Source organism: Struthio camelus, chromosome 1 (genome assembly GCF_040807025.1).
Source record: "Struthio camelus isolate bStrCam1 chromosome 1, bStrCam1.hap1, whole genome shotgun sequence".
In the NCBI taxonomy this organism is placed as follows: Eukaryota; Metazoa; Chordata; class Aves; order Struthioniformes; family Struthionidae; genus Struthio; species Struthio camelus.
In genome coordinates this window covers 31,225,863-32,379,295 of record NC_090942.1, presented here as the reverse complement: position 1 = coordinate 32,379,295, position 1,153,433 = coordinate 31,225,863, and the positions used below count along the sequence as shown (strand labels likewise).

General features: G+C 36.9%; 4 protein-coding genes and 1 long non-coding RNA gene across 9 annotated transcripts; 3 read left to right on the top strand and 2 right to left on the bottom strand.

Moving 5' to 3' along the window:
* Positions 1–313,834: 313,834 nt before the first annotated feature.
* On the bottom strand, positions 313,835–802,525 carry IMMP2L (inner mitochondrial membrane peptidase subunit 2). Of its 2 annotated transcripts, XR_011139303.1 has the most exons (7): positions 802,442–802,525; positions 789,599–789,736; positions 784,055–784,158; positions 472,758–472,823; positions 413,791–413,893; positions 370,596–370,769; positions 314,223–314,319 (listed from the first exon to the last, which is right to left on the bottom strand). XR_011139303.1 is itself a non-coding variant. In XM_068933150.1 (6 exons), the coding sequence occupies exons 2-6, from the start codon at positions 789,731–789,733 to the stop codon at positions 314,200–314,202; spliced, it is 528 nt and encodes a 175-aa protein (XP_068789251.1). In that variant the 5' UTR covers positions 789,734–789,736; positions 802,442–802,525; the 3' UTR covers positions 313,835–314,199. The 2 variants fall into 2 exon arrangements, 1 of the variants encoding a protein (XP_068789251.1); XM_068933150.1 differs by lacking the exon at positions 370,596–370,769 and having other exon boundaries at positions 313,835–314,319.
* Positions 392,169–415,092, top strand: LOC138066085 (uncharacterized). The gene is made up of 3 exons (XR_011139307.1): positions 392,169–393,476; positions 394,230–394,580; positions 414,688–415,092. It is a non-coding gene; the product is annotated as an uncharacterized lncRNA (long non-coding RNA).
* On the top strand, positions 556,229–592,524 carry LRRN3 (leucine rich repeat neuronal 3). Its single transcript, XM_009689218.2, has 2 exons — positions 556,229–556,805; positions 589,485–592,524. Exon 2 carries the CDS (start codon positions 589,835–589,837, stop codon positions 591,959–591,961), a length of 2,127 nt encoding a protein of 708 aa, XP_009687513.2. The 5' UTR covers positions 556,229–556,805; positions 589,485–589,834; the 3' UTR covers positions 591,962–592,524.
* A 26,906-nt stretch (positions 802,526–829,431) lies between the features above and the next one.
* On the bottom strand, positions 829,432–1,097,065 carry DOCK4 (dedicator of cytokinesis 4). Of its 4 annotated transcripts, XM_068933119.1 has the most exons (54): positions 1,096,917–1,097,065; positions 1,006,507–1,006,590; positions 1,005,468–1,005,508; positions 1,003,075–1,003,130; positions 1,001,093–1,001,189; positions 994,913–995,061; positions 988,699–988,783; positions 986,982–987,133; positions 966,897–966,978; positions 966,220–966,280; positions 964,115–964,247; positions 962,457–962,545; positions 939,518–939,643; positions 922,715–922,839; positions 921,039–921,201; positions 917,279–917,385; positions 915,818–915,974; positions 909,865–909,962; positions 909,662–909,745; positions 909,475–909,575; positions 908,674–908,755; positions 907,449–907,619; positions 905,748–905,940; positions 900,172–900,299; positions 897,194–897,328; positions 894,350–894,448; positions 886,744–886,838; positions 879,212–879,287; positions 877,489–877,589; positions 876,973–877,031; positions 874,631–874,779; positions 872,971–873,056; positions 867,844–867,870; positions 867,582–867,677; positions 865,875–865,935; positions 862,100–862,193; positions 857,930–858,078; positions 856,737–856,823; positions 854,911–855,015; positions 852,898–853,039; positions 852,120–852,286; positions 851,137–851,223; positions 849,333–849,509; positions 845,675–845,758; positions 843,254–843,373; positions 842,767–842,888; positions 842,287–842,407; positions 841,700–841,781; positions 841,358–841,467; positions 839,948–840,115; positions 837,638–837,710; positions 834,931–835,044; positions 833,918–833,979; positions 829,432–832,008 (listed from the first exon to the last, which is right to left on the bottom strand). In XM_068933119.1, the coding sequence occupies exons 1-54, from the start codon at positions 1,096,951–1,096,953 to the stop codon at positions 831,583–831,585; spliced, it is 6,075 nt and encodes a 2,024-aa protein (XP_068789220.1). In that variant the 5' UTR covers positions 1,096,954–1,097,065; the 3' UTR covers positions 829,432–831,582. The 4 variants fall into 4 exon arrangements, with proteins under 4 accessions (XP_068789220.1, XP_068789208.1, XP_068789200.1 ...); XM_068933107.1 differs by lacking the exon at positions 839,948–840,115 and having other exon boundaries at positions 1,096,917–1,097,052; XM_068933099.1 differs by lacking the exon at positions 867,844–867,870 and having other exon boundaries at positions 1,096,917–1,097,052.
* A 222-nt stretch (positions 1,097,066–1,097,287) lies between these two features.
* Positions 1,097,288–1,151,154, top strand: ZNF277 (zinc finger protein 277). Its single transcript, XM_068933129.1, has 12 exons — positions 1,097,288–1,097,371; positions 1,116,827–1,117,025; positions 1,120,261–1,120,349; positions 1,121,440–1,121,522; positions 1,133,092–1,133,183; positions 1,134,729–1,134,839; positions 1,139,354–1,139,486; positions 1,147,030–1,147,097; positions 1,148,313–1,148,409; positions 1,148,929–1,148,971; positions 1,149,562–1,149,736; positions 1,150,805–1,151,154. Exons 1-12 carry the CDS (start codon positions 1,097,314–1,097,316, stop codon positions 1,150,995–1,150,997), a joined length of 1,341 nt encoding a protein of 446 aa, XP_068789230.1. The 5' UTR covers positions 1,097,288–1,097,313; the 3' UTR covers positions 1,150,998–1,151,154.
* The last annotated feature ends 2,279 nt before the right edge of the window (positions 1,151,155–1,153,433 follow it).

Here is a 1,153,433-nt window from a genome sequence, read left to right as displayed (position 1 = left end):
CCATATTGTGACCTCCTTACTCACATCAGAAAGCAGTTACTTTCATGAGCAGTCTCCATGCAATTAAATGCTCACAGCCTGGCCCTAAAAGAGGAGTACGATATTTAAGTTTTCTTGAACTTCCCAACTAGTATTCGGTTTGGCTGCCTTTAAAGGAATTGTCTTGTGACATTTTTCTATATTACAGATACTCATTCTCAAGAAACTTTATATTTTATAGTACTGGCTCTTGTAATACTAGAAGAAATACAATAGATTGAAGAAAATGACTCGTTAAGAAACAAGTAGGAACAGGAAAGTATTCTGAAAAACCGCTCTCATTGTGTAGCTGGTAACTGTTTCATGTGTTGACAATGCTGCCGAGCAGAGCTCTCGCCTGAGCTGGCTCCAGAGGCAGCTTTGTTTGTACGTTGGATGGGTCAGGTCAAGTATGCTCACAACAGCTGTGCGTGACTCTGCATGTTTTGTGCTCCTGTTCTTGAAATCTGTCTAATGTGAACAATATGTCCAATCAATGTTATCAATCCCTTTAATAATTCACAAAGTTTCTGTGGCAATATTTTTAGGCTCTTGTCTCTTGCCCACTGACAGGATACTTAACCTTTTAATTCTTCTTGTAGCTTAGATGTTAAATGAGCATCTCTTATTCTAAGTCTTTAATTGCCAGGATAGTGGCAAACCTTTGTAATTTCATACAACAAACTTAAGACTATTCAGTCTATCACAGAATGGGTAACATCAGGACTCCCTTTCTTCTAGCTCTGTACTTAGTCGTGCAGCTATATCTGCCAACCTAGCAAACGTTTCTCTATTATGATGGAATTTTGTGTTTACACAAAAATTCGTTTATGACTTTTTTCTTTTCCTTCTCTTGTGTTTTTCTTCTTTTGCATCTTACTGTATATATAATATTGAGTATTAATTAGTTTATCCATCTCAGCAACTTATGAGTAAATTAAACTATAATTGTCTTCCTTCAAAAACTGATCCTAGAGGGAACCATAGTCTGCTAATCAACACTGAGGGGCTATTTGTAGCTCCCCAAGATATTCGGGGCACGCTACTGTTAAACTTGCGAGTATAATCTTCATAAAGGCTTTTGCATGTACTGGGGCAAATTAATCCCTAAAATAGCTCTTTTAAAATCTCTGGAATTACTCCCGGTGTGAATATAAACTATTTTACATGTTTTAGGTGATTCTTCAATTACTTGAAAGAAAACTTTTACTGCAATTTGGCTAAATTTCATTGAACTCATAGGCATAAATATGCAACAGGGAAGGGAGCTAGAACCTTTATTTCTCTTTTACCCCTTATCACATGTTTCAGAGCTCCCTGCTAGAGCTGATAACACATATATATGTGCTTATATACATATATACATATATACATACATATATAGCTGTTTATATTTTATATAACATTGTTGCAATGGGAAAGTTCTGGTTTTAAGAAACTTTTTAATATTTAGGATGGGAAAGAATCTCATTTTGTAAAAACTTTTCTAAATAAATATTTGTCAGATCTAGGATACAATTTTGCTAAATCAAAAGCGATATCAGGGCACCCTTCGGAAACACCAGGGAGATATGCCAAATATCCCTGCCCTACTATAGGAGACAGTTTTCTTCAGCAAGCAGCTACAGTGAGTGGGTTTCTTTCAGTCCCTCTTACTGAAACTTTAATTTACAAAAATCATTAAAGATTTATTAGGCTACAGAGAGGCCTTATAACCAAATGAAGGCACGAAAATAAGTAAAAGTTCAAGTCCCTGCACAGCTCACTACAGCATTGCCATTTTGCCCTGTAGTCAATCTAGCCATCTGTGAGTAGGTGAGTGTGAGAGAGCTCTGAGCTAAGCAATGTGTTGAGGTGGAACTGCTTGACCTGGTCCTTAAAATGAGCAACACAAAGCCCACCAAAATAGACTCCGAGGGCTCAGTTCAGTTACCGACATAGAGGCCTCTAATGCCATCTGAGATTCCCTGGGAGTCTGAAACATTCACAGAGAGCCCTAAAAAGTATAAATCAACTATTTATTGGCTTACATGAACAGCAGAGAACTAGAATTTAACAAGAAATAAGTGTTTAATAATGTCTAAGAGTTAGTATATTCACCACTCTGATAAGGTACCCGAAGGGTCTTTGCTGGCTGGGAGAGCATCACCAAGGAGAGGAGGGGGTCAGCCTCCCCCAGTCCCTGCAGCAGATCTGCAGTTTTGCTCAGTTACCTTCTTCCACCAGTTCTCTTAACAGTAATGACTTGATCCAAGGGTTTCCACCTAGTTTGATTAGCCTCTCCTTTTTTTCAGTGATTTTATCACTTCTTATGCTACAGGAGGTTTACATGGCTTGTTTTTAAATAAATCTTATTGAGTTCACAGAAATTAACTTATTGCACAAAAAGAGTGGGAATTTCATCAGACAGCCTGCGTGGCTGAACAAGGAATTTCTTGATGAACTGAAACACAAAGAGGGAGCAGATGAGAGGTAAAATCAAGGACAAGTAATAAAGCCAGAGCATAAAGGTATTCCTTGGGTACTTAGGAACAAAATCTGGACTAAATTCTGCTGAAACTAAGATGACTGAAAGACAGGAAGGGTAAAAAGAGATTGCGCGGGTATGCTAGTTGCAAAAAAGTAGTTCAGGGAAAATGTGGGTCCACTGACTGATGAAGGAGACAACCTAGTGAAAGATAATATGGGGAAGGCTGAAGTATTCAGCCGATACACCGATTTCACAGCAACAAAAGCAAGGCTGTATATAAAGCAATTATTTGGCATGCAAAAGACTGAGGGCAGAGACCCAGTTCTCCCTGAATTATTCCCTTAAGCAATAATTATTACTGCAGTGATTAGGGCAGTGTGAATAGCAAGCTGTACTCTAAAGTAATGGAAATAATCCAGTATTTTTTACACCAAATCTTAAAAAGCAGTGGCAAGTGATACTGTGGGTCACTTGGGGAGCTACGCCGTTCCTTTATACAAGCAGATACAGGCATGGGCTGGCCATACTGTCCTACTGCTGCCGCTTCAACTGTAGTCAAGGGGAAATCTACTCCGTTTACAATGCTACTTAGAGTCATTGGATTTCTGAGAATCTTCAGAAAGAAATCTCTTCCTGAGCTCTTCCTGAGCTATCTGCTGCTTTTAGAATGTATATAGGGAACCGACATGAAATGTGGGGTAAGTCCATCTGTGCTGCATCAAACTCATCTACTGAGGGTAAGCTCCTAATAAAACAGTGATGCTTTAGGATGCAAAAGGATACTTTTGTGCTGTTCAGTTATTTATCAGGAAAATGGAAGCTCCTGAGCGTCAAGTTCTCTATAACTTGAGAAGCTGAGGTTGTATTTTCTCTGTCAAAGGGATGCCCATCCTTCCCTCCAGGTAAAATGAGTTTTCTGTCCAATCAGACATGCGAGAATCATAAGCCAGAACGGCAGAAGCCACAAGGTTTGAGTTCAGTGAATACAGTATTCAGCTAGGAGAAAGCAGGATCCAGCTTCCCATGGCTAATTTTGTAATTTTATTCAGTGATGGTCTAATCTAAGAATGAGATTGCAGTTACGACCTCAGCTGCTTCCCTTTCAGCCTAGTACTGTTCCTGTTTATCTGGAAAATGCCCTCAGATTATCTTCATTTACAGGGGCAGTAATGCTTTCACAGATCCGGAAAGTGGATTTTCAATGCCTTTTGGGCTGTGTAATGTAAAGTTTCTCACTGCTGGGGAAAGTACTGAAACTGCTAGGCTAGTATACATTGGCTTTCCCAAAACATCAAATGAAATTAGTTGTAATATTTTTAAGTTTCTTTGGGGAGTTGGGCAGATAGAGTTCCAATTTATGTTCACTTAAACCTGGATTCTAATACAGCTTTGGGCAAAGGGCAGGTAGTTATTTCCCCAGAATAAAACTGTGAAGCACAAATAGACATCCAAAACTCATCAGACAAGAAAATTACAGGCTAAACAAAGCAGTGGCTAATTAATTCAGGCATCGAGAGGATTGTCAGTCAAATCTGAAAGGTGCATGGACAGAACTGCTGGCTTAGGATTTTACATGGAATTTAACCAGCAAAATCCCCCCACTTTAATGGAGATTAAAACATACTAACTCCCACTCATTCATTGTGCTTACCTGAGATGAAATAGTTGTTAAGGTTTTTTCTTATTGAAGGAATATGGCCCATTTGCATTATCCAATGACAGACATATGATCACCCTTTGCACACTTGAAGACTTAGTATAAAATGAACAGTTATAAGTGTACAAAACAATATATGAAACTATCAGATTTCGGGTAGCTGACACTGTGTGAACAGAACTGTATAAGACTCATGAGAGTCCCTGGATACATCAGAACCTTGCTTTTTACATGGAACGAGTTAACAAGAGAAATACACCCAGTGTGTTTATTTTGAAGAGCTGTGTCTCATGTGCTTGGAAAAGCAGCAGAAAGAAACACATTGCTGTCCTCCAGTCTACCTCTTACTCCATTGTAAAGACATGTCGGGATGTAAAAATGGGTAGAAGTCCATTTCATTCACTCTGCAGAAAAACTATAAAACAACATTCAGAAGTTTAGAATCCAAATTCTTTTGACTACATTGAGCTCATAGACCTCTCTAACATCCATTATACTAATACAATGAAAGAAGAGAAATTGTTTGTATTTCTACATTATAAAATACTTGTAATATTTATGAAAATTATTTATTTAGGGTTTCCTATATGTGATCTAGGATTATTTGAATATAGTTATGAGCTTGGTATTAATTTCCTAAGGATTAATAAACTTCACTCCGATTTCCCCCCAAAATATTAATTTCTCTAGAAATACTTTTATTCTCACTAAGATATAATTATCCATAGACATAGTGAGTGAATGAGTAGACATAGGAAGTTTGAGTAACTTTAAAAATTATTTTAAAAATGAAGATTTATTAGCAGTATGGAAAAAAATCTCAGCAATACACACATGTATTTTTTTTTTATTGTTCAATTTGAAAAATAATATTTTCCAAAATGAGGGCCAAGCCTGCAGCCAAAATGCAGTCCTAGTTCCATATCTTTTTAAAAAAATAATACTGCTTTAGATTTGTATTTACTCTTAGCTTTCTGACTTTTATATTAGGCTTTAGTGTCTTAATTCCTTGTCAAGAAGAACAAATCTCTCTTTTTTAACAGTTCCTTGCTTCATTTGAAAATGCTCACAACAATCATCTTTGTTCATGACTTCAAAAATTAGCTGTACGTCACAAGCAGAGTAGCTTTGTGTAGTGAGTAATTAGCTGTTGTATCAAGCACTTACTCTTTTCACTTTTATCTGTGGTAAATAATTGTTCACGACTACTATGAACCTTCTGACACTGGTTATTCATCTTCTATAATAGTAAGTCTGCTTCTGAATTCAGTCTCGGTCCTTCCTGACCGACTAGCTACAATAGCAGTGCTGACACTGCAAGCTGTCATTTTACAGCGTTGGTCAACACTGAAGGAAGAATCACACTAGGATTTGCACATCCACAAGGAATATAAGCTAATGTCAATAGTCAACGATGTGATGATAGGTCATGCAGGCAAACTGCCCCGGGGGCCTCCTTTTTTTTTTGCATTTAAGGGCTACCTGGCCTCTTCAAATGAACATAGCCCGTGATGGAGCTTATGCTGAACTTCAGGCCAGCTATTTGGCTAAAGAGCTGTACATACAGCAGCTGCATCTGCAGTATTTTTGAAGAAAGATTTGAAGTTGAAAGATCTAGTGACTCTGTGGTCATACATAAGTAAAATTTACACTGAAAACTCACTATATATATATATATATAGATATATATGTGTGTGTATATATACAGTGAATTTTCAGTATCTATATATATACATACACAAAGATAGGTTCATCTTTATCTTTCAAATATTACAATCATAACAGTGTTAGGATACAGTACTGGTGGTATCAGGGAAGATAATAATCATGGTAGTGGGCTTAGTGGTCAGACCTTTACTAATTGTGTGTACAATTCTTATTCATGTATGGAAAACAACACAATAATGTGATTCAACAAAGCTAATAGCCCCTTTAGCATATGATTATATTAGGAAGATTATAAATGTCACTTATCTCTCACCATTTTCAGAAAAAACGTTCTTTGAATAGTTTACATTTGCTCTTCAGAGTCTTTACTGAAAAACTTGCTTTGTTATTGTTTATACTTACTTTTTCTTGTACTACATATTTCTTCCATGTAGAATAGAGAAGGCTAAAATACATATTGAAGTTGTAAAAATCTTGTTAGGGATAAGAATTTTTGTCATGTTTATTTACTCTAAAATTGCTCATACTAATTGAGAAATATATATCTACAGTATGCGTATATATTATATATATGGTAATCTAAACTTTTTTTGTTAATATTTGCATCCCAAAGTGCTCTCTCTACTGTGTTGCAGTTATTTCATATTTTCTCTATTTAGTGAGATTTTAGCCCAGAGCAAACGCTGATCTCCACGTTATAACCTTTTTATTCTAAAAAATATGATTATCACCAGTAACACCAGTAGACTTGTAACTTTATATGCATAAAGGTACCCTGTATAGCCTCATCCTCTATCTTTATCAGAGTATTCCTATATGCTGCTAAAAGTGCTGTTAGCCTTTTTTCTAATTCCACTTACTATTTAGAGGAAGAAAAAATGCATTTCAGGGATACATATCCACATCCATTTTCTTTTTGATAAATTATTTAGTTTATGTTGCACATATTACAGGAATAGTAATCATTGCCCATCAGCACCTTGTGTGGTTTTTTTTGCACACAGAGCTGGAAGACTTGCTTCACTGCAGAAAACACTACAGGGATATTTATGATGTTTTATACTGTCAAAGTTCTTAGTGTGCAAAGTTCTGCTCAAATTGCACATTCATAATGACTATAATGCAAAGCAAAAGACAGTAAGTCATTTTACATAAGCTAATTTTTTTAAAATTTGATTCACTGGTGCTATTCTTAATTATCCCATGATCTTTTTTGATAACGTGCTTCCAAGAGTCAGCTGCTTGTGTACTGAGTGTTTCTATGAAAGCAAGGGACCAATAGAGTTCTGTGAGTAATATTTCTGTGATCCTCATGTTCTTCTCTGAAAAAGGAGTCTCAAAATGAAAAAATTTACCTTTCCCAAATCAAACTGCCTCTGACATCTGCCTCAGAGACGTGTTGCACATTTCACTCAGGAAGGCCACAGTGCATGGTATCTGTAATCCAAGCAACATGGGACTAACATCTGCGGGAATAAATACTGTACTCACTATGGAAGCTGTTGGCTTGCAAATTGAGTGAAAAGTAGTACACGGGTTGGCTTTCTCCTTTTCTAAATGTGACCCTCTTGTTTATGTGTATTTGTACAGAAGAAAAGAGAATGCAGAGAATCAGGACAGACTTTTCCTTTAGATGTAACATCTGAACGTATTTCACTGATTTCCTCCTTTTTTCTTTGTCTTCCTCCCAATTTGGTAAAGAGGAAGAAAAGAATTATGGTCCTAGGTGCACTGAGGAGAAAAATGAAATTTAGCTTTTATTAGATGAACTCACCCTCATTCTACAGAAATACAAAGTGAAAGTTTCATTTCAGTGTTTGTGGAGGTCCTGGTGGAAGCCAGGCACACCAGCATCACTGCTCTACACATTTTCCCTGGCCTCACACCCAAAGACATCTGAGTTGGTTTTAGTTGTTGCCCATCTAAGACAACTCTAGAGCAACAAAATGATCAATGCAGATTTGGCCTTGTACTGGGAAACATTTAATCCTTTACATATTTTGGGAAGATTAACAGGAAAAGGAAGAGGATAGGTAATAATATACATAACATGCAACATGCTCCTAAAACTGTAGTTCTTTAAATACAAAACTGAATGTATTTCTGTTTGTGCATCATGAACAACCTGAATAACTTCATTTTCTTACCAGAATCTCATACTGTGTCCTTAAATGGATTTAATGAGAGTATCCAGTAAAGTCTTTATACTGATTTTGCTATTCACATTTACACTAATTAAGATTAATACTCAATAGCTTATTTCATTATATCTTTCAGCGTTACACAGATCATATTCTTTTTGCATTCTAGATTTTTAGTAAGGAGAAAGCAAATGAATTGCTTTAGGAATGACGTAATCAAAATATTCTATTTAACATGAGAAGGATAAAGTAAAATAATAAAGGTAAAGGTAATATGATAAAGGAAATTTTATTAAAAATTATTTTAATAAGTAAGTATTATTTTAATACCTATTTTTGCTGCAAAATACCAAGGTCCAAATAAATTCAATAGGATTCTTTCTATTATTTTATTCAGATTTCAGATCATCTTCCAAACCTGATCCTACGGATGGCTCCCCAAACTCAGATCCTGTTTATCTATCAAACTTCACTCACTCTAGGTTGTCTGTCTGTTTCACGAGATACACCATGAACTGACCTGAATTATCCATTATAATGCACTGGATTTAGCTCTGGTACTGCAACAATGGCAATTATATTTAAGAAGTTTCGCAAATAAACAAAGCAAGCACCTTGTTTTATGGTGAAAAGAAATGGTATTTTTCTATACAGGAAGAAATAAACATAAAACAAAAAAAAATGCTATGATCAAAATCCCACAGTTTGCATAAGGACATTTTACGATGGTTTTTGTCAAAAAACAATTAAAATATTCAATTAAAATAATTCATCACTATTTGAAAACCAGTATTTTAAAACTCTTTTTTCATTCTAATAAGATTTGGATTATAAGGCAGCTTTAGCTTGTTTTATCTTACTGCCTTCTGAACATTTTACTCTCCTCTAGTTTTTTTTTTTTTTTTAGATATTGCTTCAAAACCTTCAGTATTAGAGCTGATGATACTCCAGCAAAATTCCTGTCATGGTTCTTTTGTACCATTTCCTTTTGCTAAGCTGTAGAGAAAATAAGCAGTTCTTCAAGCTCCAGAGTGGCAGAGTCTCACAAAGGGAGAGAGCAGCTGCTCTGGTATAGACTTTTTAAAACGTTTCACAGACGCATGGGTAAAACCACATCACATTTTCATTTACTCAACAAAGCTGAAATGTGTTTATATATTCATTCATTAGAAGTAGGATCCCCAGCTTTGCAGTAAAAGTCTCAATTTATACAGATTCCTAAAGCATCTTCTAGCTTGGTCTATACCCACCACACAATACAACGCACACAGATAAAACAAATATTCATGAGAATTCCTTTAATTAAAGATCTTTAATTACATAAATTAAGAGTAATGTTCCCAATAATATTTTAAATCATTTTTGGCAGTTTTTAAAAGATGACTTTTTTCCATTTTCTTTTCAGAGACAAAAACAGAAAAGAAATAGAACAGAAATAATAATATACATGTAACACTGTAATATTGTAATACTATATTGACATATAGTATAACGCTCCTTCATTTCGAATGGAAAGATTATATTCATCTGAAATAAAATTAATTTCTTTATTTACAATGTTCTTTTTGAAATGTTTTGCAACTATTTTTATTACTACTAGCAGTTTCCATTGAAGATATCCGTTTTGACAAGATATCTTTCTATGCAAAAAAAAAAAAACAAAAAAACAGTAAGCGCTCCATAATTCTTTGGTGAAAAGCATGGATAAGCAATATACTGTGATTCACTGGGGTCTTTTTGCCAATTTTACTCTTTTAAGCAGCTCAAAGGAAACTGCAGACTAAACTAACACCAATTTTTTAAATCTTGCTTGTGAGACATTTTTCAATCCCTGCAAAGACATTTTGTTCCATAGAAAGTAAATAAAACTGGAAGAGTTAAATTTCACAATACTGAGAGACTTTAATTGTATCTTGTGCTGACAGGAGGATAATATTTTAAAGTAACAAAAAGTCAGCTCCATGATTGACATAGTACATATACAATAAATTCAATGGATGAAAAATTCAAAATAGAGGCAGTTACAACATTCAAGGAGGCTGAGAGGAATTTTTCTGTGAGTAATCATCAGACATTTAGGTAACTACTAGGTTAAAAAACAAACAAATATAGCAAAGAAAGTACCATGGAACATATTTTAAAGGTATTATTTTTCATCTCTTCACTCTTTTCATTTGCAGGAGAAAAGGAATAAAAGTACTTCTGTTTGTCATTTTGTGTTTCTCTTCCTCCTCACAAGAGATGTAAGGGGTACTATATAGGTAATAACTCATAACCTTTGTTTCAGAAACTTCAAATTTCTATATAGCTCTGAAATTCATGCCTAGTGCTATTGGTTCATGAGCATATGAGAGTCCCGAAAGTATGAGGTTACCTTGAAATCATGTGGTGTAGGAATAATTTTGCTTTCGTACTTGCCATCTCCTTTTTTCAGCCTCTACAACTTTGAAATCTGGAGAGCTATTTGTTAAAATAAAAAAAAAAAGCTAAGATGTTATTATGATCACAGATCTTTAGATCAAAAAGAAAATGCCGGGTATCATGAGACTAATGAAAATTACAAGAGTTGACAATTCTGATTTAAAGCAATCATCCTTTGTCATTTTTGATCAAGAAAAAAACGTCTCCTTGACTAGATGCTTAAGAAGGCTTCCCCCAGCCATTATTCCACACTAACCCAAAGGTTTTTTTTCAGTCAGTTTCTGCTCAGTAAAATGCTGAAATTGCATTTTCTATGCATATTACTGAAGTTTAAGCTCAGAATGATCAACTCAGCAGGCCAAGAGTGGTGTAACCTGCTACATATTAAGAATGGTAACACCCATGCTTTCCTTGGCTTATCTAGCTTACCACAGTGCAAGTAGTGCACTTGCATGCATAGACCAAGGCTGAACTGAGGCTTGTGATGATCATTTCCCAAGCAATGTAAGAGCATAGTTTTGTTTGGGGAACACTTTCACTTACTGAGGAAAATATCATTTGCGTATCTCGTTCTACCTTTTAGCCTTATTTAAATGTAACAGAATAGGTCAGTATACACTGACACAGTAAAACGGAGCATGGAGACGCGGTTTGTGAACAAGATCTTAAGAGGTCAGTACAGCACTGTGTGACTGGATGACCACAGAAGTCCACTCCAACTCATAGGACTTGATGTGGCATTTCAGATTCCAGTTCAGGAGACGACTAGGATAAGCCCACAGTCCAGTGGAGATGGCAGGAAAAGACTATAGCCTTAAAACAGAATGGGCATTTGCAACAGTTTTATAATAACTAATTGAACAGAAGACAGGCAGCAGTTTGTTTACGTAACTGCTGCTTTTACTTCTGGTGGTGAGCTAAGTGTTCCTGTGTCTTCTCTTCACAAATGTCTACAAACCTTGTTGCACTTAGGGTGTGAATCTAACTTCTGGAGAATTACATTTTGGGGGTCTGTATTTTTCTCAAAAGTCTCCAGGTCCTGAATTGGGTACATCACATTTATACCAAACAGTTAAGTTGCTTTTGGAAAGGGCAAGAACAACTAGGAACTGTAAAGAATATCCAATACTCTCAGAAATAAAAACTAACAATCTGGTAAAGAATTAGTATCGGTAGTCCACATTAGGTCACTGGAAGCATGCTGATATTTTTTGGAATTTAAACAGTTTCAAGAAAACTGTTAGTTAACGCAGTATTATAAATCTTGCTTGTGTGACACTTTGTGGCCGTGAATGAGAACTGGGATTAAAATGGCTTCCAAACCGATTCAGCCTTGAAATAAATGGGAATATTTCTACAAATTTATTTGTGGGTGCCAATAATTATCTATAGTCCATTTTATTTTTGCAGTTATATGTGTTTGAATAAGACCTTTCCCAGAATAGTTTTGTTTCGACTTTATCCTCCTTGATCCTTCCACACACTCTATTGATCAGCATGGCTTTTTCAGCCTCTACCTCATGCTGCAGTTTTTGTGCATCTTGTTACCTTAGCATATATGTTCAACAGTGTTCAAGATTAGTTTATCTATCTTCTGCATATCACCTAATATGCAAAATGACTCCATTTCCCTGATGATGAGTTTTGGCTTGATAACAATACGCTTGATAACAAAGACTTTCCTCAAAATTAACAAGACTCTCAGTGTTACAGAGAAAAATAATTTAATTTATAATTTTAAATGCATAATATAAAGAAGAAACAAAGAATAACTCAAAGCAGATATGAAGGGTGAAATTCACTTCCAGATTAAGATACCGAAATTTGTCATGTATGTGTTGGCATGTGAACAGAGCATCTAATGGCATCATGTAGTACCTTGACCAATTGTGCTAAGGCAAAAGACTGCATTGTGGAGTCACATAGTCAGTGGTCACCCGCGGGGGGAAAAAGAAGGCTTAAGTTGATAGAGTTTTTGCAGAGATTAATACAGCCTAGTTCCTCAGGACAGCATGTGAGGATATTAACCAGAAGAATATCCCTTTTGCTGCCACAATTTCCTATCTATCTCATTCATTTACTCGTAAGCCTCTATTTCTGTTCCAACTGAAGCAGCAATCTGACAGACTCCTTCACTTTACCATCCTGATTCAGCCTCAGGGTAAACTGGGTGACTGCTGGACGTAGCGGAATAATTAAGTAATGAACTTTCTACATAGCACATTCACAGAGTGAGAGAGGAAAGAAAAGGACAGGGATTAGGGTTGTATGCATAGCATTAATTCTGATATTTTGTATATGCTGTATCCTCACTAGTATTTTTACTTACTTTGGCTAGTTGTAGTTAAACAGTGAAAAAAGCAAACTGTGAAACAACATCCTTTAATATTTGAGTGGAAGCAAAACTAATATCCACATGTGGCCACCAGAAGGTCTGGAACCTTTAGATCCATACTCTTGAATGAGTGTGATTTTGTGGACACAGAGTCTTCTGTCTGTTCTCTTCTGCTGCCTGTGCCATTTAGCTGTCTAGATACTACCAGGTGTTTCCTGTGTTATGACTCCCAGTGCTTTTTCCTAGCTCCCTTTTCCATTATTCCAAGCCCTTCTCTCACATTTATTTCCTATTTTCTCCCTCATTCTTTTTCTTCTGGTTCTACCAGTGTCTTATTTCTGCCACTTCCTTTTCTCTTGGCTCTCTGTGCTAATTTCTTTGCTGTCAGGCTCATTCCATTCCTATAATTTGCTTTTTCATCACATATGTCCTTGCATTTCCATATTTTCCCAGCTCTACTGAATTCCAGTCCATTCCTAAACCTTTTTCATATCTCATCACTCCAGTGATGGATTATTGTCCAGTCACTGCTTGAGCTGATGTTCAGATTGCCCATTCACCTAATTGTGCAAGGACCCTACGGTCCTTGGGCTCATGAAGCCCCAGTTTTCACTTTTTTGCCCATTCTCTTTCCTACACAGTCCTTTGCTCCATCTCCCAGCACTCTATAGCCTATCTCTCATCTTTCTACATTTCTTTTCTTACTGTCATCTTGCCATCTGTCTGTCCTCCAGGTAAGGTCTTTTCCCTTCTGTTCTGATTCCCATTTAATAATGAAGTTCATTTTCTGTTATTTGAGCAAAGAAAGGCAGTGCCAAAGGCCAGTTCTAGCATATCACATGAACGTGCTGTGTTGGATCCCCCAAATTCTGGGTTTCATCATTCTCACTGCAGAAGGATATTCAGGGCTCTTATAGCTATGCATACATCTCTGCTGAGACTTTACTTTAAAGGCTTCATACTTACAAATGTGGGAAAATTTCCTGGGTTATCACAAAATCACCTGCTTTACCACTGCTAAATTTCCAGTCTTTGTTCCAAGTAAAAACAAAATGGAGCATTACAGAAAAGTCACCACCATTTGTCAATAGGAATAAATTAACATATTTTGCCTAGCCTCATTCTTTGGAATAGTTCTGTCAGCTGAAACTTTCCAAAATTCAGATTGAGACAAAATTAGACGTGTTTGGCAAAGCTGTAAACAAATAAAAACTTTTGAAACAGATAGGCAGATTTACATGAAGAAGTTATCATTTCTTTCCCACCTGCTCAGTTATCGACTTCCTGAGAGTTCTTTAGGCCCCATGCTATTCCTAACCTCAGCTCCATCACCACAATATTAAGAGATGGATTCCTAGCAGAACATTGCAAATCCTCTCCTGTCATTATCCTGTACTGTTCCACAGTACATCATGACAGATGGGGGGATCCAGGGTAGAAACTGTAGTAACATGGAGCAGCAGACATTGTAGTAATAGTGTGGTTATGCCTGTACTTAATGTAGTTGCAGAAAAAATGCTAGCTTTGGATATATAAAATAAAGTATGAGTGTTAACATAAAAATAAACACATCTGAAGGAAGTATTTGTTTTATTACTTGATTCATTTCTTATCTTAGAGAAGACTATTATACTCATATCACTGTATCATTTCCCATAGAATCTGAATACAGTCTGATTTTTAGATGCATGTCTTTGGTTAAGTTTGTTTTGTTCTACTTTATTTTTATTTCAGAGACTTTACTTGAACTTGTTTGATACTACCATATACTACACTACCTCTTCCAGCGGTTATGAGACATTGTCTCTTACAAATGACTTTTGTTAGGAAAAAAAAAAAAAAAAGACATGAGTGTTGTTTCCACAACGTCATTTCATCAGATTCTGTGGATAAACTGGTAATATAGTAGTATCTGTGCATAAATGCTATTCTAGCAACAGTTTCTCCCTCCAGAATCCTCTGCTACTCATTTCCTTTTTGCAGCTGAACAGCTTTCGTCCACTGCTGGTAGGAGAGACACCTTCCAGAGCATCTCCAGTGCTCTGGAAAAACCGTCCGCTCTTTTTCGGTTCACTTTCTCTTTTTTTTTCAAATATGTAAGTTGAAATACACTTTTCTTCGTTCCTATACTTATATGTTAATTCCCCTGCCTTCTGAGTCTGTCATTCTCTTATTACCTCAGGAAAGTTCCCCTCCCCCTCCCAGATTCTTTCTTTCCCCTCCCAGATGTAGCACAGGGAGGGGAAATAAATAGTTACTGTAACAATATTAAAATTGAAAATCCAGTGACCATAGACTTTTCCTAACAGATGCGCTACTATAGTTGGGATTTTGATTAACTACTCTGTTTAGTTAATTCATCTGCCTCCATATTTCAGAAAAATCATTTGCAAGGTTCTGTTGACTCTCTCCACAGTGTCTGTGAACACTCTGTCCATGAGGAAATTACTCTCTGCTTGATTTCGGCGCTACTTTTGTTTATCCCTCAGAAGCAAGCTTCATACACAACAGAATGGCAGATAGAGCATGTGGCAGACAGCTAATGACTCATAATGACAGGCTCATAAACAAGCCAATGCATGCTAGAGAAGGTTTTTTTCTTCCAGAAGATCCTACCAGAGGTGTTCACTGCCATGTCCTTTTTGCTTTGTTAGCATTATATGTGCAAAATAGAGGAAAGTCACTTTCACAGATATTTAGTTTTTGAACAATGACGTCCCTCAGTTTCAAATGAACATGATACCTGACATATTTGATCAATAAAACAAAACTGTGCTTTTGAGGTGTGAAGCCTCCCCTCCATCTGGAGTTCTGCTTGGTGGTGGAATGAACCAGCAGGAAATATGGATCTCAGCCCTGCACAGACAGGTCTGCCACAATCATAGGCTCCTTTTGAATCTCCTTTGGGAAGAAAAGCATAGCAGCATGAACCCCACACAGCTGTCGCACAAATATACATCACTGGATGATCTGCAGATAACAGGCCCCAGTAACTCATGGATCTAAATATGCACTGAACCAGCACTGCTCCGAATGTGGGACTGCAGTGGGTGGAAGAACTGTTGAATATGCTTTTTGTCAATGTACTGAGTATATTATTGGATATCATGCAGGATTAAAATATTTGTGGTGGAACACAGAGAGAAAGGCCACCTATTTACTTTGCTGTGCCTACTGCAACCTGAAATCCTCTGGAGAGAGCAGAAATTTTACCTCCCAAGGGTGTGCATGCTTTGGTACGAATGGAAGGCCACTGGACAGCAATACTACAGGAAAAAGTGTGCCCAGAACGGAGAGAATGATTAGCAAGAGACATTTGTTTCCAAATCCTTTTATTTTAATGTCTCCTCAGCAGAACTGAGTGCTCTGTCTTTAAAAACTTACTTTATTCTTTTGTCTTTATGTTCTCACAAAACATAATTTTAGATACTCAAAACATGATTTTTTTCAGTTTTGGTGTGTTCATTTTAACGAAAAGTTGCAGGAATCTCCCCCTCAAAGCTTTGGCTCATTTAGGGTCATCTCAAAGGAGGTTGCTTAGGTGTCTGGTGTAGGGAAGCTTTTAATCACTGATAGGACGACTTGTTGTTTTTTCTGGTAAAGATAAGCATTAGTTGCTGATAACAGGATTGAAGTGTTTTCTTAGCATGTTGTTTCCTTCAGCAGTGCTAGTATCAGCAGTCTTCATTCAGAGGAATGGACAGAAGTCTGAAGACGACTTTTTGCAAATAAAGCCCTCAGTAAATTAATAACATTGAGACGACATCAAGTTACCTAAGTCCATAGGGTATGAGATGAATAAACATCCATGATCATACATATAACATAATGAAGTGACCTAAATGACACAAAGGATTAATATAACAGTGCCCATGTACCCTTTTATCTCTTGGAACAAGAGATATTATACAATACATGGCTTGCTTTCCAAATTCTTTATAGATGGTGTATACAAGGGAGAGCCAGATGTTTTATCACGTTCCAGATATTGCTGAGAGCTGGAGCTTTGCAGAACTAAGCATTCAATGTCATGAAAATAACCTCTGAGCAACTCTGTTTTCTCCTGAATGGAGCAGTTGGTCCTGCCTAAACAGTATCAGTTCTGGCTTCTTTTATAGGTCTTGTGACTGCAAATAAAAAATGCTGAACTTCCTAGCAAAAGCCTCAAAGATGAAAATGTGCAAAACTAATGAAAGAAACAATTTGGAGGAATGATAAAATTGAATCAGGGCTACAGACAAGGGGAAAGAAAAGATGCAGCTTCTAGTTAAGTGTGCAGGGAAGTCAAGCTCATTGGAGATGAATATGAAAGACTGAGCAGAGGAAAAGGGAAGAACTGTATGGGTGACAGTATTGTTACAAGCAATGAGAGAGGAAACAAATGAGCACAGGGCTGTTCTGCAGAGAAGGAATGTGTCAGCAGAAATTAAAGGTGGAAAAAAGGAACAGAAACAGGAGATGAATATCCCAAAATCTCCACCCAAAATTAAGATTCAGATAAGGAGCATGAGTAAAAGAGCAACCCCAGTAAGCAATTGCAGCTGCAGAGACAAGCAAAGGAACGGAGATATCTGGAAGCCGCAAACGGGGAGGGAACAAGACAGGATGTCGTTGATCATGGCTGTATGATGACAATTTTAGAGACATCAAGAAAAACCGTCATGGGAGGAAGGAGAGAAAGGTGAGGATGACGATATGAGTGGTGATGGGGGGAGGAGGTGATAGGATATGTGCACATGATATGCAGGAGCGGGAGAGGAGGGAGCATCACAGTTGAGACAAAAGTCACTGGAGGTACGAAGGAGATGTCAGACTTATTTTTGTGCAAGTGGAAATGTGAGTGCATGTAGAGGGACCTGGGCAGAACTGAGAAAGGGTGAAAGTAAGACTAGAAAAAGTCCAGCACAGAAGGGGAAGCAGAGTCAAGTGAGACAGTAAAAAGGGAGGAAGTATAGGGAAGTATAGGGGTAACACAAAAAAGTGTTACGGTGAGCAGCAGGTGGTTAATGCTACGGGATGGGCAACCAAAAAAGTATATGAAAACTGCTGTGAAAGCACAGCCGTAGTGCTTTACCACACAAGGTTGCATTATCTCAACCTACGATGGATGGGGCAAAAAAGATGTCAAGTTAAGGTAGAGAATAGACATAGGCACCTGAGTATCTGACAGTGTTCCCAGGAATGTCCTGTTGCTGTCCAGCTGCCACTCTCTGGATCCACTAAACTGAACACAAGGCAAGTCAGTCCCACTCCAGCATCGTGGCTACCAGTACCCTTACTCTCACTGGACGTTTTGTGGTTGAATGGCCTTATTTCCCCTAGAAAACCAACATAGAAGTCAAAAAGTACTGTAAGACTTTTTCTGCCAGTGATGGAGAGATTTTTTTCTTAGTGTCAGGTTGCATTTATAAAAGAATAGGAGACATTAAACCTCTGTCTACTTGTTTTTCTGCACAGAGGAAGACGATGCGCTTTAAAAGGACATCTTAGAAGAGCACATATTTGAACTCCCATCTATGTTTTGAAGTAGGTATTTGCAGCCCTCACTCTGTTCCACCTTCCCTACCTTTGACACTTTCTGCTCCATCATATTAGCATTTTAGCAATGTACACTGACATTTTAAAAAAAACAGCTTTCATGCTACTCTTTAATTTTCACAGAGCAGACAGGGTTAGGGCTTAAACTGCAATATGCATGCTCACACACAGTTTTGTTTTCTTTCCTGTGAGACAGTCTATACTTAGAGGGAAATAACAGAAAGAAAACCCCAAATAAACTAAAACCTTTCTTAGAGATGGTACTCATATCCTCTTCTAAGGTTTATTTAATGAGTACCAGTGCCTGCGTATGTCTGGGTGGACATATACAAAAATCTGTTTGTGTTAAGAGAGACAGATCCTTAGCAAGAGTGTCTGTAGCTCTTCTTTACAAATCAACACACAATAAAGCTAAATATAATCTAATGTTGTCTTTCTCACTATGTAGAATTTAAAGTCATAAAAATTAGCACCATATAAGATGCTTAAGGGTAAAATATTATCACTTCATTCTCATAATATTTAAAACTCCTTTGCAGAGTGACTCAGGTGATATACAATATAAAATCAGATCCAAGTAGCACATGTGCAGCATGCAGATGGACCAGAGCTACCCACATTATGTCACTGAAATCACGAATAAAAATTCTCTGCACGATTAAGCTAAACAGAAAATTGTCATAGCAGGACCCTTAATAGATTGAAAGTTATGTTTTAAGTCTGCTAAAAAGGTTGTATTTGTAATTTGTGTGTTCTGTCAGTCATACTGTCCTTTGTGTGACCCTCAGTCAGTTGGCCCTTGTGTCCCGCCCTCATGTTGTAAAATCATTGGTGGGGAGTGGCTGTCAATCACAGGGAACATTCTAGAAAGGGGGCAGGCCTAGGCACCAGACAGCAAGCTGGTCTGCATGCTAATAGCGGATCCAAAATGCACCAATAGGAACGCGGATCCGAACAAAGTGTGACCAATGGCGGTGTCTTGATGCCTGCGGGCACAACGTGGTCCAGCTATAAAGAGCCATGTGCCCTGGTATTGGGGGGCTTCTCCTTGTTGGGGGGTGCAGGAGAAAGAGGGGGAGCTGAAATCAGGAAGGCTGGTGTTGGGCAGGAAACCTTAGCAATCTTTTAGGCTGAAAACTTCAGCTTTACCATTGTAAATAAGTTAATACCTTGTGGTTATTGTAGATTGTTATCAATGTTATTGTAGTTGTTACCGTTCAACAATTCATTAAACTTTGTTACTTACCGTTAACCACTACTATTGTAAACTGATTCATAAGGAGTAGGGAAACCTATACAAGCACCTGAACCTGTTTAGTGTACAGAGCCTGCTGAATTACCGTACCAGGGCAAAATGGCAATCAGCTGGTTTGGTTCGTCTGCGGAGGCCTCCCAGCACGGCATTACATATAAAGAAACAGGAAAAATCAGAGCTGTCTAGCTATCCAAATTCTGCCTGTTATTATACTGAAAATCTTAATAGTGTCTCTTAGGAAACAGCCCCAGTTTTCCATTTATGAGTGCAGAAGGCTTTACGCAGCTCAGTTGGGTGCGTAGAACTTTGGGGGGGGGGGTGTTTGGGGGGGGGGGCTTGTGCATTGTGGAAGGGAGATATCCTGGGTATCCGACTGTTGTGTTGCTGTCTCCAAGCAGGACACAGCATCAAAGCTGAGGAAACAGTACCTCCTTTGCTACATCAGGGCTCAGAGTGCACTCGCCCTCACTTCTAGCAGTTTAGCAGTTTTTTCAAGGCTGGCTCACTGATAAGGGCTGGAAGAGCCCTCAGAGAGTGCTGCTTCCTCTTCTGCTTTGGATCTGCTTTTAAGCTAAGACTAAGCCACAGCTCTTCCTTCCTTCCTTCCTTCTCTCCCTGCTTCCTTCCTTCCTTCTTTCATTCATTCATTCTTTCCTTCCTTCCTATGCTCCCTCCCTCTTTTCTTCCTTCCTTCTTCCTGCCCTGTCTCCCTTCCTCCTTTCTTTCTTTCCACTCTTTCATGTATACTTTGCCACATTTTTCATTTTTCTTAAATACACATCCAGTTCTTTATACAAAGCATAGCTGCAGGAATAAAGAGTTAGCTTAGTTAATTTTCTGCTCTGCTGACATACACTCACTTTTTTTTTTGGTTTGCGGATGACGTTCACATTGGCGTGCTGACAGTAAATTACAGTAGAGCAGAGAAAATAATGTAAAATGCTAGGCATAAAACATAGATTATAAAGAAAATGAGTGAAAGATTTCTTTTGTTTGTGCATAAATATACAATAAAATAGAGGGATTGTAAGTTTTGGTACTGGTTTTTGTGGTTGGAAAGGTGTTTTTTATTCTTTTCTTTTGTAAACAACTTCCCTAGAGAAGTAAAGAGCGCTGATTTAATTTGTGGGTTACTCTTTTTTTTTAAATCACTAAGGAGGATGGAAAAACATGTGCCTTGATCCATTCAGCTCCAGAATAATGTACTGTGTTATCCTAATGTTTTCTCTATATTTTGTTCACTGATTACCTTTGTTAACAATCAATACATTCCGTTAAAGTATTTGGAGGGTTAATGAAATGACACTGTTTTTTGTTAGAATGAGAAAGTTACTTTCTGTTGCTGAGTTACGTCGTTGTTGCAGCATACAACTGTTCTGAAGTTGAACATATTTAGATGTCTGGCAATTTAGATCCAGTCTTGCTCCCATCATTCATACTGTTATTCAGTCTGAATAGCACAGTGAAAGAAAGGGACTATTTAGGGTGAGTGACAATAGCACTATGAGGAGTGAGGCAGTGAGACTGGTTTTTCTAGATGCTTGTTGGTGTATGCACCCATCCCTCTAGCAAACAGAGATGAGAGGAACCTGCTTTCTCTCACAGGATAACAGGAGTTGAAAAACATTCAGAACAAAAGCTTCTAAGGAACGGCAAGTTCAGGCTTTGTAGCACTGGTTTACTTATGAAGATGTACTTGCACGTGCTGACTTTCTGCCTCTACCTGTGAAAGACCCATACGTAAAGACTGTGTTTCAGAAATGGAAACCTTTGGATTTGCTTAGTTCCTTCTAAACGTACGTTAGCAAGTCCCAAAGTAAAGCAAGTGTGAGTATGAGCATGGTTACTTTGTAAGTAGTATTAATGCAATTATTAACAACTTTTATGCTGAAAAACAAAAAAAAAAAGAAAAAGGAACAAAAAATTCAGTGGATGCAGATTAGTTCCTCAGAAATGTTTAAGTCTTCTAGAAATAGAAAAAAAGAGCTCTTTGGAATATATGGAAGATTTCCATTGGTTTTAATTGGATTTGAACTGCACCCAATGGAGGAATTTCATTGTCCTGGGCTATTGATGTATACCTGTTCGCAGATTTTAAATTCAGTTTAAAAAGCTATGCCCAAACAATAATATTGTGGAAACAATAATAATAATATTGTGGAAGCCAGCCATGAACTAATTCCTTTGTCTATTTTTTCCCCATATTGGCCATCACTCTTTGCTTTACTCTCTACTCTTCTTTTTTGTCATCTTATTGGCTCAATGTTCATAGCAGGACTTAACGAAAACTGATGTACTTCATGGGAAAATGAGTTTTTAGCATTTGTTTTCATTCTACAGTGGAACAAAAGACTTCTAGACCTCTTTCCATTTCTCATGGGAAGGGGGATAAAGTCCATCTCCGAGTAGTCAATGACTTTATAAGTAGAGAATCACTTGCCTTGATGGCGCACAGCACTGTCTGTTACTGAACACAGATCTTGAACCTGCATTTTCTGTAATGCAGTTAATGAAATGGCTATTTTCAGTAGATTTTGTTTTTGGCCAAAACTCTCGTCTTTCACTTTAGAAGCCTTACGAAAGAATTTATCAACAACACCAGCAATCTTCTGAGAAAACTTCCTATTTCTATCACATGTCATTTTGAGTTTCATCTATCATGGAAAAGAAGAAAGGGAAGGGAAGCTTTTCCATAAAGGTTTTGCTGGTGGCAAAATGTATGAGTACTAAGTAGACAGGTTTTTACTTCTATTTTTGAAGTTCAAGATCTGACCAATAAAACTCAGGATTGTAATACTACCACTATACTTCCAGACACTGAGTCTTTGAAAGAATATCACAAGTTACTTAATATTCTTCTTTTGTTTTGTTTTGTTTTTTTAATAAAAAATATAGTTCAGATGCATACCAAGATACCTCAGCTTTAAAACACCTAATGGTGTCTTTTCGTGAATTTAGTTGCTGATGCAACCTTAAGGGTAACTTCCTTGTTGTATTGCTGCTGCTGTCAGCCTTGTCCTCTCCAATCTAGATTTACCTTTCTCTAGTTCAGCCCAAAAATTCTTACCCACATGTTTAGTCATTCTTAAAAATACCTCCATCACTCTTAAACTGTTTCCCCAAAAGGATAAATTTCGGATTCTGAATATTTTATTTTTGTATATGAACTTGTTAGATGATACTAATCTTTTCACAGCTTTCATCTCTAACAGTATTTGTTCCTTCTCTTTCTGCTTGTCTACCCTATCATATCTGCCGGTCCACCCTTTATACTGTGAAAAGCTGTCACTCTATACAGTATTCCAGGGGTGCTTTAGCAGTTCTGAAAGCAGATGACTTCAAACACATCTAATCTCGTTTTCAGTACTGATTTTTACTCTTCTCCTTGTTGTCGTTATATGCTAAGCCCCAAAGCATCAAATCCTCAGCTGGTGCAAACTGGACATTGAAATGAATATAGCTTTATGAATTAACACTAGCTGTAGCACCATTTGCCATTGCCATTTTGCTAAATAGAGTTAAACGCCCAACACTCATAACTAAAGGAAAATGATATTTAAGCTTATGAGCTCAGTTAATGCAGAACTGCGCCATCAGTAATCTTTATCTTCTGAAAGATTGATCCTCAGGTAATAGTGTGAAATACAGAGAATTTAGGGCTTTCACACAGTTAATTCATTAACAGCTTATGCCTGTGAAGTTTCTTGGGTGAAGAAGACACATGTAGATGGGACATGTTGAAATGCTGATGAGTTACCTGCTGTGTGAAGGTAACTGAAGAAGCTACAATTCTTCAGAGCTTTGTGAATCAGTAAATACGGATTATGACTTAAAGGCATATTCTGCACTCTAGGAAGATGACAAAAGAAAGAAGCTTTTGTGCTAGAAACAAGCAAAAAGTGACTGACTCTCCAGAAAGTTAAAGCTGCTCCAGAATATTGAAACATAAACTATATTTTATGCTAAGGAAATCTTTCACTCTGTACATATTGTGACCTTCCAAAGTGCAGGAGCTAAGCGGAACAAAATTTGGGAACATATTTTTCCCATTACAGCTGCAGAACTATCACAAAGCACACTGTGGGTGATAGAGAAATTAGTAGCATGTTTGTGCAGCGTAGACTTTCACACTCCTGCAGTCAGCCTCTCTCAGTCTCTGTCTCTTAAGCCTAATGAGAAAAATCTCTTCAATAAATCAGCTATTAAACTTCATAACCATGTGGAAATTGATAGCAAAAATGTCAACAGCATTTTATTTGGGCACTCTAAAAAACAAAAGGAAAACAGGAAGGAAAATACTCCATGCTTGCTTTGAATCGTTGGCACAGTTGAACAAAGAACATTCAAGCCATGCAGCCCAGTGTTTGATACTGAAAAGAACAAAGCAAGTGTGAGCCTAGGAATTGGCTGGATTTTGCACCTTATGACTGGCAGGTTCCCTATAGCATTAACATAAAAGAGTCTTGCTGCCTCTTATGTTAGAATTAATGACTGAAAGAAAGTTCAAGTAATATCTTGCAAATGTTCCCATCAAAGGTGTTCAGACTTTTTCAATGCAATGCAGTGGTCAGAAGTAACCTGAATTTTAGAAAGCAATAAACTCCAATGACCATAATTCAATGTAAGAGGGAGAATAAACTGAGTTCACTTAGTGTGGAATTGTCATCAGTAGTGTTTTCATTTCTAGAATAATTATTTTTTCCTTAGGGTTTTTTAACTCTAGAAGAGCCAAGAGATTCAGATTGGAAATTCAGTTATCACTGAATGAAAACAGCTGAGTCTAAAGAAACCTGTTAGAGAAAATCGGCAAAAACAGCCTCAGGACAATGGAGAAATATTTTGCATCATTAGAACTCTATCTATTTCCTTGGAACTATCCCAAACCCTTACAGAAAATGGATTATGGGTTGCAGGAGATTTCATACTGTAGGAATATAGCTATTAGAACTAGCATATCACTGTTGTACCAAACTTTAGTCTCAGGCTGCCAGAACAAATGGAGATTTTTACAGCCTCTGAATTTTATTAGCAGCGTTAGACTGTTTGTCCTTCCATTTCCTGTAGATTCTCCTGAGATGTGCCTTAGTGATTAGGCATGCTGGAGGGAAGAAAGAATATCAGAAGAAAAATTTGCCCTTCAGTAGAAAGTATAATGTAGGACTTACAGCATTATGGATCTGTGATATGAAGGATGAAGGAATCGGAGGAACTGAGGTGGCTCGAGTGGAGATGGGAAAGAGCTAATGGGCTTGCTGTCCTCTGCAGGATATGAATTAATGTATAATATAGTTTTGAACTCTTTTAATGTTGTATAGCTAAGGGAATTACAGTGTTCAGAAACATCCCTACGTTTCCACACACAGAAAACCTGTTAATGCCTGTTATCAGAGAAATAATTGAAGCTGACTGAGACCCAACTCAAATCACACATCTGTCTTAGAAACAGGTGTCTGACCGCCTCTTAATCCTTAAGGTAATACCAATATCATCTCCCCAAGGGATAGGCATTGCTTAATACTACATTTTGTAGAGTACCTGAGAGGGGGGGAGATGGAGCCTGAAATCAGCTTGCCTTAACTTCAGCTACTTAAAATTTAACTTGTAGTTTTAGAATTGACTTTTAGTCAGTAAAAAGCGATTATTTTTCAAAGGCATGAGTTATGCTTTATATTTAGCTATTCACATCTTGTACTGTAGACAGGGCCAAGATGCTCTCTAGGTTAGACCAGATATCTAATATTTAGACAAGCTGAAGTTAAGTGGCATGACTCAAAGCTGAGGATGATATACTCTTGGCCATAAAGGAAGTCTGAAATTGAGCTCTGCCCCTAGGCCTCAAGGTGTTTCCTGTATATCTTACCATTTTTCTCCCTAATGGTGGAGGTAATGTTACGCAAGAAGCTATATCTATGTCTGGTATTACCTGAAGTTTGAGAACTTAACCTGAAGTTAACATCTGTCTTACCATAAATGTTGCATAGAATTTTCTATGCTATTTTAAAAGACAGAAAAAAGAAAGGCTAAACATAAGAAGAGGGAGCTGCACTCCCCAGGATCTGAAGCTTTTCTAGCTTTTGCAGCTCCTTAGGAGGAGGAATCCTTAGGAGAGAACCATTCTTTGAAGTTCCTAACAAAGTGTAATGGCAGCCCTCCCAAAGCCGTCACCGAGTAGAGGATTGACATTATATTTTGCACTACAAAGCTGAGAGAGACCACACACTGCATACTGTAGCCTTCACTATGGTTGCCTCATGTATTTTTAGATTCAGGTAACCACAGGGCTTATTATGCAATTGCTATACTTGTGAAAAAAAATTAAACAGTATCTTGAGCCAATTTCCTCATGGAAATATACTTGAGGTAAATCAAATTTACGCTAGTCCCTTTCTTTTGTGGTGTGGTACATCTACTCCAAAGATTAGTACAAATTTTCCACAATTGCAAGACTTTGCTGCAAATTTTTTAAATATGTTAGCATTCTAGGAAAAAATGAAAAAATTTTGTTTGTTTTGCTCACTGTTTTAATTATATATATTTCTACAGATCTTTCTGTACATATCAGAAGATTATTCTATCCTAACTTATTTTATGCTAGGGCTTACTCTCGGCCTGAATTCCTTTGTACTAAAGGATACCTAATAATGTAAATCAGACCTATAGGGCTGTGCTGTCTTAAGAGTGATCGGGGTTATAGTGGAGTTTCATACTCCTTGTAGCTCTATCTATGTTTTTCATTTAATATACATGTACTAGCAAAATTCATACTAAAGTTCATTGGACCTTTCTCATTTCTCAGAAAAAAATGTGAATGTCTGAAAAAAATGCATAATCTTTTAGTTCTGGAGAAAACAAAACCTCTGTCTTAAACTGACAGCATTCTCTAGGAGAAAAAAAATTAAATCCATTGTGCTGCAAATGACTCTTTGTTGTCTCCTTTCTTAGGGGTCCTTGTTGTGATCTCTGCTTTCCTCATTAAAGTGATACCGTCTCCTCTGCTATGTATGACCTGTTTCAGTCTTGCAAATGTTGGCTGGTATTGATCTATTTCTGTCTTGGAGATGATAAGGCTTTTAGATCCAATCCTGTGAGATTCTGCAGGCATCCTGCAAAGTTTGATCTTCAGCCGGAGTTGAGTGTGTTCTTTCTGTAGCGCTGTTTCTCCCAAGTGTTTTTGTCAACTGTTGCTTTCAGACGTTTTCAGTGCTTTTAAGAAATGCCCTTAGTTTATTGGTAAAGCTTCCTTTATTCATAATTATACAACCAAGCTGGATTCCTTTGCTTTTAAAGCGTGCATATTGGCATCCTGTCAGGCAGCACATTGATATTTATATTTGAATTGTTTGGTTTAATGTATGACTTGGCCTTGGCTCCAGTTATCTAGAAGAAATATTGATTCCTCCTGAACCCCATTTTACTCTGCAGTCTTCAAATACAAGCCTTGTTAACTGCCCTGTACCTTAGATCAACAACTCTGAGAGAGTTTGCCTGAGGGTAAAAAAGGAGGATGTTACATTTCCCCTGTATTGAATTTGGTTCTTTTATAGGTTACAAAAGCCTTAGTACTAGTACTAGCTGTTTCTAAACTGCTGTAAGGATAGGTTAGTTCACTGAGTTACACTGAGTTGTATAAAGGAAAAGAACAAAACCAAAGCAAATCTCTGAAATAATACTTTGGATAACTGCAATGTATGTTTCTGCCATTGTTATTGCATTACTAATTGAGGTTCACATGTATAATCTAACAATACAGGATCAAGTACTTTGGTGCATTCTAACTAAATTAAAGTTGATTTAGGTTTTACACCCCCAGAGTCATACTCTCTCAGCTCTAAAGGTTCCCCCAGTAGAATATTATGCACAAACAAGCCAGTTTCTGTTCTTGTGTATGAACTGTATTAGTTTATTAGTGAAAAAAATCTCTCCAACCATTGCTAATGCTGCTGTTGCAATTACAGAACTTTCCGAATTTGTGGATTTCTTCTGCATGTCTGAATTCTATATTTCAGTGTTATTTTATTAACGAATAAAAGTAGACCCTGAAAGCTCAGATGTTTTACAAGGTCCGGTAGGTGCACATCTCTATTTACATTAGTGTGAACAGGTTTGTGAATATATATTATACTGTTAAAAACTTCATTACTACAATATATTAGCCAAGATTGATTATCTTCTATGTTTCCACTGCTGTGATTTTGGCAGATTCACCTTCTGACTGAATGGGGTAATTGAATGTCAAGGTTGTTGAACCAGTAGCACTATAAAATTGTCAGACCCTCAGCTGTGCTTTGAAAGTATACATATGTTATATGTTCACATTCAAGGATGTATAAAGGTCTTGATTGTTAAGGGGATTCTCCTGAATCATCATTATTTTAATGCTTTCTTCGATATGGCAATTTATTTCTTAATACATTCATCCTAGCAAAGCTTGCTAAGCTCTCTGTACTTGCCAGATGATTGTCATTTCAGAGAAAGAGGAAAGAGAATAACAGCAATATTTTCTTTAAAAATGCCACTTAACAAGAAGATATTGTCTTTGTGGAAAAAGATACCTATGCAGAAGAGAGTAAGTGTGAAGGTGAGGAACAAGTGGAAAATGACAGTTATTTCTCTACTGCCAGTTATCTCTTTCCACTCCGTCCTGTTTGCTCTTTGCAAGAATTAAATATCATTTATTCTCTTCTAGTTTCTTTTCCTAATTTACAGTTTTCTACATATGAGCTTAATTGTAAAGGTTATTAAACTGGGATGAAGCTATGAAGATCAGAATCTGGCCATGTATGCTCTGTGAAGTGTATTCCATAAAACACATTCCTAGCATCATACAGGAGCAGGGAATGAGGCTGAAACATTTCAATGACCAGCATGAGAACACAGAAGCAATATGTTAGTTATAGTTATTATACATTTATACTTTAGAATAAAATAGATAATTGTTACTAAAGGACAGGACAGACCGTTACTACTGAAGCATTCATATTAATAGTAAAGTTCACTTAGGGAAAATGGAGTTTTTCTGTGAATTAAGAATGGACATTTTTAGCTTAATCTTTATGCCTTGCCAAAGGTTTAGTACCGAGCCTGGGGACTGGAACAATCCAGTTTGTGCAAAGTAACCACTGAAATCTCTTTAAGTAGCTAGCAAAGAAGTTCCGAAATGCCTTCAAATGCTTAATGTACATACTCTGTATCGTCTCTGTATCGATTATACGGAGAGCTCAGGTATCACCAAGGACAATGCAGGACAGTTAAGTGTCTGCTTCTTAAATTGAAAATGTAGGAAATGAATGGAAGATGTTTTATGCCTTCACTTACTCAAGGAACAGTCTGTGTTGGTCCGGATCAGAATATTCCATACTGTGGTAGGGAGTACTCCAGTAAAGCACTTCTCAAGGGTGTAGATGGAGAGCAAATGTCTTTCAGACAAGGGACTAGAGCCCTGGGCTTTTCCAGTTTCTGAGCATCAGTCCTAACTGTCAGATCATAATGCAAAATTAACACATCTAAGAGGGTTATGGTCCTGACCATGGATAATTTGGAAGGAATTCTCTAGGGTTGTGGGCAGAATCCAAACCCTCTCCGCCTACGGGTTGAGGGAGGAGGCTGGCAGAAAAAGGACAACTGTCTTTCCCCCTTTCTGAAAGTACATGGGAAATGTCAGCTCTGGCAGACATAGAACTTTCTAGTTAACAAAGTTAGGTACCTGCAGAAGTAGAGAACTTGGTAAACAAGGATAAAAAAACAAACAAACCAAGCTGTAAAAAAGGAAGAAGGGTGGCAGTTTTCTTCTGAGTAATGAATTTCTTGTTTGTAGAACAGAACTGGAATATTACTGGCTGCCCAAAGGAAAGCTAGTAATGCTATAGAGATTAGAAATACTGGACAATACATGTTTTAAAGTATATGCCCATAAGAAACCAGGCTGACTTTCTCTGCCACAAAAATTTGATAAAAATGTGTTATGAGAATTAAAAATTTAAGTCCAAATTAAAAAATTGATTTATAGTTATTGTATGCTTCTCATACTTTCTATCATAATTCTGAGACTTATTCTTTATTTCAAAAAACCTAATTAAAAATGATCTTGTTTGAAATAGAAATTGATTTTGAATACAGGGTAGTGGTTTGATTTTGAATACATACTATCATAAAATATGAAGCGAGCAGAGGTGAAACATTAGTTCTAAGAGCAAATTCCAGTCAAAGTAATAACAAAATTCCTATTGACTTTAATAATGTCAAATCAGCTACTTGTTGACTAAAATGACATTAATTTATTTTTATTCGTCAGCTACTGGTAGATTTAAAAGAATCCTTTCTATCTGTTACTGGAAATAAAAGAAGCATCAGTGACAAACTGTAGACAGAATGAGGTGTTAGTCAGCAGAAGGAAGTGCTGTCAACACTATCTAAAATGAAAGCAATTTAGGTCATGTCATTCTCTCTCCTTTTTTCTTCTGTGGGGAGGTCACATAACACACTTTTCCTCAGAAGAGAATTTCTGACTCGCTTTGTTTGTATAAAAGATAAATGGGGAAATGCTGAAAAAAAGAAGTTGATGGGATTATTTTCTGTGTAGAAGGTAGTAGAAAGGGAGGAAAAAGACATGATCCTGGGAAGACAGAAGAGGTAGAGTGTCCCCATGCCGCACCTTTGACAATATAGGAGAACTATTGTATGCACAGAAATTACCTGATTTCTAACGTGGTTGGAGCTGGTAACTGCAGGTGAAATTCTGAACTCGTTCCAAATCTAGAGATTCAGTTAAGGCAGAATTTCAGCCAGTGGTATGCTGCTTAAATATTTGCAAATCTTCTCAAACCATCTGTCAGGCAGAGATGCACTCTCAGCCCCCTAGACTGAGTGATTATTTTGAGAAGAGAGATTGTCCTATCTTGAGGCCATGACAACAGGGAACAATATAACTGTTACTGGGTCATTACTAGTATGGCTGCAAACTTTCTCTCACTGTAGACTCCAGGCTATGCAGGGCAGACAGGTTTCAGCCACAATAACCAGTTGGGCCCTTTTAAGTTCCCTCTCAGCCCAGGCAGCGATTTTGCATGTACAGTGACCTTCCAAATGTGTTGTAGGCCTATATAATAAGGCAGGTTGGAGTTCTGCATATGTCAACTAGAAAAAAAAAATCCACTAGATATTATTCAGCTGTCAATATTTTTCTTCTGAGATTTACAGGAAGTATCCTTCTGCCAGGCTGCTACAAACCACTCAAAACTGTACACAAAAATTGCTGCTAGTCGTCCAAATACTTAAATTTAATTGACAAGAAGGATTATCAGTGAGAAGAAATATCATAAACATGTAGTAATATAATGGGTATTTTATTATTTAACCATGCAGAGTCATTTATTTGTCACATAAAAGTCTTTGTAGAAAATGTAATGGCAATCGCATTTTGAAGTAAGACATTTCAGGAGTCAGAAAAATAAAAGACTTTGTCAAAAAAAGAAAAAAAGAATGCAGTACAGAAGAAGGAGAGACATGTAATGGTAAAAACAATGACACACAGTATAGAATATGGAAAGAAAGGTTTGAGAAACTGGCAGTAAGACATAAATTGAGAATTATAAGAAGGAGAGGAGGTAAGGTATATGACTTCTCTGTATTTCACATTTACTGATTGCTTATATATCAATGAAAGATATGGTCTAAATTCTGTATTTTGATTACAGACAATCCTGTTTTTCCACAACCCACAGCTGATCAATCTATAGCAGCACATAGCTCATCTGCTGTTTTTTAAATGACATACAAAATTACTTTTGATAGTGTTCTTCATTTTTTCCCATAGTCTCAGCCCCTTGATTATCATTTTCAGCATTTGTTTAATTCACTTCAAGGCAACCTTTAAAGGAATGATAGTGTTACTGCCATTAGCTGAGCATCTTTCATCCCAAATTATATCAAGCACATCTCTTAACTCTGTTTATGGGGTTGAAATTACAACACAGTTCAACCTTCTGGAGTGAGTTATGCAGATTTCCTCAACAGTTTTTTTTTAAAAGAGAAATAGTGCATTTCCCTTGCAACCAGGTAAGCTTTACTACTGAAGAGGAAAATAGTGAACAAACTTTTCACTAATATAGACAGTCTGGACCTGAGCCAGACTGCGTGCAGCAGAGCGTAGGAAGCCTTGCTGGAAATCAGCTCTATGCCATCTCAAGACCTACATGATGATCAGGATAACTTTGCTAAGGCAATCCGTGAGCAGAAGCCCTCGAGGGAACAGTCCAGCTGGCGTCGTGCCTAGCTGTGATGTTCAGCACAGCCTATGTTCAGGCCAGCTGAATGACTGAATATTCATTCACATCTTGCTCAGTCAGGAGGGCTTTGATCTTGAAGTCAAGTTTGAGGATTGAATTTGTGCTTCTGATACCACAAAACTATTTATAAGAAGAGAGGGAAAGAATAACTCCTGAAGTATGTTAACTGCTGTGTTACAACAGCACAACCTATGTCATGGAGAAACTGCCAAAAAAACCCTAACTCTTTTCTCTTCTTCTCAACATATTTATAGCTGACTTACAAAACAATTAAAATGTGAGCTGACAATATCTACTGACAACACTGAGCTATCCTGCGTAGCGCAAAAGAGGGCTCACTGCAAAGCTTTGTGGAAAGTCGCATAGATGATGAAATGACAGATAAAATTCAATGTAAATAAATGTGATGTGATACATGTGAAAAAAAACCCCACTAACTTTACCATTACATACACAGTGATGGGCTTTGAACTGGTTCTTTATATCAAAAAATAAATATTGCATTTATAAGAGGCAATTGTGTGAAAGCATAAGCTCAGTGAACATCTGAGGTCAAAATAAAAAGTCAAATGCTAGGAATGAACGAAAAGGAACAGGTTAAAAAAACCAAACACATCACTATACTACTGTATAAGTTCATTGTGTGACTGTGCCTTGAATACTCCATTCAGAACAAAAAAGATATAGCCAAAATAGAAAACAGAAAAGTAAGAAGAACAGCTCGAAGCAGAGACTAAGCCTCTGGTCTGCCGAAGAGAAGCTGGAGAGGGCTGCTGACAGCCGAATTTGGAATCAGCAGTGGTTTAAGGCGATCTGTTTCTGCTATTTATTGCCTCTTGCAGTACAGAGCAAGTGACTTCTGTCCCTGAAAGTAGCTGATCTCACGTGAAAGTAGCTGATCTCAGACAGCAAACAAGCAAAGTCTTTTCTATACAGCTAAGTTGTAAAGTCTGCCACAGGCTGGTGTAGAGGCTGAATGTTTACACAGGTTCACAAAGAATTGCGTGATTCATGTAAGAAAAGCCCTAGCAAAGGTTATTAAATATCACCAAACCCTCTGAGGGCAAAGGAGCTGCTGAATTTTATATTATTTGAGGTGAAGTGAGTATTTCAGGGACATAGTTATACAGGATTGCTTTTCTAAGTATCTGTTACTAGCAAATATTGGGATAAGTGGACCTGTGATCTGGCCTGCTGTGGTCCGTATTACATTCTTATGTTCTAACCATTATATTTATCACATGGAGATCAAGGTCTTTCCACCATCACAGAGAAACAGTAAAGAGTTGATCAGTAAGGACAACTCAGGCTTTTTGGTGTAAAAAACTGAAATCACATCAGATTAAATTAAAGGAGTAGTTAGCAGGGATTCACCAAAGGGAAATCATGCTTGACCAATCTGATAGCCTTCTATGATGGAATAGCAGGCTGGGTAGATGAGGGGAGAGCAGTGGATGTTGTCTGCCTGGACTTCAGCAAGGCTTTTGACACTCTCTCCCATCACATCCTCCTAGGTAAACTCAGGCAGTGTGGGTTCATGAATGGACAGTGAGATGGGCTGAGAACTGGCTGGATGGCCGAGCTCAGAGGGTTGTGGTCAGTGGTGCAGAGTCTAGCTGGAGGCCTGTAGCTCATGGTGTCCCCCAGGGGTCAGTGCTGGGTCCAGTCTTGTTCAATGTATTCATCGATGACCTGGAGGAAGGGACAGAATGCACCCTCAGCAAGTTTGCGGACGATTCTAAACTGGGGGGAGTGACTGACACAGCAGGAGACTGTGCTGCCATTCCGAGGGACCTGGACGGGCCGGAGAGGAACCTCATGAAGTTCAGCATAGGCAAGTGCAGGGTCCTGCACCTAGGGAAGAATAACCCCAGGCACTGGTAGAGGTTGGGGGTTGACCTGCTGGAAAGCAGCTCTGTGGAGAAGGACCTGGGAGTCCTGGTGGACAACAAGTCAAGCATAAGCCAGCAATGTTCCCTTGTGGCCAAGGAGGCCAATGGTATCCTGGGATGCATTAGGCAGAGTGTTGCCAGCAGGTCGAGGGAGGTGATCCTCCCTCTCTCCTCAGCCCTGGTGAGGCCTCACCTGGAGTCCTGTGTCCAGTTCTGGGCTCCCCAGTACAAGAGAGACGTGGCACTGCTGGAGAGAGTCCAGCGGAGAGCTACAAAGACGATGTGAGGACTGGAACATCTCTCCTATGAAGAAAGGCTGCGAGAGCTGGGCCTGTTCAGCCTGGGGAAGAGAAGACTGAGAGGCGATCTGATCAACGTGTATAAGTATCTGAAGGGAGGGTGTCAAGAGGATGGGGCAAGACTTTTCTCCGTGGTGCCCAGTGACAGGACAAGAGGCAGCGGGCAGAAACTGAACCACAGGAAGTTCCATCTGAACCTGAGAAAAAAATTACTTCTTTCCTGTGAGGGTGACTGAGCACTGGAACAGGCTGCCCGGAGAGGTAGTGGAGTCTCCTTTGCTGGAGATATTCAAAGCCCGCCTGGATGTGATCCTGGGCAATATGCTCTAGAGGACCCTGCTTGAGCAGGGAGGTTGGACTAGATGATCTCCAGAGGTCCCTTCCAACCTCAACCGTTCTGTGATTCTGTGATTCTGTAATTATAGAGGGATATTGGCATGTAGAGTCTAAATTTTAGTATTTCAGTCTATACATATCATCATCACTGTAGAAATTCAGAAAGAGTAGATAAAAAACTTTTCCAAGTGAATTATACCTCTTAAGGCCTAGCTTTCCAATATATGAGAGACTTACATGTTTAATAACTTGAGATATTTGTGATCTCTGACAGGACAGAGATACTTTAATTCTCTCATGAAATGAAGTAATGATACAAAGGTGTGCCAGAAATGTTTATTCACTTTTTAAGCCTATTTGCTTAAGTTTCAATTCTTCATATCCAATATAGTTGTTCTAGCAGATGAAGCTGCATATTTAAAGTGAAAGTGACAAAACTACTGTCAGAAAGTAAAACCTCAGTTAGTGAATTTGAACTATGCTCATGCGGTTAAGGAGAACAAAAATAACATGATTTTTAATTTCCCAATTCTTGCTCATTCATTGCTATAGATGAAGAATCATTTGGTGAGTGATTTTGAAGAATAAATATGTTTCAGAATTAGCTACATTCAAAGGTGACAGAGTTTTCAGCTGCTGTATTAATTTTGTTATAGTACTTCTCAAATTTTAGCTGAAAACTGATCAAGTGAACAAAATCTTCTTTGCATGTTCTAAGTAAAGTTTTAGGTGTTTAAATTTAAAAAAAATATCCAGGAAAGAGTAGTTAGTATGAATATGCATATTTACTCTGCCTTTTAAGACAAATAAACAAGTAGTTTTGTCCTTACACAAGCAAATCATCTATTTGACTTCAAAGCAAGTAATACTCAAATAAAATGAACAGTGAGTTTTTAGTCTTTGCAAAGTCAATGGAATATAAGATTGACCACAAGTAGAAACTCCTGGGCTATGGTGGCAAGTGGTCATTAAACTAAATGGGAGTTTATAGTGAAAAACTTCAAAATCTAAATATAATCAACATTTTGTAGGTAGTTATGTATGATAAGAAGCCAAAACAGAATGGCAAGGTTGCTACTTGTACAATACAATATCGTGGCCAAATTTTGAGCTCAATACATAATTGAAACTGCTTACATTTTCTTAAATGAAGACGTTTTTCTTCTCTTTTTCTCCTATCAATTATTTTAGTGTTACTATGGCAAGACTTTTTTTTTTTAAATTCATAATTAGCCACATTTGAATTGCATATACATGAACCTAATAAAAAATATAATCTGCAAATATCTTCTGAAGATCTTTTGAGAGGGAAGTTGGTTCAGTAGTTTTTTTATTATTATAATTGACTGAGGGTCAGATATCTCAAGAGAAGCACAAAAGTGTTGATGAAGGTCCTAAATAAATTTTAAGAGGATTTGTAGGTGTTTACTGTATCTCTCTACTTTTCTTTTGGGGTAAATTTATGATTTCTCATTTGATGATCATTTGTTAAGCTGAAAGACCTTTGTCACTGTTAAGCACTAAACTGGATCTATACAATTTGGGGGGGGAAATCCTGAAAAGTGATATAAAACAAGTCTATTTGATTAATATGTGCTAGAAATTTTTACTAGATAGGAACTACAGGTTTTGCTCATGAAGCCTGCATTTTGAGGATAAACTAAGGTACAGTACCTTTAAAAGAATACAGTCTAGCAGCTATATTTGTCAGAGAAAGTATTTGTACCTACAACCTATTTTCACCTTCCTAATGTTTAGTTCATTGTATCCTTCATTTCATGAGATATATTTAAAAAAAAAAAACTTTAGTCTTTATCCCCCTGAAGAAATGGTTTGTTGTAGATTTCATTACTTATAGAGAAATATTTATAGAGATATTGGAGCAAATATAACTTCATTTTGATTTCATTTTATATAGCACCATCCTTTTGGCTTTCACAAGACACCACTACTAAAGTAGTTGGAGCATTGCAGAGGTGTAAGAGGGAAATAGCACTCTGGAAATAAGTGTGAGAACAGCAAACCTTCATGTATTCCCATTGTTTAAGGTACCCAAGCGAGTTTTTAATTTAATTCTTGCTATCCTGTGGACTTAGATAAGAAGCATGGAGTGTGCGGGTGCACACTATATCATAACAGGCTAGATTCATCTAAAACGATCGACTCAGAGTTACGAGCTTTTGCTCTGCACCTTTCCAAAGAGATTTAACTAAAACGAAATATTACATGGATGCCAAACAGGAGCTGGACTTGTGTCAAGTGCACAGTTCTGCACACTCAGCAATTAAATATAGGCATAGAGAACCTGTCTATTACTGATTACATTTTCACCTGTAAATTTTAACTCACTGGTGAAATAATCAAATAATCGTCTGCAGTATCCTGAATACCATTAACAGTACTAGAGCTAGTAGCATAACAGAAAATGAAAGATTAAATTTAAACATTTCTTTTTGCATTACTAATGATTTCCACATACAAATAATGGTATAAAAAGCAAACAAGGCAATATAAGCATTATAGTTATCCAAGAATGGATATAAATAAATTTATATATCATTAGAAACTCTAAGATGGATTCTTTATTCTTTAATTATTGCATTATACAGTGGGTGTGAAGAATGCAGTGATTACAAAGCAGATACTTTGATTGATACAGGTGTTTTAAGAATAGTGAGCTATCATTGCAATATGTCCCATTGTACCATATAAATGACTTTTTTTATATAGCAGTTATTATGATTCCATAATCCAGTGGAAATAGGAATGAAAAGTATCCAACTTTCTATCTTAAAATGGGTCTTAAGAACATTGTTATACAGTATGACCTATACTTTAGTATGGAATGTGAGTGCTGTTCCATTCAGCACTGGTGAAATGGTTGAGTACAAAGTAGCAGTGCTTTAAACAGTAGCAAAATCTATAAATGTAAGGATGAAGTAAAAATTAGGCCAAGGAGAAGACTGCTCTGGGAGGTCAGAAGATTCCAATACCAGTGTTTTAAAATCTGTTATCTTACTGAATGGTGCCACTTACCTTAATCAAAATGGGGCTTTGTTTGCATGTTAGTACTACTAAGTCTTTGGGCAGGCCCTCCGCATAGGGACAAAATTTACATAGCACTGTCAAGGCTGTGAAACGAAATAATATTTTTTCCTGGATCCATGAAAAAAGTGTTTATTGGCAATGCTCACCTCTTAGAATTAGAATCATACCAGCCTTTATTCATAATCATAAGAAAGGAATTGAAGTTTAAATATGAATAGTGCCATATACAAAGCTTATCCAAAACGTGATATATTAATCTGAGGACACCTTGTATCTATCAATCTCTCTGTATAGTAAAATGAAAGTGTGAGTGTGGCATCTGTAAGCACACAGTCCAGATTGCTTTAACTAGTAACTACAGCACCTGAGGACATGGTATTAAAGAATTTAGCAGATTAAAGCAGTCAAAGTACACAGTGCCATGAATAATTTCTCTGATTATTAGCACAAATTAGCACAAAGTGATGACCCTAATGCTGCACCTTTACTGCCTTTATTATTTGTGAAACTAGTCTAAAGATGTGCCATACTACAGTAGGTGCCAAACAGGTATGAAAATCCTTGTACTAAAAAAAGAAAAAAATGTGAAATGTTTGTTTTATTTACAGGATGATCAAGAATTGTAAAGCTTTTTTTTTTTTAAATTCTCAAATGTCAAGTTAAATCAACAATATATACTTTTAAGCTCTGAAATTCTTCAGAGGCAATTAAAAGAAGATATTAAGGTAAAACATTCAGTACTAAGGCTTTTTATGCAAAGGTATAAATATGCAAAGTTTATCCTCTTCAGGGAAGTTACCAATTTTCTAACATTAAAAAAATACATGGAAGATTAATTTATACATCAGTGAATCAAGCCTTCAATCTTTCCCCAGACAGGGTAAATATTTGATGTTCACAAAAATTTTGTTTGGTTAAGTAACATAGGATTGGATCACATTTCATTGACTATTTTGTGCAAAGAGAAGTTAAAGACATGGCAAACACTGATGCAAACTGAAACCACTGAAGACGTGACTCTGCAATTGACTGAAGAAATTAATCCATCCGAACTTAAGGGTAGATCAGCATTTTATTGGTATGATAGAAATATATGACAAAATACAATATACATCAAATACTAGTTCTTTTTGCTGATAAACATAATTTGTTTTCATATCTGTTGAATAACATCTATATTATTTCTTGAATTTATTTTATAGATTGTTCTGATCTACCAGTAGCAGATTAATTTATTCACAGTACAGTACCCAGTTTGTCAATCCCTGCGTTCCTTCTAGTGATAAATTATTTAGTTCAAACAAATCATTGATACCATTCATGCCTGAAATCAGGGCATCAGGTACACCTAGAGATCTTAGAGCACCGTAATAAATCACTATATTATCTGTATAAATCTCCACTAATGATCTGATATGCAGAGAGGGCAGGTTATTCATATAGATTAGAAATAAAAACTGAACCTAGTCAAGGGCTCATAAAATCCATAATCATTATTTAGAGCATCAAAATCATTATAGATTATAGTTTTTCATTTATACGTCTTTAAATTACAGCATCACTGTCTAAAATGTAATAACCTAAATAGAAGGAACTTGTTATACAGTGAGCCCAGCTCAGCACTTCTCACTCTTCATTATTCAAATGTATTATTCATTATTTCCTTAATTGAAAAGAAAATGTTAAATGAATTGTTTAAAGATGTACTTGTTTAGAAGTGGTTATACCTCTGGACAGAAGTGAGTAAAGTTACTTCAGACAATCATATCTCTAAGAGCTGGTGAGAAAATGGAAAGCAGCGCAAAGCACAAGGCATGGACAAGAAAGTGCGAGGAAAATCAATGGCTCCAACTCTGCTCTGATATATATTCCTTGCAAACATACCATGCTGGATTTCAGCGGATATACATTGTTATTTCTCTGCTAAAATCGATGGAACAATGCATATTTAGAATACATGAAGCTCTGTCCCACAGCTAGAAGTAGAGAGCATCAAGAACTAGAGGGCAGAGAAGAATTTGACCCTGTCTGTGTTACTGAAGGCGTTGGACAATAACGAAAGTACTCTCTGTCAAATGTTTATGTTTAGTTTTATTCCTTTTCCTTAAGGATCATCAATAAATGAAAATAAAGGGCCTATCTTTTTTTTTTGTCCCAATCACTTAATGTTAATTATGGCATAATCACTTAACATAGAAATAGAAACTAATTGCATAATACTATTTGCTCCCAGGCTATGCCAGTTGTGCTCTGTTAGTAGTCCTTTTTATCCAATATGTACCTGCCAATGCATAATGCTATCTCCCTTCTTAAAAACTGGGAGGATTATAAATAAAAGAGGAAGACAAGCCTTTATCACTATCGGATGGCAGTTCAAATCTCTCCCTCTTGAAAAAAGACATTGCCTCATAGGGTCACTGTTCTTTTACATCTTTTCCGTTACTCTGCAACACAAGCACTTAAGCGCCTCTCTCACTATAAAAAACAGAAAGGTTTCCTTTCTTCTTTCTCCACCTCTGTGGTGAAAATACGGAAAATAGTATGTTTCTAGAGTGTGACTGAGTAAAACTTTGTTCTGGGGAATTGTGGTCAATTTACAAACTAAAGTAGAGAGCAGAGTTTTCTTTGTGAGATGCCACCCATCAGTAGTCCACAGAAAGAACACTGATGCTTCAGCACAGTGACACCCTAGAAGAGACCCTTAGGTGAAGGTCTGATGGAGCCAGTCAAAATCTGCAAATTTTCAGGTAATTCAAATTCAGGATTCAGAAGTGGCTCAAGGGACAATGCCAACCAGCCGCTAATTTTGTGATGCTGAGACTTTTCGTACTCTTAAGAAGTTCATGCCCTCCAGGAAAGGTACAAAGCTGATCAGAAAGTAGTGCAATAATCCTCATATGCAGATTCCTGACTTTATTTAGTTTATTTCCCATAAAAATTTCTGGTCAAAAGCCAGAAGGTAGCATTTTTTATGACAATAGTATTTTAGGTTCTGGTTCCTGCTCCTAGGATTTTATCTGATGAAGACTAAAGGTCAAATATGCAAGCATTGTTTGTAGACTGCTCCTCTTGCTGAGGTATGCAGACAAATGGCTTAACCTGACCTTTGCCTATGTTAACAAGGAAATAGCAGGAGAAAATACAAGGCATTACAAGGCCAGCCCTGACCAGTGGCTAAACTAGCATGACCACAGCATGAGAAATGGCAGAAATGAGAAACAGTATGGCTAAAAAAGCAGGACGTTACCTTACAGAATTGCTAACCAAGGTAGAATTTACTGGGGCAAACATAACATTAATAGTAAATGTCATATCTTTAATAAAAAATAAATCAGCAAGACTGGGACCACTGATTAAAGAGTAAATGGGAACCGATGGCTGATTTGGGAGGAGATGAGGGTAGTAAAGAAGAAACTGGTATGTGAAAAAGGCTATATAAAGGAGTGTAAATCACATGAGTGGGGCTGATCAGGGGTACGTATCAGTCAGCCCAGTGCTTTATCACTGCAGTTTGGAGTCTCACTTATCTCCGTGACCTGGAAGGACCTGGTGTGTTTTTTCCCGTCATTAATGAAGAAATATCAGAAACTTGTTTCCTAACATCAACAAAGTTGCCACATACCAAGACCTCTTCTTCTCCTTAGCACTTCTATTTAGGTGTGCCATAAAAATTCATTGTTTTATTCTCTTATGACTCCCTGACTTGAATAGTAGAGATGGAGAATCCCACTCCTTCCACAAGTCCCATCTTGCCATTACTCTGATGAGGATGCCCTCCCATGCAGGTTATGTTTACAATCACTTTCAATAAAAGTATTCTTGATTCTCATCCACAGGATAGGATCAAACCCATTCTTTTTTTCTCTGACAGTAAAACTCTACAGTTCAAGCAGGGGAGAGGAAGAGAAAATACATAGCAGGAGAAAAAATAAACCACATCAAATGTTTTTAAATATGGTATTGAAGCAGCAAAGTCATTTTAAGTGATTGAATCCAACAGTTTAGCTTGGGATCCATAAGGCCAGTATTTGAATGCTGTTTTTTTTAACTTGGCATTTAGTTTCATTTAAAAAGTACTTTAATGAAATCATTTGGTATCGAAGAAAAAGTCAAACTGATTATTTTGATTGTTTTCATCATCTTTTAGAAAGACAAAGGCAAACGAAGAAACAGCAAAGTTGCCACGCTTTATCTACAATTTTTTGGCCATACAAAACATATATACACATTCTTGAGTCATAACCATCACAAAAAACAACAACGACATCATGCTATCAAGCATCAATCAGGAGACATACTGATTCACTGTGAAGTCGAGTTTAAGCCCTTTGAGAGTAAGCTGTTAAGTCACCAGGATCACACATGGAGACATGGCCCAAAATCACTAGGTAACAGCTGGTGGACTGAGTTTGCTAATTATAGTTGGACTTTGGGTTCTCAGCCTCCAAGGATGACCATGGGTAGACAGAAAAAATATTGGGACAGGAGGTCAGAATCATTGAATATTTTCGGGTGGAAGGGACTTCAGAAGGTCCCTCATTTCCAACATCTGCTGAAAACAGGGCTACCTTCAAAGCTAGATCAGGCTGGTTAGGGCATGACTTGTTAAGTTTTGAAAATCTCCATTGATGCGGATTCTACATTCTCCTTGGGCATTTTATTCCAGTGCTTATAATGATGAACACTTTGTTTTCTTACATCTTGTCAAAATTTCTGTTGCTGCAGTTTGTGACTGTTGTGTCTCATCCTTGCAATGTGCACCTATGAGAAGGGTTTAGCTCCATCCTGTCTATAACCCCTCTTAGGGAATTGAGAACAGCAGTAAAACTCTCTTACTTTCTCTTTTCCAGGTTAACAAACCCACCTCCCTCAGCCTTTCCTTGTTTCTTGTTGGCCTTTGAGCCTCGTTAACTCGTAAGTTCGATTTTGAACTGTGACTTCTATTCTTTGAGTCCAGAGGTCAAGCTAGGTTTTCACTCACTCTGCAGTCTGCCCATTCAGTCCGTATCTTCCTAATTTGGCTACAAAGATGCTATGGGGGTTCAAGTACTCTCCCCTCACGCAAGGCTCCGGTCATCATGAAAGGCACGTATGATTTATCCTTGGTAACTCTATGCTGGCTGTTCCCTATCCCCTTCTTGTCCTTTGTGCATCTGAACAAGCTTTCCAAGAGGCTTCATGAACATCCTAGGCACTAAGGTACAGCTGATCATACTGCAGTTGCTCGAACCTTCCTTCTTGCCCTTTTGACTTTGGCAGTGATATTTGTCTGAAAAACTCTCGAGCATTAAAAACAAGCATTTCACTGGCATTCTGGGCTTCCCTAGCACTAGGTGGATCTCTAGCAGTAACATTTAGGAAGCCAAATCCTCGAGAGAAAGGGCTTTCTGGATTCTTGTTTTAAAGATTTACATGGTCTAGACCTCCTGTTTCTGATGAAGGAGCACCTTATTAGTGCAAATAATTACTTAATACAATGAAGTTTCAGACTGAATGGTGTTTAGGTTTTACGTCAGCCTGGTGTAACGCAAGACATTCTTATTGCTTTAATGTTTTTGAAATGACAATAAAATTATTGCTACTATATTAGTTCAGTGTTTCAGTGGCTAATTTTGCGTTTGTGTAAAAGTGTTTCTCTGCTTAGTTAAATAAATTGGTTTTAAACTTTTATATCATAAGAGAGTAGATAGTATGACTTGCAAGCTCTTAATAACGAAATTTGTTTTCTCTCTCTGAGAGCTGGATTTTTCCTAATGCTTATGCAAGTGCTTGATCCCATGAGCAGTAACAGTAAAATGGAGATATACTGTGGTTTGAATCTGTATGGTACTTCATTCCATTATGGCACTCTGTAAACTGAATCAAAATTTGCTTCTAATGCCTGTTGAAAGTAACTCTGCTACAGGAATTCATGCCTCTAAAACATTCATAATAAAGAGGAGATTCAGCTTTACACTTAAAAAGATGGAAGGAAACCATAGAATTTGCCAACCTAGTTGCTATAAGGTAGGTTTTATATTATCACCAGCAGATGTTAGATAAAGGTTTCCACAACTGGCCTCTTTTAACTGCGCACTATAAAGATGGAAAATTCAAAGGTCAGCTACTTAGAAGATAAAGTTATTTACTCATTTGTGCATTTTATGTCTTCATTAATTGCTAACCTAAGCAGATGTCCATTTTTGTGTGCATACGTTTGAAGAATGTGGAAACTATTTTTTCTAAAACGTTGACCACCAATATAATGATTCACTTCTGTCAAGTAATAAGTGTACTATAACAAGCTGTAGAACTGAGACATGGAGTAGACTTGCATAAATATGACTCTTAATAATTTGGCGTACAATTCTAGTGACAATAATGTCTGAGAATAATTGTTAGTGGTTGACTGATGTGCTGGTCAAATGGATAGATACTTCTGCTAGAATAAATAATTTGTGTATCATAGCGTGAAAAGAATAAATAGATGATGAGATCTGTATTGTATCTTTCAGTAGCAGTTTCATACTGCAGCAGTTCTTCTTTCCCATGTCGCATTTGCCTGAAGAAAATGGATTATTCCAGACTGCTGCTGAATAACACCAGGATGATGACAAGCAAGATTCAGAAACAATCTGTAATGTGCAATATGTCTTTCATCCACATGTGAAAGCTTTCGATGGACTTTAGTTTAAAGGGGTAGAAAAATTACTTTTTATTACATGTTTTCATATGCAATTAAAATGACTAAATCTTTTAAACTTGTGTTGTAGATTAATAAACTAACATGAGAAAGACCAGTCCTAGCTCTATTAATGTCCATAGAAAAATGTCTGTTGGCTTCATTGCCAATGGTTGAGTTCTAAATATTTCCTAATATGTAAGAAATCAGTTGCAAACTAAGTTGATAAACAGGAGTATCATCAAGCACTATGAACAGAGGATACAAGCTCAGTGTTCTGAAGTTTGTACTTGATGCGTTCCACGAGCTGGCAAGAATAGGAGTTACTGGGGAGTGGAGGGAGTTGTATATTCGTCAGAGAGATTATAATTCCCTCGCTGAACAACAGTACAATTTTTGGACAATTCAGTGTTTCATTCTTGGAGAACAGAAAACAGACATAAGTGAGTCCCAAAACAAAAATCACAATCCCTAGTTAAGCTCTTGAAAAATCCTCTGAATGTTGCAAATTCTAAGGTTTATCTCAGTGCAGATGTGAATCTATTAAGATGGAAGACATATCCTTTATCAGTCTTTGTCTCTGAGAAATTAAATCTGTAACCATGAAAGCTTTTGTAAATTTAACCTTATTCAGAAAGTAGGCCAGATTATGGCTGGACCAGCATGGAAAAATCAAAGAGTTATGGGATTACTGAGTGGACATGACTGGGGAATATATATTCACAGTCTCCCTGATGGTTCTCTCTAAGGGATGACCAAGCCAGTTTAAGAGAAGTCTGAGTGCTCTGGACAGAATTTCTAGCGTGCACACCAGGAGAGCCTGTACTTTACTTAGGAGTGAGTTGTGTGCTATGGGTGCTCCCTCCCTCTTACTTCTCTGGAGCGTGCCAGCTTTGCAGCCCAGGACCAAAACAAATGGCGCAGCACACGGTGGTAGGAGGTGAGGAGAAGCAGGATCCACGCGGCATGGAGAATGCCTGTGTATTTACGGACTGGCTGAGGACAAAACTGTGATAAAAATGGAGCAGCTGGGTGGACTCTGATCTACTGGAGAAGGGAAGGGGAAGAGAGGAGTATCTCACATAAATTGCATATACCAGGTAGCTGAAAAGAGCAGGGTCAGTCATTTGCGTATGGCTTGTGCTTACTGGCAAGGTGCACTAAGCCCAGATTCAATGCTTTCTAGCCATGGTCTCTGGCGAGAGCATCACATAACTACGTAAAACTCAAAATGCAAGCTGAGTTGTGGCTGCTTTGCTTATGTTGATCTGTCATCTTGTGGATCTCTGCTTCTGATCCTGAGAAGAAGTCAGGCTCCAGTTCCAGCTTCAGTGGTGTCTTCCATAATGGAAAAGCAGCGGAGTATTTCTCTGAGTTCAAGGAAAATGTTGCATATGCCAACATGGGTGATAAAACAAGCAAGTGTAGACTCAGTCTTTCTATTTTCTGTTAGTCAAATGCCACACTATTAAGCAGAACATATATTTTGCTTCTGGTAATCATTATCAGAGTAAGCCAATATTTTTGGCAGACACTAAATAAAGCTGCACTGATGACATAAATACTTACAGTGCCTTGCTTTATTCATATTAATAGACTCTCACTGCTCCTAAAATACTGCCCTGTGCATTCAAAATAAATGAGCTGTAGCACTCTGTCATAAAGAGCCATAGGCAGTTTAAGACTTAGATATTACACTGGACTGGGGAGAAGAGAGAACTTTGGGGTGATGCTAACTAATTCTGACTGTTAGAAGGTTTGTGCATGGTGAGAAGATATAATGTAATGATATTTGAGATCAGTGGAAGCACTGAATTTGGTGAAACCAGGAATTCGCACTGATTTTTCAGATCTTTTAAACAAATGCACACAATAAAATGTGGGAACTATTCCATCTTAAGGATGAGCAGTTAATTAGCCACTTTTTAGATTTGAATAGATGTTTCCTATGAACATATTTTTAAAAATCTGTAGTTTAAATCACTGATCAAACTGTTTCGGAAGAGGCAAAGCAGTGGCTCTTCCAATGGCACTTTGTACCATTTCTTTTTCTTTAAAAAGAAAAATCAAACCAAAACAAAAAAACCCTCTATCACAACAGAAATATCTTTTTCCAGATCCTCACTGATCGTGCTTCAGTCTCTCATTTTCAATTTTAGCTTCTCATACAAAAATTTCATCCCACTTGTTCTAGGCTCACAGGGGAAAAAAATGTGAAATTATAGGGTTGTCTTTTTTGTATCTGTTTTAACTCTTCTAATGCGTTGCTCTTTCTTCCGTGGTGTACAGCAGACTTATCTTACCTGACATTTCCAAAGTGCTGTGAGTTCATTAAGGGGTGGACTATTTCTTCCTGTTCTGGTTTTGTAGCGTTACTCAGATGATGACAATTCTTTCCTGAATGGTATCTTCTGTTTTGTAGATGTAGACAGATCTTTTGTTTACAGCTGGTGTAAAAACATGTAGATAATTTCTATTCTGAGGGGCATTTCTAAACAGCCCTCAGTGCGGAGCATTCTGACATGGGATACAGTCCTTTGTGGACACAGTCAGCTCATTTTGGAGAACGGAGTTTAGCACATTTTGCAAGGTTGGTTAAGGGCTATGTTATTATCAGCATATTATTCTGCTGATTCTGCAGGTTACTCCACAAAGAGTGAGGCTATCATGCTCCAGTGAAGCCAAAAGTTGCTTCTTTGGATACAAGCCTATCTCTATGGAATAACCAGTAGAATGGAGGTTTTATACCTTATTCCTGAATACATTAGCAACTGCTCAGCAGAACTCTCAATACAGAGTGAATCTATATCTTTGCGCTATCTCATTGCACACTGACCATAAAGCTGAATATATTTTTACGTAGCAACAACGTGAGCTTTATCTGCTCTTTCTTAGAAGAAAATAAAGAACGAGCGCATCAAAAATAAAAGAGAGCACTTCATCTTATGGAAATTTTTAGGATAATACTACCCCTCTTAATAGAGCACATACATACATCTTTCTCAGGTGTACATTTTACTTCCTTTAAAATAAGAATTCTGGTGTCATAAACATCAATATATTGTTTAACAGGGTAATAATTTCTGATATATTTCAGCATTTGTCTGCTTTTTTTTTAATCAGTTAATAACATTTTTAATATACAATCAGAATTAACAGGTTTCTCTAGTCTGTCCAGGTCTGTTTACACAGGAAAATATTTTTTCCTCTGCTACTTCTGAGGTAGAAATAGGCATTATAAATTCTATGCATTTTAAGAAATTCAGAGAACTAGGATTTGAAGATAGATTGTTAGACCTAATACAAGACTCCTGAAGTACGTGCTTACATTCTGTTAAATGTCTGAGTACATAGTTTTTATTAACAATTCATACTTCATCATTTTCATCTTTCAGTAATGATTACTCTTTCCCTTTTTTGGACAATCTAACTCAATAGGTTAAGTTGGTTTAGTTAACTGACATTAACATATGAAATCTGGCTTTGGAGAGCTAATGTATTTTACAAAATGAAATCTCTTCCCATTTATTGTGTGTATCACGACGGTTGTAAACTTAAGACTATATCATTAAAAAAATCTTTGCACTTTGTGAAAGAAGTATTAATATTTAGTCTCTGTGAAGATCTCTCCAACATTCCTATCTTCATCATACTTATCACAAAGACTGCAGTTAGACAATTTTCCTTAATGTAACTAAAGTAATTTCTATAGCTAAATAATGTTTTAACACTGGAGAATGTTGATAAAGCTATTTTATGGGGGCACACCTGACCATTTCCCTGTATTCGCATTTGACAAAAAGAAATATCTCCTATAATTCTAAAACTTTTCTGTCAAATGAATAATAATGATTAGTGACTCATGTCTGCAAGATTAAAAGATAGCTCACCTAAAGCTTACTTTTCCGTGTTATGGAGTATATGAACTGGATAATTAACTGGAAGTGTATTTATTCTCATTTCCCATTAATTTGTGGATTGAGTTATGTCTCCTAAATTTAGCAGTAGAGTTATCATCCACAAATAATGACACTTTATCAATGCTTAAATCACTTGACTGTTGAGCACATTTTATGTTTTCAGTGTTCCAGTGCTGCTTCATTACCATTCTGAAAATCATCAAGCAAAGAATAGATTATTATGCTTCCAGCTGGGTGGTGATGAAGAAATTTGGAGACATTTTGAAATTTGTACGGATTTAAGGCATCAGTGACTACCGAGGAAATTATGTCCTTTCCAGCTAAGCTGCAGTCTAAAAAGATGTCAGTTCAATGAAGAAGAGCTTATACATTGTTGGCAGTACAGGAAGCTCTTGTCCAAACAGGATGCATCTTTTCAGCAATAGACAGACCTTGTAACATAAGGCCACTGTTAAGCAATCCATTTGAGTGCCCGTGAGTAATGCTGCAGTATGCTGTTACTTTTTCAGGCCTCAGTTTGCCTTTTTTTTTGTATTTTTATGCATCTTAGAAATACAAAATGTTTCAGTAATTTTGTTCTCAGAAGCTATGCTAGAATTATTTTAATAGTCCTATCCATTCACACGCTGTCTTGCATCTGACAGTCCATTATAAGTAGCTGAGAAACTTCATAAACTACAGCTCATGATACTTATTTCTATCATTACTGAGCCATGCAAAATCATTTCTCTACTTATTCCAGGAAGTTTCTTCTCCTTTAGCGACACTGCCGTCACAGTTACTGTCATGACCGCAGTGTATGTAGGATGCAATCAACCAACTAAATGCACATACATGATACTTAGATGCAACCTTTGATCATGATCCTGTATCTTCTTCCCATCCTATGTTTATTGGGTCAGCAGGCTACAGTCACTGTATCTTATTTAGTTTACCATTAATATAATCAAATCTGAATACTGAAGGAGTGATCACAGAAATGAACTTAACTCAAATTCTTTAAGAGAAATTGAAGCTATTTCGGAAATACATTTCAAGGCATATGTTTATCTCAGTGATGATTAAAATCTTTTTCTAGGTGGAATTTTAGAGATACTTGATGTATGTGAAATATACATTTGTAGATTTTAAAGAGTTTTCCTGAAACTGAGTGCCTAGGGCTTAAACAAGAAACTGATACGAGGAAACTGGAGCCTTCAACAAAGCAAGCATGGATTCAGTTGAGAGTATTTACAATTATTGTCTCAGTCATTCCCAGTTCTTTGCCTGACTGACTAGTTTTCATGTGGCAGCCTCAATATATCATTTAATTAGTCTTGGAGAGGTTTAAGGTTGCATTCGTTTGAGGTCTCTTCTGAAATTCTCCTCAGTCCCTGGTCCTGAGCTCACTGCTATGAAATCTGCCCCCCATAATCTCAAAGAAGTATGATACGCAACTGTTGCACAGTATAAAGAAGGCTTATGAGAATTAGAGCTCTCATCCATGTCTGCATTGTTGAGTCTGAGTGGATATTTCTGGAGAGTTCCAGTAAGTTCTTCCTAGATATTTTCAGGCTGTGTCTGAAGAAGCTGACCTGATACCTTTATTTAAAGCCCAACCCTACAGACATATTTAAAAATCTTTCCAATAAAACATATTAATGTTCATAAACGCCAGGCTTTTATTATTCATGCAGATATTAATGAACCTTTCCTGTTATTACTTTCCATTACTTCCTTATCGAGGAGTATAGCACAAAATCAGAGGTCTGACACAATATCAGATGTTAACAGACAAATTCTTGAACATAAAGCTACATTCATAGTTTTTATTTCGGCTGTGCAACTCAGTGCAGTTTTAGGACAACATGAAACCTTTTTTCCGAAATTTATGGTTAGCTTTTATCTAAAGATTAAGACTATTATTAAAAGATCATGGCATTATGAAATGAAATAATCTAAACGTAATTCTTGCCTTCAGTTAATGAGTCTTTCACACAGATTATCACATTCAATTTAACAAGCTTTGGTGGGAGTTGATGATTTTTTGCTCTTCTAAATTTTTCAAGCCTTTTCAAGTTGAACAAAGAGAAGCTATTCACCCACCTCACTACAGCAGCTCTCAGCAGGCAATGTGGCAAAATATAGATGTTTTAATTGAATCGTTGTTATTGCTTTTTATATGGACAATTGCTAACGGGCATATAAATACTGTTTCCAAGTAAGTGGGCAATATGCTGGGATACTCAGTAGAAGCAGGTAGAATGATAAGCTTAAACAGAAACCAAACCAAACCAAACCAAACAACAACTTTTTCTGCAGGTCATGAACTAGAAGAATTACTGTATATTCACCCCTTCAGTGACAGCTCTTTTGTCTCTGAACAAATAGATAATAACCTATGGTTTTTTTTCAATGACATTTGTTACCCTGCCACCTTTTCCCCAAATATTTCTATCCACTATTTTGTCTCATCCTGTGGGTGACACTGCGCTGCCTAATGTCGCTCTGTTCCACTGTAATCAGGGAACGTAAATGCTGGCCAAGCTGCAAAACTGCACCAGTTTCAGTACAGCTATGGATGTCTTCACTCACACAGATGGGGGTTGTTTTTTTGGTCAATAACGCTTCTCAAATGCCACAAGGATTCTCATGGACTTTTGAAATACTGACTCTGGAAAAGGAAAAATAAATGTGTTAGTTGTTTGGAAATGCCTTCCTTTCACCGCTTGCTATGCCAAAATGCTTGTAACATTGCAGTCTCTGTAGAAAGAGTGTGATTACAGGACAAATCAACAATGATTTCTCAAGAAGCTGAAACTTTAATCTTCAAATGGCTACTTCTAGAGTCTTGCCAAGTTATAAATGTAATTACAGGAAAAAGCAATTTCAGGGCTGTTTACTGCAAACAGACAAGATGATATTAAGCTATGTTACCAACTAGGCTGAAGACATTACAACTTGGGGATCAACTTGTTTAACAAATGAGGAAAAATGTTTATATGAAAAAGCAAGCTTAAAAAATGTGAGCTTTGAAGTAAGGAATCAAAGTCTCAGACTTGAGTCCTTAACAATATTTGTATGAAATAAAAAAGGTGCCTGAAGCTGGCTTTCAATCTACAGTCAGGTGAATAACTATATGGGAGCCACTGTTCACTGTCACTCAGTGAGCCACTATTCTGGATCCAAAATATGGCCTCATAAACTATCCCTAGGACGTTTTTCTTCAGGCCATTGCAATAGGTAACTTTTATATGTTGTAATGTAGAAATGAATACTCCTATGTGGGAATCGTATCCCCAATGTGAAAATATTGGATTAGAAAATGGTCCCATAGTCCTTGGTTAGAAAAATTCTCACAGAGCAAGATCACTTTGATGTGTTTATTGTATAACCAGAGCATAGAAATGTCAGAGAGAATGAAATGAAAATACATCTATCTGTGTTAGAAGAGCAGAGGAAACTTCATATGTCTGCAGGAAGCTATTGCGCCTCACTTAAACATTACTATCCATCGTCTGAGCCACAGCAACCTTTCCTGTGTACTTCTTAGCTTGTTGTAAATTCATAGCAAAATGGACTTGCTTATAAACAACCTTGTTTCCCTTCGTACATGAAGATGCAAATATAAGGTCTCCTATCCTGGCTCAGCTAAGCAGTGAAGCTTCTAGTAGAAGAGTCATGACCTCTTAGGGATATATTAACTTGACTGAAAACTGCCTTGTAATCATACCCACCTGCTTATAATTTTGGCAAACTGAGCTTTAAAGCTTAATCCAGGAAATGCTGTTTGTTGTTCAAAATCTCCTGAAAGGGAGCAGTGTATGAACAGAGGTCCTTCCCTGGTTAGAAAGTATATTCATATTATTAAGCAAAGTTTAACTCTAACAAGAAGCAGTTTGGATAAGGAGCGTGAAGTAAGCTCTTTTCAGCGGTCACATCTGCGTCTCAGTTGCAAAGAGTATTAACAATGGAGTAAATTAATAATTTATGTGGCCTGAATAGAAAGGGTGACAGTATCCTGGGAAGAATGGGTTCACTGCTGAAAGTTCTGAGGTGATCTGTTAAAAAAATTAAATTTGTTTTCCTGGTAGAAATCTGTTAATGAGGTTGGATAAGAAGCCATTCACTTCACTGGTTCTTGTCATGTACATATGATTGGTAGAAAACATAGATATTTGAAATGAGGCCTAGAAATTCTGAATTCAATACAAAAGTTGACACTATTTATTTTAGAAAGGAAAGCTGCTTCAGCTCTTGCAGTCACAAGAAAAGAAAACCTCTGAAAACATTAAAGGCAGAGACTTCCCTATTTTTTTCTTTGTGACTCCAAGTTTAAAAGAAGAAAAAAACAAATTTGCACTTATAATTCATAAAATGTTAATATAAATACACACATAATAATTGTACCCAAATAATAATAAAGTTTTGCAGACAGTAGTGGAACTGATAGTATTTAATAGCACTGTGTGTTCTCAAAGTTTGCTTGTTGCTCACAAAAGCCTTTATTTACATGCACAGTCTGTTTGCACACAGAATGACTATTCAAAAAATAAAACAAGCGTTTCAGGTAAAATAAAATATTGTTCAGCACCCATTTATTCTAACTTGAGTGGAAACAAAAATAAAACTAAAAACAAATCAGTCAGCTAAAATCAACCTGAAACAAAAATTTTTTTGGTTTCTTTTCAAGTTCCCCACAAAGCATTCTTTTCCCTCTTCTCCAGTGCCCGTAGATGCTTGTAAAAATCTCCAAGAAAACATCCCTTTGCAGGATGGAGACTTAAGTGAAAAAGAACTAGGTATCAGTTTGAGCAGAGGAAAAAGAAAATATGGGATAAAGCAGATGGAAAACCTGAGATAACAGATTCTTAAAAGTAGCCTCTCTTGAAACTAGAATGCTTTTCAAAAATATTGGACATTAGCTTGATGAGTATTTTGCATGTAATATCAGCAGTGATAAAACTACATTTGATTTTAATATGAATGAACTGCATTCATTACCAAGTAGCTGGAATCTTGCTTAAACAGACAGCTCTTGAATTTGGCAGTGTTTCTATTCTGCTTTAATCTGATCAAGGGCCACATTTGAAATCTTAAGTTATTTAAAAAATGCACCCATTATTATTGATATAGGGAATTTAGGAAGACAGGTTCTATAAATCTTACATGCAAAGAAGACAAAATGAGGAAGCATTTGAATATGAAGATAATCACAGTTTAACCATTTTTTGATATTATAACTAGGTGCATTTTTTTGATATTATAACCTTACCTGACTTTTATAACGATTGTAAAATGAATCCATGCTACAAAGTAATGTATTAGACAGTTTTAGAAATTGTTAAGGAAAAAAATACACAAGGGATCTCGCTATTCCTTCTTTTTATAGCAAGGACCATGCTGTTGTAAGGACATCTGTTCAGGTAAAACCCTTGGCTCATATAAAATAAGTCACAGCCATGATCTGATCTCAGTCAAGGATACAACACAAATCATGTATATTATTTCCCCGATTACAGTGTAATGAAGAAACACAAATTGAAATATATGTTTGAAAAAATTCTTTGTATTGTAAATACATTTCCAATGTAATAGCTACAACTTGATTTTCGTCTTGCTGTTGGAGAAGCATGGAATTACTGATACTTATCCAGCAGCTAGATAGTACAGAAAAAATATCTGGAGACTGCAATGGTACCATTTTTCAAATTTATTGACAGTGTCTCTCAAACTTATGAAACTGTACTGTATGTCATGTAACAATACGTATTGTTATGATGAAAGCAGTTGCTATTCTAAAAGTTGCATTTTCTATTAAAGCACAACTTTATTGCCATTATAAAAACCCATGCAAATATTTCTTATGTTTCTTCAAAGGTGAGAGTCATGGCTGGATCCCTAGCTGATGCAGTTATGCGTTGTCTGACCACTTCTTTGTCAGGGCTGAATAATGTTTTAGTTTAATAAATTAGTTTAATATTGTGCTGTTGTCTTCTGATAATAGTTTTGAAGGGAAATTGCACGCAACAACAGCTCTTTGAATCTTGAAGCAGAATTACCTTCTAGAAGCTGGAAAGCTGGATCAGATTTCTGTTTGTAACAATCTCTGTTTCACGGTAGTAGTATAACACATACACATACAAGTATGCAAGTATATAACTTAGCATACTAGGGCTACACCATGACTCCATTTTTTGATTTCTCTCCAAAGGGAGCATGTTGTAACAGGTCACACGTTCTACTCTAAGAACAGGAGTTTTAAGAGGCATACCACTCCCCCACTATTTTCCTGTGTAGTATACTTCCTGCCTACATGTACTGGGAGGACATTGTAAGATCTGTTTTTCTCATAAGCCAGTTTTGTTAGTGACTTTTGACGAGTGGTCTCTAATATTTTCATCCAGTGCTACTCTAAGTTCCATTTTCCTGATACTTCTACATGCATTGGAAAATAACCAGTGTCCAATAGGTTTTAGCAGGATTTGTATTTCTATTCTTACAGTTGCATTATTTTGACAGGAAGGAATAATACAACTGGGCAATTGACATTGAGAAGACAAGTATCATCACTCATCATTTTACAAAAAGCCTATTTTATTCAAAAAACATACCATCATTAAACTGGCTTGTTCAGGAGCTAGTGCATATTTTGTTTGCACTGAAATATGTGATTAGAGAAATTACCTATTCTGTGAACTAATGTTGGATGAAATGATCGGTTTTACGTAATACTGACAGCTTAGTGAAATCACACTCTAGAACGGGAATGCGCTAAATGAGACTACGAATCCAAGATCCACTCTGCAGAAGTGAAAACGTTGTTCATATCCTGATCAGGATAAACCAGAATGTTGTTTGACTGACTTTTTTTTTTTTCATCCTCGACTGATTCTTGTAATTGAAGCACATACCTATTAACAAAATTGAAGGAATGAGTGCCAAGTCTGTATTTGTAGAAGTGTGAACTTCCTAAAATTAGGACTAACGTAGTTCTAGCTTAAGATAACTTTACTGTGATGCGGTAATCAGTCCCCCACTGCAGCAGGCCAGGGAGGAAGGACTTTACCACTTCTTCCAGCAGTGACTAAACTGCAAACATCTGTTTGGAAAGCCGCAGCGCAAACACAATGATGACAGCAGATGAAGAGGTTGTACGCAAGACCAGCTATGTTGAGTTAGACTAAAGATGCCACTATCTGGCCTTTATTTTTTTACTATAAACTGCCAAAGATAGGAGAACAGAATCAGTGTGTATGGCAGTTTTCATGCATACTCAGTCTGCAACCACTTGTGGCTACGGGGCTTTCTGAGTCATACATTATTTCTGTGTATCCAATCACCCCACTGCAGTTCTCTTCCTTGAACATATTTAGTCTTCCCTTGAGCTTGCTTAAAGTTTCAGCTTTCCAAACAGAGTGGCAAGGAGCTCCAAATCATAACGGTATGTTGTAGGTGGAACCATTACCTTTTATTAGTTTTAAAATTCTTCTTGATAATGTCATTTGATGCCCTTAGTTTTTATATTGGAAGAGACAATGAACAAAAGATCTTCTTTCACTCTACCATAACCCCATTGATTCTGCAGACCTTTATCAAATCTCCCTTAATTTTCTTTTTTTTTTTTTAATCTGAAGAGTCCTAGCTTATTTAGTTGTTTCTTGCATGGAAGAAGATTCATCCTTCTGATCACCTTGTGATGACCTTCTTGAATCTTTCCTTTGAACCTGCTGTTATATCTATCCTCCTTGATACAGGGAACCAGAACTGTTCACAATATTGAAGTAGCAAGTGAACTAGAAATTTATTCGATGACACAGAGTCATTTTCTATGTTTTGCACTTCATTTCTTTCCTAATAATTCCTGACATACAATTTACATTTTTGCTTTACTCGGTTTACTTTCTCTAAGACCGCTTGGAGAAAGGTGGACAAAAAGGAAAAGAACCCAAAAAAATGTGGAAGAGAAGAGAATTAGGTCCCTGAAGCACAATGCTTTTAATGCTGCTGGTCTCAGAACAGTCATCTGTAGCTTGCTATACAGGTCTCCAAAAAGATACCTAAAAAATGCATGGATTGAGACATGTGAAGCCTAAAACAGTGCTAAAACAGGAGCTTAACTTGCTTGCAGTGCTGGTTCTGCTGCCATAACTTTTGCAGATTTGAAAACTCTATTTAAAATTTGTGCTGGCAGTGAGTGAGTAATAACTTAGCCCTGATTGCCAGGGTTATTTAAGGTCTGTCTGCCAGCATGTGATACATCTGCAGACCAATAAAGAGTTGATTACTGTATTGCCTATACAAAGTTCACTGCAAAAACAGGACCTTAAGTGCTACTTAGAAACTCATCCCTTGGGTTTCTACAGGTTCTCAACACCCAATGACTGTTTGGGGCAAACAATACATGCACCCCTTTGGAACTCCTCTAATGTAATACTATAGTCTGAGTACAGTATTGTGCCTTTGTATGCTGGTGATTATATTTTTGGCAATAGACAGTAATGAAGAATCTCAAAAGGGATGTTTGTATGCTTCAGATAAGTACTAGAACATTTTAATCTTCTAAAGTTTTAAAGTGATATTATTTCTTAAATTATTGCAAACGAATATGATTGCATCTAAACTCATCATGGCACTCTGTTATGGCTCCCATTTAGGTGTCCCTTGTGATACATATTCCCTTCATGCTGCTTTTTTTACTTCTTTTTTAAAGGGACTTATTGGTCTCAGAATTTCTACTTGGAGTCGTGTAGTACTAAATTAGGAGATGTACTCTGGTTACTCAGAATTCCAGGAAGGTCAGATATTTCATGCAGGCAGTCTGATATGAGCCTGGCTGTGAAATAGAGGACTGTCTGTCACGAGGGCACCTGCTGCTGGGACTTGAGCTGAGAACAATTTCGTGTCAATGAGCTACAGTAAATGAAGGTGCCACTGGTTCTCCCTACAAGCAATTTGACTTGATTAGCTGGAAGAGTAAACTCAGGAATCTCCGCTTCTTTCAAAAAGTGATGTGTGATAGATTAGTTGCAGGTCAATCAGAAGAGCCCTAAGCCTGGTGGGGAGCTTTCAAAAGAGCCATCTATTCCACATGTAAATTGCTTTTCTGAGGGATGTACTTAGTAGCAATCACTTCAACAACAGTTGACTTTTTAAGTCTTGATTTGGTTAGAATTGGCTGCAGGTATGGCTTATATTTTATTTAGCCTTATGAAGTGTGAAAAACATCCATAAATTGATATAAAAATTAGGGTTCTCCTTTGGAGAGAAGGAGAAATAATGATGATTTTTTAAGACTATAACTCAACATTTAACTTCTGCTGTTTTTTTATATCTTGTTAGGCTCTCTGTGAAACTGGTGTACATAAAAATATTTCAATGGTTTACATTTAAACAAACACCACCTAACAGAACTTTGAGATATCATGCATTTGTAGCAAGGTTTCCCCTTTCTTTAGCCTCAACCTGCCCTGCGATAAAATGTCAATGTCTGTTGATAAAATAGCCATGCTAAGTAGAATACACTAGCAGCAGGCTGTGTTTCTTACTGGCATGGCAGAGATACCCTAACATACCAGATATTTCATATTGTAATAAGGGTTATATTATTTAAATACTCTAATTTTATCTTATCCTAGAGAAAAGTTTTTCAGTGTTCCTCGTAAATGTAGAGATGATTGTTTATTCAAGGTCTCTTGATTCATAAACCACCTTTTGTTAATCCAAACTAGGTAATTTGTGACCTGCCTTTCCACAGGGAATTGTTCAGGAACTTCACTGCACCTTCCCATTTTTAATCAATCAATCAGGGTTGTGCACACAGTTTCTAATACATGATCATTATCCGGGTATGTATATTATCGATTTTGAGAAAGTGTCTAGCTCTGTAAATTGACCTGTGTTAGTAATCACAGGAAGTCTTAGTGTAATATTTCTGCTAGTATTTTCACCACCATCCTCTAAACCTGCTCCGAAGATTCAGAACAATGGAAACTCAAGTCCTTTAGCTAAGAAGAACTGAGCTCAGCATGGAATTCTTTGGGATTAATATACCTTCTTAATTAGCTTAGCGGAGAATCTATTTTAAACTAGCACAGTTCCTCAAAAGAAAAGAGCAGCTTGGTGATTATGGTGTTATAAACAGTACACAGTCTGGATCTGAGCCTGTAAGTGGCATGAAACAAAACTCCTGTATTTAAAAAAATATTAACCAACCAGGCCTCACAACCATATTATTTGACTTCCATCAGGAAAAAAATATGAGCCAATAGAAATAAATGCAGTCACTAATCAAGCACAATTAAAATAATTTCTCTTAAAAGCAACTACTGCGACTACATTATTTTGAAACGAGTTGTGAGAGGAAAGTTGTGTGTGATACTTTGCATAATTTTGATTAAATTGAATGAATGACATCCCTAAGAAACTGGAATTAAAGGCTACTAATATTTACTGTTCATTCCAATACTTCGGGAGAGACAAATTTATTCCCTTAGAAGAAAAAGACTCAAAACTGTGTAGCTCTGCAGCCCTGTAGCACAGTAAATACGGTGTCGCCATTGCTATTGATGGGCCACAACCTTGCACTAGCTTAGCAATATACGGCCTAAACACTTGTCAGGCCTTATCTGGACTTGTCTGGCCTTATTTTACCTTTTACCCTTTTACTTTCTTTTTAGCTGAAACAGCAAATTGTGGAGTAGCCAGGGGGCTAGTGTCTAGCTTGTCTTTAGCTTTAGTTTAGCTTTGTGCGTCTCTACCGTTGTACCCTGAAGAATTTATACCATGTACTGTAAAGGTCTAACAAAATCAGAATTTTGAGTCTAACAACTCTTAAACACAGTTCTCATAACAGAGTGGCCATCACGGCTTTCCTCTGAGCAGATGACTTCTAGTCAACAGATATTTCTCCAGTTTACAGGAATAACTTTACTTTACAGAGAGGTTTGCTAGAATAGGTGCTCAGCTGAAGCAGTCTAATGGTTGAATTTTGCCAGCACACGTGTTCATCAGACATGCCTGATAATGCTTTAAACCATGACTGTTGCTAAATTGGAATTGCAAAACTGCACAGCTGCTGATGGGTCCTGCCAAAGATATTGAAGAGTGGGGGGCCATGGGTCTGCTGGGTGGATCTTCTGGCTTGTTCTGATCTAATCCCTCCTCTTCCTCACCCCCTCTTTGTGGGATTTTTTCCTGTGTTTTTGAGGCAGCTAAAGTGGCTAAATGTACTGGAGTTCCCTGATACCAAAGACAGACGTAGCGGAAGATGGGGTTCCTGTGGGAGAGGAGCAGGTGGTGATGGGCAAAGTTAGAGTTTACATAAATAGAATTCCCTTTCATAGCCATGAAGGGCAGAAGGGGATAGAAGGAAATAATTGTCTTTGCTCTGAGCAGATGAATTAAATCACATTGCCTTGCTCAGCTAGGAAAATAGGATCCTGGGCAGCACTAATAGCCTTGCAATGTCAGGCCTAGCCAAAATACACACTGAAGGATAGCTGATGTATGCACAAGAGTCCACTGTGCCAAAAGCAAAATACTTATTTTCCTCTCCCCAAGCGATACATAGCAATGATTCTCTTCTGGTGATATTTGTGAGGAGGGAACGATGATGCAGGACACGTAAGATGGATTAAGTGAAAGAAAAGGAAGAAGGTTATACGTGTATTGTGACCTCTTCTCTTACAGTTTTTCAAAAATATTTATTATAAATGGGGTTGTTTTAGATTTCTGAATTTTCTCTGCTCAGTTTTCCCTGAAGCACTACGTGCCAGCCTGTAATCTAGGACTCACACCAGATGTGTTGCCAAGCAACCTGTAACTAAGTTCACAGGCAAGTAGTGGACCAGTAGTTCTCCTACAGGCTCCAATATCCACCCCTTAGTTAGCTGTTATCTGCCCCAGGCAATTCAGTGCTACTAGTCTGGCTTGGAAAGTAAACACCTGCCTGCTCCAGACCCAGAGGACTTGCAGGGAGATGGATGCCCCTTTCGTTCTCGTTAATTCTTGGTTCTTGGAATCTGCAGAAACCATCTCCATTTAATAGGAAGGACTCACCCATTCTTTCAAGAAGAAGAAGGAGAAAAGTGACGACTGATCCTCTGCCTGTATAGTATAACATAATGAACTTCCACTTTCACCTCACTCTAAAGCCAATGAAAATTCATACCTTAAAATGATAAAATGCTTTTTTGCAAAAAAGAAAAAAATAGGGAAATTGTGTTTCTGGGTCTAATACTGGAGAAGTCTCTACCCCATGATAAACTGATGGGGTATTGTTTTGCAGGGAAGTGCTTTCTTTGATTATTCTTCATTTTAAGCTTTGCTATTAATAAGTAGCATGTGAGCAATTTTTTATTTCTTTTAGCATCCTGCCTTCTGAAAAAAAAAAAAAAGCTCACAGTAAACGTTTGTAACACTCACCTTGATCCTTGTCTTCTGTCATTGTAATGCAATGAGTGTCACAGGAACCCATCTTTGGCACTGAGGCAGAACTGATTCCTCTAGCTTTGCAGAGCTCAAATTAACTTTGCCTCGATGTGATGGCAAGGTGACAAAATCCTCTTAGACTTTCAGCTACAAGGTTGGGGCTTCTGTACAGTTCTGAGCCTTATGTTTGGGAACTCTCCTTCATTCTTTCTGAGTCTCTTTGCGACAGGTATGCCGTGATTCAAAGCTGCCCTGTGCGCACTAGAACATCCAGGCAGAATTCCCGTGTGTGGCTGAACTGTTGTGACATGTTGTCTGAGATACAGAAGCACTCAAAACAGCACTTCATAACACTAGTAAGTTTATGGCTAAGACTACATCTCTTTTTATGTTCTTTAGTAAGGTACACTGTGAAGGTAAAGTAGATTGCAGGTAGAACAAGTATCTTTAGCTTTCTATTGCCAGACAAATGATACTGGGAGTAGACGGCTGGTTGACACCAAGCATAATTTCTACATCTCTAGCTCCTCAGAGGATACTCTTCTGTTAAGTACCTCCAAACCTGACTTTAAATTGTAACAGAACATGGATGTGAACAAAGCTCCTTCTTGGCCTGGCTAGGACATCTTTGCACATATACGGAAGTGGGAATCTAGAGGGCTTTATAAACTGTCCTGAAAGAAGTGACTGAACTTAAATTTTTGCAATACTAGGCAATTACAGTCAAGAACCTTAACACAAAACTTGTACCTAAGTTGATATTTTCATACACTTATATTTAAAGATTGCATCTTTATAGAATTATTTAAAAATAATGCTGTTTTCCTGCTCTTAAACTTTGTTATTCTCATTTGTAAAGTTTTCTGTGACCCAGATAACATGACCCAGTAACTTCAGTTGCAAGAAATCGTTGTTGTCTTGCACCCTGAGAGCAGGGAGGCCAGGACTCCTGCAGCAATCAAAACTTTAGAACAGAGGATATGATCTGCTACACACTGTCCTAAAGTATGGGGCAAGTTTTCAAGCTGTGTTGTAGGTACAGAAAGAAAACCCTTTAAAACCACTGAAACTCCTTTTGAAAGTACAGCTTCATTATGATAGCCTTTGAGAAACTGTTAAGCTCTCAAAGTTGGTTTTTCTATGGTAAGAAATACAAAGAGGTACCCTGGATAGTCTCTGAGTTTCATTTGAGTATAACAAAGGAATTCCTTTCTCCCCCGGGAATGAAACAAAATGTCTCTACCTGCCACAGAATAAGTAACACAGCATTGACCTGTGATCTTGGCCTTTTCTGTCAGCGTCTGACTCTCTCTCCCTGTTGCTGAAGTTATTCCCTGTCTCCTTTCCCACGTTTCAATTGTAACAACTTCCTGCACTCCAACATGTCAAAACGCTTAATGCTTTTTTGAGTAGCTGCCCAGTAGGGGCACCTTTTTTCAACACCTTAGATCCTAAAGTTCTGTGAATCATGCTCAAAATACAACTAGAGTTGGTAGTCATTCTATCATCTTAAATGAAGACATTGGAATAGATTGCAATCTGAAGTATATAGGAATGAACAAAACAAAATAAGGAAAAATTCTCCAGATATTCATACTGCACAGGCTGTATTAGATTAAATATATACTGTGAATTATAACGTTTACATGGGTATTGCATTAAATTGTGATGTTCTGCATTCATAATTTTAAGTATTTATTTCTGCCATGCAGAAAACTAATAAGGAGAAATATGAGAACACTTTAATTCTATTTAGAAGTGTCATCTTCCTCTTGCTGTGTGTGTGGCAATAAAACAGAACTTATTCTGATGGCATTATCAGCCATAAGCATTATAAATTGACGCATTTCGTAGTATGCTTGGCATTATAATGAACTTTAACATACTGCACATTGACATTCACACACTATAAAAACACTTTCATTACAGGACATTTTGTTGTGCCTTCAGTCATGTAGAAATCCAGCAAAGAACAATCGACAGACTTAAGTTTTTTTTTGAAATGTCAGTTTCTATTCATAAATATCAGTAAGAAGTATTTGTCCTAATAGCATTTGGAGCCTACAAAAAATAAACCAATCTACGTTTGTAGATGTTATCATCAAGAAATATTCACTTACAGAACACGCTGCAGATACTACTAGTGTAGGTTTGCCTTTTACTTAAGAGATGTTGCATGAACTTCGAGCCCAAATGTAGTTGTTGATTCTGAAAACTTATAAAAATTATCCATAGGTAAAAATTATTTTTCATTATTTTTATTAATTGATATAGCAAGGCTTCTAGCAGCTTTCATAATCTTGGTCTTCTCTCCTCCTTGTAATGGAGAGTTCTGTTTCATTTTTCATGATGGCATGGTAGGTTCAGTTTTATAAAACCAAATGCCACCAGGTATCTTGAACTGATGTACTAATGAAGTGAGCTACGTAGCGAGTTCAAGACCATGAGTCCTTCTGAAACAATGGGCTGATGTCTACTTCTAAATATGGCACGTACTTAAGTAATAGCTGCTGTTAAATTGATATGCATACTTGGGTTTCCCCTCATCCTCTAAAACAAGTTTGAAGTTTAAGCAAAAAATGTCCGATCAACCATGTTACGTTGCCATATTCTTGAGAATATTAATAGCAACAGTAATATTTTCATCAGCAGTAAACCAGTATTTATCTCATGCTGTCATCACATGCAAACACTCTACCTGAGACATTTCATAGTATGTACGTACATTTTTGACAGACCTAAATATTTTTATGTTTTTCCTGTACATGCACACTCTTGACTTTTACTCGTCTGCCATTTAATACATATGCAACATACTGGCATAGTTTTGCACAGCAAGACAGGAAGATGAAACAGAACTGTCCCTAAATAATGTGACTATTACTTAAAACTAGACTTCAAAGCCCATATCCTTAAGTTGTATTCCATACCTCTGGCTTAATACCACTTCGTATAGATAAACTATTGTTAAGTATTGTAGGGTATAAGACATTTCACTTTTCCCAAGTATTAAACAACTTTGCAAATCTACCACAACAGTCTTAACTTCAGAAAGGAAAACTACATAAAAATTAATAAAATAGTTACAATGAAGGCCAGAAAGAAGCTAAAGAGAAATTAAATACCTAAATTCAGACAGGCAGTATAGAAATTTAAAAAACATATGCGAGACTTAGAGTGTTTATAGGAGACCTATCTAAAAAGCCAAAAGAGGTAATAAACAACTGAGTATAGGGGACTATTATAAATTAGATGGGAAAAAAAAGTAAAAGTTTGATTGAAATGAAAAAAATAAGAGAAAAGAGTATATGAGCTGATGAGTTAAACAGTACCAGTTCAAAAAGGTGGTTAGGAGTGATTTACTAAGAGCATATAAAACTTCTAATAAAGCTTTTTAAAACATACCAAAGTCAGGAAGCCTGCCAAAGAATTGATGGGGGTCCAAAAATGATGAAACACTTAAGGAAGAAATGACCATAATAGAAGAGCTAAAAATGTATTGCATTTGTGTTGTCCTAATGCTTCTCCGTAGTAGTTGCCATTTATTTATGAGGGAACAGTCTGAGGAACTGTCTGAAATCGAAGTGTCAGTAAATGGCTATTAAGATAAATCAATAACATGATTAATAACAAATTGCCATGGAAAGATGATATTCAGCCAAGAATTGTAAAGGAAATCAAATATGAAATTGCTAACTATGAGCTAAAACCAGAAGGATGGAAAGGATCAAATAGGACATCAATTTTAAAAATAGTCCAGGAGAAAACTAGGAAATGAACTGGGAAATCTGATTTAACTTCAGGCAAAATGTAATGACTGGAACTGGCAGGAAAAAAAATATGAGATGGAAAAGGAGGAAGAATCAATACAGATTCTATAGAGAGTAGTTTTTCCATCCAAATTCAATACAGTACCGTGAAAAAGCCAATGGCTACTTTGGGAGTGTTTCCTGGCAGAACTTGATTCTATATACCAATAAAGTGTTAGAATACTCCATGACATGTTTTTGAGTCCTACTAACTATCACTGTCCAACTTAGGATTTAGGAGCTAACGCAATCCAGAGACCATTCACAACGAGCAGCCGCCATGTTTTGAAGAATAAGAAATACAAGCTGGTCCTTGCTAGTGAGGTTCATTGCTGGAGAATAGTTGTAGTCACATTATATTTGCTGCTATCAGTGCATCCTTAGAGTTTGAGGATACTGAAGATCCAATCAGTGTAATGTACATCTATTTCCAGGGTATTAATAAGGTCTGTCATCAAAGGTCCCTAAGAAAATGAAGTTGCAAATCCAAAAAGGAAAAGCTGTACATGAAAAAAGGATGGGAGAAGAGAACTATCCCTAGCTGTACATATGTGGACTTTACTTTCACCATAATTAATGTAGGAAATATTTTGATTATTTAACAGAGAAAAAAACCCCTAATCCCTGAGAGCAGTCAGGAGGGCGGGAAAAATATCTGAAGTTGTTGCAAATCGGATAGAATACAAAAGAATAAATCTATATAAATCAAAAGTTTTTCCTAAATCCTGAAAGAGAAGCAGTTCTCATCTGACCACCTCAAAAATGATAAATTGAATTAGAAAAGGACAAGACTTCTGTGCAAGGACAGACTAGCATTTTCAGCTTGGAGAAGAGATAACTGACAAAAGGAAATGAAAGAAAAATAATAAAATTATGAATGGAATACAGAAGGGAACTACTTACCATTTCTTAGAACACAATAACCTAATCATATAATCATCAGGCAAAAGGTTTAGTTTAAGCAAAAGAAATTGTTTTCACACAGCTCATAATTAAAACATGGAACTCCTTTACACAAAAAATGCCTAGACCAAATATATGACGTTCAAGAGAGGTGAGACAAAGTGAGATCATCAGTGTCTATCAGAATGGTTTGGTCCAGATGCGACCTCAAAGCAAACCCTAAAATGATAGCTGCCAAAAACTGGGAAGTAATACCCCATGTGTTTTGCCCTAGCATGCAGTTATGTTTGGAAGCAGAATACAAGAGGACTAGAGCTTTTATCTGGGACAGTTGGGTCCTTGCTAATTGTATATCAGACTAGTTCCAAAGGAAAACAAAATTTAGGAATTAGTGGATGCACTTTATTATAATAATGCTACTATAGTTGCCAAGGCAAATGTTCAGAAGCCAGGAAATAACAGACTTAAAACTACAATGCTTGATCATATATTGAAAATCACTCTCAAATTGCATAAACGTGAGGGATTGAATGAATTTTACACAGCGATATTTAATTCTAGGAAACCTTAATTTTTTCATATTTGAATTTGCAGCATGAACTTTTTTCTACTACGGTTTTTGAATGTAATATTGGATGTGTTTTAGCTTTTTGATTTTTATTTCTAGAATCTTAAAATATTAACTCATCTTGTAATAAGATATTTCACTTATTTATTAAAAGACCTTTACTGCTATGTATAATGACAAGATTGAATAGCCAATGTGAAGTTTTCTTGTACTATTTTGTGCATCATTGTTCCCCCTCAATCTTATTTCAATTTCATGTTGCACAGTTCAGCTCTACTTCATATATTGATGCATAATCTCTTCCAGTATCCATTATTCTGCAGCTTTAATACCACATCTGTAACCAGTTGTGCTTGAAGCTGAGTGACACTACCTCTTTAATGTTTATTGAAGATATCAGATTGAAAACAACAAATAATTTTCTTCTTGACGATCTTTGTATGTAAAGTTTATGATAAAGGCCCATTGGCCTAATTGGCCTAATAACCTTGTTATGTGCATCACTGACTTGAGTTTTCCTTGGAGAAACACATTTCTCATGCAGAAATTTGAATGCTCTTTTAGAAATGATTATTATATTTTCCTCAAAGGAATAGCTTTCCCTACAGATTACACTCAATTGTGTGAGGAGAGCAAAGCAAGCCTTTAACCTTACTCTTCTGCTTTCCTTGACCAAAACTAGTATGACACATTTTTGGGTAACCTTGTGTTAAATAAGGGATTACTAACACTTCGTGCCATAGGCTAAATTTAATCCAGAGAATATAATATGGTATAGTAGGATTCTGTCATTGGAGTGTCTGTAGATGTTTCTTTCAGGGCATTTTAAAATAATGCATTGAGTTCCTGTGAGGAGATGAAAAGGAAGCAGTTTTATCACCATACACATACACACAGAAATAGCGCATTAATAAATTAATTGTTTGTACTAAAAAAACAGTTATAGGAGTTGTACTCTTTGCTTCTAGGGGTACAAATGTGACATCAAATCTCCATGACAGCTAAATAGTACAGACACTGAATCTCTTCAATGAGCTTGATCAAAAGCACAGATTAAGAACTGTTCTCAAATTACTGTGCGAATAATTTCTAATAAATATATTGGAAAAACCCAGTAATCTTCAAATAACATCTTGCAAACTGAAAATTGATTGGGTATGCTATTCACAATGAAAACATCTTTGCACTGCTCTACATTTTTGGTGGTTATATTTTACAAGTGATTAGAAACAATTCTATAGATACGTCAGGATAATTCAGAGTGAAATTAATTTAGTGATGTCTGGAATATTCTTGAACCCCATGACACCAACAAGAGTAATAAACCAAGATTAATAAGTTTTCTTAATGTTCAGTTTTCTGAGACAGTAGCAACAGTCATACCAAATTTGCTTAGCGTGTTTCTCTTCAAATGTTATAAAAATATTTGGTAGAGACTGAATTAAAAGCATAACCTGTAGATAATTGTTGACTTGGCAGCTTTTTAAAAAAAGAGATCTGGAGTTTAATGCATGCAGGTAACCACATTCCATTTCTTTCTTGATCCATCATTTTGAGTATATTTATAGGAATATTTTGATCTCTTTTTATCATCTCTATCACCTTCCAGATGGCTACTAAAGTGCCACAAGAAGTCAGTGTTGAAGTTTAATAGCTCAGGGGCAGAAGATACTTTATTTGCAAAACTTACAGAAGTTGTATTGTTTTCCTCATTCCTTCCATCATTTTTCTCAGACTAAGGGCATTTTGTTTTGCTTCCTTCCTCCTATTTTCATCACACTGAAACTTTTTTTTTTTTTACTATCTTGCTGTGTTACTGAATCTTTAACTGGTTGGAACATGGTGAATCCATCCTCCGATTCAATACTCTTCTTTCTCAGAAAGATTTTATTAGCAGCAGGCCTAGCATTATTTTGTGTAATTAGTTGATGGTGGTTTCTACCCTCTTCCTGCAGAACATAAGTTGTCTTCAGTTCACTCTTCTGGAAGCAGTTTTTACCTTTTTCTTATCCAGTACACCAGTGAAATAAAGGAGGAGTTTGGTTTCCAGAAATCACATATAGAAGTGAGGAAATAGAGATGAAGCAAGTAATTTGACTAAATGATAATATCCATTAGTCATGAAAGATTTAATGCAAGATTTATTAAAAGGCATATTTCACACCATTACCCTCATCTTACTGTATCCATCTGTCACATGTTCCTCAAGGATTAGCTTTAAAGCTCTCAGATATTAACAGTCACATTAATGTCATAAAACCATCTGAAGCTATTGCCCGCTAAGAAACTTTAGGCCAATATAATCTCTGCTAATAACATGTGCTTTCTGAGGCAGTCATGTCAGGGACATGTTTGACCCATTTTGTTTTTCTTCTGATAGAGATGATGGTTATGGTTTTTGAATCCAATAAAATAATGAATCAAGGAAAGATAACTAAAAACTGCCTTGTAACAAGAAGTCTTATAATGAGAATAAAGTCTATTTTGCACTGATAAAAATGACAGACCAATTACAGATCGCTTTAACTGTTATAGGTAAATTAGACAAACCAGATTTTATTAGTTCTGAACTGATTGTTAGTTACCACCCTGTCCTTTTATTATCTTGTCTGCTAGCCTAGCATTCTCTAGCATTTTATGTTATATAACATAAAATATAACAGTGACAATAGCAGTTGTGCTGTAAACTCAACTCTAATACTTATGCAAGGTGCCAAAATAATTATTGATACAATGTTTCGCTATTGAAAAGAGAGATTCAAAGAGACTTTCACCACAGTATAACAAATTACAAGAAGAAATTTTATTTTATTGCTGATGTAACAGCAAACTAAACTTAGAAAATATTTCTTAACTCTCAGAGCTCAGCACAGAGCTCTGCCAATGAAAGACTGTTCACTACAGGAAATTGTATATTTTTTCCAGTTTAAATAAACGTAAGTACTTGAAAATTTTCCTTAATGCTCACAGAAACAGTTCCAAAACATATAGATACCTTAATTAAAAAACAAGTGCTAGGTAAACTGCATTCCTTAATCCATTATAGTTCAAAAAGGAAGAAGAAAATGTTCATTTATTGTTAAATTTTAATTTGGCTCAATTCATAAACATAAGTCCACTGTTAAGCACCTAAATAAAAAGGTAGATTTCCAAATCTGAGAAAGACTTTGTGATTTACTTGGTACCTGCTGGAAGTCCACTCTTTTTCATGTAAGTCCTAATGAGGTAGGCATGATTTGAGCAAACCTATAACATGAGGTTGTCCCCTGGGCTTAGATAACTGTAATCCAAATGGTCCACTGCTTAACAGAGATCAGGACACAACTTTAGATTCCTGATAGTACAGCTTCATGTGCGCAGAGAAGTTTCTCTCTCTAGTCCTGAAAGTTGGATTTTGTTTCCCAGGCAAACAATCATCTGTCATTTTAAGATTCTCTAGTTGTCCTGTGCATCCGCATAGGGTTGGCAGATATGATACACAATAGCTAGCTACAGGAGATCAGCATGTTTCTGGAAGGGTAGCCAGAAACCAAGTAGGACGCTCTAGCATAGCTAAATTCACAGAGCAGGGATCATAGATTTAGCCTAGCCTACCCTTCCATCTAATGTCCTTGTTGGAATAAAAAATCAACTTTTGACATAATTTAGGCCATAAAAAGCATCTAGTCTTGCTAAAAGTAATAGAATTTTGTTAGCACTGGCAAATAAATGTTGAATCAATGGATAAGTGAGATAAGTCCTGTGATACAAGCTTGGACATTGTTCATAAAAGAATACTTACCCGTGGAGCAAATTTTCTATTGATTGTCACAGGGAAACTAGCCATTTTGATGAGAAATGAGCCCCAGTATTGTAATCTTTTACAGGCTATCTCCTCTGTTCATATAGAGGCTGTTCTTCCTTATACCTTGCAAGCTGTAGGATGTGGTCTGTAAAATTTATTATATGGCTCAGCAATAAAAATGTTTGTTATTAAAGCAAACCATAAAGCAGATGTATGAAGCCTAGAGAGAGCACAAGAACATTTTATGGTATTACTTTGAACACGTTCTCTGTAAAATGAATCAACTTGGAAAACCATTTGAATATTGTTTGTGCTAAGTCTCTAAAACAGCAACATGAAAATGCATCATATTTTCATTTTAGTAGTAATAGGTTCGGTGTAATTCTGTTAACCTTGCTATATTTCCAGATAACTAAATTAGAAGTTCATTTACATACATAATTAATTTGTTTATATTTGAATACTGGTCTTGTCATGTAATATATTAAGGAAATAGCAAGCTAAGGAGCAGCTTAAGGACTTCGCCAACTGTGTATTTTTCTTTCAGAGCCAAATAATCACCTTATTAATACTATGTGTGTATGAGGACCATGATCGTAGTTTGGGTTGAAATTCAGTCTTGCTAGTTTACAAACCTTGAGGGAAACTACATTTGAGTGGTGCCTACAAGCAAAGTGCCAGGACAATTGTGCATGCAAGTGGAGCAACAAATATGTCTACTTAAAATACCTGAAGTTTTAATGTGATTCTGCTTATGTGATACATATACTCTTACTATACTCCCTAATAGAATAATTCTGAATTTTACTCACATACAGTCACTGCAAGAAATATTTTTTTTCTCTTTGAAATTTGCACATGGGAGTAGAGGGACCATTAGTATAAAACAGCAAGTATAGAACACTGTTTGCCCCAGAAGGTGGCATGAATTCCCTAGACCATTTACAAGTTCCTGGGCTCAGAAACTAAACAAGGCAGAAGGGTGACCAGAACAGATCCAGCTAATGCCAACTGTGCAATTACTTGGTTAGTGATTGTGATGATGACAAAAAAATTACACAGAAGTAAATTAAATAGAATTGATCTCTTCTTGGGCTTAGGCATTGCTTGTGAAAGCAGTTGGCTGTGATTACTGAGACCATCAAACAGTCAATTAAACAAGTCAAATAAAGATTTGACTGGTCATTTACAATCAGACCACCTTCAGTGATGTTAAAACCTACCCAAATAAAACCATGCATAAAATCAGAAGCCCGGTTATGGAATCAGAGAGAACATAAAGCAAGAGATTTGATTAAAGCCATTTCCCTTAAGTAAGGTGATAGAAATGTTATAAGCACTTGCAGAGTTCACTAAGAACAAGAATAAACTGAGGCAAAGGAAGAAGAGGAAGAATGGGTACTCATATCTACAACCTGTAAGAGTTAAAAAGACCATTACACCTATACTTCTATTTTTCTAATCACCAATGGGCTCCAGAATTCATCCCAAATCTGAGTTAGAGGATCTATTTAAAAAATATATATATTTTTTTGCCTTAGAGGCTCTTAGGAATGGTGAAGCTACAATCTTTGGTGATAAATTATGCCAGAGTTAATTATCTTCACTTTTAGGAAATTCTATCTTGTTTCAAAGTTGAATTTTTTAAAATAATTTCCAACTACTCACTCTTTTTATTCCTTTCTTAGTAATAAGAAGCCTTCCTCTTTCCTCCTCAACTTTTGCTCCATGTTTAAGTGCCTATAGTCAGTGACCTAGTCAACTTCTAAAACTTTCTATTTCATAAATTAATATATTATCTTCTTACACTTTTCAGTCTTTGAAATCTTGCTTTCACCTCTCTGGATCATTTTTCACCTTGTTGGAAGTCTAGTTAATGCTTTTCAAGGAATGGAAAACAGAAGGAATGAATTCAAGAATTTCGAGGAAAGGATCCTATAAGAGTCATTTTGGTTATTCTACCAAAAGACTTACTGACACTGTATGTAGAGCAAGATAATTTCATTTTTTTAGGATTTCTGTGGCTGTTTTAGTGAAGTATTGAACTAAGATTACATAATAAGTCAACCAGTCAGAATAATCCCTAAATCCTTCTTTGACTCCTTTTCAAGACAAAATCACAGAAACACAGAATCACAGAATGGTTGAGGTTGGAAGGGAGATTGTCTGGAGATTGTCTAGACCAACCCCACTGCTCAAGCAGGGTCCTCTAGAGCACATTGCCCAGGACTGTGTCCAGACAGGTTTTGAATATCTCCAGGGAAGGAACCTCCACAGCATCTCTGTGCAACCTGTTCCAGTGTTCAACCAGCCTCACAGGAAAGAAGGTTTTCCTTAGGTTCAGATGGAACTTGTGGTTCAGTTTGTTGCCCATTGCCTCTTGTCCTGTCACTGGGCACCACGGAGAAAAGTCTTGCCCCATCCTCTTGACACCCTCCCTTCAGATACTTGCACACATTGATCAGATCCCACCTGAGCCTTCACTTCTCCAGGCTCAACAGTCCCAGCTCTCTCAGCCTCTCTCCATATGAGAGATGTTCCAGTCCTCACATCGTCTTTGTAGCTCTCCGCTGGACTCTCTCCAGCAGTGCCACGTCTCTCTTGTACTGGGGAGCCCAGAACTGGACACAGGACTCCAGGTGAGGCCTCACCAGGGCTGAGGAGAGAGGGAGGATCACTTCGCTTGACCTGCTGGCAATACTCTGCCTAATGCACCCCAGGATACCATTGGCCCTCCTGGCCACAAGGGCACATTGCTAGCTTATGCTTGACTTGTTGTCCACCAGGACTCCCAGGTCCTTCTCCACAGAGCTGCTTTCCAGCAGGTCAACCCCCAACCTCTACCAGTGCCTGGGGTTATTTCTCCCCAGGTGCAGGACCCTGCACTTGCCTTTACTGAACTTCGGGAGGTTCCTCTCTGCCCATCTCTCCAGCCTGTTGAGGTCCCTCTAAATGGCAGCACAGTCCTCTGGTGTATCAGCCACTCCTCTCAGTTTTGTATCGTCTGCAAACTTGCTGAGGGTGCACTTTGTCCCTTCATCTAGGTTATTGATGAAAAAGTTGAACAGGATTGGACCCAGGACTGCTGGGGCCACACCACTAATGGCTGGCCTCCTGCTGGACTTTGTGCCACTGATCTGAACCTGGCAGTTCAACCTATTTTGAACCCAGCTCACTTATCTATCCTGTACAACATCAGCCTGTCTATGAGGATGTTATGGGAGATAGCGTTGAAAGTCTTACTAAAGTCAAGGTAAAAATCCATTGCTCTTCCCTCATACACCAAGCCATAATAGAAGGCTCTAAGGTTGGTTATTTTCCCTTCCTAAATCCATGCTGATTGCCTCCAGTCACCTTCTTATCCTTCACATGTCTGGAAATAGTATCCAGGATTAGTTGCTCTACCACTTCCCAGGGATCAAGGTGAGGCTGTAGTTCCCTGGATCCTCCTTGCCCTTCTTGAAGACTGGAGTGAGATTTGCTTTCTTCCAGTGCCCAGGAACCTCTCCGGATCACCATGACCTTTCAAAGACAATCGAGAATGGCCTTGCAATTATATTGACCAGCTCTCTCAGCACTCATGGGTGCATCCCATCAGGGCCCATGGACTTATGGATGTCAAGTTTACCTAAATGAACTCTAACCCTATCCTCCTCCATCAAGGGAAAGTCTCCCTTTCTCTAGTTGTGTAAACATAGGCTTCGTTATTTTTTTCCAGATACAAACTAACAGAACACATTTTCATAAGACAAAGATCTTTAAGTACTTTTGTAGCAGTAGTGCACTTTGTTATTTATTAAACTTGCAATTCATTTGACCATCTATACGTTTGATCATTGTACTTTCAATATCATTGTCTAGATTATCTAGTGAAAGGTATATTGAGTATAGTAGTGGGCGTTTAACTGGAAGCATTTTTTAATATCTCCTTTGTAAGACCTTCAACTTTAGATCCCTCAGTAAGGTATTTAAAATATATATTATTTATACCCTCCTAATTTCCTATAGTGCAAGTTCCTAATTTCCTATAGTGCAAGTTTTAAATCAGGTGTTATGTTGTGCTAGGTCAGAGGTCCTAGAAATGCCCAAATGCTCTATATTACCATAACACTCTTTATTAACCAGACCAGTATTGCTCAGAAAATGGAGAACAGATCTCTTGAATGATATTTAAACCTTCCAGAGCTGGTCCAGTGGATGGCAACTTTAGTCTCTAAATCCTTTTTGACAGAGAAAGTCCTTGGGCTTGACATCAGGCTATCTCTATTCTTTGATTCATGTTGTTTCAAGTACTTTTTTGAGCACTAGAAAAGCTTCCTGGTTCTCTAATCTTTTGGAATTCTCCAGTTTTTCAAGACTCACTAAAAGCAATATAACTGATTTAAAGAATTTCCAGGTCAAAGCTTTTAGGACTTTGGGAGTACATTTTCTGTCATCACTATTTTTTAAAATTACTGAAAAGTGGCTGTATTCTCTCATACTCTTTTTCAAGGAATGATACTTTGAGACAGGCTTCTGTGGTCCAGAAAGGAAAAGTTCAACATTTTCTAAAATTCCATTTCTTGATTATTTGATCCTCTCTGATGTATACCTAGAAAAAAAAAGAAAAATCCAGTGGGTTTTTTAATCAAATATGAATTAAAATGGGACAGTAAGGCTTCCAGATGTGATGAACTCAGAAAAAATCTAATGAGACAATGAGACAACCTGTTATAGTATCCTAATGCAAAGCTCACCACAGCTTTGGTGGAGAGCTGCGCTCTCAAAATCACCTTTCGTTAAAAGCAGGTTTTCTTCTTATTCTGAAGTGTTACGAGTTACTGTTTTTGAGCTCTGGATTTTTTGGTATTGTTTTCCAAAAGGCAAATCTGAAGATTATCTCTTGAAATTATGCCTTATCTGGGTTCAGACCCCTCTTCTATCATGCCATTTATGATAGGGAATAAGTAGGACAGAGAAGGAAAAAAGGGAGTGAACGTGGTAATTAACTTCATGATTTACCTTTTCAAATTATCTGCTGCCTTAAGCAGTTTAACTGCGTTTGAGTAACTGCATTTTAGACTGCATGCCCAGCTCCCTCTGTTTTCCTGTTTCAAACTTGTATACATTTCTGACTCCTGCCTGCTTTCCAGAGGAAATAATGTATTGTGATCCACTTGTTTTCCTCTTGTGAGGAAAGATGCAACGGATGATGGGGAAAATCAACTACAGGCATATCACTTCAGGCTAGAGTGAGGTAAAACCAGAAGCTGAGTACCCAGTTGCAACAAATATGCTGATTTCTCTGGTATCTTCATTTGCAACCAAATAATTCAAACAATTCAAAGCAAACATTTTAATGAATCATCTGTTTGCATGCTCCTGTCTTACTCTACTTGTTAACGAAAATGTATTAGATTAGGCTAACCTCATAGCATATTAGTAGTTCTTAAAGATACAAGTTAACATATTTACTAGGCAGCTTATCAGGCCAAGAATACATGCATGAATTCAGTGGATTGAGAACAATTTAATCTTTAGATCATGTGACCATGACTTTCAAAAAATAATATTTTTAAATATTAGCGAAGTATTTCACTACTTCAGAAGCATCTAATGTGTGGTTACCTTTTTTACTGTACCTAAGGTGAAGACTTGAGATTTGCTCTGAATTAGAGGGTGTTGTATACATTTGGCATCCATTAATCTTTTGTATGCAGCCTAAATTCAGGCTGCCGGAAATCCCATTTGCCCTTAAGGTAGCAACTATTAGAGTCCTCCTAGGAAGAACCTGAGGGCACCTTCAAGGAATTATCTCCAGACTATGTTGTTGTTTGTTTTTATCCCCTACTAGATGTCACTAAAATGGCAAACTGAATAGCTGTAGCTACACATGAATGCTGGTACCTATGGATTGGGTGCATCCCAAATTCCCATTACCCTCCAGGAATACCGGTAGGATTGCCCCAAAGCTAGCCTTTGGGGTGATTCAACAGGGGAGCAAGGTAGATGGACAGCTCTGTTGCCCTTGGGGCTGCGGAGAAGGCGGTTCTACATAATAAGATAGAAACAGCATCTGGGACTCCGAGTGAGATCACTGAAGCAGTTTCCACTTTCTGAGCTGATGCTTCAGGCTCTTGGCACACCACTCATGTCTCGCTAACAGTCAGTTCACACTTCCAAAGTCTTCAGAAACTGTATGTTGATAAGCGCATTTGACTATGAGCTGTAACGGAGATGTGAACAGGTTGGATGCAAATAGGATGGGACTGATAAGTGTTTTAGAGAGGAAAAAATAACTAATACAGTGACAGAATTTGGGAGAGCTCACCAGAGACTATGAGGCTGACTGGAAAAGTGCCTGATCCTTTTGTTGTATGTTGTATGTAGCTGGTGCTATGCATGCCTGATACTGTCTTGGATTCTGGTTTGTACTCTTCTTGCGTTGTTTTACCTCCTAAACATTGCAAAACTTATCTACAATTGACTCAGTTCTTAAATAGCACCAGTAATGTCTCAATATTTTCTTCTTACATATACATCTTAGAAAATATGTCTAAATGAAAAAATAATTATTGTTTTCCCCCTGTAGATATTAGTTTAACAGAATCTTCTCTATTTGCTCTCATTTGCATGCAATATATGCAAAAGAAATTCAGTATAATGAATTTAATAGATTATTTCTCACTAGAGATACTAATTTAAGAAATTATAAGTACAAGATCAATTGTGAGATTGTGCTGGAAAACAAGTTTATTAGCTTTTTAGAATCTTACTAATATAAACTGCAGTTACTGAAAAGGGAAAGCATTGTCTTATACAACTGGTTCAGCTAAAAGATGCTATTCATTTGCAGTTATTTGGCATGCTACTTTACTGGAATTTAGCTGTAGTTCTTGATGTGTTAGATAAGTTCAGACTTGGATAGTATTCTGACTACTTAAATTTCTCCTGAGGTTTCAGCTGTTTTCTAGGGGTTTTTTGCTTGCTTGCTTGCTTGCTTGTTTGTTTTTAACTCTGTCCCCAAAACTTCCTTCTTAACTTGAAGTTTCATTTGGCATCAAGCAGTTCTGTCCTACTGAATAATTGCTGTCTTTTACCCTCATTACAGTAACTCACTCTGATGCCATCACGAGTCACACTGGAAAGCAGCAAGCAGTGATAAGGTTATGAAGTGGCGCATGATGGGGGATTGAAGCAATTAGGCACAATTAACACCCACACACTTTAAATTAAAACTTTGCATTTGACAAATGTCTTAAGCAGGCTCTTCTGGATAGCATTTCCCATTAATCCATTATGAAGAGCCATAGAAGTGTATTAGGCTAAATTAGTTCCCATATAATCACCCTATTTAAACAACACTATTGCTGAAACTCCTTGGCAGGTATATAATAAATACAAAACCCCTGTGAATTCCGTGTTAGGGTTTATAAGTTTATGAAGTAAAGAAACTAAATTCTTAGGGCCTATTAGGCCATACAGAACCGTGAGACATAAATAAAGGGATGACTGTAAAGCATCAGGCCATGGCTTTTATATATCTGCCTTAATAGGGATGAGGATTATCTCCCCTTTCCTCATTTCACAATACTGTCTCTAGCAAGATGTCAAATACCTCATTCCAAGTAACTAATACTAATGACTGATTTCCTTCAGCATAAACTTTGGATTGTATTTGCTCGTGAATTCTCATCTTTCTCACCCTTAAATAAAGGTAGGGTATGTACGAACTTACTTCAGTTTGTGAAGCCTGAAGGTCTTCTCTTCCCCATACAGGTTTATAGGAGTTTCCATTCACCCATGCCCCTAGTTACACCTGACAGCTAGACCCAGTCAGTCACTCATACGTTTTTGCAACTTGAATCCAATTAAAAACCTATATTTAACTAGTCAGTTGCCACGCTTGTTACAATGTGCACCCATGAGATTCTGGGCAAATTTCCAAGAGATTTATAACCTACATTCAGAATATAAATTAAGCTATGTGCAAAAGACAAATTTTAACTAGCAACTTGCATATATTATTGTCATATAGACTTATCTGTGTTTTAATATCCGTGTGTTTGGAGTTTCTATTTTTAGCACTTGGAGTCCAGGCTGCTTCTTCACTGTTTACCTGAAGTTATGTGAATAGATCAAGAACATTTGTAGCAAAGCTTGTACATGTGGAAATGTAACCTACACAAAGATAATATTCCTTTGTGCTACTAATATGCTCTGAAAGCAAATGCATTTAATTTCAATTTGAAATGTTTTAATCAAGATTTTATTCAAATGAAGTTTCATTCAAATGGAGAGGAAATGTTCCAAGATTTAAATCAATTTGTTTAAGCTGTATTCTCACCTCCTTTCATTCATTTTCTATGGATGTTCTAGTATCTGAGTACACTGGTAGAAATTTTTATTAAAACCATAAAAACATGTATTTTATGCAAATTTACAGAAAACATATAGAAGGTGATTTCGAAATAAGTAACGGCACATATATGCACAGTAATTTGTGCTCACTGAGTCACAAAGAGAAATGTATCAAACACAAGCTTGTGTCCAACTAAAGCAGCTTGAACTTTGTCTACAAATACTTTCATTAAGTTACTCATGTATTAAGGATGGATAGCATTATGTTTAGGTCACTGAATTGTTTGTTGAAGCTGCAGGTTTAATGCCCAGTTTACTATACATTTGCATTTTAATCTTGGTAATACCATTTTATTTCATCTTCTTTGCTCAGCCTCATCAAGTCATCTGATTTCTCCTTATCTCACTGTACCGCACCAGAGAACAGAGTAATGCTATCCTTCTTTCATCTTATTTAAAAACTGAATTCTAAGTGACTTTGAACAGAATCCCATTTGTTGTTGCTGCAGAAGTGTATGTTTGACTGAAAGCTGTAAGGTTTGGACTGACTTTCACTGTTTGCTTATTTAGTGTCTCACAGTCTGGGCCTTAAATTTGATAACATCCAGAAAATGGAAAAGCCTATACATATTGTCATTTTGATTTTTATTCTTATTGTCTATTAAGGTGAAAAACTACTACACATGTGACTTTTTTCTTGAGGGGAAACTACTTCTGTCAGAAGAACTAAAAGGAGTGTTTTGCCTCAACAGCTGCCCACATGAACAGTGCCCACTCCTTGGCCATGGGAGCCCATGGTGATGATCGCTTGGGCAGGGTCTGTGTCTTTCTCAATATTCCATGAAGCAGAGCGGAAAGATAATCAGAAGCATGAAAGTCTTGGCTGGTTCTTCTCAGAACAACTTCCAAATTTCTCAAAGTACCATTAGAAATGGTCTTTTGAAGAACAGATTAGGAAAGAGCTGTAAAAGGCATGCTAGTGAACTGGTGAGAAAAGTTGCTGTTAAACTACTTGGCTGTCGTCTGGGCCTGGGGAGAATTCCAGAAGACCCAGGCCAAAGCTGAATCTCACCCTTGAGAAACTGAACTAAAATGTCACAGATTAGCACTGTGATAACAGATGGGGGAAATTACTCCTGCTCCTCTCACAGGTGATCCTGGTTCCTGATTAAAGTTCTGTTTCAACCAAGTTGATATATCTCTAGTGAAAAACTCACCTTTTTTGTTTATTTGTCTTTGAAAAGCTCCACTCAAATCTGTTTGCTGCCTTATGGAACATACAAGTAATGGCAATAAAAGTATGAATCAGGTTTCCAAACGGTGAGTAATTTGAAATGCTAAAGGCATTCACAGAAGATTCTGATCTGTGAGGAGATCATGGAAAGCAAAATTTAGTCAGTTAGGTTGCTATATTTAGCTGTAATTAGCAAAATTTCCTCCTCAAGAGAAAACCATCAGCCAGCATCTACATAAAAAGTCCATATATTCTTTTCCAAGGGGTCCTTTTTTTCTACTTAAGAGCAGGTTGACTTTTTTTGGTACCGTGGAAATTCTACTGTCATCAACTAGAAAGTTGATTTTGCCTGCAGTTCGAATAACTGTAGCCTTTTTTCTGAGGCAAATGCTCAGAGTTACATGTCAATTTTCTAAGTTCATATGAAATAGACATTTGTCTTTTCTCACTGTCTGCAATAAAGCTAGCACAAATTAGCATCTTTCTAAGAGATGAATATGTTTCATTTTTGAATATCTTTGATTTATGATGTCAAGATCTTTCTTTAAAAGGCTGATACCTCTCATTGTGTTACAAAGTGAATATCAAAATGAGAAACAAGAAAATCAAAAAGAAGAGGTGAAAGGGACAGTTACATTTTTGAATAGGAAGATAGATCTTTAAACCATCAATGCTGTAAGTTCAGACAAAGGTGGTGAGTGGGTAGAAGAGACTTGTATGAACTTTTTAGTGCAGTTTGACAGGAAATTAAATATCTTTATATTTGCTCATCTATCATGCATTCACCTTTATCTCATGGCATGTCCTTAGTAAATGGTGACATTTGCAAATGGTTCAATTAAAGTCACTGTGTTCTGGGTAATACTGCAATTTCAGTATATGAAATAAATAACAATTAAACTACACTGCATGAATATCACTTCTTCTCAAACAGTAAGTAGGATCATAACTATGTACATTATGAAGTTAAATGAATGAATACTGATTACTCACTTATTTTACAATTGTTCTCTGGTCAAAGGCCATTAGAATTCCAGACTTAAAATTTATGCCTATGTTAGAAAGAATAGTGGAAAGATTAAAATTTTCAGTTAGCTAAGATGCATTGAGAACTAAAAGAACAAAAAGAATATATGCTATTCTCTTAGCTTAATCTCATAGTTAAAGCAAACCTTTTTCCTTTTATTTTTTTCTTCAGTGTTAAAACTTTGAACTGTAACTTCTAAACGAGTGGAGAGTGTTCCACTCTTCTTCCCTTCTCTTTCCATAGCTGACCTGTGAAAAATAATTAAATCTAGGCTGGGGGAGGAGGGTGTTTTCAGATATTAGTGTGAGTATATACTTTCTACTTTTCCACCAGATTTTCTTTTGTTGGGATGTAGGTAAGGTCATGACACATATTATGCTCTGCCAAGAGTGTGAAATAGCTCAGAATTATAGACCGTAGCCTGAATAAGGGAGTGAAACAGGAACGAAAGCATGAGGCACATCAAACTAAACATCCAAGGAGACATAGCTATGGAATTTCTAGAAGAAAATATTTTAGTTCTCAGTTCTTTATAAAAGATTTTTTGTTCTTTTTTTTCCAAGAGGGATTTTTTTTTTTTTCTGTAAGATATTCAAAAGTGGGAAATGAAAACATTTTCTGACTGGCTTCCATTTTAAGAGTGAACACAAATGTATTAACAGAACTTGCTTCTTTTTAATGTTCTGCAGGGGGTGCATATCAAGATACTTTAGTAAGAGAGCAGTTCATATATAAAATTGTTAATATATTACAGAATCTTTATAACTTTCTCTTAGTTACTTGATTCCTGACCAAGTTTTTGGCCAGACTGACACGCTAATTTAGGAGATATTTTGAGGTGAACTATGTATTCTGTGAGGAAGCCATACGGAAAAGATGAATGAGAATCAGTCTTGAAAAATAGGTTTTTCAAAGAAAAATTTTCAGAGAAATACCTGCTTTACAAGTATTACAGCTTTCTTACACGTTTTCAACTTCAGTCAACTGTGCTCCATCTACCTAGAATATAGAAATTCTGGGTTATTTGATATAAAGGTGATGTTACAGACTGGTATACCATCTTCATAGTGCCAATCTTTTGGCTGTCCAGCTTCCCAGAACTTAATATAGACATGCTCAGTGACATTGCAGACCTGTCAAGTGTCACACATTAGATATAAGACTCATAACACTAGCTCGTGATTCACACTGTCTTTCACAGCAAAGGATATACCTTATACATTTATACAGCTGTGCAGCGATCCTGCATCTTCTCTCCTGCTGATAATTTGATTCAGTTGACACTGATGGTCACTTGGCTTGTTAGGTTCGACAGCAAGGGCAGGACATGGCTCTGTACTGTAATAAAAAGTATAGCATCTACCAGAGCCTCAAGCTCAAAAGTGTCCTACGTACTGGCAGACTTCCCAACATCAGCCTTGCATCTGCATGTCCCTGGTCATGTGACACAGTGCTATCTAAAGTTGGGTAGGAGTAGAAATGTGAAATATCTTCAGCTGGAGTTAGAAGTGATTTTTGTGGGGCTTTTCAGCAGTGAGAAGAATCTCTTCCAGATCCTTTAGTTTGGCTAGCAGAGGAGGATCCTACATTAATAATCTTCTGCTTTGCTCTGTTGGTGAGCACTGTAAGGACTAATTCTATTAAAACGTTTTGCAGGACTGGATTCTTATTACCAGCCATGAGTCAAAAGAGGAGTAAGAGCAGCATAGCAAGTAACAAGTTAGACATAGCTGTGATGTTAAGGCCTGTGACCACTAATCTGAGTGCAATCAATAGTGACTAGGTCCATGATGACTGTGCACGAGCTAAGTGGCAAACTGCAAGCTGGAGTGAGTATCAGTTGTTTTACAGTGGTATAACATTGTGACAGTAGAAGAAACACTCAGGAGAAAGTAGGTACTTCCATTGTTTCAAACAACTACTTCAGCACGGCACCCACTGCTTCATGTCCTCATTCACAGCTGTATGCAAATTATCACAAACATTGCAACTCTCCAACACGCTTTAGGAATAATGCTTACACCCATAATTAAAACATACCTCTTCACCATGAAACCTAAGACTTACATCTGATTTATACGAACAAATGAAAACCACAGACCTCTGAAGAAATCAAATAACCGTCTACGTACACTAAGACACAGCAAATTAGATAAATTTCTGCTGCTGAGGGAGTGAGTGAACTGACCATCAGGATCACACCATCTTGTCTATACAAGATACGTCCAGTGATGTGTTCTGACTCAGTTGAGTGCATTGAACACTGAATGTAAGGCATTATATTGAGAAAAGCTTGCTACATTTGCTATATCTTTGTGCTAGATTTAGTAAAAAAGTCTGTGTCTTTGTACTCTGTGGCCAGTTTTTGTTCCTGTAGTGCTATGATATCCCTTGTAACAGCTGTTATCAACACAATAAATTATATTTAAAAATCTTATTATTTATAAAAAATGAAATATAAATCTTTACCCTTTTGTGTATGTTTCCAGCACTGATTTCCTGTAAAGCTGGTCTTACCATTGATAAAAGAATTTAAACTAAGATAAATAGCAGCAAATATTTTTTCCCTGTATAGCATATTCCTTCATTATTAAGTCATCATACACTCACCTCAGATTATTTCTCCAAGTGGACTGGTTTTGTGAAAATATATAAGTAAAGACTGATAGATTGCTGCTTTAGATAAATGTCCAAATGGGAGAGAAATGGCAATAAGAACATATATGAAGATAATATAGAGAGCATTTTTTAAACCTTTAGCCTAGAGGAATGTATATGGAAAATGAACTACAACAAAAACTGTGAGCAGATTCTTTCTTTCAGGAAAATGGCAAGTCCGTAGATCTTTTTTTTTTTATATTAGCGTGACATTTTTCCTCCCTCACTCCATCTCCCCTTATCCAGTTCTCATAACTTCCTGTGAGTTTAAAATTAGACTGTCTTCTGATGTCAGAGAAAGTGTCTTTGTATTTGATCTACAAAGCATCCAGTATGTTTCAGAGTGCAGTATAAATAACATGGGGGTCTAATTCTGTGCTCAACCTCTTGAGAGGTGTCAGAAGGAGCAAGATGATTTAAAAGTTATTTTTATGCTGCTCAGATTTTGCTTTGACTGAGAATAGATGTAGTGTTTTGACTACTTTCTCTATTAAGCTGAATGTCTACAGGTTTGAACATTTACAGTAAATCTTCTTGCTGTACCCTGCATGAAGGAGCACTATGGAAAGAACAGTGTAAGTGCAGTGTAGTTTCTGCACTAGGTGAATCCTTTGCTGGCATGTTAAAACATCTGTACGTAGTTGGCATGATTTATAATGGGGAAAGACTGTAACAGGCCAAGTAGTTCCTTAAAGACCCACAAGGGCAGCTGGCCCTGTTTTCTAAGACAAATAGGTGCAGGAGATAGGAAACCACATGGGGGCTCAATTTCCAGCTGGTAGATTTAAAAGGCTTTCAGTTCAGAAAGAGGATTCATGCAGGGACTAACTTATTAGCTAGAGGATGTTTCTATTCTAAGGAGGGCTGAAGAGACCTAGCTACCTGATTTGAAGAAGGATATAATACATTTTTTTCTTTTCTAGGTTGAATGGGGTTGCTCTCTTTGTCAGTTTGATAGCTAACGAAAGTTATTTGGGAATTCTGTTACTGAATTGCTCTGGCACTCAAGTCAGTCTTTGACCAATGAACAAATACTGCGCTACAAAGTTTTCAATCGATTCACTTTAACTGGAAGGAGATTAGTCACAGAAGTCAGTTTTCTTCTTGGTTTGCTGCCCTACCTGAGTTTTCTTTATAGTTAACAGAGGAAAAAAGACTTTCTGGCAGGGCTAAGAAAATCAAAGCTAGGCTGTGTAGCCCATCCATGAAGGACCTCGTGTCTCTCCTTTCTAAACAAGGTCATTAGCTGACTTGCTACCTTCAGTAGAAATGCATTATTTTGGATATTCTTCTCAGAATCACTGAATCACAAAATAGTTGGTATTGGAAGGGTCAAGCAGAGTCACGTAGAGCGTAAGACCATGTCCAGTTGGATTTCGAATATCTCCAAGGATGGAGTCTCCACAGCCTCTCTGAGCAACCTGTTCCAATGTTCAACCAGCCTCACAGTGGCAGTGAGGCCACCACCTTCCCAGGGATCAAGGTGAGGCTGTAGTTCCTCCTTGCCCTTCTGGAAGATTGACGTGAGATTTGCATTTTTTTTTTTCAGTGCCCAGGAACCTCTCCGGATCACCATGACCTTTCAAAGACAATCGAGAATGGCCTTGCCATTATATTGACCAGCTCTCTCATCACTCATGGGTGCATCCCATCAGGGCCCATGGACCTGTAGATATCCTGTTTGTTTAAATGTTCCCTAACCTGATCCTCCTCCACCAAGGGTAAGTGTTCATTGATCCAGACTTCCCCTTTGCTGTCGTGGGATGCCTGAAAGCCAGTCTCACCAGTAAAAACTGAGGCCAAGAAGGCATTCAGTAGCTCTGCCTTTTCTGTGTCTTTGGTTACCGGCGTCCTGCCCCCTTTAGTGTGCCTACGTTTTCCCCAGCCTTCCTTTTGCTGCGTGCATCTTTATAGAAGGCTTTTTTTGTTGCCTTTCATGTCCTTGGCCAGTTTCAACTCCAGGTGGGCTTTAGCTATCCAAACCCCATCCCTGCATGCCTCTTCTGTCTTTGCTTTCACTGCTTGTACATATCCTTTTTGTATTTGAATTTAGTTACTGTTTAGCTTCTTGTTTATTTATGCAGGCCTCCTGTCACCTTTACTTGATTTCCTGCTTGTTGGGATGGACCATTCTTGAGCTTAGAGGAGGTGATCCTTGAATATCACTGAGCAATCTTGGACCCCTCTTCCCTCCAGGGCCATATCCCTCGGGATTCTTCCAAGTAGGTCCCTGAAGAAGCTGAAGTCTGATCTTCTGAAGCCCAAGGTTATGATCCTGCTTTTTGCCCTGCTTCCTCTTTACAGGATCCTGAAGTTCATCTTATGGTCATTGCAGCCAGGGCTGCCTCTGACTTTCATATCTGTGACCAGTTCTTCCTTGTTTGTTCTTTCTGATCCAGGTCTATAGCAGACACCTAGTACAACGTCACCCAGCTCTCTAATCCTGACTCATAAGCTCTCAGATGCCTCCAGGCGGTGCTCCATGCATTCCTGCTACTCTAAAGAGCAACTCACCCTCCTCATTGTTCCAGCCCATCCTTCCTAAAGAACCTGTATCCATCCATCATAGCACTCCAGTCATAGGAGCTATCTCACCACGTCTCCATCATCCCAATGAGATTATAAACCTATAACTGCATGCAGACTTCTAATTGCTCTTGTTCCCGTGCTGTGTGCATTAGTGTACAAGCACTTCAGAGAGACACTCCAGCATGTTGACTTCCTAAAAATGACACAATAGTTTTCCCCATAATGTGGTCTCATAGGCACGTCTTCATTTACATATATATACTTGAAGTGACTCCACTTCAGCCCTATTTTGTTGATCAAAAGGTCCCTTCTGTTTACATCACCCCAGACCCTTTGATTGCCAGCCTTGTCCACCACTTCCTTACTTGATCATTGATCATTCTCTCTCACAGCCATCGTTCCTAATTTATAGCCCTCCTGACCTCCTTACTACCACTGAACCCCATGCCCTTGACAATTTCCTGCAGAGTTGTGTAGCTAAGTTTGATACTTTCCAGGTCTCCCCTGGCAGTACTGTTGATCTCCACATGGCAGCCTCTCTGCAACATCTCAGATTTGAGCCTCCAGCCAGCAGCAAACCTTACTAGACAGCAGGTCAGGTCAGGTCAGCAGTTGGGAACTCCATCCCCTGCAGGGAGTCTCCCACTACTGCCACTTACCGCTTCCTCCTGGTGAGCTGCCAAGGCTCACCTGACACAAATGCTCCCTTCAAGAGTGCAGCCGGCTCCTTGTCAGCTACAAAGGGAGTAAATCTATTCCAAGGCTGCAAGTCTTCAGGAGGAGCAGGATGCCGCCTTCTGGTGCCAGAAGTCACCAGCTTCTAGCCTTCACCATCATGGGAATTTTCACTTTCTGACCCAATAGGCACTGTCTCTGCCTGCCTCTCTACTACTGTTGGAGGTTCAGGCTCCTGAAGTTGCAGAGTCAGAGAAAATCTCTGGTAAATCTCTTTCTTATCCTCCCTGATGCTGCAAAGTCTGCTGACCTCCTCCCACAGCTCCTCAGTTTGGTGGCACTGCTCCTCAACCATTGCATATCTCCTGCACGCAGAGAGACCACAATCCCCAGCCTTACCAAGAGGCCACCCCCCACTCCCTGCAGCTAAAGATGTGCAGAACTGCATCCTCCTTCTGAAGCTCTGTCTTGGCCAAAGCCTCTTCTGTTGCACAGGGAATTGCTTGAATAGCTGTCAGGGTCTGTGCCCTGTGGTAGCTCACCACCGTAGCTCAGGACACATTTAAGCAGTGCTGCCAGACCCTTTTTTGCACCTTTCTGCATGAACTGTTGTGCAAACTGCTGCATCTGTTGGCTGCCTCTGTTAGCTGTGCTCTGTGTAAGTTGCTCTAACAAATGTGATGCTACATATTATTTTCATAATAAGAACTCTGAAGCAAAACTCAGTGTGCTAAGCTTAGAACTTCCAAATTCCTGCTGATAGCCTAGAATTCCTGCTTATAGAAATTCCTAGAATATTTTCAATTCAGGTTAAATAAAAACAGAATTCAGACAAATCAACAGCATGCATTGTAGGAAAGGGATATCCACAATCTATTTTAGTATGCCATATCAACCACATTGGATTTTGTTGTTGTTGCTGTTTTTTAGGGGAAATAGTACTGAAATTGTTGAATCTATTTCAATGTGCCAGTGGTAACAGAAAATATCAAAGCACTTTGTTTTAAAACAAATACATTTTGTCAAATGCATTGTTTCTCTGTTGGCTCAATCATCCGAATAGATTCAATGATATGAAGCTGTTAAATCTAAAGATGAAAGATGACCTGTGTTTCTTTCAGCTTGCAAAAATTTAGTATGGCCCTTTTTGTAGTAAATATTTCAAAGGAGAAAATACATTATCTCTTCTTTTGCTTTATATGTGGCAATTTGAACAAACTTGTTACTTTTCTTTTAATAAAGTTCCAGTTAGATCTATATTAGGAATACAGCTATTTGCCGCGCTAAATGGGACTACTAGGTCATCATCCCATTAAGTTACTTACAACAGTGGACAATACTTACAGGTTATGGAAAGGGTGAAGGATACAAGAGTACTTGACAGTTAAGCTGAGGGTCCAACAACAGATTCTGTATGACTTTATTTGATTTTGCATCATTTCTTAGTTGAGAACTCTCCTCATCTATGTATAAGCTACAGTCCCAACTCCAGGTGGTCTGATATTTGTCCCTCTGTTTGTCATTAGATGAGCTCCTGTTCTGTGGGTGCCACATGATATTCATATTATAAAGTCCTTCTCATAAGTCTCGTTCTTGTGTGTACGAGCTGTTATTAACCTGCTGCGATTTCAGCATTTTTTTCCACAGCCCCATAAAATTCAGCTCATGATCTTCTGAATTTCTGTTTATTTTTCCTTGATAACTGGTTTAAGCGGAATTCATTGCACCTGATCATTAAAAACTACAGCGCAGGCCTCTATGCATACTCCACTCTACTGAACTTCTCCATTGGAGAACTGTATTTGAATATAAAAATTCCACTCTTTTCACCCATTTCAATAGGAACCTGGCAGCAACATTAGTCCTGATGTGAAGTGTGTCATTAGGATTGTCTTCTAGCATTTGAACCAACACCTTAGCAGAGAGAATACTGTCTGACAGCCATTTTGTTCTGTTCTGGCTGAACTGTTCTGTTCTGATATACCATCTGACAGACAGGAAAAACCTTCTGTTCCATGAGTCTGCTTTGGCAACACAGCTTTTGATTTTTGTGATTCATAGTCACATGTATCTGTTGCTTCCTACTGGTGTGGAGCTCAATTATCTCTCATCTCTTTCTCATTCTGTCTGCAAATGATTCTGTCTTTTGATTTTTCTTCCCTATGCTCTGCTTCCTTGTTGTTTCCGTTATCTTTTCTCTCCACTGGGTTTGTTTGTTTGTTTGTTTGTTAGTTTTCAGTCCGGTCACTTCAGTTCAGAATATTTGCTCTTGAACTGCTAGTCTTCTGCTAACTATCTCTTCCACATTTTCATGGTCAATATCTAAGCCCAGAAGACCTCACTCTAGATCTTTTTTTGCAGCCTCATATCCTGTATCTTTAAATGTCAATGAATTACACAGTTATTTTTAACTTCATCTTTGCTTCCTGAATTTTTACTTTCTGTGACAGTGTGCTGCACCCCACCCCCCTGCTGCCACCACCACCACCACTAGAGCGGGCAAGATACTTCATCTGCCTGGCAACAGGCAACTGCCCAGCCACAAGGTGCAGTCTTGCAAACTGCAACTCGACTCTGCACAGTCTTATACAGAAATCAAGGGTACATCTAGATTTGATTTGAAAACAGATCTGTCCTTCAAAAGCACAAATAGGAGCAGCCTGGTTGAGCCCTTGGAGCTCTCCTGCATGGCAGCTGGCTGCACGGCGGTGAATCTCCCCTTGAGTAGGGGCGCCTCTCGAGGTTACTCCTCAAGGCTGAGAAATTCCTTACCTGAAACACTGCAGCTGGGTAAGTGATAAGGTCAAGATGTTTGTTTTGACAAGCGCACTTTCCTGGCCTGATCAGTCATGGGGTGGGTAGCCCGAATTGTAACGTGCCACCCACTGTCCCCGAACCCTCCATGTAGTGAACAGCCTGATAAGTGCGCCATCATGTTATCTGTTATTTAGTTTCCCATGTTATCTCTTATCTAGTTTCCCCAAAATAAATGTCATCTGTCAAATCGATCAGCGTGTGCTGACTTTTCCACCTGTGACACTTTCATAAGCTCTGCCAGATGATACTAAAAATATAAGAAGCTTATGTATTGTTTCTGAATAGACACTCTCATATCATGCTGCTTCTTTCCTGTTAGTTCCTTTCTCCTGCCTTTTCTCCTCCTTAGGTCACCTCCGGCATTTTCTGTGGTCATCGTCACCTTCCTTTTCTAGCCAATATCTTTGAAGAAGAAAGATACAAATCTGAAAAACTGTCCTCTGTTTCCCTGTTTTAGTATTCTTCTCATACCTCTGTAACTTCATATACCACTGTAACTGTGCTGCTGTGCAGATTTTCTTCTTGACTGATCTCATAGTCATTTGATGGTTCAACTTCCGAGACCAAATTCTTATTCTCTGAAAAAATGCCTGCTAATAGTAGCCAAATTTGTATCCAAACATCCTTAATGGACCTCGTTAAGGAATAAAAATATGTTTACCATAACTTTGGAAATGAAAGGCACTCAAAGGCACTCAGACTTGTTAGATTTAAATATTTATGGAACTTCAAGGTAATTTTTTCAAAAACTTCTTAAATCCTGAGGATTTCACTATTCTTCACCTAAAGAGTTCTCATCCAGTAATTTTGATCTGAAAATGCCTAATATGTAATTTGATGTCAGCAGGATTCGATGTCATTGGAGGTGGTCTGAGACACCAGCTTTCATGACTGGATTCTTATTTTCTGGTGTATTTTCAATTTAAAAAAATACTTAATTTAAATATCTTAGCAAAGCTTAATTTAACTTCAGATCTTTAGCCATCATTCTTCATTAGATTCTCCGTCAAACATGCCATATCTCTCTTAAAGTATATAAAAGAGTCCAGCAGCCATCCACAATGTTAACTCATTCATAGACAGGTGGTTGAAAAGCTGACTTTCTCATCTGACTTCTCTAAAATAGTTTTGTTATTAGTGGCAGTGGTAATTAAAGAGCAATTTTTAGCAATGGTACACAAAGCTTCAGAAAGTAAAGTTCAGTGCAAGTAAAGTCGATGTGTACACATGTATATACACATATATATATATGAAAGAGAGATCTGGTTCTCTATGGTGGATTTTGATAGGATAAATGTCACAGACTTTAACACTTGAGATCTTTAACCCTTGGGGAAAATAATCTGCTTAACATAGAGCAGAAGAGGAGAGAAAGGAAAAATCAATAACAATACTGCACTTGCTGAAGATTTTTCTGTAATAGGTTTTGAGATTTTTACTACCTTATTTTTCCTCTCTTTCAAAAAAAGTCTGTGTCTGGATGTTATCCTTTTCAAACAGGAGGAGCAGACTCATTGAGTGATTAAAACAGCTGTGTACAAAGAACCAGATCCCAAACCTGCCATAGTCAAAGAATATCTTCCGAATGATCTTCCAGTTCCTGAAGTGTTACCAGGTAGGTATCCAGAGTACAGAGAGTAAGATAGGGAGACAAAGAACATCAACAGCTTTCTTTTTCTCAATTACTTAAGTGCAGCATGTGACAATTACAGGTAAAAAGGGGGGAGGAGAAGATAATACTTAAGTTGTCAGGGGAAGATAGTCGTTAAGTTGTCAGAGACATTCTAATCTCAACTACTCCTCTCTCTTTCTCCTTATTATAGATCTGTGGATATAATACAATCTGAGAAAAATATCATGCGTTTACAATAAGAATATAGTTCTGAGTGAAGAACATTTTCTGTAGGAATCCACTTATGAGGTATTATACTTTCCAATAGCTCTCACAAGTACTGGAACTCAAGCATGACTTAGTTCACGTAAGTTCTTGCAAAAAGCTAATTTTTAAACAACTATCCTGTATACTACTAATGCAATAAATGTAGCTACTATCAGTGGAGCAAAACTACTTTATACCTCATTAAATTAATTTGTTTTCACTTTTTCAGAGACAGGAATCTGATTAACAGATGGGATATGTAGGACTATATTTTACATTTGATCTAATTCATGTGAAGACCTATTAATTTCAGAAACTTGGTACAAGGTTGTAACTCACCTCAGGATTTGATTCGAACCTTCCCTACCCATCAGTGAATGCCTTGCCTGCTGATTAGAAACAAGGTAGAAACGTTTGGAAGTCCTAGCACAATCAGCAAGCAGTTTTCTGTAAGATATTTAGTTGGAAATTATTCTTTCACACCAAAAAAAAGTTAAGTGCATCAGAAATCCTGTTTCAGGTAGTTTATTTGCCAGCAACAGGCAGCTTTTATTCCTTCTGGCATGAAAAGCTACAATAGTTTAACTTAACCTTGCAAACACACACACACTTATCTCCTTTGCAATTAAAGTTATCTTGATGTGTTTGCTCAGCAGCATGAGAGTCTTTTAGCTCATGCTGAAGTGAAAGAGGACAGACATCACAGAAAAAACATGGATTCTGACACTATGGAGAGGTAAAGTAATCTCTAACAGCATGCCAAAGTTCAGTGATCTTCAAGTGTTAGTACTAATTTGAACTGTTAAACTTTCAAATATGAGAAAAGTAAAAATCCCAAAGTTAGTTCTAATGAACCAGAGAAAACTATGAGAAAAAGCAGTGCTTCATACTGAGATTCATCATGCCACTTTTCACAAAAAAGGATGTTTAAGGTTTTTGTATGCCTGTGCAGCTCTTCTGGCAGCATATTTTTTCCAACTTTTTCATGTCCATCGTTCTGTTAAAAACTTGGTCAGATACAAGTAAAGAAAGAACTTGCACCAGCACAGAGCAGAGTTGAAGACAAAAAGGCATGCCATTAACACCATTTTAAATCAGCTGGTTTAGTAGCTGTAATAAAAGCGTGACAACAGAGCTTTTGAGCATGGAGATAGAACAAAGAGTTGCATTTCTATTTTAAAGGCATGCTGTCAAGCAAAAAAAGATTTTAAAAATTCTTGCCACTGTATCTACTTCATCTGAAAAGCTTCATCTGAGTTTCATCAACTATTCCAGATAAAGTCATCCTAAAAAGTCAAAGTTCTGCCTGATTTGGAGCTAAAAAAAAGTCCCCATATTTTCACATGGCATTTGCCTAACATTTTTTTAAATGTTCTTTCTTCCACTGAAAGAGAAGGTCAGACCTGAAACGTTGAGATGGGTTTGTTAAAGCTTTTGTGGAGGAAATCTTGGTCTCATGCAAGGTCAGAATCAGAGTTTCATTTGCAAAATCCTAGTGAACCTAGAGAAAACTGTAGGTTTTGAAGAGAATTCTATAAAAAGCTTTATTGTTGAGGTACTGGAGAACTTTAATAATGTCTGATTTGAACAATGTGCCTATTGGGCTGATATTAGTTTAATAAACTACTAAAAATAATTGTTAAGAAGTCTTAATTAAGGAAAGAGCACTGTAGCCCTACTAGTCTCACTTTATAAGAAAAACAAGATTTCTAGGCAAAGATAAGTGACAAAAGAGTACTACTAAGAATGAAAATAGAAAGTACTAAAATCTCATACTGCATAATAGGTGTTGAAATACAACTGCAGAAAATGCTATTCACCTCCTTATCATAGACTTCATTATAGGACAATTCAAATCTATATCTAAAACTAGCAGACGCCTGGAAAAATGCTATCTTTTCTATACTATAAGAAAATAATTCCAGAGGATTAAATATGATTAACAGGTATATCAGTAAATCTAACTCAATCTTCAGTATAATAACATATTTAAATTGTTTATTGGGAGAATTCTAGGAGACAAAGTTATGGGAAAAATTTACACTTTTTAAAGTAGTACACTTTTAAGTAGTAATTAAGTCAGTTTGCTATTGATCAGAGAGTATCATGAACCTGATTCTCTTTGTATGCCTCAGTACATTTAAGAATTTATTTACTGTATCATCTCACAGGAGCCATAATCTTTCTGTCAGAATCTTGTTTTCATATCAGCATTTGTGAAAAGTAATGAATTTATTATTTTCTTAGTGGAGAATCTACACGAACTAATTGTAGGATCTCACACCGTAAATTAATTGTAGACTAATTTCCCTAAATTCCTATAAAAGAGAATTCTCCAAAGGGAGATTCTGATGTCATAAGTTAGGTTATTCTGGGAGACATTCTTTTACCCTGTTAATTAGCTAGGATAACGTACCTAGGCAAAGACGCACAGTACCTAATGGTGGGCAGTGTAACACCTCTCCTGACAATGTTGATACATAAAAAGAGTCAAGATTAGTTCTTTCCCATCAGATGCAACCTTACTATATAATGCTTTTGATATAACAATCAGCTCCATTTGTTAACTAATTTGTATTTTGAACCTGTTACTTCTGAAACCTCACTACTGCAGTGATAAGAAACCTTTTTCTAATTTCCAGTACAAGTTTTTGGTGATGAGAATATATAATCAGTGACTGGAAGACAGTAAAAGAAAAATATACCTCATTTATAACATTTCCAGAGAGAGACAGTTGAGATACGTGTTGGAAATAGAAGACTAAAATTTTATGGAAAGATGCTCCTTCATATTATGTACTACCACTTACTGAGCAATCAAAGAGGATTCTCCTTACATCTGGATTAGGTTTCTTTTCGGTTAACTTTGGCCAAGCACAGGTTAGACATTTAGTCTAAGCTAGCCAGTAGGCACTTCAGGGGCTGTAAGAGTTAGGTGCACAGAAGGTTGTGTTTTTGTCTCTTTTAAGCATCTCCCTTAAAACAGGCTTATATAGAGAAAAGGGCCTATAAAAGGATATTGAGTATATTTATCTCTATATAATAAATATAGAGAGCGCCTAGAAGACCCCTAAGACTAGAAACCTAATTTTAAAGCAATTAAAGTCAGATAAAATGAGTTCCATCATCATACACACAGGCACTGGTGGCTTGGGGCAGGGAGAGGAGAAGCAACTATAACAAGCATATCAGTGGTTAAGGGAGGTATCTTAGCATATACATAACCTTATTCCGTACTGCAATCTTCTGTCGTAGAGCTTCCCACAGAGCACAGATTTTTTCCTAGCTTCTGGAGGGACTTATTTTCAATTAACCCCAACGTTTCTTTAGACTTGAACAAAACTCAGAGTTTATAAATGACTATTGCTCTATATAAGTGAGCATTGCTCCAACATATTGAAGGAGAAACCCACCTTTTTAGGGATATATGGCAGAGAACAAGAGAGATATTATTTAGATACATCATGGTATGCGGTGTCAGGGCTCTGAAGGCACCAAGAGGTGGTAATGGCCCCAGCCAGCCTCACCCCTGTATGGGGGCACCATTTAAGACCTGCTACCTTGCCTTTGCCTGATGATCAGCAGGCTACTGAAGAGACTCTGTCACCATCACCAGACCCTCTGTGCTCACCTTGCTTGGGTGCTGGGGTCTATGCCCCACCAGTGCAGCCACTATCTGGAGGGGCTACGCTCATGGTTGGCTCGACGGCCCTCAAAGAGCAGCTCTGCTTTCACCGCTCTGTGCCACAGGGACTCTGCAAGGCTCATTTCTGTTGTTGGTTTGTTTTTCTGAAAGATTTGAGTATGTAAATTTAAAAGGAAAGTTCAGTTACTTTTGCTGGCCAGAGTGTGTTTATTTATATGACATTCATTTTCTTAATCTAAAGTAAAATGCAGCATTCCTGTAGTCACCGAGAGGCACAAAGATTTAAAAATCCCATGAGTGCCACTATTTAGCACTCTGTTCTGCACCTGAATTCCTTGGATATCTCTGTAACATTTCACAGAAAGTTGCTTATTTACTTCATAAAGTAGAAGCATTTAGTCATGTAAGGTAGAAATAAGTGCCTTTATGACGGAAAAGTCGCTGTCTAAAAATGTACCTGGCTGGCTAATAATGGTTAGGTTGAAAAGGCGGGCTGAGATGGGGATAGTATGGCAGGTGGCAAGGGCCTCAGGAGCTTCACTGTGCATCTGACTACCACTTTCATTCTGCAGGGTGTATGAGTGAGTGTATATACTCCAGGGAACCCTTTACAGTAGAATAATTCCCAACAGAAATTAAGGGAGCATAATGAGACTAGCCACATGGAGTTAAAATACCAGTGGTTTTCTAACCTTCTGGGAGTCTGCTTGTCAAGGCTATTCAGCAGTTTTGTATCTCCATGATGCCTACTGAATGGGTTAAGGGAGGATTCTCTTCTATACTCTGCTTCCTTGCCCAAGGCTTTCCTATCTTGAGGTATGCAGATCCCTGCTTGCTTGTGGTCCCTACTGACTTCACTGAAGCCCTGTAAAGTCTGTACATCATGCAGCAGCATCAGCCTTTGCATAAATAGGGATGAGTAAGTGCTCTCATAGCGGTCGGGCCAGGTGCACCTTGATTTACGACACCTTAGTAACCACAGATAGAGCTGAAGGTTATGTCTAAACTAGTGAATAAAATATGACTATTCTTTGGCATTAAAAACAATGAGCACCAAATGGTCCATGTTCGTGTCATTAAAATCTTTCATCCTCCAGAACAGAATGGTCATACGCAAAGTAGACTGATCCATGGTGATTCCTGAATAGTGCTGGGGAACTGTTTGGGAACATGATAATTGGCCTGAAACTAAGCTGTGAGGAATGATCCTGACAAAATCAGAGTGGCCAACAGGCAACTTGCTGCAAGAGATAATCCTAGCCAGGAACAAAATACTGCTATGATTCTGTCAGTTGCATTTTTATTTGCTATATAAATTGATAGCAAACTAGCAAGCAACTTCCTGTGAATTAACAGGAAGAAGGGCAAACGTGAACCTCTGAAACGGCATGTACTGATGTAGCCTAAAGTTATGGTTATGGCCTGGAAAGGCTGTTCTGCAGTGATTGCCATCCAATGACCCATGAGTATCGTGCCCATCTTTTCAGATGGCCATGTGTGAAGTCAGGACAGGTACTGCTTATGTAATTGAAACAGAACGCTTGTAATACCCACCAAGTACTAAGGAATAACCACCACAGCACTACTGTGAGCTCAGTAGGTGCTATTATACCTACTGATGGGGACCACTACATGGCAAGAAGGTAATTTTCCATGGTTTGCCCTAGGTGACAAAGAAAGTTGTGAATAAAGTGCATCTGATAGTTTTGTGTAATAATCATTAAAATCCTATTTTTTATGAAATGTAGAATAAATATTTTCAAAAATATTCATAAAGAAATGATTCAGACACTTTATTTCTTACATATGCCAGTAAATTTCTGAGTAATCTGAAAGGGAAGGCAGAAACAGTCATGTTAATAGTTGAATATGTTCCTTGAATTTTTTGACCTTTTTTTTTCTCTTTGAAGCGATAGTTCACTTGCACTATTATTTCATGAGCTGAATTTAGAGACAATAACACATTAATATAAGGTTTATAGTCCTTTTTGTCCTTTTGTTTATAGCCCTTTATAGTCACTTTCTTGGCTGAATTCAGTGCCAAAGTTTCCAGTGAATCCTGGGGCTCATGCTTCCAGCCTAAGTCTCTCATAATCATGAATGGGTTTATCTTGTGGGATAAGACCCCTGAATTGTGGGATTGATTTTGCTTTCAACACAATGAAGAGAGGTAGTTTTATCTCTTTTATAACTGTTATCCATCTATATATTACCTTCCTAAATCTTATCCATGTTCTTCCTTTGAGATCTAATATAATCAAACAAACCTTGGGCATAAAGCTAAAACTGTGTTTAATCACCTTTACGCTATTTTGAACAGATTTATTGTATTTAAAGCTTCTTCTTCTGTCTTTCATGAATGACTGATTTGTCCTCCATCAGCTCCCTGTGTAATACTCAGAGGAATGTACAGCCTGAGAAACAGGAAAGTAATTTGGGTTGTGCTTGTGAACCAGACAATTGCAGTGCTGTGGTATAAATATCAGTCAAGCTTTCTATTCTGCTATCTTGGTATAAATTAATTTAATATCATTACACAATAAAAGATGCTTATGCTCAAAAATCTTCCAAGTTTGCAAGGTGCTGTGCAAGCACAGACACAAACATAATTCCTGAGTTGTAGGTCTTGTTTCATCAAGAGAGAATTTTTTTTTTTTTTAGCGTGAGGATGTCAATTCCAACCGACAGACAATTTTGATGAAATATAAAATGTTTTTCTCTTTGTAGCTGTTTTTTCCTGGGTAGTTTTATACATTCTGGTCAACACAAAATGAAAAAGCTGTAGCAATTGCTCTGTACCAGACAGGTTCTTCCAAACCATGTATACACTCAGCTCTACTCTTTGGAGTTTCTGAATACCTCAAAAGAAGAAATTCAATATGTGCACTGCTTTTTGGTAACAAAGTCTAAGAAATCATAAAGTGTAGTTTACTGCTGACTAGAAACTTTCTGGCAAAACACAAAGTTTCAAACGATATTCATTAACCCTCAGATATGTTATTTAAAACATTTACTGGCAGTGAGCTTGGCAGAGGACTAAGGGAGCCTGCCTGGAGCCTGTCCTGGACCCGAGGACTTTGGAATCTGCAGGAAAACTTCAGGCCAAGAGTAAACGGGGTTAACTCGTGAAAGCCAAGAGGTATTCTATTCAGCCCCAGGACAGATGGGACTGGCTGGTCTGCCAGGACTCAGGGGTCCTGGAAGCTGCCTGTCCATGGGCTTGCTAGATAGTCTTTCTTAAGCCATACAAACCTGCAGCTGTCAGTGGCATTCTGATATTAAGGGAAAACAACAAAAATAGCAGTTTAGTTGATCAAGATTGGATTACAATCAACAACTGGAGGAAATATTTTTTTTTATCTAGTTCTTCCTGTTTCAATGCTAAGTCACATCACCTGCCCTTACCACAAAAGGTCTGCTTACTGGTAATGCTTTAACTTGTGTTATGGTAGCTCCTAGAACTGTTAACAAAAGATCAGTTCCCTTTTGCTGAGTGCTGCACAAACACATGGCACAGCTTATGCTCTTCATGACATACAGACATATTAGTGAGGAGGACAAAACATTCCAGTAAGGTCGAGTATGAAGTGACAGGAATGAGGGGTAGGTAATAATTACTAGAAATATGCTAGTAGAATCAGCATATCGGATTTTACAAGACTAGTACAATTCACGGTTTCTGACTCTGCATATAGCTTAAATCAACTTCTATCATTTTTTTCTGTTATATTTACAAAAGCAGCTGCTAGACATAATTATGATATTTGACTTGTAATTAAGGAATACAAAATCTTTGTAGAAACATATTTGAAAAAGCTGAATGTAGAACTTGTGTTAAACCTTCTTCAATTTCTTAGGAGGCTAATAATTCTAGTAAAGTACAAAGGAATTTCAAAGCACGGATATGTTCCTCCCACGAAAATTATTTTCAGTGGTAGAATTTTTACATCTAATCTGTGATTGCCAAGCGTGTTTCTAGGTTTTGGGACTTATTTTTCAATTGGATTACTCTTTTATTATTTAGTAGCTTACAATCTCTTATTCAATCAGGAATTCACAATAAAAGAATGTAAAATAAGAGAAAATCAGCAAAAAGATTAAAAGATAAATGGGAAGAAATATTTATTGGAGTCTGTCATGTTATCTTTAAATTCAGTTTCAATCTTATACTTTTTTATTCATATCACTGTTATTTACGTAAGGCTAATGGGTTGCAGGATGCAATACAGATATGCTGATAAGAATATTTTCGAGTCATCTGTTTCGTCAAAACTACTGATTGAACAGTATGAATGATTTCTTGTGAAAACATCAGCACAATCAGTTTCCCAGGCACTTTTTTCACCCTGATGAGATCAGGGGAAAAAAGTAAACTATGCTGACTGTTCACCATCAGAGTGTCTCAGTCACTGTCACGGTTTTAGTAGACAGTAGAGAAGCAAGCATAGAGGTCACCTGTAAAATGAGAGAGACTGGGAACTCAAGAAGCTGCATAACAAAGAGAAATATGCTAAGAAAAATAAGTAAGATCGTTCCTTTTAGATGTTCTGATTTTATACTCAAGGGCAGTTCGTTTTGTGTGTGTACGTGTCAGGATATTGGATCAGATCATCTGGTCTATTATATTCATGCATTAGGACAAAGTGAGAGAAAAGTCATCCTTTGAATATATAGCTGTTTTTCTTTGGCCTCTATTCTCATCAACCTTGCAGGCTAAACAAAGTCAGGACTGACTTGCTTGTGCGGAAAACTGAAGAAAAGCACTGGGGAGCTACCTTACCTGAGGGTGCTGTTCCTGATCTAACCAGACTCTTGCTTATTGTGCAGTGCCGTGTTGCTTGACTTTCCCTGTGCGCTGTATTGTGAACTCTATCTTCTAATGCAGGGTCTGGATTCCCATCTAGGTGACAGTCACCTGAAATTAGGTGCTACAGCGCTAAACTTGAACAAGCCCAGGTTCTTTATTTGAGCAGGTTCTAAAGGACCTTTGACTTTTTTGGTATTAAGTCAAGATTGCTAGGCTAGGACTCGACTCATCTGCATGAGATAGGCTTCAAGCTATTCAATGCAATTAATATATTTTGGCATTTTTCCACAATGTTGGTGAATTCTGGCCTTCTGGTACCTCAGGAGTTTCATGTCAGGAAAAATTATGGGTTTCCAACAGTAAGCAGTAGCTTTCAAGGGTATAGATTGTGGGTATGAGCAGCTAATGTGGCAGCTGGGCTCATAGTATATAAGGATCTGATTTTTCACTGAGGATCTGGTCTTTATTTGTTGCTGGAGGAGATCTGGTAAATTCTATAATAAACAAACAAACAAACAAAAAAGCAGACTTGCCAGTTGAAAAGCGTTCTCATTTATTCGAAGATAAAGCCAACTATCTGAACTGTATTTTCTGAACTAAAGTTCCATTGATTTTTCTTGACGGTTTTTGGAATTAAAAATATTGTAAGAATTGGCATATAATAATTATATTGTTTCCACATGCAATTATATCAGTATTTTAAAATCCTATAAAGACTAGATAACTGAAATTCATTATGAATGTTTAACTATGATGAAGCTCGCAAACCATTTTTGCACTACTTTTGTTAGTCATCGGAAATATTGAGATGATTTAACTTCTATTTGCAAATCAAAATATATGCACATGAGGCAGTCACTTAGTATTTATAGCTATATATATGAGTACGTTCCAAATAACACTGAAATCAGAATTATATTGTGAGATTCTTCATTTAAATATACTGTTTTTAAAAGAGTATTCTATTTTTCCTGCAAGTTAAACCTCTACTTCATCTTTGAGCATCTTCCTGAATTATTTCTCTTGGTTCAGTGTAGTTAAGAGATGCAAAATATAGTGAATGTAAATACATGTATAATTAACTTATTTATCTTTTTATACTATCAATATTCTTTGGATTGGTGGTTTACAGAAAGTTTAGGGAGATGAAAGGAAACATTCTAGCTCAATAAAATTTTTTGTGCAGGCAACTAAGATTTGGGCTTAAGTATATACTTTATTTTCCTTAATCACATTCTCAACTTCTGAGCTTTCTAAATTGTAACATTATCCTCTTCTCCCACCTTCATCTCTGTCAAAAATTCATTTGATCATGACACTCTTGTGTCCAGCTAAATGTAGTGATTGTCCTAAATTGTATTCGAATACACCCTTTCTATTCTCCTACTTTTGTGCTACACTGTAGAAAGTTTGTCTGTGACTGTTAGCTATATTGATAAATTATTCTTACAGATTTTAGCTCCAAGGGATAAAATGAGCTAAAACAGCATAGGTGTCATCCTGGTCATTGTGATAAAAAAATAATCTGTGATTAACTTTAAACTGCAAAAATGTGAAATTTGGATCTTTTTTCTAACATTATAAAGAAAAAGTGGTGAAAGAAGGTTTTTCAACAACATTTTCATTGTTATTTTTGCAGCTATCCACATAGGCATCCTCCCAGCCGTTGACAAATATTCTGATAATTCAGGGGACTAAATTTTATGCAGTTTATTGCTCTATTCATGATAAGAGAAGCCTACGTTGTTCTGATTGTGGTCATTTAGAATGAATCATTACCTTTATTTCTGCAACATAATGCTACTGCTTATGGAACTTAACATTGCATTGTGGATTTTGTTTTTGTTCTTGACATTTTACAGTATCATCAAATGTTTAATTGAATGTAAATTAAATGCTATTGACAGGAATGATTTCTGGTTTCCCTTTCTCACTGAAAATATCCTCTCAATTAGGTTTTTTCCCCTTGTGTCAGCTGTTGTTTTCCCTGAAGTAAGTCTATCTACTTGATTTATGATCATATTTTCAGTATATTTTTGATCACTTTTCATGTTCTTCTGTCATTATAACACCTCCCAGTATAATATAGTTTAAACTTATGCACTGTGGGACCTTTACCCCTTAATTTAGATCAGAATAAAAGTATGAAATTAGACTGGAAAGACACAGAGACATGCCACGGACCATACTAGCCATCTGGCATCACCTTTGACTCCAACACGTGCATTAAAGGATAAGGTGCAGAGATATTCCATATCTGGCAGCACATATCATGTCCTTCTGGTGTACACTGGACTGTCTTTCACAATGTTCTCTCTATTGATATAGAAAGATGTCCTGCCTCATTTGCAGGAGCATATTCAGTGCTATCTTATCTCTTATACCACAGTTCATCTTGGAGTGAGATGTAACTCTTAAACTTTAATGACTGTCACTGCTATCCATAAAGAAGAAATGAAGTTATGTCTTAGAAGATGGAACAGGAATAGAATATACATACTTTCTTCCTCAGCTATAAGATTTGGATGTCTTAACTAAGAATTACAGAGCCCAAATTGCTACATACATATTCTAAGTTCATATTTCTTCAGTAAGCCCAACTCCACAATAAACTGGGGTTATATTTGAAAATTGAACTCTCTTACTAATTAAACAAGCATTTTACCACATATTCCTGAGGAATCTGAAGATATCAGAGTTTACCATTTTACAACTAATCCTTTCCTTAATGTTTATTTGTGTTCAGGAGGAATCTGCTTTAATTATAAGAAAGATATATGTGTATGAAGATATCTATTTTTGCGATTTTTGTAGGAGTATAAAGATGCAATAATAGGTTTCTGAGCTACTGTGTGGGAGCAGAAAGGGACATTGTCAGTGAAACTTTTTCTTCTTTGCCCTACCACTCAAATTAGTCTTTCTATGTATTTCATAATTTCATGTTAAGAACTATATCAATATTTCTGTCTTTGAGTTAAAAGTCTGCTCCTAAACAGAGAGAACTAAATGGACTCCTAAAAGTCCTGAAGAACTACTGTTAAAAAAAAGAGACTCTCCAGTAACTATCTTTTTTATTTAATGCCACAACAGCTGGTGCATATTGCTGTTTTGACTAGAGAAATGTCCAGTTGAGGAGCATTTACATGTAAAATATGATACCAACTTTTCTTTCTGCTATTTGGAAATAAGCCCTAAATGACCCGATCAGAAGATTTATTTTGAAAAGCATTACCCCCAGCTCCTGCCAATAATAATTTGAATAATTTGAAATGATTACTTCTGAAGTATGCCTGTTCCAAAGGTAAAGAAAAACACCCTATGCTCTTTCTAACTCCCTCGTCCCATACTCAACCAATTCAAATTCACTTCCCTTTTTTTTTTTTTTTGGCCAAACAGCACTGTCAACAAAATCCTAAAAATAAATAGAAGAAATTCCTTCTTTCTAAGGAACTCTTTTAAGACAAATCACGCAGCCCTTATCAAATACTGCATGCTGTGGGTCAGCAGTGAACGGACCTGCAGTCCAAAAATGCTCACAACACTATCCTGTTTTCTGTTGTATACTGCAGTGCATACTTCTGACAGGAGTCATGGCAAATTAAATATGCTCAGACAAACCAGAGGGAACAGCTCAAAAGCTGGCATGCAAGTTAAACCAAACAGCTGGCTGTCCAAATTATTCCTAATTCCACTTTTCATAATCACTCTCTTTTTTTTATCTACTGAAACAGTCTTTATAATGCTAGTACAGAAACTTAGGTAATATATAGGAGTTATAGATGGCGGGAAATTCTGTTATAACATCCAGTCTATCCCTTTCATAGTGTTCCCTCTATAAAAACTAAAAATATTTTCCTGTTTTATAATTTTCTTCTTTTTTACAGTTAGAATCAGGTGCTTATCTAGAGAAAAAAACGATTGCAGTGTAAGTTTCATATATATATATTTAAAGTCTAAATCCTGCTGGTGACAAACATTCTGGTATTCCAAATTAAAGAAAAGTTTTTATTATGAAAACATTCTTACTCAGTTGTCTGATTTACTCAGATATCAGAAATGGTGCTTTTGCTACGTATAGGCTTTACTGTGAAAGCATGATTAAAGGAGCTGTTTGAATACAAACAGATAAAGTGACACCTTCCGGGCAGATGGGAGTGCAAGGTAAGCCTGCCCCCGCATAGTGTGAGGAGTGCTCTGCTGCATCCAGGTGTGTTAATGCAAAGAGCAGTAAGAAAGGCCGGTGGCTAAAGAGGCTTTCGACTACAGCCATGCTTGGGATACAAAAGTTACTATCTCTAGTATTCTCTCAGCTTTTCTTCCTGCAAATATTCGCTCCTGCTTTTGTTAATATAGCCATTATGGATGGTCATGCTCTCCATTATCTAATTCCCAGCCTGCTAATATTCCTCCACTCATATCCCAGCCCTGGTACCAGTTTGCCCACCTGTGAGTAGTGCAATGGAGAAGATTTGTGATTTTTAATTGTCTTCTTTCCTGATCGTTTGACCAAGTGCCAATGCAATTCTCCATTATAAATTATCATGAGTCCCTGTTCCTGATATCCTGAGCATTCCTGGCTAGTAAAATGGGTCTAAAGCACCCTCTGAAATTGCTCAGGAAATATATTGGTTGGAAATAGGGGTATAGTTGACTCACATACTTTATGGCTGCTGGAATAACTCTTGCAGATGTAGGTGTCTGGTTGTAGTTCTATTTTACCCTGTAGTACTGAACTCATTTCCAGCCAGCACCAGGATGAGGGAGGTAGAAATGTAGCCTTTGGGCTGTACCTCTTGGCATATACACCTCTTGGCCACTGGATCTGTGCCAAACAAGATACCTTGAAGAGCTCTGTTCTTTGGGACATCCCAGAAGAAGGAGCAGGACTCCAGAAGGAACCATATTCTAAGCCAATCCAGACTTTCTTTCTTCTTCCTTCCAGAAAAGTTACTAGGTAGGCACTCTAGAGTGCTCCATTTTTAAAAATCAATCTTTCTCAGAAATACAAATAATAGAATAAAGGAAGAAAAAAATCACTACTGGTGCCAGTTCCAAATCAGCAAAATATTTAAGCATATACCTGATATCATCTCTGTTCAGGACTTTACACTTGGCTGCATGCTTCCTCCGAAAGAAGTGTGGTTTTATTTAATCATTTGCGTGTTTTCCTTGCTAAGGATGAATCACTGAACTGGAATTTCAGAGACTGCAGTATAAAGGAAGATGATTATTTGGAGAAAAACCCAGGATTCTAAAAAGAGAAACTATTCAAACATATCTACATCATGTCAGTTCAGAACATTACTAGAAAATTTCCTTACTCTGGCCGACTCTTACTTTAGCATGATAAGTAGTAAAACTTATATAATATTTGAGCTCTAACCTTCTGCTAAAGCTCCCCTCTAATTACCTACATATGTCAGGTGGTAAGTCTTGCCACTCTGAATAAATCTGACATCGACAGATTTCTCTTCTTAATTTTTATTTTAATAAGTAAGTCATACAGCAGCTGTGAAGTTACTGATAATGAATGTTAGGAAATAGAATTACTCAAGTGAGTTAAATCCTGCCTTTTCATTATATGCTATATAATACTCCAAACTCATGTCCTGAATAGACCAAGAACAAGTAGCTGGAACTTACATATTTGATCCCTATGCGTCTAGCTGAGTCAGCAAATAATTCTGAGGCTGTATGTGCTTCACTTGGGCCATATTCCTGAGAAAAGTTATGGTAATAACAATATCTAAATGTGCTTACACTGCATTGCTGCGTTCCGAAACTCTCTAGGAGGTTGTGGGTGTTTGTGTGTGTATAGTTAGTTTTTTAAGAGCAGGTTGATCTTGTTTGGATTTGATATAGGCTATTTTTTACCAATCAGTCACCAATAGCTTGGCAGCCAAGAATCGATAAAACATTCTACCTACAGCCCTGCAGAGCCTTGGAGCTTGCACTTCACACGCTTCCTGGACCACCCAGTTGGCTGAAGTTGCACTCTGGCGTGTTGTCTTCTGTAAGTGGTACACTGCCCTTTCTTCCCAAGGCTCCCTAGTAATAACACTAGACTGGACCCACTAATAACATTACTTCAAGTTTTATTACATAGGTGAAAGAATTTACAGGGTATCAGGGAGTCTGGTTCCAATAAAACCAGAGACTTCTCTCCCCCTTTAGGTTCTGGCGGTTTAAGTTCTCTTTGTATCAGCTAAGAGGCCAAAGAAACATGATGCAAAGTTTGAAGTCATTTCAGTAGCCAAAATAGAGCAAAAAAAAAGTGAATTGAATGCAGCTTCATAACAATTATTGTAGTATTTATTTTTTTTTAAGCAAGATTGCAGGTCCATCTGGTAAAAATCTCTATCCTATAGAGTGATCTTTGCTTTAGTATCATACCATATCTTGATTAAAAACTTGTAGAGGATTAATCTAGCACATAATAACTGGCTTTAAAACTGGCTTACTGACAGACGTGGCAGGATATTTTTTAATTAAGAGAGATCAATAAGTGGGATTGTTTTTACTGGGTTTCCACACATTTAAGTGTCTTTATGAACTCTATACTGGGTATATTTAGGGGGGGAATAGTAACTAATGAGGAGGTCAAGTGGTTGGTTGAATCATCTGAGTCACTCTGAAACAAATGGTTGCAACCTACCAAAATGCTTTTTAATACAGTTCAGTAAGGGCAGTATCTAAGGGAACAAAGAACTAGATCTATATATACAGGATGGGAGAATGTCTCAGAAAGCAGTGGTTCAGAAAAGGACTTGAAATCATCACAGAAGTATCCCTAACATAATGTTTCAGTCTCATACTGGAGCCAAAGGGCTAATACTGTCCATGAATGGATTAAAGAAGAATATCAGGTTAAAGTAGGGAAGTTGTTTTGACTTAATGTGTAAGAAACAGAAAGATCTCTGCAAGGATGTGTCTACTTTTAGTGTCTACATCCAGACATATATGGAAATATTGAAAACAGTTCAAAGAAAGAATATAAAAATGTTTTGAGAGTCAGAACCTGTCTTCCTATTCGAGGCTTAAAGAGCTCAATCAGCTCAGCATATCTGCAGATAAGGTTAAAAGGTGATTTAATTGGAATACAGCTACTCATTTAAGGCAAAGAGATGTCATAGTGGGGATGCCCACTCCTGCAGACAAAGGCATAGAAAGCTCCAACACCTGGAAGCTGAGCTTAAACGAATTCAGGCCTGGAGAAAAGATTGGAAAAGACTTCATTAGTATTTAAGGAAGGGGAAGGAAGTCTGTATTTTTTAAGAAATAGAGAGAAAAAAACCCCAGCACTTCTGAAATTGATCTATTTAAAATATACTTCATTTTAAAAACATCTTCTTTCCAATACTCACCCTGAGTCCAGGGAAGATATAAGTTGTTTAAAGGAACAAATATTCTCCTTGTACTTCAGTCATAGATCTCAGGGGAGAAGAGGAAGTGGCTATCCACCTTCTCCAGTGCAGTTTATCAGTATCTACAAATGTCAAGCTTACATTTAAGAGTCTAATTCACTATTTTTTTTTCCAGTTCCATATTCCAGCCCTGGGAATTGGGAAGGCAGTTCATGTGAGGCAGTTCACTCACATGAAGTGAGTGCGGACTGATGCTGTGTTCAGTCTGTTGAAAGCAACAGACAGCAATAAAAGATAAAAGATCTGCTGGAGTGTTAACTCTTGAAAGGTTAACTCTTGTAAGGCAATATAAATGTCACCTTTTTGCTTTAGAGGGTGGTTTATATACCACTGTTATCAACAGAGCATTTTACATGCAGAGTTTTAAGTGGGAGAAGCAGACAGATACTCTAGTTTGGCACACTGGGGCAGGAAGCCCATGTGGTTTGTGACTTTCCTTATGCTTCATCTACGTTAGAAGTTTTAGTGCTGTTGTAATTTGAATTGTTTTATTTGCTATTTAACTCAACGGGACTGGTGTGCGCCTATTTTTTTACTAGATTTAGTTCACTCTAGATTCAAGTAAATTCTGCCAAGGCAGCAGTGAGGTAATTGAGAGAAATATGGGTGAGCAGTGTGATTTGGACATTTATCCATTCCTTACATGTACCAAACAGATGAGTTTACCTGTTCTATTTTATATCTCATTATGCCAAAGTATTTATGATTTGGAACAAATGGTGTTGGTGTACCCATGAAATGTGGGTACAGCCTATTAGATTTACCTTAGATATCCACAGATTCTCTCATTACAAAGAAGTAATATCCATAAATGAATAATGAAAATAAGAAAGAAGGGAAGAATCAAGTTCTAGAGAAAGACTGTTCTTGGTGAAAAAAAACAAAAAAACCATGCAGAGGAAAAGTAGCTCCTGAAGGTATTTGTCTTCTCTCCAGCCTTTAATAGTAGTAGTTCTTTTATTCCTATATGGCATTGCAGGAGAAGATGGACCAACTCTATTGTCTTCAGTTGCTCAAGCAAGATGAAGTCTGAGTGAAATAAATGTCCCACTTCTGTGACATCCCATATCTGCAAAGTCCTGAAGGGATTTTTATATCTGCTTTTTCTTAGAGAGTATCTCACTCAAGAGTGTGAAATACCATATACTTAGCTATACTCAGCTATGTATCTAATTCTCATCTGATGAATCATTACTACTACCACAGTAAAGCATTCTGTAAAGCACACATAGCACTCTGTTGTCAGGCTGGTAAAGAAGTTTTTCATCTTTGTCACCTTTTTGTGAGATTTCTGAGAAAACCTCAGACAACACCTAGCTACGATGACTGTCATCAATCTACGAAAAGTCCTGCCTTAGTGAAGAATATTTGGAAACTTTGCTTGTTCTCCTTGGACAGAAAATAAGCTAGAGTCTTTCTATGGAGAAAGCTAAATAATTATGTTTGTCTATTTTAGGATATAAAACAGAGCAGAAACAAGAAAACAGTCAGAGATTACCACTACAGATGACAATTCCCACTAACCCAGAGAAAAGTGGGGAAAATTTACAGTCAACAGCTCATGATAAAACTAAAAGATACAATAAATCAAATGATGCCCTGATCTCCATGAAGTTTGGTTTCCCATGCTATTACGTCTTAGGATTGACTGGCTTTGATTTGTATCTAAGGAAGTGGGAGCTTTTCCCACAGCTGAAGAATTTATCTTCTGTGTGGATTCTGTCGCTCTGAAGAGGGTTTGAAATCTTCCTGTGACCTTTTTCTCAGTCAGGGCTGCTTTCCTCTATACCTCCATTCAATTTGGCTGAAATTTGCAAAATGTCAGTGGTTATTGTTGAAGGTTAGGATGCAGTAAAAGGGATGGTGGGAGGAAGAATCAAAACACAAAGATAATGTCATTTTCATGAGAAACAATATTAAAAGCAATCTAGGAAAAGTTTTGGATCTTTTTTTTACCCTACCTTGAAACAATGGTATTAGAAACTCTGTGAAGTGTATTTGGGACTATGAGGGTGAGGCGCAGCCATATAGAATGCTAAGATAAATAAATAACCATCACCTTTATTTTTATTCTGAAAAGTTTACACAACCTATGAGCAAACAAACTTTCTTTTTAGGGAATTGCTTTCCCTTTTCCCCAGTCAGATTTACTGAAATCTTTCTTATATCTTTTATTTATGAATGCTTTACTCGTGCAGCAAAATGGCAGAACTGGAGCTTACGATAAAATTGTCCTCAGTTTTATTGCTGTGCTGACTGCATATTTCAGTCGTGTCAACTCCAGTAGCTTGAATAATTACTTAAGAACTATTTTCCTTATTTAGTTATAATAAACATCAGGTCTCTCTTGAATATCTGCAATAGAGAAGATACTGACAAGAAAAGTAACTCTTCAGATATACCATTACTTAAACTAACTATACTCATTTTTATATAAGTAATATAAAAATTACTGGCCTTTTTCAGGAACTGAGTACTATCTAAATGATCTTCCTATTAATATTTATTGATTTAAATTGAACCCAATGCTAACAGCTGGATAGAAATTAAAGCTGGCTTCTCTATGTGACAGCAAAGCTCTCACCTGTTGTATGCTTAAAGCATTACAATTGTGATTTTGGAATTCTTCCGAAACATAGAGTCAATAGCATTACTTCATATTACTGCATACTGTTGTTTTCTGTCATATTGCTTACTCGTAGTGCTCTACTCTAACTGCAAACATCTACTCTATAGAATGTACTCAACTTCTGTCTTTTGGCATATAAGCTGCTTCAGCCATTTACCACTCATCTTTTTGGATGGCGCAGCTAATCTTGTGAGTCACAGGATATTGTTTCTGCTATGTAACTCAATGACTTTTACTAGAAGAAGAGTGAACGATGGATTTTTGGTACAGGAATTTCACAAGAAAAGCTACCATATTTTCAAAATTAATTAATATTTTCAGAAACACCTGGTTAGGTATCCAAAGGTATGCTAGGTATGGACCATGCCTAGCGATTTGAGTAGTCCAATACATCGCTAAGTTCATTCTAATTCATAAACACATGTATGTATACTATGATTAGCTTATTCATAGACCTTATGTCAATTCACCAATGTATTTTTCAATAAAGGATTAACCTGAAAGGCTTTTTTTTAAAAAATGCAATTTTAGACCAAATCCTTTATTCTTTGCTTAGAAACAAGCTTCAGGGAATGTGAGCCTGAGATCCTATTGTTTTTCTTTGCAGGGGCAAGAAGGTGTTAAAAACTGAATAACATTCTTCTTTTTGTACTGAAATTGCAGTTCATTTATTTTCTCTTAACCGTGAAAAGCAATTATGAGTTCCAAGTTTTGAAACTGTGTAGATCTACAGTAATCACTATCAGTAGGTCCAAGTTCTTTAGAAAGATCAGAGTGACAATATGCAATTTCCTGATTAAAAAAAAATCATTCCTGCTTCCAGTGAAAATAAACATTGTGTTAGTGCCAACTGTATATTGGAATAATTATTCAGAAAGGAAGCATTTTAAAATAGCTCAGACTGAGTGAAGAAAAGCAGTATTTTCTTGAAAATTCAAAGCCAATCATACACAAAGAACTGAGACTGAATGTAATACACTTTTAGATTCATGGGTTTTTTTATCTCGACATTGCGGATGCTAATAGTGATAATAGAGTGTCATGGAATAGGGGCCTGCTTCTCCTCTTAAAAATATTGATTTTACTCTAATGTACCTTCAAAGGAATCCCTGGAAATTAAAACTGGCCCAGTGGACCACTGAGCCTTTCAAAGATAGTTACAAAGTAAAGCTGTTTGTTTTAGAACATGTTGACTTACTCAACTGATGTTTTCAAACTTTTAACGGGTTGATGCAAGCTGTTGTTGCAAAACTGTGTTGATATCTTTTTTCAATGTATCTCTTCTCTATAGCTATATAGCTTTGCAAAATAAGAGCAAACATTAGTGCCTAGTTCTAGGATTCTGTTTTGCTAGCATTTTTGCATGAACTTTATACAGAGCCAAAAGATTACGTGATAATCAAGGAATACTGAACCTAATGCCAAATTTAGTTGATCTACTTAGTTCTTTTATGTAGGTAATCTGAAAGAATTTAAGCGCATGCATAAAGTCTTTCCAAACCAAGACCCAACACACTGATTTATACAGAATAGAGGATATGTTTTCATGCAGGGGAAGATGTTTTTTATTATGACTACTGCAATCTATTGTACAAGGGGACCTTGCTCTTACAAGATCCTCTGGGAATATGGAACACCAATAAAAAAAAAAAGCATTTCTTAAAGCAACAAGCTTTATTCTTGTATTCAAAGGAACTATTTGTGTTAACTTTAAAGAAATGTTTGAAAGGAGTTATGCAGTGAAACCCCAGAGGAGTGGAGGAAGGAAGATTAGTTTCTTTAGAGATAGAAGTTGGTCCAATGTTGAATAAAATTTAAAAAGGGTATCCACTTTTATATGTCACATCTATTTTCAAAAATGTGAAGACTATAAAAATTGATTTCAGAATCCAAAGAAAATAAGACATGTACAGTCAGAATTATGAATCTGAACATAGAGATGTGTTTCTGTTTGTCTGTTCTCTCCCTTTCCCTGCTTCAGATTTTGGAATGCTGTGGAACATTTACATCCAGATTTGTTGGAGGAGCACATCTAAAAAATATTAAATTCCTTCAAAGACCTATCTGGGCCACGGTCATTGGTTTAACACAACAGCTGAGAGGTGAAACGTTTTGCAGAGTTTACATAAAGGCCAAGAGCCTTTGTTGTTAACCAGGCAATCAGCACTTCATATTAACTGACCAAATTAGTACATGCACAACTAGCAGGCTTAAAAAAGAGTTCAGCAGAAAGCTGAAAAAACCCTAACGAGAGAGGGTATATGTAACTTGACACAGGTAACATCGCAGTTCAGTTATGGAATGTACAGCCAAATGAAGCCAAACTGCATTATTGTTTCTATTGAAGAAGTTACTTGTTTGGTTTACTAAGACCTTCTTTAGCCCCTGAAATACAGGGAAGTTACACCTGAGAAGCTTTTCTATCAGCTATCAGCAAATGCGTTTGGAAAACCGGGTTTGTTTCTGAGGCTATATAACATTACTAAAACCAAAGTAACCTGTTTAATTGTCAGTTGTAACGTAATATTTGTAAAGAAATGTTTATATGAGCCTTTGTTTAAAGAAGAATTTCAGTTATACAACAAAATTGAAAAGGATGAGGCAGCTGATAGTGAGATGTTTTGGGGATCTGTCCTTAAGAATAGTATAATCCTGCATTTTATCCTGGCACTCCCTGCCGTTTGCTTCAATCCTACAAACAAATAAGGATTTTCGTTTGAAGACTGTGAATGCAACTTGCAAACATTCTTACCAATGTTGAAATACTTTGCAACAAGAGCCAAAGAGCTCTCCTTGGAACTCCCAATAGCACAGTAAATTAATAATCGCAAGGAATCAGGTCGGAGAGGAACACCACTGTGTTGATAGGAAACTTCAGAGAGACCAGCTGTGCTTTAAGGAAGATTTCATGGAGATTGATCACTGTAAATTGTACTTTCCCACCTGTGAAATTCTTCAGTTTTCTATAAGGGTCCTATCATCAGAAGAATGTTTTGTAAGGCTGGAAGTGCAGCTACCTGTCTGATGTGCTGTTCGTAGATTTATTTTTCTAATCAAGAGGATTACCAGCTCTCCTGTCCTGCTTGTCCATGCTCAAGAAAGCAGAAGGGAAACACTGTCACTAAGGATTTAAATGTTGTCCAAATAATGCATTGCTTTTTTTTTTTCCACAGTGTTTGGAATATGAAAATGGCAAGAAGCAGCTGATCACATTGACTTCTCTATGTCTAAAAGTAAAGTTTAGTTATTGCTTTAGGAGGTCCTTTTCAAAGACAACTTGAAACCTTCTGTAATCATTTCACTGACCTTGATTATGGACTGAAGGCTCTGAAATCTGAGACCTCATATTCTATTTTGTAATTTAAGGAATAACGTGGGAAATATAGATGATCATTCTAGAGAGAAAATTTCTTTCAGGCTTGATGAAAGAGGGCTTAAGTTTTATCACATAAAGGGCCACACTGGGTATGGGGCTTCTACATTTTAAGAAAGAATCACTTGAAAATAAAGAAAACAATTATCTTTATTTTACAAGGTTCTTCTCTGCAGATATTAACAGATCTGATGTTCTGAACCAGCTGCTAGAAAGTCAGACAGTCGCATCGTGGAAATTATTTCATGAAAGCAGTTTGATTTATAATCCCTATTCAGGTATCTGAAGCTAACATGATGACTCTGGAAAAGGAGTTGACCTTTGGGCAGAGGTGATTTTTATCTGTCACTGCTTATTATTTTGAATGGTAATTTTAGCTCTGATATATTTTGTGTGATTTTATATGATTTAATATCAGTTGATAATTCTGAGGATAAAACACATCCTGGATTTTAGGAAAAACAATCCAAGACCTCAAGAAGGGGAAATCAATTCCTGTGTATGCCATTAAACTGAGGTATTTAGGTGAGGGTATTTGCACATGTGTTCCATCTTCAAACTCTCTTTACAGCTGGTGGATACCTAGGGACTCATTTTGCCTATACGTTGTCATCTAAAGACATGTGAGATGAGGTGCCCTAGAGTATCAGAGATATTCACATAGGGCTGGCAGAAATAGGACAGGACCTAAGGCAAACCCAGGAATGGGCCGTTATGGCCCACTTAATTCCCTTTATGAAATGACAGTTACAGAACAGACCTATGCGAAGGAAATTGAACTGACCCTAAATCTCCGCTTACTTAAATGGGAATTTTGACCTTACTGCTCTGTCGGGTCACTCAGATTCAGGTAATTTAATCTGGAGCTGAATCCCACTCTGTGTGTTTGCAGCAGAATGAGATGCTCCTTCTCAAAGGAGATTCGTAAGTATTCCTGAGCCAATTTGGCTTCTTTTGAGTTAACAAAACGTAAAGTACGTACAAAATAGGTAAGCACCAGCAAGATAAATGTAAACTGAGTGAAGTTTAATTGATTAGTCTGATTTTAATGTGACAAAGCCAGCACTGGATTTTCATTAAAATTTACAAAAGTGTTGCAAAGGTTACAAACAGTTCAGAGTAATAATGCACCCACATTACCAAATTCCTTTTATATCTTTAACCATATTCATTTAACATTCAGTTAAAAAGAACAGCAGGGTTCTCTTGAACCTGTCACTAGTGATTTATTAAGTTCATTTTCTATTCATTTGTTTATAGATCAAACATGAGAAGAAAGGCTCAACAGTATTGAACACATTTAATAAAAAAAAAAAAAAGACCAGGTATTTAACTTTGCATCATGCTAGATTAGACGTTTTTTTGGAGGAAGACAATAATTAAATTTAAGTAACAGGCTTGATCAAGGATAAACACTGTCTCTGAAATCAATGCCTATTTAGGGCAAGATCACAGAATCAGATAATAGGTCCTGAAAAAATATAGCATCGTCTTGCTGGTAAACTGAGGTTTCAGTGTGTGTGTGGTTTGCGTGTGCTTTGTAATAGTGAAAATTTGAGAGGAAGCTGGTGATGCTTTCTGTTGAAAACTGATTTCCTAGATACAGGTAACACACAGTGGTGAATCAGACAGTGCATGCTGGAATCATCCTTTGGCTAAAGACGCATAAATCAGTGTCTAGAAATGTTATATCTTGCAGCTGTTACCAAAGAACTTCTATCTCTTTTCAGAACTATTCCCCATTTCAGAGCAGTAGTTGCAAAGATTGCTAGACTACCATTTAAATATCAACAGCACAATTTATGAACATTCATGAAAAGCTGTTCATAATTTTATAAGGATTTGCATGTTAATGAAACATAATTCTGAAAGAATTGAAATTTGTCTTTGCTATGAAAATATTTTCAGTTGACCTACTTGAAAAATAGTATACATTTTTACTTGAAATGTATGGAAATCTGCACTTTCTATAATTTTTAATAAAATAAATTCTTTAAGATCTTTTTTTATTTTCTCATAAGCTCATTTCCTCAGTGCTGCATGTGATGGTGTAATTATTCCAGAAGGCATCCATAAAGTGCATCTGCATTAGAAGCTGGTGCAAAGCAAGACCACCAGGTTTCAATTTGGTGCTATCCTTTATGTTATATGACCACATATGCACAATGCATATTTATCCTCAGAGAAGTTCATATCAGTTGCCATTCTTAGGTGCACAACACCGAGATGCCTAATAGCCAAGGCAGAGCAGATTTCTATACAGTCAATCCAGACTGTCTTGCCAGAACAGACTCCTGCACATTTACAGTGTAAATGCAGATTTGCCGACAAAGTACTACTCAAAGTGCCTCAGCGCTCTGCTTGAGCTTTGATTTAACTGGAACTCTTTCAGGAAAAAAGAAAATGCACCTATAAAGAACCAACTCCACTATCAGGGTAATGTAGACACGCCAATAGAGAAATATATCTACAAACTTTTCAGGAGGTTTAACTGGCCATTTACTTACCGGTTACCTATATACTGTATTTCTTTGGCTGTTCATGGGTAGACCTTTCCTTCCTTGGTTTGATCTTGGATATAAATTTCCTGGTTATTCTGGGACAATAACAACAGTGGGACATCAGAGCAGGTGTTGCCATTATAAGATTATTTTGCCTGTTTGAGGTATGCGTACAGTTTTCATGTGATGGTTCCTCTTAGTCATTATGGAAATGTAATCCTCTGAGCAATGACTGAACAACATTTTAAAATAAATAAATTTTGTAAACTCTAAGTACTTTTAACACCTCATCTTTATTATTGTTCCATCTTTATCATTGCATAGATGTAACTCCTGCATTCAATTGGAAAATAAGCAACCATTCTGCTATAAATCCATTTGTATTATAGGACCATTATAATAGCAGGTCAGTAAAAATACTCTTCACAATGAGTTAAATTAAATTGAATTAAAACTGGCTGAATTAAAACTTGAGCAGGCGAGAACACTGTTAATAAAGCTCTATTTTTACGTATTCTGGGATTATAACAACCTTTCAATAATGATTAAGAAGGAGTGTCAGTTTTCCACGACAAATAAAATTAAACCACAATGGATGCCAAAGACCCTGAAATTCACCTACATCTAAAGCAACAAAAATATCAAATATTCCATAAAATGATCTCTCTAAAACTAAGTTCAAATTAGGCATAGCCACGGTGGCTGCTTATGCAATGTATTTCAGGAAAGCACATGTCACCATACAACCAGTAAAGCAGAATACTTACAGCGAATCATACAGTTACTCTCCTTTATGAAGAGACTGTATGAAGAGACTTTATAACTGTACCTCTACAGTCCCACTCCCACTCTGTGCTGGAGATGTAACTGCTAAACGTGCTAATCTTTTTCTCTTAGCAATTGATATACACAGAGCATAGCTGCTAAGGAGAAGAAGGGCAAGATATTAACTCTGAATTTATGTTCACAGCTTACATTGATAGCAATAACAACTCATGCGCTTGGGCACTTACTGAACCTGCTTGTCTTTCAGGACTTAGCTCTACAATTAATCTTGGTTTTGGAGCTCATATTCCTTTATCAGGGGAATGTTTACAGAGCCTTTGGCCTTTTTTTTAATCCTCTCTTTCTCTTTGGAAGCAAAACTTGACATGGAGGCAAAACAATCACTTCCTGGCTAGCAAAAGCATCTTTATGGTATGCATAGGACACTCAAAACAGAGTTATATTATTAGGGAGACAATATCTTTGAACTATATGGAAATAAATCATTGTATCAATCAAGTTTATTATCTGGTACAAAGTTAGACTTTTTCCATGCACCATGGACTATAGCAAATAAAGACAGAAATTACCTAGAGATCAGTCTCCAAGAGAAATTGCAGATCACTCATGCACATGATGATTGCCTAGTGTCACGTGACGACACGTTGGATGCGATTGCTAACCCGCCAGCACATCTCTCCCATCCCTTCGGGAACCTCCCCCTTCCATTATATCTATATTGAGATTAATGTAAACACACTGCTATTTCCTCTCCCTCCAGCATCTTGAATGTGAGCAAAAAATAAAACATCATTTCTTTCTACCAGGATTCTGGGCTTTCAACATTACGTGCTTGGGAGTATCATTCTATTTTAAAGAATAACACGAGTCACCATGTTGCTATCTCAAATACTTACACTTTCAGTCGTATTTAGAATTATTTAGATCTGTCCTTGTTTGAATATATGCTTGTGGCTTTTATATCTCTGTTTCAGTGGAATTTATAGCTCACACTACAATTATATGTAGTGTAATGCTTTATTAGTGTCATAAATTTTACAAACAGGGAAAAACACTTCAAAGAGCAACTGCTAACAGCATATAAATATAAAAAATAATGTTGTATGCTCTTGCTGTTTGTCTCAGTTTGAATTGCACGGTGACAGAAGAGAACACTCTGTGATTAGTTTGAGAAGAATGAGCCCTCCTGGGGAAATTATATTTTTACTCACCCAATGGCAAAATATACAAAAAATGCACTGCAAAAGTAAATACAAATGTAAAATTTATGCCTTTCAAAACATACAAAAAATGAAGTATGCAATGTGGTGAAGGCATAAAAGCATTTTAAAAAGAGATCAGAAGAATAAGGGTTCTCTTATTTTATGAAAAATGAACCAAGGGTGCACAGTTGCATAACTGTGCATTCGAATAAAAGCTCAAGTTATACGCAGACAGAGTAGAGAGTAACTGTTATTACAGATATTACAAAATTCAGTTATTAGAAAGATGAACAACTGCAGATCGTAAACTCAAACCCAATAGAGATTAGTCACTTAAAAACCTAGGTAAGACTAGTTGAAAACTTAAAATATAAAGAAATATACGAAATTCACATCTGTTGTGTGAATGAAATGATGCTTAAGGCTGGGAGGATGGTTACAGCTTCTCACACTGTCACATATAAAAGATATATGAAACATGAAAGGTTATAAAATATTTTGTTATTTATAAGGATGCTGCTAAAGTCAGCCAAATGGTGTGTTTACCAGCTTCTGATCAAAGAAGATTAAAAGTTTCACTGTAATAACATTGGTCCTTGTGCTGGTGGTAGAATAGATGCCTTTATATTCTGCAAGTTTTATTTGACTTCCCACAGTATGTATAGCAAAATTCCTTTCATTTGAGGAATTAACAACTGTTGATTAATATTTCGGAGTCTTCTAAGCACACATTCATATATAAGTATCTTTGAAATACGACTTAACCCCCATAATGATATTTTCCATAGTGTACAGTCCCTTTATATTTACTAAATAAAAATTCTAAATACTGATAGTAATGCTAAATACTAAATAATAATACTACTTTATATTTACTAGTCCCTTTTATTTAGTAAATGGTCAATGAATAGTCATTCAAATTTGGTTTTGCACTACTTTCTGTCTTCATTTCAATAGCTTAGTGTTATTTGTGCGTTAGTAATGGGGTAACACGGCTAGGTAATTTAGCCAACAACTTCAAGTCTCTGTTTGGTTTAGAATTATTTTCCTCACCCAAGGAATTGTCTCTATTCTCTTGAGTGTCTTATCATGTAGTTTGGGTTGTTATGTTCATGGAACTTAAAATATTATCTCAGAAATAGCTAAGGCTGTTCAAAATGGGAAGCCAGAAGAACTCTGCTCAGTTTCCAGCTTACATTCATTCGGTAGGTTCATCCTGATCAGTTTAACATTTTTTAATGATTTTGTGTTCTCTACACTTAACTTCATTGTGTAGCTAGTCTGGGTCATTGTGACACTTGACACTGAAAAGTAGATTAGCTTAGCTCCTGATCAAGTATTCCTGCAATACACCATGTTATTAGGTCCTTGGTAATTACACATTCTCACAGTCCATATTTTCTTGTGCTGAGGTGCTCTTTGCCATTAGTTGAGTGAGCAATCTTAGAAATCTGTCAGCTCTTGGGTGAATTCACCTTTTTACTTTAAAAAGTCATATTCTTGCCCAAATAAAAAGTGTACAGCTGCCAAGCTATATATCCAGTGTGATAAGTTTGTCTGGACTCTAAATAAAACCAAAAATAGATCCAAAGGCTTTTTTTAAAAAAGAGGGCATTTAGGGTCTATTCAGCCTGAAAGCTTGTTTTTGACTATACCTTAAAAAATAACTTCTGTTCAAAATATTAGGTAATTCATACAGTTCTCAAAACATTTAAGCCCCAGTCTAGATAAAGTCTAAGCCCTCTCTTCTTCCTAACATCTCCACACAAAAAAGGCATGAGATCCTGCTATAAGAGTGGGAGCAGAAGAAAAGATACCTGACTCTTCTCATCTCCTTCCTTTTCCTCTTTTTTTCTCTCAAGAAAGAAAACTTTAGAAATCCAGTAAAGATGAACTAAACTGTTTTGCCTCCTTAAATGGGAATAATCAAGGTAAAACGCCATATGGGCTATAGTACATAAAAAATGAAAAGTATTAAAATTGTGTTGCCTGCTGTTAACCTGATGCCATTAGTGGCCAGGCACTGTTTAATGAACACATTTGTTTGAAATTCATGCCTGTAGCATTAGGAAACTTTGGTTCCTTGTTCCAAAGCATTAACTAAGATAACAAGGACCAAAATGGTTTAGGATGTCTTTATAAAGAAATATGGACAAAAATGAATGATTAATGACCTTTGTGAAACCTAAATCTCCTCATTTTCTGAATGAACTTTGGAATATTTGTCACTCATTTCTTGGGTTACTTTTAAGTTATGCATAAAAAATATTTTGCAGTTATAAAATCACAGAGTCATTCTGATTGGACAGGAACTCAGGAGGTCTCTAATCTAACCTTCTCCTCAAAAAAGAGTCAATGCTGAGTTCAGATCAGATTGTTTAGGGCTTTGTCCTAACCTGACAGGTTTTGAAAACCTCCAAGGAGAGATATCCCACAGACTCTCAGGGCACCATGTCACAATGCTTAATTATCCTCATAGTGATTTTCTCTTTTCTTTATAGCCAGTGGGTACCCTCCCTGTTTCCATTTATGAGCACTAAATCTTGTTCTTCTGCCTCAGTAAAGTGCCTGGTCCTATCTTCTGGATAACATTCCTGTAGGTACTGAGGTTTTCTATCAGGTCCCCCCAAAGCTTCCTCTTCTGCAGGCTGAGCAAGGTCCATTCTCTCAGCCTCTGCTCACAAGGCAAGTGCTCCAGGCCATGACCACCTCTGTGGCCTTCTGCTGAACTTACTCCACTTTGTTGATGTCTTTCTTAGATTGGGTGGCCCAAAGCTGGACACAGTTTTCCAGATGCAGTCTAACGAGCGTCAACTGCAGGGGAATATTCACTTCCATCGATCTACTGGCTATGCTCCTTTTGATACAACCAAGGATGCTGTTGGCTGTTATCAATTGCCAGGGCACACTGCTGACTGTCAGTTCCCAACCTGCACTGATGCAGGAGGTTAGTCCATCCCAAGTGAAAGATTTTGTTGATTTTCCAAAAGGTTTGCTATTGGATAATTCCTCCAGCCTGTCCAGGCCTCTCTGAATGTCATCCCAGCCCTAAAAATGTATTAACTGCAAACCATAGCTGTCATCTGCAGTGTCATTTGCAAGCCTGCTAAAGGTTAATTCTCTTTTTCTTGAGATCTTTGATAAAGATATTAAACAAGATAGGTCCAAGGATAGATAACTGAGAAATTCCACCAATAACCAGCCTCCAGGTACCATGTGAATGAATGAATGATTAATGAATCATTATTCTTTCAGGACCAGCAAGTTTTTACCCATCTAGTAGTGTGCGCAACCATAAACCTGCAACTTGGTTGCAAGGAAGCTGTGGGAGACATTGCTGAAAACTTTGCCAAAGTCAAGATAAATCCAGTGCTCTCCTTCATCCATTGATCCAGCCATTTCTTCATAGAAGGCAATCAAGTTTCTCAAATATTTACCCTGGGTAAATCCATACTGGCTATCCCCAATCACTTTCTTCTCCTTCATATGCCAGAAATGACTTTCAAGACAACTTTCTCAATTATATTCCCCAGGGACCAAAGTGAGGCTATCTGGACTGTATTTCACCAGATCATCCTCTCTGCTCTTTCTGAGGATGGATACAGTACTTTGCTGTTCTTTTCAGTCATTGAGGGGCCTCTATTGAGGGCCCTCCCCTAGTCCTTCAAAGATAAAGAGTGGCCTCGCTGTAATATTAGTCACCTTTCTCAGCAACTTTGGATGCAGCCCATTTGGTTGAGCAGCAGACTTGTATGGATCAATATTGCTCAAGAAATCCTTGACTTGATCTTCCATTGCTTCTAATTGCTCTCTTCCTTGAATCCAATTTCTAGTCTCAAAACACTGGGAGAAGTTCCTGGTAACAACAGAAGTAAGAAGGCAATGAGACACTCAGTCTTATCTGTGCACCCCGTCAATAAATCAGCAGGCCCCCTCCCTCCTTTCTTTCTTCTTTTTTTTTTTTTTTTTTTTTTTTTTTTTTTTTTGCTACTAATGTAGTAGTAGACCCGTTTTGTCCTAGCTCTAGAGGATTTTTGGTTTTCCTAACACCATCTAAGTGTACCTGGACAATGGTTCTATATTCCTCCTTTTTCCCTGCTTCCATCTGCCCTATACTGCCCCTTTGCACCAGACCTTGGTCACAAGTTCCCTGTTTAGCAAAGCTGGTCTCCTGATACTATTTGTTGGGCATCAGGATGGACTATACCTGGGGTCGGATGAAGCTGCTCTTAAAGATGCACCTGTTCTCTTGAGCTCCTTTGTCCTTCAGATCAGCCTCCCATGGGATCCCACCTGCCCGTTCCTTGAGTGACCTGAACTCCAATGCAGTCCTGTCAAGTAGAAACTGCTCACTAATTTACCTGATCTATCACTTCTGGGATCCGTTAAATAGCTATGTCAAAAGCGTGAAGGAGGCCCTTTGGGAAAGTATTTTTAGTGTTTGTTGACTTTAAAGAAGTCTTGAATCATGAGGGATTTTAACTGTAAGTTTCTCCTTCAAATCATCTAAGCTACTCATAGCTGGATATGTGGGAATATGTACATGAGGCATTTGAAACCGATCTCCTCAGGTAACACAAGAAAGTGTGGAGTCCATGACTGGCAAAGTAAGATCCTCCTCCCTCCTCCAGTATGAAAGTCAAAGTCTATTCATGGGTCATTTAATATCTGTGTGCAGAGATAAATATATTTTAAGCATCACTGAGCCAAAATCTCAAGTAACAAAATTTCCTTTCCACTTCAGACAGCCTCAATCTCTTGAAACTTGCATTATGAACATTTTATTCTCGTTAATAATTGCAGCTGCAGGTCCCAAATGATTAAAGTAAGCTTCAGTAACTTCCAGTTCATTAAGACAACCAAAGTACCAGAAAAATATTTGGCTTCTTCACAAGGCTTAGACACTCCTAAAATGCTGGTCCTGCCTTATACTCCAGTTAGTGTTAAGAAACTGTAAAATCACCCTGTTAATCCTTCCGTACTGCATTTTAAATAAAATATGCATGTATATTCTGATATGTATATATACACGCATCACAGACACACACATATATCTTTGTAACTCTCTTTTCAATGAAACAGCCAGTCCTGTGACAGACAGGATTCCTAGTAACTCAGACTTTCATACTGTAATCTCTCATTTGAACTTGGCTCCAAAGGTTAAAGCCGTCTTTACATTTTCTGATGCTACTCACACTACTTCCAGGCACCTGAACTCACAGAATATTTCATTGCAAAGAAGAGGAAGGGGAAGCAGAAATATGAAACCAAAAGCAAATAGGTTTGCCTACATATTGACTTTTATAGTTTGACCATATAAATATTGCAACATTAGTTAAGAAGTTCCTAAAAGTTGTAACTAGTTGCAGTTAAAAGGTGAAGAGCCTTTTCATTTAAAGAGGGTAAAAGTGTATTTTTTTCAAAAGTGTAATTTGAGCTTGGGAATAAATGTAACATGCTGGTCAGCACAGAACAAACATTTGGCCTCTAAATCATTTTTGCAAGAAGAAACTTGCTAGTTCTTTTCTAGACACTAAAGCAATCTTTCTAGCACACAATTACAAATATCTCCCTCAGTCACTCCTGCCTTCCCCTTTAAATAGCTTTTGCTTATATGTGATATAGACAAATATCGAAAAAATATTATCCTAAAAAGTACTTCTATAACCCTCACTTGTCCTTTCATGAAAGTTTCATTTGAATGTAGATCATGTAAAGAAATATGCTTATTTAAGCCCAGGATTTTATGTCAATGGCTTGTATTCCATTACTTCAACATTTGAAAAGAACTGAAGTTGGCACTAAAAGTAGCTGTTTTATAGTAAGATACTCTGCTGGTCGATGCAAATCTGCACAGTTGAGTGTGGTTGTTTTTTGAGAAAACACAGTGAAGCTTAAAAATACATAAGGACGAGTATAAAGTACTGTGGCAATTTCAGATAAACATAGTAGCATTAGCATGGCAAATAAAAATAACAAAAAATTTTCAAATAATCATCTAATATAAAAGTATAAGCAATTAACCTTATTAGGGATCATTAAATCACAAGATCTCCACAAATAACTCTTGAATTTCTTGTTATATACCATATTTCTTGTCATATACAACATCTTTTCTTCTTTGCAAGGGTGGGGTTGTGAGATCTTTTCTCAGCGCTTAAGTGATAAAACAATGCTATAGGAACAACAACAATACGATGTTGTATGCTGTATTTTTCTCTGCTGCTAACTAATGATAATCACTAGTCTTCATTAAGAAGTTCACATGGCTATTTCTATCATTACTTTTTAAGCTCTAAAGGAAACAGCATAAAACTGTTTTGAAATATTCATAGTAACATTATAGCTTGCAGAACTATGAAAATTAAAGTGATAGCACAAGCAACACTTTCTTTTTATGTCTTACCAAAGATGAGTTTTCAAATATAGAAGCAGTCAACTTACCACCAGAGACTACTGATACACACATAAATATGAAATCTGCTTATTAGGTTTTGTACCATAGTAAAACATAAAATAATGTTTTTTTGTACCATATAAAACATAAAATAATGATTTCATGTTACATTTTTCGCTAGCCTTTTACAATAACCATTCAATTCTTTATTCTTCTTTGCGTTCTTGTCTTGAACATAAAAGTGACTTCAGTTATCTGTCCTTCAGTAGTGTCTTTGTTCAACAACGAAATTGGTAGATAAATCTTCAATGTCAGCTTTTGTACTTTTTATTTCCTTTTAAAAGAAGGTAAAATTTGCAGGGAACTTTTATATTGCATGGTAGTAAATTAACTAAGTAAGCTCATAAAAGTAACAAAGAATCTAAGGAAAGCTGCATAAAGGCCAGAAAACTTCCCAAAGCATTTTTTCAGAAATGTTAAGTAGTAGTGTAAGAGAGTAAAGCATGCAGAAATATTTGAATATCTAGGAAGACATTTTAGGAGAGCCCCACAGAAACAATACTAATACTAAGACCAAGGAGTTGTAGAAGGTAAAGGCTATAGCGTTAGCCAGACTTGGACCAAATCTTTGGTAGGAAAAACAATCTCCAAGCTTCGCGGTGCCATGGCTACATAGATCCTGGTACCTGTGCTAGCTCACACACAGCTCTTTGAGTATCTAAGTGCATCCATACTACATTGAAGTCTTATTCAGTTGTAACTAAAAGGTTTTTAGACTGATCCTGGTCTGGGTGTTTGCGAGGAAAGCAAGGAGAATAACACTTAATTTCCCCGTTTAACTTCCTTTTTCATATTACAGATCTTATCACTTACTTGTTCTTTCAAAACCTTTTCAGAAACTTTCAAACAATCATAAAAATATGTCACACAAAATCAGATGACTTCAGTATTTCTCTGCCTCTTTCTCTCTTTTTTGTTTTTTGTTCTGTTATTGTTGTTATTTTTTCCTCTGAGAAACATTATGTAGCAATATAAGCCTGAAAAACCCGGTTTAACAGAGTGGTTCCATACAACCAAATGACAAAGTATGTCTCTTTCCACCAGACAAGATGCTCAGCTTTGGGTGAATTTATTAAGTCAAACGCAATTTCCAGCTTTATTAACATTTATCAAAACAGGCAGATTTATCAAACCCGGATCTACTAAGTAACTCGACAGCTGCACTAAGCACTTTATCTGAGTTAGATATGGATGTATTGGTTGAGGAAAAGGCTAACAGGGCTTTACCCTTCCCCATTCACCACCATCTGCTGCTCCCCACTGCAGCTCTGTGAACTCGTGCATTCTCCACGCAGCACACGGCTGCTAGCCAACTCCTTAGCACCATGTGCCATTTACAGAGTAAGAGAGAAGAAACGGTGCTGTGCAGCAAATACTTCATCCCGTTTACAACTCTGTCAGACAGTGGGATGGTTCATCTCCTTCATTCTGCTACATCCATTCAGGCTTAGTACTCAACACCTGGTAACTGGAACATTTAACTACCCTTTTGTCCTCTGTCTGTTTTGCCATGTCGTTAAAACATTCATTTCTAGTAATGACTTCCTGCATTTTTGGGACAGTTCTCTTTACTTTTGGAATTATGTTACTTTTTCTAAGAATGATTTTTATCTCTACATGAAAAACTGGTTCTTCATCTTTTCTAGCTTTGCTGTATCCTTCACGAAAATAAAGGAAGAATGCTAATATCATTTAATAATAAAAACTAACTACTAATAATATTTGATTTTGAACAATAGCCTAATTAATAAAACATCCAGATTATGCAAAAAGTCTCTAGCAGTGCTTCAAATTCTCCAAAATAGGTTGAACATGGTTTCGATAGACTACCTTCCCTTTAATTGTGTTATAAAGTCAGATTTCTAATCTCACCCATCTCAAATCCAGTTCATTCATAGCATTGCACACGGATATGTATATTCCTGTTTCCTAACTGATCACAAACCATCTCATCCTTTAAGCTGGGGCTTCTCAAGTTCATCTTGCTTCTGTGCACCTGACTCTGCCCTTACTACTCCCGGCAGCTGTAGTGGTGAAGGCAGTAAGCTGGCATTCAAACATATAAGCAGAAAGAGGAGTTTTCTGCTCAGTCAGTGTTGACAGGCCACTTTATTGTGGAATAACTACCTCCAGTGGAACATGTCACACAGTTTGGAAGTTCCTCTATTAGGGCTCATTGTCTGACAGAGCAAAAATAATGTCTAAATTGATGGCAAGGGTATCATGGCTGGTAGGCTACTTAAAGTTGTTTTTCTCATTTAGAAGTGAGACAATAAAATTTCTTTTGATCAAAATAGTGGCTGATGCCAGACTATTTGCTTAAACTTTGAAAGAAAAAAAATGGAGTTTCCTCTCTCTTCTCCTATGCATTATCACACATCTAAATAGGCTTCCAAACCCTTCCACTTTGAATTTCAAAACAACCAATAAAAATGGAGTAAAAAATATAAAACTGTAGTCAGTAAAGTACTGTCAGTTTTGTAGAATTAGTGGTTCCTCTGAAAAAAGAATTCAAAATATTGTCATACTTTCAGGAAAACCTAAATTTTCATGAAGAAAAATCTCTGCTTAGTGCAGGCATAGACTCTCTGTTCTTCTTTATTATGAATGCTTTATTCTTTAGTAGTTTAAATATATAGTGAAGTCTGACAGAATAGTAAAATTAATACAGTATCCTACAAGGTCTCTCAAGCTTTCTCTATTCTAAAATAAAACAATTTCCTCAGAACTGTCATTGAACAACAAGAATAGGCTGGGCTGCTACATTTCAACTGAAATAGGAAAGTTTGTTCTAATTTAATCCTATAGAAACCTTGGTCCATATGATAACCTTTGAACGCAATCAAAATTAAATTGTACATACAGCAGTAAACATATAGTAAGCATTGCTAACAGTCCCTAAGCATTGCTAACAGTTCCTATGTTATGTTAAAATATCTAAATGTTTCCCTCATTCAAGCAGAGAAAAATAGCATAATACTCTATTCTACGTTACATGGTAATATATTCTAGGTTTAATATTCTATTTATGCTACTTCTATACCATGACAATACCACTACTTTAGGAGAGAGATTTCTGAATTTCGCTGAACTTGGGTTATGTCAGAGGAAAATTAAATCCAGCGCAACAATTATATGTCTATTTTATCAGTTAAGTGAACAGAAGGAAAATAGATATTTATAAATGGAGTACATCTGAGATTAGACTATGCCTTTATTTAATTAAGTTACTGTTTTTTTTTTTTTTTTTTTTTTTTTACAATTTGTCTTCCAATTCTTTGTCTAGTTTTCTTTAAAAGATTTTCTAAAGCAGTCCTGCAGTCCTTCATCTATTACTCTTTTTTCCCCACCTATCGTAATCAGATTTCATCATTTATTACTGCTGTTATATTTTATCACAGACTCCTGTGCAATGGCGAGTATTAGTTTAGAGTATAAGGTTAAAAAGCTAGCTTCTATAAGGTGTAGAGTGAAGGTTCATTTTTTTACTTTTTCTAGAAACAAACTGGTTAGGGAAGGAAAACTAAAGTTGCTTTTTGTCAGCAAAATTTGGTTATGGGTCTGCTATAATCATTGTGAGCCTGAGTTTAACAAACTGCTGTCTGTTATATCTTTCACCAGGTAAAAAACCTGAAGTTTAAATAAATTAAAAAAAAAAACCCTTAAATTTGGTGTTTGTGATTTTCTAATAGTGATTTAGAAGCCACTACGTAGTTATAAGAAGAAGAAGAAAAAAGCCTAATTAGATTTTAATCTTTCAAATAAATTATGAATAGGCCCCAAAGTTAGTCTCTGACTTTGAATTACTCTTTCAGGTGTTCTATGTCCATTTCAGCTACACTATAATTTCACTTTGTCTGCTTTAAAATATGAAAACATAAATATTGTCTGTCTCCTACAGGACAGAATCTGGATTAATTAGCTAACATATTTATACCAGAAATGTGATCCATATTTCACTTCTATGGCAGCATTTAAAATGCTAGTCTTCACCTCATTGTGGTATATATATTGTGTTAAAAACACACAAACAAAAAAAACCCAATCACCTGTTAAAACAAAGCAACAAAACTCTTATAGCATTAATTCAATTTCATACAGAATTAATTTAAAAATATGTTGAACTTTAGTTGAATATAACTCTTCAAGAGGACCTGGAACACTGCACAAACAAGTTACAAGCCAGAGAAAAGTGCATTTCAAAGCTTACTGCACTTTAGAGAGATTACTTACTGATATTTAGCCCTCAGGACTGATTTTTGGCCTTAATGCAATGACTGCTTCACATTCCTAGCAGAAGCACTTTGTTATTTAACCAAAACCTAGAAATAAACATTTAAGGAAACTGAGCTGTGACAAGAATCTACATGATCTCGATTTATAAGTGGGTTAAAGTGATGCTATTCCATGCCTTATGTCGACAAAGCTTGTGCTAGTCTGGGCTGCATCTCTCTGTACAGGCTGTTTACACAGTTTCACATAGTTTGGATGAACATCTGACGTCTACTCTCAGTGTTAAATACTAACCAAACAAATTTCTTTGAGATTGCACAGATTATTTTAAGATAACACTGAAATATCAAAAGCAAATTAGAATCTCATGATTCTCTGGACCCATATGATTTAACTTCTACATACTGGAAGTATTCAGGATACATATTTGTACCTATTAATCAGTATAGTTAAACTGGAAATATCTTTATAATTTGCATTATGATTTGTTGATAAGATAAAAAGGTGAACGTGGAGCCCTCTTGTTAAAAAAATGTGACCTTTTAACTGTATAAATCTTTTGTCATAAGGGCTAAATCTGGCAGTGCTGCCCAAGGCTTTCTTAACTAGGCAAAAAGATCTTTAAGATCCTAGCAAAAAATTCCCTGAAGATAGAAATAAAAATCTAGAAATCATAACTGTTACATTTAGGGAGGGGATGGGAGGGCAGATGAGTTCCTTAGGAACAGGGAATAGCCGGGAGGTTTCCATACCCTGCTTACTTCAACAACACTTAGACCATTTTATGTGATTGGTTATGAGGTTGTTTAACCTGTAGCAAGGTGCTGAAGGTACTGCTTTATCAGATTCAATATCAAAAGAAAAAATAAAAAAAAAAACAAGACGAACAACAATCACATACACAGAGGAAAAATGCACTTTCAATCCCTTTTGGCCTTGCACCAAGCAAGTTTGGAAATTATTTATCTTCTTTTTCTTGACCTCTTTTCATTGCAAAAGTATCCTTAGAAATATGCATTAGGAATGACTATCTCTGATATCTGAGAAGAACACATCTGTACACAAATTTCAACAGTTGTATCTAAGAAATTCATAAGTTTCCCCAACAGCTAGAGACAGCTAGATATGAATGCATCTTTCTCCAAATCTTGAGTCTGAATTACAGATGCTATAAGCAAGAAAACACACACAGACACACGCAGACACCTGTTCATTCAAAACTGGCAGTTTAAGTACTTCCCATCATCTTCGGTCCACTGCTGTGGATCAATGACAAAAGGCTCTCCCTCCTGGATGTGTAATACACTGTTTCCAATCTGCAACCTTATTCTCTCCCCATCCCTCTATAATGCTTGGTAAAAGAAAACAAAGGTGAAGTCAACAAAGGTGACACTGCTGCTGCTTGTTGCCTACCTGTGCTGCCACCAGTGCCTCTTTGCTCACTGCAGAGCCCGGTGACCTTCGCTTCCATATTCACCTCACTTACACGCTCAGAAAAGCCACGTGGCCAAAAAGAAAATACATACCTGAAATGCATTAAAGACCAGAAGAGTAGCACAGATTTGTCACGCTTTATTCCTAAGTAAAAGGATAGCTACGATAAGAAAAGTGAATATGCCTGGATCTTAAGATGGAGTAAATGGTTTGAAAACTGAAACCCAGAACTACATTCGGAATTGAGAAGCAATTTCCAGCTTTGAATAGGGATTAATTAAATAAGAATCTGAGTTCTTACAGGTACACAGGTGTTCCAAATCCATCCAAATGTCATGAGTCAATGCCAGCTGATTATTATATATGGTGGTTGATCAACAGACCCTTTCTGCAAATTTTATGAGCTAAAGTATTGGCCAGGACCACAGTTCTTGCCAACCATATTGCATGAAAATATTGAGAGCATAAATATCTTTATAGATTTTATTTTCAATCTATAAAAACAAGAGGGCTTTATTACACAGATTAAAATTAATTGCACAATTAGCTTTCTCTTGAGCAGATTCCAAAGGAGGAACAAAAGAGCAAAACCTCCCCAAATCATTAATGCTCTTTTCTCATGTTCTTTATTGCTTGTCTGATTGCCTCAAAGTTAAGTAAGAAAGACAAAAAGATTCAGCAAAAGCTCTTTTTTCCAACTCACGTTTCTAGTTGTCCCTTCTGAATGTCATTGCTGAGATTTCTCACTTGATGTTATTTTTCCTGTGGCAAAACTTACCTTAACTCCTAAGCAAACAATCCCAGACATAAAGGTGCAGTCTAAAGACTTCAGTTCAGTTCTTTAAAAGTTATAAGCTTTTAAAGTCTTCTATTAGCTGTGATTGTTTCTTTCATCTTGAAAAATTCAGCGTGCTTTTGAAGTTTCATTTTCCTCTCTCTGTGAAATAAAAATAATAATAATTAAAAAGTCTTATTTCGTTGTGTTAGAGAACAGCAAGAGAAGTCTTCTGCTGAAGTCTCTCTTCTGGGAACCAAGGTGATGGCTAGGTGAGCAGAGTAGCACCTGCTGGGCACAGTCACACAGCCTCCATTGAGCTGAGCAGGGCCAGGGATGCAGTTGAATCAGGTGAGAGCCTGGTGGTGCCTGATAAGTCAATAGTGACAAGGTCTGAGGTCAAGCTGGGAGATCAAGTCCACAGGCCAGGGTCCAGATCAGCAGGTACATAGCCAGGCACAAGCATGACCATGACAGCTCATACAAGTACTAAGAGCAAGTGCTTGCCTAAACACAGTGCCCGACATGGCAAGCCCCAGCCTCTCACAGCACTTTTTCACAAGAGTATGAGCCAAAGCCACACAGCTGCACCGTATCAGAGCTGAATGAACAGCTAAACCCCAATGAGGAGGAGAGCACTCAGGGTCGATGTTTTGTGAGAGTGAAGGCATGTCTTTACCTAGTAACCTTACCCTAGTAACCCTTAATCACATACGACAAATACTAGAGCCTAAAGTTATGATTCTGCTTCTTTTTGTTTTGTTTTCTTGTCATTAAAGGGCCTCCAATCATCATAAAAAGAGCAACGTGATATGCTGGATACTAAACTTTGTGGCTGCAATGCTTGTGCTTCCTTTAAGGCAAGCATAAAATAAGATCTCTCCCTTACAATAGGGAAGAGTTTCTTCTGCTTCAGAGTAATACAGCTCATCTCACATGCATGGTACAGCAAATATCTGTCACATGCATGAGGTACAGATGATGACCTGGGCTGATGAAAAAAAAAGTTGTCGTGGAACTTTGCAAGTTTTGTATGTATGACCTTTTCCAAGTCCTTCCAAGACTTTCAAATTTCCACCTTCAGTAAAGATACCCAACAGGCATAGAAGTCCGTGTATATAAAATACTTACAATACCTTAATTCATCACATGTCCACTTATTTTCACAAGTTCTTCTAAAGATGTTTGCTATGGGGAGAGAAAGAACTTATTCTGAGCAAAGAATATCTCTGGATTCTGTATTATATCATAAAGTACTGGAAAAGCTGTTGAAAGATCTATAAAGAAGATTAGTGTTCATATCTGTTACTTGTTCTTGCCTAACATTACATTTGAAATAGAAGATGGATAATCTATTAATGTTATGCCATTTCCATGAGCATTACTATGGAAAGAAAGTCACCCTGCACTACAATAGTTTCACCTTATACTCAAGCAGTTCCGTATTTATTTTCTCAGAAGTGTGCATGTGTGCTTGTTCTCTATGGGTCTGTGTATCATGACAAAATTACAAAATAAACTCAGATGATTCTGATGGCTTAAAAATATCTAGAAGTAATCCTATAAAAGATTAATATCACAAAACTTCTTGCACCAGCATGGCATACCTGGAATTCTTGAAAACTTCATGAAACAGTTTGTGTACAAGGGCTAGTCTTAAGCTAGTATCTTAAGGTTTACCTTTGTGGTTAATATTAACAACAGCAACAAAACACACATTAAATTTTTAACATAGTTACTCTTACGCTTTCTCGTGTATCCTCCACACAGCTGTGGCCAAAAGATGAACAAGATTTTACACTGAATAACAAATGGGATGGAAAATAATACACGCAATATTTCAATATGAATCCATGCAGCATTTTCACCTAGAGTACTGGAAAATCTCCTAGGAAGAGAAATTGAACATCAGTTATTTTACTTAAAAAAAAAAATAGTAATAGTCATGTTAAAAATATGTGAAATAATTATGTGCAAAAGAAAAATCTTGATGTTCACCTCAGTCTCTTAACATAGCAACATGAACAAGAAGAGGTGACCAAACTGAACAGCGTATTAATGAAACACTTCTTCACCAAGTAGATAACGTTCATTTACCTCATGGAGATGTCATGCCATTTGAAATGCCCTAGTGCATCCTGCCTAGCCTCCAGCTCTTTGTCCAGAAGTGTGCACACCTTCTGTGAATCCTCTGTCATGTCTGACAGCCCCATGTTTGTCTTCAGTGCCCCAGGGTGTTAGAAATGGCATTAGACATCCATGACTCATGTGTCCCAGAAAGCAATAACCACAGCAAGGTAGTCTTGAAAAAAAATTGAATATCTGAGCAGGTGAAAAAATGACCCAGTTATTGTAAGAACTGAAAATAACGTAAGAAAGCCCACAAGATTTCCTATTTAGAATACAGTTTTCTTATTTTTAGATGCAGTTAGGCCACAGAATTGTAGTGAATTTTTACTTATGCAAGTGCTGCTTTGTTTTTCCACCTCTCCTTGAGGCATCTAGTATTTGTCTGCTGGTGTGAGGCAGCACACACAACTTGACTAAGCTCAGATCAGATCCAGTGCAAATATTTCCAAGTTCTGTTCCTGTCTTCTCTTCCCTCTCCATGAGATGCATATTCTAATTTCTTAGGCTACGATTGCAACGAAAAGATCTCATTTCCTATCTGAGAGGGAGTTTGCAAAAGTAGTTCTTCATCATTCTTGGTGACAGCAGAGAAGGCTGGAGAAAAATCTTACGTGTGGGCATTGGAATCTGATACAAGCGGAGCATACCACTATACTGAGTATGCAGTTGAAGACTGACATTAATCATGTACAGTCTTATCTAAAACCCAGCAAAATCACTGGAAACACTCTCATGGATGTCAGTAGCTAAAATAAGATTTATTTCAGTGGGAAAAAAGATGTATGGAATGACTAGTGAAAAACAGGCTTTTTTCACCTTCTTTGTCTGTTACAGTTTCATGGTCACATGCTTTGAAATGATCTACCGGTATGAACTTTGTTATGTTTATTGGGGAATAGGAAAACAGAAAAATAATATTATGCATCATTAAAAAATGCCTTTTTATGTTACCCTCTGGGTTGAAATACTGTCAATTCCAAGCACAAAATACGTGGAATTTGCATCAGAATGATACTCTAAGATATTCTTTGAATAATTATCCTGAAACGTGGATAAATTGCTGCCTTTAAGACTCAATAGTGAGATGCCTTAGGATATTCTTCACTGTTATTTCCTCCAACAACCTAGGAAGTGATAATCCTATTGGACCTTGAAAAGAGTTATGTCCCACAGGTCTCATTCAACAGTTTTTCTGGTATGCTATACTCAGATTCTGTAGGACTTTTTATCTAAAAGGGCAGGTCTCAGATACTAACTGGCTGAAGATGCTGAAGTCTTTTGCTTAGGAATACAGCACCTGAAATATTCTGTAGATTATTAGAGAGCAAGTTTTTGGGATGCCTGCTCTAGCTTGTGTTACTTTCCTCCCATAAATATAGTGCATGAATATTAAAGGAGAGAGTAATTTGTATGCATTTAAAGATAACATATCTTCTACATTTCTCAAGTTTCTCCATTGCTTATTCTATACTATTCTGTAAGTCGTAACCATATCTCCAACAAAGTATAATGTATCTGATATTGCATGATCATCCATGAAAATATGCTTTACTTTATTGAACGACAAGAAATTTTCAACCTTGCTCTCAGAGCATATCTTGATAGTAATATGGAGCATGAAAAACATTTTGAGTTACACAGTGTCCTAGTTTTTTTCTGCTGAGAAGATATGCAAGCATAAGAAAACCATCTACCACTTATTTCACATTTGTTTTACTGATTTGGGGCTTATGATCTGCAGTGATATTCTTGTTCTGGATCTGTCTTATCAATTGTAGACACTTTCTGTACTTCACTCTTCCAAGCTGCGGTTTGTCAAGTCTTTCTGTATTCCACCAAAATAAGATAGTGACAGGGTATTCCTTGACTATAGCTAAATATCTCTATGGGTTTGTAAGTCTATATGTTCAAACACTGGTGTAAGAGGACACACAGTGTCAAGCTAAATCATTTTGAAATTATTTAAAGTTTATTTCTGTGAAGCTAACATTTAGATATACAGGTATTGGCATGAAATATTTTAGTTATTAAAGAGATGTTGACTTTTACCATCAAACAGGTGTGATATCATTGCACTACTTAACAACAGAAACTGTAGTTACCATGAAAGAGTTACAAAATAGCCTTTTTTCAGTAGGATAGCATAGATGGGATTTACTGAAACAAATGTGAAATGCTGGTATCTCAGTTTGAACTAGTCACTGCAGTTTCCCTTTAGAATCCTCAGAGAGATATGAACACTTACAGGGTGCAATGCATCTTATTATAAAAGAGTAATCTGAAATATGTCAGATAAATTGCCAATCTATTTTTTTTACCTCTTCAGAGACTATGAAGGATGACTAGCTCAAATGTAAATAACTAGACATATGTAGGTCAGCATTTAGTCAGAAGAATTGCGCTCATGCTGTTTTACTGATCTTGGGCCCTTTTAGGGTCTTTATGGGCTGCTACAGATGTTAGCATGGAAAAGCAAAGTGAAATAAACCCAGAGCCCATCCCACATGTTTGACTTCCCATATAAGTAAAGTCAATTGAAATTACTAAGATTACTCATATGCATAAAGTTAGGGAGATTCTGAAGTAGTCAGTAGCCCAGTAGTGGAGAGTGGAGCATTAAAATTCTTGTATAAAGAGGGAAAGTACTGACTTTGCTGTATCAAACTCAAGAATAGTGCAAGTTTATTCTTAACCAAATTGCTATTCCTAAAAACACACAGATGAGGTAAATTCTCTTAGTCCACTTGTCTGTACTGACTAAGAGAGAGATTTGATTGCCTGACATGGACTTCTACTGATATATAAGATAATGCAGTGTATTCTTCCTAACCTTCAGCGATCCGTCCTGTGTCATATCTGTCTAATCCATGCAGCTATCACAGGGCATCTCAAATGTCACTACAAGTCTATGTTTATGAAACAAAGTCAAGTTCTAGATCTCCAGTGGCCATAATATTAATTTTGACACTACCTCATATGTTGATACCTACAACACAATCCGGTTGCCTAGATATAGGTAACTAACTTTATCTAATACATTTTCAGATGTGAGAGACATCTACATATGGCTGGTAGATATAACACAAGATCTACAGAGGATCTGTATTCTTCTGGAGTGGTAGATAGAGGCCATATAGTATGCCCTACAGCATCTCAAATGGCACTAGATGCCTATGTCTAGGCAACTTAGTGATGTCCTTAACTTAAGGTATCTTAAATTGGAAACTGTATCTCACCTGTGACATCTGATAAAGTCAATCAGTCATTCATTTCAAGACTGGCATGATATAGGATGGTAAAAACTAGAATAGCGTGGTTTCAGTTAGAAATCAAACAGATGTGGATGATACAGTAAGAGGAAGGAGGGAACACACTGTTCAAACATCTGTAACTAATTTAAATTAAGTTTCAAATTCTGTAGACTCATAAAACACAAATATGACCAGCTAACCCTGTGGGAGCTTCATTTGTAGGATGAGATCTTCTCTACAGTTTTGTTGTATCCTTAGCTTAACTGATAGCAGCTCTCCTTTCACTCTGAGTCCTGTATGCCCACAGGCAGTAACAAGTATTAGATAATGAGATTACATCAACAGTGGTACGATTGCCATGACGACTGGATATGAAAAAATGGCTTAATGATGTATATAACTAGGAAAACTAAGCTCTACTAGGATGAGGATGAGGGAGAAGATGGGGGAGAAGAAGGAATGGTAGAAGGAAAGGAAGAAGACTTAGAATAATCTGACACTACCACCTATTCCGTAATTATATCAGTGGCACTGACCGGAACTGTATCTACAAGCCTGGAGGACTTTGTAATAGCTATTTTTTCATATTATTCCATTCCATCACTTATTTACAATAAACTTCACACTGACCCAGAATATCTGAGTTGCTATAGCATTTCCCTCTGTTAAAAATTCTACCAGAACAGTGAATCAAATTTCCTGAAAGTAAAGGCCATAACACTCTGAGGAAGTGCAGAAAAGGGTGCTACATCTTGGACAATTTGCATCTACCGCTTCACCTAATATGAACATTTCAGAACAATCTGGCCTGAAGTCAGTGTTTTTAAGTCATAAGTCAGTAAGTTTTTACTGACTTATGATGATGAATGCTGGAGTAAAATAGAAAACACCACAACATTTTATGTATGTGTTTATATTACAAATAGGCTAATACATAGGTAGTATGCAAGTAAAGATTTGTAGGCTATTATGTACGCAAATATACTTAACTGCACGAAATAAATTATTAGCTGAGAGCTCAACTGGTAGGCTTCCCACATGGAATAGATTTCAGGGATATCAAAAAGTTCTTCACAGAAAAAAGAACATTTGCTTCTCAGGGAAGTGCCTTCAAGTTATAGGACAAATTGACTGCTTGATTACTCATATCCCTGGAAATTATAAAGTTGAACTAGAAACTGACATGAATGCAGAGCTAACAGTCAGTCCAGAAACAATATATTAGAAGACTAAAGTTAACTCTCTTTACAATTCAAGCAGGGTAATTTGAAGACTTTTGCAGAATGCATTAGAGGTATATAAGCTGTTTATGAATGCTTTTAAGTCAAAAGAGATTTTTTAAATAAAATAAGATGCATATGTTGTATAAAATCTATGCCAGACATTTTCAGTTATTCTGGCAATGAAAAACTAGCCTTTATCTCTAGGGTGGAAGTCATTGGCTCACCAAAAAAAAAAAAAAAAGATTTTGTTCCAAAAAATCTTCAAGAATTTATAGATGAGTGATGAGGGAGTACACACAAACAATTGCCAGATGCTAAGCCATATGCCAGACCTACTCCCGGGGAGATATCAATACCGTATATCCCTAGTATGAGAAACGTAGAACTGATCTAGAAGATATAGAACTGACATTGTTTTAAAAAGAATGAAAAGATGGTCTTTAGTGGTGTTCTGAATATCAATTAACATTGAGAGAAAATAGTATTCATGGAAAATCATCCTATTCCTAATGTATCGATATCATTTCTTTCCCAAGTGTACTCCCTACTGTATAGGTTATTTGATACATTTAACTCCTTATTAAAACACAATTCCTTTTACCTGATACTGATAATCAGGAATTTCTTACTTAGTTCAGGATTGCAACTTGAGCAGAGTACAATTCATTGTTCTGATGCTACTGTCAATGAAGTTGACATAACTGGTAATGAAAACCATTCTTGTGTTTTTGTAGTATCAAAATACATTAAGAAAAAATACTATATGGCAGGACATTGATCTTTTTACTTTTTAGGACTAAATATATATCAACAGTATCAGGTTAGGCTATTTGTAACTAGATTAGACTATTTGTTACACACTTGTAATTTTATACTGACCAGTTTAAACTAATGTAGGTAAAATTTACACTGACTTCAAATGTTTAATTTGTATTTTTATTGCTTCTTTAAGTGGGAGGTTTAAATGCATAAGCGTTACAGTTCTCATCATAGGAAGTAATCTGTATTGAAGAGTGTAGTTTACAGCTAGAAGTGCACTCACTAAAAATGTAGTTTCAGTCAATTCAAATAATTGCAAATATGGATGAAATTCAGCAAACAGTTTTAGCTAAAAAGAAAGATAATTACAATTCCATAATAACTACATAGGGTTCAGCCTCTGCCCTTTTTTCTTTCTTTCCTCCTTCCTTCCTTCCTTCCTTCCTTCCTTCCTTTCTTCCTTTCTTTCTTTCCTGGATAAAATCATAAGGGTAACTGAAAAAGTGAGAATAGATACTGCTCCTGCACAACACAGGATGCAGCGTGAGCCACACTCATGCACATGTAAGAGATAAAACAACAAAACCCTTTAGTCTTTAGCATAATTTGAACTATCTCACTTCCAAAGAGAATTTCCTGTGTTCCAGGGTGTGTCAAGGTGGTTTACAGATGTTTTTCAGTTTACAGCTGTGGTTTCAGATTATAGCTGTTGCCATTTGCTTAAAATACTTAAATATTTACTGAAGAAGGGATGGCAACCAAACTATGCCACTTCTCAGTAGATTTCCATAATCATGGGGCTATAGAAAAATTCTCTTTTCTTCTTTCTATTCTGGTAAATGTTAAGGTATTCTGAAGTAATAATTCTTTAGTAAGCCAGAACTTACATATTTCAATAGCTCCAACTAGCAAGTCTCATCCCAGAATATCAGCCTTTGGTTGGTATACTTCTGTGGCAAAAGACAATTTAATTCTACTTCTGCTCTAACTGATAAAGAAGAGAGGGTCTTGACCCTGAATTTTTCTAAGAGCCTGTTCCAGTTGTTTATGGAGAAACACTGCAAGGGAAAGAGTTTTTTTTTTTTCTGATTTGAAGAAGCCATCTGGAAAAATCAGATCTCTATGTCAGTTCTTTCCTCAGAGAAAGAAAGAGAAAGGCATTTATAATCTGCCTATCAATGTTAATTTGTGTATAAAGTATTACGGTCTTGCAAATCTTATAGAACCTTTTGCTAAATGCCGAAGTGACAGATGAATGTGGAAATCATCAAAAATTGCTGGCATTCATGCTCCAAGACTTAATGCAACCAAGGTTGTATAGTAGCTTTAGGCTGCAAGATCACATCCACATGTTAAAGATAAGTTCAAAAACAAGAGCTCAAAGCTATGTAATTTATTTTGAGGAGGCCATACTCTGGAAGGTACAAGCTAATACAATTTTCTTAAGATTCTCAAGAAGGGTTGAGAATTTATTTGCCAAAAGCTAATCTTTTTTAACACTCATCTGCTTGAGCACCACAAATCTCAGGCTAGTTCTTTGTTTTTTTCATTCACTGTACGGAAGATGCAAGTTAACTGCTTATAAGTTTGCAGCATTTTTTGAACTTACAAATAACACTACTCTTGTCCAGAAATGCTATAAGAAGCACAGAGCTAGGCAGGATATCCTGGATCAGCCAGTCTCTTGCTGTTACATGAAGTTATATCAATCTAATCTCTTGTATCACTTTATCAAATCCACTTAAAAATTAGCTAGTTTTCTCACTTCACTCTTCCCGTTGAAAGGGTTTTCCAGAACTTCATGCTCTGACAGCTGTTGGCTTTCTTCTAAAGTTATTTGCTTTCCAACTGATAAAGAGGGAGCTGATAATAAGAAGCACTGGGTACGGCGAACAACAAGAAAGCAACCCTAATCTGGCTGCTGCATTCCTTATCAAGTATGAAAAGTTTCAGCTTGATTTACATTAACCATTTCTTGTACTGTATCCCTTCAAAAGACCTAGGACTCTTATGTGTTTTTTTTTCTATGGATATTAGCAAGCAAAAAAGAAACTAGATTAGGAAACTGACGTATTTTCCTAAAATTTATCTATGGGTTTTGTTTTGCTATTTGTGATATTGTGTCTAATGTAATAACATCTGATTAAGAAAACTAATAGCATTTTTATGTTAAGATATTGGAAAAAATTTTAAATTAAAACTTTTGGGTTTTCTGAATATGAGGTTGTGAAAGTCCTTCTCCTGTTATTACTCTTATATTTAGATTTCTGTTCCAGATAATGCAATGAGATTATTTCTCAGTGCTTAACAAAGCAAACAAAAAAGTCTCTGCAGAGTTTGAGTCCAATAACGGGACAGGGCGGGAACAATACAGAAGGTGAACTGAGAAACAAATCTCTTAAAATAAGCTTGCCTGAAGTAAAAGACTGAGCTGAACTATGCAAAAATTTTTCTTTAATAATTTATGTGAATTCAAGTTCAGTTTTGTCAATAGAAAATTCATGCAACATTACACTTCTGAGAAGGAGTTATCTTCTGCTCAGACATCAGTGAAAATGGGAGATTCACTAAAACAAAGGATAGTATTCTCCTCCACGTTTGATTTTATCAGGTAGAGTGAAGCTGTCACTATGTTTTTCTTTGAGATGAGTTCCTTTGGCAGATGGAGCCCAGCAAGATAGGGAATATTACACAGCGGTAGATCGCACCGCGGGTTCTCAACTATGTCTTACTCAGGTTTGGCTGGTGAACCTGGAAAGCATGCAGAGTTGACAGGCAAGGAGACCTAGAAGAAAGCCCATGACCAACATTATTCTATCATTTACCAATTTTAAAAGTTTTTAATGTAAAACATTTGCAAACTTGTGTGTTTATGCCACTGAGATCTAGAGATTGTCTCTGATGTGCTATGAACTTGAAAAATTTAAGAAATAAAGGACAAAATGAAAATAATTTTAACTTTGTTTTCAAAACATATATATTGGTGATGTAATAAGGGAGTGCCTAATCATACATAATCATCAGACACAATATATACTTTTTCTGGTATAGTGATATTATGCGGAACTCAACCTATATTCATTATGACTAGAAAAGATCTATTAAGTTGTTAATGCAGATATTGCTTGAGAAGCTGCAAAGGGAAAAAAATACTTTTTATTTTCTGTAATTGCAGTATAATATTTTCAGCATTGCTTGCTACCCTTTTCCCTACAAATCCTAGTGTTCTCTTTCTTCTTTTTGACTGACATTGTGCATTAAGCAGATATTTTGTTTCTTAAGAAATACTTCAGTGTGCTGCACTACACCTCCTACAGTTCACAGGCTCCAAAGAAACATACCTTATATGAAGAGGCAAGAATTTATTGATAATCTAATTAAAGTTTTAATAATCTAATCAAAGTTATTACTAGTCCAATTAAATTGATGCTAACACTGATAGTCCAAATTATCCAGTTATTACAGCTAATTCTCATGAATAATACAGCTAAATTATTATACACACACTCTGGTATTCACTCCATTCTCTGGTGTCATTCTCATCCTTCCAGATTTTGTTAAAGGAAGATGTCAATGTCCTAAGTCCAGAAAGGGTGCTGACAGTGAATTTACCTTCCTCCTCACCCTTGAGTCCACCTGGGATTATTTTTGTGTGCTTTCCAACACCATCAGCTTACTTGCACTTACTTCATTTGTTCACAATTATATTATTTATGTATTATTTCTGACATGCTGGATATTTCTTCTTCGTTCTTTTTGGAACCCTTAAACCAGTTTTACCTGTCTCCTAAGATGGCCCTTCTGTACTGGCAAGCAATTGACCATTTGTAATTAGCATTCAGGGTCCTCTGGTATCAACCTGGTCCTGCACTTTAAAGGCCTCTGCTGTCACCCCATGGCTGCACACCTCTATGCTACGTTTTTATTCTAGGGTCGTAGACAGTTCATTCTACATGGCATAACTACTAGCTATTTTTAGCTATTAGTTACATAAATATATCAACATTATAATAACAGTTACCCCAAACAATTGCACAAAGCTACACGAGAACTAAAATTAATTATCCCATGGTCATCTGGTCATTCTTCAAGCAGAGCAAGGCAAGTACAGAGAAAACTTGACAAGTTCTGAAGCCTTCACTTTTAGTTCAAAACCTGTGGCTTGTTACTAGCAATGGCAAGACCTTATTTACTGGGTTACAGGGCTACAAACGCTTCTAGAGCTTTGTGAGGTCATTATTTATTTCCACATTCCTGTTTCTTTGAAGTTAGGATGTCTTCTGTGAATGTTATGACATTTAGTCTTCAGATTATATCAATTTTGGTTTTAGATTACCATAAAATAATTTTCTCAGCTTTTTCTTCCACTTTCTATAGTAATTGGACAAAGTCCCTGAGACGCTAATGTAGTTCCCTATAAAACTCACATTTAATTTTTGTTTCTACTTAGATTTAATAATAAACCCATTACCAGTTCTGAGGCACTCAAATATTTTGCTCATCACTGCCAATTGTAGGCCTAAGGACATACTTACATAGCAGCTGGAGAGTTGCCTGGGCTTATTTTGTACACCACGGTCAGAAGCATTATGGGAGAAATTCAAGCTGTAGAAGTAATGCAAAAGTCTTGTGTCCTCCTTGGATATAATTACATTCTTGAAAGGTTTAAAGATCTCTCAGATAAAAAAGAAATCTGAAATAGGTCCAAGAGACGAACAGAATCAGAATAAGCCTTCTACAATATCTATAAAGTGCATTATAAAAAAAAAAAAAAGGAAAACTGTAATTTTGAAATATGTTTCTAAAGAAATATAGAAGTAAAAACATATTTCTAAGAATTCTGTAAGAAAGAAAATTTAAATCGTACAAAAGATAAAAAAAAAAAAAACAGGGAACTTTACCAAAAGCATATCCTTATATAAAATTATAAACATTTCAGATCTTTCTGTTGGCCGGTACAGTTTAGCAGATAAGAAATACCAGTTTGTCTTATTTTGCATTTGCTAATGTGTCAATTTATACAGTTTTACATTTTAAATACACAAGCGTGTGACAGGAAGAGGACAAATGAATTACTAAAATAGTCAGACATTGTCAAAAGGATCCATCCAAACCACATCTAGCAGGTAAAGAAGCATGTTCATGGAAATGGTGGTAATAAGACACTGTACTGCCATGCATACAGAAAAGCACACAGGGAGACATGCAACTTTTGGCCATGGTATGGCCTTGAACACATTGATTATAAATGCAGTACTTAAATGCAGTCTCTGTTCATGTTAAATAAGCAATTTATAGTTAAATTTGTCGATACTACCATTGGTGTATAACAGATCAGCGATTCATTAACAGGAACCACATCAGTCACCACACACCTTTGGCTGTACTAGACTATCAAAAAAGTGTTTAATATTGAAAAACTTCTTGATGGATATGCTAAAAACAGTTTTCTTGGATAAAGAGAAATTTAATGATGTTAAGTGTCAAGAATAATACAGATTCCATAGCAGAAAAGGGGAAAAGAAAAATATGGCAGAAACTATTGTTAACAGTCTGAGCTCAAGAGAAACTCTTCAAATCTAGGTTTGAACAAACTAAATTGAGGTGGTTGCAGTGCTAAAGAGAGAGAACCACATGGGTAAACAGAGGAGAAGAGACTTTGGAGACCCTAAAAGATCTAATAAAACTGTGAATAGTTCTCAGAGTGGTAAGTATACTCCAGAAGGAAATTGACAATTGTTGGGAGCTTTTATGTTTTTATTTGAATCCATAAGTCTCTATTTTTTATACAAATAAAAAGCTTTCACTTATAAATTACTTTACCATTTGTAGACATTCCTTAAAATATTTGTCATGAGAAATAGAACTCCAAATTTTAGTAGCTAAAAAGTAGAATGACAGCAAAGCAAGTTCTGCAACTATCAGAGGGACTTTTCATATTTTCACATATTTCTAGATAATATTTCATATTTTTGAGCAGTTGGACTAGAGGATACCATTTCATAAAAAGGCTGTCATGCAAGCAGTTTGATTTATTTTGCTTAATTTCAGAGGTCTTATACATAGGTGTTGAAGCCTAAGCTAATTGCTTCCAGCTCCTATTCCAACCAATGGACAAAAGTAGACCTCTCCAGAGTGTGATTCATCAGTGTTAGACGTGTATGACAGAAGTAAAACGAATCACATCTGTAGGTATTTATTTCTCTGTATTTAATATAAATGGAGAATGTGGGGATTTTCATTTGCCTAAAAACAGATGAAATGAATTGTCACAGAAGGCTCATCTTTCTAATAGGCCAAATTCAAGATCTGATTTGTCTCACACTTCTCAGGTTCAGCTGCACATCTTCAGTGCATATCTCTAAACACAAGGTTCTTCACTGTATCACTGCTAATAACTATTCTGTTTCCAGTTCAACACAGGAACACAAGAACATTTTTCTGATTGTATTTGGCTATACCAAAACTAGTAAGCTTCACAGTAAGCTGCACAGTGCAGCCTCAATATTTCTCTGGCCATGGCCATACAGTTGAATTGTCTTAGCCTCCAAAACAGGGTGGTACTTCCAGGTTGTCTATAGGAATGACCCCAACTCATGATCACACCAAAATCACATCTGAGAATTGACTGGATGGGATAATTTGGCTCCAGACAGAACTGTGCCAGGAAGTTTTCTGCCAGTAAGAGCCCTGTCTCCGGCACTGTCTCCTTGTTGGATCGCAGACGTTGTAGTCTTGTCTCTGGTCCTATCTCCGGCCCAGTTTGCTTTTGCTCCAATTTGAACTCCCTGGATAGACCCTGGACCAACTTCATCACTTGATATGTCTGAGGATGTCAGTGGACTCTGTTACCAGCCCATGGCTTCCTGCCATGTCCAGACCTGCAGGACTATGCCCAGCCCATAAGGGCATTGCCTGTACTGGGGTCCCCCCTGGCTTCTGGCTTGTCCCCCTTCATGAAGCAGCCCTGTTCTTGCTGCTCCCTGGCACTTCCTGTCTGTTTCAACCTAACTGCTATGAGGATGGCCTAAATGAACGAACTGCGAAAGATCCTGAAGTGATGAACTGCTACCTTTAAGGAACAAGCCTTCTCAATTAGAATTGCATCTAGGTTTCATTACTTCTCTCTTGAAGGTAATTTTTATGTGTGCCTATAGTGTTAATTTTCACATCCTCTTCGCCCAAGTGACAAGAGTAGTAGATTCAAAGTGTATCAGTGATCCGATGAGTATGTAAGGTGATCAGTTTATTGGAATATGGAGCTGTTTTCCTTTTGCTTCAGGTGAACCCACTGTCGATAGTTTAGACTGCTTCGGAACCAACATAAATGACTTAGAGAGACTTGCATATCCTTGAAGGCAGCTTACCTTTCCTACTAAAATTGTTTCTAAAGTAAAAAATCGTACAATTTTTCATTCCTGTCCATTTCTTATGGTCACGGGAGGACACACTGTTTAAGTGAGAACAGTGCTGCCATCAGCCAGTGTCTCAAAAATAAAGACCACCTGACATTTGAAGTTCTGTAGACAATTCTGATGCTTGAAGGGGAGCCAATCTCAAATACTCAGTCTACATTTATCTCTTAGGATGAACATCTCATTCTTTTAATATGGTATGTTCTCATCTAGTTTCAAAAAAATAAAAGAGAAGCCTCCTTTTCCTACATTCTAATAAAAGTTCTATAGCGAGAGGTTTTCTTCCTTTGGCACTCTTACTGCCAGCAGATAGAACATTTCTAAAGATCACATTAATCAAAATACAGAGAGATTGTGAATGTCTTTAACCCTAATCTATCATTCTGACAGCATTTAGTATGTCTGTCAATCATACTTTTTTCACAAAAGTCAGAATATAATGATTAAGGGGAAAAAGTAATATAAATAACAACTGGGCAAACATAGCAAGCTTTTGCCTCCACTGAATTTTTAATTTGTAATATATATATATATATATATATATATACATCTACATCTACATCTACATCTACATCTACATCTGTATGTGTTTTTAATCAGAAGGAATTCATTTAAGTTACTACTTTTTAACCTTTGTGATAGTTCCTTTAGTGTTATCTATGTATCTTAAGGGGTAGCTTTCCGAAAAGCAATCTTATTTACCTATCTGAGATAAAACTGGACTTCCAGTACTGACCAACGCTTGCATATTAACCATCATCGCAGGGCAAAGTAATGCAAGACTCTGTAAAGGGACAGCAGCTTTCACTGCTCAAACAGAAGCTCTAGTTTGAGTTTTTAAGAGCCTCGAGTTCATTTTCCTAAATTGCTGGCCTAGTGTCGTATGAATCAGGTAAAGAAAGCCCATCTTTCATTCTTATTCAGGAAGTGCCTTCTGATCATCACAAGGAGTCAAGTATTGATTATTCTTCAAAGATCTCCTTCCACTGACTACAGAGAGAAACTAGAACAACTACGTGCCTAACTTAGGTGCCTCAGCTAAGGGCCTACAGGTAAGTGAGATGCACCTGGCCCTCCTCAGTCTGGGAGGCATGACATGACAAATGGCATGACAAAAGAACCATTTTGTCTGAGAGTTCTGTGTGTCCTGTTAAGTCTTGTGTTTTTCCAAGATTTTTGCTGTTGTATCCTATAACATGCATTGCCAGTGATAAGGTTAGGCATCCATGCCAGCTGATGTTGTTAACGTACATTATCTTAGCATTATCAGATGCTTTTAGCATTGTTGATGACATAATGTTACTGACTTAGTCTAATTCTTGGCAGAATTTTTATTCAGAGTGAGAGTGCTCCATTGTTTTTTCTTTTCTATACTTTTAAATGCTGCTTTTGGCTTTTCCCCAGAGTTTACTTGAGGTTCCACATCCTTCTGTGTTTTCTCCCTTTGACTTTGAATGCAGACACGATAACACTAAGGAAAGAGATGTAATAACCTGTTTGTGGTTACAACATCTAGTCTGTAAATATTTGCAAAGTGGACAAGTCGGAGGAAAGGTCACTTAACACTTAGCTGGAACTGAAACTGTTGGAGTTTGATCATTATCATTCAGAAATGATTTGGTAAAAGGAGATATAAAATATCATTACGATCATATGTGCCAGGCATGCATCTGACTTCTGCTGCCAGAGCTGGCCCGTGATGGTACGTTGAACAGCGGCTCCCCCCATCACCATGATGACAGCGTTCTGTGTATATCTGCCTTTGAACCAAAGTTTCTGCTTAAATGTAAGATACACAGTTGTGTGTACAATTACTGATAGCTTGCCACTGTGAGCATTTCAGTTTAAAAGGGAAAGATAACAAGAAAGTTTACCTTCTGCAAGTCTAATCAAACATTGCCACATCGGTTTTAGGGGGGATATGAAAAACCCTTACGTCCTTAGGCTTTGAAATTGGGCTTAAAGTTCTGCAGTTGGAAAGGTTGTACAACATTCCTGAATAATGAAGGCTATGTTTAAATTACAAATTTATTTCTGAAGTTTCGGTTTGAGGGTTCCTTTTACTACTGTTTTAGTATTTTTTAAGTTGGTTTCATATATGAGGCTATTGCCACGAGATGCTTTTCTAACTCTGGCTATGTCTTTGTTCAAATCAGAAGAAATAAAGGAAAGATGAGATTATGATTTTATATTATCTTTAGAGAAGATTTTATGAAACATTTGTTACTGTCAATGTAGGATAGAAAAAAAAAGGACGAAGATTGTAACAGAGACAGTGTACAACATTTGAAAAGCTCTCATCTAAAAAGTGATTCTATTCTGTAAAAGGCTCCCCATCTAAATGAAATATTGTCACTACCTGACTTGATTTAGCTTTTGGCTTGTGGTTTGGTTTCTGAGAAAAATAAGGCTTTTTGTTTTCTGTTTTGTTTTCTGTTGTGTTTAGATGCAAACAGAATAACAGAGTCTTGAGACTAATAGAAACCAAATTATTTTTGTACTCATACTTGAAAGACATGCTGATATTGTGAACCTAATATTATTAAGATTCATTATGAAATTACCATGACAATTAAAGTCAGCTGTGAAACACCAATTCAGGAGTAACTCTCTCATTTTAAAATAATATCATTAGTCCTTGTCATGCCGAGAAATGTAATTAATGTAAATTTCATTTGCATATTCCCTGCTTCATTTCTTTTCTTTTCTTTAATCTTGTAATCACAGCAAGTAATTTTTCAAAAAGGTGACCTTAATAAGTAATTAACATTTTGGTTAAACTCAGTCTAACAATTGTTAATTATTATTAATGTCATTGTAAACAAACAGAAACTCCATTCTGCAAAGACATACTTGAGAGAGAGAGAACCCGAAGACAAGGCGTTCTTTCCATGACAAGGTCTGAGATAGGTATAAGCACATTAAAACACCTATAGGCAAACACAACCACATACCTCACACTCACTGTAATTCTCCTCAAACGTTCTTCATTGACCATTGGAATATTTTATCTATTCAGGCAGAAAACTATGAGTCTAACATTAATTATTTGTAATAGACATGTTCTAATTTATATTCCTTCTTCTGTATGAATTATTCACAATTATATTTCTCAGATATGGTTATTATTCAAGGACTATTTTATATAGGCACTGGTGAATGGCAAGTTCACAAGACTTTTATTTTTGTTCCCAATTTTAAAGATAAAATCAAAATTCTGCTCTAATTTCCATGGGTAAAAATTCATAGAAATAAATGTTCTTACATAAGTAGGAGCAGAAGACTGAAACAACTGCGGCACACAAGAAATTGTCTGAAATACACAGAATTTCCAGGGCCAGATAAATCCAGAACTGACAGTATAAATATTTAAGTTACTGAATTCATTATTCATTTTATTTGAATATTCTGTGATTGCTATAGAAAATTATTCTCTTTGGCACATCTTCCTTCCAACAATCATTTGCTAGAATATTCACAAAAAGATGAACATAAAGCAATGAGTACAAATGAATGAATACACTGAAAAGTGAATATTCACAGAAAATTATTTGCCCAGCTGGCAGAAATAACAGTGTGGTAGCTAGAAGTAATTACTGGATAACTGAACCGCAGATTTCAGGCAATACCCAAAAGATGTTCTGTGCGAAAGCAAACCATGGTGCTTGGGATATTTTAAATGAGCTTTTGATATTTCTTCAGTCATAGTTCCATGTGACATGTGGCTCAATTACTAAGCAAAAGAAAAATTCAATATCTGCATCTAGTTCTGCTCTGAGAATAAATGTTGAATTTATGAATAAAAGTGCAAAGCTTCATCAGTAAAGTACATTAATGTCTAAATCTGAACATCATTGACATCACTACTAGTACAGGTATTGTAGAGGTAATGTATCTATATTATACAGTACAGGTACAAATATTGTACCTGTACTGTATCTATTTTATACAGGTATTGTATTTCTATGAGAACTGAGCTCTTAATAATCAGTCTGAGAGTTCTGAAAACAAATGTTGCAGTCATAAATTTATGTCTGAGTCACAAATTTTTAAAACTGTGATGTTTCTCTATGATGCGTAAAGGCTATAGTTCAATTTTAGAGAGTCAGGTTTAGTATCAAGCTTCATCATATTCCTTATATTTACCATAAGCCAGGTGATGTTTTAGACTTTCCAAGGTCTCATTAAATTTTTCTTGTCTGGTTGCTTTCTTTTTCCGGAAGAAATTTGAAGATTAAAGTTCTAGTGCTCTGTTATCCTCTCATAACAGTCCTCCCAAATTATCTGATTGTTTCCAGGTTATTTAAACCTGTCCAGACAGATCTCAGTAATAAGACTCACAATTGTGCAGTCTCAACTTATATTCTGTAACAATATTAGATTATTTTTTAACATGATTAATCAAACTGCTAACAAAAATTATATAAATGTAGAAAAAGCTTTTGAGTGGGCTGGCTGGAACTAATTTACCTGGAAAAATAATATGCAACTGCTTCCATGAATGAGTCTTAGAATCATGATATTGCATCCATCACATGAAATGTAGTAAATGTAAGGTATTCTTTTGGATCATATTCCTACCTTTCAAAATGTCATTCTGTAATCATGTCAACATTATTTTACCATAACATTTTCTACAGGACCTATCTACCTACCTGGAAAGTTGGTTCACACCAGCCAGTATTACTGATAGGTCATACTCAGGAAAAAAACAAACTTTGGAGTAATAAGACTTATTCATATCAATACTGGATTACCTAAGACTATCCCACAGTTCCTGCTAACATAGTGTAACAGATGTCACTAAATCTCCAGCTAAGAGAGGTAAACACATACATACTGAATTACAATAGCTCAGATCCCAGACTCTTCTCCTACCACCTTCAGATTTTCCCTCATTTTCAGAGTCTTTTAGTCATGATTTTATACCTTTCTAGAAGATATTCTTTAAACAAATGAGACTTCTAGGGGAGCAATTCTGGGCTTAAGACCTGTGTCCTGTGTTATTCAGGAAGTCATAGAGTGAAAAAAAACCAGAAATGGCATATGTTGTCATCAGCTAGGTAACTAAAATATTTCCGTCTGAGCAGACACTGAAGCATTCCATTTTAAATCCACCCACGATACTTCTTAGTGAAGACAAAACAGACTGTTTAGTAATAATATTTGATTTAAGTACCAAGGGCTCTGTATACCTCTTTCATCTTTCCTAAAGAAAATGAAACGCTGTATCTTTTCTATCAGACATGATCAAAGGATAAAAAGTATCATAAATAACTTTTCAATAAAGTCTGTAATGGTAATTGATTCTGTAATATACTCAGTGACAACATCCTGATCTGATCTCTCTCTGGAGGGTTAAAAAAGGCAATGTTTGTGATTGTCTCTATCTCTCTTATGGAATAAGAGAGCCCCTGGTCACAGGGCTTGTAGAGAGGAAGAGGTAAGCTAATTCTAAGAGAGCATTGAGGAGAAGTGGGTTAACTGACACCTCTCTGACTTTTTCTTGTGCACTAAATGCAGTCTTACAGACATGGGCCCAAAAAGAAGGAAAGAAATCTGACAGAGTGTGGAATACTTGAATAATAAAGATTAGAAACCGATTATCAACTCTTTTCTTTGTTATTATTTTTATTTTGAAATTTTATCTTCAAAGGAATCTTAATGACATCCACATGACATCACCTACTGGACCTTTATTTCCAATGTTAGGCACTAGATATACAGAACGGCATCTACAGGCATTGTTAGAAATAAAGTGTTTCTCGTTAAGTATATTATCAGAAAAAAAGAAGTGAATTATTTTAACCCAGGTGAGTGCATGCTCACTAGACTCTGGCTGATGTGATGCTGGTGTTGCTGCCTACTATGAAAATGAAGCTTCCCTTGAAATTAGAATAGCCATGACATTCTATTCTCCAAAATGAACCAGGTGTAAGAAGCCATGTGTGGTTTTTCTCACAAAGGGGGAAAAATAACCCACACAATTTCTAACTATGAATGCTGTGAAATTTTCTATTTCTTGGTGTGACTCCATGCTGTGGAGTGGGGCTTTAAAGTTCTAATATCATATTATATTCTTATATTTTATTATATTTTTTCTCCCATCATTGAATGTCCCATTATTCAGCTCATACCTCAGATACAGAACCTGTGACAGTATTCACTCACAGCTGAGAAAGAATAGTCATTATATAGATCTTCCTATCGTAAACAAATAATTATTAATACGGTAGGCACTCGGCTGTGATCACCCTAGAATTCATACAGGAGTTACATTTCTCGAGTTTAACCAGCAGCAAGACCAGTTCGCAGTCTCTGTGAAATACATTCAAGCAGTTACTAGATAACCTTACTGTTGCTGAAAGGGTAAGTGTCTGCCTCAAAGAAGTCATTTTTTTTAGATTTGTAGCTGCAAACTATGACAACTTCTCTGATACGTAAATTAGTGACATTCACAAGTAAAGGAGCCATTTTGGAGCACTTTAGCAAAAGTCTTATTGATTTGAATAAGAACTGCCTGTACGAAGGACATACAGTGTCAGCTTTTGTTCTGAAAGCCACAAAAATCTATTTTATTTTCTGCTGCTTTGTTATGGTTTAAGATTAAGATTATATCTGAGAACAATGTAAGCATTAAACATACTTCTAATTATATTTTAGCATACTTACACACAATTAAACGTTCCAGAGAACGATTCTTTACTCTTTTAAAGAACTGTAAGTTATTAACATTTTCAAATTGCAATGTACAACAGGTAATTAAAAAATGTCATTGGAAATCATCCCTTTGGCAGTGAGCAGGTATCTCAGGTATCAATATAGCCATATGCTCACTAACAAAACAGTTAACTAATCACAATTTGACATGAATCTCAGAAGTTCTGGTCTGATGCAAAAAATGGTTTGTTAGGGAAAGGAAAAGAAAACTGAATAGATCATTCTGACTCTCTCTCTATGCCAGAAGGTATATTTAAAGTGCAGTAGACCAGATCATGCTTATATTTTTTTATTCAAACTTGTAACAGAAAGAAAAAAGTGAATGTCAAAAATTGTCTGAAACTGTAAGACAAATTTAAAGTAATACAGAACTTTAAAATCACTAGATTCTCAAAACCACAGTAATAAACTTCAGTGTCGCACCCTTTAAGTTAAGCATTTCACATACATTGATTAACTTTATTCATTTCACAATGCCTTGAGCTTCCTATAGTTGAAGCCATAATGTCAAAATAGTGGCATATCTAATTTTGCAGCTTCATGTAAAGAGAAAAATTTCTGCACACTTGCCAGTCCTACTGCTTTTGGCTGCAGGCTATGGCTTTTACAATTGAGCTATTGTCTTATCAGTTTTTCCAATATTCTAATGATTTTATGAAGATTGAATTGGCAGATAGGGCAGCAAACTCTTGCATTCCTCACTCTTAGGCTTCCCCTCAGGGTTACCTCTGTATTTTGTATCCACCTCATCTTGTTGTACTTCTGCTGCTTTTAGGGGGCCTTGCCCCAGCTGTACGGAAAGCCAGACTGAGGTCAGAGAGACACCACCACCTTGCTGTGCAAATACCATTTTACTCTGTAATCACTATCGCTCCTGGGGTTCTACCAGAAGGGGCTGGTCTTCAGTAGCCCCAGATAATGACCTATTTTGCACTACAGCTGTCAAATGTAGGGTGTCAGGGTCCTGGCACATTTTGAGATGGGGTGTCCTGCTTCCTGTGAAAGCAAGCCAGGAGGCTTTCCTCAGGTATGTGGTTATACAAGAAGTTACAAAAGGAAGAGCAATAGTAATATATTACGTAAGACTCCATACCATTGCAGTCATACAGTATATATTTGCTCATTCCCAGAATAAGCAAAACAGAGGAACAAAGCAATATCCATTATAGATAGAACAAGTAGCTTTTTCTTCATGACCTTACTGGCCAGACTTTCTATTGCAAGACCACTGAGATTCCTGTAATCTGCAAAAGAGTCTGGTTCCTTCCCTCTGTGTCTATTTTTGCTGAGTTTTTGCATCCATATTACAATATAATTTACATGGATTTGACTGTACTTAACGGCCTCATCATGCAACAATCTGAGTAAAACTGATTCCTGTTTATGTTTTAACTTGCTACCAATAAATTTTGTATCTGCCATGCCTTTTTCTTCATTTATCATAATATCATTTACACCTTTGACTTATTGTATCACAACCATTGGCCTACAGTATCCCATCCACAGTGATCAAGCATTGAGTGAATTTATATCACTTTGTATTGCTGCAGTGCAGTAAGAAAGAAAGAGAGAATAGAATACGTATTCTGCTCATTTAAGCAAAATGCATGCACAGACAACATTATTTCAGCTATAGTCAGGCTAAAAGAAATCACTATCTCATTCCTGCTGTAGAAAGTAGTTTCCTCAATACATGTTAGGTCTCAATCTCTTTTACTTTCAAAAGTTAGCAGATGTTTAAAGTTTTGGATTCTTGATTGAAATTTTAGGGATTCATTCGTCACTAGTAGTAGTAGGATTAACATTATTCCCTCTGTCCCTCCCTTGGAACAAGTTCTATTGGTTGTAGATACAGGCAAACTATTTTATCTCCTAGATATTGTGTATGCAATGATTTGTCACTCCTGCTGGTTCATTTTATAGAACTTTTAGTGGACTCAATACAGAAAAAAAATCTTTCCAAGAAACTCAGACACCATGGAGAAGAACATCATAAAAAGAGCTAGAGGGAGCTGAGTCTACAAAATCTATATTAAGACATCATTTATCACGTCCCTCGTTCTTCATTTTACGTTATATCTGCTCTGCTACAGCTATATTACTATGGCAGGCTATGGCCATGTTCCTGAATTCTTAATGGTGTATCAACATTTGTTTGCATTTTCAGGCAGTTATTCTTAGGTGATTAATTTGGGTGTCAAAAACCAAACTGCAGTCTTCTGGACACTATTCTGATCAGATTAACTGTGTCATTATCCACAGGTATGAAGTATTTCAATTCTAGCCCATTGCTCAGTCTAGATAATTAAGTTGTCACTCCTCTAAGCAATTTATTACAATGTAGTATGCAATTATTTTATTATACGTGAAAGCCTGTAGCAGGCAGGTTCCCATCAGTGGTTTGCAACATGATTACATATGTGTCAAAAAAATAAAAATAAAAAAAGAATAAAATAAATGTCACTAGGGAAAAGAATGGAAATAAAAAGTTTTAAACAGAATGTTTTATAACATCTCTAGTTATTTTTTGATGGTTTCTTGGAATTAAAATATCTTAAGCCAATATAACTTTTAAAGATTTGTTAATACACCTCTGAGCTTGTAGTTCTAGATGCGAATTGTGTATTTTAAAATGAACACCTCTTGATTAAATAAAAAATGAGTAATAGAATATTCAAAACATCTACTTGTATTGAGAAGTCTTTGCTTCAGCTAATGATTCATCAGGGTAGAAAGAGACAAACCAAAATAAAAAAGATCCTATACTAGAAACCACTGTCTGAACATGTTGGATTCAAGAATTTCAGACTATCTTCTTCCTGCAAGTGTGTGGGCAATGGAAAGTCAGCCAGATGCAGGATTCTTTAGCTGGTCCAAAGGCACTTTACCTCCCTCAGCTTCTTTGGACTGTGGTATTTTTAGGGATGTCAGGAAATCATTCAAACTTACCTTCTGGAAGGCCTTTTGTAGCTGCCTGTTTCAGGACTTTTTCCTTCAGAGTAGATGCATGTGGCCTCTGCTACAGTCAAAATATTGACCGCTCCAATAATAGACTCTCTGCTTTCTAAAGTTACGTTAGAGTTTTTCTATACAAGACTAAAAGTCACATTTTATTTCAAGAAAATGTAAACAATGTTCTATCGTATCTAGGAATCCAGAGAAGATTACAGTTTAATAGATTACTTTAAATCCTACCACAGAGACATATTTATGTATGTTGTGTTTCCTCTGTTTTCTGGCATTGTCCCCCAGACAATGGGTGACATTCATTTAAATTGCTTCAGAGGTTGATCTCCTTCCTGTAATGGTTTCCAGTATCTGCATAGCTTTTCAATAGAAAGGCAAATCAAGCATTTGGTACGTGATATGTGCACTAATTTGATTGAGGTATGTACCCCAGTTCATCTTTGAAAATAGATATGTATGTTTTGTATAAATATTTGGTACAAATATGTACATCTGTGTACATACACAGCTGTCTATTTGTATAATATACACAGTTTTATCATATCAAGCACCAAGAACTGTGACCTTCGAATGACCTCCAGAGTCTCTAAAAGCTTTCAGATCAGTGAGGAGGCATACAAAAGCGGAGAGAAGTATCGAATGCACTAGGAAGAGTGCAGTCTAAAAAGAAAAAATCAAAAAGGCCAAGAATGAAAACAAGTTAAAACTACCAAGGGACCAAACAAGGCAACAAAGAAAGTCCCACATCCATATTAGAGCTAAAAGAAAGACAGAGAGAGTATAGTCCTGTTATTTATTTGAGGAAAACATAAACGTAAAGGATGGTGCAGAGAACGCTGGAGTATTCAGTGCTGTCTCAATTCACCCTCCCTCCACACCCCTAAAAAAGTATCCTAGGACTCCTAGGAAAATTAAGTCTAACATGGAGACAGGCATAGGAAGAATGGGTGAAAAATAGATTAAAAGTGTACATAGATTAGATGGACTCAAATCCACAGGCTCAGATAAAATTCTCCCCAAAGTACTTAAGGAACTAGCTAATACGATCTTGTAATGATTAATCATTCTCTTTGAGAAAATACTGAGCACAGAAAAAGTCCCAGGGTATTGAAGAAGGCCAAACATAGTATTTATCCTTTAGAAGGGAGTGTAAGAAGCAACAGGAAATTATAGATATCGCTCTGATTTCAATATAGAAAGAATCTGAATTTTTTTAAACCAATCTTTTTGTAAGCTCCAAGGGGATAATAAGATCTGAAACAAACAGCAAAAATATTTATGTCAAGAACAGATCATGGTGAATGAATCTAATTTCCTTTTTTGTCAGAATGGGTACTCTGGTAGACAATGGGAAATAGTAGGTGGTTTATTGCTTGACTTTTGATAGTGCCAGCATAAGATAGTCTTGTAAAAGAACTGGGGAAGTATTGCTCAAGAAAAAAAAAATCTGTTAAAAAACAGGACTTTTTCTCACTTCTTTACTAAAGAGCGAGGTGTTAATTCAAAGGGATTCTCATATGGGTCTGTGTCAGCATGGTTTTATACCATACTTGCATGGATGAGGAAATAAAGAGTATGTATATGAATATCATGAGCAACCCCAAGATACGAGAAATTGAAAATAACCTTGAGGAGAGTGTCAGAATTCAAGATGATCTTTGCAAATTGGAGCTATATTAAATATCACCAGGATGTAATGCAGTTAAGGCAAGTGCACAGTACCATTCTCAGGAGAGAATGGTAGAAAAAATCAAAGGTATCAATGCAAGAAAGAGATAAAGTGGCTACAGGTAGCAGTATGGCAGGAAAAGGATCTATAGAACACAAAGCTAATGGGAGCCAAGGCTATGATAGTGCCTCAAAGTGGTTCGCTGAGCAAATGCTCTATATAAGACTCAAGAAATTATTTCAGTGCCATGAAAGCCTCATCTGCAGTACTATATGCAATTTTGGGAATACACTAATGCGGACAAAGACAGCCTAATCAGAAAAAGGAATTTAAAAGAGATGGTCTATGAATTGTTTTATACAGGATTTTTTTATTCTAAAAAAGGAGACTGTGATGAGGACCTGGTCATTGCCTTTTGTTCTGCTGTATGTTGCAAAGAGGATCACTATCAAGGGTATTCCACTTCTACTATGGCAAGGACAAAACGATAATCTCTTCGATTAACAATAAAGTAGATATTGCTAATACCATGAAAAACTCCCTAGTATTGATTGTAACAAGCACTGAAATTGTCAGCCCAGAGAACCTTCGGAAATTTCCTTCCTTGGAGACTTTTAAGGGGAGGTTAAAGAATATGAGAGCATAGGAATGGCTGAAACAGGTTATTCCACAGCTCCAGCTAGCCAAGACTCCTGGCTGGGTAGACAGCATGATGAGGGAGATGATAGTTTTCCTGGGGTGAGCTGGAGATTGAGTTCACATTCTGCTGGAGGGGTGGGAAAAGAGGAAGTGAGGGTGGGGGTGAATGTAAGCAACTTCCCTAGAATATACACTGAGCCTCCAGTAATTTCTGACTGAGGGAATCATCACAGTATTTCCTTTGCAGTAGTTTTGGGTGGATTTTTCTTCTTTGAATTTGTTTAATGAATTCATTTACAGTTTTTAGCTTTTGCAACCTCCAGCGTAAACACATTTCAGAGCATTATCTAAAGAATCTCATTTTGATTGTCTTGATCCTGCCATCTGACAATTGTATTTAACGTAACTTCATTCCTCTACTGAAAAAGACAGTGAACTCTTTCCCATGCCACCTTCAAGCTTCTCTAATGTCTTCTCTGTCGTCTCTTTTTAGCCTGAAAAGGCGGATCAGGTTGGATAATTTTTTGTTAGGAGTAGTCTAAGTTATACTGGGACCTTTCATGGGGGAGAGGACTGGACTAGATAAGCTGCTGAAGTCTTTTTCAACATTATGAATAGCAGTATGATTTTTCAAATTATTATTATTTTATATATTTTCTTTTTAGTGCAATCCAAATAATCTCTTAACTGAGATGTAGATAATCTATTCACTGGGATGGGATCAAGTAAGAAAATTAAAGAGTTAAAGAGCAGTAAAATGCTGTAAATGCTACATGAACTTCTATATTTGAACTAGAAGCATAAACTATAACTGAAAATTATATTTGTTTTGACAACCAACCCATTTTCCATTCCATAAGAAATAACATCAGTTTGAGATATGATTTTATACGATAGGAAAAAATAACATTTCAACAAGAATTATATAATTTTCCTTTTGACTGACATCAGACATTCCCTTCTAATTTTGACATCAATATTTGTTCAAAAATTTTCATCCTGCAGGACATTGACTTAAGTTAACCATGCCTCCAGAAGAAAAAGTTATTAAAAATTTTCAGTTCCTACAAATTATCACCTACAAGCTGAATGGAAGCAAAGGATCAATTTCACATACAGCAATAATTTATTCAGCCTGAATTTCATGCATGTGGATTTCCAAAGAGAACTGGTCTGCATCTGAAGATACATATTCTTAATTATTTAACAAGATATCTGACATTAGAACTGTCTTTTTTTCTCCTTTTAACACATTCATTGAATGCTAAACTGCAACTTTTGCAGACAATACATTTAATGACGAACTAATTCTGACATATGTGGTTCCAGTAGTCAATTATACAAATGGATTTTGAATAGATTATTGGCCATAAAATACTTTATCTTAGAAAGTGGTGAAAATATTAAAACATTAAAGCAAAATACTGAGCAAGAAAAACCCCCTGTTACCAGTTTTTCCAGGAAAGAAATCATCTTAGCTGATATAACGTTGATTCTGGTAATAGCATTTACACTGTTAAATTTGTCTTAAGAAACCAAATGCAAATATGCTTTCATGTTGAATAATATAATGTCACTGATATAACAGTCCCTGAGAGTCTTTCAGATGTTCTGTGAATTTTGTTTTTCTGCAGAACATGATGTCTTCTTGTTAGACGTGGAGAGGGGTACAGAAGCAGAGCCTATTATTGCTCCATAATCAAAACCGGATTGTGAAAATGTTTTGGATGTGAGCTGTGAAGTCTTAATAAACATCTGTGGGCAACATCATATTTAAAGAAAATACTAAAGATAACGTGTTTTGAATATCATATAGGACATAGGTGAGGCTAAGGCAACATTGCAGATCTGGTTGTTCATGTGTCCTCAGAAAAATGAAAAAAAAAAAAAAGAGAAATGTTCTCCAGTAAACAGACTTTAACGTAGTCTCCCTCTTCTTACAAAGCGAAGTTTAGTTTCTGTAAAAACAAATAATCTTTAAATAGTCTTTAAAAATTGAGCAGGTTTAAAGTGTTGCTTTAATGAGGCTGTTGTGTCACTTATTTATGCAATTTATTATATAACAGTGTGAGAGTCATCATAAGGCTCATATATAGGGCTTAGTCTGTATTACTGATGATCTTAACTCATTTTTGTTAGTCTGTCCTTCTATACTTTTCCTTTAGTAGCGTCTTGATAATCTCCTAATAAACATACTATTTCAAAAATACTTAAAAAGTATTTACAGCTAAGTTCCTCATATTCATTAGATGATTAGTAATACACCTATTTGCTAGCATATCCAATGATAATAAAAGTTAATTTACAAGAACCTGCAATAAGAATTATTTTTAAAACTGTTAGGAAATGTGTGCAATGCTTTCAATTCCTTTTATTGCTTTCATTATTTAAATTGCACATGTAAATGTCTGGAGGTTTTTTATTGAAAAAACACAGTCCTGCAAACCGAGAATCTAATTTAAAACAGTTTTTCTACAGTTTTTCTTTTAAAAAAATCCACTCTATTTGCCATCTATATGTTCATATGAAAAACTATTCTAATTTATTTTGTGCAAAACCTCAGCTTTGAAACAATGTAAATGAGATCAGAATTTGACCCAGTGAAAATGGTTTGCCATCAAAGGATTCACATTTCAAACTGTGTTATGTAGCTTTCCAAAAGTGACATCTGGCCTCTTGGCAGGTTCCTCAAGCAGCTGTGCTGGTGGCTCAGATATTGCTGATGGGTCTGCCATAGGCAGTACCTGCAGTTTGGCTGCTTCGGGCTTGCTCCAATTCATTGCCCTACTGAATAAAATTTGCTTTGCATTAGCTTCTATCTGAAAGTACTGGCATACTAATCCCTGTCTTTTTTTTAACTTGTCTGATCAGCGATCTAGTCAGAAAGGAGGTTCCAAGGAGGAGGGGTTCCAAGTCAGCCTACATGGGCTTAGCTACAGAAAACAATCCTGTGATCTAAGAATATCCCTATGCTGCCAGCTGTTACTAAACCAAACTGAAGAACTAGACTAACAGGTCTGTATAGCTCATCTAAAGCTGTTGGTTATCCAGATTAATTTATTTCTCTGGAATATATAGCTCTAGAATGACCTGGAATCAGATTTTTTTTTTCATTTAGTAGAATCTAGTGTACATACTCTATCTTTTTATGAAATCTTTTTATGAAACTTTGAAAGTGAGGAAATGTCAATCATACTGCAAGTATTTATAAAGATGGGTTGCATTCAGGGAATATTTGATTTATTATGTTAATAAGATAAAAAATGTGACAAAACTTCCAGAGACTGGCATGAATGAGACCCCGGAAACGGCTTTGTGTTCCTTAACAGGATGCATTAATCAGTTTTTCTGCACATCTGTACACAGAAACATTATTTAACAGTTGTATTGTGTTAGGATTTAGAGATCCTTGCTTATGGAAAGACATCTATTGTGCTAAACTCTGTACCCCTGTAGAGATGAATAATAACAGCAGTGCTTGACAGCAGTTTTTCATATGTTAGTATTCTCTCCCCTCCTGCTCCTCTTGGAGACTTAGATACTCTACCCAGATTAGTGCAGCAGACATGCAGGAGATAATACACACCTGATTTGTAAGTATTCGCAAAGTCAGTAGTTTAGACTCTGAATTAATCTTTCTTATCATTAAATTCTTGAAAGATTTTAATCATTATTGCATATCTGGCAGTAAACATATTAAACACAAAGAGAGAAAGAGAGGCTGGTTTCAAAACCAATTTTAAAACCAACATGTACTCAGATACACACTTTCTGTAAATATCTCAAAGCACAGCTGCTAAACATATAGTAGCCAGGCAATAGCAAAATTTAGATCATATATAAAACATAAGCTCTGCTACTCTGAATAGGGATGACAGTACAGGCTATTAGCATAACATAAAGCATATGTAACATGATGCTTTCTCTGAATCCTATATGATGGAAAGAGAAAGCAGAAAGCGTGCAACATAAATCTGTATTTGCGGAGATTCCTAACAATGGGAGCAGATAAACAGTCAGTGGAAAGAAGATTTTCATGGGTAGATAGAAAGAAAACACACTGTTTAGGGAGGAAACTGTGGACAGGAGCAGAAAGAAAAAAGCTGCAGGATGATAAGAAGCAAGAGCAAGAAGCAGATGCAAGAGAGAAGTCAGTAATGATAAAACATAGGCTGAAAGGACACCTCCTTCAAGTATATGTACACAAAGGCACACAGCCTAGGAAACAAGCTGGAGGAACAAAATTGTGATAGCATTGCAATAACTGAGACATGGTGGGACCACCGTCATGGCTGCAGTGCTGCAATGGATGGATATAGACTGTTCAAAAAGGACAAGCAGGGAAGAAGAGGAGGGGGGTTGCCTTCTATGTGAAGGAGCAGCTTGGATGCATGGAGCTCTTCTATAGGACAGACACCAAGCTGAGTGAAAGTTTATGAGTCAGGATTAGAGAAGAGGCCAATAAGGGTAACATCATGGTGGGATTATGTTACAGACCATCCGATCAAGGTGAAGAAGTGTACAAGGCCTTCTTAAAACAAGGTCTTTGGATCACAGAACCTCGTTCTCGTGTGGGACTTCCCTGAAATCTGCTGGAAGGGCAACATAGAGGGATGCAAACAGTCAAGATTTCTAGGGGTAACAGGGATTACTTTTTCATCAAGTATTTGATGGCCAGTCAGGTGGGATGCACAGCTGGATCTTCTATTCAAGAACAAGTTCTTCTTGTTCTTGAATATCACATTCTGATTGGGCATGTGATAATCAATGGCAGCTTTGGAAGTGGACTTCAAATCCTGATAAGAGTGAAGAAGGAAAGTAGCAAAGTCCACATGTTGGTCTTCAGGAGAGCAAACTTTAGCTTACTTAGGGAATAGATAGGTGGGAAACTGTGGGAGGCAATTCCAAAAGGTGAAGGAGATCACAAAAGCTGGGAGGTGTTTAAGAGAAATCTCTCCCACGTGCATATGCATCCCGACATTCAGGAAAACTAGCAGTATTGGGAGACTAGCTTGGCTAGCAGGATTCTCATGATGGATCTCCAAGGCAAAAAGGCAGTATGGAAGAGATGGAAGCAGGGACAGGCTATAAAGGAGGAATTTAGAAATGTTGCCCAGGCATGCAGGGATAGTGATAGAAAAGTAAAAGCTCACATGGAGTTGACATTTGCAAGGCACATCAAGGGCAACAAGAGCTTCTACCACTAATTTATTAGTAAAAGGCTGAATGTGGAAAATGTGGGTCCATTCCTGAATAAGGTGGCTGAATTAATTAGTGGCAGCGGACACAAATAAGGCACTTAGTGCCTTCTTTGCCTCGGTCTTCACCAGCAAGGTCTCCCAGACCTCTGGGCCTAGAGAGAGGGTTCAAGGAAAACAACTACCAGCAGCAGATGAGGATCAGGTCAGGGGTTACTTGAGAGAACCTGACCCATATAGTTTTAGGTGATCAAATCAGCTGCCTGCAAGGGTGCTGAGAAAACTGGACAAGGTCATAGTTTGGCCATTCTCTGTCATCCTTGAAAAGCCGTGGTTCTCCCTTATACCTGGAGAAAGGCAAAAGTTGCACCTATCTTCAAAAAGGCCGATCTGGGAAACTACAGGCTAATCAGCCTCACTCCAGTCAGTGGGAAAATCACGGAGTGAATCTTCTTGGAGCACATTTCTGAGCACATGAAGGAGAAGACGGTGATTAGGAAGAGTCATCATGATTTACCAAGGGTATATCATGGCTTACCAACCTGATTGCCTTCTGTGATGAAAAGATTAGATTTGTGGATGACAGCAGGGTGCGTGGGGATGTCCAAGGAGGAGGGTAAGGACAGAAAGGGCTGTCAGTGCCCTCAGGCCTGGACAGGTCTGACCTCATAGCTGACCGTGATTTGAGAAGGAGGCTGGAGCAGAGACTTCCTGAGGTCCCTTCCAGATTGACTTATCCTATGATTCTGTGAGTACAGAGACAGTCACTGCTCAAGCAGCCAATGAAAAATCGCTGCATAGCAAAGCAAAAGCTGATTAGCAAGAGCTCAGTAGATTGGGAGGGAGACAGCTCTTTTGTTAATCTCTCTCACTCACCAGACCTGAGTTTGCTCTTTAACAACTTTTTTTTTCCTAGTTTGTGGTGTTATAAAATGTATGATTAGAGATCAAACACCCTTTTAAAGGTTTCAGTGCAATCATATTAAGAAATCGCAGGCAGGTCTACCTCAGAGATTGAACATTGCTAGGTTCTGTCACTTTCTAACACACGTATAATGACTTAGAGCATTTTGCACTCCTGTATATTCATAAGCGTTAACTACAGGGTGCTAGAGTCGTCCTTTCTGCTCCTGAAATTGCGCAAGGGCATTATTACCAATAAAATATTCCTTTAGAAAACAGCTATGAGATTCCCCAAGGCCAGGAGTATAGCTAGAGGGGAGAACACACTGTGTTTTCCTGAAACAAAGAGTAAAAGGCAGAGGTTTTCTTGTAGTTTCGCTGCTTCAATACATACATCCATTAGCTTACTAGTCTTGCCAAGATAGAAACTCTGCATCAGAGCTTATATTGTTTTCCTTGACATACTCAGGCAGATCATTTGTCTTACCTTTCATTTTTTGTGCAACTTCCTCTGAGTATTTAAATTAACATGTTTTGATCTGCAGCCATGTATTATATATTTCCTTTTTACTGATAATGCAGCTTTTTTTAAGACAATACAGGAGTTGAAGAGAAGCTTTATACATGTATCAGTGGGACTATATAAACTAATTGCTCGTGATTACAGAGTAACTGGACTTGATGTGTCTGACGACCCCAGATAGGACCATTCTCTGTGTTCTTGCTTGCTCACTTACAATGAAAAATAAGAATACAATATGATACATATTTCATAGATTATATCTGTTGTATACTGTACCTAAGGCATACATATGCATGTATATGTACATGTGGCTGTCTCAGTGACTATAGAGGAAGCCTATATGCCTAATTTCTATATGAGTTAAATAAGACAAGACAAACCTTATCAGTACTTTTTGCATCTGATTCATATACTGCATAGATTTTCTAGGAAGCCTGCTTTAAAAGAGTGGAAATTTGTATTTATATTTCTGTATATTTCTGATGCAAGTGATCATTTGTTCTGTCTCTAACCTGGTGTCAATGTAGAGGCATAATTGATTATCTCATTGTGAAATACAATGTGTGATGGATATGCAGAAATGTCCTTTCTTAAATGGTAAATTTCTAGTTTGCAAGCAACATCTCTGAAGCAAACATGACAGATGGTATTAAATGTAAGTAGCCACTTTGAACCTGGAGCCTCATTATTTTTAAACTAATCTAGCAATACCATACGGAGGTGTTGCTTTAAAGCAGCTATTGCAATATGAGAGAAAAACGCATTTTTAAGATGGAAAAAATAGCTAAGAACTTTGGTTTTGTTACTGGGTTTCTTTAGTTTTCATTCATATCTGAAGAAGCTGGTTCCTTAGCGAGGACTGTCAGTTTGAATAGTCTGATGATGTTTCTGAGTAAGGGATGAAAGTTTCAGGAGGAGTTTTCTGTCTCAGTAAACACCTAGCCCAGAAGATTACTGTGGATGTTAAAAATTATCATGGAAAATCATCAAACATTTTACTGAAAGCACCGTGAATTTTATTTGGCACTGTATTATTTTATTTGGTTCCATGGATCAGATGCAGACCTCTTACCATAATTGTGACTTCTCTGTAGTCTTTTCTTTCTCTCCTTAGCTTCCCAGAAGCAAACACTCATATCAGATTAATAGGTAAATACAGATAGCAAATGGCAAGCACCTTTGAGATTATAAGGTGTAAGTCATATCAACCATGACCTAATCAACAGGTCCCACCGCTATACCACATCACTAATACAAACTTCTGTGGATCAACGTTATCATTAACTGCGTACCCTAAGGTTAAAAACGGTAATGAGTAATCCTATATTGGCCAAATGGCCTTTTATAAAATAGATCAGACAGAAAACCATGGAAATACTGAAGATGTAAAATAATAGAATATCTCAATACAGGCCCACAAATATCCTAACTATCCATAAAATCCTGCCTACGCCCTCCTTAATTTTAACTTTCTTGTGAGGGTGGTTCAAGTCCCATAACAAACTTCAAGTTCTTATATGAAACAAACTTGCAGAACTCTCAAGGAAGCGAATCTATCTTCTTAATGCAACTCTTCAGAGAGCTTTCCGTTCAAATGACTAGATGGGAGGATCGAAAAAGAGGAGAGAGCATGCACCTCAGCCCACTCTACGCTCCTGACATTGAATTGTGCCTCTCATTCAACACAGAGAGAAATATTTTATATCAGAACCAGTGTCCTAACTCTTCCTGGAAAAGACTGTCACATCTCCCGCTCATCACCTTAGTTGCCTATGTCTGACCAAGAGCTGCAACACACAGATAACATATTCAGTTTTTAAGAAATAGCTGAAAAATGTTGGATCTCTTCACAGATCTCCCCTTTGGGATATCTGAAATAGTAGTAAGACTGGACGTTTTCTTCTACCTTACCTTGCAAGCTTTGTTCTTGTGCGCAGTGTACTTTTACAACTGTTGCCAATGCGACTGAGAAGTTATGCTGTAGCCACATATTTCTGAAATACCAAAATCCCACTGTAATCTTATAGAGTTGGATAGATAAATGCCTTATGGTATTTTATGCATACTGTGTATATCCATGTCCGTGTACTATTTTCCATTGGTATCTGTCTACGTATCTCCCCATTTGCTATCATTACTTTTATATTTCCTCCAAGTGCCATAAATTATTCATTGCATTCACGTTTTTCCCTGTTAAGAAAATATGTAAAAGTTTCCTTAAGTCAGCACTCCATACAAGCACGGTTATTGAACCATGTCTTTTCTGAGAAAACTAGCTGGGTCTTCAACTAGTGCAAATCAATCTAACTCTATTAAATTCAAGAAAGCTACAGAGATAGACACTGGCTGAGAATCTGGCCAACTACTGACTTATCTCCAGACTTTTGTCTCAGATCATACAATACAGAATGCTGATATTCTTTTGGCTATAAAGATTCTCAGAAACACTTCAGTTACAATATATTTAATATAGATATTTTCTACTAGAAGTTACTGGATATATTAAAACTTCAGATTCTGATATAATTTTCTGTCAAGAGGCAAGGGAAACTAGAACAAAAAAAGCGTTTTTTATTTTACATTTTCTGTGCATATATTTTTAAGTATTCAAAAATTATTAGAAAAATGATTTCTCAATAAAGGCATGTGGCATCTTCAGTTACTGTATAACTAGAATTTTAAAAATTAATTTTTATAAAACCTGTCAAATTGCCATTTTCCTTCACCTTAAAAAAATTGCAGTGCAAGCTTTCTATTTATACATGACTTCTGATATTATAGTACTCTAAAAATCTTACAAAATGCAAAATATTTAAAATAACACCCTCTTCCTTAAATCAGAAAAGAAATATATCAATATCTCACTCCTTCCTGCAGAAAACAAATGTAAGTGAATCAGTCTGATGTTTGAAGGGATGGGCTATTATTCATTACTGTTACACAAATGAATCTAAGTCAAGGGATGAATGAATAAGAGATGGAAAGCAGATAATCCAGAAAACTTACGATCTAGGTATCGGATAACATACAATTAGTGAATGACTAAAATGGACAAAGTGGAAAAAAAGGAGACAGGGAACATCTAAGAATAAAAAAAAAAAAAAAGCAATCAATATTAGGAAGCGGTAAGTAGATGCTAATGCCACCAGGCCTGCAACACGCTCATACTAGGATGCCTGATCCATCGGCCTGGGTATTCCCCAGCTACAAGGGAATGCACTGCACCAGCCTGGTCCTCCTGACTGCAGAAGCAGGTTCAGCTCAGGTTCTGCAGTGGGAACTGCAGGTTGGTTTATTGTCCTGACTGATCAAGAGCAGGGCTGCCTTGCCAAATAGCACCAATCACATGATTCTCACCTTACTTTCCCTTTTTCTACTTCTTGGACCTCCTTTTCACCTTTCTTTGCCCCAGTCTTCAACCAAACAAACAACATACCACATCCATCCCAGTTTTATTACATCTGCATCCAAATTTGGCATTTCCAATGCCATTACCTCAGTGATGTTAGATGATATTACTGATATCATAATCTAGTAATCTAGGCACTGCTGGTTTTGCAAGACTTTACTCCCCAAAAGGTCCCCAGCACTCCCCTTCAATTTTTTTGGTGAAGTTCCGCCATTTCTCATGCAACTTTTGCTTAACCATTCCAGTAGTTTTTCATGTATATTTCAGTTAGTTTAACCTCAGGCCAAGGCCTAGTCAGTGGCTGTGACATTTTCTTGCAGCCCTGACTTTTGGTAGGAAAGCAGGAGATATCTGTCAGTATACCTTGAAGTTGTTCAAATCCAGCTGTGAAATTTCCTTCAGCAAGTGATGGAGTTTCTTCCGATTGCTAGAAGAATCTAATACTAGGTGAGTAACAGACATCAAGTCTGGACTTGGAAGAGAAATAGTACTCTTACATTTCGAGTTTGATATTATGTATTAAAATCTACACCCAGAGCTGCTATATAAAAGGTAATCTTAGACTTTGTACTGTCTAGATTTCATAATTAAGAGATGGATTGTTCAGATAAGGCCTTGTCTTTTCTAGTACAACCTTAAACACAAATTCAGAAACAGTAAAGGAGCCCATATTATCTAGACACTGTAAACTATGCATTTTTGCAGTGTACAGTTGTAATAAGTCCACTGTTCTAAATATCTCTCATTTGCTAATACTTCTCTTATCCGAAGTAAATTTTAGCCAGAATATGCCTCCCCATAGAGACTTTAATTGCTAGAGTAACTGAGTGCCCCGTTTCAGCCCAGTTCCAGCAAAAGAAAAGTACTGCAAATTTCAGGCTCAGTGGAAAGGTGATCATCAAAAACTAGTGATACATTAGATCAAAAAAGATGTTTCTATTTCCTATGAAATATGGGAATGAATATCTATGAATATCTATGAAAGATGTTTCCTATTTCCCAAAGTGTCAGTGATACCATCAGAAAGTGACTCCCAATAACTTAGGAGAAATCTCACTTCATTCACAACATTTCCTTATACATTTCATAATATTTCCTAAATATGGAAACATGAATATCAAAGAAGAATCTTTTATGCTTTCAACAGCGAAAAAAGGAAAGCAAAAATAGACTTCTGAGTGCCATAAAAAAAAATCAAATACTGTTGTTTGTACTCACCTACATGTTTGATATTTGAATGCTTTCATATAAGTATAAAATCTTGTTTTTACTAGAGATATTCATAATTATAGTTTCTGGAATTTTTCCATTCCAAGAGTTGTGAAGCTATAGAAACAATCTACAAGCTATGGTCTGTTTGAAAATTTGTTGAGGTTGGCAATTTTAGCTTGATTTAAGGCTTTTTAATATAAGAATAGTTATATCTTCCACCAATTTGAATTTCTTTGAGTATTCTCATACAAGCTGTCTAATTTTTGGTAAACTTCAAATAATCAATTCTAGTCAGAACTAGAACACACAATTTATCACAAATGATTTTCTCTTTCCCATGATGAATAATTAGTTTTATGAATGTGAATATATGAAATCTTGGGAAGAAAAATGCAGTAAATGAGCTTTGTTAAGTGCTTACTCAAAGCAGAAAAAATATAACAGTATATCATAGTGCCAATCACTTATTTTGCCTACATGGGAGAGGTCTGGCTGTCCCAGTTGCTACAGCCAGAAGACTGGAGCTCAGTACGGGTAATAGGATTGTTCCTCTCAGGAACAGCAATGGGACCTGTCCCTACAATCTGGCCCTCGCAGCTGCATCGCAAGAAAGCCTTGCTCTCTGGAGGAATCTTCCAGTTCTTTCCCCGACTTTGCTTTTCTTCTTCCTCCCCAGATAGGAAGAAGATTTGGTCTCTGTGGGTGATTCTGGGTTCTAGGTGACAAATGAGGTTCCTGACCTAGAGAGAAAGGGGGATAGGAGGCACCCAAGAAAAGTCATCAGAACAACCCACTGTCTTTCCTATTGTCCCTAAATACCCTAACTGTGCGAACACTCTGCATGGATTTCAGTGCCATCAAGCTGAGGAAGCATTTGGGTTCAAATCACTCAGCTTCTAGGCAAGTGCATTGATCATGAGGTTTTTATTTAGAAAGGTGCAATAGCAAAACCACTGCTTTTTTCTTCTTCTAGAGAGTGAGGCACTCTCTGCTGGGCATGAACCCTAAGGAGATTGATTCTCCACTATTGTTCTTTCATAGACAGGATTTTTAACAAGTAGTCCTGAATCAATCCCAGAGAAAGGTGCTAGGGTTTTCTCTTACTCACTCTCAACATACATCTCTCACCACATGTTTTTTTTTGGGTAGATCTTCAGAGATATCTTTCCCTCTGCACTGATTGTACTCTGATTTGTTTAAATTATTTTAATGGTTTATGCCTTTAGCAAGTTTTTCTTCAGATATTTTTTGCTAGCCTTACAGTAGTTTTATGTTTGTCAGAATGCTTGTTCTTTCATATTTTCCCCATTCAAAGATGACTTCCATTTGCTGAAGGATGTCTTTCTGCCTCTATTAACCTCTGTAAAACTTAATCATTCTGGCTGTTTGTTAATCCCTTTTGGAATCTTTTTCATTTGATTATTTCCATTTGCTAATATGGATACTTTAAATAATTTCCAGTGCGTGCATGTTGCCCATTCAACTTTTCCTTTACATTTCCTTTTAATTAGCCTCCTCATTTTTGTTTAGATCTCCTTTTCTACAGTTCAAATTTACTATAATGGTGCTTTACAGCTTTTCCCTCCTGTAAGGATTTTGAAATTGAATGCATTAACATCATTATTACAAAATAGCTCCCTGATAGCACTGTCTTAAATGATGTCCTCTACTGTACTCAAGACTAACTCCATAGTTGATTCTCTTTTCGTTCTCTGAAACATTCAGGGTGGAAATACACTGTAATGGAGATGTATATGCAAATGATACAAAAACCTTTAAAATGCATAGTTTCAGCTACAAGCCTTTTAATATTATTTTAGACTTTTTCATTCAATTCATCCCATTTAAATAGGCATTTAACTGTGGTGCATAAAGTAGGATCATGGTCTCCTCTGCAAACCACACTTTCCCATGTGAGCAGTTGAGACCAAGCACCAGCCTCTGAGAAAATTAACATTAAGTGGGCTGAATAGCCTTCTGAAGATGGTAAGCCTTTTTGGTGACTGTATAAGGACACTAGGGAGACTATGTTCTTAATTTAGTTGTATTGGTTAAGTATGCAAGCTTATGTGGAATGAATCCCAGGCCTAAGACCAGAGATTTCAGATAGATGTAAGGCAAATATAGAAAGTGACTCTAGCTGCCAAAAAAATTTGTATTCATTTTAGCCACTTTCTAAGGATTGTAAACTTCTTTTAAAGTGTTAATTTGAACATATAACCCAAAAAATCTAGAAGTAGATGTAAACTGGCTTTCTGTACCACTAATGTTAATATTTTTACAGTCAGATGGTCAGTGTTTAGGTGCTGTATATTAATTGTATCTAGTTTCATTTAAAATAGCTATCCTTAGTTGTATTTGTTTAAGGTTTACCATGACACAGTTAAAGGTTCAAAATACGACAAGAATCATGTCTTCTGAATCAAACTTGAACAGCTTGAACAAATTTGTGGAACTCTCTTCTCACAAAAAAAAGAAAAAGTTTGATATTAAATAATATTGAACCAGTCAAGCCTAAAATGTCCTAAAAAACTATTGTGGTTGCAGATGCAACCATGCAATTGCAATGCAGTGGCAGAAGAAACCATCAAGAATTTTCATACCCAAGGTAAGTTGCCTGAGGAAGTAGTTAAATAATGCATGCTCTTGCACAAGGCCTGCCTGTCTGTAATTATTACGTTCATTGCATTCACTATTTGTATTCTGTTTGGAATTGATAACACAGTGTTTCCTGAAACTGAGTTTTGTTTTCTTTTATTTTCATACCTCTTTAAATAAGCACAGACATAAAAAAGATGTTATAACTTTTGCTATGGAAGTTCTACTTCGTTAAGTATTTTGACATAAGACAAAACGCTTAAGGATGTTCAAATCCTATGTTGCAAAGAATAAACAAGAAAGATTATGTGCAGGTTGGTTCGATGTTGAAAAAGATAAAATAGATGGAGACCAAGCTGGATGAATTTTTGCTAAAAAGAAGGATAGCTAGAAGATGATATTCTATTTCAAGCCATTTTAAACTTTCACAGGTCATTCCTTCTTTTGTTCTTCTCAAGCTAGAGTAGAATAAAAGTGCATGTCCAGGGCCAGCAGTAGTGCTCTCAAAATGTTTTCCCTCCTGGTTGGTCCGTGGTTGAAGTTATGTACCAAGAAGCCAGCAAGCCAGCACCGCAGCCAGTCTCAACTTCAGGCTCTCAGCAGCTAGATCTGTATGCATGTGAGTCATGCTTTGCAACAACAATTGGTGCATGCTTCTTTGTGAGCAAATATGTAACACAGATGCATGTCCCTGGGACCACATGGGAGCACAGAAATTAAATCCCAGACTTTTCTTCTCTACATCCAGAGCAATCGCTAGTGTAGATGCGCCCATCAAGCATGTCACTTATGAGAACAAGAATTCCTTTTTCCTGCACATTTTTAACATAGATCTTTTCTTTTTCTTCTGCTTTTCTTTTTTTTTCTTAATTACACATTTCAGTGTGATTCATCAGGACTGCTTCTTGAAGCAACTGGAGATCCCCCCAAAAGAAAACAAATAAACAAATAAAATAGTTCTTTATTTAGCCCTGAATAGTTCACGTTTCATCCTTCCAGAATAGTCACTCTATATTAGCATAATCACAGCGTAAAAGTCAACAGAAAGACTGTTTAAATATTTCAAGATGGAGGACACTTTTCAAGTGGGAAGACAAGGGCAAAGATGAGCAATCACACAAAGATTTGCAGGGGTTCAACAAAAATCCAACATAGTTAAAAAGCTCAGTAAAAGAAACAACTATAGGTTAGAAAAAAATTAAAAAAAAAAACCTTTTCCCATAAAAAATGGAAAAATAGGAAATAGTATGCCAAATATGGCAAAAGAAGTACTAAAGCAGGCCAAAAATCCTTTGAGAAGCCACTAAAAGCATAAGTCTAACTAATACACTTGTATAACCAAAATGAATAAAGGGTAAAGGGGATCCTAAGGAAAGATCATCTTATACTTCCGCCATTTCTTGGGCTTTTTGTCTGAAATATTTATAATTCACCAATGCTACACACAGGAAAATTAGATTAAGTGGACCTTTGGACAAGCCCATTGTGGTACTTCTTGATTCTTAGAACTGGATTAGATCAGAATGTGGCAAGGTGCTTAATAAGTCCTGAAAAATCTGCACCAAAAGAAAGCAAGATGTCCATTTCCCATTCAAATTAAGAAAAAAAAATGGTAAGCAGACAAAAATCTCAGAAAAGAGTGTCTCAACGTTAACAAGCTTAATCAAAAAGGAAAAAACGCATAGGCATATAGAAGATATGCTAATCAGAGAGAAACGCTGAACTGAAATGCTGTGTTTGCTAGCAGGAGCTTGAACACCCATCAAACCAAACCATCCAAACTCAGAAAAGTACCTCTTGTCCCATAATATCTTAATAACTCTGCCGAGAGTGTTAGAAATTGTGTTTATAGCACAGCAGAGCAAGTAATACATTTTCTGGAATTCCTAAGTGCAGAACAAGCTTTTGTCATCATACAGTTGTGAGATTGATCTTCAAGTTCGAAAAGTGCATTTGATTAAGAAATCAGTTTGTGTGTATTATCATAAAAACAATGTCTCTGCTCCTAGAATATGCTCATTTTAACTGAGCAGTTAAGTGGCTCAGAGGGTTTTGAATACTTAATTGAATGGATATTTCATGCAAATTCCCTATGGTATAATAATTTTCCCTGATAGCTACCAAATCTCCAAAGCAAATGCTCAGTTTTTACAGATGCGCAGATCAAGCAAAAAATGCCAATGACAAGTTTTAAAAAACATTTAACTTAATATTTGACTTAATTAATTTTTATTAATTATTTTTATATAAAATGCTTTAAAATAATCTAGGTAAACATAATGTTTTGCAGACTGAGTACTTTTTCCACTAAAACTTATTTTTCTGTGTAAGGATTCTGTTTCAGGATCATTAAAACTTTATAACTATTGGAACAGTTCAGAAATTCAATCATTAAGTTCCCCACAGTTATTATGTTTTTTTTCTTTTTTTAAATGAAGCAGTGAGTACAGTACAGTTTGGGCATCACATACATAAAATTGGTAAAGGAACATCCCAATAAGTTCCTTTTCTATAAAACATTGCAAGTAACACACAGTCTTCTATCCCTTTTGGTCCAGTTCTCATTGCAACAGTTAGCAGATGGTATGTTCAATATTCCTTCTTTAAGCAATAGTAAATTTTTAAGTTTTATTTTATGCTCTTCGTACTCAAATATTTACAGGCATACATGCTTATAAGTTCACTGAATCTATTATTTAGGCCTTTTTCTGCCAAACACGAAGAACACAGAACATATTCAGTAAAATAAAATCATCTTCTTGATATACCGTAACACCCACTGTGCTGTCTCAGACTGTTCATGTGAACAGTTAAATGTCACGTTCCAATTTTGGGTCTTAATTCTGGCAACAGCTGATGACTGTACCATTCATTGCTAGAAATAATGTTTCCACATTTACATTAGCAGTAAGTCAAAATGATTTCTGTTTACTAATGTCACATGTAGGTATCAGTGTTCGGTTTATGTTCAGAAATGTTTTCCAGTCGGATGTTCTGTTCCCAAAAGCGCAGATGTTAGAAAGGTGTAGTGGAACCTAAGTTCAGGAACTAAGATACAGAGTAGGTGCTACTTAGTTATGCTTTTCTTATCTTACTTTCAATGAATTTAATTGTAGTTATGTAGTAGTTGTAGGGACAGCTCTAATTCTTGAATCTGACATAGATATCAAATGCTCTGAACGCAAAACATGCCTGCAATCTATATAGTGTGACAAAAGGAAACAGTTGGTTGGCATAGGGAATTTAGTTTAGGAGACCATGAGCAATAACCTTCCAGCATCAGCTTTTTGACATTCTCGGCTCTTCTGTTTGAAGCAATTGAATGCTGAATGTCAACTATTTTCTTCGTAAGCATTTTCTTCATAGTGGTTTCTGTCCACCAGAGAGGAAAACAGGTGTCTGCGATTTAAATAATAATTTTAAATTTGTGCTTCTACATTTCAGATAAGATATGCTAGCATACTTCTTTGTCTTTTCAATGCTTGCGGATTCTAGCACCCCTCAAAGAATTAATGGAATATGAATACACAGAAATTAAACATCTATGTTTTCATCGTATTTTGCACCGTACACAAGAAATCGTGGGAAGACTGGAGAGCTAGAGGAAGTTAATAGATTCATTTGCATATGTGGGTATCTGCATGTATATACATAGATATATACATATGTACATGTGTGTGTGTGTATGTGAGTCTATGTACTTTGTGTGCACAAATCAATATTATATTTTAGCTCACCGGAATATAACCTCAATTTAAAGGGCATTATTTCTTTTGGTCTTTCAAATGTCCTTAAGTGGTATTAAGACACTTGAGTCTTATGAAAAAGAGAAATGAAAGTCATTGTCAGCATTTTCATACATCAGATTTCACCTTCAAATGTGTTAAAGGAAATTCAGAATAAAACTGCTGATCAGGTCAGAACGTTTACTGGGGAACACACTGAGAATAGCCACCTTCAATCTGGAAGCTCAAGAAATGGAAGAGGATATAAAACTGCTAAATATCTGAAAAAGGAATCAAAATCTGCAGTCCAGCCATCAGCTGAGTTGAAACTGTTGATGGCAGTATGTAGTGGCTGAAAATAGCTACAAAGCTATAGTGATTCTCTGAATTCATGCCACAAAAGCGAAGCCTGATAAGACTGGAACAGGAAGATAAGTATGTAAGGCTGAATAAGACATAGGAGTGATTGAAAAGTGGAAACTAGAACTTCACAGTTAATGCCAGGGACAGTATAATGCTTATTTGGAAGATTAATTAGCTTAAAAGAATGACTGACTGAGAGAGCAGCCAGCCCAAATCAGGCAGTAAGAGAGAAGAAAGTAAGAGAAAGCAATGACACACTGATCAGCTTTGCAAAAGAGGATTCTCTGTGTAAGAAAGTTTCAAGACAGTAAATAACATGTGAAATACTGCTAAGCTGTTTTCTCTTTTCCTCTTCATTTTTATTTTGCAAAATCACATTTAAGTGCCCAGCAAAGACATTTTTTTCACTGCATTCATTGTGCGGTACTAAGTGGCAATAAGTATCACCACAAACTTCTGTGTGGCAGAAGCAAACATCTGGGTGTGAATAGCAGCATATCAGCAGCTGATCTGTAATGAGAAGTTCCCCAGAGTACCAGCTTCCCAGCACTGTAAATGTAACACTTTGCATGTTGCTCAACTAATTTGTCATTCCTTATTTATGTTTGCAGTCTTTACATATTTTACATCCATGACTGATGATGTAGATGCAACGGTACAATAAACACATTAGAAATACCAGATGGGTGGGAGGATGAGATTTGATTATCATTGCTGTCGTCGCCATCACAGATCAACCAAATACAGTCTGATCAAACAAGAAATCCACTTTCCACTTAATTAGCCTATCCTCACTGTTCTATAGTTCGTTGGGAGGTACTGTCTCCAGGCACAATTTATTGTTATTAAGATGAAAAACTAAGAGTGTAGACTTCATCTGCTCTTCTCTTAGTATGATTGCTAGGACAGTCAGCCAGAAATCATTAGTATATTATGTTTGTGCCCAGATAGTCTGTGTCTAAATGAATTGAAATCCATCACACTCCTCACATCCACCCCGATGTTGTCTTACATCAATGGAAAACAAAACAAAACAAACAAACAAAGACAAACAGACGAACAAACTCTAACTTCATCTAAGACACCTGCAAATATGAAAGACCTCTCTGGACCTTTTAGAAGGCAGGCTTTTAAAATATGTGTCATATAGTGTCTTCTCTGCAGAGCTGATGATCCAAGCCTTGCATGACTGAGTTAGGTAGCATATTAAATCTTCTTCCGGTCCTACAGAGCAACCAGTAATCTCAGCATCTATGCTTCTTGTTCTGAAGGAACATTTTCTGCTAGCTAAGAGGACCATTAACCAACTCACAGGGGTGGATGGTTTAAGCAGATACAGTTGTATATAGAATTAGATTAGATTCTAATATTAGCATATGTTACATATGCTAATCTAAATCCTGGCGAGTGCTCTAAAAACTCTCCATACCTTGTAATGCTTTCTCAGTATATGTCATATTTTTCCCCATGCAACCTATTTTTGTAACCCTATGGCTGTTGGCATAAGCAAGACATAGATATTTGTTTAATAGAGATGTATGTGGTTTCTCTAATGCTTTAATCTTTTCTTCCATGGCTTTCTCTCTGTTGCATCATCCCATTAGAAACCTGACCAACATACCTCACTCATTTTATTCTCACATTCTGTCTTGTGTGCTATGATGTTATGTATCTTTAATAAACTGGATGTATGGGAGTAAGATATCTCCTCGGAAGGGGTGGAAGAGAGCTTTTTTGTGCAAGCAAATGCTAAGAAAGTGAGGATTTGATACTCTGAATACTGAGCGTAGGCCTAGCTAGCAGTTTCATGCAAGATGCATTGAACCCCATCAGAGCATCAGCTGTATGCTATCCAACTGATTAAGCAGGAATTGCACCCATCTCACTAGAAATCAATAGAGAAGCACGTGGAGAGAAAGGCAGCACTGTTCAGACCAATCTGAAACCTAGTGAAACGTACAGGGAACTACCTCTAGAAAAAGTAATCACATTTTTAATGTTTTGAGAGAAGAACTTTCTTTTGTTATAGTACTATAGTGTTGAAAGTGTTGAGACTCTGGAGCTTTTAGATTTTCAGGGGCTTTTTCATTATTAGGAGGATGTAGAGCCAAAAAATCAGTATTTACATCAACAAAGGCAGCAAGAGAGCTGCAATGTAAAACTGTTTCAGGTAGCTTTTCCACTGTGCACACAACTCTCTATAGGCGTGAAGAAATAAGGTTACAACTACCATATGTTAAAATATTTACAGGAGAGCATTAACAAAATTAACTATTTAACAACATTTATAAAGAAAGTAGGTTCCTGCTGTAGTTATATCTAGAAAGGATACTTATACTTACTGACCGAAGGTTCTTCTTCAGTAGTTCAGCATAACACGGCTTCATTTTGCCAAGCGCAGGCATCACATATGGCTGCTGAGTGAAGTGAAAAGACACTCAAGTATTGCTGAAAGAAAACACACACAGGAGTTAGCAATTCTGCCTGCAACATTATGTTGATGACCTTGTCAAATCCAGAGTACTTTTGCCCAAACCTCAAAAAATTGAGGAAATCAGATTTGAAGTTTCTTCCTGTGAAATCTAAGTACCCAGGGGTTTGAGAGAAAGATGAGGATGAGAGGTAGAAAACCTCCAGTCTTCCATTTCTTCTTAGTGCATCTTCATTCTTACTTGGCTATGCAGTCTACTTTCTACTCATGGCAATTGGTAGCTGCTACAATATTCCTAGCACTACAATATTCCTAGCACCACATATATTAAGCTTTGGAGGCATTCTACAAGCTCTTCGTTACTGAAAAAAATAAAAATGATAGTAGCAGCTACCACTCAAGACAATAAGTTATAGCTCTTCTGCGCATCTGTTTTTCCAAGTTAATGGTTCTGCTTTCACAGCACCTTTTAGTCAGTTGTACAAATCTTTCTTTTTCTGAGATATATCCATGGCTGTTTTCATGATAAATATGTGAATCTAACATAGAGAAGCCACTCTGTTATTCACTTTGCCCCCAAAGATGCTGCTTTTTTCTGCCTAAAGGCACATAATAAATACAGGAAAAAAGGATGCACTTGATGTTGTTTCTTTTTCCTCATTCAAAAATTCATAAAGAAGAGAAGAGCATTACCTATGAATTATCTTCCTTTTACGCTATTTTTCAGTTATACACCTCGTTCAGATAAATCGTTTTCTCTACTCCAAATATATACACACATAAGAAATTTTTCATAGATTCAATCATGACATTAATTTCAATAACATAAATAAATATATTAATGATAAGGCAGCAAGCACTACCCTACCACTTGCTAACTCAGCATAGAAAAATGCAATCATAGATAAGGACCGAAACTTTACTCTTTCCACAGCACCAGCAGCACACTATACAAATGTTCATTAAATAAATAAATAACCCCTCTAGCAAATAAATATAGAAATAAGCTCTCTGAACGCCAAAAATGCTTTGCCTAAGTTATTAGAAAGTAATATATGGTGCATGAAGATAGTGCACTTATCTCACTGTCTCCCTAAATTTCTGCTTCTTTTAGTAAATCCGTCAACTAGATGGTACAGGTTTTGCTTCAAATAAGAGACTCATATGTTTTGTTGGGAATAAACCCACTAATTTTGAAAATAAAATGATGAGAGCAGTATGTTTAATTGCATTTACTTTGAACATTATAAATGGGCCGCTAGAACAGCACTGAAGTTTAAATTCAGCAATCTGTGATGAGTAAAAGCTTTAGTATAGTACCGGAGAGTGGTGACAGGGAGTCATATTGTGGGGTTTATTTTACGCTGGGATTTGAGGAAGTATTTAACTTTAGATGTACTCTTCTCATCCCTATTTCATGCTAGGTTTATATGCCTTTACCTTACAAGAAGGTTACTAGCTAAAAGTGCCTTTCTTTACTTATGTTAGTTGTGGCCAGAAAAATATTTCCCATTTTTATATTTTCTTCTGAGATAAATGCTCTTGAACCATCTTCAATATCATAACAAAACAGAATATAAAGAAATATATCTGAACATCTCTACTGCACTTTGTGCCCATTTCTAGTGGTAGTACACTGTCTAAAGTAAGTAGGTGGAGAACAGGGCTGTTCAACGTGAGTAATGGCACTGGACCCAAGCCCTGATTTTGCTATCCTGACCCTCCACATAAGTAAGCGATCACAGAATACAGTTAGTAGTGGTAAAATTAGGCTTTTTATATTTGTAAAGCTCTTTGAAGGTAAGTGTTCGTCATGGCTGTGTTCTACTGATTGCAAGAGTCATATTAAAGTACAAGCAGGGATTGAAAATAGTTTGAGTGTTATTGCCCTGGTCATATGGTGCTATAATGCTGAGAAGAGAAATATCTAACGTCTTTCAAATATTATCCTGAAAATAATAGCATTTCTATTAGCTTTATTAATTTTTACTAGTTAAGCATGGGCTTTTCCCAACACAGTACAACAAATTTTTTACATAGTGTTGATAAAAAAAGATCTGTCCACACCTGCTCGTGTAAAGAATAGATTTTTCAAACTGGAATTCTCCCTTGTAATCTGTAAGTGCATTCTTCTCATCTTACTACTTTCCCAGCTGTTTCATCTGAAAGTAAAAGTCCATGATTACCAGCAGCAGCACAAAGACGACAAGTGGATTTAACAATTTGCCACCACCAAAAAGGGGAAATTTTACTTCTTCCCCTCCTTCTCTTCTCTTTTTTTCTCTCTGCTGCACACTCCTGCTCATATTTTATGGCAGTTCTGGTGCTTGCCAGAGCCCCCTTATAGCCAATATGGTTCATAAAGCCTTAAGAAAACTAAACAAGACAGGACAGGACAGGACAGGAATACAGAGACATTATTCTTCCTCTAAGATAAAGACAAATATTCACTTTATTGATGCACAGATCTCGCTCTTAGAACTGAAAAAAGAAAAATTCTGCTCTTTAACTACAAGGAGTGGTTATAAATGGTTGCCCTTTGGAATCTACAACTCATTAAAATCTAAGTCAAACTCATCTCGATTTAGCGATCTAGGCATCAGATGTTTCTTGTCATCTAGGTCATCTAGTGTTCCTCTGTATTCAACAGGAAAAAGTGCCTTCAAATTATTTGTTCCCCTTGTCTTTGGGATAAAGTTATGTCTGGAACATCTCTTCCCACTCATCACAGAGGAATTCCACACGGTACCCTTAGGTAAGATGCCTAATTTTTACAAAACTAAGGTTATAGGATACGGCTCCCCCAACTTCTTCCTGTCTAGGTCTTGGGTCTAGGTCTCTATGTGATGTTCAGTTGGCCTCAATAAATTCAGTAATTTTATAACATCAGCTGGAATTCATAAGCAGACAATTGTCACCTCTCCAAACCTTTGCAGACTCACTAACTGCAGTAAGTTTGGGATCAGGCCTAGTAAATAGACATGATTAAAGAAAATATGGATGAGTCTCTAGTGCTGAAGTATAAAATCTATTAATTAAAAAACACGTTTGCTAAAGGCGTATCCACATGCCAATAACCTCAATATCAATTTTCCTTTATTTATATTATTTCAGTTTCCTTGGTTTTATTTTTATTTTTTGAGACTATTAAAAAAATCTCTCGACACCAAATATCTTCATTGTATGTGTCTATCCTTTCTTTCAGTTTGAGAACTGTATGGCAAACTGACTGTTAACAGTAAAGAGTACATGTCATACACCTCAAGAAGTGCTGCATATAAATTCAGATTAAACAGAAATGTTCAAACAACGATTTGAATGAGACTATGAGAGTTATTAACTGACACCAGATCTGGACGACATATTTAAAGAATACAAAATGCTTGGAAATATAGTGGAAACCTAGCACTTCCCAGTGATTACAGATCGAAGCAAAGCACTTTAGCATGCATTTTAAGACAATTAACATTACGCAGTGGCATAAACAAACAAAGCCACAACATTAAAAAAATATTTTTTATGTTTTGAGACCTATTTGAAAGTCATCATACATTTGTCATGCATATAGTTTCTCAGCTCTCTATTTCTGTGTTTGTAAAAAGGTGAATAACTAATTAAGTGTACTGGTAGCTAGTATTATTATGTAGTGATTAGTAAGATACGATTAAAAATCTAGATTCCAGACTTCAGTTCCTGGCTTGGATGCTCACTTTTTGTGATATGTTGTTTGCTTTGGTTCAGCTTATCTACCTCTAAAGCAGTATAATAATAGTTCCCAGGGCATAGTACTTCAGAGCATAGTTTGGGGAATTAATTAATTGACGTGTGTGATGTGTTGCAGTCCTTGGAAGTGTACAATATACAGTTAGTATGAAATATTATTATTCCACTGAGGGATTCCATTGACTGATGGTAGGACACACAGCCTCAGAGAGCTCTTCAAATCAATGCCTCCCCTGAGCACTTAGGTGGCTGCAGCGATCATTTATTTTTATATCCACTTGGCAAAATAATTATGCATTTTCCTTTTGCATGTAGATCCAGTCATTGTCATCTAGGTCTTTATGACTTCCAGGGTGGACTGCTCCAACGGTCTCTGGCTTAGGCTGCAGACACAGCCACAGTCTAATAGGCAAACTCATCACTGTGGTTTTCAGCACACAGGGGAGCAGATCGTGATTATCAGAAGGTTTATCTTTCCCCACGAACTACCATCAAGAATATTAAAACTAAGCCAAAGAAATAGAAATACTAGAATAAGTCAAAACTTTGGAGGAACTTTTGAATTCTCTTTCCTTGAAACAGTGGTAGCTTCCTAATGCAGCTTTTTAATCCAATCAGTTCTGCCTTTTTGACTATTTTGTAAAAGACATCTACTGACATAGGCCTTTTCCCAAAGCCACACACTGATCTTTTGACCAGTGAAGGCAATAACACTGCAAATAAAAGAAATACCCTAAATAAACACACTTAAAATCGACAAACAAACAGAAATCTGTAAGATATATCTGAATTGCATTGCGGTGCTGAAACATCCCGCAGCTTTCCAAAAGTTTTGACCCTCGTATAGAAAAAGCTCAGGACAGATCTATTAGTAGGACAGATAGCTTTTTGAAACTGACATTACCCATAAATAGTTCCTTGTTAGCCACTGAATGATCTCATACCTAAGCTATCTTTAATGAGGGTGTTCAGGTGTGTCTGTGAAGTGGTGTTGACAGATTTCTAGACGAAATCAATATTTGAGTTCTTATATTTTGGAAATAGCTATCAGGATGTATGATTTTCTAGTAACACATACACAGACATTACAAATGGCCTTGTGAATATGCAGTTAACTGAATTTTTGCTGCCCCTTATTGAAATTTTAAGCATGTAGATAGTCTACTACCTTTTGAAAACGTGTTTAACACTGTGGGGTAATATCTATTAATACAGTCCCAGCATTACCACTCAGTAGCTGTACGCTCATAATTTTCTACCTTGTATGCTATGCTAAATGTAGCCCTTCAATACTCACATCAAGCAGATAGCCTCATTTTTCGGCACAGGTACCTTTTTATTGATTCATCTCATATTTCACTTAAAAAGGAAAAATCAAAAAGAGACTAGAATCTCTATTATTCATTTTCTATATAATCACAGCTTTGCAAAGGCTAGTCTGAAGCCTCATTGGCCAGATCCAAAAGAAAAAGACTTGGGACTAAGATGGGACTCTTGCAAAAATTTAGTAACTCCATCCAAATTATGAGCATGAAAAGCACTCAGCTGCTGAGTGACTCCAGATTCTACTGTATTCCAGCCTGAGGTGACTCAAATCCTCATCATCTCTTCACAGTTACTGTTCCTGCTTGCAGCCCATGGGCTGTTCTTTCAACCCTTCCTGTGCCACATTGTTTGAAAGTGTTCAGGATTACCAGAGAGAAATGGTCTTATTCCAGAATACCAAGCAACAAGTTAGGTTTGCTATTTGCACATGTTGTCTCTTCTTTGCCCCAAGGGATATTAAATTATTATCAGCATACTGGCTAGTACAGGAAGGATGAAGGGTGCTCCCTGCCTTGTCTAGAAAAGCCTGGAAGAAAAGTCATAGCAGAACTGATGTTGGTTTAAGAGAAGGTGCACTCCTTGGTCCTTAAGAGAGGGTCTGCTGCCTCGAGCACTTCTGCTGTGGGCCCTGGGGGAGGCCAGCACCAAGCTCTCTTCTATAGGTGGCGGTCACACCAACAGGTGTACAATTAATCTGAGAGTTTCAAGGAGAGGTATCGAGAGGAAGTATACTTGACTCCTTTGCATTAAAGCAAGTGTGCAGAAGCTGACAAAAGGACATTTGCTCCTTTCAACAGATGAGGATTGCAGAGCATTTTATGCTTGCAGAACTATTGCACCTTTTTTATGAGAAAGGGATAGGAAAATGAAAACTTAAGTTTTCCCATTACACTTTCAGTTTATCTCATCCAGGGACACAGGCCAGTGCCATATATACCTGTTTCCTGATTCATATTTTTGCTGCAGTTCCTTTACATACAGAGTTTTACTGAAATATGAATTAATGTGCACAGAATATATCAGCAGAGTATGAGGTAGGGTTCATAGACTAAACTAAGAATCCTTTCAGGAAGAAATCACTTCCCTGTTAACAAAGTTTTTAGGATTGCTTTATACTTGGAGAGAGAGAGAGGAGGGGAAGAGAAAGTATTTGGAAATTAAAGCATAGAAAAAGATGTTTATAAATAAGAAGAGTTTTGTCATTACATTTTAATCTGAAATCTGTGAAACTGGCAGGGATTTTCTCATTGATTTCCCTGGTCATTGGTTCAAGCCCTGGATGAACAAATAAGAGAATTAAAAATATAGAGAGGAATGGGTCTAAATGACAACACAAACTAATCAACAGTTCTAACCGTTTCTGTAATGTGGCTACTGTCAAATGTTTATCTGTAACACTGGTGTGAAATATAATTAAAAGAAGGCTTTGATCTGTAAAGGAAAACATAAAAAATAAAAATTAGCTTACCACTTGCTCAGCTACTTACTAAAAATATCAGAGAGAAGGATTTTTACACAATTCATCACTAGAAAATTGGCTGTCAGTGAATACAATAATCTCTTTCAACAAGAACAATGTGCTTATTAAAAAGTGTAAATTGCTTCTACATCATACAATTTTATCAATGTTCTTTTGAAAATGCGAATCTGTCATGGGCACTTTTCTAGCAATTACAAAATTAACTTTACTTGATATAGTCAAGACTACAGAGATTTTTAAAAGAAACATTTTAAATTTTCTTTTTAATTGAAAATGTATACTGAAATTATAGACAACAGTATTTCCTCAAAGATATACTCACTAAATCCATTAATCCTTTTTGTCTGTGGTTCGTCTTCCCAATTGTAAGACATTTATTTAGTGATTAGAAATCTACATTAAAATAGTTAACATGACCTGTATAAAATGGTAATCTCTCCCAACATAAATTGACTCCCAGAAGGAAAACAAGATTCCTCTTCAAAGGTAGCATGATGCAAAATAATAAAAATTCCCTCTTTACATTTCCTCCGATCACATGGGGCAAGAGAGGCAGAAGTAGTGCTGCTGAAGCCAGTACTTAGAAGTGGGGGTTTCTAACAACAGCTGAAACTAGCAGGAGCAGCAGGCAAGATCCAGGCTCATCTGGGATCCTACCGTCCCTCCACAGCTGCCACCTAGAAATGAAAGCAGTAGCTTGCTGTTGGCAATTGAATCTCTGCAAATTAGATTTTTTCTACTGCTGGCTTACTCCATTCATTTCGCTTTCTCCTATTAGTCTCTCCCTTCCTTAGGATGGCCTTTGTATTGCTCCCTATTGCATGTATAATTAGTCGTGATTCACAAAGCATTCATAAGATACTTCACTCTTACTCAAGAGATAAAACCACTTCTGAACTAGAGGTATAGTCTTGTCATGTACCTCTTTGTAAAGAAAAAAATAGCACTTAATTGCTTTGCAGCACAGTGTTTCAGCTGTAGTTAGGGCTGATTGTGTTTAAAGCCCTTGGACCCACTTGGGACTATAACACACAGGGCTGGGATGATGCTGAGGTGCTCATTCCACAGCTTTTCAGTTCTTCGGGGAAGTCCAGTCTTTCCAGCGAGTGGTGCATCCGGTTAAACTGCACCAGCCACAGGTCGGCATGCTCTCTCTTCCTCGAGAAGAGCCGGCACTTCCCGGAGTGGACTAGCTACTGTGTGTCGTTGCTATTTCTGCTCTTAGGAGTAAAATTCCTTACAGGCACCCATGTAAGTTGAGGGCTGGTCACTATTTATTCATCACATTACCTTGTCTTCTAACTTTTGTTTTTATATCCTGAATATGAACTTTTTAGTATTATGCATATGTACTTAATAGCTAGCACAATAGGTGAGGTTTCCAGGGACTACCAGAATAAAAATGAAAGTAAAAGGAGTATTCTGCAATCCTATACAGAAACCTTTAAGTTCTTTCTCCAGATTCATCACCATTCCATCGAAGTTAGATGTCTGGTTCCCTCAGGCACATCCGGAAATCCTCTCCTTAAAGTATTTCTGTACTAAGGGATCAAAGGAACTCGCCTGGCAAGCAGCTAGATGTATAGCCTAAGGAGCCTATTGATAAGAAACTGGTAATTAAACAGTACAGGTGAAACAAAATGATCATGTAAAGCACTTAGTGGTTCACCAGACATTCAAACTAATGTGTGCTGTTTGCATTAAACCTCATGCTTTTAATGGTTTTAGCTTTACATTCCAAGCTCATTTCACCTTAAAAGATTTGCTGGCAATACTTCCACTTTTCTGTTAAGTTAATGGGCTTGTGTCAAAGGGAAAAAAAAGAAAGGGAAGGCAATTTGATAGGGCTTTACAGTCTAGTTTTATATAGGAATTTAGCAAGGGAGTGGATTATGTTGGTACTTCCTTAGAATTGCTAAGAAACTTCCTCTTTTTTTGGAAGTGTTTTTGTGTGATGACTGAGTTAATGCAATAATTTTAATGGGAAAGCTTGAACCTCTCAGTGCTTGTGCTGGCTTCTTCCCAGCAGTGTTGGGTTCAGACCCTGTTATAATAATTTCTTGATTATGTCTGAAGATCTTAGTGATTTAAATCTCAAATTTTGCACCTGTTACAAGCAAGTTATGTGAGTGTTTTAGACTGAAAAATTCTCCTATTGCTCTTTTGAGAATGTATGCATATGATGAAGAACTTAAACTTTTGGAGAAAAAGGGCTGGAACCCCTTCCTTTGTAAAGTTTATTGGCATACAAACCCTACTGAACAGTACATTAAGATTAAATGAAGTAAGCAGGCCTATTCTGCTTCAGCAGGAAAAGACTGTCAGAGAGTGTTTAAAATCTCCCATTAGAGAATAGAAACTAAAGAAACATTCTGGTACTCTTTCTGAGAGTCCTGCCCAAAGCAGTGGAAATATTGGACTCAGATTTTGCTTATGCTTCAAAGAGTATGAACAGTCACTGTCACAACTCCAGGCTAAAACTTCACGTGCAAAATTCGGGCTCTTGCAGTACTAAACATTTCAGGCTTGTGGTACTAACTTTCTATAAGTTTGGACTTGAACCAGGTCCTGCTACTGTAAGATACAATACCAATGAATGTTGCAAGAAGAATTTTCCCACACTAGCTCCTTGAGTATTGCATGAAAGACACCACATAGAGCCTTTTTTGCCATTTTTCTTCGTTGCACACCCCAGAGGCCCAAAAGGAGGTGAGAAGATGGCCTGGACTAACTAGTGAGGTGTATGGAGATTGAATCTTGCAGCCAATTGCCCATTTTTTTCCTTCTAGCTCTACCAGAGAATTTAAAGATCTGGTATTTGGAGGGACTCTGGAGTCTCTCTCCTTTTGTATTTTGTTCTGATGTCTGCCTGTAGGCTACCCCTGCACATCAGCTAAGGAATATCAACTGCCTCCAGAAAAAGTGATGTAAAACTCTGGTCAACCAGAAAGAGAAATCTAAACTGGAACAGACATGAAAAATAGTTATTAAGGTGATCAAGAGACCAAAAAGCCCTCAAAGAGAAGACGAAAAAACCTGGTTTGTTTATCCTAGCCAAATGAAAAGAAATGTAAAGTACTTCTTTACGCACATAAGAGTTTAAACAACATGTAAATTAAACAACATTAGGGAAAGCTGGGAACAAGATGACCATATATGTACTTTAATCTTCCTTCTTCAGAGAAAGAGGTTTTCTGTTTACACAATCTCAGAGTAGTGGCTATGGGGTCAAAAGGAAAAAAAAAGGTACTGAGTTTTAAGATGGAGTTTATGACCAAGGTTTTAAAAATGCCTCTGATACTGGGAGACTGGGGCTGGCAATTCAAAAGAGTCCTTCTAATCCTCTGCTTCACATTCCTGTGCCCCAAACAAAAAGTCATCTCATATAGACAGAAAAAGGCCACAATACGAGCAGATGCTATTACTGCAGTCAGGAAGCCTACCTGGCACTGTCAGTGCTATTGAGAAGAAAAGTGCCAATAACACTGCTCAGCCGTCATATCATGTGAGTTGAGTGCATTTGCTCACATAATCAGTAATAATGCACACAGCTATAGCTGCTCTCCCCCTCCTCAAACAGCAAATCCATGCCTGGAAAATTATGGGTTTCGTGGTGTTTTTGAGAAGTGACAAACAATTCCAGTCATATTACATTTCACCAGATGAAGAGGGACATTTTTCTAGATATATGCTTTTAAAGTTTTGGCTGTGTATAATTGTTCTACATCAGAGGTAGCAGCTTATTATCACAGTCAATGGCAGACTAATCATTTTGTCATAGCAAGGAAAAGCAAAAGCACTTCAAATAGACTTTTTATGAGACTATTTTATGAAACAATAAATAAAGACAGAGGAAACTATAGCAAATCAGACAATAGCTTCCAAGTGTAAGCATATGCAAACTGGAATTCTTTTGCTCTTTTCTAAAAATCTCCCAACAAATGCACATTCCTACTGACTAGGAGGGTTGAACTTTAAGGGATAATCAGGCTTATATGACATGCAGATTCTCAACAAGGTACGCCATAGATTATTACAAAGTAGATAGGGGAAAGGTTTATTTTATGCATCTTATCCTCCTTCCATAATCATTCATTACTTGTCACTCTCAGCATCAGCTTACTAGACAAGAGGGAATTAGTGTTACCCAATATGGGTCTAAAATATGAACTATTTAATAAAAGGAGGTATAATTGATCTATTTAAAAAATGATGGATATTTAAAAAAAAAAATTTCTTGAAGCTTCCTGGGTATTCAAAAGTGCTTTTTCTATAATGTTATTTGTGCTTTGTTTTGAATACAGGTATTACAGATTTTCAGTCCCATGTGGAAGCAATTCCAGCTTCCACATCAACATTGGCCTATGCTTCCCAGTCTTTACTCTTTGTTCCCTTACTGTTCTCTGTTTTATGCTAAGCATTCAGTTTTGAAACTTATCTCTATCTGCATTTGTTGTGCTTACTCTACAGAGAGTATTTATAACACCATTGCAATGAAAGATTATAAGGGTGCAAAGCTCAGGAGCATTGTGTGCTGCCTAGCTTAGGCCCCTTAACGATCACTCTTTTAACTATATGAAACTGCCTCCTAACCAAGAATAAAATGTTCTCACTTGGAGTCCTCTTTTCACAATCATTCAAATCAGCACCAGAGTCCAATAGATTCAGTGGAATATAAGTATATCCTGAACTTTTGTCAAGATTAAAACAGAAATAAAAAAATACCCAGGAGATACAAACATGCATGAATTGAAGCAGAATAAATTATTTATGTATCTCAGAAAGATAATAGAAGGCTAGATGCACTCTTGTGTTGGGGGCTAGCAAGGTTTGCACAACTTCAGACATTGCCCTATAGCTGAGACATATAAATCACCCCTTGATGACTCTGTCTGGTTGATGTGGAATAATTTTAAATTAAGATTTTTCATCCTCATGTTAATGGGGCCACTTACCTTGCTACGTGCTTTTGCTGAAATATGAAAACAAACATTTGTTTTGAAAAATAATATAACCTTTTGTGAATTATTCTTTCTGAATAGAAAATGAGATGAATCAAATGTTTCTAAAACATATTCAGACATGTTATAATCAATCAAGTCATTTAGAATAAGAGTGGAGACTGGGACTGAAGGGTGGGCCACGACATACAGTAAAAAAATTTAAACATAAAACTTTTTCAAGTTTCAGTTTTCCTCACAATACAATATAATGAAGTCCTGCAAGACTTCCCAGTCTGCAGCGTACTGGGTGTTGCCATCTGCCACTTGCAGAAGTATTTCAGTAGAAATACTTCAGAAAAGCTCTTTCACTCAGTATTTCATTAAATTGTAACATGATGGCACCAGGAGATATTCCCAATGGAAGAACCTTTTAAGAAATTAACAAATATAAAAGGTCTTGTACATGACATATTTCAGCGATCCCTTTAAATCTGGACCTTTTCATAATGGGTTCATCATGCTTGCAAGGCCCTTCACTGAAACTGGTGTGAAGTCTAGTTTTTGTTTAGAAGATGCAATAGTAGTCAAAATTTGCCCTATGAATGTCAGCATCGCCAGGAAAACATTGGGAACATTACTGATTTTATTTATTAAAAGACACAAATGTTAAATGAAGTTATAAATTATATTACCAACCATACTGTTTTAAATGTTTAATATTTTTTGCCTCTATCTCAGATTTAAAAAAAATGCTACAGTGAAGTTTAACTCTTCTAAAACTTTGAAAAAAATCCTGTGAAGTTTACGCAAATGACTAAAGGTAGGGGTGAAAAAGAAACACTTTGCTGCTGAGAAATGGCATGGACAGTCAGTAATTTCTTCCAAGTCTGAAATAGGTTCTGCAGCTGTGATTCACTGTTGTCCTGCAGTGCATTCATTTGGACCTGTGCAAGGAAGATGTTAGATCATAATTATTCCTGCTTTGCACTGGAGAGAATTCCTACAGATAAGATAGGTGCTTGACAATCTCAGGAAAACATCATCTTCACCTTCTTCACTTTATGTGCAGTATTTCCATTTCCTTTTCAGTCTCATACTGGGCCAGTCCTTTGGGCACTATCCCTTTCTCCAGCAATCACCCACTCCTTCCTGCTTCTGCTACCACCACCACTTGTCGGCAGAACACAGCTTTTAGCAGAAATCTACCAGATTTCCATACATATACAAAACCCGGGCAAACAGCTAAGATATGCATTCTTGGTAATGTACATATTGCTTCTCTGGTTTTTCCCCAGAGATCGGAGTCCCCAAGATTTTGCTTTCATGAGAAAGCCTTCCCTTTAGACACAAGGCCACACTTCCTGTCTTTATGGACATTTATTCTCACTGTTTCCCCCTGGACTTTCAGAAGGTGTTCTCTATTTTCCCTACTCTCTTCCCAGCCCCCAGACACACTGGAAATTAATTATATGAACTGGAGGTGTTTGTATATTCAGCTTTCAGCCTCCTCATAGTCTGATCATAGCTGATCAGGGAGCAGAAATACTGATACAGCCTATGCCAGCACGGAAAAGAAGAAGGTAGCCAAGAGTTTCAGTTCATAGTAGCCACTAACAGGATCTGGAGCAACTCAACAGCCAAAATTTGAGTGAACAGCTAGCCAGCCATCAGAGGAAAAGCAAAATAAACAAATTTCCTCCTCCCCACCCCACCTAGGCAAAAGAAATAATATCTCTAAAGATAAAATAGACAGAGAAAAAATGTATTCCTTGAAGGTCTCAAAAACCATACATCCTACACATTTGTCTGATTATTCACCATCACAAAGCACGTCTAGGACGACAACAAATAATTTCTTATCCTGGAAGCCAAAGACAGCTCTCTATTTTTTTTTTTTTTTTAGCATCTTTATTGTCTCTGTTAACCTGAAAAAATATATTTGTGGTCTAGTCTCCTGGTCCCCTTCTTCTTTCTAATCCTGAACTTTACTTTTTGACAGACAACCCCAGATTTACAAAGAGACTTCAGTGTTACAATGCTCAGAACCCAGCCCTTGAGTTTCACTCGCCTGGCGCTGCAGCAAGGCACACAAGGTCCACAGATCAGTTGTTTGTCTCAGAATGAGATCTAAAGAACATTCAGCGTGAATACCAGGTTGCTTGAATGAACACATAAAAATACTGAGAACACTGTCATGGCTTAAATTCTATGCATCTTTGGAGTTTAGGTAGTGGAATTCTTTTCTCATCTGCTCTGTATTTTCTATCCTTGAACTTCTAGAAAAGAAGGTTCTCCTTCATGTACTACTTTTTTCAAAAACTGAGCAGATTTCACTTCTGCCTTTCAAACAGGCAGAAATGAAAAGATGTCACTGGTGCCTGGTGTACTATTTTAACCAATTGATCTAGGTTTAAAGCACTCATTTAGGAATTCAGCTTTCTTATTGGGGGTTAAAGTATTTCAGCCTGCAGCATTACCTTTCCAAGTAAATACTGTAAGCATGCCAGGGGCTTTCTCAGTCACCGCTGCTGAAGGCAGTGTACATAGGTTACTCCAGCTGGTGATATCAGGTGAAACAGGGGGGAGAGGAGAACAGAATTTGAACGTATGCATCTTGAGGAGCATGGATATTGTCTTCTATGGACCTGTTGCCAAGGTATAGTATACACTGGAGAAAAGCTATTTTCCCTTGGTTAGAACACTTACTTTGGAGCAGGAAGATCTATAATCTAAAGACCTTTATGCGAATTAGATAAAATACAAGTATAAGCTTCTTGGATATTACAAGCACAGGAAAAAATATATTACAATATATTACCAGTTGTGGGACAGACGTGGTAAAGCAACAAAGCAGATACTTAACTTTAGGTAACTTTTAGCAAAAAAAGGGTTCTAGGGAATTTATATGCTTCAAGGATTATATGGCAGCTGTGTAGCTTTTTCAAGGATTACATTTGCAAATTAGGTACCTAATGTAAAAGTTAAATGGAAAAAAACTTCATCTCATTGAGAGTATCACACCTTCTCTCATGCTTTCTCTCTGGCACAACTGTTTCTTCCTTCCTCCCGTGGCTTCTTCTACTAGAGCTAGTTTGGTGGGAGAAACCATTCCCATCGGAGACTGCTGAAAATGGCTCCAGTGAGAACCCTCTACTATGGCTGTTCCTTCTTTATTTGCGATGCTTATGAAAGATCCTCATTATCTATAAGTATCCTGGGTTCTTGTCAAAATTCATGAAGGAATGGATATTCAGCATGACATGAGCAATTAGACTTTCTCCTACTATATGCAGCAATCTCTATTCTAAACCTACATCTCTTACAAAGCGTATAAGAAACTGTAATTTTCTCATTGAGTTAATCTTCCATTACAAAATCCCCTAAACCACTGTATATTAACAAATTATATTTCAGAAAAAAGATAGGCTATTGAAATGAAGCTGGACAAAATAAATGAGGAAAGTGCGAGAATAAATGTTATTTCACCTTGCTTGTTTGGGCAACTGGAATGAAGGTTAAATTAAATTGTCAAGAGTTAAAATTAACCCTCCTAAAGGATGCTTGTATACATTCTTTATACTGTCCATATCTAAGCAAGCTTCCATCTCTCCTGTATGAAAAGAAAAAGAGAGGAACAAAAGCAGCAAACCACTGATTTAAGGATTGCTTTTATGTAAATATATCAGCATGTGCACTCATGCACAAGAACATACACACACTGAGCGATAATAACATAGCATCTATGACTGTCATACCAACAAAGCTGATGGCGTTATTAACCATCTGCACTGAAAATGCATTTCCCATTGATCTGTAGAAGCTCCCCTAATGCTGACAATTACAGTATAACCTTTCTAACAGCTTTCTGATTTTTTCCAAAGTTTATGAGAAGCAAGGCCTTTCAGTGCATTGCATTCACACTTTCTGATCTCTGAAAATGCTTCCCACACATAAGACTTAAAGGAGGTAAAGATATGTTTGGTTAAAGCAATATTATTTACACTCTTGTGTAAGCTTTATTTCTGAGTATCACTTTGCATAGATCTGATAAGGTTTTTTTTTCCATCTTCAGTGGTGTTAGGGGGTTTAATGAAGATTCAGGAAAAGATTTTCTAAATCCCAATGAATTTGACAGTAGCAAGCTGTGACATCCTACTGCTTCTCGATATTCATCGCTTTGCCTTTCTGTATTTCAAATCAACAATTTTAACTGGAAAAGTCAGGATAATTATAGTAAACATAAATGTTATGCCATATTATGTCAATTTGCATGGGAAAAGGGAATACAGAAACCATCACATAATCAGGATTAGGGCTCGTTAGGTATTGCAAAATGTTATCTCCGAATACTAATTTTTTTTAATTAATCCATATATTTTCATATCCTTTTAAAGTATACTTCCCATTAATATTCTAGCAATGAAGTTTGCTGCAGGTTCAAAACTCTTTGTAGATCTATGAATGTTTTCTATTCAAGGTCTGAATAAACAAATTGTACAGGGAGAAATATTCATGGGAAGACTGACTTTCAAGAATCTCTGTTAAAAATTAGAATTTTGTAATTCTGAACATTCATGGAGGAAATCTAGATCTAGAGCCTTTATTGTTTTTCGTTCACTGTATAGTGTTCAAGCTGTACAAATCTAGCGAACAGACAGTACTGAACAACAAAAGCATCTTTTCAAGAAACTCATTAGTGATGTAGTGATGCATCTGTGTACAAGACTTTTTTTGCAGCTCAAGAACTGCAGTCATCGTACAGGCTATGAATGAACTTCAGTGACACTAATCAGCTGCTTACCCTCCCAAAACAAAGGAGACTTCACTACATGGACCTAGCTTGAAATAACTAGATTTATCCAGTAGGGCTAGATAACATTTTTATGCAACATGCTTGGATAGGAGGCTGGAGGGTGTTAGAAATTGCAGTGGCAACTGTGATTGGCATATGGGATGGAGGGGGTCAGAGACTGGGCTGGGGCTATGTGATTAGTGAAGCTGTCAGTGGCTTATGCTGATGATCTAATACAGAAAATACTAAATAGCCCCTCATGAGAAGCATCATACATGGACCTCAGACACGGTGCAGAAGCTGCAGGCTAAGGAGAGGTATCGCTACACATAGGAGCCAGGGACCCCACACATCATTCGGTTGGAGCGAGTGTCCTGTTCCCCTGGGTCATTTGTATTGACTGGTCTCAACAGGACCGGTGGGGTTGAAGCTACGATTTGCGCATGGTGTGTGTTTGCAGGACAGGGATTGTTGTCCACTTGTCATATTTGTCCTGCAAAACAAATCATCTTTAGATAATATGTCAGTGACTGTTGTGGTTCTGTTTTAGCAGCCACCCATCCAGTCTTCCTAAAAACTAGATGAGATCTGCCATATCTGGAGTAAGTGATTCAGTCAACAAAAGACAGGAGAGTTCTATTGACCCTGAGTCAACAAAGAACCAAATCCAAGGGACTGGAAATAAATCCCAGTCTACAGCTCTTAGAAGACTGGAAACAAGACTTAGGAGTTAGGGGAACCTAATTCAGCAGTATAATGGATTACATATTGTTTAGCCAGCAATCTCTCCTTATATTTTTGGAAAAGATGTGTAGCCTAGAACTTGTCATTTAGCACAAGGACTCAGGAACCCAATCATAATACTTTGCTTGACCACATGTTCTGAAAAGCTTTGGTCTATTTTGTGCATTTGGGTAAATGCACAAAATAATGCAGGTGCCTAAACTCTGCCTGCCTTCCCCTGTAGACCCATCATTTAAAAGCCTGGTAACCTCAATGGCCTGGCTGAATTGGTGTGGAATTCATCAGACTACATATAGGTATTTACAGAGTGGTTGTTCCTCTTTGAGCTAATCACTCTTGGTGCCCTTTACACTCACTAGAAAGAAAGAGTGTAAAGCAGACACCTGCTTTTGGTCCAGGGAGACACGTTTTGGAAGTGTCTATTTCCTTCTGGTGACTACCATAGGACGCCTAGCTATGATATCTATTTTGTAAGAGTCACCTTGCTCCAGATTAGGCCAATAAGCTCTAGTAAACAGCTAACTTGCATGCACCCATGACTTTTTAATGCTTCTACTGCCCATCTTAAGTGGATTCATGTTCAATATACATCTGCTGAAGGTATTATTCTTTAGCGCCAAGTTAGCTACCAAGATAGGCAGTATGGATGCTGAAGGTGACAAGGTAGCGCTGTGTCATAACAACAGGTGTTAAAACTGCTAAAATGCTTAGATGCTTCATTTCCATATTCCTCGGTTTCTGATCTGTAAAAGAGTGGCAATGCACTTCACTACCTCTCGGGAAACTGGTGAGTATAAATATTGTAAAGAGAGGAAAGCCATCGGATTTCAAGAAAAAGAGAAACTCAAGTAGATAAGTGGAGAGAGATAGTAACATGCCATTCTCTATTGATAGGTCTGTCTGCTTTTCTTAAATTAAAATTAAAATCCTTCTAACTCTTCAATAATTAGAATGGTTGTTAAGAAGATGACAAAAAAATCATTTTCTTTTTTATTATATTTTCATTATAATAAAAGTTCAGTTTGAAAAAGCACTCAAGCCCAGCTCCTCAGACATATTGAGATGGATAATTCATTCTGAATTCAACCAGAGCTGCCTTTGTGAATCCAGGTCCAAGATATTTTTTAAACATGCTCAGCAGAAAAACAACTTAATAATTAGTAATGCACTACTTATCTAACTGAAATTATTTGCATTTAAAACAAGAAAAAAGTGTTAGCCTTTTTGCAGTTTACGATTCTCCTTTGCATGAAAAGATTCGCTGGTATGTTTGCAATTAAGCCATGTAAACTATTTGTATTTACCAAGCCTGAATATAGTCATGCTTTCAAGGGTTGCTGCAACATCAATTATCTAATGCTCCTATTATCTGCTTTGAAGCATGTAAGTGAAGTGAAGAGATTGAGTGATTGGCCCAAGGTCACAGAACAACTGTTCTATTTTAAGTTCTTACATGCATAATGAGATTTTTTAAAAGGTAGAATATCGTGGTTTTCTTGAAATATATATTTTTTTCTCCCATTTTGGTAGCAATGTAGGAGAATCAGGATCAGGACCAAATTAAATCATTTTGTCTAATTTTGCACTCCATTACAAAATCTAGTTAAAAGAAACAAAGGTGAAATCCTGCCAAGATATTGATATGCTGAATGGCACTGTGGACACCAGAAGCAAGAATACTCCAGGGGCCACAGAGATCAGGCTAACTACTACTCTCCTAAAAGAATTTAGGAGAAGGGAGAGAGCATACTCCCACCAAATAAAATCACATCTCAAGTCACAGGAAAATAAGACCTTTGTTTGTGTATGAGTCTAATCTCAAGGTAAAAAATAACATAACCCCGTCTGGTTTTGCCCCTTAAGTTTCCAGCTCCCCTTTCAGCAAGTTCACCTTAGATCTTTGGCTTTTCAAAATGCTATATTCCTATATGCTCTCAGTTCCCTGACCATTTATTCATTTTATGCTTTATGGGTAGTTCCATCTTCTGGCATTTAAGTTTCCCTTTCAGAAGACTGCTAGGATCTTTGATCCCCTCTGCAGCAGCCAGACACTGTAACACAGCAGGCTTCAAGGAAAAGGTAAGTACCTCTGATGCTCTCCAGAATTTGATCAAACAGAGCTTGCCTAAGAAAAAAAAAAAAAGAAAAGAAAACTTAATAAGAGAAGGAAGCAAGGCAAAAGAATAAATTCATAAATTAATTAATATATTTTACAAAACCTCACAAATCATTCAGAAAATTCTACAGTCACAATGAAATTTGATTAATCTGTTCCCAGACTCTTATTGCCAATAAGAATAATCAAGTAACTACAGAAAAGCATTTTGGGAAGTTCTCTTAAATTTATATGTTTATTTTGTAAAAATTTCACCAAGATTCTGGTAAATATACAACCTTACAGATTTCAAAAACAAGGGCTCTCTCTGTGCTTTTGAGACCTTTACCTTTTCTGTGGCTCAAAGAGAAGCTAGAGTAGCAATACTTTTCAAGTTTTTCTCAGAAGTTTCCATGTCTTTATGGGGATAATAGATTGGCCTCATAGGTCAGCTTCATTCTTACCTACAGTTTAAGAACCCTAAAGACTGAAAATAATAAGAAAAAGAAAAACAGAACTCTTTAATCCTGTGCTATCATATAGAAATCGGTTTCATGTTCAGACATAACTAGGTCATTTTCTTCCAAAAGAAAGATAGCTTTGGCATACTCCAAAATAAGTCCATTGCTTTATTCACTGGTAACTGCCCTTTTCGTTTTATTATTGGCAGTCACAAGGCCAAATGATTTTAAAAGCTGCAGAGCACTGATGTGTTAGGAGAAAACACCGGATGGCCAATTTATTTGGTCCCAATGCAAAAGGTCTGCTTTGAAATAGCATTATTTTTACAACTTCTTCAATAAAGGAAATGGAAATCAGCTTGTAATGTATCCATTGCATGTATCAGCAACTCCTGTTCTAAATTACTTCCTTTCAATCTCAGAGAAGTCAGTTAAATTCTAACTCACAACATTATGTCAGTTGTAATGCTAACCCGAGACTTTTGCTTGCAGTAGTGTCATTGATTCTGAAAAGCATTGGAAGGTTCTCTAAGAGCTCCTCAGATCTTTTCTGGCGCTCATACCTACTACATCAAATGTCTCTTGACCCTTTTATACATCCATCCATATATATACATATGGATGTGCACGTGTGTGGGTGCATGCTGTAAAATCTTTTTTCTTTGATAAGGGATTGAGCTGGGGTAAGATACAGATCACATTAATATTTATTGGAATGTATTTTATTAAGTTGTTATTATTATGAGAATCAAGCTGTTTTTATTAAAAACAGATAGCTATTCACCTAGTACATTCACTTACTCCCTCACACCGTTCATGCACAAACACACACAGTCGCTCATAATGACCTGGTTGGAGGCCAACCCATCCGTTTACTGAGAAGTGGAGAGTTGTGCTAATATCCTAGGTAGGCATTCAGAAAGTCCCTCACGGGGGTCCCTTGTTTCACCGGCTGTGTACATAATCCTGCAGTGCTTCACAGCATACAGCAGCCATGGCCGCCTTGGATGTGCTCGGAGCTGCACAGCCTTTTGTTGGTGCTAGCATGTGCTGCTGGCTCTGTATACACTGGGCTGACACTGAGATTTCTTTCATTTCTTGCAGATGCGACAGGACCAGAAGCCTCCAGAGCTTCTCAGTGTTGGGGGGACTTTCACACACTTCCTCTCAGTGCGTACTTTTCCTCCCTTGGGCTTGCTGTTTTCTCATCCACCTTCACAGGTTTCTGTAGAATCCATTCACACAAAATCACGCAGAAAGGGCCTTTATGAAATATGAATGTACATAACTGAGTCCTAACTTAAATCCACTCTCATACTTTTAGGAGTACAGTGCCATAAAAGAAGCTGTATCTCTGGTAATCCCTGTCAGAGTATATTGAAACAGCACACCTAATAGAGGAGATATACTTTGGGGAAGACTGCCAGGCTCCTTACTTAACCATCCAAAAGAAGTATCAGTAAATAAAACCTGAAATTTTGATGGTAAGTATTGTATTGTAACAGACACAGATATGTCTCTTGCGTTATATTCAGAGTCAACTGCACTGTCTGTGATTAAGAAAAACTGAGCCCAACCCCAGCTGGTGCTTGAAACTGTTGCCAAAAGTGGAGTATCTGGCTCAGTGAAAAATAAATATTGCTGATAGCTCCCCACACAGTAATCTGAAATCATAGCCCTGAAAGTTTTGGAACTGATTATGTGAAGTGGGTAAAAAAAAGGCTCGGCTGAAACTAAAGCAAAGTGGATTTACTTAGCAGAAGATATGAGCAAGGAGGCCACAGTTCCATTCAGTAATCTGACTGCACCTACTCACTTGGTACAGTCACAGCCCAGCTGGCTCCTCAGGCTTTTCCTCCTCTTGCCCCTTCCTACCTAAGTAACTTGTGAAGTTTCCTGTCTAGAGAAGTGGACTGGAAAGTGAGCAATGAAATGAGTAATGTAATTTCATGTTTATTGTCACAGAAGAGACAGCATAGTGTTGGCTTCTTCCATATCGACAGCAAACAAAATTCAATTACTGTTTGGATATGATCAATTATTGCCAAACTATCTGCCAAGCCTATTTGCTCTGTTGGCAAAGAGAGCAGCTCCTCCAGAAAGGATGTCAAGTATTCCTGGGATAAAGAAAGAAGGCAGGGAGAGGAGAAACAAAACATGAAAGAATGCTATTGAATGACAATAAATCCATTTTAGGCCATAGTTTTGCTGTGTAAAGCCTCTAAAGTGTGATAAGGAAGGTAGTGTCACAACAGATCCAGATGGAACTGAAAAGGCTATCAGCTGTGCTTCACAGACACTTAACAGCACCAGAGCTAAAAAAATGGCTTGCAGCTGGTCAGTAGAAAAATCACTGTAATGCTCAGTGTAAAAATGTCACCAATATTCTAGCACTACCACTACAATTTACATACATAACAAACTTTGTCTGAGCCTTTTCAATTAAACCAGAGAAGATAAGCCAAATGCCTGTGGAAAAAGGCACTGGTGTGTACTCATGCTTTTTTGAGCCTGAATATTTCTCTGTTTTGTAGGATAGGACTGAGACCCTGCCTACCCATGTAAATAGCTTTAACCTTTTTCTGTTAATTGGCATAAAGTAGCAGATATCTAGTAAAGACATGATTATAGTGTAGTAATTTTTCAAGAGGTGACTGCCATATAGTTCCTGAACTCTGGAAGACTTTTTATCATAGAAGTTACAATGATTTTGTTGTGGGTATGGTGAACCAAGAAAATTGTTAGAATCCGGATAAGGATGCAAAAATATAGGTGCTTGCCACTTTCTTACTTTTAGAACAGAGAATGCATTGCATCCTACATTAATTCAAAATAATAAAGCCTGGAACACTTAGGCAAATCTATACTACTTCAGGGCATTATGAGCAAATATGTCATACTAGAAGGTCTCTCTTTTGAGAAATCACAAGCTATTGTAGTTGATATTTATTTGTGTTTTCTGTGTGCACATTGAGGATGGACACATGAAAATTGTAGGCAGACTGCTTTATCTGGCTTCAACCTATGGCACATGAATTTTAGAAAGTGGCAAGGATTATAACTTGGAGCACAGAAAAAATATTATTTACTGTAATGAAATTCTGCAGAGAGCAGAAATAAGAAAAATGAGCTGAAGGCACTATTAGGCAGGTAGTAAATAAAAAGGCAATTTAGCAAGATCATTTACTTAGCGAGTGAAGTAGACATACTGTCCCCACACTTTCGTCTCCCCACCAAAACCAGAGTCTATCCTGCATGTTTTATCAGCTACTTGTATTAGGCAGTTACTAGGAAGATGCTGATGCCATCAGGCCTGGAATAGGCACTGACACACGGATACCAGGGTGCTCACTCCATCAAGTCCATGCTTTCTCCTGCTAGCCAGGGAAAATCCCTTCTCACCCTTCCCATCCTCCTGATGCAGAAACAGATTTGATGCCTGTAGCGTGGTCAGAACAACAGGTTGGTTTATTGTCCTGATTTAGGCTGCAGTGGTCAAGTGCAGGGCCACTCAGCAGGTATCCCCAAACCTGCGATTGCATACCTTGTTATCCCTTTTCCCGCTTTTTGATCCTCCTTTTCACCACTCTTGTATCTGCCTCAGTCCCAAATAAACCTGGGACCTGTCTATTGACCCTGACTACTTTATCCTCATTGGTCCCAGTTTCAGTGTTTCTGATACCATTACCTGGGCAAGCTCAGCCTTACATGGGATCATTGATGCTGTTGCCTAGGCACTGCTGATATGGCAAGATTTTACTCCCCAAAAGATCACCAGTACTCCCCCGCAGTTATCTGCAAAGTTTGGACATCTCTCCCATTGCCATCCCTTCCCTTCAACACCGGTGAACCCCCCCATTCCTCAAGACATTTTCTGTAACTTCCATCAGCTTCTCACTGTGTTACTTGTTCCACCCAGCAATTCCTTAGGTGGTGTCCAGTATCGTCCACATCTTGTGCCATTAGCTTCGTTGCAGGCCAGGGCCCAGTCAGTGGTCTAATTATTTACCTGTAGCCCTAACAAGTTTAAGTAGTAGGTACAGAATGACTTCTGAATAATATATGTGTATTTCTGTTCTGCAGAGGATCTTTAACTCCTCCTTTGTGGGAAGTAATGAACATCAATTTGTATTCCTATTATATATTTTCTTACTATTAAACTTATAGATTGGCCTTTACATTATTAAAAAGAAAAGATGGGCTTTTAAATCTAAGTTCTTGGTAAATCAGAATATCAGGGTTACTGAGAGTTTTTTCAACTCTACTGAAGTACACTTTTGTCCATTCATAACACTATTACTATGGTAATGAGTTAATTGCATTCATATAAGGTAATAAAGAAAACAAGTTAATACTCTAAGAAAGGAACTGCTTTAATGGAAACAATGTTTCATGGAATAAAATTCCGTTATAAAGTCTTGTAAGAATAAAACAATTCCATTTCTGCTGCAGCACCTTGCAAAAGAAGACAATGGTATGCAGCAAGGTAATACACTTACCAAAATAATATTAGAACAGCCATCCTGGGCCACACCAAAAATCTCTTCAGCCTTGTTTTTCAATAGTGGCCAAATAGCAACTGCTTTTGCAAAAGAATTATGGAAACAGTACAAACACCATTCCAGTGTACTGTTCTAGTTTCTAGCAGTTGAAAGCTTAGGGACTTCCTGGGTCCAAGCTTGCAACTTTGTTTGTATGCGTTTTTTATCCATCAACAGGCACTGATGGATTTTTTCCCCATGAACAAGCTCTTTTGGGGGTGGAATCAAATATAGTCAGCATTTCAGCCTATGCATAAGAGGATAAGGACATGTTTCCTAACTTTTGCAGAGAGGAAATTGTTCCAGAAATTATGATATTGAGTAAATAAATCAGGGGAAAAATGAAAAGAATTTTCTGCATGCGGTAAGTTATTTTAATAAAAAAAAAAACTTCAGAGCAGTGTCACCAATAGAGGGTTGGGTTTTTTTAATTGCCTTTTTCTTTCCCTAAGCTGTGACAAATCTTTGTTTGCTAAACTTTCAGTTGTATAGCTGATTACACATAAATTCATCATTTTATGCTGCTTATACAAGGTAACTTAATTCTATTCATTGTTGTTATTAATACAGCATATATTGATAGGAGAAAAATTATATCTAAAAAGATATTTAGAATGCTATAGTGAGTTTTACTTTACTTGCATATCTTGTTTTTCTAAAATAACAAAAAAAAATCTGAGGATGGACGAAAGCTAAACAGTGAAAGAATGATTTATATTGTAGCATCCTTACCCGTTCATGACAAAATCATAACCATGTGGTTAGAGTGGCAGGGGCATGTAGGAATAAAAAAGATATCTTCATGATTAGGGCAGCTGAATGCCCCTTTGAAACTCAAGTATTATACACATCTCCCAGAAAGTTCCTTTGTTATACCAATAAATTTTCTCATGCTAAACTTTTAATGGGTGGAGAGTAATTATCAAGTTGTCTTTATCTGGAAGTTTGACTTGAAAATCACATCTAAAATGCTGAGTTCTCAAAACTCTGGCAAAGTCAAAGGTAACCCTGCTTTGTATTAAGAGCGCTGAAAAGTCAGGTCCAACGTGCTATCTGAGACGAGCTGCTTAGAGAAGAGCTCGATGTTACCCTGTGTGCAATAACAAAGCTGGTTAATTGAGGTCCCCGACCTACCCTGGCTCTGACTGAAACCTCTCCTGCAACACATTTTACCGTCCGCCCAGTTATGCTGCTTCAGCTGTGTGTGTGGATTCACACTGTGAGGCAGACCAAAGAAATCCCCAATACTAAAAGAGAAAAATACCTTTCTGGCAGGTATTCAGCATTCTTTGTTTGTTTCTCAGCCCCCTAATTTCCCTTACAGCACAGCTTCCCAAACAGCTGAGGGTGAGACAAATTCTGTCAGGGGCTAGAAACGAGTAATTGCACTGGGGAGGGAGGCAAACCTGTGTAATGGTTTAGCTGCTAGAGAAGCTGCACAGCGCAATGACACCTCAGTGCCTCCAGAAGAGCCAGGCTGGCTCCGGCAGGGTTGGTATTGACACTGAAGCCAATAAAACCTGCTGGGCTCAAAGCAGTCTCATGCAGAGCCAGGTCCACTGTTTCTACATCACGCTCAACATTGCTCCTACTTCCAAGGAAAGAGTGCACAGGTGCTTGCACTGGATGCATCGTTAGCATGCATACTGCAGGATTTACTCTCACGGCTTTCACAGCCTGTCAGAGCAGCTGCGCTGCTGAGCCCGAGCTAGCCCGGGAACCAGCACTGGCTGCGTGGTGCTCTGCCTGCCGAGAAGGCCCTGCTGGACCCAGGCTGGCTCTGCACACGCTCATCTTGCATGTCTGCACGTCCATGTCACAGCTAATCTGCAACCCAGCTAATCTATCTGTGGAGAATTGAAGCCTGGCACATACTCATGTAATTTTTTGAAGCATTTAATATAATCGTAGAGACGGATGCCATTAAAAACCCAAGAGGAAAATAATGGTTCTGTCTTTAGAGAACAGCTTGTATGTTTTGCTGTGAATAAGATGTCAGAACATTTAGGCAAAAAGAGGAGAAAAGAAAGTAGTGAGCACTTGCTTATTTAGTTAGTACCGTCTATGGTACCCTGAATGAGGCAGGGGTCCTCTGGGAAAAAAAAAATCAATTAAGGTCATTAAATGTAGCATGGCAAAGGCACAAAGTAAAAGAAGACATAAGAAGATTTTCAGGCTGCCTTAATTGTAGCATCCTGTAACGTTTAAGGCACCAACATGGCAACCATGATGAAGGTCTTTAAATACGCTGTTTTCTTTTTATGATAAATGTATACAGACAGTTTCAAATTCTATCATAATCCTGTCATAATGAGTGTACCTACCGTGCTAAGAGTTCATTATTAAGAATGGCAAAGCATGGAAGATTGTGGTCTTCCACACTAGAAGAGAATTTAACTAAAGCAAGTGTTTTGAAAACAATATAGAAGAAAAAAGGAAAGTACTTACGAAGTGCACAAAAAACAATGTTAAGGTGGTTGCATTAGCTGAACAGAGGAGAAAAGAAGCACAGATGAAAAACGAAATGTTAGGTTAAGCACATGAGGACAGAATTATATATGGCCTTCAATAAACCATTTAAATTGATGTGCTAGAGTGAGGGTGACATAAATCATAAAGACAGATTAAAAAGATGTTCACACTGAAGGACATGCATACTATTAATAAGGAGACTGCAGTAAGGCAGATTACAATGAGGACATCAGTAAAAATTTAAGATTATGGAGAAAACATGAGACTGGTTTGGGGTAGAGACAGTTAGGATTTGGCAATGGCTTACTTTCGAAGAGGGTAAAGGTACAGGCCTACAAGACAGTGATGCTGCCAGAGGAAAACAGGACAGTAAAAGACTAACAGTTTCAAAAGTAGCTCATTAGAATTTAGCTATTATGCCCATAAATAGCCTCCTAAATTAAAGTGGCCTAATACTGAAAGGTAGAGAGCAGTTGACATTCCTACTGATTTTGAATGAATTAAAAGGAATCTGGAACTTCTAAATCTCGGGGCTAGGACAAGCGTTCAATAAGACAACTAGATTATATGAGTTTCAACGCAGTAGCCTTGGTTTAGAGACTTGCATTCAATATAAAATGTACAGAGGGGAATTAGACTCATGCATTGTGATTTAATTGTCAGAATGTTGGATTATATAACCCAACCATAGGAATTACAGAAAAGAAGAGTATGGCATACAAAAAGTAAAAAGAAAAGTATAAAAAGTAAAAGAAGAAGGGGATTTTTGCATTACATTAGCTAAAAAAAATCTATTAGGAACACAGTTAAGGACTTTTATGAAACTAGGATGAAGAGCTTCACATTCTGACTATTTACATTTGTTTTCTCTACACCTCTAGTGAGTGCTCTAGCCTCTAAAATAGTGGAAAAAAGTTACTCTGACATTTCTTTCAATCGATATTTATTGAGAGAAAAGACTCCTTCCTGCTTTGCTCTGTCCTGATCCTAACCACAAGCCCAGTTAAAAATCAAATGTAATTAGCTCAGCAAGAAAATGGATTAGGCATCTGATTTTTCCCAGTAGCTCCAAGTAATGCCCATACACCATCCTTAGCCTTGTCCTTAATGTTGCATGTTTTGTAGCTTATGTAGTTCCCTGTTTGACTGCTAGCTTTTGCAGATCCTGCTCCCGGGTACCATAGTTTATCTGTAACTGGTTGTTGTCATGGAGCTAGGATGCTAACTTAGATTTATATATTTTTATTCCTAAGGTTCAGTCACATTTGCTTAGAGAAAATTATCTGAGGCCTTAAACAGAGGAGGTCTTACAACAGATTCTGTTATCCAGCAGCAGCATAGCAGCATAGTCTTCTCTTTGCAGTGCCCAAATATTTTTAGTACGGTATCTACCTTTATGTTTCCCAAGGCTATAGCAATAACAAGTTCATCAGTTTTTGTGCCAGATCTTGGGAATTATGGGTTAGGATTACTGGGAGATAGGTTATTCTTGTTCTTAAGAATCCTCTGGACCAATATAAAACAAACAACCAGTGACACCATAGGCTGTCTTGCCATTTTTTGATAAAATTGTGCCTATCACCAAGTTCAGGGGCAAGTCCACCTGCCTCAACTTGTTAATAATATGGGATATTTTTCTTCTGATATCTGCTTCAAATCTGCTTGAAATTAATTTGATATTTTGCTTTGTACAAATATACAGGCCTCTGAACGTGTGAATAGGATCCAAAGGTATTGTTGCCTGAAATAATGAGGTATTATACTAAGTACTTCAGGATGGCCTCATGATACATTCCAGTCCTGTGCATGTTTACCCTACCATCACTGGCACAAAAGGTCATCAGATATAATGAGTCATTAGAACTCTATAATCATGGAGAAAATTTTGTACAGGTATTCAATAACCTTCCAAATTACATATTTCACAAAAGTAGGTCAAATAAAGCAGTAACTGAAGACTAACATTTCTGCGAGCACCCAGCTATTCAGATTTTATCAAGATAATACCAAAGGGAAGTGCTCTGTCTGTTAAGAATAAGTTTGCTTTTTATGATACAAATCAAAAATTGCTCTGTGTAATGCAAAGGTTTTTCTCGTGACCTCTTCCTAAGTTTCTACCCTTGCTCTCTTTAGGTGCTATTAATTCATGTTACACAAGATCAGGGTAAAATCTTCTGAGTCACTGATGACGGTCATCAGTTCTGCATTAAGGTGAGAGGAAAACGTTAAGAGGACTGAATCTGCATTCCTGTGCACATCTTCCATGTCTCAGCAATGCACCAATATTCTGCAGCCTGCCCATATCAGAGCTTGAATCTCTGGAAAAGGGGGTTTAGGCAGCTGAACCACGGGAGAGGAGAAAGTCTTACAGGAGTAAGACAGAGAAAGATGGTTCCTGCTGCCACCTGTGAAAGAGCAGCAGTGGAATACAGGAGACAGCCTCAGGATCCACACTTCCACAGACCAAAATGCCACCATATTTTGGACAATAAAAGCATAAGCAGTATTTCCCATTTAATGCAGGGAATGGAAAAGCTAACCTGAGAGGAAATGCATGGGTATGCAGGGGATTGAAGGAGGGCCTACTCATCCACACCTTGGGATAGTAGATTGTCATCAATTCCTTATTCATCTCAAAGAACTGAATTTTCAGGTATTTTTTACTGGTGCACAAGATCACAAGAACATATACTATAGATTTGTATCTACATTTATTATTTTCCTTTTATGTTATTTATTCACCTTTTCATTCCCCACTCACATCTTCTTGTAGAGCTACACTAGCCAACAGTTACCATCTGGACCACGATGCCTATGCCAGTAGCAGCCTGTAGTATAAATACAGCTAACATTATGCTTTAACTGGATGCACTCAGCTTGGGAAGATGATGTTTTGGCTCTGAACATATGCATGTCCCTGATGGTCAGAGGCGTGACCCTGGTGTTAGAATAGGAATTTGGTGTCCCTGAAAGACCCGTTTATTGCTGCCATTATTTGACTCAAACACTGTAATCAAGGATGAAAGCTCCAGTATGGAAAATTATATATATCAAAAAACAAGAAGACTCTATCCCAGTGAATTTTCTGTAAAAATGCAATACAAGGAGAGAGTTTAAGATAGTAAAGTGGAATGATCTCAAAGTAAATATATGATGCTGCTGCTCAGCAAAAAAGCAGAAATTACAGAACATTAGCCACTGAAACATTACCAAATTTTTCTAGGCACGTTAAGGTTGGTCAAGAAGAAAATTCCCATTCTGTAGAAAATTCTGACATTTTGGAATCTGTTCCTGTTCTGAATTAAAATGAAAAATTCAAATAGTAACATTTTCTGCCATACAGTTCCAGGGAAATGTTTCTTTGGAAATGTCAGAATTTCAATACAAGTTTCTTGTTAACAACATTGAATCATTAGACTGCAAGAGATCATATGTATGTGGATATATCTGCTATTCCTTACAATACATGGAGCAGTAAAATGTTATTCAAACAGTCAAAATGAAATTATGATTCACAGTAAAAATGAAAGATGATGAAATCATAATGAAATAGTCTTGCCATGCTGAAGTGAGAAGTCTTCTTATGACAGTACTTCAACTTTCAGTAATTATGTAGGGATAAAATTCTGTTTAATGATATTATGAGATCAGTATGATGGTTAAAATTTGTAAATCCAGGCGACAAGCACAATAATTGCCTGATGTTTCCCATTTATGTGTTATTAGTTCTTAAGGGGTTTAGATAGTTTAATGTTCAGTGCCTCATAAGGTAGTGATATATGTACTACATTAAAAAAGTCAGCAGTTTGTCTATTGACAAGTGCCCGCTTAGCAGTGAAAATATTTTTTTATTCTAGTACAATAACATTAGAAGTTAAATGGAATTACAGTTAAATTAATTGCAATTTGATTACTAGAGTGATTAAATTCTTATATTTATATATATTACTTGTATTTATCTTTTTACAGCAGTGCTTGCGGGAATTTAGCTATACAACTCCCATAAGTGCATTGAAAATTTATTCCTTTGTGTGTTATTCTGTAGTTTTCAATAAATAACAACTCGAGGTTTATGGACGACACTGTACTATTTTTTGTCAGCTCTGTATCCAGGTTTTTTTGGCTACTGGGAATTAATTCATAAAAGAAACACTTCATAGACAATACCTCCAGTGCCCTGTAGCATGCTTAGATGTTGAAAGAGTCTTTTACTGTGGATTTTGTTGCTTCAGTGGGTTAAAAAAGTATTTATTAAATTTTGTTTTTTGCTGAAGGAAGATCACAAGATACAAAAGACAAAAATCTCACTCTCCGAAAAGCTCAAGCAATAGGCCTACCCATGATCGGATAAAGTGGTGAAGATCCACCGAAGTCCCTGAGGGACTGGTTTGGGCCTGTGCAGGGGTATCGTTTACTCTCATAGTGGGTGCTGGGCCGTATCCCAGGAGCAGGACTGGTTCTGTCCATGGCCACCCCCCTGCATCCCACAGGCAAGCCCTCATGTCTTCCGTGAAAGCTGAATATTAAGTCTGTGGCACAGTCTGGGGATTTTATGGCCTCACATGGACTTTCTGTATCTTATTCAAAGAAATTGAAATTATACTCAATAAGTCAATTTAATTAGGTATGGAAATGAATAATAATGTCAACACAGCAGCCTTGACAGTATTTGTTTTGTTAACAAATTCCATTTATTTTATTTCATTCCTCTCATTTTCAGTTCCAGTATAGTACTCAATGTCATTTGTTAGGTCACATTTCTGACCTAACACATTTAATTTCCTGAATAAGCCATCAAATGAAATGCCTTGGGCAGTTCAGCCCGTCAGAGCTATTTTTACCAGCCTGTCTAGAGCCTCACACACAGAGCACTTCCCAGTTGCGTTCTAGTTGCAATTTCAGAATTTTGTTTGGAGCCGTGAAGGCCACATGCATAATTTAATTGTAAAATGAACCCTGATCTCGTCGCAAGCATCCCAAATGCAGACACGTCTATTGTATCTACACCTTAAACTGTCTCTGCTTCCTTAATACCTTTTATGCCCTATTTTTTCTTATAATATCCCTTTGTATAGCTGAAAAGTGACTCTGTTGCTCCGTGCTGGACACGCTCTCTGCAGCAGGGAGCGTCTTCCACTGACGTCTGCATGGCAGGGTCAGTCTTGGCATCCAGTCGTGGCTCCAGCACGGCTGCAGGAGGGATCTGTGCCATGGCGGCCGTGCCTGGTGCACCGAGTTTGCTGGATGTCTGTCAGCTGCTGCTCCCTTCCTAGCTGCCTGCAAACAGCTCAGCTCAGGGCAGGCTGTCCTGATGGAAAAGAGGAGCAGTGTACCTATAGCTGCCCTTCCTCTCCCCTCACTTTTTCTCCCCTTCCTATAAATCTGTTACTGAAGCCCTCTCCTCCTCTCCACACCGTGCCATGGAAAGCAGCAGCCGGGCTGTGCCTGCGTTTCTTGGGCGGACGGCGTGCCCCGGAGACTGCCAGACACGGTAACGCTTGTGGCCTTTTCTCTCTCTTGTCTCTGCTCTGACCTTTCAGCTGCCTTTATGTACTTGAACACTGAAAGTCTCATTTACATGCATGTTTCACTGAAGCTCAGTATAATCCTCCTGTTTTTCCCAGTTCCCATGCTCTAATATACACTTCCCTCAACAGCAGAGCGTGAGCACTTACATCAAGGCTATTGTCCTTCAGGTAGTTTCGTGTATTCCTCATTAGATACAGGCAGATAATAATCCCTCTGGTTTCTGATCTCACCGCAATACATACATAACGTGATACTTTGATGTGCTATTAAATACGGTAAATTTTCTCCATTGTTCGCTTGAAAACATATTTCCATTGAAGTAGCTTAGTGAGTTATCTGACTTGTTGGCACGGTTTTTCTCAGTCAAGGTTTACCTGAGAGCTGAAATCCTATCCTGTGTTATTATTTCTGACTGCTTTATAAGAAGTGAACAGTAGTTTACCAAATTCATCTTTCAGATGAGTGACTTCATTTTCCTTAAATCCTGTTCAAGTGCAGCTTGGATAATAAAATCAGTTTATGTTATGGCACAATAAATAATCCTAAACATTAAGTAACTCTAAATATCAATTTGACTATTATAATACTAGATATTAGCATTCTAAATAGTTACACCTGAAGTCTTAAACTATTATTTTTCCAAGCAACATAATTATTCACAGGGTTTTTACATAGTACAGTGGATTTGTCTTTTGTTAAACACATTTTTTATTTGGTAGCTTTAACCAGTCTCAGTCGATCTGATTGCTACCATGCGGAAAAGGAGAAAAGACTAGATAACTGAATGAATTGCCATTTCATCCTAAGCTTGAAAAGTCTTCAGGCAAAGCTATTCAAAGTACAGATAAATTAAAATGTAATTTACTCATCTCTTCCACTGCAGAAATCTATACCTGTATTCTTTGTTTAGCCCATATTATTCATAAAATGGCTAGTTCTAGGTCACTGCATACAGGTAGCTGATATTTAGCAATGGATCTTAGCGGGGCTCAATTGTTTATCTTGTGCAAATTTGATGTTTCTAGAATAAAGCTCAAAATGCATTCCTACTAGCAAAGTCTTGTTTTCCAGAAAAATAGCTACAATGGAAATTTTGAACAAACAAATGCAGTGATTATTGGTATTGTTTCTCAGTTTAATTCTTCTTGGGATATAGTTGAATCTTTATTAATTTTTATGGAAATACCCGCCACGGGCTTCAAGGACAAAGGGATAAAATCTTTATTCTGTTTATTTCCAAAAGGAATTTATTTGTTAGTCTTTTTTTGACAATAATTGAGATGCTCTCATGTGATGCGATCACTTGAAGATTCCAATTTCAAACTGGTATGCCAAAACCAAAAAAAAAGTCTATGCAAAGCATGAGGGTAGTTTAATTGCAGAAAGCCAGCATAAAAATATTTAAACATTCATATTTCCTGATATCAATTTCTGGAATTCACCTGAAAGAGATAATGGCTCTACAGCCACTCTATAGCTCCTTTATTTTGCTATTATTCATTCCTCCATCTTTTCTTTATTTGTCCAAACCAAAAGATTAGTCATTTCTCCAACTATATTTCAGGACTGTCTAGTCGTTATAGCTAAACTGACTTGCTCATTTCCATCAAAAACCATTTCTTGCTAACTCTTTTGTTGAAAAATGTAAGTTAGGATACTCTTCCTGTACATTGTCTTCAGCACAAACCGTTCTCTCGGTCTACATCAGGATTTCCTTAAGACCTGCAGCCTGAGTAACGCATCAGAGAGATGTCCTGTCCTGTCCTATCACAAAGATAAAACTCTCATTACCTCCTTGCGTCCCAACATCTGCAAGAATTTTTCTTCTAAATTAAAAGACAGTCCTCCCTACTAATAACCATGCAACAGAAACTCCATTAAACTTTGACCCTTACCCACCTCTTCATCTATTTTCTTTCTGTCTTCTCCTTCTGTACTGTGTTCAACATATTTCCCTTCACCGTCCTCTGTATCCAGTCTTGCCTGTAATTTCTCCTTGACTGGTCCATAATTACAGTTTCCATCACTCACCTAGGAAAATTTTCACACAAACAGTTCTGTGCTTAACTGGATGCTACCTACTGCCGCTTAGTAGGAGCTACTTGTGCACAACTGTATATGTCATTATCCTGCTTTAGTTCTCTTAGTTAATCCCATTTTTATCCAACTGACTGCAGAAAAATTTGCCAAAAGTCAGGCTACAGATACACTAACACTACTGTCTATTGCACTGATGTGCATAGTCTCATTCTGGTGTTGGTGTCTCTCTGCTGTTTCATGCTTTGCATTTAGAATATAAATTGTTTGCAGCAGACATCTTTTGTTATTTTTACTATTAGCATCTAATACAGTGGCATGCTAGTTCATGAGAAGGACTGGTGCTAATACAGATAATGATAACAACAACATCAGCAGCTTATTCTCAGAAGAGATCATGCACAGAATGCTCCTATGACTGGAGAACTGCAAAAATGAAGTTTTTGCTACCCTTTCTTTACAATGCACTCTGACCTGTCCCCAGTTTGCACCACAAAATCAGCTATGGTTCTGGCCCAGTGCAAGTAACTGCATGTTGCTCACAGTCGCATTATGGAAAGTTTATTATCTAACTTTCTGCCTTTTACACTGATGCAATGAAACTACTATGAGTTATGTACATTCTTCAGACAGTCTCTTCTGAACCACATTGATCTTTTATACAGTAATGAGCCATTGTAACCAGTCACCTGTGCAGTGACTGAATCGTGAGCTGGTGAGCCTGCATTACAGAACAAACTAGTTAAACAATAAATAGCACTAGAGGATCATTAATCTCCAAGGAGTAACCAATGAACTCGTTTAGTGTATCTCTGGAATTATTCCAGATTACTCTCCAAAGTCATTTAAAAATGTGTCAATTGTTACATAATAAGCTGCAAGCATTACAATGAAGTGTTTCCTTACGCTGTGTTACCACTTTTACTTATTTCTTTGGTGTCAGTGCATCTGGCCGTGAATAAAGTAGTAAGAATGGAGAAAATCTATAGTCTTAGGTTGCTTTCTAGATTCACAAAGCAGGCTTAAACCATAAATACTCAAGGAAAATGATGTATTTTAACCACCAAAGTACCTGAGGCAGGCAGAGATTTAGAAATATAGGCAGTATCTGACTTGAAGAAATATGAAGGGCATTTAACCACCTAAGACCTCCTTTGAATTTGTGCAAAATTGTTTTTTAAATAATTCTTTTAACCAAGAAAATCACCCTCAAGAGTTTATATTTATTTCATGTTTAACCTATGTTGAAGCATACAAGCAGTGAGATAAACAGCCCGTTAAAGAACTAGATTTTATTTCCGATGAAATTTACAATATATATTTTTCTTGATGGCCAATAGAATACACTTCAATTCCTTCTCTCGGTGCAATAAGAAAAGTGAAATGTAAATTAAGGTATGGGAGGGCTTCCAAAACCCGCTTTCTCACAGTGTCTCATGTCTCCGTTGCTTAACATAAGGCTTGCCAGGAGCAATTCCAACACAGTCATTAAGAGCAAGCTGTAGAAAAGCATTTCAGTATCTACAGTGCATTTTAACTAGCACTTAGAAACCTAAGTCCAAAACAGAGATCTATAAGAACCGTAACTAACCTAAGAGCTGGTTAAGTGTCCAGGAGTCCTTAAGGGATTAATGATCTAGATCTAGAAGAATATCCACAGGGTATTCATCTCACATGATTTGCATCTATAGCATAAGCATTTTAAATCTGAGCTAGTCCTTCAAGCCTCTTTATATCAATGACGAAAAATATACCCTTTTAAAGTGCAGTTCATTTCTACTATTTTAGACATTGACGTTAGGATGAGATCAGTTATGCCATAGAAGTACCTATTCCTCTTCACTGACCATAAAAAGTCTATATAGTATGCATTTGTTGAGATGGCTCAGACTTCTGATTAGGAAACTTAATTTGATTCCCATTTCATGTGCCCAGAGGGACCTTCATAGTGTGGCTCAGCAGCTTTCAAGTGCCTTGTTTATATATAAGCCTGTTTCTGCTTCAGCATTAGACCTAGATCTCCTGAGGTGAGGAATCCAGTAGATGCAGTCTGAAATTATCTGTACTAGAGTCAAAAGTGTGGGTAGAAATTGCTGAGGGTAGAAATCTGTGTTAGATTGCCCAAATTCTAATGCATAACTTATGTACTTAAACTGAGAAAACTTCTTCAGACTGAATTCTTGTCAAAATGAAGAAAATAATTTCCTGCTGGATTAGGGGTCTGCTTCCTCAGCCTGAGGACCAATGTAAACTCCCTCCGGAGCACTTGTATTTATTCTAGGAACTCACATGCCTCATGTAGATTTTTGACTTCTATACTCAGCCTGGCATCCAGGAATAGTAATATTCAAACTAATACCTGATGTGGATTTCACTGCTTAAGTCCCAGTGCTTAACATTTTGCAAAGGGAGGTCTCTTACTACAAGCTAGCCCACTTGTGTTCATAAAGACGGAGTAGATGAAATACTTAAAAGAGTGGGAAAAAGCCCTAATGTAAAATTAGCATAAGGCAGTACACTTTTTGGACTTATTAGAAACAAAAAATCTGTGATACCAGGTGCCCATATGTCTGTAAATACATGTTACATCTGGGTAGAGTTATCTTTATTTTGAAAGCATTTATCTGGCAGAACTGTTCATTCTAGTAGGCTCACCTTCTTGCTATAGAATCCCATATTTGTAGTACTTGTCTGACATAACGTTTTGAAACTACAAATGCTCCAATGTCAAAAATACGCTTCTGGGAAACCAGAACGTAGATACAAAGCCAAACACGAAGGGATACATTTGCTTTTTAAATTGAAATTGCTGCCTGTGAAAATTACAAGAATTCTAATGCATTTGAAACTATTTTTTTCGTATCTCAACAACCAAGATATAATAGACCAGATACTACAACCATAAAGGAATAGCCCAAATCTCTTCGCTAGGTGATATAATATTTACATTCACATTTTCTGAGGCAGCTTTTGCATGAAGGAGGCTCTCAATTATTCCAGCTGTACCAGACAGAAGGATCTAAAACTAAAGCTAAAGATGGGAGTAGCATGAGAAACAAGTCTGTACCACTTCTTCCTGAGCTGAATGATGAAACAATGGTGTTGTGGTAATACTGGTAATACCATTGAATCCTAACACTTGCTTTGTAGCACTACCTCCTTTGCTATGAAATGACCATATAGAGAAAAGACACATTTCCCTTTATAATCAGATTTCATCAGCACAAAGAAATACCAACAGATCATTCTGCCTAGGAAAATTGTTTATCCTTATCACTTACCTCCTTGACTTATTTTTGCATTTCAAGCAATGGCAAATAAATGGTTCATGTTCCCTTTTCTTAAAACAGGGTAAACAAATTTAGACATACAGCATACACTGTCCACAAACATATACACTATACATGTGCACTACAAAAACTGTTGTTTTAGGACTGGATCCTTCCCCCTGAATCCAAACATTCCTACAAGGTATTATTTATCTTACAGAGGGGAAATTTGGTTATAACTTTCAGCATTTCCTTGAAATTCTTCTACTCTGAGATTGGTACTTTCCCATGTGTAACTGAAATAAAAATTCTAGTGGGAAAAGGGCACCACAAAGCCTCTTCATGTAGTCATTCAAAATATCATAGATTTCTGTTTAGACACAAAGGACCCTACATAAAGGACTCTTAGAAACAAACCCAATTGTAGAAAAACATATGCTTGGATCTCTCAGAAATAAAGGTTGGAGAGCAGGGGGCAAGGACTGGACAAACAAACTAAAGCACTGCCTCCCTCACTGCCCTCTACAAACCACTGGTGGCCCATGAAGCCAAGCAATGTGATCACCAGATTATCAGTGGAACCGTATCAGCTTTGGTGTATTTTGAAATAAACGTTAGCTCATTAAGTTGCTCAGGAAATATTTTGGTTTGAGAGTGGTCCACAGTCCAAAAGTTTTCAGGAGGATATTGTATACTGTGGAGGTTTTGGATTATGCTAAGTAAAATAGAAAAAAAAAAAAAGAAATAGACAGAGAAAAATATGAAATCGAGACTCTGAAAGAGCAGAAGATTGACTGTGGAGGTGCGATGATTTGAAAGGAAGCGAAAATTAAAAACTAGCTAGATATTCCCCACTAGAGCAAACTTGCAGGTCTCGTCCATCTGTTGCAAAATCCTTGAGAAAAATCATCTTATTATAGCATTTACTCATGGAGTTTTCCTCTCCACACAGGATTATCAGATTGAAACAGACTGACTTTTTAGTGGCACACTGAACTGGATAATGAAGGAAGAATCTCATTAATCACTAGGGAAATATTCTTCAGCAAGGTGATTTCCTAAATCATTCATTTAAGTGGAAGTACTGAAACCTCTAGATTGAAAGCTTATCACGTCATGGTTTATCTCAGAGTGTCATCAAAAGGTTATCTACAAAATGTATGGGGGGGAGGGGGAAGAACTAGCTTTGTGCCTTCTCTCCTTTCTGTGGGATATTTCATAGGTCTTAATGTTTATAAATGTTATCACCTCAGATATAAAATCTGGTCTTCTCTGGCTTTGCCGGAAGAGATAGTTATGCTGATGTCTCTGATGTTTGCTGTTAGTTCTCACAGCGAGAGGAGGTATTTTCTTACTGGATTTTGCCAGTTGTGTTTAAATCACTTGACACTTCCATATATATATGTTCTCTGACACGGAGGTGGGCTAGTTGGTGTCCCTGTCATCAGTATTTGACTGAAAGAAACAAATGAACCAGAGCAACGAATTTTGTAACAGGCTCTCTGACATCCATAGTCTAACTTCAGCAGCTCTTAGCTTTCGCATTTACTCATCAGGTCCTGTTTGAATTCTCAAGTGAATAGTAATGCATTCAATTAAAATTTGTTGTGTAAGACATACAATTTTTTGAAAGGTCTAACTGAGTTCATTTTCTGTTCTAGAAGACCTCAGAGTGTATAACCTCTGGATGGAGAACTTATCTCATGAATGACATTGTTCCTGTGCCCACAGGAAACAAATATTGCAAGTTGTTTTCTGAATTGAATAGCAAGGTCATAGTAGTAGTTCTTACTACAGAATCTCAACCATATATGTTTAAAAATTTCTTTTTTTCTATGCATCTGTTCACTATATGCAAAGATTCAGCAGATTTATCGTGTCCTTCAACAGTCGTTATCAAATAAGCTCAACTACATAAAGGCAGGAAACATTTTTAAAACTTGGCTCTATTAAAGTGAATTAATACACTGTAGACTAGGAAGAACTTGATGATGCACAGTTTCAAGTGTTTAACCCCCTGGATCCTGAAGCAAATTTTACACTTTAAATGTACCTGGGACATATATGAATAAAGGAACCTCCCGGGTCATTCAGTCCAGTAATGTGCTACTGTGGGCAATTATGTTATGCCGTATACTACAGTCATTCAAATGCAACATGACATTTTTGCATCCATTAGAAATGCAAAATCCAATGGTTATTTTAGGTTTGCCCGTTAGGAAGTTATCCTGGAATGGTAAGTTGCAGCTGCTCTGTCAGCTGCTCAGCGGTCACTTGAAGCTGATACGCTATTACCCTGTGGTAAATGAGACACAGATAACTGCTCTTTCAATAAATGAAAAGCTATCACTTCATCTTGATTCTGCCAAGGGTGTGAGCTTACATGTGGGCAGATGCTGTGATTGACCCCCTTGTGCATGTAGGGTGACAAAGCCAGGTTAGCTTCCATGGCAGGAGCGCAATTTAGCTCACGCTGACCACAGAAAAGGAGCAGCTTGTTAACACTGTGATCATATCTGTATTTTTATACCTCATTAATTTAGCATAATTCAAAGTAGCTTATTTTGAATTTATTTAATATACTGTAACTAATGTGACCTTTGAATTTATAGAGTTATTTCAGATTCAGGTTGTTTTCAGTTGGGTTAAACACAGTGATCTGACATCTACCTTAAAGATTTGTGTTCCTTTGCAGGGAAGTCTTTCCAGAGACCATTTCTCTGAGCACATAATTTTTGTTTTTCTAATTTCAGCCTGAATTTATTCATGATGAGCTATCCTTGTTTGTTCTTGGGCTAACATTTCCCTTCAATTTAAGCAAGGTGTATTCCCCAGTGCACTTACAGATAGCAGTCTTGTCCCTTCACAGCTTCTGTTTTGCTAAATAAGGTGACACTCATTTAGTCTCCCTCTGAGTGCTAGATTCCCTTCTTTTTTTACAGATAGTAGTCTTTCTTTGTATCTGTGCTCCAAATCCATCTGTCTCAAATATGGGGCAAAATCTGTGTACGTTACTCCTGGTGAAGTTTCAATGGGGCTTTTTAAAAAGGAATTATTATGCTCTTTATGTCTGCTAAAATACCCCTCCTAAGACAACTTGGGATAAATTAACTTTTCAGAATCACCGCGTATTAGTAGTTCATAAGCATCTTGTGACTAACTAGTATGCCTCAGTCATGGTCTCCCTGTATTGCTTCTGCTTACTGATGTTCCAGCTCAATGCAGAAAGTCATGGACTTAGTCGAGTGCCTCATCTTGAATTCTACTTGTTGAATTTCAGCTCATTTCTATTAGCTTAAGAACATCTAATTTTCCTCATATGATACACCTGACTCCCTCTATATTTACAATATCTTTGAAGTTGTGTCATTGCCAAATGGCAGTAACGCAAACCAGTTTTCCTGTCAACATCAATTCTGAGACAAGGAATGCACCGCTCACATTTCCATGCCCTCCTTTCATCACAACCCACTCCCTTCTTGTCTTTATCTAGTGTCATACTCATACAGAAATTTTTCTATAAATTATCTGCTTCTCTAATTTAACTACTTTCGCACAACACCATATAAAAATGTTTTCTATTCTACAAGACTAAATACTTTATCAAAGAAGTATAGAAGATTGGTCTGGCACTTCTTACCTAATCTACCTGCTTTTTATCCCGTTTTCCTTTACTCAGTGACTTCAGTAAATTCCTCCTTCAGTACCTTTTCTGTAGTCTGACACACACTAAGAGGTCAAACTAATGGAGCTGTGTTCTTCACAGAGGTATTTGATGACAATAAGATTTTTTTTTTCTGAAGACTTAATTCCTGCCTTTTTTTCCTCTTATTTAAGTGATAAGAAAGTTGAGTTTAGTCTTCCCTGGCTTTGCAAAAATACCGTGCTAAATGTCTCAAAGACATTTGAGAATGAGCCTGTTTAGGCTCATTCTTTGTGTGAATGGACTTTGTTCTTGACATTTTAACAAAGATTTTATGTCAGATGTGTATGTAGAGCACTAGAATTAAATAGATGTTAACTAAACTCAAAACAGTTTAGTCAATATGACTTTTCCTTTCTCAGTCATGCAGGACTCTTCTGTCTTGTGATTAGAAAGATTACTGCAAGATTTACAAGATCTTTAATTTATAACAAGAAAAGACACAATAAAATTGACTTCATTTGGTTAAAAACCCTTTCATAGTGCATAGAATAAAATCTCAAACATTTATTTTTTGTGTCACCTGTGATAATAAATCTGAACCGTAAATAATGATATAATATTAGATATTGACAAAAAGACTCCCTCATAAATGACATATACAATTAGGCAACACTGTGACAAGCTTCCATCAGAATGCTCTAAACTTTGTTAGCTCTTTTAAAATTTGGAGAGGCTTTTCAGCTTAATAGGAATATTTTAAATTCAAAAGTGGTACTTTTAAAGGGAGGTAAACAATTGTAAAGAACTTGAATGGCCTGACTTTTTGTCTAACAGGAACCAGATTGTCAATAGTCTAACTCCATTAAGTTGTACTTGGCTTACACACTCACATACACAATCACAATCAGACTCCCATCAGTGCTGAAGGGCGCAGCTGGTTTTAAGGAGAAAATGATATCACAAGAGGTTAAGTAATCACTCAGTGAACAGAAAGATGTGGAAGAGCAAGGAAAAGCTAACGATGAAAATCTTGTAGTTTATCTTTTCACTGATTGGCTGTATTAAAACACGAACTTAGTGTCTATAATGAAAGCTATGGTCATAACAATGATAGACACAGAAGAGGTAATTTTAAAGAGTGTTTTGAAAAAATGGATTGAGTTTGCACAGTGCTACTATTAAAAGAAGTTAAATCACTGTGAGAGTAGTGTAGAGAAATCTCTAGTCGGGTCACTGCCGCAAAATCGTCATATCTTTTCTCATCTAAACCCCACAGAATGTTGCAAGGAGATACTCACCCTGATCATCCTCTTCATTTTATTTCTTTTACATCAGACCAGTAAAGCAAAGAACTCCAGTACTAACTTGCTAGGCACAATCCATGCAGCCACATGTGGAGGTATAATATTCACCGTACATAACTACCTCAGTGTTACTAACACAGAGCATATAAACAAAAAAGGCGGGAAGGCTTCTACGTGCCTCAGTGATCCCCAGCAGCTGGACTAAAGTTCCTTGAGGTCAGAGATGCCCTATAAAGTTCAGAGAAGACATGATCTTCCTTAACTTACATTAGCAGGCTGATGTGCCATCTTCCCATGTGCCATATCCTGGTTTCACTCTGTGCCCTTTGGCTACACAAAGTCAAAGAGTAAATATTTGGGACTGATTCACTGCATAAAGTGAAAGGATATTTATGGACATCTGTTAGGCCATTTCTCTTTAAAAGAAAACCTCCACAAAGTTTTTTTAGGGCAAATAGCATATTTATATAGTTTTCAATAGCATCCCAAGGAAAACTTTTGTCAGTTAAAAATTTTTGTTAAAATTCACAGTAAAGATCAATATATATTTCATCATATATACTTCAATTTCTTGGAAGTTACATATCAGAAGATATTTTTCAGCAGAATAAAATCAGCATTCTAAAGTAAGATAAAAGAGAAGTAAGATAATTTCCCTTCTATCAAATAATGAGAGTATAAAAATGCATAAAAGTATTTAAGTCTTGAAAGACATTTCACTATATAAAATTAACCCATTTTGGAAAATCTATAGGCGTGCAATATATGAAACAAGAAAGAATTACACTGTCTGGAACATCAAATTTAACTCTCCATTAGCTTATGTTGATGATTAAATTATGCTGATGTGAGGGTTATTGTGCCCTTGAGCCAAAGTTTAACAGTCCACTTACAGTCTTCTAATAGAGATTTGAAGAAATGATGATTCTGTCATACTGCTAGTGCTATAATAGATATATTTGGATGACTGTTCACATACAAATGTATTTAAACAAAATGAGCATCACATCAGTCATGATCTGCCACATATTTTGTATTTTTTCTGACACTTTATCTGGTCAAATTACATCTAAATTATAAATACTGTGAATATCAGCACTTAAAACAGTAGTAGCCTAACAACAAAGGAGATGGTAGAAATATTTTATTGCAAGAATACCATGCTAAATATCTCAAAGACATTTGAGAATGAGCCTGTTTAGGCTTATTCTTTGTGTGTTTACAATAGTTATATGTTATAATATTTTGTTGCTTCACTGTGACCTGCAACACCATTGCATTAATTTTTGGCTTTTTTAGCACCATAGGTCATAGGCTTTTCATTCAATTCACTTTGACTCCTCACCTGCTTGTATCCCACCCTATTGGTGGGATATTTCCCTAAACACGTTTGTTTAAGGCAAAGTGACAAGGACCTCAAGACTATGTCCAGCAGAAGATATGTGCCTAGAAATAGTTTCCTGTTCTCCTAGGGACATCATGTGCTTTCTCCTGTTTCCAAAATTATTTTAAAAAATGGTCCATTAAACACAAAGACTTTAGTAACAAGAGGTGTAGGTAAGTAACAATGAGTCATTACCTAAGCTTCTGGAAAATTTACTGTAAAATTGATATTTCTGCATGAGAAAAATCACAAAGTCTCCAGAGAAAGTTAAGCTATTCCTTTTATTAAGTAAGTGCAGCATTTGCTATGATCTGTGCAGCTCAGCAGGGAATAAAGGTCAGTGTCATATTCTGAGTGTGAAGAATGGCAAAGGATATACATGGCAATGTGACATGCCTCCTACCTGCACACCTCCTTGATCCGGGAACAATACCTGTGGGTCCCAAAGTCCTGCAATGAGTTGAAACAGCCATAGGAGCATAACATCCATACCACATCAGACAAAATATCAGTCTGCCAGTCCCTCTGCCAGTAGCTAGTCGAGGATTTGGGGGGAAGAATATAGGAAACATGACCTATACAAAGTGATCATTTCTAAAAACGACAAATTTAGGACCTTAAGCTAGAGGCGGTGCTTGAACCATACCTCCAATGGAACTCTACTTTATGAATTTATTTTTGAACTTATTGGTACTTTGGCCTCCATGAAACCTGTGGCAATGATATCCACAGTTTAATAGTGGAGAAATAGTGATGAATTGCTCCCAGTTTACCTTCCCCACACAATTTATGATTGTATTAACTTCTATCTTCTTTCCCTTCATCTATCTCCAATCTGAAGATTCCTAGGATATTTTGTATTTCTTTATACTTCAGCTTTTACAGCACCCTCTAGCTCAGTCCCACAATGTAATAAATGGAGAAATAATAATTATTGTCCCCAGCTTTCTTCTCCACACTATTTGCATTTGTATAGACCCCTATATCATCTTCCTTCAAAAGTGTCCTTTCTAATCTAAGTGTTCTGAACCCTTTTATGGGTAAGCTTCCCTCTTCAATAGGAAGTTGTTTCATACTTTCATAATCTTTGCTACACTACCCTGTGCCTTCATTAGTTCTCTGTTTTTTTTTTCATAAAGGAGAACCAGAATTTGCAGATGTTTCAAAGCCAGAGGCACACCACGGATTTTTGGTGGTATAATGATTGTTCTATTTGCTTTCCATTCCTTTTAAATAATCCCAGTCTACTTACTTTTCTCACCCTCAAGGCGCATGTGCTGAGCTTTTCAGAGAAATGGCTATAAGATCTTGTAATTCAAAAAGTCTATCATTAAGAAAACATATTTTCCCCATGTGCGTTCCTTTTCATTTATCCACACTGATAATCAGTGGATAATCCACTGATTTCGTTTGCCATTTTATCACCTAATCATTCAGTATTATGAGAGTCTCCTGTAGCTCCAGTTTTGGGGGGGGGGGGTCAATAATGGGGGTCAATCATGCAAATCCATTGTCATCTGAAAGATGCTAATTATTTTCTTGCTCAATCTGTATTCAGGAGCCAATAATAAACTACATATATTTATGTGCTTTAGATCTTTATATGTACCTTTATATCCAGACTGATATAAAATATAGATTGACATAAAATATAAGTTTTGATGCAAATGACATTTTATGATGAAACCTACACAATGGGTTACTAAAGCTAGGGTGAGGAGGGAGGGTTTACCACTGGCTGAGACAAAAGTCATTAATTAGTTAGCAAAGTAGATGAAATGATATTTGATTTAACAAAGACATTTAACATAACATTTCCAAGGAGGTGGATTAATCCACTTCTTTGAGTTAAGAGAAGCAACAGACTGTCTGTCTCTTGTAGAAAGAAGACATAAAAAAAGTTCTGGAAAGAGAGATTATGTTTCTGGAACTTTGGAAAATTTCAAAGGAGAGATTTTCTATAAAAGCTAATATGCATCACCAAGATAGGGTGTTCTGTAATAATGCAGCATGAGGAGCATGATAACCAAAAATAGAAAATCCCTGACAACCACCTTGTCTGACCTGTGACAATCATAAGTCACCTAAATATGAGAAAAAGAAAGAAAGAAAGAGAGAGTAATTTCTCACCTTACTACTAACGTAAACAGATTAAGCTTTTTTTTTCCTCATACCTTTTCCTCTTTCTTTTGTAAATTTTTGCAGTTATTTTTCCTCTTTTTCATGTTCTAAGCAAAATCATTTAATCTGCATTATACTTATCTTGGTTTGAGTTAAAGGAGTGGATAGGTGGAGTGAAATACAACTGGTTGAATATAAGGCATTCCTCACCCAAAAGTAATATGAATCTATAAGCTAGCTTCTGAAGACGGCTTTCAAGAACCTAGACCTCCAGGATATTATTCCAAGTATCCAAAGCATTAAAGAGTGTGCCTATTTTCAGCTGCTTAAAGCACACAGAGGGCTGGCACCAGGAGCTGCCAAAGGGCCAGGAGAGGCAAAAGTGTTTCCTGTGACTACGGAAAATTTAGAAAGTTTTCTATACTGGGGACTTTAATGAGATTCTAAAGACGAGTGGAGAGTAGAATGTAAAGCAGAAACTCCATGGTCAATGAGCAGAGAAGAATTCAGATTTTCACTAACTGCTTCTTTCTATATGCATCATTCAAATATGCTGAATGGACCATTGACCACCTCAGGGATAGACTTAGTGTGGCATTGTCTTTTATATTCTAAAGTATCGCTAAGAGATGACCAGTGAAGGATCTGAACTCATGACTATTTTAGCCTTCATTATAAAAGCTCTGCAAATTCCAGAGCTTTAAACTTTTTGCTTTAAAAAGTTAAAAAGACTTCTATGTGGTGAGTCATTCTCTTTCTTATTGTAGTAAGACTATGTCCTGTTTGAAGACATACTCCTCTGTATTTCTGCACCTTTTACTGCCAACCTGAGGTAAGTTAGTGGGGTTGTGTTTAGGAGGGTTAGGGAAGGGGTTAACTTTGCTCTGAGCCTGGACACCCAAGAACACTAAGAATTTTTGTTCACCATTTCTCAGTATTCCTACACAGCAGAGAAGATTTTGAAAATATTAGTCAGAGTAAGATGTTGCCATAAAATGATGTGGTCTGGAGATGAGTGCATAAGGGTGAGGCACCTTCCTAAAATAGATATTTCTGATTAATCAGGCTCCATCAAACGTCCACATCTCTCCACTGAGAACTTCCATCGATTAAAGACGCCTACACAACTGGCTTAATCTAGACGCTAAACTTTCTGAGCGAAGTGAGATGAACTAAATTCTACTCACACAGTCCTGATGGATAGAATGAACACTTTTTCACTTGTGCATAATGTGCAGCAAGAACATTCTCTTCTGGCCCTACATCTTCTTTTAATATAAAAAAATCAAGTTTAAACTAGAGGAATTAAACTGTACATTGTATAGATTTTTTCTCTATTGACTCACAGTTTAACAGAAGCTCACAGAAGCTTAACAGTTTCATGAAGACTTGACAACATTTTTACAAAATTAATTCAAACAATAATCCTTTCACTGATTGCTAGCCAAGGATAGTGGCATAAATTGAAAGAGATTTTGGAATTAGTATAAAGAGAACATTTGAATATCAGCTTCTTGCCAGGTAGATGGAGAGAAGTAAAATGGCATGGCAAATTGGCAGAAAAACATCCAGATTAACTGTGAAAATTAAAGCTTTGTAGAGTAGCCCTTAGACGAGAAGTCATTTTTTTCTTTTTGTGAGAAATGTTAATGAATATCTAAGCATTAGAGTAAAATACAAATATAATGATTAAATATACAAAGCAGCCCCACAGATTAAAAGTGTCTTAGCAGCCGGCTGAGACAGTTATAAATAGAGGCATTATAACCACTGATGTACTGAAGAAAAGAATATTCAGTTTCCACTTTGAAAAAGGATATATTGCATATAAAAGTGATTGATGTAGCACACAGAAAGCAACATAGCATCCTTCTAAGCAGAGTAGACTTTTAAGCGTGTTCATGCAGCATTTTACAACACAGCTTATTCAGATCCATTGGAACGCTCATTCCTATATGAATCTTATATGCCTTCATATAATCGTCTGGAAATCCAAAATTATCTAAATAAATTATTTCTAGCTGATCTTCCTATCATCTCCAACTTCAAGCTACAATTACAATATAACTATTTTTTTTTGTTTTTCTCATGTGATATAGCTAAAATAGAATAAGTGTGAACCAATCCAGACATAAGCTCAGATTCATCTGCTTCAGTGTCAGTATCTCAAGAGACAACTGGATCTAAGCTAGTCACCTCTAGCCAAGGATAGAAAGAGGAATTTTCAGGGAGCAATTCTCTTGATTGAGGAGGGTATCTATCATAGGTCAGCTGAATCTCTCTCTGAAGTGTCCATTTCTCTCCAATGATTACAACTGCAGGCTAAGATGATTACTTACATATAGCCATCCAACATTTAACTTTTAGAGATCTGAAGTCAGGTGAGATGAATCACATCTCTATTGACTATTACACAAAGATACTGTAATTAAATGAAACAGATGAAAATGGGCCAGTGCAGACAGAAAAAGCAGTAAGAGTCTCTAATACTTTCTGAGGTCATTTTCCAAAATAAAGCAAACAAACAAACAAACAAACCCAAAGATTATGCTCTTGACGTGCAGCAACATATTTTATGCCCCTATATATTTTATGCCCTCACACTGCCTATTCTACTTTGGGTTTACTGCTGTTACACCGACATAAAGAGGTGTGCTGCTTGCCAGCTGTCTTCCCTCTTCCCCCCTACCAAGTGAACAATAAGCCTTCTCATGCAGAGATCATGTATCGCATTTAGTATGTGCTTCTGGTATGGACCCACTGACTCTGCTTCCAGGTCACAAGCGGGGAAGTAGCTAAGCTGGCCTAAGACAAAACATCTTCACTTCTCTGCTTCTTGAAGCTATTTATCATTGCATCCCCAGAACAAAGTTCTGTAACTAGGACAGTAATACAAAGCAATTTCTTTATAATGGTGCTTTTATGTTTTTTGTCATGTAATTGCATACTTCCCTTACTTTTAAAGAAAAAAATCGTGTGTAAATGGATTCTGTAACTATTAGTTTAGCCATTGACCTTCATTTTTTCCAACACTATGCAAATCTCATTCTTTCAGCTTCAAAGCTATCCTTTTCTTCGCTCCTTGTACTTTGTCTGTGGGCACCTATCTCCCAGAACCTTTTGCCTCTGCCCTTCCAGGTTCCTGCAACCTCTTAGCATTACAGCTACAAAGACACAGAGACTGCAGCTGGAGAGGAGATAGGAACACCGATTTATACTAAACATTGAGTACAACTCGTATTTAGGCAAGGAATTTGCTTGCAGCTAGTGGGAGAACAAGATGGATTAATTCGGCTTGATGTTATAAAGAAGTGAGTGACATTTTTATATTTTAATTAAGTGTCACTAGTGACTAGGAGAGGGTGGGAATGCAAGAGCAGGGAGGAGACGGAAAGAAAGGAAACAAAACAGCAGCTTGCAGGAAAATATGAACATATAAGATTACTTATTAGATTCTGTATTGTAAGGCAGGGGATTATAACAGGATGAATAGAAGAATTTGAAGCTAACAGGAAATATAAGAAGGACTTCAGTTATAATATGCTTGAAATGACTCTTATATCCTGTAGTCAACAGGATACAACACAGAGTAATCTATCAATCAACAAAGCTAATTTTGAAAGGACATTCTGGGTATTACTGTTATTTAATGTACCTTATTTAATATCCTGGTTTTTCATCAGAAGTAATATATTATGAGCCAGATTCCATTTCACTGCACATGCTGAGTAGCAATTCCTTACTCACTGAGTAGTCACCCTGATTTCAAGGAGACAACTTAGCAGGTAGCATGCTACTCATCATAGCTCAGACCTGACCAAATGCTTTTGTCCTTCTAACCGGTTAAGGTGCTAAATGTTAATACAACATAGGATTTATGAATTATGTTCAAAAACTTGCCAGTAACCTATTAGCCCATCTTTATACAAAGAGACACTGATGTACTTTTAGGTTAAGATGTGCAGATCATGGACCAGATTATTTTCATATAAATTTAGACAGGTAAATGAGATGATTAAGTGTAAAGCCTAAGCATCCAAAGCTTCTACATTACTCATGGAGGGATGAAGGCTTCAAAAGGGGCTGATTCAGATCCAGTGTATCTAACCCTCTTTCCATCTATTAAACAGGATAGTCCAAGTTCTCGACTCAGCCATATGGTGTTTGCTAAATGCCTGCAGAGGTACATTCTTTTTTTTTTTTTTCAGTATATGAAGGTGCTGTGTTGATTTTAATAAAAATTTTTCTCAAATATCTTTGACATTTTTCATATCATAGGCTAATTTTAAACGTTATCCATTATGTATCCATAATATTAAGACAAATATTCTAAGTGCCTAACTGGTTTGTTATGAAAAGTATATTAATTGATGCTATCGAAATGTTAGCTACTTAGAAAGCATGAAAGAAAAATTGCCTTCTAGATGTGCCTATGAGTCTCACTAACTAAAGAAGGATCCTAGATAACCCATTTAAACTAAGAACCTAACCTGCTGAAGCTTAGATTGGGTGGGTTGAATCTTGCATTATGAGGGGTTTAAAGCGTGCAGCTTTGACAACTGTAGAAAAAAAGCAACCTCATGTAGCATTCAATAATGACTGACTGATTTGTCAGTGGAACTTCCTATGACATGGGAGCTTTGGAGCTTGTGTAATGCGCTTTTCACACAAATGGCCTTCTATTACTCTTCATCTCATCTCTTATCATCACTCTCAATGCAAAGAGAAATTCACTTGATTAGCACTTTGATCAGAGGTATTGAAAGTGCTAAGTTTATGCTTTAACGGATCTGGCGTCTGTTAGTCCCCCCACTTTTCTTAAATTTATCAACTTTATGTAGTTGTAAGTCATATTACCAGAAGTTTTTTGGTTGCTGGAATTTTAAATTAAGACATTCTAATTGAGTCAAAATGCTTTTAGCTTTGACTCAAGTCAAAGTGAAATACTCATCCTTTGCCACAAAATTTTCTTCTATCTTTAGTCTATATGTTAAGTGCAGAAAAAGAAAGTAACCTTGATTTTGCAATATTCAGATGTTTCACGGACTGTTTATTTGAATACTTCCTACAGCAAGAACAGGCATTCTTACTAACAAAATTATCACTTTTCCAATTACTAATCAGCTTTAACAGTATAGTGAGGTAGAAGGTATGCAAAATATGCAGATGTAGCTATTTATCAGATTCTACCATTATATATCCAAGGTATTAACTGAGATTTGAGTATTTCAGGGCTAGGAAATCAACACAGGTTGGAATATATAATGCGAAATGTATTTATTTAGAAGATATGACCTTGACACATTGTTTTTTGAGTTTCCTACAGCAGTGACACATTATACTTTTTTAATGGACTTAAATAAATAGATGTATTGGTTGTTCATATTTATAAAAGAATTTATGACAACAGACTAATGGTGACAATGTCAAGCTGTCATATTTTCAAGCTAACTTTCTTTTTCCTCCCGCATTGGTACTTTTTTAGCATTCAGACTGGGATATCCATTGTCTCACATTGTGCTTGTGTGTGGCTCATCCTCAAGGAGTTTCTAAAGATATCAGATGGTGTGAAGTATTGGTGGCTTTCCCCTTGAGTGCACTTGTTTGAAACCAACTTTTGAAATAATTCAGAATCTAAAGTTCTTCCATCTATGTAAGAAAGTCTTAGTGCTTATTGATGGGTGATAAGCATGTGTTCTTATGGCTATTTGTCAGGTAATTTGTAAGTTTTGTTTATTTTCTGCATATCCTCACAAATAAGCAAATCATCATAGCTCTTTGTTATGGAGGGCTCCCCCCTCACTCTTTTCTCATTACAAAATGGTTGCAGTCTGGAAAGCTGTTTAAACATGGTAAAAGGTATTAGTTGGAGCAGCAGTAACAAAGGTGTTAAAAAAAAGAGTTCTTCATTATGTTCAAATGGGGTAAGACATAATGTTTTGCTACTCAGTAGGGAGTTATAACTTGTTTTAAATGTAAAGTTACAATGAGCAGTTTAGCAACTGTATGAACTCTGGAGAACAATCAAGTGCTTGTAAGCTCACTTGAATAATTCACAACCTAAAGGGAAATAAAGAAAGTGAAAAAAATTTTTGAATCATCACTGGAATTACTACAATTCCAAAATGCTCACAAATGTTACTTGTATTTAGAAAGCTAGTTCACCTTACCCATGCCATCTAATGCACTTTATAACCTCTTTCTTTTAGAGTCAAATGAATGCAGACAAATGTTTGCAAACACTTGCATAATTTGAAAAGTAATTTGATGCATCATGTTATAATATGACAGAAAAATCCTGCTACAGTACATAATCTGACTGTTTTCCCTTTTTGTTCAATGTAGTTCCATCTGTGTTAGGATATAGGACAAGAAATATTTGCATTGCACAGACACTCAAACGGAGTGTTTGTTAAAAGGAAAAAAAATAATAATAATTTATTGGGACCTTGGCATAGAGTAATGTTTCCATGGGGAATCAAATCGCTTGAACAAGACAGTTGATCGCTGTGTGGTGATGATGGGAGTCTCTGTTGCAAAGTTCATTGCAGCAGATCTTCTCTGTACCCTCCCACTAGCTAGTCAAATACAGCAATAAAATCCCCCATTTCACTTTTCCTTCCTGAAATGGAACAAACTCATTCCTCTCAGTCTCTCCTGTACGATGTGCTTCAGACCGTGAATCTTCTTGGTTGGACTCCAGCTCCAACATGTTAAAGTCTTTCTTGAACTGAGAAGCCCAAAACTGGACACAGTACTCCAGAGGTGGTTGGACAAGTGCCAGAGTGATCAGAATAACTTCCTCTGGTCTGTAGGCTGCAGTACTGCTAATACAACCCAGTATGCAGTTGGCCTTCAGCACAAAGACCCACTGCAGATTAATGTTGTTTGCTGTTCACCCAGACCCCCATAGTTACTTTCTACAAAGCTATTTTCTATGCAGTTAGCTGCTGCACAAGGTTATTCCATCCCAAGTGCAGCACTTTGCATTCACCTTTCTTGAACTTTGTGAGATTCCTGCTAGTCCATTTCTCAAACCTGCATAGCTCTCTCAGCACTCAATTTCCCTGCCCTCCAGTGGCATCATCTGAAAACTTGCTGGTGTACATTACATGCCATTGCCCAGGGTGCTAATAAACTTGTTAAATATCGTCAACCCAAGTGTCAACCCCTGCCACTAACTGCCACTCGTAGAGAGCCACCAGATGGTGTTTGGATTCCTTCTCTTAATATTTTGAGCCAGGCAGCCCAGCCAGTTTTCTTCGCAGTCATCCAGTCCATAATTTGTCAGTATTACTCTAAGGGTACTGTGGGAAAACATGTCAAAGGCCATGCTGAAAGCAAGGTAAACATCCACTGCTCTTCCCATGTACACAAAGTCAACCGTCTCATCACAGAGAGCAGTGCAGCTAATCAGGTATGAGCCACCCTTCATAAAGCCATGCTGACTATTCCTAGCCACCTTCTTGTCCTACAGGTGCCTGGACATGGCTTCCGTGATATCTTCTAATAAGTCTTCTACTTAAATCTTGGAACTCATTTTTTAGTGTTTTCCAAAATGATAGGAAAACTCTGATGAAAATAAAATTTCCTTTAGTTTCCAATGATTTTCTTTAGTTAATTGTCTTTTTGTGCATAGATTCCTACTAAGATATTGACAATTATGTCATTAAAAGGATGTAAATAACTTATGTGAAGTATTTAAAGTTTCTAATTGAAAAATATGATCATTATTTCTACTAATTACAAATTAGTCCTGTAAAACTGATTAGTGATGTGCCAAGAAAGATTAATGAGTTTCAATATCTTGCAGTATTGAAACAGATATGACATTACTATATTCAGCAAATTTAATGAAATACTAGCTACCATTTTGGAAGTAGTTCACACTAACCATTTTTATGCTATTACACTTTTATGAAAAATAAAAAAAAATAATTTTTCAGTCTCAATTTGGGCAATAGCGTGTTCTCACCTTTTAAAATATTTCATTAATAGCATAAATCTCATTGTTGAAGTCTGTACTATTATTTGCCCAGTTGGATTAAAATACAAAATCTTCTGCTATATTTCCATTAAGAGGGGAAAGTTCTTGTAAATAGTCATCTTGCGGAGATTTTTTGTTATATTGGAGACCCTGATGATTTATGTACAATTTACATTCCTTAGTGTAAGAAAAATTGCTTAGATGTGTCTTATATTTGGCTTTTAACAATTATTAAAAGCAGCTGTGACCTTAAAGATCCATTTTCTAGTGAAAACAGAAACCCTTCTCTGGGTAAGAATAACCGGACAAAATTAGTTTAGCTATGACAGAGGAGGCTCCTTCTAGGGAACGGTAAGCCAGTGTTTTTCTGCTTAGCCAGCATGCTGCAAAGGATGAGGATCAAGACAATCTGAAGGACGAGGACATACTGATGCTTTTGGTTATAATGAAAAATGTCAATTAACATTATAATGAAAGGTATGAAGCAACAGATCTCTTCATTCAAGCTACTATTTCCAAAACATATTCTGCTACTAAACATTTCATGTGGAAATTTTCATATGCTCAGATACTACTTTGACATAAGTCGATAATAGTGGGTCCTGAAATTTCATCGATAATTACTTTGTCTTTAAACATATAATGGCTTTGTTTGCTTTGCAATGAAAAGCATCTTTTCTGTCCTCCAGTGCAACAAACAGTAGCCAATGGCCTACTTACACAATTTCACATAATTTCTTTGAATATCTGAAGCAGTGTTGTCTGATAATAAAAGTAATGCAACAGGCCATTATAACAGTCTTCCTCACATATATTTTATACCAAAAATATTTTAAAAATCAATTATTTGAAACTCTGAAGATATATCCAACGTATATCCTTCCATCACTTAGGTAGCTAAAATACTATTGCTTTTATTTTACAGTTAACAAGTTTTGGCATATTTATCCAGTGTTCCCTGTTCACAAATCACTTCCAGAGTACAAAATTTCTGTTTCTTATGAAGTGTCTAAAAATTCTATATTGATTTTTGTTGAAAATATTGCCATTTTCTTAAAATTAGGTTTTGGTAACTGCTAGTTACCAAGTAGCAGTATATTTTCCATAGAGTAAATTTATCTACTTTCACAACAGATGAAGTTGGTATTACTATCCTTTCTGTCTTTCACAGAATGAAAATCATATTCCTTTGCAACCATATAGAATTCCATAGCTTTATATAAAGCATATCTGTTCTTTGATTTAGAAGTTGATTTTGATCCCGCAGCTACTGCTCTTTAAATACATGTTTCCAGGCCATGCTATGCATTTTTAGGTGAACTTTCTTTTCACTTACCATCTATGTCAATTTCTACAAGAGGGGACTTTCTAATGTCATAAATACATAAATATATGTACATGATTTAGCTGCTTAGATTGCTAGAAAGGAACAGGGACAAGCAATTGTATGCTGGCAAGAGGCTGAGAAGGTTAAAGTACCACATGTTTCATTGCAGAAACTAGATGTGCATATAAACACATATAAGATAATGATGGGGCCAGGTTTTGAGAAATTTTGTGTATGCTTGAACTTTATAAGCTTGAGATTTCCTAAAAGAATGGAGCTACAAAAGGCCTGAAATAAATGTGTCATCAACAGTTTCCTACTAGAGGGATGGGAGAGCAAAAGCAAAAGAAGGGGAAATTTGTAAATGAGGTAGTTTTCTGTTCTCACATATTGGTTTAAAATAATGCTATAGGTTTCTATGGAATAATTGTTTATGAGGTGGGTATTGGTAAGCTCTGTTAAAAAATTCCTCCCGTCTCAGAATATTTTTCTTCATATTGCTTTGTCAAAATTTTGTATAGTTAAAAGAAAATATATGTACACTCTCTCTTTCTCTTTCTCTACAAATGCATACAGACACATACAAACATAGATAGAATGAATGTATGCTTGTGCAGAGAGAGCATCAGGCAAAAATTATACCTAATTATAAGTGGGGTTGGTTACAGTGCCTACTAATAGAATTGCTCAACACTCTGCAATATGATCTGAATCTAAAGTTCAGCTGTTTTTAGCATAGCCAAAATTTAATCGGTAAGGTGACGTTTTACAAAGTGCCAGAGATTTTGCTTATTTGTTTGGTTTTAATTTTGGCCATGACACTAGCCTTTTCAAAGAATCTAGGAAAAAATGTCTGTTATGCTGTAAAAAAAAAATCTTGAGTGATTTACTTGAAATATTCTTTTCCTTTCATAGTTTGGAGCAACAACTTGAAAACAACAGAGGGATAGTTTTGTTATTATAGATGTTGTGCCTTTTGTTTATTCCAATTCTATGCTTTTGGTTTATTCCGTCTTATTCCCCAAGACTGCTACAGGACTGTCCAAACCAGACAACAGTTTTGGAAAAGTAGGTAGAGCCTTCCTTGATCTTTCTTTGTTTATTGGAAGGACAAAATTCTCAAAATGTTCACAGAAATAATATTTTTTTCAGTTATACCTTCTGGCATTGAACAGTTGTAAGTTTGGGATACTGTAGTCTACAGCACCTCAGAAAAAGTTCCCCTGTTTTGGGCTAGGCACCACTATGGAAAATCTCTGTTATTCGTATTGTGGATAATTCTGAAAGGTTATCATTTCAGAAAGGTCTTCTGTACTCTCTATGCCCTGCCTGCTGGAACCTGAACAGCATGAACAAGGAAGCCATCTGATGAAAATTCAGAAAGGACGTATGTCCTACTATGCCTCAAAGTATTTGTATGGAGACATAAGCAACTAAATACAGCATAGCAGAATATTCTGACTGTTACTCATTGCCCATCATCCCACAGATCCAACTGTCTATGACCTCAAAATAGCCATATTGTTGAAGAAAATAAGGTACCAAGCCCATAGTATTTTGTTAATATTAGAAGGAAAGACAATGGCACGCTCTGACGCAGTAATAGATAATAAACCATTGTTTATTATTCTCCAGATTTCCTGCTATTTATCTTCTGAGAACTTGTATCACTCACAGCTTACAGTTATGCATGTGTCATTCATAAATGCAGTGTCATATCTGCCAACCCAGTGTGGGTTTTTCAGGTATCCTAGGATCTCAAAGATGTCTCTGTTTAGATAAATTAATTTTGTTCCCTTTTTTCTTAATATCCCTCTATGGTCAATGTAGAGATGAAGCTACCCTTACATAGGCATCTAGGGCCATTATATTCCTATGAGACATGTACATGGCGCTCACAGGAGACCTGTATCATTAAGGGTTGGTAGCTAAAAGCCAGGTAACATTTTTTAGGGTCTCAAAAATGGCACTAAATTGATATCTGTGAGCAAATCAATTTTGCTCATGGTGATTATACCTCAGAATATATTTCATCTCACCTAAATTAGTCTCCCACTCTGAATAATCCCCTGACAGAGCATGAAATTTAAATGATTATTTGCCCTCTATTGACATTTGGGAGAGCTAGAGTCTTTTAGATGGCTCTAACTAGATGATGCAGACAATGTGACTCCATCCTCCCTAATCAAAATGCATATTCTGGGCCAGCAGCTAGTTTATGCTAAGGCTCGATTGTATCATACCGGGGTCTGAAATAGTTTTGCTTTGGCAAGTGCAGAATTCCACTAAGCGCCTTGTGTAGTGGTGTGGTCAGACTACTAATATTTCTAGCCAATTTCTAGGTTGCCATTACTAAATGTACATTCCTGGAGGTAGTAGGCCCATTCTAATTTGTATCTGCTTTGGTGGTGTGGAAAAATAAAAGGTAAATTAAAACTCCTTTCATCTACTGTAATTTCTCTTCCACAATAATCAGCAGCATCAAATAACCTCCTAAACTGGTGCACTCTATATGTCTACTAACCAATGTTTTATATCAGTCATACCACCTTCCAGTCTTGTTATGACTGGGATAATGTTCAGATGCACACATTATATCAAGCTTCACATTATGTGTTACCTAGAGCCATACAGTAATCAATAGACATATATCAGCCATGGCTACTGCAAGGCTTTTTTTATTATCTAGGATTTTTTGTTTCTATGCTTTATTTCTTCTTGCTATATTCTATCATTTAATCTATGATAATATGTGGTTTATTGAGCTGATAGTGTTACTGATGCTTTGCTGCATACCATAATAATCAATAAAAAGATGTAAGGAGACACCTGAGGATTTGCTAAAGTCAAAAAATCTAGAGGGCAAAATAAGTAACATATGGGAAGGATAAATTCTATGTCATATATATACGTATACTGGAGTTCTGCACGTGAAAGATAACACTACAAAGAAAAGTGAAAATACACTAACACAGCTCTAAGATAAAATAAGAGTTATATAGGAAAGAAGAGGTCATAAAAACACTGATTGGTTTTCTAAGCATATCTTGATATGGATCCTCTTCAGTTTGTTCTATATTCAGTTATAGCACTTTGGAAGGATAGGAAGATACATGAAGAAATGCTAATATCATTGAAAGAGCTACAGCAGAGCTAGAACACTGAACATTGGGGATTTCGGTTATCATCCATGGGATTCATTCGTTCGCTAATTGTAGAATCATTAAGTGTAGCATATGCTGCTAGAAGTAGTAAAAATCCCGTCATCCTGGCTGTTCAAGGAACTGACAAGTCTAGGAGACAAAAAGAAAGGTAGAATACATACACATTGCAAAAGGGTGGAAACCAATGCACTGCTATATGCATTGCACTAGCAGGCACAATCACATGAGATTTGTAATGCTCCTGAGAGACAGACTAAAATGCATCTAAGGAATGCGTTAAGTACATAGAAAGAGTCTTAGCTTAACAATAATTATCATCAACTTAAGGTAATTCAAACTAAATTCAACTATTTCAGCTCTGTGAACCCAGATCTCTGGTTAGGCTAGAAACACTTATCTTCCATTCAAAGTTATGTTAGAAAGCAGAGAACTAATAATGAAACTTTGTTTCTTCGTTTAGAATATTCTTCCCAGAAGAGTCTGAGCTTAAAAATAAATTGTGTGCCTTTTTGTCCTTGTTATGTACGCTCTATGAAAACAAGAAATGCAGTACATGCTACAGGATCATTTGTAGGTGCTTATGTGTAATTATGTTATATTTTACCCAGATAATGCTTTAATGTCTGAAAAGAGTAAGTGTTTTCAAGTTACGTGAGTTGCTGATTTTGTCTGATGGACAGTTCAGGGAAATAGTCCCCGCTTCTTATGCCATGCAGCTACAAAATTCTTTGGAGAAAAACAAAGATATCAATGTCCTAGTGAAACTAGAATACTGTGTGATCCACACAAGGAAGCAGTCTGAAACTACGTTCTGAATTACTCTATGTAGCACTGATATAGTTGCAGAGTCCATCATCAGACTTTATCCATGAAAGACAGGAGCTGAAGATATTAAAATTTAAAAGGCACATTTTCAGAGAATAAGTAATGAGTTCAAGAAAGATGATTGCAGTCAACTGTTGTACAGAACATGTGTAATGAAAAAATCAGAACATGTTTCAGGAAGAGATAGAAAGAGTAAAATCTATATTAATACTCATAAAATCTAAGTGTCAGAAAGCAGCATAGGAATCAATGAGATTAAGCAAAAGTCAAAAGGCAGATGTCAGGGATTTCAAATGCAGATACGATAGCATAAATGGAAGAATGTGCAGATTTTTAAAGCAAGCAGAGCAAGTGAAGCAAAAAAGTATATGGTGCGAATAGTTGGCAGCTGTAAGTTCTCAAGGAGAGTGAGAACAAAACTAAATACAGCTCTTCCCACAAGTAAATGAAATAAGAGTTCCCTATATGGATTAACTTTGGGATGAGAGGTAGGTAGAACATGGAGGAAATCAGTAAAAAGACATGTTTAAATGGAAAAAAAGATTAAATATATTTCTAAAGTGAAGAGCAAATTTCTAATGTCTTAGACTGAATGTATTAAACTAGGCTTTTAATATGCTGAACTAGTTCCAGTAAATGCATTGGACTTAAAGCCTGATATAGGAACAATGTAGCTGTAGAAAAAAAGAAGCTGTGGCTCTTTCTCCACCAAGCAATCTGGAACATCTGCCATCTTGGCAGTACAAGGGGAGAATGACAGCTCCCTTTGCCTCTCTGGTAAGTCCATATATGCAAAAATATCTTGTTTGTCTAAGTACGTATATCTTAAAAACAACGTGATAGCATTAAAAAGAAGATCCTTTCCTTGGCACATAAAAAAGATTTGAGAGAGACTATTAAAACAACTCAGTAAAAATTTAAAAGAATTGTAACATTAGGAAAAACAAATTCTTCTTTAATGATCCTGGTTCAGAATTGGCAAGAACAGACGAGATAACATTATATTTATTTTTTTTTAATCTAATGTAAAGTATAGAGACATTCAGAATTTTCCCCCAAAAGGACAAAGGTTTGACAAATTAAATAATTTTAGAGTGTTGATGTGAATACATGGAAATGCAAACTTATTATAAAGAATAATACATCAGAAAGGAAAACAGAAAATTCATGAAAAGAGTAAATAAAATGTTACAAAGCAAAGTCAGTGGATCGTACTGCTTTTGACCAGGAAAATATCCCAGAGGGTCTCCCTAGTCATAAATGCTTCAGCTACTTTCATTTTAGTATGGTCTTTGATATGGCAGAATGAGTGCATTGGCTGCATGCTCTTCAACAGCAACAAAATAGGCAATCCATAATGTTCATCCAAAGGATCTGACAGATCATATATTCAAAGGCAGATTTTAAATATGGACAAGCAAGCAAGCTTTTACTATAGGCATTTGTGCGAGTGATAGAGTGGGTTGGATCCTGATCCAAAAGAAATCAAAGAAGAAAAGTCCCTAGTGTTCAATAGGCACAAGATCAGGTCCACAGAAAGCTCAACTTAATAGTGTTGTCTTAATGTGACAGCTGAATTAGGTGTTTTTTCATCCAATTTTGGATGAGTTGTCCATTTTTCTCTAAAAAAGGTTGGACCTATGACAGCCAGGTGGGGAGAAAAAACAAGAAAGGTAGGAAGTTAAATTTCTTATAGATGTGCTCATAAAAGAGAAGTGCAAAAGCTTGAATGCAGCCTGAACAGGAGAGGAGGAAAATTTATTTGGCTTTTTTAATATCAAGAATGCTTTAATGCAGCTAGGGAGCATAGGGAGGGCTCATACACAGCTGAAACTTTTCCCATTCCCGACATCTGGGTTTAATTGCCTCCCCTCTGCACTATTAGAAGACCAGAAGAAACGCTTTAGCCGGCATTGGCTTTTTTTGGTTAGCTGATCAGAAGTGCCACACAAGATCAGCATGTGTATCTTTTTCCATAGAAAATATTGATAAATAGCTGCTGTTTGCTGCACTGCTGGAAAATGGTGTCTCACATAAAATTCTCTCACTCACAGCTTCACCACTAAAGGCTATTCTATGCCTATGTTATGTTGGAGATATGATGCTGAGGAATGAAGGGCATGGCCCCTTGTTTCAAATATATATATCTAACAATACTAGGATAACTGGGTGAAGATGGCCTTCAGATTTGCTTAGAAAGGGTACTGAAAGATGAAGATCTGCTTGAATTTCATAACATCGTATCAGCTGCATTACAGGGAATGCTGCACAGTGGATGGAGCAGAGCTCAAGTGATATATACTGCAAGGATGTGTAAGCAGTAAATTTACTTTTGTAAATCACCTCTGGACCTAAGACTAGAAGAACGAGTGAAAAATGTTGAGTTTAGAGCTGCAAAAGAGGGAAGCTACTAAAAGAAGTGTGCTCTGACCCAATAGGTATTTTGCTGTTTAGGTATTTTGAGTTTCTTGTTTCACTGGAGTGGAACTCCTCAATGTCATAAGAAACTGAGCTCTTGGGAAACAAGTGGGACCCTTGGCATGACAAGCCGTTTTGTAAACCATAAAGAACCATTATGCCAAGATGTTATAAGACATAAACACCAGGCTTTCCTCCTTGCTTCTCCAGTTTTGTCAGAACAAGTATCTGATGAGTTTCTGTTCCTTCAGCAGAATGTAACATAAGTGGTAGGAAAATGGCCCCACCAAAATAGCAATGGATCTAATTCTTCTGTTAATGTCTTTGACAGGAAAACTTATCTAGAACTTTAGAAAATTATCCTGTGTAGTGGCATTGCTTCATCAGAAAATGAAGGTGCTGTTCAATAGCAAATTATAAAGTACCATTTTTGCAATGATCCTTTAAGCTAACATTTTTAAGTGTTGCATTAGTAATGATTTCTAGAAGTGGGCTTCTGAATAAATTATTTCTATTATAACATGTTGTAGACAAAATGACTCTGAAATACTCAATAAATGATTTAATAGCAACCTTTGACTATGAGGTTGAAGGGATGACTTTTAAATGACTTTCAATCAGGAAAATTTATCTGGAGACTTCAACTCTCTGATGGTCCTCCTCCCTATTCCCTTGCCACACAGACAATACTACTTGCATCCCTGCACAAAAACTGAAGTTTTTCACGAGGTCCTCAGGGAACTGGCAGCACTACTCTGGTACTAGCCGTTGCATGGAGAGTGGTACAAGAAGACTAAGTGCTAAAGCATCTTCTTTGCTTAAGACCTCCATCCTCACCAGGTGAGGTACCATGGAGATATATAGAAGTACAACGAATTCTTACAAAAACTAAGCCCTGCCCCATTCGCTCTACATGCAATTAGCCTCTTTTAAAATCAAGTTTTGGTTTGGTAAGATTTGACTCTTCAGACATGGCAGCGGGCCAGCTTATGCAGCAAGGTGCTGCTCAAATTAAGTAAGGAATTTGACTGAATTTGTGCATGAATTTGTATTAGTATTTAGTGTTCACTCAAGTATTTATGTGTACATAAAAGAGGAAACATTAAAAAAATAGAATATTAAATCATTCCCCTAGTACTTGTAGTATGGAAGTTTCAGTTTTGATGGTGACTTACTGGCATGTAGCCTGTCTGCATTTCACTTTGCAAAAAGAAATGCTATCTTTTGCAAAGATTCAGCTTCTTTTCATAAGTTTATGCTGTATACTGTGGGTGTGCACAACTAACATCTGCACACACTCAAAGCTGGAAAAAAAGCAGTGTGAGCAGGATACCGTGGCACCATGCCTACACCAGCTGAGCACAGATACAGTGCCATACTACTGCTGCATAAAGAAGTTTTTTCAACTCCAACTGCAGTCAGGTCGAGCTAATATGTGTCTGCTATATAGAACAAAAATATGTTCTTTGTTATACAGAAGCCGTACCAGATATCCCCAAATTTATAGCACCTACTACATGATTTTCTTTTTAACTTACAAGAATACCCATTAATTAGCTTATGATTTAAAATTAATTAAAAACTTGGGGCCTTTAAAGAATTTAGCATCTGTGTCAGTCTTTATTTTGTCCCAAATGATCATAGAAATTGAATAAAACAGATGTTTAGACTTTCTGTCATTAGCATTCATTGAAATTTTGTGCATAAGCTATATTTGAGGAAATTAGGCTGTAATTTAGCTTTTCTCTAATTGTTATGATTACATAAGCTATAGACAGGTCAGGCTAACAGCACACGTAACTCATCAGTGTGACTACAGTGACAACTGAGGTAGTAACTAGTCACCCCTACCCTCTTTTAAAACTAATTTGCATGCAGTAATTCAATTTGCTTTAATGAATGAGTGCCATTAGTGTGCCAAGAATTCTGATTTGTAGGCTTCTGATCCAACTGTTGCTGCTCTTTAAAGGTTCTTTAGCCAAATGTTTTCTGGGCACTTGGGCATGAATAACACTTTATAGCGCTGCTGCCTTGTCAATACTGCTTAAATTAGTCAACATTAGGGAGGGAACTGAAATGGGAACATAGGGGAAATCCTTCAGTGCCAGAGACATTAATGCTGTCTGCAGAGATGTTAGAACTGTCTTTGCCTTCTCTGTAGACCACATACCTCCCTAAAAACCTGGAGAAATAACATGAGAACAATGAAACTCAAAAATCAGCTTAATCTCACTTGGGAGTACAAATACTAAAATGATTTGGTGGCCTTTTTATATTAGGACTGTAGGAATTAGTTAAGTGAGCATTTCCAGGGTGTAACATGCTTAATTTCCTTTAAAGGTCATTAGTCAGTCACATACAGCCATACCATAACATGATCACAACTGGTCCCCATTAAATTAGTGACATGCATTTCCATTCTAAAGAAAACTTCACATTAAGTTGTGTTTCTTGAATGATAATACAGCAATACGTTATACCAAATTTACATTATTTTGTTGATTTTTCTCTGCATATTTATTTTGTATATCACTTACTCTATATGTTCATCTATGCTATATATATGTGCATCCACATACAATATTTATTTACTATGTGAATTCAAGCTGCGGCCAAAAAATCATATAAGATTTTGCTTCTATTCAGTATTTATTCAATTCAGTATATATACCTTTGAGCGAATTTTTACATTTAATTACACTTTTAAAACTTAGAGTTAATGAAATAGTTATCTGTAAGACTCAGATGAGAAGGCTGATGCTCATATGGTTGTTACTGCTTGTTAGTCCAGACGGTATTATTAATTGTTATTAATCATCTATACAGTACCACGAATGTAAGTGCCACTTTATGAAAGATAAATTCCCTGTGCTGAAGAGATCATAACAAGCCATACAAAAGAAACAAAGACAAAACACAGGACACATGGGAAAGTGTGGAGAGAGAATAATGATAAGAAGAGTAATATAGTGAAGATTGCCTAGGAAAAGAGTTCTCCAAAAGGATTTGAAGGAAGAGATAAAGGTATATGGTCTATTCACAGGGCTGCGAGGGACCTCTTGGGTCACCTCCCTGCAGACAAATCAAACACGAAATCACTTTCATAAACTCTCCAAGTTCTATCTTTAAAGTATTTGGGGGTGTATTGCTCTCAGCACTTGTGCCTGGAAGGCTGACCCAGAACTATGCTCTGAGAGTTAGAACCCATCTTCTCATTCCAGCTTGAACTTACTTGTAGCCAGTTTACATCCATTTGTTCCTGTGCCAAGCCGATCCTTCAGTTTAAAAAATAGTTCTCCTCATGTCTGCCCCCATGACATGCTCATACACAGTAACAATAACATCCGTCACATTTCATTTCGCTGGATTAATCTCTTTAAGTCTTTCCCTGAGAGATATGCTCTTTGTTCCTCTGAACAGCCCTATGTCCCCTCTCTGCAGCTGCTGTAATTTCTATTCACCTTTCCTCAATTTGTTGGCCAGAACAGAACATGATATTGCCAATGAGGTCTCATCAGGGACTTTTCCAATGACAGAGACTTTTCCCTCTATCTCTTCAGCTGCTGGGAATACCTCTCCTGAAACTCCGTAGAAACAGCACTGGAATTTCATGGTCGCTTCTCTGTGATAGTAGATAGTCATTCTGCAATCCTGGCATTAGCTAGTACAACCAATCATTTCCCAGTGCAAAAATCACAGAACAGCCATGGTTGGATGGGACCTCTGGAGGTCATCTAGTCCAACCCCCTCCTGCTCAAGCAGGGTCCTCTAGAGCACATTGCACAGGATCGTGTCCAGGCAGGTTTTGAATATCTCCAGGGAAGGAGACTCCACAACCTCTCTGGGCAACCTGTGCCAGTGCTCAGTCACCCTCACAGTAAAGACGTTTTTCCTTATGTTCAGATGGAACTTCCTGTGTTTCAGTTTGTGCCTGCTGCCTCTTGGCCTGTCACTAGGCACCACTGAGGAGAGTCTGGTCCCATCCTCTTGACATGTCTCTCTTGTACTGGGGAGCCTAGAATTGGACACAGTACTCCAGGTGAGGCCTCACCAGGGCTGAGGAGAGGGAGGATCACCTCTTGTGACAACACTCTGCCTAATGCAACCCAGGACACCATTGGCATTCCTGGCCACAAGGGCGCATTGCTGCCTCATGGTCAACTTGTTGTCCAGCAGGACAACAAGTCCCAGGTCCTTCTCTGCAGAGTTGCTTTCCAGCAGGTCAACCCCCAGCCTGTACTGCTGCATGGGGTTATTCCTCCCCAGCACTTGCCTTTGTTGAACTTCAGGAGGTTCCTCTCCGCCCAGCTCTCCAGCCTGTCCAGGTCCCTCGGAATGGCAGCACAGCCCTCTGGGGTATCAGCCTCTCCTCCTAGTTTAGTATCATCAGCAAACTTGCTGAGAGGGCAATCTGTGCCTTCCTCCAGGTCATTGATGAATAAATTGAACAGGATTGGACCCAGTATTGACCCCGGGGGACACCACTAGCTACAGGCCTCCAACTTGACTCTGCGCCATTCACCACAACCCTCTGAGCTCGGCCATCCAGCCAGTTCTCAAGCCACCTCACCGTCCACTCATCCAACCCACACTTCCTGAGTTTACCTAGGAGAATGTGATGGGAGACAGTGTCACAAGCCTTGCTGAAGTCCAGGCAGACAACATCCACTGCTCTGCCCTCATCTACCCAGCCAGTCATTCCGTCAGAGAAGGCTCTCAGATTGGTCGAGCATGATTCCCCTTTGGTAAATCTGTGCTGACCACTCCTGATCACCTTCTTGTCCTCCACATGCTTAGCGATGACCTCCAGGATGAGCTGTTCCATCACCTTTCCAGGGATCAAGATAAGGTTCACTGGCCTGTAGTTCCCTGGCTCCTCCTTCTTGCCCTTTTTGAAAACTAGAGTGACATTGGCTTTCTTCCAGTCCTCAGGCACCTCTCCTGTTCTCCATGACCTTTCAAAGATGATGGAGAGTGGCCTAGCAATGATATCCGCCAGCTCCCCCAGCACTCATGGCTGCATCCCATCAGGGCCCACGGATTTGTGAATGTCAAGATTGCCCAGATGATCAAAAAATCAAAAGATTTTTTGCCCCAAAATCTTCCAGCAGAAATTCCTGTTGTTACCCAGGGCATGAGGATGCTTCAATGAATGACCCTGCTTGAGCAGGGGGGTTGGATTAGATGATCTCCAGAGGTCCCTTCCAAGCATGGCTCGTCTGTAATTTTGTAATGGCCAAAATCAGCCTACAAAACTGTCATCAGTCAGTGGGGATGATATAGTCCCCAAAAGGAATGATATAGTCCCCAGCAAAGCCATGAGATCTGCCTGACTCCTCTACAGACTTCACACAAGTGCAAGATGGAGGAATTGTGTTACCTCTTCCAAAAGCATCATCATCAGAGGGCTGTAGGAACTCAGAAATAAATAGAAAAATCATCATATGTAAATTCATATTATCAATGACACTGATCCCAGTTTTTCTGACTTATTAATCTTTACTTTTTATTGTTTTCTAGTCTGAACATTACTTTCACCAATGTGAATCCTTCCTTTCCATCACATGTCTCTGCATTTCCTTTCTTCTTTCTTTAGGAAATGTCTATTCCCTCCATTCGATCTGCATCCCTTTTTTACATTTATTTTTTCTTTTTCTTTACTTTTTGTTTTTCTTTAGCTAGGGATAGATGTTTGAGCAGTTGTTGCTTCTTTTTCCTAAAGAAGCAGACTGCCTTCGCTCTCAGGTCCCTTATCTCTTCAGTCCAGTTGACTTTAATAACAAGATCCCTCAGTTTAGCTAATTGCATTTGGTCAATATTGAATCTTAATTACTGACATGCTCTTCTGACTCTGTCATTGATTTACACTCAGCTAGTTCACGACTATTCCACCAAATGGTGTTTTCAACAACCAGTTTTCTGCAATGCCCCCATATGACTGACCAACAGCCCCTATTCATGGGAGAAGGCTCAGATGGGGTGCCCCTTTGAATCTCAAGGACAGTGTAAGATGCAGCTCATTAATCTTTGCTGTTGCACAGAGAACTGACTTTATCTTGTGTTAGATAAGTGGACAGTTAAGTAGTTAGACCTGATGTAAATATTTCTTCCGAGTTGTTCAAAAGAATGTGAAGGTCTTCCTGAGATTAGCCAGGCCAGCATGGGGGAAGTGTGTATGTGGCTCAGCCCAACAGAGAGTACAAAACTTTAACAACTAACAAAGGAATTTCAAAGACAGCAATGGGCTTAAGCTGGCTTCAATCCACATATTCGTTCCCAGCGATTGGGGACACCCAGCATTGTGATGGTGAGCATATTTGAGACCAGTAGTGGCAATCACATTGGTATTGTGATTGAACTGTATATTGCAATTGATAGATTTTAAGTGTATACACTTGAATGGTGATTTCAGTATATTGCTGAATCATTCTGCTAAATCAAAAATCCCATGTAACATCAAATTCCCTCAAAATAAACTTTTATATTAAACACTACACTCTCTGTATGTGTGGAATATCTAAAAGACCCTGGTCAGAGAGTATTGGACTCTGACACCCCAAAATCAAAATATAACCACATGCTGGGGCAGTGGCAGTCTACTAAGAACTTGGTTAGCTACACATTCCACCATACTGACATACTATCCTTATTTATAACATAAGTATGAACCCAGTAAGTTATTCCATCATACTGATATAATTTCTGGTAATAAAGTCTTTTGGCATATAGAAGTCCATAACTAAATATCATAGTAGGTACCTTTAGCCTGATCATAGCAAAACTTATGCTAAGTGCTTTCATTAGTTCCTTCAACTGTTTGGGGATAGCAATGAACATCTTCCCTGCAACTTTTAACTGCAATGCTTCTGTGATGCTCCAGCAAAGAGCAGTCTCTGTAAGCTGTGAACAATAGCCAAATCGTCCCTATTAAATACAACCAGGTCTGTGAATCTCAGTTTACAATGGAAGAAACAGCAAGAGACTGGACACAGAGACTAAAGGAGTGTAAAAAGTTCATGGCAGTTCCAAGTCTATACTCTAGTTGTCAATAATGTCAAGAAATAAAGAAAGGAAACAAGACTGGGAGGGGAAATTGTAAATAGGTACAGAAGACATGTCTAAGAGAACACATAGAGACATGAAATTGGAAACTAGTTGAGGATCCCACACACAATGTGATTCTTTCACATTGTACAAATTCAGACTGTGATAAGAAATAAAACGATATAGGGTATGACTGTTCAGCATTGCTAATGATCAGTAGTTTACCATCCTGTTTCAGAAAGTCACTACGTATATGTCCAAGAACTGCTTACATGTGCAAATATGGAATCTGTCCATAAATAAATAGTTTGCTTTACCCTCTAATGAGATCTTGGTTTAGGCATAACTTTGCAGGATTTCTCCGGCCAGTCTCAGAACCGTAAAACATATTTACACATTTATTTATACAGATGCCGCTCTGGTGTATCGGAGCGTTTCTCAAACATTAATGAACTTAACTTTCACTACTTCGTTGTAAAGACTCTCAAGTCTCAGTTCAATGCCTTAATCACAAAGCCTTCTATAAATCAGGCTGGGTTATGGAAGAGCTCTCTCAAGCTTTTGCTTGCAACTCCAACTAAATAGGTCATTTTACAAGCATAAAAGTATCAATTAATTTAAAGTGGTATTCCTGAAAGAAATATTGTAGCTGTATTCATCCTTTGATTAAAAAAGGTTCCTGACATGATGTGTATACAGTGTTCATTGTTTCCTGTTATAAACAAGTTAATATTATATGCACCCTGAGTTTATGTTACCAATTTTAAGGGTCAGCCCTTGCCATTAGATTTATCTGTGGCTCCCACTGTGATGTCGAAGGGTTATGCCTTTCAGAGATTTCTAGTAGCTGGTCTTTGAGACCTGTGCAGTAGGACGCATTTAATTTCTGCTTTACAAGCAGAACAGTACTAAATATCACCTCAAAACTGGCTTTGTTTTTAAAAGTATAAAACTTTTATGAAAGAATATTTCTTTTCCTTATCAAGTATATATATATACATATATACGTACATATGTTTGTATGCAGGTATGTATGTATATACATGCTTTCCTACCTAGAACTTACTGCCATTATTCAAGACAGCAGAGATTCAGTTTGTCCTCCCTCTAAGGACCGTTCAAGGGACACTAGTAGGGAACCTATCCTCTGTAGAATGCCTTAGTCAACCAGTTCTTGACCAGCTTTAGGGAAGGATATTTCTTCTTCCAGGGCATTTGGGAAAAAGACAAGCGGATGGTTTAGGCAACTCTATGTGGAAACTTGAGCTTATTTTTCTGTTTATTTGTTTATTTTACCGTGTTAAGGGTGGTCCTTTAAAAAGTAGCTAGCATCTGATCCTTACAAAGACAAGCAATAGAGGATAGAATACAATCATTTCTATAAAGATCATGCTTTCATTCATTCATGAAGATTATGCTTTATTTGATTCTATATTCATGATATTTAAGAAAAATGTGGACTATGTTGTCTCTACTTCTTTCAGGGAGTAAACATCAAGTATTAAGAAGGATCACTGGCAACAAACATTCTGTACCTACTAGCCACTGTTAGGTAGAGTACTCCCAATAAGTAGCAATAGAAATGTTGAAATAAACTAATGTGCCTTTAATTTTATGGCCTAGAATTTTACAAACATATAAACTTTCTATGTGTTTTAGAGTTTGTGAAAATGTTAGCGAAGCATAAATTTTCCAGGGCAGCTTGCCATGGGACAGAAATATCATAACTAATACAGTTAAAACCACCAGTAATGAGATTTCGCTATACATAAAAATGGTGCAGTGTTTTATATCTGGGGACTTTCCCAGTCAGAAGGTGGTGACCTATGTTTTCCATAGAAAGCAGAGGAAGTGTTGTCACTGTGAAGAACATGGTTGTGAATGAATGCAAAAAATCTTTAGCATATCATCTTATATTTTCTTTCTCTCTGTTTTGAGAAAAACATTTATGTGGGTATGTACAGTCACACAATTGTAAAACCTTAGAAGAAATGTTTACAGTTTCAGTAAAAGCAAGAAGGGTGATATTAACTAAATTTCTTGTTGCTATGTGACGATGTGATTGACTATTTTCATCACCATGTTAATATATAATGTCACAGCATTACAATGGTTTGCATATGGTTATAAGGTGTTGATTGCCATCTGTGAAAAAGTAATTTTATTTTGCAGAAAAAAATAGTCAGTGTATCGTATTAGACTCTATATGCTTGCATTTCTGAAGTACACAGTTGCCACTGACTTTCAAGTTAAAGTTCATTAGGAATTTTCTGTACCTCAGAAGTGACGACATTGAATTGTTCAACAACAGGTTATTGGGATCCAGCTATCTAGACGAACCGGAGATTTCAGCTTGGAGATATGTTCAGAAATAGTATATAAAATCAATGTTGCATACAATGTTTTGTACTAGAAGAAACTAATATCAGCACCACTTTGTAACTCAAAAAGGAACGCACATCCCATGAACTTCACAGCCAGGCAGGCTGCTATATGATCATAATAAAAATGTAATTACTTCTTCTACCAGTGGTGTGCTCTTATACGTTTTTATATTAGTATTTTGGAAACAAAGGCTGTACCTATTATACAGTACTATTCAGTATAAAAAACACTCAAAATTTATAGTCATATTTTACTATCAATAGTTAAATATGAAATATACACATTTTTTTCTGAGTAGAAGCAGAACATAGTGTTTTCCTCTGCTTGCTCTTTCCTTATCAGTTTTTCATGTAAGAGTTGCCATTATTAAATCAAGCTTTGTAATAGAATAGCTTTTCACCTATTTTGCATTTTTTTCTTTTGTTTTTTAAAAAAGGACAAGAATAAGTTAGTTCTGCAAAGCCCAGCTGTCATGAATGAACTTTGTGGCTGATGTAATTTAAACAAAAACAATCTCCAGATGTTACCAAGATAGTAGAGGTAAAAATCTGCATTCCAATACTGTGCTCTTCCTGCATTCACATACAGAGCTATAATCGAGCAATTTAGAGGAATCTGGACTTCACCTTGAGGACTCTGTTTGCTCACACCACCTCATTACACAAGGATGTTACACTGCATTTTCAGGGTCTCTAATCATGCAGCTGTGCATGGAATGGCAAATTGCTTTGTGCATGTATAGATGAACAGCACATGTATGTTTTATTTGCACATGGGAAATTATCCTTCTTTGAGTACTTCTCATATTGGATAGAGGCCCAAGAGCTGGCTATACAAAGCAAGAAATCCCATATTATTCAGGATATTTAGCAATCCTAGAATCAAATGAGAGTCTTTAGACTCTAGAAGATCAAATTGGACTCAGGTACACAAGATTTTACTCAGTATCATAGAATGTCATGCTGAAATTCAGGCCCTTTCATTCAACTCACAGAGTACTGTGAGGTACACAACGTAGAAAGAAATGTTCTAGGTAGCCAACTTGAAAACCATTGTAAGCTTGATAAACTTGATCAAATTATATTCCATAATACTTTCTTCTAGTCCTTCCTAGCTCTATTTTCTTAAATGTTACCTAGTAGTTGACAGATAAATGAGTTAGATCTCACCTAAAAGGCAAAAATTAACAGTTCCATTTTATATACATGGATTATTCCATTACAAAACTTCTATTAACTGGCTTGCTGAATATCTTACGGGCTCTATTCCTTCACCTATATAAGATTTAATCTATAATCTATATATCTATGTTCTTTTTCATATCTCCTAGGACTCTTTTTATTTTCCTAGTTTCTCATAAACTCAGAGTAAGCTTTGATTTTCCTTCACAGTGACCACATATTAAAAAAAGCCAAGTAAATTCAGTAAAGCTCACTTTTCACTAAAATTCAGCCCTTTTCCCTTCCTAAACTTCTTTCCTCCCCCTCCACAATGCATTTTTCAGATTTGTATGCAAGATTTTTACTGAAAAAATACCTTCAATTTCTATTTTTCTTCATATCAACATTGTTTCCCCAATGAGGGTTATTAGTGATGGTGTATTGGTTTGGAAAGGTGTATTATTTCTAGTAGCAAAGAAAAATGAGTGTGTTTGTCTAGATGAAAATATATCCTGTTTACTAAAGAACTATATAAATGTACAGTCATCCTGGAGCAGAGCAGCTAGCCTTTTTGTCTCACACCTGCTACATCCACAGCTAGCAGAGAAGGGTGAAGTAAAGCTCTAGTTCTTGTGCAACACTGCAGCAAAGTAAGTCTTCAATCTTAACTTATTTTAATGGAGTAGCAAAGATGCAGCTGTGAGACAAATTAGCAAGCTTTATAATTTCCTGACATAAGAGTAATTTTTATTTTCGATCACAGACGCTTGCCCTTCTTTGGTGAGCTAGCTTGACATTATGCCCTTACTATGGAAATTCAGCTTTTACGGGTTAAATTGCTGACTCTGTTGCAGGCTTCCCATGCAAATCATTTAAGCTGAGTCAGCTTCTGCCAAATATCTAATCTGTATATTCAAAAGTTTGGGGGCATTAAGGTAGGAGAGTTTGAACATTTTTGCTCAGACAGTTACTAAATATTGCAAATGTAGGAACATGAGAATATGCTATTTTACACAAGAAATTGCTAGCAGATAAACCATGTTTATTAAAAAGATAAACACCTTTACCATAGAATTCACTGTAGCTGAGTGCAGTCCAATGAGTACAGCTACCGCCTTCTAGAGAAAACAAAATCTATTAAGTATCAGAGTGTTCTATAAACCTATAAAAATCTAAATTAAAAGTGATTTGTAGATTACTTGGTGCGTTTTGCTTCTGATATCTTGCTCTATAACAGTAAGCTAACTCCTCCATGGGATGGATCTGTGGGAGATTGTGGGCCTAGAATAAAGGATGTCAGATTTGGTGCAGATGATTTTTTTTTTTTTTATAATGCTGGAATTAACTAGGTTATGCGTCTTGCTATTTTCTGTTAGCTGTGACTCTGATATTTTGGGGGAAGAAAGGGTTTGCCTCTAAATTCCCACCTTTCACTGATTCATTGTTCTTCTAGAGTAGATGCCTACTTTAAAATGTTCCTTCCAACATCCCCCACTTCCCTTACTGTAAAACAAAACCAATATACTTCTGTGGAACAGGTCAATTAAGACTCCTTTGTGCCACAAGAAATATTGGAGAGACACTCAAGAAATTTTGGCAAGATGGTGTTCCAGGCTACTTGATCCACCTATTCAAACAAACAAATGTGTGGGCCATTTCCAAACAAAACAGTAACCCAGTTATTTTCAGCTCCATTTAAAAGTGTACTATAGGCGTATTTACGTGGAGGAGTGCAACCTGACTCGAGCTCAGCCAGTAAACTGTGCGTGAAACTGCAGAGTGAAGTGATCCATGTTTGCTTGATGTGAGGCAGCTCAGGCTCACAGTAGTACAGCTACATTAAGTAGGCCACAGCTGATAAACCCTCTTCTAAAAAGCATTCCTCATTCACTTAAGGGGCCTCCTCAGGAAGAACAGATCTTTCTCTATCCTTCCAATTATTTTTTTGGAAATTCCATTTTACAGTAATATCATCATAGATGCAATTTCCAAGTTGGTAAAAAGAGAAAATATCCCTTGCCTAGGAATTATTGCTCAGCTGATGTGAATGGTATTATTTCAAAGAAACTGCATCAGTTTACAATATTTAAGGCTTTACCTGATAGAGTCAGGTATTTCTATCCATTTCATGTTTACTTTCTTTGCATGCTTCTAATTGCAACTAATCAATGCATCTTCATTACTTCTTCAGTTAGTTCAACTTGTAAATGTCACTGGTTCCAAAGCTTTTGCTTTAAATATCCCTTGACTGTATTCCTCTTTATTTTTAAATCTATGTCTTGTAGTCTAATCATAATATTTCTTAAAGTTTCAATTTATGATTTTTTACACTATGATGTTTGTGTAATTTTTTGGTTCAATCTGATCTAGAGAGATCAAATAGTTTCCAGCTGATGAGAAAATACCTTTGCTGGCATCCTGTGTGTTGAATAATTTCATTAAAAGGAAGTTTTTAATCTAACCTTGTGAAGATTATTCTCATTTTCCATGTGTCTCTCCAAAAGTTTGTACAAAACAGACCCTGCATAATTTGTAATACTATTCGGAGTGGATAATATCTAACCTTCTGCATTTTTGTTGCATTTCCCCTAAAAAATGTCTTCAATCCCCTAGAAACAAATTGTGGACCATTAAAGTTAAAACTGACTCCTCAGACAAGCCATGTACTTTCAAAGCCAAGCTGTTAAAATGTTTGTCACACAATATGACTCCTGTCCGACTGATCTGAGTAGCAATTATACTAAGTACGTTGCTGCTTCTCCTCCATGAGGCTTCAAGGCCCACTTCCTTCAAGGCTGGAGAAAGGAAGACTCTCCCTTGGTTGAGGAGGATCAGGTTAGAGATCTTTTGTCCAAACTTGACATCCATAAATCCATGGGCCCCGATGGGATGCACCCACGAGTGCTGAGGGAGCTGGCGGATGTTATCGCTAGGCCACTCTCCATCATCTTTGAAAGGTCCTGGAGATCAGGAGAGGTGCCTGAGGACTGGAAGAAAGCCGGTGTCACGCCAGTCTTCCAAAAGGGCAACAAGGAGGAACCAGGAAACTACAGGCCTGTCAGCCTCACCTCCATCCCTAGAAAGGTGATGGAACAGCTCCTCCTGAAGGTCATCACTAAGCATGTGGAGGACAAGAAGGTGATCAGGAGTAGTCAAAGCATGGATTGACCAAAGGGAAATCATGCTTGACCAATCTGATAGCCTTCTCTGACGGAATGACTGGCTGGGTAGATGAGGGCAGAGCAGTGGATGTTGTCTGCCTGGACTTCAGCAAGGCTTGTGACACTGTCTCCCATCACATCCTCCTAGGTAAGCTCAGGAAGTGTGGGCTAGATGAGTGGACGGTGAGGTGGCTTGAGAACTGGCTGGATGGCCGAGCTCAGAGGGTTGTGGTGAATGGCGCAGAGGCCTGTTGGAGTTGGAGGCCTGTGGCTAGTGGTGTCCCCCAGGGGTCAGTGCTGGGTCCAGTCTTGTTCAATGTGTTCATCAATGACCTGGAGGAAGGGACAGAGTGCACCCTCAGCAAGTTTGCTGATGATACTAAACTGGGAGGAGAGGCTAACACACCAGAAGGCTGTGCTGCCATTCCGAGGGACCTGGACAGGCTGGAGAGGTGGGCGGAGAGGAACCTCCTGAAGTTCAACAAAGGCAAGTGCAAGGCCCTGCACCTAGGCAGGAATAATCCCATGCAGCAGTACAGGCTGGGGGTTGACCTGCTGGAAAGTAGCTCTGCAGAGAAGGACCTGGGAGTGCTGGTGGACAACAAGTTAAACATGAGCCAGCAGTGTGCCCTTGTGGCCAAGAAGGCCAATGGTCTCCTGGGTTGCATTAGGTAGAGTGTTGCCAGCAGGTGGAGGGAGGTGATCCTGCCCCTCTACTCAGCCCTGGTGAGGCCTCACCTGGAGTCCTGTGTCCAGTTCTGGGCTCCCCAGTACAAGAGAGATGTGGCACTCCTGGAGAGAGTCCAGCGGAGGGCTACCAAGATGATTAGAGGGCTGGAGCATCTCTCCTATGAAGAAAGACTGCAAGAGCTGGGCCTGTTCAGCCTGGAGAAGAGAAGACTGAGAGGGGATCTCATCAACGTGTACAAGTATCTGAAGGGGGAGTGTCAAGAGGATGAGGCCAGCCTCTTCTCCGTGGTGCCCAGCGACAGGACAAGAGGCAATGGGCAGAAACTGAACCACAGGAAGTTCCATCTGAACCTGAGGCAAAACTTCTTCACTGTGAGGGTGACAGAGCATTGGAACAGGTTGCCCAGAGGGGTAGTGGAGTCTCCTTCGCTGGAGATATTCACAACGCGTCTGGATGTGATCCTGGGCAATATGCTCTAGGTGACCCTGCTTGAGCAGGGAGGTTGGACTAGATGATCTCCAGAGGTCCCATCCAACCTAAACGATTCTGTGATTTTGTGATTCCATGAATCCCACAAGGGCAGTCTGGGACTTGTTTCTATGGCTACCAAAGAATGAGGTACTGTTTCCTAATTTCTGATGGGATAGCATCAGCAAATTTTAATTCATCAGTCTTTAGATATACATTTATTACAAAGGGAACTGAACAAATCAGGAGAGACCACACTACCTAAAAATCCAATAAATTTTAATGTGGTCAGAGCTTTCCCTGATTTGCCCTAATCCTCCTAGCATCGATGGGTGCAACCTACTTCCCTAAACACCATTATTTTTCCATCCCCACTGCCTCTCTCAAACCAAAGCAGCTCGCAACACAATTAGAAGGAAAGATGAAACCCATTACATAAGATAGCAAAGCTGTATAACTTTATCAGATTGACACTATTTCTGCTTAGTTCTACTTAGTTGCAGCAAAATAGTCCTGCATATGTTCGTAGCTAGTGTGACGAAAAAGATGACTATGTTTTCTTGAATGTTTTTCTCCTTAGAGATCCATAATGCTCAGACCGCACTTTTGTTTGGAGGAGTTGCCATCAAGTTAATTCCATCTTCATCGTTAGTGATTTTCTTGTTGCATCTGCAGATCCAATTAAACCAATCATGCCTTTTCAATTAACTACAATTACCTTAATTAGAGGAGAATAACAACAAGAAAAAGGAAAACAACTTCTACAGTTAATCGAGTTAGTGGATCTTTATTTACAAACTGCAATCCATCCTCTTCATGTCTGAGTCCAGTTTCCAACATTAGTTATCACCTGACCTCAGAGAGCTTTACAAGGAGAGTAGCAAGATACTGTTAGCTTAGTGAGAGTCCCAAACACACTGAATATGCAGTGAAATTGTGCACTTTTATTATACTTAAAGATTAAACTGTGGTCCCTGATAGATGTAAAGCAGGTAACTTTTCCTACCCAGCCAGTGGCAATTACCAAACCTCATTGCTGAGGTCTAGTCTCTGGGACTTGCTCTTTATCCCTTTTGCAGAAACTAATGGCGTATTCAGATAGACGCTTTGTGTCATTTTAGGCTCAGGTCAAAGTTATTTAAATCTTTGGCAACAACGAGAATAAAACCTATTTTAAATGAAAGCCAAGAATATGAATCCAACAAATGAATGAAGAAACTATAGTCCTAGATTCAGCTTAAGTGTCTACTCTTCAGTCACATTCCAAATTTCCTTAATCTTGGAGTTTTCACCTTTTTCTTTACGGCTTACATTACGTAATTCTTCTCTTAAGTCTGCTCTGTGAACTTACTACCTCCTCCTCCCCTCTTTTATTTTGCTTCCATAGCATGAATGAATCTTTCACTCATAGCCCAATATTCTTCATGTAAACTACAGCAGTCTTTCCAGCTTTCTTGTCTTGCTCCTTTCTAAATACCTAAAGCACTGCTTTGGTTATTCTTGACAACAGTTTCCCTTGGAATATGGAGTACATCTTCTACTGAGTTGCCTGGATCAGGCTCCCTGGCTCAAGTTCCCTGGATCAAAAATGACTACCTAAACCCTTGGAAAGAATGCTATTGAGAATACTTACTTTTTGTCACAAGAAAAAATTTTAAATCAGAGAAAAATTTCCACATTAGAAAATGAAATTTTTCTTTGCGATCAGTTCAAGACTGAGGAACAATGTCCAAATTTAACCCTAAATATAAAACTATATTTTTGCTCCCAAGGTAGGATTTCCTTCTTCACATCAGATCAAAATAAGAATAAGGCAATGATGGCAAATAAAATAAGAAATTTGCAAATAACATTTTAATAAAGAAGCATTTCCCTGGAAATATCCAGAAGAAAGACATTGTAACAAAGATATAGATACCAGATACAGACAAGTGCAACTAATAAAAATAAAATATGTACTGCCCTTCTTTAAAAGATAAGCGATATTTTTTAAATGAGAAATATGACTCCTCTGAACAAGTCAGATATCTCTAACACTGAAGTTAGCCTATAAGAAAAAATAAGATTAATTTAGCACAATAAAGATAGTTCTGTGCAAAAATTTGAGATTCCCATGTGTAGCTAAAAATTAGTGTTGCACTATTTTAGTCTTGGTTTTAAATATAGGACTCTCTTTTTGCTATGCAGGTTTCAGATAACAGTAATCTCACTGAGATAATGGAAAATAGTGGATTTCAGAAAACTTAAATTTTTTTTTGGTTAATAGATTTAGATATTTAGATGGGAATCGACATGATTTTCTGAATAGTGTTACATATCTTTAAGAGCACTTTCCACAGAATGAAAATAACATCATTTATACTCAGGCCTAGAGTTTGTTTTAGGTTCTGCACTGACACATAAATCACATATGGTATTTGCTAGTTATATGCCAGTTTGCAATATGAGAAAAGTTTATCTTATCTTAAATGGCCACTTATTTCTGTGGTATATTTTTAATGCAACAGGAATTATTAAAGTCTGGGTCTACGTTACTGTTCTGGAGCACTAGCGAAGTTTTGGAATAAACTCTCCATTCACTTACCGTGAGTTGGTTCACTTTGCAGGGCAATTTTGTAGTGTGTGGACTGGATTCCTTTCCCATTCCTTTCACTGGAGTATTCAGACTGGTGAATTTGGTACAGGATTGTCTCTTTCCCACAATAACCTCACCAAAGAAGAAAGGAAGAAAAGAAGAGGGAGGTACATTTGAAATGCAATTCAAGATGACATTAATACATTAAACCCATAATACCTATTGCCGTGACAACAGTGAGGCATAATGACATTGTGGCAATGGCCATTTCACACTCTATCCATTTCTTACATATGGCCTTTGTTTCCTTTCCTCCCTGGAGAGCATAAGCAATCTCCTTTGCTAGCACTGAAACTGTCTGAAGTCAAACTACCAAACAACGTTCTCCCACATTTTTTCACTCTGGATCATGTCCTAAGAGCATGTCCCATTAGCTAGTATTGGGCAGATTGTATAGCACAGGAAAAATGAAGCTGCAGAATTTTCTAAAGATGAATTTATTATAGTTGAGATTAAAACAATTATGTTCCTACTACTATCAGCCCAGCCAATGTGCTCTAAGTGTGTAATTTCTCTCCATCAAATATTCTTGACAAAAAAAAAAAAAGGATGCAAGCTTAAAAATGTATGGAAGCCCTTAAGACCACTAACAGGTGAGGAGAAAGCCTGTGAAAACTGCATCCTGCATTCCTGAAACACTTTCTTTATTCTTGTATATAGAGAAGTTTTGCCTATCTTGAACTCCTTTCATTTTAAGCACTTAGAGCCCACTACCAATTTATAGCAATTCATAGCCCATTACAAAGAACTATTTTTTTAAAATAATCTAGATTAAATATAGTTATCTTCAGGAATCTCCTAGACACTGGTTTATGATTTCCTTGCAAGTATTGTGTGTAGAATGGGAAGAGGAAGATGAGAAGACAATTTGAGGTAACTTCAAGAAGTCTGTTCGTTGTAACTTTCTTATGGCTAGCTTATTGGAATTACTTTTATATACTTTTAATTCAAAGAAGGGGGAAACTGAATTAATTTTCAGTGGATTTTTACTTTTCTATGCAACAAGGATTCCTTGAAAGCATGGCTAGGGACTGATGTAGCAACTCACTACTCCCACAGAGCAAATATGTTTAAACAAGAAGACATGAAAAAAAATTTGGGACATGCATTTATATATTTGTATTCTACTAAAGGAAAGGGAAGGATGACTAGATACTTTCTGACTTACAAAGACGGATGCTAATAACAATTTATTTTGCAGATGCTAATAACTGTTAGTTTTCTCTCAGCTCAGTTTATTCTGCTATGAGTGAAGAATTAACAGTACTGGCTAAAGTCACAGTAAAACTTATGCCCAAACCTCTGCCATTAGCACTCCATACTGAATTGCCTTACATTTTTATTTTAGTCCTTGGCTTCATCTAAGCAAAGATGAACAAACTCTTTGCCAGATTTTATGTTGATATTGGATGGAAGGCACATGTGCATGAGAAAATAAGATGATACTTCCAGATTTATTTCTACAGAAAATACATTTCATTTTCATTGTTTCCCCTGAGTAATGGTGCACTGCAAGAGTTCAATCTATAATGTTTCCTTTCTGTTTTATAAAACATAGCTCCTGATGATAGTGTAGTACAGAAGTGTAAAATATATCTTAATGATGACTTATATGATCAAAAATTGACTAAATAAATTTGATCTATGATATCAAGTGTGCATGCTTATCTGACAGTATAGTGTGTCACAGAGCTGTAGAAGTGAACTTGCTTTTCCAAGTTTCCTTACAGGCTCAAAGAAGAAGGAATGTGTCAAGTTACTTTTTTCCTCCAAACACACTGCTTCCACAGATCTTTATGTGATAACTCATGCCTCGCACTCCATGAACGGAACCTATTTCAAATTTACTGAAGAACCTCAGATTAGCAATTTCTTTTCTTACATCCTATAAGCAACAATATAAAACCCCCTGACCTACAAATGCTTCATAGCACCTATCTGAATTCACAGACTAGGAGATTCATCAGGTACCATAAAACAAGTGCCCACTCCGCAGTGCCCAAGGCCATGAAGCTGATTCCAAGAGTGGAGGTCAAAAACCTTAATCTTTTCTTTCATCTGTCAAATACAGGAAAGCTAATGGTGAAACAAAGATTCGAAAACAATCAAGAAAAAAGAAAGCTATGAAAATGATTTAGCTACAGGTTTGTACTACACAAAGACTAGTAAAATCAAGGAAGAGTGTAAGATCCAAATAATGCTAGAATATACTCAAATCCTTTCATCTAAAATAATTACATTTCTAATATGATCCCAGATGAAGTTTTACATTTCTACATTCACTTAAGCTGACAGGAACAGGGAGCTGAAAAAGAGGCAGTGCCGTGATTCCAGAATAGAATATATACATATTAATGCAAATACACATGGCTAAAAGTTAATTAGCAGAGTGACTTCGCATCAACAGCACAGAAATCACAGAAGTACCTCTCAAAAGCTTATGTATATTAAAAGGCAATAAAGTCTCCTAGGTGTGTAGAACAGTCAAGACAGAAAGAATCAATCACTCAGAGTTTGGCAGAGTTAGCTTCTGATACCTGTTAAGCAATAAGTTATTGATCACTCAAAATTAATGCTTGCCCTCCCATTTCTCCTTAGTCATATCTAAAACAAACAAACAAGCAAACCAAAAAAAAGCAGTAAGTAACTCATTGAAAGAAAAGAGCCAATGAAATCACCAATTCTTGGTTTTGGCTCAGTCAGACATGCATTCTAAATTTTGGCCCCGCCTCTAAGCAGCTTACGTAATTGCAATATCTATATTTTCTTTTCTCTTTTCTTCCACTATGTAGATGAAATGCATGTACTGATTTCTTCCAAGGACATACATATCATAGTTTCCATGGCATTGTTTGTTTAAAGTATAAAATGCATTTGGCAACACTTTAAACATCATGTCATGTATGTCATCTCTCAGCTATTCCGACAGATGAAGGGCATCAGGTCTGATAATGATGAGGATGTTTTTCTATATCACTCATTCAGGTGAAAACTGGAAAGGTGAAATCAAGTGTACAGCGATTAAGAAATGCTGCAGTGGGTAGATGTAATCAGGCTGACAAAATGTCGCACCTCAGACCAGTTTGTGGGTCATTTACAGATCAAAGAATGGCCCAGTGGAAGATATGACAGATAATAAACTAAAGCACTTTGACTAGTTTTGACAAGTTTGCAATAGCTAAAGATTAGCAATCAATTTTATGTTGTCTTCTCTTTTCTTTTTATTCGGTTAATTTTTTCTCAGCTTCTGCTGTTTAATGAAGGCCACGTGCCAAAATCGTCTTAGAAAGTCTGCTATGCCAGATGTCACCCTTTTGCCCTTTTGCTCCGTCTGCAGATTTTCTTTTAACAACACTTGAAGCTAAGTTAGTGAGCATACATTTTTCAGTAAAAGAGGCATTATGAATAATAACACTTTTTGTGTTTCTGAATAAAACCCACAAAGCGTAGAACACTGTATAGATCAGCTACATATATATATAAAAGGTTGTTCTTAACTCTTTTAGCTATGTGGAGTGTTTCTCCTGCTATTATATACATATAAATATATATACTGTGATGAAAGCTAAGAAGAAGGTTTAATAAAACCCTACAGAGATGGATTTTGCTACGTTTGCTTGACCTGTGCCAGTTAGACATGAGTTATATCATTTTACATAATTCTTGTAGGATTTACAGAGGCAAGAGGTCTACTCTATTATTTCCAAAGATGAAAAATCTTTCCGTTTAAATTCCTTGTGTAGGAATAGGAGTTTGAATTTCTAAGACATTATTCCTCAAATAGCGAATTTCTAGAAAGTAAAAGTGCTTACTGCTTCTCAGGTTGCAAGTATGAATGAAAACATTTTATTTTACTTAAGTGACTATAAGCCACACATAAGCTCTAATTTTCTCAGGCATCACCCACTCTCCAACTACCAAACATTCTCTCTTTGTAGAAGAGAGGATTTTTTTGTTTTTTCTTTTACTTTTCCTTGAATTAAAAAAAAAAAACTCTAAATATTACTGCATATATGGTTACTGCATAGATCAAAACTCACCTGGACTGGCCACTGCAGGCAACTGTAATATGCTATCATAAGGAAATTTGTGCTTTTTCAGTCATTGCTTTTTTTCCTCAACGAAGCAGTGAGGAGAGGTTGACTGCTGTGGATCAGCCTTTTTTTAGGATTAACTATGCAACAAAATGAAATAAAACACAAGGCAAATAACCCTACCAAATACATCCAAAGTCACATCTGTCAAGCTGAAGGGATTTTACTTTGAACAAGGTATTAAAGTACTGAGATAAATCAATGCCACAGAACTGTAATTATTATATTGCTCATGCCAGGGAGTGGAGCCATCTTTGTCTGAGCTAGTTGCCTAGACTGCCTTTATGCTCAGTGGGGACAAAGAGGCATTTTAAGGGTATAAATCATCTTAGCTTAAAATCTCACTATAACACAGAACAGATAATCATTCTGTACAATTTCTTATGTCTATTGACTAACATGAAACCTACAATGACTACCTCAGATCTGCATCTACATCTACACCTACCAAGTAAGGACCAAAAGCTAAGTGGGGAGACAATGATTCTTGCTCTGGGAATTCCATAAGTCAATGGGTCACAAGTTAGCACCACCATTAACATATATGCCAAAAGCAGAATTGAGGTACCAAGAGAACTTTTACAGCCACATATACATATATCCAGAGAATATAGGACACTTCAGGGTAAACTAACAGTTTTGCAGATATAAATTTCTGAAAACAAGTCATCACCTGCTCAACTTTATGGAATAATGCCTGCTTCCCTCCATTGACTATAAAAAGGTGACTTTACGTTGACTAATTTCAGATAGAAATATCGATACTATAGGTGCCCATACATGACATGAATCCAACCCTTGATGTTCTAATTAAATGCAGGAAAAACTTATCTCTATATACTAACAACAGTGGGAGCCTGCAGGATTAGTTGAGAGCAGGTGGCTAAAGATAAGTGAAGGAATTCCCACTGCAAATTTTTCAGAAGCTAGCATACTTGTGGTTTATTCACAGTATTCTTCCTGAGAAACTGGAAAGCTGAAATAGGTTACCCAAAATTGCCTATAGCTAGTATTTTCTAACTTTTACAACAAATTTGTACTTAACATTCTATTGTATTGAATAGATACTTATATGAGGTCAGTAATCACGTACATTTAATAGCACAGATCAACAATAACATACCAATAGCACATAATTTCTGCAGAAAAATAAAATGTGTGCTGTTCACCTATGTTACAGAAGAATGAGATTTTATTAATTTTGGTAAAATGAGAACCATTGCAGAATTATGTACAACTTGAATCCCAACATAAGACCATCCAGAGTATACCTATAAGTTTTCTGGATGAGTGTGCACAATTTTTGTCCTATTCTTTCTGTTATTTTGATTTATTTTGTGTGTTACATTTTGGTGGGTGTAAGCGGATGGAGACATATGCAGTAGACATTCAGAAATATGTAATTTTACTCATCATTTACAAAACATTGGAAAATGAGCCTACTTCAAGGAAAAAAAGTCAGATTTAAGTTGTTTCAGTGTGAGAGAGAGTATAAATAAATGGAATGTTGACCTTTTCATATAAAACAAAAGGATCTGATTTCAGGAAACTATTTGTAAAGAATTCTCCTCTCTACAACCAGCTATGATCAAAATTATTTTGAATGAAAGATGCAAAAGGCTGACTTATGTAAGTTTGGATTTTGTAAATATAACTTAGCACTCCTTTTATAGCTATATATATTCTTCCTCACCTTCTTGAAATTGTTCAAAAATGTTTATGAAAAGCTTTCTAAAGTCTTCAGTGAACTCCTCTTTAAAAATAAATGTGATAATCAGCTCTTGGAATTCATGTTTTAAATCATTAAAATCAGTTCAATAGAGCAATAAGTAGTGTAAAATATTTTTTGAAAGGTCAGGTTATATCTGTGTCTACTTCTTTCTTCTTTTTGTAAGGATACTCTAAAAAATGAAAGACATTAGAACACTGTTTACCTTCCTAAGAATAAATGTCAGTCTTATCCAAAGGAAGAACAGCAAACTTTTTTTTTACTGAAAGCTAGCTGCCAAAACGCAAATTAACACCTACAGAGAAATATTGGACAATTTCTTTTAATAAGCAACAAGATAAATATGAACTTAATGGTTCATGTCACATGGAATTCTCCTTAATTTATATGGTAAGGTACAGAACTTTGATGTTGGTTTGTATGAATGGAAAAATTGTCCCTTTTTGACATTGGCATTACTCTTTTTTCTAAATATTTTGCTGGACTTCTTTAACACTGGTGCTTTGTTTTCCCTAAACCTGTCATATTCGTATTACATTATAGACATCTAATTCCTATTACATTTATCCTTTTCTTGTAATTTTACATTATCACTATTGAATAATCATGGATTTTCATCTGTCCTTTAAAACTCAATCATCATTCTAAAAAAAAATTGCCTTCTACACAGTCCTTTCCACACCATCTTCTCCTTCAGGTATTTTGTTTTCATCAACTGAAAGTGAAAAGATATCCTTTTGTCAGATTAAGGATTAGGATTTTAATTTATAAGTCGTATCTAGAAAATGTGTTCTTACACAAACCCTGTAATAGATTAATGAACACTAACATTTAATTATAATTAAAAAGATTAAGATCTAAACCAAAGAATCTTTACTGAAGAATGAAGTCATTTAGAAAGCGTATTGGATTTTTTCTAGTGAGAGAGTTTTAACAACTTTTCATGTTGTACCACAGTACTTTGGTTTGGTTCAATTTGGGGTTACTCGCATGCAGCAACAGGTACTGAAGGAGGCTACCTTTAAAATGCTACCAAATTTCAACGGGTCCAGTATCTTCCTTGTATGACGTACTCTATTGTAGAATGGAAAATGGTTCCTTTTGATAATCAAATCTCTTAATTCAGTAAACTATTGCACTACCAGAGAGCTAGCAAAAAGAGAAAAGCAGGAAGACTAACATTCAACTGTAGCTTAGCAGGAATGTGGTCATGTGAATTTCAGTAAAATTTATGAGAAGTCATGCTGCTAAATCCCTTCACATGCTACTGGGAATGAGCCTGAAAACATATCCAATGATTATTTCATGGGATCATCTAATTGCCTTGATACTTTGATTTTTTTTTTTGTTTACATTGCTAAAATGTAACTGCAAGCATTGAATTATTAAAATAACATTTTTGTTCTGTAATAAGGAAATCTGGCAAATAATATTTTAAAATATGAAATTTCTGATCATAGGGAAGATCACAACAAATTTTTGAATACAGAACGTCCTCCTCATGAGCCCTACTATCACTTTTTAAATTACTGTTAGCATCTATTAAAAATCCTGAATTAGGAATTTAGTTAAAAGTCTTTTTCCCAAGAAAGAAAAAAAAATCTCATTATTTGTATCATTTTTTTAGAGAACGATGCTACATTTTTAAAATTCATTATTTAAATTGCAGAGAAACTTTAATATTGGTTTACTCTTTTACTGCTCTAATGTGTAGGCTTATTTCAAGGGAGCAGATAGTAGAACCTGGCTCACCTAAGAGCCTATGTCACAAATATATTCTTATTGTACCTACAGTAATAGCAGCATATTTTCATAAAGTTTTTTAGTTCTTATCATGCCATAACATTTGTTTATAATTTTAATTATTTTTCATTAAAAATATTGCTCCAGCTTTGCTAAACCATAGCTGAAGTTTAATTAAACTTTTTGCCTACATAATAGTAAAACATAAACAGGAAAAATAAACCTCCAACAACAGTCGTACACAGAAAGAGAAGTGGCTGCCTTGGGAGATTTGGAGGAAAATAAGCTTATTCAACAATTTGTTTAGTGGATTTGTTGATAACTTGTTTAATACCCAGTTCCAGAACATTAAATTTATAGTTTCACACTGTGATGTGTTCAGTTACATGCAAATAAAAAATACTTTTCAAATTGACTAAAGGCAATAGGATTATTTAGAAGAAAGGAAATGGTTATTGTGTAATATATATCAAGCATTGGTTTACCAGGGGAATGGAAAGGAGTTACCGTAGTATGTACTTCACATATACACAAGCACATACATATACAGACACATACAGCTGAAAGAAACCAAAACCACTCTCTCCAAATAAGAAAAACAATTGAAATTAGGAAAGTTTCATCATCTTGTGTTTTTTGCCAGTGCTACAGGTGCGGCATTTAAGCTGAAGGTTGACATTGATCTACCTTCAGTATATGAGCTTTTTTTAAGTTTAATCCGTATGAGACGTCATACAGCATCACAGAAGCAATCTAAACTAGAACACAAGTCATAAGAACATTGACCAATTGGCAGTCTAAATAATAATCTCTGTTAGTCTCTCTCTATAAGGAAAAATTTTGCAGTTTCCATGTTAATGAAAAATTAGCATTATGAAACAGTTAAAGCCGATTGTATTTCTTTTGCTTTCAGAGATATAATTTATTCTGTATATTTTGTGTTTTCCTTTAAATTTTCTTTTTCTCTTTTTCTTCCTTTTTTTCCTTATTCTCCTAACAACATAATGATGAAATGCCAACTAGATAATTGGGAAGTAAATAAAAACAATAAGAAGATATCTTTTATGCAGTGAGTTTCAACTAAAATGCTGAACTTAGTGGTAAGCATATTTCCTAAAATTCTCTCAGATGGAATGACTAGCAGAATGCTAAAAATAAGATGAATAATTTAACACCACACTATTAATTAACTTCAGGACATCTACTAAAGTTGTTATTTTCAACCTGTACTCTCACAATGTATATGTCTATTTGCCTAAAACACTGCAAAGAAACAAACAATACCTTGGATAATGACCTTATATTTCTACAGTTTCTTCTACCTTGGAATTTCAGAATGTGATAAATATTAAGAAGTTACCATATGACCACCGGGGTAGGTGTTATCCCCATGCTCTTATTGAAGAAATTACAGTATAGGAAGCTAGGGACTTTTGGCATCATTGATACTCTCAAATTCCCTGCCTAACTTTGTAGATACCTATATTTCCAGTGGAAAATGACCATAGAAGTTTATAAGTCCTGTAAATGAACTCTACACTGTCATTCTAGTAGCACTGACCTATTTAGCACTTGTCTTCTTCCCATCTGTGGATGGTATAACAGAGGTCTTCATTTATCCATATCACCTCTTCTCCCGACCTGACAGAAGTCACTGGAAAGTACAGCAGGAAAAGGTGGATCAGGCAGTGGTACTAATGATACTAGTATCTTCAATTAATCCATGAACCTAAAGGTTCAGGAATTCATAGCATTCATCAGGAATGTGCCCAAATTGACTGAATCGACTTCTATCAGAAGGAATCTGATCCGTCTCAAGGAACAGCCTCTTAAGCAGCCATGCAACCTCCACCTGTCCTTTCTGTGTGCTTGTTCCACTACTGCAAGGAGGAGAGAGATATTTATTCATCAAAATACAGGGAGAAATCATGAAAGAATTATTTCATAGCCTAGCAATAAAAGGTTCCCTGGGAAGAGTAGGCCTATGTTAAAATCACTGCTTCAGTGAGTATGGAATATGTAAATATAGATTGCCAGTGGCTACATGCCCCTAGTCTCTGAAAGTATCTAGGCTTAAGGCATATCCTTTTCCTTCTCACTTCCAACCAGTTAACTCCTCTCAACATAATGAGAATTTTAGCTTAAGGACCTAAATTTTCTAAGCTCACTGTAAAGGAAGCATTCAGAAGCTTCTACTGCATGAGCCGTGCTCCTCTTCTATTCTGTCTCAGCAAGTATTATTGGGCCTCACTCAACAACTGAAGACCAAATGTTCCACAGAGTCTAAAAACACATAAACATTTTCAAACCATTCCTGATTTCTCACTTTCTCAGGTCTTTGAATAGATTGGAATGAGGAAAATGTCGGATAGAAATCTCCAAATTTCAGTGTGGAATATGGTAAACATTTTAAGGGTTTCACCTACAGCCTTCATGGAACTCTGAAGAGAAAACAGCAATGGAAACACTATCCTCTCAATCTTAAATTGTGTGATAGCCACATTTTTATCTGGTAAGAGAGTATTTGTACAACTATAATTCCCCCAAAATTACATTTTAACAAATTACTTTCTGATTTAGCATTTAGAGCATTGCAATGTTCAAAGGTAAAGTTCTGATAGAGAATTTTCAAAAATAATAATTGTTTGGGATAGAAACAGTTGATTAAATGAGTTCAAAACATTTTAATCTCTGACCTTTAAAACTGTTTAAATATGCCATACTGAATAAAATGAGTTTTAGCTATAAAAGTTTCTAAATAATATATTGACATATTCTATTTAAAGTATGGTAGAAAGATAAATATTTCTGATATATTTTGACTTTAAAAATATTTTAACTTCAAAATTTTATGTTTAATATCACTAAAATGTGATTTCTAGAGGTTTAATTCTTCATAACAAACATTCATATATTTCTTATCTCTATCAACAATAGTTATGGAAGGTATTAATAGAAATTTAAAAAGACATACTACAGTATGTTTAATTTGCAAGCAGTGAAAAGAACTCTTAATATAAGAATTTACTACTGTTATCATGAGATACCATATTATCAGGATATCACGAGATATTTCCTGGCACCCTTTTTAATGGTGAAGATATTTTTTGTTTGTTTGCTTTCACTTAATGTCAAAAAGTATTTGAGCGAAAGTTACAGTCTAAATAAGCAAACTTATGTCATAAGAAATGTTATTAACATAAATAGCCGTAAATGCATCTATTATATGTTTATAACCTTGCTTTTTTATAGCTGCAAGAAAGATTTTTTTTAATAAACAACTATTTTGTATTACTATAAAGATCTAAAAGCAATTTACAGCCTCTCCGGAACAAGAAAATGAAACCACAGTTCACGTCTTGGTTTAGTAAGATTAGGACCAGAAATCCTGAAAGTACACCTTACCAGGAAAACGGGTTGTTCAGTTATCATTCTCTGAGTTCAGAAGGTTTCATTTTGCTATATACTCAAACATAACAGCTAACTGAGCTTCATCAAATAAGAATTTAATTGGGAAACTTTAATAGTGATCTCATACATTTTCGAATTGATCGTATAAATCTGACTGTCCTACTCCGAGCATTGGGAAGACTATCCTGCTATAAGATTACTAAGGTTATCGAGCTGTGTATTAGAGCAGGCAACCTGCTGGCAGCTTCTAGGGAGGTGAACAAGCTGCAGGTAGAAGGATCCCTGTTAAAGTTTGGAGACATGAAAGATTCCATGGTGGGGAATGTAATAAATTATTGAAAAAGGAGATTTAGCTGTGGAAAAATATTTCCAAGCAAGAGGGGATAGCTAGAGCATCCAGCAGTGAGGTCAAAGACACCCTTAGTGTACTGAAAGTACTTCAGCTTGTCTTAGATGAATTCAGGATGCAGAATAAATGATAGAAATACAGAATCACAGCTTAACATAGGTATGCTTGAAAACAACTTTGGCTATCTATCTATAAGAAACATGGTCCTATACAATCACAACGTTTCTGTCAGCCATCTGAACTCGGACTGAGTTCAGGCTGCCTACAAGTCCCATGCAGAAAGTGATGTCTGAGCATTTTTAGAAAGGAGCTAAGAAAGCAGGGAATCCTCTGAAAAGGGTACTAAACTGACCTTGATTTTGCCATTTGGGTAAAGGAGATTCACAGAAGCAGCTAAGCAAAGCTCAAAGTGGCCTAGGCAGTCTTAAAGAAAAAAGCACATATTACATGTCATATCAGAGATTCTCTGTCTTCTCCCCTAGCAGTACCAGTGAATTCCTCTCCAGGCCAGCCATGAAGATATGCCAACATGTGATGGTGTGCAGCTGGACTGATTTACCACTGAACATGACCTGAAAGCAATTCTTGTGTTGTGCTATAGACATAGTTAAAAAATAAAAACAACAGCAATATATGTCATCACTGGAGATGCAGAGGTTTCCAATGAAGTGAATGTCAGGACTGAGTTTAGAAAATCCAAGGCTCGGTTTTGTTGTAGAAGACAACTGCCAGCTATTCAACTATAACTATGATATCTGAGTCTAGCCACAATGTAAATTCAGCTCCTTACTGATAAAAATCAAGGAAATCAGACCCATTTTATTCAGAGCAAACGGGTTAACAGCTTCATCAAGAATTCATTCTGGTATAGTCAGATATAATTGGGGCCAAAACTGGGACTGTTGCAAAGACAGTGAGGGATCTTCCAGGAATTAAAACTACTGACAGCACTTATTGTAAGACAAATCGAGGTCAAGGAAGAAGAAACCCAGAACCACAAGAGCAAAGTGAAATGAATCCTAAGCATGTTCCAGTAACAGTCTGCATGCTGACAAGCTGAAACGGGGAGATCTGAAGTCTCCTGTGTTGGTTATATTGGCACCAAAAGCTGAGACACATCATAAGAAAGAAATGAAGTTCAGTACTTTATGGGAATGGCAAATTATTTTTCCACAGTCTGCACATTCATCATATTAAAAAGCATCCGGAAAAAGACACTATTGGATTCTCAACCTCAGCCAATAGAAATACAATGAAATTGTAAGTCAAATAAAAGTGCTGTGAGCAGATCAAAATACAAGCTGCATTCCAGATTACAGGTCTATGAAACAGGAGGCAAGCTTTATTCATGTGGTAGAACTGCTCTGCATTCCGCTGGAAGTCTCCAGATAACCCCAAAAGACTTTGATGTGAAGCTGCTTCATCCACTAAAACAATGTATACTCTGGAATTACCGTGCAGTGCTAGAGGCAGCTATCACCTTCTGCCGGCTTGTGGATGAGCTGTGAATGTAGGATGGCCCCAAACACTAATGTAGGCGCTGACATTGAGACAAGCAAACGTTTCATACTTACACAAAGCAATATGCATGGAGCAAGCCAAAAGTCATGCCTGCAGGCCATGAATTAGTTGAACATGCATATGGAACAGTGCGAGGTACACAACTATTCAGATATGCGCTACAGAAAACTCTCCAACTTCATTAAATCACAACCTGTTTCTGGGAATGACTAAGGTAGACCTATCATTTTTAAAGACAGGTGTTTCACTGTACGTGTGGCTAACTACTCAAGTTTCTGAAGGATGGACTCAGAGATGGGAACTGATCAAGAAAATTCAAGTACGTTTTTCAAGTTTTGACATACATGAACATCAGAGGAACCAGAGAAGTATAGCCACTATATATGCTTCAAAATAGCTATACAGTCACATAAAGCAAAGACAAAAGATTAATCCTGGTCATATGAGATAACTAGAAACTCAGGGCAGTGGCAATGAAATCAACAACATCTCCTAAACAAAGGCAGACCACGGGAATGCTAGCAGAGGAACAACGCCCAGACCAGAAGTATTTAGTAAAATCTTTAGCTATCAGCAGCTGTGACATGGGAGAGTCCGAATAAATGTTTGTTAGTAAAATAGAGGGGCAACAAAATGAAGGCAGTTAGGAGACAAGCCATGGTGATAACTCAAACAGTAGGTTGTAGGCTGATTCAAATGCAGGAAATGTGAAGAACTGGTGAGTACACCAAAATTGGCTGCTGGTAAACACCACGTTCATATGATACCATATTTATTAACCACTTCTGATCCCATCAAGTCAAGTAACACTAACACAAGATAGGAAATAGCTACAGACATTGCTAAAATACAGGGAGGTAGCTAACTGAAATGTAACTTGGAGGAAGGAATCCGGGAGCAAAGGCAACACCATGAAATCAGTCTTATACGCGCACAGTCTGAATGGTAGCTCCAGTTTTCATCTCTCTGTAGAAAATTCTTTTGTAAAGAACATGTCCAATTCTAAAAATAGAGTGTAGAAACAAGGAACAGAACACAGACCGGTGTTGGCTGTCTGTTCAAAAGAAAAAAAAAGGAAAAAAAAAGAAAAAAAAAGAAAAAAAGAAAAAAAAGGAAAAAAAGAAAAAAAAAAGAAAAAAAAAACCTTACACCTTACCTTACTATAACCAATGAATTTCTGGATATTCTGTGGCACCTGCACTGTGTAAGTCTCAAGACACTCCCATTTGTTTAAGATAATGTGCCTGAAATTACCATGAGCAGATAGTCATGCTTAGATTTTCCTTTTTAAGTAAGGTTCATTAGGACTGCTTAGAAGAAAGTGAAAGTATAAATTTGTGGGTGTTAGCTAATAAAAATCATTTGCAGTCTCTCAGCAGCAGCTTGGAAATGACAATTTCTGCAATACCAAGTCATGTCAAATCATCTACCGGCCATAAAAGACACTGCACTGAATGCAAACTAATGAGGAATGCTGAATCTGGAAACAATTAAACCTGTCAACCATACCTCACGCTACAGACATGAAAGGTACAATGCTGTTCAACACAGAGCAAATGTTCTGTAGCTTTTAATGTACTCCTTCCAGATAGATTTGGTCAATTAAATGGAAGAAATAGTCAAAAGCGTTCAAAAATTTGATTGGTTCCTGGATTTCAGCTTCCCCTCTGAAAAGTTCAAATAGTCACTGTTTGCTGCCTCTTCATTAGCTAATCAAGTTCTATAAAATGGGCTCCTGTAGATAAATAACTTTTAAAGCTGGCAGCAGTGCCTGAGTCTAGAAAATGAAAGAAAGGAAAAAGCTAGTTCTGGGTGATCATTTCAAGAAGCCATGCTTCAAGATGCTGAGACCACAAAAACCACACGAAAGAACGGGAGAGGTCCACAGGGATTTAGTGAGCCTTGGTTAAAATCCTATGTAATATTTTATTAAAATCCTATGTAATATTATCTTCCACGGATGTCCATACTTGCGCAGCTAAATGACAATTCTTTTTGAAGAAGGCAATACAACGTTAAATGGACTGCTTATCAGCTCTGATCTGATAATTTCACAATAAAAATGTTTACAAGTTTGGAAAGTAGAAAGAAAAATTTTCTATTGAACAGATTGCTTCAGAAATGGTGCATTTACAGTTGTGTATAGTTATAATACCTGTTTATTCATGATAGCAAAAGTCTAGAAATGACAAGCCAAAGGAAACCTCTCAAGTCTAATGTCTGATTTCCCATTTTTCCTGCCCCTACACAATGCACCACATGGGAACAAATGTGATTTGAAAATGAGAGTCTGGCTAAAAGCAGGGAAATAAACTATTTTCTCTACCTTTTTCTCTTTCCAAGTCAAATTCGTTCCTAAGTAAGAATTGTATGAAGGAGCATCAAATCAGGCCCTGAATTTTCAGAGAAAGCCATCACACATTTAAAGTGAACTTATGGAGTGTAAAATCAAAGACAGTCTAACCTACCTTGGGGCTGTTGCCTTCTTAAAGAATCCTGTCCAAATAAATATGGAATATGTTTGGAATAACATCACCTGTTCCTCCTTTGCCTTGGAAAGAAAAATCTGAAGATGAAAAATCTTCTAATAATGTCCCAGACTAATCCTTCTCTAGGAGTATCATTGTGGATGAGTACAACTTGATCCTTACTAACTGCTCAGAAAGAAGACATTAGGCAGAAGAGCAACCTGAGGCAAGCAGATCTGGCTCTCCTGGTATGTGCTGAGGGGAAGTTGCAACATGCAGAACATAGCAAAAAGATACGACCTTTTTTGGCATGGAGCTTGAGTGATCATCCTTTTTAAGCCTGTTCAAAACTACTTCTGATTACAATATTTTAATCCCTTTGCGCAATGAAGGAAATAACAAACATTTTTGCCTAGACTCTGAATTGAACCAAGCCATCCTTGTTTGACCCACTCAGATCTTGAGAAGAATTTATTCTCATACACAAGAATACTGTCAAAATTATTTTTCACATATCTTTTTCATTTCTGGGAGTGGAGAATAGGATAGGAAACCACTTTGAGAAAGGCTGTGGATAGGTTCTGTGTTTTTGATTTTACCAGAGGAAGGAAGTATTCAAAGCCAGACAAAATTAAATCTTTTTTGAATTTTCCAGCCATTTTGCATGTTGCTATTCAATTGAGTTTATCCTGTCCTTTAATACAAAGGATAGAGAATTCAAAGAAAAGCACAAAAGAGATTAGCTAGTTGGAATCTTGGGTGCATACACTGTGATGATTTCTGCCTACTCAACTCCCAAGCTGAGGAAGAGTCAGCTGCAGAGTCCCTGTCTGATGCCCTCAGCCAGGCTAAGCAACCAGGTCAGACATTAGGATATGTTGTGCAGATGAAGGCAACAGGTTTCAAGGAAACATTTAAGTGCTTAACTGCTACTCAGGACTGTATGAAACACTTGCGATAGAAATTAAGCCACTTAACCTTTCGGATTCCTTTGGGAAGGGCATGATCTCTAGAAAACTTAGAGCGTATAGTTGTGAGTGAACTCAAAATAATTTATCTTCCTTCACTGAATACACTTCAAATTTGTAGATTCACACAATTCTGATATGAAGCTGGGTAGTACCTGACTGACTTGATCTTTGAAATTCTACTTCAATTGAAATAAGAGCACCTAAAGCACGTGAATTCATATGGGAAACTGCTGACTCTCCCAGCTCAACACCTTGAACAGCCTGAAATGATATTTTGAAGTTAACATAACATAAGCGCCAGTCATGTTAGAGTATAGTCAAATTTGCAACAGTCAAGCATGCTTTATTCCATAAAAATAAAAATTCCCTCTTCTCAACATTTTAGATATAGCATTATTGTACGAACTATAAAAATTGTTTTCTATTTGGAAGAACCATGTTAGTATTAAATACAGCATGAAATATCATTTATGGTAGACTAAAAGGTATTAGATAGATTATAGATCTGTTAGTGCCAATGAAACAACATAACAGAGCTTGGCAAAATGAACAAAGTCATACACACATCTTGCACGTTTGCCAGGAAGCAGAGAAAATAAATCTACTCCAGGGGGCTTACTAAAGACCTATAATAAACAGGTAAATAAAATATGCAAGAGTAAATTTTCTCTACAGCAATTTCTCCTTTTATTCAAAAGGGACCTTGTATAGGATGTTACAGTAAAGAAAGCTAAATATGACAGGGGAAATAAGCACCCAGAACCTCACATTATTAACATTTATGGCTAGGAAAAGCATTTCTGAAAAGTTTTACTTAATCAGCTACCAGTGTAGCTGCGCACAAAATTTCCGTCTGAAGAAACCTTCAGTACAAGTCAGGATAACACATCCTGAGAATCCTCACAGATATTACTTGCTAACTAGCTCCGATCTTTTTAGTGCCACGCAGAATGAACTCTCAGTGGGCTTAGGACCACAGCAAACATTATGCTAGATACAAATGAAAGAAGCAATATGCAAGGGATCTGTTTTAATTAGGTCACAATTTTTACAGTCTAAGAACTACAAGGAATAATTCTCTATTTGAATGATTCCCTTAATTGTCTCTATTTAATGAGGGTTGTCATCAGCCTTTGGGCTCTCTGTTGATGGTGTCTTAATACTTTCCCTTTCAAACATTTACTTTATGCAAAGTATCCATGACTGTTCTTTGGAAAAGGGAATGTTGCAAAGTGATCTTATTGATGTTATATGGTTAGCATGTTTTTTTTTTTCTTCTCCTCAGACACAGTCTAATAGTCCTTCGGTTTCAACTGGGACCTTAATCAAGACTGGACTGTGTCTGGTTTTGGCCAGTCTCCACTCTATTGGCCTAGCTTTAATCCAGATTTCCCATTTACTAGCCATTTTTAATCCGTACATGTATTTTTGATCTCTAAGTAAGATATATGATCTTTAATACAGTTCTAAAATTGAATGATTTTTTGAAAACATTTTAAAAGTAAAGGACACATTATACTAGTATCACAAGCAATTATTATTGCTTTAACATTCTTAAACGTCAAGAACGCATTTTGCTTGTAATATGGGATGATCCTTTCCTTGCATCAGCATTTCATCACTAAATAATAATAATATTAAGAGTGCCATTGTGCAGCACTGAATCAATTTAGAAAAATTAACAGGGTAATTCCCAAAAGGGATGAAGATAACAGGAGTTTTGCAAGTAGTTTTAGGAGGATCATGATTTTATCCACTATTTTTCCAGACATCACAGCAATAACTGGCAATTAATGCCATTTTTTTAACACCTAATTTTCAACATATGCATAGACATTCTATTGCCAACTCAGAAAAAAGTAACTTCACAGTTCTCCACCTGAGATTTCATTTTGTGCCCTTTCTGTGTCCACTACAGCATTTCCTTAAACATATGTATAAAAATTAGGATAAATATTCGGCAGATAGTTTAATACATGATTATAATACATCTAAAGAGGAGTAAGTTTGACAAGAATAAGAAAAAAATGTCATCAGTCATGCATTATAAATATTTGTAAGCCTGGACTATAAAATTAACTGTAGAGGAGACAAACTTCACCCAAAATATGTATATTGCTCCAAGATTTATAAGTGGCAGAGAAGACCAATGAAATATATATGATTTTTCCCCAAACTGTCTACCAGCTGCAAAAGCACCTTCTAAAGATAAAAATATCTTTTGACTGTTTGCAATTTACATTGTAATTGTTATAATTCTGATGAGTTATAGCAATGAGTTGGTATGACTCACCCTAAAGTTGATGGAGTTCAGACATAATTTCAAAAAAAATAGTACTCCTAAGCCATTGGAGAAAATGAACTACGGAGGACATTTTGACAAGAACTTTGGGAGTTACTGCCTTTGGGAGAGAATAAAAGAAGTTCCTGGGATATTAGCATCGGAATTGACAGCATCATTCAGCAATATGGAAGTTATTAAGTGATCTTTCATAAGGTTGTTTTTTTCACTGAAAGCTGCATGAAAATCCACAAGCTAAGCTTAGCAAACAGCTAGCAGAGAATAAAATCTAATTTGAGTTGATAGATCTCGTGGAAAGCTCATGGATTATATAATTGTTAACACTAATATTAATGTCACCTTGACTTTCAATAGGAACATGACACAAACAACTTTGGGATAGATATGTATTGCAATGTATTTTTTTTTCTATCTTTGCATTCTTAATCCTTAATATTCTTAATATTCTTAACATGTGCATATTTTAGCAAGAAAGAAGAGACAAGAAAAATATAGGACAATATGATCTTAGGTAAATACCTGGCTATATGCATTTCATTTCCATAAAATAGTATCCCATTGGATCATGAAAAAGTTTAAAGAGGTCTGATTTTGTATATCTAATTGATTTAACATTGGCAAACAAGATACCAGGTAAAACAAAAAAATTAACTTTGTTGCTAACATAGTTTAAAAGCAAAATTGGGAAGAGCTGAATAATAAACATTCATGAGATTGTGTGAGCAGGACATCTTGAACAATTATTTGACAGCATTTTTCACTAACCCAAACAGTAACAAGCAGACAACGCTTCAGACAACGTTTTTTTTAACAGACAGTCTCAGCACTCAGGAAATGTCAATGATTTCAAAGGTTAAACAGAAAGAAGTTAAGATGAAAAGAGTGAAGCAATCTAATGCACACATGGTTTTAGAGATTACAAATCATAGCAAATGGGTCTTCCTTTGTTCTTCACTTAGATGTCAATCGACCACCATGTCAGACTGCATAAATGTATGCATAATGATAAGATTGAAGTTAGAAGCATATAGGCTCTCTTCTTCAAATAGAATAACCATTGCAAGAAAGGGACAATGCATATCTTGCAGTATCATATTCAGTCATACTTATAAACTCAGGAAGACTGCAAAAGTTCTATTTTCTGAAGAAATAATTCTGTTTTGAGAACTCCTGATGAAGAATAATACCTGCAAGTCTAGGAGAAGCTTACCTGGACTCTAAGGACCTCACGATCAAATCTCAGAAGTCTAAACCAATACAGATGAAAGCTGAGGACAAATCATTGCTCTGTCTGAACAGATGCTCTGAGAGCTAAGGACAGATCCATATCAAGAGACATTATACTACACACATTTAAATATTAAGAAACCTCTTCTCTGGTGACCGAAACTTACCTTTAAAAGTTACTTCCTAACTAAGTAATGAAGAAAAAAATGGACTTGCCCCAACAGTAACCTGTGACTTGACACTGAAATACCAACAGGTGAGTCAAACATGACATCTAATTTAGCCAATATATTTGGCAGCTGTTAAATAGCTTTATTTAAATTGAATTTCCTGTTTTTCAGTTGGTGCCCATCGCATCTCATCTTGTCACTAAGCACCTCTGTCGTCTTGACTCCTCCTTTACACATCTATACACATTTATAAGATGCGCTCCTGAGCCGTCTCTTCTCCAGGCTAAGAGTCCCAGTTCTCCCAGTCTCTTCTCATATGAGAGATTCTTCAGCCCCTTAATCATTTTTGTGGCCCTTTGCTAGACTCACTCCAGCTCACTGCACATGTGTCTCTTTTACTGGGGAGCCCAGAACTGGACCCATTACCCCAGCTGTTGCCTCATCAGTGCTGAGAAGAGGGGAAGGATCATCTCTCTCGACCTGCTTGCACCGCTCTTCCTAATGCAGCCCAAGATGCGGTTGACATCCTTTGCGTTAAGGGCACATCGATGACCCATGCTCAGCTTGTCCACCAGGACCCACAAGACCTTCTCTGCAAAGCTACTTTACTGGTGGCACCCCCACCACAGGTGCAGAACCAGGCATTTCCCTTTGTTGAACTTCCTGAAGTTCCTGTTTGCCTCTTTTCCCAGGTTGTCAAGGTCTTTCTGAATGGCAGCACAACCAACCAGTCTATCAACCACTCCTTCCAGTTTTGGATAGTCTGCAAACTTGCTGAGGGTGCACTCTGCCCCCTTGTCCAGGACATTAATAAAGATGTTAAACAGTATTGGCCTCAGTACAACCCCTGAGGTACCCCACTAGTGACTGGCATCCCACTGGACTTCAGGCGAGTTATTATAACCTTTTAAGACCAGCAGTTCAGTCAGTCTTCAATCCACCACACTGTCCACTTGTCTAGCTTGTACTATATCAGTTTGACTATGAAAATATTATGGGAAACAGTATCAAAAGCCTTGATAAAGTCAAGATAAGCAACATCCACTGCTTTCCCCTCATTCACCAAGCTAGTCATCTCATCATAGACAGCTATCAGGCTGGCTGAGCACAATCACCTTTCTGTCTTCACGTGTCTGGAAATAGTATCTAGGATTATTTGCTCCAGCACCCTCCCAGGGATCGAGGTAAGTCTGGCCAGCCTGTAGTTCCCCAGATCCTACTTCTTGCCCTTCTTGAAGACAGGGGTTACATTTGCTTTCTTCCAGTCCTCAGACACTTACCCCAATCACCATGACCTTTCAAATGTAATTGAGAGTGGCCTTGCAATGACATCAGCAAGGTCCCTGAGCACACTTGGGTGAATCCCAGGCACTCCTATGGACTTGCATATGTCCAGATTCTTTAAATGTTTCTTGACCTGATTTTCCTCCACCAAAGGTTTCTTACTGGTGTCAGGGGCCTGAAGTTCCTGAAGGCAGTTCTTATGAGTAAAGACCAAGGTGAGGAAGACATTGAGTACCTTAGCCTTTTCCAAGTTCTTTGTTACCAGATCCCCTGCCCCCCCATTCAGCAGCAGGCCCACATTTTACCTAGTCTTTCTTTTATTGCTGATATGCTTACAGAAGCCCTTCCTGCTTCCCTTCATATCTGCCCGTACTAGATGGGCTTTGGCTTTCCTAATCCCATCACTGCATTCTTGGACAATGTCTCTATAGTCCCTTGGGTCACCTGACCCTGCTTCCACCTCTTATACGCTTCTTTTTTATGCCTGAGTTTTATCAGGAGCAACTCGTTCGTCCATGCAGGTCTCCTGCTGCCTTTGCTTGACTTTCTGGACGTTGGAACAGGCCATTTTTGAGCTTGGAGGAGGAGAGCCTCGAAAGGGACCCCTCCTCTCTCCAGGACCATATTCCAGGGGATTCTCCCAAGCAGGTACCTGAACAGGCCAAAATCTGCTTTCCTGAAGTCAAGGGTTGTGATCTTGCTGTTTGCCTTGTTCTCTCCTCTCAGGATCCTGAACTCCACCATCTTATGGACACTGCAGCCAAGGCTGCCCCGACCTTCACATCCCTAACCGGTTCTTCCTTGTTTGTAAGTATCAGATATTTTCAGTATAAGTTAGTGATATCTAAAGCAGTACACATCACCCAAGTTTTCTGTTAAAACCAAAGAATGCCTTATACAAATAATGCATTCACAGTTTACATAGTTAATGAATATTTCACTTGCTACAATGACAAGCATGCTATTCAGGCAACAGGTAAAGATACCATAAAAGAAGAAAAAACACCTCAGCCAAGCTAAAACTGAAAGTTATCTTAACACCCTTTTTAAATATTACAGAACCTTATGTAAGAGAACTTAGATCAGCAGTGCTTTAGATTCAGCCTTGAAATACCCAGCTTTCTGGCTGGGCAATTCTGCAGTGTTGATTCTAGATCCCTGTATATTACATAGCATGTATTAACTAATTGACAACAAAAAAACCATACTGTGCATGGGTCTTCCTCTCCTACTTGATAGCAGGGGACATCAAGGAAGAGGTTGGAGTCTAAAATTTCTCCAAGAAAAGGGTCACATCTTCCTTCTATTCAGGATTCACAACCCTGAGTCAGGATTCTAAGGCAATGCTTATTCCGTGAAATAAATATGGTGTAAAGACCCTCGAGGTAGCTCTAGTTAGGCTGGCACAAATACATAGTGCAGTACAGTGCCACGCAGAGATAACAGCTTGAGTCCCGAAAGCATCATAAACAATTAAAGCAGCAGCAAATGAAAGCTAGGAAACCCTGCTTCTAAGTACAGTTAAGTAGCTCTGGTGCCACATTGCCTTCATATGCACATATTGTTTCAGCTTTGGGAACTAGCTCCATTGGCACTAGCTCTGCACATATGCTATGTTTTAGTATAAATATAATACGAGGTAATTGTTTTTACTTTTTTCTTAAACTTACCACAAGCAGAAAGAAGACGAATTCCCATATATATACATCCATTTATCCAGTGCTTAGAGAATTCATTTGGGAAAAATCCAAGGTCAAAACCTCCCACTTAACTGATATGGAGTGAGAATGTGATCCTATATCCTTGGGGTATGTCCTAAATGCTAGATGAAAATAGACAACTTTGGTTTGTTTGTTTGTTTGTTTGTTTAGTTTTTAAGGTATTATGCTGTCAGAAATAGAAAGGAAGAAAATGAAGTAGTTCAAGACTGATTAACAGCCTGGTTTTGAAGATGCTCTTATAGCACATCAAATCACTTTAGCCGTCTTGAAATCGGCATGCTAAAAGAGTGGTGCCATCCTAAAATTGACATTGGATTCTCATTCCTGCCACTAACTGCTGTACCTCTGTGTGAGTATATGACCAAGAGAAAAACAAAATATTACTTTTAGGGCCGGTCAGTGATCATGCTTCATGTGTTCAAATAGCTACAGAGTCACTTTAACCCGCCACAAGTTCAGCCTTCTGTCAAAATGGGATGATGTTTCCGTTCCCCACCCCTTCCAACAGCCCTAGTATAGACATACCCACGATGGTCTAGTTTAGCTACCGCAGCCAAGACAGGGATGAACTAATCAATGATATCTAGATGAGGAGTATTGGTGGACAGAACATCTCCTACAGAGACACCTCAGTGTGTATATTTCTTTGTTTTTCCTAGGATAGTCAGATTGCCAGCTGCGTTTCAAGAGTATCCAGAAAGAGGACAACTACACTGGAACATGTTCTGCCTTGCAGTGAACAGAAAAGAAAGTCATGGTGTCACCAGTGTAAAAAGGGAATGAACACTCAGAGGAATCAGCAGGGGCAACAGCTCCTAAAGTCCCAGGAAGCTAGACTTAGAAAACTTGCAAGCCTAAGCACTTCTTGACGTGCCTAAGTCCAATATTCAAGGCCCTGGCAAAATCCCTTTGCCATCCAGTAGTTCTCTTTATTCCTCTACTGTATTGTCTATATTTATTTCGGGTGCTGCCCCATTCACTGTGTATACTGATATCTCTAACAAACTAGACATCTAGATCACATGAAATGTCCAGCAGGATCCATGGGCTTGGATTTTCTTTTCCCTTCCTCCTTCTAAGTTGTAAGTCTAATCCAGTAACCCCACAAAATAGACTATGAGGGAAGAAAAAACCCATCGTATACAAACAACAACAAGGGATTCAACTGAAAGAGCAAAGCTTCCAACCTACCTCCCATGAATATTTAAGACTCCCGTGTGAAGTAGAACTTCAACAGATGAGATCCACATGGATGTGCTCTATCTTCACAATACTCACTAGCTGGATAGTACTCTAAATAGAAAGAAAAAGATATGATTTCCAAATATATGAAGCTGCTAGTACTGCATGTGAAAGATAAAAAATAACATTTGAAAATAGTTTTGTAAGCACTTTTAATGCAAACTGTCTTGCTGGAATTTATTATAGCTTTACTCTCTGTGAACATTTACTGAAGCACACATTTACTTCTCTAAATGATCGCAAATAAAAGTGGTAGCGAGCACCACATCCAGCAAAGCAAATCACCAGCTTGCATTTGGAAGAATCACTCTGCTGTTGCATTTCCCAGCCCTCTTCCACTTCTGCTTTTAAAGACATCACTGTTCTCACTCTTCTAGTAATAAGAAATTATTATAGACTGTACACCATAGCTCAGGAGGACTGATTGAGCAGAACTGCTGGAGAGCAGCACTTATCAACAGGCAACTGAGACTGTGCCATTTACCTGTCTGCTTTTGAGGTTGGTTAATCTTTTCATTTATTAGGAAAAAAAAATGTTAGCAAAGTATTCCTGGTGCCTATACACAATTTCCTTCACTTTCTCTGTCTCAGTCTCACTCATACACACACACATGCTGTTTCTCTTTCTTTGTTCAGCTACAATTATGAGAGTTTTCAGTTTAAATTCTCCACAATATTATTGCAGTTAAAGGCTTTTAGAGAGGAATTTCATTCTTACAGGTCAAAACCTGGAAGAAACGGTTGTCACTTAGCATCTACAAAATTTCCAGATCTTATATTATTCATTTTTAAGGTATTACTGTGAAACTAGTTAAAGGGCTCCGAAATGGAAAATCCCAGTCTTTACAGTTATCCACTGTTCTTATCTAGTCATTAGTCTCACTGGCATTTTCTTCTTAGAAACAAATACTTTCATTAGGAGGAAATAGATTTTTTAGCTGACTAGAATCTTTCAGATAGTAATGTTAATGTACACCTTTATTCTAAGGAGCAAGTTTCTTAAATAACATCTATTTGCTCTCTGAAAGCATGCTAACAGCCTCATACAAGACACTCCATTAGCATGGCAATAGATTTTTTTGTGTGTATTTTACTTTTCTGCCACTCTATTATATTATAGCTACAGTTATCAAAAAAAGGACTGGAAAACTCATGTTGTACTTTAGAGTGTGTAAGATTACAGCTGTTTTTTCATTGTACTTCTAATGTGTTCTGACTAGCAACATATTTTGTAGTAAATATAAATATATATCTATCCATACACAAACATATCTAACTTTTTCATATTTTAGAAACATTTTAAGAAACCAGAAGTAAAAATTAAAGCATTTGGCAAGAAGTGTAGGAATAAACGGAAATATCTTACAGATTAATTAGCATAATACTTAAAGGTTAAGAATTAATATTGCAGTAATAACAGTAGAGTGAAAAAAAATGTAGGTAAGAATGAGAAGATCATTGTGCTTGCCTAGAGCTATCTGCTGCTAGTATAAAAGAGTCCTTAAAAATACATATCACGGGAAACAATTGCTGTTAAGTACATAGCTACATAACCCAATAGAAGTTATTTCTTCAGTGAGATTGCTGAAAATGATGTCTAATGCAAATATAAGCTCATATAACTCAATATTTGGTTGTAACCACAGCAAAGAATCACACTAAATTGGAAAAATGTAAATGTGGTGAGGAAAAAGTACTTAGCAATTGTCCTTTTTTAGCACTGATCCTTGATACTGTGAAACAAATCCTGGAAAATAAAGCTGTCCCAGAGGCAGTTTTGGATACTCTGGAGGCTGCAGAACACAGTAGTATGTCAGCTAGGTCCTATGTTGTCTAGTCTGGCTTGATGACACCAAAGGAAATCATACTTACCAAGTTATTGCATTCTATGGACGGTATAATCAGCTTTGCTGGGGCCATATTGAGGTCCAGGAGTCATGCAGATAAACTGAACATGTTCAGGAAGCCAGGCTGATCATGGGTTTGTATGCAGAACGTTCATTCAGCCCCTAAACAAAAATAGACGATGTTATTTCAATGACTACCATAAATTAGAATTAAAAAGCCAACTTCTTCCCCCACAGTGTTGGTCAAATCATCTCAGTACTCTTTGGCTGTGAACTGGATTGGTTTACATCACACCAGTTGCACTAGGCCATTCAGTGGAGAGAATCTGTGATTATTCATGAATAAGCAAGCCCTCAGGTGCTCAGCCTACCCACGATGGCAGTGCCTCAAGGCACCAGCCAGTGCAGATGTTCGTCACAGTCTATGCCAATGTGTGGCATTCTTCCATGCCAGACACAGACTTGTGCACTTCTCCCTGCTGAAGTTCCTGGTGCTTCTGTTGGCCCTATCCTCAGGTTTATGGAGGTACCTCCAAACTGAAGCTTTGCTATACACTGTATCAGTCACTCCCTCTAATTTAGCATCATCTACAGATTTGCTAATGTTGCACTCTTTGTCGTCATTCTGGTTATTAATGCGATGTTGAACAATATGGGGCCCAGTACTGATGCCAGGGTACAACGCTCGTTCATGGCTGCCAGACGAAGCAGCTATTAGAGCTATTAGATCTTCTGAGCCCCTTGGAGCCTGAGTCCAGCCACTCAGGCTCAAAGGCCTCAAGCCACTTAATGGTCTATTCTTCTAGTTCAGTACATTGCTTCTAGCTCAGCCATTCTAGCCCAGTCTTCCAGCCCATCCTGGCATTGCTCTGTTAGATTTAGGTACCTAAATTACACATTAAGTATGTAAGCATTATTTTGAGTTTTATTTATTGAGCGAATTTGCTGTTTAGGAGTTTCAAATTCCCATGCCTCTTTTGTCTGACTCATAGATATCTCAGGTCTCTGATGGTTAGCTTTCTGACAGAAAACTGAGGTTAGGGCTTTTCCAAATATGATTGCAATACCGGTAGAAAAGGGATTTCTTTCCTATTCCAAGAGGCTATCTTCAGTGGTGTGCTATGGGTATAAACAGTCCACCGCTTTATCCTGTTATGTACTGAGAGGGGCATACTTACCACACTGCACCCAGCAAGTGTGATAAGTATCATCCGAATTTTCCGGAGGCTAAGACATTAGTTAGACTTACATGGTCACACAAATTTAAAGTTTATGAGATACAGCTATTACCTGAATATCTGCGAAATAAATCAGTACCTAAGAGATTTGCCTAGTCTAACTTTATAAAAACTGTTTCAGTGTTGGTTTTTTCCTGCAAATAAGGCTTCAAGAATTTCCCCAATTTTCACCTTTAAACAGAGCAAACTACTCCGTAATGTCCACTGAAAGCTTTGCACAGAATTTAATAAAAACAGAGGCAGGGTCTGTCTGTGTTCAGCAGCTGGTAGGAAAAAAGTGTTCCGGAACGGTTTGCTTCTCTTGACATTCTTGATATTACTATTTCTGATACATATAAAGTTACTTTGTATACATCATGTTTGTGCCACAAGCACTCTTAGAGATGGGGCCAGAAGCACAGTCTCAAGCTTCATATGCCATGATGAGGAAAATCAACTCAATTCCCAACACCTTGTAAAGCTGCCAAGGTCAGGAAGACCTCGAGTCATATGCTGCTGTAAGTGACAGTTGCATAAGTTAAATATGTTTGTTACAGCAATACATGCTTTTTATTTTCTGTTCATAGAGAACAGGTTGTTGATAGAAACAGAAAGTGAACAAAAATGTTACGTTAGTGTTCCTTCTGATCCATATGTTTCTTTGCTCTTCCTGCACTTTTAAAATTTCATTACCCTTAAGCCTGTTCACTTTCACCCATATGTAAATTAATAAGAGACAGAGGCAAACGTAACAATTGCTTGTTGTTCACTAAGCAATACAGAATGCTGTGTAAGTCATGGGACGCACCTTTTCAACTCAATTCTCTATGCAGCTGCAAACTCCTGAGATCAGATTGTTTAGTACAATGTGTTTTGAGATTTAGAAGCCGAATAAATGTTAGTTTCAGTGGAGCATGCCCTTTAGCAAATTCAGAGGGCTGGAACTGTGTTACAAAGGAGTACGAAGAATAGTTCTTGTTCTTCTGACACAGGCACAGAGCAGAAACATCTTCAGAGGCCTGGAGGAAAAAAAGTCAGAAGTGGAGACTTGAGTGGGATGGAGCTATTTTCATCAGTGAAATTAAAAAAAAAGAAGATTGACAATGTTTCAAACTTCTCTGTTCCAGTTGCCTCATCCTTATTTCCTCTCCTTCCAGCTCCAAGAAGGTCACCTCTTCCCCTGCATATCTACCACAGCCACCACAATTTGGAAGGGCTCAGCAGTTTGAGCTCAGCTTTCACCTGTGCTGCTGTTTCTCACTAGTGAGACTCACAATAAGAACTCCCTATTGGAAGCCTCTGCTCTAGACACCTGTAATTCACCCCTAGATGTAGCTCGAGCTGCCCCACCACAGCAGTCCCAGCCAGGGCTCAGAGCAGACTCATGCCTATGCCTCCACCCAGCAGCGGAAGCTCAGCAGGAGGGCTTTGCAGAGTGCCAGCCCTTGGTGGAGTGCAGAGCACCTGAAAGAGGAATCAAAAGGACTTTGACCTCCTTAACCTTTTGGCATACTCTCCATATCGTGTGATGCAGTCCCAACGATGGAACTGAGCAGCCTATTCAGAAAGGGGCTGCAAGCAGCCCTGTTAAATTGAGACACTACATAACTCAACACAAAAAGGCCAGGTCTTTTCTTGCATATAACCTCCCAGTATATGCTAACACTCCGCCTTAGGCAGTGTGTGGTGATTAAAACAGGCCCTTACTTCTTCAGTGCATGGAGCTGGAGTAGCCTGTAAATTCCGATGTGGCTTCAAAGACTTTTTTTGTCATGCACCCTACCGACTCTGAGCCCTGTGCTACCCTGTGCCTCACCCGGCAATCTGTACCCAAGCTGGGTTTGGGTTTACAGCACAGGCTCACCCAAGGTCTGAGCAGTCATGCAGTGTCAATAGCAGACCTCTGGCAATGGTGGAAAGTGTGCGTAGGAAGCAGTGGGAGAAACCTCCAGTATGAAAGTCAGTGACTTTAGCAGTGTTTCGGTGGTGACAGCAGAGAGAGGTGGAGGGAGGTTGGTACTTTGGAAGTGCTACAGAACAGAGAAACATGACAAAGAGAGAAAAACTGACTTGTAATATGACTACATAAGGAGATGAAGACAATAGCAGAAGAAATAGTATATTCATTTGAGAGATTTGAGGGCCAGGTCTCTCTCTTCTTTAAATCAGTAAGTCTGCATAGATTTCAGTGGAATTACATTGATTTACCTCTGTTGGGTACCTAGTTATTTCTACAGTAGAAGAAAGGCTTAATAAATATTATGGATTGTATTCTCAGCCTGTATAAACTGTTACAGCTCCCTTGGTATCAGTGGAACTGCACTGGATTACCGAAGAAAAAGGTCAGGCTTACCTATACCAAAAAGCATTCAGTAAGTGCTCGCTTAGCCACTCACATTGAGGCTTAGCTTCTCTGTGTTTTGTGCACTCTTACTGTGCAAAGTGCTTTGGGGAGCTTGGCTAGTACATGTGGAAAAGGGAATAAAGTAATCTGCAAAAGGCATTTAGGATCTTTATGGAAGTTTGGTGCAGGATAAATGTAATTTACATATGCAAATGGAAATGTGCATATTCCATGTAGAACATCATGATGACTGAAAAAAAATACTTTTCTTATTTAGTTCATTATATCTGATGAAGAAATACCAGAATCAAAAAAATATATATATATATATAACAACCATCTTGTCAAGGTGAAATTTGGTTATGGCTGTCAAAGTTTGTAAGCTGCAGCAGCTGCTCAATTTGAAAAAGCAGCAAAAGGCTATGTGCAGATGTGACTGGGCTAAGATGTTTATCCCTTGTGACCTAATGTGAGCCTGAACTGTACTGACACAATCGCATTTCTCCATCTCACTTCACAGATATATCTGCAAGAGTCAGGATTATTTCTGTAAACTTATGAAAACTGTGCGCTCTGTCTTGAGATATTATTTGAGGAAGTCACTCATATATCGATTCCTCATATTGCTGGTTTTAGCAAGATAAGACCTCTAATCCATCTGCTGAGTGTTACCCTGCCAAAGATTAAACAGCTTTCATGCCCCTAAAAAATTTAAAACAGGGAGAAAAAAAAAAGAAAAAAGATTAGCGTGTTGATGGATTTAGGAAGGTCTATTTTCAGGAAGAAGCAAAAAGCAACAAGAGATGTTTTGTATGTCAGTGCCAACCTCTGAAGGTTTAAAGAAGACTTCGGTCCACAAAGAGAAGTATGGAAAAACTCCAAAATGCAAGGCCTCTCTACCTGTAAAATCAGCAGTATTTCGCTCAAAGGAAATGAAGGGCTTTTATGCAGCCAGTTTGGAGGTGCAGATTGTTAGCCTACTATCCTTATCCTCCTCTGTTCTGAAAAGAGGAATGTGGCTGATCATTTGGATATCCAGTTTGCTTGAACATCTGTGAAAATCCAGAACACTGTTTGACATAAGTGAGGCTCAGTCAGCCTGAAATTAATAAAGACAAGCACAGTTTTGTTTGTTCTTTCAAGAGGCACAGAAGGAAGGAAAGTGTTTCAGAAAGGACAGTGGGAGAGGAGAGAAAGCAGGTGAAAAGGAGAAGGAAAATGCTATTTGGGAGCCTAAGAAGAGTAAGAAAAAATCCTGGCCAAAGAATGAAAAAAATTTTAAGTATCCAAGGTGAGGATACCGAGGAAGGAACCTAAGAGGGAGTAGAAAGAGGGACTTGTGTGTCCAATTCAGGACATAGTATTTTTGAAATAAATTAGTCTTTTCTTGTTATCAAAATCTGATCCACTACAGAAATTCTGACCTAAACAGGGATTTATTCAAAGGGGAACCAGCATTTCTCTCTGCTCTGTTTGAGGACATCTCAGTTATTAACAGGTTTTGTCTTCCATATTTTACAGTGGAACAGTAAGGAAATATTTCACAAAGGATGATACTGGGATGGCAAATTGGGTAGCTTGTTCACAGAAAGCTTCAGTAAACTGAATGCAAGCATCCTGATCATCTGTCAAGTATCTAGTGCATTACCTGTGTGCAGTACCTTAGAATTACCTGAGTTCAGAACTAGATTTGGCATCTGAATACCAACTGAAACTTAAGGAAGTTCAGACTGAAATGCAGCTTTGACAGATCTTTAAGACTGCAGGCCAAGATATAGTTAGTACTTTTAACCTACAGGATCAGTCACTGAAGAATAGGAAAGAAATGTATTTATTGTAGTCCTGCTTTATTTTAAAAATGTTTGTTCTATTTTCTACAGGTCTTTCTGGGTATAGGGGAAGTAGTAGTTAATGGGATATGTAAGCATAAGTAACCACGTGATATTACATTAATGTGTTAGAAATACTGTATTTGAAGTGAGTGCATTGATAGTATCATTTAACCTGAACATGTTTCATTCTCCTACTTTAACCTTTAGATGTGTAGATTTAATATATACAACTTTTCATCTATCGCTGAGGTCCTGCAGTAGATTTCTTGCAGACACTAGGGAAACTGTTATGACCGCTTTAAGTCATAAGATAATGTTCTTCATACCAGATTATGCTGAACAAATTATTCTCTGTTTTAACATGAACAAGTTTAATAATTTCAGTAACACTGCAGTGAAACTGGAGTTCAGCTTTTATAATTTAAACTGCAATTATCATTTCTTTAATACAAACTGAGATAAAAATCCAAGAAAAGGTGAAATCTTTTTGTCTTTTGATTTTTCTTTTTTTCCCCCTTAGTTTAAGCCTAAGGGAACACTTCAGAGTGTAATTATTTTGTAGGGCACTTGAACATTTCTATTGCTTGAAAAGACAGCAACTCATCTTTCCTAACTATATAAAGCAATGCTGCGGTTTGCATTAATTAAAGTCTGCTGTAGTTATGCATTTTACAATTAGTCCTATTATGGTTCACAGAGTTTTAGTTTCCAGTTTTTGTTCCGCATCCAAATCCAAAAAGCTCCCTAATAACACAATACTCTAGTAAATTCTGTTTAGATATTAGCACCCACTTGCTAAAGTTCACCCGTATGAATTCTACTTCAGGACTAAGTCTAGCCTTTCCTACATTCATATTCAAAGCAATAAGCAACAGACAATACACCCTCTGGAGTAGTCAAGAGTGATCCAGGAGGGACATCCTATTCCATACTATTACAGGGGAAACAAACTGTCCCTTGTGATCAACATATGAAAATCTGTACCAGCTTTATGAAGTTTACTTATGAATTCTAAGATATTGATAAAAGTCGGTCCAGGAAGGCACAGTACCCTGTGTATGTGTCACAGGGAAAACCTGAGAAGGCCTGAAAGCCTTAATTATGTGATCTGTGATTTTATTTTCTTACTGCTTTCTTATTTTCTTCTCCTGCTTCACGCTGAAGATTTTTCAGCTCACTGTATAAGCACCAATATGTATGTTATTAGAATTAAATAATTTGTTGCAATCAAAGTTTATTTTGGGATATAAGTTTACACTATAATCAGTTACATGCTTTAAGATCAGCTCTGAGATCGTCTTCCTCGTGTTTCAACCACCCTGCTCTGCATCTTTGTGTTTCTATCACAAAACGACCTTAGAGATGCTGTTCTCAGGCACATGGACTATATGACTATGCTGTCTCGTCTGAGCTATGATGATTACTGTGTCGACATCAATTATTTTACAGACCTGCAAAGCTTCGGAACTAGTTATCATATTTTATTTTGCCACTTGATACTAGGTATTTGCCGAAAACAGCATAGGTAGAAATGAGTGAGGCGTTTACATGGCAATCTGTCCAAATCTTGTAGCCGTAGAACTATGACAACAGCAGCATATATTCACGTTCAAAAACAAATTCTGAGTTCAGTCAGTGGCAGGTGCCATCATTTACCAAAGCATGCTGATATACTTTGTGATATCATCAGCAATCATTGCATTTCATTAAAGAGATAACAAAACATGTTGGCAACCTGAGTCACACGTTATCCATGGACAATAAGAGAACTGTTACAAAGCTACCCAGTTTTGTGGAAAGCATAACTTCTACATTTTTTTTTGATGGATTGTGAAATCATTGTGCTTTGTAGCATACTGATCAATGGGATATCTGCACAGATATAAGCCATTTTTCTGCATTTGCAGGATCCAAGAAAATGCAGTAACAAGTGCTGATACCAGAATAGCTGTCCTTAAATTTTTCCGTCAACACTGCATCAAGCACGGTGCTAGGGCCAATATGAAGCCTATTAGACTTATTTGTAAAAGAAAAAGATTTTAGAAAACTTTCTTGCTTATCCTTCCTTCTCATATACAGGAACTAGATAATGCTGATCTACTTAGGATCAGCAGGATTAGGACAGCCAAACAAATTGTCCACAAATCAGAACGATTCATAATGTCAAAAGCTTTAGTAGGACCATGAAAGATCACTTAAAATTTTTGGTTTTCCTCAAGATATTTCATTTGCATATGCCATGCAACAAAAAAAGGCTGTCATGGCACAGCCAGAATTGAATCCATGCTGACTTCTAGAAGTCCTTTGACTTCTCTGGAAATTCATTAGGCAGACAATTTAACGGAACTGGCAAGCATCGTCCCAGCAGCTGCTGAATTCTACCACCCATCTGAGACCAATAATCTCCCTCTTTCATGAGCAAACCAGCTGGATAAACCCTTTTTTTGGGAAAAGGTCAAAAAGGGACAGAGTAGGCATCTGCTCATTCATTCTAAACTAGTCCAATTTAATTTCTGTCATAATAGTGCCTCTATTTTGCTACCACTGTTACAAAATGTGGCATGAGCTGATGTGTACTCGGGGCCTAATCCTTTATCTAGACTCACTCTGACCTTGACCTTGAGTCCTCTGTCTTGTAGAGTGTGATGTCATTAATCAATCACATTTGCACATGGCATAAAATATGTATACAGATATAGACTGCAAACTACAAGATCAATATGTTCAGACCCTATCTAAGGTAAAGCGATATTTGCAGAAGCCTTTATGTGCTAGTCGGTCATCTAATTACTGGATCTGGGGTCATGAAGAGAAGTAAGCACTTGAGTCTACAGAAACATCTGTCCTGATGTGAATCTGTCCAGGTTGGCTTGTCTTACAGTGAAACTGTAAACAACCATGACTTTATGACCATTTGTAGGGCACTGACTAACCAAACTCCTGTGACAAGGCATTTATAAATATTCAGCACATGCTCAGAACTATTATCGCTGCACGGAATGGGGAGAAGACAGGGTTAAGATTTATAACAGCTACAACACTAAGTGGGTGAAGCACAAGACAGTACATAGAAATCGCAGAGTTTTTGTGCAGAACTTGGGCTCTTAGGCTTTTCCTTTTGAACTGCATAAAACCTGGATTCACAGTCTGGTACTCTCCAAGTGGCTAAGACAAGGGAGGAAGCATGAGAGGAGAACTTCGATCATGTATTTTACAGTAGATTAGCAGTAAATATAAATCTATACTAATCCACAGAGCAAAACCCTAGGTTTCCTGCTTTGGAACTGAGTCTTCTACAAACAGGTTGCACAATCTGCCTTCCTCTTGGCCTTGCACAAGGTTCTGATTCTATGAATTTTGTATTCTTTGTTGAATAGTAGGGCAAAGAAATGGGTTGTGCTCTTACTCCAAATACCTTAAAGCCTTGTAGGAGTAGCACAGTATCAACTGGACAGTTTGATGCAGAAAGAACTCAGGTCATTCACTGCCATTTCCACTAATCAGCTTTCTGAGACAGGAGTTTTATTAGTTATAATCAGTAGCACAAATTTAGGTATCTAGGAAAATCATGGCTTGAATATTAAGCAGTCAGGTTGTTTCTGACCCCAGGCATTTTAGGCATGGTTTTCCTGCATTGCATCCTTGAGCTGAGGTTCCTGAATTCTATCTAAATGTCATCTACAAGCTCCTTAGCATTTTCTTGGATAAATCTGCTGAACTCCTCCAATTAGGTGTGTTGAAAAGGTGATTTCAAGCAGTCAGTACACTGAGCAGGGGAGCTACCTAAAGAAAGCTTTCAAAACTGAGCATAGATAAGGTTTCTTTTAAAATGTAGCTGCTAGATTGCAGCAGATATCGCTCTTTACATATTAGTCAGTGCTCTAAGAAACAAGATCGCCAGGAAATAAATTGTAAACTTCATTGCCAGGCACATTCCCATCTATGAAGCTATTCCAGTCATTATTCTTGCTGGTGAACCTGAGCCTTTGTTTAGAGAACAAAGATTCAAGATTCTTGAACTCTATTTCAACACCAGACAGTGACAGAGGTGAGTACTGGAGGACAGATGATGGGAAAGGAAGTGAAAGAGGTTGCTCAACTTCACATCATTATTTAGTGCTCCAGAAAACGCACATTGATTTGATCACTTATATTTCTCTGCCCAGTCTAGCTGCAGAAAAGAGAATAGAATTCATGAGCAACTATATTCCTATTACCATGTTTATAAAAGATATCTGTAAGCATCTTTGACAAATTAAGGTAGTTAAGATTATAGTGATTGTATTTAGCTAGAAATGAAGCTATAGGTATTGTAAAATTGAAAGTTAAATGATCTGCTCACTAGAAAATCAAGACCTATCCAACAAATCTCTGTGGTCTCATTTGAAAAGCTTGTAAATTCAATGACATTCACTTATTAATCTCAGTATGAAAAATAAACTGAGAACTGCAAAGACTTGCATAATTCAATCTTATCCTATAGAATTCAAGCACTAGAACTAATGGAGTGATTTCCTGTTCTACTGAAATAGGATAAACCAATGTTCAGAGGGATATCACTGTGGCTTAATCACATTCTGAATATGATTTTTTCCCTTTCTGTGCATGAGTATCAATGGGAGAGTAGGCTTATAGTTTTGGGTGTCTTAAGTGATATTTCATTATAAAATTTATATATAATGAAGCACAAAAGTATTTTTAGAAAGAATTTTAAAATTATTTTTTAAGTATTTCACTTTAAAATAAATATGTCAATAATAGATTTTTTGCCTTCTTATCTCACAGAGAGGCAGAAATATTTAATATAATTAATGTAAAAACACGGAAAGTTAGAGGCCCACAGTTCTGTTTTTAAAAGCAGTGCTGTAGTGTAATGACACTTCAATTTATAGAAACAGCGGCAGTGACATCCTATAGGAGGAAACAGAAGGCTCTAGTACACTTAATAAGTAAAATTTATACATATTTATCATTTCACTTTTATCTGACCAATGATAGGCAAAATGCTCTAGGGAAAGAAAGATTCAGTAAACTAAAAACAATAATAAACAAGTGCCTGATTTATTTTTCTTAATCATTCCTGCATTTATATTTAATTTTGCTTATCCATTCTTTTATGAATTCACTGTCCAACTCTGTAAATCCCAGATAAGCACAAGCAGCAGATGTTCAACATCTTGCAAGTCAAATCCCAACAGAGGAGGAAATATTGACATAGAGTTTCTATATTTTCCATGTGTAACTCCTCATGCAGGTCCCAGAACAGAGGTGAAAAGAAACAGCAGTTAAGGAATCCTTCCTTTCACAAATCAGAGCAAAACATTTATATCTGACCTGGCCTGTGGATGAATAATGACTTAGAAACAGATTCTAGCTAGCAATCAAAGCACAGGGAAAACTCTTATACTGATCATACAGTTTCTTCTGTTCAGAAATTTGTGTAATGCTACTAATGAACACAGCTTGTCTATAAAAGGAGAACAGTCCTTGCACACCTACAAATACCAACTCAGATACCATCTTGTAACACCTGTCATAACATATATATTGACACCTATTTCCTAAGAATGAATTGGGAATTTACTGGGAAAATGAATATGAATATGCATTCTGAATGTATCAGTTACTGTCTTTTGAGTTGTCATACAAGTAACCCGACAAAATTTGCATATGGACATTTACCTTGTAATAGCAAAATAAGCTGTGGAGTAAAAGGATTCATGGATGTTTGCAAATAGTTTGGTTATTTTGCGTAATTGCTATGTATCTATCTGAGCTATTAGGCTTCACACAGTCAGAATGGCTAAACAATTGGGTACCAAAGCATTGAAAGGGAAAAGAAAGACATAGCCATGTTTGATTTATGTACTGGTATCCTTCCAGATAAACCTAAATATGACCACTTCCTTTACTCATACCAATAAAAGAAACATTTAAGTAAAAATCCAGTTAATAGAGACATACTGTGAATGAGAAAATATGTATTTGCTAAGATTTTATTTACATATAACTCAAGCGGTACATTCATTTGTTTGTGCAGACATATTGCCTGTTCCTTAACCTCTAGCTCCACTTTTCTGAACCTTAGCCTTCAGGGTCTCAGTACAGAAACCATTCTTGGCAATGCATTTGTGAGAAGTTCCCATATCGGATGGCCTCTTGGGCATAACTCTGCTATGTACTGTTCACCTATGAACAATTGCATATCTACAATCTAGCTGGTCTTTTTTGTCTGGATGCTTATTTCATGGACATGATCATTAGTAACAACACTTTTTTTATATTTTCAATAGTACTTTTTCATTAGAATTCCTAACTTGTAAAAGAGTTACTTCACATGTGAAGAATTCCTTTACGATTGCTTTCTTTCAATACGCAAATACATACAGGAATATGTCACTGCTCAACTTATCAGGTATCATCTCCCACAGAGAGTTTTTTTAAACCACATATGTAGGTTTGCAGTTATTCATTATGACAATCCAGTGACATTTGAGTGACAAAGGGAGTTAACATCATGAATATTTTTTGTATGCCTGGCAACACTGTCCACCACTCGTAATAAAGTGCTGAGCATTGATTTTGAGCACTGGTAGCCCAGGGATATATATTTTTAAAGAAACTAGTTGGTCATGTTACATAATTTCCATTTTACCTACAGTATCTGATTTGCTTTAGAGGCACTTAAAGCTGTTAGTAAAACTGAGATTGATTAGGACCACAGCATAGGAATATATAAGGCATGAAACCATGTAATATGCTAAGTCCTACGCCTCTTGTCCTTTAGATTGTTTTCTTTCACTTAATTTGTTTCCATCTACATAAAAATCAAATGAATGCATAAAAGTGCTCTCTTAACCCCAAAGTCTTGTTCTGCCCTCCAGTTAACTCCATCTTCAATAATTTATCTGGCTTCTTCTTTAGTTAATTTAAAATTCTTGTTAGAATTGAAATCCCTGACAAGTTCCATATTTCAATAATGTGTTTATAGACTTACTTATAGGTTAATGTCCTATTTAACTACGTTCTGTGACCTTTTGGTTCTGACCTAGTCACTGATTCAAACTCTTCTATTATTATCAGCCTGTTCTTTTACTCTCAGAATTTAAAACACTCTATGGCACTCTAAGTAGTCACCTTTTAATTCTAATAATTAAAGGCTAAATCTATCAACATGATAATTTACCTTAAAAAAAAAAAACACAAAACCTGTTGCAATTTCACATTTTTCTTGAATCTTTTTGACAAGATGAGGACCAAAAATAGTGGCATTTTTAAACAATAGAAAAGTTTAGTTAGAGAGGTAGATACACTTAAAGACACAGGCTGCCTTGTATAAACAAGTAAGGTGTTCATTGATGGATTTTTTTCCCCTATTGTTTTCCAGCTGTACTCTAAATCTTAGCTTGCTTTGCTGACTAGATTCATATAACTTATAGCTTTGCAGCATTTGACTCTACGATATATTACTACTGAGATGGAAGATACCAGCTGAGATCCATTACGCACCTAGAGAATTACGTTTTCTTACCTGGATACCTAAAAACTGAATTTCTTAATGTAATATCCAAAGGTAGCAACAACATAAAAAAAGACATTTCCCTCTCTCTGGCAGTAGTGGAAAAGTCTCTTTTTTTTTTTCTTCTTCTGCCAGTGAGAGGGAAATGTGATCATGATTAAACTGAACAGCAGTGTGAAAAAAGAATTATGAACTGTGACTCATATAGAAAGACTAGTGGGAAAACGACTGTCTGGGACACAGACATCTAAAATAAAACAGAAGTAGAAGCTAAACATGGGTGTAAGGAGCTCAAAAGCTGTAAGTTATTGAAAAACTTTTGTAGATTGAATTGGCACATTGCTTTGTTTTGAAATAGGTGAGGGAATTCTTCAAAATATGTATTCCAAATAATTATAGATGAAACAGCCATAAGTGAAGTCATTCTCACGACACACATGCTTCTCTGTACACTCCCACAAGCTCTCTCCTTACCGTTTTTCATAATACGAACCTTTTCAGCTTGAAGAGAGAGGAAGTGATCCCACCTGAACTGAGAACTGCTTCCAACTCTAATTGCTGTCTCAGCTCTCGCTCCTCTAGCTTAGTGAAAGTGCCAGGTACTATTACCAGCTTAAATTTCTTTTGTCCAATGTCAGCCTTCGGCTCTGCAGGGAGACACAGCTCTCTGATAATCTTTCCTCAGTCAAGAGTGCAGCCAGCTTGGCTAAAGAGCAAACTTCTGCTGGAGCCTGGAGACAAAAAGGAAGTACACAGAAAATGGAAATGGGACTAGACTACCCAGAAAAATATAGAAGCTTCTCTCTCATCTTCCGTGGCTTTGGGTTTTCTTCATCTCGTGCTTATTATCGGTATCTACATATGGATATTTATTAACTTAATTCTTCAGAGATCCTCCCATTCCAAACTCTTGATTTATGTGTGGATTTCATATGGTCCTTCTTTTTTTTCTTTGCCTGGATAATCTCATACACACATAAGCATTTAACTGCAGTTGAATACTTCTCTACACAGACAATTTACAGATACAGCTCTTTACCCTAGACTCATCTGCATCTGTCCATATTAAATTTAAATCCTTTAAGTCCTCTTTCTTTTTCTTTTTCTTTTTTTTGTGGCATCTAAAACGTGTAGCAGCATAGCTACATGTTTAACTGTTTTTCACTCTAAGATAACCTGGTGATCTGTCTTCATATGGACAGCAGCCATATCCATTGTCTACATTCTCAAATCCAGGCTGTCTTTAAATTTTGAGGTTATTTTATGTCAAACCACTCTAAGATCTGCATAAATACACAGTCCTTGTTGATATCCTTATCTTCCCACATCAACAGTCTTTTCTCTGCCCTTCGCAAAAGCAATACCACCCCCCAGTGAGAATACTGTTGCAATTAGGCTTTTGCTTTATAATGCCACCAGTCTCTACTAGACTCTGAACTGGGTCATGTATTAGGCTTTTTACCAGTCTAGCTTACATCAAATTTTGTATAATGCAAGCTAGGACATACGCTCAGAGTTGAATACAATTTCCCCATGCCACAGATAATTTAACTCTTCTAATCTTTCTTAACTGGAGGTTCACCTGAGGTTTTCCTGTGAATTATCAGCATGAGAAACTTTAGAAGGCCAGAGGAAATATCAAAAACTTTCCATCAAAACTGATTAACTTGTTTTAACAAAATGATTTCAAAAATCTTTTTTTTCAATCTTTTTTGTTATTAATGAATGATCAAAATATCAAAATTTTAAAAAATAGATTTTCTCCCCAGAAATATTTTTGTCTGATGTCTTTGGTGAAAAAATAACTCCACAATGGCTTTCCTATCAACTATTTTTCTAGTGTCTGGGTTTGTTCTACCTGAGCAAAGGAGAGTTTTGCATACTATCCTCAAAGCTTGGGTATTAACCTATTCTTATTCTGTTCACAGGAAAAGTTACCTCAGATTTGAAGGCTAAATATAAAATTTTACTTATTAACTTAGTAGCTGCTATGCATTGTGAGGCACTTTATATTTAGCATTGCAGTCATGCATGCTAGTGACAAGCCTTGCTCATGATATTTATCAAAATATTCTTCTCTCAGCTTCTATTTCTGTATCCAGAATTTGTTTACAGGACAATCCTCTTGAAATGTCACATATCACAGCATGAAACTTAGCTTAAAATCAAACAAGATCAACTAAATATAAAGAAAATAATCTTAAAAACAACAGCAAAAACGTCTAACACACTTAGCTGAGATCAATATTGTGTCTGCTATTACAGACAGACAATGCTTCAGCTTTATGTAATCCACTCTCTCTTCTGCCTTCATTTTTTTAAAGCTATTAGCATGGCAGAATTCCAGAAAGCCCATTTCTGGTTCCAGATGCTTTATGATACTTTTTCTTCATACATTCAAAATGTATAGATATATACGGATATACATTCAAAATACGTTCACCTGCTCTATTTATGGAGATAGTAAGATGTGTCTGTTACTGTCAGGAGTTACTTTCATTGAGTTATTAAGATGGAACCTTTATGTGACATAAAGTTTCTTCTCCAGCATCTTTCTGTAATTTTCTCACAGCTCATCCACTTCCCGTAACTAGTTTTTCACATACACAGAATATTTTGTCTCTTTCAAGTTAATCTATCCAGGCATTTACCTTTGTCACGACTTTAAAGTTCTCCCAGATACACTGGAACACTGGATACATTCAATCCTGAATGGTTGCACAATATGTTCAAATGCAAAATGGGATATGAAATCTGGATAATGTGTCTTCATTACTCTCTTGTTTTTTTCTGCTCAATCTTCACATACTTCTATTTCACAGTGGTCAGATTTAAAACTACATTTCTTTTATACATGAGACATGCCTCTGTCTTGAAGAGCTGTGACAACAGAAACATGAAAAATATGAAAGTGAAATGAAGGACAAGGAACCTAATACCAAACAGTGTATTTACTATGTAGATCTAACACTGTCTACTGCATACTAAACACAGAGACAGCATATTGGAAAGTTAAAGACTTACCAAGTACATCATGTACTGGAATCACAGACAAAAGCGTTAGTTTGAATCAAACTTTATTCCTAAGGTTTTAAGTAAATAAATTCTAAATGCAGTTTTCTGTGATAGCGTTAAATCTTCCAGCGTGAACTACTTTTTTTCACCGGTTTAGGAAGGGCTGGGCTCTGGCCAGTTAACATACCTTATAAAAAAGAGGGCGTTACAAGTAGCTAAAACTAATACTTGCATCTAGTTTCTCAGATATATTTCAATGGGACAGTAATAGATGTAAAGTGTAGAACAGAATAGAAGAAAATAATGTGTATATAGATATATCGCTTAGCCAGAGACTTGCCTGAACACGAAAACCTGCTGACTTCAATAATATTCAAAAGCATGTTTGCCAGTGGTGAAAGCTGACAGCATATATCCAGTCTAAAAATTTCACAGAACAGCTCAGTTGAGAAATGTGGTATGGAAAATGGGAAACAACAGCCATCAGATGTTGACTGAATGTTACAGACTCAGACATTTGTGGTTCATAGGCTTCTGAGCTTTTCTTTCCCGCTAGGCACCCTGGAGACCTGATTAAAGATGATCTCTTCATTTCGCTTTTGTAATCTTTCTTCTACATATTTTTAATTGGGATAAGATATTGCAGTCTTTTGCAGAGTAAACTTCAAGTATTTGTATATGATTGCATTTGTCTGTCTATTGTATTAACTATACAATTAAAAAAAAAAGAAAGGTAGATTACGATGGGTAAAAAGAAATACTCTTTGTCAAATGACCCAATCATTTTCTCAGCTGAACAAAACATATAAAAGATTTTTTTTGTAACTTTTCACAGGTTCAGATTCTCAGACCTCATTTTAAAAAGAGTTTTACTAAATAAGTGGTTCTATATCCTTCAGCACAAATCCTTGGGGAAAGTCTAGTTGCTCAAAGACATTAAAGATTTTAAAATGTGGCTCAAATTAAGTCTCAAATAATAGAACAAACTGAAAATGAGACAAACTTTTAATAAGTAATACATGCCTACAGTTTTCAGAAAATTCATTTTTAAAATGCCCGGGGGCCCAGTAATATCCCAACTCCATCAGGAACAAAAGTGGACTTTCTCCATATATATCTTGCTATGCTAGATTTACGAACAATACTTACTATGTCACTGTCAGCACGTTTACATAGTTAGCGAGCTGTTCTTGGGTTCCTAGTGATTACTAATTAACTCCTTTTTCTTTATCAGTAATGTGTAGAAACCTAGAAATGAGAGCAGACAACAGAGCTGCTTTAGGGTGCAAGGTTTGAAAAGTATTCAGGATAAATCTTTCGTGAAGTGAGAGATGAGTATATAGAAGACTGTCTTTCCTGATATGAAAAATTGTGCTCCATCATTTTCACTGGTCACTTGTATAGCAACAACGGAACAATATGTCGACAGAGTTAAAACGTCCTGGTGTGAGTTTGGTATTTTTCACAGTGCGCTGTAAAAGATTCCATTGTAGTGGCAAAGCTACAATTCAAAGTGCAGGTCAGAACCATTTCCAACACGCAAGCAGCGATAACGCTACCCGTTTGGCTGCTTTGCCTTGTCTGTTTCCTCAGCGGGAATGGTACCGTCAGCCCAATGCGGAGTAGCACTGCCTGCCTGATACCACCGCTCCTCCAGTCGCTGTTGCGTGGAAACAGGGGCTCTCTTTCACCAAGGCTACAATATTCAAATTTAAAATCATGCTTAACGCAGGTTTCTAGGCTGCATTTGCAAGGGGAAATGAGTGTTCAACCAGAATGTGACTGAGGTAGTTATGTGACTTGCCCCTCAGCCACATCATGCTGGTAGTAAAGTGTAAACAAAAGCCCAGCACTGACTGCAGGCTTTCTGTGCACGGTGAACCTCTGTAAGCACAGGTCTGGTAATGGAAGGAGGAAGCAAACACCTAGTTTCCAAAATGTTATTATTTTTACCAAGTAAAGTAAATGCTCTGTGCATGTAATATGCACTTATCCCAGGGCTGGGGCCAGGGCCGTCGAGAGCCCCGCGGGACTGGGTGCAGCCACCAGGCAAGTTTCCCTCAGGCAAGATGCATTACCCACTACCCTGTTATTTCAACACTCTAATTATTCATCCTCATAACATTTTGACATAAGAGGACAAGCAAGTCGTCATGGTTAGTCAATAATTAGCAAGCATTTAGATTATTTAGCTAAACATTATTGCTCTTGCAGCAGCATTAGTTTCTAATAGTGTTAAACAAGAGCTAAATATATGAAAGTTCTATCATTATGTAACTGCCTGAAAGACATAGACCATGGAGCTTCTAAATGAAACTCAGAAAAAAGCATATATCCCTTTTTGGTGTATATTCTGTGTCAATGGAAATATTATTTCTCATATACACATAACAGAATTGCTAACAATTCTGTAACACTGGCTCAAATCTATTCCTACAAATAAATATTGAAAGTAGGACAAAAGATAGATCTACGATTTCTTATAAATATCTATATTTTCTCCATATTAGAAAAATAAAGCTTCTCCTTTGTACCATTGCAGCAGTATTCTAAATAGAATACTAATCATCTACACTAATAAAAGGAATTATCCAATTCCTGTTCAAGCATTGGCAGCTCTTGTAATATGCTAAACCTTCGATGAGGCCCATCAATTTTGATTGCAATGTAACAGTGTCATTTTTCCCTTGGTAACTAATTAGTTTTATTCACATAGACCCCTTCATCCATGCAGACAGAAACAAGTAAAACATGTATTTGAACTTATTCATAGGCTTAAGGGAAGATTATTGTAAATAAACACTGTCCATCAGTTTCTTCAATTATGTTAATTGGCTGGTGTATAAAGAGCTGGAGCAGCATCAGAGCTGAACACACGCTTTCTTAATTAATTATCTATAATTTTAAACTTTCCAGTCCATAATTAAAGAGTTTGAATCTGTATGCTAATTTAAATTATGTATATTTTTATATTTCCATTCTGAAATTAAGTGTTTATGTTTCAGATGTGAACTAGGAAGAATATCATAAGTTTTTTAAAAGGCTATAAAATATAATAAATTTAGAATTATTTGTTATTTATTAAAATATAATAAATTTAGAATTCCCATAAAATGCCATGCTTCATAGTGTGTTTACTTTAGGGACTTACTCAGCAGTCCCGGCCAACCCTCCCCGATGCAGCATTGAGGGAGTAATAAGGACTCTGAACTATTGCTCAGGTACAGTGAATTTACCATGGGCCAAATGGGCCTCATGGTTGTGTGTGCCACCTAGAGCCGCTAGAATAATGCAGTTGTTCCTTTGGCCAGGGCTCTTTTCCACCTCTACCTTCTGTGAGTGCATTCTCTGATAAATGGTAAATCTTTCTCCAAAATATTTCTTGATTTTCTACAGCAATTCTGCAGAGGCCTCCAAGTCATTGACAGCTGTTGCTTTAAATAGCTGCCACTGCTGATCTGGGAACCTGCCAAGCCATGGTTTGTGGGAATAAGGCAGTTGATGTCAGAGAACCTGAGGCAGCAGCAGGCAGAGGCTGCCCTGTAAGCCCTGAAAGGCTTGCATTCCTCTGCTCTGCAGATAAAGCCAAGCTCTGCAGATAAACCCAAACTGGATTCCTCCACATACACACACAGGGAAGAGAAAAGAGAAAAATAACTCTCACGGAGAGAAGGTAAGAATCTGAGAGCAGGTTAGCAAAACCTGGGAAAGAGCAGATCAGCGTGGCAAAGGTTTTGTCTTTGTAAACCTGAGGAAGAACCTTTTGAAAGAAAGTCAAGGAGGAAAATAAGAAAGAACAAAGTTATTGAAACTTTGTGGAAGTACTCATGGGAAAATATTCTGGATCAATTTATAAAAGTGTAGAGATTACAGAAATTCTCAGAAAAAGATATTTTAGTAAATGGCATCTTGGGGCAAGATATTGCAAAGACAAAAAAGGATGTTAAGAATATAGAATCAAATGCTCACATCATCTAGATTAGGAGCCAAGACCCAAGAAAGCCATGAAAGCTCCTGCAAAATGCAAAAAGATAAAGATGTTTTTTGGACCCTACAGATTCATATTCTTCCTGTGGAGTAGGTACTGACTGTTCTGCAACCTAAACAATCTAACAAAGGAAAGCTGGAACATGAATAGGAAGGCTGGAAAATTGCTGCCTTAAGCAAATAATTCCAGTAGATGGTGCAGAGATGTGAACCCTACCAACGTAACCTGCAGCTAGAGCCGGAAGAGCGATGACTATCAGCTCCCTTACGTTATATATATAAAGGTAAATTAAGTGTGTTTAGACCATTGATACTGGTGGCTCACATTCATACTATTAAACAGTCATTATTTTCCAAAATAGGATCACTCCATTCAAGAGTGGTCACAGGTCCATGTAAATTGAATTCCAGGAACTGCTTGAATAAGTGCTAGTTGTTATGAGGCAAAACTGAGCCAGAGACTCTTCCCAGACACTTTTAATTTACTAGTATTGATGTAATCTTAGTGGCTACCTTTCCTGCTTTTGGATAGTTTGGACATTTCCTAGTTCAGTATAATAAGAAATCTCATTCTTCCATAGCTAAGTTATTATTTATTGTATAGGGAGCCTAGATATTTAAACTGAAAATATTAATTCACCAAAGAAGTAGTGCAGTGCCTGAAACCTTTTGTGAATGTAGCTTTGAGTATCTTAGATACCCATAAAATTAAGTAACATCCAGTTGTGTGTACGTGAGAAAAGAGAGAGAAAGCAACATGCAAGAGATTAGGCTCACTGTACCTAAATGATAGCATAAAGCACTTGCGCAAACTGCTAGTTGCCTAAGACGCTCTCTGGACTTATCCCAGAATGATTTAGGAAAAAAAAATCCATTAACTTTCAATCAAACTCATGCATTTAAGTCATTTAAGTATTTTTAGAAAATCCCATCAAAAGTTTTCAATGGTATGTAAAGCTGTCAACTGCCTTCCTCGGAGAAGGGTCTATTTCGAATACAGCTTATTAAAAGAGAAAATATAGAGGAAATCTTTTTTTTAAAATATATTACATATTAATATAATGCAGTTAGCAAAAGAGCAAAAATATTCAAACTTATAACATGCCTGTCTAGTGATTCCACCAGTCAAGCATGTCACTTGAAATCCCTTAAAAGGAGAAAGACCTGATTCTCAAAAAGCTTTGAAAAATCAGCTTCTGCAAAACAGGCCCTTTCAAGCTTGACACCTAGTTATTGGGGAATCACAGTCAGATTTGGAATCATGCCTTAAGAGAATCCAAATAAGCTTAACCAGCTGTAGAGAGAGAACAAATACTCTTAATTTTTGTTGAACTTGCTAGGTACTGGTGTGTTAACTATGGCTAAATAAAACTTCATCTACTAATACATTTACTTTTATATTTAGTTGCTAATATCTAGAACAATATTTTTGAAAATTTTTGTGTTAACATTTAAGAAATGAAAAAAGCGCATATTGTTCCGTTTGCTCACACAAAGCTACTACTTTCAAGAGTAGCCAACACCAATGGGGTTTCACAGTGATAAGTAAACCCACAATACAGCTAGCACAAAGCACAGGTTGCTTGGATTCTGCTCTTTTTAGATCACCTGTAGAGTGTTTATTCAGATATTTTCCTCCCATAAGATGTGAGATAATTAAAATAATGTAATAAATGTAATATAATCTGAGCGACATGTGCAAACCCAATCAGAATATCTAAATCCTTGTTTCAACATTTCTGTAAAAAAATAGACATTAAGTTTGGTAGAAGTTTAAAAACATTGTATCGCTGAATACTCTCAAACTGTCAACAATCTTTCAAGAAAGAAATCACCTCTTGGGGAAGCCTGCAGCTACAAAATTTTGTGAGATACAAAGGAAATTCTAGATTAATCCATGTAATAAAAATACAGCAGAACTAGGAGACAATTCTACCGTGATTTTGACTTAGATCTAAGTTATGTTATGGTAATCTGCTGTGTAAAGTACTAAATCATATAAAAAAACCCAAGGACCAGGTTGATGAAACATGACTGAGGCCACTAAAGGATCTTTTAGAGTCACTGGTAAGAAACCAACACTTTCAGAGAGTGGTTCAACCCACTGAAATCCTGCCGCATGCTCTGAAGGGACCTATCTTCATCGATCAATTAAGCAGGGCCCTGGATATAAGTATAGCCTCAGTTAAATAGTTCAAGATTGGTAGAGGAATCCAGACTTAAAAGTACTTTGGAGGATTTTGTATTCCTTCTTTGTGAAATAGCCATAAAAGTCCATTTAGATTCCTGAACCTACCATAAGGTGTCTTTTGCTTGAAGGGTAGAACCATTTCCTAGGAACAATTATTGTTATCTCTCAGGAAAGAAAATACATAATTTATAGTCAAAGAATGTTAATCTGCTGTTTAATTTTTGCTTTGTGTCACTTAACACCTGATATGGGTGATTAATAAAAGGAAAGAGAAAGAATGAGACATGAGAAATGAATTTTATTCCAACTGTTCTCACACCTTCAGGCACATTACAGATTTTCTTTTTTTATTGGAACAGCATGAGAAGATAATTCCCTTAGCACACATGGTTTTTGTGAAGTGCTACTTGAAAGATCATGGCTTGGCTTTTCCGTTTACCTTGCATCACTCTATAGAGCTCTGGCAGGAGGAAAAAATCCTGATAATTGTTGAAATAAAGTACAAGGCATTTTGTCTAAAGCATAAAAGTGGAGGTTTCCATCTTAGTCATTATTTTTGTCAGTGTTTGTGAGCTTCTATATTTCAAGTTTCACCTTGCTTCTATTTTTAGGCACAATTGTACTTTCCCTTTGGAGGCTTAAACAACCTTCTCTACACTGAGAATAAAACCTTAAAAATCGGCTGACCTCACTACTAGGCCTTAGGTAATGCTATTATAGATTCTGTCAGCCATTTCCAGAAATTTATTTCCCATTATGGAACATTATTTGAAAAGGCATATATCTTCTCTTGGTCATGAGTTAAAGATGACTGTGTTGTTGAGAGCTCTGTGGCAAAAGGCATTCCTTTAGCATTTTGTTCCTCACAGTTATATGTATTTCTCTGAATATTATTTCTATATATGTAATATACCAGGATCTCTTGCATCAAGTGGCAATGTGTCATTATTTTGCATCTCCATCATTTCTAGCCCTGCCTCTTTCAACTGGCAGTCAATTTTGCTTCAACTGTTTTTGTCAAAAGGCACAACAGCAGAACTTTCTTGTTTTATTTTTTTCCAAAATGTTCATGAATGTTTATGGCTAGATCCCGTAAAGAAAGGTTCTAGACATTTAAGTGATGCTTAAGTAAAAATTAGTTTAGTAGTAAAAAAATTTAGGATTGAACACCACTGCCAGATAGTGCCTAAACATCATACGTACTGATGTTCTTCAAAGACTTTCCCAGACACCTATATGTGTCCAGAATTGCAACAGCTTTAATGAAAATGAGCAAATCAGTGCCCAACTCATGTTGAAACCAAAGCTAGATGGGCTTCTTAGCTCAAGCTACTAAGGAACTCTGTCTAGTAGATATTCTTAGAGCTTACCTAAACCGTAGTAAAAGGATTGGCATATCTATAACAGCTATGTAATCAGGCAGCTTGACTACCCACCTAGTAAGCAAGAAGCTTCAACTCGAAGGCAAGTCAAACACATCAAGAACTTGCTTTGTAAGCAAACAGTTAGATTAAAGAATGTTGTAGATTCACTTAATGCAAGAAAATAAACACTACTGTGAATATAAACCTGTAGCCTGTTGATTAGGGCAGGTCCACAGGGGCAAGAGTGCTGAGCTCAGGCTTGTGCTCTTGAGTTCTGTTTCACGCGAAACAAGAATTGCTTCAAAATCAAGCAGTACAGGGAATGTGCCTGACAATGAGATGTCTTCTTTCCCAGTTTCTTGAGTTTCTTCAGTTAGGCTCCTCCCGGTGGGATTTATCTAGCCTTTGAACCATGAGTAATTTGCTGGATGGTTGCAGAGCTTTAAAATGTGATGGAGGAAGTAGCTGATGCTACTAGAGCACCACATAATAAGAAAAGGGAGATTCTTTGCTAGACAGAAAAATTGCATTTGACTCCCTCTTCAGGCTGAGGAAGGCCTTGAATCTCAGTCTTTCTATTTTGTAGGTAAATATACTTAGGCATTAAGCTATCAAGTAGAAGACAGTCACTCTCAGCACCTTTCTCTCAAGATGTGTTCTAAAAGAAAATCTCCAGGGCTTGGTCCCAGGCGATGGGTTCCTAGGAAGTAACTCTTCCCGTCTCGATATAAGGCATTTTAGCCCCAGAGAACAGTTCTGGAGTTTTGGATTCAATCTCGTCTCCATCAGCTTAAGCACAACAGTCATCTATCCTCCTGCTCAGCCTGCCTGTTTGAGCTCTGGTACTCCACAGAGGCTGAGCACTGTATACATGCACTGTATAGAGAGCCCGGGTAGGTGGCATAGGTTCCACAGTTCTGTTTCAGGGGCAAATCTCTAAAAGTTAGGGCTTAATGTATCTTGACCACAGTCACTAACTCAGCACAAATATAGAAATCTGCCACCTGAATCTCTGTAATCTTTAACAGTGAAACTCTTAAAAGTATAAAACATCATGATAACAATCATTAACATTGCCATCAGCGTTAATCTATACTTTTCAGAACGTTTTATGAAGGTAATGGTTTTCCTCCATAGAGTAAGAAAACTTAAATAAAAACATTTACCCTTACCAAGTTCTTCAGATAGATACTGTGGGCCAAGCATCCAAAATATACAAGCAGCCAACAGAGAAAATATTGCGCCTGTTTTTATACAGTGGGTAACACAGGTAAATAGGTGTTAAAACTAAAATTTTCAGACTGTACTCAGCCATCCACTATTTGAAAGCTACTTGCCAGCTGAGAATTTTCAGATGTTGTAGAAGCAAGCATTAAACATTTGTATGGATAATGAGAACACCCGGTTACACTAGAAAGGATGTAAGATAAGTAAGGGATTTAAACTTTCATGCCTCAGGGGCATAACACTAACATTAAGTGCCTGAGGTTAGAAAGTAATTTCCCTTATGGCTGTTTATGCCAAACTCTTCATTATAGGAAGCGTAATTTCCTGATCCCTGTCAGGAACAGGATACTGGATAGTGGGACTACTTAAGATATTTGATGTCAGATTCAGAAACCATCCATTCATAATGAAGGAAGAATACAAGAGAATAAAGGAAATGCATTTCCTTTAATTACACGCTCATCAAAAGCAGGTTAAAGTTAAGTAGGATAGTCTGATCTTAGATCTTGAGGTTTCACAGTCCTACAGAAAACTCAGGAACCATTTGTGTCATTAACCCTTGCAATCAACTGCATAAACCTATAGGGAGTAAAAAAAATCAAATTTCTGTCAATTGCTACATTTATGATTAGAAATGTATTCCAGAAAGATCCTGAGGGTGATACATTTTAGCCCCTAAAGGATGTAAAATTCAATGTTGACATTAATTGGAAGGATATGGCAAAAGGTTAGAACTTAAATAAAATGCCGAGACATTTGTGGCTGGGAATGAACTAATATGGTTCTAACAAGTTCCTTTAAAAATTTAAAGTTTTTGTCACTGTTTGCTCAGGCCAATTTGCTATTCAGATATAGATAAAAAAAATTTTAAGTCTACAACTTTTTAGTTACTAAATCCTTCAATGGTGAGCCATCCACCTCACTCACTGTTAATAAATTCCCATCGAGAGGCATTTGGACAGTGACATAACTTGAGTATTGGTGATATTTTTATGCTATGTTCTGTTTAAAAGTCTCTTGAGATGCAGTTACTCAGATCAGCTTCTGGCTTACTTTTAATTTCATAAATACATTAAAAAAACAAATAAATGAATCCACAGCATTCGGTAGCATAGCAGATAATGTTAGCACTTTCACAACATGCCACATAGTATATTCATTTTAATTAGAAAACATTGAAAATCACTAGATGAAATTAAAGCTGTGATATCAGATTTAATAATCTGTTTATGTATTTCACACAAAACAATTACTGGAAAGGAGTACAGCTGGCAGATATTATTGCTAGGCCACTCTCCATCATCTGGAAAGGGCCTGGAGATCAGGAGAGGTGCCTGAGGACAGGAAGAAAACAAACGTCACCCCAGTCCTCAAAAAAGGCAAGAAGGAGAAGCCAGAAAACTACAGGCCTGTCAGCCTCACCTCCATCCCTAGAAAGGTGATGGAATAACTCATCCTAGAGGTCATCACTAAGCATCTGGAGGACAAGAAGGTGATCAGGAGTGGTCAGCACAGATTTACCAAAGGGGAATCATGCTTGACCAATCTGAGAGCCTTCTCTGATGGAATGACTGGCTGGGTAGATGAGGGGAGAGCAGTGGATGTTGTCTGCCTGGACTTCAGCAAGGCTTGTGACACTGTCTCCCATCACATCCTCACAGGTAAACTCAGGAAGTGTGGGCTAGATGAGTGGACGGTGAGGTGGATGGAGAACTGGCTGGATGGCCGAGCTCAGAGGGTTGTGGTCAGTGGCACAAAGTCTAGTTGGAGGCCTGTAGCTAGCAGTGTCTCCCAGGGGTCAGTGCTGGGTCCAGTCTTGTTCAATGTGTTCATCAGTGACCTGGAGGAAGGGACAGAGTGCACCCTCAGCAAGTTTGCGGATGATACTAAACTGGGAGGAGAGGCTAACACACCAGAAGGCTGTGCTGCCATTCCGAGGGACCTGGACAGGCTGGAGAGCTGGGCGGAGAGGAACCTCCTGAAGTTCAACAAAGGCAAGTGCAAGGCCCTGCACCTAGGCAGGAATAATCCCATGCAGCAGTACAGGCTGGGGGTTGACCTGCTGGAAAGCAACTCTGCAGAGAAGGACCTGGGACTTGTTGTCCTGCTGGACAACAAGTTGACCATGAGGCAGCAATGCGCCCTTGTGGCCAGGAATGCCAATGGTGTCCTGGGTTGCATTAGGCAGAGTGTTGTCACAAGAGGTGATCCTCCCTCTACTCAGCCCTGGTGAGGCCTCACCTGGAGTACTGTGTCCAATTCTAGGCTCCCCAGTACAAGAGAGACATGGCACTGCTGGACCGAGTCCAGCGAAAGGCTACAAAGATGATTAGTAGCATTTCTCCTATGAGGAAAGGCTGGGAGAGCTGGGCCTGTTCAGCCTGGGGAAGAGAAGACTGAAAGGCGATCCCATCAATGTGTCCAAGTATGTGAAGGGAGGGTGTCAAGAGGATGGGACCAGACTCTCCTCAGTGGTGCCTAGTGACAGGACAAGAGGCAACGGGCACAAACACAGAAAGTTCCATCTGAACATAAGGAAAAACGTCTTTACTGTGAGGGTGACTGAGCACTGGCACAGGTTGCCCAGAGAGGTTGTGGAGTCTCCTTCCCTGGAGATATTCAAAACCCGCCTGGACGCGATCCTGTGCAATGTGCTCTAGAGGACCCTGCCTGAGTAGGGGGGTTGGACTAGACGACCTCCAGAGGTCCCTTCCAACCATGGCTGTTCTCTGATTCTGTGATTCTGTGAAATCTTGATTCATTTCCAAACCTATCATGATTATCTTATGTGACCTTTGACAAGATGTTTAATAAACCACAGTAAGAAACGTTGCTGAGGGGAGGGACAGAGTAGTAGTTTTTCTGGTCATACTAGTAATAGTGGTAAAGTATTCTGAACAATGAGAGATATTACAGATTATAGCACAAGACCAAAGGCCCACCAGAGTCTCACAAGAGCATGCTTGTTCATCAGCTGCTAGATTCTAGAGCAATATATCTACAGTATGATGTCTCTGTCAGCTACTTAGCTTGTACTAAGCTGAAAGAGAGTATTCAGAGGTCTATCTGCTTTTGGTATGGAAAACAAATTTAAATGAAAGATTTGTGAAATCTAAAATTTATTTTAGCAAGAGCTGATGTCTGTCATCGTTTGACTTTACCATATTTCGGTTCATTAATGTTATACTTGAGGAGCCAGGTCATACTGCGGTACAAGTGCTATTTCCTAAAGTACGATCTATTGTCTTGGCTTTGTCTTCTTTCCTTTGGATAGTTCTGCACTAAAATCTCCACTGTATAAACGCTTCGCTCAGCACCATCAGGCTTCAGACCTGAACAGCTCATTCTTTGTTCAGTGCCATGACAGGTGACTATTCCTCACTGTTCATTAGCTAGGTAGGAAGAATGGATGAAAGAAAGGAAACTCACCTCGTCTTCTGCTACAGTGAATGCCTCTTTGTCACAGGGAATCCTTATTAGCTAATTAAGAACCTTCATATACATTAGATCAATCATTCATTCATTGCACCAGCTTTCCACTTTCTCAATTGTATTTTTTCTGTAGGAGGCTGCAATGCTTACACACTGCTGAGGTGTATAGCTTTGCTTTGTCACTCTCTCAAATGCAGTTGCTTGTGTTAACTAAGAGTATCAATGTCAGATCAGCTTGCAGCACCTCTCCTTGCACTATGAGTGAAGCCCAGAGTCCAGAGGCAGATACAATTATGTCTTGGGCGATATGAAAGGGCACTTATGTGGCTCGTTATACAGAAAAAGATCAAGTTTTAAAATGTCATGTCATCTTTCAAGTTCTTCATGTCTTATATCTCCCTTGTGCTCATTCTAACTTAACTCCCATGAAACCAATTCCCTGTTGTGCTACAGACACAAACCAGCACCAAAACATCAAAATGTCTTTGGTCAAAGAGCAAGGATGCTGACTTAGAGAGCTAATCATGATGGCATGAATCCATGAGAATTTTGCCCCTGATTTCATCAGTGCCAGAACATGCTTCTTATTATGCATCTTTTGCATCTGGACGCTGAAGATCATACACTTTATTATAGCAGCAAAATAATAATACTTTTTAATATTTGGTTGTGTGTTATTGCTGCTGCTTGATCCTTTCTGCTTTGGGGAATATGGTCTGTCCTCATGTTCTGGATACTGAGTGAGCTCTTTCCTATCTTACTCAAATCAGTAACTTGTTTGCCTTATGCTTTCACTGAGTTATTTTCATTCAGCAAGTTATGAGATGATGTAAAATGTCATCCACATTAATTTGATGCCAATAGATAGCAAAATAGTTTATTCTACAGGAATCAGGTTTCTTCCTAGATTCTGAGTTCAAAAAAATGGTACATGAGGCTATCGTAATGCATTTAGGATTACATGTACTGAATATAATAACTATAAAGGAAATTCATATTGGTGCAGCTGCCTGCCTGCTTGCCCAGCATAAAAGGCATCAACAAGTTTATTAATTACAGAATGTATAAAATACCTGACGTGGTTCTGAGGGTGAAGTTTAGTCCATCCTCCTGTCTCAAAGTACAGACAGTCCTGATAAGTATTTGTTTAAGCAATTTTTAAAACATTGCAATGAAAAAATAATCTATTCCAATGTTTTATTATTCTTACAATTCAAAAATTCTTTCTCAGTGTCTACCGTGACACTCTTATTGTTGCATTTTAAGTCCATCCCTTCTCCTCCAGTCCATGATGGACTTGAAGAACAGATGATTCTCTTCCACTTGCCAGCAGCCTTTTATAGGTTTGAAGACTGTTTCTGCCTCAGACTCTCCAGATCAAATAAACCCGAGTAGGTTACACCGATAAGGAATATATGCTCAGGCTTGCTACCGAGCTACTAGATTCAGCAGCCCCTACCAGCTTAATAATCTGTAATTATTCTCACATATCTCTGCACCCATAGGAAAATGAGGTCAGCAGTCCCAAGGAACTTCTTAAAAAAAATCTTCTAGGTAGGTGATGCATACAGGCTTGGCTGCATTTGAACTAATCTTTACACAACATGAAAAGGAGAAATATAATTAAGGTAACAACTAGAAAACAAAAGCGTTTGTTATTGTTGACAGTTGTGACACTGATAGCATGCTAAAACTTTGTAACTTTGTTAAGTTACCTCTCTGACTGATTTTGTTCATAATCTTTAGACATAACTCTTAGGCACAAACCTTAGGGAACACAAACCTTAGGGAACACAAACCTTAAGCATAAACCTTAGACTAGGTCTGGGTTTTCTGACCTCTGCCTTGCAAGTTTTGCTAGGTTACGTTTCTGGGTGATTGTGTGATTGTGCATACACTCCTTAGACATAAACCATTGACCAAGTATGGGACTAGCATCGGATCCGCTCGGGTCCTTTCTGAACCTCATGACTCAACGGGAGGGCCTCCTTGACACATTCACCTGACCCTGTCCCCCAAGCAGTAAATAACCTGGGTGAATCTTGCCATTCGATCCTTGTTAAGCCACTGTCTTAATCACGATTGTACTGTTAAATCAATAAGAAATCATGATGGTACTCTGTTAAATCAATAAAATGTATTACTGCTTCTCTCCACCAAGTAAAGTGCATTCCTCCTCCTTGCTCCATCTGCGACAACATTTCTCTGACTTTGGTTTTGGAGAATACATGCCAGTGAATTAAAAGAGACAACAGAATTTTCCAGGTTGTCAATATATGTAAGGACTTCTGCCCAGCTCATATGCAAGAGGAGAAGGGAGGGAAGGACTGAACTAGTGGATAGTCCTGAACAACTAAGAGAAATAAAGCTAATTTAGTCTGTTATTGTTCTATTTCTTTTTATGCTTTCCTCTTCCTTTCCTCTTTCATGGATGTTGTGTTTGCGACTTTGTTCCCAAAATTAATTATGACTGTGGAAAATTTCTCGAACCCATTTCAGTTTTCTTAATTAATTTGAGGAAAAAAAGGGAATGCAAACTGCTGTTTTCAATCACTATACACGAATCAAAATAATTGAGAATTTACTGCAATTAGCACCCAGACAAACTGCATTAGTTTTAACTAAGTAGAGTTCAAAGGCCAGTGGAACAGCTTTTTGGAACAGAAAAAGATCATGGGATACCTATATGGTATAGTATTCAGAGTCTACAGTGCTAGGGCACTTAAGAAGGCAGCTAGCTGGTAATAGTTTTCATAGTGATTTGACCTTTTATATGACTGATACAACTTAATTAGCTTCTTCCTTCTAAGAACTACAGATTTATTTTCATTTTGTCTGAAGTTCTCATAATTGCATGATTTTAGCTGAAATGTTTAAAGACATTTTGTGTGATTTGTTGAATTTTTCAAGTACTATCCTATCTGAACTAAAATTTGATAAATATGAAAGTAAGCTAGCTTATACTACTCTGCAGCTGAAAATGTGTCATTCTTCAAGTTCTTTTCACTTATAATGCTGCAGAAGCTTTACTGCACATTCAGAGTGCACTTATAGTATTAATTACATATTTGTAGCATTAATTTTATAGTATTTATGCTATTAATTACATATTTTCAGAGAAATGTGGCAATCAATATTGACAATGATTTACTATACTTGACAAAAGAATGAAACATTTTGTTCATTTGCTGCAATATAATCCTTATATTTTGCTTGAATATCTACTTCAACAAGATGTACAAGGAATGTTTATATAAAAACTACTGAAAGACACTAAGAATATGTATTCAAAGTACTAGTAAACACAATCTGCATTAAAGTAAAAAAATCTTATTAGGTTTTGAAAAAAATGTTATGACATATTGTATGATTAACTTTTCAGCTTCAGAAATACTGATTCTTCAGTATTAGAAATTATAGGACAATCCAAAGCAAATTATGTGCAAATGTTTTTTCATATTAAATCAACAGTAATAGTGAAGCTATAGTTCAGCTCCTAAAGAAGCAAGCTAAATGTAAAAGATTAAAACATTTTATTGAAGGTTTTGAAAACTTCTTACCCAGAGAAGCACAGGCACAGATATAACAACTCATGTTTTTTTGTTTTTTTTTTTGCTCTTGGAAAAATTGAACATTCAGTCCTTCTGCAACCAAGGAATAATTATTTCAAACTGAAATAATGTACAGTGCAATAATGTTTGAAATTTAAAAATGACTTTACACTCAAAGTGGCATTTTAACGTGAATATGTTTCACAAATTTGTTGATATAATGTCTGTTATTACAGCACACTTTGCAAAACTTTTATTTGTGATGTTATAACCACTGCAACTCTTCCTGCTTAAACTCCACTTTAATGGTTTTCCAGTTGAATATTTAGGTTATTCTTGCTCTCTCTGAAGCGGTTTGCGTTCTGGAGGTAGCACTGGCTGTAACTTCTGCCAGCGTTGTGGAGGCCAGAGGATATGAGTAGCACGGGCATGTAGAAGTCCAAGAGAAACCTATATCCAAAATATAAACCAGAGAGATTATTAAATTCTGCAAATTAAATAAAATGGGGCAAATACAAAGCAGATGATGATTTGTAAGAGTGATCAGACAATGCAAAGCCAATAATTAAGAACATTTTGATGTATACTGTAAGAGGAAAAGAAAAACTGCTTCAGTGAGATAGTTTTTTCTTAATAAAATGTTTCATGAAACCTAAAACACCAGTGCTGAAGTGTACTAGTTATAAAAGGCACTAACCAGGTATGTTTTTTTCACGTTCAAAAAGAAACAACTGGCCAAAACTGGTGAGGCACTTTAAAATCCACCAAAAGCTTGTGGTGATTACTTACAGCAAAGAGATTATTTATTCTGGGTATGGCAGAGCAACACTCAGTATTCAATTCAAGTATCTATTCTGAAGTTAAACAGAACTAGTGTCTCTCAGATTTCAGGTAGGTATACTAATCACACGAGGATACTGGCTTTTCTTAAACATACTATGCTCTCTATTTATCTCTTTTTTTTTCAAAAATCTGTTTTATCTCCAAGCAAAAATTGAAATGACTGTAAATCATAAATATTTTGTCAGGTTTAAGCTGTATTTCAGGTAGAATTATTTGATGAAATCAACCTACAAATCAAAGATTTTTCTAGTTCTGGGAGCACTTCCACTTCATTCATATCCTTCTCAAACATGCTTTATCATCTTATTATTAATTCATGTTCTTTAACTTCAATAAATTAAAAGTTAATGCTGATATTGCTTACAAATAAATCAGTTATAAGTGCAATGGTTTAGAAAACTGAATGGCTTATAAAATAATAAGAAAATTACAAAAACATTATTTTCAATTATAGTATAGAATGCCCAGCCTAAGAATTTCCTGAGAATAGAACAGTCACATTTTCTGATTGGGATAATAATACAAGCCCTCAGTGTCCATATTTATCACTGAAATGAAGAGAACTGATGTGGAGTTACTCTCACTCAACTTGAAATGTCTGCAGAGTAGACCTCTGCATCTTAAATGATTAGTTTGCAAACCTTTTACAGATAATAGAGAAAAATAATTTTTCCACCAACCGGATACTTCAGTATCCAGAGCCAATAGAAAAGTTATAAACAGGACATAACTATGGTTAGAAGTATTGGAGTGTCTCTATATGTGAAAAGACTAAATGATTGAGATTCTTAAAGAGAAACAATGGGGTCAGAAGTCTACAAATTCATGAATGGAATTAAGAAAAAATGTATAGGCCTTATTTACATATTACATGATTATTTCTCAAAAGGAAGAATGAGGAAACATCAAATGACATTACCTTGAAGAATTTCAAAGCAAAGAAGAAGGAAATGCTTCTTCATATGGTGCATAATTGCATACATATTACAGGATACCATAAAGACCATAATAGAATAACCAACTGGTTATAACAGTGGAGGTAAAGACCGTCATACATAATCAAACATACAGTAACAGTGTAATCTCTGCACTCCAGATTAGTCTCCTAATCTGGAGATAAATGAGATATGAGAGGAAACACTAAGCGAAAAATTATGTACTTGCTTTATTCTTATGCTCTAAGAATCTGGCATTGGCTGCTGTCTGAGCCAGAAGTTAGATGGACTTCTGGTTTGAACCTGTACATTCCTGCTTAAAATTTTATGTAAACTCCGTTCTTCCATTCCCTTTTCCACCACAAAAAAAAAAAAGTGATTTTAGTAAGCAGTTAATTCAGCATTTTATGCAGATAGACACCAAACAGGCCCCTAGGAATATCTTTAGCTAATTTTCTTGATTTAATTTCACAGGATTAATGTATATTCACCAGTCTTGCTCTACTACATAATCAAATCAGTAAAGCTGAAGTGGTCTATATCTAATTCCATACTCTGTAGCTTGATGAAGCAGGTGCTGAATTACTTGAATGTAATTTGGTTGCTTAATAACCCACAATATCTGAAAGAATCAGGAGATCACACTGCAATTGCAGTTTAATATCATATTTCACTTTGCTTGATCCCTTGCAGGGAGCACTTGACTCCTTGGGTCCATGGCAGCTTTTCTTTTCTACATTTAAGCAAAGGACAATTAAGTCCAGGCTGCTAAGTGACAACTCCATTTTGATAGCCTTTAGCTACATTTTCTAAAGTCTCACTATACTTCTAGGTAGTTTGTTGGCTACTTACAGAATGCACAATGTCCTTTATCTCAATTATTCCATAAAGTGGTCTGCAAATGTGATATTACCACAGGGACTTGTACTGTGAGTATACAGCATGATAGCACACATATTGCAGGCTGGTGACAAAACCCCACTGCTGCATTTAAAATGTGATAGCATTAATACAGAGAAAAATACTAGAATACTCCTCTTGAACACAAATAACATCTCATTTTCAAAACTCTATGTTTTTCTCAGTGCATTGTTTGTTACTGATACCAATAGGATGTGTGCACATATACTGTGACTATAATAAATGAATCCAAATTTGTTTGAGGCTCAGCCTGGGAATAATTTTGTCTGGAGGATTACTTCTACTGACCATCATCTGACTTGAAGCTAAGAATGAAATATCCTCCCTATAAACCTGATTTACAAGACAACGTGACCAGTGTTAAAAAGGAAAAGTGGGTATTGCTGGGTTATAGAAGTCTTTACTAGGTAACAAATGACACTGATTCTGTAGGTTTCTTTTGTAACAACTTAAATGTTCACTTTAAAAGCACCTTGATCAGTGACTTCTCCAAAGAACCTTAATAACTTTTGCCCGTTGCCTATTATTATTCTGCAGTTACTGCAGCAGCCATGAATTTCACTAAGGAAGAACAGAATTGTTCATAGAGAATAAGCTGCCTTTACTAATGGGCTTTCGCTCATCCAGACTAGGCCGGGCATAGGATAAACTGAGAGGATTGACTTCTCCTGGCAAAAGTAAAATAATGAAATAATCTCTTAAAAAAGAAATTTAATCAGGACCCTTACTTACAGACATTATTTACTTTCTTTAGTTAAGAAAATAAAATTACTCCCTTGAAATACTGTTTTGACTAAAATAAAAATTAGTCCTTCACATGCATACATTTTTTAAGGAGCATCTTTCATTTACAAACATGAGGAAGAGATGTCAGAAATTTAAATCGTTGATTCTTATTGCTATGTTTTGATCTTTTTATTATTCTTGCTGTGGCAACAGCAGGCACTATACTGAACTGAATTATTTTTGTCCTTAACCTGAGCTGTTAAGGCATTAATTCTATTTTTTTAAACCTGTGCATATTTAATTGCCCAGCTGAGAAGTCATTTTGTTAACACAGCAATTTTATCTGCAAAACAAGTTTTGAATGAATAATACTGTTTTGACACTGCTACTGTGATAAAAGCGTATTCCCTGGAAGTCTGCTCATTGTTCATATGTTAGTTGCATGGAGACTGATTAGTTTTGGCATTGCATTAGGGAAAGATAAGCTTAAGTTTAATAGTGCTATCTGCAGTGGTATTTACAAGTGTCTTGCTCCTTCTATCCTAATGGGTAGGGATAAATGTACCTCTATTAGTATGGAAGCAAATATTGCTACTACTTCCCCTGATTCCAAAATATGTTATTTTTTAATACTCATTGACTGCCTGTACTCTTCACATCTTCTTGTCTGTTAGCCATTTGACATCTTGGCTGTCTGTTAGCATGATGTCTTTTCAAATCCCCAGTCACGACGCATAGAGCAGCACTGAGACTGTGTGAGAACCCTGTGTGCACTTCTGCAGTGGTGCACACCAACACTTCTGTGGAAATCCAGGTCCTCAGTCCAGATTCCAAGACAAGGAAAAATAGGGCTTTGTAATCCACACAAGAGGTAAGGATGAGGCCCTAACCAGAGTTTTCTCAATTTTCTCAGGATATATAAACTCTACCCAAGCCACTAAACTCAGCTACTACTGCTTCTTCATTTTCTACCTCTTGCTTTTATTTTACATTAGAAGCATTCCCCAGAGGTTTCTGCCTGCTTCTTCTCTCCTTGAACTTTTGGACTTTTGGTGATTTTGCTCTGGCTTAAACAGCCGGGACTTCAAATTCTATGATAATATTAAAACGAGAACTTTCACCACTGAATATACCCAGAGTAACTGCAGTGCAGAACCAAAAGAATAGACATTTTCAAGCTTTTTGAATGCTCAAATTCATAGTCAGTCAATTTGCTAATGAGAAGATATAATAAGACAAAGAGACAAAAAGCTATATAGGAATGTTTGTTCAACTGTTATTGTAGCCCTTTAACCCAGTATTACTATTGCTAGTAACAAGTTGCAGACATTGAAGCAACTCTACCAGGCCTCAAGAGCAAGTTTTCTCAGGCCTTGTCTCAACTTTATGTACCTGCCTGGAGCTTTGATTCAGCTTGTTTAACTGCAACAGCAGTTTTTCTAATGACCAGGTGGCTATTGCCCAATTTGTTTTACTTTTGCCTATATTTGTAGCATCTTGTGGTATAAGCATCGTTTTTATATAGGTAGTAGTAACAAGTAATTATTCTTTGTAGAATGAAATATTTCTGACCTTAGCATAATAATGTGGTTTAGGGGAGTATAGCTCAAGTTTATAAACAACTCAGCAATGGTCATAAAAAATAATAACAACAACAATAACAACAAAACTGACCTGAGAGCTGGACAAAAATATTTTAAGACAAACAAATAGAACAAAGAACAAGTTAGAAGAGCAAGGAACGTATTTAGCATATGTAAAGCAAACCTTATATAGACTAAATACATAATGTGGAGTTGCTGATCCATGAAGAAAGAGTAAGGCATAAAAAAATGTTAGCAAATGTATTAATAACCCCAAGGGGAACTGAGAGTCAAAAATAGAAAGTCATCAATGTCACACTCCTCCTGGAGAAGATTTTGGGATGATGCAAAAATACTTTCCCTTCTTTTTGAGGAGGTGGTTGCTGCCTACTTTAGCACCTAAAGAGAGTATAAACAATGAGAAATGGGTAGATTTCAAAAAGTGTATAACATTTAAAAACTATATTATTAATGAGATTTGCAGTTTATTAATTTGATAATTCAGAATGTGAATGTTAGTATCGTTGTAACTAGACTAAGCATATTAACTATTTATTTACTGTATTTTAGTTAAACTGTTAAGATATCCATTTGTCTAACAATTAATTATTAGTTTTCTGTATCAGGTGCATTCCCCTTTCTGCTCACAACAAGATTTTGGCTGTAACATGATGTACATAATGCTACATAGTCTCAGAAGTGATGCAGAACAGAGAAAGGTCTTTGTTTTTCTCATTCAATGTTTCTTTTCTGATTTTTCCTAAATGAAAAAGGTTGTTTTGATGGAACTTTAATAAACACATTTCAATTGCACTTTCTTCTGATTCTGAAAAAAATACTTTCAAAATCATAAAAAGAAAATCAAATTTATTTTGATTTGGTTCTGAGTCGGGGACAGTGTTACTTCAATTTAAGTTTGTTATTTTGACAAAAACATGAAATCTAAATGAACCAGTTAAATCTTTGTGTCAGTAGGTCTTGCAATAATCAGATTATAGAGTATAAGGAAATCTTGGAATATATAGATCTGTCACAGGAAGACAATAATAAGCAAATCATTTAAAGCACGGCAGCAATCCTTAACATTGGATCTAGACAACGATCATCTCTGAAGAGGTACTTGAACAAGTGCTTGAATACAAATACACTACTTCAGAAGAAAGAAATGCTATTTTAAACTACTATCTGAAAATGACCTTGTTTTATCAGGTTCAAGCCTGGAAAAAAATCTCTGTTCATTTGTATTTTGTCTCTTAGTCTCCATAATAGATGTTTACATTGTTCCAAGCCTCTAAAATGGCATTGGAAGAGAAGTACAGTAGCAGCCTAACACAAACAGGAAAGAAAGAGTACTAAATTAAACGTGCCATAGACTACTTGTGTACACAAGAAATTTCAACAACAATGAGAAAATTATGATTCTAAGCCATACTTCAACCTTTGGTTTTGAGGAGTCGCTTCGGCTTTAGTGTCTTAAGCTGAGTTATATTCTACCACTATTCCACAGGAATTCCAAATGCTATGGACAATAATGAACACTCGAAAATTAAAACGGTCTCAAACCAAAAAGAGATAAAACAGTAAGATCAATCATAGTGTTTTAAATTATGCTTTCTTTTCTGTGAAGTAGCATATTCTCACTATATCTACTTCTCCTTTTGTTCATATGCAGGTTAGTAAAGAAGCTTTATGTACAATCTTTTACATGCCCAGCACTATGGAGCATTAGTTGTATTTAAAATTGTGTATTTCATAACACAACATCATTTGGGGGCAGAGGGAGATTCGGTAGCAGTTTAACTATTCAAGAGGTCTACTGAGACTACATTTTGCTGACTGGATACTTTCTACTGCCCACAGAAATTCTTAAAGCTGCCCATAAACAGTAAGTGAAAAATCTCCTCATATGGAGGAATCCTGGATGATTTAAAAGTTGGCACCATATGAGCAGACATATAGCTTTAATGCATGCTTCCAGATGTAATAGTTCACAGCCCTGCTACCTATATCCTATTAGCCATTAGCCAATTAACTGCAGTTTGCCTATACTCCAGTTCTGGAAGGTCGGGAATGTCAAATTTGTGTGGAGTTTGAAAACTGTGTGCAAAGGGACCAGATTAATGAGAAAGGAGAGAAGAATGTCCTAGAAGATTTCAGTCCCCGTGCTTCAGACAAAATGTCAAGACAGAAACACTTAGGCAGCTATGCAACATTTCAGCTAAAATACAAGAAAAAAAAAAAAGCATGGGATAGGTATCTGTGTCAAATTAGATTGCTTGTCTTTAAGAAAGGTTGTTACCGTGGGTTTTGATATTAGATTGTAGGTATAAAACAGTCTCACAGAGAATTCTCCCAGTAAATTAGTCTCTTCAAAAAATCCATACTTTAATAGAAAGTAAACATGATTGCTATTACATTTCATTTTCTGTACATGGTTGAATTTTGAAACAACTACTATCAAGCACAGTAGCAGGGAAAAGGCTCAATAAAAATAAAATCCTGTGGATTATAGTAGAATCCCACAGAAACCACTTCCTCTAGTAGAAGTATCTGGGATAATGAACAAGGCAGAAGAAACAAATATCCTTGACCTCCTTCTTTTATGAATGTAAGAGTCACACGAAGATGAGAATCAATAAATTATTTTGTATATTAAACCCTACCACAACAGATTTTGTTCAACTTACATCAGTTTGCTGAAAGTTGGCATAACAAGATGCTAACTCACTCATGAATGTAAAAAGAAAAAAAAAAAAGATAAATTACTTTCAACTATGTGGCAAAATACTAGCATCTTCATCATTCTTTCCTCTTCCCTGAACAAATCGGACTTAATGGAGCCATACAGATCTAGTGACAAAGAAAAGAATGCAGCCCATTAATTCTGTTAGTAAGTGTTCTGTTACTGTTCCATTAGTTTGATAGCTGAAGCAGTAGCTCCAGCTATAGATGAAACACTCCATATGTGTTTGCTTTCATTGAGCCTACTGTATAATCAGTACAGGTCTTTATTAAAGTTATCAAACTCAGAAGTGTTCATTTAGATAGAAAATATATTATAAAAATATATGAAAATATATAAATCACACTGTGGTAATCATTTAATTTTGAGAAACAGTTGTAAACATTGAAAATACTCAAAAATGATGCATATATACTACAAATATAAGCACAGATATAATTATAATGGCAAAATAAGATGTAAAAGAGCAAGCAAAATATATTTCAAATGTAACAGATGATTCTCGGAATGAATAAAATTTGCACTGTAGCACAAAGTACCTGAAATCAGTATAACAATTGTGACTGCTCCAATTCAACATGGTTTTCCAATTTAAGCTATTCATATTAGAAGAGGTGGGCACTGTCACTGCATCATAATTAGAGCTCAAGTTATTGATTGAACTGAAAAAAATGTAACGTGCTAAATATCAAAATAACTGAGCTGCATTCCGTTTCATTCAATCACTCTGCATGCCTAGATTAGGCCTAAAGTAACAAAAGAGATAAAGGAAGGAAATGTTCACTAAAGACAGAATGTGTTTCACATACGAGATCTTTCTACAGTTAACAATACAGAGACTGATTAACCCTGGACCATGATTTACATTCATAAAAGTCCTGCAGATTTAAAGGAATTAAGAAACAAGTAGAATATTTTTTATTTGTTTTGCAGAGAAATCAGCTGTCAATGCTGTTGACTAAATTAAACAAAATAATAGGTTTGGTACAATCATTTATATGTGCTGACTTCCACCTGAATGCATTTTCTTCAAATCAGCAAGGACATATTATTAAAAGGGAAACCATAGCTAATTAGCTTCTTCCCTGCCTCCCAGTTTCTTCTTCTGTGTTTTCTAATGATATTTTTAAAAACTTATAACACAGCACTATTGTCTTTTATCTTCAGTGAGTATTGCATTCTTAGAAATCATCCTGTCTTGCTGCTGATTAACAGAACCGTTGTGCTGAATAGGTCTACAAAAAGATTTATAAACCAATCTATTATTTATTTTAAAGATTTCTACTTGCAAATATGGTGATAGAACTTGCTTTAGTGCACAGTATGATGTGCTTTGCATGCTGCATATACAAAAAGATCATTTAATAGTTAAAAGCGTTTTAATATTTCACTGAGTGATGTACAAAATTCCTAGACTAAATAGGATCATGTAACTCAACAGAAGAACAGAATGTACTAATAGCATTCATGAAACAGCCCTACATTATAAAGTAGTAATATATTTACAATTCAACATTTTAAGGGATTGGTAATTTAAGTGGCAGAAAATAGTTATTATAACACATTCATTGCCTTCCGATAGAAAGCAATATCCCAATCTGTGCATATTAATTATTCAGGGATACATAAAAGCATTCAATGTGAATTCCTGTTGAGCAAAGTATTGTGTCAGTGTCAACACAGTCAGGAGAATGTCTGACTAAGTGACATTTTTCAGCTTACTACGCTGATATTGATTATGTGCATTGTCTTTCTTGACTGAATACTTAGGACATTATGTAGAAATGCTGTACATTACCAATTAAGTTGATTATTCTGTTGCATGTCATTAGTTCAGAGTTTCATCAAAAGCTTTAGCAAACACAGCAGTAAGGTTCAGTGTGGAATCCCCCTGCCCCAAGGACAATGGAAGGAGTCACGCAATGGCTCCAAAAGCTCACAAACACCCAGAGATTACCGGCATCCACTCACTACTCCGCTCCTTTTCAGATCCAATTAATCCCTGCGGACTAGCGCAGTGAAATGATGCCCTCCACCTTGTTGTCCCTTCTCTATGAAGCTGGGTGCTTCCAGGAGACCAGGACAGCAGCGCCCCAGCACTGCTTTCAGCAGTTCTGCAGTTCTGTGATTTACTGCGACGCTCTGTGCAAGGCAGGACAGAGTCCTTTCATATAGCTGCTCCGGTTTCACTGCTCACTCACACAAGAGCCAGGCAAAACCTGACTCTGATGAAGCAGGCCTCAATTAGGAGGCGCTAGCATTGCAGATTTCATCATATTTCCAGAAATATGATTATGCCTGAGATTGTATGGATGCAAGCTGGGAGAGTCAGACTCATTCGGAGTAAACCCAATGGTGTTTTTTCTCTGTCAGGAGGAAAGAGTAGACTTCAATTCTTCAAGACAAATGAAGGGAAAAAGAAAGCCACACTAGTTACCCATTGCAAAAGATCAGAAAAGTACCTAATCTTACAGACTAGAAATCAGAGCGACTTATAAACTTAAGGAAGTGTCAATACTAAGGGATTTCATGGAGAATATCCCATCCTGCTGCCACCTCGTCTGCTCTATAAGGAGCAGCTCTGACTTGGCTGACTCCAGTCATGAGGACTGTTACAGGATGGCATTGGGAACAGCAGAGTCCAGGCATTTAGAAAAGTTCAGTATCTTAAATTTTACTTGGCAGATGATCATATCACAGTGATTATCAAATGATGAGGTAACACAGATAAAGACAAAGTTAAGTAGGAGAGCAGTAGCCAGAAAAGCTAATTCAAGGGAATAGGTGAGAAAATACCTCTTAATTAAAATGAAATGGTACAGCACACTTTACGGTATTACAGGTGTTACTGGTCAAGGTAAGTCTTTTCTAAAGCTAGGAAAACTGTTCAGAAAAGTTCATTGAAATTGTACATTCAGCAAATAGTTTAATAGCTTTAGTCTGATATGAATCAGGTTCTTGCAACACTGTTAATAAAATCATTTTGATTTTCTCTTATCTTAAAGCTAGTTTTATTCAATAGACTATTCCACTTAATTAAATATTTAAAAAAATCCTACTGTGAGGCTTGTTTATATTTTCTTTTAAAATGGCATAGAGAAACTGTCTGCCTTGCAGAAAACATGCTGTTGGCAATACAAGCTATGAAAAGCAATAGGGAGCGAATATTCAATGCGCAGCTAGAATATCAAAATACCATTAAATAGCTGCATGATTTATAAAAGATTTTTTAATACAGGTCTTTGTGTGAGGATAGCTAGAGCTCATCGAAAATGGTAAATTTCATCAAGATAATCATGTATGTGTAATCTCCCTGAGATGATTTACAGGAAAAAAGCATATAAATACTTTAAATACAAACAAAGATTTTTCTCAATACTTATAATGGCTATGAATTTAAGAATGCTTAAATACTTCCTTTCTTCTATCTGATTTATCCCCTATATTTGTTAAACCTATAGAGAGGAGATTAAGTGTACTAAAACCAGCTTTTACTTTATCCGGAAAAAAATTAACCTCAAAAACATTCATTTTTTCCCTAATCAATCTTACTATGTTTTAGCATTCCATGTTTTTATGGTACTGTGGCATTTGTCAAAACACTGTCTTTTTGATATAATTCAAAACATATAGCTATCCTTTCATTTTGTAACAGAATTTGTGATTAAATAATTGCCTATCATTTATGAATATTATTTCCACATCCTACATATCTAATCCTTTTCATCTTCGTATTTAATGTCTTTAGTTAACTCCTGAGCAGCTTACAAAAATGGCATAACAGTTTTTTCTGAGGAAAAAACGTCACAAAAATAAATCAGAAGTATGATAAGATTCATATTGCTTTTCAGACACTGTTGCAGTTCTTTTATACATGCCTGAGCCTTCAAGGCTGGATCTCATATATGAGATTGTTTAATTCTCTGCAGTAAACTCCCTCAGTGAGGAAAGCAGCTTTCGTGCATGCCTGCGAAGAAGGCAGTTTTATAGAGATGCTGTCTCTCAGCCTGGCTGACGTGCGAGGTGGCCCAGGCAGATCTGACTGACCGTGGAAGAGAGGCAGGAGACAGGCAGCCTGGCGGGTGCAGTCCGCCATCCTTACGGGGACATCATAAAAACTGAGAAGGACAGCAAGAGCCTGCTATGAGCTTGAGGACGATTACCCTAGAGGTCCCCTTCATTTGCCTGAACAGAAGTATCTGCTGCCATTTGAGAGGTCCTAGGGAACCTCTACTGGCTGCCACCTCTCCTCATTCAGAAGGGCATAAGCCTCCTGTGCTGTATCTGCCAACTGCACCTAAATGTCTCAGCTTCACTAGGACATGGGAAAACAGGTTGTAGCCAGTTATCTTCTGAATAAGAGTCCTCTCATTGCTCTCTTCAAGACCTTTAGTATTCTCCTTGGAATATTCTGGCCATTTCTTTTCTATTTTCTTTTTGCTCACTAGTTTTCCTGCCTTAAGTAATGAGGCAGGATACTATAAACCAAATGCCAGAGGTGCAGACTGCATCCTTTCAACACAAAATGCTATCTGTCTATCTATCTCCCTCATTAGCCATACACAGTAACCAGATTTAATCCACTACTTTGCCATCAAGAGCTATATTTATCTCAAGTAGCTATTAAGATTTGCTCTTAAGCTATATAGCATGAGCAGGAAAGTAGTGGAAGACTAATGAATTCAGTTTCCTGTATATTTAATAAAATATTCCCTCACACTTGTAATCAGACCATAGATCAGCAAAGCATGTGCTGAACTTTAAATACTCAAGTAAAACACATGAGCACATTATTAAAATTAAGTAAAATAAAATAAAATGAACATAAATTTCAGTGAGCTGAAGATGCAGATTTCTTAACTCTTTAAATAGCTCAGTTTCTCAGATTATATGTAGATATTAGACTATTTTAGCAAAATATAGCCACACAGGACTGTCAGACCATCTGCACAGGAAAAGCATTAACACATTTAAGTGTTCTAAATATTAAAGTTCTAAATATTAAAATTTAGCATCATTAAAACTAACTCATTACACTTCCACTTCATGATAGAAAATCAACTAAATCAAAATTGCTTTTAAGTGCTTACCTTTAAAACACAAACTTATTCAAAATATACTGCAAAATCAATAGCAATCTTTTATCTCAAGGTTTGAGGAACACATTTTAGGTCAGCAGCAGACTGCATGTCCATCACCATTGCTACAATGCCTGGAGATCCAAGTACTGTCTCTGAAATTAGCTGAGGAGACAGCAGTAGTGACACATGCAGACAGCACAATCTGATACATTTTCATCATTTTGCTCTGGAAAAAATATAGGTCTGTATATTTACTGTGCTGTTTTTTTTTTTCTGCTTCAGGAGCTTAGCACTAAAAGCAGATGAAAAAATTACATATTTTAAAATTAATATGATTCTGAGACCATTATGAATAGTTCATCTTCTAACTTGCTTTAGCATATTAAATTGCTATAGCTAATGGCTGAGGAAAGCTGGTAGTTGCAAGTGCTTTGCAATGGAGATCTGGCAACCTTTCTGTAGCATCTTTGTTCTCCCACTACTGCACAGCTTAAGCAACTCAACATGAGCTTGGTAAGGACTAGACAATCTTGCTTCCAAAACAATATTTTGCTCATTTTCTTGTTCAGTGAGCCCAATGTTTACCGTTCCTGAAGAGACAAAACTACCCCTAAATCTGCAAAGTCAGGTGTCCATGCTTTACTGCAGTTTCCTGCTATAATGTAAGTCCCCAGTCTGTACGGAGTCACATACAGCCAGAGGTGAATCTGGAGCTACCTTATCCTCCGAAGTCTTGCCATCTGGTGGTATGCACCATTAAACCATTTGAAGAGTGAATCAATCTTAAACGGGAGGCTGCCACACCGTATGTTTGCAATAGGAGGATGTGGTTTTAACCACGAGTCAAATACACACCAAGAGTCAAAATAATGGTATTCTAAATGCAGCAGGCAAGAAGATAGAAGATTGTGTAACTATCTAATGATAAAGAAAAGCATAGTTCTTATGATAAGTAATGAAATACAGAGCCAGAATCTCAAGAGAGTAGGAAAAAAAGGGAAGACGTAGATGGCAGCAAAACTGCGGGTGAGAGTTTAGAGCTGCTTGAACAACTTCTATTCCATCTCGAATTTAGAAGAAAGCCTCCTCTTCAGGCCTCGGTAATTGACATAAATTCAATGAGCATTAGCTGCAGTTGGAAAATACATGCAATTAGTACTAATGTATTGAGAGGTCACGAGCTTTAAACTTAGACTGAGCCACAGCAATCTTTAGATTCCACTGAAACCATGAACAGCGGCCAAGGCAATGCCTGCTATGTTCTCCAGCAAGGCCATGCTTTCTGTAATCAGAGAACACTTTCACACCACCTCTCCTCATCCTCTCCCTCAGACCTTCACAGAAAGGAATTCACTGCTATTGCATAGCTCACTAATACATATTTGTGTAAGGAATTCTTTTATATACTGATTGCTTATGGATAGGAGCCTGATGCTTTCCTCTCTAGTAAGTCTGGCTGCAGTTCCTGAGTGACTTCTCCTCTGATGCTATTCTGGCAGTCCTGTTTACCCTTCCTATGTGTGCGCCAAGAAAGGCGAGAACTTCCAGCTGGCCTCAATTATTCATCTTTAAGGCCTCCTAGGCGCTGGCTGCTCATGTTCCCAGGCAGAAGAGCCCGCGAACCTTCCTCTACCACTTGGCAAAGCAGGACCCAGTTCTCGTTCCCTGATCTCACCTGCCAGGCTATATCATACAGTGGAAGGGAGATTCACTATTAATCAGAAATGTTTAATGGGGAAGACTGGAGAGCAAGGCATAATTGCAAGCAGGATCTGGGTAAGAAGGGAGACAGAAATAAATAGACTTATTTCCAGGTTTAGCCACAGTGAATTCTGCAGCAAAAATGCTAAAGAAGAAGATGCATCTGAAGAAATCTTTAATTCTATGGCCACAGAATGACAACCTAGATTAGTCCTTGACCTACATTAATGGACATGTCCTATCCCCCTTGCTACTATTTTAAACCTCACATAGACTCAGGAAAGTCATCTCACCTCTCTGATCACAATGAAAGCAAATTGTTAAGGTCATCTTTTCAATCATAAAGAGTAAGACTTTTTAAAGAGAAGTTGAGATTCTCCTTAAAAGAGAGCTGACACAAATATGAAATCTGTAGAATGGTAGATGGTATTTGCTAAAGAAATAGCAAATAGAAAATAGAAAATAATTTAAGTAGTCTCTTCTCAGGGATATTTCAGCTGGCTTCAGTTTCTAGCTTCAACACTTTAGTTTTAAAAAAATATTCAATTTCTATTGTTTAACAAAACTTACTCTTGTCCAACTCTTACGACTTTGTATTTATTTAAAATTCCTACTAGCCTGTACTATGGCATCACTACCAACCCTTCTAAATAGCTAATACTCATTTATGTAAATGTCAAACCAAACCCTTAAACACATATAAAAGTTGAGACTTTCTCTGAAAAGTCAGGACCTTCTCAAAGCTATGACAATAAAAAAAAAAGTTCATTCTCCACTTACTATTCTTTAGTACATATGTAGACTCATTTACATTAGTGAAAAACACATATAAAATGTCCGTTTTGTTGCATATCATAGGTATGAAGCTACTTAGAAAGAGATACTGGAATCCCTACTGTGTCAAACAGCATCCTATTTTTACTAAATTTATGGCTGCTACACAAAGTGAACCTATTTGATGACTATCATCTGAGATTTATTACTTAGAGCCATGCCAAAATTAATCCTTATGTAACAAGAGTTTTTGAAAGGGATTTAAAATATCAAAATTCTGAAACATGTTCATTAGAACTATTTGTAAGTAATTTAAAATGATAGCTTATAAATAAGTTGTGATTGGATCCTAAAGCCATGTCAGAAATAGTGTTCAGATGACAGCCTGTCACATAATTTTATCCTTAATACCTTGGCCTAGTAGATCTCTAAATAGTGACAACTTTATTATTCTTTAGGAAAAAGAAAAGTTAAAATTTCTGCCATTCCAAGTACCTTTTCCTTCCCATTCCCTCCTGGATCATGATGCATTAACATCATCCACCTACACACTAGAAAATCATGGATTCCTTGCTTAGCATCTCCTGATCACTCTGTTGTCAAACACTACTGCTGTAATACAAAAGAGCCATAAACTGAACAGAAAAGGTAAAATATTCTAACCGACATGTTCATGTATCTTTAATTCTTCTCTGAGACACTAGAATCATATGAGATATGGCACTTGTATGTAAAATCCTTTTTGGATTTGCAGTGTGTCACATTGTATTAGTCAGGAGTCAACAAGTTTTGCATGACATCTCAGCCACAGGGAAAGCTTGGGTGTGAGTTTTTGTTTTGCTTGCCTATTTTAAGAGTAGATTGCAGTTAGGATTCTGAAAACTTCTCAGACTTCAAAACGTACTATAAAAACTATCCTTAGAAAAAAGATATTCTGAAATATAAAGTGGCCTTTATTTTTCATAAATAAGCCACTTCAAATGAAGAGGTCTTTAAATGAGCTTGCTAACAAAAATATCAACACTATTTTTGTTAATAATACTTATTGGTTAGTCTAAAGAAAGTCAGATTAGGTGACAATAAAACAAATGAATATTAAGTGTCAAAATAAAAGTAAGAGTCTCTTTGTTAAACAAACCAGAAATGGTGATAGAAAAGTAAAAAATAGCCCATTAACATTTTTTCATAATTTCTGCATTGTAATTATAATGTTTAAGGCTATTTAAGAGACCAGTCCCCGCCACTGGCGTTTCCTAGCTACCCAGAGGTAATAATATATATCGCTGTTCTTTTAAATAATGATATAAAATGTCATCCTGAGCCGTGAATTTCTTAATGTCTTGATTTCAGATATAATTTTAACACTAACAGTGAGAGTCTGGAATCCTTCCTCAAACTGATTAGTAACTTGTTTGAAAGCTATTTGCACTAAATTCAAGAGGATTGTTCCTGTAAACCAATGCTATTCTTCAAAAGTAAGGACACCTGAATCTGATCCTAAGACTTATTTCATTTTCTTTTTAAAAGAGAGATAAAAAATTGGACTTATGGAAGACTGTAAAATATGTATCTGTCAAACTTCACCTCTTGAATCTTACTGGTTTCAACTATAAATATATAAATGCCTGGAACAGTGTCAGCAGCAGTATTATTACTCTGATACAATTAGATAACAGTCTAGTACTGTGCTGCATTTTGCTTTTGATGAGGTCTATTTTCTCCAGTGGGCATGATACCTAACAATACCACAGCTTGCCATGACTTATCTGGGAAACACGAGAGTTTATAGCAAATACATGAGATTTATGAGTGTCACCAGCATACAGATACTGTTTTCTATGGCACTTACTGAAGTGCTAGGTAAACATACTCCTAGCCGGGGGGGACAGAAGGAAAAAAAATAGTGTAATTCTAGGTCTTCCAAGCAATAGAAACATTCCCCCCAAAACGTTTTGAGTTCTACTACAGAGACGAGAAGACTATTAAATATTCTTTTCAGCATTAAACAGTGAGGAGCTGAGGGGCTTGTTTGTGAAACTTGTTTATCTAACCTGAATAAAGCCCTGTACAAACAAGAAGGAACTCTCCTTCCCTCCAAAATTTCTGCATCTCCTGTCTATTTATATAAGATATGAGAAGGGAGTGGCCAAATGCCTCCCAGGCATTAGATTCAGACAGCTATTAGAATATAGTGCAGACTACTGTAAAAATTACAGCAAGCCTGACATAGAGGTTATTAGATTTAAGGGATATAATTTCATTTGTTTCAATGAACGCTGGAGTTAACCCTATTGATACGATCCAATGTCTACTAAAGCACATGGGAAAATATACACAAAAGGAATCATATGCAGGTGCCATTCAGACTTCCTTGAGGGGATGGAGAGAGAAATTCAAATAAGATTTTTATTACTGCTACACTTGGCTTATACCGTTGTAGTCTTTTTCTAATTCAAGCACACTTTGTTTTACATAGAAAAAGTTCCCTGGCAATTATCAGAGGAAAGTCTCAAGTCATTTCCATGTATTTGAAATGCTTGCTACAACCATGCCTTCTTTAGAGAAACTGCTTAAATCAACTTGTTACATCTCTCTGACCAAAAAAGAGGTATTTGCCTGCTGAAGGGATAATAAATCAAATACCTGAGGGTTTTTGACAGTGCCAGAGTAACATAATTCAAACCATGAAGTCAGACATAAGAAACAGAGTGATTTAAACTGGGCTTTTAAATATTTTGTGCTGAAGTGCTCTGATGTCCAAAACACAAGTGTGGGAGTGCTGTGATTATTGACGAGAGTGCAGTGATTACTGATAAAGGTGTTAAGATTATTTGCAGAAGTCCAAAATATATATTAAATTTAGGAAACTAAAGTTAATCAAGTAAGTTTAAAGAATATATTTAAAGATAAAAGCTGAGGTCAAATGAAAGCTGACTGAATTGTTTGTTTACTGAAGTTTCCCTCAGCATACATCTCAAATCCTGTGAGAAAATTAGCAAGCTTTGATTCTGCCACCTAATGCTGTAGCCTAAATTTAAATCATGCTAAGCTCAACAGACAACCAGTGCAAAGAGAGAGAGGACCTTGATAACTTGATGCAGACCTGCAGTAAGCTGTATAACTCTTTCCCATTTCTCTCCACTGACTATAGAGGGAGCTTAGGCAACGTCACTATTAATTTGGGTGTCCCTGTGCAAGGCTTAAAGTTAGATTAAAAGAATCTGAGCTTTTATGTTGCCTTAAAAATCATGTCATGTTCTCCATTAAAATCAATTTGTTCAAATGATAAGCTCAAAATAAATGCAAAACATCATTTGACATTAAATTAACTTAACTTCCTAAATGACTTGATACTAAACTTCAAGAAGACAACGGCAAAGCTCATTTTTGACTTCATTGGCCAGGTACAGTATACAGTGATTGATACTGCTCTTCCGAGTTTCACGAATAATTGTTTTTAATGTGTTTTTTTTTTCTCAGTAAGTGTGACAGAAGTCCTTCCTTTTATCCTGTAATGCTAAAGCAGAATGATAATAACTGCAGGTGGATTACTGTGGGCGGGTTATGGGGTTCGAAATCTTCGTGACCTTGAGTAGAACCAGTTTCCAAATGCAATTCATTAAATACCATTATGCTACATGACAGCTCTGGGAGACAGAGAATACAAGAATAGTAAAGCCAAAGTCCCTTGGGATAGTCAGATAAAATGCAGCAGAACCTGTCTAAATAACACATTTGTTATATCTAGTTTTGTTGCTTTAAAATGTTTTGCTCAGGAAGCCGCTAAGCTCAGTGGTAGAAATCACCTCATCTCAGCTATCACAAAGGCATTGTTGCATACTGCCTCCTTTCTAGGCATGGCAACATATTACCATAAAAAATAAAATTCACTGATTCAAAACTGTTTGGTTTTTTAGAACTAAAATATAACAACTTAAAAATAAAGACTTTTTGACTACTACTAAATCACAAAATTTTCTCTTTTTTTATTTTTAACTCTCAATTTAACCTCAATTCCCAGTTTTTCTTGTGTAGATTCCACTCTCTGTGTAGTAGATATGCCATGTTTTCTCTGTGGGATCACATCTGAAATGAGTTAGTCACTCTATACTACTCACAGTCAAAAGAAGTTCATCTAAAAGTACTTTAAGATTGGATCTTTTGTGTGAAGCCAGAGCAGTCTGCAGCCAGTGAAGAATAAAAATATATTGAGAATTCGATGCCAGAGATGCAATTGTGAGATGCAGAAATAATTGCTGGGAGATATCAGAAGCTGCCAGAGAAAGTTTGGGTGTCTTGGCACTAGTTTTAGAGGATTTTGTGTGTCCAGCACGCATACTAATTCTGTACGCCAGGGCAGGTAGATAGTAATAGACTGTCATACACAAAATTCATCAATAATTGTTCCAACAGAATAAATGACTGATTCTTAACGCAAAAAGAAAGGTTAATAAGGATAATTTCACTTTTGGATGCATGATAAAATCACTGACACCTGTCTGGTCACTTACTTTCAATATAATTATTTCTCCAATGGGATAAACTAGTTTAACTCAGGGTTAATGAACATGTAACGCTTGTAGTTAATAGTTTTAACTGTTGTTAATGGTTACATTAAGCTTATAAGGACTGTAGGTTTTTTTTCACACTATTTGTTAAGTTGAAGAGGTTTCTACTTTCAGTTTGCAATAGGAAAAAAATATAGAAAAACTGGAGAGCAAGAAGTGGTTACATTTAAATATTTATGCTGGAACTCTGTTTCTGAAGGTAATGCATGAATATTTTCTCTGAAGTGAAGTGTCCTTGATACACTCTTCTTGCACTTTACACTATGAATTATATAAGAACCCACGTTGGCTCTGTATGTTATTCTGGAAGACTCACTACTCTCCTTAGAATCAGACTGAAGTAAGAAAAACTGAATCATCCAACCAGTAGTCACTTAGTACCATCATAGCCTTGCCCCAAGGGAAAAATTGAGGATTAACTAGAAAATTATCTTGATAAATGAGCCTTGAGAATAAGAGATGTTAAGCCAGGTTAAAAGAGGTTGCAACACTGTTTTCAGCAAAAAAACAATAATGATCAACTGAGATCTTTACAGCTAACTCGAGCGAGAGACTAAGATATAATTCTTCGGATAATGTAGTTTTTCCAGCTGAAGATCAAAGAAAAGCTTGTATAGGCAAGCACTAAAAGTAGCTTCAGATTTTTACTTTATTTACTAGTTTTTTATTAAATTGTAATTACTTTCATAAAATTCATGAAAAAGCATGCATCTTATAGGTCGCTAACCTTGATATGTACAGAAGTTATAACATTTAGAAGAGCAGTAAGAGCTAAGACATTAAAGACTGGAGAAAGGCTGGCAGTCGGCACACAATCCAGTGCAGATGCTGTGAGCTCCTCAGCTATGGGAGCTTCCTCTTTTTGCAAAAAGTAAAATGCATGGCAAGGCACCTATCACATTTCATGTATCAAGAGGCTCTCCGTTTGCCAGTGCTACCCCTTTTGTCAAGGAGGGACTAATTTTAGGATAATTTTGAAATACTGTACAATCTGGAAATTAAATTGCACATCCTATTTCAGAAATACTGAGAACTAAGTAGAAGTCACTTTCACTTTTTCTCTTCCTATTAGCATTCTTTTTGCTGCAAGAGGTTTGTGATCTCCAGCTTTCCCATTTTACCTGGTTGCTTTTATTTTTGGTGCTTTTTAACACACTGTAATAATGAAACTATAAAGGTCAATTTCTTGGAGTTAAGATGAATGGCATCTTTAGACTCAGCAAGTCTCAGCCTAAGAAACTGAATAACTTTCAAACTGTATCGTTTCCTATCTATCTCCATGTTACCTTAACACTCAAGCACCAATCACCCCTTCTGCTTTGTCCCATTTGGAATCTTCATGGGAAACACTGCTTTACTCTTACACGTAGGAGGATGTAGCAATAAATTCAGGAGCACATGAATGCATGAATCACTGCATCTAGCCCTTAGTAAAAAAGAACTGGGTGTAATCTGCTGTCCCGGCAAAAATGTGAGTAAACAACTTTAGCCATTATGTTTCCAAGCAGAATCTTGAGACCTTTTTTGTTTCTCTGGACTAAATGAACCTTCAGTTTTACAAAGACTCTGAGTGACCCAGAAGGCCTCAATAAAATCATCAGTTCTACTATGCAAAAGACAAGCCTTATGGGACATCATTACTCAAGACGTAAACTAAAGCTAGGGTTCAAGAAGAACCCAGCTGGATTCTCCTTTTATCTAACCCACTGGCTTTATCTGAGTCATGCAACTATGCATCCTTTCAAATTAATTTTAAGGTTTAAAATAAAGCGAAGTTACCGTAGAGTTGCTAGCTTCAGATTCAATACTAATGATGAGATGCTGAACATGATCTATATGTAAAAAAGATTCCATCAGATATGTTTTCTCAAATACAAACATTTAGAATACTACACCTAACACGAATTCACCTAGAGGCAAGAAACAATAGCTATTATAACAGATAACTCATAAAGTACTATGACATGCACTGCATAAAAAATTTTAGTAAACATGCATATTTTCATTTTAGTTTTAAATTATCAGGAAAAGTTGAAAGCTGATTTTTTTTTTTCTAAAATGCAAGAGAGAATTATTTCCCTTTTCAAAGCAGAGCTACTTTAAATAGCACAGTAATACTGAAATCCTAATGCCAGCATTGCTAATTTATATACAACTGGTCTCCATCTGACTACTGAAATGAAGCCAGTTCCACTACACCTAATATGGCCTGATGAAAGTCTGATTTAGTTTCCTCAATTGTGATTTTAATAGAAAATATAGAGTATTGAGGATAAACTTCCAGGATATCTGCAAATGCTGATAATTTATAATAAAAAAATCCCACAAAGCCATGCAGTAGGTTAAGCACATTCAGCACCCTCCTATTTCACCTTCAGGGCAGAGGCAGCTCCAATCAAACTGTCGAGGGGCAGCACCATGTGGACAGGATGGCATCGTATGACTGATGGGTGACTACCATAGCAGCTGCTAATTGCTAATTTTTACTTTAGTAAAATATTGTGTGGGAGTGGGTGTGGGGGGTGACAGATATGAACAAGTCAGTATAAATCAATATAAGGTAATCAAAGTATTTGAGATAATAAGAAACTGATATTGACTACATTTACTGGCCTCTAATATATATCTTGAAGTTTCTATTATTTAATTTTATTATTCTATTATTTAATTTTATTATTATTATTTATTTAATAAATTATTTAATTTAATATCTTTCTCCTTGTCTGAAACATTGAAAATGACAAGCTACAGCTACCCAAAAAGCGTATGATATAAAGAGAATACAGCAATATATGAAAGATAATTAATAATTTTTCAAGTAACAGCATACAGTCTTCTGCCTTTGACAGCTTAAATCATTTTGAACAATGAACAATTTATGGCCATGAGAGGGCAAGTACTTTCCTTCCTTCATTTATTTGTTTCATTCCCTGTAGGATACAACAAATAGAATTACTTCTAAAAAGTCATTTCCTACTGTTATCATTGACGCCTCCAGAAAAAGAATCTTAAAATTCTTCTGCTTATAAGCAATCCCATTCTGCTTGTAGGCAATCCTACTTACTATCGGCACGTTCCTCTCTCTTCTCATTCTTCATAATAAATTCATTAAATTTTTGTGATGTCATTTTTTTTCCTAAAAAAAGTAGTATTAATAGGTTTATTGTTCCAGAGATTCATATTTTAGAGATTCTTTATTAAAACCCAGGAAAGCTGGGGCATTTGAGCTGGGATATAGTAATTATTCCTCACAGCTGGGGAATTATTTTCTTGTCAAGTTCACTTTGGAAATATGTCCTGTATATCCTGAAAAGTAGGATCAAAATTAGAAAGCATAAAAACTAAATAAAAATTAAGATTTATACAAAAATGTGTACAGTTAGCTACTTGTATATAGCTCAGATCATATAAAGGCAAACAGCAGAATCCAAATGTAGAGCTATTTCCACAGTTATTCATTGCATATTAATTAACAAAGTTGAATCTTTGGTACTTCATTTTAGCTATCTCAAGACAAAGAATCAGCAGTGCAAACTGGCACCACAGTTTAAACTCAATTAAAGCATTCAGGAACAGAGTTTCATATTTCGACAAAAATAAACACAGGAGAGGATGTGTGTGTAGGAGGGAGAGGGAACATTCATAAAAGCTAATTCTAGGCACTAACAGCTAGTTACTCTTGACTCCCTTTACTGTTAATGGATGCAGATAACCTAGTTTAGGACCTTGCCTGAATCAATCTAGAGAATCCCTTTTGTCTTTCTCCCTTTCTCCGACCATAGATACACCCTAAAGAGATTAAGCTAAAGTTAGCCTTTAGGAATACCCACTAATGACTTTTTTATTCAATTTTACAGACAGATGTTTGTAGAGGAGTTCTTATACATCGCTACGCAAAGATGTAGAAACGATAACAACATATAACTTTGACAGAAAAAGTACGCAAGTGCCTAAAAAACATACTACTTCTAAACTGTTGGCTGTGGTGATGAGGGACTAGATATCCAGCAGTAGGTAAATCTGAATGGCTGGGTTTGGAAAAAACAAATGATGTTACTATCTAATGATTTTTTTGTGGCATCCAGGAATGCAATTACTGATCTGTATCTACTTATGGTTAATACACATCCTCACAAACCCTCTCTGCAGGTTCTGTTACATTCAGTAGTTCTTATGTGTCATTTTCCCCTGAATCTGATTATTCTCTAGGTATTTTTCACTGGCTCTTCTATATCAGGATATTATAATTTGCTCTGTATGGGCCAGTTCCTGAAGGTCATTCAGGACCTAAAACATGCGGAATCCATACATGACCCTCATACACAGGAGTAGTTTAATCTGAAGTAAGTACATGCTATTTTAGTTCTGTGCTCTCCTTGGGACCCTGTATTATCTCTCAGTGCAGTTAAAAGTGTGGGTTAGCATTCATATACCCAAAAATGATCTTGGGATACAGCAATTTTAGCTACCGCCTCTCCCTACACTTCTCATAACAGTTGCAATTCATTGATGATTTTACCATCTGTTTCAAAAGCTGAAATACTCTATTTAAATATATAAAAGCCAGATAGGCACCTCCATTATTACAAATACAAAGACCATCTCTAGTCTTGTACACAGGCTTAAACCTTCCCGCCACCTCTGCAGTTCCACCTGTGTTAACAACCTTGGGACTGTGGCATGGGTTAGGCATCAAAATGTTTTACACCAGGCTTTGTCACAGCAGGGCAAGTTCCTACAAAAAAGCCTCTCGTTTATACTAAGGTTCTTTCCAAAGGAACTGCCCTACTGGTTGGCACATCCCATTCAGGCATTTGAAATAAAAAGCTGAGAATTAAATGATGGGTCTCCATTCATCTCACTGCCGATTCCCCTTTGGCTGACATCAAGAAGGATTCTGTATATGTGAACTTCCTTTCCTTTGCTCCATCTAGGCATCCGTCCTTTTAACCGAGTCCTGTGGGACTACACCATAATCTAACTGCATCTGAATACTGAATTTCTTTGCTTTTGGATACTTGGAATAAACTCTCTTCTTTACTCTTCCATCTTTTCTTCTTTGATGGTTTAACATACTATTTAGTCTCCTACTATAATGTCTTCCATTTCTACATTTTATTCCTAAATTTTATTCCAAATACTTTGTATTCAGTAAATCATGAATATGAGGGAACAGGCATATTTGATGATATTAATGCATTTTACTGTATCGTGTGTTCTACATTCCTCTGATATGTTTAATTCTCCCCTATAATATCAAACATGATTGCCATGTTTTAAGTCATGTGTGTACAGTCAGAAAAATCAAAAGATGTAAGACCTCTGAATTGTTATTTTTTTAAACATCTATGTTGTAAGGGTTTTCAGTGTACCCTGTAACAGTGAGCATTACAGCATGCATAACTTTTGTACATCATCTTAACACATGAAGTGCAGTTGTGATACAGCGTGCCAAAAAAGAGAGATAACACTGTTTGGAAAAAATCCAAAGCATTTTTAGTGATCTTGTTTTAGTAGCACAGACCTGCAATCTAAATCTTCCAACGCCTGCATCACTACTTGACAAAAATACATTCAATTTTAAAATAAATTGTTGCTGGAATAAGATTACCTGCCTCATTTCAGCTCAAAAACATTTCTTGATATCTGAATTCAGTCTTTTCAAAAACAAGCATGCTGAGTGAGTTTGGCAGGCTTTTAATTACAGAAACACAAATATGTCTGTAAAACAAAAGTTTTTGGTATTCAAACTTCACAGGGACCACTTCAGTTAAGACTGTGAGGTTGATATCAAATCTGAAATGACAGTTATGATTTTCATGCATATTTCCCTCTATAACATATACATATTTCACACTTTCAGAAAAATAAAAGCACAGTTACAGCTACTGCCTACTGATTTGTGTGCACTGAGCAGCATATCAACACATTCAGCTTATCGGAACCAGTTGCAAGAGCATGTTTGTCAAGCAAGACTATCTCACAGCATTAGGGAACTGACGTCTCAGTTGGATTGCTTCACTAACTCTTCTATACTAGTGTAGAAAGGTTATTTTAACTGAGACTATGCAAACAAAACCAAAAAATTGTCACAGATTGTTAAGCAACTCAGAAACCTCAACACTGTGAAACCTGAAATCTTTTCAGGCTTGAGGTTCAATATGCAAATAAAAGCAAGAGCTAGTCAGAACACAGACAGCAGGAAGAAAATTATAAGCTGTGATATTGGCCAGTTTCCACAGTGCAAAGTATCTCAAATTACAAATGGATATTCTAAGGTAGAATAAATACAATAAATTACTAATAATTCCTATGTTTTTATAGAGATTTTTTTCGGTGAGTCACAAAGAACTTCATAAGACGATATCATTATGTTCACTTAGCAGGTGTGGAAACAGAGGCACAACAGGGCTCTCCTGAGCCTTAAGCCAGTACATCTAACAATCAGAAAGCACCGATTGTCATGTACAGATCAGGTCTGCTCATTTGTCATGCTAGCCTGGCTCCAGACAAAATTCTCTCCTCACATACGACTTTCAGATTTAGGGCAGCTGGAGAACAAACCCATTATAACAATGATTTGTCCATTTAGTCAACATTTTAGAGCTCTCATGCCTGAACCTAAACTCTAGTGCTCTAAAGGCTCTCCTTGCCTGGGGAAAAGATAGTTCATCCTGAACTACTTTGAATGTGTTTGCATATAAGCACTGGTAAAACAATAGACCGGTAGCTGACTTTTTGCTATTTAATGTTAAAACATTAACCACATCTGTGGTATGCACAAGAACAGGAAAAGTGACTTAGCTCTGAGATATTTTACAGTAAGCTCTTCTAGGTCTTTTCTAACTGAGCTTTGCCTAAACAGTCTAGTTCCCTTCTTCAGATTCAGCAGCCAACCTAGAGTAAGAGACCTTGAGAAAACAAGATGAAATCTCCAGGGGGAAAAAAAAAGATTATTGGGAGAAGAGAATCTAGAATTACTCCACTATTACTTCTATGATTATGAAGTTGCTTTTTGCACACTAAGGGAACATTCATAATAAATTACAATGCATATGTAATTCATAACATATAATCAGTTCTTTATGATATAGCAAATCAATGATGGAAAGCTTCTAAGATTGCTTTATCAAAAGCATAAAAGTGTGAACCTTTTTCCAGTGATGTCAGTGGACAAACTGAGCAATTTCAGTGAGGCCAGAATTTTGCTGAGGTTCAAAGGAGGCAATCATTTTGGCTGGACCGTGACCAAGTAAAGAGCCTTACTACTTGTACAGCACCAGCCAATTTTACAAGGTGTAAAGCAATTGACATTACTCATTTAAGGAATATAAAATGTGAGGGCAAGGACCCATATGACTTCTCCTTTTTCCATGACTGCCAAGTTATTCTGATCAAAAAGCATCTCAGCTAAAGCTTTTGTACTTTCTTAAGTATTTGAAGCCCCTGAGCTGCAGTTCTGGGTGGCCTTTATTTAGCACAAATTACTCCAACTGTTGTACTGCCATGTACGAAAGATTGTCTTCAAATTAGTCTCTCCTCATATTGGATACCAGCAAAATCAATTGCTCAGTGCATTCATAATGACCTCCTACTCCTCAGAGCTTTCAAATTCCAAAGCTGCCAACGAATACCTGAAGCGTTTTTGCACACATAAGGAATGCATTCCTACTTGTAGTAGATGTACACACCTATGCTATAGTATACGTACATAATTCCCAGCTGAACTGGAGGATTTTATCATGTATCTTATTAGGAAAATAACCCTATGAACATTTTATAGGGTCAGATTCTCTTCTCAGAGTGGTCAGCAATTAAATATAGCCAACAAAACATGCTAAGTCCCATAACCCCATAGCCAGATAGCCAGTATTCTAAAGGAAGATAGCTACAAGTATATGTTGAAAGAGGTGAGCACAGCTCAACTTTTTAAAAGAAGTGCCTGCCTTGTATATAACACTTCTATGTGATCAGAGCACTGACCTGGGAAGTGAGAGGCCTTTGCCCACTCAGAGGAGATTCAAGCCTTCACCAAACACTTCCAAAGGAGTTCCTTCTCCAAAGGACTACAAGTGACACTGAGCTAACCTCCTGAAAGTGAGCACAAGTGTAGAATGACACAGAGATTCATGGGGCCACAGGAAGAAGTTTCTGTGAACCTGGCTCTGCAGACCAGATGTTAAGCTGAGGATTGGGTACATGAAGCAGGGCGCAGCAGCTGGGATTACACAGCATGCCCCCAGGAGCCCTGAATCACCAGCGGACCATAGAGAAATGCAGATGGCAGCATCCACCTGCTCCATCACCAGATGTTTTAGGAAGAAACTTGCAACAGTGGTCTCTAATATGGAGTCTGATCCTGTGGAATGTCTTCCAGGTCACATTCTTTTACTTTCTGGATCCCAAGAAGACTTCAGCTGGATGTCAGGCCTGAACTTCCAAAAGTAAAGTATTCATAACAGCACTCATATATGGCACTATAGGAAGCCAGGGAATTTCATTCAGAAAGGCAGACTCCTTGCAAGCTTAGGTGATTTGAGAGTTAGGTATCCCCTGACCACTTACCTTTGTACTAAACTTTTAGTTTTAAATGCCTAAAGTTTATTTAAATTCTGCCTTAGGATCACTACCACAATATCTAGCACAATATTTTGCATTTGTTATGAACCTGATAAACACATAGTAATTTGATTTTCCCAATAAAATTATCTGTTGGAAAAAACAATTGAAATGAACAATTTATCATTTTTTAACTAAAATCAGGAGACAATAGTGTGATTTGTGTGGATCCCCACCAACTTCAGTAGCGTTTCCTGCAGTGACTGTTATCCACCTGCTTAGAGTTAATCATGGGGTCAGGACCCAAGGGTCTAAAGAACTTCACTGATTATCCATAAATTGCAAGCATAAGCCCAATCAAAAAAAAGGGGAAAAAATAAGCTACCTATTTTTTCCTGCTCATCTTAAGTACAAAGACTAGCATTTTCAGAGAGAATGTTGATTTACAGATTATAGTGAGCTATCAGGAGGCTTCCACAATGATTTTAGGCAGCTCTTCTCCAATACACATCATATTATAACGCACACAATAAATGCTTATTAGCAAACAGATGAGTCTGTTATTTCTACGCTAAACTACGGTTCTCTCATAATTAGGAACTACACGCTCCCTAGAAGCAAAAGCCTTACTGAGTAAGCAGCAGTGGGGTACCTTTGAGGCTGTTGGACCCTGTTTCCCCCAGAAGAGGTCCCTACGGTGTGGAAATAATTTCCAGTAGTGTTATAGAAATGAACGTAGAGTAGATTTGAAATATATTTCTAGCTTTTGATTTGAAACAATTTATATATCAACAGTGGAATAACAAACAGATTCCGCCCCATCCCTTCCTCTTTGGTCCTTGGTCTTCGGTTTATGTGCAACTGAAACTTAAAGGTGTAACTGATGAAAATAAGGATAAAATAGTGACAAGATGTTTGAATTAAAGTAGATACAAGGCACTTTCAAGAATGAGTTTTGCAAAAGGTATCACTGTGTACAGCAATAATATTATAGCTAAAGGAAGGACTTCAGGCAAGATCAGTCTTCTCCAGAACCCTCTTTTCCCCTACCCCACAAAACCCAGCAATAAACTCTCTCACAACTAATTTGTATTACTTACAGGTGCTCAATATGGGAAATTGCCCCACAGATTTTCCAAAATGTCTTCCTTCCTTAAACAAACTTCCTCCTATCTAAAAAAAGATATAACAGCTTTTCTTTTTCTATTTTTCTTTTTCTTTTCTTTTCTTTTCTTTTTTAAGTTTGCTCCCAAGTGGCTATGGGTAAGGACTTAATAGCCTGTAAACATTATGACAACTTTGGGGGCAAATGGTCTGCCTGAACTCTTCTAATACCCTTTAGCCCAGACAGAACAGCCTGGCGTTTAGCCAAAGGTTTCTGCTTTCTGCACCCTGACATGTTTGCAGCTTTATGACACCTTATCCAACTCCCACTCAGCCAAGTGGCAACAAAATGCTCAATATTGAGACAATCTGGACATTTTCCCCCGCTTGTCACAAAATTTGTTGAATTCTAAAGTGTAAATCCTTCTTTTCAAACACTTAGGAAACTCATTGAATTTGCTGCCCACTAGGGTCTATCTCATTATATACAAATGTCTATTTCTAGCATCAAAATGTGAGCACATTTGCAAGGTAACATGTGAATCACAGAGAATCTACAGCTATATTTCTCTATTCACAATGCTGTCAACTTGAATTTTATATCAAGAAAGTATGCTGTGAATGTGATCAAGAGGTCATCAGAGGGCTGTTCTAATGTTTATTTTAAGGCTATCAGCATTTGGGGCAGTGTGCAAAGAACGAGAGAAAGACAGATAGACAGATAGACTAACTAGTAGTTTAAAACTAGCAATTTATTTCCTTAAATATTTATCTTCCAAGTGCTTTTTTTTCAGTGTGCACAGCACTGGTTCATAAGCTATATAGTTTGGTCTTCTGTAGCACCTTTTCCAGAACACTTTACTCTTAAAAGTAAGCAATCCCTGTAATATCAGTAGACCAGGGTAGGCAAATGAAAAATTCTAAACTATCATGTACTCAATATCATCTCAAAAATTGCTCAGCTCTTCACATCCAAATCAATTTTTTTGTAACAAGTAATGCTGGCCCAAACAGTAAGGTTATCATCTGCCTCCTGAAACTGTCATGGCAACATCCACTTCTACCTGAACTCTCATCAGTGACTGCAAAATAAGGTTTCTCACCTAACCTTCAAAAGTGTTCTTTTAGGGTTCAGTTATGTAAAGAAACTCTTTCCTTCTGAAAATACTGAGGCACGTTCCTCAATTTTTTTCAATTCACAGATGGTCAGTGAATAGTGGGTGAAATCCACTATGCAGATCTGGGTGAAATAGTAATATATTTTACACGCTCTAATATTTAAAGCAGAGCTACAGTTCTAAAAGCTAATGATATCTCTATTCTTTATTGAATGCCGTAATGTATGCCATTGAGTGCTATAACCAATGCCATAATCTACACCTTACATCTAGAAAGGAAGTGTAGGAATATTATTTGGATAGACTATATTAGGATATTTGATTAAAATTTGTAATTTTACTCAAATACTTTATGGGAATCTTTTTCTCTAAAACTCTTTACATATTGAAACAAACAAGTCGATTAACTCATAGCATCCCATCCTTTTGCAGACTCCAGTGGGTACAGTTCCGTTTTCAGTGCAGCCAGATACATTTTCAGGAAATGACTGAAAATTAAAACTTCTTTATTAAAATAGTATTAGAATACAAACTTCCATCAGCAAAGGAAATGTGTTTTACAGATAGACCACAATAAAACACCTGGCAGTTGCAATTTTTCACTCTATCCAAACAGAAGGCTGAAAAGCCTCCCATAACATAATTAATTGAGCTTAGCAGCAAGTAAGAATTCTGGCCTCACTTTTGTGTTTATTGGTATTCTTGTCAGCATGTTACTTAGATATACACAGTTTTGTTGTGATATGCTGACAGATTTGGACTGTATGTATTGCTCCCAGTGATTGTGGGCTCTGTTTGCAGAACATATGCCTTCACAAATTTGGTTTCCTCTAAGGAATATATGAAGGTCATCCAGTATACACTACAGCCATTATTTTTCCTGTACTCTTAGTACTCATAACAGTTACTCAAATTTTATTTCTGCAACAGCTAAAACAAAAGGTGGAGAATTTCTGGTAAAAGGGTCTTATTGGGGTGAGGGGTAAATGAAGGATTCAAGTAACAACATATTCAATTATAGATTCAGTTATAAGGAAGGGTACAATGCATATTTATCCTTATCCTAACAACCTTATATGTAATTTTAATTTTTATCATATTATAATATTTCTTTGTTTTCACATACTTCTTCAAAATGCTTTTTTCTAAAGTATTTCAGTGAAGATTTCAAAATCGCGTACTGTGTATCCTAAGTAGGGAATGTTTCAGACAAATCATTTCACCAAATAAGTTTCTTTTATATTATTTTACTGAAATACATTGTAACAACAAGTACATTCCTCCCACCAGTGATGTCATATTATTATTTTACAACTGCTATATAGCAAGACTAAAAATATCTGCATTTAGCTCACATTCAGCCCATGAAAACCAAGACGTACAGAGATAGTTAACGCAAAGTCCTATCTTCGCTACATTGCAGACGTTCATTATGATGTGTATACATTTAATCTTATCGTTTCTTTCTTTTGTTTTTTTGTCAAGGACAGCCTGTGTCCTGTATCCTCTCTCAGTGACACTTCTGACCTGTTTCAGGGTGTATAGGGAATAGTTTTCCGCAAGCTCACAAAAGCTTGCCCACAATGCTGAAAAGTCTTGGACATACCAACAATATATGAAAGAAAAAAAGAAGTCTAAAAAACTAGTGAAAATATTCAAAACTATTTAATCTATAATTTATGTAGCAAGTTCAATTCAGCCTTTTCAAGACTCTTAGTTTATCTTGCCTGTCTTTTATCCTGAGAGGCAGTTAAAGCAAGGAATATTTTACAGCCTGATTCAGCAAAATGTTTAAGAATATGAATAGTCACACTTGCATGAGATTTTGTTCATGGTTTAATACCTTCTGAATCATAGCATATATATGTATCTTGCACAGTGCTCAGAAAGCCACTGGAGTTTTCTACAATAATAATAATGATTCAAAATGATAAAAGATCCGGACTATAGCACTGGACATGGATTTATAACATACTGTCTTTGTAATATACACCTAAGACTCTTCTTATGTAGTACTAAAAATTCATAAAATACATACTGTCAAAAGCAATTACCAATTAAACTGAATGAGGCATTCTGAAAAATTTTTTGTAAAAGATATGCAAAATACATTTCAGATTTTATGAGTAAAATAATTCTGAAAAGGGATTTTTTTTTCTCCTCTCTCAAATAGGATGAAAGAACACTTTGAGGTTGCTGCCCTTCAGGTCCATTTGCCATGGAGTCATACAAAGGTAATAGAAACACTCTTAAACATAGTCTAGCAGTCAGACAGTTATCTGTATTGGAACATTATTTAGCTACTCAGTTAAGGTTTTTTTTCATTGTAAAACCAAATAAGAAGTATGAAATTCTTGTAATAAAGAACAATGCAAGACAAGGAATCTAAAGTAGAAAATTTGAACAATTATATGATTAAGTATTTTTTTAAAAAAGATAGCTAAATCCTATCTGATTTTCTTCTATTTTTCTGTTTCAATTTTTGGATAGGAAGATTTTTTGCGATCATTTTAATCAACATTCTTATCCTATGTGATTGTATGCAATGGAACTACCACCCGGTGTGTATGGTACTATCTCCATGGAAACAGATTATAAAACATAAGCACAGGATTGTGATCACTATTTAGAATAGAAGGCGGTTGAACATGGGGAAATTACATTCTCAAGCCATTCCATTTCCTTGGGATTTCAGCAAAAATATTTAAGGATTGGCATGAACTGTCAATCCTCAAGTTTCAATTAAAAAACAGTTAATTTAGCAAATTATATGAATGCCATAAATCAGAAAATAAATGAATGTATTGTTTTATTGTACCCTTTCTTCTGCCTTTAAGGGAAGAACACTCTCACTTATGTTTCACTATGGGCACAGTCATGTAAATAATTAATATTGCCATAGAAGTCAACTTGTCTGTGAGATCATTTATGGTCTTAAAAGTAAGCACATATTTCACAGCACATCTGCTTTTAAGTGTGCTACATATTGCATTTTTGATCTAAAATATAGTCACATAAGAGAAAGCAGCAGAGGTACCTGAACCGACTTAGTTTTTTGAGAACACATCAGCAAAGAAAATGAGCTGATCAGACATGTCCACAGATTAGAATTATAATAGCAAGAGGAGGAGACCAAGCACAAAACAACTCCATCTGACTTTTAGGAAAATTGTCTTTATGTATGTTATCTAGCTCTTCAGAGCATATTTAAGCAGGAAGAAAGAAAGATATCAAATCTTTCTGTAATTCATTGTTTCATTTTCTTCTGTGAGGGAAGTACCTACCATCTTTTCCTAACTATCCACTAAAAAACTGCTTGTGTTTTGATCAATGACATCCAGTCCCCTTGATCATGCAGAATGCAGATTACAAGAGGAATTACAAAAGGAATTATTTAGACAAGCCTGCAGGAGGAACCTGTGTATCACACTATTTCAGTTGGCTTTTAGGAAAATTCCATTTATATATAGTATTTACACTGAATACAATAATCTGAGTGAGAAGTTGAGATTAAGTGCCTCACTAACAGATGCATAAAGCCAGATAAGAGACTCTATCATCACAAGTCAGTTTGTATCATTCAAGGATGTGTCCAAGAGAGGTGAATTACCTATCAGGGAGCATATTTCTCTCCTCTGACTGTAGAGGGAGCCCACACAACTAACTCGGACCGCCAAGCTACAGAGTTATACGACATAAATTCCAAACCCAATCGCATCCCCGTGTTTAAGTTATTTACAGATAAAATATACAAACTTGGAGAAGAAGCATTCCTTTCCTGGCAGCATACGACTGAACGAGTTTGTGTCTTAATGTCAGTTGTTTTGCTACTGCTCTATACGTTTCCCCACAGACCCAGCAGTATACGATCATTGACCAAACAGCAGACACCATACCTATGTTACATTTTTCTTGCTGCAGCTTGCTTGAATTAGGAGCAGCTTGAAAGATGCACCATTTCAAATGGTAGTTTATTTGCATTACCTCTGGAAGTCCTCCAGCCAAATTTCCACACAGCAAGCTTATTATGTCCATGCAAGTGTGTCTGCAGAGCTTTTAAGCTTATTGAGACAAATAGTGAAAGTAACAGACAGCGAGAGCTTCCTGTACAGTGCATAACCAGATTTCCATCTTAGCTTATTTGGAGCTCCCGTAGTGCACAGTCTTTTTATCTATTTTAATATCATCTCAAAATCCATGTGTCACAGATTCACAATCATGACTTCACTGATTTTAAAATCTGCAGTTTAATTTAAAAAAAATCTTTTAATCAGATTTCTTTTAAAATTATACACATATTTTCAGCTTTAATTGTAGTATAAGGAGTGCTTTGGGTCTATTGACTGTGGATATACACAATAAACAGAAGAAAAACTGTCAGACTACACTGTGTACATGTCACTTTTTCCATATATTGAAATAATCCTTCTTCCCACTAGAAAGCATTTCTGATTTATGAAATAACCTGCCTGAAAGAAAAAAAAGCTCCTAGGACAAAACTCTGTAGATTTCACTATTCTAGAGATTAGACTAAATGACTAACGATCCCCTCTAGCCTCCACAAAATTTAAAGAAATTACATGACCTTAATGAGTTAAAGTGCACATATATAGTAATGGATACACAGTTTTTTAAGACCATTACAAACATCTGAACCGGACTAGAGATAGTGGAAAGTTGAAAAACCCTGCAACATGTACAGTGAGAGTAACAGGTCATCAGGGCCATCTGTTTCACTGTTCAGAGCAGCTCAAATTGGTCCCCACCACTTGTTAAAGCAGACATAGTCACTAATTCCATAATAATTGATATCGATCATAAACCTCCCAAAATCTACATGATAATCCTTTTCTTCCAAAATGATATACATTGCTATTTCAGAAAAAGTAGGAGGCTTATGTTTAGCTGGTTGGCCACGTTGACCCTTAAGTCACTTACAGAGGATCATTTTCTTCAAAACTCTATTGCTATCCTATGGACATAACCTATATTTATTTTTGCAAGGGCCATTAAATTATATTTCATTAATATCCACAATAATCTCATCTTGCAGTTTAATATAATCTTTTCACTCTTTCCCCCTACCACTAAGATTATACTTTCAAAGGTGAAGTGATGGAAGATGGAACAGGAAGTACTCAGCAACTTAGCGTGGTTCTCCTACTGTGTAAGATATTGAAGTTATAACAAAAAGTTCCCTCACTTTCAAGTGTTGCATAGCTGAATATCTAAAGCCATATTTTTCTTGGAGGCTTTTGATCAATTTAAATATTTCAGGGCATTTACTTTTGCATTTTATCACTCACAGCAGAAAACCATACTATTTGTCTGACACATGTCATCTCAATAAGCACGAGTGAGGTGAGTTATGGCTCACGCAGGGGAATGAGCCATATAAATGTGGAACAAGAAAGGTCACCATAGCACAGATCGAGAAGAAACCAGAACTGTTGTTTCTTTACTAGGCTTTCCAGATCTGAAGTCACAGAAGTTTAAATTCAGTCTTACTTGTAAGGAAGCTGCTTTATTTCCAGTTTCTTCTTTATCAATCATTCTCTTATAACAACTACTTTCCACCTTTACACTCTAATCAAAGCTGTCCAACTCAGGCAAATTCACTGTCTTTCTTTCTTTCTTCAAACTCAAACAGCCATCTAGACCAAATAATGGACTCTAAAAAGAATAAGACATTGCTTCCTTACTTTTTTGCTCTGTTTTTAGATGAAAGTTTGATAGAATTAGTTTTCTAAGTTGGACGATATACTTTCCCTTGTAAGTAAAATTTTATGATTTGCTTTTGAAACAAAAGCTATGCAGACTCCTAAGTCCCTGAGCTACAAGAAAGAGACGAATGCATCCAGATTGACAAGAAGAGACATATAGGAAAAGATATTAATAATGAACAGAAAATATTATAAACTATGAGCCTACTGTCAGGAGGGTGGCAACCCCTGTTAGCTGTATTTATTTCAAAAGATGGCTTGTATAAGTGGAGATGAAGCTGTCTATCAACAGCACATCCCTGTGAATCCTGCATTTGCTCCTCCACCTCTGCTTTCAGAGCAAATGCTAAATCTACTGCTCTTAAAACCTACCCTTAGCATTTTGTCCATGGTCGAATACCACGGGGGAGTAACAAAATGTAGTATGGAGCTGTAAACCCAGGAAGATAAAAACTGCCATGTTAAGTCAGGCTTGAGTTCTGCTTAGGTTTCACTGGCTACAAGGGCATCTGAAATACTTCAAAGAAGGAGAATGCACACTAGTATACTGATCAGCAGCTTTACCGACTGCAGATCTCTGAGATCGGGTGTGGATGAAGAAAAGCCTGTAATGATTACCTCTGTGTAGACAGTTGCAATACTGGGAATTAAAATCTTTATTACATGTCCTCATTGCCTAACAGAAACATTGCACACATTTCTTTTCCAGTATGTCCAAGCGTAGCAGTTAGCATGGGTTAGGCCTGGTTAGCATAGCTGTTAGCATAAGCCTGTGAACGTTAGCTGACTTTCTCTTTCAATAAAAGTAGATAAGCTTTACTCAGCCTTTTGCATAAGTAAAAGTAAACAAAATATGATCAACCACCTGTCCCAAACAATGGAATGAACCACGAATAGTTTTTGCATGCTCAAGGCAATAGACAGCCAAACTATGCCAACAATCTGTTGACCACCAAGAAGTGCAAAAGTGTCCACAAATGTCCAGAGCAAGCACTGTGAGCGCCAACAACAGCAACAGCAAATCAGAAAACAACAGCACAATTTGAACAGACTAATTACCAACAAGTTATTCTCTATCCAGTCCTATAACTAAGGGCACTTAGGTATTTTGGGGTTAACTAAGAGTTTCTGAAAAGGCTCCAGGGAGGACACCCCCACAACCCTGCACCAGAATCCAGGACCATCTCTCCAGCCTCTGGGGAGCACAGGGAGCAAACAAGAGCCCGGGGACCCTACTCCAGGACCACATATAGATGGTGGGATCCGCCACACTGACCTGCCTGACCTCCCTCTGGGACTGTGGCATCTCTTCCACAGGAAGGATGTGTAATGCACCACTACACTAACCTGCATAGCTTCTCTTCCTTGCTGCACCATCTCCCCCATGGCACTGAGAAGCTGTATAATTCAGAAAATTGCATATATCTGTGATTAAAGCGTTTTGGTATTCAAATTCATTTAGTTTTCACACTCATTTGGTCTTAAAAGACAACATCGAGATAGCAAATCAAAACACTGCTCCTAAGCCTTCAAGATTCTTGTTTATTTTTCATAATTCTACAACTAATATATTAAAGTGTGTATATTGGCTCGACTTTCAATGGAGTCTGTACTCCTATATCACACAAACCTGAAGTCTTTGTTATATCATACACACGCATATATACACATTGATGAGAGCCAGTCTTTTTCTTTTCTGTTTCAGATTTCCCTGAGAGTTCATGGGAGGCCACTTCCATTTATGCAAAATTCATTACTACATGAACACATTTCTCCAAGTGCAATATGTCCCTCAATGTAATGGCACTTATTACTGCATATGCAAATACTCCCGTGAATGTTAATGTCATTGAGGATAATTAGCTTTTGTTTGTAATTGGAAAACAACGGTGGTAAAATATTTAACAGATGAATTAAGTTAATTTTTTTTCAAAAACAATTTTATGCTATCATAATACTATGCTGCTTACACAATAGAGATTATCAAAATTCTGAGTGAAAGACTGCAATAAAAAAGGAAAACTTTATGCTAGATAGATCACCAAAGTTTTCAAATTTGCATAGTCTTCCAGAAAATCTAGCTGTATTCAGCTCAGTCAGACTTCTACGTTAACAAAAATTTAATAATATATTGAGTAAAACCAAATTCTTTCAAATTGAGATAAATAGCCATACATCTTTATGTATAGCTACCCACGTAGAATGACCCTGATTCCTACCAAGTGAAATCAATAGTGTCTTGAAACAATTAATTCATTTTTAAGTAAGATGATTTAAGCTATATCTTTATTACTGTATCTAGAGATGCATCCCAGTTGTATTTCAGGTCTGGATGTACATCTGATCACCTCCTGACTCCTTTTTAAGGTAAGATCTAAGTGAAAATCAATCTCCCCCTAGCCCTCTGAGACCTTATTAGGGTAAGGAAATAGTTCTTGAAACTTTTTGATTGTATGTATTTATTATCTTAGAGAATGCTCGTCTCCAACTCCAATGTCTTCTGTAGCTAAAATGTTTCAATAGTTTTTTGTTTTGGTTTTGAGTTTTTGGGGCTTTTTGTCCTGGAAAATTGCTTTCATCACAGTGGACTGAGATTTCTTCACTGATCATCCAGAATGGATAACCACTAGGGCCCACAGTGCTGCAGGGCAACATATGGGTGATTCTGAATACCCCACTGGACTGAAGTCCAGAAAAAATTATTCAGGAGCACAGGATGATACAGGGTATTCTGGACATTGGGAGCTAACCTGCAACACTGAATGTTTCATTAAAATATATGCTTCTTGGGGGCTTTAATTCTAGGCCCTAAATGAAAGGTTTTGTTTCTTATCAAATTAAATGTTTTATGTTGTCCTAAATTAATTGTTTCAGGATTTTTAGTATAACAAAAACAAATACCAGCAATTAAATTCACTTCAACTCCCTTTTCCTATATAATTTTTCAGTTTATCAGTTGAACTAAAAATCAGTAATTCATACAGTCCTACTTTTAAGTTCATTAAGAAAAACTAAATTTCATAATATCCATTATATTTTCCACAGTCCCAGGACGATAGGCATTATCTTAAGCAACCTAGTTTAAGTCTTATTAATCAAGCTATTTATTGCATCAGCTATTCCATTATTTCGACTGGGATCAAAGTCGGTGATGGGACTATGGCTAACGGTAGCAGCAAGGTACACTGAGTAGTAACATATTTGTTTTTTTTATCTAAGTTTATTGTTTACTTCCTTTGATTCCAAGTTGAATAAAAATAGATGAATATATCATTTTTAAGTGAAACTGAAGATAAAATTGTGGACAATTCAGAAGTGTTGGGAATAAAAAGGGCAACATTTCTTTGCAAGAATTGGTAGCCTACCATCGTGCATTTGGTAAATCTCTTTTAGCAAATCTGCGGACTTTATCAAACTGAGTAGGAAACTGAGAGCTGTATTTAATGATTCTGTCCATCTGACTTACCCTTAACTATTTAAAATTTGGACTTAAATATCTGGCACACTATTCCTGGATTCCTTTTTAGTTACTCAACCCACTCAAAAGACAAGTTATTTTATTTCAAGATGTGTCATCTCACTGCCAAAATGAATTGTCATTGGAGATGCCTCTTCTTTATCACTGATTGTACAGACAGCCTTGGGTCACTAATTCAGATTCATATGCCAAAATTTTAGATAAGATGAATCCTACCCTAAGGGCTTATGTGTGATTTTTTTGTTATATTTTTTGTTTTCTGAACTAGTTTATAACTTTAACTACTCAGATCTAAAGTAAAAGAAGGCAATTCAGGCAAGGTTGGCTGTCTACAGTAGTCACACATGATGATAGCCTCTAAAATTATTTTATCTTACACATAGTACTACCTGTGCAATACTGTTTTTGAAAATTCAGAATCTGAGTACTGTCTTTTATTTATTGTTTGCAGTTTTACATCTCTTTACGGACCGTGGTGAACAATTTTATGTAGATGTGCCATCTGTGACATTAATAAGAAAAAATCAGAAAGGCTGATTTTTCCACAGAAATGTATTTCATCTTCTGTTACTAAGCCATTCAAGGAATTTATTTATTAACTTGACAGTTGAAGACAAAAAATCACGCATCCTTTTTTATAATAGCACAGAACATGTACATTCATCTGGAGTATTATTGTGGGTGAAAATACTTTGCATACTGTCATATATATTTCTCAAATGTTTAGATATTACTGAATTGCAAATGTAAAGTATGTTCCTTATTAGGTTTTTCAAGTAATATAAAAACTAATTTGGTGAGTCCATTTTGCTTCCTCAAACTGCAAATTCTGAACAACTTCTTATTGATTTTTACCTTTGAAGCATTTTGAAAATAATGAAAAGAAGTGCAAAACAAATTCAGTGAGGGCATGTGCATTAAAGGTAGTCATATATAACACCGCTGTTTCAAATTCAACTGCTTGCAAATGTCCTACTTATACACATTTATTTAATGAAAACTCTGGCCTCTTTAAAGGAGGATTGAAAAATGCAGTTGGCGGAGCAGATTAATTGATTTCCTATATTGGAAATCAGGTTTCAAAACGCCTTTAACTGTATAGAAGAGTTTTTTTATGAATAACCTATGCTTAAAATAAAGACAAAAGGAGAAGACTTACAACAGCTGCTTTTACTTCAAGAGCTATTCTGTGGTATGTGCTACACATCCAAAGCATAAGAGCAAGGGGGAGTAACAGCACTCTACACTTCTCAGAAGCCCATTGAACCTTGGATATGGGCTGATAGGTGTGTGTAAACGGTACCCTTGGAGGCTCGTTTTCACCTTAATAACAAGTAATAAGAGGAAGTTCATAGCTGTGTAATTGCAATCTCACAACAATGAACTGCAGAAGCAAGGCTGGAGGCTGCCAGTAAACACATATCTCTCTGGGGCAGTAAACACTGCTCAACATCATGCACTCATAATCCAGTTTCCATAAGAATAATTCTTTACATCTAATTCAAATGCTACTTTTTCCTCTTCTATATCTTCTTCATTTCCTTTTCTCCTCTTGGCTTTTTATTTTTTTCTAAAATTGTTCTGCTTCTATATTCCACTTTTCTTTCATCTGAGTTCTGTGTCTTTGTGCATCAAATATATAAAACAGAGGAAGATCAAAGAAATCAACAAAATTACTAGAGAAGCTGTAAAAATCATTTATATGAGAAAGATTCAGTTTAAATAGTATACAACTAGCAGGATTTATATGAGGAAGATTCACTTTAAAAAGCATAAAACTAGCAGGATGAGGAGATAAGAGTTAATAGCGTATGAATATTTAAACAGGAAACAGTAAGGAATTCAGGAGTAAGACCCAACAGGCATATGGGTCTGTGAATTATGACTAGAGTTAGCACCAGGCTTAGGAAGACAATTTTTTTGTCGGAGAAAATAAAGGGGATCTGGAAATTTGAACCCTATTCTATGTGAAGCATGTTGGATTCAGACTGATGAGTTAGAAGCAAACATGTGCAGGTGTTTCAAATATGTATTCTTGTAGTTTGTAGAAAAGAGCAATATCTCTGAATTCCACAATTTGACTACAACAAAGGTAATTTACATCATTCAATGGCATATTTTTTGAATATTTACTATGCTAAATTAGGATGCAAAATAGCTCACCAAGTGCTTTTTATTTTACTCACTATTTATATTTTTTCTTATTTTCTACTAAATATGTTTAGGTAGCTTCTAAATTATTTCTCTTTTAATCTTTTCATTGTGCTCTTTCTCATATCTTTTCCCTTTCTCCCCTTCCACTTAGAGCATATCACAGACTACTCAGTTCTTAACAGTGCCTATTACATGCCAGACCATGGGAGTCACACTTCCTTCTTTCTGTAAGTTCATTATAGAAAGGGGTAATCTCCGCCATTCCTTCCAACTAGGACTGATTTTTCCCCACTCTGAGTTAAGAAAAATTCCGCGATTTTTTTGTCTTTCATGATCAGCCATGTGAGATAGTGGCAAGGCTGTGGCACATGTAAGCAAAACCCAGGAAAGGGTCCCTTATTTCTCTTTCTTTTTGAACTCTCATATTGGAAGGACAGACTGAGAATACAAAAGCGGAGTGTAGGCAGGCCTGCTGGGAGTAGCTACAAAAGACAGCAAGCCAGAGAAGGCTTAACCACAGTGTGGGAAGCTCACCTATCAGGAATGTAGGCTGACATTCAGTTTATCCCAAAGTGAGGGAGGAGGAAGGGTTAGCTCTAGGTAAAATTCTGGAAAGTTTTGGCGTCACTATCCCTCTCCAGTATAGTGCAAAAAGGATGGCATGTAGAAGGAAAAAATTGGGGCATGATAGTGGAAAATTGTTTATGATCGTGAAAGGGTTGGATTTGAAAGGGTTTCAAAGATAGATCATAGGTGGCTTTAAATCAAATTATTTCACAAGTTTCTTATTTCCAAAGAAATGTGTCAGAACTTTTTCAAAGGGTACAGCCTGAGTATCATTGGAAAGACTGTAGGAGACATGGCCTACATTTATAAACATGACGATTTTAGGTGCTTCTGTTCTGAACTGCTCAACAATATACTCTAAAAGGGATTGCATCCAAGTAAACACTTAGCATCCAACTGAGCTACAACTTCTTTGAATTGCTCAGTCAATTTTTTTTTGAAACATAAAACCAAAAACATAAATACCAAAACTTAATTAGTGCTTGGAGTGTAGACTCAGGTGTCTAAAGTCTATGTAACCGAAAATATAAGAGCTCGTGTTCTATAGGTGTATATGCACTTTTCTTGTTAAATATCTTTACACTATTACTATTATAAGTCAATATGACTCTTCTGAAAATAACTATTAAAATAAATAAATAAAACACATAAATAAATAAGAAGTGTAGTCCATTTTTCTTAAACTTTGTCACATTGTTTACTGTATTTAACTACAGGAGTAGTTCTATGAAAAGTTCTAATGAAACTGCTAGGCTGTTTTTAGTTCAACATTAATTGCCTGGTATGTATCTTGTAAGTTAAATTAGATCTTAATATGGCTGATAATGAAAAAATGGACCACAATAATAATAACAGGAAAGTCATTATGATAGCATTAATTATTATAATCATCATGTCTGTCAGTATTAAAATCATGCAGTGGTATTGAAGTGCTACCATATTGAGGTCAGCTTTATCCTCCTGTTGTGCAAGTCTTTATAACATGAAGTTTAAAGAGGCAGAAAAAGAGATAACAGTGAAAGAGCGTGTTTTATGTACAGGAAATGTTTTTCAACAAACAGATAGCTGGAGATGAAAAAGTGACTTAAATATTTCCTGAGCATTTTAATACTTAGTTAATTAGTCTATAAAAGAAAATCTAGTAGAGACACTCTTCTAAACTGCAGTTGTCCTGTCCAGAGTCTCTGAGCTGCTCAAACTCATTTAAGTCTCGTTATGCAACATATTTGTTTAGGAAATAAGAGTACTAAGGTGATCTTGAAAGTAATTGCTTTTACAGAACACAGAAATTTGCTTTGAGTAATATTATGAAGCTTTATGAGGTAAATCAGACTGAGATAGCAATAGAGCAAAAAGAACCTAGTTACAAGAAACGTCCAGGGCAGTGGTGGAAGAGAGCTCGTTAGAGTGGCAGGCGTGATCCAAAATAGTCCAAATGTAAATGCTGAAGCCCTACGTGAATGTCTAGAACAGAACAAACACAGAAGAACAGATAATTTGACTCTCATTATGGTTTTGACATCAATTTTTTTTTTTTACTCTTTGTTGATATTATTACTTTTCTTAAACAGGACTCTAATCTGCCAATTTTAGATCAAGTAAATCTATAGAGAGCACAAAAACAAGTAGGAGCCTAACCTGGAAAGAAAATTTCTTCCTTCTTATAGTTTAGATGTTAAGTGCCATTTCTGAGTCAATACCAGAAGCTTTTTCCAAATATGGGCCAAATTTTGTAGACAGTAGAATTCTGTGCATTTCTCAAGTGTATCATCAGACTCAAAGGTGACAGAGATATAACACTGGTATGGTCTTTCTTCCCTTCAATATTAACTTCTGAACCGGACAGGGTGCAAAGCAGGGAGCACATTGCGTCCTCCCTGGAGCTCCTCCAAGTAGACTTGCAAAATGGAGCACCCACCCATAAAACACAGGTGAGCCCATGCTGAATATGTTTAGAGGAAAACTGGAATCCATAGCTAAAAAGATAAAATTGAAAAAAAAGTGTCTTTTTTTATTTTTGACAACGCCATTCAGAAACCATTAGAAATCCACAGTGCAAACTGAATTTAACCTTTAGCATATCAATACAGCATAATAAACATTTATGTAATATTACAAAAAAACAGCTACATAGCATATGAATTAGGCATGTAAGTTCTCATGTCTCACATGTGGCTAACAGTACAACAAAAGGCAAACTGGTTGCAAAATAATACTATAAATTAACATACTATGAAGATCTCTCCTTTGAATTGCAACTTAAAGAAACAAAACACGTTGCTTACTTATTTCAGTAAAACAGATGTAGGAGAACATCTAAAAGTACTCTGAATATTACTCTTAAGATCTTTTGTTCTGAAATGACTCAGGTCCTTTACTGCTTTTAGTTAAATGCAATGTTAAGTATAATTTAAATATATGATATTTCATTGTACTTGCATTATAGTATGCAAATATAAATTAAATTTCCACAAATTGCTGAACAATTAATGAGATTCGTTTCAGGCACATTTCATCACTAAGTGCTGTTTTCCTGCCAACCTAGACATGAAGTATTTAATTCTAAATGACACCACCTGCTCCTACCTCCAAGTGAAATGAAAAAGCTGCCAAGGAGTATGTTGGGAATTAACTTGCAGCCTTCCTTTTAATCAGGCATTCCTCCATAATGTTGGAAGTCAGCAATCTCATGGAATGAAAAATACCATTGTATTATATGTCTGCAATTCAATTTAGAACTCTTATTGTAATGGCTGACTTGTGCCTAAAACATTTTTTCTTTAGTTCCTGGGGGGCCACCAGCTACTTGAAGTAAAGTCATACTAGATAAATGCCAACATCACATTCTGACTCAGACATTAGAGTTAAACAAATATTTACAAATGGAGGCTCTTCTTATTTTATCTATTTTTAATTTTTGAGCATATACTTTCACTTTCAGAAATCTCAGAATAAAAATATGCCACCAAAAGAGGAATGAGACTTTAGGAAACTACACTGTTCAAAAAGCAAAGAATCTTGCTCTTACTGTTTTGCTTCACACAGCAAATGCAGCTTTGGGTAAAAGCTTGTAAAGCTGTTTTTTGGGAATGTTTTTGGTATCCTTGTGCTCAGATGTTCCGTTTTCCCCTAATAAATGGCTAACAAAAGGTAAAATACAATATACTGACATATCCATGATAATAATCCGGGGTCATTAATAAAAGCGCATTTTATTCTATGTCCTTAACGTCACATTTGATATTTTGTCAGACTTATATATCACCACATATAGCACTGCTTTAGCAAAAGAAAATGTTATCATCCAAACATTTTGCATGGTAGAAAACAGCAAGATAACAACCCTTTCACCTTAACATTGCTGGCAAGGAAAGCAACAGTGAGGTTTTGCAACAAGCCTTCAAAGTCTGTTTATATCTGGCTCTCCTTGCAGAAGTGGCTACGAATACCTTAACAGCTACAACAAAGTCATTTGCACTGCTAAAGTTCCTCATCCAAACGACCTCAACAAGTTTAGCAGGTGTGCTGCATGTTTAAACAGCACGTGTTCCAGGTTTTATGCCCAGTATTTGTGCGTGTACACAGTATGTGTTTCCGATAAACTCACAGCCCATTGGGTTGTAAACATCACACTTTTCTGCATTAAAATAAAAGAGAAGGCTAAAAAATATCACCCACTGAGGAATTAAAAGAATGGGAACACAAGCTTCCTTTTTTCTTGCAAATAAAATATAGTTTCCTCTGAGAAGATTGGGTTCAGTCACTATACATGCTGTGTTTTCTAATTCCTGCTATTAAAAGTGTGATCCGCTGGCTCAGCCTAGACTCCTGATAAAAACATTTGCTGAAGTCAGTGGCTGTTTTCCCCGTGATTGTTGCAAATAGTTAGATTCAGAGACTAAAATTTAACCATTTAGATGCTGCATAATCTTAGTTTCTTTGTATATTTCTTATTTTTGATTATGTATAGTCAGGCTTTCATAGATATAACTCAGATGGGATAGTTAGGGCTCTCCCCACAGAATTTACAGTGCTAACTCTCTCACTCCTTCCAAGAGCTATGGAAGAGAGCTAGGTTCCTAGTCTCTGATTCCCACCAGTCAACATGCTGAGCATTGAAAGTCTAAATCACCAAACAGGAAAAGGAAAATACAGTATGCTTGAAAATCTCTCCTGCATGAGATCCATTTCATGGCCACACTTCTAAGATTCAGTGACTGAATTCCTGTATTTTAATGATGAATTTTAACCTAATCCCTCTATTTTAATCCTAAATTTTACTCTTCTGGCTACAGAGAGGCCCATCTTCAACAGGAGGGCAGGGGAGCGCCTTTGCCCAGAATAGCTCATAGCTCAGCAATTAAGGCCCTCACAAGATCTGGAAGTGAAGTGTTCAAGTCCTCTCAGGCTAAGGAGAGTCATATTATCCATAGGTAAGCGTTCATCCTGAGCTAGATTCACTCTAACCATGGAGAAAATCAGGCTTCTCCAAGCCTTAGACCAAGGGAGTTTCTTTTTTTGAATTCCAAACGACAGCTTGCAGGAAAGAGATGCCAAAACATACATCTCAGGAAAGACAGGGAAACTACTGATTATATGCAACAGCACAGCTCTGTGTATCCAAAGAAGTTTTTGTGTGAAACCTCAGGCACCAGTATGTCCTCGGCATCCTCATAATTTAAAGAGAAGTTTCTTAAAGCTACCTCCTTCAACGACAAGCCAATATGCTACCTCACTTCCTATTTTGGCATCTAAACATCTTGAATACCTTCTAGTGGCCAGAAAATACCTTCAGGGAAAGCCTAACGTTCACCTTTGTGTCAGAGAAACCATGAATGACTTTAGCATTCAATTTGTCAAGGGGACAGATGTAGCATTAAACAAATAAATAAGCACTGAAGTGCTACAAGACCTATTTGTAGAACAATTAGGCTAAAGAATGATTCAAGTATTTGCAACAGTAAAGACTTGTGTTATCATTAATCGGGAGCTGCACGGTGTCTTGAGGTGGTGCATATGCACTGATCATATCTCTCCCTTAGCAATCACTGACAAACCATTCTAGTACTGGTACATTACATAGACCTCAACTACAGTAGCAAGACATATGAAAACTCAAGGAAGTCAGATACTGAAATAAAGGAAAAATGGTATTAGGTTTGAAGAAGTGGGAGAGCTGAAACTGTTAGCTCATAATTCAGGGTCAGACTTTCTTATTTTTAACCTATGGGCTGAAATTCTACTTTATGTCATGGAAAAGATGAATAGTTCCTTCAGGAGGTATCTAAAAATTGTTTACTGTTCTCATCACTTTGCCACAGTTAATACTCACAGCATATAATATATTACCTAGCAGTCTAGAATTATTGCTTTGCAGCAATTTAGTAGTGCTTACTTCAAAAGAAAACATGATCCATGCCACACAGAGGATGAATGATGATAACGACAAAGAAAAGACATATTAATGTTTTTTAGAATTACGAAAAGTTGCAGTCTACTCTCTTTCGTCCAGCATTGCTCAATAATATATTAAGGTCTCTTTACTGGTTGCTGTTTCTAACTGTCCAAGGTATTGATACAGACCCCCTCAACATACTTTAAAGCACTTTGATATTTTAAACTCTCCTGATACCATCAATATGAGCAAGGAAAGCATTATTATACCTATTTTGTATACAGTAAATGAACACGTAGAAGCAATAACTAAATAATTAAATAGGAAGGTCAAATAGAAAAACTTTAACGGACTGGACACTGAGTGAAGCTTTTCTAAGTCTTACATCGGAGCCTTCTTTCCCCTGTGACTTGTCTCATTCTCCCACTTCTTACTATTCAACTTACAGCTTACCCTTCTCTGAAAGCAATTATTTAAAGATGCAATTATATGAAATGATTGCAACCAGCTTTACAACTTAGAAATGCAAATACTGAAATTGTTCTCCCAGTAAATTTCATATATGCATTTCATATATCAAGAGAAACCTCCATTACAAACTAAAACTCGGTTTAAAAGAACTAAATGCTTTTAACTCTTTAAACTCCTTTTTAAAAGAGCAGTCAAAAAGCAGTCAAAATGCAAGGTCTTGCCTAATTTGAATCTTCATCAACATCATATGGTAAGCTTTGCGCAAAATAACAGCGCGTGGAAAGAATTTCATGATATTAAGAAAAGAAAAGCAATTAATCATCCCCTGTATGAAATGTTCTGCAGTCAGTGTCATATGCAATTTTATCAGCTGTACTGAAGCCAAAGTACATTCTAAATCTCACGCTCCAGGGCAGGAAACGGAGATCTTACATGGCTGTCTGGATTAAGATGAGCTGACCCTTTAGATTCCAGTAAGGGTTTCTAAGGTAAAACATTTATATGATGCCAGGAAGAACTGATTATGAGTTGCATAGTTCTTCCCAGTTTCAAACATATGTGTGTTGATAAAGGGTAAGAAAACCTCGGCAGGCACTTTCTGGTGGCACTTAGAGTCACTATTCCTACCCTTCTGGTCCCTGTGGTTTATAGGCACAATTTACTTCAGGAATATTATCTGGAAAATAAAAATTAGTAGGGTAGGATATTTTCAAACTTGACAGGAAAATCCATTTAATATCAGATAAACTATCTCTCATCACTATTTTTGTTTACGTATCTAATGTTTACATATCTAAATAATGTTTGAGGACGTGACAAAACAGACATACAGTATATCTAAAACAGATGTTCAGGAGGATCTGTCCTGTTAAAGCTACCATTTTTTCCAAGTACAAGGACAGTTCATTGTATTAACTCTTTCTTTTTTGAAAGACACATAGAGACCTATGAGCAGAAATGGCCAGCTTTTTTAGTATGTTATCATCTATTCATGAGCTTACATGAACCATCTGCATCTTGGGTACCTGCGTTGCTATGAGTGCATTAAATTCAAGTAACTAATTCATAGCTGGTGAATTCTAGTAGAAATCTGTGCTTGAGAATTGGTGTTTTGTAATATACAGAGATATTATTGATATTTAGGAAGTAAAGGCTTAATTTAGGGATACATCATTCAGCCAAACAAGGAGTCAAACCTTACCTTCATTTAAGTAATTTACACAGACTTAAAGTACTATGCCGTCTGCCCTGAAGGAGCGTGCCAAGCATACTGTCTAGACAAAGGAACAATTCTCTCTTAGCAGGCAAAATACCCGTGACAGGGAGGCTGAACAGCTGAGAGTGCGAGTTTATACTGGTTTCACACCACTCAAAGGAGATTTTGACTGCAGCTGCAATCAGGCAGTCAGGCAGAGAGATACCACAACCAGGATAGGTCCCAGAACAGTAATTACAGTCCTTCAGGACCTCAAAGTAACTTGAGGTTGTGGAGTATGAAATGGCTTAAAATTTGCCTTTTCTTAAAGCCTTGAATACTGTGTTGTGCCTTCTAGTTCTGCAGTATAAATTTCTACCTGCCTGTTTCATGCAGGCAATTATACTGCATACAAGACAAGAAATTTTCTCTCCAGAGATGCACAATCCATATGCATGCATTTCAGAAGCAACTTTAACCAAATAGCTGATTATTTATATCCTAACACTTTTTTTGATATTTGCTGGGAAGATATGCATATCTAGATTGTATTTGTCTGTATTAGTGAGGGTTTTTTCCCCTAAATATTTTCTGTTCTTGTTAACTACTTTGCTAGTGCCTTCTTAATAGCCACAGTGGAAACACTAGTCCTTACAAAACACTAAAGACAATTAACACTTCATGAGCGTGTGCTTTGCAACACTCCAAGGGCCCTGCTTTTAGACTAGCAGACCAGATCAGGGTCTTGGAGAACACCATAGCTTACCACTTGCCCATTTGCCCACATTTTCAGTCAACAGAAACTAAAGCAGGAGGAGGGCCGGGGATGGTGTACATGCGGGTCTCATCCAAACATCGTGTTGGGATGTGGCTGGGCACACACCCAAAGCTATGCTCTGTAAATAGCTGGCATCCCACGTTCATTAAGTGACTGCCAGCATTCAGCCCTTCTGTTGTCTAAACCTGTCCAGATTATGTCTATCTCACATGATGCTTAAAATGGCAGCAGCACCAAGAGTGAGGTAGGTTATGGTGGTGCTAATCCCAGTGAGCAGCTTCAGAATTGTGGAAAAGATCAAACTGCTAATGACTAGAAAAGTCAATAAAAATTCAGAGGAACCTAATACAGGTAGGTGAACAAGAAGCATGCTGATAGATAAAATTCAGTTTTGACACAGACACAATACTGCCTGTTAGAAGGAACAATGTGAACTATTTGTATAGAGCATCTAGTTCTAACAACTGTAATTACTCACTGAAAAGACAATACAATTGCATTGTCATAAAAGAGAAAAAAATTGGCCTGCTGAACTTTTAATACTGGCAAGGACATAGAAACAAAGCTATACATCCTCAGAGAATAGTTTAGGTCATAGTACTAATAAGAAATGTTTTTAATGTGCAAGCTGAACACATTTGATTTCAAAATCACTATACAGCAACAAGTATGAAATGATACAATTTTACAGATCTATATCTACACCATAACAAAATCTGCCCTTAGCTCAAGTACAAGCTAATCAATGCTGAGATGCTGCTGGCCTAGAGTATAAAAATACCTTCATTATGAGAGGATGGTTCTTACTGTATTTAGGCAGTGTCATCCCTGTCTGGACTCCTTGCCTAGTACCTGCCTTTTCCATTTAAGTGAAGAGGTGTTATGAAAAAGCTGGAAACAGCCTATTGATTTCCAAAAAATGGAAGAGTGATAGTGATAAGCCACCAGAAGATCGACAGTTTTATTTTGTAATTCAAGCTAAACTGAAGATGTATTCATAATGGCATACCTGCTGAGAATGAAAAATTGCTCACAGCATTAAGAAAATCACCTATCAATTCTACAAAATAGGATTAGTAAGGGAAAAAAAAAAGACAGGAAACCAGTAGCCCATAATTTTCACAATGCCTTCAAAATCTATTTCCTTTGCCTCACAGATACTTTTTTTTACAATATTAAAAAAAAAAAAAACTCTGCATGTTCTAAAAAAAATTACATTACATATTTTGAACATATTTTTCATCATATCTTACCTAGATGTCTTTTCCTTACTCCTGGACTAGGTCTGATATGAAAAAATGTTAGAAGACTTTTTTCTCATAGGGAAGTGTTCCGAGTGGTACAAATGTCTTTGTTTTTTAATGGAGCAAAAAATATTGGTAAAAGTCTAGAACATATGGCCAAATCCCAGCCTCCTACTGCCCAAGATCCCCACTGAAATTACAGAGCGTCTATGGAGCTCATAGCAAGAGATATCTTTCAGCTAAGAAAGGCAGGCTTGACAAAGGTGGATCCATAAGATTCAAAGTCTTGCACAGAGTTTCTATGCACTACCATAGAACACACATGAAGTTCATAATGTTCTCAAACTTAGGCACACCTCTAGATTTGTAACACTATGAATGGACTTTTTTCAAATTTTATTTTCATTTTAATCTCTTTAATTAGGAGAATGCTTAAATATTTCATGTTATTCCATATTGTGAACTGGTACACATCCAGGAGAATACATTTCTCCTACATTTTTTAAAGGGCTATTATTGGAGCATAAAAAGTTACAACACCATAATTGTTATAACACAGAGTTTGTTTATAGCCATTTATCAAGTGAATGCACTCTCAAACAAAACAACCACCACCACAACAGCAACAAAATAGGCTTATTAACTTAAACACAGCTTAGCTTTCAATACTGCAGCAGTATCTCTGTGTAGTGTTTTCCTGAAGCCATAAAAATATAAGCAAAGAAACCTCATTTGTGCCTGGGAGATGTTAACTATGGCAGAAAAATATAGCCTGCTATGATCATCAGTGTGCATTGTATGAAAGAATTTGGCTCTCTGGTAGGTTATAATAGCTCATTGGCGTTACTACAATTAGAGACAAGTACATTTCCAAATTTAGAGATTTGGTTTGTCTCAGCTGTGTGTACAAGTTCAGTACCTGTCTGAAACCTACTTAAATAACTGAGTCTATGGAATTTGACTCTGGAGTGGAAATCTCATGAGTATACACAGCTTTACAAGATTTTTGAATTGACTTCTTGCGGTACAGCCATAAAAGCTGTAAGAACAGCCTCTCCTATAGGATTTTTTGAGCTTTTGTTACTTATTAGAACCAAGGACTATGGAATCAAGAAAAAATAAAAAGTAGCATGTATAAGTTTGAACTTTTCTGGACTACAAGAAAGATTCCTGCAATTGCATTTTACATCTATGCAAAGTTTCAAGTCATTCCTGTTCTCACCATATTGGTATATACTTAATGAATAAATTTTAGTTTTGAGATAAATTCTGACAAACCTACCTCAGTTTGTAGATCAGTTGTACATTAGTAATAGTACTGATTCAATAAATATTTTTCATTTATTCAATAGTCTAAAAATAAGATCACTTTCTAGCTTGGTGATTTCCAGCTCTCACATAATGCAAAAAGAATTCTGTATTGATGAGAATACGAAATGCCCTTGTGAAACTGAAAGATTACAGCATGAGCAGCCTGACTATGACAGTATTGCCAACATTATGTTCAAAACTTATGATTCACATCCTGAAAAATCAATTATTATTTTTTATATTACAGAGTGCTTTGTATTTGCCTTCTGGCTTTTGAACTTTATTTCCAACTCCTTCCCTGTAATTATGAGTGCTATAACTTTCCTCTTGATAAATTTTATTGCAGTTCTGTGAATTCCCTCTTATTTGTCAATATCTCTCTCTAGTAATATATAGTCAGAACTAAAGAAAATTGTGCTAAAGCAATATAGACTATGTTCTGTGGTATTGTATATAGCATATGTAGCCATAAAATGAAAATTAGCCTGCAGTCATACTGTGGATATCATATCCAACTGAAAATGAAGATCTATTGTGTATATCAGCTTCACTTGTAAAGACTACTTCTAAAATCAGCGCCTACAGTAGCTCAAAAGAAAATAGCATGGCCTATTGTCATTCAGTATCTGCCCTTTGTTTCTGGTCTTCCAGCCAGTTTTCAGATCACAAGATGGTATTCCTAACCAAGCCAACCTGAGTTGGCTATTTGATTAAGACGTAAAAGGACATTGGTTTCAAATACTTTTTTATAACTTCCAAATACATCATCTTTACTGCATTCTTAGTATTTACTAATTTTGTAATTTATACAGAAATCAAGTTTGTAAGTATTTTTATTATGCTGCCTATTTGCTCAAAGTCTTGTTACCTTTTAGAAATATGATAAGAAATATATGACAGCATTGCTACATATTTTTAAATGAAACTTGATAAAATTATGTATTTGGTACTCTTGATATATATATATATCCCATTCACCATATGTAATGACAGCTGTTAGAATCACTATCATTTCACCTTTTATCCATGGCTTTCCAAAAATAAAGATCACTGATTCAGAAGGTTAGGTTTCTAACTTTCTTCACACACTGAAAAGCTTCTTCTTATGAATACTTACTTTTATCTCTTTACCAACTTTATGTTACCTTTTAATTATCCAAATCACCCTTAAAATTTTATGGAAGATTATTTTTAAAGATTATTGTGTATTTCAATCATTTTGATTCATCATTAATGAACTGACCTATTATTTCTTTCCTTCTTAAGTGAATTTGAACCTGAAATAACATCAGTCATAATCAAGATTAAAAGAAACATTTCTCCACAGTGAACATTTAACAGAGTTGCACATATGGGCTGAAGCAATGCACTCATGATTGAGACCTTACGTTATCTTTGTCTCCATACAAGTATATTTGAATTATTTTCAAATTAAATCAAGTTCTTAGATGCTTATTTTTAACTTTCAAGGTCTGCTTCATCCTTTAGCATTCACTCAGTAGTTTCACATGGATTCTGCACAGTACAGTGGTATCAGTGACACAGGCTACTTGAATGATTCTTTTTAAATACCCAGTAACTATGGACTATTTTCTGTTTAAAATTGCAATACATTCTCAGGATGTAACTATATTCAAGTGTAGTTCTCTTTAGTGACCACTTCAAAGATCAGTTCTCATGCCCATGGAAAAAGTTTAAATGAAAAAGTTAAAATTAATTAATGTGTAAGCTTACTTTAAAAATCATAATTGTTACATTGCCCATGCTTTTGGATAGTTATTATATGTGAATCATATTTCTTTACTGATTTTCACTCTATTATACTGATTTTTTTTTTCATTTGCTGATAGAATTCACTATCTTTGGTCATCTAATACTTTTAGGCAACTAGCACAAATTGATGGAATGAAATATCTGGAACTTAGGAAGTTATGTCACAGTGGGATTCATTGACTCAACAATGGATCATATGGAGAATGAGAGTATGGTGTTCTTGATAGCTGCTCTTAATTTCTGAAATTCTCTCTCCCCAGAGATATGCTTAGGAATTAACCTGCTCTTATTTAGAAAGAGGTGAAAGATCCCTATGTTGATTCAGACTCTCATTTGAACAATGAAATTCAGGACCACACTTACTTAGTCACATATTAAAACTTGTTTCACAGGTACAGATAGCAGGAAGGCTGTAGATTTTGCTCTCAAATCTAAATCAAGAAACATTTACATGTATTATGAAAAGGGAGTTAGGATGAAATAGAAGAAATGTGCCCAGCAGATCACAGTCTGACACTTGGATGACTGCACTGCTCTTCCAATATAACATTATCTGTCCATCTTAGCGTGCTAATGCTCTTAATACAGTTTAACATACAAATACTCTGACTGTTTAACTTGCAGATAGACAGAAGAAATTAAGAATGGTGCAGAAGCAGACAGAATCGCAGAAGGTGGAAAATAGATATGCAGGAGATGACTCATCAAAGGATGTCTAAGCCAACCTGTTTGCACATGCACAGGGAAAAAATAATAGTCCTTAGTCTGCTCAGGGTAGAGAGGATGACAACTTCCTGAATCACTTGATTACAAAAATTAACTCTGACTGTACGATAAATAGCACTAGTGTATTAGTATTATTAACTCATGACCATTAGTAAATTTTTTTTATCAAAATTGCAAGTATACACTAATTAGCCACTAAAACAAAGTGATATAAATTTTAAGTTTAAAAGTAGCCACTTTTTCACTGAGAGTATCTTGGACAGTTTGCACGTTGGGAAACTTACAGCGTTAACCCTGAACAGATATTTCCTTTGAAATATGTGCACCTCCTCTTTTTTTGCATAAACAGAAATATCGCTGTGCAGCTAAAACATCTATCACCATGTTGGCTGGAATGTAGAAGAGTTTCATTGAACTGGAATGCTTAAGGCAACTGAAATTTTTAATTTTGTAATCTGACCTCAGAATAAATAAAAAATTTTTCCTTGTAAAAATCTTCTAAAGTTTTTGGTAGATTAATACCAACAACACAAAATGGAACAGAACAATAGGGAAAACAAAAGCTTAAGAAGAGGAAAGGTAAATATGGGTCTTTATGCTAGAATCTCTGACTCCTAGAAGGATATAAAAGGTAAGGCGCTGAGACAATGAAAAGCAGGGACAAAGAGAGGATAGTGAGATCTGTGCAACACCATGTGAAAGAATTACAGTTAGCGTAAATTAAGTCAGCATTCTATCTTTAAGAAATGTGCCAGACACAATCCCCTGTAGGTGACTTGGAAAGAATGTTGTTATATGCTCCTCAGTGGAATAGAGTGAAAAGTATAAAACGTTTTCAGTAGGCCATATTAGTCATCCCGGTAAGTCCCTACAAGGAGTAGATGATTGATTGCCCCCTTGCATGTTTATGAAAAGCACTTTCAGAACTTGCTCTGCGGAGCAGTTTCTCTGCAAAAGGACTACGAGTACAATACAGGTTAGACAGCTGATGCTTTCACGATTTGTATATGTGGCTGTATATCATCTTGAATTTGACTGCCACTAACTCAGGCATTTATGGCCTGTCTCAGCATTATCTATAAAAAGTATCTTTACTGATGTGGTGATTGAGAAGATAACCGTTTCCAGTGACCTCACTAGGACAGATATACCAGCAATCAAGTCCTCAAAAAGAACATATGGTATAAGAAACACAAAGATTTCAAACACTTTTGTTTGAGTCTCAGATAAAGCCAATAGTCCCAGATACATTTACCTCAGTCTTGCAGGATTTAATCTTAGGTTGCTTGCCAACAACTGGATAGAGAAACTGTTCTTCAGAAAGTAGGCTGTGGCTAGCAAAGTATTGAACATGGCTCCAATTAAGCAAACACCTTCCGTGCTGTGGGCAAGAATTGTACAGACTTCATGTATGTCCTCATCATTGCCCCTGAAATCATAGAAAGAATACAATACAAGGCTATCTCAGTCTCTTTCACAACCTACATTTAATTCAGGTACAGGTAGGCATGGATTCCTTCATTCATGGAGAGTGCTGACAGAATTGCCATGCTGCCATCCAAAGGTAGAATTTGAACAAGCAGTTGGCTTCTCTCAGACAATTTCTGTAAATTGACTGAATATCTTTAGGGAAGAAAACAAGTCCTGCAAGTCAAGAGCCATAAAACTCTTGAGCTTTGATAGATGCAATGAAAAAAAGTATCATCATTTTGAACATGAAAAATAATTTTATTAAGATTCTTTAAGAGTTCCCTTTTTTCTTAAAAATAAAGAAATAGCTGTGTTTGAACCTCTTCCCCTGAAGTTTAGTGAAATCTCTTCTATGAAACCTAAAGCAAAACCAACATTCCTATCTTTAAAAGACTTTCACGAGAACAAAGATAATGGGAGGTGTTGTGAGAGATAAAAAGCATAACGGGATTGCTACCATGCCTAATTCTGGCTATTCCATATAAGCATTGATTGAAATATGCTCAGCTCTTCTGACCCCTATTTCATTTCCTTAATAAAGCCTCTTAAGCTCTGCTTTTGCTCAGGAAAGGTGCTATGAAGTTCAATATGATGAAGGTCAGGAGGACTTGCCCATTGCTAGACAGACAGAGCTTAAAGCTTGCAGAACAGTGAGATCCATATGAGAGAGAAGACATTTAACTAGAAGTGTGGATTTCAAAGAGATGGAACAACTGATTGTGACTGGCATAGAAAAAAGTAGTTCTGTAGTTTGGGAGGAGGGGGTTGTCTTTGATGTGTAGAGGCTAAGCCTGCATGAGCACACTCAGTGGGTGCATTGGCAATCATCATTGCACTGTCACATACTAAGATGAGAAATAAATATTTCCATTAGCTTATTAATAAATATATCTAGTTTACACATCAGCTCTCAGACTAGGTAAAACTTCAGCTTTCTTGAAATCAAAATCATTTTAATTAAACTCCTTTTGAAGTATTCCTTCTTTTCAAGAAAATGTGCAGGATCGGACCACAACATTATACTGCAGCAAATCCTGGAAGACAGGCGTTACAGATCAAAACATTCGTAAGAAGCACAGCTATTAGATATTTAACTATTTTCCTAGTGATCATTTTAACAGAAGCATCCATACCTATATATGTAAGATATGTTTTGTAAAATGCAAACGACCATCCCTGTGCTACACATGAGTTTTTACAAGTCCATATTTCCATTCGTCATTTCATAAGACACAGTTGTCCATTTCACTTTAACAATTTACAACCTTTTGAAGACTAAACGAAAGGCAGTATAAAATGTTCCATTTCAATTAAGTATCAGGTAATACTATGGTCATTCAATTATTTGTGTTGTATTCAGCAGACCCTTTAATTTATTTGGCTCTTCAGTATGCTGCACTGCAATGATGCAGATTCCAAGGGTCTTCATAAATTTAGGTCAAACTGGGCAAGGTTCACAAAGGGGCTGATGAAGAGGGAATCTTCCTCTAAATTACTGAATGTGCCTGTCTTAAAAATGTTAATTAGTTGCGATATTAAATATACACTCAGAGATCTCTTCCTCAGGAAAGAAAACAAATAAAGCATATTGATATTCTGGAGTATTCAGTCACACAGAGCCTGCCCAGGCACCTTAAAACATCAGGCTCACACTAGGAATGCCTGAAGTCTTCATTCCACTACTGTTTTTTATACTAGTAAAGATATATTGCATTAAATGACATCTTTCAAAAATATTGGGTTAATATGTCTTTTCCCTTAAAGGTTACACTCGCTTGTTTTCTTGATATCTTTTATACGGATAGTTCCAGACAGTCAGCATACAAGAACTGAAATCTCAATAAACAAGGGTGGTAACCTTTCATTACTTGTAAACATAAGGCAAATTCTATCAAATATTCAACAAATTCATTTACAATAGCACCTGTGTTCTAACCCCAAGAGGGAATTTGAGAGCAAGCAGATGGATGAGATACTCGTATCAAAATACAGTCCCAAAAAGGAGATCAGTGCAGAAGTACCAAGTGAGATTTTATTTACTGTTCACTCAGTGAGATGCACACAGAATAGGAAATTGAAATCCAGATGTTATGGGAATTACATGTGAAAGCACCCAATAAAATGCAATATGCAATGCAATTTACTCCACTTCTGTGTAAGCTTATCATATACTGATATATCAGCAACCACAGCTCCCTTAGGATACTCCGCCTTTTAAGGATAGCTTATACATTGATTTGGATCATTCTTGCTCCTCTTTGAGAATGAGTCACCCATTTTACTCTGTCTTCTTTCCAACAAAGCAATGTAGAAATGATACAGATGCATCTGCAGAAAATAGCATTTTGATCCTCTTTTGGCCACCTCTCATTTTAAAGCCTTCTAAATTGGGGGAGAATAAGAAATGTCTGCTACAGTTCCTTCTGAATTTCAGTGGGACTTTCTGAACTAAAATTGGTATGGTGGCTTTTGGGTAGCGTATTTGTAGCCCTTTCTCAAGATTGGAATTATTTGGAAAAAAACAACCTTTTAAACTACATGGCTTTACTGGAAAATGTCTTCTGTTTTCTTATTTCAACTCTTGTTGAACATAGTTCTCACATGGTGTTTTCCTGGCGGAGGTCTCAGGATTTTTTCACAGACTAATGCAGAACTATGTCAAACCAGCAGCCATTGGCACTATAAACAGCCTTATCAAATTTTGCATCAATCAGAATTTGTGCATGCAAATATTAACAGTCTGGTTTTGTTCTCAGGCTTTAACTATGTAAAAAAGATGCACTTTGTGCTAAGGACAAAAAACTTGTAAAACTTTCCATCTAATAATTATATTTCAGTGCATGTCTTCTAATCAATGTCTTTTTGTGGAACAAGCGCAGACAAAAAACGGTTTTCATACAAAACCAGATTCAAGACAAAAGAAGTCTGTAAACATCAATTTCAAAACATTAGAATGGCAGCTCCAATGTGTTTTAATTTTCTTCTAGCCATTTAAAAAAAATCGTTTCATTTTCTTCTGAAGGATTATGTGCAAACTCCCTTTTAGAATTTTAAACTCAAGAGACTACATGTATTCCTGGCCTAACTCCAGTGATTTCAGTGGGAGCTGCAACTGGAAAAAATTTACCTGAGTAATTTTTTTTTTTTTTTCCCTAGGCGTTCCTTACGAAATATGTTGACAATTTAGAATGCATCTGCCCAAATACAAACTAGAGGTTCAGGCCTTTTGGGAAAAAACTCTTAGTAATTTATATAGTGCATATAAATACTTACTTAAAAGAGGATCAAGCACGTCATACAGTTTTCTGCCATTTTGTTCATTAACGTGACAAAGAGCCTTCCTGAATGGGCAATTCTTAATTAACAACTCATTCCTAAAGATATTTATTACTTCAAGAACTTTCACTGAAGACAATAGGAGTATCTCAGATAGATAGAATTTCAGTACTTGTACTGTAAGTTAATACTTGTGCAAAATTTAAAATACATGCATGCTCACAACAGTCTAAACATCTCTAAAAAATCTTGCCCATAATACTCCACTGGCATTATCATAGCATAAAGTGAGGTACATTTACAGCACTTGGGGCTGATGAACACTTCAGTCGTTTTGTTACGTGCAAATGATCTTTGTATCATTAGCAGAGATCCACTTAAGAAGATAGAAGATTAAAAGAGGATTACAGCCAGCACAACACTTACATTCTTGAGCTCATTCACTTAATTAAAGTGCTAATTTTATGATTTCCTCTTTTCTTAGCACTCCTTAAACCCAAAACTATTAAAGACACAATAACAACAACAACAACAGCAACAGCTACATTTGACTTCCTACTGAAGAGGAAAAGTAAAGGTAGTGTCAAGGCAGCTGCAGTACAGATGGTTTTTCTTACACTATTTCACTGAATACTAAACAGAAAACGGAAAAGTTTGAAAACATAGTAAATAAACAGCTGAGCTTAAAAGCTGTCTACATTTATCAAATAGATGCATTCAGAATATCTGGATGCTTACCAGATTTTTAAAAGATGAAAAAACAATAAAGCTATTTTCAGGAAAACATTGAAAATAGTGATTTTGAAATTATGCACAATTACATATTTACATTCTCCCTATGACTAATAAAAAAGGCAGGATTCTGATGGAAGTCCCTGGGAGAGAAAAATTGAAAGACCATGATCACTTGTGTGTACTAGTAAAAGGATTTCCTAGACTGTGCAGAACAAAATGAACCAGGGATCCTACCCTTAAAAACAGTGCAAGAATCACACTTAGTAACAGATCAGAAAGAAAAGAATCTACATTGGAATTCACACTGGAATGAACACTTTTAACTTTTGTGAATAGTAATGATGAGCTAGAACTGCATGCCTCCAGCTAGTGTGAACGTTGCCCATATAGAATTGGAAGAGTAACTCAAGTGACCTGCAATGTGGACAACCGGTAGGCGTTGCTTCAATCTTACTCAGTTATGCACATTTAACGTGGCGTATGACATTGTGATACAAAGCTATGCATTTAGGTAGGCAATACATGGTGCAACAGGGTATCACATATTCTTTTGACTTCACATGACCTCTTAAACCCTTAAGTACAATGACATCAACACATTCTCATATAGCAAAATCTGATCCAAAGTCCACTGAGCTCACTATGGCTGTCAGAAAGAATGAGCTGTGCAACCACAAATTACTCAAAATTTCTTATTTGAATTCAGCACATGTGACATGATAGAAAGTTATCATCAAAGGGCGTACAATCAATGTGGTCCCAGCCCCGCTTCTAGCAAATCAGTGTATAAAGCATTACATGAGTTAGACCAGGCATGACCATTAGTTATCTTGCATTGCTTTTCTACGTTTCAATTTTATTTTTCAATCTTCAGAAGCAATCAAATCACATATCATTTTACCAAGTGTAGATGACTTTCTGTTGAAGGAAAAAAATTTTTTCCTCTTAGGAAATAAGTAGATCATATTAGCTACTGCTGCAAATAGTTTTCTTTTTCTTAATGCTACCTGGGTATCATTTCTTCAAATATTACCTGTAATTACTATATTTTGGAACAATCTTCTCATGTGTTTTGTCTTGTTTCAGATTTATAAGTACTTACCCTATGAGATTGCCAAAGAAATTACACATTTTATGCACATGAAATATCTTAAACTTCTTAGAAGTCTTTCAGCTGTATATATAAAATAAATTAATGCATGATGATCAAATAAAAATAAGCGTCAGAAAAACTCTGTTTTCACTGGGGTAAGGCAGCTTTAATTTCTACTGAGCTTCTGACTCTCACACGCAGTTTCAATTCCAGAGCGGGTTGAATGGGGATAATTTCTTGTCAGGGGAATTAATGACCCCCCCATTCTTGCAACGGTGCTGGCTTTCTGCTGGGGATTTGATAGAGGAGAGATTGGTTTTTGCTGCTACCTCCCTTGTTCTGAAAGGTTTTGCACAACGGACGGCCTTTTACTTGCAGCCAGGGTTTGGGGCACAGGAAAGTTCAAAGAGTATCATCCCTTCCCAGTTGTATATTATGTAAATGACTGCTAGAAAACTTACAGTGCCACTGCTTTCCTCTTAAAAAATATGGCCTTCAGCCTGCAGAACAGGGCAAACACTGAAGCTGTTTCCATGGATATAAGTTTACAAGCAGGAAGAAAATGTAGCAACTGTCAGACAAACAGCATTTTCTGTTCTGAAAAAATGTTTGTTCTCAGCCATACTGATAAAATATAGAAGAGTCTAATGACAAGGAGCCAGTCTAAGTAGAAATGGAAAGGCTTGAGTAGAAAGCAGCGTGCAGCCGCTCTGTCCCGGCGCAGACCAGGAAGCAAACATTGACAAAGGGAAACCTTTTAGTGCCTGCTATCCTGGATTTAACCTACCTCAACCCTACACTAAACATAATTTATTTCCCTTTCTGCTCCATCTTGGTTGTACTCATAGTTGCCCTGAAAAGGGCTAATCCAGGTTCACACACTCCCTAAACATCCACACAAGAGGAATATTACCAGTACCGGAGCGACACCTCAACCACCACGGACTTTCAATGCAGCAAGGCCTCAATCAACAATGATTCTCCTGCACAGAGATAAAATGGCCTTCAAATGTACCCACAGTCACGCATGATGTTGCAGAGGGCTGCTAATCTGAAACATATTCCCCAAAACAGTACTCTGGCAGGTCTCTGACATACTCATGAGATATATTTCATTTGACAATAATATGGGTAGCCCTCTTACACCTATTATTTTCATTCATATTGGATTAAATAACTAGCAAACATGCTCTAGGAAATAATTTTATAATAAAAAGAGAAAGAATACCTGCAATTGATGTTTTTCCCATCTCTAAATTATTTGAAATTGTCATCAAAGCCTTGATATAATATCTACATATTTCCCTTTCACTGTTCTGTTCAAAAGATACTTTTTTTTTTCTGACCATGAAACATCCTTGTATACCATTAACAACAGGTAAAGGGGAAAAATGAGCTTCACAGCATGCCATAAAAACCAAAATTATTCACTTCGGATATGTAAATTGCACAGTCTTTCTAAAGTACAAAGGAAATACTAGGAATTCTATCTGGAATTTTTACAAGTGCAGTAGGGCTCTGTGAACACCAATTGTCATTTTGCAAATACTGGAGTGGCTTTAATGGCTAATAAAGAAAGTGTCACAGAAAAGCCTCAAACTTCAATCTACATAGCTTCATTGAAAGTACTGTTTTTGTGAGAAATGTGGTAAAAGGTAATATATTCACAAACTAAACTAAGAGATGGCAGCTTACTATAAACAGCTTTTGGCAATTTCATCAGATTCCTGGCATGAATAGAAAGTTTAGGGCAAACAGACTTTTCACTGTTTACTACTACACTTGACTTTGCTTACTTGTGTTGTAACTGTAGTGTATGTCATTTTCCTGTGGCATTTATCCTTGTTTTTGCCACCTTTAAAAATTTACATACATTTTAAAAAAATTTACAAAAATCATAGATAAGCCACTTGGGCATTCTAAGAAGATTTGAGAGTAGTCTTAGCATTAACATTATTTTAAAGCCCTACACAGTGGCTGAATTGTGTAAATGGTCTTTCACATATGCAGACTCAGAACACTTAAAGAATTTATTTACATTATCTTTCAGTCACAGAAAGAATTCTTCAAATACAGAAGACTCTCAGTCATAATCTTATAGGAGAAGTTGTCATTTAAAGACAGAAAGAAGTTACAAAAGTTATAGCAGTAAGAACTTTAATCAGTATATTTAGGTTTACCAACAACTTCTCAAGAAAAGATAAATGATCAGCATAAATCTAGCATATTTCATTTGTATTATTTTAATTATTTCATTCTTTAGAATGATTAAGGAGACCTTAGCCAAAACAAATACAATAATTCAATCTAATTCCTCAAAAGGCACTTTCTCTTTCGTAAAGATCCAAGCAAACAAATAGAAACAAAAAAAGTATGTTGCGTGCCTGCTAGCTAGTGTGGGTTGCGTTACATTAGACTTGAAGATACCCAGAATAAGCAGTCATTTCATCTCTGTGCCCAAAACATAAGCACATGAAACCTGCAAATTACCTCTGAGATTTTCAAATTACAAACATGCACATCCATATATGTCACTTTAAACTACTACTGAATTTTTTCCTTTCTTTACTCAGCTTAATACATTTCCTGCCAGCCCTAGCAGAACAGCAAAACTTTTGGAAGATTTCCATTAAATAAATAATTTCAAATTTCTTCCTATATTTCATTTTCAATGCAGTGCAGCCAACTACACTACAAGAGAAATATAAAATCAAAGACTAGTTGGGCAGAGACAGACTCAGGTCAAAGGTGAAGCAACCTCTGAAAAATGAGTCCTTGACAAAGTGATCACGATTGCTAATGTCTGCACTGCATTAGTAGCTCAAGCAATACACACATGAGCTGTGGCCTGCCATAGGATGCTCCACTCATCAAGATTACACAGTTAATTCTTGGTGGGTAACTATAAATCCTATTTTGTGCATATGTTCTAATTTCCTTTCTACAGAAGACAGGGAGAGAGGAATCTGAATCTCACCTTAGTATAATGCCAGGGTATGCTCCTTGATCTGAGAACTGGAAAGTGATTTAGTCTCCATCATTTAACATGACTGAAAGACTTTTTCAGGACTTAATGTCTTCCACTCTCAAACAATGGATAAAGGCTACAGGACTGACCTTATCATTTTGTATAAAAATCTCAAATTCTGAACTCTTTTAGAATATCAGTGTTGAGTGCATTTGTAGTTGCCACTGATCTTCATAAAAGTGAAAGTCACATTTGCTTTGAATAGCTAGTCTTGTACCCTACAGCCACATGCTTTTTAAGTCTGTCAAGCTTGCATATACTCATAATATTGCTAAAGAAGAAAAGGAAGGAAAACTTCATACTCAAAAATGAGTCGTTTTTGTAATTCTGAAAGAAAAACATGCACAAGACAAACATGAAGTCATGAAGTCCAGTATTAACCATGAGATAGGAATAAGTTATGAATTTGAATGTTTTATTCACTTTCAGTTTTGACCAATAATTGAAATTCAAGTGAAAGATATTTCTTGTGAATTCCTTCTAAGAATGAATAATCTTCCGGTTAAAGTGCAGGCCTCAGTTTCCTAAAACTTAGTCAAAGATAAAACCCATATGCAGGTCACAGCATCTCTGGGTTTCAGAATAAGATGAGGATAACAAAATCTTCCTTCTATAACACTACTGTGAACCTACATCATTGTTTGGAAAGTCATAAAAAAGAAGGTGATGTCCTCTGAGTGTTTATAATTACCTACTAAATATATCATCAATTATTTTCCTTTCCACTGGAGGAAGACATATATCCAAGAAACTTAGTATTCCCTGGAATTTTAGAGAATTACTTTACAACAGCAAAAGATCATTTTAGGGGCTCTAGCTGAAAATGTCCATGCAAATGTCTGTACTCTCTCACTGCTGTGTGAACTCTGGTAAACTTCCCCTCTCATGGTTTAAAAAAGCAAGGTGCTGAGAGAAAGTTATGGGCTTTATTTTTACATCAAGTGTAAAACTCAGTTCGACAAGATTTAAGAAAGCCTGATAACCCTATGACTTTGAACTAATTTGACATTAATGTCTCTTCTTTTATTTAATTATGGCTTTTCTTTTGTTTTGATTGACAATAAAAGAGCACTGCATTATACCAATTGGTTTATTTTTGTAAAAAGCAACAAGAGGAAGAAAAGAAAGAAAAGTTTTGTTCTTTCCTTTAGCACTAATGACACAAAGATAAGCCCATACATTTGTACTAAATTTCATAAATGTTTTTAAATAGACCTTTTAAACATATCTATTGATTCAAACAATCACACTTTCTCTTTGGGGGCTTTTTTTCAGTGCACGCTTTTGCCATAACATACATTACAGATCTTTTATTTCCCGCTGGTACTTTTTCTCTACTTGAAGGGCAAGAGTACGAATGGCACGGTGAGGGAGTATAGTAATTGGGGTACAATGTAAAAATGCAGGCAGAACCCAGACACTCCACTTGTGCTACCGCAAGAAGAAAACAAGCTTCTGATGCCCAATGTTATTCTTCTTCCACTCACTCCAATAATTGATTGCTTTTCTTTCATTTGTTCAAATGTTATCAATTAATTTTATGTCATCATCCATCCCTTCCAACCTATCTTTACCTATTTGGTCTTCTGGCCTGGGTCTTGTCTTTTCTACCATCTTTTCAGGTGCCCAGTATTACTCAGCACTCTGCTCCATATCTGTTTTATTTCCGTTGACTCCTTCTGTTCACATTTCCATTAACTTCTTTTTGATTACCTTTTCATTTCTACTTCAAAACTGATCCTCATCGTAAAGACAAAAGACTTGAAAGCCAAGTCAGGTTATATAATAGAATGAATTCAGAAGCTGAGATAGCCAAACTATCTAACTGCAATGCACTATTACTGCATGTTTCACTCTCCTATCACCTTTTTTTGTTGCATTAACTTACATTGTCATAGTAAAACCTGCAATATCTTTTTTCTGCAGTACCTTTGCCTGTGAAGTCCTCAATGGTTATATCTGATGCTATATAAATATAAACAGTTAAAGAGATATGATTTCTGCCTTGAAGAGTTTACAGTGAGGTGCAGAAAAAAAAACAGAAAGCAAGAGGAGAGGAAAGAAGGAAAGAGCTTGCATTAAACACACATGGAAAATCCGAGACATATCTCAGTGGCAGCTGACTACTAGTGATAGTACTTTGAAATAAGAACAAATGGAGGAGTAAATAATATGAAGCTGGAAGTATGCACTGGAAAAGAAAGAGAAGGAAGTGGTTTTTGCAGGAAAAGACTGAGGATGTTATAAGTGCTTTATGAGGATGGAGTATGAAGTTAAAGAGAATTTTCCACAACAGCATAATTCCCAGTGGAGCCAGTTTTCTAAAGCCATGAAGGACATTGATGTCAGTTTGACTGTCCTGGTCTCAATGAAAGCTTTTTTCATCAAAGTCTCTCCCACTTTACTGCTCCCCCCTTACCACAAACCACCACCACTAAAAAAAAATAAGCTATGAATATTTCAAAGAACTAAATGGCATGGATGGATTAATATTTTAATGCAAGTTATGCCTGCCTTTTATCGAGTTGTAACTTTGAACATAATAAATTCTGTTTAAAGAACCAAAGCCTTTCATTTTCTATATTTTCATCCTTTTTAATTATTTATTTTAAGCTCTTCCTAAACACTAGAATGTTTATTGACATAGCCAATGGCATGCCAAAAGTAGAGAACAAAACTAAGACCTTTTCCAGCCTACCCTGCTGATAAATCTACAATCGAAAACAAAAGAGAAATCTGTTTTCCTTTACCTACTATAAACATTTGTGCCATAACTTTCTTTAATTCTATTGACAAACTCATAAAAACAGTACTGTACAGTATTTACCAGAAAAAATGTGAAGAAATATTTTCTGAGTCTGGCTGCAGGCGACAGCTGAATTATTGCAGTCTAGCCAGTGAATGCTATTGGGAATGTTCACAAGACTAAAATTCGACAGGACTGAGTGATTCACTCTCCTTCTGTGACACAATCACATTTATTTCGAGGAATTCATTGATAATAAAGTGTAGACATGTCATCATATAAAAACACAACAAATTGAAAAGGCTACTGGCCAACAAAGACTTTGCACTTCAAATCAATTTGGACACACAGCTAAAATCTGCTAAACAAAAGCAAAACTGAACTATAGGGTCACGAATCTTGTTTAGAGAGCAGTCCATTTGCACCACCGTACAGTGAAACAGGATCTTAAAATCAGCGGAAACTGTATTTATGCTTTCTTAGCACTGTCAGATGGGACTAAAGTTCATTAGACTCATGTTCTTTATCACTGTTCTTTATCACAAGTTTCTTCTTCTTGCCCGCTCCACCCATTCTCAGTTGCTACCAACAATAAAACCATTCAGTTCTCTGCAACTGCTCTCTGATTTGGATACCAGTTTTGACATTCCCTCCCCTGTGCCATGCACGCACAAATCATTCTTCCCTCTCCTAATAGCCCTCAGATCTCTCATTTGTGTTACGCAATGCAAATGCTATTCACTTTTGTTACCCAAGATCATGTTCTTTTCAGACCCCACCACTGTCAGACAGCTCTCAAATGTTTACAGTTACTGTCAGTCACGCATTTTTCTCCTGCAATAACTAACTTCTTTTGAGCTATGCATTTTTACCATGGAAAGTTCATATCTCTGATGATAACCCTTTCAAAGAATTTCTCAACACTGTTTTCCCTTTTCATTCTGTCATTTTTTATTGGGTTCACTTCGCTACTTCCTTTACCAGTGATACCAGCCTCATCCCACTTATCCAAAAGTCATTTTATGTTTCTTACACTTTCCCACATATGCCTTTCTATCCTGCTCTGCATGGCTACACACACTCGTATTTCAAATGCCTGGCATGAGTGATACCTATAATGAAGTCTATAGAAAACTGAAGGTTATCATTCAGCAGCTAACAGAGGTTGGCGTTCAAGCAAGCCAAGACCTTATCTTTTGTTTCTTCAAGAAATAAAAAGTTCACTCTTCTCCATCACCTTTTATTTTTTTCTTATCCTTTCAAACCTGGCCCCTCAAGGTACAGAGGATGTATCTCTATTTTATATATTTGAGCAATAATGAGTATGTCAGTAACCTCCCATAATTTAGATACTATCAAGTTAAAGAGTTTAGAATGGGGAAAAGTTTAGAATACATTAAAGAAAAGTGACCAGTGGTCAGGTTGGCTTGTTTCAAATTGTTTCAAATGACAGCAGTATGAAATATATACTATCTCATGTTAACAGGAGTTTTGATCACAACTGGTTGCTACTATGCCATTTTACATATGGTAAAATGGAGGCCTCGTTGATTATAACTTGGAAAGCTGAGCAAAGTAAACTAGTTCAGGTAACAATAGAGTCTGTCCCAAACTCTGGGCCCATCTTTCACATTGAAACAATAATAAACTTAAAAGAAACAGCAAATTAATTAGATCTCTGAAAGAGTCAGGATTGCTATGGCTACTACTACCTGAGTTTTCTTTTCTCAAAAGCATATTTAAAATGCAGCACAAAAGAGTTTCTTCTAGGATTCCTACACTCAAGGATTTTCTTGAATACTTTGTATAAACTGGCTTTATTCACAAATTACAGAGGTAGGATATTCTAAAGTGGCTACGGTAAACATTGCATCTTTGCCAGCCATTGATTGTTTCTCCCATGTTTTGTACTTCCTTTTCTTAAGCTTCAGGATTCTATAAAAACTGGTTATTTTCTCTCTGTCTTTCTACCCAGATTCTTGTTCCAGGTAGAGGTAATGACTGGAGATAAATGTGAAGCAGCACAGACCTGAATAGGCTGTGGAGCTTTGTCAGCACAGAAATTCTTGATTGTACTTTTGAGACTAAGAATTATAATATCAGTACATCATATTTCATTTCCTTTTCAACCTTTTTTACCCATGAAGTCTATGCTGTAGATATTACTTTTGTCTTTTAAAAATATTTTTCCAGTCTAATTTGATTTATAAAACCTCCTGCATTAAAGAACATACAGTGTTCATTTCTTCTAGTTTGTATCAGTGAATAATAGATATTCTTGCAGCAAACAGTACCTTTAAAAAAAAAAACTATTTTATCTTACAATGGTAGATGTCCAAGCACTCAGATGCTCAGATGCCTGTACACATTTAGAAACCAAAACTGTAAATGATTGCTGAATCCTTTGTCTTTTCATACTTCTTTACATGGCAACAGGAATTCACAGATATTCTGGGTTTGCTATTGTGGCTGCTTAAAGAAGTTTAAAAAATTCCATTTAAGAAGCCACTGTGGTTTGGCAGCCTGAGACACAGGTGCTTGAACTTGCTAAAAGGAATGAATTAGTGCGGCAAGCTGGGACACAGATTATTTATTTGTTTCCTCTGTTATTTTTTTTTATTTGTTTTGCTCAGGCCTTACAAGTTATCAGCCTCCCAGTGCAAGATGTCTTGCATATATGGGCCTGATATGGACATGTCTGCACATCAGAATGTGTTGCAATATGGTCCCAGCTATAGCAAGTTGTATGACAGAAGAGGGCTTATGGTATTTGACACTGCTGGGGAATGTACTGTCAAGCTCCATATCACCTGGCTTCAGTGCACTGCTGCTGCCTTCTTTCTACTCTGGCATAATACTTTGGTGAAAACTACAGGCAGATGGGAGAAAAAATGTGCATCTTATACCACTGAAATTCAGTAGGCTTTAGATATCGGGAAGACTTTAAGATCCTCATTTGTATTGCTGGAATTTGTCATTTAGAAGTAGAAGCAGTACTTTCTCCTATTAGGCTTTATTCAGGCTGTTTTGTGTTGGTTCTAGTGTCATCTTTTTAGATAAACAGTTGAAATATAGCCATTAATATCTGCTATTTGTTTGGAATAACTTGTGACTGGACTGTTCACAGAGTGCCGTGCTGACTACCTCTTCTGTTAGAGGTCTTAATCATAAACTCTTGTCTGAAGGTCAGACTACAAAAAATGTAGTTATGTGCTCATGACTCTCCACTCTATAATACATCTTCTTGCACTAATCAGATATTTACTTTGCTGCTGAACACTGAAAGGTCACTTAGAATTAGTGATTCCTTTGAAGTAGCTCCTCAGCTGCTTCAGCTTATGCTGAACTGGGCATGGTCTCAAGCAATCACAGCCAGATTCCCGGCAGTCCCCTTTTTTCTCCCAAGAACCTAATGCAAAGGAATTCATCCTTCCATGTGGAATTAATTGTGTGAGTATCATTCAGATCCCATAAGAAAGAGAGCAGAAGCTATGGGTTAAATATAATTTAGCCACATTTACTTAGGAGCCTGACTATAGTCATTATCCTTTTCTAGCATCTTGAGATTTCTCCTCAGACTAATTAAAGTTTTATTTCAAATAATTGTAACTAAATAATTAATATTGTTTACTACTTCTATCCAAAATTTTCTCAGTATATTTAAAATGTAAACATAGGTTGCATTAGCTTCTCCCACAGTCATTTTAAAAAATGTGAGCAATAATTTCACATGCAAGTGCTCTGACTGCGGAAACGAGTTTGAGGCCCATAAGGTTTAACATCAGGTTATCAGAATTATCTTAAATTAACACAGTTAGGATAAGTTTAAAACTCAGTGCAAATTGTACAGAACATTTCAGTATTTCTTGGATTTTTTTCATAATTGTAGTGTAGCCCTCTTGTTTATATTTCAGATGTAGCATAGGAAAATACAAGATAGTGTGGGAAAATCCTGTATTATGATCTGCGTTACAAGTATTTTCTCCATATTCATCAGAAACCTTTCCTGCATATCCTGAACTCAGCAACAGACGCATCTTTAATGTCCATGGGACATGGACATTAAAGTTTATTATGCAAGAGAAAATGATTAAAATTGACAGAAAAGGATCTGAAGGTGACAGTCAATTGCAAGTTAACATCATAACACTGGCAAAACAGTAAATCTAATTCTTGTCTGTTTTAAAATTGAGCAAATTTTGAAGGAGTTGTGCTTGTTTAAGCTAGAAAAAAAGAAACCTGAGGGAAACACAGCTGCCTTTTCCTAAGTAAAATAATACATAAAAAGACAGTGATGAACCATTCTCCATCTACACTATGGGAAGGACAGGAAGAAATAAGCTGAAGGCAACAAAGATCTTGGTTTGTGGGAAAAAAGCGAACTCTAAAAGTAGTGAAAAACTTGAAAAGACAAGGAAATTGTTAAGTCTCATGGAACAGGTTAGATGGACATTTAAGAAGGTTTTAGGTATGCCCAATCCTGTCTCCATGCATGGAGTTGAACCATATTGTCCCTGAAGTTTCAAGCAGCCATGCATTTCTGTGTCTCTTTGACATCACAAATTCAAAGCAGAAATATGTCTCTACATTTTAACTTTTTAAAGAGAACTACCTACTAGTTAAAAAAAGGGAACATACCAGAAACAAAATAGTACAAATGGTAACATGAACAGTAACTTCAATTCAAAGAAGAAATAAACTTTGACTCACAAATATAAATTCTGTTTTGTGGTATGCAATTTTATCTATGATATTTTCTAAAATAACACATTATCCTTGCATAGTTTAGTTTGGAAAGGAAGCAAAATAAAAATTTATAGAGCAAATGAGCATTTATGTAGAATATTTACAAAAATAGCAAATGAACAGTTTTGCCTGAGAGACTCAGTATGAAACCTCACAGCCAAGGCTGAAACGCTACCACTACAGAACTATGTTAAAGCACTTGGTGTGAAATTCTCTGCAAATGAACCATACGCAAGATATTATGAGCGCCTGCCCATCTACAACTCCAAAAGGACTGTAATTCAGGCCATATGGAGAAATCAGTTATGCTGGATGTGCTAAATAGCCTTTTCAAACCACTCTTTATGCATACTGACTATTTTGTCCTATATCTTTGAATTTGTTGAACAGGGACTTGCTGGAGCAAACATTTCCACAATTAATTTCTTGTTTGTTTGGCTATAATAGCATGTCATGAAACACTCACTGAACATAATTAGCTCCTTTACACTACCAATCCAAACCTCTTTGGATGAAAATACTGGCTTGCCAGATGGTGAGAAACAGCATGATGCCTCACCAACTGGGAAATCTGAGTTCAGGTTCACAGGCCACAGTACAGAAACGACTGTGTATGATAGAAAGGATATAGGAAGGCCCTAGGGCTAGGCAGTGAAGACTGCCAGTTAGAAGATTTTTGTTAAACATGACACACAATTCTTGCCTCTCTCACAGTTAGGAGTTATAACAACATGTGGAATATTCTCAGGTAGGAGCCAAAAGCAAAGGCATCTGGTAAAAGGAGAAGTTAGACTATTTTAAGCTCACAGAGTTGTTCAGCAGGAGACTATTGTACTGCTTACTCTTCTATTTTCCTTTTCCCCACTCTTGCTTCTCTCTCTTCCCTTCCCTCTCAGTCACCTCCTGAGTCTACTTCTTTGGTACAGCTATAGAAGAATCACTACATGAAGAACTACTTCCAAGGGTACGGAAAAAAAAAAAAAAGAAAGAGAGAGAGAGAGAGACAAAATCTCCACTGGAGTAAACTGATAAGAGATCAACAGAAAAGAATTTATTGCATGGGCTATTTGTTCATTTTAAATTGATGCATTACACTTTTAAATAAAGGAAAAACACTTTCTGAGAGCTATTTGGTTAGCATGCAGCCTCATAACAGAGCCTAGCAGTGCCTAATGGAAAGCAGCTTTAAATTAGAGAGAGAAAAAAAGCTCTTACTGAAAATCATTATGTTTGTCCTGCACACTTAAACTCACAGCCAAAGCAGGACACTGAGCTTAAGATGTCTTAACCAGATTCTGAAGCCAGAAATTAGAAAAACTAAAGCAGTAGGGCTGAGCTAGATTGAAGTTTTCTCTGAAAATCCTCCCACTAATATTATGAGTTTTGGTAAGCTGCTTGTTATTTTGTAAGGCAAGTAGGAATAGAAATGCATCTTTAAGAAAGGGAAGGTGGTGCTGTCAGGGAGCAGGGAGGGCTGCTGCTCTTCAAGAGCAGGCGAGCCAGGAGCTTAGCGCAACCCCAGCACTGGCCGCATCCTCGCCAACAGGGCACAGTCCTGCAGACCTGGATGTGGCGGGCAGAGCAGGGGGCTGGAAACAGGCTCCATCGACAGCCTCCGCACAGTAGGCGGTGAGCCAGGGCCAGGTCCATCCAGGGAGTCTCATGAGGAGTGAAAGGAGATGGGGCTAGAGTAAGGGCTGGAGGTCAGGCTACGATGTGAATCTGGAGTCCATCCAGGGGATAGGGCTAGAGGCATCTGCCTACGGCATCACTGGGGCAGGGACCGATTGCCCCAGGCTGCGGTCCTGGGCCACAGGCAGAGATGGAGGTCCAGGTCATGCTAGTCAGGGCCAACTGCACTCACGGCCCTGACAAACCCAGAAATATGAAAGTTGATAATAAGACCTCATTTAAACACATATTATACTGCCTCATTTACACATAACTTTGATTGCACATGTTAAAGAGCAAACATACTGCTCCAAGTCATTGCAAGTCCTTTAAGACAACCTCAGAAAGAGATCCCAGGAAGGTTTCCTTTTATCAATATCATTTTAAAAATAAGTTCAAAAAAACACACAGTGCAAAGAGCTGCCGAAATTCTGAAGCGGAAGTCGGCTTGGTCCTGGCCCAAGCTTGCTCCTGATGACCCCTAAGACTGCCAAGGATTGGGCTTGCAATGCATTGCACATAGACTGATCTTTGCATCCTTGCCTACAGGCTTACTGACTGGCAGTATGATGGTGGGGAACTCGTCATAAATCCTGACCAAATCATGGTCTTAGGATGTCTAGACAGAACTAGTTTTGTGCCATATGTGAAGTTCCTATTGCATTTTTGTGCTATATTGATAATAACAATAATAATAGTAAAAATAATTTTTCAGACAAGGTCAACCTTCATTTAATCTATTGTAAGACTCCAAAGCTCTAAAGCATTATGTTTTTCTAATAGACAGCAGTATTTCATCTATTTTAAACACAGTGACAACATTTCACTCACTTCCACACTTAATCCTTTATTTTTCCCTACTATTTTGTATTCTATCATTGAGAATAGTTGCTCTCCAGCAAGCCTGTGGTGAAGAAGAATGTAAATTCTCCTGCAGCAATAGCGGCAGCAAATAAATTAAAATATGTAAAATTTTATGAATTAAATATGAAACTGGCTAATGCAATCAGTTCTGTACTATGTACATTATTTATTTTATTAAATTAATTTGATTCTAGCTCAGTTTCCAGGGTGCTAAGGTTTTTGTATCAAAGACATAGCAAGGCACTGTAATAGAAATGGAAGAGAAGCTGATGGTTTTGGAGCTGAGCATTCTGGGATCTAGCAAAGGAAACTTTTTCAGATTTTGGGAAACACACATTTTGGATGTTTCGACTACTTGGATAAGCAAGATGATGGCTGACAGTGCTAACATTTAATCTGTGAGGATTGGGCTACAAAACTAACACCTCGGAGAAGAGGAGGAACAATTCACACCTTTTCATGGTATGATTTCAGTCTTTCTGTGAACGAAGACATCACTGCAATGGGTACATAGCATTCTTATTTCGAGTTTTCCTTTTGATATATTATCCCCAAGGGATACTGTAACAGATGGCTATTCCACAGACATGCAGTCTTTCAACCCATATGCCTGTATCCCCAACTACACTTCAGAAACCAGTAAGGGAAAGTGTAAAACCAATGTCAGTCCTACACCAGTGAGGACTGTAAAACTCTGCTCTTAAAATAATGAAAAGTACATCAAAATTATTCTTAAAAAGTATTCTCCTTATTATATACTCACTGGAATATAAAATTCAAAAGAAAGGAACCTATACATTTCTGCTTTTTCAAAATTATCTTGCAGCTGATATTTTTCTTTTGTTCTTTGCAGAGTGATGATTTCTTAAAAAGCTACTTATACAACTAATCTGCTAATTGTCTGACCACTCCCCCTCCCCCCAAACATAAACTCTTAAAAATGTATTATTTAGAGAATATAAAAGTCCCATTTCCTCTAAAATAGTTGTTGCTAATATGTTCATATTTCTTATGAGGACTGATGGGGCTAGCACAGTATTCCTCCTTCCAAACAGAGAGGTCAGCTTCTTTAAGTGATTTTCAAGGAATTTTAATCAGGGTAAAAGGTTTCCCAGCATGAAAAAGACTGACACAGAACTATGGTATAAAAGTCCACTCTGGAGAACAGATGCTACGAACAGTTGGCCACAAGTTAGTACATGTAATACATATGAGCTCTACTTCTTTTTAAAAAATAAAGATAATCTTCTGTGTCCACTGCATGAATATTAGAACATTCTTCAGATGAATGTATCAGTCATGTTTGTTTTCTGAAATTCTGAATAGACATCTATAACCTATGAAGATTTGGATAAATGTATCCAAATATATGATAGAGAATCTTATATCTTTTACGTTCAATTAAACAAGAAGTTTGTTAGAAGAAAACAATGATTTTCATCATATCTTTACAGCACAAAGTATGTGGATGACATAAAATCAATGTGCATTGCACAGTCTTACAGAATTAAAGGTGGATGGAGAAAGTGAAAGAGCTAGCTGTAAGTTGTTAGTAAAGCATTAGTACAGCATCACACTAGAACTAGCTCTGATTATCTTGAAAATACAACTTGAAAGCTGTCTGAAAAATTACAGACAAACAGTACTATTACATAGCAACATGTCATGACAGGGGAGGGAGCTAATGGAAACTATGAAAGAATTATGTGGGACGGTGCTTCAGATAGTGCTTCGGATAAGTTGGATGGATTTTTTTGTGGAGAACTGAGGGCATCTGTCTGGTTTTAATATGGAGTGCGATTCTAATTGTATTTATGATTCTTCTAATAATGTCATGCCTAATTGTTTATTTGCATGTCATTTAAGTACTATTCTTTATAATCATTCATTAATATGTAATAAGAACATAATAATTATTCAGCAAAAATATATCGTGTCTCACACTAGAGGATTCTTGCAAAATAATAGCCAAGTTTCTAACCAAGGAAGAGCCCCACAGCTCAATGCTGAGAATATGGAAGATTATCAAACCTGTGATCAAAGGACACCTGATCTTTTAAAAGGTCTGCCCTTCAAAGAGAAAAGGGGAAGCTGTCAGCACAACAGACAGACACAGGCTGAGAAAAGCATCTGCATCCAGTTAAAAAACGGGGAGCATTTAGAAATTATTGAGGAATTCTAAGCACAGTCAAAACAGGATTCATGCAGGTCTATGCATTTTGGCTGCTGTAGCACTAATAGTAAAAAGTAACAAAATTATCTGGCAAATAAATCAGTTCAGAAGAAGCTGCTTCTGGGTGTTTCCACACTGCTATCAATCCCATGCCATATGAGAGGGGTGAACTCAAGGGATTGAAAGACAGTTTGGCAGTTTATGTCTCTTCTGTGGGACCTGGGTACAATTTCCAACCTACCCCATCTCAAGGCAAGATCTAGATACACAAAAGCCCATTCTTTATGGCCACAAGTCTAAAGGAATCTGAAGGATCTAGATCTCAAGGACATCACTTTCCACAGTGGATGATCAGACCAGTACTACTGGGATGCCCTATATTCCAGATGTAGATGTATATTCCAGATGTCAGGTCACAGCTCAAAAGCAGCCTGAGAGTCATGATTAAAATCAGCTGACAAACCAAATTGTGTTTTATTGATTATAAAGAATTCCCAAGTGTGGTCACTGGTTATAAAAGGTGGTACAGTCCTTGAACCAAAGAGTTATAATCAAAACTGCACATTGGTATTACAATTCAAGCCTAATATCAGTTATCATAACAACTTTTATAAAGCATAAAAGATGTACAGAGTTTATAGAAGATGAAATCATCTTTTTTTTTGTTTTCTCACTCTTTCATTCTTTCCTAAGAAAGCTGGTCAATTAAGACTGCAAACTTTGATTGAAAGCTTCAAAGAACAGGAAAAAGTAGGAAACAGAAATGAATACTTCCTGATAATAACAAGGAAAATGGTAAGATAGAAAGGAATCTGGAAAGTATTTCTCTCCACAAACTGCATTGAGTATATCTGAAATGCCACAATACCAATACGTCTTTGTAATGATGGGAGTATATGAGGATCCGTCCCTGCAGCACTTAACAGGGAAGTATTTTCCCCGCTTAGCTTAAGAGCTGTTACAAAACTGCCTGCTGATGTAAACACCTCAGCCAGCAGAAAGGCTGACAGTGCCATGAGGGTGGGATTCCTCTCATCGCGCTGGAGCTGTCTAACCTGTGTTAGTCACTGAGTCTCCCTGTATTGTTCCTGGCACTTCTGGAGGATGATTCATTCATCCATCTGACAAAAAGGAACAGAACAAGGAACTGCAAGTAGGCATCCTGCTGAATACACAAGAAGGATGACTGGCAAACCCAAAATAAGAAAAGCATGATGGAGTCCTCCTTTTGGGAGAGGAGGAATAGCATAAAAACATCAAGCACAAAGAGGAAAGATGGAGAAGAAAGAAGAGGAGCCCGCTAAGTATAAATAACTAATAGTTTTGCATAAGAAATAATGATTAATAATGTGTGCTAACTAATTATTAGCATGAAATGTGTGGTTAATTAATGAATTTAGTAAAGTTTTGTTTTAAAGCTTAAAATTGGCCTGATTTGTCAGTCTTATATATGCTCACATTACAGCAATCTCTAATTCTGTGATATAGAGATATATAGACATATGTATCTATACCTGAATATAGATATATATATTCAGCTGCAACAGTAATATGCATTATGCTAGACGACTAGCTAAACTAAACCTTCAACTAACTTCTAAACAGCAAAAGTAATGTACAATGCATATTGGCTTTTACTACTGAAAGATTTGACATATTATTAAATATCAATATATCATAAGTATTCCAAACGCTTTCAAATTCACAGTCCAACATATTCCATCTCTCTTCACCTTTAAAACGTTACACAGTAAGAGTGATAATAATAATCCTTTTGAAGTCAGGTGCAAAAGCTAAGTAAAAAACTCTCAAGAAGGATTTAAAACCTGTCAGGAAGTTTGTGCAGGCTACAAAGACAGAGAGAAGCTGAATGCATTAGAAAGGAGTGAAATGTAAAGCAAAATTTGGGCTTAATATTTGCAAAATCTTTCTGCCACCTTTCAAATCATGATTTGACAGCATTTAGATTAGATGGTCTAAATAGATCTGTGTACTATATGCCAAAATTGAATTAACCTTGATGCGATTTTGCAAACATAAGAAAATATTAAGGTTTGAAAACATGGCCAAAAATTATTCCTAAAGCTATATATATTTTTTAGAAGACTGTGTCTCTCGTTACCACCTTTTCCAATATATGCTATTGAGTCTTTCACTTATAGAAACAGAGGAATGTTTGGAAGTTTGTTAAACAGAATAGAGAAAATGATTAGAAGGTACTTCTCTTTGGAAACCTCATCATTTCTCAGAGCTGGAGAAAACAGGTTATCTCCAAATAGCTACAAACTTAATGGAGTTTGGAAAAAATCTCAGAAGAGATTCAAATAGTCACAGGTAAAAGGTCTTTTCTTTCAGAAATGTCTGTAACTATGTGTTTAAGTAAAACAACTTACTCATGCTGAGACTTATAATTAAAATGTTATTATATATGTAAATTTAAAATATTATAATAAAATTTTAAACATTGCTATAATATACGTCTTTCTAACTTTTCAGAACAAAAACAAAAAGTAAAACTTAGACATTTTAAAATTCAGTATTTTACCCATATATTACTACTATATTATTGCAAAGCTTCTTAATATTTATATGAGGCAACATTGTCTCTCCCATGTTTTCATTTTGCTAGGAAACATAGTTTTCAGTTCTAACTGAATTTAAATTGGAAACAATTTTAAATATATGGAAACCCAACATTGTCACACTGTGCATTGTTAAATAATGTTTCAGTAGATCATATAGAAGCTGTGGCAATGGCAGCATAAACCTCTTCTACAGAACTGAGATAATAAATGTACCTCTGGAGAAGGTAGAATATTCTTTTCTTTTGCTGTAAATACTGAAGTACATTAAATTTCTGAACTAAATTTGGTTTAGGAAAATGCTAAGTGCCTACTTTCACTATCAGATATTTAGTATGAATCATACGCACTTTAAACAGTACTGACAAGAACAATGTATTATTGAGCACTGAACTCTGCTGCAGCAAATAATATTTATCTGACAAAATATAACTAGTGACTGACATTTTCTATATTAATGTCATGTCTCATCATTTTAGAAAATGTATTTTCTTAATTCCTACAGAGTGCCCAAGGTTTATGAAGCTTTAGCAGATGTGTGAACAGACACGCCCCGTTCTGAATATCTTACAGACGATCTCACATTGGAAAATACAATGCTTTGGCGGGGTCAATGTAAGTGGTACCGAAAAAGGGAAATTAAACAGCAGCATAAATATTTGTAATGCAAAGTCATGAGGTAAAGCCAAACAAAGGAGTGAATCTTGAGTGAGCATTCAGTGGAACTAAGTGAGAGCCATAAGCAATATTTGAAAGTTAGTCTGCAAACTCAACAGCCCAAACTGAATTCCTGATCCCAAGATCTGAGAGCTGCTACTTCCACTAAGGAGAATGAAAACTGTTTTTGAAGGGACAGGTAGGCAACAAATAGTTTCCTTTCTTTCTATGGTTCAACACGTGAAGTGTGACTAAAAATTGGCTGTGCTTCCATTTCAAAGATTCAATGCACTGGAAAAGATGGCTGGTGGATTCAGAAATCTGCTTACCAATAAAAAACTCAAATAACATAAGTCATAAATTTTATCAAAGGACCTATCCAGAAGAGATTGATCACTGTTAATAAGATATACAGGAATAATACAGCAAAATCATTGTAAGAAAATGTATTTGTTGTTGTTGTTGTTCCTGGGGAAAAAAAAAAGGAAGGAAAAAAAAGTCAATGGAAGGAGATAGAGTCGCAGAAAAAAAATTAAAAAGTGGGAAGTTAAAGTTAGGGTTTTTGTAAATGGAGGACTTTAGAGAAGGTTTTAGATTCAAATGCCATAGGACTTTGGTAAATGTCCTGATTTTCTTTGGAGGACTCAACAGTGGAAAGAATCAGGTGTGCAGCATTACTGAAAATCAGGCCACTTATTACGTGCCTTCTTGCAAATTAAGATTTAAATGCATACCTTTAATCTGATGTCTTCTCTCCATTATTTCTGAAAACTTGTCCTGTGATATTCTTTAAAAATGATATTGTTGAGGTTTGGATAAGCATTCTGAACTATTAGTAGTTTATCAAGTTTTCCATTTCTACGATAAAAATAGCACATATAAATTCCTGATGGATTGTTGACTACAATGCTTTTCTTGGGACAGTCTATTAACCTGCACTTTAAAATGAACATTAGGAAATCTGACAAACTTATCAGAAAAATTAAGAATGAAATCTATGAATATATATATATTTATACATATATATTTAATGCAACATTAATGCTGAGCAAAGGTGCTAATTTGACAGTTGTCAAGTGTAAGTGCCATAGAGCTAGAGAGCAGTCATTACCAATGACAAAATGAAGAAACTGCTGCATTCAGAAATGGAAAAGAATTCAATATCTGCAGGGCTTTACTTCTTTGTCTTCTCTGCTGAGATGGCTAAGAGTGCAACACAATGCTAGTTTTACGTTTTTGGTGATCTTTAAAGTTTTATACAAGATAAGTTGAGAGAGCAGCGGTTTTTGAAACAAGCAAATGTCTTCAGCATGAAATATCTTGCTTTCATGTAGTCTTTGACATCTTTTATACATGAGGAAAATACGTCATGTCTTCATATACTTTTTGATGGCTTTGTCTGTTTGCTTGTTTTCCCACAGTGAAATCCCTTGCACACACTTTCACAATCCTTTCAACATACCTTCTGTTGTTACACTAGTTGAACTGCACGTCTTTGTGCTGTTACTAAACATGCAGCGCTGAAGCGTTGATGCAGCTGCCTACTCATCACATTACACTAGCAATGAACTCAGTGGGATGTTTTTTCAAGTGCTTTGAAATACCTTGAAATAGAGAAAGTATTACAGAAAAGCAAATTCGTTTCTATTCCATCCATGTAAACAGAAATCTGTAGTGTCTTCTGCTGTAAGCCAACAAAGGCTGCTGTGTCTGACAGACAAAATGCCTTTGAGAAGACTCATCTTGTGAGAGAAGCCTTTCAAATGCATCCAGGGTTGCTCAGATGCTCACAGAAAACTGACCATGAGCATTCACACGGTTCATTTCAAAAAAAGAAGAAAGTTAGAATGAGTAAGACATTAAACAAGATTAGAGTGCACATGACCTGAAAGACAAATTTGTACTGAATATTAAACAATTGCATAATCCCTACCTCAGTCTGTGAGTGTGAAAGATAGGATAGGTCTGAATTAGGACTGAAAATATAACAAAAACTTATAATCAAGCTGCAACAATTTATATTGAATTTTTTAATAATGACAGATAAACTTTTGAAAATGAAAAAAAGCCTTTATCCTAAAAGGTTCTCCCTCAGTTTTATTCAGTTAACCTAATAAAAGTTATTATTAGCAAATAGCTTGAAATTGTACCTATAATTAAAACAACTGCAAATGTTTTTATAATTTGCCAACTGTTTCCATTTTTAGCTTGTGATACACAGAGGTGAATTACAACAAATGTTTCAGATATTACGAACGTTTGTGATACCAACAACTGAAAGAATGCAAGGGCACATATTACACTTGCTGTATGCAATCCATTTTGCGCTCTGTAAAACAGGTATTTTGTGAGTTTAGCCCTAAAACTGGAAGATGTTTCACACTGGCAGAATCCTACTTCCGAGTATGATTTTTGAAGGGTGGGTTCTTACTACATTAAACAGAAAGATTAGTTCTTCATCTACGTATTTAGCACCTATATACCACAAATAAGTATCAGAATATTAGATGAGACATTTAAATATGAAGAGAGAACAAGAATATTGTAGTGCACAATTGTGTGAGAAAGATATGAAGCTCTTTTTCTAAAGACTCTTGGCGAACCCTGGGCAGATGGTGCATGGCAGGGGCTGGAGAAAAGGCATGTTAAGGTGAGCCGTGTGGCTTCCCTTGCTGAGGAGATTGTGTGACACTATCAGCCTACAGCATAGGATCAGCTAGAAAAACCTGCTGGGGGGTAAAATGTTGACCTCACCAAAGTTACTGGCAAAACTCCCAGTTACTCCCATGGAGACAAGATTTTTCCCTAGTTATTACTACTTTAACTACTTTAGACTCAGAACAATGCATTCTTGCTTACAGACTGATGTTTTTTTGTTTGTTTGTTTGTTTGTTTGTTTTTCTGAATCAGATAATATTTGAATCATTTGATCTGAATCAGGTACTTTACCTATTGTAAATGTCTCAGACCTTAATGGAGGAAATAAATTATTTTTAAAAAGTGGAAACCATCATTAGATCTATATAGAATAGAAGAACTTTATCATTGTTCTGTACGATGTTAGTACGGTAGCTTCATTCCCCTTTGCCTTTAAAAGGCTGATTTTTCTGTAATTTAGCCTTTTCATAGCTGATTCATTTCAAAAGTTTCCTAGAGCAAAATAATTGGTCTTTGTCACAAATAAAGAGATTTCTCTTGCCCTTCCTGCATGCAACACAAAATTCTCTAAGAATTTGCTCCATGTCATTAGTGCACTGTCACTGTAACTCCACTTAATGCTGGACCTTAATTGGCACTTTTACTGAAATTTAAAGATGATGAAAATATTGTGAAACACAGGTGTCTTTTGTCCAGCTCCAAATTTTATGGAAAACAAAACCCTGAATTTTTTTTTGGATGCATATAAGGCATGAAACCTAAAGCTATTAGTAATTAATGCTATGTATAGCAGTTATTCTGTGAAGAGTTTAAATTAGTCCCCAGAAAGCTGGCACTGTTCCATTTTAAAGGCATAATTTAATTTTTTATTTCAAAACATATAAGCGGCATCTCTGTATTCTTTTTTTCCATTTGAAACTTTGATAGTTTTAGTCCCTTGTGAATCTCATTTTAAAATGCATGCATTTAAATGTAGATTGGGACTTTCTCTAGAGGGCTAGGAAGAAAGACTTTAAAGTGGAATTCTGGCAGTAGAATAAACTTCATTTTTTTATTCTGCAGATAACTGAACCTTTCCCAGATATTGCTAGTATCTCCTACTATCTCTACTGTTACATAGTACTCCTCCTCCTTAGATTATATAGTTTTCTTTTCAGAAAAAGAAACTAACTATTATGACACAGAAAGTCTCTGAAGAATAATCAAAATTCATTTTTTATCAAAGGCATCAATGCTTTGTTTCACCCAGCAGTGGTATACTACTGTCAAGTTTTGCATTGCTGATGTTTGTTTCTATGGTAAGAAACTACCAAGATCGCAAGATTGTACTGACCAATAAAGAAACCATCATATGCTATGGAAGGTAGTATATTATTAAGTACAGTAATGCAATTGCAAGAGGAATGTCAGTTCAGTTACAAACAGATTTCACCTATAAAGTTGATGTTCCATAAACTATTAATTTTACTTAGATATCTGTCATAGATTCGGAAGAATTCATAAACTGTTTTTCAGATGATAAGCTTTACTAGTTCTTTTATTATGCATAACAGAGTCAAGTCTGGTTTTCAGGAGATGAAGTATACACTTAAAATATTGGATTATGTTAAAATACTATGTCTACTATGACCTAATACACAAGAAAGGCAAAAATTCAGATTTGCAAGCTAGAAGAGATTGTGTCTTTCTCAGCTTTCAAATAAAAAATACATTATAAATGGACCTACCTGGAGGAAACAGTACTCAAGGAACATTTGCTCTTTGATTAGCAGTTGCCATATAACCTATCATTTGTCCAGCTTATTTTGGCTTTTCTAACTCTGTAGAACTTATCACAGGAAACGGTTCAAAATTCCAATTATTTTCTAACATTTTCTAATATTTTAATCCTTTTTCTCAAAACAGCTAGGCCAAATCTCATTGAATAAGTTAAGTGGTCGTGACCTGTTCCTAAGTAACCCTGGGGATATATTAGATCTTTTCAGCGAACTGAGGAGATATCCTCTGAAGAAACATAGATTTATGCTACTAGGATAAAAGCTAGCTGTAGAGGTTAAGTTCTATTTCACAGGATTTGTCTCTCAGGCTATAATTTCAAAGGCCCAGTGTGCCATTTCAGCCAGACCTCTTTTTTGATGAATAAAACCCTAATAACTTGAGACATAGCAACACGGGTAAAGCTAAGGTTATTATGCTGTTCTAGTTCAGGTGGTGTGACATTCACTAAAAAATCTGCAAGTCAGGGAGAATGTGAAGGCTCACCTGGCAATCAGTAATTTTTTTCTTTCTTTCTTTTTTTCTTTTTTTTTTTGCTCTCAGCATTTTTTCTATATATAAGCAACCCATTGCAATGTGATGAAGAACTAAGATTTCACACACTTAAACACAAGTGATAAATGGAAATGACATGGTTCTGTTGCTATTTTACTGCTGAAGTAATACAAATACCTTTTTAATTTTTATTACTGAAAAATTAATTTGTGCAAAATGTGCTGGGAGAGAACTCTGAAAACAGCCCAGCAAAGATTATTTCCTTTTTCTTCTTCTTCTTTTTTTAATATGTGACTTATTTTATACACCTGCATTTCCTAAAACTTCAAATCAAAACACAGATGTAAAATAAGGACTTCCATACAGCCCATGTTTCATGAAAAGGCAAAGATAAATGATCAAGACGATATCTTGATTATTTTCTGTTTTAAAGGTGCAGTTTAAAAATGAAATGAATGGTACAATAGAAATGTAAGGTTCGCTTCTGCTATTATTTAAACAGTACTTTATTCTACTTCGTGGTTTATCTGAAGAAACAAATTTTACTTTGGCATAAAGAATAATCTTAATTCTTTCTTGAAATTAGTGCCTAGTTTGCTTAGGTACAGCAATGCTTTCCTGTCGTAACATGAGAAACATTTCTTTGCTACAGCAAGCAAAGGAATTAGGATTATTCTTATAATTATGGGTATATACAAGTACGGATACATATTTTTTTTTTTTTATTTTCATATATATATAAGAACTTCAGTTTATCATTTCAGTATCATCCCAGGTGACTACATTGTCCTAATTCAAATAGAAGCAATCAGCAAATGAAATTATGTTAAAGATAATGAGAACAATCCGAAAGAGGGAACATAATACTAAGTACTGAGTGAAGACGTCTAGGATACCAAAGGAACATCTTACGGGTGCTAGTTCTCCAAAAGAAATTCAACTGTAAAGGTCATAAGGACTACACAGAGATAAGATACTCCCTAGAACAGGAAATATGGAGATACGCTGATAGGACACCAGCCACGACATCTCTGCAAGAGAAAGATGGCAGAAAGCATACTGATAGCACAGTCAGATTTTGCATATCCACACTGGAAAGTAGCCAAAATTTACTTTTTACCAAAATTTTCAAGGAAAGACTGAGTATTAGACTAGATAAAATTCGAGGTCTGGTTGGTTCAGACCAGTGGGTGAACACGTGAACAATGCTTTGTTTTTGAAACATTTGAATCAGGTCAAACCTAAACTCTTTAAATACAGCTAGCTTGCTAGCTAACATGTGCTAACAAGAATATGTACAGTGCAGAGATCCCCTCCAAGAGCGTTCAAATCACAGAGTTTTTGATGGCTACACATGGATAAATCAAGTCCTTCATAACTGAAAGAGAAAGCATGATGAATATCCACCAATATTCAGAAATACATACGTTTGAAATAGAATAATAACAGCTGAGCTTTTAATTAACACACTACTGCAAGACATCTTGGAAATCTTTCTGGAATATTAACAGAATTACAAGGACATGAATCCTGGCTTTGAGAGGATAGAGGACAAATGTCACAACCATAAAAGCTGCTAGCGCCCCATCTGGGAAAGGGCTAAATTACTATTCTCCCGAGGCTCATAGGCTTGGTCTGTGCTCAGCAGGTTGAGGAAAGTGTCTCTGTACCTTGACAGCTAAGGTGTATATAGTTTAAGAATATTAAAAAAAGCCAGGTGACAGAATTTACTTTAAAGTTTGACTTGGTTCTGCCTACAGGATTATAAAACTTTATTTTTAACTTACATATTAAAATGCATTTCCAGGACAAGAAGGTTTCATTGTACAAACATGTGGTTTGCACTGCTATGTGTACAAAACGATATCAATAATTCCTAATGCTCATCAATATAAGGAAAGAATGAACTCTAAATTTGATTTACACATATTTATCACTTTTGTTACTTGAAATTGAGATACTATGTCATCAGAAAAAATACATATGAAATATTTAGAGGAAACCTCTCTGAGAGTAGCTAATAAGAGATGGTATATAGAAAGGTGTGAGACAGTCCAGAGTGGGATTCAAAGCAAATAAAATGAATTTCTTCCTAACTTGCATTATTCACTGTAAGCATGAGGACTGTATTCCTCCTAAGCATTTCTTGTCTTGTTTAATCTAAATACTAATGTCACTTAACAGTTAATTAATCGATTTGGAATACTACCAAACTCTTGGCCTCAATTCAAAATACAATAGATATTTTAAAAACTGATGGGAACAAAATTTCACTCTTATATTACAAACATTTTAATAGCTATCAATAAATTAAGGAAAAACAAACTTATTTTCTTCATGACTACATTCACTAAGTAGAATTAAATCTTATGCTTCTTCCTCCACTTAATTAATGTGTCTTGAGTTGTGACCTTATGCCTTTACTGATACAAGTAAAATTGTGATGGTCTGCAAAATTACTTTGAGGATAAATAACAACTGAGAAGATTCAAAAGCTAACAGTATATCTGACAACTGATCTCATGTACCTATGAAGCAGCTTCACAATTCCTATATTATATCAGAAAACAATACACATCTGAGTTAAAATAGTATACTGAGCGTGGAAAGGGGGAGGGTTTTTTTATCTGTTTGCAGCCTGAGGATACAGAGAACACAGTGATCACAGCAATATCTGGAACCTTGGGGGGAACACATATGCCATCACTCCAGAGTACATGGCCATTTTGGTACTATTCAGTCTGCAAGAGTAACACAGACATTTCCATTAACATATGTGTGGAGACTGATATTAGCAGCATTTTGAAGAAGAAATTTGAATTAGCGGCACATGATTGTGACTGTGCTTCCAAAGACAGAGAAGAGGGCACATCACCTAGATAAGCTGAAGAAGTAAAGCTGCTGAAGGAACCCCTTCCCTCCAAGAAGTAACACTGAAATGTACATATGCAGGAGAAAAATGGATTGTCTTGGAGGCTGAAAATGTGTCCACATGACACAATCGTATTAAAACAGCAATACGGAGAAAGAAAATTAAACAAATTGAGCCCTTACAACACAGAAAACCTAGAAATGGGCCAAAAATCAGGTAGTACTAGACATGGAAACAGCTGGTTCCTAAAGGACCACTTTCCATCCAAAAGTTCATCTCTTCACTGTGATATTCCCCAGGAGATAATCATTCTCTCATCATGCTGTGCCAGGTCCTTACTACAATGTCTCAGCAGAACTTTTCCTAGAGCCATTTATACAAAACTGGCTCCCAGTTTACCATCATTGAGGAATTTGTTTTAATATTCTCATTTCAACTGACAGATTCATTGTAAAAGCCCTTAATTTTAAAAACATATCAATATATCAGTGACAGGAAATGCTTTTGAGTCCAGAAAGGCTTCATAGCATAGACAAGATGACCCCCATCCTCCTCATGCTGACTTTCCATGTGCTACTGCATTATCAAAGATCTGCATCAGCTGTATTCATCTCTGCTGCTGCTAGTAGATCTGTCTACTAACAAAGAAAGATGTCTAGAAAAGAAAGATCTTTTTGCCTAAAAGAACCTCACTGAATTCTCTTTTGGCACAAAAATCCAGAAGACAGAAATTATCAACTTGAGAGTATGGAAAAGAAAAAAAAGGGGGAGAGGGAAGAGATTCTGGAATGCATCTAGCCAATCAATAAATTGTAAAAAAAAAAAGAAAAAAGAAAGAAAAACCCTCTGTTGTATTCTTTCTTCCTGTCAAAGTCTGGGAAATTTGAAGGTAGCTATTACAATAGGTGATGCCATAACCTGCCAAGGAACAGTCATGGAGAAGTTTGTAGGCAGTTACTTCTTCTGATCCCCTTCCTTTTTCAGTATATTACACTTTGTTTTGGTCATAGGCTTCCTCTGGCTTCATTAGATATAGCATGTATATGGCCAAAATTCAATGTTGGATACCAGTTTCACATCTGTTATGGAGCAGTTCAAAAGTCTGCTACTTTGGCATCTAAATTATGCAAATCCTGGGCTTTAATAAGTTGCAAATTAAATCTGATATTTAATTTGTATAATAGGAAAATACTTGAATATGATCAGACATAATACAAAACTAAAAATATTAAGCTGTTAGCAAATTAGGATTTTTTAGTCTTATTTTTTCTTTTGTGTATCTTTGGTGGTGGAAGAAGCTGAGATTCTGACTGGCTTAACCACAAAGAAAGCTGAGTGCCACTAAAGTGATCTAAAAGTAAATTTGGGAAGGCTTGTAGCTCTTCAGTTTCCTCTCTTGGCCATATTCCAAGTCAAAACTCTATTCTAAAAACAATAATTCTGGTAACCATTGACTAAAGTGTTTAATAAGCTCTAACAACATGCAATATTGCATAAGTACCCCTTAACATACATTAATCCAATGACAATGATTGCAGAGGCCATTTACTTTACTATTAAGAAATGCAATGGAATGACTCTAAGAAAATACCAGATAACTCATTTTTACCACCATAAAATAATGAAAGCATTAGTTTTGTTTTTTTGGACTGACACTGGACAGATTTTCATTGTTAACATTACATGACTTCTACCAGCCGATACATAATAACATCTACAGGAGATTGTTCTTTCTCTTTCTCTTTCCGTTTCTTTCTGAGTATTGATCCATTATTGAGCCAAGATCTATGCTTGTAAAGTGCAAATTATTCATTTTCTTCAGATTTCTAGCTTTGATTGAAAAGAAAAATCACGACTGTACCATCGCAGGTTAACTAAAGTCTTGGTTTCCTTCCACCCTTATTTCAACAACTGGAATCTCACAAATACTAGGCTTACATGTTAATGTTTCCTAAAACTTGTAATCTGGTCTCCCAGCCTCAAAATATATATTGCAAGGAAGAAGACATAGCATTGGTATAGACTAATACAGACAGCTCTTAGAACAGCATTCAGTAAAGTCATACTTGATCAGATGTACTGTGAGGAGGAAAAAAGCAATCTTGCAATTAGAAAATGTGGTACAATGTTTCCCAGTCCTTCAGCTTGCAGGGCGGTTATATACCAGTGGTGTTCAAAGGCTCAAAGGAGAACTTGTCATCATGACCATGGAGAGCTGTTGCTCACCTGATGCTAGATTTCTATTTGTCATTAAAGCAGTTAAGTGTATTTTCAATAACTACATGGAAATAAATGCCATTATTACATAAACCATACATAAGTATAACTGGAAGAGGAAGCAGTATAGATTAACTAAGACATAAGATGTATCATAGAGATATTACTATTTCATGCTGTTACCAGTACCAGGTTTCATACTATACACAACTCTTTTCTAAACCTCAAGTTTCACAAGACCAAAGCTAAAAGAATTGTACTATCCCTGGACATGACATCAAATTGCAGCAGCTGTTAATACAAATCAACATAAAATTTCAGACACTAGTAAAAGCTAATCTACAGTGCCCAAATCCTCAATCAAATCCAAATAAATGAAAATAATTATGCCTAACTTTAACAAAGTGGTATCAAGTCTCAAATAACAAACAGAGGAAATAGAAAATATTTTACTATTTGTACTGTAATAATATTTATTCCTTTGTTATTTGGCATTATTTCCTTCAGTAAATCTAACATTCTATGAGATTTGCCTCCCAAGAATTATGTTTTCTTTCTTGCCTCTTCTGAAGCAAAACGGAGAATGAATAACTTTAAAATTCTACTATGACTCTTAAAACTACCTCTAAGTCACACCATTACGTTCATAAGAGAGCTAAATTCATACTTCTATAGTTTGAATTCTTTAAAAATCATAAATAAATTTTTCTATTCTGTGCTATCACGTCATTCTTTATCAAAAAAAAAAACCATACAGTTCAGAAAAATCTTTGATGGCTAACCATCAGAAATACTGTTATTTACATAGAAGGCTATAGCTATTTAAAAATTAAGATATTACTGATAAAAATTAAGATATTACTGAAATAGCTGTCAATCTAATGAACTAGTAACATCAGTTAAAAGGTTCAATTTAAATTAGGGTACTTTATACACCAAGTCTTTCAAAATGAGACAGAGAGAGAAAAGAAATAAGGTAAAAGAAGAGGCGCAATCTGAAACATGCAGTCCCTTCACTTTAGTAAGCATTATTTGTAGGCATAAAATTATTTATACAGAGATGTTTGCAGGATCAGAGTCCTAGTGATTTAGCTCTGAATAGCACTTATATTTGTTCCATAACTCACCTCTAGAATTTGAAGCACTACTTCAAAAAAATTTTGTGTGCTGTTAAACATACGAAGTAGGTATGTTTGTAAGTACAAGGTCCAGCAGACTACTACTTCTTGTTGGCTCCTCAATCACCTGTGCTAGGAAGTTGCTATCAATGCACTCCAGAAACCTCCTGGATTGCTTGTGCCCTTCCATGTTGTCTCTCCAGTAGATATCAGGGTGGTTAAAGTCACCCATGAGGAGCAGGGCCTGTGAACATGAAGCTTCTTCCAACTGTCTGAAGAATACCTCATTACTTCTTCTTCCTGTTCAGGTGGTCTATAGCAGACACCCACTACAACATCACCCAGGTTGGTCGCTAAACCTGACTCACAAGCTCTCAGCTGCCCCCTCAACCGTTCCCAGGTAGAGCTCCGTGTACTCCTACTGCTCTCTCCCATAAAGGGCAACTCCCCCCTCCTCACTGTCTCAGCCTGTCCTTCCTCAAGAGCCTCTATCCACCTAGAGCCTCTGAAGTGCTCTATCGCAGCACTTCAGTCATAGCAGCTGTCCCACTACGCCTCTGTGATCCCAGTCAGATCATAGCCCTGCAGCTGCACACAGACTTGCATGCATTAGTGTACAGACACTTAATCCAGAGAGGCACCCCGGCATACTCACTTCCTAGAAAGGGCATGCGAGCTTTCCCCACAATGTGCTCCTGTAGGTACTTCCTTATTTACGTGCATAGACTTAGGGTGATTCCACTTCAGTCCTGCTTTGTGTTAAGAGATCTCTTAAGTTTATATCACCCACACCCTTTGATTGCCAACCCCATCCACCACTTCCTTGCTTGACCATTGGTCATTCTCTCCCACCCCCATCATTCCTAGTTTAAAGCCCTCCTAACCCCCTTAAATATTCTTAATTCTATTAATACTACACATCATATTTCAGTAATGCTTTGCTTCTAATATGAAAAAACATAACTTTCTAAACAAATAAATCAATATTAATTACTTTATACAATCAATTAATATACAGTGCCAGTAAATATAAATTTCAAACCTCTTGATATGACTTGTAATGACAGAAACAAGGTACTATGGCCAAATAGTCTTAGTAGTCTTACCATCTATTTTAGGACTGGGAAATCTAATGTTAACAGCACTGATAATATTGAGAGAGTTCTCCTACCTAAAAATGGAATCAGATAGACAACACTTTCCTGTAAGACTTCAATCACTAAATTTTAGAACTTTATTTTAGTTATCAGTGACTAAGCTTTCACAATGTTCCATGAACAAGGAACTAAATATAGAAAGAAACAAAAATATTCACTGGATTTTTAATGACATCCTAGCAAATCTTGGTAAAAATGCCAGCACGAATCAAGATTCTCTACACTGTTAAACCATAGAAAAGTCAGAAAAGACTCTTTTGTGCCTGATTTCTATTAAAGCCAGTACTTTATGAGATGCTATATAGAGCATAGAATGCTATAAGTTCTGCAGAGTGGTTTATGTATTATAAGGGTATTTCAAGGTGTAACCTCAAAGAAATATAATTTCAAAAAAAAAAGATATAGAGGTACCCAATAAGTTCAGGATTCAGCAAACTAGTATGTATTTGAATGCAGAGCTGTTCATGCTAATTAATTATAAAAATTGGTGTGAATCTAACAGCTTGGTTATCCAGCCTAATGTTTTGATTAATTTTTTTTTTTCCTGGTTCATATCAATGTAAGTGATGTCAAAAACAGATGTAGGCTGTTCAGCCTACCAATCTGTTTTATCTGGTTGGGAAATCCTTTTAGACCATTTGTTCTCCACAAATATTTGTAAAATACTTGAATGAATAATTAATTGTGCTTGGGGTTGGTACATGCATTCTGTTCCCTGAACAGGATGACTGAAGGGTTTTAAATAGAAGTATGGCAAATTACAAATAATGCTCTTGGGTATAGTATCAGAAAAAATTAGCTAGAATGTGTAAAACTTAAGATTTGATACAACTAAGAATAACCCCAAACCTTCAGCTACTTTATGAGTCCTTATGAGCGTTATATCACAGAGAAATAGACTAGACTCAGTTAAGAGCTTTTAGTCACAAACATTCAAAAAACTCTCTATTTGGGCTGTGCTTAGAGAACATATAATATTTAGCACCCTTCTTACATTAATTTAAAAATGAATAACAAAAATAAGGAAAAGCTTTCTGACTATACTGTCAAGAATGTTTCACGCAGGTATATACGGTCGAGAGAGAAAGTCCTGTCTGGCTTGATGATAGCCATACTGCTTGAAAGATTGATGTTTATGCATTGATTTAGATGAGAATTTGGGTAATATATTTTACTTTCCAAAAAAAATAAGGACAGGCAAAAAAATAAGGAAGACCTTTTATTCTCTAGCCTGCAAATTTAGTTAGGCCTAACAATGGCTTTTAATGTTCTTTAACGGACAGTGAGGCTACTCCATTTTCTTATCAAAGGCTACCCTTTAGCAGTTCCTGCTAAAGTGAGTTGTCATTCTCAATAAACAAGCCACCATTCCAAGAGGAATCTCTCATATAATATTCTCAAGCATATTTATTCTTCCAGGTTTATTTATTATCAGTCATAACACATAATGTCCTATCCATTTTATTCATCATAGACTTTTACAATTTCAAGCTGTACATGCATGCTATTTACTACTGGTAACTTAATGCTCCATATGCAAAGTCGTATTGTTCAGATTGTAAATAATTTTACCTATTTCATTTTTGCCAGCGGCCAAGTATAAATATAATGGAATGTCATTGATTGCATATTTGCATTGCACATTAACACAGCTTACACGTTAACACAGCTTCATTTCTCCTTTATTGTCCAAGAGACAAAGAAGAAATGTCATAGATCCCATAAGAGTCATGCTTCTCTCCAAGGCTACATTTACAGACCAAAACAAAGGTGCAATCAGAAGGTAGTGCTGGTCACATTGCTGCAAAAAGGCAGCAGAAGAAGCTGCAACACCGGTAGCCAATTGATGCATCTAAGTCCCCAGCCTGGCTGCGGTAAGGGGATGCAAATGGGGTCAATGGTATTTCAAGAGCCTGGCAGAATTCTCTCGGGGAAGCATGTGACCTGCCTATATACATTCCTCTGCAATTTTAACTGAACACAGTGCTTTTAAACACTTTTGTTAAGAATTGCTGTGTGCTGCTAAACTCTTCCCACCTTTTTGCTATAAAGGCTGCAGCATTTCAGTATGATACGTGATTCCTGCACTAGTTTATAGCTTGTAAATGAAAGCTTCAACAGATGGTAAGATCATCACTGCAATGATTTGCACTTTTAGGATATGTGGGATTCCACGTTTCCTATTATGTAAGTAATCCAGAACTCCAAAAAGATATCTGTCCCTTCCTGCAGCTGCATTTGGATGGTCTGAATCTCTCTCAGAAGAAGAGAGAACATGTGATGCAAGGTTATTGTCACAGTTTGCAAACCTTTAGGTTAGAATATTTCCTTTATCAGAAGTCATGCATTTCACCTCACTGAGAGTGTCATATTTCAGTTTACCTTACTATCTAATGAACTTTTTACTCTTTCTATTTTTGACTACTTATATTCATTCCCAGTAATTACAGAGATAAATACTGGATCCATTTAAGGAAATAGCAGACCAATCTCCACCAGTTATTAACTGAATTTGCCCATTGAGGGTTAACAGTTAAACCATTTCTGTCTTATATCCAAAAGAGATAATGACAGTCTTTGAAATGTAAATTAAAATAATTAACAAAGTCAGCATATTCACTTATTTTGAATGTCATTCTAAAAGTCTATTGAATTTTCGAGTCACAGCCTACAGGTCTGCACAGCTGAAAAAAGAAGTAGGTAAACAGACTAGAATCTTTTTCAGATAGGTTTTTACAAAACTTGCAGTACAGAATTGCTTTTATGGACAATCATAAATACAGTTTTTACAGTAATGTTGACTAAAAGCAATTTACTGATTTGAAGCTTATAAACTTAGAACTTGTGTTAAACAAAAAGCCAGGCTAGTTCAACTGGATCTAATTTTGAGAATAAACACATTAAAACATACATGTATATTAGTAAATACACATCAGAATAAGAAGGACTAAGATACGGTTGAGCTAAAAACAGTTTCATGACAAGATACTTAACCTATTTGTGTCTCAGGTTTCCCAGCAATATAACGAGGGTAATAGGCTTTTTGCCCTTACACTGGCTTGTGAAGCTTAACTCATAAAGAATCTTAATCAAAGCCCTCTAAAGCCAATAGAAATCTCTCATTGACTTTAATGAGCTTTTGTTGAGGTCTTTTACAAGTCAGTTGAAAGAGTGCCATTGACTTCAAGCCCTAATTTTATAAAGCTCTTTCATATCCTCAACTTGGAAGCAGCTGGAAGCATAAAGATGTAGTTATAAGTGTTACATTTACAAAACAAATCCCCATAAGATAAAATTGAGCATTTTTTTAAAAATCCTAGAGTGCTAATTACTGCATGTGTGCACACCCAAGAACACATATATCATATATTTATTAGGAACTATTTCTCAGATACCCTCATGTGATGGTTGCATAGTCATCTCAACCCTGATGGATGCCAACTCACACATTTGACCTGGATGAAGTACAGTTCATAATGACTTTTCCCTTGAATTAGCCACAGTGTCAGATCCAGATTATAAATTGTCACTATGTGTTTACGCTGGTATTATCCTGGCTGTGTAAGTGAAGACAATAACTGATGCAGCATAAAGCTTCCCAGTATAAAGTTAATCCATTAAAGTTTGTAGCAGCAAAGTGAGTTTCATGCTAGATCAGTTCTTTACGTGATACGGCTTCTACATTGTAATCTAAGAAAGCAGAAGCACTGACAGAAGCAATAACGCTAGATTTCCTATCCTGTAAAACCACAACCTCGTGGTAAAAAAGTCCAAATATATAGGAACGTTACCAGAATTAAAAAGATATAGGTGTAGCTTTTAATAGTGATAGCTTAATTGTGTAAACTATTTATTATTACATCTGTACTATGTAAATCAAACATTAAGGTAATATAATAAATGCTTGACTTCACCTTGTAAGAGTTTGAAAACAATAACAGTCGAATGAGTAGAAATCGCTACTCTAGCCCAGATGATTTAACTAAAAATTCCAACTATATCTAATTTTCATCCCCTTAAATAATATAAAAAAGATGGAAATTCTTTGAACATTTATTGGGTACTACTCCAAACTACTCTTTTCAGCATTATGAATGGTTGACATGACATATTTCCAAACTTGAGATGCAGCCATTTCAAAGTAACAGGATTATATAACATTTGTCTTGGAGATTCACAAAGGATTTTTGTAAATAATAAGATCTGATAATCACACACTACTTAATTTGATCAAAAATTCTGGAACAGTAATTAATATTTACTTTATAGTCATATATAGAGTGAACAATATTTCTAATGGAGCACTATTCATAGATATTGTGTTATTTGTGAAACTTCAGTTAAGGTATTAATTTCATTCAAATAAATCACTAAGCAGAAAGGAAATATAAAACCTTTCCAAATCTTAGTTAAAACATTTTCATTTTTCATTTACCTTAGGAAAAAAAAGTCTCTGTATACCTTAATATTCCTATCTGAATGCTGTGAAAAACAATGTAAATATAAAGAAATACTGGAATTTATTCTATAATATTTTTATGAACTAAATAAAGATAATTTAATCTGCCAATATTTACATTTTAGAAATTCATATTCCTCCAAAGGTGCATCTGATTTGGATCTTGAATGATCACAGGGTTTTTGCTTTATCAACTTAACCCATTAGGCTCTTAACATGTTGTTATTCCAAGTGAAAAAATGTCTCTAACATCTGTTCTTAATCTGTTCTTCCATAACTTCTCTTTATGTCCCATGTAACTAATTAGACTCACCTAAAAAACATCATCTACACTATATATACTTTTCTATTGTAACATTGCCTGAAATTTGAAAAATGGTGGATCTAAAACATAAGCCACTTTAAAAATATAGTATTTTTACTGAATCTTTTGATCCAAGAAAATATAAGATTTCTTCCAAATTAGAACTGTGACACATCTCTTAGGTGACCTATATTTTAACAAAATGAGAAACTGGGTCTGGCCTCACCATTGTGGAGTCTGTTCCTTATGACTGTCTGCTATAGTCTTATGAGAGAAAAAGTGTTTAAATTAAGAAGAGTATACTTTCTGAAAGGCTTGAAAGGAGTGATTTTCATACATTACCTTGCTTGTGCAGAAGTGGTCTCAGGAGTGCAGCAGACAGATATACAGGTTAATATATATATAGCATATATACCTAAAGCAGGTAGGGTGTAAATGTGCCCCAGTAAACTAGAACCTAAAACACAGGTGAAATATTAAGAACCTGGAGTCTAGCATATCCTTCTAAATGCACTTTTCATTTTCTTCTACAGATGCAAATTTTTAAACTTTTAACATCTTCAAGCTAGTTTCCAGCCCTGTGATCTCTTCTGCCACCTTTCGTCTTTATTCATAATTGCTGCTTTAATTGAATTTCAGAGAAAAATATCTATTTACAGTTATACCTGCCCATAATGTATTCATCCAAACAGTGCAAAGGTCAAACTTTCCATAGAAAGCTAAAGAATTTACTGTCAAAACAGTCCAGTAGCTCTCTAAAGGTGCCAATTCTGTAAGAAAAATGACATATTATCTGATGCTAGCCAGCAGCTGATGACTAATATGAGACCAAATCCTAGTGAAGGCAATTTTATATCATTTATAAACATTGATGAATTGAGTAAAACTTTGAGGGTGTTTCGATTTTCCCCAACATACTATATTGTATGAAAGCTCCAAGCTGCCTATCTTGAGAATTTTACTTTGCATTAAGTTGTGTGTGAGCAAATGAACATGTGAAAACATAACAGTTTTCTTAGTGGAACCAACACCCGACTGCTAAAGTTTGTTTACATTCTGAATATACATTGGCAATATATTTGGAAGTGAAGAGAAGATTATTGACTTTTTGATTAAGATTTATCTTGGGAATATAGGGAAAGAGAGACATGGAAAAGGAAAAGCCCAGGAGAGGGACAAAAGAGATATATGCATAAGGTAGACTGAAAGAAATTTTGCAGGAAATAAACTCTAAAACCAGCTAACATAAATCTTAGAAAGCAGTAACGGGAAAAAATAATAAAAAATACCTAGCAATACAAGCACAGAAAAAAGTGAGACACATTAAGAGAGAGGCAAATGATCAGATGATGTCAGACTACTCCAAATCGGACAGTAGGCCTTTTTTTTTTTGCATTTTTTCTTGAGAACAAATTATTTCGAGTAAATAACTAGGACTTAATTCAGAGTCTGTGGGGCAACTTCTGTACTAAATCTGCATGAAATGCATAAGAACCAAAAAATCTAGCCCTGACAACTTCCTTATGACTATCAGTGTATTTTTATATTTTTAGGAAATAATTATTTCTAAGCATACATATCAAAAATGCATTTGGAATACAGCAAAAAGGATTTGTATTTCCACAGAAGAATGCACAGATTATGAGACTAACTCCTGCATGATAGATTAAGTTAAAACAACAACAGGAATCCACATAAACAGTAATAAAACTGAAATCAGACTAAAGCTGGAGTACAGCATTTACTTTCCTGATGCACGGATGTGCATTTTTACTGACCAGCAAAGAGATCTTCCAGGTTATGTTTTGTCTACATTCACCATGAAAATGGCCACATATAAAGAAAACTTCTATTTTATTTTTGAGAAAGTTTAGATAGATTTAGAATACCTTTACTGTTGTCCACAGACCAATTTAACAGTTAACACTTACTAAGCACTGTTACGGTTCCCTAATTCTTTATCCCAGCAGTGGCACTAAAGCAAGACAGAACTCCTGGGAGGGAGCCATTCGAGATTGCACCAGCTGGCAACATATCCTAAGGGACCATCTGTCATCTACAGCACCCTGGACAACCCTCTGGCTACTCCTCCAGTACATCCCTCCAAATTTAAAGCCTCTACTGTTTCTCTCTCCATGTAGGGGATTTAAAAGGAGTTTTTATTCTTTTCATAATAGTTAAGCAAAGCAAAGCCCATCTCAGCTAAGATATTTTATAAACTCTAATAATTCTCACAAAAATACAAGTACACAATTACACTGAAGTCATACTTGCTATGTTGTATAAATAACCAGAGAGACATGCACAGCTTTTCAGTCGCAAAGCATAAATGATACACAGTGAATTGACTTACCGGGCCAAAAGCATTGCTGTCAAAGCTGTGTCCATGGTGATCACCTTCCACCCAAATATGCCCATGTGGAACTTTCACATACTTCTTTTTGTATCCAATGGTTCTAAAAAAATGTAAAAATGGCTAATCAATAAGAAAAAATCTAAAATGTTCTGTTAAGAAAGTTAATATATTTATTACTTTGGAATATGCACATCGTTCCATAGTTGTGCAATAACCCCACACTTAAGTACTCTATACATCAAGAGCGCTAGTCAAGTGAACATACGTATAGATTTTGTATGAGCTATTACCAGGGCTGTTTGCTACACTGTTTTGGCAAATATCACATCACAACAGGGAATAAGAGACTGTTCAGTTAAATATAATTAAGGGATTCTTCTTTCCATTTCTGTAGTAACAGTTCTTTGAATTGTTCTTTGAACTGTCAGATTTTATCTCAGGTAAAATCTGATGGACATACACTATAGTCACGTGTAGACACATGCTGTAGTCACATATGGGAATGCTATTTTTCTGGCATAGTGTTAGCATACAGCTATTCATCAGAAATAATTTAGCATTTCCGATCTGGCCTCAGATTCAGAGTTTAGATTCCTGTAATGTTCATGACCTAGGGGTAGGATTTCTTTAGCTGTAACAAGCCACACAGGATAAACTTAAATCTAGGAGAAGGTCAAACCCTCCAGAAAATGATACTGATGATTCAAGCCATACTCCGCTCGTACTGAATCTGTGCCTCAGCATGCCGTCATATTACAAAAATGACAAAACATAGGGCAGTCATTAACCTGAGATTCAGAGTATACAAAATTCCTGTATTTAGTTCCCGAGCAGCTGTCATTTTCACAATTCCAATCTGTCTTCTACCATACTCTTTTGGTTTCTTTCCGTCAGGTTACTGCTACACTGCAAGCTTTCATGCGTGGCAGTAATTTTATCTTGCATACTGAATTGTTACCAACGACAACGTACTGACAGACAGGACTATGAACTATATGACTTCTTATTTAGTACGGGGTAACTAAGTCTGTCCATACACAGACACTGTCTTTTAATCTAGCTTGTTGCCTCCAGCTGCTCAGCCCTTTTCATAATCTGGAAGATATGCCCCAAAGCAGAAGCAAGAACAGGAGCACACTCTGAAACTGAAGAAAGTCCGCCAAAGACAGCAAATCACCTTCACCAGGAGATTCAACTACACCGCGCAACAAAGTTGATCAGGAACGTTCACAAGCGCCATTCCATCACCTCTGCTGAAATAAGCAGCTCAGAAAGAGCAACTCTGATGCCTAGATGTAACAGGAGTTTTATTCCAGATTCTGGTACAAATGTTTGTATTAACTTTGGCTAACTATCTCAGCTTTTTGTGCTCTTGGTATCCATTGGTCAAAATGGGAAGATCTTTTTTTTTTTTTGTGAGGATGTTATGAAGACAAACTAATCAATAGATTATTATTATTATTTATTATATTATTATTTATTATATTATTATTTACTTTACAAGTCACAAAACCCAACCAGTGTTTTTTCAAACTGTTCTGGAGGCAGCTGAAAGGATGAGGCTGACAGAACCATGCTCTAATGGAAAATCCCCCTGCAATTTCTTTAGGAGACAAAAAAAAAATAGCCTATTTTCAGAAAAAGAAACTCATACTTTCATCTTTCTTTAGAACAATTTCCTATTATGTAATATAAAAGGTAGAGTTGCTAAACCATTCAATATAAGAAATGCAAAACTGTCCTGAGTTGGTAAATATACAATTTCTCAAACACACACAGTACTTGTGTAATAATTTAATTGTGCTAAAAGAGTATTTTATTCTTCTGAAAATTATTTCTTTTTTCTTTTTTTTAGAAATATGACAAACAATACAATTATTTATGTTTTGAAGTTCATAATGTTTTTTTTGCTAATAATTTCTTTTATAAAGTACCATAGGAGACTATGTTTTACTAGAAACATATGTTTAAAAAAATATATAGGTTTAGAGAAGTTGGCCATTAATTCTGCTCTGTCTGATTAGACATTCTGAAAATTATTAAATGATTATCTTCTACCAGTGATAAAGACAAATAATAGCTCAGAAATATTTAATTTTCTCTTCTATTCATCTCACTGAATGCAGAACAGTTGATTATGATGCAGTTTTATACCTTTTCAGACTTCACACACAAAACTGAATTTCACCCAGAAGGGTGAAAGGGATTTGAATAGGCCTGCATAAAGCTAATTCTGCCAGCGTGTTTACATGAAGGATAATATTGCCTTTCATTACAAAAATATGTACTTCTATTTCCACAGTACCTTGGGGTTCACCAGCCACATGAAAGCTGGTGCTCATTAGGTGAAAAAATCATTAGTAAGTAATGAACAAAATAGAAATACTACAGTGTTTGCTCTCAAGCTAGCTCACTTCTTAGCTGGAATAAACCCTTTCTGGGGCCTTGAGCCCTTATCTTCTAAAAGCTTGTGCCGAGTTAAAATACAAAGTTATAGCTCCCAGCTGAATATTACTGCTTCTTCGAGAAGTTACCATTCTTTGCGAGTAAATTCTGAAAATGACTCAAATTACTAAATGGTTTAATATTTAAACTATTGACGAGAACCTCAGTCATAATAACAAAAACAGATCAGGCAGCAATTATTCATGCAACTCAGATTTCAGAATATGGTCTTTTTTGACCATAGTGGAAACTTCAGCCATCATACTTGGATCCATAGGGTGATGTATGCTTGCTGTTCTTGAGACTATGTACAACGAAAAATAACACGAAAGAAATCCAATTTGAAGCAAAAAAGATAATACAAAATAGCCAATATTTGCTATTGCAGTCAGCAATAGCAAATATCATCTTCTAGACCACAACATCTTTTTGGGGTGTGGTACTCCCCATTTCTCCTATATATCTCCACCATCTCAAACCATATACACGTGCTCTTCTAGAAAACATACCCACCAAAGAGTGAAATAGACAGACTAGTAGATTTAGGAGGGAATGAAAACCTCATAAACGTCAGAAAAATAATATGGCAGAAGTCAGTCAGTTACTGCATTTGCAACGTCTCAGAGCAAACAGAGTCTCCCATCCCCAAATAATTGCTTTCTTTATTATGGCTAGGAAATCTCTAACAGGAAAGGGAAAAGCCTTTGCGATATATACTTGGAAATAGAAACATAAAGTATAGTCTTAGCATTGCTATTTCATCTACATGGATTAATCTCGCATTTGCAGAGACCCAGTGAAATCAGAAAGTGTGTGTTCTTTAAGGTCTGAAATGAAAAAAAAAAAAGATTACAGAGTGCAGCAATTATCACTGGTTCTTTTTATTACTCCTAAGTCATAGGAAAATACGTATTTCTTTTCTAACTCTTGAAATAACCATTACAAACCAGAAAAATGTATTATAATCATCCAAAAAATGTGTCTTTTACAGTCACTGAAGAGAAATTATATAAAAATTCTCATATTGAAAAAAAGGAGATGATAATATACAAGATGTTTTGACTTAAAGGAAATAGAATTAAAACTGATGATGTTAATAAACGTATTAAGGGAATAGGGAAGAGAAAAAGGAATGGAAAAGAAAGAGAAGCAGTGATTTTAACTATTTACTTTAGTAGATAGGACAGATACTGCACAGATAAATCCTTTTGTAAGCTCAGCAGATAAATGCAAACTCTTCTGCCATTTCATGTATGAGGTGTATAAATCATCCAATTTTTCCCTTACACAGCAGATAATTTTTCAAGATAATTTTTCAAGTACTAGCATACCTGTGAACAGAACAGAGGCAAGAAAATTATTTTCTTAAGACAATTAGTTCAAAACGTTTGCGCAGTATTTGCATATGGCAGTTGCACGGGAACTTTGTGTCCGCTTTAGCAATACTCTTGCAAAAAAGTGCCTTTGGGAACACACGTTGAAATTTTAAAAGAAAGTTTTACTTGAGCGTTTCACTGCATGTATTAGAAGCAAACTACAGCAATAAGCTCATGTTACAGTAAATTGGATCATCCATTACCTAATATTGTTTTTAATTTTCAAGATAATTTCATTGTTGGATTACTCCACAACAGATCTATAAATCATTCATGCAAGCAAACTAGGCTATAGACTTCAGAAATCCATATTCAGTTAATGACAATGGGTTATTTTTAATTATTGTTGTGGAGAATATGTTCACTTTTTCTAAGAACAAAAACAACTTAGAGTTTTCTCTCCTATGAAGATAGCATAAATTGTTTCATAATCAAAATTAGTTAGTTATTAACACTGCCTCTCTCACATATGAATCTTGTAGAAATTAAATACTTTAATTTCCAGCCTAAGTTAGAATGAGGAGATCATGTGTACATACTATCCTGGCAATATGGCTCTCATTCTAAATACAGCAAACTATGATTCATTCATTTCACTAGTTAAACCTTTTAGCCAGACATGCTAAAAAAAAAAACTATTAGCCATTTATCTCTTTGTATAATCATACAAGGCCAAATTACTAACACACACAGTGCAACATCATTTCCAAGAAGAGAAGGTGTTGATTCAAGTCTTTTTTCTTAGGGAAACCTTTGCAGACAACTTCCATTCACTTTTCAGATCTGATACCATGCAAATATCAATTACAAGTACTATTATCAGAAAAATTAATAGAATACAAAATGAAAAATGACTTAGGAATCCTTCTGGCACTCTTCAACAACAACAACAACAAAAATCCTAAAATCCTCAAGTCACTGAGATCTAAAAATCAATTAAAATCACAATTACCTCACCAGTAATTTTGCATCAGCAGATTGTCAGAGGCCTTTACTACAAAAAAGTGCAGTGAATAACAAACGAACTGCGTACTTTGAAAATAATGCAAAAATCTACTTTTCTTTCTTAAGAAAAGCCTCTTTTGTCTGAGTTTGCCTGTAATCTTAACCTCTTTGTTAGCTCTCATACACAAAGTATTTAATTAAATTTAGAAGATGACTGAATGAATTCTTCAGAGTATAATTGGTGTGTGTAATAATTAACTTAGTATTTATTAATTTCATATCCAGTTCATTATCATGAATTATAATTACAAAATGATCTTTTAAATTTATGAAAGCTTCCTTGAGTAAAAAGTAGTCTTTTACTTTCTGAAATCCACTTTTGAAGCAAAAATAAAGACAATTTCCTGTAATGGCTCACGCCCTGCTGATTTTAAAGGCTTGTTTTAGGAAAAATACAGGTAAATATATTAAAATACCCAGATTTTGATACAATGTATTCAAGCACCTGTTAAGATCCATACTGGTGTTTGTAAACAGATGGAAGAGGTCTTTGACAGGTTAGTAATAGCCACCTATGCTCCTGTTGTTCAAACCACAGTTAAACTCTCACTGTCTTAGGAACAGTGAGTCTACAAGGGATGCAGTAATTTTGCTGATCAAGACCTCAGAGAATAATCTTTATCTTTTTACTTTTCTTTACAGAAATTGGTCTGAAATCAGGTTCTTACACCCAAGATACATTCTTAACCCAACGCAAAAGTTTTCTTCTCCATGATTTAATAGTTAACAGATGCACTTATATCTGTCCTTGGCTGAGAAATAATTTCAATCTTGACAGTCAAAAATGAGCTCTATATGGTACTCTAACCACCTGCCCACAAGCAAGAAAAATCTGCTTTTTTAGCGTGTGGTACAAGTGCCAAACCAAGCAACTTGGCTCAGCTAGTTTGGAGGAGGAATGATTGCCTTCAATTTGATTTGACCTTGAGAAATCAGAAGATCTCAGCAGTCTCTGTACCTTTGGGTGTCATCAGGGAACAGACAGTGTGGATAATTTCCTGTGTTTGCACATTACAGAACAAACACAAACTCTCCTGTAACCAATGTAACCTAGATCGTACCTAAGAGCAACTTTTCCAAACATGCTGTAATCGCTGCATATGGAAGTTTTCCATGTATATCTATCTTCTTCATCAAATTCATAGAATGAAAAAATACTAAAATATTCAATTTCAGATGGCACTCAGATCACAAGACATGAATCTTATCACAATATATCACGTAAACTGTATTAGTATCACCACAGGGAATCTTCCATACGACACTAAACACCTTCCAGACCCTAAGAAATCTCCCTTTTCCCTTCCAAAGCACAAATATAGCCATCTGTGTCCCTTTTTTTAAACCTTCTCATATGTGTCCTATATTCCTTTAACCACAAGCTGTTATCTGATCAGCAGGTTTAGAAGACAAGGTTATATATGTGAACGAAATAAATAGTTTTGCCTTAAGGTCAGGTTACAAGGCTATGCATGAAAGTACATCAATAGGTTAGGGAACATTCCTTGGTTATGCACAGCTATTAACTTTTGTCTCAGAGCTGAAATGAGTTTTTCTCAAATTATGTGGATCAACTGGTTATTGAGAGGTCTGTGTTGAAAATACGCACCCCAGCTGAACGAGAAACGTGCTGGAGGAGACCCATGCTTAGGATTCTACTTCTAGCATAGTGGCAGTTATGACATAATAAGAAGGAAACCCTCAAAATAAGACAAGCTGCAAAGACAGAAATGATGAAATTCAGAATAGGAGACTCCACTAGCAGCAGCTGTTGATGAGGCAGAGGTTTCCTTTGCCTGTACTTTGGCAAATTTCTAGAGTATCTAGAGATTCCATGTTTTGTAATGAAAGAGCTATTTTAAAGATTCATGGAAATAAAGATTAATTAACTAATTGACTACATAGCCAGTTTTCTTATTCAGGAACATAAATATATGATGAAATACACAACTTTTTGTTATAAATAAACTACCAAGTTACAGTGAGCATGATGTTGAACTGCAACTGGTATCTCTTTTTTCCCAGCTAAAGCATTCCTACCCAAGTGATGCCGCAGCCCATTTGTTGTGTCCCTGCACGTTTGTATGATTGAGTGATGGTAATATCAATAACTTTAGAAATCTGGTTCTGGAGATATGGGGTATATCTATAGCTTTACTTTATTAATTAGATAATTTCTTGTAGATTATGTCATTCAAAACAAAATAATTATTTACTCATTACCTGTCTCACCAACTTCTTCAAAATGGTAATTATTCAGCTTTAAAACATATAATACTCAGGAAAATTACCGGATTTCAACTGAAGTTAAAAAGTATTCCAATCAAATACTGATATTTACACTTTTTGCTAAATGCCTGCAGTGTGAAGGTTAACTGAATTTTCAAGTGCATGCATCATGTATTGTATCTGATATCTTTTAAACTATATTTCCTCTAAAAGGCTATACTACACTGAATGAAGCATACAGACGCGATGATATCACTTTCTTGCAGCACAGTGCAATGCAGCCAATTACAGACTAACATAGTCAGGCGAAAGTTACAGAAGAAACATAGTTAGGTGAAAGTTTGTATATCTAATACAGCTCTCCTTTATATAGGTTAATAGAACCTGAATCTCATTTTCACTAGGGCTTTCTTTATACTACATTGGCAGAGCAAAGGAAGCTGAGCATATTAATTCTAAGGCCAGAAAATACCAATGTGATGAGCCAGTCTGAAATCTAATAAGTACATCTCTTAGAATTTCATGCAGTTATTCATGTGGTGAATACTGAACAATTCACTATTCATCAATTTCTTAAACATGCACTGATTAGTGAATTTAAAATTTCCATTATTGTATGTCAAAAACATATTTTATAAATGATATTTGTATTATAAAATATTCGATATTATTTGTTATAATTCACACATATTGCTAATATCACAGACAGATTCATAGAATCACAGAATCACAGAATGGTCGAGGTTGGAAGGGACCTCTGGAGATCATCTATTCTAACCCCCTGCTCAAGCGGAGTCACCTAGAGTACGTTGCCCAAGATTGTGTCCAGACAGATTCTGAATATCTCCAGGGAAGGAGACTCCACAACCTCTCTGGGCAACCTGTGCCAGTGCTCAGTCACCCTCACAGCATCACGGAATCAAAGAATGGTTGAGGTTGGAAGGGACCTCTGGAGATCATCTAGTCCAACCTCCCTGCTCAAGCAGGGTCACATAGTGTAAGCTGCCCAGACGGATTTTGAATATCTTTTTGAACATCACAGTAAAAAATTTCTTATACTCAGACAGAACTTCCTGTGCTTTGGTTTGTGCCTGCTGCCTCTTGTCCTATCACTGCACATCACTGAGAAGAGTCTGGCCCTACCCTCTTGACACTCCCCCCTTCAGATACTTATACACATTGATGAGATCCTCCCTCAATCTTCTCTTCTCCAGGCTAAACAGGCCCAGCTCTCACAGCCTTTCCTCATGGGAGAGATGCTCCAGCCCCTTCATCTTAGTAGCCTTCCGCTGGACTCTCTCCAGTAGTGCCATGTCTCTTTTGTACCGGGGAGCCCAGAACTGGACACAGGACTCCAGGTGAGGCCTCCCCAGGGCTGAGGAGAGGGGCAGGATCACCTCCCTCCACCTGCTGGCAACACTCTGCCTCATGCACCCCAGGAGACCATTGGCCTTCTCGGCCACCAGGGCACACTGCTGCCTCATGTTTAACTTGTTGTCCAGCAGGACTCCCAGGTCCTTCTCGGCAGAGCTGCTTTCCAGCAGGTCAACCCCCAGCCTGTGCTGCTGCATGGGATTATTCCTCCCCAGGTGCAGGACCCTGCGCTTGCCTTTGTCGAACTTCAGGAGGTTCCTCTCCGCCCACCTCTCCAGCCTGTCCAGGTCCCTCGGAATGGCAGCACAGCCCTCTGGTGCATCAGCCACTCCTCTCGGTTTAGTATCATCAGCAAACTTGCTGAGGGTGCACTCTGTCCTTTCATCCAGGTCACTGATGAACACATTGAACAGGATTGGTCCCAGTATTGACCCCTGGGGCACATCGCTAGCTACAGGCCTCCAACTAGACCCTGCACCACTGACCACAACCCTCTGAGCTCGGCCATCTAGCCAGTTCTCCATCCACCTCACTGTCCACTCATCCAACCCACACTGCCTGAGCTTGCCTATGAGGATGTGATGGGAGACAGTGTCAAAAGCCCTACTGAAGTCCAAGTAGACAACATCCACTGCTCTGCCCTCATCTACCCAGCCAGTCATCCCATTATACCAGGCTATCAGGTTGACTGGTATTCATATTCATATCAGGTTCATTTTCCACTCTGTGCTTCGAAGATATACTGCATATCTAGGGCTTAGATTTTGCCCCTCCTTTTATACTTTTTCCTACACGCATATGCATCACAAAAGACTGTTACACAGGGGCTGGGCAAGCATCCTGTGAGTTGAGTTAAAGAAATTAGAATTACTAAAAGTTATTTTCTAAGTATTGTAAGCAACAGAGATGCAGGCAGCAGTATCAGCCAGCAATGTCAGGGGATCTGGATTTAAAAGAAATACTTTCTTCTCAGGTTAAATCACTCTGTATTTATTTGCAATTACTTCTTACGATTTCCCTCACCAGTCTCCCATTGTTTTACAGTATTTCTTTCAACTCATCCTACTTTCTTTTAGAAACTATATAAAGAAACTATAAGAGACCACTGCAGAATACCACACACATAACACTTAGTTGCATAGGGAATTTCCTTCTGTTCTGGAGAGTTTTGCTTACACAGTCAGGAGGGATGTGGCCACTCAAGCATTTGATATTGTTTGCTCCTGCAATGCAGAACTCATTTTGCTCCTACTGCTAAAAGCAAACAGCTAACATTTGCTTCCCTTCCCCAGGTGACTTTGACCCTTTTTCCTGCATCTTCTGTGCTTGGTGTCATTCTTATATTTACTACACCATTCCCTTTCTTTGCACACCACTTGCTTTCCACTACCTGTGTCCTTTGTCTGTTCCAGCACTAACAGCATTCTCAGTTTGTGATCTTTTCCATGGCAGCTCTCCTTAACCCTTTTAAGATAATTTATTTTTGTTGGTTTTTAAACGAAATTATAAATGATCCCTGCTGACCTGAATTTGCAATGACACATATAAACGCAAAATTTTGTCCTTTACTTCCAGATTGAAAAATTTATAACAAGAGATTGCTGCTGTGATACTGTGAAATACCTGTTCTTGAACCATTTATCTTTCAATGTCCATGTATAACCTGTATTACTGCCTCTAAGAGTATTGAGACTATTTCTATTTAGAATGAGTTTTAGAAAATTCTGATTTTGATGTCAATATATGTTTTGCAATTTCTTCAAACTGGATACTTTCTAAAGATAACTGCATGGTACTGTATGTGAATACAAATATTCCTACACAAATTACACACAAATCTGTCACTCCCATTTAAGATACTGAAATTGCTTCATTCTTTTGCTGTATACATGCTCTTAACCAAAAGAACCATAATTATTTTCAAGATAAATTGAGACAAAAATAAAACAGTAATTTTGTATCAAAAAAGAGCAGCATTTCATTTGTTATAGTCACTTCATTTAAACGGCTAACCAGTTTGCTGACTCAGCAAAAAGTAAAATGCAATATCGCATTTTTCTCTACTAAACTTTCACTTGTAAATCCTTCTGATCTCAAGTACACCCTTTCAAGTTAAGATTATGAAAATGATTATTGCTTTTTTTGACAAAAGTCCCATCAACCAAATAATTGTACCATTTCGTTACCTACTCAAATTTCTCTGCTAAATGATATTGATAATTAATCTGCCATCTTTTTATTATTAAGCATATCATTAAAAGATAGCTATTATCAATATAATGTCACATATTAGGTGAAAACTATTTGGTAGACTCATTATCATTAGCTTCACAGTTCTACCAGGATAAAAATTGCTACTTTTCTAGGTCATCCGAATTAAACTACTAAATCCTACTGCCATTGTCAAACTGGAAATTTTATACATGTAAGAACAGGATGGCAAACAGAGGTCAAAAAAAGTACAGCTCGCTCATATCAAAAAGATAATTTTTTCCTCTACCTCACCCTCCTCTTCTTACTAGGATTAGATCAACTGGGAAAATCAGTGGTCAAAATTTTAGCTCTAGACAGGTCTTAGAGAACTGAAGACCACTATCTGAAATAAACAGCTAAGATTTATACCACTGTAAACAGACCAAGATTTCACCTGATACATATTTAACTGTTAGGCTTAACAATCTAATGCATCCATACATTCCTTTTTCCTTCTTTAGTTAATAGACATATAAATTTTGCTCTTAATTACACCTATGCCAAACAAAGAGAAGAGTTAGTCCAACTTTTTTCATATTAAAAACTATGGAACTTAAAAGTTGACTCATCCATTACTCTCCAGCTTGCAGAATCTGCAGTTGTTACATAAAGCTCCCTAGAAAGGTTTTTTGATTAAACTCTCTCTTTTTCTCCTTGGCCAACTGCTCTGCATTAACAGATCTTCTGCCCAGCAAGTTCAGAGCTCTTCAGTCTGCTATATCCTTTTAACAGTGAATTTAATAACATGGTTGAGTTTATTTATAGTCAACACTGAAAGTAAATTGATTAGTGGAACACGTGGAAAGAAATAGGGATCCATCTCCCTTTTCTTCATACTTTCTATTGAAGGTATTCTCATGCTGACGAACACAAACAGTCAAGGGAGAAGCGGTAGTCTGCCCTTTGGTTTCTTACTTTCTCTCTTTCCCCAGCTGCAGCGTGGAGATCACTGGCCAGCCTTCCAATAAGTACGCTGTGTGCATGTAGGTGTGATGGGAAGAGGGAAGGAGAAGAAAAGTTTGAGAATCCTTTGATTCCCAGGACGGAAAACCATGGCATCTACCACCATCCAGTTGGCCTCTTCTTCTTCTGAAGAGATGTCTAATGAAGAAGAGCTATCTCGGATCCTGATTTCTGGATCTTCCTCAGCTTGAGGGAAGTTGAATACATCTCCCACATAATAGGAGAATGTCCTAAATATGAGGCCCTGGGAGGAGGGGAGGGAGAAGGCAGTAGGGGGTGGGAGTGAGGAGAAGCATCAAAGCCAGGTATTTGGCTTTGTCAGAGAAAATTATGCAGTCAAGGAAAAAAGACTTCTTTGCACAGAGCTGGCACTCCAAACTGTCAAAATAATTTTTTTGAACTTTTCCACTCTACAAAGACTCTAGAACAATTTAGTCAACACTGAGTAAGATCCAAAAGTAAGATCCATAACTCCATAAAGCTTAATTAATAAATAGCAAAGAGATTTGGCAGTTTCTCATGTCTGAATGGCATTTGCAACTTCTAAGTGAAGTTTTAACACATCACAGAACAATATCCCATTTGTTTTTTTGAACCTGGTAAAGACAATCAACTTGTGAAGAGCTGTCTTGTTAAAATCAGATACTTGTAGACCTGTGATGTCTAAAAAGAATCTGGCAAAATCTGCCTAGTTCCAAATGTAAGAAATAATCCCCCGCCCACACACTTCTCCCACAGAAGCTAATTGTTATACTTTCTTTTTTGCTTAACACTAATTAAAAGAATTAAAATATCCTAATCTGCTTTAGGCAGAATATAAAAATGTGTAACTTTAATGTAAGAGGCACTTTCAAGACTTATTTTTTATTTATGGAAAGGGGAAAGTTGTTATTCTCTGTACAATGGAAGTCTAAAATTTTCCATATTTCCTTTTATTAATTTTTCCCATAGGAAAAAATATGAAAAGGTGCTTTCCTTGATTATCCTCAAAAAGTGCCTTTTCATTTTTTAAAGGATACTACTGTCATACAGGTAATTGAGAACCTGGGAAGTAAGACACAGAAGATGCTAACTATGCATCACTTAATAAATGTATTTCTTTCCTGATAACAGTTATAATTATGGGTTTTTTTAACTCCCAAATATTTCAATTATTTTATCTCAAACATTTAGGAAAATTTATTTATTGCTAATGATGATGTAAGTATTAGAAACTAGATTAATACTTTCTGCTGAGGAAACAATCTGAAATAATTGATATAAACTCTAGTAAATGAATCATATGGTCAGGAAAGACTTTATTCACGTATCACTGGTCAGAGTTTGAGAAATATAGGGGAAACTCAGAACAATATAAGCGTTTACATAAAATTAACCACAAGATTTCCTGAAATTTCAAAACAAAAATCTAAATAAAAGAAAGGAGTGGATTTTTTTTAATTTTCATTTTTTTTAATCTGCAAAAATAGCTGTTATCAAAAAGGTTTGGTTCAGCATTAGATATGCCAGAGAACTAATAGAAGCCTGCTTTAATCTCAAAAATTTTCTCCAAAAAATCTACAAAACAACAGGTTTTGTATGGTTTAGTTAAAAGACATAAGAGTTTATACACCAAGATCAGGTGGCAGCAGACACCTACTTTGGAACAAGCTATTTCAGTTTGAACTTTCAAATTACAGTTTTGCAAGACTCTTCATGCTTTGAGGTTTGCCCATTGTACAGACACAGTGAAATTCAACTGTGGTTTACATAACACCATTAACACTCTCTACAAGGTGCCAACAGATATTTTACAGAAAAAATTTCCAAGTGAGAATTTTTTTCAGCATTATCAATGTATAGCATATTATAAATTACTACAACTGACAAGCCTTGAAACACTGTGAAGGTGATGGACGTCAATATGCACATGAAAAAAATTCAATTTAATACAGATTTCACTTAAGCAGAGTTTAAATAGTTCCAAATCATAACCTCAAAAAGACAAAAAAAAAAAGTCACTTGCAGGAGCCTTTATCATCGAACACCTTGCAAAAGTACATTATGGTTCATAAAATATTTCAGGTATTTTTTCCTGATTGGCTCTAAAAAATTCATGCTGTAATTCTAGAGAAGTTTCATGTTTATTTTTACTGGGGAACATCCACTGAAAATTGTAGATGTCTTTTATAAAATATGAAAAGTATTTAATGTCTTCTCCATCACAGCTATCTTAACTGAATTAAAAAAAAAAAAAATCCTGAAGCGCATGTTAACAGAAAATTGAAGTTACCAGAAATGGATTACTGCCTATCCATAAAAAACAGGAGCTGATAATATATATCGTTGTTGCTGGACTCAGTTTTATAAAGCAGCTTGCTTAATTCTCGTTCTTTGGCTCTATCTTTCAGGCAGACCTGATCCGGATTCCTGTTGCCCCACAACACCTGCTGGTGCCTCAAGTTGGACTGAATATGTTTACACAACACAGGGCAGACTAACCTCAACTGGCTGCACATCTTACCTGTCCTTGGTAGGAAGCCTCCAGATCTCTCAAGAAGGATTCCACCACCACATGCCAGTAAGCCAAATTCAGATAATAATAACTGGACTGCTCCTAGGATGTCCATCCTGCTCATAGTGCCATGGAAATGTGCACCTGCTCCGCTTACTGCTGGAGAGCAGTAAGGCATCATATTTTCTCTCCTTATTGCCCCCAAACCTCTGCAGTGTAACATTCTAGGTATTTTTGGTCTACTATAAAAAACAGTGACAAATTGTGTTGAAGGGTTCATGTATTTATGAATTATCCAACCCGAATTCAAAGTGTGCCTATTCAAGATATTTTATTTGAAATTATAAGCTAAAAGAGCTCCTAAAGCAAGCTGGAAAAAAGAAGAGAAGAAATTTTGCTCGAAATGAACGTCTGCCAATTATTCATGTCTAATACACATTCTGTTCAAAAAAAGACCTCTGAAATAATTTCAAATAATGGATATATAAATTACTGAATAAAATGACTGAAATAGTGCCAATAATTTTGGTTTTCAATTTTTAGAAGGAGGTTTCTCTATGTATTTTTTTTTATAACTAAAGTCACAGGTGCCTAATTCCATAATTTCTTCACAATTCTAATTAAACCCATTAATTAAATGATCTTGGTGTCGTCATGCCTGATACCTTGTACAAGCAAAGTATATAAAGCTCATAGCACACAACAGCTGGTTTTAATTCCTAGCCAACTGTCTAAACATTACTGCAATGTTCAAGTCCTTCCTCCTCATTTGATCTCAGCTGAAATAAAAAACTAAAGAGAAATACTATTCTCTTTTTTGTATTTCAAAATACTGTAATATAAATACATGTGTGTGCATGCATGTGTGAACACATGCATATGTTTCTTGTTCTATTATATTTAGAGGGCTAACAGCCACCTTGAGTTATCTCTGTGCTAGTTTCTCTTATTTTTCCCACTACAGAAGAAAAGAAAATTCTTGTTGTGCACTACCACCTTGTAAAGCACTCAGCAAATAAGTAATCATTCAGATCGACTGATGACTTCTGCCCCTTACTGCAACTGTATGATTATTTTAAGAAAAAAAAGTGATAAGCATATATGAAGCAAAAGTTCAAGCATCTTTACCCTTAAAACACAGCACATTCTCAGAGGTTTGTGCAAAGAATTACTATTACCAAAATAAATATTTAGAACGTAAGATAAACATTTTTCCTATCAAACATACTCTTTCCCTGGAGAGGCAAACTTAGACGCTAATATTTCTTGGTGTTCAAGTATAAGGGAAGATTAAGGTATCTCCACAAAGCTTTAATATTTTACTAATAGAAAAAATGCCTTATTTCTGGGTCAGAGCAGCAGTCGAAGTAGCCCTGCGTTCTGTTTCCAAGAATGGCAAAAGCAGACAAAGCTCAGGAAAAGCATGTTAGCCTGGCTGCTCTCTGCAGGCCACTCCCTGCACGCAGAATTACTGTGCCAGAGATGCTTGATGGTACATCGCTGTCTGCTTCTTCTAGTATTCATTTATGGATCTGCTGTCCGTGAATTTGTTTAACCCCTTTTTGAACCTGTGGATACCATCTGCCTCCACAATCTCCTGTGGCAACACAATGCAAACCATAATTCTAATGTATATTATAGGTATAACGTATGTTTTATGACGTATAATTGTCAGTGCATTATATGGTGAAAGTATATGTGCATTGTATCATGCATTTTATAAATTTTAATAATATAAATTATTATATAAATCATTATAATTTGCCACTTTTGTGGCAAAAGTTCACTATCTGCAGTGTAAAGAAGTACTGTATTTTCTCCTGTTTTAGGCAAAGCTCTTACCAGTCTCACTAAGTGCCCCTCACTTGCATATTGTGAGATTTGATGACCAATTCATCTTATCCACTGCCTTCACGATTTTATAGGCCTTATGCATATCTCCCCTCAGCCACTACAAACCGAAGAGTCCTCGTCTTTTTAGTTGTCCTTGGCAGACAACTGCTCCATCAATATTTTAGTGGTTTTTCTCTGTACCTTCTCTATGACCATTTTTAAAATCATGTCTCAAGACGCAAGAATTGACAGTACTCTTTAGGGGCTTTATATTCTTAGCTTGTTAAGGCAGACCTACATTCACTGCACATTTTGTTTGTTGTTCAGTTTTGGCCTTACCTTTTACATTAACAGTGCAAACCTAATAAAAAGAAATGCTTAATTGAGGAATAGTGTGACACATTTCAGACCAGTCTACTATTAACCTTTTTTTTCTGAAAGAGCTCAATTACACACAGTCCAGTCTTCAATAATAGTACAGAGTGCTTCACTGAGCCTAAAAGATTTAGAAAGCTGATCTTGGCTCTTAGGAGTAGACACTAATACTAGTCTTTTTTTTTTTCTCACAACACTGGAATTCCATATGGTTTTGTTAACAGGAAAACCCTGCAAAGCAGTAAAAATTTGAAACCAGGGATCCTCAGTGGAATACTTTAAATCACCTATAAAAGGAAAGGGCACTACCCTCATCAATACGTCCACTGCATTCAGTAACCTCATAGTATTGAGTGAATTGATCTCTCATTAAACTGGCCTATTTCTCCCACTTCCCTTCTCCTCAAGCATGTTTTTCCATTCAATGTTATCAAACTAAGAAAGCATTCATTCAATATTAATTCTTGATAAAGCCTTCAGAACTATTATTTGACGATTTTTAATACCAATAGAGAACACATTCTCACGTCTGGTCATTACCAGCAACACAGCTGTCATTGATTTGTATTTCAGCAGGAATGCAAGTATGCTGGACCCTTTACTGAGTCTTATTTTGTTAAGAAATACTTGGTAACTAGGGTTTTGGGGTTTTTTTTAGCCACAAAGTGCTACAGAGGAAGTATTTCTGATTTTGCTTTACATATTCTTGCAATATGAAAGAAGGAAAAAATAGAGATATTTTTATACCCCAGAAGAGAATCCCAGCATGCTGGCACTTCTAGAAAGAAAAGTGTTATGAGCGTGATCAGATGGTTCTAAAGAAGTGATAGCAGAGTGACAGGAAGCCACAGAAAAGTGTTCTAATGATAATAGCCTGAAACAGACAGAAATCTCCACATTCTTATTTACAAACCACAGAAAAGGAAAAAAAAAGATGTTTCTACTTTGGATGGCCAGAAGAAATGTATAATTTAGGAGGAAAACATAACACTGTATATGTTGTCAAACATTAAACTTTCCCATACTCTCCTCATTTTTGTGAAATGTAAACAGTCAGTCATCATCAAAATCTGAAACTGAGACAAATGCAAGAAGAAAATAAGATCAACATGGAGCATATTTCTCCTTGAATATGACTTCCTCTGCTTTTTGTCAATATACATCTAAAAACTGAAATTCTATATGCATGCTGCAAAGTAGAACGATCAAGGATAAGACTCTTAATATAATGACTTGTAGAATTAATCCATTTAAAAATTCAGTTTTATATTATAAAAGACAGACCCCATTGGGCGGTGATTCAACCCCGTGGAAACTTTTTCATATCCTCACAGAAAGTCTTCTATTTCAATTGCTTTCCCATGCTGCATATGGATGAAGTAGATGCCTTTCATCACTCTGAGGAGAAAGTTAGCCAGATCCGCATGAAGGCTGTGTCCCTCAGGCTATCACAGGACATCCCAGGTCCTTCACTTGGAATTCCAGCTTTGCCTAACTCAGTTTCAGAGCAGAGTCTGCTGTTTTCTTACACCAGCATTGGGGTGAGTCTTTCCAGTTCTGATCAAATTTTCCACCCTTAACAGGAATAACATCCGTAATTAAACTTTCACCAAAACTGACAGATTTTTTTTGATAGAAAATCATGTAAAAACTCTGCATTTTCTGATTTAAAAAAGAAAAGTCCTAAAATAGCCTGAGTATCCCCAGTGACTTCAAGAGACAAAAACTGAGCACCCGTTTGGTCTGAAGAGTCTGCTTTTCAAATGGAATTTCTGTTGAATAAAAAAGTGGCCAGGACAAGACAAACAGTCCCCTCAGATATGTTTCTAGGATCATTTCTGGCTAGTAATGTGCCAATCTAAGAAGATCCAGTAGAAAAAAGTGTGACAAAGAGGATTCAGATGACCTGAACCAGTCCTTGGGTCCAGGAGAAATGGACAACCATTTACAAACACTTATCAGGTAAAGATGATAGACAAAACTAAACATATTAGCTATACAGGGAGACAGCCAGAACTAGCACTGATAAAGCAGTGAGTATACTTAGTCTTAGCTACCAATTCTACTACAGTATGCATATTCCTTGATATCTTTCTTGGGACAAGTCACTCAGACTTCCATGTGGTTTTCATGTATGAAATGTGACAGTCTGGGTTAATGGTTCCTTTTCTTCCACTTGCTGCAAAAACCACGGCATTGCTAACCTTTTACATATATTTATACATATATATGCTTATATTTAACTTTATAATATAACTATACTATAATTGCTGCTTAGAAACTTTACTACCCTTATAGAAACACTGTCAAAAGGTGGAGCAGATGGAAGATTGATCAGTTAAAGGTGACATACAAGATCATATCATCCTGATCTGACAATTTGTATGGCTTTATTTATAAAGATAGCTGCTAACTGAGAATTTTCTCTTGAGTTTTTCTAGGATTAAATACTGCTATAATACATTACAAGAAAATAATTTTTACACCTTGTTCTAATAGCTTAGCTGTATAATATCCAATCCCATATGTTCAGGTTTGTTCTTCAGAGACAGAAAAAAATCAGTTTCATCTGAACCACAAACAATGGATCATGAAGAATGTATAGAATAGACCTAATATTTATAATAATAATAATAGTAATAATAAGGTATATCCTCAAGTTTCTTTCTTCAAGGCGACAGATGAGTTCCGTCAGCAGGGTTTGACCCCAAAGGAATAAAGGTCTGTCACAACAGAACGGGGGTAGGAGAATAATAAGGCGGTTTCTATGCCAGCCTTTCAGAGCTAGTCACAAATATCAGCAGGGGGCTTCTGTCTCGGATATTAGGACCTTGCTCTCCTCTTTCTTCTGTCTCCATCTCAGAGATGTACTTTGGCCACCAGGAAAATTTCTATGCTAAGGACAATTTTTTTCTGGCCTGTACCAGAATAGCCTGTATCAAGGGCCTGTATATTTTGCTGGAGGGTGCAGGTGGGATAAGGAGACTCCTATCACAGTTTCCATTTAAAAAGCACATCATATCTCTATTGCTAACCAGCAAGTGGAAGAGGAGCCGAGGGAGCCAACCTTCCCAGCCTTTCTTTCAGATGAGCTGCTCCAGCACAACTACCTGTCACTCACAATCTGTCACTTCCTTGAGCATTGAGACTGTAATTAATTCCTAATGCTATGTGAGGCAGTGGCACTGTATACTCCCTAATGAGTAGTTCTCCCTGTCATAATGGAGAATCTTTGAAAGAGAAATAATCTGACAGACACGTGACAGCTCAAAAAACCCTGTAAACATTTGCTTCAAAATAGAAAAAAATGCATGTGAATTTCTTTAGAGGACAACTCGACAGTTAAATTCTATTCTATAGCCTTCTGAGAGAGAACAAGTAGCAAAACACTGAACAGGAAAGTGAAACAGAGTCAGGGTCAACTCTTCCTCCCATTCAGTGATTCAGTTAATATCTGTTTTAGGAGAGGGACACTCATACTTCATCATCTCCTACTGGGGAAATTATCTAGACATTATGTGCTCTTCTGCTGTAGTGTATATCCACTTCACTCTTCTCTTCTCCAGCTTCTCATCTGATGAGCTCAAGTGCCTCACTATGCAAAGTCAATAGAAAGTAATAACCAGCAATATAGCTGAAAATAAACTGGGAGCCTTCTCTGAGATAACCCTCATAGCTAAAAAGTTACCTGCTAAAGGTCTGTGGAAATATTGCACTGTAACACTCGCAGCACTTGTAGCACTGAGAAAAAGCAAATTATTAGTAACCTCAAAAGTATCTTAAGAGGGGTGATGCTGAGGAGAAGGAAGGAAACAGGATTTCTACCTAAGCCTTTTGCGCTTGGTAGCGTATTATTACAAAGAGACTTCCCAGCTATACCTGTAACAGCTTAAAAACAGCTACTGAGAAACCTGGAAATAAAATAGAGGGATTCCACAGCAGTCAAAGGTTCATTTCTATTTCAGACACTTAGGAATTCTTTAGTTCTTTTATTTTTCTTTCTTTCCTTTCCTCTTTTTTCCATCCCCGCCCCCGGGCCTCTGTAGCTTCCTTTCATACACTTCTCCACTTCCTTTACGCTTCCTTAAAGGAAGTGGAAATATATAAAAGAACATAAAAGTACTATTAAAATCTGAAATGGTTCATACCACGTACTGCTAGTAGGGGAACATTTCTTGGGTCCATAACATCACCTTTATCATCAGCATTCATTATATATATCACTTGAAAAAGAAAATACAGAGACATAAGACAGAGAACAGTAAAGAAAACTCAGTACTTCAGGGTGAACTTTCTAAGTTTAGATTAATTGTAAGAGAAGTGATTTTTTTATAGACTGGTCAATAAAAAGAATTAACAAATACATAATGTCCTGACACACACAACATTTGTATGCAGTTGGTACTCAGATGATACACAGGGTACAATTAACATTCTATCTCCTTTCTATATTAAGTTTTCTGTAGATTCCCATAAGATTGACTTTTCTTAATATAATGAGTCACATTAGTCTCATATTTCAATGCAAAGCATTAATGGCAATTATGAAATTCAGCAGTCAGTCTGCGAGTCTGACTGCTGCAGGTTTTGAAGATGGATGACAAAAAAGCCTTCAGTCCCCACTTAGGAAATACAACATATGGACTGAGGAGAACACAGTGCCTTAGCTTTCCAAAAATACACCCTAAAAGAACAGAATAATAATTTGCTCTATAAAATCCAGGAAGCGTTAGAGACCTTTTTAGCTATGTTCCTTAAAAGCAAGCAAACAAACAAGCAAAGAACTATGTTCTGTTGCATACTGCTGCTCAGAGCAGGAGTCCCAACAGCATTCCTATGAGCCACCATGTTATTCCAGCTCTCTCTTTTAGGAATAAATTTGGGATTCAAGACTACTGAATTAAGTGAGAAGTTTTTTCTCTTCTCAGTCTAGTAAATTACAGTATTTCCTGCACATTTTTTTGAAAGTCAAGAAAAGGGTTCTTCAGGGGTTCAGATAGTATCTGAACTATCCTACTAGAAGCAGGAGCGGTAGAGCTAAAGTAGCATTTATAATCAGTTATGTCTCTTGTGTGCAGACAATACTTCACTAAGAAACCATCAATCAAACTGGACTAGCCTGATTATTAATAGCTAACACGTCTTTGGTAAGAAAATCTCCAGAAAGTTCTCATTTCCAGATTTCACCACCTATCATATGAGTTCTCTATTTTTACGTCTGTTTGATGCATATCATGAATCAAAAGATTAAAAGAGACAAATGGTAGAAAAACATAAAAAGATAAACTGAAGAAATGCCAAGAGCATAAACAGTTCACTCAGCTCTTCTGCGGTCATTATATTTATTTTAAGTATCGCCAGCACATGCTAATCAGCATACAAACATGAAGACAATGTCTTTACCCTAAATGTCCTTAAATCTTGTACTACATTAACTTAACTTCCTTTGCAGGGCTGGATGGCTCAGTCTAGAAAATCTTTTCACTTCTAAGTCACTGTTTCAGATTCCTCCTGATCTGACAGATTTAAAACTGGTCTACTATCTGGTCGCAGTTGGATAATTAGAAAATATTACTGGATATCTTGTTCTCCTCAAATACGACTGTTACCAAAAGTCTTATTAACTACCAAAAATAAAGCCCAATAAAGCTTTGGGCATAAAGCTCAAAGCATTCTTCTGATTCTTGTGATATCTTCAGGGCAACAACGGTCTTGAGACATAGATACAATGTAAACAAGGTACTGAAGTCTAAAGAAAAGTGTTAAAAAACACATAAGGATTTAAATGCATCAGAATAACAAAATGCAAAGTTATAGACCCCCATAGCTCCCTCTTCTTGCACATTATATGTTCTTTTTTATTACACTACATACTTTTAAAAAACTGACACCTTATTATAATTGTGCAATGTGGTATAGTTATTGCTGTTATGGAAAGTATAATATTAAATTTCCTGATTTATGTCCATATGTTGTCAGATATAATGCTGCTTTCATGTAAAATTTCTAATAAATTTGTTTTTTTTCCCCACCAACCTTCCATGGACTATTTTGTCACAAGAGGAAGATTGCTCTCTGTGGGTGAAATCTCGCCTTTTTTGAAGTCCATGGGAGTTCTGCTAACAACTTCAGTGAGAGTCATCATTTCATCCCAGCCCTCTGTATCAAATACAGTTGTGTAGGAATATGCCCTGAAGATCCGATTCTGATCTCACTTATGCTGAACCAAGAGAGACCAGGAAGATGGAAAGAGAGAAAAAGACAGAGAGATAGAAAGAGAGAACACAGAAATACAGACAGAAAGAAATAAACACAGAAAGAGAAAATAAGAAAGATGCTCTTCTGCTCTATTTCAAATTTATATACTGATTCTTTTTCTGGTAATTTTTCCTATGATTCAGCTTAACAATACAAATATAAACGTAATATAATCAGGACAGTTTTATGTCTCAAGAAGTACTCGGTCTGGTTTCTGTCAATGACCTTTCTGTTCTTTCTCAAAATGAAGTCTAACATTTATTAAAGCTCTACATATAAGTTCAGATGTGATGTGATAGCTGGGCATATCTAAAGGATATGTGTGTTCAAAGAGAGAGCATTAATGGTAAACATTTGATATCAAAATTTATGGGTCTGCCTGCTTCACTTTGCCATTTACAGACTCTGACATAGAATTTCTCTACTTCAGCTGAGCATTTTAAAGGGCTTAGTCACCTTCCAGGTGTCTTTGAGTAATGTACAAATGGAGGTGCACCCAAGCTTCATGAAGACCTGCTTAGGTCTGATAGGAATGCTGTATGTATTTCTATATGCATGTGTTTGTGTATACATATACTGCTGTACATGCACTCCTATCTTGTGTGATATGCAAGAATTATGTATACCCTGGCTATCCCAGTCCTAAATAATCCTAACAGAGTTTCCTACATATTAAGTAAGGAGATAGAAGTCTCAGAATTACGCATTTTTTTAATTATCAGTAAGTTCAGTATTTTTTTAACTTGAATGAGTAAGAAAACTCCATTTGCAAACTTCTGAAAGTGGACTTTCAGAAGACTTGACTATGCACACTACACAATCAGTAGGAGCACTACACATTCCTTACCTTTGAAAACTGAAGACTATGTCAGTCTCGCAATACACATTTCAGGCTGTTTGTTTGTTTGTTTGTTATTTATCTCCTATTTATTTTAAAAGGAGGAAGATGAGTGTTGAGGTTAAGTTAATGGATGACTGAATGACAAAACATCTATTCTCTCAGCCTTATCTGACATTCACAAGAAATTGTCTTTCATATCTTTCTTTCTTATCTAGCAAAATAGATCTTTTTAATAGAACAATCACTGAAATGTATACCACAAAGAAATAGAATAAAACTAGAACGGTTTTAAGGAAATAAGTTTAAACATGAAATTGATTTTTTCTTTCAGGTTCATATGCACAAAGCCTTTAGAAAATAAAATATAGATTAGAAATACTGAAAAGTTAATGATTTACACTGGCATAAACTTTATAATGAAAGTGTATATTTTTTTAACTTGGTGCCTCTTGACACTAATACAAGTCTTTCAGACTGTAACCATCCTTTTCTTTTACACATAGCCCACTAACATTTAAACTGCCTGAAAAGAACAGATAAACTATAAGTCTGATGAGACTACATTATGTCATAGTTACTGGCATTTTTAACACTTGGTGTCTGTAGTTTGGTATTGCACATTCAATAAATTGGCCAAACACAGCTCATAGCAGAGCTTCAAGCTGACTCTTTTGTTAGAACATGCTGCTTTTCCTTTCTTGATAAACCCAATGGATTCTTTATTATGATAGTTTAAAACTTACTTTTAAAAATTAGTCCTTTAACTGTTTTTTGTCTGTTTTGTTATTCACTTACACAGCACTTACTTACTCCTGGAGTACAGTAACAGGTTGTTTCTTCATTTACCTAACCTATCACACAAACATTGACTTTTATGTCAGCTGTTTGAAATGAAATGTCTATATTATATGGATTTCTTTTGATTATATACATATGATATATAACACATCTCTAGGTCAACGTTTTAGGAATAAAATTAAGACAGTATACTACAGCGAGATTTACTTATCAGCAAATTACAGCACATCAACATCACATTTTATTGTCTTGATGTTATGCCCTGATACATTAAGTATCTTCATTCTCCCCATTAATCTTCTTAATCATTAAAGGTTAGATTTTTTCTTTCTTCTTTTTCCATATTAGTTTGGGCTCCATCCTATCCCATCCCCCTACAGGCACATACCTGTAGTGCCTGTACAGAGAGGAGGTACCACTCCTCTCTGGCTTTCCCCTAACCAGTGAGCCCAATAACCAACTTCCACAGGCCCACTCTCCACCGTATTACGCAATTTGCATTTATCTATCCACCACCAAAGCCCTTGCGCTGCATGCACCAGCAAGGCTCACGCCAATGCGGCTCACGCCAGCCAGCAGCACAGAGCCTGTGCTAAACCCCGTTTCTGAGCTCTGGCCCTGCACCTAATCTGTTCCTCCTCCTGTGGCCTCAAAGTTGGTCTCCCTGTCAGCCAGGTAAGAGAAAAGAGAGCAGACCAAGGATTTCTTATGGCACTTCTTGAGTCACTTCAGCCACCCAGGATATATTCTGTGTCCAGAATAATCTGATCTTTTCCTCCCTTTGTCGGAAGGGAGACTGGGCTCATACGGCAGGGAGGACTGGGTTCGTAAACCCAGTTTAGCAGTCACTGGGTGAAGGCCCATTGTACAGATTTAAATAGAAATATATTTGTGTGTAATCTGTGCTTAGAGAGCAAAAGTTCAATGTTTAACTGGGTAATACTTTTTAGGGATTTGAATATAATCATCAGAAATTCTGATACAGGTGTGTATACAGACTACTGTGCTCTGCATACCACTAAAATTTGCTGTAATAAAATGCATTGGTGATAACAGTCTCTATTCAAGGTTTTTCAAAATAATATCCTCTTCTGATTTTGTATTTTGTCTTGGAAAACTGGGAGATAACTGGTGTAGCTCAGCTGCAGATGTATCTCTCTGCTGACACAATTTATTATATTACAGTCCAACTCATCTTGTCACACTGTACAAATATCTCTGATTTTACAGTACATGCCTGGCTCTTTCTCAGACATTATCACACTTAATCTGTCTGCAAATTTTGTAACAACTGACTGAAAGAGTAATATGCATTTGGCATATCTGAAATATATGTCAACATGTTTACTTTTCATTACACCATGGTGCTTGAAATGCATTTTATTTCATCAAAATACATAATCACTATTTTACAATTAGTTAAGTATTTTGTCGGGGTTATTTCCTTCATTATCTTAGCAGTGTTACTAGTAGGATCAATTGCTAACCAGTAAATCAAATATGAACCAAATCCTTTCCCATTGCTGTATATTTGACTAAGATTGTCTTTTTCAATACATTCTTAATTTTTTTATTTTTTAAATGAGTATGTAAATATTCTTCCCAATATGTACTTGGAAAACTTTCACTATAGCAAAGATTATTATTAGGTAACATCTTACAGGAAAGATCATCACCTTCACAATGATTAGATTCCGCTGTGATTAGTGTAACCTTATATGAAATATGAAATTGAGCCAGGCTATCAGAATGAAAGAGTTAGGGTAAGCTGAATGAAAGAGGACTTTTCCTTCCAAAATTATAATTGGTGATATCCTCTCCCAATTATCTGCTCAGACCCATAGCTGATGACCCTTAAACCCAAGATCTCCATCCTCTGGAAGTTAAAATAAAATTTATGTATTTTACAATTCTTCTTCTCCTTTCAGCTGTTAAAAATAGCAATCAAGATTGGAGTCCCATTGTTAGATATTGCATAAACCCATTCACTGGGATTCCTCTTAGTTAACTTTAAATGTTATACACCTACACTCATTACTGACAATGGAAAATCTAGATGAATTAGCACTCATAACATCTATCTTAGACACCTATTTTATGCTATGTATTTGTAAGTATCAAAAGTAAAAAAAAAAAAAAAAAGTAAAAAAAGTATCTTTTGGCAGAGGTAGATGTGTGTGTTTTAGGAGCAATTCTCAAAAGGTGGGGTAATTGGAAAGGTGAATTTTTCCTCCTCAATAAATGGTTATGAAAAGAATGGAGTATGTCACACACCTTTTCCACACAGTCTTGGAATATATTTTTGTTTTCATATCATAAATAAGGAAAAGAGCATCACACTTTACTTAATTCTGCCTTTAAGGAGGTGTCCACTGTAAAATTGAAAATGAAATATGTCTACGACTACGTCATGTCTTTCATATGAAAGCAATCAAAAAACAATAGAGCATTGTTAAAAGACAGGGTAAAGCTTCACTTTTTTACAGAAGGTGGAAAAAAAGGATAATTACAAAGGAGTAGCAAAAATTTCTAGGAATAAAATCACTAAGGCTAAAGAACAAAATGAGTTAAAAGAAAAAAGGGGCCTAAAAGGAAAAACAAAACAGTTCAGTAAAAAAATGGAAAAAGAAAGCAAAAGAAAGTGCACATCCATTACTTAACAGAATGAGAGAACAAATAACTATAATTTAGTTATTATACTCACATAGAACAAAAAATTATTACTTTCTGTCATAAGGCAGAGAGAAGGCTTAAGGGCTCAAAACTTTATTTGCCTAGCCTCCAGAAAAGTTTAATTCATGAGCAGAAACATAATTAAAATAATTTTAACAGCAGGATTTTAATGCTAGGATTGCAAATCAGAATACAGAATGAATTTGTTATAAAAGACATAGACACTGAATGTATTCAAGAAGGTAAAATCAAATAAAATTCACTTAGAGTCTCCAAACTCTTAGTGATTATCTTCAAGAATTCATGGAGGACAGAACAGATCCCAGCAGCCTACAGACAGTTAGCAAAATATCTATGTTTATATCAGATGAAAAGGAGGATCTAGACAATTACTGAGCAGTTGGTCTACTTTCAGAAGCCAAAAATACGCCAGAGAAAATTATGAAAGATTCGATTTGAAAGTATCTATACAATGATGAAGTGATAAACATCCAGCTTGGATGTGTCAAGAGCAAATTCTGCAAAATCAATCCTTCTATCTAACTAAAAGCAGTAGAAGCACTGTAACTTCACTGTCCTGAGGCTTCTCATGTACTTCCCAAAACAGGCTCATAATGCTCAGCTAGGAAAACATAACCTAGATCAACAATTGCTACCTGGGCCAGGTGCACCCTCCCAAGAGAATGCATCCACTCACCCGCATGGTTTCTAAGCAGCCTTTTGTGTATAGTGTGTGGGTGTGGGTGTGTGTGCGCGCGTGCGTACAGCGTGAGCACATGTGTCTACAGTCATGGAATAAATCTGCCACATCCCTGTGTAAGAGAAATGTAGCAGTGCTGACTGCAAAGCATCCCGTTAAAAAGTGTTAGAGTTTATTATGGCATGTCAGACCATCCCATACACTTTTCTAGATTCTGTGAGGGACGAGAAGATTGTGCTTGGGTTACTTCCCGAGCACTGAAGAGCGTAGTACCTATTCTCCTAGGTGGCTCTGTAGAATTAGTCTCCACACGAGGAAGCCTAGTGGCAGTCAGACTGGCACTAAGCTGTGGGCAGACCTAGAGATATTGTGCAGCTGAATTCCCTAATATTTGGATGATCTATTTTCCAACATCTTTAATATTTCACTTAATGAAAAGTAGACTTTACTGTTATGCTGATCCCACAGACAAATTGGACAGGTAAAAAGGACTTCTAAGCATAGAATCAGTTCTTTTCAGTATTTTCACTACAGACACAGGAGATGGAATACAGAGTACTCTAATGACGTTTGCTGATGAAACAAAAGTGTGCTGGTTGCAAGCGCTCTGGAGAGCACTAATGGAATTTGAAATGATCCCATTGAATTTTAGAGATGGACCAGGAAACACTACCAAGAAATTCAGTAACGATGTGCAAAACACTGTCTTTAGGAAGGAGTAACTAACTGTATTAATTCTATTTCTGCAGCCTTTTTGCAGAAAAGGATATGGTGGTTCTACGATTCAAAATACAAGTTAACGTTGTTGGGGAAAAAAACCAGTATATTTGAGAGGTGTAAAACAGAGACGCATTAACAGATGTGTTCCATGTAAGACATTAGGGAAATGGTCAATTAATTTGCTCTTCTATAAATTAACAAGGCCCCAGCTGAAGTATTGCATCAAATTTAAGAAAAAGAGAAACAGAAGGGAGAATGCAGGAAAGAGCAAACCCAAAAAACATTGGGTTTCAAAACCAGATGTAGATCTCAGTGTACATAAATGTAAAGTGTACATATGGATGAAGAAAAAAAAAGTGCTAATTTTATGCACACAGGGATGGGCCATGATCTAACTGTTACCACAAAGTAAGGGTATAATTGGTAATATTATTGATGGTTTGATCAAAGTGTCAGCTCAATGTTTATTAGAATCAAATTCAATAATAGGAATATTAAGAAAGGATTAGAGAAAAGAAAATAGAAATCATTCTGTTATTATACAGAACCATTCTTCTCTTGAATACTATGTACAATTTTAATATAGACACATCTTGTGATAGATTTGGATAGAGGCTGAAAATGATACAGTAAAATGGGCAAAGGTTCAGCGAAGGGCATTAGGTCTGTTAAACAGACTTGGATTCTTCAGCCTGGGAAATAGATGAAGCAGAAGGGAGGATGGATGTTTAGAAAAAAATTATGAACAGCATAGAGAATGTAAATAGACAAAGTAAGGAGCATCAAATAAAAAGTGATTGGTGCATTCAAATCTAACTGGTTCTACAAACAATGCTCACTGAAGCTTCAGAACTCCTTACACAGAGCATTGTGGATGCTACAAGTTTTAAAGGGTTCGGAAAGTGATGAAATTTATGGAAGAAAAGTCTGTTGAGAAGTTTATTCAAAGATAACATCAGCCTCAAGAAGTTCTCAAGACATTGTTCAAGACCAGGAAAATATTCTGGCCTATATATTTGTCTTCTCTTCAGATTCTGCTCTCACCCAGCAGGGTAATCCTATGCTAAATAAGAACTATCAGGAAAAACAGAAGGATCTTGGCTTCTCTGGTCTAGAAAAAGAAGAAAGAAGAAATGCACAATAACAACTGTGCCATATGTGACATTCTTTAGAAGGAAAGGTGATCAATTTTTTTCAATAACCTTGGAAACAGAGAAAAAATATTGCTTAACTTTCACCAAGATAATTTAGCTGTGATATTAGGAAAAATATTCTGGCTACATAGATATCAAAGTACTGGAACAGTCTTTCTAGGGAGGTTGAAGAACAGCTTTCTGCAAGGTTTAAAGGAATATGATAGACAAACATTTGTCAGAATATAGTTGATTTTCCTTCATTTCAGAAAAATGCATTAGACCATTCTGAAGTACCTCCCAGCCTCATTTTTATTTTATGACTACCATTGCTACTAGAATAGACAACAAAAATTAAAGATATCTTTCAATAAAGGGTATCTCTTTTACTGTAAAGCATCTTCAAATTAATGAAATGAATTAACTAAAGGTTTAAGAAAACATGCTGCACTTCATTCTTTCAAAAGACTACTCTGTGGTGAACAGAACTGGAGTTTTTACAAGAAAAATGTTCTGGCACTATTTTATCACTTAAAAATCTATGAGACAGCAAGAGAAAGGAAGTACGAGTGATGGAAAATTAAATATGAGCATAGAACTGAGCCTCAGTGGATAAGTATTAGCAGAAGGTCACCTCTCAAATAAAGAGAGAATGAGCCCATATATAAATTGCTGTTATCTTGTACAGAACCAGTTTTGTGGATAAATATAGTGCACTTCAGACTTCAGTACTATCAAGGCAGTCTTTTTCAGTAGAAAAGAACTCCAGATAACACAAAAAGTTTTAAACAATAAAGCATTTTTCAGCATTAATCAAATCTAAATAAGATACAAAATACCAGTTTTGTTCATCAAGATGCTAAGTTCAAAACCTTCCATTTTATCTGGAATAAAGGATCAAAGCAAGAGGCAATGTGAGGTCTCTCCAGAGAAGGTATTGTTCTCCTTTCAGAGTGGGAACAGATGGGCTTCCAGCAACTTCCTTCTATCATCTGATTATTATCAGAGAGAATGGGAGAGTTGGTCCATTAACTGAATCCCTCTTTATCTTGTCTTCGCTGTATGGAGTGGGATGAGGGACAAAGGTCTGACCTCTGATGACTGCCACTATACCAGACGAGTGAAGCACGTTGCCAGTGCTTGCTAAATCATTACTTTTATCCAGCATATACTTGGATAATTGTTTTCAAAAAGGATACAATGTAAAGCAAAACAAAAGTACACATTGGACTTTCACAAAGAGCAATTCAGTTTCTCCTTCATCACTAGGTTAATTTCAGAGTTTCCAAATCACTAACTTAAAAGTAGAAATTGGTGAGAGTTAAAACACATATGCACACACAAAAAAAAAAAAGAGTAGATTAACCTGTACACTAATAAAATCTAGGTCAGGCTTAATAACCTTCAAATTGCAGCTGATACAATGAGTACGAAACTGGTCATCCATGAGAGATGCCTTCACGAAATCAAACCACTTTAGATCTTTTGGAAGAAAATTAATCACAATATACTGATGTTTATATGATTTTTCCCTGTATAAATGTGTTTTACCTTTTCTAGCAAACTTGTCACAGGTAATTGAAAGATGGCTCTCCAGCAACAATGTTTGTAAATGAAAATACTAAAATAATCTATCAAGAGGGCCTAATTTAAGCATTTTTTCCAGCACAGATATTGTACCAAAAGATGGAAGAAAGTAGGAATGAAAGGAAGGAAAGTAAGTGCTTGTTAAGTGTTGAAATCCCTCTAAAAGGTAATTGGAAGAAGACTTTTAATAAACCGATTGTGAAAGAGAATTATTTTCTTAAAGTGCTATTGTGTAGAATTTCCCACAGAAAATTATGATCATAAATATGACACAATTCTTTAGCATAGTCTTAGCTGAACAGCAGGTGATGCAGAAAAAGATAGTGTCTCTTCTTTCCACTCTAAAGTACAAATGGCAGTGCTTTGAATGTAGTGTTAAGAGGAATGTTTATTTTGCTCTTTATTTCACGGCAATTTCAATACAGTTCAAAGTGTTTTTTTCCTGAAAGTTTCAACAACATTTTTAGCTGTTTTGAAGTTTCTCCCTCACAGTACTAAATTTTCAGTGCCTAATACAAGGATAGGGCAATATGCTTACAGCCGCTAAACATTTTCATGGTTAGAGATGTTAAATTACCAACTATAGTTATGCAGTGGAATAAGATATCAGATTAATATTCCATTCAATACAGCTATGCAGGATAGCAGCAGTTTTGCAAAGCATGACCATTCGAAAATGGCTTTACTGGCTGGAACACTGAAAGAAACCAGAATCCTTGGCCAACTATAATTCTGCAACATAAAAGAGGCAGCCTTCTGTTGTGTTTCTTGTGGTCTCAGTCTTACAGTAAGACTCTCTTGTCTGCTTAGAATTGAACACCTGCAGTATCAGTATCTAGGCTTGTAAAAGCGAAGTCTTGCTATATTTCACAAGAATTTCTAGGAGTCAGCAGACAAATTCAGATCAAGAAGATTTGTTTAATGAAGAAGATAGATTGCTACTGGGGCATTCAACTCTGTTATTATTCACAAATTGGTTTTCTTCCACTCTCTTCTCCAACTTTTCAAAGCAGTAAATGCTATAACTTCACAGCATGTTAACATCCACTTAGTAACATGAGTCTTGCATCCTCGAGTAACAAATAAGACTAATGTCATAGACCTGGCCAAAAGGAAACTATTTTGACCTTGATCTCAAAACTAGATGAGAACTCACTCTATTCTAGTAAAAGTAATCAGTCAAAAGATGACAATGTAGTGCAAAAAACATGAAATGGTCAGCCATCTATCCAAAGAAACAGTAGCTATTTTATGGAGAAATACTAATAAATACTGCATTTTCTTTTAAAATGATTAAATTAAAAAATGGCCTGTAGAAGCTGATTTAACACGGTATAAAAAGTAATAAAAAGTCTCAGATAACCATTTTTAAATGCAGTCCAATTTAAATTTTCTTTACCCTGGGGAGACAATAATTTTGTTCTGACCTATATATATAGAATACTATATCCCATGAAAAAAAGCTAAATAGAGCCCTAAAACAGCACTAAATTTTTGCTAGCAGGAGAACTGGTTCAATAATCTCAGGTTTATACAATTCAATCATAACTGCATTATTAAGTTTGTGTTGAAGGGCACAGAAAAATGAGGCCTTGTCTTCTCTGCGCTAGCCTTTTGTATAACACCAAAAATATTCAACAAATATAATACCTGACAAAAAGAGAACATTGCTTCAAACATCATTTACTCAATCTCAACCACGTGAGCCTTTGCAAAAGGCTTAAACTGAGGGAAGAAGGGGGAAGACGAACATAGTCCTGTAATAGCCCCCCATAACAGAAAAACATCCCACTCTGGGAACTCCATTTCTGACTTTATACATCAGCGAACTGTGCCCAGCCCTTGCACCTGATTGTCCTTGTAGAGATGTCATAGAATTGTTCATTCTCACATGATACCTGAGCTGCTCCAAGCATATTTCTCTGCTTACAAGGACAATCCAGTTCTATGAGCTCTAGAGTGGGTTCAAAAAAGATTTATTAAAAATATTAAGACAAGAAAAAAAGTCACAACCTCTGCTCCCCTTAAAGACCACACAGGAGACATGCTATTGTTCTAAGTATATTTCCTATTTTTCATCTCTCAGGAGTTTTGGAGAAAGGAAATGATATTAAATTAGAAAAAATCTACTGTTCAAAATGGATTAAAGCCTCATTAAGTAGCAACTGGGACTGATGTTTCCAATCAGTACGATCCATGAATTGTGCCTGCTTCATGCTTGTGTACTAGCAATGAAACTTCTCCAGAACTATTCACTGCAATAAAATATATGTAGATTAGGTTAATTTTAAGACTTTCAAGTTACATTTAATAACAAAACTATAGAAAATATACTACTTAATTTTTATTGCATCTTCATGGAAATAACATGATGCAACAATTGATACTTGCTAAAGTGTGCATGTTCTGGCCAACAGTATCTTCACCATTTTTTGATATTTTGCTAGACTGATATATTTGAAAACAAAGAATTTTCAGAAAGCATTGGAAACTGAGCAAGCTATTTCATCAAAATGTCTGCGTTATACCTACATCAGTCTGCATCCGATCTATCACGTATATACTACTACAGCACTATCTGGCAGTTGATAGAGAAAATACTACCTCTTTAAATATTTCTTATGCTTTTTATATAAGTGTTCTGATCTCATTCATAGAGCAACTTTAAAATCAAATATTGTCCACAGATTCTTGCATAACACTCTCTTAAATGCAATGCTAAAATAAGTGCCTACAATGTTAATGGATACTTGTCTTCTTTTCAAAACATTGAACATATATACTGTATAAAAATTACTATTATATTTTATTAGAAATAATTCATAATTATGTACATATGCAATGTATTAAAACTGCATACACTGACTTTAAAACCACAACAATCTTATGTTGATGTGAACATAAACAAGCAGACAGTATTCTCTTATCAAAGAACTGGTTATCAAAAGGGTACTTGCTGTTGGATTTGGAATCCAATTTATCAGGCCAATAAGCCTGATAAATTCTGCTAAAAAAATCCCTCAAGCTATCTTAATTCTGATTGTTCTGAGAACTTGGATATTCTTTAGCAGAAATACAGTCCTCATATCTTATAAGCCAACAGTTCATTACAAAAAATTAAAAATGGCATTGTTATGATCTCATGCATAGTATTTCTAATCACTTGAGAAAGGTCTAAGACACTGATGACAAGATTCATATACACTCTAGCATACACCTTAGCCATAAAGATACAAGGGTCAAGAGTAAAAAGAGGTGAAAGAATTACCACATTCTACTCTTTGCAGTTAGGCTGGCTTTAGACTATTTCTGAGAGATATCTGTCTTCTGCCTCTCCTAAAAAACACTAATCATTCCTATTATGGAAAGGCTAAACTTCCTTCTAAAAATCAATTACCTTGAAAGACTGGATGATGTCGGAGTTGGATTGAAAAAGGTAGCTGGAAGGTGAATTATACAGAGACTGACTAGGTAGTTGCTAGATACTACACAAGGAATTGCAATTTGGATTCTGTGGCTTATAGCGAGCAGAGTTATTTTTTTGTTAAGATATGCTGCAATATAAACAGGCCTTCTTATTCTTTATAGCCTTTGATGGACAGCTTTTCTGGGAAGTAGAAGAATGTACCTTAAATCAAAAGAAAGATTTTATATTTTGCATATGTAAATGTCACAATTATATGTCTAATTAGGCAAGCAACCATGCCTTTAAAGTGTAACAGGTGATACCTGGCAGCAAGAGAATAGCTGCATACTTAAATAACAGCCTAGAGAGAACCAGATGAGCCACAGGCACCAAAATCTATTTAAATATGCAATGCCATTTTCAACATAATTAGTTATCTAATTGCAAACCCAAACTTAGTCAATGCATTTGCACATATAATTAATTACAGTTTGTTTAAAAGCACTTCATTTGCAGTGCTTTATTCTTCATTTCCTGCAAATCACATTACCAAAGAAGAGATTTGATTTTCAAAATCAACAGAGACAAATACATAAAATAAAAAAGTATTAAATAAAAAAAAGCACTGTAGGGTAAAATATCATTAGTCCTATCTAGTCTTTTAGAAACACACCTTTACCATTTGTTTTCTTCTTGAACAATAACCCATTTTCATTATTTCCAGCAGTAATATATCTGAATTCTCTCTCAGTTATGTATTAAAAGACTCTTTAAGCTCTCTAAATAAACAGAGCATCAATTATACATGGCAGATTCATATTGTAAACTTCATGCACACAGATGCTTGTGAACAAATAAAGCCCTAATTTATTGATATTTATTATTTGTGTTGTGCTGGCATTTAGAATTCCTGCTTACAGAGCAAGAACCTACTCTGATGGCTTTTCTGTCATCCTTTCCCAAGAGGTTTACAATCAAAGTATAAAAAGTTTCACTGGGTACAAGCAGGCAGTCTACTTTTTTTCTGTTTTTTAATGGGAAGCATGAAAGAAACTGAAAACTATTTACTTGAACACTTAAACTACTGCACAGAGGAGGTTCTGCCTCAGGCTGAGAAGAGGCAAAGCCAGGTTTTATATACTACAAGACAATGCTCAAAATAATAACAGACTGAGAATGAAGAAAGAAGAACCGAGTCTTGAGAATGATGACCCGCAACTTGTCTATGACTAGATGATTTGCAGGTGCAGCCAAAGAGAGAGAGGTGACCAGATAAATCTATGAGCTAGAAGAGAGTTTGTGATTACTTATGTCCCAAGGAAAATAAACAGTGTATTTGCATTTATCAAGACCAGAAGTGCCAAAGCTACAGGAATCAAAACTACAGATGCACTTTACTGGACTTTTACTTATAACAACAGGCAGAAAAACAACTCATACATTTTATTACTCAAAATATTCTTTGTGAAAAGAGCTTAATCACAACCTGATAGGAGAGCTTAGAAAATCGCAGTAGATTTTGGTATATAGACTCAAGTGAGATTGAACACAAGCAGAGATAGTGTGACACATACTAAATGAAAAAGGAAACAGTGAGAATAACTTGGATGTAGGGCAAATGAGAGCACTGTGGAATACACATCCATAAGATGTCAGGAGGCAGAACAAGATTTTACTTTGGACAGCTGGAAGCAGATCTGGAGTAGAAATGACTATAGTTAAATGAACGACCTCACCTAAGGCAAATATACATGAAAGATATTTAAATCAGGTTAATGGTGGCAACAGCATAATATATACCCAGAATCCTGGACATATCCTCAAGAAAAAGTCTTATGCAGAGTATGACATCACTACTCAAAGCTGTTTTGGTGATGAATAAAAAAAATGTAGTTATACCTTGGATTTTATACTAAACATAAACTTTGAATGCAATGTAAAAATATACTATAGCTAATAGAGCAAGGAAGATGAAACAGAATAATGGACCTGAAATTTGGCTAAGACGACTTTGGTGAGAGAAGTTGCAGGTGAACTTAAGGGGACAAATCAAACTGGAAAGGGCCTAAGACAGACAGTAGGACAGGAACTTGAGACACTGGTCACAAAAATATATATATTCATTCAGTTATTCTACAGATAAAAAAGGGATTAAATGAAATGAGACAAGTATCCAAAAGACATGGGGGATCAAGGATAGGTTTCTCTGAGACAGACAAGAACAATGATTCCTTTCAGAGTGATGAGAAAGAGCTAGACATAAGAGGAAGCAATCAAAAGATTAAATAAAATATGATGAAGAATGCAAGCTCACCATGGAACACAGAGGACAGAGAAATAAAGTTGGCAAGAAACCGTTTCATCTGTGACAGAGGAAAGAAGACAGAAACATATAGCAGGAGAACAGGAAGTAAGTAGAGGGAAAAGGAAGGAACCAGAAATGACCTTTATCCTATAGAAATCATTGCCCCTGCATAAAAAATAGCAGTGTTGAGAGAGGAATGATATACATGCAAGGTATTTATGGAAATGTCTATGTTTTATTTAATGATATCATTAATGACGACAGAAATTCTGAAATGCAGTTGTCTTCTGATGGTTTATCACTGTCTCCTTCTGCAGAGGTTTAGAAACTGGGGGGAGTGTAGGGCTGCTAAGAGTTACTAACTTAGCACAAAAGAAGGAATGCTGCTAGACAGAAACACAGGATGTAATTGCATGCTCAATTAGGCCTTCTGTTCAAAGCACAAAGTGCCCTTTTCCATTAACGCTATTACTTAGTACAATGATTATTGTCCAGGAGGAATTTTCCCTGGGCTCTTCCTCCAGCTGGATCTAGGATAAAGGATGAAATGGGGCAGTGCCTGACAAAACAACTGGCACAACAAAGCTCTAAGGAAACAGAGAAAAAGCAAGAGATAAGCAGGTTCAGAAAATGTTCAAATAATTTAAATCTTTTTAAAAGCCATTAATTTAATTTAAATCCATTCCTCTCCTGCCTGGAGATGGTACATTTTATATATGTATGTAAAAGGGCTGCAACTCTTCTAGATAGCTATGCTCCCTACTCCTCCTCCTAGGTAGAGAGAGAATCAAATTCAATGGCTGTTGCAGGCTTTAATTCCACTATTTCTCATCACGTTGACTGCAATAATTGCTAGCAGCTTTGTCTCCAGTGAGGCTTCACTCTCCCTGGACTCTTCTTAAAATGGTAGTGATGGCAGTACAGAAACCTGCTCTTCCAGCCATTGTGCCACTAGGTAACTATGACCACAATTTTGTATATATACATATGGATATATATATTTAAAAAACCTTTATATATACATATCTATATATAAACACACAGGTATATATAGAAAACTGTATATACACATATATAACTTCATATAAATATATATGTGTGTGCGTGTGTGTGTGTGTGTATATATGTATAAATATATATGGCTAGGATTGAGCCTTATGTTTTCAGTTTAACCTCTTATCAAAGCAATTTATAACTGATGCACTTGTTCATCTTCAAGTTTGACTTTCCCCTGCAGTACACAGTATTTTAAATTCCAGGCCACTGAGCTATTGGCTTGTTAAAACTGTGAGATGCCAGGCTCTTGCTAAACTGTAGGGCTCAGGAACACTTCCTGGTTCCCAGATCACCCCTCTCCATCCTAGTTCTTTGTTAGTACAAGACCCATAAATACCTCCTCTCCTCTTCTTTCCAACTTCCCAGCTTCCCTTGGAAAGGAAAACCAAGTATATACAGGCTACAAGGGAGCCACAGCATGGGCTATGGGGAAGGGAAGACGTGGTACATACCAGCTGTGTAGATTAGAAACAATTTCATTTCTGGCTCTACATACATTTTTCTAGAACTCTGATATTTTAAAGGAGCCACACGTAACCTCCTAGAGGGAAGAATTTTTAGGTCCAGTCATTCTGCTTGTAAATATGGTCACAAGCAACACATCCAAACGCTGGTCTACACACGTTCTGTCTTCTCCTAAAAATGACATAGCATGGGACTCATCTCTCCACATTAAATATCTACATTATGGCCACTCACATCTAACAGCTGAAGCAAACAAACTTTAATCATCTCCTCAAAAGTTTGTTTAACCTATTTTTACAAACCTCTGGTAGCAGAAATATTGTTTTATACAACAATACGCAGCATATAACAATCCTTTAGTCAGTAAGTTTTTCTTAATAGTTAATGCCTAATTCCTAAAATCCAGTCACTTCTAATCTCTTATGTCTTCCATCCTATAAAACTATGGTGAGATGTCAACCACATAAACTACACAGCAAACTTTTACATATTGAAAATTGTTACCAGACCATCAATCTTGTATTTTCTAAATTAAATCAACTCTGTTCCTTCAGCCTTTCCTCACCTATCCAGTTTGTGCATGTCTTTTAGGTGCCTTCTAAAATTAACATGCTGTTCTTGCTGAGGCCTATCCAGTACTGACGTAAATAGAATAATTATCTTCTATAACTTAAGATGATGTTTTTGTTAAGTAGTTGAATTTACTTTTTCAAAACTATCATATTACTGCCTGCTATTCATTTTATGCTGCACAAACTCCCCCTACTCTAATCTCTTTTCTGCTATATCAGCTCTTAGCTAATTATTCTATACCTTGCAATTTTCATGACAAATATGAGGACAAGTAGCACGTCTCTCAGGGAAGTAAAAACCACATTACAAATTACCTAATCAACCCCAACAGACTACCTAGATTGATGGATCAGTACAGGAAAGATATGGTCCCAGTGGGTTTTTGTTTGTTTGAGAGAAGCTATGGATTCTTTGTTTTCTGGATATTTTTTAGGGAGGTTCTTTATAGAAAAGATTTGCCCTACTCCATGTCATAGACTGGGATAAATTTTTATATGCCTAATTTTATATATTGTTAGATAATATTATACTGTGTTTTGTTTTGAACATTAACTCATTCTAATTATATTTTATTTAGCTTCTCCAGTTCCGAAAAGATTACACATAACATAAATGGACAGCAGGAAAAAAAAGCCCTCGCGTATATGAATGTCAGTACCATTCATTCACCAGCTTATTGACAATAAGTTCCTTAGTTTGGGGATGAAATCTACTTAATGTTTCCAGTGCAAAGTCTGGCCATCTGGATCTTTGATTTAGACAACCAATGTGTGAAATCACATGCGTTAGTTCCCTATTGACCTTACATCTGGGAGGATTCATTTACATTGATTATACCAGCAAATTTATGGAATACACAGTCATATAATATAATACCAGTAATATAGTTCTTGACAGGACAAGTGTGGTGAACAAGCGTGCGGAACTGAGAACGTCAACAGAACTTTTGTTGAGACACGTGCTTACGCTCATTACCACAAACTAAGGCAAGGTAGACACTAATAACTAATATATTAAAGTCACTTCTGGCAGTCTGCAGATGGTCGTGGAGCAGCAATTCCAGACAGATATTTAAAGATACATTTTATCTCCCAGTACAATGCAGTATGAATCTCAGAACAGAACATAGCTCTAAATGAGGTGAAATAAACATAAATTAACATACTTAACACAAAATTCCTCCGGGCTAGAAACTCTCAAACTCTCCAGTGTAATTTATTTTTGTGCAGTTCCATGGTAATAAAGTAGATAAGACATATAAAAATGACTGAACTTGAATATTAGGAAGAGTCATAATATATGGGAAGAGTCACTGATGTATTTTCAGGTTTGCTATGGGGTTTTCAAGATTACTGCTCAACACTTTTGTTAAAGCAATGACCACAGGAAGTAGAAGCTGTTAGGACACCAGCTATGAATTATTTACAGCTATATTAACTACATATTATACAATCATCTATTCAGTAATATATTAGAATTCTGAAACGGCTTTTTAGAATATCCATATAAAACAAAGTATGTTGTCAAGACTCACAAGAAAATTATATCTGCTATTGTTTCCAGACATTGCCCAAAAGAGATAATACAGTGGTTGTAGAGATGCTCCATACTGTGGCATATCTTCAGAGGCTCTTCCAAAGAAAAGCAGAGAAATGACAACTGCACCTAGTATTTTGCATGAGATGTGGAAACGCACATCAGGTTTCTCAGTCCCTCATAGGGTCACTGTTGTTGAGATTTTCCATTTTCACAGGGACCAAATAACAAGTACTGTTACCGCGCGCTGAGAAGGAATTGTGTTTGGAAAAGGACTGAGACAACAACCACCCTGTTTTTTAGACTAGACTATACTGATTGGATGTAGTGCTTTTCTAAAGTTTTTGCGTTCTAGAATAGATTTTGTTTTAAGTACAGTGCGTATCATCACTTCTAAGCTAACTCGGCCATATTTTTTTAAAGCCAAAAGTGAGATATTTTAAACATGTACTGAGATGTCTCAGTCACATAAAATGTGAAAGTCTGGCCAACAGCACCTCTTATTCAGATAACTATTCAGTAAATATCACTCAGAAATTCCAGCGCTCACTACTATACAGAGATCTAATCTTCCAACACAATTGAAAGATTTCCATTGATATACGTGAGCTAAGATCAGGTTTCAGGTACTATTTGTACTAACAGCATTGAAAGGTCTCCTTAGAGACATGCTATACTCTTTGGTCTCCCTTTAACTCATGAGTATAAACAGATTCATACTTTTGTAGAAGATTATTTGCAGAAAAGACATTGAATGATAATGACACTGAAGAGCTTGAAAGAGGTTAGTTAGGTGTTCCATTTTCCAAAACTGAGAAATAAAGGGAAAAAATAATTACTTCTTTTCTGAAATGTGGACAAATTGTCTTTCATAAAATTAGAAAGTTTATTTGCTTTTACAACTTTGTCGGTCAGAGTACTTGCCACTGTAGAAGATAAAAATTCCCTGATCAGGAACCCATTGAAGATTTAAAACAAAACAAAACAAAAAACCACTGTGTGTTCAATGAAAATTTGTGTGACTGTTACTGCTAAAGCAGCCTGGAGATATTTATGAAATCTAGGACTCTTAATTTAGGGACTTCATAAAAGCTTATCTAAGCTTCTCTCAGTGAAAATTCCTAGGAATTCTCAGTAGCTTTAATACACATCACATATTGCAATGTAACAATAATTTCCTAATATTTATATTTATATACATTTGCTTTACTTTTTGGTGATGGGTTCCCTTCATGATGTGCAGCTTTAGTTCTCAATTGGATTTTGTGTGTTTGAAATCTGCTGGAATTAAACTTAATTGGCGCTTGATTTGCTGTAGCCAATAATGTTATACCAATAAAATTCTGTTATCGTGTTCAGGTGATTGGTTTGGTGATTCATGTAATGCAGACTTAAAGGAAATTTTAAAACAACATTAAAAGTACCAGGTGGTAGTTTGATCAGAAATTGAGACTCACTTTCATTTTAAATATCCAAAGATGAGTATGATTAGAACATGGCTGAGATGGAATAAAGATATGTTTATGTCAAAGCGAAGCTCCATTCTGTTTCACAAACACGATTTCTTTTCTGGAGCTCCAATTTAAACCACAGACTATTTTGGAATGCGAGATTTGCTTTGTATTGTATCTTCCACTGGCGACTGCAGATTCCATTCTGCAGTAAGATCGTTATAACTAATTTAATTACAGTATCTGAAAGTCTGACAGAGACTAAATATGACTAACATTTCTGATGCTCTCTCAACTACTGACCTCTCCAATAATAACTGCTCTACACAGAACCCTGCTGGGTGATCACAATTGCCAATGTTTGTATGTCTGGCATAAGAAATAACTACTGTAGCAAACCACACTAACATATATCAGTACAATACATTGAATCTGTGGTCAGAATTGAAAATAAAATAACTGTGTTATATTTAATCTGAATTTCAGGGGCAATTTCTGGCAAATTTCACATTTTCAGAATAAGTGAAATATTTAAATCTTAACTCTAAGGCCTACTGGGATGCAAATCCTGTTTTCAGAGATGTCCTGTTGATGACAATATCTTTCTTGTACAACATACCAGTCAAAGTATAAGAACGAAAGCAAAACAATTTGAGTTGTTCAACTTAATTTGTTCTCAAATTTCCATTTATTGTCAGCCACAGTGACAGTCAAGACGGGGAGTTTCAGGTACTTCAGAACATCCGCTTAGCAATCTTTCCTTATTTTAAAAGACATGACATTTATTCCCCCAGTATGGCTCTGTTTAATCTAAGCAGAATATCACAATTTGTCTCCAGTGAGTAACGGATGTTTTGAATTCCTTGTACGTGTTTAAGCATATATTATACATTTAATTTATATTTAGATTGAAATCGTCAGTTCCCTGTAAATTAACTACACAGATTCTAGGTTTTGAATAGCTGAATCGTGATTCATTTCAGCCTATTTTTCAATTCTGTTCCCAGCAGACCAGTCTTATACTGCTTGATTCTTGACAAATTTGTACATATATATTTATATAAAAATTCAAATAAAAAGCCATATAAACTATATAAAATATTTAGAAGTGCATATAAAATTAGCAATAACAGAGCCTTGTCATGTTCTGTCTCTCCCGTTGACTAGCACAGCCAATGTTCTACACAATTTCTTCTCCAGAACAAAGCAGCTGTCTTATTCAGCCTTAGCAGTGTACCTAGCAATCATATATTAAATAATGTCTGCAGGACAATTGCCCTGGAAGCTGGTCACATACCTTAACATCAGGGATACTTTTCTGTTATTGACTGTTCTTCAAATTTCAGCCAGTGAGGGTACTTGGGAGATGGGAAATGATTCAAATATCCATAGTTTTCACTCATTGCTATAAAAGGGGTACTCCTTACAGTTCCAAGACATGCACCATTCTTAAGCTAACTTCACATACTTATAAGAAAATTCCATAAACAATTTCTATAGAGTATGTAATTCAAAGATATAAGCTCCAAAAGGTTGCTGGATGTTTGCCAAAACTTCAGCATGATATTTTTAATTGCTTCTCATGAAACATCTAATTTGTTATCAAGAATGACTCGGGTACCTAAACATAAGTGAATGATGCTATTTTAGATACTCTGTTGAGGCATCCTCATGACAAGGGCAAGATGTTCAAGATACCTGTGCCTTTCTGAAACTGTAGCTTGTAAGATGAAGCAGGATAACCTGGCATCTAAAATACCATCCTACAGGTATGTTTAAGCAACCGAATCTCATCTATAAAGCTTATAAAACATACTATTTTTCTTCTGAAATTAAAGGTTGTACAGAAAATAAGATTTTTCTGTTTCATTATTTAACTTCTAATCTTTCTTCATCCAAAACTTGGAATAATACGTTTTGTCTAAGATTTATTTGCAGAGTGGTTACAAAAGATATTACCAAAATATGTTACAAGGTGTGGCTAATATCTGTAGAATACTTCTGAAAATCAAGTTTTCCTGGAAAAAAGAGATTATGAAGGTGTACAAGAATAGTGAAAAAGAAATTCCAGTTTTCTAACATGAAATCTTCTTAATTGTCCCAGAGCATCTCTTTAGAAATTCACAATAAAACACATTTAATAAATTAAACAGTCATTGCTAGTTTTTTAATACTTAGCAAACTAGAGCAAGAGTACTCACAGTAGACATTCCTATCAACTGTGTTCATGTCAAAGCACCTACAGGAGAATAAAAGACTTTTGCAGTCATATCCAAGAGCCTAACAGACATGGAAGAGTGCTGGGCCTCCTCTGGAAAAATGTAGACTCTAGGGCTGGTGAACGGCTAAACTAATATCTGCTCCGCTTGTATTTAAACACAAAAACAATTCAAATGGCTTTACAGAAGACCTTGTATTCAAAAATTTCAACTATGAATTACATGATTTTCTGTCAGCACTAAATATATGCAAACTGCACACTGAAGGAAACACTGTATTTCAAGCCCTAAATAAGCAGGTCCTCAGAGAAGAAGGAGAAAAAAAACCTTCAGTGACGTATGTTAATTTTTTGCCCTCATCCTGGTAACAGGCCAGCATCTAACAATTGAATTCTGTAAGTCAGAATTGAGCAGCTAAAAGATGAAACTTCTTAAACTCTGGTAAAAGAAAAACGTAGTCCATGGAGTAGATGTACAACATGCTTTGGCATGTTCAAAATGATCCTCACATATCTGTGCATGAAAGGATAATGTATATTAATCCTTAAACACTTATAAGAGACCCTTCAAAAAATGTTATTTACATCAAAGGAACACAGGAAGAGGACACAAGTACACCACCTATGTACATCACCTAACTTTAGCACTGGTACACAGATGCAGAGAGGATACCTAAAGAGGGGGGGACAGGAAAACCCAGGAACATCACTTTCTAATATGTCTGCCAAAAATTTGAAAGAAGGAGGAGTGCATTGCAGTTTGGGGATGTGTTACACATACTCTGCAATAGCTGATAATCTATTACTGCAGGTATTTCTACTGTAAATGGTTAGTTCTCTCCACAGAGAATTTTTTAAGGCTTTACATTAAATTATGCGTCTCAAATTACCCACTGTATGGGAAAATACGGAAGAAGTCGAGGAGATAGGTGATGGAAGCTAGCCAGACCGTTCTGTGGGAAAAGAAGCATCAACAGGGCATGTTGACCCATAGTCATGAGTCTGAGCCCGTGCCAATGGGCTTTGAATCAGAAGCAGCAATGAGCTCAGTATGCTTGCTGCCCATGTGTGTAGTCCATAAAAACCTCACATTGTGCCCCCCTCAGCGTTCCTCGCCCTGGACCGATGCTCAGTGGTGCCAGGGACTCTCCCGCTCCATTATTGCCTCGATCGGGAAATCGCTGGGGAACTCCTGCTCAGACGCAGAGGGAATAAACGCCCAGCATCGACCCTAGTATGCCTTGTGTTTGTGCATCTGTCCCTGCCAGGAGTCCAGGCAGTATCCCTGCCTTACCCTTACACCTATGAAACGGTTGTAGCTTTTTTGTTTTTTGTCATCATAAAAGAAATTCACATTACACACAGAGAAATGGAAGGTACAGACATTGCACAGGGCTTTAAGGTTTGTATCATTAGGAGTCTTTCATTTGCAGCTCTGTAGCCTTTCACTGTTAACACTGCCGTCTGCTTTTGACTTTGTTGCCTTTTACCTATACACCCTGAGGCTGCTGTGGCAATACGTTTACATTTACCCAAATGCTCTTGTCCTTGTGGTTGCACATCAGCAAATTCCAAGATATTGCTACATCTCCGACCTCAGGTTTCTTGTAGGAAGCCATTGCCACCGATGTTTAAGTCACCACTACCCTCCTCCATCCCTTTTCACCCTGCACTTTGTAGCTTTTGGTTTAAAACTTCATAACTGAGGAATAAATAGACTTCAGTAGATAACATCAGTAGATAATTATTATTTAAATAGCCTAGAAGCATTATCCAGAAATACATATGCACAAAGCTTCACAGTCAGGTAATGAGTGCAACATCTGCACCAGATCAATGTGCTGCAACCAGCACTGTTAGCGCAATATGCAAGAGAGAGCAATAGGGGCATTGAGTGGGTCCTGGCAAAACAACACAGTTATTATGGGAAATGATCACGGGAAGCATGCTTTCTCCCTTTCTGTCCCCCTCCCTCTCTTTCAGGATTTAATTTGTTCCCAGAAAGTAACTTTTAGCACTAAGCATTGATGTATACCATCAGCTATGGCCCACACATGTAAGCCTTCCTCCTCAGCCTTTCTGCAACATAGAGAATACTCCAGATTTTAACAAAAATGAGTAGACAGGTATATAGCATTCCTGACGTATCTGCTGTTTCTGCCCATATTTGGATAATGTCGAGCATAAATGTTGGAAAGAAGATTAAGGATGCTACTAACTACAGCAGAGAAACAATTTAAGTCCAAGTGGCCTAGGCAAGAAAATAATTATGAAAAATTCAACAGCAACTATACTTCTATGTTCTTTCCAAAACAAAAAAAAAAGAGGAAATACTCTTGACATAGCGAAACAGAGTTTGATTCTAAAGTTCTTAAGCATTTGGAAAAGCTTTAAATTTGACCTAAATTCTCAGATTCTACCTAGTAGTTATCCCAAACGAATGCATCTGAAGCTGATCTATCTAAACCTATCCAAATATCATCAGTAACTCCCAATAGCAGAAGAGAATTAGGGGTCTCTTGGTAATCTGTCATGAAATAAAGTCTTTCTTTAGAGAGATGCAGAAAAATTCAGCCAAAGAAATAATAGCCTAACAGTTTTATCACACCTCTTAAACATTTGCACTTCAAAATCTTCAAGATTGCTTAATTGAATAGTTTAATGGAACACAGAAGTGTAAATAGTTTTAAAGAATTTTGACTTTCTTTTGAATAGTTATACTCAAAAAGTCCAACAATTTAAACATGTAAAACTACATGTTGTAAGTTCTCTTCAATGTAAAAAGCGATATACAGACCACACACAGAACTGTATATAGAACGGTTGCTCAGTTCCTCAGTTACCATAGCATACCCAAGTAGGGGGAAAATAAATAAATGCAAGGAACTATCTGGAAATTGGTTCAGGAGGTGCACTTTAAAACACTGGTCTTAGTACTTACAGTATCACTCTGTCAAATGCCCAAAATTATTTCCTGGCAATCTCCAACTGGAGCTAAATATTAGAAAGCACTATCAACTTAACTATCTAAAACTGACAATGTGAAAATACACAGTCAAATTTTGTCTTCATGCAGAAGAAAATGTAGCACTTCACCAATTCCCTTAATTACCTTCCACACATGTTACAGAACATAGCCCTGTTTGATCCCACATGAGATAGTTCTTGATAGAGACAAGCAAGCACTCCATATTACTCTCTGGCACTTTGCAAAGAAACTAAAATTAACATTAGCTGAATCCAGCTTAAAGGAATGAAAAATATTCTGGTACCTAACATTTCCATATGTCAATTTTGCCCTTTCCTTTTCATAAATAGGGCTCAAAGAGTTAATTGTGCTGAAATAAATATTAGCATAATGCCTAAGGATATACTTTTTTTTTTTTTTTACGTAGCTGTGGAACGTTGGCAGCATAGATGCTGAACTTAAACTGCAGAATAACTCATTAGGAAATATGCAAGAGCTGTGGCAAGATCTACTACAAATTTGCTTGAAGTGTTTTTAAAAATTAATATTATGCTGCTATGCTTGACTTAATTAGCTTCCTTCTTCATTTACAAAGCATATCTGTCTGGTTTATGAACTTAGTTTCTATTTCTCATTCTTGCAAACCTGTTTAATTAAAGTTTTAACTACTGCGTAAGCTTTAGAAACAGTAGAATGACTTTTATTACTAGAAATCTAAATCCTCCTTTTAAACATGATCATACCTACATATACTACATTGGAAATATGACAAGGCATGCTCCATAACACTCCAGAACAGATACAGGACACTGCTATTTTTAATTATTCATTCCATGCAATTCTATTTTTTTGCACAGAAGGTTGCACTAGCAGTGGAACTGTGATTAATTTAGTGAGCCACCAAGTCGATCCCCTGAAATCCATTAAAGGTCACCTTTCTTTTTTCAGGTTCATACCTATTTCTACTCTGTTCATTGATTTCCTCATCCATTATTCTATTCATCTCTTGTAGAGGTCCATTACTTATTAGACTTCCACCTCTACTAGTAGGGCACTATGCTTCGGTTTTCAATTATAGTAAATCCTATCACAGTCTTCTTCAGCATATGTCACTTGCTCCCCTTCATGCTATAATAAATGATTAAACAGTAATTTATTTTTGCTACATATACAAAATTAAAATCTATTCACTAGACATGCTACCTTGGCTACCCTAATAAACCTGAAGTTCTGCAAATGCACGACATACTGCTTATCATAACATATTTTTGGCTGCATATTAAAAAGCTTGGGGCATAATGGTCAGTGAACAGAAATTATTTGTACAGTCAGTGCCAACTGACTACACTAAAGCAGAAATATTTTTGGCTCCCCCATGCACAGATGCTGAAACCCCCACTTAATGAGTTGTTACCCATCATACCCAACATACACTACATTTTCATCACACTTACTTCCCAGAAACAGAATGTCAACAATAGTCAGTTGGATAATAATGAAAAAAGATAATAGTCATTTTCACTCCTATTCTCATTTGAATCTCATAACCACTAGGGTGATCAATTTCAAAACCTTATTAGTTCTGCTACCTTGAACTATTCAGACCCTCATTTCAAGATCACTTTGCAACGCAAAACTATGGAGGCAATCTTTTTAAATGAACAATTTACAATTAATAGTTCTGCCAACATATATTTGCAAGCTTTACATAATGGCAAACATAATAATTTCAAAATTTTCAAATTAAAACATGGGCAATTATTGCTTATGGCTGACAAATAGTGCTGTAAAATATGCACCGGAACTAAAGAACTTTGTCAGGCTGCAAATCGAATGAGGAAAAGAAACAAACAAATGGGAAACTTTCAGTTTTTTTCTAAACAAAAAGCTAGATAAAGCATCAGCAGTTTACTTAGGTGTATTTTGATCCTGTGTATAATTCTGCATCTGTTACTTCACTCAATGGAAAAAAAAAAAAAAAGAACAATAAATTGACTCTACGTCTTTGAAGAGGTGACATTTTTATATTCTTTACATATGTTTTTGTCCCAGGGAAGACCTTGTAAGAGGATGAAAATAGCACACAAAAAATGTTTTAACCAGATTTGAATTTAGACTCTGTTGGCCTATTTCCATTAGCTAGCATGCTTCATACCAGCTGACACTCTGATCCTCTAAGAGCATGTTTGAATGGTCACAAAGAGCAGTGACAGTGCATTTTAAAAAGTTACTGTGCTCCAGCTAGAGCTGGTAAGCAGGCACGTGGTCCCTGTTAGCTTACTGCAATGCCAAGTACACAGGGCTCACTGGAACCGCTTTCGGCTCCAAAAGGAAGCCCAGGTGAGCCCACTGGAAAGATGAGCATTTAGGAAGAGCAACTTGAGGGAGAGCTGTACTTTTTTATGTACTGCATCAAAAGTTGTGCAACTGCCATTGTTTTCCTGCACTTGAGTGGAGGTTAAAACTACCCTTTCTCATTACACTGGCATAGTGCCACACATGCGATCAGCTTGTGTGACTCACTTGAGGGCCCACTAGCTCCAGCTGTGAGGGAAGGACAGAAGAATGAAAGTGTGTGTGTAGAGAAATGGAAGGGGAGAGGAGAAAAGTAATACCTTTTTAAAATCATCAACTCAGTTACTTGCAGTCACCTCACCATTACTTGATTTGAAATTAACAGAAATCTGCTTAACTTTCTCTGCAAAGGAGACAAAGGAATTTGGTCAAGAAAAAAAAAAAGAGTCACGCTTTGGAACTCTCAAGCCAGGATAACCTTGCAGATAATGAAACAACCTCTTATTTAGTCTACTTCTCAAGTTAGTCTTCTAGCCATTATTTGTAGGTGGATATGATTCTTTCACCTTGTCACTGGCTGAGTTCAGCGCCCTAAAAATATGCAAGTAAGATGGGAAGAGGAGCTCTGCAATTGTGTAAAATGAAATAATAAACAATAAGATTTACTTGCATTATTCAGAGAGGATAATTCTGTTTCAGCATGTTTTCCTTCAGTTTGCAAAAATAACAGTACTCCTGGTCTTACACTGCTCAATTTAATAAAAGCTGTCCTTTGGATTTACAGGAAGCAATGCACAGAATTACCAGATTCTGAACCTTGTCTAGCTTCCAGGACATCTAAAAAAACATCTGCTGCTGACAAACATATAAGCTTATTGTTCATTTTCTGGGATGAGAAACCCAGGGAGCTCAGTTAATGGTTTTCCCACACATTTCTTATATGAGCATAATCAAACAACACCATCATTCATCCGGAGTTCCTCTTCTATAAAATGGCTTTAATGCTATTGCCTTCCTCCTACCCACTTTGCTGTTCTTGCCGTACTGGAGTTTTCAATGAGATATATGTAGCTGGACACCAGAATTCAAATGGAGCTCAATTTCTATCCAGAAATTGCTTAAACAGACATCTAAACATTGAGAGAATAAGTCCTCGATTGCTTAGGACAAAGACCATTTTTACTGAACCAGCATTTATTCTGGTGTCTAAATAAGGCTTTCAGTGCCAAATTTCAGACCACCAATGACATGGTTATCTGTAGCTTAGGAAGTAAAAAGTAAATAACTTGTGAAAATTAAAATAAATATATGAAAGCATTTTATTAATTATTAAATTCTTTTAAATGTTAGTGCATTTTATTCATTTGCTGCTCATTTTTTTTTAAATCTTGATAAAGAACCTATTAAGCCTCCCATTGAGATGATTATACTTGTATGTACTTTCTAACCATCTGATGTCTTGGCAAAACATCAGCTTTCAGTGAAACAGCCATCAAATTAGACTTTTTAAGAAAAAAGCCTTTAAAAGAAATGTTCTCTTAAATAAGGTTAATATACTGTATTTGTTTAAGCTTCTAACAAAAATAATGTTGCAGCAAACGTGATATACTGCATTTGAAAATTATCATCAGATATTACAGGATCATAGGGTAATTCAGGTTGGAAGAGACCTCAGGAGGTCTCTAGACCAATCTGCTGCTCAAAGCAGGCTCAGCTGCGAGGTCAGACGAGGTTGTTCAGGGCTTTATCCAGTCAGGTCTAGAAAACCTCCAAGGCCATAGACTGCACGACCTCCCTAGGCAACCTGCTCCACTGTCTAACTGCCCTTCCAGGGAAAACGTTTCTCCTTGTATCCAGTCTGAACCTCTCTTGTCTCATCATATGCTCACTGTTCTTTGTACTCCTACCATACATTACTGCAAAAAGATTGACTCGGTCTTCTTGCAGCCCCTATAGGTACCAGGGGCTCCTGGTAGGTCCCCCCAACGCCACCTTTTCTCCAGGCTGAAAAGCCCCAGTCCCTAACCCTCTCCTTGAAGGGCACGTGCTCCAGGCCCCGACCAGCTCTGTGGCCTCCTGCTGCAGTCACTCCAGGTTATACACGTCTTTCTTCCCCAAAACTGACACAGCAATTCTACATGTAGTCTATGCACATATAATGCTGTTTTTCTTCTCCCAATTTGTGTATACTTTAGGCCAGATGGGGTCTGTGCCCTATTCACAGTGCTTGCATGAAAAATCTATTAAGAGGCCTCAATCTCCTAGAAGAGAATTTTACGCAGTCTACTGGTAGTATACCCATTCTTACACTGATCTCTACTCCGTGTCCAGCTCATGGAGGCTTGCCGGAAAAAGTAAATTGGTGACCATAACTCTGCTGGATATTTACACTGCAGAGAACTTCACAATCAAACCATAGTAGAATGAAATAGTTGAAATTACATGCTCACAGATGCTGGTGCAAGATCAGCCCAGACAGGCTCAGGTGAAGGTACTTTTCCCAGCTCCTATCGCACATTACTGTTCTCCACCTTCATAGTTTGCAATGTTAAATAACAGGGAATTTGTTTGTCTATTTTCTCGTAATTCTATAATACGTATCAGCACAAGGTAGAGTTGTACTACACACTGTTGCTGCTAATGCTGGCAATATGTATGAAGATACCATTTCCTGCATATGCTGGAGTATACTTCACAAATCACCACGGGCTGCTTTAACTATAGGGATTTATTGAAAGTGAGGAGAAATGTTACTACAAGATGTTCTGCAGAGCCTTTAAAATACTTCCCCACTGCTTATTACAATGGCAGATTAAAATACTCTTTGAACACTACAGAGACTCGTCATGCACAGTGTTCACAGCTATGCCATCTTGAAAGAGATGCTACTTCTTGCATTTTAGAGTGCTGCCTGTATAATTAAACCAAAAAGAAGAAAAAAAGGAAGAAACAATAAAAAACCTTTCTGCCACCTGTAGATGATGTTGCCATTTGTGTTTTGGTTTAGCAGCACATCGATGGAGAGTTGTTGAGTACTTATTTTATTGTAACTGTATATTGAATTTTTTTGTATTTTGGGTTTCAGTAATTCTCTAAAAGCTAGTATTACTGACAGTATTGCTTTTATTTTCTCTAAGTGTTGTCCAAATCAAACCTGCTCACTTCAGAGGCAAAAGGTTACATTGTTTCTTCTTCTAAAAGCCAGCACTGCAAATTTGGTGCAAGCTCTAAGAATCATATTATCCTTTTTTTTCTTTACTATTAAGAGTTCCAGAGGTCACACTGGTTTACAGTGTTACTCCATTGCCTTCAGTGAATTTTGACAAATGAAACTCCTTGAAATATTATAAAAAATGTTATTGATGATACATGGGATCTTTTAGCAATCTTACTGGTGCTGTCTGTACTATTTAGAAGAAAATATGTGTTTAAAATATTGTGTATATTAAAGGAATGAAAACTTCAATGCATGGAACAATGAATACGTAAATATTGTAACATGATATTAATACTGAGACTTTCCAGTGTAAAAGCAAATTATAATTGGCAATAAAAAATCAGTTTGGAAAACTACGTATTTTCATCTGATCTATGAAAAATTATTTTACTTGTACATTTTTCCTGACATTCACCTTTCTACTTTTAATCCTTCTGTCTCTTCAAGCACCTTCCTCAAAAACTAGGTGCAAAGTAAAAACCTGCAGTCCTCTATCCTTTATAATAGGTTTTTTAAGACCTATAATAGGTTTTTTAAGACCTATTATAAAGGATAGAGGACTGAAGGTTTTTGCCAAAGATCTGGCTTTGCAGACCTTCATCAAGGGGTCTAAAGACCTACGGAACCTTAGAAATTGATTATAGATCTAGAAAAACTTGGTCACAATTCTGTCAGATTGTTTTTACAACTTAAAGACACTGTATCAATATACATTCCCATCATTTGCATTTACTGAAATAAAGTCTGATCATGCAAGGATGCTGTGCTTGGAAATTGAATTGAAATCAGTGGAAATTCTTTTTAGGAGGCTTGCAAGGATTTGATCAATGCTGAAGAGTCATAACAGAGCAGTACCGGTGTAGTCTCACTAGTTTTCATTGGCTTTAAAAAATCTCAACGGTATAACAGTAAGTAGTGCAAAATAAACTGCATAAATCCCAGGAGATAAGCATTCTGTACATACAGTTACAAAACAAAAAGATTTTGCGAGATTAAGGCTCTTCACTTAAGTGAAGTTTGACTACTAATACTTCCCTTAGATACGTGAAGTACAAAGACAGAACCATATGAAGACCACACAGGTCACTCAGGAGGGCAAGAAGTTCCAAAATCTGTAATCTCTGAGGATGGTGCTGTGCATCTGAGTGTATTCAATTCTCATTTCTGTAATCACACTAACACACTTTTCAGTGTGGAGCCCCACACTTACCGACCTTCTAACATGTAATCCCAAAGACAGAAATAGCAGACTTTGAGGAAGAAGGGAATAGGAATGAGACATAAATATAGCCTATGTATCTGGATCAACTGTGATTGCTAGTCTTTCCCTGTCTTCTACCGATATTCTTTATACTGATATTGCCATCTAACTTTGAGCTAAGCACTGCCTTACAACACCATCAGTACCTGAAGATAAATACCAGTGGCCTTTGTGGGGGAAAAAAATGGCTCTTACTACAGGTCTGGTGAACATAAAATTATTTCTGTGTGCTTCCTCAGGGGTGGAGGTGTGGATGCATTTCCTGCCAGGTGGTTGCCCTCAAGATGTTGAGGGTAGAGAGATTCTTGTGACAGAGCACCTGGATCACTCCTGCTATCTGAGGAAAAAAAAAGGCAACCAGATACCTGCATGGAGTAGCAAAGAGTTTACTTGAAGCTGAAGGAGTTCTCCAATAAAGAGGCAGAACGACCAGATTTTGGTCATATTCTAATGCAGTATGGGTTCTGTGACTGGACAACGTTCTGTATGAACTCAACAACAGGAGTACATGAAATTGATTTGTGATCACTGCATTTAGTAACTGCTGATAGACTTTGTTTCTATGAATTCTCAATTACTTTTTTCAATGTATTTATGTCTTTGGTCTTCCCAACATTCTTTGGCTGTAGTTTTCACAATTTAGCGATGCACCTTGTGGTAAAAGTAGAAAGTTCCTTTTGTTAGTTTAGACCTACAGTCTAATAATTGCATGACCTACCTCTGCACTTTCATAATTTTACAAACAGGCAAGAAGTATTTCCTTGTTCAGTTCTTAACTGCATTTTTTGCAAGTCACAACAGTTGAATACAACATTGTTTTGCTGAAATACTCAATATTCAGAACACTGACTCCTAATAGCCTAACAGTATTCCTTGACAAAACTTCTTAAAATTACGCTTTCTAACGGCTGTCAAATCATTCCTAAATCAACTAGAGTGTTAAGAAACAAACAATAATATGAGGAAAACAGAATCAGTCCACCAGACTCTTGCAGATCTGGACAACTGCACCAGAGAGAAAACAAAAAAACTTAGAAACTTACTGAATGGACATCATTTTAAATTTTACTAGTTAACTCCCAATTTTAAATATTGGTTTCCTTCTTATAAACCTCCATTTATCTGAGTTACTGAACACACACTATAACTCAGCCATTTGTGATAGAGTACTATAGATTTTTGCATTTCCACTAATGCATTTAAGATAAATGAGTTTTAATATGTTTAATTTTCAAGGTATTCAAAGTGCTTTGTAGCACCAACATTTTTAATAATTTACATTATATTGACCTTTAAAAGAAGCCTTCCTTGGAAGAATTATCATTTAAATAGTCTTCAGAAATTGTAATGATTTCCTACTTAAAGTTAATTCTTTGTTTCTTCATGGAAGACAAAACAAAACTTTATTTATGGGATCTATGTTTTGCAATATTGTCAGTCTACAGGCTGACCTACAGCATCATCTCTCAAGGACTAAATGGTAATTTTCTGTCTATTCTTTAAATTCTTTTGAGGAGGAAGTTAGGTTATCCAAGTTGAGTATGTTTGTGAGGTGTACTACACTCTTCTTGGGGATTTAGAAGACACCACCTAACTCACTTCACTGGGACTGCAACTAGAGTGGAATCAAGATCTGAGAACTGAAATGCCAGCATTTTTATTCAGTGAGTTTGTAGTATTTTTCAATCTCTAAAAGCATCTTTCAAAAAGTGAAGTACTATGTGCTCCATAATTTCCGACTACATGGAAAAATACAAAATGAAAGGTTAGAATGGATCAATTACAGATCTCTCATTGACATGTGTTTTCAAAAACTGAAATTTAGTCATTATTATTTTTGAAATTTAGCAACTTTTTATCTTATTTAATGCTTTTATACATGAAGAACTGAAAATCAGGATTTTTCCACTGTGATGTCATAACACTTGAACACAAATCAAACTGAAATGAACCTTTTGTATGGCACTAATGGCTCTGTCTAAACATTCTTTCATTATTTTCCATAATTAACAAATGGTAAAATACTAACTAATTTACTTTGCTAATAACATGAGAAAACACAGCACTCTAGTGGCAATTTTTTCCTAATGATGCACCAAACAGCCTGAATAAATATACTTCATTCATGTACGAAAGCATAGCTTACAGACCTACAGACCCTAACGTCTATCACCCATCTAGTGGAGCACTACATGAAAATACCTTCCAAGTCACAATTGTTTCCAAAACTCCTTTCGCAACAGAAGTCTGCTTACCACTGAAAGTGTATGTTCATTCACTCTGTCTCTTGACACCAAGTAAAAGTTGCAAAAAGTTTCAAAAAATAAGAGTTGTACTTGAAAGACCGTACATTTCACTGACCTTCCAGATAAAAAGCCTCACACAGCACAGTTCTATACACAACCACCTCTCTGCAAAGTTGTTATGCCCACAAATAGCCCCCTAAGTGCTAGCCACCAGATCCAACAGATGATTCCCACTTTTCCATACCCTAGAACTGAAATACTGCCTTTAAGCTCTACCACCACCTTTCCCATATATCATACAGGCACTTGCACAACGCACCTGCATACTTACGTAAGAGTATTGGTACATCTTCACTTCCCTAGATGAATGAGGACTGGTGGAGGCAGAGGACCCTTACCCCCATGCATGCCACACGCTCAAACACTTCAGCTCCATTCTTCAAATGAGAAAAAGGAGGTAGCAATAACCTCTGCAGTGCCACCAGATATCTTTCAGCAGAAGCAATTCTGATTGATCAGTGGAGCAGCAAAAGGCTTAAAGAAGTGTATTTATAGCATAGAGGCATACACTGTCTACTTCAAAGATTGATATTAGGAGTAAGGTGGTTTCAACGTTCCTCTAAGATCAGTGTATATCAGTTCTGCATCACATCCTACCCACGTCAAAAAAGATTCAAAATAATACTGGAAGAGTCCCATTTTAACACTTTCAAATATACTATTTACTTTTGTAAATATTCTATGTTACTTTCAGTTTCATCCAGAGCATTATATTTTTTGCTGATCAGGAATACTTCAATGTATAGAACTATATAAACATAAAATACTGAGATCTTTCAAAACCAATGCTTTATGCTTACTAATAAAGATCTGCCTTCAGACCTATCAAATAAAAGAGGAAATCTTCTATTTATGTTTTCTAAGCGTGCTTTCAGTGACCAGTCATCTGTTTTACTCACAAATCTCCTAGTCACATATCTCTCTGCATTATCATTACAAAAATACATAATTTATATTTTAGAAATAATTTGCCAGTTTTGCCATTTTACTTTATTACCTAAAGTTTTGCTTTATTCTAGTGCTATGAAAAGTGGCAAGTATTACTCACATTCCCTATACATACACCATTAAGGGGCAACATGCAATAAAAACTCAACAGCTCTATCCTACGTTCTTTAATCAACAAACTAGGTTCTACAGATAAAGTAAAAACTCTAGGAGAATTTTCATTTGGTCAAATAGAAAAAAAATGCACATCTGAATTACTGACTTTAATATTTCTAAAAATAAATGAACCAACCTGTTTTACCACAGACAAATTGAGGAGCATCACACAGTCTTCTGTACCCACAAGTGATACACTAACCTACAGGCTCTTCAGTGTTATACATACACTCACATGGCTAATATGCACCCGCAGGTTTTCCCAGTTGGCCAAAAATACCCATAGAAGTTAATGAAAAGTTCAGAGTCTTCAGGCACTTAAACATACAGTATAATTAATTTTCTAGAGTTCAAATTTAAATTATTAAACATCTTTAGTGTTATCAAAAACTCCATTCAGTTCCAAAAACCAGACACATGTTAATAATATAGAACAATGAAAAGTAACACTTGAAGTGGCTTTGTATTGCTGTCTTTCTGACGTTGCTACAGAAATGGATCAGGAATACCAAATTACAAATAGCACTCTATTTACAAGAATTACAGCACCAACATCAACTACATCAAGAAATAAGTATCTTCTAAAGGATATAGGCTTATAAAAGGCAGCAGCCAATAGCTCACACCACTTCTATGTTTTTACTTCTCACAAGTGATAGCTAAATGTTAGTCTTTGGACACTGAGTTCTTTTCCTACTGTTTGTTATTTCAGATTTTGTGCTACAGCAGAAATGTCAGGATTTATTTTTATTTCTCAGACTGAGATTATTTGCAATTTTTCTTTAAAATATAAATAATACTGACTGCAAGAGGAAAGGCAGAAAAAAAGGACATAGGCATACCGTATACTACCCAACAGCCCACTGGCACTGGTATTAACCAGGGCTCCTTGAGACTACGCTCAAATCCTTGACTTGAATCACAACTGGTAAGGACTAAACCAGAGCAAGAATCATTATATAAATAAACCAAGCCTCAGTCTGCCATATCATCTGAGAGTTCCCAGGGATATTCATATCCTGGCATGGGAAACTAGGGATTTACACTCCCAACTCTATGCCAGTTCCAATCTTAACCTAGGAAAAAGAATCCTTTTCAAAAAATCATTTTCATCAGAATGATAACATTTCCATGAAAACTTTTGATTTACATCTACTAGCAATTTATTTCCAAACAACCCCAGCAGTAAGGTCTATCTGACAGAGCAACCCAAGTTTTTAAGTACTCTAGAGTTTACCCCTTCTATAAATGTTTCTGATTGATAGAATAATTTACTCCAGATCAGTTCTACCATATTTCCTACAGATTCCTAGAAACTGCAATGAAAGCAGTCATCTATGAGCACTTTTTGTCTCAAAAAGAAAAGAAAAAAAAAGAAACAAACAAATAACTCCCCTCTCTCCCCCCCTTCCAGATCCAACGTTTATTTGCCAATCACTATATGAAACAGCAATTGGACTCTCTACAATTGGATGCTCTACAATTCACTGCCATGATATGTGCCAGAGATATTCTAAGCAACAAGCATTATTTGCACCCTGGTACCTTTCCTGAGAGAGTGAGTAGTTTTGTGTACCATTTCTCCTCTCGTTAAAAAGGAGACAGGTACATTGCTGACATCCCTGTTAAGAATAGATAGAAAGAAAATACTAGAAAGTTCTTGTTGTCTAGGATACTGATTTAAAATCCACTGAAAAGCTGCACTATTCCTATAAAGACTCAGACACTAAGGCTTAAAATACTTACTTGATAATGTCTCCTTCAAGAGCAATCACTCGTTTAATGATCTTCTGTTCAGGGTTTCTAGGAGACCTGAGACAGGAGATAAGGTTATACAATCAGAAATGTTCCCGTTGTTTTAAGAAAATGAAAAGAAATTCCACAAAGAAATAGACACTATTAAAGTCATTAGGAGATTCCAGGTTCTCCTTGATACAGCATCAATCATGATCCACCCTGAAGTGAAGCTACTGTAATCATTCTTATTACAAACCACCACTGAAAAGCAGATGCTGAACAATGACTTGCATACAAAGAGTACAGTAATCAACATTCCTTTTATTGTGGATAAATACACTTGACACCATTAAAATTAGAGTATCCCATTACTGATCAAGGGGGTACCGTTGCAAATTGATTTATATGTTTAAACTTGAATCCTCCATTCAACTTTAACAACCCATTGCATTTAAACATTTGTGTCATTCATTATGGGGGAAAAAAACCCTACATTATGACATTAATATTCATTACTCTCATTTAGGTAAACCTGGCCTAGGGAATTGTAGAGACTTTTAAAAAAAATGTAAAATTTTCCAAAAGTTTACACTTGATCCAAAGTTTCCTAATACAATATCATGCTTTCACTTCAAGTTATTTTCCTATAAATATGTTTCAGCAAAGCTGAAGCTGTATACACAACGAGAAGACTTTAATTTCTCAGATGCATACTAAAAGATGTAACTACTAGAAGTGTGGTATTCTATCATAGTTTTTATAGACTAACATAGACATATGTCTACCACTAACTTACTTCCTTTGCTATATATCTCTCTTTTTTTTTTCATTCTTGGCTTTTCGTTATTTGCCAATGCACACTTAGTAGAGTGTTTTCGTGTTTTCTTTAAAAATGGAATTTTATTTGCTGCTTGTATATAGGAAAGTCAGTGAAGGAACAAATGGTTATGATTTTCTGCTGATGCTTCAGTTCTGTATATTAGCCTATTAGAAATGTAATTACAAGAGCTTTATGTTACAGTTCTTGTGTCTGAAAACATTGGCCATGCCACCCTCACAACAGACTGGTATTTTTGAGTTAGTCTCTGATCAGCTTGTAGCACACAAATATTACACTTTCTTGAAAAAGCAAAGCTGAGATGAGTTTGGATTAAAAACTTGCCAGCAGTGCTGCACGAGTAAAGGCATTTGCAGTTCACTTTCACTTCCAAAAGTTAAAAAGAAAAATTGTTTCAGGGTAGTATGAGATGATATTTTTTAATACGAATCCAAAAACTTTTTAAAATATGTTTTATTTTTATGTTGATATATTTGGAATATATTTTAGATAAGTAAAATAAGATTCAAGAAGAAGCATCATTCTGAACTAAAAAGAAGTTTTACTTAGAAAAAGTCAGTGTCATGTGTTTACATTTTTCAGAAATTTTAAGTAAGAACATTCACGTACACGCAAAAAAATCACTCAGTACCCTACCCCTGGCACAGATGAGCTTAGTTACTTATGGGTTTGAGGTCCCAGAACAATTAGCATCTATGCTGACAGGTAATTTTTTTAGCAGTAAATAGAGAAAATAGAAGAAAAGATAGTAAGGCCTGGATAGTCTAGTAGATATTGAGAGTTGCTGTATGAACTGGAACAGACTGACGTGTCACAACAGCGGTCTTCACCCATACTATAGGTAGAATAAGTGGTTATCTAAGGAAGTTCACTCAAGACCATGCTACTTTATTCCTATTGCCATCATATACATAGTGAGATTTTGTACATGGCCACACACCTGAAAAAAACAATTAGAATCATGTTTCTTGTTCACCTGACAGGGAATACAAGTCGTTGCCTCCCAAAGGGAAGAACTTCATGCGTCTTTATTCATATTCAGGTTCAGTTCAAGACTGGAGGAGAGACTAAACCGGTTAGAAGGAGTGTTAGAACAATATAGGGCTGAGGCACAGTACCAAGCCTGAAAACCGGAGAATCTCTGTGTATGGAAATTTAGGCTTAGATTGTAATGTTTGCATGTAAAATTTAACTAATCGAAATAATACATAATGTACGTGATGCACTGTGTATTTCATAAAGATTGAATGAAAACAAATTTTAAGTTTGCTGTTTCAAAATTCTGCTCTGGTTTAACACCTTGCTTTCAAAGGTTCTTTGAAATTCCCCATGTAAGCACTTTCACTTGGTTAGTATGTACATATTGTAATGTAATTACTTACCTCTCCATTAATTTGCTTTCATCCTGCAAAAATTACAATGACCTTGAATAAACATCATTCTAGATCTAAGTTATGAGTATTTGTTCTAACCATGGTGACTTTTCCATCAGTAATGACATATTTAAGCAAAACATATAGTTTGTGAAAAAGACTTCGAGGAATTCCTCATAGATGGTTATTATAACGCCTAAATTTTTTATAGCCAAAATAATTTAAAAAAAAAATTTAATATTTTGATTACAATTCATTAAAATAGCAAACAAATTGTAAGATAAGGAGAAGCAGGTTCAAAAGCAAGAAAAGATGAGGGCACTTTTAAACAATGGATTTTCAAAAACTATTAGGGCCTGTCCAAGAACAAAAATAATGAACAGGAAGTAGGACAGATTGTTTCTGATGTGATGGATATTGATGCTTTCCCGAAAGGAGGTTAGTGCAAGACTGAGATTTCATTGATTATGGAAGTCAAAAAAAAAAAAAAAAAGTAGATATAGGCAATTCCTGGCTTCAAAATTTCTCATCATCATTACGGAATATTTTAGCCTAGCTCTGGGAATAGATCTCATTAAACAATAAAGAAGAAATAAAAACATATTGTAACCAGCAATTGTTTGATACTTTTCTTTAGAAGGTAGCAACTATCTTTTTCCAGTGATATCTGGGTATAGTAACAAACAGTAGTTTTTCTTTAAAAATGGGATTTGTTTAAAACGGTACGAAAGCGATTAGAAACAAAAGAAACTGCTGATTTTCCTGGGCTTGCACCTCTCCAAAATTACACACTATTTTTTCATTCTCCTTGCATAGAGGCCATGTTCAGACATGCTAATTTCAAAAAACATTGTGTAAGAAAAGACAAGGAACTATTTCTGTCACAAAATGAATACATTTTCTCTCCCAAAGATGGAATTCAGAAGAAATAAATATCATTAACACGGAGTAATAGCAATCACTCACACCCTTAACAGTTAGAGGCAGATATTATGTTCCATAGAGTGGTTGGCATGTACATTCCTCGATCATTTTCAAAACAGGCCTTTCAAAAAGTTAGGCTCACGTTTTCCTCAGTAAAAATAGTTTCTCATCTCCATATAAGAATTCCTCACAACATATGAATTAGGGGCAACAGTGCAAGTAGTAGTGGTCAGAATGGCTAGGAAATTTTCAAGCACGTTACAAATATTAATGCACAAAAAGTACATGAGTGATGCATTAGGAAAAACGGCCCTGGAAAATAAAACCACTTCCTAAATGCAGATGGAATTCTACTGCAGTCAGTCACTTTTCCTTTTTCCCTGAAGAAAACTGGAAAACGGGGAAGTGTCCCTCAAATTATCAAGTTTGAGGATAATACATTGTACTGTTTCTCTTTAAATGGTATTCTTTTTTCAAGCATCTCAACAGAACAACCACTGTAAAATTAAAAAAAAAAAGCATTGGACTCTCTATCATCCAGGACTGATAAATATTTTGGATTTTATCCAACAAAACAATTCTTTGAACTTCACTTACCAACTATCTCATAGCTGGCTGCAAATAATAGAGCAAAAGAGCAATATCCTCTCTCAAACACCATTTGCTAAATGGATCATTTGACTTTGCCTTAGCAACAATTTCTAATTTGTTCCGAACTGTAAGCCCACATACAACGCAATGCATAAAACCCACCCTCATTCACAAAGGCATGAATCATGACATCAAAATCCAGATTCAGAGTTTTAAGATAAACAATTTATCAAGAGGAAATAAAGCATTTAGTGTCTATTTGTATGTGGTTTTCCAGATGCAGCTTTAGCAACTCAGCATAAACAACACTACTTTAATTAACTTCTAGTAGTAATCCTAGCTGCTTTTCCTAAGTCTATACACTTGTCTTATTCTATATCAAGTTTTATCCACAATCAAACTTTCATTAAAAACCTAATAAACAATTCCACTACAGTGAAAGGAGAAAAATAAATGCCTATGTCATCAGGACATCATTAACTTTGGATTAAAGCTCCTCATATAGTGCCATTTGTTTGAAAAGGAAATAAGAGGGTTGAGTTAAGCGGAGGTGATGGTGGATCACCTCAGTGATCACGGCAGATTCAACTTCCTTATTCACCTGCAGCAAGTACTTCAAGAAACAATATTCCAGCCTCTGGCCTGCATACTATTCTGACACAGGATGCCCTTGGTTTATCCAGCTGATACTGCTGAAAAAATTGGAGAATACATGGAACCCCCCTTCGTCCTATGCACAGTTTGAGAGTTAAAATATGTTCTTCAGCAGAAAAGCTCTAAACAGTTCAATTTCTTTATTATAAAAAATATGTTTCAGAGCTGAAGACACACTGCATATCCTCATGGAGAAAAAAATATTGAGCAGAAGAAGATTGGTCAGACTGATCTCAGCTTCACCTAGGTTCTTATAATGCATTTCCAAAAGCACAGGCTGAAATACACTAATAATTGGAAAGTTTGTCTGTAAGGAGATGTAGTTTCTTGAGGAGGGATATAACTATAGTTGAATAACTATGAGAAAGTGACATCTTGTTCTATTTAGGAAAGCTCTGACAAAATTTTCTAGTAATTACCTCAATATCTCCATTACATTTTCTCCAATAAAAATGAAATACTTCTGTTTTCATTTTTAACTATGTGCTCTTACCATACATACATACATACATATATATGCACATACACACATACCTATAAACACATATATATTTATGTACATACAAACATTCATTCTTCTATGTTCAATACTGTATTCTGCAAAGCACAATGTGAGATGCGAGTACTACAAAACATATTTACCAGGAAGACAACAGGAGGAATGATACAGCCAGCAGGAAAATCCACTCTTTAGCAAGCCATTCTCAGATAAGAAGGCTGACAGCTCTCTGAAGGCTTTCACCTTTCCTTATAGAGCAGCTGAGTACTTCAGTCATACTATTGCTACTAAACTTTTCTCCCTCTAACATTGGGATTATTTATTTACCCTACTACTACTTAGTACTACTTACCCTATACTACTTAGCACATTTTTAAAAAACTGCTCCATAAACTAATTAATATTTGATCAATCATTACATTTTCATGATATTTCCACTTTTGTATGTGTTATTTAACACTTCCTTTCTCCTTTGATTCATCTAACTATATTCTTCTCAAGAGTCCCCCTAGCAATTCATGCTTAAGAGCTTGGAATTGAAGTTCCTATAAGCTTTTCTAGAGAGAGTGCTTTTTAGGCTGTATCCTAAGATCCCAGCAGGATAAGCAAAGGAGGATGGTTGATTCATTTCTAACCTCCAAAGAGATATATTAACAGGTATCCCCAAATGCTATGTGATATCATTCCCTGTTGAGTATGCAGACTTTGTAATAAAATAAAAATAATAAAAAAGTAACCCACTGATCCTAGATAACATTCAGACACAGTGTTTGATGCTTAGACATACAGCAGACAAACTAAAAGCAATTATATTTTTCAACAGATATTAGCATGGTAGCCATCACCAAAAGAAAAAAAAATAGACTTGAAAAACAGTAAAGTCCAACTAAATAAATGCTACATCATAAAAGAATACTTTTTTCCTTGAATGAGCATTCAGAAGGTGCAAGCATGGGACAAAGAAGAGAAGGCCTCATACTGTGAACACATAATGAAAAAGTATATAGTATATTTTAAAATTATAAATTTATCAGATACTTTGATGATCTACATATATTTAATTCTATCCATCCATTACCCTAGTCAACCTATATGGGTATTGTGCTCACATTTCAAAATTATTTGAGTTTTGATACTAACCAAATATTTTATAGAATATGGTAAATTAAAGGTATTTATTAAAAACTTGCACTGAAAGATGCCTGAAGTCTGTGTTATGTTGATATTCATGTATCTATGCATATGCATATATATGCATATTACCATTAGCGCATGTCTTTACTTTGTACTAAGAGATAAAAGGAGGTGTTTAGGCAGCATCCAGAAGTTTACTTTCAGATTATTCTCAATTTACTTCAGATTGAGATTTATCTGATTTGGTAGTCATTTACATAGGTGCAACTGAAAAAATGAACAGTTTCTTTTTACAGCTGGAACAGACTGAAGTAATGAAGGCCATCTTCATAAATGGTATCTCTGCATTTATTTATATTGTTAATGCCAGATACTGAGACATATTTAACTCCATAAAACAGAATGAGGGTGAACTTTTGACATCTCAGTCCAAAGCTGTGATCCTTCACTGGTTTCTTCAGTCCTTCACTCAGCGATTACTTAATTTCTCATACTTAACTCCCTGCCTGATCTGAAATTTCCAGTGCAGTTGATTTCCACTTCTGGGCATTTCCAGAACTGCTGCAGGAAAAAGAAGTAGCTGCTTATCTTCTTCCTTTGCCTTTTGGGGACCTAGAAATTAGCCAGAGCAGTAGCTAAAATGTAGTTAGAGCCCAAAATAAATTACATTAATATGCCTAAAGAATTGGGAACCTCACAAAGTACAATTTTAATGGCTTTACTTTTAAATCATGCTTGGAGCAAGAGGAAAAGAGAGAGATAGTAAAGCTATTTCATTCTCATTTTCTGGCCTCACTTAAAAAGATATGTAGGGGTTTTACCTGGCTGCATCACACCTAGATAAAGACGCTGACCTTCAAAAAAAAGTTTTGCAGCCTTGGTGTAAGATGGAGGAGATTCCTCTAACCAGCATACTAGTGGATGCTAAAGCCCTGAACAGCAGGACATATGTAGCAATATCTGCTCTTTCATCACTCCTACTACTATAGCTGTGATAAAACAGTTCCAACATACCCAATATTAAAAGTTGTATAAGAACTCAAATTTACTTAATATATGCAAATATTTTCTAAACATAAATCAATGTTAATCAGCTCATTTAAATTTCTCCTCGTCCATAATATTTTCTTAATTCCATACTTGTTTGTATGAGAAAAACCAGAGTTTGTAATGTGACTTACATTTTTTAATTTTATTTTTGCCTCCTTTGTGTACATTGCGTTTCTTTCTAGTCTCAGCAGATAGCAAAGCTCACAATAAGCATAACATTTATCAAATTACAATACAGGCTCTGAGACAACTTCTACATTGTGGAAATTAGGTAATACAGTAGCCAATGAAAACACTGACCATGCTTAGTTTATTCTTCTTTGTTGTTGTGTCTGTCACCAAATTCTATTATGTGCCATGGCTACATTAGGTTTCAGGAACTAATGGATCCAGTAACTATGCTGAGTATCTGTGCTCAGTTTGGACCCACGAGTACAAGAAAGATACTGACAAACTGGAAAAAGTGAATGGCCACTAAAATAACAGTAACAGAAGAGTAATGTACCAGCAGTGGCTAACGGCTTGTTCAGCCTACAGAAGAGGCAAAGGGGCATTTAATTGACGTTCTTAACTATCTAATGGATGATTAGAGAAAAAAAAAGGAGGTAGACTTTTCTGGGAGGAGCGCAACACAAAGAAAAGAGGAAACAGACATAAGTTGGAACAAGCGAAACTCGAACTGGATAGCAGAAAAATTATCACAATGCAGGTGGTTAAGCACTGGTACGGACTGGGAATCTCAGAGATGCTCAGAGCTCGACTGGATAAGGCCCTGAGCAGCCTGACTTAACTTCAGAGTTGGTCCTGCTTTGAGTGGGTGCTAAGATTAGATGACCATCAGAGTTGCCTTCCAAAATAAATCATTTCTCAGGTCTAACTGTGTAGAACCTTAAGTCTTATTCAAATATATAAAGAATCATAAGGCTGATATTTAAAAAAATAAAAAAATATTTTGCTTGGAATGCAGGCTTTCATGCTAGAGGAGACCATACTGAACATCTTAACCTCTGCAATCTATAGACTTTTTTTTGCCTAGAATCCATCTTTCAGGACAGTACCTTACTCTATTCCAAAGCATTTCTAAAGGCTATGAAATCTCTTCTCAAAGATTCTGAGTGACAATGAGTCCAACATCCAGAGAAATTATTCCAAAGCTTAATTATCCTTGCTATTAGGAAATTGCATCTGCATTCAAAATTGAATTTATCCAACTTCAATTTCGATTTCATGCTTTTTCCTCCAAGGCAGGAACACCCACAACATCTTATTTCTTCTTCATGTAGAAAGATTTAGGCACAATAGGCCTTCTCAGATTTCTCTCTGATTCATTAGCTAGAACTGCTTTAGCTTCTTAACATATGTAAGGAAGTTAAGTTTTCTGGTTCCTGGATCATTTTTGTGACCATATTTCAAACTCTTTCCAACATTTCCATATATGTCTTGGCACACAGACATGAGAACCTCGTTCTCCTTACTCACCTGTTATTATTATGTTAGCTCAGTGCAAAATCTCTTTTTTATTTCTTAATATTCCATTTGCTTTATGTATTCAAGCAAAAAGCTAATCCTTTTAGTATGGGGAGCTCATATTGACAGGAAATAAAAAGCAGTATTTAAACCCTCCTCCGAGTAAACTGCTTGCTAAAACCTTCAACTCATCAGTTTTGGTTACTACTTGCACTTCCCATTCTGTAAAGTATCTTGCTGGACAGTAATCATGTGATTCAGACCATGCTGTAGCAGCAGGGCCTAAGTATTTACTGCGTGCCTATCTCTACGTTGTCTGCAAGCTTAACCAATAACTATATATCATCACAAAGGCAACTGCCAATAGCAGTACCTAGCTCTGAATCACAGAGCAACCTGCTAGAAATGCTCCCGTTCACAGGTAGAGCCCCAACAATAACTACATTGTCAGAGCTGGACTAAGCCAGTTTATCATCTAATGTGGCCCTCATTAAGCCCAAAAAAGGCAAGGTTTTAGATCAGTTTATCATGTGGTAGTAAAAAAAACTCTTGCAGAAATCAAGTTAGCATATTATTGTCTTTATCAAAACAGCATTTGTCTAACAGCTTTGTAATGTTATTGATAAAAGCTACCAGGTTTGCCTGACAGGACCTATTTCTGAACTGACTGATCTTAACTGTATTTTACTTTCTAATGCTCTGTGGATAGCATGAGGAATAAACCATATGATCATTTTGCCTGGAGAGGGATTTCCTAAGGCCCTTCTCTTTGTTTTTTTTTTTTTTTATGCTGAAATTTTATTGCAAATCTTGAAGTTATTTGCATTTTCTCCTTTGTCTTTCTTCACTTTGAACTGCTGAAGAGGCATGTTCAAAACGGTCTTCCACACTATACAAATTGTGTTTGATTCCATTCTCACCTGTTAGCAGCAGTTTCACCCAGTTTTAACCTTAAACAGTGTTATTATCCAATAACTTTTAAGTAAGTGACATAGATTAGCAGATTTCCAAGCTCATATATAATTTTGACACTATTAACAGATAATGAGAGAAACAGAAAACATTCCTCAGTGGCTCCTGGGTTCTTCCTAAGCTAAGCTTGAGGGAGTAGGTCTCAGTCCTAACAAATACTGGTTAAAAGAACTACTTCAAGGAAGTAGTTGCGCCAGCTGGTTAAGCATAAGTGTCAGTGATGTTTGATTTAATCATGAGCTCCAGTAGAAATTATGTTACAATGATATAATTAATAAACTATACTTCTAATAATATTCTGTCATTCTTTATTTAACTCCATATTAAATTAGCACTTCTTAGTGAAACCTCTCCTAAAAAACAAAATCACTCACTGCCAAAAAGTTTGTTGTTTACTGAAGGTAGCATTTTACAAAAATTGTAGGTTGCAAGCAAGCCCTGTAGGAAAGGTAGTATTTTATTTTTATTATTTTTAAGCTGTTTGCACAGCTCTTAAAACTATGTGTCCCTGAACCTTGACAGGGAATTTGAAGCACTATTTAAACAGAAATAACAATCTGAATATATCACCCGCATAAAGCCTCAGCGCAGGAGTTGTATACTTTGCCGTAGAGCCATGGAATCATTAGAACATGTAAAAAAAATCTCTCAAGCTCTGCAGTTCTTGGGTGTTCACACTTGTTCCTTCACTCCCTTTCTCACTAACCCCTCCACTCCATAAAAAGCCTTAGCTCCTCTCTACCTTCTGCTTTAGTCTAGTGTTTTTACACAGAGCAAGAAAATGTCTCTCTGAGAGTAATACATTCAGAAAAAGATTAGCTACCATGAGAATATCTCCTTTTTCTTCTCTTTGGCCTGTTTATAACGTATCTTCTTGTATCAAACACTATTTACCAGAGATCTTCTGCACTAGGATGAGTAAGCAGTTGGAGGGAAAAGCATAAAGATCTTTTAGAGCAATTCAGGTTTCTCTGGTATATCCATAGCAGTTGCAGTCTCACTGTTAGATGAGATATTGGTAGCAAAGGATTGTCATCATTTTTCATGGATATTGAAAGACTGTTGCAAATAATTTAGATATTTGTCAGCGAACAACTGTGGAATCCCCATATGGAAGCTAGATGAATAATTGCTACATGACAAAATTAAGCAATTCTTTCTATATTTTTGGATCCGCAAGTCAAAATTGTGCATTTGGATATCTTTCAGAATTACGAGAAAGTCAAGACAAAAGTCAAAAAGACAAAAAACATATCTTCATAAGAAGATAAGTTACCATTTCAAGATTTCAGCTAATTAGCTGAAGCTTGTCAAAGAGAAATAAAAAATAAAATACAAAACAAACAATAAAAACAAAACAAATGGAAAATTAAAGACTAATTAAAATATTTCAGTGAAATAAAACTAATTGGTAGACTACAAAAGCTATACGACTAATCTATCTAAAAACCTGGAAATATGATAGTAACTCACAAGCAAAACTACTACTTTGAATTAAACTCTCATTTAATTGGTTCCCAATCCTCCAATCTAATCACTTGGAGGTTAAATGACTCAGCTGCTTAGAATGCAGAGTGTGTAATCACAAGTTACGTGCACTTGACCTTCCTCCTGTTAACAGAGAGACTCAGTTAATTACTTGCTGTTTTAACTGGCCATTTCACCTTATCTTCACCTTTTCCAAAAAGGATGAAAAACTCTACACCTTACCCTTTGCCTTCGAAAGCCTACAAAGGAATATTTATCAGCAAAATAGGAAGCTATCCCTTGATCTAGCAAGCTGATCTAGGGATAAGAGTACCTAGGTTTTTATGTTTAAGCCAAAACAAGTAAAATATTGACTGTTTCATTAACCCATTACTTAGGGCTTACTCCATTGCTGTAGGATAGGAACCCAACCTCATCTGTACTATAGCTGCCAAATATCCTATTCTGTAATAGAAACAGAACACAGATGTACTTCTGTTGCAGCACAAAACAGAATGAAAGGCACAAAAAACTGCAAACATAATCAAACACTTGAAAATAGTCCTCAAGTTGTCCTATTGGATATTATGTAGAAGTAAACGATTAAATTGGTATATAATCTAATTAGCATTAATAAAAAATCCATGCTTATTTCTAAAGTATCCTACAAGCTGAAAGATGTGATTCTATATTTTCACTGGTTTGGAGACTAGACCTGTGTTCAGCAGCAGCTCATCAAAGCATGCGAAATCCAATAGTCAGAGCTGTCCTAAAATGCCAATTGTATTCGATATAACTACACACTGTAAGATTTTTAATCATCCTCCCTTTCTGATAGGGCTTCAGAAAACTTTTCAAGTTATATAACACTACCACAATTGTTGAAAAAAGTACTGGTAGCATATTTAGATTTTAAAAATACCAAAGTTGCTTAGGAGCCAACATATTATCTCAAAAGGAATTTAGATCCTAGGATCCATAGGTCTCACATAAAATCCATGGGAGACTATGGTGAGTGTCTTGGATTAATACAATATTTAGGAAGAAAAATCATCTCAAAGAATCCTAAGTTGTCATGTACATTTGAAAGCACCTAAACTTCATAAGCACACTGCTTTTTAAATTTTTTGAAATGTCAAATATTTCAAACACCTGCTGAGAAAATCTCATTCTTGATATTTCTGAGCAGCTTGATACTTTCTCACATTTAACTTCTACCATGGTCAAGAAACTAAGCCTTCCAGAGGAGTTAAGTCTGTTATATAGGCGCACAGAATGTAACAGACAATTAAAGTGGGATGAATCACCTTTTGGAGGAGAATCTCTTCATTGACTGCAATAGAAGCCAGACTTCTTAAGCTTAGTCTAGCCACCTTTATTTTAAATGATTAAAGATAAAAGATTGATTTTTCCTTTTAACTTTTAAAAAATATTATTTCATCTATTTTATAAGTACTGGTAGAATTGTTTTAAACTAACACTGGAAAACAAATAAAATCTGAATGATGGGTTAAAGGGAAGAGCAATGTAAATCTAAAGTATACTTTTAAAATAGTTTCAATACCCTTTATTTAGTAAAAAATTGTTTACAATTACTTGTATTAAGAAATAAAAGATCAAGGTGATCTTTGCTACTAAAATCAGCATCAAAATTCCTAGAAGCAAAATGAAGTGACTGCTACTACTTTTAACGGTAGACGGAAGAGACAAATTGTTTATAATTTCAAATTCTTGCACTATAATGTACCCCATTCTGTCGGGATACCAAAAAAAAAAGAAAAACTGTAAGAGCAGAGACATTATTTCAATGTAAATTCACAGAAAAAAAGGAAAAAATGTAAAAGATCTGTGCAGAGGCTAATACAAGTCTTGTCTTTGTTACAAGTATTTTTGTAAAATAGTGTGGTATTTAATATAAATGTATTTTCTGTATTTATGACATATAAAATGAAAATCAATTATCTTCCAGCCATCCAAAAGTAAAGACAAATGTCCAATAAATAGATTTACTTTTCATAGGCCTAAAAACAACTGTCAATAGCAAATAATCCTAAGGATCTCTATTCAGGGACTGGCTCAATAAGCACAAAAATAAATAAATTATTCTCATATTGTAAACATTAAATTCACATAGATCTTGTACACAGTTATATGGTACAGTAACGCTTCAGAAATAGAGCATGATCCTGGGAATAAAGTATTTACATATTCAATAACATAATATTTGTAGTAACAGAACATAGAAAAAGATCAAAAACTAACACAACTTAAAAAAGACAAAACTGAAAATTACCTACATATTTTATACCAACAGCTTTGCAAAGATTTTAGTAGGTGCTAAAAAAAATGAACAGTAACAAGACAAATGGACATGGCAGAATCTAAAAACTCTTACATTAAAAACTAAACAATCATCTAACTTGTTTTCCTTCACAACTTTGGCTTTTAGTTTAGATAGCATTTGGGGAGAAATACCCCAAACTAAAGGCAGGTGTGCACCCTGCAGACAAAGCTAGGCTCAATTAACCCTAAACTGGGGTGAATTAAACCTAAACTCCACTTTCTGCATGCTTTCACAGGTATCAGAGAGGAGTCTGCACAAAAATTAAGTGAGGATATTGCTTTAAGAGACTTTGATCACTTTAGCAGACATAAAAGAGCTTTTAAGAGTTTGTCAAGGGTAAAATGGTGTCCCGTGCTGTTTTTTTTCCACGAGATCTGTAGGATTCTGAGCTGCAAGACAGACACCTCCTCTCTCATGATGATAAATATGTTTCTTTTAAAAAAATAAAAAGGGAAAACGGAATAAACCCAAAGCGTCTACAACAGTGAACAGCATGATTGGCTAAAATACATATCCTTTTTCCCTTCCCTCAGAGCAGTTTACAAGCTTTTCAGATAGTGTTCCCCTTCTTTGTGAGACTTGAAGCCCAATCTGCCATCCCTTCCCTCCCCCAGCTGTGCAGGTAGGCTCAGCAGCTGGGCTGCACGCTTGCTTCCCAGCTCCCCAACTCTCCTTCCCTTTCCAGGTTACAATCTGCACTGGTTATTCCACCCAAAATGAGTTTATCAGTCTCAGGCAACAGCAAACTCAGGCTTAGCCCCATCAAGCCTGTCAAACCCAATGCCGTGTGGCAGTCTCCAGTGGCAAGTCCCTGTCACCTTTTTCTCCAAGTAAATGATAGGCTGCTACGGTATTTGCTAAAAAAGGGGAGAGACAGGCAGAAAAAGCATGAAGGAAAGGGAAAAGGATGGATTAAGCTTTACAGACACTTTTCACACAGATTGATGATTCCTCACCCACTTCCCTCCTTCTATGAGGAACAGTTCAAATAAGATATCTATTAGTTTTGTATCTTCTCTGTCTTTTCAGAATGAATCCATGACAGATCAAGGTGAATTCTGCAGTTTTACTAAATAGCAAGATGCTTACGCCAGTCTTATATTTCTTGTAATTTGTCTTTTTTTTATTTTTAAAAGCTTTTCTTTTTCTGAATATTTTTAGGAAGAAAAAAGATGTCTTCTCACAGAAAATACAAAACTGTCAGAAGGTTGGCAAGAAGAAAATGCATAATAGAAGGATTGATGACACAGGCTTGTGTCAGAAACTAATATGGAAGAAAGCAGTTCTTTATTTTTTTAGTGGTTGAAAATGTTTGCAGCATAAGCAGCAGGAAAACCCAGGAGAAGAAACACAAGATATGTTGCAGGATTAACAAAACTTTTTAGAATTTGTACTAAATCTACTACTGAATCTTTTAAATATACAGTTCACATATTAGTCTTTATGTTTTGGACAGTTCTGACAGAAATTTTGAAATATGTTGACACTCACTATATGCATTGGGATTTGTTGACGCATAATATCAATAAGAAGCACAGAAAGATTAACTCAGTTAATTCAAACTTGGCAACATTGCCTTTGGCATTCTAAAATTAAGACTATATTTTCATGAGCAGTACATATCCAAAAGAGGTTTGAAACACAAAATTTAATGGAGCCCGGTTTGAGAGACGCGCATTTCACCCCTTAACTTAAGAAAGCAAGAAGAGCACCGCCAATTCCCGGGGTTATGAAGAGTTGAATATCAAGAGAGAAGACTGCGGAAAATCACAGAGATCCTTCAGACTTTGGTTCCTGCTGCATCACACGCTTAAAAGCTGTTCAGAGCAGCCTAACCGTCTCACTCGGATTCCCTCCCTAATGTCTACTACCTGTTCCTAATAGGTAGTTGTGGTATATAAAATATAGAATAGATTTAAGCTGTATGGCACAGAGTTTTGAGATACTAACAGCATACTTCTTGCCGAAAATCTACAGACAGCTTTTGCATATGTGCTCCAAATTATGCATCACCACAGAAACAGTTACTAGCACAAGCCCTTAAAGCTCAAGCTGGCAAGATGTTTAGTAAATGTTATAGTAGTAGGACTGCTGGAGTCTTGATTATGCAAGTGTAACCTTAGTTCTCTGAAAGAAACTGTGCAAGAGTACAAAAAGGCATCTACCAGTTTGGCTTAAAGGATTGCATGATTCAGAAATTTCAGGATAAGGCTATGTCTCTCTTTTTAACGGGGAAATAACAATATTAACCCTTAGCACTTAACATAACTCTCTGTATGTTCAGAGCACAAAGTGACAATACTGCTAACATTCATATTTAAAGTGTTTGATCACAAAATACCTGTGCGCTCAGCTCTGCTATTCAAGTCTGCTATCCAAACAGTAAGTGAGGGCACTAGTCTTTACAAATGTATAATTGGAACAAAATCAAAACTTTATTTAAAGAAAATACTTGTCATATTTGAAAGAAAAGACATTTTCCTGCTTTAAATGAAGTTGCGATCACTTCAGACTGACAAGATGAGTCAGCAGCAGCAAAACAACTAGCAACACAAAAGGACTGCTCAGCAGGAAAGGGATGTTCGTGACATAAATACATCATATAGGAATAGACTGGAGCTGCGTTAAATTCCAGTCTGTTTATCAGCTCCTAGGAAGAGGGGAAAGGGAAGGGAAGGGAAGAAAAAAGGGAAAGAGAGAGAAAAAAGGGAAAGGAAAAAAAGGGAAAGGGAAAGGGAAAGGGAAAGGGAAAGGGAAAGGGAAAGGGAAAGGGAAAGGGAAAGGGAAAGGGAAAGGGAAAGGGAAAGGGAAAGGGAAAGGGAAAGGGAAAGGGAAAGGGAAAGGGAAAGGGAAAGGGAAAGGGAAAGGGAAAGGGAAAGGGAAAGGGAAAGGGAAAGGGAAAGGGAAAGGGAAAGGGAAAGAAAGCTGCTCTTCCTTCAGTTTTTCACAAGATTGCCTTAGCTCGGTTTAGTCAATGCTAACACCTTGAACACAGGGAACAGCTAGCACCCCTGGTCCACAGAGCGATGCCGCAGTTCATTGAGATGGGTGAGGAGGGTGCGCACAGCTGCTGCCCTCACAGATGTCTCGCCACTTGCTTTTGCTCCACACCAGACACCACAGCAGGACAACACCTGCTACCTCCACGCTTCGGTTAGTCCAGACAAATACATTTGCTATCTTGAATAATAAATATTTTCTTCTAACTTTCTTTTTTATACTTTTCTTTCATAAAGAAAGTATGGGGAATTATACGTAAAGAGAATAATGAAAAGACCTCCTTATAGTACATCAAATGTCTTCAATTAAGAGAGGAAAGTACAGCAATTAAGAGAGGAAAGTACAGTAATTTATACAGTGCACTCCACTGGGAATTAGTTTATACATTAACTCTGCAAGCATTAGAACGCCTGCAACCAAATCACTTCTGGTTGAAAAACCTTGGAGATTACTTTGGCTAATTTGTGCTCTTTTTCAAATCCTCTGTTTTATAAAGGTAGCTACATCATTTCAGCAAGGGTTTTCATGTGGTCTCTACCATGAAAACATATAGCCTGCATACCTACCCTGAATCTGAAGGCAACAATGTAAAATAAATTCAAGGCTAGGTATCTCAAAGAAACTTGACAGACGGTATGGACTGGACTTCTGTAATGAGAACAAGTTAATCAGATCTATTGCAATCCAAATGGAGACCAAATAAATTAAAAAAAAAAAAAAAGCATTGCTGTTGGCTGCTCTGCAGCCTGCCATATTAAGCTGTACCAGTTCAGTTTTTAGTGGCTAAATTTCCATGTTATGTAAACATATATGCCATCATCTTGGCAGAATTGTGAGAAAATTCCATGTGACTTCATAGCTTATTCACCAGGGTTTTTTTATTTGTTTGTTTTTATAGTTTAGGGCCCTTAAGGGAGATAAAGGATCTGAATTTGAGTTTTCACCCATGCCAAGGCTCGTATATACAGGCAAGCAATGCCACCATCACTGGAAGTTTCTCCTTGCAGCTCCACAAAACTGCAGGATATGTTAGCCAGTAGGTGGTAATTATCCTGGTGACTTCTACTAGTCAGCACCAAATATGAGACAATTCAAGTTACTCTAACTTTAAGTAACAGATGGATCCAATTATTCTTTCTTTATCAGGTGCTAAAAATAAAAATATGAACAACTACCATGAAACTATGCCTGGTAATCCATCTGTAGGCCTGAGACCAGGTCATAATATTTCACTCATTTAACTCAATATTCAGCATAATAACTTGTGTTTGATTAAAACACAACTTGTCATCCTGCCTTCATTTGAAGACTAATGAATGGTCACTTTCTGCTGTATTTTTTCCCCCCCACTGGTTAATCACTCTCATTCTTAAAATGTGAATCTTATTTTCACTTTTGAAGTTGTCAGACACCCCCTGCATACTCCCTTGAAAACAAGTCTGCAGCACAAGATAGGGCCAAATGGAAAAACTTCCACTGCCTATGCATAGGCATGGCAAATTCTGTATATACGTACAAAAGAATATAGGACAGTATAAAAGAATGGGTAACAAAATCATTTCATTTCCTTTGAATCATTAGCAGATGATAGGTAGATGCAAGATCCTTTTCTTTTATACATATACATGCTACTGCCAGCATGACCACTTTCTGAATAATTTAATGTTGTCTGTGTTGAGAAAATTACAATCTTTCATCCTCTACGGGACAATTATTCATTGGTACATTACTGAGTCTCTACTTTGATGATGCATCGTACTAGACTAATTTTCTGGTTTCCTCCTAGTTTTACAGCCAGGAATTGACTGTAGCTTTTGAACACAAATAATATTTCACTTTTTGATATTTATGAACATCCTGAACACATTTCTGCTCTTTTCAGATCTTTTAAGCAAACGATGCAAACATATTGTTTAAAAGGTACCAGTACAGGCACTCTTATTCTCCACAGCTCATCTTCATTTTCCACTTCTTTAAACTTTCCCCTCCACTCTTCTGCTTCACCAGCTTACATTTGCAGTCCTAAACCTTGGTTGAACTGGAAGAAGAGGTTGTTTTAGCCAGAGGAAACTCTGACTTGAAAAAAATGACAAAAAAGTGTAAAAAATGCCGCAATGGAATGGTGTAATTGTTGTTTGTGTCGGTGAGTGTGTGAAATGAGGATATTGATACCAGGTTTCTCTCTAAATTATATCCCTTGTTTTGGTGTGTTTTAATCATTGACTTGTTTACATTTATTATATAGGAATTTATTTAGAAAATTTTAGAAATAAGGTCAGAGAGACTAATGGGCAGCCTTTTTAACAGTTAGCACATAACCCAACTAAACAGCAATGTTTATTAGTAAGGAAGCATAAACTAAGAACTATGAATTCATTTGCATAGTCATACGAAAGGGACTGCATGAAAAAAAGTTTCAGAACCCTAAAAGACCAGTCCTGCTCCATGCAGCTAACTGTTGTCTGAGTAAATAAATTTCTAAAACAATCTTGGTTGGCATATCGCAGATCACATTTATCCTGTTAAATATATTCTCAACCTTGACAAGATGGATTGTGATACAGACTCCTCAAAAGCCAGTGGGGGTGGGCCTATGCTCCTAAACTACAAAATATTTCCCTGTCTACAGAAAATCCCAACCCAGTCTCATAAAAGTCTGAATATAAATAAGTATAGAACATACAGATTACATTTAGCAATACATACAACAGCGTTCACTCAAGACAGGCTTTACAATATCTAAAGACTAAGCATTAACAGAACAATTTTGTAAGCTACAATGACAGATTATAACCATAACATGAATGCAATTTTTATTCCTTAAAATATTAATGATATCATGAGATTATTTTTGGAGATAAGATGGAGAGAGAAAAAAAAAACTTTGTATAAACTAGCATTTCTAGAGCTAAGTTAACTCATGAATAAATAAGTTTCAGATTGCTGACAGCAGTTCAGTGAGGTATCACGAATCTTCCGCAAAAAATTTTAGATTGTATCTTAATGAGATAGATGCAGTCTCCTTCATAACTGTTGAATCTCAATTTTGCCATTCAGGTAGTAGAGCAGAAAATATAAGAATGAAATTAAAAAGTACTTCTCCATTTCGATACAATGAGCCCTAAAAAACCATAAACTTTGGAAAGAAAATTAGCTATATAAACACTAGCGTCTACTGTGTATTTGATGCAGCCCTATACCCAACTTATCAGTTTATAACCATATGTACTTTTAAAAGTACTAATGGGGTTCAAATGAAATTCTATAGCATGAACAGTGGTACTCGATACCCAACTTAAGACAACTTAGGGCCTCAATATTTCCTTGTTTAAGAGCTCCTTCTTTAGTTAGCTTAGATTGGGTAGAAAGTCATTAGGTAGATAGAAAAAAATTGAGTCTATCAAATGATATCTATCTGAAGGATCTTATGTTATACATAAGCTGTAGCAGCTTATTTCACTTGACCTTCTCTTTGTGAATTGGCATGGTCTGTGAGTATGTGTGTTCAATGACAAAGACAAGGATGAGATAATTAATTATTATTTCTCCAACTATCCGGACATATAGCTTTGCCCTCACGCTATACTATAGTACCTTTTTGGAATCCTTTGCAGGCAGATAGATAGCCTCTTTTTTTCTTCTTTTACTTTTAATGTTGGGGAATTTCTGTTCCTATTGTTCTTTTCCTTACATTTTCTTGCAGGACAAGGCCATAATAATTTACTGCGTTTCTCCCTCACTTTCTTCCATGACATGGGAGGTGGAGGAAGGAAGGAGAAATCCTGGTTATTGTACCAAGGTTGTCTCTTCCAGTCAGGTCACGATTATCTGTCCCATAAGAACCCAGAAACTAGTTCCACCCTTCAGCTTTGTTGTTGTGTAGAATTCTATACAGATATTCAAGCCGTTTCAAAACTAGTCCAGATGAAAAATGGACTTTTCCATTTTTTCTCAGTGAAAATTTCTGTATTTGTTAATAAAGAAAACAATAAAACAATGGTAAAGGTTTCCACCAGCTGCCCTATCATAATATAATTCAGTAGGATTGTGCAAACTGGTCAGTTCTGGTTGTCATAATTTCATATGCTTTATTAAGGTTTGAGGTAACACACTATACAAAAAAAATCACATATCTCAGAGCTAGAGAAGTGAAGAAATGCAGCCAGTGCTACATCAGGAAAAAGGGATCAAGTACAAACATAATCAATCAAAAATTTGAAAATCTCTGATGGGAAGATCAGTCTTCCAGTTTTGACGTGCACCAAATAGAGGAGGAACAAAGTAAGTGCATTTCTACAAAAGGAAGAGGGAGGCTTAGTTTTTATATTGTTTTCTCATCATGAGTTTAAAAAGATAGAGAGCACTCACTATACTGAGTCTTTGCTAAGTTTTTTTAGGAGTCATGGCTTGGTTCCAGAGTCAGCAGAAAAGTTTTTAAAAATTTCCCAGAGCTTGGAGTAAATGCTTTTGTCCAAGGTGTTTTATCAAAGCCCAAAGCACTTCCCCTTCTCTTCACCAGTGCTTTTGGCTCCCTGTGTTCAAGGCAAGCCGTGATACGACACAACTGCATCTCCTTGGATCAGACTGCTGGAAAGAAAAAGCTGTGTGAGAAAGAGCTGCCTAAAGACTCCTTGGGTGTCCCCCCCCCCCCCCCCCCCCGGCTTTGTTTGGGAGCTGCATTTAAGCTCAGCTTTAAAATTTTGCCCTGGGCTTTGCCTGAGCTACGCTGCAACATCCACATGCCTGACCATGTACCTTGCTAGTCCTGACCCAGTGATTTGACTTCCCAGCTTGCCCTCCTAGCTGCCCCTTCACTGCAGCTGAGCTCTCAGTTGCCTCAGCTGCATCCCCAGCACTGCCAGCTCACCAAGGGCTGTGGCGCTGCACCCAGTGAGCAAGGGCACTGCCCTGTCTGCCCAGCCATCACTTCACCTCCCCTCTCTCCTGACAGCTTTCAGCTGTGACTCTTTAGGCAGCATTGCCACCTGCCAACTCAGAATGCCTTTGTGTTAATTCATATATATAGCACTGAAGCATTACAAATGCCTGATTGGCATTGACAAAGCGGCTCCAATCTAACTAAAATAATTTTTTAATTAGTTTAATTAAACAAATGCAAATTCCCAAAGGTAGATGAGTTTAAACTGGCTTAACAAAGCTCTAGTTCATTTACATGCATGTTCTTGATTCTGCTCCACGTCGCAGAAACAGACATCCTTTGAGGATGGCAAATAAGGAAGGCTTCTGAGCTTTGAGTAAAACAATTGGCTCCGCCAACTGGTAAGATCATTCCAGAAGCTAGATGAGCAGATCAGGGCAAGAAAGAAAATCACTACTAGGAGCAGTAAAGAGGAAGCTGCTGACGTTTTGACACCTCTGCTAGATAGATGATGGGCAACCAGTTGCTAAGAGCTGAACAATATAGCTTGTCAATGGGCAAGAGACTGAGATTCAAAAAACTGTGGGACAGAAGGAAGGAAATAAATTCTTTTATCTTGCACAAATTGGCAAAGCAAGTTATAGTACGGCTGGACAGCTATAACTGAACAGTTACAATTGGGACAATTTAAGAAGTCACCAACCTTCAGGCAGAATCCACCAGCTTTGGTTACAAGCCAGCAATTAGCTGTATTCATGAATACTCAATGTCCACTGCAACGTGAAATAAAATATTAGAGGTTTTTTTTTAATTACAACATAAAAGCAGCAACTTCAGTAGAGGGACTGTAAATTTTTAATTGCTTTAACTCAATTGCTTGTAATCGCCTGACTGCACTCAGACAAATACAGCCTTGGATAAAACAGTTTACGTAAATTTGAGGTTTGGTTTACTTCAGTTAGTGAAGGAAGTTAAAATTAAACAACTTTACTAAAAACAGAGCCTGTTGTATACCAAGCGTAGTTTCCTATTTGGCTGTCATGAGGCATAATAATTACGGTAACAGCAGGGGAAGGAACGGGCCCTGATAGCCTCCTGCATCAATGCCTCTTTGCTCATCATCATTTGTGTAGAGCTTAACAACACTCTGTCTCAGATCACCAACCCACTCACTCACCCAGCTACATTCCTGTTATTTTCAAGTACTCTGCTTCATTAAAGCTTAAAAGGACTCTGATTGCAGGCCACAGTTGGGAAGTGGTTATGCACTTTTTTTCTCCTCTGTAATTAATACAAGGAAGTCTTTAGAGTCTTACTTTCACCGTTCCAGAATGGTTCATTTCAGTTTGCTTTTTTTCTATGCACATAAGAGGAAGAGCAATTCTTGTTTTATAAAACTTGGTAGAGATATGGATTGAGAGTTTTCTCTAACCTTAACTGTAGGAGTGAGGATATTCTTAAACTATCTACTGTAACAATAAATGGCTAGTGTGGCTACACGTGATTTAACAGATTACACAAGGCAATGAGACGGTTCTAAATGGATTTTCACAAGTTGAATAATACTTGTTAAAAGTCATATCCCGTAGGAGCAACAAATAAACAGATGTGATAAATATCATACACAAAATCGTACTGTAGAAGCATATTCTTTACATATATAGCTGTGTTTTGGATTTTTGAAAGCTGAAAAATCAGATTAAGACACTTACTCTTTTTAAGTTTCAGTAAAGTAGAGAATATCAAGTAATACTTAAATACCTAAAGAAACAAAGTAACTACACCATTAAAATCTTGAAATAATGTTATACAGTAAAAATGAGCATAACTATAACAGTCAGCTCAACTGAAACGGGAATTTCGGAGATCTGTGCAGTTAACCACTATTTGTAGATAATCTCACTTACTTGTCAGAGTGGTTCTCTACATATTGTAGACTTACACACTATTCACTATGATTTCAGCTGTGCAAGTGTGTGCTGATAACTCTGGCTCTACGCCAATAAAGTACTGAAAATAAAACCACTTGAATGGGCCCACAGAATACTAGGGCCGAGGAACGAGCTGTGCATTTAAAAATAAATTCTCTGCCCTGCCCCATTCCCCTTGCACAAAAGGCTGCAGAAATGTTTCTCTCCTGCCAGCCCTCCTTTCTAGGAATTTCCTGTGTGACCCTCACAAAGCAAACATAAAGCTAGAGTACCAGCACACCTATCCACCCCTTCCCTGCTGTTGGGATATGGTGGGAAGAAGAAAAAGCTAAAATGCAGTAGAAAAAAATCCTTAGGTAGAAAACAATCCCTAGAGATCTCTTATCAGTATACATTGACCATCTCCAAAGATGGGCAAAAAATAAAGAGAACCTTAGTAGGAGCTGTATCTTCTCTGCATCAAGGGGAAGCTCATATGCACAGAATAGGCCCAAGTATTTTACATTTTCTAAAACAAAAACAGCAGGAAAAAGTTTATGTGCTTTCTTGTTCTTATTTTAACCCTGACAAAAATATTACTCAGACTCCTAATTAAAAGAGGCTCAAAGAAGAGTGAAAATGGAAATGATGCAGTAACCTTTATTCCTGAGAAATTAGCTGCTCTTTAAGAAACAAAACTCAAAAAATATGAAATTATACGGGCTCATTACTCATGTGAATTTTGTCCCTTCAGCTCCAAATAAGCACATTTCTACTGTCTAAACTGACTAAAAGCCAAAGTCAGTTTGCTCACTTCAACAGAAAATCAAAACAATATGGTCTTCTTGCAATACATGAAGCCAATGCAATATAAGTTACAGTACTCAGTGTACCTCCCATAGAAAGAAATTGTAGAAAAATGTCCACTGGCTAGACCAAGACCAAGCCTGTAATTCTCATTCAAAATCCTTAGGACTAGAATGAAAACCTGAAAATAACTATTGAACTATAACTAATTGTCTTCAAATGCATCTCAAGCTTCAGCCTCAGGGAAGTTTAACCAACTAGTGAATTGTAAAGAGTAAGATATAGTCTTTTTTTTCTAGCTTTTCTTTGTATTCAGAAACCAAAAGGTGATTTTCAAGGCACGCTTTGACTAAAACAAATGACACAAGTCCTGAAACAGACTTTGCTGGGAAATAAAGATACTCTTAATTGCTGCCTTTTCTAAAGAAAAGCGTTTTAGACCTCCTGGGGATCTACCTGCACAATCCAGAGACAAGCAGATGACACTTGATTAATTTTAGCAACTGAATGGGAATACAGCAATGGTACAGCATTTGAAATGACAGACTTGCTAGTTAGTAAGAAGCAGGGGAATTATTCCCTCACTATCATTTTAAATATAACCCAGATGTTTTATTGTCAGTCAACAAAGTATCACAATAAAACATCTTTAAGGCAACCAGCCACCACCAATGCCTTTAAGAATGAAATATGGATAAATCAAATCTATTATTTTTCTGTGAAAATAACTTCTGTCACTACACCTTTCTTTTAGGTAATTGCATTTCTAAATGTCTTGGTAAGATATTTATAGTATATGGCAGTTTCATTAGGCAGCTTTAATAAGATCATTCAAGCATTTGTTCATATGAAAAGTTCATTCAGATGCATCAAAATTCCAATCCAATATCACGATACTTATGATTAAGGATACATTCAGGCATATTACTACTTTTTATATTTATTCAGAATGCTACCTTCACAGTGAACATATTAGTGTTGCCCTTGTATGTCACTTGCATTCAGTCCCTGGAGTTAAAGTAATTTGGCTTACATCCAGCTACAAATCACTTTGTTAAAATTATCATTCCCTTAGTGAATATTCATTGGATCAGAAAGGAAATGTAATATGAAAGATGATTATAAGCAACTTGTAGCTACTTGAGCTTTAACCTAACCTTGTTGTTATCCACAAATCACTGGTTATTTTGCATTCATGGGCAAGAATCTCTGCACTATTATTAATTAATACAAAATAAAACATTGTGTGTAAACTAAATGGCTACTGAATGACACTTTACAAGCCACACCCACTAATAAGTGTGTTAAAGTGAATTTTCAAAACAGTTCAAAAAATAGCTGAGATCACTGTGACTCACAAGAGGAAAGTGCTGAGAAAGTTATAGCTTTGTAAGAAAAAAATCCAAAGGAAAACAAAAAAGTTTTCCGCAAATGCTTTGTCAATTAAATGGGCAATAACCTAGGCAATAGTAACTGAAGAAAACAATAGCTAGCTCTGCTAACCTACTCTGTCTATAATTCAAATTTTGCAAGTGTTTTCATATCTGAACTTATTAAATCACATCTCCTATTTAACTCAAAAAGGGCAAATACATTTTCTTTGTGACATTCAGGCAGGGAAGTACAAGAAATTTAGGTTCACATTTGTCTTTCGGATACCCCTGAGAATGGGTACATTGCAGAGGCAAAGTACTAGAACTTTGAATTCAAAAACTCAAGTATACTGTTAATTTCAGATAAAATTGCACATATGGGTGGAATATCAACAATTCCTAGAGCCAGCCAGTAAGATTCTTGCAACATATTCATGTAGGGTTCTTTAGATATGAGATAAAAACATCTACTAGAAAATGTATCCCAAGCAAGGGGACTACTATCAAAGTTTTTATAATTTCATCAAATTAAAACTTCTTAGACAAAGGGTTCAAACATGATTTTTATCCCAAAATAAATTTGTTTACTTTTATATCCAGCCCTGGTGAAAGACACTTAGGGATTGTAGCAAGTAATGAATAATAACAGTAATTCAGAAACAGCACCAGTGTACACCTCACCATTTTTGAAGTATTGTTTTTAGCAAACAGAAAGTCTACAGTTGTATTCCTTTATTGATAATACTTACTATTTTTTTTTTTACTTCAGTATATTTTGATAACAATCTATATTTCTGAAAGATTAGGGAAATATATGACTTCTTATTTTCAGTTCACATATCTGATTTCAGATTATGTATTTAAGGTAGGCTTCTGTACTGATCATACTGCAGTTTTGGACTCAAGACTTTAAGGTAACAAATAAAGAAAAAGAAAATCATTTTTCTAAACCTTTCAGCTATGACTGACTAATAAATCCCTACAATGGAGGAAGGCTCAGAGGAGATGGGCAAGGGCAAGATGCCCATGAAGCTCAGGGGAGAATGTAGGGAGTGACTGACCACAGCTGTTGCACCAAAAGCTGAATTTGTCTCAACACAAACGGGACCAGAGGGTGCCCTTTGTTTTAGATGAACAGCTATATCCGTTGAATGGACCAACTGGTTGTGTAAATTCTTATCCCCAAGTCAATTAAGTCAATCATGAGTACGACTGTCTCCCTGAGTTAGCCACACCAGCATGGGAGGAGTGTATACTCGGCTCAGCCCAACATAGAGTGTAAAAACTGAACAACTGACAGAAGAGTTTTGAAGACAGCAACAGGCCTGAAATACTTTCAACCTACATATGCCTTCCTGGCAACTGGGGATGCCCAGAGTCTTGACGGTGAGCATATTATAGAGATCGGTAATGGGGGTCACATTTGTATTGTGATTGAACTATATATTGCAATTGCTATATTCTGCTAAGTGTAACTTACACTTGTATTGTGATTTTAGTATGTTGCTATATCACTCTGCTAAATCAAAATCCCATATAATATCAAAGATCTTCAAATAAGTAAATTTGATATTATACCTTAACACCCTCCACGAGTAGAATATCTAAAGGAACCTGGTCAGAGGGTATTAGACTCTGATGTCACCACAGGCTGGATAATGTCTCTAAAGCTTATATTTAACATAATGAAAATGAGGGGAAAAACAAAATAGTGGTATCTATACTGAGCACCAACATCCTCATCAAAACAGGCTAGTGATGACTCAAGGATTCACTCCCACACAATTTAAATTAATTTTAACAATCAATTACTCTTCAGCCTGAAGTATAGAAGATTTAGGGATGATCTTATCAATGTGTATAAGTGTCTGAAGGGAGGCTGTCAAGAGGATGGGGTTGGACTCTTCTCAGTGGTGCCCAACGAAAGGATGAGAGGCAACAGGCACAAACTGAAACACAGGAAAGTCAATCTGAACAAAAAGAAAAGCTTCTTCACTGTGAGGGTGACAGAGCACTGGAACAGGTTGCCCAGAGAGATTGTGGAGTCTCCATCCTTGGAGATATTCAAAAGCTGTCTGGATGTGGTCTTGGGCAATGTGCTCTAGGTGACCCTGCTTGAGCAAGGGGATTGGATTAGATGATCTCCAAAGGTCCCTTCCAACCTTGGCCATTCTAGGATTCTGTGATATTAGGTACTCTTCCCTTTTTTAGCACCTCTCCCTCTTACCCTTGCAAATGCAGAAGAAGAAGAAGCATAAGTCCTAAATACTACCCTGTAAGTGTTATCAGCTATCTAAAAAAGTTAGCAAAAGGTGGGGAAAACAATTAGCACGGCAATGAATGCAGAGCTTTGCCATGGGAAGGTATTATATAGGTTACAAAGGTGATAAGGATCAAAGAAACTTGTCAAAATTAACAAAGCTAAAATTCTATCCTTCTTGCAGAATCTGATTAATACATAGATTAAATCTCACAGTTCTGAACTTTCCTGCCCTTGTTGCAAGCCATTATTGGATACAGATATTGTGGAAGGTACATTATTAAGTGCTATATCAATAAATCTTTGTAAGTGGAAGCTCCATATGTACTGAAAAGTCTCTGAAAAACATTAAGTTTGCCATTTCAAAAATACTAACATTTTAATTAGAAAATCAGACAACTCATCCCTCATATTGTGATGTTTAAGGGAACAAAGAAATCCTGTTTCATCTGAACAGTTTCTGTTATAATCGTTTCTAACAATAGAATCCATTAGGACTGGGATTCAGCATACATGTGAGTGAAGAAGTATTGTAACTGTCTTCGTCTTGCTTTCCCTGTGTACCACTTTTTGTTCTATTCATCACTGTTTTGTTAGTGATTTTCATCATTAATTCAATCCCCACATATTAGCTATTACAATGTAATTTATTACATGAAGTGCTCACCACTATAAGCAGTAAAACATATCATTTGACAATGGCAATAGCTACCTACTCCAATTCTGATATACGATTATCATTTAATAATATGCATTTCATAAGACAGAACTGTCAAATCACAAGGCACTCAGAAGTGAGATCAAACAGTTTACAAACCACTGACTCTGACAGTACTATTAAGGCTGAACCCTTCATAAGGAGTGTCCAAATGTACTAAAATATGACTATTTATAATAATTTTTTGTTTTTAATGTTTGCTAAGTATAACTCCGACTGTCATTTAGAGATGATCACATCATTAAATATATCTTTGTTAATGTCTCTGATGGCTAAGTAAAGAAATTGAGTTGGTCACATCTCATTTGTGTTCAATCATTTTGACTTCATGTGTTACTGAGTCTTCAGTCTATTTATTAATATAGAAATTATATTTTATTCCACTGTCTAACATCTTCCTCTCATCTAAATCTTCTCTTCTGACTTCTCATGTGGACAAAGAGGTATCTCACATGGAGCCAGCTATCTCTACCATACCACCTGCAGGCCTAGGAACTAGCCTGAGTGTCCATTTGAGCCTCTTTCACAGATAGGTGAGATATCAGATTAAACAATACAAAAATAAAGGCTCATTTGTTTACACAGTTCAATGGAAATCGCCATATTCTATTTACATGCCTACTTTCTTGTTGATCTGAATTAAATTATTCTCTTTCCATTGCTAAAAAAGATCAGGAAGGAGGGAGAATCTTCCAGCTTTTTCTCCACCATACTTCGATTAGCACATATTTCCCAGGGTGTATATTAAAAACAAATGGAAGAAAATTGAAAATTGAAATATGGCAGCATTCATAAATATTTTGGCACACAAACACGTCAGTTTTTTCATGTACAGGGCTTTTGCACGCTTTTGCAAAGGTATCATGAAGGAGCATAGAAAAAGAATACTTAATAGTGACCGTAGATAGAAATACAACTATATAACCAGTAATATTACAATTAGGTCTGCTTAAAATGAAGCAAATACTATTCAATAGTTTCAGCTGTGGAAAACTTAATCCAGAAGGATTCAATTTCTCAATGAATTTGCCCAAATTGCTTTGAAGTGATATCTATTATCTTTCGCAAAAACAAATTATTTCCAGGGCTTAAAATAATGGCAATGTTTAATACATTTCAAGAGATTTCATAGGGCAGCGGAAAAAGTTGACACAATTAAAACCAATCAATGCCTAGCTCTTAATTTGCATGTTTTTCATACCTTACATTATTATGTTCAGTCATGTATGAAAGTGTGATGAAATATCACCGCTTTCTGGAAACTCCTAAACATCTAGAGTTTTATTGGTAAACAACAGAAGACGTAACCACTCACCAATAGCACTCATCATACTCCTCTACTGCATGTGTGCTTCTCCCTTATACTCTCCTGCTTCCTGCTTGTCCTATTTCTCCACAAATCACCTTCACATGTCCACAGTTCCCACCCCTTTATCTAGCCCACCTCATCCAGATCCCTTCTTTTAATCTTCTTTCACGGCACAACCAGAGCTTCCATACTCCTTCAGTCTCTGCTAACTGCTGCTCCAAGATTGCCTTCCTTCTTTCCACAGTTTCCTCATTCCTTAAGTCTCTCTTAAGATACTCCATCTCTGCTCCACTTATGCTAGTTGACACTTATCCAAAGCCTCAATAATGAGCCTATGTCTCATTATTTCCAAATTCTTTCCTGTCCCAGAGACCTGGATCTTTCTGCTTCACACAAACCCTTCACTTGCCTTTGTTTATAGAGGCCTCTCACGGAAATACACTGTGGTGAAGCTCTGCTTGAGCTTCTCCTCTTCCAAACCAACGCATGCCTCCATTATCTCTGCCTTTTGGAAACGCACAGCAACTTTTTTTCTATATTAATGAATCATCTTCTCCCTAACCTTCACATGTATTTGTCATTTCCTCGTCAACCCACCTCAGCTCTTCTCCAAATCTCTCACTTCTCCAGAAAAGGAGTTCACTAAGCTTGATCTTTTCAAAATACTATTGCTTCTCTGATTAACCTTTTGCTCTGCCCTGTTTGCTCGCTCCAGCTCATGGTTTTGCACCAGACACATCCCCTACCTTACCTCCTTCACCTCAGAGTAGGAGTAAGTTTGGGTTTCTTCCATCTTCTTCCCTTAAGGAAATTTTCCTCTTCTTTATTTCTATTATCTCTGGAAATCCACACACTGAAAACTCCCAACTGCACACTCAGCATCTCATGTCTCATTTGCTGCAACATCAGTTTCTCTGCCCTTGGTAAACGCAATCTTGTTCCACTTGTACCTACTCAGAATGCTGCTACAAAAATTATTCTAATTTGTCACTTAGATCATGTCAATCCTCCTTCTGCTGGCTGCCCCGGCCGTATCACATCAAACAAACTACAACTCTACATTTTATAGGTCCCCACAACAGGTACAAGAACTATTTATTTGCTTTCACTTTAGCACGTGTGCACCATTAAAAGTGTACACCTGGACAACAATGGGGAAAAAATGCTGTTTTTTGTTGTCCTGGCCACTGCACACTGACTCCTTCTGGGGACTCTGGAAGGAGGGAAAGATTTTCCCTCCCTCAAAACAATTGTGCATGTCAGGAGAGAGTAACTTTTGGAAGGCCAGATAGGGTCAGCAGAGAGAAAGAAAGACAGCAGCAGTGGTGCAAATGAGGTGATTCCCCAGAGGAGCAGGATCCTTCCTCTTGCATCCAAGCCTCAGATCTGACAAACAACAGATTAAACTTTTTAAACAGAGGGGACATGTGAGTGGCTTGTTAAACTCCAGGGCTCAACTGGGGCAAGGAACCGCAGGGGGAACAGATGGGGCGAGGGAGAGGTGTGCCTGTTGGCAGACTATTCTAAGGAGTCTGCAAGAGGTGACTATGAAAAGTAGGCCTGTTTTCAGTAGGCCAGAAGTACTATTGCAGGATGTACACGTCCATCAGAAACTATAAAAGACCTTTAAATTTTTTAAAAGTTGAAAATCAGTGAACTAAGCAACTGCAGGAAGATGAATGTTATACTGTCCTGGTGTCAGGCAGCTTCAGTGTCTTGGTTGCAGAGACTTAAGAGCCTCACAGAGCACCATCGAACACTGGACGGTAAATACCATTGTTCAGAGAAGGTCAGGCAAACAGTGTGAACAGCAAAAATAACTTAAGGAAGACCTATTTTACATACATATAGGACTCTCAGTGCAAATTAAAAATCCTGTGGTTTAGTGAGGAATGCAACTGGCACTGAAAAGAAATTAAAAACAAGTCCTGAACTTTGTTCACGCTCTGTCTCACTGCTTCAAGGCAACACTCTTATTTTTAAAATGTACTCTTCCATTTACACAGGAAATTAACAAATAAAATCTCCATATAAACATGCCCATTATTAAACCAACCTAGCCATAAGGCTGACTGGGAATTTACCTCTAATTGGACAGTTACAGTTTTAACTATATCAGCATGTCTGCAGCTTCTGTAGATGAGTGTTCAAGACATTTTCCACAGATGTCAGTGGCAAAAAAGAGAAGAATTATGTATACTTTTGATGGAGGCTTGGTCCAACACAGCATAAAATACCTTAATCCATATAAACATAAAAGCCTACCAAAAATCATATAATTTCTGTTCCTTAGCCTATTCTTAACAGGCACTTTCAACAAAAACAAAAATGTTATAGCTCTGCTTTTAAGGATTTATCAATAGAAAAATTCTTAATAAGATCATGCTGTTAAAAAAGCTGTCTTTATTAATATCATACAAACTATTAAAATTGCCTATTTTTTGAAAATTCATCAGTAACGTTCAAGTTTGTACTATGCTTTACTTAAAGTTGCACAAACTTACTATTTATAAATCACAGTCTTATCCTACAAAACACAGCAAAGAACTGAAATTCATACCTTTACACATATGCAGGATGAACACATACACCAAACACGTAAGACAGCAGAAGAATAAAATGTGGCGTAATTGTCAGTCAAGGTGACTATAAGGCATCACTGCGATGCAGCTGGGAGACAGACATGTAACCCATTTGCAGTAGAGAACAGAAGTATCTCTGCAGTACTACACACTGATCCAGTCATCCATTTTGAAGCAATTCAGAATACATGATGGGAAGATGTAATAGGGAGATCAAAAGTCACACTCCGTTTCAAAAATGTGATTAACAGAGTGGCTTGTCTGACCAGGCAAAGAGAGAATACTATCTGATATCTCTCTATATGCACTTGGGGGCAAAAAGTAGAGTGAAAAGTGGAAAGAAGGGCTTACTGCTCTCTTTAAATACTGTGAGGATAGAAAATGCTGACACAAGACTAGCGGCCATAAAGTTACCATGAATAAACTTCGAGACTGGAATTAGGGAAAAGCTATAATCATTCACAAAAGAGCTTCAAATGTGAGTAGTAAGTACAAAACAAACTATTTACAAGACGAAGCTTGAGAAATTTTTCTTAAGTATATGATGTTGATGCCTACAACAGCAGGAAACAGATTTTCATGAAGCAAAGGGTCTGTTTTAGCTGCCTGTTCCCAAACATATGGGGAACTTTGTACTATTGGCCTAGAAATGTCAGTACATTACTGATCAAGATACTTTTGTGATAGTACCAAATTATATTCATTCTCGTCACTTCCTTGGAAATGCAGATACTATGTTATTTGATGAGCACAGTTTCAGCTTGCCTAAATGCTCTATTCAGACAGGAACTTAAAAGAAGAATATCCAGTTATCTCATCAAATAGTAGCTCATCTGCTGGATTCTCAGAGAAGTAAGTGAAAATCAGCTGAAATATTCTCCATTCTAAGAAGTGGAAGCAAGTTTTATACAGCTGGCATCTCACGTAGCAAACACACAAATAGTGAACTAGATATCACTGTCACTCCTGAGTCACTGCTGTGTACTTCCCAGATATTTTTAGACAGCACTGATTGAAGATACGGCAGACCGGCATACTGCAAGTCACAGAGGTAGCTGCAGAATCTTACTGTAATCTAATCGCTTTGGCATACTGCAAAACCGTTATCAATGTTGATGAGCAATTATACTTGTCTGCCCAGTGAAATCAATCTCTCCCTGAGAATAAACACTCACCAGCAGCATAAGCATTATACAACTGAATATTTAGTACAATTGCAGTACTAATCTGTCATTTTTTTGGAGCAAACAGTAATATAATGCAATCCCGTGATCATTTTTCTCAAAATTTCCTGTTTTCTTCCTCCTTTTTTTTTAATTAACATCAAGTGAAGCAAAATTAAAAACATACTGTGTGTGACAACAGCAGTGTTCTTCAGGTCCACATTCTGAACTTCAATTTTGAAAAAAAAAAGTAGGTAGTAATAAATATAACAAAACCAGATTTTTAACCCACTATTTCTGTTACTGAACTTTGCCTCTCCCAAGCAGCCATTCTGAAGTGTGTGACAGCATCCTTGGGAGTTTACAAAGGGTGATGGTTCCTATTTGTTTCTTGGCAATTAAATATTTATGACTGATATGGCCCTACCTAAAGCAAATCAATTAAATTATTTAAAATAATACTTTTTAGGCACCTAAGAGAGGTAATTTCTTAGCAAAAATGACTTCGATCTTAGCAGTTTATATCAGTATCAGTGAAAACTGATACTATCATCAGCGTAATTTGACTGAATATTGAAGGTGCTACTTCTTGATATTTATGCTGCAACTTCCATATTTCATCATCTGCTATTTCAGTTTCAATATGAAGAAAATGGACATGGATTGAACAAATGCAATATACGCAGACATCAGTCTCACAACACAGATTGTTTATTTTAATCAATGTCACCAAGAGATAGGCCTACACTTGTCAGTGTGGCTTCAATACCAGCTGCAGCCCTGCTCCAGCCACCTCCTGATTACATCCTTGCCCTCAAGGTTGAACCCAACCCATCAAGGCTGAGGTACACGCAACCCAGTACTGCCTATCACTGTGATATAGTGATCCTAGGGCTAGAGAAATACAGCCTCCAGTGATGTCAATATTCTTTTACCAATATTAAATTTACATGCACATAAAAATGATGAAAAAAATCATGTATTGATATTTAAAATTGCACAATCCAAATTGCACCATTCAAGTAGATTAATTATATAACAAATTGAAAGGCTAGGCAACTTCAACACATAAAAGTGACTACAATTATCACAAGACTACTTTCCATCTGAATAAAAAATAATGGACAACTGTTTCCACTTAAAGATTTAATTTATTTTTACGCTTGTCAGATCCAAGTTTGATCAAAATTGCTGCAAACAAAAGACTAGTAAATCCATGGTCCATTGGACAGTTATTGAAATGTCACTTTATTTCACTTGCTTAGTTCTATTAATTATATTCACAACCCTAATGAGGAACACTAAGCTCTCTTCCTGGGATAATTCTTTATGTATTTCTAAGTGAAAGTCTACCCAGAATAAGAATAAAATGACCTCATTTAAACTCATTTATTGAGTTTTTAAATAAAGCCCAATAGAATAAATTTAAAACATGATGCATGTTAATTTTAACTAGTCTCCCCAAAGCCTCAAAAAATATGGATAAAATATGGTATTACCACATAGCACCATTATAGCACTAATATAATTTGAGTAGCCAGACGTATTAAGCTAAAATTAACATATCTCAGAGGTGACTGTATTTCAGTTGTTTCCCAAATGATTCTTCTACTTACATCCATATCTTGTAGAGGACTTGCATGGACTTTTTATTTGACATGTTATACTTAACACCTAACTAGGCTTAAATGAGTGGCTCTTTAACACATTTCCCTTTTCTATAAACATTCAGGAAGTCATGGACCCATTTAGCTCTCTGATGTAACAGAGGTCAACCTATCTGTTTTTATAACCTACAGAGATTTCTAAGTGGGCCTTTAAATGCCAAATAGCAAAAAAAACCCAGTACACTCCATTCTCTGGTCAGGTCTTAACACACCTCCTCTGCTAAGAGAAAGGGAGAAATTATACTGATCTCATCCCACAGGAAGATACCTCTGGACTAGCTAAATTCTGAGTTGTCCTCTTCGGGCAACTTGTCAGCTGCACTGTGCAAAACACAGAGTGAGATAACAGATATATCCCACTATTGCTAAAAATGTTCAGAAAATGTGTGTATACTATATTAAATCTAATTTTAAGAAATATATACATACAGAAATAGTGATTATATTTTTGAATTTTCCTGTGCTATATAGACATTTCAGGATTTGTGTGGTGATACCCATGTGAGCTGCTAAACTTTTTATACGAAAACAGAAGTTTTGGGGTTTATGTAAAGCTCTTATTAAATCTTGAAGAAGCCTAAAGTGAATATCTTGCATGTACAAGAAAATATACAGTCCTCTAGGCTTAAAGATGCTTTGAGAGTCTCACATGACAAGAAGCAAAAAGGAAAAGAAAGAGAAAAAGAAAATTAGGAATTTGCTGATGACCTGAACCAGCTGATAAGCTGATAGTTCATGAAGACCTGTTCATGACAGTGTTGAGCCAAACAAGAGATGATAACTACTTTCAAATCTCACAAGACCAAATCGGTGGGCTTTTCCCGCTCATCTTGGTTATGCAGCTTTAAAATCCTAATAACAGATTATTATGATTTGTTTTTATCACTTCTGCAGTTTATCATTTTGGTGTCTTTAAATTATCTATTTGTATTTGTTTAGTATTGTCCTAAAGAGAAAATCAGTTGACTCTCTTCACTCTGATACACCCTTTCTAATTCTCACCATCTCCTATTCAACTAATTTTATCTATTTGTATGACATGTATCCCATCAGTCACTCTCCTATATTGCCTATGTAAAATGAATGCCCCCACAATTTGTTTGATTTGTATAATGCAAAGCTGGCCTTTATTTGTAACTTTTCTCAATATTCTAGGAACTGTTCAAGCCATAATGCAAAGATTTTTCCACACCTGAAGGGCTTGTAGTCTCAGGTGAAACTAAGGTGATTTTTCTAAGAAGACCATGAAAGGAAAACTGACCAGCAATTAATATCACCCTGCCACACACACCCACAACATCCACACACACTCTTCTTCTGAACATTGAAAAAAAGCCAATTACTTAGGGCCACTGAAGCTGAAAAAGGACATACTAACTTTTATTTAAAGACACCACTGTGAAAACACCCTCTAACCAAAAGAACTACCTATACCTATTCCAACACAGGTTTACAGACAGTACTGGTAGAAGGAACTGGGGGACTCTTTGAGCATATTCATCTCTCTCCTTTTTTTTTTTTTTTTTCCCTAAAATCAGGCAGGAAAACAATCATCTTCCCTGCCTACGTTACACATATAGATATAGATACACGTATGTATATTTCTTTTCTTCATATTTGGACTCTGGCTTGATATCAGTCAGACAGGTAAGCATGTTTGGTATGCTTACTATTTCTCCTGGTCTTCTGATCAAGACTGACAGGTCATCACCACAAAGTCTAGAGCAGGACTGGTATTCCCTGCGAGGCTCTGATGTTCCAGTCTCCTGATCGTCTACCGAAGGTGGTACGCAGATGTCCTTTGTGGCGCAGGCACCCAGGTTTCCTTTCCAGGGAAAGTGGGATACCTCTCTACTAAAGTAGAATGGGGACGTGGCTGGGGTGTGCGCCTGTATTTCACAGTTGGAGATAGCCTCCTTGACTCTAACAACGAGATTGGGCTAAGCAGTCCCTCACACTGAAAGTGGAACAGATTGTGACTAGGTGACGGGTAGGCTGTTGAGCTTCCACCAAGAAATCAGAGCAGGAGGATGATTCTGCTCCTGAATCATGCTTATCAGCAGTAAGACAGAATTCTGACATGGGACAGAAATTTTGGCAAAGGAAACGGTAGCAATATTTTATTAGGAAGCAGAAGAAAAACATATTTCCATACAATGAAGGTTGCTAAAGCAAGTTTTGTGGTTTTACTTGCATTGTAGCCTCCAACAAACACATTTATTTCAAGGCAGTAATGGAAACATTTATTTCAGTACACTGAAAGAGCAATCTCATACCATTACTGTATTGTAGTGGAGTTAATCCATATCCTCCTCGACTGTGGTAGTTCTGATAATACATAGAAGTATCTTATCAATGAATGGAAAAAGCAGGGAGGCAGATAGTCAAAATAAAGCATGTCAGTTCTGTAGTTTACATACAAATATGATTGAATTTCTTTTCCTGTAAATGCTCTGCAGCAGCAATTGCAAGGGGAGCTCAAGTGTTAGTGACAAGTGCTAGAAAAATGAAAAGAAAATTAAATAAAAGCAGGATGACCTGGAAACAAGAGACATAAACCTCCTTCTCCCTGTGACTAAAAGATGATGTTTAATAACAATCATGTGCTCTGAATTTGAGTCAAGCTAACTCCAAAAGCCCTTGACCAAAAACAATTACAGTCAGTGAATGGCCGTTATTTTATGTAGTTTAATATTTTTTAATTTGAATCAGTCTATTTACCTCAGTAAATAATATTTACCTGAGTCCAATAATCCATATTACAATAAGGTGCTAATAATGTCATGCTAAGTACTTTGGCTTAAAGCCAAAGTTCAAGAATAAGAAGAAGAAATGTTCCTGCTTCCTATTCATCTGGCACTTAAGTTTAAAGCTCTGCATTATGCATGCCATTCAGCTCCGATAACATATTACAACAGCACACTAAACCAACAGTTCTGTTCTGAGTATCCATTAAAATTCTCCACTTCAAAGGGTTCAAAATTCAGCCATGAAAATGTATTCCTGGGAGGCACTGGGCCTCAGCCCAAGAAGAGATATCCAGATAGTTTTTTTAAGGAAGTATCTGAGGACAAACACAAAGATTCTTCTATAAAACCACGGAGTGAACCAAGCATCACTTTGAAGAAGGCAGGTTTGACAAAGGAGCCCTCAGCGGGAGGCAGGACTTTGCCTCCAAACACTAGCAGGGAGGTAGGTGGCTGGAATCTCTGACAGCAGCAACCGCCTTGGCTCCTGCCCAGCGCAGTCACAAAGCCCTGATAACACGCCTGCACGGCAGTACAGATGGATCCCCTTCAAGCATATGTCCCTAACGCGGAGGGCTGCAGCCCTCTCATACTCTTAACATAAGCTTTCTACATCCTGTTCCGTTTCACAAAGAGGCACCAGATTTATTTTGCTTCCTTGTGCCATATGTGCTTCTGTAGAGAAAAGAGGATTTGTCCTAGTAAATGAGCACATCATCCGAAAAAAAAGTATTAGTCTCATTTCTCTCTCCTTCTCTCTCACACACACATACCTCACAGAGAAAAAAAAAATCATTAAAAATAAAGAATTAAACATGGAATACTGCTTTAAATATTATTCTCTAGTACATATTCATGCTTAAACTTTCCAAGCATTTAATACAATCAATAGTATTTTATAATGTTTTTACTCTATTTTCTAGCCATTTTAGACAACAAAGTGAAGGAAAAGCAAAATATTTCTGATTATGTTCGGAAGCCACGCTCTTGCAGCATTTTATCCAAGGTAGCACTTGAAGCCATATTGTTATTTCTCTGTAATCAAGCATTGCAAGTCGCCTTTTGAAGTCTAAACACGGTTGGAGGATAATTAATTACGGAAAATAGCTCCAACTGCTTTAGAGTTGTAAGTAGATTTTTAGAAGTCATGCCTTCAGTCTTTCCTACTTTCTGGTGAATGGAAAAATATTGAACTACATATTCCCAGTGAAAATAGTGTTTCCAAGTTTGCATTGGTAACTAGTTCCATGTCAACTGCTGTCAATAGTGAAGCTTCCTAGAGACAAGCAATTTCTATAGGGTCTCCTAACATCACAGTAATCTGTTAGTAAAATCTGATCCCTGATCTTCAGCTATTTCCCTACTTTCTCATGGGCAGGGTAGGTTACAACATGAGGAGACTGAAACACGCAAAACTATCTTGGGGTCTCCTTCATCTACCCATGCTTGAAGACTGCTTTAATTTATTTTATATTACAAGAGCACTCCAAGTCAAAATCAGTGCCAAAGAGCACTAAAGAGTACTTTCTTTAACATCAGGGCAACAGGTTGGCATTCTACCATGGGAAAATCACTTCTTGACCTAAAAGAAGCCTGCTTAAACTGATTAAACTAGCTTTTAGGCCAGATTGTACAGGTGCTTGGCACAAAACAGCTACTCCACAGGATCTAGCTAAGAAGGCTTCTGTGGGAGAAAGAACAGAAGGTAGTTACCAGATTGATGACAGAATAAAGAAATGTCTCCCATGGATAAAAGTCTAATGAAATGTTGGCCATGCACTATTCAGAGAGGAGTGTGCATGTTTCTCTGTTTGAAAAGCCAAGCATCTATCCAGCATCCAGAACAATCTTTTGTGCAGTCTATCAGACTGCCAAATCGGACACAATTTGTTTCACAAGTACAGGAGCTGGAATGAGAAACACCAATTACCAAAATATGAAGATTCCCTTGGGAGTGGTTGTTAAATATGCATGTATATTCATGAATACTTCACATTTCTTCACTGACCACACTACATGAACATTCACTAAAATATGTAAGGGTTCATGAAAACTGCATGAATGACAATGAACACAAAATGAGACATTTTGTATCACTTTTTGATATCTGCCATCTAGTCCTTCAGGGATACTTTCTCACTGTCAGACTCTTCATATCTAGCTTAGAAGCTCTGAATTACCCTCTTCATGAATCTACATTGTGCCTTAACAGGCTGTACAGGGACCGCAAAACACTTTTACGAGTCTGAAATAGTTTAACAAAAATATGAATGAGCCTACATAAACACTGAAATGTATGCTCCTTGCAACAAAAATTCAGGCAATCATTTCTCATAAAATTTTCCATTTTCCCCCATGCTTTTTCATCAAAGAATATTTTCAATATATTCTCCCCTTCCTATTATACTGAATATAAGCAAAGCTCTGCTTTCAGTAACAACGCAACATTTCCAACCCGTTACAGCAAATACACAAAGTGCTTATGAATAACTTACCCTCTTTCTTGCTGCTGACTGTGCAAACATTTGGTCTAAGAGTTCCTGTCTCAATCCAGCCATCACTCTTTTTATGCCACTGAAACGCTCCAAACCCTTTAGAAGTTTGAAAATGGAGTTCTTAGACATGCCGATAAAATAACTTCAAGTGACTTATTAAAACGCCTCTTTGCATGATACCATCTGGAAGTACGGGTCTCCATAACCAAATTACTTTTATGTCTGTTCTGAGTCCTGAAATTGCTTTCTTGTTACACTGATCTTTTCTCTGTCTACCCTCACAAAATTATTACTCAGGCCTTCTAAATCCAACACTCTTTCTGGAGGAACATAATTTACTTGTATCATAACTTCGCAACTGTCTATACAAGATCATATCAAGGTATTTATCCATAAATCACACAAATTAGGCAACAGGCCACATTTCAAACTGACTTGATATAGATCACTTGCAAAAAATTTAAATGTGTACACACAGGAACTTGTATTGATCTAACAAAATTGATTTAAATATCAATGTCATTTGCTTCAGTGTAATTTTCTTTCGAGGGAGAGCCTTAAGTAGCCATTTATTTCCATTCAAGGTAGATATTTTCTTTGGATGTAACACCTGATTTCCCTGTTTGTAGCAACACAGATATCTTTCATATAGGTTTGATTTAACTCCAGTTAAGTGAGTGAAAGTTTTCCATTGACTTTGAATACCTTTGAATTCGTTCTATGGTGGAAGATATGCCTTTACGAGCTAAACATAAAAACGATATATTCCAAACTATTATTTGTCTGATGTACAATATACTGCTCGTCCTCTAATCTCAAATAAATCCCCATTATCTCCCATTTCCTCTTCCTATGCCTATGTTTGAAGCAAACAATTTAAACCCTTTTTCTTCTTTGCATTTAAAAGCTAATGATACTTTCTGCTCCGTACTCAGTTGTTGTGCCATGTATTGCACTGCATGTTGTTGAAAAATAGATGCATTTAATCCTCAAAACAAAGTTTCTTTTCTCTTCTAGTATTACACAGAAAAGTAATGTTGACAGATAGATCAAACTGTTTGCCCTCAAATGTCATTACTAGTGGATAATAACATAAAAAGTGTGCAACTTAGATTGGATTACTGGGCTGAAAGCAGGCTATTCTAGCAGCAGTTACAGAAAACTCACTTATTTACATATAAATTGCTAAAAAAAATTTTATACAAAATGTACCTGAAGATATAGAATAAGAACTTCAGTAAAATAAGGCTTACGTGCATCTCAGTTTAATTTTAAGGTGATTACAACAACAATGTATCTAACAAACAAAAGAAAGATAGAAAGCCATTATAAAGTCTATATTAGAAGAGAAATAACCATGAATATTTTTTTTTAAAAAGTATTCCCACAACAGTCAGAGCTCCAATATCATGAATTTCTATTCTGTTCACCTATTTTTGGAAAGGTTCACGTCTAATATCAGTCAATAATACTTATATAAAGTTCTACAGAATAGAACATAGGTAAAAGAGAAAATAGTTTGAAGGCATTATATCTGTACTTCTGCCTAGGAGTAATTTAATTACAACCCAAGGTACAGTCAGCTGGATAGCTGAGGTTAATCCAGTGGTCCCTAACTTTTTGTAGACTCACTTGAGAAAGGAGGCAATAGGCTGAGTCTCACTAAGTTCAGCTTCTTTGCTCTGTCTTGAGACTGTTGTTCCTTGGTTTACCAAGCCCAAGGGGTTTGGTGCACACAAGCAGGGCAGAGCCAGAAGTATTTATTCACTTGGGTTCCATGGTATTTTATTTATTTATTCCATGCCACTGAAGTGACCTCACTGATTAGGAACCACTGAGCTAAGCTATATATAAATGCTAAGCATATTTAACAGTGTTATGTATTGGAGGGCAAAGAGACGGTATCTTGCTCAGAGATAAAAAAGAATTGCTGCCATTGTGTTATTTCTTTTTGCCCATTTTCTTTTAATTTTAGGAAAAATTGATTTATTCTTCAAAATATAAATTGTATTAGGTTTGTTGTTTTGCTTACTATGCCCTGAGACGTGTGATTCAATAAATAAAACTACTTCCTTATTTTAAGAAACACAGACAAGGAATTATTGTTTTTGGCATACGCTCTGTGGACACCAGGATTGAACAACTCCCTCTCAAAGCCAGGAAGAAAGAATTCTCCAAGCCAAGTGAATTTGGGAGAAAACACTTCACATCCTGTTCTCCAGGCTGGTAAAGTTCTACCCTAGTAGGGTAATTCTACCCTAGTTTTTAATGGAACATCACTCCATATTCTTCACAAAGTCACAGTGGCACAAATAGTAAAATAGAAGAAAATATCAGAAGCTCTTCTGACATCCCACTGTATCTGGATGTCTTCAACCCACTTGTAGAATGTATAAAATTACAAAAACCTTTGTGGAGATGTTGATTTGAAAATGAATCTTTAACAAAACAAAAGGCCAAAAATGCAAGGGAGAGAAATATAAGAAAGAAAAAGAAAGCCTGAGTCCCCTGAAAGGAAAGATTTCTGCAAATAAATTGCCTAGAAAGAAAGTCACAGGAAAAAAAGAAAGATTTTCTATAAATGTAAGGTTTTTTTTTTCACTATAACTAAACTCCAAGGAGATCCATCCAGATGAGCTTTATAGTGTCAGACTAGGTATGCTATGCAAAAAATTTCTTTTCTTCTAATCTTGGGTTGCTTCTGTTCTCTTAATAAATCCTCTTTTTAATTAGACCACTTGAGTCTCACACTTTTATAAGGAAAATTTCATATGGGTTGCCCCAGAGACACAAAACTTTCAATCATTAAGAGGTAGGGGAAGAAAGGCTGCCGACAGTATCTTTCTCCAGGGATTTTCAGTCAAAGAGGACAATTTTGCCCTTTTTTTACAGGGGTATATTACTACTGCAGGCCTAACATCAGAGGTACTCTTCTTCCACTGACCAAGAACAAGCAGGAAATTCAAAAGGAACAGTGAAGATTAGAACATTTATCTCCTTTTTTCCCCCCTTTCTCAGACTTTAAATATCTCGAGTGAATACACTACTACTAAATGACAAAATTCCAAATATGAGACTGCAATTTCAGAGACGAGAAATGCAAAGATTTTCAAATGCAACTTGTAATTTTAATAGCCTCATTTTTTTCTCCCAACATGAAATGAATTAAAGGAATCCACTTTCCTGAAATGACCGAGACTATTTAAATTATATTAACAATCTCAGTTCAAATAATATACCTACAACAGACAGGAAAAGTAAGGGAGATCTGCAGTCAATAGAATGGTTAAAGGCATCTCCTTTATTAAGTAATGAAATTTAAAGCAGAAAAAATTTGAAGAGTCATGAATCAAAAAGCTATGATCAAATGTATGACAAGTAGCCAGAATTTTGCTGAAAGTATCTCTCTAATCTCTATTTCATATAATCTTTCCTTTGCAATTGTACAAATGCACTCCTAAAGAAAAAAAAAAAAGAATGTTTAATAATGTTTAGCAATAAACCACTGAATATGACTCGTGAAGTACGGCTTGAAAACATGAAAAAATACTCTGCTAACTATAATACGACTGTTTTTCCTACTATTCTAACAGTTGCTTTCTAGCCACTTCCTGCTTTGCATATAGTTCTAAAATAACAAACACGGGCAGCAAGTAATATTACAGCAAGCAAACTGTCAAAATATTTTTAGCACATATTTTGTCTGCAAATTATACAAACTAGATTTTGCAATCAGCATAGAGGCACTGCAGCTGTCATCACCTTTGAATCTGCTTAATAGACATCCTCCAAAGAATGTACAAATAAACCAACACCAATAACTAACCACAAAATCCCCATGCAAAGAGAACATTTCAAAATGTATCTATTCTTCTGCAAGCATTCCTATAATTGCTGGCTGAACAGAGGTTCTTCCAAAAGAAAAAAAAAAAGAGCATTAAATACCTCTCTCAAATTTCTGAATGCTTCTCATTCCCTTAGGAAAATCTGCCTCAGTTTCTTGCCTTTGTAAAGGTCGTGTATAACACTAATATAATTCTTCTTCCCAATTTAGAAAATTTTTATTTTTTCTTTTACTTTTGTACTCCACCAGTCATCCGACATGCTGCTGTGGCAAAAACTGTGTGGAGAAAGGTTGTAAAAGGCATGCCCAACATGAAAGACAAAGAATGGTCTAAAATAGGAAGTCAATGACAATAGTTTGATTCAGTAAAAAATAACTTGGGGTTGAGGAGGGGAAGGATGGAGGAAAATCAAAGCTTTTCATGTATTTTTCTCTCGACCTGAGGAAGAACAGCTGGGACACTTAAAGAATCTTCTTATACCTAATGAAGACCTTCATGGAGTCTCTCAGGTTCAACTGAAATAGCAATCTGCTTGAAAAAAAAAAAGGATGAAACTCCTGTTCTTCCGTACATACTCTTTGGATCTGAAAACGGCTTCTTTTGTAACTGTTCAAATAAGAAAGAATTTTATGTAAAATATATCTAGCAAGTGATAATTCAGAAACTAAAAAAAAAGTAGGGTATGATGTTACAGATCACAACCTTGGAACAGGAAATGACTGAGGTAAGAACTGAGAGTCATTGACATGCCCATGATATTTTGACAGGCTTCAAAATTTTGAAGAGCACCACCTAGAAAAGCTTAAATTATCTTAACTCAGAGTTTCAGAATCTAGCCCAACATTTTTTTTTTTAATTCGGTAATATCTAAGAGAGAGAGTCCCTCTGCAGTGAATACATTGCTTGAAAAAAAAAAAACACTGACTTGTTTTTATACTTATCAACACAGTAAATACCAGTATTTAAATAAAAATGCCTCCAGCTACTCAGTCAATGAACTTCTGAAAAAAGAAGTGTTAATCATACTGGTAAAAAAATTTTATTCTCAAGTAAAATTTCCAGTTCAAAGTTATGATATTGCATCCATACACATAATATTTATCATAGAAATAAACCAGATTCATTTTCACATTTGAATACCTGTGGTAGGAATGATTTTTGTGTGTTTATTGCATTTGTGTGACTTTTGGGGGGGACCATGGGATTTACCACACAATATTATCCCACTAAAGACTTGCACTGTATTAAATCAACCACTTCATTATTTCAAGAGACCAAAACCACTTTATTTTTCTATTTGCACTGCAAAATCAGTCATTTAAAGTGCATTTTCAATTGTGATTATATTATGAGAAATATAAAGCATGAGAGAAAATACATTGTAAATAAATTATTATTACATTACTACATGGCAATGAAGGTTGAAAGCAAAGAAGAGAAAACACCAAGCAGGTTACTCTCTCATGATGAGACTGCAGCAAACTCCAAACTGCTTAATCTATAGAGACAGGACAAATGTCACAGTACAGTCTTGAGTAAGGCTGTACAGCTCCAGGGAAAGATAATGGTACACCGTGCTCTTCAGCTTCCATCACAGCTAGGAACCAGGCTCTGATCAACCCTGCATTATGCAATGATCCACTGCGCACATACACAGACATCATAGTTGTTGGTTAAATGAAGAGCGTTGGTAATAATAGCCACCACTTTCGTTTCTTGCAGAATTGTCAGTAAGTCACAGCACAAGCAAAATGGTTTCTATCATGTTTGAAAACCAACTAGCTAATGGGACAGAGACAATGTAGAAATGTTTGTGAAGGCATGATTCTGCTACAGAAAAGAGGAATGTAGCTTCATGCAGGACATCTGATGGCTGTCTAGTGACCCATGTGAAATGAGTTCTTGACATACTTTGTCCCAGTACCCAGTGGACAGATAAGGAGAAGTAAAACGTGTGGAAATTAGTAACCTTGGCAGTAAAGCCAAAAGGAATGAAATATTCTGTCATTCTCATAGTACCTAAGAGCTGAGACATGCTACTAGAATACAGAATAGAAATACTCAATATCACCACAGGCAACACTACTGTGATATCGTGACCTCAGTGTTAATCAGTGGACGTGATTTCAGAAGCACAACTTTCACATTCAGATGAGATGGGGGAAGCGAGTCCTTTTCACGGCTGCTAGAATACAGCACAGTACTGAGAATTTTCACAAAAGTGTCTACTGATTTTAACACTAAAGTATGTTCCTGAGAGGCACCAGGAAGAAGTGTTTATCTGCTAGTGAGACCTCTATAAAATATGTTATATTTAGCCAAAGAAAATAACTTCTTCACAAGTATCAAAATTGTTGAAAGAGCATTTCTGGCAGTTTCCAAACACAGTTATACTGGTCAGAGTTTCATAAAATAGGATTCATGATCCAGCACAGACCTGACAGCTGCTACTACTGCCACTGCTGCTGCTAAGGCTGTTAACTGCTGTCATTTTCAATGTTAGTAAATTCTTAATTAGGAGAATCTTTAATAAGAAAACAGTATATGGACCCACTTTCAGGATATATTAATACACTTTGAACAAGTCATGATAATAAAAATGGAAAAAAGAAAAGAACATAGGCACTGACATGATGAAGTGGATGAAGCTTTTTGCAGGCAGCTAGCCAACCACACAAAGCATAAGGCTTGGTGGAAAGGCCATTTCTTAACTACCAGGGAACATTTTGGAAAAGCAGTGCAGAAAAAGACATAATGTATAGCAAGATCTTTGAAATTACTAGTGGCTTTTTAAAAAAGATTCTATACTTGTTAAGGATTATATAGAATTATATATATTACGAATCTATAATTTTATATCAAATATGAGCTAGAAAAAGGCACTGGAGAGGCTTCTCTGGACTGAATATTAACCCTAACGAACAAGCTGGTTGAGAATTTGAAGGTACAAGGTAACGTGGGTGAGATAGACAGGAAATAATAGAATTTCTCACTGCTTACAAGAGGAGAGAAGGGAACAGCCAAAGAAAGCAATAAACTTCAAGAAGGTAAACTTAAACTTGGATGAATCAATCGAAAGAAAGATGGAGAAAAGCATTAAGAAGAGAGGGTCCAAGGCTAAATTTTTCTAAAACAAAGAAAGAGCTAAATAACAGCTTTCATTGATCTTGAATGAGAATAAAATAGGACAAGTACAAAAGAACACACAGTGACAAAATAAGAAAGGACAACACACTTTATGGGATACAAACAACAAAAAGAAACATCAACAAGAAAAAAAAAATCCTGTAAATACACTAGCAGTGAGAGAAAACCAAAGAAAATATTGACTGGCCATTCAACAGAGAGGAAAAACTATTGACAGAGAGAGTGCTGAGAAAGGGCCAAATTATTTAATAACCTTTTCCACCAGTTGTCACTAAAATAGTCAATCGCAAGCAAATGGCTAACTCAGTTACCAGCAGCGACCAAACAGAAGAACTCAACTTCTAACCTGAATCAAGTTTATCTGAAGATGTGGGCTAGAATCATGACTGTTTTGACAATCCAAGCAATCATTCAATCTCCTAAAAAAGGAAGATCAGGAATATGAAGGCCATCAGTAAATTTGCAAGTGAGACTTGAATGTGTAGTGCAACGGAGAGTTGAGTGAAAATATCTGGGGCGACTTCTTTTTTTTTTTTTTCACATAAGAAAGTAAAAATAATCCCTATTAATAACAGACTACGGTCCTGTTCAAGGATAAGACAAAGAAGAGCTGAGCCATTCTGTACCTGCAGTGAGGAGCATGTGTTCACAAGAAATATGTTTGCTGTCCCAGAAGCTGTCAACTAAACTGAATCAGATTGATCTAACCCATAAAACAGATTAAAAAAAGACTATTGGCAATTCATAGTTATGCTTCTGCTCTTTAGAACCCAGGATATGTTATAATGAAAAAAGGCTTTTTTTTTTTTTTTTTTTATTTCCTGCAAATGCATAGCATAAGTGCAAAAAATTCTTATAGAGCAATCACTCAGATTCAGTAATCAATTTTATCATCATTCACAACTGACATAGCCAAGATAAAATGAAATCAAGAAACCCAGGATCATGAGATCCATGGAAGAAAAAATATTCCAAGTACAAGTCTAAATCTCTACTTCTTTTTCTTCTTCAGAGCGCCTAGGTTAAAAAACAGATAAAAATTCTGGACTTGATTTCACTGGGAGAAGACCTAAGACAAAAGAGTGCAGTAATTATTCCCAACTAAATATAACAGTTCAGTGCCGATTCTCAAATCTGACAGAACAATAAAGCTGAAGGACACTAACTCCAGGAGAGCAAAGAGCTCTCTCTGCTCAGTGAGGAGCTGCAAACATGAACACTGTGCACAAAAGAATTCCCATTACAATCCTAACTCGCTCAAACTCATTTTTAAATGGGAGATAGAAAATGTGGTAATATCACAGTAAACCAGGACATCTCTAACCATTTATGTAACTGTAAAAATAGTTCGGATTAATTTTGAATTCTTAAAAAAAAAAAAATGAAGATTTGCAGGGAATTTTCAAAAATAAAGTGCCTTCAATGTTACAGTATCCTAATAGGAGACCCATGATACTGGGAGTTGCAAACTTTTTGTTTGTTTAGTTAATGAACTTACACTCTAAATATTGCAAAGAATTTTAAATTTTAAAATATTAGAAACAACACATTTTAAATTAGAAGAAATATAACTTTTTCATAAATTTTACAAAGAATAAAGATCAAAAAAGAAACTAGTGACTAATTTACAATCTATATAAATAAACAGTTTGTATTCTACACTACTTATATCACTCAAACAAAAAATACACCATGTGGCTTTTTTAATTAGAAAGGAACACCTATTCCTAAATATTACTTAAGTGATATGGTGCTTTACATCAGAACAAATATGCATGTAAACTAAATGTCAAGAAGCAATAATGAGTAGTTATAGCTAGGAAGCAGGTATTTAGCTTTCAGCTAATAATCCACTGTTGTCTAGGCTCAGTCAGACTGAAAATGAATTTTTTTAACATGGAAAAATTTAATTAACATTTTTCAGTCATTACATTGTTCTGCTGTAAGCTGATTTTCTTGATCAAGCTGCTTTAGAAGACTGAGATGTCCTTTAACTATTACATACAGAACACAACATTAATCATATTCTAACATCTGCAAATTTGGATGGGTCTGTTTTTTTTGTAAATATATTTGCGGAATCAGATGCATGTGCTGCAGATTTATTTGCGATGTCACCAGAAGGATACTGAAAATCACAGGAGAAAGCAAAGGGAAACCGTTTGCGACTGGAGAATCCTAAGATGTAATTGAGGCAAAAAGCTAAAGCCATTAATTTCAGAAGAGTGCCTTGGATAGTTTAAAAACCTACTTCAGGTGCATTAGTTGGATATCATTATCTGTTTCAGTAAGAGTAAGATCAAATCAAGGCAACTTCATAGTAAAAGGAATCCTACGGTTACGCTCTGCAAACAGGGGTCATTTTAATTTCAGGGTCTTTTATTACTCAGCAAGATAACTGATTGAACTGTGAAATAACATTTATAGCATAAATAAATTCTGATGCTCTCTCTTTAATGCATCTAGAAACTACTGAAGTATTTTTCTTTTTGCATTTTCAGGAATTATTATGAGTCTTCAATTACTTTTATATAACTTCAAAATATTTATCTGAAGACTATACTAGTGCAAAATCTTCTGCCTTTGCTAAATTTTGCACTAATTGAACAAATTAACTTTTTAAAGGGTTGTCATTATTTAATAGTTTCAGTTCCAATCTCTTGACCAAGAATCGAGGTGTTTGCTATAAACCCAATACTTTTTCCTTACCTTTGGAAGTCTTTTTCTAGAACAAACTATTGTTATAATTCAAAGCAAGAATTTACATAATGACAGACATTTCTATTATAGTAAAATTACTCAGAATAGGAAACTATAATTTCTACAAATTTCAAAGGATCAATTGTCAACAGAAAGACAGTTTGATTCCTGCAGAAGAGCATTGTTTCCAAAACCCACGTAAGTAGCTCCAGCATATCATCCAACTCCTACAAACACATGCAGAAAGACGGTATCAATAAGTGTTTATAAAGCGTAAAGATTCAAAAGAGCTCCATGATACTAACTGACTCCATGACCTGGTTTCTGAAGGCATATTCCTTTCATAGAAGATGCTACTGTTTTGATTTGCTTCTCTTTTTGCCATGGATGTTATGTTAAACTAATATAATGCAACTGCTTCAAAAGCAACAGGTACTTGTACTGCTTCTATTACAAATTGTACTAAAAAACAAAAATAAATGGAAGAGCCCGCTTAAGTAAGTGAAGACCAAAAATACTATCAGGAAACTTTGATATACACAGCTATATATTTCATCCTACTAAGAGGCTGCATTCGTGAATTTGCCATCGCTCAGTAATTCTCTACCTTTATGCTAAGGAGAGGATCAGAATTAAATCTTTTGTTACTTTTACTTGATAACTCTAGGCCAATAGCTCCTCTGCTGCAACCAATGCAATGTAATATTTTGAGACACATTTTGTCAGTTCCTGTACATAGTTTTTTCATCTGTGCACTTTTTATTCTTTGCTGAGGCTCAGCTATCAATCTTTAGAATTAACAAAAGCTCAAGTTCTTTTAAAAGAACAGCTGATTTAAAGAAAGATACCTTTAAAAATAAAATGACAACCCAGGTTTTCACGTAGTGTAAATCAATTCATCTCTGTGATGTAGCTGAATTGCAAGATCCTTGTGAATCTACATCAGTGGGGATCTAGCTCGTAAATAGTATAATTTTAGGTGGCTATATAAAGTGTTACCATGGTTGGCAAAATTGTAAATTACCACACAGCTTCAGTTCAACTAAATGAGCATTCATTCAGAGAAAATCTGAAGTGTGTGTTGATGATACTCTCATTCTGGCTAAATTGTGTATTGCATCCAGTGCTTTTGTGAAATTTTGGGGAAGATGATACTGTATAGGGATATTAGTGGCAAGCGGTATTTATTCACACTGAAGGGAAAGGAAACTTAATGACTGTTATCACAGAGATTCATGAGTTCCTGCCTGTAAATATGTAATTCACCTGAACACAATAAAAGGGTTTTGTTGGAATGAAAAACCTCCAAAGTTTGTTTGATGACGATAACGATAGAAATCATTGTGTACTGTAATGACTTAACGACAGCAAGACTCTATCACTCTCCTGACCCCAACCAGCCTGCTGTAGGATAGTGAGTCTAGATATTTTTGGCACATACTATAATTCTTAGAAACTGTTCCAAAATCTTCCATAACACATACTTTATTGTTTCTATTTTAAGGTTTTAGCCAAGTATGTGAACAGCTCTCACAGAAGATTATCTATTAACATACGATTATGTTCTGAGACACTCTGCTAGATGCCAGCAGTTCTGGCATCTGTTAACAACAGTTCTGAATTTACCTAGCAAAAAACATCTTGACATTTTTATTTACATACTACCAAAAATACCTTTAGGAAAATACATAAACATTAAATGGAATTCAAATTTAGTATCTGTCAGTTCAAACGTACTCACTAGAATTTTGAGTCACACATGTTGGCTGAACTGAAGATTCAGAATCTAAGTACATTCATCTTTAGGCATAGATTCATCCACACCTCATCCTCAGTGCCAAACCACCACTGTCTGAGGGATAGATTTGTCTACCAGAAGAAGAGCAGGTGACAGGAATGAGGTTAGGTATGTTTTGTCTTACATTAAGTGCCTACAACTCAAAGAACAAAGTATATCTTTACTTTGCAGTTGAGAAGGAACATTTCTGCACTACAACAGTCAGTTACTCTCCGGTGAGAGAAGTAAAAGTAAAATATAGTGAGTTCAAGAATTAATATGTGTATTATTTTTATTTGGTGAAGATAAAAGAGGCATATCCAAACTTTCAGTGAGGGTATAATACATGTAGTATGTAGATCAGTTATTATGTTTCAATCATAAGACTAGCAGTAACAGTAAATAGGTTTAGATTTTAATTAAACTTTCCATAGACTTGAGCACATATTGCTAACAGTATTTAACTAGTTCCATATATTTATATATCTCCGTTGCTCTTCCTTCCAGCCATCAAGAATTTTGCAAGAGCAGCATTTTTCCCCCCAAAGAAAGTACTATCTGTATTATAATCATCTCTCATTATACTCTCTATTTAATTATCATCTACATTTCAAGATTATTGTGGCTATTCTGGATCAAATTATAAACATAATCTAGCTTTGAAGTCTTTACTATCATCAAACATATTATGAAACTTTCAAATAAGAATTCTTGTTATCTGCTTTAACTTTCAGACAACTTGTTTTCTCTGTTTTCATGTGTCTGTAGTGATGCTTATTCGTCTTCATTTGAAATATTCCAATTATAGTTTAATATTACCCCACAAGGTCTTTAATCTTTCAAATCACCATGTGATGATTAGCTATTTCACTGAGTTATACTACTTTTCTGATGTTTTTATCATAGATTTTAAAGAGAAAATTCTTCCCTTCTCCACTTCAAATTTGCAAGTAGAAATCGTTACTTCTACCAAAACACACAAATAACAGAAAGAACTGTTTATGTATTAAAACTATATTTTTATAAGAATCCATCTATTATCTTCAAAAAAAAATACTCATTAGGACCATTACATTCCTCTTTTTTAATATTTTAATATCAAGAACACTTAGCTATACATGCCTAGAGATTAATCTTGGTTTATGCTCTAAAATTCTCAAAGTCATTTCACTTGGCTATAAGAAAACATACTGTAAGTCTCAGTATAGTTTTCCTTATTCCCTCTTTAAGACTGTGGGGCAATCCAAAGGCAGTAATTGCAAGAACAGCCACATGTACTAATACAGAATTACTGCTAGTCAAATAGATTTTCATATCAGGACAGCTGCAACTACTATTCTTAACCTTCAAGGGCTCAGAAGTATCATTCACATTTTGAACCACTTATGCTTAAGAATAGCACAATAAAGTCCACACTTGGAAAAAAAAAAAAGAACATTCATCAGTGACATAAGAGTCACTAATCAGAAGAGAATAGGATAATCTCCTCTGCTTTTCTGTTTATGCAGACAAAGAAAAGACGAAAAACATTGATTTTGGCCTTTTTATCTGGAGTCGCAATTCAAGCATTTCTTCCATTAATTAAATTTAGTAACAGAGTAAATTCAAGGAAAAAAAAAAAAAAAAGATGACGACCATGGATAGATTCCATGAGAGAGCCAAGTTTAACCATGTCTTTGTGATTTGTCAGAGAAGATCTGATTAGGTATTATTTACTGGGTTAACTGCTGAGTTAACTGCCAAGCAAACCCAACTGTTTAATAAGTGTTAGTTCTGGATGAAACTGCAGTAGATAGAGAATCATCTCTGTTGACCGGTTTAGAGTAATACCTTCTCAAGTTCAGATACAGAACATAGCACAGTTACTCATAGAGAGTTCTGTTAGGAATGAGAGTCATCTAAAATTTCCAAATATGAGTCGTTCCCCATTTTCCAAGGCCCATGGACCTCCCATTCTAAAATACTTCATGAAGCCATTCTATATAGAGACTGAATTATTTGAACAAAGGCTAAAACAAATTATGTGACAAATATAAAATGGACTATAATTTTGCTGAGGCTGCTTGTACTCTGACTTGCAGCAATATTTGTCCCTCTCACCTATAATGTATCATCTAACTCAGTTGGATGCTTAAGTTCTAAAACATAAATAAAAAAGCAAAGGTTATACTGCTTTGTCAGGGTAGATGGAAAAAATTGCAATACCATACCTATTGCAGATAACTGTGAAGACAAGTCTTCTGAAAAGGAAGAAGGGATGCCAGCTGCAAATATATTTTTGCATCTTTTCCAAATATAATGGAGTAACAGTACTGTATTATGCTGTTAGGCAAGCATCTTATTACATGTTCCAATGACCTCAACAATAACGTACCTAAACACTTGCCTCACTTTAAGAGCATATTGACCTTCACCACAAGAAATTCTTATGTACTTAAAGAAAGATAAATTGGCTTAATATCTTACTGAATCATAACTTTAAATAAGATATTCCTTATACAACGTCTTGCCCCTTGGTGTCTTTTTCCACATGCTGTCTCAGTGACTTCCACTAGCTCATATTGAAATATCTGTACTACAGCAATATGAAAATTCTTCCTAGAGCAGCTGATACTACTCCATTTACAGCACAACATAGCAACGCATTTTATACATAAATTGTTTTTTCCTATTCCCCATCTTATAACGTTTGGTTCTGAGTAAGGAATGTTCTTCACTGTTGGGAAAGTACTAACACAATAGGTGCATGTGCCATTAATATGTATACTGTCTGCTTTCTTCTTTACTTCCTTTTTTCCCCAGTACATCCTCTTCTTTTAGGCCTTTTTAAAAGAGGTGCTCAAAGATTGAGTAAAAAATTGAATAAAATCATATGTATTACTACATATGATGTAGATAAAAACTGCCCAGTAGGCTAACTACTCTATCTGTGCTAAAACAAGATAATTCTCTATGGTGCGTTTTCAAACTTCACTCTGCCAGTGACGTTTGTAATGTGCTAAACAATGGGACTTTTACCATTTCTCTTGAGAGATTATTTCATCTTAACACATCTATTACTGAAGACGTATTTCCCCAAGACTCAGCCTTAATTTTATGTCTTTTAGCCTTAATACATTGTGTCCTATGGAAAACTCTACAAATTCCTTCCTACATTTGGTCTTTATACGTACAAAATATTTCTCTGTTCATCTTCTTCAGCCTTCTCTTATCTTTCAGCTAAAATACAAACACTCACTTTACAGATAGATAGAAAGATAAAAAATTGACCTATGTAGTTCATATATATATACACATGTATAATGTGAATACATATATATAATATATATAAACGTGTATTTAATGCTTCCCTTTTAAATGAAAACTTCAATCTTCCTCACATTCGTGGTTACTTGCCAGCACCTGTTAGTATATTGATTTATGTATGCTTTGACACTATTGCATCTACAATTGGATATGAAACATCTTGGATTCTACCATGTATCAGTGAAAACTTGCTTCTAATAGACCTACATATAAAATGTTAAATTATAATATTCTTAAAAAATATTAAAATATAAGCTGTCTTCATTACAGAGTCTAGAATCGTAATAAATTTTTGCCACAAAAGACAATTTTTCCTTTTTTCTTTTATTTTCACTATGTTAAGAGTGCAATCCCACTCTTAAGTGTTAATGGTAGTCGTAAAAAAAAAAAAAGATGACAAAAGATGATTCTACAGCTTAATGAATTTAGGCTTTGGTACTGTCTCCTGTGCTGTCACATAAGTAAATTTAAGAAATACAGTGTAGCTTAAACCACTCAGTCACTGAAAGCTATTAAGAATAGGTTAGGCAGACAACTGTCAGATATAATTTAGATAAAGCTGATTCTACATTGACAAGAGGTAGTAGTTTCAGAAGCAACCTCAGGAGATCAGGTAGTTCTATTTCCCATGGTTCATTTAATGAACTGATAACAACTAAGGCAATTACACCTAAGCCATTGAGGAGCTGATGACTTAGTCTTGTTAAGTTTCCACAAGTATACATGCTAATCTATATAATAAAAAAAACTATATAATAAATACAGAAGTACTAAATACAAACACAGAAATCAAATTCAATATCCTCCAAAATATATACAGGGTGATACCTGCTATTACACAGGAATACATAATGTACAAACTACACAAAAAGTTTGTTCTCATGTATTCTTCATACTTTTCTTGGCCAAAACTAGACTGTGTGAATGCACACAAAACAAATAGTTATGCAGTCTTAGGGAAATCTAATCGTTTAATTTTTTCTTCCTCTTTAAGAAGTATTTACTATTCAGTTACATTAAACCACATTAGGATACTTTTCTTTTTCTTCCTAAAAAAAAATCTACCTTAACATTTTTTGTCAGTCAGACTGTTAAAATCGCTGTTTTACAGTTCTGTTTAATAGCATTAGCCTGCTAAAAGTTACTGTTACACGTATTTCTAATCCTATACAGAATTCGAGAGATCTGCCATACCACCTAGTTAGTAGTAAGAAAATGCACAGCACCAGCTACCTGTGGAACAAACCCTGCATAGTATTAGGCCAATAGTAGATAATTTGCAAATTACCTGCTATAAAACCAGGATGGTACAACACAACCTTAAAAGAATATAAAACACAGGATTTACTTAAATACAAAAATTACCATATACTGAGTCACTATATGACTCACCTGAAGTCTAGGAAAAAATAACTCTAGATACTAGACTATAAGAAAAGTGAATGATTACATTATCAAAATCTATGAAGGTTTAAAACACTTAAATTGTACTTAATTATGTCACTTTTTGTATCAAAAACTTAAAGTTGAAACAGCTTGTGATACAAAGTGATCTAGAAAAGGCATCTCGATTTCAGAGGAAAATGAGATGTCATCTATGGATCTTTAGTATCAGCAAGAATCAATGAAGTGGTAATTTGCAGTAATAGGCAATAGCTGAATATGGCACACCTGGGAAAGGAGGAGCTCCATGGACTAGAGCACACTCAGCACGACTGTCTTTATTCCAGCCAAGGCTATATTAAGCCTTGCACTCTGTTAAAGTTTCAACATGTAATAAAATTAACGTTCCTCTACATATTGATTTTTTCACTTCATAAAAATGTAACACTCTGCAAAAGAAAAATTCTCCTCATTACAGGTTTTTTGCATTTGTTTCTTTCTTTCTTTGGCCTAATTTCAACTGGCAGCCAAAGTGCCCCAGTCCCAAGGCTGTCCCAATGACATTGATCCCTCTGTCCAGCTAAAGAAACACATTGCAACTGTCATGTTATTGGCACATGCAAAACCCACAGGCAAAACTCCTACTTTTACTGACATGAAGTCAGTACAAATGCACGTGTTTAACAAAGTACAAAGGACAGCTTTATTAATGTACGGTAAAACATCTCTAAGCTGGAGATTCCCCACTCCCTAAGCTTGATAACAGTCTCACTCCGGTTTTACACTGATGAAATATTATCCATTGAAAAAGAATGATTCATAAGTTACACAGTGAGGAGAGCTAATTCTTCTCAATTTTTTTGTATTTTGAACAATACTGTAATTATTGTACTCACTTTGGAGAATTTTGGAATGGTAAAAGTTACAAGACAGTAAAACTAGAATATGAAGCTTGGAGTACCAAATAGCTACATTAAATTCAAAAACGCTGCCTTGAGATGAAAAACATCCAGCATTGAGCATAAGTAGTAAGATCATTCTTGGAAATTTTCTTTCAAGGGAGGGTACTTCTGGGAACAAAATAAGAACAGGACTCTATCTCTATTGTAAGATATGTTAATTGAGCATTACGGAACCCACTTTTGTGTTTTCAAATGCAAACTAACCTACTTGTTGCTTTTTAATGAAATGTATATGCTATATAAGAAAAGTAAAACAAAATATATAACTCTTATTTTAACATTTTTGGCCAAAACTATTTGCTGAATTTGGCCCAAATTCACTGGTCTACCTATACGTTTTTCATTTCTCAGTGAAGAAAGGACTTTTAACAATGTTTTCTCTATCTATCTTAACCTTTAGTATCACTATTTTTTAAGAATATTCTTTCTCAAGAAACCCACAATATCATTTGTACTACTATCTTTGCAAAACTTCAGTTTTCAGAGGTGGCTTAGCTGATACACAGTTTCTGTGGCGTGTTTTTTCATAGAATGCTTTAGGTTGGAAGGGACCCCTGGAGATCATCCAGTCCAACCTCCCTGATCAAGCAGGGTCCTCTAGAGCATATTTCCCAGGATCACTTCCAGACGGGTTTCGACACTCCCCCTTCAAATACTTGTACACGTTGATGAGATCCCCTCTCAGTCTTCTCTTCTCCAGGCTGAACAGGCCCAGCTCTTGCAGTCTTTCTTCATAGGAGAGGTGCTCCAGCCCTCTAATCATCTTGGTAGCCCTCTGCTGGACTCTCTCCAGTAGTGCCATGTCTCTCTTGTACCGGGGAGCCCACAACTGGACACAGTACTCCAGCTGAGGCCTCACCAGGGCTGAGCAGAGGGGCAGGATCACCTCCCTCCACCTGCTGGCAACACTCTGCCTCACGCACCCCAGGAGACCATTGGCCTTCTTGGCCACAAGGGTACACTGCTGGCTCATGGTCAACTTGTTGTCCACCAGCACTCCCAGGTCCTTCTCTGCAGAGCTACTTTCCAGCAGATCAGCCCCCCAGCCTGTACTGGTGCATGGGGTTATTCCTCTCCAGGTGCAGGACCCTGCACTTGCCTTTGTGGAACTTCAGGAGGTTCCTCTCCGCCCACCTCTCCAGCCTGTCCAGGTCCCTCGGAATGGCAGCACAGCCTTCTTGTGGGTCAGCCACTCCCCCCAGTTTAGTATCATCCGCAAACTTGCTGAGGGTGCACTCTGTGCCTTCCTCCAGGTCACTGATGAACACATTGAACAAGACTGGACCCAGCACTGACCCCTGGGGGACACCGCTAGCTACAGGCCTCCAACTAGACTCCGCACCACTGACCACAACCCTCTGAGCTCGGCCATCCAGCCAGTTCTCCATCCACCTCACCATTCACTCATCTAGCCCACACTTCCTGAATTTACCTATGAGGATGTGATGGGAGACAGTGTCACAAGCCTTGCTGAAGTCCAGGCAGACAACATCCACTGCTCTCCCCTCATCTACCCAGCCAGTCATTCCATCAGAGAAGGCTCTCAGATTGGTCAAGCATGATTCCCCTTTGGTCAATCCATGCTTTGACTACTCCTGATCACCTTCTTGTCCTCCACATGCTTAGTGAGGACCTCCAGGAGGAGCTGTTCCATCACCTTGCCAGGGATGGAGGTGAGGCTGACAGGCCTGCAGTTTCCTGGCTCCTCCTTCTTGCCCTTTTGGAAGACTGGGTGACACCGGCTTTCTTCCAGTCCTCAGGCACCTCTCCTGATCTCCAGGACCTTTCCAAGATCATCGACGGAGAGTGGCCTAGCGATAACATCCGCCAGCTCCCTCAGCACTCGTGGGTGCATCCCGTCAAGGCCCATGGATTTCTGCATGTCAAGTTTGCACAAAAGCTCTCTAACCTGATCCTCCTCGACCAAGGGAGAGTCTTCCTTTTGCCAACCTTCCTCTCTTGTCCCCAGGGTCGTCTGGAATTCCTCTGGACTGGCCTTAGCAGTGAAGACTGAAGCAAAGGCAACATTCAATAACTCTGCCTTCTCTATATCCTTTGTTACCAGGGCACCCGCCCCATTCAGTAGGGGGCCCACGTTTTCCCTAGTCTTCCTTTTGCTGTGGATGTATTTGAAGAAGCCCTTCTTGTTGTCCTTGACATCCCTTGCCAGATTTCATTCCAACTGGGCCTCAGCCTTCCTTGTCACTTCCCTGCACACTCTGACAACGTCCCTATATTCCTCCCAAGTGGCCTGTCCCCTTTTCCACATTCTGTACACTTCCTTCTTCTGTTGGGAGTTTTGCCAGGAGTTCCTTGCTCACCCATGCAGGTCTCCTGCCAGCTTTGCTGGTTTTATTACTCAGAGGGATGCACCGATCCACTTGAATCTTATCACAAGTGAACCTTAGAACTAAATTGTTCACATTTCATATATTTCTTCATCTGTAAAATTACAATTGTTTATGAAAATTTGTTTAGCATTGATTTTTAAAAAAGCTAAATCAGTAACAACAGAATTAAAAATACTTAAAATTATATATATGCTTTAGAAACTGGACTTGCAGAGAATAAAAATAGAAGAAAAGATCATTTATGTGTGAGAGATTATAAATTAAATGTCTGACTTTAATTACAACATGAGCAATAGTTTACACACCTCATGATGTGCATAGACATTTGACCAACACGTTGTCAAAGTTTGCTTAACATGGTAGCAATAATGCAGGTAGCTGCAGAGGTCTTATCTGCAATGGCAATGCCTTTGTTACTGCCATTGCTGGAACTCAGAAATTGAAACAGGATGAGATCTTCAGAGAAGCAAACAGGGCTTTTCAATACTCCCATAAAGCAAAGACATATACTTCTCCCAGGTACAGCCTTATTTGTCAGTGTTATCAACCTTAACAATTTTTTCAGGTATCAGAGAACAAACGTTAATGTTTTATGTTCATGGTAACGTAGCTCTGCGTTTTGCAGTTCAGTTACTTCTGAACCCAGCTGAACTGAAATCTTTCTTTCTTCATTTAGTATAAAATGATTTTGTTAGAAGATTCCACTCATCAGCCTGTTATCTAATTGCTTTTGTCTTTAGCAGCCAGAACATTTGCAGTTTTTTAATTATTCGTTTAGGTAGGCCCTAAATCACCACAACAGACACGGACAGAACAACCATCATTTCCTTCCACAGTAAAGCAGAACTGACTGTGGCTAAACACTGTAATCTGTAGAATTTACATAAACACATTAATTAGCCTTCCTTTGTTTTTCTCTAAAACCATATTAAAATACCAGACACAGCTGCCACTGTGAGAGATTAAATTCATGTCCTTTCTAATTCATGATGTCACCCCAGTCACAGGCAATTTTCAGTAGTTTTACTTTCAAAAGAAAGACAGCTAATGAAAGCATCACTATAAAATTTTACATGTGTAAGTTGTGCAGACATACCACAAAAAATTTAGTATTCATTTGAGACTCTGTCTCACACTGCTGAGCAAATATATATCGGCCAGCATTCCTGAAGCTAAATCAAACTTCACTTCTAATAAAATAGGTAGCTATTATGAAACAAGCTGAAGGCTTTGGCTTTTATTTCTATCAGAATATGGCTTTCTCACATACAAGTAAAAAACTTAATGTTACAGAGTATACTGTTTAAGAATGAGCCAAGTCTAAGGAGTTTTACTCTTCCCTATATGGGTCATCAATACCAGCAGAACACTGGATATGAAAGCAAAGTACAATTATAAAAATACGGAATAAAGGAAATGGCTCAATGTGATGGCCAAAAGGCGCTTTCTGGTGTTTTACAGGAAAAAGAGAATATAAAGTCCTCGCTCTGTAACAGTAATAGTAACAGCAGATGAGTAGAAAAGAGTAAAATTAACAGAAAAATTAACAGATTCCATGACAGGAAAAATTGCTACACAGAAGGTCAAGGACTGCAGCAACAAAACAGTGTAAAATTGCATGAGTGTCTGAGAGGGGGAATGAGAAAAAGAACAAGATTTACAGTACTGAATAACTCTGAATTAGTACACACAAATCAGTGGCTCCTGCATGGTTCCCACTTTTTGACTGTTCAACACACGGCTTTGAGTTTGTAGCCCATTTCTGACCAATAGAAAAAAAATAAATTATTTTATTTTTATTGCTGTGATTTCTGGCACATCACAATCAACAGGCTTATTTTCACAATGCCTCAACAGGCGAGGACTAAAGCAAAAGTTATATTACAGGAAGCCACATAGAAAGTCCGTGGTTAAGACACTGAACCCACATGTCCTCATCAAGTTCATGTCAAGTCAGATGGTTTATTCCTTACCTAATGTTAATTAGGTTAATTACCTTTATTCCTTACCTAATGTTAATTAGAAAATTGTAGACAATTGGTTTGGTCATGACCGCAGTTAGAAAATTTACAGGGTAAGAAAGCCATACTATGTGAGAACCCAGTTTTTAACTATTCTACTATAAAAGTAATTTTTTGAAGAGAAATAAGCAAGACAATGTTTACAAGTGAGAGAGAAAATTAGATTCTAATTAATAAAATACCAATTAATCTAAATTTTTGGCATAATATAGTTTTAGTTTTTTGAATTAACTCAAATCTCTTTAACAATAGTGACAGGCCCAACAGTGTCAAGATCTGCAATAAGAACTAAATAAATATTAGTAAGATTAAATTTTTCCAAAATCCTAGCCCTATTTCTCTGTCCACAGAGAGTCATATTTGCATTTCTTTGCTCATGAACAAATTTTTAAAATGCATGCTAAGCATTTATTATAGTATAAACATTATAGTATACACAAACATTATAGTCAATATTATCTCTCATTTTTGCTACAGATATGTGAGTCAGCCCGCTCTTTGGAAAATACCCACCACTCTGTTTAACCTCCAGAGACACAACATTGGCTAGCATTTATAATTAAACAATTATCTCAGAGGGTCTGAATACTAATTATAAGCTAAAGCTCATCATAAACTAACTTTACCGTGCTGCCAAAATACAGAAACATAGCTCTAATAAAATACTAATTTTACAAATGTAAATGCACTGTAGTAAGGGGAAAAAAAATGTTAAACAGCCTTGGTGATCCAGCCACTACTTTATAGATACTTTAAATCACCAGCTAGATATCTATTACCATGTAACAATAGTACCAAAGGTCCTAAATGGGGACTGGCTCCTCAACCCAAATGGAGGAAGTATGCACTACTCTAAACAGCTCAGGAGTTAATGAACTACTTTGTTAAAAGACTCCTTACGGTGTGCTGCATTTGTAGCAGTAACTGCGTTAAGCAAACTTATCAACTGTAGTGAAGCCAGGTGAACGTAAGCAGGAGTAGACTGCTGTTCGTGACACGAAATGTTGGCAGGCTGATTCAACTGGCCATGCTTCAGCAAAGCATTTAGGCATGTGCTTAAAGGCTTTTTTTGGCTAAGAATACATTCCTGAATTTAGACTAAGTGCCTTGCGGCGTCAGGGACAAATAAAAATTTGCATTATTCCTTCTCCTGCACAGAAGCGTTCAAAAGTACACTGCTTGGAGAACTGATGTATTCAACTTCTCTATTATTTTAGAAAAAAAAAAGCATTAGCAACTATAGGAAGTAAATGATTTACATACGCATTGACAGTCACTCCTGGGGTTGACTATGAACTTACTTGGTATAGACTGTTCTCTGCAAGGTTGGACTGAGGAAGATACACTGACGTATGTTAGAATGAATCTCCATTTATAAGAACAAATTTGAGAAGCATGTATTTTTATTCTAAATAAAATCTTAGAATATGTACAATTTGCCTGAAAATTTGAAATGCAGCAAATCACGTAGAGACACCTTAATATCCAGAATGATTCTTCAGCAGAGCGCCTAAGGAAGTTTTTTTAAGGATTTATGTATTTCATATATATGTTCTTTACACCAGTCACTTGTCTGAAAGCAGCAGTATATGTGCCAGTCTTGGGGAAGAAACACAGTTCTTTACATTCCAAGTATAAAATCACAATGGAGAAAGTCCTAATTAAACCACTAATAACCTTAACTAATCTCTCTTTAGAAACCAGGAACTCTCTTTCAGTTTATTGTTTATTTCATTTTCTTTTATGTGAACTTATTTTTATGATCTTAATGAGATTTCCTTTGGAGCATTGCTATGAAATTTGGAAAGTTAACATGTAAAAGAGTTTTTAGTTACTGGAGAGCAAAATGTCTTCCACCTTTTTATTCTCCCATAAAATTGTTCTCATTATTTTTTCCTCCAACAAAAACATACCATTATCAAGCACATAAAGTCCTAAGGTAAAAGTCAATGTTCACAACCCTCACAATTTAAATCCCCAAGGAAAATTTTCAGAAAGAGCGTTCAAAACTAAAATTTTAAATGGAACTATAAAGACTAACATCTGGATCAGTCCAAGCAGTAAAATATAATTTTACTCTTTATTTTCTATTCCAGTTTTATTTGAAATTTTAACTCTTCATTTTTTAGTTTCAAAATAATTCACAATAATACTTGCAATAGTTTGTAGTTTATAGGTATGTAGTTTCTACACATGCAGACAGACTTCCTATTTACAACCTAAATATTTAGCTGTCACAAAAGACTGATCTTCCAAAACTGAAAAAGAAATGCTGCTCAGTTGTTGCTACTACCTCATCTTTAATTTGTGAGAAAAATTGCCAACATTTCTATCATCAATGACAAAATAATCCATAAAATGCCACAGGAAAGATTTAGTTTCGTATGTAGACATGTAATTACTTCAAAAAAGCAAAAGATATCAAAGGCAACATGTTGCTTCTACTTTTTTTTAGTATAGGTGTTGATGATGAATTCGAAATAGCTATATAAATTGTTTCCTTATCTATCTGATCAGCTGTATATGTGCTATCATCTAGCAAATAAGTTTAATTTTTTTATTTGTTTGCAGCTCCTAACAAGAAAGTACATTTCTCACCTTTGCATACCCTCATATAGTCTGACCTTTTCCACGATTTGAAGGCCTAACAGAGGAAATACTGCAATACAAAATAATCATGTACAACTTTCACTGAAAAATTCACTCTTTCATGTCTCAGCAAATAATCCTCAACCTCATTAAATAGTACGTAATTAAAAGAAGAGTAGCCAATTGTTTTCTTCTAATAAAGCATGCATGTGCCTGATTTCTCCCACTTTGCCTCTACCTCCAGTATTTCTGGTGCAGGGGAAAAAAAAAAAAAAGATTAGTTTCTTTTTTAATTTAGAAAGAAACAGCCTTTTCATTTCTAAGTCTAGTTTAGAACTTTTACAATTACCTATTTCATATATTCCCTTTGACAAAGTGGTCAAGAGGCATCCTAGTACTAGGACACAGAACTGACTCTGTACATTTACTAAATAATCTTAATCCCATATAGTTATTATCTCTAATTTCTACAATATAAGTTATCACTGCCAGCATATACAAATTTGCCCTTCTGTTACCATTGTGCTTAAAGAGACATTCTCACACTGCCAGTGCTTTTCTTCTTGAGAAGAAAGAAAAGACAGTACAGTTGCTTTATTTTGCAAGGCTAAATAAGCCTAATTCTTTTGTAACACCTGTGTAAAAGAGTCTTTATTTCCCCAGCTTTAGCTATCCATTTTGCACCTCTTCCATTTAGAATTCATATTTCCATCACAGATGGTCAACAGTAAAAATATAATTCCAGATAAGATCCTGCTGGTATCTTGTTCATTAGCTTTAATTCTTTTCTCTCCTAAAAATACTGCAACTAATACATCCTGATATATCCTTACAGTTGTCTTTTTTCATTGCCATGTCACATTTGTGGCTTTTAGTCATCCTGAGTCTAATAAAGTCAGATCTTTCTCTTTCTCTGACACTTTCAATTATAAGCTCCCAGTTTATAACAGAAAAATCTTATTAGTTCCTAATTAGACTTTGCACTCTGCACTATACTTTTTTTTTTTCATTCATCCTTGCTTTTCTGACTTTCCTGATCTGTGTGGACTTGTCTTCTTTTGATATACACATGCATAGCTCTACCAGCCAGTCTCGCAGTCTTCATGTTTCAACTGAGATATATACTTCTTATTGCCTCCTAGTGACTGTTTGATAATTTTTTTTTCCTCACTATCAGTGGTCTGAATCAAACTAATACAAGAGGGAGGAAAAAAAGACCTTTTTTTCAGCCAGACCCACTTCCCTATCCAGTTTATCATACAAGTTCTTGTGCCAACAGTCAACATCAGAGTGAAAACAAGCCCCGTAAAGGAGGCTGTGCTTCTTTCAACAGTGTCATCTGCAGACACCCTGAACTACGCCTGTGGCGTTACACTGTAGCTCTTCAGTAGCCTGAGCCTATCTAACTGCTGATTGCCCACATCTTCTCTCAACTCTCAGCCCTGGCCTTTTTCTCGTTCCAGCACTTGTGGGACCATTGCACCATTTCAGGATGCTAAGAAAGCAGACCACCCGTCACCTTTTGCCAGTTCCTTTGTGCTGAGCGAGCATGCCAAAAGGGCTGAGCAAAGAACGGGCCAGAGGAGCAGGAGAGCCCATGGGAGGGGGTGGGAACACGCAGCTGAGGTCGGGGGAAAGCTGGGACAAACGCAGCCAGCACATAGGTCTCCAAAAGTGGTCCCGTGGCCCAGGGCAGCTGAGCTTGCTGTCAGCAGAGGAAGAGATTTTTTTCTTTCCCCCTTCTCCCTTTTCCTGATATTGCTCTTTGTCTTCCTTGCTCCCAACTGTGCAGTCCTGCTTGGGGCACTCTTCAGCCTCTTCTGTGAACCGCTTGCACTCACTTCACAGCAACAAAATACTTACTTATAATACAACGAGGGATGGCGCTCACATGAGTTGTGTGATGGGAACACCCAGCAAGCAACAGCAAAGGAAGAGGGAAGCACAAAGGATTACAGGCAGACTTTCTGATATAAAAAAGTATCATTAATTCAGGTCTCATGTCCAAATATTTATGATTTAATTACTTATTTGTATAAACTTCTGCTTTAAGAAATCAGGAAATTTTTAAGCGGACAGAAGGCAGTAGAGTGAGTAGATAGTGAAAGAACTTCTATGTTCATCTTCAGGATAGCAGCTGAGAAAACTTCCCACAGTTATTACATGACTTAGGAATAGAGAACAGCTTCACTCTTCTGACACAATTAACCTTTTGGGCCTACGGAAAAGTTCTTCAAAAAATAAAAGTGGTGTTTCCCTGAAGGCCTTGCAAACTCCACTCCAGGTAACACTTTTACAACATTGACAAACACACAAAGAAGAGTGGTTAGAATTGAAACTAAATAAGCAAATAAATTGTGAAAGTACCATAACATAATGATCACCTGTGCATACAATTTTCTTGATTTGGAAGAAATGACAAGAACAGACAACACATGCCAAATATTAATGCATAAGCAGAGAACACATACACACATACAGCAATAAGGTGGGAAGGTTAGGGACAGAACTTGCAGAAGTAATGAAGTTCGTTAAGTCACCCTGGCAGATTCGCTCTTTCTGCTCTTAACTTGCTTCAGGCAAAGTATTGTTGTGAATGTGTGAAATGGATTCTAGAATTAAGCTTAAAAAATTTACCTTCTCCTGAGCCACAAAGCATCCTTATGACAAGATTTATTTTTCTACCTATTTTAACTGCAGCATTCTACATTTGGGTAATATATGCACTACAATTGCTGCTGCAGGTAACTGTGCAAATAGCAGATCTGGGAGGTTTTGCTATTAAAGATGTTGTTGTTCTTCCCTTGCAATTTAAAATAATTTCAGCTCTTTTGCCAATTTAAAACCACAGTAAAGTACTGAAACTTTCATGTTCTATTCTGAAGTGCTTTCTGCTTATGATTGCTTGATTTTTTTTGAAAAACAAACAAAACCATTTTGTTCACCTCACAAAAATAACTCAGAGTGGGGAGGAGATCAAGGAAGCAAAGTTTCAGACCAAAATTTAAGTGCTGACAGTGTAAGTACTAACTAAAGATAGCAGTCTTCTAAAATATCCTAATTTTCTCAGCTAGGACAACTTCATGTGCTGAGTGACACTTTCCATCTTTTATATTCCCCATCTCTTTATCTGCTTTACTTATTCTCAGCAGTGCCATACTTCATCTCAGCTGTAAACTCCCAATAGACTCAGAAAGAAGAAAAGATTTGCTAACCTATTTATATGTACATTGTTCTAGGAAAAGAAGCACAAGATTGTTCTGTAATACAATGATACACTTGAAGTATTCAGTCCAATAAAATCAAAATAATTTGATTTAAACTGGCATATGCCAAGTTTTCATGTTTTTATATAACTTACTAGTTTAGCCTTCTAATCTCAATATTTAATTTTGTTTTAAAAGAAAACAGACAAGTGGCATGGTAAGAATTCTGGAATGAACTCTAGCATCAGCTAGAAAATATACTGCATAATTTCATTGGCTTTCTCTGTCTTGTATTTTTGATTGACTTTTGCACATTTTTTGTAAATAATCCAGGCATTAGTATGTAACTTCTTTCTTAGAACACTTTATCACCACATATTACTTAAATGCAAATTAAATCGTTCTACAAAGTCAATTTTTAAGGTATCAGAAATACTAAAGTACTAAAGTACTAAAAAGTAAGCTCCATATCTTTTGCTGTAGGTCACATGTTATCACAACCTAATGATGCTTTTTGGATTGAAAATAATATAACATTGCAAGTTACATATGTGATACGCAGCGATTACGATATTATTAAATATTATAATTTTACATAAAAGATTGATTCTATCTGCTTAAAGATTTTGTATAATATCCCTGAGCATACAATCTCCATACTTGAATATGTAGCCCGGTAGTTCTACTTTAGTTTTCTCACTTGTAAGTGCATTCATTTGATAAGGTAATCATTAAACTCTCAGTAAATCCTTGACTCTGCATTTAGGGTGTGCTGCTTCTGCACAAGGCATAGTGCAACAAACAGGGCTAGGGAGAAACGTTAAACAAATGTTTTAGAAATAAAACAATGTGAATTGTAAAAATAACATTTTCCAAGTATTTCCTAAGTGCCCCAAGCCACATTTTATTTAATTGCTTGGATAAAAATTTTGTAATGAACTTTAACAGACATAGCTATGTTTCATATGGATTGCAAAAACAAAAAAAAAAAAATACAAAACAGTATCATCGACCCACTTGCAAAGGCAGTAAACTGTAGAGCCAGGCCTACGATAACATAATATCAAAATTCATATAAGGAAATTAACTGCAATAAGATACATAAATGACATGAGAGAATCAAAGCTGTTTTACATTACTTGAAGGTAGATATTTTTACTGTACAAAAACTACAGAAAGGTTTCTGCCAGACTGGAGAATAACGTTACCAAAAATCACCCCTTTTCAATATATCTTTTACATCTGAAGAATAGCCTTGTCACCACACTGAATGTAGCAGCTCATAGTTCTGACAGAGAAGTAAGGTTAGAAATGGAATGACAGCCAGAACATATCTGCTCAAAATAAATTATTTCTAAAGGAATTCTACATTTTGAAAGAAAACTTATAAAATAAAAGAGAAAAAAATTATTTCTTTAAGAGATAGACAGGGTAAAGGCTATATGAAATTACAAACAAAGGAAATGAACTAAGTATGGCTTTTAAATGCAAACGGAAGTTAGCGCTAAAGATCATAAACCTGGTATTTAAGCTATTTAGTTTTGTGCTAAGGTAGCATATTTGTGCTTCACTTGTCATATAATGCCTTTTGTTCTACAATACATTTTAAAACAAGTCAGAAAACACTCATCATTATTATTCAACCATTTAAGTAGCACTGCATATGGACTCAAATCCTAAACTTAAATCAAGTATTTAATCAGCCACTTGTTAAAACAGAAAGATTCAGAACCAAAATAAATAACCATCCATCATGCAAAACAATATCTTTTTTCTTTCTTTTACCCATTAGGCCAATGGCTCTTTTCATCATCTGATAAGTGAACAGCAAAATGAAAGAGTTTGAAAATTTGTCAGCTACAGGAAAGAAGTTCGTATCACATTGCAGGTCAATTCAAGAGCTCAGCGTAGAGAGCCAGGCCTGAAACTCAGCATTGTATGCTAGATCAGCATGGTCCTCCTTTCAAGCTAATTGGAATTAGGCTAATTAAGTATTTTCAAAAACCTCTTTTGGACTTAAGGTTGTAACTTTGCATAGTTTATGCACTGCAGTTTATGACAAATTAGCTATGTTTTCCAGCATAACCAGAATTTCAGCAGCTTCTCATTGACATGATAGACATGGAAACCAGAACTGCCCTTTTAGAACATGGGAAACTGGGTCATCCCACCTGCAGATACATTTGTGTTCACTAAAACCAAATTAATTAGAAATGCACAGACACATACAGACACAGAAAATAGGGCAGTGGAGAACGCAAAAACAGTGTGACAGCAAATTCCACCCAAACACATATACAGTAAATTAACTCTTTCTTCTTCTTTCTCGATTCAAGCTTATTTTGTACTAACCCTTCTCAAGCCAAGACGTGTGAAATTCTGAGCACACTCAAAACAATAGATCACAAAACTCTTCTTCAGGAAAACTAAAACTTTGCCCCTGTTTTCATTTAAATACGTTGCTCATTATTATTTATTGTAGCATATGGGTAACTTGCTTTCCGAGGATATGAAGGAAGAGTTTACAATATGGAAACCTGGAAAACAGTAAGCATGGCATATGAAGTAATTGCTAACCTACAAGCCACCACTTCATATTTTTCATGGCTTCATGAAAATAAGTACAATTTTCTCTTCATAAATCTTTAATTCTGAACCCCATTATGTAAAAGATTTTATTACAACATCTATCTCATTCCCTGCGAGTATGTTCTGGAATGATTTGTCAATAAAAGTGAGAATGATTCCATGCCTTCCTATTCCTTGAGATATTATCAATAAATTAGCCACCTAATAAGCCCCATGTTGCTGTTGCAAAACATCTCATTTCCACAAGCTCTTTGGAGAGAATCAGAGCATTGTTCCACCGAACTACTGAAATAATAAATTATGCTGTACTAAAGGTAAGATATGTGTTTACACAGTACATTGAATGCTCTCAAAAACAAAGGCCTACAGCCTTTCATTGTTTAAAAACAGTTTCTCTCGCTTTCTTTAAACCTTATAAAGCTTATGAAGATTTTAATATTCACAGGATTTGGACACAGGTGAAAAAATAGAGGTATGGTTCCTGGAACAAAAAGATTTGTTACGTATTATTAAGTTTTCTAATACTGGAGCTCTTCTGAAAGGATTGATTAATCATACTGCTTAAAGGTTGTGACACATGTATGCTCAAACTAATGCAAGCACAGTTAGTAATTTACAGTTACTAACCTGTGCAAGAGAGAGACGGGATACTTGGTTTTAAATTATGAACCTTTTTACTCCCTGCTTATCGCTCTGTGTCGAAGCCAGTCAAGTAACATATCTTAACTCTTCATCAGTTTATGTATTAAGAAAAAAAAAAGGCTTAATTTGTTGTTGGTTACATTTGCATCAAAAAGCACTTGTAATTTTGCTGACTCAGACAAAACATACAAATTATTTAGAACAGGGATAATAATTCACTTTATACCTCTCCTTAGCCAATATTATAAAAGTTAGTGTCACTTTAAAAAAATCAGCAGAGCACTTTTTTAAAACACAGAAATAAAAGTTGACAATAAACACACTGAAGACATCAGTCTAGTTTATAAATAAATATTTAAATGTTTTTTAGTATATTCTGAACATTGACTTTCAAACTTTATAGAGTCACATAGACTTTCAAACTTTATAGAGCCCAAATTTATTCAAAGTACTGAGCAGTCTGAAAATTTGCTTAGATAGACACTGTATATTTGGTGCCATCAATATCCTAGAATTCTTTGAATACAGTTGTGCTGAAAGTGGGCAAGAAAAAGGTCATACTGGCATATGCCAAGTAAATGTTTCTCTCACCAGCTCATTGAAGCCAGAACACTGACCTTTCAAATTGCTCTGCAAGCTTACAAAGCATTTACCCATGAATTATATTCCCTGCCACATCTCTTTCTGCCCTTCCCTTCCGCCAAAAAGAAGAAAAATTGACTGCATCCATGATTTCACCTTCCCCCACTTTAAATAGAGACATGGAGTTGTAGCTTGTGACTCAAGGAGCAATGCAGTGAGGGCAACAGATGTTGATAAGGCAGCAAAAGATACAAAAAAGATGTTTTCACTAAGCTTGAGGAGGAAGCACAGAACTGTAATCTTCATCCCTCTGGACAGAAGCTGGCAAGGACAACGACCTAAGCAGACAGTGGAGACCTAGGACCCCCCCATGCAGAAGACTTCAGAAGAGAAGGGTGAATTGCTTTTTTCTAATGAGCAAGGCGAGGGGAAACAACCAACCTTTCTTTGCAGAACCACAAAGAAGAAGGAAATACCGGACACAGGGACAATGAACTAGCAGAAAGTGAGTTTCAAAGCATAAGTTAATTTATGGGTAGCCTGGTTAGGAATATTCAACTAAAGGCCTGGAAGTGCTGTGTAGGTAGCAATGTAGATTTTGCCTTCTCTCTAAAAGTGGCTGCACTAACACCCAGGACTGGGACAGTCTCAAGAAGGGCTAATGGAATTACTAGAATCTCCTTTCCTGGTCAAAACTTAACGCTCCTGCCTGACATACAGAATGAGCCACCGTTTAGGTTACCCTCGAGGTTCATCTGTAAATGATAATACTGAGTCTCCTTTATGTTCTGTTCAATATTTTTGATTTGATATAACAATAGCCATGATGAAAATATGTGGCCTGAGAGTGCAGTTAGCAAAATGTGACATTGAGACAGCAGCCTGATTTCTCCCTGCTCAGCCCATGCATTTTAACTGGTTGGGTTTCCAATCTGAATGTTACTACTATTTCATTAAGGCCATAACCATATGTGTTCCAGTTCCTGTTTAGCATAACATTTGTATTAGGAATAACAAGAAAAATACTCTCTTCCATCATGAAGTTTGTTACCTTGATGGATATCTCTCTGTAGGAAAATCTGAAATGAGGTTATGTGTCTGCCTATTAAAGACACTTCAGTAGATGGCTGATCATGTAGGAGGCCTATCAGCTAAAGAGAAACTCAACATAAAGCCCAACAAAGAAATACTAAAGTACTTAAAAAGTGGATTTATTACAGCTATTTCTTACATCTACTCATAGAAAAAAGTTGTCAGCTGAATTCAGAGCGCTAAAATATCACACTAAAAAAGTTAGGCAATTTTGGTGCATTTGGATTTTGCACGTAAGACAGTCACTCCAAATAATGCTTTTTGTGACTTCCTTTTTGCTGAACTTAGAAAGCCTCACTATCTATCATAGTTACCAAAAAAACCCAAATGGAGATACTGAAAACACTGAACAAAAGAGTGAGGTTTCTATTTGGTGATCAATGTGGCAGTTGGGAAGAAAACTTCAGGTAAAATCTAAGGCCTTTGGATGACAATTTATTTTAGAAAATATTGTCAAGGAGATTACTGTTTCCAGAAATATAAAGAAAAGTGGAAAATCGAGGCTACAAAATGGGATATTCCCTTCCTTTTTTCTTCCGACATTTTTCCAGCGCCATTCAATTATTAGCAAAGTAGAGACGGGCAAATCACTATTTTACAATGGTAAATAAATGTGAATTACTAAACTTCTATTTTCTTTATTTATCCTTACTTAAGGAAAATACTGAGATAAGCTGTTTTAAAACTCAAAAACCTGTATTTTAATGAGATGCTCCCAAATTCCCATGCTCCCAAATACATAAGATTAACAGAGACAGTTTAATAAAATTTAGAATACAGAGTCTGGGAGTGGACTTGTACAGAAATCTGCTAAGTAGGGTTTATCTTTGCTAAGGAACAGAAAACTAGAAAGACCTTCCTCAAATATTATGTCTAGCCCCTTCTTCTGTAGACATCAAGTCAGCTAAATTCTTTTATAAATATACCGAATGCTACCTTTAAAGCTTTTCTCTTTGGTCGGTTTGATCTGGATTCCACTGGAAACTTGTCCCAGGATGTGATAATAAAATATGAAAAAATCATTTTCTAACTTCCAAACGTAAATTTAATCACAGTCACTTACATACTTACATACATTGCTCTTCTGCTAGCTTTACCTCTCATTGTGTACCAGCAGGACGTATTTATCAGTTGCAATCTTATCTTCTCTCAGACTCTGCTATATTACACAAGGCATGGCTTTATAAACCCCTCTGTAATGCGGGCTCCCAGCCATCTGAATAGTATTTAATTTCATATGTTGCGGTTTGAGTTCACCTTTTATTCAACACAAAACCACAACTGAATGTATTATTCTAGATGAGATGCCTAAGGCTACTACTTCCTTCTTGCTATTGGAATAACTTTCCTGGTGCATCCTAGGATCGTATCTGCCCTTTTCACAGTTGCAGCACACTGTCAATTCATAGATACTCCTTGATCAACCAGTAATACAGAGATTCTTTCTCCTCCTCAGCTATTTCTAATTAATAAGCCCATAACTTACAGCAGAATTGTATGTTATTGCCTCCTAATGACCTTTCATTCTAGACTATTTTGAGTGTAATCTCTTTCCTATGATTAAAGTTCATACAGTGTTTCTGAATGATATCTTTATGTCCCTCTGAGTTGCTCCCCCATGGGAAACTCCCTTCTCCTCCTCCTCCTTCTCCTCCTGCTCTTTGTCCTCTGCCTCCTCCTAACAGTGGTGCCATCACAAAATATACTTGGCACTGAACTACTATTTATATTGCATTATCTAATGTTTAATTTATTATTTTATTTGCTCCAGTCTTTAAATTGTTAAAAAATGTTGATTCTTCTTCCCTAGTAAGAAGGATTATGAATTCAATTATTAACTGTTAATTGCCTCTCAAGATCAAAGACATTTGTGGTCCTCAAAAGGTAAACTGACACTTGCATCAAAATATATGCTCGCTTTCTCTGAGGGTGCCTATCCCAGTTATTTCATAAAAAAATTGATTTCATCTCTTCTGTAATAATACAGATGGGAGTTAGAGGCTGAATGCACTGTTTGGAAACAGATGGGTTAGACCGTAAAAGAAATTGTCAGTATTATCAAACACTGAAGACCTTATTTCTTGCTGCAAGCATAAATTTAAGGATAATGAATAGCAATGCTTTTAGTGTACCTTGAGACTTGTTGTGAATCCTTGCAATAAGAGAGTACAAAGTAAACACAACCAGTATAGGATTGAAACAACAGAAATACTCCGGAATATTAAAAATTTATGTTTCTTTCAGAACTCTGTTCTGATATCTCAATGTAATTTAAAGATATTTATTTTATTTCACCCAAAAGTATTCAACTATGTCAGGCCAAGGACATTTCAGCTTTACCACAGCTGTCATTCTCTCTCTCATTAATCAGTTAGGGAGTTAAAGAGAAGAATCTATAAGGCACTGGCTGTTTATTAATTGTGCACACAGACACATACATAAATCTCTTCAAAGCACACTGGTGTTAAAAGTAATCTCTTGTTCATATGCCTACAACGGCATATGAACTTGCAGACGTCCTAACTGGAAGACTATTCTTCCTCGAGGAATTAGTGATGCACACACACAACAGTTGACTTGAGTAGGTGTTGTGCCATGCTGTACAGTACCGCACATATCACTTGGCCATCAGGCCTCTGCCATGCCATATGCTACTAAACGAATCACTTGGACTTCAGGACTGTGTGCTGTGTGGCACAATCCCCCTTGACATGGGATGAGCTTAGCCAGCTAAATGTAATGGAAGAGCCTGTAGCTGGCACCTACCTGGCATCAGTGATGGCATCACCAGCATGTCCTTGTCTTTATCTTAAAGTAAAGCAGCATGTTTTCATATAAACATCCGCTTGAAGAAAATCCTGTAAAAACTGTAAAGACCTCAATACCAGTGAACCTCACCACGGACAGGATCTGCACAATTTGCCATGAGCTGACTAGAAGTCTATCTAATGCTTTATTAACTCGGGGTTCCTAGCACCAAAAGAGATGAGAGATTTTATAACTTGCTATCTCCTTTTCTGGGAGGTTAATAAAATGGTTATCTTTCTTGAGAATGCTTGTGCCTTTCTTGATTGGATCCAAAAAGAACCTGCACCTCCTGGTGCAAAACAGAACAATGCAATATAGTTATGGGGTCATAGGGTTTGTAGGCTTTTAAAAATGGCAATTTCTGTCTTCAGTTTTCTATCCAGTTTGACAGAAAAACTAACTGATATTATTCAGATAGTAACCTTGGAAATGCTGAATAAGAACTTTTATTAGCCACGTACTTAATTTCCATATAGTTCCCTGGTAATCTGTTAGATTATTACATTTGTTACTAGCGGCTTCCAATTGTGAACAATCATGATCCCTAAAGGAATAGTTTGGAATCAGTTCCAAGCAATTTAAATAGTTATACTTTAAATACATATTCCCCTAAACCAGATTCATCTGGCCATAGTAAAGCAGCCTTTTGTTTCTGAGTATATCAGTTGAGCATACACAGTTTATAATAGAGGGACTTTGAATTCAATTTTGAATATGGGTGCTTGGTCCAGTTCTTGATCAAAACAAAATGTGACATTCATTTCAGGAAAATGGGAGCTCTGCTAACCCCAATATAATGTAAATACATTTATGTGTGTATTTGCAGTCATGTCTTAATCTTAAGCAAGGAATTTTGCCAAAAGAGTTTTCTAAGCCAATGTTTGGTCAACTGTTGAATCCACAGCCATCCTGATAGCTTTTTTTTAGCCATTATCATAAGATAGGCACTTCTTTCTACTCCTAACTAATACCACAGTCCATTTCACAGAATTAAATCAAAACTCATATTTGACGTTATCTAAATGGTAAACTGGATTTCCCAAATGTCCTTACAATAGAGGAACACAAAGTATAGGACAGAATGACATCTGATTTCCCTATTTACTTATTTATATGTTTATTCTGTTAATAGGAACAAAGCAATTAAAAACATATATATAAACCCTTCAAATATAAACAAATGTATACGCTTTCATAAGCATGTTATACAATACTGTTACACTCTATTCCTTAAAGACGTGGTGTTTTGAAACCTCGTCTTTTGTTTTCTTTGGTTCTTTCTCAGTGCTATAATGCAGTCCTCAGGGTTTGAGCACCAGACTTCAAATGAGAGATCTATTCAAAACATGCACAGACAAAATAAGTGGTTTCCTTAGTAATGGGAACTATGTGAAAGCCTCTGAAACCACTCCTCCTCCAATAAGTCATTATGTACACGATCCTTTCTACTCTCCTCAACTTACTATTGTAAATACAACTTTTGAAGTACATCACAAAGAATAGCTAACGTGCACTCTAGTTTTGACAGTCAAATTACAGAGGAGAGGGGAAACAATTACTCCATTCCTAATTAAATATATTGCTTTTCTAATTAGTAAGGATGTTGTACATTCCAGTGACCTTTCAATTCATTTTCTAGATATGTGAGTTGACAAAAATGAAACTGCATAAATAAACTACTAAGATCTTCTTTTCAGTATCCATTACACGCCCATCGGGTATTTGCTTTAAACTATCTTAGCTAACCATATTCTCAACACACACTGCACACATCCTTGCTGCTTCTTTTTACTGCCTAGATAACCTCATGACAATTATCCATGGCCACAGCTTGAGAGTGCTATTGATGAGATGGGAGAATTACTATGATACTTCTTTTAGTCTCACAGTAAAAGTAAAAAAAATCAAAATTATATTGCAGCTCTAATATTCAGCTAAGTGGCTCTATTTGTACAGGTTTCTAAATCAGCGCTATAACTCTTACAAATAGTTATGAAAAGCAAATAATCTAAAATTAATATTTTTGTTCATCCATTTATAAAATCAAAGCACAAAAAACTATAATAAAATAGTGCTTGTTTAGTTTCACAGAAAAGATAAGAAACTCACATCTGAAGTTCTGCCCTTCAGAAACACACTGAGGCTTGCCCTGTATACTGGAAAAATAAATGTGACATCACTAGAGACATTTCATAGCTAAAACCACAAAACTGACTGGGGTGGAAGGAGGTTCCCTCTCCGTAATCATGTGCCATATCCCACACCACATAGTGTTACTAGAAAAATGATAAATTTGTTTCAGCTAAAAAAATCAGTTAATTTTCCACAGAAAGGAAAACAGAGATGAGCAAAGCAATGGAGAAATTCTTCTCTATAAGGACAGTGAATGCAATATTTACCACTCCCTATAAGAATTATAACAGGACATGTCTGGATGAAAATTCTGATGGTCCTATATCTAGGCCCTGCCTGGAAAGCATTATGAGCATCATTTGCTTTATCAGCCTCAGACACAGATGAATTCAAAGAGCCAATGCTAAAACACATTTCCTGTGCATATACTGGGTGTCATGAGCAACAGATATCCACAGCTTGCATTTCTGTTACATGAACTGTGAGTTCTCCACAGCCCATAACCACTCAGTATACGATGGGCCCAATTCCTTACACATGAAAAGTATGTGAGCTGGTAATCAGATTTAGTTAGAAAGTAAATGTCAGTGAAAATTCCTTCATTTCCCTGGTGAAATAGAACAGTATCATTGACTCCTTTAATTTTTTTTTTATCATGACTATCTTCTGGAATAGGTATGCATATTTCTTCTAGGAAAAGGTATGCATAAATCTCTGACTCAATGAGGTTCAGACATCATCAGTGCAGTGCTCCCAGCTACTTTTTTCTCACATTTTATTGGGAATGTTTATTTGGCATCCTTCCCTGTTGACATCAACAAAAAACTCTTCAGTTTCTTCAGTACTGGTTAAGAATTAGGGAAGAAGAAAGTTTCAGGAAATTGCAGACCTTGCTCTAATGGAGCTGATATAATTTCAGGGGGACTTTCATGAGATTTTTTTTTTAATTTTAGATGGTCCTGTTATAAATATGGTATTTTCTGTGGGGACTCTGAAAGAATGAAACTGTCTCATTTGTGTGTTTCATTATCAATTGACTCATCTTTGCTAGAGAGAAGCAAAATTCTTTAGTGCCCAGTGGTTATAAACTATACATTCATCAATTTTATATTAGTAATGAATCCAAGCCATCTTTTGTCAGATCCTTATGAAATCAACACAGGAATCTCAGACTTAACAACCTAGAAGACCCCAATAAATTATAAAATTACATCCAATTATCACAGTTTACAAGAACTGACAAGAGATGACAACACAAGACAGACAAAAACATACTGAGATAAAACCAATTTTTAAAAGGAAAACATTCGTGTAAAAGAAATACATGAGTTTGAAAACCTATTTACAGATACGGTATGTTATCCATCTAATCCAGCTGCACATAAGAATTCTCTAGCTGCTTTTCACTACTTCATCTTCATTAAGATTCCCACGCGGCACAGACAGGTTGTGGTTGCTGTGTGTGACTCATTTCCAGCCTTCAGCGGATGCTGGAATGGGAGAGATTCTTGCCTATTAAAATAGACCCAAGGATGAAAATCAAAAGAACTCTGTTATCAGCCTGAGTTCTACAAGGGGTCCTCTAGGCGCTAGTATAAAATATGTTAAGATTTTTCAGACCTCAGACCGTTCCTGAGGAAGGCTCACTATAGCTTTGGCCTCGCCTGCGATCTTGTCCTTTCTGTTTCTTAGAACACGGTTGCTACATGAATAGGAGAATTTGCTGGAATTTGCAAAATCCCCTCGATCACCAAGATAAGCATCAGCTCATCACCACTGCTTTCATTCATCCACATTACACATGCTTGACTTTGCCTGTGCTATACAGCTGCTTTTACGATGCAGTTCCAGACTTTGCTGTTATATATACTTAGAACTAACATCTACGTAGCTTTTAATGAAGTGGCTGATGCTTTGTATGGATATGAACTTGTCCTTATGTGAAATTCTCCTCAGGTTAATGGCCTAAATTTGTTTCCATCTGCTTTATTTCTATCCCATCAACACTAACTCAGAGGTTTGATAAAAGAAAGCTGGTAGCAGGTTAAGTGATCTGAGCATAACATTTCCCATATGAATTACAGCCATATGTAGAAACCTGAACTTACCATTGCTGGCAACAAGTCTTTCATCTTCAAAAAAGACAATGAACTTCATTGGCTTTTGCTTGTCATTGACAAAATGGTTCAATTCTAGTGGGAGATACCTTAATGCAAGTTTTTACTTGTTTACATGGAAGCATAACTTTTAGGAAAATGTCAATAGCTAGGTGCTGCCATACTAGAAAACGTACATAGTGTCAGGTTGATGACATTGCATAAGCAGCACTGAAAATGCTGGTAGAATGGGGTTACAGGAAGTGGTGCCACATATGTCTCTCTTCCAAGTAAATCAGGCATCGTAACTCCTATAGTTAATAATAACTATAGTTATAATAACTAATATATAATAAATAATAACCATAATAATAGCTATTGTTAATAACCTTGAGGAAGTCACAGGAGAGATTTTCTTGCCTCAGAGCAATTCTGAAACCTGCTTCAGAAAAGAATACCTCCCCACACCTCACATGGAAGATACACTAATGGTATGCTTTGAAGAAATGGTGAGAATTAGTCTTAAACATCAGCTCCTTTCTTTTTTATTCTAAGGGCTATAAGAAGAAAGAGAGCAAAGAGCCGTCACTCAGCCCTCTTACTTGTAGTTATGGCACCTCAGAAACCATGAGGAGGGCATGTATTTCAATAATGAATAAAGCTATTCAAAAAGTGCCTGTTCTTTCATTCTTGGGCAAAAACTGTGTAGATGATTACTTAAAAATAGTTTTTTAATTGCTAATTCCTAATATGAAGTGCTTCACCTTATAACTTAAATCACATACTTTTGGCTTTTTATTTTAACTGCAGAGTATTTTATTTCAGTCTTTAACTATACTTGCTGGTTTCCACAATGGAGCTGTGTTCTCAGTGCTGAAAAATACTGGAGGTGGTCACCGTTAATTCGTGGAACCACAATAAGCATACAGCATATTAATGATAAAGCCCAGAGATACTCCATCCTTTTTATATCACAAAAACAGAAAAAAGTTTTGAAATCTCCTTCCAACTTTATCAAAATTGCATGCACAAAAACCCACTATATTTTAATAACTAAAGTTTTAATGCATCATTAATTATACATTAAAAACAAGTAATTATTTAGTTTATTTTCATGTGCACTCAGTAATCAGAAAAAACGCATGCAAAATAAATACCTGGAGTTAGCACACATTACTTTCACCATATCTCTCCCAGTCTAAGGGATTCTTTTCTATCCTGTAACCTAATAAGCTATACATATAATTCTGATGAAATAGATTACGTTGCTATTTTAAAAGCAGCAAACACTGTAGTAAAATCAGCAGAAAAATAGCTTAATGAATCTTAATCATGATAATTGTATTAGTTATAAAGGGTATTTTTCTTCTGCAGATAATTTGAAAAAAATTTATTCCTTAGCAAAAAAAAAAGAAAAAAAGAAAAATTCAATTATTCCACTTTTTTATAAAATAAAACTTTATGATGATATCATAATATTTTAGTTAACATGTAAATGTACTTCCATCAAGGAGATATTTTAATTGCATATATACGCTATCATAACAACTCATTCTCTTATGAGTATGCTTTAACTGATTTCATTAGTTAGCCCTCCAATTACATAGGCCATACCAATCAGCCTTCATGTAGGAAAAAACACATCTGAATTTCACATGTCAAATCATTGAATCTGTTTTTGCATGATTCTCATTTTAACCAGAAAGCCAGATTTTAAATGAAGGACAGCGACTATGTGAGATTAGGGGCAAAATGCAGGAGCACATTCATGTAGAACAACGGTAGTTCCACTTTTTCCCTCATCCACAGATCTTCTGCTTTTCCATTGAAGTAATAGCACTCCCTAGTTTGCTCTGACAGAACACTTTCCTTATTTTAATTTTTGCCCAGAGATTTTGAAAATCTCTTATTTTCTCTTTTCTACCCCACCTCATCCCTGTAGCACAGGTTTACATCTCTTGTCATGGTATAGATGTGACTAATCACACGGCTGGGATCACAAATGATTTCTGTTTTTCCTGTTGAGGCAAGCTTGGCAAGAAGTCTTATTTTTCTGGCTTTCGGTTGCACTTTCCTTACATCATCCGGAGCACTGTCCCATTAGAAAGTGAGCATGTTGTGTAGCATTTGGTAGAGAACATCAGGAGGCAGGGAGGGCTTCAAGCATTAGGTATACAATGTTTTCTATTTGCAGCTCATAGCGGTGAATAGTACTATCAAAGGCTGTAAGAATTATCTCATAGGGGCAAAGGAGAGACAAGATTTCACTGATGAACCCTGAGCTTGCAGAAAGTAGGTGACGTGAAATCTTTCTGGCCTGAGGCATTCTCCACAGCAGCACCTATTCCCAGCCCCCAGGTAAGGGCAAGAAGAACTGAGAGGTAGCCAAAGATGGGTCGACACCAAGTGTTTTTGTTATATTGCCTGTTACTCCTTTAACTCCCAGTAGAAAAAATTATAATGTCTGTAATAAGAGAACTGGAGCAAATGGAAGGGCCAAACAGCATTCCTCCCACACTTGAATATTTCATGAATTTGCAGCCTGCCACTTAAGAGCCCTTATTTCATATATGAGATTGCCCTACTCAGCTATCCATGTGGTATAAAAACTGAACTACCGACATCTTTAAAGAATTTTAATCATTGGTCCCGATATTACCTCAAGTGCAGCATCCAAAAATTTGAGGGAGAAGGAAAACAAAGTGCTTCATTACTGCCCAACTATTGTAAGTACCAGTAAGTCAATCAGGATTGGTTTTGCAAAATTTACCCTAACCAAATATAACAAAGTGATAGTTATTGAATAAGACGGCATCACTTTAATTCACTTTTCATAATAAGTGATTGTATAAAGTATAAAATCATTTTCTTAGAGAATAAAAACAAAAATGCATTGCACAATCTCAAAGTGAATCAAAATAATATAGAGAGTTCATAAAATAATAACCATTTTATAATAGAATTTTGGTGCCATTGCCATTGCAAATGTGCTTTAATTTACATTGTTTGCTAATCTTCAGAAATGTTTTTGTACTATCACTAGACACAACTTTCTTCAAACAAAGCCTATGCGAAATGAGAGCCACATTTCACTTTAGTCCACTAGAGGGTGGCCTGTCTCAATCAGGGTTGTAGTACTAAATACATGCAGGATAGCCAATATTTCGTTATTTTTGACCTGTTGACAACCAACCGTTTGTATCTCACTATTGTTCATCCCCCTTTACAAACTAATTCCATTCACCTAAAACAATATGTAAAATAAAAGACTTTTCCTAATAACATTTCACTTACAATGTTGTATCTCTAGGAGAAGTAATAATATTTTTCAGTGTACGTTTCTGTGAAATTGAAAACATTTCTGTGAATCATTTCATATTTTTGAAATCTCCACGGGAGCAAACTGTAGTTTGCATGCCCTTTGTCCAAAGATACAGAACAAATAGAAAAAAAATTCTTTATCAATGAGTACATCACAAGAAAAGGGAGAGGGGAGAAGGGAAGGAAGGAAGAAAGAAAGAAGGGAAGAAAATCTGTGCAGTCCATTGTTTACTTAATTAGATGGCCATAAAGCAGAGAGTCAGGCAGACAGAGATGGAAAGAAACAGGTTTTATTTAACCACTCCCTTCCTCAGTTTATTCATTCTGAATTTTCATTTTTCAGAAAGGTGCATTATTGCCCTTACTTTCTGTTGATACGTGTATGTAACAAACGCTAAAATTGTATAACATTTGGAGAAATGTATTTTTCTTAAAATAAAAAAAAGCAACAAAATGACATGGTGGGGGGGAGGTTTTCCTGAATGGATCCAACGCACGGTATCCTTTGAACTACAGCAGCCTTTGCAGAAGTTTACTGATCTCTAATCAGTTGTTCTGAACACAGACAGCTTCCTTACATGTCTCATACATCCTTCCTTCTATACGGGAAAAACCGAGTTTAAATCTCCGGAGCTGTGCTAAAAAAAACACGAAGTATGCCCTGTAACTCCCACAAATCGGAAGAGAAATCTGGAAGCGTGGAGAGGCTTGTTTCGCGTCTCCGAAGCCGAAGCAGCAGTGTCACGTAACAGACAGCTTCCCACGGCCAACCAGGCTGGCGCAGCCGCGCGTACTACGCTGCAGCGGGGCACGCCGAAGCCATTGGCTCCTCTCTGGGGAGTGGAAGGGGCTCAGTTATTAATGACCGCTGAGCAGGCAGCACCATGTCAGTGTGACAACCGGGCGGCTGAACGATGCACCGCTAACCACCATGGAAACAAGGAGAAATAAGAAGAGCTAGCGAGCAGCTCGCTCGCCCGCTCCCCGCTGGATTGCGAGCCTCAGGCAGCAACAGCGCTCTGGCAAACGTAAGGGATCTCAGCTGGCAGCGCGGCGTCTCTCTCGTGTTGTAGGATATCAGCAGATACGTCTTTGTATCATATATCATTATACACACACACACACACACACACACACACACACGCAAAATCACACACGTGCATACATGTATGCACGTCTCTTCAGACTCTGGCAGAAATAGAAGTATGTGGTTACCTGAACTAAGGAATCAAAATTACAGAGATGCGAGAACTCCTCCAGCTTTGAAACTACTCTAATTATAGGGTAAGTTCCTCTTTATTTAAAATGTTATCCTGATTATTATCATACCTGGTAAACTCTCCCCCCGACCTCTTTTTGTAAAGTTGTTTTATTGGCTTATTTCCTCATTTTACTTTCTAAACAGAAATGCAAATGCAATTTGCTTTTTTGTGTCAGAGATGATCTAAATATGCTTGCAAGACTATCAGATTTGTGCATTTGTCAGCCTGGAAGAACATCAAAGGGTAAAATGTTACAAAGGGAGAACGTTTCCCCGATGTTTCAGATGCAAAATCAAATTACACAGTTGCTCTGTATTTTGGAACCAATAAAACACGATACAGGACAGCCTCCTTCCTTCTCTCCACTGCTAGGAATACGGGAAATGCTGTTTATGTCAGGACCTAAAAGCCACCGAGCAGTGAGGCTGAATGAGCATATCACAAACAGTTATTGAATTTCTGCCAGGCTACATCTGAAGCACTGTGGTAAATGACTTCCCTTAAAAACATCCCCTTTCCAGTCAGAAGGGACAGCGTGAATGTCTGATTACTAATGCAGCTGGAACGGCCGCGCTAGGTAAAAAGCATCGCATTAAGCAGAAGAGTTCTAATCTTCTTTGGTAATTAACACGATCGCAGCAGGGTGCCCCTAACATGTATTTTCATATAAGCAGATTGATTGTGCAAATTCATCACTGTACCACCTTTGCCTGTTTTGGTGCAGGAAAGCTCAAAACTATTTGTCTTTGCTTTCAATGTCTTTGTTTTCACATGTCTAGTTTGAGTTTTTGCCCAGCACTGGTGGTCAGAAAGAGAAGAAGCCAATATAAGGAGACTGAGGGGGCAGTAAACGCAGGGGGCTAGGAAAGAGACAACTATTTTCTATTTAACGAATTTAATCAACATAAAATTCCATGCCAGCGCTACTGTTGCCTAGTGTGTTTGTGTTTATACATGTGCTTGTCATTCCTTTCATCCAGTATAAGGGTACCTTAGCAGCACTTAAGATGAAAACCCATTCAGTAAAGTCCATCAGTGTGGATCATGCACCAGCGAAAGCCAGAGGGAGATTTTACTTTACACCATGCAAAACGCAGGTTAGCTATCTAATGCATGCTTCAAAGCGAAAAGAAATACAACCTCAATCTTCCTGCATGTTTCGGTTTGTTTTCCAGAATGTTATGTGTATTAAAAACTGATCAGTATTCAAATTATTTATCCGGTATCTCTCCTGCACCCCCCCCGACTCCTGCACACCTTAGCGAACATCAGAGAGAATCTGCTTCTCTGCAGCAATACAATCATTTGCTCGCAATTTTAGAGTTACTGTTTTCTGAGAAACAAACATTGTGAAACAAGCCTCAACAGATAGCCAATGGCTGTAAGCCTGCCACCTTTCCATAAATGTCAGGAAACGGGTACCTTAACGATATGTATGGTAAGAAGTCAATTAATTCAGGTGACCTTTGCAAATGGTGACAATAAAGCAGCTCTGACAATACACCACAGCATTCGATTTTCCCTCTGGAAAATGAATGAGCTTAAGAAGAGGTTTCCTTTTCAGAGTATAAAATGAAAGGTATTGAAGCATTAGCTCCTGCTATTGGCAAGCTTGCTTTCTCTGGTTCAGATGTATGAAATCTCTTTAAAGCACGCTGGCTTTTTTTATTATGTAAACCGTAATTTCTGGTTCGAGTAATTAAATATTCTTCTTCCACCCACATCTCATGTGTATTTTAGTTGTTTAAACATGAATTTCAAGCTACGGTTTGGATTTTTGCAGAATGTGGTATACAATAAGGAAGAAAACCTGATTGTGAGCTCTTCATGCTGCATGCAAAGGACTACTCAGATGAAACTTTTTCTATTATATATCATGGTACACACTCAGCTTTTCTGAATCACTATCTTAACTCATTTTATTACATAAACACTAAGTAAATATGCATAACTTCAGACCATTTTACACCATTTTTGCCACATGTACTGTAATATACTACTTTAAAATACTGCACAGATATTCCAAAGAGTTTCAGAAAAATGTGGTCATTCCAATCATACATGTACAGAGAAAATATGATGTATATTTAGTGTCTGAGTACACAGCTCAGACATTCTTACCCACCATACTAACCAAAATGCATGGTGACTCTATTTTGGTTAATACTCCCTAAAAGCTCCTGCAATAATGTTGTAGTGTCAGACAATGACTGGCTGATGTTGTTATGGCAACCCTCAAAGTACCGTCTTTCAGAGTGGTAGATTTGAGAATGACATCACAGCGTGCCTGTTTGGAGTACCCAGAAGTATGTCTCTTTTGCACCAGAATTAGACCAGATTAACTGGAAGATGTTTCTACCTGTAATGCACTTCATACATATCATGTGGAACCTTTCTTAACAGATCTAGAATAAGTAGTTTATGAAAATACTGATGTCCTGCAAATCACTTGTGATTATCGAGAGACACAGAGGACAAAATTACGTAGTTCCAAGAGTGAGAACAAGTCATTTAACAGTTTCACAGTCACTTTCTATGACTCTTACCCTGAAAGTTATATTAGTAGTGAATCTGGCAATAATCCAACACTTCCCTGCTTGGTGAGAACTACCATAACTTTAAATTGTTGGTGTTTAATAGCTGAAGTTTTATAGTGCCTAATGCAATAAAAGAAAATAAGCAGTGGAAAACAAAGAGCTTCCTTAGGACAAGCTCTGTCTTAATTCTGAAAGGAAAAGCACCTAAGAGAAACAATTTAACACTGAAACTCTACAAATCCTACTTATTACTAATTAGCAAAATCTGATAATAAAAAGCTAATCTGACACGTAATGCTCAAACAACTATTTTCTCAGCGAGAAGATTTCTCCAAAATATGGACAGCTTCTAAAGCATAAATTTCTTCTTTTTTAACTGATTAAATCTTTAAGCCACCATATTACTTTAAAAAGAATAGTAATTTTCATTCTAACAATACAATGAGAATAGTAATCCCTTACTTTACTGAAAGGAAAATGCCACTAGAATTTGAGAGGAAACACTAGTGACAGATGCCATTAGAAAGGTCATTAAACATATTAGTATTAATAGAAAATCAATAGTGTTCATTACAACTGTAATATAATGTAACTGTAAAAATGAATTACCATGCCCTGTATATAGCTCACCAGTCCACAAATTGTTAAATGCTTCTATTGTAAAACATTTTCTGTTCATTTCCATAATATTCTTGACACCAAAAACTTTTTAAACAAACAGTAGGAATGTCAATGTTATACAGAAAATCTGTAAGATCTGCAAGTGGTGCATCATCAGTGTCACCACCTTTAATTCATTTCCTCAGCCGACCTGAACTGATGCACGTTCATTAAAGCACATGGAGCTATACTGATCTGCATCAGATGAAGATCCAGTATGGAGGTCAATAAGATTATCCCACTTTGGGTTCTCTGTGGATCAGCTGAGTGTGTCACCTGGTGAGAAAGAGCATTTTCATGTGGGTGAAACCCAAACTACTTTCACAGTTTTCCTTGATCCAATTACCCTCTCCTGACATGATTTCATGTTCTTTACACATGGAAGATGGTACTATATAATAAATCAACCATAATTAAGTGGACAGTGAAGGAATATAAAGAGATAGTCAGCATGGGCACATGTTTTGGTCTCTCAATGTTTAAAGACATTTCTGTTCATGCAGCTACAGAAGGTATCATTTGATAAAAAGGATTATATTTACCAGGCTCCTTTACTTCTATTTTATGATTTCTTAGTTTTAATTTACAAAATGTTTGGAAGAACAAGCTACAGATACGCTCTCACCCTTACCATTCCTGAACCTGCTCACTCGTTTGTTGCAAAGCATAAACAAATGCAAAGACATTGAAATAAGTGGAAACAGTTTAATTTCATAAAGAGAAAGTAATATAATGTATTATTGAAACAATTATACTTCATTTTGAAATATTTATTCTTCATCAAAGATTTGCCTCAATAAAATTCATTCCCTTTCAGCCAGCCTGTTTGCTGTAACTGCTTGGCCAGAAGCAGTAACGCTATAATTCAAAGGAAATAAGAAATAGCCTCTCTGTGTTCCCATTATTTCTACTCCATTGCGATACTTATGGAATTCATTAAAATATCTGCCCCAAATTTAATGGTAGCTTAACTCTACTGACCTCTGAATTAGAAGAGAATAGAATTTTCCTCTCCTTTCTGCTCCCAACTACCACAATCTCACTCAAACTGGGGAACGTTTTTTTGACAACACTGGCACAAAAGAAAACATTTAGCAGCTCCCTTCCCTGCATAAGCATCTGTATTTAGAGGTAAACACTGCAAAGCTGAGTAAAATGCTACAGGGGATTTTTTTCAAAATGTCTACTGATTATTAGTTTCACCCCAGGAGTCTTTTACGAGAGGGTTCTTGTCATGTGAATAACAACCACTCTGCCAGGAAATACATTAGAGTCTCTAAAACATTTGGTAAAAATATCTGTCTTAAGTTTAGCTGTACGAAAAATGTTCTGGACATCCAGCTACTAGTATCAAAAACAACAAAAAAAAGAAAGAACATTTATACGATTCTCTGCCAAGAGACCTGACAATTTCAGAAGTCACCTGTTCAATAAATTACAGAATAATAATCTAGAATAAGCATCAGGTAATAGAACACATAACAAATATATACACACACACCAGGAAGAGCAAAGCTGCGCCCTGGGACTTACTTGAATCACCACAAAATAGTGATCATCCTGTATAAGAGAGGTTGACTCTCCTAATAGTCTTTACAAAGGCAACGTGATGGCAGTACACAGCAAATAACAGGGGCTCTTCTAGTAGGGTTTTGAGAGATTAGAGAAAACTGCAGCTGACAATCAGATTGGTTAGCTTTGTCATTACGGTGCTAAAACAAAAAGTCATCTTTACTCAAGACAGCACAAGAAATATATCCTGGAATCGGGAGGCACTTAAGTAAGTTTAACTGCTTCCCTGAATAAGGATGAACAGAAATGTCTCATAGTTCTGCTTGAGGGAGCGCCCTCACATGGGGCTGGGCCTTCCAGAAAAACCTCTTCCCTCTGCAACAGCAGCTCCAAACATGCCAAGCAACATGGAACTGCCGTTTTTCACGTGTCCCATATAGAAATCAGCCAGTGCTTTAAAAATTCCTCTTCCTTCCCTGCTTTGGTTGAGGAAAGAAACAGGTTAGGAAACGAACTGTATCAGAAACAGTATAATGGGTTTATAATGTACAATATTTTCTCTTATCACATTCTAAGCAAACAAGACTTGCAGTGTGAAAAGTAAAATAGCTGTCAAGTGGTGTTTCATTACCAGGGGAGCCTGAGGAACATTATCTGCGTAACTCCCATTTAATACCGGTTTAGAGGAAAACAGAGCTTCAGGTTATCCTCTATGCAGAAGGCTGCAAGTTTATCCGAGATAGTTTCAGTGTACTACTTATTTTGCATATATATTTCTTTTTACCCAGAACACTCCCTATTAATTTTGAAAAAAGACAGCTGAGATGTTATAATAGACATTTCATGACACTCTGGAATATGGTAATTTCATATTCACTTCATTTGAGTTTGCTAGGCCAGTTACTTACTGGTAAGCACAAATACAAGACTAAAACACTACAGCACTTGAGAGGTGAAATGATTAATGACCATCGCACCAGTTTATAGAGGTATCCTTATGATGAGAGAGAAGACAAAATGAGGTAATTGCAAATATAATGACCTATAAAGCTAGAAATGTTTGTCTGAAAAGCAATTTCACCCAACGCATATAATGCAGGCAACATATTCTTCTGACTGTTGCTTGGATATAGATTACCTAGTCATCAGTATTATGTCAGACAAACACACATTTTCAGTTGTTTCATTTTTGTTGTGCAATAAAAGACAAAAGGGATATTCAGTATACTAGTCTAGGAACAGACTCTAAACTCCAAAAACATACCAGCAAAAATATCCTGTCCTTCAAGAGCAGCAGCTAAGCTGCTGAACCCTGTAGTTCTCTGGCAGAAATAAGAGCTAGTCAATCTGTAGAACTGCAGAGCGATAGTCTTACATTTTTCACTTCCACAGACCCCCAGCCACTCTGATAGGAAGTGATCCCCTTAGGGATTAGTGCATAGACTAATTTTAAAATAATGAGCTTTCCTCAATATTTTGCTGTGCTCCCTTTAAAATACTGCACACCTTGCTAAAACTTGACTTCAAGAGTCCAGGGTTCAGACCAAGCCTCAATTTTTCCACACCGCCCGCTCTATTTCAGCAGTGGTTAGGAGAGCCAATGCATCTGTGTCCATACTGGTACAGATGCTTCTATCCCTTTAAAGCATAATTAAAATCAAATACCAGTTTCTACTCTGTAACAGGTACACTTTCATTTTATAATACACACTCTATTACAGCTAACCGCAAACAAATAAAATAGGAAAAGGTGTAAAGCGTATGTTCAAACAACTTTAAGATATAAGCTAAAGAAAATCTGATTAACAATTCAGATAATATCTATAATTTTGCTTCATTAGGCACAGATACTAAGGCATAAATTGCCCTCTCTTGTACCTCTAAAGCTGATGATACTGTGTATTGCTGGTGATTTCTGTTGTGTTCAAATATCTCAGTACAATTAGACTGGGTCAAACCCATTGTGGGAGCCTTAACTGAAATTGTTAGCTTTTATTCCTTCTTGATTTTTTGCTAATTGTGTTTGTTTCTGCTTTCCCCATTAACATTGTTTTTACATAGTTCTGCATAAAAGTAATTATAGCAGAACTCTCTACTAAAAACAAACAAAATGAAACTGTTACCATTACCACATTTCCATACCAGATAGAACAATCCAGAAACCTGTCACAGATGGTCCTTAGAATTGCCATCCTTGGGTTTAATTTTATTTCCTTTTCTGATAAATGGCAAAATTCCTATTGACGTCAATATATGCAGAAGGGATTCTTAAAAGGTGTTCTCTTTACTTTTTGGTGTTTTCACTGTTTTCTCAATCTAGGTATACGAAACTCATCATGTTGCTTCACTTCCACTCACGCAGCAAAAAAAGGAAGACAAATAACTCTTTGAGACCTTTCTTCCTGTTTATAATAATCTTAATTATTATATACTTTAAAGTACAAGCCTCTGTCTAAAACATTCAGAGGGACATCCTCAACTTTCTGAAAAAAGGCACTACAGGTGAAAGGGAATCCACCCAGGCAGTTATTATGAGAAGCTTGAAATCACAGGCCATACCCAAGGAAAAGACGGCTAGGTAGTTTTTCAAGTGCCATGCTCTGAGCAATTGTGGAAAGAAACCTGGTTTTCCACTTCTGGTCAAATGGAGTTTAATTAAACAGGGTTATACTAAACATTTGGCCACTATGGTGCATTCATTTTTGCCAGTGTGAGGAAACACTTGTATTTGGAAACCAGTGTATCCTCAGTCCTGATGAGAAGAAGCAAGCCTCTTCAATATTTAATTGAATTAATCTTACCTTGAATACAGCTCATAGGAATTACACTCATGTTTCAAAATGAAAACACGTGGTTCTCACTGTAACTGTAAGTGAAAAGTTATGTCCAAGCAGCATGGACATCAAGGACATATTCCTATTACTACCAGTAGTAGCAGTAAGAGTTCAACTTAATTCTCCTGAGCACTCAAGAGAAGGGATATACAATAATATTGTTTTAAAGACAGAAGTTATAGATCTTATTTCCATACGTTTTTCTATGATTTATATAATTTCTAACTTTTTTATATACATTACTAATCTTGTTCATCAGTTACATTTAGAAGCTGATCTAAAAAGGATTGAATTATTTATATAGTATACCAGTTAAAAATATGTGATTTTACTGGGAAAATATTCATTAAAATAGAGTAGAAAACTTTCATATATGTTCTGTGTTTTAAAACAAGGGTTTTAAATGTGGGAGTCAGTGAAAGGTTTTTCAGTTTATATTTAGGTACTTAGATGAAAGAACTAGCTCTAATAAAGTTTACATTTTAAAGTTGCTGACCGTCTAACGTTCCCACTACCTTCAGAAGCTTCTTGATACAATCCAGATCTGGGTGCTGGTTTTAGACATTTAAATATTAATTTAATAGCATAATAGCATTCTGTAGGGAAAATACTGCCTTCAGTAGGTATCACTTAACTGTAAACCATAACTAGAATATAGAAGGAAAGTTATATGTAATTTCAAAGATTTAGTTGTTGGAACGTTCATTTACCTATACAGCGCCCAAATTCTCAGGTGCGTTTAGGGTTCTTGGCTAGACTCTCAACTGAAGTATAGAAGTATAAAGATCCATCAAACTCAGTGCCAACACAGGCCTTGGCTTTCTGTTCTACACTAAAGCACCTTTTTGCTCTTTTAAAGGTTGGAGAACTCATAAACTTTCTCTATTTCAAGTGTTACTCTTCATCACTACTCTGACAGTCTCTGAGGCTTATCCAAAGTTCACAGAAAACAAAATCTTTGCAATTACTTCAAGTGGTTGTGCATTAAGTCTTTATAGTCTTTCCTTTGGTTTTAATTTGTTTTGTATCAGTTCTCAACACAACGTGTTATGTTGGTGTATCAGTTTTATTAATTCTAGTAACAGCACAAAGATATAAAACAGTAGAAACAGATAGAAGGTCTATGGAAATACAGGATTTGTGTCATAAACACATGACAATTATGTATGGGAAATGATAGTAGTTATGTCAGGATTGTAGACTATCTGATCAGAACTACTCAATGGTAGCTATATAAAAGTTGTCATATAAATGCTCAGAGGTGTTATTTAATCTCTCACAGACAGGCTAGTGAAACTTTCTAAAAGTCTGAGTACATTTTGTAGAGTCTTCTGGTCCATTATTAATTGAAATGTAGATATTTCAAGAGAAGCAATAAGGAGTCATTAATATTCAGGACTGAGGAAAATATTCAATGCCATAAAAGATAAATCTTGCTTGTATTAGCATTGCTTAAATATAAATTTTGCTTGGCAAGTTAAAGTACTGTATTGAATCCACATGGACCAAAACCAGCTATGATCTCTGTCAAATGGGAAAGTCTTGGGATAAGATTAATAAATCCCGCATACCAACGTGGGAAGAAACTCTAAAGCCAAATTCTGCCTTCCATGAGCTAGTCTGACATAACTGCTGACCCTGCTTTGAGCCTGAGATTGGTCTAAAGACCTTCTGAGGCCCCTTTAACCGGAACTATCTATCCTATGATCCCATGATCTTTATAAGAGAGGGACTTGCTCCTTTGCCCACATTTTCTTAAGCGGCAATCTACAGCACAACTGTCTTCTTCAGAGCCTGATTAGATGTCTTAGTATTACTGAATGATGACAGCAATTAAGATATTACCAGAGGTGAAAGAACAGTGCCAGTCTTTCTTGCTATATGCTTTGATTTTATTCTCTGACCCAACAGTATGGAGTCAAAAATTCTGAGAAGTGAGACAGTCTGCCAGAATCTTAACAGCTATAAAGGAACTTTATTTATTCATGAAGCAGTATTTGTTTTGTTGTTACCCACCAAGAGAAAGGTAATTTGATGACATCCCACGAGGATAACAACAGTTGTTTAAATGCCTTCCTATTTTGTTTATATCTTTGAAAGTAACACATTGTATTTATTCAGATAAAAGAAATCAATATTTTCTAGTAGCGGAGGAGAACAATTCTCTGGGACATTACCATCTTAATTCATAATCTTTGTTATTCTATTCAATCACGTGTTCAGAGTATTCCACACATTTGAGCTGAATAAACTATAGTTTTATATACAGTATTGAAAATATAGTATTAGCAAGAGTGAATTAGAATTAGTATAATGACGTCTTCATATTAAGTTCTGACTATCATGCCAACCTTTGGCTTTCACTTCCTAGAGTGGTATTTATTCACTATTTCATGTTGTGACTACGTGTAATCTGTTTCACTCTTTACACAACTTAAACTTAAAATCTTGCCAGTTTAAAGCTATTATTTGTGCTGAGTTTCTCAGCATTATCTCCAATATCAAGGTTCTTCCAGTAATTACTTATACCAGAGTAATTTAAGAAACATGAACCAGTCAATTACAGTAGCCTAGTATTTAGAGGACCTTCATATAGATAATTAAGTCAATATCATTTTCGATCCTGATCTTTAAAAAAAGACAGCAATGTGCAGAGGATGACAAACTAGAGTCATGCTAATATTATATGTAACTTTACTGAAGCCATGAAGTGTAAAACGGGGCAGAAATTAGCTGCAAGCACTAAATTATAGAATTGTCTCTAATATCACTCATAGCATAAGCATATGTTCTAGGATCTGAACATATATAAAATCACAGTAATGAGATTTATTTAGTGCTAAGTTTAGAGGGAGGAAGGGTAAACCACTGAAGTATTTTTCTCTCATTAGAATCCATCAACAGTTTGCACCTCTGCTCTTTGCCATTACTAAAAGCAAAGGATAATGTTCTAAGGAAAGATATTTCTGCAAAAATTAAATAGTATTTCTTATATTAATCACTGGTATTACATGAAGTCTCTAAATCAATACTCCAACACAAGCATACTATAAATTCAAAAGCCTAAGAAGACTTTAAAGAGTACAAATAAGTTGCAGAAGCATAAAGTGTTTTACCAAAATAATACTGATATAGAGCCGTAGACTAGTTCTTAGCTATAACCGTTATAGTCGTCTGACAAAATCTGCCTTGTTGCCATTCACTGGGATTAAAATATGTTAGATTTAATTCAAATCAAATATTGGTTAATGATACCTTATGAAATTATTTCTTCTTATAATAAGGATACATTTCTCATTACACAACAAGTTGCAGAATTCATTACCAGACATTTTCCAAAACAGGCACAGAAAAGCTTGGAACTCCCGTTCAAGCCCTAAATTGTTCCCTTCTGTGAACAATGAAAGCTCAGCTTTCTAAGTGCCTGTTGGCTTTTCACTCAAATACTTATGTTCAAAATAGATGCTTAATGGCATTTGAACAATTACAAGAAGTTGTATTTAAATGCATAGAACAACTTTTAAAATTAGATTTCTGCTCACATAACCTGATAATCACGCACAGAGAATACTACCAGCACCAACACCAATCACAGTTTTATCTTATTGACAGCAAGTAGAGATAGTTTGATAGACAGGTTAAGCTTAGCAACTAAATGTTTAAATTATTTTCTGAGCCATGCAAGATACAAGTGTGTGGAGAGATTCAAGGTAAAAGCTGAAGCAGATCTAAAAGGACTAACAGAGGAAAACCATGAAAAACAAATTGAGAATATGAGACTGCATATGATACTGCTTTCCATACTGTCAATTTACATATGTTTTATTCTTGGACTTTTTCTATGAAATGCAAAAAATAGTTACCTTAGCAACTGCCACATGTGACTCAGTTTATTTCTGAGATACAGAGCAGCCTATAAAAGAATAATGCCATGCACTTTTATCAGGATCTCTCAACATCGCAGAGAATTGAGAACTAAGTGTCACAACCTGTACACATATTTTCCCAAAATTTAAGAAGGTATATTAAAGAAAGACTAGTTTCATAAATTTTACATTTACCTTTTTTGCAGTCTCATTTTCTTTATTGCTTTATGCGTAAATTAGAAAAAAAGAGTAACACTTCTGTGAGGAAGCATTTATACTCTGTCCAGCCTAACAGCTGTTTCCTGCATTCTCTTTTTATTACTATTCAATTATACTTCTATGCCATATAGTAAGCAAATAAAACTTTCCAAACCACTTTAATGATGTAGGAGATGCCATCCTCCAAAGCACAGTCAGAAGTTAGGTCTCCAATTCCCATCGCCTCTCAAAGGTTAAGGTTTCGTTCAAGGTAAGAATTCAGGCATTTCAAAGTCAACTTTTAATTATCTGCTCCCCTAAATGAAGTGAACCCTCTGTTAGATGCCTAGGCCCTATGTAATTTATGAAGAGATGTCTTGGAATGCTAGTACAAAACAACCAGCATGCTAACAGGGAGCCAACCGAACGCAGGCATCAATGAGCACACTGGAAGGAAGGCTGGAAAGCAGTCTCTTTGCCTATCTGCGATCCATAACATGGTCCTAAAGAGCAACCTACGGCCTTCCAAGCAGTCAGCACAGGCAGCTAAGCAGGACTCGTACTCCTTTTCTGTAACACTGCGACAAGATCAGCCATTCTAGTGATACTTGTAGTTTAGATAACACCTTATGGATTATGGTATTCTTTCAGAAATGGATGACCAACATTTAAATCGATTCTCTATTTATATTCCTTACCATCTAGCAGGTAGGAACCATGATGTCATGTGCAATTCTGCAAGAACAGTTTGCACTGTCTCCCGAAGACGTATCACTATGCTGGCAAAAACAACAAGATTCATTGGGCCACACATTATGGGTTCTGATGTTGTAGCCTATGAGTTAAAAAGGTCAAACTAGGAATCTTAAGAGTTTTTTTCCCACCTTCCAGAGCACTTTTTCTGTTTTTTAAAAAAAACTGTTATTGGATAAAATATAGGAAAATAGTTGGTTAAATCTTGATCCTTCATCCCAGACATAGGAAGATTGTGCCATTCAGATAAGAAAAATATTTCTAAGTTTGTAGTTGAAATAGAATTAACAAAACTAAAAATGTTTTGGATTTAGAAAAGCATGATAAACATACAAATGTATGGCTGGAAATTCTTTCAACTAGCTACTTTCACTAACTAGAACTAGCTGTTCTATCTATTTCACTCATCTCTGCTGATTTTTTTCTATATCATCATGGACATGAGGAAAGAATATAAAAATTGAGGAACAGAAATAAGAAGACAGAAGCACAGATACAGATTTTCAGATACAGATTTTCTGCAGCTATCACAGAAGAAAATTTTGTAAGAATTGGGAGATTGGCAATGAGATCTAACTGCAGACTTTGATATTAAATTGACAAGAAAAACAACATTTGTAGAAGTCCTGAGAAGCTTTGAACAGGTCAAGTAGCATAGGAACTTCTTGGATTGGGAGGGTAGACTGATACATGTTAAATATATATCTATGCTTTGAGAAACAAGTTACATGTACCTCAGATATTAATAAAGACTTATGATATGTCTGTGATTAGACTACGTATATTCATAGAGACCCCCACATAGCTAGCTATCTGTTGGGCTGGTTTCCAAACTGGCAGTCCAAAGGTCAACAGCATAAGCTTTTTGTCTCAACATATACTTCAAAAATGTTGCAGATAGCACAAAAATAAACACAATAAATTCAGGTGCTATGTCTTAGAATATGCTAGTCCAGAACACACACACACACACACACACACACGCACACACACACACACAATTAGACTCTCACAATTTAAAATCATTTACCTATAGTAACATATAACTAAAGTATTCTTTTGATGCTTAATTTAATCATACTACAGAAATAGAATAGTAGGAAACATATAAACAGATTTTTTTTGGAATCCCCTTGGGCCACAATATAGAGCAATCAATTGTAAAATAATTGGGGAAAATTTGCGTTTGAACAGTATAAAGAGGCATAGCATTAATTCATCTCTCACTTTCATGCAGAATTATTTGCTTAATGGCATTTCTAATATTTTATGCATATATTCAGCCTAGTTCTTTATGTATTGAGATGCAAAACAATTACCAAAGATGTAAATCCCAATAAACCATATTCTACATCTCTATTAAACAAGTAAAACCAGAGTCAACTACTACATTCTTAATTTCTACTGAGAAATATACAGAGTAGCTGAGTGTATCAAACCTTTCATCAGTTTATTAGTGAGATTTTACTAAGGATTTATTAAATTTAGGCACACTTCATATAGATATGTAAAGCCACTCATGATAGCACAGAAATTGCAATTTGTACAATCTGTCTGTATCTAAGTATTTGAGACAGTGCTATAGCTCTGCACATGTTCCTTACTTGAGTCCTTATATAAACTTAATACCTGCTCTAAGTACAGTTTCAGTACTGTTTTTAATGGTATAAATATATATGTTTAGAAATGGTTCTCTTTCTTTTTAAACAAAATCCTGCCTGTGGTTTGTCTTGCATTGATACAGATAGACCGATAGATAAACAGATAAAATAAATATATAAAATATACGAGAGACAGAGACAGAGACGGAAAGGGAGAGGGATAAATATATAAAAAGCCCATTCTGTGATTAAAGGCCCCAAACACATGTCTTCAGGGGAAAGTACAAGCATAAAAAGTGATAAAAGAAAAATCTGCACAAAAATAACAAGCATTTTGCATTTTACTGACCTTAAAAAAGTAATTTTAATTGATGATTTGCTGAATATGATATTCAATAAATGCCATTCTTGCTCTGATTAAATGTCAAGGCCATAGACATGTTATTTCAAAGTGAGCGAGCAACAATTCTGTGTGTATAATGAACCTTCCAGAGGATTTATCTGTACCATACTTTTCTCGTCCTATCAAAGAAATTTCATGATCTGGTTTCTTAAACTGCAGTTTCTTTGTTACGGTATGTTTAGGTCCAATAAAATTCCATGTTTATTTTTAACAATAGTAGCAAACTGATAGTAACCTAATCTGATTGTGACTAAATTCCTAAGAGTAGGCAGAGAGGAAGGAGTAGACTAGGTGTTGTTTATATGGAAAATAATGATGTGTGATGATTTTTGCTCCTCACATCAGGCTAACTGAGATCTGAGAACCCCATATTCAGTCCTCAGATAGGGAAGATCGTTGCATCCACCTCATAGGCTTGAGGAAAGAGAAGAGAAGTTGTTCGCAACTTTGTACAAGTCTAAGATCCAGAGGCATTCCAGGTCAATGTGGTTATCTTAGAAAGAGAAGTTTTTTGTGACTCTGTACAAGTCTAAGCTCCAGAGGCACTCTCGGTCCATGCGGTTATCTTAGAAAATGTAGCTCATCACCACGCTATTCTATAATCTGTGTCTAACCAGACACGATTGAGCCTTTAGGAATTAATGGATTTTTTTGAGTGGCATAAAAAGTATCTCTCAGCAGAAAAAACATTGTGCAATGGACCATTCCATTCAAGTTCCTTGCATATAGGAATTCAGAAAATAGCTTACAAGCATTTCTAGTATTTTTAGAACCCCTATAACACAGGAACTAAAACCTGGGAGAAAAATAGTGTGAAAAACATTTGCAAAGGTTACTGAATCATATCTCAGTTTAGCAATATTCACACCCTTCTTTGCTTTTCAAAATTGTTTGTATGAATAAAACTGTGATCATATAGAAAGCTGTGCACAATGAATTTTGAGTCTATTACTGAAATTATTCGACTGTGAAGCAACTTCTGGGTTTGGATTCAACAAAGTTCATAAGAAATAGTTAATGAAAAGTGAGTTATTCTCTTAGAGATTAGCTCCAACAGAAAGTGTTATAGAGATTGAATAGTAACCTCTGAATATCAAACGACTAATATGAAATATTGTATTCATTCGATCACTTAAAGCCAAAAAAATAGTATTAAAAAGAACATACTTGAAGTCATAACCTGTTTTCAGACAATTTATGAATGGAAAGGTCACATTTACCAATTATTCATTTGCAGTTAAATTTCATAATCCCAAACTGATAAGGGAAATATAATACACACGACAACACACTGCAGAAAGCATGAAAACCTGATAACCCAAAGACTCGCAGGGCTTAGGCAAGAATTTGAGACCTTTCAGCTCATGCCCGATAAAAGCTGAGTTCTTGTAGTAGGCTGATGTCATGGTAATTACTGGTTTCACTTCACTCTTTTGTGCATGGAAAGGACTGAGGAATTCTAATTTTTATTATATGGGTCTCCAAACAGCCATTAGAGAGACAGCCTTAGCTTAAGAAAAAAAGCCCTCAAAGGACACACCAATGAAATTTCTGTTTTTCTGAGAAGTGCTGCTATGCAGCTAGAGCAGAGGTAGAATTAAGTTAACATCAGTTCAGTTTTACTTCCAGCATATGAAGGTGATGAGCAAGAGAACAGGAAAAAAAAATCTTATCTCATTCCCCTCATCTTACTCTCTCCTGTCTGCCTCCAGCAGACAAAAGCTGAGTTATAACTATTTTACCTATAGCTTTCAGGTTAAAATAAAGTTTTAATTTAACATAATGTTACCAGTTTAAATTGTATTTTGCAGCTTAGAGTTCTAGTCACCAAGAAGGAAGTTAACAAATCCCTTATAGTTCCACAGCTAATTTACCAATCTAAGCAGCAACTGAGATGACCAAATTTAAAGAAATAAAGCAAAATATCATAGTCAGGTTGAAGAGTTTGATAACGATTCTTAACTATAGGTGATTTTCTGCTGACTGACAGAAAACTGTGAATGCTACATATCAGCATCCCCCAAATCAGGATGCACAAGGTTGGGATATATGGATGGAGCTACCCTATGCTGATTTCTGGTCAATAAGTAGTCTGAACGTTTTCCAGTCATTAAATTAAATGAGACCACAATTAACACCGGCTGGACTCTAACATATGTCCTAACTGCAGAAGACTCCATCTGGATCTTTCTTTCCTATGGCCAATTTCTGCAACTTTATTTTTATTCCTCCTGATAACATCTCTTTTATGAAGAATTTGATGTGGTATTATAGCAAGCATCCATGCCCCCCATTAGTTTCATCATAGCAGACAGAAGTTACTGAAAACTGAAAATAATAATTTTGCACATAACAATGCATGTATTTTATAATTGTTATTGCAAAAGAATGTTGCCAAGGTTGATAGAGCCAAACAATTACCTACATTTTTCTATTTGTAAAATCCATCTAAGCCTGTAATATTCTTTCTATAACATGTAGAATGTAAGCCTAATACTTATAAGCATTAAAATAACAAACCAGTATGTTTGGCCACTGGAATAAAGCTCTTTTTTTCAGTGAAACAAATTCTCAGTTTCATGCTTCTTAGCTAGTATTATTTTAAAAAGAGAAAGCAATTAAAACCCTGATGATAAATATCTTGAGAGTGAACTTCTCTGACAAAAATATGATTGACTCAGTGGCAGTAAGACAGGAATGAGTCTGTTCCAAAACAATCTGCCTAAACTAATTACCAAAGTAATGAATGTTAAGCATGTCAGAACTTAAAAGTAGCCTGAAAAACATGCTATTTCAAAAATTAAACTTGTCAGAGAAATATATTTTTAATTAGAGTGTGCAAACATATCTTTCAATTAGATTTCAAGGATCCCATTTATATATAAGCTGTTATTTTACCTATATAGTAAAGCAAAACAAAGGAGAACAAACCTTGCCACTCACTAACAAGAGTTAGTGGGTTTAGGGGCCTTTTTTATGTTCCACAAACAAGTTCAGAGAAGAGAAATGTTGCTTCTCTCTCCTTAAGAGTTCTGGAAATTGAGTCCATATATAGGGAAGAAGTAGCTGGGGACAAGAGGAGTCTTTCTGCTTTAACAGAATGGAATTTGTACTTCCCTGACTCACAGTTACAAAGGTAAAGTCTTACAGAAATGCCTGAAAGAATTAAGACCCAGAAAATAGCTAAGAAGGCCAGAAAAAGGAACAAATAAAACTCCTCAAAGCTCCTTTAATTTAACTTTTCCTGGGTTATTGGTTTGGCATGTACAGAGCATTATGATTACATTCTTCCTCATAAAGAAGAAATGTGTTTATTAGCTCAGCTTAGTTTTTTGAACTGTAAATACTAAGTGAGAATTGCCTATATTCAAAACAGCCTTGATATTGTCTTACTTATATGATCATGCTTCTGGATAGCCATGATAAGGAAAGGGCTGCACAATCCTACAGGAGATATATTCAAAAGATCTAGTAACTCTCAGCAAAACAACAAGCCATTTCAAAGTAGAAATTCTCCTAATAAAAAAGCTTTTGGTACTAGACCAAGCTACCAATAACACAACCTGCTCAACCTGCTGTGAAATCCCATTGGCCTGGCACAGATCACTATATGGCAATATCCAAAGCAATACCAAGCTTTGCTTCATCTTCATCAATATGTAAATACAGTCTTCCCAGTTTTATTTTGTTAAAGTTAATGCTAGATTTTTGTAACTGAGTATCTATGCTTTCACATGAAGTATATTCTGCATCTTTCCTTAAAAGCTTATGTCAGTGAAAATCAGTTTTCTATTTCCATATGCCTCCATAAACCATAATGACAGTAAAAGGGATTTAGACATACTGACTGTGAAGAGAACTGGTTTCAATAATTCTTAATATTCTGTCCAATGACAAGATAGACTTATATTAACTAAAGGGGAACATAAAAATGTTTTAAAAGTTGACCATTGAAGAATAATTATTTGTAGAAAAAGATCAACTAAACAGCAAATTTATACATAACATCAATTATCATTTCATTCTAGTGTTTATCAGCAGCATGGGCTATATAATAATTCTATCATAATACCCAGTTTTACAGCCAAATATTTTTATGGCCTTTAGGGTATTTTCCTTACTACTTTTAATGCAATAGTTAATCAACTTTAAAAGCCTATGTTCCTGAAAGACTGACAAACAAGACTATATCACCTCATAACTGCTGTAACTTTCTACTCATTACGTATATAACTTTCAAATATTACTTCATGTTTCCTGGATTCTTTCTTTAGGTCATATTACCTCTCATGAATGATAAGAGACAGAAAAGAAGATTCTATGACTTTCAAGAAAATGTTTTCAGGATTTTTCAAGTTCTCAGCCATTCAGATGTGTTGCTTTACCTAGTTGTTTAATTCTGGAATAATATCAATCTTTAATCAATTGAAAGTTACTGGATGTCCCTGGAGGTTCAAAATTGGAAGTTCAGAAAGTCATCATGACTATTATCCATAAACAGCAATGGAAATTTGACCTGCTCTTTCAGGGTGTGAAAATCTAAAAGTAGAATGCTCACATTTTTCTGCACTTTGTGTTATACAATGTTCCAAATCATAAATTCTAAATCTGGATATACTGTCAAAATTTGAATTTTCCACCTGAAATAGGACAGTTTAGTTTAAAGGGACAATTTAAAACATACCAACAGTAAATTAATAACTGGTATGCTAATAAAGCTTCAAAAACAGCCATGGGTTTTTAACTTTAAAAGATTTCCATGCTTTGTCTTCTTACTATCAGGAACATTAGAGCAATTTAAGGTGACATTTCCATGCCTATAAATAGAGGACACAGAGTCTTTGCAAGGAGAAAGACAGGTAGTTTATAACTTCCATCACTATAATAATATTAAACAAAGTGACAGTTAAACAGTTGTTGCCTGAGGGAAGGATGTTTATACTACAAGAGAACTTAAGTTACATATTCAATTCAACATTTATAGGAATTGACAGAAAAAGTCACACAGCAAAACTAAATTATCCTCGTTTTCCTGTTTCAGTTGTGGTTAACCAAATTAATCCCCAATGCACATTTACTAGTATTGCCAACCTGGCTTTTGTGCTGCATCAACTAACTCTATCAAGTAAATGCTAATCAGCATTCATAAATATCTGCATTTCCTACTATCACCCACTGCTGCAAGAAAGCAGACGTACTTAGAATACATTTTTAGAGAATCACCTTGTCACCTGAGTTTCTTCTTCTGAGATGGTGGATCAGCTATTCCTGAGACACTATCTGCCTGGTTTTAACCCACTGGACAAGAAAGGACCAAGGACAAGATAAATCATCTGTTCCAAATGTCACAGAGAGTTGATATATGTCCTTTGCTTTAACTCTCTTCCATTGTGTATACACCCTTTTCTTTTCTGAACCATAACAACATACATTGCTTTAAATATTGCAAATTACAGGGATGACTTCAAAGAGACTCGGGCATCTGTGGCATCCCAACGGCTTTTGCATCTTGTGGAAAACAGCAGAAAATTCTAATACGCCAAGAGCAATTTCTGGAGAGATCATCAAAATATCCATACCGCTCAAAGAAAAGGCATCTTTCTACTCTTCTGTTTCATTCTATTATTTGTTTCTGATTTATGGGATGTACTCTAGAACTATGACCACCTATGCAGAAACCTCCTTACTTTCTTCAGGGCACCAACATTTACATAGGACACAAAGTGTTCTGTCATAACATCTGGCTGTTACTTTTTCCATACAGGCTCCTAGGCCACTGTGGAGAACACTGTACGTTAACTGAGCAAGTTAATGAAGCACAGTAGTAACACGGTGGGACAGATTGTGAGAATATTTTTAAGAACTGCAATAACATTTTTGCAATGAAATCTTCCTAAGGTCCTTGCCAGCTGATGTATTTTCTTAGAATTATCATGTACATATACAGAGAAACAGCTCCAGGTTTTTCAATACATAGACCCACTTGTGATCTACCTATACGAATAATATATAACTGTACATAATATTTTGTACAAATGCCCATAACAACAATTTCTCCTCTGTTGTCCACAAATATAAAATTATTTTACAGGGGGAAGCAACAGTCTTTCTAATTAAATGTTAGTAAATACTGTAAATTTTCAAAATGTACATTATTTTTCATAACATCTTGACTTTTTCACTGTTTACAAATAATATTTACGTTCACAGACATCACAGAGAAATATGGTTTTTTTTTTAACGAACACAGGACTGGAAAGTCACTTACTATTACAAGCAGCGAAGCCATCAAATTTCTCAAACAAACTGAACAACCTTCCTCTTAAAATAAATGTGTGATTTTTGTCTCACTGCTTTTAGACACTATTCCACAACTTTACTCCGTCTGATAGCTAGTAATAATTTTCAAGGTCTACATTAATTTTTTCATGTCCATTATAGAATCATTTGTTGTAGTACCCACATGGCTATTAGCTTAAATAGTTCTTTTCACTCTGTGATGTTTTTTAACTTCATATAAGTATCAAAAGCAATCCTTTTCCTTCCATCTTGCAAAAAGCCACCCATTTTCCTGGTCTCCTTTCATAAAAAGAATGTGTCATTTTCGTCACACTACTGACTAATTCTAGTTTATTTTCACTGAACTTGAGTGACCAGAACTGTGCAGTGATCCATGGGAGTTCTTACCTGCACCTTATAGAATGAAACTAATGTTTCTCAGCATATGCTGGGTTCATATTTGCTGTTTCACAGACATAGGAGAGGTCATCTAATGAGTAAATAAGCACACTATGTGTTTCTCCTTACTTCTTATTTCCCAATGATGAGTTCCCACTTTGAAGCAAAAATTACTATTAGACCCTAAATGCATAATTTTATATTGTTGAAATTACATATTACTGAAATGTCTATCTTTTCTTAGTCATTCAAGTTGTTTTACTGCTGGAAAAGATAACCAGACAGGTTGAAGCCTGAAAACAGAAAGGTTGAAGCCAGACTTAAAACCATGAATCTTCAAATAAAATAGCAGGCTCCTTCAACTAAGCATTATAATTATTACCAAATTATGTCTAAATCTTTGCGAGCATAAACTGAAAGGGTCATTTGAAATGGTACATCTGCCCCACATCAACAGCAATGATGAACAAAACTGCCCATTCTGTCATTCCATAATCACCACTAGCAAGTACTAATATGATATTTTCAGGTAACATCATGTTCAGGTACCCTTAATTGAAACTTCTCTTTTGTGTAGCTTGAAAAGCCATCTTTCCGTAGCTAGCTGCATTTAATTGCACAAATACTCCTGTCCATCTCTAATAGCCTTCTGGTGACACGTGAGGCAGTGTTCCTAGATGTCTTTACATGTGCACCTAAAGCTTATAGGTCTGTGTATAGTCTTTGCATTATAACTAGGAATCAAAACATGAAGGAAATTACAATTGACTAGAAAAATCTATACCCAAGTGCACTGACCGCAAACTGTTTGATTGTAACACCTCAACAGTAAATACTGGTCAAAAATCTCTGTGACATTCGCACATTAATTGAAATACTGCTTTCAGATTTGGTACCCAAAATGCAGAAAGGGGATGTAAAAATGATGATAAATGCGGGAGAGCTAAGAAGGAAATACAAAATTAAAATGTGATTATGTCATACGTGTTTCAAGGGGAGAAATTAAACTAAAATAATCCTGGTCAGTGACATGATAATGAGTCAAATCATCTCATATTAGGGGATTCAGTGAACCGGTCACTTTAAACAAAATACAAAAAAATCTTTTAAGACAATAGTAAACATTAAGCAGATTATACATTGGGCAAAAAAGGGCACGGGGGAAGTGGTACCTGAGTCTAAACATGCTGAAGAGCTACAATAAGTTAAATAAGTTGTAAATTCAAATATAAATTATCTCAACTTTAAAAGGAAAACAGGGACACTTGAAAGAAGATTCAGTTAGTGTTCCTGGAAGTATATGATTACTTTCGCTTTAGTGCCATACAAAGTAAAAGGATACTGTACTTAGCTATAAGTGTTGTTATTTATTTATCTTGTATCTATCTATCCTCTTTCTTCTGCTCTTATTTTAAAAGCAAATCATACAGAGAAAATAAGTTAATGCACTTTAATGTATTCAGTTCCGGGACAATAAGAAATGAACCGTGATAATCCTGTAGCGTGGATTAGAGCTGGCGAATGGGTCATGTAAGCACAAAAAGGCAATAATTTCAGGTCTGAAAATAACATTAGTTTTTCAAATCATATACAAAAATTAACTTAACATGTAATATTATTAATGAGATGCTCAACTAAGCAAAAACTGTAATCAAAACTAAATACAAATCAAAATACTTTCTGTAGTCAGAAATGACAGTATCTCTACAAGCTAGTAATTTATGATTATGCATAAATCACTCCAACTGATATAAAATACAGCAGAAACCACAACTTTTATTTCCTAAACTTCTTTACAAATAAAAACTTCTTTTTTACACATTGTCAGTTTTTGTATCCTGAAATTGTTTTTTCATCAATTCATTTCTCTACACTGCCTCAAGCAAGATTAAAAGAAATATATCCATTTCTGTTGAACAATCCATTGTTGAACATCATTCCCCAGGTGGCTCAGGATACAAGTAATCACCCAAAATTATATTCACAATTATAAAGTTAAGGCAACCTAGTCAGAAAATACATGTTATAGAAATTATCTCATCCACTACTTCCATCTCAAAACAAAAACTACTGTTTTTAGTAAGGAATTTCCACTTACTGTAAAGACGAGCAATAAACCTTTCCTTTCATGGATCTTAAAACATATTCCGTGTAGGATGTTGAACGTATATAGCCAGGGCTGATTGGGATGTTGCTTTTCCTGATAAAACTGCATTCACTAAGCCCTTTTATGTTTTTAGATTATTGTAGTTTAAAATTAATACAGTGCACAATGGAGATTATTTTTTTTTAGGTATAAGAGCATTTACCTTGGCATGTCCCAAAGCAAATCATAAGTACATCAATGTGAAAAGACTGAACATTAGGAGTCTACAATTAAACACTGGTGTTTTAAAATAAACAAGGAAGAAATAAATGAGTCCCAATGATCAAACAATAAATACTTTTATTGTCTTTTAAACCTAAATCTTTGTACAGAAAAATTACAGAATAGAAATTCTAACTCTCCAAATAATCTTGTTTATTATTAAGCCAATTTGATTACAGTTACTTTTTGCCTTTTTAAGGTAAATTAAAAAAAAAGAAAAAACACAAGGAAATATTAGGTGGTAAGTACAGCCACTATCTTTTTTCCCTCTGAGGACATCTATTTCCTTGTTTTAGGCACATGTTTATTATTTAAATTTTAAGAGCCATAAAGAAAAAAGAAAACATAAAATGCGCACTGTGCCAATAGCTCTACTTGATTTTGGCTAGGTTTCCTTACTAGTCAAAAAGTATTATATAGCCTCGAAGCAGTGTGGTAGCTTTTTATAAAATCAGGCCAAAACTGGTCTCACTCATCTTTAGTTCTGGCCATCTGCTTGAAGCAGCTGGTAACTGGGTACAGTCACCCACATCCAAAACGTGACTGCTTTCCTGCCAACTATATGCCTAGGTAACTGCCAAAATGTGCTTCACCAGCACTAACATGACAACTGTCAAAGAGAAATTGAACATCTACGAATACATCTAAATTAAACTAACACATTACTTTCCCAACTTACAGGCAATACTTTTTTGACATAATCGCCTGATAATGGTGACAATAAATAAGCTGGTTAGAGGGTGAAACATTTCTGAGGATAAAAACCGTGGCAAGCACATTAAAGATCTAAGTGCTTCAAAAAGTTATTTTAAAAATTTTAATCTTTTGCTATTTCCTCTGACAACTACAAAATATATATGCATAGTTATTGTTTTAGAAGAAACTAAAACAATTAAATGTTCATACTAACAACGAGTAAAATTTTAGCTAAAAATATCAGAATTATACATTCAATATATGATATCTGAAGAAGAAATAAGAAATCACACTTCAGATTTTTTTCAAACTTTTTTGCAAGTACATATGCAAGTATATTCATGTATATAAAATTACTATATGTTGTCTGTCACAGATTAAAATTATTGCAAGTGAATTTGGAATGGGTATTTGCAAGGGAATTTGGAATGGGTATTAGAAATTAGCATGCATATTAAAAATTAGAAAATAATTGATAAATTAGAAACTGATTAGTAAAGAAATGTGCAACTTTAATTGAAATTAATCTTCTTGCCATGTTAATATAATTTTTTAATATCTCTTCACTCAGAAAGAATACCTACAAATTATTTTGTACAGTTCATACTGGGAGAAAAATTCAGAAAATGAGGTAACTTTGCAATTATTGAAATGAAAATTTCTTTTGCTGAATGACGGCTAACAAACTTTTCATCCTCTCTTTTGCTATGACATTTGTGAAAAGGTCAGATGTATACCTTGGCTATGAAGTGTGCAATTAAAAGTTAAAAGCACATGAGACAGATAGACGTCTGCAGACAGAATATCTAAAATCAGAGCCTGGAACCCTAATCCAGGGTGTCGACAGTAAGCTATTTTACTACCGTAAGAGAGAAAGAAAAAAGTCTGGGATGTTCTGAGAACATTATGATGACTTTTTTTTTTCCTGCCCTGTCTGAATCATCAGCTGTCCCTTTTCTAAGGGCTACTAACATGATGAAAGGACTGCATTTCCCATATGAGGAAAGGCTGAGAGAGCTGAGACTGTTCAGCCTAGAAAAAAGGAGACTGAAGGGCGATCTCATCAATGTGTCCAAGTATCTGAAAGGAGGGTGTCGAGAGGATGGGGCCAGACTCTTCTCCGTGGTGCCCAGTGACAGGACAAGAGGCAATGGGCACAAACTGAAACACCGTTCTGTCCGAAGATGAGGAAAAAATTCTGTACTGTGAGGGTGACAGAGCACTGGAACAGGTTGCCCAGAGAGGTTGTGGAGTCTCCTTCGCTGGAGATATTCAAAAGCCATCTGGACACGGACCTGGGTAACATGCTCTAGGTGACCTTGCTTGAGCAAGCGGTGATCTCCGGAGGTTGTTTCCTACCTCTTCTACTCTGTGACTCTGTGATTCTTGTATAAATTGTAAGCTCCATGGAGCAAAGCTGTGTTCTGCAGCCACTTAATACACAGATCGGTGTGGTCCTCATCCACCACTAGGGCTCTGATGCACAGTGCTATTTCTGCTGCCAATATTAGTAATAGTAACAATATTATACGGTATTTCTATCAAGCACTGTGACGGTGATTGACAAAAGCCTTGCCTCACACACAACTGTTCCCACAGCTTTTTGCCGTTCTGTGGTCAATCACTGGCAATCCAGTTTAAAACAGGTTAAGGAAAGGAAGTGCTATATCTTTTCCACATTTTTAAAAGAAGGCTTTATCAACTGCTCTTTCAAGTTCTTTGAAATGTTACTCTAAAATAACATATGTAATGAATTATCAGGTACTATTTGTAAATGCTGCTTTGGCTTCCATTTTATTCTAGTGTATTCATAGTATCTATTTTAAATATTGTATTTTCAAAGCTTGTTATGTTGCAATGCTTTTCTAAACACTGACTCTAATGTGATCATTTCTGATTAATACAAGAAATAGAGCTATAGTTATTTCTTGATGAATTGTACATGGTAATAATTCCTCTGATATCTGTTAATTTACATTAACATATAATAAACAAGGGAACAAGAACAGTGAACCAGACTCAATTAGTGAAAGAAAAATGACAGATCTCATGAATGTAGATCTAGCTGATCAAAATATTTTTCTGAATCTATCTCTAATTTTAGATTAAAGAAACCTCAAAGTATACGATGGCCATGAGCATAAAGAACTTTTTATGAACTACAAAATCTTCACATTGTTATCTTGCAGTGGTTCAGAATGAGAGAATTTATCCTGTCTTACATTGCTATCTTGCAATGGTTCAGAATGAGAGAATTTATCCTGTCTTACTCTCATTTTAATTATTTTAAGCTTTCAGCTTTCCCTCAGGCAAATTTATTCCAAGTAGTGAAAAAAATGAAAAGGAGCTGTAACAAGTTCAAAACATAAATATTAACATACATGCTGAAATAATTATACATGCATTGCAAATTGCTTCCAAGGTTAAATATAAGTAGTTCTGCCATTTCCTTTACATCCTGCACTTTTTCCTATTGTGTGCAAGCCTGAAGTTCTACAAATCAATCACTAGAAAAAAGTGAAGTAGATTTCAAAATTAATCAACATCCCAACAGTAAGCCCTAGCCAAATTTTTCAAACAAGATCAGGAATTTTAGATACTCACTTTAAGGTTTCCAGCATAAGACTCTAAAAATCCAGCTATTATCTGGTACTATCAGCTGCTCATTCCTCAAGTTGAACTTCTCAGAATTGAGATTGTCAGAAACACAGTCACTTCCAAAAAAACTTATTCATGCTTTAATGTGAGTCTGTATAACAGTTAGCTGTATATAAGAGTAATGTCATAATACATAACAGTAAGAATACACTACAATCAACTGTTAATTTGCATTTGTAAAGAGAAACAGGATTCTGCATGAACCTCTCTGCTCCAGAGAGTGGAACGTAAAGACTACAAATGCAAGTAGAAATCCTTTCCATTTTTACAAAGCCTACATAATTTCAAGCAGTTGCATCAGAGGATCTAGAAAAACTTATTTCTAGGAATATTTTATTTCACTGGTTCTCTTAAAAACATATCAAATTATCTCTTTGTGCTTTAACTTGTTCTTCTGCCTCAGTTGCAAACTTTCTGTCCATAGTTCAACAAAAAAACCTAGCTACATTTTCACAGAAAAATCAAATTTTTGCACCAATTCTTCAAATATGTCAAATACACTGACAACTACAAATAGTTGTTGCGTCCTTCAATCAGTAGTGCTCTAGTAACAAAATACCCCAAGAAAACTTTCTTTTTTTTTGGCTATTGATCATGCAGCAAACAAGGAAGAAGCAAGTATCTTATAAAATCAGAAAGATATTAAAGGTTGAAACTAAGTAGTCCTTGACTACTACTTTAAAAAATATCTAAGTGCTGCAACTGTAATAAAGCGAGGTATGAAATGTCTCATCCCCACTTTTTGGTTAGTGACATTTCCAGGATTTCTGTCCATAGAATTGCTCAAAGTGGTTATAATGACAAGAATTGAGAAGTGGCTCTTTCAGTTGATGTGTTTGAAAGGTAGCTTTGTACGAACAGCTGTGTTTTGAAAATGCTTGCCACCTCTAAATTGGTCCTTGTGAAGTGAACTGTTTGCCTTATTGCCAGCAGGGCACATTGCAGTGTAGCTGCTGCATTTTTAGTTTTTATCACTGTCTCTCTAACTGCTGAAGTGGAAAAGAAAGATTGCCAAAACCTGACGTGTTTCTTTTCCTTTCTGCCCACTCTGACTTGGTTCTTAGCTGTCTGTTGCTCCAGTGATGAGAAACGTTGCTCAGTTTATTCATTCCCTGAATGTCTTTTCCAGCTCAAATAATGGTGATACCCGCTTGTAAACCAATGTTTCAGCTGTCAATAGTAGTAAATGAAACAAATCTAATTAAGAATTACCAATTATTGTCTACAGAAGAGATAATTAGCCTGCCAAGAATCACACACATCAAGAATCCAGGGTGTATTTTTTTAAAGCAAGGGATATAACTTTAAAAGCAAGAGACGCACCATATTTCATAAGACGGTAGCTGTGAACTGCAAATAATTGGGATGGACTTTCAGAATAAATTAAAGAATTTGTCCAAAAAGATTTAAACAGTTTTAGGATAGAAATTCTGGTGTGGGAGAACAATAATAAAAACACTGAATAATTATTATTACTAATTAGCAATAATAAATAACTTAGATGCAGTCCCTATTTAGACTAGTTAAGGTAGGCATTAGGAAGCAAACCACAACATTTTATGTGGATGAGGAAATAAATGCACAATTAGTGTGCACATACTAATTTATCAATGTGCTTGGATGAAGAATTTCACATTAACGACTCATAAACTATGATACAAAGTTTTTGCCATTGCTTGTGTGAAAACGCTTATCCCACAGCTCAGCTTAGTGATGATAATTTGCTGCCGAGCCGCATCTCTACAAACTTTTCTATTGTGCACCATAGCAGGTGCAAGTTTTAAGAATCCCTTGCATCCCATCAAAGACCCTGAGATATAATCAAAGGCCGCTAAAGAAAAAGCTATATTAAAAATAATATTTTTATTTTATAGACAATGCTGACACAAATCCACCACTCAAACTACCATTTCGAGGAAGCACATATGTACTTTTGCACATAAACACTTGTGTAAGTAAATCTAAAATACCTTCAATATTGTTCAAAGGAACAGGGTAAATGACCTTTTGTTTCTCTTTCTACTTCTCAGCACCTTTAGAACCATTGACATTGAAAGACATTTGAAATGCAAAAATTTCACATAAAGCTGCAGTTGGAAAGAGTACTTAGCTTCAAATTATTAGACGGTATTAATAAAACACTCTGAAAATCACTATCAGTAAGGGCACTTCAGTTTCATCTTTATTTACTGTTATCAGTTACATTAATGATGAAAGGCAATCAAAGTATTCAGGAGGCTCCTGCCTTTGAGTAAAATCATCTACATGTTCAATAATCACAGATTCATCAGAAAGCAATTTTAGTTACTGTATAGGAAGAAAATTACGTAATTAAGAATTCTCCAATATATAAGCTTTTGTTTATGGGAACTGTTATAGACCAGACTCTTTGCCATATTTATTGTAAGATGAGACATTCCAATGTACATCAGTTTTCACTCTCTCATTTCATTTAGCACTAAACACATTACTCACAACTTTTTAGGTATGTGAAGCAGAAATAACAACTTAGAGAAACTAGATACACACCATTATAAAAATGATATTTTATATCCAACATTAGAGAGACTCACCATAGCTTTTCATGAAAAATCCAGTATGACAAAGTTAAATGCTTACTTTCCAGTATAAACATTTCTTTGTGAGGCTACATGCTTCACGGAAAAGGAACTGTGCTTACACTCTATAATATTGAGTGCAAAATATGATTTATTTTATTATAGTAAACTGTAGCTCCCTTCTCAGTTCAAAATGCTTTGTACATATCTCAAGGCTCAGGGTTAGAAATTAATTACACACATGCACACACAGTCTATGAAATCAGCTGACATACGCAAAGTCATACTGCATAACTTGATTCTGTGCTTTGATCTCTTCAAATGTGACTAGAAAACTTAACATCAGCAATCCATGATTTCGTCCTTTCTTTGTCAATATTATATATTGAAGTTTCACACAAAAATATTATCAAAAACAAAAATCTCCAGACAATATTTTGCTATTCAAATGACTCTATACAGGTTTCCCTATGCATTTCACTGCTTCTCTCTTTCTGTGTACTATCTCAAGAGCATCCTCTTCTAATTGAACCACCATAGATATCCATACTACTCCAGAAGTATTCTTTTATTCCATATCATGAATGATAATCAATAGCAAATCGTTTTTTATAAAATAATGCAGAAATATGACACTATTTAAACTAAAAATCTTTATGAAATAGTATATTCTGGAAGGATGACTTTGCAGGCTGGGAGAGAGTGTGAAAATTATTCTACAATCAAGGCATTCAACCCCAGTCAATATTTTATACAAGGCAGAAGCTATTTATCTGGAGAAATAAGATAAGAAATAAGAAATAAGATTTGTGCTAGGACACCATACGAGCTTGAGCTGATGGCTTATCAGCAGAAGCATTCACCAGAAAGACAAAAGACATTAGATTAAATCATAAGGAAGAAGGATTTCAACCTGGATCTCCCACATCTTTGATGTCTTTTGTGGAAAGCCCAGTCTAATAGATACGATACAAAAATGTTCACTGGTACTCCTGTTCGTGGCCTGAGAATCCCATAGATGCTGAAGTATAAAATAAATCCAAGATGGTGGCTCCACATACACAAAATTGTAGTAGCTTATGTGCTTTTATTGGTACAGTCATTCAGTTACCTAGGACTTTACATAAGAAAAGTCCATCTTGCTCTACATCCTCTCTTTCACAGTGCCCAACAGATTTCCAGGGAGGACCAGAAAATCTGGTCAGTTATGTAGTCATACCTCCCCAGAATACACTCCTATTGTGAAAGCAGAAGTTCTGAGCATCTTAGTGGCATCTAAGTACTGAATGTAGATATCAAAAGTAGCTCATCTCAATTAATTTATTATTCGTGTAAGATTTTCAATGACCTTTCGATTATTACAAGCTTATATTTTGTATCTGCCATGCTTACAGATATATTTGTAATATATAATTTAAATAAAATGCCAGAAGTCAATGGGGCACGTGCTGTAGAAAATACATCAAGAACAGGACTCACAAAATGCCCCCACAAAACCACTACTACCAACATAGTAAATTATATCTATGCACTTGGCACAGAATGATTTTTACAGAGAGATCCTAATAAAAGGGACAGTTCTGCATATTGGCATACAACCTTGCCTTCTGATGGCTAAATTATGAGCAAGTTATCGGCATCAGCTGTCCATGCAAGCCTTTATTTTTCTGTAAGTCTTGGGTTCACCTCTTAGAAATAGAAATAGAATATATTGTCATTATTTTCTATCAGCTTTTCTTTGCATTTCAGTATAAACTGGGCCATTTCCATAAAAACATATTATTAGTCTTCAAAACAGCAGAATGTTTTCTGTATGTTTATCTCACACATTCTCTGTTCATTTTATTAATACACTCATATGTTAAAGTAAAATATGAAATGTCCTTAAATGTACATAATACATACGGCAGCCTAAAAGACTTGCCAAATGTACTTCAGGTTGGCCCAATTCATGCGTCACTCAACCCGATCCAACACATTTCTTCTCAGCTGATAAGGAAAGTCTGTTCTGGCAATATGTCCATTTCCTCCTCGGCCTGGAAAGGAAATCTAAAATCCAAAGTCTTGACGCTTGACTCTTTAAAGTATTCACTAATTCTGTCTATCTATAGCAGCAACACCTCAAAAGTTATTTATGAACGTCAGTGAAGTACTGATCTTATCTTACAGTTTCTAAACAACATATTTGTGAATTTTAACACAAGAGGTAAAGGGAGAAAGGGCATAATATGTATCATATGGCAGACTTCTGAGACAATGGTTAGAGTCAAGGTATAGGCAGTACTCTGAAGTAAATGCAGCAATGAATGTGTCCTCCTTCATATATGAAGACAGAAGCTTTTTACTTATGTGCCTTGGAATACAATGTACACTCTTAGTAAGATTTTTTTCCCCAGAAAAAGTGAGTAGATACCAAAAATCCGAAGAAAGGATACATTGGATGGGGTATCCTTCAAGATGCTAAGCCTTCAGCCTTTATTTAATCATTTGGGACATGAAGACGACCAGCAACTTCATAGCAGACTTCAAAGTCTCACACAGCTATAGACCAAAGGAGAGATTACTAGTCTGGCTTTTTCCTTCCTTTCTAATCTCTCTAAAGACAAGTGTCTTTACTTGTCTTTACAATTTGTTACTATTATTTCTTGCCACTGAAGTTGTATTTTCTTCCTAAGCCAAAATAAGCAAGCCAGTAATTAGAATGAATTTGCCCAGATGATAAGCTATTTATTATGAGGTACACATTTATTTCTAATTATCTCTTTAATAATAAGCAAGTTTTCTTCATAAACAGCAGCTACAAAAAGAATTAGAAAATGATAAAACCTGTGGATTATCCATTTTGTATATTTCTATATAATTACCTTACAGCTTTGCCTAAGAAAATCATTATTAGGAATGTGTATTAATCCATCCATTCCATTTACCTTTGCTTACACATGTTATGTTCTTCATGTTCATAAACTTCATGTTCAAAAGTTAAATATTCATGCTCTGCAAGATTTTGCTCAGTTTTAACACTTTCAAAGCCAATATAATTGAGTCTGCTTCTGGTGATAACTGTAAGAAAAAAGAAAATATTCTAAAGGAGGATAAAATACTTAGAAAAATCTCACTGATATATTTTGCCTTATACTTTGTGGATCTTCATCGCTCCGTAGAGCAACGCTCAACTGGATGTATGACAAGCTGCAAGTCTAAAGATATATTACTATATTAACTTCATTTACACTGTCTGGATACCAGTACAATACTCTAGGTACCACAGTCATTTTCTTTTTTTACTTGCAATAATTAATATTAGACAGCAAGAGAAAGCTAAATTAATTTATAACTTTATAGTTTCTTATCCTAATTATTTCCTCTTCTTATATTTTAGGTCATCCTGTCACTCCTGCAAACACTAATCAATCATGGGATTTGAAGATAATACTACTAAATAAATGAATTGCTTAATCTCCTATGACCATCTATACATGCTTCATCCTCACAAAGCTTATCAATTTTATGTCATCAAGGACAGAGTGACCTTCATTTCCATAAAATGCCTCTTACTACTGGACAAGTTGGTTGCAAAGTTATCTTTTATCCTCAAGAAGAAAGTCTTTGGCGTTCATCATTTGCAAATGCAAGCGTGTGTTTTATCAATTGACCAGGTCACATTGAATTCCAAAACAGTAACTGTGGAACAGTAAGGAGCCTGTTACTTTTCTGAACATTTGAGCTAAAATGAAGGACATGCAACTCAAAATTAATTTTCTACTTGGCCTAGTTATCACTGCACTAGTACAAGCTGTAGGGAAAAAAGCGGACTGCCCAGAGTCATGCATATGTGAGATTAGACCTTGGTTCACCCCCAGGTCTGCGTATATGGAGGCACCAACAGTGGACTGCAATGATTTAGGTCTTTCTAGTTTTCCAGCCAGACTGCCTGCCGACACACAGGTTCTACTTCTACAGACTAATAATATTGCAAAAATTGAACATTCAGTAGACCTCCCAGTGAATTTAACTGGCCTGGATTTATCTCAAAACAATTTATCTTCAGTGACCAGTATAAATCTTAGGAAGATACCACAGCTGCTTTCAGTGTACCTTGAGGAAAACAAACTTACTGAACTCCCTGAAGAATGTCTCTCTGGACTCCACAATTTACAAGAGCTTTACATTAATCATAACCTGCTTTCTGTGATTGCACCGGGGGCTTTCATAGGCCTCAGTAATCTTCTCAGACTTCATCTCAATTCAAATAGTCTGCAAATGATCAACAGTAAGTGGTTTGAAGCTATTCCTAATCTTGAGATTCTCATGATTGGAGAAAATCCAATAATCAGAATTGAAGATATGAACTTTAAGCCTCTTATCAATCTGCGCAGCCTAGTTTTAGCAGGCATAAATCTTACTGAAATACCCGATAATGCTTTGGTTGGCCTTGACAATTTAGAAAGCATATCATTTTATGACAACAGATTTGTCAGAGTGCCCCACATTGCTCTTCAAAAGGTTACAAATCTTAAATTTCTGGATCTAAATAAGAATCCCATTAACAGAATACGAAGAGGAGATTTTAGCAATATGTTGCACCTAAAAGAGTTAGGAATTAATAACATGCCTGAACTGATTTCTATAGATAGTCTTGCTGTTGATAATTTGCCAGATTTAAGAAAAATAGAAGCTACCAATAATCCCAGATTATCATACATTCATCCAAACGCATTCTGCAGACTTCCCAAGCTGGAATCTCTCATGCTCAACAGCAATGCACTTAGTGCCCTGTACCGTAGTACAATAGAGTCCTTGCCTAACCTCAAGGAAATTAGTATACACAGCAATCCCATTAGATGTGATTGCGTCATCCGCTGGATTAACATGAATAAAACAAATATTCGCTTCATGGAACCAGAGTCACTGTTTTGCGTAGACCCTCCCGAATTCCAAGGCCAGAATGTGAGACAGATACACTTCAGGGAAATGATGGAAATCTGTCTCCCCTTGATAGCTCCTGAAAGTTTTCCATCTACTCTTGATATAAAAGCTGGTAGCCATATTTCCTTACACTGCAGAGCAACAGCAGAACCAGAACCCGAAATCTACTGGATAACACCATCAGGACACAAACTTTTGCCTAATACTATTTCTAATAAATACTACATTCATTCTGAAGGAACATTAGACATAAGTGAAGTAACTCAAAAAGAAAGCGGCTTGTACACATGTATAGCGACAAATTTAGTAGGGGCAGACTTAAAGTCAGTCCTGATTAAAGTGGATGGCTCTTTCCCTCAGAACAGTAATGGATCTTTGAATATTAAAATAAAAGATATAAAGTCTAACTCTGTTTTGGTTTCATGGAAAGCAAGTTCTAAAATTCTGAAGTCCAGCATTAGATGGACAGCCTTTCTGAAAGCTGAAAACTCTCAGGCTGCACAGAGTGCTCGAATTCCATCTGATATAAAGGTATATAATCTTACACATCTAAATCCATCAACTGAATACAAAATTTGCATAGATATTCCCACTATCTATCCACAGAATAAGAAGCAATGTGTCAATGTAACCACAAAAGGATTGGACTTCACAATGAAAGACTATGAAAAGAACAACGTAATAGGATTCCTTGCCTGCCTTGGTGCTCTTCTGGGAATCACCTCTGTGGTGTATCTCTACAGCTGCATCTCACAAGAGGTGAGCTATGATGTAGGACACAGCTATTTAAAGAATTACCTGAAGAAACAATCCTTTTCACTCAATGAGCTTTATCCTCCTCTGATCAGTCTTTGGGATATGGGCAAAGAAAAAAGCACAGCAATGGAAGTAAAAGCAACTGTAATAGGTGTACCAACCAATATGCCATAAATATGTCGGTATATAACTTAATTTCTGAAATAAAAAGCACATGACTGCATTTGTGCTGAATAAAAAGGCCACAAGAAAAAGTATTTCTTTTAGAAATTAGATGCCCGGACTTTGCTGCCACCGAGAAATGGGAATATGTACTGAAGCAGCGTAAGAGAAGAATTTTAACTAGATGGCTTCTAAGGGTATTCTACCAACCAAATACAATTAACTCCATTTTCTAGAACTTTCATGAGACTTTAAGTCTGGAATACCGTACAAATAGCCAAGAACATTTTCTGTATTTTTCTTTTTTTTATTATATAAGAGTAGTGGAACTGAGCAATACCTCCTCCTGTGCTGTATTACACACAATAGCCACGAGTTTTTGCAGTGAACAGAAAAACTAGAATTGACACATGGTGTAATGAAATGGACAAATTCTGTAGAGTAGACACAGTGAGTATGTGAAATTTTTTTATGAGGAAAATACATTTTTGATTAAAATCAAAATAGTTTTTGGCTTGTTTGTTTTTAAAAAAATATTCTGGTCTGACAATAAACAAACTCATTTTAACATCTGATTAAGCATCTCTTTACATGTTCTCCTGCTGAAATGCCAATCTGAGTGCATAGGATTATTTTTCCTCTTTTTTAGCCTGTATAACTGTAATAAACCACACAATAAATACTTTTATAAAGTATTGCCCCATACATTTAAGAAATAATAACTGTATTTTATATATTGCTTGTTGTGGGAAGAAGAAGGGAGAAGAAGGATGAGGAATGAGACATCAGACTGATATAAAGATAGACTATTAGATATTCGTATCAGCAAGTTTGAGGTTGGTTTGGTATTTTTCCAGAAGTCTAAAAACTAAATGCAATTCTTAGATAATGTAACTGAGTATTTAGTCTTCAGTCAAATGGGTAACCCGGTTATCAGTATTGTCTAAACTTTAGGTTGGTCATGCACCGTTGTACTCAGCCGGTTTAAACAATGTAGCTGATATTAAGGGCTTCTTTCTGGTCAACAACAAAAATAGAGTCTATAAACAGCATCTGTAAACCTCCTTAGCTTTCAAGATGTAACAAGCAAATAAATGACTGACAGAAACATGATTAGTAGAAACGAAATGAAATGAAACGAGAAGAGAACAATGAATACCTAACTCCACTCATATGGAAGTTAAATAAAGTTCTCATGGGAATAGGACTGGACCCATAAGCAGCAAATGTGTACCAGAAATTGCTGATCCGAATGTTGATTGCAAGCTAAATTCAATTCTGTTGGGATTCAGTAAGTACTTAGCAGTCCAGTCCAGTACAGAAAGGATATCAGACCATTAAGATACTTAATGAAGAGAAGTGGTACCTCCTGATAGGGAAACTAATAGCAAAAATTTTGTTATTTCAGTTGCTAGTTATGAAAACCAACAGAAAGAATGAAGAAAAAAATAGTTATCATTGCATATTGTGCTTAAGGAATTAAACATGCATATAGGTATCTTGAATAACAAAGTAAAAATAGGAATAAGAAACAGTTCTTGCAAGTTTTTAATAAACTTTAACATTTTTAAAACTCTATAATAACATAAATTTTATCTTTCTAAACATGTCTGAAGCAAACATTTCTGTGGAATCACTAACAGAATTGTTGCAGGTAGAAGCAGAAGTTCTACTTCTTGTACCTAGACATTAACTTTTACACTTACTCATAGTTTGCTGCATACTTTCAAAATATCTTTGGTCTGCAAACATTTCTAATACAGAAAGACCATTTAATTTTACCTATTACTAATGAATATGTTGCTTTCACGTTAAAGATATCCTATTTTAATTAAATTCTCAAATTTTTAAATTATGCAAAGGTTATTTTCAAAGTTATCAAAGTCAGAAAGGCAGTCTTGATGCTAATTTTCTGTTACAAAAAATTAGGAATTCATAGATTCAATAAGTTTCACCGAAGAAAAAACTTACAAGCCTGATGAATACTATTAAACATACAGGCACATTAAAATTTACCAGTCAGACATACTCAAATGGTGTGAAAGACTTCACCACCATATATAAAGCTTGTAGAGAAGAGCTTTTTATTAAAAAAGGTAGCTGAAATATGACCTATTACAAAGCAGGTATCGTATATGTCAGCAAGAACTTGACAGTATAGCTGGTATGTTCACCTTTGTCTAGTTAACGTTTAGCACCATTTGTGAAAGCTTTGAAAAGAGGATCTCATATCTTCAGGCAAAAATATCCCCTCACAAGAATATAAAATAGCACAAGTATATAAGTTGAATGGGGAGCACTGACTTGAAGATTTCCCCCCGCATACCCTGTAGGATACAGAAGTTCATGAAAAATAAACATCCTATTTGCTTTATTTAAATATCTCGCTAGAAGTTTTTGTTGATAGATAAAATATATTGCGTTTCTATATAGAAGAGTTTTCATACTAAAGGTAGCTGAAATATAACTAAGTACATCTCACAAGTATGTGACATTCTATACTTTATACTGGTATCAAACGAAAGTATACCTTACATTTTAAGAAGAAATTTATTATTCTATTACTAATTGCTTAGACATGAATGATATGCTACATCTCCTGAAAAAAAAAAAATAATTGCCTTATGTTATTAAAGTAGCTTTGCAATTCTCTTCTCACATAGTCTTGAGGAAGTCATTCAATAACTTCATGCCTTCCTTTCTCCATCTCTGAAAGTGTGTGTTGAGCTTTTGTTTTCAGTGGGAAAAAATCCTGGGTAATCAATCAACCAAAAAGATTCATTTTCTATAATTAACCATTATTAAATTGAGTAATATTCTTTATATATGGAAGGATCCCTTCACTGCTATACATTAAAAGTGCTACTTTAAGAAATACTAAGAGAGTGCTCATAACCAAAGTGTTAACAGCATTTCTGCAATATATTATGAAATCACACAGGTTTTGGTGGCCTGTAGAATGAAATATTTAAGAATTTGGTAGGGATGCCTATGTAAGGAGTACAGAGGAGGAATACACCTGGAATAATGAGAATAGGGATGTACCTTGAGTAAGTAAGAATTCTTGCCCTTACCAAGGGATATGCAAAATGAAAAGCAGAATTAGATTTAATCTTTTGAAAGATATTCTTACCAACATATTCAAGATAATCTCAGCAGACATTTATTTATGTAAGTATATGCCAACAGCATTATAAATCTTTTGTATTCTACTGAGGTTTTAAATACCTTTAGATTGAAATTTTACATGTATCTAACAGGAAAGTAAGTTTAGTGACTTTTTTTTCAATCAAATTCTATTTATCATAAAAATATGTTAAGGAAAAAAGCCTGTTGGAGCTGCCACCTTCTAAACTCCTTTAAATCAAATTTCAGTATGTGTATCGACCAGTGAATGGTTGTTTTTTTTTTTATTATATACCCCTTTCTTGTGTGTGAAGTACTTGTGTTCTATTAGCATCATGTTAGCCAGGCTGCAATCTTTTATTTTATTATATTATTTTATCTGCTGAACAGGAGCAGCATCTTGTAGAATATATGGCAATGCTCAGAATAGCATTACTGTGAATCACCTACCGTCCACACAAATACATCATCTTTAATGCCTACACAGAAATAGATATTCATGATACAGCCTAACAAATCTCTGAAAGATGCTACCACCAAGGATGCTCTTCAAGTTAAAATTTCCACAGAACTTGGTGTTGAGCAGTAGGATTCTTGTGTAGCCATGTGTAGAAATGGATAGCTGATCTTTCCCCACATATATGACTCTATAAACCTGAAGGTCCTTAGGAAGCAGTAAGTCTTCTTTCTAGCCTCAGTATCTTAGAGTATATTTAACTTGCATTACATTGCAGGCTTATGTAAAAACAACTCTAAGCACACATTTTCCCAGCAAAGTAGCACCTGGAAAAAGGTACTGGAAGAACTCCCTAAGAGTGCTGTAATATACTTTTTGATAATCTCTTTATTTACAGAGAGTTTTTTTTCCCCCACAAGGTAAAGACCTAAACTTTCTCTGTCTTTTATTAATTTCAGTTTAGCCCTTCAATACCCATCTATATTCCAGTTTAAACCATTCAGAAATGTTATTTTATTCTGATGTTACCATTTAATATGTTTCTAACACAGAGTTAAATCTTCATTTTGTGTAAATCACCAATCTGCACTTAGTGCAAAAGGAATAAACCATTTTACACTATTTCAGTTTATCCTAAAGTCTAATCTTGGTGTTATACATCATAGCATGATGAAGCAAATTTAGTAAACTACGAGCAAAGCACCCTGCTCGCAGACTTTGATATTTCAAACTTATTCTTTCCATATACTTCCTTTTCTATATTCTTCTGAGGTAAGGAGGCAGTTGGTACAAGGTGCAAAAGGAAAAATAAAATGTGAGAGCCTTTAAATTCTGGGAAACACGTCTAATTGTGATGAGAGAAGCAGGCAGAGAGAGTTATTTCAGGAAAAACATGTTCAAATTAGCTCAGCAATTTCATGGCAAATCTCCCTTAGTTTTTAAATTAGAAGAAGGAAGCAGAAATCAATTTAGAATATGAATTTGTAACCTTTTTGTGCAGGTTTATATGTTCTTGTAATTAATAGTTTACTTTATATTTACACACACATTCAGCATAACATACTTAGTGTTTAAGACTTCTGTGAGTTTTCAAGGTTACATTCCTGATTTTTTTCGTGCACGGTGAACAACTCAAGGCGGTACTTAGGAACACATGGCTTTCAAAATGTCCATATTTTAAAAAATGACTGCAGGAACGACACAGAAACCAACATCTGAATACATTTTTTTTTTGTTTAATTATCTGTCCTTCAGGAAATTTTCTGTTATGTGATCAGCAACTCCAAAACTTACAGCACAAATTTACCATGACTTTTGCAGAACTTTCAGAATAATTATCTGTATTTAATTTAATATTGTTTCAAAGCTCCATGCTTAATCTTATTTTCTTCTTAATTAACTGAAATGTTTACTCGCTTTAATTGAAGCATACACTGACAACTAGCTACATTTAATTTCCTCAGAAACAGATAAAAGCATTGTTACACACCTATGTTTTCTTCTTATTTAACGGTTTCCTCTGAGGAAACCAATACATTAATAATACTATTTACTGATTTTTCAAACTAGAAAATAGTAGGTCATACGTGGATTAACTTTATCTTGGCATTTGACAGTAAACCTCACTCTGAAACATTTTACTAACAAAAGAGTTTTTGAAATGTCTGGCTAGGCAATACCCAAAACATAGACTGAAAGGACTTTTTAATTCAGTATTTCATTCTGTTACCTTACTTCTGTCAGTTAGGTACTAGACTGAAAATTATAGAGTTCTAATCATTGAAAGATAACTTGGTAAAAGATTATTTTACTTCTTGATAAAATCATTAGAAATATCTTTCTGATATGTACATCAACTAAGACAACCAAGATGCTAGCATACATATGTACAAGGCAATGTAAAAGATATAGCTAGTTAAATGGAATAGAGAGGATAGCCACTGAGCACAAACCACTGGAGATAAACCCAAGACAATTCACCTCATGGTAAAGATGAGAAATTCTGCTTCAAAATAGATTAACAACAGCATGCTGTTTTTGCAAAGGTAAGAAATAAGATGATTAGAAACATAGCTGGAATAAAAAATTACTGGTGATGCCTACCCAAAGGTCACGATACTTTACTACAATATAGCTTACAGATAGACATCTTGAATAAGATTGAAAGGACAGCGATAGGTAATATTAAGCAAGTGACCTTCTTAGAGCACATTCCTATCAAACAAGTGATAGTAGGAAGAAGATGCTGGAATAAACTGTGAGGTAAGAAAAAAATTGCCTCTTTCTGGAATATTGGTTCACCTTCTCCTGGGAGACAGGTTTGTGTAATTTGAATAGCTTCCAGTTTAATACTGCTGGAACCAACCGGAACCAATCTTCTAGGAAAAAACCTAATTAGATACTCAGGAAGATGTTAAGCTACAACAACAAAAGAGAAGGATTATCTGAACATTCATTCAACGCAAAATCAAGACATTGAGAACAAAATTAACCGAGATGCCAAAGGCTATGAAGACTGAAAAAAAAATCTTAAATTACCCATATAACAACTCTAGGAGCTGGATATTAAACAAGAGAATTGCAATTACTCATTTATACAGATAAACTGAACTTTAGCTATTACAGAAATCTGGTGAGATCAGCATGACTGGAATTTTAAAACAGATGACCATACTGCTCCAGCAAGAACTATGCTATACAACTGAGAACAGAGCTATAAATTTCAAGTTCAATAAAAATTCTGAAGGAGTTGAATCCTCTTGAATGCTTGTGTTATAGAATAATGTGAAAAGAATATAACATATCAGACTGAACGCTATTCATGACTACAAGCACTTCAATATTCTGAAACAAAAGCTACAGGCATTGTTTGTAAATGGCACAAGCACACCTCAGAACTACTGATGATTAGTGAAAACTGGCCCCATGATAAGTGACTGACTATGATATACACACATTGAATCCTTTTATGTTATTGTTCTGTTTACATTAATCATTCATTTCTGTAACCAGAACATTTTCAATAAGAGAGATAAGGTTAAGCCAATCAGGACAATATGTTTAAAAGACATGTTATTTTGAACACTCAAGAAAAATTGTAAATACAAGCAATGTACCTGCTTGACTGCAATATTCTCAGAGATACAAAGCTGCAATTATACTGAAGTGCTTTACTACTTTCAGTTTAAAAAATGAAGTAGATAGACTGATCTTCAAAGAAGGCAGCTATAAGGGAAGGTTGCAAATGATCATAGATCTTGAATGTTTTTTTGAAATAATGGACAAATCACTTTTGTCCTTGGCTGCTTCTAAAATTATGACCAATTGTCAGACCTACCAAACACGAATAAAAGGAAAATTATGACTGTCAAATTTCTTTTTCGGGGAATTACAGCCATGAAAAATGGATATGAATCAGTTCATACATTTAACTGAATGCAAAAAAAAGAATATTTAAATATAACCAACATCACATTTCAGGAAAAAAAGGCAAAATATGTCTACCTATGAAGAGCCTTCACACCTTACAAACAAAAACAGTATTTATTACTTGGTTGCAACCATATAAATAACTTCCAAACTCTTATACTGTTTCACTATATATATAGTTACGGCATGGTATGCCATAAATGTATAACACGGTATAAATATCTAGTGACATTTTGAAAGCCTTCAGGCACATCCCTCCTGCCGTGCAGTTGCTGCACCAAGGGACACCTATCTCTTACAGCTCTTGTCAGCCCTGCATGTTGATTTTCCCAGAGCATCAAAAAATGGCTGGTGATGTTTAGGAACATAACTATGAAAGAACAATCATGCACAAAAAGAAATTCCATTATATTCCAAAGAAATTGAACAATTTGATTGGAATTGTCTTTTGTCTAAAGACAATTGTCTAAAATGTTATTTTACAGTTACCAGAGCTCATTCCTACTCACCATAAATATATGCTGAACGGTGTCTTTACTGTCAGCATGCAATTGGGATGAAAATATAGTTATCAAAACTATTTTTTCCCAAATCAGGTGGTAATGAATTTTAATCTTGTTTTTTTCATCTAACTATATAGGAATTAAACTAGTGGACAAAGAATTTATTTTGAAACTAAAAAAGAAAATTCCAATGTTTTTATAATATTAAAATGCATTAACAGGATTTCTTTAGCCATTTAGGAAGAAAACCTTCCATTTTCATTTACCAGATTATTGTCATAGAACAAATACAGGTATTTACATAACACGAATTAAGAGAAATAACTGAAATGAAACCCTGACATGAAATGTTGACGTTCTTGTCAACATTTCAATATTTATTGAACCTAATATTTTCAGATTTTAAAAGTTCCTTTGTAAAACGTTTATTTCTAATGTTCATCTCAAAGAGACATTCAAGTACTAACTCTATAAACCAACACTCTTCAAAGCTACTGAACCTCTTGTTTAATCATTCATCATTTTGGAGATGAAAACTCCTTCAAATGAAATTCCTCTGCCTGATAAAAAAAGTTTTTTTTACAAACCCTTCTCTCACTTGCTGAAGCTTTTATTCTCTCAGCTTCAATTATTTTTATATCTTTTTTTTCCTGCTCCAAAGCCCTTTTATTTGCCTTGATACAAATGCTCAGCTCCTCTCCCTTCCATAATCCCCATCAGTCCTTTGCTTATTTCCCACTACTATTGTTGCCAGAATTGTCACATCATTTCCAACGCTGCCCATAAGACAGATGTTGTCTGACTTAATAACAAAATTATCAAGCAAACATCATATTTCAAAGCAAAATATTTGAATAGGAAAATATAAATATTAAAGAAAGACCTAGAATTCTTAAAGAGAGCCCTAGTGTGAAACAAATCAGTCAATGACATGAAGACTCCTGCAAGGAAACAAAGCATAAAAATGTAATGACATTCAGATGAAAATAATAACAATAATGTGGGAGTAAGGTAAAGCTGAAAGGGCAGGCAATTTGGGCAGATGGCCTATTCCTGATCCTAAAATAGCTGATGTTCTTTTTAGCATTACAGTTTAGAAGAGTGGAAAACAACTCCATCTGCCTTACCATTACATAGCTATTGTTCCTTTTTCGTGTTGGTAACAATTTCATGTTGTGCTCCAAATAACCTTAATGCTTTTGGGAATCATAAAGCTACATGCTGCATGTGTTCAGGTGTGAAGGGAAATTTAGAATAAATGGTCAAAAGAACAAAATATTATTTACCATAATAATTGTAGTTTCTTGATCCAAGACCATTTACATTCATACTGCTATAAAATATACCCCCTAATGTAGAACTTTAGAAGTTGAATTCACTGATTCTCTCCTACCCTTTCAAAATACAAAATTGGGCAATACTCAGCCACAGAACAGTATTTCTTGTAAGTAGGAATTCTCCACAAAAACATGGAAAGGAACATTAGGTAAGTATAAGGAAAAACCCCTCCATACTGAACTCTCCTTAGAAGACTGCAGCTACCATTGTAAATAATAATCTTTTTCCTTCCATTAATTACCCATCAAAAAGATTACCAAGATCTGCAGAGTACCGAGTCCTAATTACTACTTTGAATGCAGGACTGTTCTCTAAAATTGTGCGTCCAGGCTAGAGCTCAAGGAGGAAGAGGAAGGATGAGGACAACTGCACACACAGGAAGCAGTGCTGAATCCACTGTTGAATCCAGTGCTGAATCAGAGCAAGCTAGGCTACAGTTCCTGTCCTAGATATAGCCTACTGCTTCAAAATGTGCTTCCACATGTGACATAAAACTACTTTCCAGTCATCGTGATGAACTACACAGCATGATTTTTTTTGACAGTCTGAGCTAACTTTATTCCTCATATCCATGATCTTCATATGCCACAAGGATTTACTCTGTTTCCCAGTACTAATGCAAGCATAGGATCCTCTACGATATTTGGGGCAATAGATCAGCTTGAGACTGCCTGTTCGCACTTGAATGGTCTGGATTTTGTTTGATCAGACAAAATTCTTGCTAGCCAGCTAAACAGCTCCCAGGTTTACAAAGATAAGGAAATAAACCTGAATAGTCCCATGTTAGTAACAAGGTTTTCATAGCTGGTCCCTTCACTCCTAGCTATTGCGGTAGATGAAAAAGCAGGTAAGATTTGAGCTCCTAGAGAAGCGTGTACTTACTTCACTCTCCAGCACTTCAGGAGATCTGAGAGCTAGGTGCTAGAACAAGTAAGTCTTACTGCCAACAGGGCAATAAGAGTCTCCTCTATCAGTAGAGGACAAAATACAAGGAACAAAGCAAGACACAAAAATCGGCCTATATATGTCATTTTTCTAAGTACTAAACTTACTAAATATGGTTTCCAGTGACAACACTATAGTGCAAGAATGACCTTATTCGTCTTTTGCATTAAGCCTAGCAATTACACCATCTGGATAAGTGTACCTTAAAGTATAAATAAATGGGAAAATCATCTCTAGTCAAAGGAAAAAAAAAAAAAGAGAGAGAGGCATCCCCAAACTGAAGTGTGCAGCAGTATGGACAATGCAGAAATGAGAGCAGAAAATGAATGCTGCTTTTCAAACTAACTGAAGAGCAGGAAACAAAAAAAACTCAAAAGCTTTCATAACAGTTAATGAGCTGTGATTCAGAACCTTATCAGAGAAGAGAAAACATGATCCGTTTAAAAGGGCACTAAAATATGGGGCTTGCACTGGAGACTGACAAAGCTCAAAGAGAAATATTTCATACTAAGTTTGGAATAGCAGTGAAGACAGTCTTTATCTATACTCATTTCTTCAAGTTCATCCCTAGATTCTCTAAGGTAAGAATTATAGACTCATATACTACACTTTACAGGTCAAGGGCCTGAGTCTGTCTTTCAGCATATAAACAAATCAGATTACTTGAGATGGCTGTTGCATATAATATTTGTGGGCAGAATCTTACTGGAAATTTTTATTTTTTTGTATGAAATTATTCTCCATGCTCTTAATATCTACCATGCATTTTTGTTTCTGTCTCTAGCAGGAATTTTAGGCAAACTTAAAAACATATAGCTTATTACTTTCTAGCACCAAAGACAGTGGGTCACTGTCTGAAGGCCATCAGAGACATTATGGTAATGGTAGAATGATTTTACATGATGAAAATCATTTAATCCAATCTTATTCTAACATATAAATGGAAAATACATGAAAAGGGCTACAAGTAGAGTTAGAATTATCACCTTTAAATTAAGTGTAAAGTATCCAATAGTTATGCAAAATAAAAATAACCATTTAATTTCATTAAAATAAAGCAACTACCATGATTAAACTACAAGTAGTCAGACATTATGACTTCTTTACATATTAGGTAATAAAAGAACTAAGTGAAATGAGACTCTTACTGCGAATTAGACTCTCCTTTTGGTTAATTTAATCCTACCATAACATTTACGACAAAATGTGACAGGTAAGTACATATTATTTAGACAGCTATTCAAAAAACGCATTTCTGTCTAGTTAGTCAGACTATGGAGTCAAGAGTAATACTCTGGTATCTTCTGAGAAAAATACAGTTATATAAATCCATTTAATATTTTTTTTCCTAACACTAAAACAGTCAGATGTTTTTTGATCAATCCACTGTTATTTTTGTGCTTTACAAAAATTAAACTGCTTATCAATCTTTAGTGTTAAAGTTTTATACAATTTAGTTCCATAAATACTCTACAGATATTTGCAACAAGCACATACTCTTTTATAGGAAAATAAGAGCTATATTGAATATTCATGTGCCATACAAGGTATTCCAAAACATAAAACAATGTTTTCTCCTCCCAAACCATCTGCTTGCACAGGTTTGCCTGTCTTTACCTAGGTAATATAACACATGCACATCATTACCTCAATTCCATCTCTTCTAAGGCCATATAAGAGGATTTCAGTATTCACAGTAGGATGAAATGTATTTCTATAACTTTCAGATCCTTGGTGTGAAAACTCCAAAATAGCACTGTCCACCCTCCCAACATTTATAAACGCATATTCACATTATCTTGCCCAAATCACCCTGCTGGCTTTCAAGCTGCTAGAGATACAATTTTAAATTATTTTATTTCCAGTCCTTCTAGGAACTTCAATCTCTCTCAGCCTTGACATTTCTTCCATTCATTTAGCATTAATCTACTGTTTGCTCTTATATAAAATCACACAAGTGTGGGCATGCAGACTGCCTTTTTAACTACTTTCTACTTCATTAACACTTCATCTATTTCCCAATCTCCTATGAAATGTATTTCTAGCATATCTTTCCCTATGCTATCTATTATTATTTCTGTACAATTACATGAAGAAAGAATACACAAAAGAGCTGAATTGTACTGTGGATTTGAGTGCAGATTTCAAGTATAGCCAGAGGAAAATTAATTCTTTTATTGAATAAGAAATATGACCCAAAATCTTTACATCAGCTTCCATATCACAAGTAGAATTCAGAGCCTTCCAGAGAACATGGGGGATTTCAGCCAGATTTTAAGACAGCTCAGGCAATACTCAAATCTCTGCACTCCTGCCTATTTAAGCAGTTTACCCTTCTTAACCAATATTTCTGTAAACTAATGTTTTTCTCTAGTCTTTGAAAAGCTGGTTGAAATGGAGGATCTCCACTATTGCCAGAGCAATTTTATACTACTTCTAGCTTGTATAATATCTGAATTTTTAGAAAGAGAAAATGGAAAGAGAATCTTGTTATCCATCCAGCTTTTCAAAAGCGTATTATAATTTATAAGCAAGCATACACAAATAAACACATTTTGGCAAAGTACATATATTAAAGGGGAAAGATACCTGCTGCCCTGAACATTGGTTAAATAACTAGTTCTGAAAAAAAGAAAAAAAACAAGCAGATCTTCCAAGGTTTTTGTGCACATCAAGTGGTACCTAAGTGCCCACCGGTACCTTGTCATACAGCAAAAGCAGTTAGGTGCATAACATCCATTGAATTGAACGGATATTAGCCTGTAACCCATTTAGGTGTTTTGGACAATACTAAGTATGTCCCTGAATTGTCAGGGGCCTTGCCTCATGGACCTACCTGACTCATAGACCTCAAAATTTTTCATATGATGGCTCAACTGAAGATGGTATAAAAGCAATGTACATCACTTATTTAATTGAAAACATAACATATATTTTTAATTAAGACAAAATGGGAAAAGAACAGTATTACTTATTTAAAATACTTAAAATAGAATACTTCATGGAAAGCATCTGTTTCAGGATTAAATAATTAAATTTCCACAAACAACATCAAAGAAATATTGGATGGTTGGAATTTTAAATGCTGGCACAGGAATGTTCCGCCTCTTCAGATATTATCTAATTACAAACAAAAGTTATGTGCCATATTCTATACAATAATCTAATGACCTTATTCTAAGATACCACCAAGAATTTAGGTTTTGACCAGATTCTTCCTCCTTCTCTTCCTGACCTAAAAAGTATGCAAGACTGCTCGTGCTATTCACCTCTACCTACCAATTATCTTCCTACTAGATCTCTTAGAATTCAGCTTGCCTTCCTTCTCTTTTTGTCTCCCTCACCTGAAAATTTCTTTTTGCCTTCAACTATCTTACATGTGAAAGTCCCCTGTCTTCATATGTCGTACAACATCAATCTCCCACTGTTAGCAACTCCTATTTTGCTTAACATTCTGGCATCGAACTCTACTTTGCCCTTCCCAAAACTAATATTCCACTGCACTGGATATATATAAAATAATCGAAATTCTTCTTAATAAAATACATACATTAAAATATGCCAAATTGTATGTATAATGAGTAGGTGTTTACTTTAATCAGCAGTGTAGAAATCTCATACATATTCAGAAAATGAAAAAAAGTTTAAGGAAAGAAAAAATAATGGTTAAAAAGAAGGTAGATTACAAACTTCATCATTTGCTGCTAGCAAATCAAGTGCAAACCATATGAGAATTACAAATAAATCTGAGGAAAAAATCAAAAAGAGTAGACAATCAATAAGATTAAGTCTATGGTAAAAAAAAAAAAATGTAATCAAGGATGACAGAAATATTTAAGAAGAAATCAGAAAAGAAGAGAGCAATCCTGGAAAAATGTGGCCAAAGAGGATAAAATTGCTAAAAGCGGGAGCTGGCACCAGGATCAAATCAATATATATGAGAAAAGACTGTCCAAATGAACAAAACAGTTCCTACAATTAGTTTTTATTGAAGTTGAAGGAAAAAAGTAGGGTAGAGGAAAGGTAAGGTGGAGGATAGGAAAGACTGTTGAAGAAGAAAGAGGTAGATACACTGGTGTCTGACAACTCACGCTGGTAACAGAAGAATAACAAGCTAGCAAGAGATGGGTCTGTAGCTGGAAGCAGACTTTGGACAAGAGGAAGTAGCAGTATTATTCAAAAGAGAGAAAGATTAACAAAGAGAAAAAGGAACATGATAAAAGTGCATTTGAAGATACTATGAAATATACAAATTAAGAAGTTTGAAATGAAGTAAGAAAGAATTAACAATGATGGAGGAGAAGAACTAGGCAGAAGGAGTATGTGCTTTGATTTTGGTCAAAATACTTATTAAAGAAGAATGCGTATCAGCAGCTGCATGAAGCCGATACCTTATAGGTATTCTGGGCTCAATGGGACAGCAATCATGTTCAGGAGATAAATATTTCTGGACTTTAAAAGTCATATTTCAGCAAGTAGCAAGGAAAAAGTTTGAGTACTATCGGTAAACCAAGCAGTGCAAAAATATTTATTAGAGGTTAAAAAGAAATAAATACTTAGGCAATCAAGAAGAGCACGTCTGGAAATTTTGGCTATAATGCAGAAGGCAGCTAAAACAGGTAGTGGCATTTGGGAACTTCTATCCAGAAGCCAGTTGAAAGCCGAGAACACTGAGTTATTAGGAAAAATACTTTCATAAAGAAACCTCAGGGGACAGGAGATGCTACTGCCTGTAATTAAGGACAGTGCTCAAGATCCAGGAACTGCTTAATAATACCAATTATAATACCACTAATAAACAATTAAGGTTTGTGATTTTTTAAACATTACCAGAGCTACAGCAATTTTTATTGTTGATTTTTAGAAGCCTCAAATTTCTTTGAAAATAATTAATTCAAAAAGATTAACTCAAAAAATGCATTTAAAGGAAACAACAAAAGATACTCTGGAATATATTCAGGTTTGTTTTAAGTTGCATCCAAATCAAATACATTCCACTAAAAAAGGAGTGATTCATTGTCACACAGACTAAAAGCCTAAAGAGAGAGAAATAGAGCAGGAGTGGAGGGGAGACAAAAGAAAAAAAAAAATAAGGAGGGGGAAGAGTGAAGATTCTGTTTAAGCCAATATAGAGAGTTAAATAAGTTACATTAATATTTTTAAATTATATATGAAAATAATTACAAAAACAAAAGTTATAGACTGAGTATAGCAACAGAAACACTTACAGAAAACGAAATGATTTTTTAAACCTTTTTTAAGCAGGGAAGTTCTGGAGTAAACCAATCAATGAAAACTTGAAAACAAGGGACACTAGAATAAGCTAATTAGGAGTCTGTATGCAAAAGGCAAGCTAATCTGTTGAGTGTCTGAGGATATATCTACACTTTAAGATGCATCACAGGTGCAGTAATTTAGACTTACTAAATTAGTAAGTCTATGAAGTGCAGCGCAGCACTGCAAGGCTTTTACTAGCTTACGTCCAAGTGCATTTGAACAATACTAGTCTGACAGAAAGGGACATTAGCTTAATATTACTCCCAGCCGGCCTGATTAGCTTGAAAGGACTGCACATTCATATAGCTAGATTGTAGGGGAAAAGGTGCTAAAATTTGCACAGTACTTTCTATGATTTTGCAGAGGAACTATACTCCCAAAGATTATTCATGTTTTGGAACCTGCTCAGAGAAGCAGAAATATTTTTCTTCAAATGACGCCAAGGTTTTGATCAGGAGCATCCTGTTATTCCTTTTTAAATGACTCAAATGGTTCTCCAATATACAGCTGCAGTTTTGCAGAGAAACTTCAGTTTGGATAGGTATTTTAAAGACACTTACTCTACATTTTTGGAAGAAATTCTTAAGAATTTTTTACATGTCATTCCTCATATCTTACCTTTTCCATTATGATGCTCTGCCTAAGTATCCAAATAGCACAATTTGACACAAATGTAAAGCAGCAAACTATGAAACTGAATGTAAGAATTTTTTCCGCTCTTTTTTTTTCCATCCTTGGCATTAGTAACTAGCTCCAACTACCATCCATTTTTCTAGTATATAAAACATTTAGAGTAAATCCATCAACGTGAAAAAAAGATTCACATACCTTCTTCTTTCCAAAGAAAGTATGAAACTTTGATAATCCAGAAAATCATTTTAAAATTTTATTTCTTTGGAGGCATAGTTCTGTTTTCTACCTTCCGTCCTGTCATCTTAACATTTCACTGTTTTGAAGCTTGAAGTTTCAGGCTGATCAAGGATAATTCTCTCATAAGTAAAGTAATCACCTAAACTGTATGCCTAAACATACAGCTTCATCACTGTGACAAAGAGCCACAAGATTTAAGAATCTGAAAAAGCACAGACTACTTTAAAATATAAAAATGTTTTTAAAGGGCTCCAGAGGAAATATGCAGCCAAAACAATGCCTTGCTTTGAGCTTTAGATAGTACACTGGAAATGCTGTAATTAATAACAATAAATTGGACAAGTGCAAAGAGAAGGTGGATAAAGAAAAAAAAAGAAATAGAAAAGACGCCAAAAATTGAGACAGAATCCATCTCTCTCTTGAGGAAAACTGCAGGAAATATACACGGAAAATGAAGCAGAAATCAAGACAATCAGTCACATAGGAGAAAACTGATAATAAGCAGGGTAAAAGATACAACTATAAACAGATTAAGATAATATCATTGGCTGGTGGGAAAAAGGATGCTTCAGAAAAGCATTTTTTTGGTCAGGTGAGTTTCAGAAACGATAAGATCCGATTATTAAGTGATTACTTAACAATCAAGTATATATACAGGAACACAATGATATATTCAGATCACATGCTTGTTGTCTAGTTTTGTATCCTGTCTCTGACAATGTCCGGTAAGAGATGCTTAGTGAAGAGCACAAAAACAGTTTTCCATGATACTCTGCCACAATACACCCCAACTCCTAGCATTCCCTGGCCTCCAGGATTTCCTCAGCCAGGGAAACTTTCAAGTATTTTCATGTTAAACTGTCTTGCAATGGCTATTCTCTCATGAATTCATCTGAGCACTTTTTGAATTTATGCCACCCTCCTAATGTGGCAGTGGGTTCTATGGTTTAACAACATGCTAAGGATATATGTGGATTTTTTACAGGCATATGCAGTTATAGGGGCTTACATTTCTTAGTAAACACAGAAGGGGTCACAAACTTTTTTCATATAAGTAAAGACTCAACATTCTCAAACGTCTGGTAAAATTCATATTAGTTTTCTAATGTAGCCAAAATCCTGAAATAGGTGCTACCTAATGTCAGGTTATCCGACTAGAGGCTGAGCACAAAGACCTGGTGCAGATGAGAGAAACACTGACAGGTGGAGCAACTCTAGCAAACTAACCTGTGAAAACAGCACACTACATCTGCACTGCTCAGACCATCAAAGAAGAATGACACTGTTGTCCCCAGGGTGAAACCCACCAAGGTGACACAAGAGAGGAAAATATCTCCCCAGATGCCTTGCAAACTGAAAGGAGTTAGTGCCTTAAGGGGTATTATTTCCTCTGGGACACAGAGGAAAGAGAATTTGGGGAGATGTGCAGAAGCATCAAAGGCAGGTGGGAATAAGTAGGGTGGATTGGAGAGAAATATGCAAAGGGAAACATAGGGAAAAGAGGATGAAAGGGTCTGGACACATGTAAGTATGCGGCTGCTCAGTATGCTTCTCCAACCAAGCTGTGCACCTGACCACCACAGCCTGTCCTCTCTTACTAAACTCTATTCCTAACTATTTTCAGTGTAAGTATACTTTCCAGTCAGTGTGTGTATGTGCATGAGCTGGTAGTAAACATCAAGCTGATCCAGAAACCTCTTTGGGATGACAGGTCTGGCTGCCAACGCCTGGAGGGGCCTGGGGCTCCGGGTACCAGCAGCTGGAGGAAGCCAGGGCCTAGGGGACAGCTACTGGACAGACTGAGTGCCTGAAACCAGCTACTCAGGGAACCATAACATGTTGTGTGCGTGTGAGCGTTAGCGCACTTCAATCCTGATCAGCCAGGCAGGGAACCAGGATCAGGCCCTCTGTGCTGCTCATGTTTGTGCGAGTGTTGTGTGTTTGCGGCAGTGCTGGTGAAGGCACCGTTTTCTGTCTGTGTTGATCTGTGTGGCTGTCCGTGTGCATCCTGCATAGCGTGTTGCGTGCCCATGGGGAATACGTCCTCAGCCCTGCCACTGCCTGGACCTAGGGACACGGCACTGCAGCCACCTCTCATTCCCCAGGCCAGGCCATGAAGCTCCCGTGGGTCTTAGTGCACTGTGGCTGGCTCTAGCAGACCACAAAGAACTTCCTTGCGTCCTGAAGTTCACAGCATCTGGCCTCTCTAATACAGTTTCTAAGGCTAGCCTATCAATAAAAGCTTTTACCATAAGTAATAGTACCAGAGATGATTGACTGGTTTAATCTCACAATCACTATACACATAAATAAGTGTGGTTTGCAAAGCAAGAAATGTGTTTCTAGTTTAAAAATAGTTCCTTATTTAAAAATATTTCATTACACAATTTTTCAGACTCTTTTCAGATTTTTTTCCCCTTTACAACACAAAGTAAGCTCTCGCTGCAACATCACCACCGCAGGCAATCAGAATTGATCAGGGGTAGGATTATTGGCTCTGACGTATGCTGACAAACCTCTTTGCCTAGTTTCCCTCAAAACTTCAAAAATCCCACACAGTTGAAATCATTTGCTTTTTGTACACTGGCAAAAGAATTCCCTGCCACTTAAGAGAATAACCTTTGCTTCCACCTCTGAAATCTTACGTGTAACCCATTCAAATTGAGAGCATCAATAAGGGTCAAACTCTTACTGTGGCCTGAGGAACACACTTAACATTGCAACAACTCAAAAAGCTTTCCATCATGCTACCTTTTGTAAAAGGATATTCAACAAAAAGCAATTGTTTTCCATTTTATCTTTTGATATTACTGTGCTCTTTCATTTCAAACAATAATTCATTACATTAATTTGAGTTTGCTATCCTCTTCACACACACAAGCTGATCCCGTAGTTGTTTGCTTGACAAGTATTTCTTAGTCCTGTGTTACTACTGATGCCTGGGATCTTGCTATTGTCAAAGTTTAACCCAGATTCAGACGGTCTAAATTCTACTTTTATCCCTTTCCCTGATATTTTCTTTTAGCTTGCTTCAGAAACTCCTCCTCGACAGGAAATACTAGATGCAAGCACTAAAAGTGGAATTTAGAGCATCTGTTCCTTAAAGTCTTGAGTCATCTGTGTCTCCATTAATTCTTGTTCCTCAAATCAGCAAGTCAATTTTGTTACAGCAGCAACAGTTCCTTTCCTTTATCAGGTTGCTAAGAATGGAAGAACCGGTACTACTTAAGTTCATATTTGTTCAATATTTTTTATTTCTGTAATCTCTTCCCCAGAATCTACTTTGCAATTGCATAGTAGAGTATCAAATACATAAGTAACAGGGAAATCTACATTCTCTTTGCAGCTTCAACTGCAAATTCATACTAATCATACATTCAATTGCACCATTACCTAGATGCCTTTTAAATTTCACATTCACCTCAATTGCAAGCCACCTCTGTTTCTTTTTTTAACATTCTGAAAGTTTTAGACATCAATATTATTTCCAAAATATTATCTATAAAAAGGAATGCCTAAATTCTTCACACTACGTAGGAAATATCAAAGTTCTTAAGGCTTTTCATAGTTCTTCACAATTTGTTTAAACATAATAGGGTAAAATATTCCATAATTGCTAACAATTTATTCTATTTATTTACTTCACCTTTACAAAGCTTTCACACTTCAATTTATTTCCAGATATTGGTAAAGAATCCTTTTTTTAAAGTAAAAAGGTTAAAAGGTTTCACTTTTAAAATATTTTCCTACTAAAACAGCCACTTTAACATGAACTTCATATATAAATTTTAATAGCATATAGTGCAATGAATGCACAAGTCTCCAATGAGCTACCCAGTGCAGGATACTGTAAAATCAATTGTCCTCTGAATGACTGCTCCTACCCACTCAGCACGAATTACTGCCTTATAAAGTAAATGGATATTCTTGTTTCTTGTGCACACAATATACTGTATCTGATTAAATAAAGGAGAAAAAGAGTCATATTTTCTATTGCTCATTCAAATTCTGCGGACTAGAAATCACATTTTCTAATTGTCTCAAGATGTTATACCGAACAATTCTCCCAAACAATTTTTTACTAACATGTATCTCACATAGCCTTGCTTTCTGCCTTTTATTTAAAAACAAAGGATTCCCAGTAATTTCACAGCAGAACGGGTCATTCACTACTTAATTTCTTTCTATGCATTCCATATTAAATTTGTAGATGCAGATGTCTTGTAGCATACATTATTGTTACTTACAAAAACTAGCAACTACAACAAATGGCAGAAATTATAAGGTTAATTCCCACCTTAAAATCAACAAAAGCAACAAAATTTGGAGTTTAGATTACCATATTTCTAGTTCATATAAGGATATGTTCACAGTTTTCAAGTCTTGAAATCACTGATTTTGAGATTAGACATTTCAGTAAACTTTAGCACATACTTAAGCATATAAGTGCCTATAAACTCAACCCCAGAGTGCTGCGGTCATTGGATCATTTGTTGTATTAACTTCAGCTCAGAGAAGAAATCAACCACCACACTCTGTTCAGCACGAGATATCCAAATGTCGAACGATTCTGATTTCATTCAAACCTTCTTTCCACTGTTACTCTCATAACTTTGCTAATAATTTAATATGGTCTGGCATTTAGCCATTTTATTATGTCATCAGAGAAATTGTAAAATACAGTAATGTAGAGGTACAGTAAAACTTGCAAGCATCTCTAATTTTAATGAGAAATTTGGAAAGCATACTATAACTCAGCGCATACACAGCTTACAACACCAAGAAATTACATTTTTTTGTAAAATAAAATAAAAAATTATAGCACAAAAAGCCAGATCTCCCATCCTTCAGAGAAATGCTATATATCAAGGGCAAACCTCTCTAAATAATTTTCTCATTTCTAAAAATCAGGAAATGTTAAGTTTCATCAAAAACAATCTAATTTACTTGCTCCTTATGACCTATACGCAACTTGAAGCATTCCGGGTAACATGCAATTACTTATTCTATGTGTTTAACTAGATCCAACACTAACATTGCAGAAATAACAGCTCTCATATCTAGTCAGTTGAGCTAATATACAACATCTTATTGTCTTAGATATCAACACGATAGCATGACATAATATTTCCACATAAGCAAAGGACAAAAAGTGAGAAAGAAAAAAATGGCAGTATTAGAAATGTTTTAACTATAATTACAATAGAGGATGTAGATTTTTTTCTAGATTAGAGAGTTTGAAAAGGCAAGTAACTTAACCTAACAATAAAAACAGTAATAATAATTGTTTAATTACTAGACTAAAATCGAGTTTTCCAAAAATGTCTTATCTTTGATAGCACCCAAAAACATGCTATGAAATTTGAATTAGCCTTTGAAATAGAGATATGAATTCAGTGGTATCATTTTAGTTATTATTATACAAGCTAAACAACACAGGTACATTAAGATAAAAGAAAACCAAAAAAGAAGTAAGGTTAAACAAGTTTTTGGGGCTTAGAATCAATTAAGTCAGGGGTAGGTCTTACCTTAGGGACAGTGGGGTTCAATTCCAGCAGAATTTATAAACTTCCTTTCTGTGCTGTTCTGACAGTGACATGCAGCATAACACAACAGAGGTTTATGAGAGCAATACTGCACAAAATAGTATCTATTATTATCAAGATAACATAAAAAGATGAGGATATTTATGTGTTCTTAGGGAAGGGTCTCAACCATCCCTCTGCATACTAGCTTGTGTTTTATTTCTTTACATTCAGAAAAAGACTACTTTGTTGCAGAATCACTATAGGGATACTACTCCCATCACAAAACCAGACTACTATTTTTTGTACAACAAAGAAAATTAATGTGAACATTTCCTGCTAACCAGAGTGTACCTTTTATTTTAATTCACGGTGTTAATGAAAATCATTCAAACATTTTCTAAGGATTTTATATTAATATTAGCACATTATCTACTATATTGTAGAAGCACTGAAAAAATACCGCTAAATTTATCGAGTATACCTTTAATTTATTCTTCCTATCCTCTGATGATTGAAATTTATGCTATATAAAATACATTTTATTGGTGATTTCTACATATGTGTTAAGTATGTACAGAGTCAGATGAAGCTTCAGTTTAACCAGCAAGTTACACAAGTATAACATAGGTCTGGTGAAGGCCCCTTACTCTATAACTGCCAATATATCTGCACCTAATGCAATTTGTCCTGGGAAAGAAGGCAAGAACAAGCAAACAAACACATTCTTTTATATCAGAGTAATTCTCCTCAGTATCAGTGATGTCCCCTGTATTAATGAGTTCCAGAAGTTAAGTACACTTAATGTTAAAAAAAAAAAAAAAAATTAATCCTTGAAGAATTTTTCATCTTGGGGCTTTTCAGTTTCTTAAAGGTATCTTTATTCTTGTGTAACCGGTACTATTCAATTATCTTCCTTGCACCAATCATTATTTTTTACACTTCTCTTGAGAACATTTTTATTCATCAACTGACCAAATAAAATAGTTGCAATTTTTAAACTCTCCCTTTTCAAGAAAATGTCTCCTTTACACATTGCTCTTTTGGACTATACAGCAATAGTAAATGTAAATCACTTAGCAACTCTTAGGGCAGCACAGCTTACTTCTTTTTCTGTTCATTTGTTACTGATGAATTTTATATTTCATTAGATTCCCTATTCATCTTGGCTGTTCATTCTTCATCTCCCATGACATTACCTAGTTCAAATCATTTGATACCAGTAAGAAAATATGTCACCGCTGCAATAGCATCATTCCAAACGGCCCAAATCCTAGAACAATATGTTAATTTACCATATTTCCATACTATAAAAGGTCTTATTCCTTCCTTTACCTGACCTCTCCAATCTTATCTTAGAATTACTATCACAGTATCAGTGTACCATCTGTACAAAATCAATAGCAATAAAACAATTTTAATGGAGTCTGTCACATTTTTTGGAGACTGCTGAAGGTGTCAGTCAGTTTTAAGAAAGTCTTACTAAGAGAAAGGTTCTGTGATTTTTCTCAACTAATGTCCCAGTTCAAATTTATGCTGTCTTTTCTGGAAGATCAAACACTATATTATTCCAGTTTTCATAATCTGTAATAATCTTGTAATTTTAAAAAAAATTGTAATATTTTATTCTTTGAAATGTGTGTCTTCAAGCAATTTGTACTGGGCTGCTAGCCCAGCTTGGCATCTAGCAAAATGCCAGGTCTTGTTTCTCTCAGATTTGAATAGCTATGGTTATTCAAAGAAGTGACTTTTTTTTTTTTTAATAGAAGAGGAAAGGGATTTTCGGTACCAAAAGAAAAAAAGTTTTGACTAAAAAACACACAATGATGACAAAAAGTGTTCTTCAACAGTAAGTAACATGAAATTAGCACTCTGATCACAAACTAAATCCTTCACTATTGCTCTATTCTGTCACTACTCTGCATGACAATTTATAATACAAAATAAGATGCAGTATGTCACATACCAGTGTTATGATTAGAGGAATAAATTTTAAAACTCCAAATGATGCATACGCCTCTTCTATTGTATAGAACAGCTAAATGAGAAAAAGCATCTGATGAAGGAAATAAATCATGTGTGAAATTCTTGTGAGAAAACAATCTACTTGCTTTCATAATATATGTTATTACCAAGCAGCCTAACCAATTACAGAAGCAAAAGGTGACCCTGGTTTACAGCTGTCAATGCTTTTGTTATGCCAAAATATGAGAAAAATCCTTTGTAAGTACTATTACATCTCACCTGTAGTAGATATTTCAAGCTTCATCTCTTGTAAACTTTTCTTGAACCATACATTATTATTATAGGCTTTTATACCGTTAAATTAAGCCCAACTATAAATATTTTAATTCTACCACTAAAATGAGTGTTGCTTCAGGAGAAAGACCTTTATGAATTTGTTCATTTTATCTAAATTTATGGAGGTGAATCTTAGAATAATTTTCCAACTTTCTGCTCAAATCATAGCTAACTTCATAGTTAGACTGGGCTGCCCAGGTCCTTCCCTAGACTAGCTTTGAAAAATAAATGCATTTATTTTATCTCCTGTCTTCTCTGAATCATCCTTTATTCTCATTTTTTAAATTCTTGAGAATATCTTGTATTATCAGTCATAGGACTTTCTTATATCAAACTGGAGCTTGTTCTCCTTTTTTATCATATATTGTTCTGAAGGAAAAGACTGCAGCTACACTATTGGTCATATAAACCAGTCACATTAATTTTTTTTCTCTTTGTGGGAAAAAGAATCTCCTTGCCTTTTAAAGTATCAGAATTCAGCTTAAATTTTTAAAAAGTATATCACCAATTGGCAATGAGCACAGAAAATATCAAAAGCAAATTATTTTCCATGATAACTGCAAATATAAAAATACTTACAGAACATGGTATAGCTTTATAAAAACAGTTATTGATTTTTTTTTTTTGGTCATCAAGTGGCAAAAATTAAATAGCCATGTGGCTATCTTTCTGACAAAGTCACATTATCTCAGGGTTAGTTATTTTATCTCTCCAAAAAGCCATGTCAGCTAAACGGATGCAGCTCCAGTAGGGGTATTTTTACTACTGAATTAGGTAACCCTTCTTAGATCACAATATTAATTAAAATATGAGAGCCGACATAATGTTAACGTGCTCTAATTTTGCTATCATGTGTGAAGTCAAGCTGATAGTAGCAAAGATAGAAATATTCGGGGCAAAAACATAGGCAGCTAAATCTAAGGTGTAACATTCATGCTTATACCACCCCGGATCCAAAGCTGTGCAACACATTTGGAACTAGTTTCTAAGAGACAAAACTTTCTCAGGCACAGCCAAATCATCGTCATCCAAGTGGAAAAACAAATATCCTGGATAGCGGAAATGACCAACTAATATGGCTGCTGTAAAATTTACAAGCTGAGCCTGTAATACGGGGTAGAGGCACTCCACAGTGTGCCCCCCAGGCCCAGTCTGTGCACCCCACACCCAAACCCAGTGCTGACTCTCTCCCATTATTTGCCCTGGTTTCCTCACAAGAAAATCCAGGCATGCAGGGGGATGGTGAACACAACCTGCAGCTAGGACCTGGCAGAGGTATATACTGGTGGACCATAATTGTATAGAGTGGACAGCTCTTTTGCCTTTTGACTTCATGCCAAACGAAAGCGGATCATTTTCTGATTCGAGCAGACCTTTGAAGTAGTTTGGACATGTTTTTGCAGCAGTATGTTACAAGACAATATTGCCCTACAATCTCAAGATATTTCAAAATGCAATCAGCTTGATGGTTGTCTTGGAACAGTAACAATAGATTTTCAAAGTGACATTAAGTTACTGAGACAATCTAGTCTAACCTCCTGCAAATCACACAAGTTCAGTCCCTGAGCTTAACTTGCTGTTTAACTAGAGCATACCAATCTATTTTAAAAATTTACAATATGGAAGACCTGCTGTTGTGATAACGCAGAGTCAAAATGCCACAAAAGAAAAAAAAGTTGCCGTTTTAATTTGATTGAATCATATATTATGAAGAAAGAACTAAAGTGAATAATCGCCAACTAACATCTCTGACATTATCTGTGACTTGAAACTCAGCAAAACCTCTGTCATTAAATAAATCTGAAAAGATAAAACAGCATATCTTTTGAGGAAAACAAACTGAGATTTGTATCTAGAAGGGAGATTTAGAAAAAAGACTGACCAAAACTTAATTAGACTTCAATTCTGTAAAGAGTTTTAAAGTATTACCTCCCAATATATAAAGAATCGATCTATCTTTTGATTTATACATCAGACACTAGCAAAGACACCACATAAAATATTGAAATAAATTTTTCCTTTGCAGGCAATATTGAATTTAGTGAGCAAGATCACAGAAAACCTTGATTAAATAGCAGTTTGCTTGAAAGACTGACAAACAGAATCAAGGACATCCACTATCAGCAAAAATTCCCTTGTTTATTTCTGCCAGCCTTTTTTTTTTTGTTTGGTCTCCTCACAACTCACTCATTTTACTTTCAAACACTATTTTCATCCAAGACAACTCCATTAAACAAAAACTTGTTGGGTTGGGGGTGGGGGACAGAAAACATTTACACTTCTAGATAATAAAATCAACAGAAAGGCACTTCCTTTCTGGGAACCTTAAAGATTTTTTCCATATCTAGAAAGCAAGTGAAAACAAAAGTAGGAAGAAGCTAATTCTGTGCAAAAAATGTATTCCATCAGAGAAGATGCTTTCTTCTCTTCATTTTTCCTCCACCTAAGTCCACTGCTCTTCCTCTTCAGCATTCTCCACTCATTTAGCTGTAAGTCTAAATTTCTAAAGGGTCCATTAAGTATGTTGCTAGGCAAATAGTCCAGTAGCAACCGTAAAAAAAGGAGGTTTGGCTGGAAGCCAGTTTTGTAGGTCACTGTATTTTAAACCTTCACGTCATTAAAGAAGAAACTAGTCTTGCTAACTGCAACTATTAGGATTGGTATTCCTTCATTTCTCTGCAAACATTTGAGAGTCATTCTACTACGCTAAGTTTGCATTAGTAGATATTTCTAAATCAAAAGCTTCAATAAGTACGCTATTTTTCCATAGATTAGAACAGCATAATTCTTTACTTACCAAATGTTTTAGTATTACTTATCCAGTATTTAAAAAAATAAAGTCATTAAAACATTAATTGATTAAAAGGTTAAACACATCCATTTACCCTCCAGTGGACTGCTTGACTTACTATTTTGAAAAGCACATACTACACAACAAAGGACTTAACCCTGAATAAATTGTACATATCCTATTTTGTTTATTTTTCCCTTTTTAATGACAATAATTCACAGCAAATTTATGTATGCAAAAATAAACAGCTATCATATTATCCACATGATCCAGGAATGTGCCATTAGTAGCGTTTCTTTATTGTACTCTATCATTACCTTAAAATTGAGCTTACAAACTCTAGAAGATGATCTTTGTATCGATTCAAACCCAGACCACCACCTGGCAATAGCAAACTACCGAGTCCTGCTGATGTGACCACTCTGCGTCACCACATGGAAGAATCACTACTCCAATTAATAAACTCCAGAATACATGAAATACTGCCCCAGAAGCTTCTTGAATCCATTGCTCTTACTGACCAGAAAACGGATAGTGAAAGAAAGTAGCTTTTGAAATAGAAAAATCCAGGCAAATCCAAGAGGAAAAGGTATTCCTTGAACATGCACAGGTTAAGTTTTTCTCCTTTTCCTCTGTGAAGTTTATACATTTGATGGAGAACATTTGCATTAAAATATATTTGTTTCTGAAACTGCGTCATCATAAAAGAAAAGTCATTCAGAAAGCAAATACTCAAGATACTAACAAGTTCTCCCAGTTTATATGTCCCGGTTTGTTCACTTTCAGTAACATTTTAACTTTTTACCATAACTGAATAGCATCAATAGTCTCCAACCTCTATGTTTTCAGCTACAAGAAGAGAAAATGGTTTTGGATACAAGAAATTGAAATACGTAAGCTAGAAGATCACCATTGTCAAAGGTACAGACATTACAACAATGACAGTAGTGCCAGGGATTCCTCATCGCTATCAGGTGCAGGAAAAATAGTGCTTACTTTTTTCCTAATTAAGTCCTAAATAATCTCCTGCATCCCCTAATTCTTAGGGCCTAGTGTGATTTTAAATCTTAACACAATATTCTACGCATTTACTTCTCCAGAAGCGCAGGCAAATTTCAAGCAGGGAAATGAATTTGTATAACATGCTTATCATCTTGACAAAAAAGGTTTTGAATTTGCCTGCTTACCTTGTCAACTCCTGAGGAAAAATATCCTGAGACAAAGTGATCAGCATTAGTTAAGCTCTCTAATGCATGTATGTTTGAGCTTGAACAGGTAAAATGGTCACTTATATTTCTACTTCTACCAACAACAACTTGCTTGTGTTATCTGGGCTTTCTTTGAAGCAAGGTTAGATGAAGCAGCTCATAAATTATCACCGGAGGAAAAGATTAGATCCTACTCAAGTAAATGCTTAAATCCATCCAATCTATATGCTCAAAAAAGGTGTCAGAAGGGCTCATTAGAGAACCCCCCCTTTTATGAAGCCTTGTGTGCTTAAAAAAGCCTGCTTAGATTAACACCCTCTTCTTCAATTGCTCTTATAAGCTTGGCATTGCAATTTGCATTCAAAAGACAAAGATTAGGTCTCAGACAGTAGTAAGCCACACGTTGAGCGAAACCTCAGAATTATGAGCGGATTGCTAAACTGAACGACAAAGCCTGGCACCAGACGTTTGCCAGCGTGACGGAGTTTCTGCTAAAGAACTTGATGTGTACATTGTGAAGCTGCCTTTTAATTTGCACTTAACAAACATAACCATCAAACTCTTAGCGGTGCGCTGGATTTTTGGTAGGCAGATGTCTGCCCCGGAGGGCGCTGAGAGGCCTTCGTGTCCCTGCCTCCCCCCCTCGCCCCCCGGGGTTCCCCCTGCCCAGCTCGGCCCCTTCTCGGCCCAGCATGGTGCCTCACGACACCCCAGCAGTGCCGGCTCCAGCCTCGCTGTAGCCCTGCCCCTGCCCCTGCCCGCACACGGCACCCCCTGGCCTCAGCCCCGGCCCCGGCCCTGCCTGGCCATCACGGGTTGTGCCTGACCCTGGCCGCCCTCACCGGGGCCTCCCCCACCGCTGCCCGTGGCCCAGGACTCCATTTTGCAGCGTCCCCACGACGCCGTAGCAGGCGCCTCTAGGCCTGCGCCCCGGGCGGACTCCAGACGCGGGTCGCAGCCTCTGCTCTCCAGCCCTGTCCCTGGCCCCGTCTCCTTTTGCCCATGGTGGGGCTCCTTGGCGAGACCTGGCCTTGGCCCAGCACCTGCCGCAGGGGAGCTGTCGGTGGGGCCTGTTTCCAGCCCCCCGGCCACGGCTCTGCCTGCGCTGGGGTCGCTCCTGCCTCGTCCCCTCCTTGGAGCCGCCCTGACTTGCTGCTTCCTGACATCGGACGCTGCAAATGTGTTAATTCGGGACTTTACAGGAACAACGAAGGCTTTGCTCTGTAAGTCTGGATGCTGGCTAGATCTCCATGATTCATAATGGAAGCATAGAAAGTTCACTTACAGACAGCTAAATTTAGGTGCCTGTCTTGAACGGAACCAGTCTTTATTTGCCTATTCCTATATTCAGGCCATATAACCATGGCCAACAATTATTTGCTAATTCATGTTTTTAAACTGACTAAATTAAGTGCTCTGTTTGGCTGAGTTCTCCTGCCAATTTTGGGAAATTCACAGAGATACCTTCTTGCTTCACTGACGTTATCTCCACTGTTGCTGCACATCAGAAAAACACAGAAATTCATACACTTCAGAGCTGAATTCTAGCTGCACCTAAGTAATAGCTGTAATAAAGTAGTCCATTTTGTCAGAAACTGAATAGCCTAAGAATGCCGTGAAGTACGTTTTCATTGAAAACCATACTAATACCTAAGGAATTAAATAATCCTTTTTGCATAGGCACAGTTTGCATTTTTCGGTGCACACTTGATATGCATAGAGAAAACCCATATCATAAATATTTTGTAAGTGATTTTCTGCAGTCAGTGCATCACAGAGATGCCTACACTACTCTAAATGGGTGAGCTCAGTTCCTGAGATAGCAAAGCTATGTCAGCACAGACGCTGTAAAATGTACTCAGGCCATTAGTTGTAATATGTTTTTGAAGATACTGGTATATTTCCAGGTTATTTTTGATAAGCTATATGAAGCTAAAGAATTTGAGTTGGCTCACAGATACAATCTCATTTTGGAACACAATTTCTGAAGGAAGGGAAGGAACACAGTTTGGACTTGTAGAAAGAAATAACCAAAAAGAATAAGTAAGAAGCAAAATGCACCTTAATGAAGCATAATAGAGGAGAACCTTTGAATGCTATGACAGTCAATGCAGTACACTGCTACTGTCTAGTTTGTGCTGCCCAAATCAATAGAATTTAGAGGAAAAAGAGCTGTCTAACAGCAAATGGTTAAACACATTCACCTAATCGATATCATGAGTAATGACTTTACGATGCACCTCATATTTCTAAAGAAAAAGGTCTTTCTGAAGGTTCAGAAGGATTATAGACTTTAAATCAAACCCCAACCTAGTATTTCCAAACTAATTTTAGTTAATAGATGAAAAAACTTATGATGCATTAAAACAAAAATAATAATTCATTCAAAAATATTCAAGCATAGCATAACATCGATAGCCCCATTCTTTAAAAAAATTACATAAAGACGCTACCAAGCAATATTAAGGAAAACTAAAGAAACCGTTCTATACTACACACACTTTTCTCAAAAACTAATAACTACATTAGCATTTTGCTTCATTGCTAAAAAATACAATACTATGTTTCTTAATTGCTTTTTTCTGAACAAATATCTAAATACTTCCCCCATCATTCACAATCAAATGAAGAATAAACACGGATTTGTTTACTGTGTCTGCCCACCAAAAAAGCAGTGAACATCACATTACAGTTTGAAGAAAACTATTAGACATGCATTAAAACACATTAGTACATGTGCACAGTATCTAATTTGAGAAAAGATGCGTTGGTTGAGCTACACCAACCAAAGACGGTCGGTATAGCTTAAAGGGCAAGTCTGAGCTGCAGGTGGATCTAACAGTTCTTCAAGAAACACTTCACACTTCTATGAAAATCTGGTTTGAAGAAGGGACGAATCAAATCGCACTCTTTTCTCCGGAAATAGAGGGCTTTGACTGGGAAAACTTTGTATAAGTGAACTATTATTTTTAAACTACACACTATTCACTGATAATTACAAAGCAAAACTGTATCTTGCTTCCCTTTATAACAGGCCAAATTAAAACCTGTATCTCACAAAATCTTGCATATGTGCTGTACTTAAAGGAATATGAATGGATAAGGATTTCTCTCAAAATTTTTATTTATAGATGTAAATCTGAGAGCAACAGAAATTAAGCTCACTTAAAAGTTGAAGAGTTGCAGCCATGTTTTGTAAGTTGCAAATCTCATGATAAATGAGATAAAAAAGAATTTGGACTGCTACATGAAATGATAAAGCTAGCATACAAGACGGAAGTTTTTTTTAATCTGTGGATTTTTTTTTTTGTTTGGGATATTTGGTGTTTTGCTTTATTTATTAAGAGACAATTTTCATGCTTATGAATTCACATATTTAGTATAATGAAAACATAGCGAACATATTTATTTGTAAAGCCTTAAGGTCATCCTGACTTTGCCAGCTGCAAGGGAAACTTTATCCAAGCAAAAACTGAAGTGCTTTTAAATGTAAAATGTGTTTGCTTTCACATGAGCAAACAGCCTGCAGGTAAAAAAATGCCTGCCACAGACTGGAAGGATAATGGTAGGGTTTCAAGCTCTCTTTTCAGAATTCAGAATATTTGTAACTAAATTTGCTGAACAGAAGTACACGGAATATCATAATGAACATGATTGATAGTCATGTTCGTAGTATATTGCATATTATAATATATACTTACAATGTATTTATAATATATTATGGGCACAGATGTGATATCTGACAATAATAGGATGCAATTTTTTTTTCTTCTGCTCACATGGCTCTTTTATTTTAAAATCTAGTCATTTCCTATCACAGCTGACATTTTGATAGAAAATGTGTATTTCCTGTAAATGCCAAAAAAGGGGGAGGGCATAAATAGTGGTATTACATTGAGTAAAGAATTTCTTGGCCTGAAAACACTGAGATATTTTACAAGAGATGCCACCATCACTGCGAGCTTTGCTGGCTTGGATTTGTATTTCTAAAACTAAAAACTGTTACCATGCAGACCTTAAGTACAGATAGAGAAAGCAGAAGAGAAAGTGTAGATAAAAGCCTACAAAACGTTTAACCTAAATAACAATATCCAAAAGCACCCAATCTTATTAGCAAAGGAAAGCAGATAAAGGCAGAGCTATGGCAGGGAGAACATACAGTCATCATATTCAGGCAGCCTTTCCTTGTTTTTTATGCTCAAGATCTGAGCATCCTAAGATACTGCATATTTTCCAGTCCTGTTTCACTGAAAGAAAGACTTCAGTCTGTAATCTTGTAAGTGTAATTTATATCTCGTTAAAAGATATATATCTCATTTATATCTCATTTTACCTGTCAGAGTAGCCCGGGCATGTTTGGTGTACATGCACGTTAGGCTCTGCAGGCTTGGGCAGTCTCAGAGAGTCGTGGATTTTTTTGTTTTCTGGTTTTTTGATTCCCAGCAAAAAGATAATGTTAAGTCATCTTAGGCATTTCCTACTCTTATCTAACCTTTAGATACTTCATTTGTTAATTTGTATTTTAACATCTATATAGTTAGTTGAACAAAACAGAAGTCTTTGATATTTATGATGCCGTATTATTTTTGTTCATAGATACCGGAACAGCTGCCAGGCATTAGTGGATATGGTTACATATCAGAAATGTTCCAAGAACTAATTTATTTGACAAGCTCTACTAAATACAATTGGCTGGAATTATTTCAGTCATACTGCTCTGCCTTCCGTTATTTACCAGAAGTGAAAAAATTCAAAAAACCCTAATCATGGGCTGAAAGTTTAACAATTAAAGTAGTAATTGGTTATTACTAAAACTAAGAATTTATATAGTCCCTTTAAAACTATCTGGATAAAGAATGACAACACACGTTCAAAAAAGTAATGCATAACTGCTGAAAAATACTGAAGAATGTTTTTAAATGAATGAAGAGTTTAAATTATATGCCTTCATTTCTGGATTCAGACCAAACAGCTTTCTTCTACTCATTTGGTCTACCTAGTCAAATCTAATTCTGGGAAACAGTTCACTAAGTAATAATTCACCCAGGTAGAAACATACTACATGAGTTATGCAAAATTCAGGGTTAGCTACATATGAGGCATGAATTTTAGAGCAGGTGAGATTTTTCTCGCCATTGATGAGAACAAGGATAACAGGCATGTAATTTTATTCAGGAACCTCTCTGCACTTCTATTATTCAAGCAGTATATTTAATTCTTCTAGAGTTGAGAAAGTCAGAGACACAGAGATGGAAACTAAGGAACCGGAAAAAAACAGTAAAATGTCAAAGATACGCTCAGATTAAATTATAATCTTCTACAGCAGATTGTTACATTCTATACAGTATATATGAAAAAAAAATTCTCTCTACTAGGTCAAAATTTCCATTGACTTCAGGGGGTAGCATTTCATCCTGGAGAATTAATATGAGAGGAATGGAGAGTCCCCTGTTTAGGTAGCCCAAGTTTTATACACAGATCAATTTCCCCTTGGCTAGCATTCACCGTTAGTCATGCTGCCTTTCCTAGCCATCAGTGAAAACATCAGAAACATTTCATTTACTCTGCCAAAATAATTCAAAATCGGTCCCTCTTCTCCAACCTGTCCAATTCTTCATGCTCTCCAGCCTCACTCTTTCCAGCCCAAATGAGCCTTTTAGCCTCCAAATCCAGCCAATCCACATCACACAGATTTACATGTGTGCTTAAAAAGCTGATAACACCCAAAGCTTAGAAAATGAACTGTTTAAGCTGTTGGTAGTAGTTATTGGCAGCACAGTAAGAAAGTTTATTTTGCCTGAAATATAAAATGAGTATTATGACTTTATCAGAAATAATTTCCTAGAAAGACTTCAAAAAATTATTTCTACACAGGTGTGCACAAGGCAAAATTGCTGTCAATCAAAAGTGTAGTCTTATTCTGTTCACTCATTTAGATTTCTTTGTGGTAACAGTGAATGGGAACTAAACTGATTTTCTAATAATTTGCGGAGTCAGAAACTTCACTGAAAGGTAGATAGGCGTTCAGATTACAAAGTTCAAGTTTTTCCAAAAAATTGTTAAACATATTGAGTATTTCTGCATCAGAGACTACAAAGTTGATTCTGACCTAAATCTACCTATGGAAAAACAAAAATAGAATTGTATCTCTTCAGAGTGAAACTTGCCTGACTTAAGGTACCAGAAAATTAATCCACATAGCCATGAACATTGTTCTGGCAAACTTCAAACTGATTTTGATAATTCATTCCAGATACTCTGCCAGTAAGGAACCAGTGCTGCTACATTTTCAATAAATTCCAAAGGAATCAACATTTCAAAACAAACAAGCATTCTCCCAGTGTATGCAACCCAATTATTGGAGTGTTCAATTAATACATGACACAGAAAAAGTACTGTGAAATTAAAGCTTCCTGGCAAGGAAAAAAAAAAGGCAGTATTCTACTTTCATTTTCTAATCTGAAATAAATATGCAAAATTAATATAATTAATAGCTAGCATAACGATATGCATCTTTGGCCTTTAAAACAATTTTCTTTCTGATATTTTAAAGTTTCATCTTAAAAGTGAAGAACAATAGAAATATTGTAATCGTACTGTTATTAAGTATTATAATACACCTGCTGACAGAAATGAGACTCCAGGGGTCACGACTAAAGACAAAATTTGTAGCATGTGCTACCTATAAAAGTGTAATCAAAGAGAATATTTGAAAAGAAATAGCTTCTTAACATTTGGCTCTGAAGCAAAATAGTCTAAGAGTGTATTTTCTAACCTTATCATAAGTCTTTACCCAGTATAGGTAGTCTTATGAAAACATGTTAAAACTACAATACTAAGTCACTTTAATAGAGAGAGAGAAAAAAGACTACAATCAGAGTAACAGTTAAGAGTAGCATATTAAGCATATCTTTTTATCAGGTTATGTCTGCTTGTAGTCTTTTACAGAGCATTAGAAAATTAAAATAAAAAAGGGACTGGGGGACATCCTGAATGAATTTTCTCATGGTAACTCTCTCCTATTGTCATTCAATATTCCCTTCTTGTGACTGAGAGAATGAGCAGATCTGGGGGTTTTATACACATGTAAATGATTACATATGTGATCTATAGGTAAATGATACAAACTATTTTCATACTGTACTCCACTAGGATACTCATTACTCCATCTGAATAAAGACATATACTTTAAATAACTGAAAAGGTCATCTGTTCATAAAGTTCAGTGACATTATCTTCATGAGAAACTTTGGTGTTAAAGGATGTTCCTGGAAAAAAGCTCAAAGAAAAATATGAACATAGTTACTGGAGAGGTATTGGAGTTATTTCAGACTTATTGGAGACAGGATTTTTTCACTCAAGAGCGGGCAAATTTGCAATACATGTTTCATAGTTGCAGAATACAGAAAGTCCAGTTAAGCACTTTAAGGTGTCTATTACCTTGGGCACTGTATCTATGTCTTCCTTTATTTATAATTAAGAGTATGGACTTTTTTAGAAAGAAACTATTTTTATTCACTATTCAGCAAAAGAGAATCTTGCTTCAAGACTGAGGTATTAGCCACCAGCAGAATATTAACATGAATACAAATTCAGGTAGCCCTATCAGCTTTCCAGCATTTCTTGATGTTTGGTAGAAGAAAATATAGGATATACAGATGCTTTGCAGATTAGCTAATTAAAAAACTCAGGCAATTGCCCATACAGAGCTAATATCCCTTTCCTTTTACAGCATTGATAGTTCAAATGATTTGATCAGAAAAGACAACATATTCATTAACCTAAACTTGAGAAGACAAATTATTTCTAAAAGAAACTCAGCTTTAATTAAAAAAAGTAAATTCCTTCCCTCTTCATTACAAAAAAAAAAAAAACTTTAAAAAATATAAGGTATTCTGCATCCTTTAGTGTATCCTGAAGAATAAACAACAGAAAGCAGATAAAAAGCCAAAGTTCAGGGGATTTTATTGCATGATTTTCAAGCTAATTTCATGGTTCTCCAGAAGCATTCTTGTGATTTTCAAATGGTTGGAGCATGCATTGTTCTCTCAGTCGGCAGAAAAGTATGACCAGAGTACGACTCTCCCCTTGAAATAAGGGGAAGATCTATGGCTGGTTATTACTGCCTATATGGACTATGACAAATACAAAACCAAATGATCATCTGCATAAACATTTATGTTATATAGATATTTAATCACTATATTTTGGAGTGCTGTTAAAGACAAAATCTAGTTCAACAATCCACAGCAAAAAAAAAAAACTACAGAAAATAATTTTTAAGAAGGACAATTGATGATTCCTTATCATCACCTCACATAATGGATTTTTTTCTGAAGGAAAATCAGCATCTGTAGAATATCCAGCTGGTTTATCTGCCATTTGAATTATGATACAGATTTGCTACCTAAAGATTGCTGAAGAAAGTACATCAGGTGTAGGTATAGTTGCAGTGTTATGGGAAGGGAGAGGAGAAGTCTACGAAGTCTCTTTCCCCCTTGTGACATGAAGCAGATGGGAGCTACAGTGGAAACAACATGGAACAAGCTCTCCCGCCGTCTGCCCTTGTAAATACAAGGGTTTCAAGAAATACAGTGTAGCCATTTGTAAACCTAAGACCATTTCAGATGTGACGAAGTAATGATATACTTTTCATTTTTCTGTATATAAACCTAGGCAAATTATTTCAGAGAATGATGGTTTTAAAAAGACATGCCACCAAGGATGAATGACCTTTTAAAGAGCAGAGCTGAAAAAAGGTTATTATTGTCCTGTCTTTACCTCCAAAGTAATGGCCTCTTCCATCTTTTAGGACTTAAATACACCTGCAACCTCACACTAGGGAATTCCAGGAAAAAGGAATACAAGTGTCAGGGAAAAAAAAAAAAAAAACTTACTCATCACTTACAGTTTTGGCTCCCTATATTACCAGTAAAAAATGATAGATAATTATGCTCCAACACACATGCACATACCTGTTTACAATGCATATCTTCTTACCAGCAATCTAGCTATACACTCCATGAAATTTGTTTCTAAAGCATCCATTCACTACTTGAATCAGATGCTTTGGACTGCTGCATTTTCACATACATCTGACCAGGGTTATATTTAGCAATCATCAAAGAAGGCCATTAGTTAGGGTGTCAGGCTGGTAAAGACAACAAAAAACAGCAGGAGGAAGGCAGATCTAAAGCATCACCCTCCCCAAGGAGGCCACAGCGCTTGTTGTTCCTATCTCAGCCTTCCCCAGTCCATGGAGAGAGAGGCTGGGCCGGTCATGGGCAGCAAACGAAGCCTCTCTTGTCTCCCCCTCTAACATGTCCCCACATTGGCTCAAAGGGACACAATGCAAAGAGCTAACATTTGCAGAGGCGAGGATACAGGCAAGCACAGCCAGCCCGTTGCTGGGGCTCGGAAGTTCCAATAGCTGAGCTGGCCTTTGTATCCAGGAGCAGGGGAGGGAGGAGGAAGAATAGCAGCTGTTCTGCTTCTGCCAAATTCCTATTCATAAGACAAAGGCAAAATAAAGCATTTTATCCTTGCTCTCAAGGGGGTAAAATTCAATTTTTCCAGCACTGCCGAGCAGTGCTAAGATGTGACGCACCTAAACTAATGAAGCCAGGAAAACTGTTGCATTTTCAAAATACACATTATCTACACTTGGATAATAACTTATTCAGTGATACTTTGGGTATATAATTATGAACCTATAAAACCTCTATTAAATTCATACCAGTAAACATTTCTTTGCGCTGAGCAAAATAAAACATTTTGATGTACACTACTCTCAGCATTTAATATAGATATTAGACACATATTCAGTAGACCAGATTAAATAAAAAAGTGACAATTCCACAAGTATCAAAGTAACAGGGCCCTTAAATCACCTCAGACCAAAAAAAGGAAAAATGATGCATTAAGAATGATCACTTGATCAAAATGATGATCAATTAAGAATGTATTAAACAAACGTATTTTAGGTGGCATCACCCCATCCTTCATATCAGTGCAAATTCCTTTAGTCTTTATGAACTTCCTATTTTAATATCAAAAACTGTGGGATAAGCTTTATGAATTCCAGTATAGGCAGGAAGGAAGAATCATCACAAAAAAACAGGAAATATATTTTTTCTGGAGGGATAGAAGTTTTCTTGGGGATTACTTTCCATTTTTTCTCTAACCACAAGAATCTTGATTTTAAAAAAGTCTTCTCTAGGTGAGAAGCACAAGAATGGTTGTGTCCTAAAATACTAATTTTTTGAAACGTTACTGGAAAGCACTGATAAACGATAGGGATCATTTGTGATTGTCACATCTTTCTCAATCTCTTCTGCTTTAGAGACCTTGGAACCTGATCTTTTAGTCTTTGTATGCCAAAAAAAAGGCCATGTGACAAACGTAACCATCCACCAGACTGTAGCTAGCTGTAAATTAGTAAGAACAAAGTCTAACAGAGGACTTAGGAAACCTGTCTGAACCTTTTTGCGAGGGGGGTTAAGAGAAGCTTTCTTTTTGTACTTTTCTTGAACAAGAATGCAGACAGATGTTCTCGTTTCCCAGAGGATAGCAAGTCCATGGACTCATAATCACAAGGTAAAAAACTTAAAAAGTTTTGGCAGATCTTTATCTGATATGCTCTCTCCATTAAAATATTCAAAACTTACAAGATGGAACTTCAAAAGTGTGGGCAAAGAGTGTACTTGGAATCAAAAGGCTCTTCACATACATCTTGATGCTATCAATGACAGATGGCAACTTCTGCCTTCCAAACTATCACTTATATAAAATTGAGGAATTAATTTCCTTTTTTTAAAGCCACAAAAGATACTTAAAAATATGGCAAAAATCATAGAGAATATTAAATGTAAATGTAAAAATATGCGTAGTTATTTAGAGAAATACACATGCATCCAGTCGATGAAGGAACAGTAACTATACCAAATGATCTATCTCCAAAATCATGATTTAGTAGCACAGCTCAAGTCATTTAACACTGAATGCTCAACCTCTGTTCACAATCAATTTGATTATGTTGTTTTATTAAATATATATAGGAAAAAAATAATTAAACAATTGGTATATTTCACAAGCAGAAAAAGAGGCTACTTTTGAGAGATATACAAGTAGTCCCAAATTATTCATGCAGATATCACTAGAATTTAACATAGAAAATAGCAATATGAAAACAAAATAATGCATGAATGAACCCCAAAAATGCAGAGAATCAAACTTATCCATGTTTTGTAAGAGCTTAGGTTTAACCTATGAGGCGTCAACTTGAGATTTCTTGTCTTCTTCAGAAAAAAATGTGACAAGCAGGTAGCTAATTGCCCCTGTCCTTCCCTCCCTTCCTCTCCTCTTCTCTCATAAGAAAAAAATCCCTATTGAAAGAGTCCAAATTCATTCTAAATAAACCTTTTTTAAAAAAAGTGTTATCTCTGAAATCGGTGAACTGCTGTACAAGGTGGTGTACATAGCTCTGGCTGGCAAACTGGCTCAGCTTCTAACTAGGGCTTCTGAGTTCATGAACAGATTCAGAAACCATCGGTACAGCTCACAGGAGATGGAGGCCTTAATGGTAATATGTGCATCAAAATATTGCTGTACACCATGTTACAGAGCAACAATGGCATTAGCTCTAGCACAAGCAGGTAATTTTGCTCTTCCAGCTAAATATCAAGCAGTGCACTTGCAAGACGGAAGGGGCCAGACACTATACTGTAGTTAGCAATCCAGAACATTATGGTATGTAATGAAGAATATGGTCTCCTTGCCTTTGTACAAATATTGAACCACTGAATCATGGCATATCTTTTGCTTCTTACTAGTAGGGGAAGGAACAAACTCCTATTTACGAGAGTAAAAAATATTTTACATGTTGTTCTAAAAAGGAATCAGATTTAATTAACTTAAAATACTTTAACAGAATTTGATTTGTATGATATCTTCATAAGAACACACATGATTCACGCTATAACTGAAAAATAACTGCTATAAAATTATTTATTCATCATGCATACAAACACATGTATCCAGTTTATATAATACAACTATATATACACATATATAGTTTTCCCAGTGTAAATACTATAATAATTTTATCACTGATTTCTGCTCTAATAATGTACCAAATATGATCCTGGAAATCAAACATTTAGAAGAATGCAATTCAAATGGAATCTCCACTCACAAAATGAAAAACATGCAATAAATAAATTAATCAAGTAAGTATTCTTGCAGCTTTTGTCCAGTTCTTTTTTCCCCATGTGGTACCTTACTTGTCATTCGGAGGCTGCAAAAACACCCTTTAAGAAAATAAACTAGAAAAATGAGTATAAACAATAAAGCCTGCTCAGCAGTCATGTTTTGCAGAGCTCTGTAGGGTAGCTGCAGGAATTTTCCATGCTGAGAGTGTTAATGAGACCCACCATAGGCACCATTAATTCATAAAAGCAATCACCTATAACTCACCTTTTCAAATCTGTGCTACTTGAATCTAGTAACTGAAAGCAAAATAGTGAGCATCATACAAATACCATCCTCATTTACTGATATGCAACCATTAGCAAAGAAGAGGTTGACAACAGATAAATTAGGCCAATATATAAATGTTTCAATTATGCAACCAGAGTCCAGAGGCGCTTGGAGAACATGTAGAAATTTGAAGACTGTACAATACTCTTCCTAAACACATTGCTTTTCTGATGGAAGAAAACATACTTAAAGAAAATATTAATTACTTAAAACTGTCTGGATCCAAGATACTTAAGATACTTTGAACAGAACAGGTATCTGACAAAACTCAATGACCGTCACCTGACATAAGGAAAACTCATAGAGATATTTACTACTTGTCTTCAAGTTGTGATTTATCTTTTATGACATTTATTTAAATGAAAAAACAAATCAAGATTTTTCTCTGCTATCTACATGGATGCCATGACACTTCTGGCTAACACTTGCTAGGAGAAGCAGTTAGTAGGTACTAACCAGTACCTTACTTGAATTCAGGCACTGGACTTCCATCAAAGCCAAGTCCACCAACTTGTAATGGAGCTTGGGTTTTTTGTTAGGATGCTCATCATCTATATTCCATTTCTGAACTGTGAGCCCCTGGGCAAAGGAATGTGTGAGGTCTGTCAGCCCCTAATACTTGACAAATTTCAAAGTGAAAGGAGTATCAGTTTATTCTACCAAAAATGCACAACTTAGGACATTATGTCCTATATTTAATGACAGAAGGATGAAACAATAACATACCTGATATCTACCTTTCACTTTGGTTTGGGCTGAAAATGAATTCTCCATTTCCATTACTAGCAAATTTCAATATAATTTGAACAGATACTTAGAAGTGGAATGTATTTCTTTATATAAGACCCATCCCTTCCACAAAACGGTCACTGACTTGCGATAAAAGCTTGCTTTACATTGCCCTCTCTCAGCTAGGCTTCTGTTTCTTTTAATGTAAATTAACACATGGGTTTTATGCACATATGTATGTTTTATTCTCACTACCAATAACTGATTCAGGTTGTAACAAACCAGTCTTTTTTGACGCTAGCCATCGCTATGTAAAAATACTTTTTGAATATTACTTTCTGCTGGGTGAGCCCAAGCATGAAATTTGGGCTGCAGTTCTAAGCTTGCATACCAAAAATACCACCCAAAGCCAGCTTTGCTACATTTTAAGCCCCTTCTCACCCGTCCCTATCCTTTTGCTGGCTCTCATGCTCATCTAGCCCTTCACTGAGTAGCTGCAGCATGCTAAGTTGGAAAAAAAAGAATTTTGGGGGATGTTCAGGTTAGCTTTCTGTTGCCTCAGTGTGCTGCAACAGATCCGTGAGTCTCTGATGAGAACTGGAGCGCTTGAAAGAAAGAAGGCGGGAAGAAGTAGCCAGAGGGAGGGAAGACAGCAGCAACGCAGTTAAACAGGCTTGGTTGTTAACTGGCTTATTTACCCAATAAAATGCACTTCCTGCTTTTCACCTTCAGAGAGTTGAAAATTGTTATACCGCTGTGCCAGTACACGAGCTTTTCATCCTCAAATTTTTTAAATGAAATATGGCCTCAGAAGTACTAATTAAACAAATGTGTAACTGGAAATAATAAATGCATCTCATTAATAGCTCTTCATAGGAACAAAATATGATCGTGGACAAACGTGAGAATTATAATCTATTTGAGATAAATGGTCTATAAATGTGACTTACTAGAATGGGGGACACCAGGACAGCAGCCATTTTCATCTAGGACTAAAAATTTCCTTTGCTTCTAAGTTTCTACTGGAATATCACCAGTAAGGAGTCACATACTGATATTTGGTACTTTCAGTTTGTGGCTCACATAACTCAAATATCTCTTCCTTTCATCTGGATTCAATCAAAAAACTTACAAAAAAGTAAATTCCATCACTGTTCAGGTTCCTAAATAGCAGCAGCCGAACTGCAGCTTTCAAAGGCAAAAGGCTCTATACACTATCCCAGTGGCATGTTAAAGCACTATGTCAATTACTATTGTAATCTACATAATCTACTCCACTATCCCTCACATTCCCTTTTTTTCTCTTTCTATTTCTAATGAAAAAGTGAAATACTGCCAGTGCCTGCCAGACAGGAAATTAGCTCAACATTAATGACAAGCAAAACTGCACTAATGCTCACTAAAAAGAACATAGTCATTTTCTTCGTTTTTCTTACTGCTTTTCTACTCTGTTGCATAAGTATTTGACTAAATCAATACGAAAAATTCAAAATGGCCTGATCCAAAGGACAGTAAAGTCAATGGAAAATGCTTCAACATATTTAAATTTACAGATATATCTACCACAAATTCCAATTTTGAAGCAACTCTGAATTACTGGCATTTGTTTTGTTTTTAAATACTGTTTAAATCTTCATCTGTCAAGAAAATTCCTTATTTCTTAAAACCCACTACCCCAGGCAAAAAACAAAAGTAAGAGAGACTGACCAAAAAACAAAAAAAAGTGAACCCCATAAAATGCAACATTTGGAATACTTTTCGTGTTGTTTTTTTGTTGATTGACCGTGAGATGGCACAAAGAAATAGGGCATTCTGCTAGCAGCATCCTTCCCTGTCCCTCCACGCCCTGTAACAGATTCAGGAAACGTTTCAGACACTGAGACACTCAAAATGCTGGTGCTTTCTAACTGTCCTAACAATATCTATACCCAGATATCAACGGCTGCCTTTCTCCATCCAAATTTTACACAGATATAAACAGCTATGGCAGATTAACTCAACATGCCAAGTCATATACGTGAATCATTAGGTTTTATTTAGTGGGCATTTCTAAATATCAACTTTCAGTGAGGTCTATGCTGCTGATTTTTTTCACTTCCAGTTTGTCAAAATAAAGACTCACACTAGAATCATCAATTTTATGCTAAATTATATGTTCATTTAAAACCTAAGAATGCTGATCTTGAAACTATATTTCTTATATTCCAAGGAATCCTGTCCAGCCTCCATTATTCAGTATATAATATAAAGTTTATAGATCAGACATTATTATTCCCCTCAATTATGTCTTCTGTGATGGATGACCTGCTTTCTTGTGTGTTCTTAATTGCCTATTTTGTTTCTTTGAGTAGAGTGAGTCAGCTAAAACACTCTGAAGCCAGCAGGAGAGTGCACCAAACTTCTATTATATTCAAAAGAGATATTATACAAAAATTATCATTATGATTAAGATTATAATTATTCATTCTAGACATCACTCAGATGGAGAAGAACCAATAACATGACACCAAAAAGTTAGACAGAGGAGCAACAGTAGTCTACCCATACCACTTAAAAATACATAGCAAACACACAGCCTCTAAAAATGACAAATATATAGAGAGAGTGGAGCAAGCTAAATCTGGTGTTGACTGAATAACTAGACCAAAGTACGAGTGCAGGTCAACTTTCAGCTCTAGAGGAAGAGTTTAGATATTCAAGAAATCTTCAAAGTGAATCTGAATCTACAAGGGCATAACATCGGAAAATGGGTTAAGAACAGGCAGTATTACTATTTTTAGGCACAAATGAGATCTAAGAACATGTGTACATGTGAATCCCAACAGAGAAAGAGCAATGCCAAAAAAAAAGAGAATGAAAAAATACACTTTTCAACAAGAAGATAGAATGAATTACATCTGCTAACATGTGGAATGACTCTGAGAACTACAACAATGAAAAAATCTGTAAAAATATACTCCTGTAAAATTAAAAAACTGTCCTGCAAGTTAGAGGGACAAAATAATCTAATAGTTCTTTTCCGTAATTTCCATTAATCTATGATAGAAAGTGTTAAAATGGGAATAATAAGTTACCTATCACACCGGAGTTTTGTAGACAGCGCTTAATGTTCACAAAGGGCTCTAAAGTCAGAAGCAGCTGCACAGATGCTCTTACTGTTACTTAAATGCCTCTAAGAGACTAAAATCACAAAACGGTTTTAAAGGCTGTATCATCAGATGATGAAACCTCTCAGTTTTGGCGTTAGTCTCAGAGTCCAATCATGTATTTATCTGTAGGTTTTAGTATTAATTCATGTACAATTTACTCAACCTGTTCTATTTCCATCCATATTTTCCTTGTATTTCTTTAACTGTTTTCTAATTCTGCTGATTTTGGGCCCAGTGCTAACAAAATAAGTCACCGCATAATGGTATCATTCTTCCTATCTCTCCACCAGCCTTCTCTCCAATTTGCTACACATGTCAAAGAGAGCACTGTCTTATCAAACTTACTGCTTAGTTTAAGAAAACAAGGATGGTCTACCTAAACCAGTATCCCATCCGACAATGGGCAAAAATGGGTGTCTAGGGAAAGCACAAGGACAGGAGAAGTGTGTATTCGAATTAGCTTTCAGCAATTTTCAGTTCAAAGAGTCCTGAACCCTAAATCTTTGTATTTTGATTTTTTCTTCATGAAATAAATAAAAAAGGAATTGACTCTGCTATGACTGCATTGCCTGTCTCCATAGTATATCCTCCCTTTGAAATTTTTATCTGAAATTGTTGGAGAATTTTCACTAAATTTAACAGAGGAGCACAAAATATCAAAGTATTAATTTTCACAGTGTTAAGTTTTTGCAAACTTAACGAAAAACAGCAGCTGGGGAAAGGAGACATGCAAATTAATGACCATCACAGGAAAAAGTCTATAGAATGAGCTTAACAATTCTTTGTTCCATATGGCCTGCTCTGTGGCCACACTCGCCAGGGCATATTTCCACCTCATCCACAACCCTAAGCAAGAATACTCCACCCAGCAGTGGGTATTATACAATGTGCTAGATGGAAACTGGAGGTACTGTGGAATGGCAACATGGGGAAGACTTGGAGTTATTGCTGTGGGAGTCACGGGAAGGAGCAAGTCAGCATACTGCAGTGGGAAGGATAATGTGGGAAAATAGGAGGGAAGCTGAGATGTCTGGTAGGGATATGTAGTAGCTTCGCAGGAAACCTGGCTTCCTTAGCTCTACTACTCCGAGAAGCAAAATAAAAAGTGACCCCTGAGCGCAACAATGAAAAAGATGAATCTCAATCTACAGTAGAAAAAGAAAGCAGGGGAAATCAGTGTTCAAGAGACAGGGAGGAAGGCAAATAAAATGTAGAAGTGGGCATAACGGGTAGCAGGAAAGCAGTCTGTATACTAACTCAGACAATTCCAGAGACATGTTTCTGCACATTTTGAAAGTAGTCTGCAAATTTAAGGAGATGGGAGAGAAAAGTACGTAAAAGCTAAATTATACACACAAGGATTTTCTGCCTGTTCCAAATTTTTGCTACTTTGTAACAATATTTAGGATAACAACAACAAAACTAAAATACTACCTAAAAGAGCAATTTTTCCTCACATTTTCTTGCTCAATAGCTGCCTGAGTAAATGGCTTCTTGAATATGAAACATAAGCATGTATCCTTAGGACAGATTATGGTGTAAGCTAAAATATCTCTCAGGATCAACTTCCAAATTGCTATCTGCTGTGCTAAAAGAATTCAACAGAAAATACCATTTCTATTGAAAATATGTTTTTAACATTTCATAATTTGTTTTCATTCAAACATGAAAATAAATTTCAACGAAATATTGTCACAGAAAATAAATTCCAAAAATATTTCAGTTAGAAATATATAAATGTCATCATTTTGATTTTTTCTGATAATAAAAAACAGCAATAAACTTAACTCAGAATCAGGTAAGATCAGCAAATTGATTCTAATCTGAGATAGAATTGTTAACTCTGGAGATAAATTACAATTTTTATTTTTTTAAACTTTCTGCTACTTAGGTTTTAGAAAGTGATCTCAGATGTGTATGACACGAGGGCCAGACGGGAGTTCTTAGAGCCTGCATATACCCTAGATTGATAGTTTTTTGAGGAATGCACTCGTTCTTTCATCACACTGAGGTGTTAACTCATTGCATTAAAAAGCACAGTATGGTTTGGAAACCAGGTCCAATCGCATCCGGAGCATCGTACAATATTCCACGAACAGCACATCTTTCTAACAATCCCAGAAGGCAGATCTTGGAGCAATACCAATTTTTTTTTTTTCCCAGTTATGCATAATGGGTAGGACGCTGTTTGTTTGTTTGTTTTCAAATGGGAGGTATCATTAGCACATAGAGCGTGTATTTGTTATCAGATAACACAGCAAAGAGAAAGTAACTGGAAACATGCCGAAGTAGGAAGTCTTGGCATCTTTGTGATTCCTATTTCAACAATGCAATGGGGGAAAAACATGCCACATGAAAAAAGGATAAAAGTCCCTTTCCAAAGGAACTGATGAATTTGCCTGAGCCAATAAAATACTTATAGCCTGGGGCTTGTCATGACAGGGATAATATTGATGACAGGGAATCTGAAGCATTAGTAATGGTATAAACAATAATCAGGGGTTTCTAAAGCCACTGAAGATGCTTGCTCTCAAAATCAGCCGAAGGGTTTTTGTGAAGGACTGCAAGATGAAGTTTAAAGCCTCCTGGTCAGATTTGCAGTCCTCATTTAAAAGACTCATTACAGGTAAAAATGAAAAAGGGATTTTTCAGGATGCCACCTGCTGCCCCCATTGCTATAGGATTTCCCAAACATTTAGCTACAGGAATAAAAGCAATCATGATTATTAATATAAATTTTGAAACTAAATTTGCAGAGACAGACAGCATTTTTCAGAGAAATATGTTTTTAAAGGAACTATCACATTGCAAATAAAACAACCTGAGATATGTACGTCTTTTCACCTTTCATGTGGCACTTACAGTGGGTCTGCTAAATCTCATGTACATTAACGCTTTTCCAATCTTCTTATACCTATGCAAAAAAAAAAAAAAAAATCTAATCTGGCAGCAAATCCTTGGTTGATTTTTCCCTATCCACTTCTTCCTGCCTCTGCAGCAAAAGCTGGGCCTGAGGCTGAATGACATCTTGGGCCTTCAGCTAATGCTCTCCTCTCCTTAGAATATTTCTTGCATGTACAGTCAGCTGCAGAACTTTCTCTGACTGTAGCTCCTGCCTGACACCAACTGCAATGGATGAAAGGCAGAAAAAGAGATCTGCCTCTCCCAAACCAATGGAGGAAAAGAAAAAGTACATATCATATGTTCCTGAGGAAAGCAGCCAAAGACACCCTACTTTTTTTTTTTTTGGATGGCAAAAAATTCAAATGAAATGCTGTGAAGGGAAGAAAGGAGTTTAACATAAAATGACTTTTGCAGTATAAGGTATTAGTTAACTTAGCACTGCAAAGGATATTAAATTGCAATTTCTCAGTAAGGGAATAGCTAAAATAAAAATACAATGAATCTGAGAATATACTGAACATTCTCCAAACAATTTTCAGATTTTCTTGAACATTCTGCTTTATATCATGGAGCGAGAGAAGGACAATGACATAGCTAACCAGAGTTTTGAGAGTACAGAGCTTATCTTAAGGCCTTTAAAAGTTGGCTGGCCAGTTCCTGATCATGAAGAACAGCTCTCCACAGATGATTTACAAAGCTACTCAGCAGAAGCAGCAGCAGCAGTGTGGCTACGCTGACTCCTTCTCAATTGAAACCCTCACAATCTCAAGATGAACAAGATCCACCTCCAGCGCCAATAATTATTTACCCAAATTGCAGGATTTGCATTAGTCAAAAGTCACGGCCACAGTGACAGCTTGATGATTACTCTCAATTCAGATTCAGGACAAGTTCCCTTCAGCTACAACTCTCTACATGACTCAGAGGACTCTTCTCCATAGCCAGTGGCAAAGTTAAGAGGTAAAATGCTCCATAACCTCCTGATTGCTTGTGAGCCCCCGTGTTCGTTTGATCTCCATGATGACTGAAGTACATAGCAAGAAGAGCCTAACACATTACACTCAAATTCACTGAGGCAGGTTGCCTCATCAGCAAGGTCCTCTATAAACCATAAAAGATGGTTCTCTACTTTGGGTACAGCTTTTCTGCACATAGGCATGGTTGTCCAATACACAAATTTTAACTCTGCAGCCAAGACTGTTGAGAAAGATGAATAAAGAAAAAATAGGTAAGCTGAAAAAAAGCTCTCCTCCCAATTTATGTGACATAAGTCTTTCCAAAACTGATGAGGGCACTGTTTATTGTGGCACAAAAGAAGCAAAGAAGAGGAGAGGTACAATTCCCAAAAATCATCGAGTACAGCAGCTTTGAGCCTTTTTCTTTCAGCTCTATAAAATTCTACTTAAATGTATACAATTTTATGCTTTCTTTTATACATATGCTTCACTTGTCTAGGTTCTGTATTGTAGAGTATCCTGAGCCACCCCTTACCATGGGTGGGCAAAGCACTTGGACAGAGGAAGAGCCTTGTACTACTAAGAGATAACTTTTTGTCTACCTGTCTCCCCCGCCTGCTCCTGAAAACTCTTTTTGGCTCCTAAGTACTGCAAGACCATGCTGGAACCATTTATTGCCAGCTTTCAGTACTGCAGAGAGCCTGGAAAGCACAAGATTGAAGTGGAGGCAAGACATGTTGTACGCTCTAAAATAGGCAGAATTTGAATAGCACAGGCAGTATCTATCAAGGGAAGACAGGTTAGGAGCTGAAATAAGACAATCAGAGCACAGCCTCTTTGCCTTGATACACAAAAACCTGGGCATTACTGCGTGGTACTTCATTTTCTAAAGCATTCAGAAAAAAACAGGGTAAGAAACCAACAATCAGTTAATGGAAAAGGCAGCCTAGAGAAAAGGATATGCCCCAGTCCCTCAAGACATTGAGACTCATACTTTGGCATCATTATCATAGGAGGTCTTACCTTCTAGATGCAGACAGATTCCCTGGCATCATGTAATGCTTACTACCTTTCTAGAGTCCACTAGTATCTAAATTATATTTTCTTATATTATTTTTCTCAGCTATACATATTATACATAGCCCTGACACTATTTTCATTGCAGTTCCTTAGCCACCAATTGAATTCAGATGTCTTAGCCCAAGCAATCTCTCAGTAGGATTATTAAATTTTATCCATTATTTTCAGCCTCTTATTCACACTTCATGCCACTCTGTTCTAACCTTTAGGTCCTCTACAGGACAAATCAAGTAATAGGCCACACCTCTTTCTATCATATTGTGTTTAACACACGATAGTGTGAGTGTTTCTAAATTATGCAGGTTTCCCTACTTTAGCAGCACATATCCAAAAGCCCAAAAGACCAGAATTATGAGAGTACACCTTAAAGGTGCTTTATTTGCAGAAGGAGCTAACTTCTGTAATGAAGAGATGAATGAATAATCATTCATCTCTTGAAAGCATTGTTCCAAACTTTTCATTTCAGAAATGCTCTTAAAATTATATGCATGGTTTTTCTCATGTATATGAAAAAATTTAAAAAGCATTTTAAAACAATATGATAAAGTTCTTTCTCATTTTCTTGAGTTTGTTTTGTTTTATATGATCTACAATAATGATTTACATATATGTAAAAATATATAAATAACAGAAAAATATAAAACAACAGAAAAATTAAAAGTGATATTCATTTTTCTTTTAACTCCTAATAATTTATATCTTAACAAATCCACCATGTCATATTCGATTTACTAAGACAAGTTAACAGCAATCACCAAGCTGCATGTTCCAGTAAGAACTGACTTTATTTTGGAATATTAGCTAATTGGAATAGTAGAGAATCTCATATAACAGTGCTAAATATAATCACTGCTTTTATGTTGAAGCAGCTAATGAACTACATTAGGAAATGAAATCTAAAAGAACACTTTAGTCACAAATTTTTTGAAGATCAATAGATATAGCCAATAAACAAATGTTAGACTCTCTCACTTTTTTCCTTAATGAACCATGAATACTTCTGTACTAAAATGATCTAAATATAAATCTTCTTTTATCTGAATACAGCTATTTTCCTACCTGCTGCTTGTTTAAACAAATCAGCACGTAATAGTCATATGTCTGAATAGTTTTAAACTTACCTGGGTAATTAATTCAAAGTTTCCCTCCGTATATCTCAGGTTCTTTTGTTACAACTGTCTATGTGAGCTAATTTACTGTGATTTTAACTGCTAAAAACTGAGGAAACTGGAATTCCCCTCATACCTATGGAATATCTGATGCACTGTAAGGGATGCGTTTTGGAACCTTGTATTTCCTGTAGTGGCTGCTACTGCTCATCTGGTACAAACTGGACCAACAGGGAAAAAAAAACGGATTCTGAGGGCTAATTTCATAACAACATGAAGTTTCTCCAAATGTTAAAAGACATGGCAGACAGTTTCTAAGATCTTCTGATGATGAAAATGAGTACCATACTAATTAATGATAACATACTCAACAATTTACCACAGATTTTTGATCAAACTCTCTTCACTTTCTGTCACATGAAAATAAACCTGTACATTTTTTAATAGGTTATAACTGCTAGCTCTGTGTTTTCCATTTGCTTGACTTTTTACATCACGTTGGATAGAAAGAAAAGTAGTTTTATTCAAAATTAGCATGCAGAACATATCCAGTTATTTGCTAAATTTCATAATAAATAGCAAAGCAATTCAATTTAGGCTAATTAATGGTTTGAGTTTCTAGTTTCCAGGGTAATTTCCACATATTTGTAAAACACTATTCCTTGGATTTTTTTTTTTCCTATCTTGCTCTTTTAGGCAATATGGATCTTTAAAAGAACTTGTTCCTTTAATGCATTACAGTCACAAATATCAAAAACAGACAACAAGACAGTCTGAAAATGGTAATATACTTCCACTCATTGGAAAAACTGACCCTTTCTGGGATGAATAAGCAAGTTCAAAAGATTTCTAAAGTTTTTCTTAAGAAACTTCTTTGTTTAGTCATCTTGTATATACCAAAATATTTTAAAATGTGCAGTTTTCAATGACATTACTTGAATGTCTTAACGGGAAGATTTCTGACTATTTAAAGCAGTGGCTTTCTCATCACAGACATGGAAAAGAATTTGTACTAGTGCTGGCTGATGTATATTTTGGGAAAAGTGTGTTACACCATCACAGCAAATGTGTTTTTCCTACGTTTAAAGCTTTAGTTTATTTCCTACACCTACTTCCAGCTCCAACCCAATTTGGGACTTTTGTTTGGAATTTTCTGTGCTTCCTCCCTTTCAAAACAAACAGAAAAGTTTGTCCTTTGGTCCTAATTCTTCTTCCTCCCCTACCATTACCTGCTCCATCTAAATCACTCTCCTCCTTCCCATCACTGTGCTCTGTCTTCTTTCTTTCCTTCTCTGTACTTGCATCTTCTTTACATCACAGTCAAGGCATGTGGGTACTCAAAGGGTTAGAAATATTCAGTAGGTTAGTTTAGGTAGTCAGATTCATGACTAAAGACACTGCTGCTGTTCTTACAAATCATTTTGATGGTATCATACTCTTCATTAAATGTGGAAAAAAATACCGGTGTGGATTTGATATCTACATAACATTTTCACATTTGCAACTAGCTTCATCTTTTTAATTTGACTTTACATATATCTGCTGTATAGATATAAAAGTGGAATCAAAAAAATACAGTGGAAAGTACAATTTTTGTTAAGATTAAAATCTATTAAGACATAAATATGTTTTAAACTTGAACTAGTGGTAATTTTTGAAAGAACTGGCACATTACAAACAAGAGAGTATCTGGAATGGATTACCAAGCAACATGGAAATCAAATATGAATTGCATTACATGTGACCTAGAGACTTAGGAAACAAAGTGCTAATACGCTACTGCCAAAAAGCTAATGCTTTCTCATTCATTAATCAAGAGACAAAAATAATTTAGTGCCAATATAAACAAAGGCAGAATGATGTTATGAAAAGAAGGTGTTCATGTTAAATTGGGAGTTGTTATCTTACAGCATAAAAACCCATCCATTAGGATTCATGTCAAGACCACCAATCTAATTTCTGGAGACCTCATCTCAGCCATAAACCCCACTGAAAGATATGAAATGTCACTGGTTTATTCTCTAAGTAACCCAGCCCCATCAGGAAACTGGATAGTAGTTTTAATAAAATGGGACTCATAAGTTTTTATTGCTTTATAATGAATGCTTTCCAGTTTTATTGGCTCTTGGAAGGAGTAATTTAGCTTCCCTACTTAAACATGACTTTGTATCCTTCACAACTTGCAGGTTTCAATTTTATGTTTCTAACTTTATAAATATAAATGCAGATACTGAGTTTTAATAAAAATATGATGTTCTTTTCACTGATATATGCAATATAAGGTTTTGAAAATCACAGGAAAAGGGAAAAAAAAGATTTAATCTGTCTTCTAGATTGATCCAGCTAACAACATTTTTGAGAATATAAGCCTTACAAAATGGTTATCAGTGGTCACACTGAGTTAGGTAATATATTCTGTTGTTCATAAATTTCGGTGCTTTTTTTTGCTGTTCATTCTCTCCTGGAAAAAGCATACTAACATACTTCAAATATATAAATATCATATATTTTGTTTATATAACAAAAATGTTGAACAGTCTTCCAGATCTACTACATAGTTATAGATATCATTCTTTGGTACCAGATACGTTTTGCCAGATTATTTGTTTTCTTGCCAGATTATTTCTTGCCAGATTTGTTTTCTTGCCAGATTATTTGTCTATTAAGAAGTCCATTATTAAATTTCATCTAAAGCTATATGAATGGGGCAAACAATCTAGACTGATGCAGAACATCATGATGGGGCAGTAAGTTGCTAAATGTTTGGAAATTTTACATTGTTCTCACTATTACACTGTAAAGAGCTGTCAAGGAGTTAATTTGAAACTTTACTATTAAATAGGAAAGTGAACAGAGTCATAGAGACTGTTCACCATTCTGGTTTGTCTATTGTGTTTTCCCTTTGACTTACTCTTTTTATTTAAGTAACAAATTGATGTTAAAGTTTCTTAGACTAAATTTGTCCTTCTGCGTTTCCAGGTAGTTCAAGCCAGATTTACTCTGAAAAAAACAAATGTAATATTCTGCAGTCTCTCACACCATTCTACAGCTTATTTCATAATTTTAAATTTGTTAGCACATCCCAGTAGAAATAGGATAATACATTGTTTAATACAGTGAGTACAATGTGTTAATAAAAGTCCAAAACTCACTGCAAATTTATGGTAATCTGATGCAAATGGAAAGAGACTTGGCTCTTACTGACATCAGTGGAAATTTTGCCATCAACTTCTTAGATCACAAAATGGAAAGATGGGACACCAACATTTTTCTATAAAGTGAAGCAGAAGATTAATAGTGATTTCAAAGGGAAGAAAAGACTGGATTCCTAATCTATTCTCTTTTATTTCACTATGGTTTAAATAGTCAAGCATCAGAAGTTTAACAATACTGGTCCTGAAGAGTTATCTACTTTTTCAAGAGTTTTACAGGAGGGACATGATTTGATAACGTAAAAATGTATTTTGCTGTTCTCTGGTTTTATTTGCCACAGATGAAACTGGAAGAAAACTATATATTTGCACAGTTTATTTTTAAAATAGGGAAAGACCTTTAAGAATTAGTGAAATTCTGGCATCACTAGACACGCCCTTGCAAAAGATTGACTGAAGCTCATCGGAAACCTGAAATTCTGCTAATTAATTTAGAGAAGGCAAAGCTGTCAAGGCTGTCACAGACAGTCTTCTGGCATAACAACCACAAAATCTTTTTCCCTTGCTCTTTCCTGTAGATCTGAATGCCATGATGCCACTAAAGAGTTCATAATAAGCTGAAGTTAACAAATGGCATAAGCTTTTGTAGCACTGAATGGCAATAAACTGGCTGGTTAAAGACATTAGAGCAGCATTCATACCTACACAAACCATAACAGAAGTTAGCAATGGAAGTTGATGCATTGAGACTTGCCACCTCTAAAAATAACGTTAAGCGGTTTTACGTACAACCTCCACACAAAGCTGGCAACACTTGTGTCAGGACTGAAAACTCTGGCATTCACACACCACGCAAGAGCAGAGGTCAAGAGCATTAGCATCCATTAGCTGGTCATGGAACTTTTAAGATTACAGAGCAAAAATCACATAATAATTAGAAACATGGAAAATATTAAAATAAAAATTTAGTAGAGCTTCACCCTTTAGGACATAAAGAGGAAATCCTGAATTTCACATTTGCTTTTTTTTTGGTTTGCTTTTTTTTAGATCATAGCTGGCTGTAACTGAAATTTGGAAGCTGCTAATATGTTATTACTCAAATAATTAGGCTTGGGAGCAATAGATTTTTTTTAATTAGCTATCTCAAAGCAAGTACCATTATAATCATCTAATTATCCTTTGAGGCAGCTTTATGCATAAATGCTTTAAACATTCATTGCCTTACTACTGGTGGCCATGCCTCAGTTTATATAGCCTATGACAAAATAAAATTAGTGTTATGCACTGACAAACGTGTTAACAGAAAATGTCAGAATGCTGAATGCTGGCAGTTTAAAAGACTGGGTTTTTCTTTCAAGGCTTTATAAGGCTAGAACAAATAAACTTAACTGTCCGTTTAAATTCAACATTAAAACCCCTGATATTAGACTTGTTTTCGTGTTTGATTCATCTCATTAACACTGTCTACATTAACACTACACCTGTCTACTACCTCCCCCCAAAAATCTGGAATAATGCCACTTCTTAAATGATTGAGCTGTACAACTGTTGATGCGTAGGCGTTAATGATTTTCATATACATCTGTCTTTTACATTTAATAAGCCAAAGTCTTCTATTAAAACTACTTTTGACAAAGCCTCTTAGCAATTTTTAACAATTGCTGGCATATCTTCACAGCAAAAGGAACAGTAGACAGCAGCAGAGGTAAGCACAGTCTAGCTAGAGTGGGTATTGATAACAGTGAAAATATGGAAACACACACAAGCAGCAAGCCTGCTGGGGATTCGGTACACCTTGTGGTTGCTGGCCAGTAACAAAGCATATGCCAACATGTCTTTATTACTACTGTTAACTTTTACCAGGAGGAGTAAAACTTAGTGGGAATGAATGTACTGGTGCAGCAATTGGACCCTCGTGCTGCTACAACACCTGCCCTAAAGGACAAGTTTTACTTAGCATCATTTCCCTACACGAAGGCTCAATAGCTGTGGTGCACAACATGGTAATATGCAATGGGATAACACTTTAAAAATAATAACACAAAAAATTAACCAAAATGAGTATGCCAGTACTCTGTAGTTTTAAACAGTATGTCCAATAATATCTATATGAACCTGTAACTTGACATAGCATGATCTTGCATATAATACAGTAATTAGTTAGGTTTAATACATTTGCAATGCTATCTTTCTACTTCTTCCATATATTTTAAAAACTCCTGGAATTGCAATACCAGCAAATGTTAGAATTACTTAAATATGCTGATTTTAATACCAATAATTATACCTACTATCAATACTTCTGACAAAAATGCCATCTAAATATAAGAACTAGCTCTGATTTACAAAATAAATTCTTCTAAAATGGCCAGTAAAACAAGAAGAGTCTTCCTAAGCAACAGATACATTAGGCTGTGTATTTTCTTGTTCTCAGATCATTCATGAAGTCACACTTCAACTTTGCTCACAAGATCTTTGCCTTTTTTTCTTATTTCTTTACTTTTCACAAAGATCTTGCTAACGAGTATTCTTTTACCACTCATGGCAGTTTGACAGAATTCATTCTATCTATCTTCAGACTTGCATCATCTGAAATCCACATTCTTGTGCAACCAAACTGCCTCACTTGCATTTTCTATAACTATTATGTTTTTGTCGTAACGCTAAGAGTAAAGTTTTAAAACAATATAGGGAACCAGTGACGACTCTGAGATAAACAGTGCTGGTAATTAAAGCAAGACGGCTACTTGCCTCACAGGCTGTTCTACCTACAAAAAAGCCTTTCCCAAGAAAAGTGTGGTTCAATAGACACGTTCGGAAAACGTTAGCACTATCAGGTTTGGAAGACCATAAGCAAAAATTAATGTGTGTTACCTTATCTGATACCTTCCTGAAGTTTGACTCTGAGGAGAGAAAGATAAACCTAGACTTATTAATTACCATATAACAAACCTAGAAATAAAAGAGACTGAATCATTATCTGTGAACTGACAGCTTATAATATGGCTGATAAAAAATCCATTAAAATATATGTCTTCACTATAAATGCCTGCTCTGCCTAATATAATTTTATTCATTACATATATTGTACAGAAAGGAAGGTGAACACTTCACTGTAATCAAAGAACATCTCAAATCTATTAAGGCCTATCTGGAAAAAGTTACTCAGAAAAGAGGTCATTCAACTTCAAAATGCTTAATTTAAACATCTGATATCCAATCATTTAAATAAGTAACCTGAAACTACATTTGGATTTCATCAAGTAATGCACAGTTTTCTGGGGCTTTTTTATAATAGAGAAAACTAAATTTTTCCTTGTAAAATAGAGACCAATCTTCTGCCCTTGTTAACATATAAAAGCTATATAACATTGGTATACAGGTGTATAGGAATTGGAATTGAGAGGCAATTCAAAGCTCCAGAAGATACTTGTTAAATGTGATTCTTGCATGATAATTATGTAATTTCTGTGTTAATTTAGAGGAAGAAAAAGCACAAAAGTTCTCAGCATTTCAAAGTATTAGCTCAATGGAAACATTTCCTCATAAATTTAAGACAACACCAGAAAAACTGATCTGGATCGATGCCATGAATACACAAGTCTTCTCTTGACTCTATTCGACAATATAAAAAAAAGTGGCTTGAATATAGCAAGAACATTTTGTTGACACTTTCGATCCCTGAATTTTTCAAATGGAAAACACAATAAAATCTATAATAAATTGTACTTTGTTCAAGAACCCAATCTGTAGATGATGTTGATAGAAAAAAAGAGGACAGACCTCCGCTAAGAAGTAATTCACAGACTATAAAAAGATATGTTAAAAACAAAATAATTATCAAATTTATATACCAGTGTCTGCAGTTTTGTTTTGTTTTTTTTTAATTTAACTATATTCAAGTGATATTTACTTCAAACATGCAAACAAACCAAGTATTCCTGAAGGTTTTGGTCTCCATAATCTCTTCTTATGATGATGAAATAAATATCGAAAAGAAACATTTTTTATTGTTCTGCTACTTCTCTGTTTTAATAAAGAATTTTTTAAAAATTCAATATTCTCTCTAGTGCTTTAATTATCAAGCAGAGAGATGAAAGCTTATGTGCACATCCATTTACATTATATAATTTCTATAACTGTCAAAATACTTCATGAAAATAAATGTTTTCTTCATGAGAGAAATGCAGATCTGTAGAGGATGTAATTATAAGGCTTATATGCTTTACTATATTTCCTACATGTTGAGAAACACTGTGGGGGGACTCTTTCATCAATATATGCATGGATTTAATAATGTGACTCCTAAAGCATTACCAGAACTTCAAAAGTAACTCCTCTTTGAAAACAAAATGGAAATGTACCGCTTCAACATCTTACAAAATTTTACAAAACACTGTGTGTCCACTCAGCTAGACTTCTGATGCACATCTCAAACCGTGAAGGGGGGAAAATATCTAATTAAATAAATTTATTTGGGGGTTAAAGGTTGCTACACATAAATGCCTGAAAATTGTCAAGACTGGTAGGCCAAGATACATGGAACAGGAAAAAAGGCACATTCTAGCTGCATAGGATGTGCATGTAAGATTAGGCATGCCTATTTTCATTTAGTTTTCTAGGTAGGTGCAGATTATATAGCGATGACTGTATACTGAAGCCTAAGAAATGTTTTTAAAATTCTTGCTTTTAAATATTTCTTCAAAATATATAAAAAGATAGAAAAAAAAAACACTTCCTGATTTTTTAAACTAATTGTACAAGGTCCAGGCAATGCGTAATTAAGAGATTGTTTTATTATTAAAGGTCAAATATATGCAAATGAAGCAACTACAGAGAACATAAAACACTGGAATTTATCCTGGGTTTCACTAGGTTGAAGAGCTTCTTGTCATTAAAAACTAGCTCTTTTTATAGCTAAGAGTGAGAGTCTTCCTGCTTAACTAACTTAGGAAAGAGTATACTTTGGAGGGTGTTTAAAACCACGTGCCTTAGCTATCTATTCCAGGATGGGATAAACTGCCCTTTGAGCGAGTCTGCCTCCCTTCTAGAAAGGGAGAAAGCCTAGAAACCTAGATGGTATTTTTAGACTAGCTTTCTCATCATCAAATGGCTAAAATCAGATGAGAAGAACCGCAGCCTAAGGGTGTGCATGAAATCTAGGCCTCAAGGATTCAGTGGCAGCAACCTTTCAGTAGATGCAAGATATTACCATGATATACTACGTGTTCATTTTGGTCACAGATTTGTGTTCAACTGAGTAAAGGATGGATAAATATAATATATTTATTTATTTGGCTGCTAACTGAAAACATTGAAGAGATGCATGGTTACCATTAAGACGCAAAAACAAGCTCAGGTCCCAGAGTGCGCCCGTGGGCTCCGCAGACCCTTTTGCCCTTCCAGGCTGGGCTGAGTGTGCTGGTGGCTGGGCTGGTGCTCAGCCCCACTCAGCCCCACTGGGTGCCGCTGGGCTCGTGGGGGCCATGGGGCTGCGTTAATGGGTGACGGCACTGCCCTGACTGCCCTGCCACCCCCGGCTCCCACACCTGCTTGCGGAGCAGCTCCCTCCTGCCACCCCAGCAACATGGACATCAACTCCTCCCCTGCACCCCATGGATTTATTTGGACTCAGGTGGCCTCTTTTGATCTTTAATCAACACAATACCACTGATTAATTTCCATGAAGTTCCTCACATGTATATATTAAAATTTATATTGGGTAAGTGCTCTCTAACCAAGCCCAGCAAGTAACCCATTAAACTGCAGAGCAGTAGTTCAAGTTTGTTTTTTCTAGATTTTTATCAATTTTCCTTCTTTAGTCTTTTTTAATGCTAGGAATTTTATATAAACCTGCCATTGAACTTCGGTGATTTTGTTAAGTTTTCATTAAATCAATACAAATTATCCAATTACCCAGCTCCTTCCTATTAGTCAAAGTGATCTCAACAAACTTACAGCTTTTTTCCAGATTGCATGTGCTTCTAAAAGCTTTGCTTTTTATGGAGTAGAGGTTGTCCTTATCAGCCTCACTGAGATTATCTACAAGCTGTGGGCCATTTGTGTCATCAGCACATCACAGGTTTACAATTACAACCATCACTAATACTCTCCTGATGCATCATCCTGAAGGATCATTGGGGACCTCCTTGAGAGAGCCAAGGGCAAGCGAACAGATAAAAATCAGCAGCAATTGATTTCCAGCAGAACCTTGAAAAGTGGAGACATATATCTCACTTGTCTCTTCAGATACACAGACTACATTTCTCCTAGTGTGCAGCGCAGAAGAAAACATCCAAGAAGGACTGGTTGATTCACTCAATACTCAAAAAATCATGAAGTGCTACACTCCATCTTTGAAAACAATAGCACAGTGTGCTGCCAGCTGTTTCCACCCACCAGTATGTGCCTAAGAACTACTTTAATTGAAGGTGGCATCATATTAGAAGTTTGACCTTTGGAAACTTGAGTATTTCAAGTTACTAGGGGACTACTCACACCAACCACTTCATATGCTCCACTTCAACATATATCTTAGGCTTCCTATATAGCCACCAGAGCACAGCTGCTTCTGTCTTTAAGCAGCACAATCACAGTTGTTGTCAAGCCAAACGCGTTTTACTCTTACATGAGTATAGAGGGAGGACTATTCACTCTAAGTAAATACATAGGCCAAGCAGTATTGCCTGGAAGACAGTAACATTAAAACATCTTTTTTTTATAATAACTGTTGAGACTGTTAAAAATACTAATAACATCCACTTAGCAGAGAAGACTCAACTTACTTGTCAAGCCCAGAAAAAGAAAGGAGTTCACTCCTGTGCTTCAAAACTAAAAGTGATCATAACACAGACAAGAAGTTTCTGGCATCTCTTCTGTCCTGAAATATATACTGTGACTTCATGTTATGTTTCCCAACATGCAAACTGGAAATTAACCTATTACAAAGGAAAAAGTCTCTGAAAACTCAAGATAAAAATCTGGAAACTGAAACTTTTAAAAGATGTTACTAAACAAAAGGTACATTCTTCCAAAATAATAATTCATTAAGAGAAAAAATTCTTCAAGATTTAGATATTTATTTATTTTTGTATCTGAGTACATAATACTTCCATAGTAACTGTTCCATCATTTGCTTGTTTCAGTTTAAATCTTAATAAAAGTAAAATTCAGGCATGCATGTGAATACTAATACAAATATAAAATGTATTTTCTTCTGTTTAGGTATGCTCTGATGATTTTAAGAACATCACTGAAAGATACGGATTTACATAATTGCACATACCTGGCATATATACCAAGTCTAGTTAATTGTAATAGCCCTAGATGAAAAATTTAAGCCAAATTGGTCCCTGATACAGCTTCACTAACTACCTGAGAAGAAGTGTAATACATGAAGTTATAGAAGATGAGGAGCCATATATAGGGTTCCAGCAAGAAAGCTGAACAGAAAAGTTCCTAAAGTAAATACATGATTTTGGTGCCATCTCTAAGCTTTGTAATTATGGAATATAGAAGATTATTTTAGATAATTCTACATCACCCTGGGATTAGATGGAGATAAAAAATGGTCAACATGTGCTTAAGAGATCTCTTAGCTCAATTACCACTCTGCTTATAAAAGTCTAATAATTATGACCCTGAAGAAAGTTCACAGTAACCAAGGGAATTATGCAAAAGGCTCTTAATAAGATTCAGTGCCTCCGAGTAATATAACCGAGCTAAGCGTCTCAATCAGAAATACGCATAAAAGGCTTTAAAAGGCCAAGCGAGAACGCGTGTCAATTCAAAGACTTAATTGAACTAGTTAAACCACTATACAAACATACATATATGCCATGCCCAGTAAATATGCCTTGACTGTTGTGACCAGTCTGTGCTATACACTAAGGCAGCCTTCACAAGCCCTAAGAGTTGAAGTGCTTCCAGCTGGGGTCCAGTTTAGCTGACGTGCAGTGCTCAGCGCATTAAGAGATTTGGTAACTAATGTTGATTTCTCAGTGGGAACTGTCCAGGATTGGCTGTTTTCATATCTACATTTAGGAGACTAGATGGATGATGAGATTTCCGTAACTGTGGCCCCACTGTGGGTATTAAGCAATTTTAAAAACCTGACCTTAAATTTGTACTATATTAAAGAATACAAGATCACTATATAAAGAACTTTGTTTATACAGCATAAAAATGCCTAAAATATAATGTAATACATCACATTACATTTCAAGAATGTATTTATGGCAATAAATAAATATGTGAATGCTATTAATGTCAACATAAGCCTATTCAATAACAAATAGTCAGTGTGAGATACCAACAAAATTATTGCTGCTACTCCCATATTTCTTAATCAACTCCGCTGAGAAGAAAAATCCTACCATTAAAATAATGTTACTGCTTAAAGGATCACAGGGCTCTATCCTTCATATTCTCAAAGCTGTTCAAACTTACGTAATATAAAATGGCCAGAGGACTACACGGCAGAAAGTTAGGGTGGCCAGCCAACATGCAAGATACATACCGTGGTATAAGGAAAATATGGTTCTACAAAAATCACTCTAAAAATCATATTTCAATTTTACAATTTATTCATTTTGCTTGATATTTGAGCTCTACATCTTACCCGTACAGTTGGAAGCTCACATTTGCAGAACACTTTAGCAAAGCTCAGCTTCCATAAATACAACACTACATGGCTGAAAGTACGAGAATAAAAACTCATCTAGAAATAAATATCCTTCTAATGTGTTGCTCTTTTGGGGGTAGGTGGTCATTAATCTTTTAAACACCTTTGTGTTCAAGGAGTTTACAGCAAAAACTGAAATTGAAATATCGCTTTTCATAGAGGAAAGATTAAAATATTGCTGGCTACACAGCCTACACAGGCATTCTGTAAAGCACAGAGGAGATACGGGTATGAATGGAATTGTAGAACAGCGGCAGGAATAGATGAACAGATTCCACACAGAAGCACAGAGGTAATGTCAGACAATCAGAAAAGCATGGCTCTTCATCGGGTAATATTTATTTGTATTAGTTTCAGGTGATAGAGGCAAATGCAGGCAGAATAATCATGTTCTAGCATCGAGGAAGAAATGTTATTAGAACAAGTATAGCTGAAGCTACTTGTTCTGTTTGAGAGCACTTTAGAACTTTCAGCTAATTTTTGCAAGATATCCAGGTTATTTGAAGGAATAAAAAATTATTCTCACAGTGAGGGCATGATGAACACCAATGAGAGAATTTTAAGAGTTTTGCTACGAATAAACTAATGTATGTTACGAATATACTAATGTATCTTATGTTTTGACTCATAAAGCAGTCACCTTTTCTCACTCATTAAATCGGTAGAACTGAGAGAAGTGATTCCAGTTCTTCATTCTTCTGAAAATTAGCCTGTTTCTAGCTACTTTCCAAGAGAGACACATAACAACAAAGTGCAATGACCACAGCAAAATCCCACATCAGAGTAAGAGGAATGGGTAAGCTAGTGCCCTTTTTATAACCTGATGAAATTTGAGTAAAATATAATCACATGAATCAATCTGAGAAAAGATATTAAGCTTCTCACATCAACTGATTCAAATACATACTAAAATTAAGTCTCTCTTAGTTAGCTGTCATTATCCATATTGTACAGGTGAAGAAACTGAAGAAGAACTGAAGAAACATTAGCTGCCTATGGAGCTCCACAGTACCTTTAATGGAAAAAGGGTAACCAACAATCAGAACTTGCTGACACCAAGCTTTCCTCCTGTAGGTCATTCTGCTCATCTTATCTTACCACATAGAAGAGTGGAACAAAGGCATTCATTATATATTCAAACATATTCACAAACTATGCACCTAAGAAAAGAAATTTGATAGCTTGTTCTGGATATTTACTGCCCACAATATCGAGTACAAGGTGAGCAACTGTCATTACCTTCAGTGAGCACTGTAAGAAACATAGGCTAGGTGAAGAAAATAGGAGGTTATAATGTTCAGTACAAATTTCTGGTTTCTTTTTAATATACAGCATAATTAGTCAAAATTACACATAACAAACTTGTAAGGTTTAACTAATAAAACTAAAATAATGTCTGTAATACATAACTGTAATAGGAAAAAAAAGCACTTTTAGTACCATATACATAATATAGAAATCTCTTTTAAAAAGTTAGAGGGAGCACACCAGATTTTTCTTAACCATCTTGCATGTCCTTCCACAATATTAGAAAGATTCTTCTCTATGGAACATGCCTACCTAATGAGTAATGTGTAATATGAAGTATTTTATGAGCCCATAAACAATCCATTACACAAGTCCTCTGAAAATCTCTACCTTGGATTCTGTATTTTCTACTCAAATATACCACCACAGTGTGAGCAAAACAAAGGATTGCTTTCCAGTTACACTTAAACACTCCAGCTGAAACCCATCATTACTTTAAGTCCATCCTTCATGGAGAAATAATTCAATCATTTTATGTTTTGTGGAGCTGTGATTCATTTGCAAGGCATTCTTCCTTCAAGTAAGAAGGAGGAAGCTTTATTTTTAACATTTCTTACACTATCACAGAAGAAATAGAAATCTGTGCGAACTTCAGTTAGACAGAAAAAAAATTCACACCTGTTTCCTCTCATGTTTTGAGCCACAAGATACAAAGTTAGGGAGCCATAAATATAAAAACATTATTGGGACCCTGCTACCAAAAATATTTTGTTCTGAAATGATGATGCTAAAGCAAAGCTTGGTCCTCGACCCCTGCTCTTCTCACTTTGCAGGGACTGTGAAAAACGTCCTCCGTTCACATACCTTATAAAGCTGTCTCTTTGCTGATGCCTCATGAACCTGCCCATCTCCCTCAGCTTATCCTTACTTGACTAATACCTCTTCGTAGGCATGTCATTGTTACCTTAAACAGATCATGATGATTCCCCCATCTTTTCTTTCAAACCCTCTCTTTCACTGTCACTCACACTACAGTCATCACTCTCCTACTCTTTCAAGCCCATGCACTAAGGGTTATAGTTCTTTCTTTATTGCTTCTTGTCTGTTATTCTATCATAAGTTATCCTAAATATCTTTCTAGTTATCTATTATTTTATTTTCATACATGTTTCAGCAAACACTGCCATTCAGCAACTCAGCATTTCTCTTCCTTAATAGGTCTTGTCTGGCCCTGAACTGTTCTCTCCCAAGTCCTTTCTGCCTCAGTAACAATTTCTGTGCAGCAGTTATGAATCCCTTGGGTGAGTCCTTCCTTGCTGCCACTTCAAAACTTTGACCGCCTTAACATCTTCTAAAACGCCATGTCCTTTGCAGTGCCCACTTCCCCTCCAGTCCACCACAAATTGGCCACATATCCTTGAGATCCCTTCTGTTAAGCTCTTCCATCAAAGCCCTGCTCTTTCTGCTTTGGAGTCCCACTTTTGTTAAAATCTGCCTTCAGTCGACATACAAGACAGACAGCTGATTCCTTTTGACAAGAAGTATACGCACTCAAATCAAGTTCTACTTATTCATACATGTGTAACCTGACACCACAGGTGAGCTGGTTTATACCAGGAGCAGAACATGAGCTATACAACGTGGCAGAAGAAAGAAAACACAATGATATATACTGCTTTTTTAGCTCACTTACAGTGCATTCTTACAGGTTACAGTGCTGAGAGTACTGCAGCCGGGTTTACATGTTTGCATGTGACGCATTACAAAGTTTCACTACCGAAACATTGAAATGCTGTATTATAAAGTAGCTGCAGGTGACAGGCAATGCCTGTGATCACTGGGTAACGTGTGGGAAAAGTGCCATTTTGTCTGACTAGCTGCCACTCTGCCTGTTATGTCTGAGACTGATGCTCAACCTATCCATTTGATTTATATTAACAGTTTTCTTGGGTATGTTTTCTTAAATGCTGTTCTGCAGTGAAGAGACTTGATATTGCCGAGACTATTAAAAGCCCACACTTGCATCTCTTCAACTTCACATTTCCAATCAGATTTACTGGCTTGTCTGAGACAGAGAGAAACTGTATATCGTTACTTTTATAAATGAGACTCATATACACAGCACGTATGAAAAATCAGCACATCCATCAATAAGCGATTCTGCTGTTCTATTGTTTTAGTATTTTGCATAAAAATTAGACATTACATTATTCTTCACTGTCCTTCTAGATATTGCTTTTTTGGCAGATGGCAAAAAGATCAGGCGCAAAGTCACTCGAAATATAAACATGCAATCTATCAAACATGCACAATCTCCTATTCACATATAAATATTAAAGTTCACTACATTGTGGGAATCCTTCGATTTTTGTCACTGTGATAGTTGGGTAATCTCATCTAAATGAAGTATAATTCAGACTGTTCAGCATGACTGGCTGTGTGCACAAATGGCTGGGTCAGGACTATCATATTTTCCTAGATGTTGCTCAACCCATTACACAACCTGCAGACAGTATCTTGGGAAAATGCACATTTTACATTGCCACACTGGCAGCACCACAGACATCTCAGCCACAGAGCTAAGGAGAAAGAAAAGAGGACACTGAGATGGAGAGCAAATTTCTATAACAAAGCCAAATAAAATAAGTGCAAAAATTATAAATTGAAGATGCAAAGGACATTTCCTGCAGCTGATAAAGACATGCTTTGGAAGTGGCCTACCACTGAACATGAAATATGAGTACTAGGCGACCTGACCATGGAAAATGCCCTTAACCAATCTACGAAATGGCTTTTCTTTCCAGATCACGAAGAAATATGTGCTGGAAAAACTGTGCATCATGGAACTGAATAAGAAAAAATTGGGACAAAGAAAGGAAAAAGAATCCTAGAAAAAGGATTTTCCTTTTACCATAAACTTCGCTGAATATGCTTTAGAGAAATAGAGACGGCTATAGCGCACGAGAACAAGGCCAGGTGCACGCTGTTCAGTGATTATGTAGCTGAGCAATAATTCAGTGCCTTTTAGAAGCTATGAGTTTAATGTACAAGTGAAGTACATCAGCAAGGAGAGAAATCCAATCTCCTCAGAGATTATTTATGACAAAGTGCACCTAACTGAGGCTCAATTTGTTTGTGGAATTGCAGTCACTCCATTTCAGCTAAACAATAAATATATCTCCCTTTCATAGGACTGGCCTGGGCTATAAAAGAAAACAAGAGAGAAGAGATACAACACTTCATTTACACACCGACCTAGCGGCTCGCTCACAGAAATGGTTGATAAAGCAGTTCTTTGCAAGCAGAGAACAAGCCCAAATGCTGAAAGAGATCTCTGAATCACATCTAACATTTTCCCTTTGCAAAGTGAGCATTTCTTATTTCCAATTTATTAATGTATACTCATTATCTTAAAAATCTTATTTCATCTCATTGTTCTCCTCTTCCACAATTTATGTTACCTGGTTAAATTTCACGTTTAATCAAACTAAAAAAAAAAAACCTATTAATTATCCTGTTTTATATACAACGAAAATGCATTCTAAGATTAAATTTGTAGAAGAAAAAGATTTGTCAGGGCGCCATGGGCGCCGAGGTGCTCCCGGGGGGCCCGTGTGGGCTGCCCACCTCCAGGCCAGGCCGCTGCTGGCCATCAGGGCCCATCCGTCCCCCTGGCCCGAGGGCGCCAGGCCCAGGGGGCAGCCGGGGCAGCCCCAGCCCTGCCGAGGGGGCGCTGGGCCGGGGCTGGGGGGTGTCGTGTGCGGGCAGGGGCAGGGGCAGGGCCGTGGCGGGGGGAGGCCGAGGGGGGAGGAAGGGGCAGGGGCAGGGACGGGGAAGGAGGGGCTGGTGGCACTCTCAGGGCCCTAGCAAAAAGTGTTAAGTCCATATTGTAAAATGACAGGGTAGGATAACAGAGCACATCTGACATCTTTGTGGATCCACAGCGGAAATGTTCTCGCCTTGCTCCCAGCCGGCATCACGGGTTACCTTTTCCCCCCTAGCCAGTACTTCTGCCCAAACAAGTCTTTTTAGAGTAGGGGGTCAGGGAGAGTTGAAACTATTTTTGCTATATTTTCCTTCAAGTTCTCCACTTAGCCTACTTGGAGGATTGCTTTTCTAATTAATCATAGTTAAATTTTATTATTTGTGTTCTTTTAAAGTACAGTGTTTGAAAACACTGAGTTTGCCAGAAAAACATTGAAAACACATAATATAAGCTAGGAAGAAAATATTAATCAATACTTCATCATTTGGCTTGATTTCACTAAAAATTAATTTTAAGTATGTTCATTGAAAATTAATAGTTGGAAGTGATACTAATTTTCTGTTCGACAATTACAATTTTTCATCAATTTGCTCTCCTTTCTTGTCCCTATCAACCACAGCAAGACGTTTTGTCTCTCCACCCCCGGGCTCATGGGAGCATTTCCCCAGTCACTGAAGTGTATCAGACATCAAATCGGAAGTACAAAAGCTCTAGGATTGACCCCAAAACACCAGCAGGGTGGCACTGCTGCAGTCTTGAAATTACAGTAGGGTAAAAGCTGAAATGTTCAGAAATGATAATTTATGGGTCTAGAAAGGACCCATAGGTCTAGAGAAGAGGGGAGGAGAAAAAATCAGTGTTCACTAATTAACATTTAATGCTACCAAGCTTTCTATCAAGCAAAGCTATAATTTTGCAAGTCTATAAAATCAATTCTCAAATGCCAGGTCTTAAAAAATAAGGAAAATGGAAAAGAAACAATGCACGTTAGAGCTGCTGCTCAAAAGAGGCATGGAAAAACACTTCTTAATTAAAAAAGATATTGAAAAATACAACTGAATATGTATTTCCAAGTAGAAGAGGCAAAAACGCCCATTGGTAGAAGTTATGACAAACTTTCAAATAGAAGAATGGCAAAAGTTTATAAACAGAGAACTAGACAATTTAGAGAATCTGTTTTTGAAATGGGATAAATTAGCATCTATTGAAGAGGAGTGTAGAATGATTTGGAAAAAAAATACCCAGGCTATGCTTGTGTAAAAGCTGACCATGAAAAGGAGAACCTCTATCCAGCATTAAAAGAATAATTTTGCTCTCCTGCTGAATGACAGCAAAACTGTAAAGGAAAGATGGGCAAACTTCAGAAATGTTTTATATGTCAGAAGCAGAAGAGGTGTACAGTGTTTTTATTGAGAAATTCCAAACTTTAAAAGCAATAACATGGAAAATAATTTTTGTTAAATGAGAAGGGAATCTTCTGTGCTAATGATAAACAGGAAAGCAGTATGGAAAGAATGCCATTATGAAGCCACAGTACAAAGATCTGGGACTCCCAAGATTGGCTTGAAGATCAGAAATATTTATGCTTATATCTATCTACCCAAACATGTTTTTTTCAATATTGAGACACTTATCAGACTCGCTGCTTTATAAGCAATACAAATAAAAATATTACTAACACCACTAAATTTAAAACAGTACAAAAGTAATTAACAATTCAGCAGCTGATGTCAAAAAAGGTAAAGGAGCAAGCAACCTGACCATCAATCTAAGTAACGTTATAAAAGATGGTTTGACTTAATACTTTTTTGTTTCGTCAATTATGCAAAATCCTTTGGGTGTGTAATTATGAAACATTGTGAGAAGTGATGTGTGAAATGGGATTTCCTAGACACATCATAGACCTGGTAAGCAATATATGTTAGCTGTAGGGAAAATATCAATAGAAGGGACAGGATGGTTTAAACTGAGCAATGTATTTCCCAAAGATGTGTACAGCTGCCTTTGGTACACAAACACGCCTACTCAATGGAAGATTTTGCACAAAGAATCAAGCTTAGAGTCACCATATAATCAGCTTACTGTATATAGACTATATGAGCACAGAAGAAATGAAACATTACAAAGTAAAATTAGTTAATAAAATAAAAACATTAGCAACCAATGATGAGCATGGCCCCAACATAAGATCGCTATTAAACTATTAAGGGAGCATTAACAAGAGGTGATACATTTGGAATAGTTTGAATATGTCATAAATGCTAAGGAAAGATGTAAGACTGAATGCTGCATACCGTCCTGAGCAGAAGGTTAAATGATTCTATATATAGTCTTTGCAATCTATATATATCCTTTGTATGATTCTGTATAAAGTTCTGTAAATGTTAGCTCAAGCTGGAAAACTGTTAGTGTCTTTACAAACCTTGAGCTTTGACTTTTGAAGCTGACAGTATTCTTCTCAGTAACTTTTGATTTTGAACATGGGTTTGAAAAGCTCATTGATGGGCTGGAGGCTTTCAGGATTTGGCGCTGTCAAAGACTACTGTAGATATACATCTCAGCATAAAAAGAAAATCTCTGAATGGTTATTTCTGAGGATCATTGTCATCTCACTTTACAAAACTTATTCTAAAAAAGAAAACAGCAAAACAGGAGTTCTTGGAGGCTATTTTCTTTGGCCTTAGGAAAGGTAAATAAAAGCATTTTGAGACAACATTCACTAGATACCTGACATCTAAGGCACTGTGGTAGGAAATGAAGAGCCATTGAGTGGTGTTAGAACCTACATCTGTAACTATTTGACCCAAAAAGTATATACATGCAAATGCTATGATCTCTCCTGAGCAGTAATATATTCAGATGCACTTAAGACTCTTAGACAAGGAATTAATCTACACTGTTGGAAAAATAGAAATATTGCATTGAAAATATGGAAAAAATAACAAAGCCTTGATGAAACCTATGATTCATTTTTTATCTCTAGTAATGCAAGGTTATTGCCTTACCTGATTATTAGTATACATTTTTGTCCTGCTGTCCCCCTCAATACTCTAACCAAATATATTATGATTTAACTTCATCAAGAGCATATTACACCTGATTTTTCTTTAACTTATTATGTATCATTAGTGCATGAACTTCAAAGGGATCAGAACTTCTGTCTCTCCTGAACACTTAAAACATAGATGCTTAAGTGACTCTTCTCAGGAACACCAGTTCTTTGAAGATCTGCTACAGACAGATAGCCTCTCTACGTGTCCTTTTATATTCTCCTTTTCTTCTTCCTTCCCCCTCCCAAGGCTTCTTTTCATCTTACATTGCCTTTAAATTAAGGATGGATTTTTCTTATACTAAAAAACAAGGTTAGGTTGCTTATGAGATCAGCCTGCTTGGTAAGGTATATAATAAAGCACATAAATGTGTTTGCATCACTAACTTACGCATTACATCTTATTTATCAGCCAAGGTATGTTTGTCCAGTGGTAATGTTTTTGAAAGTAAGGGAGCAGTGAAGGATCAAGACTGTAGGATCAAGCTAGAAGAGAATACCCCTACAGAGGGTAGGTAGCAATACAGTCAAGAAATACACTCACTTTACTGGTTAATGTAGGTTTATCCACTCCTCATTAATTCCAAAAAGGAGCTTATCCTCTCTAGTTTATGAGTATATGACTTCAACTGGCACAGGCAACTTTTTGCAGTGTAATGTTTCTGTCGAGAGTTATTTCAGTTTTAGTGTTATTGGCTAAGCTAAGGTGATTTCCAAATTGTGCTGCATCTTTCTTGATTTATAGAAGAGAAAAAAATTAGTTGGTAACTTACTTACGAAGCTGTATATTTGGCATTTTTGGAAAAGTATGTCATACTTTGGAAAAGTATGCGAAGTATCTGGTAAACATGTGCAGTGTTGCTTTGTATTCTTCTGGCCACAATGCTGTTGACATCACATTGTTAAATTGCAAATGCCATCATAATTCAAGTCTGTAGTAGTAAATATCTTCAAAATTCGGGACTGCAAGTAACCTACTGCATCTCTATTGCAAGTAAAAAAGTAGTTCCAAAACCTGCCTACTGAAACCAAGTTTAAAATGTAGTTATGACCTGAGATTTTATACTAATTTAATTACAGTGCAGGTCCATATATAGTCTATAATTTTTATATCATTATAATGTTGGATTGTACCAGCAAAATAATGCTTAAGTGGTGGCATCCCTAGTGTAATTATGTCTTTTTAGGGACAACTGTGGACAAACAACTACATTAGAAATCTAAAATCTGATAGTGCAGGCAAACCAAATAGGCCCACACCTATACCAATAACAAAAAGTTAATTTTTAAAGGAACATCTGAGATGTTTTAAAATTTAGTTTTGCATAGCGCTATACTACCACACATGCTTGCAGGAGCATGCATTTGCACAGAAGTCATGAAGAATGTTTTGAAGCCAAGATTAGCAAAATTACATGCTGTTTTGCTGCCATTTAACTCAATTTAACCACATCAGGACACTGTTTCAAAAATGCTCTTTTTTTGCAGCATGTAGGAACGTAATGTATGTTTTGAAATTTCCAATTATACACATTGATTTTATTACAGACCATCACTAAGGTTCTGACAATGCTTCAGCCCTGTACATATATAGGTTCTTAAGGTTTGCAGGATCTACGTTCTCTTGTCCTTTGCTCTTGAAGAAGTCTTACAGAATCTGACTGATATGTTTTCCTTCAGTTGCTAGGAAATTAAATATTTCCACCACTCTCCCACCACTAATCAAATCTACCTTTGGAGTAATGAAAATTCCAAAGAAACAGAATTTTGACGTTCCCTGCTAACCTGTCCTTTTGCCCAAGGTCTACATTAGAGTAAAAGGGGCTTCCCAAATGGCCTCTGCCAGAGCTCTGACTGCATCCTCCTCAGGAGTGCACATTTCCTCCAATTATGCCCTACATCCAGAGTTATTTTGTTCTCCTGCTTTTGATTCATGTTTATCTATCTCAAAACAGCTTTTCACTCCACTCATCACTGACTCCTGACCAGGTTTTCTTGCTCTTTGGCTGCATTTATGACACACCTAATTCATTCTCCTCTGCACTTGCTTTTTTTCTTGGTGTCTCAGGTGTCAGTTCTGAGTTATTTCCCAAGAGGCTTTATATTCTAGCTGTGAGTTTTGCTGCCTTTAGTGAGTCTGGACCACTAATCCCTAGATTCTTTTAGTTTTGGTAGCATGCCTATTTACAGTCTGATGTAATATGATACAAAATGCGAAGAAAATTCCCAGATCAAATTTTTTTTTAAATAAACATTTACAGTACACAATACCTTTCAAAGATACTAACTTAACAATCCATGAAAGATCACAGATTTGCCAAAAAAAGTATAATTAGCCAAAAAAAAATTTTTACTAGAGTTTCTTGAAAATCAAACCACAGCAATAGTAGACAGATCTGGAACAATTTACACAGATATGACTGACCATTCCTGCTTGCCCGGGAATTTGTATTTCCTGTCTCTTTTTTACTATTTTAAACCATAATACTATCTTTTCTTGTAGGATTGTTAATGCTCAGATCAATAATAAATATTTTTAACTTGAAATGACATTTAACAAAGTTTATTTCTTTTTCTTTAGGTAAATTCTAAATCATTTCTCTTTACTTTAGAATTTGTATTAATTACCATGGAAACAAGTGCCAGCTCAGATGTAATGTATTGCAGGCCAACCTTAACAGGATACTGTTGAATAAGTGTGTCACTGGACTGCTTTTAATTTCTTTTCCGATTACAGCATATAAAAGGCTTAGAACATTCAACTGCACAATATAAAAATATACTTTTTGGAAACCAAAGCCCGAAAGACTTTTAATCACTTGACTTTCTTCTTTATATGTATTCATTTTTAACTGCTCTTACTAATTGTCTCTTCTGCGCAGTTGAGTAAGGAAAAATACAGCAAAAACTACATGAAAAAGCTGTTTCACAGATAACAAAATTCTTTGAAGCATCAGTCAGAGAAACAACTATTGTATGCAAAGTAAAACAAATCTGTCTCCGTGGAGGACTGTCAGAATACACAATAACTTACTGATTAGATAGCTGATGAGTCTAACATATTGACATTTTGCAGCAACCACGCAAATCACTTATTGCACTCATCTAGAAATTGGCTCGTTCTGTATCAATGAAGACTTTTTGTCTCATCTGATGTTTCCTAAATTGGTTGTGGATTCTTCAAATCAGCAGATACAGCCACCATTAAATGAAAAGTAAAACATCTGAGAGGCATTTTTTCAGCACAGTTTTGTAAAAGGAATATGCTCCAGTTATCTACAAACATACTAAGATTTAAAATTATTCAATGAATCTGCCTTTTCTAATGCCTTTTCAAAAGAAAAGACATTGTATCTTTCATATACAATTCTTCCCTATGCAGTTTCTTTTGTATACAGGAACTGACAAATATAGATACAATGTAACAAAATAGTTTCTTTACTGTCAAAACCATAGCCCTGCTTTCTTACAAACTGTTCCAACAGAGAACCTAGCAGCTAGATGGAGTCAAGAAATGAGCAGAGTGCTGAGTGATCTGAGTACTAAACCATGTCTATGCTGCCGATCATAGCTTTTCTGAGAAATTCAGGAATTACCTTAATTCTATTCCTTTCAGCACTCCTGGTCCAGGACAACACAAAAATATTACTTTTGCTTTGGTGACCCGAATACAATTCACTCTGTCCGCTTAACCCAGGAAGAGATACAGTTATTTAGAATAAAAAGGAGATGGAGCAGACATAGCCCTTCCCATATGAAGCAAACTACTCATCAGGAGTGCATTTGACAGCTGTTGGACCAACGCAGGAAACGTCTCTGCAAGGTACATCTCACTGAGTTACTGAGATGATGTTGTGCCATCACCTAAAAACATAATCACTGCCTTTATGGCTTTGAGGAAAAAAAAATGCATAATCTACTTGATTTAACTTTCTTCTATATCCTCAGCGCTTGGCACTTAAATAGTAATTAACGAAACAAATGCTAACAATAACATCAAGCTTCATCCTTCCAGCAAAATTGTGAGAGAGATTTTTCTTTTTATTCTTCTCACAAGGCATTAAGATATCCTATTAGCAGACAAGCTTACAAAGCTCATTTCAAAGAGTAAAATACTTTTACAGAATGAAAAAGAAAAGAACAGAACGTATAGACAATGGAAAAACAAAGCTGAGTTTAAATCTAAAAAAAATAAAAGCTAATGAAATATATGGTACTTAGCATTTTCTTGGAACTTTTTTGCAATTATCCTATGAACTCTAGAAATAAAAATCAAAGATGTAATCAATATTTAGAAGGAGAAATTGCCTAACACATTGATCAAGTTTCCTTCAAGGGGGAAAAAAATTATTCTAAGACTGGCAAACAATTATTCCTCCAAAAATTTCAGTGTTGAAAGAGAGAGAAAAATCTTTAAATTAGAAAACAGTTACAATTTGAACTTGGTCAGCAGTAACTACCAGCAAATCTCTGTTTTCGCATAGCAAAATCTGGGCTGTGTTTCACCTTTTGTTCATGCAAGGACAAGGATAAACAAAAACGTAAAATACTGTCTTTATTAAAGAGTTCCCATCTTATGTTTTATAATAAAAAGATTCCAAAATTCTGACTCCAAATACAAGGAGAAATACTTTGATTCCAGATATTTTGTTCTGCCTGGCATCTTATCAAATAATGAAAGGTCAACATCATAAATGGGAAACAGAGTTTACAGACAGTTAAAGGATATCAAGCATGAGAACAAAAGACGGAGAATGTAAAGTACTGAGACCTGAGAAGAGACCTAACGGAGAGCTCTATCTTCAGAAAGGCCTATGAGGATGTAAACTACTAATCGCAAAACCTAACTGTTCAACCAGAAAGGAACTAAACAAACAGGAAAAAGTGACAGAGTACACTAGACAATTGTACCATCAATCAAGAACATAGCTGACAGTGTAAACATAGCACTGAAACTGTACAGATGACCAAAGGAAGCAAAGGTTGGACGATGTCACAAAAAAAGAGCTTTACATGTATAGAAGAGAGAGATGTACAGTGACCATGAAAGTCTTTTGGGGAAGGTGATTACAGGTTACACTCTGTTCCTTTAATTCTGAAGCAATTCTTGCGGGTTTGCAAGTCCAAAGGATAGCATTCCTTAACTCATTTAAACTGAGTAATTTATTGAGTAATTAACTCCAAGTGTCTATTTGTCTTTCTATCTATGTTTCCAGCATTCCTTCATTAGTGCTAAATTATCTGCTCTTATTGGTTATACTTTCTTTCAGATAATTGATGCAGCAGTTAACTTAGTGGAGATTTAAATCCCTACTCTCTAAAGCTGTTAGTTTCCAGAGTAAGTAAAGGTTCAAAAACTCTGCTCGTGATTACAACGTATCTAACTGAAATCAAAGTAAAACCCACTGAGAAGGATTTCTTGTCCTCAGTGAAAAGAAATACAGTAAAAATAATTCTATTATTTGTTTGCTATAATAGTTATTAAATTATTTTTAAGTGAAAATTTATACAAAGGCATATTATTCTGCAAAACTGACCGATTTAGGTCATGTAGAAATTACACATTGCCACTTTCACAGAGTCTTACTAAATATGATAATGCAAATTTAAATAACCCGGGCATTTATTTGCACAGTCACCCATTTTGTTATTGTTTATAGCAACCTAATTTGATACATAGTAATTCAGGCAAGCACGGATTTCAAATTACACTGAAATATTAATTTTTAATATGCTTGCATTCTTTTGTCCAGTGAATGCTTGCTCCTTTGGGATTTTATTGAAGCTATTATGAAGTTACTCCGCACAGCAAATTCCTTCAAGTTTTGCCTCTCTTTTTTACACCCCTTCCTTATTTCTTCCCAATCTAAAAACTCATAATGTCTTATGTTATACCAGGTTATGTATTTGAGTAACATACTGAATGATTACAATGAGAAAAAATATGTATGTCTATTGATTATTTTTACATTTTTTTTTCCTGAAATGAAATGAATGCTTTCCCCCCCATTTTTAGGAACTCAGGTAAAATAAACTGTATTCTACTTCACTTATGTTTGCTTCTACCAATGTTTTCAGCAAATACCTTCCTTTAGCTTCTAAATGACCATGTGCTTTTCTACTACATGCCCAAACCTTTCATTTCTTAAAAATTCTTCGATTATCCGTAGGGCTCTTTACAAAGAGAAGCATGTAAAGCAAAATAAATTCAATTGTGTTTCCCATGAATTTGCATGACAGCTGTTTTCCTTGTTGTTTCTTCTGCCTTTTTAATAACTTAACTTTGAAATCTGTGTGGCTTACTTTCATTGCAATTGCAAGCAGGATTCGTGTTGTGTACTCTGTAGATGTCTGTATCTCAAATAGTCACCATATGCTCTCTTTATAGTGAATGGAGAGGAGACAGTCACTTTCAGGACACAATTCATGTGACTTATTTTAGAGGTCTACTTTAAAACGAGATGGATCACTCCTCTGGGAGTGCCCATTCTTCTCTATCGACTGTAACCGAAGTCTAAACAATTAGCTTAAATGTGGACTCCTACGTTTCGTCAAATGAGTCCCACGCTTCCAGGCCTTCTCGATAAAACCTCTAATCTGTATGTCCAAGAGGCTCTTTTTTGTTGGCTTTTTTTTTTTTTGTTTAATCCTGTATAATAGAACCGAGTTTACTGTAACTGACAAAGATCTGCTGTGCTACTCACTGTGCTGCTCAGTTTGTTAATTTGATGTGATTCTAAACTCACATTCACACTCACACTCACACTCACAAATTGGTTTTATTTCCTTCTGGTTAGTTCTAGACTGCACTTAGGACAGAGAATTTGAATACCTTCAACCTTAGAAATGTCATCCTGAACCACATTCTCCTCTATACCTGTCAGCTTTCTACAGTTCCTCAATTTTCTTACAATTTTCTCAGTTTTAAGTGTCAGCAGCTGGGTTCCCTCATGGTTTAGATGAGGTCCCTCTCTCCTACATAGGTGCCCTTTATTCAGAACAGTCACCAGTTCCTGATTAATCCGAAACCTTACACATGCTTATATGGTCTTCTTAGTCAGGGATCACTTTAACTAGTATATTCAGGATTTACTTTAAAGTGGATTATGCATCTGCCTCAAATTTAACACAACATAATTTTTCAAAGGCAAAAAAACAAGCAAAGACTACTAGCTCCTCATTGTTAAAAAAGTGGGTAGAAAGATTTTTTAATGATTAACATTTTCCTTCACAAAATGTCAAAAAAATTGGGTTTATAAGTTTAAATATTGGGTTGTTAAGTATAGTTAATAAAAAAATACAAAGTAATAGCTTTGTATTTCTTCCTAAATCCCTAACCTCTTTTCATTTTTGGATAGGCTACTAAAGGACTCATTTACACTAAAATAATTATTAAATTCCCAAAGAAGCATTTGCTAATCCCTTCACGGAACATAAAAGGTTATCTACTGTCTCTCAGAGGACTGCTAGACTGTTACTAACAAGCATTCCAAATTAAAATATCTGGTTTTGCAATTAACAAACAGAAATAAATCACCAGTATAGCTAAAGCCCAGAAACCAGAGATGAGGATGTTCAAGTACTTTTTTTCTGAACAGCCGCTTAGCAACACTGGAGTCAAAGACTAGTTTTAAAGCAAATAAATATTTCTTCCGAGAGCTAGGAACAAAGATAGAATAGCTACTCTTGCTCAATTCCCAATAGAAACAGTAAAGCTATAATTGTTTAAAGTACTAATACTTCACAGACATTGAAGATAACAACTTTTCCCCATCAATATGTAAAGCAGTTGCGCTCTATCATTTGCAGCTTTGTCTGCTTGACATCTTCTAGTCTCATACGCCAAAAACACAAAACCAAGGGACAAAATTGTTCTTCATTTGCACTGATATTCTTAACTTGAGGTGCATCAGAAATAAACCTGGCATTCTTCCAGTTTATTTCAGTCTGATCACACTAGGGATAATGTGCTTGTTTTTTGAGCATCCTAATAATCCTCAGAAGAATCAAAGAAATCTCTCTAAATGAATTGCTAGTAACAGAAGTCACTGTGCAAGGTCAAAAACCATTGCCGACTGCATATGAAAACTTTGTAAGAACAGTAATGAACAACACAGTATCTTTAATGATATTTTTCACTTACCTGCATTCAGAAATCACGCTGGAGGATCAGACTCTTAGTATTTAAAATTATACTATCTGTACATTAAGATATATATACTTTGCACCATACTATCCTGTTCACATACCTTAATTTTGTGTTTGCAAAAGCAGTGAACAAACTGCACTGATTTTAGCCAAGCTGTGTGGAGCAAATGATCTATCAGTTTCTTTCCACACTTCTTCCACTGCATTTCAAACCTAACTTACCTACATTAATTCTAGGGTCAGGCCTCTTTTGAGTATAAAGCGTCAATAAACAACAAGGAATAGACTATACTATTTTCCGCCTGAGTATGCTCCTCTTATGAAGTTTCTTGGATTCTTCTTAGATTCCCTGGAACGAAAGCTCAACTTTACTATAGTAAGACCCAATGCTACAGACCCAGAATATACATAATCTTTGCATCAGAGATTTGCATGCCCAGCAGGTTGGCTATGATGACCTATCCATGACCATACAGTTTGAGCATTAACCTCCGTTTGAGTCTTTAGCCTCCTTATTACCCAGCTCTGATCCTTTGATCCACACATAAAACATTTCAGAGTTTCTCCCAACCAGAGGTTAAACAGAAGAACGTGGTGATTTATATAGAGATAGTTCCTTTGTCATACACAGTTTTGAAATTAGGTAATTAAAGTCCATGAGCGGAGATGGCGGGTACACTGGTGTCCCAGCTCAGGTTCGATAACTGTCTGAAACTTCCCTTGTGATCTTGAACAAGCCATTTAATTTTTTTCCTGTGACTCCGCCACTTCTGTAAGAAGGGACAGAGCTTCATTGTCTAAAGAAGCTGTTTTGACAGACATTCACAAATCTTACTGCATTTAAACCCAATGTTACTGCACTGACGTTATCTATCTATCATTTAGATAAAAAGTAAGGCTAAATAGATGCATCCAAAATTCACCATGCTTTCAGATAAGTGACTACAGAAACAATGAAAGAGGTGTAACCATCCTCAGAAAAATAAGATTTGGACTCTGCTACATGTGTTAGCCAGAAACTTTGTAAATTATGGGCATCAAAAAAACCTAACACTGGAAGCTATAGCCTCTCACTTCTCCATTGGCAGTGGACCAGTCACAGCACTGTGATGGAAAAGAGTGAGCATCCAGTACTCTCCACGCTCATCTCTGTGACCTCGTCTTGAGAAGCAAATGGAGGTTACCCAAGAGTTTTTCTGGAACTGCCAGAGATCTTTCAGAACGTCCCAGACCATGCAGAAGCATTCAAGGAGCATCACACTGCTTCTTTCTTCTAAAGGGCAGACAAGCCTGCCACTGGCCATACAGTCCTACTAAATGTCTTCTAAAAAGGAAACTAATGGTCCTCTTCCTGAGCACTGCTGAGATAGCAGCGTTTGAGAAAATGGCAGAAGCTTCCTTTTATGTCAGTAATGCAACTGTTCAGTGAGAAAAATGTCTAAGAGGCTGCTGCTAGAGAAGAGTATCTCTTCTATTTTTACACTGAAAAAGTCTTCAAGAGAATTTAAGGACTACACAGTGTCTTATGGTATATTAACTGAGGCCTTTGATCTTAATGATAGCTTGTGACCTTTTGTGAAAGCTGGTTATCCTTTAAGTTATGTGTTTTTGGTTAGTCTTCCCTGCTCCTTTTAGATTCTATGAGTTAATACAAGATGTTCTATTCTCTAGTTGAATTTCTTTAAACTGTTTGATAATTTTGTTGCTTCATATGCTGTGGAAAATTCAATAGGCTGGAAAAACATCACAAACATTTCTATGCTGCAGTGCAATGTGCCTAATGAGAAAGTTAAATTTCAGTTTCTCAAAAACTAACATATGTAGTACTAAAAGTGCTTGGCAGTGTGTAACTATAATTGTACTCTGCCCGCTTACAGGACTGCCTAATCAGTCATTAGTCACATTAACAGAATGCATCCCCTATCTCCCAGAATCAAATATGACACAGCAGAATATTTTAGGCTTGTGTTGCTAACTATGTATTTTTGACATATTGAAAATTCCAGGAACTCAGCCACCAGAGACCAAGAAATTATGATCTAATTGAAATTGTCTAGCAAGATGGAAAACTTTAGAATTAATCTTTTTATTGTTTCCCATCCAGCTTAACAAATAACAATTGACAGCAGTTTGAAGTTCAGACCATTCACTATTAGAAATAGGATTGCTGGCCATTATTTCTTTTCTTTGGACATTAAATAGCATAATGAAGAAATTAGCATGAATGTTTGTGTTGGCACCTAGCAGGGCTGAATAATTTTGTGAGAGTAGGAAAGTAGAGACTGGCTGATGGGTTGAATCTGGATTCGCTTTTACACTAATTTAAAGTAAATTTTGTTAAATTGTTTTGACATAAAAATCTAAATGTTTTATTTTCAAAATGTTTTGTCTTCTGAGAACCTCTAACTGTTTTTATTATAAACCATTCCACAAATAAAGATTCATAAATATCATTTTCTTGACAGATGCACTTGTTATGAGTATACTATTTGTCCAGTAGTAAACATAATTTTGAAGCAATATCGTTTACAACCTAAGATTGTGAAGTTTTGAATAATTTAGATACGTGACAGAAACCTAGTCTACAGTATAAGGTGGCCAAACATTACACACTCCTTACCATAGGATGTAAATAACTACCATACTTACAATAACGTTTTCATTACTGTCAAAGTTCATGTAATTTCAGTGTTCCATCAGGCTAGAATTTTAATTATTTGCAATGATTTCCTGCAAATACACTTGCAGGAAAAGGTTTTTATAAAACATTTGTATGCCTAGACAACACAATGTTGTACACTGCAGATATGCATATGCAAATCACTACATACAAGAAAAGTCTAGAGTCACAGCAGGATCAACACTGATGATACAATGTGATTGTTTATGCTAATAGCAGACTGGGCTAGACAAGCTAAGAGGTCTGTCTTGGCAGACTATCATCTGTGATATCTCTGATACAGATCTATCTATAGATCTATCTATGATACAGATCTATCTATGAAAAGTCTATGAAGTCAAGAGTAACATGAAAAGGATAAGTAGGGATCAACTCTTCCCTCTCTTTTCCAGCATAAACATGAGACGGCATTCTAAACTAAGAGCTAAGATAAAGAAACTAAAGAAACTAAGATAGGGTCAGGTTCAAAACAGACAAAATGAGGTTGTTTCTTCCTGTGAGGTGGAACTCCTCATCCAAGGATAACGCTAATGATAAATGCTTATATTATTTCAATGGGAAAATGAACAAGTTATAATTTGCAAGTGTTGATAATTTACAGCATTTTCTTTGGTTTTTGTCTGCTGTTGAGCATCGCGTTTTCAAAGAAATACATACCATAAACCCAGGATTTGATTAGCGTGATAATGGTCAACTCAAACCCTATAATTTTATATCTGGAGTTCAGATTCTTTTTTTCCCCAAGCATGTTACTTTACATTTACCCAAAATGAATTTCATCTGCCATTTTATTTCCCATATACTCAGCTTCATAAAGTCCTCTGGCAATTTTTCATTGTCAGTCTCATCTTTACCAGCCTGAATAATTTACTAAGTCAACAGAAAATAGTCTTATATCTGTGCTCACTCTCTTTTCCATATCATTTAGGAATATATTGAAGAGCATGTGTTCAATAAAGACCTTGCAAATATCACTGGAGACCACCCTCCACCGACAGAAGCATCATGCCTTTTAATCAAGTATTATATAAATATATTTATCCATGCCAAAATCTTTCCACTCATACAATAATTACTTAGTTTCTTTTACAGCCTCTGGTAAGCGATCATGCTGAACACCTTTGGAAATCCCAGTGAAATATATTAACAAGAGCCACACATCTACTGATTCTCTCAAAGCAGTATCATACATTTCCTTTCAGAGCAGCCACACTTGCTCTTACTGAAGAATCTTGAACTTATTTTTTCATTCATTAATTCAATTATCCATTTAGTTTTCACTAATTTAGCAAGGCCTGTAGTTCTGATTTTCTCTGAAACCCATTTTTTTAAAATTGGAATTGTGTTTGCTACTTGCAGATCTCAAATGCTAAAGTAGTTTTAAGGAAGAATAATCCTCATTGAAGGCCATCAGGAAAATTAGTTCAGTGCATTCTAATCCCAACTTCAAATGCATTTATATGGTAAAAGGAAAAGTTTTTATTTTATAATCATCCATTACGCAGCAAAATGAAGGATGCTACTGAATGTCTTCCTCAGAATAACAGAAACACTTCTTAGTACGTGGAGATTGTGAATACTTCCAAAATGTATACTCAATAAATGTAACAGCATAGATATAGCCCCCTCAAAGGTTTATTTTCACACTGAATTTCCTCAGTCTGTATTTCTGCACAAAGATTATGTCAGACATTTGTAAGGATTGCATAAATGTTCTGCATTAATGAACAGTCGTTTAGAGGACTGCTAATATTTTAGCCTATGAAATCATTATGTAAATTAAGCTAGTTACCACTACAGCCATTCGACTTCAAACAGCTGCTCAAAACAGGACTTTTTCGTTTATAAACAAATTGGCATATCATCGCATTTTGTATCTCAGTTATACGACACCAACATTGTCCTTTACTGGAATAAGAGAGACCTTCAAGCCACAGTCCATATTTTAGGTGCTGCTGCGACGCTCACCTTACCATCTGTTCACATTAATCTCATGAACAAGTCTGCTCAAAAGCATGCCACATACAGCCAGTTTTACAGTGAAAAAATATTCATAATTAGGGATAGAAAGATCATTAGAAAAGGTGCAGTTCTGTATACATCTAGCATCAGTCACCTTTAAGCTTGTATGTGTCAGTCACCTTTAAGCTTGTACCCATAACTGACAGTCTTCTATCCAGAATCCACTCTGCAATCATTTTAAAACTGAATTTTATCTAGGTCTCAAAAGTCTTAAGCCCCTTCTCATTATCTCTAGTCTGTGGTTATACTAATTGTGGTTACAGATTTTAAAAAAATGACAGAAATACGTAATTTCTTGAATACATACAAGATGAAAGATAAGCCAGAACCAAAATGCTCCGTGAAAGATGACTAATTTTTCATGTAATAGTTATCAAAGTTATTAGTCTATTATCTGTTAAAAAAGTAAACCCATTTTGACTTGGAACAGCAAGACATATGGTAGAAAAATATGACTAAGCAGAGACCTATATACAAGCATATTCATGTGTTAAACACTGGTTATGTTTGGCAGAGGCATAGATTTCAGTACCTCACACTCAGCCAGATGAACAGACACAAAGAGGCGCAAATTAAAAAGCAGGACAATATAATGCCAAAGTCACATTCAGAGATACTCAAACAGGTATGATGGGATTTCTCTATTTTAAGAGGAAAATTCAGCTCGGTGTTTACTCTGTTGTTATTTATTGTACTTGCTATTGCTTCTGGTAGATTCTCAACACTTGGTACCATCTGAATTTTCTAATTACGAAAAAACAACCAAAAAATCATATCTGACGGGAAAATTATTTTCTAAAATTTAATGTATGTATACAAAGAGAATAAATCTACATACAAAATCGTGACTAGAAATAATGCTTAAATTGTAATACATGTGCAGTACAGGTTATTATCATGCTATTTAGAATCTTAATTTATCTGACCCTCAGTGAAAATTATATGTCCAGCTTGCAAATTTTGAAAATATGCAACGGTAGTCAAAAGCAGATACTCTGAGAATTCAGCTGGTTCTCTAAAAAACCTATATAGCTGTTTCCAAAAACAAAGAAAGAAAAAAACCATCTTAGCAGCTTTACATGGCGTTTTATGTTTAGCTATTGGAGAAAAACAAATAGTTCCTAAAATTCAACAGCATGAAAAAAGCATTTTATGAAGAAGTTGGTAAATAAATGGCTCCTCCACAACCTTACAGTTGATTTGGCACAATATAAAAAGCACATGCGGCAGAAAGCATAACAAGGTGTAAAGGATAAGGATTCCGTAGGCTCCATATTAAAACAAATCATTCAAAAACAATAACTGGCATTTAGGAAATACAGCTAATAAAATTGACTTATTCATCAGAAATTGTTTGGTTTATTATGATAAATTAAATTAATGAGAGGATGCAGATAACGTTAAAAGAATTAGAACTTTCTTTAAACATTAACCTGCTATTTCAGTCATGGCATGAGAAATTTGTTTCGTCTCAAAATTACTTTGATAGAAACAAAAAGGGCGGAAAAAGTTTTTAAAAGTGGAAAATACCCCCAAAATATATTACTGAAACTCCTTCCAACACAGATGTTAAACTTATCCATCTATGGTGGCCTATATTCAGTACTGATTTTTCTTTTTAATTCTCTTTTGCCACGAGTATATTTTCTACCAATACATTGCAGCTACCTTCGAACACTGCCCTCCAAAAGTTGGACTTTTTTGGCCTTATGATGCAATAAATAACAACAGTAAATAAAAACCATACCAAAAAAAGTATGCATTAATACTGTCCTCCAAATATTGTTCTTCCTATTATAGCCATACCATTTTGTTTCAGATTGCTCTTAGAGGGTGAACTACTAAATAGTAAGAAGATGGATGGTTAATCATTGGCTAACTTACTGAATCTGCTCATATACGTATGTAATTAATGCCAATTATGTTGATTCATTTGTGATTTAAATATTTGTCCTCTAGGAACCAACAAACTAAAAATTCATTCTGTGCACAATATTAGCCAACCGGTAATTTGTTGATTTGGCCTATTTAAAATCCTTATCAAGGCACCACATACTATACAGGTCACTACCTATAATTTATGTAGTAGGATTCCTGCATTATTTGGCAGATGCCCTATGACTGTCAAACAGCACTTTACTTTAATTAGTTTTAACCTGGAAAACAGTACAATCTCCCAACTTGCTTCTAACTTTAAGATGAATTTCAGAGTATTTTACATACCCACATATGTGCAACAGATTATTCAATCAACAGTACACTGTGCAACTCACCCAGAAAAACTGGAAATGATGATGATTGGCAAGTGCACATTTTGGACTGCTAGCAAGCAGGCTAATTTTAATTTTGCACAGCAAGGAAAATCATTTGGTTTTAGAAAACAGAATATTACTAATCAAGACACTAATAAGATACACTATAACAGAAAAATGAAGCTTCTACTTGAAAAATGTACTTTTGGACTATGACAAGATGCGTTACATAGGTAAGTCACAAATGAAGGAGAGAAAACCACAATAAATTAAGTAAATTCCATGTAGTAAAAAGACCTTTCTACTTAGTGCATATTGTTGCTTTTTTTGAGATCTTATGTAAACAGACAAGACTTTCATTGCACTCTGATTTTTACTTGTTAAATAACAAGAAGTGCCTTTCACCTCCCTGATCCTTCCTGCTCTTGAAAAGGAAAAAGAGCGTTAAATCTAGCAAACAGGAAACACCTCAGCTCAACACAATTTGACAGCAAATACACATTTGCCATAAAATCTGCCACTACCTCCATTACGAATAGAAAAAAGGTTAAGGCAAAAATCATCATAATGTTTATCAGTGAGGAAAGGGTAAAAAGTGCCAACCTTTTTAAAGATCGCCCATGGACTTTACAAATGGTAGCTTAAATTGCACCAGTGCCAGGTGGTAAAATAAGCAGCCACAAATACTGAGTTTCCATTCATCTATTTCTCTTTCTCAGTTAAGAATATAAGCCTGTAGGGACAATGAATAAGTTCAGAGATTTTATTTTTAAAAATAAGAAAGTCTTAGATTTCATAGCACTGTTATACAGCAATGCCAAAAAGGATGACAAATTTGCTGCAGGTTTTTAAGGCACCATAATGTCCTGACCAGAACACTTTGATCTATGTTCCTGAAATCAATGTTCCATAATGTATTTCTAAACTGGGCATGTGCCCATATCAAGGGCCTCAAATAGGTCAGCAGACAAAGCCACATTAAAACTACTTCCACATCATCTATCTTTACCCATTTGGCCTGCAAACTCAAGCACAATTCAAAAGGATGATGACTCTAAATATTTCATTTAGAAATAGTATCGGCTCCAAATCATTTTAGAAAGTAATCTATATAATAAAATAAAGGTCAAATGCCAATTGTATTACATGCAATTTATAATGTTATATTTTAAAAGAAGGGACTAAAATAGATCTGATTTATTTGTGATAGCTTTTCTCATTATGTCGAATTGAATGAATAGAAGGATAATTATAATTAGCAGTACCAAGTCCTGAAAAGGCCACTGTGCAAGACTCTGTACAAACTGACAATGATAGGTCCATCTTTGCCCAGAGAGTTTACAAAGCAAATGTCATTTTTCTTTTTAAATGACATACAGAAAAGGAAGGAAAAAGAGATAGGATTTAACAAGATTGTTAAGAGACATTCTTGGCTAAAAACCCTTTAAATATCCTACGGTAGTTTCCAGAAGCATTAAGCTCAAATTGATTCAATGTAGCAACTGTCAGTGAAGGTATTTCATTCCTAAGTGAGGCTATAAAACAGGCTACGATGATTCCAATGGATATTTGTTTGAACTGTGTCCAAAATTACATCCACATGTATGTGGGGTTGATGATAGCTTCTTACTCTTCAAGCCCAGCAAGCAGCGTAAGAGTGATTAACTAAAGTTATTAATCTAGATTTGTCACTGTCTCTTTTACACATCCTGCTCCAAACCAATGAGAGAAGTTATCTGAAAACACTACTACAGTACCATTTGCTGCTGCAAAGGAAGACTATAATTAGCTTCTAAATTGTTCTAATTTGTATGACTAGCCTCAACAAAAAGCAGGTCATCTGAAATATTTCTTCACTGCTTTGATACCTAAATTATTCTCCCCTTATAATCATTCTAGACAGCATGTACAGTGACACTTTTTGCCTAACTGTGAGATCCAGCTTTTATAATCTCACCTATTCAAACTAGAATTTTCCATGCTGGGAGTCTATTAAAAGGTGAACTTTTTTTGGAAGTTTCCAATTAAAACGGCTCAATTATTTCTGAAAACCAGGTAAAGGTAGCATATATTATTCTATCAATGCTATGAAGTTCTTACAACTATTTCATTGAAAGATTTTAAATGACCCTTTGTTTTGAACCAGAATCTTCAAATCTGCCAGGAGATTAAATTTATATGAAGTTATACTTTCTGCTGAGCCTACAAAAACTTACTTTTATCCTGCAAAGTGAAAACGCTTTTAAGTTCGCTTTTTGCTTGTGCTCTGTTGAGGTCACCAATATCATTCTGTGACAAGTTTGCTTATGCTGAGCATATTCGATCCTCCCATGGACCCAGCATGTTTCATCTATCCCAAAAGGAAAACTGGGCATGTTTACCAGCTTGGCTCATATTCCTAATTAAACCAGTCATGCCAAAAACTGAACTGCCACTGCTCAGTTCAACATCTTGTGTGAATCCGACACTGAAGATAATGTGGAGCATGCTAAGCAATTAGTTTCGTTATCTCTTTTAGGGCTATCAAAGACATCAGGTTCTGTCTGCAGTCACTCCCCATGACTGGTATTAGATGATGCTGAGGTTGGTCATAAGAACTAAAATCAAGGACAATGTCTCTCCTGGACTTTCAGTAGCTCTACTGAAGGCACTTGGGGAGGTCTGAGAAAATGGGCTGGTCTTGCTGGGAGCTGAAAAACACTGGCAAACTGGCCAGTGATCTAGGGGAAAGAGAAGGGAGACAGCACAAAACCAGGAAGAGGCAGACACACAGAAAATGGTCTTTTAGCAACTGTACGTACTCCTTTTCAGATCTTTCCTGACTATAAAAGCTAGAGTTACGTCACCATTTACCGGTGAAGCCCACTGGCAAAGCTGATGCCTCATCCCTCTGTACTGTTTGGTTATACAAAGCCACTAGCTTCCTACTACTAACTAGTTCTTATTTAGACTAGTTGAGGGATCTGTGCTATGGATATTGATTTCACCTGCATCTGATATTCCTAGATATATACTCCTACCTAGAATTTGAAAATATGCTATTCTTTCCACAAAATAAAAGACAGTAACTAAAATATTGACCTGTATTTGCATGTACTTCATATTATTCCATAATGCATTAGTACACAGAAGGGTTTTTTTGTGAGAAAGTCAACTAGTTTCATTTCAATGGCTGGTTTTCTCTCCTCATTATCTATCTGCGGCCAGTAAAATAAACACAGCCTAAACAAAAGAGCTACATCAGTGCATTTCCTTATTGCAAACATTAATGTCATTTTTTTTAACTCATCAGTCAACTTGTTCAGACAATTATGGGGTTAAAATAATTCTGTAAAAAGAATGCATTTTTCATGTGTATCTTTAATAAATAATGAAAACATTGTTTTGCCTAGCTTCTTTTAATCTTAAAGACTAAAAATCAGATCTAAAAATCTAAAAATCAGATACCAACTGATTTTTGCTGAAATGCCAGTTACTGGAAGAGTCATCATCTTTCTTTCGTCCCCAAACTGACTTGAAGCTTATGTCTTTCTAAAATATCTTACATCTTTCCACTACTTGAGAGGTTTCTGCTCATAGTGCTTGACAAATGCAGTGCCCCAGTAGTTTTATTCTACATTTATGAAGGCATATTCCCATATCTCTGATCATCTCTGTTAACATTCTTAGACTATTTATCAGGATGTTTCTGCTCAGGATAATGATATGTGAAGATTAATCCAGAGTTGCAATACTAAACACACAGATCATCTGTAAAGGATTTTGTTAACTTGAAGAGATCATACTTTCTTGCTTGCAGGTTTTTTTGATGGGAGGGTGTCTCCTTTTACAATGAAACAATAAACAGATAGATGTTGGACTGAGAACAATCACTGCTCATTTTAGAGGCAACCTCATTTAGCTGTGTTCCAGAAACCTGAGATGAAAGTTCATTTCTTTTGGGGAATACTGAAGTGCTGTGACTGCTGTTTTCACTTTTTCATCAAGATATTATTGAAATATATATCATGTATGTGCTGCTACCGTATCATACTACAATTGTTGGGAAAAAAAATGAAACAGATTGCTCATGGAGCTTACTAGGGCTCAACCACCGGAAGTGTTCAGAGAACAAATTAGACCATTCCTGGCAGTGTGTTAATTCTACCTGGACAAACATCCAAGGGTCATGAGGGTGAGAGGCTATGGTTGCAGCCAGGAACTCAAAAACCAGGCACCCAGAAGAATACGCTTCCATAACATGGTGGTTAGGGGCCTCACCTTGAAATGGAGCATCCTGACATACCCAACTTGCTTCCGCATTAACGCACGTGCATGTGTGTGCGTGCGTGCATATGTGCTTGTATGCTTAATCCACATGACTGAGTGAGGTCCAGCTATATTCAGAGAACAAGGAGTTTTGCTTCGCCTATTTAGACCACTAGCCAGAAAGCCGTAGACTTCTTGACTACCCTTCAGCATGCGTGAGCCTTGCGTTGAGTACAGCAGCCCAGTTCCCACAGGTTAGATGACAGATTCTTCTCCCAGAATGGTGTTTAGAGCACTGAGTGAATCACAAAAAGCCACTTTGGCTAAAGTAAAGCAGAGTGAACCTCCTAGGTAGCAGTGCTAACAACTAAGCACCTACGCTTACTCCTCCAGCTACACATTATCACCATGGATTTGGGATCTCTGCAAGGTAATCATCCAGATATATGAACCCTACAGGAGGTAAACATGCTCAATATTTTTCAATAATTTCAAATAATGAGCCTTTTCTAATTCCATACCACTCTTTCTAAAGTCTCTCTTGTTATGATAAGTTAATTTTTAGATGACTTGAAGTCACCTACTACTCATGCTACAGCTGTTGTTTCTTTTAGTGACAAAAATGAGGGATCTTTCATGGAGGAAATGGAACCCTGCCATTGCTGTGGTCCCAGTTTTGATTGCGTTTAATATTCTTCATTGTTCATTGTCAGTACTTTGCCTAAGTGTCATCTTTTTTTTTTAAGAAACGGAAATTAGCTCACAGAAGCGTATTGGAAAATCCCGCAATAAGATGGATTCAGCTATACAGCGTAGTGTAGTTATATAGCTAGCCAGTTTATGTATTAGCACCCATTCCTGATATTAGTGTGATTGTTCCCATGATTCAAACACGTTTTTCTTGAGTGATAGTAATTTTAGGACTTACAGATATTTCTGATAATTCTTTAGGATGCCTTGCCTTGCAACTGTCCGAATGAATTTCTGTTGCCATCATGCCATTCAAATCACTGTAAGTTAGAATTGCTAGGGTTCTTCACAGCCTTTTGAATTTAAGTTGTTTAAATGATTTTGTGTCTTCTGCAAAATTTTCCATCTTTCCATTCACCCTCCATTTTCTGGTTAATAATGGCACATTAAACAACATTAGTCTTAGCAAAGAACTGAAGTACATTCCACTACTAATATAAAACCTGAACATACATTCTCACTGCCTACTTTCCTTCTGTCGGATACTGTCCAGCGGAGAAACCTTGCCTCTCCACTAACATCTTTGCTTACTCCTAGCTTCTCTTTAGATTTTTCAAAGCTGGAAAAATACTAAAGGAAAGCAATAGTTATCTTCAGGCAAATTTCCTCATCTCCTTTCCAGTTCATAAAGTTATTGTTGTTTTTGGAACAGAGTACATGTTTTCTTTCTGTTATTTTTTCCAGCTATTGTAGCAGGGAACATGAGAGAGATTATTGACAGCTTAATTATTATACAACAGCTTGATTTTCTCAGAATAGCTATAAGATAAATCTTTCCCCTTATTACTGCCTCTTTTCACTAGTTAAGCCGGCTTATAGCAAAAAGTTCTCCTGCTTAGTCTGTTCCTGTAAACTTAAGATACAGTTTGTGTGTTTAAAATGAAAAAAATAAAAAATCAAGAGGAGAAATCCTGAAGCTTCAGCAGAATTTAAAGACAGGGTGAATATTTTTAATAATGCTTTATGAACTACCGAAGTGTAAATTTAACTCCTTCTAGGACAAAGATGATATTCTTACAAGGGATCTTACATAAGTAATATCATTCACTGTTAGTACATTCTTCACTATTTAGTACTCTAAGGTTAAATTTTAAATTCTCACTACTAAAAACAGTAGCCAATAATATAATAATATGTACCTCTGCTATTAGGGTTTACTCTATGTCAGATTAATGCTAGTAAAGTCAAAAGTCATAGTGCAGTTACAGCTGTAAGGATCTAAGGAGGGTGTACTATCTGTATAAAAAGCCTTTCTTTTTTTCCCTAACTGACAAGAAATGTTACCCCTCTCTACAGCTTTTCCTTCCTGATATGCAAAAAGACCAAGAACAAGACTGGGAGCACGCTACTGCAGAAGAGCTTAGTTTTGGAAAGCTCAGCAAACTAGTAGCACTTGACTGAATATGTTTTCTGACTGTTCCTTAAAAGGAATAAAACAGCACTCCTTGTTATATGAGCATTAAAAACAGGAAAAAGAGGTTCCCTGCTTCCCTTTTCTACAAATCATGGTGGAAATAGAAAATCTTTTGACACTTTGTCACATAAAATTAACAATTAATTATCTTTTGAAATATTTTTGGTCTACCAGGTGGTTTTCAGGTTGAAAGGGCCTCAAGAAACTGCAAGTCTAATGACAGTGTTCAGAGAGGAAAAAAGAAGGATATAAAGTCATCATAGCTCAGACATGTAAATGGACTTAAAATTTATACTGACAGGTGACAATTTAGTAAATTATTTATGTGTATCAGAAAATTTATAGTAGGGATCTGAGAGTACAGAACAAAAATGCTTTGCAGATAGATTGAAAAGAGAACATAAGAGGAAGTAAGAGAGAAGATATGGAACATTAGGACAAATAAATGCTAACCTCAAAAATGAATGCCTAGAAAATGATGGCACTCAGAAGAGCTGATACTGAGGTTGCTTGCCTTTGCTAAAAAAATAAGCTACGAGACAAATTGGGGAATGGTATAACTGAAATAAAGGAATAGGTATGAAACATTTTTGGAGGCATACAGAACAAAATCAGCTAATGGTCTGAGTCAATGTGTTTTTCAGATACAGCATAGTCAGGATACTTTCCCATTTAGTAAAATTTATTGTTGCAAAAAATTCCGTTCTTAAAGTAATTAGTTTGTAATTTCATTCCCTGGAGTTTTTTCTTTTTATTTATTACAAGAAAGAGTACACTTACCTATAAAAAAAATATTACTATGGGTTTTTAGCTCTCATGTCAAGCAAATGGATGAGTAAAATCTGACAAAACTGTTTTACAGATCTGTTTGCTACAGTTTTGTGGGCAGTCATGTTCCTTTATAGCATGTAGAGTAGGAATGGGCTCTAACGACATACCAAAAAAAACTCTTACTTTGATTACGCTAGTATTAATTAGACAATACAATAGCTCGTCCAAGATCAATAGAATTATTCTAATTTGATACAATATTTGAGTATCTTTCACTACTGAGAAGCATTGCAGAAGTGCAATAATTAAATTAACAAGTTGGAAGGACTGCCAAGCACTTAGCATGATCTATGTTTATGGATAAGTTCTAAGATTAAAAAGTATTTCCCTTTTTAATCTGAGACCTTCTGTCATATATGGAAACAAGCATCTTACACGTTTAAAAATTCAGTCCTAAATTAAGCCAAGTTGCCATGTGGCAGTTTTTCCTGTTGTAAAAACAGCAACAAAGTATTTACTACCTGCCAACTTACCCTATTTCATCACTTTCTGTATCTTACTGAGGACACAGTTTACTTCCTGTGGTTATCAAAAGCAATTTTATATTTTGATAACTAAGATTCATGTTAAAAAAAAAAAAAAGTGATCCCAAAATACTGTACATTAAAATTGCTGAAAATACTTGTTCTTGAAAATACTATGTTTGATTGCAACACTTTTTACCATAATTTCATTTTGTAATTACACATCTTTTGGGCCACATATATGTATATATATATATTTTTTTTTTAACTTTTTTGGACATGATTAAAAGGCAGAAGCGATGACACCCTACTCAACATTGCATTTCAGAGTTCAATTAATCAGGAAATGTAAAAATTTTTTCCAAGCCTCCTAAAATGAACACAAAGTACAAAATATTAACTGAGATTTCTTTTACAGAATTGAAACTAAGAAAATCCCTAAGAATTCAAATATATGCCTCTGGTAACTTGTCTTACAATCTTTCTCTCTTCTGCAAGGCTTTCTAGGACACACTCTCATCCACAGTCTAAGAACCCAGAGCAAGCAGAGCTGCATGCATACAGCAAGCACTCTTTGGTTATGCAACCCTGTGCAACACTTTAAGTACAAATGAAAGTATGTGCAGCAAAATGAATATAGAGTGGAAACATCTGAAGCTGCAAATGCAGATCTAGTCACTAATGAACAGAGGAACATGTGATGATCTGGTCTAATAACTTGTTGATACAGATTACAGAGAAGAAATGAGGTTGTTTAAGACTGAACATGCAAAAGGTAATTTGATGTAGATTGAGTATTTGATGAGGATGAGGCATATTTACTGTTATCTTTCAGATGTGAAAAACAACTGATATAGTTGGAGCATGACTGATGGAGTTTAGGGAGATATATGTGGTACTCTCCATTCGCACATTTCTGCCCTGAATAATTTGTTTCAGTCCTTCTGGTACTTTCAGTGGATGAGCTACAAATTAAGCTGCTACAAAGTTTTGATGGCTACTTACTTTAAAAAGCTGCCATAATATGCATTCCTCTGATTTCTCCCCTCCTTATCCAACGTAAGCATTCTAGTATTCTGTGCGTGTTTCTGTCCTCAAGGATCTTTTCTTAGCTGCTCATACATATGGTATGAATAATTTCTAGGGCCAGGGTCACATGCTAGATACAATAAGAACAGAGCAAAGAAAAAGGCTGCCCATCATCCTGGAGGCATTTTCATGCCTGCACTGCTCTCTTCTACCATCTTCAATGAATTTGGTCAGCAGTTGCTGTATACTGTATCCTACTTATCCAAAACATCACAAAGACAGCCTAAAGTGGTTCCCCTTTTATCAGGGAATTTCTTACTTCAATATCTACATGATTAGGATGATCATTTATGGATTTCAATACCTCTGTAAAACCTCAGTCTGAATTATTTCATGAATATGCTTTAGATCACAAGTATTAGATTGTGATACAATATCAGTATTATTTTAGAAATGCAAACCCCAAAAACTAAATAAAGTTTCTGAGGAGAAAAATGTAACAATAAATTATTGAATGCAGCAGGACGAGACTAATTCAGAAATTACTCTTACCTTCCTCAGTCTTTAAAAAATAAACAAAAAAAAAAAACTCCACACTTCATATGACAAAGCAGCTGGATAAACTCAGAACTAGCCGTCAGGTGGGAGCAGATAGTAATTTTTCAGTAAAGTTTTCAACCACAACTGGTTCCCTTTAAGAACTGAAAAAGTAGCATTTTTTAATGATCATAAACAGATGATTTTCTCTCCACTATTTTAAAAAAGAATATGAACAAAGTCAGTCTCCTTTTGAATAGATAAAGACATCTTTTATTTCTTTTATTTATTTTTTATTCCTTATCTTTTATAAACTTTAGATAAAATTGAGACTGGCACTAACCCCAAAAAACTGGACTGATGCTTTCATTCTGCTAGCAGCTGTTCACTGATTTAAGACTGCTATATATTCAGGTAAATGAAAGTATCAATATGCATCACATTGTTAGTCTTACATATTAATTCTAATACCTTTTTTGATTCACCTAAAAAAATGAAGACTAGGAAGGCTATCACTGCACTTAAAAACGTAATAGGAAGGCAGATACTAGGAAAGAACTATTTAAGCTGAAAGACAGTAGTAAAAGCAGAACAAATAAATATAAACTGAATATACATGCACTGTCTGTATGTATAATAATCAATTGATATTGATAAATTTAGCCTGAAATTTAAAAGGACAGTTTTTGATCCTGGAAGAAGAGAGAACCTGAACAGCCTTCCAGTTAAAGTACTGGGTACCCAAAGTTATTAAAAATATTATATTGTGTGGTACTCTGCTGTATAGGAAAATGCGGAAGAATGTTGAGAAGATAGGTGATGGAAGCTAGCCCGACCATTCTGTGGGAAAAGAAGCATCTACAGGGCAGGCTGGCCCATAGTCATGTGGCTAAGCCCGTGCCAGTGTGGTCCTACACCTGGGCTTTGAATAGCTCAATATGCTTACTGCCCATGTGTGTGGTACATAAAAACCTCATATAGCGGCCCTCCCTGGTGTTTCTTGCCATGGGCCAATGCTCAGCGGTGCCAGGGACTCTCCCGCTCCATTATTGTCGCGATCGGGAAATCACTGGGGAACCCTGGCTTAGATGTAGAGGTAATAAATGTTCAATATCAACCATACTGTGCCTTGTGTCTGCATATCTCTCCTTGCCGGGAGTCCAGGTGTTGCCCTTGCCTCACCCTTACATCAGTAATGGGAGGGTACTGGATGAAGTGATGCAGGAGGCTTCCCTTCCATTCTTAATACAGCCATACTGTCTACCCTAGAAAACTAAGAGAAAACACTTCTTGAATTCTAAATCTCCTCAGGAAAACTATTTCTTGCTTTGACTTATTCAAAAAGAAAAAAAAAGATGAGTAATAAAGCCAACTTTCAGCTACGAAGTTCTTCAAAAATGCATTGGAGATGTTCACTATACATAGACCACTCTCTAAATTAAAAGGACACCAAAGAGAAGTCCAAGTGAAATCAGCGACCTGATAAATACTCCTCAGGGAAGGACTGCATGTAGAAATAAGCAATACTTATTCTTTTGAGGAAATGCATATCCATACTTAGATTGACTCCAAAATTATAAGACCCAAATCCCCAAAATGTTAAAAAATGTTAGTACAACTAAGTTAAATAGCACAAATTCCTTCACTTTAAAACACACATGAAGTAAAATATGCCAATCTGAAAAATTTGTAATGTCTTTGTAAAATGGAAAACTTTAATATTGTTTTTTTTTTATTTTAACTAAAATAGTTATGTAATAGGAAAAGCCAGCTCCATACTTCTGTACTCAAGGACACCACCTACTCTAGCTAATGACTAAAATAATATTTTTTAAATTATAATTGCATCTTAATCAATAAGCTGGCATACGATATTATGTGGACTTGACCTCAGTTTTCTAAGTTTACAGTTTTAATAGTATCATGTAAATAATTTTGTTTTAAGTGCAAAATTACTTCTCAGGGCAAAAGCAACCTACACAAACGTGAAACACTTAGAAAGTATGATGTTTTATACTAGCTACTGTGGTACTACTACCATTCCTAAAAACTCTTAGGAAAAATCCCTAAAACACTTTTCATAGGACCATCGGTGTTTTAGTGGGAGTTAAAAACATGATTTATTGTTTAGGTCCTAAATTCTTGACTGTTTTTTTATATTCAAAAGAAAGACTTTTCCAAATTTAGCCAAAATGCAAAGCAAATGGATTAGAGGCAAAATTTCTGTCAATCCATATTTAATTCTTTTTAGTATCCAATTATCAACTTTTCTATATTTAAGCTCTCTTTCCTTCTCCAGGATGCAGTTTTCTGGAATCTAATTATGGTTTTGGCAGGAACACTGCTTGGAGCATTCTGGAGCTCTACAGATTCTCAGCACCAGAACTTCTGGCAGAATCTCTATACAGCAGAAACAGAAAAGGAAAGGAAGAAATCTCCGAAAAAAAACCCCTCTCCTCAGCTCTTCAATAAGCAATGCACCACAGGCAATTGAGTTTACTTTGTCCCATTTGGCCAAAAGTTGAAGGTTACAACAGTGATCAAAGGTGCAATACAGGATGGTATATTGGGCAAAAGTGGCAGCGTTTGGGCAGCACGGGACTACAGAGGTGACCTGTGTGAGGGGAGACCATGATCTGCCCTGTGCCAGTCACAGACAGGTCCAGCCAGCTCTGAAACGGATGAATACAACCCACCATGCACCAAAACTTCAATGAATCAGAGGAGCACATGGTGCTGCTGCTGAAATATACTTAAGAAAGGGCATTAGCCACAAGGGGTAGAAGATGCGTTTGGAGAAACGAAACGGAGAAAACATGCGGAATGGGACATTGTTGGGACACAGCTGGAGATGCACTCTTGGAGGAGGCACTCCATGTCAAAGGGGGTAGCTCTGAGGGACTGTAGCCTGTGGAGGACCCACCCTGGAGCAGGGACACCCCTGGGGGACTGTGGCCATGGGCAGCTGATGCTAGGGCAAGGCCACCACCAAGGGACTGCAGCCCGTGGAGGAGCCTATGCTGGAGCAGAAGAGCAGGAAGAAGCCAGGAGCAGCAGAAAAAGAAGAGTAAGAAAGCCCTAGGCACCAATCCTGAACTCTTGCGCCACCCATTGCCCCACTGGAGGCACTGGGAGGGCCTGAGCATAACGTGTGGCGAAAGCAAGTGGAGTTGAGGCTAGGGGTAAGCAGAGAGGTGTTGGACTGAAGTTGAGCCCAGGGAAGGATGAGGAAAGGTGCTTCTCTAAGTGTTTAATTGTTTACATTTTCTTTTTCTCTCAATACCTGAATCAGTAATTAAAAGTTTCTGTTAATTGGCAATAAATTAAGTGAAATTCCCTGAGTTGAGACTGTTCTGCCCACGACAGCTGGGTACACTTTTCACTGGAAGCAGTCTGAAGTTTCAGCAGCCAATTGTTTCTATTATTTCTTCATGCAACAAAGAGGATTTTTGACTCTTGAGGAAAAAATTAAGTTTAATAAAAGAAATATTATTCATACAAAACTTATAGTATTATATACATGAAACACTAAGGGAAGGAAACCCTTAAGTTATAACCCCTTTTCCCCAAACTCAACTCCAGTATGTAGAAATCTAACAAGCATTACAGAAAATTAAACACCAGAGGCAGGAAATAAGACATGCAAAGGCTTTGTTAAAGAACTTATGAAGACAATCTGAAATATTCTCTCTCTTGATATCACTTCCACTATACAATAGAAAACGGTATTATGAATCACCAGTATGGTGAATGAGTAATGAAGGAACGACTTCTGATTTCTCCCAACTAATCTTCTTATAATACCATCCCACAAAAAGAGAAAATTACTTAGTATTCATGAGAAAATAACATCATAAACATTGAACATTATATTGTAATAACTTCATAAAATAACTTCACATAGCCAAAATAAGTTCTTCAGTAATAATAAAGAGAAAGTTTTCTTAAGACATATGTTCCTCATTTCTATAAATTGCTTTGGAGGGACTATGGAACATCATTCCAGAGAAAGCCTAATAAGTAAAGAGAATTAGAGAGAATAACGGTCACCAAATTCATCCTTATGCTCCAAGGCAGGATCAACTTTATCTATAACAATCTTAGCATGTGTTTTTCTGATCTCTTCTTACGCACCCTCAAAGTCAAAGGACCTATAATCTCCTCAGGTAATATAAGCCAGTGGGGTTTTCTTTAGTACCTTTACTGACAAAAACGGCCTTGTGTCATGGTCTTTTTCTCTCCTAATAAACAACCTAAAACTCCTTCAGTGTTATCTAAGTAATCTATAGCTAGAAATCAAGTCAGCATTTTACAATGGGGATCATTATGCTCGAGTTAGCTGATTATAAATGGGTGCGCTGTTAATTTAAGAGCTGATGCTCAGTTTCATCTGCAAATTATCCTAGATAATAACTCAACACTTCAATGTGAGATTTTTCTTAAATTTAGAACTAAAATGTTAAAGGAAAATATGAACTATTTACTAGTTATAACATTCACTGTGTACACATACGCATCACTTCTAATAATCCATTACCCCCCATAATTACAGAACAAACAGAAGATGACACGATCTCTTAGGTTAGCAAGGAGCAGTTGCAAAGAAGTAGTCCTTTTCAGACCTATGGTCCTGTGATGCAAAGAAAGAGTAAAGCAAAGCAGAGGTCCTGATAAAAAGGACTGATGAAAAAAGAGGTTTGGACGTCTGAACAAGAACATTTGCGGCTTGTTGTTACTGTATTCAGAGAAGGAGGACATGGATTATAGAATTTGTAAAGAAATATGATGGTGCTGAAGACGTGATGACTAATTTGATCAGTTTCTCCACCAAAAAGGCTTTGAGTATTCTCTAACATCTGCAGGATAACAATAGATTTAAAACACATGAAACCTTGCAAGAATAAAAGTTTTTCTCATAAGTCTTTGAATAAGCTTTAAATACCACAAAATACTTCTTAATGAATGGCCCTTCCTGCTGGATTCAGTTGGATGAGCACTTATTGAAGCACTAATTGTCGCCACTACTTTCAGATCTCCATCAGTTTTCATAAATGTCCCTATGTGCTTTGGTTTAAAAGTGGAGCTTTAAGACAGAAGAAAGTACAAGCCAATTTATCATCCTTCCTTAACCTTTTGCAAAATAAATTAGTTCTTATGTGAAACAAGCGCTGTAAATAAAGTAAAAAGCACTTCAATTCTATAATAATATGGTGTCATTTCGCATTACATCAAAATGGAATCACTTAGGTATAAAATGATTTAAATCAATTGTTATTTAATTTTTTGCCTGACCTACGTGTTTAGTTATCTGAAGAAGAGCAGAAACACAGATTTACTTTGCAAATAGCTACAGACTAACTTTGCAAACACCTGTATGTGTTTAAGTTGACATCCATGAGGTGTTTATAACTCCCTCTCAGCTGAGCCATATAAACTGTTTGCACAGTATAACCTTTACTTTCAATAGACTTATACTAGTATAAAGTCCTTTGCACTATAGGGATTTCTGTCCCCTTTAAATACCTCTACTGATGTAAGGGATTTTAACCAGTATAACCGAATCCACACTAGAGGGTGCTACTATTTTAACTGTAAAAGCTTTTACAGTTAACGTTGCTGTTTCAGAGCAGTACATCTTAGAAATAGAGACAGTGTTCAGAAATGTTCTGTTTTTATCAGGGATAGCAGACTGCTGCCAAACAGGAATTAAATATATGATCACAGACATGCCGTTGTGTTGAAGTCCGAGTTTTGTCATGTGTTGCCCTGGCTAACTACACATAAAATAAAGGAAACGCGCTACCAGCCTCCTACAGTGCACTGGAACCTCTACTGAATGCTTGAAATAAAAAATTGCATCTTCAAAGCAACAAAGCTACAGAGCTCATAATAAACACTGGAGACACCTCCTCCCACCACCATCTACCTCACTACAGACCACCAGAAACATCTCTGGTACCCATCAACTCTCATTCCAGATCTAGGACTAGGATGTTTATTTTCTGCTATTTTGAGCGCTTGGAATACATTTGACCAACTTTTTAAGAAGAGAATGAACAACATTAAACACCAAAAAAAAGTTTGCAAAATGAATACCAATGGGCTTGAACCTGCTCAAAATTGTATAAAAGAAAAAGTGAGGTTTAAATTCTACATAGCCTCTGACTACAAGCAATCAATATCTTAAAAACATCTATCTAGCCCTTTATAAACAGATTATAAGTGCTATGGATGTGTCAAGTACTGCATCTCTCAAAGCGAAAAAAATAACCAAACTAATATCATTCAAACCAATATTAAGAAGCTCTTTTCCCCAAAAACCTCTTCCACAGAACTTTTCAGCACATTGCAGCTCCTCCTGCTATGTGATGGTCACAGTTTTTCCTACAAAAGTATAAATGCATGCTCGTAAGTTCCCTTAACTTCTGAAAGCTTTGTCTTGTCTAAGAGTAAATCACTGAAGTACAAGGAAGTGAAAAAGAAAGAACAAAGCCATGCAGGGGAAAGAAAAATTAAAAAGGAAAACCCACTTTGTAAAATATACACAGCTTGAAAGCTTCAGACTGAATTTTGCCTCAGGGTGCAGGGTAGCCTTTGCAGATGACTCTCCATACCAATAATCCTCCATCTTTCTTGATCCATATGAAGCAACATTAATTAAGTACTGTGTTGCCTCATATCTGATCTCCCTAGTGACACTTTGAACTTCCTATAGAAGGTCTTAAGTGCATCATGTCAGGGCCAACTTGCCCTGATTCACATTTTCAGATTTTACAGAATTTTAAAGGTGCCATTTCCATCATTCACTACACACCATGTCAGCTCCAGAATGCATATTTCTAGTCAAGAAAGGCAAAGCATAGAAGAAACAGCAGACTGTTTTATTTAGTTTTTTACTTCCTCAGAGATATTTGCCACTCTTACTTGCAGATGCTATGCAAAGAGTGAGGGAAGAGAAGGGGCTTTACTTTGCCTTCTGTCTTCTACCTAGTTTCACAGATAAAAGGAAAAGATTCATAAATGCAGTATAGCGAAGGACAGATTTTGGTCTGCTATATGGGAAATAACTGTCCCCCAAGCATGATTCCACAGAAGGATCCTGTGACAAAATTGTTCTGCTAGCTACGAGGTATAAATTTGGGTGATCTGAGCGAGACTGAAACAAAATAAGATTTTACTCAAGTTCCTGTTTTTCTTCAGAAAAAAAAAAAAAAAGACAAAATTAAAATGTACTGCTACATAGGAGAGTCCAGAGGGGGAAAAAAATCTCAGTGTTGTAAGTGAATTAAGTTACAGACAAGTAAATATCAGAAAAATATAATAAATGCACAAACTGACTAAGCGGGGGTCCTATGTACACTGCATAGTGGAATGTGGTACAGGTTCAAAAAAAATAAAAACAGGTCAAGTTTTAAGAGTCTTAGATCTCTAAGCCTGCTTGATTTCTCTTATGTCTTTCCATCTCTTCCCCTCTCCAGGAAAAAAAAAAACCAATAAAAAGTGTTGCACTAGTTATCAGAAAGAATGTAAGCACTATTTAAATTTTTCAGGTACATCTCAACTTTGAAAAGCTTAGTTTATTCATCCAAAGAAGAGAAACAACTCCAAGTAACTGAGCTAAGCCCTTAGGTAAAAATTTAAAGTAACAAGTAATAAATATTCGTATCAAAATAGTTAGTATTTACACTAGAAATCATTCATTCAAATACTCCTAAACTAAAATAAATGACTTTGAGGCAACAGGATGCAAGGGAAGATCGTCATCAAGGGAAGACTATTCCCTGTTGGTCCCACATCTTACCTAGCTTTATTCAAAAACATAGGTTGAATGAACATAGGAATGGATGGGTTAAGAAAATTATTTACCCTCCTAACTTCTTAAAACAACAAAATAACTATTTTATATTTCTATTACTATTAATAGTAATAACTATTAATAACTATTAATCTATTAATAACTATTATATCTATTAAATCTATTAATAACTATTATATTTCAAAACAATTATTTCGTAAGATTTTGTAAGAAAAAGAGGCAACTTCAAAGAAGTGCTTTCTTTTAACATCATAGAGCCTCTCACAAAGTTGGTCACGATAAGATTCTTGTTTTATTCTATGTACAAGTTTAAACCCTGATTTTTAAGAAATGTCATTGTTCATTATAGCCTCATAAAATTAAAGGAAGACAGATTTGTCATTTAACTATTTACAAGCTGAGTAAATATGTCTAACCGTTTCATGGTGATTCAAGCAGCATTCCTAAGAAAGGTTTTCAGACCTATAGAGGATTTAGCAATTATCTCTGCCACTTAACTCTATAATACTACTGTAAAATATTATCAATTAATTAATTATGCATGATATTGCTAACATATATAATCTGCATCACCTAAGGGATTCTCTCTTCTCTGCAAGAGCAACGCTACAGATTATAAAAAGAGCTGCACAATACAGATTTGGATAGAGAAAAGTACAACAAATGCATGACTAAGGTGAGAGTGGCCTTGTAAAAATACCAGTGAATTACTTAAATCTTTTTCTGAGAATCTGCTTTTAACACAATAGGAAAAATGATTGTCCTTCCAAAATCTGCTCTATTTATGACCAAAAGCATTTATGACTGCTACTTATTTTCTTCTAATCCGTTCTACTTAACCTTGTCCTCAACTTTTCCCCAAAACATTGGAAACATTTCAGATTTCTGAATGCACAAAGTTTCATCACATTGGACTGATTTAGACAACCTTCTGTGGACAAGTAATCTTGCTCATTTTATTTGATCTGTTTGCTGAGCTTCATATATATAGATGTCATCTAACTGATAAGGCTGGGGAAAGAAGAAGAAGTTTCCAAACTGCTTATGTAGAATCAACTAGTGTACTTATGTCAATTCATGTTTCTACCTAATACAGGTTTTGAAATACGTAATGCCATTTTTATATAAAAAGAAAGATATTTTCTGCCTACAGTAATGGAAAGCGGACAACATACAGACTAGAAAATACTTCTAGGGAGAGGCTACAGAGCTAAACAGATCCTGGTCTGAGCAAGGAGTCGTTCCTGTGCTCTTGTGTAATGTCACAGGTAGGTAACATACTTTGGGAAAAGTCAATCCCTATGTACATGAAAATAGTAATGTTAAACAAATAGAGATCTGACTACCCGGAAAAACACGTGCACTCCTGAAGAAAGATTTCAGAAACATAAGCTATATGCAGTAAATAAGGAAAATAAAAGAACGAAGTCTGAACTCATCTTCCTTTTACTAATTGTAGGAGCCATGTCCAAGATCACTTTGAATAATTATGTACATAGAATTTCCTAATTAGGCCACATAGTTTGACAAGGGGTCTAATAATTCAAATATTACTGTCAGATTAGAGCCACATTAAAGTGTTAGGCCTCTCACTATACTGCAAATCTACCTTCCCTTGAAAAAGGGCATGCTCAAGGGAAAACATCGGTAGGTATATTGTCATAAGATTTCACTTTCTGTTTACATTACTGCGTTATTAGCAGCATATCGGTCTGAATATTTACAGTATAATTCTAAAAACATTCTACTGTCGTAAAAAACATATTGAAACGTGTTAAGTCTCTTTACATTTGGTGAGTCTGTGATTCTTCAGTTCCTCAAATGAGAAAATAGAGCGCAACAAAGCCATTAGTGAGACACAACGACCTGACTAGTATGACTCTACACTGCTGAAAAGGATGCAACAAGATTTACATATGTATTTGACGTTAGAGTTACACATATATGTATCATTTTCCCTACTAAATTACAAATCATTAGAAAAGCATATTCTGTCCTAATCGCCAACAACATTGCCACCAGCCAACAGGTGATGATTTGGCTTACTCTTTTCTCAAGCTCTGTCTTCTGTCTCTAGTAAAAAGTACTCTTCAGCCCCTGCAATTTATCCATCCTTTCTGCATCCTGCCCGCCAGCTGCTCAGCCTAATAAAATAGCGCGGGGGATACTGAATGCAGACAGAAGCCGCTTACGACCTGCAGGTTCGCCCGCGTTTTCAGACGCCCGGCTGTCGTGCCGCCGGGGCGGGCGGTGCCTCCGCCGCCGGGCGCAGCCCCCGCGGCGCTCAGCGGAGCCGGGCCCGGGGCCGCCGCCTCCCGCGGCCGCAGTGACCCCGCTCCGCTCCGCACCGCACCGCACCGCCCCCGCGGGCCGCCGGCGCGCCCAGCTCCAGCCCGACAGAGGGCGGGGGGGGGGGGGGGAATCTCACCTGGAAACATCTTTTACCCCAAATTCGTCCAATGTACATCTTTATGCGCGTCTGGCACTGAAGAGACTTTTTATTTAGCTTGGAAATTTTTTTTTGTTTTTTTTTTCACTGCCTACAAACACTGAGAAGTGGAGGCAACTACAGCTCGTGAAAGATGCAGCCATCGGCTAATAACCATCCTGCTCCAGCACAGGCAGCTTCGCGCTGTAAACAGCTAAGGGAAACTGCGATCACGCCCCCTGGGTAACCCCGGACGCTTCAGGCGGGTAAACCACGAGCGCTGGTGGGAGCTGCAGTAGGCAGCAGATACTCTCTGTCTCTAGAACTCGCCCTGATGCATTACGTGTAGCATCTTCTTTAAAGTACTCTTGTGCAAATCAGTATTACACCTTTATGAGATATTCTTACTGAACTTCGTCTGTCGTGCTCCTTTGCCTAAAATCTTCCAAATACATTTAGCTTTTCATTTATTTTTATTTCGACCTAGTATTTGAAAATTAAGCCACATTTCTTTAAGTTCTAAAGTCAAGGTCAATAATAAAATGTAGCATGCAATAATAAAAATGATATGTAGTAAAGAGAAATGAGAAATGAAGTCTTTCGAGATTACTGTAATTAAGTTTACTGCCAGAATTAAAATAAAGAAAAAAACCAAGCATGATATTTTTCAAACAAAATAATTTATAGATACTCATTGCAGGGTTTTTTTTTGGAAAACATCAATGCTGAATGCATTCTTATGCTATCCCTACTTACACCGTCAGTACTGGTAAGAGAGCTTCTCCCATGAAGGCTCACAACTATATCCAAGCAGGATATTTCTTTTCTAGGATCTTTGCCATATTATGAATAACTCTGTGTTAGCATCATTTAAGTAGGATACATACAGCAGTGCATACGCAAAAACTCCGTGTCACATGTCAGTATGCACTGGACTAGTCCTGTAATGATAATATTCTCCTTCAGGAAAGAAAAAATATTGATTTCTAAGATATCTGGTATTTAGATACCATTTAAAGTAACAACATTTACTAGCTTTTTAACATCATAAAAGTTTTTGAGATTGTCCATAGAGATTTCGTATATAGCCTTACAAACTGCTTAGCTAGTGCAGTATCAGGGCTTCCAAAGCCAGTATCTTCTCCACAGACAGTCTATAGGCTATTCTAAACCGCCGCTCAGTTAGAGGAGAAGCTGGGAAAACTATTCCAAAAAAAGTTTTTTGGCAATAGACCCAAATTCTGGAGGAGGGTACTACAACTGAGCTGAGGCAGGCTTTCTTCTGAAGGAGAGCAGCTTCCTGGCATGTTCAACGCCCATGTTTGTAGGACCCGTTTTAAAAAAAAAAAAAATCAGTATCAGAGTAGGTACTGCAGTTTAGAATAAAATCACAGGAAATGCAGTGAAAATTATATTTCCCTCCCTGTAACCTAAAATAAGTATATCCTGAAGACACAAAAATGTGTTTCACATTAGTGTTCAACTCTAAATAATTAGCTTTATTTTCTATTTATTGGGATTGTCATAATATAAAAAATAAATACCATTTGTTTTGAAAGCAGCCATTACACAAAATTAACAGACATATTCTGCTTGAAGGCATGAATGTAAGAAATTTGTCAGACATTAATAATGTAGACAAAGTGTTTTCCTGGGAAAATGAGGATCCAATGGAACAACAGATAAATCATACCCAACTGCTCACTGTTTGTTGTTTCACAATCTGTAGTATTTTATTGAATATGACTCGTACAAGTCTGTTACAGCCATAAAAAAACATTAGTGGAAATTAATATGTAAATTACTATAGTGCTTGTGTGGGATGCCACTTCATTAATTTGAATTCACTGACATGACTGTGTAATCTAAATTTGAGTTTTTCAACTGCCACTCCATGGAGAATACAGCATTTATTGAATTTTGCTTTAGAAGTATTTTATGCATTATATATTTGCATGGCAATAATGTACATGAATGGTTTGGAATTCAATCTATATAATATATAGCAGGTATTTTGCCAGTGAGAAGACACGCATCCTGCAGTGTTATAAATGACAGCTAGGTATTTCCTTTTCAAACTCTAGACAGCAATGAAAAACAAATTACTGTGAGAGGAAACAAAATCGGTGTTTCAAGTTCTCAGTAAAGTAGATATTGCTCATAATTATTTTGTTGAAACAAATGTGAATTTTTCTCTTGTTAATATAATGGGTTTATGATGCATAAAACCTCTTGTGTCACCCTTCAAAGCTTAAAAAGAAAAAAAGCACCATCAAAGAAGCACCTAAATATCAAGAAGAATCCTTATCAATAAAAAAGCCACCTTGAGAAGTTTTGCCTCAAAATCACTGAGTTATGGAAAAGGCCAGCAGGAAAACAAATGATAAAATACTTTATCATTCAACGTATTTCTTTAACTAACACCTGGGCATAAAGATAGCAAATACTTTGAACAATCTTCGCATTAATTTACATCCTCCAGCTTCCTATATGTAAAATGAGTTATCCAATTCACATGATACTATCAAAATGTTTCTGTAGCAAATATTGCAAATATAATGTTCATTTTCTGAAGCAAACACTGCAAATACTACAGAAAAAAACCTCACTTAAAAATACAACTAAACATTTACTCTAATATGAAGACTCTAGTTTTAGAAGTGTCAAAATTTCAGAGTTAAAGACTATTCCTATGATCAAAAAGTTTTATTTGTCTTTAATGAAGCAATGTTTTCCTCCTATGATTCTAAATCTTTTGACAGCACCTATTTACTGATAAGGCATGTTATTGAGTTGATTACTTTGCACATTTGCAATTCTGTATAAGCAACGGGATTGTTTCATTACCATGCCTCTTCAACATATTTGTCTAAGAATGTCTACAGTGCAATTTTATCCTTAGACAATTCAGGCTTCTTCACATCAATGAGACTTTTATCCATAAACCAAAGTTTGTTTATTTGTTTGTTTGTTTTACTATTATCTAGTCTTGGAATAGGGAAACCCATTTTTGGAACAGGGCTTTTGGGGGGAGGGGGGAGGCAGATTTGGATACCACATTTGTTTAAGCATGACACAATGAGAAATATATACCCCACGCGTAGCAAACATTTTGCGCTTGTCAAAGCCTGTTGCCAGCATCCCTCCAGGCCCTGCTGCCTCCGCAGCACACCTGCCTGCTCCAAGGTCACGCTGCCGAAATGTCACCTTGCAGCGCACGTGCTCGCACGCACCTGGGGTTTCTTTCCAACATCATCTTGCAGGGAATTCTGACATCTGTGTCATTTTCATTATTACTGATAACAGAATAATTATAACTTTGGGAACCGATGCGATCTTGTACTTAGGACCTTGACTTAGTTTGCCTGGGTGGCAAGAAGCGTGCACAGACATGACACAAAAAAGCATGTACAAACACATCTGTTAGTTGCAATGGCTACAATTCACTCATTTATCCCAATTATATGAAGATTCATATGTTTCACTCCACTCATATCCTACTAAAGTAATCATCTTTTTTCAAACCCAGGTAGACATGTAAAAGCGTCAGCTATTTTTTGCCTCCTAAAACATTTCCACGTACTTATTATTTCAGAAGCTACCCGTTTCATGCCAAATACCACAGGGAAGACAAATTATACTAAATATACCTGAAAAGAAATCATACTATATTTCCTAGTATTGAATACACATACAAATTAAACAGCCACCACACGCCCACAGACCTATATGCAGGTGTAAATTATGAGAGCAGATAAGAACTACAACAAAGGTCTTTATTTAGACTTGATCTTGGCCTTAAATGCGTAACTTTGCTCTGTTCCCCTGAGCAGCTGTAACTTTTATTAGAATCCTATCCTCTGGTTGTTCTAGGATCAAAACCTCCTCTTCGTGTCTGTAAATACCATTTTCTCCCTCATTTTCACGTAAGTTTGGCAAAACATAGCAAGTAATTGTCAGGAGACACTTTTCTCAGCAGCATTCAACCTACTTAACAGCTACCTCATCCTACAGTGAAGGCTTTCAGATTTGTGTTTCCTTTCCATATCTCATTTTAAATTGTTTTTTTCACCCAAACACATTATAACAGATTTTGTAGGTCAGAAAAGCAAAGGCCAGAGGAATATGAATGCTATTGCTGTCCCTCAATAAATAAATCTTTGTCACTGTAGAAATCAATACAAAATTTTCAAAGAACCATACCCTACGCATCTTGGAAAACTATCTTCTCTGAATTTCTGTAAGCCTGGTTCTGCAGATGCAAAACACAAGTACCTTTCTACTGAAAAATGCCAAGGCTTTCTATTGCAAAAAAGAATAAACTCATGCATCCTAGTCTCAAGCTAAAGAAACCTCAAGCATAAAAATCCCCTAAACCTTCTGCATCCATTATCTGGACTTCTGACAGTGTTCATAGCATTGTCTGGCACTTTATTATAAACTCCAGGCTGTTTAGCTACTGATAAATCAATAACAATCAGAGTTAATAAGAATCTAGAGATTGAAAATCACTAAAGAAGCTCAATCACAGAGGGTACTGGCTGCTGCAGCTATGGGACGCACTCCCCGCAAACCTTTGGAAAAGGACATTTGATATCTTGCTGCCGCAGCTGGCTGTCTTAGGTCTCCAGCACTGTCCTAACAGGGATAACTAGTTACAGGATCAAAACTGTCACTCCACTGAATGAATGATTTCACTAAGTGATCTAGTAGAGGGGTGTATAATGTACCCTTATAATCCTCTTTCTGCTGTCATTACCCAGTTTCAGATCTGCTTTTGGCAATCTGCCTATGCTCCTAATTTCAAGTATCACAGCTTGTTAAATTTTCCACTATATTGTCTGAAATTACTTTAAAAGTTATTCTTGTTCCCAGGAATTAAATAGATGAGGAAAGAAAATACAAGCAAATTCAGGAATTATTTGTTTTGCTTATGTCTCACAGTTTCTTTCCCTTCCAGTAGGACTCTCATAATGTAAAGAGCTGAACAGCTAATCTTCCAGTCACACCAGTCCATCTTCATACCTGATATCTCTCCTCCTAAAGCTCCTCTTTTCTCTGTTGATTTAATGACCACAGCCAAGGACTCTATAGATTTTCTTCAGCAGGATAAAAGTTGTGATGAATGCTGGTTTTGCTTGTTATTTCATCACCAATTTTTCTACTGAAGTCAACAGACAAACGGGCTATTGTAGTTTGCAGCAACAAATGACTGACCCAACCAAGTCTTAACAAAGACTTTACATCCTGCTTCATGTTATCGGACAATGATACCATATCGTATCCTTAACAGCTCCTAGAAAAACTACATAATCTATACCGTCATTCACAGACCCACTGTATTTACAAACCAAAAGGAAGGAAATATCAACAAATCTGCATCACATACCCTCACTGAAGAATCACTAGGATTCACAGAAACCAGTATGAAACCTGATGGTTGTTCAGTGGTTTTGTTTCCTGGAAATATAAACCAACCACTCAAGAGAAATACACTGAATCTTTGACTGAGTCTTCTAAACCTCTCAGACCTCACTCTGAGGGAGACTCATAAAACCCAGATCATTCTAGGAGCTAAAACAAAAACACTAAAGAATTCTAAAAATCACAAACACAATGAGAATATTAGGATGACGGTGCAGTGTAATTCTCACTCACCCCTTCCCCAGTGCTTCAGCTTCCTCTCTATATCCCTGCCTGGCAGAAGATGCTGTCTCTTCTCTGGGTAACTTCTCTTCTCCTTCCTCCACCTGTGCTCCACAGATATCCACTAATTTTTCTCTCAGATGATGCAGCATAAACAAGTTAAACTTGGAACAACTCTTTTCAACTTGGTTTAACCCAAGGGCTTGGTTGCCCTTCAAGACCTCTCCTGGTATTTCAGGTCTAAAGAGGGGCTCATGTGCTCAGAAAGCAGTTTGTTTTTCCAATTATTTCAATTGGTCTAAGATATTACCTCCTCCTACAAAACTTGCAATGCTTTTATCCTTAGAACAGCACAGGTAGAATGCTATGAGTGCACGAAAGTATTTGTTGTTTACATAAAGGCTTTTTACTGCTAATGGCTATGGAGATAAATAAAACCAAACCATTTAGAACTTCCAGAAGCCTGATTACAATGTGCCTTTGCCTACAGCAGAAAAAGCATTTCTACATTGCACATAAAACTCAAATAATTATCTAACAGTTTAATTTAAGGAAGCACATACAAGTCTCAATGCAATAACAAGAGCAATTAATTTCGTGGTAAACTAAATATCAGATTTGAAGCATTTGCAAAATAAGTATAATAATGTTTTTGCAGCAGGTTTCCCTATAAAAAGTCAGGCAGTGCCCTTTTCTATATCTGCAAATTTAATTTTTAACACACTGAAACTTTAGAAAAACTGCAATGTAAATGGGATGCTAGCCAAGAGTTAACAGGTATAGTAAGTATAGTGAGAGTTATATTACCATCTATACAACTATTATGTGTAATTTCTATACGCATGTAAAATACATCGTATAGATGTATAACAGCAATCAATATAGTGATTCAGTTAGAGGAAAACCTTCCTGTCTGAGATGTGATCTGTAATTTGTGTCCATATCTGCTTTCATTAAGCCAAAGATATTGCAAGGATGGTAAAAAAAAAAAAACTACTGATATTAGCTAGTTAAAAAAGTTTGTGATTTTGAGTAAGACTGTTAAACTTGCATAGCATTTATTCTAGTAGGTAAGAAAACAATGTTTCTTACACTTCAGTAATTTTCATTTGATTGTTTACAAGGACAGAAACAATTTAAAAAATCAACCTATTGAACTGCCCTATTTTTATGCAGGCAATCTCAACCATATGAAAAATTCCAACATGCATGGACAACGCGAGTTGAGCTGAATGCTACCAGGAGATATCTGACCTACACACCAACTGCTTCCTTTGACATACTGGTTTTCTCCTTACAAATTTAACAAGCAACAGTCATATTACTAGAGCTCTGCCTGAATGGAATGCCTGTGAAATAGCTAATATAAAGTTTTCATATAAATCTACAAAAGTATCCAAAGGTTAAAAATATTGCGGTATCCATGTTATATTAAAAATGAAAACTATTTGACACAGGAAAAGGGGGAATCTGACACTAGACAATATCCTCAGATAAGCTATTGATTGCCTAATGCTGAATGTTTAAAAAAAAAAAAGTGGCTTTACTTATTTCAGCTATCTTTGTCATCATCTACTACTCAGCTAGTTTTCCCATTTTAATTTCCTTATTTTTGTATAATAATTATCTTCAGATTGATGTTTGGTATACTGTTCAAAACTTTAATCATAGAGAGCTATAACAAATTAAAGATTGGAGAGGAGGAATCAGCTTGACTTCTATGCTCGTTTAATTTAAAAATCAAAAAACCAAGAAGTTACTGGTTTCAAAGTCCTTGTTATGCCTTTTATAATTCTTCACAGACTATTAAATCTATAATATGGATTATTGCCTTTGGGTATCAAAGGCAAACTATTAAAAACAAATGCTGTTCTATTTACCAAGGTGGAACTCGCACTAATTTTCTTCAGTAAAATTTTCCTAAGATTTTTGCTATGTCATTTTAATATTTCTTAAGTAGCCCAATAAACCTCAGCCCAGAGAGACCATCACACTCCAGTACTTCAATAATAATCCATGATATAAAACATACTGATTCAATGCAATATAAGTCATTATGATCTGTTAAATTCAACAGGGGAAAAATCTACACATACATAGACAAATATATTATAAATGCCCTAAAAAGACAGATAATGTTGATAGACATATATTCAAAGGAAAGGTACAGAGAAATTATCCAAAAACAGAGCTACTCTATCAAATAAGTCTTTTCATAGCAAAAGTAAACGAATTCACTTGTTAAAATACTTGGAGAGACTGTTAGTACTATTGGAGGGGTCAGCGGGTTGAAATGCTTTTTCTACAACTTTGGAAAATCTCCTTGTTCCTATACAAGCAAATGTTCAGCTCAATCCCATAGGATATTCTGCCCAAGACAGAGTCCATCTGGCAGATGGCAGATTTTAACTGGTCAGTCTCCAATGTTACCAAATATGTAATTGCAAATATTCTACACGCTGTGCACATAAATTCAAAGATGCTAGGGCAGGTAACTGGTACTAATATTATTTAATCAAAATTCTTTTCTGCAATGTCATAGTCTTTCTATGTCTTTAATTCAAAATTAAAGGCTTTTCAACAAACAGACTTAGTATATGGGTTTTTTGGAGGAGAGATGGGTTTACTGTTGTTACTATAAATTTACAGAATAGGTGCAAGTTAATTTCTAATGGTAACAACTGGATAAAGACTGGATCTAACCCTGGCAAAGCTGTGACAGCAGAGGTATATATTATAAGCCGTTTCTTCTGGAAGCATCGCATCATCTTGTACTGCACCAACCACAGCCGGAGAGGGCAGTTAAGGATCTGTCATTCTCCAACAATTCTCTATTTGCTCTGTTCAGATCGCATACACTTTGCATCCAGAATCATGGATCTTCACAGGCCCCTTCCTTCTCTGTAAATAAAGCTGCCGCTGCTTTGCATACGTCATAGCAGTTTCTTGGAAGTGATTACACCTCCAGAATCTACCCAAGTTTAGTTATGGTAATAGGGATCCTAAAATTCCCCATGAGTTCACGAGATATAAAAATGCTTATCTGAAATGCAACTTTTAAACATTAGATGCAAGTTGAATATTTAAATTCAACAACTTTTGGTTCATAGTCACAATATGTTAACCAAGTAAAGAACGATTTGCCCTTTCAAGAGAATTGTTCTCCTAGTAGAATATTATTAAAATTGCCAGAAAAAAAAGCTGATTTGTCTTAGAATTTCTATGCATATTTCTATACACTGCTCAAGACCATTTAACTTCATGTAACCTTTTACTTTTTACTCAGACTAAAGATGAAGAACAATCCTATCAGAAACCATACACTTTTAATGTTTTTTCTGAGGTGTTCTATAAAAAAAAAAAAAAACAAGTGCAATGAATTTTATTAACTATTTAAGGTTTTACCGCAATATATTACGCATTTTCAAACAAAGGTCTACAATTTCCCTCAGTAAATACAACATTTGAATATAAAACTTAAATAAATCTCCACATTTTTCTCCCAACAATAATAAAAGATCACCAATCATTCTTAAAGGCATTCCCTCCATCATTTGAAACTATACCAAGTGAACTGAGTCGACATTTTCAAGTGTTGGTCAACACCTCAATGATGCAAAGTGCTGTATTTCTCACTTCTCAGTCATTTCTTTTAGCTACTTTGACACAAAAATATCTAAAACAAGCTACATCTTATATAGAAACTCTTCTGTTCACAGAACAGAATCACAGAATGGTTGAGGTTGGAAGAGACCTCTAGAGATCATCTAGTCCAAGCCTCCTGCTCAAGCAGGGTCACCTGGAGCAGGCCGTCCAGGACCCTGTCCAGATGGCTTTTGAGCATCTCCAAGGATAGAGACTCTAGTTCTCCAAGCCTCCATACAGTTGTTTGTTTTGTTTTTATAAAATATTTTTAATTTCTTTTTTCTCAATGTTTTATATTCATTATGAACACATTCTTACTTCTAATAGAGGAAGGCAAAGCAAAAAAAAAAAAAAAAAAGTTTGGACATTTACCACAACCACCTCTTTTAACTAATTCCTAGTTAAAGCAAGAGACAAAGAAAGAACTACTATTCAAAAGGCTCTTAAGAACTTGATTTTCCTGAGCAGAGACAATAACAAGACATCTTTTGTGCTACCAGTGCAGCACTGGTGCTTTTTAGCTAGTAAGAGGCTCAACAGTAAGTATATACAAATTATGGTATTTTACCTGTGGCTTTCTGACTCTAAATGGAACGTAAAGAGAACATTCAGCAAATCAAAAAATAGAGTCACATTCAAGAACTCAGTTCAAACTGCATCAGCAGTTTGGGCAAGAGAAAGTGAGCACCTCTGTACACAGTTAAGACCATCTCAAAATACCTGGAAGAAATAAAATGAATCTACAGCTTGTATAAATCAGCACAACTTCATTAATTTCAGTAATAACTGGCCAATTTGCATGACCTGAGAAGCTAGCACAAATCTATGAGGGATTTTTAAAGCTTTAGTATTTGACTTTTACCTTGCTTTCAGAAGAAAAGAGATGTGAGTTGACTCAAACGTTTGTAAAAGTAGATGTCTGTTAAAAATAGACAAATTTGAAAAATCCATTCTAGAGCTATGGTTCTACAATCTACATCCTAAAGATTATAAAATAACTACTTACAAAACAAAAACGCCACAACAGAACAGTGTAGTAAAAGCGCATTGATTTGCATTTTATTTTAAATTACCACCAATTTGTGCCCAAGCAGCTTTGTATTTCCTCATGTACTCCCATAGAGAGAAATTTAAATTACAAACACAGGAGACGAGATGCCTCATTGGTTTCAAGTCCAACACTGGCACACTTCTGAGGTTCACGAAGCCCTATAGGCACCTCAGCTCACGCAGTGCCTAAGACAATAGTGCTAAGGCTCGCGGAAGAAAAAAAGCCTTCTTCCCAGAATATGTGGTGGTTCTGCTGTCACAGCCTTCTCCCGGAGATCAAAGCTTCCCAGTCAGAGAAAAGGTGAGCGCTGCTGTCACCTGCAGCTTAGGTAAGGGCCATTAGGGAAAGAGGAAAGCTGTAAACATCATTCTCTCCTTTTTCATTCTTTCAGCCATTTTTCCATTTTTGCAAGATGGACTTTTATTTGAAAAACTGTAAAGGCCAAACTTTAGGATCCTGAGAAGACACAGATGCCACCTTGCAGGTTAGACTAGATGCCTGAATTCCAAAGAGTTAAAGCCTTATGCCACAACTGACCAATTTCTATCCGTGCCTCCTCAGCATGCCTCTCACTCCTGGCCTACATCTTCACATATATTGTAAATGAAACTTGCATATTTAATTCCACTTGGCAAAGGGTATCTAGAGATTTTAATTTAAATGCTCAGCATCATATTACTTTAATCATTGCCTGAATCTAAGTCTTGCAAAGATCTTCATATAGACTTGAACATTCTGGAAAATATTCTCTTTAAATTTACACGCTCCTTTTTGAAAAACTGTCAGTTCCAAGTGTCTAGAATTTGCTATTGAAATGGAATTTAATGACAATGCATATTAATATAAGCAACTGGATTATTAACCTAAAATATTAATCCAAAAGCAATACTTGGTGGTCCTTCAGATATGCCAGAGACCTCGAGCAAGGCTCCTACCTCAAGCAGGAAGCAAAAGATTGATGAAGCATTGACAAGTCTCAAAAGTTATTCAAAACTCAAGGACAAGGCAAAGCATCCCCCACAGCACAGCACATCCCCTAAAAACCCAAACAAACCAACAAACAAAAAGCCCATAGAAAACTATAAGCGGCATCACATGAGTCGTGTCTTGAATCAGCACAGATACATTAGAAGTATAGTGCTTCTTGGACTAGATAACAGCTGAGTTTTGGATAGAATTAATGTGCTTGTCTGTGGCTAGGTTCTACATAATACTGAAAGGCCAGAACACTTGCAAAGTATAGCTTGGGAAGTGATGCATATAATTCCTTGTCATTAAACAGTGGAGCAATTACTACATCAAATTCCTACATAAGTGTTCTGTACACAACTTCAGCATGCCCATCAATTTGCTTTACATATATACTTAAGCAAGACAAAATCTCCAAAATGAATAAAAACTGCTGCACAAAAGCATATACACTGATTCTTCATGACAGACTCAGAGGTGACACAAGTGGTGGCGTATGTTATATCTCAACTAGGGAGCAGAATGAAATTTAGAAATTACCTAGATTTATCTATTTTGCAAAAGGTAATATTGGTGATTAGTTTATCCCAGAGCATGAAAGGGAGTTGGCAGTCTCAAATTCCATTAATTTCTTGTGGCATTTAGGCATACTACATTTTTTAGTCCCTGTTTTAATTAACACAAACCTAAATATTTTCTGATAATTTGATATGCATAATTTGTTTTAAGTCTTGTTCATGAGGCAGCAAAATCCAGTCAAAACTATAAGTCAGGTGTTACTTTAAATAGATTTACCAGAAGGATTCAGTATACTGGACAGAAATAGAACTCCAGAACATATTGTTTCATATCCAATCCCTAGCAAATATTTTGCTATGACTAATTTCATTTTCTGTGATTTCTGTTCCTCATACTCATATGATAATGAAGATAGTGCATTTGCAAAAGGACTACTGTACAGGTTCTGTTTGAAATCTTTTATCCTCACACCTCTCAGGGTATGCAATAAGCCCTTAAAAATCAGTATTCATCACCACTCCTTACTGGCAAGAAAAGCAGAAGGATATAAAAGATATTATCACGCAGCTGCAATAATAAACAAGTATCATGTCTTCAGCGGTAGTGGAAGCTCACCTCCTCAGAAGTTCCCTCAAGTCTGAGTTCCTATTTCTTTCCTTCTTCATTATGTGTAAGAAGTGCTCAATAATGAGTGAGCATTGCCTGCAGATTTAGCCTGACTGTGTATTTGAAATGTTCTTTTTTTAATTGTTAGAAGCAGTCTTCAAGAATAGTTTATTCAGGATCATTTTTTGTTCACTACACTGGATTTTTTGTTCACCACATTGGATTTCTGAAAAATGGTACTAGCTAATGTGAAATTAAAACTGGAAATAACAACACTATTTAATTTTGTGAACTTTCTAAACAAAGTTATTAAAAAAACTCTCATGGGTAGAATATTCCCTAAACAAAGAGGATACTGACATCTTCCTTGAACTGGCACACACAGCACTGCATGTTCTTTAGAAGGTCACGTTTTACTGTTGCATTATCAGCAAATAAAAACATTTAGAAAATCTGCTTGCTATATATAAATCGATAATCCCTTTAAAAAAAAAGTGAATGATGATTTTATACTTACATATATATACATACATACACACACACACACACACACACATATGTATAAAAACTTCACCATGATAGAGATTCTTATATGCCAGCTACTTTGGCTTCAGATATGTTTTGTAAACAACTATTTCTAAAACACATGGGGATTTCCTTCATCTAACTTTAAGCATCTGAAGTAGGCATGTGGTTTAAGCCAGAGACCTAAATTCACTCTTCAGTGGGTGAAGAGAAAGAGAAATACTTTCAAAATAATTCATGAAGCCTTACTTAGCAATCTTACAATGTGATGAATTATCCTCTGAAGGTGCTTTGCCCTCTCTGCTGAGTATTACAGTAGCCTGGATGAACTACTTTTAGATATCTAGAGCTACTTCAGATGGATCCCACCTTAACCATCTCTCATTGTCTCTAATACATTAGATAAGCAAAACTTCTAACTATTTGAATACGGATTGCCACGGGAAAAACTTGCTCTGAAAGGGCTCAGCAAATAAAATAAAAGCGAATGATTTAACCCTTGCTCCAATAACGCCTGGAAACACACAATTTGTATTGTAAGAAATACGTATTTTTATGCCTTTGTTTTCAAGGCCTTTGATATCTACCATCTCTTCTTCAGTATAGTATTATGCAAATGTAAAGTACAAAATCTATATTACCTACACGCGAGTGGGTCTACCAGCAGAAATTAGAATTGCTTTCTTCCATTTAATTTGAGTAGAGACACCAATCCTCTCTGCAAGGGGGAAAACAAAGAATCTGGGGTAGAGTTTTACAAACTGAGAGTCCACAATGTAATATTGCTTCAAGGGAGAAATATCCTTAATTCGTCAACAGGGATATTGTATGCTTTGGTAGATACTGGGGAAAACCAACAACAGCCTAGGATGTAATTGCTCATTTAGTTGATAAACACCATAAATAAAAGGGAAAATCATGTGACCTGGGAGTGCTGGTGGATAACAAGTTAAACATGAGGCAGCAGTGTGCCCTTGTGGCCAAGAAGGCCAATGGTCTCCTGGGGTGCATGAGGCAGAGTGTTGCCAGCAGGTGGAGGGAGGTGATCCTGCCCCTCTCCTCAGCCCTGGGGAGGCCTCACCTGGAGTACTGTGTCCAGTTCTGGGCTCCCCAGTACAAGAGAGACATGGCACTCCTGGAGAGAGTCCAGCGGAGGGCTACCAAGATGATTAGAGGGCTGGAGCATCTCTCCTATGAAGAAAGACTGCAAGAGCTGGGCCTGTTCAGCCTGGAGAAGAGAAGACTGAGAGGGGATCTCATCAACGTGTACAAGTATCTGAAGGGGGAGTGTCAAGAGGATGAGGCCAGCCTCTTCTCCGTGGTGCCCAGCGACAGGACAAGAGGCAATGGGCAGAAACTGAACCACAGGAAGTTCCATCTGAACCTGAGAAAAAACTTCTTCACTGTGAGGGTGACAGAGCATTGGAACAGGTTGCCCAGAGAGGTAGTGGAGTCTCCTTCCCTGGAGATATTCAAAACGCGTCTGGATGTGATCCTGGGCAATATGCTCTAGGTGACCCTGCTTGAGCAGGGAGGTTGGACTAGATGATCTCCAGAGGTCCCTTCCAACCTAAACGATTCTGTGATTCTGTGATTCTGTGATTCTGTAAAAGATGATAGTGATAATCAAAGAAAGAACTAATGAAAACTCCCCAGAATATACTGTAATATATTGCAACGTACTTGTTATATATTGTGTACGCTTGTTACAATGAAGGTACCTTGTCTCCTTAAATTCAGGGAAGGGAAACAGTATATTACTACCAATAATCATTCCTGTAAGTAGTAAATTCTGGATATGACTATCAATTATTTTTCTACCCAGTGGAAATGGACAATCTTTTGTAAGATTACCTATAATGCATGGAGCAATTTTTCTGCTGTTTTCAGTACCAGTAAGATCTTGGGTGAAATACTGTGTTCCCATCTGGCTAGTACAATTCAAGAAAAATGCGGACTAACTGCAGAGAATCCAGAAGTCCAGAGAAGAGCAGAAAGAATGAACAGAGGTCTATAAACACGCTCTATAGGAAAAAATATGGAAAAAGTAGAGTTTGTTTAATATAAAAGATGATTAAACTAAAGACTTAAAAGTCTTCAAGTCTTCAAATAGACACAAAAGTGCTGTAAAGAGGAGGGCAATAAACAGTTCCTCACTTCCATTGTGGATATGACAAAAAACAATGGGCTTAAACCACTGGACACTAAGATAAGAAACTGAGGGGAAAAAAGTTTGTATTTGTAATGATAATTAAACTTAAAACAGAATGTCTAGGAAGTTATGGAATCATCACAACATCATATTTTTCAGAGTAGTTTAGAACAGTGATTACAAATCACCAAAAGCACTAGCCAAGTCAGATCACCTATTTCATCCTATCACTTGCTATCATCACCCAACATCACTTGCTGCTTCTTCTGCCATCCAGTGACACATCCCTGCTTCTGCTTTCTCAGATATAACTCTGAACCTCTTCCCCAAGCATTGTGTCAGGCAGCAAAGCTCTCAGAGCCCTCTCAGTCCCTCTCAGGCTTTCTCTTCTCCCATTTGAGCTCCACTGTCATCAGTCTAAGGACCAAGAAAACAATGACACTGGCTAAGAGCTAGGTTAAGAAAGAGGTGAAAAATAAGCCTGGGGAAGTGAGAACAAGGTAATACTGAAGGTGGTAGCAGTGAGTCTCGCTTCAAAAACCTTCAGATTCACTGGGTTACGCAAATATATCTTAGAGACGGTTTACGTATACTGACCCAGTGAGGCAACAAACACTATGAGTATGTCTAAATTAATACTGCCCATCTCTCATACGAAAGGGGCAGTGTCCCTTGTGTGTCATCACACACAGCTCACCAGACAAGGAGTCATTTGGACTTGGTAAGGCACACCGCACAGGCTCAGTAACCCTCAGCTATATGTCCTCCCAAAGTCTCTCCAGATCTATTTTGCTACAAGTCTATGCATGCAATTTCATTGATGGGTGACCTTTCTTTCCAAAGCCTCCCTGTGGCTGGAAGTTAAAGCAAACCTTCCTCAAATATGCATCAGTATGTTTGATTGATGGCAGCTGATCTACTAAATTTTATATTCAAACTTTCAGCACAAAATCTGAAAGCATCTGTAATATGTCATACAAAATTGCAGGCCTCTTCAGGCCATCAGTATAGAAAAGTCTGTTTAGATTTCCAAGTCTTTTAATAACTGCCAGAGCTTCCTATATTTGAGTTAATTAAATTAATTCTTTCATATTAAGATCAGGAAGCCTTCACAGCCATTCTTTATCTTCATTACGTGCTTGTCTTCACTGATGCATATCCTTAATTGTGAATGAACTGATTATATGAAGCAAATGTCTAAACTCCAGAAACATCTAAATTGTCATATTTACAGTTTACTTTATCTTGAAGCTGCTTATTTGGGGAACTTTATTACTCAGTCACTTACAGACGTAATTCATTCCAAATCACACACAATGCCAATAACAATAGTTCATATAAAAAAATCATACTCAGAGGTTTATTAGGACATTCTCCTAGGCATTACAAGAAACACATAACATATTTAACTGTGAAAAAATAATCATCCTTTGTAAAAGAACAAGATGTGTTTCTTCCATATTACAGAAATCGCATGCTACTTGCAATAAAATTTGCAATCCACCTTCATTTTACTTTTCTGATATAATTATTTTAATTACTCTTCTAAAAAAATTTAAAAATTTATAAGCCATACATAAATATTTCAACCTTTCTAAAAAAATCACCCTTTACTTTTGGTTCATATTTTTCCTTAACCCAGTTGCACCCATACAAAGGAGGTCTGGAAATACAGAGGATAAATTTCACTTGCATTACTTCCTCAAATTTTCATTGCTCATTCATTAAGAATTTTTGAAACTGTTACATCAGAAAATAAGTAGCAAAGGATCACATCCAGACTACATACTATATTATCACAATAAATAATGCACAAATTAAAATTAAATGTGAAAATAAATGCTGCCACCTCTCCAATCGACCAGTATTAATGTTGCTCCCTAATATTTGCAAATATTTGATTTTTACTTTAGAGAAAAAAAATCACTGAATAAGAATATAGACATGAGGAAGCAATCAATTATTATAATTAACCTTTTCCTTTTTCCAGCAGGGAATGGAAGGATAAAGAAGTCTCCTTCTGTTCTTGGCTTATGATCTTAAATAAAGAGACCGAGAGTATTTCTTTCATCCTAGAAATTTTTCTAGGATGCTGGATCAAACACCCACAGGCTGAGGAGGACCTGTGACCCAGAGACTTTTTGAGTAGGCCATCAACTTCCAAACTATTACACAAAAGACATTTTGCATCCGACAACAGGTTTTCACTGGACTTAAGAACAAAGATGCATGCTTTCTGGATCCTAAATATCAACCGAAAGAAAGAAGACAGGCACATTGCAAATGAAGAATAATGGCCTGCTACTGAACATCTCTGACAGTACATATTCCATGTTAAGGGTAAGTTTGTTAAACATGTTTTGCCCATAGCTTCTTAAGTACCATGTTTTCCTGAATTTAGTGCTTAATCCAGCTTCAGGGTATTTCAGGCCACCAAACACTTTCTTGAATTTGGTTCTTACCTCTTCTCCCCAGTAGTATGTCAGTGAAAAAGGCCCTGCATTTTACTTTGTTTTTGACAGAATGAAGATACCAGGTAGCAGCACGTTATTAAAATATTATACAGCTACTATATCTTTCATTTCTCAGTTTATTCTTCACAAATGGAAGCATAAATTTAAAATCCATTACATTCCCAGACATAACTAGACAAAATTGGAAATGGCATATTGATAATCTATGTTAAAATATACGACAGAAATGGTGCTATCTCCTCAAAACCAAGGATACTCAAATAACAATGTTGCAGTTAGACAAGTAATTCAATTTATTTTATAATGCATTAATAATATGCTTATTATTCCAAAGTAAGTAATTAGTAATTATTTAGTATGATTTGATGTAAAAATTCAATTATAAGAAATATGCACAATCACCGTACATTAACTAATTCAACATATACTAAAATCTAACAGCACACTTTTGAGTTGGATTAGCATCAACATTTTTTAAAAATGACATATATTTGCAGAGTTATTATAAGATATCATGTAGCTTCTGAGTTGAATGACATCTTGTCAGATTAGTCAGGTAAAATCTCTTAAATCACTAGGAAGATTTGCCACCCTCTTCCATTCTTAGCGGGTGATGGTGAAGACCAAATGGATAATCTTACTAATCTGTCATAAATATAAATGTGTCTTTCCTGAAAACTGCATTACTGTACGCTGCATATTCCCAATACCCTCTGCTTCTTCTTCCTGCAGATTGAGTTTTACATAATGCTACTCATGTGCTGCCCATGGCCTAAATATGATAGAAAATACAACTTGTGCTTCAAAGAATTCATACGGACATTCTATAACTGCATCTCATTTTTGTTCATTTGGGATGATATTGAGTAAGTAATTCACTTTCTTAGCGGATCTTTGAAGTCAAGAAGTGGTAACCATTCATGCAGTAATGAATCTCCATACTCAAAACTTCCTGAACACAGAATCACAAATTCAAGAGTTTCCTAAATCTTTAAGCCGTCCTATCTTGCTCCATTTCAATAATGGTAAAATCTTTATATCCCCTGCATCTGAGCAGCCATCTTCACAGCTGATCAGTTCACACTTACAGGTGCTTACAGGTGTCTTAGCAAACAAAATCCAAGATCTGATGACGGTCAACCACACATCAGCAGCTAAGCTACAAACTGACATTTAAAACATAAATAAAAAAGCTGTTCTCTGTGGACACAGTTCAACTACTGGACTGGAAAGGGGGGAAAAAAAACACATCAGGTGTCATCCACCTACTGAAATCAAGTCACAGACGAGCTCACTTTTTCTTATAGACATTTCAGCAGCCAGGATGTTCAACCTAGCAGAAAACTCAAATGTAATTTTTTTCAACTACTTGACTCTATTTCAAATAAAGGAATATAAATAAGGAGAGATATATATGATATAGTTAATACTAAAATGGATACACTGAAGCAGAGAAGTTTGATAGTTCCCACAATTAAAAGTTCATGATATCTTTCATAGCAAAGAGAACCAAAAGACTAATATAATTATTCATTAAAAATTGCAGCAATTACTGTTCTGATTTGGAACCACTTTGTAAAAAAGAGGAAAGTGTAACTAAAAAGACATCTCCCTACCACAATATTTTTCAGGCTGAAAGAGTTCTGCCCAGGTTAAGTATATGCTTGCATTAGTTTATGTACAGTCAAAGAGAAAAATCTGGGACAACATCTTCCAGGAGATTACTGCTATCCTGCACTCTTTTGCTGGCCAGTTGTTGCTGTAAACAGCAAACATAGGCAGCTGCAGAAGGTTACTATGAAACCATGCTTCAGAGCACAGCTGTTCCTATGAGGCCCCATTCAATGCCTGCCAAGAGGGACATGGTTTTGAGATTTATCCACGCTGCAGGAATCTCAGGATGTGCCCGCAACCTTTTGGGTCCACTAACAAACAAATTAATTTTGTCTTTCAGACAGTCTTACTGATCCTGGAGGACTAGCCCCATATATCACTATTACAGAAGCAGATAAAAAAAAAAAAAACAGTTTCAGGGATTCACTATATCTTTTCACTCCAATGAAGATCGAAAGTCTCTTAATAGATTAAGAAGCTTATTACAGTTAAATTAGACAGTTTTAGTAACATTCTGAAACTAAGGTGACATTCTATTACATCTTGGGGGTTTTTGCGGGGGGAATGGAGAGGAGGAGCAGGGAAGAGGAAATATTTGCCTGTTATTTTTGCTCACCATTTTACTGATTTTACAGGTACCAGTGATCCAAAATACTGGCTTTGGCCAAAATATCACATATTCAGCACGGAAGCGTTTCACTGAAATTAACAGTTTGCACACTTAATACTAGCTGCAATGACATTCTCTAATTTTTAGTAGTCTGGTTGTTGAAGAGGCATAGAGTTATAAATGATGTTAAAGTAAGAAGACAGTTAAGAGAATCATACAACTGTAGAGATTTTTGGTATATTGGTATGAATAAAGAACGAATAGAAACACAGGAGAATAAAAGGAAATGGAAAGGCAAAAAGGAACGACAGAGGAAGGCCTATATGAATATTATTTGTATGTATTGATGTATTGATGGTGTCCACACTAAAGCACCTCCACACACAACTTCACAGGACACCCAAATCCGAAAAAGAAAGAGCAGCCCAAAACAAGGGACAATCTACAGCAGACTGAAACAAAGAACAGACTACAGACTCATGCCATTAAAATATGATGGTAGAAAGTAAAGAACAAGGTTGGAGTCACCCAGGTAAGGGGATAAAATATAGTGAGTACATCCTACGGACTCACAGAGGTGGGACACAAAATGTCAGAATCACCGTCGGCTCCTTAAGGGTACAAAAGGTACATCCAAACCAGTATACGGCCACCAACTTGAGAAGAAGCAGCAGACACCATGAGAACTCAGCAGTTACTATCAGTGTTAGCAAAAATATGACCTCAGTACAGGTATATCAAAACTAAACTGAAAAGCGTTGAAGAAAAATCAAATAATATTCATAATTTAAAGCATTTTTTTCAGTTCTCCTCCAGTCAGAGTGATTGACTGCTCATGAATCTGCATTCACAAAATGTTCATCTTTACTTCTCTTACTGTCTCTTTGTATCTGACCTTTTAAAACAATATGTACTGTACACTCCTTTCAAAGAGGTATACGGATATTATGTGCTGCTGTATGGACTGCATATAAATCATTTATCTTGAAAAAAAGCCTTTCGGTTGAATTCCAGAGTGCTGAACTCCTTCTGTGTTACTGTTTTGCACTAATAAAAATGGCTTTTAAAATAGCTATTAGCATATCTCTGGATTTATTCACTTATAAAACTATTCTGTTAACAAAAGATATGCTGAGGGGAAAGCGATATTGGTTTTCATATTATATTCATTTAAAATTGAAGTTTGAAACTTAGTGGATGGGTGGCTGGAAGAAGAGGAAGGAACATAATGCCCGCTCAGCCCTTGGTTTTGCTTTCGAGTTTTGTAGCTATTACAGTTGCGAAGTTAACCCTTCAGTATTACTCTTTCAGTCAGTCTCTCGGTGAAAACCATTTTGCGCCCTTCTCCCTCGCAGTAAGACTAACTCGCTAGCTTCTCTGTTCACAAACTGAATTCTTAGTAGATCCAGCTGCATTTGGCATCTGCTAGAGGTTTCCATTCCAGGGCGTGCGAATGCTTTCAAAAGGCTATGACAGAGAACTAGTTATGGATTAAAAAAAAAGCGCTTCTGTATTTTCTAATACAGCAAACACAAAAACGATTAAGACGACAACAGACATTTAATCGTAACTTTTTCACTTCTTTACAAGTTTTGCAGAACACTTTTCTTCTGGCTTCCTCTGCCACATAGTTCTAGAGAAGACAGACTGCACTATATAGCCCATTACTCTCAGACAGCATTTCCAGTTACAAATCAGTCTCTCAAAAGACACTTTGTGCTATTACGCCTGCACTTGATAAAGCTGTTTAATTCCTATCGCCAGGAATGTCAGTGGGAGACATTCAGCAGATTATTTACATTTCAAATCAGGAAGTGAACAAGAGTCATTTTCTGATCCTCTGCATTTGCATTTCCTCTAACAGGAATTGCCCATCAGAATAAGTGTGTCCCATTGAACCAGTCGTCTTGCCACGCTCAAACAAATGAGAGACGCACAAAATACTGAATAGCAGCAACAACACAGATCTCTTTCACTACCTGATTAGAAGAACCAGAAACTAAATTCCAAAGACAAGTTGCGTAAGGATACGCAGTCTAAACACACAATTATATATCAAATATTCTTATTTATAGCATGACTGCATTTCAGGGCATCAGTTACCCAGCCTGTTTAAAAGACACAAAAGGAAATGAAAACTTTTTTGTGAAAGAAGGTAAAAAGTGTGACTCTTCAGTCAACCATTTTGTACCATTTTTTTCTTAAATATTTTAAAACTTAAGAAAAGCTGTACAGGACCTGATCAAAGATCTCATCCAGTTCAGCATCCTGTCTCTGACAGCAGTGTGAAAAAGAGTTGCCCTCAAAAGTGCATGAGACGGGGAAGGCCCATATGATACTTCCTTCCTCCTTGGCCCCATATTCTCCTGGCCTCCAACTATTTCAATCTCAGTGAATTTCTGAGCCAGCTGTGCTTTTCCTAAAACTCTATTCAATCTATATAACAGAGACAAAAAGTGTAGTGTTTCATCATACCGATGTCTTGTCATACTGATTTCATCCTTGATCTCAGAAGATGGAATACTTTCACTGGCTAAAAACAACCAACCAACCAAAGGAAAAAAAAAGCTATTAACTGGCTTTTTGGTATAGTTGCACATAACGAGAGATGGTTTTAGTTGCCAGACTTAATAGTTTTATTCAGCACTTGCATTTTCAGAGTTAGTTTTATTGAGCACTTTTTTGATAGAAATTTGTAGTTTCCATCTGAAAATAAAAATTGAAGCAGTTATACTTTTCACTAGGTGATCACAATAAATAAACAAATTAAGGATCTTTCAGGATTTATCCATTTCCTTTGCATAGCTGACAGCAATCGTAAACATAACATAAATAATTCGTGTATATGGGCATATAAAGAAAGCACCGATGAGATTCACTGTTACCGAAAAATATTTTGGTGGCATTTCATTTAGAATCAAACCCAGATTGAAGCACATTTTCAGCATACACAGGATCATTTTACATCTGGACACCAGAGGCATATTCTGTGGTCCACTGCTCTGCAATAAACAGATGTTTGAATATACCCTATAGTACAGATAACATTAAATTTGACTTCTGGGATTTACAGGACATTGGTTCCTAATACGCAGATTTAATACTTTGGTAAAATATAGAATGTGTGAGATAATATAGACGGACTAATGCAAAAGTCTTTGATTATCCATGCATCTTTAACTACACAAAATATTTTTCTATGCACTAAAACTATACCAAGATGAGAGCATTACAGAGTAAATAAGTGTGTTTCAGTATTATGCCTGGTAGAGCACTAGTTTGGTGTAAGGGCAAAAATAAAATGTTGGCTACTCCTCTCTTCTTCGGAAACGAACCATTGTAAATTATATATGAAATTCACTTCATGGTCATAAAGTTAAAATTAAATATAGGTAAGAGGATCAGGGAAAAGAAAATTAAGCTTTCCAGCAGGAATAGCTGAGTACAGGGTCCTGTAACATTGCACACTGTAAGAAAATGCTTGAATTTCTGAGCTTGGAGTAACATTCACAGTCCACCCGAGCCACCTGCAAGACATCAGTACAGTTTAATCTGGCCTCAGTCACTTAGCCTTTTCCGGTGTATAGCTCCTGGGATATATCTAGGAGTGTATTTTTCTGTTTCAGCATGCATCTTAAAATAGTATTAAGAGGATTTTATGGGTTTCCCACAAGAATGTGAATGCCAGTTTCAGTTAGTTTTTGCTTATCTGAAGTAGAACTAGAGCAGGAATTCAATTTAATTGAACTGAGCTTCATTAGCACATTTTTAAAGCTACATCACTAAAAACATGGCTTAAGAAGGGGTTTCTACTATTCAAACTGCAACCAATAGGTAAGTACAATTGAGAGCGATACATATATTGCACAACAGATCCAAAAAATATAACTACCAACCACAATCAAAGTAACATTTTTTCATCACTGAACTTCCAGATAAAAATGTTTTATAGAACTTTCAAATTCTGATTTGTTACCTGCGTTCATTAAATTCTAATATTAAAGTGAGTGTTTTCTATACTATAGAAAGAAAGCATATTAAAGTGTAATACATAATTACACCAACAATATTTTAGCTAACTTTGATTCATTCAATATTTTATTACATTTTTTGCTATATAGTCCAAATGAGTGATGAATGACAACTCCATCTCCTATTTGTCAGTACTGCATTATACATCTATTGTATATCACTTTGTATTTTGGAGGCTTATGCCTTTCAAGAAAGCTGTTACAAAGCCACTTAACATATCCAATTTGATTTATTAATGTAAACCAGAATGTGATTAGACTACCACATCTCAGAGAAATAATGTTCAGCTACATTAGCACCAGTTTCATTTCAATAAAATGAATGTTGACATGATAGCTTTCCTTGTCACGTCAAAAAACGTCTTTCGTATCTGCACAAACTACAGTTTTCTGCTCTAGCTCACTACACCTGTAAAGTACTTTCTGCATCGCTTTTGTGCATGGATCCATACCCAAGCCTTTGCAAGTGTGACTAATGTGAATGCAGTATGCAAGACCGAATACAGTCATCTGAGTGTCAAAATCACTACTAACAGAGAGCAACTCTGAATTCTAGAACTTCAGGGGTGCTGAGGGTAGCTCTGCCTTTGGAAAATCGCTTGTTAAAATCTCAACTTCCTTAGCATTTCTTCACCTAGATAATACCCAGAAACTTCACAACATCCTTCAGAATGAGGACTACCGTAACAAAAATATCTTACAGCAGGAAACAATATCGCTGCACTGGTATATAATGAACCTACAAACCAGGTGATTCAGTGATCATTACTTTTTCAAAGGGAAACAAGTCTTTTTCCTCAAATTTGTCATTTCAGACTACAGCTAATTAGATTTTGTATCCTTTCTAGGAACTCAAGACACTTTATTTAGTTGGGAAATAGTTCTAGTGCATAGCCAAGTGAACATTCATTGCTGCATGATTTCAATCCTTATTGTTCAAAACTCCTAACAACAATTTTACACTACATTAAAGCAAAAGGAAATATTCAGTACAGATGACTGCAAAGGTTTGTGTGGATTGTGACCTAACTATCACTGCAGAACAACACAGAGCACTAGTTAATCACATAGGAAAACCAGTTTAAAAAAAAAAATGGAACAGGGTTATTTTATTTAAATTTGTTGGACTGAAAACATTTAAAAATATATAGGGAATGCTATATAGCAAATAGAGAAGATAGACTACTTCTAGTTGCTGGGGATGGACAGAAGTATTCTTTTTGTAGGCATTTGCACTTTGTGCACAGATAATAATACACTGTATTTCTATTATATTTTCTGATTCAGGTAATTTTCTGATGCAGTTCAGTAACTTATCTACTGCCTCCTAGAATGGGGCTCTTACTCAGAGATTAATCCCAAAAAAGAGCAGAAGAATGTTTACACGCTAGGAAAAGTAATTAGATAAAATACTATTATGGCTGTATGCCTGATGCTTGTTACACCTGTTAACAGTGTAGAAGTATTTCTGCATTCAAATTATCTCCAGGCCCTCTGTAAGTATTGAGGGCAAACTGTTTTAACTATTTCTATGCAATAAGGTAACTGAAAGCCAGATAAGGACCCCCTGCCACACACATATACATACACACATACATACCCGCACACAAACATATTATTTCTTTGTCACCTCAAGGTTAGACTGTCTGTATTTTAAAGCCATGAAGAATTTGCAGCTCGCTTACAGACTAGAGAATACACATTATATCTGTAAGAGTTGCTGTTAACTGATTTTCTGATTAAGCAGAAATTATTGCTTCAAACTGGCTTTTATGAGATTTTGGCCCAATAAGAGCCAACTGCTGCAATTACCTTATAAAATGGGCCCCTCAACCCTCGTTTGACTAGAAATCCCAATCATGGGCAGTTTCTGACTCGATCCCCACTTTCCGCAGCATTCAAAGATTAAAAAGATCACAGAAGATATACACATATATAAAAATAAATAAATTGCAAATGCCATATAGGTGAGTAACACAACCACAGACGTTTCTGGATTGGAAGAAAGGGTTTTTTTGTGTTACTAAAATGGTTGCAGACTTGATGCATATCTTATCTTGGATTAAAATACATGCTTCCGTTTAATTAGCGTGCTCTGCTTTTTTTTTCCCCCAAAGGCTCAGATTTTATACAGATCATTCTTTAGTTATAAAAATAAAACTGCGCAACTAAAAATTGAATTGATAATTTATTTGCTGTTGAACCCCTTTCAAGGCTTTCAGCTTGCTTGCTTGATTTAACAACCATTACTTACCTTTCTCCTAATCGCTAGAGTCTTCGGATCTTCATTCGCTTCCCACTTTGTTCCTAGCTTCTTTAGCCTAACCTAGTGTAGCCTACCTTGCCTAGCCTTAGTGACTAGAAGCAATTTTCTCTGATGTGGTAGTTCATCCAGATACTTTATCATACCTAATATGTACTTCCCATAATGAAAGTGAATTATTAGGAAAAAGCATATTTGAGTTTAAACTCTGTAAACAAATATTTTCATGTTACAAGTTTTATGGTAGAAATATGAGGCTATCAGCAGTTTGATATACATTCCTATTTCCTTTGTCCCTTTCTAACCTTTTCAAGCGCTAAAACTCAAGACCTTTTAAAACCACAAAATAATTCAAGTCAGAAGGGACCTCAGGAGGTGTATAGTTTAATCTCCTATTCAAAGCAGGCTCAGGTACAAGGTCAGACTGGGTTGCTCAGGTCTTTATCCAGTTAGGTCTTGAAAATCTCCAAGGAGGGATACTGAACAACCTCTCTAAGCAACCTGTTCCAATACTTGATTGTCCTGATGAAGAAAATTATGTTTTTCTTTTTGCATTTTCAGGTCAGCTTAACCCTTGTTTCACTTCTTTCAAGAAAAATCACTTGTCTTAATTCTAATGAATCTACGATACCCTTAATAAGTACTCAGCTGGGAGGTCCTGGAGCGCTCACTCAGTCATGTGTATACATTAATTCCCCAAATTTACAGCTGTTGATTATCTTGGCTGAGCCTCCTACTAAGTCTACCCTGAGGTAGAATATAATAACGCTTCTGTGCTCTCTGAGGTTTACCTAAGGCTTCTACCAGCTCCTCGCATTTGTTACTGATTTATTTTGTAGATACCCCATACAGCTTTTTGAGAAAGAACTAATTAATAACACAGCAGATTTAGCAAAAAAAAAAAAAAAAAAAAAACCACACACCTCAATTAACCTTACTAAAAATTCCTAAAGATGGTGACTGTGACAACCACAAAGAGTTTTTTTCTTAGCTACTTTAAGAGAGGTCTATCTTTACATACTACTTCTGTAAGTTTTGAAGCCTTTCTGTAATTCATATGACACCTTTCTATATGCTTGGCTTAAACGAGAGAGGACTGGAAGCAGAATCCTTTCAGTAAAGTGCTTTCATCTTGGAAAACTTTTCTGCTACTGCAAACTCAGATAACATGAATGGTTAAGTAGAGTATCAGTGTGAAGAGATGTTTTATATTATTTGAGTAAAAGGGCTTAATGAACTGAATTTTGGTATAGAACCTAAAGGTACTATTATATGCACTTGAATAAACCTACTGTCAAATTTTCTCCATTAAAGTAAGGCAGAAAATTGGGATCTTAATGAGGGATATAATGCCTAGCAGATAACAGAACTGGAAAACATAGTAAATACAGTAGTCATGTCTTTACGAAAATAGTGTTCAAAGAAACTAAAAGATGACTAAATTCTGAGATTCTGCACAGGCAAGCTTGACAGAGCACTAACAATGACTGTAAAATGTTTAACGTTTGTGAAAAATAGTAATTCATGAAAAGTAAGTTCTCACAGAATCACAGAATGGTTGAGGTTGGAAGGAACCTCTGGAGATCATCTAGTCCAACCTCCCTGCTCAAGCAGGGTCCTCTAGAGCATATTTCATAGGATCACTTCCAGACGGGTTTTGAATATCTCCAAGGAAGGAGACTCCACTACCTCTCCGGGCAACCTGTGCTAGTGCTCTGTCACCCTCACAGGAAAGAAGTTTTTCCTCATGTTCAGACAGAACTTCCTGCGGGTAAGTTTCTGCCCGTTGCTTCTTGCCCTCTCACTGGGCACCACTGAGAAGAGTCTGGCCCCATCCTCCTGACACCCTCCCTTCAGATATTTGCACACATTGATCAGATCGCCTCTCAGTCTCCTCTTCTCCAGGCTGAACAGGCCCAGCTCTAGCAGCCTTTCCTCAGAGGAGAGATGCTCCAGTCCCCTCCTCATCTTTGTAGCCCTCCGCTGGACTCTCTCCAGTAGTGCCATGCCTCTCTTGTACTGGGGAGCCCACAACTGGACACAGGACTCCAGGTGAGGCCTTCCCAGGGCTGAGGAGAGGGGCAGGATCACCTCCCTCCACCTGCTGGCAACACTCTGCCTCATGCACCCCAGGACACCACTGGCCTTCTCGGCCACCAGGGCACATTGCTGCCTCATGCTTAACTTGTTGTCCACCAGCACTCCCAGGTCCTTCTCGGCAGAGCTGCTTTCCAGCAGGTCAACCCCCAGCCTGTACTGCTGCATGGGCTTCTTCCTCCCCAGGTGCAGGACCCTGCACGTGCCTTTGTCGAACTTCAGGAGGTTCCTCTCCGCCCAGCTCTCCAGCCTGTCCAGGTCCCTCGGAATGGCAGCACAGCCTTCTGGTGTGTCAGCCACTCCCCCCAGTTTAGTATCATCCGCAAACTTGCTGAGGGTGCACTCTGTCCCTTCCTCCAGGTCACTGATGAATACATTGAACAAGACTGGACCCAGCACTGACCCCTGGGAGACACTGCTAGCTACAGGCCTCCAACTAGACTCCGCACCACTGACCACAACCCTCTGAGCTCGGCCATCCAGCCAGTTCTCCATCCACCTCACTGCCCGCTCATCCAACACACACTGCCTGAGCTTACCTAGGAGGATGTGATGGGAGACAGTGTCACAAGCCTTGCTGAAGTCCAGGCAGACAACATCCACTGCTCTCCCCTCATCTACCCAGCCAGTCATTCCATCAGAGAAGGCTCTCAGACTGGTCAAGCATGATTCCCCTTTGGTGAAATTTTCCCTTTGGTGAACACCCTTTGGTGTTCCATCACCTTTCCAGGGATGGAGGTGAGGCTGACAGGCCTGCAGTTTCCTGACTCCTCCTTCTTGCCCTTTTGGAAGACTGGCGTGACATTGGCTTTCTTCCAGGCCTCAGGCACCTCTCCTGATCTCCAGGCCCTTTCCAAGATGATGGAGAGTGGCCTAGCGATAACATCCGCCAGCTCCCTCAGCACTCGCGGGTGCATCCCGTCAGGGCCCATGGATTTCTGCATGTCAAGTTTGCACAAAAGCTCTCTAACCCGATCCTCCTCGACCAAGGGAGAGTCTTCCTTTCTCCAGCCTTCCTCTCTTGTCCCCAGGGTCTGGAATTCCTGAGGACTGGCCTTAGCAGTGAAGATTGAAGCAAAGGCAGCATTCAATAACTCTGCCTTCTCAGTATCCTTTGTTACCAGGGCACCCGCCCCATTCAGTAGGGGGCCCACGTTTTCCCTAGTCTTCCTTTTGCTGTGGATGTATTTGAAGAAGCCCTTCTTGTTGTCCTTGACATCCCTTGCCAGATTTCATTCCAACTGGGCCTCAGCCTTCCTTGTCACTTCCCTGCACACTCTGACAACGTCCCTATATTCCTCCCAAGTGGCCTGTCCCCTTTTCCACATTCTGTACACTTCCTTCTTCTGTTGGAGTTTTGCCAGGAGTTCCTTGCTCACCCATGCAGGTCTCCTGCCCGCTTTGCTGGATACCTACCTACTTGCTAATTCTGTCCTGAAAAGAGATTGCTCATTGGATAGTTTCTTTGGAGAAACTCTAACATTGGTTTACAGCGTTTTTAGTGAATTCTTCCGTTTATTCCAGCAAAAACTGACGCTGCATGAAGCGTTTCCCACTAATTATTATTATTTCAACAATAAGGAAAAACTATCTATCCATAATTGACAGTGAAATTCAGTCATCCATATCGGATTGTGATGAGCATAAGTGCCAATAAAATCTTGCTAATTCACGTAGCTTCTAACCATGTTTAACTGCAACATTGGAACAGCAAATACATATTCACTTTTGGATAGCAGTACATGAAAAAAAAAAGTTGTCTGTTTGAACCCATTTTCTCAAAACATGTTTTTTCAACTCCAATTTATCTTGTAAGAGCGCTAAACTGTTTGGTACCAGAGGCTGATTTGTACACTTGCACTACAAAATTTAAATCAATTTGAATAATCAAGTCCTTCCAAGTGTTTTCCACCAAGATGAATTATTGTCTTTTGTTTGCCCTTGAGCTATTGTGATGAACAAACCAAACACAGTAGTGATATATAAAATCTAGAGTTGTGACTGAGAGCCTTAATAAACTATTTCACTGAACTAGGAATAGTCATAAATGTTTAAAAACAGTCATTCATCAGCATAGCAACTGTGTTATTAGAATGGATTTAGTGCTAATATGTATCTTAAATGGGTAAACACTTGTATATGTCCCGGGAAGATTGTTTTATAAGCAGCACTTAATTATTGTTGTGCCATATCTAGTCCAAATCCTTTTTCAGACTGTGACTAGTACCAGGCTTTCAGAAAAAAAAGTGTGAGAAAACTCAGATTAATTTCGTTTTACTTAAAACTCAGAGGGTTTCATTTGAATCTTAATAAATTCTTAGCTTTATTTCAGCACTCCTTTTCTTAATGTTGTTACATACATCTCCCCTGTATATGTATACTCATAAAGGTATGCACTCTGTCCTCCTCACATGGGTAACAGGAGAAAAGAAAGGCTAAGGTAGTATTCTTACACTCATCTTCATCGATAGCTTCATATAGTGTGCTTTAAGAAAATGTTTTTTGTGTAATATGGAGTGTGTGAGCTACTTGGCCCGTTCTAGAGTACCCAGATCATTATATAAGGAAACACTGTTCCCCCCGCCCCCCCAGAGAACATTATTTTTCAAATTTTATTTTTCCAGATTTCTTTAAATTTCAAAGCAAGATAGTTTCTTTATTTTTTCACTTTCCTATTACATTGACAGACAGAGCAGAAAGTTTCCTAATGAAAATGAGTGTAACCCACTACAGATTGTAAAAAGCAGCTAAGATGTCCTCTCTTTCCCAAAGAAAATATCACGGCCACTTAGAATTTATGCCAACTTTTATTACCATGAGGCAGTGATTAGCCACAAACAAGAGAAACTCCACTGACTGAAAAATACTGTAAGTGGCCACAATGCAAAAACATTATTGCCAAAAAAATCAAACCAGATTTTCTGACCAAGGAAGTTTCAACAGCTGAATGCAATATGACAGTGAAGTGCTAAGTTTGAAGTCAAAATTATACTGACAGCAGAAACCTTGGAAGTCCAAAGGGAGTCATATACATTTAAAAGGGTCAAATTGTTCTTTTAAATTGGAGAAGCAATTAAAAAAAATCAGCTGGAAGAAATTCATGAGAAATAGAGTGAAGGTAAAAATAGCAAATAACTCTGAATTCTATAAAAACTTTGATTCCCAGTGTCATTGGGCAAAAAGCAGATTTTCCAGCTTTCCTAAAAATTATTACCTTATGCAAACCATTAAAGATACTGTATATGCACCTTTCACTTCTATTTTAATAAGAAAAAAATGATTATCTCTACAGTTTATCTTATTGCTAATTTTAAAATGTTCTGTAAATCATAGACGCTCAAAGAAGAAAGTATTTCTAATAGATAAATACAGTAATCTAATATTTTTAAAGGGAAAAAAAACCTTTAGAAACTTTTTTGGCAATATGAATCAAGGGGGAGTTTTAAGCTAGCGATTTACATGAACTGCATCTAAATAGTTGCAAGTATTCTCTAGAAGAAGGATTAAATCCTAACTCAAGTTAATTGGATAGGAAAAAAGAATAAGCAAGATTTTCTGGACAACAATCCAATGTATTTATTGTACCCAGTAGCAACAAATCTTGAGCAAGAAATCCAGTATCAACTACACCAAAGAATTTTTGTCAATAGACTTATGAGTAACCAATGTTTACCAGAGCTAGGATTTGAAATTCAAAGCCGGAGGAGTACATCAAGCTGGAGAACTCATTGCAAAATTAAAATCTTTCCCCATTTGTGTTGAACAAACCTATAGAGAAACGCATGTTCTTACATTTCATAGCATATGCACAGCAAACTCTACAATCTCAGAAAGCACTGAACTTGCTATATACACACACACACAACACACGTATGTGGGTATTATACATAAGGCCGTACGTGGGTATTATACATAAGGCAAGTGCTATAAGTGTAGTACCTTTGAAATGCAGCGGACTTGCACTTCACTTCAAGGGTAGTCTAAACTAGCATCGCTCAGCACAGCATCAAATGAAGGACATTTTCTCTGCACCCTCCAGCTCCTTCTCCCTCACTGTTCACTTCTTCTTCTGTCCTATTGTGACAGAGTAAGCATTCATGGAGCTACCCAAGGACCTGAATTATGGAATTTATCTAGCTTACAACTTTCCCAGAAAACAAGTGACAAATAACTAAGAAAAACAAAATATTCCAAATGCCTACTGATATTCCAATGCCTATCCAATTCATCAGGATTATTTACTGGGCGGTTACAGACTCAGTGAGCCAAACAAGGAGACTTCCTCTTTCAGCAGCAGTGTCAACTGTTTGGAAAACTGCAGAGTTTTATTTATGTACTGCATATGCAACAGAGCTGACACTCTGGGGAAACACTGACCTATTACACAGGTGTAAAATGACTGTGTAACATGTGCTAGTAGTCTATATACTTCACCAAGCCCTACACAAATGCAGAAAATTCTCAAAAATCCAATTGGCAAAAAGTTGATGAGTAGAAAAAAGAGGATATGCATGGGGAAAACATGTATAATGTAGTCTGCATGCAGACTAAAACAGAAAGCACATAAATTGATTCTGAAGAAAGTAAAAACATTTGAAGGTAAAAGTATGAATTTTACAAAGATTTTAACTGAATAAACATTTTAGAGGGTTTTGCAAAACATGTTACATTCATTTTTATAAAACCAAACACTAGCAATAATGCAAACTGAGGAGTTGGGTTTAGTTAAATTGTAAAGTATATGACTTTCAAATATGGTATGGATCCCTTGCATGCCAAGTGATGAAACTGAAAGCTATATAGAACAGTTTTCTTCAATCTCAACATATTAAAATGAAAAAAAATAGGGAATTTTTTTTACTCTGAGCCCACTCAAAATCCAGGTTAAGTCTGAAATGCTGTACTGAATGCAAAGATTCTGACAGTTCAGATTCCCAAGTTCTAGAAGCACATCCCAGGGAACTAGTTCTCCAAAGAATTTCTACATGAAATCAAAAAAGTTTTCTTTACTCTCCAACATGTTAGAAAGTCTGATTCAATAATTAATAATCCTTGTATTTGATATCATTCCCATTCTTTTGAAATTTCACATTCTGAAGAAAAATTCCTTTCACTGATGTTGAGCTGAACAGCAATAAATGAAAATTGTTTGAATAACTAACCACAGACGTTCTCTCTTCAGCTTAACTGCTCACTTTGGCTTATAACTGCATAACAAAAGATGTTATAGGAAATCCAGATAATTCCCCTTGAAACAAAGCTGGCAAAATGCATTTTCTAAAGTTAACTACTTATAAAATACCCCAATAAGAGTGCAAGGTTCAATCTCTGCCTTCCAAAACAAATTCAATTACATATCTACATGACTTTTAATGATAGAATAACAAGGTTTGGTGCAGCCTGTTTTGAGAGAAAGACTGAGAAAACACTTCAGTTCCAGGTTCAGAAACCTAAATGCAGGTATCTACATGGGAGCACCCATCCGCTTTCTGGCCTCCACTGATTATATTGACTTGATCTCCATTGAGCATTACAGGAGTTTAAACATCTGACTTTCTAGATATCTACATTCAGATACTTAAACTGAAGCACCAATCTCATGACAGATTTCTACCCTTTTACTATTAAGCGGAAGTATGTTTTCACTAAGCTCCAAATGATCACTAGCAGAGAATAGTTTAAAAACAAGAAAGAAAAAAGGTACAAGCTATAACAATAACAAAAAATTGCATTTAAATTTTCTACTATATTCTGGCGCAAATAATACCTCTAAGATAAAAGCAAAGTATTCCAGAATCCTTAAAGGGAAGAAACTCAAGGAATTCCTTAAAGTTACCCTAGGAATTTCATAAGCCATAAGAAGAGGCCTACTACCACAAAAGTCTAGTTTGTCTAACCGTACTTCTCAGTTCACTGGACTCTGATTGTCACTGTTACAATACAAAAGCCACTTCAGTGAGTTCATCTGAATGATTAAAATAACACATCATGGTGATTAGAAAGGCCTAGAGAGCAGTTTCTGAAGCAATATGCATAATAATTTTACTTTAGCAGCACAGAAGATAATCAATATTGCAAGAACCAGTATCCAGACTATAAAGAAACAAACCCATGCAACTATAGATTACATTTGTCTCACAGTGACACAGACAACCATGTTAAAGAAAATACACATGAAGGCCTTATCTGAAGCTAGGCAACTTATATCTATTTCTATACTCTGCTGTGCCCAAATAGGCTTATAATTAGTTTTCCTAAAAAGCACCTGCAATTCTCCCCTATTTTCCTATATCCTCTTCCACTTTAATTCAATTATCAGCTTAAACTTGCACTGCTTTAAAAAGGATGTTGCCAGTAAAAGTATAAAAATACTGTGATGTATCTTGTGGTATCTCTGTGGAGTACACCTAGCTGAGAAAGCTCATGCTTCACTTCTCTAATGTTCTAATGCTTGCTTTTCCATGAACAATTTAAATTCTAAAAATACAATCAAGATATCCTGTTCTATTAATACATGCTTCTACTTCTTACAAGGAACTAAGCAAACTGTTTTGCATAACAAGGAGCTGTCCTACTTTCAGGCTAAAGAAAGCCTATTTTTAGGCTTTTCACCCAGTGATCTTATTTGCGCAAATGTGAAAGCCCAGTGTTGTCAATAACCACAGTGCTGGGTCAGATCCCAAGAAGGCAATAAGAAGTTTCTCTTTACACTAATAGAAGGCTATAAAAAGTTTAAACTGTTGAGAGATCTGGTAAAAATTAATGGATATGTCAATAGGAGATATTTATAGCATTTTTGCACAAACCAGCCAACAGAGAAATTATCGAACTAATAAGGAAGAAAGAAATTGGATATATTAAAGTGTATTATAAAGATTCAGACTGTAGACTGCATACATGCGAGCACTAGTCCCTCCTACATTGGTTCTTCTCAACCTCGATGATTCCTGTTAATGCATAGGAACAAAAAAATACAACACGAAGGCTTGAACAAGAAAAGGAAGGTGGGTGGGCTGTGGAAGATAGACAATACTTGAAGAGTATCTTGGATGCAATGGGTAGCTTGCAAAGAAGGTCTTTAACTGCTGTGATTTCAACCCCACAGAAACAGAAGATATTTTCTATGAAAAAGGTCATAAATTTTATGAGAAAATAGTCAATCTCCTTCCTCCAACCTGAAGCGGTTCAGTTGCTGATTGCTTCGTAATCCTCAACTTACAAATGAAGTCAGAAGTCTAACAGGCTTTACATTTATTTTTTGGCCAAGAACATAGTCTCTGTCAAACCCTTTTCCCTACAAAATGACTGGCTTCGCAATCCTCAAAGAAAGAAAGAACTTTTGCCTTAGCAGACACCTGTGATAGGGTTCTCAAAAAGAAAGATGGGAAGGACAGAAAATATCTTACGCTAGACACAGTATTCAACAGAGGAATTTGGTGTAACAGCCCAACTTGCAAAACTGCAATAAGGGAGTGGAGAGAGTTGCTAAAGGATAGAAAAGAGAAAGTTACATCTTTCACGTCTACGCAGAAATCCTAGTTGTTAGAATTGAATTAAAGCCCTTTCCTAGCAACTGTTAATTTTGTACAAAATTGGCAGTCTTGATGCCCCTTTCTCTGCATAGACGTATGTGCATACATATGAATGTATCTCCTGATGGAGGCTCAGAGACTGGAAAATCTGAGCAGGAGCGAATCATAAGGCCCCCTCAGATGAGACATAAGTTCTAATCACATTTATATATTCTTGGTACAAAAAAAAAAAAAAAAGAAGAAGAAAGAGCGTGAAAAAAATGTGTTTGAAAAAAAAAAAAAACAAAAGGCAAGCACCTTTTTTAAAAGTAGCAGCCTGTTGGGGAGTTGTAATCTCAGAACCCAAAACTGCTTGAATTAACAAGCACCCATACATGGCTGTAACGTCAGTCAGTGGAATGGTCCAGCTGCCTCAAGGTGGTCAGACTGTTGCTTAGAACAACTGCCAAGCAGAGTTCAGTCACTAAATTTCTCTCATACAACTCAGGAGCAGAGCAGGAGGGAACAGTCCTCTTCCTAAAGCCTTCCGCCTCTTACATCCTCTGACAGCAGAACTGAGATATTAACTGAGTTATTAACTTATCCTCTGTGAAGTCACTACCACCACAAATTTTGGAAAAGGGCAAGAGGAGATCAGCTGCTTGTAGGAGGATTCTGATAACGTTCTGATAACAATGTTTTATTGTTATTACTGTGAACACCCGTAGTAGGAATACTCTGCATGAAACAAGCTGGCTCCAAAATGTCCAGCTTAATTGGCAAGGCCTCGTGAAATTGAATATGCAGATACCTCATGCCACCTTAAGACTGAAGATGTACAGATGCAAAACTTACATGTAACAGTAGTTCTGATGCCACACACATAAAACACTGATATACACCTGTTATACCTTGAAGTCTAAAAAAGGAATTTAAAATTATGATAGCTGTAAAATGAATTATTTACTCAACACACTAATAGAAGATTACAATTTTAGTGAACTAAGACAAAGTTACAATCTGGTTAGTGAACTTTTAATGACTAGCTCTTTGAAGTAAAAGGAAACAATCAGTATTTATTTCTAAACAATAAGTAACATTTTAATAAGCATGATTGATTTAAAATGACAATTTGCTCTATTTTATTGAACCAAAGTTTAAAATTAAATTTAATATGGAATTAATAGCATGCATATCTGTCTCTGAATAATTTTAGACTTCTGTAACTTGTTCTACTTGAACAAAGTAGGGTTAAGAGAAGGTTAACAGACATTCTTCTTATTCTGGAACAATGATATGAATATTATGAAATATTTCATCTACTGGAAAGATTTCCATCCTTATCTTTTTCAACAATCGTACATAACAATGTTTTATTCTGTATTCTCGGGTAAGGCTATCATTTATTTTCCCCATAAAGTTGCTCATTTCACACTACACTGCAGATACTACTGAATTTCCTGGCACTTAATAGCCAATCTTAAGATGCAAATAACAGAAGAATATGATTGAAAACAGTGAAGAAGGAAAGTCAAGAAATACAAAATTAACACATCATGTTCTTAACTACAACTTGAAGTCCAAACGTAAATTTAGTGGACACTCCTGCCTAAAGAACATGAATAAATATATGAGTAATCAGAGAAAAAAAAGCTTCAGTCAATCTCAAACGTGATTAGCAATAACAAATTAAAGTTTTAATGTTTAGTACATAATTCAGATTCTACACATATGGGAGTCTGAGGAATTCTATAAAAATGGTGTGAAAAGTACAAAAAATTGGATTTCGTCTTTTCAAATTCCTTTTAAACTGTTATAGGATACTTTTTAAAACCTAAAAGCAGTTAAGCATCTAAATATAAACATGTCAGAGTGTGATTGACACTAAGTTGCATATCTCTTGGAGAGTAAGGAAAATAGATTTAAAAGACTCCCCTCACTATATTCTTATCTTCTTAAAACAATAAATGTGCCTCTTATTTATGACAACAAGCAGTTGAATACATGCAGATATTTTCATTAAAGGCATATAATTTTTCCCTATTCAATCCAATGGGAAAACTCCAGACTGAATGCATATTACACGAAAATGTAGAATTTAGTGAAAATATTTTTCAAATTGATTTTCTTAAAAGGCTCTCACAGATTATTTTTCTTCTTCCTGCAAAGCACAAAAAAACAAATTCAGAAGCTGTACAGATTTATCCTTTAATGCAAATTTTACTCCATTCACATTAATCACTGAAGCAGTTGCTCATCCCAAAGACTAGATATAGCCTGTCTATATGTACTCCTTCTGAGGTTAGATATGTGCCCCCTGGAATTTCTTTTCTATTTGACAGATGAACATAACCACCTGCCACCAATTCTATGGCATTGTAGGTTTGCCAATATTGAGAAGTTATTGTCTGTCATAAATAGAAACTATATTTTAGTTACATCTTCGGCTGTCTTGCAATCAAAAAAACATTGGTGTGCTGCCACAAAATGGATGTAAAGGGAGAGGGGAAGCATGATAATCTAGCTCACCATTCATTCATTTTCTTCTCTGAGTCAAGGCACAGTCAGCAACTCAAATCTGAAGAGAAAGTCAAAAAGAGGCACGACAGCATATGCTTCCAAATTCCCTTCTTTCTTTCAAACACTGAGCATTGCTGGTATCACTACATTAGGATATTCATTGTCTTGGATATTGTGTAACTCCATATAAAAAACACAGACACAAATGAAAACACTAACTATTCACACTCAGGAAAATAATGATAATACTAAATGTTTAAAGATGTGAGTTTCACTCAATGGATTTTCAGCGAGTTGCCATTATGAAAAAGAGCTTCATGTACTCTGTTATCTTTCAAAACCACATAGAACAAAGTGCAGAAATTTTTACAGGATTTCATGGGGACTCAACTATTTGAATGCTTTTGCAGATCTGTTCCTAAGTGATTTACCTGATGCTCCTCATTTCTTTACTCAGAAATATAGGAAATTAAATAAAGATCATGAACAGAAATCTATGGCCAAAGGATGAGTGAAAGACACTTTTACTCTAAGTACAGGGTGTGGGGATCTTCTGCAGGGAGAGGGAGAATAGCAAACAAGGCTAGTATCAGGCTTAAAAGGAACATTATCAAAGAACCAAAACCTGTTAAAACATGGAATCGAAACAATTACTGACAAAAACGCAGAATACACAGAAGCACGCAAGACATCCTCCTTTACAAACAGCTGCTGATGCATAACTCTCTAGACACAGTACAGGTGGAACTTGCCAAAATACTCAATACCTAAGATTTAAAATAAAAGTTATTTTGCTTCTCATGTTGCTGAAAAACGAGTCAATTTGTTCTGTGAGCCTTGGGAAACTAAACTGGGGATAACCAAAGAGATAAGACAGACCAAAATCAAACTGTGGCCTTATTCTTACATGTAGATGGTGACACGAGAGTGAAGAGGCAACACTTCAGAAACTCTCAATCTACTGACACAAAATACGTGACGCCCTTTTACTATGTGAATTAATGAGTCGCAGAAATATATATCATCTTGGACAACAAAGCGCAAGAAATTGAGCGCTTAGCGAGGAGAAAAGCAGAAAGCAAGTTCAAACCCAAGAAGCAAGGTTACGGACTATGAAAATAAAGCACCCCTAAACATAAAACCTAAAACAAGTTTTAAGACCCTTAAATGTAGTGAACGACTGGAAATGGATACCACCTACAGAGTATACTGTTGTTTCTTAAAGTCTGCCTGAAACTTCTTGAAAACGCAGAGCAGGAAACAGTGAAAGCATGCAGGATTTCTGACCCTAAATCCACACAGAGGGACCAGAATAAAAACATATTATCAAACTGCTTAAGAAGACTGCATGCTAAGCAAAATATAGTGAGGGGAATGACAGGTCTCATCTGCTCAAACTCTAGGCAGTGGACTGATGGGTTAATGAAAAATGAATACCCCACATTTTCAAAGTGTGGGACGCTCACCGGACACAAACTATGTAATACTCCAAAATAACCTGAAGCGTCATTCACCTGATGAATACAGAGTAAGCTAACAATGTCCAGGACATAAACTTTTATTAGTTTCAATGATCTTCAGTCAAGTAAGCTTTTTGAAAAGTATAGGCATATAAAAATCTAGACAAAAAGTCATATATACTTTCCTCCCACCTGTTTAATTTTCTTCTTATAAAGCCAAGGCATAGCCTTACGCACTAATTACTACGTCTTCTCCGTCTCACCTCAGAGACAGAGTAGGCAATGAAAGGCGAAAAACATACTTAATAAAAACTCTGCATTTAGCTTACTCTCCTTCTCCCATCAATATTTTTTTCTTCTTTTTATTTTCTTTGTCTTCTTACCCGCTGGCCTATTTTTATTCTCCATCTGCTTCTCCTTTCCCTCCCATAATCACATCTTACTCATTAGCAGTAACATGATGGGGCAGAATCACATCTCCTTAGAGACCACTATGAAGATACGAAGACGCTCCAGAGACAAACTGATACTGTGGTAAAACCAGAATACAGCACCAAATACAAAAAATCACTAAAAACAAATAAATATGGATATAAAGCAGCTATCAACACAGCAATGAACCTCACACAGCCTTGTTTCACTTTGTCCATTTTAATTATTATTGTTTGAATTTATTGGGAATATAAGATCTACAGACACCAGCAGATTCCGCTGGTGAAAGCCACGAAGTTACTAATGGAACAATTTTTATGGAAATGCATGCTTTCTCTCACTGCTTGTCTTTCCTATCTAATACATAATGAAGTAAAATATCAACTATCTGGAAGAGGAAAATGGACTTGGGGGATTTTATATACAAACATATTACAATATTGAAATAAAGCAAGAAGAAACTCATGCTAAACATTTTAAGAATGTATTTCCTCCCCTCTCCTTTCACTTCTGTACTTTGTAGTTCTACAGGCTGACTGCACAAACCTAAATGTATCAATAAAACCAACTGGCCAAAGACTGTGTACTATAAAACAGAGAGGAATCATTGACATCCTGTACCAAATCACTAGGACTTAAATGGGCTAAATACTCCAACATACCATGTAAGGAAACCTCATACATCATCCACTGAAGAAATAACAGAAATAGGCAATTTGTCTGCTATACCAGTTGTTTATCAACTGATATTTTTCATTCAGGTCTGTGCAAATAACAATAGCTAACAATATAACAATATGACAATATATTGTTATATATTTTTATCTATTGTTATATATAATATAATAATAGATAATAAAATTGATCACATAGATCAAAAAGTTTTGTTGCCTTTAAGTGAAGCATATTTCATGACACAGTTTTATTTTCATAACCATGCAGATCAATAACTTTAATAAAACTTTCATCAAAAAGTCCGAATCTTTTTTTAGATATTTGATTGACTGTTAAAAAGTCAAAGCATTAAGACCAATGAAATGCACATAATACCATTAGCAAAGGCTACTGGTGGCATTAAATGTCTAGAAATAGTAATTCTTGGATATTTGGAATTAACAGTTAAAGTCATTTTAGACCAGATTATCCCCCAAATCACCAGTGACCTCATTAAATAGGATAAAATAAGCTGATAAAAATAACTTACTAACCAGATACCTAATTAATCAGATTAATATATATGCCCAGAAGACTCTCACTGCAAATACCACAATACAATTTTCTGAAATATCAAGTGATGACACAATAAAAATAGCATAAGAAATGGAGAGACTCTGTGTACTATTTGATTCTGAAATCTGAGAAAATACCAAAATATATTATAAGCCAGTCCATGTTATCCATGTAGTGGGAAATGTAGAAAAGGCAGATGCAATACAAATATATATATGTATTCAAATCAATAGCAAAGCACCATCCTCCTATGCTATGGAAAGCAAAATTGTTGAATATCAGTGTACAACTATTGAGTACAATATTAAACCCAATAGTCCATTGCTGATAGCGCCATATCTGCCCTCGTGTTGAACTACTCACCATTTGGGATTTGCAGAAAATAAGAATACAGCATCTCAAAGAACTGGTTTTGGTCAATTTCTTTAGCAGCACAGTGTCTAATCAATAAAGAGTATTGAAGAGTCACACTTTGATTCCTGATCTTGTAATTCATAGGTCTGCCAGTAAAAAAAGCTCAGGACAGTTATGTGATAAAACGGTAACATCAAAGCAAACGAGTCTAATACTATACTAAATAGTTTTGTTAGAGATTTACCAGTTGCAAGATGCTTGCTACAGCTAGAATAGCGTATTCCCACACAGCAGGAAGACAGAAGAAATATTATGAAAAGATTAATAAAATTCAGAAAACTCAAAATTCACTAGCAATAATTTCACAGAACTGGAATACTAAAAAAGGTTGGATAAAATACAGAAAAAAATCAACACATCCTATCCTTTTTCTCTTTGCTTGTCCTCTTTCCTAACTACTTTTTCTTTCCTAATTTTAATTTCCTCTATTTCCTCTATGCTGTAAAAATCTGCATATTAGAAATGTCAATATGAAGAAGCCTACACACTGCAATTGTCTTGCTCTTTTGTAATTGTTTTTATTAGCATGATGATACACTTAAAGCATTTAAAAATAGCTGTGTGCTGTAACTGTAAAAAAAATTAGAATTATGCATCTGATATCAGCTGATGGCAAAATTCCATATCAATAGTAATTAATCAGTATCTTGAGATGGAAAATAGTAAGCATAAGTGCTTTATGAATTAATAAGTCAGGATGAATTGTTGTTCTAAAAGAGCTACGCAGTCAGTTCTCTATACCACTAATGTCAACTTGACAGTTCAGGAGTGGTGAGACGAGAAGAAAGCTAATGTTGTGTCAATATTTTAAAAGTCTAACTAAATGATCTGAATGTTAATAGTCCTGTCAGTTTGACAAAACAATAGTGTTGCTCACACGGGGTTTAATAATGAAAACTGTAAAATTAATACATATATATATATATATATATATATAAAAATGCAGTTCGATTTTTTAAATGAGATTATGAATTTAGTTGATGGTAGAAATTTTGTTAATGTACTACACTTAAACCTCTGTAACGTTGGATTAAGAAGCTAGTGAAATGCAAAATCAATACAGCATAAGGAAATGGATCTGAGCCTTTGTCTTAAGCTTCCTTATTCAGCAAGATGCAAGTAAAAATCACTTCACTTCATTGATTGCTCTGTATTTCAGAAAGATATTCCATCTCAACCAATCTAGATAACCCCTAAGCTAAAAAAAGTTCACTGAAGATCTAATAGGCATGTTCTGCATAAGCACCTTAATTTTGCGTTATTATGACTCATCTGCTTACTGTGTAACATGTTCCTAACAATGCAGTCCATTTCCCCAAGTGATAGTGTAAAACAGTTAATCCAAACTTTTAACTTGTAAATGATAATAATTATGGATTTGTGAATATCTGACGAGCTGAACATTTTCTGTTGGATGTCAGAAATTCATTTTCATGGACTACCAGAGTAAATATGAAGTTGCAAAGAGATTAAATTAACTATTTAAAATTTAAATATATATTTATATGGATATAAAACTATAATGGAACTAAAAGGAAAAATGCAGTATTACTTATCTGCCTTATCTAGTAAACTATATAAATCCTTCTATGATCTTCTATTACTGTGCTATCTGCATAATACAAATAAACTAGTGTATTTTCTTTTAAAAACAACGTATTTCAATTCATACATGTAAGGACATGAAACCACATACAGCAATTTTTAGAGAAACTTTTCAAGAAAATAACTCCTTTTCATGATGAGCATTCAGATACTAAATTAAATGTGTGTTACAAACCAACTTTGTTTTTCTGCCCAGAGTAAAGCTTTTCTGAATGGAAAATAGTTTTTCAAAATAAGTCAGTCATTATGAGCTTGAACTTTCTATTGTTTAAAAAATTGATTTCACTGCTCACCCCTGAGGTTCATACGCAACATTTTTTATGGATCTCATGCTGTACATATTTGACCAATGAGAAATTCATAAAATAGGGAAGCCAACCAACCCTGCTAATTCTTTCCTAAAAGACTTGGAAGAGTATTTCGGACCACTGTCATATTTTGTGACAGCAAATCAAGATGCCTTCACCTCCACCCTGCCTGTGCTTAGCACTGCATAACTTTTTTCATAGCAGAACATTCACAGATATGGCAAACTGTACAGTATGCTTCCATCCATACTACTCACTAAACACCTCAGGAAATCGGGTCACATTTTATGTATGAACCAAGCTGAGCATGACCACTATTTGAATAGAGGATTTGGGGAAAACTCGTGTGTTTCAGGAAGCAACTTAGATAATGTATCAAGATGCATCTTTTCTTGGAATCTGTGCTTAGTGAAAGAGGTATAGTGGTGTTACAGAAACTTGTTCTATTGATGATACTACCTTGCAGTGCTCTTAACTACAGTTAATCAAGACTTCCTATTTTGGAGGTCACAGATTTACACCAAAGTGAAGGTTATAGCTAGTTAGCTAATTGGCCAGACTCTCATGTGGCTAATGACATTTGCCGACATTCATGCTTGTTGTAATACTGCCAGATTCAGCTACTTCTACGATCCATTCACTGCAAATTCCTGTCTTCAAAACTGACTACAATCACCATAAGCAGGCATGGGGTCACCTGCTTTCTTTAAATATCTCATCCTTGTTCTTAAAAATTAAAGGTAGGCTTAAAATCCTTATGTTTCTATAGTGTTTCTATTCTCCCTTTAATATTCCTTCACTAACTTTAACTGCTATCATTCTAGATAGTAACGTTATTCTTAAAAATAGTCAAGCCTACTTAAAGTTACTGTTCTAGAAATGAAAACATGGAAACATGTACCGCTGTCTAATTTTTCATTATGTGAAAAAGTGTTTCCTTTTATTATTTATTCCTTACTCATCTTAGTGATTTTGTTAAATGTTCCCATGTGCTGTAAGTCAGTGAAAACAGAATATTCCAGGGTACTACTTCTAGAGCATGTTCACACTTTGGCATTATATTTACCATAGTGCAATCTGCTCCTTTTGCAGTCCAAAAGGTTTTTATTTTTTTACCTCTTTCCTTCTCTCTTTGGAGCACCTCTTCTCAAAGTGAAGCTATGATCCAGGATAGATGTTCACTTTCCTTTTCTTTACCACGCACTAGCAATTCAAATGTTTCTCCCTGGTGTGCACTGCTGTGGTTAACTATCCCCTTCAACTTAATATGTTATTCTCACATCTTAGTGAAATATTCTGAAATTCCTCATCCATGTTACATACGATTCGTTTTGTGGGATTTGCATATAACTGTCTATATACAGCTCATTTCTATTTTCAGACTAATAATAGTATTGTTTTATTAACAAAAGTATATACATAATGGAATTACTATCCTTCAGAATAATTGGGTGGTTCACTGTAAGTATGTTTGCAGAGCCTCTTATGGCACCCACTGTGTCAAATTCATCACGCTTAACTTCAGCTATCTAAGAGATGAGTTTGTAGCCTAAACTAACCAGCTAGATCCTCCATCTAATTCATGGGGACAGACAAGCACCTACAGAAAGCAAGTCATCCCATCTACATCAGACACGTCTTTTAAAATGGGATGAACTGTCCTCTGGAGGAACCTGCATTCCCCCTGATAATTATAAAGCCAGTTTAGATGATTGCATTTTATTAGACTTCTAATTTTTAGATAGATAAATTTAAATAAGATATATTCCACCCATTGCATGGCAATAGAAGGAGTATTTCTGCAAGCACAGTTATATCACCTCCTCAGAATGACACAGACCAAGCAAAAAAAAAAAAAAAAAAAAAAGAAACAGAGCTCAGTCCAGAGCACGAGTTTTGTCTGCACAGCATCTTTAGCTAATTCACCACTTTCCTCTTGTGACCCAGCACAGCCACGATGGCAAAACTCTGTATCACAAGCTTGGCCTGCAATGTGACTGTAACAAGGCTGAGTCAACAAATTAACAAACATATTAGTTGAGCATTATACGAGTTAAAAGTTAAGTACAATTGCTGAGATGTAAAAAAACACTTCCGGACTCTTAACGCTGCTTATTCTGTGCATTCATAGTTTGTAATCTTCTTTAAAAAAAAGAGAAGCACAGTTTCCAGTGAACATAAAGAAGTGTTCTGAGAGACAGACAGAAATACACAACAGTGTGGGATGGGACTAGTGCAGGATGAGACTAGTTTTCTGAGTTATTTACAAATAACAACCCCTGATACTGCAACAGTAGGAAAAGGCAGCACAAGAAAATTCTTCTGTGAATTTAAACAACTCATTTTGTCAGACCTTTAATTCAGAAATCAAAGCAAGGAAAGCAAATGTTGATGATAGCTTATCTTTTTTTTTTTTTCACGACTTCACTTTAAATGTTTTGTCTTTACCTAATTTACATAGAATAAAAATCATCCCAGCTATAGGCAGGTCCTTTAGAAAGAAACTTGTCACTTCAAAATAGAATAGGAACAACATTTACATTTAAAGCTAATTCTTACCAAACAAACATAACACAAAATGACAATGATAAACAGATGCTCTGCTAGGCCTACTGAACTCAAAAATACTGGTTGTTCTTGCCTTCTTTCAAGTCTGTGGTCAAAAGAGTGAGCGCTCTTGGCAATAAAACATTTAAGATTAAAAAAAATAAAGAAGCCTGGAACAGAAGAGAATTGTTCCTGGCTACTCAGAATCATCATTTTTAATTAAAATCTTTCTTTTTAAGGAAAATATGCTTCTAAATGGAAAACAGTTTCAGAACACAGTAAAATATTTGATTATAATTCTCAGATAGAAAAAACACATTTTATCTTTTTGGATACTTGATACAGTATGGCATTAAGTCTGAGAGTTGCATATAGGAGTTATAGCTGTATTTTCATTTCGAATTCCTTTCCATATAAGTTTGTTCATTTCATATAAAGATGGCAAAGTACTGAGTGTTTAACTTATTATATCTTGTTTAATCATGTTCTGATAGAAATACTGTTTTCTGTCATGTTTTTAAAGTTCTGCTTTCTGTTGTTTATAAACAGAAACAGGGATGAATTAGAGGAATTAGAAATATTTCCAACATATATTCTATAAAGACAGTATTACAACATATATTTCTATAAAGACAGTAATGAACATTCGATACATACCATTGGTTCATACAAAACAGTTAATTCCACTTTTCAGCCAGAGCTGTTTTTCACATTGCAAATAAAGCACATCTTTAAAGTACACAGACAGAGTCCAGAATAGATTAATAAACCTTGTTTTGACAACTTACTTTCTTAAAGCAGGCCTGAAAAAGCCCATACCACTAAGAACATAAATAAAATATAAATATTTAAAATCTACATTTTTCTCAGGAGAAATGGTAATTTAACAGTTTGGGTTTTTTGTGACCAAAGAATCTGTGCAATTCCTGCTTTGGTCCTGTTGGGAGTCATGCACAAATTTCAAATATTACTGAAGATGAAAAACTTCTCTTCCTGTCAGCCGCATGAATAGATCCTAGATTTATGTATAATGTAAGATGAAGTGGATAAAATATTGAAAGAGTTTCCTCATAACAGTCACTAAAGCTCTAGGTTGAATTCACAGTAAGATGCTTCAAGGCATGTAAAATATTTTAATAAGGGTAGGTATTAAGATATAAATGTATTCTTGATATCCAATGTGAAACACTGTATTAGCTGGACAACTAGGTAATAGATTTACTTGATTTTTAATTCTGTACAGTATTTACCTGAATTACTGCAGCTTTGCAGAGTTATTCAGTTGAACATGAGTAGTTTTGTATATATGCAGTCACCACGCAGCCTGACCATTTTGATTTTCACTTTATTTTATTACATTGCTCTAGGCAAGTAGATATGCATTAACCAACAAAGAAAAATTATTTCTAGAAGCAAAAGATTCAAGATTACATCTACAATGCCTTCTATTTGAAAATAATTTTAACCACTAAATCTGACAATGAAGATTCACCCTGCCCTGTTCCATATATTGAGGAAAAATAGAAATGCATCAACCAGCAAACATTCACTTGTCTCCTGCTTCAACTCTCCATGTTAAACAAGAGGAACTACCATTACTAACAACAGCAGGACTTAAACCTCTATTGTAAAATTAAATTTTCATCTCAAACAATAACATAGTTTCGGGTGGAAGAGTAATGAAAAACAAGACGAAGAGTTAAAATCACAGGGAAAAAAGGGCTGGAAGAGAGAGAGATGATCCAGTCTGAACTTTTTGCATTGAATCTGACTCAAGATTATGTGATTCATTCCCAGTAGAACTTTGTCCAATTTACTCTTTAAAATGCCTAATAAAGAAGATACTACAGCTTCCTTAGAAGGACTGTTCCATAGGTCAGGACCTTAATAATAAAGAAGTCCTACCGTCCAACTTTCTCAATCATCTTGGTTTTTCTCCCTAGACTAATTAAACTCAGGTTTTTTGCCTTCCTTTGCAAGGCTCAAAAGAGATGGTTTTTTTCTTCCTCCTGGAATCTCTCCAATCTACCAATGTTGTATAGTATAAGATCCCCACATTCTCACTGTGACACATGCTAGGAAAATGATCAAGTAAATTGGTCCTCCATTTCTGGAATATACCTACATAGGCATATATCACTGATTCACAGAATGGTTGAGGTTGGAAGGGACCTCTGGAGGTCATCTAGTTCAAACCCCTGCTCAAGCAGGGTCCTCTAAAGCACATTGTACAGGACCGTGTCCAGGCAGGTTTTGAATATCTCCAGGGAAGGAGACTCCACTACCTCTCTGGGCAACCTGTGCCAGTGCTCACTCACCCTCACAGTAAAGGAGTTTTTCCTCATGTTCAGATAGACCTTCCTATGTTTCAGTTTGTGCCTGTTGCCTCTCATCCTATTGTCTGGCCCCATCCTCTTTACACCCTCCCTTCAGATATTTATATGCATTTTTATTCCTATGTTAAAAACAGCATCTTCTCTCTGTTCTCCTGCTCTCTCACCTATTTAGTTTCTTTAAATGCCATTACGTTTCTGAATATTTATTTCTCCAGCTCTTCTATATCACAGAAGAATTGAATGGAGCACAGATTCTTCAATAGCTTCCTCTCAATAAGTCTGGAAAAATAATACTGACCGAAAGCTTGAGAAAAATAAGAACACTACCTAGAAAATAAAAATTGTTCAGCAGGCAGCAAATCAGAGAGACACGAAAAGACAGACGTATACAGAGCATCAGCTACTATAGCAGAAAGAAAAAAATATATATATATTTAACTTAATATTCCTATCCTCCTCCACCACTCCATAAACACAGACTAGACCGGATGTACACATCATATATAGTATGCTATATACATCACTAGCATTCATTCTTATCTTTTTCAGTGTACATTATAAAAATTAAGTATATTAAATATATAGTACATAGAGCTGACAATACTATATATGACAGGCTACAAATATATTTGACAAAGACAAGAAAAGTTAGAAAGAAACATGCTTAATTTAAATAGGTAAGATTTAACTAAGATATCACATAGGTTACAATGTTTACTTTTTCCAAAAAATGTATCTATTATATGGCATAAAAATTTGTTTTAAATGAGAATGTGTAATACAGAAATACTTTCTCCATTACTTCACCTGGTTTTTACATTCATGCATTTTTCAGCTTAATGTAAACAATAGATCGATTCTTTCTGAACCAGGAAAATGATATCCTAAATCTGATTTTTACGCGACTTACTATTTGCAGAACTACAGAACTGATTTCTTCATTTGTGTGACAAAGATGAATTCAGCATATTCAGACTAGCTTGTTGATAGACCTGTGATCTTAAAAAATTTTTATAACAATACAATGGAGTAGATGTGTATTTGTATGTTTGGAGTTATGCAATTTGACAGACTTACATTCATCCATCCCTGCAGAAATAATATTGTCACTTTAGTGCAAGAGTGCAGTAATATTCTGACTCAGTTCCACATATAATTTAAACTATTGCTTAAGAAGTGGCTAATAAAGTAGTTTTCAATATGGGAAATAAAATTAATACAATGTATATTATATTATAATGGATAGCAAATTACCACAGCAGAAAACAGTATGGCATAGTGACCTAATTTTAATTTAATTTAATTAATTTGATTAAAATCTAGCAGAATGTTTAGACAGTAAACACCTCTGAACATAAACAGCCTGGCCAGTTGAGATAATAGACCATATTCAGCCACGAAAAAAATGCTTCAGATTTTGAAGAAAAGAATATTCGAATTTCTTAATAAAGTATCTGTCCTTCCTTCTTTGGGTCACTTTGTTCAAGCACCTTTAACTGTGGGCAAAAGGTCTACAAGCAGAATAAATCTAAAAATACAATTAAAATACAACACTTCCATAACACTAAACTAAAAATGCAGTATTTAAAATTATTTATTGCCTAATGCACACAAAATACACCTAGGATTTAACGAGGTACTTGGCTAAGCATGAGTATTATCACTACCCTACTAAGACATACAGAGCCTTGGTCAGGCAACAGGTGCTGTTCCTAATGGAAAGGGTCTTCCCCCACTGCTCCCTCAAATGGATCCTCAGTAGTGCTGATTTACCATCTTTTGCTGACTTCATTTTTCTCTTTAGGATTTTATACCTTTTCATGTTGGTGTTTTTCCTCTTGAATCTTCAACTGACTGATGATTCCCATCTTAACAGTACTACACCCATTTCTAATTTTACCTTCCTTCTTGCATTACTCTGCTCTACAGATCTTTTCTCAGCTCTGTCCCAACTTAGCAGTCTCCCCAGAAGCCTATGCCATGCCACATCAGAGTTAGGTCATGGATCCTTGGTCATGGCTGGATACCAACGGAGAGGGGACAAGAAGAGACTTTCAGGTACTACAGCTAAAAGAGACTTTACCTTAGTTTTAGATCCTTCTTTCACATGTGGAACTTGCCTCTAAACCCACCTCTACTATTTCTAGAAAGATAGGATGGAAGTCTATTCGGGGCCTGAGGCACACCAGCTGTCCAACATCCAGTAGATATATTATACCTAGACAACCTAAAGCAGCTGTACTGCAAAACACCTGCTCAGACGGATGAGTGGCATCATGTACCGACAGGGCACAGCAGAGCCACAACTCCGTCCTTCCAGCACAATTTAAGGCATCCAAGGGATTTAAGGACACATACCGAGGAACGTGCAGACTTCGAACATGTTCCCTACCCATGAACAAATTTTCCGATTTCATAGCACACCCCACATAATAATTGCAGGCTAAAATTGAGGAATAACAGAGAACTGGATAAATCAGAAGAAACAGATACTAAAAGCTTCCGAAAAATCAACTAAATTGCCTCTTGTAGAAGCAATGTAGAATTATAAACACTTTAAACCATGAAACGGCTCATTGTTTATATAGTGAAATATTTAAAAATGTGTTACATGACAAATGTAAATATGCTTAAGTATATTTAAGGCAAGCATAGAGAAAGCATATCTTTCTATAGAAACTTGTTATAACATATGCTCATATATACTCATATACGTGCTAAGAATCAGCAGAAACTTCCTGATTGACATCATCATATTCAATTAACTACTGAGAAAATCTTCCTAAGTTGTTGTCATGGCATTTAATTGTTACCTTAAGGTAAATACTATGATTATTTGTTTTAATGGTTGCCTAGTCTCACATTTTATTATTCTTTCATCAACAAATGTTCTAATTTCACAATACTTGACCAAACATGATTTACATACTTACCTCACAAAATTCTACTGTAATAAGACATTTCAAAAGAAAATCCTCTGTTGATGCTAATACTTCTATTTAAATCAGAGGAGTATAAAATAAACCTGTCTGGCCAAAACCTATGGAAGCCAAAGCTAATTTGTGGTTGCTGGTAAAATTTAACAGGGACGTGCACAAAATTCCAGAAAGTGAAACTTCTAAAGACAATTAATATGCAACAGAAATATATGTTTTTCTTTCTTGTCTGCAGGGTCATGCACTTTTTTTCTTTTATAAATGCTCTTTCACTTGAGAAGAAAATTGAAATACTTTGAATGTTTTCTATTCACATTGAAAATGAAATGTCATTGACTCACCCTTCATCAAAGAAAACTCAATACCTTTTCTCATAATTGAGGTAGTGAACTGAACTTAAATAGTCATTTTGCTGATACAGGAAAACAAACCTAACAGATGTGGCATTTTATAATTCCACCATCAAGGTGATAGCCTTCTGTTTGCTAAATATTACCCTTTGAAGACATATAACAAAGAAGGTAACTGTATAAGAACAACCTAATCTTTTAGGCAAGTTAGTCTCTTGATTTCTGATGCACATTCACAGCAAAAGAATGACCAAGTATCAGGCTGCAACTTACATGTTTTTGTGAACTCCTACAGAAGGACAAGATTATACATCAAAGAAATTAACTTAGAATTCCTTTAAAAAAATAAAAAGAACTAAGAGTGAACCATTGTTCCAATAGGGTTTCCTCCCCCTTCTTAAACTTGAGTTTACGGAAATGTAACTTCCTTAGCTGCTCTTTTGCTAAACAACATTAAGACTACCCATCACTGCCATTCAAACAAATATTTATACAGTTTTTTTAAACATAAGTACGGAAAGTCAGTGTAAAAAGGAACTAAGCACTCAGATATTCAGCAGCACAATGACTAACTTTAAGTTGCCCAAGTCAAAGAATAGAATCCAAAGCACAAAGTCAGAAATACGAAGTCAGGCATAAAAATTCCTTTCCTATAGATCAGATCAGTCCTAAAACTGTTTTATCATTCTGTAACTGAAGTGTTATCCACTGTGATATCCACTGTGTGTTACTGTGATTTGGTCCTATTTTACAGATGGACAGACACCTCAGAATTCCAGATATTTCATGCATTGGTTACAAAGGAAAAGAAGGTCACTTTCGCAATCAAAACACCTAACTAGTGAACAGAGGTAAAAGGTGTGATACTTTGAAATACGGAAAACTAGGCTTTCAGGAAAATGCTGTTAGGACTATGCAAGCAATAACCATTGAAAAATTGTTAAAACTCAGATTCTAACCTCGGACCCAATCTCCCAAGTATGGTATGGTATTTGTCAAAAAGGCTAAAACTTTGTACATATGAGAACATTTCATCACAATACAATTCAGGAATTAGATCAGGTATTGTGAGAATTAATGTTTTCTGTCAAGAGCTTTCAAAATAAATGCCAGTAAGTGAAAATTATATACATATTTTAAAACGACTCATAGCTAACTTGGTCTACCTCAGTATGAAAACCAAGATATTCCCACCAAACATTGTGAACTCTCCAATATAAAAATGTACTGCGCATGCCAACTCTCACAGTCTCTTTTACAGTAGAAGAAAATTAAATATTTGTGCCTGCAAGCTGCTACAATAAAATAACAGTTTCCACAAGGAGCTTAAAAAGGAGCTTAACTAATTTACTCGAAGTTTTATAAAGAACTCAGTGTCACACTCGCATTAGAATCAGTCAAGAAACTTATGGATCTTGATTATTGGCTTTTAAGTAGAATAGGCCACTTCTCAATCTAGAAAAACAAATGACACTAACTGCACTATTATATGACCTAGAGGCTACTCGTCCTTCAAGTCTTCCTTTTAGTCACAACTTTATTTTAAATAAACGTATTTTTCAATTTTGCATGTTGCCAGGTCATATGCAGTCACATAATTCTAGCAACATAGCTTTTAAAAATGTTTTGCTAAGACTTTGACAATTAAGCAAAGAACTAAAAAAAAAAATTAGTAAAAAATCTCCAAGTAAAAACAATATAGCTATCCTGTCTGACCTTACTCACTGTGAGTTAATGACTTGTCACTCAGCCATCTACTCAGGAGAGCTATTTTAATTGCATTACAAAATATATTAAGCTACTGTGTTATATCAGTAAGTCTTAATATTATAACGTTAACTGAAACAGTTACAAATCTTTCTAACTTTGAAAAAGAACGTGAAGGTCAATAATGGTCATACAATCTTTCTGAACTCTCACAAGCAGCAGTATTTCTTTATTTTACAGCTAAATAGAGTCAATTGTCCTTAATAGTATTTCAGTTGTCATTTTCAGCAGAACTCACTATCTACGGTGAATATGAATGCAGTAGTGATTGTAATAGTAAGGTTATTGCTTTAATGTTTCCAAAAACACATAAATTAGCCACAGGTTGACAGCAGCAAAGCAATATTAAGGTTTATTGAAAGTCAGTCCTAGTAATTTCTCTGCCTTCACTATTTTATCAGTGCTTCAGAGAACCTAGGTGGTACAGATATGAGGATTTTACTTTAGAAATAAATGTTCTTAAAAGTGAACAATTATACTTAATTCTCTTGTATGCTTGTAAAGCTAAAATTCTGAACCGTATTAATACAATTTGAATACTATAGTATTCAGAGTACTGGAATCCCTTCCTCACTGGCAACCATTAATTTGACTAATAGGTAACTACTGCAGCATACAACATCTAGAATTCTGACTGCTATTAGAAGGTTTATTCACACAACCTTCATCGTTCTTCAGTTAACTAGATTGCTAGTCAAATTATATGTTAGTACTGAAGATATAACGACTTAGAAGTCTTTCAGAGAAACAGACTAAATCATCTCTCAGCTATTTATTGGTAAAGTAAGATCCAGCAGTGGATAAGGATTGAGTCAGGGATTACTTGAGAGGATTCTAATTGTATGGGATCGGAGCAGCTGCACCCAAGGCTGCTGAAAGAACTGGCTGATGTTCTCACAAGGCTGCTATATGTAATCTTTGAAAAGCTGTGGAGACTGGGGGAGATCCCCGAGACCTGGAGGAAAAGAAAGATTCTACCCAGTTTCAAAAATAAGCCAAAAGAACAATCCAATGAACTACAGGCTGATCAGCCTCACTTCAGTCCTCGGGAAAAATACGGAGCGAGTCCTCTCAGAGCACATCTTCAGATGCATGAAGGAGAAAAGAGTAATTGGGAACAGTCATCATACATGGAAGATATCAATAAAAGGGAGCAAGTTCAGCAGAGGGTCACCACGATGGTCAATGGCTGGGGCACCTGCCCTGTAAAGAGAGGCTGAAGGAACCGAGCTTGTTCAGCCTGGAAAAGAGCAGTCATTGGGGGACCTAATAACAGCATATCAGTAAAAATAAAGACAGAGCCAGGCTCTTCACAGTGGTGCATGGTGAGAGGACAAGAGACAGTGAACTTAAGTTGAAAGAAAAGATGTTCAGACTGGATATAAGGAAAAAATTTTTCCCCATGAGGACAGTCAGGCATTGAAACAGGTTGCCTGGGGAAGTTGTGCAGCAATCATCCTTGGAGGTTTTCAAGATTCAACTGGATAAAGCCTGGAGCAACCTGGCCTGACCTTGTAGTTGACCCTGCTTTGCGCTGAAGATTGGACTACAGACATCCTGAGGTCTCTTCCAACTTGGTTTATGATTTATGTCTTTAGGTTTAGAGAAGATATAAAGATGTGGAAACTTACCTTAACAGTGTCACACTTTTCTAGGTTTCTTATACATATGGGCTGACCTGTGCTCAGAATATGGAGTATTTTGAGCAATTTCCACTAACTACCATAAAAGGGATGGTCAAAGAAGTGGCTGCTCTCTCCAATTCTTTGCCTTGACCTCACATCCAGTACAAATCAGAGCTGTCTGTAGAGTTGCTCTCCACTTTCAACAGCTACACAGGCTATCTGAAACATAATAAGGCAAATAAGGCTCAAGGCATCATCCTCTAGACATAATAGGTAGATCTATCCCTTTAGCCAGTATCTCAAATAAGGAAAGATAAGGAAGCCAGTCCAAAAACATTGCATCTGCAGGGAATTCTTTCACAGTAGCCATATCGCCAAGAATAATGATAAAATTCTCATGTAAATTCACTGTGCAGTCTGAACAATGCAGAGAAGGCAACTCCCTTCCTCTTTTTCTGTCAACTTGTTTTAGGCTTTTAACCCATCATTAACCATGTAACCCATAAAAACACCTAAAACAGCTTTTAAAGTTTAGAGTAAAGTAGTTTGAGATGTCTTGGCATGCTAAGGTGCCACTGAAAATTTCACTTGCAGTGAAAAGCTGTGCAAACAAAATCTAAAAAAAAAATAAACTAAATGATCTCCGCCAAAATATGTACAATTAAAATGAAAGATGCATTATTAATATAGCTTTTTATTGGAGAATATAAAAAAGATTTGTAATTATTCAAAGACACAAGCACACAAGTTAGAGTTGTGAATTGGAAAATGACCCAATATACTATTAAGTCTGTCCTCCTGCTGCCAAAAAAAATTCTATCTCACGTATTACACAGTGTTTTATCCTATCCATTTAGAAATAAATTAACTGTTTTCTTAATGCATTTCTTCTCACTAAGGTGAGGACTTGCTGACAAACTGTTAAGTGCAACACTGCTACTCAGCATCATCATAATGAAATGAAAAGAAAGTGTTATTGCTTAATGATCATTTCTCATGTACAGTGCTCTATTTTTGACTATCTGACTGAAATAAAACATATGCAAGATGTCAGTGTGTTATAATGAATACCAATAACATCCATAGATCTTTCAAATCAAAAATCACTTACACAAATAGCTCTGCATAGCTTACCTTTGGCACTTCCCTTTATGCATTTAGTTTTCCTGTGTTCACACTGTACTAAGCAGCTATGTCCATTACCAGTACTTCAACTTCCATTTTTGATTATGGAAAATAGAGGGATCCACCACAGTTACGATGTTTCATGCCAGCAGTAAGAAAAGCGATCCAACTTTTCTCCTGAGTGTTAAATATGCAACGACAATGAAAACCTCTAGAAAGTCTGCTATTTCTATTTACTAGGATTTAAATGCTAGAGAGGCATCACCTGATTCATGGTAAGCTGCTTCTGTAAGACAAATGAGAACCCTTCTAAAACACTGAATTTCCACATTTGTGCTGGAACATAATATGAGGCTGCAATTTACAACTCCCTCAGGGAATGATGTCAATTGGCATTTTAAAAATGAATTCAATGACCTACAATAATAGGAGTTTCTTATGCACAATATTTGTCAGTAGGCAACATGGGAAGTTCAGAATTCGTTTAGACATCCCAAGCTTTATAAAGGCAAATTAAAAAAAAATACTCGAACTGCTTCCTCTAACTTAGTACGTATCTTATGGTGAATGACTGTCTGTAACATAAGAACAAGGAAAAATTGACAGTATGAAATGGATCTGCATGCAAATATGGCTAAAATTCAAAACAGGAAGGAAAAAGAAAAAAGTTCTAGGCAGCATACACCCATTCAGCTGCATTATTGACCTGGTAAGACATTCAGAGCTTGTGGAAAGTCTGCAACACTTCTGGAAACTGTAGCATGGTAAGTCTCATGTGCTTGCACAGCTCATTTTTAGCCACTACACAGAAAATTTGCAACTATAAGCAGATCTCTGGGCACAGAAGTCCCCATCTAAAAAGGCTTAACATTCACTTATGCCAGCACTCCCTCCTTCTGGTCTTACATGTCACTAAAACGTCAGATGCAGCACTTAACTGAATGGCTGGAGTAAATGGAACAAGCACAAAGAGTTGCCTATTGTTTCCTGGTTTGGCTGTGATAAGTGCAAATTGCCTTTAGAAAGAGCTGCTCAGAAGAAGCTTTTTTGAAGTGAATCCCAGTTCATACATGAAGTATGTTATGCTGTGCATTCAGCTGCAGTGTATCAATAAGACAGGTTTAGAATGGGATGGAGCCACTAAAATTAGGATTTAGGTATAAGAAAATTGAGCACGTAATAAGTAGGGATGATATACTGATATTATTATAACATATGCAAATATGGAATATTAAATATACTCAACATTTACGATGAAACCAAGATCTGATAGCCATATCAAAATAGAAGCAGAGTGGTCACTACTGAAAGCTTAAAGAAAAAAAATATTTCAACCTTAACCTTTAAAATCCTGGTTATAAAGATACTCTTAAACAGTTAAATCACATAGACAGGAATCAACTTTTTTATTATGAAAACATAGTAAGTTATATCTGAATAGAGTATTCATTCAGTAAAACAAAGTACCTATAAAAGTAACCTGTAAGAGATGGTAAGTGTATAAAAAACCTCCTCAAAACAGCATCTAAAATGAAATTTAAGAAATATATTTTAACAACACAAAATTCCATGAACATACCGTCAACTTTCATGTTTTGTCATGGATACTGAGGTAGTAAAAAGTTCAGAAAGTACTTTATATGTAATTGTCAGCTCTCCTTCAAGTCTGCATTTCCAAACAGTAAAAAAAATATTTGACGTGGTGGATAGGAATTATTTTTAAATCCTATATAACATTTATTAACTATATATTTATCACTGGGAAAATATAACATTTTTTTCCTCAGGGAGATAGGTACAAAGCTTCCTCACTCAAATACTGTTCTCCACTTTTCTTTTCTACTATATAAAATTTTAAAGCAAGGAACCTCTGCTGTTCCATGCCATAGCTCTGCATAACACTGACTTTCAGTTTGTCACATACACTAACTAATATTTTGAAAAATAAAAATCACAGTAAAATTAAGATATTTGAAGTGAATACATTAGTCAACTACACTAAACAGTGCAGCAAAGTGGCCACTGTCACAGAACAAAGAAATTAAACAACAATCTAATAATATAGTAAGAAAGAAAAAATATGAAGGGATTCATTTCCTAAGATCAGCCCTTTTTATTTATTTATTTTTAATAAGTTGTTTACATAACTCAGGTTCCGGCTACACAGACCATTTCACTCATTAAAGCGTTGTATTCTATCAGCCATAACTACAGTTCCAGCAGAGTTACTGTCACTTTCTACTTTATAGAGGGTCACATCAGCCAGTCAGCTGCAGCATTTCAGTACATCACAGACTCTCAGACAGTAGCCCAGAGCTTCAGTACCCCTTGTCATTTTATTATTAATTCTGCTCTCCTCTTAAAAACAAAAAACAAACAAAAAAGCACCCCACAGTGCTACATAACACCAAATTGGAACCCACAGAAGACTAAGGCGATCTCCATTATTGGAGATACTCAATCATGCTTAGACAAGTCCCTTCACAACCTGATACAACATTAGGTCTGCCTTAAGCAGGTACCAAGTATCTCCAAAGGTACCTTGCAACCTAAGCTATTTTATGATTAACAGAGAAGTAAAGAGTGAAGAAGACAAGCCATGAAGAATGAGGGAGAAGGAAAAATAGAAGCGGAGCAATTAAAAGCCTCTAACAAGCACAAACTAGTGTTATGTTGCAGAATGGTGAGAAAAAAGTCACACAAGCATTTGACATTTGCATGGGAAAAGTTGGAATACACATGAAGTAGAGCTTTAAAAACAAATTTAACTGATAAGTACTTTATTTTTGCCGGACCTGAAAATACTGATGACTTAACTAGCTTCCAAGTAGAGCCAGAAGGAAAGGGCAAGCTATGAACCGAAATTGTAGCTATACCGTATCCCCCAAAAAGAGATGCTTCTGAAAGATTGCAAATGAAACTGCAAAACGTGAGAAAATTCCTTGAAGAATTTTTTATTCATTTTAAACTAATAAGTCAGGCTTGTAATTAAGGCACTAGACAGATTTCATTAAAATGGATCAGATATTAATTCAGTTCAGATATCCAAAGCTGTGGGGTGGAGGGTGAGGGGCAAGAAACTAATGAAAGATATGACTTCACACTTGGAAAGGAGGATATGATATGGCAGGCTGCAGAAATCACTCAAGACAAAAAGAAAATGCCTAAAAGAAAGAAAAATAAAATATACTTACTTTAGCCTCAGAAGAAAATAAAAATGGAAGAATATAAAGCAAAAACTTGGGGAAAAAGAAAATACAAAGAAAATACAACCAGAAACAGCCTAAGACAAGTAGTATATGGGATGCAAGGGCATGCATAGTATTAGCAAAATCATATAACAACCACAGGTGATGCAACCAAGAGCTGCCAATTCAGAGTAGCAGATGAAAGTAACATCTAGCGAGCCTACATACATGCAATGCATCAAAAAAGCAGCAGATAAACCACTGAAAATCTGCTTAGAGGTGATGTATGCAAGATCCAACCTGAAAAGAGATACTTGTCACAAATAAAAGGAATTCTTGTTAATTCTGTCCCTGAGAACAGTATACTATTTTAAGCAACGCATCGCGTGCAAGCAAGACTAGAGACTGCAACCTGTTCTTCCACCAGCCACCTGAGCACATCTCGGCTGGGCTGTCCTGATCCACGTCCTCATTCTGGGAAACGGAGAGCTGAGAAAGGCCTGAGCAATGTGCCACAACAGCGGCACCAAACACCACCTGTCCTTGTCCTTGCAGACCAGACTCATAGACTAGACTAGACAGGGAAGAGCAGAGTACAAGGAATAAGGCTGTCAGGAAAGGAGGAGACAAACACTTCAGGAGTTTCTACAGAGGAACTGGTAGAAACGAGAGGAAGGATCGCAGGGAGTTGGATTTCCTGGAGTAAAAGAGTTACAAAGGTTGTTACGAGGAGGAGAGAAAACAGTACAGATGGGTTTCATGGCAAAACATTCACAAGCAAGGTAGGAGCTCTAGTTCATATCCTCTGAACTTTTCATGGCTGCTTCAGGAAAGTATAATGAGCTGGACTCCACAGGAAGAAAACTGGGGGAGTATCTAATTCATTGGTATTGAGTAGGCTTGTTTATGTGCAATGAGCCTTTCAGTACCCTAGTTCACATCATAGGGAGCTCCGGCCACCCTACCAAACATGAACATTCCCAATTAAGGAAGCTTTACTGATACAAAATAAATACCAAGAAAATTTACATACCTCCAGGATCAGACAGATTTTCAGGAGATAAATTTTGGACATAAGCACTACAATAGAAATAATCAAATCCATTTGCAGTTCTAGATAAATTATATGTTAACATGTCAACTCCAGTTGCACTGCATAACCATTCAGAGTCATACTGATTTCTCTACAGAAGACTTCATTTTTCAGCCTTCCTTGATCCTGCCAAGTTAGAGCAACAGCAAGGTGATTTCATTTTTCACTCTTCTTTAGTCTTTGCATTATATGATAGTATATTCTTTAGCAGTTTTTATTTAAAGAACTAAGGATATTGCCAAAGAAAAGGCAATACAAAATTACAGAACTTCTTGACAGTTTGTCTGAAAGTAGGAGAAGAGTAGCTTTGCTTCACTTTTCAGCTATTTGAATCCTTCCAATAGAGATAGTTTACTTTTTTTTTCATCCGATTTGGTGATTCTCATTATTGATTTTTTTCCTCTGGAAATAAGAGACTGCGGATGAATAAAGTTACTGTGTATGAAGTTTGATAGTATGGACTTCTAAGCTAGCAGTTGATTCTGAACTGAAGTGTATGTGTCCTAGGTTAATAAAATCCTTTCTATGTAGACATCTTATGAATTATCCACCTTTTTAAAAGCAAAGAGAAAGAGTATGGAGGGTGAGAAAAAGGGGGAAAGAAGGGAAAGGTTCGGGAAGGGAGAAGGAGAGAGAAAGAGGTTTTGGTTTTTCAATTTTAAAACATGATGCAACTCCAAACATATATTAAATTGAAATAACACAGCAAATTCTTCCTGCATCTGACAGCAGAGTAGTTTCTTTATTCCTTTACTTGTTGTACCAATAGTGTGAAAATGTTAAAAGAGCAGCAGCTTTTCACAGGGCAGAAGTAAAATTCAGTAGACTGACTTGGCAACTGAACCAGCAATTAGGAGCAACTGCATAAGTTTGAAAAAGCTGTTGCTCTGGGTCTTAGCAGACTAACCTCCTTTCAAATTTCACATAGCCCCTACTTGCCTACTTGGCACATAGCTGACAGACAATCACTGTTTTTTTTTTCCCCCCCTAAAATATTTTTTCTCTTGTGGTATTTATGAGCATATCAGAATGCTAACCCATACAAATATTCACTTCAGTACATTATACAAGCTAAAAACACAGGATAAATTCTGATAGCCTGGTATATTTTCAGAATGCAGATATAGCCACCATAATCAAAAATATATTAACAGAAATGCTTTTGACAATTGAAATTCAACTGATAAAGATTACAGATTTTCATTCAGAAGGTATCTTTGCATATTTCTATATGCAAAACTGTAATTATGACAAGTATTTTCTTTGCATATATAATATTTACAACACATATCTGCTTCCATATATAGATTCCAGTTTCCATTTTTTATATTTTAAACTGATGCGTGTTTTATTTAGCAAGAAATCAATTCTTGCCCTTAATTCTGTCAGAGTATGAGTTGTCTGCCTAGAAAGCACTACATCAAGAGTAAATTTATGGATACCAGCCCACAGCTAAAAATGTGCAGATCTATATAACCAAGCACATTAAACAGTCCTCCTGGGTAACGTATAACCAGAAGTAACTCTCATAATTCAGCACACACTATAGGAAGAGCTATTACAACCACGTCTGTTCAGCTTCTTTGGTCCAATCCATTTTCAAAAGAAGCTGTGCATATTGTCAACATAATGAATGAAATCACAAGACTCCTCATAAATTTTAAACGGCCTAAGGGATTTCTTCACCTTCATGTGAAATCTGAGTGCTGTACACTTAAACTGAAGTGTTTTTTTTTTTTAATTAAATTATGCGTTTTGATAAATGTGCCCTTTTATCGGCTACATCAGCATTCGGTAAAATGCCTGAAAGTTTAAATGTTCGGCAATATTGTAGCTGTGTTTTCTTAGATTAGTTCTGTTTACTGTACAACCCTTTCAAATCGCACTGTTTTTCTTTGTAGTAGAAGCTCTTCCCATATATGTTCCATCATGCCTTACAGACTCGAGTACTTATTTTAGTATGAAGAACACTATAAAGTCAGAATATTTTTTTAAATGTTCCGTAAAATTCCTTGAGGGAGGGTTTTGGAGATTATTCCATGAAAATAATCTCTGAACTCTAATAATAGAGAAAGAACACCATTTCATTGTAAATACAGGACAAGAATACTGCATGTCTTACGTCCTGTCAATTGTAAAAACACAGACTATATTTTATCCTCTGTAAAGCAAACGTTCCCTAGAATAATCCATTTATAGAAAGAAGATTTGCTGTGTTATTTTTATAAGTGAACTAGAGAGCAACTAGTTGAGTACTTTAAGGTGATGGTCAGAGTGGATATATTTAGTAAGATGAAAATTCCTGTTCCTATTGCACAGTAAACTTTGGTGTTGTGATGCCATTATTCTGCAGGCAAAAGTAATGAAAAATTTTGAGAGGAAGCAGACATCAAAGACTAAACCAGTAACTGTTAAAAAGGAATGCATTGTGTAATGAAAAGTGCAAAATCAAATCTATATAAGCTTAAAGATGGCCATTTTTTTTCAGTATGCCTTGCTTCTCTTCCTGAACCGTTTCCACTGATTTTCACATAGCAGAAAGGTAGCATCAGGATTTTGTAAATACGGATAAAAGTATCAGAAACACTATGAATCATTTATATTACTAGAGGTAAATAAATAAAAGCAGTAACACAGGTGTTGAGTTGTTTAGTTTTTTGTCCTCAATTTTTGTCAATTGGGAAAAATTTTTTTTGACTACTATGAATAAAATTTGGAATTTGACAGCAGAATTTGAAACCATCATTGAAAAAAAAAAAAAAAACCATAAATCCAATACGCCTGGCTACAGGCACATTTCTCACTAGAACACCGTAGTGAAGCTTAATTTTGGAAATACAATTTAAACATGAACCTTTCTCCTGCTTTCACATTGTGCATAGACAATGTTCATGATGATGGTCTTCACAAATGCAAGCTGGAGTCCAAAGAAATGGCAGAAGCAATTAAAAAACAAAAATATCCCATCCTAAGAGCACCATCACTGAATAATTCTGGATATAGAGAAAAATTATCATCACAGGAACTTTTCCTTCAAGTACATCTTGATATCACTAAGATACAAATTTAAGATCAGACACAAACTATGTAGCATGGAACAGTATAACGGAAGACACAATGTTAACTTCTGAACTAAATATCTGGTCTACTGATATTTCCCTACCGTGCAGAGAGTACAGAAAGTGGGTATCATTAGTTTTGAATATTTCTCATTTTGTTACAATATTTATCTATAAGAAGGTGAAGTTGGAGATAGTCTTCACATAACTGGCAACTTCTTATGTTTGAGAAAGGTGAACGTGGAGAGAATTTTGAGACAAATTCTAACCAATTCTCTGTGGACTATGCTCGGACTGATATATCTTAAATTAGATTATATATGAAGAGCTACTTAGGTATGTAACACTTGCATACTTTTCAGCTAAATCTGAAATCCAAATCTAAAACCTGATACTCAGAGGTAGGTGGATTTGTGACACTCCCTGGATGAACTTCAGGACCAAAAAATACCAGAAAACTTTTGTCTTCTGTTGCTACAGGAAGTTGTAGAGGCAGATAACGTTACCAGTTTATTGATCTGCTATTCCTGACTCGGTCTAATTTTTAGAAAGATGTTGGCCAAATCAAGGACTATATGTACTTAGGGGAATAAGTGTACTCAATGATTGTGGATCTGAGGAACTAGAAGTGAAACCAACCACAGACAAGGAGATTACATGACAATGGCCACCTTCTTTCCCCATTTTTGGCAACAGACACTGGAGCAGATGAACCAATGGTCTGACCCAATAAAGCATTTTTTAAATGTTGTCTTTGTCAGAGATTTCCAATATGTAGCACTAGTTCTGTGAGTTAATTTTCATTGGTTTTATAACCTCCACATCCTTATTTCTGGCTGTCCATTTTATTTTGGGAATTGCTCTGCCAGCAACTTAATTTGCAAATCTATGGTTTAAAAGAGTTTCCAGTTACCTTTCTACCAGAGCCTTCACCCAAGGACTTCATCTCAAGATTACTTTGGGTCACATGAAGTCAGGGTTAGATCAGCTGTCACATGTTTGTTGCTACACGAAGGTGCTTAGGGATTGCTTGCTATCAATATTTTATGCCTGTATGGTCTGAAAAAGCTATGATAGCACTTCAGTGAAAGATAGAAAAAGGATAGAGGTCACAGGGCTGGTATCCATTGCTAAAGTCAAAGAATGGTATGAAATAAAAACGGTGGCAGTGTTCTCTTCTGCTATCCAGAGAAAGGTCATATACTACAGGCATGAAATAGAGAAAATTAAGAGCAAGTCTAGTCACATAAAGGACAAGTAGCACTGTCCAAAACACAGCTCCCCAAATGCTTTATTGCAAAGGTCTTGACCAGTTTTTTGCACTCGTTTGCAAAGACCACTCAGAAGAGTTCCAAAGGACCTCAAGACAAATGTAGAACAAGAGACCACCAAGTGGATCACAAAACATACCATTGGCAAAGGCAGCTCTGATTCCAAAATAAGTTAACACAGATTTAGTGCACTAGAATCAGTTTACAGCAGATGTGAGATCAGTGGTATGAAGCTGACTATTTTCAGCTGCTTTTGCTCAGGAAAGGGAAGGTTCAGTCATCTCAGGTCAATAATCACAGACTCATTTACAGTACTGTCTTTGATTTAGGCTCATAAACAGCTTTAACTCACCTTGACTCACCTGAAAGTGTATGGTGCTTCTGATGAAGAATTGTGTGTTGGTCCCAGTATTGCCAGGCAACTTATCTTGCCAGCTGTTCTGAATCTAGCATAAACTTTTAAAGTTGGAGCAAGGAGCTAATATCCATCTTAAAATTATGCTAATGTCTTTTATTTGTTTTACTATGACATTGAGGTTACTAAAATTAGATATTCTGTGCTGTAAGTTATCTGAGTGTTGGATTTTTGATACAAATGTTTTTTGAAAAACGTCATCTCCCAGAATACTTATGCTTATATGTGGGTTTCTTTAGCGCCTAAATTTCATAATGATGACACTTGCTTTTTCTTGACCTCAGGCAAGTATACTGACATTCAGTGTATTTTCCTACCATAACACACACAATAGTCTTTCGCTAGTTTACAAGAGGGTTACAACATCTAATGAATTAAAACATTAAAATGTACTTCAGTCTATTATAATCAAGGGAAATAGCCTCTGTAGCTTGTATAGATCTCAAATGTTATTTCTATAGCACTTGTTTTCTATAGGGTGCATTTTAACATGATCAAAAATCAAAGACCTAATTATTGAAGGGAACTTCCATGCATTTTTATACATCATATTATCAAATATCTCTGGAATAGTCTTCATAAATCTAACCTTGGTCAAACCTACCCCAGTCCAATGGGACTCTCCAGTTTAGATTATTATCAACTAATAAACAAGTAACCAACTTCTGAAAAGTATTTCTCTGAGTAAAATTTAAATTTAGTACAATTCTACATTCACATCTGAAATTTACTCAGTAAAAGTGTTTTAAAGAACATTTAAAGATATACTACAACAAAATATTCAAAACATACTGCAAACATGTAACATTAAATCATAAAGAAAGTCACTGCAAATCACAGATTGATATAAAACACTTCAATGCATCGATACTATAAATGTTCTATTTCTGTAGACAGGATCAAAGCCTGGAACTTTTAATGAAGATTCATACCTAACAAACTGGAAATAGGGAAACTAAACCCAGTAACTTAATGTTAGAACATTAGCCTTACAGGGAGACCCAGACAGTATTTCTACCTGTGCTACAGCACTAGCATATTTCTGGAAAATATGGGGTAAGGTTCGAAGAACAAAATATTTGTTGTTATGAAACCAAAATGCAATCAAAAATCTTTTGATGACTCAGACCAGGTCAATGAGAAGAGATGAAATCCTATTTAATTCAATTCTGAAACACCTACCAACTTTTGAAGATTTCATCCTAACAGTTTACAAACATATTTACCACATATGTGAAATAAAAGCACTCGCACATACCTATTCTACTCATAAGTGAGGAATTACTTAAATGCTAAGCATATATTACACTCAAATTTTACTTTCAGACACAGAATAACTGATTGTTTTCACTCCTTTCAGAAGACATGTCAGGTTAAATTCTCATGACTGCTCTTTTTAAACCTTCCAGACTTACCAAGAATCAAAATCATTTTATATTTAAAATCGTTCCAGTGCAGAATAAGATGAACTCTTCTCTATGGAAAAAAAAGCTTTTTGTCAGCATTGTTTTTCCAGGTAAAATCTCTGTCAGGTGCTTTTAAGTTGCATACAGAGTCATGCCCTTATAACTATTTACTGAATTTAATGGAACATAACCCTTTGTAACACTATCATCTCCATAAGTTTGTATCAGCAATTTCATGAAGTTTTTCCGACTGTCTTGCCTCAACTGGCCTTCAATCTATTATTCCTTATGTTCACTTCACAGGTCTGTACTGTACTTTCCAACAGCCTTCTGCATTTGAACGTTCAAAATCTTTAGCTTGAGAATCTCAATGACCAATTCCATCTGTTATTTTCAGTAGTGCTTACCAGATAAAAAAAGGTATGATACAGTGCTTAGCAGGTATACAACCAGCTTGATTATTAATGGTGACAGGTAGTCTAAGAAAGGAAAGAAATAGGAAAGAAAAAGAAATGAAAAGGCATTACCTGCTCTGACAGATTGTGAGGTAATTGAAGATTATCCTAATAACCTCATTCATTTCTGAAACGTTCAGTAGTCCATGCTAAATTTAGGTATCAATAAAGAAACTAAGGGTTTAGAGTTCCCATTACAGTCAATACCATCAATGGAGCCCAGACTGGGATCAGGCTGTCCAACTGCTAATGTGTCTATTTAAGTATGAGCTGAATCTCTCTCTGTCATATGAATATATTCAGTGTGAACGCAGTCTGTTATATTCAAAGATGGAATTTGGGACTATAAAGTAGCCACATACCTGTGTAAAAGTTCAAAAGCCTAAACACTAAATATTTAACTAAACATATATTTTGAAATAAAAATGTTTCTTTCCATTCATCACCAGGATGAGAACTTTGGCTTTTTTCTTTAAACTCTCATAATAAAATACTGCTTCAAAATCCTCTCAGATCACTGTGGTGAGAATCTAATTAAATCAAGTTACTGAACTGTATCAATAAACAATGGTTTTAATTCTGTCAGCTTAGTATCATTAATGCCAACCATAAATTTTGTCATGTTTACAAAGAAACCATGAAAAAGACACAGTTTTGGTACATAATAAGTTATGCTCTCTTGTATGACTTTAATGCGCTCTGTTAGGATAACAGCAGCCAGCCAATTTAAAATTTGCAGGCTTCATTTTGTCAGCATCTGTGATCCATGGGGATCATTCATTAAATTATGACCTTTTTTCTTCCATGAGGTTTAACAGCCCAAGGGAAAGCAAGAGAGAAAAGAAGATATTGCTGTAAATATAAGAACAGTAAGGAAGATCCCTAATATTATCTAATTAACAGAAAATGTGACTCATTAACAGATGATTTATCACAAGACGATAACATTAAAGACCCCTTTTGGCATACTCAGCTATTATTACAATCTCACAAAAGGAGGCTCCAAGATACATACAGAGAAGAGTAAGGGAATGGTACTCCCCAAGAAGTTATATGGAAATTATTATTAATTCTCAGCATACGTAAATTGCATGCAAAGAATTCTTAAAAGTATTTAGTGAAACAAATTCAAACAGGGCAGTGGCAGTAGGAGAAAATTCACACAGAACTATGTTTTTAATCCAGATTAAAATCTATGTTTTTAAACCACTGTAAATTCTAGAAACAAATTCTAGAATGCAAGTCAACTAAATTTGTATTTATATGCATTTATTTTTCCATTATTTAAAACAAAAAGTCAAAGGATAATTGGTAAAAACTGATTTCCAGTAGTGCTCTTTTTTTCCACTGATTACAGATAAAGTCTGGCAACTAAGCTTGATTTAGGATATCTAACTACTAAAATGATAGAGAAAACTGAAGTAAGTTTCATGCAATAACCCCCACCCCCACCGTAAGGCCACAGATATATATATGTGGAGTTTCTTGAACAATGAGATTCTTGTCAAAAATCAGCATCCTTAGGCACTACAAAATATAAATAAGAATAAAATAATAGTTTACAGACTTCACCCTTAAGGCTTCATTAGAGACCTTTCAAATGAAATAACAAGTCAAAAGATTCTATGAAGACAGGAAATAGATTTGCTTACTAGCAAGCAAAATCTTATCATACTTTAAGAGATGAACTAGTTTGCTGCAAGCCTTGAAAAAGTAATGTATTAATGTAATCTACTTATTTAAGGAAATCGACAACAATAGAATAGGATCAGAAATAAAATGAAGGTGTCACATCTCCTTCTCTAGAATCTTATTCAGCAGAGATGTTCCACCAAAATTCAGCTGGGCTCAACAGAAACAGAACAATCTCAAGAACTGTCAGTCATACAACTTTGTTCTTCATCATAGGCCTATTCTCAACTTTGCTTCTGATGTTTTTGGATGTGTTTAGGAGGACTGGTTCAAAGTTGTATGACTGACATCTCAAGATTTACAGCCTCAAATGGAGTGGGGCTTGAAGGAAAGTTTCACTGCCCAGCAGCACATCTTCTGCGGCCTGGGGAGGACTTGGTCCAGATGCAACTTACCATCAAAAAACATGACTTGGAAATAAACACAAATATGTGTTTCTTTAGCATTTTGCTGTATAAAACTCACAATCACCTTGACTGCATAGCTAGAAATTCCCTTCAGCTCAGTGGTATCCTCCTGAATATAACAATCTAAAGATTGCCAGAAAATAACTTTAGAAAAAGATTTCATTTGCCTGTAAATACCCAGATCAGTGCTGACTTTTTTTCAACTGGCCCTAAATTGAAAAAAACCTTCCCATATATTTCCTGCTCGTTATTAGGAAACTGAATCCCCACATCTAACTAGAAGCTTACCATTCTGTGAGTGCAAGCACCTTCAGTAAAATTTGATGAACAGGGATTTGGTTTTAAAATATAACACTTTATCATTTCAGGTTCTAACAATTTTACATACAATATAGACAATAAATACATCAATAAATCAACTGATTAAAGGGTATAAATATTCTTCTTACATGTTGATGCAACTCTTTAAAAACTATAAAATAAATACATTTAACATTTCCCTTTTTACGGGGATTAAGTCTTCTGATTGTTTGAACTAATTTAAAATAAACATTGAATTTACACCCTAAAGAGAACATGTTGAGAGTAATGTTCTAGACTGTGGAATGGAAGAGTAGGAAGAGGAATTACTTTCTTTTCACAGGCAACATGAACCTCATATACTCTAAAAAATTACAACAACAGAGATCCCTAATCCTTTCACAGTATGGGTTCTCAGCAGCATCAAACATTGCTTTTGTATCAAGTCATATAGGGAAAGGAGAAAAAAAATGATTGACTTACACACCTGAGAACCCATGCAATGGACATGAGTGATGTGTTGCAGCCATTCCACTACTGCATGCCAACTAGATGCTTCAAAATATGACCTCTGTGTGTCTGTAATTAATATCTCCCAAATAGATTATACAACTTTGAAATTAGACTACAACTATTACATACATATAATAAGTATCATTAAATTATTATGCAAACCTTTTCTTTGCCAGAAAATGAATCATGACTACTTCCATTATTTTAAGAAAACCTCACCAATTCATACCTGTTAATAACTCTGCTCTTACAGTTCAAGAATTCCACTAGTGGTAGTGTTATATCATAAGTTAAAGATCATTTTGAATGTCTGGTGTTCACCAGACTGCATTTGTTCATTCTTGGTCCTTGGATCTATCTTCCGCAGCAATTTCCAAAATCAGCTTGTTCACAGAAAATGCGTGGGAGACCTACCAGGGTAACTAAAGAATATATTAATCTTATAATTGTTTTTGTTTTCAAAGAAAATGTTAAAAAAAAAAAAGTTCTTCACTGAGATAAAGTTAAAAATTGAACAACTTTTATTTTCAACTGTAGTTATGAGGCAAAGGCAAAAATAGGAGTTTCTTTACTGAAGCCATGCCAGTATCAATCACACTGGTATTAACATATCATAACGCATGAGTATGGCTAGTAGATTAGAGATACCCAAGTGGCTTATTTATAGCCTGAAGCACTTTGTGTTAATAAGACTAAATGCTCTGTACATGTTTTCTGAATACCAGGGACTGACATATTTTCTAGTCCTGCCACTGCCATCTTGTTGCTGCGATACAATACCTCACAGGCTTTAGCAAACAGGATACAGCTGAACGCAGGAACTGAAAGAAGCTACACAGTACAGCTAAATCTGGTTGCTGGCAGAAATTTCTAGAATAACATCCCCAGGAGGGCTTTTCCAAATCATGAGATGAAGAGTCCCTTCAAATTTAAATTTCCCAAGGTAGTTAACTGTTACTGCATTAGCACATCCTCTGAATTGAAAAATCCTTGCTGAGTTGCCTTGCATATAGTTATAGCACCATTTAAATCCTAAATACAACTATTAAAGAGTCTTTGCAAGATCTAAATATTTTCAAATGCATCAGTTCATCCACACTTGATTTAGAGAGCTTTTTTGTACCATGAGGTACCATGTACCTGATCATTAAACACAGGTAAAAGCTGATTTAAAATATTTTAAAATAAACAAAACAAATATTTAAAACAAACAAAAAAACTGCTACGTGTTGGAGAGAGAAAACTGGAAACTGTACTTAGAATTAGATAGATGAAATGATGGTTGCTAAGCTGAGAGCAGACCACAGTCCTCCACCTTGCAGGTAACACAACACAGAATCAAGTATCACACTGCCTGAATAGTTGTAATAACCTCAACCCACTTTATGCATTCATAAATTCTATAATCCTTTTAACATCAGAAATGGCCATAAAATTAAAAGACAAGAAATGACCAGAAGAGAATTAGAAGTCCAGGTACTCAAGACTCTCTCCCAAGGTGGCCACTGTGACCATGGCTCAAAAAGGATAGATGAAAAGGGAGATTAAAAGGAGGAAATACTCCATCTGAAAATGCTTTACTTTGTCTTAATTACCAAAACTAAGAAGGACCTAGATAAACTTTCAGTAATTAAGACACATTTTTTTCTGCTAAATTGGGTTCAGAGATTCAGACGTCCTTTGTTTTGCTAAATCAGGTCTAACTTAGTCACCTAACGGGTTTTCAAAATACCATAGATGTCTCCCAGTGAAGACTCATCTTGAGAAAATGTATTCAAAAAAGCAATATCTGGAGCTTACCTTCTCATTACTGTCATTTTTAAAACACTTTGCATGAGGTGTCCTCCCTCTCTTAAGTGTAGTCCAACAGATGCACAGAATGCACTGAGTGACCACAGACAAGCATAACGTCTAAACCAGTAAGGTACGCAAATGTTAGCTCTACTTATTTAAAAATCTAGCTAATGTTCAGTATTACAGTCCAAAGATCATGGGATAATGTAAACACCAAACATTATCTTACAAGGCCACAAGAGGCCCATGAAAGATTATTGTTCTTGTAACTTTCTGGGTTTGCAAGGTATTTTAACAACAAACTCGTTAACTACATCAACAGCCCCTCCTATCTCAAAGGTGTGCCTGCTGTTCCTAGGAAGTAGTGGTTTTACTGACCTACAATACTCCAGACGCTCTTCCCAAGTTTTACAGAGAAATCACAGATGACAGCAGGGAAAATGTAATTACAACAAAGTCAGCACTTCACATTCTGTGGAAGCTATCCCCATTTTAATCAGAGATCCAAAATCATCTCACCATAAACTGTTCAGAAGCATGAAACTAAGACTCTAACTCTGTCTCTCAGATTCACTCAAGCTATTATTTGATTAAAGATTTGGTATAAAATTTATAACTAAGTTTTCCCTTTTAATGTTAAACAGCCTTTGAACTCAGGAAAAGTGCAAACTAACACAAATCTGCTGTAGAAAAAAACTACCATCAGTGTCCTATAGGACTGAGGAACACACTGTGCACGATCATGTATTTAAATATCTTCCAACAGTATCTCTTTACTAAGGTCATACTCAGCACCAGTTTAAAAATAGACTGTTCTGAGGGTAAAGGGGATCTTATGCAGACGCAAACATCACAGCAGGCCTTCTGGGTATACAGAATGCTATTATCTTCAGCTTGCTGACAATATACTTCTCTTTATATGGCAAGACCACACTTCTCTCATTATAGTTGCCCCAGTTCTTGGAACATGAAAGTTGTTGTTCTGAGAATGTCACTAATTTGTCCCTCCAAGCAAACATATAAAACACGACGTGACACAAGAAAGATGCTCACTCGGTGTCTCTTATTTGCCTTAAGACATACACTGTTAACTACTGAAACACTAAAGGGCACTAAGCTATGTAGCTTGATTTTAAGTGAACCATGGTTTTTTGTTTTTGGTTTTTTTTTAACTTCTACATTTTTCCCTGGTTCATATTTCTCTTTCTAGGAGATTCAGTTCTATATTGTATGTCAGCTTTATAAAATCAGCTTATTACAAAACTTTATATAATGGATAAAAAGTATAAGACAATTAGATTACAGTATTTCAGTTCATTTTAACTAAATCAATTTTTAAAACTTAATAAGCATCTTTCTTACAAGATGAAAAGTGGTTGTCCTATGACTAAAATTTCTTTAAAATCTAGGCTGACTTTCTAAACGGTATGCTGCAACTCAGCCAGAGGAATCACCACATGGCCTGTGTTCATCAGCATGTCAGAGTACATGATTATACTCACAAAGTTAAGAGTCTATTTAAGTCAAGAGAGGCAGAAGTACACAGCTTTCAGCAGAGAACACTATATTATCCTAGAAAGTTCAATACATACTTTGCAAGGTTGGACCATAAACTGTATCAGCTCAATTTTTAACTTAGTATTTTATGGTTTTGTACACATTCCTCAATTCTTAAAAAAGAAGCAGTTTATGATTTGCACTTTCAACATAATTTTTTCACATAAACTGACTTGCAACCTCAACCTCAGCCGCTACATTTTTACTCCATTCCACCTGCAGAGGCAACAAAAACTCTTAATATCTTAAATTTCTTCTCCATAGTATCAGGCCATAGGATATATTTTAAACAGATAATTCAAAAAAAAAAGAAATCTTAACTTTGACTAAGTATCTAACAAATATAGAAAAAAGTTCTCAACTTTTGGCCTAGAAACCTACAACCAGAACTACTAATCATTCTTAATAGTTGCATAAGTACAGAGAAACAGATTCCTTTTTCATCATTTATGAACTTCTCATTTATTAAGCCAAAGGAATTAGACATTCCATAGCAAAACTATGCATATTTTATAGGAGAAAAATGTTATTCTGAATCATATTCAGCCTCAGAATTTAAAACAAGAACTAAGCCTTCTATACATGTTAATAGTTTATTTATACCTAGTAACTTGTATATTCTACAGTTTGTCAGCTTCCAAATCTATTCTTGTCAATTATGCTTCATAACCAAAGTTTCTTCAGAAAAATAAGTCCAAAGAAAGAAGCTTAAAAAGAACAAATGAATAGTATTTACATGAATTTATAAGCGGCCTTATCCAAATCCTACTGAAGTCATTTTAGTAATTTAAATCAGACATTCTGCTTTAACAGAGATGATACACCAGTCCGTTTTGTCATAGTTAGGATTAAGAAGCTCTGAATCATTTTAAAATCCACTTCTTCATATTGCCAAACTGCAAACCGTACACAACTTGGTATGTTTCAGAGAGATACAGTATAGAATAGTATTAGTAATCTATGTTTGAGGTTATTCAAAAGAGGAGTTCCCTAAAAACCTTAATTATCACCTTCTGGATTTCTTTTTCTGCCTATTTTTTTAAATAGGCTTGGGGAAATCAACCTCTTATTCAGAAACATCAACATTTTCCCCAGCTAACACATATGATGGATGATGAAAAAATTAAAAAGTGTTTCCATATACTATTCCTTTTATATTTCACATGGGCAGACATAAAAGAAGATTTTTTCACTACCAGAGAGCATCTGAGTTGAATGGCAAAAGAGTAGCAGGCTATATCTATTCTGCTACATACTGGCACAGGAGACAGGTCAAATTCAAACCAATTTAAGTTCTATTTATGAAATAAATGAAAAAGATTCTTATAGATTCGTCCTGAGTCAAGCCATTAACTTACATCCATAAGGCTAAATTTTCCAGGTAACCTCTCTCTTTGCATCTTTCCAGTAGCTCTCACTGCTCTATCTTATCAAATTGTTTGCCTTCATTTTAAGTGTATTTTATATTTCATTCTGGACATATTTCTCTCTGATTTATAGTCAAAATGCTGACCCTCTCTCTTATAAGCCAATCAGGCCAGACTTAACTGAAAATTTAACAAGAAAGCAAACAATTACTTTTCCAGGCTCCTTCTCCTACTCAGGAAGAGCTCTCCACATACATTTGCGAAGCAGGTTCCTTTACTATAGTACCTTAAACATGACCCAAAGTTCAGCCATCTGCGTGCAGACTGCCAGCAGCCATACTGACTTGTTTTATCACACGTCTCTGTTTGAATCTTCTCATCGTTCCTACTTTAGAGAATTCACAATCTAGTTATAAAATCAAAATGCAATCTTATCACTCTCTATATATTCAGCAATTAACACAACAGGCTTCCAGCGCATGACTGGGACTTTTACATGCTGCTGCAGGACAAATATGAAAACCACACCCAGAATAAGAAGGGATTTTTTTTAATTTCACTCCCGTACTATAAAACAAACTTAAAACATTATAACGTATAATCTAAACACTAACTTGTAACTTTGAAAGGGTATAATAATTACATCTTATATCTTAAAATTTCCATTGCAGAAATTCTATTTGATACAGAAAAACAGAATACTTCGGGATGGAAGGGACCTCTAGGGCTCATCTACTTCAACTACCTATTCAAAACAGAGTCAACTTCAAAGGCAGACCAGGTTGCTCAAGCTTTTAGTCCAGCTGAACATTCCCAAGGATGGAGATTCCACAATCTCTCTGGTCAACCTGTTCTACAGTGGCCACTAAGTTGTGATTTTTTTTTTTTTTCTTATATCTGTTCAGAATTTCCCTTGCTGCAATTGTGACCACCGCCTCTCATGTTTTTGCTGTGCAGCTCTGAGAAGAGTTTGATCCCATTTCTGTGTAAGCTGACAACAGCAACAAGGTCCCCTCTCAGCTGAACAAATATGGAAGTATACATTTGAAGATAAATTTTGTTCACATGCACTTTCCAGGAGTAGCTAATTGCAAGAAAACAAACAAACAAACCCTAATGTTATATTCATGAATGCAGGCTAATATAATTTCTCTGGAAAATACAGTGATGATAAGGTTAATTATCATTTTAAAGCTGATAATTTGCCATTCCCTTGTTTTTGCCTTTGCTAATAGGCTGGAAAAACAGAAAACAAGGCCAAGACTCTGCTTATTACATGGAAAAATATTCATGTTTGCATTTTACTCTGCACAGGTCACGACCCATGGTTTTTCTTCCAACTTCACCAATTAGATTAGAAATAATTTTTGTGTGTGTGTAAGCAGAATTAACTTTGTCAGCATATGCATAGTTCATTGAAACATTCCTAGAAGTAACATTCTGCAGTTAATATTTATGGTTGCTCGTAATACAACTGACTAAGCTGGCTTAGGGGAAGTTATTACAAAGATAAAAGATATGAAGTCAGCTGTGGCAGTATTTAAACTATAATTTCTCCAAGAACACATTGTATGAAATACCCTGTATAACAAAATATCTGTTCAGTATTTCCTAGATGATATGCAAAAGAAAATCAGCCTAACTGTGTAAAAGGCTAAAAAGTATTTATCTTTCTTTTTGTATACCCAAAACCTACAGAAACAATTTCATTTACTTAACAGATTTTTATCTCCCCCTGCATATCTTCTCAAAAAAAAAAAAAAGAAACCCAAGATTCATTGCTTACGAGAAATTGCTACATACTAGGTTTCAAATATTACTGAATGATATTATAAACATCCTACATACATATATTTTTTAAGGCTTCAATACCACTGCAGGTAACAGAAGTTAGTAATGGAACAGGCAAGCCTTGATATTAAGGAACTGGGCAGCTTTGAAAGAGAGTTTTCAGATGGAGAAGAAAGGGTAAGCTGATCTCTACAGCTATTTTACATAAAGAGTCTTCTCTCTGTCCTTCTAAGGGCTCTTCAGAACAGAAGCTGATATAGCATCTTTGAATCTAAGAACTAAAATTTGTATTACTGTTGAATCATTCAAAGTAAGTAAAACGGGATGAAAGCTAAGGTCTTAATCCAGTAAAAAACTTCTCTTAAATGGAATCCAGCAATTCATTTGGGAGGAATGTAGGAACGTTGTCAGAGTATGCAGGGATGAAACAAGGAATTAAACTGGAACTTGGAATTAAATCTGGCTAGGGATGTCAAGGACAGCAACAAGGACTTCTTCGAATACATCAGTAACAAAAGAAAAACTAGAGAAAACGTAGGCCCGCTACCAAACGGGGCAGGGGCCCTGGTAACGAAGGATACAGGGAAAGCAGAGATACTGAATGCCTCGTTTGCTTCAATCTTTACTGCTAAGGCCAGCCCTCAGGGATCCCAGACCCTGGAGACCAGGGAGAAAGTCTGGAGAAAGAAGATTTTCCCTTGGTTGAGGAGGATCGGGTTAGAGATCATTTAGGCAAACCTGACACCCACAAGTCACAGGCCCTGATGGGATGCACCCATGAGTGCTGAGGGAGCTGGTGGACATCACTGCTAGGCCACTCTCAATCACACTGCTAGGCCACTCTCAATCAACTTTGGAAGGACACTGAGAACAGCAGAGGTGCTTAAGGACCGGAAGAAAGCTAATGTCACTCCAGTCTTCAAAAAGGGCAAGAAGGAGGATCCAGGGAACTACAGATCTCCCTGGCAGAGCTCAGAAGGTTGTGATCAGTGGCCCAAAGCCTAGCCTGAGGCCTGTAGCTAGCAGTGTCCCCCCGGGGTCAATACTGGGTCCAGTATTGTTCAATTTACTAATCAATGACTTGGATTAAGGGCTAGAGTGCCTCCTCCCCATAGTCAGCCTCAAGACAACCCCTGGAAAGGTGATGGAACAGCTCCTCCTGGACACCATCTCTAAGCATATGAAGGATAAGAGGAGGATCAGGAGCAGTCAATATCCTTTCACCAAGGGAAATCATGCTTCTGATAGCCTTCTCTGATGGAATGACTGGCTGGGTAGATGAGGGCAGAGCAGTGGATGTTGTCTGCCTGGACTTCAGCAAGGCTTGTGACACTGTCTCCCATCACATCCTCATAGGTAAACTCAGGAAGTGCGGGCTAGATGAGTGGACGGTGAGGTGGACGGAGAACTGGCTAGATGGCTGAGCTCAGAGGGTTGTGGTCAGTGGTGCGGAGTCTAGTTGGAGGCCTGTAGCTAGCGGTGTCTCCCAGGGGTCAGTGCTGGGTCCAGTCTTGTTCAATGTGTTCATCAGTGACCTGGAGGAAGGGACAGAGTGCACCCTCAGCAAGTTTGCGGATGATACTAAACTGGGGGGAGTGGCTGACACACCAGAAGGCTGTGCTGCCATTCCGAGGGACCTGGACAGGCTGGAGAGCTGGGCGGAGAGGAACCTCCTGAAGTTCGACAAAGGCACGTGCAGGGTCCTGCACCTGGGGAGGAATAATCCCATGCAGCAGCACAGGCTGGGGGTTGACCTGCTGGAAAGCAGCTCTGCCGAGAAGGACCTGGGAGTGCTGGTGGACAACAAGTTAAGCATGAGGCAGCAGTGTGCCCTGGTGGCCGAGAAGGCCAATGGTCTCCTGGGGTGCATGAGGCAGAGTGTTGCCAGCAGGTGGAGGGAGGTGATCCTGCCCCTCTCCTCAGCCCTGGGGAGGCCTCACCTGGAGTCCTGTGTCCAGTTGTGGGCTCCCCAGTACAAGAGAGGCATGGCACTACTGGAGAGAGTCCAGCGGAGGGCTACAAAGATGAGGAGGGGACTGGAGCATCTCTCCCATGAGGAAAGGCTGAGAGAGCTGGGCCTGTTCAGCCTGGAGAAGAGGAGACTGAGAGGCGATCTGATCAATGTGTGCAAATATCTGAAGGGAGGGTGTCAGGAGGATGGGGCCAGACTCTTCTCAGTGGTGCCCAGTGAGAGGGCAAGAAGCAACGGGCAGAAACTTACCCGCAGGAAGTTCTGTCTGAACATGAGGAAAAACTTCTTTCCTGTGAGGGTGACAGAGCACTAGCACAGGTTGCCCGGAGAGGTAGTGGAGTCTCCTTCCTTGGAGATATTCAAAACCCGTCTGGAAGTGATCCTAGGAAATATGCTCTAGAGGACCCTGCTTGAGCAGAGGGTTTAGAATAGATGATCTCCAGAGGTCCCTTTCAACCTCAATCATTCTGTGATTCTGTTTGAACATAAAGGGATTAACATAGAATGAAGGGGGTCAAGTCAATACAATGATTTAACCGTGGTCATGATACTGTTTTGGTTATCATGTTTTATTAACATGAAGTAGATTATAACACCTAATCATTTAAGCATACAGATAACTAAGAAGAATTTATTATTTAACTATTAAAGCAGGATTGCCATTTAAATTAGTTACCATTAGACTAATTTATAATATGTAGAATCTCTAATTTGTTCTTCAATTAACAATATTCATATATACTACTTACCCTTCCTTAAGCCTCATCCTTAGCCATCACTGATACACAAAACATGAATAGACTTTCTTGTAGAGCTGGAAAGTACATAGCACTTTCAGTGTGGCTTTGTTGAATAAGAATAGTCCTGGTGTGAAGACTGAAAAATTGCTAAGTAGGAATACTTTTTTATAACATCCTAAGCAAGATTTAGGATATGCATCTTCATTAGAAACTATGGTTGGTGCATTAGCTTCTCCGCAATTCCTTTACTTTTTGTACAACAATCCTCTAAAGCTTGATTCTCTGTCCTAGCTTCAAACCATCTGTTCAATAAATTCAGTACACATGTGAAAACTATGTTTCATATATACATACTATAATCAAAAATACACCTGTTTTTCGCATGCAAGGATAACCATATGAATAACTATGACTTTTTTTTAATCCTACACCATTGCAGATGCTCAGTTTGAACTGACCTAAGAAGGAAGTGCCCAGTCTAAATACCCTACACATAAAGAGCATTATAATTCTCAGTTAGTTGCTGAAATAATTCTATTTCCTGCCAGTTCCACCAGTGAGATTGTGTAGACTATTTCACTGACTTGTACAGCCTTTGCTAGCTCTAGGAAGATACCTACAAGCAATGCCTATCATAAATAACCAGCAATTACTCTTTAGCAGTTGTAAATGCACTGAGAAAAAAAATATATATAAAATATTACCCTCTCAAAGTTGTCATCTTTTCCTTAAGGCTACAGAAAAAAAAAGTTTAGGAAAAATATATCATTACCTTTCTGCATATTCTTTCCAGCAGACATTTATATCATCAGATTCTAGCGAAATCAAAGCAAGTTCCTAGCATCTAAATTGTAAATATTTCAGATGGTGAAAGCGACATTTTTCTTAAACCTAGGCAGCTTTCAAGCTCCTTTTGCTCAACATGACCTTTACAGAGCAATCAGCCATCATATTCTAAGTCAGTTACAGGATCCAAGACAGCTTCCCAGCCTATCAAACGATGGCTACAATTTCTGCAATATTTCAAGCAGCTGTCCACTTAGACCCACCGTCTTCAAAACACTATGACTGCCAGCCATTAAGAACAGTATTCGGTACTGTTTTGCTTCTATTGAAGCGAGGCAGACAAAAGCTGCTTCATTTATAGGAGTTTTTTTTCTGCTTTCTTCATACGCTCAATTACTAAAAAGTAAAGCAAAAATAAATGAAGCACAGTATTTGGGTTTGAGTTTGAAAATCACTGCTAAGAGTCCTTCAGAGGAACACAGATCCTCTTTATTTATTAATTAATCTTATATTAATTAATGCTAATAACTTCTTATCTGATCATCTTAGCAATTTAAAGATCACAATATAACTAATTTTTCTCCCATGTTTCTTGATTTTCAAGGAATCAAACATATTTGGAGGAAACTCCAAATCTTACTTGTTTTTATTCTTCACAGCCCAGTCTGGCTGAGATGCTACACAACCATAGCTCTCAGTTATCTCAGAGTGAATACAGACAGGCCAAGAAGCAAAATACTTATGCTGTCCCACGCGCCTGTGATTTAACTGTAGAGCTCTGATATGCATATATTTTCATTTCTGTTATATTTCTAGTTTTGCTATACTTTTAGCTTTGTTACAACCTCTTATCTCTAATAAATTCTCCTACCTGACAAATGATGATCTCTTGAGTTCAGTGCAATAACGCCTGAATCCAAAAGAATCCCAGATGCTCCTCTAGTGGCGCATCACAAGTATTCTAATAGGTACAGTAATAAAACTTCAGCAAGCAACAATTTGTTTCTTAATTCAATAGCAGGGTACTAGTATTAGGCTGACAAAAACAAAATCATCAAGAATATGAAGCTCTCACTGGCAACATTCATGACAACGTACATAAGGACCTTTCCTCATCTACTAACAGCTCTTTCACAAATAGCCCAGGCCAATTAATTGACTTCCACATCATTAACTTTGAAGAAGGGATGACAGTTCTTTTTAATTACCGAAGTTGAACCTTGACCAGTAAGGAATCTATAAGTCATAACATCCCTATACGTTCCTTTTTGATCCAAGGAATCTTGGCAGACTCTCTGCAGAAATGATTCTTACAACCAAATCTCGTAAGCCTCCTATTCATATCCATCGGCTTTAGATTATATAACTGTAAATATAACTACAACAGCTTTTCTCCTCCATAACTTTTCAATTTCCACACTACTACAATAATTGCTTATTTAAACCCATTCTGAACGCTTTTTAATAAAGCCTAGGATCATGTACAGTATCTGAAAATGTTCTTTAGAAAATGGAACTTACTCACTTTCTATATAAACAAGTCTACAAGTCTTTCTTTCATCAACAGTATTAAAACATTAATATATAATATAATATCTAATCTAAGAAAAGATTGTAATACAGATAATAAAGTAGAACTACATATTTGATTTTTATCAGGAAAAGACGTGAGATTTTTTTTTCACAGTCAAAGAAATAGAATAGGAAAGATTCTCTGAGGTCACTGAGGCCCAGAAAGTAAAGTGATTATTTAGCTTCTGTGTCAGCACAACCTCTTTTGCAGTGTCTTGCCTGCCAGAAGATAGATGACTCGGTACAGGGACCTAAGTACAAACAAAAATAGAATAGAAATTGGAAGACTAAGGAAGGTCAAGCAGAGGTACTCTTAAAGGCAGTTCAGTAAATTCTAGTCAGAAAGAACCTTTCTGAAAAATAATGTAAAAACCATTAAATATCTATTCACGTTGCATCTATCTGAATTTAGTAGCAGGTCTTTTCATAATTACAACTACTGTTTCAAATTCAAGGCAGTTTCTTCAGTGAGTATCGTCTTACTAATTTTTATTTTATTTAGCTATTCTCATTAATTAAATGCTAATTATGAATAGTAATAGTTTTATGAATAGTATGTATTCATTTTGCACCATTTGAGAACTCTTTTGTTTTCATCAAATCTGGATTGTTCAAATTTGTGTGAATAGGCCAAAAAGCTGAAACAGAAAATCATCATGGCAACTATCTTTTCCAATTTCCATTTCCGAACAGATGTCAGTGAGGGACGCAAAAGCAGAGAATTCCACATATATGAGTGTGATAAGTGAGAACGTTAATTGTACTAGATTTTTCAGAACTCAGACATGTAACTTTACATAAAAATACTAAGCAGTTACCAGAAGTAAGGGAGTTCGGAGAAAGACCTGATAATAATGTCCTTACAGTCAGAAGAAGCAGTTTACAGGAACTATTTAATATACTTCATCAGGATAGGAGATAGAAAGTAAGCATTTCTTAAATTTCAAGAAATTTTCTGTACAAAAAAGTGGTTTTTGTTTTAACAGTACTCACCTTTTTATATGAATATGACATTTATCTCCTTATTGTTACAGCTGTCCTTTAAAAATATGTTTTTAAATCTTAACATTTTTTAAAAATATGTTTTTAAGTATTCTTCTTATGTTTCTAAGTTTTAAGGTTTTTAACATATTAAAAAATATGTTTTTAAACTAATTTTAGTTTAGCCATTGATAGTTCAAAATTTTTGAGGCATGTTACCAGTCAGACTCATATTACAGAACAAAGAGCATTGGTTCTCAATCTTTTTCGATATTACAAGAGCATATCTATTTCTATTTAGCATATACGCACACATTTTAAATTAGAAGTTGACATACAGTTATGTAAAACGGAAAGACACCTGCATTTTATTGCAGCTCCAAGGTCAAAAAGCTCCAAAGGCTAACTAAAATCAGTATCTGTGAATATTTACGGAAATAGTCTTGAAATGTCATCACTCAAAATCCAACAGTCCTATTTATACTGTAGCCATAAAACCTAGTCCTTTGTTAAAAATCTACTAACCAAGTAAAGAACATGACAATGTCTAACCTTTGCATTTATCTAAAAACCCATTTTAAATATCTGAATACTGTTGTCTTCATTTCAAAAGCGTATTTAAACTTTGTCTTCTCCATAAAAAGCTCGTTCTACATGCACACACTATATTTTTCAATCTATTACATGTTGCAACAACAGTTTTTTCTATATTAAGCCAGTAGGTTGGGAATAAAAAGTGGACAAGATTTTATATTCAAGATGTAAGAGGTTTTCAGTAAAGACAAGTAAAATGAATGTCAGAGCTACAGATCATTCTTTGACAGCTTTTTAAAGCAACGCCTACATCTGTACACAGTAGAAACCAAACTACATATACATAAATTGGTAGAAATGTCCACTAGTCTGCAATAGAAAGGTACTCCCATCATTGGCACCAGGAAATGCAGTTGCAGCATATATTATCAAGGACCTGGAAGAGCTGTACAGCCAGCACTTGGATACATATTGCTATAACTACAGAGCTGTTGGCGTTCAAACTTTCTAGAGAAAAACTAACTGCGAAAGGTCTACTCACCCTATAAACTCATTCAGCAATATCTGATGAAATTCTACAGAAATTTTGGGACCTTCCTCAGCAGAGTTCTTAAAAACAAAATGCTTATTTCACCACAAAGCTTAGTGAAAAATTAAGGTCTGTTCTCACACAAGTATGTATTTATTTATCTTTAACAGATGAAGTCATCTGCTGCATCATAACATTCTCAAATTAAGCCTTGAAGATTTAAAAAACTGCATTTAAAAAGACAGAGAAAACAATACCTTATTCTTTTTGCTTCTGTTTAAGAGATTAAAGGTAGTATAATGGAAACCACAATAATGAAAACTAATATAATTTACTGGAAAAATATTCCTGTTTTCATTTTAAATTTAAATTAAGCCCCAGTAATATAGTAATGCCCTAATAAGAACTCAAACAAGTGATCAGACTAAGGATTATGATACTCATTTTCCTTAGTTCTGAACCAACTTTAGATTGTGACTTCAAAAGATATGACATGTAACACTGAGCTCCCTTAATTCTAGTATCAATAAGCACAAGTTCTAGCTAAAAGGAAAAGGTTATCTTAACAAAGCTTTTAAAGAGTTGGGATAAAATTAACTAATAGTTAATAAACTATTTGTAAAATATTAAACTGCAAGTAAACATCATTCTTTGCTACCAACTTCTTCTCCCCATTAGTTTTATCTGACTCTAGCTTTACACTTTTAAGGACTAATGCTATTCTCAATATGTTTACATCTAAAAACAACTACAGATCATCAAGTGTATGCATGCAGTGGCCAATTGCACAATTGTGATTGTGATTTACAGTTATACCTGACCCAGATCAGCTCAGATGCAGAGCCAGGGATGACAGAGACGCATGACAGGTTTCCATAAAGATGAAGTTTCCATTTAATACGTTAACCAAGCATAAACTCTGCCCAGCACCTGGGGGACAGGGTGCTCATTTGTAATCCAGAGTGATAAAAACAACAAAAATCAATGTGTTCATTTAGAATTAGATTGGACGATAGAGGAAAAGCATTTGGATCTGCAGCCACTATCCAAGCCTCATCACAGGCTGACTGATCTTCTCTCTCCAGGCTCTGCCAAGACTACCTCATCTCTTTGCCCCAAAGTTTGGCTCTTAGCCATCCACTTGCATTAGATTTTGCCACCTGGGATCTCACTAATCCCTTTTAAGAGCTGTGATAAAAACACCACCCATCAAGAATGACACCATATTTCGGATGGTATGAAAGAGGCAAAGAAGTTGGATGGCCCTGGTCAAGCCGGTCACGCTGCTCACGCAGGAATATTCAGCTTCAGCTCTTGTTCTGCGAAGGACCACCTTCCCACAACCTTGTTATGATTTTCTACTATGACTTAGCAAAAAGGAGACAGTGGATAAATGATAAAACCCATAGGTTCAGCAACCAAGCAGGGTATATGAATCAAGGTTTACATATCTCTCTACCTATCTCAATCACACCATCATCTCCTCATCTGAATTTCTGACAGGAACAGGAGAAGCAACAGTTGAGGATTGCAGGGCTGGCCCTCCCTTTTCATGCCTTGCTTAAATCAGTCAAATCCCCTGCCTGTCAGACAGGCACAGTCTCTAGTAAGTAGTGCCGGGATTTAAGTGACACACCTTTAGTACAATGATCACGGAGTAAAATGCATGTATATATATGGCCTAAATATTCACTATTGACTCCTAGAAATCATAGGTAACCATTGAAATGAAAAGGATAAAAAATATTAATTTTTTTTTTACACAATAAAGGCTTCATTTACCAAAGGGTAAGTCTCAAGCAACTCACGAGTACACAGTTACAACTAGACACTCTGTCCTACAAGTCTTTACAATACAATGCAAATCTTTACATTACAATAAGAAGTTTAAATTACAGAATTGGATGCAAATTTCTTCAATGTTTGGAAAGAAGACAGAAAATCGAATTCAACTAACAGGCCAAAGCTACTTCTGACAAACCCGTAACGTGAAGTACTCTAAAAGTTGTTAAAGATACATAAAATATCCTTCAATATTTTCACATCATAACTATTCAATAATTTATTTTTACATTGTGTAATTTCCTCTACATTTTTCTTAGAGTGATTTTTGAATTCTCTAGTCTGAGTGTACTTCAGTGTACTTCCCAAGAAATTAAGAGAAACCTCACTGCAATGCATAAGTACAACGCCACCTCTTCCTTGTGGGTGTGTGCAAGTTGCATCAATGATAGCTGAGCTACATACAAAAAAGGAGAAAATACATGGTATCTAAATTACGCTTCAACATAGAGCACCTACATTACAAAGTGAACGCAGTCAAAGCAGATCGTTCAGATGGTACCACAAACCTTCTGGTAGTATAAGAATGAAACTATTTATTCTATTTCCCAATCAGACGACATGCACATTCCTTTCAATCTACTAATTACTAACCAAGTACATTTACTGCTTTAAACAATCACCAGAGCATGACACAGGCAGAAGGATGCACATACAGACAGAATCAAAGTTTACAAGCAGTCACTAAGTGACCTGAAACTGAAGTCCTTCTGTAAAATTAGGTGCTGCAAATATGAATAAAATTATATTTATAGCTAGAGCATTTACAAAAAAATCTTATATGGCAGAATATATGGTTGACAAGAAAGAATCAGAAAATAAATTTTGAGTTTCTAGCAAAATAACATTATATGGATTTACACTTGCTTTAAGGGCTGGTATTGAAAATTGTCATGCAAATTACCACCACCATGAAGAGGTAGGGTAAAAAAAATGGGATGATTAAAAGAGATATATGACAAAAAAAGCCAGATGATACAGCTTTCAAAGACAGTTGTTATAGTCTACATATTGTGCATTTCACTTAAAAAACTCAAAACCTTAAGCTTAAACTATCCAAGCATGTACTATGAGAATATGTTATATCATTGTGTCAGTTATGCATACTTTGACATTCCATTTCTATATTGCATTAAAGCTGAAATGGAGTTTCTGTCCTCTGCTAGTCCTGATTATTTTCAGCAGAGAAACACTGCCACCTTTTGGCTTAATACATAGACCTCCCTATTATAATTGTAAAACTTTTCTTTTCTTCTGCTACATTTGTCCTTTACAGAGAGTTGAATTCTTACGATCTTATTTTAAAATTAATTCAAACTTGAGTCAGATTTCTCCAGAAAAAAAAATCTTATTTTTTTCTCACAAATATGAGTGCATAGCCTAACCACTTCAGAAGTATACTCTGTTAAGCCATATAAGGTTTTCTTTATTTTTTCTCTTTATCTCACAGCTCCTTTTTCTTGGCAGTTTCTGTATACATCTATATTGTATCACACAATATCTTACACTGTACCCCTTTCAAGTAAAAACATGGTAATGCATTCTTTGAATATCTCCTGAGTTTTGCAAACCAATTATAGGAACAACAATAACACAGTATTAAAAATTTTATGCTCCTCTTGCACATATCAAATATGTTCAGTATACTACTGATTAAACATTAAATACTTATGGTTCAAGATTTATAAAAATTTGTGTTGAAATGTATGCAAGATTACTTACACCAATGAGACAATGTCCCCACGTTGTACATCATAATTTCGAATACTCCAGTGGTTTAAAAGCACTACATCAGATGTTTGTCTTCCTCCAGGATTCAGAGAAGGCTGAAAAAAGAGAAAGGGGGGGGCAGGGGGGGAGAGGGGAAGCCTTAGGTCTCCATTTCCTCTACGAATCTTCCATCCAACTCTCATTTCATAAGTGGCTCAAATCCTGGAGCTGTTAAAATCAGCAAAACCATGCCCATTTACTATAAAAGGAACAAAAATCTGTTGTATTCTGGAAACCCCTTCTTTATTAAATACTATGTCATATGCCATTAATTTATGACAAACTACAATTCATATCTTTTGATGTACTACTGCATGCAAATTAAATTACATAGAATACACACTTATGACAGCCGTGATGAAAAGAACTGTTTATCCCTACCGTGTATCATTTAAGATTAAAAACAGAAGAGAATGAGTAACACTAATTCGCACAACATATAAACTTTTTGAAGGCTTCTTATTGCTTATAGAGGCATAATGCCTGAAAAATGCCGTATATACTTGTAATAATACTAGTCTCTGCACTTTTTGCCAAACCTTACACACTCATACTGACGCTGTTAGTAAGCATGGACTTTCCATAACAGGATATAAAGCAGCATGAACTCTCACAGAACTACTTAGTGAAACAAGAATGTTGACTAACCTCAACAGTCAAAAAAACATTAAATGAGTAGCTAGTGCAGGATATTAGGAGGTATTTAGGACTGTATAAAGGCCAAAATGTAGTTATTTTGTGTGATAACACCAGAAAAATCACAGCATCATCTCAAATCTGAGTTAATCCACCAGAAACAGAAGTAGAAGGAAGTATCATAGTATGGGCTTCATTGATTTACATAGGGATTATTTTGATACAAACACTCTTTTACTGAGACATAAAGTAGCTAAGAGCAATCCACACTAATGTCTGTTTATAGAACACTCTTCAGTAAGTTTTTCTAGTCTCTTCAAATACAAGTTTGGTATCTCCAAATTGGTCAACAGATGACCTCAAATTTATGCTCCAAAGTTAGGTGACATATTGAATAAAGCAGATTCTAATCCCATGCTGCACTGCATCTGACAGAGTATTGGGACCATGGAGCCCCTCATTTGTTGACACGATACTTGCAACACTTGCTAAAATTTGATTTTTATAAACAAGATTTTCAGTGTCCACCTCACAGCATAACTCAGCCCTCCAAACATGCCACCAGATACTAACTTCTCGGATTCCCTTCCCCAGACTGATTATACCTTTGATGAACAAAACAAATAGGAATATAGGACTAAAGTTAATTGTTCTCAACTCAGTTACACAGCGTTAAATCTCAGTTTACTTTTATCAGAAAAACTATGCTCCTAAACAGGGATGGCTGCCTAGTATTTGCTTTTAACTCCACAAGCTATTCAGAAGTGCTGACATCTCTTCATTACAAATACTGTTTCCTCATTCACGTGTTCTTTGCTAGCCAGATAGGTTGAAAAAGATTTATTTCAATAGGACTTGTGAAAAACTAGCTTTCTAACATACAGGGAAAAAAATAATGTGACAGGGCATTGAGTAGGGGTAATCCATACAAACAATAATAAACGTCATAGGTCACCAAAATAAAGATGTTGACGACACAAAATGTTTACTTAAACAGTAAACAGTAAAACTAGTCACATTGTGAGCCGTGGACTATAGAGCAAATTTCTAGCTAAGAGAGTCTGTAGATCAAAACAGATCACATTTGCATTCACAGAAATACAGTTGAAGTCCAAGCTGTAAGTACGCTAACTCATCAATATTTTATTTACTGGATTCTATGCATTGTAAGTGCCAGATAAATGAAAATCAGAAGCTCATTAGCAGAGATGATTATTTTTTTAGTCAGGATTTTCAGGCAGGCTATTCCTCCTTTATAGCATCTTCCACCAAAGGATAATTATTTCATTCTTTACATACCAGTTCACAAATAACTCACAACTATATTCATGACAACAAATGCAGACAATGATGGGCCAGAAGCGAGCTATGGTACTAACCATAGGGAAAGAAGCTAATCTGAAAAAGTGAGAATTATACACAGGGTATATTCCCACAAAGTAAACTACTTTGTATTCAAAGTATTTGTCTTAAATGGCTGACAGAGAAGGCCAGCATAAATGGAAACTTTAAATCTGTTGTTCCAAAAGATAATGCATTTCACACCTGATACTTCAAAAATACTTACATGTGTACTCGTAAACATGCCACACAACTAAAATAATATCAGCTTCATCTTACAGAGGAACACATCACAGAAGATGCAAGTAAACTGATTTTTCCACACTTAGAGCTAGTTTCAATATTCTTGTTAGAGTATTGCCTAGTTGCATTACTCTCGTTGATTCCTACTGTTTTGTGTATTTAAATAGAGGAAATGTTTTACAATTATAAATATATATTCAGATATTACATAATCATTCTAACCCAAAGCACTCTAAATGTTATGCCACATCACTTGCTGTTTTTAACAATATTCTTCCTCATGAGTTTTGATGTAGAAAGTAGATATCCAGTTCATTACACATCCAAATCATGTTTGAAGGAATATGGCAATGTAGGACAACTTGTTTTTTCTTTCCCACAAACCAATATTGATTTATTGAAAACGTAATCATACATACATACAGAAATCCTTTTTTTGTAGACGGTAGGCATTAGAAAGCAAAACCAGGAGACAATTTTCATTTTACGTCAACAATTACAGTCTTTTGGAAACAATCCTCTAAATCTTTCAGCAAGCGTTTGTCTCTAACAATAAAAATTGTGATTCCACAAGAAAAAGCCAAGAAGTACAGAAAGAATTTAATGCACTGTGTTCAGAGAGAACTTATTCTCCGTAGCATTTTTACTAGTAGTAAGATCTCAAAGTCTAGCAAAGAAAAAATACAACTTCCAAAAAAGTAGAAAAATAAGAGCCCTTGCTGACTAAGTAATAAAATAATACAGTGGCTTCTTTCTTTCTCTAGCTTGAAGCATTATAACTTGTTTGCCCAAGTTCTTGGCATAACAGCCTGCTACAAATGAGACATATAGGTCTTAATTTATAATTATAGTGCAGAAATCACAAAACATTCACTCTTTCCAACTATTAACTAAACTAATGCCAAAAGCATGCAAATTGAGATCCCCAGCCATATGATGAAGTCTCACGGGACATGAAGTTCTGTAATTAAGAGGGAAAAAGTATGCTTTTTAACTATAAATCAAGATTAACTTGATAGTTGTTATGCTGATAGTGAATACCAGAGGGTCACAACTTATTTCCTTGCAGCTTGAGGAACAGAAAGCATATTCACATAAGTTCACAGGATTAGGTACAGTAATTCTAATAAGAAAGTTAGGAGACACTGTCACAGAATAATTACAACTGCTCTTACGCATACTGTAACAGAACATTCAACAGTATTAGCTGCTGAAATAAGTGTGCTTTGTCAGAGATCACTGATCAGCCTATTTGCTGTAATGCTCAGAACTGAGCAGTTTGTGACAGAATTTGCACATAAAGTTGCACACATTGTCATCTTTCATCTCAATTGAAAACATGGTTTAATTAATTTAAGAATTCATATATCTTTAGGGCATTCTTTTTTCATATCATTAGGGGAAAAAAAACTGTAGGAAGTATTTGTAAAACCAGACAAACTATGTAACTCGATAGAAAAAACCACAAATGAATATCAAGAATTAAGAAAAGATGGACATATAATAATAAACATGTAGAAGTACACATCCAGCAGCACAAGAGCAGTCACAAAGATCCGCAACAGCAAATGAAGAAATTATCTTACCAGTTATTCATGTCATATACATTCAATATTGTAAATAAATTATAATCCATTTGGAATCCCCTATTAACAAAATCCTAGTAGAATGCACCAACGTTCAAAATCCTGAACAATCAAAAACAATGAAAAAATAATAATTTTAGAAAGAAAAATAGTAATTAAGCAATTAAAAAAATGCTAACATTATACACTATATTAGTGTATAGAGTGCATTAGAGAAGGAGAGTGAGAGCGAGAAGGAGAGCGAGAGGGCAAGAAGAGGGGAGAGAGGGAGGAAGACAAGGGAAGAGCTTCGATTTGAGTCACCCATTGACTACTGCATTCCCTAGTAACTGGGAAGTGTACACAATCATCTTTGTTAGGCTGGCTAAATCTGAGCAAATAATTATAGTGTTTTTCAAACCTGCCATAGATAAAACACAGTTAATTATATGCCCTTCAAGTCAGTACTGAGATAACTCCACAACACAGGAGCACTCCCTAACACTGGAGGCTTTGACTTCAAAGGAGACAAAACTGGGGTCTTGACCAGTGAGGTTCAATAGGCTTGGAGGGTGAGGAAACCTAGGAAACTTCTTTCCAGCTACAAAGTTAGAACTATTTCAACAAGAACTGATGAGAAATAGAACATTCTGGTCAGAGAGACAGAAGAACAAACAATAAAAAGGAATCTGGCATGTTAAAAAAAGCCCTCAGAAATTAAAATGCTCAGGTCATGCTTACTGGGGGGAGGGAGAGTATCATTGTGGTACTGCAGAAATTGAAGACGCTTCTGCATTTTGAACGCTGTGTGGGTCTAGATCCCATTAGCGGCAGGAAATAGGGGAGATGGAACTTCAATTGTATCAGCCTGGCTGATTTTGTTCTCATTTAGACGCTAAGTTACACATTTTGAATCTTTCCTTCCCAAAACAGCCGAAAAGAGAATGAAACTGTTTTCTTTTTCCCGTGATCAGCTCCCCAACCCTCTCTTCCTTTCTTAGAGCAAACCCCTGTCTCTGCAATTGTAAGACCTTCTGAGACTCTCCTAAATGTGAGTGCTCATCAGTGATATTCAGAAAAACATCTATGAAATGAGCAAAGGTAACATATGTTACCATCTTCTAAACGTTACACAGCATATTTGAATTTATTTGATTACACTGATGTATAAACATTCAGTATAACCAAAGTAATAACAATGAACTGATACTTATTGCCTGATAAACGCAGATATTTAGGTTCATATTAGATTCATGCCATTTGCCTATACTGAAATGCTGCCATATCTGTTCATCAGTAACGACAAGTATGGTAAGAACTGGTTTTGCCTTAAAATTACTGTAACAGATCTATTAAAAATGAATAAAGCTGCTTTGTGATTCACCAAATTCAAGTCCCAAAAGACAAAAAGTAATGCTCAAAAGAGAAACCTTGATTTCTAAATGACTAGCAAGTTAGCAAAAACATATCTTTACCACTACCTATCTACGTATTTTTACTGGGATAAATTTTTTTTTTTAAGTCTTCCTCTTGAAAGTTTGTATTTTCACATTACAGAAATATTTGTGTGACAAAGTGGAAATTAAACTATTCCATATTATAATTTCATCATGTGATATCAGCTGAGAAAAAGATTTCTTTCCACCTTGCTATTGTCAGTGAGTGTCAGTTTCTTAATTTCCAGACAGAGAAAAGGCATTTCCAACAATACCTGCATTGATGCTCCTTCCACTCTTGCCACACAGGCAACTCTGTCTAGGAAAGTCACCGTTATGGGAACGGCAACAAAGAAACCTTTAAAAAAGGCTTTAATGTATCTCTTCCCAAAGCCTTGAGCCTGTGCCATAATCTGAAAGAGATGAAGAAAATGAAAAAAATGTTATAAAACAAGTTTTAAGAAACAGTAACATTGCTCATGGTAATAAAACAATGAGCAGTTAAATGAATTATTATCTGTTAGAGTCTGCTCATATCCACAGTGAAAAGATGAATGTGCACACGAGAATGAAGAACAGAAATCTTTAGTAGAATTCGGAATCTGCTGTACAAAAGAGAGTTTGCTATTTGACATTTACCTTTTAGCTAATTTGACCACTTCTTGTGACACAGCGCTACCAGAAATATTTGATAAAAACTACTCAGTAATAACAGTTCTGCTGACAAGAAGCAAACTGATACAACCAGATAAAACCTAATTATGTGTTTCTGGGGGAAAAAAAGTATCAACTAGATGGACACAAATGATTAAAAAATGTTCAAGTGAAGTATGCATCCAAAACTCGGAAAATAACTGTCTCCCTCTAGACAGGTAATTACTATATTTGTGACCTCCAAAGAAGAATTATATTATGTAAAGGAAAAGCCAACAATTTGTAGCACACAACCATTTCTTTATTAAATACCTTCATACACAACAGACATGCATTATTTACACACTTGCAGAAACCGCAAACCTGTAATATCATCAATTCCAATTGTAATATATATCATAGGGACATACGGCAACACAGTGACTCCTCATTCACTGCTCACATCAGAAAGTTAAAAACAGTGGCAGACTGGACAACTAAGTAATGAAATACAGGGCTAAATTCCCCCGACTCGTCACTTGTTATGCTACCTCTGATTTTTTTTTTTTTTTTTTTATTTACTCTGACTACTCAGCATTCTTGTAAAAGAGCTACAGAGTGCACTGAAACACGAGAGCTGTTTGAGCATACCAGTTATACCTTCAGAAAACAAGCTGAGTACTCAGGTACCGCTGAAGAGGTTCAAGTTTATTTATAGAACTGTTATGTAGTTCTATTCCCAACCTCTTCCATTAATCCTACCAAGTAGCTCACATTTCAGGCTCGCTCCACACCAGGCCTTCCTTATATACCCTTTGCGCCAACACTGAGTAGGTCAGTCTGGGTGGACTTTTAAAGGAAATACTCAGTAAAAACATCAGCTCCTGAAATGTAATTTAAAAAGACGACAAATGTAGTTTACATAGATATTCATGTCTGCATTGAAATTAGCTGGGACATTTCCATGGTTGCACCATTTGAAGGGGTATTTTTATTTAATTAATTAACCTCACCATTTAAGATGGGGGTGTGACAGATAAAGCATTAGGGTCTGAAAGCCATGAGAGAGAGATTGCCTGAACACTACTGCATGGAAAACTGCCTGAGCAGCTCTGAAAGGGTTGGTGTTCAATTTAATAAACTTCTTTTATCGAAAAGACAAGATACCCTACTACTTTATTATAAGAAACGCAGACCTTCACCTACTGGCAAATGTAATTTAACCTGTTGTTTTCATCTAATGAATCCTTGGTAGACCCTCTACAAGATCAGTTTGTAGAGTTCCTGCTCCTTCTATCACACTATAACTGCGATAGACATTAGCAGAAGAAAACAGACTGTGCCCTACTCAAGAACACAGAATTATTTTACAACAAAAATAATGGAAAGCATAAACATATGCAATTTAGTTCAATCCTCTAACAATACAATTTTTAGAACTTTACAATATAATCATTTTTAGTTTGCTGCATTTTCAGAAATACAAAGTGATGAATTATTTGTGCAAAATACAAATTAAAATCACTTTGATGAAATAGTACTGAAAGTGGTATTCCTGTCATAGATATGGCTACTTAATTTTATGAAGCATTATGCTTAAGAGATAAAGCCCGGTTGTACAAAGTAAAACACAAGCATATCCTTCACTTAAATTCTTTATAGATATTAATAGTTTTTCAATGACAAGATCTGTCACCTAAAAGATTGGACCAATTATATTATCTTTCTGGCCATTTCACTTCTTGAGTTTTTTGGCTGGAACTTTACTCTTCTGGCATTTCTCAGACCTCTTTTACTCTTACAGCAATGTCAGCCTCAAAACACCATTTTCACATGTTCCCCACAACCATCTCCACCACTTGCTATGCACTCTTTGAGGAGAAAGACATTGTCTGACACATGGCTCACACTACGACTGATTTCTTTTTTTTTTTTTTGAAAATTGGGAAGTAGACTAATTTACTCACACTTTAAATTCTTCATAGCCCACCTTACCTTTCATTAACTATGAAACATTAATGTTGATCCCATCCCTTCTACTAAACTGATTTATGTCTTGTAGACATTACTTGCTGTAAAAAAAAAAAAAATGCTAGTACCCCAGTTCAAGTCATATTTTGGTGGTTTTGGCTATTTACGGTATTACAGGCACACATGTGAATAGAGATGAGGGGGAAAACATTAATGGTATCCCTGTAGGCAACTGATTTTCAAAGCTACTGCGCCCCATGCAACAGCTGTTGTGCTGAAGGGCTTCTCTACTTCCCCTGAATTTTCTTTCCCTCCTTTGCTACACAACTGCACCAAGCTGAATCCTTTGTTTTCAGGCATATACTACACTGTTAAAGTTTCCTGGCTCCATATACCTCACGATAGAGGACATCCCGCCCTCCAGATACAGACTGAGTGGTCCAGTAGATTACTGTAGATTACTCCAAGCCCTTCTTCTCAAAAGATAGCAAACGTTTAAAACGGTTTCGGAAGACACAGCTGATAAAAAAATTGTCCTTGATAAAATAGTTGGTAAAAAATTTAACCTTATGTCCTTTTCTATACCAAAAAATTATTACCACAAGGATAAGGAGTTTCAGTATGTCAGCATCTCATTGGTAACTGTGCATATTTTTGCTAAGACTACTTTATCAGCTTACCTCTCCAAAAAAACACAGATAAGCTATGCTGCATTCACCATAGCATAAATATATGCATATGCAAAGTTACCACGCAACTGTTGACACAATAGCTCCTCATCTGTAAGGATGTGTAAGGTAAGTAAGTCTAAGGTAACCTATCGTTCTTTCATAGAGGTACTTCAAATTATTTTGCATTACCACAAGGGAAGAGCTTGAATATAGCCGTATGTGCCATACACGCACATCTTAAAATGGTAAATAATGTTTGATTAAAATCTACAATGATTTCTTATCTTATATTCAGGCGGTCTTAGCAGAAAAAAGTAGGAAAAAAGTAATGATAAGCATTTACTGCAGTTGCAAGAAAGGGTTTAGAGTAGGCAGACACAGAACAAAGATCCCTACAAATTAAAAAAAAAAAAAAAACTGCTTGAAATATTTATTAAAAAATAAATAATACATTAGATAGCTATCATTCCTGGAGATAATATTCTGCTCTTGGAGATCATATTCTATAACCTCAATATGCCCTAATTAATTGTTTGCTTAGAATATGCATTTGCTTTGAGAAAATCTATGACAGTTACTGGAGGAAATATTGTCATTATTTTTAATATTTTGATTCGGTAAATTTAAAATATTTCTCTTTACCTAGATAATGTATGGGTTCACAAAAATGCATAAATATCATGTATGCATGTCATTTATTTTTTAAAAAATTAATCTCCCACAGAGTCTACGCAAAGTGAAATTAAGCTTTTAGAACTGTTGCAGTAAGTATTTCGAAGGTTCTAATCTATTTCACTTTTAGAATCTGAGTTGATAAAAATATTTCTAATGCTCTTTTTAATTACAGTTTCATTATTTTTTAAAGAAGGATATCCTCCAGAATTGATACTTTCGTTAACCTCCTTTAAACCTAGATCTATAGAATCTGAAGAAGTGCTGGGCAGTAATACTCAACAAAAATGCTAAGGGCAAAAGAACAGTTACTCCATATCCACATAAAGACACGCTAACAAATATGAAAGACATAACCCAACTTCCTCACAAATATAAGCAAGGGATGGCAAACATAGGTATTATTTAAAATTGTGAATAAATCCAAGTAATAGATCAGTAAGTAATAATGGGTTTGAGCGCTTTCTAAAAAGAAAATCTCTTATGAAACATCCGTGTTTAATGATACTGAGTAAAACTGTCAGGTACGCAAAATGTAACAGATTTCTAAAATATTTGTAATTTTCTGAGCATCATGTTTCCAGGGTGAAATTCTGAAATCCAGCGCTGTGACTGTTTTATGCTGACACTTAAACATGGAACAGCTTTAAATGTATGTCAGTAGAGCAAGCAAAGGATTCTTTGCTGAGAAGACTAAATAAAGAACTCTGATTTCATCAACACGGCACATATTTCTGGATCTCTGCCCAGACAACGACACCTTGAATAAAAATTAACAAACCACAACACTTAAAAGATGGTACAGCGGAAACAAAAAAAAATCCATAGAAATAATAATTTAGAGATACGTACACCTCTTCAGGATTTGAATATTATACTTGTTTTAGGGAAAAAACAGAATAAGTAAGTCAAATTGACAAACTTCAAAGTAGCAACTTTGACAACTTGTTTGAAATCGCAACTTTGACTAGAAAAATCAAAGATCAAAAATGCTAGCATATACCAGGTTAAAGCACTAAGAATTTCACATGGTGCGGCTCAGAGATTACGGCAGATGGAGCACAGCATTATCTGGACTGAAGTATTTGGTGCACAAAAGGTCCAGGGATTATAATGAGCCTCTAGCGGGTACTACAACATATGGAGCAGAGACGCTATTTAGATAGCTCTCTACATGTAAAATGTTTATTTTTCTTACACTTGCCTGCACATTAGAAGACGCTGTTTATCAAACAGCCTGCAGAAACTCATCAAGTAATATTCAGAAAGCCCCAGGTTACAATATATTTGCAAATTTAACTACCTAAAAATTAACCACAGAAGTATAGGAACATAGGAAGATAGGAAACATAGCTCTAAAAACAAAGCATTAGCAGTCATCCACAAAGGAAAGAAATTGACCCCTGATGCGTTTCTACAAGACAGCATGTGAGAGAACAGGAAGGAGGGAATCACAACCTATACGCAAAACAACTACAAGCCAAAAGTGCTATGTTAGCTCAAGATGGTCTATTTAACCCAGTTCAGAAACTAGTTACTATACTTACGTTATCATAGCTCAATATTCCTCTAAATTAACCAACCTTTCTGTCAATCATGATATGAATTCTTCCATAAATCAATGGTGTAACACTAGAATTCAGGTATATACAGTTTGAAAACAAGGAAGACTTTCATAAGAAAAAATACTAAAATACATGAGCCCAATTTTGTCACATGAAACGAAATACAAAATTGAGAAAGAAAAAATAGGGTTTTTTCTTTTAAACAAGACTGGTCCAACTGGAAGACTAGGTTATATCTAGTCTAATAACTGCGATGACTAGGATGCTGCTCAATAAGAGAATTTGTGTAGTCTTTTTAACATATGCCTTTTCCGCAAGCTTTCATGATACTTCAAGGTCAGAGCAAACTACTGCCGCGCAGCCTGACCCTCATTTCCCATCTAAGTTGTATACTTCAGTAATTTTCAAAATACTTTTCATACAGGTAGGTGTGTCTGTGCAGACTTTACAGTATGCTCACTTAATTCATAAAAATTTATCCAAGTGCATGCTGATGCACACAGATATGATAGTGATGACTGCCACATATAAATCAAAACAGACTAGTCCACGTTAGTTTTCATTTAAAAATACTGTCTGGTTCCAAAAGGAGCTCTCATGTATCCTTCATTAAAAAGGACTCCACTCTGGTATTTTTCCCCCACAATGGTGACAATTCTCTTCTATGAACGTGCTTATCCTCTACACACAGGCTTTCCTCCCAGTATTCCAACATCATATCAATCCATATAACCATGAGTCTCCCTGGCACACAGGCATGACGGTCATTAAAGAATATTGCCGTATTATGAGTACAGAATGCAATAAATCACGGAAATGATTGCTGTATTACTATTTGGTAGAATTCTAGTTATAGAAAATGTGATAAGCATATAACTAATTAAGATTAGGTAACTGTAACCCACAGTTACAGAAGACAATTAAAGGTGACATTCACAATATGCAGTTTAGCATCCAAAACATAACTTTACCATTAGACAAATCTAGACAGCCAAGACAGAAGTTCAGAACAGTTAAATTCTTGCTACTTTCCTACCCAGCAGAAACCAGATGCTTAAAAGGTACTTCCCTATTGGTCCTAACGGCTATGTAGGAAGCTAAACCCAAATACCCAGTTTTGAGGAGTTCAGCTCCTAACTGCATCCTGACACCAAATGCCATACAGACATTGAGCAGAAAATGCACTTAAATCTCTGTTTAAGGCCTCTAAGCAGTTTGTAGCACTGATGTGGGTTAGGTTCTAAGGACTTCTATCATACTGACGCTACTGAACTAAACTTGTTTGTCCATTTTAAGCTTTCAAGAACAAGACTGAAGAAGACAGTGATGTTCAACTTTTTACACAGTTAAGATACTTAAGACCCAGGACCTACAATAAAATCCATCCTGAGCCAGGAAAGGCTCTAGCTGATTTTTTTTCAAATGCAAAGACAGTTCACCTTATCTTCAGGTTACGTGGCCAGAGACGAACAGCCCCAGCAAAAAAAAGTCAAGGCATGATTGGAAACAAGAGCAAAAGCTGTGCACAGGCTGTTAGGTGTTCCGACCCAAAGACCTAAGTTTTCACCTGTCAGTAGAAGCATCCTAAAACATACTCTCACGCATTACTATTGCTCTGCTTCTGTGGTAACCATTTTGCTGTGAAAACATAATATTAACACTGTGAAGTAGTAAGTCTTAATCCAATCAGAGTTTTCAACTGCTATATACAAATGTTTTATAATGCCCTGCTGTTCTGTTTCACTAGATGAGTCAATTTGTCCTGATACGGAGTTGAACAGACACCCCTACTCTTTTCCCTATTTCAAAAATCATACTCTGAATACAAAATATCAAGACTGTGTTAGCCTAAACCTCCATCGTATGACACTTTCTTATCCCCCAATTCAAATTAAAACAATTAAGCTTTCTATATAATAGTTTCCCAACACCACGAAATATGCCTTTTTTCCCAGTATATCTTAATACAGAAAAACAACACAATAAAAATTAAGTTTTATAATCCTCTCTGAGAAATAACATACACGTAAGTTCCCAAAGACAAACAAAGTAAAAGAACACAATGACCTTTTAGCTTACAAACCACATGACATCAGAAAAGCTTAAACCGTTAACAATCACCAATCTAATCTGTCACGGGAAAAAATTCAGTTTAATGAACTGATTCTTCTAATATTCATCCCATCACTAGGATCTATCTCCTATACAAAGACTCAGCCCACGCGTTTGTTGTTACTTGAAGGCAATTTATATTCTTTATCCCTACCAACTAATTTTGTGCATCAAGACATGAATTCTACTCTCATGGACAACTGTATGCTTCCAAACAAAATCTTTTACTCTTGAAATAGGAGCTAAATGAAGAAGAAAATGTTAACTGTAGATGAAGGTTACTCTCAGCAAATAAAATAATAATTAGTTCAGAACGGAGAGTAATGAGTCACCTCTTAATTCTGACAAAGTTATTCAGGATTTGTTTTTACCTCAGGAAAGCAACCCAGAAAGTGAACAGCTAAATGATCATTTTTCTCCAGGTATTGAGATATGAATAATGATCAGAAACTTTTTACAGATTATATCTTTTTAGAGCATTTAAGGTTTAGATGTAATGTCTTTGAGTAGTCTTCAACAGGCAACTGGCAGAGTACCAGTTGTTCTAACCTAAAAGGTACAATTACTATTTTTATTCATGTTTCTGTATGTTCAGTCTAATAATAATCATGCACATGTATCACACGTATATATATCCTACTTAAAGGAAAGTACTAATTTACTTCAATTTTGGAACACACATAGGTGAACAGTATAACAAGTATTTATCTTCTTACTCCTAATTGTTCTGTGTTGCCTTTCAGCTTAGCGATTCAATACATGCAAAATAAGTTAATCTTATAAATTAGTTTGAAGCGCCTTTACAGCTACCAGCTGCTGTTGCGTTTTGGCCTCAGGTAGACTGTATAAATGAGGTGTTGCTTCTCAATGCATTGAATTTGTACATGAAATTTATAGTGAACAAGAGGACAATCTTTGATTGTTAATCCATTTGTACATTTATCTAGTCAACACTCTGCATTCTGTCAAGTACCATGAAACAGTCACTTCAGTTAGCTGTGGTTTGTCAGGACCAAACTTAGTCAAAAACAAATAAAAAATGTGAATGTTCAGTTTTATCAGAAAGATATAGTCTTAAGGATTCATATAACACATTGAGTAAGTGCCATAAGGAGAATAAAAGCATCCAGTTCAACTTCAGAAACAAATTTTTTTCTAAAAGATTATGCATTTCAATTAGGAACAAAGAAGTTTAGTATATAACAACAGGAAGCTTCTTCTAGCTTAAAGAATAATAAAATACTTAAATATGAGAAACAAGATTTTAAACGATTAAAGTATGTAAGTACATATTAAATACCTAAGTAGAGAATAAAAACTGACAGTAGTATTACAGTATGAATAAATAATTCCAAAAGAAGGAAAAGAGATAATATATTTAGTACTTGAAAGACATTTGCCATGTACTTTCCAAAAATAGCTAGTTCTCCCATGACTACTGTAAAGAAGGCTTTGTGTATACTTGCCTAAGTAAGGGGGAATTAGAATCAACTCCCAAACATAATAATACCATGAAACTTAAAAATATCTCATGGAGCAGTTACTATCTACTGTCTATGTCATATTATTAAACTAGACATACAAACATTAGACCATCATCTTCAGTCATAACAATATACAAAATTGTGCCTTTAAAAATAACTTTATTTTAACAAGTCAAGTTTTATCCTTGAACATTAGAGGTCACTGTGGGACTTCCTAAGAGCACATCCAGTATAATCAAAGTAATAGCCATTTGCCACCATATTGATTTCGAGTCTGGCATTTGTGACAAGTTCATCAATTATCACATATATTTCATTTCAATTGTCATATATAGGAATACACAAAACAGCTAAAAGTAAGCTAAAAGTAAGCCTTTGAGGAAGACATAATTAATAAGTTCACTGAAAAAATAAAAAGAAAAAGCATCCAAGAATCTAGTCATATCAGAAAAGCAAAAGTTGCTGTTACTTTAGTATTTGCGAGTTAGTTAATTTCTGGAATAAACTAACAACTCTGTCACAAAGCAAGGGTCAGAGTATCCAAGGGGTCATTCCCCCTTCCATCTAAGACTACATACAATAGCTCAGGAAAATATCAGTTAAAATATTAACTATCCTTTGATAAAGAGAGCAGTGTACTACTTATACAATTTAAGATGTTTTTTCCGGCATATCAAGGCTTGCAATGTACATGTCAGATGACATCAATTGTTATTTTTCACTTAATAGATGAACAGAATCATATTTCACACTTTTGGAGAAGACTAAATAATTTCAGTTGAAAAATAAACAAAAGAACCCCAGACTTCTAAAAAACAAAAGATACTCATTCTGCAATGACTGATACTGGTTTTAAAATTGTAACTGCAATTTTTGGGTTTCAGCTTATCTAATCTTTATAATTCATACCATATGGTCATTAAAATACACATTTTCAACTGAACTTGGCTCTAGAATTTAGAAGAGTCATTTTCAAGTATGAGAATATTTTTTCAACAGAAAGAATTCTAACAGTCAGGAATTTGGATTTTTTTTGCTCTTGTCAAGTTTTCAGTGAGGAAAAGCAACTGAGAAAATTCTATAAATAGTATCAATAGAAAAATGTAGGTTTTGGCCACTAATTAGAACTGCAACTAAATATCATTGGTCCAGAAAGATCTTATAATCACATAGTTCAGATCATTTTGAATACAGCGTTACTGTTTTTTTAAATGAAAATACATTCTTGAACTAAAAGCAAACCGTAAGATCAAAGTATTCCAGAAATAGCTGGAATCTGTGGCACACTGTTGAGATATAAATATATATAAAAGTTGGCCACAGAATTTCAACTGTGAAACCTATTTGAATCTTAAAATTATTGTTCAGCACTATTCAAATATTAAGAATATCCTTAAGAATAATTTCTTAAGGATCTGGATATCACTCACTACTATACACTGTATATAGTCATTTCCCAACAACTTGAGGAGTAAATTTCTTGCAGCCATCAAATAAACACTGTACAGAAGAGTTTATAGCTGTTAAAGTAAAAGAAATGAAAGACTACTACAAATCTGGCAACCACAGCAGTTAAAACTGCAACATTTTTTAAGAAATGCATCTGCTGGATTCAGTTTCAAAGCTGCATACTGAAAAAATAAGTCTAGTGTTGAAGTTTCTTAGTGCAATCATTTTGCTAATTTAACCTAAAAATCCCTGAGGATTGTCTTCCAAGCATCTCCTGTGGACAATGAGTTGTCATTTTTTTCCTACCTGAACAATGCTACTTCCTTAAAATTTACTACGGAGAAACCTCCAAATTAAAAACTCAGTATGTTATTAATTCACTCTGGGACAAATCTTGAAGTATAGATTAACTGGCTCCAGCATGGCTAAATCTCCAGTACAATTGTACTGAAACAGCAGAAGAGTGCTTAAAAATCTTAGGAGAAAGAGAAGTATCAGAGAGATCATAAATATCTCCACAGCTACTCCCAGAAAAGAGGGCCTGAAGAATCAGTAAATTACTGGGAAAAAAAAATTTTCAATTAGTAAATTATCCCACATAGCATTTTTTAACTGAGTTTGCAATGAATTGCCTCAAGTTTCTTAATTTGCAATGTTTTTACAATCAACTAGTTTCATTTGCATTTTTTATAGTAACATGGAAAATATTAGTTTTATTATCTTCTTTTTGAGGTATATTTTATACCATACTACATTTATCAAAAGCTTACAAACAATGCTACAAAAGCACAGCAGCCTTGATCTTTGAGGCACATGAACTCCACTTAACCTTGCAAATATTTAGGTACCAAGTTCATTATCTGTGCATTCTGTATAGGATTTTAGTCTAGAGAACTTTACTCTGAATTCCTAAAACACGTGGCTAGCTTTAGCACTAAGCTTTTTAATTCTAGTGCACAAGCATGCATTTACGCACATATTGTTTTGGGAGGAAAAGAAAAAACACTACTGGTATAAGAAAGTTCTCTGGAGAAATATGAACCAGCTTCGCTAAATCACCATTCTCATTTTTTAGTGTATCAATATACTGAATTAATGCAATAAGCTCCCTGAAAGAGCAAGGATCTGATATGAAAGAAAACATAATGGAGCATCAACTAATTAAAAGACATTCAAGGTTAGAGTCTACATAATGTTCAGCTGCGGTGTTTCTAGCTGTGCTTTTCATTGACTTCAAAGAAAATTATTTTTCCCTAAAAAAGGGTAAGAATACCACAGAGGTATTTCTAGGAACTGGCTCAATCTATCTGTAAGAAATACTGCACCCTTTAGACAGAGATGCAGAAAATAAACTTATTGAGGGACAAGCACTAGCCATGGAAAACAAGGCAGTGTAATAGGTGATGTCACTGAACATAACCCCAAATAATAATTCCTCTTTGAGATGTCTGGGATATGTGATAACAGAAAAAATCACTCAATTAGAAGCATACTAGAGAGCTGCTATGAAGTGGACAAATATACCCGAGACAAATTTAATGAAGGATGTCTTTAAGCGTCTGGCTGGAAGAGTAGGACCGCATGTTAAATATAGGCCCAAGAACAGTATATGGCAGAAAGCCCACTTGCCAACGAAGTGGCAGTGAACTGGGTAACAAAACCTTGTAGTCATTTTCAAGTCTTTGTTCCTTCCTACAAAAGCAAAGGCTGTTCACGCTGCTTCACTTGCACCGTGCAGGGCGTGGCCACAAGTTCCTCCCCTTAACGATCGTCACTGGAGTTAAGAGTACAGGGAGAAGAGCACTACTTCACAGTTATTAGCTTCTTCCCTTCTTTTTAACCCAATTTCCTCCTATTTGGAATTAACACCTCCTAAACAAATTGAGCAGCAGAGAGACCAGGACTCGGGAGCGACTTTAGGAGTGGGTCGGGTAGGCAAGGCCGCCGTCAGCTGCTGACTCGTATTCGTCCCTGCCGGAGGCCGCTCCAGGACTCGAGCGGCCCCACCCGCTGCGCGGCGGGACCGCGGCTCGCCCTCATACGCGGCACCCGCCGCCAGGCACCTCCGGCTCCGTTACCGGAGTGTGTCTGCCGTTACGCCACACTTCTGCGGGCCGTCACGCAGAGCCGTTGCGAGAGGCTCCTCAACCCGCGGGGCGACCCCCCGCCAAACCCGCCGTGTCCTAGTGGCGACCCTTTCCTGAGGAACGCCCCGCGGCCGCCCAACGGCCAACGGCGGCCCGCGCGCTCCGCGGCGGGCGGGGCCGGGCGCGAGCTGGGGGGCGGGGAGGTGAAGGAGGGGCGGACAGCCGCGCTCTTTGTCGCTTGTCCCTCACGGGCAGCGCAGCGCGGACGGTCCCGCCCCGCCGTCCAGGCTCGCTCCCGGCCCCTTGTCCTCACGCCCGGCCCCTGCTCCCTCCTGCGCTGCGAGACTCAGCTCCCCCTTCCCCCCGCCCCCCACAGCGCGTTCCCGGCCCTGACTCTCCCGCGCGCTGATCCCTCCCGGCTTCCGTCGCTCCACTCCGCCTCCTCCCCCGCCAGCCGCCTACTGCTCCGCTTACCCCTTTCCCGGCGCGCTGCCACGTTGAGCGAGGGGAGGCGGCGCGTGACGGCAACGCGTCCGCCGCGCGCCGCCCGGGGGGGAAGGGAAGGGGGGGGGGGGGGGGAGAGGCAGGTCGCGGTCACGTGGGCAGCGCCTCAGCCGTTAGCCGCCGGGTGAGGCGGGGCTGGGGCGCGTGCTGTCCCTCCCCCCCCAGAATGGCGGCGGCGGCGGCGGGCTGCTACGGCTCTGCCGGCGGTGCCGCCGCCGCACCTGTGCGCCCCCGGCACAAGCGGCGTGGCGGGCCCGGCCCGGCCCGGCCCGGCAGCTCACTGCGCTGGCGCCTGGAGAGTGCGGCTGGGCCCTAAGGCTGCAGCGCGGTTCTCGGTGCTGCTGGTGGGCGTGCGACAAATATTTGGCTCCAGGAGACTTTACTAAGCCTTTAGATTAGGCACATCCAGCCCAAAACTAGGGCAGTTAGTATGGCCCGGTTGGTTAATGTTGTGTCGCATATGCAACAACTAATCCTGAGTAGTTAGGTTACCAGTGAGTTAAGGAGTTACATTATAGGCAGCCAAGGCTCTGTCTTTATAAATCAGGGAGCAGCGGATTACACATCCTTGTATTTCAGTATCTTTAGTGTTTTAGCCAGGTGGGCACTGGCTTCTTTCAGGTGTTTTTTAAACTTGTAAGCTTCTAAGTTTCATAAAGTTAGATTTTTTCATCGTTTATCGGTTTTATGTGATACCAGTATTAGTTGCTTTGCCAGTGCTTAAAATTTAACTATTACATAAATCCTGATAACTCAAACAGCCCTTACCAAGAGCTCATTTGCAGTTGCCAGATCTCACGATGTATGTTCGCTTCGGTTAATCCGCTTTGGTTCACCTTGTTAACAGCATTATAGCGCATGTGTATAGCAGCGGGGGTTCTGCTCTCTGCTTTCCTAGCATGATTTTTCTTACCTGTCCGAAGCCAGATGCAAGGCAGACCCTAAGGACAGTGTGTAGGATAGCAGTTCTTCCTTCCGGCCCAGCCAGATGCCTTACATACTACCCTATCACACTTCTAAGCTTTTTTTTTTTTTCGCTCCAGTCCCTAATACGTGGTGGTTCTGTTTCAAGAGGAAAGGTGGATAGTGATCACACTGTGAATCCAGCATAGCCCAGCATTTAAGGGAGTCTACTCAGATGTCAGTTCCTCCTCTCGGAGGCTGCATGAGATCTGCGTAACTTTCCAAATCTCCTGCTTCCCAGTAAGCACAAAAGGTGACAAATGTATATATGTGTACTTTCCTTCCCTGCACCATTAGGTACTAATCTTCAGAAGGAGGTTAAGTGAACTTAGATCCAGTGTGAGTGCACACGCTTAACGTTTCTTGATAGCTTATACTGTCAGTGAGGAGATTGATACATAATTTGGGTGAATTGAATTGTTTGGGGGGGTACCTGAGTTCTTTATGCAGGGGATGGAGAGAGGGAGGCCCAAACATGTAGACTAGGTCTTCTGCAGATTTTGGATTTGCTAGTATATCAGATGTGACTGGCTAAAAAGCATGTTTAGTAGGCGTTCAGCAAATGACCTGGGGATTAAAAGGTCAGGTCATATAACCATATAGACTTAGTCATACTTTGCCAAAGGAGGCAGTGACTAATTCCTCTGCTGTCTAGACACATTTCCTTTCTACAACCGTAGGATATCTATAGGGAAATGCTATGGGCTGCTGGCTTTGGTTAAGTGTCACTCTTAAGGCCTTCCACTACGGCAACAAGCTGTAGCTGCTTTCCAGTATAGTTTATAGAGATAAGAGTTGTTATACACGTACATGACAAGCAACTGGTGCTGTATTTATGTAAACCCGCATTGTAAATACTTAAAACAGATTTTTAGTTGTGACCTTGCATATTGACAAAAAGAAGAACTGCCAACCACGCTTCTTCAAACTGTCTCAAATCTGCAAGTCAGTTTTCAAAGGAATGGCTTGTTTCTCCCTAGGAAGACAGAAAGGAGAAGAGAAAGAAGTTGTCTGCTGATCGCATCACATCACATTCTCCACTGCAATATGAATTACAGTGTCATTCTACTTTGCATAAAGTACGGAAATGTGTTGTTGCTTTCTGAATCAGGGCAGAAAGATTGCACAGGCTTTGTAACACCTCCATTCCCTCACATCACGTTGTTTCGCATTCCAAGACATCCAAGTTGTGTGTGAAGAAAGGTTAATGCAGGCAAACCTCCAAAAATAAATGCAACGAATACATTATTTTCAGAATTATTTTGTAATAAATTTGCAAGCATCCTAATTGTAAAATACCTGAGAAATACATAGTTCCTCCTTTGTAATATAGCAGAGTATCTTGTAATTGTAGTTTACTGTATTGGCCATAAATTGCAGGGCTTTGTAGCGGTGGGCTGCAGGGGTAAGCTTGTGTAGGAAGAGGCTGGTCACGGCCAGGTCCAGCCAGCTCTGGAAACAGTGGGAGTAACCCATCGCATGCCAAAACTTCAACCAGCCACAGGCGCACATGTGCAGCCTTTGCTCAAAAATACTTAAGAAAGAGCCGCAGCCTCTGGTGAGGGGAGGAAGAAACTGAAATGATGTGTGTAAGGAGATGTTGTTGGGAACGTGGCTTAAGGCCCCCTCTTGGAGGACGTGCTCCTTGTTGGCAAAGCTACCTCTGAGGGACTGCAGCCTATGGAGGACCCACGCCAGGGCAAGGACACCCAAGGACACTGACTGCAGCCAGTGGAGGAGACCTCCCCGGAGCAAGTAAAAATTAGTAAGGAGCAAAGAGCAGTGGATGAAAATGCTATCTATTTAAAGAGATTAACCTAGGCTTCTTAAACCATTTTCTGTAGAAGTTAAGCACATTCACTGTTTTACTACCATTTTACTAAGCGAAACTGCAACTCTTCCAGAAGTGAAGATACTAGGTGTTTCAGTATACTTTGAAATAGTCAGCATTAATTATGAAAGACAGAAACCTTCACTAAACACAGGTAGTATTGATATATCAGGAAATCTACATTTTGTAAGGCAGTTAGTACAGACTATTTTCCTTTAGATTCGGCACTTGGTAGCATATGCCCATTCGTTCTGTATGTATGTGATCTGAATGAACAAGATTTTCCTTGTTGTTCATTATCTTTAATGTTAAAAAAAAAATCCATATATTAATTTAAAAGGGAAAAATATACACGATTCTGCTTTTTTTTTCCCCAGCTAACTTCTGACTTCTCATGGTGTTCTCTTCCTTATGTACCCCCCAATGTAATTTTGATGGGAGGAGCACCTGACTGCCAGCATAGTAGGTGTTTTAATGTACTCTCTCGAATAGATAATTTAAGAAGAAACCCCTCCTATGAGTTACCATGGAGGTATAGTGTATTGGGTTATTGGGTCGGTATAACAGCAAGCAAAGTTTTTCTAAGTATTACTTTAAATTTCCATTATGATTCATCTGTCCAGAGACAAGGAAGAAAGGCAAGGGGGGAGAGAGAGAGAGAGAGAGAGAGGCATGATACATGAAAATGTTTTTTCTGATGAAAAGGAGAGGACATCTGCATCTGGCCTACCTCCTTCCTCATTTCTCAAAATGTCTTCTCTCTGTTCACTATTACAGTAGCCATTTTCTGTTGGTGTAATGAACTGGGAACTTTGCTTTCTCATTCTTTCATCTTCAGAAGTTGACCTGTTCCTCACAGTTTTAAGAGCTAAGATGGTTGCAATGGTTCCAGCCCTAACATGAAGTTTAGGCCTGTGAAAGATGACTGCAGCAGCAGAAATGCTAAGGGTTTTCATGTCTTGCTGCTTCCTGAGGCAGGAGGGAAAGGCAGTCACTTGGCTGCTTGCTGCAATTTCCCCCCTCCCATATATTTTTAGCTTATATTTATCTATTTTGATTATATTTCTATATAAAGTGTCTCTTGTAGATAGTTTTTAAAATTGCTTTTCTATAGAGCTTTTTACTCTCAAACATGTTATTAAATGTGAAATTTAACAAAAATCATCAAAGTAGTTACTCAAAACCTGATGTCTTTTATGAGGATGCCATAAAAAGAAATTCACGGGTGTCTGAAGGAAAAAAAAAAGAGAGTCTGTGAACTAGAAGAGTGCCAGTTGACTTGTCCAACACCAGATTTCTCTATACTGATAACTAGAATGTGACTTACAACCATTGATGGAAATCATCATAAATCAAAAAGTCCATTCAGCTTTTCCTCTCACAATGTGGCTAAACGTAAGGAACTTTAAAACCTGTACTATTTTTATGTTTATCAGTAGGCAGTGTGCTTAAAACATCAAGGATGAAATATATCAGGAGTACAAAAGCCCTCATTTTTCAAGCATTATTGTGCCTTTTATAACTTACTAAGTGGAAGAACAACCGCATAAGACATGGCATCAGCCAAGACCATATATCTCCTTCATGACAGGACTGAAAGTCTAATGAAAGATGTGTGGGGATATAAATCCTACTTTGTAACTTCCGTTTATATATTTCCTTCAAAAAAACAGTAATAGGAGTTGCTTTTGTATAATTTAGATGATATTGGAAACTCCTTGGGTCCATATATTATAACATATAATGTGCATGATCTAATCTTCAATCTCAAGTCTCTTCAACTGCTATTTTATTTAAGATACTTGAACAAACTGTTGTTGGATAGCTGCAGTCCTAATTTCCATCAGTGATTGAGATTAATATCTGAATACACACAGTGACTCCACCATTGCAGCTATTGTGTGGCATTCAGATAAAGGTAAACTTATATGAATATTACTTGAAAATTCCAATATTACACATTAATCTTTCAGTACAAACCTGTTGTGTAAATTGCATATGTTATAACCCACCTGAAAAACGAAGGGTTTTTGTTCAGCTTATCAGTCTCCTAGTGCATATCTAGTTTCATGCAGACTGATGGCTACTGATGACTGATGGCTAGTGTTCCAGATGTTGTTAATCAGAACTGGATTCATTATAATTCCAATCCTACGTGTATTAAAGAATGCAGATTTTTTATTTTCTGTCTTATGCAAATGGATATATTAGGGTTTGTGATTTCACGCTGCAGAATTTTAGAGTATCATCTGTGTGCTTTAAGCGCTACAATAACAAATGCAGGTGCCAGTAGAGTGTGAAGCAGGAGGTTGTTCCAGGCAGTTCACATACCTTCATAAGAAGATGGGCAAGTTCGTGGAGGAGAAATCCATTACGGGTTAGTATGTACATCTGGCTCAGGAAGTCTCTAAGGGGGATGCTGGGAAACTACTACTAGTAGTCAGGCCACTGTCAGAAACAGTGTGAGCTGTAAGATGACGCTTGTAGTCTGACTCAGTGTGGTCAGTATTTGTAGTCTTATTTTAAAAATCGTTTTTTAAATTCAGAGTGTACAATTATTTATGTTTATAATGATAATTATCTTGACTCTAAAGGTCAACTTTGAATGTATAGCTGGTACCTGTAGTCTGACTGTGTCTTTTTACACAGATAAAATATTCTTTCCATAGTTTTTGAGACAGGAATCAACCTAAAATATCATAAAAAACAATATGTAAACCTAGAAATATTTATTAGTGAAATGGACTTGACAGACTCCAAGACCACTTCCTAATGCAAGACTCTTGAAATACATATACATGCTCTATAAACTTCTTGTTACACAGTATTCCAAACAAGATACGTCCAGCCTCTTGTCAAATCTGAACCTTTCGGTAATGCTTGTAATTTTCTCAGAAACCAATGTTTTTCACAAAAAGTAGAATTAGCTTCAATGTGATTTTATTAGCTGAAATAACAACAAGATGTCACATATTTGTTAGCTAATGTTGTGATTGTTAGCTCATTTTATTTTTTTGTTTTCCCTTGACATGATAAGCATTACATTTCCAAACACATAATTCTTACTAACTTTTTGTTGCCAATACCCTCTACTCAATGCTTTATTTCTTAAACATTAGCACATTTGAGCTGTGTGCTCACTTTAAGCTTTCAGCACGTTGTGCTGAAATAATGTCGTTCAGCACATTGTGCAAGAATATATAGTGTTCAGCCACTGGATTCCATCATGGTCGTTGTCATCATCCTCAGCATAAACATTTTAACTGGGAAATCCTCACAAAATGTTCAAAAAATTAGTTGGAAAACTATAGTATACGCTCAGCTACAACATTAGAGAAGCGTCTTAAGAGGCTGTGCCTCAATGCTTTCATGCATTCAAAGCTGACAATATGAAATATTTCCCTCTGAAACTCTTCAGCAGATAAAAATGATTAAAGACTTTTGATGTGCACCTCTTAAAATCAAATGGTGACTTATCTGCAGCTTACTTCGCTGTGATATGCATGTGATGTAAGTGCTAAACAACTGGCAGGAAATACCCATTCTAATTTTTTATTTTTTGTATGTAGAATGATCTCTCTCAAAGCTGACAGTAAAGTTACTGCTGCAAATGATGCATTACCAAATTTCATGCCATTTTATTTTGGGGCTTTTTTTCAAATATCCCCAGTGCAGTTTCCTTGCTACCTTGAAGCAGAGAATGGTTTATTTCGCTTTCAATTCGGAAGTAACAAGTAACTACTGAAAATATTTTGATATTTCCATGCTTTGATGCATCAGTGGCTGAAATAAAGAGAAAGTATACCCTTTCAAGGAGCTCGTCAACTGTTTTTCAGTTAAGAGTAGAATTAATACGTTCTTGCGAATCCACAAAAGTCTTGTACTACAGTATGCATTTGAAAGAATCTAAGCAGACTGCAGTAAGCTTATGATTTTATGCTGAAAACATACTAAATTCAGCTTCCACTAGCTTAATTTCATTTTTCATTTTAAGAGCATAGAAAGTCACGTGAGCTACCGAAAACCTCCTTGGAGTTCAAATGAAGTACCAAACATTTCCAAATACGCCCATCTGTAGGGTACTTAAGGTCTGTTTATTTTCTTCCATATATTAAAGCAATGGATGTTCAAAGAATGTTTGCATAGTGTTGAATATTTATGTGGTTCTGAAGAGGTATATCTATCAATATCCAACATAAAATCCTAGAAATTATGGGAATATTTCTTTATAATATCCATGCACCTAGGATGTTTATTGATACGTGTTCAGCCACTTCTGGTATTTAATAAAAAGCAGTTCAGTCTTACAACCAGAAGGAAGCCCAGTCATGATGCATTGCTAACACTTGCACTTCTGCTGGCAACAGCAAAAATTTGTGCTCTTAGGGACTAATATTAGAAGTAAATTAGTATGAGTGATATAACCAAGTCTTTACAAACTGGTAAAGAATGACTTAGGGATGATAAATGTTTCAGACAAACCAAAACAGTAAAAAGACCTTTTTAATCATAAGCAGTTAGTCACTCATCTATCCCTAGCCTCTTCATATGCATATATATGTATATGTACGTATGTATGTATATATGATAATTATCACTTTAAACTAATCTTTCGTTAATCAGAAAGAATGTAAAGCCTATTATGCTTATTTTTACGCTTGTACTGTGTCTCCATTTCCATAGTTCTTTTGTTTCTTAAGCTTTCCTGTAAAACATTTTTGCATTCCTCTGTCCAAAATTAGTTGTACCTGCCCTCCTGTCATAGCTCAGTATTCCCCAGTTTATGCTAATGGAATTGATTTTTGGGCAGTGCTGTAAACTGGACCACTGAAATTAACTGGGCTGAATTGAAAGGAGTGTTTGTTTTTATCTCAGACTGTTTCACTAACCTCGTTTGCAGAATGGCTCCCTGACCTTGGCATAAAGAAGTTGCCACAAAAAAGGGCATGGGCATTGCAGGCTCAGGTTCAAGAAGCGTGGTTGCTTAAATGGATATTGCTGCTAAATGTGCCGTCTAACCATGGCCTGAAGGACTTGTGACCCAAGGGCAGCAATGAATAGTATGGCACAAAAGAGGGCAATAAAATCAGAAACCTAAATCCTAAACCTGCTAATGTGCTAGAAAAAGTGGTCATGGCACCTTCAGTATTATTTCATTATTACACATCTCTTTTTTATTACCTTATTAGGCCCTAACATTATTAAGACCTTACGTTATTAGGCCCTAAGCCCCCACTGGCCTCTGGGTTCAAAAAATGGCTTTTGAGACATTTTGTGCCCTTTGAGGCTTTTCTTCCTCCTCTTTGCTGAGAGAAGCATGATGTTGATTTTGACAGTTTTTTCCCTTTTTCCAGGGTATACTTGGGGCTATTTTTAAATGTTTTCTATCACATTGTACACCCTCCTCTTTCTTAACTGATCTGCAGCTCCATGTGACATCTGGATTTACTCTATGGAGTGTCTTACATGTGTTAAATACTTGCTCTTTGTTACCCCTAAAACTGGCTTTTCCTAGCTCCCAGGTGTGCATATTTTTGACTGACCATTGGTGACTTGTTTATAGCCCTGGGGTCTCCAATGTCATCTTGTGCCTCCCCTCCTGCCATGAGGCTGCTTTGCACTGTATTATAATATTAGGGTCATAAATATTTCATTCTGAGTAATAGCTTGTTACTAAAGTCTGTATACAAATTGGGGTTATATCACACAACTGCACAAAATTGCACACAAGCAAGTAAATTAGACCATAACCACCTGGTCATTAGAAAAATTGCTGTTGCAGGTAAACAAGCTAAAACAGAGCTCCAGGCATGCCAGGACAAGCTCAGACAAAGCCTGACACGTCCTGATGCTTTGCAGAGCTGGTGTGAAGTCCTTGTTCTGCTAATAGCAATGGCACTACTGTATTTAGTGAGCTACATAGGTATGCAGGTCCTAAATATTCAGAAATATGAAAGTAACTCCGCCCTACTATTACTTACCATTTTGTAGCCTTTGATATATTTAATCAAAAATAATTACACTTAGCATTCAGTTCTTAAGGGTAATGAGTAAACCCTTATCTTCCTTTTAACTGAGGAATGGAGATTATTCCTTAGTAGCAAAAGACAAATGTAAGTGCAATTTCTATAAATTGGTGGTAATTATATGCTTAATATAAACTGGCTAATGAATATTTTGCTACTATATACAGTACATTCTTTCAAGCACTGTCAAATATAAGGGGTTAAATTTCCCTGAGTGGAAGCAGTATTTCTGTGCTGTCCTTTCTCATTATAGAAGCTTATTTCTGAATCATTTCTCCTGTACATGCATTTTAAAGGTGTGTAATTAAGTGGTTGCAAGTTGTTAGGCGGTTCATGAAGTGTGAACTCGCCATTGATTTGTTTTCTTTATTTACAATATATTCTTAGATGAGAGCAGGATGTTGAGGCTTTTTTACCCTTTGTATCATTCCTTGCTTGTTTCATCAGATTAAAAAGTGATTTTTGAAGCCATTTGCAATTTCTCAAATTCCATTAAAAATTAGTATCCAGGGGAGCCTAAATCAAAACATAATAGGTGTTAAAACATGAAGACAGCACTTCTGCCGCTAACTCAAATACCAAGTTAAGGAAGCACCTGCGTTTGTCTGAACAGCAGCTCTGACCACTCTCAATTTGCTATTTAAAAACATGCTAGTATTGAAGACCAAGAAGGTTTAAGAATTTTCTGTTGTTCATTGCTCAGTCTTTCCCCTACCTATTCCTTTTCACCCAGAGAGAATAATAATTGTATAGGGAGAGGGTACTCACCTTCCACCAAGAGGTAAGGAGAGAGACATTTTAAGACAGTTTCATCACCTCAGAAACTGTGGTCTCATGGTTCTGAATCAGTGCTATAATCTAGAAAGGCCTTTGTCTGTCCGTAAGTGTTTCTAGTCAGCATTATTATAGCGTTGTTCCTAGCAAGCGTTACAAATAGCACGCACCCTAAAAATGTCCCCTATTTTTATGCATGTACTTTACTTGCTTCTAGTCCTCGTTCAACTTGTAAGAGTGGTTCTGTGTGGTTTAGTAGAGCAACATGGTTTGCAACATAGTCTGCATCCAGATTGTCTTCAGGTCTCTCTCCCACAGGCTGTTTGTCTGTCATAAGATGTATTCTGGTGATATTTCTTTGTAGTCACTGAATCTCACAGGCCCTTTGACCCAATTGAAAAAAATGCTTTCAGTCTTTCTTAGACCTGTATGGCTGGTTCAGTCCTTCAGAAAGCATTATCATTATTTTTTGTTTAAGGCTGCATCATTTTTGCTGTCATCTTTTCCTCAAATGTTAAATACATGCTTTGCCCTGAAAGAAAGGACATTCTTTACATTCAAACTCAAGATCCCCCATGTAGCCCTTCGTAAGAGACTGTGCCTACTGCCAGCCTTCAGCATACACTGCTGTCCCTACAGCACCATGGTGTAAAAGACTGATCCTCTGGGACTCGGGCAAGACAAGGCAGAGCTCTGAGAGCTTCATTAATAGCCAGAACGGGGGAATCAGACAGACACCAGGGTCATTTTAGAAGCTATTCTTCCCCTGCCAATACCAGCCATAGACCTCAGCAAGCCACAGTGGTACAGGCAGAACCCTGTAAATTCGGTGAGGCTACCTAAGCAAGCACATGCCTGCTGAATCTCAGCAGTTTGGCATATGTATCACTAATATCCATACCAACCTTCAGGTGAGAGATAACCCGCTAGTAAGCTACTTCATGGTTAACGACAGAACCTGGCACTTGTACAAATGATGGAAAGACACAGCTACAACCTGCTGTCTGGAATGTGGCTGTTTCAGATTCGTATACATGTGCAGCATAGCTGCTTTAAAGAAAGTGGCTTCTGCAATTTCTGTAATATTCATGAAGGGCTGTAAGACCATATACTAGCTAGTTTGTGCCCCAAACCATCACTATGATCAAGATGACACGGCATGCCCAGCCAGCTTAGAGGTTTAGGCAGAACACACGTTCTTTCCCTGTATTTACTCTAATGGTTATTACAGTCAGCACTGGAGGTTTTACTGATCGCTGTGGCATTTCATGCCTGCTGAGACTGCTCATGCCTGCTCTGGGAGTGCTGGCCACAGTCTCAAAACACTGGTTTACCTGGTTTCAGCCTGCTAGCATTTATCTCTTGAGATGAGCAGGCGCTCTTTAATATGCAACCAGTATTGGCATGTCTAGCGTGAGGATAACTAGCCGTATTTTTAGCTCTGCACTGCAGGAATGTGTCTTGAGGAGGCCTTTTTATCTTAGGAAGGTTGTCAGCTTACTACAGGTTGAACAGATATCACTGGCCCATGTCTTCACACCCTGGATGTAACCCAAGCAGGCAATACTTGAACCTCTCAGGGTTTGTTAATAGGAAAGGGAATGACAGGACTAAGAACCTACCCGAAGACAATCATGTCCAGAGAAAAGATATACTTTGCAAAGTGTAAAAAAATATTTACACTACTATTGAATTAAAAAAAAAAAAAATCCCTTTTCTGGAATGCCAGAAAATTGCACTGGGTTCACACAAAGGGCTGCTGGCAAGTAGTAAGCCCTAAAATAGTCCACACTAAACAGTTCTCCAGTTATACGTGCCTCACTGTGATAAGCAAGCTAATAAACAAGCAAAAATACTGACAATGGAAGAGGACAGCCTAAAGTCTTCAGAGCCACTACCTAGAAAATATTTTCAAAACCAGAAGGAGAACCTAGTGTCCCTTCCTCATGCAGAATTTGGCTTGTTGGCCGCTTGACCCACAGGTCTTTCACTTCACCACCTGACTGTTTACCACCGGAGCAGCTGCCTTTGAAAGGCGGAAACAGCTGTTATAATATTGGACGGTATTAAAGATATTTCCTCCAGGCCAGCCCAGCAAGGTTACTATTTTGAGATGATTCGCTTCCAAATTATGGGCTCTGCATAGAGAACCGAGCAAGAGCAGATACCTGGGTTGTTACATAAGTAACTGTGGCTTGAAAGGATTGACCCCCTTGCTAGGGTGGAGTACAGCTCATATAAATCATGAAGGACAGCAAATCAAACAGCTGTAAAAGTTTTGAGTCTTGTGTATTTGGGGTGAAAGTAGGGGACAGCCTTATGCAAGCTGCAGTCATTCTTTGGTGTAGATGATCCTGTGCAGAAAGCGTGGTACAAAGCTGAAGTAGCTTATGTATTTGGTTTGGATGAAGGCTCATGGCAGGCCGTTGCTGGGTGCATATGGTATGTTTGCAAGGTCTAGCTGCTATGTATAAGTTGCTAGTATAGTGTTGAAGGCCATGTGATATCTATGCCCACTAAGGTTGGTAAAGGTACTAATATAAGGTTGGAAAGATGGCGTATTTTTGACTTCCCTTATGTGGCAAGTGCTTTGGAGCCAGTTACGTTAGCCCCGCTAGAAATACATCACAGAAACCCTCCCAGCCTTCCCTCAAACTGAAATGATCCAAAAATAGACTCACCAGTGCTCTGCTTCTGTTTTCTCTGATAGCTTCTGTGCCAATACCTGGAGCAGATCATCTAGGAAGTCCACGTCCTCCTCCTCCATCAGCCAGGGAATCTGAGGCTGTTGCGGCTCTGGAGAAAGGGCAGCCCCAAGTTTGGTAGAAGAGGCTGGCCAGTGGTGGTGATATGCTTTGGCTAAGAGGCGGTCCACAAACATGTGGCCGTGCCAGAAGTTTCAGAGCCAGCTTCATGGATGATACCCTCAAGGTCCAAAGACCAGATGTCCTCCTTTCCCTCTCTATTATTTCCTCCTAGGAAATGAAGGCATTTTATCACCCACCACCACAGGCAACACGAGCATAACAAAGTCATATTACATTGCCTCATTTCCAAAAACTTCTTGGAAAATCTGATCTGCAAGCACGAGTGTCTCTACCATCATGACAGGTGGTAGAGGCACAGGCATCTTTAACTTCTTTTCCTTTAATGCAGAAGAAGTTTCTAGTCTGCCTGTGAACATCCTGGGCCATCTAGGCAGTGATTTCCTTATAAAGATGCTAGATTTGGAAGAAGGCCTTAGCAAAATTATGATGCCTCACGTATGACACTGTATATGGAGAGGAAGGATTAAGCTTTCTGCCAGGATCAGGTGGAGCCGTAGGTTACACTCCTTATGGCTCTTATAACAGACTCGACATAGGACCACTATGAAGTTAAAAATGAGGCACCCTACACATTGTTTCTGCCACAGTTTATGAGGAATGCTGTCATGCTGGCTAATCCAAGGATGATGAGAGCATATGGCAGCACAAGTCAAGTTGCACAGACATGTGGGAGCTGTATTAGCAAATTCAAGCAGACTCTGAAGTTTGAACTATCTCACTGCATAGTAAGGAGACAGATACCCTACAAAGCTGAGTCCTTCCAGGTTTCCAAGCTTGGTGTTGCAGCTGGCAGTCAGAGCGCCACGGGAGGGGCTCCGAGAGCTCGGCAGCGGCAGCTGGTCGGGAGACTTAGCCTCAAGATTGTGTCAGAGGTGGTGGAGAGGCAGCCACTGTCATAAAAAGGTAATAAATAAGTATTTATATTGTTTGCAGATATAAATAGTTATATATGATTACATTTTTATAAAATTAATTTTTAAACTAATTATACTGAGGAAGCCAAAGTGAAATCTTTCCCTCAATACTAGTCTGTCTCTGCAGCTTCCTCCCCCACCCCCAACCCTTTCTTTGCTTTTTGTTTGCTTTTTACAGACAAATTTGCAGGTCATAATGGCCTCAGGATGTTCCTCAAGCAAACACAAAAATGGTCTGTACCAAGCCAAAAAAAACCCCCTTAAGTGGACAGCCATTGTTTGCCTCATCTTCAGGACCTTAAAGTACGTTCATGAAATGTAATAGCCTGTCAATTTTTCCATTCTGGTCTATCAAAAGTGACATATTTTTTTCCCTTCTGAAAAACACTACCCTCTAATTATACTACGTTAAGTACAATCAGCATGAGCAGTTTTAAATGAGGGAGTGGGAGCTGAAATGGAAGTGTGGGAGCAGGCAGAGAGCTACTGAGACAGAAACACTGAACAGCGGAGGTATAGGGAAATTAAAATGAAGCATGAATGGCTAAGTGTATTGAAATGGCAAATAGGAGGCTGGAGGAATTGGTAGGGGACAAATGGGGGATAATATAATAGAGAGTGTGGGTGAATATGAAAGACAAATGGCAGAAACAAGAGCCTTTTATAATAGCCAGGAACAATTAAGCTGTGTAATTGCAAAATCCTACTGCGGCTAAACTCCTATGCAATTACTGAATGGACACATACCCTGAGTGCAGCACTTTAAAGAGGATGGCAACAGTTTTTCTCTCTTTTGTTTCAAACTCACCCCCACCACCACCTTTGTAAGCAGTGGCATATGTGATATCATTGTTTTCTGCAAGTGTGAAACAATTACCTTCCATACACATTCACAATAGCACAATGCCAGTTAATCAAAATGTTCTTGCAAGCAAACACAAGGCTGGAGGGGCAGCTGTAATTAGTTCCTAGTCAGCAATGTGGCACTGGCAGCGGTGATATCAAATCACACTTAAAAGGTTTTCTTTACTAATGCAACATGGGACTCTATTTTTTTTTCCATTGACTTTAATTTAGAAAACATAATACAATCTTTACTAATATATTTAAAACAAGTACATGACACAATGTTACATGAGAACTGTGGGTGTCACTGTCAAAAGCAATTGGCATCTACCTTTACCTCCTTCTTTGGTATGTATTTTTGAGGCCTTATTACAGGTTGTCAGGTCACCATGTTCTGAGCACGTCCTGTTTGCTGAACAATTTTTACAGGTAATTGTACAACTTGGAGTAAGTTAGAAAATGTTTTAAAATTAGATCAACCCCTTCTGAATCTAAAATCTTCAAAGACCAACTACTGCAGTCTTTTAGAACTACATTTCTAGCCCCCCTCCCCATTAGGAAAAAACCTTTCCAAACACATGAAGTTAGAGCCAATGAAGGACTAAGGCATTAGATGTAGAACTGAGACAAATCCAGAGTTGTGGTCCAAACCCTGCAAGCTCAGCTGTTGTATAATGCTGTAGATGGTTCCTCATTTAACATGCAAGTTGTCTGTAAAATCCTGCTTCCCTGCAAGCGTAAAACTATGGTTGCGCATATCTAAACCCAAGTACTGAGCAGAGCAATCTTTAAGTCTCAGCCAAAACTGATACCAATTATCAGAGCATGTTTTACACGTACTCCACAGGATCAGGTTTCTCAAAAGATGTAAATAGGACCACTCGTATTAAAAAAGCAGTAGAGTATACAAGCACCACACAGAGAACCCTGCTAGGAAGCAGAAGAGCTTGATCCCAGTTTCCTTCTCACCTTTCAGTTTCAATCTCTGGAGCCCTGGAGTTCCCAGGACTGATCCCTACATCCCAAACTGAACAGCCTGTCTGGCCCCATATACAGAAGAGGAGACACCGACTTCTGCTGCTGTTGCTGGATTGTAAAAGAAAATGACGACTTACTCCTGCAATTTGTACAGCTCCTAATTCATTCACAGTGCTTAGTGCATACTCTACGATTGCCTGCTAGATCAAGGCGCTCAAGGAATGCAGACACAACTAACGTTTAGTTTCCAAACCCCAATCAGGCTGGCATACAGTTTGGGCACTAAACTACCTAATCCTGTCAAAGTCATCCTACGGTACTTTGTAGGAGGCACGTCTGAATTTTTTTATATCTTTGATTTATACCTCTTCTGCTTGTCATCTGTTCTTTGGAAAGCAGTTTTGAGCCCTTAAGGGGCCATTTTTGCAAAACATGCATTTTGTAAGTTATTGTGAATTTAGATAGGGATGCCAGGGATGATGATGGTTATATGGCTCGTGTTGTTGAATGAGTGGGTTTTGGTCTCTTCTTGCTGTCTGCTCCCTCAGTGTATTTTTATATGTATTACAGAGAAAATCCTGGAGGTAAATAATCTAGATATTCATCTCTAACTGTCTTTGTCTACTCAGTACACCTTGGTCCATCCATTAGGCATGGAATGAGTACACTGAACAGATAAACAAACTAACTCCTCTGTGCCACCCCTAACCTTGCTAGACGGCAGTAAGAGGCAAAGACAACGTGACGGAATTAAGGCTTTGGCTCACTTTCCACTTTCTAGCTGCTGGCCATGTCTGCATACTGAACTTCATTCTTCCATAAACTCACGAGTAATCCACTCTGCATGCAGTTTCCAAGGGCGCATCAATTAGTCAAATGTAATACAGCCAGGTCAAATACTACACCAAATTTCATTTCAGCTTAAAAATCACTTGAGACAGGATGCAAGATTTTTCTTTCAGTACTGAGAAGGGGCTCTGATTTTCATTGCATACTCAACCATTTTTAAATACTTTCCAAAATAATTACTTTTTCAAGTAGATGTTGTAGCTTTAGTCCTTACATTACTGCATAGGCTGCTGAAGCTAAAGCTTACAAGGAGCTAATCACGGTTAAAATAACGATATTTAGGGTAGAAGTTGGGAACATCAGTGGAAAAAATTCTAAAGCTTTACCCAGGCTTTAATTAGATATGCCTATTTCCTCTTTCGTGGACAATTGAAGACATTACATTGCAGGTTTTCAGGTCTTTCATTAAAATGGACCACAATGATAGTATTGACAGGTCACATTTTTAATTTGCTTGTATTTGTATGTTCACAGGTTAGCTCACTTTACCAAACTAATTTTCACTCTGACAGCTCTTCTCAGACAAGCCGCTACACAGTGAAACTTTCAAGGCTTAGCAAGGAATAATTGGGAACTTGAAGATCAAAAGTTTACTATTGAATATAATGTCTGCTGATAAACTTCTTAGAAAGTTCTGTGACAAGGCTTTCAATTATGGCCAGGTAAACTCGGTGAACTAGTCTGTAAAAGAATTTATATTGCTCTCAGGGAAACAAACGTTCTAATATACTGTTAGTCCATAATTAATACAGCTCTAATGCAGGACGTAAGTACCTAACTTTTATGCTTCTGCCTTTCTCCTTCTCCTTCCCACCCACTGGAATACATCTCCCTAAGTGAAGCGCACAAGCTACTTCTGTAGTACATAGGGGCAGCTGGCTCCTCAGGGTGGCAAGAAGCAGCTACCTAGTTTGGTTAGGCGATGACAAAACTGCAGGGAGAGCTATGTTTAAAACTCCACCATTGCTAAGAGCTTGCATACCTGAGTGTACTCAGGGGGAAGTGTCCCGAGTACTGTCCCAAATCCTTCACTGAGGACAGACATCTGCATTAGTTCTTTAGAAGAACTCGAGCGTGTGTTGTACTGTTGACCTGCTGGTGATCTATACAGTATCTTAATTACCAAAGTATTTATACAGCAAGCTAAGCAGTTGAGAGAGCTGCCCTCTGACTCTGTTTCAGCAGATGGCTATTAAATGAAAATTAACCAAACAATCTGGAGGCAGGAGCGAACTCCAGGCTCCTGCCTCCCCACAGAAGTGCATGAACAGCATCATGCTGTGTTTTTCTAAGTAAATTCCTGATTATGTCACCCAAAATGGGAGTTTTACCAGGAGAAATAAGAGTATCCATCATCCCCTTGGCCTGGTAGCCTGTTCAGGAGACACTTTCAGGTGCTGGAGAAGCTGTAGTCTAAAGAGTGCTACAGGGTGTTTTCTAGTGGAGACCAACTAGCATACGTACGCTACACATACAGCAACTAACTATTCACTAGACAAGTAGGAACAGGCACACCTCTGAAATGTAGTAGTTTTGACATTTGCCCGGATTTGAGTAAAGAATCTGGGTTCTAGGCTATCAGCTAATATTTAATCTAAAAGTTCATTTGGGAAGGGACTGCCAGTGTACCACATGCTTGCCCCATGCTGTGGAGTCACATTTCCTCACAGCGATCAAAGGAAATTAACCTAAAAACTACCTTTGGGTCAGCCACGTACCAGCTGAGTGCTCAGCCATGGCACTATGGGGTAAAAGAGGAGGTGCTGCCTCTTCTGGTCATATTTTGTTTGTGTTCCTCCATCTGGGAGGAAGGCCATGAGAACTCTGATCAGGCTGACTCTTTGCAGTCTTGCATGTGAGCTAAACGCTTGGCTACTTAGCACAGTTCTAATATAGGCATGCCTATAAACAGCTGCTTGCAAAGCTAGGGAACGCTAAATGCAAAGACACATGTTCATACAAACTTCTCAGTAGCAACGAAGAGGGTGAGGTCAGGCCTCATCCTTTTGGTTCTCGCATTTGAAGACTTTGGATGACTGCAGACCGCAGGTGTCAGTTTTATACCTGTATCCCTTTGAATATGTTGCATGTGATATATTGTATGTATTCACTGGTATTCCAAACATTCAACAGATCTGTTCAGATTCGAGTTTTTACTGTTCCAAGTTGCACTGCTGTAAATGCAAAGTAACTCCACTGAATTTGCTTAAATTATACATATTTTATACCAGCTAAGAAATGACGCAAACTGTGTCTCGTAAACAGGAGGGACTCTGCGTTAAGAAGTCATATTACTTTCTTTCCCTGTGCCTGAGATCTTAACACAAGGAGTTGAGAACAGAGGCTAAAACAAGCTCTGAAACATTAGATGTGGAACTGCAAACTTTTAGCATACAGCAACATTTTATTTGCAATAAAGAATGCTGCATCCGTTGTGAATCAAATTTGCAAACACTGAGTGAGTCACAAGCCTGGAAAGATCATCAGATAACATACCTTCCATGAATACTAGTCAAGTTATGTCAAAATATAGACATACTTATTTATAGTAAGTCATTATTACAGGTATCCTGAATGTTTTGTGCGATTAGGATAAAGAGAAGGAACCTTCATTATGTATCTTGGTTGAAAGGTGAGGCAAGAACATCTACTTATTTTGTGTCATGAAACATAGTTTCACAGAATGCATAGAGATTATAATATGATTAGAGCTCAGATGAAAATTTGTGTGTCTTCTGGGGAACATTATAAATTCTATGAACTGAGCCCCACTTCAGCTCTAATTATGAGACTTACGTGGACATAAGCCATCAGCTCAGTCAGGACACATTTCGCCTTAAAAGCGTGTTTATCTCTGTGTGTGGACAGAAATACAGATTAAAGATAATAGTACTAAAAATCTGTTCTCCTTGTTTAGGGATCAGATTAGACAGGATTCATTGTGCTTGTTTTTGTTTGTTTTGAGTTGGGTTGGGTTTTTTTTCATTCCTGTAATTTGCTGTGAAATCATCAAAGGAAGATGAACAGATTTCTGAATTCAGGACCAGAGAGGGGAAACATAAACTATTGTAATTATTTATTTGGCTGATGCCACTTCAGAATAAATATTCTGAAATCTGTGTAATCACACCTGAATAACTTTGTAATCTTGTATAAAATTTGTTTTCAAAATTTACCCTGATAAATCTGGTGATTGAAAAGATTTTTTCCATTAATATTTTATATAATACTTTATCGGTAATTATTGAATCTAGAAGACTTAGTACGCTAGCTGTACTTTTACAGTTCTCAGTTTGCTTCAAGTTTTATTTGCCAGCTTTTGCCCACTGCCCGAAAAACTGCAGACTGCAACATGCTATCAGTTATATAGGGCAACTTAGGAGGAGTTTGAATTCCTTTATTTTGTAGGTTTGTTAACTGCATTAGCATTATGTTTGACTACCAGCACCTTGGCTGGCTGCATATCAAAAAGGATTTTTGAAATTCTAATGTGCAACATCACTTGATTCCAGAACACGTTTCAGAAAAAAGCGTAACTACATACTAACTGCAATTTCATTGCTTCAATTCTCTACCTCACAGGGAACATTTCAAGACTAATCTTTCGAGATGATTGCCTCTGAACTACTTGCCTGTAAATGCTTTAAAGAGCTTCCACTTTCAATCTGAGTATGTACCAGACCATATATAAGTTTTTCACATTCCTATAAGATAGGAAGATCTGAGAGAAGGGCAACTTAAAGAAAATGGTGTAGGCTGCAATCTGCCTAAAGCAAGACTATTTTAGTGAACCAGTCTAGAAGTTTAAATACTTTTGTTCCAATTGTACAAAGGTTTCCAATTATGCAAATAAATGAGCAGTTATTCCCAACTGCATAATACATGCTCCTATAAAAACTATAAGAAGAAAACACTAAATTTAAAATAGTCTTTAGTTTTAATAGACAAACCAACACAGAAAAGTGAAAATACAAGCTTTGCAAAAGTGTTATGGTTAAGTAATTTTATGAGGTGATCAAAACAATAACAAACTATTCTTTGACAGACACTCCTAACACCTTCATTATCCACCTAGCGTCTCTGTTATTTGTTCCAAACACACTTAGAAGAAACAGCAATTAAAGAATCCTTGGAGTGCTATAACAGCATGTCTGTGCAAAATCGTATCTCTTCTGAATAGCTCAAACTATGTTTGACCTTTTGAATATTACCTGCATCATATTTCTTTAGGTGCTGAGGGCTCATAAAACAATGTTTGCAAATTAATAACCTTATCACCCAGGACCAGAGTGTCCCACATGGAGTCAATATTTCAATTGTTCTGATTTAGTGTTGTTTGTTCAAATATTTCCTGGGCTCTGCTATGCCGTGATTTCCCACTAGAAAGCATGCCTAAGGATAGGGGCCTGTCCTTTCTTTTACATCAAGCTGTTCAGACCACGCTGTGCTGAAGTGTGATTTGTTTTAATAGGCATTTTCTCGAAGACAGGCAAAGTAGGTGAGGCAGATCAGTCAGTCACTCCTCCCTTGACTGCTCTGTGTCCTTGTCCATATGTTCCTCTAAGCAGGGCACGCAGAACGAGGCACCTGCCGAAGAGCCAAGGAGGAAAGGCAGAGGTGTGTCACAGCAATTTGGCTGCTCCAAATAAAACCGCTGACTGCACTGCAGCCGGACGCAGAATTCAACTGTGCAACTAAAAAACCTGTCATTTTATGTCATTATTAATTTTTTTATTTTTAGTGCTGCTAAATAAGTTGTGCAAGAACAGCGTGGCATGATGTTTCCTGGCATGTTGAGATACCACCTCCACTGAAAAACCTTTCAGCACGCCAGTTTTACACTAGCCCCATCACAAAAAAGGCAGGGAGACAGGCAAAGCTAACTTACTGGGTGAATGTACTTTTCCCTGAGGAGTGTAGCACAGTTAAGTCTGTATAAGGTTAATGCATTGTTTTAAATTTGCCAAGAATTTATCGACAATGAATTCATTATATGGCTTAAACCAAGTCTCTCTTTATTTTTGGAAATAAACTCCTGTCTATCTCCTTTTCCCTTAGAGACCAAGGCAGAAATCAGGGATAAACTTGTGGTTTTCAGAACAAGTTCCCCTAAATCGTACTGCAGTATTTATTCATTTATGTATAATCCATGTTTCTGAAAAAAAGCACTGCAGCCATATATTCCATAGTATGCAGATTCTCAGAGAAAGGACAGAACAGCAAACTAGCCAAATATTTAGCCCAATAAACCTTTGCAAAATAGCTCTCCATTCTGTCAACAGCAACCTTTTTTTTTGGCCCCTTTAACCACCCAAACGAACCAACTCACTTCAGTAATTGTAGTTTGCTAATTAGTTTGAGTTACATGATCATAGCTGAGATTCTGGCAGCCTGCTCTGGAACAGATTTATTAATGATGATCAGTTATGACCAGGTGGAATTTCTGACAGATGATCTTTTTTTATGGTTACCTGACAATACGTGTAAAGTCTTCAATTGGATAAATGTAGTTAACAAGCTGACCCTGCCATCTGTTGTCATTTCTGCTGCTGCTTCCACAGTGTGAGTGCCTGCTCAAAGTACCCATGGTCAGTCACTTTTTTCCTAGCTCTGTGTGGAATACAAATCCCTCTAACAAGCGAAAACTTTATTTAAGACTTGTCATTCAAGCTGTGTCTGATTTCATCTAGCACAGCTCCTGAAAGCATCCCTTGCAAGATGGACTGGTGATGCTTTCAAGAAAAAAAAAAAGAAAAGAAAAGAAGGAAGAAAAGAGCACTGAACCAGAAAAGGCTCACTGACAGAATGTTAAAATCCTCAAAGTCACCCCGTTCTCAAGCTAAATAAATGTAGTATTGTTTTTTTTCAGACCACAGGAACAGTAAGATTGTAAATATAAAAGAACAAAATAAATGGCAATTTTATTTTAGAATCTGACATTTCAACTGTTTCTGTGTTCTCTACGGTGCTGTAGCTCATTGTAGTTTGGCATTAGTACCGTGCGCCAAAGCTTGTCAGCATTGATGAAAGGCAGAGCAAGTATCGTAAAATCTGCTGTATTTGGGGTGTGCGCGGAGACGGCAGCGCAACCAGGCTGTGGAGCCCGCCCCGAGGAGCTCCTGGTGCTCCACCAGAGCTGCGTGGGAAGCTGTCTAGCTCAAGTCTGAGAACCATAGCCATACAGGAGCCCTGTTTCCCCCTTGTCTTAGCTCCTTATTCCTGCTGACTCCTCTGCCCTCGCCTGTGCCGCCCACGCAGTCTCACTATGGCAGGTAGCTCCTCCACCTTCCCCAAGAGCAGCACTGGCGCTCTACGCCCGTCTGCCACATTGGAGAGCAGTGAATGGCTGGCACAGGGAGGCCGTAGGCTGCTCTGGAAAAGGAAGCTGTTCTAGGGTGGTACTTCTTCTGGCTAATCCATCTTGTGGTTACAAGACACTTTGAGCAAACCTGAACCTTTGTGCCTTCCACAAATATGCTTCTTCAGGAAAAAAGTGTGTGAATTTGCCTCTCAGTGGTTATCTGTTCCCAGATTCATTTGGGGGTGTTAGGGCAAAAGGTGGAGATGCTTTGAGGCTGGCCTTTGTTCATAAATACAATCCCTTCACTGGGTTACTGCTGACTCTTTTCTAGGATTAGGAAGCTCTTTTTGATCTACATTCAAACACTTAACACATTCACAATTTAGAAGTGAACTTCACCCTTTGAAAACTTGGGATTAAGGATAAGCCACAGCCCCTCCCCAAACATCACCACCTCTGAGCTAAGAGATCACGTAGCACTGACCATGACTTCTTCTGTCTTCTTCAGTCATTTCCCCTTCTGTTTGTCTGAACAGGGTTGAGATGAGCCCCATCTTCTGCAGAGATGGAAAGAAGGATAAAATCATTCAAATTGACATAGACGCAAGAGAAAACAACCCCACAGCACTATCTCACACAGAGATGGGAAATACCCAGCAAGGAACATGGTATCCGGGTATCGGTACAGCTTAAGGAGTAGGAGATATTGCAGAAGTGAAAATAGATCGTTATGACCTGAAAAAAAAAGTGTTCCTTTTTTATTCCCTGCACCTCAATATACCGGTCTACATATTCAAAGTCACTTTTTATTCCTTGCTTTGATTTTGCTTGTTTATCATTATGCAGCCCAGGTTTTAAAGCAATAAAAACACCACTGAAATTTGTTTTAGGGGTATTGACAACATATGCTTCAGTTCTGAGGCACAGGACGTGGAGGGAGAACTGTGACTGTAGGAAAGCGCTCCCAGTAACATAAGAAGGCCTCTGTCTGGCACACACTATCTTCCTTTGCTACATTTAATGGCCTGAGAACAGCGTAGCACAGTAACATTTGTTGCTTCATCTCCTAATGCACTAGCTGAAAACAAAAGCTGAAGAGTTTATTGATGTGTTTTGTCCGTTACAAAGTATGTTGTGGTCAGTGTTAGGCTGTTTTATCTTCTTCAGATGGGACTACAAGTCATTAGGTACCAGCTGCTATTGCCCAGCTCCTCATGGACACAAGCCAATTTCTAACAAAGTCAATATGAATCTTTGCATTTAGTTTAGTGGGTGTTGTATCACATCCTTTGATTTACTGCAGCGCCAAATTTACACAGGTCAACTGAATGTCTCAAACAGAAGCACAATGGCGAGGCCACAGCAGACAGTCTGCTTCAGAGAGTGCACCTGCAGCAAGCCTTCTAGCTTCTGACAGATGGCAAAAACAAGACTGGCACAGGACTTCAAAGAGCCTGGGCAGCTGGCTCTAGAGAGCTCTTTGCTTTGGCTCGACCACAGTGTATTTGAAGTGTAAAAGGGGAGATCATTCCAAGATTCACATCCCTTGAATGACTGCTGGCCCAAGACCCAGGGCAATGGTCTCTCAAGTCATCCTAGGTGTAAACTGTAGACTCAGCACTTCTCTGCTCCTTGTACAAAAAAAGGTCCTTTCTCCTTACCCCACGCTCAGCACTACTCTTTAAAAAACATTTTATATCTACCAGGCAACATTTTCCCTGTGAAAAGAGGAGGAATAGGGGGAAAAAAGAGGCAAGGGAGGTCCATTTACCAGGAATGCTGGGACTGAGTTTCACTCTTCGGTGAAGCTCAGTCTCTGCAGGACCTTACCTGGTTTTACTAAATTAGTTTAGTCCCTGTCCTTGAGCCATGGCTAAGCCTGTAAACATGAACTTCAACCCAAGCTCCACCTGGCTACCCCCTGCCCAAGGCACTGTTCTGGCAGCCCTTGCAACCCTCGCCCGTGGAGCAGGCCTGTGCCTGTGCAGCATCACCCTTGGCAGGGCATCTCCAAAGCATTTTCCACAGCGCAGGCTGAGACAGGTCCTTGCCAAGGGCCCTTCCTTTGAAAAGTAAGAGGAAACACTTCAAGGGAAGTCAGGGAGGTCAAGGAAAACTAGCAGTGATACCAGTCTTTCACAAAACAGCCAGAACGTAATGTATCTCTCTGCAAAACAATTTCTAAACAAACAGAACAAATTGAAATGCCCTAGTGAATCTAGTACTAATAGTAAATCAATGATGTAAAACATTTAAGTATATAATAGAAATTTCAGCAGTTTATGAGCTGTATCAGAGCAGCCATTTCCTCTGAAATTTGGACAAGGATTTGCTCCCTAAAAGACTGAGATATTCATTGCAAAATGCAATGTGCACCTTGGGGTAAAAGATCACCAAAGAAAACCTGTGAAGCAAAACCAGAGAAATATTTTAATATTTTGCAATGCTTGTGGATTTAGAACCTCTTTCCCCTTGCAAGGGCAACCAGCCCTCTCTGTCATCTTTCCTCTGGTAAGCCATAGTAAAATGGAAAAAAAAAAAAAAACCAAAAACCAATGCTTTTGTGAAATAAAAACTGTGTTTTATAAGGACTACCAACTTCCCGTATGTCCCCCTACAGCTCAATCAGCAGTTAAGCTGGTATAAAATGATTTTACAATAACTTAAGCAAATAGATTTTATGCTTCGATTTGCATTACTCTTTCAATTTCTCCCACTATTTCTTTTTTTGGCTGGCTGAAAAAAGCTTGGATTAATTGTCCAGCCATTTTAGGTTTCCCCTTTTTGTTCCCATCTCCAGCCTCTCCTCCCTTCTTCCAATACTCTCTTCTTGAACTACATAGAAACCAGCAACATCCAGCTGGACAGAAGCTATGAACTGTATCACTAACACAACTTCTAAACTGGACCTAACAAATTTGTCCAGTCATACCTCGGAGGCTTGTGTCATATGCAGTCTCCACCAGTGTCTGCAAAGCTCTCAGTCTGTTATTACAAGCACACCAACTTCCCTACTGAATAATCCAGATATACAAATATTTAATGTTATTTCTGCACCAGCCTTTTTCCCCAATGAGGGAGAGTCACTCCACCCTAATGCTTAGTGCATACGCTGAGGTATGCAGACCTAAGCCTTTCGTATCCTTGAGGCTTGCAATTTTTTACCTGTTTAATCACGGGATTTTTTGTTAACGTTAACCAAAGCAACTAATCATCCTATTTTTCTATATGAAAGACTTGTGAAAAGCTGAATTAAAATGATAGGGAGAGGCTTAAGACAAATTAAATGCAAAAATCATGTCTGCAGCCTCTCTTCTCGCACAGAATCTGGTGGGATTTGGTTCAAGGTCAAAATGTCAAGCCCTCCAATGGTGAAGGCCCTTTTACACTGAGCAGATGGGCTTTGCCCTTCAGTGAGTAAGCATGTGTGGAGGCTCTGCTTGGATCACCAGTCTTGTGGGAAAACCCAGCTACTGACAGCACTCGGCTCTGTCAGCGCTGAGGGCTACCGAAGCAATGCTACTACATACCTCACCGACCACAGTTACTCTCAAAACAAGATGCTCTTTATCACCTCAGGCACAAATTCCTACCTGTTAGTATCTTTTTGCCCAGTCACTGTGCTTTTTGCTGACTGCATCAGATTGTTGGTGAACAAGAAGAATGGTAGGGCAGGACAGCAAGCTGCCATCTTCATACAGAAAATTTACACATAGCTAGTCCCTGCCCATGCGAACAGGGCAATATCAGTACTACCCTGAAACCTTTATTATCTGTATTTTCAAGACTTCACTTTAGCTTTGTGCTTCTTTAAAAACAAAGCCTATCCGCTACAATTTGATCAGATTATGAAATCTGATTATAACTGAGTTCACTCATGTTACAGATGTGTTAGCCCATCAGGAGAACGGGTCGGAAGTGCATTATTTAACAGCAGGCCAGCTGAGACTGCCATTGCTTTCTGTGGCATCACAGAGATGCCAGCATCTCAAAAGCAGTATTTGAACATAAGATCATTGCAACTATTACACGTATGTTAACTAACATGCAAACTATTTTAAAAGGTAGTAACAGTAAGTTGTTCTCACAGGTCCCCTTGTATGAGTTTCTGAATTACTCACTAGCATCTAGAAAGTGATGAAACTGCATTTATAAGTAATGCACAAAATTCAGATGAGACCTTTATTTACATTAGCTTTTCAAGCTCTGGGTGTTGCAAGATACAAAAAATTTCATACTACATTTTTATAGGAAATCAGGTTGAAAAGCTGATCTACAGAATCAATTTGTCAAAACTGGCTAAGCAGAAAATGTGTCAGCTCAGTTTTAGAGCACTCTGTCAATTTTACACTGTCTGCTGTCGTTCAGAGTATTCCTGATATCTTGGTTATAAAAGCAGAGAGCTCATGCAGGTTAATTTACAGTACTCTCATAGTAAATTTTACATTCCTCACTTGATCAGAAGAGCAGGTCAATAGCCTCCACATTCGTCTCACAAAGGAATTACGGATTCAAGTACAGAGAAAACTAGATCCATCAGGAGATTTTTATCAGAAAGAAAACTATATTTAGCAAGACGAGGAGACAGAATTTTAATTCCATGACAAACCGCTTTATAATCTCTCATTCTGTAGAAAACAAGTTGTACTGTAAAGATTAATCAAGTCATTTTATTCCATATTAACATTATGCAGCAACCAATATGAGTGTCTGGGTAAACAGAAACTTCATGAAATGTTTTGCTGCAAAGCTGGCTTCAGTAATACAGGCAAATGATAAATTCAACAATTCTGCTCACCGCCAGAAATAAAAAAAAACGGCTTCAGGAGCAAATAACACTGATTCATACTGTGCTCAAGCACTAGTCAACAAAATCTATTAAACTACACAGGGGGGAAGAAAATCAAAGCAGCTTTGTTATCTTGCTTGTGACACCTTATTTAAATCTCAGGCATTACCTCTTTATACCAGCATAAATATGTAGCCTTCTACGCCTTTTATGATGTGGTTACGGACACAAAAATGTTATAGTTGAAAGCAAGAGCTAATTCAAGGAATTTCAGACTTTGAAATCAGCAAGATACAAAGCTAAAATTCATATGTTCCTTTTCAAGTTATGAATACTTTCACTAAAACATAAATATTTTAACATATATTAATTTTTTCTGACATTCAAAATTGTAAAGTCAATATGGCAGAATTATTGTTAAAAGCACACATATTTACAAATATTCTTTTTTCCATACATAAAGTATTTGGCATAATTATAACAATCTTACTGCATACACAACTGTTTGCTTCTTTTTCACATAATGGTACACTCCTTATTAAAATTTACCAATTATGTACAAAAATACTTGAACATTTATTATAGAAAACCTCTATAACCACCATCAACAGCTTGTAACTGCTGAAGGTTTAATTGAGAGAATATAAAAAGTGGTCACGTTCTTCCAGTTAAACTATCAACAAATCAAACACAGTTAAAATCAACATGAGCTTCCCAACAAAAGAGGGAGAATATTTTTAACAGCATGATTTAAAATGCAGTTCATACATCGGTTTTCAAGTGAGTGTTAAACAGTGAGTAAAAGAAAGAATACAAAAAATACATACAGAAGGTGCTTTTTTCCCCACGTTCCTACAGCTTGGCATTACCTTTCCAGAGCTCTTCAGATGCTAATCATTAGAATGCAGCTTAAGCCCAAACACCAGTCTCCTACAATAAAGATGATGGTGATGTACTTAAGTTAAAAACCAAATCCAAAACCCCACTCTACCGGTACATACATGAACGAAGAGCTCTTCAGAATTTTTGCTAGTTTTTTGCAGTATTGTTAACGACTTCTGCAACTGGCTTTTAACATTCATTGATAGATAGCCAGTAATTTATATTTTTTTAATTTGTTCATTTAGTATATTGCCCTGGTGCTAGTCAATACTGATTCCTGTACACAGATTAAATGAACACATTCATTTGTACCTATATAATACAGAAATTGTACTTTAGGGTGAACTTTCAAAAATAGCAGAGAACTGCTACTAGCAAACTACCAGTTACTTTAAAATTAACTGGAAGAATAAAAATAAATTGCACCTCAAAAAGAAAAGGATGCATCAGGTACAGTAATACACTAATGGCACAAAAACTTTATGAAGATTCACCAGAAAGGTGCTCTATACTGAATGAAATGCAGGTATTTTTTATTCTTAAAAAAAATATGAACCAAGTGCTTGTTTCAAAAATTCCAAACCACATTCTTGCAACAATTCTCTGCAGTATAACTTGCATTATATCTCCGTTTTTCCACAGACATTTGAAATGACTAACCTGTTCACTGGATAAGAGAGACAACTTTCAGCCTACTTGCAGAAACATCCTAGTCTACGGACTACTTTGTTATAAAGCGTGCATTTATTCTAGTAATAAAGATCCAGTCAGTATATTCTGCATTTTGTAAGAAGCATTCAGCTAACTCAGATGAGAGCTGTAGGGTTCTAGGTTTAATTTTTTATTTTTTTTTAAATAAAAATAAGGTACAAATAAAAGTGTATGTCAGCATTCACTGCCATAAAATTAACAAAATTCTCTCATTCGTGCTTCCTATAGTATCTGGCAACCTAAATTAGTAACTTCCTTTAAAAATGTACAACATAATATTAATAAGCATTTAAAAATTACTTAAAAGAAAAGATTGGTAAAATATTAAAGTGCCTAACTAAATGTATTTTACCATTTTTAAAAAATATTATTTCTTAAGCGCTAAAGAATTCATTGCCGTTAAATATAAAAGTGACTTCTCATAACTGAGACACTTTTCGAGGAAGAGGCCTTGGCCGAGGAACCTGCTCAGTCCTCCTGCTACTGTTTTCCAGGTTGTTTGGCCGGACGAGCTGCGGTTTGGGCGGCAGTGCTGGTGGGTCCGAAGCGGCCGGGATGGAGAGGCTGTGAGGTAGTGGAACAGGGCGCTTCAAAGTTCGCTCATAGACACTGTAAGGTGGCGGGGTTTTACTTTCTTTTCTCACAGGCTCCTCGGAAATGCTGTAGTTTGGAACAGTTACCGTTTGCTCACTGCCTTGGCTTTCAAAGCCCGACGTTTCGGATGTGCTACATCGGCTCAGCGAAGAGATGCCGCTGCTGTAACTCCCCGACAGCACTGGGGAATTGGATATGAGCCCCGAAGAGTGATATTCAACTGGAGACGGTGTAAATGATTGCGCAGAACCCTGCTCAAAGGAAAGGACACCAGAAGGAGTCACCCGGGGGGAATTAGAGATAGCGTTTCTTTGCTAAAACTAAAAATAGACATTTTGCACTGATTCTGAGGCTCGATAAGTGTAGACTGTTGCATCTCTTTGTAATGAAGATCCAGTTCGAAACCAATAAAAAGCTCATTTCAAGAGCGCCTTAGTATTCCTTAAACAGTGCTTCATGCCAGTAACTCATTTAAGTGGAAGTAAAATGGTATTTAAATGTTATCTCCCCATCATTATGCTCTAGAAAAATCTGCAAGTCTTTTAAAAAGAAAAACACCTTAATTTTTCTAGCTCTTAAAACGGAATACAGGACCTCATAGCAGAGTGTGTAACTAGTAGTGTCCTGCCCCCTAATGCCAGAACACAGTACTTGCATCATATTCAGTGTTTCTGCTATTGTCATCTCTCCTTCAAAATTCACTTTCCAGGGCTTTTCTCACAATTTTAGTGCACAGGCATGCAGTGAGAAGTGCATTTAGTGGCATCATTTCCAAGTGTGGCATGCACCAACCTCAGACATGAGGCGCAGAGCAGATGCCAAGCTAATAACCTCTGCTGGATTCCTAGCCTGAGCTCTGCCCGCAGTTAGCGTTGCTATTAAGTGGCAGCAGCAGGAACGTCGGAGGTAAGGAATTACTGCCGCTGCAGATGGCATTTTGAAGTCTATTTCCTCTGCCCTCTCTCTCCCCCAGCTCCCCGGTGGTTTCTGGACACAGTGCACTGCTGTGCAAGATGCAAAGCACCATCATAGGCCCAAGGGGACAGGGCAAATGGTCCAAACTGCTACACCAGCAGCTTCGCAGGTCTGAGAGGCGGTGAGGGACAGAGAGTTAAGGGTCTAAGCAGCAACGACAGTGCTGCTGAAAAACGGGAAGCAGGGACAGTAAGCCCTGCCTGAAAACGTTGGGAAGTCCCATTCTAGAGAAGCAAGTTCTACTGAAAATTGTGAGGTTATAAAAAAGTTCAGTTTTGCAATGTATCTGATTTTGCATAAAACAATCTGAAACAATGTAGGCATAATGGATTCGAGCACAGGCTAAAAAGATATGGACAAATCTCAGCTTAAACACAGGTTTCTGACCCCAATTCTTATTAGACTGGTTGGCACTCAGCTGCTCGGCTTAGAGGAGAGTGAAAGCACGAGCCATGCAGCAAAGGCTAAGGAGAGGAGGAGGAGAAAAAGGAGAGGGGCAAAGGTGTATAGAGTTGGCTGCACTGACTTTATTCTGTTGAGATAATCTTAATTATCCATTTAGGACTGGATCCACAGTGCACTGAAAGTAATGGAAAGATTTTAATTTACATCAGCGGGTTTTGTACTCAGGTGGTTTTCTCTGGCAGTACACAACAGTTGGAACAAAGGGTAAAAATTGCTCTCTGTGTGTGGCTAGGGAAAAGCAGAGCAAATTCTGTTTAACCGTCATTATATGTTGCAGACATTTTGTACATACTGGGAGTCCTGCTGAAGTACTTGCTTCAGGTTCTTTTCCTCTGTTTCAGGAAGCTGCTGCTCACTCTCATCCACACAAACGTCTGGGGTCAAAGTTTTCAAATAAATGATGTAACTGGTTCAAGTTCTAAGAACACTTGGCACTTAATCCAAGTGGCTCTAGGTAGGATTTAGGAGCTTTGCTTTTCTCATTCGAAACAAGAGCAAATATGTGTAAATCCTGTCTGTTTGAATTTAGGGGCTGAGCAGGGATAAGCACTTAGTCCCTGACAGCAATACAGACTGCTTGCACCAGAAGTGATTAACAGTCTAGACACCAAAAGAGTCTGGAAATTCAAGGATGCTCAAAGTGAGATCCAACAATACATTAAATATATACAGTCTAGCCCACCACATGAACAAAGGAGATCCACTGCAATAAGACAGTACCTTCATTGGTGATCTGCCAGCAGGAGAAGGGGAAATGGAAGCTATGTGTCTTGCTGGTGATGCTGTAAAGTTAGAAAGACATCAGTGCACTCTTCACATTAGGATTTTCACTAAGTCTTGGAGATCATTCTACATCCAGCATTATCCCTGGTTCCCTCTATGTACTTGATCAATGGCAGGAAAGGTTTTAAAGATTTTATTTTCTTTTCAAGGTTATCTTCCAATAGAACCAATACAGCATAAGACATTTCTGCATCTGTCTTCTCTGATAGATTATATCACTGTAAATTGCTTTATATCTTATCAACTGGTAACAGGATTCAAAAAAGTCAGTATCATACTTTCCCTTCCTCTTTGTTTTCTTCTTTTTCTAAGAAATATATTCTGTACTTATATATCAAATAAGAAAAAAAACACAATGTATGTACTTATACCAAATGTTTACAGGTGTCACATACTTGTAAACATACTACAAACATGCCTCGACGTACTTTGAGGCAGAACACTAAATGAAAAGCAGCTTCGTTATACTGAGAACAACTATATGTATAGTACCACTTAGAGAGCTTTTCCTTTAAATGAAAACTACTCTTTTGAAGGGCAAATTGGTAAGAGTAACAGCACTCATGCACATCCATGGTTGTTGTGCATTCACTGGCCAGTAAGATTCTTTTTATCATAATTACAATTTTTGACTGCTAACCTCCAATCATAATAAGATCAAAAGATTAAATTAAATCATCCTTTCTAGTACCAGCACAAACTTTGAAACTACTAAGCCATTAAGTGAAGAGGCAAAGTATTGGAAATAGAATGCTACAGAGATCATTAACAAGATGAAAATACCTGCAGTTCTACAGCCTTCCACGTGAGTAATTAAATAAAAAATTAACCTGCCCAAGAAGCTAAAGGTTAATCAGAGCAGAAAGAACCAAAGCCTTCACGTAAATCTTTTTTTTTTTTTTTTTTTTTTAAAAAAAACGGAGCTTGGTTCAAAATGTCCATGCACTCACCAGTCTGTGCAGGTCTTGGTGGCACAGGGGGAGATATAAGCTTTCCACTTTCTGATGTGTTTCTGGCTTCTTTCCCACTGTCCAGACTCCAGCTGCTGGGAGTGGTGTTTACAGCTGGAAGAGAATGAAAAAGCTGACATATGTATCAACACTTTTAGCTCTCAGTTTCAAGCTCTCTGACTTGCCTTTATCCATGAGCTTGGAAATATGCAGAGTGAAAATGTTAAACAACTTAGCAGCATGCCTGAAAAGCTCTTCTGATTACATCAGCATTTGAAAGGCTCTTCAATAACGCCTGTCAGTCTCCTGGTTTACCTGACTTTTGCATCTGGCCCTCAGGCCAGGCTGAGATTATAAAGCAGTTCAGACCATCAGCGGCAGTGGCAGCTGAAATAGCACTCTGGTGCACCCCACGTCCAGCCACAAAGGCAGATAAGCTCGAAGCCTGTTAATATAATCAGTTTATCTTTCCAGCAGACTCCTATTTAAAGGTGTCTAGGCAGAATGGAACAGACTATTCAGGAACAGTTTCCATTAAATTGTTTTACATATGGAAGGTGCTAGAGAAAGAAAGTTGCCAAATTTCAATCGACATCCCTCAGAAAACTCCCAGTGTTAACAGTCTTTTGTTGCCTGCCTAGACTACAAGCTCAGAATTGAAAAAAGTGGAAAGAAAGGCACAACAAAACAGAGGGAGTGAAAAGGAAAAGAAATGAAAATGTCAAAAGAAAATTAAAACTAAGAGATTATTATGGACTAAGACAACTTATATACCTTGTTTGTACCCATTATCCAGAATCTCAGCTTGATCATGTAACTGACTGGCACCTTGTCATGTATAAAATTGGCTGTTTTATTTATCTGTATTACTTTTGCCAAATTCCATGACTTTGAATTAGCCCGTAAGGCCTGGAAGAGCTTCCATAATAGAACCAGATTATTTTGTATTATCACAGAATCACCAATGTCAGAAAAAAGATAGACAGAAGGACAGGACATTTAACATGCACAGGACAAAAGCTAATTTAAAAACTGCAATTTTTCTTACAAATGCCCCATAAACAGTGAAACAGCTACTTTGAAAAAAAGAACAAAACCCCCAGCAGTGAAGAATTCATGCAGTGTCTTTAAAACCTCAAACTTCTTCCATCAAGTTCAAAGTGTTTTCAGGAAATAACAAGAGCTTGGACCTTGCCATGATAGTTTCCTTCTTGTGTGCCTCTTTCACACTGGCAAGTAGAGAACAGCATGCAAGGAGTCCATGCTCATTTAAAAAGATGGAGTAAAAAGCAAAGCACCTTGCTGATTGCTAACTGCTGTTATCAATTATTGCTATCGTAGCAACACTAAAGGCTCTCAGAAGGACTGGAATCCCACTACACTAGTTTATATCAGACACTTGATACAAGAAGTACAGTACAAATAATATTTGTTTTATATCTGTAACAATATTGTTACAGTATAATTTTACATTAGTTGACTTTCAGAATAGCACACAGAATACTAATTCCATCTTCTAGAAAATCATTTTGCCTTTTTATGGCCAAAATATGCAATATATTGTTTGGTTTTTACTGTAGGCTGTCATCTAGCAGTACGTTTTTTCCCCTCATCCTAAAAAATGACTTGACACCAGGCCTAAGTCCTTCAAATGCCTGAATCTTTCACAAGCTCATTTTTTCTTTTAAGCTATCCAAGCAGTCAGTTCTTAGGACTGCTGAAGTCTCCAGGAGAGAATATTTTATTTTAACAATTTTGTAATGTTCTTGGCCGCATAGGCCAGTGGAAAAGTTTTGAAACTTCACGTTAAATTCTTTCATATGTTTTTCAGCTGCATGAAAAATTCCACACAAGTTTTCATCAAAACTTGAATGCAAAAAAACCCAAACATTTTATATATATATATATATATATATATATAAAAATATATTATATATATAAATATATAAAAATCAACTGTCAATGCTGAAAATATGATTCCCAGTCAGTTCTTGTTAGGGTATTTTCCTGAAATGTTAGTTTTAATACATCTGGTTTTATTGCATCCTTTATTCAGGGTGCAACAAAGGGGAGCACGTAATTAAATGAGTAGAGTGGAAACTTACTGCTCTGAAGTAATAATTGTGCCAACAATATTGGATTTCCCAATGTGTAAAATTATAAAAAGTATTTTTTTTTAAAATGGAAATTAATAGGTTTCTCATTTAGTCTGAGAAAAAACAAAATGATCTTTCCCATTCTGAAGAGTAACCAAACACACAATGATTTCTGTCTGGCTAAAGAGGAACCGCAGGTATTACACTTCAGGACTCTAACCACCTCTTTAGCTTTTCTCCTCCCCAGTCTCCAGAAGTTTGTCATCTCTGAGATTCATTCCCCTGTTCCCTGAGCCTTCAGTCCTCCTCTCTACTGAGCCAGATGGGAAAGGACCGCTCTCACAGGCAGCGGGCTGCAACCTGCTGCTCCATCACTGACTGGCATCCTGCAAACTTCTGGACCCTTCTGAATGCAACACTCAGTTCAAGCAGATACTACTTCCTTTTCTCCCTTTTTTGGTGAGGTGTTCTAAAACTTAGAGATGAGAATTATTTTTGGAACTGAGAATTCATTCTTATGTGCTCAAAAGGCTTGGCATTCTCCAGTAATGTTACGCATGAATTATATTTTCATTATTCCAAGACTGGTATAGTGCAGCATTTCCACTCACCCTTCTCAGGGCCAGGCAGGTTGGAATCACTTCGTGGCAGAGCACCATCTCCAATATGATTAAACAGCATTCTCTGGAAATTGAAAACAGCCTGGCTTATGCAAAACTACAGTTGTATTTCAGTGGCCTCTGAAAAAGCAGTTATATTTTTGTTATTAATCCTCGCCACCCCCCCACACACATAGATCTGCTTGGAGGCAGTGATAAACCTCACCTGGGGAACATAAATACTTCTAATAAAATATCCATATATAGCGAGTAGACTAGTTTTCTGAAAGCTGTACACCCTGGAATTATTGGGAGGATTATTATATACTGAATTCTGGCAGTTTCCTGCTCCCTGAAAGATAAAATAAGGCTCATTTCTTAAGTGAAATTCAGTGAGGCTGACTTGTTAGAATGCTGAACAAGTGCAGGGATAGATTTGCAAGAATTTCATTGCAGAATCAGGATTTCAGCAATCTGTAAATTTTGATAACATCAAGTTATGGCTGTTACCTTAGAAGAGCAATATTTTTCCCAACTCTGACTTTTCTTGGCAGTAGCCTTCTTAATTTTCTTGTGGATAAGACTTGACCCATAATGTGTGTTTATCTTCTTTTCTGAATACTATTTTTTCCTAAAAAATCACAGGAACTTTATGAAACTATTTTAAAATTCTGCAAATTGTTTCCTTTGGCAACATTCAAATCATGAGTGGGCCACAGGCTTATCTTGATATTTAATAATAGATGTAAACGATATATAGTTAATCCTACCAGCAATTCAGATGTACTTTCCAAAGGAAAGCAGACTAGAGGAAACAATTTTTTTTTTTTTTTTTTTTTAAAAGGGAAGACCAGACAATCAGTGAAATCCAAATCAAGTCAAATCCTATTCTCCTATCTCCTTCCAGTGTTAACAGTCGCTTCACACCAAGTCAGTGAGACCCTGCTGTAGTTCCATGTAATGGCAATCCTAGTTACAGAGCAGTTATCATGAGCCTGACACGTTGCTACCTCAGGTCAAAATGAGGAACAAATGCTCGGCCAATTCAACTTGATTCAGAAACATCTCATAGGGCAACGCTTTGGCAGACTTTAAGCTACACTAGGTTTGCCTGTCTGTGCTGTCCTAGAGTCACACTAGATCAGGCAATACCTGTTTTCCTGGAGTTACCATAAAACTAGGTTGGTGTAAACAGTATGTATGTGCTCTAATGCATTAGAAAATACAATCAGATGCTCATGCCTGGTCTGGATCAACGTTCACCGTGCAGTCAGCCAGCACTGTACTAGGAGCTGGTTGATGAGTGTAAAACCACTGTTTAACTAAAGTCCTTTTTTCATTGCGAAGGTAAAGAGCAGAGGCTGAGAAAGCAACTCAGAGTGGTGGAGGTAAAGATGCAGAAGTTGCATGAAATACAGAGAAATGAAGACATACTGAAGCAATGAAATATAAAGCCACATGGAAGAACAAGAGCAATCACAGAACATTTAATGCAGAGTAAAAAACCCCAAAAATGTGAAAGCCAAAATGTTCAATTGGAAAAAAGAATATAGCAGAAACTAATTAGGCTTTTTAACCAGTTGATAACAGCAGGCATTCATCTTCAGAGTACGGGAAACAGCTAGAGAGACACTGTACAATCACTCAGCCAGAGATCGAAAAGCAAGCACAAAAGGATGTTGACCTAATGCAGCTGTACAGCTATAACTTTGAGCAGCAGTTTCAAAGAAGGAATCAGGTGCAGCAGTGCTGTGGTCTGGATTCTATGCAGCCCTTCAAAATTTCTTTAAATGAGGCAGCTATGGCCTGAAAGGACTTGATTTGGACTGGCAGTTCAGGATTTTCCCTGTGCATTTCATGCTTCCAGGTTGAAAACAATTGTGAAACATACATTCATTAAGCCGTAACAAAGAAATTCAGAAATGGGTCGTTCTTTCTTCATTAGCATAGAATGAAGCTCCAACCAAGACTGTAGAAGTTAACTGTTGTTAGAATAAAAATAGAAAAGACAAAGAACAGTTTGAGCATCTAAATTCTAATGACAGTTGCAAGTATCTCTAAGATATCTCCTTACTAGTCTCCAGAGGACTTTTTTTGTTTTTTTTCCCTTTTCCATCTTACTCAGAAGGCAGAGAATCAGAATTTTCCCTTTGATCACAGTCCATTCTTGCTGCCCAAGGAAGAGAGCACCTGAGGAAGAAATTGTGTCTTTCCCTAGAAAGATTTATCTTCATTTATGGTTATGAGGCCAAAAAGAAATTGCCAAACCTTCTCACCTTTGAAACATATTTCTTCGCATGAGAAAGTTAATTTTCTACTTACCCTCTCTTGGGACACTGAGGGTAGAGACAGACTGGGAGATTTCGCTGTCAGGCGAGTCTCTGAGGGAATGGAGACTGGGCCTACGAGCTCCTCAGCCTCCCTTATCGAATCTCTGGTAGAGTGGGGGAGAGAAGTCGCATTCCACTTGGCAAAGCAAGAGTTTGCAGTCTGGGAGCAAAAATGGGACAATTTTTCTTTGCGGCAAATTGTAAAACCGCTTTTTACATATAAAGAACATCTCCTGGTCTTTCCTCTCTGCTGGTTTGGCTCCCCTACCACTGAGAAAGGGCCCAGTAGATACATCAGTAAGTAGTTCATGCGAACTGCTGTATAGTCTTGCTAACCTTCAGTATTAGTTCTTAAGCCCTCAGGTAATAGCACAAGGATAGAAAAGAAGAAAAATTAAATCAAGAACGAACTCAATAACCGAAGAAATAAGAGACAGAAACACCATTAAAGAGACAGCAACAAATTGTTTCTAAAATAAAGGATCCTGAACTACCAAGTCGCATTTTAACAGGTCAAACTTCTGGTGGAAATGAAAGTTAGTGTTGAAAAGAGGGCCCTAGCACAGTCTACTTGGGTTTGCCTCTTTCTCCGCTTCAGCAAGAGCTGCATCGCATGATGGAATAGATTAAAACAGCAATCATATTAAAGGAGAGCACTGTAGAAAAGTAGGTCCATTAAGAAGAAAAGATGAAATTAAGATTCAAAACTGGCAGCCTCAAACTCATTTTAAATTTCAGACAACTCAAAGGATATAGATTTTTATACACAGACTTATGCAACAGTACTTGTAGGGTATCTCACTCTTTCCTCTGGGGTAACAAAAATGTCAGTCTTTCTTCCTTCTTCTGAAATCACATTGAAAAATAGGAATTGCCACATGGCTTGGGTTATTGCCTGATAGTGGCTAGGATTAGGTATTTCAGAAGAAAGTAAAGGGGAGGTCAACATGGACAACTGCTGTGATGACAGTTTTCCACCTTCTTTCTTCCCTAGACTGAACAAACACTGACATTTCAGGTAAACAGACTATGTGATCGGATAGGCTATTTGTTTCTCTCATTTCAATGACTAAACACCAAAACTAGGTCCAAACCTAAACAAATTAAGCAGAAATGTGACCTATTTAAAGTTCAGTGCATTCTATTCACATCATCTTTTTTGTGTGTGTCAAATGTTTTACAGAGTATGTACTTATAAATAAGCATTTGCTTATAAATATGTTCATCATCTTTCCTTTTTTCCCAACAGCTTTGTCCATTTTTCCCAACTTTGTCCATTTTAAAGCACACCAAACCAAAATTAACAGCAGTGAGTAGACACTGAATCTGCTCAAAGTTCAATAAGCTCCTTTATCTTTCTATTAACTACTCGAGTTAAGAGGCCTCCCAGCAAGCTTCTTACCTGTGAGGTTTCTGAAGGAGTAGGGTAGATGGCACTGCAGGGCCTCTCTCTGGGGGACAGGCAAGAGTTTTCTCGGGAATGCTTATGTTTGTCAGACAACAGAGGAGAGGCTGGAATATAAATGTAGCAAGTGATTAAATTCACATGGTGAAACGCAGACATTACAGTTGTGTAAGGAATTTTATAACAGACATTGTCTACTGCCAGTACTTCATATTCTTCCAATGATTGGCTGAATTTGATGCCCTATCAGTGACAGTGAGCAGAAATTATTTGGAGAGTCAGTTGTGTAACCTTTCAAGAATCATTTAATCTGGTTTAGCAGAGAAGACGAGCACTGACCTCTGGCACTGGATGGAGCAGAACTGGTCACATTAGGTGAAGCAGAGTGAGTAGAACTCAAACTTGAGGTAGACGGACTAGGCTGCGTATAGAAGAGATGCTGTTGCTAGCATATCACACTTAACAGTTTGGAAAACACAAATTTGTAATATATGCTTCACTAAAACAAAGAACGTGTAATTTGTTAGACTAGTTTTTCTGTATCTCAAAGTAGCAAACTAATATAAGAAGCATTAATGTAGCTACACATAAAGATTTAGTATAATATCAAATCAACAAAAATATAATCAATATATTAAAATAATAACATCACTGCTGTGACAATTGGACAAAAAAGCCTAGGTAAGGTGATGGCTTTGCATCCAAGTGCATTGCTTATTACTTTGGTCATCAATTCACAGTCTCAGTTAGGAAGAAATAGTTGCATAAAAACCTATTCTTTGTAAGTTAAGGAGGTGAACTCCTAATCAGCAGTAACTTTTAGAATTCTGACTGAAATAATGAATAGAAGCATTAACTTCGCAAATATCTTTGTAAGAAAAATTCATTTTAGTTTGTTTTAACTGAGAAGTGATAATAATTTGTACCTGCATGTTAAAAACTTCATCAGAGCTTTCTGACTGCCCAGTGATATTGCTGACTTCAGCAGAAGCTTGGGATGACAGTGATGAGGATGAATATCGATTGACAGCTGGGTAACTCAAGGGACTATTTTAGGAATAATGAAAAAAAAAATAGCTCATTGTAGTTGCTAGTCATGGTTTATTAATCAGGTATCATGAGAAAACAGCACATCTTATTAATCTCCACAATTTCATTTGAATTTATTAAGGGGATGGGAAGGAATTGATTTTTTATATATATATACATATATACACACACACACACATACATACATTATATATATATATATATGTATGTATATATATATATACATATATAAAATCTATTCATGCCTGAAGATACTTCAGGCTTACCATACCAGCAAGCACACACACAACAACAGTAGTTTATGAGTCATTTTCTGCAAGTAACAAAACCTATCATTTTCTAGTAATTTAACTTGCCTGCGTCGAGGTATTACCCTGGCACCATCAGGGCTCATTGAAACAGGTACGGAATTTCGGCATATACGAGGACTTCCATTTGGGAAATGAATGGGGCTAGGTTGTACACAGGTGGAAAATTCCTGGCAAGTGGTTAAAAGAAGATTAATTACAACGAACCTAAGATCATTAAGCACTTTGTGAGATACAGATATTCATTTGAATAGGTATATCTGCATTTTGGATCCGGTTCATCATCAGTCAAAAAAAAATATTTTAATTTTTCAATTGATGATACTTTTAGTTTAACAATGCATGATTGTTTTTCTCTGCATTGTATGGAAAGTTTGTTAACTTTCTCCTCGCTTTGTGATACCATAAGAATGCTGCCAAGATGTAACGTGGACAAACAACCAAAAGATGTCACTATTTGCTGCTTAGGAAAATTAACGGCCGTTGGTGCAGCGAAACTGTGTCTCACAGTCCCTCAGTGCACCTGCTCACGTACCTGTATTCCCAAACTTGACTTCATCACGAAGAACTGATCCACTAGCTTTTTGTGTAAAGGCCTCATATCCTGAGGTACAAACTTCTCATGCACTGCTAAGCCAAACTCTAGAATCTGAGCCTACAGACAAGACAGCAAAAAAGAGAGGAAAAAATATTTGATCTGTTCTCTTTACACTTTCATTTTCTGATCAATAATTATGACATTAATCCAAAAAACTCACATATGGTGTTAAAAATCTTTTTAAATATCTGAAAACCCTGTAATCAAACAAGGCCTAAGATCAATACCAATGATACAGACAAGGATTTATGCCTCTCTCCATTTTACTTTTTGACTTTCTGACCTTTTGCTGAAGGACATAGCCTATTTGAATTCAACTCTAACATAAAACCCATTAGGGATAACGTAGTGAAAATCTGGCTAAATGGTAATTGTTCAAAGGAGAAGTAAACCCTAAATAAAAACAATTTTCTATGAGAACTATCATAGGATACATGAAACAAAATATAAGCACCATAAATGAGCACAAGTGCTAGAGATCTTGGAATATAATTCCAATGCCATCCATGGTTCCCTGTTGTATTTCAACTCCACGCTGCCCTCAGAAAGTGGTAATTTTGTGTGTTTATCCTTGATGTAAGGCCCAATAGGCTTCAGAATAACATTGCTAAAACTTTTAATGTGCTAAAAGTCTGATCTTGCTCAAATTTGGTCATACATACTTAAAATATTGAATTGGTTAAGGGATAAGTCAGATAAAACTGAATTTAAAAACAAAATAGTTATGCTACGCTGTAATATCTTTGGATGACAGCATGTAGCTGATATTTTGAATCAGATTCTCAGTGGGTATACATCTGCATATCACTGACTTTAGGTAAGAATTCACACACACACACTGAGCCTGGCCCTTTTGAAAGCTTTGCACTTTCTATTGAAACATTTGTGTGTAGCAGACAGTTTTTAACTCGTATTGCTTGTAATTCAAATTTTATAATGGAGAATTACTAGCTCTTTTTAAATTTTAAGTGTTAGTGAGATTAACTATAGCTTGAAAAACTGAAACTGAGATGTAAATTACTGTACATTATCTAAATAAAATTAAGTTAGGTCAGTGAACCTATTATGATTTATACTCCCTGAGTATCTGTCCCTTCAGCTGATCTGACCAAAAGACACCATAACATTGATGAAAAATGGAATTTTCACCTTTCCAAATTCCAGTACTCTAACTCAGAGTACCTAGCATAGGCTGAAATTTCAGCATGCTGCATAGACCAAAGACAGGTAAATGCAATGTAATAGATGCTGAAATATGTTAGCACAATAATTTGGTCAAAATAGATTATTTCATCATTTCCAAATGTAGACACTTTATAATTGATGTTGGGAGACCTTCTAGTTGTAAATAATTGTCTTCCTGGTAGGACTGTCAGTAATCTCTGCTTCCTTTTGAGCTACTGTAGATTCGAGGAGTTGTGTCCCTTGCCCAGCTCCCATTCTCTTCTGTAGCCTCTGCCTTGTGACCGAATTACATTGTTCATGTCTTTGTATCCGGACACTTATGGAGTGGAGGGGAGATAAAAATTCCACTTTGAGTTTTCCCAAATAAAAATTCTACGTATTTTTTGTTAACATCTACTTTGGAAATATTTGGTTTAAGAGAGTCTTTTATCTTAGGGGGCTGACTACTTTAAGTTTAGTCATTTGGCTTATTCCTTAACCAAATCAATATTTGGAGACCCTTTTGTATTCTTACTGTTTTGGTCAAACAAAGGAAAGTGAAGACCAAAATAAAAATGTACTGTGGTTAATTCAATAAAACCTTTTCTAGGACCTCTATGTCCCTTAAGTCTATCAAAATCTATGTAAGTTCATTTATTTTTGTTTCCATTTTCTTTAGCACATTCTACAGGAAATATTCAAAACATAAGGACCGTGGTAAACAGAAACAATGAAACAATAAAAAAAATCATATAATGCATAGAACATAACTGTTGAATTTTATCACTTAATATTTATTATAGTGCCTATGTACACCAGCATGTGTACATAGGCACTTTGTTTTTAATTGCTTTAAACCTTTTATTGAAAATAACATATTCTGTAGTAGTTGGTAAAATATTTTGTGCAAGTATTTGCCACCATAAGAGAAAATCTTGGCCTCTTGCTCAACCTTTAATTTATATTAGTTTTAAGTTATTAGATATGATGATGAAAAGGACCAGGTAGAATATGTTAATATAACCTGGAAACATGTTTACATAAGAAGTTACTGTCTATTTGGAATTAATTCAGCAAAAACCGAAGACCGTTGGGCAACTAATCTTTGAAATTTCATATTTTATTTTGAGACAAGTCAGTTTTAGCTAGAACAACTGAGCAGGCCACCTACTCACTCTTTTTCCCCTACTTTACCTGCTCAAGCATCAGCTCTCTCAAGCGCGTGATCTTCTCTCCATCCTCTGGATGGTTCAAGACATATTCTTTGACAAAGAATGCCTAAGCAGAATACAATAACATTACAAAGTCACATAAAGTGAGTTGAAACACATCACTTTACATCAGTTTTTAAATGCTGTTTTCAAAACAAAAGCTCCTTCTTCTTTCTATTGCAGCAGAAGATAATAAAACATGCAAAATAATTATTCACTTCCACATTGGTGGAGAGTATAGGCAAATAAAGTAGAACCGCTCTTGAAGTGGAATACACCAGTTGTTTAACATCCAGGACAGACCCCGAATCCAATTTGGAAACTTGCAAGTTGGAGATGAAACAAAACAAAGGTAACCTGAACTAAAAATCTCTTCCCCATTAACTGTAGCACAGGCATTTCAATAATTACATAGAGCTAGATTTTTCCTGTCTTTTCCTTCTAGGAGTTCCATTATCCCTTATTTTATGCTGGATATAAAGGTAACTTAAGAACAATGTGGAACTGTAAGCTACTGTATGTATTAGAAATGCAACAGTATCTTCTTATTCAATCTTGATATAAACAACTCCCAATGATATTGTTTTCAAAAAGCCACACTCTTCCACTTTAGGAGCATCTGACCAAAATTCAGGTGTGCTCATGAGCATACATGACCTTCCATCTTGTCTCCAACGCTCAAATTGTATCAGCCATAACGTCCTGGTGTCATTTTACCCACCAGTAACGGCCTGGACACAGCAATCCCCTTTTTGTTCGTGGTTGCATCTGTCTTACCATGGCATCTATCTTACCCTGCAAGGGAATTATACTGAATCTATAGCATTTCTTGACTTTCTTTTGCGAAGGAAATGCCAAGCTGCTTGTTTAGGACAGATTTCCAGAACTTCTCAGGAGAACACATTTGTCACAAAAGCTCTCTGCATACATACTTGTACATAGACCTAGTTTTATATCCACAGAGCTGAGAGGTAATATCGCTTACTCTGTGCTGTGCTCTTTCCTTTTCCACTTGCCTTAGAGCTTCTCTCAAAAACCTCTTACAAGGCCCTCCGTCCAACTTCACCCATTAAAATCTCTGTCATGCATAATCACTTGTACATAAGGGGTAGGAGTGAAGCTGGAGAGATATATATCACCTTGCTCTTGTTCAGCTCCAAAATTTCGTGCTGTGACAAGCTTTAATAAGAAACAGCGCCGAGACCTGGTCTGAATATCCTGATACTGCAGTGAAGAACACTTATTTCAGCTGGTCCTTTCACTTTAGATCAGCTGACTTACAAGACTTCATGTTCAAACAGTAAGAACGAGCCCTCTGATATTTCTTGCTAAAATCTCAAATCCCAAACTTCTGCCAACTTGGTATTTTTTTCCCCTCATCTACAAGCTTAACGTTCTTTCACTACCAAGCAGGTGGTGTGCCAGTAGTTTCAGCTGAGAATTATACAGATCTGTAATATGACTCAGAGATGTAATATCTAACTTTAAACAAAATCCTCAGTATTTTAGGGGGAAAAAAATCAGAATTTGACCAAATCCACTAATATTCTTAGAACTACTAATTAGACATGAAAGTGCCTTCACTCTTCTGGTACATTTAAAAGAGCTGAAAGAAATATATTCCATAGCAGAAATTACGATGTGAGAGGTGTTCATGGGCACAAAGCACACTTCCTGCTTTTCCAGCAGCGTTCAGATAACATCACTGGCTCAGCCTTCTGTCATTTTTTAGCATACATGTAGGTACTGCATAATAACTATCACGCTTCTATATCTTCTTGGGATCCGCTCCTGTACTGAAATCAGTGAAAGACAAGACAGCTGTAACACCTGCAACATCAGGAAAAGGGGGGGATAACTGGAGATGGTTGCTTTTTATCCATTTGTGGGGGGCAGGAGGAAGAAAAGGACAGGGGACTCGAGAAGGCAGCAGTTGGCCAAAAAGATGTATTTGCTGAGCCTTACACGTAAAGCTGAGAAGCTGCAAAAAGGGAAGGAGGATATCCTTAGAGACAGGGTCATGCTCATCTCAGGGCACAAGCTTCAAGACTGTCTGAGTTTTCAGCTTTGTACAGGAGAGAAGACTAAAGCAAGTCAAATAGATGGGTAAAGACAAGCACTTGCAGAGGAAATGAACAAAAAGGAAGGAAGAAAGGAGGTAAGAAATGGCAAAATGGCAGACTGAAAAAGGGACATGTAGAGAGAATGAAGGTGAAATAGAAAAAAAACCAACCTCACAACTACCACTATCAATTTTCATGTTTACAACACAAAATAGGACATAAACGTGTTATGTTCTATTTTCGCTATCTAGCCAAAAAGAGACAGATGCAGAAAGGACAGCAAGGAAACAAAAAAACTGAAAATGAGATTGAGAATTGCTGCGAAAAACAGCAAAAAGAAAGGAGCAAGCTACAACCTTTAATATGCTTGTAAAGAATGGAGCGCTACGCAGAGAGTCCGAGCTAGCTCTGACCAAACTCAGATATTGCTAATTCAAACCAGACATAGCGCTGACGTGACCATATTGCTCCAGGGACTCCTTTGTGGTGCTCGGCTATGCTAGGGAGCTTTGCTGTTGTTGTGTAAAGGCAGTTGGGAAATATCAAATGTGGTACTGTTTTGCCTTAGTCCCATAATTTTCATATTGTTGTAGTAGTAGCGACAGATTCTAACACGATAGCAGACTCAATGTCTTGTAGTTTAATTTAGATGTGGTTTTCAAATCAAATTTAACACTGTTGAGAGAACATTGAATCTTGCAGTAAATTTTATCTTTGAGACAGTGGACAGAACATTATTCAACTTGACTTACACTTTCAGTGGAAAAGGAACAACCAGATTCAAGTATCTCATAATGCTACTAGAAGAAAGAGGGAGATCAAACTGGCTAGAAGAAATACCCCTCCTTCCTTTTTACCGTAGTTTCAAAATTACATAGAACTTTGTGGAAATACAGCATCCCAAATATGCAAGCTTTGGGGTTTTTTTAAGGTGATTCAAAGATGACGATAATCAGGAACAACTTTTTAGCATAAATGTAGCATTGGGCATAGAAGCCTAGATATTTCTTAATTTTATGCATTACTTCTCACTAGACTTTTCCAGCAAACAGCTTTCCTCAAAAACTTGCAGAGGGGAAAAAAGAAAGATCTAGAAAAATGATTCTATGAGATGACCCCTTTTTGTTAAGGATGAAATTTCTTAAAATTGGAATGTCAGCACACAATAGGGGATGGCTGGTTGGCCAAAGAAACCTCCTGATCTATAAAGAAATGGAGGAGATGTCAAATAAAAAGAGGGAAGGGGGAAAATGAAGATACTTGTAATTACATTGTTATGATATTTCATATTAAAAAAACCCCAAAAAACAGTGTCCACTAAAGGTAGAGGTAAGGGAATCGTGTATCTGCTCCTCACCGGAGTAATTTTATTAGAGTAGCTGCAGTAGAACAGTTGCAATATATATAGTCATATATATTTAACATGACCTCAGCCAAAACTGAAGAAAATAATGTATTATTAAGAATATTATTGATATAATAGTTTGTCTTCAATTCACATATCATTTTTTGTACAAAGAAAGAATCAGAGACTTTAGCATAATGGATTTTAATAAACAGTCTAAATAAATTTCTTACCTCTTGGTATCTAGCAACTCCACCATTAACTGCTGCATCAATGACTCCATTTAGACACATCGTGAGAGGGTTAATATTTTGCATCTGTCGAGTTTGACACTGACTAATCAGTGTTCTCAGCTGCTGGTTTTTATTCTCTAAGACTTCAATAGCATTCTCGAGAGGACTCATTTCTACCTGAAAGGGGAGTGAGGAGCATTGCAAATATGCTTAATCCTCAATTAAAATATTATATTTATTAAAGGTATTTTTTTTTTATTTCTAAGAAGAAAACAAGGTTATACTGTATTCTAGAGTATTTGGGCAGAAAAAGTTCTTCTCACGTGGGCAACATTGTAAAACATCTGAGCACAGAAAGAATTAATTTTATCATGTAATCAAAGACCAAAAGAAATAACCCCCCTTTTTTCTAGATTCATTATCTGACCTTGTGAGACTACTCAGCACCTGCAGCAAAACACTAATACGCTTTAGCACACAGTGAAACTGTTGGAATTCAGGGCTATGTCTAAGCCGCCCTTGGCAGCTTTATTTGAATTTGGGCTCCATTTCAGAGAGATCGCACTGTGCCGTTAAGAGCAGAGCTTGAGCATGGATGAGCTAGCTCCCCTAACCGAAGTGAAGCCAGAGTGAGGAATTTTTACTCACTGCTAGCAGAAACTGCAGGAAAAGCAAAAAGCAGAAATATGTGAAAAGTACAGGCCTGCAGTTGCCATTATTTTCCATACAGACACAAATCTGAATGTCGCTGTAGTCTATGCCCAGGAAAAATACTACAGTTCACTGTTGGAAAAGGTGACTATAATGGTAACACAATATCTAACTGAGGATCTTCTCCTGTTTTCCATTTTCCATATAATAATTATATTGGGGTCCTATTAACCTAGAAAGGATCTCATACGAGTAACAAATACATTCCTCATTTCTGATCTTTACTAAATTCTATTTTTGGTTTTCTACAGGACAACATCAGAAGGCTAGAAGAATGAAATTTTGCTGATGTTATGAAATAAAAACAGAACAGATTTTACAAAGAAAATGAGCTGTACAATGGTATCTCTACATTTAATGGGAGTATTGTTAAGACTGTTTTTGTCGGGAAGGAGAATAATTATGTATGTTATACTCCTGGGCTCAAAACTTGACCAACTATTTAGAGATCGTTAGATTAGGAGCGCTCCTCAGAATACATTTCAAAAGTATTCAAGAGTTTTCTAAGAAAATAACAAAAAGGAACAGGGGAAAATCACAACGTGTCAGTAACAGATTGCTATGTTAGGCCGTATTCCTGCAAGTTCTGCGTAGGCATGCTTCCATGCCCATGCAGAGAGCTGGTAACTAACAGAGCTCTAGGCAAACACAGAGAGATACCCACAGAGAATTTATTATAGTACTGGAAAGTGGAGAATGCTTCCTTTTCAAGAATATTGAAAAATATGTTCAACTAACTTAGAACATCTATATATTCCACATATTAAATGTTAGATCATACTAAGTTTTAAGAAAGCAATTTGCAGACGTTAAGTGTTGCCTTTGGCTTTATTCTGACTGCCCATTGTTGTTCTCAACTTCTTATCTTCAACTGCTTATATGAATCATAAGGGTGGTTTCTGGATAATAAGAGAAATTAGACAACTCAAAAATATTTTGTAAGTAACTTAGATGTAGCCTCTTTAAAAATCTGCTCAAAGAAATTAGATATGGGTAATAAATCTTAGTCTTTTTCAAATAACACATGGATAAGGAAGTAAACAAAAACACAACACTTATTGCAATCAATTCATTTCAAAGATCTTATACTCACTACTTCACGCTTTTCCACTTCAAACCAACGAGATATTCCAGGTAAACTCTGCACCAAGATCAGGGTGGTCCTCTCCACCCATAGGCTCTACAATATACAAAAAAACATTTTTTCCCCCAAATTTCTCTTTTAGAAGGAGAGGAACAAGTGCTTTCTGACAGGTAAATTAAGAAATTTACCTATATAGTTTTCTTAATTATTCCCAGATTTCTTTGTGAATGCCATTATTTTCTCTCACTCTGTAAGAATAGCATTTATGGGATAATTCACTTTATATGTCTGAATACCAGAATATATTCAAGGTTCTTCCAATTACACGTTGCTAATACACTAATATCTTTGACTGTGTGCATGCACATATATAGGAAAGTAGATGTTGACAGAATTTAAGTTTTTCTAGTGGATCAGGATTAGAATTACACCAGCAAAGTGTAAGATGAATTTTCAGTCTGATATTTTTATTATGATGAATATAAGTCATTTATGCATTAGGGAGGAATGATTGCTTTTCCCTGAGACAAGCTCCAAGTTCTTGATGGAGACAAGCTCCAAGAGGTAGCTTGTAGTCTTGATGTCACAGGAAAAGAACAGTATGCTGTAGTTCAGTCAGAATGGCCTCTCCCTTGCTCTAGGGAGAGATAATCTTTGGCAATCATATCTACACCCCACATTACCTCCTCAGCAGTGCTGTCTCAGCTGCTTTAAAAACTTCTCTGGAGGCTGCTCTGCTCTCTCTAGGCTCTTCTGCCTTATATATACAGATGATGCAAAAATTAACAGGTATTTTTTGCACGTAGGAAAAGACCTTCCTGTCTCCCATGCATTTTCCTTATTATTTTAATTACAATGAGAAGTAAAACAGTCAAGCCTGACCTATCTGTCAGAAAATTGTTATACCCTGCTTAGTTAAATAGCACAACCGTAAATGAAGTTACAAATAAACCCTTAGGTCAAGTAGCTTAGGAAAGTGCATGGTACTTTACCTTGAATTCATTCTCCTTGTCCTTGGTCCCCTTGTGAAATGGCCTATCATATCGGAATCTCCAAATATGATTTACTTTGTAAAAGCTCTTGATATTATCTGGAATGCCATCTCTTTGCAGGACTTCCTGATTTTCAGGAATTGGTGTCACTGCATAGATCTGCAAATCTACATGTGAAGAGTTAAGGCTATCCTACTTCATGAAAACTAGGAAAGCATATTGACTCCTGAAGCATCACAGAATAAAAAACTCTTTAAAAAGCATACATCATTAAAAACTTACAGATTATTAATGGATTGGGAAAGGAAACTTAGAGATTCTTGGTGGTCCGGGATTTCTTCGTATTGTTTTGTTGAAAATTTCGTAATTATTTTTCAAAAAAGCTATTTACATGGAATAGTACATGAAATAAAAAGATTTAATTAAATATATTTTTACTCACAATAAGAATGTCATGCTAGCATTATGTTATATTATAAGAATTTGAATTATTGTAATTGGCCTGACACACTATTATCACAGCTGTCATAGATCTGCAAGTAATTTTGGCTAAAGTAAGAATCTTAATAATCTATCAGGGAATTTTGAAATAAAATCAACAATTACACAAAAAAATTCCAAACCTAATAGCGTCTGGGACAAATTAGGGGAAGATTCTGCCCTACCAGTTATTTCAGTGGAGGCACACTGTGATTGAAATTGGCTATAGGTGTATCTACATTTTTTAAAAGCATGAAAGACACAACTGCAGAGTATGGGTTTGTGATTACGTGGATACACTGTGCTTCTGCCTGAAAGATGGTCTCATCTGGCTGATTAGCATGTTGCATAGCAATGGCATGTGGGAACTCATTCAACATTCGCTGTTGGAAAGCCTCCAGCCTTTCATAGTCATGTCCTCGGCAAACAAATTCCTTATTCTGAGCAGAATAAAAAAAAGAGAGCAAGTTATGTGAAAATAATTGGGTATCATTAGACAGATCCAAAAACACGCACTTAAATGAAGACTTTCTGAGCATTTCCTATTAAAATGGAAAAAGTAAGAAACAAAAGGTAAGGACGAAAATAAGAAACCTAGAAAAAAAGGTTAGTTAAAAGAAAAAGGAAATTCTATTATATGAAATGTATTTTATTCAAAGCTCTCCAGAAACATCAAATGGTTATACTTCTCTTTAATAAAAATCTGAAGAGAAAAATTAACCATATATTAATCATTTCCTAAAAACATTGTTAAATTAATTCACTTATGTTAGAAAATTCTAAAAAGCCATTGCAGATCTGTTCCTCTTGAAGCAGGTTTAGATAGAAACGGAGGAAGCATTGCATTCTGAAAGCCTGCACTTTCATGGGAATTGCTATAAGAAATCATCTGTCACACTCTTATTGTGCAACTACAAAACAAAATTGGAAAGCTTCATTCTAAAAAAGTGACACTCCTCCTGTATACATTCCAACATAGCTACATTCCTGAAAAGAATTATAAACTTATTGCCACAAAAAATTAAGTCAGATGCAGTTAAGTTTTGAGGTGTTCTTGGTTGGTGCTGCAAGCATAATTCTGTTCATTAGGAGTAATATGTGCATTCTCCAAGTTAATTGTACATAGATTTCCTGGGCAGATGCATAAATGGTGAAAGACATATAGGTTGATAAATATTGCACTACTGTGCAGACTTTATCCAGTACTTTTATTCCATCAGCTGACATACTTTTAGGATCCTAAACATTAAATCCTTTCTAATCAACATTTTTCAATTGGTTTATTACATAAACAGTATCAAAAACTATGTGCCCATCAACCTGTTTTTGTGCGTCACTTTTAACGGGGAGAGTTTCCTGCTACATTTACCATTTGGAATTTGAGATTATCACTGCCGCAGAGGCAGAGAAAAATTAAGGTTTTTAGGCCTCCACCATACAGAGGATGTTCCTTCATCACTTATTTGAATGACCATTGCAAGAGGAGCTTAAGGATTACGATTACAGGGGAGCTGGCTCCAGGAATAAGATAAAACCTGTTCTGTTCCCAAGATGACAGTCAACACAGTGCAGACTGCAAGACTGTGGAAAAGGGGAACTGGGTAAACAACAACAATTTTTTCAAGAGCACCTGAATAACTTCAGAATCTAATAGAGTAGCTGGGACAAATTATGAGGGAATTCTGTCCTACCATTTACTTCAGCAAAGGCACACTCTGATTGAAACTGGCTATAGGTGTACCTCCATTTTTAATTTTAATTTTCAAGAGTATTAATCTTTAATTATTTTTCAAGATTAATTTTCAGATTAATTTTCAAGAGTAACATTATGTATCTTGTCAGCTTAAGTACACTGATAATCGATGAAACTCTGGGTGTTGAATTTTTAAGCTATTTCAAAAAAATGGAACTTGGAAATCTAAATTGCTTAGATTACTGATTGTCCTACTGCCAAAGGGATTCCTCTACTGACAACCATCTTCTGAGCAGCTATGAGCAGAACCAGAACAGGATAGAGGGAACTAGCTGCCACTGAAGGAAGATGGTGGTCTGGTGTAGGTACAAGGTTTCCAACACAAACATGAATCGTATGCTTACATGGGGTTCTGGAAGCCTACCCTTTTTCCTCCCTTATACAGCACCTTCTCCTTCCCCTGAAAACAGGACGACATTTCATTAGTTACCACACAGAGTTTCCTGTTTCTCATACGAGAGGAAGAACTTGTATAAAATTCTCAGGCAGAGAAAGTGATAACAAATAATAGCATACATTGTATAATTATTCCATCACAGTTAGCTTCAGTTAACTTACTCTCAAGAAAAATGGAAACTTTTTCCCATAAAATCCGACTCTGAAAAACTCTGGCTCCAGACGCTGTTGATCCATAATTTTATCGTACAAAGAGGCTTCCATCATCTGGGTGAGATTGAGAAGAAATGCAATTAATGTATTTTAAAACTTTTTTTTACCTTCAGCTGCTACAAAAAGGAGGGTGTTTCAGCACACTGCTCTAAACTACCGGAACTGCAGTGCATCTGAGTAATAGTAAGTGCAACTACAAGTCTCTAAATGCACCAGAATAAACATTTATACCTACTAATGACTTGAAATCTTCCAAGTATTTAAAATTTACTTTTACCTAGAAAGTACCTATATTAACAAGGTAAAAAATTAATGACAACACACACAGTTTGTAATGAAAAACAGAAGTAGTAAAAACACTATCCACAACTTGAAACATACAACCCAATAATCTGCTAATTATTCAAATACGTGGCAGTAATATGATCAGTTTAGCAAGCAAAGTCCAATTTCTGTGGAACTATATCCAAAAAGGGTCGTGTGCTCAAAACGCACAAGATTCCAATGAATTTAAGTGTCTGATTTGTTCAAGTTCCTTTAGAAATCCCACAATAGCAATTATGTGAAAATAATTTTTGATCAGTACATCCTGTATTTATTTCACTCAAAACACTGACACAATGTGATCTTAGTGTCAAAGTCCCCTTTTTACAATGATAAAATTTCAGTAAAACCTCCTCTGTTAATATTTTCCTATTAATACTGGGGAAAAAAACAGTGTTAGCCCCACTACAGCTAAAGCTGACAGCTCAGTAACTGCCTAGTTTACATTGCTATGAGAAATCCCTCCTTTTGTTTTTTAACACATTTCCTTTGTAAAACAGATTAGCATCAGTGGCACATTACTAGTAGAAGGATATTTACTCCTTCAAACATATCATACATTAAGTATAATTAATTAAACATGCATAAGCAATTCTCTTTTCTTATTCACATGAAGACAGTCAGTTTGCTTTTGCTTATACAGTCCTGTCATTGGGAGATCTAAATATATATGGAGTAAGTAGATCACTGACAGGGAGTATCGCTCTGTAGCTCTGGGTTGAGAATTTTGCATCATGCTGTTAAGCAGCTCTGGATTAAGGATACTTCAGTCAGTTTCCACAGCAAGCATCTCACACGTAACGAAAATTTTTAAAAGGCAGCTGTAACATATAAAATTGAATCCATCAAAAAGAGGCAGACATAAAAAGAGAAGGCTAGATTCTCTTTGAAATACAATAGCAGAAAGAACAAACAAAGAAGCAATGCTTAGAGCTCTAAAAAATGACAGCGAAAGAAGGAAGACTGTGTCAGAAAAGGTTCGTTTATGTTATGTGATTTTAAACAGATCAGATTTTCATGAAATAAAGAGAAAGAAGATTTACAAAGTTGTATGTTGCTTGTCTGTAAATTGTTTCTTTGCAATTATATTCGCAAGACATGTCACTGCTCCTAGCAAGGGACTGCATAGAGCACGTTCCCTGGATAAACCAAAGAAATCAAAGAAAGTGAATTCGTACATATAATTCTTGTGCAAGAGCATGCACATAAAAGGGGTTCTGTACAGGTACAAACACAGCAAGGTCATTTATTTCTCCATTTTTCTTCAAAAAGCTCAGACTGCTTTTATAATCTTTGTTATAGGAAACAAACAAGGTAAAAGAATAGGTGTGCAAACCAAACCTAAGGACCGTTCCCTGGTAAACTTAACTTTCTAAGTAATATTTCAGAATTCAGACTAAAAATAAAGCTTCTGGACCTCTGGATGATGAAAAAGCACTCAGGTACATTACCCTCATCTTGCTGAGGTTTCTGTAGTCATAGTAGCTCTCATATTGTTCGGCAATTTTCCTGCATAAGATAATGCCATTTTCCCAACACTGCAAGCAAGTCAGTAAGAGGTGTTCAGTAACTTCACAGCAACTGCTTGACAATTCATGATTTATTATTAAAGTCTCTTTTTTCTACACTGACTAAATCATACTTCTAGGAACTGAAAATACTTTAACATATTGTCCGCTAGACATATTGATAGCTGTTGAATAATATTGATGTGTTCTCTGAAGGATCAAAAATACATTAAGAGACTTAATGATTCTCACAAGGTAAGATTACCACTTCACAAGATACAGATCATTACAAGGGTGATGCACATCTCCTCTCATACAACGTATGAGATTGATTCAAGAGAGTATGATTTTTACACTTAAAAAATGTCTTCATTTCAACATATCCTCAATTTTCATAGAAACAATCTGAATGGAAAATATTTTATTGCACCATATAATTTAAAACCTATACACTGATTAAAGCAGTTTCTCACCAAACTGATGATCAACATCAGTTTCATTAAATTTACAAGGCATACATGAATTTTATCCTAGCTACACAAAATTGGAGTGATTTTCTTATTTATTGGCAATACTGATCATCAGACAAAGGGAATATAAAATTTTAGACTACCTGCTTAATTTGGAATTAGCATTCTCAGTGATGACAATGAGCCCCTGTAAATGTGATACCACTCTCCCTCCTGTCAAAAAGAACCGCCCCCCTTTCGAGATACTGCAGTTGCCAAAACACATAACATGATTTAAGAGGTATAAATATAATCCTCATAATACAGATACCTGAATTTTATCCCTCACTGAGTCAACTTAGGGAATTTGATAAGCTTCTTTCTTTATATGGCTAATTTTCACCACCTTTAAAATTGGGAGAAATTCTACTGTCTTTTGTAAAGCGTTCTGACACTCACAAAGAGAATGGCTATATAAGTGCAAATTATTCTCAGATATAAGCGTATCATATTTGTAGGATAGAAAGATGGGATTAGAAGGGACCTACTGTGTCCCTAAGTAACTGCTTAATCAGGCAGTGATAAACACTGCCCCGGTATATGAAAAAGAAAACCACAACACTGGACACAATGTCCTAAAATTAATAAACTAGCCATTCTAGAGTTGATAAAATCAGACCGTTTTACCTTTCCCCTGTCAAAGTTTTGAATGATGGTCAGATGGAGATACTCTTTACGTTGCCACTCCGTTTGCATGGGATAGTTTAGGAATTCTCTCAGGGGCCGGTCGGACCATTCCAACAGCTCGTCATACAGCAAGAGTGTGTAGGCAGCCTCTGTAAGGTAAGTTATAGCACGATATATATGAAACAAATAAAACGGCCAAATACAGTAAATAGAAGCGTGAATACTCTTGAAGAGATGTACCTTCTTATTAGGTAACTGATTTATTTCACCTATAAGAGAGAGATGGCAGATCTGATTTTGGATAGAGTTACCAGCTACAGCGTCAGCTTACACAATTTTCACAAACTATTTAATAAAGTGGGGTCACTGGGGCAGCTTTCCTTGTACTTGGCAATACAAAGAGGCAATACAAAGAGGACAGGGAAATTAAGAAACAATTTCCTGCGCAGCCCCAGACTCCTCTACTGCTTGAGGGAGACGAGAATCTGTAAGTGGTTCTGCTGTCTGGACAAGGAATAAGGCCCAGAAGAGGAGGAACATCAGTAAAGAAATACAGAAAGGAAGATAGAAAGGACTGGAAGACACAATGCGAAAGAGTTTAGGGCGGGGAGCAAAATAGTCAAGTCTGCACTTAATAGTCTCCACTCTTTCCAGAAGGGAAATAATCCCTCATAGCTGAGCCTTAACATTCTTCTACTATAGAAAATAACTGACAAGTACACATGGAAAATTTCTCATCATTTCTTTAGTTTTGGAAGGAATCACACCTACCACTGCTGACCAGTGATGGAACTCTGTGTAGTAATCCTTATATCATATTTGGTAGGAATTGTCTGTTTATAATTTTTTTTTACACTTAACTTTAAAGATTCCTCAGAAATGATACAGTAAAACTAATACTAAAAGAACTTCTCCATTGCAAAGTCAAACTTCACCAAACTAAGAAATATCAGAATTAATACCAGTTGTGACGGTTCAATTTGGCTAACTGCATCTGCATTATGTTTTTCCAAGTTAGTGATCCTAGTCTGCTTTTCCACTCACAGGACCACTCTGCGTGATTCAGTACAACAGATGGGCCACGTTCTGGAGATGCATTGTGCTGGAAGAAGTTACGTACCAGGCTTATTTTATTGCAGGTTTGGGGGGTTGCACATAAAGCAAAAGATAATTATAATGTAGTAATGTAGCTTTTATGCTGAGGTAAGTGAATTTTGCCCTGCATAACAATACCCACTCCTACCTCTACCATGTGAGTTCCTGTAAGACAGCTGTCTTAAACCAAAGTGTACGGAGGTTTTTCTAGCTGAAGGGGTCTTTTCATGTATCCAGTTTAAGAACTTACGGATGAAAAATCACCACTGCAGCCACAGTTTGTGGAGAAAGTGCTTTGAACACGGAGTGCTATAAAATGCTAAGCAGGGTGCAAAATGAGCTCATAGCAAATTAAGTTATTTAAAAAATACTTTAAATCAAATCTCTGTGTGCCTTTGGTGGACATCTGAACATGAGTATTACACAATTCTCTGAATGAGAAGGGTTAGACTGATGGGAGGCAGAAAGGCAACGGGCCACATGATATAAAGGAAAAATACCTAGAACGGTCACTCCTCTGGTGAGCACAGCGCTATCTGTGTGTCAGATGAGGAAAATCAGCATAGGCTCACATAATTAAAGACTGCATATAATACATATGTGCAAAGGAGACCAGTTGGTACAGACAATCCTAATTTCGGCATTGTCGTTCTCAGACTCTTTAACTGGATAAAGTCTTTTGTCATTGTTGCAAGCTACAATTAGATTCAAAATCTGCATGTTTACATACCAAAATGTTTTTCATTAAGTTAACACAAATAAATCATTCAAAATTGTAAGAGCAGCAACAGATAGCGGAGCATAGATACACATTAGAAAGATCACTCAATAATGATCCTTTCTTTCTAACTTGTCATGCAAGCTCTTAAGATTTGGCAGATTTTTCTGTCATTTTCCTTGTCATTTGTTATATTTAAAGTTCTCATAAATTTACATGAAAGGTATATAAAATAAGAATGGCCAGAGTGGACAAAAGATCCCTCTGCCTAACATCCTATGTGTGACAGTGGCCAATGTAATAAATACCATAATGACACGCCTAGGAGAGATCTGCAGCTATTGGCTGTGCACTAGAAGAAGATGAGGTTCACTCCTGATGTGGGAAATTCAACTTATATGGGAAAGATCCAAAAAACTAAGCATTCTCTAGATTATGCAGCAAAAATCATCTCATTACAGCTCTCAGGCGACTGAAAGGACACAAAAGGAACTAGTATGTTTATAGGCTTCAGCCTCAGAAGAGTCAAATTTGTAGCCATGACTGAGTACTGGGTGAAGAAAGACCTGAAGCTAGGTTTTATATTAAAAAAAATGGCCCTTTTTCCCCACAGAATTATTAGAAACAGTCTGGCAAATCATACCATAAAAAGAGAGAAAATAAACTTATTTTAAGAGTAAGCTGGCTTCATCCCTAGAATGAAACCATATAGTTCATGAAATAAAGGTGCGACACGCAGGAATACTGATAAGGTAACAAATTTTTCCTATCCCCAGTTACTTGAAATAAGTCAATTTTACAAAAGTTTACTCTGTGTCGTCACTGATTGGTAAGGCAAGGGAATGGACTACATGTATCTGTTTTCTAGTGGAAAGATTGTCTCTATTCTTTTGCCAGAGGTGGGAGCCAATCCTGCTTTAAGGCTCTCATGGCAAAAAACTGAGAGTCATAGGATCTACCATGGCAAAGAACACAAAAATCACACATGTTACTAATAAATACCCAAGAAATAAATGTCCTGGAGATAACATTCTGAACAAAATATTGCTTAAATTAAGAATGAATAATAAGAAAAGATTAAAGAATTAGGTCCTCATCAGTGCTGAACTGGACACACATTAGCAGCCAACGCATGAAGAGAACTCAGCACTGCTTAAAGAGACAGGAAGACCTATTATGTAAAATCAGGAAAGTTAACAGTTCCTGTCACAAAACCCAGTTGTGGTAAAGACACTGCTTGATAATCAAAACTCCTGTCACTCACTACAACCAGGTCATACAAGGAAACGAAAATCCTTTCTTTGGTATATCCCGCTATCTGGTTTACACTTTACATCCATGAATTGCAAAGCGACTGCGGAAATTCCAAGCACAGGATCTTTCCTTTGGATTTTAGAAAAAGCATAAGGAAATCCCTTGCAGGCGGTAGTTACCTATAAGCCTGGCTACTACTTCACCCCATCCAAGTGATCTACTTTTAAGAAGAAAAATATGCTATAGGGATTCTGAACACATGCACTTGCAATTGTAATCACTGGGGAAAGGATGGAGGTATTATAAGGTCAGTTAAACATTCTGGCAACAAAAATTGTTTATTTTAAATAGACAATGACTTTTATTCACTGCAGCAATTCATGATAGCATGCAGTTACCCAAAAGAAGTGCATTTTATGTTGTATGAACAACGGACATGCACATTATCACCTTATTTCTTCATTTAAATGAAAATGCCCTGCCACGCCACTAACTTTGTACTAAGAAGTACTGGACAATAAATAGTGCTGCAAATATGGTATGTCATGATTCAAGAAGACATTGAAGTGCTATATTTGTTAAGGGTTTTAGAGTCTGTGTCTCATCGTAAGTGACAAGGATTTTCCTTTTTTTTTTTAAATCCCAAAGTTTAGATTCTGAAACACAGCTGTGTAGAAACAGCACACTAAGCAGTTAACCAGCAGTATTACAAAAAGGTATGCAGGCTCAGGTATTCCCAAGCTGACCCAAAGGCTTGCTTTAAACTTCACTCCTCTTGGGTGAAGAATGACCAAGAGACACATTTATTGCTAGCCTCTATCAATAGTAGTCATTAACATTCAACATGGTATAGCAAGGAGTAGAGATGTGGGGCTGAAAAGAAGGTGGGTAGGGAGAGAGAGAGAGAGAGAGAGAGAGAGAGAGAGAGAGAGAGAGAGAGAGAGAGAGAGAGAGAGAGAGAGCAAGAGAGATAAACTGAGGAAAGAGACTCAGTTATTGCCTAAGTTTGCATGTCCTCCACTAAGGTTACAGCCTGCAGTTCTGCAAAAGAACCTAGATCACAGTCTAGTCCTAAATAACTTTACTAGTTTGTATTCAATTACCTGTGAAGTTTTGTGCTTTCAGATGTAGGTCATAGAGCTTATGAATATAGCGAATATACATCTCTTCCTTGTTCAGTTCAGTCTTGTAAAAATTCTGCAATAAAATTGACTTTAGTAATGAAATGTGGCAGATAATTTATGATAATGATTACAAAAGTCATAAAATGTAATACTGTAGAAATACATGCATGTATTTGAAAGTTTCACATGTACAAACGCATTACACAGAACTTCAATAACACATAGCTTCAGTAATGGTTCCATTAAATTTTCTGTAGACCAGTCAACATGTTCCTGAATATTTTTTTAAAAATTCTCATGGGATGTAAGAGGAAGAAACTAACAGAAATAAAATCTGACTGTTCTTCCTCTATAAGTACCCCTTGAGGCCCACTGGCCTTACTGAGGCCAATTAAAATTATCTATATCAATTTAAAATCTGACTTTTGAATTTATATTTTAACAAAATATCTACTGTATGCTATGTTTACTCTTTCCTCTATCATAGCTAAATGCCAGAAGGACTTTGGCAGCTTTACAAAGAACTATTCAGCATTGTCAACCGCATAATCCTGAAGGAAAGATGTGAATTCTTCAGCCCTAACGGTTGCACATAAAACTAGTAACTGACTGCACAAAATTTTGCATTGCATGCTTGAAATATATACAAAGTTGCATTCTAAAGTCATATCCAAGGCTATAGAGCAACATTTCTAGAAGGGGTTAAAGATTTCTGGAAGTATAACTCCTATTGGTTGTTATATGAATAAACTACTAGATACAACATGAAAATGTTGAGTTCAAATCATTCATTATGTATTTGCAGGCCTTAAACTGAAGCATGAGAAGGTTATAGGCAGAGGAATACAACTCTGTAGCGCTGTCAAGTGTTGTCATATTCAGGATGGACATACAGATAGAGTCCCCCAGCGTGCTTATCTTTGGGGATAACTTGCTTTGATTAATAAAAATTTATAGGATACACAAGCGCTGTTCCTCCTTAGCAATTAAAAATTTGTGTATATTGTATTATTCAAATCATTTACTGTTTGGGACTTTATGCAAGTAGGCAAAATGTTTCACCTTTCAGAAAGTATTCTTACTCTATGCCACTCTTTCCTAAATTGCGAGTTATAATCACAGACAAGAGTGAGAGAAACATTATGCAAATATCATAATAAAAACAAAGAATTCGAAATCCTATACTTTACTAGAAATAGTATTTTTGTAATTGACTTAAACATATCAGTAAAAAACCCATATCAATAGCTCTGTAATAGCATGTCCTCTTTAGGCAACCATATGTCTTTGTAATCCGAAAACTTCTGTTTTCCTCCCACAGTGCATAGGCGAGGAACTGGTGCTTCTATTTAGAAGAGAAAATGAAAGGATTCTGTGTGCATGTTCATAATCTGCAATGCAGAAGTGCAAGTAATCAAGCACAGGTAAAGTCAAAATGTGGCAGTGAACTGCAGTACCAGACATCTTGGCTGTTACCCCCGTGCGCAAACAGCTCTGGTACTTGTCACAAGGCTAAACTATACAAATCAACTGCTTCTTCTCTGAAGCTCAGTTCTGACAAAGTCTGATTGGTCAGCAAGGCAGACCACAGCAACGCAATCCAGGCACAGCTCAGGAAGTACACCATGCTAATATAGTGATAAAGATGTCATGCGTTCTTTCAATAAGCTATTTCAAGACATAAAGCTAATATAAAGAATGAAGTCTACAGAAGGGAACGTCACTCGGAAAGTAGACTGTAATTAATGGGGACATTTTCCTAAGGAAACACAGTGTGAGAACAACACTCAGGCAGGCAACACGAGTATGTTTTACTTAATTGGCATCATGTCATATGACTGTGTAAAGCACCACAGAAAAATCTCCTCTGATTGAGAAGATTTTAAGTTAACAGAATCGAAACATCAATTATTGAGGAGCAAGCACGTCTGAGAGAAACTCCCTGATTAATTTCTAAAGTTTACTCTATATACTTTTCAATGTTTTTGTATAGTTCTGTGATGATAAGAGTTCTTCCTTTAAAGATATGTCTTTCAAACTGAAGTGAGGCGAATCTTATGTATAAGGAACTAATTCCACTAGACACCTGTTAGTCAGCTTTTGCAGAGAAGCGTTTACTGATGCGAAACCTAACACAAATGATCCAGAGGGTGAGGAAAGTAGGAAAAGGATTTCCTACCTTCCCCCTTTATCTAAAGTTAGTGTTGTTGCAGATCCGTAATATCATAAAATCTGCATATTTCATGATGTGGCATAATTCTAGCTCATTTGGGAACTCGGTTAGCTTGATTGATTCTATTTTCTGGAAGAACAACACTTACTTCTATTGCAAAAGACTTAAAAATTCTCTTTTGGTGCCAACCAGTCTTCTTGTCTTTGGAAGCTAGAATACTTTCAAAATGGTAATGACAAAGTATTGCTTCCTCCTCTAGATTTCAAATAATTTTAGGCTGTACATTCATGTGATTAAAATTTGTAACATTTGAGAAATGACGAATTCATCCACCATATGGGCTGCTAAATGTCTTAAAATGTGTACTACTTCTGAAACAGTACTCCTGTAAATTTCTGTAATAATATTTCTTATTTCTGTAAGTCTACTTTTCAAAATTTAACTTTAGTTGTTGCTCTGGTGTGCACACAGTGAAAAAATTTGTCTGAAAATTACTGGGGTAGGAGGAAGACTAAGGAAATGTGCCTTAGCCCTGTACAAGTCATTGAAAATCCCATTATGAGGTATTATAGTGTTTTCAGGTTTATAAAAATAGTTGAACATCCCTTTTGTGTAAGTCTTGGATGATTTAATAACAATAATTTAGACTCCTTAGTGATAGGATGCAAATAATCCGGGTGCTGTACAGAATTCAAGATCTTGCCAGGGTTTCTGACAGAAAGCCTATGATTCTAAGGCTATATAGTAAATATCATTCCTATTTAGAAAGCACTCTTTTCCTACTGAACAAATCTTTTATTTTGTTATGTATAACTGCTATTTAGAGGGGATACCAAATTGCTTCACTGACGTAAAAAAATGCAGAATTAAAAGTCAGCTTATTTAGATTTTTCCCATGGCTAAAAATACAGCTTTCCAAAAATCATCATCCTGAAAACTGAAACTTTTCAAGGTTAATGGAAATCAAAAAGCTTGTCAGTGGAAACTGGGTTAGAACCAAATTACATCTTCTAAATAAAAATAAAATCTTTTTCATACTACGAATTTGCACCCATGGTTTAATATGATGGTGATAACATTATAGGAGAAGGTCCTAAGCAGCATTTCTGGCTCTTGCATTGGAAAGAGAATGGATAGCCTACAGTTTTCAGAAGGTATCCCTCATGTACCATAAGAACCAACCAGAGCCAATTACTGAAGATGACAGGAAAAAGGAGAAAACATACATGTTTTGCTGAGTTTAGGGAAAGGGAAAATACTTGTTTATTTTAATGAACTCAAAGACTGACTAACTTTGGAAGAAACTTTGACAAAACTTACCCGGTAAGGAGAGATGCAAACTGAATAAAAGGGTATTAGAGATTTCTCAGAGTCCAGTTATAAGATGCCAGGGAACACTATTTCCCAGTTATATCAATTCCATCCTTTAAAAACTATCAGAAATCCCAAGTTCCGTATTATTCTATCAGCTTCCACTCACACTGCATTAAGAAGCAGGCTCTCTCTCATTCAAATACATGGTGGTATACTAGAGAATGCTCAACTAGAGTCAAAAAGGGGAAGAAAAGGTATTATACAAACCAAAAGGCTAACAGTGCAGCCAATCTTTTTACCATCCACTTCTCCCATTTTCATGCAGTCCCTAAAACAGAAAGCAATGAAAGTCAAAAATTCCATAAGGAAAGGAATGAAATTTATCCCCTTAACACAAAGCATACCTCAGAAAACAGATATATTTGGTTCAGCAAGCTAACTGAAATGATGCAACCCAAAGGCATTCTGCTCAACAGCTGACCCAGGTTTGTAAGGGACTTCATGCCTCCTTTTCTAGGACATGGAATGCTTCAATAATCAAGAAATTAAATGTTTATTTCTAGTTCTGTCATTAATTTGCTAGGCAACTGCTGGAGGTTATTTAATTTCTTCATACCTCATGCTCAAATCAAGCCAGCGCAAGCCAGCATGTCTTCCAGAAGAGCCAGTCCTAGTCTCTTTCTGCTCTCTGCCACCCATTCCCAGCCCTACACTGCTGCCTACAGAAGCCTTGTGAAGTGAGATAGGTTAGATGATACCTTTTGCTGGGCTACTTTTAACTCATGTCAGTTAGATCACTGCAGCATTACAGTGTAATTCTCAAGTGGTCATGGGATTACAGCACAAGTTCCTCCTTCGTGAAAAAACTAAACAGCAATCTCCTTTGCAAAGTGCTCGTAGAGCCACCAAATCTTCCTCAAGAGCACTCTATAAGTTATCATTTATAGTTTTGGGGAGGCAACGGATCCCACCTCCAAGTCAAAAAGCTAAGATGGAACTTAGCGATTTTAACCATCACTGAGAGAAAAATCGTGTCAATACAGCAGTACTGGAGTAAAATAACAGATAGGCATCATCACGCAGTTACTCAAAGAAATGTAACGTAACTTTAAAACATTCTTGAATATATGAACTAAACAACCTAGTTGTCTCAAAAACGCTTAACGCCAGTAGCACACATTTGTTGCAAAAGATACTGGATTGACAGCCCTGGAGGTTGTAATCCAACTGATCTTGAATAGCAGCAGCACTGCCAGGCTTCTAGAAGTTAAGTTCAGTTTCTTTGTTAACGAAATAGCTTCTGTCTCAAACTATCAGTGAAGACACTGAATGCAGTACTAGGTTATACCATGTCCCCCCCACAGGATCAGGGAAGAAAAAGCCCTTGAGCTGTAGAAAGTGCTACCACTGACTGCAACAACAAGGACAACGCTGAAGGCTCTACACAGACTTCACAGATGACTCAGAAAATCACTTTTAATTTCCCATTCATAAAAAGAGGGGTAAGTCTCTTCTTTTCTTCTTTTTTGTTCATGTGGTAGAATCAGATGCCAGCTTCTCACCCAGGTGTCACACCTTGGTATACCTATCTACTCTGCCAGATGACACTACAATTAAGCATGATTGACATAGCAATAAGAATTTTACTTATTCTGTAAGACAACTGTTACGCGATTAGCCTCACGCTCTGTGGCTTCAGATAGATTTGAATCACTAACCTACTGCTTAAAGTTCCTATATTCCTGGTAGGAGACCAAGGCAAGCCCCTGAATTCTCATACAATAGGAAGGCTATTGGTTGATTTCCCCCAGCCTGCATCATTTTCCTGTCAGCGAGGCAGCTGTGGTCAGAGATCCTGAGCATGTGCAGTTGATTTGTCTGTGTGCAGCAGCTATTCATGCAAGATTACCATGTTTTTCTCTTAATCTTTCAAAGATGACAACCCTACTTACCAGTTGTGTGACAATCACTCACCTATAGTCCAGTAGCCTTTCCATCAGGCGAGTCACAGTGGCGATTAATGAAACGCCACTTTCTCTCCATGTTTCCCGCTCAATTTTCTTCAATAGACTGAAAAAAAAAGCCAGAACAATTTCACTTTTCTGTTTAACTGTCACTATGACAACCACTCCACTTTCACCGGTACCGTAATACCTTAGCAATAGTTACCTTCAACAGTTAGATTTTCTTTTACAAACACCCTCCCCAGAAGCACAATTTGCAAATGATGTCTTACCTAGGATAAGGACCAAAAAGTGGAATTCTAGTCCAGGAAGCATTGACAAAACAAATTATTTTTATGTTAGCTGTATCAGGTTAAAATATGTCAAATACCTAATTTTCAAAATATTCCAAAGATGTAGCAGAGCTCTTTATTAAAATTTATATATTCATTTCAAGCTGGTACCTCAGAAAACAAGGAGCTTTAAGATGTACCTAGAAAAGAATTTTTATCAACTCAATGGGACCTCAAGTCTTTTTAACAAAGGTTTTTCCTCCTTAGCTCTACTATTTCCGCACCAATGAACTTTAAGAATGGGGAAGGGATTAATAAGATGATTTCCCCCAACACTTTCACTTGATATTTCCTTCTCAGAGCACACTATCATATACATGTTAAATTCCATTAGCTATACACTAATGTAAATTCAGATTACACACTGAGGTGAAGATAAGTTTAAAAATGGTATTATAAATGGAGCTGACAATAAAGTTACAGTTCAAATAATCTCTTTCCATTACAGACCTCTGATTTTCACTTCTTCAGTTTAGCAAATATTAATCATTTGGGCTCAAATTTCCAACATTTCTTCTCTGCCAGAGAATGAATGTGGAAACGTGTTCTGTTGCTTTTATGCTTTGGTGCAGGGCCTCATATGTACAACATGCCCATGGAGATATTTTGGCAGTTTCCCTGAAAATCCACTCAGGTATGGTTTATTTAGTCTCTGAAAACTGCTTATATTGAACAGAGCTTTTTAGAGACTTGTTAAGAAACCTTCTGTCTGCAGTGGGCAAGCTGTCAGTTCCACTGACCTTCATCTATACTGAGCATGTTCAGTCCCATAAAACTCCTACATCCAAACTCCATTGAACACATCACAGCGCCCAATAACTCCTACATGCCAACTGCACTAACTATGCGCTCCAGCTCTGTTCAGCTCCTTCTATACAGCGGGATGTCATAGATGCAATTCTCCTAACTAATTTGACCTAGATGAAGCTGTGCTGGAAGCAAGGAGGAAACATTGACTGATCTCCATTCTGCACTCTTATACTGACCTTGGACTCACTTCTCCACTGCAGACGACAATCGGGTGTCCTTCCCTCACTTTCAAGGACAAACTATCTGTCATTGCTAGGAGAGCCAGATGAGGACTCCATCCTTAACAGAAGAGGCTGAAGCATTAATCTAGCCTCTCTGCTTTCCATACAGAATGCACAGGCTAACTTAATTCACTTGTAACCCCCTGATGTTCCTTTCAATGCAAGTTTTTGTATCTAACAAAGAGTTGAGACTGTTGCATTATTAAGCAGTGATTACTGCACCGCTTTTTCCTTTCTATTGCTTTTCAAGCCCGTGCTAAACAGGGAAATTTCAACCTAAAGTCATCAAAATAATTACCGATAGTTCCCATAGAAAAATAGCAGAGGTCTGACTTCCCTCTTAAAATAGATGGGTTTCATCTTTATTTGACTTATACATGTTCTTTATAAATATATCGCCATATTCTTTATAAATATACAATTTCTACAAATGGGTGGTGCAGATATATTCAAAGTACTTATTTAAACTGACATCCATTTCCTCAGTTAGACAATTTTATGACTTGCATTCTGATGCATGCCTCCCTCTCTCCATCATACATCGTTCACCACAATGCACAGAACAAACATTCAGAACAAAAGAGCTACTCAAATATATATCCCCTGGCTTCCTCAGGGCAATATCTAGATAGAATTAGAAATAAATGACTGGCATTTCAGTTAAGCTTTCTTCCTCTCCATCACATTGGGTCTGAAATTGTGTGCACATTTTATTTTATACCTCTGTGTGATCCCTTTTCCTGCATCTATTTGCTTTCCAAACACAACCCTTCCCCACAAGCACACATGAACACACACTCAATTCTTCCTTGTCCTGTGATGTGCCTGTTTCCATCATACAATTCCTGTTAGTCCTAGGGCCCAGAGCACAGCCAAGATGCTATATTATACAAAAGACTAAGCAGAAAAAATGATACAGAGAAACAAGCATTAATGGAAATGCTTCTTCATATTCCTGTTACTGTAGTCTAATAGCTGGGCTGACCTCGACAATTTTTTTTTTTAATCTTGGGTTTTTAAGACCAAGAAAATCAGCGCATTCCAGGACAGAGGGTCTGCCAAGCTCAGACATAGTTGCCATATTCAGGCAACTAAATTGTCTAATAAGTCCAACATAAGTGGATCTGCCTAAGCCACAGAGTTATTCAGACCACTGACTCACAAGCACTTAACCCAAGAGAGGGATCCACCTGGATTCCCATTCTGAAATGGGAGAGACAGCAGTCCTCACTTTTTATGGCTGGAGAACTCAACCAAGGCAGAGCTAGATATTAAATACCTGCTCAGCTTGAATATCAGCTCCAGTTTCCCAAAAGAGAAACCTTGTCATCAGGCTGCCAGTGGAGCTTGCCAGCCCAGGTTTTGTGCTGCAATAACATGGCTATCTAACCTTTAAACCTGAAGTGGTTTGTGTTAGGCCAAACGAGAATACAGCTATAGAAGTAAAACATTGCCAGCCTCCATCTGTGTTGTCATTCCAAGGATTTGGTTCTACCCAGCAGCTGCTTTAATACTATAAAAGCACTCTTTTCCCTCTACTAATTAACTTGGAAATTCAGTCTCAGGGTTATAATGTAAGTATAAATCTGGACTTCCTTTATATCAGGATCGCATTAGGTAGCAGTTACGACAACTAGCTTCTCATGATAACAAAATGTTTACCACCACCATGTTTTGCAGCTTTTCAAATGACATCATGAGCTAATAACTGTGTGGTCACATTCAGGTCTCCTGGGAAAATATAGATTCAAAACAAACAGCAGCCATCTTTCCCTTACTTTCCCCGTGTGGTTTCATTTGATAATGATGATTTCATTATAAGCAGTGAATTCTGAGCATCTAATATTTTAGTTATGTCCAGAAACACTTACAATCTAACTCTGAAAACAGATGATGTTTAAAGGAAAGATGTAGTGAGTTGCTCCAGAAAAAAAAAAAGGAAGCTAACCTAGGAGTTCAGAGATTTGAATTCATTGTCTGATTTATACTAAAGAAAGAAAAAGCATGATAAAAACAAAGTCTCACACCCACTTCAATGACTAGACTGTATCCTAAGTAGCTGTGTGCATCCCCTCAGTTCCCAGACGTACCTAGCAAAAGCAACCAAGCTGAATCTTGAGAATGATCAGGTAACATTACTGTGTTTGCTTTTGATAAGGACTACGTAACCACTGCTTGCTTTAGAACTACATTACTCTCTCACATTCCTCAGGCACGTACACACATTGCTTCAGCCTAAACAAGCCTGCTTTCTTGCAGACTGTGTCAAGATTCGCTAATATTGCTTAGTTTAATTTACCACTGGAAGAAAAAACAAATAAACAAACAAACAAAAAAACTCAGGTTGACTTACCCCATGAATTCAGCTCCCTAACCTGTCAATCTGTTCTTAAGCATTTTTCTCCACATACCCTGTGACACTACCTGTTCTCCATTTTACATTAGTATCTTCACTAAGCTGTCAGGTTGAGAGGTGTTAACGTACTGAGTGAAACCAAACTCAGAAAAAATACTAATGATAAATACTAATTCTTCTTGAGCTGGAAGTGAACTTGAGCAATTATTCTGAAATTTGCCATAAAGTTTACCTATAACTTCAGTTACATCAGAACTGAAACAAAGATTATACTGATGCTGAGATAATTTGCAATTAAAATTACAATGACAATGTTTCAATCATTTAGATTTATAAAACGCTCTCACCATCTTTCACTACATCTTGTTTAACATCCCCCAATTTAAACCTAACTCAACAACTTAAAAGGTATTAAGAACTATATTTCACACCAATATGCTTTTCATAAATTGTAAGTTATTTCAAACAGTGATTGCCATTCTAATGTATTTTGTATATGGTAATGCATCTAGACTTCATAATTTTATAATTATAACTTCTGCCTTAATGATTTAATTTTGAAGTGAGAATATAATCTTTCTAAAATATTGAAACCATCTTACTTCTTATCTTCACTCAAGCTATGAAAGATTTCAGGAATAATTACTATACAGGAAAGTTCTGCTTTAGCTTATCATACTGTCGTTTTCCATCATCCATCTACTTCCATATAATTTTGCCTATTCTCTCTACCCACTTTTGCTTCTGTAAGTGATAAATATTTAGGAATTCTATTTTTTTCAGCTCAGTACAATTACAGATTATTATGTGTCTGTCATTCACAGACACTGTGATCTGAATGTAGGTATTTAAGCACAGACGGACAAATAAGAGGGAATGGTTAAGAAGCCATATAAACAGAAAAAAAACCACAGGTGTTCAGTAATATTAGATAATACACAGAATGGAACCCTGAAGAGGAATACTATATCTCTTGTTAAATACACTACAGATAAATGATATCTTCCACCTAGCTGGGATCGAGTTCAGAGGAACAACAAAGGAGACAGAGGTCAGCTAGTTATATCGTGTACTGTATATTGCACTTTGTGACAGTCATTTATTTCAATTAATGGCATAACTTATAGGCAACCTTAGGCACTTCACCATTACTAGCTTCTGCTATTTGATTTTGGTGATATTTCATTTATTAAAATACACTAAATGCTTAATAATTTATAAAAGAAAATAATAAGAAATAATCTTACCAGGATAAATAAAATTGTATACACCAATCGAGAAATCAACAAGTGACCTTACACAGAGGAGGCAAATTTCTGCTGACTGTGTAAAATCACTTATTAAATAGCTGTTTGTCAAATTCTCATGCCTTCTTTTTAAAATACCAGATTTGTACTCTGTCTGTATCCTGTGCAACCATGAAGCATCTCTTGCCTTTCTGATTTTAAAACTAGTAGGCAAAAGAAGAGAATTTTGCTTTTCCCAGTTATAGCTGTATGTAAGAACTCAGACTTTACAGATACAATATCATATGTTTTTATTCCTCGACTTTCAGAAAAAAAAAAAAAGATAAAAAGAGAATTCACAATTGTTTTAAGCATTGCCTCCCTCCAATGACATCAGCATCTAATACTCCTAACTGAATCCAATCAATTAATGAAAGATAAACATATTACTCACATACTGTTGAAGAGCTCTCGGTACGTTTCGTCACCTTTACCTTCTGACATTAGGCTGTCCAGTTTATCAATCAGTTTTGCTTCCACCTGCAACATATAAGTGTATATGTAAACAGCTTCTTTTACCTTTAATTAGATTGGATAAAATTGAGGAAAGATTTATTTTTCTGTAAGGGATTTTGCTGAAAGTAGATCTTAAAATTATTGGTCAATTGTATAAATTTGATGATCAGTCACTTCATCTCTTTGAAACTGTTATCACGCCCAAGGTTTGTGGGGGTTTGGTGTTTTTTTTTTTTTGAGGGGGGAGCTAATTTGAATGGAGCAACGTGACTTTAAAACTACAGGCTGAGTAGCATTTGCTGCTGCTAAGGCAGCTATCTATTTATGGAGTCAGACAAAAAGCACACGGTCCAAATAAATTGCTTGAATTCTCACTGCAGGGCTGTAAGCATTTTCTTAGACTTCAATAAATATCCCATACACTTCTTTCTTTAAGTCTGTAGATTAATTTTATAAAGGTCTTTATACTTCAGAACGTTTGGGGGCTCAGACTTACTTTTCTGACCTTCCTTACCTGCCAATGTATCTGAAATTAATTTCACTGGATTTACATATTAGCTATCAAAAAAACTTATAGAACATACGTGATAGCTAATGATTACTTAAATGCATATTTTTAAGTGTATTGATTACAAAAAAATATACATAAAGATGAGGCTGCCCTGTGTGTTAATATTTCAAACCTCCAATCTATTTTATATTTTAGTAATCAAAAATCTAGGGGCGAAACCAAGCTGTGGTCAAGATATCCTCTTAGTGAATAATTCCATTACAATTTACATTTAATCCTCTGCTTCTCTGTGTGCTAAGCTTAACAGGTAAATTTTTTTCTTCTCCCTCCTTGTTAACATTTCTACAGTGATTTTAACAATAAGGTTATATACTGATAGTGAAAAAATACCTACTTACATCACATACACTCTTCCATTCCTATACTTTGTTTTGTATTTCAGATACAGCTCCCACTCCAAGTGTTATGATTGCCTGAGACTAATTCATATACTTCTGCTTTCCTTCATTTGAAAGCAGCAGGAAGGAAGGCACTGAGAAATGCCTTGAGGCAGTCTGGAAGAACCGAGTGGGAGCTGCAGGAGCAGATGGCACACTTGGTAGTTCCTTCCTAGCTTGTTAAGAAGGTGTTTCAGCAGCAAGAATAGCTGGATCCTTGTAGAAGAACATTCCTCAGAAGAATCATTTGATTTTTATTTTTTTCCTCTCCATACTAACTGGAAGGGAAGCTAGTTGAGTCCCTATCTAGCCATTAGTCACTACCGCTGTAAAGTACAGAAGAAAAATGCCATAGACAAAATTCAGCCTTGTTGAAAATAATTCAAGTTTTGTTCTTGACTTCAAAGGGCCATGGATTTTCCCCTCATTTTACATTACTAGCATCAAAGCATTCACTGGAAATCTTATTACAGAGAGCTTGTAAGAGATCACAGAGAGTCAAAAGGGAAAACCTTGGTAATCTCTGACCCACAGGTGTAACACCACAGCTACTCTCTCCGCCCAACCACACCACTGGTTGGGATCAGCACTCTCTGAAGTGTTTGAATTTCAGTACTGTTTTATGAAATGAACAGCTTCACACACAGTACCTGCTTAAAGTTGCCACTTCGCCTTTGTTCCCAGTCCATCATGTCATGGAAAATGGGAATCATGACATTCCGCAGGTCTGGCTGAGGGATCAACGTCACTTCTAGGAAGGGGCCAATCAATGCTGGGATAAAATGAAGTTTGTGTTCCCCTGAAATGAAAATGAACATGAACTTGAATATGAATTGGGTCTCCTGTGTGCTATCACGCAATCCAAATGCTGCCTGAAGAACAAAAAAAAAAAAGGCACAGCAAATGTCTACACATTTTTTAATTAGGGTCTATTAGAGCATGGCTATTTCTTAACAAAACATGAAGTGAAAAGCTGCAGACAAGAGCTCAAACTGCAGACATAAGGCCAACCTAATTCATGAGATTTTATACTGCAATAGTGAGCTCAGGAGTTACAGGGTTATTTGCACCTCAAGTCAATCTTCCAGAGGGGAAACAAAGAGAAACAAAGCACTCTCTAGGCACTTAACTTATTTTTCCCAGGAATGGTTTGCTTTGTATGCTCTATAGTCTTGAGTTTACAAAATGATTGACTACCTGATGTAATAATACCACTTTTACCTTTTTTAACTAAAAATTTTTTTATCTTTAGCGTTGTGGAAACAAAAATGGAAGTACATGTTTTGTCTGTAGAACAGTGAAGTTGCGACTCAGCTATTCTCAAAAAAATTCTCTTTAAAATCAGTGCTAAAACATCTTCCATTAACTCATCATATTCTACAAAAGAGAAATTTATACAATTAAGTTCTTGTCAGGACAGCCAGAAATGGCATACAATAATGACTGACCATTCAGTCTCAGTTCGCCAGGCTTAAGAGTTCTGAGATCTTCAGAACAGGAGGATTATGAATCCACGATATACTAACTTTCCCAGCTGCGAATTGACTTCCATCCAAACCTAACTCTGGATGTTGCACTGGCCAGTAACGCTTGCCCGCCACTGTTCGGTGTATGCATTGGTGCAAAGGAAAATCAAAATTCCCTGCAGTGGAAACGTCCTAGGACACTATCTGTCTCAAAGCCAAGGTGACTGTACGAGGACGAAGGCTTGGGATGAATAAAGTGCTAGGCGCACTACATAACGCTGACTAGCCTAACACCCATTATATGAAATATCCTGCCTGTAATATTGAATTGTCCACACTGCAAGATGAGCTCCACAGTGTACCCCACAGTCCTCACTACCATTGAAATTTTCCACAGCCCTCTCCCTGCCTGCACATTGGATTTCTGACTAGAAGGCGATGCACGCTAAGGTCTTACTCTAATATGCAGGAAAGAGATGGGACGCAGGAGTGGATACCTCATATACCAGTTTAGAAATACTCTTAGTGTATCCAAACAACTTAGAGTATGGATATCTTAAAGTGCTCAACCAATAGTAAATACTGTAAATAAGTAACATGCTACACAACAGCAAATTAATAAGCAAATACTTATTTCTTAGAAGATTTCTTTCTAGTACGTGCTGATTGGAAAGTCCCGTTTTCTACAACTACATAACATGGCAAGGAAAAAGATTTATAGAATTGAGATGACAGTATCTTAGTAACTGTTGATGGCCTTAATATCTTTAATGAACCCTTTAATGAAGTGAACTAATGAAATAAAATTTTATAAAATAAAGACTTCCATCAACACTGAATGAGTTGAAATATAAACCTGATTAACTGGATGTCCAAATCTTCTACGTAGTTTTTATTATGTCCCCAAACAATATTTAATTGCATTTTTTCTGAGGCTTATACCTTCAGTTTTCACAATTCCTGCTTATAAATACAGAAACGTCCCTAAGTTTAGATCCAGACATACATTTTTACTCCTGTTGTCCAATGAGTCATTTATACATCACTCACTGGTTTATTTATGCCCTTATATTTCAATGTAACTGGGACTTCAGGGAAGATTTGATGCAAATCCAGCATCTCAGAAGAGCTTCAGAACTGAGAAATATGTCTGTTCCTTAAAATGTTCAGCGACAGAATTAAAATTGTGAACATAAGTATTTTTCCCTTTCCCCAACACAATAACTCTGCCCCAAAAGAGCCGTACTTTCTACTCTAATTTTCTATGGCAGAATTATTTCAGTTCTCTTTGAAGAAATATGGATAGGTCAAATACAGTATTAGTGCATAGAAAACTGGGTTAAGCCATAAAGAAGGGAACTGCAACGACTAGGCTTTTGTTAAACTCAAATCAAGACTTCATGTGAACTTCATCATCAACTTGTCTATTATTAGCAAGTGCATTTAATTGTTGAAGTAATCATAACTTTCTTCATTTCTGAGCTACGGAGATGTAGATGAAATGTAGATTTTTAAAAATTCCTTACCTAAATTTTGCCACATACTGAAGATTTCACATCCCATTGTTACCCGCATATCACCATATCTATAATACATTAAGAAGTAAAGTAAAACAACATAACGTTAAGAAAATCAAGACCATACACTATTTTGTGACATTGTTAAAATGAAGAACCAAATGTCTCATTTGTAATCCATAAAACGTTACTCTCAAACTTATGCTTTCTTCCAAGTTTTTGCCATTGTACCCAGCTAAAAAAGGATTTCTAAAATCAGGTGCATTTGCAGTATTGTCGAATATTTTAAGTATTAGCTCTTTCTAAACACTATACATCAGTAACAGAACTATGTTGCAACAGTTATTTTCTGTAGCAGTTTTGCTCTAGGTCTCTCCTTGAGAACAAATTATTTTCCTTTAGCTCAAAGAAATACAATTATTTCACACAGACAACAGTGCAGTGCCTTAGTAGAAATACCTGAACCAGTCTGAATTAACTAATACATGCAATGGAAATTTTCTAGAAGCTGACAGCAAAACTTACTTTTCTAAAACCTTTTTTTTCTTGGAAGGTGTGAACATCTCCAGTTGCAGACATAACTGGTTTATAAAAATGACGGCAAGAAAAAAGTAGGAATCCCATATCTAAAATAAGCACATGGCATTTGGTTATTTCATTTCTCAGTGCTTCCATTTTATGACCACTCAAAATGCAAATTTTCAAATCACATGAGTTGTTTCAGTCTTGGCTAATAAAGTTGTCACACTGTTTTTGACGAAATTTCTTTGCACATAAATATGCTTTTCCCCAATACCAAAATGTTCAGCAGGAATGCATCTATTTTATCCACTCTACATGTCTTGAATATAAAGGTTGCAATGTTCCAGTTTTTTTTTTTTTCATCATTAGAAAACTTGACCTTCTAAACTGAAAATGTGTTTTTGGAATATTTAAATAGAGAACTGAAACAACTTTTAACTGCAAAAAAGAAAAAATATGACACTCAAAAGCTATTCACATAACCGAGCTGTCATTTTGTGGCCTGTCTTACTTTATCAGATTATTTGCAAGTCTCACTGCAGGCTTCATTGGACGAAATCAAAGCAAAGTATTGTGAATTTGTTAACATATTGTAAATATCCAGATGTTTGTGCAAATGTTTTTAGAATTGATGTTGAATTTTATAAGTAGAGTTTTCTCTGTTAAAAGATACATTTAAAAATACATTTTAATATTAATTGATATAACCCAGTTATATTAGATACACCAGTGCAGGAGGGCAAAAGAAGTGTAGGGGGAGCCTTATTCCAGACACTGCAGGTCTGCAGGATGGTAATCACTTTGCTGAACAAGCTTACAGAACATAGATGCTTGGTCTACAGGTAATTCTTTTATCAGCTTTAACCTTTGAACTGGCAGAACTTCCTAAAGGACAGGCTTCCTTGTTTCCAGTTATGTCTGGTAGATAAGTCTCCATCCTCTCCAATCTCTCCAATAGGAGTCTGGACTCTCCAATCTCTCCAATAGGAGTCTGGATTTTCAGGGAAGCTAAGCAACCATTGCTCCGCTGGAAGTCAACAGACGCTCTCTATTGTCTCTAAGAAGGAAATTCTGCAATTTTTAAAATGAAGCAATGGATAAATGCCTCTGCTCGAGTTAGGCAGAACACCCGTTCTGGTTTCCACTGTGATGGATCTTTTCAGAGTCATTCCTAGGTCTTTTCATTTGACGCCTAAAAGCATCATTCTGTAATTTGTCGCTTGCAGCAGGTATCGTACCTGCATCATAAGAGGTAGTCAATAACAAGCAAGTATAACTACATTCACCATGAAGTGCTATAATTTTCTGATTTTAATTTTGCAGCACGTAAATTGACTTGAGAGCATTTTAAAAAAAAGCAAAACTATAGTTTTGATACATTTGCTGTTGAGTCAAAAATGGAATTCATTTTGCTTTCTGAGATAACCCCAAAATGAGAGATGAATACAAAAATTTTTGGTAATCAAAAAATTGTTATACAAAATCCTTGAATAAGAAGTCCACCATAGTAACTGAAATACCAAAATGAAAAATAAAAAGAAATAAACACTCCTGATTTTTAAGCCAATTCTGTACTTATGAGAAAATGTAAATTCTGAGCACTTGGAATTGCTGAAGAAGTATGCACTCTAGCTGCTTAGATGCTGGAGCTGAATTTAACAACAAACTACCAAGCCACAGGACGATGTAACAGCTATTGCATCTATCTTACGTTAGACACATTTACCTTATAATCAAAGTTTTCATTTAAGAAGTTTTTGCGAAGGGCATCCGAAAGGTACAAGACTGTTGTAATGATAACACTGGGAAGAAAAGAATAAAAAAGACAGTACTTTTCATTAGGTGGAAATTCGTAATTAATTCTCAAAGAGCTAGTAAATTTTCCAAAAAAGATAAAAACGTACCATGTACTGTGACAACAAATTCTGTATTTAGGTAAACAAACATCTAACTAACAGCACTCATTGACAGCAAACATACATGACATAAAAAAACCCCTAAAAACTAGGTGTGATGTAGAAATTGGGGAGGTGAAAATACACTTTGCGTAGCAGAATATAATTGAAAACACAAACCACAAGTTTTGTTATACAAATAATGCAGATATCATATTTAATACATGCTTTGTGTTACTAGCGCTAATATATACAGTCGGGCAATTTGCTTTCAACTTTCTTTGTACTGCAGATGTGCATACAAAATGTAAATATAACATATTTAGTAATTAACAAGGTTACAATGTTGAGAGCCTTATGGATGAAGTATTTTTTGGTAACAATAGATAAATGCAAATCTGCATGAACTCTGAGAGAAAGAACTGCAGCTTTAGACCTGTTGACAAATGGTGCTTATCTTAGTGATGACTACATTGACACCTACCTAAATCATACTCATCTTAGATGAATTAAGACAATCAAAATCTTTTCATGGTGGTTGTTAAGTTGTGTCAATGGCAACCTGGTTCACCGGAATCCCTGAACAGGCTGGGCAAACAGGACTCAGAAAAATGCAAGTTTGGTAATCTTTAGAAACTGAACTTACGTAGAAATCATCTAATTATATTCTGTTTCCATGAGTCAAGAGTTAAGCTGCCCTTTGCTGCCCTTGTTTTTAACAACATATTTGGTCAAATCAAAAATCCATCTTAACCCACTAAATTCTTTGCAACTGTAGTCAGTAGTAGGTGCTTAGGGAAAAACAAAACCAGAAAAGATAAACAGTGAATGATCATTTCCCTGTTACACTCATGTACTTAACAGCAATCAGCTGTTTAAGAACCTTCTGAGAAAAAGGTTATGTCTATGCATTTCATTTAATTGCCACCTATCTGCCATTAATATATCTAACACTTCTTTGAACATATTTCTCATCTTGTATGCTGTTGCAGTTCTAAAATTTTTTTCCCTTTCCATATTTGGTGAATTAATTGTGAAAAAAGAAGAAAAATGAAGTACAACAAAATATATTTTATTAAATATAATAGCAATAACATTTTAAGGGTATAATATTTTTCATTTTCACAACAGTGAAGAATTATACATTAATCAATCCATCTAAGAGATAAAGGAGATTCTTCTTTTGGCACTTTTGACTGATTTTAACTTCATAAGTAAATTTTCCAGCTATGTATCATTTAGTTTATGACTAGTTTAAATGTTTCCTTCTATTTCTCAGGTTTTAAACTTTACCTTATTGTTTTCATGTGTCTGAATGCCTGTAACAATTAAGTCTTAGACTACCTGATTCTCAAGTTTCTCAAGTAGCTCCATTGCTCCACATGCAACTTTCATACACATTATTTTCCCAACAGTTGTACTGTATCTGAGCTTATCTATCCAAGCAGTGTTCCACAACTAGCACCTATGCGTAAAATTTGCCCAAATTTTCCTCCAACAAGGAGTTAGTGCTTGTACAGTACTCCTTGTTGCAGTATGGAACACAAAGTGAAAGACTAACAAAATGTTAAGCAAAGGTAAGAATCAAGGAGGGGAAAACAATCCTCTTACTGTGTATGATTTAATTTACAGACCATATGTTTCACAAACTGAAAACAGTTTGCATGTTTCAGGTATCTTCAGATAGAAACGGTCAGGCCATCCTGAACCAATGTAAACTATATGAATGTAAAATTTGAAGCCAAGTCCAAAGCGATAAATCTCTGAAAAATTGGATAAAAGACAAAATACTGAAGTGTTTCAGAAACTGCAACCATATCGCCAAGTTTAAATTACATAGATCTGTTTACATCAGAGACAGTTTCTTTTTTGCTACCTTCCTTCCACGGCAGGTAAAGTTGAAGAGAAAGATCTGCTTAAATTCTTAATAGAGGATCATTAGATTAGAAATCTTAAATGTAATTTTTGGAAGACTTTTCCAGAATGTTCCTGATCTAACAGAACACCTGTAATGAAACTATTTGTTGCTACGGGCAATATAGCTCAGTTTTGATTTATTTGATAACACAAAGATACGACATAGATCAGTTGATAAAAAGTGGGTCTGGACAGTGCCAGTGTGTATGCTGGCATAGATAAAAATAAATGAATGGACTGAGCATAGGAAGATGAAACTTTTGTTTTTGACCCATAAACTTATTCTCTGTCCACAAGAGAGACTACAATTGGGTAGGATAGAGAACATTGCTATGGTTGCAGGTTCTCTTTCCCCCTTTTCTTACGGATGATATAGTTCCTATTAAAAAATACATGCACACACCACAAAACACACCAGATAGAGGACAGACGGATCCAGTAAAATATCCACATTCCAAGTTGCTTCCTAGCCAGCAAAGTCAAAACAACAAAATTTATTTAAATTCCATGTGACTATCACACTGGAAAACATTGAGTTGGTGAGGAAAGTTTTCTTCTTTTTACCACCTGCCACAAGTTTGTTCAGGCCACTGACTGTTTTATGGTAGAAAAGCTGTGCTCTTACTACTTAATTGTGCTGGGCGCATACTGAGAACAGTAGCCCAGGGTCCAGCCAGGACATTTCTAACAGGGTGGCTTTTCTGATGACTCACCCACATGACAAAAGTTCAGTAACTATTTTGATATTGTCACAGTATTTCCACAGGAAACCTTTTGACAAGAAGCTCTTTGAAAAAATCAAAGAAGCCCCCAGAAGTTCAGCAGCTAGTCTGCTGTTTGGACAGTGCTCTGGTAACCTGGCTTTTGGATAGGCAGCTAATTGTAAAAAACATATAACGTTAGCTTCTCATTTGATCCTTTGCTATTCCAGAGTGAAATCTTCCCAAGCACAGAGCTGTTCAAGGAGCAAAAAGCTTTTCACTTCTAATAAATAAATGAGCCTAGATTCATGTATATACATATATATATATGCACAGTCATACATATAGGTGCATAAACAGGTACATAAACTTCTACATAACACATATACCTATGCATATATATGCTTTTTGTGACAGACTGAAGCATTTGCGCAGAAGCATTTTTACAAGCTCAGTTGTTAGCAACGTTTTGTATTACATAAAAGCAAGAATTTTTGTTCACTGTAGGAGTCTCAGACTCCCACACCATCGGAGCTAACAGAACTCTTCCAAGCAGCCATAATGATGATACCAATGCTAATTTGATGTCTTCCCTTACCATGTATTCTGTTTGAATTAATTTTTAAAAAAGCAATAGTAATAATACTGTCTTCCAGTCATTACTGAATTAGATAACGAAAAGGATTTTCAATTTAAATTAAGTAAGCCCAGCAATCAGAAGACACATTTGGCATTTTAGTATAAACAACACTCTATAGCAAATCTTACTTTACCCATCAATTATTTTACTATAAATATGCAAATTCATATACCTATTTTGTACACTTACAGAATTCAAACTGAGAACTGGATGATCTAGCACCTCTACCATTCAACAAAACGGCCAAAGGATATGTGTTAGTTAATCATATAGAGATAAAAGGCTCGATCCTTAAAATGAAATGAAAAAATGAAAACTAGCAAAAGCAGTGGAAAATTTGTTCCTTGTTGAATAATACATAGGTACAGTACATATCAATATCAAACCTTTGCTTAGCAAGTAATAGGAATCTCACTTCACCCTCAGCCTTCTCAATTGTTAATGAAACATGACATATCTGGAATTCAGCTGAGTCTATTAAACGCTCTCAAAAATGCCAGTCAATTAATGCCTTAGACATGCAATTTTTTTCTAACCTTAGGGTAATTAAGCAAGTGACCACTACTGGGTTATTTCCTGTTGTGGGAGACGTTATGAAGGGGTTATCTAGAAGCTTCAATTATATAGCCTGGCATATTTTATTATAAAATTTTGGATTCCTCTCTTGAGCTAGGAAGCTGATTTAGGAATCTTCCTATTATTTGGTGTTCATTTACATTTACAAATACTTTGTTTACAAGCTTTGTTTAGATGGCCAGTAACCTAGTTTACTACCTACTTAATGTAGAAAGTAAGTCTATCCTGTAATGAAAGACATGAAGATGGTATTTTCCATAACATACACAAAAAACAAATTTGTCGCTCAGTTGCTACATTCCTGTTAGAAATGTTAGATAGCCATAGATAATCCTTCTACTCTGTTGAGTGCATCCTGATTTGCTCAATACAAATGTTACATGGTTATGCAGTTTAAACAGAGTTGCTTTCTGTCTCATAGCTCAACTTGTAGAAGCTAATACACATTAAGGTTTTTTTCATGTTCTTCTTCCATCACAGAACAAAATTCAAAAGATTTATTTCTCCGTTTCAGTGCTACTTCTGCATTTTTACATGTTATTTTATTTCTCAGATTTGGAAGTCACTTGGCAATTTTGTAATCATAGCCATTAACGCTTTTTCGTGATAGATGTGCAGACATTCAGAACTCCATTTTCCATATGCACGTATGATCATGAGGTATCTTAACTTCTGGATACCTACACGTTTTTGAGCTCACGCTACTTTCTGTTTTGTTTTATCCCAGACAGTATTCAAATGCCAGATGCTACATAATTACTGAGAATACCGCAACAAGAAAGAAAAGATTCTAGAAGCCAGAGGGCAGCAATATTTTTATATATAAATATTATACATTGATAGACTCTTTTAGTGCTTTAAGACCTAAACAACTTTCAGGTAATTGTAGGCATGCATACATAAATCAGAAAAAAATATTCTTTCTACCCCTACATGGAAAGCTTATTACCTGACTATACCCTTGCTAGGACTCATTTCTTCCCTAGTCTCAGGTAGGTTAAATCTCTCTTCCTGTAAATACCAGATAGTTTTATTTTTTTAAAACACCCTGGGGATGTGGGAGAGAAAAGACAGTGCTGCTGGTGAAGTGACTGCTGTGACAGGTGAGGCTCCCAAGACACACTTTGCCTTAAGAACAGCTACTGTTTCTCTAGTGGAAGCCTCGACAGCTGAGAGGAGAGCCACCTAACCCAGGAAACATTACAGCCTTTTCATTCCTGGGAAGGCAGAATTAGAAGAGATACAGATTTTAAGTGAATTATGTGACCACGCTCTTAAAAAGATGGGCTGGACCTTGAAGTTTTTCCTTTTGTACATGTATTGGACTGCATTTAAGCCTGAAGAGTCTCAGATCTTTGGAAACATTCCATCTTGCTTATTAAGTGAAGCCAGAGGCGAATGGCTCACAGTTACTTTTGTCCTTAGTGCAGGCACTGCTCTAATTTGTCATCCTGCTTCTAAGGCCGTTCCTTTAGCACTACAAAGATTTTAGGTTGGGAAAACTCAAGCAAAGCTACTACTCTGTGGCTCTTTGCTTTTGAATTTCTCAGGGAAGTTGAGGAAGATAGCTACTGAAATGGCAGTGGAGGAAACAAATGGAAGAAGGAAATTCCCATTTGGAAACGAAGCTCCAGAAAAGTCAGTGTTCTGCAGCTGAGGAGAGAATAGAAAATGGATTTTCCTTTCTGCTGCCTCAAAAAGATAGAGAAACAAAGACATCAATAGATAATATAGCAACGATGGCTCTTCAAGTTCACATCACTACTTTTAAGTAGCCAAAACACCTGGCCAACCCCATTTCATAGCACACTAGAATTTCCTCCATAAATACATCTAAGAACATATCCACAGCAAAGTAAATTAATGAATACAGAATTGGTAAAGATCTGTTTACATCTCATATGCTGGCAATAATGCAACTGGGTGTTATCAGATCAGCCAGCTAGCTGATCTGATACAGAGACGCTAGCAATGACTGCTGATGGGAATTGGCAGTTAATAGCCAGTTTCATATGCCTGACAGAACTGGACATACAGTCATCCCTTAGATGGTCAGAAGCAACATGACATAGATTAACAAAGGGAGATGTTTGATGCTAAGTAAAATACTAAGGAAGGTAAATACTCTTTTTGTAGAGCTTAAGAACATCACCTTTAGCATATCTGAATGTCACCAGCCTGAGAAACACGGGCCAAGGTCATTCCTAAATCTTAGTTTTGTACATGTAAGCTGTTGCCAAGCCATCTGCCAAGCCAGCTGTTTCTGGATGATGTAACACTTTCTTAGATTATATATTTAGTCTAAGAGTTCTTGTGTTTTTCCCCTCTTTCCTGTATTTCTCAATTTATTACTTAAGCATGATAACCAGATGTATGCTTTCTCTCCTCAGCCATATTTTCAGAAAAAATAATCACATCCATTCTTTGGTTACTAACATTTTTTGCTGAAATTCCAACTTGGCAGGATTAGCCATACTAAATGAGGTAATAAAGGTAAGTAAAAAAAAATGTTAATTTTCTGAAGTCATGACAAAGTTTGAACAAATACTATGATGCCTGTATGTTCACACATATGAACATACCTTTTGCCAAATTTACTTTTAACAATAAGATCACGGCTAGGAGTTTATATGGCACAATGAATTCAAGTTCTTTTTGGAGCTGATGGGTACAGCACAGACTAAAAACCAATGATGAGTTACTTACTATTAGGCATTGCAATACGCACCGTGAAAGCTCAAGTCAATCCTGAATTCTGGATTTCTAGCTCTGCCAATACAACCGCCTTCCTCTGCTGATACTAAATGTTTATGTATTATGTGTTGACTTTTCAGTTGGCTTATCTGATCGAAAACTAAGCCTACAAAAAAGTATTAACTGGTGATACAGGTGAAATCAAATTTAATAGTTTCAGTCCAGCTGTAGTGCCTTGCCAGAAAAACTGGGAACCCGTTTCTGTAAAAATAAGAACTGAACAAAAAGAACTGCTTGAAGGCAGGTTAAACAATGCCTATTGATACTCTGAGATGTAGAATCCCACATTACTTGGGCTTTACCTGATGTGTGTTCTGTTGACTTTGTGATATTTCTGACAAGCACTAAATTAACAAACATGCTAAAACATTGTTAATGTTATTACAGCAGATAATGTCTTCTTGAGAAGAAATAGATCTTTACCAACTCAATATTTCAACAGATTAGGATGAAGCTCTGTTGAGACTTGTCATTTGCTACTTTTAGAAAACAAAGTTGTTGATGATTATGATCTTTTTGTAAAAGTATTTCTGAATTTCCACTTATATGTGGCTACTGACATTCAGAGGAGAAACAGGTACAAATTATATCATGAATTTGTTGTGTAAAATAAAGCTAGAGATTTTAAATGGAAAGCGTCATTCAAAAATGGAAAACTAACCCAATACTATAAAGTATATTTTGCATTTTTATTATCTACATAATATAATTGTATTTATTTATACCAAGACCTTCACATGTCGTTTTTTTTTATTACCATTAGAAAGTGTCTTACTTGTTTGCAACCAAACGCATCACTGTCCAGTCTTTTGGAAACATCTCTGGTCGTATTAGTATCCGAAATACAGTGAAAATCTGCAGCAGGAAATCCTATAGAAGGAAAAGAAGCAGTCTTATGCCTTTGCAGATTGAAAAGAGAAATGAGCTTTAAAAATACATTCACCAGAAAGAAATATGATTACAGAAATAGCAGAATTGCACATTGTTTTCTACATAGATACACCTCTGAGTATTTTTCATCAGTTTTCTTTTGATTCCCCCAAAAGCTGCAGACGGTGATTTAATTTTTTTTTTGTAAAAAAGATGAAAATAATTTAATGTGCTATTTGATTGACAGCAACATATAAGAGAAATGTCAAAGATACAGTTGGTTTCCACTCATACACTTTCACAAATGTGATCCTGAGAACAATTTGCAAATCAAAAAGGCACTTTAAAAACACCATAGATTTTCAAATATCTCCTTAATCATGTCTGGTTTTCATCACAGTCAAGATTTATTCTAAAAGCATCATTATTTGGTGGGAAAGAGAGAACATAAGGATAATTTTATCATTGGATTTGCACAGACCAGTGAAGTTAATAGTTATGTCTGGGCTCCTGAATTTTAATTCCAGCTGCCTGGCTGCATGCAGGTCACTTAGCCATTCTGCCTCATTTGCTGAATCTATAAAAATAGCGAATGTATGTGAGCTACTTTGAATGTAGAAAGCACTGCTTAAGAGCTCAGCATTAGCATTATCTCCTACGTCATTCAACTAACTAATAAATAACTACATGAAACAACTAAATCTAACTGACTAACTAATCTAACTAATGAAACTAACTAAATCTACAGCACAGGTAATATTTCCGATGGCCCATTTTAATTGTGTATAATGTTCTCGGTATTTTTTCAGTGAGCAAAATGTAGCCTTTTGCATCATGAAAAGCATGATGCAACTGATATAATTCACTGAACACAATCAATGTTCTATCTGACCTTGAAACATTCATATTTGATTCTGCTCGCATCACTTCTATAGAGTTAGCCCTAAACACAGTTTAGACGAAGATACTACCAGAGGATACCAAGTAAGTCTGAACACCAAAATATATTCTCAAGCGCATATAGCAAAGTGTAGATGACGGACATTGCACAACAGATGTCTTTCATTAGAAAATCACTGTAAAGGGGGAAGAATGCGGGTGCTAGGAATGGCATCTGAGTGGCCACCCACTAGAGATTACATAAAAGAGACAACCCGGTTTTTGAATGAGATGCTAAGAAGTTCTCTACATCAAAGAGTATAAGCAATATTCGCTCCAGATAAAACAGTATCTGAACATAGGTGATTCACTTGATGGATGAATAAGTAGCTCCTTGAGCAACAGATTTATTCCAGACTGGAATTTCCTACAGCTTTGTGTCTTGAAGTTAGATTTCAACACTTATGTCTGCCCCTTATTTTTCTTAGGGGCTACAACCCCCTTCCCAGTGCTCGAATCTCTGCAGCTCTGTGCCATACACACAACATTATTGTCATGCCCCAAATTCTGCTGCACGCCTGCTCACAGTAACACCTCCAGCTCTCCCACGTCCTGTTCCTATCTTGTCGATGGTCCAGAAACAAAGCTATCTGGGAACTGACTGACTGGCTGCTGAAGTGCAGAGACCAAATGGCTGCTGTTGGGAAACCAGAAAAGCGGTTTAAGGGACCATTTCAAATCCCAGAGCTCCATGGTTTGTAAAACTTTATACCTCTGAGGCCTATAGCCCACTGTCAAAGCTCTCTGAAATTCATCAGCTTATTCAAAAATTGCTAAGAGAGAGAGAACATATACGCTTCACTTCCTAGGCATCTAGGCTAAAGAAAGAATAAATCTCTTATTCCAAGCAATCTTTAAAACAAAGCAAGTGTCAACACTTGTATTAGATTTTGAATGAGTAACACTAGGCTAATTTTTTCTACTGTTAGTAAGAAAACCCAGAAAATTGTATTGTCAGTTTAGTGTGAATGTTATTAAATACAAAAAATGCATTTAAAAGGCCCAACTGAATAAGTTTGAAGATTTTTACAGCACATTTTTACAGCAAATGTGTCAAAAACATACAAACAAAATACAGAATAGTTCAATGCTAAGCTATAACTGAAAGAAACAGATAACACCTAAACACCTTTAGAAAAAACTAGTCAGTTGTAAGATTTGCAAGATATACAACTACTAAGCTTCTATTAGCAGAATTAATGCATAAGTAACTTATTTTCCATGATACAGTTTTTGTATATCTGGTAGTATATTTCCCTAGGAATCCATTATAAACATGAAAATAATAAAATTGTAAAATGCCAGTTGACTAATCCAATACTTTGGCATTAATGTGCTAGTATGCATTCACATGTCAGAACTACTCATCAGTATTCAATGTCAAGAGATATAACCTCATAATTGTTCTACAGTAATCCCATAATACATTTTGATCAGTAGTACAATGACTGGGATTTTGCATGATGGAATTGCTCTTTTTGTTTCATGGTTGAAATATTCTAAAAACTTCACTAGACATTACTATGAAGTACCAGTCATGGTAAATCAGTTTTGTAAGGGCGTTTTGAGCTGTTTGCTTTGCAATAAACTATTGTCTTTCACAGTAGGATCAGCCCTACTGAACACATCATAATGATTCAGTAACAGATTTTAACGCTTAAAGACGTTTTTGCCAGCAGTATAAGCAAACTAAAATTTGGTTGGTTGAGTACAGCTGTACTTAAAAGTCTCATATGCCTTCAGTCTTAAGAGACAGCAAGGGAATAGTTTTATCCTTTTGCATATTCCAGGCAACTAAATATTGTGTCTTAATATTCCTACCTTGCATATATAAACTCTAGTAGTAACTCACAGTGCTCATAACATCACAGTATCACAGTTCAGTTTCCTCTAGCAGGAATAGTCTGTTGATGAAAACGTGAAACTGATTCAACAAGAAGCATGGCCTTCTCAAAGACTGAGAACTATTTATTCATTTCATCAACAAGCATCTTTGAATTTCTTCCTCATCACCCCATAGGCATGTATAACCCTCCGTAACACAGGTGAGACTCCCCTGGATCTCTCAAGGTACATCTATATCAGCATTTTAGTTTGGATCAAGAGTCCACTTGGAAGCAAAATTGCCTGATCATCTGTGCATTGGCTCACACTGCAAAGTTAGCGAGTTACTTGTTAGTGAGCCTCTGTAAAGCATCCCAGAGTTGTTTAGCACAGTGCCAAGGGGCACACAAAAGAAGATGGTTTGACAGTGAGCCATCTCTGTCAGGATAATTCATCCATCCTGAGGCCAATTCTTTCCCAGATCTTCTCTCCTTCACTGCTTCCCTAATCTACACAAGCAGGCTCCCAAGCACTTCTTCTAAAGTCCATCTGCTCCAGCACTCGTCTTTTCCAAAGTCCCCTGGTGCCTACCACAGCACATTCTTGGATCCCTGTGGGCAACAGGGGAAGGATGCCAGAAGCGCACTCTGCGCCAGAGCCATTTGCCATGCCTATATAGCCAAGCAGTGGCTGGGTAAATCGTGCTTGGTGGTAGGTGTGGTACACCCCTAACATTGCTCTGAAGCCTGGTACACCCCTAACATTGCTCTGAATCCTGGTGCTGGGAGAGAGGGATCAGAAAACTGGCAAGGTTCACACCCACCCACATGAAATATTATCTTCTCCTCTATCAAACGTCTCCTGTATACCTATTCTGCCACACTACCTGTGGTATACTAAGTCTTCTGGCAAGTGCTTTTTAAATTTTTTTTAATCTATTAAATAAGAAAATATGGCAACTAAAAACACCTTGCTGTGGTACAAGCTGCATTATGTTAATGTATACTGTTTTCCTCATTCACTTGCCCACTTTTCTCCTCCTGTTTGTAACTTCCACCATTACCTTTTGTCATATATTAGTTTTGAGGGGTTTGGGGACAGCAAATATCTGCTTATAAGAGTACTTCAGTTCTACAAATCGCTATAAAATGTATTTATTAGAAGATTATTTGTGGTATATTTTGCAGTAGGCCAGAAGAGCATACCTTTAAAATAATATTGAAAGATAAACAAGTAGAAATATTTTAAATTACTGATCCATTAAATTCAATGCATCAAAAAGTGAGTGAAATACAGTCTCTGGGGCTACCACTCAGCCATGAATCCCCTATCATTTCTTTCTTACTTCATTTTCATGTTTTCAAATACAAAATGCTTTTTCTATCTTCTGCCCTGGTGTAAAAAAACTTGAATCTGCTGAAGAACTGACTAAAATAAGAACAGTCACCACGTCAATTACTTAAACTAAGTATATTTACAAAATAGAGGAAATATTTCTATAAACAACGACTTCAAAGCATCACTCAGAAGCATGTCAGAAAAAAATGTGTAGATATAAATGTCATTTTTCAATTGATGTCATTCCTTTAAAATATTCATTGTGCTATACTGTGATTAATGAGCTGGAAATAGTCTTTAATAGTTTTGGCATGGATTATTTAAAAAAAAACAACTGAAAATTTATTTTGATAGGATGAATGACAACTTTCATTCCCTTTTTACAAGGACTTACATGAGAGAATTTTTGTTTGCAGAAGTGGTTTGGTGGGGGTATTTTTTGTAAACTGTCACAAACACTAGGCAAACATGTACTCATGCAAGCATTTGACATAGTCACCTTGAGAATCAGTTAGGAAGAAAGAAATACCTTGCAATTTCAGTGACTAACCACATTCAGAACAGGCAGTCAATTATAAACAGATGCAGTCAAAGCAAAAGCCACAGCAGACAGCCATTCAAAAGCCCAGGTTACATTCAGATAAGTCATTTTCAAACCCTGTAATGTATTTGTGATCTACAATGTGTCTTAGGGAAGACCCAACCCACTTTGACCTCATTGACCACGGTGCAAAAGAAGGATTCAAAAATACAGCAAACTGATAGTAGTTGCTGTTGAAGCTTAGATCACAAAGCACATTCTAGCCACATGAAAAACTAGGAATTGCCTCAGTCTCTAAAAGCACCTCAGCCAAATATGCACAGATATTTACACCTTTTGAATTCTGATATGCACAAGCTGATGTTGTTTCCTAAGGAACACATCGGAAAACAGCATAATACAGCAACAAAATTCCACAACTGGCAAAGAAAGTAGCAGAATGCAGAGGTAAGTGACAAGATTTAGTTTAGGTAGCCTAAGATATGTACAGTCATCTTACACGATTAACGTTAGCAGTGTCAATCTAACACCGTCGCCTTCATCTTTCCCTCATGCTTTCAGTTATACATTTCAGTGATAATTGGTATTTCCAAATGAAGGAAAAAAAAAACAATTTAGTAAACCATTTCAAATTCAGAAGAGAAGAAATGCTGCATAACTTTGGATCAAACCTACTGCCACTGAATCACTAGCTGAGACTGATTTGATGAGAGCAGGATGGGAATAACAGACTCTGGACTTGAGTTCTTAAGACCTGTATTTTGACAGCTGACAGCACTGGCTACAGCTGCTTTCCATATGTTTCTGTATAATAGCAGGATATGTGTGTTGTGGAGAATATAAATGTGTCTCAAATCAAACACCATTCAAGCAATAATTCTAGATTCTCAGGTTCTTGAAGCAAGAAAGTTTGAATAAACTCAACAAAGTACTTCGTAGACAGCAAATACAGCAAATATAAAAATCTAAATCTATGAATTTACATCTGCTCAGAATTTAAACAAGAAGGAAAACATTGTAAGTAAAATTGCCCAGTTCCACAGCATATATTAAAAATTTCCTAAGAATAGCAACTATGCTAGGTGAAAACAGATGCTGTAGTACTAGTTTAAAAAAACCCCACTCTATGTAACTCCTAGGTAGCATTCCTGACTCCTGACAGTGGTAACTTCTTAGAAATATCTTCTCTCTTTCAAACTCAGTGTGACCATCCGACTGCAAAGAAAAGACACTCATGATTGATAGCCTGTCTTCAGAAAAGCTCTAAATGGCTAACAGGAATTTAATAAAATCTGGAATTGCTAGTCTCTCCATTTCAGTACATAACATTACAGTACATAGGTTTATCACATGGTAATTCAAGACATTAAAAACACATTATCACACTAGGACATCATAACTTTCCTATTGAGGCTTACTGGCTGAACAATGGGCGTAAGCGATCACTGAGCATTCCCTGCGTGGGTCAGATTTGGTCCTATATAGATTTCTCAGTGGAAGAGTGGAAGCCTTAATGCAGGAAATCTTAAACAAAATAATACCCCCAATAAAACTAGCCCCCCCCCCCTTTTTTAAATCCATCTCTGATCCAAAAAGGAATGAAAAAATGGTATAACTCTATGAACCTAATAACTTCAACAATGAAATTGGTAGAAGCTGCTCTGATAGCATTATGTAGCTATTCTCTTCCATGATCAAACTGGGCAAACAGAGACCATACAAGGATGACAGGTCGTCCTGCCAGTGGTCCTGCCACACAGTTAAGAAGTCCATGTGATAGAAGATGGACTACTGCCATAAATCTTGCAATAATATTTGCTAAGACACTTTCACAGAGCTTAAGGCATCTGCAATAATGATTTTCATTCTCTATCAAGAGAAAGGTTTCCAATTCAATTACGCATGCAGACACTAGTATTAGAAGGCAGATTAAAACACTGTGACCACAAGGGATGTAATCACTTTTTCTATAACTGTGTTGCAGTGAGACCCACAGTTTAAGGGCCACACTTAGTCTTAATGGCAGAGTCTCACCATTGTATAGCTTTCAGTAATTTGCAGATTTACAAGTAAAAGCCTATACTTCACAACTATGCAATTAAAATAGTCTGTTCTCCAAAGCTGGTTTATCTGGGTTTCAGATGAACTGTAAGAGGTACTGAGGGACAGCCACACTAACTCTAGGCAGAGCTAGTTTGGGCCTGACAGACTATTACACCAAACATCAGCGCAGTAACATAATAGCACTGCTTCTAGAGCTAGCATGGGTCAAGGCTGCATGCAAGTTAGATACGTTCCTGTAAACTGGAGCGCTGGGAAATATGGTACAAAGACAGAATAGTATCAATTGCAGCTCAAATCCTCTTGGATTTCATTTAATTTTGCATGGCAACACATCCCATTTTACCTACATTATCATGGTTTTTCTCCATTACCTAGACTGTTCTTGGTTCGGAAAATGGAGAGAGTTTGCTGAATACTTATTTCAAGCCATGTGTTTGCCATTGCCATCTATCATACTAAAAATAAAAAATTGTCTGACAGGAAGAATCAAGAAAAATTGCTTTATCTTAGATCGATACTTTAAAATAGGTTTTGAGGCTAAGCTTACGGCTTTAAAGCAATTATATAGCCCCCCTTTCCCTACGGCATTGGTTCTCACTGTGGCAGCAATAGAATCGTAGCCCCATCCTAAGAGTTTCCCTGAGCAAACATGAAAGCCTATGTGTAAAAATGAGTTAATCTGAAAAACAGATTGCATTTAAATACTGATGTGTTTCATCAAAACAAGGGAATATTTGAAAGGGAGAGAAAGAAAAAAAAGAAATAAGGAGACCTGAACATGTTTGAAGACATTTCTGTTACTTACTCTCAGATCTTCCTTTGTGCTGAAGCTATCAAGAAGCTGTTGGTAATGTCTATCAGTCATTTGTCGTAACAGTGACAACAAACAGGAGACAAACTCCCCCTGGTTGGGATAGGCCAAGAACAGAAGTATTAGACATTAAGCTCAACTACATACTACAAATTCATATTATAAGCATATAAAAATAACTAACAAATGCAAAGGAAATTAATGCTTCAATTAGGAAGCATTATTTGCTAGACTCCATATTTAATGAAAAAACATTAATTTAGGTATGAATTTGTTTCTCATTTAAGAAATATTTTTCTCCAAATGTAGTTTTTTTGCTCAGCAATATTTACTTGAAATAGTTCCAAAGGAGCTAAAACGGCAAAAATTTGGCTTGTGATTTGTTTTCCTTATTTGTTTTTAAGTAGACTGATTATTTAGACTGCAAAAATTACAATCTCTTAGTCAACTCTGTTTTAAAACAAAATGTAAACAAAAATATTTTGCAATAACTCTGAGAAGAATGCTATTGCTTTCCAGTAGGGAAGCTGTTAATGCAGTGAGCTGGGAATTTTTCAAAACGTTTTCAACAGACAGAAAAATTGTATTTGTCAAAAAAGAAAACTCATTTATAGGACTGGACCAACTTTGAAACAGTTTTGATCAAAACAGTTTTCTGCTTTTCTCCACAGACATCATCACCTTGATAAAATCTGATTCTAGTGCCACAAGTCAAGTCAGATTCTAGTGCCACAAGTCAAGCCAAACAGTACACGCAATCACTTACTCCTGAAGAAAAGTTGTGTCTCTCATTTAAGGATCGTAATAATCAAGAGTACAAGGAGCTGACAACTTAATTGCAATTCACTAAAGTTCTGAGGGACTGAACTTCCAAAATTTAAAATTAACAAAGCTTTACTCTAAATGACTTGCTTCCTGGTAATGCCTTATATGCAAATGCATTTTCCTCAGTAAAATCTAAACATCTAAATCACTGACATCCTGAAAGAATTAAAATAGAAGTTTCATTTTCACCACTGTATTAAACCCAATTTTTGCTAGTGCAACATCTGTAACACTGACCCCCTTGAAGATCCACTGTTTTGTTAGGCACTCACTTTAAAGTACCACATAAATCTATAAGAAGAATCTGCAGGGCAAGCAGAAATGGTACTGAGATACCCAAACTACCTGACAAGAAAGAAACAGCACAGTCATGGCAGCATACAGCCTGATGCTGACTGATTATGCTGCTTCTTTATAAATTACATGGAAAAAAATGATATATGCACCTGGAAGATCACACTGAGATGAGTTTGGTACTACTTGCAGAAACAAGCCAATATCTGATGAAAGCAAGTACGACAATTTTATCCAGTGTGCTGCCATGAGCCTATATACATCTCACAAAGAATATTTTATGATACATGGAGCCTGAATTAATGGTAACATACTGGAACAGATTCTGCTGCTGTACTCACATTGGGTACTTTATTACACTTGCTCTACAAATAGTTCCCAGAATCTGGCTCAGTGTGTTGCCATAAGCCCATACTGCATGATGTTTCTACATAAATGTATATAATTGCCTTATGCTGTGCTGTGAGTCACTTCCACATTAAGCATTCTGTGAGAAGCCTGTGGTGATGATGACATGGCTTTTCTGATGCATAAAAGGAAAGTTTGCAACTTGAAAGCACTTTCAGAGTCTCATCTTTTGATGGGATGAAAGAATTAGACTGTCATCATGTTTTATGAAAACTTAATTTGCAAGCAAGCAGCTACCTCAGAAGAAACCAATAAGCTCAGAGCTTTGCTAAAATAACAGTCTAATTCTGTTAGTCTAAACCCTTACTTCAGCTGAGATTTTCTCGTATTGTACACAGAGTACTTCTGTAATTTTGTAATTTCAAAAAAAGAAAATAAATTCAAACTCTTAGGTGCATGGTCTTACTGAATCACAGTGATTAAAGCATGCTGTTAACCTATTACAAAACTTGGTCAGCTCCACAAACACTTCAAATATGTTTGTTCCCTGTGGGATAAAGCAAAAAAAAAAAATCCACAGGTATTAAATGCTTTTTGCAATGTTTGATCTCAGAGGAAATTCTGTTTTGAAAAGCTACCATCTACTCATTAGCAAAAAAGTTTACAGTGTAAAATCAGGTGATTAATCAAAAAGGGCATAATGAGATGACAAATCAGGAGGCATAGCACGTTCTCTTCACAAAATATTACTCCCTCACCTCAAATTGGAGTCATATCTCTTGCTATTTTAGAATTGATTTGCCCCCTCAAAGGCAAACTGGTACCTTGCTGAAAACAGAGCAAAGTAACTTTTCCTCCATTTGTTTCAATGTTGATTATAGGCTGTCCTACAAATGACTGCATTTCAGCCTTATAATTAGCATGAGTTATTTTACTGTGTTGACCAAAACATCATTTGTTAATCTGGTAAATCCAGATTCCAGTTCATGTCACAGAAACTAAGCTCCAACACCCCAAATATAGGAATGTCATTCTATCAATAAATTTGGATTTGGACAGGTTAGCATCACAGATTCTGCAGGAATTCTTAGAGCTCTTTCTATTTTCAGGAATTCATATCTAAGGAGACTTTCAGACAGCTATTAAATTGTCAACAGAAGAGACTTAATGAAATTGTTACAAACCTGATACACTGTCAAAAGGAATTCTACCTCTTTTTTACAGAGAATGAGTAAAATGTAAGAAAGTTTTTCTTTATTCTCCTCAATTTCCTGTTTTACTGGCAACAAAAACTTAACATTGTGAATTACAACACAAAGACAATATCAGCACAAAGCTATGACTCCTGTGAGCCACAACTGAAAAACTTACAGTTACATCTTGAAACTGGAGACGCATAGCAGAGCCTGACGGTTGAGGTCGGCTGGTGATCTCTAGTATGGTCCTCAACAGAATATCTAGCAGGCTGTTTACAATCACATCTATTTCTTCTAGGACAGATTTTTCCTTAAACAATAAATCAAACCTTTGAGAGTTTGAAATAGAAAGATGATGACAAACAAAATTTCCTTTTATATGGCTTTAGAGACAAATAATAATTAGTTTTATTATGAATGTTTCAGTTGAGAAATAAGGACCATTCTCTAATTAAGATACAATCTTAATTTTATTAATTTTGTCTTACAGTTTTTGATTAATAACACCGTACTAAATATAGAAGACAGTTATGGGGATGGGTTTAAATATATAAGCATTCCTCAAATTAACATAATTCTATTTTCAATTACTGTTCGGAAGAAGGCATTAAATAATCTATAAGGCTTGTTCAGTTAAGATTTTCATAGGTAACACCCCTAGAGTTTTGTGGGGGAAATTGCCAAGAGAGGCTTAAAGTCCAAAAAGTAGAATTCTGTTTTCACACTTTGAAACTGTCACCAGAAACAAACAGATGGTGCTCAACCTTCAAGACCTGCTTCAGCAGTAAGTACCAGCCACCTTACTTTTCATCAACTGAGTAGCACAAACTAGCAGTTTATGTAAGGCTACAACTGCTTGTACACAGCATTAATACAAAGGAACCAAAGTGTCCACCACAAAAAAGACAAACAACACCTTAATTACATGCAAGAAAACACTTGATAAAGTCAAGCTGTAAAATTACTTTTTCTTTTTAAGTCAAATGAAATACTTTCCCCACCTGCTTCAACACTGCGTTCCGTTTCCATGGCAGCAGACACCACCATCTCAATTTGAGCAATTTTATCCAGAACTTAAGATGACATCTCTTTGCAGAAAGAAACACCTCACCTCATAATCAAACACACACTGCCAAGCTAAAACTCAGCTGACAAACAGAATCATTTGACTTTGCTGACATCCAGGTGTAGGAGTGAGATTCCTTCTTGCTTCCTACACACCCAAAGCATATGATTTGTAACAAAACTCAGAATTCCTCTTTATACTCAGGATGAGTCTGGTGTCACGGCTGTGGCTTCTCTCACTTCATCTAGCTTCAAACAACTGTAGAACTTTGCTACTTAGGAAGGCTGACAGCATTCAGTGTATTTAGGAACAGTCAATATGGGATGACTCTTGTACCAAACCATTGTGAGAACGGCCAACCAAAAAAACCTTTATCTTCAGAGCTGTCTGTAAATTCATTTGTTCCATCCATCACACTATTTTGGTCATACCTGAAGAAGGGAAGTTCTGAGCTGATCCACAAAAAAATCATGAATTATATAAGTGAAAATTATCAGGTTGTTAATACTTTCAACTACTCTACTGAAGAACAGTATCTGCATATCCTGCACATTATTAGAGAGAGTTTTATACCGGCATCAACCTGATATTGTGTACATCTCTGGCATTCATGTCCAGAAGAACTCAGTTACACCAAATGGAAGATCTCCCGAAATTGAGATCAGACATATAAACCTCTCCCAATCCAAAATCACAGCTATGTTTTATCATTTGTCACTTTATCTTGCGATGAAGTAATATATTAATCAAAGAGCAGCCACAATAATAAAGTCCCTACTGTGCCAAAGTTGTAGGTCATATCTATATCAAATCGCCGACTGAGCTGATTTTAATTGCTAACAGCAAAATGAAAGCAAGGAGCAGAACAGTTCTCACCAGTGCATTACAGTGTAAGGTATGTGGGCCTTTATTTGTTATGTACTGCACCAGTCACATGAAATGTTATTTTCCTACTGCTTTGTATCCTTTTGCCTGTCGGAACTTCATCATCTTCAAATCTGCAATACACCTACCTAGGCTAGCCTTCATATGCAGCTTTCACAGATGAATTGCAAATACAAGCATCAGTAGTAGGCCACAAAGGTTATCAACTAGCACACAAATACTTTCCTTCCTTCTCATACTCGTACTAATCCCTCTCCTACGTTATCTTGGTGTATTCTACGAATAAATGGCCTACAAAATAAAATGTGTCTGCAAGAAAGTAGACATTTCTTTCCATGTACAACACAACACACACAGCCTGACAGCCCAGTCCTTCCCAGAGCACTGCTCAAATAGCTGTGAACAAGACTGAGAAGTGACAATTCAGTACCGCACAGAACATGAACCCACCGCAGATGATCACTCTTTCTAAATTTATCCGTAGATTCCCCTTTATTGTCCCTCCACAGCTATACAACATGAGGGCTCTTCAATATCCCTTTATTTATTTTCTAAGTGTGTAAACTGAGAACTTCACTGTCCTTCACTCAGACAGTAAGCTTCTTTTGTATTTCCTTTATTTGTACATATCATCCAACTCCAGCCTTTCATCTGTTACACAGGAAGAGCGCATGCAGAATGTCACCTTCCAGCAAGTCCACTCAAAGTCAGTAGTTAGACCAAGCTACTAAAACTGGAGGCCAAGAACTGAAGGGGTATCTAGCTAACCTGTGGAAAAAATACTGCTCATCAACAGCCTCTTTGCAGCCCTCCTAGATTATAACACAGGAGATGATAGCCTCTTTCAAAGCTCTCACATCTCCAGAATCTAATGCCTGAAAAGGTGTTGCATATTACATCACAATACATTAAACTCGCTAATTCTTCTAGGTTTCTCCCTGAGAACAGAAACTAGGAACTTCCGCATCTTTTAGTAACACTCAAAGAGAGTTAAAGCTTGGCAGAACACAATATGCTACAATTAAAATATTCTTGTATGGAAAGAAAACACTAATGAGAAATCATATTGACGTGTTCATGGAGAATCACTGCACAGAAAACTCTTCAAAATGCTTTTCTTCATTAAAGTTCAGTTTATGTCATTACTGGAAGCCATATAAAGAAGTTCAACACCTTGTTGACATGACATGGTGTTTACTTACTGAGCTGTTCTTCTTGATGAGGCAAAATATGTTGCTAAGGATACGTGCGCACATTATAAGGTCCTTCTGCTCTTGTAAATGCATGTGGAGATGATGTAAAACTACTGGAAGAAGAATATATCGAGAATCTGGAATAAATGAAAAATTTTATGAGTAGGAGCTTCTCATAGAATTATTTCACTTTAATGTAGACATACAAATGTGTCTTCTGTCCAAGCCTATGTTTCTGATAACTAAAAGTTTTTCCTTGCGTTAATGAGAAGCTTTTACTTCATAATCATAATATTATAAAAAATAAAGCAAATATTTGAAGAATAAATGCTATGCAGAAAAGCAGCACATCATATATACAACAACATCGTGTGGAATTTTGTATATATGATTAAAATTATATATTTATGGAACTACTAGCACCATAATACTTATACTGCCAATAATGTGGAAGTATTCTCTAACGCCCCCTGCCATGTGACAGCATCCCTTTGCAAGCCAAGGTCACAATGGACTTGACGGTGAAGTTGTACTATTCTGCAAATGAGTTTTAATTTACAGACCAGTACTACTTTCAGATTTCTTTCAGGATTTCTTTTTCCAGTTTACTCTCTCCTACCAAGTATGAGCAATTTAGACTAGTGCTGTCCACATGAATTAATTTGCCTTTTCTTTAAAAGTTTCTTTTTCTAAGTACCAATCTTTCAAAACTTATTTTCAGCCCTTGATTATCTCAAAATTGTACGATGAAAGAATTTTACTAATATGCTACATTTTCTTACTTCTTTTTGTAATTAATGAAAATATTAAATAAGAAGAGTCTTAATGCTTAAATTTGTAACGCCACATTAAATGCCTATTTACAGCCTGAAAAATGGGAAGTGTGAGTTTTTTTTATTTCCATTTCATTGTTGCTTTTAGATCTTTTCCATAATTGAGAAATGATCTACTTCAATTATTTCTGTTATTAACACTTTAAAGATTATTATATGCTACATTATCTAGATATATCACATCTATTACAGTTCCTGTGTTCATTAATATCATAATTTTCTAAAAATTGAGTTTGTCTAGCATGAAAATTATTCTTTTAAAATCATTTTGTCAACCATGTACTGCTCCTGGCTTAGTCTTTGCATAAACATTTTTCTCTAAAATATTTCATTTATTTTTCTCTAGGAAAGAGAAAAAAATAATATATAATGAGATTTCATTTCTTGAACATTTCTTTCATTTGTTGAAATATGGCGCGCCAATCTTGTTTTTTTCCTCTATTCCCTTGTTGTCATCATCTAATTATTCATATAACACAAGACCGATGGTAAGAACTAGTTGAGCTATACATACGGTTTAAATATGTTCTTATTTTCCAAAAAAATTTTTTGGCTCTTTTTAAATAGCTGTTTCAGGCTCGTTACCTATTCAGTTGTTTCTCTGTTTTCCTGTTGAAGAAAAATGTCAACAAAGGCTGTATTGCAATAGCCAAAAAAGGCCTTCAGTGAATCTAAAACCAGAGGTACTTAAACCCCAAATTAAGAAATAAATAACCTCTATACAGTTGCTGCTTACTTTGCAAGGGCCTCAGTAGGTTTTCATCCAGTTCGGTCTGAAAGTTCTTATCTGCCTATAGTACTGCAGAGGAAGAGAAGAACCTCTACCAAACCAGCAAGGCAAATTTTGTCTACTCATAATTGAGAAGCACAGCAAAGTGTTGCCCCAAGTAGTTCTGGTAAATACAGCACGCACAAGTGACACTGTCCCATCCACTGCAAGATCCGTAGGGTCAAAAGGAAAGCAGGTGAGCAGATGGCTAATGGGTAGATCTGTGTTTATGAAAGTGCCAAGTTCTGATCCCAGCTGCCAGATCTGTTTATTGACTACTGATGGATGAAAAAGACAGAATTAATGTCTGCAGCTGAGGCCAAAAAAACAGGACTCGACTCCCCATTCCTAGAAAAAAATGACCTAATAACCTCGAGGCTACAGAGGCAGACTTCTTCCTCCCTGCTTTGCTTCAGGCCTTATGAGTATTGAACTCTTGTCCAGCTAGTAACCCAACTTTCGGAGAAGAGATGAAAGGTTCACTGTGTAAAGCAGCCTGTAGTTTTGTGGTTTCAGTAGTCTCTTCGGAGGCAGGAGATACGAATTTGAATACAGGCTGAGAGCACTGTTCCTCAGCAAATGCTCTAATCACTACTCCACTATACAATGGTCATAGAGTAGTTATGGCAGCTCTTTCACACACTTCTACACCTCACATCCCTGTCATATCAGAAGGTGAGGAAAAAACTGTAGCAACCCTGTGCTATGGTGCTTCTTCTTGGTTAACTCTTGGCAGCTCATCCTGATGAGCACGTGCTGGACCTGGTGCCTCATTTCCTGAGGTACTCAGCGCTCTGTACCACATAGAGTGTTTACGTGCAAGCAGGGCATTATGAACTCCATCTTGAGGACCACGGAAAACATGGGTGGCAGCACCTCTCTTGTAAATAACCAGCTCTTCTATGTGATCTGGCCTGCACTGTCTATGACATACCTGAGCATCCTCATTCAACTGCTTCAAGTACCCCATTTTTACAAAAGTGCCATAAAATGATTAAGAACTTTTTACCAAGACAAAGAGGATTAGCAAAAAGCACGTTACAGTGACCCGCAAATATACCTGGGAGTGAACAGTGTTTCAGTGACTCCATACTAAGCAAGCAGTCAAAACAGGTATGGAAAAGCAATTTGGTTATTTGGACATCTTAAGCAAGTAAAAAACAACTTTCTCCTTGGACAGCAAGAAACAAGAAAGTTGCTTTTATTTTTGATAGTATTACTTGGACCTATTCCATTTATGCTTGCTTGTTTGGAAGAAACACGTGACTCCAGGGAGGTAGGAGAAGAAAATGCTCAAGCCAATTGGCTTAAGCCAAATGAACAGTTATCATGGCGATTCCAAAACCAAATGCTCTTGCTTTGTGACTGCATGAACATTTCAGTGTTTTTAGAGTAGTCATTTTCTCATCTTTTATGAAGCTCTATTTCCACTTCCAAAAAAATAGTTGTCCTCAGTGATGAAGAAAAGCACAGGTATGGTTGAAAAACTCCCCAGCACCATCCAAAAAAAAGATATAGATGCAAAGTATTATTTGCAAACCTTCTGCAAAATATTGTATGTTCTCCATTTTAGAGGTACTAATATACACAGGAATTTTATATATTTTTATATATATACATAAAAATTTACTTATCATAGGTGTGACATAAGCACTCACACAAATTCCTCTGAGGAGCAGTATATTGCTGGGAAATCCTATCCACACACGTCAGCAAATACAGTATATAGCCAATAGGAGATGTGCATTCTCTACAGAGAGGGAGATAAGAGGCCAGGAAGGATACCCTAACGCATCTAAAATCAAAATAAACACCTGTGCTTTGGGCACCTTAAATCACCCCCTACATCTGATATTTCTGTTTTCAACATTATACGAAATATATCGCCTGATTTCAGCAAAAGCCTAAGTCTGGTGTCAGCTAATTTTCTGCAGCAGGAGGAGCTGATGTGGCTGTTCAAATAATTCTGTGTTAGTTTTTAGGCCCTTGCAGCACAAAATGCCTAAAACTCCGATGCTACACTAATCTCGCATGCTTCAAAGCAAGCTCTGGAAAGCAGAAAGGGTTGTCTAAGTGCTCTCCTTATTTTTAGAAGTTTGAATAGCTGTTCCCTGCATTCTATCTAGTTTCAAGGCGTTAGCTAGCATTGCAGCGTGAAGTGTTCATCATCTTCATCTGTGAGACAGAATTCAAAATTATTTTCACAGCAGCAAGCTGTGAGACTTTATGTTAGCATGTATGCTTACTTTTCACATGGACATAGCTTAGTGCAATATTTATTTTTCCAAGAGGATTTTACAAGGTCTTCCCTCTAGGAATGGAATAAGGCACAGTCTACTTTTTTTTTTTTTTAAGAGATAAAACATTAGGGGCAAAGAGATCAAAACATTGAGCTCCACAAGACCTCCCAGCTTAATGGTAACTGAAATTATACTTTACAAGATGCTTTCAAGCACTTGTCTAAGCTTCATATTATGGACAGCTTACATTATTGTCTGATGTCTTTCACATCAATTACCCTGTGGTTTAAGAAATTTTATATTCTATTTGTGTGCAACCCAAAAACTGATTTAAATAAAAAGCTAACACTTTTACAACAGAAAGCAAAATTTGTCATACATCTGAGCACCAGATTTACAGTTCCAAGAAAGTCCCCAACAGTCCTTTACATGGTAGTAATGTAATTACATTCAGTCATTTGGATCCTCTCGTTAGGCTGACCTAATCAGTACAATGAGAGGAAAACAGAAATGCACCTGGATGTTATCTGACCCTGAAGTAGTTTGAAAAATGAAAGACATGCGTTGGAGCATCCTTAAGACTGCTCCATGAACGTGCCGTCATCTGTTCAGGGCATCAAAGGTCTGATCTGTCAGCTGTAGGGAGAGCTAGTTGCTCTGGAAGGACCAGTGTGGAAGCTCACGAGGGAAAGAGTAAGCTGCTTTCACAATCGCAACAAAGCAAAGTAGCCCAGATCAACTACTGACATTTCTTGTCCATTTGCTTCAGCTCATGCTTCTATGCATGATGACTGAAAGCATTAAACATTTTAAAAATAATGTTCTAGGACCTCTTCCTTTATTCTGCAACATCTCAAAACACTTGATGACTTTTGTTAGCCTTCATCACTGCAATGTAATGGGTTTACCTTGATTGCCTTAGATAAGTAACAGCTGATGTTTCTATTGAACCCTGTTACTTGCACAAGGATGGAGTATTCTGCCAATACCCAATTAGTTCTCAGGAGGGCTTTTGGTAAGAAAATTAACACTTATTAACCTCCTTAAAATCTCTGCTATTTTAATACTTTTATTTCATAATTACGTTAAGTCAAATTTAATATTTTGTCACTTCTCTCACTTAAAATTGAAATAAAAATGTCAGGGCCATCACTGCAGAGCAATTTTTTGTTCCACACAGCAAATAACTATACTATTACACACTACACACACCAAGTATCACTTGCATTTCTCCTCAGGGAACCTTTTCATTTTATCCTCTACATGATTATCTTAGCACTTTATGTAGCCTTTTTATGCTGCAGTAAGAAAATAGAGGATCAAGAGTGCTGAACTAGCAATAGTTACACAGATAAAACTTAATGGGTAAGTGAGAATCTGTTTCCTTTACTGACCCCAAAGGAAAAAAAAGAAAAAAAAGGGTTTCATATTAGTAAAATTTTGTCCTTTATAATTACATAAAAAGTATAACGAAGACTCCTTTCACAGACATATTGCCAGCAGTGGATCAAAACAAAACTACAGTTTTATGAATACTAGTTTTTAAAAAAAATAAAACTATAAAATTTATTAAACTGTTTTTGTAAAACATGATGAACTGCCTGTACAGAAAAATGCTTCAAGAATTGTTACTTAGGAAGCACTACAGCTATGCTAGGCTTCATTTCCTTTACTATCTGCTGACTTGTTTAACAAGCACACAATTAAAGTTCCTTAACTGCAGGCAGCCCTGAGTAATCTTACCTGGGTTAGTGTACAGGTGACTCTCCACTGTTTTCCCAATACTCTGAAGTTTAACAGCTTGAAGAGATTCATCTCCATGCATGACTGTCGGCAAGCTGCCCAGAGCATCATGAACCAAATTTGCCACCTCTCTTACATCAAAGAGCTTCAAAAGTTCAGAGTATACAGATGGGAATGAGCTGAGAAATATAGCCTGGAGGAAAAGGGAAAAAATAAGCCAGTCAGATATTGTAATATAGTTTTGACATTTACAAAATTTAAATAACTATAGAAATGTAAATAACTATAGAAAAAATTTCTTTTTTTTTTTTTTACATTTCAAGGGCAGTTGGTAGCATTAAAATCAGTCAGATTTTTAGAAGCAGCATTCTCACATTCATTAATGGGCTTATACCAGTGACTATTTTCCTTTAAACATTATTTAAGCATTATTCATTTCACTCACGACAAAATGGAAGTAAAAAGCTCCAGTTAGAACAAATGTATTTATTATTTACATATGTCTCATGATCTATGTATGAGAGGAAATTTTTTAAAGGATAATAGATGCCATTTGATATCAGAACAAGATCTGAGGGTTTTGTTTTATTATGCCTTGATTTTTAAGATAATAAATAACAGCATTCCACTGTTATCCCCTTCTCTTCCACTTTTCAAATATTGCAAATTTTTACTTTGGAGTGAGGCAGCACTGGTAGTCTTAGTTTATTTGAATACAGTTACAAAACCTTTAGAGAAAAATGAATGTGGAGACAAAACACTGAAAAAGAAAAGACGTCAATGCCTGCAGAAGGAAGCTAGAACTTACATTCCCTCCTTCCTTTCCAAATCTTGCTAACTGAGAAAAGCTATTTATACAGACCCTTTTCACCGTGGTGTCAAATAGATAACATACAAGATATAGATAACACATAAGATATAGAATAGGAATCCCAAGGACGCTTTTCTACATGATTCTGCTGTAAACATCTCACATAAGCAGCTTGAGTGAAATCAGATGGAAGAACATCTCTCCACCCTGCTCTCTGATTTGCCATTTCTTTGGAAGAATAATTTTCTATAGAGCTTAAGAAATGAATAATTTTCTACAGGACGCAAGCACCTATGGTTAGGGAAACAGGAAAAAGTCTAGGAGGTACATCTTTGAGTTGAGCACTTGGTTAATTCTATAGCACTTTTAACAGAGAGAGATGCTTCCTGTGTGTTTTGCCTCTGCCCTTCAGCATCAGTCAATTTTAGCAGCCTCGGTTCAAATAGAGATACCAGCTGAGTATTAAAACGGAGTTCAGCAATATTTTATGCTTTACCAAATGCATTAAAACCGAGAACACCTTTCTTTTGGGTTGAATTCTTCAGTTCCTATGTAGCTAAACTAAGCTGTAAAATGCCCAAAACAGAGATCACTTTATTTCTATCCAGCAATTCTGAAATGTTATTTTAACCTCTGGAAACCAAAAACATACCATGAGCCATTTATAATTCAAAAGTAAACATCTTTGGCAAAGATGATCCTAAATCTAATATTTAGAAGCCGGTGGTATGAAAATTTCACACTATAGGACAAAGGCATGAGGATGAGATGAAAACGTCCCTTTCGTTGCAGTGAAAACACATTTTATTTCTTGGGTAACAGAAATAAGGTCATGCATACATTTTCTGTTGTATGTGGAAAGTAGTAATAAAGCAGGCCTGCAAACTTACTTGTAGTTGGGATAAAGCACTAGCCCCTTTGCTTTCCTGGGAAAGGAAGAAGCGCACCGACATAAGAAGCTCTTGAATACAGCAGCGGAATTCCTCCTCATTTTGTCCACCAGTGGCAATAGAGAATAACCTTCGAGACTGAACTATATATTTAAATATATACTCCTGTGCCTACAAATGTCAAAATCAAAGATAACTCATACAAATGAACCAGACATCTTTAAACAGAACACATACTATGATTGTATCACTGAAATAATGATAATAGTCTGAACCATGAGACCATGCTACTCAATTTTTGTCAAACCATTTTCTTCCTTCTCTAATGAAACACTAACAATATTTCAAAAGTACATTCTTAAAAATGCTTTTCAATGGCCTCTTGGAATCTCTACTCACCAGAGAACACTTGTTTATTTAACATATGGAAAACTGCAAAATCCCTCCTCCTCCCTCCTCACCCCCCCCCCCCCCCCCCCCCCCCGCAAACATCCCTCACACACCTTTGGCTACAGAAATAAGTATTGGTAAAGCATGCAAGGCCAATGGCTTAGGCAACCTTTTGACTTTCTTGGACTTTCTCTGCCTACTAAAAAGTGATTTCCTGTCAGCTGTTAACTAGGTAATGCCAAAAAAGCTTAGTTTAAGTTGCAAAACTGATGGAACGTCAATTAAATATACAGCCATTTCTTTTTCTTTTTCTTCTTTAAGTTAACAGCAGCATAGAAAAGCACAGAAGGGTACCACACTGATATTTTATTTCCAGTAGCTCCTATCCTGAGTCGGACTATTCTGTTGTGCAACACAGCTTGTCTTTGCACTGTGCTCTGTTGATGGCACAAAATAGGAGAACCAGAGCAACCAAGTCACCATTTGCAGTAGAATTCCCTGTTGTCAGCATTAAACCATTAAGTCAGCATGCTTGTCTGCACAGATGTGGCAGATACTACCAGTGTAATCTATCTACATCTGATTTTTTAGAACTCCTACTCATGTAGATCCTCATTCAGTACGGAACATACTGTTCCAGAGTCTAGTGGTAGTAAGTGGTCCATTGATCAATTTTGGCAGAAAAGGAAGATGAATAAAATGACTGCATCAAAAAAGTATGCAATTTCTTAGAAGTAACATGACAATTCTATCATTTATACATAGTGTTACATTTCCTGATATAAATCTGTTAGTACTGTACAAATATATCGTTCAAATATATAGTTGTTACTACCTTTAGTACTTCCTGTATGTGTTCTTGCAGCTCCACTTCAGTGACTCGATCAATATGCCACTTTAGTACTTTTATAAGATCTCTAGAATATCAAATCAAAAAGTATTATAACATAAAAGTGAAAAGAGAGATAACAGCATTTAAAATGCAAATAAATATCTTTTGTATAAGAAATACTGGAAAAAAATTAATATGACAAGGTTTTGATGCTAACTACAACCCCCTAATACACATAGTGGTCAGTCTGCTGCAAAGTTTCATAATGGACCTCTAATGAGCAGGAAATAATATCAGCATTACATATGCACTAGAATGACTTCAAACGGGACACCAAAGTTTAGTGAAGCCATAAGCGTTTCTGCCAGCTTGGCCCACCCCTGATATTCCATGAATTAGTTTGCAGTCTTATTAAACCACATTAGATAAAATGAAAATTAATGTTAGCAAATTATAAATACAGGAAGTAGAGGAGGGTAAGCGATGCTTATTAGTGCACTGCTCTACACAGACAGCAAACATAGCGGTAGCAAACGATGTTAATGCTCCTATATTGTTCACAGTCATTCAGGTAAAGAAAACCACCGAAATACAAATTAAGTCAATGTTAGATTCTCAGCACGTAATCTGTCTGTTATTTTAAAGTTATTTTACTCCTTTTTTAATGGCCTAAATTTGGGCAATTCATATAAGTATAGCATTTTATTCCTTATATTGTAGTTGAATGTAATGCAATGATTGATTCTGTCCAGTAAACCAATAACTGTCAACATTCAAATCAGTCAGAAAAAATACAGACTTCACCTGTATGCAAGTGCACCTGCAAAGTGACTTTCAATGTAAGTGTCCATTACTGGCTTAAAGTGGTGAAACTTGCTGTCCTGCAGCAAATTTATTATGTGAACCTAAGAGAGAAGAAGAACAAATAGGAAATAGTTGTTTTCATTTAGTTCTTAAACAGTATTAAGCATAACCACAAAGTGAAACTCACCAAACAGTCAAATACTTTTGATCCATATTTTTGAGAATTTTCATCTAAAATCCCAAATAAAGTGTCTAGCGTATCTTGAAGAAACTGAATAGAAAGAAAAAAAAGAGATAGTTAGTTATTAAATATGTATTTTTAACAGGCAAGTAAATTATTCCCTCATATCACCTAAAGCCAAAACGAAGGAAAGAAATAATGGTATATACCTTCACTATTTCTGAACCATCAATTTCTTTTAGTTTTGAGAGGCAACCTGCAATTTTGTCTGGGTGGGTTCTCCATTTCAGAAGGTCAAGCATATCTCCTGACAAAACAAAATGCAAGATTAGACCTGGAAGTAAAGCAGAATTTCAGATTTTAAATTCTACTATCACAACCCACTTAGCAAAACTTGGCTTCATGAAAACAAACGTAAACATCTCAAAATTTGCAATAATATGATCTGTTCAACAAGAAAATTTCCATTCCATCCCCCACAATGGCTCCACCAACGGGGACATGAGAACATGACACAAGGTCATTAAAATCAGTCTCCTCCAGCAACTACACCATGCAATTTTGTTCAGATTTGTCAGCTACCATCTTAAGGGAAGCAATTTTTTTCCTGTCTGTATTTCCGTTGAAGGATGCCTTCCAGAGCCTCGTTCCTCTGATGGCTAGAAACAATCACCTAGTTACTAGCTTCTATGTAGTCATATTTTTATGCCAACATTTTAAAATAAAGACTCATCTTCCAATATGTTTTTAGAGAAAAAACATAATGCCTCTAAGACCTCGTTTTTTTTCAGTTAGATAAGACAACCTCTACCGGAAAATAAGCTCTTCTGAGCAGCCTGTCAAGCACACCCGAGTCTCTTGGCATTTTCTCCAGGTTTACTCCTTCCTCCTTCAGCTCTCTTGACCAAAATGGTGCAAAAACAATGCAGATGAGATGCTTTCTTATCTGTTTTCTATAGTATCATTAGCACATCATATATCTGCTGTAAACACCTGCCACACATGTTGCGGAATTATCTTTTTTTGAGTACATCATACTGGTGACACAAACAGTTCTTTTTGCCCTACTATTCAGCTCCCTTGCTATAGCAGAAGCCCCATTAGTCTACAGAAAGGTATGATCCTGCATTTTGTATCATCAGACTTCATCTAATTTCTGCTTTTTTTTTTTTGTCCCCTCAAGGTCACCTCATTCTGCCTATATCATTTTGATCCTCGCTCTCAACTGATGAGCCCTTTCAATTACATACCAGCAGCAAATTTCATTAACATGCTTTTGGTATTCACCCCTCCCCCTCCCAATGCCCTAAAATCAATCCCAGAACTAATTCTTCAGATCTCGTAGTATTTTCCTTCCATTCAGGGTGTCCCTTTACAGCATAACCTGCTGTTTCCCTTTTACCCTGTTATTTACCAGTTTTAAAATTCTTATTCTAATCTCTATCTATTCTAATTTCCCATGTGGTGTGTTATTGAATTCCAGATGGTTTAGATCTGCTACAACTCCTCTGAATAATACCAAAAAAAAAAAAAGTATAAAAGAAAGATTAAGGAGTTTATTCTGGCATGATAAGCCTTTGATAAACCCATCTTGGGTTTTATAGCATATTCCATTTAGCTACATGTCCATTCTTTTCATCCATGATTTCTTGCGAATACTTGCCTAAAATTGATTGGAGGGTGACGGCCCAGATAACATTTCTGCATTTCCACCTTTCTTAAATATAGCTACTGGATTTATTATGCAAGCCAAGCAATACAGCTTCCAGCTTCAGAGATACATTCAGAACCTTGCTACACGACTGGGAATTTCATGTCCCATACCATTCATTATTTTAAAACAACATTTTGCAAATCTCAGTTTGACTTTTGGCAGTTTTCACTTTCTCCTGACACTAGTTGAACCCTGACATATTGCTGTTAATTTTCTCCCTCCCGCTGCAGACTCTCTGCTTACTCCTGCTATGTTTTGTACCTTACTCATTCGGGCAGCTCTGCAGCATCCCCTGCAAGTTGTATTCAGAGCACAGAAGTTCCACATATTTTTGAACCTTTGAATTAAATAAATCCCAAAGCTCCTTTGCATTCATGTTGACAGCTTCCATATTTCACCAGCCAGCTTCCCAGAATATCTCAGTGCCTGACCACTTGGCGCAGAAAACCTTAACAACGGTCCAATCCTTTAAGCAGTTCAAAGTGAAACACTGTCTAGTTGATCACTGTCCAGGACTATTTCTTCTGAAATGGTCTCACTGCCTATGATACTAAGTACATAACAGCAGTATAATAAAAGCAATACAGCTGTATTCTTGGTTCAGCAACTATTTGAGTGCTTTCTACCCAGGACTTATTTTCACTCTCAAGTAAAATTTGAGCCACACCTGTTTTGGTAGCATTTGTTTTCCAGTCAGCTCCAGGGAAGTTCATCTCTTACACAACAACAAATGAAGTAGTAGTTCTGTCTTTAATTATATTAAATGAAACTCCACCTATATTCAAATCCTGCCGGAGATGCTGACAGCAAACCCCGTACATTATCCCATTAGTGTTTTTCTGCCTTAGCTGACTTTGGCCTGCACAAATTGCTTTCGCGCATTTATAGTTTTTTCTTGTTGTTGTCTCCTTTTACGCTGCGCTACTACGCAACGCCTTGGATTAAGCACGCCAAGTACAGAAGGACCTCATACATGTATCAGAGACATCTATTAAAAGATCGAGGGCAAACTAGAGATCGCCTTATTCCTTCTGTCAGGACTTTTGAAGAAACACGCATTACAAAGCCATAATGAACTCCATTTGTCTTTTGGATAGTTGAACAGACTTCTACACTGGCTTCTGCTTCAGCCTCAAGTTACGGAGCACGGAAACTAGCTAAATCTGTCAGTCCACAGCAGGAAAAATACATCTTTACAGGTTTGCTGGAAAAAGCTGGTGGGTAGAGAGTTTTCACTGAGTATTAGGGATGTGTTGGGGGACTAAAAAAGAAAAAGAAAGTAAATGTAAAATACTCACTTCAAAGCACTTATTTCAAGGAAAATGTAAAGGAGGGAAGACATTGCTTACACAGTGCTAGCAAATAGCCCAAGCATAAATGACATTAATAGAAAATCTGATATGTGAATCACATGGAAAAGCGATAGCAACGTGTCATGTATTAAGAGAAATAAGAACTTAAAATTGTTCCCAAAACAGGCCCACTAGGAAAGCATGATTTTGGAAGAGGGAAGAAGACACAATGCTGCTGATAAACTTTGCTAAAGAGCAAAAATATTTCAAATGCCTTCTCTTTATTGTCATCTGATTTATACTTTAAAAATAGGACACACCTGACCCTACAGCTCCTATCAAACAAAACATTTTACTTCTCCATTAATTTAAATCTAAAGAGATAGGTTTAATGAAAGGATTAGAATCATGTGTATAAGGAAAGGGCTTGGGATTAACTTTCTACCCCTCTCTCACACCTCCTGAGACATCACAATTGGCCTGGTATAGGACATGATGGCACTTCAAAACGGAAAGCCAAATTCCCAAACTGACAGCCTGCACACCCATTCCAATAGGTCCCTTTTGTGGTTTCCAGCACTCCCGCAGTGGAAGCATGCTCAAAAACTGCCTGCTACTTTCGTCTTCTCATTAATCACTAGTTTTGCTTTTGTTACACAGATAGATAGCTTACACCTTCGCCTTGAGATAAACATGCTGTATTGCATGTTGCTCTGCTGATGAACTTACTGGTTATTTTGAACTTAATGCTTTTGGGGCATATGCTGATCAGTACTGAGAACTGAGGGGATGCCAACTTGCTAAAATAGTCCAGTTTGCTGGATGGATCCCAAGTCTTTAGCAGGCAGAAAACACTCCTGAAAGTCAAAAACTCAATTTGAAATAAATAAGACTATAGTGATACTCAGCGGAAAAATAATATGCTCTCCTTCCCCTCTCTCTCTTCCTCTCTCCCTCCCCCTCTCCTGTTTCACTTTTTTTAAGGATAATGAAATATAAGTAACTAAGAAGCAGAAATGCTTTTCAGCTAACACTTATTTGATTAACTATCCAGGAACTAAGGTCAAGCTAAGGAGAAGATAACTGGCAGACAGCCTAAATGATGCTGTATTATGACAGCACAGATTCCTGTTAGAAGCCCTCTGAAAGCTGTGCTTGTAGGGTTTTCTAGGGTTGCTTCCAAAGCACCTAGGGCAAGGAAGTTATGGATCCCAATAACTGGGAGATCACCTCCTTCCCCATTCCCTGTAATTTTAATATATACATGAGACCTGATGGCAAGGGATGGGGGGGAAATCAATGAAAGAATGACAGCTGAGTAGAATTTGCCAGCAAGTTAGTAAAATTGTAGCTTAATTCAGTGACACTCTTTATACATGTGGGTTTGGGGTCCCCTCACCATGGCCAGACCGATGATGATAACATAATTTGCTACTGATTTTCAAGCTGGACACTGTTGTTTGTAGGTACATGTAGATCTCTGATAACTTTAGAAAAACCTCCTAACTTAAAAACAGATTAACAAAGATAATCAGCAATTTTCATACATACTGATATAAATGTTTACTAAATAGAAGTACATGTAAAGATCTTTTCAATCCTAATTTTTAATAAATATGCTACATGCTCCCAGGGATAACTGAAGTAATGCTCACATGACCAGATATCCACATGCTTTGCTCTACATTCATTTCCTGAGCATGCAATAGGTTTTGGCAAATTTTCGTTTAAAAGAATGGGGATTTGGAAACTCACCAAGATGAACTTCCCAAAGAAGATCCTTGGAGAAAATATGAGCCTGTCTATTGAAAATATTTCCACCCTCTGAAGTACTGCTGAAATAATTGTCAACTCTTTCAGAGCTGAAAAGGGGATCAATATTATTCAGATATTCTACACCCTCTTATTCTGTACATGGTAAAAAAAAAAAAAAGTTGGAAAGTCTATGCCCTATCTCACACATCTATTTACATCAAGTATTAAATAACTCCTGTACTGCGAAACAAGTTAATGGCCTGAAATTCCTATAACCCTAGTCAAAGCCAAATTATTAATTTTTGACTCTGCATCAGCGAGACACTTAATTTCTGGGCCGCATTTTTGCGCATTGTGTAAGTACCAGCAGACTGATGTGACTACCTATATCAAGGCCTTTAACTGAAGCAAGTTTAGTCCATGATGGCCTGTTAGCACTTTTGCAGAAACTCTTTCATTGATTAACTTCTATCACTTCAAAGCTAATTGCTATGGGAATACAGAATGGATGTGCACAGTAAAACAGACCACTTATTATTCGCATATAGTTCTACTTTGGACACTTACTACTAAATGGCGAAAATTAAGATACAAATTTCCATTTAAAAAGCTGCTCTAGTGGCTTTTAAACACCTATAATTAATTTGCAAGCAATTAGCAATTTTATCACCATACATATGAGAAGGGTAAAGACACAGTTATCTCACAAAGGAGACAGCTAAGCAAGTTCTTAAAACTGTGATAAACAGCTTAGAAAAAATATTACGAAACCATGGGGGATATCAAAGAATGGTCAGAAACACATAAGCAAGCAAATATACAAGATCTGGAAGTCTGTGGAAAACTGTTTCAGTTATAAACTAATGTACTTAGTACAGCAAATAAACAAGGCTAAGAATTTTATATAGAGCAAAGGTAAAGAGCTCAAATATCTCATGCTCATTAGGTCAGGTGTATAAGATTGTTTTTATCATTCAAAAGTAGCAAATGTTTGTTGATTTACAAGAAGAGAAACAATACAACAGAAAAGCAGTAAGTACCTAATTAAAACAAAACTGCCACAGCCTAAAGCATGCAATAAGCACTTCATAAAAACTCTAAAACAAACAGATTAAGAGGTTTTTCCAGAGCAGCTGGGTTTTGATAGTTGATTCCAAGAATGCTGTATTTGATTTCAATATCATGTTAATTTTAAAAGCATTCTTGAACTACTTAAAATCAGTGGTTCATCATGTTACACTGGTTTCCTTCTGGACATCAAAAATTAGGAAGAAAATCAGTTGGTAAAACTGTTATAATGTAAACTCTTTTTTGAGTACATCTGTGCTTGCTTGGCATGGAAAAGGCTACCTATCACATCCCTTTGAATTCATCATGTTTTAAATAATCAATGCATCTTACCATTCTGTGTGAGCTTAGTGGAGCAAAGAAAGGACGTTATCCAGAAGGACTCTTTAGTGGTTTTTACTGCTTGGCTGTTGTGTCCTAGGAAAATTCCCTTTGAAAAGGGGAGTTTGAGGTAGCGACTAGAATCCTGAAGATTTGTGTTCTCTTCACACTGTGAAAACAAACCAGTTAAAAATCACTGCACTGCATAAAAATAAAGGACCAGATTCTAAACCATATGAAGCATTACTATTTCTTTGGCACCGACTGAAGAAAGACAATTTTCACTATGTGAGGACCTTCTACAAATGAATTCTCACAAGTCAAATCTGTTAAATAAGATTTCTGTTTAAATGATGATACACCCAACTTTGCATTGTATTTCTTGCTGATTGCGTTGTTTTAAAAAAAAACTCCAAGACCTTTAGTCAGGTATAGCTTACATTAAAGTATGCAAAAGTTGCTTTATAATGTATCCAGCAAGTCTTGTGATTAAGTTTAAACATATATAAAAATACTACAAATATTTAAAGATTATCTAATGTACTAGATCTAATATTTAAACATTTTTAACACATAAAAAAACAACACCAAGCCATCTTAAATGTATACGCCGAACATGCAGTACATTATCAGCATAAAGCCTAACATAAAAAAAAAGTTTTACATGTCTTTCCAATTCTTTATTCTTCTTTTGCATAGGAGCTATCTAAGCCATTGATATAAAGACTACCCCTATAGACAAAATGAGTCAGTACATTCTCTAACTAAAAATATTATTGTTTCAGATGGGAAAGTTAGATTAAGCTTTTATAAGCATAAATAAACTAAGCTCATTTACGTACCCTGCTTTCATGGATAGTTCTCACTAATGAGAAATGTTTGTTTCTTCTTTGTTTTCAGATTGCAGCTCTGTCTTTGACATTAAAATCTAACAACTTTGCACAGATTATATCAAATGAATAGCTACAAATTGTTGTGTTTAAATCTAAAATTTAATGTGGAGCTTATCAAAATCCTCTAAAGACAGGTAATTGTTAAATTTGGAAACAAAAAAGAAATTCCGCAGAACAGAAATATCTGTAAAAAAGATGCCATGGAGTGGATGTACATGAGTGACAAAGGAGAAGGGCTTGCTTGATTTTCCATCTTCAGCAATTTATAAGTGGTATAGAGTGTAAGTTACACTCTAACGCACTTTGCATGTTTTAACTGATCTTACCTTTGTGAAATTCACTATGAATATAATGTACTCCATTAGCACTTCACAGTACAACTACTGCACTGCATTCCTAGATTCAATTGCCGTTTGTAACAAGAACCATAATATTAAAGAATCAGCAAAGGATATTTTAATAGTGACAAGATTATCACTCATTTGGCAAAGACTACGGACCTTCTCAGTCTAATGTTTCTGGATCTTTGTGATATGTTCCAGAGGAATCATTACAGTTAATGATTTCTAATTCAAATTACCTTGTGTACAATGAGTTCATGGGTGCCATCTGGCAGTGTCCTACCATTTTCCTGCATCAGGGGTACGAAAGAAAAGCCAAACAACTTCTTCTCACCCTTTTCTTTTGCTGAAATACACATATAAAAAACAGCACTTACAGTTAACATTACACATTTTAGACAAAGTAAATGGACATAATCCAGGATAAGAAAGTATACTGGAAGCTAGTTGCAGCTAGTCAAACAAAGAACATCTTAAACCTCTTTTTTATGTTTCTGTAAAAGTAAACAAATTCCAACATCATAAATTATTGTGTTTTTTACCAGTTTTTCTTAAAACTGATGCCAGTTGCAAGATGGATAAAAATAGGAGTTCCTTAAAATATGTCTTTGTTTCCTGTTCTGACATGAAAAACTTTTCTAATAATAGCATATATACCAGATGGGCCAAGTTAAAACCTTGCATCTGACACTCTCATTCTGGGAAAGTCCACACCTGACCCTTGTATAGAAATTACTGATAGTTGACATATTCCCCTTAAGCTTTTGCCACACATTGAGCTTATTCATAAAGTTAGTTTATTTATTTTGTACTTATCATTCATGAACTAAAATGGTAAATAAATTTGAATGCAAAAGGTGTGTGTGATATTTTGCAGGCTAGTTGCGAGCAAAGATCTTCGCACAGACTGCTGACAATGGAAGACTCTCAGTTCTTGCAAATTGCACCTTATTACACCCTGACAAACGGGCAATCTGTATCCAGGGACTGTCTATTCACACCTCACAGAATCAGGCTTTAAATGAGAACTAAGAAGTAATAACACATAAAAATGAGCCAAAGTTTAGAGAAAGTACAAATTTATAATGTGCTTGCATACTAGATATTTTTGCATTGTGTACCTCTTGATGATAGAGGGGTTTTGTTTTCTTCATAACACTGGTATAGATTTATCTTCACTCACAGTCTTGCAAATATTAGGAAAAGATACTGTCTATCTCCCTTCTTCTGTGGCATAGGATTAATCAAAAAGAAACTTCTGCAAATTGCTCTTCTAAAGATTTCCATCCCCTCCTTCCACAAATGTATTATAGCAGTCTAGAGAAAGATGCGTCTCCTTAGTAGGCTTCCACAGGACAGACTCTGAAACCTCAAAGATGTGAATCCTGGGGAAACCATCAGAAGACGAATGACTAAGCCAGGCTATTCAGCAGCCTTAGCAATCTCTTTCCTCTTCCCCATGTGGAAACTTTGAAAATGCTGCATTTTCAATCCTATCCCAGAAAATACCCTCATAGTCACCCCCCGCCCCAAGACAAAGATGGAAAGTGTTACGCAACCAAAGTCAGTGAACTGGAACAGCATACTATATCTTATGTCAAAAATAGCATTATTTTATATTAGCTAACAATATTTTGAATTACTGTCTTTTAAAATCACATGAGAACTGGCAGATTTTATTTCACAGAGAAGACACAGAGGCAGGGAAAATTATCTCTAGCAGAAAATTCTTACAAAGTGCAGGATATCTAGGAAGCGGCTATGAGAAGGATAAAGGGAGGTGACTACCAAGAAGAGGTATAACTAACTACAGCATGATTAGATACTGCAGTTTATTATGTCAGAAAGCCTTCTCTTCTTCTATAATAGTTCTAAAAAGCATTCTAAAAGTGTATAAAAACCTGTATCTCTTTGCCTACAATCAAGATATTGCCCATATACTCTCATGCAAGAATATTTTTGGCACAAACATCTCAACTAGCTGACGTTTGTCCTACTCTTGACCTAGCCGGAAAAACCCTTAGCCATCTTGCTATTGTTTCTGGATGAAAATAAATCTATCTATCTTTAGTTTTCCTAGCGCTTCTGTAATCCTGTGAATGCTTGTCAAAGCAAGGTCTGCTCTCCCTGGAGTGCTTTATGTCAGCTTAGCTAGTTTTCATTTGCAAGGCTCCCTTGAAGTCATTTGCTTTTACTGACAACACAAGAAGTGCTTGTACAAATAGCTTAATCTGCCTCCTTCTGAAGCGCAACAATTCTTTTGCCTCGCATCTCTCAGTTACGGTTAAACAGCAGACTCTAATGGTGATGATACTAGATACAGAAAAGACTTTTTTCTTGGGACTTTAGTTTTATTGGAAGGATGCAACAGAGACTAAGCTTTCAGTTTGCCATCCTAAAACTGGCTTCATGAAGCAAGTGAAGTCAGTGAAAAAGTTGTAAATTTAGCACATCTTTTCTGTCTGTAAATCTGTCTTTAAATTTTTGAAGTATTTATCTTTATTCCAGTGTCTGTCATGATAGACCACATTATGCCATGGTCTTTGTAAGACCAGCATTTATAGAAGAAAATGTGTTCTACTCCCAGAAGAGATTTGCAGATTATCTCTTCTAATGGTTTCTGTTATCTCATTGTAAGTTGGAAAGCAGTCTTCTGGAATGACTTGATTTTTAGTAAAGAAAAATAATGAAACCCCTCAAATACGGAGTCTTAGCTATATATAGAATGCTAGCAGACCCAAATGATTGCGACTTAGCCAATCCAACATGACAACAAGAGCCATTTTGTGTGTGTTAATTATCCTTCATAGTAGCTTCTGCCTACCAGTTTCTATTTTAGGTCAGTCTCAGACTACATTGCACTTCTGTTTTACAATAAAGCATCTACCTCCATAGATATGACTGAAGATACCGCTTCTCTTTATACGATGTTAGACTTCAGATAATATTCTCAAATTTGGATGCCTAAGGTTAAATTCCAAAACCCATGTATCACTTCAATATAAATCCGACTGCAAAATGCTGAGAATGTGCTATTGAAGCTAATTAGAGTGCATATATATGAATGAATTTTGGAGCCCAAGTTTAGCACAGTTGGCATCGTATAGGCAACCAAACCATGGCAAAAAGATAGAGTCTGTACTGCATGGGAAAGACTGTGCAAAAATGTATAACAAATCCATCTGGAACATGCCATTGTAATTTTTATTTTATTACTCGGCAGTTTATAAAAGAAATTAAAAAAAAACTTAATGAAAATTATTTTTCGTATATTATCTGTTCCCTGCATTTTGTCCTTTTTTTTATGTACCTGAAGTCTAAAGATACCGTCACTTGTGTGTGCACCATTTTCCACAAACACTCTAAATAATGAAATCTTGCAGTACCTGCATCACCAGAAGGAGGTAAACAATAGCAGCAGTTTAAAAGACACACAGTTTTATCCACCTGCCTATACTAGCTCAAACCCACGTCTTCCATGCCTTGTACAAAGAACATGGATCCAGAATTCAGCAACAGTATCACTTTTGCCCCTAAATCATCTCTAAATTGTTGAGAATATTCAGGGAATTTCAGAATGAGTGGGTCTGAGGCTTTGGGAGGGGTCAAAAAAGTAATGTTAATTGACCATACTGTGTCTGTGCACTTTTCCAATTGTATGGATTGCTAAACACGTACTAAGAAGCAAGTATCAATTCTGATAATTCACCAGCTTAACTCTAAATTTTCATTTTCAGTTTTCCTGAAATTCTGCTTTACATTTACAGCTGTAATATTGCATATTTCTTTATTAATAAAGCGAGACTGGTTTCTCATAGTATTTAGGCTTTACCAAAGCAAAAAGTTCCACTAAGCAGAGCTGCAAGCCTGAAAAGCTATGTCACTGAAGTATTGCAGAGAAAGAGTTTAAACAGCTGTCTTTTTCCTGGGGTGTTGTGAAAACTCTTGTGCTTACTGCAGGTGTAACACAGAGGACTACCAGAAGTTGTGAATGCTTACTGGAACAATGCCGGAATTCACAGCGGATGTGTGCTCCTCTGAACTTATCCACAGGAATAGGAAGTTTCAGCAACTCAGCCCATCTGGGACCATTGTTATGATAAAGCACAAAGGAATGGTACTCGCTAGCTGGTGGCTCCCCAGAGCCAAATGAGATAAAATCCTAACGAAGAAAAAACATTGGTTAAAGATGTAAAGACAGATTAGTTTTCCTGATAAGATGTCATTAAGGACTGCTTGTACAACGAATACTACTTAATAATTACACTCATATCGTTAAGCGCCGCATGTGGTATAATGCTGTGTATTATAAAACTCACAAAAATACTAGCACTTTGTTAATAATTACTGATTAGAAAAAATGGCAAAAATCATCAACACAGAGGAGAATCAAAGAATTATATAGGGGGAACTGGGTGAGCAGGAAGGTTTAGGCAACAACTATAATGTGGTGTCCCCCTGATACAGGAGGGTCCTTCGAGCCTTATGCCCAGCTCCATTCCCCAAATTTTAAGTGAGAGAAGACCAGCCCAGGCTCCAAGACTTGTAGTCATCTGAAATAAGACTGTAGCCCTAGTACTGTTAGTATTATTTCCCAGTATGAAAAAAGAGAGAAATCCAAATCCCCTGACTGCGGCGGACATGCACAGTGCTGTCTGCCTTTAACACACCCATGATTGCTGTACCATGAGATAGCAAAGCAGGCAAATGGATTTGCATCCCCTGTCTTGGGGATACCTATCAATTCTCTATGGGCAAAATATGCTACAACTGTTGCTATTCTCCTCAGTAATTATGAGGTATCAGCTTTGCATAGGAACTATCCTTGCTATATACATACAATGTGTGTGTATATGTATGCATATAGGTATGTATATATATATCACAAACAGACATAACGTGCATTTACATACACAATCTCATTTTACAGATGTATACACACAAACACACACACACACACACACACACACAGAGCATGATCCAGACTATTTGTGTCTGCCTTTCTTCATTTTGTCACCTCAACATCAGTCAGAGCCTATGGAAAAAGTACTTTTAAATAAAAAGAAAAATAATTTGATGCTAAAGGCGCATGGAAAAGGTTGAGGGTGAACAAAAATGTTTTAGTGCAAAAAAATCTGAGAAATAGTGATCTATTAGTGTGTCAAATTAAAATCTGAAGTGATTAATGCCTGCTAGTAAACGATCAACAACAGCGTATAATCAAATCTGAAGAAAGGAATGAACATTATCTTATCTTTTTATTACCACATCATGGTGATTTTTGCAAAGATCTCCAATTCATTCGAACAAGACAACAAATGCAAAATGATTGAAATGTGCCAATCTTCTGTGTGGCATGATAAAAAGTACATTTTTACTAAAAAAGTGAAAATATGAAATCAAAATTCTCCAAAAATTGATCTTGCTTCAACGTTTTCCAGCATCTTAATGGAAGCATTACTTATTTGGCTGGTAATTGTAGAGGAGATAAAAATGCATTTTATAAAGATCTTGAGCAAAAGTGGAAATATTTTGCATATTTAAAGACAGTAAAAGGTAAACATGAACATGAACTTACCAAAGCATTTTCTTACTCTTTAACAAAAGCAAAGTTGATTTACGTATGAAAAAGTATATCAAAATTAATTATAGCAACGAAAAATGTATGAAGATACCTTTAAAATTTGACCATTGCTGTCCACAACATGCATTGTCACTTCTACATTTCTGGCCACACTTTTTCCTCCTTTCTCAAATTCTCCTCTTTCCACAGTGATATATAAATCATTCCTCATTTCACCTAAAAAAAAAAAAAAGTGTGTAAAAGTCAGTTCAAATTGCTTACTTTTTGCTTTTATTCTTACCACTGTAAGACTGTCATCATCTTTTCAGACAGAGGATGGTATCACATCCACAAATTACTAGAATATTGGAATTTTAAATAGCAATTTTTTTCACAACCTAAGAAAAACAAAGCTTCATCCCTATAAAAGTGCAAGACACTATCTGCCATACTAAAGCAATTCCAAGGACTTTTAGCCATCTGTTAGCTCTTTTCGGTTTTCACAGTAGCATCTGCAGTTATACTTAAGCTGGTGTGCAGCTTCACTTATTATTAGTCTTCTGATTTACAGAATATTAACATATTTTCCTTCATTTGTAATATTTACACTTCTCTGTTTAAGGAGTCCTTGATAAACTCACTAGAACTTGTTTTCAGTTAGTCTCAGAAAGAAAGTTTATTTCTTTGCTCATTACTCTTCAAAATAAAAAAAAAAAGGCCCCATCCCCAAACGCACACAAAGAAAAGAGTCTCCAGGTACACGTATTCAAATCTGTCTCCTTTATGACCCAAAAATCTTAACTACATTTTACATTAAGAGAAGGTTCCAAAGTATTCTACTGAAAAGTTAGGTTGTTTTTTGCTTGCTGGAAAGAGTTCTGACAGGTTTAAAACTTCATCAGCACACTCAAATTACAAATACAAAGCAGGCACTACATAATGGTATGTAATATGTACAAGTTCTAAAATACTGCTAGTACGTGTAAATAGAAATTATTTGCAAATTCACCTATTAACATGCTAAATAATCACTAAGATCTTGACTGATTATGGATTAGATCTATGCTGATTTTATTTTAATTGCACTTGACACAAACCACAAAGTTTATAAACGATGAAAGGAAGAAAGACTGGTGGGCAACTGCTCAGGCAGGTGGAAGAAGCAGTATGAGTAGTGACTGGAGTGTCTGATCTTGTACTACCTTCTTACCAATTGTCATGTGAAACTGATACAACTGTGGAAGAGGTACTCTACAAACAGATAGACCGAACAGAAATAAATACCAGAATCAGATGGTATTCACTTAAGAGTCACACGAGAAGTCAAGGATGAAATAGTTTTGGTACTAATAAGAGTGTGCAATCACTGAATGAAACACGTGGGAAGCAGGTTCAAAATAAACAAAAGGCGGTGGTTATTCAGTAACAGACAGCAGACTTGGAAAAACCTTTCCAAAGGATATTGCCAGTGTTAGAAATTTTTAAGAGTCCATCAGAAGAGCAGATAAGTACTTGGAATAGTACTAACCACTACAGGATATAGAACACACAATCAGGAAGCTCAGGAAATCCCTTGAGCTGAAAATATTCGGATACTGGGAGAGCACCAGAGGGGAATTAGCATATATGCATATACGCATGACCAGTTCCCTGCAATTCTCTAGCTGGCTGTTTACAACACTGGGCTAGACAGGTCCTCAGTTCGAATTAGTAAAGTTGTTCTTATTGTTCAAGCCACAAGACGACCCTTAGAAATATCAGATTCTGATTATTTCTAGGTTTTAGGGAAGCCTTATTATTTCTACATTTCAGTAACTTTTCATTGTAAAAGTTTCAGAAACCAGCACACAGTTGCAAGGGAGTATGCAACATGTTGAGTCCCTGCTTCTATGCTAGCCTAGGTTCTAGTTAGCGCTGGCAGTTGGTCACTTCTATGAGTTTCAAATTCAGAAAGAATGTCAATACTTATTAATCAAAAAGAGAAGATTTGAAATATAACTAACTGATTTTAGCAAACAACTTGCAATTGAAGCTATAACGAAGCTCTTTAAAGAATAACCTGAATTCTAGATGCACCTTTGCTAAATTCAGTCAATAATGTTTATTTATCTGGAAGGAATTAATCCCATTTTCCATGGGTTCTGACAGAAACGTAACCATAAACCAGCATTTCCTCCATAAATTGCATTACTTAGTACAGATGAAACTCTGAAAATCACTTTTATTTTTTAAAAGAATAAACTGTGCAGAATTTAAATGAAAAACAAGAAAGCATTTCTAAAAAAGTAATCATAGCTTCTCAAAACCTAAGTAGGCTTTCAAAACTTGCGTCTGTATTTTAAGGTCCTAAGGAAAAATTTTGAAGTTTCACTTTTTTAGATGTCAGAAAAAAATCACTTCACATGGAAGAAAAGTCAAAGGAGGAGGATGTACTTTAATAATTGTTGTCTAATTATTCTCTTAGAGAAATCTTGGCAGAGTGTGCCATTGGGGTGCTGAGATGATAGTTTAGATGGCATTCTTCCTGATCTACATTCATTCAGGAAGCTCTACTCTGTTTTCAAAGTCTCAGAGCAAATCAAGTCATTTGAGTCACCTTACTGAAAGGAGAAGAGAAAAAAAAAAGCCAACTCATGCAAGCCAAATTAAACCAAAGAGAACAGAGAATAAGTCTCTCACACTATAGGAGGAACAATGGTGTTTTATATGGATATGAAAGTAGAAGGGAGCGGATAAATACACTGGAAAATTAATCAAGCAAGAAAGTAAGCTATGGGTTATATATCAAGGGTACAGTCTGCATCTGGCAGATATAAAAAGCAGTTTCCTTTTCTCAAAAGACATGGTATACCTGACACTTTATAATCTTTTCCAAAAATAAAAATAGTAGTTTCTGGCTTAATCTTGGCCTTGAGTATCTGGATTTGTACTCGCATATATTTCACTTTTGCTTAAAAAAAGATCACTACTTGCAACCATAATGTATGGAAAACCAGACCTACACCGAATTTGCACAGTTCACATAATTACAGTGGAAAGTTAAGACCTTTAAACTAAGCTCTTCACAAATCTTTAGCACAATATTTATATGAACACATCACAAATAAAAGCATGGAAGATTAAAAAGTCAATAGGGTTGTAAAAATGAAGCACAAAGCCTTACCAGAAAATAGAACTGCTGACTGAAAAAAAAAATGGATTTGGGAAGTAAACCTTACTACCTCACTTTGGAAAGGAACAAGAAAAGAAAATTCAGATAAAAATAGACAAAAATATACTTGGATCCAAATTTTTCAGAATTATTTAGCTCTCCAGTATCCTGGAGTTTTCTTCATCACCTAAATCCTCAGTGTAGAAATGCCATTGCTTCAATCTTCATTGACATAAATTACTTTTCATAAAACTGAAACTGTGTGTGTAAAACTCTAAGTTAGGGCATTATTTTGTGGAATCTCTTCCAGTAAAAAAATTTCCAACCTCCTATATAGAATATTCAACTATCAGCAAATGCTTGAATGTAAGATACCCATACTCCTTTCACTGATATTTTTCATTTATATAAACTATAATTAAGTATTAGATTACAAGAACACGTCCCCTTTTTCTATAGGATCTTTGCCTCAACCAGTAGACCAGACAGATAATTCTCACAGGTTGAATCATCTTGTTTTTCCTAAAAGAGGCAATTATAGCCACAAGCAGCACTAAAAGGGAAAGTCCTGCTCACTATCTAATTTCTGAGGTATCTGATAGACAGATGGTACCTTCAGCAAAAGTATTTGCACGATTCAAACAAGTATTTCCTAGGTGCATACATACTGAAATCTTTCTAAAGATTTATACTTGACCAAATGTGAGGAATTTACCCAGAAACAAGACAGGCATGTCCTAGTTATTAGAGGACATCAGATTTTAATTACTGGTCCAAACGATGCACATGCAATTGAATATCAGTCAAATATGATGAGGTGTTAACCACGGCAGAAAAAAGCAACACACTTATCCCAGCTTCACGTTCAGAAATGGCAACCACAGTTGCCTTCTTCAAGTTTGCTTCAGTGAAAACATTTAATGGTTATTTTCAGCCTAAGGTTTGGTATAGGAATAAGCAAGTGGAAACAATACAGAAAATGATGATCAACTTTAAGATGACAAGTCTATCTCTGCCTATAATGAAGTTGTGTGGTATGAAAGATCTAGACCATCTGAAGGCACTTCTTTCAAAAGAAAGCGCAGCTCATTCTTGCCTGTTCAACAGAGCATCTCTGCCCCTCAAATCCTATTGCAACTACAGTTTTTAAGATTTCTGAATTCACCAGGGCTCCAGGGCTTCTGGACTGTGCAACAAACTTGTGGATGTAGACATCCAAACAGTAACAGCATTAACCAGCATGGGGTCAAACCCCACCATGAGTCAGCTTTGTGTAGGACTGAGCATGAAGTTTTCTGGGTAAGAGAAGGCTCCATAGAAAGGCAGATGATAATGATGTGATAATTATACATGGTTTTTGGTCTCCTGACATGTTTTAGGTCTCCTGAGATGTGAACTACACTTCCAGACATGTTGGTTATGTGCGGAGTCAACAGAAGCTGGAAAAAAAGCAAATTTAAAAAGCTGTATATTGCATTTCTGTGTTGTCTCAATCAAGTGCCCATCCTGGCACAGCTAACTTCTATCCACCATTCCCATATAAACTGAAGTCAACATGTAACAACCAACCATAAGTAGGACAGAAAGTTGATGTATATTAGATGTAAGAAGATTAATAATAAATTAGGGGGAAAAAAAAAGTTGTCATGGGTCCCTGTTAGAGTAAGAAGTAATAAGCACTCTCTTGGAAAAAAGGAAGAGCTGTGAGGACCAAAGACTGTATCTAAAGAAGCCAAGTCATTATAGTTCTTGCTTCAGATAATATAATTTTTCAACATATAGCATTACTAATAGCTTCTGTCCTAATCAGAGGAAGTGACGCATTAGATCCCAACGCTTTGGCATAACCGGGTTAGCGCACTATTGTTTCATCTATTTGACTTATCAAAAGCAGATTCTAAATATTAGAAGCCACAGAGTGAAGTATACTTAGAAGAGCTTCTACTATGAGGTGAGGGCTAAGTCTATATGAAAACTGAAGTTCCACAGAAGTTGATAAAAGGCCATAAAGTTGAAATGATGTGAATGATTACACAGCCTTAGCTTTCCAATGCAGCACAAGTATTGGATATACATACTGCAGGGACATTTGCTGAATTAAGTGAACTTAATTGTATTTGAAAGGTGCTGAATTGAAATGTCTCAATTGTTAAATCAGAGTTTGTACAGCACAGACCCAGCAGCACCTGTGTCTTCACATGGTCCTGCCAATACACACCAGCTTCGACCTGGCAAAAACAGCTCAAAAGCACAACTTACAGGCTGAGAGAGGAAAAAATAAAACCAAACCCTTCTTGCCCAAAATGTAAGTGCAAGTGAGGCACGCTACAGCTCCAGATTCCCAGTCTAAAAAAACAGAAGAAGCTGTAGCCAGACTTAATGACTTCAACCCAAGTAGCAACAAAGTGTCCAAAGGTTGAATTGGAGCGGAAGACCTGATCAGCATCAATTACAAGAAAGAGGCAATCACAAGGAGGAGGAGGAAAGGCCAATTAGAGCAGCAAAACAACTGCAAGACAGACTGCTGGAGGACAAGCTCTGCTAATGGAGGTCAGCCTTCCTGACCTGCCAGCTACAAAACACAAACTTTAAATAAAAAGAGAAAAAGCCAGGAGTAATTTGCACGTTGGAAATGACAATGCCTGCTCAGGGATCCCATCATCTCCACCATGCAGTTTCATTATGGCGTGGCATAGATAGATAGACTCCACTGGCTCATTTTCCTTCATAGATAGGTAGCTGAATTATCACTGCTCAGCAGCCTGCATACACACACAGGGCTGCTGCTGGTCACAGGATGTAAATCCAGCTACAGGACTTGCAGGCAAACTGCCTACAAGCTGCCCACAGCTCACACAAGCCACCAGTGCTCACACAAGAGCCCCAGCTGATGGGAGTAACAGGTGTAACCACCAGTGAGGAGATCAAGTCAGGGCAAGCATCAGGACAAGGCAGAACACATGTATGAAAGCATTGTTTGTTCTTTTATCTTTCTAGAAATGTTTTTACTTAACCTATCTGTAAAAATAGTTACACTTCATCACAAAACTGCTTTTGAACTTATGCTGAGGGCGTTGCAAGTTGCAATTGCAATACAGATACAAGGACGACGCAGGTATTATAAGATAAATCACATTTAGAACTGCAACATTTCTTCTGGCATATTCATATGGAATAAGGTTTTCAAGCTGAACATAGCTGTCAAAGATCAAAGGTAGTTGTCTTCGTTAGAAAGAAAAAGACTGTTTATTTTGCCCACCATCCTCAAGAAAGCTTTGTCGTGAAATAAATTCCAATTTGACTATTTACCACTGTAACAAAACACACTGAATCTGCAAATCTAAACTGTTCTTGACAGCAGCAGCTAATTTTAAAATAATTATGCGGAAGTCACTAGGGGCTGTTGATAGCAGCTACCTTTTTGAAAGCTTTGTTCAGAATTACAGATTCCTTTAGAATCAATTCCCTACTCTGCTCCCACGAACTGAACAGGAGCAGAAAGCATTATTTTGTTTACAGAAAGTTCCTGTTAATTCACATCTCTGTAAAATGCAAGGTAATAAGTTGCTCTGTTTTATAATTTAAACACGACTTAAACAGCTCTTAAAACAGCTTCAGTTGCAGAGACTGAAAATTTCTGAACATGGCATAGATAAAATGGTTTTATCTGGGCTCTAAACCTTGTGGATACAATATGGTTTAGAGCAAAGGCCTTTAAAAGACTTTGTAGAATGGGGCAAGAGCTGTGTAACTCCTACCGGCAAAAGGATCTCAAAAAAAAAATAAAAAAAATTAACAGATGATTCTAACTTGAGGAGAAGGCCAGAGACTGTCACCCTGCCTCCAACACCTCAAGTAAATGTGTTCTATGCCTTGCTGAAAACTAAGATATTATTATTGTCCATGCTGATACAGTGACAGTATCGAACAAACTTTGGAACAGAAGAGAAGGACAGGAAATCTTCCACTCCCTTTTCAGCCCAAGAGACTTGAAAAATGACAGCTAAAGGTCTCATGAGGAAAAACAGAAACATAGAGAACAAGGCAGAAGAGCTCAAATCAAAAGTAGGTGGCCCCTTATCTGAGGAAGGCAGCAGTGAGTACTAGGTAATGAAGTAGTGTGTAGACTAAAATTTAACAAGTTACACTACAAGCTGCTGCAGTAGTCACAACCTGGAGGCTGGATAAGTATCCTGAAGGATACTTTTAACTATCCACATGCGTGTTATATTAATATACATACTTGGGGGGGGGGGGAAGAAAAAAAGGATCAAGTCCTAGAATACTTTACCAATACTAAACTCTGCCTTTCTGGCAATAGAACTGTGATGGTCTGTTTTCTTCTAGTATATCTAGGATTTCAAAGTCAAGCTACACAGTTGTGTTTAATTAAAAATAAATAAATTTAACTAAGAAAAATCTAGTTACACAATCTGGCATTATTTGTGAAAATCAGTGTAGAAGGATGTTATCTGATAATGGAACATCTTTAAGGAGATCAGTTCAGAAAGATACAGGCACACTACATTTCACAAGGAATTTAATCACTGTAGTAAGTGAAATCCCACTACTGAAATTATTTCTTCTTTGTTTGGCATTGTAGAAGATACTGAAAGCGTGGCTGGCTGTTTATTTGTGAATATATTCTTGAAGAGAACAGATCTGAAGATCAGCACACTACTAATAGTTTTAAGAAGCAGGGCAAATCTTACTGACATGCTTAAACTGCCAGTGAACATCTGTGTCAGATCGAACAGCTGTGACAACCACCTATCAGCTATCTTGTCAGTGCTTTCTTGCCATATAGCAATCTTTTGACTACATACACTGCCCTACTGTGGCAAAGGGCAACTTTGCTATTTTCAAGAAGTTTTTACGCAGACTCAGAATAATTACCATTTTTGAGTAATGTTCACATATGACTCAGGATTGAGAGGATGTTTTACTTAGTGCTTAAATACATACATATGAAGAATATGGGAACCTTCTGGGCAATGCTTTGCAAGATCTTATTTCCTTATGTTTTCCTTTTATCTGTATTTAAATATATGACAGCAGCTGGGACAGAAAGAAATAACATCATTTCTATTATCTACATACTGTTAGCTATTTTCTAAATTCTTTATCACTACTGTTCTTGTATATATAAGGGAAACATTAAAACAAATCTGCATATGCTAGCATGTCAGGAGCATTACTGACTTAGGTAACAGAATTGCCTTTTTACCACTGGATTTAAGCTTGGTATTTAAATCAAAGGCAAAAAATGAATGAATAGATTCCTTTTCTAAGTTATCCCCTATTGTTCTTTTTCTGCAGAATGATGTTATATTTTCAGCTTTACTACAGAAACTATCAAGAAGCCCAGGAAACACTCAGCTAACAGTGGTTTAAGCATATGCAATGCCCTGTAAAAGGGATTCTCAAACTGATTCTCACTTTTAAATTTCAAATGGTATGTAGATGTACCATGTAAGACTCAATTGTTCTGTGATTCTTTCTCGGTCTTCATTTTAACAATGAGATGTAAAACAAGTTGATTTGAGCAAATAGAGAATAAAGGATTTACAAATGTTTTAAACAGAAAACTTGTTGATTTTCAATAGGTACAAATAAAAGAAATCATTTCCAACAGAATTTTGAGAGATCATTTTAAAAAGTTGTTTATTTGCTAATGCTATTACCTCTACATCAGCAAAGAAAAACTTCCAAGCCTAAACTTGTACATGCCTCCCACATACCATTGCTACATACGTTCTATGCTCAAAAGAAAGCTAACTCACTCTTCTGCATACTGCAGGAAGCCCTTTCCCCCTTCCTCTACTTCCAGAAGCTTTAATTGAGGAAGTTAAATTAAATTATGGCATTTCTTCCCTTTCTATAGTCTTCTATTTTTCCTTCGGTTCTCAATGAACCAAGAAAATAAGACAGAGATTATGGGAAGGGGAAGGAAAACAATCCAGAAGTTGCTTGTACTTAACTAACACAATATGTAGCCACGTATTAGTAACTTTGTTTCCTCCAGTGACTTGTAGAAATGGTAATTCCTCTAGTAGAAATAAGGCTTTAAAAAAAGTATTAAAACAGGATTTGGAAGGCAGAGGATATCCCCCACGGATTACCATAGTTTTATGAAAGGTCAAAATTCAGAGTGTCTTTACTTTGCTTAAACATATTTTGTGCAACCAACATATCCAGGTAATATTACAATTTGTAATTAAAAGTACATATTTTTGCATTCTTGGAAATCAGAAGAGCAAGGACAGGCAGGTGGAAACTTACTTTGTTCATACACTGAAGACAATGAGGAAGGTTGGAAAAAATCCATACCACTCCTTGTAGGAGAAAAATGTTTAAGAGTCTCAATCATACTTTTTTTTCCTCCTATAGAATCAACAGTTTTTCACTAAGTCCAGACTCATTGACAGCTACACAGACACAAATATACACTTAATATGATGAAAAGAACAGATTCCATAGCTTTCTTTACATTTTTACTCTCCAGCCTCTTATTCTAAGCTTACACCAGAAGCATGTTCTCCCTTTCAAAAATCATACCATTGAAAAAAACATATTATCGCATGAATAGCATTTTGAAAGATTATTTGTACAGATACAAAAAGACAAAGATTTTAATTTCATTTTAAAAGCTACTGAAAAGGGGAAGTAAGGGGATTGGGAAAGGACTGGAGAGTGTGTTCTTGCACGTGAAAAGAACAAAAGACCTTTTAATCCAGACGAAGTAAGTATAAGATAAGTATATTCAACAGCTTTTCAAAGAGAAGATTCTTGATGAGAATTACCTGGACAACTGAAGGACCTCTATGTATCAAATGAACACAACTGACGTAACATATGTATCAAATGAACGTAACTGACAAACGCAAAGCAGTGCAGTTTGATGGTTATTAAAAAGTTACCTTTTCTAAATTAAGCTTATGAAAGCTTATAGGTAACTTGAACACACTGCAACATCCTGGCCAGTTCACTCTATCTGCTCAATTAGCAGAAAGTATTAAAAAGCCAGAACATCAAGAAAACAAAAAGCAACTTTTTGTATGAAGAACATAAGAGAAGTATGGAAGTATTACAGTTCTATTAGAGAAATTAATACTTTAGCTTCATGCACAGTCCTCAGTTACTTTATTTGCTAAGTAATATTACAGAAGAGGTCCAAAAAATTCAAAGTGAAGAATTAGAAGCAAAGAAATTCTCAGCCAAGACTGACTAGCTCAGATATAGATGTCAGCATTGCAGACTATCTAACTCTTATTTTTTTCTACAAAGAAAATAGCAGTCAATATAACAGCATTGTATTGACTTCTCGATTCTTTGGCCTCTTTTAACGTTAGAAGAGTTTAATAATTTGGATGCACAGGAGGAAGGCCAAAAAGGAAAGCTCTGAAAAAAAAAAAACTTAGTAGAAGTGGTGGTCAGATCACAGCAGTGATAATGACACTAGTGCATATCCTAGGCTGAAAAATGGTGCCTTGAGCTAACTGATATCTTTCTATCCATGAAAAAATCTGTTGAGATATCACAACAAGTGAATTAGTTATACATTATCACATATTTTATAGACTAAGATATCTGGAGGGGAGATGCTGTTCTCTAAAATTATAGAACCTTTCAAAATCATCTGTTTTAAAAAAATAATTCTCTTCTATTTCATAGGTAAAGCCGCATAGAGTAAATTTACAGATAAAATTCTAGGACATAAAGGTTGGACCTAATTGAATTTCTTAGGGAGGATTCTACAGAAAGACATGAGATTTTGACTTTATGTGTCAGTGTCTCACATTGGAAGGATTTTGGCAATGACAATGTTTCCTTTTGAATATGCCAAGTAAAAAGTCAAATATTAACAGCATGAGCTACTTTGTTCTTAATAGTGAGGATAAGTCTGTTTCAAGTAAAACAGATGCAGTTCTGGGCTGACAGGTAGGAGAAAGGAAGATGTGCAACAATACTGATGCTTAACGCATGATCGCTTACAGTCAGTTTACAACTGGCAGCCAGAAGAGAACTACAGCCTCTCTAATAAGGAGATCTCCAATAAATCTTCATCTATACAAACAGCTGTGCTAGGGCTTATTTTAATTCTCAAAAATCCAGTGAATGTACACTAACGATCAGACTTCTTTAGCAAACTAGCTATCTTCCATGAAGATGCGGAAGAATATATACATGCTTATGTTCTAGAAAACATGAGCATACTACATGCAACACTAAAGTTCTGCACTCGGATACTGATGCTATAACTCCTATGTGGAACCAGATTCCATAAAAGTGTACTGGGCTTTTACATTCCACCAGCTTTTATCAAAACAAACTGTTACTTAAGGTACTGCTCAAAAACTTTAGCAAGTTTGTTAATTTTAAATGCAAGTTTTTAACATTGTAGGTAACAATATGCCTGTCTGTCCTTTAAGGCAACGGTAAACCATTAAGATACAAATTCAGGATGTCCTTTGACTCTGTATGACACTTTCCAAGAATTCTGGCTTGTACACCTGATTGTGCTTAAACCTACAAAACACATGTTGTTTAGCCCCTTAACAGGACGCCTCCACTGTGTTTCCTTCTTGTGGTCAGCTAGAACCAAGTGCATTTATTTCACAGCTTTTTGAATCAGTGTGACTTTTTCTTTCCATCTGCTTCATCTCCTAGAACACTTGGGGGGTCTTCATGAAAAAATTCCATGTGCCATGGAAAGAGAATTCTGTGGCTTCACCCTGTCAGGCTCCAATAACATAAAAAGCATTGCTCTGTAAAAATATGCATTATTATTGTCATCAAAATTTCGGTATGGCATGCATACTGATCCTAATTACTTTTAAAGACAAAATCTCCAAAGAGAAAAGGACTGATAAGATTAGAAAAAACGAAGGTCAGTCAGAGTTTAGAATGCACCAGAGTAGGAGCTATTCACAACTATAAAAAAAAAAAAAAATCTGGTTCAGACCTCTAACCTCAGTGCTAATTAGCCATAGCAGCATACTAAATCAAGAAAGTAAGATGTAATTCATGGCTGTTTCCAGTGGCAAAAGATGAAGTTCTCTATCTACCTCTGAAGAAAAGCAGCCAAAAGAGAAAACAAAATGAAAGGGCAGTTTTAAAAGAAAAAAACACGTTTTGGCTTTTGCAGCCATTCCAGTACCTAGAGCATAATGTTCTTGTTACCCCTTGTAACTTGTCATTATGAGATCAAGGGATTTTTTCCTCAGGAAAAACCTTATTTATGCCAGCAAACACAGAGTAAAAGCTGTACATTTTCCAAACAGAGGTATGCATACAACTGGACTGAGAAAGCAGCACATGTATTCTTTCTTTTAACAAAAAGTGCTAAACTGAGCCTGCACAACTCTTAGAAACTGAGTTGAGAAATTCCTCCAACAGTTGATTACGCAAAGCTCTACTATAGCATTTTCAGCACTTCAGCACATCACATTATTTCACAACTGGAAAATGAAGGGGTAAGAGAGCTATTTACAGAAGTCATAGAAAATCACAGAATCACAGAATCACAGAATCGTTTAGGTTGGATGGGACCTCTGGAGATCATCTAGTCCAACCTCCCTGCTCAAGCAGGGTCCTCTAGAGCATATTGCCCAGGATCACATCCAGACACGTTTTGAATATCTCCAGCGAAGGAGACTCCACTACCTCTCTGGGCAACCTGTTCCAATGCTCTGTCACCCTCACAGTGAAGAAGTTTTTCCTCAGGTTTAGGTGGAACTTCCTGTGGTTCAGTTTCTGCCCGTTGCCTCTTGTCCTGTCGCTGGGCACCACGGAGAAGAGGCTGGCCTCATCCTCTTGACACTCCCCCTTCAGATACTTGTACACGTTGATGAGATCCCCTCTCAATCTTCTCTTCTCCAGGCTGAACAGGCCCAGCTCTCGCAGCCTTTCTTCATAGGAGAGATGACCCAATGTCTTAATCATCTTGGTAGCCTTCCGCTGGACTCTCTCCAGGAGTGCCACGTCTCTCTTGTACTGGGGAGACCAGAACTGGACACAGGACTCCAGGTGAGGCCTCACCAGGGCTGAGGAGAGGGGCAGGATCACCTCCCTCCACCTGCTGGCAACACTCTGCCTCATGCACCCCAGGAGACCGTTGGCCTTCTTGGCCACAAGGGCACACTGCTGGCTCATGCTTAACTTGTTGTCCACCAGCACTCCCAGGTCCTTCTCTGCAGAGCTGCTTTCCAGCAGGTCAACCCCCAGCCTGTGCTGGTGCATGGGATTATTCCTGCCTAGGTGCAGGACCCTGCACTTGCCTTTGTTGAACTTCAGGAGGTTCCTCTCCGCCCAGCTCTCCAGCCTGTCCAGGTCCCTCGGAATGGCAGCACAGTCTTCTGGTGTGTCAGCCACTCCCCCCAGTTTAGTATCATCCGCAAACTTGCTGAGGGTGCACTCTGTGCCTTCCTCCAGGTCACTGATGAATACATTGAACAAGACTGGACCCAGCACTGACCCCTGGGGGACACCGCTAGCCACAGGCCTCCAACTTGACTCTGCGCCATTCACCACAACCCTCTGGGCTCGGCCATCCAGCCAGTTCTCCACCCACCTCACTGTCCACTCATCCAACCCACACTGCCTGAGCTTACCTAGGAGGATGGGATGGGAGACAGTGTCACAAGCCTTGCTGAAGTCCAGGCAGACAACATCCACTGCTCTCCCCTCATCTACCCAGCCAGTCATTCCATCAGAGAAGGCTCTCCGATTGGTCAAGCATGATTCCCCTTTGGTCAATCCATGCTTTGACTACTCCTGATCACCTTCTTGTCCTCCACATGCTTAGTGAGGACCTCCAGGAGGAGCTGTTCCATCACCTTTCCAGGGATGGAGGTGAGGCTGACAGGCCTGCAGTTTCCTGGCTCCTCCTTCTTGCCCTTTTGGAAGACTGGCGTGACACTGGCTTTCTTCCAGTCCTCAGGCACCTCTCCTGATCTCCAGGCCCTTTCCAAGATGATGGAGAGTGGCCTAGCGATAACATCCGCCAGCTCCCTCAGCACTCGTGGGTGCATCCCGTCAAGGCCCATGGATTTCTGCATGTCAAGTTTGCACAAAAGCTCTCTAACCCGATCCTCCTCGACCAAGGGAGAGTCTTCCTTTTGCCAGCCTTCCTCTCTTGTCCCCAGGGTCTGGAATTCCTGAGGACTGGCCTTAGCAGTGAAGACTGAAGCAAAGGAGGCATTCAATAACTCTGCCTTCTCTGTATCCTTCGTCACCAGGGCACCTGCCCCATTCAGCAGCGGGCCCACGTTTTCCCTAGTCTTCCTTTTGCTGTGGATGTATTTGCAGAAGCCCTTCTTGTTGTCCTTGACATCCCTAGCCAGATTTCATTCCAAATGGGCCTTAGCCTTCCTTGTCGCATCCCTGCACGCTCTGACAACGTCCCTCTATTCCTCCCAAGTGGCCTGTCGCCTTTTCCACATTCTGCGTACTTCCTTCTTCTGCTGGAGTTTTGCCAGGAGTTCCTTGCTCATCCATGCAGGTCTCCTGCCCGCTTTGCTCGACTTCTTCCTCAGAGGGATGCACCCGTCTTGAGCCTGGAGGAGGTGATCCTTAAATATTAACGAGGTCTCTTGGACCCCTCTTCCTTCTAGGGCCCTACCCCATGAGGTTCCCCGAAGTAGGTCCCTGAAGAGGCCCAAGTTAGCTCTCCTGAAGTCCAGCGTTGCAATCCTACTCATTGCCCTGCTCCCTCCTCGTAGGATCCTGAACTCCACCATCTCATGGTCACTGCAGCCAAGGCTGCCCCCAACCTTCACCTCTCCAACTAGACCTTCTTTGTTTGTCAGAACAAGGTCTAGCAGCACACCTCTCCTCGTTGGCGTCTCCACCACCTGAGTCAAGAAGTTATCATCAGTGCTTTGCAGGAACCTCTTTGTTTGTGCCTAGCTTTGCTGTCTTGCCAGCAGATGTCAGGGTGGTTGAAATCTCCCATGAGAACCAGGGCCTGTGATCGTGAGGCTACTTCCAGCTGTCTGTAGAAGGCCTCATCGATGACTTCCTCCTGGTCAGGTGGCCTGTAGTAGACCCCCACAACAGTGTCACCCATGTTACCCTGCCTTTAATCCTTACCCATAGGCTCTCCACTTGCTCTTCATCCACCCCGAGGCAGAGCTCCATACATTCTAGCTGCTCCCTCACATAAAGAGCAACTCCACCACCTCGCCTTCCTGGCCTGTCTTTCCTTTCCAAAATCTAATAACACAGAGTAAAAATCATACACTAAAGCACTAAATCATACATAGATAAGTAATAAATGCAGAAAGGTTTCTTAGTAGGAATTACATTTTAGTAAAACTGCTTCCATCATTATCAGCTGCACTGTCTAAGTATTCATTTGATTCAATTACAAATCCAAGACATACAAAACCAAAACTAGGTAATAAGGCTTAAGATTTCCGTTTAAGATGTTCATTAAACACACACACAACTTGTAATACATATAGAATATATTTTATATATATATATAATGTATATTATATTCAGTATAATTAATATAATATATATATAATATGCTTAAATTAAATGGCATCTGACTCATTTTATCATTCTAAACATTGCAGTGACATCAGTAGAATATTTCCATCAAATTCTAACTTCTGTTGTATGCATCTTTTAAGAGATTAGTAACACCAACCAAGGATGCCGAAGGACAGATGTTTAATTGGCAGTAAGAACACACAGGGGAATTCTCAATTGCCAGGTCTCAGGCAGAAGTTCAAGAAAAGCATATGCCTAAAGCTAAAGCTAAGTCTCAGTACTGAGTTTTAAGTGCATATTTAAGACTTCCTTGATTAGTGAAATATTTAAGCTTATGTATTCTTGTCTTAAAACCTGAGCTTACTTCTAATTTTTGTATACAGGAAAACAAAGACACACCTTTACAACAAGCAAGTAGTCGTTACTAAAAATCTGCAAGCCATGAGGACGATTTATTATCTGTTATCAGAGCCACAGCTTGTTGTGTGGACACAGAACAGAAACTAAGCTTTTCCCTGCAACATTTCTCAGCAACAACACATCACCATCATCTCGGCAGACTAGTCTGCTTGTATGATTTTGCTTTAAAGAGATACTGGCCTTTTAATTTTCAGCAACCCATTAAACTTGTTTAAAATTTCACTTCAGGAAGAAAGCTATAGACATTACTGCTATCTATCTATATTCTTGCTGTATTTGCTTCTTCATATTCATATTAAAACACTCTTTCAATCTTATTACCTGTTAAAGCACTTACATATTTTTTATACAATATAATCAAAAGAAAGTATCTATATCCCTATTACATCTGTATCCACATTTTCAATATTGTGTGTGTAAGTCTGGTGAAACCACAAGCTGTACAATGTGAGCAAAATCCAGTGAACTCTTATTTGGAAAACTACCATCTCTTAAGAAGTGCCTCATAAAGTTCTGTTGGTTATCATCTCTTTCTCTGGTTAGAGCTCAGCAGTCTTGCATTCAGTCATCTTCACTTCCATAAAGTGGGGTTTAATCTCTCAAAACAGACTGCTATGGCTATATACCCTTTTGCATTGACATAGTAACTATACATTGCACAGTGCAACAACAGGGAAGCTGGCGTGTATCTTTCTTTTATTTATCTGAAAAAAACAGTGTGAAAGGCTCCAGAAAAGTCAAGCATTCTTAGAATACAGTATCTCTTTGGCAATAAGTAGCAGAGGAAAGAATTAATGAGAAATTAGTTTTCAGCTACTTTACAGTTTGTTCTTTTTAACTTACCAGGCATGATAATATTGGAAAAACCTAGTTTCCTTGTTATGGATACGCCATGGGTAAACATGGATGTATACTCTCTCCTAATTTGTTCTATGTCTCCATGGAGCAGTTGAAGAGAGACTGCCAGACCTAAAAATGAACAGAAAAAAAGCTGAGATCAAAGTCTGAGCATTTCTTTTAAATTATATATGTTTACAAGTAGGTACTCATTCCTGACATAACTGACTTCAGATGGAGTTTGGAAGTTCTTGGAGTTCACCAAGCCTTCTTTAGAGTTTTTATATATTTCGAAAGGGTAACAATATCCAGAAATCCATAAAGACTGGAAAACAACTACCCATAAACAATTAGCAATAATTGCTACCGTTTCATATCTTCATTTACTTCAACATATTCAACATAATGCTGCCTTGGTTGGTATGCAAAAAGAGGGGCAAATACAATGGTCTCTGGTCTACAGAAAGAATGCAGAAGTCTCATTATAATAAATCACTTCACCTTATATAAGGTTATACAAATTATTCATTAAAAATCTAAAAAGAATAAGCTATTAAACCAATCTAGCATAATTGATATTTTTCTACTAGAGTATTCAGTAATAAACTCTTATTTTCATAACCACTGAAATTATACTTTTTTCAATATTCATCAGATCTAATCAATCATACTCTTTCCTGTGTTTGCTGGAAGACATGCAAAATGCAAAAGGATGGCTGCATAATCATTTCTCATATTTATTCCTCCAGAACCAAGGACGAATAACTTCACCTATCATAGCTGCAGTATACGAAATAATTTCAAATGCCATACTTCACTACGGCTGAAATTAACAGGAACAACATACATGCTTCTGTTTATTTCAAAGATAATCACTGGGACAAATGTGAGGATGATACGGTTGTAGAGATTAATCTTCCTGGACCCTGAACATCACTACAGCATATCACATGCCAACACACAGATCAAGGAGAAGCTAAGAGCAAACTCTTAATGTACACTGAAGAACTGGAGATAAACAGACAACTCAGAAGCGTCATATTCAACTTTAAATTAAGCTCAGATAAATAACATGTCTACACAGCCTGAACCACAAGGTCATTGGTCCTTCAAGCTTTGGAAGAAGCTTCCCCTACAAGCATATCATTATTTAACTGAATAAACTTATTTGAAGTTTTATGCTTCTTAGATCAAAAAATCTGTCGTGTACTGCCAGTCCAGTCTATTACATTAGAGAGATCACATGTCTAATTAGCATGACAACCTTTATCTTTTTCCTCTTACCTACCCTCTCATTTTACTATTTTGCTGAAACGTGATGCTTTGACCAGACTTCCATTCTAGTAACATGAAAAATAGCTCACCTACACATCTCCAGCTGAGTGCATGAACAAACCTTACAAGCAAAAACATTCAGTAGCATCTATTCTAAGTATCCTTTAAAAAATTAATGCCATATACATTAATTATTTTAGTAGTGGGAATTTGTTCTGTGATTACCAAGTTAAATTTAGAGAGCAGTGACAATTATAACCAATGTAGACCAAAAAACAAACCACACAATGGCCAGCTGATGGTCCAGGAGCCCTTTATGGCCTGCAGCTGTCCATAATAAGTCATATGGACAAAATCCAGACTCTATTAGTGCAGATTAAAAGTTTTTCATTGCTGGATGGGAGAAGCTAGGTTTCACATCACAGATCGCCCCGCAGCAGCTGCTGTTCCATTAGTCTGGCAGGGAAGCAAACAGCAGCTTGAAGAGGCCAGGTTACGTCACAAGAAAGGAGGAAAAAAAAGGGAACAATGTGCTTTAAAGCTCTGCTTGAACGTAGACACTCCTTTTGGAGCTTCAGGCCCACTGCAGAGTGAGAAAGTAGTAGCAAAAAACAATATTGTATCTTTGGCTTTTCTCTGTCACTTCTCTTGGATGAAGATTCATTTGGTCTATTTCCATCAGCTGGTGTGCCCTGTGCCCATGCCCCCCTTTTCTTCTTCTCATCTTTTGCTAATGAAACATGTCAGGGTTCTAGAGGTAGCAAATTCCCAAAATCTTCAAATTGAGAAGAGATTAATTACTACTGTCTTGAATTCCCACACTGGTAGAGGTCCTTCCTCAATGACAAGCTGTACTTTTAATTCTAAGCGGTTTCTATTCCTGCAGCACATCCCAGCTCAAGATTTCTTAGAGAAGATATATTTAGATTCTAGAGTTATATTTCCACTTGCAGTATGCAAAAGTTACCCAGAGAAGTCATTTAACCCCCAACACTGAAAATGTTGCATGTAGCTCACTTAAAATATAAAAGGAACAAGACTGGAGGTGGGCTAAACATTAATATTACTAAGAAATTTTATTACATATACATATGCATACACATACTTCCATATGCCCCTACTGCACTGTTTCCTTGGAAATCTAAAAAACATTTGCCATTGTCCCAGACCACATCAAACAGAACAGAACTAAGAATCAGATGTTCTACGCTGCCTGGTGCTGTGCAATATTATTGTGTTTTCTAAACATCAACTTTACATTCAAGGCCTCAAATTCAATTAGTACTACAGTCTTTTTCTGTCTGCTCATTTCACAGACTTGCTTGAAGGAATTTATCTGGCTCAAAAATGAAATGAACGTCAAAAGAAGCTTTTCAACGGCAAAACAGTTTCAACCTGTGAAACAAGCTGCCTGTTCAAGGATTTGAAGTACTTATGCAAGTGAAAACATTCCAGTACTCCAACAGGGAATAGCGAAACTAAAACAGAATGGAAAGAGAGCAAAGATGCACTGGAAGGCAATCTGAAGAACCTCCAAAGACAAAGGTTTTCTAGTCAGCAGTCTTTCAACTGAGGCTCCAGCTGCTGAAAGAAAAGGCAAGAACAAGAAGGAAAGCAGAAGATCTGATAGATCTAATAAAGATGCTTAAGTTAGGAGAGTTTATACAATCAGTGAAGAGAAGAAGATTCCTAATTCAGTGTTCTGATTGTTCTCTCAGAGCCGCACTAATTCTGTAGGGAAACTAGACCCCCTAAAATCAGAACATATATACTGTTACCAAGGTGTTGTAGCCAAGTTACAGGGTAGATTGCTTGAATTCCCACCCGTTTGCTACATTCAGAATCTCGTTATGGGCAAAAGGAACACACCACATATACAAAGCCAAGAATTTACTGCTGACCGTTATCATGACTGAACAGCCTACTCACGGAGTTTAGTCTAGTTACACACAGTAACACAGTTCATAATAAATACAGTTAAAATGATATATATACACACAAACTTTCCAGTGTCGACCCCTTGCTAACCCTTCCACTGCCCCTTTGTATCTTAAGGTCGATGGTTTCAATCTGGGAAGGTAGTGTAGTGGTATACGGTGAGTGAGTCATCAACATCCCAAGTCCTTCACCAGGAGGAGTAGGATGTTGCTGGGTTCTTCCTCCTCACTCTAGGCTGCTCTTGGAGATATTTTCATGTTTGCTAACATGGCTTTACTCTTTGCTCTTTGTTCACTGGTTTGCAAGTCCACATTACATTTTAATTCACTACGTGTTTTATTTATGCTGGATACCTTGTTCTCTTTGTTATCACTAAAACTGGTTTTATTCAGCTCTCAAGGTTGCACTCCTCTGATGGCCTCTTGAGAATTGTTCAGTATCATCCTGTGCCAGTGCTTTCAAGGCCTTGGTTACCCTCCCATGTATTTACTCTTCCGTGTCCCATTTTGTTCTAGAGTTATAGATAGCTAATTGTACACAGAGTAACTATGTATTATAAATATCTAATAGCTACAAAATACATATATCGATGTGTTACACCACACAATGGCCCAAAGCTAAGCAAAAACTAAAATAAAGTAGCTACAGTTTATTCCTTGGTCATAATATAATTGCTATTACAAGCCAAAACAAATCTCCAGGCAGGCCTAGGTAAATCCAGTCAGCCATAGCCCAGTGGGTCCCAAGGCCTGTGTTGTCAGCTAAACACAAAGCCTGTAGCCAGTTACAATCAATGACAACTCCATATTTATGCATCTATAAGACTACAATGCACTTGCCAAAGAAGCTAGACACCTCTCATGATTGAGGAACATCTGAAACGCAAGACAGGAGAGAGTTCACCAGTACTTCTGGTGAATTTTACAAAGTTCACCACTACTTTACAAAGAGAGACTAATTCACATTATCGGAGGGGCTAAAGTTTGCAGCCTAATTATAAAACAAGTTAGTTGACTACCAGTTAGGGTTAGCTAATATCATTTATAACAGAGACTTCATAAAGCCATTCAGATTTTTAGAAGGTTGCAAATTCAATTGAACTAAATAGGGACTCCCTCAGATACACTGCAAAAGAAGGTGGAATGAAGAGGAACCAACTAGCTGAAAGACTCCACCTTCCTCACCAAAATGTAAGAATAACTTTGTACACCTTTGCAATGGCCAGAAAGCCCCTGAACTCAGTTTGCAAGTGGCTGGAGTTATTTCTGTGGGGAAGAAGTTATTTCTGTAGGGCAAAACGTTATTGCTCTGAGAAAGGAAAGTTTTATCACCAGATAGTAATGTGACAGGGTCTAGGTGGAGCAGGCTTCCAAAGGATTTGGTCAGTAGCCAATCTGAGAGAAATGGAGAAGATACTCAAGGAAAAGAAATGCAGTCACAACAAGAATATAGAGATATTCTTTTTGTATATCGAGATACGACTATAACTCATTAATATTTCTTTTATGGACACTTATATTTCGTTTCTGACGTATAATAAAGGCAAATTTCCTTTAGTTTTAATTTACTCCACTCCAGTGACAGATGTTAACACCAGCTCTTTCTCATCTGAGTTCCTGCTATAGACAATATAATTATCAAACAAACCTAGAAGAGTTCAACTTCAGAAAAAATTGTAACATGCCTCCTGGAATAGCTGTGCACTGAAAAAGCAAAACAGAAAGCTGTATAAAATGCCACCATACACTGCATCTGACTGTAGCTGACATGATCATTACGTTATTTATGAGAGCTAGAACCTACACGAGACTTTGCAACAATAAATTTGCCATTTCTTGAACACTAGGAGCTATAATGTAAGAATGAAAATGATTAGCCAGTCTCTGAATGACTGACACATTTTCTTTAATTAGGTACATAGTCTAGTTTTGTCCCCTCATATAAAATGTCAATCATCTCCCTAGCAGTAATTAAAACCTTTTGTGTGAGCTATCGCTCTCTATTTATTCCAGTTTTGAAAATATTACTTCAAAACTCTGTGTGGTAGTACTGCAAACAGATCTGCTTTTACTTCTTTTGGAAGCACAAGTGATTTCCCACAATTAACTTGTACCATAGTTTACCACGCATGATTTTTATCATTCAGATGAAAGATGATATACAAAAATTGACAAGCTGCTGAATAAGCATTCCATATTTTTGCTAGATCTGTCATTTTTCATTAAGACAGCTCTCATAGTACATTACATATACTACATATAGTATTTAGTTAGGAAGAAAAAGGCAACTGTTCATTATGCCCACAGACCACTTATTTGCATTTCAGTTTCTGCAGGGAGAAGAAAGTGTTTATATTCAGCTTCCATCTATTGGCAGCAGAGAACCCTAGATCATATTAAAAAGAAAATGCCTGGCAGCTGCTCAGGAAGCTAACAGAAAAAGCTTGGACAGAATGCTACCCAGCACCGTATATATTTTAAGAAAGGTAATAAAATAAGGCATATGTCCAAACAAAGTAGTGAAAGGGTGTTGAAATAATTCTGAAAGTATACAGGAGTTCGCTTTTCTGTAAGCATTTAAAGTGTTCACACCATAACTGCAAAGACAAAACCAATACTGTTATTAACAAGCAAAGCTAATTATGTGTCAATTTAAAATTGATTTGAAAAAATATACATATAAATCTTGTGACATTTGGTTCACAGGAAAATCTATGAAGTGAATGCCACCAATTACATTCTGGGAACAGAGAAACAGAGGTAGAGTCAACCCCTGTAGAACTTGTTAACGGCTTTACTGTGATTACTTTGAATTATCAAAGGAAACTCCAATTTATATCTCTTGCCCTTAGATTCTGGATTTTGGCTCAGTAAAAAAGAATGCAAGAATAACAGCCTTTGCAAACTTTTGACAACTTGTCTTGGAGCTCATGAACCAAACGAACTCCTGTACTTAAGATTTCTGTTGGAAATGCCCTTGAGGTGGAGGTTTTTCTGTCCCCCTTTGCATGGAAGATAAATGCTTGAATACAAATGGTGCTATATTATCACTCTCCGCCCCCCCCACCCCCCCCCAGAAAAAAGACTTGGAGTTTCTTTAACAAGTTCAAGTATTTATTACTAGAACCTCTGTAGAATGAAGGTTAGTAGAAGGCTAAATGACTAAGCAATCCAGTCGAACCTTCTTAAACCAACCACAAGAATCTCAGTACCAATTTCTATGTGATTTTTGCCTAAGGTAGAAAGTGCAACTTTTAGCTTAGAGAGATCAAATGATTAAGAATCACATCTCAAGGTAAGCTATTCAATGGTTAACTAACTCACTTAAAACATTAGCCTTATTCCCAACTGGGACACTTCTCATCTGAATTTCCAACCACTGGACCTCATCATATGCTTTTCTGATTGACTAAAAACAAGTATCTCCCAAATAGGTACTGGTGAACTATGTCAGATAAAATTAGATTAACTAAGATCAATCTAAACCACTTGTTGCTCATTGTAAGACAGATTTGCCATATCTCAAAAAGCATGGCCAAAACTCTTCTCCAAACCCTGCCTAGTGACCTATTTTGACCGTTAAGTCCTTCCCCTTGCCCTAGGACATAGTCCCATCTCTCCTGGATATGATAATATGATTCCATATTTGATTCCATTCAGTGGTCAGAAGGACAGCTCAGAATGAGCATGAAAACACACTTAGTCCCACAAAAACTTGGGGAGGGATGGGATCCACCTTACCAAGAGGGGCACGCGTGTCTTTGCCAACAGATTGGCCAGCCTGGTACGGAGGGCTTTAAACTAGGCAAGATGGGGGAAGGGGAGTGGTATAGTGGCAGGGGAGTCAGTAAAACACCGCTCAAGTCAGGAGGCCTCCAGCGGGTACATATAGCCAGGGGAGACAGCATGCAACATGGCTATGGAGGATCCTCTTGCACCTCTTCTGGGAAGCCTGCGTGCTTGACTGGCTCTCTCAAATGCCTGTATACCAATGCACGCAGCATGGGGAATAAGCAGGAAGAGTTAGAGATCTGTGTGCGGTCGCAGGGCCATGATCTCATTGCAGTGACAGAGACATGGTGGGATAGTTCACATGACTGGGATGCTGTCATGGATGGCTATGTGCTTTTTAGGAAAGACAGGCCAGGAAGGCGAGGTGGTGGAGTTGCTCTTTATGTGAGGGAGCAGCTAGAATGTATGGAGCTCTGCCTCGGGGTGGATGAAGAGCAAGTTGAGAGCCTATGGGTAAGGATTAAAGGGCAGGGTAACATGGGTGACACTGTTGTGGGGGTTTACTACAGGCCACCTGACCAGGAGGAAGTCGTCGATGAGGCCTTCTACAGACAGCTGGAAGTAGCCGCACGATCACAGGCCCTGGTTCTCATGGGAGACTTCAACCACCCTGACATCTGTTGGGAAGACAGCACAGCTAGTCACAAACAGTCAAAGAGGTTCCTGCAGAGCATTGATGATAATTTCTTGACCCAGGTGGTGGAGACGCCAACGAGGAGAGGTGCAATGCTAGACCTTGTACTAACGAACAAAGAAGGTCTAGTTGGAGATGTGAAGGTTGGGGGCAGCCTTGGCTGCAGTGACCATGAGATGGTGGAGTTCAGGATCCTGCGAGGAGGGAGCAGGGCAATGAGTAGGATTGCAACGCTGGACTTCAGGAGAGCTGACTTTGGCCTCTTCAGGGACCTACTTAGGGGAATCTCCTGGGGTAGGGCCCTAGAAGGAAGAGGGGTCCAAGAGAGCTGGTTAATATTCAAGCGTCACTTCCTCCAGGCTCAAGAGCAGTGCATCCCTCTGAGGAAGAAGTCGAGCAAAGCGGGCAGGAGACCTGCATGGATGAGCAAGGAACTCCTGGCCAAACTCCAGCAGAAGAAGGAAGTGTACAGAATGTGGAAAAGGGGACAGGCCACTTGGGAGGAATACAGGGACGTTGTCAGAGCGTGCAGGGATGCGACAAGGAAGGCTAAGGCCCAGTTGGAATTAAATCTGGCAAGGGATGTCAAGGACAACAAGAAGGCCTTCTTCAAATACATCAATAGCAAAAGGAAGACTAGGGAAAACGTGGGCCCGCTGCTGAAAGGGGCGGGTGCCCTGGTGACAAAGGATACAGAGTTATTGAATGCCTTCTTTGCTTCAGTCTTCACTGCTAAGGCCAGTCCTCAGGAATTCCAGACCTTGGAGACAAGAGAGGAAGGCTGGAGAAAGGAAGACTCTCCCTTGGTTGAGGAGGATCGGGTTAGAGATCTTTTGTCCAAACTTGACATCCACAAATCCATGGGCCCCGATGGGATGCACCCACGAGTGCTGAGGGAGCTGGCGGATGTTATCGCTAGGCCTCTCTCCATCATCTTGGAAAGGTCCTGGAGATCAGGAGAGGTGCCTGAGGACTGGAAGAAAGCCAATGTCACGCCAGTCTTCAAAAAGGGCAAGAAGGAGGAGCCAGGAAACTACAGGCCTGTCAGCCTCACCTCCATCCCGGGAAAGGTGATGGAACAGCTCATCCTGGAGGTCATCACTAAGCATCTGGAGGACAAGAAGGTGATCAGGAGTAGTCAGCATGGATTCACCAAAGGGAAATCATGCTTGACCAATCTGATAGCCTTCTATGACAGAATGACTGGCTGGGTAGATGAGGGCAGAGCAGTGGATGTTGTCTTTCTGGACTTCAGCAAGGCTTTTGACACTGTCTCCCATCACATCCTCCTAGGTAAGCTCAGGCAGTGTGGGTTGGATGAGTGGACAGTGAGGTGGATGGAGAACTGGCTGGATGGCCAAGCTCAGAGGGTTGTGGTGAATGGCGCAGAGTCAAGTTGGAGGCCTGTGGCTAGCGGTGTCCCCCAGGGGTCAGTGCTGGGTCCAGTCTTGTTCAATGTATTCATCAGTGACCTGGAGGAAGGCACAGAGTGCACCCTCAGCAAGTTTGCGGATGATACTAAACTGGGGGGAGTGGCTGACACACCAGAAGACTGTGCTGCCATTCCGAGGGACCTGGACAGGCTGGAGAGCTGGGCGGAGAGGAACCTCCTGAAGTTCAACAAAGGCAAGTGCAGGGTCCTGCACCTAGGCAGGAATAATCCCATGCACCAGCACAGGCTGGGGGTTGACCTGCTGGAAAGCAGCTCTGCAGAGAAGGACCTGGGAGTGCTGGTGGACAACAAGTTAAGCATGAGCCAGCAGTGTGCCCTTGTGGCCAAGAAGGCCAACGGTCTCCTGGGGTGCATGAGGCAGAGTGTTGCCAGCAGGTGGAGGGAGGTGATCCTGCCCCTCTCCTCAGCCCTGGTGAGGCCTCACCTGGAGTCCTGTGTCCAGTTCTGGTCTCCCCAGTACAAGAGAGACGTGGCACTCCTGGAGAGAGTCCAGCGGAAGGCTACCAAGATGATTAAGACATTGGGTCATCTCTCCTATGAAGAAAGGCTGCGAGAGCTGGGCCTGTTCAGCCTGGAGAAGAGAAGATTGAGAGGGGATCTCATCAACGTGTACAAGTATCTGAAGGGGGAGTGTCAAGAGGATGAGGCCAGCCTCTTCTCCGTGGTGCCCAGCGACAGGACAAGAGGCAACGGGCAGAAACTGAACCACAGGAAGTTCCACCTAAACCTGAGGAAAAACTTCTTCACTGTGAGGGTGACAGAGCATTGGAACAGGTTGCCCAGAGAGGTAGTGGAGTCTCCTTCGCTGGAGATATTCAAAACGCGTCTGGATGTGATCCTGGGCAATATGCTCTAGAGGACCCTGCTTGAGCAGGGAGGTTGGACTAGATGATCTCCAGAGGTCCCATCCAACCTAAACGATTCTGTGATTCTGTGAAAACTACTCCTCAGTTCTGTTCCTCCACAGCTGAAAATGCTAGCACAGCAATACAGACCACTCCTATCAGTAGCTCTATTACATCTTTCTATCAGATGTGCCTGAATCCATCTGCATAACTACTTACAGGCTTTTCTAACAGCTGTAAAGAAAGACTGAACTACAGAACTTTCCATTGGCTTAGTGGTATACCTTTGGCCAAAGCAGTTTTGATATGTAATACTCCTGTAACCAAACCCAGTAAGAGCTGATAAGCAATTAAATTTTTAATCAAAACCGTCTTTAGGTACGTGAAATATGAACTGCAGTTTAAAAGCAGTACTCATAAGCATATACTAGCAAATGTGTTTTACAACACTAATTCCCTTGTCTAGGGATCATGCTGGTTTTTTATACCTGATGAACAACAACAGTCATTTTTATGCCTTCCTCAGTTCTTAATAAAGCCATTCATGTTCTTATTCTATAATAATAAGCACAGCATATCAAAATCAGTTTCCATATGATATTGTTATACTGCAAAGACAAATCATCTTGCTCAAAATATCTTAAGTTTTTGCACACTTTGTCAACTAAAATATTAGGGAGCATATAAATTACAGAACTGCACAAATGTAAGGTCTTTATATTGCTTCTAGTGCAAATGGCAGGCAAAAGGTTCTCAGGAAACACCATCTGTTTTCTCCTCCATGACGTGGAGCTCCGTCATGCAAAAAATTTTCACACCATTGTACTGAAAAGTCAGGTATTTGCGTTCCAGTTGCTATATAAATGTCTTCTTTCAGTTAAAGATAGCCAAGGTTTAACTGAGTCCTAAAGAAAGCTGGAGAAGCAAATCCCCACAACCATAAAAGCATAGATATCATTAGTAATGAAACGAACATGCACGTTCCTTAAATTTATCGTTTGAAGCCTTTTCAAGACTAGCTGTTCTTTCAGTAGAAAGTTAAGAATGTGGCAACACTGACTTAATTCATCAGAATGAATTTTTGAAGGAGAAAAGGTTTTTATAAGCCTCACCAGCAAGACCTAGACCAAGCTACAAGGGTGCAAAGACGTTAAACATGAGCCAACTATGATCATGATGTAGCCTAAGCTAAAAATTTCAGGGCTTAAATCGGGTGCCAGATTAATCACATGCGTAATTGCAGTACTGAGATCATCAGTTTTAACCTGATATAAAATGTTCCTGAAAGTATCACAATGGCACATTTTTCACCTTTCTCTAAAAGTAAGTGTTTCACAAATATCCAAGAGTAGAGTCTGAATTCAACTTTAACAAAGTCCTCATCTCCAACAGTCTGCAACTCATGCTATATGAAGGGCAGACACAGATAAGTACACTGAAAAACTACCCTGAATTTGACTTTTGAGATCCTTTTGGTAAACAGCCAAAACCTTCACAGATAACAACACAAGCTTGAACTGCTGTATAAATGCATAAAATTACATCTGACTCGTCACTGACTCAGCCTTTAAGGATTAATATCTTTTACCAAAATATCATCATTAATATTAAATGATAGATTAGGCTACAATTTTTAAAGATTTGCCTGCTCCTGAAGTCAGAAGAAATTTTTAACACCAGATTGTTAAGGAATATCATCCACTCTTTAAAAAGGACTTGAAAAAGTTATACAAATCCCTGGTAAAAACATGCTCTAAAACTGACTTTTTCATACTTCAAAGTTATAAATCAAGATTCAATGGCCTTGAGCAATAATTTATGTGCAAACTTCTCTATAAATATTTAATCTTTCAGCTTAGTACTTGTTGAGAACAAAAAGAAATGCCTTAATTCATTGTGTACTTACAATGCAGCATGAGCGCTACTCCTATTTTGTATTTATTGCAAATAGCAGCCTTCAGGGCCACCTAATTCTTAAACACATCAAAATAGAATCCCCATAATCTCCTTGTCACAAAATGTAACAAAAGATTAAAACTGGTGGATTAATAAATTGTCACAGAAGTGTAAAGTAATTAAGTAAATGCATTTGCTGTATAAATTTAAGTGATGTGTAGACATAAAATCGACTTCAGAGCACTGCTGACACATCTGTGAACCCTGCTGAGGACAGGGGTTCTGTTCTTAGCTGAGCAGAGATGCAGAGAGTAGTTTTATGTGATTAATCATATACCCAGGTGTTACTTAACAGGGTTGTACTTAGTTTTGTTCTACTATCTTTCTTCTCTGTTGAGTACATAAAGAAAGGTGTCCAGGACAAGGATGAGATGGTATGGCCTACAGGGTAACACAACAGAACAAAACATTATTGACATTGATAGGCCCCCAAACCATCAATGACCACTCTGCTCTCATTCCTCCTCATTTTCCTCTAGCTATTGCTCCCACTCATCTCTCCACTGTGAGCCTACAACTCCTTTATGTGGCTAACAGCTAGAGCTGCTCCCAGCAGCGGATGAACGTTTTGTTTCCCACATGCTGTCCCTCACACTGACTTACAGAAAGAGGGTCTCCATGCAACAGTCGAGTCGGGTAAGGTTACTTGATACAACAGCGCCATGCAGACATAGCCACACTAGTTATTGTGTCCAGAAAATACTCCATGTAAGTTACCACTGCTCTGTTCTTAAAAATACTGTGCTCTATAAACTCTTGAACTGACTTGCCACCTCTCTGCCATGTTTGATCTTTTGCAGCTTTCCACAATTCAAGGTGTGGAAAAATGATGCTCCTCAGTTACATCACCTCATGGGGCCTCTGCAGCTCCACCACTGCAAGGTAAATAATGACTCCATCCAGCTTCCCTTCCGAATCTTTTTTTTTTTTTTTTTTAAATCTCTAAGTGTGTGACAGTAACCATGGGAAAGGATATTACTACAGTGTCAAGAGGCTGCTGAAGGCAGAGAAGGCAGAGAGAGAAGTGTGGGAGGACAAATGCTGTCGCGGAACACATATTACTGTTTCTATCCAAATATCTCTATTGCAATACTTGTCTCAGAGCACCTCAAACCTACATCTTGTCAGAGAGGCAGGTGCAGTGGGCTGGTCTGCCTAGCACCTTTTCTGGCAGAGTATTACATGACCACTGAACTAGGCTGAAATTTAGTATCAACTAACACTATAATGTGAGGTAACCATAGCTCCCCAAAACTAAGGATGTTTGCTTCTTTGCTTTTTGGAACTTATTTTGGTCTGGTTGGATTAAGATGATAACAATGTCATGGAATTTGCCCTTGAATGAGTAACCTTATTGAACTTCAAAGTTAAATCCCATTTTGAAGTTGGTCATCCATTGAGCTGAGGCTGGACCACATGACCTCCTGAGGTCTCTTCCAACCCATCTTATTGTATGATCCCATGAACAACTTCTCCTTACGATGACAATCTTTCTTTCCTCATTATGGGATTCTTGGCAAACATCTGGCAAAGATAGGGACCTCATGGCATCCATGGTCCGGTCAGAGCACCATGCAGTTGCCCAATTATTAAGCAGTCTCCTTTTGTTATAATTCTGTTATACTGCATAACTTGGGATGAGCTTATGCCTCAGTAATTTACCCTTGTTTTGGAGTTTAAGGAGTAGCTTAAGTTTCCAATTTTAAACTAAAACAATTTTGAGTCTTCAATATCTCTAGAAAGATAAACCTTCTAGAATAGCATACGCCACAAATCCAATTCTGCCTAATGCTTACTCTAGTAAGAGTAAGCTTCTTTTGTTGTCACATTTATTATTACGCTGAAAAGACTTTTTGATGACAATATCCAATTTTTTTCCACATTCTAACTTCCCTTGCAAAAATAAAAACAGATTTTTGCACAGGTATCATGAGAACAAGACTGAACTTATTACACACTGTAAACAATACATCTGAAGAACCTACCTCAAGATCCTTCTCTCTTAAAGAAAATAAAAATCAAAGTTTGTGGCTGACAGACTTAAGACTACCTCCTTTACAACTCAAACCACACCCTGGATTTGTCTTAAAGCAGGCTCTAAGTTCAGATCTTGCCTCTGTTGTATTTAAGATAGATTCATGTTCCTGCCAAGTACTGGATACATTACAGTAATTTCTGATTTTATCCTTTTAATGGCCTAAACTGTATACAAGAGGGTATGGGTTATGTAGTTTCCGCATGAGCTGTATTTTGACCCATATGCAACCACTGAAAATTAACATTGCCACAGAGTTGAAAATAAAAACGTTGAAAGAAATCATGCTCAAGTCAAGAACAGTAAAGAGAAATCCCACTGTTTTGAATGAGCCTTGTCTAAAATTTAAGGCCTTCCCATCAATTACAGTTAGTGTATAACAAACAGTGTTTCCAGTGGAGTCGCAACATATTTTTGGCATTACCACCACAGACTAACGCACTGCGTTCAGTAAACAAGCAATTAGGTTACATCATCCTTGTCTAATTCATTCAGAGCATTCCAAGATAATGTCACAGGAGAAGACCTCCCCCACTACATTTGTTATTTTTGTGGAACCCACTTAGGAGCCCATAGCTACAAAGCAGCTAGATAGGTTTATAATTTCTTACACCAGGAATTAAATCTCTATAGCATTGGTAAGGATTTTGACCTGCTTTGCCTTAATAAATGAGAAGTATGTGTATCCTTGTCTTATCTCTCCAGAATTACTGCGTCAGGTACATGTAGCTTTTAAAAGACTTGTTATTAGGGAAATCTAATATTGGCACTTACATATGAGCTCTTCCTGTCTAACTTCATAAAAATTAATTCTTTGCATATACAGATTTAATATGTTTACAAAAGAGTCACAGATGCAATGGTAATTCTCAAATTTTGCTGAAACATTGTTTGCTGATGACAAATGACATAATACTAAGCTATATATTGAAAAAGAATGTCAAATCTACTTATTTTTCCAATATAATTCTATGACCATAGCCATTGTAGCACCTAAGTGCTTTACAATCCTTAAAATATTTATCTTTGATCTCCCTCCTGAAAACAACAAAGGCATTGAAACACAAAAGTTAAGTTACCTGGATGCCTCTGTGGACTTATGACACTCAATTTATGAAGAGTGTTAGGTACCTAAAGTAAAATTCACAGAAGTAGAATACAAATAAATGCTTTAGATCCCCTTAAAGGAAAAATAAATTATCTACTCTTTCTCTTCAAAGGAGGGGGAAAAAAGAGGAAGTTGTAGTGTATTTTTAATTACTATTATTTTTTAAAAAAAGCTCATTAGGGAGACTATTCACATATAACACCGGAGACCGAGATTTAAATCTCTCCTCTATAGGATTTGCTAAGAGGACATGTATATAGATCACACTTACCATGCACTACTCAGTAGACTTTCAAGCCACTTTCACCTTCTCCATGGTATAAAGAATATTTTTGGATTGTATACAAATCTGAATAGTTGCTGCAGGGAAATCCGAGAAGCCAAGTAATTAGCATGCTCATCTGGGACATGTGAGACATTGAAAATTCTTTTCCAAATCAGAGTCTGAACTCAGATATTTTCTTTCTTTGAAGAACGTCTTAAACACTGAGGTACATAATTTCTATGGTAAGCCCAGCGCATATTTAAATATTGCCTGAAATAGCATGAGCAGGGAAGTCACAACAGTCAACTCCAGCATTCCTTTTACCCTAGTGTTTGGCCAGCTAAATCTGGGCTTCGCATATCCTGACAGAGCAAGTACCCTGAACACATTGGGCTACTTCTCTGTTCTAAACTTCAAGCAATGGCAGAAATCAAAGCTACCTTAGATTTAGGTCTTGTACCTGAGGAGGTACTTTAAAGATGCTGATGGCATTTAGAGTCATCACAGTGCAACTTACTTACAGTCATAAGTGGGGGACTATGGACAAAGAATAGACCTCTCTGCCTCAGAGCTCAGAGGATTGTCCCAATCACTACACTACTACTCTTTCCATCATAATGTGCTGCATTTAAACTTTCAAAAGTTGAAATATAATTTATTAAAGAATTGAGAAATAAACCATGTGGTGCCTTAGTTAAAAATATGAAGTTGCATGGCATAAATTCTTATTAAAAAAAAACAGAAGAAAAATAAAATAATGAGCCTATATTAGCATGTAAAATTGGGGTTCCATTCTCTGATTTTTAATTATTTATTTTTATATAAAGCCCTATTTAATTAAAACCAGATTTGGCTTTGCTCTCTTGTTCCTTGTCCTAGAGCGCGCTTCAAATCATTTTAAAAATCAACAGGTTCACTGATGGCAGAGTAATTCTGTGGGCAAATGAAGCAGCTATTACATGATCAATAACAGTTTACAAGGCACTTTGTGCATCAGTGCCTGCTTAATAAACAGGAGAGAAAAGCAGCCTGCATGCAATACTGGTTGTTCACTGAAATTCCAAGGAAAGGTACAGAGTATAGTTTCACAGTCATACCCGAAGAGTAAGATCTGCAAGTATGCCCCATCTTGCAACCCTATGAAGAAACTTTGACATTTGGCAGCAACCTAAACTGTGATGTGAAAGCGAGGACTTTGGCAAGCTAATGCTTCACTCTCTGAAATATGCTGTTGCTTATGATTATGCCATAGGCATAGGCAATAAGCATTTTATTTCTCTGAAATTACCTACTGCCTTTTGCAATTTTTACATTAGAATTAAAAACTAAGATTAAATCTAAATTATTTTTCAAATGTTACTAGAGTTCTTACACTCATTTGCTACTCTAGTATTTGTTATGCATGAACTGCTAGCAGAAAACACAATCTGGTTCCCACTTCAGCAAATGACACTAACTCATCCACGAGACTCTGTTCCTCCATTCCTGCATCCACTACAAAGACTAAAGGCTTATCAATAAACATCCGGCCCCTGCCCCTTTCTGGGCTGAATTCAGGAGCAACTGCCATTTGCCTTTATTCAATCCTCTCTTTTGGACATAAGCAGAGAATAAGCTCGCAGAGGAGTCTGTACACAAAGTAAGTATTATAAGTTAGAGTAGAATAAACACTTTTGGGGCTGTGAGGGTTTGAGTGCTAAATATAAAAACTGTAGTGTGACAAACAGATTTAGATGCAAGATAGTGGAAGTATGTTTCGAGTTCCTTTTCAGTTTTCCCCAGGAAACTGGAAGAAGATTTTTGCTAGACAACTTTATGAATTAGCTGACAAAATTGTCTTAAGAATGGGAGATACCCATCTGTGGAAACTAAAAACTCTGAAAAAAATACTAGACTGAACAAGAACTACAGACTTTAGGGGAGAGAATCTCAAGGAAGAGGGGAAAAGCCCAGAAGACAAACAACAGCACAAAGCATTTTTGTTGATGTTTGTTGACTGTGCTTCATTTCTTAATCTTGTTTTTAACTTGATTTTAAAAGGGGAAGTGTGAGATGAACCAAAAATACAAATTTTCCTATGTTTGGCTCATGCTAACAATGTCTCCTTAAGAGAAGGAAAAGAGAGTCTCCTGTGATGCAAGACTGTCTCCTTTTTTTGGCAATTATAAGATGGCAGACAACGCTAACGTGGCTTCAGAACCAGACATTCAATTACATTACAGAAAAAGACAGTAAAGTAAAAATACAAACGATACTCCACATAAACTTGTGTAGCTACAATATTTTCCATGAGGTGTCAGCAGAAGTATCTGAACATATTGCTAAAGCCCTGCAAGTGTTTCTTCTGGCTGCTAAGCAACTGCAGAGGAATAAATTTCACGTGTGTGATGTAAATAACCTTTCATGGTTTATCTTTGTGCTCACTCCTCTACCTAAAGTGGCATTACCATTTCCATCCTCTCCCTCCCTCCAGCCTTTGCAGGCACTGCTGGAATTCTGAGCTCTATTTCTCTCATTGCCTCCCTCCCCCAGACAGCACTTTTGCAAAATGTAACTGATCTTGAATTATGCTAGCTTCAGTTTTCAGCCCCCTATAATCTGGAAAAATAATTCATGTCCCACATGTCTTTCATGTTGAATATTCACATAATTAAGAATATTCAAATTATTCAGAGGTCTCCTAGGACAGCTGGGTATTTAAGACTGAACTCTTATCTCATGAGAATGGAAAAGGATAAGGGATATATCACAGAGTAAGTAGATATTGCAGTGCAAAAGGACATTAATGCTTTTACAGAGATAATTTTTCATCACAGTACATTTCAAACCTCCTCTTTCTCCTAAGTACATTTCATTTCCTGTCTTTAAGACAGCAAACCCCACCTCTGCTTTACCATGTTTAGGGACCACAAGACACATTATCAGTATAAAACGATATATACATGAGTCTTTTCGGGGTTGATACATGAACGGAAACAACTACCCTTGAGCAGCATAGGGGATAAGGATTTTCATCCTAACATTCAACAGTGGCTAAAACGCTGCAGTTCACTGACACTCACAATAATCGTTTACACTAATAATATACTATACATATCAAAGACTTGATTCTTCAGCTCTTTTTTATTCAAGGAGGTCTATTTGAAGCTAGGGAACTACTTAAATGAAAAAACACATAATCAGACCTTTAACATGACTACATTTTCAGTTTGCAGCAAAAAGACTGAAGTTTTGAATCTTAAGTGTGTCACATTAATTTTCCAAACAGTGCAGTTACTAGCAAAACCGTAACGCGAGTATAGTTTGTCCACAATGAGAGGTGCTCGCTGACATTCAACTGACTGATAAGCACAACATGCAATAAGATGGTCACACAGTTTAGCACAGCAGACAGCATATTTAAGATTTCAATGTTATCATTAAAAGAGCTATTACAGAAAGCTTTCATTTGCTTATTCTGGTTCCTCAAAAGCAAGATGCTCGTACCTCTGCTTTCTACCGTGAAGGTCAGACTCTATTTGTACGTAATACAGTCATTTTCAGTAAATTAATCAATCTGAAATTTTAAATTCCCTTAGACAAGAATACTGAATGAAATTAATCTTCTGTGTAACTTGCTTACCGCGACAGGTACTGCTAGTATGAACCGCGTCCTTGTTTAACATAGCTGAACGACCATGCATATGAACACCATGATATAAATAACATTCATTAAATAACCGCATTTGAGGAATTAAATCAGTGAAGCCGAGCATTCAAATGCTAGGCAATGTCAGAATTAAGGCTGCGCGTATGCCTCAGGATAATAATCATACCCCAACAGCTTTCTTCATACGAACCTGAGCACCAACGCAACGACAAACACAAGAAAATGTTCCCCTTTCTCTCACAAACCTTTGCTCTAGCACACATACTGAATGAAATAAAATATTTTTAAAAACATACAACATGATTTAAAAATAGCCACAACATGATTAGGTAGCTAACTGGAAAACGTGTGGGAAATCTTCAGAGGCACACAGGTGCAGTTAGATCTCTCCAACCTCTCTTAAAAGTCAACGCTATTCCAGTATCTAACTCAGTAGTGCTATACAGCATGCAAACAATGAAAGCCATTTCTGGCCTCCATTCTGCCACTTTCTAAATTTAGAAGAAATTTTTTTCAAATCTACAGCACTAAAATCCTGCCATGTATAGACTTAAAGGTTTTGTAAAGTAAAAGTGTGAACCATAAAAAAGCCATAAATTGCACTTCTTGCAAACATACTAATCTCTATATGAGGAACATTAGCAACTTGAAATCCAGGACCTCACTTGCTATTTGAAATAAACAAAATTCTCTGTTAACATTAACAAATCTATTTGATTTTTTTATTTACTTTAAAGGAATGCACTTTGCCAATAACTTAAACTTACCTGCTAGTCAGTTGAGGAAACTGCAAATTATGAATGCAATGCAATGAGCATGGTACAGGAACTAGAGATGGCACAACCAAGAACCTGTGTTTGATAGGTTAAACATTTGACAGTCAAGCGAAAAAGGCTGAAGATGAACTGATGGGATTTACTGTAAGGGAGACCTGGATATATGTATGAATTGTATCTGCTACTTCCTGAAGTAGGCCTAGGCCATTTTTCAGGAGCTGTGAAGCATGCAACATTAATATGATTCAATGGAAGAGATTAGAGGACATTTTAAGCTCTTTCCCGTAGGCAACAGAAGTTAGAAACTAGTACTAAACACCCTTATCTAGTAGATCAGCTCAACTTACCATGAAATTCAATGCTATGTTGGAGCTAAGAAAAGTCTCAAAGACTGATCTGTAAAAAGACATCCATGGGTCTGGTGCAGCAGCACTCAACTGAACTATATGAATCATATGCAGGGACCATTTCTGGAAGCATACTGCCAGTTATTACAGGTGTCTGCTTTTTCTTTCCCTTATTTTAAGCAAGAAAAGAAGAAGGCACCTCTCTGACACCAAGGTTATTTCTCTGACAAATTTCAGGTTTCACTTCAAGGAAGTGGACTTACCTGAATTTTAAAATCTTGTCCTTTTTATTGCCACTAGCCTCAAACTATTTTTATTTCAAGAGAACTGAGATAAAGATAAAGCATGAAAAACATTGCTTGAATTTAAGTTTGGTAATGCTATGAAGTACTGAAAAAGGTTAAAAATGGAAGGTGCAAGACATTCTTAATTAGGTTTCACCAGCAGCTTGGCCTACATTACTAATACAGTCTAAAAGAGGCATATTATATAGCTAACATTTTATTGCGAAATAGGAAAGAAAGCTTGACTCTGCTTCCCAGAGCATTGTATTTTTCTGATTGTGATCATTCAAATGCTTAAGGGAAACTAACTTTGCTTAAATCAATACTTTAAGTAAAATAAAAATATTAGAAAAAAAACAAAACATAGTATATCCACATAGCTCATTCTTCACGTGTCATATGTACAGGAATACTTGCCAGAGTGCAAAAGGGCACGTATTTCTGATTAGTAATATAAAAGGAGGATTTACTGCTCAGCGTTCATTGCCTTCAAAACAGTGTCACTGACTTCCAGTACAAGACCAAATCTAGCTTCCACCTTTAATAACAATATGTATGCACACATACATGTGTACATGTATATTCTCCAAGAGAGAAAGATTTGTATGCAGCATATATCTAGGAATTACTGCATCTGATTGATTGTCAGTATTACTGTGCCTTATGACTAGCCTTATGACTTGAATCACACCACTGCTTACAAGAGTCACTTAGAAGCACGTGGCATGCCACATTCTATGTTAAGTGCTCATTCAGAAATTATTAAATATTTCTAATTTTTACTTTTCAGGTGACGATATAATAGCACAAGCTGAATGTTTCACAGCAGAATTTACAAAGAAAACTTTATTTTTAAATAACAAACCAGCTTTTATAAAATGAACTAATTTGCATTAATGTCAGAAGGAAGATACCTATTTGAAACTGAAACGTATTAATTTTTTATTGATTACAAAAATGCATATTCATGTTCTTGCATATTAAAAGCATATCAGATATATCTTATCTTCCATCTGACCTACAGAGAAGGTACTTAAACTAGTCCTGAACTATATATTTTTAAAATACTCCATAGCTTCAGATGTTCGGGCAAAAGCTATGCCATCACTCAAAGGCAATTTTTCTGGGATTCCAAATATACTGTATCTTAGGCCAAATAAATATTTCTCATATATTCCTTTTTTAGAATAGCCCAGTGTCCACCATAGGAAAAAAAATCAGCTCTATGAAGACACAGAATTGTCCACAAAAATGTCTTTTCTGATAACATAAGCCATGACAGCACAAAGCACAACTGTAAAATATCTTGAAACAAAAAGAAATAGTCTATAATGGAATTTATATTTAACTTAGAATAATTTTCCTAAGCCATTTTTTTGCAGCAGCTTGTGAACTGCCGTATTACAGATACTAATTCTAACAGTACAAAATTAATATATGTATATTTATCACTTTTTAAAGTTTAAAAGATTGAGACATCTTTTTCTCTAGATTAATTTGCATATGCAAAAAATATTAAATTCAATGTTATTCAGCCACTTATAATCATAAATAGTGCTACAAATTTCTACATCAACAAACATTGAGCCTACTTTTTTATCAGAACCCACGAAATTTAAATTGCTGCTCACATTCAAGTTAGGGACGTTAAAATTAAAAATACTTATTTCTGAATTTATTACTGAAGATCTGCAGCATAAGCTTAGAAACAGGTGTTGAACAATCATATAACATTAAATGCATGGACAATCAGAATGACCAAGCTCTTCATTATGATTGTGGTCATCATGTTTAAGAAGCACAGTATTACACTTACTCATAAATATTCTCCTAAATATTCTCCTATATTTATCTTGGACAAAACAATATTTGAATACAAGGACCATGGACTCATACTTCTGTTTTAGGTTTCATTTTAGATTTGATTGCTTTCCTGGATAACAGCTTTCAGAAAAAGTTAACAAGCTGGCATCGCAAAAAATATGCAAATCCAACATCTGTGGGTCAAACACCATCATTATCTCACAATCACAAACTTGGTTGTCTCCCATTTCTTAAGTCTCCCACTTATATTTATTTTGATGACAGCTACAGTGACATATAGCTGACTATGGAAGACTACTGACAACTTCTTAGACATCAATTCTGCATCTTACTCAGATGATCACTAGGAATCCAGACAACAAACTGGCAGTTCCCAGTTTGTTTTTCTGAAGTTTAATATATAACGTCAACGGTATATTTTATTTTCCTGATCACAATGTAAAGCAGAAGTGCAAATCATCAAGCAATGCCGATGAGTAATAATCATACGGTAATTCAGTCAGCCCTACCTGTGAACAGAACTCCACAGCAATTTGCAGCTCCTCAGCATAAAGTGAAAGTTAGTATGACAAATGGTTTTTTGAAGAGAATTCAGGGACATGAAAAGCAACAGCACACATTTTCAGCTAATATAAGAATACTTTTTTTCGCATGCCAACAAATCTTGCTTTCCTAGACATTAGTCATTCTAACATAGAGTCACTTCATCTGCAAACTGAAAAAAAAGCCCTAAAAACTAAAAAAAAAATGTTGCAACATACTCACCTGCATTAGAGCCTGTCAAGTTGTAACGTGCATTTAGCTTTTTTATGATATTTTCATGGATCTGATACCAGTCACTTTCTGTGTTGCACCTACAAAAATGATAGGATTCTTAAATGTGAAATATGAACACAAATTTTCAGACCTGCTTTAACACATCTCTCTAAACAAATCCTCTTCTATTCAAACTAATAACTCAATTGGAGCTAACAAAGCCCCATGAAACCGCCTGTCCTGATGGAAGGGACTATTAATAAGAGTGCTCTTACCAGCTGAGAAATGCATGATGGAAATATCTGTTTCATGTGGAAAGAGTGGGAGAAGAATATGAACAGATACGCTCAGGAACTCAGCTGTGACCAAGTTCATTGTATGTATAGATCTCTCCTTCAGCTCTAAAACCTACAGAGATCCGTCTTCTGGCACTCAAGAAGAGGACTTAAGACTCTTACAGAGCTGATCTTAACAGACAGAATAAAACCCTGTACTCTGCACTTTGAAGGTATTTAAAATAGGATGTGATCTTCAGAAGGTAGTGATTAGAGAACAAATTACGTTTCAGTATCCATTTAATAATAAGCTGTTTTTTCTTAAGGAAAAGTGTTGTTACTTGACCACACTCTAATGAACACTTTTCATGATTTAGATTGGAGCTAGTCTTAGCATCACATTTGTCTTTGATCCATGTTTCCCCTTCTACATCTTTTGTTGCCTTAAAAATAAACACGCAAGTTTTAAAAAACAGAATAGTCAGACAAATAAATCTAAAAATTGGTTATCCAATAAAGAACACTTATTTGATTTTAGCATGCTGGGCGTCTAAATAGGAGGCAGCCTACATGCCCACTCTCACATTAAATTGCTTTTCTGTAGCATTGATTCCAACAGCTCTAATTCAGCACACTGGGGTATACAGAAAGGAGAAAGGCTGCCTGAGAAACCTTCATGCCTTCAAGATCTGAGTGCTAAACCACGGTGGGACAGAACTTCCCAATGTGTATGTCAAATTGGGTCCCACGTTCAGGCTTTAGAATACACCATTCCATAAAACATTTCTTACTATAGTGTCCTAAGATCATCTGGAAGTTACATATTCTGTGTTGCTACAGCTAGAAAATTGAACTTTCTTCCAGACCAGTATCAGCCAAGATCTACTATTTAACCAATCATTCATTTAAAAATCTATTTTTGATTTCTTTCTTCTCCTGCACTGCCTTTACACTTTTGCTATGCCAGTTATATAATCGCTTCATTTCATAAAAAGTTGTTCTGCTTGTGTTTTTCTGGAGTTATAAAGCACTTCACTAGCTGCTTAGGCAGCACAAGGCATTTAAACAAGTCTTAAAAGCACTTCATGTTACCATAAAAAGAATGTTCCAGGAGCTCTTACAAGGATGTGATAAATGCTGAAACACACAAGAAGATCTAAAATGATGCAATCCTTTTTTTTTTTTAATATTAGCCCACTTTATAAACAAATCTGTAGAACTAGCTGAAATTTCCAAACTGTGACAAAAAGAAAAAAAGTTACTACCTCTAAGACACTTTTTTGGAATAGAAAGGTGCTACAGCTATTTACACACACCACATTTAAAAACACTGCTTCTGATGTAAACCGATTCTAAGATATTTTAAAAATTAAAGGGGAAACCATTCCTTACATGTATACTTTTAAGATGAGATCATCCTTTGAATCTCCTGCCAGTAAATCTGCAATACTGAGGACAGCACAGCCAAAGGGCCGCCTGTATTGTACGTTGCAAGCATTTTTCTTTTCTCCAGCTCCCATTCGACCTGCCAAACAAAATATACATTTGATATGTACAAGTCACAGAACTGCTTCCCTCTAAAACCACAGAAGGGAGGCAGAGAGCAATCCAACTCACAACGGAGACGGGTATGAGCAAACAACACCGAGCGTACTGTCTACAAACCTTCTCCATCATTCTTCATACTATGTTAGAATAAAAAAAGATAAAGGAGGGCCGCTAAACATGTGGTGACCTTGCAAGGTCTAAGGCCAGAGAACCTGCCCATCCTTTCATGACCTCCACTCACCAAGCAATTCTTTCCAAAACCCAGTGATTCTAAATCCACTACTCATGGCACCACCACATTAAATTTAGAGTTCAGACATGATGCATTATTCAACATCTGGTATCCGATAAGCGTTATTTAATGTGGTCGTTGCTAACAGTCTTACTCCCTGTGATTTATGTGAGAGGTGTTATGATTGAGCCATTACAATTTAGTAATCAAGTGGTGCCTCCAAATGGGCAACTGGCTAGCAAGGGGATAATGACTAGCTGCAGGAATCACAAGTAGAGATGAAAGATGGGGAGGAAAGATGACAAAGGGCAGAAAAATAAATTATGATAAAAAAAAGAAAGAAGGCAGCCGAAGAAAACGGAGTTGGAAACAAAATATTTTTCCTAGCCTTTTCTATTTGATCTAAATACAACTGCTCAATCTTCTCACTGCATTTCTGGCATACGAAACTGCCCTCTTTCTAACCATTTTTTTCAATTATGTTCTGGCAGCTATGCATCTTTCCCACCAAGTCTTCATTTCTGACAAGAAAAACCTCCAGCTGCAGTTGCTGCAGGACACGCCTCCTCTAAATAGTCCCATGCATCACAGCAGCTAGAAGAGTAATTGTTTGTTTTCACACTATTCAGCATATAAATTTTATTTTAACTTTTTAATATTTCAATAATTCATTTATAATCTTGACTGAGAATATATTTGAAAAGCGTTCAGTACGAAAAATTCTACACCTTATTCTTCTGTAACACATTTACTCTCATCAAATTTATCTGCATTACATCAGAGGTTACCACACTGCTTCCCAATCCTTACCAATAAAAACAAAGCACAGTATCTGGTATCCTGCTAAAACACTAAAACAGTATGAAAATGCAAGGAAAAATTATTTAAAGTTTTAAAATACTGCTTACTTTGTAACAAGTAGTTTCTGAACTCAGCCTATATTAGAGTTACTATATTTCAAACCACTTTTTCAAAAATAGGAACAAAATATATATTCAGTACTGCTGCTGCAACTGCAGAGGTTCTTTACAGAGAAAACTGAACATATCTAAGAGGTCAGAAGTAGACCTGAAGTCTGTTGTTTCAGATCAGTACCACCCAGACAACTTCTTAAAATAAGTATGTAACAAAAATACACGCTCTTAATCTCTTCAGCTTCATTTGGAGAACATCGTATTTGTTTACATCATCATAGGTTAAAATGCTTATGAGATTTCCTCAACTTCCTCTCCTTCCCTCCTTTTAAAGAGGTCAGAGAGAAGACAAAATTCATCTGAACAATTTCAAATCTACACATACTCCATCAGATTTTATATACTAATTAGAGTCATTAAATTTCTAGGTAAGCTTTTCTATGAACACAGTATGCTTGAAATTACACTCTTTGGTTTATCAGTGAACTCCCTATTAGAACTCCACCGTGCTAAGACAGTTCATATATTATACTCTCATTTCATTTTTTTGATAGTAACAAAATATCCAGCATCCAAAACTCCTTTAATAGTACACTTTAAAAAGCAGCGAAAACAACACCGAGAAATCTCAGGCAATTTTTGCAACAGGATATAAGTGTTTGCTTTTCCAAATTGACTCAATAGTCTAGCTAATTTAATAGATCCCAAAGCTGACCTCAAGCAGGATTTTTGTGTTGTTGTTGCTGTTTATTGCCTTATGTCTATCAAAAGTAGGATTTCTACTCACAGACCATAATACCTACCTATTCGGATAATGTGCACAGTGATGTAGATGTCCTTCCTGAGTTCACTGCTACCCAAATCCTGCACAAAATCAGACCTTCATTATTTCTGACCCCTGATTAAAATGTGATATTTAAAAAGATATTTCCATGTTGCTTTCTCTGCCAGTGAAAGTGACAAACAAATTCACTGTTCATTTACATAGCATTAACAAATTATCCCTTTAACATTTTAAATTGGGGGTAATGCAAAAGTACTCAAAACTAATGTCCTAAAATATGCTAGAATATGCTATCAGGACAGTGGAAAGATACAAAAGACTCACTGTGTGCCTTGAACAGCAATGATGCACTAATGCAATTCCTAATATTCCCAGAGTGCTAGACAAGTAATCTTCTGGGTGTAAAATGTACAAGAAGGAAAAGGGACTAGACCTTCCCTGCAGGAAAAAAAGACTGCTACATATGCACCCCTGGAAGTTTAGAAATGAAGCCCACATATTGCCAGAAAAATTTCATATTTCATACTTAAATAATATTTCATACTTAAATAATACACTTTCACCAACCTTTACACTTGATGCTCATAGCAACGTTAAGAGCTTAGAGTAGCACTGAATCAAATAACAAAACAATAATTTAATCCATCTTTAATTGTAAACACAGCACAAATAAGACTGAGAATGGTAAGAACTCACCACAAAGAGAGAACAGTGTCTTTCAGGCTTTTCTGGACATTTTGGCAAACCATTCCTATTCAGTCTTAAAAAAAATCTTTCACTGTAAGAAAACAAATAGGACAGACGTTGAACAACACTGCAGCAAATTAGATCTCAGTTTGATCTTATTGCCAGATGTAATCTTCCTCAAGATGTAAAAGAATGAAATAACTCTTCTTTCTAAAAGCTTTACCGTTACCAATGCAAAGAGGAGAGAATAGTGGAAGGGAGGTGACTTGCTTATGCACCTAACAAAATTACTACAAACTCAATAAAAAATAAAAGACTGATTGTAATTTGGAAGAATGATATTTTATATCCTATTACATACAGAATTGTAAACAATAAAATCTGTTTGTCCTAAAATTGCAATTAGATGTGCAGCATGTTGGTACCGATTCTCACTAAACAAGTATCAACACTACCACATTCAACATTCAATGAATATTCTTTTTCAAAGATAGGAAAATGATCCTAGGGGATATTTTTCCTACATAACTCAATCAAAATATATCTCAAGATGACACAGATTTTACTAGTCTGGTGAAAGTCCTGTAACTTCCAGTAGGCAAATATTTTCAGAATCCTATTATGCAATTCTGTAGACTGTTAAATGCTGCAGGCAATACAAATACTAATCCTGCTAGCAGAGAGATGCAGGGAATTCCTATTTTAGAGTAGGAGAGGGCACAAGACCCTGTTGAAAAAGAAATTACTTCATCAAACATTCCTATTTGATAGTAGGTCTAGCATGGGCAATCTCTGAGTGAACTTGGTACATCATCCATGGTAAGTTTGTGAAGAACTAAATTTTCCATGTTTTGAATAATTTCCTCCAAGATACATCCTCACAGGAAAAGTAAGAATTATATTTCTGCAGTGAAAGAGGTGTAGAAGACGAAGTAGTGAAGCAGAAATGGTAAGATGGGCAGAAGCATTATCACGTTACTCTTTACCCTCTTGTTCCTAGCCCCAACTAGCCAGACTGTTGAGTCTGGATGCCCTGTAATACTCAAATCAGAAAAAAATCCATTTATTGCAACTAGATTTTATTCATTTTTTTCCATCCCTTCTGCTTATCCCCAAGGCTAAACATGGTTTACCACTGTTCTATACCATCCATAGCTTTAAAAATGCAGCTGGAAAATTGCGAGGAATACGCTGGATGAGATCCAATTCAACAGAGATTAATTAAATTGTTATTGCACCAACATTTGTCTGGCACAAAATCTGGATCAATTATTCACAGAATCATTCAGGTAGAAAGGGATCTCAGGAGGTCTCTAGTCCAACCTCCTGCTCAAAGAAGGGTCAGCTACAAGGTCAGATCAGGTTGCTCACGGCTTTATCCAACTGGTTCTTGAAAATCTCCAGTGACTCATAGCCTCAGCGGACAGCCTATTCCAACTCCTGATCATCCTCAAGTTTTTCTTTATATCCAAGAGAGAGCCTGGCTCCTCACAGATATTACTAATCTTCTGTGTATGAACTGGCAGGGCACAGGTGAAGCCCTCCTTCTGCAGGCAGCAGGAGCCCAGCTCCCTCACCAGGCAAGTGCTCCAGCCACCTACCAGCTTGGCAGCCTCTGCTGACCTCACTCCAGGTCACTGATGCCTGTTTGCGTCCTGAGGGACCTAAGGCTAGAGGCAGGATTCTAGGTGCAGTCTAACAGAGGCTGAACAGAAGTGGGTAATCCTTGATATATATATAATTGATATTGATATATATAATCCCTTGATATACTGGCCATGTTCTTGTTGATACAGCCCAGGATGCTGTTACATTTAAGAATGTGTTTCTTAAGAGCTACGTCTGGGGAATGCTTTGTCTTAGACATGCCAACTATCCAGGGCTGGCTCAACCTACAAGCACATAGACTTTACTGTGCTTATTTTAACATATATATGACATCCGCAGCTATGCAACTTTTTCATCAGATGGCAGAAAGGGCAGAAACTAAGAATAGTATAATTAGAGTCTTAAACACCTCAAAGTGCATGAAAATGTTATTTTCTCAGAAACATTTGTGTTTTAGGATACAGCCATCTTGTGCAGCTTAGGTCTCCATGGAAACTTTAAAACTGAGCTTTTAAAAATATAGTCACATAAACATTCTTTAAATCAACAGCAAAATAGCAGGTTATTTCTTTTTAAAATGGTTTTCAAAAGAACTCTGCCATTTCATTTAAATTTAGCTCATTTGTAAGATAGAAAAATATACTAAAAAAGTCAAGACCTTTGTATTCAGCTCTCACACAAAATTATTGCTTATGGAGCAATAATTATTTATATTACCAAATCAGCTAAGGTTTTAGACCTCACTATGCTAGGCACCATGCAAAAAGCAAGCAGAAAGACAGTCTCTGCTCCAGCAGTAATAATACAGTTTCTGTGATCTGAAACCAGCAATGCTTTTGATACATGCCAATATAACCTTGGCCAATACAAGGCAATTCTAAATTTTACCACCTTACCTTCAGTCTGTATAACTATTTTGTAAGTAATACATATGTCTTCTACACCACAGGACATTTCAGTGCACAATTTGTCCTTACAGTAATCACTAGAAAGGTTGATTGCATAAGTTATTGGTAAATGATACTTTTTTTTTATCTTTCTGTAAATAAGCTGTGTTCACAATTAGCCTATGAACTGACAAACACTTAACTGGGAGTGCGTTATATATTTATGGAAGCTTCCATTCTGGAGAAACCAAAGGCACATTCTTTGAAAGCTTCCTACTCACTGTCCACTAGGATAAGAAATTTTCAAGCTCTGCTTACAGCTACAGACCATGAGATTATGATTCACAATACAATTAAAAGCCAAGTTGTTCTGGCACGCCATCAAGAAGTGCATTGATTGGAAAAGACATGTAATGGTAATGCAGATCTAAATTCCTCATTTGAACCTGAAGTTTTTGTTTGACTGAAGCATAGGACCTAGTTATAATAAAAAAGCAAACTGAAAAAAACATATCCAAAAAAAATCTTAATCCTTTCTCAGTATTTTGATGTTTCAAGCAAAATACAGCATCGGTTACAGCTCAGATTAAAATTATTACTTTAGAATGTTACCAGGGGACAAATGCAAGCAGTTGGGCTTGTAAGATTACGAGAAAAAAAAAAATGACGCTCAGCATGTGTGTTTATAAACCATTTCAAAGGATTTCTGCAGGGAAAAGCAGGTTAGCAAACGGCTGAGGAAAGTAAATAGTCTTCCTAAAACAAAATAAAGATTTAGAATTCTAAAGATCTGAAAGCTTAGCTTCAAACATCAGCAAATACTCCAGAGAGTTAAATCTAGGGCTAGGATCTTATTTCACAGCAGTTTTCTCAGCAGTCAATCACACATACATACATACAGCAAATATGCGCAGTAGCATCCCAAAGCAGAAACACCTTTCCTTTGTGTTAAAACCATTTGACTTTAGTTTAAAATGCACTGAATTTTTATGAGCACCAACCTTGCCACTTAAATATGCTGTACACATTTTAACTCCGTTATTTTCTGACTGAAAATAAGGAAATAACTAATGCTGGAGAGATTAATTTAAGCAGGTCAGCAAGGGATTTTTGTACTGTAACTTCCCGTGTATTACTGAAGTAACAATGTGTTCCAAATCTCCAGGCTTAACAACTGCTTTTAAAAGGAACAAAACCACAAACTGTTGTATTTTCATAAACGACCCCTATTTCCCTGGTATTAGCAGGAAAATGTTACCAGTCACATGTTACCAGTCTAGACAGATTGCTTATTCTATGATTTATAAACACAGTATCAAAAAAACAGCCAGATTTGTGCCACGTGGCATACTCTTGTGGTAAAGCTACGTCAGCAAATAGTCATATTTTTCAGCAAGACTTCCATTTCAGACATCTTTTCAATGTTTTTTACCTAAACACAGGTTAGACTGATTTCTAAAGGAAATAATGAGAGACAATACGAGAATATTGTCACATAATTCACCACCTCCAGTTTACTGCACTCTCAAACACTGCTCATGGAGGCTGAGCAAGAATCTCAATCGGAATCCACCACGTTAACAGCCAAAGGTACACTGACTTCGTAAAATCGACATCAGGTGCAAAATGTTACTTTTGTACTTTATGACAAAATGCACAGAAATGTGGTACATCACATTGTAAGTGACTGAAGTGAACAGATGTAGCCTTAAAAGTGCATTCTTCAAAGAATAATTGAATGTGTGCACCTACGTGATTTAGCAGCACAAGCTGTTCTACAAGTCAGTCCCTGTATTTTAACTCTACTATGCATTTATGAAAACCACACCCAATATCTCTCACTATAAAATAACTATTAAAGAGCAAACGGTGACAGGGTAGAGACAAGGAAAAACGAGTATTATAAAATAAGTTACCCAATTTCAGATGGCGAGCAAAGCACTGACACTAACTAAAATAAATGAAACAAAAAAAATTATGATGCTATATTGAAGCTTATGTTCATGCCTCCTCCCATACCAACAACATGGGTTACCTGTACAGTTACTGACGAATAAAGGGAAAGGGAAAAAAGAGAGGCGGAAGTGAGAGGGGATGGCAAGAAAAATAGTCATGTATTTAACTAAATTAAGCTCCTGATCTCATTCTCCCCCATCTCTGTATTAACTGCAGACAGCCTTAGGAAATTAGCTTTTGTGAACACCCTCTACAGTATTTTAGACACTTACAACTGTATTTTAACTGAATGGTGGCATTATATATTCCTTGAGAAGAGCAATGAGTTACTCAGGAAACAATTTTAAATTATTTTCCATGAGCCAGAGGAAGGAAATACTGTTTTACAAGACCGAAAGAACACTGAAATCTATCATCAGGTATTTACAGCTAAAATAAAAACATGTACTAGAAGCTGGAGCTGTCAGTCATAGAGAGCTTAGCCTGCCACCACGGAAAAAGATTTTGCAGCACCGTATTATCAGTACACAGACCTACAGATCCTTTAAGCTGAATTACAGGCTTGATTATTATCCTAGTGACTGACTGAGACAACAGCACGGATAGAAACAGATTTGCTGTGTCTTACCCCAAAGATAGAAATCAAACTTGAAGAGAGCAGAAGGAATTGGTAGAAGTGAATGGAAACAATAACATTTAAGAATATTCCCCTCTCTCCAGCAACACATTGAATCCTATGGATTCATCACCATTTGGCGGTTTGCAACGGGAACTCTGCATTGTTTTGCGCAGAACCTGACATGCCTTTTGTCAGCACCCCCTGCAACTGCAACGTGTTCTCATTAAGATGATCTCTAAGCCGACCAGAATATCACTAGAGGTGTGTGTGGAACACGCTTCATCATTACCTAAATCTGTCACAAACATGTCATGGCTGGTGCAGATATCTCTTTACTAACACCGCACTGTTTTCTGAATGTAACTAATCTTTTAAGCCGCAAATGGTAAAACACCAGCTACAAGAGAGGCCATACCTCGCAGTGTTCTCATCATGGCAATTAACATTACTGATGGTTATTTCCTGGTATTTTTCAGTTTTCACAAGACAAAAATTAAGAGAGCAACTTGTTAAAGGCCTTGAGAGACCTAACCTATAGGTTTGTCTTACTTGGGTTGGTTTATCCACTTTAAAAAAGTGTACAGCTGCACAAGACATCAGTAAAGGTCTATATAAGCTAGCTTCCTTTCTTCAACAAGTAGGAAATATTTGGGAAAGAATCTTTAAAAGGTAGATAGGTACTTTTTTTTTTTCACTGAATATGTGCATTCCTGAGAGCAACTGACCTATGTGATGAAACATTCATAAATAATTTCCAAAATATCCCAAATGGGAATAACCGATCTGTACTTGTTGCTTTGAGAACACATTAAAGAAACAAACAAAAAAACCCAAATCCCAGAAAACAGGCTATATGTCTCCAGAAAATACAAAAACCTTTAAAGCAACAAAAAGTTTTGAAAAGTATTTTCTTCCTAGACTATGCTTGTGAGTTTTAGTAATTCATTCCTAAACTCACTAATATATTTTGTGCTGCGTGCATCTTCTATGACACCTACTTCGTTTTACCTATCATGAAATATTATCCACAAAAGTAACTATTTTCCTGCAAATTCATATGCAGCAGCTTCCTTGCAACTGCTGAGTAGGAAAGTCTGGGCTAGGCAGGCCAATGCAAATGGGGTTGCTAAAATGGTAACCCACCAAAAAATACTTGGAACATACCCTGAAGTGAAATGTTATTATAAAGGGTCAGTATTTACAGAGTGATTTATCAAAAATATGTCACTAATGACAGCAAGTTACATAACATTGCACATGAAGTCAGATTAAATGAATGATTTAGTTTAAAAAAAAGTATTATTAAAACATATAGAAACTCTGAAAGCCAGAAAGAACCCTTCTCATCATCTGGCAATGCGGGGCAATATAAATCTGTAGAAAAGACATTCATTGCAGAAACTACTACAAGGCCAAACGATTTGGAAGATGCAGCTGTGTCACACATCCCTATACTATAACTGTTGACAATTGTAAAACTGGGCTACCAAAAGAGCAGCTTACCTGTGAGGAGTAAATAAAAAAAAATTTGCATTGATATACAATATATACCTATACAATAGGCACATATACAATATGCACATATACATGTACATGGTGCTAATGCAATCTTGCTGTGTATGAGATGTTAGAATAATTTTTATCTTGACTGTAATACCATCTGCAGAAAGTGACCAATAGAGGCAAAGACATTCAGTCCCTTTCTCTTCCTTCAAATAGAATGTTAGAGAGGAGAAAAGCTAAAAAAGAACAGTAATGGGTAAAACGGGGAAAGAGCAGACATATAGAAATCTTTGTAAGACACTGATCCATTGAATTTGAAACTTTTCATGGAACATGTATGTTCTTCTGACAAACTTCTAAATCTATAATAGACTTTCTGGTCAAAATCTGACTCAAAACAGGAACAAAAAGAATTCATCCCCATACCAAAAGAGCCAAGTAGCCTGAACACTCGTGTAGTACCCAAATGAAAACTGGAACTTCAGCCTCTTACTATCTATCTATCTGATGAGTATTTTAAGGGTCAAGCAATTATTGTTATGGTGAGTAGGTCTCTTCTTTTGCAGCTATTTCGCTTTGTAAAACAACAAATGAAAGTGTGATTCATAGGGCAAACTAGTTAAGCCAGCATTCAGTGTTCTGACCTCTGATGTGGAGGAACTCCACAGCAGGAAGTTTAACTCAGCAATCATCTCAAGCAAAAAAAATATTCACTCACGCCACCTGGGGATCCTTTACATTTCCAATCTGGAGCAATTCATCAGACTGGGACTAAGAAGCACCTTTTCTTCCCCAATCTCCACTGACTCCTCCTACTCCATGATTTCTCCTCGTTCTAAGATGCCAGCAAAGGAGAAGCCCAGTGGCTTTCCCTACTACTTTACACTACCAGTGCCAAGAAAAGGGTGAATGGGACAATATCCTGAATATATTCCTGCATGTACAAATCTTTCTGATCTCAAAGAATAATTGGAAATATTGAGGGACATATTCTGAAGGGAAGCATCTGAAGTTACTGGAAGCCCAGGCTTCCCTTCTAAGCTATAATTTACAATCTTCTGTTAACATCCAATCATAATCACATCAAATACATTCTTGCCCACAAGGGTAAATTACCAGGTGTCTTTCTTAAAGAAAGAAGGCCAAAAATGAAATAATTAAGTCTGCTTGGGTACATAAACATAAAAAAAAAATACATTCAGAAGTGTGTGTACACACCAAGTTACTCAGTAAATGAGAGATTTTTATCCCAAATAAGTAAAAATTGTTAAATAGACCAGTGGTCCCTCTCTTGCCAAAGTGACCTTCACCAAAGTGAAATACCTGTCAAGGTATTTCAACACTCCTGCTTAAAGTCAGGACTATCTCCTGAATGAAAAGAAAGTAAATAAAATTAGATTGTTCTTTTCTTCTATCTTGTTTCTGAGGAGGGATAAGAGAGTAGTAAGTGACTAAAGGAGAATGGAGGACTCCAGAAGTCCCCTCCAAAAGAAGAATTAGCTAGGAAAGCTAATATGCTTCATCTCTCCTTTATTTATGAGGTATAGATACCTACGCAATTCAAGATATATATGTAATTCACTGTGGCATACTCTAAACACTGTACAAGATGAGAAATCTTTGTGCACATTACACAAAGGGAATTTAAGATAACACTGAACTGCTCTATGCTTTGATCCAGGAATAGACCAGAATGCTTTCACGGAAAAAGTTGCCCTGAGCCAGGTACTCTGTTGGTTTTGGGTCCCACAGATTGCTCCCTCTCTACAGATAGCAAAAAAGCTCCCTTCTCCTTTAGCTCAAATCCCTGTCTGCACAGGAGAAACAGTCACGTGGAGAAAGTCCAGATCCAAGACTGCTTCAAGGCAGAAAGCACCTGTGAATAATGTGGAGGTATCTGAGTAACAATTTCCAAGAACAGAATTAACAAGGTGAAGATTACACATGCTAAAATACACTATTTTAAGGGGAAAGAGTGTGGTAAGTCTATCACTTAACTAGAAGCACATATACTGTTTGCAGCATATGACACTGTATTGTATTGAGCATACCCTCATGCACACATCTTTCTTCAAAAAAAAAAATTCTATGATGTTGTTGAAAAATAACAACAAAGCCCAGTCTGAACTGTGCCTCTCTAGTCAGTAGTCATTCTTTCTTCCAGTAATTCTCTGCTATTGCAATAGGTAATTTAGTCTGATATACAGTGAAATACATCTTTAAGCAACTGACAAAGCATATTTTCTGGTACTTCCCCAGAATGATATTAATTTTGGTAGCTAGTGGTGGAAGTAAATCCCTCTGAGTATGCAAGATTGATTATTAATGAACCCTCTGAATTTCCATTACATTCAAGAACATAACACTTCGATATCTGATAACCACTAATTACATGTGCATAAGCAGAAAATGCAAATATTGCCTACTATATGTGTGCACATGCATACACACACATAAGAACACACACACATTCACTTTAGCCTTTTTATTTCAAATATTGCACCATCTAAGCTGCTTTCCAAATCCAGTTTTAAACTGTCTTCCCCATCATTCCCCAATGGTGATTTGTTCTCTTATCTGTAGCTGAGAGAGATAAAACTAACGAATCATGTGTCTGAAAAGAACAGTAGATGCACTCATGGTATTCAACAAAAGTCCAGCATAACATTTCTAACATGGTACACCTGCCTTGACGATCATGCCACGAAAAGAACAAGGAAGAAGCTGAAATCAACTACTTGGTCGTTCTACATTGAGTATTCTGTGACTACCGCATAAAGGCTGCACAGAGACAGTTGTGTTATCTAGTTCTTTACGGAAGTATACTTTGCGTATTCTTCTCCACCTTCCAGCTCCACTAAGTCCTGTAACTGCTATGTATGATACAACCCTGCTTTCCTCCTCTGCCCCAAAGGTCCACACAATTAGGTCTAAAGAGCTGCTCCCCAAAATGGTGAAAGGCAAATCTTCATTAGGCAGAAGGACATTCGTATAGCGTGCTTCCCCTGTCCTTTTTTTAAAACGCCTGCTGTCTTGCACTGAATATACACTCTGTATTTTCACAAATGTGCTTCCCCTCTCCTTTGCTATCTAGTGCTAAACTTTAATGTGAAGCAACAAAGAGTTTAAACGTTTGAGTCTCCTGAACTTAGAGTGCCAATGTCAGGAGCACTGATCTTAAGTAAACTAGATATTGAAACTCACGTGTAGTCTCATTAACTTTCATGCTTAAAGTAACAGCTTCTCTGACCCCTGCTTAAGAGAGGCCACACAGACATCTTCTCAGGCTGCAAAGATGAAAGACAACTTTGAGTTCTCAGTAGTGAGCCTTTTTAGAAATGGAAATGTATTATCAACTGGATTCAAAAGGTATCCAAGCCCTTCCTTACTGTTGTTCTGCTTGCTGACAATGAACAACAGTCAGTTGTGTAGGGATGGTGAAAGTGATGGTTAAAAGTTTGGGTTCTTAGATAGGACAGAGCAATCTCAGGTTTGGGAATGTTGAGGTATGCTGTGAAAAAAAATCTTTAAGCATTTTCATCCTATCACTAAATCCTTTCAGGTTTACATAGAATAATGGGTGGGATGGTATTGGGTGTTTACTTTTTATAGGGAGAAAAAATAACTTCATTATCTTTTCTCCTGAAAAAAATTAAAGAAATAAATTAGAATGCAAAGAAGTATTTTGACAAACAAAACGCAGATTCCAGCTTTCAGCAAATATTCATACAAATTGATTTAAGATAATAGTGGAACTGAAATAAGAAAGGCATAAAAAGGTTAATTAGGTATATGAACGTCATTAATAAGATGAAACTGAGAATACAAAGGAACTGTAAACTGCTTCTGCTTTGACATGGTCCAGAGATGACACAGGCTTAAGTATATAACCAAAAGTTCACAAAACAGAAAATGCTAATATGGCTTGCTTTTGTTGGCCCTGGATAAACAGTCTATTCCTGTTTGTGCTGCTTAAGAATCTGTGTTCATTTGAGGGCAGTACAATCATTACAAGCAAGGTTGTTCAAGGTGATGGGAAAAGGAGGATTAACATGCCAACTTATCTCTGCTCCCCACACAGATGGGGCCAGAGGCATCAATCATTTGTGATAAGACACTTATATCATATTGACACAGACACACAGTACACATCAACGAACAGAAAATCTCACCACAGTCCATCTTTCTGAAGTGTTGCCTTAAAATTGTCCTACTAATAACATTGCTAGTCGAAAAAAAGATAAAATTATGAAAACGGTTTAGAAAAGACTGCTACACAAGAGTTGTATGTTACATTTGCAGATTTAAGAAAAATCATTTCTATGTTCTACAGCAATATGCGGGCACAGCACACAGAGGCACAAGCACTACACAGACGTAAAGGTCAGCAAAGCAACTGGGACTGGGGCAGGTGATGGAGCAACATTCTCATTCACGCTGATCAATGCCAGAACCAGAGCCGCTGGTTTGAACCAGCGTAGGTAGCATGTTTAATACCCTCCATCCTCTTTTTCGTACTGCACCCCTGAGATGACAGTTGCCATGTGTTTTCAAATTTTTATAAAGAACAGTCAAGATTTCTGAATAACAATGTGCTATGAATTTAAATTTGGTCTTGCCATAGCTACACTGGAAAGGTAGATCTCTCAGAGGACACTGGGATAATTGATTTTTGGAAAGCAGTCACCTGGTAAATAAATAACGATAATAACAATTATATGCTACCTTGCCATGTATCTTCAGGCTTTCTACAGCAATTATCAAAAGTATTTAAGCTCTTCTGATCTACATACAGTTCAAGAGCTGGCAGTACAATTCTCCCCACCAAGACACCAACACAAGACACAACAACAAAACTGTTTGGGTTTTTTTTGGTGTTTGGTTTTGCTGGTCTAATGTCTAATCATTATTTTGGAAGAGCCTACCTAACACTATTTGCAGCCACCTTATTTTTACTAAATTAACAGCTTCCGCAATCAATTTCTCATATGTTTGTCTACCAAACTGTAACTTTCAAGCAATCAGTCATCTGAAGAATAAGACAGAAGTATTAATATCTAGAAGAAAAACCCACATACCAGCTACATTAAAATACATACATACATACATATATAAAATACAGTGTTCTCTTGAACAGTCTCTTAAACACAAGCAACACAAGACTAGTAATTAATAGTTGTCAATTATACAGTTTGAAGGCAACATTGTACTTATGGAAACTGAGTCACAGAGAAGCTAAGAGCCTTACAGGTATCTGACAAGGCTGAGCCTGATCTTTCCATGGACAAACCCCAGAGCTATCTTTCTTCTGCTCTTGCCCTACTTATCGTATATTTTCTTAATGAAGAGTGTATATAAAGATTTAACTACACAAACATAGTGAAGGTTTTTGTTGTTGTTGTTGTTGTTGATCTTTTCGGTAACAGTAGAATATTCTGGTGAGTAGAAATAAAGTTAAACTGAGTCTCAGTCAATAATGCACATTGTCTGGAGAACAGCTAATTCATTATTTGTTCCTTGCTACTTGTTAAACCAACTCTAATAAAAACTGATAAGCTAGATCTTTCCTGGATCTGATAAAAAAAAAATCAAAATTTTCTTAATTAAAGGATTGGTGCTCTCAAGAGCTCCAGTGTAAATGGGCCCTCTAGCTACACTAAGGTCATCACTGCTGCAGCAAACTGCTGCACTTGGTAAGTGACATGAGTACACGTAGGGAAAATGCACAAATTAGCATATGTCTTCTTTTATTTCTCTGAATAAATCTGCCACTACAAAGTGGTAACTGTGTAATCTGTTAAAATACATGTGGTATACTGCGTGTGATTTAACTGCAGGAGAAGAGTTTGCTCAGTTCATTTTTAGTTTGTTTTTGTGCTGGTATGGGAAGAAAATATCCTACAACAAACTGAAACATCACCACAGACTATGGCACTCTAAATGCAGGGAACCTAAGCATCTTCATACTCATGCTTTACTGCACATAACCTGCCAATAATTTCTTAGGAATGGAAAATCTCAAAGATTTCACGAATCTCAAATGACTATTTACAACATAGACTTATACACTGACTACTACAAAGATTTAGAACACAAGCTCATTTCGCTCCATTGCAGTGTTGAACATACACAATTCCAGTCTTCCTTCAGAGTTCTAAAAATGTCTTGTCTGGACTCCCAGTGGATCTTGGTGTAGTACGTTTGAGAGAATACACTTTTGAATCACAGATACCGTACAATATACAAGTAGCCAACGAAAGCTCACCAACTGAACTGGAAGACAAGAAAGCCTCTTGAGAGAAAATCTGAAGATACGATCATGGACTTCGTTCGCCAGCTACAGAAACAAGACTACTTTACAACTATGCACACTTAAAACTGACTATGTACTAGGATCCTCATAGTGCCGTTAGTTCTACAAACTAAAGCTTAATCAAGATAGCCTTTTATGTTTTTTCAGAACAAAAAAAAAGACTATACAAACAGGGTTTGCGACCTGAACAGAAATAAAAGGGTAAGAGAAATGTAAGGTTAGAAGATATAGTAGTATATAAAACAAAGACTTTAACTAGGACAAGCTGTACGGTTATACAGTGCCACTAAAGCAGTGCCGTTCACAAGTTTGCACTAGCTACCCACCGTGGGGACATCGACCATTCTAAGGCGCAGGGAGCTGCAGATGGAACTATATATAAGAAATCACCAGGGAAAACTCATAGGAATCATCAAGGGACAACATGAGCTGTTCATTGTTAATTCAAGTTACAACAAGTATTACTCCTAGTAGTTAGCAAGCTAGAAAACACATAATGTGTATGCACAGTCAAATGAAATGAATATGTACCAATTAAGCAGAAGACGAATGACTTACAACTGCAGTCTCGTGCAAATGTATAAGCATGCCATCAGATTTAAATACTTGACTATCAAGAACAAAATTCTACCGTTTTTTCACTTCCATAATTGCTTTTCCAGAAATGTAGTATGAAATAAATGTTTGTGTCCAAAAAAATTGAGTTTTCTGAACTGTGAAGACACATGTTAATATTAGTATAATTATATATATATGCACTCTGCAAAGTAATATTATGACTGTTCATTAACAATAATAATGCTATAAATAAATCTGCATTTTAGTATCACATCTACCTTAACATAGTAGAACTGATGTTATTGTTGACACCAACAAAATTAGAAGTATTTATTTTTAATAGGAATTTCCACCAACAAATAGTCTGGAGAAAAGTACTGTCCTAAACCTATTAAAACAAATGGCAGGATTCCTATTAATAGCAAGGCACTAATCACAAACAAAAGAACATTTATCCATTGCCTACTGAAGTCAATAGAAAGATCTCTGTTGCCCAAAGTAGATGTTGTTCACTTTAAGTTAGCTACAACCAGTCTAGAGAAATCCGCAATTAGTAAGTCTGAAGATCAAAAAACAGTCATCCTCTGAATTTTTGTCACTATCTCACATCAGTTTTCTTTCGGCAAGTCGAAACATTCCATTTCTACACCTCAGTTTCCCTCATCTCACATGAAGGGCATATGATCTAATTCTTTGTACATGTTCTGAATACTGTCAGCATTTGTCCATGCTGTTAAGACGAAAAATGATTTACTTGAGAATAACATAATTACAATTTTTTTCTATTTTCCATTTATATTCCAAGCACTAAAAGAATGATAAGATATATCACAAAAATCAGAAAATTGATTGTAATGGTTTTATGGTTTTACTCCTACTTGTTTTAACAGCTATAACTCTAAAAATGCACTGGTAGGTCACATATAATGAGAGGATTAATTTCTCTGTTAAATTAGAACAGTACCCCTTAAACACATACATTGCCTACTACAGCCATAATGAAAAAGTCACACAGAGAATGATTTCATTATTAATAGTAGATTTTCAACATATACTGAAACAACAGTAGTAATTTGCACATGCCAGTTCTGCATGTATCAGGTATTTTTCATTCACCTACTCTAAATTCTTTGCAAATATTTTAAGAGCAAATTCATGGGGCTTTTCCTTACAGATTCCCCTCTGAGGATTGCTAGAAGTTAGAAATCTAATATTAAGTATCTATATCATTTATGCCTAACACCAACTCCTCTGAATTTGAAGCCTCAAACTTCAATGAGATCCAAAGCAGTCACATAAAAAATAAGAGAGAGAGAGCACGGATTCAGCTCCAAATTACTTCAGGGTATGCTGAACAGCTCTTTAACACACTCTATGGATTCTGAAGAGCTTTTCAACATGCTGTAAAGTAGACACGGACATTTCATCAGCTGAATCGCTTCCTAGCCTTCGCTGACTGTAACTAGATCTCCATGGACTGTGATGGGAACCTAGACACATAATTCACACAGAGACCTTAGGTTAAGATGTCTTTGGAGCTGAATTCCAGTCCTTAAGTCCTTTTACTCAACATGAAACCATCCAAAATTAACCAAAAAAGAGATGCTAAGCACTGGCATATTGCTTAAACTTGGCATCTCACTCATGACTACAGAAAAATTCCTCCACCTACTGAGACCCCAGAGACTGAAAGCATCTCTTCCCTTGCCCCAAAGATAGACTTACCTGTTATTTCAGGACTGATTCTTTCCCAATGAAGCACAATCAGAATATGTGACAATGGGCACATATTCAGTTTAAATATACAGTGTGCTTTGAGCATTTTAGGTTTTTTGTCCATTTGTTCATTTTAAGAGGAACAAGGTGATGTGTTGGAGAAGAGAATTATATTAATTGCTTGGACCTTCTCTAAGAAAAGACAGATGCATGCTCAGTTTCCTGCTCTGCCTTCAAATATTCAAACCCACATTTCCTACCTCCCAGGGTGTATGGACTGTCTCTTACTAGCTACAGCAATCATCACTAAGATATTGTAGAAAGCATGAAGGGAATTCCTTCCATTATTACTCCCCTATTCCTCCTCTGGTTGTCTCTTCAAAGACAAGCAGTGGCCGGCATTGCATTCTGTTAGAATCCAACCCTGTCAAGAATACATACTCAACTTAGTTCCTGAGAGCTTTTCCACAGCAGAAATAAAAAGGGGGAGGAGGGAAAAAAAACAAAAACAAAAAACCCATACCTATGTGTTGATATTCAGAATCAAGGTTTGAATTTTCAATTATCTAAATTCCATTCTACAGTATATACATACAGTTCTCTGAATCTGGCATCAACGTGTCATGAGTTTATATTTTCTTTTGAGAAAGAACAATTCTAGTCCCACTAAGTCAAATACAAAAACTGTTAACACACTCTGCTTTCTGCTTAAAACCTTGATTTGACTCAGTTGCTATGGTATGCTTTTTTCAAAGGGAATTTTTAACTGCAGCAGGAGAAAATCTTTCATTACCTTTCATTGTTCAATGGCTATACTATTAATCTTGTCAGTTCTAAAAACGAAGAAAACTACAACTTTACTATAACTTAAGGACAAACTTATTCTTGCACTTTCATATAAAGCTTGGCTATTAAAATGTACATTCCCAATGTTATCAACCATCTTGTGTTTTCAAAGTTGAAGTGACACATTCACATTATTAACAATAATAGCAATTACTTGGATATTTTCAAAATAAAGGAAGATAAAAATCAAATCCTTTCAAAGCTATTCTAGACTTCACTAGATTAAAAAAAAATCAATAGCTGCATATTTTGCAAAGTGACTATCACAAGACCAAATTGTTTCATGCAGAAGTAAAAATGATACTGTCTTATCAGTAATGTTTAAATACTCAGTTCATGAAAACTTTCTGTGCAAGAATATACAGCTAGATTTGCCTTAATACATTAAAAAGTATTTCCCTCTCATTAAGAAAAATGCCATAATAAGAGATCATTTATGCTTACAATATATAGCAAATAAACTAGCAAAATTTAAAATATTAGTTAGGGTCATTGTCATCGTGTTCTTCCCAAAAGGGAAAAGCTGGTTTCACTAATTAAATATTACAAATTGCCATACAGTTTGCACAGGTAACCCTTACACTGCTATTCTCCGCAGGACTAGTATCTTGAAAGGAGCTGGGCAAGCCGTGAACTAGAACATGCTCTATTCCTTTCAGAAGGTCGCTAACAGCTCTGGACAAGAGCATCCTTGCCAGGGGCTGCTCCCTCTTACACTAACCTGCAGCTGCACCAGGAAGGGAGCTGCTACACTGAGACTTCTTAAAGCCTTACCATTCCTTCCAGTGCTCGAACAGATACCAGCCACACTACAGTATCTACAGCTGTAAACCAATTTAGTTACGGAGCTTGAATAAACTACATTTCTACTCTAACAGCTACACTATATGTACAAAGCAGATAATATAAAACCAAAATAGATCTGTGGAGCAACATACACTTATGCAATCAAATAAAATAATAATAATAATAATAATAATAATAATAATAATAATAATACTTCTATAGTCCTCCAGCAGCCTTTTAAAGCTTCTATTTCAACTGCATAATGCTGAGGTATAAAAATTGAGGTTCTAAAAAATGAAATAAATATAGAGAGAGAGATCCTACATTTGCAGGTTCATCTCAAAAGAAGTTGAGTTAGTCTTTTAAGAAAAAGACATATCAAAAAGAAGTGCTATAAATATCATTTCTACTCTTTTATTCTCTGCAAAAGAACACTATGTTTTAGAAGGTACAGAGATCACCATTTTGTCAATTTATATCAGATGAACAATGAACATTATGTTAGAATCTACAAGAAGGCACATTTTTGGAGTAATGCCTGTGAGTTTCTACTTAGCTTTGTGCATTCCAATAGCCTCGTTAAAACAAGCAGAACTGCACACCTGAGGAAAGCACATGTACAACGCTTGCAGAACTGAAATTTGAGGTAAAAAGCAACACAACCCAAAGAAACAAGAAAAAATCCAAGAAGTCTGATACCATAATCAACAAACTGAAGAAATCCATTTCAAGTTACATATGTTCATATTCTTCTATTCTTAAACAAAAATCTTTGTGTTTCAGGAAGTGAATTAACATGTTTAGTTCCTCAACTATATCTGTGCTATTAACAAGAGTTTCATCTGTTATTTTCATTGCATTTTTCTAGTGGACTACAACTCACAAGACAGTCGTTCAGGAATTCAACAGACAAATCACACAGCTAGTCGTGACAGACCTTAAAGAGTTACCATGCACTGCTCTTTGACCCACCCTCTCATCAGAAATAAGCAGAATAGTATGCAACTGCCGCAGTTCAGAACTTGGCATATTTTTGCCAGTAGGCTGGGGCCTTTAAGGCAAAGCATGAACTGCAGCAGCTAAGGAGCACACACAGTCTTCTCACACATCTCCCTTCTGCGGGAGGCTGTTTATTTCAGCTGGAGCAAGGGCCTAAAGAGCTCTGAAATATCCTGTCAATCTGTATGAAATGAAAAATGTTATCTCACACCATATCACTGTGCACACAGTACATATGCAAGACTTCCGACTTGTTTACATGGTCCAGAAAAACCACACAAATCTCCAGCTTGGACACCTTTGCATTCCGGTTAATTCTGTTACACAGATACATCTTATATTTCATTTGTCCTTGTGAAAACTCTATTGGTTTCAGTTTTTTCAGCGTGTTGACTGATTCCTCCTCATTTCTTGGTGGGTTTCTTTGGAGAGAAGAAAGGGAAGCGTTTTACAGATGGTAGCAAACTGCCTTCACAAAGTTCATCTTGTTATTCCTCCCTTGCTCTGAAAGCAGTTTGGATTCCTGACAACAGGCTGCTTCAAGGTTTGTCAGTAATGGGATGAGGAAGTTCACACATAATAAAGCAGCTGCAAACAGACACTGGAGTCAGGAATCAATAACTAAGGTCAGACCACAGCAAGCATGTGACAAACAGCTCTAGAATTTGTGCTTTCATGTGAACATGAAATCCAATCCATTTGCTTTCATACCACCACTACTGCCATAACCTTGTTTTCAGCAATCCATAACACCCAAATTGTTTTCTGTCAAGGTCTGAAGCTCCCGCCTAAATCCATCACCTGTTGTGTCATTCACTGGAACAAACACAGAAGATGTTCCTTGATGCACATTTCATCCTCAGAAAAAAACAGTAAACTCTTTCTTGGTGACTAATGTTCAAAGTGTAGCTCTCAGTGAAACATTAGTACTTCGCAGCTGTAATTCTAACACTACTTGCTTATGATTTCATTAACAATAAAAATCAATTTTTGTTAATTTATATCAGATGAACAACGAACACTATATTAGAATCTACAAGAAGGCACATTTTTGTGCCTTCAGGTAAAGTAGTAGCTAGTCATCTTACCCATCCACAGAACACAGATATTTTGTCAAATTCAAAACAATTTCCGCATGGGCCCCCAAATTCCTATTACCACATATAAAAAGACAAGTATTAATTCGGATTAACACTTATTACCCTATTAGGCTCAGAGTAATGGCTTATATTTCTTTTGGTGCATTTGTGAGCTGTCTTATCTAAAGTGTTTTTCGTTTCAAAGCAAGTCTTCCATTCCTTCAAAGGCCAGTCTTAAAGCACAAGAAAGATGCTTGTTGCCTCCCAAGTATGTTCTTTCTATAGTGAGGAAAGCAGAGAAGAGTACAGTGACTATTAGCAGCAGATTCCGAGTGGGGGCCTTCAAGTCAGCCTCCCATCACCACTGCATAAGCATTTAGTGCTGGTATGGCTGGCTCAGTCTTCTTGACCTGTTTCTCAAATGGAACTTGCATGGCTTTTCCACTAACCCCACTCTCCTCCAGTGCTCATATTTACTAAGCACGTAACAGTCCCACTCCTGCTTACTCCCAGGTCCTCTCTCTTGGCCAGAGACATGCTGGGAATAGAGGTAACTACCGAACACTAAAAAAATAAAAGGTTATGAGGGCTTGATCAGAATTTCAGCTCTAGGACAAACAAAAAGAATAGTTAGAGGATCAGCTCCCAGCTGAAAAAGGCCAAAAAACTAAATGAATTTGAGATGAGGATTAATTGCTTCACTGAAGAACAGGTTCTTACTCGGTGAACTGCAGGCTCCTATTATAAAAAGATTCTTAATTCATTGACTGAGGGCAGCCTTTCGATCTCGTGTACCTAGGAGATTTCATCTTTGTAAATATTACAGAGGAAGTAAAAGCGTGAGTTGCTGGAAATTAACAGTTTTAAATGTGCACTGACTAGGTGAGAATAAAATAGATATCGAAAAGTGACGTTTGGGTCACAGAACTACTACCCACCTGTGTGCATACATGTATACATGTTCCCACACACAAACAAAACTAACTGAAAACTGAAATAGGTAAACAAGATGGAAAAAAATAAATTATTTAAATGAAGAATGGAACTACAAACTATTAAGTATAAAAACTGAATTGCAAAAGGAAGCAAAAAGTTGTCCTGTATTAACAAGACCTTCTGTGTGTTTCTTAATGTGAAATTTACTACTCGGATCAAAACACACAGCATGCATTGATAACACTTATGTAAAAAAATCAGTATTTCTGTGGAAAAATCATGTGTTACCTGATTGGGCGATTTTCTTTACTATCAAAGAGAGAGAATATTACTTCCAGTTCCTCTCCCAGATTGGAGCACATTAGACTCTTCATCTGAACAAAAAGATGGTGGCTACTGGCTGGTACTGGTGTGTCTTTCTTTCGATGACGATGCTCCATCTAAAGATACCACCAAAGCAGTCAGTTTGAACCAGTCATAAAAATCTCAAAAGAAGAGATAAGCATAAAATCCCCCCTAATACTGGACTACTTGCTTACTACCAAATTTCTAATTTTTAATTCAGCATTACTTTATAACAAGCAGAACCCAGGCAAGTGACTTTACCAGTGTTACACTGGGTCATACTGCTGGGAAAAAACAGTAACCTCTAAAAGAGTACCCTCTTTTTCTACGCTGAGAATTCCAAGTCACTTTAAATGTTGGTACTGTAACAATATTGTATTTTAAAACTGATTTAAATAGTTAATGATCTAATATTCTAGGATTCAAACACACAAAAGTGTTTTTGCAAAAAACTAAACAGCAATATTTTTAAATGAAAAGAAAACATGCATATATTCTATAATCTTTGTCAGACTGCTATGTAGAAGGTCCTAAATTTTCTTGATCTGACTTTACAGTTTGTAGCTTCAGCACTTGAACCATCATTTAATAATAGAATATTAAGCTGTAGTGTATCTCTCTTACTTTGCACTGAAAGTTATTTTAAATTGCAATTTTCTAAGTTACTTCACCTTCAGATTGAGGTTTTTTCTTGTTTTTTTTTCCTATTTGTTTTTGAAAGTGTACTCTGAGTTTCATCACTAATTTTCTGGGTTATTCTGCCTCTGTGTGTTTCTTCTTGTGACTAATGGTTCCTCACTGTATTTCACCTAGTGCATCAAGAGGAGTCCTTAATATTGCATGTGACTTTGAACTTTGAGAATGACCTGCCCAAAGATATACTGATTCTAGAGTGAACAAATTACTACTATTAGACTTGACAATACAAGTTATCAAAATAAGTAGTTAGAAATGATCAAGTATATAATTTCAACTCCACAGTAAATCAGAGCAATCTTTTTTTTTTGCTCTATTCTGTATTATATATTTAAATACACATGAGTTAGCATAGTTTAAATATAGGTTTAGTCTTAGGCAAATAAAGCTCAGAACTGTATTATGGTAACTGCAGCAGTACTTAAATGTGAGCCAAAGCCCACAGAAATGAAATAGAGAGTTTTCTTAGAGCTCAGTGAAGATTAAATCAGAATAAGACATATCAGGACTGTTTTCATTACATCAAAACAAACTTTCACATCCAAAGGAGAACTGTCTCCGTCAGTTTAACTGACATGCACATTAATGCAGTAGAACAGATCAGCAGGCCAGTACAATTAATAGTGACAGCACTTGTACCAGGAGTATCTTATTACTTTTCCACTAATCTTTCCTAGCAGGACTTACAGGCCAGTTATAGTACTAATGAAATATGCTAACACTTCATAATTTTAATAATACATTAGAAAACAGAACTATTAACAAATAACACGTAGGATGCACATGCAGGCACACTCAAACTTGGTATCAAATCAAATCATCTCATACAGAGGTAGATACAATGGCTAAAAGGAAATCTTTTATCCTAGCAACACCCATTACATTATCAAATGTCAATGTTTTTGATCAAAAAAGTATTTTCAATTAAGTAAAAGAAAGTTGCCATGAAATTATATTCACATACCAGCCTATAGAGCTCTGTAATGCTGATCTCTTCAGGATCCACCATAGCATATTCTTTTCTTGGAACCAAGTCCAGTCCCAGTTGTCTATACAAGAAAAGTAGAAATAGTGAGATGTAACGCATATAGAATAACAGTAAGTAACTAGCCTCTTCATACAAAGGCAATAAAATAAGAAATATAACTTATTACTTCCATTCACATTTAAAAGAAACATTCCATCTAACAATACAGATGTTAACTAGTACTCTCCAGCACATTTTGGATGCTTTTTTTCCTTTTTTTTTTCACTGTTCATGAATGACTCCTCCCTTTTCTTCACTTTGTAAAACTATCAGAATAGTTCTTCCCTAATTTTTAAACTATCTCTGTAAAATTCTTGATGCATCACACTGCTGAAAGCTTTCAATAAACTCATATTATGAATTATATTGCTTTCACTCATGTGCTGAATAGAAGATAAACATGATACTATTAAGCAAATGAAATACATTTAGAGCTCATGAAGTGTTTTGTTTGTTTGTTTGTTTGTTTGTTTATTTTTTAAGAGTTCCACATCAGGATTATTTTTTGGACAGTTTGTGCCACTCCTGCTATGTTTTATAGTTTCTACCAAGAATTTTGAATAATAGCTGTATCCGATAGTTACCAGAAAACTAAGAAGTGCTACACATCTACATACACTCTATGGGAATTCAATTCTCAAGTAAAGAATACCAAAAAATTATTTTAAAAAGCTCAGAACAGTATTTTATACAGGAGATCTTAAAAACTGAAACAACTATAAGGTTGGTTTATGAACACTGAAGATATAGCCACAGAAGAAAGCCAAGATCCATTTAAATGACTTGGAAGATGATCAACAAAAAGTGATGCCTGGTAAAACTGGCTGTGGTATCATTTCTGCTACTTACACAATCAATAAAGAATCTGACTGAAGGAAAACAGTATAATGAGTAGAATCCATGGCATCTGTGTAATAGATATAACTGCCACCAGCACAAATAGGTGAACAAAATATTACATTATGCATTCATGCACATTTGATAGACTCTGCCAGGCAGGACATCCTGAACAGGTTTCCTAAGTCTAGAAGTATTCCAAAAACCTTCCAACTTACAGAAGCCAAAAGCTGAAGCAAAGATCAAATTTCTCTTTCTTGTCCTCTTTGAAGCAGTTATTTCTGAAAGCAGTTACAGCCAAACTACATTTTCACTCCAAAACTGCATCCACAATTATTCTGCAGATGTTTTCAGCTTCCTTCAAAAAAGTAAATTCTCTGTTGGAAGAGCTTAATTTTGCTCTAAGTGGTCCTGCAAATGAAACAAGCTCAGAATCACAGAATCACAGAACAGTTGAGGTTGGAAGGGACCTCTGGAGACCATCTAGTCCAACCTCCCTGCTCAAGCAGGGTCACCTAGAGCATATTGCCCAGGATCACATCCAGACGCGTTTTGAATATCTCCAGCGAAGGAGACTCCACTACCTCTCTGGGCAACCTGTTCCAATGCTCTGTCACCCTCACAGTGAAGAAGTTTTTCCTCAGGTTTAGGTGGAACTTCCTGTGGTTCAGTTTCTGCCCGTTGCCTCTTGTCCTGTCGCTGGGCACCACGGAGAAGAGGCTGGCCTCATCCTCTTGACACTCCCCCTTCAGATACTTGTACACGTTGATGAGATCCCCTCTCAATCTTCTCTTCTCCAGGCTGAACAGGCCCAGCTCTCGCAGCCTTTCTTCATAGGAGAGATGACCCAATGTCTTAATCATCTTGGTAGCCTTCCGCTGGACTCTCTCCAGGAGTGCCACGTCTCTCTTGTACTGGGGAGCCCACAACTGGACACAGGACTCCAGGTGAGGCCTCACCAGGGCTGAGGAGAGGGGCAGGATCACCTCCCTCCACCTGCTGGCAACACTCTGCCTCATGCACCCCAGGAGACCATTGGCCTTCTTGGCCACAAGGGCACACTGCTGCCTCATGCTTAACTTGTTGTCCACCAGCACTCCCAGGTCCTTCTCTGCAGAGCTGCTTTCCAGCAGGTCAACCCCCAGCCTGTGCTGGTGCATGGGATTATTCCTCCCCAGGTGCAGGACCTTGCACTTGCCTTTGTTGAACTTCAGGAGGTTCCTCTCCGCCCAGCTCTCCAGCCTGTCCAGGTCCCTCGGAATGGCAGCACAGCCTTCTGGTGTTTAATATCCCCCAGTTTAGTATCATCCGCAAACTTGCTGAGGGTGCACTCTGTGCCTTCCTCCAGGTCACTGATGAATACATTGAACAAGACTGGACCCAGCACTGACCCCTGGGGGACACCGCTAGCTACAGGCCTCCAACTAGACTCTGCGCCATTCACCGCAACCCTCTGGGCTCGGCCATCCAGCCAGTTCTCCATCCACCTCACTGCCCGCTCATCCAACCCACACTGCCTGAGCTTACCTAGGAGGATGGGATGGGAGACAGTGTCACAAGCCTTGCTGAAGTCCAGGCAGACAACATCCACTGCTCTCCCCTCATCTACCCAGCCAGTCATTCCATCAGAGAAGGCTCTCCGATTGGTCAAGCATGATTCCCCTTTGGTCAATCCATGCTTTGACTACTCCTGATCACCTTCTTGTCCTCCAGATGCTTAGTGAGGACCTCCAGGAGGAGCTGTTCCATCACCTTTCCAGGGATGGAGGTGAGGCTGACAGGCCTGCAGTTTCCTGGCTCCTCCTTCTTGCCCTTTTGGAAGACTGGCGTGACACCGGCTTTCTTCCTGTCCTCAGGCACCTCTCCTGATCTCCAGGCCCTTTCCAAGATGATGGAGAGTGGCCTAGCGATAACATCCACCAGCTCCCTCAGCACTCGCGGGTGCATCCCGTCAAGGCCCATGGATTTCTGCATGTCAAGTTTGCACAAAAGCTCTCTAACCCGATCCTCCTCGACCAAGGGAGAGTCTTCCTTTCGCCAGCCTTCCTCTCTTGTCCCCAGGGTCTGGAATTCCTGAGGACTGGCCTTAGCAGTGAAGACTGAAGCAAAGGAGGCATTCAGCAACTCTGCCTTCTCTGTATCCTTCGTCACCAGGGCATCCGCCCCATTCGGTAGGGGGCCCACGTTTTCCCTAGTCTTCCTTTTGCTGTGGATGTATTTGCAGAAGCCCTTCTTGTTGTCCTTGACATCCCTAGCCAGATTTCATTCCAAATGGGCCTTAGCCTTCCCTGTCGCATCCCTGCACGCTCTGACAACGTCCCTCTGTTCCTCCCAAGTGGCCTGTCCCTGCTTCCACCTCCTGTACACCTCGTGCTTATGCTTGAGGGTTGCCAGGAGTTCCTTGCTTATCCATGCAGGTCTCCTGCCCGCTTTGCTCGACTTCTTCCTCAGAGGGATGCACCCGTCTTGAGCCTGGAGGAGGTGATCCTTAAATATTTTAACGAGGTCTCTTGGACCCCTCTTCCTTCTAGGGCCCTACCCCATGAGGTTCCCCGAAGTAGGTCCCTGAAGAGGCCCAAGTTAGCTCTCCTGAAGTCCAGCGTTGCAATCCTACTCATTGCCCTGCTCCCTCCTCGTAGGATCCTGAACTCCACCATCTCATGGTCACTGCAGCCAAGGCTGCCCCCAACCTTCACCTCTCCAACTAGACCTTCTTTGTTTGTCAGAACAAGGTCTAGCAGCACACCTCTCCTCGTTGGCGTCTCCACCACCTGGGTCAAGAAGTTATCATCAGTGCTCTGCAGGAACCTCCTGGACTGTTTGTGCCTAGCTGTGCTGTCTTCCCAGCGGATGTCAGGGTGGTTGAAGTCTCCCATGAGAACTAGGGCCTGTGGACGTGCGGCTACTTCCAGCTGTCTGTAGAAGGCCTCATCGATGACTTCCTCCTGGTCAGGTGGCCTGTAGTAGACCCCCACAACAGTGTCACCCATGTTAGCCTGCCTTTAATCCTTACCCATAGGCTCTCCACTTGCTCTTCATCCATCCTGAGGCAAAACTCCATACATTTCAGGTACTCCCTCACATAAAGAGCGACTCCACCACCTCGCCTTCCTGGCCCATCTTTCCTAAGAAGCACATAGCCATCCATGACAGCATCCCAGTCATGTGAGCTATCCCACCATGTCTCTGTCACTGCAATGAGATCATGGCCCTGCGACCGCACACAGATCTCTAATTCTTCCTGCTTATTCCCCAAACTGCCTGCATTGGTATACAGGCACTTCAGAGAGTCAATGGAGCATGCAATGGAGCTCATTACGTTTCAGAACTAAGTAACAGTTGCTGAGGACACTGTTCCCTTAAAAAGACTGAGAGGACAAAAGAAAGCAAACTGGGACCATTTTTAACCTACGGCATCTTGTCTGACTTCCAAGCACTGGCTCAAACCCAGCCTATGCTTGATAGTCGGGTTAGAGTTTCAGAGGACAGATGTTCCCATCATAAAATCCACCATGGCAACCTCTCCTTTTGGCAGTGCCAGATCCTTGCCAAAATCAAAATTAAGGGCATCTGATGGACCAGAGCAAATAAATTTAAATCTAAAGCTGCATCAATCAGTAGCTTATTTTTATTAGAACTGAATTTGGGGTGGGTTTCTTGTTTGTATGTTTTCCTCCTGATAATTCTGTTATAATGCATATAACAGAACAAGTATATGCTCTCCTTTCCTCCCTGATTTTTTCTTCCACTGTTCCTTTCTCAGAAAAATAACATGATAATATGAGGTACCTCAATTTTTTCTTCCTTTCTTTTTTTAAAATATATATACACTCTGAAGTAGGCACCTAATCTAAAACCCATTGGAATCAAAAGGAAAGATTCTCGTTTATTTCACCAGATTTTTGATGAAGCCTTAGGTTTCTGTAAAAAGATTACATGACAATCCTTGTATAAACTTCATGGCTTCCACATTAAGAAAAGAATAAAAAAAAAAACTAAAAAAAAAGGAAAGAGAATAAACAGGATAGCAGAAAGACAAGATTGTCAGACACAACACAGAATATTAACCTGCAGTCACAACTATCAAGTCTAAGCACAAGTCCATGTATTTACGTGCTTCCAAAATGTCAGTCAAAGTTTCTACTAGTTAGGAAGCACTGCAAAGCAAGTTATGTACAATTCACCAGTAAAAATTAAGTTCAACAGAGTCTCTTTCACCTGGTCTCATATTTCTAAACTCAAAGCCCTCAGCAGCAAAAGCAAGGTATGCATGCCAGTTACCAATACATGAGCATCTTTTGTCTTCATATTGTCCATACCACTCAGCTGCCAAGCAATGCCCAAGCCAGGTCATAAAGAAATAGCATTTCTTTAAGAAATAATTACCAGAGCCTGGTGTGTCACAGCTACAAGGAGCAGAGGGTGAAGTCTGTTTTCATTCTCCTTGCAAATACCATGGCACTGTTAATCTGTACCACTGTTTTCAGTAGCAATATTGAGTAGAGAGTAGCCTACTGTGCTTATTTTTTGTGTGTGTGGTGTACCTGGAATAGAGATGAGCTTACTGACCTTCCAAACTATGCAAGGTAGTAGCAAGGTCAGTGTGAGCTATATTTGGAAAATGATTTAGAAATAATTTTCAATATCACACATTATGCTATTGATTTTTTATCCCTATAACTCTTCATACTGTTAGGTGCTTAGTAATACTGAAGTGACATTTTTTGAAATAGCAGATGTTTAAAAAACAAAGGCATGAAAATATCTGGTTTGTTTGTTTATTTTTGTATTTAATCAAAAATTAACAAATACTGCTTGGTTAGCTCTTCTTCTTCGCATTCAGGTAAAAGAAAGGCACAGAGCCTAACAGCAAGATGTATGTTAGAGATGCTGAAGTATGAAATGAATCACAAGAGACAAATCAAAAAGCAGCTAGTGTCAGCCAGTGTAATTTCAGTTAAGATAACAGAAATGTGCTAAAATGCGCCATATAAGAATCTGGCCAGGTGCACATTTAAAGGTGGTTTAATGGGAAGCTGCAAACTTTCAAAGCAGTTCTCTTGCAGATAGTATCACTACTGTTTGAAAATACACATGTATACACACACACACACATATAAGAAATTTTTTTTTTATAGTCATTCATTTTTCACTGTTAAAATATGTTGGACATAAAAAAGGAAGTCTGTAAAAAAAAAAGAAAAGCTGACAGCTGTCAGAAACTTGTTCCTTGTTTCAACACTCTACCATGAGCCTAAAATTTTCGCATTATAGTTAGATTACACTATTTTATTCTGTTGTTATATTTACTCACTCATTGCCCCAATCCAGACGAGCAGTGATGTGTCGCTTCACATCCTTCATTCGGTCGTGGGTGAGATGGCCAACAAGAACCTGCCGTCGTAAGTCTAGGATTTCATTCATTATGTGCCACAGTCGGTGAAAGAGATCTCCCTCATTTCTCTATGAGACAAATAGGTAATTGCATCTACATCAAGTGAATATGCTGACAATGCTAATGATGCTAATGAATTCATATATGGTAGGGAAATCAGGAAAACTCATTCCTTATTCCACTTAGTCATGGTCTTTTTTTCTCATCAAACTGTAACCTTTACACACACACACACACACACATACACACAATCATTTCAGCACTTATCACACTCCAAGTGTTTGCACCACACTCACTTTCACTCCAATTTCTTATGCTGTATCTTTACACAGTCTAATTTATGTAATAGACATGGCAAAGACACAACAAAAAATTGTTTCATCTCAGTATTGTGTTATTCTAAGAGTATGTTCATTCTGTGCTGTTCCATCAAAAAAGGGTATGTCATTATGTAATTCAAGACTATTTGAATGCACACATGTAGGGAGATCGATCAAAAAGTAATACCTTCTAGGCTTTTAAACTCTTAACCACGTAGCATAAATAATGTAGTTTTAACTGATTGCTTCCTTGGACATAACTGTACACACCACTAATTGCAAATAAATGGTATCATACAGTCAGAAATGTCTTCTAGAGGACAGTTCTGCCTCATCTAACTGAGAAGTAGGAGAAATTATGTGAATATGATTGCTTTTTAAACCTCATCCTCCTACTCTACTGTAATTATACACCAGTTAAGGACATAAACCATTTCCCATAAGCCCTATGAAATGGTCGTAGTTCTTTTAACTCTTCCTTCACCTCCTTTAGCTGTTTGTACTTAATATTGTTTAGCTAAGAAACTTTAGCTTGAGGAAGTTAATGCAATTTCCATTAAAGGATGTATCACACAATGTTGAAAATATATTCTTATTCAGATTTGTTCTGCTTATTCTTGTCAAAAAATCCTAAGCCCTTCCTCTTCCCTTTTCCTTCTTCCTATGAAGAAATGGCATAAAATCAAAGTTCAGCTACTTCTCCTTCATAATTGCCATGAAAAGCCAAAATTAATTTAGAAGCATCATTACTCTGTCAATAACTTTTTTCTTCTGAAGCTTTTAACACTTTGCTTTATTTACTTTTTTGTTATTTCACATTCATTTACTTCATAAACTCACTAAAACGGGCATTGATTTATTGTTCCTTTTGGCTTTCTGTCAAGGGGAAAAAAAGCACAGTGTATTTGGAATGCCAAATAGTAACAGTAGTTAAGGAAAAAAAGGTGCCAAAAAACCCCACTTCAGTAAGAATAGGAATATATGAATTTTACAAGTAAAAGAAAAACAAACAAGATCAGATCTCATACAAATACTCTTTGAATTAGCAGCAAGAAATGGAAAAGACTTTATAAGAAAGTTATGGAGAACTAGGCTGATCCTATATTTTCAGTTTTCCGTGAAAAAACTATTGTATGAAGATTTCATTTGTATAGTTTAAAGCACCAACCCAATAAACACTAAATTAAGGTATATCTTCCTGTCCGGTATCTGACATTGAGCATTGCTTAAGTAAATTATTCAGCCGAATATGACAGAGAGGCTAATTTTTAACATCCCAGTTAAACTCAACATTTTGGTATTTGACTGTATCCATTTTTTCAAAGCTTTAGATTTGTTTATGAGCTACTAGAATGTCAAAGTGCTGAGTGCATCTGCAAACAACTGTGACTGCTGTATAGATGTGGTTCTGTCCACAAAGGGATCATCTTTTTGTTCTTTTTGTTCCAGGATGAGTGAGCATACTAATATTAAGTACATAAAACAATCATACTCAGATATGCTTCAGCCATTCAACAAAACTACTCCACATGAAAATCCATACAAAAAACACTCCACACGATTTAGGTAAGACTAATCAGTGGTACAGAATCGTATCACTTGTTCAGGATAGGCAGGCAGGTGAAGAGGAAGGTAGTGATGTACTCTAAATGTAACAAAATACTCTGACTTGAATATCATAAAAGGTTGTGAAATGTTCTTTAATGTTTTGGAAGATGATAAATATGCAAAAAAAAAAAAAAAAGAAAAAATTTCATTGCAAGCATCCAATACTGATCACCTAAATCACATAGAGTCATTCAAAAAGGCACCCAAGCAATACTATGGAGGTCTGAATGGCTACTGCATTGGCCATGTCATACCAACTGGAATGTCTGCTAAGTGCATGTCTACAGGAATAACAGTCTTGTAGTCTCTCCAACCAAGAAAGTAAGATGAATAATTAAAATAACCAGTTAAAATAAATTAGTTTAAAAAATAGGGCTGAAAACAGATATCAAAGAGTGGTTATCAAAGGCTCACTGTGGCAGTAGGAAGATATCTAACATCAAGTTTTTCGGGGATCTGCTGTAGGGTGGTTTTGTTCAGTGGTTCTTTCATCATAAATTAAGCCCATGAAATTTTCTAGCCTTGTGGCCTAGAGGATAAGCTCAATATGACCTTGATAAATTGGATTCAAATGTCTGCAAGATGCACTAAGAGATAAGCACAGAATGCTTATTGTTATGAAGAATTCAACTGGACAAAAACAAAACAAGAAAAGATGGGATAGGCGCTAACACTGTAGAAGAGTGACAGCGGATTTATCAACTACAAGTGAAGAAGGCAATTCAGGCTAAAAGATGACATTTCTCACTGTGGAACGCACTTCAGAGTCAAGTCCCTGTGAAAGATAATAATAATTCCCCTAAACTCAGTCTTGGCAAACCTCAGTTGACATACAACTTTGGGCACTGAGTGCTGAGGATTAAACAAGCTGGAAAGGGTACAAAGCAGAGCAACTGGAACAGGAAGGAAGGTTATCACCACTGGATTTGTTCAGAAAAATGAATGCTGAGGGGAGGAATGGCAAGTCTTCCAGTACCTACCAGATCCTTTTGAAAGGCAATAGCAAGTTATTTCTTTCCCTATTAAGTGGAAACAGAAATTTATTAAAGTGGTCTGAAACAGAAACTTATTTATCTAGAACAAAGGTGATTTTGGTAAGATTTTAGAAAAACCCTGTAACCATGAAAATAACAACGTAATACACTAAGCTACTTTGGAAGATCAGACTTTACAGTATTGGAAGGTTTTGACAACACCCAACTGGAAGATGGAAAAACTTCTGTCAGTGATGCTCCAAGCATATTCAATCCTGACTCAGTACACAGGTTTGGATTACAAGTTTCATCGCTTGAAATTTCTTTCAATTCACTGTTTCTGTGTGGCAGAGAAGAGGCAACAACGTTCAGCAGTCATGTGCATTCAAATGGTAACCTTCAAAAGGAAAAGTGGACTAGCAGCTACTGAAGTTGGATACTTCAAAATCAGCATGTCCAGGGAGTTTGCATCCAAAATACTACTGATTCTGCACAGCATTTAGATTAATAAACCAGAATAACCCCAAATCAGTATAATTTCTATAACAGGGTAAGAGCTGCTTAGATGACTGGTGACTCAAGACAAGATTATAAATGTGGAACGATCAGGTGGCTGAGTTTCGAATAGTTTTCTCCATGCAAAGATAGGTTAGCCTACCCTATTTACTATTTTATCAATATCTGGGGGAAAAAATATATATATATGATATAATCTTTACTTTAACTGAAGATTTTAAGAGAGGTAAATACAAAGAGAAGAGATCACATTTCACAGCAAGCAGAATAGGTGATAAACGGGGCTTATACCAACAACACACATTATGGTTATTTTTTGAGAAAAGAAGAATAGTTGCTTATAGCTGCTCTGTGTTTGTTGCTCACCCTGCTGCTAGTGGAATACTATATCCAGGTCATAGTCCAGAAATGCTACAGGAAACACAGAATGGGTTCAGAAAATAGGAATGATTAAGGCTAGAAAGCGTGCTTCCAAGTGAATCTTGAGAAGATTAATCCACTAAAGATAATTAAGTAGAAAGTTAAGACTGTCAACATCTTAAAAGTGGAACAGTTTCATAGAGGGACCTTCTGTAGGGATTCGTCATAGAAACACTAAGATTGGTATGAACAAAACAGAAAAATGTATATATCAATACCAGAAGAAGTGACAGAACAAGGATAGGTATGCATTAACTGACACAGAGCATGATATGTGTGATTTTATTCAAACAAAGGGGAGAAACAAAGACCTGAAGACATTAGGAAGATGGAGAACAGAACTAGAGCCATAAGATACCCAGATAAGGAAAACAAGAGAACTATGAAACACAGGACCTTTGCTTAAGATTCTTGAGGGGTGAGACAAAGCAATGAGGCAGAAGATTTGAAACTGAATCCACTCCTGAAGTGTACAACAGGCCAGTCCAAAATCAATTCATCATTGCCAATCAAGAAACTGCCTCCCCCCCAGCAGTGAGGACTCCAAAGCTGGTGTCCCTTGTCCTATGTGTCCCATACAAGTGAGCTTGATCAGATAACACAGACACATATCTTGGTTTTGTAGGTGGATGAATGAGTGAATAATACCTACGAGAAAATGAGTATGAGTTAAATCAACTAGCTTAGAGATTTTATATAATAAAGTCAGCTTCCTCTTCCACAACATATCAACACTGAGCTTTGTTACACTGATTTCCTACACTTCAATTCAGCAAAGAAAGGAATCCTAAGATCCAATGGCTAGATGACGACACTGGACAAGTCTCATTGACTAAGATGCTAAATTTTAGCAGCAGAAACAGTCAATGATTGGAACAACTTAGCGATATTTAGTCCATCATTAGAAAAGGTAAATCAAAACAGATTTTTTTTCTGAAGATATACTTGAACTGAAGCAGAGCACCTGCACACAAAGCACAAACTAACACAGGAAATCCTCTGGTTTCAGTTATGTAGAAGGTCAGACTAGATAATCACAATTACCCCTTTTTTCACTTGAAATCTCTACGTCTTCTTATAAGCAGATTACTGCAACCACTCCTGCAATCACAGCTTTTTAAAGCATTTCAGAGTCTTACTTGGCGGGACGAGGGAGCAAGGAAGGAGAACAACTTTGAACTCCTACAGTTGTCAAATACTCTTAGTTCAAGAAAGAAGTGAAGCTGTTAAAGCCTTATATACTGCCCTAGGGCTTTCTTAACTTTTAAGTATAAGCAGTAAGACAAATTGACTCAAGCAAAAGAAATGTTGACCTTACTAATAAAGAACATGGAAAAGGTAAAGTGAGCCTATAAATATTAAAGCTCTCCTATCTTGGCAGATATCTTCAAGGAAGGCATACATCTCTTCCCTCTTATAAAAATGAAAAACTCCATTGTCTTCAAATCCCTTCTATCTGGCAGTTTCAATTCAAAAATTCATTTACACTAGGTAAAAAAAATCTTATATTATCTCACTCCTGAACTGCCTTCCTTCCACTTTTTTTCCCTTTTTAACAAAAGTCTTAGAAAGAAATAAAAGGCTCAAAGTCAGACTTGTAGTTACTTGACTTTCTACCTAAATGGTAGTTTTCTTATTTTTTTAATCTAATCAAAATGATCTGACATCAGAAACCAAAGTCAAATCAAAATCACAGGAAGGCTTTGGAAGGTCTTCCCCTATTTTCCTCTCAATTTATTTCCATATTATATTAAGGGCAACTATGATATTTTAATGTCTTGTCTGAACAGCTTGCTTGAAAATGCCTTCATTTTATATTTTTTACTACTACTTAATAAATTTTTCTAAATCAATTTTTTCTTCTCTGTGTGTACACGTACAGTCTGGTCATTCATATGTGAAAAAGATCCATTTGCCCTTTCAACTCACAAGTTGTATCTCTAGAGATATCGTAAGAGTATCAGCCAGACACCTGCTGTCTCATTTCCAAAAACTTACCATTTTCGAAGCTGGACTAAAATGACAAGGCAAGCCTTTCTGACTTATTTACTGGCTAGGACAGGGTGAGCAGAAATACACAAATACTGAGTTTAAAAAAAATGTAAATGTTAAATCCAACAGGAAAAGAAAATCCCAAACTGCCCACAATCTTCAAGAGTACTTTTTTCCCTTTCTTCCTAATGGAAAAATATTTATATTATAACAAAGCCTAGTCTTTTCAGTTGGTATTCAACCAAAGCAACATTATTCATGGTACTTGCCACATAAAGTTGTTTCCACATCGTTCCCCAGTCTCTTAAAGTTGACGTCATTTCTGTAATAACAGAATCTTCCGTTGGAATAACCATTTCAAATTGTCTGTAACATTCAGAAGAACATGTATTACATAACCATTGCAAACCACATTATTGCTACTAAAATAGAGTCTTATTCTTACCAACAGCAATGCCTATTAACCTACAAGGAGTTCCTTCAAACCATGACATACATTTGTATGTTTCATTTAGTCACCATGGAAGCCTTTGGTGAAATCCTGCTCCTAGAGAAGTCAGGGAGAGTTTTTTCTTGTACTATGAGATCAACATGTCACATACTACTTTTAGGTCAGTCATTTCCAACATTTTCAAAGAGATTTTGATATTGCCACTTTAGGTTAGTCTCTAAACCAGTAAGTGTTGCCACCTGTTTTGATATCTCTGTTTATAAGAATGAGACAGGAGATAGCATTCGTTCAAGTGAAGGAGAACATAAAAACTCACGAGAGAACTTGTATAGTTTGAGTTCTTGACTACTTGATGCTGGCCAAGAAAGTCTGTGTTGGCTTGGTGAAGATCAGAGTCACTTTACCTACCACCTTCACCATCATTTTGTTCTCACATGCAGTACATTTCAAAGGTCTCAGCTCATGCCTGGATTACGTTTCTCATGATGAACAATATCACTTCTCTTTTATAAGTCAACACAAGAATGTGAGAGGGCACTTGGCCTGAATAGGAAACAGACTAAGGAAAATAGAGGTAACAAAGCAACTGAACACCTTGCAAGTATTGTCATGGTGTCTGCTAACAAAAATTATTCCCTCGTTAAGCTTTGTTTTATTGTGATAGCTTACAATTTTATCTCATTGACCCTTCAGGGTTTTTTTTTTTTGTTTTAATCTACAGCCACTTCCAAAAGAGAAAGGATCTTAGAGCATGATATAAATCACTTGTGGATTTAACTCCACAGCAAACAACAGATCATTCAGCAAGTAATGCAGAGACATTTCTACCTGTGTGGATGAGATTTTATTCTTCATATGATGACAAGTGTTATGGTTCTTTTTTGCCAGTCATGAAACCTGGACCTTCTTAGTCATCCATTTATCCCCCCAAAACAAAGGTTATCTACCTTTTTTTTTGTTTGATAATAAACGTTTTCACTTCAAGAGGTTTCAAACCTCATTCTCTATCAGTTCTCTGATTAACACATCCAAATAAAGGATATAATTTAAACACTTCCAAATTATGTAAAACTTTGGAAAAAACTGTGCTGAACTAAGAACACTGATAAATAAAATCTTTTAAATAGGATATGACAAGGTAGGTATCACGTCTTTAAAAAAACCAATGTTTCTTTTATTCAGAACAGTTTAATTTCAAAATAATTTTTAAATTAATTTTAACTAATTGTTCCACTTTTGTTAACTCTTCTTAAAGTGAAAATAGATTCACTACTCATCCAAAAATAAATATTGGTTCTTTGTCACCTGAAGAAATAAGGAAACACCTCTATTCATTTATTGCTTTGGAGAAGTATTTTGCTATTGTCTTGTTATGTTATTTTAGCAATTTTTTGTAAAATGTCAGTTTGTCTGCCATGGCATAGCTGGTCTCCTTAAAGAAAAATGACTAAACCCAAACAGCAGGTTAATATCAAGTACCTGCATAGAATAGCTTTTTAAATAAGATAATACCTTTTATAAATAAAACAACGGTAAGCAAAAACATGCAATTGTTTTCTCTTTACTCTAGACAATACAGACTGATCTCAATTGTTCTCCATGTCTTTTTAGAATATGTGATTCCAATTTTATGACCAAGCAAGGGTATTCGGTTAGTTAAGGACAATCATTTCGCATCTTATAGCAGTAAGCTCAAGACAGCATAATGAAAATCATCTCTTCTTCACCTTATATGCAAAAGATATTTGGTACAAATTACTGACCACCTTTAAATATCTGAACTCAGAATATTTTACCTACCCTTTGTTCTTAACACATGCATTTTTCAAGTGAACGTAGCTGGATGGAAATATACCCTGAAAAACAAAATAGTTTAGTAACTAAAAACAAAAAAACCTTCTGCCTACACGAGTCTGGAGAAGAATCTTAGTTTCAAGTACTCCTTAAGGTATAAGATACCATGTCCTGAATTAAAAGTCCTCCAAACAGAATTACCAATAAACACATACAAAAAAAGACAATGTGATGTACACTCAGTATAGATCCAAAAGCAACTAAAATGTAACATTCAAAATTTCTATTGCTTCAATATTTCGGAAAATTAGAAGCTAAATATGTGGAACATCCGCAAGATTGCTTGGTAACTCTTACACTAGATGCTTTAATCAATTCTTCCTACCTTGACAAGATGCTGAGTAATTTTGGGGAGCAACTTCTTACCAACAGAATCTTAAATAGTATCTTCAGATATGGATTTTCAAAATAAAGTACTTCTAGTTTTATTTGGGAACTACTGTGGCCTGCAGTACATGGGAAAGGTGTGGTAGATGCTTCTAATCTGAGTACCTATCAAAGAGTTTTAGTGTCCCGACAGAAGAAGTCCTTTAATTGTTTAGGGACTCTCCACTGTTATTTTGCATGGATAGCACTGCTAAAACAGTTATACTGTTCTTACAGCCCACTCACTTCCATAAATCAGAACAATAAGCAAAAAGAAATAATTCAGTTTTAAACTTCTTGCTCAGAACATAATTTCTGAAGAACACGCTACCCCTATTACCTAATGCAGTGGAGAAAAACACATACATGTTCTCGTCTATAATGTGCACAGGTGCATATAGCTTTCATCTGTGATGGTGCACCATTGTCCTACAACACAAACATATGTCAGACTTTTGACAAATAAGCATGTCTGCTATGTGACAGTAACTGCCCACGTGAGTCCCTCTGCTCTTTAGTAATGTGAAATAGTTCCGGAGAGCATCTCTCCAGGACAGTAAGATGCGCAACCTTACATTTGTAGTGATGTCCCAGAAAACAGGATGGTTGCATATGCACAGCTATTGTTGGGCAGCTGCCATAGGTAATTTTCTTCAAGAGTCAAAGCTTGCAGAATAACAAGGGAAGACTCTTGACAGAACAATACCATTAAACTGAGTTGCAAGGTTCTCTCATTACTTCCCTTTGGGAGACACTCCTTTTCAAAACGCAATTCAGAAAGTTGTTTTCATTTAGACTATGAAAGTAGAAAATATACATGTTACTTCTTCACACGTCAAGTCATCTTTAGCAAACCCATTCATAACTTCTATCAACACATTTGACAGACCACAAAGCAACACTGACAGCAAGCATGTGGTGAGAATCGCAATAAAAGACAGAAGATGTAACAACAAATCTCAACTTATGCTTATGTCTTATGAATGAAATTAAAAGAATATAAACAAGGACAAAGTAGTAAACGTGGTTAGACTCTGGGACTAAATGTATTGTTCACTTCTCTCTTCCACAGAAAGCAAAGGAAATTTGTATACAAGCAGAGACTGCAGGCCTAGGCACAAAAGGTCAACAGCTTTATGATATGAGCCTCTAGAAACTTTTGAAATTATCCCATATTTGACCTATTTTGGAGCTAAAGAGGCTTGGACAGATGTGGGCTGAAGGAGCAACAGGTGATTTACTATTTTTCGTCAATGACTTTAATAAAACAAAAGCTCTGTTCAAGATTGAGGAACAAAAAAAGTTCTTGAAATGGTTTTCCACATATAAAGGGCAATCTTTACAGTCACAGACACAAGTCAGCAGGAGGTTAAACAGGTGCAAGATGGACAAAATCTGGAAAAAATAAATGAATTTCAAACTATTTCATGTACCAATGCAGCAAAAAAAAATCACTGATGTCAGTACTATTAGCAATACTATGGGAAATAGGACTTCACAACAAGTAGAAATGAAATGAACTGCATATTTTACATGGAAATACATACATTTTATTTAACCAATGCGTATGACTCCTATGCTAGCTGTCTCCACTGGCTGTCCTAAAATTAATACATAAGATCTAGGAAAAAGCCACACTCCAAACAACTTATCCAACACTATTCATAACATGCATTCTCAGCAGCCATTTTGCTTTAATTTTGCTTCCTCTGAGTCAACAAACTAAAAATCAGAAACAAAAGATAATTTACCAGAACTCCACCATTACAAAGAGTATCATCCTAATACTTTGGAGGACTTCAGAAAAGTAAACCATACCCACAACTAATTCAAGCAACATCAACCATGCCTATGCTAAGCTCTACTCTTCTTTTAGGTATACATATCATACACTTACCTGGGGACTATAAACATTTTAACAATTAAACGCATAATTTTTTGCCAAAGAACGTAAAACTGCAATTGACTCTTACCTTAGCATTGGGGTTTTTTAAGGCAAATCCTCTGTACCATCCTGTGAAGAAAAAATATTTTGTTTTTTAAAGAATGTGAATCATTTCCACATGTCAAACACAGACTTCAACTTTCCCTTTCGGACAGATAAGCCTTTTACACAGTTCTGTCAGACTGCAGTCATTTAAAGGACTTACCACACAATGAAAGGTTTGCTTGTTTGTTTTTAAACTAGTTCATATTCATAGTTATTCTCAGGAATTGCTCTTTAACCCTGCATCCCCAAATGTTTCTAACAGTGCCAGTCAGTTATATTTTGCACTGGACACCACATCTGATAAAAGGGAAAATGGTTTCATATTCCCTCTAAGTGCTCACAAGTCAGTTTTGGACTTCATGATTTATCAGCCACACTACTACACAAAACTCATAATATACCTGATTCAAAACACCAGATCCCATGCCTTTTGTAAGAAAACATTTTTATAAGAAGCATCCTGATGTTAAACAAACAAAAAATACCCATATCATCTTAAATGATCAAAAAAAGTCTTATTGACAGACAAACCTCAGGTAATGTATTAAAGAAACGGCTTATGAAAGAAGTGAGGCTTTATTTCCTTTAATCTAGGAATGGACATTTCCTAAAGTCATATTAGTGTTCTCTACCTCAGAATAGAGGCAGAGGAGCTTTTTTACACTGCTGTAGGATTTAAACTTGTGACTTTGCATTAACTTAAAAGCCTCCTGACGGCAGTTAGGCTTCCCTGGGATATACGATGAAAGAGGAACAATCCCAGTGAGAATTCCTTGCTGTTTTAACTCTGTGGATGTTTATTAAAGAGAAAGACCAAATAAAAAAGGTGAATTGCCAAAAGTGTATCACAGGTAGTAGACTTCCCTGGAATTGCAAAAAAAAAAAAGAAGCTGGAATGTGTTCTATTATTGACTGGTAAAAAATGTATTCATTTAAAAAATAAGTGAGCAGGGGCTTAATGGGGCTCAAATTAACAGTATATAATACTTCATTACGGCTAGAATTCCAACTTGTGAACTTACCATCACATTTCTCTAATATTTGAACAGTGTCTCCAATCTCCAGCGACAGACCATGTGGGACTGTTCCTCGAAAACCAGATATTACTAAAAAGGGATAATAGGTTTCAATTAATTACACCTTTAAAATATGAATCAGGAATCCTCTTGTTATTAAAAATAGTATATTAACAGGGGAAATTAAATGTTAGAACAGACAGGCTGACTGAAACTTAACAAGCTGTAAAAAAAGCCACAGATTAAGGTACTTTTAGAATATTAAGAATACAAGATATTAAAATATAGAATATTAAAAATACAGGACTTACTTAAACCACTTACTAACCTACTATGCACGTATGGAGAGCTTGTACTGGAGAGTAGTGTTAGCCAGTCATAGCTACCCGGAGGGACAGAAACTGTTTTAGTCCAGATGTTCAGACTAATACATATTTTAGGCCCCAGAAGTCCGCAAACTGAAAGTGCCGGTACTGTGTTGCCCTCCATACCACTGACATGCAGCGAAAAGGAAAGAACCCATTTCACGTCACCTTAATGGATGCTACAGACCCAGATAATCTCCAGCTAATCCCAAATGGGCGGAAATGGCTAGCGGCGGGTCAACAGTAAAGCACACTACATTGGGAGTCGCTAAAGTACGCCCTGACGCTCACCCACCATCTCGCTGACCCGAAAAGCCAGTCAAGCTCAGGTCAGGAGGGCAGCGAATGCCGAGAGCTAGGGAAAGGCTCTTCCCACTGGAGATAAAACCTACCTCAAGCAAAACACCCACCGCGCTGCTCCCAAACGCTTTGAACGGTCAAGGCTGAAGCCTTATTTTCTTAGTGTTAAAAGAATAGCTAGCTGACTTAGAAACAAAATACTCAAGAGCCACTCAAAATGCCCATTTCTGAAAGCATGGGGAGGGGCACAATTAGATGCCAATTCAAATAAATCGATCCTGTAACCGTTGTATTTGAAATCCTGAATTAAAATATTATCTGATTCAGGCCAGGCCATGATACAAAGCAGCAGTGATTTGATTCTCTGCATTGTAGTATTATTTTGGAGCTTAACTTTGAAGATGAAGAGGAAAACTGCATTGTGCCAATGTCAGCAGGACATGAAGTAGAAAATTGCTTAGTTGCCAAGCCATAGTCTTGCTCCTATCCAATATCGACCAATCTAGATGTGAAAAGAAAACAGAAGTCTCACAGGGAAGGGAAAACCCACTCAGCAGCAAGAGAACAAATCTTCCCACACAAAAAGCAAAAGGGAAACCACATGGGTGCAGATGTACCTGTAAAGTGACTACACTTCCAAAGGGACTGAAATATTTTGAGTCACAGCTGCTCATTTAACACCCATTCCAGCAGCTCTCGTCTGCAGGCTTTCCCCCGCGCAGGCCGTGAGTGCGTTCAAGCACGACCTAAGGGGCCAGCCACCCTCCTGCCCTCGTCACGCTCTTCTGGAAGAGCTTCGGGAGTGCTTAGCTGTCAGCAACCACGCAAACTTAAAATTTGTTTGTGAATCTTCACCAGAAAGTTCTAGATTACAAGAGGAGAGGAACAGGAGGCGTTTTATACTAGAGCATGCAGCAGCTCAAGGAAACCGCCGGGACTGTGATGTTTCAGCAATTTTGAAATGTAGTATGAAATTTGTTTCAGCAAGAAGTGTAAATAATGAGAACTATACAAATCTGCCACCACAAGTGCACAGATCTTAGGTTTCTGGGGAAACAAGGACTATTCAAAAAATCTTTCTCTCCCCTCAAGCTGTTCGACAGGCTTTTTTATTTTTTTAATACCATCAACACGGACAAATTCAGCTGTAAAACGAACAATAATTTTAAAAAATTCTGCTTCCCCTGCATAAAAAATAAGTATTTAAAAACATGAACCAAATCTTGTCCTCAAATATACCCACAGTTTTTACTGGACTTTGCTGAACTGCACACAGGCAGATCTCCTAAAAAGTTTCACGTCCCCCAAGCAGCATTGCCGCCCACTTTCTTGTAAGGCCAAACTTTATGCTCCATGGGACTTCTGGAGACAAAACATTATCTCTTATTTTTAAAAACAAGAACATATATTTTTGCCAAATCTCTCTTCTGAACCTGAAGGCTTCAAAAATCACTGAGTTGCCATCCCACGGTGTTTGTTTCTCCCTTTGCAAAAAACCTGTGAGATTATGTGCTTGGTCAATCCCAGAGAGTCTGATACAACACATGAGCTGAATTTGCAGCATTATAGAGCTTTATTTAATTTTTTTTTTTCTCAAGACGTGTACTGAATCAGTCTTTATTCAGTTTGGAGCTCCTCCTACTCTCCAAGGCATTTATATATGGAAATAAAATACCCTAAGAAAAGCATACTGAAATGAAAACAGCTACTCCAGTTCCACCACCACTAAATACGCCATTATTTCTAAGACGGTTAGTTACGAGACAGCTACTATTTTTAGACTGAAAGAATTTGTCTAAGAGTTGAAAAATGAGCATTTTCCAATTAATTCTTATGCAAAGATGCAAAATGAAAATAATTTATTAACTAAAATTAACAGATTTTTCTAAAAAATACCAAAGAATCTGAATATCAGTATGATCTGTACCTAAATTCTCTTAAATTGTATTTGCAGCACTGGAATGACAGGTGTCATTCTCATCACCTTGCTGGTTTGCAAGAAGAAAAGTAAAATATGGAATCTGTCAAAATAGCACCCTATATCCTTACAGCTAATGAAATATAATGAAAGAATTAATGGAACTAGCACGCAAAACCCAGACAAGCCCTTGTATGCTACGCTTGTGAGAAGTTTGATTTTTAAACTCCATGCAATAAAAAGAGTGCCAACAATTTTTTCCTTATGAGCCAAAATATCCTGTCACACTGTTATGATCTGACTTTGCTGTGACACTCAATTTCTATTACTTGGTTATTAGATCTGCTATAAAAATCTTTTTTTTATTATTTTTTTCAACGAGAAGTTTCAGCATTAAAAACATTTTAGGACAGAAAAAATGAATTCCGACACAGTAGAAAATAGCTACAATCCGTTTCAGAGCACATGTAGGGGAAAAAAAACCTTGAAATATCTTCTGAAAGGATAACCTGCAGAGTATGAGGGAAAAGAAAGAGAGAGAAATGAGGGCATCACCTGCACTATTAAGGCAGTACATTCACTGGATCTGCTCACAAAATTCTGGCAGGCGTCTTGGAGAGGTCTCGCCCCCCAGGTCAGATTCAATACAGGCAGCCCCCGTTCGTTAGCAACGCCTCTGAAAAGAGGAAAAGTGCACTGCAGAGCAGCAGAGAATTTAGAGCAAGGCACAGGAATTCACAGAGGAATGACTACACGTATTAAAACCAACTCACTACATGTATATTTGCAGATTAAATGTTCATTCTGCAAATTTTCTACTAAATCCCTCAAGTTACGTTACAGGATTGGGACCAAGAGAGAAGGTTGCTATTCTTTTTAGTTTCCTATCTGTAGTACATAAACTGAAGTAGACTAGCGGGAAGATAATAATGAAGTTGCAGAAAGAGCCAGTTTCAGTTGTAATGGAGAAGATCCAGGAGCTCAGTGATTCAGCTGGGAGACAGGATTTGCGACCAAGCTGCGATACAGATTTGATGTACTGAACTGCCTTCCCTTTCATCCAATGGCCACACAGCTCTGCAACACTTTGTAGATGCTCATTAGGATCTTTCTTATGCTGGCAGCAAGTATATAATTAGTCACTTTGCAATGACTGTGGCTTAAAGTGTCCTTGACCTAACTTCAGAGAGCAGTACATATGTACCATACCCAGAGAACTAGAAGTACATTTAGACACATGTATATATACTTTTATATCCATGTGTATACACATGTCACATGCATCAAATACACACCATGTTCACTTTTTTCACTTATTGCTTTTCTAGAGCACTTACAACATTATTGTTATGAAAAAAACAAAATAAATTTTTTTCCTAATTGCAAGTAATACTTTAAAATCTAACTTGCGAGTAAGTGTTACAAAGAAGCATTTGAGACTCATCAAAAATATGCTGTGTTTCCTATCTAGCTTGGCCTTTTGTTTACAGAATGAAATATCCCCCCTCCCCCCCAAAAGGGTGCAATGCAACATGGTGCTCCTGATGCCTGCCTGTTATGAGTTTAAATTAACTTTAGCATGAAGAACTAACTAAACACTACAAAAAAGCAGGTCCTGACTGAACAGCTGGACATGGGCACATAAAGGAATCAATAGCAGTAGAGGCAGCATCTGCAGCAACTACCACCACCCTAAAGATGAGCATTTGTACTACAATAGCAAGTTTGGGTTTCACATTATGAAAAATAATCCCTAAACTGAAGCAGGAGAGAGGAGGGGAAAAAAAAAAAGGAGAGGGAACAGGTTGAAAAATGTAAATAGCTTTTATAATTACTTGGCCATATAGTGGATGCTTAATGGTAGACTCCAATTCAGCGCCCTAAGACATGAAGTCCCCAATATCAGAGACAGCATATTAAATACTTAGAAATGTGGTAAAAACACACTGGCAAATAACTACTTTCGAGGATGGGAACACTGTCAGAGGCACTAGTTTTGACAGGGAACAAGATGGTTATATTCTTAAATTTTTTATGCCTGAAATAGCTGGAGATGTGCACATGAGAACTAATGAGGCAGACACTGTTGTTCCTTTCCTCCTGACAAATGACCAGAAGCTGTTATTGATTCCAGATATTATCTGCTATAATTGAATTGAAATCTGGTCCGCTGTGTGGCAAAAGCAATTTTTAAAGTTTTTACTCTGCTATTCTTTCACCAGAACTCTTACAGTTTTACCATTTCAAGGAGTCTCTTTTCTACTCAGTAGCTGGAAAAAATGATCAGAAAAGCTGAAATCAGGGGACCGCTAGCAATAAAAAGACAGCTTTGGGTTTAGTTGAAGTATTCATTCACTGTTGCATATTTTGTTTATGATGGAAAATTGAGCTTGTTTTTATGCAGTTGTTCCTTGATTGATGAGTAAAGATGTACATGTATTAGCTTTGAGGAAGCCTCTGATTCAATGGTTTAATATTGCAGAAATGTAAAATAAACTACTCTTTGATATGCGCTCATGGATAATAAATACAACAGACATCTGGCACTGCAAACAGCTGCAGAAAATGCAACACTACTTTGAAAGAGCACAACATCCTAACAGCTCATAAAGCACACACCCCAAACCCAGACCAGTGATGCTACGCAGGATTCTCTCTGTAAAATTTTGAAGCTATTGGCCGCTTGCAAGTAATTTCTTCTACAAATTTGTCTAACCAGGCTTTGAACCCATCTTAATGGGGGTTTCCATAAAATCCCATTGCAATGAGTTTCCCAGTTTAATTGTGCTTCATGGTAGGGGAGGAAGTCTTCCTTTTATTTTATACCTGATACTTGAAATTTCATTTTATGTCCCAAGTGTTCTTGTAGGAAACCGTGAATAAGCATTCCCTAGCCAGCCTCTTTGCACCGTTCTGCAAAATACTGCTCAGCGGTACGTGTTGCAGGATGAAGCTCTTTCTCCTCAAAAGAAGCTGAAGATAGGTCATCAGTCTCTTTAGGTTTCTAAACAGGCAGAATTTTTAGAGGCAAAAACACACATCGGCATACAACTTTGCTAACACAGGATGGCCAAAGTTTACTGTACAGAGCCTTCACACATGCTAATCTTTGCCTGCATACAAATTGATCTGGATGCAGTGGCATGATAGTATAGCTATAGGTCATGCTCCCAATGCATGAGTTAATTCAGTCATCTGTTCAGTAATGCGTTGTGCTACCTACCCTGGGAGACTTGCTGCTAACTGAAAATAAGCTAATGAAAACAGTGACAGAAGACTGGAAAGGAAAAAAAAAAAATCTAATCAACAATCTAATGTCCTTTCAATAGACACAATCTATAATAATGTTAGCGCCAATAACAGAAGTGATCTTTAAATCTCTTACAGATCACTGAGAATAAATACCCCCAAATTTATACTGAAATAAAAGAATGTGAGTTCCCTCACCTATAATACGTAAACCACAATTAAAAGGGTCCAACACACAGCTCAGAAGATGACAGCCCAGGATTCCTAAGCCACATGTGGCTTCTGAACATGCTGAGCGCTGCTCCTAAGGAACACACATACTGGAGACCTGCAGGCTGTGGAGCCTGCAGACTTGTGCAGCTCCCCCTCCACCTTGCCAAGCGACAAGGACCAGAGGGACATTCCCATGCAAGATGCGCAAGGCCCAAGAAAGCTGCCTGGTCTACTCACCTTCTCAAAATAATCAAAATTAATGAAGCTTTGCCAGACTTTTTATGCCCTTTTATAGGAATGGCAAAATTACATTTTGCAAATACCCCTGTATCCTTAACAGCATAGTTAAAACCAGTTCAGGACACTCTAAAAAATAGGAACTTGATCTGCAAACACTTCCTACCTAACTTTACTTGTTAAAGTAACTTCAGTATTCAAATGATCTTAAGAGGAGTCCCCGCCTGGTGTTTTTCTAATAAGAAGATTGACTGAACTGCTATTCCTGAAAACACCTCAACGCACTTCAAAAAGTATTGAAAAAGTGTGCATCAATGGCCAAGCTATGACAGTACTATGCGAGTAGAATCATGAACTTTTTCATACATCTGTTCTCTACTTGTTTGCAAAAATAACCAAAAAAAACCCATTCGAAACACCTAATGCTAATAGTACCAGCCTACCTATACGGACAAGGTAAATACTAGATCTGGAATACACAAAAAACAGACAGCTGTGGCAAAAAGCACTCCCTCTTGATCTCCTCTTAATATGTGAATTCAGCATGGTTATCACTATCAAATTTCTGATTAGAACTCTGCCAAAGAAATACAAGATTATTCTAATAATCAGCTCAGTGTACCTGCCTGAACATTTGTCAAGCTTTCTTCATCCTGCATCTCAGCTTAACCACCTGGTTGATGATAGATAGTTCGATCAGTTCCTCTAACATTTGCAAAATTTTTGTCACCTCTTTCCTCCAGGTACCCTAGTTGACAAGCACTATTTCAGCACTAACAAGACAAGTGATAGCTTTCTGGGGCACCCATTTGCTGCTGAGAACGGCTGCCAGGCTAGAACATCAAAAATGGAATAATTCAGCTTGTACCACCAGGGTCCCTATCCTTACAGGTACTGGATTTCACTAATTGCGGTTCTTATCCTATCAAGTAATTAGTCATGCCCTTTCCATTTCTTGTATTCCTACTGCCTCTTAATTGTGTCCACATTTTGTCCCTGCTGAGAGCAATTTTTTATTTGCATTAGTTCTGGAAAGAGGAAATTAGAAATAAAAAACAAAACAAAAACAGATCTTTACATGACTAGAAAATCTAGTACACTTTGAAGTTTAATAGGATGATACAGCTCCTCACTATAAAACTGTCCAAGAGTTTTCTTCCTTCCCCCAGAGAAGGAATGCTAATGGAAAACCTGTCAGAGGTATCACAGTACAAGGTGAGGTGAACTCAGCACCATCTGTCACAGGGTTCATGCATTCACTCAAGTTATAATAAAGGGGCTAATTTATACCCAGTTTAACCAGCTGGCTCAGTTGAAACTCCCTTACAATTATGCTGCAATGCTTTAACACAGAGCTATGGATGCATTAAGACTGCCATTCTGAATAATGAGTGCGGACAAAGTGTTATTCTCCTTTGTTCCGCGAAAATAGCAACAGCTTAAAAATCCAGCTAGTACAGAGAAGAAAGTGGAAAATTTAGACTATGTTAATGACATTATCTATCAGAACAACCTTCTTCAGTTAAAAATAACCAGGCTATTAACTATGACTTCTATTAAAGACTAAGTATTTCAAACTTTGTTCAGTAAATTGTTGTAATTTTTAGTAGCATGGTCATGGAAAAAAGTTATTTCTATGTTACTTTTACTTGAAAAAGTCTTCAGGTTTTGCCTATAGCTTTTCAGGAACCAAGATTTCTGATTAAAATCAAATAAGCCAGCAGAGGGTTTTTTTTTTTAACTTCCTGGAAACGTCACATATGGCAAAGACAGGACATTAATGTGTTCACAGCACAAGCACAAGGGTGTCTGAGGTCCAGCGGAGCTGACAAAACCCTGCGATCACAGATATCAGGTCTCAGAACCACTGTTCACTGCATTTTGGACCCCATTAAAGGATGACATGGTGCTCACCATAACCTCCAAAAGGATGAATTTTAGACACTCACAGTTGCACGTGATTTCAAATCTAAATCACTGATGGCATTCTTCTGTATGTTGGCAGGCTTCTTGGCTACCTATCATATTCCTGCTCAGGCAGAAGAAATTGAGTGCAAAAACTAGATATTTCGCACTACTATGGACATAGGAGATATTTCCCAGAAAATGTGAACTTTTTCAAAATAATATTGTATTATGGTGATTATTTTAAAGCAGGAATAGATAACTATGTCCAGACAATTTCATGCTGATTTTGTGTGACTACAGTGGGTATGGTCCAAAGTCTAGTGACCCCATCCTCCTCTTCCCCCCGAAAGAGCACTACAGCCCCATGTCCTGCTCTGACCTTGGGGTGCATAACTTCACGGCCTCTAACAAGACTGCATGCACCCACCCTACAGCCCACGCTCAGAAGAGGTGTAGTCTTACAAAGCACAAGAAAAGCAAGACGGCTGTGCCAGTGGCAATGCTACTCTTTGCCAGAGTCATCCAAGGGGAACACGGTTAACAACGGTGCTGTAGCTGAGAAATGCCATGTGTTTGATTTCAAGGAGTCTGGTAAATGAGACTGTTTTCCCCCCTTGGAATTTCACTGTTTTCTGCCATTCAAGCAATAAATGGCATTCAAGTATGCCAAGAAAAACAGAACATAAGCTTTCTTTACTAACAGAAAGGCAGCAAGTATCTATCTTCTGCTGTAACACCTTCATAATAGGCAGGTCCATCAAATGATCTTACAGATGACAGTGTCCAGTTTTCTTTTATTTCCTTTGGAAAAGGAGTGTTCAACTCTACTTGACATGCTATCAGTGGAAGACCAAAAAAAAAATCAACATTTAATGCAGTCTTTAATGACAGTATTTTGAAGCTTGTCTGGTGTCATTTTATGCCAGACAAGCCTTCAGTCTCACAATTTGTATTTCTCTCTGACATTCAACTGTTTCATTATAAAATTATCACAAATATTAGCATTTTACTGCTAAGAGCATTCTGTTTACTTTGACCTCAACATTATCTCCAATCTTCTCTATACTATTTTATAACTTCAGAAATTATTCTGCTTTTGGAGGCCTTAAATAATATTTTGATTTATGCTGCACATTTTTAAAAACATCAATTTTTTGCTATACATAAAAAATTATAATATAGTTTTAATCATGAGTAGTCATTTCTTCAGTAATGAAGCAAATAAAAACCCTAACAATTTATGCAATAAGCAAATTGTGTAAATTAGTTAGCATTTAAAATTAGCAGTAATTGTGAGCTTCCATAGCCAGCCATACAGGTCAGCCAGCTACCTTTAGATATGAACCCAGTAATAGTAATAACCTCTTGAAAGACTGGGCAGTTTGGCAAGGTGTGGAGTTAAGCGCAACTAAGGACAACAGTGATTACAAAGCACTCGTAACTAGCCTGCATGCACAGGTTTTTATCATAAATGAGGCATATCTTTCTTAATCTAGTGTAATTGACATATGCTACAAATACACTGGAAATGCAGCTGTCATGACTGGTGAAACAAAAACATTTTCTGCTGTGAAAATCCTCAAAGACTGTGGAAGTAAAGTTTAAACATCTAACTCTCTCTTAAGGTGGTTTAGTAGGAATGTACTTAGCTTTAATGGTTAGAAATAACCATGTCATTTTGCCTGATTTCAATAGTTCAGCCATCAGAATTCAATGTAGTCAGCCCTGCAGAGTTTCATCCCTAATCCAGAACCTCCATAAGGTTAAAACTTCAGGGATATTTAAGGTAATCCCACAAGCATCTTAAAATGTATTACCAAATGGAAATTGTAACAAATGTATACCCTTACCTTTTTTCCTCCTAATCAAAACACTGGAAAAATTCACCTGGGTATATATAGTTTATATGCAATCTTACTGCATGCTTTAAAAAGTGCAGTTGTGTGAACGTCTTGAAAAATGTGAACCTTCACATTCTCCCAACACGTGCTTAACAATTACTGAAAAATTAGGAGTGAAGAGAGTTTAGATTCAGCTGGCTATTTATAAAAGTGCACAAGAGCATCCCAAAGAACATCTGAAAAGTATATACTGCAAATTATGATAATGAAGATAGCTGACCAGTGGCCTATTGTTCTGTTTGATGTGACGGATGGGGAGGCAGTTATCAGAGGAAGTGTGAGCAAAGAGTCCTCTTTAAATGTTTATACTACTATTCATTGCTGCATCTGAACATGCATCTTTTGACATATGAGTACTTCAACAGATGAGATGATTCTTTTGTTGTTTAAGACTGTTTAACACATGGGAGAATCACTAAAAATAACTGCCATTGTAGCAGCTGTCTCCTTAACCCTTTCTCTAGAGATAGCACAGAAGCCTAGGAATATGTTCAGCATACCTTAGGTCCAGGAAATCATGGAAAACAGTGGAGTATTCCTAATAAAATTGGTACTATGTGACACATACTATCATCCTGTGCTATGAAATGCTTCCTCAACGAAATCAGTCAAGCACAGTCTGTGGCAGGCAACTGGGTGGTCTCAGAGGCAAGGGCAAACTGGACACACACTCATTTTTTCCTGTTATTAATATTAAGGAATTTTCCCCTCCTTCTCCTGATCAAAGTAGCTAAGGACCTTTTTCTGCAACTCTAAGAACAATATAAGTAGCAAAAACTTTATTTTATAAATGAGAAAGAAAGAGATCCAGAGCACAGGCAGGCAAAAACAGCTGTGTCAGTCCAGTGTCAGACAGCAGGTCAGTAAGAGAGCCGAAATACTGGTTAAGCCAATTCAAACCAAGCCTCTAGATGGGCAGTCTATGAACCCATCCTTTGTCCATGCCACAAGAACATGGCACAGACTTTCCTTGCACAGAACAAAGGTACAAAATTCAAAGACAAAAGAAGCTGTCAAACTGATTTTAAAAGGGGCATGGCTGAGGCAGGGAATGAGGGGAAGTAAAACATAAGTCAAAACTAGTAGCACGGAAGAGCTTCTTGGCAGCTGCTGCTGTGGAAGGGACCGTTTTCAATGCAGGACAGCAAACAAACAGGGAGTCTCAGAGGTAGACTTGAGCACAGTTCTATAATCCATCTAGAGGGTCATCACATAACAGCACAGACAGCTGATGTAATTATTAACCTGGTTTACAATTATTCTTTTTCTGAAATACTGATTTTTTTCCTGCAGTTAATAGCCTCCTGGGGATCCAGACAGAAGAGAGGCCTCCTGGGATTTATGCGGCATCTGAGGAAAGGAGAGGATGAAGTTACATTTTTCTCCCATGTATGAAAAAACCTTTTGAAATGAGAACATGGAACTGCTAAGCAGAAGATTTCTTGCAAAAAGAGATTCTAGAAATAAGTAGAACATTTTTAACGCAAATGAGCATTTTCTGTGTGATAAACCTTGGTGATCATAGCTTTATTGTTAAGTATGTGGTTAAACAAATTATTCGGTCAGGTAATGGAGTGTGAACTGATCTTTTTCACTGCACAGCCATAAAAAAACAGAACATCTGCCTTCAGAAATTGGTTCCTAATTCATTCATTCTTTTGTTTGAATGCCCCTAAAAAGGTATATTAATTCAGAAACTAATTGGCAGGAATAAATCACCAATACCTTAACACTGTTGATTAAAAAAAAAAAAAAAAAGACTGTGCCACAAAATATTTTGTCATTGTCTCGTAGTTAACTTGCACAAAATTGCTCTGTCCGCAGAGAATGTAAGCACTGCTTGTTGTTAAGTTACACAGGGAATTCTTTATCTGATGTTTTCTGCTCTGCTATAAGCACTCTAAAATAACAGAAAACAAATTTATTTGTTAAATATTAAAAAAATGACTCACCACAGTTAACTATCTAATTTTTTCCCTATTTATAGACTCTGACTAGAAGGTACCACGCCTGGGAGGAGTCCAACTTTCCATAATCGCAGGTCATTAAGAGATTCTTGGCCCCAGAAGAGTCCACACAATGTCTCCTCCACATGCTGTTCCACATCACTGGCTGCAAACCATTTCCTAGCATACAACAGCAAGCTTAATTCTTATAATCAAGGACTAAGAGTCACAGCTGTAAGGTGCCACAGCAAGAAAGCAGTACTGGTCAAGGGCACTGCCAGTGCTTGGAAATCCAGTAGGCAAAACACAAGTGAAGAAACCAGGGCTCCTGATAATCTAACCTAAGGAAATACTTCTTCTGGAGTCTGGCGTCTGGCAATAGTATTAACCATAGGAACACGAGTAAGATACAGCAATCAGGCATCTCAGAGATCCGTATCTATCCTGGTGTGCCTCTAACTCAAAGGTCAGCACTTCAGTCAAAGGCTGTAGCTACCACCACAATCAAAAAGAATAACCCACAAGCCACATTATATATACGGGGAAATTTTTTCCCCTAGTCCCAACCACTGGCTAGCAGATGTCTTGGAGCACGGAACAAAATCAACCAAACAAAAAACCCCATAAACATATTACAAGCAAAATTCAGAATGAAAACTGGACTCTGATTAAACAAAAGCTTGATTTTCAGCTTGAGGCAAGTAATACTTGAAAAACAATGCATAATATGTTCCGGAAATTATAAAGCTCTACAGCTTTTAAAAAAATAATTGCCACAGTACTCAAGTTCTGCCACTATCTAAATCCATGGTGAAGCTACACCTTACACAACAATCTGATCCCCATTTCTGAATGAGAAGAACCAGAAGAGATGCAGATTAGAGAAGGATAGAAAGGATGATCAGAGACGTGCATCATCTTCCAGCGCAGTAAGAAGAAAAGAGATTTAACTGATGAGAGATGACAGAGGTATATAAATCACGAACAACATGGGAAAACGAACAGGGAATTATTATTCCCTAATCCTCACACCATAACAACTTAAAGGAATGAATGAATGATCTAGCAGAAGGCTTGAAATGCACCAGGCAATGTCATTTCCACAAAAGCCTAATTCCAGCAATGGAAGGTGATTGTTACAGGATACCATGAAGGTCAAGAGGAGTTTAAAAAAGAGATTATGCAAGTGATAAAATAGGGGACTATGAAGTACAAAGATCCTAATACAACCTCTGGCTTAGGAACTCCAGCCATCATGGTTAAATCTTATTTTCCTTGTCTTACATTCTTTCCCAATAGAAGATTAATGGACATGTCTGTGGCTTGATCCAGCTTGGAAGCGGTTCAGTTCTTACACCCTGCCGAGCAGCCTCTGATGCCAATTTCAAACTAAGCAGTGATATATGGTGTGGAAAGCTATTAAGTTAGATGATTAGCAGACGGCAAGGATGTTTTTTAAATAAAGTGAAATAAGCATTTTGAACTGATAAGATGAATATCACATAGTATCTCTATTATATGGATTTTTTTTAAAGATTTTTAAAAGTACTGAAAAGAATCAGCTGCTAAGAGCCAAGCAAAGTGCAGCATCTGAAGATGGCTAAGCACAAAGGCGCTTTAAAAACCAAAAGCAGCTTTCCGTAGACTTCCATCTAAATTAAAAACAACTGCATGTTTTCGTACTGCTGCACATTTCCTTCTCCCTCTCAAAAATATGTTTAAGTCCTCTGAATTTAAGTAGCTGAGATAACAACTCAAAGTAGAATCACTGGGAACACCATACATGAATAAAGAGAGATAGAGATTTGGTTAGGAAGCTTTTGAACCATATCCTAATCCTACACACTAATTAAAACTATTGCAGGTTTGTAAAATGGCGACAACATCTAGCTTGCAAAGGCTTTGTTCTTCATAATAAGGAGCTGAAGAGAATAAATCAAGGACAATGTCATTTTTATGGGGTAGGAAAGTATTCATAACCTAATAAACAATTAAAGTGGGGAAGGAAGAGGAAGGTAAGAGGCAGACTAAAGCTTGCAACATTGCTTCTAATTTCCCTAAACAATACAAATTCAGTATATTCAACTCAATTGACAAATATATGCAGCTTATTAACTCTAAAATTACCATCCTAATTAAAAAGAAACACTTTTCCACTTCACTAGGATTATCTAAAAGGTCAGCCAACAATCACTATTGGGCTTGCACTGAAATTCATTAGTTCCAACCAGCAGCAGTGTTAAGAGATATGATAAAACCACTCACTGGGTGGTTTGGTTGCTTGTGGTGTCAGAAAGAGATACCATTATGTGACCAACATAATCCTATCTAATCCTTGAAGGCTTGCATGTAAACCGCTAAAGTATCACAGAAAGGAAATCACACATGAGCAAAATCAGTGAAGTAAAGTGTTATGACTTTTTATACTTCTATTTTCTCAAAGATATGGAAATTAGATGATTTTATGCCTTCGATCTCCAAAAGAATTGAAGGTGTCAAGCATGCCAAAATAAAATGTTCTTGTTCAAGTACATCTCGTGGAATCTGCTGCCTTTGTACTTCAACTGGATTAGACAAGAAGAGACAAACTGAATTTTATGAGGAAATGCAGCTACTAATATTTTTTTTTTCTCTGCTATTGCTTTTATTTTACTGTTCCAATTCTTTTCCCTCAGTTTTTCTTTCTAAGGAATAAAATCATCACTAGCATTAGTATATAACAAGCAACAGCCAGTAAAATGAGTGATCAAACAGTGAAGTGAGGGATGCATTAAAATTAAAAGTTAAACTGATGAGATCTTAAATTTGTGCCTTTCTTTGTAAGAGAATCAGGACAAGACATAGAAAGGGCTTGACAGAATAAGTGGGGATACTGGTCTCTAATACATTGAAATACTAAACTGATATTAATGAGATTACCGTAAATTAGGGCAGAATTGAAAATATGCAGAACTGAGATTAAAATATTGCCTTGATTCAATCTTGCAACTTGCTTTGTACAGGTAGGCTTTTGAGCTATGGACACATTACATCAGGACTAGAGATTTACATAAAATATTCAGGGTTGACCTGGTTTCGTCAACATTAGCCATATTTAAAATTCACATGGCTAAGACTGGGAAGCAGAATTATGTTACAGGACAGTGTTCTGGCTTTTATTTTAGGAGATAGGTTGATTTTTTTTTTTATAATTCTTAAAGTATATTTAATTTATTCCAAAATTAATAAAAACAAAGAGATCTCTGCTTTTAGCAAAACAAAAGATAACAAAGTTTGGTAAAGCAAAAGCTGCACCAATTCAGATGTGTGCATATTATCTCATGCCTCCTGAATTTGGAGTAGTACTGAACGAGCAAAATAATTTCTGGTTTTGACTCTCCTCTTAACTCTTCCACAAACAGAAAGCTTTTTTAAATATTATTTTACAATTTAGAGCTTCAACCCAAACTTCTTTCTTTCTTTCTTTTTTAACATATACAGGAATTTATATACAGGAACGGATAATTTATGTATTTCAGAACTATGGATTTATTCACAAATGTCACCACAGTGCTCATGCAGAGAAACATAGGCTGATTCCCACTCAGCTACCTTCTTCAGCCCAAGTAGCACCGTAGCTACTACTGTACCTGTTTCCCAGCAGGCTAATTCACGCATACCTACCCACCACACAAAGTTCGCTAACGTTACTTTTGTTATCCAAGGTAGCTCTTTCAGAGCCACTTCAGCCCCTGCAAGACCCTATGTTATGCCACATAGCCATGAATGTCAAAACATCAGAGTGGCTATGGTTCACGTGTGTGGATTTTGCTTTTCACATACTTCTAATATCACTAAGATAGAAAAGCAAAGGCACTATCTGGCTTTGTCAGAGCTGTGGGGACAAGAAGAACGCTCCGGCAGTGCATACATATAAGTGTGGCCCAGTATAGAGGTTGAGATTCGGGTTTACCCCAGATCTAGTCATGTAAAGCTGACTGCCACAAAAACCAACAGTGGGTGTGAATCTGCAAGCTGGTATATCTTGTCAGCAATAACTTCGAAACTTAAAGCCACCCAAACAGCACAGCATCCTCTTAATGAATAAATGAAAAAGGAAATTGAATCAAGGTCTTAGTCACAGGCTTGTGATGAGAAACTGCATTATTTCCATTAAAACAAAAGTGGCAATGTAAACATAAGTGCTAGACCTACAGTAGTCTGCAGCACAGAATTCACTGGAATTCTTAATCTTGTCATAAAATTCATAAGTAGGTCATGACAAGCTTAACAAAATTTGACAGAAAGCAAAGTTTGAGGGGTAATATTATGCAAATCACCTTATTTGCAAAGTTGATGCTTCTTTTTTTCCCCTCCACGATTTTGACCAAGCCTTAACTATAAAAAGGTCCATTCTCTCTGGAAACAGAGAAATATTTGTATGTACACATTAAAAACAAGTATTTAGTGACAAATCATAGCCTTTTTGACCACTTCTAACTGATCTAGAATTCTTTTTGTATTTATTTTGTCTTAAATAGTGATTTATTGCTGGTGGGTATTATCTTAAATGTTATGATTAGAAGGTATTAAGGAGGCTGAATATATTATATTTAAACCCTAGTTCAAAATATACACCTATTTACAAATCAGGAGGTTTGGGGGGAGCAGGGGAGGGGAAACGATACTTTCATAACTCAGTTTTAAAGTAGAATTTATTCTAACTTTTCCATAGAAATATTTCATGCCAAAATGAAACCTCAATTAAATGATGTACTTCTGCAAGGTAAGGAGGGAAAAAAAGTTATTTATTTATGGGCAACATTTGTAAATTAAAATTGCACTCACAGTGTCATAATTAAAATGTGCGATTGTAAGGCACCAATATTGCAACTCTGATGTAGCAATTTAATCTTCAAGAAAGTGAGGCAAGGAGGAAGTGCTGGAATTCTGTATGCACTGAAGAAGGGAGCAATTATGAGGAGACTGCAAACACATAGCAACAAGGCCAGAACTGGGTCTCTCCACAAGAGCTGCGAGATCACAAGCTGTCCTGGCAAACCAGCGTTGGCCCCATGGCCCTGCTGTCATGAGAGGAGAGCACACACAAAATCCTCATGAGCCAAGTGTATCTGAAACATTAGCTGAAGCCTACTGTAACTTAAGAAAGCCAAAAGCACACAAGCACAGCAAAGTGAATCTTAAGTTATAATCAGTGAAGTGAATCTTGTAAATTTTGCAAAGTATAATATCATAAATTAATAGATTCACTTGAAAACAGTTATGCAATAACAATAACTCCAGTCTAGCAGCTCTCACACAGCTAAACTTGGTTATTTATCAAAAGAGAAGGTTAACCGCATTAAGGTAAACTACATTGGACTTTTTAAATCTTACCTGAAGAAAGCACCTCCTAACTGAATTAGTTGTTGGCTTCTCAGCCTTCTTTCCTCAAAGAACATCAGCCACTGTTATTTTCTTTTTATATGTTCCTTTGTCCTCAAAAGAACAGGACGGGGACCAAAAAGTCATTTTTGTAAACCATTAAACAACTAGCAGACTGCCATGATTTCTGGATTACATTCAGCATTTCAGAGGTGAAAGCCCTTTCCAGCTAACTGTCAGTACTCCCTCCTCTTTTAGGGTACTATTTATGCCTCTTATTTAGGTATAGACCAGAAAAAGACAAGAGTCAACATCTCATATTTAACATTTAAGAGCACTTGATACTAATCACTGCACGTGAAAGCCTCAACGTGTTGTGATTTGTCAGAGCAAAAGCACTGCAGTAAAACACCAACGCAGTGATGGAGGGACAGCACAACTGCTAGCATCTGCCACTGCCGACACAGTGGCTGAACTGACTAGTTACATTCACAGCTGTACAAAGCCACAGTTTAATAGGAAACAACACAGCAGCCTAAAGCATCTATATTTGCACAAACAGATCAATTAAGATGAGTAATTAATATTCTGATGTGGTAGAGAAAAATAACCAGTCAGGACAAGTGCAGGGTGGTAAAAAACTGAGAGGTAAGACCTAATGTTTTTAGAAAAACTAATTAGCAGCCAATTTGTCATACTGCAACTCTCCACCCAGTTTAATATCCTGAGGGGGGTTCCGACAAGCTAAAGCGGGAAAATTAAAGCAACCCTGTGGAGCAGATGTAGGGCAGTATTCTAGGTCAGTGTGCCAGGAGAAACAGCCCTGCCCAAGGCTGGGCAGCAGTGGCACTGCCACCTCCCAGCTGCCAGGGCTGTTGCTCTGGCCACAAATCCCATTAAGGAAGGGAAACGGGAAATCAGCCCTTTCAACACGTTGACACCGGTGACAGAATAACCCATCCTGTCTTTTGGGATTCATTGAAGCTCACTGCAAAGGCCCTAGACTACCCTGTAGACTTATTCCCCAACCATGGCCATAAGTTAACTGTTATTTTTGAAGGAAATGTACATAGTCACAGAGACACTCTGATAAGCACAGACTTTTTTTCCTTCAATGTGAATAAAAGCTGTAGCTGAGATTTTCTCTTCTCCACATGATGTGCAGGAATGCACTTATCTTCCACAGGGACCGTATTTTAGCCCGCACAGGTCTGCAGCCCGCAGGAAGGACAAAGCTGCACTCTGGCAACCCGAACACATCACTGCAAACATCCTGCTGCCATTTCCAGCAGTTAGTTACCAGGCTCCTTCCTTCATAGTCTCAGCTCTTGCTGGTGGTGGGACTTGGGCACTTTGCTTCGGCAGAGACAATTAAAACCAAGCAAATCCGGTATTCTGGACAGACAGCCGAGAAGCTGCAGTGACTGTACAGTAAGTGGCTTTTACTTTTTTTTTTTTTTTAAGGATACAAAAGATTTGTGTTATTATCTTAGTGTCAGACGATGACAGTGTGTTTCTTCAGTTATGCCGCCCTCTGCATACCCTCTCCCTTAGCATGTGTTAGATATGTTTGTCACATGTTACACTAAATTTTAAACATGATTGAACCAATTATGCTGCCATAAATGCAACCGAGTTAGCTACACAATCCCAAACTGTTTTTTCCAAACTAAAAAATAGCAGTTTGCCCTAGGGATCAGGCTACACACTAGAGTAAATTACAAGTATCTGTAGCCCAGAACAAACATCCCAGAACAATCACTGTCCAGACTAGAGATTACAAAATAATTAACTACTTCATCTTAGGGGTAAGCCATCAACTAGTATTTACTAACATAAGGTATTTATTATTGTAAAAAGCCTTCAGTTAAGAAAAGCCCAAAGAAGTGGTTTTAACATCTAGAAGATGCTAGTCAAATAGCACAATATGCATAGCACAGGAATCCAAAAGAGTTTTTTCAAAAGACATTTGAATAGCTTTAAAAGTTCAGGAAAGAAAAAAAGCTCTCTAAATCAATCTCAGGAGGGGCTACTGATTCAGCTGAATAGAGCTCAAGGTCTTTTCATATCTAGAAATCCAATCAAAGCATCTGGGCAGCAAGGTAGTCCAAAATAGGGATCTCTGTAATCACCATTTATTTCTTTCTTTCATATTATGGACCAGCAACAAGACATCATTCTTGGTTAATACATCTGGATTAATCAAAAGGCAGGGTCACTACTGGTGGAACTCGTGTCCACATTCAAAGCAGCCTACACGAGATCAAATTAGCAAAACTGCCAAATGCAGAAAGCATTTAATATTTTAAAATGAATTCACCAGTACTTTTTGCTGTAACAACTATGGCTCACACATACAGCAAATCTGCAGTCATAATTTTTCATCTAACTGTATAACTCCCGAACAAACCTCAAACATTGTGGGGGCCTACCAACTAATTTCAAGCAAGTAACATAAACAAGTTTCAAGCAAGTAACAGGAGGAAATCATAGGCAAAACAAGGGATCCTCCTTCCTAATTTCCAGCTTTGACACATTTGCCAGAGCAAATCCGTCTCTCTATTTAATTCTGATACCATACTGCAGCCAATCTTCCAAGTTTGGAGACCTAAGGGAAAAAGGAAAAATGAACCCACATATAAAGAAAGATAAAGCTGCAAGTTCTTTATATGCACATTTTGACAAAAGCATTAGTGGATTACATTTTATATTTCACTGCATATAATCAGTACTGTATATAATATAAGTATATAAAACAATGCACATACACATTTCATTACCCTTTTGCTCAAAGACAGGAGCATGAATACAGTGCATGGGCCATATGCTCTAAGAGGCCTAGCCACATTATCCACGGGCTCTTTGCACATTCTCCATGCAGGGCATGTAAGCCCCTGGTGCTCAGCTGTTAGAGAAGCAAAGCTACCATAAAATGCAACTTATAAAACTTCTTTGAATTCTTACTTGCTAAACTGACAATGGTCTATCCAGGGCAAATTCCTGCTTCAAACACAATACATACACTATAGTTACTAGTAAACCAAGATGTAGTTGTTGAGATAAGGAGCTATTTAATGCTTTAGGGAGCCAGCTTTGGCTCAAAGAACAGAGAAATGGAGAACTCCTCACTACCTTATTCCTGAAACACACAGTTCCTCCCCTGCATAACAAAGGAACAAGAAATCAAATATGAATGTATCATTCTCACCAGGCCACAGAAAAACACAACCTCCCCAAGAAAACAGACATAAATTTGAATTTAGGCAACAGAACACCAATACAAAGTATCATAGTTGCTTAAAAATAGGCAAGTACAGTGTATCCTGCCTACCACACACTCCTTAGAAACTACTATCTCCATTGTAGCGCAATCAACACAGCTAGTATAAACACCTACCAAATGCCTTAAGAGATGAAGACTGGGAGGTACAAAGCAGAATTTAACAAGCAGAAGATCAATCTACATAATCAACATAAAGAAACAAAAGCAGATATTTGCCTATTCAAAAAACAAAAACACAAGGAAGGTTAAAGGGATTTTCTTCACTTCTCAAAATTTACCAGACTTCTGCAAAACAGCAATGACAATAAGCATAACTAGAGCCTCAGAAATAACTTCACACATAGAGCAATCTGTTACAAAATTAGAAATATAAAGCAGCAAATGTTTATCTGTGGCTTGAACAGATACGTACCAACCTAGAAAAAAAGTTTGGTTTTTTTTTGACAGCTTGACAATATGCATAGGACCTATTATAGAATCACGTATGATGGAGTCGAAAAGGACAGCATTGCATGTGGGTTTTCCACTTATCACTTTGGCTTTTTGACTGCCAGCATTTATTTTTCCCCCTATTCTAGGCTTTCATCTCTTACTTCTTCAGTTTGTTGGACCTTATTCCCTTTTTTCTGTACTTCTAACACTTGGTTTCAGAACTGTAAGCAATACGATTTCTCTGCCACTCACTCTCAATTTACCTGACAAAGCTTTCTGCTCTACCCAAATCCTACTGACCACGCATTGCCTTAGTATTACTGCTATATAGGTATTAACAGACAGATTATCTCAAAATAGTATGGCTGCCACTAAAGCAAACCACTGAGTTTGAGAGAAGAAAATGGCCTATTCCCAAGGTGTTTTGAGTATAAATTCCAGTGGGAAAACTGGAAGAGAAGGAAAAATACATGCATTTCCTATGCTAGGCATCCATGAAGCTGCAGATAGATACCTGCCTCATGCCTAAATGCAGAGCTGTTGCTCAGCACAGCTGACTGGTGAACTCTACATGGCTGAGAAAAGCCAGTAAGAGCCCTCCCTTCATCACAGCATCAAATAGCCCGGCAGTCGGTAGAAAAGGACTGTCACGAGCGGGGAGAGAGCCAGACCTCTGGAGGCAGTCTTGAGGCTGTACGCTTCCTGAGCTCATACAGTGAACACATTTTGTAGACAAACACTCAATTATGAGAGAAGACGAGCCTGAGTTAATTAACTCAGAGATACTAGTTTTTTGGGTACAGAGAACAAATTAAGTGAAACAAAAACCGAAGAAGTTTGCCGTCAGTTTTTTTCAAGTTGTTTCCAAAATTGTTTTCATACAAAGGAAGAGCTTTATTTTCTTTTTTTGCTTTTAACTAGTAAGTAGGACATTCCAATGTACTCAAACCAGACATTACAGTAATGGTAGAATTTATAAGGTTTCCATTTGAGGATAAAAAGCACTTTTACAAACATTAAGGCAATCATTTGGTATGTTCCCTTGAATGAGATAAGTACCCTTCTCTCTACACAGAAAAAGAGCAAAATTTAACCTATGACAAGTTACTGGCAAAGCTATTACATCATGGTCAGAGGGCAACACTGGTGTAATAGCATTTGCACAGCCTTCAGAACCGCACGACATACACGCCGAGACACTTCACAACCAGAATTTGATGGCAATCATTTGAATTCCCAAAGGAAAGTCTCCCGCCTTTTGGGGATTGCAGCTGCAAGTTCTCCTTCCGTTCTTCACATACACAGCATTCTAGATGCGTAACTTGCTTGTTTCTTTTTCCTCAGTTGGAAAATTTAAGTTTCAATTCCAAGTTTCACAACTTACGCAACTAAAACTTAACCACAGCAGTGCACACAATTTACACATTCAAGATGACAGGAAAAATATATGACTACTCCGATTTTAATAAAATCACACATCTTCTAAAAGAAAGATTTTTATGTATACTAAATATTCTTACCCCAAAGCCTGGAGTTCTCATCTACATTCTGTAGGTTACCCTCGCATCTTGTCAAAAAAAGCGCATACATTCCTAGAAATAACCTTTGCTCAGGAGAAAAAACTGGAAAGTAGTTATTCTTTATGCTGATAAACGTGTAGAGAAGACAATAGATGAAAAGAGAAATTTATATTCATATAAAAAGCTTACTCATAATTTACTGCACCATGAGGAAGACTGCAGGTGACTACATTTGCCTTTTATAAAACTAGGCAGAATAATTTCTTCCACATATTAAAATGATATTAAACCACCTGTGGGCTGATCTGTTATGAAATGCATATTCAGGAAAGAGAAAGGCTATGTAACACAATAAGCTTTTTCGTAGTGAGAAGATAAACTCATTTTTCTGTCTGTCCTTAATATTCAAAGCGATGCTACTGCCATTACAACATGCAGACAAAGATCCCGTTTCAAGCCGACCGGGCTATTCAGGTTACAGATCAAAACCATGTACTTCAAGCCAGTTATACAATTACTCTAAGCAGGATTCTTTATTGGCCAAGCAGATAATCACTACATACCACTAAGTGGAAAGTCTGACTTCTTTCGTATAAATTTTGCTGTAGCTTTTGGTAAAGATTTTAATTTTTAAGTTTTTAAATCTTTCATCAACCCTCTTGTTACAAAAAATTTAAGTCACTTCTGGAAGCTAAGAAGACTGTAAGTTATCTAAAAAAAATTTAAGGCTATTTAGATAAACTCCAGATTTTCAAGTTAGATGTGACCAGCAAGTGTCTTACCTAAAGAATCACCTACACATTTGGGAAACAAAAATGCTTGTTAATTCCCAAATATTTCTTGGCTTCTCTGTCATTTCATACTGTCCCACTAACAAATCTGTAACTAATGATTCTAACGTGATTTCTCACCCAGAGTGGATTAGATACACTGATCTAGCCTGTTTCATTTTTAGCTGTGGTATCAAAAATTGAACACTACTCTGACAGAAAGTAAAAAAACATTTCAAGAGAGAGACAGATTTTTTTCATGTTTTTCTGACCTGTTTACCAATAGGTGAGGAACTCTGTTTGTCTTTAAATTCCTATTTCAAATAGGATAGACTATCACTAAACTGCCAAAGTCTTCTAATACCATGAGACCATGCTCCCAATCCCCAAGTGAGGAATCTCAGGTCAGAAAAATGTGCAAATAAGTTGATTTTTTAATTAATATAACCGGACTAGTGCAAGTTAATTTATGTTTTTCTGCCAGGCTCTCCTGGTCTGACACTCTGGTAATACTTCACTGTGTTTTTATTAATGTGAACAGTAGTAAGCTACCAACACGTTGGGCCATATCACCTTATTTGTAAAGCCTTCTACTAAATCATTGATGAAAACAAGCAATAACACTGTCTGCAGTACTGTACCCTTAAGATAGCAACTCACTGATTTTACTTCCAGAGGAGCTCTATTGTTATACTATACAATCAGTTTTTAATTCGTGATGAGCCTTTATACATATAATACATGGTCACTTTTTTCAAGTCTTTCCCAGAAGACCTTAACCTTCTAATATTCAAATAACTCAGTGAATTCTATGTAATCATCTTTCAAAATCTCCTTCTGCATACTTCGGTATTTTCTGTGTTGAACTGGATTCCGGATGTTAATACTATTATTTTAACAAAGAACAGTATCCTCGATATTACTTTCATAAAGCATCCTCTCGTACAGAACTGAGATTCAACTCTGTTGTTCAACATTGTTTTCCATAACCTACCAAAATTAGCAACAATTCACAATCAAGCTATGTGGATGTCAGTACAGTTTTCCTACTGAAGCAGTTTGCAGAATACCGTATTTTAACATTTCTGAAAAAAATGTTAATTACATCGTAGCTTCTGGTAGCATAATCTTTCAAATGCATATTTTTGAAATGTGTTATGCTATCCTTAAATACAAACGTGAAACTGTAAAATAGCTGTGGCATATTTCCATGTTTACCATCTGTACTAGGCTTTCAATGTCAAGGATGCAATAATTTCTTTACATTTACTGCTACCAGCATTCTTTAGCTCAGTTTCCTTTTGTGGCTACTTTTGTCTATATTGTTTACAAACTTTTTAAGAGAAGTGCTTGTGGGATACTCAGTGGAGAGGTATACATCAAGTCAGTGACATTAGAGGATGTAGTGGAGTTGAGGTTAAAGCAGGCAGAGACTACAGAGAAGAATAAGAGGGAAAAGGTCACAAACGTGAAGAATGGAGGTAGGAAACTTAAAGGAGACAGATTCCTTCCTCCTCCTTTCCTAGGGCCCTGCTGAAGTCCTAGACTTTTTTTATCTGGGTTCTGACTGGATATGAGGAAAAAAATTTCACCATGAGGCAACTGAGCACCGGGAAAGGTTGCCCAGGAATGTTGCGCAGTTTCCATCATCGGACATTTTCAAGACTCTTGACTGGATAAAGCCCCAAGTGACCTGGTCGGATCTCACAGCTGACCCTGATGTGAGCTGCAGATTGGAGTAGAAACCCTCTGCGGTCCCTTCCAGCCTGAGCTCTCCGATTCTATTGTCTGATTTATTTTGAATTCTCAAGCTGAGTTTGTGAATACAATTCTGAACCATGCATGAAAAGAAAGGATAAACCACTATCAACTAAATCCTGAAGAGCCCTTTTACTATATTTACAATCTTCTTGCCTTTCATCATGTTCACAAGCAATGTAACTTTAATCTGCTTGATCTTCAAGTGAGAGGGAGAAAAATTATTATTCAGTATTCTCATTCTCTTTTCTTTGAAAGTCATATAATTGTACATTTTGTACCCACATGAGACGAGACTACAACAAACACAAACTCTATTTAAATGAAGTCAGAGACATGGCTAAATAAAGCCTCAAGCTCTTATGTTCTTCCTAAGAGCCTCTGCCATGCCTTGCCTTAGCCCTGCTCTCACAGAGAGAACGAAGGGATTTTGATGAGTCGTTAGGATTGATAGCACTCCCACATCTTGCTCAAGGACATCTACCTAAGTGGTAATCCCTGCTCCTTGTGACACTACTGGTATCCACAATGACAAGGAAGTGATAGCTATTTAAATACTGAAGGCTACCTAGGAAATCATGAAGATATCATGGCAAATCCTCCCTAAGTAAATCCAAAGTAGGGGGTAGAAAGGTATTCTGAGGAGAAAAAATAGATTATAATAAAATACAAGTTATCTGCATCAGCACATTCTTGTATATACTACAATACAAAACCAGTTATACATTATGCTTATCAAAGTAAGATGACATAATTAAAAATAATGAAACTAAAGTGAAAGCAAAAACGAGAACCAAGTTAGCATAAGACTGAAGGTAAAAAGCCAATAATGATCAGCTTCAGAAAATTTAAGTTGCACTTAAAGATAAAAACAGAGACAAACATTTCTGAAAAGCATGGTCATGCTCTGCATTAGCCCAAAACAAGCATAAACACAGTATTATTTTAAAAAAACAAAACAAAAAAACTTGGAAGGTGAATAAAGTCATTCCTATATATTAAAAGCAGAAGACTGAGTGACAGAAGCAGACAAGCAGCATGTAACAGAGCCAAAATCAGACATCTGGGCTCCAGATTTCCAGCTTAGCATGACAACCAAGCAGAAGCACCTTTCATCTCATTGTATTATAGTGCACTTTTAATTCTCCTACAAGAATAGAATTAAAATAAAACAACACAAGATGGACAGCACCTATCACCTTGAAGGCAGGAAGGAAGGAAGAGCAACGAAAGGAATGTTTATCCCTTAAAAACTATTACGCTATTAAGGGAAATAGAACAGCAAACGTATACATACATGTATGCTTCATGAAGCTCCTTCATTTTTGCTTTTTTCAGATATATGTATATGTATGCATTGTTTGAAGAAGGGGCTGGGTCTGGGGAAGTTGAGAAATTAAGGCTACCAACCCATTCACTAACGAATTGACCAAAAAACAGGCCTATTAAATATTAAGGTTATTTTAAATTAATCATTTTTTTAAGCCCTACTACCATATATTCAGCAATCTGTACTTACTAAACACTACGAACAAAATGACAGGCATGATAACAAGATGTTTCCCATAGAGCTGAACTCTGTATGCTAATAAGAACGTTCAGGTCATCAAACAACCATACATTTAAAAAATCCCTACTGATATAGCTCTACAAAGACTGAATTGTTATAGAATCCAGCAGTCAAAAGCAAGTCTGAAAAAAATTTAAATGCAAGTTTTGGTTTCTCTTCAACCCAAATTACTCCACTGTGAAAAATTAACATTCTTCATTTTAAGTGAACAATAGTTAGAATTAAAAGCTATCTATTAGGTCATTAGTGAATTCCTCTACCAATACAAAATTACATCTTACAGTACACAAGAGTGTTTTATTCAGTCTAGTTAAAATGCCAGTCAATAGCACTTTCCAGGGATGATTGATCACACAGATACCACTGGAAAGAGCTGTGCAGTTCAGCCCATATTTTCTTTATTTAATTTCTTCCCATCAGCAGTAAGGTAAAACTCTCAAGAGTTTTGCTCTTTATAGCACCTTAAACATTTCTTTTTGCTTCATGCTTACGCCCATCTTCCAGTGATGATCATGACTCCACAGTCCTTCACAACCTCCAGCTGAAATTTTCTCTCCCCGCTTTTTTTCCCCTCTCATCTAATTTGTCCTGAGACAGGGCTGCTAAGAGCTACACAACTCGTGGCACTTTTCACTACATCAACTCTATCCAATATTAATTCAGTACAAAGTATCCAAAGCACAATATGTTTCTAGAGAGCATCATTTCACAAGACACAGGAGTCGTGGAAAGGCTGATAACAGCAGTGATAAGCAATTACGAGAAAGAAACAGGTTGAGGAATGGAAATAACAAGGAGCTCAGCAGTCCTCAGAAAGAGGAAAGATGAGAATAAGTGACAAAATAAGACAGGGTTTATGAAACAGAGTTCATGACAAATCCTGAAAAGGCTCAGTGTAGAGTAAAGATAGCTCAGCTAAACCCTGCCCAAGTCTTCTCCATACCTTTAACAGTGTCAAGGCTTTCACCACGCACATCGCAATTCCTGTGCCTGTGCTGGATTCTCATTACAGACAAAACCACCTGCCAGCATGCAAGCTCTACATCCACCACAGACTATGCCTTGACCCATGCGATGGGCAAGGTGAGCAGCACACAGAATAGTTCAAGTCTCTATGCCCAATTGGAGAGCGCAAGGATGTAAAGTGCATGAACAACCTCACAATTTTCTGACCTCTTATTGTCTGACTATCCAAACCTCAGTTTTTACTTGCATTTTTAGTGCTACACCATCACTTTTCTCAACTGAACATTTATCACAGGCCTGTGTGCAATGTATTGTGAACAATAACATTTGTTTCAGTTGGGTGTTTGGTGCACGTCTCCACCAAGTGAATTTCAGAGCTGACTGCCACAGCACAGGCCCACTGCAGTGTCTATCGCTGGGCAGAACCCTAAAAAAATAAAGCACTGAAAACCAAATTGTCCATTTGCTCAAAAAGAGCCTATTTGCTCATGATCCAGGTCAAGATGCATTAGTAGAGTAACATTAGAGACCTGTTCCACCCCTAATTCACATTAAAAACAATAGATACAATTTATTAAGATACACCTTCAGAACAAAACCAGGTACAGACACTACTTGGGAATATGCAGATTGGTGCACTGTAGCATTTGCATACAATCTGAAGAAAAAAAGCTATAAACATTTGGCATTTATGCTTTAGGCCTCATCTTGTCTCCCATGCTAGGCAAAGAAAAGGCATGCTTCAAATCATCACAAAGTACGCCATTATCAACGGCCACCCGCCTTAGACACATCTCTGCAGAGACGTTTTCTGTAGCTAACGTTAATATCTACGCAGTAAATCATTTTTATTTCATTTTTCTGGCACAGTAACCTCCAATGTCTCAATTAGGATTACTTCACAACATTGGAAGTCTTACTTTCCCAGACATTATCTCATAGAAAAGAAATAGAAAGGAAAGACAGTGGAGTGTAGGAGAAAGACGACATTATTTACTGCAGTTACATCTTTGTGAGCTGTTACAGCATTTAGCTGAGCAGAACCTGTGTCTTTAACTACAAATATCAAGAACAAAACTAGAACTAATAAAAACACTTCTGTTCCTTTTGGTCCTCTCTGCGTAACAACCACAAGCAAAACATGTTTCTACTATTAGATCAATTTATTTTGGACTACTTAGTCTACCTACTCCAAATGAAACGAAGTGTCCTTACCTCTAACTTTACTTCCTTCTATGGATAAGCCTGACGGAGAGAGCTTTCCCTGAGTCAGAATACAAAGTCTACAAAAAATGCCCTAACATAACATACCAAGAAAAGGTTAGAAATAGTTTGTTCACTATTTAAAAAAAAAAAAAAAGCCCTTGCTCTCCCCTAAACACTTAAAGATTTCAACAACACAGCTTGCTTCAGTGTTTCGGAGAGTTTGAGAGTGTCACTAAGAAATCATGCATTTTCTGCCATTATATATGCAGTTCAAGTGAACTTTTTGCATTCTCAAGGAGCTTCTCCATGTCAAGCAAGCCTAGCATGCAGGCCAACATCAGAGAGGCAGAATTTACTTGAGCTGTAAATGCTAGGAAAAGATTTTCAGTTATTTAAACCTCCAACAATACCCAGGAATACAAAAGACATAGATAAATTAGCCTAGCATTTAAAAAATACATTGCTTCATAGGATCAAACTATAGAAGTCTTTAGTTTCTATTAAATAATTAAGTAGAAGCATTCAACTGAAAGATCAGAGGATACAGTTTAAAAAACTGTGATCCACACTGCTGAACGCCTGTGCTTCTCATTTGGAAAATGGAGAGAAGAAAACAGTCTTCTTTCTATTAAACATTAGATAACCTCTATTCTTCAACCGCACAGAATGAAAACGAGCATGTGAAACAGATTACTGAAATACAAGGCTGCCACTTTATTTCTTGAAGTACTGAGCAAACCTTTGAGACCTCAGGTACTTTTCCCGTTTGCTCAACGGGCCTGGCACACTGTGCGCACAGTAGGCGTGTACATTTGATTTTACTGAATGCCAAACTCATGAGGGAAGAGGAGCGGGGGCCGCAGTCAATAGCTCTGTAGGAGAAGCGATCTGCACAGCTGAACTCTGCCCCACTTTCCGGCTGAATTAGGTTAGCTCGACCGTCAGCCAACCAGCCAGGCCCCTTCAGCAAGGCTGGTCGGCACACAGAAATATTCCTCACCTGTCTCCAGCATCCACAAACAACAGCCAAGCTAAAATTCCAGGAGTTAGAAGAGTTAATTACCCCCCAATGAAAACTCTTGTAGTGGTATGGCTCATACATTTACCATTTTAGAATACTTGACAAGCATTTTTAAGCATTCTCCTAACCAATGGAAATTAAATGGATAAACTCCGTTTATTTTCCATTGGCATTAGAAAATGCATTTATTTTTGTGGAATAGCCAAAGAATCTCTAAAAAGTTATTTAAAAGATTTCAGGCACACAAAAGGGGGAAGTATTTATTTTTATATCTACAAGTCTGCGTGTATTAGTGAACATCTCTCGCATGATTAGCAAGCAGAAGCAGATTCTGTGTATGCTGATGAAATGTTACACACCACGCAGTGCCGGCAGTACCAAGCATAGGCAGCGTTACCTGCAAGTTGTGTCAGCGTTCCTGCTCTGTCTTCAGTCAAGCTTCGAATCTCATCACAACTGAAATGCAATTTGCAATTCTGCTCACAAACAAACCAACCTGCATATGTTGATATTGATTTCTATTTTGCACAACATTTGAGTCTTTCTAATGAGAGAAATCAGTTTACTCATGCTAGGGAAATGGAAATAGCTGCAGTATAGCCAACATGTCTCTGCTATTTCCATAGCAGAGCGCTACGGAAGATTTTAGTCGATACAGGGCTGTTTCAGACCCTCAGTAGCCACATCAAGTCATCTGAGTCGAGTAAAATCACTCAGTTCAAAGCCTGCCTTCGAATGCAAACACATGTAAGCTTAAAAATACTTCATGAGTACCACAGTAGGTTTCACAGGCTGTAGCCATTCATTTCACTATTTAATGACACACAGTTACATATACCTTCTACTCATCAATGTATGGTAGAGGAAAGGATGAGATTGGCAAACCACCTGATCCAAACAAAACTAAATTTGCATCTTCTCTGCACCATTCTTTAATAACAGATGCACAAGGCATCGGTCTTATTATTTGCCATGTACTATTCCACATCACCACTAGAGCTTTGACTAGGTTCAGTGTATAGCGTCCACACAATACTTTCAAAGTGAAAGGCATTACATAAGCAAAAAGACCTGCTTGTGCATAATGCCACCATTCATGGCATATTCAGTAAATTCGGGAATTTGATTCATTAAAAGAGTAAAACTACCAGAAGAGTTAATTTTCAAGTAACAAACTAGCAAATATGTTTGTCAATAGTTTATATGCAAGGCTTTAGGGCTGAGCAAAAAGGAGAAGATCAGTCTTTTACTCAGAAGCGTTATGGAGCTCACATACACACACTAACCATCCCAATTTCATACCAGTCATTCCTAAATTGTGGTCTGCATACCACTAATGGAACAGGAGACCATGAACAGTCGCACTCCCAAATAAAAGCATCTTGATAAAGACTCTTTTTAGGCAATGAGAAATTTTGAGGTTGATAGCAATTTCAGTCAAAAAAAACCCCTTTGATAGTGGTTACACATCGTTCATACACCAAGATTTTCAACGGAGAACAGAGAATGGGACATCTAAAGAGAATCCTGATTTTCAGTATATGCCGGTCTGTCACACTTTAACAGTTAGACCTACCCTTAAAAGTTAAGGCAGCACTCAATTCCCTTCACTTGAAAATCTTGGGTGTTATTTATAATGTACCTATTACAATATATATTTTATATAATATATTTTAAATTATATAAAATATACTATATAAAATATATACTATAATATATATATATATAATATATATATTGCTATCTAGTGGCACTACTACTACTGCTACTGAGTCTTTGGAGACTTTAATTAAATCATACATATTTATGCTAAAGTACTTCCCTATATCGACCAAAATCCAAAAGCGGGAACATACAGAGTGAACCACCTCCTTACAGTAATCATGGGTAAAGATTACTGGAACAAATAAGGGGAAAATAACAATGGTCAAACAAATAACTTTCCAGGCTGAAGTACAGCTAGACTGACTAAACATCAGCCACATCATAAAGCAATTTTTGAAGACTTGCAAAATTATCTTCAACTCAGAGGCTTAATGGCTAAAATATAATCCACTGAGAACTCAGGTTATAGTATTTGATCAAATCAATATTAAACATTCTTGTTGTGAGGAATAAAGTTTCACAGAACAGTTACTGAAAGCCCCAGTCCAACTCTGTGCTCAGTTAAGTGGAAGAAATGCATGCTTCATTTCATTACCATTTCAGAAAGGTAAATAACCGGAACTAACCTCCCACAGAAGTGCGATCACTTTCCTTAAGTCCACATCAGACAATTATCTCTATGATTTACAGGAAGAGCAATTTATTACCATCTCTCTCATTTGATATGTTTTTCAGTTACCTCAGAAATCTGTTTGAGAAACAGCTTAGGAAGAATAAAATGAATTTAAAAATTTGCTGTTTGACTAAGAAATCACAGAATCACAGAACAGTTGAGGTTGGAAGGGACCTCTGGAGATCATCTAGTCCAACCTCCCTGCTCAAGCAGGGTCCTCTAGAGCATATTGCCCAGGATCACATCCAGACGCGTTTTGAATATCTCCAGCGAAGGAGACTCCACCACCTCTCTGGGCAACCTGTTCCAATGCTCTGTCACCCTCACAGTCAAGAAGTTTTTCCTCAGGTTTAGGTGGAACTTCCTGTGGTTCAGTTTCTGCCCGTTGCCTCTTGTCCTGTCGCTGGGCACCACGGAGAAGAGGCTGGCCTCATCCTCTTGACACTCCCCCTTCAGATACTTGTACACGTTGATGAGATCCCCTCTCAATCTTCTCTTCTCCAGGCTGAACAGGCCCAGCTCTTGCAGCCTTTCTTCATAGGAGAGATGACCCAATGTCTTAATCATCTTGGTAGCCTTCTGCTGGACTCTCTCCAGGAGTGCCACGTCTCTCTTGTACTGGGGAGCCCAGAACTGGACACAGTACTCCAGATGTGGCCTCACCAGGGCTGAGGAGAGGGGCAGGATCACCTCCCTCCACCTGCTGGCAACACTCTGCCTCATGCACCCCAGGAGACCATTGGCCTTCTTGGCCACAAGGGCACAGTGCTGCCTCATGCTTAACTTGTTGTCCACCAGCATCCCGTCAAGGCCCATGGATTTCTGCATGTCAAGTTTGGACAAAAGCTCTCTAACCCGATCCTCCTCAACCAAGGGAGAGTCTTCCTTTTGCCAGCCTTCCTCTCTTGTCCCCAGGGTCTGGAATTCCTGAGGACTGGCCTTAGCAGTGAAGACTGAAGCAAAGGAGGCATTCAGCAACTCTGCCTTCTCTGTATCCTTCGTCACCAGGGCATCCGCCCCATTCAGTAGGGGGCCCACGTTTTCTTGTGTCTTCCTTTTGCTGTGGATGTATTTGCAGAAGCCCTTCTTGTTGTCCTTGACATCCCTAGCCAGATTTCATTCCAAATGGGCCTTAGCCTTCCCTGTCGCATCCCTGCACGCTCTGACAACGTCCCTCTATTCCTCCCAAGTGGCCTGTCGCCTTTTCCACATTCTGCGTACTTCCTTCTTCTGCTGGAGTTTTGCCAGGAGTTCCTTGCTCACCCATGCAGGTCTCCTGCCCGCTTTGCTCGACTTCTTCCTCAGAGGGATGCACCCGTCTTGAGCCTGGAGGAGGTGATCCTTAAATATTAACGAGGTCTCTTGGACCCCTCTTCCTTCTAGGGCCCTACCCCATGAGGTTCCCCGAAGTAGGTCCCTGAAGAGGCCCAAGTTAGCTCTCCTGAAGTCCAGCGTTGCAATCCTACTCATTGCCCTGCTCCCTCCTCGTAGGATCCTGAACTCCACCATCTCATGGTCACTGCAGCCAAGGCTGCCCCCAACCTTCACCTCTCCAATTAGACCTTCTTTGTTTGTCAGAACAAGGTCTAGCAGCACACCTCTCCTCGTTGGCGTCTCCACCAAGAAGTTATCATCAGTGCTCTGCAGGAACCTCCTGGACTTTTGTGCCTAGCTGTGCTGTCTTCCCAGCGGATGTCAGGGTGGTTGAAGTCTCCCATGAGAACTAGGGCCTGTGGACATGCGGCTACTTCCAGCTGTCTGTAGAAGGCCTCATCGATTACTTCCTCCTGGTCAGGTGGCCTGTAGTAAACCCCCACAACAGTGTCACCCATGTTAGCCTGCCTTTAATCCTTACCCATAGGCTCTCAACTTGCTCTTCATCCACCCCGAGGCAGAGCTCCATACATTCTAGCTGCTCCCTCACATAAAGAGCGACTCCACCACCTCGCCTTCCTGGCCCATCTTTCCTAAAAAGCACATAGCCATCCATGACAGCATCCCAGTCATGTGAACTATCCCACCATGTCTCTGTAACCACAACGAGATCATGGCCCTGCGACCGCACACAGATCTCTAATTCTTCCTGCTTATTCCCCAAACTGCCTGCATTGGTATACAGGCATTTCTGAGAGCCAGTCAAGCATGGAAGCTTCCCAGGAGAGGTGCAAGAGGATCCTCCATAGCCATGTTGCATGCTGTCTCCCCTGGCTGTATGCACCCGCTGGAGGCATCCTGAATTGCCAACTATTTATCACAAATTGCTAAATAGATGATAAGAAATATGTATAGAGCAAATTAAGAAAGAAAATTGCAGTGGTAACTGGTAAAATGGTAATTTTTGTATTATTATGTGTTTCTGTAATAATAAGTTGAGTGAAATACTACTGATGCTTTCAAAAGCACAGGTATGCATCAGTGCAGTGATCTCCTTCCTTGTACAGATGCATCTGTACAAAGACCTTCTTTTGCAATTTGCCTGTACCTGACCTGTAAAGAAAGGTGTTATAGTGCCTCCAACTACCATGAGACAAGCCTGGGACCCACCAGTGCACCTGCACCACTTCAGGCTGGCTGCCAACTGGCTGGAGAATACCTTTGCAGAGAAGGACCTGGGGGTCATGGTGGACATCAAATGACCATAAGCTAGTAATGTGCCCTTGGTGCAATGAAGGCCACATCAGAAACAGCGTTGCCAGCAGGGTGAGGGGAAGGATCTTTGCCCTCTCCAAAGCACTGGGGAGGCCACAGCTGGGGTGCTGGGCCCAGGGCTGGGCTCCTCAGGACAAGAGAGACATAGTGGAGACATACTGGAGTGAGCACAGCAAAGGGCCACAAAGATGAAGGCATCTACCCTACATGGAGAGGCTGTGAGAGCTGGTATTGTTTAGCCTAGAGAAGAGAAAGCTCTGCGGGGATCTTAGTGTGTATAAATAGCCAATGGTGGGTATTTATAGGAGGGGTAAAGTGACTGAGCCGGACATTTCTCAGAGGTGCACAGTGATAGGATGAGAGGCAACGGGCACAAACTGAAACACATGAAAGTCTATTTAAACATAGTTTTTTGGTTTGGTTTGGTTTGTTTTTTTTTACCGTGAGGATAGTCAAAAACTGGAACAGGCAGCCCACAAAGGTGGTGGAGATGCTCCAGACCTGACTGGACACAGCCCACAGCTGATCCTGCCTTGGGCAGTGGGGTTAGACTAGACAATTTCCAGAGGTACCTTCCAACCTCAGCAATTCAGATTCTGTGATCTTTGGAGAAAGCGTGACTAGAAGTCAGAAAAAAGTAACATTTCTGTACAGGTAGGCTTCTTTTACCAAATTGCATACCTATTTAAAAAAAAGAAAGAGAGGCAGAAAACCCAAAGAGAGCATTTGATTCTATGACAGCAAAGAATAACACGCGCTTGAAGTAAACGGCAGGCCATGATTTTATTTAATTAAGGTATAATAATCATCCTGCTCACAGCAGGGGTTCCCAACACAGTATCTGCTGAGAAGCATACCATTCTTTTGATCCAGTTGGAGACCTAAGCCAAAGGGAAAAGATGATCCCAGGCTGTTAAGAACTCTTATTTTCTCCCCCAGACATAAGGTCTACTAACTTCACACACTAACCACACTAGCACCCTACATCTGTGACAAATACAACATGGGAATAAACCAGGAACCCGTCTTATTATAAAGGACACTGAGACAAGCAAAAGAGCTGTCCAGTCTCAATCTCTTATCAGGAAAATTTCTTGACCCAGTAAAGCGGATGACTAGCTGTCCCACAGAATAAGCACGCATTCAGCTACACTGTGGCAAAGGAAGCAGGATAGTCTTGCAAGATCTCCTTTTTTGCCCTGATGAGATATGACATCTGAGGCATAAGTTGCAAGGACACTTTTCAAGGGATGGCCACTGACCTACTCACCACACCAATGAATGTTCCTGGTTCTCTAATGCACCATATGTTCAAATAACTTCTGGTGTTGCAAGATTCTTCCTTTTCCTTATACTTTTTTTATGTACAGTTACATTCGTTCTGCATTGTCACTCCCCCACTAACTGTTTCAAAAGGACTAAAAGTTAGATCTAAAATAGCTAGGGAATATTCCTGATAACTATGGGCAGGATATTACAGGGGCTTTCCCGAATCTACTACACTTTAAGTATCCAACCTATTGTTTTGAGAAGCTTTTCACAGGAAGCTTTTTCTCTTTCCTGCAACATTAAGGCAGAAAGATAAAGGAGAACAAAAGACAAGTACAAAGTTGAATAAATAACTAGATGATGCTAGGAACTTAGTAATTTTTTATTCAAGTTAACTTCAAATCCATTTGTTAAATGTATCCATTAATGCAATTTGATGAACGTGCATTTTGAAATGGCCTTTTAAAAATCAGCCTCCCATGTCTTGTAATGTGAATGATACTGGTTCTTATTCATTTAAGACATTAGATGCTAACTACACAGCTGATGACATTTAGGTAGGTTCCAGAATTCATGAAGATCTTCCTAACAGTAAAAAGGCTTGTTTAAAAAGTCTTACATCAAGCTCTTAATGATAAAATAGTCTGTCAAATCTGATTGAATTAGATTAATCGGTGATTTCTGGGAACAAACCATGCCTTTAGATAGCATTAAACACTACTTCCACACTGAAATGGAGTATACTGTAAGACTCATCTACATGCCTCATGTACTCATTTGACAAGGAAATATTAAACAGCATCAAGTCTCCTAAAAACATTTCTGTAAGGTTATTATAAGGTTTTATAAAATACAAATGCAATGCATTCAGTCATGGCTTAAATATTACACATTTTCCCCCCACTTTTTCAAACTGGTACTCATTTGAATTCGTTCACTGTTCAAATCTCTTGCAGAAAGAAACAGAAATTAAAGGAAAAAAAAGTTCTGTTTCAACACTAGTTCAAATGATATCTTCTTCTCCCACGCTACTTTTTATAAATTCCTACTGACAGTTGAAGATGGTAAGGTTTAGATATGAAGATGCTATGGTTTATAAGAGATCCTTTGCCTCAAGCTGTCCATAACTTACTGCTTATCTCTACTGCAAGACACCTGGCCTAACCCCTTATATCTGGTGAGCTGGGCATACAGGCGCTGCTCACAACAGCTCACGGTGACTCACGAAAGGGGCTCCCCAATGAGCAATTCCCATTCATCAACTCTAGATCAGAAATATTAGTCAAATATTACTCTAACTCCCTGTTTAAGGCTGCAAACATACAGTAGTGTTTCATCATACCAAAGAAATTCCTGTATGCAAGGGTTGAAAGACATGCTTAAAACTCCATTATACTAAATACCACACAAAAACCTAGCTGATAATACATTAGAAAGTAATTACTATTGTTTCACATTTGAAAATTACAGGTTTTTAACACCACGAGGAAACAGGAACATCAGCTAGAACTCTCTGGATAGCCGTCATTAAATCCTGAGCCTAAGTATCTCAGGCTGTTTGCACTCTTATTGCTGAGGGTTCATTAAAGAAAGTAACAGACAAATCTAAAATTTCTACAGGTTTGAACCCAAACCCAAACCTCAACAGGATTCACAAACAGTTGAGACGCAGTTCAGTTAAATGGACTTTATCAGCCCGTTCTTGTCATCTAGGATTGAGTTATGGGAAGATATCTATGATAGATTTTACTGAGGACAAAGGGGGAGGTGGGCTGAACTGGGCAGAGGAGACTGAGAACTCAAAAGACAGTAAGCATTTAACTTTTGCATATCACCCAGGATTGTCAGAAATGACTTGACAGAAATACGTGTGAATGCTATATCCGCAATGACCATATCTTTTAGTAAAATATCAGAAAAAAAAGAAGGGTAAAGAGACTTCTAAATGCTTTACAGTGTTATCCTCCCATTCATTTTTTTTCAGATCAATCAATTGCTGTCCTTTCCAACAAGACACTAAACTAGTTCAAACATCCCATTCACATACTACTCAATATAAATAACATACTCCGTGGCTCAGTACCATTGATCTGTCGTAGTTTAAATTAACAGCGATCACGCAATTAATGGAAAAACTGATATATTAACACTTCAGCAGAGAGCAATGATGGCTTCCAGTTGGATCTTTGATATATTCCAACAGTTCTAGGAAGCAGAGTAATTTGTTGTGGGATTAACGTGCCTTTGCTGGCCTTGAGAGCCAGTAACGTAGTTTTAAACAAGAGACGTTCTACAAGTAGCAGAGAGGTTTGTTTACATTAATAATTTACTTCTACAATATTAAAGTACATGATGCTTTCAAGGCATGTTTGAAAACAAAAAGGGTTCAAGTTTGCCATTCCAAGAACTAAGACAAGAGCAGCACGTTTTTGCATAATTCTGTTGAGATTTCATTTTGATTTATCTGTTCTGCAGAGATATGCAAAGCAGGGTATGCACTTAATACCTTTGATGTTCTTTCTCCACATCACTAATTATTCCCATGTGCTGGCAGTGTGAAAGGCTGCAGCGATTAAGCAATCCTGATTATGGTGATAATAGCTGTGGTAGTGGCAGCAACCTCCTTTTCCTATTTTTCTTCTCTTCCTCCAGCAAGCAGTCAGGTAACAGGAAGGAGAGGCCCTTCATTCTCAATTCAGACAGGGGGTTGATGATCCTTTTCCTCTTAGAGGTCCCTGTCCCCAGTGGACTCTGCAGGAGGTTCAAAATCCTACCCTGACAAACAGAAAGCACTGCTAGGAAGGGGAGACAGGGAACAGAACCAGGGACTAAATGAATACAGGAGAAAATAGAGGAGGTGGTGGATACATGACAACAAATAGAGGAAATAGGGTGAAAAGGACAAATACTTTTGGTATAGGGTGAGTTTTTGTGGTGGTCATGGGGGGGGGGGGTCTTTTTTTTCTTCTTTTTTTTTAAAGCGACCTAGAAAGGCACACTGAACACTCCTGTCAGCACACACGAATTTCTGAAGAAATCCTGGGAGCTACTGCAGACTTCTAAAGAATATCCTGCCCAGAGGGCTGATTAATACTAGAGACCAGTAAGGCCACAGTGTTCCCGTGAGCCTCCTTTTCAAGTTTCCTCCTCCAGCCATAGAAGTTTGGCTTGATTGGAGCAAGGCTGAAGTTGACAAAAGAAGTTCTGCAACATTATGGCACCTCATACATGAGGCAAATGCAAATACAATTACCACAGAAGAATCACAATTCTAAATACTTACATCATCAGTGGACATCAAACAATTATACATCAAAACACTCAAGTATCCCTGTTCTGTCAAATAGTGAGGAGAGGGGGCTGCAGCTAGCCCAGGGTCCTCTTTCCCTTCTCCTTCATCCAAAAAAAAAAAAAAAAAAAAGAAGGAATACAGAATAAAATTAATGTTGTCTGCAGGTGCCACTGAGTGCTGGGAGAGTGGGCTGACCTGACTGGGAGGTTTTGTACCTGTGCAGGACAAGGAAGGAGGACAAGGGTCCCTACAGCACCTAATTCCACAGCCTTAAGTATTTGAAGCCCCATGGACAACACAGCAGCACCCTCTTTTCCACCAATCAAATCAGAGTGCCTGAGGAGCAAAGGCATTCGCATTGCCTCCTGCCTTCGTCCCACAGCTCCAGGGACCTTCTGGCATATGAACTATCTTTTACCCACAAAAGATGCTACAAAATTCTGAAATAAGTGACAAATATAAAACTACTAAACATTTATACCTCAGGCATAGGAAAAGAGATGCAGATCACTTTATGGAGAATGATCTAAAAATAGGAGAAGATAAAGCCATTGCAAAGTGTATCTATTACACTCAATTACAATCAATGTATAATTTCCACAAACCACATTTATAATTAGTATCTAAGCATTACTTGGATGCAGAACATCTGCATTGTATTGCTTTGTTTCTTTAAAGCAATGAATGACTTCAGTTTTTTAGTTTCACTACAGAAGATTATCCAGTCTTCATAGCTGTTATACCTTATTGGAAAAGAAATCGAGATGTCTCAAATATAATGCGTCTTCTAGCACAAAAGGAAGTACACAAGGAAAAACAAGGCCTTCCTGAAGTTTGAATGAAGAGCATGAGGAACTGTTAAACTGAGGTGACTTCAGTTCAACTAAAGGGAGCTGAATTCATTTAGGAATCATTTCAGCAAGTATTTAACATAGAGCAGCTTCAGTTCTCCATAACTGATCTCATTTTTGCATCTCTATCACAATTCTAGCCTCAAAAGACTGAAAAACAAATGGAAGTAGATTTATCGTTTTCTTAGAGGATTTCTGTATGTATTTGACTGAGCCTGATGCTAAAGGAATCCTCTTCCTATGTTGCTCTGCAAATCAATATTAACTGAAAAGCCTCATACGCCTCAGGACTCTCTACGAGTCATACTAAGGACAGGAATGCATCAGTACTTTTTTAATAATGTAGTAGGACACCCCCCAACATACTTCCATTTCCTCCAATTGGTTATGCTATAGACATATTAGACTTTTACAATTTTCTGCAAGAGATTTTAATTTTAACTGATATTTAGGAATATCTTCCAAACAGAACTTTCTGGGCTATACTAGATATCTTTTCAATATTTTATTTTTAGTCCACATCCAATGTAAACAAAGTTGCTCTTTCCAGATACCTAACACCAAAAGCAGATGAAGTAAATGAAACAATTGCACCTAGGATGAAATCAATTTTGTACAAAAATACACACACACAAAAGGATGTGGAATCTAACTAGAAATCAAAATGCTAATATAGATTTGGCAGGTTATATATATTTGAATATATAAAATGTATGTGTACAAAACCTCTTAGTATTGAACTATGATTATTGGAATATTGCTTCAGAAGCGATGATTCCCTAAATACTACAGAAAGAAGGTGAAATAAATTTCAAGGATTTTATTCTACACCGCTAGGTTCATGGCCAATAAAAAGCAGCAAAGTGTCTCATGTTAATTGACTCTTAATTAGCCTGGAGTACACAAAAGAAATTTAACATAAGAGTAATTTCTAATTCTAAACTTTAAAACACTAGAGAGCCTATCAAACAGCAGCAGCATCTCTGTTGTATTGCTACAGTAAATATGGAAGTTGGAAATTTAAAGTTGTTAACTACGCAGTTCTCTTCCGTGGAAAAGGGAAATTCTGCATACTTTGTGAGACAACTGAAGTTCAAGTTTTTCTGGGGGTGGTAACAGAAACTGATAACTCAGAAGATGAAGAGTAAAAAAAAAAACAAAGCAGAGAATGTAGCAGAGAGCTTGATAGGCATAAAGGACTCAAAATTTAGCAAGATGATTAAAAAAATGCTTTGAACCAAATAATACCTCAAAATGCCAACTCTGATCTTATAATAAGGAGAATTGTTCATCTTTCCTCATACTAATACAATCGCAGTCTAAATTACTAGACAGGAAACAATAGTCTCAATTCTCATTAACACTAACAGGCAACTGAAGAGCTATGGAGAGAGTAATGTTGAAAATTGCCAATACAATTCTAAAAAGATGAATCAACTAAAGGTGTGGGGAGAAAAATATTCTATGCTAAAATTCTAAATGTTCAAATGAAAAACGAGATTTAATTCCTCAGGATTCCTTTCTCAATAACTTCAGAATCTTGTCCTCTGTTGCTAGCTCCTCACCCTAAAAAGCAATAATCACCACATTTTTAACTTTTAAAAAGTTGTATCAACATATGATTATCAGCTTGTATCATATAAAAAGATAGAAGCCCCAATGCTATTGTTTAATCACCATTCAGGTGAGAGGACAATGCAACACCAGGACATTTATATCAGTGTTAAAAGGGCTGAGGCATTAGCACTCCAAGCAGCCCTTTCTTATGAACTCTCATGAAAGTTCAGATTTGTAAATTTATGTCATCGTTTGATTTCAGGGAGACTGCTAAAAGCAGATCTGTCAGATTTAAAACAATTACGGCTAGATCTCAAATGAGCGATTATGATGCTGGCTCAAAAGTTGTATGCACATATTATAAACAGATTACATTAACAAGAAAAAGTGGAATCAATAGTTCCAAAAGCTAGTGCTATAATGCTGTCTTTTTTACAGCTAAAGTTCCCCAAGACTCAATAAATGCACTAACGCTATACATACATACATACATATAGAAGAAAGTAGGGTGTCAAACCAGATCTTCAAATTGATTAACACAAACTATCTTTATGAATTATATAAGTCATCTTCTAGTCATGGGTGTAAAATAAAGCAATATATCTCTTCCTTCTACAACCAGTTTAACCTAGATCCTTCAATCAGGTTCATGCTGTCAGACTTGCTAGGACTTCTCATAGACTAAAGGACAGTCTGAAAGAACTGAATGTAAAATCAAAACATTGAGAGATTTTAATCCCAGCATTTTTATTGAAACTTCCCAGAGATTTCCAAGTTCCAGCAAGTATAATTTCAAGTAGTTACATAAAAATTTCCTTACAAGGATAGACTGATCAAATCTGAAGTTCCTATTTACCCAGGGAATCATTAAATACCTCAGATGGTGAAAACAACACTGCCTTTCCTCTTCACACAAATGCACCAGATTGCTAACAAGTCTCCCAGCTGTGACTTAAATAAAATCCAACAAGGTTTTTGTATCAGCAGCATGTAAAAGATACACAACTAGTTAATGCACAGAATCATGATGTTTTTAATGCTCCTTCTAGACAACATTAATTTTACTATTTTGCTTCCTATTCATCTTCACAGTAGTGACCGCAGACTAGAACAACAATTCCACAGGCAAACGAGATCCAGATGACATTTTCAAAACATTTCATAGAGGCTTATAATATGTTGTAAGATTTGTTTTTATTTGCATCATCACACATGGGAAAAAACCCTAGCTACAGCTGCAATCATGGTAAACAAAGCCAATTCTTAAAAGAATTAACACACTTGACATTGCATTCTTATATTCTTCCCCAGTACATAAACAGTGGGAATACAGTCATATATTTTATTGCCAAGATGACAGTAGCATAAGCGTTACCATTAAAATGTTGGAATGACATCCAAGATACTAAATCATCTGTTCATTCATTTCTGACAAAACTGATGATTGCAGAGGCTAGTCCTCCAGTTCTCACCTAATTGGGAAAGGGAAAAACAAACAAATATGTACTGATGAAACTACAGTTGTTATGTCTTAGAAGAAGCTTAAAAGCCTGTTTCCTTAGAAATGTAGAACAGTAGCTGAAAATTAGGTGCTCTTCAAAAAAAAAAAAACATAATGGAAGAATTGGCTTTACAGAGGCTGACTGCACTCAAGCAGCTTCTTATATATCTACAATGAGAATTTTTTTCAGTATTGCAGAAACATACTTTCAAAACAAACAGAAGTAGTTGGTAACGGAAAAGGCCGACTAAATCTAGCACAGCTCCATCATACACACTTGCATCTACGCAACAGCAGTCTCACAAAAAAGGCTTTTCGCAGGGAACATAAGACAGAGTCCCAGGACTAGGAGTTTCTCCATCTTACCCACATGTGTTTTAAAGGCTAAGATTACTGCTTTTCTCCCCACTCTCCCTGTTTACTGCTACTTGTGGTTTGTGTGCTACATCAAAATTCAGCAAAGCACTTAAGCTTATAAGTACTATTTACACGTTGTGCTGAATCATGTTCCAGATCTCCAAAAGCTGCAATTAGGGATGAAAGGACAGGAGTGCAATCCACAACTTGCATAACTAACCATAAATAAATAAATAAATAAATACAAATAATAAAAAGGCATCCTTAGATGTCGACTTGAATGCAATCAAGCCTACAAGAAAACAGAGCTCAGGCTCAAAACATGCATACCTTTAATAGCCTACAAAATGAAATATTTTGTAAACTATGGAAGTAGTAGGATGGGACAATGTGCAGAGGAGATGCATGAAACAATCAGTGAACCACGAAGTGCTGAAATACATGGAAAATCTTGAAGAGAATTCTCACAGTGGGAGTAATTAGGGCACTACAGGATGAAAGCATAAGAGGTAGAAGCAGTGACAATTTCTTACAGCCTTTATACAAAAAGAAAAATTTAAAAAAGAAAAACTGATTTAAGCTTCTTTCACTGAATCACAGAATAGCTGGGGTTGGAAGGGACTTCTGGAGATCCTCTGCTCCAAACCCCTAGTAAGCTAGGGTAGATTGCTCAGGACCATGTCCAGGCAGGCTTCAAGCATCTCCAAGGATGGAGCTTCCGCAACCTCTCTGGGCAACCTGTTGGGAGTATTCAACCACCCTCATGAAAAGGGAGTGTTTTCTTGTGTCCAAGTGGAATTTTCTGTGTTCCAGTTTGTGCCCATTCCTCTTGTTCTATCAGTGGGAACCACTAAGAAGCATCTGGACCCATCCGATATTTACAGACATTGATAAGATACTCCTGAGCCTTCACTTCTCCAGACTAAACAGTCCCAGTATGCTCAGCCTCTCCTCATACATGAGATGCTCCAGTCCCTTAATCACCTTCGTGGCCCTCTGCTGGACTTGCTGCAGCAGGTCCATGCTGTCTTGTCCTGAAGAGCCCAGAATTGGACCCAGCACTCCAGATGTGGCTGCAGCAGTGCTAAGGAGAAGGGAAGGAGCCTCTCCCTTAACTCCTGTGATTAGGAGGACAACGCTCTTCCTAACGCAGCCCAGGATACTGCTGGCCTTCTTTGCCACAAGGGCACGTTGCTGCCCTGTGTTCAACTTGTTGTCCACCAGGATCCCCAGGTCCTTCTCTGCAAAGTTGCTCTCAAGCTGGTTGGCCCCCAGCCTGTATTGGTGCATGGGGTTATTCCTCCCCAGGTGTAGGACTCTGCACTTGCTTTTGCTGAACTTCATGAGGTTCCCCTCTGCTCATTTCTCCAGACTGTTGAGGTACCTCTGAATGGCAGCACAACCTTCCGGTGTATCAGCCACTCCATTCAGTGTTCTGTCACCTGCAAACTTGCTGAGGGTGCATTCAGTCGCTTCCTCCAGGTATTGTTCCCTGTATTGACCCCGAGACACATCACTAGTCACTGGCTTCCAGCTGTACTTTGTGCAGCCGATCACAACGCTCTGAGCCCAGCAGTTCAAAACAGTTTTCAGTCCACCTCACTGACCGTTTATCTGGCATACACTTCATCAGCTTGTCTATTAGAATGTTATGGGAGACAGTGACAAAAGTCTTGCTCAAGATTTATTGGTTTCCTTAGCTGTACAATAGGATGGCTATTGAATCATTAGAGTCACATTGCATACTTTTGAAGTATTTCTACTGTATTTTTATATTTTTCCCTTAACGCTTACAGTACTCTAACATTCTAAGGCACCAAATAGATGACAGGCCTGTTGTGCCAGGCACTGAACAAACATGTAATGAGAGAAATTCCTTATTCACAAGACTTTACAATCTAAATAGAGGGTAAAAAACAACAGAGGAGACAATATTCACCAAGGATCACACCACAGCGCATCAACTGAGTCAGAGGAAGGATGCAAGTCTTCTGATTCTTGGCTGCGTGTCTTATCCAAAGCCTGAACAACTCTGCTTTTCTATCATCAACACTACTCCATATTTATAATGGTGGCTATAACTATGCCCTAATATTCTTTGCAAATATAGTACAATAATTATCTTACACATTGTTTTCCAAGACAATAAAATGCATACTATTCAAGAAATAGAAATGAAGATTAAAAATAACTGCTGTTTTCATCCTGATTATTTAATATAGTATCATGTAACTTTTAGTAATGCATTTCATCACCAAAATATCTACTTGCATCAGAATCTGAAACAGACATTTACTTTAAGAGCAAGGAAAAGCCTTTACCAAAACATTCTTTCTGCATACTGACACCTATAATTGACCTGTGCTAGGAATAGATGAGGCTAGTGTCCTCCTCAGCTTAACATCAAACTGCTTTTACGCTTAAGTTCTCTTGAAATGAGAAAATCTTAATTATAATTCATATTCAATACGTAACAGTCTTAATAAACACGACTCAGCATGATAGTGCTTTATAAAAGCTACTCTGAATGTAGCCATCACAAGACACCTACTAGTAACAGTTAAATCAACCATCACATGGATCATGTAGAACAGCAGAATTTGAACATCAATGCAAAATAAATATGGAAGTTTCAAATCAAGTTCAGTACAAGAGAAATTTCCTGTTTCAAGTTTAGTTCAAATTCCACGGACATAGTGGGAAGCTCTAATAGGCTCTTGTGTCAGAACAGCCACTTAGGAAAATTAAAGAAAGCAATCTAATGATCTTTCGTTGTAAGACAAGCACGAAGAGGACTAATAATTCAATAACTCCTTCACAGGGAGGAAAATTAGTAAACAAGTCAGGAAAAAAATAAGGTTGAATGATTTAGGACGCATCATACAAACTTGTAACAACATCACAAACATTTATGATTTTAGCTTTTTATTTTTAGATTTTGGAAAAAGACTGATGAAAAGGTTGCGGAACTTATTGACAAAAAATACAGTCAGATGGCAAGAATCCATGATAAGTTTCTCTATTACAGAGCAATGGATACAAAGAAATGTTTCCCTGAAAAATGATCATACGTCTGGCTGAACCTCTACATCGCTCCCAGGACCAGCCCTGATCTGAAAGTATCTCCACCACTTCTATGAAGAAGCTGAGCTCATAAACCCTGTAAAGCTGAGAGTTTTATGCAGAACCGGCTCACGTATATTAAGACCATAATCATGGCCACTATGGGCTATGCTACAGAATACCCTTAGTCTTCATATATCCTATTCAAGTGCAGTGAAGGCTTATTAATTCCAAGTCAGCATGTTTACATGAGGCTTTGCACTGCATTCCCCTGTTCTCTGGATTATAGGAAGGTTTATTAGCTGGGGCACGGTGTCAGCTCCAGACTGGCCCTATACGTCTGACGCACTTATGCAGCAACTAGGCACTGTGGAGAGCACTGCAAGAACGCCTGCCTGGCTTTAGTTACTTCAGTTCCTGCAAGGCTAACGCTTAGCTGAAGTCAATACACTCTGCTAAAGCCACAAAGCGTCTCTGTACCATGCTCAGAAGTACCAGCATTACCTAGGTTTCTCCCTTCTTTGGATCTGACTGAAAGAAGTAAATTCAGTTAGGAAAACTATGCCAGGCTGTGCAGCTATTAATTCATTTTCTCTAAACAAATCACTCTGCAGAAGGACAGCTCTTTACAGTCAATTTACCTGCGATAACTCACTGGCTCAAAGTATAACCACCATGTGTAACAAGAACACTTTCACTTTACTTGCTGCCTCTTAAATACAGTTATGCGAAGACTCCATACAAGAACATTTCTATAAGAGAGAACAAGAGCATTTCAGTGTAAGATACAGGGTTAGCCTATTGGAGGCTTCATTTTTCAGCCGAAGTCACAACTAATTAGTACAAGCTGCAAGAGTCCAAGTCACTTTACAGCCTGTCCTCAGTGTCTAACAATTACCGCTGTTCAGCAGCCTCCTTGACCTTATGAGCTGCAGAGCAAAAACCTTCACACAGCCGGGAGCTACAGCGCACCACCTGCCTGGAAGGTCAAGTGAAGGAGGCAGTCTGAAGAACAGTTTTTAACAAATTAACTAATTGCAGGGAGGGGGGGCCTGTTGTTATATTTTAAGTGCTTTCAATAGCTGCATCTATTTCTGAGATTTCTGCATTTCTATTTTCTTCAATATAAATCTGTCTGAGATGTATGTTAAAAGTTTCAGGTAGAAAGAGAAATTTAACATCATTTGATTTTTCAGATCCGATACATTAAAAAAAAAAGCATAAGAACTTTTTTAAAGCTTTTCAAATCAGCTGTTGACATTAATATATAAAAAAAGAACTAGAGACCAAAGGGCTTAGGCAGAATTAGGTTCCATTAGTCTAGCCCTATATAAGCATACCATAACATCTGTTCTCCAGATTTATACATTGGCAAAACAAAATGATGATTATGCAAATAATGAGAATATAAATAATAAACACGTTCAGTAAAGTAGCAGGAAATATTTGTCAAATAATTTTTGTTCTCCTATTAAAATAGCAGCTCACTTCAGGAATGTACCAGCAGGTACCAACAAAGCCAGTTTTAAGTAGTATTGATGGTAAGGTAGACATCGCAGCAGCTCATCACAAAGAACCAACAGTTTGAATTCCTGAAAGTGCAGAATCAGCTCTAAGAAAAAGGTTAGTTTTAGTTTCCTATTACAAGTTTTTGCTTCTTTCATAATTCAAAACTTTTATGTAAGGAACAATAAATAGTAACCATCTTTCAGATACTTTCCAAAAGCATACAAAGCACTCAAGAACATTGAAACACACACACACACAAATCTAAAATATGCCAATTAATATTTTCAAGAAGGGGGAGGGAAACTGAGGATACCCAGACTGCTGGGCAGTTAATCGAAAAAAAATTAAAAAGTGGCAGTTACATAATCTATTGTGGAACACTTCTCATTTTTTAAATACGCACCATGAATCTACATTCTATGTCAAAGTAACAAAATCTTCCTTTTATTTTTGGCATGCTAGCTCAATTTCCTCAACTTCAAGTCAACTGATAGAGCTCTGCATAAGAATCCAGGCACTGGAAGCCTGTGATGAACACCAGGCACATGATTCCCCCAACTACATCTCTACCTACGGACAAAATGAATTGCTCCCTGCAGTCTGCCAACTGGACTGACTCACACGCTCAGTCTTGCACATGTTCAGCAGAACTGCTGGAGCACAACCCCTCAGTTTGAGTGAAGGCTCATCAGGCTGCTTCTTTGCAAGCTGTGCTTCACGAACTAATCTGATTTTTGATCAGCCATTGAGTATAGCGAGAGTTTTAAGGTGTCTAACTCAGGTGTCACTGCTCAGTTGTAATTGTAAACATGCATTTAATCAGGTTCCTAAATACACAAGTGTGATTTACAAACGCTCTTAATAGTTATTGCAAATTTATTTCTCCAGGTTCCTACAGTTTATAGCTGCATATTCCCCAAACTGCAGAAACCTCTGCACATTCCTACCCCTTAACCTGAGCAGCATTTGGGGACTTGGCAGAAGAGCACGTTTCCCTTCCCGTCCAAAAGGCTTATTCCAGCAAACAATCTCTAACATTTTATAATTTTACAGATGAGACTGAATGAAAGAAAAGTGTGCATGAAACATATGATTTTCTGGCTCTGTGAGACTTGCTTGAGAAAGTAGTCCAGTTTTACTCTTAAAATTGACTCATGCGAAAAAGCATAAAAATTTGGCATTCAGACTGAAATCCAGGACTTCCCTCTTATGTCTTTGCAAAAGATGTGCTCAGCAGAGCTGCCTGAATTGAAACACTCAGTTTTAAGTGGACACTCACAGGCCTTCTTACACAAAAGCTCAGATCTTTAATTTCATTTTTGATTAGTGAGAGATCAAATTTAATGACTTTACAGATAGACCAACTCCTATACGGGGTAAAGCTAAAAATTTAAATGATTATCTTCTGGAGGGACTTTTCCCTCTCATTGGGTTCACTGTGTAATATACATTTGACTCGTCCAATTGAAATTTATTTAGGAAGAGCTAAGAGTTTGGAAATGTGTACATTTAAACGAGATAGCGTATACAGATGTGGCTACAAATATTCCACATTTATTTAATGAGTTACAAGTTTATTGAAAGGTTTTCTGCATGAAGCAAGTATTTCATAAAGCTGACATCTAAAAGAGTGGGCAATGCTTTGGAACACACTGTTTTAAAATCATGTACATGCTGATAGCTTCACTCAGACTCTCAGATTTCACTATCCCTTAATTAAGAATTGCCTAATCTGTTTGGCAAGGTGACCCAAAAAGCCCTTGGGGAAACCCTACTATATAGGCCTCAACAAATGGCGTTTTAACATACCAGGGCCAGTCATTTATTTCTTTTTTCCACAAAACATTTGACAGTGGCTTTTCTGACAGAGCTGAAAACACACACACACACACACGCATTTTATCCTTGGTATCAGTTTTTTGGAATCATGATCTTTCTGTATAGCCCCCTGAAACAATTGTTAGCTTTTTCTTTCTGCTATATATTTAGAAGAGCAAAGATTTTTGCTAATAGCTCCCCACTGCACAGAAGAGCAAAGTGTAGCTCTGAATTCTAATGGTTGTCTGTATTTTTAAATACAATAACAGAAAGCATTATTCATGGTTACAAGTTGGCTACATTTTTACTTCATGTAAATGGCTTAAAGCATTGATCATTTAACTTTTTATAGAACTTTTATGTCTAATATACTTGGAGAAGCCAATTTTTCACTTTTTTTTCCTAAGTTCCTTCTTCCCCATTATGGAGCTTATCTCCAGTCAGTTTAGACAAGTTAGCCATAGCTAAATATTCATCTGACTCTTTTTTAGCTCAAACTGGCATAGAACTTTAAGCTCCCAGTCTTTTATATTCCACCCTTCTGAGTCTAGTCAGAGATCTGCTTCATCTCTGTAATTACAATTTTTAATGTCTCAGCAATCCTTTACACCAACTGCTTTCTGGCTTTTGCCCTGCAATAATCAGGCAGCATTTCCCTCAAAACCTCCACTCCCTTACAGCAGTGATGAAAGGGTGCTTATGACTTGCACAAAGAGACTATACTCCCAGTCAAACACAGAAGAGACAGGTAGGACATTCTAGACCATCTCTGGGAGCACACACAAATCAAGCCACTGAAAATGCTTGTGCAGTACATTGCTGTAGTAAGGAAAGCCAAACTACAGGAGGAGAATAAATTTAAATCTACAAAATGTGCAGAATTTACAGGAGAAGAGGTGTGTGCTCACACTTTCCACCTTTATAACAATTTCTGCTTTAAAGCCAAGTTTCCCTCCAATTCATGCCTAAAATTTTATTCTTCAATCCAGTTAGAAGGATAAGCCGGAGAAGGAAGATCTTTTCAAACTTCATTTTAACAGATATGTTCAACTGGGAACAAGTTTCTAAAAGGTATATCACATTTTCATAATGTCAATAATGTGGCAAGCAAAATAGGAAACATAGACAGCATCTAAATGAAGTCTGTAACAAGAATTAGTTCAAATTTACAATACTTCAAAGAGTTTTCTATCAACAGTAGTCTGAATTCCAAAAAACACAATTTTGGGCATAATAAATGCTTCCAACAGGATCAAAATTTTCTCATTCAGGAAAAACATTCAAAACAATTTCAGGTCATCTCTCAGTCAACTTACATAAGTAGATGCATGTATTCATTCTCAATACATAGATACCAAGTGGACAACGATGAAGAGATCAGCTTGAGATCCTGTAATCTATTCTGAAATAAAACTATAGAAGGGTGATGAAGTGCTCTGAAGAACAGTTGAGCAATTGCAATAAACATTCAGTCTTCCATCTGGGTAGGGCATGGGATTGTTGTTGCATGGTTGTTCTTTTTTTTGTAGTTCTTCTTTTTAAGGCACTATAGGGTCAGTTAACTATAGTGTTTCAGGGAAAGATTTTCTAAAAATAATCAAGTATGTAGTGGTGTGGTACTTGTGTCCCAATTTTCTTCTTCAAATGAAATCTTAAGCCAAGAAAAGCCTTTTGGGTGTTTCTACCAGCTCTGAAAAGTGTTCTTTATTTCTAGGACAAACCTAATAACTACTGGAAGTAGTGGAAGTATGTGGAAGTTTTTGACAGGTTTCACACAGCACTACAGCGGTTATAAATAACTTCAAGTTAGCACCAGTATTTTCTGAAGCCTGTATCTTCTCAAAATCTTTACTTAGTTTTCTTCCTACACCGGATGAAGCATCCTTCCTCAGCATTTGACTAAACAGATGCAAGAAACATGCAACTTCACACAAGCGTTCTGTCTCTACCTCACTAACCCTTTGAACCAAGCTTGTTAATTCTTTCCAAAAAGAATTTTTAAAATTTATTCACTTACAACTCTCATTCTCCAGCTAGTGGCATTAAAGATTTTAATTCAACAACTTTTCTTTCAGAAAATTAGAAAATTGTTTAAGACTCATCCACTCACCTGTTTGATGGAACTTTTAGTAGATTAAAATTTTCTACTGAAAGGTACTGTTCCTTTGGTTTTTGTATTTACCAGATTTGCCAAAATTAGTTCAACAACTGCTGAATTTGTAGAAAACTAGTTTGGTCCAAAAGGAGCGTAACTTCCAAAATCCTGAAGAGACAATAACTTGGGGGACGGGGGGGCGGAATACGAAGGGGGAAGGAATGAGACTGAAACAAAACACATCAAACCAAGTTCTTTAGAAATCATCTCAATGTTTCCCCTTGCGCAATGCTCAGAGCTGCTTTGAGCTACCCATGTTTTTGATTGCTCAGCAGCTGGCAGATAGCAAGGCCAATGACACACAAACACACAGCATACAACTGAAGTAGCCGAGAAAACACAGAAAAATTGCTTCACAGATAACACATGTGGCGTCTATGCAGACAGCCAGCGCACAGACATTTTGTATTTTAGGTCTCACTCTTTACTATTCATTTTGTGAGTCCTAGGCCTATTTTGGTAAGAATAGGTCCATATTAAATGGGGAGGGAACACAAGTATCCCAAGCATACTGACATACATGAACAACCTTTTGTGCTTATGTACATGTTCTCTAACTCTTGCCTTTTTTTCTTTTTCAGATGCACATTTACCATGAATTTTCATATTTATGGAACCTTCATCGTAGAAGGAGACCTCTGGGAGTGGAAGAATGAGGTCTCTCCCAACAATTCCACCTTCTTCAGATTTCAGAGGCCCAGGTTTCTGCAGGACAGAAAAAGATTGCGGGGGAGAGGAGGGAAACCACACCACACACACACACACACTCTTCCTTCCTACTTCCCCCTGCTTTTAAGATTATTTTTCGAAATTCTTTAAAAAGGAAAGACTCTGATACATAAAAGTACAATCACAGGTTCCAAAAGGCTACATTCACAAAGAATGTAAGAGAGAAAAGCGGTTTCTAAAAATATTTCTCGAATTTCAAAATACGGCACGCTGGAAAACAGGAACCAGCACTGACAGTATCGCTCCGTGCAAGGGAATAGGAAGACAGAAGAAACACTTCTCAAACAATTAGAGAAGCTCATTACAGCTGGAGGATGAGCTGTATCTCCAACTTCCTTGCTCTCTTCTGTGCCATTTTATGACAATCCTGTACTTGCACTCTTCTCACCAAGAAATCCACATTTCACTGGATTTCAGACTTAATCTCTGCCCTACAATGCTGATCGCATTTTCCAGCATCCTGCCATAGTTATGGGACAGATGATACATTACACCGTCTTGCAGCCTCACATACTATGATGGCTTTCCATCGTGCCTGCCTCTCCCAAGTGAACTGCTCAGCTTTATCATTCAGCATAGGCCCAGGATAGCAAAACCTCTTATTAACCATATTTACATATTTACATATGGTGAATAACTGCTGCAAGACAACTATTTGGAGGCCACTAACAGTTTTTCATCATATCCTTCCTTCAGGTGCTTGCAAGTTCAAATAACCCAGAACAGCCACTTCCAGATGGATTTTCCATACATTCACACAAATAGTGTAGCACCAACAGAAAGGATGGGTCACAAGGGACCCGCGCATGTACAGTTCATTTTCTTTCCCAGAGTTTACGAACACTTATCTTATGGTACGTCTGCATTTCTCCACAGCTGTGGCTGTAGTATAGGCTACAGGAGCCAATACCAGCAGGCTAACATAAACCTGGGCGCTTCTCTAGCTTGCCACAGACACCACTGTGCCTGCAAGGCAGCCCTGCCTTGCACAGTCACTGCCTTTGCTCTACAGCCCAGCCTCATGCTCGGCTGACCCTGCGGCAAAGCGAGCCTGCAGTTCCTTAACTGCACACTGCCTTCTCAAAATACCTCTCTTCCAGGCAGCAGTTTTAAATAGCTTAACATTCTTCTTGGTCCCAGACTTTGGCTTTGGGAAAATAAAGCTACCTGATGACTGCCTTGAAGTTATTTCCCCACGACTAGCTTACCCATAGTTTCCTGGAATGCACTCTAGACAGATGGTATTTTGAATTATTTCTTTTTGTCCGTTTCCTTGAGAATCTCTTCTGATTTCATTTCACCTTTGCAGCCAGACAGACTACAATTAAGGGGGAAAATTAAGGTACAATGGATATCTCCCTCACTCTTCTCTAAATATTTTTGAATATGGAAATGATAGTGTTCACTTCTCTCCTGTTTATGGAAAGTAAACAGTCTCTGGTTTTGTACATAGATTAAGACTTGTACTCTTTCATACCATCTCAGAAGTTTGAGATAAGAGAATAGCAAGCCCAGTCTGTGATTAGGCACAAATTGTCAACGTCATTAGCTTAAGGTTTCCCAATAACATATATGGAAGCAAGCAGGGAAAGTATTTGTAGGATTAGGCAAGTATAGAATTAGAGACGAACATAAGTGACTTTTATCCTGAATAGTGAATTTATACAAGAGGCAAATCTAACTTTTCAAGGCTTTTCTCCTCCAGTGACACATTACTCTCAACAAAAAAAATAAGTCATGCACTGCAAAGAGTAGCTACTATCCACCAACCACAGTAGTAGAATGCAGTTAAATCACAGTTCAAGATACTGAAACATCCACTGAGAGAGCGTCTTAAACTCGAATAAGTCAGTGACTGAATAAGATTCATATATGCTAATTCATCTGCAGTAAAGAAAAACAACTTTCCAACCAACCCTGCAGTTACACAGCTCAGATATCCACCATCAAAAAAAGTTTGTCTAGAGCACTAAAGAAATATTTTTACAGAGCATACTAAACAGCTGCTCTGAATGAACCAAATTCAATATTAGCCAAAGCCTAGGACTGATCTCTGAAGTATCCCTTTCCTAGGGGAACCAAATGCTATCTGAAAAAGCAGCAAGAATTTTACGTTTCTTTAACCTTTCTATTGTTGTAAAGCCACGAAACTAAAAAAAATAAGGAAGTTGTAAAGAACTCAAAAGTCAGAGCACGCTGTAATTTTTTGGATATGGCTGATTTTGTCTTGAGGCCAGAAGGACAATTGCACATACATAATTTAGTACCTAGATATAGGAAACCTCATTTTACAGTCCTCCTAGAAAGATCTTTATGTTGCCAGAGGGTGAGAGGAGCAGTGGCAAAGTATCAGGAACTAAGGGAATCCACTGACAGCAAGGTACTTCACGGTACTCCATCTCATAACATGAACATGTTTTGTGGGTCAAGTATGAGAAAGGAGGAAGAGCGTATTTCCCTGGGGAAAATAACTCCTTTCAAAAGCTTTCCAACAAATGTCAGAACAGGGAAAACATTGCTTTCGGGACTGACAATATGGAGACCAAAGCTTCAATTTTGCCAAAGCAAATTTTATTTATTTGCTAGTTAAAAATAAAACACCTGAAAAGTGTCTTTTCTTTCAGATGGTACAGTTATATCTACAAGCTTACAGTGTTATTTCTGTTGCTTGGAGTACAGGAGATCTATACGTCCTAGTTTGTTGTTGTTTTTTTTTTTTTTTACTGTAAATAGTGTACCGCTATTGCCCTCTTTCCTGACTTACCATTTTCTATGAGCAAGCAGAAAAGTTTCCACATTTCCAGTTACAAAATTATATTTCAATTCTCCACTAACAAGGCAAATTAGCATTCCTTGAAAGAATCCTCATCTTAGTGATATACACTCTTTGCATAATTCAAGAGAAGCTAAAGCAAGTTCCCTTATATCTTCTGCTCCATAGTACCAAAGCACGTTGCAAATAGAATTATTTGCTGTTTTCGTAAAATAAGTGAATACCTTCCTAGTGAAATGAAGAGGCTATTTTAGCAAATTCCACATTTTGAAAATATTTTTTTTGTTTGAAAAATCAAAGCAAATTCCACGTTTTAAAAATATTTTCTTAAAGTTCGAAAAATAAAAAAAAAAAACGTATTTGCAATCTTTTTACAGTTTATACCCCTTACCAGGGACTCTAATCCTCAAGAATGAACCACATAGCGCATTTCTGGCAGATCAATAAATCAGTTAAACGTGCAACAGAAGTTTCATAGCCAAAGTTAAAATGTATAAACACAGGCTGTAAAAAATCTGAAAAATATTACACTATTGCACACCTTCACTGAGGACACTACTTTCAGTATTTAAAAGATTTAAACAGAAGAAATTAGAACAAGAAGGGCTAAGCAAAGCAAAAAGATAAAAACGTATTTCCGTAGCTCTAATGAAAAGAGATTAGACGGAGTTGGTCCCCCTGAAAATAAAGTCCTAATGGGGCAACATATTAGAGATGTACAGTATAATGAACAGTAGAGAAAGTAGGTCAGGTACATGTATTCATCCCTTCTCATGAAACTACAAGGAGCAGACAATACAACTCAAAGGGCAAGAAGTTAAAACTGGTAATAGGAAACAATTTTTCCATATAGAAGTTTCTCTTTATACAATAATTAGTGTATCTAATTGTGCAAGACTCACAAAAGGAAAGTGCATACCAAAAATTCCAAGAAGAACTAGGCATTTACAAGGGTGCCCAAGACCACCAGGAGTAACAGTTAAAACAGGAAATATTTGGAAAGGATACAAATCTATATAAGCTTTAAGTAACAGTCATTATCCCGCCATGAAGAGCAGCCCTGCCCTATTGCAGGTTCTGCAGCTCCCAAGCAGCTCCTTCCACACCTTCCATTGAAGCAGGACATCCTTGCCCCTTTCAAAAGGGGTCACTCCTCCAATCGGGAGGGTAGCATTCATATTTTAACAGATGGATCATAGCTTCTTTTGCATAAGAATTAAATTGTAAAATGGAAAATTATGACTGCAGAAAAAGCCCATTTATTTTAAATCATGGCTGAAATATTAGTAGTTTTATTTCAGCCTGATTAATCTATTTGCAGTTAACTCTGCAGTGCTGGTGAAACTATTTTGTCACATGCTTACTTTACCTTAATTTCGCAATTCCCATTTCTCATGAGTACACATAGGTAGAAAATCCAATTTCTTTTTCTTTGTGGCTATTGTGAAAGAAAAAAAGCTTCTAATAATTATCTAATTATACACTATTAAATTTTCAATTTGTATGTCTGAACCAAACAATGTAACTGGTCATAAATACAATCAACCTAAAATTCTGCCCTCTTAGCTACATAAATTCCTTTTATTTTAATAAAGGCATGTTTAGTTAATGTACATTTTGCATGACATATTGCAATGTAGTTTCATCAATAGCCTTCTGAACTTTCAGAGAAAGTAAAAAATAATAAACCTACTTGTAAAAAAAAATCCTCCTAAATTTTCAGCCTTATACTCCTGGTATTTTAGACGTAAATACAAAGCATTAGTGTTTTTTTACACGCTTACAAGTAGAAGTAAAGCAGACTGTACATAAAAGGCTGAGAGATGATTAATTTCCCGAACGCCTGCTAAATCTTGCTTGATCTTTCTCCATTTTGGTTGATTTAAAGCAATTAACTGCTGTTCCAATACCAAACGCTTAGCCCAGGAATAACGCACAAAGGAATTATACCCAGCAGTTTAAAATTGATGAAAGACAATATGTTACTTAACCTGGCTATTCATTTCAAACAATCTATTTGCATTAAGTTTCTGCAGTTAAGCTTCTTGTATCAAAAACACAATAAACTGTAAAATAATTTGAATGATATCGAACTGAACAGCAGAAATATTGCTAAAAGAAGATGAATTACTTTGGAGAGTTATGTGCTGAAGTTCATTTATTATACATTATGCTAAGATTTAAATGGTGTCACTTTCATAAAACTCACCACAATTAAATATTTTATATGACAGTAACTCCAAGCATTCACTACCAAAGTTTAAAATAGAACCCCAGATATCACCTATGTCTTCAATACATTTTTACCATGCGTTATGCTGCAGTCCAGTCTGTATCAGCTACTGTTGTCAGTTATTGGTTCTATCAGAATTCAAACAGTACTTTCTCATTTCAAAATCTCTGCGCACACCATGAAGAATACCACTTCTCTTCTATATAGAGTTCACACCTTACATTTTTATTGCCTAGCTTAGCTTCTGTTTTCACCTTGTAAAGTGTATTAAAAAAATACCCCACCAAAATACCCAAACCGAATAAAAAACCCACATTAAACATGCCCAGCATCATGAGAAATAATGCCCACTGAAAGAGCTGCATTCTAAAACAGATGCACAAGAAAAAATAATAAAGGAAGTAAAAGGAAATTCTGTTCCTTACCCATGAAAGCTTCATCCTCATAGACAGTGCTTCCACAGTTTAAAAAACATGAACAGTGTAGATGTATAGCATAAATAGCCCCACAGATCCCAAGTCACCTAGCTGTTGAGAGAGTTTGTTATCTTGGGCTAGGTCACACAGAACAGCTCCCATTTAGAATAATTCTGAGTTTGGATTTGCTCAGTTTGTCGTAAGAAGTCCACACAGTCAGAATGGTGTGGTCTCCAAAACAGTTGACTCTTGCTGTTTTGGGTGATCTGAAACGCCATAGTTTGTTGGAGAAGGGAGAAAACTTAACTTTTAGGTAGAAAGCATTTTGCTAACTTGGCCTGGAGATTTTGGAATTATTTCTGGCTCAAAAGAACTAAACCTATGGCACATGAAAGGCACAACTGAAAGTAGTCCTTCCAAACACACCTCACTGCCCTCCAGTTCCACATTCAGCCTAGCCACCTCATGCTATATGGAGCTGTACAAAACACTGAAGCAAGCAGGGATGTGCTACTGTTACAGTCATATGCAAACAAGGAAAGATGCAACAAGGTGTCACTCATAACATTGCACACTGCATTTTATACTTCCCCTGGAGTATATGGCAGGGAGTCTATCTCACCACCTCTTAAGTCACATCCTGCCTGCTCTTGTCCTTAGTAAGGCATTTCCCAAAGTAATCTGTTCATGCATCCAAGCCTTTAGATGAATATTTCCTCAAGCTGTAGATTAAAACAAAACATGAAGGGAAGAGGCCACACTTCCTATTAGTTTGCTCACAGCTCAGAGAAAGGTGAAACTAGCTCAATTCCCCCAGGAAACTGGGGGAAGCAGCCGTAATAACTGGGTAGTCAAAATACTCAGCTGCCCAACTTTTGTGAACTATTGTCAAAAGTTAAAGGCATTTAGCAGTTCCCTTGCAAGTGTAAAATTTCCAACTTCCAAGTAAGTTCAGGCATTTCATTCTTCCCTGAGCTGAAAAAAATGGAGGTACTGTCCATCTGAGAAGCAGTAAGCAAGATGGCAACAGCATTAAGCAGCCCATCCTAACTCTATGTTACTGTTTGGTTTTGGATTTTTTTTTATTTTTTCCTGGTATGCAGGGTATGCAAACACAAGCTCTGCTAAAGTAAATCTAAATTAAAATAGTCTTACACTAAGTGATTGCTTATTGTGGATACATTTGACACAAATGTCAAGGTTAAGTTTAAGCCTGATGAAGGGGAAGGAGATAGGGTGATGTTGCACCCAGAACAGTCGCACAAAGAGGTAAGGGAAGGAGGGGATGAGGTGATGTGTTAGTCTAACAGACTAGAGTTTTTTGAAATCATTTTCACTTTTTAATTAAGTTTAGGAGCTTCTGAAAAATCTCCTTTCACATACTTGGAATGAAATCAGGTGATTAAATCTTTCCTTTTAACGTTTCCTTTCACTCTTTGCATCATTTTTCTTTGGATTATGAGGTGGCAAAAGACTCAACATTCTCTCAACTTTCATTGAGCATTCTAGAAATGGCACAGCAATAAAGCTGAAAATAGCTCATTTCCAAGAACCACATCTGCCACAGCAATTCTTCAAAATCACTAAGGGGAAATTTTCCCCAGTAGGTACATGCTCAACTCCCATTATCGCCACTGAAGACTGGCTGATGTTACCAAGAGGATAATAATTCCCCAAGACAATACAAAAAAAGAAAAAGTTATTTCTACAGTTTTCAAGGAAGTTTTAATAGTCTACAGCAATTTATGTTATAAATGCAAGAGAAAGCATTACAAGTAAATGTTTATTTAAAAGTTGGATTCAGCATTTCAAATAAAATGCTTCCAAGAAACAAAACATTTCTCATTTTCAAAGGATGAAAATAAAGCTAAATGGCCATCTACGGTACCCTTTTATTGCAAACAGGTTGCATACGAAGATTCTTTGAAGTCTGTACTTAACAGTATATAAAAATAATGCAATGTTATTTTTTTCCCCAAAGAAATTAAAATTTAGATATGGGAGCTATATTATGAACTCTGCTGGTATCAGCCCTCTTGATTACCTACAGTTGAAAAGTTACCTGCTAAATTCTGCTGAATATTACATACTTAACATAAATAAGGAAATTGCTCCCAACACATCTAAATGTGAATTGCCAAATTCCCTTTACTGTCTATACCTCTTGACTAATATCACCCCTCTTCATTTTAAACTGAAAGCCGTAACCACACAAACTGTCAAAGTACCAGTCTATCCAAAATAAGCGAAAAGTTTCTTGGCAAAATTTCAAGTTTTATGAAATTATGATTTAGAAATCACTTCGTTTGAAGGAAAAAATACACACGCACCACACACACACACACAATAAAATGAAAGCTTTTTAATTAGGTTAGTAATCATCACCTCAAGTTATACAGTCTCTAAAATAAGCTCTCATGTTGTCTCATGTTATGTTATTCTGGTATTCCTAGCAGAAGTACGCTTTCATGAGAGCGCAGATATGCTTCTCAGCTGCACATTTATAACACCTATGTGCTCCTTTTACCACGTCATCTGGTAAAATTCTTTTCAACTTTTAATAGCAGCTTATAGAACAAGAATGAAATACTCTCTACTCACTGCTTTTTTCCAGGCATAAGAAATACATTTATGCAGACCATGAAGTTAGATGCATTTGTTTTAATACAAACAAACATTCAGTCATGTTTGAAAGAGTTAGCCAGAGCTGCTCAGCCTTTTTGCTGAAGTAGCAGTCTTGCTTATAATGGAGTCAATGAAAAGGAGTATATCCAACTTCCCACCCCTCAGCCATTGCCCACACATGACAATAAATTCAGAGGTGTATGCTCACATAACTGACGTGCATATTTTTTCTTGTGGAAGACTTAGGGAATAAGATAGAGAGGCATCAATGTCTCTGCTCAATCCCTTTAAAAACTAGAAAGCATTAGGGCCATACATTTTTATGATAAAAGGATAAAATTGAGCTTCTCCAGCAGTGAATTAACAGAACAGTGCCCATATGCATCTGCCAAGATCTTAACCCCAATTAACTCTGCTACTTTAAAATATGTCTTACAAAAACAATTACCATGTAAATACAATAACTTCTTGTTGTTATTGTTATCTTGTTAAGATACAAGCTGGGTCTACTGTAGCAATCACTCCAATATTATAGACTAGGTAAACACTAATACAGTATAGTTTATGTGGCGATCTGCAGACTCCAAGAACTTTGGAGAGGTGACAGCTCCTCCTCGTGAGCCAGGTTCCACAGCATGGAGAGAAGTCTTACCCTTTTGTTCTGATCAATTCAGATTTTTTTTCCTAAGCAAAAAAAAAAAAGTGAAAATCTTACACTAAAGTGATTGAAACACATTTAAAACAAGTTTGTACTGAGGGCTGTTCATATCTTTTACTCCTTAGATTATACCTAGACATCTTATCATATGCCCTAACAACAAAAAAACCTTCCACTTAGCAGTTCATCTGCTGGACTCTCCAAAGAATTACAACTGATCTTAGGCACACCGCACCCTATTTTCACCATGTCTACTTGCCTTTTATGGCTTCTTTCAAATGCTAACAAGTAATCGCATTTCAATTTCGAGGCATAATCTCCTCCAACAATACCAACAGCAACCAGAGCACTCTTGGGATGTGAGTGCACATAACGCAACAAACTCACTACCAGCATAAATTCATGCTTAGATTTCCATGTTGTCAAAATGGAAGAAAAGACCAGAGCCAATAGTACCCTAATTTTACCGGAAGAATGTCTGAAATTAAGTAGATGGTTTACTATTTATTTTAATCATTTAACAAGCACAGCTACCTTGGGGCACAGTATATTTTAAAACTTCATTATACAACTATTTTATGCATTATTTATGTTTTATTTCAACTGTGAGATTACTCGGAAACTCCCTTCCTTTTATTAAAATAAAATATATATAAACCAATTAATAGATAGCTGAATATAGTACTTTCCTCTGACCTTAACACAGATGAAGCACAGTTGCAGATATATCCAAATATTACTAAAAGAATAAAAAAAATAAGTATACTACACTTCAATAAGTCATTCTCTGAAGTATCTTCAAAGATTTTTCGTATATAAGCCTAGGAAGAAAACAATATTCTTAACAACTGAGAATACAAAGAAGAGATTCATTAGTTTGCTGCATGTCATAAAGCAAACTGAGGAAGACCTAGAAATAGAACACTATTTTTTCCTTATTCCCAGCCCATACCCTGTAAATTATCCCATAATTACTATGGCTAAAACTATATTGCAAGAAATTTGTGGCTGACAGCAATTGGAAGGTAATTAAAGGAGATAAATGAACAATACAAATCCCACAGTGAAGTCCTTAAAATACTTCTTTAATCCCTAAAGAAATATATTTGGCTTTTGTCAGAATTAAAGCAGCAACTAGAATTTTTGCCTCCATTAAATACTGGAGCAAGAAGTCTCTGATAAGGACTTTAAGGTTTAAATATTAGTCCTACATTATACGATTCCACAGTTGGTCTGTGGTTACCTACAGCCACAGAACAGCTATAAGTAGCTCCCCCAGGTCAGTCTTCTACAAACATTTTGTTTGCTAAGGGGAAAGATTTCAAACTGTTCTAAAACATACATTAAGTATTTTATTTATACATATTTAAAATATAATAGAAAATATATAATCATATGTGTATATACACATATATAGCAGGTGTGTGTATATATATGCACATACACACACACACATCCCCAGCCCTTCTTGGGGCTTTGTTTCAACTACATTGATATTTGACGGGATCCTGCCCAAGCATTTTTTTCAAGCTTATTGATTCTCAGAGCTCCTCCAAGACTTTTGGACAGCCATACTCCTCTTACCCTGCATCCAGAGTGAAATTAAAGACTCTTAAAGTCAGAAGTCAACTGGGACACCCCTGAGAACAGACTGTAACATTTGCTAAAACTGAATCCAAGGAAACATTTGTTCCATGGCGTCTTCTGCACTGCAAGTTCTGAGCTGCAGAATCTACCCCAAAAGATTATGTAAAGGAGAAAGGATGAGAGATATTCCTATAATTGTAAAGAATAAGTTTTTGTTAGGAAGAAGTACTTGTTCCTTTCTGCGCCTGACACTACAGAGATGTTTGCATACAGAGCTTTTTTAGCATATTAACATTATATTTGTTCAGTGTGCCATTAAAAAAAAAAGAGATCATTGAAATTTCACTATGACTAACATAAGAAACTCAGTCTTTCAGCTGCACTCTACGCAATCAAAGGATACTGGATGTTCAGTGATGCATGCCAGCATCTTCTGCAGCCACATGCAAAACCTGAAGACAAGAAAGGGTGGTATGAGGTAAACTATACTCCATGGGTCCTGATGACGACCTCTTCAGGTCAAGCTAAGGCAAATACAATTTTAGAGGTGTTCTGCATCTCTTCTGTGAGGCAAGATGTCCCCAACTGTCAGAAATCAGTATTTACAGATTGACAAACTGATCTACAGTTATAAAAGGCATTCACTTTCACATAATTATGTTAGTATTCCATGACTATCTTAGTCTTTGAATTGTGTCTCACAAGTTCTTCCACTTAGTTACCAATTTGTAGCTCATTACTGCAGCAAAATTAAGATAACTGATCTAGAACACTTCAAACTACAGGTTCCTAGTTTAGGAAGCTCTTATTTTCTTCTTACAAATGCAGTTCAGACAAAACATGACCTTCACTGCCTCCCCTCATCCAAAAGCCAGCAAATGCAGGGCAAGAAGTGACCTGGGGAAAGTGACCACTCTATTGTGGCCAGAGGCTTCCAACCAGATAGACCTTCTGACAGTGGATGTAGCTCTACAGGTCTCAGGTTGCAGGGAGTGCCTGGGGCCTCCCCATAAAGCTGGGGATGACAATCATCATCTCTGCAGAAGGCATGCTGTTGTTGATGAGTCGTGTTGCCAGATCAAGGAGTTACAGAAGGAAATAAAGCAGGCTGCATAGCATCCATGAAGAGGAACAAAAGATATATAGGATATTCTCAGATACCCTACAGCTTCAGGAGCCTCAACCCTGCATCACAGTGGAGATGCAGGTGGGCTCTGTGCCATGTGAAACAGTAAGTCATAAGTCTGTAGAAGATGAAGGCTGGAAACTGGTCACTCCTTGTATGAGAAAGGCTCTTCCTCCTCCTGAAGTCTTGCAGTTAAGGAACAGGTTTAGTGCTCTCCAAGCTGATGAGGAGCTGAGCATGGCTTCAAGTGAAGCAACTGAGCCAATGGACTCTGTACCACGCAAGATCACCCAGAAGCAGCAAGTGATTGTCGTGGTTGACTCCCTGCTGCAAGGAATAGAGGCACCCATCTGCCAAAGCGATCACTTGTCTAGAGAGGTTTGTTGCCTGCCGGGGGCTCAAATCCAAGATGTCACGGAAAGACTGCCGAGGCTTCTCCACGCATCTGACTATTACCCACTGCTGTTCTTCCACACAGGCACCAACAGCCACGTGGATACGAAGGGCAACTTGGAAACTATCACTGGACTTCAGAGCTCTGGGGATGGTGGTCAAGGGTCTGCGGGTCCAGGTCATTTTCTCCTTGATTCTGCCAGATGAGACAGGAGAAAGGGGAAAGATGAGAGGAGGAGCAGAGAGATTCTCTGAGTAAACAACTGGCTGCACCACTGGTGTTAGCAACAGGGTTTTGGTTTCTATAACCACAGGACCCTGTTTGAAGATCAACAACCGGATAGGAGAGATGGGATCCACCTCACTAAACAGGGCACACACATCTCCACCTATAGGCTAGCCAACCTGGTAAGGAGGGTTTTAAACTAGGAAAGATGGAGGAAGAGGAGAGCTACAGAGACCACCCAGAGAGCAAAACAGGGCTCAAGTGGAGACACCTCCAGCAAGTACATGGAATTAATGAAGCGCCTATAAGATATGACTGTGAGGCACCCTCTTGCAACCCTCCTAGGAAATCAGCATGTTCCATTGACTCTCTGAAGTGCCTGTACACCAATGCAGGCAGTTTGGGGAATAAGCAGGAAGAATTAGAGATCTGTGTGCAGTCGCAGGGCCATGATCTCGTTGTGGTTACAGAGACATGGTGGATAGCTCACATGACTGGGATGCTGTCATGGATGGCTATGTGCTTCTTAGGAAAGACAGGCCAGGAAGGCGAGGTGGTGGAGTCGCTCTTTATGTGAGGGAGCAGCTAGAATGTATGGAGTTTTGCCTCAGGGTGGATGAAGAGCAAGTTGAGAGCCTATGGGTAAGGATTAAAGGCAGGCTAACATGGGTGACACTGTTGTGGGGGTTTACTACAGGCCACCTGACCAGGAGGAAGTCATCGATGAGGCCTTCTACAGACAGCTGGAAGTAGCCGCACGATCACAGGCCCTGGTTCTCATGGGAGACTTCAACCACCCTGACATCCGCTGGGAAGACAGCACAGCTAGGCACAAACAGTCCAGGAGGTTCCTGCAGAGCACTGATGATAACTTCTTGGTGGAGACGCCAACGAGGAGAGGTGTGCTGCTAGACCTTGTTCTGACAAACAAAGAAGGTCTAGTTGGAGAGGTGAAGGTTGGGGGCAGCCTTGGCTGCAGTGACCATGAGATGGTGGAGTTCAGGATCCTACGAGGAGGGAGCAGGGCAATGAGTAGGATTGCAACGCTGGACTTCAGGAGAGCTAACTTGGGCCTCTTCAGGGACCTACTTCGGGGAACCTCATGGGGTAGGGCCCTAGAAGGAAGAGGGGTCCAAGAGACCTCGTTAATATTTAAGGATCACCTCCTCCAGGCTCAAGACGGGTGCATCCCTCTGAGGAAGAAGTCGAGCAAAGCGGGCAGGAGACCTGCATGGATAAGCAAGGAACTCCTGGCAACCCTCAAGCATAAGCACGAGGTGTACAGGAGGTGGAAGCAGGGACAGGCCACTTGGGAGGAATAGAGGGACGTTGTCAGAGCGTGCAGGGAAGTGACAAGGAAGGCTAAGGCCCAGTTGGAATGAAATCTGGCTAGGGATGTCAAGGACAACAAGAAGGGCTTCTGCAAATACATCCACAGCAAAAGGAAGACACAAGAAAACGTGGGCCCCCTACTGAATGGGGCGGGTGCCCTGGTGACGAAGGATACAGAGAAGGCAGAGTTGCTGAATGCCTCCTTTGCTTCAGTCTTCACTGCTAAGGCCAGTCCGCAGGAATTCCAGACCCTGGGGACAAGAGAGGAAGGCTGGCGAAAGGAAGACTCTCCCTTGGTCGAGGAGGATCGGGTTAGAGAGCTTTTGTCCAAACTTGACATGCAGAAATCCATGGGCCTTGACGGGATGCACCCGCGAGTGCTGAGGGAGCTGGTGGATGTTATCGCTAGGCCACTCTCCATCATCTTGGAAAGGGCCTGGAGATCAGGAGAGGTGCCTGAGGACTGGAAGTAAGCCGGTGTCACGCCAGTCTTCCAAAAGGGCAAGAAGGAGGAGCCAGGAAACTGCAGGCCTGTCAGCCTCACCTCCATCCCTGGAAAGGTGATGGAACAGCTCCTCCTGGAGGTCCTCACTAAGCATGTGGAGGACAAGAAGGGGATCAGGAGTAGTCAAAGCATGGATTGACCAAAGGGGAATCATGCTTGACCAATCGGAGAGCCTTCTCTGATGGAATAACTGGCTGGGTAGATGAGGGGAGAGCAGTGGATGTTGTCTGCCTGGACTTCAGCAAGGCTTGTGACACTGTCTCCCATCCCATCCTCCTAGGTAAGCTCAGGCAGTGTGGGTTGGATGAGCAGGCAGTGAGGTGGATGGAGAACTGGCTGGATGGCTGAGCTCAGAGGGTTGTGGTGAATGGCGCAGAGTCTAGTTGGAGGCCTGTGGCTAGCGGTGTCCCCCAGGGGTCAGTGCTGGGTCCAGTCTTGTTCAATGTATTCATCAGTGACCTGGAGGAAGGCACAGAGTGCACCCTCAGCAAGTTTGCGGATGATACTAAACTGGGGGATATTAAACACCAGAAGGCTGTGCTGCCATTCCGAGGGACCTGGACAGGCTGGAGAGGTGGGCGGAGAGGAACCTCCTGAAGTTCAACAAAGGCAAGTGCAGGGTCCTGCACCTGGGGAGGAATAACCCCATGCACCAGTACAGGCTGGAAAGCAGCTCTGCCGAGAAGGACCTGGGAGTCCTGCTGGACAACAAGTTAAGCATGAGGCAGCAGTGTGCCCTTGTGGCCAAGAAGGCCAATGGGATCTTGGGGTGCATTAAGAAGTGTTGCCAGCAGGTGGAGGGAGGTGGTCCTGCCCCTCTCCTCAGCCCTGGGGAGGCCTCACCTGGAGTGCTGTGTCCAGTTCTGGGCTCCCCAGGACAAGAGAGGCATGGCACTCCTGGAGAGAGTCCAGCGGAAGGCTACCAAGATGATTAAGACATTGGGTCATCTCTCCTATGAAGAAAGACTGCGAGAGCTGGGCCTGTTCAGCCTGGAGAAGAGAAGATTGAGAGGGGATCTCATCAACGTGTCCAAGTATGTGAAGGGAGGATGGGGCCAGACTCCTCTCAGTGGCGCCCAACTACAGGACGAAAGGCAACGGGCAGAAACTGAACCACAGGAAGTTCCACCTAAACCTGAGGAAAAACTTCTTCACTGTGAGGGTGACAGAGCATTGGAACAGGTTGCCCAGAGAGGCTGTGGAGTCCCCATCCCCGGAGATACGCCTCCTTCCCTGGAGATATTCAAAACCTGCCTGGATGCAATCCTGGGCAATGTGATCTAGGTGACCTTGCTTGAGCAGAGGGGTTGAACTAGACAATCTGAAAGAGTCCCTTCCAACCTCATCCATTCTGTGATTCTGTAAACAAAGCAAACGCATCCAAAAGAGCTAGAACGATTTTGCCATCCATTTCATGGAGTTATAGAAAAGGATATAGCTAAAGCCAGAGTAGAAATCTTTGTTCAGTTTAATAGGTAAAATAGAAATTCAATGTAAAACATCATTACATACTCACAAACTCTGTTATTGCACAGATTTACAGAAGGGTAGGCTTAGGCAAATAAAAGGTTCCTGGTTAACTCCATATAATCCATTTACCATGACTTCTGCTGAAGTCAAACCAGATCAAGTATGTACATGTACATATCCATTTCAGAAACGATGGACACAAATCAAGTTCCCATGGCAACCTGAAAATTGGGGGCAGTTCTAGGATTCTTGTTTATTTTTTAAACAGACAGCAGAATATCATAATGCTGTCTTCAAGCTTAAGTTTCATTTCAGAGTCACTTAACCTTAGAACAAGTATGACAGTAAAAAGTAGTATTACATTTTTCCTCATTTTATCTTTGAATGGGAAAGTTATTATACAATTATTATACAAGTATTTATTACCCAACATACAAGTATTTATTATACAATTCATTATTTCCATTTAACAAAGCCTCAGTGTTTTATCTTAAACAGAATAGTAAGAACTGCAAGTATGAATATCTACAGCAAGTTCTGTTATTTAAATGATACAGATTCTGAAGCAGACCTGTTAAAAGTAACAGTTCAGAAGCTGTAAGTTAAACAAATATCCCTCTGCTCTCTTAGGCTGTCTATTTTGCAAACATATCAGTTCATCAGTGTAGGACTATATTGCCTATTTGACTCAAAGCAAAAGTCAAATATATTTTAATTACTATTAACACACAAATATTATCCTAATGACTTGGGTCTGAACAAAATAAGGAAGTTCAGAACTTACTTTATTTTGCTCTTCAGTTATATTTTTCAAGCGCCTAACCATAAAATTGCTATTACCCAAGAATGGCTTGCATACAATTAGCAATTAAGGGCTAAAGAAAACTTTGTGCAAAAAATGTTGTTTAGGAATGGCAAGTAAGGTGTGGTATTTGCATATTTTAGAAAGCCTTACTTAATGAAAGGCTTGTCAACATGCAGTGAGAAGGAAGCTTTATATCACATGTAGCAGGAAAAGAAACAAAGAGCCCATTAAAATCTGCCCTCTATTCACACTTCACTGCAGAAAGTAGCAGCAAAAAGGTCTAAAAATAGAAACAACATTTCTTCAGTGATATGCCATATACTTGCTGGGTAAATGGCTACTTTACATACAAACTCTGTTGTGGTTCTGAAAAAGAAAAATGCACACATTGCATACGTTCCTTTCAAAGGAGCTCAAAAATTTAGGACAGCTTCCATGTTTCATGGATAAAAATTCCAGTTCATCAGAATAATTGTTCTCTGCAACAAGTTTATAAGAGCAGAGACTGGCATTTATTCTTCCATAAGATAAAGACTCTCTCATATCTTACAGAAATATTGGCAGAGATTAAATAAATCCAGACAGGGAAGGCCTCTAACAGGGCAGATCTTTATCAGAGTTCCCATTTGTAAAATACAAAGACTCTACTTCATTTTTGTCAATGATTTGAATCATTACAGGCTACAAGTCCAGCCTCCTCACCCCCCCTCCCCCAAAAAGAGACAGCACTATACATCCATTGACACAGCAAGAAATGCTAGACCCATTGGAAAAATTCTCCTCTTCAACTGTTTTTACAAAGTGGTAGATAGTAGTTTGTTCTTTTCATGAAAAGAATTGTAGGTACAATTTAATTTTCAAAAACTAAAGATTCACTTAAGGAGTTTTAGAATTAGATTAAATAGTCATTCAAATTTGCTGAGTTCACTGTATTTTCCCAAGTCTTTGTAGAGCTCAGTAGCTGTTTTCTTTTTAGTAGCCTGCTTTCATAACTTAAAGTATTTATATGTAATGTTATAACATTTTATATGTAATGTTAATCATTATATATGTACATAACATTAGACATATGTATATATAATACTAAAAAGCAATTTGTGCAAATAAGAAATTGCCTAATAACCTGAAGAGCTGCCAATTATAAGTTACTGTTTTAACAAATCATTTTAGTACAGTACTGTATACCATCTACATTAAAACTAGCACAATTTTTCTGAACAGTCTTATTCATCCATTTCTTTCTAAGAAAGAAGTTTATCAATATCTTTTTCATTATGTATGTGTATAGTCACACAAAGTTTCCCTTCTGTTTCTATGGGTTTATAGAAGTGTCTGTTCACGAGCACTACTTCAGATTCACAAAACTTTAACAAAGACCACATTTGCTCCATTACATCCACTAAGTTCACTTAGACTAGCTGAAAACTGTAACAGTATTTTGCATTATATGAAACATGGAAAGGTAACCAACCACTTCTGACCAGAGTGGGACATCCTTTGGGTAAGTCTCAATTCCAGGTGTGCCCAACTGCCCCAAGGCCCTGCCAGGGCACTCTAACCTACTCCTTTCCCACTTTCCTTAAACAGCCATCCTCTGATATTTGCATTGTATGACATACACACATTTATTAGATGGTGTAATCAAACATTCAATAGAGGTTAATTTAGAATTACTTGTAGCTTTTACAAGTGCTTTGCTGTGATATTCGTAACAATCTAAAACTCAAAAGTTCTCCCACACCGTACTGTTTATTTTTCTAAATTTTTCCATCAACTAACTGGTATAGCCTTAGTCATCAAGTATCAGTGCAGAAAGTCTGACCTGACAGAATTGAGGCAGCTCTCAAAGTATACCTTATGCTAATCCATGAGTGTTTTGTGATGGCATGCACAAGGGAGTTGTCACCAGCTTGTATACCGCTGTGGCAAGAACTTTACTCAAAAGAATATGCTACAAGTTTTACAATACATATCCAATTAAAAACACCTATGGCAGAGTTGAGATCTGAGTGCACAGGCACAACTCTGAATGTTACTTGTGGCCAGTTTAAGGTATACATAGATACTGGGTATGAATAAGGGTAGAGATGTTTATACCACAAGAAGGGAGAAAAACCACACACCCCAGCCTTTACTATTTCTATTACAATAGAACCTAAAGGCCCCAGGACTCTGTCATGATAGACACTGTATAAATATATTTATTGATAGCTTTCAAGCTGCTGCTACTGATGTCCTCCACCTACTGTAAGAACTATTACATGAAAAGAATATGATGCATTTAAATTAAGAATTTTATGCCTTCCTTGTACTTTTTGAATACTTCAGATGCTTTCCTTGGTACATGGAGGCAGTAGAAAGAGCTGCCTTCTCAGCTGCTTTCCATCACTTCCCAAAGAGGGGCAGAATCAGGGCTGCAAGAAGCCAGGCACACAGGTACCTCGGTGCTCATCATGCAAGACACTGAGGAAGCGGCCAGAGTATGTCTGCAATCGGATCTGAGCTCTTACACATGCACATGGGAGTGCAGAGAGCACATGAACAAACAAAAAAGTAATTTAGCACAAACAGTCCTGCACAGGCACCTGCCCATTAATCATCAGTCTGTTCTCACTTCCTCTCCTAGAGGTCCTATTTGAGTTCACTTCCACTTACACAACTCCAAGCCCTCAGACTTCCCCAAATCAGTCCCACTGGCTTTTTGTTGTCACCAGTTCTCAGCAGTAACCTGCTGTGTGGTATGCAAGAACTTCTTAAAGAGGAGGGCAGGATATGAGGATGTTAGAGTCAGGTTAACTGAGAAAGAGATGAAACAAGGTCTGAGCAGACCTGCCTAGTTTAAGCTGCCAAAGGCAAAAGGCAGCCCTGAGACTCCGCAGCACATTAAGTACCTGGGAGTACCTGGATTCCTGGCTGATTCCTGGCTGATCAGTGCCAGCCAGATAGACTAGATGCCACTTCCCCAGCCTCTGTGAAACAGGAAAGTAACATCTCATCTCCACTGTTAGTGTATTTCAAAACACTTTACAAAAAGGACTGCTGCTAAACCACAGACGACAAGTGATGGTGCAGGATTGTTTATCCCCCCCCTCATTTGTGTGCTTCAGCAGACATCAAGAGCCACCAGAGGCAGAGAGTTGCCCTACAGCCCTTCTTCTCAGACCATCCTGCCTTGCCTCCTTGAGCCCCTACCTGCCAAAAATGCTCTTTGGGCCGTTTCCAAGATCCCATTCCCAAGTGCCTGCTCTGATTGCATCCCCCCAAATTCAGAATTTGCCATCCCTTTTCTTGCCACATCTGTTCCCAGTTTGTGTCTCCAAAATATGTTCAGAGCACAACTAGTCATGGGTGTAGCTGATGAGGAAACTTCAACAGAAGTAAAACACCTAAACTAAAAGAGTAGTAGACTTCAAGTTCTCCTTTCACGTGATGCATCAGAAATAGCTTAAGCTGAGCGTTGCTCAAAAATCAGAGCTTTTACTTTCCTGTAACAAAAGGAAGCAACTCTAATTTTAAAAGCAACTGGGGTAGCTAACAGGTTGTCTATACAAATCCCGGTGCTCACAGGGAAACCCAATACTAGCAGGAGCATAAGATGTTGACACCTGAATGAACATGTGGGAAGTGAGTAGTTTAAGAAAATGGAATACTTTTAATGCAAACTAATAATCCTTTTAAAGCAGCTGTTTTAGAAAAGATGTCTATACACCTATGTTTAAAAAAACAGCAAGCTTCTCAGATTTACTGTGCCAAATCTAGAAATAATTGCAAGTATTATTGTCAGAAAAAATGTTTTGGTCTTGCTTTAAGTGCTAATCCCAGTTCAGTATTACAGACCCTACAAAAATCTTCACATTAAATAGAAAATATCAGTAGCAATAAAAAGACATTTCAGGAATAGCTTAGGATAACTGGGCATTTTCCAGAGAAATCTTAGGCAGGAAAATATATCCCGCTAGAGCAGTATTTGAATTTAAGATTTCTTATGTAATTAGACAACTTAAAGAAGATATACTCAGGCAGAGGTTTTCAATAAAAGCTATACACACACGCAAACATAAGTTTTCTATATTGTTAGGCTAGGAATTTATTGAATATACACTGTAATCTGGTAACATCCTTTTAAACAGTGACAGAGGGAAAGCTAAATGAGTTTCTTTTAGCATAGAACATCTAATTGTAGAAATTAGAATTTTACCTGGAAGTCAGGAAGGAATGTCTTCTTCCCCCCAGCAGTTGACAAACTTCTAGTCTGACTGACAGAAATGGGTAATCACAGGGTTTGCTTTTGTTTAGGTACTTGGGGGTCTGTTCATGAAGTCTGCTTTTGATAACAAGGCCTTTCTGGTTCCAAACCTTGAAGAAACTTACATGCTGGAAAAATAGCTAACTGGATAGCACCATTTCCATTTTTATTGCAGCAAGTATGTATTTTCGAATGCCACCACCACCAAATTATTGCCCATTCACACTGAACAACATTTGTCACAGCAAACTAACGTAATAATGATTTATTCATGCACTTAAGCTCTACTGGGCTCAACAGCTTGAGAACTGAGACCACTCTCTGGACTACTAAAAATATCAGTAGCTCACAAATGGCATGTACACATCATGTTTAATGTGGCAAAACAAGTCAACTGCCAAACCTTTAGAGCCAGAGCAAGTCTTCCCCCAGTGGCAACACCTGAAGATTAGCAAAGAGAATATTCATCCTGCTTCTTTGTTGTTAGCACAACAGGACAAATTACTGGCCTGTTCTAAACCCAAATGTTATTACATTTCTAACTGCTTTGGACACTGAAAAGGAAAAATGAACTTACTGTTACTAGTATACACATAAAGCTAAGTTTATTTTTACCATTAAATACAACATCAATACTAAGGAAAGAATATGGCTCTTACAAAACTTAGCATCTTGTGAGAGATTGACAAAGTAAGAACAGAACAAGACAAAAACTAGGAGTTATATCAAAGAGTTTCCAGCTTTTTGCATTTACTTTGAAGAAAAAAAGGCCCTATGTTTTTGCTGCAAATACTGCAACTGGGCTTTGTGTTGATTTACTACAGAAATACAGTTCCTCATCTCTAACTCCTCCTAAGAGATACGCATTAGAATCTGTGGGCTAAATCCCAGATATCCTTGGCACACAGCTAGTAAAAAAGCCTCTAGAGATTTTGGATGGTCTAGCAATTATCTGTTGATGGTATATCAAGACAACTTGGTTACTTGCAATCTTAACCGAAATATACTACTCTAAACCTGCAGTGCCATGTTGCCGAACACATCAATCCACTACTTAGTGACATATTCTGTATACCATAGTGAATAAAGAAATCTCCATATCAGAGACTACAAGCCAACTGGCAGTATGCGATTTGCACAGAAAGCCAACAAAAAACAGTTCAAAGAGGTAATGTTTTTCCTTATTATGTTTAGCATATGCAACTACCATACATTATTTTGCTGCTCAAATCGGAAACCGTGCAAACAAGAGACAACACTAGAAGTCTTCCTCTACATCAGATGATATTAAGACTGACATTTTTATACCTAACTGAATATTCAAGGACAACAAGTTTAAAAAGCATTCTGAATTAGTTTCAATTCATATCAACTTCATTGTCCTTCTAGTATCTTGAAAGTAGAATAAGTAGACCCTAACTGCTTGAAGCCAAACTCAGAGTTGTTTTTTGTTTTTTAAATAAGACTTACCACCTTGTGTTACGGGCTCCTTCTGTGGTAGATTCTTTTACAAAGGAGGGGAGGAGGAGAAGAAAGTAGTGAGAGACTGAAGGAATGTTACGGTTGGGAACCAGTCCATCTTTAGTGCTAAATGCATAAACACACATAAATATTTACTGAAGGAAGTTCAAGAGTTCCAGGTAAAATATCCTATATTACATAAATGCATTATCAAAAACTTGAAGCATTTTTTAAGGAATTATTCAAGCTTCCATTGAGGTCTCTCTAAAATGAGAGTCTAAACAAAGTACATAAGATTGTTAACAATGTACATCGTCTCACCTACATAACTAGAAGCGTCATGACAGTCATTTAGGATGTCAGAGGGAAATATCAGGACCTCCAGACTTTACAGGGGCAATACAGAGAATTTATGAACTCCATGTCTGTATGGATCCCATCCAGGCCCCTATTGTGAAATGCGTAACTCAATAGGGCCTGCAGAACCATGTCCTGCTGCCAGACTCCTCAGCTGAAGGGAGAGTGTCAGGAGGATGGGGCCAGACTCCTCTCAGTGGTGCCCAACTACAGGACGAAAGGCAACAGGCACAAACTGAAACACAGGCTGTTCTGTCTGAACATGAGGAAAAACTTCTTCACTGTGAGGGTGACAGGGCACTGGAACAGGTTACCCAGAGAGGTTGTGGAGTCCCCATCCCTAGGGATATTCAGAAGCTGTCTGGACACAATTTTGGGCAATGTGCTCTAGGTGACCCTGCTTGAGCAGGTGGGTTGGACTAGATGATCTGCAGAGGTCCCTTCCAACCTCAGCCAATATGTGATTCGTGTAATTCCTTTTTACAAAAGGCAAAGCTGAGATGTCCAAAAGTGAACAAACATCCCACATTTGTAAAGGGAAGGAAAAAAACAGAAGCAGGTGGTCAAGTAGCTAAGCTGCTAGAGCATTTGGACAGTAGCCGAATGGCCTGAATTCAATCTTTAGTGAGGTCAGTGTCTCCCAACACACAGCTGTATTACTTTAAAACTTAGGTTTACTCGTGATAAGAAAACAGAAAGCATTTTCAAATATACTTACCATTACAGAACTGGACCACATAAGAGAACAGGAACTAAAAATATAGTTAACTATCCACAATGATTAATCAATAAAAAGGCCACTTCAAACATTATGGGCATTCATTGTACTTCTGCTGCATACCGTTCATGCTAATACAGGTTCTCAGCTCCCACTTGCTCTGCAATGGTTCTTTGATAGCATTTTGAGCAGTACACACAGGCTCATCCCATTTTCTAAATAAAGCTGTTCACTAGCATTTCCAGAACACAGGGGGGAGGAAGAAAAAAAACACACACAGCACCCCTTACAGTGTGCTATCAACTTTAGTTCAAAGTCAACATACCCATTCATCACATACTACATTTCTGCACACATAACATTAAATGAAATGTAGGGCGGGTATTTTTGATACACAAGTTCTACTAGTCTCTACATTTCACCAGTTCTAAATGAGGTAGTACATATGCAGTACAGGGAACACTAATACTTTGTACCATGAACAAAGATTTCTGTAAGGCTAACTGAACATGTCACTTCATCAAAATTGTTTCTGCCACTTGAAAGTTCACCTACAAACGATATTCAGACTTCATATCCATAAGCAATAGACCATTGATGGAATCCACTACCTTGGTGAAGCAGTATTAAAGATAACAAGTCTTCTCCCGCCATTATCTGTATCTTTCATCCACCACCACAATCACCATCATCTGTTGGTCACATAAGCATCTGGACCCTGAAATTGCAGCTAAATACTGCCTATTCATCATTACTACATTTAACTGTTAAACAGCTGCTAGTACAGAATCTAGAAATAACATTATCCCATGAGGTCTCTTAATTCAAACATTCTTCGGTCACAATTAAACACTTACTTTCTCAGCCCAAAGTTTCCAAGAGACCTTCTGGAAGCAAGAATTGTATGTGCTCAGAAATAGATGATTCCAAAGGCAGCAAGCCCTTACTTTGTTCCACAGCACAAGGACTTCTGATTAGCCCAAAGCTCATTAGTAACATTCAAGAACCTCTGAGTCATTATCAGTAAACTAAAGCCTGCATGACCTACAAACCAAGATAAATATGACTGATTATAGAAAGTTTGAATCAGAGGGCCTTACCCAAAACCTTTGACTAAACAAAATGCCATGAAAATTCAAGCCGAATCGAATACTTTAAAATCATGACATCCTCTTGTTTGAGATGTGCTTTAATGACATCCAGTTAGCACTATAAGAAGTGTTACATATCCTTTCCAAAACATAGCCCCCAGCAGCACATCACCTAGAAATGACTGGTCAGAAGACTCTGCCAAAGTTTTGTGAATTTTGCAGCACACCTTAATTGCAGCTTCTATACCGAATTGGTGGACAGCAGATGCCAGAGAAGACCATCAGTGGAGCATAAAGAAAGCTTCCCACTCTTTCATGCTTTTCATTACAGTCATAGTCGTCTTCCTTCTCTGCACCCAACCACTAGCCTTCCTCTCCAACAATTTACTAGCACTAAAATTCTAACCTCTTTCTTACTTAGGCTCCATAATCCCTCATCCAGTCTCTTCTTCCCAAACCCAGTACTGGAGAGCCCAATACTGATCATCCTATGCTATTGCGTTTGCCAAATCTTTTAACTCCCTAAGCTCATCTCTTGTCCAAGTCTCCCCATCACTTCTGACTGAAGGCACTGCAGCAACCTTCACGCAGTGTTTCAAAACACAAAAAAGCACGTAGATTATAAACATTGTTTTTCATTACTTTCATTACTGGATTATTTACAAACAATTCACCTTTGCAAGACTAAGAAAGAGTTCCTAGGTAAAAATAACTTGTAAAAACCATAACACAATCCATAAAACACAAAGATTTTTATACTGATTGTTTTAATGTATACTTTCGTGTAACTGTAAATAATAATCTAAGTTTTTCCACACTTCCAGAAAAATAAACTAATGTTGTATAAAGTCCAGAAAATATCATGTTACTTAAGAGAAGCATAAGTTTAATTTATGGTGGGGGAAGGGTAGAAGCTACAGTTAGTTCTAAATCATTATTGTAGATGTTATGAGCCAAGAGCCAGAAAAGCCTGCCAAGTGCTATTCATGCGCACACACACACACAGTAGCATATGATGTGGCCTTCATGAAGGGAGCTAGATATGAGATTACAATGCAAGTTCTATAAAACTCCTGCTTCCTGCTTGTAGAATTGTGTATTTAAATCTGTATGCTGTACTGTTTATGTGCTGCAACATTTTATACTATCAGTACCAGTATTTCAATGTGACATCTGAAGCCACAGCATTCTTTTCACTTCCCCGGGGCTGGCATGACATACCACAGACCGCACAAATTCCTCTTCACATTCATTGAATCAACTTCCATGCAGTTGACAAAAGGTTTTTTTAGCTGGTTCAGAATAACTTTAACACCAGGCAACAGTTAAAAAAAAATTATGACCGAAATACAAATTAATAAATTTCTGGAAATGAAATCTTCCACAGAGGAAAAATTCTACTGTATGATGGAATTCTATATCTAACCTTTGGAACTTAAGTCATACCTGGCCAAATAGTTTTTTCAATTAAATATAGATTTGATAAGACTAAGCTATTCTTTTCTAAATTACCCAAATGTAGCATCATTAAGTTTGTCATCATATCTACCCTTTCAAACAAAGTACCAGCAGTTTTAAGCACTTCCTTTTGCAAATTGATATTTTAGATTCATAACAAACAGCATATACACATATTTGAAGGCCATGGGTTATCTAAGCTGTCTTTGCAAAAACAACAATAATACTGATTCATGACAGCAACTGTCTGTCCCTTTACTAGCTTTAAAGATTTCTTCCCCTTGAAGTCTTCCCTGAAGTAAAGATTAACATTTCAGACATCACATATTTTAAGACCCTATTACAGAGCTCCTCAACCACAGAATCCTGATTTGAGCCATCCCAATTATTCAGATGTACAATATCTCTTCTCCCCCCACACCTTCCAGTTCTTTGTGGTACAGCTAAACAGCAGGAAGACACAACAAATTGGATTCCCTGTCTGAAAGTGGGCTGGAAATACACTTAGCAGCTGGAAGTGTGTCACGTGCAAGGTGACTGCTAACTTCAAGTACTTTGGATAAAATACCTACAGAGGTTATATACCACATTTCAGAACCTATTCTGATACATTTCTATACACTAAGCACGCCACACTCTCAGGCATTGTTTTTGATAAAAACTCTAACGTTATTAAAGATGGTTCATTCCTACCCACTTCCGCTGTAAATAAAAAGGAGGGGAGGATGAACATTATAGATGTAATCCCCTAACTTTGGCTACCGCACCAGACGAGTTGGTAAAGATGCCATTTCGCACTTAACACACATTGAAGAATCCAGTATCTCCACATATCAGAGACAAATCAAATATTCACTCCTGTGCTAAGAAGGTGCTTATTTTACGTCCAAGATAAATTTTGGTACACAACATAAAAATCATTTGATTTTAATAAAAAAATACTTTCCTTAAGCTCGATTCCTGGTTTCATTTAGCAGCAGCCTTCATATGCCAGATTAGGACAGCTCTGCTGCAGCCCCAGGCTGTAACCTGCCATTTCGAGGCACTTCCAGTAAAATCAGTGAAGAGCACCAGGGTCCTGCCACCTTTCCCTCCCCCCCAGCACTGGCAGTAGTGCTGTGGGAGACAATCCAAGCTCAGTTAGAGGTAATGATCCAGTAGAAATCCCTCCCTGCCAAAAAAGGGCTAAGTTTTCAGCTGGATCAGCTCTCCTCAACTTTTCATCACAAAAGCTTCTACTAGTCTGTGGGAGGGGAAGGAATATATGGCCAGAACCATGCAGGCCCATTTGCACAAGGCTATGCAGATCTCATGACAATTACATTCTGCTCAAGTTTTTGCCATGTACTCAAGACAATAAACTATTCTGACTTTCCTGAATTACTTTAACATATGGTACTGCACTTGTGCGTATTCTTATTCTACACAAAACCTTCCCCAAACCCTGCCAAAGCGGCTGCACCAGGTCTTTAATTGAAAGCCTAATATTTATAGTTTGCAAGCTGCCTTCAGATTTTTGCATAAGGTAGGTAAAGACTAAACAGTATTTTAGACAGGGCATCAGAAAACCAAACCTATGTAAATAGATTTATTACTTGCAAAACTACATAATCACAGAACAGAAAGGACCTCTGCAGATCATCTAGTCCAACCCCCCTCCTCAAGCAAGGTCACCTAGAGCACATTGCCCAAAATTGTGTCCAGACAGCTTCTGAATATCTCCAGGGATGGAGACTCCACAACCTCTCCGGGCAACCTCTTGCAGTGCTCAGCAAAGAGGTTTTTCCTCATGTTCAGACAGAACAGCCTGTGTTTCAGTTTGTGCCTGTTGCCTCTCGTCCTGTTGTTGGGCACCACTGAGAGGAGCCTGGCCCCATCTTCTTGACACCCTCCCTTCAGATACTTATACACATTGATCACATTTAACCCCCTCAGTCCTCTCTTCTCCAGGTTTCTTCTCTTCATAGACTAAACCAGCAAACTAGAATTTTTGATTAAGTAATCTGTTCAACAACTGTTGGATAATTTAATCTGTACCTCCACTTCTCTAAAACTAAGCACCTGCCATATCAGCCTCACTCTACATGATCATCATTATGCTGAGGAATCCAGGTACAGAGACAAAACACACACAAAGACTGCAAAACTGTCTACTTAAGCAGCCAGATAACTGCATAAACATTGGGGCCTAACTGTGGCTCTAAAGACGACAGCTAAAGTTTATAAATACAAGTCCAAATAGATCTTTTGAAGATAAATTGCTTAGGTTTTCATAATGATTGTTATGAAAGTACACTTTTTCCTTTTTGTATGCTAAATTACTTCCCATCTCTAATTTCCTACAGAAAGAGGGGAACCACATAATTAGACAATTCGTATCTGTTAAGTGTGACAATTAACCTCTGCACTTTAAAATATATATAAAAGCACCAATTTGAAGGATAGTTGAGATGAGTACATGTTATTTATATGCATTGCTATTCAAACTGTAGCTTACTCCGTAGGACCATGCCCTTGCATAAGTAAAACAAAATCCACTTTTCTTGCATGCAAATACATTTAAAAATCAGCATTTTCTACTTGGAAGTCTGTAAGACTGAATTTTCTGAGTGTGACCAGACTTCTTATGTCTGATAAGAAAATAAGATAAGAAAAATAATGGGCCTGAACAAGATAAGTAGCAGCAGCAAAACTGATACCACTCATCATTTATACTTGCCAGGGAAGCCAATGCTTTTCACTGACAAAGCAAGTTTCAAATACCTGCAGAAAATGGTGATACGAAACAGCTTCTTTTCTACTACTTCTTAAAACAGGTTAGAATCACTCAGATTGGAAAAGCTATTTATTTTCAAACACAATCATTTCACTGAAAAAACACAATGGTTTCCAGAATCAAGCAGAGACAGCAGTTTAAAAAGCAACTCTGCAGATGGCTATGGCACTAGGGATTTCAATCTTACTCCATCTCAAACTGGAGAGCCCGTTATCTCAGACTCCTCAGAATAGTTTTTGAACATATTACATCTCTCAAAAACACAAACTCCAAAGATGATCAAATTGTGAAACCAACAGTGAGGCAAGAAAAGTGCATGCTTTTCTTAAAAAAAAAGAAAAGAAAAGCCATAGTATACTTGAACTTTTACCTATTTTCAGCATCTTCTTACTATGCTTTGAACAGTCTTTCCCTCCACCAATAAGCTGAAGGAGTCTTTGGGTAGTTCAGTCTTTACAAAAACCTTAACTGGCATGCAGAAAAGACTACAGACAAATCTTGTTTTCCAAGATTTGGAATTTTTAATACATTTACAAAAACAGATGTAGTTATACATACCATGTTATTAAATTCAACACTAAATTCAAAAAAATTGTATTACATTTCCAGGTATGCAAGTAACTGAAAATATATAACTTGAGAGACTTACTATTGTCATTACCACTTTGCCATTATGTCTGAGGAAAACCTTTCGGCAGATTTCCTTATTCTTACTTTACCTATTTAAGTACGGAGAAAGATAGGAATAAGCCCATTTGCTCAACACAGTTGAACACTCAGAATTACATCTGGCCCCGTGAGAAAGCAATTTTAGCTTTTGAGTCTTTTGTTATTCCAAATGGAAGAAAGGATATCATGAAGTAATGTCGTTTTAGCTTGAGTTATAATTAGCTCTTCCTTCTTCCTGATATGGGTGGAAAGAGGAAGAGAAATAAGTATAGCTAAAGTAATGAACTCTGAACAGCACTGACTTGTGCCTTCTTACACTGAAGCATAAGATTACTGTTCTGTTATTTTCCTATCACCTTAGGATTTCCTTTTTTTCCCCCTCTCTCTCTAAAGAGATAGAAACTGAAAAGGAAGGAAGCTGTGGTGGGGATGTAAGGAAACAGAAAAGAGACAGAAGGGAGTGTTTAAAGGAGTTTCCACCATTAACGGGAAATAATGCAGTAGTGTTTTGTTATAGTGTTGTATTGTCCAGTCAATTGTTTCAAAAGGATGCATTCAGATTTTTGCTGTCATCCTATCAATTCCAATACTTACCATTTTTCTTTTTTTAATAAGTATGTTAACACCAAAAGGAACAATTCCGATTCCCGTGCCAAGGCAGGGACCACAGCTTGAACTCCTATCTTCAGAGATGCACTCATTTTGTTGAAAGTGTCAACAACTGATGCAAAAGTGATTGTATGCAGTATGTATAAGTCAGATCTATTTGAGATATTATAGCTAAGTCCTGAGGGAACGAATCATGCTGCTTGGTTAGGAGGCATATTCTTTCAAGGTACAAAACATTACATTTTATTCTTTATAAGAGCCCCCACTGTCACATACACATAAAAAACACACAACCACACACAACCTATACCAGGCCTTTCTTTTTAAGAAAAAAAAAAACAGGTAACATTCATTATCTAGGAAAACATTGACACTACATGAAAGAACACAGCTATTTAATAGTTACATAATCTACTGCATGTTATTAGGAATCAAGTCGTTACCCATTGCAGCCTAACAATTATTAAATAATACATGCAAGTTAACTACAGAAGCTGTAGCTCATGCAAGGAAATAAAAAGCATAACAAATGAATTGTCTGGCCACCTCCATGAAAACTACTCCCCTATCCTACCCCAAAGAAACATCTCATATATGCTTAGCTCATTACACTATTCCAGAGAGAAAGTTAATGCAAGGCTTCAGAGTACTCAATTGCTTTTTGCACTGCAATGCACAACTTCCCTAGGAGTTTGAAAATTCAGAACATTATCCCCTTAAGTGGTCAATGATCTGCACTAGTATTAGCAAATATTTCTGTTTTTAAAAATAATCAAATAAACAAAATTTTAGTAATTACAGAAGACATTCTTCTGTAGGTTCTCATATATTCAGTGCAAATTATTCATAAAATTGTCAGTATATACACCTGCATAGTTAAGAACCAATTTATTTTTCTTCTCTAAAAAAACCACAAAATTCAAGTTCAGTGAAAACAACAACAAAAATCAAAGATAAGCTGAAAAACACCAAACAATTGGAAGTGGCACTCAATTGCAGTAAAAACTGAACGAGCTCATCATTTACCTACTGACCACATAAGATCAGCTGCCTGCTTCCAGGACCATGACATACACACACAATATCCAGTAATACAAAAAGTAAAGCAGAAATAAATTCAAGGCATTTTTCAAATGCCTTATTCTGAATTCTGCTAAGTAACCTCCTCATTTTTGGTTTACTTCCTTATCCACTATTTGTATTTTTCACACAGTAACTATGAATGAAACAACAAAACTCAGTATACTAGAGAACTGAGTAAACAGTCTTTACCCACTTTCAGTTATAATAGTTTTAGCTGTTATTTGTAGCTAAGTAGGTAAGTTCCAGGTTCACACGTGACAATTAAATTGACCTGGTTCCTTAACTGGAAAGGGATAAGAAACATGCTGTCTCAGCAGGGTTTTTTTTTTTAATCCTCATGAGATTGTGCTCTGAAGAAGTGCTATTTTTGCCTCAGGCCATAATAGGACTGATTTATCCTGCATAATTCTGATTTGATTTTATCTTATTTTTACTCAAGAAAACAAAAACCAGCAAGCACAATGCAATCAAAAATTATGCAATTCAAGCTTCTTTCCTTGTCCCTATCACAGATGACTTTGAGCTGCGCTCGTTGCAGCTCTTATATCCACACTGGAGCACCTGTAACTTAGATCAGCATTATTTTCAAACAAAACATTTCAGGTGCCCAAGATTTTTATTTTTTTTTTGGGGGGGGGGGGGGGCCAGGGGGGCAGAACAAAAACATACAAAAGCCCAAAAATAATGGTAAATCATTGTGGCATCCAAGTGTCTTTCAGCTGTTTAATCACATTACTTCTGTAAGCAAGTAAGTTTCCTACACTGTGTCCCATATTGTGTCTCACAACAAGACTGGTCAGACAAGGTACCTCCAACAGGCTTATGTGACATAGGAAATTTGGGAACAACTGTTTTTTGACAAACTGGAGAAACAGCATGGGGGGAGGGGAAGAAGGTGCAGTTCATTAAGGACAAATGTGAAGTGCCACACTTAAGCAGAAATAAACAACCTGAATACAGAACGGGGGAATGACCGTCAAGGCAACAGTACTGCAGAAAAGAACCTGAAGGATTAGTGGTTCCTGACTGAACATAAGTCAACGTGATGCAACTGCAAAAGAAACAAATACCACATTGGGAATAAGCAGATGCATTACTTAAAGGACACATGAGAAGATTCTTCTGATTTACCTGATAAAGCCTTCGTGTCCAGTTTTATTGATTCACGTGCAAGAACAACATTGAGAACTACTAGGAAAGGTTGAAATAACAGGGACTACTTCATATAGAAGGAAGGAGACAGTCCTGGTATGTTTTCATACAAGTAAGGATAATAACAGGAAAATTGTTCTCCAAACCTTAAAAAAAAAAAACTTTCTAGTAATACAATTGCTAAGCATGAACTACAGAGGTTGCAGATGCTCCACAATCAGAAGTCACAGATGAAGAGTTTATTTGATCTTGAGAAAGTAGCACAGACCAAGTCCCCCAAACCCCTTTCTAGCCATATTTTTCTATCTTGATATTGAGCAAACCTCCAAAACAAGATTTTAATCCCCAGATTTACACAATGTTAGATTTTTTCCTACCACAAACAAAATACATACTTAAAGAAAATAAAAAGGGACATCTCACTCCAGGTTAATTCCCTGGCTTCCAAAGCTTTGGGAATTAGACAGTGGTCACCTCAAAGGCAGCCTGACCAATTCCTCACAAAAGGATAAACTGTAACAAAAATTAGGAAAAACAAGACAGCTGTTCAGTGATATACATAGTTACATGGAAAAATAGACATCAGTAACAAAAGTGCCATGCTCCAAGTGAAGCAAGACCCTTCCATTTCAACCTTTATGTATAGGACCATGAAAAGTAAGGCTAGAAAGGACTGAGAGGTTATCCAGTTTATTTCCTTGTACAGTCACAGAATCAACTACAAAACTAGTAGCCTAAAAAATCCTCAAGCTCTCTCAAACCAAAAGAAACAAAGGCAAGCTAATTCCAAGGAGCGAGAACACTCTGTCCTGAAAGTACCTCGTAATAGCCGAGTACATTTCAGTGTCCCAAAAGACCCAAGCCGTCAAAATGCTCTCTTCAGGATTTTTCCTGATCCCAAGACTCAAGTTATAGAGAACTTTATAGATCAAAACCAATACAGTGAATTACATTCAAATACCTGTAAACTGTGAAACATAGGACACATCTTGAACTAATCTAGAAGTCTGAAATCATATTTCATACTGAAGTTAGTTTCTGGGCTGCAGAGGAGTCATAAGACAGTCCACAATCTTGCAGCAATGCAAAAAGCAGCAGATATCTACATAAGAGTGAAATAGCAGATTATAGCTTCCTTGATACAAAAGGAAGTTAGAAGTGACTTCATCATCTGCTCTCTGAGCTTCCAGAAACAATCATAGATTCAGTTAGCCCCTTCTAATAACAAAATAAAAATACCAACACCTGTCAGCAGGCAAACTGCACTTTTGCCTTCATTCCTTACGCTGTTTAACTCACCACAGCTCAATCATCTTTCAACTCAACCTTATCCAGCTAGCAGCCACACAAGCTCAACACTCAGAAAGCTGAATGAAGGGTAGCAAAAAACCTCAAAACAGTAGAACTGAAAAAACAGTGTCATCAATTATACAGCTGGCTTGGTAGTAACATCAGTCTTAATCTTCTCCTAGCAGCTCCATATGTATAGTGAATAGGAAAGATGATAATAAGAACTCTGAAGTGCACTATGTGAGGGTGTTGACAAGCCAAGCCAGCTCTGGGTTGTCTTCAGGAGATAAAGACATTCAAAATATCCCATCCATACTAAAGGCTTTAGTTTCAGTATGCCATACTACCTCACTTCTCCTGTTTGCAGGTAACAAGCCCCATAGTCACAAGCTGTAGCTAGAAGACAAAGACCATCCTCTAGCTGTTCACCAGCTTGAATGGAGTTCATGAGTTTCAACAGGCAGTACGTTTTGCCCCACACTCCAAAGTGATTAAACAGCTTAAGATAAATTTTGCATGTATCTCATTAGTAGTAGTCATCAGTATAAGACAAAAATAAATACTAGTCCATATAATAATGTGAGACAAGAGTAATGCAGGAAAACTGAGAAAATAAGACCCAAGGCTTTATTTGCACTATTTGGGGAGGGAGCAAAAAAGCTGATGTTGGAATCATCTTTTTGTGTGAATTTAAACAAACACATTATTTCAGAAGCTAGTATGGTTATGGACAAGAGATAACCTTTTTGACACAAGCCACATTGGCATCTTTGCCTTTGTTTTGCTGAGCTACACAAACTGAGCCCCCTTATGGTAAGGTTAGCTTGCAGTAAAAAAAAGCGATTGCAGTATGAAGTTGAAATACCTTACCTAGCTTTCAATCTGACTGCAACTCAAAAGAACAGGGCATAAGCTAATTGTTTTGGCTTTTGTCTACGCACTAACTTCAGTTTCTCCTTCTATAAAATGAGATATAGATGCCCTTCACACCCCTTTGGGAAGCCAGATATATAGCCTGACCGCACTAAAAATATCAAATGCTATTTAAACTAGTCTGAGTTAAACTGGCATATTATGCTACATGGAATGACTTCAGGATCTGGGATAACATTCTTCTTATAAAATTAATGACGTGTTCAACAACTGGTTTTTGACTAATCTAATCTTGACCATTGCAATCTGAAAAATGCCTTTCTCAGGAATTTTGACAAGCTATGCACTCAGTAAACAGAGGTAAAACTCCCTATACTCCAGAAGGTATAACTGCATCCTAACATATTCAGGTAAATCAAAAAAGCACAGATGATAGGGCACTAGGCAGCATGAGCATCTGCTGAGGAAGAAGAAAAAAATCTGATCCTTCATATCCAGACAATTTAACAGAACCTTTGTCTTTACTCCAAGCAACAGCTACAGAGCAAACATTTACTTCTGGGGTTTATTACAACTGAAAGCATCCAGTTTGCATCAATCAGCAAGAATCACATTTGAAAGCTACTTACTGATTTACTGTCTGCAAAACACCCATAGCTGTACAGTCTTAAGTGACTCATTTCAAAGGGTATTGCAAGCAGCACCTTATAAATTCATATAGAACAGCACATTAGAAATTCTATGGGAGCCAACTCCCACTATATCCGACTTTTTTTTGGCTGTTAATTCTAGCAAACTGGTAGATCTGAAGTGTCACTGCTCCTACCCTCACATCAGCTACTTTGTGCTAAATACTCCTTAGAAGTGTCCAGTGGAGCCTTTGTGTGGTGATGTCAATAGTTTGGCACAACAGCTGAAGGCATTATACAAAGACAAATAGCATAACAGAGCGAAATACAGAAGTTTAACCTTCTGATTCCAGAACAAAGGTATCAAAACCTAGACAAAGTAAACTTTCTCAATAATGAAAATATTCCGAAGCTTATTTCACCTTCGGCATCCTGAAAGAAGATAGTAACTGGTAAGGTCTATAGCCTTAGAAAGAAAAACCCCAAAACTACACAACACCCTTTGTACCATAAAAGTAACAGTTGTACTGCCATAATGAAGAAACATTATCTACTAGTAAATAAACTCAGAAGAGTAAACCAATCTGATCAGCAGAAAACAATTAAAAATTGCCAGCAACTAGCATGTATAAGTTTCACAAATGTGTACAAGAGAAGACTGTGTTACTTGTATTACATACTCCTCAAAGCAGGAGTTAGTCAGGCTGTGCAAGTAAGCAACAGCCACCTGGTTACCAGCAACCCTTCAGTGCAACCAGGTGGCTGTTGCCTGGTGATTCATCCATTTTGGCATGTGACAGCAGAAATGTGCAGCGCACAGCATGTGCTGCAAAATTCAGATTGAAAATGCAGATGAGCCCTGATGTTGATACGAGCCCTGAGCTCTCGTACCAAGGATACATATGTTCGGTCTAACCAATCAGGATTCTCAAAGGGGTTTTTATTATGCGCCCATTTTACTAGGGGAGTTAAATATAACAGTATTTAAAAAAAATAATACTACCACCACACATACACAAGGCACAAAATTGTTTGTAAACACAATAATCCCATCATTTAAAGAAGTGGGGGTGTATGTGTAAAACACTAGTTTATTTACAAAATCCACTCTACATGAAGTTTAAAGAATAATATATGACAAGACAACTTTCTCCTGCCTCCCTCACTCCTGTCACAGAGTACAATAGCTTTATTACAATCGGGTGTAAAGGTTTTGCAGACAGTACTCAACAAGGAAGTCCATAAACATGTAATATAAAACAGTGCCTGAAAAAGATTAAATGGCTTCTGGATAGCAACATTTTGCAAGGGTTGTATGACCTATGATACCAACCCTGTCCTAGGGGTGGAGAGGAACCAAATTTTAACAGTTGCTTTTTGTTATTATCTTGAACAGTCTTTGGAAGGCAAATCACAGAAAAACAGAGAATGAATCTCAATAAGCATCTTTCTTGTTGTGACTACTATACTTACACAGACAAAGAGGACTCTTGCAATGAGTTACATTCTTCTGGTTCTTCCACAGAAAGGCCACTACTGAAAAACTACAACCATACATCTTTAACAGGTGTAAGATTTTGGTAACATAAGCCCTTATAAGTAAAAAGCTGGACAACGATTCACGTTTAAGCACCTGATAAGGCTTACTAAACACGAGGGAGGGGGGTTGGCCAAGCATTTTTTTTTTAATTATGAAAGAACAATCATTTTTAGCTCATATGCTGTCCCCCCCTCTCCCCCAAAATGGGTCAGTTGTGAAATAGCCCGTTATGCTCAAAAATAAATAAATAAATAAATAGACCAAGAGGAGGGCTGCAGCTTGAAATACTTGACTGCTAATATCCTGCATGCCATTCCAGGAAGTCCCACAGTGGTTTTTAAGCCTCTGCCCATCGTTGTAAAGAAAGGCGAATGGCAAGGCTAATCAATATCTTGCAGCCCAGCTGTGACCCGGCAAATAAAGAAGTCAAGAAAATAAATCCCACCGATGATCTCTATAATTTAACATTTGGAGGGCAGCAACACCTGGGACGCGCTCCAAGCGGGACGGAGCGGGGCGCCGCGCCGCCGGCTTCCCCGCTATCTGCTCCGCGGCGCGCGCGCCCCGTTATACACGCGCACACAAAGAAGGTCTCCGCACTCCTCGTGCTTTTCCCATAACATACACAACTCCATGCTCAAACGCAACGTAAACACACGGAAAGCGCCTTGCGACGCCAGGGATCGGCGCCACGGCTCGGGCTGCGCCCGTGTCAAACCACGGCTATTGTCCGGGACAAGCCACCGAGGCTTATCAAGCATTAGGGTTTTTAATAGGTGGTGTCAAAAAAACCACAATGAGCCTCCCTAATCGCTTCATAAGTCAATTCAAACGGGCTCCAGAGCCCCGCCGCAGGGGGGGGGGGGGGGGGAACAGGCACGAAAACGTGACTCCCGCGAACGGCACTTTGTCTGGGCTTCGCGAGCGGAGCGACAAAAGCCCTCCCGCGCCAACAAAGCCCGCGGCACCGGCAGCGGCCGCCTCACTCCCGCCGGGGCTCCCGGGCGCCGCTGTCCCCCGGCGGCCGGTCAGGCAACACCGGCCCCGCCGGGGACTCCTGCCGGGGCCGGGCTGAACTCCGCGCGAGCCGGCGGGCAGGGGCCGCGCGGGGGGCGGCAGCCCGCCGTGCCGGCCGCGGACGGGCTCAGGCAGCGGCCGGCCGCCCCCCGTCACCGGGACGCCGCGGCCGGCCGGCCGCCCGTCCACCCCCCGCCGCACGGAAAGGGCGACGCGGCCGCTCGCACAACGCCGCGAGCCGGCGCGGAGGTCGGCGACGGCAGCTCGCCCCGGCCCCGCGAGGTCGCCCGGGCGCGCCCCTCCCGCCGCCGGGCACCCCGCGGGCTCTCTTTCTCGCACTCACCCACGCCGTACTTCTCGTGCTCCGTGGGTATCCACATGCTCGCGGCGCGGCGGCAACTCCTCGGCTCGGCGCGGAGCGGCAGCGGCCGGCGAGCGCGTCCGCCTGCCCCTGCCAGCTGCTCCCGCCGCCGCCGCGCGTGCCCGCGCCTCAGCGGCGGCTGCCCGGCTCCAGCTCCGGCGGCACAGGCATTGTTCTCCTGCGCGGCCGACAGACTGAGGCGCGCTCGCCGCCCAGCCAGTTATATGGCCCCGTCCCGCGGCGCCGGGGAACGCAGCGCCTCGGCGCGGCCGCGCCTCTGCGCGCCCGCGGCCGGCGGAGACTACGAGTCCCGACTGGCCCCGCGCGCCCCGCGGGGGCGGGGCCGCGCCTCACGCCGGGGCGGGGCCACGGCGGCGGCATGGCGGCGGCGGCGGCGGCGGCGGCGGCGGCGGCGGCGGTCCCGTCGGAGCGGGCCGGTGAGCGCGGGGCGGGGCGGGGCGGGGCGCGGGGGCTCTGCGGCCGTTGCTGGCGCGGCCGTTGTGGGCGCGGGGCGCGCGGGCAGCTGGGGGAGGGGCGATGTGGTGCCGCCGTGGCCGCGCGGCTAGAGCAGCTTGCTGCGGGCCGCGTACGCTCCCGCGGAGCTGCCCGGCGGCCTCCTGCGCGCGTGGGAGCCGGTGACACCGGCGCCTCGCCAGCACCGCTCCGGGGTAGAGGCAGCTGTGACCGAAGTTAGGCTGGTTCAGGCCTGCGATTGTTAATTGGTCGGAGCAGTAATTCACAAATGGGTTTGATTAGAGTCTTTAAATATGAAGAGAGTCACGGGTTTGGGCGAGCCTTCCGATGGCGAAAGTCCTTTTTTGGGGGTCCTGCTGATGCCACTCCTGTACTTCGTAAAATATAGCACCCCTCCCCCCCGGCGCCGAGGATTTAGCACGTGAAACCGAGGGGAGAGGAAGAAGCTTCAGCAGTGAGTTATGCTGGAGCTGTAAGGGGTGCCAGAGAGGTGGGACATCCAGCTGTCCAGCTGGGCGGCCTTCTGACCTCCCAAATAAATCTGTATCTCCCCAGGCACATACACGGAGATAAAGAAAGGGGGATGGCGTACAGGGAGGAGCACAAACGGAACAGCTGGGTGACAGTCTGGGATAAGTCTGGCAGTGTAGGAACACCCACTCCTCTACCCGTGATGAGAAGCCTAGAAAAATACAGCTGTGCCCTTCCAGGAGCAGTTTAGGTAGAACTCACCTCAGGTAAAACGCAAGAAGGTCCTAGACTGAACTGATCTTTGCGTGAGGAACCAGAGTAACTGGGACGCAGAGGCAAGAGCTTGTTCTGGTCCTGTGGGAAGGAACAGATTGAAAACAGGGAAGACCTCCAATGATGCGATGCCACTCTGCAGGCCTCGCCAGGCACAAATCATCTCTACGATGACTAAGTCTGCTTAAAACAAAATGTTTTCCAATCAAATCGTCAGTCTCACCAGAAATTTTATGAGATGGTTCTGTTTGAGCTGAACAAAAAATTTTAGTTTTAATTTTTTCACGTTTAAGGGAGGAAAATGGTTCAAATTTGTTTCCGTTTAGGTTATTTTTTACCCTCTAATGCAAACCCTGGTCGCACTGCTGCCAATTTTTGCTGAATTTTTGGGTCACCTATAGCGTGAAAGGTGCAATAGAATTAAAAGTCAGGTGCAAACAGGCAGCTTCAAACCCATTTGTTAGAATGCGTTTATTCTGTATCTCTCCTTCTAGTTGTCAAACTTAGGTAGTGACTGATCTTTTAAGTGACCTTTGTGTTATTTCTGTAGTCTGTATGCTGTTTCTGTGCATAACATAGTATCATTTTAATTATGCTAGTAATTAAAGCAGCGTTTTTGCTTTATTTGTATGTATTGTATTGCGTTCACATAAACTTTTCCTGTACAGAAAGGTAGACCCTTCTACAGCACTTCCAGGCTAGTATAATTGCATCTACAGGTGGAGCTATGTTACTGTAATCGTTAAAAAAGTTAGACAATTGTGTCTGTATAAGTCTTCTGTGTGACACTGTATATAGGGCTACGGAGAAGAAGAGACAATGAGGTTTTTCCAAAGAGGTCTTGTAAAGACATGGGCACTGGTATGAAAAAAACTTATTCCATTGGAATTTAGAGACCTGAACTACATACTGTTTTCCTATTACTAATTCAAAAACTCACTGAACTTTTAATAGCTTTGCTCGGGATTCCCAGACCCACTTTACATCTTGTGGGAGATCCTTTGGAGTCCCTAGATGACAAAATGTGTTAAAGTCACTACAGAAGGAGGACTCCTCCAATTCAAAAGAATAGGACCAATTACTATTGCCAGGCTAAATAAACTTCTGTCCCAGCCTGTGGACTTCCATGTGCATCCAAACTAGCCTTGCCTCTGTGAGAGGGCTGGCAACATGTTGGCTGGGAGTCATGATGTTCTGCCATTCATAACTGCTGTCCCTCATGTTAACCATGACTGACTTCAGCGTGTTTGTATTAGGCTCAGAGCCTATCTTTCTCCTTCCCTTTGACAAGGACAAAACCAGCAAATAAGAGAAATATCCTTTCTAAAATTATTAATTTAAAATTTAGTCACTTAAGATAACAGATCTTATAGTATAAATCTAAATACCATGCCCTAACGTTTACCATGTCTCCGATTTTGAGAAAATCCCAACTCTTCCAGAAGCTTCATTTCTGCAAAACTGTTCACTCTAGCAACCTCTTGTGCAACTTGTATGTGCCCCTGAGAAGGTGTGTCACTTCTTTGGAGACAGGATATAGGAGAATTAGATATAACACTTTCTCCTGACTTCCTATTTCCTATTTACAGGAAAGACTGCGCTTTTATATTCTAATACAGGACTATGTGGCTTTCTTATTAGTTCTCTCCAGCAGCCCATTATGCAGTCTGCATTAATTATGCTACCTGTCAGCATTTCTTAACAGCATCTGTCAGTGATTTCTAAAATGAGGTTTCTTCCAGAAGTGTGTCTTTCATAGCTACATAGACATAGTCTAAAAGTTATGATTTCCTACTCAGGGTTTCAATGTGTTCAAATGCCTTTTAATGCTGTCTTCTTAGAGCATACCATGTCAAATCATGGCATGTTATTCTTATTCCTTCCACAACTGTCTTGTGTCCCACTTCAAGGGGAATTAGCTTCACTGTGGAAAACTCAAGTTTGACTGGTCTTGCAAAAATCTACGTTTTTCATTAACTGCCTAGAGGATGTTTCAGTGAAAGTTGTTTTGTATCTGATGCTGTCAGCCTCATTTCTTTATTTCAATTCTAAGTTCCCTTTCTTAAGAGTTTTATGAGCACTGCCAAATCCAATAGACTGTGGGACCCAGGGATTTCTCTTTCCCGGTCACTGAAGTCCAATCCAGAGTACTCTCAGACCCAGGAGGTCTCTCTGTCTTAGTTGGTGGATGCAGCTGCTGCTGTTTCTGTTTGCAGTTCAGGCCAATAGCAAGGCTGAGCATGTACTCAGAGGCATGCACACCTGCACAAAACTTAAATGGCTGGCCGCAAAGACTGCCACAGAACAGTACCTTTATCACTCCCTCCTAAACACTGAGCCTGCTCACATAAACAAGAACATTGTCTGCCCCATCTTGTTCCTTCTCTCCAGCTGATCAGGTCTGATGTTCATAGAGAAAACACACCTTTACTCTCTAGATTCTCAAGCACTCCCAAGTTCACAGATCCCTTAAATGTCAGCATGGGCTCTCTTCCTCTGTGTAATATCCATGCCTGGACCTTGGACCTCTTCCCCGCCTCCTGTCTCAGACCTTGATTCTTTCCAAATGTGGATCTCTTCCTACTCACTAGCTAGTTCAGCTTGATGCTAGCTGTGAATTGCACATACAGACACAAGATTAAAACTTGCTACGGAAGTACAAATACACCGTGGTCTCTCCAGTTGCTGCGCTTAAACCTTTCACGTGCACGCCCCATGTACCTACGTCGTGTGTACAGCCACTTCAGTTGTTGGCACCTTGGCGTATAAGCCTTCTGGGCCATGGTCCCTCCACAGCAGCTGGCACCCAGCTGACCTGTCAACACACGCTCCAGTCTCTCCAGTGCTGGCACCCAGATCTATGAGCCCTATGGCCTGCAGTCCCTTCCTCAGTTGCTGGCAGCCAGACCTCTCTTGCGTGCCAGTCCCTCTGATTGCTGGAATTTAGACCTTGCAGCAATCATGCACATGGGATAGAGAGATTACACAAAAATTAGAACAGGATTTCATAAGATAGGACAGACAGCAGTGATCAGGTGCAGGGCTCAGGAGTGTCCTGACTGGCAGCCTGCTTATAGGCTCAGCTGTCCACGCTGTTGCTTTGGTCTGACAATTTCTCTCCTATTGCCATTTCTTCTTTTATTCATCTTACTAACTGTCATACACAAACTGCTTTTGTATCCCTTTTCCACTCCTGCCATTCCATGCTTTTTTTAGAAAAAAAAAAAGTTCTATGCCACCTTTAATTCCTGTGTATCTCTTTAACCGCTCTCACCTTACCACTTTCCAGACCATCTCTGTGCCTGCTTCCAACCCTTCTTGCCTTTCCACATCTGTGATCTCCCATCACAGTCTCTGCATGTGCTTCCACAGGATTAAGCTTCATCAGGCCTGATAGAATTCCAACAGCAGTAAAGAATGTGAGGCAACACTTACCAAGACATGAGTGCTGAATTTTGGAGGGAGGGGAAGAGTTTCATTCAATGGGTAGGCATTATGAGCTCCTTAAAAGATGTTGGTATGACATAGGTTAATCATTATGAACAGCAACAACCAGCAGTTGCACCTGGATTATAGGTTCAGTGTTTAATTCTGTAAGTTCAATACAATTCGTTTTAATACGATTACAGAAATGAATCTCCTAAAACAGTATTGCATGAAAATGTTTGTTATCATTTGTTATGATCTATAAGTACAAATGTAGTCCGATAGTCATTTTAAATGGTTACCTGACAAGCACACAGACCATAGGGAGGACTGGAAATTATTTTAGTTATGATTGGTAAAATGATCTCTTATATTTGAATAGTAAAAAGGTAAAATCCTTTAAAGTAACTATTGCAATAATATTTTAGAACTTGTAGTCTCCCACAGCATGTTTCTTAAAAAACTGAACTGATGACGGCAGAACATACATGTGAAACTTAAGTGTTTCAGTAAATTGATAATAAAAATGGATTAATAAAATAAATAATTGTATTGCTTGCTAATACAGATCTACAGTGCCTCTGATCTTGCCATAATTTTACGGATAATTGTATTACGCATTTGCACTGAATTTCATCTGAAGATATACTTGCATAAAACAAGAGGGATCTCTTCACACCTCAGCAAGAATATGTAACTCCCATTAGCACTAGACGTAGAATGTGTTTTATTCTCTAACAATACCACTTAAAGTCTTGCTGTTTGGTTTTCTTTGAATTTAGAAAACTTTCATAGTTTAAAAAAAGAAAATGGAAGGCTTTTATGTTGTTAGATATAGTTACTTTAACTGTCCACTATTAGACATACAGCTACATTTAATTCCTGTAGTCTAAGCCAAATTCTTACTTTCTCACTAGCAGATAAAGGCTTTGATACATAAACAAGCTACCAAGTATCAGCCTCTCTATACTAACTAGAGCTCTTTGAGAAATAATCTGCTTCAAACTATTCGGTAAGCCTGTCCACATAGACCAAAGAACAGCTTAAACACGGTAACTTGTTTGCATGTTAAAGCCTTTAAGTTGTTTTAAATCTCCTCTGCTCAGGCCAGCCTTGGAGTAGTTGCTGAGCAACAGTGAGTGGTGGTTCATCGCTCTGCCGACTGATCGTTTAAACTGTATCAATATTAGCAGCTACCTGGTTCTTACCTGAATAAATAAGGAGATTTAAAATTCTTTACTATCCCCAGAGAAATCTTTACCCTTAGTAATAGATGTGGAAATACTTTATATAGATGTAGTACCTCTCCAGCCCACACTTCCACAAGTTTTTTTTGAATGTTCTACGCATAGCACAGATGCCAGTATAGTCTGGTATGCCCGTTGAAACACCTCATTCTTTTTAATTCTCATTCTTTTCTTTTTTTTAATGGAGAACATCCTTGTTTTCTGGAAGAGCACCAAATTGTAAACCTGTGTAGCCTCTGATATGTGCCATAAGGTGTGCCTTTCAGATAAAGAGATGATGCAGAGTTCTCCCTCTTTGACCCGCTTGCATGACAAAGGGATGCAGAGGTTACACTGGGATAGAGCTGTAATGAGAGTAGACAGCAGGAAAAGAGGAGAAGGACTTACATATTATGAAATAACAAACTTGCAATATTTCAACTTCAACATAGGTGAAATTCTTAATTTGTCTATCTGAACAACCTTTATAACCTTTCTCAGTCAGTCCTGTGTGCTTCCTTCCACCATGTCCTCCTGTCTTGCAGCCCCTGCTAGCAGAACTCCGTATCTCTGTTCTTACTCCGAAAATTGCAATCACTCCCAGACTGGCTCTGAGGCTTCTGCTTCATGTTCTTATCCATGAACTCCCAACAAGCTGAAGCCAGGAGAAAAGCCTGAAAGCTTTTGCAGTTCTTTTTGTGGACCTTTTAAAATAGCTTTAAATATTGCGTGAGCATATGAATAAAAGCTCTGCACAATGTGGGAAAGACCACAGTACTGAAAAACTGGAAAAAAGATGAGGTATGTTTTCTGCCACTTTAAAGCAAGCACGTGCTTGTTAAAAGTTGAACCCATAATCCTGACTGGTAACTCACTGAAGTCAGTAGAATGAATATGTGAAGGTGCAGGTTCTTTGCATAATTGTTGTGTCAAGTCATCAGTAATTAATTACAGTCACATTGAAATGCAAAAACTAGTGCCCAATAGTTTGATGATCGGTAAATTAAATTAAATAATGCATTGGTCAGCGCTGTTAAAATAACCAGCTTGGAACTGTACTGGTAGTCTGTGTCATAATGTGCAAATTCTTGAAAGATGCCAAACTGCTAAATGTTAGGGTTGGGTATTTTAGGGGATGTGCAAGGAGTTTTCCTCAATTAGAATATAAGCGATACCAGATATTACATGAGAATACAAACTTAATGCGTGTGGCTATGTATGCATTATTGCTTCATGCTGGGGAACTTCTCTGCCCTATTTGGTGATTAATTTGTGCCCTGAAGTATAAGGAATAACATTGTTTTAGTGCACAAATTTAAGTGCTCAAACAAGTTCAAAATAACACCCATATTTGATATTTTGATTTTTGCATACAGCCAGGAAAATGCTGGATTGAAGTCTTTATTAAGGCTACTACATATTGTGGCAGTGTAATTGCAATTTTGAAGTAAATGAAAAGTACGGCATGTTTTACTTGAGCTTATTTTCTAATTGTAAAGGATTTTAGATCATCAGTGTGTAGTAGTAACTGTGACACTATCAGTGTTTTGAAATTACAGGATATGTTATAGTTGCAAGTCTTATGTCTGGTCATTGATATCAAGGCATAGTTTCCTAGCAGGTAATTCAAATGTCTCAGTTTTCACTGCCTGTTTGCCACTCTATTCAAGTGTTTTGATGTAGTAGACCCATAAACGAGATATTACTGTAGATGTTTTGTCACTGATTTAATGACTCCAGAACTCTCAAACAGATCCCGTCTGTTCTTAGTGATATATTTCAACTGATTTTCTTGAGCTTTTCACTTTTTACTTTTTTGACTCACGTTTGCACTTGGCCATCTCTTCTGAATGGGTATTTTTCCCCTCTATTTCTTTTATTTTTCTCTGATTTTTGTGAATTAGAGACAGTTTTGTTTCACAAAATGAACTTTTAAAATTACACCATGGAGAGCAAAGCATGCGTATCTATGAGTGTAAGTGATTTGGCCATAACTAAAACTGGTATAGATCCTGTTTATTTCAGAGTCTTTGAATACAGGCAACTTCTGTATTGGTGTGCTGTTATGATAACTTATCACGTGAATGACTTTATTCTTGCTTTTTTATTTAGATTCCCTTCTCATACACTTTCTCTTAAATATCCCAGCTGTTTTTGTTTGTTTCTTGCTCGTTTAGATGTCATTCTTCCATTCCTCATCAGTGGTTTGGTCCCTGAGGAACAGTTTTTTTTTTTCCCCTGTATAGTAGTAGCATGTTAAAAGCCTTCTCTTACCTGTCTGGTATAGAAGCTTTATAATTGGATATGCCATCTGTTTCAGCCTCACAAGCTGGTGCAGTGTTGTGCTGTCTACATTAACAAATAATTTGGTGCAGTAAGAGTTGCAAAGCTGATAAAAGCACTGGATGCTGCAGTCCCTACCGCTATGTTATGTGGTTTGGGGTTTCACTTTGGATTACATGTAGTCAGGCATCTGACAACAAGCAGCCTCAACATACATGTGGTTCAAAACTGTCTGAAAGAAATACTTATTTTGGACCTGTATGTCTGCGTATGGTAAACATCCAGAGCATAACATGTTTTAGTTTCCTTCCTAAGGAATCTAGATCACATGCCCCAAAACTGCAAACCAGTGCACAAAGCGGCTGGTGGATGATCAGGGACTTCAGGACTCCTGTATGGATCAGATATGCTCCGAGAGACGCAAGAGGAGGGAAGGTGTGGGGAGTGGTATAAGGCAGTGCGGCACAGCCTTCTGCCATTCGGCACCACTGCCAGAGCTCATGGCACGTGCCCAAGGTCAGCACTACCCTGACAATCCCTAGGTGGGAGTACATGAGATTCATAATACAAAAACAGCAATAGTCATGAAACAATTGCTTGCAGTAATAAGCGATATTGCTGTCACTGGAGCATTTTGCTAGCATTTGTCTTGACCAGTGTGCCAGCATTGAATTTTATTATGACTCAGTAATGCATAAATAAATGAGATAGGGCTTTTTCTCTGAAGGATGATACGTAATAGAAAACATCCTGCTTAAGGTTTTAATTTGATTTTGTCTTATATGGGATGAAAACATGCAGACTGTATTATTACTGGGCTAATTCAATGTTGAGGAGCCTGCATGTATTTATACAGTTAGCAAAATGTTGCCTGAAAAAATATAAACAACTTGTACCACTAATTCCAACATAATACAATGCTGTTTCTGGAGGAAATTAACTTATTTTACCATTCAACCCGAGAGCTTTATTTGCAGTAATAGTCAGTAAGTGAATATCGTACTTAAGAAGTCAAGATCTGTATCATATGTTTAATGAATTTATGAAGGGTAAGAGATAAAAATTATTATGTCACAAAAATACATATTTCAAATATGTGGTGAAGTCCATACAGCCTGCTGGGAAATTTCCCTTAGATCTGCAAAACATTAATACTGGAGCTCTAATGTGAAAATGCTTTATTCTGAAATCAATTTTTAAAAAAAATATAAAGAATACAAATAGTGGATTAGTTGAAATACAATCAAAGCTTTGTTTTCCTGAGCTAAAATTTTAATTATACTTAACTGTATTGATCCACATCACTACACATTATAGTGAACTGTCCTTTCCAGACATTATTTTATCCAGTTTGAATACCAATTTTTGGAGGTTTGAATCTAAAGGTAGAAACAGCTTTTAGTGCTCCCCATCTGGAAAAGTTCCAGGTCACTGAGAGTGCAGCAACAGACCACAGGGCTTTGAACACTACTGTGCCTTATAGTGATCCCTCATTAAATACAAAATTCAGTTAAACAAATCAGCCTTGAAGGCCTTCTGAATATCAGGAACCTGAGAGACGACAACCTGTTCTGTCAGTATGAAACCTACATACATCAGAAATTCCAAAAATGAGGTTTCTCAGAAGACACTATGAGATTAGAACTAATTTTGCTTAGTATTAGAAAAATTAAACTGACATTTAAAATGAAAATTTCACATTTTTTGTACTTACTTTTCTCAACTAATTGCATTTTTCAGGGAATGTAACTCGGTGGAGAAGAGTAAGAAATCCTGCAACACAAACACTTTAGTCAGGGGCATGGTGAAAATTCCTATCATAATTTCATGGTGGGAGGGTGTCTCATAGGAATGTCAAAAGTAGGCTTTAGATTTTTTAAGAAAAATCACACAGCCTTTCCTTTATCTACAGAATGTAACACAGTACTTTAAAAAACACCACTACGAAACCCTTTTAACATCAAGAGGAAAAAGTCTGAATCTGTGCATGATCTACATGTACTTGTGAATTGAATGCTGTTGGAGGAATATGAACGGTGACAAGAGAAAAGATAAGGAAAATCCTTGTAATGAAGGATTATTGTTCTCCGCTAAATAATGGTAATCGAGAAGTAGAGAGTAAACATAATTAACACCTTCAGCATAGCAATGCTGGCATAAAAGATACTAAGCTTTTTACAGTCATTAAAGGCACTGCAAAAATAAATTGTGGCAATGAAGGAGTATTATTTTCCTTGTTAAGCGTACTATTAAGAACTCTTCTTTTTGGAAGAACTAAGGTCACAATTGCAGTAAATGGAAACTAAGATGTGCCTAATTTCAAGCTTATTAGTATTTGCAGGGAAATCATTGGACAAAGTCAGTGGGTAAAATACACAAGTATAAAGTCCATATACAAATCTTCACTTCTGACACTTGCTAGTGCTTATTTTCAAAGGATCGAAAAGGACAGTGTTGAACATGTTAGCACAAAATTGTGCTCTCCTTTAAAGAAGTTATTTTTGCCATGTGAAAATAGCTGATTTCTAACCTATATACTGCAAGCTTAAAACAGCGTTGTTTATGCTTTGTTATGATCCCTTTAATATGCTTGCGTATTAAATAGCAAGTTAAACAGAAAAAACTGCTAATTTTGATTAATTAGATATGGAGGATAAGTACAAAACAGGAACTGAAATGAACACACTTTTTCCTTCCCTTCCAAATCCTTCTGTTGAAGATTTTTCCTCCTCTTCTTGGGAACTAAATGTTCTCAGTTTCCAGCTACATGATTACCTTGGTAATCTTTCAGGATAGTAGGGTAAGTTTTAATTGCTGGATTTTTTCTCCCTGATTTTAGCGAGATAACATGGATCTCAGCTCTCCATGTCTACCATGTCACATGATCGTACTAAATAATAAAAGACCAAATACGACTTTCTTCAAAAATACCTTTTTTTGTGAAATGTCCTGTTATTCTCGCTGCCTCCTGAAGTCAGTATAAGAATTTACCCAAGCCTGATTGTTTCATAAATCCCTATTTTTAAAATTAAATATTTAAGTACAGAGAAAATGTCAGGGAAGACCAGTGAGCATCATTGCAGAGTCATCTTACTTTGCTTTACTGCTTTTCTGTTGAAAAAATGGTGGACGTTGCTGTAGTTCTTTACAGATGTTATTTAAAACAGCCTCCAGCTATTTATGATCTACAGTTCTCATCTTGCAAAGGCTTTGAGGTGATAGCTTAAGTCAAATAGCCCATTGAACAGAAGGAGACTGTTCACGGGATGAATGATTTGCATAAATAGGTGTTTGTAGAACTAACCGCTAAGATTGTAAGGAAAACTGAAGAAAGGAAAAGCTTTGGGGAATGCATAAACAAGTGCTTGTGGAAGGAAGGAGCTGGAGAATGAAGGGGAGCTGAAGGCCAGTGCTCTTGACTCATACGAATGCCAGGTCCGTCCTCCAGTAGTGTTGAGTGGTGGGCGGGGAACAGAGGGAGGAGTAGAAGGACACTGGAATTAAGTTTTATGCAAAGTTGCATGAAGTATTTAACCTGCACTTCGTTTCTTGATTCCTGTCGTACCAATGAGCAGATTTGAGTGCTGAGAGTGTCATGGCTGCAGAGGAGGAAGACCCTGCTAGGGGATGCTAGAGGAGCGAAAAGGCAGCAGGCAGAGCGGGATTAGAAATGAAGCTGTAGTAGTAGGTGTAGAAGAAGGCTGAAACGTGTTCTGGAGTTTTAGTAATGAAAAACTGTGTGTACCCTTCACAGTGCAGCTCACAAGGGATAGGCATTGTTCTGCCCGGTCAACCTAGAGGTGCCTGTAGGTGAGAGTGGCAACACGGGTAAACCCTAAGGCACCTCCAGAGGAATTGGTAAGAATTTTTTTACTGGCAAAAGGAGTGGTGGTACTAAGACTTGGGGGAATATTCTGAAGATGTTGCTGAAGTCAAGGAAATATCTGCTGTACGTAGAGTCCAAAATACAGCTTTCATTGTTTAATGAAATAGTAAAGCAGAAATTCTGTTAATTTAATTACCATGTGGATTGTCACTTATAGGTATTACTGTTGTTGCACATTTTTTAATTCCAACTTTTGGGCAAGGAAGGTGGAAAAAGTTGTGTGAGCTTACAGGCATTCTTTTGATAATTAGGGTAAGACATTTTTTCCTAGTTTTTCTAAGAGTAGGAATTGGCTTTGTATGTTGAGTATGACACAATTTTTTCCAGCATAGACACTCCTGAGATGCTACCATTTCATCCTTTAGGTATGTAAACAGAAACGCTACTAATTTTGCTTAACTGCAGTGGTAAGAAATCAGAGTAACTCTAAAGAATACAATGAAATTATCCAAAATTTCAACTTTACTTACTGAGATCAATATTGTGTCATGTTTGCAACCAAAAGATCCAACCCCACATTTAGTTACACTAATGTTAGTCTATGCCGTTTATCCAGACGGGAAGTTTTATGGGTCTCTGAGTTTGCGCAGAACTTGTCTGTGGTATGTTAAATACTCATAAATTTCATATTATTAGCAGCACTTAAATGTTGTTATGAATACATGCTGCGATCAGTTTCCTGTGTGTGCTTGTGTGTTTGTGTCCCTCTCAATGTGAGAGCAGTGTTGTTGCTCTAATGTTTGTTTTTATTCATGCAGTTTTGTCTTTTTTGGCTTAGGCAAAAAGATGACAAGCAGTGGCATATACCTATTGGTGAACTAAGCAATAATGTAATTTACTGTTTAAATCTTATTGGCAAGCACATTGGTTTTGTTTTATTAACTTCCAACACTTCACATTTTTATTAATCAGTTTCCCACTACTTCTATTCACTTGTATTCTGATGCCTGTGTTCTGGTACCCATAGCAACACTTGTTAATGCTAATGAAACTGCAATATCCTAAGCTCCCCGACAGAGCAGCCCTGTTAAATATGGCTATTAAGCACAGTTGTATTTCTGTTAGTTCCAGCGCCCAGCAGACACCTGCTCTACAGAAAGAAACTATGCTGAGATACTAGGATTTGGTGACATACAGGTTTTCTTAAAACTGTCGTTTTGACAGAATGAAATTCTCAAATACCCATATAGTAGATGCTACAGAATATGTACAGTTTCTGTAAAACCGAAAAGGTTTAGCTGCAGGATTAAATGTGCTTTTGAAGTGTTCATTTGCATTCAATAAAAAACTGCAGAGGGTTAAGACTGATTGATCTTGGGGAAGCTACAGGATATATTGTCTCCTACAGCACATGGACTTTTTAACTAATTCCCATTCATCATTGATAGTGTGTTAACAAGCAGAAGTAATAGCTAAATAATTTCTCATAAGCTCAGACTGAATGATAATCCAAATTAATAGAAGCACTTGCGTGTTTTAATATAGAGAGTGAGGAAATTGTTATGTATATTGATTCTTCTTTCACTAAGGAACATATTGTGCATGTACTATTGGTAAGCATGATGACAGCAGGTTTTATATCCTTTACTCTTGAGTTTTGTTTTTGGATAGTGTTTATTTGGCAAGTCATTAGTCATCCATCTTTTATACTCTAGAAAACAAAGAAAAAATCCTGTAATCGGTATAAAATCTCTTCCAAGAATATGACCACAAATTAGAGAAAGCAGCTGTGCCAGTGAAGAGATTCTGCAGTGCCAAGGTTGCAATACAGGAAAGCTGTCGTGTATATTTCAAGTGTCAAGCCAGTATTTCTTGATATTCTTTTCCATTATAGCTCAAGAAGTGCTACTAGAAAAAGGTTTAAAGCGGCGTATTTCCAGGAGATTTTTAAATGCAGCACTGTTTTGTGTAGAATTAACGATAGGAATTCAGCTGGGTTTCCTAAGGTAACATACGTGGAGTTTTAATCATTTTGATAAATAAACGTTCTTGCCTTGTAAATGGTGTGTGCTGGGGGGAGGCTGTTCAGCCTTTCTGTTTTCCTGTAGGCATCTGTTTACACTGTTATTACACCAAGTGCCGGTTTTGCTGAGTGTCTTTTGTTTTCCTGTCGTGTTTTTTCTTTCACCCTTTGTTCTTTTCATGTGTAAAAACCTCAGTCTTTTACTCATTGTTCAGACTCATTTATTTGCCTGTAGATCTTGTGTTGCATTCATTTTTGTTTTAGGGTTGTTTCAAGTTCTACTAATCTCCTCATAATATTAACCAACTGTATTAATGAGATAATAAACAAGGCTTGTTGGTAATGAATTGATTCATTCAACTACTGGATTTAATTAGAAAGACACTTAACATTCCAGCAGATGTTCTTATTTTCTTTCATTATCCTTGTGTTACCAACAGTGGGCTTATAAATATATACTGTACATGTCTATATTTACATAATATATTCTTCAACGTAAAGCTTTGTTGTTGCGCCATAAACTGCAAAATGACATGAAACCTGTAAATATCCAAGTCTTAAGCCAATTTGCATGAATTCCCCTCTTGCCATTTAATTTCTCAGATTATATGAAGTCCTCAGTTTCCAGTTGTATTCTTCGTCTGATAATAAACAGCTATTGGGAAAAATGCTTAATCTTTGTACAGAGAACTAGATTTCTTCTTTCCTGGATAAAAGCCTTAATTGTTGAACTTAGGTCATCTTCCTTCTTTTTGCTCTCATGACTCTCATCTCTTTTTATCCAGTGGCAAAGCTTCAAGAAGGGTATAAGTGCCTCGTACGCTTTGGAAGGCGTGTTTGTGGTGAAATGACATGAGACAGTTGAATCTATTAACCAGTTTTGCACCCTGAAAAGAGGAGGGTCCTATTTCACCTCAATGCTACTAGCTGTACCTTCTTCCCTCTTCTTAACTTGCTCGTGTGCTTACCAGACTTTTCTGTGAGCGTATTCAACATTACAGACCAAAAAGGAGGAGTGAATAGTTCTGTTTAGTTAGCGAGTAGCATCAACTCGGCAAAGGATTTGTCAAGCATAGGAGCCAACACAAACTAAAGAGCAACTGTGGATGACACTAGGCACAGGAGACTAAGACATCCTTTCACATCTTAACGGTAGCAAGCTGTTAAACTGGCTAAACAATCTCCTATAACTTTGCCGTTCACAACTGAGTTTTAAAGGCCAGAATCTTTCTTTGCTATTCTTTCTGTTATTCAGATCTGTTGTATTGGCCATAAAATGACACGGCATATTGCTTTTTAATAATTGCATGTGTGATTGTGCAGGTAGAGTGCATTGCTGAACGGCAATAACTATCTGGGTATAATGTTTCCTTAATGTGCAAACTAATGTTAGTTTTGAGCTGAGAGCAATTATATTTGAAGCAAAAATGTTCTGGTAAGGAAAATGATGCCGCTTCAAGCCTGTTGCTTGATTAACTCTAATGATTAGTTAGTCTATATTATAACCACAGTTAAGATAAAATAAAGCCAAATAGTTTCTTCGGCAGATAGAAGAAATTCTGTCTTCTTTCGTGTTCTTTTACGACCCTTGTAATGGTGTAGAGGTCCCATCCAGAGCAGAGATCAGGATTCCATTGCACTGGGTAACATATATGTACTTATAACAAGAAGTGTTGCCTGTTCTAAATTTGAGAGCAATTTGTGTGATCCAACTCATTTTTTCTATACCATCTCATTGTCAGATGTCCTTGAAGTATTCATTTGTTTTTTCCCCTGAAAAATTGGGTACACCTTTTGGTCCTTGTTTTCAAAGAATATATTCCTCTAGTCTCTTTTTTCTACTGATTTACATTTTTTTAGTTCTGACTTAGATGTAAAAACTACAGTTTTATCCGCCATATTAAAAGTTGAAGAAACGTGGTGTCAGCTGTCAGTTGTTAATTCTGTGAATGAGAGAGGGATTTTCTTAGTTCCTGAGTTAGGTGGGCTTGCTGTGATGTCTCTGGGATATCTACCTGCATAACAGTCGTGCTGTTTTTCCTTTATGCGGAGGAGAAAAACTCACCGCTGCAAGGATAATTTGGCAGAAACTTATCAGAGAGTCTTACAGGGGTTTGTTCTCTTAGGGAGCTACGTCCTGTGCTGTTCACCATAGGCACAAATAGCTAGGAAAGGGGATTAGATGATACATTTTGCTGTTAGTGTAAAACTTTTTCCAAGTAAGCAGTAGGACTAACTGAAGTATTGTAAAAGAGTCTCACGATATGTGAGTGAAACAGACAATTTCAAAAAGCGCTGAAAAAAATCCATGAAAGAAAAATCCCTAAAATGCTGTTAAATAGCATTGGGTACGGTATGAGTATAGCCTGTAACTCAGCGTCTCAACCCTCCAGCTTCTGGACGGCTATGCTGTTTGTCCCGTCACTGTTTGTTTTGCCCTATTTTTATACTCTTCCCTGGGTTTTTGCTTCTTGCCACTGTCAGACAGAGTACTGTACTAGATGAATGTTTAGTCTGACCCTTGTGGCAGTACACTTTAAGAGAAAGCTTGCTGCTTTTCCCTGATTTTAAAGTGTCTCTGCATGTGGGAGTCCTGGTGGAGTCTGAGAACTTGATCTGAGTGTTCCTGTTTCCCTGTTAGCCCTCAGCTGCGTTTCACAGTTCAACAGCTTTTCTTCAGTACCTGTGGCCACTCCAAATATAGCAGCAAAATTAGCTGCTTTTTGCAGATATTTCAATATTTTTAGCTTTATTTGTACTATCTTGACATTTGTGCTATGTGCTCATCCATTAGGTACTGCCCTAAAGGCTGTACGTCTTTCTTCAGCTCTGTGCATTTATCGTCTTGTTCAGTGTTTTTTGTGGCAGATGAGTCCAAGGATGTTTTCATGGATTCTTTTTTCCCCTCACTTCCTCCTTTGAGTGTCTTTATAATAAATTGCAAAAGCTTATTCAGTCGCCACCAGGAGTCTATATTTAAATTATTCTCTTTTAGTATTATCTATTCTCTTTGGCCATCAAAAACTTCTCCACTCCTGTTTATTCCTTTCTGCAACTCACCGCTAAACTTAAAGATTAACAGCTCCATCTTCAGCCTTGTCTTCAAGCCCAAACGATTGCTACTTCCAAGTATTCCTGCTGAATAGCTGTATCAGCTCCTTGTTGAATAGCATTTCCTATCATATACACCTATCTTTTGAGAGTTGATTTGTGGAGTCAGATAGGCATTTCTTTATTATGATTTCTAAGTGTTTAAATAGGTCATTGCAGGAGACCTAAACCAAAAATGAACAAAAAGCACTCTAGCTGCTTACTGGGCACTGCTGAACTGGCTGACAGGCTATCTTCTTCGTTCTCTTGGCATCAGTGAGAGTCAGCAATTGCAGAGGAAATTAAGTTGCTCTACTTTTTTTCTGTAAACATGTTTTAATGATTCTTCAGACTGTAAACCAATACAAACTATAGGAATTCACAAACCTAGAATCTTGCAGGTAAAATCAGTTTTGCTTAGGCGTGCTGATCTTTCATGAGAAGTGCTATATCACTTAGTGTAGCAGCTGCTGTTCTTAAAATAGAAGAAAGGGGAACAATTTATACTCTCCCAGTTTGATAAAGAAATGCCTGGGGGAAGGGAATAGGCTGAAGTGCGGGTAAAAGTAGGAAAGAAAAAATGTTAGATTGTCAATAGCAATTGTACTGCTGCAGCAGGTATTGCTATGCTCCATGGCAGCACAGCTACCATTTTTCTGTGCTGTTTAGTTATATCAGATAAACTGAATTCAGTGTAACCTGACCATCATTCTTCAGCCAAATCACTGCCTTTCCCGGAAATTTAATTTTTCAAATGTTATGAGGAGAAACCGTAACAGTTTTGTAGGGTTGAGTTTTTTGTTCCATGAGCAGAATGGAACTAATGAAGCCCATGTTTGTTTCCCATGTTTCCTGTGGTTTTCAGTCCTTTCCCACCCGTGGCCCCCAATAACTCCAGCTTACCCTCCGCCTCCTGCAACATCCCCCCTGGGCAGCAGTTGGCACGTGCTGTGGCTGCCCTGGAGCACTGCGTGCACAAACTGGCTGGCCGGCTGCTGGTGAATGGTGTGTGCGAGGGATGGCAGAGTCCTATTCCCACCTCTGCACTTCTTCCTTTACCTAGAGGAAAATTTGTCACAGAACTTTTAGGAATTTCCCAGGTCTATCTCTGATACTTTTGTCCTACTTTAGTTATTCCAAAGTCTTGGCATGGTGCCTGAGAGAGAGAACATAGTTCCTTTCACTGATTTTCCCAGGGGAAAAAAAGCTAAATGGTTATGATTTGTAAATTATTTTTCAAGTTTTCCATGTGGGCAGGTTATCAGATTTAGCATATCTGTTAATATATAATATATACGTATGAATGTTGTAGGGCAAAAATTGTTACACATTGATTCTTCTACCTGATAAATATTGTTAATTGAACTTCCTTTGCACATTTTAAAAATTTTGCTTGGCGAAATGATAGACCTGGGGGAAGGGGTAGAATTTCCTTAATTTTTTTTTTAATTCTTTAGAGATCTTCAGAAACTTCATTTCTTTCCAAAGAAAAAGACATTTCTTTCACTGTAGGAATTCAGAGACATGGGACCTGCTGCACAAGTTAATTTCAAATCGCAAGAGTCACAAACCATAATAGTGTCTTTTTTGTTTTCATCCTCAGAGTAAAGGAATTATTTGCAAATTTTTTCCTGTTTGCTTTTACTGCCCTTCTGCTATTGAAAGTCAATGTAATTAAAATCTAAGATACACTTGCATTTTTGAAGTTGATATTTTATTTCCAAGCTAAACCTTTAAGAAAGACTGAGATACGATTTGTTTGGAAAATGAAAACCACAGTTTATTTCCAGACAACTGCAGTTTGGTCAGGCTAATGGGCCAACTGTTGAAATCTGTTAGTTTCACAGTGCATCTGAATGAATTACGCTAATTCATACCGGTAGAAGAGCTTACGAATTTACACTGCTACTGTTTAAATGGTGGGGAGGACACATACCCCAGATCAGTCTGCTTATTTGGATAAGGGAGGAGCAGCAATGCTACTGCAGTACTGTGCGGTCCATCCATTTGTTGGAACTTCAGACACAAATGAACCTGGAGAACATCAATTAGTGACTCACCTCTTCATGCTGTTATGTGTATGAATAACCTATGGCCTCGCTCTAGTACAGGATAGTGCAAACAAAGGCTATTAACCTTTCCACGCAGGGCAGGCCTGGCTCCTCCTCGTTACGTGTACGATTGGGAAGTGTTTGGGTAGGCCTAGGTTCCCGTTTAACAGTAATCCTTAGCAAGAATAGCCCTTTCCTTTGTCACAGAACAGTAAGAAAGATCCTAATGGGAAAAAGACAAATCAAATACATACAGCCCATCTAAAGTCAGAAAATGATAAAGTACTGTGCAATAAATAAGGGGATAATTAGGTAAGTCAGCATAAAAACCAGTCTGTTCTATTCAGCCTAATGCCTTACTGCTGATAGCGTGAGGAATGTGACATAGACAAGCTTCAGTTATATCAGCAGGTAGACTAGGTAGCAAAAGGAAGAAAGGTAGGTTTCTCATCACTAAGCTTCCTGTCGTAATAAGCGGTGCACTCTTACTGTCTGATAAGCTCTGACTTGATGTCAGCTGGGAATTTCACTTGGAGTAGATACTTGACAACTAGCGTGTTCTAACTTCACACAGTTCTTCTGGAAATAATGCTTCCAAGCATTTGTTGCTAGAGGCATCCATGCAACAAAACCAAGACCAAAAAAACTGCTTTCCCACGTTTTACCTATACTGCTTAAAAGTAGTCTGAATGATGCAGATTTTCTCTCTTAATCAAAACTAATCTGATTATTCTTTTTATCTATCTTAGATACAGAGTGTATTTTGGAGCCGCTCTCTCTGCCAGAAAGTCCAGGTGGTAGTGCTGCTGTAGAAACTTCCTCCGATGTGCCTTGCATTTTCTGCAAAGAATGCTATATCTTAGCAGAGCAAAACCAACTCCTGAAGCACATGATTATTGAGCACAAGCTTGTCATAGCAGATGTGAAACTGGTTGCAGATTTTCGAAGGTAAGAGTCTCTAGGGTTTAAAATGGGAATATATGTGTGCAAATATCATAAAAAGCTTCAGAAACCCAGGCATCGTCTTTTTTAAATACTTATTTTGAGGTTGTATGTTTTGGGAGGATTTTTTATTTTTATTTTTATGCTCTTTTTGTTGTTAGATTATAAGGTAGATTTCTCCCTATTGCCCCAAGGTGCTGCTAGGATCAGGAGAGTTGATAATTGGGATACAGGACAATTCATGCATTAGAAATTGTTTGTCGTATCATAGTGACTTCTCAGATCCTGTTATTAATCAACAACTTCCGTACAGTCTAGAAGCCTATTTATTTCGTAACACACATTTTAGACGGTCAACTCTTCCAATTTTTATTTTATTTTTATTTTCCAATCCTTAATGTTAAAGGGCAAGACTATTTCTCCTGCTGTGCTACTTCCTAAAGCTCTAGTTTTAGCAGAAACTTAGGTACGTGCACTCTCACATTCTTGGATAAAACTCATTTACTCTGTCTTGAGGATGTCAGTATTTCCCCACAGAAATCACATTTAATCCTTAACTATACTTTACAGTACTGTGATCTACGTGTAACTGTGACTCCTTCCACAGCTGTGTCATTGATCATCTCAGCAGGGTTGCGCTTGGCTTTCTCTCTCTTAACTTCCTCCAGTCGCTGGCACAGGCCCAGCTGGCTTGTAATTTCAGCGCTTGCTTGGCATTCTGTTTTCACACACAACAATGTATGGTCCAGTCATGAGGCTAGACGGTACCTACCAATTTGTGGATAGTTCTGTTGCAGTGTTTAAACTTTAGCTGCCTTATTTATTGACTAAAGGGCGTTTTCTGGTAGGTCTTCTGTGATTAGATACTCAGCCAAAGCCATTAACTTCTGTCTGACTATCAGGATGCAAAAATGAAAGATTAAGATGAGATTTGGGAAGTGTAAGCCATGTAAATCCTTATTCAGAAGTACAAGCTTAACATTGCTTGAAATTGAAAACGCACACTTGTTTTTTGTTTGTTTTTACGCTGAAGGCAGGCAGAGCAAGAATGCAATGTTCTTTGGAGATCATGCTAGTTTCCCCAGATAAATAAAGGATCAGAACTGCTCAGTAATGGAATGGCAGTTTAACTGTGCTTGCGGGATTATCCTGGGTTAAAAGAAGTGTATTTTAAAATCACCTTTTCAAGAAAATGTCCATTTTGATTCTCTTTGCTGCTGATGCAGTTGGAAAGCAGCCAAATCTTAAAGAAAGTGGCTCCAGGATGTGGAATGGTGGAGCTCTAACTCTGAGGTGTACGTTCTCTTAATTGCAGTACTGAGTATCAGTAGAATAGTCTAGTACTGCACACAAAAAAGGCAAGTATAATCTGAGATGTTAAACAGGAGGCATAAGAATACAGGGAAATAACTACAAATATAATTTTTTTTTTTACACTCAGCGAAGTGTTATCTCCAGTCTTGGGCATTACATTGCTTGACAGAACTACAAGAAGTGAGAATCTAACGGAGAGCAATGCTGATGATTGGTAACGTTTTATAATGTTTCTATGAGGAAAAGCTAACAAATTTGTTTTGTTTAGCTTGGAAAAATGAAGATAAATTGAGACTAGGGGAAAGGGGAGGAAGTAAGGGAAATAAGCTTCCACTGTGTGAATGACTGATGTAAGGAGGACACTGATCGCTTGTTCTCTGTCCCTGGGAGTATGACAAGGAGTTGGCTTCATATAAGCCTTGACTGTTTGGGTCAAGTCTTATGATATGAAATCCTCTAACAATAAGCTTTAGGGCACAGAAGGTTAAGATCAGGTAAGATTTTGCCTAAATGATGTTCGGTGCTGTTTCAGTGCAGGGAGATAGACTAAATGACATCTTGAAATCCCTTCACTTGCACGTTTATGCCCTAAAAACTTAGGGAAGTCTTATCCTGGAAGACTTGCTTTTCTATATACCAGCAAAACATTTTCATTGTGTACTGAGCACTCGAGCGGGCAGGGGAACAGCAAAACGCCCACCTCTCCCTTTTAGACATCTAATGATGCCTCTGAACGCATCTCAGCCATTCATGCTGGCTTTACTGTGCTTAGCTGTCCGCTGTGCCAGAGGTTAACCCTCTCTGTGTCAGAGTTAGCAGAGACAAACATGTGCTGATTCCTTGGCTGTTGCAATTTAAGCTCTCATATATTAAATAAAGATAAATTGTAAATAGAGGTAGTATGAACCACTGCAGGATATTATAGCTATGGGAAGTAAATGCTCAGATTGTGCCAGTGTGAACAGCTACAACTATTTAGAAATGTTCTCATAATAGCAGTGTCTGAATTTTTATGCTTTTTTTTTCCTAAGTTGATGGCATGTCAATAGAAAGCTGTCTTTGACTAGTTGGCCTTGATCTTACCAACTCTTATGTGATTAATATCATACACAAGTCATGGGTGTAAGGATAACCATGCACATAAGCATTTGAAGAATTTTTATAGAAAGATTCTGCATAATTAGCACAAGGGCTGCTTGGTTCTCTCCACGTATAATTGTAAGTGATGGCTTCTTTTTGATTAGACAGTAGCTTCTAGTTTGGTGAGACCCTAATCTCAGCTGAGGCTCTGTCAATGCTGCTACAGTATAAGCATTGTACAAGCTTGTTGTTGAAACAGCTGTAGTCAATGGATTAAACTTTCAAGATGCATGTAGGGCCTTCCTTATTCTGTCTGCTAGCCCACCCCCAGGTGTTTGGGGACTTCATTTTTCTATCTTTCTAGTTGTCTGCCAAGCTACAGTTTTCATTGTAGTTCCACAGGAGACCTGCCAAAACCTCACTTTTGACAAGTTTGTGTTTTTACTGAGTTTTAGTTTCTTGTCTGCATCTTGCAGAACACTGAGCACAATATTTTGGGAATTGGAGAGTCCCCTGTAGCATATCTTTTCAGTAAAGATGCATGTGAGTGGCATTTCTGTCTAAAAAAGTGAATAGGTCACATTGTTTATGTAGAGCTTAATGCAAATCTTTCTTACTGAGAACTTCACTTATTTTGGCAGGGTAGCTGAACCCTGTTTTAATGAAGCTGAATAAATCTAGTGAACTGGAAAACCAGGTTAGAAGAAGAAAAAACAGACAGGGATTTAAAAAAAAAAACCAAGCACTCTAAGCATTTCAAGAATGGAAAAAATGAGAGCCAATCAACTGTTTATTAAACTTTTAGGTGTTCCCTTCTTTATTAATTCTTCCTCCCTCTTTTTTAAAGATACATCTTGTATTGGAAGAAGAGGTTCACAGAGCAGCCCATCACAGACTTTTGTAGCGTGATAAGAACAAATTCAGAAGCTCCATTAGGTGAGTAAGTATGCTGCTTATCTACTTTCCATTGGTCAGATCATGTATGATAATTCATGGCATATACTGCTGCTTTGATCCAGCTAAGCGTGAATTAATCTGACACTAGGCCAGAAAACCACAGAAATCATTTTAAGGGGTTAACCACATGTTTAAACTCACCTTTTCAATAGGATTGTACTTCAGCATGTACTTCAGCACTGTGCTGAGTGAGGCTGAACTCAAGTATATACTTACATGGTTTAGTGATTTGGGACCAGATTGTAAATCAAGACCTAGAAGCAGTGCTGCTCCACATCATGGCTAGGCACAGCTTTGGTACCCACTTGTACCCACTGTGCAGTAAGTGGTGACAGTTTTTCCAGAAATGTGGAGAAGCATTCCTAGTGAACTGTCTTTCTAATTTCCCCCTGACCCCCACCCCACTCATGCTGCTGCCTTTTCTGCACAGCAGGGCCACAACCACGATTCCTTTCCGCTGTCATTGTGCTTATTACTGCCCCAAGAATATTAGGAGAAAATGTCTTTGTGTTAAGAGTAAGAAGACTGCAGTTATCTGGGCTCCAACACAAGACCAAAGGCTGTACTTCACAATTCTGTTGCTTTGGCACAATATAACTCCTAACTGTGTCTTAGGAAAACAACTTAAAAATCCCACATGCAAGATAGAGTTAAAGCTCATTTGATGTTTCTTTCATGGTGATATTAAACTATGACCAATATCAATGATGCAAATTGCTTTGATGACCCCCGAAGAATGAACAGAAAAGAAAATAAAGGTGGAGAGGGGGAAACCTATGCCAGATTTTTTGTCTTTGTCCTGCAGTGTGATGTAAATGCAATTCAGTTTAAGATCAGAAGCATGTGTGTAATTACTGACACAAACTTGTGTATAAAGTGTATAAAAGGGTATAAAAATACTTAAGTATGTTTCATTAAATTATGAAATTAAAATAACTGATTTTTAAAGGTTGAAAAAAATAATCTCACATTCTTAAAGCACTCCAAAGGTTTAGCAAATTAATGTCACAAATATTCAAAGCAGCTGCAACTTTCTTTCCCTTACCGTCACTTCCTAATCTCTTAACAGAAGAACAGGACAATTATTTTCTTCTATGTGATGTTTTACCAGAAGACAGATTGCTTAGAGAACAACTTCAGCAAAAGAGACTGGTAAGGAATTGCTTATATTGTTTCATTTTTTTTGAGGTAGGCAGATCCATTGTATAACATATGGAAATTTACTGGGCATTTTAAAATTAAAGCATTTTATGTTAAATTGCAAAATTTTGATTTTCTTTTTTTAAGCTCATTTCCATAGCTGCTACTTAAACATGCACAAACTCCTTGTTTATATATATTTCCTGGGAATAAATTTACAGGTTGTATGTCAGTGCTGCACACGAGTGGAAAATATGCCCAGAGCACAAAAAAGAAAAGCTGAGCGTGCTGAATATCTTTCTTCTTACAAGAATCTGCAGTGCATTGACACACTGTCTTTTGTGCAATAATATGCGTGTTGGGAAATTAGCAAAATAAAACTCACTGTGAGCTTCTGTGAAACAGGAATATGCTACTTATTTACAAAATCTTTTAGCAAATTGATTTTATGCATTCACACTCTCTCACTCAGGTTTAATTAATTCACACTCGCATACTCACAAGCACTAAGATGCATGTGCAAAGGAGGACTGGCAGGGGTCATTTTTGTGAGATAGAAAAGACAAGAAATTCCAGCTGTTGAATCCTCATCACGTTTCTGGAGTTCTTCTTGACCGATGATGACAAGCTAATATTTTGGACAGATCTCTCGTATCTTTTAGGAGTCTTCGGTTCTTATGGGGTGATCCTTTGCCCTAGACTCTCACTGACCTCAGTTTCCATGAATCTTAGGACAGGTTGCTGTCCATGGGGTTTTTTTCTTGTTTATTTCAAACATACGTTCCAAACACCTGTAGTCTGTTTCCATCTTGGGCTAACTCAAAAATGAATGTTCTGTGATATGTAGCAGCCCTGTTGTCATCCTCTGTAGTGTTAGGATGGGTCTTCTGCGGAAGAATGATCTGTACTGCCGTCTTCAAGTGCAGGCCTTTCGGTCTTGACATAAAAATGTTCCTCAGTTTACTTCTGGGGGTGGAGTACTGGGAATGGTGTCCTTCTGAACACGGGCCTTTTAACGCTTTGTTCTGCTGTTTCTTCTGGTCTTTATTTGTACCAACCTTAATATTTCTGTTACAAGTCTCTACGTACACAGCATGCAACTAAAAAAGACCTTAAAACATTAGCCTTCAGAATGATAGCAGATGCTTACAAAGACCAACTGTTTCTAGGGCTAGTCCCCAAGAAAACTGGGACTGGCAGGCAGAATCCATTTGGTCCAAATGCTCTGTGAACGCTGTTCTAATTTGCTGGTTGAAGTACTGTTCTGCAACCTGCCACACTCTACTAGTGAATCCTCAGAAACTGTGCAATATGTACAAGCCTTGCAGTGCTACCCATTGTATCCTAGCTCTTGCAAAGAACTGTGGTACTTCTGCCACTGAGGCATTCTCGTGGAGTTGGAGTTGCCACAGCTGAAATCTCCATTCCTGTGGAGGTCTGTTGGACTGGCACGGACTAAGAAAAAAGCAGGTGGTGTACTCATACATGCATGCATGCTTCTATTCCAATTCATTGTAAGAAGAGCAATCCTGGATCAATAAAAAAGGTTCATCTAGATCAGAGCAAACCTGGATCAATAAAAAAGGTTCTTCTAGATCAGTATCTGATCCTTGAGAGCAGCAAAGTGTCTACGGTATATTTTTTGCCCTTTTCTGAACTGATAGGTCAGAACTGAAAGAATCTGAACTGATTCTTTCTCGGAATATTCTCCCAGTTCTGACAATTGGCAGCTCAAGAATTTCCTGAGTCAACAACATTGTACTTGTATTTATTAAGACAATGGATTTTTGTTTTGTCAACCTCCTGTCACTCCTTGAACCCACATAAACTGCCGGTATCCACAGCTTCCTGTAACAATGAGTTGCACAACTTAACCACACGTGAAAAAACTCTCTCTTTGGTACTTTTCAATCTGTCACTTCATACCTGGCTAATTTTCTTATTAGAAGAGGTGATGAGCAATTGTTCCTTAATCATCTTATCCACACCTTTCATGATTTTCGTACCTTACATCATGTCCTCCCTCAGTCGTATCTTCTAGGCTGAAGATGCCGTCTGTTTAATGGTTCTTCCTTGTTCATTATTGCTGCACTTCTCTGTACCCTTTCCAGTTTACTACAATCCCTCTGAGGTTATCAAGGACATCCTAAATATTATATGTGGGCATGCAGTGTCCTAAAGAATTTCTTTTCCCAGGCATCTGTAATGCTCTTTGTAACTTGGGGGTGGGGGGAGTCATTATTGGGCACGCAGCTAATGTTTTCATAGAACTGTCTATTTTAATAGTAACTCCTGGCTGCTGCACACTGGACTGTACATTTTCTTTTTTAAAGGGCATGTATTTCTGTTTTTGCAGTGTTTTGCACTATACAGCCCTATTCCATCTAGGCCACTACCTGTGTCCAGGGAGATCAGATTCTGTTGGCAGCTGAGTCACCTCATCTGCTCTGGAAAAATATGTTTGCTTAAATTTAGAATGGAGTGCAGGATTTAGCCTAAAGCAAGTGTTTTTGTTTACAGAGGAATTAAGTTTGAAAAGGGATGCATTCTTGTTTATGGAGGTGAAACAGCCTTTGTTGGAATAGCCACCGTTTTAAATGTCAGAATTGTATCTCCAGTTTTTACAGAGGATTTTGTGAAATTGAGCTGTAGCTGTAGTTGGGGGCAATGGAGTCACAGCTTTAGTTACAGCAATAAAGTCTGTTTAGTTTTTCACTTCCTTTTGCTGCAATCTGAGCGTTGACTTGCAAGTTAAATAGTTATTTTGCTTTGCAAAGTCTTTTACCTCCAGACAAGTCCAGCAATTAAGAGCAAGCTGGCAAGTGGGCTCGTGTGAGTTGCACAGAATAAAGACTAGAACTATATAATTTCTGCTGATTTGTCTGCAGCCTCTGAATCCTAACTGCTGTCTCCAGCAGCATGCCCAAACAAGGACAAATGTTATCTTTAAAATGTGCTAGCTAATGCATTTCATTTAGCAGTTTTGAAACTCCAGTTTAGGAGTATTTCAGGCTATTTGAAGCAAGGGAGCTAGCCAAGGTGGATGCTGTGTAGAGACATTATGGTGACTGTGATGTATTGAGAGAGAGCAAGGAATGAGCCCAAACTAGGCTAGAATGCACAGCTTTTTGAAACAGCTGACAAGGCTATGTGATACAAAACAGATACAGTCTTCTGGAAAAACATAGTCTTGACAAAGAATCAGTAGTTGTGAGTATCAGCAGTGGAACCCAGGCAAGGAAGTCCTACAGGCAAACCTCAAGATACAAGGACAGGCACTGTCAGTATTAGGCGCTTGGGCTTATCTGTAAGATATTTCCTAAAAAAGGAGGGTAGAGGGCAGCAAAAAAAAAAAACCTTCCATTTTTTCTGAAAATGCGCACATCCCACCGCAACACTGCCCTTGTCTTGTTATCATGTTTACAGCCATTCTCCTATCATGTGACTGGTAGTTTTAAGTGAGTAGGCTGCAGATCTCATTAAATCCACCCTGAAGAAGAGTGTTCATAAAAACTGGAAGAAAGTCAAAGGGGTGGTTAGCGCGCTCAGCCATACAAATTTCCTAGATATGCCAGGTTACCGTTCCCAGGATGAGATGAGTTTGAATGATCCCCAGTTTGTCTCAAACATAAGCGAAGTTGAAGCTATGCACTGAGAAGGATCAAGATGCTAGTCTGAATTGGTATAATGCCACACCTAAAGTGGTTACAGAACAGGTAATAATGTTTAGCATGTTAATGCTTACCCATCTGAAATTCAATAGGTTCTTCCTTCCCCGTTTTAAGGATGGTGATTTTACCCTTCTCAAGCACCCTGGAACCTTGCCACCCTTCTTTGAAGGGCTCTCACTAACAGTCAGAAATTGTTTCATCTACTTCTGTAATGACACTTGGGTAAATTCCATCAGATTTGGATACATATAACTTGCATTATTTAACCTTTTCTGTGCTTTTTCTGGTCTCTGTTCTTTATTCTCCCCGTTTTAAATGAATATGATTAGTTGTCTGGACATAATTAACCTTTTCTGCAAAGACTGAGGCCCTGAATATTGCAGGTGTTCCTCTTGTGTCTGTGTTTGCTATCTTACTGTACTAAGTATTGAATCTCTGCTCGTCTTTGCTGTTTATTTCTAAAGTGTTTATAGGGGGTTATTTCTTGCTATTATGTTTTACTCTGTGTTAGGCTATCTCCATCTTCTTTTCATTCTCTCTAGTTCAAAAAAACTTCGTCCTCATCCTGCTTGAGCTTGGCAACCTCGTATATGTCTGCCATAATTTTACCCCTCTATTTCTTTTCGTACATCTGTGCGCAGTTATTCAGTTTTCATCCTATCATGAAACTGTTCCTGCCTTTTTTATTTGACTTGACTTCCTGAACAAGCTGTAGGGATGTCTTCTACACCAATGTTACAGTAACCCTCAAAGCCTGGGTCATTAGTCCTGCTGTTGACTGCAGCCTTTTCAAATGCAGGTTGTAGCTCATATCAGTTCAGTACCTGAGTCAACTTGAGGAGAGGAAGAATCTACGAACAAGTGGGGCAGACAGGTACGGGCCTAAAGCATTACAGCCATCCCAGTTAGTCATTTCTGCTGTGCAGTTAGAAACCAAGCTCTGCAGACCAGACTGCAATCTAGGATAAGGCACAGAAAAAACATTCTTCGTATTCTTAAGAGGCAACGTGCCATACAACACATCAGTCAGGAGTACAGCTGAGCCTCAGAGGTTTCACCATAAGCTTGTAACAGCCGTATTGCAATCCTGAGACTCTTGCCAAGTTATTGTAGTGCTAGTTAAGTTATAATTTTGTCTTTGTTCTCCAGCATTTTATTCAGTTTGCCATAGGATTTGTGGTTGGGCAGATTATCCAGCTTTTTCCCCTTCTTATATCCTTTCACCCCCACCACCACCACAATTTTCTCCCCAGTTTCCTGTTTTTCCAGTAGGTCACTGCTCTTACTTCTCTCTGGCTTTTTCTTGCTGTCCTTTCAAGCCTAGTACAAAGGTCTCCTCACTTAGCTGACAAGCTGATGTCCTGATATGCTCTTTCTGTTCTTTGTCAGGTGCATTCAGTGATAGCCTTTGTTTCCCCATCCAAATGATGGTGTTCTTAAATGCTCCCTGTTTTGTCACTCTTTCCATAGTAGACATTCCTCTCCAGTACGTGCTGATCTATGCCTGTGCCTAGATCTCAGCCAAAAGGTTTCAGAAGGACACGACCTTCCCTTTCCTACAACGCTATTCCCTTTCCTACTTCATTCTCATTCCCATGGTTTTGGGATAACTTCTTATCTGAACATCAGTAATGCCCACTTGGTTGATCAGCCTGTTCCAAATGAACTGGAGTCATCTGAATTTCGTCACCAGATGGGCAGCATGTCTTGGATGGTAGTAGGTCACAGACCATTGCTTTCCTCTCCTCTCCTTCCCAAAGGTGGATCTCTAATGCCACCATCCTTCATTTCTTAGTGACTTGTCTTGGACATGCAGTTCAGTGTGCCTGGCCAATGGGGTTCTATTTTTCAAGTTCCAGAACTGTGTATTTTCAAGCTCACTGGATGAGGGAAAAGTGCACAAAGTAATCAGCAAACACTTATATCTCAGATGGTGTGACAACTGGCTACAAAGGGATTTAGTGTTCTGCAGGCTGGGTGACCTGTCTTGATGCAATTGTATTTCTGTGCATCTTACAGCAAAGCTGTTTCCTGAAGGGCCTCTCCATCAGGCATCTCTGACCCTATTAGAGAAAAGGGACTCTTCACGAGCTAACGTTGAGGAGGACTTGATAATGATTACAGAATTGGAAGAATTTTTCCTGAACTCGGAAGGCAAGAGAGCCCTGTTTGAAGTGGGAGAACTGAACACAGTGAGTAAGGAGAGAAGCTGAATACAGAGGTCAGGAGACAGGCTATTGATATATGGCTAAGACTGCAGGTCTTCACAGAGATATGAAGTCTCTGATACCATGTTTTTTTATAAATATTCTTCCCACTTAGCAGCTGCGAGCACAATCTAAAGCTCATCAGCCAATCTTTGAGGAAACTGTAGACACAAAGACAAATTTAATTCACTTACTCTAAAGGTAGTTTATCCTTATGATGTATATAATTATAAAGTAATGTGCTTGGCCAGTTTTTAGGGACTGTAGTGCATCTCAAATCTTACCAGTCCTGGTCTTTGTCTCAGTATACTGTGCTGGTTTTTTTCGTTGGCAGTAAAGTGTATCAACAGCTTCTTTTTGTGATCTATCTGTGTGATTTTCTGTTTTTTAAACCAGAATCTATTTCACTTGCTTCCTTCGCCTACAGCAATAGCTAGTTTCACTGAGCACTCAGCAGGGAAATGTAGCTGTTATTTAAATTGGAAGAAACTAGAACTAAAGGTGCACACTGTGTGTTTGTGTATTTGCCTAGGAAAGCTTGTTAAAATATGTATTTTACTGTAAAATCTCTAACCAGTATTATTCAGATCCAAATTTACACCCACCTTGTTATCTCTGGTAGCACCTTGTTTTCCAGGCAGACAGGCTGATTTCAGTAGTATTGATGAGTTGGGTATCATAGCAGAAAATGTTGCCTCCGAATGTGAATTCTTCGGAGTGGTGAGTACATTGTGCTCAGTGCAGTAGGACTGTGCTGATTCAGATGTTTGAGTGCTTCACACTACAGCGGTCATTAAGTTTCCTCGTCAAAGAAACATCTTTAGGCCAATTACCTCCCCAAAGGGTATAACATGGTTATAAAAAGCATTAATTGGAACTCCCCTCACATATGATGTACTACTATATTTCTAGTCTTTTGCCTAGAGAGAATTAAGACTGTAGGACCAGAAGGGGCAAGACAGATGACAGCAAGAGTCCTCAAACTACAGGATGCTCATGCTGCAATCCAGCCCAGTATGCATACTTAAAGCTGACAGTATTGGTGTGCTTAAGTCTTTGGAGCAGGGACTTCGGACTGTGCCTTTGCAAGGCTTACAGCAATTATCTTTTTTTTTTTCAGTCTTGCACATCTTTAAAAAAAAAAAAACACAAAAGCATATACTGCTGTTATCTCCATTTTACAGATTGAAGTGCAGAATCCAGTCCTCCACTTCGCAAGTGGGTTGCTGCACTGAGAACTGATAAGTTCAGGTCTCATGGCAGTCACAGATTCACTGCATGATCTTGTCCTGAATTGCATTGTGTAGTCTGCCTGTATTTTAGAGCTGGAGAAGTACTTTCTACCTGAAGTGCTTATCTCTTAGAAGTGCTGTGATTATTGAAAAGAGGAAGGGTTTGGAGAAAGAGGTAAAATTTTTTGTCAGATCGGCTAATGTAGTTGGAATGTAGTTTCTTCTAATGTAGTTTCTTCCAAAATATTGCTTCCAAGCAGAGCAACAGACACATTTTTAGTACTCCACCTTGAATTGCCAGCTCCCAAGAGAAAGTTTGAAGTCCTCCTTATACTGAGCATCATGAAAGTCTGCAGCATATTTATACACTCCAAATTGCAAATTGTCTTACAAATGATCAAATTTCTTTTTGTGTTACCAGTTTAGTGTGCAGGTGTATTTAAAGATGATCGTCCTGGTCTAAGCGCTTGCATGTCTTTACCATGGGCTTTTGTTTTATCCACAGCGTGGATGTTAGCTTGCAATCTGGTTGAATTTTTATGGTAAATCAGTGACATAATAGACTTTATAACCCAGAGCTTTTTCCAGACAGATAAAAGGAAAAAATGAACTCAAATTTATTGAGTACAGTAAGTTCTCCTGCAAGGCAACTGTCAATTTTTGTTATATGTAAGTATGATCAGTAATACACAGCTTCCATTTGCCATGTTTGAAGGTGATCAAGCGTTTATGTCCTATAGAATTTTCCTAAAGCTGTTCTGGAGAAGACTGATAACTACCTCAGTTATATCTACTGCTTAATTGTCCTAGGCGCTATATAAACATTTGCTTCCAAGAGCTTGTTGTCTGAAGGTACTTATCTTTGAGAATGCATGGATGATCTTGTAAGCCTCACTTGTTTTGTGGAACAAGGAGTTTAGAATGAAAACATCCATAATTTAAGTTCTATTTTATATCAGTGTGGGTATCTGTTCTGCCAGTCATGCTGTTTTGCAGCTTCTTTGTCAGCCTTCAGTAAAGTAATGGAACTTTTTTTTAATCAAACCATACAATATGGCAGAAAGATTGAAGGACAAATAGCTGAGAGAACTTTTAACTAAAGGTAAAAAGAGATGAGAGTGAGGAACTATTCAACAGACAGTATTTGGGGCAAGTACTCGCTGAACAAGTCTACGTGGACCAATTTCCAGGCCTGAAACTTGGGACTAAACCCAAAACCCATCTTTTTTTTAACTAGAGAATCCTAGTTTTCCGAGCTGAAACTCTGAACTTTTCATAACTGAAGATTAATCGGCTGAACTTCAAATCTAAAAGGAAATATTTGCTTATTTTTAATATTTTTGTTTACACTTTTGGTCAAAATTGATTGATTTTTCTCTTGTTTAGGATATGCACCTTTAAAAAGCTTTAAATATTCATTTTTGCCTGCCTCCACTTCATTTCTATTGGAAAGCATGTTAGACTGTGTGGACTGACATTACATCATTTAATACTGTGTATTTCTGAAGAGGATAGGATGTTCCCATAAGCATTCTACATGTTGTAAAGACCTTGCCATTTGGCAGATGGTCTTCATATCAGTATTGTAAATTAATTGCCTGAAATCAAACTGTGGCATTTGATTCACTTACTGTTATAGTATTTTGGATTACCTTTCCTGTCTGTGCCCAATTCTTGTATTCGTTATGGAAGAAGAAAACTAATGCATGTTTATTTTGTGATCTGTTTGCTTTTGCCTCTCTGTCACTTTGATACAACACACAATCCTGAAAAAGTTTTGGAAAATCCTGTGGCTTGAAATGTTTGAGCTTTTTTCTTAGTATCAACCATGGATTAATGCTACAGTCCAGCAGCTGGAGCAGTTTGGAAACTGATGCAGATATTAAAGTTAAATTACTCATTTTCTGCCTCATAGCTTGAGTTCAAACTTGACTTTCATCACCAGCGGAAGGTCCCCACTCAGAAAAATCACAAAGGCTTTATGCAACTTGATACAATTGCTCTTCTCCCTTCAGACCCCCAGAAGTGAGGTGGAAATAGAGGATGTTTGGGGATGTTTGCAGGGGAAAAAAAAGTAGAGCTCTCACTTTCACGGTATTTGACTTGAGCCAGTGCTTTTAATTTCTCACCTGTACAAACATCAAATTTGCTTGCTGCTTTGAAAAGTACCTTCTAACAATGAGTGATGGAAACAAATGATAAAAGGAGTGTCTGAATTGAAAAATATTTTTAAAACTTTATTGAGTAAATTGATACAACAGTGGTGCTTTGTTAGTCTGGCCTCTCAGCTGCCAAACATGCCTGCGTAGGGGAAAACAAGAAGGCTGATAGAGTACAGTAGCATGAGCGCTGTCTCACTGAAGGATATAGTATGAGTCTTGTTTCCCCTCAGGCTTAACTGGGAACAGCAGTTTGCCAGGGCTTTAATAAGCAGTTTGTATGAGATGGGAATCTGGAGTTATGCAGCCAAGCATCAAATGTTGCAGAACATTTTGTTTCACTGATGGTGGAGCACAATTAGGGAACTGTTTTGGAATATTTTTCAGAGGAGATGGGGCTTTCAACCCTTGCTTTATTCATCTTTAAATTGGGTATGGTATCTTTTGATTTCATTTTGGATTGTTTCTAGTGTATTTTACAAATTATGTAAACTCCATGCAGATGCTTTCACATTTAAGGTGAGCCAAATAGCATGTGACGTGCCACTGAGTGAAGAGAGGTGACACCTAATGAAAGCCACAATAGAAGCCCCGATTCTTATGGATGTGCCATGGAATGTGTCCTACCCAGGTAGAGCAGATGGATAGTCTTATTTAATTGAATATCTGCTGAAAGGTTCTCACGAGCTGCATTTTGTTCCGTCTATCTGTTTCAAGAGTCAGCCCTGAGAAATCTCAGTTTATATTTCAGTTAGTTAACGTTTTGTGTAACACAGGAGGACACTGGAGAGTATGGTGTGGGATTTCTGTAGGCACTGTTATGCGTGACTCCAAAATAAAATGTACACTTTCTGATATAAAAAGCAAAAAAAAAAAAAAAATCTGGAGTTTGCATTTTCAGGGTGACAGAATCTTAGCTGATGTGCAATAGCTACAACTCCCAAATTGTTTGGTTGAGTATAGGCCATAAAGCACAGCGCACTCTTCCCTCACAGCAGCCATTGGCCTTAGGCCACATGTAGCTCAGGTGAGGCACGTTACTTTGTTCTCCAGCAGGCATCCCCCTGGTCCCACTGTCCTTTGCTGAATACAGCATTCTGCTTTTGAAGAAAAGAAGCTGACAGCACATTTATTAGCCCAACATCAGCCTCCTTCACATCTCTCAGTGGGATGTAGTGGGGTAGGCTGCCTTGCACAGTGCAGGCCTAGTCTCAGCCCAGACACATCTGGGCTCGTACTGACAGTACAAGCTCAATGGGTTTTTTTTCTTTTTTTTTTCTCTCCCTTTTTTTTTTTCTTCTCTGCCTTCTATGGAGTTCACCCAACAGGCATAGCGGAATGTGAGCTTACATGTAGACTGTGGGCAAGTTTGGACTTTACTCCACACAAAAAGGTACTAAAGATCTATTTGGTCTTGATAGGTCAGAAACGCAAAGCTCCACTCTTCCAGGCTGTAAGCAGATAAAGGTGTTGAGAAAATCCCCTAAAAATTTCACTCAGAATCCCAAACGTCAGAGAGCAGACAGCACCACCTCTATGTTACACAGAAAATAAGTGCTTTACCAGTTATCAGTACTTAAAACACAAGCACAGAGAGAGTAATGCACTGTTAGTCTGAAAATGTGCTAAGTTTTAATCCAGACACTGACTCTCCCATTCCAGTTTTGGCCTTTCCATCTGAAGTGTATAGTAGCTCCACAGTGTAACTACACTCCTTCTGTTTCAGCACCAGAAAAAGTCATTTACTGTATTATTTTTTTAGGAAAATTGTGGTAAAATATTTTAAAATTCCTGATCTGCTGCTCTAAATTAAACCAAGCAAGTGGCAAAGACAGCTCTTCCTTTTCAGTGAGTTTACTACATCCCATAGCTCCTTGCAAAAACTGCCAGGCTTTTGTCATCCATCAGATGTATTATGAGAAAGTCCTCTGGATTACCTAGATTAGACATTTAGAGTTGAGTGTGTAATTCCACTGGGCTCTATGTGGTTGTCCACAAATTTCCTCATTTGTAACAGAGGTAAATCTACACCTAAGCAGAAACAATACACTGATATGTTCAGTAAAAAAATCATTTGAATAGTTGAGTAAAATCTCACTGTGAGCTTTATTTCTTCCCATGCAACTTGTATAATATTAGAATTTTGCAAGCTTCGTTGGAGCACATAGTGAAATTGATTTGTGACAGCTGCATATTTTAATTTTGTATGCTTATTGTTATCAGTAAGGATAACGAGATATAATAAGCTTGAAGTTATATAATGAAATAATCTTTATTTTAATTGAACAATTGTATCTTGTTTCCTTTCATAGAGAGAAATTCTGGAACAGCAACAGCAAGAGAGATATGACACAAGTTTTCATAGTATGTGTATGTTTTGTGATCAAGAATTCACAGGAAATAGGTGTGTATATTTACCTGTTCACTTTTATTTGCTCGTATCTGCTCACCTTCTTTGTTTATAGTTGAAAGTGTCATCAAACCAGTTAGTGAATAACGCACTAAGACTCAGAACTGTTTTAGGGTATAATCTAAGTATTCCTTTGAACTGCAGTCTCATTTTGAATAGTCACCCTCATACCTCTCAGTCCTGTAATTTTTCTGGTACAGCTTTGTATAACTGCATAGTAAACAGAATTGGGAACTGTACCATTTTAGAAAGAGTCATTTTTTGGCAGTTGTTCTGGGGGCAAGGAGAGTTGTTTAAGCCAGTATGACTGCTGAAAGATACGTCCATCCAGTTCCATACTTTCCTATTCCAATTTAGACTAGTTTGAGGGGGTTTAAAGATTGAATGAAGAACAGGAGAGGAAAATTAGAATGAGAACTGAATGCTTTGCAGCATCGATCAAGTGTGAGAGGGAGTTTCGTTCAAATCCTTGTTTCAATGAAAATTTGTTCATACCCAGTAAAACAATCTCGGATGGAGAGACCAAGTCTTTTCTCTGAATGCTTGATTGTGGGTAGCTCTGGTACTCTGGAGAGGTAGAAGAACCCGGGGTCAAGTCCCTGCAGGTCATCCACATTTTAGATGAGTGTCCTATTCTTTTTATTGCCTGATATAGTAAAGGACATTTCATTTAGCCCCCAAGAATTGCATCCTCTGATTACTCTTGGGACTGAGAGATTGAAAATCCCACTAGACCTTTGGTGTAGCCAAGCCTCAGCAATGTCAACACTTGGATGTTTATTTAGTGCCCAAAATAAACAGAAGCAGCTTAGGAATATCATATTGAGATGTTAGGCACCAAAGGAGTTTAGAATGATGAGAGCAGAGACTTGAGAATCTTACTGGCACTTATGTGCCTGAATTTACTTGCAGGATTTGCTCCACAATATATATAAAATTGGGTAACGAGGTCTTTAAAGCCCTTCTTCCTGTGAGAGAAGGTGGATATAAGAACGTTATCCATTTTAACCTCTATTAGTAAAGTAACTTATCTGAGCATCTGTTATGTTTGTTCCTGAATACTTTGAGTCCTTTTTATGTTGCTAGTGCTGTGCGAAACAACATTGAAGTAAAAGCATATCAGACGCAAGAATCTGTTTTGTTAACCAACTGAGAGAAAACTGAAAAATGGCTTTTTAGAATGATTCTCAAGACAGTTATTTTTAATCTGTGGTGTGCTTATTTGAGTTAATAAATGAGCTTTGCTAACAGTGAGGGTCAAAATAAAATTACATCGTAGTTTTCATCTAAACGCTTATATTTCATACCTGTCAATTAAGTAATTGAAGCATCACTGAACATTCAGTAGGGCTAAAATTGAAAACTTACTGCTTCAATTTAGTTGCATTCTTTTTCTGCCGGTGGCTACAACACTATTATTGTTTTTCTGTGTTGGCTTTTATGTATTTGTAAGGCAGTTAGTGTATTTTGAGTCACTAACTGAGTAGTTCTTGTACGTATTCAGAAATGCCTAATGTTCTATTTGAATGTCTTTTGTAGATCTGTCCTTCTCAATCATATGGCAAGAGAGCATGCTTTTAACATCGGGCTGCCAGATAACATTGTGAATTGCTATGAATTTTTGGCTGTATTACAGAATAAGCTCGACAAGTAAGTTATTTTTTAAAAGATAGACTTAAGTCATGTTTCCTTTAACCTTGGAAGTAAGCTGAGTTAAAATTAATTCAGCATTCATGAGTAAATAAGAACAAACTAAAAGTGAGCGTGACTTTTATGTATGTAATCTTAGAGGGCTTTTCTTTGGTTTCTTGAAAGCTAAATCATAACACTTTATAGTATGTGTTCTCTGGAATAATGGAGTCAGGTGCAGTGCTTCAATTATTATGCATGGTATAGTCTCCATTGACATCAGTAGCATCCCATCATTGCTGGAGTCAGTGTTGTTCTTTCTCAGTGTAACCCTCTTTTTGCTAAATGTCTCTTTTATCACTTTATGTAGAGTTGTTATGCCAATCTCTTTTTGTATTAACAACATGTGCCCTACCTATTCCTGCTGGCCCCCGTACATGGTTCTTCATCCCTCCAAAGTCCTTTGGATGCTTTACACAGGAAACCAGGCTTACAACCTCTTTGTGATGTTTCTGCTGCATCTTCATGGTTTAGATACAGCCTCTTCGTCCCTCTCTGGTTTGTTGCATGCCAGTCAGCCTTCTGGAAACACTTAGCAGCCAACATAAACTCTTCATGTGGCTCTCAGTGGCTGGATTTTTCACAAGCATTCTAAATGTAAAAACATTCCCACTTGCAAACTGACAGTTTGCTCTATGATACCCTGTCTAGTAACAGACTTCTTGATGTATATAGGGAATTTCTGCCTTATTGAAAGCAGAGCTTGTCTCCTTACTAAATACACAGTTGTTGAGTTCATCTGGAATACAAATAGTGAGAAATCAGATTAACTGAACCTAGCCACATAAAGAATGTATTGAATAGCTAAAGCGTTAGAAAATCGTTAATGATTCAGTTAAACGAGATTATCTTAGATGTATACTTTTGTGAAGGTTCTAGCGTGGTATAGCACAGCACCTGAGTATACGAAGTAGGTAAATACTTGTGTGGGACGCTAGCATTGAGGGTCCAAGCCTTATTCTTGGTCATTCATTTTCCAGATAGGTAGGACCCTATAGCCATTTCAGAGGAGAAATTGTCTCTTGGTGCTCCCAGGACAGTGAGAGGAGGCCCGATTCTTCCCCACTCTGCTAGGAATATACTCAGATATATTCAGGCTTTCAGAGAACTAATGCGAATAGTATGTTTCTGGAGAAGTTTAATAGTTAAGTTAAAAATGGTTACAGTTAAAGCAGAAACCTCCTCTTGGCAACTGGAAAGAGATGTTCTGTTGAAAGCTGCTTGCAGCTTGAAATTATAAGAGTCAGAGAAAGCTTTTTAACGTTCAACCTCAATGGAGGTTGCTTGGAGCAGTGTGAAAGAAGGATGTCATGCTAACAAGCTTTGCTCCTTCTAGTGAACCACTTTTTCAGCATTCACATCATTCCTCTCACAAGTATTTTATGATCACAGTACCTGCAGCCCAGCTTTTCTCCCTTTCACACCCATTTAGCTGGTTTTCTTCTAAATACAAGATACACAGGTAGGTCTACATGGAGCTGTAAGGCTGTCAGTGCTGAGGAATTGCTCCTGGTTTTCTTATTGTCCTGCTTTAAGAGACCTACTGAGGAAAAATCATTATGAAAATTAAAAAATGAACAAAACAAATACAGAATCTTTTGGTTGTAGATTTGATTGTGACTTCTGTTGCAATGTTTGATGTCTCCCTTTTCCACTGCTCAAAGAGTACATCTCAGAGCACAAAGGGAAATCCAGTGTGTATGCTGCCTCAGAAGCATGGTTGCTGAAGAATTTGAAAAGGTAATTCTCTTTAAAAAGAGAAGGATTTAGGTAGCAAAGAACTAGGCTCTGAATTTCCTTAGCAAGGGTATGAGTGCACTTTATAAATTTCAGCAGTGGACAACATGAAATATGCCGAAAGTGTAAGTTGGACTCCAGCAGAACATTTCCTTCCTTACAGATGAAACTGTATCTTCAAAAAAAGCTTAATAGATTTTAATACATTCTGTAACCAAAGACACTGAGAGAAATTTGTCTAAATTTTAGGCTTTGTTGTGAAAAGCTACAAAACAATGGAATTTGTGAAAACTGGGATATGGAAATAGGATTAAATATCTTTTCAAATAAGTTTGGAATCCATTGGTCTGTCCATCTGGAAAAAAAAAAAAGGAAAGGAAAAGGAAAATCTTCTCCAATTTAGTCTTTGGCCTAGCAAAGAATGTACGGTCACAACAGATACAAGTTAATTTCTTCCAAAAATAGGATATTTTAAGAACACATTTTGTGTTAGCATCGTTGTTGCCTAATGCACTAAGTTCCCTTGCTCACTTGATAAATTGCAGCTTGATCATTATGAAGAGGACTTGTGGGTTTCATTTACATGTTTAGACATTTCTCGTAGCCAATCCTGTAGTCAAAAGACTTGTTCAGATTGCTTCCCATGCAATGAGAGGCAGCTTCTTCTACCACTGAGAACAGACTTAGTATCTGCTCTCGTAGAATAATACTCGGGAATATTTTTTGAGCGCAGAAAAGTCTCATTTCAAGCAAATATCTTGACTGCATTGTGTATGCTCAGGAAGAGCACTACACCCTCCTCCTAGGAACATCTTTCACAAGTAGACCAAACACTTCGCTGTTAGCAGGCATAGCAAAGTCAAAGGAAAAGCAGATTTTAAAACTCATAGACTTGTTCTGCCAGCAGAGCTGTGACTCACCAGCAAGTCAATGTTTACTCTTTTAAGCTGCAAGCACAAGTAGAACTCAGAACTTCTTAACAGTAAGCCTAAACTTTACAAGAATTCTTGGAAAGCAAAAAAATGCTGAGAATCCTGAATTGCAGCTCCACACATAACAGCTGAAAGGAATCTGGCTGCACCTTGGTGAAGGAGTATGAGATTTTCAGGCGGCATGTATAGACCTGCTAGGCACAATATTACGGTGTTTGTGTGAGCAAATGCTTGAGTAAGAACATAATTTCTGTTGTTCAACGTCTGTATCTAAACCTTGGAGGAATCACAGAAAGGTCTGACCCAGACATTGTTAAAGTGTCATGTGACTGTGCAATCAAGCATACTTTCGTCTGTGTGTAGGGAAAAAAAAGGTGATTGCTTTCCAGTTGGATATCAGTCTTTCCTCCCAATGGTACCACTTCTTTAATCTTTATTGACAGCAATTCACAGCTACCACAATGTTTTTACTATCTGTACTTTTTAATATGTGTCTTAAAGTGCTATTGGTTTTCCCTTCCATCAAATTGTTTCCACTGCTGCTAGGCAGCATCTCCAATAGGAAGATGTAATGCCACAATTACAGAGTTTTTATTTCATCAGAACTGATTTCTGGGAGGGTGGTTTCCCCCCGCAAAGATAATTTTTCTTAAGGTCCAAGAAACTGTCCATCTTGGTGAGATATATAAGCCATCTCTTGTAAGAAAAAATGTTTTAGCACATTGGCTAACTAGATGCTCAAGATCAACATCCATTAAACAAGGACATTCCTATAAGCTCATCACGCTGCTGCATCTCTGCTGGAAAAAATCACCATTTACTATTTCAGGGATATCCATCTAGGCTAAAATGCAGATTTTTTTCTTGATACTATTAGCATAGCCCACTGTCTGAGTCAAGAGACTTTACTTAATGCTTAATAGGCTCAACCTTTAGATGTCAGCTGATACTACCTTTAAGAGAACATTTCTTTTAGCAGCCTGTCTACCTGTAATAGAGAATTTAACACAGTGCATATACTTCTATTTTGTTTGAACTGCTCTGGAAAACATGCCGTGATAAAATTACCATTTTTAATGGATATAGTCACCTTCCTGAGTTTTTATTTTTGTGTATACATATATATATATATATATATATATATATGTGTGTGTGTGTGTGTATGTACGTGTGTGTGCGCGCACGCGTGTGTGTACACACACACACACGCACACATATATATATGGTGTGATTTGATTTACTACATTTGATTTCTCAGGATTGCAAAACCCGCAGATCACCTTGGCTAACCTCTTTTTAGCCTCCTTGTTGAGTCAGAAATGTAAAACTCTTCTGTTTAGCTAATGTAAATTGTCTTTTTTAAAAGCGTACATTAAGAGTACAGGGTTAGGTTCTTTTCTCCCTGTATTACATAGAAACAGTCACTGATGGATTGGATTCTGCGCAGAATGAGTGCATGCGAGTTAAGAGTTCGTTTGTTCGACAGTCAGTGGCCCTCCCATGTTCTGAGACAAATTTAGTAAATCAAACGTTTCTCCTGTTTTGCATGTGGGGCAAACAGTAAACTTACTTTTATTATTTATGTTTTCATTATATATAGTTTTTGTGAGGTGCCTTGTCGTCTCCGTGTTTGGCTGACTCTACTAGTACTAGTTTATTTCCAAATAAACTAACTTTCTTTTTTACTTAGCTTGCTCTCACATGCTCTAGGATTAATCTTACAGTATATATCTCTGATTTATTTAAGTATGTTATCTTGTATTTCTTTTGCTTCCACATGTTGACTTGTTTACCTTTTTATCTTAGTTTACAGTGTTTATACTGTGAAAAAGTCTTCAGAGACAAAAACACACTTAAAGATCACATGAGAAAGAAGCAGCATCGCAGAATCAATGCCAAAAACAAAGAATATGACAGATTTTATATCATTAATTACTTGGTAAGAAGTTCTATGAATTATTAGTAAATTGATTGGAGAGATAAAAACAATATCTTGGTAAAAGTGAGTAATTCTAAACCTGGAATTAGTACAAAGGTGAAAAATCAAACGAAGGGCTCTTAAGAAATATGCTTTGTATGAGATGATAGTCTGGATAATTGTTAAATTAAGAAACAGTAAACATTTGTTGTTGAGAACTGATTTTCAGAGATGCAGGAAGAATACAGCTTGAAGAGACTCTAATCTTTATGTCATTAGTGCTCAGTTTCTGCTTTAATAACCAGAAGGGAAAATGAGATACAGTAATGAAATAAATGGAGATCTCACTTGACTATTATTGGCTTTTAGCTTGTTCTCTACAAACCTTAAGCAAGAAATGCTCTTCAGAGTATAAATTGAATGCAAAGAGGAGAAAAATGAAAGTCCCATAGGTGAAACAAATGATAAGTGTTTGCTTTTAGCCCCCAGGTAGGTACGTGTGGCTAGGTATTCCTTTTTTTTTTTTTTTTTAATCTCAGATCTTTCAGAGTGTGTGTGTTATGTGTGTGAGTAGCAAATATTCACTTACTCTCTTCAGCTGCTGAATATAGGAGCTGCTTCAAAAGCTGCTACATTCTGTCCCAGAAGTAACTATATTTCATTTGAAGTAGTTTCTAGGCCTTGTACATGTGTTAATATCCAGGTTATAAATGAATTTTTCAGGCACCTTTGACTGTTTTACCTACTCTTTCTTTTTAATCTCTCTCCCTGTGCTTTACTCTAATATTAAGAGCAAAGAGTTGGATGCTTAATGCTCTGCCAAGTCCCTTTGACTCAAGATGATGTGAGTTTCCTCAGGGTTCCTATATGCCGTCCTTCCAAAGATCGGTGATCTTAGGTGTATGGTTCTTTTTCTAGACAAACAAATTTCACTGCTTTAAAAGCTGATTTACACTTGCATAATGGGGAAAAAAGTTCTAGAGTTCTGCCAAGTGGGTATTTTCAGCTTCTCATCTAAACTTTGCATTCCCTTCTTCCATGCAAGTTAAAAGTTTTGTTCTTCCCTGTTAGTTCTGTAGGTAATATTATGTTTTCAGAAATTGGCATCGTCTTTAACCTCCCTTCTGTCCTTAATTTGTATTCCATGTTCAGCTTTGGATCTATCTCTGAATTTGTCCTAAGTTTGAGCAGGAAATTGAGCCAGATGACCACCAGAGATCCCTTCCAACCTGAATTATGCTATGATTCTATTAAGCCCACCAGAATAAGGATGTGGGATTATAGTTCTGCTTTCATCATGGCTGGCTGCCAGCTTGATTTAGCTAAAACTAAATTGTTATGATTATATTAGTCTTCCAGTGTTTTCTCATAGTTCCTCCTTTGCACGGAGAAGGAAAGATGGATTCTCCACAAATAACTGAGAGCATCTTGGAGCTACTGACTTTCCTGAAACACAGAGAACTGTGTGATACTCTTTCAGAAATTTTAAAGACGTACAGGGAAGTCATAGCATCAGTGAAGACACAGTGGCTATGTCATGTTAGTAAGCGGAATAGGCTGGAGCGAGGTTAATGTTCATATAGCTAACGTCTTTTCCCGCTCTCTCCAGTAGCTCCAAAACAGGTGGCCATGTCCATGCTGTCTACTGGGAATAGTCTGTGGCCTGTACAGTTTCAGAATCATGCCCAAGCATTATCTGGGTAGTGCTTTTGGCAAGGCTGTGGAGCATGCAAACTATTAAACTGTATGGACAGTCACAGGTCAGTGCTCAAGCCAGGGCCTTGGCCCTTTTTGGTTATTGCTGATATTCTGGGCAGGACTTTGCAGAGTGACTTCTAATGCCAGCCTGGACCAATCCAGGTATTGGTGACCCAGTAGCATCACTTGGAGATGTATTTTTCAGGTCCTTGGCATTGTAAACAGAGGATGCTAAATGTAATTGAAATAAAAAATGTCAAATCACTAAGATATCTAAATTGGGCCTGGGGGGCGGGGAGGGGAGGGAGTTCTGTCACATGCAAGGTTTATGGCAGTGTGTTGCCAGTGCTTCTTCTGGGATGTACTTGGAATGACCACAAATTTTCTTTTTGTTTTGTTACTCTTTCTGTATGCCCTGCTATAGCCACGTTTTCTTTTCACACATTCTCATTTGTCTTTCACTACATTCTACCCTGTGAACTATTTCTACGCACTGTTTCTAATCCTTCAAACTGTAGCCGTATCCAGACTTGTGACGTTTCTTCTTTTAAATACAGAATGTTTTTAGAAAAAAGGAGAAAAACAGACACACACCTCCTTTTCCCTCCAAATCTTCCTAGTACAAAATGCAGACAGACAATAATAAAACGAGAAACGGTATGCAGTATTTGACTGAAGATCTTCGAATTGCCTCTTCTCCTTTTAGTCTTATACATTTGAACTCCCTTTGCCAAAACAGCCTGGTTTTAAAAGTGGAAAAACAGTAGTGATAGCTTCCTTTAAAAACTCTATCTGAAACACTTGTAAAATAGTTCCTTGTAAAATGTACGATTGCATGCTAATGTTTCGTGGAATGGAATTTTTTATGAGCACAGATATTTTATGGCGGTGGTTCCTACATAGCAGAAAGTTCTTGCTCTCAAAATAGCATTTGGTGCATCCTTTGTTTTTGCACGAAGGAGGAAGTGAGATTAAAAGGAAGAACTTTAGCTTGTTCACTGAGGTTTCAGTAGATTGGCCTGTATGTATAAGGGGAAATAACATTTGTTTCCCAAGGTACAGATATGGCCTACAAGGGACTATGTTAATGTGATATGGTTCTTTTTTCAAGCTCAATTATGTTCAGTGAATGCTAAAAGTTATGCAGGGTCTGCATGTAGTGATTTGTGGTGAACTCCATACAGTGATTTTTCTTCCTCTCCCTCAGCTTCTTATATTTTGCTAGAGGGTTTTTTTTTTTTTTAATGAGTACTCTCAAGCTTTACTGGCTTCTCACTGAGTCTTAATCCTGTCCTTCCCGTTGTTCTAAATGTCACAAGGAATTATACACTTTCCTAGGTACAGATGTGGATTGGACATCTTATTTGAAATGGCAGAGGTGCTGTTTTTCATGTACTGCCCATGGGTTGGGCACAGTCCTGGCAGCCTGTTCTAGATGACCCTACTTGAGCAGGAGGGTTGGACTGGATCTCTAAAGATCCCTTCCAACCTCGACCATACTGTGAAGAGTTTGAATTTTGAGAATGTAACCAAGATTTTTCCATATGTCCGTTTTGTCAAATTTGTTGTCATATCAAAGAGACTGAAAAACTAAGTAGGCCTCTAAGGATATGCATCAGTGTCATCACAATCTAATTCATTTTTCTTTCAGGATGAGTACAACAGAGCTTTTCTATCAGGAGCTGGACCCTAAGTTATTTAAATGGATAGTTCTTCAGTACAGCCTTCTTACAGATATCTTCTTTAAAGCAGAGCTGTATCTATGTTAATGTCCTTTTTTATATAAATTTCCATTACATATTATACTCACTTAGCACTATGTAAAATAGTCTTACTAAGCTGAAACTGGCAGTTTCCTTTATTTTGTGGCTTTTGTACTGAGAGGTTTTTAAGGGCTTTTTGTTCAGATGTCCTGAGAACATTTATTGAACTGCCTCATGATCTTCTGGCCAGTTCTTGCTTCTGTTTTTAAGTCAGTGGCAAAGCTCCCGTTGACTTCATTTAGAGCAGTAGGCTTGCCTTCCTTCTTCCTTTCCTCCTTTTCGGCTTTTGGCTTCACTTGAGTTTTTAGTGCAATTTTGAGGATCTGTTTTCTTAACAGAATTTATATATTATGCCCATGTGTTGATCATTCCTTCCCCTAAATTTTTATTTTGGCATAGCAAAGAATAATATAAGTGCACATTCCTGTGTAAACCTTTGGTATTCTAAGACTTTCCATGGCGTCTGTCATGACCTACAAGCAGTTTTGATTACCCTCATATTATTCACATCTTCTGTTGCTCGCAGGTTGGTGTTAAGATACAGTATTACATGTGATCTTTAGTAGGAATGGAAGCTTTTTTTGTCATATGCATACATAATAGATTTCTCTCATTAGCAAGCATCAAAATTTCTTCTTAAGTAGTTACATTGGATTGGAGTGAGAGTTTCACAGTTATGCAAATGGCTTGAAAGCCAGTGGGGTTTGCTTCCCTAATGGAGCTGGAGGTCTTTTGTGAGTATTGTATAAGCGTCGATAGTGATACCAGTCCAATGCCAAAAGGCTTCAGGTATAAGTTGAAAAAGACCAAGAGATAGTAGAGGACAAAAAAATGAGTAGCCTCAGTGCATCCAAGATATATACGTAGGTTACTTCCAACCCAATTTTCTCGTTTCTATACATTTGTTAGCCTGTGTCCTCATGATTCGCGCTGCATGGAGAATCAAGTGAATATGGGGAGGGAAGAACTTTGACATCTGTGATACTTGCTGAAGGCCATGAAGAGCAGAAGAGAGTTTTAACACTTTTTTTTTTCTCAGCGGAGGGAACTGAGGAACTGATGCAGACCCAGACTGGCAAGGGCCTTTCTTTTTGTGTCCACCAGATTATTACCAGTGGCGCTTTTAATATAGGATATGGATTGCAGTAATCACTGATGTGAATTTTCACATTTTCAAATTGACTAATGGCTGTATGGTATCTGTAATAATGTAGCCTCACTATAATGAACGTCTTCCTAGCTAAACTAGACAATTAGCTGAAAATGGCACCTAGTATTTATTAGAAAACTCATTTCTTAAAGCCTTTACTTTTTCTCACAGATGAAACATTTTTTTCTCTTTTTGCCAAGCCCTAAATCTTCGTTATTATCATTATTATATGTAACTGGATTTTAGGGGAGGAGTAGAGGGAGATATTACTTAGATTTTACCTATTTTGACTTAAGTAGTGTATGTTTTGTAAAATAGTAAAATCTGCTGCTGATAGTTAAATACTTCATTACATTGGTGTATTCATTTCTCTTCAAGGGGAAATACAGGCACCAAGTGGAGGAATGCTTAATATTAAAATTAATCCAATGTGTATTAAGTAATGCTGGGGTAAGGCTATCTGTTCTATATGATAAAGCATCACTTAGTGCTGCAGCAATATAAAACAAATCAGATGACCACAGTAAGGCAGGTGAGAAGAAGAGCAAGAAGCAATTTGCAGGGGAAAGTAGCTGCTGTTTGGAGTTTCTGAGCTCTGCAGATGTTGGAACTCGGTTTGCTTGTAGTTTAGGAACTGCTCTTTTGTGAAAAATGCTTGAGATACCAGCTGCCTGTTTCTAGTTTCTCCCATCTCAGCACTTATTCTCGTATTGTGGTATGTTACCTCAGTGAAGCATGAAGACTTTCTCCTTGTAGACCTCTTAAAAATGCATGCAAGTTGAGAAGATAATTTTTTGGTAAGGCAGTTTGTCTCTATGCTTTTAGACTTCATTTTACAGGAGGAAATAATGAAAAAACACACAAATTCACATGCTCTCCCCATTCCTCTATAGGAGCTTTCTCTCTGTGAGATTCATAGCAAGTATTTTTAAAAGATTGCTTTGCCTTGTTTACATAGCAAGGCCTACATGTTTTTTAATGATGCATTTTCTACTGTTTGAACTATTAACAATGTCAAGTCTAGTTTTTCTTCTGGCTTTGCTAAGAATTCCTTAGGAATCTCCAGAGATGATTACTGGGAGCTCTTGCATCTTGGATGAAAGAGCAAGGGACGCTGAATGCTTAACAAAGGCACCCTTGGCCCCAGATGCTCATCAAGCCGTAGAATTGAAAGAGTATTAAAAAAAAAAAAAACTCAAATGCCAAAGAGCTTTAAAAATCTTTCTGAGAACTGTTTCCCACCCAACTGCTCAGTTTCAGTCTCCTGACACTTTCATTATAGCATCCCCAGTTGCCTACTCACCCTGGAATTTTCTAGTGATACCAGACATGATTAGCTTTTTTCATTTTTTTTTCCTCCTCTAAACATAAATAGCTGAGGGAAATAGAGACCTCTTACAAGATCCTTCTCTGCTTCTCTGCAGAAATACTACAAAGAAACAGCAACCACAACAAAGCTCGTGTGTGGTTGTTTTCTCCTTTCACCTTTAATTAAAAGGTGAAGCTTAATATTGGCTATTGTTTTGAACACACACTTTTAGGCACATACACTTCAAGTCGGTGAACAGAAAAATTATGAGCGTTCGTCTTCATTTTGCAGTGGTTGTGAGCTGCTATCTTCTCATTAAGATTATAACGTTTGCAGCCATAGGAAACTGCTGTGCAGCTGTGAGAACATGTGGTGAGAGGTGTTAATGGCTTCATATTATCTCACCGTAATAGTGACATTGATGAGTCTCCCCTGTAACTCAGAGAGCTTACACACTACTATGTAGCATGTAGAATTAACTGCTACATTTTCATTCTGTAATCTGTAATGGCATTATGTTTAGAACTGTCTAGAGACGTTTGTGCATCATTTATCTGATAGTAACAGCTTTAAAAAGTCTCATTAAATTGTTAAATGATGGATATATTTTCCTTCTTTTCCAAACAACCATGAAGGCACATAATACCACTTGTTACAAAGAATGTTAATAAATATATTATTAGAGGGAATATTTGAATGAAATTATTGAAAGAATGGTCTTTCCGTGAGCCAACAATTTCTTTTCTAATGGGGACAAGATCATCAACTGTGATCTGTGTGAATGCTTCACGACTGTCGAAAGCACGCGTTCAAAAATACCGGTTGGATTGCTGGTTAGCTTGTTCTGGTTTATTTTTAAAGGCAGAAAGACTCTTTCGGAGGAAAGAAAAATACTGACTAAAGATCACTGGTGGTATTTCAGTAGAGAGCTTCAGCTTCTATTGCCTGTTATTTATATCACAGTCCTGCTGAGAGTCCTTGCGATTGTGCTGAACACTGCCCAAATGTATTGTGAGATGTATTTGTGCTAAAGATCTTCAAGGTATAAATAAACAACTCAAAGGGTAAAAGGGAGTACAGAACCTCCTGAATAGATATGCTCACATTCACATCTGAGCGGAAGGTGGAAGAGAAGTTGGATTCTAGATCGTAGCTTTGGCTTACGATACCTTCTTCTAATATTCTCTAGCTGGGTTTATGCTGCATGTTTTTGCATAACAGCTTCTGACTGATGTAACTATGCCAACTAGTCTCAGGTGTGACAGCTGCATTGTATGTGCTCCATCTTGAGCAAGGTGGGCATATTGGATTGAGCAAGTGTGATAGCAAAGGCAAAACTCAGATAACATACCCACCTTGGGAACATGTTGGTAGTGTTACAATGCTCTAGTTTTACATAGAGCTTGAGTGATTCTCTTGAGAGCTCTGTGTCAAGTCGTCATCTTCTTCTTCCCAGAAGTTAATGCCTCATTGAAAGGTGAAGTGAATTATTATTTAAAAAAATAACTAAAGCAGTGTTGTATGGCTGACTTTAACCCACAGAACTAACAAAGCTGATGTTACAACTTCTCAAATGTTTATTGATTTCATATGTAAAATGTGGTGTGAACCAGGGAATGTATTTTTTCTTTTCTTTTCTTCCAGGAATTTGGAAAGTCCTGGGAGGAAGTACAGTCAGAGGATGATCGGGAATTGCTGGATAACCTAGAAGAGTAAGTTACTTATGCGTCCATTATAGAGACTTGCAAGAACATTACTGTTGAAAGTAGTTACAGGGAAAATACTCTGCGTAGTTACTACACAGTTAAAAATTCATTTAAGCCAGTCAAAGCAGCTCCCAGATAATTCTCGTCAAAGATACTTCTCCACAACAAGGACTGTAAATTTCACGTTACAACCCATGCCTATTTTTCAGTTGCAGATAGCTCAAACAGCAGCCCTCAGGGTGTTTAACGATATGAGCAAGAGTTTTTTTCACTTTTGTACTCAGAAATAGTTGAGCTGATTTTTCTCGCATCTAAAATCAAGAGTAAGCATCAAAAATATCAGCATGAGAAATAAATGATTTAAAAAGAAAATTTGATAAAGTGGTAACAGCTAGAGATTAAAGCAAGATTCCCGAAGCAAACTTTTGAGCAGTGCTGACTGAGGGTACCATCTGCCTCTCCTCTGTGTTCCTCTTTGCTCCAAGCTCTCATCATTACAGAGGTGCCTTGCTTGACCCAAGAGAATTGAATAAACAGGAAATAATTTGAGATTAGAAATTATCCATTAGATCAAGCACAGAACTGGGCATTGGGCTCCTGACAGGTTATGGTTCTGTCTGTGACTTGAGCTTAAATTTACCTGATTAGAAAGTGGAAGCAGTGATATTTCTGTCTCTCGGCAGTATTGTATATCTAAATGGATGAGTGATGGTATTTATTCTCTGTGTGCATACCTAAACGTAGCAGAAATGAGTGTCTCTTCTGGGGAATAATAACATCTGATAGATTGATACACCTAGAGTAAACTCTGTCTGATAATTGTCTTTGGTTCATGTACTGAAAAGCTTAGAAAGGAAAAAAAATGAAAGACTATATTAAAATAAACACTGAAAGCAATTTATTGTGAGTTGCCAAACCAGACTGAGATTGAAGTTAAGATCCCATTAGTTAGCAGTGCAGGACTTACTACCTGTCTGTATGGGAATTAGCCAACAGTAACTACGCAGTTAGTCTTGAGTTTGTGATTTTTGTAGACAATAAACCATTTTCTCATCACATACTCACCTATAGATCCACGCTATCTTTTCCATCCCTTTAGCGTATTCCATTTCTCTAGATTTATTCATGGTGCTGAGAGAGCAGAATCTGAAGTGCTCTCTCAGAATATCTCTCTTCTCTTTTTCACAATTAAATGAATCTTTTTTGCCTCTTAATCATAAGAGACTGGTCTGACTGGGAAGAGCATCCCATGTGTGCAGTTTGCCTGTTCTGTGAACAGCAAGCAGACACCACAGAAAAACTGTATCTTCACATGCAGGTAATACTTGTTTTAAATATCATTTCTTTAATTCATTAGTTTGGAATAAAAAGGAAGATTGTAGCACCTTTGCTGAGATCAAATCAGCCGCTGCATTGGAACCCTCTCTGTAGTGCAGAACTAAGGCACTGCATGTCCAGCAACTGCTCTCAAAAATATTCAGTGGAACCAAGTTTTATATTGAGAATATGAATAAATATTACTGATGAGTGTACAGACTGGTACAGAAATTAGAGGTAGCATCTATTATAAATGTTATTAGCTACAGTGACTTCATGTTTAATACATTAGATGGTTAGAATCTCTTTCCGTTTTAATAATCTATTTAAGTGGCGCATCGCGGTTTAACAGTATATGAAAGTTATTGATGAAACAAAACTTTTGGGGGTTTGTTTCTTGTATTTGCATGTGTATATGGATGTGTCTGTGTCAATCTATAAAAAGATGAGTAGGTTTTAACTTAGAATACTAGTAGTGGTAATGAGATTTTTTTTTCCTTTGCTTTTTATTCCCCTCCAGAAATCACATGGATTTGACTTTCTTAAAATAAAGTCAGAGCGTGGTAAGTAAAATAGGCTGTAATGGTCAGCATTTGCCAGTAGTGTGAAGAAAACCACAGAAGAATACCATCATAAGAATACTGGAAAACAACTGTATCAATTTGATTTTTGTTCAGACATTAACTTTTTCATTATGGAAACTGTTTCTGCCAGTTGACAAAGGACAGCCAAGAACACTTTTATTTTTCTGGAATGTTGTTGGTCCCAAGGATGTGTGCTTCTTCTAAGTCATGGGATTTTTTCACAGAATACCGTCTATGAAAACCCACTCTGCAGGCCCCAGGCCCCTGCTGCTAGAGCCCTGTAGTAATAATAAGTATGACTATTGCTATTGTTATGATGAAGATGCCTGTTAAGACTTGCTTCCAACTTGGAAGATGCTGCTCTAAGTTGTGTTTGACCGATGTTTGTTTTTTGCTGTAGACGGAGAGGAAGCAAAACGATTGTAATTTTTAAGTTAAAAGAAGGGCCAATTCCCCCGCAGCTGGAAAAAAGCATTTATTCAGTTAGTTGGCTAAGTTACAGAAATCAACCTTTATACCTAATCCAAGAAAGCGTTTTTAAAGTGCTTGTTTTCTACCATCTCTCCTAGGACTGAATTTTTATCAGCAAGTAAAACTAGTGAATTTCATCAGAAGAGAAATCCATCATTGTCGTTGTTACAATTGCCAGGAGAAATTTCAATTAAAAACAGAATTGATAAGTCATATGGAAGAGACCAAACACGTTACATTCCTGCCAGCCAGATCTACATGGGATCAACCACAGTAAGGGCTAACATGTTTCTTCTAGCATTTATGCTGCTACTTGATATCGTCTTTAAAGCAATAACCTGAAAGTTCTGGACTGTGCCAGTACTGAAGTGCCTAGAGTTCCCCAGCAATTCTGCTGGCCCAGGTGCAGTAGTAAGCAGTCTCAAAACTACTCAAAAGTAGAAATCCCTGTACTATATGAAGTTCAAAGGAGCATGGATACTGCTCTTCCAGTTCCATCCAGAATATAATATCCCCATGAGCTGTGTCTGCATTAGCAAGTTGGTATGCCGGAGGAGTTTCTTGTTGCAAAATTGTCTTGTTCCTATATTTACAGTCATGTAGTACAAGGAAAGGTGTAACTGGTACACTCAGAGTAGTTTCCCTCCTGGCGAAACCAAGGTTGAAGGTGTGCCCCATCATGCCATCTCCAAAGCCCCAGTTACAGGCGTGAGGTCCTTCAGCCATTAACTGTCTACACAGATATGCAGTTCATTCCTGGGATGGCCAGCTGGCACACGTTTCATTGCTAGTAAAGATGCATTGTGGAAATATGGTCAGAGAATCAAACTGAACCCCTTCGTACCGCACCACTCACTAGTAGACCATCAGGTCTACTTAACTTTAGGTATCAAAATGTTGTTTCACCCTTGGTTTTGTCCATAGCAAATGGAGAGTGTCACAGGACACTGTGATTCAGATTGTAAGTAGGCTGAATAGTTCTAGGAGGTGTCTTCATAGGCAGTAGAGCAGAGGGCAACCAGTGTCCTAACTTAAACATCTCAGTTCAGCATTTTATGTTGCATGAATCTAGATCTGTAGCCTCAGCTGTGACAGTATGTAGATAAACAAAAAGGGGGAAGAACCTATCTGTTTCCATCTATTTTCTGTTCACTGTAAGACTATTCCAAGATGTATGTGCCAGTTGTTTTTTTTTAGCATGCAGATTACTCTCAATCCAGACAACCGAACTTTCTTATTTTTCTTTTTTAAAATTTGATTTCATAAAACGTGCTCAGCCTCTTTGAAAAAAACATGTGACATATAGTAATATTCTATTCTGTTGAATCTTATTGTTTTCAGGTATTATTTTCCAACCTATGAAAACGATACACTCCTGTGCACCCTGTCAGACAGTGAAGATGTGACACCTGAGGATAGTAGTGAAGATGTCCCTGTTGTAAGTGAAGATACATCTAATCTAAAAGCTCTTAAACAGAGCAGTATTTTAAATCAGCTCCTGTATGAAGAGAGCAAGAGTCAGGAGAAATTTTGACCTTGAATTACAGTCGCTGACCTTTGAATGTTTCACCTTCAAGACAAAAAAAATACATTCTTTTACAAAAGTATGGGTATGGTTTAGCCCATAAATGTTATGACTGGGCAAATAGTACATGAATGGGAATGCTAAATAAAAATCATGTGTAAACATTTTTTGTTTATTTTCCCTTAAGTTCTTACTTTATTTTAAAATTTAGTGCTGGATTTTCTACTTAGTTCTTAGAATATTTTTGGTATTATTTGCAAATAGGTTTTTGTTCTGTTTTTTTTTCCTTGATATATCAGAATCAGCGTTTTATTTAAGGACATCTTCTGCAAGGCATGAACAATTGAGACAATATGTCTTGATATATGAGCAAATGAGTGAGACTGCTATGTGTTATTGCTGTTAGAGAGCATATGGAAAAGAACCTGAATGCAATTCTTGGTCTGTGACATAAAGCACGTTTTGCTATTTTTAACTTTAGACCTTCTTCAAAGTGAAAATGGATCTGTATATTTTTATTATTCTTCATTAGTATATAAGAGGTATGGTGCCTGTTCTGAAAACAGCTCAGAAACATCAGTCGAGCTTTATTTGCCCATATCTGACTGCATGGAGCGCTTCAGATTTGGAGCATGAGAAAACATAGGAACAATTGCAGTCTTGGCTGCACCAAAGATACAAAGAATTTAGAGCAGACTTCTTGTATAATCATAGACCTAAGTAAGATCATGGGCTTTTTTTGGGCTGAGATCCAAAAAAGGGGGATACAGACAGCTAAGTCCAAATTAAGAACTTTAAAATCTCAACTGAGGTATCCATTAAAGTTGTCTATATTGGACTTTACACTTTGGCAGAATTGGGCTTTAAAGTTCTCCAAGCTGCAAAAGGTCTTCAGCATGTCCAGAAACACTTCAGTCCTGATAGGGCAAAGCAGCTCAGAGCATAGGTCCTGCTAGAAGGACACAGATTTTTCCTGCATCTATTTCTCCTCTAAGATTTTATTGAAGAAGTAGTCCCGGAGTTCATATTTGGCTTTCTATAATATCAGTAACTGCTTTCTAATCTAATAGCACGTTCCTTTTTTATCTTTAGCTCAGTGATAGAGCACTTGCCCAGAGTGTGGGATTCTAGGTTCAATGCCCTTTTCAAAGCCACAGCTTCGCCTTTGCACAGTTCTCTTTAACTGGAAGAGATTGCTGCCAGTAAGAATTGTTTTTCATTATATGGTGACTGAGAAATACACACCAGTTCCTGGGAGCAGGGGCTAAAGCTCAAGTCTTTACCCATGTTCTGACAAGCTTCCATACCAGCCACATTCACCCTGCAATATATTTGCATCAGTTTCTTTAAATTTTTATTGAACTTGCTCTCTCATGGCATGATCCATTATCCACTAGCACCTCTCTTTGCTTCCCCTTTCTTATTTTGTCTTGGGCCCAGATGTCCTAAAAGGAAGTTAAAACAACAGAATGCCAAAAATGTACTGAGAAAGACAAACCAGTCCCCCAAGTGCATTGTGAAACAGACACAGAAGCAATTGACTTTGTCGAGGTGAAATGGGATAGAAGTGGTTCAGCAGGTGCTGAAAATACAGCCAAAAGAAGGATACAGGTCTTATGTTCTGCATTGGCTTGGATTAAACTGTTACAAAAATTCAGGAGGAACAACCCCAATATTTTGTAACAGTAACATCTTGCCATCTTTAATGAGCTATAGTCTTAGGTTTTTGCATTTGTTACTGTTTTTAATTTCATGCAGTAAAGTGCTGTTGGTGTGGATTTTTCTCTAAAATAGTTTTCTTCCTAAGCAGTTACATTTCTTCCTAAATTAGAAATTGATTCAACTCCTTGCTTTTTCAGTCAGATTCTCAGCTGAGGCGGGAGTAAGAGTTGGTGGAGTTTACATTAATGATAGGGGTGTGTTGAGCAATAGAGAAAATCAGCAGGAGAGCTATGGCTAAATCAGCAGCGCATGGATGTGTTTTATAACAACCCCATCTCAGAAGGGCACATTAAGGAGAAGTTGAGAATTTTATTGGAATATCATAAAGCAGAATTGCAAAATGTTTCCTAATCAGAAGGAATGTGATGCTGAGTCACTCAGATCCCTGCAAAATGAAGTCAAGAATGTTAATATCAGCAATATGAAATGGCTGCTGTTCCTGATTCTAATTGAAATTTGAAATAGCAATTTATCAGTGTAGAATTAGGAGAATATCTCCAGAGGTTTTTTATAAATAGTATGAGTTGCTTATCTTTTTTGAGTTAGGAAGAAAAGGTAACTAGAAAAAATAGATAGCAGTATAACTGTTCACTGAGAATAGGTGAAACCAAGGAATCTATCAGATAGAGTTGATTGTTACTTCGAGTTTGAACAGCAGGTAGAAAAGTAGATTCAAAGTTTCAGTATGTTCACAAACAAAGTTGGGGTGCTTTTCAGGGTAAA

Coding starts and splice junctions, on each gene's coding strand:
- LRRN3 (XM_009689218.2), top strand. CDS start 589,835: ATGAAGGACATGCAACTCAAAATTAATTTTCTACTTGGCCTAGTTATC.
- IMMP2L (XM_068933150.1), bottom strand. CDS start 789,733: ATGGCACAGGCTCAAGGCTTTGGGAAGAGATACATTAAAGCCTTTTTT. Junction 472,824..784,054: donor GGGGACATTGTCTCATTGGT/GTAAGTAATCTT, acceptor CTCCTGTCTCAG/GTCTCCTAGAAACCCTGAAC. Junction 413,894..472,757: donor CTTGAAGGAGACATTATCAA/GTAAGTATTTTA, acceptor ACATTTTTTTAG/AACCATTGGATACAAAAAGA.
- DOCK4 (XM_068933119.1), bottom strand. CDS start 1,096,953: ATGTGGATACCCACGGAGCACGAGAAGTACGGCGTGG. Junction 964,248..966,219: donor TGTGCACATTATCCGAATAG/GTAGGTATTATG, acceptor TTTGTTTGGCAG/GTCGAATGGGAGCTGGAGAA. Junction 841,468..841,699: donor TGCTCCATCCAGTGCCAGAG/GTCAGTGCTCGT, acceptor TTTATATTCCAG/CCTCTCCTCTGTTGTCTGAC.
- ZNF277 (XM_068933129.1), top strand. CDS start 1,097,314: ATGGCGGCGGCGGCGGCGGCGGCGGCGGCGGCGGCGGCGGTCCCGTCG. Junction 1,121,523..1,133,091: donor AACTTCAGCAAAAGAGACTG/GTAAGGAATTGC, acceptor TTCCTTTCATAG/AGAGAAATTCTGGAACAGCA. Junction 1,148,972..1,149,561: donor TAAAATAAAGTCAGAGCGTG/GTAAGTAAAATA, acceptor CATCTCTCCTAG/GACTGAATTTTTATCAGCAA.